This window comes from Equus asinus, chromosome 2, assembly GCF_041296235.1.
Source record: "Equus asinus isolate D_3611 breed Donkey chromosome 2, EquAss-T2T_v2, whole genome shotgun sequence".
Taxonomy (NCBI): Eukaryota; Metazoa; Chordata; class Mammalia; order Perissodactyla; family Equidae; genus Equus; species Equus asinus.
In genome coordinates, this window is record NC_091791.1 from 16,113,618 (window position 1) to 17,228,334 (window position 1,114,717).

Consider the following 1,114,717-nt stretch of genomic DNA (forward strand, 5'->3'; position numbering starts at 1 on the left):
AGGTCCTGGGTTTAGGGACAGGGGCTCTTTGTTGCGGTTTGCGCCTCCCGCAGAAAGCATTTCATTGCACTTGATTTTGATGAAACAAAACAGTAATTCATGTCTGTGTAGACCATGACTCCCAGATCAAGTCTAGCCACGCGCTACTCATTTCAGAGAAAAAAAAAGGCAAGACTGCCAAACTAATTAGAAGCACATTCATTCCACTTTGATGTTGACTCTCTTTGACCAATAGATGTTTGAGTATCTTTTTAATAGAGCACACGAAGGAAAAAGTGCACAATAAAGAGAGGGAATTCAGAATGCCACCTGAATATTTATTTTTCCATATCTGATTTTCTTCAAGCCTCTAGTAAAGAAAAATGTAAGTTGAAAATTACGTAGGTTATTTTTCATTATGTGTAGCAAACTGTAGTCAAAGTGTGATAGGAGGTTCCGTTAAAAAAATTTTTAACAATTCTTTATCCTGTAGTAAAAAATTTCTTAGAAGCTGTGTCTTTTTGTTCATCAAATATAGGACAGGGCTCCTCCAGAGCTGCTGTGGCCTTTGACTTGGTCTATATTAAGACTGTTCCTGTCTTGCATACGCTCCGAGGATGGGTTGTCTCCAGCTGCATCCATTTCCCCACCTGCCTCAGTACTCTAAGTCAGACACTCCCAAACACTCCATCTGCTGAACTAGGAAAGTGGGAGAGCGGAAGCAGTTTGGAGTCAGTGTAAAGTGCTTGGGAAAAGAGATGTAAGAGCAGTGGGAGTTTATATAATTAGCAAATTCTTTTCTTAGAATCCAGCAAAACTGTATTTCTGTTGTTATTATTTACAAAATAGTGGCCTCAGAGGAGCTATCTTTGGGAAAAATAAGTTTTCATTCATGTAGTCAGACATGCATGACTTATCTGAGTCAATAAACTGTGGGCCAGAAAAAGAGGTGCTTACATGAATTCACATTTTCTCATTCTCAACGCTGTTCCTGGTCTCCTGGATTCATACCCCCCTGATCTCTGTGGTTTCTGCTCTTTGATAAAGCAGATGAGACCATGTGAGACCCATCTTTGCAAGAAAGACCGAAAAGCAATGGCAACAGATGGGAGTGAATTACCAACGGCCCGGGCACCATGATGACAGAAGGGCCTGTCTGCACTGAGCGTGGGGAGTTTGGCGAGATGGAGCAAAATCAAGGAGCAGTAAGAGGCCGCGTGCCGTGGGTGCCTGGATCATGCAGTCTGATCTAAACGGGAACCTTGTTCTAGCGAAACAGCCAGAGTTCCCTGACTTAGACAGCGGTGCCTTTGCAAGAAGCAAGCCAGAGTGAATATCTGGAAGACAGAGGGAGGAATGTTTTTTCAGAAATTCTAAAACAGCTGGGATTGTGGTTAGATACCCTTAGAAGCTATGTTTTTCTCTTACCCCTAAGATAGGCATCTCATGTATAGACCTGACACCTCTTGACTTTGACACAGCTTTTACTCTCAAGTGACCATTTGTTTTAAGTCTGTTATCTAGAATTCTTCATGAGGACTTTACCTCTAAAACATATTCTCACTGCAGAGGCCTTAAATCTGTGAGTTTTGCCGCTGCCTCCATCCTGGGATGTATTTGGTGGGACATTTCATTTCGCAAGGAGAGTTGTCTTAAGATACTGGCTGATTCCGTTCTCTTTGATATTGATTACCAATGCCCACAGCCCCCACCCTTGTTTTTTATTGCCTAGGTATTTAACAGGGTCCCTTCCCATCAAGTCTTCATCCTAATCACTCAAAATTCAGTCCTACCCAAATTAATTCTGGTCCCGTCAGATGCCCATTTTACATCATGGCTTTTTGAAGACGGAGAAGCCTCTCTCAGGAGCCAGGCAATCTGAAGAAGGTGCTAATTCCCCGAGTAGGAAGTTCGTCTATCCAACCCTCCCTTGCGCCCCGTCTTCTTAGCTTTGGGATTGTCTTGTCAGCTCCATCCTCACCAGGCACGGCTTTGTTGCTCCAGGGATCTCTGATGAGCTTCTCCTCCCTCCCGGAGATGGCACGGAGCACGGGTTGTTCAGCAGGATGCGCCACCTGCACTTCTGATTGCTCTGAGACCCAGCCCAGAGGGGTGGGGAAGGCACACAAACCCTGTTTCAATAAACTGCCTGCAGAGAACAGCAGACTGCTAGCAGAACTCGAGGTCCCAGCCCCCGAGGTCTCCAGGCTCATTTGACCAGCACAGCTGTGACTTCGGCTGTCTGCCTCTGGCAGGTGCCAATATCGGCATCTTGTCCCACTGCCACGGGAAGTTTATTTTTGCTCAAGGGCAGCTGCCAAGCCCAGCACCAGCATCAATAGAAGGTTTTCTCTGATTTTCTTCTCTTCATCCCAGGCCGGGCTTTCTTACCAATCCCTATTTTCATTTTGTAGAAAGTGCCAAGAAACTAGCCAGAGACTATCAGCCCCTTCCTTCGTTTTAACATCTCTTCCCACTCCCTCAGCCTTCCTAGCAGGAAGCATGACCCAAAGTAGGTACTTAAACAACACTGGGTGCCTGAAAAACTTGGGACATTGAAGGGCTTCAACATTCTGTAATACAGCAGCAAGAACTGGAACATCTTGCCAGTACTTGGCTGTTATACATCGACACTGAAGGTGTCCTCCTGAGCTTGTTGAAGGTGACCTGGAAGAAGGGGTCTAGGAAAGCATTCAAATCAAAGCAGCTTTAAATCTGCCCGCTATGTTCCCTGCTGAGAGATGAAAAACTAGCATTTGTCCCCAGGAGGAGCTGAGCGTGACCAGCCAGTCCCAGCAGGTTGACTACATCCACCAAGAAGGACAGGACCCAAAATAGGATTGACTTTGGGGGAAATTAGCCAGTGAGTCTGCTGTTATTTTAATCTGCCTCATGTGCAGGACACTGGCAAGAAAGATGCACCACTCCACCAGTCCCAGACCAAGCCCGGGGACGCAGCCTCTGCCAGCATCCTGAGAAGCAAACTCAGGTACTTGACAATTTAGCACAGTTGTTGAACATCTACGCTAATTGAATGAACCATCGTTTGGAGCTGAAGCCCCACCAAGAGTAACTCAAGAATATAGGGCCCGGGGCTGGTCTGGTGGTGCAGCGGTTAAGTTCGCACATTCCGCTTCGGCGGCCCGGGGCTCACCGGTTCGGATCCTGGGTGTGGACATGGCACCGCTTGGCAAGCCATGCAGTGGCAGACGTCCCACATAGAAAGTATGGGGAGATGGGCACAGATGTTAGCTCAGGGCCAGTCTTCCTCAGCAAAAAGAGGAGGATTGGCAGCAGATGTTAGCTCCGGGCTAATCTTCCTCAAAAAAAAAAAAAAAAAACCAAAGAATATAGGGCCCTCTGACGGCAGTTTAGGGAAACACCCATCTTTTCCAGATTGGCAGAATCCTTCACTTGACGTCTTTCAGAGAATCTAAATTCTCTTTATAAATAGTCCATGAAGCTGTTTTTCAGACTTGATCTCTGGAGGTAAGTCCCAGTCCATGTGGATACAACAGCCCACCCAGCTCACTCCTTATGGAGAAGACAGCACACCCACCCTCAGCCTGAGCCCCAAAAGCTACCTCACAGAACCAAGTAGGGTCACCTTCTGAGCCTCAGAGGGCTGTGAGCCTGGCCGGGTAGGCATGCCAGTGGAGCTGTCCCAGCTGTGAGGGCCCAGCCGTGGTACAGTGGGAATAGGAGACACCAGAGGCGCTTCAGCCGAGGAAGGCACTCAGTAGCTCTCATTCAATATGGCGAAACTTTGTGCACAATGACCCCTGATGCCTGCCAAACATGGTATATATCCTAAGACTTGAGTAGAGTAGGATGGAGGATTGAACAACCAGTGGATACCCTGGGTACAGGAAACGCAGGGCTGTGACAGGTGGGTAAAGGTCTGTCATCTGTCGCTGGGGCTGCGCAGGGCATCTGTCACAGGTACAGGTGAAGGTTCTCTGGGTCTTCTTGGCACACTGGCTCTTAAGGCCCCATTGATAAAGCTGCCCGTCCCTCTCTGAGTCACAACTGCTGCAAGGCTGTATGATCCAGCGTTATCTTCCTGGCATGCAGAGCGTGCTTGATCTGGAATTTGTGTTTTTATTGTTTAGCTTTAGCTGAAGGCGTTTCTGAAATGTGGGGGAAAAAAGAAGAATGGAAACCATAGAACCAAATCTCAGATTGCCCTGCCTTTTTTGGCTGGGGTCTTAGAGTCATCAGACATTTCTAATGTGCTTTTCTGGATTCAGAAATAGCTGATTGTCCTCAGAGGGTTGAAGAAATGGCTTCAGAAACCTGAAATCCAGGGCCTTATATTTCTCCTAATTATCTATCTTTTCTCTTCTTCTCTCTTTCTCCCCCAAGGGAGGGGGGGAAACACTTTCACCACAGAGTTTGCTTTAAAGAGTTTTCTCATCCTCTGTGATTACCCCTTGATATTGAAATTATGTTCTCTTGTTTAATCCAGCTCCTGCTGAGAAGTTGTGTGAGATTTAGGATGTGGGATTCTTTCCTTGTTCTCTTCTGGATGGCGTTGCATTTTTACTCTTAACCCGAGGGTATGTCTCTCTTTATGTTCCTTCTATTTCATGCAGGTTAACAATCCAGGTGGAATAGAATGAGGGTTCTGGTTTGGGGGATAGTTTTAGAGCCCTGTCCTGGGAGCTGGATTCAGACACCCAGCCTCATCAGACCGGAGTGAGGGGTCAAGTGAGCTTCATTGAAGCCTCCAGTCAGGAGAGGATACAGATGAGTGACTTTCCGTTAGTCTCCATTTTATATTGTGTCTTTCCTGAGTTTCCCACTTGTAGAAGACAACACGTCTAGCTCATTGTGTATCTGCTCTCCTGAGGAGCCCGTGCGTCCTCCTGAGGTCCTTCCCACATGGCTTCCTCACACAGCTGTTTTGCCGACGCCCACAGAAGAACGTCTATGCGTAGAAGGACCAATTTTGCTCTTTGAACTTCAGAAGTGGTTTTGTGATGTTTGAATTTTCTGTTAGCGTATTGCTCAAGCCCTACAGAATGTACGTATGTTGTTCCTCCAGCCAGTCCCCCACCCCAGAATATCCTAATAAATATTGTTTTCTTTTTATTAAAAAAACATAGTGGTGTCTTTTTCTTTTCTCTTAATTCATTGGAAAGTGATCTCAAAATCTTCAAACACATAGAGATCCCGAATGTCAAGATATCTGGGTTTTTGACAGCAGAGGAGGTAAGATTCCCAAGGGTTGAGTGTGGTTGACACAGATGCTTTTAGCTAATTCTTTGTTGCAGGGGTGGGAGGGGTGTCTGGACCTTTGCACCGTAGGATGCTTAGCAGCATCCCTGGCTTCTACCCACTAAATGTCAGTAGCAACCTCCATCCTCCTGCAAGACAGCTCACATATGGGTACCAAAAAGAACTAGGTTCTAGTGTAGGGTCACCCCTGAGACTTATTTTATTTTTTCAATATGTGGTTTTATGTGAGAGGATAGGGTTGGTGGGTTCTCTGCTTACTATCATATATATATTGAAGTATTTGTATAATCTTACAAGTAGTAAGTATTTTGATAAAAAAGAAAGACAGTGGGCCATTTTCCTTATTTCCAGCATCTAGCTCAGTGCCTGGCAGAGAAGAATCACTCCATGTCGCATGAGGCCAGATTTTATCCCTCGGCGTTAGCATCACGATCGTGGTTGCTCCAAATATGATGACTCCCCTACTTCTCTGGGGAAGTTATCGTCTCTGGCACCTTATCACCACCAGAACTTTTTAAGGCAAAATATTTAAACCGAAAACATAATAATTAATTCGACTGTGTTGTTTGCTTCATTCTGCAATTTGTGGTCCACTAAACAGCAAGAAGACCTTGCTGCTTCTAGGACAGAAGCCTGTGCTTCACTTGGGATTCTGCAGGACACATTTTTCTTCTTTGTGGTTTTTCCATCTACTGGATTTTCCTACTCCCCTGCTTTCTGGGCTGCTTTCAAATCACCAAGTTTAGCATGATTTCCGGCAGACTCCACGGTGTGGATACAAAGTTGGTGAGCATTTGGATCTGGGCCTAGTCTTTTAGAGATACCACAAAACCCCCAATCCTGGCAGCTCACCTGGTCGGGATTGCTCAGGGCAGCCTGAGCAGAAATCTCCATGTCAATCACAGGGACGTGAACCTCCTCATGTCAGCACCCCCAGAGGGGCTGGCCCCTGGGAAAGGGCAGGGCTCCGACATCCCCTGAGTCACCAGAGAGGGGGAGGAAGTGGTGCTCTGGGGACCTCGCCTTCCCTCCCGCAGTCCATTAGAATTCTAATCATCTTATGAACACGACCAAATCCCCAGGATGCAGGTGATAGAAATTTTAGGAGCTGGAACAAGAAATGACTAATAAAACCCTGAGAGAAATGTCAAGAAAGTGAATAAAAACTGTGACAGAAACAAGATACAAGACTGCTTGTGTTTGGTGATATAAATAAAGCATAAACGAGAACACAGTGATGTGAAAGATACGAGCAAGTGTAGCCATGAACGTCACATAAACTGGCAGTGCTGGCTGCACTGACGGGTTTATCCTCAGGAAGACTTCTCCCATCCAGCTGGGAGACGACAAATTCACCATATTTAAAAGATAACATGAGCGTTTGGCCTGAGAGTACCTTGGGTGAGCATACAAATTGTCCCTATTGATAGAAAACTGTTTGACAATATGTATTATAATTTAAAATCCACATCCCCTTTGAGCCAACAATTCCACTGCAAGGAACTTACCCTGCATGCTTACACAGCGTGCCAAGATCCATGCACGAGGATTTTCATCGCAGAATAATTTGTAATAGCAAAATACCTGACACAACCTGAATGTCCATCCGCAGCGAACTGGTGAAAGAACTCAGGAGGCATCTAGATGAGGAAATATTATGCAACTATTAAAAAAAAAGGCGATGTACATCCACTGAAATGGAAAATGGTCTATGGAATATTAAGTGAAAAAGCAAGGTACAGGACAATGAAAATGGTCCTACTTGTACACATTTTAGAAACATAAATAGACAGATAAATAGATAGATGAGAGATAAGTGAGAGATAGATGATGGATGGATGGATAAATAGATGATGAATGGATAGATGGATGGATAAATAGATATTACCTAAATTTACAGTTTTTACCTTGTCTGTGTATTATTTTTACTAATTGTTTTTTAAAAAATAACAAGTCAAGGAGGGATGAGCTGTGTAACTGCTGGGACCAGCTCAGGTTTTGGTCCCTGCTCTTTGGGGAAAAGTGGCAGCTGCAGGCAGCCCTGGCTCAGAGCACCCCCAGGTCTAGAGTCTCCTACTGCGTCCAGCAAAGCCCCGCAGAGTCCGAGAGGCGGTGAGCAACTACCCCACAGAACCTCTTTCCAGATCAATTGCTGCAATTTGAGGAAGAGGCGGCGCATGACAGGCGCTTCATACGCTGTGTGCTTAGGGGGGTTCTTAACTAATTCCTCACTTGTGGTTGGCAACACTGGGTGAGTCATCTCTACACAGGGCCCACCCAGCCCAGTGGGAGGCTGGATCAGCTCTTTTGGTGACAAGAATGTCAAGAATGAGCCTTGCCCTGTGGACAGTGCCCACAGATGGTTCATGATAATAACGGCCTGATAATAAGGGCCTTCGGTTATTGGGTGCTCACCATGCACCCCCCAGCACCAGCATGGGTGGGCTTCATGCACATGATCTCATTCGGTCCTCATAGCAACTCCAAAATAGAATTAGTCTGATTTTGCAACTGAAGAGAGTGAGGCTCAGAGAGGGCAAGTGACTGATGCAAAGTCACACAACCAAGGGAGGCAGAGCAGGACTAGAATTCTGTTTCCTATGCCAGTGCCCATTTAAACTGTTCTCTGCCCTCAAGCCTTGTGGGGGAAAAGTCTCCTGGCTTCTGACAGGGACACCCCACATCTCCACTTCAGTTCCTTCCACCCAACCTTGGGGCCATGCTATAAAGAGAAGCCCAAACTGACATATTGCTGCATGAGCTTATCTTCAAAAGATAATTAGATTACCTCCTTCGCCTTAAGGAAAGGAACAGCAGATGAAAAAAGAAATATGACAAGCCATCTGAGTGCCAGGACTGCTCCCCTGAGAGTCACACTTCCATTTCAGTCCCTCATTCTAGACATGAAACCAATTAAAGTGGTTGCAACGTACACAGTTAACACCAAGTGACAAAAGCCTGCCTAAGTGTTTTAAAGATCTAATTTACCCATAGATTGTGCCAGAAGAACGTACCCGGCCTGCTATTGTACAACTTTGGAAGTTCTTGGCCCAGCTCCGACTTCAAGGGAGCCTAGGCACCCCCCTCAGATCCCCCAGCTGTCACTCCCAGGCCTCTGTTGTCTTTAGAAGGGTGACAGCAGACAGTGGGAGCTCCTGCCACTGGGGAGATGGTGGAAGGCGGGAACCAGACCCCTGGCAGGGTGGCTGGCTCAGGAAAATTTAGTCTCTAGTACCTGGCTCACCCTAAATTCTGACCTCTCCCACTTCTGCCCCCACCTGGAAAACGTGAGGGGAAGAGAGAACATATGGCTTCGGCAGTCTTCATCTCAGGACTTCTGTCAAACTGTTGAAGGAGTCGCCTTCGTCTTACCTCGGGACTGGGGCATCCGCTTTTAAACTGAGCAGACCAAGATCAGTGATGGAAAGTGGGTTTTATGCCTTGATTTGCAAGGATTTCGTTCCAGCTCCAGGAAAAGATCTTCAGAAAGTATTACCCTAACTGAGAAGAAAATGTACGGCAGGCTGGAAGAAAAAGGTCGTTCCTGCACTGCCCGTCTCGCATGAGGTTTGCTTCCCCTTCAGTCAGTTGAAGATGAATCCCTGACACCATCTGTGGTCCGTGAGTATCCAGTATCAGAATAAGAAAGCAACCACACTCTGATACAAAGCTCACCTGCCTTCATTCTTCCAAAACATTTCCGTTTCTGGAGCATCCGTAGGGTATTCAGATAACGTCTCCTTTACTTGGAAGTCTTCCCAGTTCGCAGAGCCCCTCACACGCGTTCTCCGTTGATCCTCCCACAGGTGGGTGTGGAGCTCCTAGCTCACCCCCGTTTTATGCATGCGGAAAGAGAGGCCGCAAAGGCCTTTATCTGGTCAGTGGCAGAGGAGCCCCTGCAGCCCCACAGGTCTTATTTGAGCCCCCCCGCAATGTGACCTTCTCCTTCAGCTTCCTCTCTTCCTTCTGGCATCTTTCCCCTCACACAGGAATTGCAAACTATTTTAATTGACTATCAGCTTCTGCCAAGCACATCCATATACTCTATTTTTCTATTCCACTGAATTTTTCAAGGCAATTTTTGCAGAGTATTAAGTGTTCTTTGAATGACCCCTTCTATAATTTAGGGACAGCCAACTTCAGATACTCAGCGCCAGGTTGCCAGGCAGTCTTGCTATGTGCTGTTCACTTGCTCATAAGCCTCCACTGTGGTGGACCAACGAATGGAGCAGAGGCATGGGGCGGTGGCTTCTTCAGTGGATACTAAAATGCGTCAAGGTTGCAAAGCCAGGTGTCAGGGCAGGGGCCACGAGGGCGTTGCCAGTGCAGACCTGGTTACCTCTAGGTGCTAGAATGAGCTGCCCTCGCCCTGCCCCGCAGAGAGCCCCCACATTCAGCTTCACCTCCCCCGCATAACTCGAACAGAGCCAGCGAAGCCCAAATTGCTCGGACACCAGCTGGGACCTCCAGATCTGCCCACAGTCCCCCACCATCGAGGCCATTTCTAGTTTGGTCCCTGCTTGCTCCTTGCCTTTTCACATTTCCAGAAGAAGATCTGTGTTTCCCTGGTCCTTCGTTCACTGAGTGCTTATTCTTCTAAGTAACACTCACCATCAATTGGGATCTTCACAGCAGCCCTATGAGCAAGCACTGCTGTCTCAATCTTGCCGATGAGGAAATAGACTCAGAGGTTAGGTAACTTGGCAAAGTCCCACGGTCAGAGGGGACCCCAGGCTTCAAACCGAGGCAGCCTGACTGGAGTGTCTGCAGTGTAACCTCAGTGTTATCCTGCACCTGCCTGGCTCCGGAAGAGGCTGCCTGAACATCACAGCGTTTTTCAAAGCCTCAGGGGGATGAGATCTTTAAGAAAACCTGAGGTTTTAAATTAGTAATCCTCTTGCAATGTGAAAAACCAATGTATGTGTTTGGATTTTTTTCTTAATTTGGGATTTACCGACAGTGAAACAGAACCATCCTTTAGGCAGTCATTTCATTGGTGCCATTTTCATGAGCTCCGACTCCATGCTTTGCCTGTGTATCTTCACACAGCTCCACTGCCCGGGAAGGTGCAATCTCTAGTCTTCTGCTCTTTTCTTGCTGTCCTGCCCTCTTTGGAGAGCTCGTTCATCCCCAGCTTCAGTTGCCACCTGGGCAGATGACTCAGGGGCTGCCTTCCCATGTGCCCTGACTCAGCTTCCAGTATTTCCACCCTCTCTAGGAAGAACCAGCCATCTCTTCAAACCAGCCTGCCCATAGCAGATGTCATCGTCTCTCAACCTCCCCCCACCCCCACTTTCCTAACATATCTCAATGCCTCTCTGTGCCAAGCATCCTTCCAGGCATGGGGGCGGGGGGATATACCGGAGGATGAAAGAGCATAGGCCTTTCTTCTCGTTGAGCTTACTCAGTGATGGGAGGAGCATGTATGATGGTAACAAATAAAATGTGACAACGACCAGTGCTCTCAGATTGGTTATCCTCAAAATAAGGATGAAAATGGCACCTACATCACTGGGTGATTCTGAGGGTTACGTGAGCTGAGACAGGTAAGGTGCTCACAGTGTGGGCACACAGCACAGCAGTAAATAAATGTAAGAGGATGATTACTGTGAAATAAATAGGGTGCGATGATAAAAGGGACTGGGAAGCAGCTTTAATCTGAGTGACCAGAGGACATCTCTCTGAGGAGGTATCCTCAGATGTAAAGCCTAAATGCTAAGAAGGCACCAGAAGTGAGGAAAGAGCACTCCAGGCAGGGGAGCAGCTTTGTCAAGGTCCGAAGGTGGGAATGGATGCGATACGTTGAAGAAAGAAAAATCCGTCCAGTGTGGCTGGTGCAAAGGGACTGGGGAGAGGGATGGGGGAGGCTGGAGAGGTGGTAGGGACCCAGTGCCCCGGGAGAGGTCACAGCAGTGCAGGCAGATGGGCACCCTACACCTACGTGCCCAGCAAAGAGGCAGAGAGAACAATTAGGGCTGGTCCATGGTCCATGGGAGAAGGGGGCAGGTGTGGGATGCTCACATTGCCGGCAAGAGGAGCAGAAGGATTGGGAGGTAGAACTGTTGGGACTCAGTTCTTGGAGGTGAAAGGTGAACAAGGATACTCCCAGGTTGGGCTTAAGCAGTCAGGTGAACGGTGGCTCCTTTGCAGAGGAGGGACATGTTGAGGGAGCAGCAGGTGTGGGGGGTGGTGAAGAGGAAGAGATCCAAAATTCTCCTGTTAAGTTTGGGATGCCTATGACCACCACCACCACCATGCCCTGCCTCCACCCCGTCACCAGCCTCAAACTCTAGCATTCACAGTGACTCCTTCGCTCTTTCCCTGCCAGTATCCCCTTAGCCAACAGAGTTTGCCTTCCCTGTGTCCATTCTTCTCTCTGTCTCTACTGCCTCTCCCACGGGCTCTTACCTGTGTTCAGCCTCCAGCCATCCCTTCTCCAGACTGATTTTCCTAAACTCCACTGTCACCAGGTTCTGACTTCATGCTACCTCTGAACTTTCTCTCCTACTTTCTCCTTGCACCCAAGTAGGCAGACCTACTCACTGCCTTCTATCCATCCCCCAACCACGTGCACCTGCTGCCCCACGTACCCACCCTGCAGCTCCCCTTTGGGAAGCTTACCAAGTTACTCCAATCTACAATGAATTATCCCTCTTTTGGGTGCCTGCAGCTCTCACAGCCCACCTCACTTGCTCCTGTACTCTGTGTGACCTTGTGTCGTCACTTAGTTCTGTATGCATGAGACTCCCCTCCCCAGCAAGGCTCTAAGCACTCCCTAAGAGAGAGGACAGACTCCTCTGTGTATCCCCAGTGGGTGGTGAGGAATACCGACTCTGGAGATAGTTACTTGACTTCTCTGGGCCTCAGTTTCCCCAGTTGTCAAATGGGGTAAGCAGTAGGTTCTGTGAGGTTCCTACATTGGCAACAGCTGCTGCCATAAAGAGGATGATAACAAAAGCTAATGGTAACAGTGACAGCAAAAACTCAAGGTGACACTAGGACCCACGCCAGGCCCGTAGTGAGGATCTAAGTGCCCATTGACTTGTTCTTGAAAGAATAGATGAACTGCGTTTCCCCCAGGCTCCTTCCTTCCCCCCTTAACATGTTCACTGGAGGCCAGCCATGTGATGGACACTATCTTTGGGAAACAAGAAATATAATCCCTGCCCTCGTGGGAGTTTATGTACTGTTCTTTCTTCCCTCTGCCCAGGCCCTGAAGAATGCAGACTTCACAGGGGCTGAAGCGAGCCTCCTTCACACGAGAGAGGCCATTCCATCAGATCTGTGTCTGGGACACACAACAGAGTCTCTGACATCCAAAGGGCTAGTGGTTGTTATAAGTGAGATTAAGATTCTTCTGGTTACAATGCCTCATAGACCCCCATCCGTTTATCGGGTTAGGAGAGGGTGAAGTCTTCAGACAACTGTCGAGTCCCTTCCGACCATACGCTAAATTCTGTTGAGACAGACTTCTACCCTAGTGATGTGTCTGCATATGACCCAGCCAACTGGATGACATTGCTCCAGCACTTGATAGAACAGGGCCATTTTCTGCATCTACTCACGTCCTGTCGCTTAATTGTCATTGTATAGGAGTTCATTAACGTTGCCTTAATTTGTTGTGAAGAGTTAAAAGGCTTTCAAATCTAGTCAAACTCAAAACTAGTTTATTTGCCTTTTATGATGATTGAAGCGATGTGCACTGTAAAAAACCTTATGTTCAACACTGAGTGATATTAATTTCACTTGACTTCATGACTTAAGGTCAAATACGTTAATCAAAGGCACCATCATTAGCACAGTTTCCTTTTCTATTAAGCGATTATGATCACTTTACTATTAATGAGTCGTGAAGTTTTAATAAATTTTTGCCGGTGTGAAATTGCAAAACAGTAATTATGACATATACTGTATGGATGGCTTGTTCCACCGCGTAAATTTGGCCTAATGTTGGTAAAAATACAAAAGAACATTAACTAATTAATTAGTTGCCTCCGTGGAAGCAAAATAAGCTTTCACTAGGAAGGTAAATGGATCAAACATGAAGAGCCTTTTGTTGTTACTAGTGAACTGTTAAGCAGTGGGAGCTGGGCGCTCAAAAAAATATGCCATCCCCTCAAAATGACATCCTGACTGAAGCCAGAGGAGAAATAACTTTGTGAGAATTTTGGGTTGAAGTCAATATTTCTGGCCTGGGGCTGATTGTATGGCAGCATGGGGCAGGAGGAAGGCTTTGAAATTAAATGTTGATGCAGATAGATTGACGGGAATGGGGCCGAAGAATCAGCGTCTCAAAGCTGAGAGAGGTCCTGCGAGCTGAGCCTAGGATAGACCCGGAGGCAGGGATTAGACGCTCACATCAGGGCTTCTCTGCAGGGCCTGGGAGAATCCCTAGAAGATTACCTTGAAGTCCAGATTCCCGGGCCTTGCTTCCAGAAATGTTGATTCAGTAGGTCTGAAATAACCTGTCTAGACGCCTGCATACACTCAGGATTATTCTGATACAGGTGGACTTTGGCCCACACTTTGAGCAATAATGATCTAGAAGTCCTAAGCCACAATTCTGCAAGACTATATAGGAGTCAAAATTCTCACTGAGGAAATACATATCAGGCCCCATACTAAGCACTAGATTGTAGATTTTTCTAGATTAGGTTTATGAATTGAATAAGAAAGGTATGCTATGTATACAAATAACAAATATATCATCGTTTAAGATTTCCTGAACACTTGCTTATAATGTGCCAGGCACAGAGCTGAGCATTTTATATGCACAATTGGATTTGACCTCACTACAACCCCATTTTACAGATGTGGAAACTGAGTTACAAAGAGATTAAGTAACTTGCCCAAGGTCGCACACCAGCAATGCCAAGCGGAGAAGTGGGCTCTATTAGGCAGGCAGTAGGCAGTGACTGAACACCTTAGGCAGGGGACGAACACAGCCAGGGGGTGACAAAGATTTCTCCAGTGAAAGCGGCATGCAGTAGAGGTTGGGGACAGAGCCAGGCGAGCTCTTTGGGAGACAGTTTCAGTTGTCCAGGGCAGTGGCTTTCAAACTGCTCCTCAGAGCCCTGGAGGATTTGGGGTGCATCCCAGAGGCAGTGCTGAGGGAAGGGGTTGGGTAGGCCTCCTCATCCTGTTGCCTTTTTACTCCACACTCCCCATTCTCATTGGTATATTGGCTACTGGGGAATGCTGTCATATAACAAAATGTTTGAAAACCACTGGCTTGGGACAAACAAGGAAAGGGGCAGAGGGTAGAAGTGTAGGCTCAGAGATCTTCCAGAAATGGGACCAGGCGGAGGTGAAGGTGGAGGGTGAGATTGCGTTGGATGTTGAGCCCAGTGCATTTAACCTGCTGGCAAAGAGTGTTGGTGGGAAAGTCCATCAGGAGGTCAGGAGGCAAGTTTGGAGTTAGAAGGCGGGAGACTTGATATTTATTTTGGAATCACCTGTGGCCAGTGATTCCTCTAGAAGACAATGCAGCCAACCAATTCCCTAGAGAGGCTGAAAAGGACCCCAGTGCCAGGGACGGTTGCCCTGCCCACTCGGTAGAAAAGGCTCATTGAGTTCAAGTACTGCCATCAGCATCTCAGCTACCCTCATGCAATGCCCACCATGTGCCAGGCACTGAGAAAGCCCTTTAAGTGTTGTCTCAGTTACTCTTCAGGGCAGCCCAGGAGGAAGACACAATTATTTCTCCCACTTTACAGATAAGACTAATAAGAGCATCTCACTTCTGAGTGAGCATGTTGGGAAATGAGATTCCAAAGCTTATGTTCTTTCCTCTCTGCCCGTGATGACACGGATAAGACTCAGGCCATCTTAAGAATTTACCAACAAAAGATAGAGCAGCATCGGTTACACAATAGAAACTGGACAGATGGGACCTGCCAGTTACACTAATTTACAACACAGCTGGGCCATTCAGGCACTTCTCCAAGCCTGCCCTAGCTGGGGGTCACCCCTCCTGCAAGGACAGGACGGCTGTCTAAACACAAGAATAGATGGAGAGTGTCCAGAGAACAGAAGTCCAGGGAAGGGAGACAAAATCTGGCAGAAAATGGGCAAAGCATTTCCTCTTACCACCAAATACCTTATGATACTGGATCGCTTGCCTAGCAAAGATTTCTTTCCCCTTAACCATCACATATGTCAATGTGAAGCCAGGAGTCTTTCAAGAATTTTTTGTCAAGCTCTTCACTAGCAAGTCTCAGACCTCACAACCAGGGTGACAGGGTCCCTGCCCCTCAGATGCCCATCTGATGTCTCATCCAGGTTTGCCAAGAACAGTGTGAAAACCAAACCCCAGCTGGCAAATGCTGCTGCCTGTGTTCCTTACAAATAGGGTCATCTCCTTTATTGTTGGCAAGGCTGGTGTCACCTGGCCTTTACTTCATTAAGTTTTCCTCAATCTTTACCCACACAGGAAGCAAAACTGACAAGTCACTTAAAGACATGGCAGTGCCAATGTGGAAACAAAAATAATGAGGTAATCTGCAAATAGCTCCAGGGAATCATACTTCCAAAGAGAGAGGAGCCAAGATGGCTCATTGCCCAAATTCCAGGGTGAGCCTGCCTGTGATGTGAGGACTACCCCTCTCTGGCTGAGGTCACAGAAAAGCTTGGTTCAGCTGACTAAGAATTTGCCACCTAGGACTGTACTAGAATGGCCACTGTCTTCACTTTAAATGATGAAAACAAGAGTTAAAAGCTAACTTTTTTGAGGGCTAACTGTGCACTAAAAACTCTGCTAAGTGCTTCTAGAGGCATTTCCTCTGTGTAGGTGCACTTATCCCCATTTTACAGACTGGCCTCGAGAGACCATTTTATTTTGTAGTCACACAACCAGCAAGTGGCAGAGCTAGGATCTCAACATAGTCTAACTGCAGGGACCACCCTATCCCACCCACCTCACCATAGGGCTGCTTTTCAGGGCACACCCTTTACAGAAAGTCCTGTCTGTGGCATCTGAAGGAGGGGAGTGGGGGAAGGCAGCAGACAGGCAGAGCAGGCTGGGGCGGAGGCAGAGGGCCTGGTGGACACAGCACAGCCTGGGCAGATCATAACCTTCTGCTCTTTGGAGCCCCAGTACACCAAAAAGGCCCAAGTGATCCACATCTCTCAGAACAACAAGGCTCCGCACAGCTTTCAACCCTGCAGCCTCTCTTGGGTTCGTCAGCCCCAGAAGTCTCCAAGAGTGGCACAACATTAACAGTGGTTCTTCTAGGTGGCAGGACTGTGGATGATTTCTCTCAACTTTTATATACATTTTAAATGTTCAACATTGAATAATTAGTTTATACAATTAAAAGGACATCAAACTCTGTTTTAAAAAATGTGTAACTTATCAGCTGTAATAAGGACACCCAAGGAGGGCAGGGCTTGGCTACCAAAGTGAATCACTGGACAATTCTTTAAAGCAAGGCCCTAGGTATGCCACCACAGCCTGGCACACACAGTCAGGAGTTGCTGAATTCTCTTTGAGATACCTTCCCCTCCTAACTATCCATCTATAGTCTTCCTTCCTCTTTTATTTAATGCTTGCTTGGTTCCAAGAAGAACATTGGCAGCTTATATACAATTTAGATAAAAATTTGAAATAGGTTAGAAAGAAGAAGCAACAGGAAACAAGGGTTGGGACCCAGCACACATGCCATCCAAGCTCTTTCCTCTCTCAGCTGGGTTGTAAACTGGTTGCAGCTGACAACAGTATAGAAAGGGACACTAATTACATTTACACCTACTGATAGCACTCTGGAGATCAGAAGAAACCAGCTTCTTAGAAGAAGCATAACTATTCTTGAAACTACCATGGGCAAGCATTTGTTCCAGAGTGCCTCATAAAGATGACCCTTTGTGATGCACTAAAGATCAATGTCCTCAACAACATCCCTGCAGTAAGTGAGCTGTGCCTCTCAAGGGGGTTTCTCTTATATACAGACCAAAGGCATCACCCCAACACACTGTTCAGGAAAGGCAATTGTAATGGGCCTCGCAATTGGGTCCAGGACACTTACTCACTAATGTCCGAATTAGTCCAGATTTTAGGGTACTATGAGCAGTGATGGCCAGACCCCATGGTTCTGAAGGGGTGCCTCAAGAGTTCTGCAAATGTTTATTTTAAATTTTATTTTTAATATATTTTAAATATCGTAAATACGTAACCAAATCACCTACATGCAAATGTGTTGTTTAACAAATTTTAAGATTTGGGAAACTCCTGATTTGGTGATTCGTGCTGCTGAGTTGGTGTGTTCTTCTGTAGTCCCGATCATGAAGCCCTTGTCATGCTGGTTTAATTGAAAAGTGTTCTGAGGAAGCCAGATAAGCCGTTAAAGAAACAAATATTTCCAATTGTACTCACTTATCTGTGTGAATCGAGCCACTGTTAAACTCGCAGGAACAAAATCTAGTATAGGTGCAAATTAGGTGGGAAGGTAGATGTCGTCAAGTCTCCCCCAGAACTACTAATTTCAGCTTTGGACTCATAAGAACAACCTCATTGACTAAGAAGACACGATGACTAAATACAGTGTGGTACCCTGAATCCTGAAACGGAAAAAGGACAATGGTGGAAAATCTGGAGAAATCTCAATCAAGTCTGCAGTTTAGTTAACTGTATTATACAAAAATTAGTTTCAAAGTTTTGAAAAATTTACCACAATTATATAAAATGTTAACATTAGGGGAACTGGATGCGAGGTATATTTCTCTTTATATTATCTTTGCAACTCTTCTGCAAAACTAAAAGTATCTCAAAATAAAGTTTAAAAATTTTTTTAACAATCTCATTGTTTTCATTTATTAACTTTATAAAAAACATGTTATACACTTAAAGTGATTACATAAATGTATAAAAATACCATGTGAACCTCTTTTATATGGTGAAGGTCCATGTAAGATTTCACTTTAAAAAATGAATTTGTAACTATAAAAGTTTTTAAATTGTCCTTCCCCTTCTCCAACAATATAGCCCAAAAGACATTAGATGGGACTGAGCAAGGTAGGTGACCACACCAGTAGGGTGGGGGCAGTCACAGTGGTCTAGGACGTGAGCAGTATGTCAGAGACCAACAAGAGTAAGGAGGATGTCCACGCTGGGGAGCAGCTTTGTGCATGGTGTTTGATTTCCAAGGGGGGATAAAGGTCACCTGGCACAGGTATCAGCACCTGAAAGAGTGAGGATGGTTTCATGTGCAGAGGTGGCCTGGCGTGGGGACACAGTGCTCAGGAGAGGTGAAGAAGGCATCCGTGCAAGGAGATGTGGGGTGGGCAGTGAGGAGTGGCATGGGAAAGCATAGCCCAAGAAGAGTGAGGAGAGCAATTCTCATTGGGTGTCAGACCCTAAGCAACATGAGTCGGGCAGCCCCATTGGAGGACTTTCATGTGGCAAGATGCCACGACAAGGGTGCTGAAGCATGGGTGGGGTAAGGAGGGAGGTTATACAGTGGTGTGTGGTGAGCAGTAGTGACAGGATCCTATAAGTTACTGGTCAAATAAGTTGGTACATTAAGGATTATAAGAGTCAAGTTTCTCACTACTAGAGTTACAAATAGGGAAGGGGAGAAAATTAGAATGAGCTATGTGGTATTGGATTGAAATTGGAAGTATGAGTGTAAGCTCATGATTTTCAACAAATCCATATTGAAATAAACATAAATGTAAATATATGTGTATGTATACATACGTATAATCCCTTGCTCTGTTTATGAGAAGGCCTAGGAACAGCAACACCCCAATAGCATGGAAACACTTACTGGCCAGATCTTGGTTTCTCAGTACCATTCTCCACTAAAAGAAACCAGGCCTCCTTGGAGAAAGAACTGATTCTAGGACTGAGGACAAGATGAGCTGGGGATATCCTGTTGTGTCAGAAAGTAAGGAGATACTCAAAGAATGATGGGGACATGTCGGATGAAGGGGCGACCACTGCCACATCTGAAAAAATTTGAATATGAAAATATATCAATCAGAATAAAATGGGAAACCATGGGCCAATGTTGATACAACTAAATGAATAAATTGAAAGTTTGATGAGGAATAGGGTGTTTACATAGTTTCAAAGAAACTCCCCATGAAATACTTATCAATTACAAAGGGTGGGGAAGTAACATGAGAGTGGAGAAGCTTGACAGATACCTCCTTAGTAATTAAGTAAACATTATCAGAAGTGGGACAAATCAACATGGCTTGCCACCTGGCAGGAAGAATAGGAATAACTCAGGGTCATTTCTGTGACATTCCTGCCAAAGACGCATAGCCTAAATCTAATCATGAGGAAACTTCAGACAAACCCGAATTCCGACACGTTCTACAAAATATCTGTCCTGCAATTTTCAGAAGTGTCATGATCATAAAAGTTTAGGAATAATACTCTAAAAGACAAGACAGCAAAATGCAACATGTGATGCTGAACAGAATCCTTTTGTTATAAAAGACATTGGGATGATTCACAAAATTTGAATCACGTCTGAGGATCAGATGGTAGCAATGTAGCGACGCTAACTCCTGATTTGGTTGGTTGTATTGTACTAACGTGAAAGAATGTCTTTATGTGTAGGAAATATACAAAAGAGTATCCAGGGGCGATGAGGTATCATGTCAGCAACTTGCGCTCAAGCACTTCAGGACAAAAAAAGGTATTTGTAGTGTGCTTACCAAACTTTTCAGTAGGGTTGAGATTGTTTTACAAAAAATGTAAAATCACTCGTATAGCAGAATGGATGAGCTGCATATCAAATCCTGAATGTAGAAGAGGAGGCCACGCCATCTCTACCCAGAGGTGACCAAAGACATACTTGTAGACAGCCAAGAATTTCCTTACAGCACATCCCAAAACATCTATTACAGACAAATAGGGATCAATGCCTAAAGTTTCACATCACACTGTGTAACCATAATAATTTTACCTTAGAATGTTTTTGCAGTAGGAAAACTAAACACCTACCTCGTCCATAAAATTGCACCATTGAAAGATCCATGGGGTGCAACGCTGATGGTTCCGCCTACATGAACTAGATGCCAAAATTAATGCTAAGCTGAGTGAATGAGGTGAGTTGCTGAGGTGGTTTATTAGCCATATAGCAGTTCTTAATCAGTTTTGATTCTGGCAATAATTAAATAGCAGGGCCAGTTGTTCATGAGACTAATTAGGTGAGATCATCTGAATTTATTAATCCAGGTAAGTCCCAAGTATGATGAATAGTACAGAGTAAACACCACTGTCTTCACCTTCATGCTCATTACGATCATTATTGTTACTGGCCATTCCCAACCAGTAACAGCAAACTATCTCCCTGTTCTTCATTGCAGCGGGCACACTCCAAGCTCATTTAAAAGTGGCATCCAACCACTGAAGAACAAGTGAAAAAGATGTGGATGCCAGAAAGTGTTCCTTGATGCTGGAAATTATTAACTGATCAGCCCAGCAACCATTTGGGCTGAGACAGCGATCTGCTCAGTGGTATCTCAGTGCATGTTCTGGGCAAGCCTCAATAACTGGGGACTACATGTTGACCTATAATTGGTTCCAGCCAAAGAACCAACAGCAAAGGAAAAGTATGGGAAAACAGAAATCTAATAGTGTTCCTGAATCATTTCTCCCTCTGCAACTCCTGTTAAACACCGACCTAGGAAATTCAGGCTAGCTGTGTATTGCAGATAAAACAGGTATGGTTTTAATTGGCATGCCCAATCTACTAACTGATCTGTAACTAGGGAAAGAAAAAAAGGTAACTTGATATCCGTTGCCAGCAAAATAATAAACTAGGTACCGTGACCAATTTCCCCTCTGAACATAGCTAAAAATGCTGGCAAAACATTGTAAACACCTTCTGAAGTCATTGATGAGCTGACAAGAAAATAAGGAACTGAAAGGTAAAAAATGAAGTGAAGGTATGAACCCAAGAGGTAAGCAGAAAACGGAACAGCTTTCACCCTGGAGGCATTTGCAGAACCAGGTATATATTGAGTTTAGATTTTCACAGCTTCACAGGGCACCAGAGACAAAGGGCAGGGTCCACCGGGGAGAAAAGGAGTTGAATAGCAGTCTCTAACTAATAAAACCAAAATCCCATGCGCTGAACTTTCGGTGTAAGGGTGAATGAGAAATAACTCCACTACCTCCTTACCACCAAAGGCACTACTGGAAATGTTACCTCTCTTGAACCTTGGAACAAAGAATCTCTGAGAACTGATACCCATAAGCTCGCCCTCGCTCAGGTTTGCAGCAAGCATTCTTAGGATCTGGAGTCTGAAAATCCTCAAACCAACAATTTAAGTGTTCCTAGATTAGTAGTGATTCCAGGTCTCCAGCAGAAGCTGAATTAAATCCTCTCTAGGGAAAGCCCCCATTATCCCACAATAAAGAATTCTCACATATAAAGTTCTAAGGAAAACGAGCAACTCATTTGCTGAGCATACAAGCAAATGAGGGAACAAAAGTAAGAATTGGCAAAAATGAAAATCAGTAACAAGGACTTCAGATATTGAAATTATCAGAGACAGAACATAAATTGATTACGCTTATAGAAATATATATGCAATTTTGAATATGAGCAGAGATAAAGAAACTATGAAAAATGACTATGAAGATATAGCTGAAGAGAAAAGTAGTGAAGAAATTATCCAAATTACAGTCCAGAAATGACAAAGATTTAGAATATATGAAGGAGACATTAAGAATTAGGGAAAAGAGGTAAAAAAAGAGGTTTAATATATGTCTAAACCAGTGGTTCTCAACCAGGAGCAGTTTTTCCTCCAGGAGACAATCTAGATTGTCACAACTGGCAGAGGGTAGGGGTATGTGCTACTGGCATCTAATGGCTAGAGGCCAGGGCTGCTGCTAAACATCCTACAATGAACAAAGAATTGTGACAATAGTGCTGAAGTTGAGAAATCTGGGTGTCCATTCAGTTCCAGAATTAGAGTAGAGACGGAATGGAGGAAAAGCAGTATTGGAAGAGGTAAAAGCAATCAATTTCAATAAATTTCCCCAAAAAATATATAAGAAGAAATGCACACACATTAAACTTTAATACACCAAAGAGAAAAAGTAAATATTTAAAAAGCCAGAGTATATTAGTCTTCACGATACTATTCTCTTTTCTATTCTCCACTTGGAAAGTCTATGATTAAAGAAGGAAGAGAGGAAAGAATGTGTTTACATTGAAATGTTGACTGTCCAAAATAATAATAATAGTAATAAAATAATGCCTTGAGGGTTAAATTCTCACCAAATTTCTACGAGCAGAAAGCTAGTGTAGTCCTATTAGTGACAGATAAAATAGATTTTGAAAAAAAAGCATTACTAGAGATTCAAAATGATAAAAGCAAAACACACAGAAATGCATACTGATTTTAAATTTGTATGTATCATATCCTCAAAATGTGATACAAATATTGACAGACTATAAGGATAAATAGACATATTTATAATCATTTGGAATATTTTGACACATATCTTTCAGCAACTGAGAGATTAAACAGGCAAAAATTCAGCAAGAATAAAGAATATTTGATCATAATCAATAAGTCTGGTCTAAAGGACATGTTTAGAACACTGCAGCAGACAAATGCATAGTACTTATTCTTTTCAAATACGCATGAAACACTTAAAAGTTCTATCACGTACTCAGCCATAAATAACGTAACATAGATTCTGGTTTCTAGGACAGTACCAGTTATACCTCTTGTCTTAACGTCTATCCAATTTAGCATTTATGCTAGACAAAATTGTCCCTGTTTGCACATTGAATTACATGATCATTCTAGCCTTAAGACAATCTCAAAAAATTTCACGTAACTATTATCATACAAAGCATGTTCTCTCCATAATGTAATTAAGTTGGAAATCAATAACTAGTGCAACTAAAAGGTGGGGGCTTCCTCCTTCCACCCAGTCCCCACTCAAGGGATGAAATTTCTGTCTTGGTCAAGTCACCACTAAGAACATCAGGCCCTAATCACCTTTGTCCTGGCTCCCAAGGTGGTGGTTCCATGCAAGAGGGGCAAATTAAAAAGTTCTGAGTCTGCTGCCTCCCCCTCACCCCCACCAAGTGCTCAGCTCCTAAAAGTAGGGTTATCACTCAGAGAAAATCACACCTTTGTCCTCACCTCACACCCAGCTCCACAGCTATAGTTCAGATACTTTGCCTGGAAGGAGAATCTCTTCCCAAAGTAACTGACTTCGTTTGCAATGGAACATGGAGAAGCTCAAGTCTAATGGCACTCTCAAAAACAGTGGAGGTTGTAATAAAAGGCAGTTGGGAGGACATTGATAGATTTGTTGAAGATACAGGCTAAACTATAGACTGGCTAGTTGACTGGAGAGAACGAGGGGAAGAGACATCTGGGAGGAGCACTGACACTGGAAATCATCTCTTCAGAAGAGTTTAGATTTTATTGGATTTGTCTGTAGGTCAGTTTATGTCCCCAGGGCAATGTTGAAAAAAATAGCACAACAAGACGGGAATTAGTGGAGTTTAACAGCAGAGTATGGTCAGGGAGGGAGACAGATAGTCAAAGAGAACCCTGTGAAAACCACTGTGATCCCTGAGTGATTGTGAGTTTACTCAAGGCTGTGCCTCTGACAAGCAACATCAAAGGCTTTACCCTATAGGGCAGGGGAGTAAGGGACAGTTAGACTTACTAAAATAATACAGCCAATCACTAAACAAATAAAGACGCAAATAACTATCATAAGTCCCAGGGAGGGACTAATAACCAAGTGGCTACAATATATTATCCAAAACGTCTACTTTCTAATAAAATTCATGAGACATGCAAAGATACAGGAAAGAATGACCTATACACTAAGGGGAAAAAAATTAGGCAATAGAAACTGCCCGTGAGTGAACAGATGTTGTAAATAACAGAAAAAGACTTCAAAGTAGCCATTATAAATAAGTTCACAGACCTAAAAGAAACCCTACTTAAAGAAAGATGAGAATATCACTTCAAATAGAGAATATCAATAAAGAAATAGAGATTTATAAAAAAACAAAGAACCAGATGGAAAATCTGGAGTTGAAAATACGACATCCAAATTTAGAAATTCATTAGAAGGGCTTGACAGTAGATTTGAACTGTAAAAAGAAAGAATCAGCAAACTCGAAGATAGATCAATAGAAATTATGCAATCTTCAGAAGAGAGAGAAGAAAGACATGAAGAAAAATGAACAGAGCCTCAGAGAAATTGGGCCTCTATTAAGTTTACCAACATACACATAATGAGAGTAGCAGAAAGAGCAAGAGAGAAAGAAGCAGAAAAATATTCAAATGATTAATGGCTAAAAAAATGCCAAATTTGATGAAAAACACTAATCTACACATCCAAGAAGCTTAAATATTTCAAGCACGATAAATGCAGATATCCACAAACAGACACATCATAACAAAATGTTAAAAGACAAAAAAAAATCTTGAAAGCAGCAAGAGAAAAAGGACTCATCATATACAACTGAATCCCAGTAAGATTAACAGCTGACTTCTCAACAGAAACAACAGAGTTCAGAGGTCTGTGGCATGACATATTCAAAGGACTGAAATTAAAAAACTGTCAACCAAGGATCTTATGTCTAAGGAAAATTATCTTGCAAAACTGAAGGCATAAAAGGGCATTTGCAGATAAACAAAAACTGAGAAAATTTGTTGCTAGCAGAACCGCCTTAGAGGAAATGCATAAATCAGTTCTTCAGGCAGAATGCAAGTGACTCAGATGATAATTCAAATGCACACAAAAGAATAAAGAGAGCCAGTACAGGTAGTTATGCATGTAATTATGAAAGACAGTATAATTGCATATATTTTCTCCTATCTTCTCTTAGCTTAAAATTCAGTTGTATAAAACAATACATATAATTGTATTGTTGGGGCTACAACATGTAGAAATGTAAACTATTTGACAATAACAGCTCAAAGAAGGTGGTGGGAACAGCTGCTTTGAAATAAGAAAATAACACCGGTTAGTCAAATCCACAGGAACAAATGAAGAGAACCAGAAATGATAAATAAGGTTAACACAATAAACTATAAATTCTTCTCCGTTCTTCTCTCATCTTTTAAAAACATATAAAATTATATGAAGTAGCAATTATAGCAATATATTGTTGGGTTTGTAACATATATGGATATAATATGCATAGCAATAATAATACAGAAAGCAGAAAAAGGAATAGAGCTATATAGGAGCAACAATTCTATATCTCATTGGAATTAAATTAGTATAAATCTGATATAGGCTATGATAATATGTATATTGTAAGAGCAAGAGCGATCACTAATAAAATAATTTTAAAATATAGTAAAACATCCTTAAAGGACTTAAAATGTTACACTAGAAAATATCACTTAATGCAAAAGAAAGCAGTAAAGGAGGAACAGAGGAATAAAAAAGACATGAGATATACGGAAAATAAAAATTTAAATGGAAGACATATATCCAACTATGTGAATAATATCATTAAGTGAAAATAGACTAAACAATCTAATCAAAAGGCAGAGGTTGCTGGATTGGATTAAAAACAGAAACAAGATCCAGCTATTTGCTGTCTACAGAAGATACATTTTAGATTCAAAGACGCAAAGATTGAAAGGAAAAGGAAAAGAGATTTCACGAATACAGCAATCACAAGAAAGCTGAGATTGTTATGCTAATACCAGACAAAGTAGACTTGGAAACAAAAAATGTTACTAGTGCTAAAGAGAAACATTGCATAATATAAAAAGTTCAATCCATCAGGAAGGTATAATAATTGTAAATATATATGCACTTAGCCATAGAGCCCCAACAGAGATGAAGCAAAAACTGACAGAAATGAAGAGAGAAATAGACAATTCAATAATAAGAGTTGGAAACTTCAATATCCCATTTCCAATAGTGGATGGAACAACCAGGCAGTAGATCAACAAGGAAATGGAAGACTTGAAGAACACTATACGCCAACTAGACGTAATGGACATCCACGCATTCTTCTCAAGTACACATGGAACATTCTCTAGCAAAGATCATATGCTCAGATGCAAACAAAGCTCAGTTAATTTAAAAGGATTGAAATCACACAAAGTATGTTTCCTTACTACATGGAATAAAATTAGAAATCAGTAGCAGAAATAAATTTGGGAAATTCGTTTAAGTATGTGGAAATCAAACAACACAATTCTAAATAACCAATGGGTCAAAGAAGAAATCACAAGAGAAATTAGAAAATACTTTGAGATGAATAAAAATGGAAATACAACAAACCAAAAATTATGAGATGCAGGAAAACCAGTGCTTAGAGGAATTTTATAGCTGTAAATGCTTATATGAAAAAAAGGAGATAGGCCTCAAATCAATAACCTATTTTTCTACCTTACGATGCTGGAAATAGAAGAGACAAACCTATAGCAAAAAGGAGAAAGAAATAGTAAATATTAGAGTGAAAATTAATGAAATATTATGGAGTTACGTCTCTGTTCAAATTGTTTTAGTGGCTCCTCAATGCTTTTAGGATAAAATCCAAATTTGCAAGTCATTCAAGTCTTTTCACATCTGACCCTTGCTGACCTAGCCAAAATAGTCTCCAATCACTCCCCTTGTTCATCCTGGGACCCAGCCACTCTGAGTGATTAATAAGCAATTTTCCAGTTAATTTTCTTTCTTTCTTTTTTTTTTTTTTAGGAAGATTAGCCCTGCGCTAACATCCACTGCCAATCCTCTTCTTTGTTTGCTGAGGAAGATTGGCCCTGAGCTAACATCCGTGCCCATCTTCCTCTACTTTACATCTGGGACACCTGCCACAGCGTGGCTTGAAAGTGGTACGATGTCCGCACACGGGATCCAAACCAGCGAACCACCAAAGTAGATAGCCAAAGCAGAGTGCTAACTTAACTGCTGTGCCACTGGGCCAGCCCCTAGATAATGTGTGTTTTAAGTGTAGTAGTTAAGAATGATCTTTGAGGAGATGGGGAGTGACTGCTTGTGGGTACCAGGTTTCTTTTTGGAGTGATGAAAATGTTCTACAAATGGTTGTGAAGATGTTTGCATAACTTTGTGAATATTCTAAAAATCATTGAATTGTACACTTTGGGTGAATTGTATGGTATTTTTTGTATCTCCATAAAACTGTTAAAAATCAAAGTAAGTTTTTTCTAAAAAAAATAAAGAGACTCCATTCAGAGAGTAAAAAGTCACAGAATAGAAGATATTTACATCAAATATAACTGACAGAAATAGTACACAGAGTATAAAAAGGATTCCTACAGGGGCCGGCCCAGCGGCACAGCAGTTAAGGGCGGACGTTCCGCTTCGGTGGCCTGGGGTTCACTGGTTCAGATCCCGGGTGCGGACATGGCACTGCTTGGCAAGCCATGCTGTGGTAGGCGTCCCACATATAAAGCAGAGGAAGATGGGCACGGATGTTAGCTCTGGGCCAGGATTCCTCAGCAAAAAGAGAAGGATTGGCAGTGGATGTTAGCTCAGGGATAATCTTCCTCAAAAAAATAAATAAATAAAATAAAATAAAAAAGGATTCCTACAAATAGATAAGTAAAAAAAATAGGAATCCAATAGAAAAACATGGGGAAAAAATCTAAAGCTGTAGCCCATAAGCATGTGAGAAGATGGTTAACTTCATCAGTAGTCAGGGATATTCACATTAAAACCCCAGGGAAATACCAGTACAATCCACCAGATAGGCAAATATGTGAAAGTCTGACAATACCAAGCCTTGGCAAGGAGGTAGTCCCTCGTGCGCACACACATATATCAGCGAAGGGAATGTAACTATTTTGGAAAATAGTTTGGCATTGTCTAGTAGAATCAAACTATATCGTCCTGATAGATTAATCGTTCTACATTATAAAAGTTCCTCTTTATCACTAAAACGCTTTGTTTTTTAAAATCTACTGTCTCATATTATTACAGCAACCCCAGCTTTCTTGTGGTTGCTGATTACATGATATATCTTTTCCCTTAATGTTCAATGTGTTTGTATCTTTGAATCTAAAATGTGTCTCCTGTAGACAGCAAATAATTGGATCTACTTTTATGTATATGTCCTAAGGCGGTAGTGTCCCATTCAGTAGCCACTAGACACGAATGTGGGAGATGAGCCATTGAAGTGTGGTTAGTCTGAATTGAGAAGCTCTGTTGGTGTAAATTACTCATCAATTTCAAACACAAAGTATGAGGGAAAGATAATGTAAAACATCTCATTAATAATTTTTGTATCAGGGGCTGGCTCCATGGCCGAGTGGTTAAGTTCGCGTGCCCTGCTGCAGAGGCCCAGCGTTCGGATCCTGGGCGCGGACATGGCACCACTCGTCAGGCCACGTTGAGGCGGCTACCCACATCCCACAACTAGAAGGACCTACAACCAAGATACACAACTATGTACCAGGGGGAGGGGGCTTGGGAAATAAAGCAGGGGGAAAAAAAAAAAAAGGAAGATTGGCAACAGTTGTTAGCCTAGGTGCCAATCTTAAAAAAAATAATAATAATTTTTGTATCAGCTACATATTGAAATAATACTCTGGATATACTGAGTTAAATGAAATATTAAAATCAATTTCATCTTTTTACTTTTTTAATGTAGCTACTAGAAAATTTAAAATTACACATGTGGCTTTCATTTGTGACTAGATTATATTTCTATTGGACAGTGCTGCCCTAGAGAAACTTGTGCACATCTCTATCAGAAGACATGTAAAAGAATATTCATAATAGTGTGGTTCACAATAGCAAACGAAGCCATAAAAGCTGAGAATAACCCAAATGCCCTTTAACAGTGGAATGAATAAATAAGTTGTAGTATAGCCAAATAATTGAAGACTATACAGTGGTGAAAATGAAAGAGCTATAACTCCATGCATCAACATAGACGAATTTCTAAATCCATTCTAACTGAAAGAAGCAAGTCCCAGAATAATATACACACCATGATTCCATTGATCCCATTGATAAAAAGGCTCAAAATAAACAGAAGTGATAAAAGTAAAAAGAATGGTTAATACAAACATCAGATAGAGGTTACTTCTGGGGTCGGGAGGGAGAGGGATGCAGAGAGAAACACACTAAGGCACAGGTAACTTACTTAACCTGGGTGGTAGCACCCACATAGTTTTCATTATTATTCTTGAAACTGGAAATATACCTTTACATCCTCTTGTGAAAGTATGAAATATTTCATAATAAATAATCGAAGAAAAATATTTTCTTTTGCTAAAAAATGAGAGAAACAATAAGTGGAAAAGGTAATTTAGAAAGGACTGGAGGCCACAGTTCTTGATGAGATCTAGGGACTAGAAATCTTAACTGGGCATTTATAGAACTCTAGCTTTTTGACCAATTACAAAATAAAGGCAACATTACTTGGCTCTCACCAATTCTAAAGCAATACCTGGACTAGGGTTTGTGAAGTTGTGAGCAAGCCTCCCATGTATCATTCAAGATCTGGGTCAATACAACCTGGCAATAGGTTCGCATCCATTAACTACACCGCAGAAAGCTCTCTCATGACCAGATCTGACTGCCAAACTCAGCCTTCCCAAGGTGGTTAATTTCACTAAGTTCTTTGAAAGAATGAGAAATATTTGATAACCTTTAAATTTTAATGAGTTCCTAATGGCCACTTCTGATTTTTACTTCATTTGTTATAACAAAAGCTTGGCACGTTTGAAGTATTTTGTTTGTTTCTTTGTTGTTATTCAGGCTGCTTGCAAGCCCTTGTGAAAGCAGATACAAGATGAAGGGAGGCAGGTTTTCTGGGAAACATAGCAGAGAGAACCAGTTTAGGTCATCCACAAGCCATTGATCCGTAAGTGATGACAAAATAAACTTTCCAAACACCAGAGATAGTTACAGATGGTTCTGTGCTAGGAACAGGGTGACCATCGAGTATGAAGTTGCTTGGTGGATCCCTCCATGTTTCTTAATCTCTTGATATGCTCTGGTCCATCTACAGCAAGGATTAAAATGGGAGGAAGACAAGGCCTTCCAATCCATCCTTTAAATGCTAAGATGGTAGACAATAGAGGGGTCTGGTTAATAGTAATGTAGAGAGCTCCCCTGCAACAATTGTCCTACTCTTTTCCATAGAAATTTCTTTTATGGGAGGCAGCAATATTAGTAATACAATGATCGACTTCCCCCTTGTATCTCAGATATTTTGAGATGAGATGAGCTGAACCTCCCATTCTCTCCTTGTTGCCCAGGAGGAATTTAGGTGATGGCTCTAGAAAAGCCTTTTTCTGTCTATGTGCAGACCCTTTATAATGAAAGCCCAGCCAGGAAGGTGACAACAGTGATTCTAACAGATGAACCCATGGTTATTATATTTTGCATATTTTAGAAATAAGAGGATTATACGTTACTCTTGTGGAATAGGCCATGTGGACTTTGAAGTCAAACAAATTCTTAGGGACAAGCCATGTTATTTGGACATAAAACTGATCACAGCATTGCAGTCAGAGTGATCTTTTAAATAAGAAAAACTGCACCCCCTCATCCTGTATCTGGTTTCAAAAACAAGAGCCTATCACTGCCCTGCTAAAAACCACTCCGGATTATCCATCCATCCACCCATGCGTTCATCCGTTCATCTACCCACCCACTCATCCATCCATCCATCTACCCACTCACTCATCCACCAATCCATCAATCCATCCATCTGTCTAACTATCTACCCACCCAAAAGATGTTTATTGAGTACCTAATCAAGTTCTTGACACTGGAAATACGGTGATGAGCAAGACAAGGTCCCTGCCATGTTGGAACTGACATTCCAGTGGGGTGGGAGGGTGGTCAGGAACACACTCAGACAGATAAATGAATAAACAAAAAAAAGAGAAATAAGATTGTGATAAGTGTTATGTAGAATCTTCAAATAGGCTTCAGTGATAGAGAAATTAGAGAGCTACTTTAACTTGTATGACTCGACTGAGGAGGTGACATAAGCCATGACTTGAATGACAAGAAGTTCTGGAGGTAGAACATCCCAGGCAGGGAGAACAACTTGTGCCAACACCCAAAGCTGGGCCTTGGTATGTTCAAGAAACAGAAGGATGGCCAGTGCAGCTGGAGCTGAGTGGGCTGAGCCCAGTGGTGAGCTAAATGAAGTCCCAACCTGCAATTCCTGGTCTTCAGAATCTGCACTACTTTCAGGGACTTAAGGAAAGAACCTGATTAACCTCCATCTGGGATCCTTGTGTACTTGGCTTGGGGGTACATGAGGTACGTGGTGGCTGAGCCAGAGCAGAACCACACAGTCCACAGGGATTGGCCACCAGCCGATGACCAACTGGAGAGCCCAGAAGTTTCCTTCCTTGATCTCAGCGCACCAGCTTGAGGGATGGATTGGAGGGGCTGGCCACATAGGGCACATTTCGGAAGGCATCTGATCTTCCTGAAAAGGAGGTCCCATTGGGCAGGTATCCGTCTTCACTGGTGAATCTCTCATCGTGGACAATTGAAATAACTACAAGTTCAGTGCAGGGTTAGATTTGAGGATTCCTGGGGAAACTGCTCCCCTTTCCCAATAACTCCCTGCCTGATTCTTCAGCCATAGTTCCCATTTGAGCATGTGCTATATACCCCAAACCGTCCTGAGCAATTTACAAGTGATAACTCATGCAGTCCTCAAAATAACCTAGGAGCTAGATACTATTCTTATCCCCCATCTAAATGTGAGGAAACTGAGGCTCAGAAAGGTGAAGTAACTTGCCCACAGCTAAGAAGTGGTAAACATGTTCTGTAAACCCAGACACACTGAATCTAGAGTCCGTGCTTTTGGCTTCTACACTATGTCTGAAATTTTACTATTCCAGATGGTGTTTTTAAATTCCTCTCCAGGGGTCTAAAAAACAAAAACCCTTAGAGATAGTCATAAAGATTAACATATTAAATTGCACCCATTCGGGTTTCCTGCTTTTTCCCACTCAAGGGCCCTCTCACTCCAAGAGGGCCAGGTTGAATGTGGGCAAAGGGGGGCCAGAGCACAGTTAGTGGCATCTTGAGGTGAGTTGAGCCAGAGGATGAGAATAAAATTCTGTCTTTTAGGGGCAGGCAGAGTTCATAAGGGCTGTATCAGTTCTGAGCTTTGAAGGCTGAGGGCAGTCCTAGCATAGGGATGGAGTTTGGTGGGGTAGATTGTTTGCAGAAATGGCCACAAATTTCCATGCCTCCTTGTACCTATGCCTTTTGTAAAGTGACTTGGAATCTCCTCCCTCAAGAAATGACATCTATTTTTCCACTCAAGAATCGGGACCAGGCTTGTCACATCCTTTGCCCAGCAGAGCACAGTGGGAGTGATCCGCAAGTGGGGCCAGTTGTGAGCCCAGGTTTCAAGAGGCCTTGAGCACAACCACACTCTTCTGGAACCCTGCCACTGCCACGTGAACAAGCTGGGCTGGCATGATGGCGGATTAGAGATCACGTGAGCAGAAGAGCCAGGTTGTCCCAGCTGAGGCCGTCCTAGACTGGCAAGGAGCCAGCTGGCCCAGCAGCTCAGTGCATGCCTGAGCCCAGGCAAGAGCAGAAGAACCATCCAGTTCAGACCAGCCCAAATCACCAGCCCCTAGAATTGTGACCCATATAAATGGTGGTTGTTTTTAACCACCAACTATGGAGTGGTTTATACCACAGCAACAGCTATTTGATCTTATTGGTGAGGAGCAAGGCTGGGAAGTGGGTACATGCAGCAGTGGGACTGAAGGCCAGCAGAACAGGCAGGGGTTGAGGCCTTGGAGAAGGCTGGTGACCCAGACCCTGCTGGTCTCTTGGTACTACTGAGGTGCAGGGAAGAGCCGCAGGAGGGAAAATTCCAGGGTCTGGGGCCACATTTCTTCTACCTGGATGGATTTCAAGCATCTGAGAGCCTCTCCAAGATGCACAAAACCAGCTCTTGTCTTGGTTTGTAATCTTCAGGAAACAGAATATTTAGGGCAAGGAACCAGGGGAAGATTTGGATGTGGTATCCAGAGTGGGGTGGATGGTGTGCCCAGAGCGGGGTGATTGGGGTGCCCAGAGGTTGGTGGGTGGGTTGTCCAGATGTACCAGGGGCAGCCAGCTCAGACTCAACCCTCTGGCCGCAGACTCAGTTCAGATCAAAACCCTGGGCAGAGGGGCTGTGGAATGTCTTCGCTAAGTGGAGGCTGCAGAGCGCCAAAGACACCACTAGTCACTCATTCGGGGGCACTTTTCCTGCAATTAGTGGAATGGAAATGTGCTAGTAATAATCAGCAGGATCAAGAAAGAGGTTTGCACTTTGCAGGTGCTCTTCTGAAGTGCCATCTGTTGCATTGGCCTCCATTCCAACAAAAAGGATTACAAAGAAGAATCGTAATGGAATTGAACATGCAATGTGTTTATGATCTAATGCAGGTGGTGGGCTGGGTCAGTTAGGAGTTATGGGAAGCAGTGGTGAACAGATATGGTCCTGATGAGAAGGTGGAAAGACAAACCATGTTCCTCATTGTCCCCAGTGAGTGGCTGCTGAGATTAGGGGTATGCAGACTGGGGTTACCCAACCTTCCCTGGGAACCAGCCTCAGCTTCCCAGCTCTTGGGAATGCCCTATGGACAGCCAGCCCCATGGGGCTTCCCTCCATCATAAAGCTGCCCAACTTTCAGACAACAAGAAACCCAAATCACCCAAATTAACCTGATATCCACTCATCCACTGGAGTCAGACAGACTGGATTTGAATTCTTGCCCTGCCAGATATCAGCTGAGTGACATAGACAAGCTACTTCTGAGGTTCTGTTTTCCTCATCTGCCATGTGGATTTGAAGGTGGCACTTCCTCTACCTCCTGGGGCTGAAGTGAGGAGTAAGTGGGACAACAGAGGGGAAGTGCTCAGCACAGGGACCAGCATAGAGGAAGTCCACCCTCCATAAGTGTGGCTGTCATCTTCAGCATTCGAACACTCACCAGGCATCTGGGATGCATCAGGTGTAGTTCCTGCTCCCGAAGGACTGACCTGAATGAATGCATCATTTACAAAGCAGCTGCCTTAACAGGAGCTCCTTACCCTCAGAGAAGGGCCACGCTCTAAGTCCAAGCATGAGCTCCCTTGACTCTCGGAGCAGAGAGGGTAGATGGAGCCTTCCTAAGGGGTCTTCTCTTGTTCATCCTCTCAAGACTTGAAAACTGGCGGGAGGATTATCACATTTACTTTTTAAAGATTGGCACCTGAGCTAACATCTATTGCCAATCTTCTTCTTTTTTTTCTTCTTCTTCCCAAAGCCCCCTAGTAGATAGTTGTATATTCTAGTTGAAGGTCCTTCTGACTTCGCTATATGGGATCCCTCCTCAGCATGGCCTGATGAGCAGTGCCTTGTCTGTGCTCAGGATCCGAAACGGTGAAACCCTGGGCTGGAGAGGCGGAGCACGCAAACTTAACCACTCGGCCACGGGGCCAGCCCCAGGTCATCACTTTTTATAAATGAAAGTTGTCCAAGTACAACATAGACATTTCCTGCAAATTTTACTCCAGGGAAACTGGTCCAGCGACTTCCTTTCTCTTGGAGAAGCTTCCCACAACATCCAGGAAACTCCAGGATGGGGCTCTGAGGGTGGACAGAGGCGATGGGTGACTCCAGACACCTGGGAAGGTTTATTAGAGTAGCTGCTTATCCAACCCAGATATGCACAGGAAGCCCCTGGCGCTCTTCTTAAAATGCAGACTCTGATCCAGCAGGTCTGGGGTGGGATCTGAGAATTTGTATTTCTAACAAGCTCCAGGGGAGGCCAGTGCTACCACTCTGTGGACACAGTTTAGGAAGCAAGTGTTCTCAAATCTAGGCCACAGGAGAATTACCTGATGAACTTTTTTTTAAACAGCTTTATTGAGACATAATTCACATACTATACAACTCACCCATTTAAAGTGAAATTCAGTGGCAGTTGGTATAATCACAATGTTGTGTAACCATCACTGAAATTAATTTTAGAACATTTTCATCACTCCAAAAAGAAACCCCATATCCATTAGCAGTCACTCCCCATTTCTCCCCAATCTCTCTGCAGCCTGAGGCAACCACTAATCTACTTTCTGTCTCTGTAGATTTTCCTTTTCTGGACATTTCACATAAATGGAATCATACAATGTGTGTCCTCTGTGTCTGGCTTCTTGCACTTCAAAGGTTGTACATGTTATAGCATGTTTCACTACTTAATTCCTTTTAATTGCCAAATAATAGTCCATTGTGTGGATATACCACATTTTATTTATCCATTCATCAGTGGATGGGCATTTCGGTTGTTTCCACTTTTTGGTAATTGCATGTAGCACTGCTATGAACATTGTGTACATGTTTTTATGAGAATGTGTGTGTTTCTCTTGGGTTTACATCTAAGATTGGAATTGCCAGTTCATGTGGTAATTCTATATTTAACATTTTAGGAACTTTTAGGCTGTTTTCCAAAGTAGATGCACATTTTTACACTCCCATCAGCAATGGATGAGGAGTTCAATTTCTCCACATCTTTGGCAACACTTATTATTGTCTGTCTTTTTGATTATAGCCATCCTAGTGGGTATAAAGTATCTCATTGTGGTTTTGATTTGAATTTCTTGATGGCTACCTGGAGAGCTTTTAAAAAATATTGATTTCCTCTGTATACCTCCACCAATTTAATCAAAGTATATGGTTAAGGGGCCGAGGAAATCAGTATTTTTAAAACTCCCTAGGCACTTCTCGTGTTGTTCATGTTTGAAAATCTATTGGGCCTTGTGTTGGTTAGGGTTCTCCAGAGAAACACAACTTTGCAGGAGATGGAGAGAAAGAGACAGCAATAGAGATATAACTAGCTAGCTAGCTATTTATATCTATAGATATAGACAGATATCTCTATCTATCTATCTATATAGAGGTTTATTTTAAAGAACTGACTCTTATGATAGCAGAAGCTTGGCAAGTCCAACATCTGCAGGGTAAGCCAGCAAGCTGGAGGCTCAGGGAAGAGTCGTGGATCCAGGCCAAAGGCAGTGTGCTGGCAGAATTCCTTTTGTTTGGGGAGATCAGTCTTTTCCTATTAATGCCTTCAACTGATTGGATGAGGCCCATCCACATTATGGAGGGTAATCTGCTTTACTCAAATTCCACTGATATAATTGTTAATCTCATCCAAAAAACACTTTCACAATAACATCTAGAATAGTGTTTGACCAAATATCTGAGCACTATGGCCTAGCCAAGTTGACATACAAAATTAACCATCACAGGTCTCTGCTTCATCATTCAGGCACATGGACTAACCACCTACTAAAAACTGCCCTAGGCACTGGGGATACTGAAATGAAGACGTGGTCCCTGTCCTCAGAAAGGTCACAGTGTAAACCAGGAAAACTCATAGTACCTACCTCATAGAGAGATGATGCAGGATAAATGGAAAAATTGCATGATGGTAACCAGCATCATGCCTGGTATTAGTGAGTGCCTATAACAGCATCTACACATTAAGACCCAAAGAATGGCAGTACCAAGGAGCATTTTTCTAGATGATAAGAATAGTCTTATTTTCAGAGCAATTTCATACACCAAGCCATTGCCAGAGCCATCCCCTGGTTCAGTGTAAGAAGCTCTCACCCAGGAGAGATTTACTGCCATAAAAAATATTGCCCTGCTGGCCAGGAAAGCCATAGCACCTGCTGCGCCATCGGCAGCCCGCTGCCCACAGCCACACACACCAATCTAAGCAGCATTATTAAAGCATAAATCCCCATCTCTTGTCTCCCTCTCATTGGGCCGAAGCATCACCATGTTCATTAGCGGGAAATGTGAGGTTATATAATCTAATTTTTATAACTCTCCACGGATAGTATGGGTCATACATTAGGCTGAGATTTCAACCTTTAAAGATAAGGGGAATGTCATTTTTATTAAAAAGGACCACAAAGCATAATGGTAATTATTACCCCAAATAGGCAAAATAACCCAGAATCCACAAAAAGGAGTGTTTATAACTCTCTCTAATACTCAGGTCTTTGAAGCAGGAGTGCAAATAAAGCAGCTCAAGGGCATTTGCCATGACTGCTCAAAGGGTACCAGGCCTGGCACACAGACTGAAGGAGATGTGGGGCCCTGAATCCTGATGCCTGGCTTCCAGAGGCTGCCCAGGCTCCATCTGCATTCCCTGCCTGGACATGCAGGGCTCTTAAAGGCAGTGGGGTGGGGTGGGGACAGATCCCATGGCTGCCTGGGCACCCCCGACCCTGGAAGACATGGGTGGGCACCAAGGAACGTTCAGCATGAAAAACTTGTGTGGCTCAAGAGAGGCCACTGTGACTGCTCCAGACCTGCAAATTCAGGTGCTTGTTGCTCCCTCCTGCCCCCAGCTTCCCCTTTCAAGCCTCTGTGAGCTGCCAGAGCAGATGGCAGTGCTCCTAGGATGAACGTGCTCTAGAGTCAGAAGTGACACCATAGATGTGCACTCTGAGACATCAGTAAAAGTCACCAGCATTTGGTCTGTCTGCCCATATGTTTAAGGGATCCCACAATAGGCTTAACAGCACATTAACTGTGAACAGAAGTGGCAAACCCATTGGTGGCCAGGATGTTCTTGATCTTCACATTTCAAGAGATTGAAGAAAACACTTAAGAACCAAAAGCTTTTATCTACAAATGGAATACTAATCACTGGTTTCCCTGGTAATCCCAGCCACCCTGGGTCTGCATGCCAGTTGCATGTAGGAGGCAACCATGCTCAGGATGTAAGCTCTCATACCTGGGCTGCTTGCCTCTTTGACTTTTCCGGTCCATGGTCCCCAGTCCTGCAGGCATGAATTGGGGGTTTCACGAATTCAAGCTTCACGACTTCATGAATTCTGAATTTCAAGAATTCATGAATTCTGGCTATTCATCCACCGACCCATGTCCCTAGCCTCTCCTCAGTCCCCTGGCTACCCATCCTTGAAGTGTCTTGCTCTAAGGGTGAAACCTTTTCCTGAATGTTCCTCATTGCCTGCCCTGTCCTCTTTCTCACTTTCCTGCAGCTCTACCTGTGGTTGAGGTTGCTAGGTGCCCACGGCTTGCCTCCTTGGCCAGATGATAAGCTGTTGACGGCAGCCACCCCATGCCTGGAATAGTGCCCAGCACCATGGCGTAGGTCTCAGTCATCATTTGTAGATTGATTCCATCAAAAGTTATCACAGTTGCACAAATGGGAAGTGAGAAAATAAGCTAAGCTCCTTAAAATTCATTTTCCCATATGTCCATATGCTGGAGATAGTAACAACCTGTCTACTTGACAGCTCAGGGAGAAGTTCAGGGCCCAAAGAGAAGGAGAAGGGATGGAAGTCTGAGGACATACAGGTCCATCTCAGAGTTCACTTCTAGCCCCTCACTCTCATAACCCAGGGTTGCTCAGGCAGGAAGTTCTGCCTCAGCTAATCTAAATCTTTCTTGTTGCAGTCTAAGCCAATTTCCTGGGCAGCGTGATGCACTTTTCATCAAAGACACATGGGTGGCAATTATCTTTGAGAGTGGCTATTATGGGCAGGCTTAGCAGATGACAGCCTTTTAAGTTTTCAGAAGTGTGTGTGTCTTTATTCCATGCCATATGGACTTCCTGCTCTGTTGTTCCGCATATTTAAAACCCCCTCTTCTAGCTTATCTATTTGAAATACATTTAATCCATTGGAATGGTCAAGACATCAAATAAAACCATATATGCAGCTTCTGATCAATACCCCGCCAAGGGAAGTGCTTAAGCAAAGATGACTTACACATGAACCTCAGGGCAAACCTGACCAGGGCTCTCTCAAGAACATTCCAGACCTTCATTTCTCTAACTCCCAAAGTCCGAAACTCCAGAGATTTCTGATGAAACACAGTTTATACCCAGGTCATTATAACTTTGAAGGTATATTTCCTTAAAACATTCTGTGCAATTTTACAAATGTTTATAATCAGGTTCTTCTGACTTTGAAAGTATGTTTCCTTAAGACGCTCTGTGCAATTTTAAATAAGAAACTCTTATATACAATTTAAAAAGTCATCCAAAGAGAATGTCGTAGCTGGGATTTTAGTAGCTCCTTTCCTACTAAAAGCTCCAGGCCCTGCACCCAGATTCTGTGTTAACAAATATCAGTGGCTATTCTGGTGTTAAGCAAAACCTCATGCTATCTTTTCAAAATATCCATAGTGAAACCAAACATCACACGCACACAAACTTAGTCAATGCTTTGACACACAAATCTGGATGAAGTACTGAAATTTTAATTAGAAGTGTCTCCTCTACCCCTCACTTAGTATAGGAGACATGTTTTCTGTCTGGGTGGTCTACTTCGGGATGACATTAATTTTTCATAATACGTGCTTATGGGAACTTCCTTTCTTCCCATCATCCTCTAGGTCTCATTAGTGCTGGGCATGAGTAAAATACTCAGGTTTTAAAATACCCCTTTGAGGCAGGAGGGAAAGACAGCTCTCTGCTGATTTGCAACAAATCTCTGCTTATGATTCAAAATTAGAAAAGTGTTGACACTTCAAAACAAGTTTTGGGGGTTCACCAAGCCTGGCTTCCGGTTTCTGGATGTCAAACCCACTAGACTCTCAGGACGAGGTGTGCTCTTCTACAAATGCTGGAGTCCCTGCAGGGAAGATGGCATTGTTAATAACCCAGAATAAGGAAAGATCTTCTTAGGGTCATGGAAAAATGACACATGTTGGCTTGCTGATAGGGTGGCGGTGAGGAGTGGCTTTTGGACTTCAATTCTGGGCCTTATGGGTCACAGAATGTTTCCTGAATGAAGAACTGGAAACACGCTTAATTGCAGCTTCCATGAATGACTGACTTGTTTCCCTTAATGGTTTCATGGAACAAAATGCCCATGGAACAGTGGCAGAAAGAAAACCAATCCTGGGCAGGAAACCATTGAGATGCTCAAAGGGAATGAGAGAAAGAATGGAAAGTGGTTATTTTCTTTAATGGAGCAAGGAAGTATGTTTCATCCAGTTACAATTGTTGAAACAAAAATCCTAATTGTTATTAAAAATCAAAGGATTCATTGGTCTCTTGGGAGACAACATTGCCAAGTTTCAGAGCTGAACAAATGGGATTGGTCTTTGTCAGTTGAATAGATATCTGTTTAATTTTAGTGACAAATTTTTAAAAAATATGTTGTCTGGATTTTCCTTTTAATTTTCAATACTTTTTCTCTTTTCTGGATGAAGAGCAAATTAAGAGACATTAGAACAAAAAATTCACTTCAAAACTCCTCAAAAAACCAAATGCATTTTATTTGTGTCAAGTTTCTAATAGCTAAGTCTATCTGTTAATACAAATAAAAAATATTAAAATCAAAATCATTTTATACTAAAATATTCCATTATTCCCTCTCAGCCTCCACCCTCTTTCACTTTACTTTATTGTTTTTATTATAATAAGCTCAAGAAGATATAAGATGCAAAAGCAAGAAATCCTGGCTCCGGAGAGGCAATTGCATTTTCAAGCACAAGAATTGATCATCTACTTCTTCCTATTCACGCTGTTCAAACTCATATTGGTCTTTCTAATTTTAACAGCAAAAGTCAGCTTGGAAAGAATGATTTTGCGCATATTTTCACAATATGTTAACAATTCCAACAGCGAGGAGTCAACAGTTACAGCATACATCATAATCATCGAGACTGCATTAAGAGAAGATAATTATGAATGGAAAAAATATATATTATTTGTGTCTAATAGCAGCTCTGGATGATGAGAATTGGGTCCTGTTCATGAGAACACATGTTTGGTAATTGAGATCTCATTTTGAAGATTAATTGTTCAGTGACAGCTGTCTGAGACACACTCTCTTGTCACTGACAGAAAACGGCTCCTCTGAGTCTGTCCTTCTGGAGTCCTCAGCTCTGGGCTGACAGGAGAGCAAAACCAACAGACACAGGGCCACAGTTTTGCAGGGGCCTCTGCTCATGGTTCTGCCTCAAATAGAATATTCCTTCCTTAGAAACTCACTCTCCCACCAGACTCTTAGGGCTGTGTCCTCCCAAAGGGTGATCTGTGGTTCAAACGTGGTGGACAAGAGGTCATTTTAGATGAGACAGGCAAGGATTTCATTTTAATTACTATGTTGTTACTTTCTTGCATACTGTTAAAAATACAATTATCACATCCAAATGTAATTTCAGAGGCAGGGTTATTTAGAATGAGGGTAAATAATGAAAGTCAGTGTATTTAGGTAAATATGAAGAATAACAGTACATAAATTACAGTATAGTTATTACTTAGACATGGCAGGAGGCAGAAAGGTGGTTTGAAAATGACTGGGGTTTGGAAACCCCTGCTGTGAAACTTTGCCCACGGAGACAGGACAGAAGTCCTGACTTCTTTCATCTGGAGAGAGGGCTGGTACAAGGGGAGGGTATATAGACTGCATGTTTCCAACACTCAAATTGAATTCATATACATCAGTGATCTCTATTGGGCTTAAAAACACCACCAGTTAGCATTCCCAGGGTTGTTAACATGTCAATTTTGTCTTAGAAACGGAAAAGCAGAAGTCAAACAAGGTGTGTCTTTGAATTCTATCCCTTAAAAATCTCCCAAGCCTTGCTTCCAGGGGTCTTGCTCTCCGAGATCCAGAGACTCAATCTAGTACAGAAATGCTGGGACCTGCAGCAGCAACAACAATGTCTGAACTGTACAGGGACAGGCCCTGTTCTAAGTCCTTGACCCAAATTATCTCATCCCAGCCCCCACCACTCCTGGGGGAGGGATCATGATTCCCACTCTAAAGATGCAGAAACCAAAACACAGAACTAACAACTAGTACACGGAAGAACCTGGGTTTGAACCCAGGGCCAGAGCCTGCCCTCTTAAATGTTACGAATGTTGTGCTGATCAATTTTCTATCATTCAGTGCACTCCCGTCATCAGGTGCTCCAAAATGTGGAAATTCACAATCAGGCCCAAGTCTGGACAGCCTGAGCCAGGAGCAGGGAGGTTGCTAAAGCATCATCTCTTCCACCAATTGTCTGGCCCTCTCCTGAAGGCTGTGGGCCTAGCTGATCAGCCATTTTCAAGAAAAGAGTAAAGGTGCTGTCAATAAAAAATGAGATGCTTGCAAGAAACTGAATGGTAATTGTTTTCTTTCTTTTTACTTAAATTTCCAGCAAGTGAGAAATTTAATGTTGGGTGGTAGCATAATAGAAAAAAGTCTGGGCTGGCCCCCTGGCCGAGTGGTTAAGTCTGTGCGCTCAGCTTCAGTGGCCCAGGGTTCAGATCCTGGGCATGGACATGGCATCGCTCATTCGGCCATGTTGAGGCAGCATCCCACATGCCATAACTAGAAGGACCCACAACTAAAATATACAACTATGTACTGGGGGAATTTGGGGAGAAAAAATCAGGAAAAAAAAAGTCTGACCACTATATCTTAACTTGATCAGGGAAATGAAACACGTTTAGGCTTTCTTTTTGTTTTCTTTTTAACATGATCTTCTCCCCCAGCTTCCGTCACTTCAAGTTCAGATATGCCTTTTGAGAAAACATGATTGAAGAGAGTATACACATCATTTCTCAGCTTTCTTGGCTTTTCCCAAAGAGAGCGTCTGTTAAGATACACAGAGGTGATTTTTCAAATCTACCGTCAAATTGCCTATGAAAACAACTCTTCTTCTCAAGGTCAAATTAGTCTTTGAAGAATATTTGTGATCACTGAAGGAAAATTACCTTTAGGCATCCTAATGATAGGCAATAGAAAAAGAACTCCAATTCCTTTGTAGACTTATGAGAATTAATCAAATGCTTAACTTCAGTAATGAGAAAAATATGCACTGTGTGAAGAGACACACGCTATTGGAGATGGGCAGGTAGGCGGGCTCCGAGTTAGTTCTGCTTTGGCGCCAATGCTGGTTGGAGCCAAGTTGCTGACACACACATGGGGAAGCTGCTAGACCAGAAGGGCTGTGCGTGTTTTCAGGTTACAATAAACCCTGTAAAGTCAGGTTGCAGGAAACACACTTGCACTTACCATGGGAACAAGACAGACAGCCATCACAACGAAACACTAGAAGCTCTTATCTCCTTCCCCTGGTCTGAACAAAGCCATGAAAGGAACACTTAAAAAACAATAAGTCAAACTGTCTGTGTAGTTAAAACAGCCTAGGAGAGAACTCCCCAAAACCAATGAGCTCAAAATTCATCTAACTTTTGACATTGGAATTCTCTCCTATTTTCTTCTTTCTTCTCTTCCATTATCTCTGTGTCAGACCAGCATCAACCAATGGTAAACCCAGAACCCTCACTTGGAACCCGGGTTTGGGGGCAATCAGAAGGATGGGCCTGAGTGAAGGGCACAGCCAAGTTTATGGCCATGATGCTTCTTATTAGAGCAGCTAACTCACATCCCGTAGACCTGTCGTTGAAAGCCCACTCTCATTCAGAGTGGAGTTTCAGGACAGTAACAGCTGCTAACATCCACATTCTCAAAAATTCCTGAACTAAGAACACTTGCCGAGTCCACACTAACCTCGTTGTTTATACTGCCTTTCTAGTGGCTAACACATGATGAGAGCTCACCAGAGCCATCCCGTCCACTTCAGTAATAACTAACATTGGCTGAGCATTTCCTGTGTGCCAGGCACTGTGCTAACAATGTTGCTGCATTCTCTTATTCCCATGCTGGGAGCCGCATGGGTAGACCAGGCCTGGTACGCTGGCAGGGTGGTAAACCCCAGAGGTCATGCTGTCGATCCTGGCTAGTGCAAATCCAACGGAGGTTGAGTCCCTGAGGGTGGTGCTGACAATTGCCAGCGTGCTGTACAAATCCTTCAGGAGGGACCCCACCGAGGGCAGAGCTGTCCTGAAAAGCGCGCTTTTCCATTCATTAACTGCACAAATATATGAGCCCCTCTCATGAACCAGTCCCTGTTCTGGACACTCAAGATATAGCAGAGAACAAAAGAAGAAACTCCATTAAGCCAAGGAACTTACATTCTAGTGAGGGGTGGCAGACAGACCAATAAGCAAATAATACGTTCAGTGGTTAGTGATAAAGAAGGATGAAGCCGAGTGGGGGGTAGTGTTATTTCATACAAAGTCGTCTGGGAAGGCCTCTCTGATGAGGTGACACTGAGCAGAGACCTGAAGGAAGTGAGGGAGGAAGTCATGCAGATAACCAAGAGCAGAGTATTCCAGACAGTGGTAACAGTGAGTACCAAGCTTCTGAGCAGCAGTGTGCTTGGAGGAACATCAGGGAAGGAGGCAGGACAGTGGGATTTTGTGACCACTCGGTCTCTCAAACATGCTGAGCACACACCGTGAGCTGTAGGGCCTAGGGAGAAACACAGAGTAGCAATCCCAGGCTTCAAGGAGGAAACAAGCCCATCAGCGACTCAGGACACAGAAATCTGGGAGAGTTACTTGGGGAAGAAGAGAGAATAAACACAAAATGAGCTATAAGGGAATGCGGAGGGGTCAGGAGAGAGCCCTACGACCTGGGAGCATCTGCAAAGGTAAAGCAGTGGGAGTGTTCCTTGACCTTGAAGGATGGCAGGATTCCAATAAGTAGAGAAGAGGAAGGCGGGTTTATTTAGCACACAGCACAGTGCCTGGCACATAGGAGATACTCAGTGCGAATTGGTTACACACACTGAATAAATTAATCAACAAACAGGGAAGCAGTGGGAGATAAAACAGGAAGGCTAATTGAGGTCATAATTTAAAGAGAGTTGAATGCCACTCCACAGCATTTCATAGAGAATGAGGGCATTTCTGTTCATTTTAACCTTAAAAACAATTATTAATATACTGTATACATTGTAATTTTATTTTTCATAGTCAACCATTTTGGAATACATGTATAGGCTGCTAGAGCTAAAAAGATATCCAGCACTTGAGTTTAAAATTTTTCTTTCAGTGACTTTGTCCCAAGTGTCATTAACAAGACTGGTCTATAAAAGCTTGTGATCAAGCTGCACTTCCCATAAGGAGATGGGAGGTCAGGCACTACCCAGATCTTGTGAAGGAGAAACTCAAAAATTCATAGATAATTGCTTCAGTAACCCCAGACTCTTGCAAATGTTAGAGAGGCATGCCAATGTAGATTTAAAGTGCTGATGGATCTGTTTCTTGGGAAATGTCTGCAGTATTTTAACACGATCCCTTATTGCTCAAAAGCACTTGAAGGAGACTAGTAAATTACATCACATTGGTTGGGGGAAAAATCTTTTTTTATTGTGGACAAAGTCTCAGCGTAGGTGAGTTGTTCCATTTTTCCCTCAAGAACCGGTGCAGCATGTAAACTTCAGAAATGGACCATCCACTTTCAACTGTCAGGAGAATCGGTTTTGATGTGAAATTGCAATTTGGACTGAAGACCAATATCTTGCATGCCATATTAAATAAAACATCACATAAAGCTTAGAAGCAGTAGGAGAGAGAGGAAAAAAAAGTTTGAAAAAATTTAGCAGAGTCACATATGCCAGTTAAACCCAAGACAGAAGCTAACTTCCCAAGACACTGTGTTATAGCCTATTGCTTCTAAAACTGAGGGCATAAACAACACAAGGAATCGAGCCACCGTTGAGCTAGGAACTACTATAGGAAAAGGTGATTTGTTTATGTGATCAACAGAACTCTAACAGCAGCATCTGCACTGCAAGAGGTAATTCACAATCAACATTACTTGGCACTGTTGCTGAATTTACTAAAAATTTAAAAAAATTAACTACCCCTTTTGTCAACTTCTGAGAAAACAAGGCCAGGATTCAGAATTTCAAGCTGGTGAGGTTGGGTGGTAATGGCAGCTCAAAGAGAGCATGGTAGAGAATACAGAACACCAGCTCTCAGCTTTATCCTTCCACCCCCTGCTAACCTATTGGCCCCTGCTGCTCTTCCTGGCAGTCTAAATGCACGTCATGCCAAAGGCTTTGGTGTGGGCTTGGACGGAAGCGAAGTGAGAAGTTGTTCTGGCTTCTAATTTCTATACACCCTTTCACCTAAGCAATCACTAAACGTACGCGCTCTTCTCTCACCCTGTTCTGCTCCTGCCTCTACCAACAGCAAGAGGTCACCTAGAATAAAGGTCTCACAGGTGACAGAAAGCTCGGCCTGCCTGGGAAAGATTAAGTGGCTCTTATTTTTTTTAAAGTGCACAGAAGGCCAATAAATGAGTGCCTCCCTGTACCTCCTCAGGGCAATGACTCAAATGCCAAACCCAGGAGAGACAAGTTTGATGAATTTTCAGGAGATTAGGGCAGGGACTGCTGTGATCGATCCCCCAGAACCACACATCGTTTGGGATGGAAGTGGGCATGTTTCCTGTGTTCTGAAGAGAACTTTATCTTCTCAGGTCCAGGAAGAGGAAGAAAAGCTTGACTGATCTTTCTGATGACTGCATTATTAAAACTTTCTATCTCCCACTATTCCATTTCTTTCTCATTGTCTAGTGACCTTTTTTATTGGATGGTGAAGAGAGAGCTTCATTGCCTTAAACTTATGATCCACTGCCTCGATTTAGTATTCTATTTACTCAAAAACATATCTATTGCCCAGAACCTCTGGCACTATGTTGGAAATACAGATGGGAAAAATATGACTCTTATCGGCTAACGTGCTCAGTTTAAAAAATAGCCCAGAGCATTATCTAGCAGGAAATATCAGACATCAGACGCAATGTGTTGTATCCCGAGCAAAAAAGTCAAGAAAATGGGAAGGTGGCCAGGTATAGGGCTGCTGTGTTTTCCAAGGACACTGTGAAGGACAAATACTGAGAGTACCAAATTAAAGCCAAGGATCTGCTCCCAAATATGGGTATATCCTTATGTCCTAATTCTTTCTTCCTTGATGCAGTCGTCCCATTTATATATTTGCTTTGATGAATTATAATGGCTCTGAATGGTATAGAGTGCTTGCAACAGATATTTATAGAAGGCTAATTTATTCATCAGATAATCTCCAGGGAAGAGGGCGTGACTGATGGTGTGTAAATCTGTGCATGTGAGCAAGCAGCTTTTTCCCTCTTCTAAGGGAAATAAACATGCATTTCCATTGCAGATGTATGGAGTCAGAAGTTCCAGGTAGAGAAATACTGCTTGAAAAGTCCAGCTCTTCATAAGAATGTCTGCAGTGGAACGTAAAACTTGGAAATGTGTACTTTTCTAGTCAGTTCAGTTGAACTTCCAGTGACCTCAGAGAGAAAGGCAATGGGTCAGGATCATCATAACATCTGGGTCAGAGGGAACTGTGATCTTCAGGGGCGGCCGATGAGGAAATGAAACCAAAGAATCAAAACTCCTGGAGGTTGTCAAGCCTCTGTTTAACATCAGTTCTGACAAGTGTGTCTCAAGTTCTTAAATGCCTGTGGTAGGAGGTGCTATCAAAACAGAACTTCATGGCTTTTTCCTTGTCCTCTTGGTGATTACAGTGTTAGAGGAAAAGTTACTGAGGGTTTCATTGGGGTTTCATTTTTCTCTGAATTAAGATTTTGCAGAGAACTAGAAAAGGACTTCTTCCAAGAGCCCTCCAATCCTAGAAGACCAATATTTATCCCCCTTCCCTTTTTCTTCAATTTGCTGGCCAACTATCCAAATCATGTTAGGATTTAAGAAACAATACTAGTCAAGGAAAAGAAGGACATTTTTGGCATAAATGAGAACTATTCCACATTCAAGGCAAGTTCACAAGCCAAATGCAAGATCAAAGAAGCAAAAAGGAAATTGGTTCCAAGTATTTTGAGTTCTACAAGTGGTGGCATGGAAAAAAAATGAGCTGTGGTGTGCAAACTAATCACTGTCCAGGGTTTGTAGCAAACCTGCACTCCATTTAAAATACGGGTAACATCGGCACTAATTTGGTATGTTGACCTAGAACTCTATGTCTAGATCTGAGGCTATTCCTAGGGACAGTCTTCCAACAGGTAAGGGTCCCAGAAGAGAAAGATCTGAGACCAGAGGCCCTCCTGGCCTTCCCACTGAGGTTGTAGCTAAATCTAAGTCAGACAAGTCTTCCGAGAAAGAGAACATTTGACATCAAGAGCTCTTCCTAGAGTAGGTGCATTTAAGGTGCTGCATTGAAAGGTGGAGTTCAATTTCCCTCCCCTGAATTGGGGCTGGTCCTGTTACTACTTAACTAACAGAAGGCTGTGGATGTGACGCTGAGCCATTTCTGGCCCTAGCCTTTAGGAATACTGGCAGCATCAGATTCCCTCCTCCTGGAACGTGTATGTTTAGGGGAGGCTGAGCCCCAAGCACAAAGTTTGGTTACCCTGCTGGAGAGAACACATGGAGAGACTGTGCAGATAAAAAGACCCTGAGACTACATGGAGAGGGAGAGAGGCCCAGCTGTCCCAGCATCCCAGTCGACCTCCAGACAACTCCAGCCTCATTTTAGTGCAGCCACCTGAGAGGCCCAAGTAAGACCAGCAAAAGAACTTCAAAGTTGAACCCAGTCAACCCACAGAACCATGAGATATAATAAAATAGTTATTATAAACTGCTAAATTTTGGGATAATTTGTTATACAACAAAGAATAACTGAAACACAAGGGCATCCAAGTGTTTTTTCATCCATTCATTGATTCATTCATTTATTTATCCATTTGACAAATACTTGCTGAGTACCTGCAATGTACCAGACACTGCTAGTTGCTGGGGAATCAGCAAGAATGTGGCATACTCGGTTCCTGCTCCCTTGGAGCCCCCAGCTCAGCAGTAGAGATAGCCATGACCATGAAACAAACAATTGTAATTATGATGGGTGCCATAGAGGGTTAGGGCCAGGATGCTGTGGAAAGAGTACAAACTATCCAGCACCAAACAATGTAAAATTCACAATAGTTGGCATCTAATCAAAAATTGCCAGGCATGTAAAGAACCAGGAAGAAGCAACCCATAAAGAGGAGAAAAATCAATGCTAGAAATAGACCTAGAAATGACATAGATGATAGAAACAGTACGTAAGGACATTAAAACAGTTATAACTACATTCTGTTACAGGGAGAGACATGGAAGATATTTAAAAACACTCAAACAAAGCTTCTAGAGATGAAAATTACAATGAGATGGAAAATACAGTGGATACTATTAACAGCAGACAAGACAATGCAGAAGAAAAGATTCGTGAACCTGAAGACAGAGCAATAGAAAATACTCAAAATAAAGCACAGAGGGGAAAAAAAGACTAACAGCAGAACAAAACAAAAGAAAAAACAATCATCTGTGGGACAATATCAAGTCCTCTGGGTGAAGAAGAGGAGGCAGACAAAATATTTGAAAAAATAATAGCCAATTTTTTTCCAAATTTGATGAAAACTATAAATCCACAGTTTCAAGAATCTCAACAAGCATCAAGCACAAAAAAAAATATATAACTATATATATATATAAAGTACACCAAGTTATATCATAATCAGGTTGTTTAAAATAAGTTATAAAAAGAAAAATTCTACAACCAGTCAGAGGAAAGATAAGATATTATTACAGAGAATATATACATAAGAGTGACAGAAAATTTCTTGTCAGAAATAATAGCCAGAAGATAGTGATTGACATGGTTAAGTTTTTTGCTTTTTGTTTTTCTTAGAGGAGTGGGGGTGGTTAGGCTCTCAACCTAGAATTCTATAGCTGGCAAACATATCTTTCAAAAATGAAGATGAGAAGCTAAGTCAGCGCTTCATCTCACATTTTCTGGTTTCATAACTGTTCTACTTTTGAAATTAAAGAAATAAGCTTAGAAAGGCAACCTGTCAATTCTCAAACTTATCCATAGGTTTAATACAATCCCAATCAAAATCTCAGCAGCCTTTTTTTGTCCAAAATTGACAAGCTGATTTCAAAATTTACATGGAAATGCAAAGGACCTGGAAAATCCCAAACAAATTTGAACAAGAAGAATGAAGTTGGAGGGCTCCCACTAGATGATTCCAGGACTTATTATAAAATTACAGTGATTACAAAAGTATGGTATTGGTGTAAGACAGACACATAGATCAATGTAACAGGATAGAGTCCAAAAATAGACCCACTTGGGTCTTTCTGATTCTGGCAAAGGTGCTGAGGCAATTCGATAGAGAAAGTGTGATCTTTCAAACAAACGGTGCTAGAATAACTGGATAGCCAATAAATAAATAACTGAATATAAAGCCAAAAAGAATAACTGAATTGAAAAAAAAGTACCCCAAACCTTACCTCATAATATGCACAAAATTAACTCAAAATGTATCATGGACCTAAATGTAAATATTAAAACCATAAAATTTTTAGAAAAAAGATAGGAATAAATCTAAGCCACCTTTGATTTTACAAAGATTTCTTAAGGAGGACACAAAAATCATAAACTACAAAAGAAACAAAATCAACAAATTAGGCTTCATCAAATCTAAACTATCCTTAAAAGACGGTATTATGGAAACAAAAATGCAAGCCACAGCATGGGATAAAATATTTATAAAACATATATCTTAAAAGGGACTTATAGATAGATTATATAAAGAACTCTTACAACTGAATAATAAGAATAAAAACAAGCTGCTTCATCAGAGAATATATGCAGATGACAAATAAGCTCGTGGAAAGATACTCAACAACATTAGTTATTAGGGAAACACAAATTAAAACCATATTGACATACCACTATACACCAAGAAGAAGGATTAATCTGATTTCATCAGATTACAAAGTCTGATGAAAGCGAGTCTTGACCAGGATGTGGAGCAAGTAGAGCTCTCACGTGCTGCTCTTGGGAATGTTAAATAGTACAGCCACTTTGCAGAATAGTTTGACAGTTTCTTTAAAATTTAAGTCCATAGCTACCATACAACCCAGTCATTCCACTCCTAGGTATTTAGGCAAGAGAAATGGAAGCATGTGTTTACATAAAGACCTATAAATGAATGTTTATAGGAGCTTTATTTGTAATAGCCCCAAACTGGAAATGTACCAAATGTCCACCAAATTGTGGCATATAAATACAATGGAATACTTCCATTGATAAAAAGGAAAAAAGCATTGATACTCACAACAACATAGACGAATCTCAAAATAGTTACGTTGAGCAAAAGAAGACAGAAAATTAAGAGTACATAATGTCTGATTCTACTCATATAAAATTCCAGAGAATGCACACATTCTACCATCACATTCAATCCATATCACCTCTTTGGAGGGTAACTTGAAAACGTGTATGAAAATTCAAAAGTGCCTACCCTTTAACCTGGCAACTCTACAGATAGTAATTTAACTTATAAATATGTACAAAAATATTAGTATACAAACAAACTAAAAAATGGGCAAAGGATTTGAATAGACACTTATTCAAAGCAGATATACAGATGGCTGATTAGCACATGAAAAGATGTTCCACATCACCAATCATTAGGAAAATCAAATAAAAATCACAATAAGATAGGGGCTGGCCCCGTGGCCGAGTGGTTAAGTTCGCGCGCTCCGCTGCAGGCGGCCCAGTGTTTCGTTGGTTCGAATCCTGGGCGCGGACATGACACTGCTCATCAAACCACGCTGAGGCAGCGTCCCACATCCCACAACTAGAAGGACCCACAACAAAGAATATACAACTGTGTACTGGGGGGCTTTGGGGAGAAAAAGGAAAAAATAAAATCTTTAAAAAAAAAAAATCACAATAAGATACCACTTCACTTCCATCAGAATGCCTATTATTAAAAAATAAATAGATAAATAAAATGAAAATCCAGAAAATAACAAGTGTGGGCAAGGATGTGGGGAAACTGGAACCCTTGTGCATTGCTGGTGGGAACGTAAAATGATACAGTCACTGTGGAAAATAGTACGGCAGTTCCTCAAAAAACTAGACATAGAATTACTGTATGATTCAGCAATTCCACGTCTAGATATACACCCAAAAGAATGGAGAGCAAGGACTCAAACAGATGTTTGCACACCGATGTTCATAATAGCCAAAATGTGGAAACAACACCAATGTTCACCAATAGATGAACAGATAAGCAAAATGTGGTACATACATACAACGGAATATTATTCAGCCTTAAAAAGGAAGGAAATTGTGACACATGCTCAACATGGATGAGACCTAAGGACATTAAGCTAAGTGAAATAAGCCAGTCATGAAAAGACAAATACTGTATGATTCCACTCATATTAGGTACCTGGAGTACTGAAATTCATAGAGAGAGAAAATAGACTGGTGGTTACCAGGGGCTGGGGGAGAAGGCGAGGGGCAGTGGGGGCCAGGGTGGGGAAAGGAGAATTATTGTTTGATAGTTACAGAGTTTTAATTTTACTAGATAAAAAAGTTCTGGAGATGGATGGTAATGGTGCTGGCACAACAATGTGAATGTACTTAATGACACAACTGTACACTTAAAAATGGTTAAAATTGTCAATTTTATGTTATATATGTTTTATCATAACAAAAAAAGGAAAAAAATACTAGTTTAAGATGTTCCCTACAATGTTGTGTGTAACATTGGAAGACCAGAAACAACCTAAGTGCCTATGAATTTGAGGCTGGTGCAAAAGTTATAGCTTATTTAAGAAAAAGTAGGCATTAAAAATAATTAGATGGCTCTCTACGAACTGATAGAAAATGGTCTTCAAACCTTATTTGTAAAATGACAAAAAGCAAGACAACAGTGCGTGCTCCCAATTGTATTAAAAAAATGGGGATGGGGGGGTGACTGAGATTATATCCACATACCCAGACACACACATAGTTGCATATACATCCTACATTTCTGGAAAGATACACAAGGAACTGGCATCCAGTTGCCTCTGGAAAGAGTGAGAGAGACATCTTTTCAATCTCTGAATTTTTACCACAAGCATGCATAGCTTTTTCATTCAAAAAGAGTTAATTTAAAAAATTAGATTTTTTAATTTGCACACTAGATTTCATGCTTTCTCAGCTCCTGAGGAACTTCACCCCCACACTTAGCTCCCCCCTTCAGGAGTTGCCCCAGCTTGCTCCTCACCGGCTTCTTCCTGTCTGCCCTCAGAAGAGCTCAGTCCCCCTGCAGAGCCTCTGCTCAGCCTGCTGAGTCCTCTAGAGGCTGGTTTTCTCTTCGTCCTCTTTCTGAGAAGCCTCCTGAAGTGGTGATGATGACCGCTGTCTCCACTTCCTCGCTTGCCAAGCACTCCTCCGTCTTCTGCAATCTGGCTTCTGCTCTCTCCATCTCCCGAGATTGCTGTCTCTCCAGGCCGCTGGCATCTGCTGCCTTCTTGTCAAACCCAAAGCTTTACTCAGGGCTCCTTTTCCTAGCTGACTTCTTGGCAACATTTGGTAATGACCACCTCCTGTTTCTGCAATTCTCTCCTCTCTCCCTGGGCCATATGCACCATGAGTCTGGGAGCTGTTTAGGTTTTGAGCATCATCATCCCCACCATATCCTCAGCACAAGCCCAAGGCCTTGCATACAGCAGGTGTGCAATAAATATTTGCTGAATGAACTGAGCCCTCCTCCCTGCTCCTACTTCTCCGCTTGCGCCTTTTCTTCTGCAGGACATCCCTTACCATGGATGTTCCTCAGTGCTCAGCCTTTGCCTTTCTGCCCTTCTCTATGTCAACACACCCATACAACTTTCCGCCACTCAACCAGTGACGTGCCAGCCCCACAGGTTGTTCCCTCTCCAACTGTACCCCAAAGTTTTGGGGAGGCCATTCCTTGGATGGCTCCTCACCGATTCAGAGTAAGAGCCTATCTGAATTTATCTGCTCCTCCAAGCCAGCAACTTCTCTATTTTTCAGGAGTTTTTGATTGTCAGTTCTCACTTATTCCTCTCTCCAGTCTGTGAGTCTGACTGGCTCTGCCTATAAAAGTTGCTGCTTCTTCCTCACACACTCCTGCTTCCCTGGGACAATCCTCAGCCCCCCAGACCTAGTGCCCTGCCAAGACCTCAACTGGCCTCCCTGTCTCCTGTCTCTTGCTCCACCAGTACGTCCTCAAAGAGCCATCAGATTAATACTTTAAAAACTGTCTCAACCACAACTGGAAATTAAGGTACTCGCTTCAAACCTGTGGGATATTTTTTTTCCTTGCCTTTTGGTGAGGAAGATTGCTCTGGGCTAAACATCTGTAGCCAATCTTCCTCACCCCTCTTTTTTTTTCACTCCAAAGCCCCAGCACATAGCTGTATATTGTAAGTCATTCTGGTTCTTCTACATGGGATGCCACCACAGCACGGCCTGATGAGCGATGTGGAGGTCTAAGCCAGGATCCAAACCAACGAACCCCAGGCCATCAAAGCAGAAGGTGCAAATTTAACCACTCAGCCACTTGGCCAGCCCTAACTACTCACTTTAAAGTGGTTAATTTTATGTTATGTGAATTTCACTTCAATTAAAAAGCTTTCAATTACTGAACTAGTTGTAACATCTTACTTGCTTCTTCATTAATTACTGAGTTAAATAATATCTTCAACACACGTTCATTTACAAAAATTAAGTTATTTTACCCTCATGTAACCTGCTTAAATACCATAAATGGTTCTCCAATGCCCTCATGAAAAAGTCCATATTCCTCAGCTTGGCATTAACATCCTAGGATGTCCATTAGAACTTTCCACAGTGATGAAAATGTTCTATAACTGCGCTGTCCAATACAGTAGCCACTAGTCATATGTGACCATTGAGCACCAGCAATGCGACTAGTGCAACTGAGGAAATGAATTTTTAATTTACTAAATTTTAAATAATTTAGACAAATGTAAAGAGCTATGTGTGGCTACTGACTACTATAGTGGACAGCACAGTCCTAGACAATCTGATGGACACTAGTCTTTCCTTCCAATCTTTTTTCCAGCTTGTCCCCAGCATGAACCCTCTTTTTCAGCCAGCTCTTCCCTTTTGAATGGGTTATGTCACTGAAGATTTTCATTCTCTGCTTATTCTTTTCCTCTGACTTCCCTTCCCACTCTCCTCTACTTACCAAAGCCTACCCACCACTCCAGGTCCAATCCTTATCCCATTCTCTCCCAGAAGTTTCACGGTCCAGTCAACAGTGCTTTCCCCCTTGCTCAGGTCCCAGGAGACTTCACCTAGAGTGCTCACTCTAGTGCTCAGTGAAACTCTGCTCTTGAAGAAATGGTGTCCTCTGCATTTGTCTAGTGCACTTCTCAAGATTGTGAGCTCTTGACCAAGAACACTTTGTGCTGTTCCCTTTCCTCCACCTCCAAGTCTTCCAATGCGTTACCCATAATCAGAGTGTGGTTACAGTACAGCTGCAAAGTGAACAGATGACAGCAGTGAGACCATATGCTCACACTTCCATTCATACTGACCACTGTGATGTGCAAATGAGCATGAAATGCTAAGATGAGACGACCCCCCTGAGCTTCTATATCTAGAAGGAAAAATGTTGAATAGTGTCACACACAGTCTTCATATTTTTGTCCAATGAGAGATTTCCTTTCTAGTTTAAACCCCAAAAGTTGTTCAACATGCCCACCAATCATGGCATTGGGCAGTATATAAAGAAAAATGCAACCCAAGAGGACTCAGGTATATTTATGCATCAAGCCAAGAGAGTGAGAAGCTGTGCTCGGAGTGATGAGAAAAGCAGGTGGTGGCATTTTGGTGGGGCATTTTGGAAGAAAACACAGTCTCTTGTGCAATGGAATTAATAAGTCTGTGCTTAAATTTGAGCAGTTTCAAAAGCTGAGACTGCGAGATGGATGCTTAGTACAATGAAGTAAAATCTGAGTACCAGGTGGGAAAACAAAGGGACAGATGGTGCACACAGAGAACCAGAGAACTTGGACAATACCTGAAAAGCTGTATCATTCTTTGACCATGAAGTCTCTTTTCTTTTTAGCTATTTTTATTGAAAGATTTATTAGTTCTTTATTGAAAAAGAACTCGAAATTAATCAGAATATCACTGAATACCAATAACAACAATTATTATTATTATTATTATTATAAAGAGATGGTAAAAGAGGAGGAGGCGGAAGAGGAGAAACATTAAGAATATTAGTTGTGGTAAATATCCTAGTCGACTATGGTAAAGTGTATATAGTTTTCTCTCTACACTGTGATTTCAGCTGTTCTCAACTAATTTGTTGGCTGTCTTTATAAAGGCCCCCTGAAAGAACATTTTGATGTGCCATTACAGATAAGTATCTGAACTGAGCAGACCCTGCCTGACTTTGCAGTCAAAATTATAGTGCCCAGAGCAGATAAAAGCATGGAAGTAGTCAATTCCCTTACAGAACTGTGTCTTAACAAAGTTTATGTCTCTTGGGATAAGTGTAAGTCACAGTCTTAGAAGCAGAGGATAATGGGTTGGTCCTGTAGTGAGAGACTTGGATAAAGGGCATAACCATCCGCACCTTGTTCGACTATTCTGAGGATTAGAGAAAGTTCATGTAACTATATGGCGCATAGTAAAAGCTTAATAAGTGGTAGAGATGATGATGATGACAATGAAGATTACAGGGACTTGGCAATGGAGAGGTAAGGGCCTTTGTGGCCTGCAACTCTGGAGACATGGGCCCTGGCCTCATAGACACTGAGCCACAGTCTTGGGACAGGGGCCAAGTCATAGAAAGCAGCATCTAGAAGGAGAGGAGACCTGCCCCAATCCACCTCCCAGCCCCCAGGGGCTGCAAGTAGGTGTTGTTGCAGATGGAGACATGGAGGCCAGGTCAAGTTTGCAATGAATGGAAAACCAATTCAAAGAAATACAGAAGAGATGTAAATAGTGTGAAAAATAGCATGACCCCTCAGGGTGGGCTCCTATCTTAGAGATATAAACACACACATACCCATGCACACTGATTATACCAGACTGATCATTCCCAACACCCCTTTTCCTTTCCCAAAAGAGGAAACACAAGAAGTACACTTCCTCTAGCTTGGCTATCAATTTTGGAAGAAGGCAGTTTGACACAGTGACTGCCGGATCAGACCTGGAGTGATCAGAAACGTGGTATGGTTATAAAATGTGTGGGTCTGAGAGAAAGAATGCCATGGCTCACTGAATGTACCCCGTAGAGCTTCCCATACAAACAAGAAGCAACAGAACCACCTGTAACCCGGCCTCCTCCTTCTCTCCTATCATTCAGGTCTTGAAAACCCTTGACCTGCAACCAGACACGTGGTACCTGCTAACACTGCATGTAACAGAAACCAGTGTTTGACCCCTTTTTACAGTTCTGAGTGACACAGAAGAGCTGCTATGTTGGGGTGCCAGGCCCTGTGCTAAGGACCCCATTTAATCCTGTCAACTACCCCATGAGGTAGGTGCTATTGTTGCTCTCATCTTCCAGGTGAGGCAAGCCGCCTCAGAGAGGTTAAACCATTTGCCTAAAGCCCACAAATGCTAAGTGGCAAAGCCAGGACCGCTGGGAAGGAAGCCTCCACTTGTCCTGCTATACTGTGCTGCGTGCAGGCAGTGTCTCTGAGGGCCCTTGCCCTGCTTGCCAGGTCCTTAGCATCACCTTGAATGGAGAGGCTGTCCCCTGGCCATGCATCCCTGGGAAATTGACTCAGGGTAGGAGATGTGGGGGAGGGAAGAGAAGAGAAACGTTCTGCCTCAGTTTCTCTGCCTCTGGAGATGCTGATGCTTCCAGCCCAACTTGTAAGTTCCTCTGTCTTTGGTTGCATCATGGAATCTTCTGTGTCCTGACTCTTCTGGGAACCTTTCTTGGTAACTCCAGTCCCCAACCCCTATCACCCTATTCGTTTCTTCCTAGTAATTCAGTACAGGGACCTGGTTCCTGCTTCCCATGGAGACTCAGCACAGTCCTCCTTAAACCATCACATGCCTGTTCCCAAACAGCCAGTAGGCAGCGAAAGAGCTGGGTCTGTTTGCTTAGACCTGCACCACCCAATCTGGTAGCCACCGGCTGCATGGGGCTGGTGAGCACTTTAAATGTGGTTAGGCTGAATTGAGATGTTCTGTGAGTGTCAAATACACTGGATTTTGCAGCCATGGTACTAAAAGAAGAATGTAATCTATCTCATTAATAATTTGTTTATATTTATTCCACGTTGAAATAATATTTTGAATATCTTGAGTTAAATAAAATATGTTATTAAAAAGAATTTCGCTTACTTATTTTTTTACTTTTTTTCATGTAGCTAATAAAAAATTTCTAATTTCATATGTGGCTCACATTATTTTTCCACTGGACAGCTCTGACTTAGGCCACCCCCTTCCCCTGGGAGCTCAAAGGCACAGATTGCCCAGGTGACAGGTCCCCAGGGCAGGGAGATCATCAGCAATGTCCTTGAGGGGCAGCCTCCAAGGACGCTATTCTTAGCTGTTTCCCTCTCAGCCCACAGGACCGGAGGGGGACCAGGGGCACGGCAGCTTTGGGTTAAAAACCAGAAAAATCCACATGAGGTTCTCAAGAAATTTGCCTCCAAAGGAGTTTTGAATAATGAACAGGGGAAATAAAAACGCAATTTGCAAAAATAAAAAAAAAAGAGAGAGAGAGAGAGAGACAAATTAAACTAAATTGAAAAAAATAACTTCTCAGGGCCGTCAAACTCCAGAAGAGAATTTGCGAAAACATATTATTTGAGTTTCAGGGGTTTACCAGATAGATTGATTTGGTGATAAGGGGCTCCGAAAGCTATTTTCTCAGCTTCAGCAGAAGTTAACCACCTCTGAATGCCTCACTATTTAGCTTTGCTGCTGACAGCCAACGTGTCGGGGAAAAGCAAGATAAATGAATGAACACGCTGGATCAGAGCCCCCAGCAATCTGTACAGCTCCATCCCCCGGTGGCCCTGATTAACACCAAGGCCAGTTGAGAAGTCTCACATTGTTTTCCAGGGAGCAGGACAGCAGCCAAAGTTCAGTGACATGGAACCTGTTGTCAGCTGCCCCACAAATGGGCAGGAAAGTTTTAATTGGGTTTTTAGCCAGGCAGACAAAAGGAGAAAGGGAGGGCTTTTTTTGTGTTTCTTATCTTCCCTTGTAAGTTACTTCCAGCGCAGAGGTTCCAGCCCCCCAAACACACACAAACACACAGTTTTCACTCACTTTTGCTCTGGGTGGAAAGCAAAGCCAAATCATTTATTTATGTTCCTTACCATGAGACCGAGCAAATGACACACTTATAAACATTTGTTCTTGCCGGGAAATAGAGAAACCTAATTTCTTTCGTGACACTTGTACAACCCCACCGCGTGTGGATATTTTTTGAGACGAGAAATAAAAGCTCTGTCTTCAAAGGCTGCTTTGTTCTTGCCTTTTCTTGAAATAAAAGTGTTCTCGAAAACATGTCTAGAAAATGCTCATGAATTCCAGGTGGCGCTTCGGTTCTCTCTCCCCTTCCCCACTGCCCACCCTCCCTGAGTAAATTACTAATTTCCCTTCAGATCCCAAACCACAGATATATAATATTGCTCTTCTGGCTGTCAGGCAGAGGGAAATGCCTTTTATTAAAGACTGATAGATCAGAGTGACAGGCTGGAAGGTCTTGATGAGATTCACAAGTCTGAGTGTGTCCCTGGCCCCGGTTGTTCCGTCTGACCAAGACGGTTGTCATTCTGACCTCTGTCTGACCTTGAGAATATATTAGAGCAAAATTCCCTCTGCTTACTCCTTCATCAATCAACAAACTTGAATAGAAAGCGGACTGTATTCTATGCTCCTAGAAGAAGACACTGAACAAGCCAGCCAAGTTATGTACGGTGGGCTGGACAGCGGAGAGTATGCAGGCTGGTCTCCAGTGGTTGACCTTGAACTCCAAGGGCTCTCAGCTTAGGCTGGTCCAAGGAGTAATGAGACTTTCATCATACATGATGCTCGTGTGTGAAACACACAAACACCCCCTCCTCCATTAGCCCGTGGGTGGCCTTTAATCTCTTGTTTAGAATCAAAATACACTTAGTGAGTCATAAATTTAAGAGACAGTAAAACAAAATGGTCACATGTATAGTGTTTAGAGGCAGATAGACCTGGGGTCAAATCCCAGCTCCTTCAATTACTGCCCATGTGACCTTGAGGCATTTATTAACCTCTCTGAGCCCAACTGCTCACCTGTAAAATGAAAATAATAGCACCTGTGATTACAGCTCTGCAGTAGTGCTGTCCAACATAAGTATACTGAGATCCGCAAAGGCAAGCCATGTATGTGCTTCAGAATGTTCTACTAGCAACTTAAAAAAATGAGTAGAAAGAAAACAGGTGGAATTAATTTTAATTACATTTTATTTAACCTAGTAGATCTGAAATAGTAGCTTTTCAACATATAATCAATATAATCATACAATCAATAAAAACATTATTAATTTTGTTAATGAGATATTTTCTTTTCTTTTTATCACATTAACTCTTTTAAGCCCAGCGCGCATTTTATACTTGCAGCCCATCTCAGTTCAGACTAGCTACATTTCGAGTGCTCAACATCCTTACGTGCAGGACAGTGCGGCTCTGGGAGTTAAATGAGATAAGTCAACACGAGCTCACATGCACAGAGAGCATTCAATAAATGCTGGTCACTGTGACTGTCGTTAACAGGTCTGCTCAGGGAAATGTGGCCAAGGGAGTCAGGATTTTCTTCTTTTGTGATTCTAGCTGCACTGAGACAAGGTAAAGCCCTCCTACCCACAAGTCAACCAGGCAGGACTTACATGGCACCCCTAATGTGCTGTGCCCCCAGCTAGGTCTTACAGGATGAAATATACCCAGGCCAGGAAAATCCGCCATCCTTGCCCCAAGAAACTTTCAGATTAGCAGATGATAGGAGTTAAAGAACCATAGGTATTTCTATAAAAGTTGAAAAAATAAAGCTGGATAGAGGAAGGGACTAATTTAAGAGAGGAAAGAGAGCCCAAGGACAATGTTCTTTACACATGAAACAATCAGCATTTAGTTAGGTGCTTGGCCCAAAGCTGAGGGTGGTAGCCAGTAGAAGGCAGGATCAGGCAGGGCTGCAGGGCTCCCTGAGGTTTGGGGAGAGGGGCAATGCCATGCTAGGAAAAGCTGCTTGTGTTGGGGGCCCCTTGCCATCCTCTCTCCTCTCACCAAGACTCACCTGTCCCAGCTCCATGCTAGGTCATGCCATTTGCAGGGTAGAGTGAAGGACCAAAGACATTAGCAGCTACCATAGAAATAAGAAAATATAATTGCCCTCAGTAGGGTGAGCCCTCTCCACAAATGTGACAGCCAATTAACTAACCCAAAAGCTCACCATGTGAGTGGGAATTCAGGCCCTAGGGCAGGCCTGTGGGGGAGATGTTTGGGGTCAGGGAGAGCCTCCAGTCCTGTCCCTTGGTCTGCTACTCTGAACAGCCCTGGTTGGCCACCAGGCAGGTATCCATCCTACTCCACACCTGGCAGCTTAAGCACCACCTTCCTTCTTTAGGGGTCAATGTGCTTTTAAATTTAGACAAGTTCTAAGCAAACAATGATGCCTTGCCAGCAACCAACTATAAAGACGAGGTAAATGTGAAGGAGCCAAATGCTCAAATCAAGGAAAGCAACCAAGTTAAACTCAATGCATTAAAGGGCATGCAGACCATTTACATTCTGCTTGCTAAAGGCATGCCTGCCAAACAGCAAATCCTTACATGTGCATAGCACTTTAGAAATTGCGAAGGGTTTATTTGCGCTTCAAAAAAACTGTCTGACAATGGAGCAGATATTGTGATGACCTTTCTAATTCCCGTGTCTTTTGGCTCTGATGTCCATTGCTCTGGCCATGAGTCTAGCACAGACCAGATATTTTTTTTTTTGAGCCAGATTTGGGACATGAGATATGACAAAGGATGTTTGTAAATTTTCACACCAAGCTCTACAAAGTATGAACCTGAAACCACAATGAATTATACGTATAATAAGCTTTATTGAAAAGAGTAAGAACAACCTAAAGTCAGGACACTCCTATAATGTCCAGGCTGTGTGACCAGTGCAGTGATGGCACATTGTATCAAATGACAATCTGCCAGCCAGCAGCCCTGATTAGGAGTCAGGTAACCTCATATCTGAGGGTGGGTAAAGTTGTTAAAAGGTGGTTCTCTGAACCTAGGTTAAGGTAACCATTGCAGATGCTCAGGGGGACCTGGATCCTTGGGAAGGGGTCTTTAGAAGGCCATCAGAGCAACTAGCTCTTCAGACCAGATTTCCAGCCTGACCTACTCTGCCCTCCTTGTCCCTTCCCTCAATTTGTAGATTAAAAGGAAGAGACTAAGTCAGGAACAGGGTACTCAGAGCAGGAAGTCTTCCTTTGGACAAGGTCAACAGCTTGAGAGAAGCTGGAATGGAAAAAAACCACAACTAGCTCTGAGCAGAAACCCTGTCCGGTCACCACCTCCTGTCCCCTCACTGGCGAGTGTGCAGTGGCCTCAAGAACTCAGAAAGAGGTGCAGACTTGACCCTGGATGATAACCTGGGGCTCCCAAGAGCTCCCACTTGGAATCCAATCACTTTTCTAGGCGATGTTGTACAGTGCCTGCATGGCCGCAGGCGCGACCACCCTGCCCCGGGTTGGGTGACTTGAGCTGCCTGGAATGCCTCTCCATGTCCTGGGGGGCCTGGAGCTGTTAAATGTCATCATGTAACACCAACAAATGAATTTCCTAAAATATCTCTCTTGTTTTGCCACCCCAAAGCTCAAAATTCCCTGTGGTCTACCACAAGAATTCTTTTTAATATCAGAATTCCTTTTAAGGATAGCTGCCTGTTGAATCCCAGTTTACGATGGAATTGGGTCTTGAGACACTGGCCTTGTGCTAAGTCCCTTGGAACGTTCTCTCCTTTTAGCCACAGGGGCTCAACTTCTAACAGGCGGGTGGTGAACAACAGATACCGTGACACCCTCCATCGTCTCCTCCAAAAGCCCAAGCCTACTGTATTAGCTTCCTAGGGTTGCTGTAACAAGTACCACAAACGCGGTGCCTTAAACAACAGAAATTTCTTCTCTCACAGTTCTGGAAGCTGGAAGTCTGAGACCAAGACGTTGCAAAGCTCTGCTCCCTCGGAAGGCTCTAGAGAAGCATCCGTTCTACGCCTCTCTCTTAGCTTCTGGCAGTTCCTTGGCTTGTGGAGACACAATAGTCTTCACACGGCATTCTCCCTGTGTGCATGTCTGTCTTCGTATCCACAGTTTCCCTTTTTCATAAGGCCATGAGTCGTATTGAGTTAGGCCCCCCACAATAAACTCAAATTGATTACCTCTGTAAAGACTCTATCTCCAAATTATGTCACATTCTGAATTACTGTAGGTTAGGAATCCAACGTATCTTTTGTGGGGGGACACAATTCCACCCATAGCACATACCTAGAAGTGTCTTTGCTTCTGTCCCCCAATCCCGGCTAACTTCCCTCCCCTCGCTCAAAGCGTTAACCTGTTGATTACATCTCAAATCTCTCTATTTCAGAAGAGGGTCTTGCTTTCACATTTTCCACAATTAAAGGCCCTAGTTGGGTGTTTTCCAAAACAAACAAATCAAATTCCCTAAAAGGAGTTTTGACATCATCACTTCTTATAAGATGATCAGTTTCGGTTTTTAAAGGGCAGGTTGGGTTTTCTTGGTTGCTTTTTACCTTCAGCTGAAACAGATTTCAAAAATACTAGGGTCTACTTTTCTGCTTAGATACTCTGCAGCATTAATATAAATTTATTTCATAAGTTTAAATGATTAAACATTTGTGAATACAATGAAGTCAGTCAATGAGAATAATGAGGCTGTTTTGATGAACATAAAAATTTGAAATCTTGGTTTATGGAAGAAAATGGCAATCATATTGGCTTCAGCATGTAATTTATTTCTGTATTTGATTTAAGTTGCATAAAATGGAGGAAATCTTGATCCATAGCAGTAAAACCGATACCATTCACAGCTTAATAGCACATATTGCCATCTCAGAACAGTCTTCAATTAAACAGCTATGGCCAGAGTTTTATTCAGAGAATTGATCGGGCAGCACAAGTTAACCCAGTGGAGGTCGACAATGTGTTAAAATTTACTGTAAACCAAATTCGAGTGTGCTGATGTAATTGTATTACTGTTTAAAATATGTAATTTGGAAAATTAAATTTAAATTATTTACAGAGCTCCTGGAGCGCTTCTCAGTGCCCTGGGGCGCTTTGGAAGAACATGATTAGAAAATCTCTGACCTACTCAGCTGGGTCCAAGCTCACCTGCATTTCACCTTCCCCTTGAACCTCATTCCCTTTGCTCCCCTGCTGGGCACTTCCAGCTTCAGTTGGGTTGACTTCTTAGGGCCCTTGGTTAAGTCTTTTTCAGGTGTTCTGTTTATGCTGCTCCCCCGCCAAGAATCTTAACTATCCCCTGACTTTTGAGTCCTTCTCATTCTTCAGGTTCAAATCCACCCACTCACCTTCCATCTGCCATCACTTGCTGGGTGTCAGGCATCTGCTGGAAACTGCCATGGACAGTGTGGCTATAAAGACAGCAGACCACAGTTGTGTCCTGTGGAGCATCCAGGAGTGGCCGTAGGGGAAACAGGTGTGAGTGGGTATTCGAATGCAGAGAGGTTGCTGCATTAGGAGGGAGGCACGGCTATCTGCAGGTCACAGAGGAGCATGGACCTAATTCAGAAGACCCCAGCGTACCCTGATTTCTGTAGTCTTGAACTTCAGGTTGCTGCCAGTTTTACATTTCACTGTTCAAGAATTTGTTCACAGGTTTTAGCTTTATTTTCTCCTGCCCTCCACCCTAATTTCTTTACAGGCAGAACCTCTAACACCTGTGCATGCCCCTCAGTGCCAGGCACAAGGATAGGCGTGTAAGTGTTCAGGAAATGCTTGTTGGCTGGTGTTGCTGACTGACAGGATAAACAAGAAAGTTAGTGTGGGTGGGGTCAGACGAGGGGACCATTGTAGGCATAAAGTTGTGGGGAGGGGTGCTCAGGGGGTTCCACAGTATAGCACAGAAGGTCACATTGGCCTTCCCAGCTTAGCATCCTGTAGGGACCATCTGGCTGTGCTTTTAGCCCTGGTTCCAGTGATGGTGTAGCTTCGTTCTAATAGCTTTCCTTTTTTCACACTCCCTTGATTTCAAAAGTAAGGTTCTGCACCTTCAGAACAAATGTGGCTGGCCAGACCAGAGTCCCTGGTGTCCTGGTAGATGATTAACAAAAGCCATGATTTGTTGCCAATTTCTGTGGTGTAAATACTCCCTCCATGGTTAATTTCAAGCTACCAATGTGACTTCACTGAACAGGGAGTTGGGAAGAGATGCACACCACCGGCCGGTGTGAGCTGGCCCAAGCACAGCACTACTTGGAGGCAATGTTTCACGCAAGGGCTCGCATTTAAGGGAGACTTCTATAATCAAACAGGACGTTCTGTCTTTGATTAATTTCAATTGCAGTCAAAAAGTGAATATACAAGAGCTTATTCACAGTGCAAGACAGAGAGACAGCCTAATGCCCCCCTTCCTTCTGACTGTCTGTTTTGATGAGTAAATAATGACTGACTGGCTTACGGATGAGACAGATCAAAACCAAGAACAAGATGTTATGCTTTGCAGGACTCTGTGAAGGTCCCAGCTCCCAAGTGTCTCATTACATTTGAATTTCAGAAGCAAAGCCCCTCTTAAGATCCTGTACAATGCAGACCAGCCTGTGGAGCTTGGAGCTTGTGAAAATGCAGATTTTAGTCCCGTCCCAACCTTACCCTCAGATTCCAATCCAGTGGAGTGGCGGTATGGTTCACAAGTGAGCACTGAGGTTTCAGAACCACTGCTGTACAGAAAGACTTTGGGGAGAGATGCAAGAACATTCATCCAACAACCTACTATGGGCCAGTCTCTGTTCTGAGTGCTGGGGCAACAGTGACAAACCAGATGCAGAATTTAAGATTTAATAGGGAGAAGGTATATTGAAACCTAGCTGGTTTCTCCTTTCCCACTCACCCCCTACCGACTCCTGCTCTATTCCTCACCCACCTTCTCATTCTATAGGATCCTTCTTCCCCAGATGACAGCTGGATCTGTCTTCCCAAGGACCGGAGGGCTGAACTTGGCTTGTATGGCCCATTGGAGCTAAGCCCAAGTCCAGCAGTGGGAGCAGGGGATGTGCTCAGCCCTTCGGCCCCTCCATCATCCTGCTGGGGGAGTTGGAGAGAACAGGAACTCAGACTCCAGATTCTCAGCAATTTTCAGAGACACATACCTTGCAGAGGGGTTGGACTTTGTTGATGCACGCCCATCCATCAGGGAGGAAACTTCTCTCAGAAAGACACTGCACACCACTGTCCCAACATCCCCCCTTTGATGGGGTCAGCGCAGCTCTTTTATTAACCTCATCATTTTCTTTTTTCAAGGTCACCAGTTCCCACTCACTGGGAGTAGCTTAATGGGCTGAAGAGAATTCAAAGGGATTGGGGTCTCTTGGCTACACTTTAGTATCAAATGTATGAAAGCTGCATGTCAGTAACAGTTGTTGCTTTGACTGATGAGCCAGCCTCCAAGAGCAATGATTAAAAGTGACTTCCACGAGATAGTTATTCAAACTTCTCTTTCAATCCCTAAGCCATCATCTGCGTTGATTTTGCAATGCAGATGGCGTACGTTATTGTTCTGTATCTGGAAACCTTCCTTAGGAAGCTTTTCCTGCAATGGAGGAAGAAACAATCCTCTGAAGTACATGCATTGAAAGCCCATCTGTCGGAGTTCTCCTCCGACAGGCACCATGGGTGCAGGCACTCCTAATTTGTCTCTGTCTTCGCCACTGCATGGTCCCAAATTCGTAAATGGGATTCTCTGCTTGCCTCCTATAATTAATCTCTGTCTCATTGGGTGAAAACCCCAGCTAGCAACAATGCAGTTTGTGTATCTGCAGGCAGCAGACACCACACCTATTAGAAGTGCATGCACCAAGTTCATTTTCCCATCGTGAACTCCCTCAGGTTTCTAAAGCAAGACAGCTGAGTGAGCAAACAAATGAACCTGTGTGCTGGAACTGGTCCATCAGGGTCAGTGAGCAGTGGACAGGGCGCATCAGGCCCGAGGACTTTATGCTGAATGCCTGCTCCAGGCAGCACTTTCCTCCTCGTCATGTGGCTGCAGCTGAGTGGAGCAGGATGGGGAGCAGCTTTCATTCTGAGTCAGGCGACCACGGGTCCCTTCTGTTATCTAACAGCCTCTCTACCCCCAAATTGGCAATTATCATAGATGCCATAGTGGTTTTTAGGAGGTGCCATTTTCCTTAAGTGGGCTCCATCTGTGAACTTTTTGAGCTCTGGCAGCCTCCATGGGGGGGCAGGAATAGCATGCCCTTGGCCATTAACTTTCCCATTGGAAATTTCTGCTCTCTACTTTTCTGCGGGAGAATGACATCTGCAACAGGGAGCACACATACACATAGTCCTGCTCTGGAACACAGCCATCGGTCACCTGGACATTTGTTGCCTTGCCCATGGGTGCTACTCTTGACAGTGCGCTGAGTAGAATCTCTTGGCTTGTGGAATCTGTTAAAGCAGCACAGATGGGGCATAGGTGGGGGGCGGGTGTCGGGGGACCGGAAGGAGAAGGGGGCTTTTCAAAACATGGATGTTCATTACCTGAGGCCAACACAAGCAAATTGCCTTTTGGATGAAGGTTAAAATAGAGTCTTTAGAGAAAGTGTTCGCCTCCTTAAAACTTCTCAGCCCCGATGGGCCTGATGTCTCGGACGCTTGTTGTCCTCCTATCTCTTTGGCAATTCCTGCTTAGTTTTTATCTGGAGGCTCTTCTATTCCTGCTTCTCTAGGATGTTCTTCCGCAAACTGGATACACAAAAATCTTCTGTTTACATCAGAGTGGGGAAGTCTATGCCTTCTCTTGGTGACCCACAAGCTCCATTAGTACTTACACAGGCTGGGAGCATTGGTTGACTTCCAGATATTTATTCCATCATCCCGCCTCCAGATGCTTGGTCCAAGACAGTCATGCTGACTCAATTCCTTTGCTATTGACTGGCTCAGGAACAGGCTTACAGCCCAATCCAAGCCAACAAAATTTGAGGGGAAGAGAAACCTTAGGAAGAAGCAGTCTCCTTTCTCCTCTCAGCAGAAGCTGAGTCCCAGCCTGGTGAGCCAAGTTATCTCTGTTACAGAATCGATTCCCAAACCTACATTTTCAGTCTCAATGTCTTTCCTAAGCCCTGGTTCCCTGTTTCCAGCTGCTCATAGAATCCCAGCGTGGTGACACGGGCAAAGGCGTGGGCTGGCATTCAGGAGAACTGTTGTCTCCTAACCATTCTGAAACTGTTTATCCACTGGATTGTTCCACAGGACTTACGCTAGGATTCAATTTTTACGATCAAATTAGTTCTGAGCCTATAGCCCCTAAAACAACTGGCTGCTCCTTCTGTCAGTCATTTCATTTGGTTGATGTCATCGCTATTCCTTCTGTAAGGGTTCTGTAATTCCTTCTGTACCGGCTTCCTTCCTTCCTGTGAGGCTAGTATTCTGGGCTAACACTTTATGGTACTCTGTCATGGCAGCCCCAGGAAAACAACAGAGAGCCTCTCTACAAACTGCTCTGTGTTGTCCCACCTCCATGCTTTGGTCCATGTCTCTGAAAAGCTCTTCCCTCACTTCTTGTCCTTCCACTTCTATACGTTTCTCAAGATTGAACTGAAATGTCACCACCAACAGTCCTACATGGCCTAGAAGGGGTTCTCCCCCAATTTCCCATGTGTGCCTTGGATGATGGTTTTCCAATTCTCCTTCTAGCCTGAAGCCAGATGCCCCTAACTGGGTGCTCTTCCTCTCTGGAGCTCCATCAGCTAACAGGAAAGGTGCTTGGCCTACGGTGGGATCTCAAATGTAAGAGAAAAAGACAGAATGAACAAGCAAATAATGTGCTCCTTGATGAAACGCTGTGCTGCGCTTCTCCTTGCAGGAAAGGGAATGTCATGAATTCAAGGCAGTAGCAAGGTAGGAAGGGCGGTACCCGTTTGTTTACTCTTCCAGATGAACTTTGAGATAATTGTTTTTAAACATTTAAAAAAATACCCAAGGACTTTACAAGAATCTGCATCTTTACATTGGTTATTCTTTTAATTAAATTTTCTAAATAGCTTTATTGCATATAATTGACGTATAAGAAAGTGTACATGTTTAAAGTACACAATTTGATGTTTAGACATTTGTACACACCCATGAAACCATCACCATAAAGATAATGAACATACCCATCACCTCCAATAGTTTCCTTGCTTCAGTTTTTAAAAAATTCTGATAAATATACATAACATAAACTTACCATTTCAAATATTTTTTTATTTGTATTGAGGTTATGATAGTTTACAACATTGTGAAGTTTCAGTTGCACACTATTATTTGTCAGGCTTATAGGTGCACCCCTTCACCTTTGGTGCCCATGCTCAGTCAGGCTCAACTCTGGGCTAAACGCTTTCCAGTTCCTCTCACATGGTGGTTCTCAGACTAGAGTGTGCATCAGGATCACCTGAGGGCTTGTTGAAACAGCCTTGTGGGCCCTACCCACAGAGTATCTGATTCTGCAGGCCTGCAGTGGAGCCTAAGAACCTGCACTTCTATCAAGTTCCCAGGTGATGCTCATGGGGCTGGTCCAGGACCACACTTTGGGAAGCACTGCTCTAGTGCACATTGCCTTCACTTTGGGCTCGACACCTGCTCTTCCTTTTCCTTGAACGCTTTCCACCTCTACAGCCTTCACATCCAGCCCTGGTTAACACTTCTTCAGCTTCCCTGAACCTCCACATCCCGATTAATTGCCTCCTCCAGATGCTCCTAAAGCCCCCTGTACGTCTCTGTATCACATTATGCAGTGATTGCCTGTTACCTGTCATCTGGTGCTCCCCCTGGAGAGTTGGATCCTTGGAACAAAGGCTCTTTCTGGCTTATTCACCATTGTTCTCCTGGAGTGGAGCGCATGCTCAAACCTTCACTGCACAAATGATAACTAATCCCTCAAAGTTTGAATGGTCACAAAAGCCTCACCTGAGCTTTCCGTAACTTCTGTGAACTGAATAGTAATACAATGTCAACATTTAAGAGATCTGAAAATGGGACCAGAGCCTCCTGAGACCATTCCTTCCTTCTTGGGTGTTAGACTTGGGTGAGAGATTCATGGAACATGATTGGGGTTATTTTGGCCCATAATCTCAAACACACCTCCTCTCTTTGAAATTTCTCCCCTGAACACACACATCACGAGTCATGAGGTGCTGCGGCTCCCTCTCGGAGGAGCTGTTCCTGTCATTTCTTACCCCTTCAGGGCAGCATCTGCTTTGTGTCGGTGGCAGCTGCCAGATTTAAAGATGAATGATCCAGGTTCCACCTTGATGGATAGCTGCCCCCAACAAATTGGCGTATGATCTACAGAGATCTTCTTTAGGAAATGTGACAAATGGTGACAGATGAGGAAGCTGAGCTGCATGCCTGCTGCCAGAGACACTGGCTCTGAAGAAACTTTCTGTGGTGGATGAAAAATAGTCTACCACACAAGATGAAAGGAGAAAGAACCACCCAGGTCAAGTAGTGAAATTAATAACATTTAATTAATTAATAAAAAATTAATAACAAATTAATGCATTTGGATGATTTTGCACTTCTCAGAGATTGCTTTCACTCAATTTTTATAATTACCAGTGAGATAGACAGGCTAGGTAGTATTATTCGCATTCTATTTTTCCCATGGGTAAACTGAGGCTGGAAGAGGTTAAATATCAACCCCAAGGTTGCATGGTACCCCTGGGCAGGGCCAGGGCCACAGCCCATCCTCTGATTTCCCTCTAGTGCTTTTGACACCCACTAACGAGGCAGTAGGGTGGGGAAAACGCTGTCATTTATTTTACTACAAAGCAGTAAAGGAAAGGCTGACTGGTAAGAAATGTTCGTGTACTCATGCTTTATTCCTGAGGCTGATTTATGGGAGAAAAACATCATGGGAAAGCATTTGGTTGGAGCTGAGAATTAAAATGAAATGTGCTTTTTGTCATTTCAGGTACGCTGCCTGCCACACTCTCCAGCAAGCCTGGGGTGAGGTGCGTGGTAGATGGGTGGACTCTGGCCGCAAGCCTTTGATGTAGTAAACACCGCCCCAGGGGCTTTATGGCTCCTCTAGAGGACCTTGCTGAAGCAGCTCATCTCCTCTCTGACTGAAATGCCACATGCATCGCTTTAGGGGACAAAGCTGAGGTCCATGTCCCAGCCTCGGGCCAATTAAGCCTAAAACAAATTCTTAGGCTGCCAGAGCACTGCTTACACTTGAAGTGCCGTGGGCCCCGACCCACAGCAGAAAGCCTGCCGGATGTGCCCCAGTAATTGGGCTGAGGCACCCGCTCAGCCTCCACAGCTTCCCTAATGACCAGTGGTGCTGGCTGTTTGTTTAGGAGCATTTAAAATGTGAAAGTGCTAGAAAATTCAGTCAGCGAGCCCACAGTCCAGGCCCCCCTGGAGGCTACTTGCTGGAGACACACGCCAGCTTGTTCTACCACGTCCAGGGGCATAAGTAGGAAAGCTGAGATGAAAGGTCAAACTAGCCAGGGTTATATAAGCAAGCCCGAAAAGTCACGAAGTGTGAACAGTAGCCTCTGATCAGGTGGGAAAAAATCATGGATTTTTCATCAAGAAAACACAAGCTTGGCATGGAAGAGGAAACAATTATTCATAAAACCCACATGTTGTAAATGCATGACTTCTTGTCCCATCAGAGAGAGATTCCAAATGGCTAATAGCTTCAGGGTGATTAACTTGGGCTAGATTAACTTTGTGTTATAAATGGATCAAATCTACACAGTTTAGAGGTTACAAAATTGTTCGTTCCCACCAATATATTTTCCTAAGCAGCAGAAATAAGAAAATGAGAAGAAGAAGATAACTTCATCTATTTGATTCCACAGATGTTTCCTGAGTGCCTACTAAGGGTTGATAAAGAACATGCCCACCTCTGGGGAGAAACAAGCTCCCAGGAGTTTGCAGTCTCAGGCAGGAGACACGCACTGACTGAGCATCTGGATGGCGAGGCATCCTGACACTCATCACCAATTGGTCTCAACCGAGGGATGCACATCAAAACACACAGGCTGCCCCTCCCTCAGAGCCTATCCAATCTGAGGTCAGGACCAGGGAGGCGCGGTGCTAAAAAGCTCCCCAGGTGATTCTGCCAAACAACAGTCTACCTAGCGCTTCCATGGTCCAGATGTTCACAATGAAGCCCAGATTGGGGAAGGAATATGACCAAGGTAAACTCCTGCAGCACTGCTGAGATGTAGATGTCATAGCTCCCAGCTATCCCACCAATGCTCTTTCACCTACACTTTCTGGCCAGTCACCAACACAAAGCAAATTATGAAGCCCATGGAGGTGGGCCCTGGCCATAGACAGGGATAATTCCAACTAGGCAGATCTGGGAAAGCTTCCTGGCAGAGGTGGCATCTGAGCTGGGCCTTGACACGTGGGCAGTGGTAATAACAGGGTTGTTATTACTGACGACATCTGCCCACCAAGCCGCTAGGCTTCTCTGCATGCTTGCCAACATCTCTGCTGATGGGAAGCTCTCTCTTCTCTCCCACTCTGATTAGAAAGGGATAATCTTCTTAATACAAAAAACAACTTCTGGAAATCAAGAAAAAGGAGAACAATCACTCAACTGGAAAATGGACAAAATGCATGACCAGACAGTTGACAGGAAAAGAAATAAAAATGACCTATATACCGGTGAGAAGATGCTCAGTCACAGGCATAAAAGAAAGAGAAATTAAAATCATGCTAGGGATATCATGTCTTACCTGAGAGGCCAGCAAAAATCCAAAACCCTCTTAGCAGTTGGGGAACCTGAGGCAAAATGGGCATTCTTGGACATTTTTGATGAGAGTACAAAATGGCGCCAACTCTGTGCAGGGCAATCTGGCAACATCTATCAAAATTGCAAATTAACTTATGATTCAGCAGTTCCTCTTCGGCATCTGTATCCTTCCCATACCACCACATATATACGAACTCAAATGAATACAGTCAAGGTTGGTCAAAGAAGCCTTGTTTGTAGTCATAAAAAACTGGAAACAGCTAAAGAGTACATCAAGAGAGAATAAATAAATCACGACACATTCACACAGTGGATCTACCACATGCTCACAAAGAATCAAGAAGCTGTACAGATGTGAAGACGTCTCCAGGATACATTTTAAGAAGAAAAAACAAATAATACAACATATGAAATGGTGTATAAAGTATGCTACATTTTCTGTTAAAAAGGAGGAAAATAATACATCTTTGTATTTGATTGTGTTTGCATTAAGAAAACACTAAGAATTCTCAATAAATTAATAAAAGTGTACGTGGGTGTGGCAGATGAGGTGCGTTAGATAAGAAAGTGTGTGATCAAAATGCGTCTGTGTATCCCTCTTTGTATCCTTTTGATTTTTTTAAAAAGTCTTTATTTGTTAGAACAGTTTTAGGTTCACAGCAAAATAGAGAGGAAGTATAGAGATTTCCCACATATCCCCTGTCCCCACACACTTGGCCTCCCCTCCTATCAACGTCCCCTACTAGAATGGTACAATTGAAAAGTTTACATTGACACGTGATTATCACCCAAAGTCCATAGTTTCCAGTAGGGTTCTCTTTTGATATTGTGTATTCTGTGGGTTTGGACAAATGTACAATGACGTGTAGCCATCATTATAGTATCATACAGAGTAGTTTCACTGACCTCTATTCATCCCTCCCCACCTCTAACCCCTGGCAACCATTGATCTTTTTCCTGTCTCCATAGTTTTACCTTTTCTAGAATGTCATATAGTTGAATCATACAGTGTGCAGCCTATTCAGACTGGCTTCTTTTGCTTAGTAATATACATTTAAGACTCCTCTATGTCTTTTCATGGCTTGATAGCTCATTTCTTTTCAGCATTGAATACTAGTCCATTGTCTGGATGTTACACAGTTTATAGTTTATGTATCCACTCACCTTCTGAAGCACATCTTGGTTGCTTCCAAATTTGGCAATTATGAATAGTGCTGCTATAAACATGCATCTGCAGGTTTTTGTGTGGACAAGAGTTTTCCTTTTGATTTTTGAATGATGTGAATATATTACCTTCCCCCCAAAATAAAATTTAATTTTAAAAGGTTCTTTCTCACATTCAGTTCAAACATACACCCATGTCCTATGATTTCTGCACCTGTCCCAACTCTGGGGCCAACCAGTGCACACAATGGGCCTTTGAAACCTGGGAGGGTGCCAGTTGGGGTAGCTATTTGGTCCCTCTTGAAAGTCTCCCCTCCCCAACTCAAAGAAAAAGGGTCCCTTTCCTGCCCAGTGTGTGTGCTCAGGGCATCCTGAGCATTCATATCCACTCGCCTTTACAATTCTAAGACTGCCTGGTGACTTGGACCTCGTAGAGCTAATTAAAGAGCCACCCTGAGAACTAACATTTAGGAACCCTTTGCTGTATGTTGGTGCCACGCAAGCACTCACAGCGTCCCCTCATTTTATCTTTGCTGCGGTCCTGTGATGTAAGCATTATGGGCATCCACATTTTAGACGAGCAAATTGAGGCCTAGAGAGCTCAATAACTTGTCCAAGGATATATCATTGTCTCAGCCCAGAGTAGGGGCTCTTGAATGCTGTCTCTGCTGTCACAGAGTAACCTAGGACCATCTTGCATTGAAAAGAATAGCATTAATAAAAAATAATAGCAGCCAGTGCATGCAGAAAGCTGCTATTCACCAGTCTCTGTGCTAACCGCCAACATGTGTTGTTTCATGGAATCCTCAGAAGGAACCTGAGCGGTAGGCACTGTCTCCCTCGTAGGTGGAAACTGAGGCTCACAGAGGTTAAGAAACATTCCTGTGGTCACAGGCTAGTGAGAGCAGAACTGGAATTTGAACTAGGGTCTGACTCCAAAGCTACCTGGGCTCTTCACCAGTCTAACCCAATGCCTCCCATTCCAAAGTGTTTCTGATTTCGATTTCTTACTCCAGCTCACTCTAAAGGCAATGGGATTATGAGCCCTTCTTGAAGTGGCATCCACAGCCTCCCACCTGTGTCACTGTCCTCATACCTCATGAATCCTCAGCCGCAGGTTCCAAGGTCTTTACTGCTTCTTGCTACCTCTTAATAGCCACTTTTTCCACTACCTCACTGACGCAGAGGGAGAGCAGCAAGAAACCTCGTTCAGCTCTTTGCCCTCACTTGGACAGGAGAAAGGCCGGGTTGAAGGAGCCAGTGGTCCTTTGTAAATTTCATCTTCTCAGCATGTTGTAGCAACAGGGAATGGCCCCTGCCAAGATAACCCTGGGACAGAATTGTGGGCTATAGACACTTCAGATGGCCTATTGCACCCGCAGCTGTTGACTGCGACACAGGCGGCATTGTTTTATTGCTCATGACATTTGAGTGCCTTCTACTCAGAGCCTAAGCTAGGGCAGCCCTCATGCAGGCAGGGGGCATTTCTTCTTTCTTTTTTCCATTTAACGCTGATGTTCTAAATTGCTTTGGACACACTAGATCTGAAAACGAGAAGAGGTATAATGTAAGTCTTCCCCAGGATGGGGGACAGTCAAAGCCGGAGCCACAGAGCTGGCTCCAGGCTCATGAGAGCAGAAAGAAGCTGAGGACAGAGTCAGCTTTAAGAAACCAAACTCGAGAAAAAGCCTGAGTTGAGTAAAACTGCATTTGTTAGGAGAATTCATGAGGAAAGAAAAAAAGTCTTCACGGGAATAAACATGATTTTTTATTAAAACTCAAAACTTGCCAAGTGTGCGGAGCGCGCTGTCTGATTATTGTCCACGGGGAATTTGAAAATCCGGAGGAAAATAATGCACCGAGGAAAAAGTGCTGGATCAGGGAAACGCAGCGGAGAAGCAGACGAGGGCCCGGGAGGCCAGTCATTACCAATGCAGGAGATGGAATGTGTCAGGGATCCGAATATCATTTAGGAATCTCCAGGGGGGAAACTCAGAGGGGGGGAAAGACCGTGTGGGACCCCTTTATCTGCATGCGTCTCTCCCCCTCCCTGCTGGAGCGCAGCTATGTGTAGCTCAGCAGCCCAGCTATGCAGGGCCCCCTCCCCCCAGAGGGGCAGGACGAGGGTAGGATTGACTGCACTGAGGCCCATAAAGAAGTTGCTGGCTCAATCCAAGTCTAAGAGCTCAGTGTCCCCAAGAGCCCTCTCAGGTGGGAGCAAACTCCATTTTTGCCAGTCAGTAATCCTGAGCGAACCCCTGTTTTCTGGTTTGTGAAGATGCTTAACAAGAAGTCTTTGCTGGGCAAATGAAAAAAGAAAATGCAAAGGTCCTTGGTCCAACACCCGTGCATTCCAGGAATTCACTGTCCATCCGTCCATCCATTCATTCGTTGTAAATAACTTAACTGTCTTTATTTCCCCCCAGGAAATAAATCTAGAGTGTGTCCTATGTATAGAGTTGCCAAATAAAAATGTTTAATTAAATAGCAAACTAACCAAATAGAAATGAAACAAACTCTGTACAAAACTCTCTCTCCTAAACACAAACCAAAGCGTTTGGCAATAAGTGTGGTTGCTTCAAACATGGTCACCCTGCCCAATTCTTTTGCAATTTCAACCTGTCTTTGTGTGTCTGGAATAGCGGTGCTGGTGTGTGAAGTAAGAAGAACAAATGCTTTTGTTTGTTCAGTGCTGCCAAAGCTTGGATCTCGAATCCTGTGAGTCCATTGTGGTTGCCGATGGGGGTAAATGTGAAGATTTGCTGCCTCCCCCACGCTAGGAAGTTGAAAGCCCAGATCCACAGTCCATCCCATGGACATCCCGCAAAGGCTCGGGTCTCCTTGAGCTGAGTTATCTTATGGAGATAAGTCTCAGGGTGGGGGGAAGTCCCCTCTCTCTCTCCCTGTGGCACCTGTTTAACTCACTCTTAACAACAGCACCCAGCAGCTGCTTTCTGAACAGATAAACGGTGAAACGGATCACATTACAAAAGGATCAGAGCCCTCTTAGGTAGCTTGATAAAGTCTTGGTTTGCAGATCATTAAATACTTAATCTGGGCTGAAAGGGAGGCGTTCTAAACAACTGCTAATTAAGCAACAATAAGACATTTTTAAGAAAATAAATCTGGCACCATAGTGACACACAAAAAAAACCCACATATAGAGATGCAGACATTGAAAGTTGTATCTTGTTGTTTCTTTTTATTGTTCTATTTAGTGTGGGTACCTCCTGGGCTTTGGGGTCCCCCTGCAGGACTAATGCCTGTCCCCCATCAGACTTCCTGAGGCTTGGATTCCACAAAGACCACGGCTGAGCCCCACCTCGCTGAGGTCTAGGGCATCTGCTTTTTTGCTACTGCTGGTCCAGTTTCTGCAAGTTGACTTCCGGAGGGGCTTTTGAAAGCGCTTGAGCTGAGATGCACTCAGGGCTGCTTCAGACTAAGAGTTTGTAAATCCCTTTTCCCAGGGAGATGGCATAGCCCGAAGAGCTTCCAGAATTGGCCCAATTTGGAACAGCATGCTATTTAGTCTAACAGGACTTCCAACTCAGGAGGCAGTTTCCAAAAGCAGAGAAGATTCTAGCTGCCTCTGAAAGAGGCTCCCATAGGCTTTCTTTCCCTGGGCTCCACCTTCTTTCACAGCAGACACGATCTTTAGAGAGAACTGAAAGGCCTTCACCCCGCACCCCCTGAGCCAGGCCACATCCTCTGAGCCTTTCCCTGTGGGCCATAGGCTGCTCAGATGGACAATCAGGAGACAAGGGTGAAGGGTTGGTTTGGAGAGGGGGCAGAGCCTGGCCCACTTCCCCAGTAGTGGCTGGGGACCTGCCAAACCCCCAGGCCCTGCTGCCAGGCAACTATCTGGCTGCAGTTTCTGCCCTGGCCAAAAAGAGGTGAGCCAAGGGCTCAAACCGAGAGCTGGAATTTCCCATAGTCGGTCAATAACAATTTTCAGATCATCTATTAGCACCCCTGGCGCTATCCCAGGCACTGGGGATCCAGAAGGGCCCCGAGACCCTGTCCTGATGGAAAAGACAGTGAATACATAAACTTGGAAAATAAACCAAGACGAACTAAAGGAGAACAAGTAGAAGGTATGTATTCAGAAATTGCTAGAACAGAGACTCAGCCACTGTCACTTGCATTTGGCAGAGACTCAGAGGTGTCAGGGAAGTGGGAGAGCTGTGGCGGGACAAATGGGGAGGCTTCACATGTGCTCTCCCTGGAGGCTGTTGGCCTGGGGAAGCTGGAGGCAGGCTGACTAGAAGCAGGGTGTCCTGTATGGTTGCTTAGGGGAGCATATTTGGCTTTCTCAGGTGGGTCTTGATTTGGAAACGGGAACAAAAATTAGGGGGAACTGTCACTCACTGACCAAGTTTGGACCACTCTGGAGTGGCTGCTGCCGAGGTGGTGGGTCAGAGTTCTATTGTCGTTTATCGTCTGGCCATTGTCTGTTTGTACACTGTCTCTCACAATCAATATGTAGTGATGGGACCATGATGAGAGACCACTATACACCCGTTAGAATGGCTAGTCAAAAACCCAAAACAAACCAAGATAACGGACAACACCAAGTGCTGGAGAGGACGTGGAGCAAATCTAACTCTCATGTATTGCTGGTGGAAATATAAAATGGTATGACCACTCTGGAAAAGGGTTTGTGAGATTCATATAAAGTTAAAAATGCACTTAGCATATGACTCAGTAATCCCACTCCTAGATATTTACCCCCTAAAAATGAGAACTTATGTGTACACAAAATCTTGACCACGAGTGATTATAGCAGTTGTGATCAATCATATTCACCCAAAACTAAAAACAACCCAAATATCCTCCATAGTGAATGGATAAACAAACTGTGGTCTACCCACACAATGGAATGCTATGCAGCAATAAAAAGGTGTGGACTACATCCAACATCACGAATGAATGCCAAATGCATTAGCTAAGTGAAAGAAGACAGATTCAAAATGCCACATGCTATATGAGTCCATTTATATGATATGGAAAAGGCAAAACTATAAGGACAGAAAACAGATCAGTGGTTGCTAAGGAAGAGATGAGGAGCAGTTGACTCCGAGGGGGCATGGGTGAATTTTGGGAGGTGATGGAACGGTTCTACATCTTGACTGTGGTGGTAGTTACGCCACTGTATGTTTCTATCAACACACAGAGAACTACATTAAAAGGAGTGAATTTTACTATATGTAGATTATATCAGAAAAATGGAAAAAATATAATGGGAAGTTATAACTGCTATGAAGAAAAATAAAGCAGAATAAGGGGAGAGAGAGAGAGATGCAGGGGTGCCTTTTTGATGCGCGGTCAGGGAAGGCGCAGGAAGTGACACCTGAGCAGAGACCAAATGAGGGAAGTGGGGCGCGTGAATCTCTCTGGGAGACTGTTCCAGGCTGAGGGCCATAGGGCATTGACCTGAGGGGGACGCTGTGGGGAGGGTTTCAGGAACAGTTGGCTGGGGAGTGAGAGGGGGGACATCAGAGCTGCAGCTTTAGACCTCAGCAAGCACTTTAGATTTTAAGTTGGCTGGTGAGCATCAAAGGGTTTTGAACCAGAGAGTGACATGATGCCACTTACACCTTAAAAGGGTCGCCCTGGATGTGGTGTGGAGAAGAGAGCACAGTACACAACAGTGGAGCAGGGGGCCTGTTAGGTGGTGATGGGTGATGGTGGTGGGCATGAGGGGTGGTCCAATTTGGGGCACCTGGGGTGACAGAGACAGGATTTGCTGATTGGTTCTCTGTGGGTTATGAAAACATGACAGAAGAAAGGTCTGGGGTGAGTTAACTAGTGAGACAGGTGGAGGGCAGGCCAGGCATCAGACAGACACAGCCAGAGCAGAGGCAGGGAGGCTGGGAGACCACTGGTGCAGGTGGGGTGGAGCAGGGTGGGGTGGAGATCCCTGGTGACCTCTTACTCCCAGGGATCTTGCCTCCAGATTCCAGGCTCTGGCTTCACCAGCCTCAGTCCTCTTAAAGCTCTTGAGGAAGCTTCCCCCCTGCTGTCCCCAGGTCTCCACCTCCACCTCATGCCATTGCTCTCCCAAGACATAGCCTTTGGCGCCCAGCCCTTGGCCCACAGACCACTCTCCACCTATACCATGTGTCTGTGTCCTTACTGCTACTCTTGTCACCTCACACCTCTCCGATGGCTTTTTCCAGGGCCCTGGCCCTGGCCTCTGTTTCTGCTCCTCTCTCCCTCCATCGTTTCATGCATTCCTTCCACTTCAAATGTCCGTCTCTCTGGGGACAACTCCTGAATCTCCCTTCCAAGTCCTGCTCTTTCCCACTGGCCGTCCCACATTTCCTTCTGCCTGTAGGAAGTTCCTTGGCACCTCAAGCTCAAGAGTTTGAAAAGCAAGTCTTTCCTGTGTGCCCTCTCTGTGAAGAGCATCCCCACCCACAATAGAACCCCCCACCCCCACCCCATGCTTCCATTGGAAAGCTCCAGACTCGTGTGAGTTAACCTCCTGGGCACCTCTAGTCTGGAGTGTGTCCACTTCCTGTCATTCTCACACCATTGCCTGGGCTCAGACCCCTATCCCAGACCCGAGCCATGACCTCCTGATGGGTCCCTCATTCTTTTCTTCTCCAGCCCCTCCCCCATGCTACCAGGATAACTTTTCCCAAGCTTACACCTGCTGTCAGAGCCTTCCTTATAAACCCTGGCTGTTCCCCAGAACTTCTGGGATGAATGCCTTATTTTTTAGCAAGAAGCCCCTCCCAGCCTCTCTTTCTGGTCCAAAATGACCATGAAATTTATCATCCAAACCGGGACACTTCTGAGCAAAGAAGGCACTATTAGAAGTTGTGCTGTGACAATGGCATACACCAGCGTGCATGGGCACTTCATTCTGGCCTCACCTGCAGCCCCCTCCACTCTCCCTCTCATGATCCCCATGGGGTCATAGGCATCAGACCAGCCAAATCCCAGACCAGCGTCGTGCCCATGTGCCATGTTGCTCCTTTTGTTTGAAAAGACTTTCCTCCTCCCCAGCTAGATTTAACCCTGCTTCTCCTTCAGATCTGGCTCTATCTCCACGTGTCTGGGAAAGTCAGCTGGAAAGGTAACAGGGTTCCCTCAGACACCCATCAGCTCCCTCTGGCTTTGTACTGGTGACAGTTCCAGCCCTGGACTCCTGCAGACAAGTCTGCAGGTTTGAAAAATTCCTTAAGTTTTGACACCTCATTTTCCACATCTATAAAATGGGTGTACCAGCAGTACCTTCCACATCCAGGCTGTTGTGGGCATTGAATGACGTAATACATGTAAATCACTCAGAGCTGTGTCTGGGGGGTAGAAGAACTCAAATGTTCACTCTGATGATTTTCTCACAGCACTTTAGCCCATTACACTGTAGACCGTGATTGCCCCCATCAAATCATAAAAAGCTTGGAGATGTGGTTTCCTCCTCTACAACCTTGAGTACAGTCCTGGTTTTTTAGCAGGTACCCAACAATCATCTGATTTACGGAGATGCTGGGGGAAGGGGACAGAGAAGGCAGGCTGCCTGGCTGGCCAATTCAGAGGCATTCAAGGGTCAAGTGGAATAATTAGGTGCTTCTTTGCAAGGGGTCCCAAAAGGAGCCAGAATGCTAGGAAGATCTTAGGAGAAGGGACTATTTATCAGAGGCAGACTTGGATAAAGAGTCCACTTGCGGGATGACCCCTGACGCTCCTCTTGCACTGGGTGTGCTGTGAGCTCATTTGTCAGATGTTCCTGTCATTGGACTTTAATAATTGAATACTTCCTCATCTTTTGGCACATCTTATAAAGGTGCCAAATCCATTGTTTAAGTCAGTTGGATGCCACACTTCACTGCTCTTCAACAGCCTTTTCCTTTAAGCCTGTTCTCAGCAGAAACCATGAGCATTCTTACCAACTTACTGTCCCTAAGCCCATTGTGTTCTAACAGGTTATAAGAGGTCCAGTGGATGAGGGCAGTTCAGAGCCCTTTCTTTCCCCATCTGGCACCACCATGGACCATGCAACCCACTAATCCAAGGGATGGGAGAAAGAGAGAGCACACAGGGCTTTAAATAGAAGCCAATGCTGTTTGCTATTTTGCTCAAGCTGGAACAAGGGGCCTTCTTTCATGGAGGATAAAAGACTAAAAATCAATGACAGGGTTGTCTGAAGGCTCAAGTTTCATCTTATCTCAAGAAAGAAAAAAACACACAGCGATCCGTTATTCCCGTCTTTATTAGATTTAGTTCAAAGATGTCACTTGCATTGGCAGTCAAGTGGTAGAGACTATTTATTTGAAGGATACTTGATAATCTATTTGTTTATTGATTGAGTTAAGGAGGTGTGTGTAACCCTGTTTACTTGGAAGAAAAAGAGGTCTTGTATTATGTGAGAGAGAAACTTTGTATGGGTTAAAAAGAGCTCTGTTAACATAAAAAAGACAGAAGTTGTTGGGGTAGAATAACAAAATCAAGTGCTGTCTAAGCTCTCCATAAATTCAGAAGGACCCGGAAAGTTATGTGAAAATGATGGTCTGCAAAGAGTGGGGAGGCTTTCTCATAAAACTCAGAAGTGGAGAGAAATGGACCCAAGTGTCTGGAAGTGGGGTGGAGGCGGGGAGCGCGAGAGAGATTATTCCGCATTTTTCGTGTTGGACTCCTGCAGACATGAATTCTTGTGAGGAATGTGAAGAGGGGATTGGAGACTCAACCACAGAAAAAGTAAAGTGAAATGTTTGCGTGGAGGAGGAAAGGCACTGGAGGAACATCACAGGAGCCTTGTGAGGGGCCAGCCATTTTAGACAATAGTGAAGATTTGGCCACTTAAAAAACTTCCGGAAAATGAGCTACACATGACAAAGTTGAAGTCCATTCCTTTGAGACATGAAGAGATAATCTTATAAACAAATCTTTGTAACTTTTAATGGCAGTTGCTTCCCCGTGAGGAGCAGGCTTTCTTGGAAGAAAACCATTTAAAAAGGTACTCTCTAATCTTGCTTTACCTTCTACCACTGGGCATCCAGAGCTTTCTGAGATTTCCTATCTGGCCCAGACAGTGGTGGTAGTAGTTATCGTGGCTACCAGGTCAAGGAGTAGGCCTCTCACAGGGCCTTAAAGCCCAGAGGGCTGTCAAGACAATGTCGTGAAATGTTTTTCTGCGCCCTCCTAATGTGGCACCTGTCCTGAAGTGATAAGCCAGTGCTGGGTTACTGACCACCAGCATGACCAGAGCTCTCTAGCGAGGGTCCTTCATAACACATCTGGACGCCAACCACCTTTCACCACCCAGACTGCTTCCATTCTGTTCCAAGCAACACTCATATCTCTCAGATTGTCCCGTAAACCTTCTCGCTGGTTTCTTTATACCCACCATAGCCCCTTGCCATCTTTGAGTCTATTCTTAACACAGCAAACCGGAGTGGTTCTCTTAAAACACGCTTCAGAACTGAAGCTGACAGTGTACCTTATGATGTCACTTCAAAATGTGTGCATATGTTCCCCAGAGGACGTATATGAGAATGTTCACAGCAGCACTATTTGGAACAGCGCCAAAGAGCCTGGTAACAACAGAATGGAGAAATACATTCTAGTCCATCCACACGATGACACAGTGGGGAGAACGGACCGTCTGCAACCACTCCCACAACACAGATGAATCTCACAAATATAACGTTGAGCAGAAGCAACCAGACACGAGAGAAAACATATGTCATTGTCCACTCAGGAAGCTTAAAAATTGGCCAGATTAGTCTACAGAGGTGGGAGTCAAGGAAGAAATTACCCCTGATGGGGGCAGAGTAGCAACAAGAAGAAGCCACCAGGCAGACTCTGAGGACACCTGAATGCGGTTTTCCATCCTGTTCTGGTTAAAGAAGCATGCTCGCTTTGAGAAATTTCATGGAGCTGTACCCTTATGACTTCTGTGCTTTTATAGATATGTTATACTTCAATAAAGTATAAAACTTTTGAGATAATTGCATAAAGGAAGATTTAAAAATAGACAATAATGAAGAAAACGAAAACTTCTGTATCTGCTCATATGAAATGGGCATAAAATATTTGGTGCAAATTTTGAGTTCTTTGAATATGTGTCTATAAAATAAGTACTTTTTCTTTCTTTCTTTTTTTTTTGGTGAGGAAGATCGGCCCTGAGCTAACATCTGTTGCCGATCTTCCTCTCTTTCTTTTTTCTCCCCAAAGCCCCAGAATATAGGTGTATACCCTAGTTGTAGGTCATTCTAGTTCTTCTATGTGGGATGCCGCCACAGCATGGCTTGATGAGCAGTGTGTAGGTCCAAGCCCGGGATCCCAACTGGTGAACCCCTGGCTGCCGAAGCTGAGTGTGCGAACTTAACCACTGGGCCACAGGGCTGCCCCTGAAATAAGTACTTTTAAAATTAGAGCAGATCAGGATCATAAAACAAAATTGGTACTAACCATAGAATTTCTACACAATTCTTTTCATTGTATATTTTTGGTATTTTTACTCTACACAATATTTTCCATGGCAGTTTATGAGGCCAACTTTTGTAAGATTCGATTGAGAGTACAGTGAGACCAATTTCTTGGTATCTTTATTCCAAATATCACTGATCCACTAGAGAGCAAGTCATATTGAATCACCGCTACATTCAAAATCTTCTAAAGGTTCCATCTCACTCAGAGTCAAAGTCAAAGTGTCACTGGGGCCCACTCAGCTCTGCCTGATATGGCCCCTCTTACTTGCTCTCCTGACTCACTGGGCTCCATATGCACTGGCCTCCAGCAAGCTAGGCATACCCTCACCTCAGGGCCTTTGCACTGGCTGGCCCTCCTCCTGGAACATTCTTCTTCCAGATTTAGGCAAGCCTTGCTTCCTTACTTCCTTCAATTTTTGCTTAAATGCTACCTTCTCATAGAGTCCCTTTCGGACCACCAGCCCTTCCTACCCCATCTTCTTTGTTTTTCTCTATAGCCCCCAATCACTTGCCATTATGCTATATTATTTAATTACTTATATTTATTGTCTGTCTCCTTCTACTAGAATGTAAGCTCTGTGAGTGGAGGAATTTTTGTCTATTCTCTTTATTACTATATCCTTACTGCCAAGAAAAGGACTTGGTACATAGTAGAAACTCAGTGAACATGCCATTCATGAATGGATGAAGGAATTAATGGATATATGGAACCGGCTTTGAATCCAGTATGGCATGAAGCTAACTAGTCATTTATGTGACATCAAAACTGGGTTGTAGGAATTCCTCAAACCAAGTTAGAGTCAGATTGGGACTAAAGAAAGTGGAAAATGTGTGTTTCTCTGAATATACTTTGATCTTGGTCCCCCAGGGCTCTTATTTTGGGTACTCCAGCTCACTCCTTCATTCACTCAAATCAATATTGGAGCACCCACTATGTGCCAGGCACTGTGTTGGGCACTTGATCCCAGGCTAAGTGAGTGCCTTGGTGAAAGATGCTGATGGATGATAACTGTTATGAAGGCTTTTGTGTTACTGGCATAATCTCATAACATCATCACAAAAACCACTGGAGAGACTACTACCTCCTAATTTTATATCCTAACTTTACAAAGAGCGTTGGAAGGTTAAAGGACTTGCCCCATGTCACGTGGCCAGGAAATGGCAGAATAGGGGTTTGGATCAGCCCTCTGGGTTGCCCTTAACCATGATCCCCTGCTTTCTGTGATGAGGAACGTGGCTTCAGCTGAGTTCTGTGAACGCCTCCAGGGGCTTTGGGGAAAAGGGATGTGTACATAGCTAATAGTGTAGTACAAGTTCAAATCAAATCATACAGGCACACAGACCCAAACACCAAAGCATAGGTCATGAGGATGGTCATGGGGGCTTTCGAGGGAGCTTCAAAAGACCAACAGCATTTCAGCAGACAGGGCAGGGAAGGCAGGAGGAGCGGGTGTGGAATCAAGGAGGAAAGAGCCTGAGCTCATAGGGTGCACATGGGGCACCCCCAGGTGAAAGCAACCCCAGGAGCTCTCCTGACATTCTCCTGCGGTGCAGGCACGATCGTCATGGCTTTTCCAGAGACTGTGATGGGGGTGTGAAAAGGCTCTGGTGCATACGAGGTATTCAGTAAATGTTAGTTCTCCTTCATAGGATGTCCCAGGGTTGGGGAATCATAGACAAGAAGTAGAAATGGAGCGCACTATTTCTCCTAAGCAGCCCTGGCTCTAATGAATGCTTTGGACTGATTGCATTGATTCAAGGCTGAAGTCACAATTTTCTCCTTGCTGGGTGCTATGGTCTGAATGTTTGTGTCCCTCCAACACTCATATGTTGAAATCCTAACCCAGAAGGTTACGGTATTAAGATGTGGGGCCTTTGGGAGGGGATTGGTCATGAGGGTGGAGCCCTCGTGATCCAGATTAGTATCCTTATAAAACAGACTCCAAAGAGTTAGCTGGTCCTTTCTGCCATGTGAGGACAGAGTAAAAAGATGGCTGTCTAGGAGACAGGCTCTTACCAGACACTGAATCTACTGGTGCCATGTCTGGACTTACCAGCCTCCAGAACCATGAGAAATAAGTTTCTGTCATTTATAAGCCACTCAGTTTATGGTATTTTATTATAACAGCTCGAACAAAGACATTGGGGATGAATCCACTTTACTATAAAGAGAGGATCGTAGCGCATGGGAACTGGGGGTGATCTTGGCTGTCCCCAAGACTCTCATCTTGCAGAGGAGAACATAAGAGGAGAGGTAACTGATCCCTAATCACACAGCTACTTACTCAGCAGAAGTAAATGATCTGTGATCACAGAGCTAGCTGCTAGCATCCTAAGGACCACCCTGGGGCTAGTGTGTGTGTGCGCAAATGATGGCCACCAGACTGAGGGGAAGGTCATTTGAGGAGATGATGGAAGGCCTTTCAGCACCAAAATATTTCTCTAGAGCCTCACCCCTCTTCATCTCATTACTGAAGTGAGTAGGGGAGGTGGCAGGCATGCCTGTCTCTTTCACTTGCAAATGATGCCTCTTGGGCTTCTGGTTCTGTGTCGGAAGCTGTGGTCGTACTAGATTCTGCTGGGTGTCTTATTCTTTGACCACCTGTGGACTTATGATTTTCCACGTAACATCCATTTCATCAGACTGTTCAGTGTCCTGCAACCGGCTATTTACTGATTATGCCTCACTTCGAATTATTTCCTCAACCGCCATCTACCAGACTGAACCCCAGCCTCTGGAGAGGCAGTCCCCTAGGCTGTGGCATATCAAATGTCCCTAGGGGTCTAATATTTTACCTACCTGCACACTCTCTTGTGAGTGACTTTATTAGCTTTTTCTGAAGCAGCTCTCTGAGGAGTGGGAAGACGAGAGCCTGGTTAACAGGAGCCGAGGGATTGTCCTAAGCAAAGGAGGAGGAAAAAGGCCGAGGGAGGAGGTGGCAGTGAAGCGTAGAGTGGCTGAGGGCAGTATAGCTGAATAGGACAAAAAAAGATTAAACAACAAAGGATAAACACGGTGGAGTTGGGGAAAGGCCTGAGGCTTTGCTATCAAGCAGACCTGGGTATGAATCCTACTCCACTTTGGGAGTGACTTAACTCCTCTGGGGTTTCCATTTCCTTGTTTATAGAAGTCAGGCCAATGATTCCTCACACAGAGGTGTCAGGAGGGAGAGTGGGAACTCAGTATCTTGTGGGCAGTGGACGCTCCACTGCCTGGCTGCCTGCCGGTCCCTGATCAACTAGATGGTACCATTTACCAGGCTTTGTTCTCTCAGCCTGGAAGTAGGATTGACTGCCCAGAAAAATGCCTTGGTTCTCTGAAGCCTGTTGAGCAATTATCTCATGGGCTCTGTCAGAGCAAAGGAGGTCTTGCCATTCCCAATTTCCAAAGATGTAAAACAAGGAAGCGTTAGAGGTCCCACTTTATTAAAAGAGACCTTCTTACATTACCAGACATTATGGTGTAACAAGGAAACTAGCTTGTGAGCTAGCCTCTGAATCAGCTCCCTGGGGAAGCCTTCCCAGCTTCGGAGCTGGTGAATCTCGTCAGCTGGTCCCAAGACCACTTAATAATAACAGCCAACGTCTTCACACACTAACCATGTGCCAGGCACTGTCCTAAATACCTTATGTGTATTATTCATTTGCTTATCTCCACAATGCCTTGAAGTAGATACTGCTATTATCTCTGCTTTGCAGATGAAGAAACTGAGTCACAGAGAGGTCAAATGACTTGCTCAGGACAAACCCAGGATGTGGACCCAGGCGACCTGGCTCCAGGTCCTGTGTGTTTGGCCTCTGTGCTATGCTGTCTCTCCATGCTCTAAAGGGCACAGCTCAGGGAGGCAGTTCAGGCACATCAGCAGGGTGAGCACAGTGCTCCAGACTTCTATGCCACCTGGCAATGCCAAAGATGCCACCAATCCCAGGGAAGAAGCCACTTGGACTTTCTTCTCTGTTCCAGAGAGAACAGCGGTCCGGGACTGACTGCTGTGGTCCCTGCTCCCTCCATGGCCTGTTACGTGCACATCCTTTCATCATAAGCTCTCCACTCTTGCCACATCACTTTTATGGCTGTGTTTTCAGATGAGAAAACTGAGGCAGAGGGAAAATGATGGTCAAGAGTTGAATTTGTTCAAAGCCAGCGTTTCCAACCCTCTGACTGCTCGATCTCCTATGGATCTTCTATTCAGTGCACTTCTGAGTTTATTTGTGAAGGCAGTTCAGTCAGAGTCATGCACTGTTGGATGGGCCACCAAAGCTCTGCTTCCTCCTCTGTAAGTGGAGAATAATAGCAGCCACATCACAGGTGACTGGTGGGAATTGAGTGCAGTAAGATACTATTCATCGCATTCCTGGAACAATGGAATCATAACAAGTACTTAATAAGTGTTAGTCCCCTTTGGATGGCTATTTATTTGTATCATGAATATTTTTAGTCACGTATGAATCACATTCAATGAGTTCAAGGGGTGAATGAGACCATTCAGAGGAAGCCATCATCTGTTCAGCTTACCTCTGCTGCAAAGGATAGAGGAGTAAGTAAAAGCAAATGAAACATCCAACCAAATTCTCCCAAACTGTGAGCTAAAATCTAGAGCTTAAGATACATTTGTAGTTCACAGTAGGCAGGATGAACTTGGCATATTGGGTATAATACCTCATAAGCCACATATGCAGGTATGTAAAAAGGGTAACTATACCCCACTAATTCAACCCATGTTCCTCTCAATCTTCCATCCCAACTGTGGCAGAATTTTAGGCAAGTTAAGGAAATTTGGCTACTTAAAGATTTCTCTTAGGGTCTCTAGTCATTGCAGTCCCTCAAGCCACATCTACACTCTTCTGGGCAGGGTGACGGGAAGGAGGGGATGTGCCTCTATATCAATGGGGAAGATGCTGCCTGTCCCCCACTACCTTCTGTCCAAGGTGGCATCTCTGGTGATGACCACCACCTGTTTTGCTCTGGCCGTCAGCATCTATCCCCCTTGGTATCTGCTGAGGCAGCTGGTCCTCCGCTGGCCTTAGATTTGCATGATCCATAGGCTGCTGCCAATAGCCAAGACCTTACAACTCCTAACATGCACATGTGTGCACATGAGCTCTTGCACAATCTTTGGCTTTGGTCTAAAGAGAGGGACAAGGGCTTCAACTTTTTCCAACTCTCTCTTCTGTAGATTCTCCCTGTCTTCCGTGTAGGTGTCTGTCATGGCCTCTCTCCATGGCTGAGGATTGCTGAGGATGGCTGAGGGCAGTGGCCTTTTGACTAAATACTCTGCAAAGCTATTGAGTGCTAGGCCACAGGCCATTGGAATCTCAAGATCCAGACTGAATATTAATGTATTTTACTTCTTTTTGTATTTCACTTGGTCCTTTTTTCTCTGGGGATAAGGAGCTAAGGTCTGCTTTTCTTGACAACCTATTTTGTTTGGCAAGGTACACCACCAAGATGATGTAAACAAAGGAATTTCAAGGACAATGTCCAAACCCCCCCGCTCCCGATGGAAACCCAAAACCAAAACAGAAACACATCCAATAAACTTCACATATCAGCCCTCTCCGCTGGTGAAAGTTTGTGCCACAAGGCCCAGCAACAGCTGGGAGGGAGCCAAGCACTGAGAGGTGAGCTGGCCCTCTCCAAACAAAGGAGCCTGGACTAGGGGGTCAGACTGTGCCCAGCAGAACCGGAGGAGAGAAGATGGCTCCGGAGTGCCGTGATTCCTCACCAGCGGTGAGGGTGGACCAAGCGTTATTAGCACCATTTAGCAGTATGTGGAGTTCAGGAGCAGACTGCGGGGCTGAGAGCTCATTTCTGAGAAGAAGCTGTGCTTGCAAGATTGTGACAGCTTCTTCCCCCTCCTTCCCAGCAGTGAAAACAATGATTCTTCACATTAGTCTGCCTCACTTCAGACCCTCATCCATCTCCATCCAAATGGCCTGAGCTGAACACTGTCCAAAGAGCTTCTTTAAAAGCCTCCCTCAGCACAAACGTGCCAACGCCAGGAGCAGCTCCTCCCTGCTGGAGGTCAGGCCCCGCCGTCTGCAGAATTACAGCCTCCCTTGCAGCCTGAGCTCTGGCCTCTGCCCACTGGGCTGCAGTCCCTGCTTGCGTGAGACCTTCCCGTCCCCCTTGAGTCTTTTCCAGATCCATCTCATGTCTCTCCACGGCTGCTAATGACCACCCTTTATTCATCTCAGTGGCATGTTTAGTCTTCTTAGAGCCTCTGCTTTTGACCTTTGTCAGTCTTTATTGTCCTGTCAAGTGGTTTTGGTGGAGAAAAGTGCAATTTACCCAGATCACTATAGAATGGAATCTGGAAAGCATATGTGAAGTTGGTTTTCTAATTGTATATCTTTTTTTTTTACTTTATGAGCTGCTGGAGTCAAGCCAAGCTCTGTGTGTGTGTTGGGGGTGGGGGTGGTAAGCTCAGGCCTGCCCCCCCCCCCCCACATGCCCTTTCTGCTGCTGGGGGCGAGATGACGATGATGACCAAGGACCTGCAACTATCATGGGCAGGTGATTGCCTCTCTAGGACTCTAGTACCTAATTTCTTATCCTAACCCAACCAGGATCTTATTTTAACAATATTTGAATGTCTTACAAAAATTAATCTTGTAACATTGCTGGATTAACAGTTGTGGCACAGAGAATGTCAGGGACTGTAAGATGGGTGTATCAGCTTCCTGTGGCTGCTGGAACAAATTACCACAAACCTAGTGATTTGAAACAACAGACACTTATTTTTTTATATCTGTGGAGACCAGAAGTCTGGAATGAGTCCTACGGGGTTCAAATCAAGTCTTTGGCAGTGCTGGCTCCTTCCGGAGGATCCAGGAGAGAATCCATTCCTTGCCTCTTCCAGTCCCGGTGGCTAATGGCATTCCTTAGCTTGTAGCCTCGTCCTCCAATCTTTACTTCTGTTGTCACATTGTCTTTTATTCTTCTGAAGTCAAACCTCCCTCTGCTTTCCTCTTATAAGGATGCTTGTGATTACATTTAGGGCCTAAAGAGATAATTCAGGACAATCTACTTATCTCCAAATCCTTATCTTAATCACATCTGCAAAGTGTCCTTTACCATATGAGGTAACATGGACAGGTTTCAGAGATTGAGACATTGATATCTTTGGGGGCCATTATTCAGCCTGCCACAAACTGGGGAGCAATTTCAGCTTGGACCTTACTCAGAAGTGATCCTACCTGCCAAAGGGAGTGGATGGCACATGCGCCCTTCGCCTCAGCACTCGGGGAGAATATTGACATGATCCAAGTGCCAGCAGATGAGGGAGAGAGCTGCAGGGGCCACTCAAGTAGACCAAAACCGTTCCTGGGTTAACACATAACATAAGGAGACAGCTTTTTGAAGAGCCTTTTGAAGAGAAAGTAATAGGCACCAAAACAAGTGATAATTCCAGTATGAGTGAAGAGGGATTAGAAGATTGTGGCAGATGCTGATGGTTGCCTACTCAAAAGCCATTCCCAGTTTTTTTGCTGGCATAATCCTAATTTTCCCAAGTGGTAACATGCTCAGCCCCAGGGGATGAATCATCATTGGTTGAAAGCTGGAGCTTCTCACAATTTCGTGTCCACCTGATCACCAGGGGGGCTCTTATTAAATGCAGATTCAGATACAGTAGATCTGGGCTGGGTCCGAGACCCCCCCAATTCTAACAGGCTCCCAGGTGATGTGGATGTACTTTTCCTTTGATTAAACCTTGAGTGGAGAGGGTCTAAGCCAATCACAGCACTCACACTGCCCCTTGCCAGGGATTGTCTAGGGTAAGCCTGTGACTCAGTCTCAGCCAAGGAAAGCTAAGAAAGGATGTGCTGAAGGGCAGGGTGGGCTTCTAAGGAAGATTTTTCTTCCTGATGAAAGACAAGAGAGTTCTAAAGAGAAAGCAATATTGCCCTTTCTCTCCATTCCGGCTTTGTGCCATGTCATGCAAGGAGGCGAGGCCCTGAGTTGTGGCAGCTATCTTGTGACCAAGCTGATCCACTGAGGATGAGGAGGAGGGGAACATCTTTGAGCCATCAAGACCCCCGTGTTCTTACTGCCTGATTTTCTAGTTAAGGGAAATATAAATTCTTTATGGTTTAATCCCCTGCTAGGTTGTCTATTATTTGTAGCTGGATACACCTAACTGATAAAAAACAAACATAGGATCCTCAGAAGGAGCCAACAGAACAGAGACAAAGCACAGAGAACTGGAGTCCAAACACAGCCACCAGGAGGAGACTAAGGGTGCACCAGTTCTTCACAGTGAGGGGCAACTTTCAATGGCTATCGGAACCCTACTACGTGGCGCCTTATCATTGGTGCATCTTTATGCCGAGTTCCGCTATGGTAAGTGTGCCTATAGTTGTCATTCCTGAGTTTGCAACAGTCTCATGAATCCTTTAATCATCTTCATAAATCACTCAAAATCTTTATAAGTCACTCAAAATTCTCTTTAAGTATAACGATACCTGGGTTAGGTAAATCCTACCTGTAATAATTAGGATTCTGAAGCTGACATGGAACTGCTAAACCATTTAAGTCTCACTTCTCCTTTTATCTAAAATATCTAAAAGCCCTCCTTTTAGATATTGCATGCACGTCCTTTTTGGTACGCTCATTTCAGTCTGGGGACACCACATTCATGCACACACTTTCCAAATCAGATGCATGCTCCCTCAGCTCCACGCAGCACAGCAATCAGCCACAGGATTAATTAATCCTGAGTGTAACTTAAGCTACTTTAAAGAAAATCCCAGGCAAATAGACATAAATACCTATTTTTCTTGCTGAATTGTCTGTTTGAATTCCCTCATTGATATCGAACTTAATTATGCAGTATCTTAGAAATACACAAACATCTGTGATTTTATTTCCAAGCATATCTGAAAGACAAAGATTTCAATGTCCTGTGTGGTTTCAGGAACATGATGGATCTTCTTGAGGATGATGGACAGAAAAAAGAAAGAAAGAAGAAGAAAATAGAAATGCCTTTATTCTGATGATACGGATTTCAAAATACGTCAGGCAATTGAAGGAGAAAGACCTGCGACGTTTCATAGTGCAGATTCTAGGTTCCATACTGACTCTTCTTTTAAGAAATAAATCTTAAGTCAGTCAGCACCTCCTCTGGGATATGGGTAAAGTATGCCTGTAGCGCTGATTAGCTACATAATTTCTAATCTAGAAGGTTACTAACTTGTCTGACAACTCCCCTCCTATCTGGCGCTGTCCTTCTATTTTCTGACTCAGCACACTCACTCTTAGAGGAGCCTGCATCTTGCAGAGCTGTCATTCCTATCAAACACGATGCCCTCAAGGCTTATGCTCATCATTAAAGAAAAAAAAAAAACTTGTTAGAGTATTAGCCAGACCCAGGGCAGTGCCGTTAAATTAATTTTTTGAGATGTATCTAGGTCACACATCTGCATGTTGCATATAAAAACACCAACTAGTTACCTAGTATTTGCATGCTTCTAAACCATCAGGGCCATGCTTGATAGACTATTACCACTCATTTTGGCCCCAAATGGCAAATGATTGTTGCTCTTCAATGTAACCATAAAATAATTGTGATATTTCTTCTGAAAGCTGGCTGCCAGAAAAATATTTCCAACAATCTTTTTAGGAGACTAAAGGACATTAACATCCCTGTCTCTGTTAACTAGCAGTTCTTTATATAGTATCTTTTGATGCCCAAATAATTTATAAACTCCCTACATCTCATTTTATCTTTTGAGTAGAAAGAACGTATTTCAGAGTCCCTTTAGAGGCAATGAAGGTTTGACACACAGCTGAAACAACGAAGTCACAATACACTGTCCTTTGGGTAGAAATGAAGCTTCACTGAGAAATAAAATAAGAATTTAGTATTTTGATGGTAGTGGATAAAGAATATTTGAAGTATGTACAGTTCAAAGGATCTGTTAGAAAAGATAAAGAAAATGTGTGAGAAGGCTGCAATACCCATTTCTTTTAATGGGTATTGAATGATGCCAATCCAAAGCATAACTAAAGCAGTCCAAAATTGTAGAAGAAAACTTTGACCTTGTAAATGCCACTCCGGTGAAGATTTGTGTGCTGTTTCAAGGACACATATTTCTTGTGAAGCTGAACTATCCTGATGGGTGTTAACACAGCCTCTTGAAGCTGATTTCATAAAAATCTAAGGCACATTAACCCAGGGAAGCACAGTAACACGGTCACCTGGTAAGAATTCAGAGAGAACTAGCCAGTATGTCCTGAGACAGGCCTTCACTAGACCGATGAGAAACCGAGACTGAGAGAAAAAGAAGTAACCTGACTGGTCCCACGAAGACGCTTTAACTGAAAAGTTCTGTGTGCCAGTTCCCGTTACTGTGGGATCTGTGTAAAGAAATGACTTTCAAGCTTAGATAGTATTTATGACAGCAACACTAGAGTGCTAGGAAAGAATTTTAATAACTCTCATAGCAACTTGTAATGTGATTTGACTTAACACAAATCTGGAGAACCCACTATAACCTGTGATCGAGTCTCTGAGAGCTTAGAATCCGGGGAAGAGCTGGGTAAGTGATGGTGCAAGACAGAATCCGAAGAGGATTGCTCACTAAAGGTCTGTGGAGGGAGCTGAAGAGGGCGGTGTGCTTAACGCTATCCAGATTAAGTAGCAACAATGGACAGGCGAGTCGCTGTAAGGGCCCTGACCACCTTTCTGGTCACTTTTTGTACTGGGCTTTGATAAACATTCCAACTACAGTCCAGAGATTTGTAAATCCCAGCAACATGGAATGCTGATGATATGATCACATCAAGAGGTAATTTGTAATTGTGAAGTCACTTTCGATTAGATCACTAGCACTTTTGTGACCCAATGATACAACATGATTAGGTCTGAAGCCAGCCCATGAACATGCACGATGATTGTGTGATTAACTGGGCTGATTCACGGGCACAGCGGGTCACGGACACCTGAAAGTCTGAGACTGTCTGGAGCTGGGTAGACTTGGAGCTCATTTTCTTTACATGGAAGAACCATGACGACACCAAAAGATTAGATCGCCCGTGAGCAAAGGGAAAATATCCCTTCGATTAAAAATGTTTCTGTCATTAGAAAGTATGGTAAGGGAAGGATGGTTGGAGTTTCCTGCCATTGTCTGAAGCTTCTGTGTTAATTAACCACCAGTGGGCTTAGGGGAAGCAGCATAATGTAGCAGATTATGTCCCATATCTGCCACTTGAGCTTAGGCAGGTTAATGCTCTAAGCCTCAGTTTTCTCACCTGTAAAATATTCCTCTCTTATTGGTGGTAGGAGGACTAAATAACATGCACAGTGCCTGGCACATAGTGGTGCTACTATTTGAACTTTCAGAAGATATATTTCAAAACGAGATCATCTTTAAGCATTTGACTCCATCCCCACTGATTAATTCTAAGGGCAAATGTAAATACAATTAAATAACCATTCATATCTATATATGAGAACCTAGTCCTCCCAACCCCCATACTGCCATATGACATGGGAGTCAGAAAAACCCACAGTGATGACAGAATCTAAGCAAATCATAATTGAACTCATCACACTATGTGCGATAGTTATATAGCGGAGAGACATGCTGGGCCAATTCATGGCCCAGCAATGTAATTTCGCTGCATGTCAGGGAAAGCTGAGCCAGTGAGGTCAGCTTGGGTAGTGGATGGGCACTTGCCCCAAACAGAGTCTTTATGAATGGACTTCCCTCCAAAGCTCTATATTGGCAATTTTAGCACCAGTATGAATTGTTCTAAGGAAAAAGAATTGGGTCCCTAAGTAGAGTTCTCCAAACTTGTCTGTTGAGTTAATTGGAGACCCTATTAAAAACATAGACTCCTGACAGAGCCCCAGATCATTCTTGTTATCAGCGGGTCTGGGAAACATCATCCTGGTCTTGTTTTTTACAAGCCAGTTTGGCTTCCGGCATTGCCCATTAGCACAGGTGTACTAGATTGTTATTTCCATCCAAAAGCTTGTTTTCAAATGTGTGTAATCCCAGGAAACCCTCCATGGAATCTCCATGAATTAAAATACAGGCACTAATGTCATTCCTTTGCCCAAGTCCACCACATGGCCTCTGCCCAACTGCTCCAGAAATTCACCCGGAGACTATTTCAGAAACACACGAGGCCCACCTACTATCTGGCAGAGAACCTGTGAAAAATATACTGGAATATATGAGGAACCCAGAGTCATTTCTCAGTGCTGCATTCAAACCATGGCCACCTCCTTCTGATTTATTTGTTTCTAACGGGAGTTCTCAAAGGGGGGTCACCAGCCTCAGCCTCAACATCACCTGAGAACTTGTTAGAAATGAAATTCTCGCGCCCCATCCCAGACGTTTTGAATCAGAAACTCTAGGAGTGGCCCCAGAAATCCACTTTAACAAGCCCTCCAGGTGATTCCGATGTACTCTACAGTTTGAGAACTACTGATTAAAAAAAAAGTTTGCTTCCCCACTTATTTCAATACAGTGAACCAATAAGTATTTAACTAGTTAGGCCTCTCAAGCATTCCTTGAGATTTTTCGATATTCAGTTAGAGGGAGGAAAAAAAAACAAACCTCATTTTCACATGATTGACATTCCTGCAAAGGAGACTTGATTTGAAGACGTCAGAATGAGATGAGCAGAACCTGATCATTAGAAAAGAAAGGCAGGATTCTAATTTCACCACTTTGAGTATGCACTTTCATGAGACATAGTCAGCTGGTGAAGTCACTTTTTAGACAAACTAAGGTCTAATCACACTGTAACGCCTCTTCAAGGTGCAACTGCTGCATAGCTTGTAGGTATGTGTACATAACGCAATTTGATTTAGCAGCTCAAATTATGAACAGTCACTCAGGGCACTTGTCCAAGGGGTCAAAAAAAGTGTTTTAAACATCATGGTCATTTATGACATATCTTTCATTATTCTTTTGCTACATATATGTAAATATACTCTTACATATACGTGGTCTACATTTACAAGTGCATATAATAAATAAGGGTATTAGATGAGTGTATAAATAAATTTTATATAGAAAGAGAAACAAAGGTTATACATAAATATGTTTTAAATGGGAGAAGTCTATTACATATACACACAAATAGATAAGGAAAATCATATTATGTAATACAATATGCTCTATTTAATAATTCTCACATTGGTTTATACAACTCAAAAGAACATAGTTAAATGAACAGGAATTGAAAATGCATGATGGATATGTCCCTCATAGCATTTAAATCTCTTCCACTTGATTAAAAATTCCTAGTTCCTCTTCACTGAATTGTTTAGAGTTTTTGAGCAGCCTCTGCCCTGATTAAAACACATTAGCATCAAAGATCCCCTGTTGAATGAGAAATCATTAATTGAGAAACATGCAATGCTCCTTAATTACCTTTAGAACAGTGAGAGAACAAATAATCTCAGGTTCCAGAGGGGCCTGCCTGCTCTGCACTGTGGACTCATTTCGTGTAGCTGCTGGAATAAAACTCAAGTTGCAAACACTATTGGGGAATATCAATGCAAGCTTCAGTAAACACACTGTAGATTGTTTATCTAAAAGAAAAATATCAAGATAATGAGTAACAGGAAGAGAGGAAAATCTTTTCGTTTACCATTTTGTTGAGAGCTTTAAAACTGTTTTACATATGCCAATAGTGATTGAGAAATAATGTGAGCTGTTCTTTCTCATACAAATTTTAATGCTTTGTGTAAAATACTTCATTTATGCAATTACCTGATAAAATTTCAGACGCTTATGTACAGATGAGTAACTTTATCATTTAACAGTGGAGCAGAAAGTACCAAAGTGTTAAACTTCACAAAATCTAGCTACAAATGGAAATTCAAATCATGATACGGTTCCTTAGTCATTCATTCTTTTATATTCCCGTATAATAATTCTGACAGCTGCTGTAGGTCAGTGAGATACGATGCATCCCTCTACCTTCAAAATCTAGAAAACAATGAATGATAACCCATGGGAATATCATTAGGAAATCCAATTGTTACAGGTGTTCTGACAATGTAAAGAATATTACCACAGGCTTGTACACAGTGCCTTATGGACAGCCTTCCGATAACAACAGTGGTATGGAGCTGGATCTGAGGTTCTGAAAACTTCCTAAGTGTTTTCTCACAAGCACCCTGGAAGGAAGCAGCTGTGGTCTCATTTTTCTACATGGGGTAAATAAAGCATGGTGAGGCAGAGTCAGTCCGCTCTGGATAGAATCTTGGTTTTATCCCAGTTTTCCCAGGTCTTCACTTCAACCACTAGATCATGCATCCTCAACAGACTTTCAAAAAACTGACAAGAACTGATTCAGCCACCTCTGTTTCCCTGGATATTTTTGGTTCACTGCATAGTTTATAGACTAGTTCATATAACATAAAGCATAAAACACCCAAACAAATGCTGCCACTTCAGATTGACATTAATGTGGTTAAGACCCAAGTTTGGAAATTTGCATTAAATTTTAGCGACATGGGCGACTTATTTTACAAGTGGAATAAAACTTTATACCAATAGTCATAGCAGATTTCAAACTATGTTGAAGTTATTAATCATTATTCTTTGTCTTACATTTGACCAAGATGATAAACTTGATATTGCCATAATCTTTGCAAATATTGTAAATAATCCCTTAGAGACTACTTTATAAGGGCAATTATCAAGACTACATCAAGAAAGTCTACACAAAGCAATTTGCACCAAGAAAAAGGAAAAAAGGAGAAGGCTACCATTAACTGTTTTAATGCAGTATGGTAGAATATAAGCATAGTTATAATATTTTGAAACACTAGAGAATTGTTTTTTTTCCCCAAGGGGTTCCCATGAAGGTATGTGCTTTCTTTGGAAATTCCACTTTAGGACAAAATAATTCTCAATTCACTAAAGCACAAAACCCAAGTGGTTCATATATATTACCAAAATAAGACTTACTAATAAAAAATCTGCCTCATAACCATATTCTGGATACTGTTTAGAAAAGGAAAACCATGTCGCTAAAACATTGCATATTACGTATAAAAACACAAACAAGACATCCTTATACATCCTTATAAACTTCTAGTTTGTAAAGCTCATCATAGACACTGCCACCTGAGAAACAAAATAATGCTATTTGGTAGTTTGCCCTTACAGAAAGGTTGTTCCATTTAACAGCCAACGCTGAATTTTTGCCTTGGAAGGCCGAATTGGAGCCGTCACTTCAGAAATCAGCAAGAAGTGGGCATTGGATGCTCAGAGTTTGTTTCCTCTTCCAGCTAGTTCATCTGCACATAAATGTTTGGAGAGCCCATATTCTTTCATCCTCACGGGGCAGTGAGCTTCAAAGGAACCTGGAGTTCTGACTCTCGGCAGGGAGTAGTCTTGATAAGTAGAATATCCGGTTTGCCATTATCTATTTGTGTGGCAAGGTAATTCATTTTGGGTTGAAATCAAATTGTTTTAGGCTGAGCTGTTGTTTTTATTGGTGTCCTTCCAGCCGGCCTTCCTTTTTAAGTGCCATCGTATTTCAAACAAGCTGATCTAAAGGAAAAGATTACAACTGCCAACGTGCATCGTCACAAGGGAACGAAGATGTGCAAGACCGATTTTATGTCATTTATTTATTTTTAAAGCATTGATAAAGGTCTGAGAGTGCTAGTCAGGTGCTGGCAGAAACGAGCAGACTAGTTAATGAAGGGTCAGGAGAGATGTGTAATGATGGGAAAGAAAATTTAACAATCTGTTAGCATTTGCTGCAAAGTTGAAGAAAGTAACATTTGAAATATGTAACAGACATTGTAAAAATCCTGAAAAGCACAACACTGGATCACCAGATAACATATATCATTGGGTTTTATTGCAATTTAATTATTTGGGAACTTTGGCACATATATGTCCTTCAACGTTATCAAAAAAATTCAATGGAAAAATTGTTGCTCATGATTCACTGAATTTAACCTTGAACCTTTTCATAGTAAAAGTAAAAAACATTTAACTCTATTTCCCATTCAACTTTACTCTACTTCCCATTTCAAAAACAACAAAAACCCATCACAACACTTAGATGAGGTAGGTGAGCATTTTTATCCCAGTTTATTTGGAAATAGTTTAGACAATTGTCCCAAGGCATTAAAAAGAGTTGGCGCTTGAGTTCACATTAAAACTTGTGTGTCCCCACACAAGACCTATTCTAAGGTAACTTATACATCACTGGAAAGCACAAAATTTAAGATATCTTTTGGTAACAGGGGCTATGGAAGCACGAAGAACTGTTACAAGAATTTGCTCGCTAGTGCTATTTTCCGAGGTGAATGTTCTAGAGCGGGATTTCCTATCTGACCACGCAAACAGCCTGTTTAAAGAAATTTATGCGTATGGGGCCCGGCCTTGTGGCTGAGTGGTTAAGTTCGTGCTCTCTGCTTTGGCGGCCCAGGGTTTCACTGGTTCAGATCCTGGGCGCAGACATGGCACCGCTCATCAAGCCATGCTGAGGCAGCGTCCCACATGCCACAACCGGAAGGACCCACAACTAAAATACACAACTATGTATAGGGGGGATTTAGGGAGAAAAGGCAGAAAAAAAAAGAAGATTGGCAACAGTTGTTAGCCTCAGTGCCAATCTAAAAAAAAAAAAAAAGAGAAATTCATGCTTAAACAGGTATCTTGCCTAAGTGAAAATTTCACTTCTGCCAAAAATAAAATTGGTCAAACCTTTTGATGGAGATTAGAATATCGTGTTTCCGCAGTGGTCTTTGAGGGGTTTGATCTCCTGTTCAATTAGGACTCCTTCACAGCCAGTCCTTGAATGGGGCAGAATTATTTCCTCAACAAAGAGTGGGAGCCCTGGGAGGCAGATAGGTCAGAAATGGGGGTGGGGGGGGTGCAGTTTACAAAAGCTCATCCTCATATTCGGAAAGCAAAATAATAATACTTGCTGTTTTCATTAGTAGGGCTGGAGAAAGTAAAGCTCAATGAACTCTTGGCTTCCATGGCCTGTGCCAGGTACCATAATGCTAAGCAAGGAAGAAAGCCTATTAGAATTTGGAGAGGGAGTTGTGTGTTTATCACAAAGGGCTGTAGGGTAGAGCTGAAAGAACGCCTGTCCCTCACTTTGGCCACTCACAGGTGACTTCTGTGAGGAAACTTCTTCAGGGCAGAGAAAAATCAGTTTTGAGCTAAAACCTTCACATCTCCTGATAGCCACCATTCCACCATCAAAAAGCTGAAGAGGAGTGCATGCAAGCCTCAGATGTTCGAAGAAGCTGCTGCTTTTTGTTGTAAGAGAAAGGGCTTCCAGGATTCACCTCTAAGTTCTACCTGCTTCAGGTACATCTTTATCCAGGCCCCTCCCAAAGCTTTTCTCTGTTTTCTAAAGCTTCTGGGAGATGCCAGCCCGGCTGGGCATGTTTCTCAGGGTTAAGTGGGCCTCTTGATCCCAGCCTCACCTCCTGGTATGATGGAGGGCTGCCTAGGAGGAGAAGACCACTGTTCCATCCCCTAGAGCACAGGCAGGGCCAACCTCAGCTTTAAGCCTTGGGTTAGGAAGCAGAGGGCTTGCCTGAGGCCCTGAGCCCAAGAGGGGTCACAGATGCTTGGTCCTTCTGGGGGGCTGGAGAGAAGAGCAGCATTTGGATCCTCCTTGCCTGCTCTTTCTCAGGAACTGTGAACTACGGCCCAGCAGAGGAGTGGTGCCATAAGGCTGGGAGGCAGGTGCCAACATGGGGACTAAAGCTTGGGTTTAGAACGAGCAAACTTTTCCAGAAAACTCCTTAGCTATGCCATGGCTGCACCCGTCTCAGAAAGAGGACTTTATTGTAAGTAAGGACAATTTATGTAACATGAAACACACGGTTAGGGGCAGAGACCTCAGTTATCACTGGAATCCTGGCCATTCAGGCTCTTGTGTGTTTTGCTTCCATTCTCAGGAGCATTCCAAGTGTTCAGCACTCCATTCAGAGAGAATGTCTAGAAGAGGCCAACAAATATCGGGAGAAGAGGGAAAGAGAAAAAATCTATTTTGAATGTGGAATTCAATAACACAAATTTGATAACCAAGTCTCAGATTGAAGAAGGGCTTTTTCAGGTGTTGAGTACTTTTCCAAAGTATGATCTTGGAAGGGTAAAATAAAAATAAGAAAGCTGCATTCGTGGGGCTGGCCCTGTGGCCGAGTGGTTAAGTTCGCACGCTCCGCTGCGGGCGGCCCAGTGTTTCGTTGGTTCGAATCCTGGGCGCGGACATGGCACTGCTCATCAAGCCACGCTGAGGCGGCGTCCCACATGCCACAACTAGAAGGACCCACAACGAAGAATATACAACTATGTACCGGGGGGCTTTGGGGAGAAAAAGGAAAAAATAAAAATCTTTAAAAAAAAAAAAGAAAGCTGCATTCGCCAGTGGGGGTTGGAAGATCCTATGTTTTTATTTCAGCAATTAAATTCCTGATTAATAGCACACTATATGATAAAATGTTGGCTTTTTAAAGCAGGTTTGAACTTTTATACAATCTGTTTTCACATTGGCATGCACACCTGTACACATATATACTGATACGGTTTAATTCTTAATTAAAAAAATTTGATAAAACTAAAATGTTAAATGTACATATAATGAAAACACTGCTGTTACACCAACCAGATGGCTTGCATTCCTTGGAAAATTATTTAAAGCATCTGAATTAGAGTGAGAACTTCGTTATTTAAAGAAATTCTTCTAACTGTAGACAAAGGCAGCTCTTTGGTCCAGTGTAGAGTTTCCCTAATTTGCCTAATCCTAAGAATCACTGAGATGTTTATTAAGTATATTAATCTCCAGGGCCCAAACCAATCTTTCTGAATCTTAATCTCTAGAGGCAAAGGTAGGAAGCTACACTAACCCGGGTAGTTCTCACGATCAAGTGAGTTCTAAACTCATCCTAATAAAATGGCAAATGGGCTTTGGAAGTTGATTGTTTTTTTAAGTGAATGTGGGTAGAATTAGTTTATTTGATTGGTTTTAAGTTTTTAAAACCTTTTATACAAAACCCAGAATGATTTGAATCATAGTTTTATGGTCAGTGAAAAAAATACATACCATGTATGACAACCAAATGTAAGGATTGATCTCTTCTTGCCTGACTTGAACATCAAAGTGGCAACTGATGTTCCTGTCTAAATGTCATCTAGCAGTATTTTAAAAATACTCTACTAAAACTGTATATATTTGGAAAGAGTTAAAGCCTCTATTGACCCAAATATCAAAGTAGTTTTTTAGAAATCTCTATATTCTAGAAACATAGGAACTTACTCAAGATTTTCATGAAATCTTCATTTGCAAAAACTTACTTTGCTTTTTATCTATGGTGAAAGATGGATGAAAAATTAATAGATGTATTCATAAAACAGTTGGTAGGAAAAAAATGGCCTGGTAGCCCCATGATTACTAATATCAGCTACACGGCCTTGAGGGCCTGCTGTGGGAGCTTTGTTTATCATCTTCCAGGCTCACAACAAGGTGGGCACCACTACCTCCCTGCACAGATGGAAAGTCTGAAGCTTCAAGGTTAAGACGTGCCCAGCACCACACAGCTCAAAGCTGGTTCCAACGTCTGTCCTCAGGCCCGGTCTGCATTGTGAATAACCCTGCAGCAGGGCAACAACCCACACAGTCACTTCTGTCTTACTGGAACCCAAAGAAAGTGAGCTATTGGGAAGGACAGCAAGTATCATATTACACATTGAAATATGTCCTATTTGAAGTTTTCCTATTGAACATAACACAATAGTATATGGCATACATTTTCTTTCTATGTGTACCAGTAAAATAAATTCTCATTTAAAAGCAATTATGAAAATCTGAATCTTCTTAAAATTTATTAAATTGATCTGTAAGCATGTGCATCTCTTTCAACAAGAATTCGCTAGTTGTCCAAATAGTGTACCTAAGGTTAATTTTAAAAACTCCATTCTATTTAACCAAAACGTTTCACACGTGGAAGAATAAGAAATCGTAAATCTAAAGAATTTTTCAAAGTCATTCTAAACTGAAATGTACAGAATTCCATTAAGATAAGTTTTCGAGAGAATCAGTCATTTAATTCCTAACTTTTTGAAAAGTATCTGCATAAGCTTGTGGTTTGATTGAAAAAAAAAGGAAGTATCCAAATTCAAAGTGTTTGGGATGTGGGGGAACCTGACTCAGGTTCAAAGTGATTGCCCCTAAGGTCTTTCCAATCTGCTTCACCTGAGGGGGAAGAATCTTATTACCAATAAAAAGCTTTGATAAGTTGAGAAGATATTGCATAATTAGTAATGGAGTTAGCAATATTTGGCCAAAAAAGGTATAGTATGACCTTAACACTGCATTATGTCTAATAATTCTCTAAAATTCCAAATTTCAAATTTTAAGAACCTGATGGGATTTGAGGTGGATAAAACTTAATTCTTTCACAGGAATACTGTTTCCGTAGCCTCTCTAAAAATACAGCTGAAATAGATTTTACGTACAGCTCAGTGTGTTTTTGTCATATACGCTGTCTCATGACAACTGTTAGAGAATTAAACGAATTGGGCAATTGTATTTTTAATTGATTCTATTTTTGTAATCACCAGTTTTGTCAATTTATTTTTCCCGGAGAAAAATCAACATTTAAAGGGTCCAAAATGAAGCTAATAAAATTACTTGATTGATTTTAGGAAACATTTACAAACTTTGCTCACTTTTTTTTGAGAGATAAAATATCTCTTAGGTAAAAACACTTAACTCCACTCCCCACCCCCAAACCCCACAGGCTATAGATAAAATTACTCTATGACTTAGTCTTATTTTTAATGCATGGAAAACAGAAAAATTATCATGCCAACATAAGGAATATACTCTATAATTCATAAATGCCTAATTATCAAAACAATGACATAGTCATGGTTAGATGCAACCTACCAATCTTATATATGATGCAACTACATACTGTATGATCATTCCTGTTCTATATTACATTTAATCCTCATCAAATTAAGCTGACTATGTATAAATGGTATTATGAAATAAACATTTAATATCACAATAGGGTCGTATTCCGCTACTGCACAACCATAGCATGCAAGTAACTATGCATTAGCTGTAAACCGTAAAGTGTCATTACCTTCCAGAAATCCAAAGAATATGAAAAGTACATATATAGTACTAAACAACAATTATATTTAAATGACTTTCATATTGAACAAAATTACATTGTATAAAGCAGCTTTGGATATCATTGTCACTGCTCTCTACACATATCCTGTAGTCACCCTGAAGTTAAGAAACTGCAATTCCAAACAAGATCTGTTAATGCTACTGAGTTCTAGTGAACTGTTGTCAGAATTAGGACACCAGTGATTCTATGTTCCAATGTGAAAGCTGTTTTATATCATTTTTCCTTTCTGCCACAATTCAGATTTTTGAGTCGCTAAGGATACGCTGAAGGTGGGCAACAATGAACTTATTTTATTTTTTAAACTGGAGATTTTCTCTCATGACACCAAGGTGTTCATGTTAGAAATAAGAAAAGTGTAGATGGTTGCCAGCAAATGCTCTCCTCTGCTTGTATTCTAAGAGAAATAGTTGCCAGGAAGGAACCCAGGTCATATTATAACTTGGGAGGTGTCCCTCTACAATGCTTTTCATAACACTTGTAAAAGGTAGATAAAATCTAGCAGCTACGAGAGGAAGGCCAAAAGAAGATAATCCGTCCTTATAAAAATGCAGATGGCTCATTTAGGTCTGATCCAATGATTCCTAGGCAATTAAAAAATTACCATATTAGAGGAGAAGCTTGCACACTGTAAAATAACTATTTCAGCTCTCTTCAGGTTTGTGGTATTGGATGCTGTTTTTGGAAGGAGGGGGAAAATTGATTGCTGGACAGGCTTTTCCATGCTCTATCAGCACTGATAATGAGTTAGGCAGTTGGCATGAGCGACAGGAACGTCCTCTTCACTCAGAATTCTAATAAACCTCCTGTGAAGGTGCACACACCATCCATCCAAATGGACTCATTTTGGTCTGCATTCGAGTTAGGTGAAAAGTAGTCACATTCAGAAACTGAGTTTGGACATGATATGTTCATGTGAAGTATTTAAATATATTACCTACATCCTACTAAATAAAAATCTTGCTTTTACATTTACAGTGAGATAAAATAGCATTTAAAGCCTTTGCAATTTGTTCATTTCCTGTTCATATACAAGTGATTTGTTTGCTTATGACGCAAAAACTGTACAATTCTCATTCAGGCATTATAAAACGTCTTTCTTTAAAGTCTTGGGATATAAACAGTTTGGTTTATATGAATGCACATTTTTCATCTGCATTAAGAAACAATATACATCTTTTTCCAGAGTAATTTAACATCATCTATGATAAGCCTACGATAGTCGTAAAAGCTGACTTTATCACCTGTGACCATCAATATTGTTACTTTTATAAAAGTCAGGAACATTCTTTGGCCACTTAGGTCATTGCCCACTTGGAGGGAACTGTACTTGGGCCCTGGGAGCATACAGAGATTCACCTCCGTAAAAACTGAGGTCACAGACCAGCCATGATGGAAGCCATTTACAAAGTCAGGCATTACAGAGCATCCAGGAGCAGTTTCTGTTTCTCAAACACAAGTTCCTTGACGTGTTGAGAGATGATGTTTTCGATTTCGGACTCCTGAAGTCTTGTCTTTACTATCTGAAGGCTTCTGCTGTGAAATATCTATTAGGGCACTGGCGATTGCGAGGCCTGGAAGAAAGAAGAAAGGCGTTTAAATGTTTGGTTGGACATTTCTGAGATGGTGACAGTGGTGGCTTTGCACCTATTTTCATTGTTTTCATTCTGTATCAAACATTCAGCTGTTATTGGAAGTTATCGAGTAGTTTACCCTTCACTTAAGAAGTTTCTTAACTGGGACATACGAACTTCACGATGAAGAAGAACAAGGATCCACCAAAGTTAATTGACTCTGACTTCGGACAATCAAGTTCAGTGTGTGACAAAACATCACAATCAGTTGTGGATATGACCCCACACTTTAGTTTCTATGTCTGAACACAAGTTTGCTCTGGGTGTACAAGGAATTTTCAGTGTTACTATTGTTTTTTTGGATGTGGAACAAAAGTTAGTGTATTCAGCTGGGTTTTTAAAAAAATTTTTTTTGGTGTGGGGGATTGACCCTGAGCTAACATCTGTGCCAATCTTCCTCTATTTTGTATGTAGGACACCACCACAACATGGCTTCATGAGTGGTGTGTAGGTCTGCCTCCAGGATCCAAACCTGCAACCCCCTGGGCCGCTGAAGCAGACGGTGTGAACTTAACCACTATGTCACTGGGCCAGCCGCATAAGATTTTTTTTTTAAAAAATTAGAGCAGTTTTAGGTTTACAGAAAAATTGAACCAATATTGATACCTGATTATCAATTAAAGTCCCTAGTTTACATTAGGATTCACTCTTTGTGTTGTACAGTTCTATGGGTTTTGACAAATGTGTAATGTCATATATTCACCATTATAGTATCATGCAAAGTAATTTCACTGCCCTAAAAATCTTGTGTGCTTTATCAATTTCTCTCTCCTCTTCCCTTGAGCCTCTGATAATCACTGATCTTTTTTTAATAACTCTATAGTTTTGCCTTTTTCAGAATGTCACATAGTTGGAATCATATAATATGTAGCTTTTTCAGACTGTCTTATTTCACTTAGCAATATGCCTTTAAGTTCCACCACATCTTTTTTGGGCTTGATGGCTCATTTCTTTTTAGCTGAATAATATTCAATTGTCTGGATGTACCACAGTTTGTTTATCCATTCCCCTACTGAAGGACGTCTTGATTGCTTCCAACTTTCAGCAATTTTGAATAAAGCTGCCATAAACATCCACATGCAAGTTTTTGTGTGGACATACGTTTTCAACTCACAAATAACTAGGAGTGCAATGGTTGGATCACATGGTAAGCCTACATTTTAGCTTTGTAAGAAACTGACAAACTGCCTTCCAAAGTGGCTGTGCCATTTGCATTCCCACCAGCAACGAATGAGAGTTCCTGTGCTCCACATCTTCACCAGCACCTGGCGTGGTCAGTGTTTCGGATTTTAGCCGTTCCAATAGGTGTTTAGATATTTCTCATGGTAGTTTCAATTTTCAATTCCCTAATAAATATGATGTTGAGCATCTTTTCATATGCTTCTTTGTCATATGTATATCTTGTTTGGTGTGGTATCTATTCAGATCTTTTGCCCATTTTTAACTGAGCTGTTTATTTTCTTACTGTTGAGCTTTAAGTGATTCCTTTTACATTTTACACACCAGTCCTTTATCAGATATGCGTTTTGCGAATATTTTCTCCCAGTCTGTGGCCTGTTTTTTCATTCTCACAAACTGTTTTTAAGAAGTAAGAAAGCACACCAGCAATAGAGTTATACTACACACAATACGAATATGGAAGAAAGACAGCCGATAGACATTTAGCTGATAAATGTCCTAAATACAAGAAAAGGACTTTGAGCATTATCAGCAGAATATCAACACAAAAGTAGGTCTCTAGCTATCATAGGTAATTAAAAGAATATTGTTTTGTGCATTGATTGACAAAAACATTTGGTAAGATGTTCAGGGATAGTAAAGACTTTCCTAAATTTGTACGAGCAATGCCTCAACCAGATATCCTGGTTTGTCATAGCTACACATAAGCCATTTTAGTTTCTGTTGTGTCCCATAAAATTCTTGAGTAAAACAAAATATGCCAGATCATCATACTAAACTGAGAGACCAGACTGCTTGTTTGAAGAGGTCACCAAAGGACTTTGTGTTATTTTCCTTTTTACAAGGTCTTGGAGACTTGACTCCGAATTGAGCTGAACCAATCCCTGAGCCCTCACAGACGTCTTCTCAAGGTGCTGCTCTCAGAGGGAAGCCTCACTGGTGGACCTTATCCTACGTAAGGTACCATTGAATTATTTTATTCCTCTGTGCCAATTTATTCTAGGTTGGCCTCAGACATGATCTGGCAAGAACAGAACTCTAGAGATTTATGAACAGAAGGAGAGGCCAAAGAAAGGAAATGGACACTAAAAGAGGAAGGCCCGCTAGGCTAGTGCGGTGTTGTGGAAGTCAAGGGAGAGTTCAAGGAGTCTGCAAAAAGTACCAAATGGGCCAGCGGGTGAGGCTTGCTGCAGAAGCCATTAGATCTCCTCAAAGAAGATTTTGATGATCTTTGAGTCATTTCCATACCTAACTGAGGCTGGAGGCTTGAAAAGTAAGCAGGGAATGGGGTGAGAGGAAGCGTAGCCCACAGACATTAAGCCCCAGTCAAATCCCAAAGTCCAAGTCCCCAGTCATTAAGTCCCAAAAGCCAAGACTTTTGGCAATGGAAAGAGATAAGTAAGCTGGAATACAGGGGAAGCAGCGGGGTCAGACGAAATGTATGTGGATGCATATGATTATCTGAGTACATATATTTTTTATAGGAAAAAGGAGTTTCAAGTACATGTGAAAACAGAAGAGAAGGTATTTATGAAGAAGGAGAAATTACTGGTGTTAGAGAGGGAAGGGATTAAAAAAATTACAGTAATCACCGGCTAGGCTGATAATCTTACATATTTACCTTTTAAGGGTTGCTGTGAAAAAACATACTCTTTCAAGATATTAAGTAATTGTCCTGAATTTCCTAGAGATAATGCAAGTTCAAAGGTTCAAAGTTTAAATAATAGCTGCTTTCTTGACCTTTGAAGAGCATGTATGAACTTCTAAAGTGTCCAACATGAGTGTTTTAACCACTTATTCTGCTGTAGGAGATGATTATTTTGTTATTTCTTTAAGGGATAGAACTGAAGCACATTATTTAAAAAAAAACAAACTCACAGACCCCATGGTCTGGCTAACTAAGTTTCAATTCAGGCAGACTTTAAGTTTCTCTAGATCTCCTGGCATACTTCTGTCATAATTTACAATCTTTTATTTCATTCCTGGCACCATTTTATCCAGAGACAGCCAAATATGACAAATAATATACGTCTCCTTTAGTGTGGGCAGAGACCACTTACACTAATTTCAATGATCACAGCATCCAAATATGAAATCATGTTATTCATGACCTAGTCCAAAGGAGCTCTGAAAAACAATACTTCTCCATTTACAAGTGGCTGCAAATGTTGTTTTCCTTACAGAAGACACAGCACCAGGAGAGAAGGAAACAGTTTGAGTTGCCAAAATAGGAAATTCTATGCTATTCTGAAACCATCACTGGATCTTTGTATTTTGGGGTCTATGAAGTTGAAAGCCTAATTACGGTAGTTTCTCTCACAACATATCCTGGGTTTACTAATGATTCGTGAGCTTGGAAACACATTCAGTTGAAAATGATAAATCATAAACCATATTTCAGTCCTTAATTTACAAATAAAATTGCAAATCATGCTTATTTTTAATTTGACAGCTTTTTGTTCTTTCCTGTGAAAATGAAACAATCAACTCCATTTTCAGATTCAAATGGCAATAGGTGTGTAGGAAAGCTTGCACTTCCCCAGGCAGTGATATTTGAGTGTCCACCATGTATACTCACAGAGGATGCTCAGAGGGCACTTGCCCAGGTCTTATCTTACGACGTGCCAAATGATGTTTTTTTCAGGGTTAAGCTTGAGTCCTTTACTGGGCCACAGCTGTGGCACACCATGAGTTGTTCTGTAATTTAGTTACGTATAAATCCTGTAAATTTAATTATGAACAGCACAATAATCATAATAACTGTGTGTGTGTGTGTACCTTAAGTGTCAAATTTTGAGTGTAAGTCTTTATTACTATGTTTGCATTTCTTCATATTTTTATATATGGAGAACTTTAAAAAGAAACAACAACCAGAAATTGCAAGGTCCTCTTTCAACCTACAAAAGGCCCTGGACACGAGTAAACAAGAAAGACAAGGTCCCTGTCTTCCTGAATTGTATTGTGCGTAGATGACTCATTTTTTTAAAAAAGAGAGAAATTAAAGTAATTTCTATTATTGCCCTTCAACGTACTTTATGGTAGGGAATCTAATTTCCTTAATTGACAAAAATAAAAGTCAAGATAGTAGCTCTTTAAAAAAGACATTACCCCCACCGCCCTGCAAACGTGACATTTATATGCTGGTAAGAGATGGAATATACAAATAGAAAATGGGCAGACCATATATAAAAACAGAACTCTGGCCCACAAGTGGCACCAATCTGCCCAGGAAACCAACTCCTAATCTATAACAACCAGCCCAGGGAAGTCAGCCTGTTACGTGGGAAGTCAGACTGCTATCTCCAGTGACAATCCAAGGAGTCAAACAATTACCCTTCTACCACTGGGCCCCAAATAGCCAGGACTTGATTAGTAACTGGCAGCTTCCCTAATTTTTGTCCCTGCTTCCAACTTAGGACCAATCAGAGAAAAGCAAACAGGCACCCCTGACAATCACATAGGATGCCCCACTTCTAGTTTACCTGCCTCCAACTTACCCAGGCCAACGGCTTCCAATCAGGGTGCATGTGAAGCCTTCTCTTTCTCCACTATAAACTGTTCCCACATACTTGCCTGTCTTTTAGTCTCCGCCAAAACACAGGCAAGAGATGGTGGATGACACCCTTGCTATAGCAAGATTTGAAATAAATAGCCTGTGCTTGTTATTTGGTTGGTCTTGGTTTATTTTCACACTGGCGATGAGGAAATAAAAGTAGCTTGAGATCTTTCCTGGATTAAAAAAAAATATTACGAACAAAATAAAAGCACCTTATAAATAAGTTCTCCGTATTGCCCTTTGAGGCAAATGCTTTCTCCTGGTTTAGATTTCCCTGAGAACTTTTTCCTGGTGAGAAGTTTTCTAGTGATGACCCCACACTCCCCATGCCATAGGAGGAAGTGCTTCCTCCCAGTAGGATGCTGCACAGTGGCGCATGCTGCGTGCCGTTAGAGTTCCATGAAAATTAGGTCACTCCAGAAGATCATTTTTCAAAACGTCACACAAATCATCTGATGAAATCCACTTATTGTGTTCTCTCGGCCTAGCATAGTTCCTCGTTATCAAAGCAATACAATTAACTAGGGGAACAATTCATTATTTTAGACTGGTGGTCTAAAGGAATTTCATTTACCATGTCAAGATGATGCACAGACGCTGCAGGCTAGCAGAATTTACATCAAAATATGCCGGTAGGTTCAATCAAAATGCTGGGGCTTAAACATTTATTATAAGCCTTACCTTTTTGCACTTTTAGTTCTTAAATACCAGACATTATGACATTTAGATTATTTAAATATGAGTTATAAACCTCATAAGAAAGAATCATCTTCAGTTTCCTATTCCATTTTCCATGGCCTCTTGGCGTTTCAAACTGGCGCTTGCTAATGTGGAACGGCACCAGCCGCTGCTTGGCATCACCCAGGGCAGGGCGAGCTGTCAGGGAAGCAGGCTCCTTTGGGAACATGCAGACATCCTTCAGAAGATGGGCACAATTTAGCTGTCACTAATTTGGATGCCAAGAGCTACCAAAGATACTTAGTAAATAAGTCGAAGATGCACCAAAATCAGATCTTTACCCAGAACTTCAAAAAAAACCCCAGTATTTTCTTCCTAAAATTTAAGAACTTTGTTTCTCAATAAACATGTGCAGACATGCTCTAAAGAGAAAGCAATGTAAATGCCTAACAGTGAAATATTTAAATGGCAAACGTATCTTTTTAAATCACTAAATTTGCAATGAAAACCACCAAGGAGAAACATCAGGAATTTAGTTATCTTGAGTAAAACTCTAGTTTTTCCTAATGGAAGTGAAATGGTATTAGTAGACTCCAGCAGTAACAATCTACTCATAAAATTACTGATGTGTGTGGTTTCTTTTTGTTACCATTATTCCGAACAATTAATAAGTACAGTGATAAAATACTGCACTTCAAACAAAATTGCCTTGGAAAGAACGCTCTCACTTTATACACAAACATTGCACTTCCATTTTACATTTGAACAAAGCCTCAGAAAAGTCATTCATTTTGGAATGCTCTCTTCCCAAGTCTGTGTAAAAGCAGGCACCACTATATATTTTAATTTTCCAGGAAAACAGCTTCATTAGGCGTGAAAGGTTAATTGCAGGTTCAAGTGGAGCTCCGGGAACGTGCCGGCTCTGTAGTGAATTGCGCAGTCTGCTTCAGGAAGACTTGAATGAGAGCTGTAAACTGTTTGCCCTGCTGAAATGTTTTACTACCTCATTTACTATCTGTCTTCTTTTACGGCGTGTATTTGTAGTTCTTCTAAACCTTTAATGGCTACAGTTTTATTTCACTGTAATCAGATTTAAATGGAAATACCATGCTGGGATGTTTAAATGTTTTTCCTCTGATTGTATATAGCTACATACTACTTATCAGAGTCTTGGCTATCCTTCACATGATTAAGAAAGTGACTTTGGGAAACTTTGATGTGACACAGACTGTAGCTATTGTGCAGACTTAATTTAACATTCAATGTGGCCATCCTAGCTAATATGCAACTAAGGCTGGATGCATAATTAGAAAATATGCATTTCCATTTTAATTTATCTGTTGGAAGGCCAGCACAACTGAAGTCATTATTAGGCAAAACTCCAAAGGTTATATTGTTGAACAAAAATTGAAATACTTCAAGCGCCGAAGACACTGGAATGACAAATGGACTAGTCGTATTTGTCTGAGAGTTTAAAGAAATGTTTCCCTTCACCTACTAGAAACCAATGACAGTTACAGATCTCAATATTTAAATACAATTTATAATTGTATTCTCGTTATAAAATTTTGTTTGGCCTTTAACATGTCATAATATTTTAAAATCTTATTTAAAGACACAATGTACAAGTTCTATAAAATGTAATCCTACTCTAGCAACACAGACGCCACTTTCTATGACACTGCCTACAGTGTTGAGTAAATCATGGCCGTTCCTGTCTCAACTATAATGTAAATCCTCACGGTTCTTAACAAATAAAGCTTCTTTCAGATCTTATCAGTTCTAATTTTAATTACATACCAGGAAACTTTATTGATTAATTTAAAATATTTTGTGATTTTTTTTTTTTTTAGAGCCACAAATATTACAAGAATCAGTCTTGTAACTACTTTTCCATGCTGTTAAGTAAATTTCCAATTGACAATTCCCCCTTTCTAAGCCAGCTGGGGAAATATTTTCTGGTATCTTCTTCCTTCCATTAAAAAAAAACTGATATATGATGATCCCTTATTTTAAGCCTTAATGATTCTTAATTTAATTGAAGTACTTACTGTTTACTGAAGAAACTGAACTATGGCAGTTTTGTAATAATCACAGTATTTTATTTTCCATTAGGTAGAGACATTGTATTTTAGCATTTCTAGTAGCAAAATGTCATTGCTTGCTTTAAATTAAACAAAATTACATGTGAAAGTATTTTATAAATTGTAAAGTATTATACAAATTTAGTTAATTTCAATAATAAAACAGTTATCATTACTAATAATAAGAAATCACAATCAAATTACAAATGTCCAGAAAACTCCAAAGTTCTAAGGATCAAAAATTTGTTTGAAGAGCAAACACTTCATTAAACTATTATTTCTTGAGTGAGTGCCTACTATACGTCAGGCACTGCTCTGGTCCCTAAAGATGTAGCAGTGAATAAGACAGATAAGACATAAAAGACTCTGTACCTCATGGAGCTTACATTACAGTGGATCAAGCTCATGTATTCTTTTGATCAAGTTATTGTGTGGATTAAATGTAATGGGCTTAGAAAGGTGTCTAGCACATAAGAGTTCAAAAATGTCAGTCATCATCATTATCAACAAGTGAGAAGTTTGATCAAATAGGAAGCAGTAGACAAAATATTGGGCACTCAAGATTTTGCCTCTGGCCTTTAGTAGCACTCAATCATTCAAAAACCAGTATGCCTACCATGTGGAATAAGGGACAAAATTTGATAGACAGACTCAAAGATTCACAAACTGCATCAATTTAGAGCAACATTATCAGTGAGGTATCACTGTGTTCAGTCCTCAAGCCAGAATTATTTTGATGCCTTGGATAACAAAATTGAGAACTTGCCCATGAAGGTATAGATGACTTATGTGTGTTGCTCACTCATTAGGAAATGTGAAAATAATTGAAAGTGATAATGGCAAAATAAAAGAATGACAATATTCAACAGAGAAAGCATTGATTATATTAATATTGATTGCATTATTGGAAATACTAGGAATAATTAACTTTTATCCACTTTTTAGAGTTAAAAAATGCTTTTACATTCATTATCTAGGTTGTTCCTCAAGATCATTCGGTTGAAATGGGTCAGGAAGCTACTTTCATCCTTGCTTTGCAAATGGCCAAACGAGGCACAGGGTGTTTAAATGACTGGTTCAGGCTCACACAGCTGGTGGTAGTGGTGGGACCTGAATCCAGGACTCCGGATCCCTTAACTCACACTCTGCTCACTTTCCAGCCATTAGACAGAAACTGCTGCTCTTGTACAAATGACTAACACATGATTTTGAATGAAAAGTAAAAGAAAAACAAAAATTGGCAGGGGTGTGAAGTCAGTTATGGTCAAAGGCATTAATTAATGCTGCTTGTAATAAAATATAATATAAAACAGAGCTATTCTGTTAACATTGATTGAATGCTTGTTACATACCAGGTATTGCCCTCAGCACTTTATAGGCATTATTTTATCCATTTATGCTGATGGCAGTGAATGACAATATAGATTGTATTGATAAACATGTATTGAGGGCATGTTGCAAGCAGCATGATTAAAGTTGGTTGTTCTCAAAGAGTTATTACCAAATAGCATCAAACTAGGGCAACAAGGTGAGAGCTCCTAGATTTGCTAACAACTGCACAGAGACCAATCTTATGAAGTAGGCACAAGGCATGAAAGAAAGAAAGATGGAGGTTAGATCTCCAAGATGGGTATGGAGGTCAAAGATTCCCAGTGGAGATAATCTCTGAGCTGAGGCTTGAAAGATTAGCAGGAACTAGCCAGAAGAACATAGGCATGAGGGGTGTGGTATGTTTTGGGTAGAGGGAACTACAGATTCAACAGGATGGAGAGAAAGGGTTTTGGGGAAACTTCAGGGCATTTGTTGTGGGTGGAATACAGATGCAAACGGGGAACGATGAGAGAGAAGAAAGAGAGGTAGGTAGAAGGGGGTCCATAAAACGGCCTTAGGGGCCAAACTAGGAAGTTAATTTTTAATCTGCAAGCCAGAAAGAGCCATGGAGGCCAACAGGAACACGAAAAGATGTGCAACATCACTAATCATCAGGGAGATGCAAATCAAAACTACAATGAGATAGCACCTTACACCTGTTAGAATGGCTATAATTACCAAGACAAAAAGTAACAAATGTTGGAGAGGATGTGGAGAAAAGGGAACCCTCATACACTGCTGGTGGGAATGCAAACTGGTGCAGCCACTATGGAGAATAGTAAGGGGATTCCTCAAAAAATTTATAATAGAACTACCATACGATCCAGCCATCCCACTATTGGGTATTTATCCAAAGAACATGACATCAACAATTCAAAGAGACTTATGCACCCCTGTGTTCACTGTAGCATTATTCACAATAGCCAAGACATGGAAGAAACCCAAGTGCCCATGGACTGATGATTGGATAAAGAAGATGTAGTGTGTGTGTGTGTATATATATATATATATATATATATATATATATATATACACAATGGAATACTACTCAGCCATAAAAAAGACAAAATCATCCCATTTGCAACAACATGGATGGAACTTGAGGATATTATATTAAATGAAATAAGCCAGACAGAGAAAGACAAACACTGTATGATTTCAATCATATGTGGAAGATAAACACATGGACAAAAAGAACAGATTAGTGGTTACCAGGGGGAAGGGGATTTGGGGGTGGGCATAAGGGGTAAAGGGGCAAGTATATATGGTGACTGACAATAATGTACAACTGAAATTTCATAACGTCATAAACTATTATGACATCAATTAAAAAAAGCAAAGAATATAAAGGGTAAATGATGAAAGTCATAGTACCATACTTATTTAGTGGTAGAAAAAATAATCAGCATTATTATTTAGCTTTCCAAATAAATATGTTAAAAGCACTCATTTTTTTTAAAAAAAGAGCCACGGAATGATTTTAAGGAGTGGAGAGGTGTAATCAGATTTTTATTTCAAAGAGACCCCTCTAATGGTAGCATGGAGGACAGACTGGAGTGGGAGGTGAGGCTACTATTATTAAAACCAGATAAGAAAGCAGCAACAAGGAGAGAGAAAAGGGATGAACAGGACAGATATTCAGGAGAGATTAATATGTGAGATGAAAAATAGGGAGGAGTCTAGAACAGTTCCCCGCTTTCTAGCACAGTGGCTGAGTGATACGAATGCTATTTACCAGGATATGAAGGAGGAACAGGAAGAGTCAAGGTGTGTGGGAATGTGGTGGATCATTTGTTTGGTTCTAGACATACTGAGTTTGATGACCTGTGGGACATCTTAGTGGAAACGTCTAGTTGGACATGCAGCTGTGAAGCTCAGGAATAATTTAGTCTAGCCCAGAGATGTAGAGTTGGGGGTTATGTGCATGGATGGAATCTGAAGACTTTGTAATTGTATAGGTGGGTAATGCTAGCTGTTGCAATAGTTAAATACTCAAATCTCAGTGGCTTAACAAAATAGGAGTTTATTTCTCACTAAATAAAGTCTAAGGTGGGTGTTCATGATTGGTGTTGGGATATGTGCGGGGGGAGGAGGAGGGAGAGCAGCATCTGTTGTGTGTAGTTACTCAGGGACCCAGATTGACAATGCTTCTGCCATATTTAATCCAAGATTTCCATGACTGCCTTGAGCATTGACATCTAGGTAGCAGGTGGGAGATGAAAGGGTAGAAAAGGTACACCCCCTTTTAAACCCCCTTGGGCCAGAAAAGCTCATAACACTGTTCCAATGCCATTAGCAAGTACTACTTTGAGAAAACAATTCTCCACTAGGGGAGGGGTGTGCAAATCTTGGGCGGAGAGCCAGCGGTCTCTGCCACTGGAATGGATGAGGCTACCCTGGTAGAAAGAATAGAGTAAGGAGGGAAGACAAAGAGGACTGGTAATGAAGGGGAGTAGCCCATGAGAAGGCAGAAACACCCAGAGAGGTAGGAGAAAGCCAGGACTGAGATTGTACCCAGACTCTATAAGAAGACTAGTTAGTGGCTAGTTATAACCTGTGGATCTTCTTTCTGTTTGCAACAAATAGCTCAAAAATTCCATGACAACTGCAAGCCAGCTGAGTTTGTGGCTTCCAAGCTTTTCTTGATTTGAAATTCAGAATGTCCCCTGAGAGATTTCTCTTGGAAGGATGTTGAAGTAGGTGGCCGCAAAGGTCACTTCTGGCTCTACAAATTTATGACTGCAGCTGCCTTTCTACAGCAGGCCAGCGGCAAGGACCCAGATATCATGGCTGGCCTCCTCTCTCATGTGTGCTCTCATGTAGCAGCGGTATGGGCTGCCACGAGCATCCCTGTGAAGTCAGGGGGCTGGCTGGGTTCAAGAACTTCTTTGCAAGAAATATGCATTTGGTCTTACTAGTTAAGGACTTACGAAGGACTGGACACACTTCGACCAGAGTGAGAACCACACTGGTAATACTAGGTATGGTTTGTACTTACTGTTAGGTGTGGTTTCTATGATGCTAATAACACTGGTCAAGAAACTGACTGTAAATCTCATATTAGAGAAGTAAAGAGACTGGGCAGTGTCAAAGATCAGGCTGGGACTTCATCTATGTCTAGCAATCTCTGAACAACCTAAAACATATTTTTTAAAGTTTAGTTTTCTAATTCTTTACATTATAATACAACTTTGTCCTTATAACTCTGCCTACCCATCATGACCAGGAGCACCTTAAAAGCAAGGACTATGCTTTCATTTGCTTTTATATCCCAACGCTTAGTCTAAGATAGGTGGTCAATAAATATTATTTGAATGAGCATTAAATGATGTATCATGGAGCTGTGTGCTGCTAAGGATTTGAATTCTGATTAGAAGTCTCAGTGTTACTTTACTTTAAAGGTATTTGGAAACATAGACCTTCTTACGTTCCTCTAATCCTTGTACTTAGTTACAGAGAAGTTACTGAGTGGAGGGTGGGAATAGTGCAGGGCAGGGGAGGGAACAGCATAGCACCAATGTGGCTCTAGTTAATCTATTATCCAAGAAGGTGACCCAAGGGAGATTTTCCCACACGGTGCCCCTGTCCTCCAAGAGTGTTCATGCCCCTTCCTAAGGACTGGACCTACTTATGCCCAGAGAGTGAGAGCTACACCAGTGAACATCTCAGTATCTCGGTCAACATTGTCTCCAAATAGCTCTTAATATCTGTGGCTGTGTGTACAATATTGATGAAAAACTGCAACAGCTGCCACACTCACTTGGCATCAAAGCCTTAGCAATTCGGCTCTGCCTGAACATCTTTGGAGTGACTTTTACTATTTTAAATCAACTTTGGAAGTCCTACCATAAGCTTCCCTCAGTTCCTGAATGAATCACTTCCCAAAAGGAAAAAGTCATTTCTAATCTCTCTTGAGATTCGTGCAAAGTTAGAGCCAATACAAAAACACAAATCACTTTTTGTTTAAGTTTAGATACCTATTTATAAGAAACTAGATTACAATTTTAAATCAAGGTTAAACAATGTTGGGTAGTGACGTGAAGCATTGCTTTCCATAGCGTTAATATGAGAGTACATGACAGTATAGGAGACGGATGTAAAGCTTATAATATCACACAGCACAGCTATACCACATTGAATACTAAAAGACAAGCCATCAACTAAAAAAATGAATTTTAGTATTGTCCAAGGTAATGTTTCTGCTCCCCTAAGTTCATAGCAGTCAATATTCTTTTAAAATTCCAAGAAAAGTCAAAATATTTTAACAAACAAATGGTAAAGCACATTTATGCCTTCTATATAAAACTCTCAGATCATAGCAAAAATAGGAGAAAAAAACTAGATAAATTATTCAAATCCTTACTTCTAGCCATTTAGATAAAATGGAAGAGAATAATGCTACACAGATCATGGTTTTTCCATTAATATTGTTATAAATTGCTTAGATCTTACCAAAAGTTATTACAGATAACTTAATGGCCAAAGGCATTTTAACAAAAACAGCTGCATCTGTAGCCAAATTGATCCTTGAGAAATCTCCTTTGCTGAAAGAAAAGGCCGTATAGTCGGACAGTGTATTTCTCAAAACAGACTTCAAACCATTCCTCTGATGTTTGCTAAGTGATCCAGGACCCCAGATAGTACACATTCTCTCCAGTAATTCAAAACAGGGACTTTTGGGAAGTAGTTTGTTTAAATGCCCTCCTTTAATCTAACAGAGGGTGGTATAAAAGCAACCTTCATTCTCTGAAGCAATTTTGAGAATCTGACTGAGCATGTCCCATAAATGCTGACCCTTCTTAGTGAAAAAAATATCATTTTGCCCCACTTTGCCTTTGGGAGCAATCAAAGTGGCCTCTGAGCTACTGTAAATTGAGAAGTGTCACAAAGAGCCAGCACTAGTGGGAACCTTTCAAACTCTACAGGCAGGTAAATCATAGAGGGAGCAGACTTCAGAGTGATCTGGAACTTTCTCATGTTGTCTCCAGGGGGATAAATATTGCCTTGCATTCACTCCAAGATATCTCCAGACACAAAGAATTTTTGTACATTGGTTCCACAATACCTGACTACAGTTTCCTCAGGGATTTGCCAAGTGTACTTGTAAACGGGACATTTTGCTAAATATGGCTTCCTCACAGTGGCAAGGAAATGGTTTAGGAAATAGAAGGAGATAGAAATTCTTATTAGCATGTCATTACAGAAGGTCCACTGGAGAGAGAATCAGGATGTCACTTGTGAGGAGACGTGGAGGACTCTGCCCTCTTTATTAGGAATATTCACTTTGGATGTTATCTACCTACTTTCAGTAAGTGCCTTAGCTGGCAGGAAGATGAAAAAACTTGCTTTCAAGTCAATAAAGGAAATCTCTTATGATCAATGGTTGATTAGAGCAGGATCTTCTGAGCAGTAGGCTCTGGGCTGCATTCTGCAAAGGGTTTTCAAATTAGTCTTGCTCTGAGGTCTGGGCAAGGGGCCAGTTCACCACCCAGCTGCTGCTGACTTTCAGCCCAATGGTCGATGAGTTCTCGTAATTAGAGAAAAAGTGTTTTGCTTTTTTTTTTTTAAGTAAAGAAAAAATCCTTATATTTTAGGGGCATTAAATCTAAGAGAGTGGAGAAGTATAGCAGAAGGATGGTACTACCATGTTTTAACAAGTATATATATTTCATCAGACTTTGTTTCATATTCTCTAATTCCAAACTCTCACTTATTAAAGTTGGAGAAACGTAGACTATAATTTTTATCTGCAAAGGTATTTATGAATTTCTCTAAAACAATGTTAAAGGGGATCTTTAAAGGACAAACTATTAATGGTTTATTTATAACTGACCAAGTATGTTGAGTCTCCTGCACTTTTTTGGTAAAAGACTACCTTTTTAAAAGCATTTTGACAAACTGGGATGATGAAAATCAGAACAAAAGCAAGTGCTCTATGAATAACTACAGGCTTTACTTAATTATATTTTGTTCCCATTTCACTTTCTAGGGTTGAAAATAGTCAACTAGTTGTTTTTATTTCTTTAGTCAAGTACTAATTGAGAGAAGAGAACGGAGAGGTAAAAATACTAATCTTTAGTCAATGAATCACAATGCCAAAGGGCTACCCATTATTTCTAGAATAATCTGCAAGGATGGAAAGTCAGTGTACAAAAAAGCAGAGCCTAATGCTCATGACTAGATGTGTACCATCTATCAGCATTACTCTTAGTTGCATGTTTAGAGCGCTCTTTGAAAAGATTATAAACAATGCTATCTTTAAAAAATGTTGGGTGAGCTGCCTGAGACTAAATATGGCTGTGCTTGTACAAAACTACTTGTACGTCCAGAACTGATCCAGTTGAATCGATAGCTAAACCAATTACATCCAAAATTTAACTTTAATTCAAATAAAAGCAACAGTTGAATTGTAGGTGGCTGAATTGCCTGGTTGTGAGGCTGAACTGTTCAGATCAGTACCAGCTATGGTGCCCTTCATGGGATGACTAAATCATGTTCTGAAGTTTATGATCCACATTAAGAGTTGTTACACTCCAATTCTGAGCATGGCCTTTATTTAGACGTATAACTAAACATGGGAGAAGCAACTTAGAGGGAAGAGAAAAGTCTAATAAATCTCTAGAATTACTGCAGGATGAAACAGATTATTTAGTAATTTTAACTAATTTGGGCAAAGGCTTGTTTTGAAGAAGGAAATAGGGCACAGGATGCCACATGAACATAATTTTAAAAGATGGAGCACTGGCATTAAAGCAGTGTGAATTGGTCAAATCTAATCAATCACAGCCACATCCCCTGAGTCCAAGTACATGAGGAAATATTTCCTAAACTCCCTAAAATGACCAATATTTTAATATGCAAGAATGTATACCACAGCCTATGAAAGGATCTTAGGAACTATACCACCAAACTTCAAAAGGTGCTTCTCTCACAGGTTATTTAACCTTCCTCAAACATTTACATTGGATTGACATTTGAAAAGAAAGGTGAATCGAAAAAAACAAAATATATCTTTTTATATACAAAAGCAATCTGTTCAACTCTCCATCCTTAACATACTGACATGTGTTTGGTTCTAGCGTTACTCAAAATTAGCTTTGAGATAAAAGTTCATATTAATTATCCCATAATGTACTCTAATCACTGCTGACATTTTGAAAGAAGATGTTAAGGCAGTCAAGATAAACTAAAAAGTGGGTGAAAATTATTACATATGTTCATCACAGAACGCCTATGGTGCTCCTCCATGAGCTCACTTTCTCCTAAAGTAAAATCTAACAGTGACGACTATTGGAGGCAGGATAAACTAATTGGACCTTCTGACCTACTCAAACATGGGCTCTTTCAGACTTGGCACTTCTCTGGCTCTTAGATGATGAGCCCAAAAGATTTTGGACGTATTTCAGTTTCAATTTCATTGCTTTATCGATTTTCATGACTTTTAGTACGACATAAAAATAAGGTAGAATGTGTCAAAGATTTACGTTTAGATTTTTCTTTCTCAATTTAAATTATTAGCCCTAGAATTAAGTGAACATTAAATCTAATCTGGCACTACCTTTTGAATTTGGTGAATGTTGCAAACTTTAATATTAAAAGAGCAGGTACTTTTACTTTTCTACAAAAGTTTCTAAATCCCAGTATGAAGTGTGTGTATCAAACTTAGCAACTACAAGTTTTTCCTCTTTTAAAAATGTGAGCGTAAATTAGCCCCTACAGTTTATGTTTATTTAGTCAAGAACAAGTTGAAATTTCTCTTTGTTGAACTGAGTGAAAACCAAGCACAAATGCAGTTACGAATGCAAAAGAAAATATCAATTTTGATTCTCTCATGGTCTTCGGATTTAGTATTCTACAAAATGAGGATTGTGGGATAGCTAGGTCAAAGGAGAACACAAGGATTCAGTGAGTTTCGAAACGCCTTTACTTCTTACAATCCTATTGAAGTGAATTTAGACAATCTTGAAAGTACGAGAGAATCAAGCTTACAGGACACATTTCTAAAGTCATTCTTAAAATCTTATTCTATTCTTTCCACAGACATACACACATACAGATATGCATGGAGTATTCGATTCAGTCCAAAGAACCAACAAGTTACAGAATATTCTATTAAATGTACACCAGCACTTTCTGTATTAGCAATATGAACAGACGCAAAATACTCTCCTATTTAAAAAAAAAAACAAAAATTGTTTTACTTCTGGTTTTGATGAGAATATTCAAACAAGGAAAAAAGGTAAGACAGTGATCATCAAAAACTGAACCTGGGACCCTTGGTTTGAGATAATTAACTAATCATTAGACAGTTCTCCTTCTCAGGGACACATAGGATCAGACATTTATTACGGAACTTTTCAGAGTTTCATACAAGGTAATGAATACAGGCTTCACTATGGAAAATTACATTTTAATGACTTTCTGTTCAAGTTACATGAATTTTATGTAAGAAAAAGCTTACGAAGTCTAAGATTTTCTTTCCACCCAAGTTATTAAAATTTGTATTTGAATATAGTTCCTTTCATTAACATTAAATCAGTTAGCTTTAATTTATGAATAAAGACTACTAAGTTTTACCACAATAGTTTGCACAGCTTTAATTTGCATTTATGAAAAAACACAATAAATTAATTTGCTACTTGGAAAGAATTTGACAAATGCGTTAATCATGAAGAAACCGAATTCAGTTTTCTTTACTCTTTCTCACATAGATAGCTGTAAGAGAAGAGACTACTGATTTAACATTCTTTAAGCAAAATGAGATGTAATGATAATAATGGGGATATTCATAGAGCCAGAGAATTTTAGAGCTGGAAGGAATCTGAGAAAGCCCCTGGTTTAACAAATGGGGAAAGAACAATTCAGTCTCCCAAACTGTCCAAGCAGCAGAGCAGTGAAGAGGGATTATTTTCATTTTCTCCACTGGAAACCACCACAAAAGTTAGAATTATTCAAGGGCTGACTAATTTGGCTTTTAAATGACTTTGGTTCCTTCTGAACCATGCTATTTCTTATCCCTAAGGTTTTGAGAGTATAACTTGGGCTCAGAGATGATGATGAATCATAACATGAAACACTTATTGCAGAATTTAGGTTTTTAAAAAATAGCAGGAAACCAGCACTAAAAGTGTTCCCAAGACCTACAGCGTGTACTGATTCTTTTGACAAGTCAATGAAATATTGTGAAATACATTTACAAATTTGTATCACTATGAAAAGGTTTGGATAAAGAACCATTTAACAGCAACATATTGTATTGCAAATATTTCTCTAATTTTGGTATTTTGTATTTTTATTTTGTTTTGGGGGTTTTTCTAATCTCTTTTTCTTAATCTCCCTTTTTTTTTTCTGAATGGGAAGATTTGCTCTGAGCTAATATCTGTTGCCCATCTCCTTTTTTTTCTCCCCGAAGCTCCAGTACAGTTGTACATTCTAGTTGTAAGTCCTTCTAGTTCTTCCATGTGAGCCGCTGCCACAGCATGGCTCCTGACAGATGACTGGTGTGGTTCCACGCCTGGGAATCGAGCCTGGGCTGCTGAAGCAGAGCACGCCAAACATTAACTGCTAGGCCATTAAAGCTGGCTCTCCTTTGTTTTATTTTTTTCTCTTAGCATTAACTTTTGCTTTTATACATATATGTAGTTCAAGTGACAGATCATCTTTATGACTCTCATGTGCTGCTTGAAAAGGCCTTCCCTACTCAGACCACACAGGGAATTCCTATGTTGTCTTCTATGGTTCCTATTATCTAAATTTTGTATTATTAACAAAGTACAAAAGAAGTTATTAAAAGCAACAGTAGGGGCTGGCCAGGTGGCTCAGTAGTTAAGCTTGCACGTTCTGCTTCAGTGACCTGGGGTTGACTGGTCTGGATCCCAGGTGCAGACCTATGCACTGCTTGTCAAGCTGCGCTATGGCAGGAGTTCCCACATACAAAGTAGAGGAAAATGGGCACGGATGTTAGCTCAGGGCCAGTCTTCCTCAGCAAAAAAGAGGAGGATTGGTGGCAGATGTTAGCTCAGGGCTAATCTTCCTCAAAAAAAAAAAAAAAGCAACAGTAATCACAATATTCTCAGCAAGTGTTCAAATTTTATTAATCACTTTGAAATGGAATTCTAAGTTTTGATTCACTGCATACCTATTATAGATGTGTGTGTGTGTATGTGTGCATCTAACCGGGTTACATGAAGTTGTTGATATAATAACTTAAATCATGGGACCACTTCATTAGAGCCACTTCACCAGCATTAGAAACATTTCAATCCTTAAGGAAAGGCTTTGGACAAGAAAACACTGTAAGTGCCTACAAAATGATCTTAACAAAAAATCAAAAAGCTTTTTGTGATTCACACATTATGCTGAATCATGGAAATGATTCATACTCTCTCTTTACTGTGGGGAAAAGAAACACAATACTATTTCAAGAATAGAAAGAAAATAACCCAAATGCCCTCTTACCACGCAGGGGTTGTATCTTCCTTGTGCTAAAAATTCTAAATTCTTTTTATTCCATTCGGTCTTTGTTTCTGTAGAAATAAATTTAATTTCTTCTCTAAATCCTCGACTCTTCTCTCTCTATGCTATTCTTTATTTGAAAGAACTTGCCTTACTTCTCAATTTCTTATTAGTTTTAAAATTTTGAAATTTGTTCTACTACAACACGTCAGCATGAAAAAGTCAGTATTGATGGGATATTTTTTGCTAGAGATAATCCTTACCGACTTTTGAGAAAAGAATATTATTCTGGTTACTTATTTATATATGTAAAAGTCATGTTATTTCATTTTAAAGTATACTTAATTTTGTTGGACTATTTATCTGCAGCAAACGTTAATGATATTAAATTTTAGCTAAACGATCACAGACAAACCACTCTTCATTCTGTTTTCTTTAGTAAAACATACAAATCCAAATTGACACAATGGATTGTTTGTCTAAAAGACAAGGATTGAAATAAAAATATTTTCCCAAACTCAAGCAATACCAAACTGCCTATGTGTATCCACAGAATTTTTTCACTTCAAGTAAATCTTAGTGCCAAGATATTTTGTGAGCATGTGGGGCTGGGTTCAGGGGAGTTTCGGACCCTGGTCCAGTACCATCTCGACCCACAGCCCTGGGTAATTAGGCGGGCAGCAGCCTCAATCAGCTGAGCGAACCTTCTCCCTATTACTCTAGCCGAATCAAAATCACCGAGGCAGGGAAGCCAACTTGTATTTAAGAAACATTTTCACCAGTCATAAAATAAAAAGTCATGGGCATGTAATGTACAGCATAGGACATAGTTAACAACATACTGTAACAACTGGAGGGGGGCCGGCCTATGGCTGAGTGGTTAAATTCACGAGCTCCACTTTGGTGGCTGGGGTGTCACAGCTGGGACGCTGGGCGCGGATGGACCTAGCACCACTCATCAGGCCATGCTGAGGCGGTGTCCCACACAGCACACACAGAGGCACAACTAGAACACACAGCTATGTACTGGGGGGCTTTGGGAAGAAGGAGGAGGAAAAAAGAAGATTGGCAACAGATGTTAGTTCAGGTGCCAATCTTAAAAAAAAAAAATACTGTAATAACTTTGTATGATGACAGATGGTTACTAGTCTTACCAGTGTGATGATTTTGTAATGTAAATAAATGTCAAATCACTATGGCATACACCTAAAACTAGTATAATATTGTATGTCAACTACACTTCAATAAAAAAATGATGATAATATCAAAGAACTATGGGTTAGCACAGGAATAAAAGAAAGCAACATTTTCACTGATAGCTTTGAAACACAGGAACTTTTAGTTAACCCTAAATTATCTACAATATTCAGTTAATGTTTTTATTTTACAATATTTGAAAATGTAGAGTTATTAAATTTAGGATGATTCCATTTCAAAGTGAGAGGATTCACCAGTATTTTATACTGATACAACTTTTTAGAAAATCAGCTACTGTATGAAGTGAAGTTTATTCAGGTTATGTTTCTTCTGGTACTCATACTAGGTACACTCATGTGGCACCTGCTACTGGATGCTCTCCATACCTGAGAAACCCCCTTAAGAAGCAACCCTAACAATAAGGAGCAGCTGCAGAAGGTAAATGGGGAGTGCATTCTCAAACTGCAGTGCAGTGAGCACTGGAAACATGGAGGTAGGAGGTATGAAAGAATGTAGGAATCATAAGGTTGAAAGACGTAACTTGAGCCTCTCACCTCATCCTTTTAAAAAAAGGTTGCGCATTTCTCATTTTCTTTTTTATCTTTTAATACATACTAGTTCATACACAAGCTTTTGAGACAATGAAACACTGCATAGCTACAGTCTCCCCATCTCCTTTAGACTCTGTGTAATTATTTTATTCTCTTCCTTTTGTCATTGACTCTTCCTCTGCCTCTTTTTAAACCACTCTCTCTAGTTCCTGCCTTTCTTTACTTTAAAAAGCAGGTCGTATGATGGCTGGTATTTAACATTCTTGATTAAATAATTGCATTATCTAAACCATCTTTTAGTCTTCAGGGATCTCCTTTTGTGAAACTACAAAAATGTCTACTAAAATTTCTCTAATGCTGTCTTATTCTGTGAGCAACTTAGACTGTCATATCCTCATTTGATAGTGTGGAACTTAGAGGAAATTTCAGATGGTTTCAATAACCATTTCTGTCACTGTATTATTAACGTCTCATTTTGGTTCACAGATAATTTATATTTAAATATCTTCTATATGTACACATCAGTTACGGAAAGAAGGACTGACATTTTGATAATTCTTAACATCTTCATTTCTCTTAGAACTTTTTTTTTCAATTTTAGTACCAATATCTATAAAATGGTGGGTTTATATGACTTCTTTTTATGTATACTGACTGGAAGAGCTCCCTCTTTTATTAATGTTTCCATCTAAGGTCATGAAGGTGATTTTTTAAAAAAGCACAATGGAAGTGAATCCAGATTTTGGTTAATAATGCGAGGTCACTTTATGGGAAAGCTTAAATCCATTCCATGCACTTTGGGGCTGCTCTGCCCCTTCTAAGAGTTCCCCTTAGGGGTTTCTAGCAAATAAGTCTCATGCCAGATCTGGCTAGTTGGGTTCTTCTGTCCCTCTCAGACTCTGGGTGTCTGTAACGCAGATAAACAATCAGATTAAGTATCCCCAGCAGGGAATAGTTGAGTTTCTTGGAATTACAGTCTTAATATTACTCCCTCTTGCTCACAATCCAGCTTTTGCCATTTCTTTGGAGGTGCTTGTGATAACTTTGTCTTTTGCTGGCCTGAGTTCCATGAGTAGCAGCAATGGTGCCTGTGGTGAGGTCAGAGCACATTTTAGTACAACCCCACATGTGTGCAAGAGTCCACACGAGGTTCTGCCCACTCATGAGCCCAGAGGAGACATCAGAAGACGCATGCACCAGAACACACCAACTCTCAACATTTACAGCCAAATACTGTCTTCTCACGCAGAGGAGGGATGTGGACCATGGGATCTATGGTGACTATGGGAGAAGTGTAGATCCCAAATTCACTGTCTTTATTACAGCTTTTGTATTATCTATTGCATGGCTTGGGTGACACTTATACTCTGCATCAGAAATACAGCTGAAAATGCTATTCCATATCGAAAAAACTGGAGATCCCTTAGCTTGCTAATAATTTTAACATGCTACTTTCAAGCTCACCACTAACTGAAGCTCTCTTTACTCTTAAGCTAAATGATACCTTATATCTCATTGGGTTTCTCTTGTTATTTTTAAGCATGACTGTTAGGTTTTAGAATTAAGCTGGCATCCTACGTAGCACACCTGGGAGGAATAAGCCCACGGATTTGGCTGTTACAGAATGGATTGAAACATGTACTCTTACTTACCCTGACGTATATCATAATTACACACCCACGATGGGCCAGGCACTATCCTGAACATTTTAATACATTAACTCTAACCCTTTCAAGAATCTGTAAGGTAGTTGTTACTATCTCATTTTACAGATGAGACAACTTAACCCTGAAAGAGATAAAAAGTCAGTAACTTTTTACAGCAAAAGGTAGAACCAGGATTTGAATCCAGGCCTGTCTGTCACTCTCCTCTGTCACACTGCCTCTCAACACATCTGCAACGATCGACAGCAATTGTTCTCAACACTATGAGACCCAACGCCTTCCTTTAAAACATATTTTGTGGTGCTCCTTATTAACTGCAAAGAAATTCACAGAACATATCAAATATTTACACAAATAATTTTCACTAAAGCAATAGAGTGCTTTAACTGTAAAATGCAAGAGAAATAAATGGAAAGTAACTTAAAATAGACTAGTGTGTATTTCCACATGTAATGCTTGCATATGGCTGTATCAGAAGTAGTCAGATACTGTCACCTATTTGTAGAACAACCAAGAATCCTTCAGGCGTAATTACAGGCCGACACGAGTGTCTTATTGGTGACCCAATAGACGTGGAGCACTGTGGCCATTGGGGTGGTGTTGAAAACCTCTAGAAAGGTTCTAAGCAAAAAAAAAAAGTATACTCTTCTATTAATTTACACAGTTGTTCTATTTCTTGAAAATTCAGTCTATATTAAAATCATAAAAAATTGAGTTCAATGTAAAACAGAAGTTCTAAGTTCAGACAGTTTTGGACAGTCTTTGTTTCTACCTTCATGAACGTCCAGCAGGGCACTCTGAACTGGTGAGGGAGACAGGACGATTCTTTATTGTGTGGTACTTTCCAGGTTCCACAGCGCAGCTAGGATCCCTGTGCCCTGCCTACTAAATGCCTTTATGGTGGCCCCAATCATTTTGAAAACCCAGCATGTCCCCCAAATTTCTGAAAAAGCTTGAGGGGGCAGTATTGCCGCCAGTGAGAGTCACTGTTGCAAATGTGTTCTTTTAGTCAAGATGTGAAAAATAGCAGTGCTGGATCAAGGCTTATTCTCCTTTTTCAAAGCCTATCAAAAAGTGAGGAATTCTCACCTAATTGTTTATGTGGCTTTTCTACTTCAGCATAGCACATCACTCTGTTAGGTCATTACACTAGAGATCAATAATATAACAAATTACACCCAAACTTGGATGTCTAAATTAACAAGCATTTATTAATCTCGCAGCTTCTGTGAGTCAAAATTTGGGAGCAGCTTAGGTGAGTGGTTCTGGCTTAAGGTCTTTCATGAGGTTGCAACTAAGATGTTGGCCATGGCTACAGGCCTCTGGAGGCTGGATTGGGACTGAGGATCCACTTTGAAGCTCACTCACATGGCAGTAGGAGGCCTTAGTTCCCTGCTGGCTGCTGACCAGAGGCCTCAGTTCCTCCCCACATGGGACTCTCCATAGTGAGTGTCCTCATGTACCGGCATCTGGCTTTTCCCAGCGCAAGTGATCCAAGAGAGTGAGTGAGGAGAAACTGAAGTGCCTCTTACAACCCAGCCTTGAAAGTTGCACACTGTAACTTCTGTTTTATTCTCTTTGTTAGGGGTGAGTCACTAAGTCTGGCCCACATTCATGGGGAGGAGAATTTGGCCCCACCTTTTGAAGGGAGGAGCATCAAAGAATTTGCTGACATATTTTAAAACTACCACAGTCATCAAAACCAGGGACAAACTGTCACTGTTGGGAATACGAAAGACCTAGAGAATTAATAGGGTTCCCACAAATCTAATATAACACGGGTATGGAGTGATGGAAAATAGTGTGAGAAGAATGCTATCAATGGGTCCAGGTTTTAAGATGAGTTAGGAGGGATGGGATCGGAGTGAGATGAGAAGAGGATACTGGGGGAAAACGGGCAGGTGAGCAGACTCTTAAGGCAACTATATATTTCATTTCATAAATCATCTATATATCTATACCCAGATATTGACATATATCATCTATCGCACAGAACTCTAAAACCTTCATTATCATTTTGTCTGAAGAAAAAGAGATCAAATTCACTGTGATTCCTAAATGTCTGCACTGTTTGATGACAGAATTAGCAGGAAATAATTAGACATGTGGAAAGCTTCCAATATGCCTTCTGCACGTATCACTGGAGAACTTCGAGCTGAGACTATAATGAGTAGAGCTGTATTAGAAAACATTCTCCATTCTGTGCACTTCCTGCGGGCTGAGTGAACCCATCCCTTCTTATCAAGCAGGTTCTATTTAGCATTGAGCCAGCTTTCAATTTAGCTAACTTTCAGGTTCCCTTGTTTGCCATTTACTTGTGCTCCCCAGTAGAATTGGCACATCTCATTTGCATAAACACAATCTGTTGACCCCTTATCTTTTGAAGATCTGCATGTAAAAACTCAGGGCAATGCTGGATGCCAACTGGAAAGCTGGGCCTTGGCGGGAGTGTTTCCTCTTCCCAAAGGGTCATCTCTGCGAAGCTTTGCTGCCGAATAAGGGTCAAACATTTTTGCCATTCACAGTAAAGTTCTTAGGTTTGCTAATTATCTGGAAACATTTTATACACTCATAATGTAAAAGAATTCACCGATTGCCACGCAGATCAGAGGTATATGATCATTAAGGAACACATTTCCTCTGCCCATCCAAATTCTGTTCCTCTGCCCCTCAAGACCCAGCTAAGACCTAACTTCTGCAGCGAGCTCTTCTGATTACCATAGACTTCACTAAAATTTTTCTCCTTCTGAACTTTAGCACCTAGACTTCACTAAAATTTTTCTCCTTCTGAACTTTAGCACCGGAAGTGTGTACTACACAATTCCACTTCTAGTGGTTTTATTGCTTATTGTTGTTTTATCAGCTAAGATGGAAGAGGATCTTCAAATCTCTAACCCTGCTACACTGCTATAGAAATATTCATTGGTTAATTTTTAAAATCCATTTTCTAAAATTTACTGAAATAATTGCCTTAAAATTATGTAGACTTTTCCTGACAATTTCTTTCTTTCTCTCTTTTTTTTTTTTTTTAAGGAAGATTAGCCCTGAGCAAACATCTGCTGCCAATCCTCCTCTTTTTGCTGAGGAAGACTGGCCCTGAGCTAACATCTGTGCCCATCTTCCTCTAATTTATATGTGGGATGCCTACCACAGCATGGCTTGCTGAGCAGTGCCATGTTCCCACCCAGGATCTGAACCAGCAAACCCTGGGCTGCCAAAGCAGAACGCGCGAATTTAACTGCTGCGCCACCAGGCCAGCCCCCCTGACAATTTCCTAACAAGGAATGTAGCCAGCACTACTTGTTGATCTATATAACTACTCAGAAGGCAACGAGAAGACACTAGAAAATAGACTGCTGTACACTAGGACACACATCACTCAAATCTCAGATTCTTTATTTTATAGAAAGGCAAGAAACATTTTAAAAATGATAGTAGTATTTATTTCTGGGACCTATTATTTACTATTTTAACAATTATTAGAAATAGGATTGCATATAAGGAAAGCCAATCAACCAAAGAATACTTGTTTGTAGTAATTATAACAGCAGTGATTTCTGTTGGCCCCACGTATTTTGTCACTACTTGTATACACGGAGAATACCAGGTAAGTAAGCGCTGAGCTGACCTGAAATATTAGTAATCAAGCCCGGCCAAAAATTTTCACTCAAGCATTATTATGAACAAAATATGGTTATAACTATTTGGTGAGCTATTTCACAGGGTCTTTGTTCCTTAAAGAGTTTTTCCTTTAAAATATTAATCACATAAGGACTTTCTATTCCACAGAAAGTCTATCATATGTTTAAATAACTCTTCTCATTGAAAACAAACCAAAACAAATAGAAAATAAAACCACTACTTACTGAGCAGGCTTTTTGCATACTTTATCCTGTCTAGTTCTCACACGCACTCTGGAAAGGTAGACATTGTGGCCCCATCTTATAGAGGAAGAAACTTAGAATCCCAGAGATTGCCCAAAGTCTCAAGTTGAGTTACTAAACTTGAAGACAGAATCAGAACTCACCCCAAAGCTCCTACAATATTCCCTTTACCACACTGCAAGATGCCAGCATGTGCAGTGTCGCCGTGTATGGGGAGGACTGCACAGCCTGCATGGCTGTAAATGGCAGCCCTCTTCATTTGTATTGCAAAAGTGAAAACTTTGAACTCAATTTTTATGCACTATCTAGAGAAAATTCCTGAAGAGACCAATCCTGAGCCTGGTCCTACTAATAAATATCCAAACAAAAGGAAAAGGAGGAGTGTTGGAGCATGAAGTTAGGGGATCTCAAAGTGTGGAAGAAATAACATTCTCTGGGTCAGAAAAAGAGCTCCCAGCAAAAAGAAGATCCTGAGCTCCCAGGGCTGCAACTGGTCCAGCAGCGAGAAGTCCCGCAGAGACAGAGAGTAGCTGGGTGCTGGTGTGTTTGGCAGGCCACGTCATCTGGATCTCTGCCCCATAGACATTTTCAAATAAGACCTTCACAAATTCTAATGTACATAGAACTATAGAATGGAAATCAGTAGAAAAAAGATGTGCTTTACAGAAATTTACCAGGCAGTCAAATGCTGTACATGCAGTCCATAAAGTGAGGGAGGGCTGAAATCGCAATGCCATGCTCCCCGTCTGTCCAAACTCAATTGCTTTAAATGTTATATTTACAGCCATTTTCCTCTTTGCCCTCTGTTGGTACAGCACGCATGGACCAAGACTATTTCAAACAAAAGGTCTCTGAAGGCTGAGGTTATGTCGACTTAACTCTCTGTGTGGGACACCTGTTAGAGCCCAATAGGCATTCTAGGAAATTACAATGTTATTTGGGGTTGGTAATTATGATTAGGCTATAGCTTAAATCTGAAACAATTCAGCAGTAAAATCGAGAATAAAATGTGAGGTCATTGCCTGCCAGCAGTCACCGTCAAATTACTGGTGCATGAGAATGATGCTGAGACTTTAGGGAAGGAGACGGCCCTTTAAAATGGTCCATTCAAACTGGAAAGCCTTCTGGGCAAATGAGTGAGAAGGAGCTGACTCACTAATGCGCCTGCACACACTTTAAAACTGTACTTTAAATGATGCTCCGCTTTGAACAGATAATTGGCCCAATTCTTCCTTTTCTCTGTGTCTGTAACTCCTGTTGAAAGCAATGAGAATTGCATATTCAAAAGGACGAGAACAAAGTTGCAGGTTGAATTAATAGGATAAAGGACTGCAGATCTCTTAAAGCTTGTGCAATTAAATTGTGGCCTCACACAATTCTCTAGGGTCACCAGCAATTTGCTGGCCTAGGAAAGCCAGCTGACTTCGTTTTCAGAGGTGTCACAATTTATAGAATGCATTTTCTTAGACATCAACACGTGATCCCTCTTGGCTCAAAATCTACCTTCTCACTCTTAATCTCTTTAGGACCTGATACCTTGGAGTCTGGGATTTCATTCACATGCCCTATCACCAGCTAAGATCATCAGTCCATCAATTGGCAAAAATCTCCATTTCAAAGTCATGCAAACTAAACACATATGAATATCTTATTTTTTCTATAAAAATATTTGTCCATGCATCATTTCTATACAACCTAATTATCTGCTGTCTTTCCCAACTAGAATGAAAGCTCCAGCTGGCAAGAACTTTGATATATCGTTATATCCTTAGCACTTGACCTGCTTGTAATTGTCAAATATTTTTAATCATCAAAACACTTACAAGCATATTTGATTAGGTATTCATAAAGCCACAAGAACAATATTTGCCTTTAAACATTGCAGGTGTATAAAACGCAATATTTGCATTTAAATGTTTCTCCACTGAAGGGAAAGAAGATATTTACTAACTGCCTACTATATGCTAGTTACTCTACAAATATATAGGTTTTTCAATGAATTCTCACAACGATGGGGTGGGATGTAGTATTACAAAAATTTGTGTTACGTATATAGAAATGGAGGCTTAGAGAAACTAAATGACTTTCCCAAGGACACAGAACTAGGAAGTGGCAGACCAGAGGTTTGAATATGCTTCTGTCTTCAAAGCCCATACTTCTCCTTTATCTCACTGCTTAGCATTTGAAAAATAAGGAAAGGAAACATTTATAAAATGGAAAGTGTCTCAACCAGTCAACAGTAAGAAAGGACGATGATTACATGGTCACCAGCATAGAGAAGTACCAAGCAGGTGTACAGATAAGCTGAAGGGACATAAAGTAACAAGAAGAAAAAGGCCGGGGACTGGCTGTCCAGCAGAAATCCATGACACAGAGTGCAAAGGCCATGGCCCTCACTAGCTTGCTTGCAGACAGCATGACCCCTCGAGTTGGGTACATGTGTGACACAAACATATTTCTATCCTCTTTGACTCATTTGTGGCCTATTTCTGACCCCCGAATGTCTGCTCTTCGGTCATGCTAACTCAGGATTCCATCACTTCCACATGTTTTATGGACCATACCACATTTCTTCCTCTCCATGCACATCCTTCCCCAGTGTTTTCTGTTTCCCCTGACACACTGTCCCTCCCAGTCTCTCCATGAAGTGTTTTCAAATGCTAACCACATCCCCAATTTGTACTTATACTCAAAACCTACATCAGAGCAGGGGTCCACAGTTTGGGGGTATCCATGAGCAGTCGGGACATCCATAAAGGTTTTCCTCTATGATCTGTAATGTCATCTATGCTTTCTGCACTGGCTCACATTGTCCTGGGCTCTGGATGCTGCCTCTACCCTCCGTAACCAGACCACGTTGAGAGTGCTGGGGAGGGCACAAGCACTGTTCTGTAACTGGAAGCTGAAAGCCCACTAGGAGTTAGGGGCAGTGGGAATAAGAAAGCATACCATTTGTTGCTGGAGCCATCCTTGGGAGCTGGTGTTGGTGGGAGTGATCAAAGGACTCAGGACTGTTTGGGGAGGGCTTTGCATAAATAGGCAATTGGGATTATGTTTAAGATACTGATGACAGCTGGAGAGATGTATGTTCTATATGTGGAAAGGAATGAAAATTAGGAATCAGTTAAAATATTATCTTATATATATACCGAAATTTAATTTATAAAGTACTTTCATAGTTTATTATCCAACCCACTAATAATTTTCTCTCTCTAGTGCCTGCATTCTGTGCAAAGAGCAGCCAGCCTCCTCACTACAAGGCAGTTTTAGTACACATTATCTCATAGTTCTCCTGGTGAGGTAGTAGCAGGGGGGCACTGGGAAGAACTGGAAACTCGGGGCAGTCTAGCGATTTGCCGAGGCCACACAGTTAGTAAGTGGCAGCAGCTAAGGCTTCCCCAACCTAGGGATGGCTCCCTGGCTCATACACTCTCCCAGTTGTGGAGAAGCTCTATTTTTCACCAATCCCACCATATGAAGAGCTATTACACTCTTGTAACATTTTAGCTGAACGAATTTTTACATTCGACAACTTGACATTTCTCTATGTCATTAAATATTCTTTGCATTATTAATGATATAACACAAAACTATATGATAATTTATGTATATTTTTCTTACTGTTGTTTATGTAAGTTTCCAATTTGGGTTGACCATCTCTGCTTTTGATTATTTGACCAAATTTCTGATTGTTTCCTTCAGTTAGATTTCTAAAACTGAAATCACTAAATGCAAGAATCTGAATTACTTTGAAGCTCTTTGATACATAGTCCCAATTTATTTCCAGAAAGACTTACATTGTACCACTACCAGAAGTGTTTAAAATATGCTTGTTTCAGCCTATATATTTGTAATATATGTTTAATTTTTCACTAATTTGACAGGTGAGGATTATTGTTTTATATATTTTATTGACTACGGTTAGATTATAGGCTTTTCATACTTTTTAGTCATGAGTCTATTTATCAATTGCTTCTTTGTGTGTTTTGTCTCTTTTTGTATTGATATGTTAGGTTTTCCTTCTTTATATGAGCTTCCCTTATAATAAAACAATCAATGTTTTATCATCTTTGTTGATAATAATTCCCTAGATTCCTTCCCTTGCTTTAGCTGCCGTTTGATGTTGTCATTATCACTGAAGACCTCTAGAACTAGGGTGCCACTGTCTCCTGTATTTCTTCCAACCAAGTTCTTCCTGTCACCCCAGTGGATGGGAAGCTGTTTAAGTTAGAAGCATGAAATTAAATCATTTAATAGTCCTATGTTAGCACATGGTGTGGTGGTAAGAAAAACAGTACATAAAGGAAGCACACCATACGGAGCTCTATTAAGGTATGCAGACATAGGAAATGAATCACAAATTATGACTTTCCAGGCTTCAAACTTTCCAACTGAGCATGGAACAAGTTATGGAAATAATAGGCAGCTCAAATCAGGCATAAGGAGGAGAAACACAGGATGGTGCATGGAAAAGCAAGGCAGCAGCTCCTTGATGGGAGAAACCACAGCTCATTTGTCTGCACTCCCTTGTGCTGTTATTAGTGCCCAGCATATATCAGCTGTCTGCTAAAGGCTTGCTGGAGAATGGGCAGATGGACGACCACATCTTCCTCTCCTGACTGTCATCCACTGGTCTGTTACTTTTGACAAGTCAATTGCCCTTTTTGGACCTCAGTTTCATCATCTGTAAAATGGGTATTGCACAGGGTTGTTGCCAAGATCCAATGAGATAAGGACTATGAAAACTTGTGAACTATAAAGCAAAGATGAAATATGTGTCATGCATATTCATAGAAGTTTTGCTGTAGTTATTTAGTATCTTAAAGGAAAATTTCATTGCCAAGCAAAATAAGAAGCTATGATTTTTCTCAGATGATTACTCTGGTTTCTTTTCATTGTTCCATTCCCTTTGGCCCCCTGCCCCTGACATACATTTAAATGTCCCTAAAACACGGGCATTATAGTCATTGAACTTTATTTCTATGGCGGCCAGCAGAGCTGGCTGAACAAAACGTTTTGATGAAAAGTCTGCAGGAAAATTCTGCTATACATACACACATACATCCTGTATACTACATTAAAGGTTAGCATACAATGTTAATTAATGACTTTTCCTTGCTGTGTGTGTTGGGGTGTGCTGGTCATTAGGAAGAGCTGCACAGATATGATGCTGAGTACTGACAATGGGCAGGAATTGCCTGGTGTGCGAGCAGGGAGGGTAAAAGAGTGGTTCAGTTACTGGAACAGCACGTACAGAGGTCTCGAGGTGTGAAAGGGCATGGCATGGGTCCTGGATGGCTTCTCTGAGAGGCAGAGATGGGTGTTGGGGAAAACAACCTGTCAAAAATTCATCCACCCAGAACAATCAAATTGAGCACCCTTAACACAGCTCTTAAAAAGTAAAAGAGGTCCATGTAAAGGGTACAAGGACAAAGATTGAAGCTGAGAATGTAGTAACAACAACCTCTTCCGTCTGTCCTCATAGCCCTGATCCCTCTGCAGAACATTTTTGTGCTTTAGGCACTCTTCCTCCATAGAAAGTGACTTGAGAAGGATGTGCTGTCAGTGGTCCTTCTTGAGTTGTCTTTGGTTGCTTTTCACCAGGTAACTGGTGCTAAGGCATCAAGTGAATAAAAGAGGTACCCTTCAGGAGCACCAAGCCCCGCCCAGAAGTGGCACTTCTCATAGTCTCCATCCTCATCCCTCCCCAAATCAGGTTACAACATCCCAAGTAGAAGCTGACCCTCCATTTATTTACTTACTCCTAATACCCATCAAGTGAAGTAGGAACCCAGTTATTCTTGGCTCTCCTATCTTCTTCATTTAGGGAAGACAAGGTTTAATAATGCTTAAAACATCTTTCTGGTCAGGTATCACTGACCACTACAGAATTACCTCTGACTAGCTATATGTTCTAAACTGAAACATATATTTTATCTGAATTTAAACACATTCGCTATATTTCTTCTCCTTTTCCAAGGCAAGATAATCATCGTAATATTTTAGAAAATCCCTCTAACAATGGTTGACACTTGCTCTCCCCTCCCCCTCTTTCCTATTTATCGAAGTGAAAAACAAACAAACAAAGAGAGAGAGAGAGAGAGAGCTTTTTGTCATCTCCTCTCTTTGGCGTGTTTGGGGCGGGGCAAGCAGATGGGTTTTGTCAGAGGGCTGTGTGCAGCGGAAGCAATGGAAGATGCAGCTGGCAGATTAGGGCGGGATCAGATTTTGAAGAGCCTCTACACTGAGGAGGAGTTTGGCCTTTAGCTTGGAGGTCTTTGTCTGCAGTAGCCTTGACAGCTGTTTTAGGAATCAGATGTATTCTGACAAAAGGCGAAGATGAAACACCGGTTCCTGAGTACAGCATGAAGCAGAAATGCTGCTGCTATTCACATGTCATGTATAAGGAAACTGAGGCACGGCAAGATTAAGGGATTTGCTAAGGAAATCACAGCTAAGTGGCAGAACTGACCTGGCAGTTTACTCCACTGCTGCCTTTGACATCTTCAACTGACAGGGAACGAGGAAGAAGACCAGTGGGGACCAGCACAGGGGAGAGAGAGAACAAATTCACTATTAGCCATGCACATTACTAATTCACTCAAAGTCTTGAAAGGATTCCTTGCAGGTGGCAATTTTCTAAAAAAAAAAAAAAAAATTCTGAATAAAAAGTAGTGAAAACCCAGAGATAAAGATGGGAAATAAAAATATCAGTATGGATACCCAGACATCTCACACATGTGTCTGCGCACACTGCTCCCTTCCTCCCACCAAGGGTCTATCTCACAGGGTATTATTACCAAGAGAATAAAAGGAAGATAGTGAATCATAAAACTTCTCTATCATTAGGTTTAAAGGAAAAATAATGAGTAGGAAGAGAGGCAGCAGCAACTTTAGAGGCAGAATGTAAGGTGCATTAGGGAAACTGTGGCAGGAGAACAGAAGACGAACTGGACGTGCCTCTGAGGATCACTAAGCACTGTACTCAGTAGTCGCTTAGCTGTCCCAAGGAATCTATTCACCTCGAGTTTGCCAGGTGCCTCCATGGTAGGTGGAAGAATGTCCCTCCGCCCTGCTACCAACCCAAAGATGCCCATGCCCAAGTCCTAACCCCTGGAATCTATTTTACAAGGCAAAAGGGACTTTACAAAGGGTGGGCCCAACATAATCACAAGGGTCCTTAAGAGCGGAAGAGGGAGGCAGAAGAGCTGGTCAGAGTGACATAACATGAGAAAGACTCCACCAGACATTGCCGGCTTTGAAGATAGAGGCAGAAGGTCATAAACTGAGGAATGTCAGCAGCCTCTAGAAGCTAGAAAAGGCAGGGAAATAGATTCTCCCCCTACAGCCTCCGGGAGGAATGCAACTCTTCAGACTCACTTCAGACTTCTGATCTCCACAACTATAAGATGATAAATTTGCGTTGTTGTAAGCCACCCAGTTTGTGGGAAGTTGTTATAGCAGCATTAGGAAGCTGAAGGGCCTCCGACATGCTCAGAACTGTACTGGCTGCTGAGAGGGAGTCATGGGATATTCAAAATAATGCAAATAGGCTAAGGGCTCTGACTTTATGTATTCATAGAATCTGAGTTTTCTGGGCCCAAATGTGGCATCGTCTTCCAGGAGGTTATAATGTGAAGAGGGAGAGCTCATCAGTCATTCCCAGCTCTCCCCCTCTCAAACTCTTTTCCCCCCTCCTTATAATGCTGTTCTCTGCTGCTGCTTATAGGAAATATTTCTCAGAAAATGGAGAAGGAGGAATAATTTAGATATTTGCATAGAAATGTTCAGAAAAAATTTCTATTAAATTTAAAAAATTGATTACTTATGAAATTCATAAATAAGAGAGTTTTTACTTTCTTCTTTGCCTCACTTGGCCTGGCTACTTGTGTACAGAGATGCAGGCAGCTTGTTTGGTTGTTTGTCAAGGACTGAAATGAAGTGAGGCATAACAAGGCTACTTTAGGACCTTCATAGACCCCTCTATATGCCACATCAAACACAGTAAAATACACTAACGTGAAATATGGTTTTTTATTATAAAATATTTGAAAAAGTTTTTTATAATTTTTATTTAAAAATATTTACTATAAGTATCTTATATAACATATGATCGGTTATGATTATTCAGGGATGATCCTGCTTACTTAGGCATTCTAATGATGTGACCAAATTAAAACTACAGATTGTTTGCAAGTGTGGTGATATGTTTACGAATACCAAATTTAATAACTAATAAAGTTGGCATTGTATTAAATTTTATAAATATTTTTTAATTTGAATTTCGTAGTTTACTTATTTTAGAGTAAAATTTTGTTTCAGTTCTTAAACATTTTCATAGGTCCAGGCACTCTGCTTGTAGTGCTGATGGATGAGATGGTCTGTATATCAACACCACGCCTACAGCTGACTGAGATCAACGACATGAATGCGTCTTTTATAATATACACACGCCAAGAAGCAGGAGTTCAGGTTACTATGAAAACCATGATACATGTTCTAGCACTGAATTATTACCAATTCAATCACTTGCTACTGCAACTCTCTTTTGGGGGATATGATCATCATTTTCATTAAGGGTGGCAGCATAGTGCCAGGATCAAGAGAAAGGACTTTGACGCCAGGCAACGTTGAGCTCCAATTCTGGCTCTACCACTTACTTAGCTGTGTGACTTTCGCTAGGTCACTTAAGCTCTCTCTGCCTCAGATTCCCCATCTGCAAAATGGGGGTAATACTAGTAGCCACCTCAGAAGATTATGACGATGAGGTGGGTTAATATTTACAAAGCACTTACAACAGAGACTGGTACATACTAAGTTTACATATGTGTTTTCTGATTTTTTTAAAGAATTTATTCAGAACTTACTGAGTTTAACTATATGGCCCCCATCATGAAGATGAAGGCTAGGACATATCCCTGTCCTCAAGGCACTGAAAGTCTAGTGGGAGCCACGTGCTGGGACAGAGGTATAAACAGAGTAATATAAAACTTAGAGGAAGGTACTTACCTTCAATAATGAGACTGCAGTACCCAGCTATAGTTGAAATTGTTTAAAATAAAATATCTCAACATATTGAAAATAAAACTGACCAAAACATCTATTAAGGGCCTATTTTGCTTGCCATCCTTTGTGGTTCGCTGTGATTGCTCTGTATAAAGGCAGACAGAGAGCCTGCTCTGTGCCAGGGGCTTTTAAGATGTTTCTTATTTAACTCTCTCAATCTCACAACAAACTTTGAGACACGTATAATCACTCCCATTTTACGAAAGAGTTACCTGAGTCTCACATATGTTCAGGTAGAGAAGAATTTGAATTCAGATAAAACTCTCAGGCTCGAGGCCAATTTTACTATTACTGAACCAGTGGTTTTCAAGCTTCATTAGCAGAAATCTAGCTTCAAAAGATGCATATATTGGTAAATGCATTATTTTATTAGTACAAATATGTTATGTTTATAACTTTTTAACAGTTATAATTAAAACAGTAAACATTCATTTGTCATAAAGTCAATCAATGAAAATAATGTGGCTATAGTGATGAACATAAAAATTTGAGTCAGAGATTGTGGAAGATAGTAACAATCATACTGTCTCGGAGCCTGATTTATTTCTGTTTTTCTTTTTGTTGCATAGTATTTAGAAAATCCTGCCTCACTCAGTTGTAAATTGTAACAGGTTTTTAACAGGTCACCTTGTAAGGCAGGCTATTCTTCAAGTAAGGTGATACAGAAGCTTAAGCAACATAAGTAGGAATTAAAATCTATTAAATTCTATTTTATTACAACAATTATTTAGCAAGCCCCTTCTCTATGTTGGGCACGGGATGCCAGGGATTCCATGGTGCACATGACAGACATAGTTTTTGGACTCAAGATAAGCGCTTTGCAAGGAGAAGTACTGGGTCAAGAACATTTACTGGAGTGCAACATTTACATAGATGGATTTTCCCCCATAGATATAAATGTATAGCGTCTAATTAACCTCTCATGGAGAGATTCTTCCCAGTCGAATTTATCCTCCCAGGTCATGGATTCTGGGCATTAAGCATAGACTGACTGGCATCCTTGGAAAACCAAAAGCAAGATTTTCTCCATCTACCTTCCTTCACTCACTTACCACTGGATCCCTGCTCCAGTTCTGGTAACCCCAGGTACTGGGATAATTACTTAAGGGGCTGGAGACCAGCTCCTTTTCTGGTTTGGGTAAGTGTGAGGCCAGGGTTGTAATAATCTTGAGGTTCCTATGAGCATTCTGGATTCTTTCAAAATTAGGCTGTAATGTAGGAAGCACTGAAGGAGCTATATCCATCCCAGTGATGGACAGTCCAGGATGAAGCTCCTAAGAAACCCTAACTCCCCCTAGGTATCAAGAAACCCACTAGTTGGCACTGAGCAATATAAGGAATTGGAGAGAATGAAATTTGGATGTTTTTAAAAAATTTAATTCATTAGGGCAAGAGAACCTGATTGTAGACTTTATTTTCTTTAGACTTTAATCTGTAAAAGTACTGAAATATTTGGACTTAAATTTCTCTCCAGCAATTTGAAAATGGTAGAGGCTTTATAGTCAAACTGAGGGCATCTTCTTGTTGGCAGGCTATTATCAAAGTATCTTAATGGTGTTTGAGCTCTACAACCTGTTATGTGCACTATCGGAAACGTATCTGCACATAATTTGGAACGGGGAACAGGAAATGGATTTTCAGCCTTGGCTACAGCATAGCCTTGGAGCTAATTTAATTGATGTATGGTTTTCATCAATTCCAGAGCTTTTGGAGGGAAAAAAAATCTACACTGCCCATCAGTGATCCCAGAGTGATTCCCAAAGGAGCCATAGCTGGCACCGGGAGAATGGCCACCAGGAACAGAACTGCCAGATAGATTGCTGATTTCTTCCCCTGAGGGCAATAGCCACACTACAAGTAGGAAAACAAATAACTGGGTGTGGTGGCCTAAAAAGTGCCAGTAAGATCTCCTGCAGTTGCCTGGCAGCCCCGACTGCCACCCCTCTGGGTCCAGGAGCATGTTCACTGATGCCAGGTTTCTCTGGGGTCACCCCCAGCTGATGCTGAGCATGGTGCGAGTACCAGTGCAGCCCCACTCCTGCCTGATGTAAGACTTCTCCAGCAGGTGACTGGCTTCAGGACTTTCCCGTGGGTCTGTCCAAAACTTTCTTAGAATTGCACCAGGGCTACCCAATCATTCTTCCTTCCCCCTCTCCTTTCACAGGTGTCGGACATACATCCTGGTCTGACACTCTCCTTACTTATTCCTGCTTCCTCCCTGTATCCTTCACAGGCATTTCCCCCAAGAAAGCGCTTGCACATCTAATCTCATCTTGGTGTCAGCTTCTCAGAGGACCTGAACTAAGACACTGAGGAATGTTAGGGGGGGATGAAAGCATTTTTAAAATGTAAAGTTAAAATGAAATGCTTGTGGGACCTCCTTCTTGCCATCTTCACTTCCCCCTACCCCAGGTTCCACTGGATACATTACACAAATCACAATGCCAAGTGTGGAAGAAACGTGGTTTTGCTATGAGAAGAAGAGAAAGATGATACTTAGGGAATTCTGACCAAAGCAGATCAAGATTGAATTGGATCCCAAGACAAAAGAGAGGATATTAAAGGTGATAAACAGAGGACAGGGATACAGTCACAGTTTCAGCTAAAAAAGGAATCCTGGCTTAAGTTTTACCTCTAAAGACAGTCGAAGGTAATGCTCTCAAGCAGAGAATTTGCCACATTTAAGAAAGGAAGCAATTAAAGTAGAGACCGTCTCAGAAGCATTTTCCAGATCAGTATGAAGAGTAACAACATTCCAGCGATAGTGCTCAACAGTCATGGGAAGGGAGAGACTGGAGGCAGAAATTGATAGTACCGGGCCTGGTTTTTATAGTAAATGAAAGTGCAGGCCAAGGAAATGGAGGACAGACTGAAAGATAGCAAGGAGAGAGCTGTTACTCAGAAGATGGCTTGTCTCTTTGAAGCACATTTTTCAAAGGTTAAAATCTAATTTGAACTCAACATCCACCGGATGCAAAACGAACGTGTCAGTTTTTTTTTAAGACAAGGCGGTACCACGGGGAGCTAGCCACACTTTAAATCATTTAACTCCCAAGCAATTAAGCAAAAAATGAAATGATAAAAAGGAGTCTTCCCTAATTTGTGTCAGATTATGTGAGTCTAAAATTTCAAACTTTCTAAGGTACTCGAGAGGGCCAAGAGGATCGCAGATTCAGAGGCTACAGTGGAAAGTCAGAAGCAGTTTCTAGATTTTGATAGATTTCAGGCAAGATGTGTCAAAAGAAAAGCTTGACATGGACAGCCTGGCTCCCTTGAAAATTAAGCTTCTGTGTACAGAGTTCTCCAGGTAACCAATTTCTACGTTCACCTCTGCCTCCAAAAGCAGGTCCCGCAGGACTCCACTTCAGCAAAAAGCTGTCAAATCCCCCGGCTGCTTTTCACTACTGAATTCCTTCTGTAGGTTGTGTCATTTGTGTTAAAATAACAAATTCACATCCGATTGATTTGTGAAGGAAGGAACTGCCTCAAAATTATTCACTGATTTTCTTTAATATACAAACAAGCAGAAAGCGTGGGGGGAAAACACATTTGTGAATTGAGCTGTTTGCTTTTTGTGTAGCTTCTTTAGTGAAAAACAGGGAGAGGTTCATTCCAGATTCTGCTTTTTTTTTTCACTTTCTAATATGATGGCTCCACTCATCTCCATGCACGTGTTTCCCTTCCATTAATGTTAATGGAAGTCACTCTTCTGTATCAAGGGGAGAAATAGACCCCTTTGTCTTTTTAATTGGTCCTATAAAACAATAAAGGAACGCACTATGTGAGTTCTATCTAGAAATAAATTCTGGCCAACCATACTATGCTGCTTTTAAAAAAACATTTTTTTTAAAGAAGATAATATGTAGCTTCCTCGTTGGACACGAGCTAGGAACCAAATGCATAAAAAAGTACATCAAGATTAAAAGGATAATAGGTAATTTTGTTCTTTAGGAAGATGATGTTACTAAGTGTGTCTGCAGAGCATGGGGCAGAATACAAAGCACACGGCGCCTGTTAAGATGAAGCAATTGCAACCGCAATTTAATGGAGGACAAGAAAGCAATTAACAGTGTAAAGTCATTGATGCGAAGGATAGACCTCGAGATTAGAATCTTATTAAAACAAAGGCTGGTACAACTTGATTATAATGAGTTAAGTTGAAAGATCTCCAAAACAATCTCAGCGTGCAGATGTGGAAAAGAAAACATAATTTACTCTGTTATGATACTTGGGGCCCCATAAGCTGCTGATAGCGTTGGGATTCTTCATAGATCAATATCTCCAACAAACTGGACAGCAGCCACCTCCAGGACTGAATTCCCAGGACTGGATGGAGGGGTTGCGGGCGGGGGGAGGTTCTGTCTCTTTCTCACTACTACCTAGTCAAAAATGAGAGTTCAAAGCATGAGGATTCTTAGCAGGATGTTAGGAGCCTTTCTAAAGCAGTAGGGTTTTTTGTTCTTCTTTTTAAATTCTTTTCCTCTGTGGCCTTTTTACAATAACATCACTAAGACTGTTTTGCAGGTCAGTGTAAAGATACGCGGTGGTTTGAAATGAACTGAGCTGTAATCTTCTGACACTTCCCTCACCGACTCAATATTTTAAGATAAATATCATACAAGGAACAGTGAGAAATGAGGCAAAGGGCACCAGATCAAATGATGAAAAAAACACAGCCTGAAACCTGCAATCAGTTAACAGTTACCATTTGGTTTGTCAACCCCTTCAAGTTGGTATAAAAATCCTTCTTAAATAGACTCTTCAGAATAAGTTAAATAATTTTTTCACTCAAATATGTACCATCTTTTTAATTAAAATAGACTTGAAGGAGGCTCAATTTTTTCATCAATTTTTAAAGACTAATTTTCTATTTTACAAGCCATTTAATAAACTCCATATGCATATTTTATAAATTGAAACATATTTGCTTCTATTTTTAATGGGACTATTTCATGTGTCCATGTTAAACTGTTGTGTTAAATAAAGAAAAATGTGGCCTAAAAAGAGATAGGTTTTTTTTTTCACAAAAACTTTAGATAGACCAAAATATCAGTTAATTAACTCTTATGAAGACAACTTTAATATATTTATCAATTCACGGTCCCTCCAGCAGTGGAGAGGAGTCCATATCCTTGCCGTTATTTTATACCGGTAAACTTTTTCACCCTTGCCAATCAGGTGGATGTGCAACTGTAGCTCTTTGTAGCTCTAATTTGCATTTCATTGATTGCTAGTGAAATTGAGCACTATTCATTTGTTTATTGGTCATTCATATTTCTTCTTCTGTGAAGTCACTGTTAAATCTTTTGCTCTTTTTTCATTGTGTTGTTAGTCTTTTTGTTATTGATTTGCAGGTGTTCTTTACATATTTTGGATTTCATCCTTTATTTAATATAGCTGAGGCAGTATAGTGCAGTGTTGGAGTGGTTAAAAGAATAGACTTTGGAGTCAGTCTGCCTGGCTTCAAATCCAAGCTCTACCACTTACTGTGTGGACTTCAACAAGTTTCCTAACCTCTCTGTCTCAGTGCTGTCTATAAAATGGGGATGACAATACTACTTGTCTCACGGGGCAGTTATGAAAATGAAATGCATTAATATACATAAAGTGTTGAGTATAGTATCTAGCGCATAGTGAGTGTTCAAAAATTACTAAATATTATTTGTTAGTTACAGATTTTTTCAATACCACCTGTTTGTAGTTTAAAAAAATTTTTTTAATGAAGTCTTTTGACAAACAGAAGTTGTCTAACACAGCTGAATTAATCAACTTTTTCTTCATGGTTTGAGCTTTATATTAAGGAATTCCTTCCCTACTTCTAAAGTCATTAAAATATTTTGTAGACTGTCTTCTAAATGTTTTATATGACCTTTCATATTAAATTTTTTAAGCCATATGGCATTAATTTTGAATTATGATGTGAGGTAGGGGTTCAATTTATTTTTTTTAAATATGAACAGCCAGTTTTCCAACACCATTTGTTGGAAAGTCTATTCCTTTCCCACTTGTCTACAATGCCAACTTTGTCATGAATCAGCTTTCTGGATAGGTGTAGACTGTCAACTTTTTTTTTATTGGTTCATATACCTGTATTGTGCCAATACCACATTGTCTTAATTAGTATAGCTTATAATAATTCTTGAAATCCTGATAAGCAAATCTATGCACTTTGATTTTCTTTGGAAGTGCCCTGGCTAGTCTTGGCTCTACAATCAAGTCTTTATGAGAAGACAGATGTTTGCTTTTTTCAGGGCAAAAATTCTTCTAATGAGATTATTTTATAATGCTCTATGTGGCTCTTGAGCTGCTCTCAACCATCAATCACGGAAAAATATTCTTTTTTTACAAAGATGATTTGTTACAGAAAATCAAAAATACAGGAAAATACAAAAACAAAAGCAAAAGTTGTCCTAAGTTCCACATCTAAAGACAATCACCATCAACAATTTTTGCATATCTTCCAGACTTTTCTTTAATACATATACCTATATGGAGGTATATTAAAATACACATTTTTACATAAAGAGTTTCATATTACACATTCTGTTTTGCTGATTGCTTTTTTTCACTCAACGACACATTGTAGAGATCTTTCCATGCCAATGAAAATTGTCATCTTTTTAATAGTTTTTTTTAATTAGTCAGCTTTGCTATAATAACAATCCCAACAGTCAGTGATTTATAACTACAAATACTTATTTCTTGTGTACATGGCATGTCTGGGTTGGGGGTCATCTCCTATGGCTCTGCTTCACGTGTTGTCTTGTTCCTGGATTCAGGAAACCATTATTTAAGACAGAGGCAGAGGGAAAGGTGGGGTGGAGACATGTAGCGGCTCTTAAAGCTTCTTGGACATGGTGTGTCACCTGCATTCACATTTGTTTGGTTGAAGAGAGACACATGGTTGAGGCTGACACTAATAGGGAGGGGCAGTACACTACTCCCACAGTAGGCACTGCCAGGCACCCAGCAGACGATGGGATATATAGTCTTATTTCACAGAGGGGAAAGCAAATGTGGGGAAAATGTAACAATCTACCACAATGATGGTTATATAGTATTTCATTGTATAAATCAGATGGTGCAAATTGGTGTTTTCTAAGTCAAATTTGGCACATGTATCTATGACCCACAAGGCCTTTTCTTTTATATTTGGGTTTCAAATCCAAATTCCAGCTCTCTTCCAGAAAAATTGGAAAATCTGGCAGCCTGACTCAGTATTGCCTTGTGGCAACAAATAGCTGGAGCTGAGAGTGGCTGTCCCCTTGAGAAAGTAAATGCTCTCCAGCTCTCTATAGTCCCCATCACTCCCTATTGTCTCACATCTGAACCACTCCCCTCATTTAACTATCGTCGTAATGTGCCTAGGCATTTAAGCTTTTTATATCTGCCTAGATAAACTGCATCTCCTTCTGATTAACATTTAGGATATTTCTAATTTTTCAATATAACATAAAACACTGAAATCAATAGCCTTGAATCCACCTTTGAATTCTTCAAATATTTTTAATTTCTAAGACAGATGGATGAAATACACTCCACATTTTGATAAATATTGCCAAACTATACCTCCAACAATGCATGAGCATGCCCCTTTCCTCAGACTGCCGACACTGGACATTACAAAGCTATTTTTTTCTTTGCTTATCCCAATAGGTCATAAATGATAATTTATTATAGTTACAACTTGCATTTCTTTATTAGCAGAGTTGAAAATATTTTCATATTCTTATATGCCATTCCTATTTCTCTCTTTGGTATGTATGTATGTCAATGGCTTGTTCACTTCCTTTGCCTAGTTTCCTATTGGCACATTTATTTTTAAAAATTAATTAATCAGGACTCTTTATGTTAGGAATATTAACGCTGTTATAAATGTAAATAGTTTGTAAATAGTTGCCAGTGGGTTTTAGCCTTTCATTGTGGCTTTGGTTATAGAATTTATGTGGTATTACTGCAGTCACAGCCTTTAGTTTTTTTCTTTGTGTGTCTTTCCAATTAAGAGTTTGTAAAAATAATTACTCATATTTTGGTTTAATATATTTAAGTGTCTTTTCACAGTACACTATTTTATCCATCCGTCCCTTATTTTAATGTAAAGTGCTGTAAGAATTCATATTTTTTTGAATAGTATCTAGCCAACCTGTGTTAATACTGTTACTGAAAAATCATCCTTCCTCCACTTATTTGATATTCCTTATTACTGCACTAAATTACCACATACACTTCTGCATATTTCTGTATTGTTTATTTTATGGATTTGTGTTTTTTGTCTAAGCCCCACATTGTTTTAATTTCTATAGCTTTATGTTTTAATATCTACAATAATTATTCTTTTTCCATTATTCTTTTCATTATTATTTTTCCAGGCTTTTACTAGATATTTTATACCTTTTTAAATAAATGGTATAACCATTTTGTCAAGGGCTTCTTCTACTGTGCTTTCTTTGTTAGGTTTTTCATTATGGTTATACTTGCATCAGAAAAAAACTGACATTTCTCTACGCTCTGAAACAGTCTAATTAGCGTTGGAATTATTTTTTGAAGGTTTAAAATAATTTGCCTATAAAACCATGTGGATCTAGCACTTTTTAGAGTGTGTATTTAAAACAGCTTACTAAAGTTATTTTGTGATTATTGGTCAATCTAAGCTTTCCAACTTGTGGGTCATAAGTTACTTTATAATTTAAAGGTACAATACAGGCAGAACAATAATCAAAGAGTACATGTCATACCTTAGGAAGACAACATACCACTGGATCTATATCGAATGGGCAATATGGGTTTTTCAACAATCTGATGATTGTTTTAGGGGAATGCGTTAGGGAAATACGGTTTGATGATGATGATCATGATGATAGTGATGGTGACAATAATATAGAGAAAGCTAACTGGGCTGCCTACATGCATTCCATTTTCTCCTTTTATAGTCCCTTTCTCGATTTGTGACATCCTTACCCATCAGGTTGATCAAATTAGCAAACAAAGCCATCCTTTCTGCCTTCACTCATGCTCTTTCCTGTCTGGTAATATAAATATCTCTGCTCCCTATTTGACCCACCTGACAAATTCCTTGCATCTTTCCAGACCCATTTCAAGCACCAGCTCCTTTGTGAGGGCCTCCATGATTCCTCTTTGGCACATCACCTTTGGATACAAATAGGCGTTCTCTCTTTTTTTTTTGCCCATGGCACTTTGTGGGCATCTCAATTAAGAGTTCTTATTATACTTTATTGTAATTACTTGTCTAAATGTGTATCTCCTTCATAGGACATTAACATCTTTGAGCACAGGCTCTGGGACTTATTCAGCTTTTGTCTGCCTGGTATTTAGCATTGTCTGATATATAGTAGATATTCACTAAGTGTTTGCTGAATGCACAAAGCAGGGGTGATGGCTTTCCTGGGCGGCAGGAGGCTGGGGGAGGTGGGAGTAAGGGGCAGCGGCAGAGGCAAACAGAAGATGTTTTACTGCGCATTTTTCAGATTGAGGAATCATAGGCAAGAAGTGGGAGGAAGTGATCATAAGCTCTTGCTGGAGTGTCCCAGAGCTGAAAATAATGTATTCATGTTAGAACAGCAGGATGAGCATAGGCTGTCTGCAACACGCTGCCGGAGGAGTAACCTTTCGGCAGCTGGGACTGTACTGCACTCGGGAATACTGAATTACGACAGACAACTACCTCCAGGAGAGTCTGCTGTACCCTCAGTGGACCGGAGAGGTGCTGTTCCTTCAGTACATACAACTACCTTGGACTTCGTACCTCTTGTTTAGTTTCAGATCCTGCAAATCTCTGACCATTTGTGCTTAAGTTATGAAGGTAAAAATGCTCCTTTTATTTTATTTTTTAGAAACGATCTTTGGAGGAACCAAGAGAACATTAACAGTATAATAGCAATTTAAAATAAGAAGCCTTTTGATGAAATTGTTTTAATTACATAGCCCACTTTGGCATACTTCGGTTTTGATCATTATTCTGGATCTCACGCACACAGCAATTTGAGTTTTACTTAAGAAAATAAGTAAACTAGAATTATCACACACAGCTTGTGAGTGAAACCACAGTTACTGAGCGATTAGGAGCCATCTAATTGACCTAGAGGTATACTAATTAACTACCAGGGGATAAACTAAAAGCTCACTTTGTAGACTCCAAGTGTTTCTACACAGGCCCCACGTTATTGCAGTCTGCCAGAAGCAAGTCATTATGGTTGCCTTGGTATAAACAGAAGGAGGTAGACATTTGCGTTGGATTTCAAAACAAACGCTATGGCCATGCTCACTGCCCAGGAGTGTTATGTGGTAGCATCACAGATCCCACATGATTATGCTATTAACTTAAACAAATAGGATAAAGATTTCTTGCGTAAGAACAAATTCTTGACCATTATAACAATGCAACAATGGTCAATATCTTGTTAGCTACTCCAAAAACTAACTTTCCTTGGGACTTTTTGGAGATTGCCAGAACATTTATATTAAACTCCAGCATTTTGCAGCGGCCTCATAAATGTCTTTGTAATTTTAGAGAAGGAATAAAATTCCCTTAGGTGCTACTGCCTTACATACATGGCACCTGTCTGCAGCCAATTTCAAAGCTCTTAGCTTTTTGTGGAGGTGAGACTAAAGTATTGCTTACTGGATAAATAGTGACAAGGCCAGCAAGTTCCTGAACAAAGCTCAATGTGACTTCCGAAACAATAGCAAAATTAAGGAAAAGCAACACGATGCCAAAGTTCTGTTGTAGTCCTTAATTTCACGGCCTATAAAGCAGAGAAATCTAACCACCATCTCAGTCCCATTCCTCCAACCACTTTGTGGGTGGTGGCCCGTCAACAATCCCCTCTGGTGCATCTTCACTCAAAGGCTATGCTAATGAGCATCACGGATTCCATATCAGTTATGTTCTAGGTACTAGTGATGAGGATTTTTAGGCTGCTTAATTTTAAAACGGTTTATGACGAGGATTTTTAGGCTGGTTACTTTTAAAACTACAGATAAGAACCAGGCTCCGAGGAGTGGAATTTGCTTGCCCTTTGATCAGAGACAATTGCATTTGTGAAGGAAATCTCCATGCCTCCCTCTCTGCGCCAGGAGGAAGGGGGGATGGCCTTATCTCTGGAAACTCTTAATGGGGAAGGCAAGAACTTAAGTCGTTTACTGTCTGGCAACCTCATGTAACTGACCCCCCCACCCCAAAATCCTCCTTTGTCTTTAGTTGAAGATAATATTTGAGCGGTGACTTCTGCCATTTACTCAATCCGGTTTGATTCTTATCTAAAAGTTGTGGGACCGCCCAATGGCTGGACCCTACCGGCACTGGTACCATTTTAACTTTTTTTCCTTTGTCTTGTAAAGAGACGACTCACATACCTATGCCTTAAATTTGGCCCTAACCCTCAGTTCGGGGCAGCAGCAGCAGCAGGAGCTCTGACTGCCCGTGGGTCCTGTCCCCATGCCAGCGGGGGCAGCAGCAGAAGCTCTGCCTGCCCATGGGCTCTGTCCCCATGCCAGCGGGGGCAGCAGCAGCAGCAGCAGCAGAAGCTCTGACTGCCCATGGGTCCTGTCCCCATGCTACTCTATCTCTATTCTCTAAATAAAAGAGCACTACTGCTAGATCTTGAGAGTCTAAGAAATCTTTCTTTCGACTCCTCGGCTCACCGACCCCGCATCACTAGGAGTCAGCTCAGGGCTTCCCTGCCCCCTGAAGTCTTGCTGAAATTCCCGTATACTCCTCTTGTCTCTTTCCTCATCCTGTGGAAGTATAAAGTCCTTCTGAAGATTTTTGTTTGTTCTTGAAGATGGAGTTATAGTGGTCTTTTGAATTTCCTTGAATTCTGGCTTCCTTAAGAAACTTTCCTTTGTCATGTTGACCCGGGCATGAAACTGAGGTTCCTATTTTGTTCATACCTTAAAATATCCATACCAAGGATTCGTGAGTTCAGCAGACATACAAAAGTTATTTTGGGGGTTGGTTCCTAGGGAAGGAATCACATTTCATACTATGCCAGCTATCTGTCCCATTGGCTGGCTTTCCACTCCCCCTGCCATCCCTGCTGCTCAGCAACTGCTGCCTGAGTCTCCTCTGGGAGCGGCCAGCCCCCTGTGCTACAGATGCAGGGCAATTCAGCTCTCCCCAGGTCTGCTCCCAGAGTGCTTATGCTAATCCATCAACATGCTCAGCAGAACACAAAGTCTTCCAACTGGACAAGACTCACCTTTCCTAAAAGAAAGGTGAGAATAAGGAAGAAAAGAAAATTCTGCTATATAATCTATGTTTAATTTTATCCATGAAATGACCTTTTGAATTAGGTATCATTATTTCAATTTTATAGAAGGGACAGAGAGATGCTTACAAAGTTAAACATATTGCTAAAAGTTACACAGTTTGCAAATCGAAAACCTCGCTCTTTTATTTCGCACCATACTCTTTACTAAAGTCCGTCCCAGCTGGAGTTCATCTTCTCTGTAACGTCTCCTTTCTCACCACTTCACCTGCCTGCTGAATGAGCCACACAGTCACGGTCTCCACGTCCTACACCCATCTCCCTCCATCTCACGCTTAACATCTTCAAGTTCAGCTTTGTTCTCACCCATATAATGAAACTCTAACCTGCAGTCAGCACTGGCTCCTAAATCGACAAATCCGTGGTGTTTTCATATTCTCTACTCTCCTCCTATTCTTGGGGCATTTGACACAACTGAGCATACTCTCCTTCTTGAAATTCTTTCCTCCCTATGTTTCCATGACCTACATGTCCATATATAATTTAACAGCAATTTTTTAAAGCAACTTGTCTTGCTTAAGTGTTTCTAAAGTATTAATATTAATAGAAACGATTTTTTTGAGTTTACATTTTATCACTTTACAGAATATTTAATTAGATTATTTAATTATAATACAGTACAAATATAATGTTACAATTACAAACATGGGCATAAATAGCCTTGTGAAACAACTCAATCCCTCGTCTTTTCCCAGTTGTCTGAATTTCCTCCATCTAAATACTCTCCGATCGTGAAAGATTTCCATCAGAATTCAAATCTGTTGTGCAATATGCAGTGCTACAACTTAATATGAGTGGTTGAGGGGGCTTTGGGTCCTCTGTAATCTCCATCTGCTTCCTCCCCAAACAAACATACAGTATAGTTTAAATGATACACTTGCTATTCTTACTTTCAAAGAGTTCATAGTCTGACAAGGTACATATTATCAGCATGAAACACTGCTAGCCTGGAATCCACTGTTTTTATAAGACAACAAGAAAAGCAGTATCACTTTGAATTGCTCTGTGTCACATAAACGTTTTTAAGATTTACTCTATATATTGAAATTACTGGTGGCTAAATAGGACAGAAAATGTATTACCAGGTTATGAATTCCAAGGAGAAATTAAATAATTTTTACATGTCACTTTGGAAACTGTAAATTCCCCCTCATTGGGTAAATGATCTCTTACACAAAATTTTGCCATACTCCTTCAACAGGGAATAGTAACTGGGTGCATTCGTATTGTCTAGTAGGTTTCTTATTTATTTATTTATTTACTTATTTATTTTTTGAGGAAGATTAGCCCTGAGCTAACATCTGCTGCCAATCCTCCCCTTTTATTTTTGCTGAGGAAGACTGGCCCTGAGCTAACATCCGTGACCATCTTCCTCCACTTTATATGTGGGACGCCTGCCACAGCATGGCTTGACGAACAGTGCATAGATCCACACCCGGGATCCGAACCAGCAAACCCTGGGCTGCTGAAGCAGAATGTGTGAACTTAACTGCTGCACCAGCAGGCTGGCCCCTATCTAGTAGGTTTATTAAACAAAAGCCATCAAATTTTCCTTTAATGAAAATCAGCTTTGCAATGTCTTGAAATTTCAGACATATCCTTTAAGAGAAAAAAAAAAGCCTCATGTGCCTTGATTCTAGAATAAATTGGGTAAATATAGGAGAAAAAACCCAAAAACTATTTAAGGAGGTTTCAGCAGACTCACTTGATACTTATCCCTATTCACTTTCACGAGTCTTAGTTCCCAAGATTTTACTCTCATCCATTCAAGGATGGAGTGTTTTTTTTTTTTCTTATTCTGCATCTATCATTCAATAATCAAATGTGTGAGCATCTGCACCACACATTTGTAATGAACTGATGAGCAGAATTAATAATGTCCTTTTAAACTGCAGAATATTCAGAATACGTAAAATTAATCAATGAAACAAAACAATATCAATTTTATTAAGGAAAAACAAACTTTTACTAGCTTACCTGACCAAGTTAAATGAATCTCGGCCAGATAATTTAATGCCAAAACAAAAGAAAACTAAAGCTATAATTTCTTGTAATATTTGAAAGTTCCTATCCATTTTGAGGAGTCAAATTCTTTACAACAGGGAACTAAGTGATCTTATAGTATTTGGTGAAAATGCATTTTGAAACAGAAGAAATTGAGGAATAAATATTTGACGAGGATCCATCCAAGCACAGAGGAGCAATGGATAGAAGGCCCATGATAATTCACCTTGAAACTGAGTCCTGCAAACACGGCGTAATTCTATGTACAGTTTAATTCAATATACTGTCCACATGAAGTTTTTGCATGAAAATAATTAAGAATCCCCTCACGTATTTGCCAAACTCTGCATTCAAAAGAGAATGAGAAAGCCAACAAGCCCAGTCCCACATCTGTTCCTGGATGAAGTTCACAGACTTCAGCAGTTTAGAGACAGCAATTGGGCTTCTCACTTCCCCTGGACTTCCAGAACAATACGCCTTACACTCTCTGCTTCCTGACCTGAATTTCTGCTTCCACAAATGTCCTCGCTCTCAATTTTCTTCCTTGGGCACTCATGTTTTTAAAATAATAATGGATGCTATTTCACAGATTACAAGCTTTCATTTATCATTAAAAGCATATGTTTAAAATAAGATGAACATATGATTTGCTTTTTACTTTTACCTAGGGAAGATAGAACACATTTTGCAAAAGAAATTGCCCACTAATGCTGTGGGCTGGAGGTGCCCTCACAAGCCCACACACCTTGGTCTGCACCTTTAAAGCCAAACAAGAATTTCTTTGGCATTTCATGAGTCCCCAGTCTGCATCAGCTGTAAAAGGTACCATTTGAGATAAACCAGACTGACCACCTCCAACTTGACAGCCATAGCTCTAACATGCAAACTGAATATCATTCTGATCAGCAACTTCGCTCAACACGAATTTGGCACAGAGGCAAAGAGGACACTGAGCAAACCTGTAAACCAAAAGTGTCAGATACTAAAAGGCACCATTACGCTGATAAAATATCTGTGCATGGGAGTAGGCATCATTATGGGGCTATATTTCTTAGTACCTGCAGTTTATTGGCTCCTCCTCCAAACCTGACAGTATCCTTCATGAACTATCAAACATATCATAACACAAGCTATTAAAGGAAATATAAAGTGTACATTCCTTTAAATAATCTTTTCCCATAGCAGGTAAACTTCGCACACTTGGAAAAAAAGAATGTGAAATAACAAAAAAGACAGCGACTTTCAAAAGATGATCTGAGAAAAAAGGTCTTATTTTATAGGTACTGTGAGCGACATAAAGGCCCTTTATACAGCACTATTACTGCAAATTTTAACAAAGACACGATGAAAACAGGTGATGAATGAGAGTGGTAGAGAAAGATTCATACTACCAAATGCTCTATCCAATGTCTTTGTGTTCAGTAAATAGCATTAAAAATTAACCGTATTAGAGCTGGTGAAAATGGAACCCCTCAACTTCTCAGTCTGTGCTTAATACATTCCACATTCTTGACATTGCACAGGCTGCCACCCTTCTCTGTGTGCTTTCACGGCCACCACCCACAACGATGTGGGTGCAGAGACAACGATAAAAGGGCTCATGAGGGCTTCTCTGGCTTCCAGTGATAAACACCGTCACAATTTAGTATTTTGACTGTACATAAAGCTGTGCTTAAAGCCAAAGGCTAGTCGTATGTATGCAAACATAGATGAGAGTATATATCGAAGAAGAAAAGGACAAGGCATTCTGTGGCCATCCTCTCAGCTTGAAACCCCCCTCTCCCACACACACCAGAAACACATTATCCAAAACAACACTGACCAATTGTGAGAATATCACCACGGCTGTAGAGTATGTAACTTAAGGGCTGGCCCAGTGGCATAGTGGTTAAGTTTCCCACTCCGCTTAGGTGGCCGGCAGTTTGCTGATTCAGGTCCTTGGTGCGGACCTACACACTGCTCATCAAGCCATGCTGTGGTGGCGTCCCAGATAGAAGAACTAGAATGACTTACAACCAGGATATACAACTATGTACTGAGGCTTTGGGGAGAAAAAAATAAGAGGAAGATTGGTAACAGATGTTAGCTCAGGGCCGATCTTCCTCGCCAAAAACAAAGAAGAAGAAGATGTAACAATTAAATACAGATACTTACATTCCTTGGTATTTGCCTACAGTCTACAAGTGATCCCTCAGAGGCTATTATCCAAGTCAAGTCATGGGGATTAAAATGGGTAGATTAATTACACTACTTATATGGACTCATTCTCAGGGCTGATAAATATTCAGATGTTTCATAAACTCTGCAGTGTGGCATTGTGGTTAAGTACACAGGTTATGGAGTCAGAGGGATCTGAGCCCACATCACGAGGCAGCTAATTGTGAGCTGTGTGGTCTAGAACAGGACACATAAGCTCAGAGATAAGAATGAATGACTGTACCACAGAATCATTGAAAGAATTACTCTATGGCGGTATGTTTAAAACATCTTTAAACACCAGCACATACACATTACTCTGAAAATTCTCATTTAAATATCATCACAATATAGGAAGCTAAAATATTATAACAAAAACTGACTCTTTTTTGGAGGGAGGGGAAGGCTCAGGCTGTTGACCAGGTTACGGAGCATTGTCCAAATGTGTGTCAGTACTGAAAACAAGTAGCAATGGGTTATGAAAGAAATGTTGTCTGCTAGTTTTGTTCTGTATCTGCCTTTCTGTTTCTCTCCATTTTTATCTCCCTCTCTGTTTTTTTCTTCTGAAATCTTCACTTATTCATTGAACCAGAAATTTGTATTAATTGCCAAACATGTGAAAGTTCAAATACTTCAGTGTCCTGTAAAGGTGACTCAGACTTAGGTCTTGGAGTTTATGACTAGGGAGAGATTATTAGTTTCCAGTCATATCTGGTTCTATGCATGTTCCTAGGCACTGGGGAGACTAGACTCCTTTGTTCCAGCCATTTAGGAGAAGTCAGATTACTAGTTCTAACAGAAGGGATATGCCATTTCTGGGCTAGGACAGTTAAGAGGCTGTGAGTCATCTCCATGCCCTGTGACACCCCTGAAAGCCACATGCTAGGAAAACAGCATGATAGCATGAAGGGAACCTAATCCCTGAGTCACTGGCTGGAGGACTGCTTCAGTTGGCCCGCTGACTGGGTGTTAATGAAAATTAAACTTTTGTTTATCTTTTTAGCAACTAGTGGTTACTTACACCAATTAATACAGAGAGAGAAAAAAATTCATAGTAATTGTAGAAAACAATAAGTACCATACAAGAGGATCTGAAGAGGACTTCTGCTGGGAAGACTACACATAGGAGATGTCATTTTAGCTCCATCTTGGGAGACACGTATTATTTAGCTATCTGACAAGAGGGGAGAAAGAAAGGAATTCCACACAGAACCACTCATGAACAAAGGCAGAGAGTAACAGACTGTAGGACATTGCCTATTACTGTAGGCAATAACAATAACCAGGCCTGAGCTAGCTTACAACAGTGGAAAAACATGGCGTGGTCTCTGTCCTAATGGAGCTTGCTCTCATGGGGGTGTCAGATATTAATCAAAAAATCACAGAAAAATGAATTTTGAGTTACAACTGTGAGAAATTGCAGGGGAATAAGTGGTGAAATATGAGATCATAGAATAAGAGGGATGGATCTAATTAGGGAGGCCACAGAAGGTTCCCTGAGGAAGAAATGATTGAGCTAAGATTTAAGAACAAGAATACACTAGATAAATTGCAGTGGTGGTGAGACAGCAAGGTGTGAGGGGAATGATACTTTAGAGAACATGACATGGGACAGGTCTGGAGAGGCAGGCAGGGGGCAGATCTCATGATCATATTACAGACGTTTGTCTTTACCATAAGGGCAACGGAAGATCATTGGGATGTTTTAAGCAAGATGGTGAAAAGATCTAATATGTATATGCAAAAGATTACTTTTTTCCACAATTTCTTGTGCAAAATAAACTGGAGGGGGTAAGAAATGAAGCAAGGGAACCAGTGGGAAGACACTGCAAAATATCCAGGAAATAGACAATGGTAGCTTAGAGAAGGATGGTGGCAGTGGAGAAGATGCAGAGAATAGGAGGGATGGGAGAGATCGTGAATTTGGAGACCAATTAGATGTGGGGGATAAAATGGAAGAAGGTTTCCCATTTGCATGACAGAGTGGATGGCTACCTAACTCAGTGAGTTAAGGTAAACTGGAAAAACAACTAGATGTGGTGAAAAAAAGTCTAAGTTCTATTGAACATGTTGAACTTGAGGTTCTTTGAGAGAGACAAGAGGAAATGCCAGGGAAGCAGTTCTACTTCTAAGTCTGGTTCTTAGAACAGCGCATCTCAAACTCGAATACGTCTACAAATCACCTGGGGAATCTTGTTAAAACACAGGTTCTGATTCAGTAGGTTTGAAGTGGGGTCCATGACTGCAGTTTTAACATGTTCACAGGTGGTGCCAATGGTGCTTATCTACAGACCACACTGAGGAGCAAGGGTTTGCAGGACAAGTCGGGTTGGAGCTAAAATTTATGAGCAACTATAATTAAAGCCTTGAGTGTGTATGGGAGTGCTTAGAGAGAGTACAGAGTGATAAAAGATGAGCGTCTAGAATTGAGCCTTAAGTAACACTGACTTTTAATGGATCAATAGAGGCATTTAAGCCTGAAAAGAAAGCAGAAAAGGGATAGATAGAAAGATAGGAGGAAAACCAGGAGAATATTATACAAGTGAAGTCAAGGCAGGAGAGCATTTTAAGAAAGAGCGAGCAAGACCATTCTGGTGTATAATGGAGCCAGAAGGTTGGTTGCAGCAGACTGATGAATGAGTCAATGGTGAGGAGATGGAGGCAGTGCACAGAGAAAATTCCTCAGAGGAGCTCGATGTGAAGAGGTGAGGGAGATGAAGCAGCAGTGGGAGGCAAACGTGGGGTTCTGGACTTCTTGTTTTTATTGATATATCCTTAGGCAAATTTTATATTCTTTGAGATTCAGCTTAATCATTGCTTAGCTGTGTGTCCTTCCCTGCAGACTGAGGCACTCCTTCCCTTATGCTGTCATAGCACACTGCACATCCATCCAACACATAATCATCACACCCCATAGCAGTGGTTCTCAGAGAATGGTCTGCAGACCTCCAGGTCCTGAAGGCCCTTTCAGGGGGGTCATGAGGTCAAAACTCCTTTCATAATACTAAGACATTATTTACCAAAATAATACTAAGACATTATTTGCCTTTTTCATTGTGTGGGTATTTGTACTGATGGTGCAAGCAATATGTCGGGTAAGATTGTTGGAGCTTTAGCATGAATCAAGGCTGTGGCACCAAATTGTAATAGAAGTCAGGCATTCTTCATCCACATGTACTTGCAGTAAAAAATAATACCAATTTCACATAAGAATGTTTTAATCCATTAAATCTTGACTGTTGTGTACATGTCTTTTTAATATTCCATATGATGAAATGGGAAGTACACAGAAAGCATTTCTGCTGCAGACTGAAGTATGATGGTTGTCTCAAGGAAAGCACTTAAGTGATTGTCTGAATGGCCAGCTGAACTAGCTACATTTTTTAAATGAGACAACATTTTTTTCTTAAATGAGTGACTGACAAATGATGGGTATTCAGACTTGGCTATATGGCAGACATTTTCTTAAAGATGAGCAAAGTAAGCTTGTCACTTCAAGGAAAACAATTGATAGTATGTGTGGCCAATGATAAAATATAAGTTTTAACGTGAAAATAAGAATTACGGCATTTAGAGAATTTATCTATTTTCTAATATAGTAAATATCAATAGATAGAACCCACAATAACAAAAGCTTTTTGGGGTCCTCAACCATTTTTAAAAGTGAACACAGATATTTGAGAACTGCTGTCTTATACCATCACCTCTCTGCTAGTGGGTGGGCTCTTCTGGGGCAGAGACTGAGTCCTTCCATCTTTGAAGGCCTGGTGGTAAGCACGATGCCTGTGCATGGTAAGCACTCAATAAATATTTGGCAAACTAAAAATCAAACCACTGTGGAAAATATTAAAAACAAAGGCAAAACTAAAGGGATAAAAAGTAACTTGAAGAATCTGTATTCAACTTTGACAAAAACATCAAAAGCCTTAGAATGTTTACAACATTTGACGGTAATTTTATGTCTAGGAAATTTCCCTAAGGAAATAATTTATTCTAAGGATATGCATAAAGAAGTAGCTATGAGAACAGTGCAACCCAAATTGAGAAAATGTATGGATCCACTTTAAAAGAAAACTTCTTATAGACCCCCCCAATGTTAACAAATTATTTTTACTATGTTGCTTAAATGTGTGAAAATCAGAAATTACATAGTAACTCTTTATGATTATAGTTCTTATATGACTAAACAACCCAAACAAAGTTAAAACAAATCTACGAATTAAATACAATATTTACAAAGAAAACTCAAATCTACAGCATTAATTTAGGGCAACGAATGCTATTTATTTGAAACTTGATTACTGCTTGCTATGTGAATATGGTATGAACATCTAAGAGCTTTTTTGAGTTTGATGTATCTAAGCTACCGCGATGTAATGATTCAATCCTGCCACCACTTTTCTCTATTTGAACTTCCATTTGTCTTGCATGCTATGAAGTCTTTGACTTCACTTAGCGAAACCAAGTATAGCATCATTTTCTTATTAAGTCAACTTCTGTCCTTTCTTATCAGTCCACAACAAAGAAGGTGACACACCATGGCTCCAGGACACTGTGAATACAAACGCAAACTCAGTCTCTGAAATTGTCACAAGGTAATTATTGAGAATTGATAATCTAGAACATGTTTTCATAAAAACACATTTTAAAATTCTCTTAGAGAACTCTTGTACAATGAAGAGTAAAATAATAATGATTAATGGTGAAAACTGGAAATAACCTAAATGTCCATTAAAAACAGTTAAATAATTTAAGGACTATCAATATTACAGAATATTATGAGATCATGGGAAATATGATGACAAATAATACTTCACTAGAATGTTAATACGCTGCTTTAAAAAAGCAGGTTGCAATGTTTTATATATATATATATATGTAGTTCTGTATAGATAGATATCTGTCTATGTATATATCTCTATCTATCTACCTACCGACCTATGTCTGTCTATCTATCTATCTATCTATCTATCTACCTACCTACCTATGTCTGTCTGTCTATCTATCTATCTATCTATCTATCTATCTATCTATCGAGAAATTCATCTAGAAAAAAGACTGGAAGCATATACAACAAAAAGTTAACACTAATATGGTATTATAAGAGATTTATATTTTCTTCGTGTTTTTCAATATTTTACAAACTTTCTTCCATGAACATATATTTTCATCATAATCAGATGAAAATACTTTTTTAAAAGAATTCTCACACAAAGCATCTGATGCAAAACTGCTGGACGTAACAGCTTAGAGACAGGTCGTTTTAGTAAGTCAACTTCTAAGTACTTATTACTTGATGTATTTCTGGGGAAAAAGCAGTGAGAACTACTTAATGCAACTCATCCTTAGTGGTGAGATGAACCACAAGGGACATCTTCCTGACAGTGGGGCAGTATTACCCTCTTCTCACCTCCAAGGAGCTAACGGTATTACTATTAATTCTTGACATGCTATGCAATCTCCCTGAGAACAATGGAATTTACAACAAGATGTGATTCTTTGAGTCTGTTTATTTTATTTTTTTGGATAAGGCACAAATTTTACATGAGTACTATCTACTTATACAGTCACTGTTCATCATTTAATTATATAGTTAATGCCATGGATTACAATAGCAAATGCACAAGATGTAATTATAGGATAAGTACCTGGTAATTTCTATTCTCTAAAGTGAAGATTGAATGTTAATTAGCGTTAAGCATATTACAGTAGGTGCAATTATCAGGTAATCTTTGGGAATGTGTACTTTTTGGATCAGCACTTATTAAGGAAATCCCATGTAGTTACTGATGAATGTCATGAAAAGCTGCAGACCTTTGTGCACTGATAAAAGAAAGAATTAGAGAAGTTAATTCCACTGTCACCTTATTGGTATTACTATATTCCCACTGGTCCCTTGTAATTCTGTCCCTCTAAATGCTCATTCAATATTCCCAGCTACCTGGGAAATCTGGAAAAGCTATGCATGTGACGCATATCTAAGTACAACATGCCTGAAGAATCCAAGTCCATCAAATAGAACCTCTTCAGCAGTTTTTGCATTTAAATATGAAATCATAATGAAGTGTCCAGGTGGCAAAATTTTTTGCTCTAGCAGCTGCAGCACCAACATAGGAATTCAAAAGCAGAAGCCCAACAGATTAACGATTCCCCATAATATTATCTCTGTAACATGCAATTTGTTCTCAATGATAATTAGATATTTAGGAAGAGACATAATTAGGAAGAGGCGGCTTAATGCCTTTTGTTGTTGTTGTTGTTGTTTGCTGAGAATCTCCTGACAGCCAGGGGATGCACTACGGGAGTAATGTGATTCCGATCGTGGAATTTGCAGTGGCCGGCTCCATTGAGAACCGGCCGAAACATTCTGCATGGTGAAATAAAACCATTCTAAATTCAAACCTTTCTCTAGTTAATTGGTGTGTCATATCTCCCATCCTTGAAAATAGGCCAGGGTTCTGTTTATAAGTGCTTCACAAGCATGGATTACCAAAAGAAATGTTGCACCAGATATAAAGAGAAATGAGGTAAAATACAATTTCAAATCCATTTTGGAAGGATGATGGCTAAAATAGCCATGGAAAGGTAAGGTCCAGATGGAAACTGCTATTTTCTTTTGCCTGTTAATGACAGCTGGTTCCGCTTTTCCTCAGCTCTAGTACTGCTGCTACCAGAGCCCATATTTAAATACATGCTGTTTTCCCTGGAATTTTATTTACAGAATCAACCACCAGGTGCCTTCCTATGAGCAGAGAGGACACCATGCTACTGAAAATGTCATTCTCCAAGTCCACCTCAAATACTCCACCACAGGCTGAGATGGAGAGTACAAAAAGACTGTGCCTGAAGGGTGTGGGCCATTTTTGCACAGGTCAGGGATCCTCACCCCAGCAGAAACGGTAAGAACATTCGTCCCCAAAAGTCACAGTTCTCTCGATACCAAAACCCTAGATGACTCCCTTTGCTCTCTCTCCCCCAAGGGAACTACTAAACTGACTCCTTTCACCACTGACTATCATTAAAAAAAACCTTTATATAAGTGGAATCACACACTATATACTCTTTTGTTGCTGGCTTCTTTTGTTCAACCTTACTTGAGTGAAATTCACTTGCATTGTTGCATGTAGCAATAGTTTATTTAATCCATTGCTGTATACTATTCCTGTGTATGAATATACTACACTTTATTTATCCATTCTACTGTTGGCTGTTTGGCTTGTTTCTAGCTTTTAGCTGTTATAATTATGCTGCTATGAACACCTCTGTTCAAGTCTTTTGGTACATATATATATACCCATTTCTGTTGGGTTTACACCTAAAGATATAATTGCCTGCTGACTCCTAACAGCTGAAACTCACTTGATGATATGCATGAGGGCTTTGTTTTCCTAACAGAAGAAAAGACGGCTTTGTTGAGGAATGAGTCTGAGACAGGGTGAGAAGCACTCTGGGGAACTGGAACTTGTGGGCTGGATGTGAGTCCCCTACGCAGGAAGGGTAAAGAGGTGCTTGCAGGTTTGGACGGGTACAAGGAGAGGTGTCCAGGAGCCAGAGGGTGCACTCCCACCATCCTGTGCAAAGCTGGGCCCAGGTCGGGTGCCTTTGAGAATAGGAGCTTGGGATTATGAAGAGGCTGCAGCCTCGGACAGCTACTGGCATCTGTTCACCTGATCGGCCATGGCAGTGGGAGGCACCTAAAGGCTCTGTGGACAAAGGACAGCTGGAGCCAGAGGATTCAAACAGAGCTGAAGTCACGTGGCAACTGTGGTTCACTCCTTTGGGGGCTTCCAGCAATAACTAGCAGCCTGTTGGGAGACACAGAGCAATAAAAGCTCACTATCTGGCAAGAGTTGAGGTATTTGTAGACATCTGGCTAATTACAAAACCAGCCAACACACGAAGTGGTTAATGCTCTAGCAGTTTGATGAGCAAACACCCAAGAGCCAGTGGGGAATAGATGCCATTCCATTCCCCACGCTGCTTCTCACTCTTCCACACAGACTCCTTCCTCCCCAAAACTTCCTCTCTACCCCTTTGTTACAAAACCACAGAGAACAGTTTTAACACTGCCAAGAAGGAGTCTGGAAGGCTTCACAGAGGAGGTGACAATGATGTGTGACCTGGAGAGTGACAGGATTTTTCCAGGTGATGCAATGCCTTACAGACTGAAGGGAGATCATGGGTGAAGTAACGGAAGTATGAGAATACAGGGCGCCTGTGAAAACCGTGAATAGTTCAGTACAGCTAGAAAGCAGGATGCGGGGGCAGGCCTGACGGTGTTTTTAAGGCCACTTATTTGGGCAGTTCAGTAAAAATTTCCCTAGCAGCCCTGGGCAGGGAGAACCTGACTGCTAGTTTTCTCTCCATACTCCCCACACATCCAACTTGTCTGGGCTTCCTGCAGGCATTACAATGTCTGTGTTTATTTGCTCAGTGCTCAGTTTTCATTCAAAACCTTTTCTGGCTCAGCTTCCCCACACTCCAAACCCCTTCCCCAGAGACAGCATCTGCTTGTGAATGCTGAGTGCTGAGCATGCAGCACCTCTCAAGTACCATTTGTACAGAGGACCTGGCTGTGCTGGTCTCAGTCTCGTGGTGTTAGAGAGGAGGCCCATGTGCTAGAAAATGAGGCTGGGAAAATACGTGAGGCTGCCATGCTGAGGGGTGAATTTTTCCTTGTCAGCAATGGCTATCCCTCAAAGAGCTTTAAGTAAGAGAATGGGCTGAGTGTGTTTCAGTAAGTTTCCTCTAGCCCCAGTGTGGAAGATGGGCTGGTGGAGGGGAGAGGGAGGTAGGGAAGCCAACTGAGGAGCACAGAGCAATGCAGGTGATAAAGTGTGTGGGATTTGGAATCACACAGACCTGGGTGGTAGCACTCATTTGGGATCAAAATACTTCAATAACCTAAGCATCAGTTTCCACATTTATAAAATAGACATAATGGATGAGAAAGATAACCTATAACGAGTGAAAGAAATATACAGTATGTGGCTTTTTGAACAGAAATAGGCTTTGCAAAATCAGAGGTGGGATCTAGTGTTTGACTACATGCAGAAGTTGAGGGAGGAGTCAAAAATGACTTTAATATTTTGGTCAGGCAAGTAAGAGAGAACACAGGAAAAGAAATTTTTGGGAGAAAGCTGTTGAGTTAAGTTATGGCCTAGGTGTGTCTGAGTGCCTGGGCATTACCATCCAGGCAGAAATGGAGCAGTCCTCAGGGGTGCTGCAAATGGCTGCGCGAGCTCACCACTGTCCAGGATGCATGAACTCTGGGGTGGAACTGCACTTGCTCAGAGGCAATAAATGAGCTACAGTGGCCCTGGCAATACAGTACTCCCATCTGTAACTGAGAGGGGAGCAGGGGAGGTGGCCTATCCCCCAGGGGGACTGCTCAGAGATGGGAAAGCACCAGCACCACATCAGCCCGGCGCTGCCCTAAGCACAAAACTGACAGCCCTGGGGAGAGGGAGCCTGCAGGGCCTGCAAAGACAGGTCAGGCTCTGAGGATACAGGTACCAGTGCAACTCCACAAACACATGGGTAGGGAGCCCCGCATCTCTGAGTAATTTTCATTCCAGGGGGATCAGGAGATTCAGAGACCCAGAGAATATCAACGTGGGAAGGGGCCTCACAACTACTCATCCAAAGCTTGTTCTTTTCCATGTCTCAAGGGAGAAAAAAACCTTTAGCTTGTGACTCCCTGCTTCCCCTCTTTCTCTTCTAAGGAGTTCTTTCACCTTCCTTCACTATGTACACAGGAAATACTTAGGGCTCCACTACACTAAAGTGCACAGAAGAGCCAGGACGAAAATTCAATACCGACCAGGTGAACGACAGGGACATAGCTGGACTGGCTGTTTTACAACATTAATCACATTCTTCTAGGTCCTTTGAGTTCTACTCCCTTTCTAATTATCACAGTTTCCTCTAGCCAGAGCATGGGATTGCTTTTTCTCCTGAGTCCACTGTTTTCCATGGCCAGGCACAGGTTGATCCCAGTGTCACAGGTCCCCGGGTCCTTCAAAAAGTGAGCTTTTCAGTCTGAGCTACAGATCCACGTTCTGGGCTGACTGCACCTGCCCCGCTAGGTCAAGCACTCTACTTGAGGGCTTGAGCAAGATGACTTTATCCTGAAATAATTTTGGTTATTGGCCCAGCATATAAGATGCTTCCTGTCTGAGGTAGGCTTTGCCTTATTTCCAGATGCTTTTTGGCATCATCTTTGCTATGTTAGCTTTTACCATCTGGTGAATTTTGACTTTCAGTTTCTGAAAATTTTCCTGGCTCCTGAACTCAGCTTTCTTGCTCCATTGTGACCGCAGGCTTCTCCATATTCTCCTGTCAACTGGTTCTCACCCATCACCCACAGACTCTTCTTGGCTCCCTGATTCACTGGGGGCCATGAGTGCAACCTCAGTTTCAGTTTGAAAATGTTTTCCTTGCAGCCACTTGGATCACAGTTTTGCCAAAATCTCTAGTATACTTTTCAAAGAAACTCATGATGATGATTATTTATTTAAAATTTATCCATTACCTATTTCGAAAAAAGGATTTAAAGTAGCTAAGTGACTATTATTTTTATTTTCAGCTTGAATCATCATTGTCAGGGTCATCCCCAGGTAACCTTGCCCTCTATTCCTTTCAAAGTTCCTAATTTCTTTCTTCACAATTCCCTTTATCCTATTATACAGCTTCACTGGGTTCATACCCACCTTTGGCTTCTAAAGAGATCTGCCCGCTACCTACACATCCTGCGCAGGGCTCTCCTAGCACAGTGGCTGCATAGCCTTGTGCTGAAAGCCTCGACTTGACAAGTGGACTCTCTAGGTTCAAATCCTGACTCTGTCACCTATTAGCTGTGTGATCTTGGGCAAGCTGCTTTACCTTGGCTTCTCTATCCATAAAATTTCAATAAGAAGTATATTTATCACATGTGGCTGCTGTAAGGGTTAAGTGAATATGTGACTGCATGCATACACCCCTTTTTAATGGTATCTGGCATAGAAGATGTAACATATGTGATAGCCATTATAATGTTTCTCTTTCTTATACTGTTTTTACACCTACAGCTCCACATTTTCATCTTTCCTCATTCCTACCACTGGAATCTTCCAGTCCTTCAATCAAACAATTAATATTTGAGGAGTTAGGAGGTAAATTTTTCTAAAAGTACAGGCCATGGTGCCGCTGAACCCAGAAGCTACCTGTGCTACTCATGTATACGCAGTTTCAGGGGCACTAGTGTTAAATAGAATGGGTATTAATACAACACATACACTACGCATCAGAGAGGGGAGAACCTTGAAACTTTAGGGTCATAATATAATGGTAAGTGGGCGTTCTCACTCTCAGTAAAACATGGAGCACATCTCCAGCTTCCTCTTGGACATGGAAAGAGCAAAAGAAAACTGCTTATAAGGTATGTGCCCCCTGCCCCAGATCTATCCCGACTGGAGACACACTGGTCTATCTGTCTGATACTCTGCAAGTTTAGACCCCTTTGGCAGGTTCAAAGCATTTGGCTAACATGAGTGTGTGTGCACGTGTGTGTGTGTGTAGGATTTAAAGTAGCTAAAGTATGTGTACGTATGTGCAAATGTGTGTGTCGGTGCACTGAGATTTCTTATAAGTTATCCATATCTATTTCTTTCTCATAATTACAGTTTCTTAGAGTTATCTATTTCCTGGGAGTAGAGTCTTCCTAGTGGCATTCTCCCTGCCCAAAACTGGAGTGATAAAGAAATTGTGTCTCTCATTGCAAGGTGCAGATAGTGGAGCATTAGGATGGGTGGAATGAAGTTCTGTGTCCTTGGTGTGTGGCCACTGTGGCGAGGCTGGCCAGCAAGATCTGACATACAGTTAGCCAGGATGGTGTCCTGCAGAGCAAAGGTTCCACCATGTGTCCCTCATCAGGCCACACGTAGAGAGGTTTTCAAACTACGTCCACAGAGAACCTAAAGAGGTTTGTCAAGAGAGCCGCGAAGAGAAGGGGATGGCAGCTTTCTTGCCTGTTCCATTTCTACCAGACCTGTTCCACTTGTATCTGCTGGGATTCCTCCGAAGATTTCATTTGCAGAAAGGATGCTGTATGACCCCATTTGATTCCTCTGTCTCGTGCACTAGACTATGAGTGTCCACAAGGGTGCGGGTCAGAGTTGATTTCACTTAGTGCTGTCTACCCAGCGCCTAGCACAGTGCTTAGGATTTTACCGGCACCCAGTAAATATTTTTGAACAAATGAATAAAATACTGAAATCTACTTGTGGAGGGAAAAATATTGCCAAGTCCCTAAAGAGGTTAAAGCAACACAGCATTTTTATAGGATGTGGTTGGCTGAAATATTTAAAGTTAATTGTGTTAAATTTTGTTTGCTGTTTATATTTACCAGGATTTAAATATTCTTAAGCAATGCTTTTGTTCCTAAAGTCCAAATAAAATAATCTCATCCAGGTATTATCATAGGGGAAATATCTGAATACCAGTGTGCCTTACTGACCAGTTGTCACTAATCTATTCCTGACCCAAGAGTAAATACGAAGAGGGACTATCTGGACTGGGCCTACCTGCTCTACCATATTCTGGAGGAAGAGCTAAGGGGAGGTTTCAGTAACTCCTGATGGACATTCTTGATTTGAGAAAATCTATGGTCTTCCCCCAATGATTTCCAGAATCCTAGGACCAGCCTCAGGGATATCTATGTCTATACAGGCAGCTTCATTTCCAGCCATCTGTATTGCCTACAGATCTTTCTTGCAGGCTGTATTCTGAAAAGGAATGATCTCTCTATTCACATTAATAGCAAATAAAATGACCACTATTCTGCCTAAAGTGAAGTACAATGCAAGTAGCATTCTTGCTTCAATCAGATAGATGCCTTCTTCTCAATTCTGTTCTCCTGCTTCTAAGAAAGCCGGAAAGATATTCTATGATAATAGCAGCTCAAAGTAGCTCTATTACAATATACCAGTTACTCATTTTAGTTTGCAATTGCTTATAAAGCACAAAAGTTGTATGGTTCTTGGCTTGGATCCATAAGTCAGAAAATTTACTGTACTGTGCTTCTAATTATCTCCTATTCCTTTTAAAGGGAAAATCATTCTAGATAAATTGTTTAGCTGAATGCTATAAATGTTTTAAACTGAAAAAAGTGTTTCCTTTCCTGGAACTGTCAGAACAGTTCTCTAATTAAAACATGGTAGGCTTCTAGCTAAGAGAATATTCAGAGAGCAAGAGGTTAGAATTCAGTTTACTAACCACTTAAAAACACAAATTACTAAAAAATGCTTTAAAATTGTTTTTTAATATATACTATCTTAGCAATTAATTAATGATGCTTATCACTGTCAAATCTCTGTAATTATACAGTAATCATTCATTCCTCAAACCTTAATTGAGCACACACTGAATTCTATGTCTAAGTGAGTAAATTTACATACTAATCCCTTTGCCCTCCCTTAACCTGGAAATTTCATTTCAGAGATCCTCAAAATCATGAAACACAGTTATAAATTGAGAAAAAAAGTGGAAAAGACTCAAACAAGCTTCTGAGCAGCAAAGAAAACCTTGGTTATAAAGTTCATGCATTTTACTAGGTTTGTAGATATTTTCATGCTATTATTCAAATAAATATGGACCAAATAGAATAGCAGAAAAATTGGTGACATGTGAGGAAAGAACATATATTGTCTGTCAGGCACTGAATTAGGCATGTTACAGACATCAGCTTGTTTAGACATTTTGCTGTTCTTCAGAGATATGTAGTATTGTCCTCATTTCACAGAATAAAAACCTGAAGCTGAGAAAGGCTACATGTCTTCCAAGGATAAAAAAACCTAGAAAGTGGTCCATGTGCATCTGACTACAAATCTGACGTTCTGACCATTAAACCACACTGCCTTTTCCATTTAGCTTGTGCCTATAGTTCTGGGCTGGGAAATATGAGGACTTCACAGGTAGTGGTTCATCAACTTAGACTTCCATCTGTCCCATTTTCACTTTGTATCCAAGATTCTCAGTGTTTGGTTTCCTGCTTTGCCTTTCAACGTCCCTGTGACTGAACGCAGTCTTAAGCCGAACCCCGAGTCTTTAATGGTTGGTTTTATCCAGACCCTGGACTTAGGGATTAAGTTCTCTGCAAATGAACTCAAGTCTCTTTATGACTAGATCTCAGCCCATGCTGCTTCAGCTTGGGAATGCCAACAGTGAGCCCTCTGGCCCCCTGCAAATCACTGGCCTGACTTCTGCCCTGAAATCTCTTTCTTCCAGTCTTTGCCTGGCTAATCCCTTGCCATCCTTCAAATTTTCCATTGCAATGTCATTTACTCAGGGAGGCCATCTCTGACTGTCAGATCTAAACGAGGAACCCTTGTTATACTCTCTTATAACAGTCTGTGTTTTCCTTCACTGCAATTATCACGATTTGTAATTAGGTATGTGTTTGCATGATTATTTGTCTGATGCCTGTCTCCCACACCAGACAGTAAGCCCCATAAGGGCAGGGACTCTGCCTGTTTTGTTCACCTTGAGCTAACACCTAGTAAGGGCTCAGTGGTTATAAATGAAACAAACAATCTATGCAGAGCCTAACCTAATAGATGCTCAATACACATTAGTGCGTTAGTGTATACGATCTACTTAGATCCTTGGATCTTTACCCTCATTCCATGTTCCATTTTGTCTCAGGGACTGATATCTAGATTTAGAGGGCTTTCTTTTGGGGTCCCTTTCCTGACTCTTCTTAGAAAAACTGACCCTGAACTTATCCCTCCATTTGTCCCTCAGGATAACTTCACCCTGCTGAAGTGCTATCTACTAGTGAGTCCCTCTCCATCCCCAAACTGGGTAATGACAGTAAGTTTCAATTGTCTGAATGTTTTATTTATGCAGATTACCTAATTTTTAACGATGGCTTGCTTACTAAAATCTTTAGGGTAATTCCAACAGCTCGCTAACTTTATTCAACTGGAAAAGCGCTCTCAAATCAACTTATATTAAGAATTTTGCAATAGCAAAAACACAACAAAATCTTTAATGAGTTCACCGGTAGAGATGCATAAGGCTGAGATGAACAAAAGAATAAATGATTTATTAGTCAATTTAATTCAATTTTGTCAGCAAGCCCTATCAATTCTTACTTTGCAATAACTTTCAAATTCATCAAATACTCTCCCGTTCTACCACTATCTGGACCCTTACCTGCTTGCATTACTGTAATATTTTTCTAACTGGTCTTTTACTTCTAGTCTTAATCTTTTATAATTGAGTTTGTATACTGCAGCAAAGTTAATTTTCTTAAAACCCTGCATTTTCAGGGTAGTCCTTGCTCAACAACTCATAACGGTTTCCCAATTCCTACCAGATAAAAATCAAATGCAGTAACTTGGGAGTGAGGGCCTTCCTGCCATCTTCTATCTGCCTTAGCAACTCCCCACTTCCAAACCACTCTGATTCTGACTCTTCTTTGCTCATGAGTCCCTCTGCTTAGATTGACCTTCTCCTTCAATATTGTCTGCCCAAGTCCTGCCCAGCACTTGAAAAATCTCAATTTCTGCTGACTCCATTTAACTTTTAGTGTATTAGTCTGCTAGGGCTTCCATAACAAAATATCACAGACTGAGTGACTTAAACAACAGAACACAGTTCTGGAGACTGGAAGTCCAAGATCAAAGTGTCAACAGATTTGGCTTCTCCTGAGGCCTCTCTCCTTGACTTGCCCTTGACTACCTTCTGTCTGTGTCCTCACATGACCTTTTCCCTATATGCATACACCCCAGGTGTCTCTTCCTTTTCTTATAAGGATACCATTCCTATAGAATTAGGGCCCAAGCCTATGACCTCATTTAACCTTAATTACCTCTTTAAAAGCCCTTTCTTCAAATGCAGTCACGTTAGGGGTTAAGGCTGCAACATATGAATTTGGGGGAACACAATTCAGCCCATAACATTTAGTGAGTGTTTTTTCTCTCTCATTTTTATCTTTTGCAGAGATGGAAGTTACACAAATTAATTTATCGCCTGCCTAAAGAGATTATAGTCTCCTTCAGAAAAGTAATTATCTAAATTTTCTTTCTATTCCTAAAGTTTGTGCATAATTAACATTCATTTCTTTCTTAACCAGTGCCCCGTACTTGAGAAATGAACTCTCAAGAAACACCTGTAAAGGTAAATAATATCATCATTGCCCAAGTCAGTACTGGAGAGCAACCTAAAATAAGGCAGGGACCTGAGGATCAGTAGGTGATACTACGTGCTTCAATTAGTACTGGTCAGGGTGAGAATGGAAACTCCAGTTGGAGGTACGGCAAGCAGGGAAAACTTCAAGCTGGAAGAACTCAGCCCAGCAAGTCTAAGGCACCTCTGGTCTTGGACTCTGCATTCTAAGGAAGCCATAGGGTAAAGCCAAGATGTTGGGGGTAATGTCACTGTCAGGCAGAAAAGACCTTCTCCAGCAGGCTGTCAGAGAGACAGCAACCACATCTCCCTCCCCATTGAGAAGCACGGAGAGCTGTCTAAGAGACAAGGGGAAGGGAAAGATGAAAGAGAGAAGAGGGGTGGTACAACCTCTCGGCATTATTGTGCTGTCTTGTTTTCGTTCTCCCAGACCTATTGCCCACAGCAAACCTACATTGCCCTACAATTCTACACTACATCTTTAAAACCCTGCTTTTAGCCATTCCAGCAGTTATTTGTATCTGGGTTAACATTCTTAACTGACCAATCAGTGGAATTACTGAAAACCTTCTTAAAGAATTCTCAATATCATTTTTCCTACCTGAACACTAAATTAATTAAGTTATTAAATAAAACATTGTGCAATAGCCTGTAGGTATTTTGACACTGATCTTTGAATGAGTGAATGAAAAGTGGCCAGTATATTTTCCTCTGCCACTTTGACTGAAAGTCAAATGTTTACCTAGAAGACAATCAATAGAGTGGATCCCAGACAAAAGCTTTGGAACAACAATGTGTTTTCTCCTTCTCGCCCAAAGGGCCCTCATTCCTCCTTTTCACTAACTAGGAACTACCTTATGGCACAGAATTTCAGACCTGAGCAAGTTAGGGGAGGTATATTATGGGTGGACTAGGGTGGTGAAGAGAGAAAGGACATAGCTCTTAAAATCCTAAAGAACACAACTTCTCACTCTGAACAAGAGCTTTTTCAGTCCTACTCAAATTCACCTTTTGGATGAATTTACAGGAAATACTCCCAGGAGACTCTTCTGCCTCATATTTGCTACTCTGGGGTCTAGGTCCTGGTTCCTGGTGGCTTGGCAATAGCTTTCCCTCATCGTGTCATCACCAGTGACTTACAGAAACAGCTTCTCTGATGACAGCACAGACAGAGCTGTATGAAGGTCACAGACAAGAAAACAGGCAGACAGACAAAGGAATATCTTTCCGAAACGAGTCATATCCGGCATGTAGGTCTCAATTGATTATGCTCAGCTGTTTATAGTTATTGTCTCCCATTTCAGGGTACTTATCTTACAACAAGGAAAATAATGAAGGACGCCATGAAATACGATCGGAAGGATCTCCTTAAATGGCCAATAAATAGTGTGTACAGCTAGATTTTAAGGAAGAGCAGCTATGCTGTAATCCTTGAAGATGCCCAGAAAATCTAGGCTTCCCAGAATTCCGGCCTGATTTACATAAACAAATCAAAGAAATGTTTTACTCATAGATTCTTCATTATTTCTCTGACAAATGCTAGAAAAATTGGCAAAGTGAAGCATCTGCCTGATTTACAGTTGCTCTTTCTCTGGAGCTCCTACAGTCAGGATATAACAGTATCTCCAGGAAACTGCAAATATTCACTTTATTTCAATTAGTTTTCTCCACACAGTCCACTGCCTCTTCAGCCAGCTCAGAAAACATGACTTTTAGTAGTGCTTAAGCTGCTTGACTTGTGAGATAAGCACTGAACTCCTACCTAGTCATTCCCTAGGAAGATTGGGTCCTTTGTGTCTTATCAGTTTACCTGCTGGTATTTATCTAACACCATTTGTGATGAGCTCCCACTTTTTTTTGTCCATTTGAATTTTGACTTGATATTAATTTATCATTATCTTCTGATTAACACAATTCTACCTTTATGACCTAGAGTCAAATTTTCTTTTAAGAGGCTCGTCTAAACAGAAACCTTGGAATTGAACAGTACCCAATTTTGAATAAGACTTTTAAGCTTGCACAGGCCCTATTAGGCTTTTGAACTTTTAACAAGAGAAAGCACTGACATCTTTCTGTCAACATTTTCCTGAACCACAAATTGCTCATGCATTAAAAATTCTCTAGAAATGACATAAAAAGGCTATGAAGCAAATGTATTCTTGTAGTGCAGGTCTGCAAGTCAGGGTAATTTCAGAATATACCACATAAGCTGAAAAGATGGCAGATGCAAGAATTGGATTTAACCGTAGATGATAACCCAATTTTCTCCATAGTGCTGTAACTCAATAAGTCTTTAATGGCTTCTTAGATAAACAGATGGATGTCATCAAAAGGCACAGGATGATAAATCTGATTGGTGTCTGAATAACTTTCACTGCTTTATCCCCAAAACAAGTAGCAAGAGAAAAATGGGAGAACCCACCCTTAAGCCCCAGCATGAGAGTTTAAATTATTTGATTAAAAACAGTTGTATTTTCCCAGTGGCATAATATTGAAAACAATCAGAATGGCAAAATCCAGGAAGTGCAATATATCTTTTTAATTAGGGTTCTTTTTTAAAAGATTTATACTGTTTAGCTTAGCTGTGTTTATTCTTATTTAGTTGACTCAGTTTATTTTCATACAGATTTACAAATATTCAATTAAATCTCTTTGGAAGATTATGACTTTCAATTATCCATGATGGTCCAGTGTTTATGGATTCTCAAGCCCATGGCCCAATTTCTGCTGGTGAAGCAGTTCCTGACTCTTTGAACAGTTCCTTTACTTGGATGCTTTTTCATTTAGCTCACTTATTCACCAAGATCATTGAGTGGAATTGGATTTCAAACGATTCATTGTTAGAAGTCCAATACACATATGAAGAATCTGACCAAAGCTTTCCAGGGCTGGAACTGTCAAATTCTAAACACACACTGATAACCTCAGTGAGATTTGTCCAGACGAACCCAGGAGAAAGGGTATGGTTAAAACAATTTTCTGAAAGGAAATATGTCTTTTGTTTCTTTGTCATTGTTGTATCTGGGTTGTGAGATTATGGGAAAGTTCTCTGGTTTTTAAGTGTTAATTTACGAAATTCCTTGCCTTAGACAGAATAGAGGGCTAGACTGTTTTAATGTCTGATGATAAAGTATATCAGTTCTTTCATATGAGAGGGAAAAGTATCAGACAGGATGGCAATGCTAATGATCTTTGTCTCTAGTATAAGATACCACTTTCAAGTATTTCTGAGATGCAAAAGTTTACTAAGTTTATAGCTGTCATAAGAAACTTTTCAAAGACAGAACCAGAATATTCTCGGGAACCTAGTTCAAAAAAAGTTTTCCTTTTTATCCATAGTTCAAGCAATTGCTTTAAAATATTTTTATTATCTACATTAGTTTGTCTATTGAAGTTAATTCTTAACAACTTGAAATAAAAACAGGAGACTCTTAAACAGTACAGCCCTGAGTACTAAGTTCTTAGAACTTTACATGTATTAACCCATTTACTGTTCACGGCAATTCTAAAGGAACGGACTATTATTATCCTTAATTTATAGATGAGAAAACTAAGGCACAGATATATTGAGTAACCTGCCCAAGATCACACAGCTATTACATGGTAGAGCTAGAAATTAAACTTCAAGCAGTCTGGCTTCAGAGTCTGGGCTCTTAACCATTTTAATGTTTTACTGCCTTTCATAAAAGCTTGATTGATGTATAAAGATAGTCATGAAATTATCAGTAATCAAGTAAAGATGGATCAGTTAGGACCCACTGAGCACGGGGATGATAATCTCTGCTTTGGAATCTGGTTCCTCAGTCATGCAGGTTGGGGAGCTCAGGCAAGACTCCATCAGGAACGGTCCCAGATGACCAGTTCTCACTTCAAAAGCTTTTAGGATGCAGGTGAGGTATAAATAATAAAGAACATACTACCAAGTGTACTAGATAGGTATTGACAAACTTTACTACCAGCTTCTTCATATGCCATTGGGTGGCTTTGTCTTAATTTCAGATGACTTCTACTGTACTCTTCCTCCACTAGGCCCTGCAGAGGCTTCTGGTTTGCTGAATGCAAGGGCCTGTCACTAGTCAATTGCAATTAATCTCTTGATTGTGGAATCTGACTGTCTCCCTATGTCCCACGGGCATACTCATTAGGGAGGGGATGTGGCCATAATTTACTACAGTCATTTTCATGACATTCAAAATGCCTCAGTTGGCTGAATATAAATTGGTAAAATTTTCCTGAAAAGCAGCTTAACAATACGTATGGAAAACCTAAAGAAAGGTTCATACCTACCAGTTTCAGAACTAGCATTGTATCCTAAGGAAGTAATCACAGATGTGGACAAAAGTTTTACATGAGAACCTTTTATCACAGCATTATTTACAACACCAAAAAAAAAAAAAAGAAGCAGCAGCAGCAGCCTGGGAACAACATAAATAGCCAAGAAGAGGAGAATAATTAGGAAGTTTATGATACATCCATAAAATGCAATATTATACAGTCATTAAAATTATGTTTCTGAAGAATTTTTAATGACACGGAGAAATACTCATTATATAACATTCAGTGAAAAAGCAGAATACAGAACTTCATAAAAAAAATGATGCCACTTATGTAAAAAGATAGAAATCTAAATATATCTAAAGTCCTGAGAGGAAGTTTGTCTTTTGTTGGTTATCTCTGAGTTGTAAGATTTTGGTTTCTCTTTTCCAAATTTTCTAAAATGAAAAGACATTAATTTCATAATCAGAAAACCAACCAATAAAACATAAATACCCGCGAGCTACAGGGAGAAGTGGCAGATGTTTGTGGTGGTGGTGGTGGTGGTCGGGGTGGCGGGGGGAGGGGGGTGGAAGTAGGCAGTAGAAGAGAAAAGAGGCCTCCTCTTCCAGAAGAAATATTCCAATTCCCCTGCACGCTGCTCCCTCTCCCCAGCCCTCTAAACCTATGGGGGGCGGGGGGATGTACACACATATACAAACCACCTGATTACCACCCTCATGTAGCTCTTTCCCACAGAAGTCAGGGATTCCTGGCTACTACAAATATAAACAGAATCAAATCATCTCAATGTACATTTTTAAGCAAATGACTCTGAAGCCTGACTCTGATAATGTTCTCATAATGAGGCCGTAAATCCTTTAGGCTAAAACTAGAATGTCCTTTTATTTTTTACATTTTTATTTAGAATATCTAAAACTGGAATATCCTTTACACACACCTTCACAGATTTTTGTATTGCATTATAGGTTGTGACACTCACTGGCTCTTCCTCTTTTCTTTTTACTGAACACCGAGTTCCCGTACACCTCTGGCTCCCATTTAGTGAGATAAAATGATATATGATATGTGAAAACCCTAGGTCAATCAATGCTCATTTCCTTCTTCCCTCTGTCTTCACAGGTCAAATTCTTGTTTTGGAAAGAATATGAACCAAGACCAGTAGGATTTGGGCCTTTGGGGAGGGAAAGAAGAAGGACATTCCTGGCAGAGGGAACATTTTAAGCAAAGACCTGGAGTTGGGAATATCAGGCTACGTATGAGAAACAGTGAGTATTCTGTTTCTTCGGAGTGAAGGCTCTGCAGGTGGTAGTAATGGAGAAAGGAGGCTTGAGGCCAGATCACAGAGGCTCCTGGTAACATTCGGATGATTCCAAACATCAAAGCCACCAATTAAGAGAGTAAAGATTTGCCACCATGTGTATTCAAGAGAATATACTATGGGCTTTGAAAGCAGTTCTAAAGAGGAAGCCAAAACTTATTTTAGCAATGTCAGTATGGCATGAAACTAATTGGCCTGGAAGTTAGAAGACCTCAAGTCATCTGCTGGTTCTGTCAATAACCAGCTGTATGACCTTGGGGACACTGTACGCCATCTTTAGACCTTTAGTTTTCACACGTGTAAAATCAGAGGGACCAAATTTATTAATGTACTCATTCCTTCATTCATTCAGCTAAGTATTGAGGGCCTGTGGTGTGGGGCACCATGCTGAACAGAGAGGACACTGTGACAAAGAAAGATGGTCCTTGCTTGCAGGGACTCACAGTCTAGTTAGGGAGGCAGACAGCTAAATAACTTTTAGTGTAATGAGTGGGTTAGGGAAATGGGAGTTCACTAAATTGTCCCCATTAAGAGACATGGAGGTCACTGGTGACCTCAGCAGGAGAGATTTAATAGAGAGGTGGCTGTGAAGTCAGATTACAGTGGGCTGGGGAGTAAGTGAAGATGGTGATAATAGACACTGTGTATGAAGTTTGGGAAGAAGCTGAATGAGCAGGAAGGGCAGGAGCTGGAGTGCATTTCAGTCCCATAGTCCTCTCCATTTCTCAAATGCTAAGATTCCTATCACTCGAACAAGTATATTTAACCTTCCAAGGGAACAGCCTTGAAGGGGCAGCAACCAATTCAATGTATAAGCTCTGGTACATTTGTATAAAAATAAGTCAAGCGGTGGCCAGATTCCAAATACTAAAAGGAAATCAAAATCTGGAAATTATGCCCATGAGAATCTGTATGGTCTTAGTCTGTGGGTATGTTTAAAAATATGAGATGGAAGCTGCACAAGACAGGAGGCTGAACAAGATGAACTCTAGTTGTCTAAGCCTGTTATGCTAATGACACTGAAATTGGAAGAGAGGGAAGAGGGACAGTTCAGGGAGGAAAAAGCATACCAGGAACCCTAAGCAGCCTGCCAGGCTGCTGCTTCCAGTAAGCGGGCTGTGACCTTGTCTCTTACCATTCTTTTGCTAGTAAAGATGGTGTAAATAAATGGAAGCTTCCTCTGATTATACAACATTGGAGAGATGCTAATGCTTAAGCAGTTAGTTGCTTGAAATTCCTAGATGTGTTATCAAGATGACATTAAAACCAACAAGTGACAACATTGGAATTCTATTGTTCTAAGAAAATGCAACAGTAGAATTTAATTTTATAAAACAGCTAACATTTGCATTTAGAATTTCTGGCAATCCTTACATTACCAGTTTAACACTATTAATTTTTTTAAAAGATAAATATGTTCTTATTTTTTTAAAGGAAAATTACATTTATTTATTGTGTCAACATATAAGGATTTCAGAAAGGCAGTTACATCAATCTTTGTGGTCAGAATTCAGAGCTACTATGGTAAAGGTTTGGGTTTATTTTTTCATTAGCATTTTATCGATTGGACCAATTAGTCCGAGCAAGCCTGAAATTCCCAAGATTTCTTAAAACTGACATCTGCGCCTTTCTTAAGCTGCTGGTGACACACATGATGTAAATTTACCAATTACAAGACAGAGCGGGATGCGCATGAGCAGTGGTAAAGCCTTGGGTTGAATCTGAAGTGCTCTGGGACAAAAGACAAAATAATGTTTGATCTCTGAATCACTCTTTAAAATCCCTTCTTTCATTTTGCTCTTTTTATTTTTTCATAGCATAAAATAGATCAAATTAAATGTGAGCTTAACATACTTCATGTAAGTGCCTTTTTCCTTAGTTTTCTATCCTGTATTTAATTCTTCCCTGCCAGGGAGATATTAGAGCATAGGAATTAAAGGCATAAACTGAACAGTCAGGAAAACACTAGGTTGAAATCCTGATGCTGTCAGTTATTAGCTCTGTAAACTACTGGCAAGTTTTTGAACCTCAATTTTCCTAACTTGTAAAATATAAATAGTAATATCTAATTTATAGGATTATTACAAAATTGAATTTAAAAAATAAGAAAACAAGTATTATAGCAACTTACTCATAGTAAATACCCAATAAATGGCAGGTTTATTTGGGGGTGGGGATGTGTGTCTCTTTGCTCATTTTGGACATTTACATAGCCTGCTGAATATATTTTCTAAATTGAGAAAAATCCATAACAGAAATGACATTTGCATTAGGAGCCCCAGCACCTATGATTGTTCAGTACAACATGTCCATGTCAACATAATTTAAGGATATTTTTAATAGAAAGAGCTTCTTAGTCCCATCATGGTCTTGAATGCTTGATTATTTAAAATATTTTCAAAATCTTAACGAAAAATATGGTAACACATTGTAAGTACAAATAATTCAGTAAATGTGTGTTATCTTGTTTTAAGCTTTTATTAACATCGCTCCTCACGTTGCAATAGAAATCCTACACTTTTCTGATTTATCCATCAGATTTAAAAACGGAAGGCAGAATTAGAGAAAAAATCCACAAACGACTTAAAAGTTAATATTTTAAGAGTAAGGTGTCCTAATGGACAACACAAAGATGAACACGTAGTTCAAGAATCAAGGGAAAAATTCCAGAGGATAGAATAGAGGCATCCATCAGATTTGCTCATTTTTAACATCTCTTATACGTGAGTGAGGGGCCTGGCAGATGGGGCCTCAGAAACTTCCACAATAGGGCAGCTCAGAATATGGGTCATATAGATCTGGCTTTAAAATCAGCTCCACAACTTGCTTGCTCTAAAATCTTTGGCAAGTAAAACATTTTTGGCAAGTAAATAATCTTTCCGAAGCTTGGTTTCATTAGTTGTAAAACAGGAATAATTTTCCCCATGGGTTGTATTAAGAAAATTAAATGGTTTTTTTATATATATAAAGCACTTGGGATAGTGGCTGTCCATGGGAGGTGCTCAGTAAATTGTGGTGATACCTAATGTTGTTATTTGGCTATAAGTTATAAAATTTGTTTTTATTTATATGTTAACATATCACATAATAATGGCTAGACGGATTTCCCCCAATTTGGAGGCATGTTTGAGATGGCCTGGCTTAAGATAAACTATGTGGTATCTACAAAATTCACTTTGGGAATTCTGGGGAAGAGCTTCAAAGACTGTGACAGCCATTCTCTTGAGCAGCTGAAACTGAGGCACAGAAAGCTCATGTGGTTGCTCCTTGGGAGAGATCACGGACAGAGAAAACATTGACTTCAAAATTTGAGCCCCAAACTGGAAGTCACAAGGACACATACTCCAAATTACAAGAGCAGCTTTGTGACTAAGCTGCTTCCTATCTGGGCAACTCTGTGCAGCATCTCCTAGGGTGAGAAGCAGCAATAATCCTGATGATGATTAATCATTCTTCCAAGAAGTACAAGAGAAGCCAGGGAGCAACCATGAAAATGATCATTCTGACCACCTCTTGTCTCTTTTCTCCTAGAGCTTTCAGCATGCTGTTCACCCCTTCTCCCACCAGTCCCTACTTTGCTAGATCCTGCACAAGAACCATTTTCAGATTTAGAACTAGAGAAATCTGTGTCCTCAATGTTCAAAGGTGTGTATGTGTGTGTGTGTGTGTGTGTATGTGAACTCACATGCATGGGAACCCTCAGTACGTATTATCTCTTCTTAATGCATTGTCTGCCTGGTTCAAATCCTAAGGAACACAGCCAGAGTATATTGTTTATATTCTAGAATACACTGAAGATAATTAATAAATAAACAGAAACACACATATATACAAAAATTCTAGTTTAAGTAAGCTTTTGAGGGCTGGCCCAGGAACCATATAACCAGGCAAATATAATTTCTATGAAAAGATATAGTCTGTAATCCATAAATTAACTTTTGGAATATGACCCATTTGCAGAAGAGGCCTGAGAAATACTTTTTATTAACTTTTTGCTTTGAAATAATTTGAGACTTACAGAAAAGTTAAAAGGAGTACAGAGTTCTCATTTGCCCTTCACATTTTACATAATCATGGTATAATTATCAAAACTGGAAAGTGAGCCTTGATATAATACTACTGAGTAATCTACAGACCTTATTTGAATTTTGCCAGTTTTTCCACTTATGTTTTATTCTGGTCCAAGATTTAATTCAGGATCTCACTGCATGTAGATGTCATTAGTCATTAGTCACTAATCAGTGTTAATTTCTCCGTCTTTGTCTTCCATGAGCTTCACACTTTTGAAGAGTTCTGGTCAGTTTGTCTTGTAGACTGTTCCTCAATTTGGATTTGTCTGATCTTTTCTCATGATTACACTGATATTATGCACTTAACAAGAGTACCAGAGAAGTGATGTTTTGTTCTTTTAAGTACAACATATCAGGGGGTATACAATTTCTAAATGTTTTATTACTGGTGATATTAACCTTGATCGTTTGGATAAGGTCATGTCTGCTACACTTTTCTACTGTAAATTTATTTTCCCCTCTGTAATTAGTAAATGTCTTGTGGGAAGATACTTTGAAGCCATGCAAATGCGCTGTTTACACTGTATTTTCTCCCATTAATTCCGGATTCCATCAATGGTTCTTGCCTGCAATAATTACTACTGTGGTATTGGTCTGATGGTGATTTTCTGTTTCCCTTATCCTTTATATATTCACTAACTAAAATTCTGCTGTAAAGAAGAGCTGCCCCTTCTCCCCCATTTATTTATTTTTTCAACTATATATCTATGTTAATATGAACTCATGGATATTTAATTTATTTTTTGAGTTATAATCCAATAGTATAGTTATTTATTTTCTTCAAGTTGTCCCAGCTGTGGCAATTGGATTTTTCTTCAGGTGAGCTCCTGTGTCTTTTCAACATGTCTTCATAATTTTTTGAACACTTACTCTCTGGAACCATAAGATGTCCTAGACTCAACTTGCATATTCCCTTCCTAGCCTTAGAGTCAACTATTTTCCCAAAAAGCCCTGGTGCCTTTTTTGGAGAATGGTGTCAAGAAACCAAGATATAGGTGCTAAGTGTGTTTGTTGCTACCAAGATATCATTGCTTCCAGGCCTCCTCAGTGGACACAACTAAGAAACATACATATGTATACTAAGCCACACACACACATCTGTATTTCTATATGTATCTACCTGGATGTGAATGAGTTCATCCTGATCCCTCTAATTCCACCCCAATACCACAGGATTCATTCTACCCTTCTCACTTTCTTCCTATGTATCTTTATTTCCTGGACAGTGAGAAACTCAGCTTTCATTATCCAAAATGTATTTACTTCTTTGTTCAATCCTAGCATAGACTGAAAGTAGTGTCAGAATTGCTAACCCATGCCCCTGTTTCCAGAAGAAACAAAGGTACTAACTATAGTACAGTGTTTCGTATATTTTGCCTTTAGCTTTACAGTGTACAGTCAAATACTATTTTCCAAAGTTACTTAGGTTGCTATTCTCTTCCCTATTCCCTCAGTAAAGTTACTTATTCATTTGTAATACATTAGGTTCATTTTTTATGGTTTGTATTCCATTTGGGTTCCCCACTTCCTGATTTTGTTTATTTATTGCATATGTGAAATCATTACAATGTTCCTAAGAGTCAGAGGCACACAAAAGGCTTCTCAAAGAAGCATCACTCCCTCTTCATCCCCACTACTCTCTCTTATTCTCTCATTTATATACTCCATTCCCACTTCACTCCTGTAGATAACCAATCTCATTTGATTTTGCTGTACTTTTCTTGTAAGTTTTTGCAAAACTAAGTAGATATCTCTATAATTTCTTAAATTTCCCTATTTCCTACATGAGGGATAGCATACTCTGGATATTCTTTTGCACTTTATGTTTCTCACTTAATAATATATCCTGACAATAAGTTCATATCAGTTCACCGAGATCTCCTCATTCATTTTAACAGATGCACTGTACTCCATTTGTGGACGTATCATAATTTATTTTACTCCTTCCCTATGTGTTGTCATTTAGGTTGTTTCCAATATTATGTGATTACAAACAATGCTGAAAGCAATAACTGACGCATATGTATTTTCACATTGCTGGAGGCATATTTGAGGGTGCATTCCTAGAAGTGGGACTGCTGGGTCACAAGAGTTCAAGTTTTGTTAGGTATTGCCAAATTCCCCCTGCGGCAGGGCTGTACCAGTTTGCATTCTCACCAGCAATGTGTTGTCATACTTTTTAATTTTCACCAACATGATAGGTGAGAAATGGTATCTCAGTATTGTTTTAATTTGCATTTCTTAGAAATACTTTTAATGCAGATGGAAAAAGGAAGTGGAGGGGAAGCTCAGATGGACACGCAAGAGCTGCACAAAGAGCTAAAACAAAACTTAGGAGTGTCCTAATAAGACTTCGAGTCACCTAAGAAGCCTAGGAAAAGATGAGGAGTCTGAAGTGTTGGGGAAAGTGAAAAGCATTAATGCAAGGACTGAACTGACCCACTGGAGATATACAGGGCAATAGATAATCTGTAATGCACTAAGCATAAGATAAGTTTAAAAACATTGACTTGTCTTTACCTGCAAGAGAAAAACTAATAACAAATAACGCTTAACACAGAGAGACTCAAGGTGTTTGAAAAATCTCAGTCTTAACGAACAACTGTGATCTAAAAACCAGCAACAAAGAATACATTTTGTAGCCAAGCAAGAATCAGAAGAGGCTGTAAATGAATGGTCCAAGCAGCAGAAGCGACGTCTGGTGACTCACACCTAGGCCATCAAGAAGAGTGTGGGGGGAGGGGGGGACTCTGATCCTGCTTAAGACCCCGAGAATAAAGAATAGGCTTTAAAACATTCATTTTTAAGAAATGGAAAAAAGGATGGTCTCAGAAATGATCAAACAATGATCTTATGAATGACCAAACCATCAAAGGAAGATGGTCATATATGGAAAAAAATAACAAAAGACCCAAAGAAACCCATTAAATGTAGAAAAAAACCACATTGCAAAACCACTAACGTGACTTGGGACAAACAGGTCTCCAGGACAGGGCTGAAACAATAGCCCTATTCAGTGGGGAGGAATCAGTTGTTTTACCCTCAGTGAAGTTTCAATTATATTTCATAAGCCAAATCATAGGCCAGAGATTAAGGAGGTTTTTTTCATTTTTAAAACCTGAGAGAGATCTAGAAATAACTTATAGTAAGGTACATATAACAAATACATGGAAAAAATACAGTCAAAAGTATGAATTTGCAGCTAGCTCAAGAGTTGGACTCCGGGAAGTTAGCGCCAATAAGGACAGGTGAGTAAGAGAAAGGAGGAAAATAAGTAAGCAATATATTCAGTTTCTATTATGCTCTAGACACCACTTAGCCCCTGGAGATATGATGATAAATAAGGGGGAAATCCCTCCTCTTAGCTTGTCTGGGTAGAATAGAGACAGTGTAATAAAAATTTTACAATAGTAAGTAAAAAAACAAAGTAGTGGAACAAGAATGAATAGAAATGGGGACAAGTTTCACAGAGAAGGTGATCCTTGAATTAGAAATTCTTTCAGTGGAAAAGGGGAGGTGTGGGTGTTGGTGTGTATTAAAGGATAGTCTAGGCAGAGGGACTAGTATGTGCAAAGGGACAGAGGTATGGTGTATCCCTAATAAGTGGTATTTTACAAGTCATTTTGGAATCCAGCAGTGTGAGGCATTTAATATCTCCCTAAAATTATCATATTTGCAGATAACACAAATGGGTCACAGAGTATGAGAATGGTGTTTAGAAGGATAGGATTAAACTTCAAAAATGACCTTGAAGGCTGGCCCAGTGGCGCGGGGGTTAAGTGCGCATGTTCTGCTTCGGCAGCCTGGGGTTCGCAGGTGCGGACATGGCACCGCTTGGCACGCCATGCTGTGGGAGGTGTCCCATGGATAAAGTAGAGGAAGATGGGCATGGATGTTAGCTCAGGGCCAGTCGTCCTCTGCAAAAAGAGGAGGACTGGCAGCAGTGAGCTCGGGGCTAATCTTCCTCCAAAAAAAAAAAGACCTTGAAACATCAGAGAAACTGAAATTAACTGCTTCCTTTTTTGTGCAAAAAACCCACAGTGGGTAAAAAATGCAGAATGGCAGAATAGGTTAGCAAGGCTCAGAGGAGTCCTACTGACCTGGAAGTAGGAAAGTAATCAGCAGGGCAGGACAACTGGTTTTAAGAGAGGTGAGACACTGAATAACAAATAGTTACTGCAAAGCCAGAGAGAGCCCCCTGGGTTCTAGCACTGGACCCGCCACCTAATAAACGGTGGATTCTGAGGAAGTCTCTTCAGGTGAACTTAAGTTTCCCTGTCTGTCAAACCAAACGGACAGAACTACCTCTAGGATCCCTTTCTATTTCACGGTTCTTGAGCCAATGATATTTCAGAAGGTTGAAGAGCGTTCTGAGAGTCATGAAGGGACCCATGCTGGAAGACATAGGCTCTACAAGGCACGATGGAGGGGCGGGGAGGATGCATGGAAACTGAACTGCAGGCTGGGAGGTGATTTCAAAACTGACTTCTATCACGTGATGGATTATTATAAGGACCACAATCAGCTGTTCTCTATTTCTGGAAAGAAAAGAACAAGAAAAAAGAGAACAAAAGAATGGCATCAAATTGCAGTGAAGACTGTTAAATAAATAGAATGAATTAGTCCCGGAAGTTATGGGCATGGCTTTTGGGAAAGTCTTTAGAAACTGTCTGTCCGAGATGATTCTGGACAAGGTCAACAGCTGTGGCTGCAAGCAGTTGGATAAGCCAGATGTCACTTCAGTGCCCTTCCCATCTCTGTGTTTCTGCAGTTATATAATATTGTGTATAAACAGAGTAATACCAAATTACCCCATTTATCTATTTTATCTATCTTTTAATATGAACAAGAGTTTCCCTTCCATTTTACCAGTAAAGTTTTGAATACAAATGTGACTTGGCCTCTCCCCATTACAGCTCTACATTCAGAGCTAATTGCCTCACAGAACACTTAAGGAGTCATTTTTCATTATGATGGTGAGCAAGGGGAAAGCAGATGGCACAGTCATGTTATTGATTTGATGATCCTTGCCTGGCTTGTTGGATAAATGGAACCGAATGTATGGCCACTGCATCCAGACTTTTAAGGCCTTCAAGGTTCAGTTCAAATTATGTCAGACAGCAGGTTCATGGGGCAAGAATCCATTTATTCCTCCAAGGCTTCTAAATGATGATCCCAGGGACCATATAGGACTCCTCAAACTATCGCCTTGGAGTCCTATGCACCAATTTAGTCTCTCAACTCTTAAGGGAGAGCATGAGCTCTCTCTTAAGTTTTGCCAATGCTTTATCTGCTTGATGGCTCTGAACTTGCTGCCCATCAGTTAGGGATGTCGGTGCCACTTACATAGGTTATGCTCCTCTGCAAATAATAAGGTGGATAAAAAGAAGTAAGTTACTCACTTTTCAGAGGGCCATTAACTCTTTCTCTAAAAGCCCTTAGAGAAAGATCATTCTGGCCTTAAAAAGTTAATGTAATTATAATCAACGTTTATCGTTTTTAGGCTTACAATACTACTGCTGCTGGTGCTTGTTCCTCCACTGGCCCTCTCATTAAGAATGAAGGCATATTCAAGCTCAAACATGCCTTTGTTAGATACTGTGGCACCACTTTACAGTAAATGGTAGGATTTGAGATTACATCAGCTATCAGTATAAGAGAATTTTTATCAAAACTTCAATATACTCCCACTCCCTTAGCAATAAGGGACCATTGACCCTTTGAAGTAGTCCCCAGAAAAATGTTTATGTGAAAAGAAGGAATTCCCAGGGCCTTTGACCCACATTTTCTTAGCATTTTATCAGTTTGCTAGTAAAGAGATATTTTCTCAAGCTGCTTAATTTTCCTTTTTGGATCTAGGGAGTTCGCTTCTGTTTGCCATTTCTGGATCCTGGTGGCAGAAGGTTCTGCTCTCTGGTAAGGAGTGGATTAGTATTTTTATTTTTCTGGTTAGGTTTTGCAACACGGCATAATAAACATGAGAGAGGGGTAAAGTCCTTCCCTGCAGGAGAGAACGGGAGACCTTGGTTCTGGTCCCTGTTCAGCTACAACCGCATTGACCCTAGACAAGTCCGTCCCCATCTCTAGCTTTCCAGGCATCTCTTTTGCAAAATGTGGGTAGAATTAGATGATTTCTAAGTCAATTTCTAAAGCTCCAAAATTTCTAAAATTCTCTGACACGCAGAATTATCCATCCATCTTTGTTAAATGCAGGACATAGACTTCTGCTAAATTCTCCTAAACCCATGTAAAGTAGGACTATTTAATTCACGACCAATTAAAAGCAAAATGTCTTGCTAATCAGCAGTTTTATATACACCATTGTGCCAGCTATCATAAGAAACACTGAGGGGCTGGTTTAGCCCTCACTTTTTATTCATACCCACAAAATTCTTGTTTTGTTGCTTCAAAGGCAGTTTGTTTATTCTAAACAAATCTTCATTCTCCCCTTTGGCTTTGTAAGTTGATTTGTTGAGTTGCTCATTTTTTTCTTATTTTTCTCTCTGACCACAGTAATTATTTACCAGTCAATTCTAGAAATAACTGAAAGGGGTGGCAGGTGGGGAGAAGAAAAAGCAAACATGTTGGCCATGTTTTCAGTGCTGGTGAGCTCATTTTTCGTGTTCATAAGTTCTGACACTTTATGTGAGTGTGTTTCTAATTGTTCTATCTTGAAAGTATTTGAGTTTGCTTTTGGGCTATTTCACTCATCTCTGCAGCGTGTTTAATTAGCCACGTTTGCTATTTCTTCAAGTTTCTTGTCCTTATTTTCTTCTTTGTTTCCTTTACACATTAATCAATTTCTATCAATTAACAATGGCACAAAGATAAATTTTAAAAACTCAAATGGGAGGTCCATGGCCATGTCACTTCACAGTGATACCAAGTCGTAAAAGAAAAAGCTTGTGCTGCCCCAAAAAGCACATAGCTAATGGTTTTTGACCACAACCAAATAAATTCCCCTCAAGCCCCAGAAAAAAACTAAAGAGCGCTATAGTGTGAGATTTTCTTGTTTTAAATTCTGGCTCCATCACTTATTTACTATGTGGCTACAGGCAAGTTACTCAACTTCCATGAGTTCATTTCTCTCAGCTGTGAAAGAAAAGTGATAATATATACCTTATATGGTGATAATAATTCAAAGAATAGTAATGAGCATAGAAGAGATTCACCACCAATGGCATGTGTTAATAATAACAACTACAACAGCAATTCATACTTTTTACTTGCCAGTTATATTTTGTGAGGTTAACCACCCTGAATATAGCTCACAAGTGGACATTTATTCCATAAGATTCAAAGTTATATTCTGGTCATAAAAGGTAGAACCAACTTGTGCTCTTTCAAACTTAAATAATATGATGTTGTAAAAATTATCCAAAAAAGAAATCAAAGTTCAAATCACAAAAGTAGAATAACTTTATGATAGGTTTAGTACATGCTATAGTGGAAATAAAAATTGCTTTATTGTTTTGTGGCATCTTTTATTAATATTTTGATTTTCCTTGAACCTTAAATCTAAGCAACTAAGTTTTAATAGATGTTTTTCACAAAAGGTACAGTGTTGGGCTTGATTTTAGTCCCGAGGACATGTAGCCTGAAACCTACATGAATCATAAAAACATAAAATCCAGTCCATCAGGCCTGAAGACTATGGGCCTGAAGTGAAATTGTGCCAGGTAAAGTTTACATTTATGTAGTATATACCTACATATTTTCCAAATATTTTTTGGTAAAGAAGTTCTATCATTTAAGGATAATTAATTTTATTCATCAATAAATATTTACCAAGCAATTACAAAGTACCAGGAACTTCTTAGCAGCTGAAGATTCAAAGATAAAATGGGACACAGCCACTGCCCTCAAAGAGCTTACTATATGGGAAGTAAGTAATGAAAAGTACACAGTGACTTTGATATATGTTAGAAGGCAGTATAGAAGTGAAACAGAAAATCCTATGGGATTTCAGGGGGAATGAGGTCACATTTGTATGGCGGAAACTGGAAAGGCTTCACAGAAGAGGAATGTGCATTTGAACTGGACTTTGAAAACAGACAGCTAAGAGGAAGAAGGCATTCCAGGTATAAGGAACAATAGCGAATGTGACAGACAACACGTGTAGCCTTGTGGAATCATGAGAAGAAACATACATGTGGAATAATAGACCTGGCAGCAATCATAAAGACATTCTATCTAGTCATCTTCCTTATTTTAGAGAGGAGAAACTGAGGGTCCAAGAGGTTAAAATAATTGCCCACGGGTCCCCAGCGGGCTAGTGGTGTTATGCAGGTAGGTGCTGAACCTGAAAGAGGATGAAGAGAGGTCAAGGAGCACCTTACACCCTAGAGTATACGTCTGGATTCACTTCAACAGGCAATGAGAATCAGCAAAAGTTTATGAGGAAGAGAGTGATATGATTAGAATTGTGCTTCCCTTGGCCCATTCACAACAATGTGGATGGACCTCGAGGGCATTATGTTAAGCGAAATAAGTCAGTCAGAGAAAGACGAACTCTATATGACTCCACTCATAGGTGGAAATTAGTATATTGAGAAGGAGATCTGATCGGTGGTTACCAGGGAAAAGGGGGGGTGGGGGGAGGGCACGGAGGGGGAAGTGGTGTACCCACAACATGACTAACAAAAATGTACAACTGAAATTTCACAAGCTTGTAATCCATCATAACATTAATAAAAAAAAAAAAATAAATAAATGGCACTGGGTCGATTGAATACCCATACGTAGGAAAAATGTATTTGTACCCCTACCTCACACCATATACAAATATCAACTCCAGATGGACTGCAGATCTAAATATGACAGTTAAAACAATAAAGCATTTAGAGAAAAAAAAAAAAAAAAAAAAGAATTGTGCTTCCTTTGGCAGAAGTCCAGGTGAGAGGCAGCCACCTGAATAAAAAATGGAGGGAGTGAGAATGGCAAAAAGAAGATGTCTTCTCTGCTACAGGGGTAAAATCTAAAGAGCTTCATGATTACTTGGATGTGAAAGGGGAGAAGGGGAGAAGAAGGAAAGCTAACTCCAGGGTTTCAAACTTGTAACGCCCACCCTGAAATGGGCATTACAGAAGCAGTAAAGTCAGGAGAGAAGAGCTGGTCTGGGAGCAGGCATGGCAGCAGGGGATAGAGGGAAGGAAGAATGACTGTCTACCTAAACAGTAGCAAATCCAGGTTGAGACGTTATTGTTCAACAGGTGAGAGGTGTTGGCTGAAGACCCACAGAGCTAAGAGGTAGCTGAGACGCCCCCCCTAAGTGAGCGGAAAGGGCACGATTCTAAAGGGAGAGAGTGGAGAAGGATGAGAAGTTGGCTAAAGATCAAACCATCAATCCTCTGGGAATGCCTACCTGTATTTAGAGGGCAGATGGAGACAATGAACAGAGGGAAGTGCTTTACATCCATTATCTCTAAGCAAAGTCTAAGCAGGCACTTGAGATAGATCAAGGCACAGAACACCAAAGAAGGGGAATGTTTCCAGAAATTTGGGAGGCAAGGTGGGGAATATTCAACAGTCAAACACTAAAGAGACATGATGACAAGTGAGAACTGAAGGGAGGGCATTTTAATGACTGTGTTTATCACTTTGTTACTACCATAGAATGATATTAAGCTTAGCGATCATACGTCAGTTTTATTTTACCTCTCTCATAGCCCTATCTACTCGTTGTTCATAGCATTCAATATAATCTGTAATTATGGGTTTACTTGCATGACTACTTGTTTCATGTCTATCTCCATATAGGCTGTAACATCTATGAGGGCAGAAACCCTTTCTGTTTTGTTTGCTAATATATATCCAGTGCCTGGCAGTATAGCAGACACTTTTAAATAGTTCTTGAATGAATAAACATAACAAATGAAGATTCACAATAACTGTATTTTGGATAGAAGATAAAGTCATTTTGTACTATTGATTTTAGGGTCTTTTTAATACCAGGTAATTTTTTTTTGACACAGAGTCATATTTATTAACAATAATCTCAGACGTTTGTTCTTATCTCTGTTGTTTCCTGGGCTCTCTGCTTAATTTTGTAGTTTATTTTGCCATGAAGTGCCCAGTTTTTCTTTCTTCTTTTGAATATACATATGCCGGATTTAAACAATAATTGGATTTGAGATTAAAAGTTAAATAACATGCTAGATTTTTATAATGACATTCTGATACAATTCAGTAGTTTTATTTCTTATTCCAGCCACCTCTAACAAGAGTGCTAAGATTAGATCAACACGTGTGTTCCTACAGGTGTGAAGGTATAGTGTCAGAGTTATGGAAGGAAAACAGACTCTTAAGGGACAGGAAACTCCAGAGGCTTCTGAAAATTTTACAATAGGTTTAAAAAACTGGCTTCAGAAGCAAGAGTAGGGCACTGCGATCCAGCAGACCTGGCATGTGCTCCACCTCTGAGATCGCGAAGGATCTCGACCTCCCACTGGTGCTATGAGACAGATGTCTTTTGTTCACCTCTAAAATGTGGGCATTAGGAACGATCTGAATCTTTCAAATATGCTGAGAAGATTGGGAATTAGCTTTTATTAATAAAATTATTACAATTTTTTAAAATTTAATGAGTGGTGCTAATTATTTTTAGTCACTAACAAGCAATATATAGAAATATAGTTTCTTAGCTGGCCCTGAGCAGCTGGAAAGATAAGTTATGGTACCACTTACAAGCAAGTTATTTGCTCTTCCTACCCCAAACTGGTATGACTGAGTATAATTTGTAGCACAACTGCATGACAGGGTTGGAGTGAAACGCATCCCAGGAATCTAACCCAATCCCATCATTTTGTACATGAGAAAACAGGACCCAGAGACTAAAAGACTTGCCCATGGTCACACAGCTTGTTGCTGGAAGACCTGGATCTAGATCTCAGGACTTGGGACTTCAAGTCCATGGCTCACACATATAAGCTTAAGTTCTTTTCCTATAATTGCATGCCCCTTGTTGCCATTACACACTGAGTCATAGCTTCATTGACAGATGTGTCATGGCATGTACATATTTGCATTTTACCAAATTTCTGGAGTTAAAAACTAGGAAAGATAAATGTATCCTTGCCTCCTTAAGCCCAATGCTTAGCAGAACCCTCCAGATCCTTCCTCTTTGACTTTGGATATAAAGCCTTTTTGGGATAAGGGCTATCTGGAGTACCACTCTATCTTTATCCAGAGAAGCACAGTGTTGAGGACGAGTTTCACGGGCTGAGGATCCAGATGGCTCTGGGTTTGATTCTGGTTTGTTCGCTCACCAGCTGTACTGGCCCTGGACAAGGCATTTAATCTCTCTCGAGCTTTTTTAATCTACAAAAGTGGAATAATAACAGCTAGTTCATAGAGTTATTAGGAGAGTTCAGCCAATGAATGTACATAAGGCACCTGATACAATGCTCAGAATTACTAGTTCTGTTTCTCCCATGTCTTTTCATTTAAACCAAAGCTCTCCTGTCATCATTACAAAGAGGAAAGGCATCCGTGACACTGTGAGTAGAAGATCATTTTAAACATTACACATTATTTCTAGATTTTTGAAAATAACCAGGTCATTCTGTCAAAACTTCTAAGCCTAAAGAAAAAAATGTCAAAACCTTAGACTTTCCAGCAGTATTCTTTTTGGTAATGTTAGAGTCAATCAAACATGAGGCAAGATCAGGGCAAAAGTCTACTTTTAGTTGAAGCACAGAGCTCGGTTTTGGCAGTGGACATTTGGGCCACTGGGATTTTTAATCCAGTGAGAAAAGTTAATCTGCTTCTTATTAGTAAGAATCCATAAACTATGAAATCCATAACCCTCCATCAAAAGTGACAGCAATCATTATCATTTTCAATTTATGCTTTTGACGACCTCTATTTACTTTGCCCACATTTCATCTTAATGTGACTCTAAAACGTTTGGGGACCTTGCTGTCCAAGGTGATTGGAGACATGCTTGGTTGTTTAGTGTCATGCAGAGGTTACTTGATGTGCCCTGTTTTCTTGGGGATGTCAGTCTTTCAACCACTTTGAGGTCAGCAGAGAAAGTGGCTGTACAGTGTACATATGCCGATGGCAGAAATCCCACATTAACCCAAGTGAGTCTGGCATGGTTGGCAGTGGTTGCTCACAGAAAACACAAGAACGAAGCAGCAGGTTACAGGGTTGGGGAGCAGGGAACCTAATTAGTCCAGCTCCAGGAAAGCTGCAAAGCCTATTTAATGTATTTTCTTTTACTCTTCTAAGCCACCTAGAGGGAGAATTGCTCACAAACACCTAAATTCATTACACACACACACACACAAAGATTAGTGCATGGGGCAGTCTGAAGGATGAATCTGTCTTTCTTCTGACCTCTGTTAAGATGAAAGCCACAAAAGGACTTTACACATTTTAGACAGACACTAAAAGGGCCATATCTAATTATTATTTGCAAAGTATTGCTGAAATACTTGCTGGTGGAAAGAGAATAAAGTCCAAAGACAATGACATTATTTTAAATTGAAAAAAAGAAAATCACTAGCTGCTACAGAAAAGAGATGGCCAAAACTGTACCTAGATGTTTCTGAACCACTTATTTGTTAGTGCTGAAATTCAGTTTCTAAGAGAAAACCGCCATTTCTACCTTCTCCATATCCCCAAACTCATCCATATCTTAAATGCTTTTATTCATGCAATGAAGGGTACATTATGAAAAGCATCCCTCGACATTTAGGAAGCTACATTTCAAAAAAGGGCCTGATAAAAAATTTTGAGATTATGCAAAGTACTGCAAGAGGACTTTTAATCTAATAATTAATGCTAATTAATCACTGAAAAGATATGCTAACATTTAGAGTCATAAATAGCCTAAGAGCCAAGAGAAGATTCCTGGCACCCTGTCCTTCACACAGTGGAGATGGGGTCAGGTGTCTGTCCATGAAGGTCCTCCTCTACCTCCTTTTCAACTCCCCAAACCTCTAACCCTGCATCAGTAGTGGAGGAGGCTCTTTAGAACACAGGGCTCCTAGGAGAGCAATGTGGGAAATAGTGAATGAACTCTAGTCCAATTGCTCATTTTACTGTATTTCACTGAGGCTCATAGATGAAGTGGTTGCCTAAGGTTACCACATTTCCCAGGTCTCTTAACATCATCGTCATCATCAAAATAATTTATGAACTGCTTTCTATGTGTAGGGTGCTGTGATAAGCACAGACACAGAGATGGACTTCCTGCAAAGATATGAGATAAGCTAAACACTAGCAATGAGACAACCAAAGTCAACATTTCCCTCCCAAGAGCCAATATGGTTTCCAAATAATCATTGGAATGCATTTCCTCTCAAATATTGGATGATACTATGTTAAGTTTTAATTGGTTGTATACACACCAAATGTCTTGATGAAGAGTGAAAAAAAGGAGTCATTTAGTTTGTATGTTGGTGTCAGCATTTGCTTTGTTTAGGGAAAGTCTAAATGTCAACATTAGAAAATTTCTTTCTATAGACACTGACTTTTTTTCCCAGTAAAGTCAAGAGTTTTTTTTTTCCTGCTTTTTTCCCACAAATTCCCCCACTACATAGTGGTATATTTTTGTTGTAGATCCTTCTAGTTGTGGCATGTGAGACACTGCCTCAGCATGGCCTGACGAGCGGTGCCATGTCCGTGCCCAGAATCCGAACCAGGAAACCCTGGGCCACCAAAGTGGAGTGTGCGAACTTAACCACTCGGCCATGGGGCCGGCCCAAGAGTTTTTATTTTATTGTTTCCCAGGTCGTACTGTAAAAAAATTTCAAACCTATAGCAAAGTGAAAAGAATTTTATAATGAACACCAGCATTCCTGCTACGTAGATTCTTCCATTGGCATTTGCTTTATGACATATCTGTCCATCTCCCCATCCTACTATCCATTCATCAATATCGTATGATTTTGGTGCATTTCAAACTAGAATGCAGACAGCAGATAATACTGTATTTTGAAGGAGTAGAATCAAAGAGTCTTCCTACTCCTAGAAAGATAGCTGGAAAAAATTAGTTTTTTTTAAAATAAAGAAGCAGCTCATCCTGAATTATACACACAGATATTCAACATAGTTCAATCTACAGGCACTATAAAAAGTATGGTAAGTTAACTCAAGGTTTTGTCTTCCTGTATCAACCCTGTAGACATTTTCATTACTCCTCCAAATGTTTGGCTTTGTGAAGACATGGGCTGCAAATTATACAGAATTAAGCTCTCTGTTGTAGATCATCAGGAAAAATTACCTGGAATGTTAGCAATAAGTATTTTTTGTTGTTTTGCTCTGTACTCTAGTATTTTCCCAATTATTCCTTGAGTGTAGAAATACAGAGATTTCTATGCTTCACTTCCCTTATTTATAAAATGAGTTTTATAATACCTATCACACAGGCTTGTCATGAGGATCAAATGTGAAAAATAGGAAAACACTTGGTAAAGAGTAAGGCACTATGCACATCCATGATAGCATGATCATTAGTAATCATAATGCATCCATAGTGACACAGCTGAAGTAATGGTCCACACTGCTACTTGGCTCCTTCAAATCAGCCAAAAAGATTTCAAAGGTTAAAGGGACAGAGTATTGGCAGTTGCCTTCACTCTGCCTCTCAGTATGTCATCTTGTCAAGGATCTAGAAGAACCTCGGTGTGTATCACATAGGCTTGTTTTCATTAGTGAAGTGTTTGTTCTGGAAATCATCCCAGCCTTAAAACAATACTTCCATTAGCTGGGCACAGTACCCATAATTACCCATCTTATCTGACCAGTGCCAAACTATTCTCCTGACTGCATCCTATTTACCTTGGTGGTTCTGAAAGGAGAAGAGGGAGGCATTCACTCAGTGTATGAGAAGGTGAAGAGAGCGTTTATTTCTTTGGATAAACACGTTCAAAAGAACTTTGGGTAGAAATTCCTGCAACAAGATATCATTAGGTATCATAAATGACAAGTCTAAAGGTGATGGAAACCCTCTGTCCCCATATGGGAAAAATTCTGTTACATGACTGTCTTGAGTTTATAAGAGATAAAGTACTGTAGCTTCCACTTTCGTGTCTGGTTGGACACAAATCAAGAAAGTGAGGAGCAAGGTCACAGCTAACTAGGGAGTCAAGAAAAGATAAAATAAGCAGAGAGGAGAGTTCATCATCGATTACTGTTATTGAAAACCTGCTAGATCTCTGGCACTGTGTTTTATGCTTAAGCGGAATTGAAGAAAAAGATAGATTTGAAATCACCCTTACCCTCAAAAAGCATCCATTTCACTAAAAGTTGTTTAGAGAAAACAGTCAGGAGACAGAAAAATTAGAAATTGTAAGCAGATTAAATAAGATGTGTAAAAAGAGAGAACAAGCATGATTTGTGATTTAATGACAAGTTATACTTAACATTGAGCATGTTTACAATGTGGACAACATCACGGCAATGAGAGGATCACTAACAGGATATATTTAGTTACCCCAAAATTCAAAATATGCTTTTCATGTAGGGAGAAGACAATCAGAGGAAAGGCTGGCTATGCCCATCTAAAGGAGAGGATTCCCCGGCCCATGAGCTCCGCCTGTCTGGTGGTGACAGCAAGACCATATCCTAATCATAGTGAGATGGTTACATCAAGCTATCATCCTCTGATGCCTCTAAACAGTCCAAACATGCAAGTAAGTTCCCTAATTTGGCTCTATATTTACAAAGCAAACTTCTAATCATATTTACAATTTGTCATCCTATTTGACACACATACTGGGAGAAAAGAGGCTGCCCTTAAAGGGTCAAGAACTTGTCTGCCCTGCTAGTGAGATTTCTCACCTTAATTACAACATCAAATTGGGGTGTGTGTGTGAACATACATACGTGTATATAATGTACAAACACACACACAGACTCAACATGTTTTTTTAAGAGAAACACTGGCAAATTTGAATTTATAGCAATGCACAAATCGAGATATTTGGGTAAAAGTTTGTATTCTAATAAAATTTTACTGTGCTCTAAATTGGAACCATATAAATATCATTACTATGCTATTTGATAGTATTGTTTATTTCTTCTGTTCAGTCTACATGTTTCGCTTAACTGCTGATGGCTCCTCATTCTGCTTACCTGACTGCCCAGGGGGAGGGGCACCTGATGATCCTCGCGGTAGACAAAGAAACACAGTCAGGACAGCAGCTCTGTTCCCAGCACACGGTTCAATGGCTATAGGTTTGGGCGCCCCCTGAAAAAGAAAACCTATTTTCAATCTTCACAATTGATGTGACCCAGCTATTTTACTTTTTCCTATCTCTGCTTCAGTCAACCTATACATTCCTAGTGGTTGGGGACACAGGATGTTTTGGGTTTTTTTAATAGTTCAATTGAATATTTTATTACAGTAACATGGAGTTTTCTTTTGTAGTGATGCTCATTAACATTTAGAAGACCGTTTTCTTGGAGTATTTTATGTTGGTACATATTTTTTGCAATTTTTGAACAGTACTCTTTGCTTTGTTCTATTTTTAGCTTGTTTTTTCTTTAATAGACTGTATTTTTAAGAGAACTTTTAGGTTCACAGCAAAATTAAGAGGAGGGTATAGAGATTTTCCATATACCCACTGCCCCCATGCATGCATAGCCTCCCCCATTATCAACTTCCCCACCAAAGGAGTACATTTGTTACAATATATGAACCTACATTGACACTTCATAATCACCCAGAGTCCATAGTTTACATTAGGGTTCAGTCTTGGAGTTGTACATTCTATGGGTTTGGACAAATGTATGACATGTATCCACCATTATACTACCATACAGAGTAGTTTCACTGCCCTAAAAATCCTCTGTGCTGTGCCTGTTCATCCCTCCCTCCACCCTCAACACCTGGAAACCACTGAACTTTTTACTTTCTCCAGAGTTTTGTCTTTTTCAGAACGTCATATAGTTGGAATCATATAGTATTTAGCCTTTTCAGATTGACTTCTTCCACTTAAAAATATACATTTAAGGTTGTTCCATGTCTTTCAATGGTTTGATAGCTCATTTCTTTGTAGGGCTGAATAATACTCCATTGTCTGGATATACCTGTCTATTTATCCATTCACCTATGGAAGGACATTTTGGTTGATTCCAAGTTTTGGAAATTATGAATAAAGCTGCTACTATCATCCATGTGCCAGTTTTTGTGTGGACATAAGTTCTCAGCTCCTTTGGGTAAATATCAAGGAGAATGCTGGATCATGTGGTACCATGTGTCATTTTTGCACTATATCCTGGCACAGTGTAATGTGCAATAGGCCTACATTTGAATAAATGAATGCATTTCACTATACTTAATGTACAGTCTGTAAGCCACAAATTATGCAACTTTTTTTGCTTTTTTGCAATTGTTTACTGTCACCAATGATGTAGTATATAACACAATTTATCTAATTAAATTATCACTATCCAAAATTTCCTGTTGGCATATCTTTAAACTTCATTAAATAGATATGTAATAATCACCCACCAATGCATTTGTATAAATAATTTGACTAGGAATAAAATAGAGTAAATGAATATAAGATAATGATTATAACAGTAATAGCTAGTATTTTATTAAGTACTTACTATGGATTAGGTGTTCAAAATACTTTAAATACAGAAACTTTTAAATCTTACAACCCTGTAGGATGAGAACACCGAAGGAAGAAGTTGAAAAAACTTGAACTGGTGGTTACCATTGGGGAAGGGGAGGGGGGGAGGGCAAAAGGGGTGATTAGGGTCACATGTGAGGGGATGCACTATAATTAGTGTTCGGGTGGTGAACATGATGTAATGTATACAGAATTCAAAATATGAGGTACATCCGAAAAAAATAAAAATTAAAAAAATAAATAAATAAAATAGTTTGGGTGGTGAACATGATGTAATGTATACAGAATTCGAAATATGGGGTACATCCAAAAAAAATAAAAATTAAAAATAAATAAATAAAATAGTACCACCACTTTAAAAAAAAAAAACTTGCTCAAATTCACATCACTAGGAAGTAGCAGGGCTGGGATTTATAATCTGGCAGGCTGCCTCCTGAGTCCATGTTCTTAACCATACGATGCAGTTTATCATATGTGTGCATGTACAAACAAACATGCACCTACACACATGCAACCAGAAACACGTGCAATCACACATGTGAACACATAATCTGTGCACACAAGTGTGGACATAAACACACACAAGGAATTTGGCTTTAAATACAAAGTCACCTTTGAAACAGTGTGGGTATCATTTTAGCCTAGGAATGGTGGTTTAGGCTATTTTGCTCAAAAAACTACAGGTGAGACATAGTCCACATATTAAAGCAATTATCTATGCATAAAGGCAAAATTAAATAGAAGAAAAAATACCACAGCTTTAATTATTAGAACAAATGATTTGTTTAGCTTTTTTTCACTGATGATATTTGAACTTTTCAGAAGGAATACAGACATGTGTAGTCATTCACCTAGAATAGTTTAGAATACTGCCGTTTCCAGAAAGTTTAACGAGGCATTAAAGATAAAATATGTTCCCTTTCATGTAAAACTTAGACTGAAATTTCTGGTGACAACGGTTTTATGTGGTTATAAAGGATTTCTCCTTTATAGCAACATAAATCTCATGTTTTAAAATTATCTTCATACAGATATATTTTGGGAGTTTTCCATATAAAGGTGAAAGTGGCCATGCTGGTAGAAATAAAGGGCATAAAAATCTTCCATGAAAATGCTGTAAGCCATGTTGCAATACTTGTATCAAGTTGCATGATCTATGGTTTATACTTTAAAGCTTACATTTAATTTAACAGAAATATTTTTGAAAATGTTAAGTCAGAATCAGCATAAGTACATAGATAATCTCTAATGATGTAAATATTTAGAGAATAGGCTTGTCATATTTCAAGGCTAAAAGAAAAATACTATGAATGTTTTGAACCATATTTCCAGGCTACTGAAGTTTATTCTAATTTAATAAATGCAAAGTATATGTAAAGGTCAATTGGTTAAAATATACTAGGAGAAAATAAAATGAATTCAGGTTTAAATGATGGTAATACATTGGAAAAACCCAAACCCCTTTTAGTATGCCTAGAAACAATTTATCATTTTTACCATCAGGCAAGGTTTTCTTTGTTGTTTTGTTTTTAAGCTTTTGATGCAATAACTGGCACTATTCAAAATATCCAAAGTCATGTGAAAATACTTGATTACAAAAATTAGAAGACAAGAATTTTATGATTACAGCAAAACGAAACAAAAAACCACAATGGCTGAGAAACAGTGGTTCTTGGTTTAGAGGATCTAGAAAAACAAGAAGCAATTTGAGAATACATCTGTTGATTGCGTTGTTAGGTTACCTTTCTGCTGTATTTAACACTACAAGAAACATCAAATGCTGATGCCAAAAGCACCAACTGAGAGAGAAATTAGCAAAAACTAACTGTAAACTTCAGGTGGAAAATGGCTTAATTATTCAATACTTTAAACTTATGAGACTCAGCAACAGATAAAGACAGCAGTAAAATATCTTGACCATGGAAAAGGAATTATGCTTGCATAAAAGCCACTTCTGTAAAATCTTCCTTACAATAATGCTCTCACTCTTAATTCTACTGCTATTGTACAGAAAATATTCATAAATTTCTTTATATTGATAAGCTATATGAAAGGAAATTATAATTCTACTTTAAAATCAAATTGGCTTACAACTTTGTCTATTTTTAGCTATACAATTTTCATAAAAAGATATTAGCAAAAATATGAATTATTCATTATGTTTAAAATATTAGTGACTAGCACAGGCTCTTTGACACTTCTGGCAGGAACTCACATAATTTGAAAAATTATTTCAAAGAATTTGTGGCAAATCTCACTTTCAATACAGATTTTTAAATACAAAAGAAAAAAATACTTTATAGCATTTGAATTTTTGCAACAGAAAATAGCAAAAGCCCATGGATAATATTTCTGATACCTTCAGGTTTGTCAGTTGTTTAGTGATAAATACATAACCATGAATCAGTCATTTCACAATGACATAACATGTTCACTGAACTGCGCAATTTATCATGCATTTTCCATGGCTGCCTTTGAACGAGATAAGGCACAGGTTTGTTTGCCCACAGCACTTAGCAACTGTGATTTACTTCCAGGCATTTTCATATTTGTTGTACCGCAAGAAGCTGGTGTTAGACCGTGCCAGAAAACATCACCAACAGTTACGTAATTAGCAGTTCTTGTTTACTAAGCATACAACACTTTTACAAAAGACTTGTTTTGTTCACTCCAAGTGTTTCTGAAACCACTGTACTCATATTTTCAAGTTCTTGTTTTTGGGAGTAGCAATTCTATGTTAAACTCTTCCCATTTTTAGCTATTAAAAGACAATCAAGTTACCAGAGAAGCTTCTGGAATCATAAGGATTTTCAAGATTACAGTTCTTAAAGTTCATAATGACATGTTCTGAAAGTGAGCCAACCATTCAAACCTAAGATCTATCCTGGCAAACTGCTGCTACCAGAATCGCTGGATGTTTGAAAGATATCAATGGACAAAGCTGGCTACTTACTTGTTCCCCCCTCCACTGGCCCTCTCAGCAAATGAGTGAATGAGGGAGTGACTGACTTCTAGAAATCCCACTGACACCTATCACTGGAAACCCTAACCCCAGCAGCTGATGATTTAACAGAATTATCTGATGTCTTTGGACTAGTCATTGAAATTTAGCAGAGTTTGGTCCAATAGTGTAGTACTCAAAAGATTAAAAAGATGTTATTTCCCTTCTCAAAAACTTTCAGCAGTTTCAAGGGAGGACTTGCAAACTTAAACTCCTTCAAGGCCCAGGAGGGTAATTTAATAAAAGCTAACATTTAAGTGCTTACAGTATGCCTTGTGCTACGCTACATGCTTACATGGGTTTAATCCTACTCCATGAGGTAGGCACTATTCTCATTTTACAAATGATGAAACTAAAGCTCAAAAAGTTTAAGTAACGTAACTAAGGTTACAGGCCTAATAGGTGACAAAACCAGGATTTTGGACAAGGTAGTCTAATTTCTGGGCTTGTATGCCTAACTGCAAGGCGCACTGCCTATAATAGGTAAGAGGACTGTCTTAACTTCTAGAATGAGACAGTAAAAAGTGGTGGGCACTACAAAGAACTGAGATGTAGGAGATTTCTTTAAAGACATTAAATCTCAAAATTTTTGCTGCCAAAAGAACATATCTATGAAACAAAATGGTCTGAGGACTGTCACTTTGCAATCTCTGTAAAATGGAGTCCAAAATGGCATTTCAGGGTTGCCAGGCTCTGTGTCCACCCACTCATCAAACTTCATCCTTTAATCTTCACAAGCTCCACGTTTTAGTCAATGTAAGTGCTCATTGTCCAACAACTGTGCCCAGGGTGTCTGGAATCTGTGCCTTCCTCTCTCATAATATTCCTACTGTCTAGGAGATCCTTCCTACAGGGCTCTCTTACTTTCCTAAAATTATACACAACTCAAAGCCAACTCATCCATGAAGGCCTCCCTGGGCAGAAGTATTTAGTCTTTCCCTCTTTAGTTCTTTATTGTACCTTTTATGGCCCTCTTTATTTTCTGCCTTGAATGACACTTGGGTAAATGTCCTATCTTCGCAGTGAAACCAGCTCCTTGAGGGCAGGTCCAGTTTCTTATTCATCTCTATTGTCTCTGTATTCACTTCCACTCTTTGAAATGCCTAAGCACAACAGGCCTGTGCTACCTCCCAATGTTTTATTATAAGCATTGATGTACATGCTGTATGTCCTATTAGATTCCTTCTCCTCCAAGGCAGATATCATGTCGTATTCTTCTTTGCCTGACCTATAGCTACGGGAGTGCATTCTGCATATGGTAAGTGAAGGAGTGAATGAAAGAATAAATGAAATTGTTACATGGCGAGATAACTGGTAGGCATGACTTAGTTCCTTTCCAAATTATGGTATTAAAAGGAGAATAAAACTGAAAATAATATTAGCTAACATTTATTGAATACTTACTAGGTACCAATTTGCTGTGCTAAGCATTTTACAGGCATTATTGTGTTATTTTATATTTTATGCAGATGAAGAAATTGAAATTCACAGAAATCAGATAATATTCCGAAGCTAACACAGACAGGGAGGAGCAGATCCAGGATTGGAACTCAGATCTGTCTGATTCTAGTATTTCGGTTCTTAACTGCTATATGACACTGCTAAAAAATATAGCTTAAGAAGCCAAGGAGTCTCTCATTCTCTCAGCTTGGCTATTAATAATAGGAACCCGATTAAAATGTCAGTTATAAAAATTATATGCCTACACCTGCCCCATTTCTGACCAGGGTTCAGAACTCGAGTTCTAGGACCAGCTCTGCGACTGCCTGGTGGTTTGATCTGTTATGTTACTGAGTCAATTTCCCCAACTGGAAAATGGACAAATAGGCTGGATGATTTTTAGGGTCCCTTTAACATTCTGGGACTATGATTTATGGACAACCTCCAGAACGTGTGACATACCAATATCTAATACTTTGTCTAAGTACAGTGAAATTTGAAATTTCCAATCCTTAGTAATTTTTTTTCCTGTTCTTTAAATGACACATTTAATTTTTAAAGCACATTTATTATACCATATGATGAATACATCACATAAGACTAAATGGCTACCATCGCATGCCAAAAAAGCAATTAGAAAATTGAATCAAGGAATTAAGGATTAATGTGGATATGTTATACCTGTCAGCAGTAATAAGTGTTTTGACAAGGACAGAATAAAGTCTGACAGTATGCACAAATACTAATCTGATATATGAGTGAAATATTAAAAATGCAAACAACTACACATTAATCACTCGAACATTTCCCTATTAAAACACTTTTAATGCTATTCTTATCAGAATCCATCTATAAATAAAAACAAGTCTTTTTTCAGCAGCTTGCACAACTTGGTATTTGCAGTTTAATGAGTGTTTATGTTGATATCAAATTTAGTTTTTAGTCATATTAGTAAAATAGAATTAATTTATTGAGCATCAAATTAAGTCAGCCTGATGGCTTGGCTCACAGCTAATCAAGTGTGTTGATTCCATAGGATCAACAAATACCAAGATTCCAGATCTCGAAAACAGATTCTCTGATTTCATTGCTTAGACTTGGGAAAAAATGAAAATAAAAATCATATTCTTTCCTTAATTAATATTTGCTTTGCATGAAACGATAAAGGGAAAAAACACATTAGCTAGCTTTATTCGCTAGGAGAAGAATTCACGTTAATAAGAGAAATTAAGCTGATGGACACTCTCAAAACCAGGGTTAAATTACATTAGAGGCAAATTCAAAGAGAATAAAGTATTACGTGTGGGAATAGGTAAAGGAATAAAATATAATATTCACACAATCTGTATGCTGCCCCTGAGCTTCCACAGTCCGATTGTAAACTTAATTTTCATATGGTACCAAATATTTTTTCCTTTGTTGAAATGCCTCCATGTTCAATGTCTGTTCAAAATCCCTCACTACACACACACACATTCATATACACACCTATTTGAGGTTTATATTTACAGTATAATAACTGGTTTAACTGAGTTTTGTTTTTATTTCAATTGTGTGGTACTGACTTGGGGAATGAACAGGCTGGATTGTGATAGCTGTAGTTTTACCACCTATCTTTTCACAGGTATTTAGGTCCCAGAAAAAGAGGATATTATCTCTTTTTGAGATATTGTATAATCATGCTTTACCCTGAGTTGGTCAATAAATATGAATGCTAATAGGAGGTGACTTTGAACAGATTATCTTTAAAAGTTGATTCCTGATAGTATTTTTCAAAAATTTAAAATAGATTATCTACTAAATAATTGCCATAATGAGATTTTAACAACCTGTACTTTTCTCCAGTGCAAAATACAACCTAACTACTATACTTCGTATATTAATTTCAAAATTGGGACCATCCTTTCTGATCTTGAGAAGTACTGCTAAGTGTGGGAGACAAGTGTGCCTGCCAAATCAACTGACTTCCCATCTTGCTTAAGCTTAGTCCTGTGCTTTTGTTCAGGACCTCCCATCTGCCCGGACTAGTTGCCAACATCTACCATTTCTGCAAGATCTGGGTCAAAACTCACTATCCCAGGTCATCCCAGGTCATCCTAGGCCACTCCAGGACCTCCTCGCTCTACTTTATCTCAATAATTAGGAGGAAATCATTTTTCCTGTTGTAGCCATTAAGAGGAAGTCTAATGTAGTGGTTAAGAGAACAACCTTTAGCAATCACTGCCTGAGTTCAAGGCCCTGCTCTCTCATCCATCTAAGTGAGACCTTGGTCAAACCACTTAACCTCTCTGTGCCTCAAGTTTCTCATCTGTAAAATGAAGCTTACAATACCTTCCTCATAGTGTTGTTATGAGGATTAGAGGAGATATCTATCTATCTATCACCTCTAGATAGATAGAGATGATAGATAGATAGATAGATAGATAGATAGATAGATAGGTCATGCAGTATTTGGTAAAAGTCAGCTATCATTATTATGCCAGCCTGCCTAGTTCCCACTTTACTTTAGAATTGTTTTCTGTTCCATCTGAAAAATATGCTAAACTCAAAAGTAAGTTATTTGAGGGAGGGACTATACTTTAAAAATCTCTGTTAATGGTTTGAAATGAATTAATTAAGAAATTCAGCCTCCAGGAGAGTCTTTTATTAATGGTTTATAGGGTAGGGAAAATCTGATCTCAAGCCAAACTTCCCACACATGTCACATCAACACTGCCAGTGAGTACCTGTCTATTTTTCACATTTTTGTTCCCTGCTTTTATCAAGGCGTCTGATCTGACCGTGAGCATTATGTGCTACATAGAGTAGACTTGCCCTGACACCTAAGGCTGTGGTGTTCAATAAATATTTCAGGATAAATGGGTATTTGTTGTTTCTTTTCCAAATTGTGCGCAAGGTAAATCTCTAAATTTTGTGGCAAAAAGTTATAAACAGAAGCTCAGTCTATAGCAGATAGGTATAAACCAACAGGAAATTAGAAAATTAAGATCTCGGTATTAGCCCCTAGGTTTGTCGGTTCCATGTCACATGATGTAATTAATGCAAAATGTGACCTGAGCCATGCAGCTGATAGGTCAATTCAATTGAAAAGGTAACTGTGCTGGGCCCCCTGCTGAGTGGAGCAAGGGGAGAGGGTACTAGTAGTTCTCCTGGGAAAGGACTATTTATTTTGCAGAGGATGACTAGGAGTTCACTAGAAGAATGAGGAAGGATGGAGATTTCTGGCAGAAGGAAAACCGTGAATGCAGAGATGTAAAGGCACATAGCTTGTTTGGGAAATTGCTAGAAGTTCATTGGGGACAGATCCTAGGAAGTGTTTGCTGGACAGGGATGGGAAGAGCCCAGAGAGGAACACTGGGGCCCTTGATGAAACAGGTCCCTCATCAGCCCCTTTGCACTCTTCCTGGCCAAGACTGGGATTATCACTACTCACTTAGGAAGTCATGCTTAGATGCTCAGAGGGAACCTGACAAGTGTAGCACACAGTGGACTTCCATGCAACCTTCACCAAGACATGGTGCAAAATCATCCCGAATGGACACCAGCAAACCTTTCTGTATCAGGAGTTCACAATGCTCTTTTATTAAACTATTGGTCAAATCTGTTGTACTGAGTGAACATTAAATTAAAACATTTATTTCTGAAACTTCAATCATAAAACGAAATCAAGAAGCACTGTGAAAACTAACTGTCAGCAGAAAGAATAAAAGTGCAGATATGGCAATATTCTTAATGAGGAATCAAATGCTAATAGATCCAGCATAATAAATGACTTTCTACTATGATTATTATCCTCATCACAGCCTATTATAAGTAACAAAAGCATGGACAAAACTCTGAATGAAAGAGCTTATTTGACTTGTTACAAAAACATGAATATAATTATGATACAGTAAAACCTACCTGGATCTCGTAGAGCATGCGTCATTCTGGATGACAGAGTTTTCCCAGAAAGCTGAACATTAACTCTATAAGGACTGAGACTTAGCTATTTTAGGGTATTTTTTTTTTTAGTAAATGTAAAATCTCTTAAATATCCATTTCTCTGCTTCTCAACCAGATTATAATATACTAAACATAAATTAATAGTGTCTTGCTATTCTATGATCACCACTATGAATACCAATTTTCACAATACACTGAAGATCAATGGAATTGCTAACGTAAGTATGAATATGTACATTATAGCTATAACTAGGGATTTCTTTATTTCGTTCTTTCTTTTTTTCTAAGAAACCACCAGTGCCAGCTTGCTTTTGGCTTATTTGTCTCCTTATATAAAGGCAACTTCAAGATTGCATAGCTGCCAGTGGGTAATATGGTAGCTTTTCTGTAAAATCTATCAGCAATGCAAAAACTGAAGTGACCTTCATCTCAAGGGGTTTTCTCATCCTCCCCAACATCTTTTTCCCCATTGCAATCAGTGTGCTGTGACCTGTCAGCATCATTCAATGCACTGACTAATTTCTACATCACCAATCCCATGTTCCACAGACATCTTCCTGACAGCTCGTAACAATCCTCCTAAGTCCCTTGAAGATTGTGGGCAGAGTAGTCTTTTTAATTTCAAGAACTTTGACAATAGTGTTGGGGAGTTATCTTATTATAAAGTCTAGAAATACTTCATCAGGTCCAAATGACTTTACTGCACGTGAAGTAGACTTGGGTTCAAATCTTACAGGATTTTGAGCAAATTATTTAACTTCTCTATGCCTCAGCGTCTTCATATGGAAAATAGTTCAGAAGACCAATCTTTCAAGGTTACTCTGAGCATTATAAAGGGTAATATATGAATAAGGCATTCAGCATACTGCCTGGCAAAAAGTAGGTGTTAAAATTTTTATATTAGGTCAAATTACTGGCAAAAGTCATTGTTCTTGGTCAAAACCAATTGAATATCAGCCATTTTATCTGGTTCCACCTTAATAGCTTCCTTTCCTTTTGTTTTGGTGACCTATGGTAGGGCAGTAAGGGAGGTTTATATGTCCAGATCTTTTCTGATCTTTCCCTCCTGGGCACTTTCATTCTCTTAGACTTGGTTCCAAAGTATGGGACCACTATTATAATGTCTGTGCATTAAAGATGGAACCAAGCTCCAACTTTAGAGAAGATAATCGATCGCTAGTGGTAGAAAGTGGTAGAAAGCTCAGGGGCAAAAGCCATTAAAAAAGATAAATATTCTACTGAAACCTTTCTCCTTATACAGCAAAGAGAAAACTCTTACGGATGGACATGCATAGAAACGGTTCCTAAGCGTGCTTTTATGTGTCTCCGTGTGGCCTAGGAAGCCTCTTTGCTTACTAGCTCTTTCACTGTTATTTGCTGGATTAAAATTTCCTTAATTTTATAATCAAGAAAGCTGAGAGGGGAAAAAAAAGGTGAGGAAAGTAGACAGTAGGCAGAGAATGCTTTTAGCAGAACCATGGGGTCCTCACACAGTCATCCTGGAACCCACAGGACAGGCTTGCTGCCCCATCTATGACCTGAGATGTGTGGACTCCTTATGTGACCAAACTAAATATAGTCACATAGCATTCTTCTTGGCCTTTTCTGCAAATGATTTGATTGTGTGAACTCAACTACCTCATCAGAGCTTGCTTTAGGAAATGAAGTATGTAAAAGCAAATAAAATATCTCTCCAAATCTGTTCCTCCCCCCCCCCCCCAACCCCCAAGCTCCTTTTTCAGTAGGACTAAAAATTAACGGTCAGAGTCTGTGTAATGATCCTTCCTCTGGCTTTACTCCTGCTGCTTTACCAACTCCCTCTTGGTCCTACTAATTATCTAATTGATTAAGCTTTCGAGGAGCCTTCTGTCACTGGGTGTAGCCCACTGCACACATCTGGCTCACTGTGTTTTCTTTAAAAAGGACAGCCAGTTAATTAAAAGATTCATAGCACAAATAAAGGTACCAACAGGGCCACAAATCTTATTTGCTTCCTCACATGGCCTCTGTAGTGGGTTGAAGAATATCCTCCAAAAGTTCATGCCCACCCAGAACCTCAGAATATGACCTTATTTGAAAATAGGGCCTTCGCAGATATAATTAGTTAAGAGGAGGTCAAACTGGATTAGGGCGGGCCTGGTGTTGTTATAAAAAGAGAAGAGGCCATACAGAGGTGACACACAGAAGCAAACTCCATGTGGGGACAGAGGCAGAGATTGGAGTGATGCAACTCAGGCCAACAAATGCCAAAGTTTGTCGGCCACCACTGCAAGCCACGAAGAGGCATGCACAAATTCTCCCTCAGGGCCTCCTGAAGGAAATAATCCTGCCAAAACCTAGATCTCAGACTCCTGGGCTCCAGAACTGTGAGAAGATAAATTTTAGTTGTTTTAAGCCACCAGTTTTGTGGTAATTTCTTATGGCAGTGGTAGGAAATGAATATAGGCTCCCTAGTCACAATCTGACCTCTAACAGAATGGCCAGAGAACACTGACTGGTGGCCATGTTTTTCTGTTGTTTTGGAAATGATCATGAAGTACAATACCGAAACTGCAACTAATGCCAGTCTCTTGGGGTATTTCCCCTGTTTGGGGGTCGTTCCAGTTACCCTCATTTGAGAAATAAGCCACAAATCACATAGCATGGCAAATGTCAATGGGAAAATTCTCTTAGTCATGGGAATTTTGTGATCATCATAAAATTGATGACATTCATAAAATTGGAAATAGTCACAATAACTGCTCCTTAGAATGTAGACACTGTATATGTTGTATGCCAGGTTAGGTTTCCTAGGAAACAGATTCTGAGACTCCAAGATTTGTGTGCAGGAAGTTTATAGGGATGTACCCTCAGGAACAACATCTGTGCTGGGTGACAGAAGCAGAGACGGGCAGAGGGAGAAGTTAATCTGTGATGCACTTGCAACAAAGGCCTCTGCCTGAGTGGGATGGTCTTTTAGAGTTGTATCAAATTGTGGCAAGGGGCTGAGCCTTGGAACCTACCAATGGATGTAGGTTCCCAATGGATGTGGGCTATCCCCAGGGAAGTGGCATAATGTTGGGTGAGGCAACTTCTTTCAACAGAGGGCAATTCCTGGGGAGGGACTGAGCTGTGAGTTATTAAAATAAGAGGCTCAGTTCTGAAGGGGGATCTGGGTAGCATATCCCAGCCCCACTACAGTATTCATAATTCTAATGAAAAACGTCCTTGTTAGCCAGGAAAGCGACTTTGGCCAGACCTATGTACACGATGTTATGGTCTGGATAAGGTTACTGGTCATGCTCACTTTTGTTTCTCACAGGGTTTTGTGAAGCTGCTGTATTATTGCCAACGCTAATCTTCCCATAAGAATGCTTGCTCTTCAGGACCATGACTTTCCTCTTTAATTTTCCTATGTCGGCCAGCAACTCTGATGGTTATTTTTCTCTTTAAAAAGGGGAAAAAATTATGATCTCACTGCTAAATCCATGGCTAGGCCAAGAGTCTAAAGAACTGAGTGAGCATTGCTAACCCTTCACACTTATTTCTCAAATGACTCAATGTATCGTACTTTTTGTTAAGTCATGAAGCCTCCAGGGAAAGACATCATCTTTATTTTGCATGCAGGCACAGTGGAAGATGAGATAATTAACATCACTGAGGTTTTATAAGGCATCAGAACGAATGACAGAGAAGATACCAACTTCTTCTGTTTGCCTGCTAAGTCACATTCTCTTTTGGTAAACTACAAATTCATGTGGCTTTTCTCTAATAGTAATAATAATGGCAACTGTTATTCACTAAGCACTTACTACTTGTTGAGAACTCCCTTGGGCACAGGGAATAGTTGAACCAAAAAGCAGTTACTAGACACTGTGGTAAATACTAGTATATGCTCCAAGTATTAGCAAGATTACAAGATTTTTTGAACCCAGAACAGGTTTAAGCCACATTTAGTTCTAAAAACTACTGTTAAAAAACTAGACTCTTTGAGAGAATGTTTCCATCAATATCTTGATAAAGATTGGCTCCTATCATAGTAAGGCAAGAAAATACACACCAGGGTAGAATTCATAACCTTGAGGATGGAAACCTGAGAGACGGTACTAGGATGAGGTATGAGGTAATGAAACTGTGGTACTACAACGTAGACGTTCAATTAAGGGAAAAGCAAGGACAATGCTTTCCTAACACAGTTTCCAAACCTAACACCAGCTACGTGTCTGCTGGCAATGTCATTCTGTTCAAAGCAAGTGGAAACTGATCATATTACCTAACTTAACTAGTTGACAGCTTCATTTCTCAAGCTAAAAGAATAAAGAAGCCAATATTCTGGTTGGTTCTGACCAGCAGAGAAATGAACAGGAATGCAATTAAGAACTTTCAAGAGGGTGACATGCTCTTTTAGGATTTACAATACTGGACAAAAGTAACTCACTCATCCTACAGATACTTTTTAAGCACATTCTTTGAGTAGGACTGTTCTAGGCATCATAGAGCAGTGAACAAGATAGATAGGACCTTTCCCTTCATAGAAAAGAAAAGGGTAATTAAAAAATAAATATGTAACATGATATCAAAGAAGAATAAATGATAAGCAGTATACTAGAGCATGTTAAGGGGGCCCAAGATTGATGAGGAGTGCTACATTAGAGAGGGCGACCAGGGAAGGCCTTAGAGGAAGAGAAATTTAAGCATGACCTGAATAAAGTGAGGAAGTGAAACCACACAAAGATCTAGAGGCTAAGGAGAAGCAGCATTAGAAGCAAAGGTATTCAGGAAGAACTGGGAACGTGCATTCAAGCACCAGCAAGAAGACCAGTGAACTGACTGGGAATGTAGGACTTGTCAAAGTTGTGGTCATAAAGTTAAAAAATGGGGGTTTTTATTTTTGCTTTTGCAACCTCATTTTGCTGCTTGGGTGCAGATCTGGAGTAGACAGAATTGGGCAAGTTGGGTTTAACAAAGGCTAGAGTAAGCATGAGAGGAGAGAGGAGCAAAAGAGAGAGGCAAAGTGGGTCAAGGTGTATAAGAGGAAAGGCAAGTAGAGGTAAGGAGGGAGGCGATCGCCACTGAAAACGTGGTAGGGTCTATGGATTTGAGGTCCCAGTGAAGAGCAAAGAATTTGTGAAGTAGACGTTAATAGAGTAAGTGAGCCAGAAATGCAGAGGGTAGGAGTCAGAGAATAGGATACATGAAATCAAGTATCTGGAGGCAGTGATGGAATAGCTTCAAAGGACAACCCACTTCCAGGTCTAATGCTATAGGGGCTCAGGAACCACCACTTGAGAGAACTGTAGGGGAAGCAGGTTCTCAGGGAAGAGCCAGGTTTCAATAAGAGCAAAAAGTAGAGAGAACATTCCAATTGGTTGAAAGGCTGAAAATATAGGGGTTTGCTTAATGACACTGAATTCCTGAAAGCAAGGTGGAAGAGTTTGAGGGGCAAGGGAAGTAGGCAATTTGGTCACAAAAGGAGAGCCACTGAGCGTTAAGGATTCAGACAAGCATACTAGTACTTAGGAAAGTGAGCTTCCAAAAGTTCAGAAAAAATATAGGTATAATCTCAACACTAGAGGATCTAAAAGAACATGGCTCAAGGGACCAGAAAGTTTAAAATATGTAATCTAAAACACAATAAAAAGACAAAGGAATTTTGAGTAGTTTCTAATGGATGGCAGTAAGGTAAGTTTGATACAACCTCAGACTCCACAGGCCTACTGTGGTGACAAGTTCTTGAAGTGGACCGAGGATATGGGATGGAGAGATGTGACAGATGGCTGGCTCCTGAGAGCATAGTGGCAGCAATTGACTTAACTTTAGAGGGAAAATGGTCAGTTACAGGCAAGTCCATTATGCTGTACAAGGGATGTGCTCCAGTGGATGGGCAGGGCACAGTCATGGAGAATCATTCGATAAGAAATATTCACTCCCCAGCATCCCTTACCAAGAATCATCCAGATATCAAATACCAGTGGTGAAGGGCAGGTCACCGCTGCTTCTGAGGCAGACCTTTCCACCACAGGCTTAAAAGACAATACATTTTGGGGCTGGCCCCGTGGCCGAGTGGTTAAGTTCGCGCACTCCGCTGCAGGCGGCCCAGTGTTTCGTTGGTTCGAATCCTGGGCGCGGACATGGCACTGCTCATCAAACCACGCTGAGGCAGCATCCCACATGCCACAACTAGAAGGACCCACAACGAAGAATATGCAACTACGTACCGGGGGGCTTTGGGGAGAAAAAGGAAAAAAATAAAATCTTTAAAAAAAAAAAAAAAGAATACATTTTATATTAGAATTCAAAGAAATTAAAATACAGGAGTATAATTATGTAGGCAGTTGGTACAGGATAAAGGTGATAAGTATGGCCTTTGTTACAATGCTATCCACAATGCTACAATTCTTAACTCCATCACTTCACTGTGTGAACTTGGCCAATTTCTTAACTCTCTGTGCTCAGTTTCCTCACCTATAAAGTGGCAATAATTATAATGTCTACTTCAACAGCTGTTGTGACAACAAAACAAGTTGATACTTTAAAAGCATTTAGGATACTGCCTGGCATATGGCAAATATCCAATAAATGTTAGCTATTGTTACTTAGTTTTGTCCTTCTTTAATGGTCTGTTCAACTTACTATACTTGTTTACTATAAGAATAACTTACTCTTAGAACTTAGACTAAATCCTCTCATTTATGATGGAGCAGCCCAGGGGCTACTAGGCAGCTCTGGTGTGACATAGACTTTGAGAAGCTCTTGCAGGCAGGTTCCAGATTCAGCATACTGTACTGTGAAGAGCAACACTGAATGTGAATCCTGCTCTACCAGTTACAGACCATGTGACTTTAGGCACTGAGACTAGCAGTTCTAGGCCAAGTCTTTTCTTCTGGAAAAAGGGGATAACAATAGTGGCAATAACTCCTAGGGTTTTTGTAAGGAGTAAACTAGATAACTTAGGTAAAGCACTTGGTATATTGTGTGACCCAGAGTAAGCATTCAATAAACAGCAGCTGTATTATTTTTTAGCCTTTTTTTCTCCTTATTAGAGATATCTTTAACTTGCCTACTTATTATAATTGAACGCAATAAATTCTTAGTTTGCTATTTCAATTTCCTTTTCTCTCCTTTCTTACACGTCTTGAAAGAATTTTTTTCAAAAACTCACTAAGATGAAATATTGCATCATGAAAATACTTGTGACGGTCATTTTCCATTTAGAAGGGAATTACCTTGCTACTTAACTGCATCTCTCAACTATACATCTTTGTACACTGAAACTATAATTCATGTCACTGTCAGAGCTGGGGCAGGGGCAGCCAGGGGTCAGTGGTCAGATGAGAGGCAGAGACGAAGCATCAAGAAGGCATGGGTTTGAAGCCAGCAAGAACAGCATAAGAGAGCTGGAGAATGGATAAAGTCACTATGAGTTTAGAAGTGATATACATAATAAGAATAACCATTTTTTGAGTAGCTAATGTTTCCTTTGCCTACACAAGGTGAGTGGAAGAGTCAGGACTAGAACCCATATCTGTCATTATTCTAATGCCTGGCTCTTTCCCTCTCTCCATACGAGCACCTAGAAGCTATGAGATTCCACAGCAGACAGCTGGACACGTGGCTGTTCAAAGCCCAAGGCTCAGAACCCAGAGATTTCTAAGAAGGGATGAGACAAGAGCAAAAAGAATGTCAAGTTATGAGGAAATGTAGAAGGAACCCCCAAACAGAGGTCTTCTACCCCTCCTTCAGCACTGTACCCTCGTTCTTGGCAATAGGAGCCAGTCTTCCCATCTGGTGTGCTGGAGGCAGGACGTAACGTACGTAGCTCCTGAGCAAGATGAGGCTCACAGGCAAACACCACCAGCACCAGCCAATTGTGAGAAAATCCTATGTTCTTCTCCATTTTACCCTGGCTCCCAGACAGCTCTCTGACCCAGACTACAGTTTTATTTTAAAAAGGACCACGTCCCCTTTCCACAGAACCTAAATATTTTTAAAAACAGAAATATCAACTAATTTCTCCAATTCTAGCAACCTCAAGCCCTCAAATTTTCCATGACTTTAGCTTTTTTTCCTCTATTTACCTCATAAAAGGGAAGTTATGACTTATTAATCTCTGTAAATAACTCTATATTTTCTGAGATCACCTCAGAAGAAGACTATTTGAATAAGATGAAATTACTATTTGTCCGAGAATTTAATCATATTGTTTTTCTTGGTGTTGGCTGTAAAGTTGCTGAATGCCTTCAGTTAATAGCAGGTAGCTATAGTAATTTTAAAGTGTCTCTTTCAGTGATAACAATCTCTGCTGATTTTTTTTTTTTTTTTTTTAGCACCTAACAGTTGCCTTTAAAATTTCACTTAAAAAAAAGTCTCAGGGCCAGCCCCGTGGTGTAGTGGTTAAGTTCACGCACTCCATTTCGTTGACCCAGGGTTTTGCTGGTTTGGATCCTGGGCGCGGACCTAGCACTGCTCATCAAGCCATGCTGAGGCGGCATCCCACATGGCACAATCAGAGGCACTCACAACTAGAATATACATGGAATTTGGGGAGAAGAAGAAAGAAAAAAAACCATTGGCAACAGATGTTAGCTCAGGGCCAATCTTAAAAATCTCACTTGACCCTTACAGCTACTCTGTGGGGTGCTTAGAGGAGTATTTACTATCCAAAGCTTACAAATGAGAAGATCAGGGCTCTGAATGTTAAGAGACTTGAGGACACAAACATGCTATATTATGTTAACAGGTGCAAGATATGAACAGGTAGGCACCAACTCCTGGGCTTTCCATTGTACAGATGCTCACCTTCCCAACTAGTTTGCTTTTCATACTGACTTAACCCTCACCCCAATGTCCTTTCCACTGGAGGAATTTTCTTATGAGATCACATGGGCTCTGGACTCTATCATGCCCACAATTTGCACTCATCTATAAGACGCTTATTCCTATTTATTACAGAATAGTGACAAATACAATCTGTTGAAAAAAATTTCTAGATCTCAAGGTTTCTCTCCTGTAACAATTCTGTACACTGTTGTAAACATGAAAGATGTAAGATTGAGAGGTTGAAGGAGACACATAAAAGGAAGGAGGGCAAGAGGTGCTAGGAAGGGAGAGAACCACACATCAGCATCCTTTGTCTTTCATACTCTCTTTCTCTCCCAGTAGTAAACAGTTAGTAATGGCACTTAGGGAGAACTTTCTAGGCTGTGGAACCACAGCAAGAAAATGGAAACAAGTCAACATTGACAAACCAATCTGGGTGTGAAATGGTGAACAAGGGGAATAAGGGGTATTTATTCAAGCAAATGGCTTTCTTGACTTTTTTCCAGAAAATATGCAGGTAGGAAATCTGCGAAGGAATGAGGGATTGGGGGAAGGGAGCAATAGATAGGATAGCGTGTGTGGCTGAGTGTTAAGTTAGCTCACAGCCATGATTTAAGAAGGCAAATCCTGAACTGTGTTTTACTGTTTTCCATCTGCATATTTTCAAAAGAATTAGAGAAAAGTCACTCAAGCAGTGAGGACTGATGGACAGAAATTAGCTGACATCAGAAGGGCTATCAAAAAGCCATCTTCGCACGACAGGCCAAAGGCATCTAGTTTTCCATGGGAAATGACCAGGAAGCTTTGGTCGAGGTACCCCAAGGGGAAAAATTCAATTGTGGAAGCTTCTTCAATATGTTTCCAAATGCTCCTGGTTCCATCTGAAACCATCAGTGTAAAATAGTCCCACCTCTGTGCCTTTTATTTGAAAAGCAATAGATATCCAGGTACTGCAATATTTTCTGACAGAGGGTCTGCGTCTCTCTCACTTGAATTTTAGGAATTCGTGAACACAAACCTAATTTGAACTATCATCATCACAACTCATCCCACTCAAGCAGATGGTCAGACTAAAACCTCTAAAGCTTATTGCCGCAAAGTCTTGGTAACAAGACAGTCATTCAATAAATGTTTATTGAGCATAGCCTCTGTGCAAGATACTGTAGCCATGCCAGATTTCTTATTACTCAGTGTGCTGCTCCATATAATGAGAAGGTTGGTCTTGCTGAATTCTTAATGAAGAGATGCCTCAAATCTTACTTCAACCACTTTCAACAACATAAGGAGCAAACAAGAATTTATTCTGGTTTTAACTCTACCTCTACGTAATCTTAGGTCATTTGGCCAAATGAATTAGGTTTTGCTGAAAAATCTTTTGTTTGTTCATTTGTACATCCACACACCGAATATTCACTGAGAACCTACAATGCACCAGGCACTGCACACATGCAGTTAGAGCTGCAGGCTTTAGTCATTATTAGGGCAGGAGAATTGTGCAGCAATGAAGGATTATCTTGTTGCAGATCTACTGATTAAGTAATAGTAGCTAACTCTTCTTCCAGTTGCTGTAGAATGGGGTCGGTCCCTATATTTAGTGTTTCACACAGCATAGACCAAGATGAATTCCTATCATGTAATTATGGAGCATTAGTCATGCAAAGTTCACAAAAGTGGGCTGAGATGGCATCACTGTGCGGTGGTAAATGCTAAGGAATATTCCCAGGGTAATCTGACAAGAGAGAGGCTGAACCATGCAGCGTATATCTTCTAGGGCCATCTAGTGTTGATTTTTTTCTGTTTTAGCCTCTGGTCCTCTTGTGACATTTATGGAGGGCAAGTCTACAGATAGGAAGACTGAAGAAAAAGATGATAATAAAATAAAGCCCCTGTGCAGAAGTTAGGACTCTTTATCTTTAACCCAAGGTCCTCTCCCTAAAAATGCTGTCAACATATATACATCTTGAAGTTTCTAATAACATTAGGAATTTGGAGAAAGCTAATAATGTGACATCACATTTTTAAAAACAGGAATTTAGTAGCACTCTTTTAAATTTACTCAGAAACGCTTAGATGTGTCCTATATAGGCTGATAAATGCATACACATTTCACTACTTGCACTTCGAAGCCATTTAATAGACTTTTTGAAGGTTACGTTAGCAAATAACTCCCCCCACAAACAGACTGGTGAAACAGTAATAAACTTTAGGGAGGTAAATATAATGACTATCATTTCAGCTCGCCCAAGGAATACGGAAATGTAAAACATTAGTAAAACCCTGAGAAATTAGAAAACAACAACATAAACAGGTAGACAGCTGCCACCGTGCTATACATCAGAGTGAGAGGCAAACATTGTGACTGTAGCGACCCGTCTATTCGAACCTTTCATTGCAATTGAAATGTCCTTTAGAGTAAAATAATTGACAGGCCATGAAGAATCTCCGCTTTATTTCCTTGATTTCCATTTTCCACAGTGCCTTTCCACACAGCCTTGACAGCTGCACACAGTCTGCTGTTCTGAGCCTCGTGCCAGGCTTGGTGTTTCCTGAAGCATTCATTCCATTCTGCCTGTGTTAGAACCTTCGTTACTGGCTCTGCCCTCCACTCCATTTGGGCTGCTGCAGTTCTCCGTGGTCCACTTCTCCTGAGTGCTGAGCAAGGATCTGAGCAAGCTCTGGTGGTGTTGCCTTCAGATGCAGCCCCATGGGAGCATTCTTTAGCCATGATTTCATCGTGACCGCTGCTTAAGGCTAGTCTGGGTTCCGTGTTTGACCACCTGCATGTTCACTGAACCCAGGGTAGGTAGTTCCCTTGTGTCAGTATTTGACAACTGTCTTCACTCTTATGTCATCCCTCACCTATGCCAACATGTGGTATATGGAAGCCATTCTGTTGACAAGGGTGCTCTCATCCCTTCTCTGATTTAATATTTATCCTCGGCAGCAGTTTGGTACAGCTGTTAGGATGTTGTCAGAATTCTTTTGTCCATAGGAAAAGTGAAACCCACACCACATTGTGCAATATGTTCATGATGTGGTCATTCCTTTGGATAATCATCAACATTGACATCAACCGATAGCCTGCCTCTGACCTCATAAGGCTTCAGACTGATGCAACAAAACACGGGAAATACAATCTGAGACAGCTCGAGGTCTGCTGGCATTTTTTGCCAAACTGGTACGTTCAGCAAACTGGTAAACTGGTATGCTTAGATAACACATTAATTGTAGGCATGAATAAAGCATATTTTAAACTGTGAAATCCCAGAGCACAGGCCAACGTTCTAACTTCTCTATCCTGAAAGAGCTTGCAGGAGTGTAAGCTATACAACTGGAGCCTGAGCTGCAGGCCTTTGGCTCTTCAATCATGGGTTTAGTTGTTACATCTTTAATAAAGCAATAAGACGAAGTCATGCCATCAGAGCTTCAGAATTTGGGGGTCCCTCTAAGGCAAAGGCACTGTTTTCTGGAGCTCTGACAAGAGAGGGGTGGCCATGATGCTCACCCCCATCCTGTGTCATAAATGAATCTGCCTGTGGTGTGTTCACTTTGAGAAAGTGTACCTCCATGGTATATGATACCTGAATAGCGGATGCTAGTGTCCAGCAACTTGAGAGAAATTCAGAGACCAACAGATCTGAAAAAAATGGGACACTATATTGGTTGATCCTCTTCTGGAAATGCACTGGTGCTGCAATCGTGGATGGCAACAACCATCTATGGTTTCCCCAGAAACAGCTCTCCAAGAAGATTTTAACAGATGTGTATATTTCATATTAATCCAACCTTGCCAAAGGCTTCAAGATGTATAACAATTAATGACCCAAGGCTAAATCAATAAAAGGTAAAATCTCATGTCCATATATACTAATTTCTGTTATGATTTGTGTTCTAGACACTGAGCACCGAGCTCACCAGGTGGAGTAGTTACAGTGGGAAAGACACCTAAGAAAATAAAAGGTCATGATGCAACAGAATAGGGACTAGGCTACACAGCTTGCCTATCTGTTCAAGGGCAAGCTGCTAGGGCAGGGACCTTCCCAGAGAAGAGAGTAATTGGCCTGAGAGCTGGGTCTTAAAGGCCTAGTATTTTTTACTATGTGTGACGTCCTGAGAGAGCCTGGTATGCAGCTTGACATGGTTAAAACACAGAGGTCATAAATAAGAAAAAGGTGGGAGATATGGCTGGAAAGGCAGAGTATGGATAGATCTGAAAGGGACTTCTAAACCATTTGTAGCCCAAGGATTTAAAACTTTAAGAATCTTTTAGGTAATGGGAAGCCATGGTTGGGAAGATGCGGAGTAAAGAAGATTTTAAGCGTGGGTATAGCACAGTAATAATGCCAAACTTGTACAGAAAGTTTACTACATGCTAGATACTTTGCTAAGCACATTACACATACAGACACATATAATCTTTATGACTACCCATGAGGTAGGTTCTTTTATCCTCCCCTTAAAAAATGAGGAAATTGGGGCACGAGAGGTGAGACAGAGGTGATAAAACTATTATGTGATAGAACCAGGACAGTCTAACTGCAGAGTGAACACTCTTTACCACAACTCTGGACTGCTTTCCAGATGAGGATCTGGGGAAGAGCTCTAGAGACTGTGAAGAATGGATTGGAGAGAAAAAACATTGGAACCAAAACCCTTTGCCTCTGACAGACTGCAGTAACTGGATGTGATATGGTTCAGGACTACCTGACTTCATCAGGAAGAGACCAAACTTTCAGAGGTCAGTCATTAACTCATGAAAATCCAAGGCCTTGACTTGTATTGCAGAAAATTAGTGATTTTCCCAAAAGATGGCTCTATCTTCTTTCTGGATCCTGACGAAGGAAACATTACAGTTCTGGGGCACTCAGGTAATGGGGCTCCCTGCCATAAACACCATGGAAAGGTGGAGAGGCACACAGCTGAAGGAGTCAATCAATATATTCTATTGTAACAAAAACTTACTTATCAGCACTAGAGTGAATGTTATGGGTGTAAAGATGACATTTACTTATGTGTGACAGATGAAATGATGAAGAGGAAAATGAATCTCATGTTCCGATAATTTATGGAATTTTTGCCAATGTTAAAACCACAGTGATTTTCAGAGTGAGGATCAGAGGAAGAGCTGTAACTTACCCAGGTCTTAAAAATGAATTTACATAAATCATAACAAGAGAGCAGCCTCAAATTGGGCTGTATTCTGGAGGCCATTTCCACATGCGATTTAGGGCTGTGGTAATAGCGTAGTGTTAGAGCATCTTCTGATTTCACCTCCTGGTAAACAACCTCATTGATTCCTCCCCGACCTCGTCCTATTCTGCACTTCAACTAGATGTTAGGATTTTTAAAAATGTGTTTCCTGGAAATAGAATTCTGCTTTACAAATGAAAGAGGAGGAGGGACAGAAAGAGAGCTGCTCATGAGATGAGGAAACGGTTAGTGTTCAGTTTAGTGTTTGGAAGAAAGGGCCAGTGACTTCAGGTGAAAGAGCATGATTACCTCTGCATATCTCAGGAAACTGCAGCTGTACTATGGATTTTATAAAATTTAATTTAATTTGGCATATAAAGCACATGGGTGTGGGGTGCTATCGAGAAAGACAGAGATACAGAGACAAAAACGGCATCTTAAAACTATAAAAGAAAGGGCTGGAACTAGGTACAATGTTGTGAAGATAATGACAGAGGGATGAATTCTAGAGAGATTTTGGTGGTATAATTTTCAGAACTAAAGAATCACTTCAACAAACTTTATTATTGGTGAGAGAGAGAGAAGAGACAAGAAAACCTCTTAATTTACCCAACACATATTTTGAGTGCCTAAATTTATTCAGAATTAGAGACACAGACCTGGTCAGTAAAGTTCTCTGTCCTCATAGAAAATAGTAGTAAAATATTCTAGGTAGATAGTGATGCTATTAACTAAGAAAAAGAGCATAAGTAGAGAGGACGAAAGGGTCCAAAGAATAGATATTAAAGCTAATGAGTTCAATGCTGAGTTTGAAGCGCCCCATGGACACTTGGGTGGAGATATCTAGCAAGCTGTTGGCTAATGGGTTTGCAGATGGAGAGAACTAGCATCACAGGCATACAGAAGGTGGTTGAAGTCTGATGAATATATGAGATCATCCACAGGGAACAGGTAGGGTAAAAACAGGGGCTGGGAAGGAGGCCTAAGAAACAGCAATATTTAACATAAATGAAGAGCATCCAGCCAATTACGTTGTGATGGAGAGAACTGAGAAGGTAGATAAAACCTGGATTGAATGAAGTCATGAAATTAAAGGGAAGAGAGTTTTGTTTTTTGCAATCACCTGTTTTCTTTGCATTCTTCACTGGACAGTTAAGTGCTGTGTGGGCAATGACCGTGGCTATCTTGTTCAGCTTGTCTTCTCAATGACGAGCACGGAATCTGGGACGAGGACGGTACTTAACATATATTTTTGAGTGACTTAACAGAGGACTAACCAGCAGTATGACATGCTACAGCCAAGTGAAGTACGACAAGGACTGGAAAGCATCTGCTGGGTTTGCCGATTAGGAGACTCCCGGTAGCAGAGGAAAGAACAACTTAAGTGGCTGCAAGGAAAGGAACATACTATCACTGGCTTTTACAATATTAGAAAATGTAAAGAACTCTTAGGGAGGGCATAGCAAACACATAGTTTCTAGACAATAATCTCTTTTTTGACAATAGTTTCTTTAACTAAAATGGAATCACATTACATTAAATATTTGCTGATTAGTAGACTGATGTGAAAATATAATACACAATAAAATAGTTATAATAAAAGTATTAAAAATTCTTTTAAACACAGCATTCATCAATAAATATAACTGCCAAATCATTTAAAAATCCTGAATAACCATTTTAAAATCCTGAAGCAAATAAGCTCCAATTGTTGCTTAACCTGAAACTCATTTAGGAACACAGCGGCCAACACTTGCTTACAGTGTGGCTGCATGGAATAAATGGACATCTATTCCATAAGGCTTCAGCAGCTCCATGTCTCTGGTTTTTATTCACAGAAAGTGAAACTATTAAGTAAATGACTGGCCAATTATCAAAAAAAAAAAAAAAAGAATCAAATAAATCCTGGACTTTAGCTTGGACTTAAGAAAATTTGTTTCCAAACAAGCACTTAGAAGACCTGGAAAGCAATAAAATGAAAGGCAATTTGCACAGACTAATGGAGCAGCTAAAAGAGGAGGGAGTGGGAATGGGTACTAGGTAATGGAGGAAAAGTTTTATTTTGGAATTTTGTTGTAAAACGGTCTCTCCCTGATGATAAAACACTGGCTAATGACATCTGGAATTTTCTGTTGGTGCCAAGATAACTTCAAGTTTGCGTGACTGTACATTAAGACAGAAAATAATAAAAAATAAAATCAAAGCCATATACTAAAATTTTGTATTTTAAGGAGTAGCCTATGTCACAGGGCTAAATATTTCTCCATTAAAAAGCAAAACCAAACAAAAAAACACTTTTCATGGGCCATTTAGCTTAGACATTTAACGCTAAGTGCTAATTCAGCTCATGAAACATCTTGACAGCTTTTCTTTATCTTCTCCCTTTTTTCTTGTATAAGAGGTGGTTTTATTTTCCTAGTTAAACAGAAAAAGTAGAAGCAGGAAAACTGAGACTAATAAGGTCTGCCTCAAAACAATCATTCTTAACTACTTATCACTGGGTACACACATGTGGCTCACTCTTCTTCCATACCCTATCATACATGTACATGTCCATCTTTATTAGATTGTAAATGACTTTGAGGTCAAAGGCTGTGTCTCATTCACTTTTGCCTGAGCCCTATATTTTATACTTAGTGTTTTCAATAAATATCGGTAAAATAAACAAATGATGGCCTTTCAGGTGCTTGAAGCCCTCAGATAATTTAGTCTCATGAAATCCACACTAGTAATCTAAATCACGCATATCACAGCCAAGCCTGATGGTCTAGTGGTTAAAGTTTGGCGCACTCTGCTTCATCAGCCGAGTCTTGGTTCCTGGGTGCAGAAGGACACCACTCATCTGTCAGTAGCCATGCTAGGGTGACAGCTCACACAGAAGAACTAGAAGGACTTACAACTAGAATATACAGCTACATACTAGGGCTTTGGGGAGGGAATAAAAAGTGAGAGAGGAAGATTGACAACCGATGTTAGAGAGAATCTTTCCCAGAAAAAAATAATAATAAATAAATCATGATTATTACCTCATAAATAATTTCAAGATTTTTTCCTGACATTTTAAGAACAATAGTAGTCCAGGATAACCATATTTGCTCCCCAATTCAAAGAGTCAAAGAAAAACTTTATATTCTTGGTTATTTAAATTAGACTAGGAGGCAGAGCTTAAATTCTTGGCTTTAAAGAAGAAGTTCTTAGAGAACCTCTGTGTTCCATTGGCTCTAGGGCCAATTTGTACAAGTAAACATGTAGATGGAGGTATGGGGATTCTGAAGGGACAGTAGGATGATGCATAGTACCTAAAAATGGACTATGAGCTCTTTTGTGTGTGTGTGTGAGGAAGATTCTTGTTGAGCTAACATCTGTGCCAATCTTCCTCTATTTTATGTGGGATGCCACCACAGCATGGCTTGATGAGCTGTTCTAGGTCTGAGCCCAGGATCCAAACCTATGAACCTGGGGCCGCCAAAGCAGAGCAGGCAAACTTAACCACTATGGCACAGGGCCAGCCCCTATGAGCTCTTTATTTCCGTTCTAGCCTAAGATTTATGTTTAGAGAATCAATTTCCTTGTGAATTATCTAGCAGTGCAGTAGGAGAAGGAAAAGTAAGGTAAAAGGAAAAGTAAGGTAAAGAAAGAGTTTCAGTTTGATGTAACAGGAAAATAAGATTTGGAAAATACCTGCTATAACCCACACACAACTCTAGATGTGATTCTAATTGTCAATAAAAGAGTTGAGAGGTGTATTACGGATCAGAGTTACTCATTTTCTTCCCTCTACTCCCCACAGTGAGTGCATTATGCTATAGACAAAAGGGAACAGGCACAAAAGCCAGAAATATCTGAACTTGAAATATTTTTTTTAATTTAATTTTTAAAAATAAAGACTGTATATGTTTATGGTACACAATATGATGATTTGATATCCATATACATAGTGAAATGATTACTACAGTTCAGCTAATTGTCATCTCCACACATAGTAATAATTTTTGCGTGTGTGATGAGAGCACCTGAAATCTACTCTCTCAGCAAATTTCCAGTGTTCCATACAGTATTATTAACTATAGTCATCATGCCATACATTAGATCTCTAGACTTGTTCATCCTACATAATTGAAACATTGTACATTTGACCATCATCTCTCCATTTTCCCCACCTCCCTACCCTCCAGTAACCACCATTATACTCAGCTTCTATTTGACTTTTTAAAATTCTAAATAAAAATTCTTACATGTAAAAACTTACATGTATTTTATTACAAATAAAAATTCTCACTCTTACAGAGTCTAGCACACAGTAGGTGCTCATTATTTGTTGAATGAATGTATGAATGACTTATAATACATCTGATTCTTAAGCCACTGTTCGACTGGCTTTCCCACTGTTTAGCGTCACTCGTGTGGGGCAACAGCTAAAAGAACATGAAACAATGTAGCCAGGTTTCCCTCGCGGAACAAAGTGGCAGAGTGTGAGAAACTGCCTTGGCAGATCAGGTTGTGTGACCACAGACACGAAGAACCTGAGCAATTTGGAAGGCAGAGCTAGATGTGAAGTGATTAAAATTTGCGCTCACTGAATTTAAGTGATAACATGAATGTTTCTTATTTTCTGCTGTCACATTGAAGAAGGGTTTCTTTTTGCTTAAAGTTGTCTTGGTTAGTCCCAAGACTGTAGTTCACTGAACCCATTTCTAGAGAGTGTTTCCAGAGACCATAATTAGGCCACATTGACAGTACTGAAGTTCATGGAAGCAGCTTGGCTTCCTATTTATTCTACTCTTACCAAGCAATTTGACATTGAAATATGATTTTTAAAAGAATTGCAAGGCAGGAAATCACTGAAAAGATAAAATGTACAACACCTGTTCAGGGTTCTACCACTTTCTCATTTTCTAGTCTTTCTGAACTATATGTGGGTCTAGAGGCTTCTCCTACTACATTCACTTATATTTGGCCCACATTATATATACACAAATTTTTGTTTTGTTTAATCTTGCCCGATAGGGATTTTTTCTCTCCTTGAAAAGAGAGGTTAAAGAAAAAAAATCTCTGTTTTGAAGTCAGCCCCCACTTACAGATAGTCCACTAACATTGACCTAAAGATGGTAGGCTACTTTGCAGCTGGGTTAGTAGGTCTTTTCAGACATCTGCCAAGCTTCGCATAATCTGGGATTTAAGAAAAGCACTGAAGAGCATACAATAAAGAAAAGAATTCAGGGTATTGTATATTTTTACTATAGCACATATAAATATATAAACTATATAAATAATATATATAATGTTATATATAAATTACTATAATATATTATAATATATTTTATATTATGTTTATATTATATATAAATATATTATATATAAGATATTATAATATAAAATATATATAATATTATATATATAAATTACTGTACATATATATATACCAATGAGTGTCTGGATCTGTGGTGGTATAATTCAATAGCAACTTCATTTTTAGGTACTTAAAATAAAATTTGAACACATGAACAGAGTAATTTTATTACTTTCCCAAATAATAAAACTGTATTTTTCTACACTGCCAAGTCTTCACAATTTAGGAGGAAGGTCTCTGCCCCCTGTCTCAGCTTGTGAGTATTATATTCAATTTGAAGTGAGAACGGGATAAGCCTCAAAGAAGTGCAGAAATGGACTATGGACTTCACGCTACCATTGGACTGAAATTTTACTGTCTTTGTTGGTTTGTTTAATGGCTACCACCTATTCATACCAGAATTACAGATGATTATGTAGATAATTTTGGAACTGTGCTCCTCAGATTTTCTTTTAACCTGATTATGTATGTGAGCTGTAATTAAAATATGTACCATGCTTTGTGTTTGAAAAAGTTATTTTTCCACATATTTATGGAATTTAGATGGAGCAATGATTCTGTGAGGTAGATATTACTATCATCTTTTTAATAGATAAAGAAATTTAGGCCCACAGCAGCTTGATAACTCACCTCAGATTTGATACCTGGTGGGTATAAGAGCTGGAGCTCACACCCAGGTCTCATGACTACTTCCTGTGTGATTTGTGACTAAGCTGGACAGAAAGACAGGAACTGTGAAGTGAGAGCGCTTTTGTCCACAGCCACCCCACAGCTGCCTCCTCCTCTTCCTTCTGCCTTACCCTCTCCGCTAAAGCCCTTCCTGAGTCCTGAGGGCTAAGGTTCTGTAGGAACTTCAAGGGCATGTTAAACAAAACTAAACACAATCAACTGAGGAAGAGAATGTTTCGTCAGCCTAGTCCAGTCAGCCCATTGCTCTTTTTAACCCCCGGATCTCAACATGGCTGATAGCTCACTATCACATATGTCTATATGCCTGGGATGCTTCCTGCAAATTAGGAACTTATTTTCAAAAATTAAACTCTATATTTTGATTTTAATAAGAACTATTGGGTAGATTAAAATAATTAAAATGATTAAAATGAACATATAATCTTTTTTTTATGAAAAAAAGGAAACATTACAACATTTTTGTCTCTGGCCAATGACCAGTTCTGAAAAATCTCTTTGGAAATAAATTTCTTTTAATTAAAAAGATATGTTTTAGGGAAAGTAAGTTATCATTGCTGACCAAATCAATATCATAATATTTTCCCTACTATGGCTGACATTTTGATGACTCAGGTAGAATTTTAAAAAGAATTAACTGACTCACTAATTATACTTTCATATTTGCTCCCTAAAATAAGGTATAGGAATATTTAGAAGGCTGAATTAGATCATTCAGCTACTTGAGCTTACATTTATGTGATGTTCTGGGAGAGGGAGTGAGCTGGGTTTTGATCTCTTTTATTCAGTTTTGTTTTAATAGGATATAATTTCCTCCTCTTTCCATAAAACAAAACATAACTGTAGCTTCCTACCACGAAGATAACAAAAATGAAATTCACCGTTACAGGCCAGATAAAAAAATAAGTAACTCTTATCTTGTAAGATCTTCCTTTTCAGATTGCACTTGGTTGTCAAAGAACATTTTTTGTAGGTACAAGATGTTCTAAGAATGTCCGATTATAGTTAATTAAGGGGGTAAGAAAAAATATACTTGAAAATGTCTGCTATAATTATGTTTTCTATAAATAGGTAAACCACATTTCTCGTCAATACCTATTACCGTAATTTGTCTTGTAAGGATTTTTTAAAAACTACTAATTGTTCTTTAGACATCTATCATTTACTACCATTTTACAACTGCTGCTATCTTGATTTATTAATGGTGATGAATTTTGTTGTAGAAATTTAACAAATCAATTTAGGAAAGGTTATTTAAATGTTGTGATAATCTAATACAAAAAGAATGTTGTTTCATAAGGATACCAAGCACAACCAGCAGCTATCCTATTGTAATAGCATAAAATCAGATTTTGGTAGTATGCCAATGATACAATTCAGACCACTATTACTGAAAAAAAAAACCAGCACTGAATTTTCAACTACTCAGCTTCAATTTTCCAGATATGTACATATGCTTTTTTAGTTTGATAAAAACAGAAATTACCTGAAAGAGAACCCTCCTCTGGGCCTCACTCTCTAAAAAGAAATGAAACAAAAACGCCTAACTACATCATAGTTAAACAGACTACATGTAAGGAAAAGACATTCCTGCAGAGATGTCAGGGAACTCTCTCATTAGTTTAGCTGAGATGATCACAGGCAGCATGGGCAAAAGGACTCTATGGAGGCAGTCTAAAAGGAGATTCCAAGAGTGTGGCTGAGCGGCAGGCTGGCTAGGGGGTTCTCCTTTTGAAGAGGAAGACATTCTTCTTCACTCTCTAGCATACTCCTTCTATGCAAAACTTAAACAATCAATGCTAATACGACAAACTCTAGGAGAGGGGAAGCAAAGGTAGGGAAAGGCACTTACCCTAGACTTCAAATAGAAGAAACGATTCTTAGAGAAATAGAATGTTTACTGTGATCTGAAGGATAAGCAACAATTAGTTAAGTAAGGTTGAGAAACAGGGAAAGAGGGCTGAGTGAACTAGGCAGAGAGAATAGCTTGTGGAAATGTCAGGAGGCTGTGAAAATGTGGGCCATTGAAGGAATTAGAATAAGCTCATAATGTCTACATGTAGAGTAGGAGAAAAGAAATGTTGTGAAATATGTATGAGAATGTAGAAGTAGGGCAGGGCACAAACAAAGACCTTGTAAACAAAGAATAAGATAAGAGATTTTAACCTAACCATATTAATAACTATATTAAATATAAAGAGTCTAAATATATGAATTAAAAGGTATACTTGTCATATTGGATAAAAAAGCAAGACCTAATTATAGCTGTCTACAAGAAATCCATTTTAAATATAAACACATAGGTTAAAAGTAAAAGGACTAAAACAGATATTTCATACAAACACTAATTAAAAGAAAGTTAGAGTGGCTATATTAATAGCAGAAAGAGTAAATCTCAGACCAAAAAATAATACCAGGAAAAGGGAAGGACAATATATAATGATGAAGAAGTCAATTCATCAAGATGACATAACAATCTAAATGTGTACATGCTTAATAACAGAGCTTAATACATGAAGCAAAAACTAATAGAATTTAAAGGAGAAATAAACAAGACCACAATTATAGTTGGATATTTTAACACTTCTCTCTCAGTAAGAACACAGAACTAAGGGTCGATTAGTAAGAATGTAAAACTAAGGATGTAGAAGATTTGAATAATATTATCAATGAAATTGACCTAATTTACAATTCTAGAACTCCACACAAGAGTAGAATATATATTCTATTCAAGTGTGCATGAATCATTCACCAAGATAGATCATATTCTAAGCCATAAAAAATACCTCAACAAATTTAAAAGGATGGAAATCATACAAAAATATTCTCTGACCACAACAGTATTAAATTAGAAATAAATCACAGAAAGACACTTGGAAAATCTCAAAATATTTGGATATTAAACAAGATACCTCTAAAAAACTTAAGAATCAAAGAGGCATTCACAAGGAAAATTAGAAAATGTTTTGAATTGAATGAAAATGAAAACACAACATCTTAAAATTTGTGAAATGTAGCTAAATGAGTCTTTATGGGAAAATTCATACTTTCAAATGCTTATACTAAGAAAGAAGAAAGTTCTCATATCAATGATCCAAGCTTCTCTCTTCAGATACTGGGAAATAATTAGTAAATTAAACCCAAACAGATAGAAAGAAATAATAAACATACAAATATCAATGACATAAAAAACAGAAAAAAGAAAAAGAAAAAAATCCATAAAACCAAAAGCTGTTTCTTGGAAAATATCAATAAATCTGATATACCTAGCAAGACTGATAAAGAAAAAGAGAAGACATATATTAGGAATGAAAGAGAAGAGATCACTATAGACTCTGCAGATACTAAAAAAATAGTAAGGGAATGTTAAAAAGATAATAAAGGAATGTCAATTAATTTGAAAACTTAGATAAAATGATGAATTCCTGGAAAAACACAAACTACCAAAACTCACTCAAGAACTATGTAACCTGAACATCCCTATCTATATCTATTAAAGCAATCTAATCTATTAAATAACTAGTTAAAACTACCTCACAACAACAACTGAAAAAAAAGAACAAAAAACCACCAGAGACCAGATGGCTCTACTTGGAAATTTCTAGCAAACATCTGAGGATGATATAATACTAATTCTATAGAAACTCTTCCAGAATAGAGATGAGGAGAGAACATGTCCCCACCCATTTTATGAAGCCAGCATTACTCAGATACCAAAGTTGGACAAAGACATGACAAATAATCAAAATTACAGACCCAAATAACTAATAAACATAGAGGCAAAAAATCTTTAAAAAAGAGCAAATTGAGCCATATATAAAATAGGTCATAACTAAGTGACGTTAATCTCAAAAAGGTGATGTCAGTTTGACATTGGAAAAATCAACCAACTTAATTTATCAGATCAATAACATAAAACAGTGAAACCATGAGATTATCTAAAAACTGTAGAAAAACATTCTCAAAAGACTGCATCTAATCTGGAAAAAATTTCTCAGCAAACTAAGAATAGAAGGGAATTTTCTAAACCTGATAAAGAACATTTTAGAAAAAATCTAAATTTAACTTCATACTTAGTGGTGAAAGACAATGTTTTCTTCCTAAGATCTGAAATAAAGCAAAGATGTTGGCTGGCAACATTCAAATTCAATTGTGTATTAGAAGTCCTAGCCAATGCAATAAGGCAAGTAAAAGAAAGAATAGGGATATAGACAGGAAAGAAAGATGTAAAACTGTTTATGTGCAGATAACATGATTTTCTACATAGAAAATACTAAGGAATTTACCAAAAATTTATTAAAATTAGTAACTTTAAGTTTAGCAAGATCACAAAATAAAAGGTCAATATACAAAAATTAATTGTATTTTAGTATTCAATGGTCACAAAAATTGGAAACTGAAATGAAAAATGTACTATTTACAATAGCATCAAAAATAAAGTACAAACTTAAAATCTTTCACTACAAAACAATCCTGAAGGAAGTTAAAAAAAACTAAGTAAATTGAGAGATATTACTATGTTCATAGAGTAGAAGACACAAGACTGTTAAGATGTCAGTTCTCCTCATATTGATCCATAGATTCAACCCAGTTCAATCACAATCCCAGCTGGGTTTTTTTTTTTTTTTTTTTTTGAGAAATTGAAAAGTTGATTCTAAAATTTATACAAAAAAGCAAAAGACCTAGAATAGCCAAAACAAATTTTAAAGAGAAGTACAAATTTTAGGAATCACACTACTTTAAGACTTATTAAAAAAGTCACAGTAATCAAGATATTTTGGGATTTGCACAAGGATAGACATATATATATCAATAGAACAGAATAGAGTCAATAAATAGAACTACACATATATAGTCAATTGATTTGCAAAAAAGCTGCTGAGTTAATATAACGGGGCAAGAAAAGTGCTGGAATGCTTTAGGTATTCATATGAAAAAAAAGAACTTAAGCTCTTGCCTCATACTATATTAAGCGAAAAATAAAACAAAACTTAACAAAACAAAACCTCAAAGTGTACTATAGACCTCAATGTAAGAGCTAAAGCATAAAACTTTTACAAAGGAGACACAAGAAAATCTTTATGACCTTGAGTTAGGCAAAGATTTCTTAAATTTGACTTCAAAAGTATGATCCACGTAAAAAAGTAAATAAATTGAACATCATCCAAGTTAAAAGCATCCACTCTTCAAAAGATACCCTTAAGAAAAGGAAAAGGCAAGCCACAGATTGAGATGAAATATTCACAAAACACACATATGATAAAATATTTGTATCCAAAATGTATTTTTAAAAATTTTACAATTCTTGCAACTTAACAGCAAGACACTCAACCCAATCAAAATTGGGCAAACAATTTGAACAGACACTTCACCAGAGAAGTTATACCAGCAAATGAAAAGATGCTCAACATCAGTAGTCATTAGGGAAATGCAAAATCAAACCACAATAAGTTACCCAATAGAATGGCTAAAATAAAAAGTCTGACGATACCAAGTGTTGACATATGGAGCAACTGGAACTGTCGTAGATTTCTGGTGGGAACGTGTATCAGTATAGCTCCTTTGAAAACAGTTTGGTAGTTTCTCATAAAGTAAAACATATATTTATCATACAATCTACCAATACAGTACCACTCCTAGGTATTTAACCAAGAGAAACTAAAACTTGTGTCCACAAAAATGATCTGTGCACAAATGTTCATAGCAGCTTTATTCACAATAGCTTCAAACCAGAAACAAGACAAAAGTTCATAAACTCATGAAAAGATAAATTATGGAATGTTTGTACTAAAGAATTCTATTTGCTTACAATAAAAAGGAAAATTTTCTTCCTAGCACTGGTTTAAGTGTGCTACGCTGAAATGACATCATTTTGAAAATTTTGCAAATTTCATTTTTCAATATAAAAATAACAAATTAGCAACACTCTCCAAATAGTCTTTCTCAAGTATAGTCCATTTAAACCAGTGCTAGGAAGAAAAAAAAAAGAGCAGATGAATATGTTAGTGTATATATTTTAGTCATTTTACTAACATTTGTTTCAGTCATTCATTACTGTTACTTAATAAAAAGTCACACCTTAATAATTCATATAGCAAAGATAAATCATATAAGATGAAATGACAAAAGGTACTATTTCTCCAACCTCTCCCCTCCCAGAAAAAATCTCTCAAAACTAGGGAGCCTGTACATGTAGGAGAACCTCTAATTAACTTGGGAAATTAAAAGCAACTTTTATAAGGGAATCCTAGTAACAAGACACGCTCAGATGAGCCCATAAACACATAATAAGAGAGAATAAGAAGCTATCTGAGGTGTGTCACTGACTAGGCACTTAAGTGCAGTTCAAATGAAACCAAAACTAAAATTTGTTAACGCTATTAACTAGGTAAACAATACAGTCCAAGCAGCATGGGCCTTAATCCTACATTTTATTATGTCTTTATTTAAATGGCAATACACATTGATTGAGCATAGAATGAGCATAAGCATAATCATGGAAAGGCAGCCACACTCTGAAAAGTCAGGTGTGCCTGAGCTGCAGCTCTAAACGTTGGTAATCAAAGGTCCCAGCTGCTGTGTGTCTTTGTATATCCTGGGCAATTGGCAATATTCTTCCAAATATTTTTTCAAGAATTTCTGGAATCTTGGAAGGAGGAATCCTTTTACTCGAGAAACTATCAGATGCTTGGAATTCAGTACCCATAATACCAACTTAGAAGTGTGTATACACAACTACGGGTACCCTTTGGATTCCCAGGTGAATCACTTAAAAAACAGGCAAATTAATGGCGAAAGACCCAGAAAAACCAAGTAAAATTTGGGACTATTTTAAAAACTTAAATTTCTCCTCTAAAGATTTGGCTCCAGTGGTTGTAGGAAAAGATAGCTAAATGAAAAGATGGCTTAAAAAATTTAATATTGAAGAAAAACAAATGCTAAGTGCAGTCAAATGTAGAACTTCCTATGTACCAGGTACTGTACATAGTAACTCATTTAATCCTCACATTAACCCTCTGAGATAGGTGTTATTATGGTCCCCATTTTATTTTTATTTTTTATTTATTTATTTTTTTTTGAGGAAGATTAGCCCTGAGCTAACTGCTGCCAATCCTCCTCTTTTTGCTGAGGAAGACTGGCCCTGAGCTAACATTCGTGCCCATCTTCCTCTACTTTATATGCGGGATGCCTGCTACAGCACAGTGTGTCAAGCGGTGCCATGTCCGCACCTGGGTTCCGAACCGGCGTACCTTGGGCCGCAGAAGCGGAATGTGCGAACTTAACTGCTGCGCTACCTGGGATGGCCCCCATTCTAAACACACAGAATTATAGAAGGTTAAGTAAATTGCCCAAATTCCCATTGCTAGTAAATGGCAGACACAGAATCTAAACTCAGTCTGTTTCTAGAATCTATTTTCTTAACCATTAAGCTACATTGCCTAGCAAACTTTTATATCTTAATCAATTAATTAAATAATGTCTTTTACATCCAAGTAGACCACTTTTGGATCGCCCCATTTCTTTGTCAAATTTGCCTTAAGAATTGAGAAACTTCATAGAATTAAAAAAACAACAACTGTGCAGTTTAATTTATTCTGACGAATTTAAGTGACTTGCAACTGCAGCATATATTTATTCTTGCTGGCCACCCCTCTCTTTCATTTTATTAATTTCCTACAGGAAATTGCAAGTTAATAGAAAAAGCAGCACTGGAACTGCCTCACATCCTATAGTTATTAATTAAAGCAAAGTCTGGTTCAGTAACTTTGGATACTAAAAATATAGAGTTAAACAAAGCTGACTGCCTCTTGAAATGAAATTTCAACTTCAATAGTCTGCCTAAAAAATTTATGCATTAAAATCTGCACTTTCCCTTAAAGAAATTCTCCATAAAACTTTTAGTGAATAAAGCAACTCAATATCTGACCGTTCCTCTCTAAGACTTCAGAAGAGAAAGGGATCCGAGAAACACCGAAATAAATTACTCGAGTTTGACTAAGTTTCTTTTAAAGGCGGTTAGCCACATCATTCTACTATATTCCTACCTACAGGTTATTACCCACAATCAATAAAGCAAGAAACTGTATAAACTATCTTATTAATTTCATATAATGGTTAGTAAACTTTAAAATACTGTACCATAAAACTTTTAAACGTTTCTGATGGTTTTAGATCACACTGGATAATTTATCGTTTTATGTGGCATAAAGTGTTAGGTAAGTGGATGCCATGCTGGGAAAATGCACATAATTTCTGAATGTGAAAATCCATTCCATTGTAGAGTTTTCTCACATGATGTAAGGTTATTGGGATGACTTTTAGAATCTAGTTCTGTCTAAGTCCCTAACTGATAAACATGCCAAGTATGTCTTTAAGCCACAGAGGCTGCCTATGTGTCTATTAATCACTACCCGCCCCGCCGCCCCCCGCCCACGCAGCTGAAGAAACCAAGATTCTGTCAAGTTAAAGTTGCTTCTTGGTTCTGTCATATCACACAGAACTAAACTCCGTGATACTTTCTCACCACACTCCTAGCAGAACAGAAAGAAGTCAGTGATGTTGCAGTGGAGTGAAATAGATGGAAATAGTGAGCAGAAAATGTTTGATTTAGAATAGCTAAAAGGTGAATGGAAGGAAGTTCCAAATTACCTAACCATGGTGTTACGTGTTTATGAAGATTACCTTTCAGAATCATAAATGGTGAGCAGAGAGAGAATGGACCTGTGAAAGTACATAACTCCAAGATGTAAAGAGAAGAAAGAATCACGACATCGTTAAAAAAAAAAAATGCATGTCTTGAAATCCACACAATTTGCTTTCACAGGAGAGTGAAGCACCCAAGAACAATCTGAGAATGTCCTCTTCTGGGACTGGCAGAGCTTCCTACAGTGAAGGGAACAGGAAGGACTAATAAGATTGTAGATAACGCCACACGAAATATTGGGCTGAGTAACAAAGGAGCAACTTTCTCTACCATTAGTAGGGAGCTTGGGAATTTTCCCTTGAAAAATACTTCCTAGATTTTTATGTATTTTCCTAGGAGGCACACTGCACTGAGCTCCATCTTCACCCACCAAATACACACATATAACACACACAGTTTGTGAATTATTCTTTAGATTTAACCTATACTTCATTAGACTAACTTACAAACTAACCTATCATTAGACTAACTTTTTAAAAAATAAATGGAGATATGCTCCCAAGGAGTTGTAGAAAATAAGTAATTTTCGTATTGAATAATACTTTCAAGTTGACTCCCCCATAATTTTAATATGTTTTCCACTTGGGGAATGTGTAAGATGCAGGAAACCTACCTCCACTATATAGTATCACAACTCACTCAAAAATCATGGTTTTCATTTTAAGGTTCTTGTGCCTTTGTTTGTGTTATGCCGGATTCAAGTATTCAGTATGTCCTGGGGAAGTGTTAGTTAAATGGACAATCAAGACAAGTAAGTCTGAAAGCCAGTGTATAAAGGTAGCAAAAAGCCCTATTTAGGAAGTAGTAGACAACACACCTGATTCAAGTCCTGGACACCTTTGAGTTGCTGTGTGTCTTGGACAAGATATTTAACTTCTCTAAGCTTAGTTTGTTCCTTTCTAAAGTAATAATAACAATGGTTCCTGTAAGAATTTAAAAAGATAATTATGTGACACTCCATCTTAGTAATTTCAGGCTACTACAACAGAATACCATAGACTGGACGGCTTAAACAATAGATAGTTCTGGAGGCTGGAGGTCTAAGTTCAAGGTGCCAGCATGGTCAGGTTCTTGCTGAGGACCCTCTTCCTGGTTTGCAATCAGCCAGTTTCTCATTCTGTCTTCACAGGGTGGAGAGAGAGATCATCTCTCTCCTGTCTCTTCTTTTAAGGATGCTAATCTCATTCACAGAGGCTCCACCCTCATGACTTAATTACCTCCCAAAGGTCCCATCTTTAAATATCATCACATTGGGGATTAGAGTGTCAACATGTGAATTTGGGGTGGGGGGAGCACGCCAAACTTTCAGTCCATAGCACATGCTCACCACAGTACCTGGCACATAGTAAAAATGAATTAAATGTCAGCTATATGAACCTAACACATTCATTTAAAATGTACATCACTTATTAATTATCAGAAAACGTATTTAATAGTTCATACACATCTCATGATATTTATGTTTACCGGCAAGGCCATGACACTAAGTACCAAGGAGATTTCCATAACTGGAGAAAACCACGATATCTAAACTGGAATAAGTGGATGTGAACACAAAGTATACTGCTCTGATTTTGCTTTTAGAAGAGTCTATTTATATGTTAGTAATTAGGGTTACGATTTCCATAAAAGGGGAACAATCGTCTATACTGAGAATCTCATTAGGATCCAATCTGTATTAAAGAATGTGCTTAATCACAAAGGTATACAAAAAGCCCATTCGTTTAGAATGCAAAAATCACTATGACAAAAAATTATGCCAGAGGAAAGCCCCTTCCATGTTTCTAGTGGGAAGTATACATTAGGGGGATTCTATTTGTTCTCATTAACAGTTTACATAGTGATGTTTTATCTGCAAAGTCACATAATGTCACATAAATGTAGTCTATGTAAAAATGTAGTCCTTGCATCCTTTCAGCAATGGGTTAATTTACTTCTATATTTAATGACTGTTGGTAGATTCGTGTCATTGCAATATGTTATATCCTTCAGGAAAAAAAATGATGCACCATTTAAAAATATTAACATATAAATTTCATTGTAAGAGGATTAGGACCAAAGTAGTCCTGCCAAATTAATTTAGGTAAGTATACTAGGTAAATAAATCAGCATCCTTTTACTTCTAGAAAGCACTCCAAACAATTTCGAGTCGTTAAAAATACTTTTAGCTGCAACCTTTTGCCTTTTAGTGCGGCCTTAATGGTTACATGACAGCATTTCTACTACTGGCCTTATGGCTTTTATGTCCTGATAGCAGCAGCATTTTAGAAAATGAAAAGAAAACTAAAATCAGAAGTAATTTTGCAACAAGACTTCTAAAATCGCTAAATAAAAAATGACATAAATGGTGTAAGCTCTTATAAATTCTAATTTTATATACTCTTTGCCAAACACTCAATGAGAGATGAATCCTTCCTAAAAGGACATTTAAAACAGTTAACGAAATTGCAAAGGAGTAAGGAGTCCTTGAACAGCGTTCTGGAAAAGTTTCACCAATTTTCTGATTTGCTGAATTATGAACTAGTCTTATAAGCTTGTGACTTAATTTCTCTTACGTCTACAAATGTCGCATATAGATGAATGTCATTATGTTTCATATCTATTTAGATTAAAAGCCAAGTCTCGTAGGCAAACACAGCCAATTATTTTCATTTTATACTGTTATTATGAAGTATTGCTGTTTTTAAAATGTACTTCTGGAGAATGAGAATTGTTCATCAACATATTTTAAAGTGAATTTCAGGTGTCAATGTCAGAGAGAAAATAATGTAATCTCAAAATATAACTTCAAATAGATTATATTTATAATGATTTTGTAATTTTTTTCCACTAAGCTTTCTCTGACAAAAATGATTAATTCATTTTTCCATTTCTGTGATTACTATTATAAGCTTTTGACAGTGAGTAGACTTTCTTTACAAAGAAAAATATGATAAGCTTACAGATTCCAGAGGATAAAGATGAGAGGCTGCTCTTTCCTGGGCAGAATTAGACCTTTAGTTTAATTTCATAAGCCTGAAAGGAAATGGCTTTAATCACTTCCATGTTGAATGGTGGCTCCCTCAAAATACCAACAAAATAGGCTTTTTAAAGTCTGTCGATAAGACAAAACTGAGTTTCTTGCTTACCACCATGAGGGAGACACAGTTTGAGTACGTTGTATCTCAGAAGAGAGAGAGCAAAGGTGGGGTATTTAAGAAGTTTAGGGCGGGGGGGAGTTGAGGGTGGAAATTCTGGTTTAAGCAGGTCTCTCACTAGGGGAGGGATGGACTGGGATTGGCGAAGGATTACAATATAATAATTTAGGCCCAGTGGACACACAAGGTGAAGGTTTCAAAATGAATCTTGGAGATTAAGCAGTCATCTGATGTTATCTATCGAAAGTTGAATAGTTTAATATTCCTTTAAATGGATTTTCAAAAAGTCCCTGAAAGGAACAAGAAAGTTATTTGCAATTTTTATCTTCCTGGGTTAGAGTTTCTTGGAATAGTAAAATCGTGTTGATGAAGACAGTAGAACAGCAAAGCCACATTAATGAAGACAACTGAAAAGTAAAATCATGTTAACATAGACGCTAGGCAGTGTGGGTGTAGATCATTTTGGTTCTTAACTAACACAGTCCATAAACAATATCCCCCATCCACAAGTTAAATAATTAAGGAGTTTAGAAAGTGAACAGTGGTTAACCACATAATTTGCATTTCAAAGATAATAATTTTCCAACACCCTTATTGCAAATAAAGCACAGAATGGTTTATTAAACACAATTGGAAGCATAATAATTTACTGAAATTTCAGAACCTTCTGCACAAAAATTTTATTTCTCTCTTCCTCTTACTGATCTTTATTATCTTTCTCTCCTTATTTGTTTCCTCCATGGCAAAGTACCCTATCCCACCTTAACGTTTTCCAAGCGGCCATAAAGATTGTAGTTCCTGGAGGACTCATATTTCCTCAAGGTCAAAAGAGGCAATCATTTAAAGTCAGACAAGACAGTGGGTTAACTAGCCCACCATTAGCAGATGTCTGAGCTTCTAACTGATAGAAAATAAAGAGTGTTAAAGAGAGAGAGGGAGGACTCACCCTTACCAGAGATAAGGACCAGACTAGGACTAAATAGATGGGCAAACACTGGGTTCAGGCACAGACAATGAACAGAAAGACAAAAAGTCTGCCACCTTGATGAGGAGCTGGAAAATGGGGATGTGAACCTGCCTCTGAGTCAAGTCTGCTTGACCAAAGGCCTTGCACTCACCTATTCAAAGAGAATAAAAAGTCATTGTCTTAGTTACCTCAGCTACTATAACAAAATACCATAGATTAGGTGGCTTCAACAACAGGCACTTATTTCTCACGGTTCTGCAGGCTGGGTAGTTTGAGATCAGGGTGCTGGCAGAGTCAGGTTCTGGTGCTACTCTTCCATATTTTGGTATGACGTGTGAAAACCTCACAACTGGGTTTCAGAGTGCGAGGACACAATCAGCTGTGTAAGAAAGATGGACAGCAATATGGCGGTGGTGGGGGGTGGGGTGGGCAGGCAGAGAGATCTGAAGCCGGGAGTTAGAAGCTTCTTGTAAAGGTGAGAGATGGCAGGAATCTCAGCTGGGATAACTAAATTGGGAAAGGAGAAGATGGATGGGATTCCAGAAACAAGATTAGTCATGTAGAGGAAGGTACCCACACGGCTGGCTCCCTCACGTGCAGGTCTTTGCTTGACTGTCACCTTCTTGGTGAGGGCTTTCTGAACTTCTCTTTTCTAAATTGCAACCCACCTCCACCCCTACACTGAGGATTCCAAACCCCACTTTCCTGTTTCGTTTGTTTACTGTCACAGGACTTATCACCATCCAACAGTTACTACACAGACACACACACACACACTTTTTGTTGTGTCTTCTGCTGGAATGTAAGTTATGTATGCAGAGACTTCCTGTCTGTTTTATCCGCTCTCATATCCCCAGTGTCAGTCCAGTGACTGGCAGGAGGAGAAATCATGCACACAGTGGCCACATGTATCTGCAGCCTCCTGTCCCCTCCTACCCCAGCTGCACCTCCTGGTGCCTGTAAAGATCCACGCTTGCCTGTTGAGTATCCCAGTGCATGAGGAAGCATACAATTAAATAGCATATAAACACCATAAAAGTCAAGAGAGAGACCACAGAAGAAAGGAAAAGTGTTGTATTTTAGTGCTTTTAACGGTATCTTTTTCAAAGTTTTTGAACAAGGGTCCTTGCAAATTATGTAGCTGGCCCTGAGTTGTTCAATAATTACATTTTGAAAGAATGAATAAATTTCCCAGGATTGATACAAACAAATAAAAGCTTGTTACTGCCAATAACAGGAACTAAAAGTCGAGGCCTCATATTTCAGAATAAATCCTCAGTTTTTGTTATCCCTATGTAATGCTTCATCCCAAACATCATTTATTTTATTTTTCTTTCAATGTATTATGTTTCTTGGATTAGCTATAAGATTGAGCATACATAGATGTTAACCCACTTATCTGTATTATGAAAATGGAGGAAGTAAGGCATAATTCTGATCACTTATGATTTTTAGATGCTAAATAAGAATAAATCTGTGAATCTAACATTGCTGTTATTAAATTTATGGTTTTAAAATAAACCAATAGATTTGGTTCACATTATCAGCAAACTATATATAGAAGGTTGAGGCACTGTGAAAAAATGAGTTCATTTTGTTGCATTCTTCCTGAAATAGCCTCTTTGGAGGACAACTGGCACACTGCTTAAGATTCAGCTTCCTCTTTGTAATAATGCTCAGATGATTCTACCAAGATCATTGACAGTAGCTAAAGCCTGGAATTATGTTAGTTCTCAGCTTTCAACTTGAATGAGGTTAATTTAACAAGCATTTATTGAGTTCCTACCTCTATGTGTCACATACTTTTTTAAGAGCTGAGAATTAAAAGATGTAAAAAACATGGTCCCTTCCCCCACGGACTTCAGGTGAGAAAGACATGTCAAGTGAAAATAAAATGCAAGGTTTCCCCTTACCCTTCCCTTTTGCTTCTCTTCACTTTCATTTCTGATAATTCAGTCCTACAGCCATTAGGTTTGGCTCAGCAAGGGAGGTGTCCATACCAAGGGAAAAAGGAAAGTCACAGGGTGCCAGAACAGGGTGTAAGAGCCCCATTGGGGTGAGGAGGCGTTGTGAAGGAGGCCAGATGTGGAGCCAGAACCTGAGTGGGCGAGGAGGGCATCCAGGTGTGACTGTGGCCTGGTGCAGAGCTGTCCAAGCAGACTGATGAAGGCATCTCAACAAAGAGGCAGCCTAGCAAGGGCTGTTGGAGCCCCAGCAGGGTGGGGAATGTATGGTCAAATGTGGGGATTCAGAGCCTGAATGGAGCAAGAAGCGTATCCATGGTGGGGGAGCAAGTCCACATAGGGGTTTGAGATTTGGAGTCCTGAGGCATAGGCAGAGTAAGGAGGCATCTAGATGTAGGAGTGGTCTTCTGGCATGTAGTATTGACAGCTTTAGCAGGGTTGAGGAGGGCATCCATGTGGGGCAGGGACCAGCCAAGCATGGGGTGCTGGAGACTGATTGGGAGGAGAAAGGAGTCTGCACTGGGGAGGGGATGACAGCGGAGATGGGAGACCAGTTACTTATATTATGTGACCAGGTTCATTACCTGGTTAGAGAAAGGAGTTATAAATATGGAGAGAGAAATGAACCCTGTGCTACCAGAGTGGAGTTATAGCTATCAGTATAAACTTATGGTTTTCAATATAGAGAGAAATTAATATACATGTAAATGTATACACACACACACACACACACACATATATATATTTTTTCTAGTTCTGTCCACTGAGAGGCCTGGGAGCAGCAACACCTCAATAACAAGAGGATGCCTAATGCCAGATCCTTACTGCTACATACCATTCTCCACTAAAAGGACGAGGACTTCTTGGAGAAATGACTGGGGCAGAGAAAGTACAAGTTGAGACTGGAACATCTTGTGCCAGAAAGCAAGGACGTACTCAGAGAATATGAAGATTTAAGAAAAGGACACAGAATCTATCTTACAGAGATTCTCAATGCCTAGATCTCAGACAATTTGAGCATCAAAATAATAACAGTAACAGATTACTATTCAGTGAATAAAATAGGAAACTTTTACATAAATAATAATAAATTTACAGTCTGATGGGAAATGTGAAATTTATGTAGTTTCAAAGTAATTTCCATAAAATACTTATTATTTTAAAAATTAACATTGTATTGAAGAAGCCCAGCAGACACACCCTTAATCAATTGATTAAAATGAACATCATCAGTAATGGGACAAATTGAAATTGTGCACATCTCGACAGGATGCAATGAGAAGATCATAGGATCACTTCTGTAATATTGCTGCTAAAGATGACATCACCTGAACGTAATCATGAGGAAACATGGGAATATCCAAATTGAGGGACATTCTAAAACACATTATAAAATAATTCTTCATAAGTGTGAAGCTCATAAAAGTCAAGGAAATGCTGAAAAACGATTCCAGACTGAGGAAAACTAAATGCAATGCACGGTTCTCAACTGGATTCCTTTGCTATAAAGGATTGAGACAATTGGTGAAATTTGAAGGGGGTCTAAGGTTTAGATGGCAGTAATATATTAATGTCAATTTCTCCATTTTGATGGCTATATTGTAGTTATTCAGGAGAATGTTATTTTGAGGAAATATGCACTAAGTATTGTGAGTTTCAGGTGGCAACTTAGTCTCAAATGGTACTAGAAAAAAAAGATCTTTTGGCATGTAAACATTCTGAAAATTTGTGATTGTTTAATTAAAAAAAAAAAAGCATAATGTGTTGCAAGGCCCTAGCTCTCTTGCTCATCCAGTGTAGAGGGAACACTAACGCCAAATCCACATGGTCCACCTTCTTCAGGACTGTCTCATGAACTGTTTGATGCTTACTTGTCTAGTTAGTCAACACTGGCCAGAAGCTAATATAATCAATCTCATTATGATTTTTTATCTTCCATCAATAAAGCTTTTTTCTAAATAGGTTTATTAAGATATAATTCACATAACATAACATCCACCCATTAAAGGTGCATGTGTATAGTTCAGTGGGTTTTAATATAGTCACGAATTTGTGCAACAATCATTACAATCTAATTTTAGAATATTTTTATCACCTTTCCCCAAAATTCCATACTCATTAGCAGTCATTCCTCATTTGCATCCTTAGTAATTTTATTTTTAAAACATTTCATTTTCTACTGGCAAGTAGTAGATAGTCAATAAATACTTGAAGAATGAATGAACTGCCAACTGATTGAAATTATAGCTGTGACTGGCATCTTTATGGTTGTTTCCACTCTGCTACTTCCTATATTTTCATTAAAAAAAAAAGTGGTCCTCAAGCATTTTGTACTAAAATAAATGAAGCTTTCAGCTTCTTGAAAGTTATTTTATAAAATCTATGGTAGTCGTATTATCTTTATTGTGGTCTAATAGAATACGGAGGATGACCTACTATTATATCAATATGTTTTGCAAAGTGTTGAGGCCACTTTAACATAGATAATAATAATCAGCATACTTGAACTTACAACCTTTGCCACAGTGGCAACCTGCCATCAATTTCTATGATGATAGACCAAATAAAATTCTTCAAATGCAGAATAACTTTACTACACGATTGAGCTGGAAACAAACATACAAAAGAAGATATTTCTTCAAACATAACCTTATGACAAAAAAGTAGTAGGAGCACAAATTATGCATAACCATACAAATACTTTTTTCATAAACTATATTTTATTTTCACTGAAGACTGTCATGAAGACCTTCTTTTCATGAGCAATTCAATGCAGAACACTAGAAAACGGTCAAATTATTCTTCTGTGCTAATGATGAAAAAACATTTAAACCTCCTCTTTAAAGTATCTCCTTAAAATTTTAGTACCTATATGGATACAATCATTTATATGATTGTATTCTTCCAAATACTACCTATATTTACACGTTTGGCAGTAATAAGTCTCTCAAACAACTGGAGTAATTTGATGCAGAAAAGAGGTACTATCTCTAGAAAGAATGATTTTGGTGTCAGGTAAATTTCTCAAACTGAAAACAGATACTTTAATTATATTTTTTGAACTAGAGTTGTGTGTGTGTGTGTGTGTTTTAGCCTATTTACACTTCAATTTATTAAGCAGAGGGTATAATAGTCACAACCATCACTTAAAAATCTGTTCTTTGAATGAAGGAAGAAACGCAGAAATACTGAAGCTAATAAACAAAAAAACTAAAACTAAACCAAAAGAAGTATATTTTTTTCTTATAAAACTTTTAATATTTCTCCTTCAACAAAGGAGCTCCTAGATGATGTATGGATAATCTATTCCTCCACAACTTGTGCTTCTAGTAAAATGCAGCCAATGTAGAAAGAAGGCAGAACACTGATAACAGGCTACAAGGGAAGTTAATTTAGATATATACTGTTACACTTACTGCATTCTGCTTTGGATAGATAAAACGGCAATATTCTCAATAGAAGACTTAGATGCTACACCTAATACATGTTGATAGTGTAGTGATTGCCGAATCTAAGGATTCATTTCAGGGGCCAGTGACACAGTGATTGCTGCTATTGTAGAACTCAGATTATAGATGAATGATACATCTAATTCTAACAATGTAAGAAGAAAATGAGCGCCGTTCTCTGGACTCTGTAGTGCACAAAAGAAAGGTGGACATTGTTCAACTGAAAACTCTGGAGAAGAGAATGACAGCTAACTTCAACTGGATGAGGATGAAGGACACTTGAAAACAGGCAGAGGTCCCAATGATGATAAAGTTTCATTTGCATAACCTTTGATTACAGATTTTGATTGCATATGAAATGATTGGGCACATTATCAAAACAAAATAAGATCATCTGTGAAGCTGTGTGCTTGCTAGAATCTTTGGAACAAATCAAAATGGAAATTGTGGCTTGCACATGTGATACCCTTAAGCAAAGCAAAGTCACTCTAAGGATTGGACCAGAGAACAAAGAGAATTTCGCTGTCAAGACAAGCCTGAGCTTTCCTGCTACTAGAACGGGTAACTAACATCAGCAACTCTATAACCACTGAAGTTTGATTCAGGAATAAAAGAAATTACCTGTCATTTGCCTAATAGTTACTTTGGATTCTGAGGAGTGAATTATTTTCAGTAAAATAGATTACCTTGGTCAGTTGACTCTGACTTAAGTCAAAAGTGAAGACTGTCCTGTTAACGGAAGTGGGAAAGAATCTGAAAATCAACATAGAGTAAGAATGAGAGGTTGAAATAAGTGGCAAACTAGGGAATAAAAGTTGGGAGGAGTTGAGAGGTTGGGGTTAAACAGATGTAACTGAGGTAGATGGTGAAGGGAGAGGCAAGCTGGTTGGGCTAAGAATGGGTTTTGGGTGCTTTAGAATAGGTCTAGACTCTTTGTACAAAGAGTGCTGGGTACCCTGGTCTACTGTTTTGACTGTAATAAATAAGTAAAACTATTATTAGTGTATGCATGCATAGATCATAAGATAATAAAGAAATATAAGGGAATGACCATCTAAAAAGTCAGGATAGTGGTTATCTCTGAGAAGAACACATGGGAGCTGCTTTCTTATGGTGAGGAAGATTGTCCCTGAGCTAACATCTGTGCCAGTCTTCCTCTATTTTATATGTGGGACGCTGCCACAGCATGGCTTTATGAGCTGTGTGTAGGTCCACAGCTAGGATCTGAATCTGCAAACTCCTGGCCACAGAAGTGGAGCATGTGAACTTAATCACTACGCCCCCGGGGTCGCCCCGTGAGCTTTTTCTTAACCTGGGTGGTAATTACTGAGGTGTTTGCTCTAAACTCTACATCCATGTTTTATACACTGTCCTGTGTGAATGACCTATTTCACAAATAAAATGAGGAAAAAGCACATGTAAGGTGATAATGCGTGTTATGGACAAAAACAAGGCAGGGAAGGGAGGTGACTAGGAGCATGTAGGCATGGGGAGGGGGAGATACAATCGAAACAGGCAAGGCCACACAGAAAAGGTGAGATTTAAGCAAAGACTTGAAGCAGGTGAGGGAGTAAGCTATGAGGACCTGGGGGTGGGGGGAGATTGCCAGGAAGAGGTAAGAGGAAGTTATAAGGCACCGAGACAAGAACATGTCATAATATACTTTCCTTAAAATTACCATGGTCACTAGGAGTCACCTGATAGACTCTTAGCTTTCATTGATGTCTTTGGTTCCTCTGGTTGCTTCAAGTAAATCACATAGAAACTGCATTCGGGTGGGAGATGGTGGAGAAGGAGAAAATCTGTCCAGTTCAAGACCCCCTAACACTGCTTTCTTTAATACTAACGAAATTTCTATAGGAAGCACGAAATATATGTGAAGTGAGAAACTGAGAGTAAAGAAAATCGGAGCCTTATTAACTCAGGAAATATAACATACACATATACGAGTTTGTATTTGAATTTTAGAAAATTAGTTTTATTATATTCATGTGGTTGTGTTTATTAAAAAGACTGCCATTTCATAATTTCATAACCAAAAAGAAAATAGGAGCCTTTAATTTGTTTTCTACCTTAAGCTTACTAAAATCAAGTTGTAATAGATAGGAGAAAGAATAATAGCTAGAAAAGTAAATGAAATATTAAGCAAGGAATTTATAAAGACATAAACAGGCTAGGTCTGACACCAACATATTCAGTTAAATTTTTTTCTTAAAAGTCAAGTTATGAGTTTTTATAGCTAAATGAGGCACAGTATTTTCTTGTTCCTCCCTCTTTCCACCCTCACCCCAATTTGAAATAATGCACCTCTGGTTGAATATAAGTTTAATGGAGCTATCGTTTAGCCACTGTTCAAGAACACACAGCTGAAATACAGCAGTAAGAGGAAGACCTGCAAAGGCACTGGGGATCAGGGAAAGGTCTAGAACATGGGCCTTTTGATATCTGAAAGGTTGCCATTGTATCAGGGTCAGATCCTTCTCTGAGCAGCTTTTGGGAACAGAAATAAAACCAGTGGGTGGAAGTTACAATGAGGGAGTCAGTTCAAAGTAAGGAAGCTCCTCTCAACAGTAAGAGGGGCTTTTTTTTTCTTTTTTTTTTTGGAAACTGACAAGGCTACTTTGGGAGTCTCTAGGTTCACTGTGAGGTAGAGGCGGGGCGATCACTTGTCAAACTGTCCTGCTCTGGGGAGATGCCATCTCAGACCACATATTCTATTCTATGGTCCCACAAACACATAAAGAAACATGAACACACAAATGAAATGCGTTTTGGAAAAACGAAAGTAAAGAAAATGTTTAACAGAATAAAAATTTCTCTGGCTAACAAGACTTTTATACTATATTTTAAACAAGTTTTGCTCATTCTTTATCTGCTGTAAGATTAATACCTTTAATCCATCTTCTGTATTATCCTTCAATCATTGCTAATTTAAAAAATAATCTCTTGGCTGTGTATTTATTTTGGACACTTTTCCAGATTTTAATCCTCAATTGTGCTGTGGCATTTAAACTGCGCAACCGTAATAGCAGATTTGCATTTGTTTTGACTTTTACTTCAAGGTAAATTTTTCCCGAGTCCTAGACATTTTGCCCTGGCTTAGAAGGCAGGAGGTCCTGACTAAAGTAAGTGACTAAGACTGAGCAAGAGGAATGATGGGAAAATTAAGGGTAGGGCAAAGAAATATAAAAACAGGAAAAAACACCAAAGATATTTTTCCCAGTTAATTCTTCTGGCATATTTGTCTCATTTTTGGAAACTTTGACCTTGCCCTCCTTAGCTCCTCCAGCCAGCTCTGTATGCACACACCACACAGCGGAACCCTTTTAGCAGTCATACTTGGTGCTGTGGGAGGAGCTCTCAAGTGCTGTTATCACCAGCACCATCAAGCACACTGTAATTTGTGCTGTGTACACCCATTTTGAAATATGTCAGGAGAGGTGGTGATTCAGGCTTTTTCATTTTTCTTGACAGCAGCTTTAATATTTTCAGGTATTTAGACTATGAACTTTCTCAACAAGTTTTATTTCCTTGCTACTTGAGAGCTAAATTGTTTGACTTGCTGTCAGATAAAGCAAATTTCCCTATTTCTACCCTTTCTCATTTACGTGGAATCACTAGGTATGACGACTGGGTAACAAAGAACAAAGAGCACAATCAGAAGCTTAATCGGGCATAAAACCTGCAGGGATTTCAACAACAAAACCTGCTAACCACAGGAAGCCTTCAGCTAGAGGTGAAGTCCCCGGAACGTTTGACTAAAGTTCTTTGCTTGAAAAGCTGGTCGGGGATAGTTGAAAAGCAACCAAAAACAAAATGATGTTCCTCGTAGGATCCTTTATTTTACAAATGTGAAAAATGGATGCTGATAACATAGCATCATCAAAAATCACTACTACAGAATGGATTTCACAGTGTTAGTTCCAGAAATGAAAGAACTTTGAAGATCATAGTGCTCCGGGTGTGGATATAAGTTCAGGTGCAAGTTTTTTGGCAGGTTATTTTTGGCAATAGGGACACTGCCCCAGTGGCAGCCCTTTGCCAGAGGTAGAGAGGCTCTGACAGCCCTCAGAGGTTGCTCACAGATCCAGGTAGGTCTAATTCGTGGTTTGTTTTACTGCCTCTCATTATAATATTGCCAGATGCGTTGTCTCCTATCACTTTCCAGAGACTGGTTTTCTGCCCAGTAGACACTGGTACCATTTTGGTGGGTACAATTTTCATTCTTGTAATTAGTTGTGGGTACTTCTAATTGCTTTTCTAATTACCTGCTTGAGAATGCCAATTATCTCCTTGTCCCCATATAAGCATACGCAATTGGCTAATTAGACCTTAAAGTAGGCGACTAGAAATATAATTAGCCATTTGAGAGAACAATTAGTTGTACCACCAATTTTGCACCCATAAAGGAAGGAAGCTTTGGTTTAATTTGTAATTTATAATGTCAAATGAAAACTGAACAGAACTTGAGGCTTCATAGAAGAATAGGAATGTTTATAGAAGGAGGAAGTCTGAAATATACTATTCAGGTAGAGAAAGATGTGCCTCTTTTTAAAAGACATCACTGAGATGGTCTCCCAGTTTAAGAAACGATTCTGTAGGGAAATTCAGTTAATTTTGATAGCCAGATTAGGTATTACACCTAAGGTCAAAATGGAGAGATGTCATTCAAAAACTTAGTATCAACTCAGAGGATGTGCTTACTCCATAGAACTACTGAGAAACATTGTTATATATAAATCCAGTAAGTTATTATGGTTTTGGTAGGGTACAGTGTACTCACGTCTTCCGAGGGAAAATGTTACATACCTGTATTAGTTTCCTGAGGCTGCTGTAGCAAATTACCCAAATTTGATGGCTTGAAACAACAGAAACTTATTCTCTCACAGTTCTGGCGGCCAGAAGTTCAAAATCACTTTCACTGGGCTGGAATCAAGGTGTTGGCAGAGCTGCATTCCTTCTAGAGGCTTTAGGGGAGAATATGCTCCTTGCCTCTTCCAGCTTCTGGCTATCCTTGGTTTGTGTCTGCATTACTCCAATCTCTGCCTGTACGGTCACATGACCTTTTCCTCTTCCGTTGTCAAATCTCCCTCTCTCTCTTATAAGGACGCTGGTGATTACATTTAGGGTCCACCTGGACAACCCAGGCTACTCTCCCAGCTCTAGAGCCTTAACCTAATCACATGTGAAAGGTCCTTTTCCCAAACAAGCTAACATTCACAAGTACCGAGGATTAGGATGGGGATATTTTTTTTTGGGGGGGGGAGGCGTTTTAGCCTACAACAATAACTAAATGAAATAGGTGCTTGGAGCTTGTTTTCATCAAGAACTTCAAGAAACAACACTCCAGCTTATAACTAGTATGAGGTGGAATTTCTAAATATAATATCCCTAGTACATGGATTGCTATGAAGATAAGACTAGGACAATCTAACAAGTGTATTGTGAGAGAAGAGGCTTCCCTAAAACAAAAAATTGTATTGTTTCATAGGTTTCAAATGATAAGGTAGATATATATTTTCTAAGAGCCAAGCAAGTAAAGAATAATATTCTTGGAATTAGCTGCATCATGTGAAAATAATTGAAGCTGTGAGCATCAGTCTTAGTAGCCTGAATGGGTAAAGCTCAGCTATATATTGATGTTGCAAATCTCTACTCTCAAGAGCTTAGAAAGTACAATGAATTTACAGTCTTAGATATCATTCTTTTCTTAAAGAATGACCTTCAATTACAAACAAGGTACAAGACTATTGAATACAAAGACACTTTCAAAATCACCAGCAGCTTGCACATTGACTTTGCCATTGATTGATATGCTAAAGTAACAAATCCCAGGCTGGGTAACCATGGCAGACCATGTATTAAATATCAATTCACAGAATCAGTTAAAGAACGCTTGATATTTTCAACTTGAGCAAGTAATTATGAGCAAAAACAAAGATTATTATTTAACCACAGTTGGTAGCAGACAGACCAATTAATCCAATGAACTAAAAACTATATTTTACTGCTTCTGACCTCACTTTGGCAAAATTCCCATCTCCAGATAAACATAATGTTCAGATTTCTCAAGATACTGCCATCAGTCTATCTGTCAGTTTAAAGGTTTAACATGTAAGAAACACAGTCTGAAAAGAAACAGGGGATTAGAATGCAGATAGTAGGTCAAATGAATAAACTGTCACCATAGCACCTTAGTATTGTCAACCAAAGGAGAGCATGAAGGAGAATCAGGGATCTATAGGAACCTGTATTTAGTTGAATAGTGTCCCTCCAAAATTCATGTCCACCTAGAACCTCAGAAAGTGACCTTATTTGGAAGAGGGTCTTTGCAGATGTAATTATGATGAGGCCACATTGGATTAGGATGGGCTCTAAATCCAATGTCTGGTGTCCTTCTAAGAAGGCCATATGAAGACGCACAGGGAAGCAGTTCATGTGATGATGAAGGCAGAGACGGGACTGATGCAGCTGCAAATCAAGAAATGCTGAAGATTGCCAGAAGCCACCAGAAGCTAGGAGAGAGGTAAGGAAGGATTCTTTTCTAGAGCCTTCAGAGGGTGCATGGCCCTGCCAACACCTTGATTTCAGACTTCTGGCCTCCCGACGTGTGAGAGAATAAATTTCTTTTGTTTTAAACCACCCAGTCTACGGTAATTTGTTATGGCAGCCCTTGGAACTGATACAAACTTTGGTACCAGGAGATGAGGTGCTACTATAACATACAACTAAAAATCTACAAATGACTTTGGTATTGGGTAATGGGTAGAGGCTGGAAGAATTTTGAGGCACATGATAGAAAAAAACATAGATTTCCTTGAAAAGACTCTTGGTAGAAATATGGAGATTAAAGGTGATTCTGGTGAGAGCTCAGAAAGATGTGAGGAGAGCTGTAGAGAAAGTTCTATCATCCTAGAGAATAACATCTATTATTAACGAATGTTGCTAGAAATATGAATGTTAAAGGTGCTTCTGGTGAAGTCTTGGATGAAAATAAGGAACAAATTATTGGAAACTAGAGGAAAGGCAATCCTTGTTATAAAGTAGCAGAATCTAATAGAACTTGCTCTGCTGGGTTTCAAACTTGTCTGGACCAATGATCCGCTTATTCCGTCCATTTCCTCCTTTTCAGAATGGAAATACCTATCCTATGCCTGTCCCACCATTGTATTTTGAATTAGATAACTTATTTTCTAGTTTCATAGATCCACAGTTGGAGAGGAATTTTGCCCTAGAATGGATCATACCCAGAGTCTCACCTATGCCTTAGTTGGATGATGAGATTTGGAAATTTTCGAGTTGATATTTAGATGAAAATTTGGATTTAGAATTAATGCTGAAACGGGTTAAGACCTTTGGAGATGTTGAGATGGGGTGAATGTATTTTGCACATGGGGTGACATGAATTTTGGGGAAGGAGAGGGCAACTTACTGGGTTGAACAGTGTCCCCCTCAAATTCATATCTCCCCAAAACCTCAGAATGTTACCTTACTTGGAAAGAGGGTCTTTGCAGATATAATTAGTTAAGACAAGTCATACTGGATTAGGGTGGGCCTTCTTAAATCCAATGACAGGTGTCTTTGTTAGAAGACCAGGTGAAAAGACACAGGGAGGAAGGTCATGTGAAGCCCAACGCAGAGATTAGAGTGATCCAGCTGCAACTCAAGGAACAACAAGGATTCCTGGCAACCGCCAGAAGCTAGGAGAGGAATTAAATGGCTTCTCTTTCAGAGCCTCTAGAAAGAGCCAATTCTTCTGGCTCCCAGAACTGGAGAGAATAAATTTCTCTTGTTTTAAGTCATCCAGTTTGTGGTAAGAATTTGTTACGGTAGCCCCAGGAAACTAACACAGAACCATTCTTGCAAGTGACATATATCTTATTCACGAGTTTAGGACCATGAGTCAACTCTGAGTTTAGGACCGTTTCCTGTAAGAAGTCTTCTGTGATTCCACTGCTTTCAAGTCCATTGGGCTTACTTCTATCACAGGACTTCTCATTCTGTTTGACATTATCTCTTTATATGTTATTTCCCCCATAGTGGTCTATGGATTTGAAGGCAGGGCCCAAGTCTTTCCCTATTTGTATCCCCACCATCTAGTACTATGCTTGACACAAATAAAAATCTACAATCACAATATCTAATAGGCATTGTGTGTAGTGATTATACAGATAGTCTCCTCTGAGTTTCATAACATTGCATAAAGTGAATTTTGACATTATTTCAATTTTACAGAAAAGGAAACTAAGGTTCAGAAAAGTTAACCTCTTGCTTTAGCCCACAAAGCAAATAAGTGACAAAGCTAGGTCTTCAACACAGTGCTGACTCTAAATCACTTTATACCTCTCTCTCACTACCATCTGAGCTAGGGAATTCCTGTTTACCACCTGTAAGTAATTCAATTACAAGAATTAGGTAAAGAGTAACTGCTCTATGAGCCTAAATAAAATTGTATTTGAATGTTAAAACTCAAAGATTATCTTAATAATATCTTACATTTGCAGGTACTTTGCAATTTATACATATTTTAACATTTATTATCATACTTAATAGTCAGAACAAAGAGGAATTATTGTCCTATTTTTCAAAATGAGCCTGCTCTGGTGAATGGAGGTTAAATAAGTTCATGGTTATTTAGCTAGTAAGTGTAAGGAACTTGAACCTATATCTCTATCTCTAAATCTGAATTATTTTTATTATATCACAACTGAGCCCCACACCCCTATGATATTTAACAGTTTAATTTAGAACTTTAAAAGCATTTATCTTTTTATTACATGTCTTCATGTTTGTGTGTGCATGCGTGCACACATGTGTGCACATTTAGTATTGTAGAGGCAATGGGAACCCAGAGCCCTAATTTTCCATTCTGTTCATGGGCTATTGACACAGGCTAACAGTTTGCCATCATCTCTACAGAGCCGATAGACTCTAGTCTGCACAATTAATTATATTATTGCTCACTTTTAGGAGAAATATGTATCTATACTGAATGATACTGAACAGATCACCAAGCACTTTCCATATCCTCAAATGTAGTAGCTAAGATTTAGAGACTTTTGTTATAAGAGGACAAGTCATGTGTACTGATTAATAAAACTGCCTCCAACAATACATTTCATCAATTAGCATGCCAACACTCTCCAGAACTTATCATCACTATCCTGTGTATTTTAAAAATAATGTGTCACAAAAAGCTTTGCCCCAATAGTAGCATCCTGGAAACCCTTTTATGTAGTTATAATCTTACGTTTTTATGACTGCTCTTATATTAAAAGTCACCATTCAAGAGATTTCCTTGCCAAGGGTTATTATTAACTTATAGATTGAAAATATGAAGGTCAGAGAGGTAAGTTGATTTTCCTAAAATGCCTAATATGGCAACCAATGGAATCAGGACTATGACAGACTCTCAGTTTCAACTTCACAGCCGTTTGTTCTTTTACAGCACTGAAGGGTCATGCTATAGGATAAGCATAGTTACTTTACAGTTGGTCTTCTATAGCCAGGTGAATGGAACCAGTTACCTAATAAGCAGGTGAATGGAATCAGATGCTGTGAGAAGGTGACTTCAAGGGTTAACAAAATGGCAAACTGTGATTATATCACCATTTCCTCTTTTCACCATTACTCTTTGAACTGGAACAACAGTGAATATTAGAGGTAAAATAATGTTAACTGAACCTAAAGGAGTGATAATTTTCCTCTGTTTATTCCTTTGATCCAAATTTAATATGGGTACTTTAAAACATCCTTTGATGTGCCTGCTATAAATCTCTGTGGAGCTTAGTTAAACAAACCATGAAGTTGAAACAGTACATCCAGGGTCTGTGGCATACAGCTTCTTTACATACTACTTTGTATATATATGTATAATTAGCATGAAGGCACTTAAACCCAGACACTTGCAGACCTTCCATTTTCAAAATCAAAGAGAGACTAGCTTTCTTTCACCCTTTTGTGGGTTCATGGATCATCATTTGGCACAAAGATCCCAAATTCTCTAAATATATTCATGGACACACAGGAATTGTCATTTAGGGGAGAATGGCAACAGAATAAAAAACGTTGTGGATAAAACGAGTTGCTACTAGCTGACCATAACCACCCAACCTAGATTCGAACCAGTGGAGAAAGACCATTACTTTTTTTGAGAGGGAGGAGTTGTTACTGAAACGTAACATACATATAGGAAACTACAAAAAATCTTAAACATATAGCTTGATTGATTTTCATGAAGTGAACAGACCCATGTAATAATCACCCACATTAAGAACAAATCAAAACAAACCATTTCCAGCATCTCAGAATCTTGCCTTATTCCCTCTTCCGGTCATTTCCTTCTACCTCCACAAGGGTAACCATTATGCTGACTTATGCTAGGATAGATTAGTTTTACCTGTTATAGAACTTGGCATAAGTGAGATACACTTTTAGTGTCTGGCTTCTTTGGCTCAACATTACATTTGTGAGATTCATCCATATGGTTGCATCCAATTGTGACTTGTTCACTCTGGTACTCCATTTTGTGAATATACTACAATTTATCTATTCTAATCTTTTTTTTCTTTTGGTGAGAACACTTAAGTTCTATCCTCTTAGCAAATCTCCATTATACAATACAATGTTATCAACTATAATCACCAAGTTTCACATTAGATCCTCAGATCTTGTTCATTGTGTAGTTGAAAGAACCCTTTTACCAACCTCTCCCTCTTTCCCTCACTCCCCAAGCCTGGCAACCATTTTTCTACTCTCTATTTCTAAGAGTTTGACTTTTTATTTATTTTAGAGTCCACATATAACTAATACTATGCAGTATTTGTCTTTCTCTGTCTGACTTACTTCACTTTGCATAATGCCCTCAAGGTCCATCCATGTTGCAAACAGCAGGAGTTCCTTCTTTCTCACGGCTCAATAATATTCCATTGTGTATACATAGACGTATATATACACATATATCTGTATATGGTATATATATATATATATACCACATCTTCTTTATGCATTCATCCATTGAAGGACACCTAGGTTGTTTCTATATCTTGGCTATTGTGAGCAACGCTGCAGTGAACACAGAAGTGGATGTATCTTTTTGAGTATGTCTTTTTGTTTCCTTTGGATAAACACCCAGAAGTGGGATTGCTGGATCATATGGTAGTTCTATTTTAATTTTTTGTGGAACCTCCTCCACACTGTTTTCTATAGTGGCTGCACCAATTTTCATTCCTGCTAACAGTGCATGAGGGTTTCCTTTCTGCCACATCCTTGCCAACATTCGTTATCACTTGTCTTTTTGATGACAGCTATTCTAACAGGTGTAAGATGATATCTCATTGTTATTTTCATTTGCATTTCCCTGATGATTAGTGATGCTGAGCATCTTTTCATGTACCTGTTGGTCATTTGTATGTCTTCTTTGGAAAACTGTCTATTCAGTTCCTCTGCTCATTTTTTAACTAGATTTTGTTGTTTATTTGTTTTGATGTTGAGTTATGTGAGTTTTTTATATACTTTGGATATTAACTCCTTATCAGATATATGATCTGCAAATATTTTCTCCCATTTCCTAGGTTGCCTTTGCATTTTCTTGACGGTTTCCTTTGCTGTGCAGAAGCTTTTCAGTTTGAGGTAGCAACATTTGTTTATTTCTGCTTTTGTTGCCTTTGCTTTTGGTGTCAAATCCAAAATACCATTGCCAAGACTGATGTCAAGGAGTTTACTGCCTGTGTTTTCTTCTAGGAATTTTATGGTTTCAGGTCTTATCGTCAAGTCTTTAATTCATTTTGACTTGATTTTGCATATGGTATAAGATGGAGTCCAGTTTCATTCTTTTGCATGTGGCTGTCCAGTTTTCCCAACACCATTTATTTAAGAGACTATCCTTTAACAATCCATTTGCTATTGCATCAAAAAGAATAAAATACTTAGCAATAACTTTAAAGAAGGTGGGTAAAGATCTGTATACTAAAAACTATAACATGTTGATGAAAGAAATTGAAGAGGACACAAATAAAAGGAAAGATATTACATGCTCATGGATTGAAAGAATTAATATCGTTAAAATGTCCACATTACCCAAAGCAATCTATAGAGGTAATGCAATCTCTATCAAAATTCTAATGATATTTTTCACAGAAATAGAAAGAATAACCCTAAAATTTGCATGGAACCACAGGAGACCTGAATAGCCAAAGCAATCTTGAGAAAGGAAAAGCTTGAGGCATCATACTTCCTGATTCCAAACTATATTACAAAGCTATAGTAATCAAAACAGTATGGTATCGGCATAAAAACAGACACATAGATCAATGGAATGGAATAGAGAGGCCAGAAATAAATCCATACATATATGCTCATTAATTTATGACAAAGGAGCCCAAATTATCCATTCTAATCTTGATTGACATTTGGCTATCATGAATAGTGCTGCCATGAACAATCTTGTACATGCTTTTTGATGAACACTTGTACTCATTTCTTTTGGGCTTGTATCTAGGAGGGGAACTGTTGGGTCATATGGTACGTATATGTTTAGCTTAAAATATATGGCCCAACAGTTTTTCAAAATGGTTGTACCAATTTACACTCCCAAGAGCAAAGTTACAGGATTTCATATGCTTGCCAAGATTTGGTGATGCCTCTCTTTAATTTTAGCCATTCTTGTGGCTATGTAATGGTGTTGCATTACGGTTTTAATTTACATTTTCCTGATGACTAATGAAGTTGAGCACCTTTACATGTGTTTACTGGCCATTTGGACATCCTCTAATGAAGTGCCTGCTCAAGTGTTTTGCTCTTTTGTCTATTGAGTTGACTATATCTTTTCTTGCTAACTTGAAAGTTCTTTATATATGAGGCATGAGTCCTTTGTTAGATACTTATGTAGTAAATACCTTGTCTCACTGCATGGGTTATATTTGCAAGCTCTTAATGATAGCTTTTGATGAAAGTGGTTCTTAATATAGTTTAATATATTGAATTTTCCATTACGGCTACCACTATCATGTCACGTTTAAGAAATCATTAAATATTCCCAGGTCATGAAGATATTTTCCTTTAAAACTTTTATTGCTTTATTTTTCATGCTTTAGATCTGCAATGCAGCTGAATTTGATTTTTGTCTATGGTGTGAGATGGGAGTCCCACCAACTGTGTTTTCCTATATGGATATCCAACTTACCCATCATGATTTATTGAAAAGATCATTCTTTCTTCTACTACAATACAATGTCACCTTTGTCCTATATCATAGTACACTGTCCATTGATCTCTTTGGCTTTCCTTGTACCAATTCCAAATTGTCTTAATTAATACAGCTTTATAATAGGTCTTGATATCAATTTTCTTCTTTGGATATTCTTCACCTTTCAATTTCCAAAAATATCTTAAAATCAGTTTGTCAATTTTCACAAAAAATATCTCTCAGATTTTAATTGGGATTACATTGAATCTACTTTCAGTTTGGGGAGAAGTGACATTATTATAATATTGAGTCTTCTGATTCTTTAACATGGTATATTGCTCCATTGACTATGACATCATTAGTGCTCTCAAATAATGTTTTCAATTTTCATTGTAGAGGCCTTACACACTTCTTGTGTTATATTTATTCCTAGGTATTTAATGATTTTGATGTTATTGTCAATAGTAAAATTTTTAAATTTCATACTGTGTTGGTTGTCTGCTATCTCAATTTCATCCTAAAATCATAGATGATTAGACTTGAAATGTCCCTTACAGGACCAGAGAAAATAGCTAGCAAGAGACAAAAACACAGTTTGGATATATATAGAGAGCATTGATGGGTGGACAAAACACATGCTCTGGGAGTTAGTGAGATCTTTGTTTAGTCTCCAGCTTCACCACCAGAAAAAGTCACTGCCTCTCTGAGCCTAATTTTCTCTCCTATAATATGTGATATTGTGGTTACTAAATATAATTATGTCAAGTACCCAGCATCATATGTGTAATAAATGGCAGTTGTTCTTATTCAGATTATCGGGATGGTACTTGTTTCAATATACTGTGCTATTCTTTTGGGTTCTTCCTTTTTGGCTACTTCCTCACCCAAACTTTTGAAAAAAATATTGTCTAACATCAGACTTTCAAATACTTATTATCATTATGTGTAATTTATAGCCTGACCTAGTCCCTGAAATATTTGAAGTAGCTAACAATAAAACTCACAGGTATACCAAGGCAATCAAGAATAAAGCCTACAAGAGAAGAACACACCCATGTAGATGACGTAGGGAGATGGTTTTACGAAAGTTTAGGGTAAGAAGATTAATGCACTTTATCATTAAATATAGTTCTGAAATTCCCAGCAGCTGAGATCAAAAGGCATCTTCACTGCCAGACAAAAGGAAGCATAACAATTCCTGGGAAAAGATAACCATTTCCAGGAACTATTTATAAAAGGGACATATTATGTGTTATAACACAGAAGGTATTTAACGCTGGTTTTGCAGACTTTGACATTTTCTTTATGTCTTGTACAAACCCTGGAGCAATGAAACGGCAGAATGTTACCCTATAAATCAAGAGTATTTCTTTAGGAAGTTAAGTTCTAACGTAGTCAATCTAAGCTATTGTCTGATATTTAAACTTGTTTAGGTATAAATAAAATAAAATAAATTTAGGTATAAATGTAGTTAGTTAATTAAGTTGCATTCATAGAATTTAAAAAAAAAAAGAATCCATTTAAAATCCTTCTTATATTTAGCTTTCAAGTATCAATGATCTTGACTCTAATACTGGCAGGAGCTGAAAGGAAGGCAATTCAAGATGGACATTTCTGGCAGGTGCCACTGATTGTACATATTTGAGCATTATTTGGCTCGAGATTCATATGCTTTAGCGCCAGATATGTGGGTGATCTTATAGATACTCAATTGCAAATATCACAGCCCTCAAAGCCAGAGGCATTCCACGAGCCTTAGCTACCACCTCTAGGCAGATGACTCTCCAGTCTAGATCTCTACCCTAATTTCTCAGCTGAGCTACATCCACTCTCACATTTCCAATATTAGATACAGTAGCTCCCCCCTTATCCATGGTTTCACTTTCTGCAGTTTCAGCTACCTGTGGTCAACTACAGACTGAAAATATTAAATGGAAAATTCCAGAAATAAACAATTCATAAGTTTTAAATTGAGCAGCATGATAATTCTTGCACCATACCATTCCATCCTGCCCTAGACGTGAATCATGCCTTTGTCCAGCATATCTACACTGCATATGCCACCTGTCTACTAGTCACTTAATAGCCATCTCTGTTATCAGATCGATTTTCCTGGTATCACAGTGATTGTGTTCAAGCAACCCTTATTTTAATAATGGCCTCAAAGCACAAGAGCAGTGATGTTGGCAATTTGGATATGCCAAAGAAAAGTTACTATTGTTAATCTCTTACTCTACCTCACTTATAAACTAAACTTTATCGTAGGTATGTATGTATAGGAAAAACATAGTATATATAGAGTTGACTGCTATCAGTGGTTTCAGGCATCCACTGGGGGCTCTGGAATGCATCCCCTGTGGATAAAGAGCAACTACTGTATTATCGCTTGGCCATCCCACCAGAAACTCATATTTAAAACTGAACTACTTCAAGTGCTTCCACTCCCATGCAGTGGCATACAAAGGTCGGAGGCAGTGGGAGCAATCTGTCCTGGATGCAGGCCATGAAGGGGGCATTGTCTGTAGAGAATTTAAGAACAATAATAAAACTGACTAAAAACTGCTTGGCTTTTTATTATCACCATTTATCGGCAATTGTAACAATGTCAATCTCCCACCATACCCCTCTTTGGTACACTCTGCTGGCCCCATGCTTTTGACGTTGAAGTAGTTGCAAGATTATGTCCTTTTATCTCCTGAAATAGCTCTTTCTATTTCCCTGGTTCAGGCTCTCAACGCCTTATAGTCATTTTACTCCTAGACTTTTCTTCCTCCAATTCATCCTACATGAGCTACCAGATTAAAAACAAACAACAAAAAACTTCTGAACATTTCATTCCTCAGCTCATAATCCTTTAATGGCTTCCTATTGCCAACAGAATAAAGTTCAAAACACTTAGCTTGGTATTCAAGACCTTGGTGGTCTGACTTGATCTCCCTTTCAACCACCCTTCTCTCCATTCAGTCTCGAGAAAGAACCCCATACTCTATTTCACGTACGTGCTTTACTTCTGTGCCATGCTTCATTCCGATTCTCTTCCTTACTGCTTCACTGCAGCTCTGTCCACATTCTACTCATTCCTCTCCGAAGACCAACTCAGGGTTACCTCCTGCACGAATACCTCTCTTATATGTCAACTGCCAGCAAACTCTCTTCTCTGAATTCACCTAGCATTTTATCTGGTTTCTTTTATGGCATTTGCCATTTTATACTTTGTGTATTACAGGGTTTTTTTTAGCTCTTCTAATAGACTATAAACTTCAACTAGCCAGGCATATACACTTGGTATTTAATAGATAGCTCTAGTTACTGTCACTTGTAAACTCCTTGAGGTTAGGGCCAAAACTCATTCATATTAGCCCTCACCACCTACCCCAATTCTTTATGTGAACTAGACACTAAATAAATACCTCTTGAAAGGAAGAAAGGGTATAATATTCAGCTACTAATCTTGTAATTGTTGTTAAATATTCTGTTCTCATTTTTCCCTTCTGTTCATAATTCCCAAGGAAAGGCCTGCCCTGAACATTACCATCTATTCAATTGCTTTTTGACCTCCATCAAAACCACATGTTCTCAATACATTTCTTTCATGTTCCAAAGGGCTTAAATAGGCATAGAATCCCCAAAACTTTTACTTCAAGGCCATAATGATTTTTTTCCCCTTCTGAACTCTCAGCACATATTATCTATATTATTCATTCAGTTCTTAATCATATACTTCTTTGTTACATGTCTTATATTTTTAACTCATGCATTGTTCTTTTTTCCCAAGGGCTGCATATTTCTTTGTAACCACACTGAAAGTCTTTTGTGGGTCACGGCCTTGTACCAAGCTCCAGTTTCTCTCCCCTTGCATCTAACACAGGGCTATTTTTTATTGAACGAATTGTTTTGTTGAAAACGGTATATTAGCTAGAATTTTATACCAGATATCTCCTTTCTCATTAGTAAACTAAAGTTAAATTTAAATTTGATAAAACTAATATTAAAATGTATCAAATACTATGGAATTTATATCAGTTGATTTTCCTTAATGCTACAGAATTATCGCTGAATTTAGAGATTATGGAAATATACTATTTGCTGAGCAAGAACTTTACATTTCTTGATACGATAATTAAAGTCACAATGCCTATACTGAAATTAATCTTTTAAATTTAGAAAGATTTTTTTAAAGGAAATTAAGATGTATACATAATTTTATTTTGTTCAGTTACTAGTAGACATAAAACTAGTAACAATTGAAAAACAGTAACTGGCACTTTTTGAATGTTTACTAGGTATTAGACACTTCACATATATTTAATTCTTACATCTACACTATATGGTAGGTATTATTACACTCCTTTTATAGATCATAAAATGAGAGCTTAGGTATCAAATTAACTTCCCTAGGGTCACACCGACACTGTGTGGAAAAACAGGGATTCAGTCTTGGTCTTTCTGACTATAAACCCTGTGTTCACGTCTATAGGCTAACTGACTTCCCAACCAGAAAAAGGATTATTCCCCTTTTTAACTGATAAATGCTTTTCCCAACCACATTTCATTATGAAAATGTTCAAGCATGCAGAAAAGTTGGAATAATTGTATAGTAACCACCATAAACCTGTCAGCTCAGTTTTATAATTCTTAATGTTTTGCTGTATTTGCTTTATCATAGCTTTATCACAGATCTATCCATTTGTCCATTTATAATCCATTTTTTGAGACATTTCAAAATAAGTTGCTGACATCAATACACTTCAATGCTAAAACTTTCAACATGTATTACTAATCAATATTGACGCTTTCCTGAGGAGAATTTCAATTTGATCATGTCACACTTTTCTTGAGCACATAGGCTTTCAAAAATTCTGTAGAAACATTTTTCTTGGTGTGGCGATTCAAATCTTCACACTTTCCCTACCATATCTTTCAAAATATATATGTTATATGGAATACGATGTGCAAGTGCTGGTTCTCATATTTCTTTAAATTAGGCAAGCATTCTACTGTCTATGCCCTTTTTAAGCTAGTAGGCCCAGTCTGAAAATGATAGCCCTTTTATGATGTCTTCGTCTAGTTTCTTTGATACACATATAGATAAAGAAAAAAGTCAGTGATGACATGATGTTTCCTGTGACAGTTACAATACAACAGTCCAAATAATAAAACAATTCGTGTGTTCTAAAATTTTCCTCTCTCTCTGACAATTATGCACGTATTCATATTACCCCTTGTACCCACTACTGTGATAACTTATGTGCTTGGTGATATTTGCTAGTGAAGTCGTATTTAAGCTCTATGGACATCCTGTGGTCTCCTGAGAGTTGTCTTAGAGTTTTGTGATGATGCTGAGATATAAAAAGTCACCTACATATTCATAAGTTCCTCCTCAGTGCTGATTCCTACCAGGACCTAGGTTTTTGGTAGTGTCTATCTAATTGTGAAGGTAATTGTGGAGGTAGCTGTGAGAGACTGGTATTTTTCTAAAGTGATGATGTTAGTTTATTCATCATGATTCCCAGGTAAGTGACTTGCTTCCGGGTTCTTGCTCTACCTCTAATGCTTGCTGGGATGGAGCATTTTCCAGTTGTTATGCTCACTTAAGGGCTACAATGGGCAAATGCTTAATTACTTTTTCCATAATATGGGCCACAGAGAACAATTCCATCAGTAGTGACAGAGTAGCTCAGATTGGAACATCCTGAGCCTCGTCCATTCTCCCCAAGCTTTCACTTTTATACTCTTGCCATTTCAACAAAAGTCACAGAAAATAGGGGGCTGGCCCCGTGGCCGAGCGGTTAGGTTCTCGTGCTCGGCTTCGGCGGCCCGGGGTTTCGCCAATTCGGATCCTGGGCGTGGACATGGCACCGCTCATCAGGCCATGCTCAGGCGGCATCCCACATGCCACAACCTGAAGGACGCACAACTAAAAGTATACAACTATGTACCAGAGGGGCTTTGGGGAGAAAAAAGAAAAATAAAATCATGAAAAAAAGGTTACAGAAAACAAAAGTTATCATTTAGAGTATTATTTCTCAGTGATTAGAGAATTTAACAGTGGTTAGAGATTCAGCGGACTCAGTGGGGATGGTTATTAAAAGGAAAATTCAAGACCATACTGAGATCAGCTAAGTTAAAATGTCGGAGGAGACTTGGCCTGAGAATCTTCGTTTTATCAAGCATTTCCCTGATGATTCCAGTGCACACCAAAATCTGAGAACCCCTGAGTGAGGACAGCAACAGGCTTCTTCTGGAGAGGAGAAACTTTAGAGATATACCCCAGTTATAAGTAATAAAAATACAACCAACTTGGTGACTTGCAGGTCAAATCTCATTTGAATAAAATCCAGAGGATAGCTAAGCTGTTTGGAAATGTTTACATTTTGTTCCTAACAAAATTTCCAGTTTGTAGGAAGTGACCTTTACACTGTAGAGTAAATTTTCTTTCCATACTAAAAGTGCTCTGAACTCAACAGGAAAAACACAGCACTCTTTCAAATCTACTTAATTTCTGTAAAATTCCTATAGAGTTGTTTGTATTGTACAGTTATAATCCTTTTTTATTTTTGTTTTTGTGTTTTCTGGTAGGTGCCTGAGAAGTTTCACTGAACCTTTCTGGCAAAGTAGTCATGAAATGAAAAGGACTAGAGTCCTACAAAGAGTAATTTCTGCTTCATGGTAAAGAAAAGGAGCAATGCCATCCTTTCTCATCTGTAATGTAAACAGCATCTATTCTAGTACCTTCATGAAGGGTGAATATTTAATCAATGACAAATTGAACTACTCTGTTCAATGCACTGCTAGGCTCCAGGAAGGATTACAGTGAAATGTAACACTTGTGACCAGCCTTTCAGAATATTAAGGTCTATTGAGAGAGGTGAGATGTGGATAGAAAGAAATGAAGAATAAAGAAGTCCATATGTTCTATAGCGGTACATAGAAGTATGGGAGATGGAAAAAGAAATACCACCTATGATGATTAAGAACGGCTTTACGAAAATTTGAACTTGGTTTGTAGGGATAAGTAGGATTTTAAGTAGAATAAAAAAAAATTCAAGGCTGAGACATTAGCAAGATCACAGCACAGAGGCATATTCAGGTTTAATGTGGTGAAGAACACAGGTTCGGCCTGGAATCACAGAGGGAGATAGGTTGAATAGTGTGAATAGCGCTTGATTTCAGAGGCATTTAAATGCCAGTCTAAGGATTGAACTTTACTAGTAGGTTCTGGTGAGCCCTCTGGGAGGTTTGGATTAAGAAATTGATTAAAGGTCATGATAAAAATGGTGTTTTATATCTTTAGGAAAATGTAACTGGAAGAAAGAAACCTGTGTGTAGAGAAGTTGCTCTAACTAGAACAGCACAATACTCTAATAATCATCACTATCCATTAGTACACTCCATAATTATGAGTTTAGCACTGTCCTTGATGTGGGGCAAGACCTGTTTTGAAAATTTAGTGCATATGCATGTGCACAGGTTTACCATCACCAACCATTCTAAGGGCCAAAGATGTCACATTTATCCTGCCTTTGTAAAAAGGGATATTATCATGTTTCCCAATCTAAAGTGATATTGGGGGAAATGAATAAACAAAAGATGAAAGCTGAGGATGTACTCTGTCTCCTCAAATCCTCTCTTCTTTCATATCTTGGCTCCTTATACCCCATGAATTCTTATGATGTTAACTACTATTGCAAATGCAGCAACCAATCCCAGAATTCCCTAATGCAATTGAATTTTTAATTTGGGAAGAACTTGGATGATGTGGCTTATTGCTGAGGATCTCTTCCAAGATGACTCACTCACATGCCTAGCAAGGTAGTGCTGGCATTCGGCTGTCAGCTCAGCATGGACTGTCATCAGGGGCCTTAGTTCTTGTCCACATGGTTCTCTCCAAACACTGGGATGTATAAGCTATCTTACAGCATGGCAGCTTGATTTCCAGAGTGAATATTCCAAGACATAGGATGTAGAAGCTTCCAGCTTCTTAAAGCATGAACCCTAAAACTGGAAAGCTTCACTTCCACTATATTCCATTGGTCCAACAGTCACAGAGCCTACTCAGATTCAAGAGAGGAAAGCTAAACCTCACCTCTTGACAAAAGAAGTGTCAATTTGAAGTCATCGTTAATCTACCAAAAAGATAAGATTATTTGGCCACTGTACATTATTATGAAAGCTTCTTTACCCTTTACCAGCTCAAATTCTTCCAGGGAGGCCAAATGGCAGTTGTGTAGTGATATATAACATGGAGCTACAGATACTCCATGTCAAGATTAACATATGCCTTACATAATTGGAGGGAAAGCTCTACTTTGGAGTAAGGTCTTACAGACTGATTTTGGTACTGAACTTACCTTCTAGATAACATACTACATACTCTCAAACTATCTCATCTATTTTAAAATGTGTTATCTTGCATTCACGATTAAGCCTCATAACTGACTAGATCACAGACTAATTGGCTATGCCATCAAGAAAGCATAGAACCTATAATACTGCTTAAATGATATCTCTAGCATGCTGGAGTTCTTTCAATAAAAGAGTATTTGAGGGGCTGGCCCTGTGGCCGAGTGGTTAAGTTCGCGCGCTCTGCTGCAGGCGGCCCAGTGTTTCGTTGGTTCGAATCCTGGGTGCGGACATGGCACTGCTCATCAAGCCACGCTGAGGCGGCGTCCCACATGCCACAACTAGAAGAACCCACAACGAAGAATACACAACTATGTACCGGGGGGCTTTGAGGAGAAAAAGGAAAAAATAAAATCTTGAAAAAAAAAAAAAAGAGTATTTGACTTTTCTGTAGATTCACTTTCTCCTGCCTCCTACACACTTTGCCTTAAACAAATTATTGTACCTATTCCTCCAGATTTCATATATATTTTGAAGACCATATACTACATTTGTCTTTTTAAGTTCAAACATTATAACTTTTCATATTTTGTTATAGACCCTTGGTTTTGTGTTTATTTTGTTATATTGGATTATAACTAGAAGGCTATAAAAATCTTTAAAAAGTCCAGTTCAGAAGAATAATCCAATACTATAAAATGATACTTGGTGGGTAAACACTTTTTGATTGAAGACAAAATGCTGTTAATACTGTTTCCTGAAGTCAAAATAATCTATTGATAATGAAACTCTTAGCCTACAATATATTGAATTTAAAAAGAGTACCATTTTATTTAGGTGTTTCCTTTTAAAAAAATCAAATAATAATACTATTTTAAAAAAATCCAGCTAAGTATTGCAAAAATGATTCACCATTTTTAAGCAAACTATTCAAATTCACTTGCTAGTACGTTGACTAGCTATGGTTGTATGTTTTAGAAGGGAAAATTTGGAGGTAAATATTTTAGAAGTATGTATGTAGAATTGCACTAGACATAATGTAGTTAATATATATTATTTAACAAAAGAGTTTTTAATGGTCAACTCTGATCAAAAGCTGGATTTATCATTATTTTCTAAAGTGTAACATTAAAAACGAACAGCTGAGGGCCGGCCCGATCGGACACTGGTTAAGTTCGCACATTCTGCTTCTTGGCAGCCCGGGGTTCACCGGTTCAGATCCCGGATGCGGACACAGCACTGCTTGGCACACCATGCTGCAGTAGGCATCCCACATATAAAGTAGAGGAAGATGGTCATGGATGTTAGCTCAGGGCCAGTCTTCCTCAGCAAAAAGAGGAAGATTGGCAGTAGTTAGCTCAGGGCTGATCTTCCTCAAAAAAAAAAAAAAAGAACAGCTGATGATTCAAAACCTCAATGCTATTCATTTCTCAGCTAATGTCGTGTGACCATTAGTCAACATCATAAAAATGCCATTATTTCATTTAACTTTTGTTGATGCCTGTGGGATGGGGCTGGGAGAAAGAAAAGATAGCCTTAATCAAAAGAATGACCTCATTTACTCCAAACACAATTGAGTAAAAGATTAGAAAGTCAGAAGTTATCAATGATACCTGATCTTGAAAAATAAAATAAGAAAAAAAATCCTGGGGCATTCTGCCAGTGGTGGGATCAATGTAATATTAATTATAGTGATGTGTGAACAAAAGATGAAGAGAGAGAATTTAATAGAGGAAACAAAAAGCATCCTACTGTTGGACTAAAGTGAAAACACATGCTAGAAAGGCAATGAATATTGGCTTACATGGCATTTTACTCAATTTGAATAGAACTGTGAAACCCACTCTATCCAGAGGTGCTTTCTACAGTTTAGGTAACCAGGACTCTTGTAGGCTTAATTTCTCTATTACCTGGTTATCTTAGAGAACCTTAACTTAAATTGCCCCTAGCTTTCATTAAAATCTACTTCTAGGAGTTGGCATAGCCAGTGATCATCCTTACGTATCCTAATCTCAAAGCTGGGGCTGGAAAAATGGCTGGTTGTTCTAGGCTGAGTGCTTGTTTGGGGAGGCGATGGGAGCAATTCTTGGCATTTTGCACCTGGATGGCTCATGAGTTAGGAATGGTGAGTGGGGACTAGGCTTTTGTACCTCAGGTTTAAGGGTAAGGGCATGGGGTCCAAACCTGAAATAAAGTGGGAATTCATGAATCCTACACATTCTCACAGAAGGTCAGGCAACTTAGGAAAAACAGATAGGTAGATAAGGTATATCAATCAGATAGAAAAAAAAAAAAGAGTTAAATTTAGTGATTTCTAAAGCCCCACACTAACTTAAAAAGAATTGGGATCATTTTTGGTATTAGTATTCACAAGTCAAAATATTTAGATATTTTTAATGAAACACTTTCATTAATCAAGCGTGGGGTTCACCATTTCTACTATTATAATGAATACAATGAGGGCTGACTTCACGGGCCTGTGCCCTGTGCAGCTGCACAGAGCCCCGTGCTCGGAAGGGCCCACGCTGGCTTAAATGCTCTGCTGAAATTCTTGAAATTCTCCATCTTGAAATTCTTAATAATTTTTGAACATGGCCCTCTATATTTTCATTTTGCCCCATGGATTATGTAGTTGGTCCTGAATAAAATCCATTATAGCTGGGTCATATATCAATAGTGAGAGAGCATAAACCAAATATTAGGCAAAAGTGGGGTGTTGGCTAGGTTACACCATATAGTAACCTTTTTTAAACACCCCACTCTTCTGATGTCCTATCCTCCCAAAGCAATCTTCTCGGCTTCTCCTTGTACTAGGGCTGGATAGGAAAGTACCTGATATAGGAAAATTTTGACTCCTTCTGGGCATATGAATTTTAAGGGAAACTATGAACAAACCTGATCAAGAAATCTCAAAGGAATGAATTGCTAATGGTGGACGTTTAGGGTAAATGTTTTTGGTGATGGACTTTTCCTCCACGTTTCCTTTTGTACAAAATAGGCACTTGATTTACTTTTAAGTCCTCAGCTGAGAACTATTAAAAAGAGCCATTTACCCTGCTCTTGCTCCCTACCTTGACTTCCCATCTCACAGCAAGGGAAAGTCCCTCTTTTCCTGCTTCCGCACAAGTTTTCTCCGCTAACTCTTCCCTCGTGTTCTTTGCTAGCTCTTCCTACAAAGACAATGGTAAATGCTGCCTCCCCAGTCAAATACCAATTGAAATTGCCTGTTGGCTGTAGCTGTGGCTGATTTTTACCTGAGTCACTGGCTACAGTATCCAAGGCAACGTCTCTTGATGCTCTTTTACGCCACCCCGAGTCTCCCCTCTCAGAGCATAATGAATCTCAGTGCAGCTGAATCATGCAGGTCTGATTTAGCCTGCAAAAATGTCAGTCAAAGCCAGCAAGATGTACTCTTGGCCTTGAGTGCTCTAAGCTGCTATGAATCACAGGTTTAGTTTTTGCCAAATGAAAAGCAATTTCACTTGCAAAAAAAAAATCTATGGGGATACTTATGGCTTTTAGCTCATAGGGGAAATGTACTAAAATTGTTCAGGGTAAAGGAGATTATATATATGTATGCATATCAATCTTTCATAAAACCAGAAGAAAAGCACCAGAATTTACTGCATTTGCTTTCAATTCAACTCTTTGCGCGGCTCAGCTTCATCTAACAGGTGTTAACCATTAGACTAATAAATTGCTTCTTCAAATGGACCATGTCAATGAGTTAGATACTTATTAAAGTTTAAATTTTTGTAAGAGAGCAATTCAGTTAGACTTGGTTAGAGAAACTCTTGTAATTAGTTGCCAAAATATTGAACAATATGATATTTTCTCTAAGTCCTACTTATAAGCACCAGGCACAATATAAAAATGACTGTGAATATTGTATTCCGTAATTTTACAATTTCTGTTCTAACGAAAGAATATTACAAAAATTGTTAACCTTCTTTTTCACCTTGGAATCCAATTCCACAAATTGCAAACTTTGTTCTGTTAGTATGGCACTTCATCTCTAGTCACAAACACGTAATGGTCAAAGGAGCTTTCATTTCTTATGAGGACTGTCCATCCTGACTTTTAAAGTGCAACTTAAGACACTCTTCAATATGTTCAGCCTACAGCAGCCTTCAGGTAATCCAAGACTCCTCTAAACAATGGTTATCCAGTACAGTGGCAGCCCCATCAAGCTGTCTGAAACACTCATCTTATTTTTTCCCAAAAATTGTTCTTGTTATGAACAATTTTTGTAGTGTAGAAAAGAATCGTGAAGGAGTCAGCACTTCAGATAACATTTCAGATTAGGCTATGATAGTAAAATTGAGCATCCCAATCAAGTCGTCGAGCTTCTAAACCGATTTACTTCATCTATGATCTTTTATGCTTTTAACTATGTAGAAGAGACAGAAAACTATACCTGATTTCTCTCCTGAAAGTATTCTCAAGGAAGGAAAGCACGGAAAAGAGTAACGCTGGTGTATTAGACTCACAATCTGCCGAAAACATAATAAAAAGGGCATTTTCTAAAAATGCTGAGAGATGACGTGACCTGACGAGATTGAGACAGACCCAAAGCAAGAAGCCTACGAATCCTTGTCCTGGCTGCATCAGTAACCTGGAAAAGTTATTTAATGCAAGTCATTCTTATATTTCTTTCTCCGTAAAATGGGAATGATGTTTCTTCTCACAATGTTAGGGTAACATATTTGCAAATAGTAGTAGATCTCTTCTGTTACTGTGTGCTTCAATTTCTAGAAGATCTGGCTTCCTAAAAAGTTAATATCATCTGTTCAATAAGATTGAAATTTTGAAGTTTTTAGGTGAAACATTTTTAATACATTTTATTTACCTTGAAGTAGACATACACTTTTTAAAGGTGGGGCATACATTTTTAAAACACCTGACTTATTTAATCAACAGTATTTTTCTGAACTGCTTTACATGATATTTTTCATATTTCACACCTACTGAGCATGTAGGTATGTTAAGAAAATCCATCAATAAATTCTTTTAAAGATCAAGATGAACAATGTAAATTACAAGGCATTTTCAGTGTTTTGATTAAGGCTTTATTCAAATAACCCACTAATTGATGTGACCAGAGAGACCTGAAAGAATTTTTTCTCCAAGTTAGGAAGCTAACCATTTCAAGTACAAATATATCTTCTGCGGAATACAGCTTATTTTTTTTATAATACCAGAGTTTGTTTTATTGATTTCAAGTATGTAATTTTCTCAGCTTCAATTATTGCACATGTGAGTAATAGACATTTAATTTACAATTTGCAGGGAGGTCTATGGCTCAATATGCTTTCGACACACTCTAACTTGAAGAAGACTGACATTTAATTTGAATAAGTTTAATCAGTTAGCTTTCTCACTGATCTGTTAAACTGTTTTCCTTTCTTTATGAAAACAGAAAATATGTTAAGTTTAAAAAATTAGACAATTCTGTATCATTGATTACATTCCTTTTGAGTTTTACTGTCATACTCAAGTTACCTCTAATTTTCATGGCTTAATACACCATTTTTACTTGAGCATTATTTTGAAGTTGAATGCAAAATACAGAATTTATGGGATTTGAGTATAAAATAGTAATTTAATATAAATATTGCTATCAATGTGTTCATTAGATGGCATAAATTTTTGGACTTCCTTATAAAGACTTTCCTTAAATTTTTCAGTTAAAAAACGACAACAAAACCTTCAGGGTAGTATACCTGGATCCAGGTTTTGTGGAGCCTGAAACCTTTGGAGTTTTAGAGGCCCTCTTTAAGAAAAAGATCATAAAATTAAGAATATAGCACTAATTACCTTCATATTAAGGTACAGTCCTTAAGTATTAAGTACAGTCCTTGGAAGGGGCCTGTGTAAATGAGGGACCTTTAGGCTTAAGCTTCATTAGCTTCAAAGGGGCAATCTACTTCTGGGGCAATGGTTGTTTGACTTTTTCGTTTTGTTCAAAGACATGCAGGCAAAGAAATTTACAACCGGAGACACTATGTTTAGTGGTAAGAATAAAAGTAATCACAGCCACTTAATAAGCGCTTATAATAGGTACTAGGTACTGGAAAGTCCTTTATATGTATGAGCTCATGAAATCTGCAGGACCACTCTGTGAGGCTGCTGTTATGTATTTTCATTTTATTGACGAGGAAACTGAGTTCAGAGAAATTAAGTCATTTGGCTCAAATCAGTCAACATCAGGTGATAGATTTGGAATATAAAACCAGATGTGAATAGCTCCAGAGTCCGAGATATTCGAGATTGATTTAACCAGAGCTCTTTCCTTTTTTTTATGCTTTTTGTGTGTGTGTGAGGAAGATTGGCGCTGAGCTAACATCTGTTTTTCTCCCCACAGCCCCAGTACATAGTTGTGTATCCTAGTTGTAGGTCATTCCAGTTCTTCTATGTGCGATGCTGCACAGCATGGCTTGAAGAGCAGTGTGTAGGTCTGCGCCCAGAATCAAACTGGTGAACCCCGGGCCACCAAAGTGGAGTGCAGACTTAACGACTTGGCCACAGGCTGGCCCCAGCTCTTTCTTTTTTTTTTCCCTCCTGAGAAATCCCACTTTGAAGCCCATTCTAAAACACAGGTAGAAAAATAAAGCCTCTTAATAAGACTGCAGTTAGGATTACTCCTCTCCCCACACCTTCTTCTCAAAACAGCATGTTCCATTACTGCAATGTACTGAGTACTATGAGTCAGGCCCCATGCTGGGTAGTTAATCCTTCCAACAATTTGATGAAGCCAATATCAATATATTCATTAACAGATGAGATGAGAATCAAAATACATCTGTCTGACCCCATAAATCTACTGTAAGAAGGGTAATTCACAAAATTTTCCAAGCACTTTCATTTTAATCCTAAGCCCTCAATATTGTTGACATCTGGATAAATTTCAGCTTCAAATATTTTGGGAACTGAAACTGTGTGCTATTTAGCAATGCTGTTTTTTTAGGTGTGACTAACTTATGAGAATAACTTGCAGGATAATAGGCATTCCACAGAAACCTGCACAGTTTTTAGTTCTAGTGCAAGAGGGGATGGTCTCCATATATTACTTTTACAACTTTCAAACTGAAAAACTAGTATAAATGTCCAGGTTGAAGAAGCGATTTCCTTTCTGGACATTTTCTCCTGTCTTATGGTTGACAATGTACCACTTTGGTTAATTCCTTTGTTATTGTTTTTATCTAATTTAATGGAAACTAGTCATCAACTAATTCTTGCTTTTTCATATGTCTACCTTCTTTACTTTAAAAAATGCAATTTCAATTTTTTTCATTACTAAAAAAAGAAAAAGATGAAAAATAACTCATTTAAGGCATAGAGCTTAATAAAGGTAATTTATGTAACAACTTTATTCTGTGGAAAACAAAATACTTTGTTTTCTTGCTAATTCTCACAAGAACACAATAAATATTATGAGTCTAAACTTACTAGAATAATATTATTATTCCCTTAATTTAAAAATTAAAGGAATAATTATAAACTGTAAAATAAAAGTAAGCTAAATTAACAAATAAAAATCTCCTTTTAAAATTAGGAAGAAGAAATAGCCACTTGCTAAGGTCAGGTGAAATGAATAGGATGCATAAATTTACAATGTTCATGGCTTAGAGTTGCTGCTGACAAGAAAAAACTATAATGGTGCATATTCTCTTATAATCAAGGGAACAGTCAATGGATGGATGGTTACAAAAGGGGACACTCATTTGCTCTTTGAAATAAAAAAATGTAATTAGATTTAAAAGACATAAAAATTGCACTGTGATTTCATAGGGCCTTGATATCCTGTTATTCTTAATTCCAACAGTAATGTAGATAAGTAAATCTATCAAGTCATAAAATAGCAAACTCTAAAGCAAGAAATAAAAAGTGGTTCCTAGCATCTCCAGAAGAGCAGAGAGGATATATCATATTAATACTAATAAAAGTGGCCCTATCAACTATTTAACTGTGATAGATGATTTATATATATTAGCTCTACTTCTTACAACACTTAGAAACATAGATGTTATTATTCTCATTTTACATGCAGAGATGTGTGAGGCTAAAAGAGAATAGGGAATTTATACAGTTATGGAACCAGAAGTTGGAAGATGTAGGATGCAAATCATAGACTTTGCAGAAAATGAATAAGAAATATTTTGATACTCAAACTGTCGGTCAAATGATCAATTACTGACCATGTATCTTTAGCATTCTTACCACTAAGGTACTTGTGAATCCTTGATTAGGAAAAAAAAATGAAATACTTAAAGTGTCCATGAGAATGTTCAAGCCACTCAGTATCAAAACTATAATGACTAAGCTCCACTCAGAATTAGATTCTCCAAGGGTAGTCCCAGGATTGTGTATCAAGAAGACAAACAAAACCGTCTTAAGGTGATTCTGATGTGCAACCAAGATTGAGATCCACAATGATGCACTTAATGAAACTGGCCAAGAAGAGGAAGAGTTAAGTGATAAAGAGATCAGAGTAAGCTGAAATATCGAGAAAAGGAGAACATGGAATATTGGGAATGATATAGGTCTTGAAATGGTGCTGGTTGACAGATGAAAGAACAGATGAAGCAAATTCTAGGGCAGAGAACAGTAAGAACAAAAGCATAGGGCAGGAGTGAGCCTGGTGCAAAGAAAGGAAAAATAGTTAGGAGATTGGATTGGTAAGGAGTGACAGTAAAAAATAATTTGGACTTGATATGGTAGCCAACAGGGGATTCTCATAAGCTTATAATCAGAGGAAGGGAACTTAAAAAGGTGGTACTCCATCATAACAAGGCTGCTCATGGCATGCAGGATCAATAAGACAGGGAGCACAAGCAAGGTAGATGACTAGAAAGTTCTACCCTTAAGACTAGATTAATGATTGTACTGACAAAAATGAAACTGTTGGAAAGGAAAGCCAGTTTCAGGGAAATAATGGTGTTTATTTAATGTGCAGTGAATGAATGAATGAATGATAAGCCTATATGAAACTTGCTCAGTTATGAGGAAAATTGTACGGTAATGATTTAAGGCTACAGAGTTGAGCAGAGGTCTGGTAAGGATACAAAATGCCCATGTTTAATAAACAAATGAGTGAGAACAGTTCAAAGGGATTACTGAAGCAGTGAGAAGAGAGAAACTCTCGGGACTATGAGTCATAAGATAAAGCAGTAGGTTGTAAACCTTCATAATAATTATCCTAAGCCCTTGCAATTGTAAAAGGCTTCACAATCCAAAAAAAATAATTCTTACAATAACTCAGTGATGTAGAGAGGGCAAATGTTATTATCCATAATTTTCATATGAGTAAATTGCAGCTCAGAGTTGATGTGACTTCCTCAAAGTAACACAACTAGTAATTAGGAAAACCTGCTCTCAAATCCAAGTCTTCTGACTCCAAATTTTGTTCATTAATTAAGACCAATTTATATAACTCTAGAGAAGATAGTCCACGAAGGTATAATAGTCTGAAGATAAGAAAGAATTTGTAAAACTTAGATATTTTAACAAAGAAAAATAAAGAGAAATAGCATTTTTTTCCAGATGATTCTGTGTTTCATATATTCATTCCATTCCTTTCCCTCTACAACAGAAAACCAAACTTACCTTCACTGCTACAGTGTAAGATGCCAGGAATTCATTACACAAAAGTTTTATTAAAATGTGACTTCAGGGGCCGGCTCTGTGGCTAAGTGGTTAAGTTCGCGCGTTCCGCTGCGGCCGCCCAGGGTTCAGATCCTGGGCGCGGACAAGGCGCCGCTGGTCAGGCCACGTTGAGGTGGCGTCCCACATCCCACAACTAGAAGGACCTGCAGCTAAGATATACAACTATGTACAGGGGGGTTTAGGGAGATAAAGCAGAAGAAAAAAAAAAAGATTGGCAACAGTTGTTAGCCCAGGTGCCAACCTTAAAAAAAAAATGTGACTTCACCCGTGAATTAAAACTATGAGATATTAGTTTTCCCCGTCACATTTCAAAGAGCGAAATGCTTGCTAAAACTTGGGTGTTGGCAAAGCTGAAGGAAACGGTCATGTCCTAATTGTTGGTGGGAGTCTAATGTAGTGTAACATCTATAGCACTGCTTCTTAACGTGGGACATTTACAATGTCTGGAGACAGTGTTGGTTGTCACAACTGGGGGATGTTAGTAGTATCTAGTGGTTAGAGGCCAGGGATGCTGCTAAACAGTGTGCAAGGTACAGCCCTCCACAACAAAGACTTATCAGGCACGAAATGTCAACAGCCCTCACTTGAGATATCCTGCCCTATAAAGATCTATTTGGTAACATTATTACAAATGCACATTCCTCTTGAACGAGTCATCTACCCCTATTTTTTCCTCAATATAGTTATACATGGACAAAACTCATTCATGCAACAAATATTCATTGAGTATTTATTCTAGGAGCTAGGATTACAGCAGGAACAAACCAAAGAAAAATACCTGCTTTTTTGGAGCTAACATGCTAGCGCAGGGTGGGAGTAGGGATTGACAATGAACCAAATAGGGGAAATACACAATTACATCAGATGACAATAATAGCTTTAGAGAGGGGGGGTAATAGGAAGCTTAGTGAGGAGAAGTAATCTTGAACTAAACTTGAATATTCTTGAACAAGAATATTCATTGCAACATTGAAAAAACTAAAGATTGGAAAGAGTCTAATTGTACATCAGTAGAGGACTAGTTAAATAAGTTATGGTGCTATGGAACACAATGCAGCCATTAAAATGGTAGTTCCATAAGTGCTAATATATAATTGTCTATCAAGGTGAATAATATTACATCTACAAAGACGACAACGCTACCTGTATAAAATATCTCTGTATAGAAACACAAAAACCCTGATAATGGTAGTTATCTCTAGGAAGATGAAGAGGTAGCTAGGAGATCAAGGTGGGAGAATGGATTTTTTGCATTTTCACCATAGCACCTTTTGTATCTTTTGAATTTTAAATATGAATACTATATGAGAGGCATTTAATAGCTATTAAAACAATTCAATATTTTTTCTAAAAGTATCTTCATGCTATAGAAGGTTCAAAAAATACACATACTTATGTATATGTATACACATATAGTCATGTGTCATTTAACAACGTTCTGAGAAATGCATCCTCAGGCAATTTCCCCGTCGTGTGAACGTCATAAAGCGTACTTACACACACCTAGATAATATAGCCTCTACACATCTAGGCTATATGGTACTAATCTTACGGGACTACCATCATATGTGCAGTCTGTCATCGACCAAACATCACTGATCAAGTATTATGCTAGGTATTCTACCCATTTTAGTTCATTTAATCCTAGCAAGAATCCTTAGGTCATCTGTCATTATTGTGCCTGCTTTTCTTTAAGGAAACAAAGTTCAGAGAACTAAATTAACCCACCAAGACAAACATAAGAGAAAAAGCTAGGATTTATATCCAAGCCTGTTTGACTCCAAAGTTTATTCTAATATGCCACTCTTTACTTTGAAAAAAAAAGAACAACCCATCATCACCACCAATAACAACAAAAACTGTGCTCTTATTTTGTCTGTCCCTTTAATTGTGAGTCACCTCTATTCTTTTTGGAAATAGGAAAGAATACAATAATGACGAAAAAAAATCCTAATGCTTTCTATAAGCACATTTCCCTTCAGTATTATTTGCCCAAATGGAGAATTTTATCGTCAGCAATATTTAACAGGAGAAAGTTATTTATGGTTTTTGTGTCTCATCAACACATGTATATGAATCACTAGGTGCTGCATCCTTTTTTTGAAATCAGGTCACATACTATTAATGAATGCATGCTTTTGCTGATCTTACCCAAGGCTGTGTGTCTTCCCCACCTCTCAAATTGTTCTACTAGGAGATCACAAAGGGTTCCTACAAACAGGCAAACTTACAAAGTCTAATTACTGTCTTCTTAAATATGTGTTTTAACATTATTTGAAGCCAATTTAAAGTACTTCAAATGACGTATTATTGCAATAGAAGAAAAGGTTTTCTAATAAAAACAGCCTTTTGCTATCATTTTCAGCTTTCTTTTGATAATGTGAATTGATTTTTTTAAAAAGAGCTCCAACAGCACAATCTTTGAAACTCTACCTCAAATAGGTCAGAGTCTTACTTCCCTAGTCGTGCTGTACAGCATGAAAGGCTGCCTGTGTTTTCCCATGACTTTACTCCTTGGGGCGGACCTCCCATGGATCATTTCTCTTAGAAAAAAAAGAATCCATTGACTGAGCCTATCCGAAAGCTAACAAACGGAGCTTTCCATGAGGAAACAACGGCAAATTGAGTACAGCTATTGACCAGCCTTCTGTAGTCAAAAACACAACAAACTATACCTTGTCCAATTTATTCTTGAATTACTGGTCACTTTCATGCTCTCCTGGCATTAGTTACTACTTGATAACCTTTCAGACAAGTAGAACAAAAATTTCGGCCACTATGTTCTGTCAGGTTTTGTTATTTGTTGTCCAGTATATATAAATGTATTTCCTTTACTCATAGCTAATAGGAGACTGTGATGGTATATATATTAAATACTTGTTTTGTTTCAAAACAAAGGTTTAAAATTAATAGCTTAATTGCACTAATGAGAAACCAACATTTATATTTACCTTTCTTTCAATCAAGGATAATAGGAAATGATATGCCATAATAACCAATATAATTAAACTACAAGTTGTTTTATTCAATACCTTAAAATCTTCTAGATATATTATTTAGGAGTATTTAAAATTAGTTATGAAATATTTTAATTAATAATTCAATATCAATGAAAAATATGAAAAAATAAATGTATTTTCGTTCATATGCTGTTTTTTAGAAGGAGGAAAATATCATGTAATCCTGAAAAAAGTTTATGGAATAATACTGTATGTACTAGAGCAAAAATAAAAATGAACTTCTTCTCTCCTAAAATTTAATTAGTATTTGTAAAATCAAAAACAAAACCATTGAAAACCCAAAACACAAATATTAGGACAAATTTAGTCTTTTTTTGTAAGGAGAGTAGGGTAATGAGCAGTGTTTTGTGGGAAGCATTAATTGAATAAATCATATTTAATGAGGTGTATGGAAATAATTTTATATATACATATTTCCCTTTATTGAGTATAATTCACATTTTTATTTCTGTACTTTTTATCAGAACGAGTTCATATGTTCATAATTAGAAAATCCTATTTACTAAAATATTTAGTGACTATATCATAAAATACCTTAAAAATCATCATCTTCACTTTTTAGTATAAAACCTAACATATTAATCAGAACCTAACCAATTAAAACGCGGCTGTGCCAAAGCTTATAGCAGCGGTTCTCACTCGCTCTCGCTCGTTTGTTCTCACAAGTGTCCTCTGGTTACCTCCAAGGGGACATTAGACAATGTTTGAAGACAGTTTTGGTTGCTACACTGGAGCAGGGGTGCTACTGGCTTCTAGTGAGGAGAAGCCAGGGTTGCTGCTAAACATCCTACAATTCCCAGAGCAGCCCCCACAACAAAGGATCGCCAGACCAGTATGTCAATACTGCCAAACTGAGAAACCCTGGTTTAAAAATAAAGATAAATGAAAACAGAAATTTATCTTAAAATGCCAATTTCCTCAAGACAGGGCACATTCAGTCTAACCACACAGAACTTCTGCATCTGCCTAAACAGTACAGTATAATGAGGGCTGATTTTCAAAATGTTGTCCTTGAGCTCATTTTATTCATCTCTGAGATGCAGATAGTGTAAATACTTATCTCATTGGGCTCCTGTGAAGATAAATAGAGCATTTTACAACTGTAATACAAATATTTTGTTATAGATGTTATTATAATAGAAGATTCTTACAAAAAAATTTATTCCGTTACATGTATTCTACTTAATAAGGTAGGAAAATTAACCAATTTATTTTTAACATATTTATGCTAAACCTATAAGAATTGAAATATAAAAATGTTTATAGTTAATTAAGTGTACCTGAAAATTTTTTATTATTGACAATAATATGTCATTCATAACTTCAACAACTACCATCTGTGAATCTCATTTCATGTTCACAACATCATGAGGGCAGGGATTACTATCCCTATCTTTTAGATGAAGAAATGGAGCCAGTGGTAAACCACCTCACCTAGTATGATCACCATTAAGTGGAAGGCGGGAGTCTCCCAGGTTTGTCCTTAGCCCTTGACCAAACTCACATAGAATGGTTCTTTCTCTTGACAGCTCAATTTATCAAGGTATTGGAAATATTTTGCTTCTACGGAATTTTATTGCTGAAGCAAACCAAATGAAAAGGATGACCACCACATATTTTGTTCAAAAGATAGTTCCGTTCCCAGTAAAGACTTCCAAAATATAGGCCATGCACCTGTAGCATGGGGGGGTTATGGAGTTACGGGGAGGAGTTCAGGAATTCTTTTATGCATCAAGCATTTTTTACAGATTAAATAAATAATACAGCTTGCTTATATATGTATTATTGTTTTTCAACTGTATGTACTTATATTGGGATAATTGAAAGCAAATTCATTTTAAAAGCATTGCTAACTTTATTCTAGTCTTCAGTAATTGTATTTTAGCTCAATATCTTTACTTTTCTCTTTTGTTGTCATTAATAAGTAATACTACTAATGTAGTTAAAGAATCTCCAGAGGAGAAAAACAAATTGAATTTTTTTCTGTTGACAGGAAAATCTTGAATTACAAGACTAAATGGTACACATGATTGAATAATTATTCACACACTTCACTTACATAATTAAATGTTATCATACACAAAATTTATGATTAAAATTATTTTTAAGGTCATAAGATCTATGAGTGAAATTATTTTAAGGCTACAAGACGTAGATGTGCTCTTTAATAACTAGACAAGTTGGAATTTGTGAATCATCTTGGTAAATGTTCTCTTATCTACTGATACGTCAAATAATATTTAAGTTTATCTTCAGTAACCTCTACTTATAGGAATAATTCAGAGGCTGGACAGTATGACTGAGTACAAAATAACTGCTAACATTAATTTGTATAAATACGCTTTTTGTCTGTTTATGGAAAAAATAAACATTCATTGAGTACTCACTGTTTCTTAAGTGCCTAATATAATGCAAACTCTATGAGGCTTCTTAAAAAGTAGGTAGGCTATATCACACTACATACCACTTGGTTACATAAATGTTTGCCTCCATCTCTGCAGACTGAGTGTCTTGGTGATAGGAATGTGTCTGCTGTTGTCATGGTCAACAAGGTCTCCCCAATACTAAATGAATGGTTAAGTCTCAGTTTTCATTTTGTATTTATTGTCTCTCGCCCTTCTCCCCACTAGAATGTAAGCTATGTCAGGGCAGGAGTTCTGACTGTTTTAATAATTGCTGAACCCCAGTGCCTACGACAGAGCTTGACCCATAGTAAATGCTCAATATTTGTTGAATACATAACTGACTAAAGGAATACAAAGTTTTTCCTAGTCTCCTACGTGGAAATATTCTCTCCTTTCTCTGAAATCCCAGAACACCCCTCTTTTGGATGTATTTCTCTTCCTATACTCTACAACAGTTTAGACAGCATTGACATTACTTGTTCCCTGAAGCTTAGTCAAATTCCCCTATGAAACCACACCCCTTCCTCCCTCCACTTCCCTCCTCCTTCTTTTCTTCTTTCAGTTCTACCCCCTCCCTCTCCTCCTCTTCCTCTAGTGTTTCTTCTTACTTTCTGATAACATTCCCTATTTTTTTAATATATTTTAATTTCTATGTCCCAATTTTCTATCTTTTTAGGGCCGCTTTTGATAATTTATACTGTCCTAGAAAATATTCGTATCATCCAGGCCCTTGAACTTATGTGCATAAATTTGAGCCACAGTTCATCACTTAATGATTCTTGTAACTTCCCTTAATTCTGTGCTTATGTTTCCCTGATCATTTCATATATTTTATGTAATTGTGCCTTACTCTATCTTTTCTTTTCTTCTTAATTAGGTGACTAAAAGTTTACATATTTATTTCCAAAGAATGGCTCTTGGATTTATATATTATTTCCATAATTTTTCCCTTTTAAAATTATTAATTTCTGCTGTTATCTCTAAATTTTTAATCTTTAAAGTATATAATGTTTAAAGTTATCTATTTTCCTCCATACAGTGCTTTATCTGTGTCCCAATTTTTATGTATAGTAATTCCATAATCTCTCAGTATTTCATTGTATTCTTTATGATTTCGTTTTGTTAGTTAGTTTTAACTTTATCACGTAAGAGTATTTTCCTAGTATATAGAAAAGTGAAGAAAACAGTATAACCACCTCCATGTATCCATGATCTGGCATCAACAATTATCAACTCAAGGCCAAAGCTGTTTCATCTATATCCTTCAAGTTCTTCCCTTCCTACTGGATTCTTTATTTCTTTATTTCTTTGGTGAGGAAGATTCACCCTGAGCTAATATCTATGCCCCTCTTCTTCTATTTTGTATATGGAATACCTCCATAACATGGCTGATGAGTGGAGTAGGTCTGCACCCAGGATCTGAACCTGCGAACCGAGGCTGCTGAAGCAGAGCACCCAGAACTTTAACCACTCAGCCATGGGGCCAGCCCCTTTACCAGATTATTTTTAAGAAAATTCTATATATTTCAATATGTTTAATATAAAGCCTAGTGTAAAACACATAATCATACTACCATTTTCCCAGCATTAAAAAAACAAAAATCAATACTTAATATCCTTAACTATCCACTCAGTATTCAAATTTCCCCATTTGTCTCTAATCTTTTTTACAGTTTGTTTTTTGAGCCAGAAAATCATAATCCAAACATTGCTTATGGTTGATGACTCTTAGAGTGCTTTAATTTATAGCTTCCCTTCTTCTTTGTTATTTTCTTTTTAATTTATTTGTGGGAAAAAATAAAAATGTTGGCTACTTAGATTTTACCACATTTTGGATAGTGCAGATTACATCTGTTTAATTTAATGAAGTCCAGCTTATCAATTATTTCTTTCATGGACTGTGCCTTTGGTTTCGTATGAAAAGTCATCGCCCTAGCCCAGATCATGCAGGTGTTCTTCTATGTTATCTTCTAGGAGTTTTATAGTTTTGCATTTTACATTTAGGTCTATGAGCCATTCTGAGTCAATTTTTGTGAAGGGTATAAGGTCTATGTCTAGATTCATGTTTTTGTATTTGATGTCCAGTTGTTCCAGGACCATTTGTTGAAAAGACTGTCTTTGCTCCATTGTATTTCCTTTGTTGCTTTATCATAGATCAATTGACTTTATTTATGTGGGTCTATGGCCAGGCTCTCTATTCAGTTCCACTGATCTATTTGTCTATTCTTTCTCCAATATCACACTGTTTTGATTACTGTAGGTTTACAGTAAGTCTTGAAGTTGGGTAGTGCAGGCCTCCAACTATGTTCTTCAATATTGTGTTGGCTATTCTGGGTCTTTTGCCTCTCCATATAAACTTTAGAATCAGTTTGTAGATGTGCACAAAATAACTTGCTGGGATTTTGGTTGGGACTGCATTGACTCTATTGGTCAAGTTGGGAAGAACTGGCGTCTTGAGTTTTCCTATGCATAAACATGGAATACCTGTCCATTTATTTGGTTCTTTTTTATTTTTTTCAGCAGAGTTTTGTAGTTTTCCTCATGTGGATCTTATACATATTTTGTTAGATTTATACTAAGTGTTTCATTTTGAGGAGTACTAGTATACATAGTATTGTATTTTTAATTTCAAATTCCACTTGTTCATTGCTTGTATATAGGAAAGCAGTTGACTTTTGTATATTAACCTTGTATCCTGCAACCTTGCTATAATTGCTTATTAGTTCCAGGAGGGTTTTGGTCAGTTCTTTGGATTTTCTACATAGACAATCATGTCATCTGCAAACAAAGCAGTTTTATTTCTTCCTTCCCAATCTGTATTTCTTTTATTTCCTTTTCTTGTCTTATTGCACTAGCTAGAACTTTCAGTACAATGTTGAAAAGAAGTGGTGGGAAGGGGACATCCTTGCCTTGTACCTGATCTTAGTGGGAAAGCCTCAAGTTTCTCACCATTAAACATGATGTTAGGCGTAGGTTTTTTGTAGATATTCTTTATCAAGTTGAGGAAGTACGCCTCTATTCCTAGTTTACTCAGACTTTTATACAGTTTTTGTAGGAAAAATAGGCTAAATGCTTGATTATTTACCTTTACCAATCTTCAAAATAATTACTTGCTAGCATTCTCCAAACATGACAATTTTTATTATTATAAATTCATAAATTTTAACATTTCTGATCTGTTTCAAACAACAGCAGCTATCATCTTTATTAACAGTAGTTTTGTTCATTGTTAAAATTATACTATCTTTGAACAACGAGAACTTCTTCAAATTGGCTTCTGAGTTCTCTGATGTGACCACAAAAGACTTTAATAGCTTCTTTGTCTTTTGCCTGTCCCAGACCTGGAATCAGACCTTTCTCTATGGACCCTTGCTGGGAAATGGTATTTAGAGATCTCATTCTGGACACTAGAGGTATTTATTGCTACTGGGTTGGTCGTTCTTCTAGGAAGTTTTGGGCAACAGAGCTCAGTGTCATAAATTGGATTCCCAAAGAAGCAGACTTCCTGAGAGATGGAATGAGCAAGCAGAAGTTCCTATGCACTAAGAAAAATGTGGAAAGAAGAGGAAGGAAGCCTGATTAAACAGAGGGAAGGGTTAAGCTCTGATTCAGGCCCATGAGGAGATCTGGAGCTAGAATGATCTCGCAATAAGCATATTGAGCCAAGAGGGCTAGGCCTTTATATTCCCTCAAAGATCAATCCTTACATATTAGTTGCCCTGGGAAGGGTCATGACCTTCAACAAGGCAGCTCTCTGCTGTTATTGAAATCCCTGAAAGGACTGACAGCTAAAGACAGCCAACAGCACTCCCAGAAGCTAGGGCAACAAGTCTTCAATAAAAGAGTATCTGTGTAGAATATCAGCATGCCCTCCATACTCAGAATTTTTTTAAAGAGGCAAAATATACCATGAATTCATAGTGATATTGCCAATTCAAATTTAAGTCGTTTTACTTAACTTCTTTGAGTTTTTGCATCTCTTTTATCTTAGATTGAAAATCTTGATACCTAATGATTTGATAATTACTTTTATGGTATAGTATAATTTAAATATAGAAGTATACATCATATATGATAATAAAATTAATAAAAATAGATTTCTTTGTAGTTTTTTTGTCTAACGGTATATCCCACTAGGGATATACAATCAAATACCGTGTATTTAAGGTCCCTTGAAATAGGTCCTCTCCGTGTGGCTTTGCCACTGACTCAATTCCAAGTTAGGTTAATTTGTTAATTCAGAGGTTGATTTTCTGGAGATTGCTCCTTTTCCTATTTTTATTTAGTTTTGCTTTATAATTGTAACACATTTATATGGTTTCAGGGTCAGCCTACAAAATAAAGAACATTTAAAGAGATCTGCCATCCATCCTTTGCTCTCTTCATGTTAGGCCCTTTTCAGCTCTATGAATAATCACTAAAAAAACACCACCAACAACAAAACATACAGAAAAAAACCTTTTTAATTTATCTCTTCATTTTTTAAAAGAAAATATGTTTGCATTTATATATACTTACATTCTCCCCCTTCTTAGCTAAATAGTAGCATATTACACCCACTTTTTTCCACCTTGCTACTTTCACTTAACAATATTACCTGATATCATTCCAAAGAAAATTATAAAAATATTTTAGTAACTGCATAGTACAACATTTTACCACACTTCATTCAATCAGTCCACTATTGATGGACATTTGGATTGTTACCAGTCTTTTTGCTATTACAAATAGTGCTGAAATAACCTTCTGCATATCTTTTCGTATTTTTGACAGTGGTAGGGACAGGTTTGTGGGATCTAATGGTAAGTGTATATTTAAATATAGTAAAATTCTCCTCTACAACAGTTGTACACTTTGCATTCCCAATAAGACATGAAAGTTCCTGTTTTCCCACAACCTCCCTCTTAAGGTATTGAATTAGTTATCTAGTGCTGTGGTAACAAATTACCACAAATTGAGTAGATTAAAATAATACAAATTTATTACCTTAACAGTTCTGGAAATCAAAAGTCAAAAATAGGTCTCACTGGATTAAAATAAAGGTTTTGGCAGGACTGTTTTCCTTCCAGAGGCTCTAGGGGAGAATCTGTTTCCTTGTCTTCTCCATTTTCTAGAAGCTGCCAGCATTCCTTGGAGTGTGGCTCCCTTCTATCTTCAAAGCTAGCAATCACATCACCCTGACCCCTGCTTCCATCATCACATCTCCTCTGCCTGACTCTCCTGCCTCCTCTTTCACTGATAAGCACCTTTGTGATTACATTAAACCTATCCAGATAATCTGGGATAATCTCCATATCTCATAATCCTTAATTTAATCATATATGCAAAGTACCTTTTGCCATGCAAAGTTCTGGGAATTAGGAAGTAGACATCTTTGAGGGCCATTATTCACCCTACCACAAGGAGGTAACAGTCAATCTTTTGGTTTTTTAACAATCTTACTGATAAGCAATAGTAATCGCGGAAAATTTTAATTAGCATTTATTTATTATGAGTGAATTTGGACATATTTTCCTATGTCCTATGTCCTTTGCATTTCTTTCCCTGTGAACTGTCTGTTCATATCTCTTGCCCATTTTTAGAGTTGTTGGTCTTTTTGTTTCCTTTAATTTTAAAAGCTCTTTATATTTTAGGGATCTCAAACTTTTGTCTATGATATATTGCAAATATTTTCCACATTTTTTCCATTTTACTTCTTGAAGTTTTTGGCCATGGAAAGTTTTTTAAAAATTTTATATGGTTAACCTTGTTAATCTTTACCATTATTGATTCTGGATTGTGAGTCAAATTTAGGAAAGTCTGGCCACTCTAAGTTTATAGAATAATTCACCTTTGTTTTTTTCCAGTAACATAATGGTTATACATTTAAATTTTGGATCTTTTTAGAATTTGATTTTATTATATTTGGATCAGATTCTGTTTTCTTTTTTTCTATATAGATCTTCAGTTATCCCAATGCCACTTACTGAGGAGTCCGTCTTTTCCCCAAGATTCATATGCCAATTTTTCATAAACTACATTTCCACACATAATTTGATCTATATCTAGATTTTTAATTCTGTTTCATTTTAGATATTTCTTTTAAACTTTTATAATATCCCATTAATATAATAATAACCTGTACTTGGCAAACATTCAACCAACAAATCAAATTCAATGACTGAAATTAAAGTATTTTATTACATGTTCATATGTTTTCCCTACCAGAATTTGAGGAGGTTGGGTATTACATTATCCACTTTTATTTCCCTAGTGTCTGGCAATGTTTCTTGCACATTGAAGATAATCAATAAATCATTATGAAAAATGTATAAATGAAAATGTTGGACAGTAAATCTCTGCTAGGATACTTTATGTTTAGATAGCAACGTTGAGTTTGTCATCTAAAAGTAGAAAACCTTATTTGATCCAATAAGAACTCCGAGTGCTGGGCATAGAGGTATTTCTTTCCTCTATAAATGAGGAACTTGAAGTTTGGAAATGCTTTAGTTACTTTCTCAAGGTCACGTAAGTAAAAAATAGAACTGAACTGGAATTAAGCCTTCTTACTTCAAATTTAATGTTCTTTACATTAGAGGTAAAGTGACTACATCCTTGGCTTTGATTTCATTCCTTTTTATTTCTCTTTCAATTCTAAAATAACATTCATCCAAGAGATGTACATGTTACCAAGGTCTAAACTTGGTTAATAATGAGATGAACCAATTATTCCCCACCAAAAGGAATGCAGGAGAGCTGAAATAACATTTTCAAAAGACCACTTTTAAACAATATGAGGGTAATATTAATTACGTGTCTGAAGGTGATATTGATAATAAAAAAAGTAAGGTTTTTTTCCAACATTTTTGTTGTTTATAGGTCTTTTACTATTTTTATACTTCACTTTTTTAACTAAAAGATTGTGAAGGCTAATTTTTAAAATTTATATATAGATCTATATGCTCAAATACTATCACAAGGCCCTACATAAAAGAAGCCCAGGAAATGACAGTGCTGTATATCTAGGTACAATTAACAGGGCAAAAAAGAATGAACAAGAGGAAAACAGTGAGTTTTCCTTATTTTGGAATTCTTGGTTCATTGTTTCTAGTGATAAAAGAGGAAAGAAAATAAAATAGATTTTATAAAAAATATATATGAAATTATTGTAACAATATGGTTAAAATCCACTATGTTCTTACATTTTAAAAGTACAAGATTTGTTTAGCAAAGTCGCTCCACTAATATGCTATTGTATTTTAGTTGGTTAGACAATATATTAACTGACTGATTAATTCAAGAACATAAATTTTACGTTTGAGCTCTGTGATTCATTTTGAAAGATTTACTGTAATATTTGTAATTTTGCATATTACATATTTGTAATATCACAAGTATTTGTAATTTAAATCAGTTTTATTGTGATTATATTTAAAATCATCATTGATGCTATTAAATTGCCTTATACATTTTATTGTTACTCTATAGATCTATCATTGAAAGATGTATTAGGTAAGCTAAAATACATTTGCATTTAATAAATGAACATTCTGAATCTAGACGGAACGTTCATTTCCAGAATTAAGGTTCCTAAGGGAGAAAACGAAATTTCTGCTTGTGGAAGCTAAACATAATGCTGTATAATCGATTGGTTCACTTAAAGGCATCAGCCATGCTCCCTTTGATGATAGATTAAGTAAATATGAGAGCAGACAGCACAAATATTATGGGTATTATACAGCATATTGTAGTAAAGACTATGAAAATTGGTCATGCTCTAGAGCAAGCAATATGAATGGAAATTCTTGATGAGAAAGGTATTTATGAAGAAATTGAGGAAAATGTTTATATTAATTATACAAGTGGGGAATAAATAGTGATATATAGGGTAAATTAAAACCAAAATAGCATTTAGGCTTTTCCAGAAGCAGGAAACCGTTCCAGACCTTTAAAAATAGCCAAACTTATCATACAGTTTTATTCTTTAGGTAAAGAAAATTTTCTATTTGCACATAAAATGGAAAAATCCAAAGTGAACAAAAAGATACTATAATCCCTCCCAATTTACGAGAGAGGCAAAAATGATGCAGCTGATCACTAACACTAACCAAATGGATTACAGATCAGAGGAGCAGGAGGGCCTCTTAGCCTTTCTTAACTGTATCAAACAGCTTTGACACTTCACGATAGGTAAGAGTGTGCTCCAACATTGCCAGCTGCCCTGGGGTAGATTTCCGGGTTAAACTACGTCAAGAGAACAATAACACTGCATTGTACACGACTCACAAGCTTGACTAACAAAGCTAGCAGGGACAGCCACTGCAGGAGTGGCTTCATGCTCAGGGGCTACAAAGAATAGATAGTTATGAATGGCAGCCTTATTCTCCTCTGATCTTACCATCTCCATCCGTGATATTCACTAGTTCCTTCTCTCCCTGCCACTGTAAAGTAAAAAACAAGGGCATGTCTAATACAACACAAGGACTGATACTGAACTTCGGTCATATCCATTACTTATCCCTTGGTTAAAATCAGTCCCCTTAATAAGCCCTTGGTGATCTTTCACGTAATTTGAATCTAATTCCAATATTACCACTGAGTTACTGATCCAGTTTTCCCACCTGCAAGAAGGGACCAACTTCTTGATTCCCTTTCTTTCTTAACAAACACGTAATAAGAGCAAATAAGATAAAATGCTTTCAGCTATTTGTAAGAATGATGCCCTATAGAAATTGAAGGTGTTGTAGCTGCAATGGAAAGATTCACAGGAACATCATCCTAGCGCCAGTCTGGGAGAAGGAATAGAAATGAATTGGAACTCTAAGCTGTCATCAATAGAGGGTGACATGACACAACAGGAAGAGCTGCGGGCTGTATTGTGTTTCCTTTCTGTCTATGATAACTATGTTCCTTATCAAAGTTAATACTAACTCCTACTGCTCATTAAGGCTGTCAAGTCTTTCACAGTCTCATCTGCCTTATAATTGAAATCCTTAGTTTAATGGCATTATCTCAATGTTATTGCTAGCTATGGAATGTCTTGTGAAGAGTACAACATTAATTTGGCCCCACATCTTTGATAATCGATACTGTCTGGAGTATAATAAACTATAGATACTCATACTTGGACTGAAATATGTTAAGGTAACTTCTCCAACTACTGCAGTTTGTCATAGGCGGCTCCTTACATGGTTGCTTATCACTTCTCACACCTGACTAACCTCATGTTGCTTAGGGTCTTTTTTGTTAGAGTGCAAAAATCAGAATTCCTAACGATGTGCAGTTTCTTTTTCTTTTTCATTTCTTATTCTTAATTAAAACTGGTTATGCACTTCAGTTGAGCTTCCCAGAGAGAAAAATTAGATCAGTATTATAATAAGAATTAAGAAAGTACTCCTAGGATTATAGTCAATGTGTAATTTAAAATATACAACATAGTAAATAAAAAAATGGATCAAATGACCTACATTGCTACCTTAAGTAGCACTTTCCATTAAGCAAAACCTGCAGTTCTTATAATTTAATGTCTATGCAATGCTACTAAAGAAACTATATACACAATATGCTAATAAAATAAAACAATCTCACTTAATGAGTTGTTATTCCCATTCAGGTGTGATGATTTCCTGTTGCTTATTGAATAAATGCCTGGCATAATATACCTAGCAAATACTTGACACTTCACACAGAAATAGGTCAAAAGACAAATAAAACCTTAGAGATAAATACTATAAATTGATTTTTAAAATTTAAACATTTTAAAATGGTTATTTTCAATACTAATATGATAAATCAAGAACTCTGAGGTTCAATTAAAATTTAATCTTTGATGCCTGGGATCTGCTTCAAAATAATCACTGGTGGGCTGAGAGGCAGAGAGGATAGAGGTGAAACAAGATTGGCTATGAGTCATCAGTTGCTAAGGCTGGGCGACGTGATTTACTCCTCGATTTCTCTGTATGCTTAAATTTTTTTATTATAAAACTTAAAAATTAATATTTGATATTAATATTTTATTTCTTATTTAATGAGTTATTTCATTAAAGAGGGCCTCATAGGAAGCTGGAAAAATACAACTATTTTATGAAGATATTTTTCCAAAGCTTTCTGGATTCTTGTTTTATAGGCACACATTAGATATACCCTGCTCCTGGCCGTTTATTTTACAATATCCCTCAGTTAATGTCTATGCATATATGCCTATGGAAAAATTAAGATTTGAAGATATGCATACCTATAAATGGGTAGACAGGCTCCACCTAAATTGAAAAGAAATTTAGGTCTCCTTAAAACCAAATACAGCAATGATATACCGCTACCCACTTATAAGAATGACAGAACAAAATACAAAAATCAACAATACCTAGCGCTGGTGAAGATGCAAAGAAATTAGGACTTTCACACGATACTGATGGGAACACAAAATGGAACAGCTACTTTGGAAAATTGTTAAATTAAACATACTTTTACTATATGACCCAGAAATCTTACTTATAGGTATTTAGCCAAGAGAAATTAAAACATACTTCCATAGAAAGACCTGTATACAAATGTTAAGGGCAGTTTTATTCACAATAGCTCCAGACTGAAAATAATCCAAATGTCCACGACCTGGTGACTGGATAAATAAATTGTGGTGCATCCATACAATGAAATGCTAGTCAGCAATAGAACAAACTATTGATACCTTTAATGACATGGATGGACCTTGAAAGCATTACACCAAGTGAAAGAAGCTGGATATCAAAGGCTACATAGTGTATGGTTCCATTTATATGACTTTCTGGAAAAGGCAAAACTATATGGACATAGATCAGATCAGTGGTTGCCAGGGGTTTAGGGTAGAGGGATGGGATTGGCTGTAGAGGAGCAGAAGGGAATTTTCCTCGGTGAGGAACACATTCTCTGTCTAGATCGAGGTGGTCACTACAAGACTGTAGACATTTGTTAGAACTAATGGAGTGTGTAAGACGCTTTTTATTTTTATACTACACCTTTCTGTATTTTCCAGAGTTTCTGTAATCAGAATGTTTGAAATGTTCTAATGATAAGAAGAAACTAACAGTACTTAAAAATTAATAACTGATGTTATTACAACTATATTTCCTTGATAATTCAAGAATACATAGGAAAATAATTAAACAATATGTCAATAATATGTCAATCACATTTCCTCTTAGTATTCAGTAAAAACTGTGGATGTGCATTTATGTATGCATGGACTTATACATCATTCAATATGGTGGGACACTGGAGGTATTTAATCAAATATTGTGATGGAAAGAGTAATCATATATTAATCTAACTATGATAAAATATCTTTATTACTAATTACACCAAAATTAAACTTTCTTTGATGAATCAAAGTATTCTGGGATCTTCTGTTGTTGCAGGTTTATCATCACGCGCATCAGTTACTATAATGAGTGAGAGCTGAGTAATGGAACTAGTCTGAGAGAAGGAAAGAAGGAGCAGCAACAGCAGCAGGAGAGGGCATGTCTACAGAGGTGAGGAAATGAATGTCATTCTCCACAGCAGATTCTGACACTGGGAAGACTGACTGTATCATAAACATCTTTGTGTGGTCTGCAGTGACTAGGATAGTGCATTGCATACTTTATTTTTAATTTTTTTGGCCAAATGGATGGGGTCATCAAAATTTAATGTACTGTTAATAAGATTTTATACGAAACTGCTTGAAATTCAATTTACATAAGACAAAATTATTCTATTTTGAGAATGTACTTTCTAAAAATTTCCAAAAACATGCACACAGAGGTCATAATGTATCATTTCAAAGAGAGATTTAAGAGCCACATATACAATACATGCTTCAAAAATCCATATAATTTTGAAAGAATGAATATTCTAATGAGAAGTTATCAGCAAAAAACTTAGGTAGGGTATGTGTGGGGACATGGCCCAGGCATATGGGAAACCTCTGCACCTTCCTCTTAATTTTGCTGTGCATCTAAAACTGCTCTAAAAAATAAAACCTTTTAAACAAAAGTATGTAGGTTTAATAATACTCAGTATTTGCTCATATTTACTCACACAGAGTACATAATCATTTATACTTACTTTTTCCCTAGGATAAATAATACTTGTGCGTGTGTACAACGTACTGGTTGAACAACATTTTCCAATATGGCTACCAAACGATTTTGCTTGTTCAGTCAAAATCACCATCTTTTCTAAACAAAGTTGGTTTTTGTTTGTTTGGTTGTTTTAAGTCTGGGACATTGTGTGTGTGTTTAAGTGCATTAAAGTAAAATAAGGAAGTTGCAAAACTGAGTGATTAAGACACGGCTCTACCTAATTGAGAATAACCAATCAATAAGGCAAAATCGGGCAGTCATAATTACTTTATTACTCAAATCTCTTTAAGATCTTGAACACCAAATTTCCCCCTCACTTCTAATTAAATTGTTATTCACAAGAGTACACACTGTGCTCCTGTATTAATTTCTATATTCTCCGTGTTTGACAAATAGGACGTACACAGTAAATGTTAGATTTGTAAGTAAATAATGAATTAACTAATTAATTAATCTCAACTCTCTATCTCTTGAGCTACCCATTTTGTCAGCCACAGACCTTTGCCTTCACCATCAATATTCTCGCACTGACACCCAGCAAATTTAAAAGAGCTTCTCATATTGGTGTCGCAGAATCTCTTGTTAACTTGATTCTGTATTCTTATTCGCCTTGCTAATATCTACCCCTGAGTAAATCCCACTATCTGCTTTCCTCACTTCTGACTTTTCACTTTAAGGTCATTACAATTCACGCTACATTCCTTCGGGTTTTCATTACTGCTCAGAAATTCTCTTTATCACCTTAAGACAATGGTTTTCATTCATGCATTCTTTTTTTTTTCCTTTGGCAGGCTAGAAGAATTAGTTGAATTCTACCAGACAGGCAAGTTCTTCCAGGACAAGGGAACAACAGAAACAAAGATAGAGGCAGGGATGTTGGGTGGGGATCAGGTTCTTGGGGTGACATGGGAAGAAATGACTGGATAGGAAGGAAGGGACTGGATCCCTGTAGGACATGGCACATTATCAGAGAAGAGGAGTTTGAATTTTTACTATAAGAGATGAGAAGTCATGGGGGAATTTTGAGCAGGGTGATATGAGCAGATTTGTACCTTGGAAAGATTACTTTGGTAGCCATGTGGAAAAAGCCTGGAAGAGGGAGGGAGGTAGAGGCAGGGAGACCAATAAGGAAGGTAATATAACAAGGCCGGGAACAAAGATCTTGAGTGCTTGCCATCAGAGGAGTAGTGGTGGGAAGGAAGTGATGCATTTAAGATATATTTAGATTGTAGAACCGACAGGGCCCAGCGGTTGGTAGAAAATGGAGAAGAGAACAGAAGGAGAAATCTTGGACAAGCCCCAATTTTCTTTGTTAACCAACTATCATGGCCTTTCCAACAAGTGTGCTACATCTCTTCTGTTATTCTTAAGCTTCAACCTTACACCCTCAGCTCACTCTCTGCAGGTGACCTTACTTCTAACATTACCATAAAAAATAAGATCATCAAAGGTAAACTCCTATCATATGGAACTGCTCAAAATTCCCTTTAATCTTTACTCATCATTTTCTCATCCTTTCTGATCTTTTTGAAATTAATCCTTATACTTGTTTCCTTGATCCTCTCTCTGCTTTCACCTAATGTTCATTTTTTCTTTTCTTTCTTTCTTTTTTCTTTTTGAGGAAGATTAGCCCTGAGCTAACATCTGCCACCAATTCTCCTCTTTTTGTTGAGGAAGGCTGGCCCTGAGCCAACATCTGTGCCCATCTTCCTCCACTTTATATGCGGGATGCCTGCCACAGCATGGCCTGACAAGCCGTGCCATATCTACCCCCAGGATCTGAACCAGCGAACCCCGGGCTGCCGAATTGGAACGTGCGAACTCAACTGCTGCGCCACCTGGCCAGCCCCCTAATGTTCATTTTTTTCCCTCAATATATCTTCTCCCAGTGGAATGTCCTCTTGAACCTGCCAATTTCTTAAACTACCTTCTCATTTCCTTCCTTCCTTTCAACATTATCAGTTTCAAAATGGCAGTCTACCCTTGCTGCATCCACCTTCTCATCTTCCACCCAGCCCTTAATGTCTAGTTTCTGCCATGTAATAGAAACTCCTTCCTTAAAAGTCACTAGTGACTGTACTATTACCAAATTCCATCTCCTCTCCTTAGTTCTCATCTTCATTGATTTCTTAGGAAATGGATGACATCTTTTGCCACTTCCTTGTTTTTGTCATATCTCCTTTCCTTAATTCTAACATCTTAAACCGTCTCAATTTGCTTCTTTCTCAGACTGTCATTTGATACTTTCTTTCCTTCAATATGCCTCCAACATTTTAATTGTAGCAACTTTCCTAGATTCTGTCTGTGATTCTCTTTTCTCTTCTCATTTCCATGACTTCAAGTACGTATGAAGAACTCCCAGCTCTCTGATCCCTCCCAGTCTTCGCCGCAGACTCTATCTCCATATTCAGTGAGTGATTTAGTTCTGTAAGTTCTACCTCTTCACAGTTTTCAATCGTTTACTCCTTTACATTTTGACAGTCACTGGTTCAGGGCCTAACTTGCCAACTTGTTTCTCCATCTCAATTTATTCTTCAAAACAATTGATGTTACAAAATGCTGCCAATATAATTTTTCTAAAATCAATCATAAAATTCTTCTGCTTAAAAATCTTCTGCATGATCCTTGGCATCTTGTTAAAATTGGCTTGCAGGGGCCAGCCCAGTGCCATAGTGATTAAGTTTGCACACTCCACATTGGTGGCCTGGGTTTTGCAGTTTGGATCCCAGGTGCAGACCTACATATCACTCATCAAGCCACACTGTGGCAGTGTCCCATCTACAAAATAGAAGACTGGCACAGATGTTAGCTCAGGGATAATCTTCCTCACCAAAATATTTTAAAAATCTACTTCCATAATAAACCCCTACATCTTTTACCTTGATCCCCATAATTCCTTCCTCCTTCAGCTAATCCTACCTTCTTACAGTTTCACACACATACAACACTCTTTTCTGTCTCTGTATTTTGCTCATTTTGCTCCTTCGACTTGGCATATCTCTACTTTTCCTCCATTTCAACTCTACTCCCACCTCTACCTATTGACATTTTATTTATCTTTAAAGGCCAAGATCTTCCACTATAGTGTTTCTTGAAACATTCAGCAATATCTTGAGTTTCAAATTCTTTTTTTCCCTCTTCTTTGTGTTTATTGTCCTTTTGGCATTAATCACATTATATTTTTTATTAGAGATATTTTATATGTCTTATCTCTCCTATTAGTCTGTAAGTTTCCAGAAGGTAGAGACAACGTCTTTTTCATATCCATCTCCTGTACTGATTTGCACATACAGTTTGGAAAATATTTGTTAAACCAAGTTTTCACAGTATATAGAGTTTCTTTCTGAGACAGGCTTTCCATTATGAAATATGGAAAAATGAAATTGGGTTATTTTTGCTCTTGTTCCTAAGATGTATTGGGGATGAGAAAGGCCTTAAGAAACAACGACTCCTTTTCCATGAAAAATTGCACACAAACTTTACCTCTATGATACTTAGTCTGCCCTATTTTTATATGACATTAAGGGTTAATCAAGAGCCTTTCTTCATGAACCAAAAATTAAAAGATGTTACAGTAAATATGAATAAAATTATAAGGTATAAATATGAACAAAGGTGTCTAGTATGAAAAGTATAGAACTATGACCCTTGATTAAAAGGAAAATGTATATTAAGACTTGTGGTAAATTTTCAGATTTAACACCCTAAATTTTGACCTAGTTGCTATTTTATTTTCTAAGAAAGCATAGTGTAAGAACATACGAAAATGTTTACTTATCTAAAGCATAAGATTATTGGTTTCTTAGATTCTACATATAAAATATCTAGCACTACATTTCTAATATCTGGGATTTTACTTTATAAGATTTTTATTTGATTTAACAGCATTTTATAGAATTCTTACAGTTATTCCATTGAGGATATAAACCTGATCAGATGATCTACTAAGTATGTAACGGAAAAAAAGGGGAAATATAAGTTAAATCAGTAACTGACTTTACATGAAATGTAAGCAAAAAAAATATTAAACAGAAACATAAATTTAGCGTGATAGAAACTGCCATAGGAAACTATGGCCTAATAAAATATTTAAACAATAATCAGAAACTAACTATTGCACACTACCAGACACACAACAAATGCTTCAAGACAATCCAAAAAGTTAGAAAAAGAAGCCAAAAATATTACAACTAGCTTTTCATTGTTGTTACTGAGTAAAAAGTGTTAAGATATTAATACTAGTTTTATATCACTATATTAAACATTAATATTTTTAGCATATATACAAGGGATGAGTGTTAAAAGTGTTTGATAGTGCTCAAAAATACCCTACTGTGTTTCACCACTTGTGAAATACAATCTGTGTGTTTTCAGTTGCAGCAGACATAATCTGCCCATTCTGTTGAGCACAAATTTTTTTTGATGAGTCCAATATATTATTTGTTTTATCTGAGTGTAGGTGAAGGATGGGCGGTGGAGTTGGAAATTCAATCTTTTTTGGAACACTGACCCCAAGAATTGTTAAACTGTATTTACGACTTTCCAATAAGTGATATTATAGCCCTACTTTACATAGCCACTTCTTACTTGCAAGACTGCTGTATGAAAACTAGCTCATGATAGCATTGGTCCAAATGTGATATGACTGTTCCTTAAGTAGTGTATTGTTGTGCTGAATGACACCCAATATGAACACAGGTGATCAGGGTTACAAGCCTTTTGTATTTGCAAATGTTTCTGTTTATCATATCAGTCACTATAAGGTGAAACCGGGTTATCTTTTCATTGTTGTTGTTTATTTTCATCTTTATATTCTTCTCCATCATAGTTTATATCCATTTAAATGATTTAAGAGAAGACAACATAAAGTTTTAATAGCTCAAGGAAAACTTCCATTTATAAAACTTTAATTTTGAAAGTGCATAAAAATTACAAATATATACTTTAGCTTTGAACTTACTGAATTCTGAATGAAAGATGCCAGCAGTGTTTTACTTATAAGTACAGTTAATCGAGAGCATTTATAAAGTTATTTAAAGATATAAACAGATCACTTTTCTCATGCTTAAACATTTTATGACTTCTGATTATATTAATTTAGGACCATGTAGATTCCGATAATTTAAGTAACATGTTATACTCATAACACTTCAACAGGTTCTGTTCACATCATGTTAATTCTGAAGAATCATCTTTAACTCTTAATTCATGCTCTATTCAATCATGAAATTCATGATAAATCTGTACTAATTCCAAATCTTATATTTCTAAGAAAAATTTTTAAAATGTTGTCTGCTAAATGGTCTTGGTGAAGAAAGATATTTCATAATTTTAAGAGAAAGATGAAGAAAATTCTAAAATGCAACTGGGAATCCAGATTCTTCTTTACTTCAAGAATCAAATACGTGCCCATAAAAATCTATTTGTTCTAAATAATTTTCCTAAAATAAGAAAGTCTTTATCTTTTAAAGCATTTATTATGAGGAATATGAGAAGATGTGACCTTAACACAGTTTCTTTCACAGTAGAGAGAAGGAAATTCACCTTCTCTGTCTCCTGGGCCCATGGATAACTATGTGCCATAGGACCTGGGTCTTGTAGAAGTTCTGGCTGAGGGAACTCATGACTAACGCTGCCCTCTTTGAACTGGGAATGTGCCTAGAAACCAGCATCAAAGCCCAGGGTAAGGATTTTACAGGAGCTTGGTCTAGAGATATCTATAAACACCCAGAGGAAGATTAATATAGTCCCTAAAAGAGTGTCCTTGGACTCTCTGGCCCCCAAGAGCTAAAAAAAAAGCATAATCACTGGCCTGAGTCCTCCCTGTTCCTGAGCCTTACGGAGCACAGGAAGGTCAATGGGGAATTGGTGGCTTTACTATTTCTATACCACCAGTCCAGTAACAAGTAGAGAGACCTCTCCCCCAGCAGTTGTCTCCCACCCTCTCAGAGGTTGCCAAAGCTGGAGTCTCAAAGTAGGGACAATGAAAATAACAAGCCAATACGAAGAGGAAGAACAGCAACCCAAACAAAGAGAACCTGTGCCTAGTAAAACAGAGCTGCTATAGAAGAAAAACTATGCTTTAAGTAGGGTCCTCCCACTACAAAATAACCAAACTTTTAATATTTTTTAATGCAATGCTGAGATTGCAAGCTGTAAGGGAATGTTCCAGGGCAACCAGCTAAAATTGGAAAGGCGAGCAGAGAACAGCAAGCAAAGATGAAAGCAGAGCTGGCCTGAAGACAAGAGATGAGAAAAGTAAGAAAGCTGAGTTTCAGATCCTCGCACTATGCCAGGGACCCTGGAAGAAGTGCTTAAAGAATGAGGCCCCTGGTTTCCGGCAGAAGCAATCCTCTTTAGAGGAAAGCACTCTTTATTCAGGCCATTAGAAAATGGCACATAAGATCAAACAAATAAGAGCTCACAAAATCACCAAACACACAAGGAAGAAGAGACTTTCAAAAAAAACTGCTAAGCAGATTTGGAAAAGAACCAAATAGAACTTCAAAAATGAAAAAACTATGTGTTGGAAGCTATCCAATGGATAGGGTAGAAAGCATATTATACACTACTGAACAAAAAATTAGTGAACTGGAACAAGGCTCTGAAGAAATAAGCCAGAAGAAATACGGAGAGAGAAGGAGAAGGGAGACACAACTGAGAGGTTAAGAGATTTTGAAGATAGGGTGAAAAAGTTCAACATGCATCTAATTAGAATCTTAGGAGAATAGAGAAAATGGAGGAGAGGAAAATTCAAAAGGATAATAACTGAGAATTTTTAGAAGGAACCTACTACTCGAATCTTTAGACATAAGAAACACAAAATATGTCAAGCAGGATAAATACAAATAAATTTATGTTTAGGGAAATCATGGTAAAACTGTAGAACACCAAAGACAAAGAGATTTTAAGAGCCATTGGAAAGAAAAGACAGATAAGCTACAAAGGAATGACAATTATACTGTCAGAAGATTTCTCAGTTGCAACAATGGAAGCCAAAAGCCAGGACAATTTTCATATAAACAAAATGTTTGAATATGGCCCTCCCACTGCAAAATAACTAGATGCTCGAGAAAGAGTATTTTAAAAATGTTTCTCCAAGGCATTGAGAGAAACTGAAGAGGGAAGCAGTGAGCAGCAAGCTGACTAAGAGGGTTTATTATCAACAGACATGCATGAAAGGAACTTCTAAAGATAAATAATAGGAAGGTGGAAACATTTCAGAAGGAAGCTCTGACTGCAAAGAACAGTGAGCAAAGAAAATACCGAATATGTAAGTAAATTTAAACACATTGATCATTTAAAACAACAATAACAAAATAATGTTTAATTCAGGGGTGAGAAAGCTCACAGAACTACAGAAAAGATAACTATGACACGTAATTGGAAACAAGATTTAAGTAGCTTTTAAGTTCTTCTACTGTTTGGAAAGAGACAGAAATGTTCATTAATTTCAGACTTAATGTCATGTCAAAATTTTAAGAGTAATCACTAAAAGAGGAGGAATAGAGTGTGTCACAGGAAAATCAGTTGCAAAAAAAAGGGAATATTGATTTTTTAAAAAATCTTCAATTCAAAAGAAGGCCAGCAAAGAGGGAAAATACTAGAAAATTCAGGATAAATAGAAAGCAAGGGTAATGTCTGAAAATATTACTAAGACAGTCTGATTCATAGAGAAAATACAAAATTTTAATAGCAATATTTGGAGCGAAAAAATCTGTAACTGATATTTTATGAATGTTTAATATATTTGATTCATAAATAAGAAGTAGAGTGTTCCAATAGAAAGATGAAGAAAGATATTGAATAAGCTATTCTATCATTTTCAAATTTTGTGTAACTAATAAAGAATTTCTTGTAATAGAATTACTATCAATAAATGCCATTAAAATAGAAGAAGACAGGGGCTGGCCCTGTGGCCAAGTGGTTAAGTTCGCACGATCGGCTGCAGGCGGCCCAATGTTTCCTTGGTTCGAATCCCGGGCGCAGACATAGCACTGCTCATCAAGCCACGCTGAGGCAGTGTCCCACATGCCACAACTAGAAGGACCCACAAGGAAGAATATACAACTATGTACTGGGGGGCTTTGGGGAGAAAAAGGAAAAAAATAAAATCTTTAAAAAAAATAGAAGACAAAGGAATAATGATCAATAAAATGAACTAGGACAAATGCAAATGGTTAAAGGCAATATGAAGTATTCAATTTCACAAGTAATAAAACATCTGATTAAGAGATGATAACATTTATGTATCAAATTAACAAAATTGTTTTTAAAATGCTTTAAAAATAATTTTTGACAAGGATGCAGGAAAATAGGAATTCTCAGCTTTGCTAAAGATAGTATGAATAGGGACATATCTGGAAAGTAAATAAGCAATATATCTCAAGATCCATAAAAGGTCATAATTTTTGATCCAGCAATTTTTCTTTTATAGGTTAGGATCAAGAGTTATGTACAAAAATTAATTATAGACTTATCTATAATAGTGTGAAATTAGAAGCATGCTAATCAAAAATAAAACAGGCAAATAAATTATGTTAGACTACAAAATAATTAATATGGCATTTAAAAATCAAACAGCAATAAAAACAGAATGTAAAATCACATATAAAATATACTTTCAATTTTGTAAAAATACGTCTACAGAAAAGGGAAATGTTACTGGAAGGAAATAAAAGTTCTGGTAGTGGACATTTATGGATAAGGAGATTACGAAAGATTTTAATTTTTTATTTTGATTATTTCTGCATTTTTTTTTACTACAATGAGGATTTATTATTTATATAGTCAGAATATTAATGGTAAATTTTGATAAAGTAGTTAAAATATCAAATATCATAAGACAGCTATACCACTCCGAAAAATAAGAATCCCAGGGAAAAGTAAATAAGCTGCTCAAGCCAAACACTGGAACTACTGTCCATGAAGATGGCAGGCCAGGAACGAAATGCCAGGGGGCCACTGGCTGCGCCCAAGAGCAGAGAACTGGGCTCATGCTTCTCTGGGAGCAAAGCCAGCAATGCTCTTAGCATGAGAGCTGCTCCCTGTGTCCGGCTTAGACTGGAACCGTGTGCCTGTGACCTTGGGTGAGAGGTTTCTTACATAACGCACTCAGGTGAACTGCCTCAATTATTCATGACTATTTGAGCACCTGGAATCAAGGACTATTACATGTAACTCTATACTTACAAATAGCTTTACCAGGAAAAATATTCCACAGACACATTACAGCCTAAGATATATTCTCAATTTGAACTAAAATCAGTATGTTTAAAGCATAATGTGAGAGAGAAATTCTTGAGCTAATCTGAGCTTCAGCCCTGGTTCTTGCTCTACTAGTGGCTGAATTTGTGATCTTGAACAAAGGTCTTGCTCTTGCAGAGCCTCAGTTTCCTCAATAGCAAATAGGAAAAAAAATCTGCTTTGCCTATTTATAAGATTGACCTAAGGCTCAAATGAGATGGAGATAGTGTACGTATATAAATTCTGAAAAACAATTTCCTAAACTCAATTTAAACGTTTCAATTGTTTCCATGACCTAGGAAGATCAAGATGCTTACCTTGGTATATAAATCCTCACTTCTACTGTCTGGAAAGCTCTCTGTAGTACATGCTTAATGACCACCTAAGTACTAATCTTGCAGAATATACCCCAATGGTCATCTACATTTTCAAAAATTGAAATGTGGATAAATTAATTATGGTGGGTTAAAAGGTAACAGAGCAGTCCAGAATATGTAAAACATGCATAAGAGTTTTTGTTCCCTAAAACAGAAATAATAATTAGAAACATTCATTTTGAATAACTGGCAAAATTTCAAACCCCTAACATATGCAGAGTCAATGTAAGTGTCTAAAAATTGGGAAAAAATAACCCACATTTTATACTTTCACTTTATTGTTAGTTATTTTTTCCTTGTTTAAAAAAAAGCAGTGCATGCCACTAAAGATATGCAAAAAGAATAACCCATATATACAACCCACCTAGATACAACTATTTTTAAAAACTTTTTAGACCAGATCCTTTTCTATGTTTATCAAAAATTAGATCACATATTTTCTTCTTTGGGGGGCCAGCCCTATGGCCAAGTGGTTAAGTTCGTGCCCTCCACTTCAGCGGCCCAGGGTTTCACTGGTTCGGATCCTAGGCACGGATATGGCACTGCTCATCAGGCCATGCTGAGGCAGCATCCCACATATGCACAACCAGAGGCACTCACAACTAGCACATACAACTATGTACTGGGGGACTTTGGGGAGAAGAATTAAAAAAAAAAAAAAGATTGACAATAGTTAGCTCAGGTGTCAATCTTTAGGAAAAAAAATTAGATCACAATGTATATACCTTTGCGTAACATATAATAAATTAACTGACAAACCCTTTATTCTTGGCCATTAAAGTGCTTTCCAATTTTTCAGTATTAGCAGTATTCAGTAGCAGGGTAAGACTAGTTGGCTAAAAAGTAATTAGAAACAAAAGTAGAAACAAAGAATAATATCCCAGAAAAAATTGCCAATGACACTAAAGACTCATATAAGTTTATAAAACTGCTAACTCCCTCACGCCTGCCTTCCCACCACTACTCCCCCCAGAAAACCACAAATAGGGAATGTACATGTTTAGCATCATCATCATTTCAACCCAAAGGGCTATAAATTGTTTGTGATCAAATTGTATGCAATACTTCTGGTGTGACACCAGATCTAACAAGGCTAGCCAACCTAAGTCACTTAAGGGGCACTGGGTGCTTTCGTCTCAGTTTCCTATGGTTTCTCTCAGTTACTCAGGAACAGTATGCATTTTGTTGTTTGAGAAGACATACTAGCAGAGAATGCGACTATTATGCATCTCAATGAATAAACACAATAGCAGCAGAAGTTCTAGAGCTATTATAGTGCCGTTAAAGAGAGAAAATCATTTCCTATCTTTCTGTTTGGACCCTACAATCATAAAATCACTGGGAAGACTTTCAAAATGAGAACATTATACTCAAAATAACCTTAAAAACATAGTCCAGAATCCGAACACTTCTGATCACTTGTACTGCTATCACCCTGGTCTTGCCACCAACCTTTCTTGCCTGGACTCCTCCAGTAGCCTCCTAACAAGTCTTTCTGCTTCTATCCTTGCTCCTAGTGGCAGAAACTGTAGGTTGATTTCCACCACCCCTCAGTTACCAGGTCAGTTTCCCAGCTGACTTCCAATGCCAAAGTTTGCATTTCTTTGCCTGCAGGCTTTCTCTTGCCTCCTAGGAAGCGGCCCTCACCCAGTGACTGAAGGGAGTCAAGGATAAATACTCAGCTCTGTTGCCCCTGGCTTCCATGGCTTCCATGGCTGACATGTGTTTTATCCTGACTCCCACAGTTTCCCCAAGTGGATTAAGCTTTAGTTGTCTGTAGTGGTACTGGCTGGCTTTCATTTCCTTTCTCATGGCTCCACTTCCTTACCAGCATATTCTTCAGCCCCAAATGAAGAAATTCCTTGTCTGTGTCTGCTTCTCAAGGAACCATATGAATATATCTCCCTTCAAACTATTCTCAAACTAAAAGGCAGAGCGATCCCTTTTAAAACAGTCAGATTGTGTTGTCTTCGCTCAAAACCTTGCAATCGGGGCCAAGCCCAGTGGCATGGCGGTTAAGTTTGCACGTTCTGCTTCAGTGGCCTGGGGTTCAATGGTGTGGATCCCAGGCGCAAACCTATGCATGGCTTGGCAAGCCATGCTGTGGCAGGCATCCCACATATAAAGCAGAGGGAGATGGATATGGATGTTAGCTCAGGGCCAGTCTTCCTCAGCAAAAAGAGGAGGATTGGTGGCAGATGGTAGCTCAGGGCTAATCTTCCTCAAAAAACCCCCAAATATCCTTGCAATTGGCTCTCGTCTTCACTCAGAATCGGATGTCAAAATCTTTGAAATGGTCTACAAGGTCCTATATCATCTTCCTACTCCCACACCCCATGCTTGCTGTTGCATGAACTTGCCAGGCATGCCCCTCCTTAGGCCTCTGCCCTAGCTACTCCTTAGCCTGGGACACTTTTTCACTGGGAATCTGATGTCTGGTTTACTCCTTTCCCTCTTTCAAGACTTGCTCAAATCTCCACCTTCTCAACGAGGTCACCCTGACAACCACCCTATTCAACATGGCACACTCTCCCCGACATCCACAAAGCACTCCCAAAACCCTCATCCTGCTTTATTTCTTCTTTTTCTGCTGCATTTAACCACCCTCTAACATATTAAATAACTTACTTTCTCCTGCCAGAATAGAAACTCCACAAGGACAGGGTTCTTTGTTGTGTTCCCTGATGTTTCTCAAGCTCTTACAACAGTGCCTGACACATAGGAAACATTCTATAAAGAGCTGTTGAACAATGACCATAAATTATCATGTTACTGCTTGGTGGAAGAAAAATGACACATATATACTATGTGCTGCACATCACTGCAAAAAAAACCCTCTTTTAAGATAAGCTTAAAATCAACCAAAAATTGTTTGTATGTAAATTCACCTTCTAAGTGCATTTATTAAATTTTAATAATGCTTTTAATTTGTCACTAAAATATAGGAAAATACAATGATTCAGACTTGCTAATAGATAATTTAGGGGTAATTATTCATACTCTATATATTTTTTTCACTCAATAAGTATTTTACACCTACAGCTTTACAGAAAGGTCCTAGAAAAATTCAATACTCCTCATTCATTAAAAAATATAATTAACTTACACATAAAAATTTTAAGAAACACATCTACTTCATAGAATAGGACACTTTGGTGTACAGTAGTAGACAATTACCTATAGATGTTTCAAAGGTAATTCATTTCATATGGCACCTTATATTCTCCCCATGACTGTACAGAAGTGGAACTCAGAGTGGCACATAAGAGTCAAATTTAATTTAAAAGAAATTCATTCCTTAACTTACCACATTATGAATACTCAGTGAATATTTACAGAACAGTAGTAGCCAGCTAACCCATGGCTTTGTGTTGAATTTAAACACTGAATTTTTTTAAAAATCCAGCAGAGGAACTTTAAAATTACTTTGATTTCTAGGTTTAAATAAAATCCTTAACGTGATTTCAGAATAGACCTAGGCTTCAAAAATACATTGTGTAAGCAAATCAATAAAGCACATCATAATATTTTATATATATATATATATATATATAAAAGAGAGCTGGACCAGCCACCAGTATACTCTAACAAAGGAAAATAAATCTCACATATATATGTATATGTATCAGATAGATAACCTCTACTTTCTAGAATTACTACTACAAAATGATTAGCAAAGGAGAAAATAAAATATAATTTTAAACATTCTGCTTCTACCTCTGTTATTTTCTAAAGTATGTCAAAGGAAGAAATTCATAGTTAGCTGCTGAAATTTACTCTTGATATTTAATTTTTATAGGAAGAAGTAAACAAAGGTCTAAAAGAATCCACCAAACAATAATATTTTCAACTTGAATTTTAAAAAATGTCTGAGGTGTTGATTTACTTGAGATCACTGAAAATATACGGCTATATGGAATTTTAAATATCAGAAATCACAATTATGTACCAAGATGAAAGAATTCTGATGCTGAATTTAGAATTTTGAGGATGGAGCATGAAGGTACTCGATTAACAAAACTACCACCTTATTAAAGTGAATGTTAAAATACTATATATTCCCCCAAATTGATCTACAGATTCAACAGAAATACTTTCTAATTAATTCTAAATAATTTCTTTGCAGAAATTGACAAACTTATCCTAAAATTCATGTGGAAATTCAAGGGATCCAGAAGAGCCAAAACAATCTTCAAAAAGATCAGAGAACTCACATTTTCCAAGTCTAAAACTTACTACAAAACTACAGTAATCAAGATAGTGTGGTACTGTCATATGATAGACCTATAGACCAATGGAAAGTATTGAGAATCAGGAAATAAATCCTCAAATTTATGGCCAATTGATTTTCAACAAGGTCCCAAGATCCTTCAATGCGAAAAGAAAGTCCCTTCAAAGAGTAATGAAAAATTACCGTATGACCCAACAATTCCATTCTTAGTTACACACCCAAAAGAAATGAAAACATGTGCCCACCCAGAAACTTGTGAATATTCATAGTAACATTTTTCAGAATATCCATAGAGTGGAAACAACCCAGATGTCCATCAACTGATGAATGTATAAACAAAAAGTGCTATATCCATACAATAGAATAATATTGGCAATAAAAAGAAATGAAGGACTGACATATGCCACAACATGGATGAACCTTGAAAACATTATGGTAAGTGAAAGAAGCCAGTCACAAAAAACCACATATTGTATGATCCTATTTATATGAAATGGAATTAAAATATAGAATACATGAATCTATAATGACAAAAAGTAGATTAGCGCTTGCCTAGGGCTGAGAGAGAGGGTTGGGGGAAAAAGAGGGGGAGAGACCACTAAAGGGCATGGGGTTTCTTTTGGGATGATGAGAATGTTCTAAAATTGATTTTGGTGATGGTTACACAACTCCGCATGTACTGAAGACCATCAAATTGTACAATTTAAGTAGGTGAATTGTATGGTATATGAATTACATTTTAACTACATTTTAATAAAGCTCTTTCCAAAAAAACCCAACAATATTGTACATTAATAAGTAGAAATTGATTCCCAGATAAAAAGGGCTTTCTAAAGGAGAGTATTCAGATAAGTAGTTTTATTCTTTGACATTTTGAATTTAAGTTTCTGAACACAAGTGGTACAAAAGAAGTAGAGGCACACCAGTCATTCATATAACTGAGGAATAAGAAAAGTGAGAAAAATAATAAGAATACCAACATTAACATAATGCTTTATGGAATACAAAGAACTTGTACATAGAGTCCAGCAGCCAAACAAATGACAACCCAGAATGAGTCACTTTTTCTGTTCCCTGACTTCAAACATAGAGATAACTCTGAGACGACTCTCAGAACATACTCAGCAATTCATACAAAATCTTGAGGAAACACTTAGAAAGATGGGAAGTGGTTAGGGCTCTTGTAAGGAGTAGAGGGGCCTGCACTAGCAGAGGGCCAGAGTCCACATTGTCCTGGATGGACTGATGCCTACGCTGCTTGCTGGGGGCAGGAAAGCAGTACAACTAGCCCAGTGGCAGCCCAAGGCTGCACACTATTGATAGAGCAGCTCTAGAACTAGGGAGGGGTGAGGAATCCCGCAGCCAGACAACCCCTAAGCAATCACTTCTCCCTACCTAACTGCTGACCTGGCATTTACATCAGAGGGAGGCTACCATCTGATAAGAATCTTGGGAAGGAGGTACTAGAAAGTTCTCTGTGGAAAAGGGACACCTATGGCAAATAAGCTGAAGTGTGTGAGGCAAGATTATATACTATGGGCAGCTTCCTCACCTCCCACCACTAAATTACCTGTAAGAGTACAATCTATAGGCAAGAATTTTATCTTTCTTCCTAAGTAGATATTGATAAGTACAATAAAATATGTGTACATAGAAAAAAATAAAGGAGACTTCTCAAGCGTGTAAGCACCATGAAAGAAACAAAAAAAGAAACTATACCAAAGTAAGTAAAATATCATGGAAGACATGGAACAGTATTTAAATTAAATATAATAAATGGTTTCAGAAAAATAAGGGAGGGTATTAGAAATATGAAGTATCCACCAGCAGTTATGAAGAAAAACCAGTTGCAGGTACTAACAACAAAATACATAATTGTTGAAATGAAGTTAATGAACAGGTTAAATAGCAGAAAGGATACACTCTCAGAAAAAATCAGTGTACTGGAATGCCAGGTAGAGGAATGTTCCCAGAGGCATCAGGAAGAGATAGAAAGTGGAAATAATGAGAGAAACGTTAAGAAATATAGATGAGAAAAGAAGTGTCAAGAGTATCTAATAGGAATTCCAGAAGGAGAGAGAACAGAATAAGACATATTTAAAGAAACAGTAACCAAAGATTATCCCGAATTACACAGTTATAGGGCTGCAGATTTGAAGTGTGCATAGACTGCCAAATCAGAGGATATATACATATTAGAAAGAAATTTAATAAGACTGAGAAATGAGAGACTATTCTGAAAGATTCCAAGAAGAAGATGGAGATCATTTAAAAAGGACAAAGAATCAAACTGGTATCAGACTTAAGACACTGGAACGATTATTTTTAAATTTTTGAAGAAGAGAACTTTGAAACTGAATTTTATATCTCATTAAACTGTTATTTACATATGAGGACAAAATAAAGGCATTGGTAGGCATTTAAGATCTCACAGAGTATGACCCATGAAATTTCCCTTTGAAAAATATCTTAGAGGATTTATGTTAGTGAAAAATCAAAGAAATGCATGAGCAAGCAATTAGATACAAAAAGGGGAGTAACGAAAGTTCATTGTTATTTAAATATGCCATAATAAAGAAAAAAAGTACATCCATAATATCTGGATAAAAAATTCCAGGCACTATTAACAGAGGGTGGGAGGAACAGAGGGAGTTGAGAGCATACTAAGGTATTAATTTGGTTTGAGATAGGCAGAGCAGGAATATGTATTAATAAGCTTTAGACATTGACAGGAGAAAAAAACCATCACTATGAATCTTGATAAGTAAGGTAACTATTAGAAACATAGAAACAGAAAATGCAACATTCAGTTTAGCAGAAGAAAATCAATTTATCCAGAAGCAGCTGGGCAATAGAATCTAAAAGAAGCGAGGCTAGTAACAACAGCAAGAGCACACACACAATGGAGCAGCTAATATAAGCCTTGGTAGAACAGTAATTATTGCCAAGGGAAGCAGGTTAAACTTACCAATCAAAAGACAGACTCACAGAGTGAGTGGAAAAATGAAAAGCTAACAGTCTTTTCTACAAGGGACACGTGTGAAACAAAAGGATTCAGAGAAGTTGTAAATAAAAAAATAAAAGAGGGGCCGCAGTCTGCTTTGGGTACCTGGGGTTCGCAGGTTTGGATCCCGAGTGTGGATGAGCACCGCTTGTGAAGCCACACTAAGGCAGCCTCCCACACAAAATAGAGGAAGACGGGCATGGATGTTAGCTCAGTGACAATCTTCCTCAGCAAAAAAGAGGATGATTGGCAGCAGATGTTAGTCCAGGGCCAATCTTCCTCACATACACGCACTAATAAAAATAAAAGAAAGACTACCAGGCAAATAGGAACTAAAAGAAAGTAGAGGTGGAAAATTTTAAACTCTACAAAACAAAATTTAAGATTAAAAAACATCACAGTGATAAAGAAGGAAAAATTTGGAAAAAGTAAAACGAAGAAATAGAATGATTATGAACATAAATACACCTAACAGGACATTCTTGAACAGTATTAAGCAGCAACAGACAAACTGTGGCGACACATATATGTTAATTACATCTGCTCCTTAAGTTTTAGTTTTCTAGTTCTTTGATTGTCTTTTTCCTTCTTGGCCTATGTATGTCTTGTTTATATTCATTTTTCTCTTCTTACTTGAGTTTTAGCAGAGTGTGAGAATGTTTCAGACAGATGAGGAGAAAAAAGAAGTTGGATTCAAATGGTCTAGGTTTTCCATTTGTTAAAGGTTTTGTCCTAAAGTTATTTGAAACCAGGAGCCAAAATGAAATTAGAGCACTTACTGTAACTTTCATTTAATTATTCTCTCTTCTAATTTTTCCCCAAGTAATGGAAGATATACACATAAACTTCCCAATGTTCTAAGTGTCCCTGGCAACCTGTGATCTAGAGGAGTAAAAAATCAAGAACAAAAGCTAAGAGAGTTCATAGGGAAACATCCTTTGACAACTGACCCCTTGGGGGCTGGCCTGGTGGCGCAGCGGTTAAGTTTGCACGTTCTGCTTCGGCAGCCGGGTTCGCCTGTTCAGATCCACGGTGTGGACCCACACACTGCTTGTCAAGCCATGCTGTGGTAGGCATCTCATGTATCAAGTAGAGGAAGATGGGCAGGGATGTTAGCTCAGGGCCTGTCTTCCTCCTCACAAAAGAGGAGGATTGGTGGTGGATGTTAGCTCAGGGCTAATCTTCCTCAAAAAAAACCAAAACAAAACTCATCCTTTGTATAGCATCCATGAGGTCTGATTTAGTTTCACTTTTTCCAAAATAATCAAAAATCCTATTGATAGAATCAATTATATTTGTACCTAGGTTTTTGAAGGAGTCTATTTATATATTTCTTGCTTTCCTTGAGGAAAAGCAAAATCTGAAAATAGCAACATGAAATTAGTCATATCAGGGCATGTTAAAGAGTAAAATATTTCAACTCTACAGTCTTTCTTAATCTTCCTACTTATGTATAATCTCACAATATATAAATCAAAAAATAATAAACTAACAATTAAATTACTATGCCTCAAAATGCTTCATTAGTCCTCAATCATAATCTGTGAATTTTTTCTCTTTGGGGGTTATCATTTTCAAAATCATTCCACGCATTATTTCAGGATTCTAACATCACATTTACTTGCACATAATGATTTCTGTTTCACCATACTCTATTTCTACATTTGCAATGAAAGAATATACTAATACAACAATTAACCACATATAAAAATATTCACTATATTCTACACTTCTCAACATTCAAAAATGAAACTATGTAAGTAAAATCTGGAAGGTAAACAAACAAATACATAGATACAGAGAACAGATTGGTGGTTATGCGGGAGAAAGGGGTAAAGGGGCACATGTGTAAGGTGATGGATGGCAACTAGATTTTTGGTGGGGAACACAACGTAGGCTATACAGAAAGCAAAATATAATGGCGTACACCTCAAATTTATACAATGTTACAAATCAATGTTACCTCAATAAAAAGAAAATTTTTAAATGCAACTCTTCTCCCATCTTTTATAGTCAACTTTGTTAATAAAGATGTGAACTGTTAACTAAGGGACACTGGGCAATCCAAGGACTAAATATAGGTGCTTTGTTTCTTCCAGCATACCTACATTTTAAATTCCTTCAGCTCCTATCTGCCAGGGAAAGGCTGCCAGGTGAGCAGTCTGTCACTCTTGCCTAGGCTAATAGACTCTCCAGTGACTTTTGTTACAGCTCATGTCATACTATTAAAACTATGTGCCTTAAAAGTGGCATAACATATGTAGCTGACTCTACATTGTCAACTCTAGATAATCAGACTCTCTTTGGCTTCGCGAGCAGACGCAGATTAGAGAAGCAATATAAATATGCAAATCACAGTGGTCCCCTTTCAGCACCACTGTTCCTACCTCTAACGGCCCTCGCAGAAAGTCTGTTTGTTCGGCTCCTACTTCCAGTGCTACATCAACAGAAGCAAAGGGACGGCTGGCCATCTGCTGTCGTTCTCGAAGCAGTTGCTGGAGGGGGTTAAAAATGATTTGTTTTAGAATAGGTTTAAAAACACATTAAATTCAACAATATCGGGTTCCATTTTGAACAAATGGCACTCACATTTTAGGAATCATCTAATACACACATCCATATCTAAATCAGTAAAAATGAAAATTGTTTTCTCCCCATGGCCTGGGTTATATTTCCATAGAGGCTTTAAACGTTATGGTGCCTACAAAGAATTTTTCCCTGACCTCCATCCCACAAGCCTGATGAAATGTACTCAAAAGCACTTTAATAACTTCAGGTGAGAGGTGCTACTTAAGTAAAAAGTGCTATTACGATGATGGCTACGCCAAGTTTTTCCATTCAAAATAACTCATGCTTTTGTCTTAGCTGAAAGCCAATAACAGTAAAAATGTTTAAGAAAAGATAATGAAAAGTTGTCAAAATGCATTAATAGAGATTAAAGGAACATATACCTGCCAAGATTAAGTCTGTAAGTCATCAAGATCCCCTGTCTATCGCTATGGACCCAGCAGGAATTGTTACTGGCAGTGTTTATAACTTCATTCAAAGGATATGTGTTCATTATTTAAAATGAGGAATGACTGGTAGATTGCAAAAATTTTGTGCCAGGGCACCTCCAGTTATTTTTTTCTTTCTCCTTGTGCCTCTTCTGGGCTTTTTCCAAGCTAAAACCAATAAACTAGCAAGTCCCAACCAACTACCAATCGAGTTTATATTTCTGCCTCTCCTGTAATTATAATATTCATTAAGTCATGATAAGAAAAGATTGATGACCAGCACTAGATATTGCAAATCTTGCCCTTCTCATTCTATACAGCTAATAAAATTATTATTAAATATTAAAAGTGGATGAGCGATGCAATTAAATACTCTCAAATGAGAAGAAAATCATATCATTGAAGAAAGGCAAAATCCTTGAACACAATGAATGGCTTCATTATTCACAGAGAGTTTTAAAGATTCACTGGCCTTAACTTAAAACGTTAACAACTGGTCTTTGAATGTAAATGTATGTAGCACCGTGAGGCATCATTCGTAAAATCCTCTTTCAGATGATGAAGGAACCCAAGCCAACACCTGATGGCAGTTTATTTAATATTTTCGTTTTAATATTTGTGACACAGCAGTGACAGTGTTCATGAAATAAGCATCTATAATATAATTTAAGGCCTTGCTTTGTTATTATTAAAAAGAGAACATCCACATGCCAATATGGGATAGAAATAATACTATTACTGAGTATTAGTTTAAGTTCTTAAAATATATATTTTTAAAAGTAAGGAAGACAGGGGCTGGCCCGGTGGCCGAGTGGTTGGGTTCGAGCGCTCCGCTGCTGGCGGCCCAGTGTTTCATTGGTTCGAATCCTGGGCACGGACATGGCACTGCTCATCAAACCACGCTGAGGTAGCGTCCCACTTGCCACAACTAGAAGGACCCACAACGAAGAATATACAACTACGTACCGGGGGGCTTTGGGGAGAAAAAGGAAAAAAATAAAATCTTTAAAAAAAAAAAGTAAGGAAGACATACTAAAAAACCTATTTAAAGTAAAAAGTAAGTGCGATCTAAACCACCAAATTATTAGCTTTAATATAAACTCAAAATTATGTTATTAAAAATACAGCTGCTGGCAAACAGAATCTAGTTTGTGCCTCTCTCCATAGGAGTGGGCAATTGATCTGTATTTTGTATATGCAAAATGCAAATATAATGTTATTTCAAATGCCAAGGGATACTAAATGTAGAAGGCACCACACTCTTTGTCTCTTGTAAAAACATACACATACAACAACACACACACACAAACTACCTTTCCTATAGTAATGTACAAATAGCTTTGAGAAAACTGTAAATTCTACCTTGGGTTTGAACATAATTTTCTAACATTTGTATTAAAAAGTTTCTGCATTTGTACTTACTCTCCTCAGCTTACAAATGGCATCTCATATAATTATATGATTTTTAGCAAAATGAACAGCTTCTGTTTCCTCATCTTACCTTTTCTCTACACCTAAAAGTAAAAGGTCTACAAAATATAATTAATGAATACTCAATACCAAAATTATAATGTTAATGTAGAAATATTTCAAATTCACTATCTTTGACAAAGAATAGATTTCTCTGGAATAGAATGTATTATTGTGACTCTCAACACTCATAATAAAGAAAAATCAGTGACTGTCTGACACGTTTTCTCATTTAAAAAAATTTATTAGTAGAACACAAAAATATTTTAAAAAGTTCCAGTTTGTCTTCTGAGCCTTGAATTTCCATCACTTTTCAAGAATTGAATGCTTACTACAGTATTCTCTGCAAAGAAGAAAAACATTGTTCTTTTCCAAGACCGTAACACTATAGTTTATCAGACAAGACACGGTAAAATAAAAATAATTAGGGCACAAGACAGTGTACAGTGAAGGATATAAATAGGAAATAGGCCAAATGAACTTGCTCCAGGCCACTTAGCATAGGACTAGTTTGAGGACTCTGGCTGACATACTGAGTTACCAACTTTGGGAAACTAGCGCAAATGTTCTGTCTGTGAGCCTTAGGAGGGGTAAATCACTTTCTCCTGAAACACTCTTGCTTTGATGTGATGGCCCTAAAATAATAAAATGGAATAAAGTGAGATTCCCTTTGCTACTAACTTCTGGCTCTCAGCCACATCCTTAACAATTACCCTCCCTCTTGCCGGTAACATCTATATGCACTACTTCCCAAATTTTGTCTCCTATGTCAAGACAAACGAGGTATAAACGACATTCTTACACCTTACATTCTGTCAAAATTTAGTATAAATACTGACAAGCAACATACCTAAACTCTGGAGTTAGAGAGCCTGTGTTCAAATATCAGTTTTTCCACTTATTAGCCCTCTGAGCTTAACCAAATTATTTAGACCTCTCTAGCCTCAATTCTTCTCATCTCTAAAGTCGGGCTGTTAACAGCACCCGCACCTACAACTATACCTCAGAGGACATGTTTTGAATCCCAGCTTCTCCACCAATTACCTAGTGGACCATATTCAAATTATACAGACTCTTCTAAGGCTTACTCTTTCTCTGTATAAAATGGGAATAACAATAATATCATAAGGTTGAGACGAACGAGACCATGCGCTTGGACCACTCAGCACAGGCGCTGGTGCATTGGGAGCACTCAGGAACTGTCCATGGGTACACAATTATCACGTTAAATTTCAAGCACTAATTTTGTCTTGGAAGGTGGTACACTAATTATCACAGGCCCATTTTCTTCAGCATTAGTGACACATTCTGCTCCACTAGTCTCCCTTTTAACAAATGTTGCAAATTTATGAGACAGTTGGAAAATGTCATGATTGTGGTAAAATGAATTTATATTTGGAAATGCTTTCTGCCGTTTGTGACTAAGAATGATAAAAACTCAACCTAAAAATTAGCAGGAAATAGAGAGTATTTCCTTAAGAACTTTTGAGAATTAATTTATTTATTTTGTCGTGATTTTTATATAAGATGAAGTTTAACATTTTGTACATGGATAAGAAGCCATATAACAGATGATCTGTTTTATAACTAATCTGCTATTGCCAATTATTCAGCAGAAAGATAAAGCCAAAAGAACAAATTGATGATAATACCATAGATTATAATCATGCTGCCGCAAACATTGTTGTGGAGAAAATTTAAAAATTAAAGAGATGTTCTTACTATCATGTTTGTTGTCTGTAATAACTTTTATTATTCAAAGTCTCTCACAAAACAAACCATGAAATTAAAAATAATATGACAATCCAAGTTTAATGTGGCAACCAGGAATAGTCATTGATTCTATCAAATGTAGATATGATAATTCTTCCTCTCAATACTTCTTCAAATATTGTATCATTCTCCAAAGTTCATACCAGCCACCTTGCCAACCACCCCAAGGGCTACAACTCTCTAGTAGATTTTAGGATAATAATCCTTAACAACACACATACAAAACAAAACAGTAACTAAGGATCACCAGTTGTCTTCCTCCTGTGTCTAGCCTCTATCCAACCTTCTCCCTGACCTCCAAATGTCCTTCTACTCCACACCAAATTTGAAGTGATCATCTCATCTATGAATTATCTATTATATTACTATGGCATTATCTCTTTATATCTTCATGCTTTTCTGAAATCTTTTTTAAGGCAAAAGTCTATTTTTATTTGTTTTTTATTCCCCACAGCACTTTGTTGTGAACAGTACTTGATGAATGAGTGACTTAAAGTATAAAAATCTATAGCATCTGAATGTGAGTGAAGGCAAGTTATGATAAAACTAACTTTAATTATGAGTAAGCCTTTAACAGTATTTTTCCTCTGATATTCTAGAATTTATCTTATCCTGCAAAGTGGATATTTATTTTTTTCGAATGGAGCAATTTTGGAGACCCAACAAATCACCATTGTTTCATATTGCTTTTCATCTACCTTATTGCAATACTGCAAAGATTATGAAAAAACTGCCATAAAGTTATCATAATGCATTCATATTTTTAATAGCAATTACCACCTTAAGATTTTGGAAAGGAATAAAAGGAGGAATCAAAATGATTTAGTCATTCCTCTTGAGCTTACATACTAAAATGTACGAAGTGTTTGAATTAGAGATTAAGCAACATTTCATGAAAAAGTATTTCTGTCATTAGCACACACACATTTAACATAGAGTAATATAAGCAAACAATCAATTTTGTTCTTTCAGTGTTAGGAAGGTGTGAGGGAAATAAAGAGAAGGGGCAATATCATTTTGTATCATTGAATTAGGAAAGCATGAAATTCTACCATTTTTTATAACTAAATCTGCAAGGCACAAGCCTCAACCCTTATTCAGGATCTCGGGAGTCTTCCAGTCTGCGGCTGGTTTCCATGGACAGTGATGTTAGTACCTATGGGAGTGGTTTGGCACATCTTTGTTCAGGTTACTTCAATTACTCTTTTCTAGGCCTCTACAATATTTGACCTACTGGGACTATGTTATTCTTAAAATAGTGTTGTTTAGGGGCTGGCCCCGTGGCCGAGTGGTTAAGTTCGCGCGCTCCGCTGCAGGCGGTCCAGTGTTTCGACGGTTCGAATCCTGGGCGCGGACATGGCACTGCTCGTCAGACCACGCTGAGGCAGCGTCCCACATGCCACAACTAGAGGAACCCACAACGAAGAATACACAACTATGTACCGGGGGGCTTTGGGGAGAAAAAGGAAAAAATAAAGTCTTTAAAAAAAAAATGCATTTTCCTAGGTTATTCCTAGTTTAAAAAAAAAAAATAGTGTTGTTTACATAAAAAAAAAATTTCTTGTAGCTTTCTGCCAGGTAGTCACTGAGTTTACTGAAAATACGGACTTCTGATAATTTTTGAAATTTTTTGCCACTTGGTATTTTTGCAATTTTTCTACTAACTTGCAAAATAAACTCCAGTGACTACCCAGAAGGGATTTCATCAATCAGAAAATTCCACAAAACCCTAAATTTATTCAGTTTTTCTTCACTATTTGAAAGCAAAATATCCTCAGTTGTCAAATGGCCATAGCAGATATTCCAGGTAGGCTGCTCAAGCATGCAGGGCTGTTGTTTGAGCAGTAATGTGCCAAAAACAAAACCTACCTTCACCATCATCAAGCCTGCCACTGGATAGAGGAAGAAGAGAAGAAGAATGGAGAATGTTTTTAAATCTTCCAAAATATAAAGTTCAATATTTCCTCTAAAATGCTAATAGAGCATATCAGTTTATATATATACATAAACATTACACGTGCAGGTCAGTGTATGTGTGAAAGTGCATGTGTAAATATGCATAAAAATTATACGTCATAATTCAAAGTAAATACATTATAACTCAAACAAATTAAAATGAATACTCATCCATAAAAGGCCAAGATAAGGATTAAATAATTCCCACAAATAAGGGTCTTTGTTGTCATTTGGATAACACTGAGCATATAATTGATATGACCAAGACATAGTCCTCATAGTTTTAGACCCAGAAGGGACCTCACAGATGTTTTAGGCCAGAATTCTTCAACCTGTAGACCAAAGACCTCTAAAGAGTAAATAGATGAGCACTAGAAAACCTACCAACCTGGCACTAATAGATGATACTTTTTTCAAAAGTTTTTTTCTTTTACAATTTCAGTGGATTCAATCATTTAACTTAATGCTGCCTTTAGAAGGCAACTGCTGCCATCTAGAACCAAAATGTAACTCCACTATTTTCTTAAATTCTTTCAACAAACAAATGTATGAGCATATATTAATGCTTAAAAATAAAACAGAATGGAGTAAATTCTGAAAGCAAGCAAGACTAATTTAGAATTTCCTATACATCCTTATTTGCTATGTAAGAACTTGAAAATTATCTTAAAGGCAGAACAGATTCAAAGTTCAAAATACATTTTTCTAAAGTTTCCTTTTCCTTCTTCCATTCATCTAGCTCAGTGGTTTTCAAACTTTCGTATTCATGAGGTTGTATGTGCAACATCACCTATGTGGTATATTGACTGATTTTTGTCTCTGTAAGGTATTAGCCTTACATACTGATTTTAGATCAAAACTTCCATGTAAAATAACTCCCCCAGAACTCTAAAAATTGTTAATATTAGTAAGAGCAGGGTGGCACAAACTATTTGGCCAGATAATATCACCATCATTTGCACATAATAAGATCTTGAAAGCTTTCTACTGACAGGAATCAAATAAAATATATTTTGCTTTTATAAGTATGGGTAAGTATGGGCATTTTAAGTATGGGCTGTCTTTGTTTTGGTTAATGTAGGCAACGTGAAAGAAAAGAAAGTATGACAGAGCTTCCTTATCTTTACGTGTCATGGTTATACATTCTAAATTAAACATTGTGGGAGCCAAAATCATATTTGTTCCATGGTGCAAATCTTCCCTATTGAAGTTTGAAGCCAAGAAAATGAAGGATCACCTACAACTGTCCACATATATCAATCACTATAAGTCTTCATGGAAAGTAGGTTTAATTTGAAAGGGAAGAACTTTAGTAAAATTTTAACTTTGCCTAATCTAAAAGCTGTATCTTGAAGCACCCCACAAGGTTGCTTATCAAATCATTTAAGCTTCATTTCATTGGATAGACATTGGTAACGCCATTTTGTTTGGAAGGATGAAGCTGGTTTCTGGTGTGGAGCAAATAAAGAAAAGTAAAACAAAATTATTATCAAATTATCTACTCCGGAAACTGCTAATATTTGCTAACATTTCTTTTAATATTTTGAAGTAAATTAGGATAGAATTGGTAGCTTCATCATTTCTCTTTAGACTAAATGAAATACTAACATGTCCCAGCATAGCCAGTTCCTAGTTTTCAACTGTGTGTCTGTTGACTGTGTTAATGAAGAATGCCATCTTCTGAACACTTTTTCAAAAGAAAATCAGTTGCATGTTAATAATAGTAAACAGTTGATTTTCCATGAAACACTTTGATTATGCAGATGATATACCTGTGTATATTTGTTTTTATTTAATACTTGGCAACATATCTTATTTAGGTCACTAATGAGAAAAGAAGTTGACTATACAGCATGCATTAGCAAAGGGAAAATAATTCTTAGTAAAGTCTTACTGCCTTGTCAATAAATTTCATTAAGGAATGGAAGCAGAGTCTGAAGTTCTTTACTTGGCATTCCAGAAGCTAAATCTTGAAGAGTTTAGTCTAAAATGCTGGGCAGAATTTTCTTTTATTTCTTTCTCTCTCCTTCTTTTTAAATGAAAGCCTATTCTTAGAACAATTGATAAGTTGATACTTTTGTATCTTGATTTACTTGGTGAATAAATTTGGCTGTGATCATCCATTTATTGAAAAACTTTTCACTGAGTTCCCACTGTGTGCCAGACACTTTTCTAGGAATAGATATATAAGGTGACTCATTTGATTCCATTCAGCAAGCTTTTCTATGCTATTAAAAAATATATCAGGGACTCTTCTGGGCCAGAACACTGGAGGCAGACAACTAGGGGAACATTCTGATATTGGAGGAAGTATTTATGTTGCCTGGATTTGAAAGCAACAAAGCCTAATCTATTTTTTAGTGTGCAAAAACCTGAAGATATGTAAAGATATTGCAGAATTTTTTGAAGGTTACGTCAGGCAATTTTGAAATTAAAATTTGGATTCTTAATCCTTTCTCTTAATCCTTTCTTTGTTGACATAGATGGCATCACTGATTTAGACTTTGCCAAAGATGATCTCACTTCCGGAATAAAGAAATCATGCAGTATGGATTCATCCGGAAGTAAAAAACTCAGCTATTGCTTGATATAAGACCATCCTTTTTTGTGAGCAATAGGAAATACAATGGAGCTTTACAAGGTAATATTTTGTTTTGTTTTATTTGTACTTCTTGACATTAAAACACAAAGTCAAAAAATTAAATGCTTATTGCCAATTTTAGAGATTACTCCAGGCATTTAAAAAATCACAACTTACAGCATATAGACTTCTTGTTTGCTGAACATATACTTATACAAACAAATAAAAATATCACAGAAAAAAATCACTACAGAAAACATATAATGGTTGGGAGAAAGAGAGACAGTGGAGGGAGAAAGCGCTTTAGATAGAGTGGTTACAGAAGGTCTCCTGAGAAATTAAGTTTAATCCGGAACGTTGAATACTCAGTCAAAATAGGCATGCACCCCCCAAAACTCAGTAGTTTAAAACAGAGAAGTGTATTTTTTGCTCACACAAAATCTCCTTCAGGTCCAAGTAAATCCCTAGCTAGTAACTCAGCAGTACAGATTGCTTTAATCTTTAGGGTCTGCCACCTCAACCCAAAGATTCCTTAAGTGGAAGGGCAGAAAAGAGACTAGTGAATCCTGTACGGACTTTTCAACGCCTCAGACCGGAAGTGACATACATCACTTTCCATAAATAGTCACACGCCCACCCTAACTACAAAGGAGCTAGAAAAAGTAGGGGAACAAGGAGAGTATTAGGTAAATCAAACAAAGCAACCCATAAAAGAAAATTTCAGGCAGATGGAAAAGCAAGCGCAAAGTTCCTGAGGCAAGTCTGAGCTTAAAGTGTTCAGGTAACAGAAAGAAGGCTGAGTCTTATTAAGCAAGGTAGCAAGCAGAAGGGTCAAAGGATAATTTTGGCTTTCTCAAGGTTAAGAAAAAGTGAAATGACATATGGAAATCCACAGGCACCACAGGATCCAAATAAATCAGATTTATTATTTTTTAAAACATAATTTCTCTTTGTATTACTGGGAGAGTGTTCGTATGCTGTTTGAAGTAGCTTGGAAGGAAGAGACAAAAGAAACAGGCTTTAAAATCCTCAAATAAAGTTATTTAAGACATAACCCAGAAAACAGCAACGGCAGTTAATCTCAAATACAATGAACCTAGTTCTCCCAATAAGTATCAAAAGGTCAATTTTGTATGTAACCTTCTTTAATACAAAAGGCCAGGTGGTTGTAATTTATCTGAGCAAATCAAAAGGAGTAAAAGGATGAGTACTGAAAAGGTCATTTAAAGGTAGATCCCCAGAATGGATGTTTAATACATATTATTCCTCAAAGAGCAAAAATGGGAAGCTGGATAATTTCAAATTTTGAAACTTGCATTTGAAAAAAAATTCTTCCCACAAAGAATACCCTCACAGTCATATTGTGGAATATATTACTTCCCCAAGTTAGAGGTCTAAGTTCTAAGAGAGATACTTGTGCTGCTCTCAAGAAGAGCAAATGAATGTCTTTGACATCCAAGAGGTGCACAATATGATCAAGTCAACCTTGACGAGTGGAAATATAAAAGTAGCTGATTACAATAGAAATGACACATTGACTCTGCTTGTGTGCCAGTAATTTATGACTGGAGGCTCTCGTTACAATAAAGCTCAGATCAATCCTTCAGTAGCTTTCTCCCCCCTTAAGAATTAATTTACTAAGGAAAGATTTTTTTTCCTCCCTGATTCTGGGAATCAATACAAAGCTCAAGATTCAATTCTGAACCACAATATGCTAGCTTCTAGGTTCAGAAATTCTAAATGTAACATAATCCAGTTAGTTTTTTCATTTAGTGTATAAGGAGTTCATGTTGAACACTTAAGTAGTTTGTGACAATAATTTTGAAATTCTTCAAGAGGTACTTAGATCTGGAGACATAAATGACTCAAACTCTGGCATTTTCCTCTTAATCAATATTTTAAAAATATTTTTTTCCTTTAAGGAAAATGTGATTATTTTGCTATTAGCTAATGGTGTCATTTTCAGTTCAATATTAAGAAACTCTAAAAATGATTCTTTTCTGAGATGTTTCTTTGTGAAATAAGACATCTGCTCATTACAATTTTTAAAATATCTATTAGAAGATATCTATGATGTTCATTGACTAATCAGTGTGACAGATTAATATGCAGTTATTTGTTCTCAATATTTCATGAAAAGAGATATGACAAATATTTTAAAAATCTAATTTCAATCATTTGAATTTTTTAAATGTGAAGGGAAGTTTGATGTAGCATAGATTACTCATGGCTGATATAAATTGGCTTTCTTACGTACTTGGAATTGTGTGTTAAACCACAAAAATCAGAATGTAAGAAAATCAATGGTCATAACAGACTCACTGGAATAACTCATTCTCAGAGTTGGAAGGAATCCTACAAGTTACCTAATCCAATTTTCCCATGAAAGCAGGGTCAAAAGTGCTATGACTTTTCTGACAGATGGTCATCTAGCACCCTCAAATATATTTAGCAAAAGAACCATTTTTTTTAATCAAGGCAGTATTTTTCCTCAAAGATTTACAACACTGTTTGCAAGTCCACTATACTGAACAAAAACTTACAGTCCCGGGATCTTTTTATACCTTTAAAGTTAAGTAGAATGCTTCTAATCTCATTTACTAAAATTTCTTTAAATATATATCATATGTTTGAAATTTTTCTCACATCTTCAAATTAAACAATTCCAATATCCTACATTTTTAATTCATTATTTATGCAAAAAACATATAAGGAATACTCCAATGTTCTGCAAAGAAGGCCAAGCACTGGCATTGAAGAGATACGAAACATAGTCTTGTCCTCAAGGAGCTTACTCATAGTATCATAAGTAGGACAAAACTGTTTCTTGTGTAACATGGTTTTCAGCATTTAGCTTTTCAATGTCCCTCTTAAAATGCATAATGAACACAATATTCTAGATGTGATCTGACTAAAGTAGAATATGGTACAATCGTTTCTTTTAATGTATTCTAAACTAACAGCCATTTTTTTCTTTTTTTAAAAAACAGTTTTTTGTTTGTTTTATTTTTAGAACCCACTCCATTGTTAGGACCTAATCAACAATTCCAGCTCTTTCTCACGTGAACTTTGATCAAAAGAAGCATCCCTTACTTAACACTTCTACAAGTGAATTTTATAATCTAAATTCAGAACTCCACATTGTTTTTGTTTAATTTTTCATGATTTACTGCTGTTATTTCTTTTAACCTATTTTTCCTTGAGTGCAGAATTCTCTTTAATCCTTTGAACTTCCAAATAACACAACTAACAGTTACCTCTCCCCATATTGTCATTTGTGTTGAGCCCTATTCCATTCCCTTGAGCAGGTCAACACCATTTGATGGCAAATAGAACAATCAAGACAGCGAGTTGCTTTACTTGCTAATAATCCAAGGCAAATCATAAAAGCCACCAAGAGATTGACTTTTCTTTTTATATTTCAGGGTTTCCTCCATATAATGATGTCAAAAGATAGAACTGTTGATATCACAGGCGATATCTACATATCCACTCTTGGAGAAAACAGATCTGTGATGCCTAAGAAGTTCCCCAGCTGGCAGACTAGGAACACTGTCTTTTATTTTCAAACCTTGTGAAATCATCCTTTGTCCACTGTAAAAATTTACCCAAAATGTATCCTCCCTAGACCTTCCCATGAAGTACAGCTTTTTGGATCATATGTTGTTGAATTCTAATTTTTGTACTTCGTACACATATTGTATGGGGAGTAGGTCCCAAACTTGGGGCAACTGAGAGAGGTCCTTGCATACTTCAGTCTTAGCCAGCCCCTCACCAATGATGCCTAAACAGCTTCCGTGGCTCACTCAATCTCATGGTCCAAGAATACTCCCAAGAACCTTACTACTTCTTCTTGTCTGCTTCACCTATTGACTGGTACATGTTTTCCTGAACTTACTGGCTTATGGTATATTCCTACTAACAAAACATGTCTAACTATATAATTATTTTCCCTATGCAAAATATATTTTAACCCTCAACAAATATAGTCTCTATACTTAACACAATCTATAAATTCCCTTTATTCTAATATGATATATGTCTCTTCTACCAATTTGCCCATAAATCTCTAAATTTTGTAATCAAGGCATTTGTTTCCTGGTTGATGAAAATTTTAAATGGATCAGGGAAAAGAAATGAATGCTTTATAACCTTATTAGAATGCTTTCTCTAGAAATAAACACTTATCTACTAATCAATAAAGAGTCTATTGAACTGTTGGGGTCTCTCATAAGGTTTCCAATAAGTAGCCCCTTCTCATCCACTTGGGATTCTGAACAACTTGAAAAATAAAAAGTGAAGATAAAGGACATAATATCATTTTCATTAATGATGCTGTTTATTTCAACTAAATTTACAATTTAATTGTCACTCCACTTCCTTAAGGACAGAAAAAGTAATGGTGCAACCTAACAAACAAAAATGCACATCATCGAGCTTCAGCTAAGGCCAAGGCCTTCAGGTGCAACTTACTACGTAGGTGCAACTTTGCCTAAGCAGATAAGGTGAGGCAGCGGTTTAATTTTATGGAAAAAAAAGTTCTTAGAAATTGTTGGGCAGAACAATAATTTGCTGTTATTAAACTACAAAGAATTTAAGTTCAATATATATATTATAGCACCTGAGTGAGCTTTAAATGGTGAGTGATAGGCCTAGGCAGCCAGCACTAATTACTTTGCCTAAAATTCCATTCTGTACTTCTTTCCTAGCCACCTCGTTTAAAATGTCAATCACCATCACACACACACACACACACACACACACACACACACACACTGCCACTACCCCTCTTCTCTGCTGTGTTGTCTCCACAGCATTCTCCACCATCTGCCATGCTATGTAGTTTGCTTATGGTCTGTCTTCCCATTAAGAGTACAATAGATTTTTATCTGTTAAAAATCTCAGCACCTAGAAAGTATCTGGTACATGGCAGATGCTCAATAAATGTTTGTTAAATTAAAGAGCTAATTTAGGACTGAGGAGGGACCTATGGATGAACCTTAGAATCACATGGTTTGAATACAGGCTCAAGGTCACTCTCCACCACGTGGTCTCAGGTTGTCTCTGAATTGGCTAATAACACATGAGAGACAAATTTTTCCTTGGAAGCAATGTCATAAAGCTATGCACCGCCGACAGCCACAGTGAAATAAGATGGAATACCTGTGTATGCCTGCTTGGCACGGGTGCCCTACCTGCCAAATACAGTCTCTCTCCTTTAGTATTGAGGTGAATGGAAACAAAGAGGGTTTGAATACACAGTTTGGGGGAAAAATCATCTGAATAAGATGTGCTTGTGGCTGATACCATTACAAACTCCTAAACTTTGCAAGAAGGCAGCTTTGTCTCTCTAAAAGGTAAGTATGCATAAGACTGATATTAAGCTTTTGCTTAGAGATTTCTCCCACTTGGACTTAAATTCATCGGTCATGTATTTTGACAACCTGTCTAGGCTCTTTTACTTCAGATACCACTGAGTCTCTGCTATAGTGTTTGTCTACACTGAGACCTAGGTTTAGGCAACAGAATTTTGCCTGAGATAGCTCCTGTACAGGCTAAGGATTGACCTATGTTGTAAATTTGGTGATTGTGGGACCAGTGCTGTGAAAATGTCCTGTGTATCTGCAATGATTTGTACTCTTTGAAAATAAGGCCTATGACAGGCTTGACATGGAACTAATACAACTATGTCGACTCTGAAGGAACTTTCATGCATTCTGATGAGAAATAGAAAATCTCATCTCTATCTTCTGGCTGAGACAAACAGAAGAAGAAATACTGAAAGATAGTTTATGGAATTTATTTGAAGAATTTTTAACTCACAAAGGGAAAATAATTTTATTTTGGCCTTTACTTATGATTTTAACTTGAAAACAAATATAATATTATAAATTTTAATGATTTTTCACTGGAAATTTGACAAAGTCAGGAGACTCTATTCAATTCAAGACTTTTCTATGTTTTTGAAATTTTATTATTGATGTATGTCTATGCATTTTAGTATTTAATGAAATTTAGTATTTAATGAGTTATTTAATGTGGCAATATAAATAGACATAATTTGAGATGAGGAATAGATTGGGGATAAATTTCCAGCATTAGGTACAGAGTGTCTTTGAGGTTGATTTGATATATGTACTTTTCCAACCCATTTCAGTTTCCTAATTGTAACATCAAAACTGACCACCATGGGTACCAGTAGAATACCCAAGAAGCAGTGACTGGAATTGGCACGCTTCCTCCTGAAGGTAGGAACAGAGCTGTCTTGACAAATTGCTCATCTACTCCCCCAGGGTGTATAACCACTCCCACAGTTGACCATAGGAGGTGCAGTGACTTACTCTATTGATGAATTGGGGTGTGTTCAACACAGGTCTTCCTCTCTTTCTCTTAGAAGTTAATCTGCCTACAGATAACGTGAATTCTACTCTGATCCTTCATCTTATAACTTTTTATCTGGGAAGGTCCTCAAAGGGGAAGGCACGTCCTAGTCTAGCATTTGCCATGGCAGGTTACTAAATCTGCCTAATTCTAGCGTTCAGAATTGGCAAACTCATTAGGCGTATATACCCAAAGTCATGTAATTGCTTAGTTCAAATTTGTTTAGAATCGAGGAAGAGAAGAGAGTGCTAAGTACTGGGCCCCCCTCAGAAACCACCAACAATAACTATCCTTTTACCTAGTGTCCATTTTTCTATGTACCTCAAAAGAACATCAGATATTGTTAAATCCCTTGCTAAAGTCAAGATACATCATATCTGCAGCATGTAATTGCTGTATTGGCCAAGTTATCCTAACAAAAAGGAAAAACAGTTCAGTTTTGAAGTATTAACTCACTTGTAGCTTTACACTTTCTAACGCCATTGCTTTTACTCAACAAATGAATGCATAAATAAATGAATGATTTACCACGATACTTTATTTCAGCACCTCTTGCCATTTGAGCAAACACAGCTTTTCTGTAAACACTCTGAATTCCTTTTCCTTGCTTTCATATACTCTAAAATGACATGGTCAATTTTCCCTCTCTCAGGACCTCCACACCTCCACCTGCTTGGTAGTTTGTTTCACTATTCTCTCCACCTTCTGAGAGCTGAAGCTGTCAGCAAAGCAAGTCAACAATTGGCCATATCGTCAGCTTTCAGCGGAATGCGCCTCCTAGCAGATGTCCAGACGGCTTCCATCCCCTACAATTACTCTGTCTTGGCTCAGTGCCAGTTTTGTAATCTGTCTTGGGACAAAGACAATTTATCACAGGTCATGCAATTATGACTGCACACACTTTCAGCTCAAGGGATATATTTTGGAATTAATTCAAGTGCAGTACTCATTTGAATCACCATCTCTAAAATGTAAATAATCTGATTCATGTACCCCTTTTCCATTTATTACACCCCTTATATCAACACTATCTTGGCTCACAAGCACCAATCTTCCATCTCAGAACTATCAAATGACCAAAATAAATAACTTACTGATGAACTACGTTTCAAAGCTTCTAAATTTCACCCAAGTCTCTGAATGCTTTCAAGGCTATTTTATCTTTTTCTCTTAATATAGGGTGAGTGACTTCCTTTGGTGAAAAATGCTATATATTATTCTCAGTCAATCATTAGGAAATTGGGAGTCCTCCACAATGCAAGATGCTTTGCTAAAGCTGTGGAGACTAGCGAGAAATAGGACAGAGTGCTTGTCTTCCACATTTATATTCCACTTAGAAAATTGAGATTTAAAGCATAAAATGTTAACTCACAATGGAAGATTTTAATGACAAAATAAATCAGAAATGCCAATGTGTGATCAGTTGTCAAGTGAGTGGCATAAACAAATGCTATGATCTCAGAAAAAGACAATATCTCCATGGACAGGACAGGCACTAAAGGTCTTAAGAAGGCTCTGTGAGGGTCCAGCCTGGTGGCTTAGTGGTTAAGTTCGTATGCTCTAACTCGGCAGCCCAGGGTTTGCAGGTTCTGATCCCAGGCATGAACCCAACACCACTTGTCAAGCCATGCTGTGGCAGCATCCCACATAAAATAGAGGAAGATTGCTACGGATGTTAGCTCAGTGACAATCTTCCTCAAGCTAAAAGAGGAAAGTCGGCAACAGATGTTAGCTCAGGGCCAATCTTCCTCACCAAAAAAAAAAAAAAAAAAAAGACTCTGATACAAAGCTGACACTGACACTTAAAGGACGTGTAGGATTTGAATGGACCATATTATGATAATTAAATAATAATTCGGGTCAGAATAATTCTTTTATTTCATAATTCTGTTTTATGAGAATAAGTCGAGCCCTTTATCTTTCTTCTTCATACTACAAATTCCTGTATATTATTCCTTCTCTTTGTCAAACACTATACATTGTTTTTCTTTCCTGCCTTCTTTCTCTTGAAATCTCTCAAACTATCTCATCTCTGAATCCCAGAAATCTTTTTCCACCCTTCCTTTTCTATTCCTTTTTAGTTACAGTAACCACAGGAAACGTGTTTACCCTTCAAACACAGTGGAATAAGTTTAAGATACCAGGATTTGAAAAACACAACTACATTTGCATAAATCATTTCTTTGACATAAGCTTTGCTCATCAAACATTGCAATACGTAGTAGTTGGACACGCGTGGTATCCGAATGTGTGACATGCCAAAAAATACCAAAGACTTCTACCATTGTGTTGGATGTTTTAGGCTCTGTTAATTAAGAAATCACCTTATATCCATTGACAATTTGAAGGCCAATGAGGTCAAAAGCAAAGAAATATATAGATTACTGGAAAGTGCGTTAATTTTTATAAATATTATTAAAATAGAACTGAAAATTTAATTTATCTCTGCTACTTTTCAACCAGCTCTTCTCTCCATCAGTGATAAAAGAAAAGAATATCGCATAAATTATTACTCAATCCATTGAATACCCTGGTTTTCAACAAAACACATATGTGTTTCCTTTCCGAGAATCCTAAGTAAACAATTATAATTTATTTTCCCAAATCATTGCCTACTTGCTTCAAAAGAAGTGAGATGACCAACTAAAAAATGTTACTCTAATTTAAATATTGTATTGATCTCAAAAAAGAAAAAGACACCAAAGCCACATTTTAATTCAAGTTAGAAGCTACTGTAAGCTCATCAGTCTAAGTAATATATACCACAGATATTAGCAAATACACTGAGCCAATAAGAGTGTAAATGTTACCCTTTAGCAACTCTCTTGCTAACACTTCAGCTTGAATTTACAATAACACGTATGATAATTTACCATATACTGCTGACTTAAAACACTTAATTGGATATGATGCAAACATACCTTCAGAGAATAATCTATCAGAGCTGGCAAGGTTTTCTTTAGTGCAAACAAAAGGAAAGGAAGACCAAGTATAATGTCATTGGAAATAATGCCCTCTTTCCACAAAAGGATCTCTTAACCCTTTCAAATGAATAGTATTAAAAAGGAAGCAAGAAGGGCTGGCCTGGTGGTGTAGTGGTTAAGTTCACGCACTTTGCTTTGGGGGCCCAGGGTTCGCAGGTTCAGATCCTGGGTGTGGACCTATGCACCACTCATCAAATTATGCTGTGGTGGCATCTCACATACAAAATAGAGGAAGGCTGGCACAGATGTTAGCTCACTGACAATCTTCCTCACCAGAAAAATTTTTTAAAAAGGCAGCAAGAGTTTATGAATTTTCAAATGTATTTTTTTGTTATTATCTATTGATATAACTTTTTATTACAACAACAGTTCCCTTTAGGAACATCACACTTGTGTCCATGCAAGAACCTTTTAAGGTCAGGCTCCAATTTTCTCAGGGAACAGTAAGTCACAAATCATATATGAGACTTGCTGAACGGCATAAAACAACTCTAGTTAAGAGATCTACTTTTATTCTCATTGTCTCTCTATTGGAGTCCTGGCAACCCTGATCTACTCAAAATAAGAAGCTAGAGAACCCTAGGCTAATAGATAAAGCGTATTCTCAGTTTCATCCTGTAATTCCTGCCATCTTTAGAAATTATATTTATCTCTCAAATGTTTATTTCCTTTCCCACTATTAGTGCAGTAGGCTGGATAATGATGATTTTTATATCAATTTTATTATATATGTAATTTAAATAATTTAAAAGGAAAGAGACTCATAAAATAAACTAGTAACAAGAAAACATCAAGAAATATTTTAAATTAGCAAAATTAGATTAATGAAGAACTTCAGTAATTGTATTAAGAGAATGCAATGATTTGGCTCTTTTGGAAAGCTCTTTGCTAATAGATAGGAAGAAAATCAAAGTGCACATATCGGGGCTGGCCCTGTGGCCGAGTGGTTAAGTTTGCGCACTCCGCTGCGGCGGCCCACCATTTTGCTGGTTTGAATCCTGGGCACCGAAATGGCACCACTCATAGGCCACACTGAGGCGGCATCCCACATGCCACAACTAGAAGGACCCACAACTGAAAAAATACACAACTATGTACCGGGTGGCTTTGGGGAGAAAAAGGAAAAGTTAAAAAAAAAAAGTGCACATATCATTTGACTCACTAATTCCACTTTATGACTCAATATTAATGAAATAATTGGAGATACAAGCAAGATTTATAAATTCCTGCCAAAGAATAGTTGATAATAGAGAAAAATTGAGACAATTTGGTTAAACAAACTGTAATATCAAAAAGATAAAATAGCATATGATAACTAAAATTGTTTTAAAGGAATCTTTAATGACATTGGAAAATAACTTTAGATGAAAAATCAGGATAATATATACACATACATATACAAAATCATATATATATGATAAAAATAAGATTTGGATGATGCTCACTTTGGGTTGGGGGATGAAGTGATGGAATGGAGGAGGCCAATACAATTAATCTGATGTTTTGCATGAAGGGCAACAGAAAAAAGGTCATTGTAAAGAATGACCTCAATTACATATCTGTATATCATCTATATCTATATCTATACCTATATCTTTATACCTGGGAGGAAATACAAGAAAGTTTTCTCTTTAGAACATGAATCTGAATTCATTTAAATTTATATTTTTCCGAACTTTTCTCAAGAAGTTTCTATGACAGAGAAAGAAGAAGAATATTAGCTACTATTTTGAGGCCCCTGAATTGTTTCAATTGTTACCATAAGAACATGTAATCTTGAAAACAAGAACAATAGAGTAATAAAGTAATAACTTGTAGTATTTTAGAAAGCCAGCATATCTGTGCCTGTTATTTATGTTACATATTACAGGATAAAAGTAGCAAGTATTAGTACTTGCCTGAGATAAAAATATTAATGAAACAAGTTCTAGAAGAAATCTTGTATGTAAATAATTATAATTAAGATAAATAATAGTCAATTACAATTAAAATAAATTATTTATTTTAACTTTAATTATTTATATATACTCAATAAGATTTAGGAAACTTACAAGCAGTTTCTGGAAAAATAATTGAACACAGCATTGGAACAATCTTTTGTTAAATGGATCACGCTTGACTGTTGATGTTAGAGCCAGACGAAGTAGTTATCTGTTTTAGAGGTCATTAAAGCAGCCCAGAGGATAATAACAAAAATCTGATTGTGTGTAGTTATTCTCATCAGAAACGATCTAGTATGATAAAAGTTGAATGACACTATAACTTTAAATTGGTTTATTTAACTACTTAGGCTGTAAAATTAGTTTAGATTAGGATTAAGAATACAGTGACAAAGTTTGCCATCTGGTGGTCAGTGTGATACAAATCATATGTCTTCACTTAATATGGTTCTATGTCAGAATTTTGACCTGGGTCTAAACATGCGAAGACAATATTGGTACTAAATAAATTCATGGGTAAAATTAAAGCCATGGCAGAGAACAGTTTATTGTGTGATTTGGTCAGATAACAGCTTCGGTATATTGAATAATGGCCCCCAAAGTTCTCCAGGTCCTAACCCCTGGAAGCTGTGAAAATTACTTTATATGGCAAAAGGGATTTTACAGACTTGATTAAATTAAGGATTCTGAGATGGGGAGATTATCTTGATGGGCCGTAAATGTAACCATGTCTTTATATAAGGGAGGCAGAGGAAGATTTGACTACAGAAGGCATAGAAGATTTGAATACTACTCAGGCAAGATATGACACTACAGGCTTTGAAGATGGAGAAAGGGGCCAGGAGCCAAGGAATGCAAGGAGTGTGGCTTTAGAAGCTGGAAAGGCAAGAAAATGGATTCTCTTCTAGAATCTCTGGAGGGGATGAGCCCTGACACCTTGATTTCAGCCCAGTAAAACTGATTTTGTACTTCTGATCTCCAGAACTATCAGGGGGATAAATGTGTTGTTTTAAGCGAGTTGTGGTAATTTGTTACAGTAGCCATAGGAAACTAACACAATAGCTAAGTGGACGAAGGCCTGAGGCTGGAGTGATCTAAGTGCTGTAAGAAAATTAACTCACTCTAGTGATTGATGCTACATATGACCAGATCTGGCAACAAACAAGGCATTATTACTCAAACTAATTTTTTTGAAGCCTGGGAAAAGTCATCAAAATTCAGAAAGAAATCAAACAGAAGGCACAAGAATGGTGAATGCATTTTACTCTACAAATGTTTTTGGTCTCTTCCTTAAAGCATGGCAGAAATCTTAGAGTACATGCATATTTCACTAACTAATGCAGTGTGATATATTTTAAAATGTTAAACACTAACCAAAGCAAGCACCTAGCCTGTGGTGGAGGATAGATTTAAAGTAAAATTAAGCTTGAGACAAAATTTAGTAAGTTCAACAAAATGAAAAGGTATCACTGGTCTGAGAAGTAATATGCAGCCTATTCCTTCCCTTTATTATTTTTACCAATTCCTCTATGATTTTAACCAATCCTGTTTTCTGGGAAGTGAAGAAGAAAATGTCTACATACAATGCTAAGAATATCTATTAGTATTGGAATCACTCTAACGTGTACTTATGCTTGAAGAATAGAAGTATGCAGACTTAGTTTTTTAGTTCTCAGAATGCAGGGAAACAGGAAGTCTGATTGTCAAGGTCATAATCAGGTACAAGGAAAACATAAACTGCAGATATTGAACATCATTGGTTTAGTTCAATAAACATTTACTGAGTTCAGACCAGTTTCCAGGGACTATGCTAGGCACTGAGAATGGAAAGACAGGACTCTCTGCCTCAGAACGCGTAATTTAAATATGCCGTGAAAGAGAAATCCGCACCAGCTATGGCAGCAGAGACAGGTCATTTACGTCATACTGGGAGTGAGTGGACGGTGGGCTAGGAAGGCTTCCACACGAATCTAGAAGAGGGAGTTAATTAGGAGAAGAAGAAAGACCAAGACAGGAGGGGTCAGAGGAGAAGGAAGGAAGGGAAAGAGAGAGAGAAGAAAGATGAAAATACAATAAGCAGAAAGACTAGAATAGGAAATGTAAAGGCAAAGAGTTATAAAATACCATGGAACACTCAATATTTTGCTTACCTTAGACCATAAGAGAATGTAGTGGAAATGAAGCTAGACAGGTAGGCAAGGCCTCACGGCCTGTGTCACAAAAAGTGTTCTGTAGGAGATGGGGAACCGAGGTATACTAGCTTTCATCTTTTAATTTAAAATTTTTAGTGCAAGACCTGAAAGTTTTATTGTCCAAAAGTTATATTTGCTTTAAAATTTATCCTGGATATTTTTTTTCTTAAAAATTAAATTATGAAATGTATCTTGAGAATAGTACACAAAACTCATACATACAATTTGAAGAATAATTATTGTTATAGGTTGAATTGTGCCCCCTGACCAAAAGATATGTTGAAGTCTTAACCCCCAGTACCTCAGAATGCGATCTCATTCGGAAATAGGATTGTTGCAGACGTAATTAGTTACAATGAGATCATATTGGAGTAGAGTGGGCTCCCTATTCCAATATGACTGGTGTCCTTATAAAAAGAATGTAATGTGAAGAGACAAAGGGAGAATGCATGTGAAGATGAAGGCAGAGATCAGGCTGATGCATCCACAAGCCAAGGAAAGGCAAAGACTGACGGCAAAAGACCAGAAGGCAGGAAAGAGGCATGAAACAGATTTTCCCTCACGGCCTTAGAGGGAACCAACCCTGCCAATTTCTTGATCTTGCACTTATAGCTTCTAGCATTGTGAGATAATACATTTCTCTTTCTAAGCCACAAATTTATGGTACTTTGTTGCAGCAGCCCTAGGAAACCAATACAGTTATATAATGATCATCCATGTACTTACTGTTGCTTAAGAGAGAGAATGATCAATATCTTTGAAGCTCCTATGTTCCTTCCCAGATTGTATCTCTCTCCTTCCAGATGATACCTATATCCTGAATATTGTGTTAATTGTTTTCTGTATTTTAAATAGTTTTCCATATCTGTGTGTATTGCTAAACAATATATGGCTTAGATATGGATGTTGTCATTCTTTACGTGTTGTATATATCCTACAATTTGCTCTTTCTGCACACTAATGATTCTGAGATTTATTCCTGTTGTTCCCTATCTGTGTAACTCTTTTTTCAATCTCATAATGTTCCACTACATAAATACAGCACAATTTATAAATAGACATCTGTGTTAGTTCCACTTTTTTGCTATCACAAATAATATTGCCAAGAAAATTTTTGCACCTATCTCCTAGTGCACACGCGCAAGTTTCTTCAGGCTATTCACCCAGGAGTATGTAATGTATATCTTACACTTTGCTAAATATTGTCCTGTAATTTTTTCAAATTATGAATTTCTGCTTTTCACTTCAAATGAAATTTGATTACCTTTAATCCATCTGAGATTAACTTTTGTGCATAAGCAAGTTGGAATCCTATTTCATTTCTTCCATATGGATAATTAATTGTCCCACCATCATTTATTAAATATTCTACCCTTTTCCTTCTGACATGCAAATCAAGCAATAGATCAAATTCCCATATATTTCCATATATTCATGTGGAGTCTATTTCTGGACTTTCTATCCAATTCCATAAGCGATCTATCCTTTAGTAAGCACCATATTAAATTTTGATATCTGGAAAGGCAATTCCCCCCAAACATTTTCATCTTTTTCTGGAGTATCCTGATTTCCTTTCCTTATTTAATATCAGTTTATTTTAAAATATGTTTTGATATATAAAAGAGATGATATGTTTTTTATATATAATATATATACATCTATGTTTATCTGTAAGTTAATGTGTATGTTACACATATCCCCTAGGTTAAAAGCATAAAATAATGAACACTCATGAACCAATCACCCAACTCAGGAATTGGAACGTTACTAAAACTTCCCGCTCCTTCCTCTGTGCTCCTTTCCTATTTCATTCCCCTGCTTCCTCACTTCAAAGGTAACTACTAGTGTTAATAGTTGTGGCTCTTTTTGATGTTTATACATATGTTCTCTAGTTGTAAAGAGTTGTCTTCAACTTGGTGTTTTCACTTAAGCTTACGTTTATAACATTTATTCATGTTACTGTGTGAGGCCATAATTTGTTTATTTTATCCCCAATGATTTGTACTGACATATATCAAGTTTCCAGATAAGCGTGGGCTTTTTGCTGGCCTCCGTATTCTGTTCTCTTGATCTAATTCACTATTTCTGTGCAAAAATATGATGCTTTCTCAATTACTTTAGCTTTATAATAAGTCTGGCCATCTTGAAAGGCAAGTCATCTAATCTTATTCTTCTTTGTCAAGAGTGTCTTCGATATTCTTGATACTTTGCTCTTCTATGTAAATTTTAAAATTATCTTTCATGTTCTATAAAAACCTGTTGCAATGGGAATTTCATTAAATCTATAGATCAATTTGAGTAGAACTGGTAACTTTACTACACTGAATCTTCTTGTTCATGAAGATATTTCTCTCTATTTAGTTGGATCTTCATTAATGTTTCTCAGTAAAGATTTATAAAACTTTATAATTTTATAACTTTATAATTTTCTACATACAAATTTTGCATATCTGTTAAAATTGTGCCTAAACAGCTTATATTTTTTGTTGTTATTATAAGTAATATTTCTTAAAATAAAATTTACTGGGGCTGGCCCTGTGGCCGAATGGTTAAGTTTGCACGCTCCGCTTCGGCAGCCCAGGATTTCACCGGTTTGGATCCTGGGTGTGGACACGGCACTGCTCATCAGGCCAGGCTGAGGTGGCGTACCACATACTACAACCAGAAAAGGCAGTCGCAGCTAGAATATACAGCTGTGTACTGGGGGGCTTTGGGGAGAAGAAGAAGAAGTAAAAAATAAATAAAATTTACCATGTGTTGTTTGTGTATATAAAATACGAAATTTTCTTGTGTGTATTTAGTTTATTTCTAGTTACTTGCTAACTTTTTAATATTTCTAATAATTCTTCCACAGATTCATTTATATTTTTGTGCAATTACATAATCTGTGAATAATGAAAGACATTTATCGGTATGTGATCTGTACACTTTTTAATTCTTCTCTTGACTAACTGCACTGGCCAGAGGCACTAGTACAGTTTTAAATAGAGGTGGGGACAGAGGGCATCCTTCCCGTTCAGGATTCAAAAGATGTGCTTTGTACATTTCTCCACTGAGTTCCACATTTGAGTACGTTAGACTTGTACAGATACTTTTTTTCTGTTAAAGGAATTTCCTTTGTATTCCTAGTTTGCTAAGATTATTTTTTTAAATCATGACTGATGATGAATTTTCTGTATTTACTATGATGAACATAATTTTCTTTTATAAATATGATAAGCACCAATATTCAGAAGTTGGGCAGTGGACAAACGACGAAAAGCAATAATCGTGGAGGTGGTTAAAGGACCAAACTGCATGAAGTTATAGATGTCAAAGGAAGAGAGAGCTTCAAACAGGAGGAGTGTTCAGATGAGCTGCCATACTCTGCTCCCGATTTTTGTCTCTCACCTTTAACAGACTGTGTGACTCCATCACACTGCTTCCAATTCTTCTTGATATTATCCTGACCTGGTATTAGCAACACTTTTTAAAAAATGTATCTACTTTCTTGAACTCATGCACCATATTTTTGAACTTAGTTTGGCAACAGCTTTCCATTTCTTTCTTTCTTTTTTTTTTTTTTTTGAGGAAGATTAGCCCTCAGCTAACTACTGCCAGTCCTACTCTTTTTGCTGAGGAAGCCTGGCCCTGAGCTAACATCCATGCCCATCGTCCACTACTTTATATGTGGGACGCCTACCACAGCATGGCGTGCCAAGTGGTGCCATGTCCACACCTGGGATCCGAACCAGTGAACCCCGAGCCGCCGAGAAGTGGAACGTGTGCACTTAACCGCTGTACCACCGGGCCGGCCCCACCATTTCTTAAGGATTTACTTTACTCCATAATTCATTTTAATTTTATTGGCCCTTTAATATCCTTGGCCCAGAACTGTTCTTGTACATCTGATAACTTAGAAGTTTAATAGGAAGGCCTTGGCTTGCTTCTCCTGATAATAATTTTTCACAAACAGGAAACTAAAATTTCAGGAGATTGTAGCTGACTACTGCTTACAAGATGCACTTCTCAGCCCATCAATAGCACTGGAGGGTCCTTACTGTAAAGGACTCCTCTTGTAGTACCATTATAATCCTCATTAAAACAAACAAGGAAACAACCACCAAAAAGAGCAGATACTGTGCAAATAAGACTATGGTTTGGATTTGCAGTTATATTCACACTGGGCGGCTCTGCAATGTTTTTGGTTAAAATTTTATTCCTATAACATCACTTTTTGAGTATGCCTCCTCTATTGAGGAGAATGCTACTGATTGATCATCTGATTAAAGAAGAGTCGCAATACCTCAATTCAAAGTCTATGAGCTGCCAAATGTAATGATTAGCAGCCTTAGTGATGCCCCTAACACTTCTGCCAAATAGTGAAAATGTGAGAATATTGTTGTAAGAAGTCTTGATCTTTTCCTTGTTCCTCTGTTAGCTATTCTACACAGATCATGTGAGCAGAAAGCACAATTCTGTGGACGTGCATTGTTGATGGTCTTTTTGACATACTCTAATGGACAAAGCACTGAACAGAATATTGCTAGTAAGGGTAATTTCTGAATAGCTGCTCTTTTTATGCCTTCTTACATTGCTTCTGGATACTAGTAACAACTACAGCATCTTTCAAATTCTACCAAACGCTATCAGCGTGCCATATGCTAGGAAGGTTCATCATGCTGTGATGCCTGTATGATCTCTCCTCTTGTAAATTCTGGCATGTATTTGGCTCAAGAATATTCAGATTCACCTAAATTGACAAAAATCATGGTGACACAAGTCCAGTACTTTACTTGGACATTTTTTCCTTGATTTTTTTCCCCTTTTAAAATAGTTTATTTTCATAGCATTTAACTAACTGCATTAGGTAAGTTGGTTACCTCTGTATCCCCCTTTCCCCCCTCTTTCAGGTAACATTTCTTTTCTTTTTCTCTGTTTTCCAAATGGCTACTCTGGGAGTATATTTAAGCTGGGACCATTTCTATGACTGTAGTATAGCCAAATATACAGAAACTATGGAAGTATCCATAAAGAGTTAATTCCTGTTTCTCTTTCACTACAATGAGTTGTTCAATATCAATGTGACAAAGAGCATAAATCAAAATACTCTGTCTGGAATTTTAAGCTCTACTCAGTGTGTTTCAAAAAGGAAAAGCGGGACAATTTAGAGTTCATCAATTATATCACATTAAATTAGCCTCCATCATTGACTTGGCTTGACAGCCTTCATCTATTTTAATTTACAACAAAAAGGACAGCCAAGTACAGCATAGTAGCAATGACACAGTCAAAGGGAGGCTCCGTCTTCTTAGTTATAAAAAACGCTTTGTTTTGGTACGATTAAGATGCCATTAAAGTAAAAGTCTCTAACTCAAAGGAAGTTTCAAAAGGGCACATAATACGATATATCTCATGTTTACATTCATAAAATTTGGTTATAATGAAATTTTATATCTAACACATTAAAATTTTTCATTAATTAAAAATACATGGTATGCTTGGATTATAAAGTAAAAATTCCAACTGTAATATTCTGTTAATACAGCAGAATAGAACCAGTTCTTTATGTTGTGCATCATTCTATTCCTTCAGAGACACATATTTGTCATATAACAGAAACAATAGTTTACAAACATTCATGAGTGAGGTCAGTTTAGTCAACTTGAATCAGGTAAACAATACGTAATGTAAACAACAGCCAAGGCAGGTTGTGCTGATTTGTCATGGAGGTTTTGGCTTTGGAGTTGAATAATAAAGGTAGATACCTGGGGAAGACATGACCACGTTAACTGACGACTCCCAGAGCCAAACAAATAGAATATGAATATATTCTATTTAGAATATAGTAAGACATACCATTATACTTTCCTTAGTAGAAAACAAGAACATTCAAGGAAAAGATAGGTACAATCCTAGAAAGAATATAAGATGATGAGCCTTTGTATATTTAAATATAGTATATTGATTTAGCAAACAGTAGTTGAACATCTTAATATATACTTGGTACCGTGCTAGGTACTGAAGCTAAAAGGGGAATAACACACTTCCTGCCTTTTATTAATTTTGAAAAAATGTGTTGTGACATTCATTCTTCAACTACTTATTATTCATTCTGTTACTATTGGATGGCTGGAAATATTTAGTCAACTAATTTCTTATTATTTTATGATTTTTCTCACTAGCTACACAGAAATATACCAATGCTTTTCATTTTTAACTTAATGTCAATATTATATTTGTTTATATTGTAAAAGATTATGATATAGTTCTAATATATATAGGGTTATCAACACCATGAATGTATGCTCTATACATAATGTAGATTAAAACACAGATCATTTTTACCCTTTGTGGTTTTTGTTATATTTTTGTTGGTTTTGGATTTTCTTTTCTTTTTCCAGCTTTATTGAAGTGTGATTGACAAATAAAAATTGTATATATTTAAGCAGTACAACATGATGCTTTGATATATGTACACACTGCAAAATTATTACCGCAAACGAATTAACTTATGCATCACCTGACATAGTTGACATCACACTAAATAATATTCCACTGTGTGTCTGTGTGTGTATATATATATACAGGATGACATTACTAGGTTTAAAATACTGAGAGCCTGGACTGAGTACTGGGAGATTCAAATACTCACTTGCCTTTTACCAATTTCACTTTCTATCTTTCAAAAAAAGAATGTTTAAATATTATTTATAAATACTTCACACCTTTCAAAATGAAACTGTCACAGAAATAAGTTATACTATCACAGTATTGAGTTTCAGGGGCAGTTTAAATTCTTCATTTTGTTAATGGCCCCTTGGGTTTAGGCCTGACAATCATAGAAAATTCTCCTTCAGATTAGCACTGCTAAAGTCAAATTTGGAAGATGTCATCTGCTGACAACTCTCCTTTTCTAAACTAAGAGAAGGTTTGGGATTTTTCCTTTCTTTTTCTTTTTTACTTTGTCAGTTAGTTGATCTTTCCCAAAGCAAGTTTTGAAAGCATAACTTTTATTTCATCAAAGTCAGTACCCTTTTGTTATTCAGGAAATATTAACTAAACCTAAACCATGTTTTACAATCTCTTTTATCTCCAAGGTGTCATATAAATGGATAGAGAACTGTAGTGTTTGTATGTGTGTGTGTGTGCGACATTTTGTAACATTTGTAAATAACTGGAAAAGTAGAATGTACTCAATCACTTGAAACTGAATTTCAGTAAGACTTTACCGTCCCAAAATAAAGCAAGGAAAAGCGAATCTATTATTTAATCTAGTCATAACAAATGCCTTATTCCCATCTGGGGAAATTCTTTTCCAAAGGCAGCCTCTTTTATAATATCTTTGTGTTCCACTCACAACGTTATTAGTTGTGTTGAAAATCAAATCATGTTTAAATAAGTTTTATTACTCCCCAAAATATCATTTATTTACTATCAAGAATTTAAAAGAATGTCAGAAATGGTGTTAGGTGCATACAGAATGGATATAACAGTATCAATTTCTTTGACAATTCATTTTATATATAAATTCAAAAGTCAGGCTTCTCCACATAACAGTAATAACTGCATTTTACTTTAAGCAAGATACCTGTCTAATATTTCCTTTCTAAGAACTTATCCAAATTAGTTTCCCAATACAAGAACACCCAAAGTCTATCTATAATTAATTATACCTATTAAAAACATACTTCATATATTAAACATTTCATTTTTTCTGAATTCACATATGTATATGCCTATCAGTAATTTACTACTATAATTATGCACATATTTACAAACATAACCAACCATAGGACAAGTCTGGTTTTATACCCTGATATAGAATAAATAGCACTTGACACTGTCAGAAGAGAGGGTTCAGGTTTGTTACTGTGTAGACACGACAAATCACTAAACCTTTCAGCCTTGGTTTCTCTAGCTGAAAAATGGAGACAGAATAGCTACACCACTCACCCGAGAGTTTTTTATGAAGAGCAAATGAGCTAATGCAGTTTCCCAAATTTAAATGATTCCAGCATGGCCTTTGTAAATTTTGTCATTCCCTAATACCACTTGTGCTATTATTTACCTATTCTTTTAATTTAAATATACCCATCTTTTTACTAGGCAAATTTATTTCAAAATAAAACTTGCACCAAAATGAGGGTGTCTCCTTGGAATTTCAGAAGATAAAAAAAAAACTTACAAACGAACAAATAATTCAGCCCTATTTAATGCCAGGTGTTTATACATCACCTAAAATTGCCTTGACCACCACATAAAATCACATTCCACATCGGTGGTAGTCTAGTTCTCATATTTTGGGAAACACTGAGCTAATGTATTTCAAGAACTTAGATGATAAGCACTATACAACTCTAAGATATTATCATTATTAAGTGGTCACTCAACTATATGATATTCATAAAAATATTTAACCAGTCCTATTAATAAGGTTCCATAAAACTTCTTTGTATTATGCAACTGAATACAACTATTGGGACATTAAATATGATGAGAAAGAACCTAAATGAATTCATTACATGTTATTAATATTTTAGCCATCTGTTTAATGGATCCATCTCGTTTAACAGGGCTTTGAGAGAATGAACTCCAGCCTAGGATAGATTGACTTGGAAAGAGAGCCAAGAGTTGAGAAAGTTGAGCATATAGGTTCTACCCAGAAAAGAGGTAATGGCCAAATTTAGTTAGGAGAGATTACTGAGAGAGGAAAGAGTAGTGATGGGAAGAACATCTTCTTCATCTACTTTAAAATTTTACTTTTGATCTGACCTTTGGCTACCATAGGATGTGTTTAAGAAGCCGGCAGTGGTCATGAGTGGGATGTGCGTGTGTCTGTGTGTCTGCATGTGTGTGTGTCTGTGTAGACTATGAAAGTTGTGGTGATGGGGTAGAAGTTAGAAATAGGCAAGTGACATCTAGGAAAGGAAAATGGCAAATTAAAAAGAGAGATTAGGTCAAAAACCAGTATTATGACTAGGCTTTGGTTAGGATTTATAATTAGTTTATCAGAAATATTGATAATCATTTAATTTACATGATACATTTACCATTCAAGTATCCTTTTTTAAAATGTACTTTGGTGGTAGAGACATGGGGCTGGGGAAATAGGAGGATAAAAGGTGGCAAGACTCTGGCCCCTTCTGCCCATCTCTCCATCAAATATAGCAATTTTTCTTGTATTTATTTTACATTTAGTCTTGTAAGTAATTTGGTTCAAAGGGTAATAAAGTTAACAAAAAGTGTGAAAATCAATGTTCTATTGAAAAAACGTAAACTAGCCACTGGATAAATAGATTTTTCTGGTCCAATAGCTTTGCTAAATCTTAGCCAATGTTTGTTCACATAAAATAGTGATGCATTTATAGCTACTAGAGTATTGGTAATAACCTGAATTTAAGTCCAATTTCACTTCTGCCCATAATAGGATATTAAAAAAGAAATAGGTGTAAAAAACATTTTGAAATAAGTACTTACCTCTCTGCTATTTAAATAGTAACAAAAGTATTGCTATATAATATAAAAGCAAAGGTTGGTGATATACCCTTATTTGAATAAAACCTTTCCTTTTTATTCTATTACATATTTTTTTAAAAATCCAACTAATCTATAAAGAATTTTCCACAGAAATTGCCCCCCTCAGCATATAAATGTATCAAATTTCAATCGTTTTGCTAAGTGCCTTTTTAAGAATATGGCAACTTGGAAGCAATAATGTCTATATATAAAGAGGTACATTGCATTTAAAGAGGCTATGGAACAACAAAGACTCTGCCATACTCACAGATCATAACTAAGGTCAATTGATAAAGGCCTAAGCATTAGGAATACACTGAACAATGAGACAAAACTTTATTTTCTAGAATATTAACCTTTTCTAAAACTAGTATTTGGTTTTATAACTATCGTCTACATATTATTTATGTTGCATCTCAGTAGGTTAAAAAAAATCCATTCTATGAATTTCTAGTGGGGCTATTTTTAAAAAGTGCTTTAACAATCAAACATCCATTGTCAAGTAAAGCCTTCTAGGGCTCACTGGCTCCTAAAGGTAACAGAGGGGCCTTCACCTGTAACATACCTAGTATAATCCGTGCTTAGGATTCATGGCTCTTCACTGCAACTCTGTACATTGCCAGTGCCATATGGCAATTTATTCTGCAAGCTCCTGCACTGTCTTGCTGACTGACAATCATTCTTGAACTCCTGCTTCAAGAGTCTAGTACTTGAAGAACAGTTTGGATGCAATGAGATCCTCAAAGCAATGAGGTCCCATCAAACACCTATCAACATCTCTCATCATTAACAAGAGTTCCACTACCTGTCAATAGTTGAAACTTTGCCTTACTGTAGTTGAGGGGAATATATAGTGTTTTCTTTAATCGTTCAGGAATTAGGAATTTAAATTATATTATTTTATGCCACTCTAGGGAAGAGTGTCAGAGCATTATGAATCAAAAGTGCTTCACTGATGAAGTTCAGAATTTTATATTCATCACTCAGTAAGGTGCTTGGCCAACTGTGTTCCAAACGTAGTACTCAGAGTTTCTATCAATTCTGTAACAGGTCCAGGGAAAAATGGAAGAAGATGATTTGGATATGAAGCCTATGAGTGTGAAACTTGAATTAAATGAGTTGCTTGAAAGTAACCATAAAATTAAACACATATTTGATATGTGCTGGTTTGGTCAGCTGGCTTGAAATCTATTCATTTTATAAATGCTCTTTGAGCATCTACCAATGTGTCAAGCAATCATCAGACCAGGTACTAGAGATGAAAGATAAATAAGGCAAAGTCTCTGCTATTCAGACCTTACGTTCTAGGAATGGAATTTTATTATTGCTGCAAAAATGCACATTAATACTGGCTAATGGCAGCTCCTGCGAAACGCTCCTATTCTCCTATGAGGACAAAGGGAGGAGTTTAGGAAAAGCGTGACTGAGGTTTCTAAACGGACATATATCAAGATAAGATCAGACTAGAATGCTCTAAGAAACAGTCTGTAAGAGAGCAATGCTTTCTGCTGTAAAGGAACCATTTGGAGTACTGCACTGTTTTCTTCCTGAAAAGGCAATGCTTTGTCTTCAACCATTTGCACATGTGAGGGTTGTAGGTTTTTTTCTCAGTGTGTCAATGGCATTAATAATTCAAAATTAACACAACAGCACTTCCTCCTGAGAAAACAGAACGAATGCTATTCAAATTAAAGGAAATACTAAGCTTTTTTAAAAAAAGTTATCTAATTATTTTTTCTCTCCTTGTTATGCCTTACAAGAACAGCAGAAAGAGAAAATTATAAACACCACTCTAATTTTGCCAAACTTGTAGAAATAAACTATATAAGGTAACTCAATGACAAAAAAAATTATACCTCATATTTAGCAATCATTCATTTTTCTTTGCAATAAAACTATGTAGGCCTTCATCATTGTGCATTTGGCATACAGAAAAGCTTTGCTTTAAGAAATGTTGAAAAACTAATGAAGGGAAATTTTGATAATGAAATGAAAAATATAATATAACCATAAATTGTTTTCTCAGGCTTAACAAAAGCACCAAAAGCCTAATCTAATATAAAGATAAAGAAAGGCCTTTAAAAATCACCAAATAATATATGGACGGTGTTCAACGACAATATTCAATTTATTGCAGAAAAAAGGGATATTTTGTAAAATACTTTCATACTCAGTAACAATCTCATATGTCTACAAAGACTATTCTGACTTTAAGGAATTATATCATCTGTAAATAAAAGCTTTCTTTAGTTTAAAACTGATTTTGGCATAAGATGGATTATCTAAATGGATGGTTCCAGCATTTTGGATTCACAGACCAATCATGATGATAGTAATTTTGGCTATTTATGGAATGCTTATTACGTTCCAGAACTGTTTTAAGAGTCTTGATGTATTATCCAATTTTATTTTAGTAAAAATCCATGAGGTACTTACTATTAGTATTCCCATTGTACAGATGAGAAAATGATACATAGAGAGATTAAATAACTTGCCCTAGGTCACATAGTTAGTAATTGGTAGAGTTGATATTTAAAATAAATTTTAAATGAAATTTGGGTCACTGACAGGGGAGTTCAAATTTCTTTATTTTGCCGTGAAAAGATATTTTTCAAAACCCCCAAACATCACTACCTTTACTATAATTTCATAGAAGATATCTTAATTATAACACAATTAGAAAGAACATAATATTTCATTGGAATTACTTTAGGTTAATGAAAAACTTTCTTTTATTAACCTTATTTTTCTAGTTGTGGAGTGAAAATATAGTCATGAACCAGTTCCCATCCACAGATTCATGACTGGAAACCACTGACGTACTCCAAGCAGTTAGTTCTGTTGATAGCCACCCATGTTTCATGTGTTGAAAATTATTGTAAAAGAAACATAATTGTAGAATACAGTGCATTCTGCAATAGTGACTACAAATCAATTAAATTGCAAGGAGAAAATGAGAAAGAAGAATAACATCTCTTAAGTACCATTACATGCTAACTACTTATACATATAGTATCTAATTTACCCAATAACTCTGTAATGAACATACTGTCATTCCCATTTTTATAGATGAAGAAACTAAGATTCAAGGAGGTTAGATAATTAACCAAGTTAACTGATATAGTACATAGTGAATTTTTCTCAGGGAAGTTATATTCAGAAGTTCATATTTTAATTGAAATTATACTTTATTATGAACAACATTCAACTGTATTTGAATGAAGCCCCAGTAATACTATTTCTTCATGTAAATATCCCGACTCTTGGAGATTAAAAAAAAATGCAAAAAACCTTAGAGCTATAGAATTGCTTTGGAGAAAATCAAAACGGGAACTAAATTTTTTAAAAAACATTTACTTGCAATAATGTTATACACATACACAGACAACACAAAATCCTCACAGAGGGTCATTAGAAAAACAGAAAAATGTTCCCTGCTATGCTTCATATTCAAGTTGTAACACATCCTTAAAATGCAGCGATTTTGGAGGGCTAAAGATAAATTATTTTCTTAGAAATATCTTATTAAGTACATAAATATTAAGTGAAATATACTAAGGATACAATATATTGCCAACTAGTAAGAAGTTTAAATTAAAAACCTTTAGCCAATAAAAATATATAAATTTTACAGAAATTACCAGGTTTCTAAAAAAACTTTCCTTTCAATTAAACTAGTGTGTGATAATTAACATGGATTAACAATAATATCTGAATACGGAAACAATTTTTGTGAACAGTATACTGATATTATTCCTAGAAGAGCTTATGACACATTATTAGACAAAACTATGCACATCAAATATCTAGATTACTATCTAGAATCTAATTGGGCTAAGACACAGAGTGGTCAATGAAGATTTTCTTGGGCAGAGCTTATTTAAATTCTATGTCTACGTTTATGTGCCTTCTCAATGTTTACAGAATTTATAGTAAATCTTTTCAGAATACTGATGTCTATACAAATTTCAACTTAGCAATTTGGTTACTAGGTTGTACAATTCTCTATGATTAATCTCAATTTCAATTATTTGCACTCTCTAGGTTTTGGAGGTAAATGTGAGTTGAAATTTCCAACAGTACAACATATTCATTACATGATCTTAGTCAAGTAATTTTACTGGCAAATGATCTAGTTTGTGGGATTGTTATCAAGTTAAGTGGGTGAAGACATCATAAGGTGTCCAATATATTAGGCACGAGAAAATGGCTAGTCCTGGGCCAGCCCTGGTGGCTTAAAAGTCAAGTTTGGCACACTCTGCCTTAGTGGCCTGGGTTTGGTTCCCTGGCATGGACCTACAACACTTGTCTGTCAGTGGCCATGCTGTGACAGCAGCTCACATACAACGAGAGGAAGATTGGCAGCAGATGTTGATTCAGTGCGAATTTTCCCCAACAAAAAAAAAGGCTAGTCCTATTCTTCTCCCACACACCTTGCTTCCTTGTATGGCTCCTTCCAATATAGAAAGCACATTTATATTCATTATGTCAAAAGATCTTCACAAAAACTGTAGGTATAGATTAGAAATGACAATCTCCTTACAGATAATGAAATTAAGTCTCTGAGACGTTAAGTGACAATAAATTCAACACTAGTGTAAGCTTCTTTCTTTAGCGTAATAATAATTATATTAATGACAGCCTCTTTCTTTTTGCTTTGTCTTCTGGTGCAGAGTCAAATCTGAAGTTTAATATTTGCACCATTGTTGGTCTAGAAATCCATGATATAACAGAAAAGATACTTTAATATGGAATAATATACGTGTTGGTAAAATATGTTTACAATTTTGTTCGTTTATTTTGCAAACACTTAATACGTACCTAATGACCCTATGAGAAAAGGACTATGGCTGTCCTCTCGCCCCATTTTTAAAGAAGAGGAAACTGTGTCTCCAGAGGGGATAAGAAACTTAAGAAAGGTTGCGAGCCTAGTAAAAGACAGAGTCATGATTCAAATCCAAGTAATCTCATTCCAGATTCTGCGCTTTTAATCTCTTTTCTAATAATGCCTATGTCGTGATGGTTAAAGATGTAGTCGCTATTCTATAAGTTCTTTTAAGAAACAGTGTGACTTAGAAGTCTAAAGCGGCTTGGAGCTATCAGCTGCCAACGGTTTTGTTCTGTTGGTGGGAGATTTCCACTAGTGGAGGTGCAAGAACATGAAGGTAGTGAATTAGCTAGCTCCTCTCACATAATAATAATCTTTACCATCATCTCTATTATTACGTACTGAGTGCTCACTACGTGATAGGCACACTTCTCAGCAGTTTACATGTAGTCACTCATTTGATTCTCACAACAACATATGAAGTACATATTCTTATTTTGCTACTTAGATTAGGAAACAAAAGTACGGAATGATAAAGGAACTTGCCTAAGTTCACACAGTGATTAAGCTGTGGAGCTAGGACATAAGCCCCATATTTAATTTATCCATCTAGCTATCAAACAGAACAAAAAGCAAACCCCAAGAGATCTTTATTTTCACAGCTGGAGTAAGAACCAGCGTTAGACATAAAGTCTTAGCCTAAAAAACATCATTACAGCAATGAAAGGCCGCACACCAAGTTCACACCTCGTGTGATCATGAATCCTTCGCCCTTAACCACTGCATTACATTTCAGGACCAACTTATGGTAATCCTGCCTGAGATCAGAAACACCTACCTTTCTTTCATGTCATCTTTCTGCTTACACAGCAAAACTAGTTACCAATACAAACTAGAGCAGTGGTCTTCGAAGGAGGTGGTGGATGGGAAGGTGTATCAAAATGACACGAAGGTATTTTTTAAAGATACATTCACCTAGGTAAACATAGGGGAACAGATGACGAGGAGGTAGGGAAAGAGAAGGAAAAACGTCTGTGCAACTTGAAACATTCCCCTTAGCTGACTGTGCCATGGTAACTGTTGAGCTGCAGTCTACCAACACCAACTCTCAGACGGTTTAATTCAGTGACCCAATACAAACACAACTTTCTACCATGCAGAAGGAGGCGGTAAACAGCAGCATTAAGAATGTCGCTTCTGGCGTCAGACTGCTTGGTTTGAATACCAGGCCTGCTACTTGTGTGACCTTGGGTCAGTCGCTGAAACTTGTTGCCATCAGTTTACTACCTCATAGGATCATTGTGAGAAACAAATGAGATAATGCATGTAAAGATCCTTAGCATGATACTTCATGAATAACGTTATTATTCTAGTTATTTAGTCTGTCCAATATTTATTTTGTACTAATTTTAATCTATTAACTTTCAAGATCCTAGCCTATAACTGACAAATGGCATAAAGAGCCAAACAAATCCATTTTCTTTAATAATTCTATTAATTCACATTCAAAGCTATATACTGAATACTTCAATTTTGTATGTAAGAAAGGTGGATTTATTGTAATACTTTCCCTAGTACTTGCAGAATCTCATTACATGTCTGGAAAGAGGTATGTAATGTAAATTTTGAGTTTACAAAGGCACGTCATTCACAGACTGCAATGAAAGCAGAACCACATTTGACTTCACACCTAGATATACCATAAGTGCAAATCTTTTCTCCTGAAACACAAAACACTGCTATACTAGGTCAGAAGGTGGTCTCTCTAGTCCAGCATTCTGTCCCACACACCCCCCAAGGGTCCGCATGTCAGACAGTACGGGTATTCCCATTATTACGTTTTCAAAACTCAAGGATTTTCTTCATACGCCAATTGTTTCCTACAATCTACTTGCTATATACAGAGCTACTGTTTTAAATACATCTCTTTCTTGAACTTACTTTATAATTTTTGTCCTTATCATTCCTTAAAGAATTTAATGAGTATAAAATTAATGTACTGAAAGAGAATTAGTTTTATTTATCTGAAAAATCATCTTCCAAGGCTAAAGAGACTGATTCCTAATAGCTCTGAAACTACAAATTTGGCAAATAGATGAATCCTCTAATTTATCCATTTTTCCCCATAACTGTATATACTTTAATAGTTTTTCTCTGTAGGAGACACTGCAATGCTCACCAAAGATTTCATATGATTTTCAATTTCCTAGGCTTCTTGTAATTAGGCAAGGCCATAGGACTAACTGCCTAATAAGCTGTGAGTAGAATTGACATCTGTTACTTCCGACCCAAAGCAGAGATGAGAACTCTCCAAGTATTCTCTACATCTGCCTTGGCTGACCAGTGAGAATGTAGATGTTAATCTCCTATTAGCCTAGGTCTCTGAGTGACTGTATGGAAGAGAGGCCCCTGCTAATTGTCTTTGGACACGTTATAGGGGGGAGACATAAACTTTTGCTGCACAAAGCTTGAGATTTCAAGGTTAACTTATTGTCACAGCACAACAAAGCCTATCTTGACTAATCCAAAGTAGGGCACTGCTGTAACAAAAACCTAAACTATGAGGCACTGATTTAGTAGTCAAGTTATGAGAAAATTGATATTGGAAGTTGAATAGATAGCAATTCACATTATCCAGTGGAAAAATATTTGGTTATACGTTGTTTTTGATAACTTGGGAAACAGCTCACGTACCTAGTGAGTTTAAGTTTGAGGGAAGAGATTGGAAAACAGTGCATTAGTAAAGTGTGTTGACTTGCGTTTGGCAAGGTATTCGGGGAAAACCTTTAATTAGGAAAGAATAAGTAAGTTTGAAAAAAGACATAAAATGGAATCAGGAGAGTCCAAAAATTTGAGGCCTTGCAATACTGGAAAAGCTAACTGCTACAGACCGCAATCAGTAAGAAATGCAGCTGAGAAAGGCTGAGTGACAAAGGCCTGTTACAATTCTATCTGGGGTCAAAGACCACATTAAAGGTATAGCCTTACGCCCATTTTTAAAATTTTTGAGGCGATTATGAGGCCTCAGGGCAAATATCAGATAAGACGTGATGTATCCTACAATATTTCAATTGGATAAAATAACTCAGAGCAAAGACCAGATTGAAAGCTCAGCCTTTCCACAGAAGTCAGATAGCCTCAGTGCAGCCACCATTAAGTCAGAGAGTGAAGTATGGGGAGAGAAAGCAAAGCAGTACCGAAGATCTGAGAATTATGTCTCTAAAAGGGCTGTGGGCAAGGTTACCGGTACATGGAACTCACTGTAATCAAACAGAGAAGAAACCCCATGAGGTTTCTTTGGCTGTACTGCCAAAGGAACCACCAACCTGCAATAAAAAAATCACGTTATTGTTCCAGATTTTAAATTACACTTAGGGTACCAACTTCCTTTAAGCAGGAAGTGAGAGGGAAAAGTTTCACAGCCTCCAAGTAAGGCATACTTCACAACATCTACTTCAGACACAGCCAAGGAAAATAACAGAAAGGAAGTACTGTCCTGAGAGAGCATCTACAGACTCTGAAGAACAATAAGGGAGGGACCTCTTCCAAGACGATTCCAATTCCTCCACCCCATAATCACTGCACAGTGAGTTTTCAAAATGCTTACAGACAAGTACCAGCTGCATGTCTGCCATTCCTCCCACTTTTGAATGGCAGTGTTTACTCTCCTTATCCTGTCCCTCTTCTACCATTATCTATCGATTATGGAGTAGGCAGACACATTATCTTTTGAGTTCATAGGTCTCAGGACCGAAAAGGCCAAGTCCAGACCCAATGTGGAGACTACCTCATATCACCAGGTACCTAGACTTGAACGAGATGTAATGATTGGATAGGACTTCTGGGTTGTTCCTCTTGCTGGCATCTATAACATATGTCACCCTTAGCAATATCTGCGACCTATAACATACATGCATTCACAGCATTTGATTTAAGATATAAGTTCCTTTTGAGAGGAGACAGATAATACAAGACAATGTTAACTCAAATACATATTACATTATAGGTGCTCAAATGCTATTAAACTTTTAAAAACTATCTATCTCCAAAAAGAGAAGCCAGACTGAGTTTTTCTAATAAGTAAAGTGGTAATAAAAGTAAGTTTAACTATGATTCATTTTTATTCAGAGAGTTTAATTAATTTGAACTTCTCTACATAATATTCTTTTCTTGTTTTAATAAAAATTAAAGTTTACTTTGTAATTAATTTTTATGAAAAGATTCATAGCTTATTTCTTAATCTATAGAGACTGGTATTTATTGTTCAATTGTGCTTTTACTAAAACTCAAGTCATATGGGGCTGGCCCAGTGGCGCAGCGGTTAAGTGTGCAGATTCCTCTTCTCGGCGGCCCGGGGTTCACCAGTTCCGATCCCGGGTGCGGACATGGCACTTGGCAAGCCATGCTGTGGTAGGCATCCCATGTATAAAGCAGAGGAAGATGGGCATGGATGTTAGCTCAGGGCCAGGCTTCCTCAGCAAATAGAGGAGGACTGGCAGTAATTAGCTCAGGGGTAATCTTCCTCAAAAACAAACAAAAAACCTCAAATCATAGAAATGATCCTTAATTTGAGCATGTGTCCAGTGCAAACCTGTTTCTTAGTGTGATATAACCTTTTAGCTTGATGTGCCTGAAAAATTTAACTACATGAAATAACTCTTGGTAAAAGCCAATAGATTTCTCTTCTTCCTTGAATTATTAGCTTTTATATCATGTTTACTTACTGTTATACAAATGAAACAAAGATTGTCTCGTATATTGGTCCCTAGGCTGTTTATTGCTTCACCGAAGGCTGAGACCCATTAGCTCAAAAGCCCACCAGTACCAAACTCAAAATTTTACACATCCAATTAAGTATAGCCCAATTAAACAGATTTGTAGTCAGTTAGAGCCTGCCTCCTTTGCACACCCCATGAAAATGTGCTCCACATCTGCCAACTGCAGGCTATCAATAAGCCCCAGGCTATAAAGACCCCGAGCCACGGATGCCCTTTGGAGCTCTCTGACCCAGAGACTCCCCCAGGTGCTGAGGAGCAACATCACCTAGACGTGTAAACTCTCTTCTCCCCTTCTCCTCAGGGAGTTTCCTTGTCATCCTCCCTTTCTGGATAGTGGCTGCCTCATGGTAGCTTCCAGACAGTCTCCCGCTGTGAGGGACTTCCCCTGCATGCAAACTTATCAAAGTATTACCCAAGTAAAGTTCATGTGTGTTGCTGCCACCTTGCGGTTATATCTTTTTCCCTGACCAGCCTTGAAATCCCTCAAATCTCCTATACTTAAATTCATAGCATTTATGCCATGAGACTAATTATGCATATCAATGACCCTTTATTGATTTATTTTCTGTTATTCATTTATGCATGCATGCATTTATTCAACAGTTAATTAACCAAATGCCTACCATATGTAAGACACTATGCTGGGTACTGAGAAAAATGAAGATAGAGAACAATCAATTCACATGGAGGCTTATATATACTAATAAGGCAGAGAGATACAAAAACCAGTAATTACAGCAGTGGAATAAGTATTGTAGAAAAGGTATGCAACAGGAGCTGTAACAGTGCATTTATCTTGTGTTTCCATTTTTTTTAACTGAAACACTGGTCATAGATATGACAGAAAAAACAGGAACTTGGAAATGAATACAGTATTTACACATATCTGACATGGACATTCCTCGTGGGGTACCTCCATTCACATTCAGCAGCTGCTATTAGTAATTTGACATCCCACTCTGCTTATTTAGCCTTTTTCTTTCCCCTATTTCCCCACTGTTTTCCTTGATCTTAATTCCTTCCCCGCTCCATGCTCCTTTCTCCTTTATTTACGTTTGCCTTTTCTCCATCTTTATTTATTTATTTATTTATTTTTTAGGAAGATTAATCCTGAGTTAACATCTGCTGCCGATTCTCCTCTTTTGTTTTTGCTGAGGAAGACTGGCCCTGAGCTAACATCTGTGCCCATCTTCCTCTACTTTCTTTTTATATGTGGGATGTCTGCCACAGCATGGCTTGACAAGCAGTGAGTAGGTCCACACCTGGGATCCAAACTGGCAAACTGCAGGGCGCTGAAGTGGAACATGCGAACTTAACCGCTGCACTACCAGGCTGGCCCCTATTTTTATTTTATTTTATTTTTTTAGAGCAGTTTTAGGTTCACAAAAGTTGAGGGGATGGTACAGAGATTTCCCACATACTCTCTCTCCCCAAACATGCATCGCCTCACCCATTATCAACATCTCCCACCAGAGCAGTACATTTATTTATTACAACGGGTGAACCTACATTGACATATTATAACACCTTTCTTTTTAAAAATATATTTGACATGATATAAACTGGCACATTATAAGTTGGAACGTTCAGAGTTGTGTTCTCATCTTCATTCTTACTGTATATAGATAGATATAAATATAGGGATAGAGACAGAGATCTCAGTCACTCACTCCAGGTCATATATAACTAATCTATGTAATAATCCTCCTCTCATCTGCAAAGCGAAGTTGCAGGGGAATTAGGATTACTTAGTTAACTGAGTAAATAATTCTACTGAACTTTGCAGAAGCTATTAAGACAAGCTACTGCTCGATAAACATACACTTCCTCAGAAATATTTTTGACAATGTTCTCTAGTAAGTTAACGTGTGTTCTATCCCTAACAAAATGTATAATATCTTTGAAACAATTTTTTCTTACAGCCATGATTACTTGGAAAACTTGCTTTCTTTAGTTTTTGTAACAATAGTACATCACAAATCCTTTCCTTATCGTCACTGTGGGTGATTTCACATGCTAGAGTAAATTCCATCTAAGTTAAGAATTATCTTAGGAAACTATAATTAAATGCACTGTTAACTTTTTGTCATTGGTTAATAATCACTGAAATGGCTATTAGATTTTCTTTCCAGAAAGACTGATTTGTAAAAGTTTCCCCCAAGTTATTTAGGAACAACTATTCAGGTTTTCGAACTTCCTTACTTGCTTAGAGCATTGCCAAGAGTGCTGGCTGGAGATAGATAGCCTGGGGTCCTGGAATCTTGACTCACTGTTTATTAGCTTACTAGCTTTTTGACCTTGAGCAAGTTATTTAACCTTTCTGTGTCAGATTTTCTTCATCTATAAGGTGGGGTAATAATAACCTACCTTATAAGGTTATTATGAGAATTAAATTCAATAGTATATGTAAAGCACTTATAAGACTGACAGGCACATATTGAGCACTCAATAAAAGGTAGCTATTACATCATTATTAACGAAATCGAGCCAGGTATATAACCACAGTAGATACTAGAGTAGAAGTCCTTTGACCTTTCTCATTTGCCCACTCTTATTTGCTGTAATAAAAATAGCTGTGGTGAATAAAATGAACAATGAACCTCCGAAGTTAATATGTCTAGAGGAACATCTGTTAAAAGGACCTTCATTACTACGTATTTCCAGGGGAACAAGAACATAAGGCAAGACGGAAGCGCCTAAAGAGTCTGTTTGGCTTAAGCAAATAAATAATACGACCCAGGACAGAAAATGAGATTTTCAGTCTGAAACTAATTAACATTGCATTGTCTTTGGTTCACGCCAAATGTTAATATAGTTTAATTTCCAAGTTTTATTGGATTTTGAAGTCAGAGTAGATCATCTATGTAGCTAAGTGAATCTTTCTCTTCACTCTACAAAAATCTGTACCCAGAGGTGAAATTTTTTGATTTAAAATCATTCATTAATATTAAATCATTAAATGAATGATCAACTTTATACAGCAAGTTTAGATTCATGGATGTTATATAAGACTGTTGTGTTTACATTAAAGCAGGTTCACATTTCAGGGTTTTTCCCCCTCCTAATCTGAATAACACTTTTGATACAGTAGCTTTCATTTTATGATAATAATGTCAAGGGACAGTAACTGGAATACCATTTTTGTATATTCACGTTATATCAAATTTTCTTCTATACTTTTGAAATCCATGATGTATTCATGAACAAATGATGCAGGTGCAATTCAAGCCACAGCGTTCAACTCAATTCAATTCAATAAATATCTGTCGAGTGCTTACTGTGTGGACTATTTCAATCTACATGGTATGTAGGGTATAGAAATAAATAAGTAGCCCTTGTTCTCAAGGAACTTATAGTCTAGAGGGAGGGAGTACAAAGAAATGAGCAGAAATTTTCATTGAGGTTTTAGCAGAGAAATGTATCATATTTGGTAGGATGTCAGGAAATATTTCATGAAGAGGTTGTATTTAAATTGGATTATAAAGAATGAGTTGAATTTTGATGAACAGAGATAATTTAGGTCATTTTAGGCATTTAACAGCATATGTAAAATCACAACAGTATAGAAATACAGGCAATTTTTTAGGAAAATGAGATTTCTGGTGTGGTTGGAATGTATTACAGAAAATAATACAAGTACGATAAGTTAAAGTCATATTTGAAAGGTCTTGCATTCTAGGCTGAATAATTTAGACTTTCAAAGATCTTTCCTAGAGAAAATCTATAAGTGGCAAGCAAATAATTAATTATTTGCAAAAAGTTCACCATAAGACTCCGAGCTCCTTAAGAATTGGGACTACATCTTACTCATCTTTGTATTTCCAGCACCTAACTGGTACAAAGTAGGAGTTCAATAAGTGTAATGAATGAGTGACTAAGTAAAATGGAATAATGAAGGATGAAGAAAGTATATTACTCAAGAATAGTCTAGGCTTTTCTACTCCACATAACGACATAGAGATCTAGGTTATCTAAATATCAACTGATATGTCACTGTTTATTCATATCAGATCTTCTCTGCTATGGCAAGGAATTGACATTTATCACTGCTGCTCACAGCCTATTCTTCAAGATTAATCACTTGGCCCGAATTAACTGTAAGGAGCCTAAGAAATTTGGAAGAATACATGGAATATTTGGTGAGCATTACTGTCTCTGCCAAAATGCATCATTTTGGTCACCAAGTATCTCTTTGCTTTCTTCTTTGCACATATAAAACTTCACTTACAGGTCTGGGACCTGAATTGGGATGACTTGGAGGCTGGGCCTAGTTGAGTACGTCAACCAGAGTGACTGCATGAGACCTCTTCATGTGGCCTGGACTCCTAATAGTGTGGCAGCTCCCAAAAGGAAGCATCCTGAGGGGAATTATCCAGGAAGCAAGTGTTCCAAGAGAACAGGACACCAAGGAAGAAGCTGCAAGGCTTTTTGTGACCCAGCCTTGGAAGGTACATACATCACTTCCATTGTAGTCTAATGGTTATAAGTCAGTTGCTAAGGCCAGTCTACATTCAAGGGGAGAAGAATAAGATTCCACCTGTTGGGGCCAGTCCCATGGCTGAGTGGTTAGGTTCATGCACTCTGCTTTGGTGGCCTGGGATTTGCCAGTTTGGATCCTGGGCGTGGACCTAGCACTGCTCATCAGGCCATGCTGAGGCAGTGTCCCACATAGAGGAGCTAGAAGAACCTACAACTAGGATATTCAGCTATGTACTGGCGGGCTTTCAGGAGGAAAAAAAAGAGGAAGACTGGCAACAGATGTTAGTTCAGGGCCAATTTTCCAAAAAAAAAAAAAAAGATTCCACCTGTTCATATGGGAGTAGCAAAGTCACATTGCAAAAGAGCATGTGGGACACGAGATATTGTGGCCATCACTGGGAAACAAAGTCTGTCACAGATGTTGATATTGGTTATGTTTATTTGGTTTACTTTTATCTTAGTATTTGATTTCATGTTGTTCTTGATCTTTACTATATTTGACTTAAAAATCACCGGTACATATGAATGGACTCTCCTACAATTCTATCACCTCTATCACTGTTTCCTAGAAAATGCTGCTGCCACTGAGACTCCCATCCCTGTCTGGTATTACAGTCCAGCAACCTTTGCATGCTAATTATCACTGTGACTGCTTCTGCTTCTGGGATTCCCAAGATGCTCACAGTGCTAACAGTGTTTCAGCTCCCACTATTCATTCGATAAGGAAATAAGTGTCATATGCACTTTTGGTCAAGATGGCGGCATAATCAGACTCTGAACTCATCTTCTCCCACGAACACAACCAGATTACAACTATTTTTGGAAAAATTACCCTGGATAGAAAACTGAAAACTGGATAAAAAGAACCCCCACAACCAGGGACATTCCTGACTAAAGCGGAAGAGGCAGAGATTCCTTCTGAAGAGAAAAATAGCCACCTTCAGGAGCAGCAGAGTTCCTCAGCCAGCCAGGTGGGAGCCGCCCTAAGGTATGCAGCCCTCCCTGGAGGAGTCAGGTCCTGAGCAGGGGCCGATACTGCTATAAGCATCCTTCAGATTCAGCACAACTGAGACGAGGGTCTTACTATCTGGCTTTGATTGTTATTAACTGCAGTGGGGATACCCCCAGAAAAACTATCACACTACAGCCAAAAACACCCAGGTCTTAAAGGGCCCACACACAAACTCACCCATTTCAGCAACCTAAAATCACCAGAGAGAAAGGTGACAGTCCTGTGGTGAAAAGCTACTCACTTAGTGTACTCTGGGTGCATCTCGCTGAGAGGAGAGAGCTCTCTGTAGACTGAGACATTGGTGGTGGCCATTGTTGTAACCTAGTCCAGGTGTGCTGACACAGACCCCGGCAGACACCACAGTCCAAGGTTCTGCCACACCCACTAGAACACAGATTTAATCCAGTTCAGCCAGGGCAGGCAGCCCACCCTAGGGATCAGCCCCACACAACAGCAAGCTCTCAGGCTACTTGTCCACCTGCATTGACTGGGAACCTTGATTCTCTACAGGCAGGCGTGTGCATCCACATCTGTGGGGCAGGTCCTGTGTGAGGACCAGGTGAACTGTGGGGGGCATTGATGGAGGGGGGCCTCTGAAGTGGGGCATCAGGGGACAGTCCAGGGGGTTGGGAAGAGTGCACAGCCCAGGACTGTGTTGACTGTATTGACAGTGTGTGTGGTTCTGTGGGGGGTGAGTCTTATCAGCGGCAGAAGACCTGTGCTTCACAAATAGCCATAAAAAGGATCAGCTCCACCTTGAAAAACCTGAAACAATTGAGTGCTCCCTTGCATAGGGTCAGCCCCACTGAAGTGCACTCCTAAGAGAACTGACAACAGCTTTGTAGGCCCAAGGCCTATAGCAACTGTAAGCCCCTGAGCCTAGCAACCAGCTACACTGGGTACCTACCCAATTAACAGGAAAACTGCAACAGGAGTGTGCTGTTAGACCTTGTAGCCCACAGTACTGAGGCTCCCCAAACAGGATTTACAAACAACTGGCCAGGGAAGGAAAGACTAGACTCCTTGGATACCTGCATTAAGAGGAACCCTGCCACAGAAGAAGGACACAAGTGGCCCACAAAGGGGTTGTTCCTGCATCATTTGGACTGGTGACAAGAGGGAAGCACACTGCTGGGCCTCAAAAGGCATCTCCTACATAAGCCTACTTCTCCAAGATCAGGAGACATAGCTGACTCACCTCATACATAGATATAAGCACAGAGAAAGGGGCACAATGAGGAGACAAAGGAATATACTTCAAGTAAGGGAACAGGACAAAACCCCAGAAAAAGGACTAAATGAAACAGAAATAAGCAACCTACTCGATAAAGAGTTCAAACAAAAACTCATAAGGATGCTCACAGATATTGGGAGAAGACTGGATGAACACAGTGAGCTCATCAACAAAGAACTGGAAAATATAAAAAAAATCAGAAAAGAAGAATACAATACTGGAAATGAAAAATTCACTAGAGGGACTCAATAGCAGAGTAGAGGATACAGAAGAACAGATCATTGAGCTAGACGAAAGACTAGAGGAAATCACCACAGCTGAACAGAAAAAAGAAAAAAGAATTAGAATGAGAACAGTCTAAGGGAATTGTGGGACAATATCAAGCATACTAACATTTGTATTATAGGTGTCCCAGAAGGAGAAGAGAGAGACAAAGGGGCAGAGAATCTATCTGAAGAAATAATAGCTGAAAATTTTCCTAACCTAAGGAAGTAAAAAGACATTCAAGTACAGGAAGCACAGAGAGCTCCAAACAAGATAAGCCCAAAGAGGCCCACACCAAGACACATTATAATTAAAATGTCCAAAATTAAAGATAAATAGAGAATCCAAAAAGCAGCAAGAGAAAGGCAACAAGTGACACACAAAGGAAAGGCCATAAGGCTATCGGCAGACTTCTCAGCTGAGACCTTACAGGCAAGAAGAGAATGGCATGAGAAATTTAAAGTGCCAAAAGGAAAAAACCTACAGCCAAGAATACTCTATCAAACAAGGTTGTCATTCAGAATGAAAGGAGAGATAAAGAGCTTCCCAGACAAGCAAAAATTAAAGGAGTTTATCACCAAGAAACCAGTTCTACAAGAAATGCTGAAGGGACTTATTTAAGTGGGAAAATGATGACCACAAATAGGGATAAAAAAATCGAAAAAAGCCCCCCAAAACACCAGGCAATAAAATCACTGGTAAAGGTAAAAATATAGTAAAGGTAGCAGATCAACCACCTGTGAAGATAATATGAAGGTTAAAAGATAAAAGTACTAAAATTACCTATTTCATTGATAAGAGGGTAATGGATTGACACACACTAAACAAGAGATTAGATATGATTTCAAAAACAAAATGTGGGAGGAGGGGAGTAAAAAAGTAGAGCTTTTAGACAGAGGTCAAGCCAAAGAGTCTATCAACTCAATATAGACTGTTATATACATAGAATATTATATAGGATCCTCATGGTAATCACATATCAGAAACCTATACTAAGTAATTGAATAAGTAAGACAAAAGAAATCAAACATATTACTACAGAAAGCCATCAAAGCACAAGGGAAGAGAGCAAGAGAAAAAGAAAGGAACAGAGAATAACTACTAAAACACCCAGAAAAAAAAGTAACAAAAGGCAATAAAGACATATTTATCAATAGCTACTTTAAATGTCAATGGACTAAATGCTCCAGTCAAAAGGCACAGGGTGGCCAACTGGATAAAAAACAAGACCTATATATATGCTGCATACAAGAGACAGACTTCAGACCTAAAGACACTCACGAACTGAAAGTGAAAGGATGGAAAAAGATATTCCATGCAAATGGCAAAGAAAAGAAAGCAGGTGTAGCAATACTTATATCATACAAAATAGACTTTAAAACAAAAACTGTAACAAGAGAGAAAGAAGGGCACTGCATAATGATAAAGGGAACAATCCAGCAAGAGGATATAACACTTGTAAATATCTATGCATCCAACATATGAGCACCTAAATATATAAAGCAATTATTAACAGACATAAAAGGAGAAATACACAGTAACACAATAATAGTACACTCCACTTACACCAATGGATAGATCATCCAAACAGAAGATCCATAAGGAAACACTGGCCTTAAACGACACATTTGACCAGATGGACTGAGTGGATATATACAGAACATTCCATCCAAAAACGACAGAATACACATTCTTTTCAAATGCGCATGAATATTCTCTAGGATTGATCACATAATGGGCCACAAAACAAGTCTCAATAAATTTAACAACACTGAAATAATACCATGCATCTTTTCTGACGACAAACGTACGAAACTAGAAATCAACTGCAGGAAGAAAACCGTAAAAGACACAAAAACGTGGACATTACACAAAATGGTACTGAACAATGATTGGGCCAATGAAGAAATCAAAAAATTCCTGGAGACAAATGAAAATGAAAATACAACATGCCAAAATCTATGGGATACAGCAAAAGCAGTTCTAAGAGAGAAGTTTATAGCAATTCAAGCCTACCTCAACAAAGAAGAAAAATCCCAAATAAACAATACAACAGTGCATTGAAAGGTACTGGGAAAAGAAGAACAAAGTCCAAAATCAGCAGAAGGAAGGAAATAATAAAAATCAGAGCAGAAATAAATGAAATACAGACTAAAAAAAACAATAGAAAAAAATTAATGAAACTAAGAGCTGGTTCTTTGAAAAGATAAACAAAATCAACGAACCCTCAGCTAGACTTACCAAGAAAAAAAGAGAGAAGGATCAAATAAATAAAATCAGAAATGAAAGAGGAGAGGTTACAATGGACACCTCAGAAATAAAAAGGATAATAAGAGAATACTATGAAAAGCTATACGCCAACAAATTGGATAATCTAGAAGAAATGGATAAATTTTTAGAAACATACAACCTTCCAAAACTGGACCAACAAGAAGTAGAGAATTTGAATAGACCAATCACCAGTAAGGAGATTGAAACAGCAATCAAAAACCTCCCAAAAAATAAAAGTCCAGGACCAGATGGCTTCCCTAGTGAATTCTACCCAACATTCAAAGAAGACTCAGTACCTATCCTTCTCAAAATCTTTCAATAAATTGAAGAGGAGGGAAGGCTTCCTAACTCATTCTATGAAGCCAACATTATCCTGATACCAAAACCAGACAAGGACAACACAAAAAAAGAAAATTACAGGCCAATATCACTGATGAACATCAATGCAAAAATCCTCAACAAAATACTAGCAAATCGAATACAACAACACATTAAAAAGATCATACACCATGATCAAGTGGGTTTCATTCCAGGGATGCAGGGATGGTTCAACATCCTCAAATCCATCACAGTGATACACCACATTAACAAAATGAAGAATAAAAATCACATTATCATCTCAATAGATGCAGAGAAAGCACTTGACAAGATACAACATCCATTTATGATAAAAACTCTAAATAAAATGGGTATAGAAGGAAAACACCTCAACATAATAAAGGCCATATATGACAAACCCACAGCAAATATCATTCTCAACAGGGAAAAACTGAAAGCTATCCCTCTAAGAACAGGAACCAGACAAGGATGTCCACTTTCACCACTCTTATTTAACATAGTATTGGAAGTCTTAACCATAGAAATCAGGCAAGAAAGAGAAGTAAAAGGGATCTATATTGGAAAAGAAGAAGTGAATCTGTCACTCTTTGCAGATGACATGATGTTATATCTAGAAAACCCTAAAGAATTCACTAAAAAACTCTTAGAAACAATAAATGAATATAGTCAAGCGGCAGGATACAAACTCAACATACAAAAATTGGTTGCATTTCTATACACTAACAACGAAGTAGCAGAAAGAGAAATTAAGACTACAATCCCATTTAGAATTGCAACAAAAAGAGTAACATACTTAGTAATAAACTTAACCAAAGAGGTGAAAGATCTGTACACCAAAAACTATAAAACATTGTTGAAATAAATTGAAGAAAACACAAAGAAATAGAAAGACATTCTGTGCTCTTGGATTGGAAGAATTAACATAGTTAAAATGTCCATACTTGCTAAAGCAATCTACAGATTCAATGCAACCCCTATCAAAGTTTCAACAACATTTTTCACAGAAATAGAACAAACAATCCTAAAATTTATATGGAACAACAAAAGACCCCGAATAGCCAAAGGAATCCTGAGAATAAAGAACAAAACTGGAAGTATCACACTCCCTGATTTCAAAATATACTACAAAGCTATAGTAACCAAAACAGCATGGTACTGGCACAAAAACAGATACACAGATCAATGGAACAGAATTGAGAGTCCAGAAATAAACCCACACATTTATGGACAGCTAATATTCGACAAGGGAACCAAGAGCATACGATGGAGAAAGGAGAGTCTCTTCAATAAATGGTGTTGGGAAAACTGCACAGCCACATGCAAAAGAATGAAGTTGACCATCAAGGGACAAATGGATAAAGAATATGTGGTATATATACACAATAGAATACCACTCAGCCCTAAGAAATGATGAAATCTGGCCTTTTGTGACAACACGGATGGACCTTGAGGGTATTATGCTAAGTGAAATAAGTCAGAGAGACAAAGTCAAACACTGTATGATCTCACTCACAAGTAGAAGATAAAAACAATGACAAAGAAACGCATAACAATGGAGATTGGATTGGTGGTTACCATGGGGAAGGGAGGAGGAGGGAGGGCAAAAGGGGGGATTAGGCTCACATGTGAGGGGAGGGACTATAATTAGTTCAGGTGGTGAACATGATGTAATCTACACAGAATTCAAAATATATTACGATGTACATCTGAAAGCTATATAATGTTATAATCCAATGTTACTGCAATAAAATAATAAATATAAAAAAGTAAAATAAGTAAAAAATTGAAAAATTGATTCTCAACCTCTTAAAAGAAAATTTGTCATATGCATTTCAACTTGAATGTTAGCATACATTTTTCCAGAAGTTGTTAGATTCTACTGAATCATTAGCACTATAATTTTTTTATCTAATATAAATTATTTAAAGATGTTCTTATAAATATAACTCCATCCATAAATATTACCTAAGGAAAATTCATAAAACTAAGTTACAAACACTTGGCAACTTGCATATACTGCTATCATCCACTAGAATATAACTTCCATGAGAGCAGGAAATTTGTCTCTTATTCACTGATGTATTCCTAGGACCTAGCTCAAAGCTTGGTAAAAAAATATACCTCAGAAAATATGTGGTAAAGTGAATGAGTGAGTCATGGTGCTTACTACATGTAACATTCTATGTTTGTAGTGGGTTTTAAATGATTTGAAGGAAAGTTTCATCTGTTTTGCTCTTTATTGCTTAAATAGTTGTGTCTTATGTTTATTTTTATTTATTTACTTTTTTAAAGATTAGCCCCGAGCTAACATTGGTTGCCAATCTTTTTTTTCTCTTCTTCTCCCCAAAGCCCCCAGTACACAGTTGTATATTCTAGTTGTCGTCTTTCTAGTCCTGCCATGTGGGACGTCACCTCAGCATGGCTAGATGAGCGGTGCTAGGTCCACACCCAGGATCCAAACTGTCAAAACCTCGGGCCACTGAAGCAGAGCATGCAAAGTTAACCACTTGGCCATGGGGCTGGCCCCATTATGTTTACTTTTTAGTAGTTAAAATGATAAAATAGATGTGATCACATAATGGTAAATATGCATGAGAAAAGAACAAAAATTAATCCCTAGGTCACCGTAAGAGAAATTAAAGTCAAGGGCATTTGAAATGGAGATGAAAGTGGAGGTGGAAATAGGGAATAAGGCATCTGAAATTAGTTCAGAAAGAGCTCATTCCACAGGCCTATAAAGCATCATCCTAAAATGTTTTCTATCTCTAGAACAAAAAGCTGAGATCTAAGTTGGGAGGAGAGAAAAAGAAAGGCATGAGATATCTATTTCCTTTTGTGGGTTTTGCATCCCTTAGCTTTAAGTGTCTCAGTCTTAAGTGCCTAGTGTTCAGTGCTTATGCAAGTTAGGAAGGAAATTGGAAACCTCCCTATTGTAAGTTTTCATCAGTGAATTGGACCTATCCTGGGCTCATTGTTAACAGTACTATAATTGTTGCCTTATTTGTTTTTCTCTGTAAAAGATCTAAGCTCCATTAGTGCAGAAATTATATTTAATTCTGTTTTTACAGACATTACTCAATGGCTGGCATATAATCATATCTCCACAAGTACTGACTAAATGATAAAAACAACACAAACATACATATACATCCTTACACAGACACACAGCTTTACAATACAATTCATTGTTATTCATTCAACAAATATATATGTGCAAGATACTAATCTCCACAAAACAAATGTATATAAAAATAGAATGAGGTTATGGTACATCCATAATCATATAGTCATTAAAACAGAGAACTTAAGATTCATCTGTAATTGTATATAGTCATAAAACATATATTTTGAAGAATAGTTAATTATATGGGGAAATACTCATGATATAATGATAAGTAAAAATAGCAAGATACTAAATCATACAAATAGCATGATCCTAATAGTCTCTAAAAAAAACCACCCTGGTATATAGCAGGATCACCAAAAACACTGGTCAAATGAGTAAAACAATACATATATACATACACATCCTTAAACACTTACCCTTAAAAATAACTTTGATTAATTCATTTTTGTGACTATTAGAACAAAGGAATGAAAAGATACGCACTACAATTTTAGTAATGGCTGTCTCTGGAGCAATGGATGATTAAGATTTCCTTTTTAAACAGTTTTATTTTCTAAATTTTCAAAAATGGACACGCATTATTTCTATAATCAGGAATAAGTAACTATGTTCAAGGCATTATGGTATAATGGTATACAGCAATAAATGAGATATAGTTCTTGTTCTCAAGGAACAAATGATTGAATAGGGTAATGATATACCCATGAAATATTATGGGATGAGTACAATAAGAAAAAAATGTGTGGTTTTCATAGAGTTTTAGGGGAGAGGGAAAACTTCTTATATTTGGGATAACTTCTTGGAAGAGGTAGCACTACATTCAAATCCCAAGAAATATACTGTGATAGGGAAATGAGGAGCATGGAAGGTCTAATCCATCAGAATTTTTGAATATTGGGATTTCCATTTTTTCAAAATTTTAAAGATATTTTAATTTTGGTTTCATAGCTTTATAAGGGCAGAAATTTATTATATCTAATTTAATATTTATATTCATAGAAGTAAGAGAATAAAAAATAAATCTAAGTCAACCATAAAGTGGAGGAGAGTTCTTCATTTTCTTTAAAGGGGGGCATTACACCATTCAAGGGTGAAACGACGGTCTCAAATAAGCATCCTGACTCTGACGTCACTTACACCATCCCAAACACCTGCCGGGCATCTCCATCAGAATGCCCCATAATATGCTTCACTCGACACTAGGAAGCAATTAACACAAACTTCTGGGCCACCTCTCAGTGAATAAGGAGACCATATTCATAATTTCTTCAAAATCAGTAAAATAAAATATTAACTGGATTGGAAATGGGAGTAAAATAAAGTGAGAAGTGGCAGGATTTGTAAATGAACCAAGTTGTTGATACAAGATGTGGTGGGAGTGGAGGAAATAAATACGACAGCATCATAAACTGAACAAATACCATTACTTAATTTAGCATGAACACAAAACTTTAACATGTATCAAGATTCAGAAAGGGATTTAGTTTCTTTCTTCCTTTTTTTCCCTCAAATGAGATAGGAATACTAGATCAAAAAATAATTTAATAAATACAAAACTTGGCCAATATAACTAATTCAATAAGTTGGAGACATTAATAACAAACGACTAGTCTTTTTTTTTTTAGTAATCAGTGTATTACGTAAAATGAATGTTATTTGCAATAGGAAAGGTTATTGCTTTGAAAATCTAAGCAGCTTATATTCTTAGCTTCTTAATGTTCAGTTTAAATTTGCTTAAATTAACACTGTTGATTTGGGTTATTTTTATCCTCAATCATTTTCTTTGTATCAGTCCAAATATGTTCTACTTTTTGATACACCATTTTCTAAAATGCTATAATTTAAGATTCAATATATAAGATTACTAATAGAGAATTACTGTGAGATGCTTCTATAAGTAATTCCTAAAATAAGTTATGTTCTTTCCAAAGCAACATCATAAGCTGGAAAGAGAATAAGCTTTTGGAGTCAACCTGAAGAAAAACTCCAGCTCTGCACCTTTCTAGCTGTGCGATTGAGCTCACATCACATAACCACTGCACCTCCTTTTCCTCATCTTTAACATGAGGGTATCAACATTTACCATGTTTCAAGTTATTGCTAGGATTGGATGATATAAAAACACCTAGAATAATTCCTTGTTGTGGTAGTAGATTTATTATCAAGAGCATGATATATTACATATGATTATGTTGTTTTTAGGTCTCTTAATTACTGACTTGTTTAGAGATTGTGACCAATAATATTTACCACCTATGAATTGTATTTAAAGTGAATATTATGTTAAAATCTAGTGGCATTGTCTCTGTGGGTTTTTTTTTAAATCTATATGTGAAACGTGTTGAGTCATCTTATTCTCTCACCTTACGGCCAGTCTCAGCATAACATCAAACCCAAAAATAACTCCAAGAACCCACAAATGCAACTCAAAAGCCTTGAAGTGAAATATAAAATTTCAGTGATGGTTTCTTTGGGATAAGAAGAGAGGGTTACATTACATACAAAGAATCTTCATAAACAATCTTCTTTAAACCTCTTGCCCCAAAGTACCACTCCCTTTGGAAGCTGCCTCAGTTGCTCTCTGTCTTCCTGTTGAGTCAGTGGTCTGTCTGTCTGTGTTCTCCCCTCACCACAGTCCATTACCCATGCTCTCAGATTTGTCTTTACCCAACACTCCAATTAGGAAAACAGTGGATCTCTTTTAGGTAGTTTGGGAAGGAGAAGTGTAGATACTTTCCTTGATACAAATCTTTCCTCAACTAGACTAGGAGAATCTTGAGAACAAGGATCATCTTTGTAACTCTATCAAAATGTGTACCACAATAAACACTTGTTAAAATAATGTAAATATTTTTTCTTTTTCTTATACAGCACTCAGCTATTTGGTATTTGTTTTATATTATGAGCATCTATTGTATCCATTATTTTTGCTTTCCTTTTGGCTATCATTTCCTTCCATTTGGATTCCATTAGCATCTCCACCATGATAAGTAATGATTTGAAAAGGAGAAGCAATTGAAATGTTAATTTTGTCATTTATTAATAATCTTTAGGAAAACATTTGATGGGAAATATCTTGAAAGATTTCAAACAAAATAAGGCTTCCAAATCATCTTCTGGACACCATTGATCTGCCCTTTAGATTGGATCAGGGATTAAGAAACTATCACTTCTGTCAAATGCAGTCTGTGCTTCAACCATCACACAATTCTAAGAGTTGCTGTTCCTTTTTAAGAATTGGCTGAAAATCATCATTGTCCCTCTCCCTGAGCAAGAACATCATCATGTTCTGTAGTATCCTCACCTCACTTCTACACAGTGCAAACTAAAAACCAGTTTAATCCTTAACCTCTTCAGCAAGGTAAAGGCAGAGTTGCTTCTAATAAAAATTAACAGTGAGATTGCTTCTTATTTGTATCATATTTTCAGTATCCAAAGCATTTTTGCACTAATTCTCATATATGATTTTTGCAATAATCACTTAGCTAACAAAGAAACTGTAAGCTACAAAGGTAAAAGATCAACTCAGGACCATACAGCAAGTACATGGCAGAGCCAGGGGCCTTCTACTTCACTGCTCACTTTACCATATCTCATTGCCTCACCCAAGAAACACATGGGGAAGTTGTGGTAAATACTTTTACATACAGTGGAATATTATTTCAGCCATAAAAGATGAGAAAATTTTACCATTTGTGAAAATATGAATGGACCTTGAAAGTACTGTGCTAAGTGAAATAAGTCAGACAGAGAAAGACAAATACGGTAAGATCTCATAGGTGGAATCTTAAAAAAAGAAAGAAAGAAAGAAAAAGCCCCACCAAACTCAGAAAAAGAGATCAGATTTGTGATTATTGAAGGGGGGCGGGTTGGTGAGGGGATGGAGAATTGGAGGAAGATGGTCAGAAGGTACAAACTTCCAGTTTTAAGATAAATAAGTAGTAGGGATGTAAAGTACAACACGATGACTACAGTCAACATTGCTGTAATGATATATAGGAAAGTTGTTAAGAGAGTATATCTTAAGAGTTTTCATCACAGGGACAATTGCTTTTCTTTTCTTTTTATTGTATCTATATAAGATGATGAATCTGTATAGATGATAGGTCTACGTAAGATTACCTGTTGTGGTAATCATTTTGCAATATATGGAAATCAAATCATCAAATCACCTTAAACTTATACAGTGATGTATGTCAATTATTTCTCAATAAAACTGGGGGAAAAAAAAGAAACACAATGGCTCTCTCTCGCTCTCCCTCTTAAAGAAATATCTCTTTTTCTCATCAAAACAAAGTCTTATCTCTAATCAAGGTGAGAAACAGAAAAATCTCAATCATTATATGCTTAAAGAATAAAATGTATATGGCATCCACAAAATGGGATGATTTTAAGGGGACCACTTGCTTAGTAGAAAGATAATAATTTGCTTTCTCTAGTTAGGATGGTGTTAAAGTCTCTGGGAATGGCAACATTACTCACACAAATGAATATTAAATACCAAATATCTAACATATTGTTAAACATTATGGGATATTTCATATATAAACACAAAAAAATAAAAATATCAAATAATGGCAAAGGAATCCATTGCATTCTTTTCCCTTGTACGAAAATTGAAATAAAATAAATCAACAACACTGATTGGAACTAAGTATGGTCAGTGATTGGAGCAAATGTATTTTCATTTTCTTTCAGTAGCAATAATGATAGGAAACACACAGAATTTACTATATGATATTCACAATTTTAAGTACTTTAGATATATTAACTCTTAATCCTCATAGCAACTCTATGAGATATTGCTCCCATTTAAATGGATATTATTCCTATTTTTAAAGATGAAGAAACTGAGATATGGAGAAGGTAAGTAATATGCACAAAATTAAAAACAGGTACGGGGCATAGCTGAGATTAAAAACCCAGGCTATCTGGAGTAAGAGCCTGAGCTCTTAACCACTATGCTAGTATAATCTCTCTCAAATTATTTTATTTTTTGTATATATCAAATATAAAAATTTCAGGAGTATAACACATTTCTAAATGAAAGAAAAAGGAAATGACAAGTCACGAAATTGGAGAACTGTTAAAAACACCTCAAAGCAATAACACCTCTTCTTGTTCTCAGTTTTTATATTCAGCTGGGAATCCACTTGAAAAACATAACAATGTATATATGAAGTTCAGAAACATAATTATATATAGGAATTAAATACCTGAAATTTTACCAAAGCTGCAGAAGAAAGTGCATTTAATCAAAATCTCCCTACTAGAATATCAATTTTACCTGGTACATCAGTAAAATATTTTTGTGCTCCAGTGACTATATAGATGATTTACTGCTTGGCAGAATGTCTTTGGTCTATTGTTATAAAGTAATGCTTTGCTAGAAAGCTCTTGCACTTGTATTATGTCAATAAAAAAGTCACTAGTAGTTCACAAGGCAGAGATTCTCTCATGAAAGGAAATGATGGGAATATGTCAGCAACACAATGAAGCTGAACATCGAATGTCAGTTACAAAAGTGATACATGTTGCAAAGTTAGCATTTACCTTACTGATAAGTCATACAAATTTCTCATAGCTACAATGAAATACCATAGTGACGTGATCCCACTAAAGGAGTCTGGTATTTCTATGTCTAGATACACCCGAATTCTAGTGTGTATCTGCTACATCCCCATTTATAAACGTCATATATTCTTCAGAAAACTATTACATTCTAGTAGCAATATGAAAAGAAACAAAAATTCAGACTTTCAATGAAATGACACAAATACTGTTAAACAGTTTAGTACAAATGTTTCCTTAAGTCTCAGGATAGTGATTCCCTTTAATTAAGGTTGCTAAAGACTTTTTTTTCTTTAATCAGAATCAAAAACTAATTTTAAAGGAATATGATATGTCATCAAATATTTATAAATAAGCATTTGGAAATTCATTTTTATGTCAATGCAGAAGGGGCTAGTTCTCTCCCATTTTGAATAGGAAGGTAGTTCTATAAACTCTAAAATAATTTTAATACCAAAAAATCAGTATGTCTGAGGAAAACGTTGAAATTTAGTTTTGAAACTCCTGGATCTTTAAAGACAGACTGACTTTGTGATCATCTGGTTTAAATCTCAAATGTCCAAACAGAAATCAATTAAATAAGTCAGAATAGAAACAACCATTATTGAAAATAGTGAAGGGAATGAATTCTATTCAACACAGATAACCTAGGACCAACACACTCCCAGCTGTTCTAGCCATTCCAGCTGAGGTGCCAGACATGTTCTAGCCCCAGCTGACCTCCTAGCTGAATGCAATCATGTAAGTGATCCCAGTCAACACAACATGGAAAAGAGGAACTTTCCAGAGAGAATCGAGAAAAAAACCTGAAGAAGAATAAATTGTTGTTTTAAGCCACTAAAGTTTGTGATTGCTTATTATATAACAGTAAGTAACTATACAGTCTGGGTTGTGGAGTACAGCCAGCCTATGGGAGCTTGCAAGGAGAGAACTGGACATAAATGCCCTGATCTCTTACCCTATCTATGAGATCAGTCAACCATACGGGAGGAAACTTGGCAAAGGAGTCCGTTGGCATAGAACCTACAGGTCAGCTCCTCAGGCAGAGAGCAGGGTAGAAAGGGGTAAAGAGTGGATCTGGAGGGGCATAAAGAATATATCCAGCACATCTACCAAAATGTACACATTCAAGTAAAAGCTTTACTGTGCAAAGTGTTCATCTATAGTGCCTAAACTGCATGTACTTGAGACACTGCTCACGATAGTTTTGAACATCGAACTTCCCTTCAGAGCCTATAGTAAAATTCTTTGAATATCTTTAGTGTTGGTAAATCTTTTACCCTTTGAAAGTGGGTGTGAATATTGAAAATAGTTAAAAACTCTAGAGACAAGTCTTCTGAGGAAGGTAGACGGTCAGTCTAGATAAGTGCTGTCCAACAGAACTCTCTGCGATGATGGGTCCGGGGTTTTACACAAAATTTAACTCAAAATGGATTATAGACCTAAGGGTAAAAGATAAAAATATAAAATTTCTAGAAGAAAGTATAGGAAAAAAATCTTTATGACCTTGAGTGTTTGGCAATGAGTTTTTACATACAACACCAAAAGTATTATCCATGAAAAAAAGGTTGTTAAGTTGGTGTTTATCAAAATTAAAAACTTTTGCTCTGAGGAAGACACTGTTAACAGAATGAAATGAGAAGTCACAGAAACTATTTGCAAATCACATACCTGACACAGAACTTGAGAATATACAAAGAACTCTTAAAACCCAACAATAACTCTTAAACTCTTAAAATTCTGAAATCCAATGTAAAAATGGGAAAATATTTAAACACACACTTCATCATAGAAGACATATAGATGGCTAATAAAAACATGAAAAGACAATCAATAGGAAAATACAAATGTAAAACACAATGAGATACCACTCTACACTTACTAGAATAGCTAAAAATCCAAAAACTGACAATAAGAAATGCAGGCAAGTGTGTGAAGCAATAGGAACTTTCATCTACTGGGAATGCATAATGGTGCAGCCACTTTGGAAGACAGTTTGGCAGTTTCTTATAAAGATATATATAGCAGAGTGATCATCAAGGTGGTAGAATAGGTGTTCTCTACCATTACCCTCCCCCATAAAACATCAATTTTGACAATCTTTCACTGACAATCATTGTGGAAGTCCAGGAGTACAGTACAGAAGTTCTAACATACCACTGGAGCAAAAAATTTGAGAACAGACTCATTGAAGAGGGTAAAAACAGCAAGGGACATAGCTCAGTGCCAAGAGAGACCCCCTTGGCCTGTGATTTCTCCCACAGAGGAAAGTGAGAGCATAGAAGGTGAGTGCCTGGCTTTCCCAGTTGTGCAGGATGCTGCTCAAGAGGTCGCCTTCTTTTTCACTCTACCCAAAATACCGAGGTGATCTGTACAACCAAGGGGCTAAAAGAGGCTGGGAGCACAGCAGCCAGGGCTCTCTCATCAAAGGGATGCAGATCCTACTAAAAGTTTCACAGACTCCAACAGGAAACCTGCCCGTGATCCACTGGGGATACTTCATCTGTAGCCCCTCCCAAATGGCCCATAGGCACCCCCAGCTCTCCATGTACCTCACCCACACACCATCCCATGGCAAGCCATTGTGTGTGTACCACGGGCGGCAAGTAAACACCTTTGCAGATGGATAGTGAGCACATGCACAGCTGACCTAACTCTGCAGAACTGGGAGAAAACACACATTTGAGCATTTCAGGGTGCCACACTAGGGAAAGCAAAGAGGAGGCTCTCTGCACCTGACCTGGCTTTGCAGGATCAAGAGAAAACATATAATCTTAAGAATTCTATGCTGCCCCACCCCCAAGTAGGAACAATAAGTGTGGAGTGGGCATATCCATAGGAAAGGTCTAAGAAGGCATCAGAATCCCCAGCTGGACTGACTGATGAAAGTATTTCTCTCCTGAGCTGGTCACTTAAGGACTAGAGTAGGTGACTCCTACTTCAAATGTGAAGAAAGCAACAAAAGACTTTAAGGAAGATGGAAAATCAAGGAAACATGCCACCACCAAAAGAACAATAATTTTCCAGAACCAACCCCAAAGAAATGGAGATCGACAAATTGCCTGACAAAGAATTCAAAATAATTATTTTAAGGAAGTTCAGCAAGCTGTAAGAGAACACAGATAAACAAACTTAACAATATGAGGAAAACAATACACGAGTGAGAAGAGAAGTTCAATAAACAGATAGAAATCATAAAAAAGAACCAAATAGAAATTCTGGAGCTGAAGAATACAACGAATGAAATAAAAAATGCAATAGAGAGCAGATAGAAATCATAAAAAAGAACCAAATAGAAATTCTGGAGCTGAAGAATACAACGAATGAAATAAAAAATGCAATAGAGAGCATCAACATCAGACTTGATCAAGCAGAAGAAAGAAGCTATGAACTTGAAGAGAGATAATTTGAAATTATCCAGTCAGAAGAGAAAAAAGGAAAAAGAAAAAGAATGAAGAAAGCCTATGGGAAGCATGGGACACCATCAAGCAACATAATTTATACATTACAGGAGTTTCAGAAGGAGAAGAGAGTGAGAAAGGGGAAGAAAGCTTAATTAAAGATATAATTGCTGAAAACTTCCCAAATCTGGGGAGAGACTTGGTAATTCAGCTACACGAGACTCATAGGTCCCCAAAGAGATTCAACACAAAGAGGATGTCACTGAGACACTACAATAAGACTGTCAATAATCACAGATCAAGAAAGAAATTTGAAAGCAGAAAGAGAAAAGAAACACATCACATACAAGAGAACCCCCATAAGGCAACCAGCAGATTTTTCAGCAAAAACTTGGCAGGCCAGGAGTGAGTGGGATAATATAGTCTAAGTGCTGAAAGGAAACAATCTGCCGTCCAAGAACACTTTTCCCAGCGAAGCTGTCCTTCATAAATGAATAGGAGATAAAGACTTTCCCAGATAAACAAAAGCTGAGAGAGTTGATGACCACTACATCTGCCTTACCAGAAATGCTACTTAGTAACATGAAAAATCTGTGATGGTATAAAATTTACTGGTAAAGTAAGTATTTAGTCATAATGAAAAAACTAATACTCTAATGGCAATGTGAAAATCACTTAACTCTAGTATAAAGATTAAAAGCAAAAGTATTAAAATTCAATAGCATGTTAAAAGGATCATACACCATGATCAAGTGTATCTGATATACTTGATACAAGTGCATCTCTGGGAGACAAGGATGGTTCAACATATGTAAATCAATTAACATGATATACCACATTAACAGAATGAAGGATAAAAATCATAAATACCTCAATAAATGCAGAAAAAGCATGTGCCAAAATTCAACATCCTTTCATGATAAAAACTCTCAAAAAATTAGGTTAGAAGGACTGTACGTTAACATAATAAGGGCCATATATGAGAGGCCCATAGCTAACATCATACTCAGCAGTGAAAAGGTGAAAGCTTTTCCTTTAAGATCGGGAACAAGATAAGGGTACCCACTTTTGCCACTTCCATTCAATAAAGTACTGGATGTCGTGGCCAGAGCAATTAGGCAAGAAAAAGAAATAAAAGGCATCCAAATCAGAAAGAAAGAAGTAAAATTGTCTCTGTGTGCAGATTACATGATCTTATACATAGAAAACCGTAAAGATTATTCGGTCATAAAAAAGAAGGAAATCCCACCACTTGCCACAATATGGATGTAGCCAGAGGGCACTATGCTAAGTTAAATAAGTCGAGAAAGACAAATATGGTATGATCTCTCTTGTATGCAGAATCTAAAAAAAAAAGTCAAACTCACAGAAGCAGAGAGTAAAATGATAGTTGACAGGGGCTGGGAAGTGGGGGAAATGGGGAGACGTTAGTCAAAGAGTACAAACGTTTAGTAACAAGATGAATAAGTTCTGAGTATCTAATATACAGCATTGTAACTATAGTTAATAATACGGTACTGTATACTTGAAATTTGCTAAGAGAATAGATCTTAAGTGTTCTCACCACAAAAAATAAGGTAACTATGTGAAGTGATAGATGTGTAATTAACTTGATTTTGATAATCATTTCACAATATATGTATAAATCAAGTCACCACATTGTGCACTTTAAATATATACAATTTTCTTAATTATACCTCAATAAAGCTGGTGGGAGAAAAAGAAACAATTCAAACTAAATAAACTAGGGAGAATATATCCCTTGAGAAAAGGTTTTTTTAGTTTGAATTATCAAAACTGGCTGTCTCCATTGATGCAGTCCAATTTTCAACTAACTGATTTGATGACAGAACACTGTTTAAAAATCAAAAAGCATGAAGGGTAAAGAAAAATGAATATAAAAATTTCATTACACCTTAAAAAAATGGTATATATACTATGTGGCCCAACAATCATACTCTCAGAGATTTACTGAGTGATTTGAAAACATACATTCACACAGAACTGGTACACAAATGTTTATAGCTGCTTTATCCATAATCACTAAAAACCAGAAGCTCCCAAACGTGATTCAACAGGAGGTCGGATAAGAAACTGTGGTACATCCATACAATGGAATATTATTCAGTGATTAAAAAAACGAGCAATTTATTTACACAACACCATGAATGAAACTTAAACGAAGTTTAAGAATACAGACCCAAAGGCTACATATTGTATGATGCCATTCATATGACATTCACGAAAAGATAAAAATATAGGGATGGAAAACAGATTATTTGTTGTCAGGGGTTGAGAGGTTGGAAAGTGGCTGACTACTAAGAAGCCATTCAAGGGAACTCTTAGGGTGAAAGAACCATTCCATGCATTTACTGGGGTGGTGGATACATGAAACTATGTGGTCTTATGTGGTCAAAACCTATAAACTTTACACCAGAAAGAGTGAACTTTCACGTATGCAATTACAAATAAAGGAACTTAAGTAACATTGGAAAACAATGCTTTGGCTGGAAATTGACAGGGTAGAGACAAAGAAAGAAAAGACTACAAAACCCCAGTACGCTAGTTGGCAAATTTGTTTCATTCTGAAACTGCTGCATATGTACACAGGAGATGAACAATTAAGTACATGAATGATGGAGGGTGGGAGCCGGGTTTGTCAGTGTAAGAAAGGGAAGTCACAGATAAACAAGAAAGGAAAGTTAGATGAACCCCATGGTACTGGATAGAGTCAGAGATACCAGTATGAACTCATGCTTAACTTAACACACACACATACGCATACACAGTGGACAGATATAGAAACAAGTGTAGATAAGTATGTATTCATGGCTTAGTATACATACATTTATTGCCTATCTCTGTCTGCTGAAAGGGTCAGAAGCAGTGACACCCAGTAGCAAAGAACACACCTAGAACCCAGATCTTGGTTTCTAATTATCATTCTCAATTAAAGAAACATTTGGAGAAATGATTCATTCCTGGGCTGAGGCAGAGAAAATACAAAATGAGCCTGGAGCATTTTGTAGTGCCAGAAAGTAAGGAAGTATTTAAAAAACAAAAGGATGGGGTTATACCAAAGGGACACTGGAGACAACTTGAAAGAGCTCCCAAAGCTGGAACAATTTGAGAAACAAAATAAATAACATAGTATTCGATTATAACTCAATATAAAATATGAGTCCATAATGATACAAATTAATGATTGAATAAATAAACAAATTAAGGAAAAGAGACAAATCTTCCTTACAGAATAAATCTAAAGAATATAGGTAGATACCCAGAAGCGGAATAGCTGGATCATATGGTAGTTCTATTCTTAATTTTTTGAAGAATCTCCATACTGTTTTCCATAGCGGCTGCACCAGTTTACATTCCCACCAGCAGTGTATGAGGGTTCCCTTTTCTCCACATCCTCTTCAACATTTGTTATTTTTTGTCTTCTTTGTTATAACCATTCTGACAGATGTGAGATGATATGTAGTTTTGATTTGCATTTCCCTAATAATTAGGGATGTTGAACATCTTTTAACGTGCCTGTTGGCCATCTGTATATTTTCTTTGTAAAAATGTTCAGATTCTTTGCCCATTTTTTAATTGGGTTGTTTGGTTTTTGTTGTTGAGTTGTATGAGTTCTTTATATATTTGGGACATTAACCCTTTATCATATATATGATTTGCAAATATCTTCTCCCAATTGCTTTTCATTTTGTTAACGGTTTCCTTTGCTGTGCAGAAGCTTTTTAGTTTGATGTGGTCCTATTTATTCATTTTTTCTTTTGCGTCCCTTGCCTGTTGAGACATGGTATTCAAAAAAACAAAAACACTAATTCAAAAAGATGTTTGCACCACTATGTTCACTGCAGCATTATTCACAATAGCCAAGACTTGGAAACAATCTAAATGCCCATCAATGGATGAACGGATAAAGAAGATGTGTTATATATATATACAATGGAATACTACTCAGCTGTAAAAAAAGATGAAATCTTGTTATTTGCAACAACATGTATGGACCTTTAGGGTATTATGCTAAGCAAAATAAGTCAGATGGAGAAAGTCAAATACTGTATAATTTCACTCATAAGTGGAAGACAAAAACAACAACAATAAACAAACAAACACATAAATATAGAGATCAGATTGGCAGTTACCAGAGAGGAAGGGTGAGGCAGAAGGGTGAATGGAGGAAAAGGGCACATGTGTCTATTGAAGATAATTAGTCTTTGGGTGGTGAACATGATATAGTCTACAGAGAAACTGAAATATAATGATGTACACTTGAAATTTACATAATGTTATAAACCAATGTTACCTCAATAAAAAAATAAAGTATAATAAAAAAAGTATATGTGAATAGTTTCCTCTCTAGGAGGTGGGCTTAATTTCTGCCTTATTTCCTTCTCCTTCCTCCCACCCCTCACCATATCTACACTTAGTGACTTGTTTCTAAAGAATAGAGTAGAGAAATAGAAAAAGAGTAACTTTAAAATGGAGAATCCTAGAAAAATAATACCTTAACCAAATGATGAAGTTTAACAGTATCAGCAATCTGATGTACCCCTGATACATAACCTGCTAATATGATGTACTCCCTTGTATGATGTGATGAGAAGGGCACTTCACTTCTGTGGAATTCTTTCCAAAACTCACAATCCCAGTCTAATTACGAGAAAACACATCAGACAAACATAGATTAAGGAACATTCTACTGGATACTTGGCCAGTACTTCTCAAGACGGTCATCGTCATGAAAAGCATAGAAAGACTGAAAACGGTCACAGATAAGAGGAGGCTGAGCAGACATGAACAATGTGGTACCTTGGATTGGACCCTAGAACAGAAAGAGGACATTAATGGAAAAACCAGGGAAATCCAAATAAATTCTGGAGTTTAGTTAATGGTAATGTGCCAATGTTAGTTTCTTTAGTTTTGACAAAGGTAACATGGTGACAGATGATATTAACAAAGAGGGGAACTAGGTGAGGGGCATATGGCAACTCTGTACTATCTTTGTAACTTTTCATAAATCTAAAATTATTGTAAAATAAAAAGTTTATTAAAAATTAATATTATTACTTTTTCTGTGATATAAAGTTAACAAGCTTATCATTTCAGCTTGCATTTTCTACTTTTAAAATAAAAGGAGGTATTATTATTTTGTCAGTCTAAAAACTCTAAGGTTACTAAAAGGAGATATGGTGTTTGTGGCAATCAGTGCTTTTTTAACTCAAAATCTACATGACTGCTTTTAGTATGCCTTGCACTGTGTTACACATTTCCTGATTTCTACCTTACCACTGCACAATCAAGCAGTTAATACTAGTAAAGCTAGGCTTTTCAACCTCGGCGCTATTGACATTTTGGGCCAGACAATACTTTGTTTCTGTGGGGGCTATCTTAGTCTTCTCAGGCTGCTATAACAAAATATCATAAACTGAGTGACTTACAAACAACAAACATTTATTTCTCATAGTTCTGGAGGCTGAGAAGTCCAAGATCAAGGCATCGGCAGATTGGAAGTCTGGCGAAGGCCTGCTTCCTAGACGCATATCTTTTCCCTTAACCTCACATCGTGGAAGAAAGGGGCAAGCTAGTTCTCTGGGATCTCTTTTATAAGAGTTCCATCTTCATTGCCTAAATACTTCTCAAAGGCCCCATCTCCCAATACCATCACATTGGGCATTAGGTTTCAACATGAGAATTTTGGGGGGACACAAACATTTGGTTTATAGCAGGGGGCCACTGTCCTGCTCATTACAGGATGTTGAACACCATCTCTGGCCTCTATCCACTAGATGCCAGTAGCATCAAGTTATGATAACCAAAACTACAACCCAACCTTACCAAACATCCTCTAAAAGAGGATCAAAATCACACCCCCACTCCCTATTAAGAACCATTCTGCAAGGCAAGATATTACATATAATACACAAAGTATAGACAATTATTATTCACAAAAATATTGCTAATTTCACCTTGGCAATGTATCAGGAGGTAAATAACTGCTTATAAACCAACAGTGTTTCATTATTAGTTCTTCAAAAAGTAACACTCAGAGAATAGCCAAATAGCGCAATAGAATTTGACTCAGTATTCCCAATTCAAATCTTAAAGTGAGAAATGAAAACGTTGAATGTAAAAATCCTAGTTGTATGTACTAAAGTTTTATTTGTTCACTTAAAATTATAAACACATATTTCATATATTTAAAGTTTTAAAAAATAAAGTATAGAATTAACTCATCTTTTTCTCCAAAGGTAACAATGTTATGAATGTCTTGTATATTTTTTCCCCAAATGTTGGTGCATATACACAAAAGTGTGTTTGTATTTTTTTTTAAAGGCCCAAAGAGTACTGATGCAGAGTAATGAAAGGGAGTTCTAGTCTTGGTTAATTGTTAACTGGCTGTGTGCTCTTGGGTAGGTCTCTGTGCCTCAGTTTCCTCTCTGAAAATGAAGAGTTTTTACTAAAAGATCTGTAAGTATCTTCACAGTTTTATTAATCCATGGCTCTGTAATATATTTCTAATAGAAATAATGCCTCAACTCCTCTCCCCAACTCCTGTTCCCAACCCCACATCAGCAGTCTTTAGCTTCTTGATAACTTTTATTTTAATGCTGGCCACCACAACAAACATATTGCATCTTCTATAGCTGCATTCTCTGTGTTACTGAGATGTCGTTAGTATTTTCCCCTCCGATCTTTGGATTCAGTAGACAAATGACCAAGTGCACAAAACATTTCTGGGATAGTGTTCCTAAGCTGAACCAATTTATCTGTAGCTTTAAAGTTAAATAAAATGGAATTTAATATCTAAAAACAGATTTTTTAAATACAGAAACAATTATGAAGTGGAGTAGCTTGACACAGAACAAGGTGACCTTGATCCCGTAGACTGCACCACTGGATACAATTATAGTGGGGTAAATAAAAAAGTAAGCAGGAAGATAAAATACCTACAAGTGGTTTGGATTTTAATTCTAGCATTGGAAGAGAGAAAAAAAATCTGATTCTTTTTTACATCTAAAAATAAACCTTGAAATGTGAAGAGAACAAAATTTTATGTCAAATTATTCATATGATAATTTTCATATATTGGAAAGTGATTATAATCCTTGAAGATAAAAACAGACTCACTCAAAAAATGTACAACTATTTTGTGTCTGGATTTTTTTTTTACTGTGAAACACTAAATTGTTTCAAAGCTGTATTCTTATTTATACATGGTGACAGGACACAGAAAGTTAAGCAAAATAATGACTCACTATCTTGAACAAAAATATTTTCTTTCCATATATGTATTACTCATAGAAAATTGGAATAGAAATTATCAAAAACCTACATATTATCTTCATAAATTATAATTGTTCATATCTAATAGCACAGCAAGAAAAATGACATTTGAGATTTAAAATGGCAAAATGATTCACCACGTTTCTTTGCCATGCTTTTGTCATAATGAAGTTGTTCCTGCTACTAAAACACAAGTTCAGGATATCAGACTCTGCCATGGAGACCACAGCCTGTGACTGACTGTGAGGCTTACAGATTAGCACAGGGAGTCAGCAAGTGCTGGAGCAGTTAGCCACAGAAGCTGGCAAGTACTTAGTCATCCGTTCAGTGGGGAACATTCGTAAAAGGATCAGGAAGACAAGCTTAATGAGGACAGAAACCATGGAAGGATGCTACAGTTAAGAAGGCTGCCTTTAGATGGAAGTATGGTGGAGCAGATCTTCCAGAATAAAACTCAGGTGAGGCAAGAGTTGTGCGGAAATGGAACGGACCAAGCAGAGATTTGTCAATTAGCCAAGGCAGGTGCCACGATTCCAAATAAACTGCCTTGGCTACATCAGAGTAATATAAGGAACAACAGTGCTAAAAGGACCTTCAGAACCAGAAAATGCATGGTCTTATTCAGTTTTAGAGGGACCTTAATCCTAAAGCATTCAGATCTCAGCAAGCCCATTCTGTGTATCCAAATCAACTCATGTATTTTACATCCATTAATGCTCAGTTCTCATCTCCTCCAAAACGGCGTATGCCATTGAACTCTTCTTTTAAACTCCTCTAGGATTTACTGTCTCTAACAGACATCTTTTCTTTGGTATTATACTATTATACGATAATATATTGCATACAATTTGGACTATACAATTCACTAATTATTTTATTCATGTATTCCATCTTTTTCTAGCTAGATTGAATATTCCTTGAGAGTAGACAGCTTGTTATACATTTTGAAACCCATAATGCCTAGTGCTGTTCTAGGCATAATAACAGCTACTATATAAATATTCTTCTAATGCATTAAAAAATATAAACAAATATAGCCAATTACATTATGCATGTATAAATATTATCTTTAAAGTATAAGTAAAATGTTACAAATTGCCAAGATTATTTATATATATATATATATATATATATATAAAATAGGGAGAGAGAGAGACAGCATACCATAGTGCTCAAGAGCATTGTCTTTCAACCAGACTAACCCAGATCTGAATCCTCGTTTTGCCTAGTTACTAGCTTATGACCATATCAAGTCATCTAAACTAACTGAACCTCAGGTTACTCATTGGTAAAATGGGAATAATAATAGTTCATAGGGTTGTTGTGTAGATTAAATGAGATAATCTATGTAAAGCTCTTGGTACAGGCCCTGACGTATACCAACAATACAACAAAGAGACAACTAGTTTAAAAAATTATGCTGTTTTAATTTATACTATAATAAAAATTTGAATCATTCCTCAGAAGGGATACCAGTATATATTTCTTCACTTAACACTTTCCATTTTAACATGATTTACTTTAAAAGTTAACACAAACTAATCTAATTTTCATCAGCTAATGTCGACAATATGTGAACTGTTTTCTTTTTCCTTAAATAAATAAGATTTTCATTAAAATTATTTTTATCTTATTTAGAGCATCATTTTTTATGATATAAGACAATCAATTTACCGTCAAGTTGTTAATTCTGCCCTTGAAAAGATCAGATAGTTGGAATTTATCTTCTATCATTTAAAAAATAACTTATTTGATGTTTTGAAATTCTATTATGAGGGATAACAACTAAATTCATAAATCAGATGGTATTCCCAAATAAATATTTTACCAAAAATCCTCAAAATATAAAGTATTTTTAAGAATATGTGATTATTCAATACACTTCAGAAAGAATGACAATAGGCTGCATGTGACTGATCAGAGAGTACACATCACACTCTCACCGAAATAACATCCCACTACCACCAATATAATTAAATGAAATTTCACTTTGAGTCATCATAGCCAAGCTCCATGGACTGTACCATGATTTATTAACACAGAATCTAGATTACTTCTGATCGTTTATTAAATTTGAAATTCTTGTATGACAAAAAGCTATGTGTCTCGTATACAATCTAATCTAATGTAAACAGACTCAAGTCTCTTGAAATAGGATCAATGAATAAAAAAGAGCAGGTGAGCTGCAGGGCCAAGAAGACAAAGCTGTCTGCACATAATCGTCTTACTCTTACTACCGGAACCGACATATTGAGGAAGTCTTTGTCACATATCTTACTGATATTACCGTACAAATAATGTAGGTTCTTCAATTTGCATTTTATTAAATTTAACCATATTGGTTTAACTCATTTCTTACATTTATCACTTTTTTTCATTTAGTGCATATTAGAAGGGCACTGAAATTATACACAATACTAATTCAAAATTATTAAAACTATTATTTAATGTCCGAGAGGGATAATTTAAAAATGTCTCTATAGATAAAATATATAAAGAACATATGTTTGACAATTTTTGAACATAGGATATAATGAAAATATTGGCCCAGGATCTGGGAAGCCTGAGGTAAATTAACTCATAGCAGGCTACTGTTCCTTCTTTCCTTAAAATAAAATATAGAAGATCCCAGTATCCCCTAGGTAATGCTTTACGTGTTGAGGATACAAAGAAATGTATATCATCTGCCTTTTCAGGGCTCAGACTAATAGGAAAGAACAATATAAATTGATAATAACAATATTGTTCCTCTCTTACCTTCCCATGAATCTAAATCTATTGATTATTCTCCTTTTCCTGAACCTTTAATCCATTCCCTATTACCTGTCTAACCTCAGCATTTAAACCTCCTTTAGATATCTCCATTAACGTACATGCATGCATTCATACTTAATGTGTCCTTACATATGTACATACGTACAGGCCATCTATGTCCCTGAGCCACCACCATATCCCCCTAAACTTCAGCTGTATGTTCTCCCTTGTAGAGAAAAAATACTTGAAAGAGTTGTCTGTACTCACTCTCTTTTTCTCACATCTTACTTCTCTAATCTGCCTTCCATCCCCACCTCTCCACTGAAACTGCCTTAGTCAACGTTTGTCAACTTGTTCGTTTCTTTTTCTAAGTCCTCTCAGTCCTTACTTTACATTCTCAAAGCATTCTTAAAATGTCCTTTTATTGGCATGTGGCACAATGATGTTCTTCTGATGTGCGTCCCTGCTGCTCCTGCTCCATCATAATCTCCTTCACTTCAATGATCACCTTATATTGAGGACTCTAAAACCATATTACCAATCCTCATCTCTCCCATAAAATTTGCTCTTGCCCTAAAGGAGTTATAATATAAATGAGTATATATACACTAAGAGTATAAATTGAGAAGTATAAAATACAATGAGTAATATTGGTTAAAAGGTGTAGTATTAGGGGTATGAAATTTGTATGTTAAGATTTATGTACATAGACTTTATTTCATAAGAGATGTCATAAAAGGAAAGTTATAATCATGTCATTATATATAAGTTTGATGACATTTTGTGCTATGTTTAGTGAGCAGAAATTATATGTGTTAACCCAGAGAATTTACAAAGCATGTACTTTGAGCAAGATGCTGGGCTATAAACAAAGAAGATGAAAAAGAAAAGGAAGAATGTTTAAAGCAGAAGTTCTTAACTGGTGGAAGGGCCATCCATAGGCATATTACGGAAATCTGTCAAGTGCGTGTCTGTGTGAGAATTGTTACAATGAATGGGAGAAGTGACTGGGTTGGCATTTAACGGACAGAAGCCAGAGATTCTAAATGTCCTTCAACACACAGGAAAGACACTTCCCGCGCCACAAACTGTCCTGATTCCTGTATGACATTCAAATCTCTTACCAAGCATTCATCTGTTCATAATTATCTACGCCCAATACCTAACTACATTTTTATATAGACAGTAAGTATGTTTTGCACAAAAAATTTATTTTTTCAGGAATGCAACTACCAGGTATTTTAAGAGAAGACTGTTCTTTGCTTTGTTCCTAACTTTACTGTGAGTCCTTCACTTTTTCAGAAAATGACGTAACTATACTGCAATGCTGCTCCATGGATGAGTCACCAATACAACAAGCTCTGTCTGTCCACATCTGTGCCCGTCACATCTGTGGGGAACAGATGAAAGCATCTGACTACTTCATTATGTCTTCTACCAGAGACATATACAAACATTTGGATAGTAAAATGTATATTGATTTTTCATAAATTCCTTTTATGTCTTTTTGACATTAAGGCATTGTACCGCTTTTTAAAATTATGTGATTATATGTTATATTGGTAATAAGTTTCATTCTATGCTAATAAAGGGGAAACCACAAAATATTTGTTATAATGGCAAGGAGTTGAGAATCACTGGTTAAAATTCTTGGAAGGACAAGAGTGACATGAGCCAATGACACTGTTGGAGATCAACAACAGCAGAAGGCCCGGCTAATATCAAAAAGTAAACGTGCTATTCCCAGTTCTCCTGGTCACGGAGTCCCTGACTTATGCTAATAAAAGCATAATGAGGAAACCCATGTGAAAATAAAAGAGTATTTAGCAGCAGCAGTGCATATGGTCAGGCTTATTTTCCCACTTAATGGATAGTCTAAGGAAAAATTTGGGGAGGAATTTTTGCAGTAGAAAAAGAATAAAATCACAAGGCGAACAACTTAAGTTATAAATGAAAGAAAATGTATTAAGCCTAATGGGTCAGTGTTCTTTTTCCTTCTACCTGACATGACCACTGTCATGTAAATAAATAAACTGAGTTTTCATTAATTCACATTGCCTCATCATTTTAAGTTTTAAATATTAACATATGGAAAGAATCGAAGGTGATTTGGATTACCAGCAATTTGCAGCAGTTTGTTGCCTTACTTGCTCTCCCTTATTTTGCTGCTACCAGAGTGGGTTGGGCTTGCCCAAAAAGCGTAAAATTAAGCCTCAAAATAATAACATGCAAATCAAAGAAAACGTTGACAAAATTCAGAAAAGATAGTGATCATAGGGTAAATCAGTCATCTTGGATTCCACTTTATCCCCTAAAACTTTATACTTTGGAGCCCCTTAAACTTTTTTTCATGCCAATATTTAAAGATAAAAAGCATAATTTGAATAATTTATTAATTAATAAGAAATATAAAAAGAAACTTTTGGCAACATGTGATGGTTGCCAAGGAAGATAAAGATATAATTCATGACCTACTCTTCTTTAAGTCATATAACAAAGACATTTTCAACATCCCTTAACAGCTTTCAATAAAATAAAATAATTGCCTCGATAATAATATATTTATATGCTTATTATTCATGAAATAGAGACTAAACTACATTAAGCTTCCATGTCTTATATAAACGTATCACCCTTTGTCTGGTTATCTATTGTAGCTTAACCAGCTATACCAATACTTAATTCACAATTTTGTGAGTGAGGAATTTTGGAAGAACTTGGATAGGCAGTTCATCTCTGATTCATGTTTTGTCAGCTAGGGGGACTGGAACTGGAAAATCCATGCCCAAGATGGCACTTTCAGTCACATCCTGGTTTCTTGATACTTCTTGGTGTCTCTCCCTCCCTCCCTCCATCTCTCTTTCTTCTCCTTTCCCTTCCTTCTATCCACAGGCCTTGAGCTTTTCACAGCATGGTGGTCTCAGGGAAGACAGACTTCCTTACATGGTAGCTGGCTTATCCTGAGAAGATATTCTAAGAGCAAGTATTCTAAGAGACAAGAAGCAGAAGCAGCAATCTCTTAGGGCCTGGGTCTGGAAACTAGCACAGTATCATTTCCACAGTGGACAACTGGACAAAGCCATCACAGATCCCACCCCAATTCAAGCAGAGGGAAGATAATGCTACCTTTCGCTTTGAATAATGCCAAAGAATTTCTAGTCACCTCAAATCCACTACAGCTTGTTTGAAGCAATAATGAACTATTCTATTTCCTGTCAGTAATTCTTATTCTCAGCTAAACATGAACGCCAACTACATGTAAAGCACCATGCTAAGAGCTACATAAAACACAGTCTCTTACTTCAAGGAATTAAAAATTTCACTCAAAAAATGAAAAATGCAGCTATAAACATTTAACAACTATTTTCCAGGTAATATTTTAAACCAGTCAAGGAGAAAAGGAGAATGATAGGGTGAGAAACAGCCTTATTTGAAATCCACAGATTTTTATTCTGTCTACAACAGTAATGCCAATCTCCCCCATGTGCAAATAACTGGAAACCATTCCCTATTTTGACAAAATGTCAATAATGAATACAATGTTTCATACTGCATATATTGCATTTAGTTCTGAGGATAAACAGAATTTCAGAGACAAATGTGGTGGGCTATTTCCTTGTCTCACAAGAAAAACCAGAGACGACCATATTTAATATTAGTATTCAGGATATATTATCTAAACCCAGAAATGATGCATATAAAAAGATGTGATCATAGGCACGTCTAAGATTGCATTTGTAGGTGGACTTTATGAATGATTTTGTTTGATAAATACTAATGAAACAAACATTTATTGAGTGCTTGCTATGTGCCAGGCCATTGCACTGTATTGTTTTGGAGATATAAAGATTTAAGGAGACATCATCTTTGCAGACAAGGCACTTAGAACGTTGGGGAGAGAGATGAGTCAACAGGCAATTCTGTAATAGTGTGACAAGTCCCACGGTAGATGTAAGTGCAGGCTGCTGTAGAAGGACATAAGGGAAAGACTTAGCTCAGACTGAGGGTTGATGTGCATGGGGGGACCCTCCAGAGGACAATGACGACCTGACAGCTGGAGGTGCATTAGAAGGATATTGTTGTTACTGTTGTTTGAGAATGGAGGCCAGTTTTGAGTAATGGAGGAGTGAGCAAACATTCTGAACAGAGGGGCAAAGGTTGCGAACAGATCTGGAAAAGAAAAACCATGATGGATTCATGGTAAAGCCAGTGCGGCTTTGGGAGAATTGGGGGAGAATCCTGGGCAGAAAGACATATTGAGAGAGAGGCCTGGGAGAGAGAACTATGATCACATCACTTGTGTTTCATTTGATGCTGGTGAGTATGGATTTCATACTGAAAGCCACGAGGAGGCACTAATGGATAAAATAAATGAACACGATAATTCCAGATGAATAATTACACATGCATAGCCACATATATAAAAGCATATTTGTAAAAAGCCAGTATAACATTTTTGAACAGTCACATATCAGAGCTCAAAAATGAAAGGACGTGAAGGCTTTTAAATTTAATATCATAAATCTGAAGAGTTTTATTTATGAGCCAAATGTGTTTTTTCAGTTGTTTGCATTTATTAGATTACTTACTGATTTAGTGTTACAGTTTTAGTGTTATAATTATTTTATTCAGTGACAAGTATAAACTATTTTTAAAAAGTACTAATACAAAAGCTTCTGCTTCAGTTTTTAAGTAGAAACTATATAACTACAATGTGTAAATTGGTAATAACACTTTCTTTTCACTAAAGTGAAGGGAAATCTGCATGCACTGTAAACTTCTAATAATTCATCTATAATAAATGACCAATAATGATTTAGAAAATAAGACAAACTCAGAAAAAAGTCAATCTTCATCAAAAAATTTAGACAAATAGCAAACATTTCTTATCTAACAGTTTTTAGGCTTAATAATACACAATGCCATAGTCAGTTATAATATAACAATGCAACCATTACAAACAAATCTTTAATCTTCATGTGCTCTAGGTCTGTTAAAAATAAGATATATGAAGATATATGCTCTCATTCTGATGCTCTGAGAATATACGAGACCCTGAATATATGGCTTCTTTAAAGTTTTGCCCTTTAAAAAATCAATGACATTTTATTATCAATTAAAAGTAATGGTTATATACACGTTTCCATTATTCTGATTCTCCTAAATATTTCCTCCATTCTGCAAGCCATCTGTCTGCATTCATTTACACAGCCCAGGTATATTTCACAAATCGATAGAAAGAGTATGTTATTGATGTATTAGAGACAAAATGTGCACCAGGATCTACGATTACTAGTCAGTGCAAGAATTTTCTAGGCATCTGGCTTTGAGCTCATATTACATTCAGTGAATTATTTTCTAGTAATTGAAAAACAATGAATTATTTTACCATCTCAAATATATAATGAAAAAAATACAAAATAGAAAAAGCTCCAACTCTCCTTGGTCTATATTAGTTGAAGGTAAAACAAACGAACAAACAAAGGTTTCTGGCAGGTATTGTGAATGGAGAAATGCTACCTTTAAGCTACGAAAATGTTCAAAATCATATAAAAGGCTAAAATTGCGAAGAATAATTCTTTACTAACAATTATTTAGGATTCTACTTTGTAGCATAAATGTATTAAAATCTATAACAAATTTTTTAACAAGATGGTCCCTGAGTGTATAGAAAATATAAAATCCTATAACCTATTTTATAAATCCTTTAAACAATAAAACCATAGTTGTCTTCATGATCACAATGGTAGATAACTAAAGAGTTCATTCTAGCATATATTTCATGCTAATTTTACTTGGGTGGCCAAATTTAAGTTCATTATGCAGTATTTATAACCTGTTGCCATCTAGAAGGGAGATAAATTCAGCAATAACTGACCATTGGTAAATGACAAGAGAACTAGAAAAGTCAACTTCAAAGTAAACAATTACGGCAATTGGTCAAAGGTACCATTTCACCTTCTTATGAATCCCAATAGAAGCACATTTAATAATTCCTAGCAAGATGCTTATGTGAAAGTCCTCATCTCTAACTCCTCATAATCTATATGAGTTACATGAATGCCTTGGTCATCTTTTCAAACATACCTTTTCTTTTCTTTCATGCTGACTTTGGGAACATTGATCTTGCCCTTATAAACCGGATGGTGGCCAATAGCTGAAGTGAGGGCTTGTGGTTAAGTGTTTTTCCATGGCAAGCCAAGGGAACACTCACATTGACTCTCATTCTGCCTAGAACTAAGCACACTTATCGAAGCACATATAGATATCTGCAGATAGCACGTGTTCTACAAAGTCAGATTAAAACATGCTCAGGATTACAAATTAGAGGACTTACTTCAGCAATTGGTCCAAATGGTCCAAACTGAAGAGAGAAGTTATTCAGGGGGGAATAATCAACTAACCAAAAGGCAAAAATAGGGACAAGTTAATAAGGAAAAACACCGAAACAACATTCTATTAAGCTCTTTTCCTTACGAAGCAGCATTTTGTGCTCTCAAGATGGCTGACTTAAGTATGCCATTTAATTTTAATAGGCAAAAGAAAGCAAAATGTTAGAAAAAATTTTTAAAAAGAAGAAAACACAACAATTCAATCCTTTTACTTTCTACTTTCCTCTTCGGTTTCTTTAAAAATCTTTTAAAATCCACCTGACCAATTTTACTATTCAAGCAAATATACGTATGTGTGCACACATGTACCTTCTATTGGAAGTTACCTATTTGTTTTGCTTTGCCTATTTCATTAAGTATTGAATAATCTCACAGATTTGATACTTCTTTAATAATTAATAATAAATATCTATTAACTATATTATAGTCAAACAGTAACTTGATTTAAAGAAAACAATCTCTGACCAATAAAATTTTATTTACATATAAATCATGATAAGCAAAGACAAGACAAAGCCTCCATGACATGAACAAAGAGCATATAGACTGAACTGCCAAGATGCTTGGACAGTAATGTCAGTTGCATCAGCTCTGCATACACTAAGGTTTCAAAGCCTTTGAACATATTGGGAAGAAGGTCGTTGAACTGATTTATTCTGCATGTGCACAGCTTAAGTACTATAATAATGAAATCACGTTCACTTGAAAGAAAATTGTCCAGTGTTAAGTTGCCAATAGCCATGTTAATAAGGCTTCCTACCTAACTTGGCTGATAGAAGCTTCCAGCTCAAATGCTATTAATTTATTTAGTAATTCTGAAACTCACAAGTGAATGAAGGAGAAGAGATCCTTTCTACAGAAACATAGATAATTCAGGAGGTCTATTGTTGTTATTCATAACAATGGAGCTTTCAGTTCTATTCTCTAATTTACTGTCACTTTATCACTTTTATCTTCCACTTTCAGTCTGTTTCTTTTATTGGACTATCTATTCAGCTGATAATTCATTTAGACTTTTGAAGTTCTATGCCATAAAAATTCCATTTAATTGCTTCCTAAATGGTGGTTAATCTGCACAAATTTTGAATTTGACCTTAATGGAACAGCTTATTCCTGAAGTTACTAGGACATTGGAAAACAGATCATGTCCTTAAAAGTGTACTTATTTTAAAGTTTTTTATCATTTACAAAATTAATTTTTCACAGAGAGATATTTGCAAAGTGCCTCCTTTTACAATAAAATACAAAGTCATTTTCCCATTTGAATTCCGTCTACACTGTTCAGAATCTCTTGCAAGCATCAGATGAGGTGTCAAAGTGCTTTGTTAACAAACTTATTTCCCAGATGTGGCTAGAACAGGGACAGAAGGCTCAAATGCTCTAACATACCTAACAATTCAATTACAGTTATCTTATGATGCCATCACATATTTTTCTTCAACAATCAAACAACCTCAGCTGGAAACCTCTAGCAATAACATAAATAAAGGACCATCTGGCTAGAATAATTAAGGAAGGCTGGAAATAAAACATTAATTAGTGCAGTATTTCAAACGACCTTCAGAGGCCTTATTATGAAATTATATCCAAACAGGTAATCATTTATTTCATGTTGCTGTTAAATTTAACTAGGCATGAATAAATACAAATACCAAATTTTTACCTTTTCAGTGAGAACTATTGACTTAAAATGGTAATGGCATTATATTTAATTTAAATTAAAATGACAAATAAATAAGTGATACCAAAAGGACACTACAAACTTTTAAAATTTACCTAACTCAAATATCATAGAATTTTAACATTGAAAGGACCTTTGGAGATCAGAACACCTCCTCAATTTATGGATGAGGAAACACAGGCTCAGAGAGATTAAATGATCTTCCCAAGGTCACACACCTGGAGAGACTAGAGACAAACAAGACCTGATCCTCACTCTAGAAATACTCTTTGCACTGACTATGAGAACTTACACATAAATGTTCTACACAAAGTGTGGTGGTTGCTATCTTGCCACTTCACTGAATTAAAACAAAATTTCACAAATCCTGCTAATGCACTAAATTACAGAGCCACGTAATGAGACAATACCTAAAGTAATAAACTACCTGATCAGAGTCCATGCCAGAGATGACGAGCTATCCATCAATGGATAAAACTACTCTTTTAAGGTAGTTTACTACTGTTTCATGCTAATGAAATGCAGCAGATGTGGATGCGTATCACTTCTAGACCATGGTTTTTAAGAAGCAGACGTGCCTTCTCCACTGTATATTTACCATTCTACTCACTGGAAGACCTAGGGAATGAGGGAGCCACAGAAGGAAGGGAAAAGGAACTTGACTCCCAGATGGAGGACCACAGCTGACTGGTAAGGACATCTACCTTAAACTGGTCCATGAGAGAGAAATAAATTTCTCTGGATACTAAAATCAGCATGACTACACTATCTAACTAATAAATGGTCCAAAGCAGACCTGACGGACACTAATTTTCATGCTACAGCAGCCATCATTATAAATATCAATGTATAGTTTTAAAGGAACATTAGAATAAAATCATACCTATTTCTTAAAATCAGTATTACTTTAAGGCCTTTTCAATAAAGATTATCCCATTTATATAAATCTTCCATAACTTCTGCTCTTCTCTTGGCCTAAGTGCATATATATATAAAGCAAGTTTTAAAAGTTTGAGAAAACATACAAAAGAGGATAGAATGGGCTGGAGCATGGTATAGACAAAAGAATATGGGATCTGAAGGCAGAGATCTGGTTTCAAGTATACCAGTTTTGCCTTGAGATGCCAAGGACTAAAACATATCTGTGCTTATCTTCACCATCTTCACCCTTCAGCTTTCTACTTCAAACACAACTGGGTTGGGGTGACAGGAAATGAGGGGGACTTCCAGAACAGTTCAATAACAACTCTAGACTAACTCCGTCCTGAATCACTGCCAGAGACAAATAGAAGAAATAAAACCACTAGATAAACATTCAGAGTACGTTTCTGATGTCCGCTGTTGTCAAGTCGCCCAGCAGGTATACTACGGATCCACGTGGTATGCTGCAGATGTTTTCATCTTAATGTTTGTGGCAAGAACCCAATTTGGTTAAATGTCAAAATTCTTAGCAAATCCTGTGGTGCTTGTATGTGCAGAAAAAGAGGAAAAAAATGAATAGGAAACTAATAATAGTGGAAACCCATTAGGAAACCCATTAGGGGTGCAAACCGTGTACAGGAGGAACAAGGATGGAATGAAAAGTTTCACTGTATTACTTTTTTGATGACTTTCTTCAAGAGGGACAGTGTAATTAAATTAATACATTTTTTTCTATTATGAGCAAGTTATGGGTTTAAATAGAGAAGTATCTTATACAGTTTCTCATTTGTGCTATAAAATTTCATGTGAGTATGAATGGACTGCACAAGCTGGATATATATCCTCCTGTTGTTGAACATGGAAAAACACAGTAAGCAATGAAAATCTTATTAAGAGTGCTTCAGAGTCCCTTAGAAGAATAAACTATTCAGCCTGTCTATTAGGCTGGAGTGATGAGCCTAAATCTTGATAGCTCTATATTCTCTAAACTCAACTGAGAAATAATGTCAGAAGTGATGATACTCGATTCTGTCTTGCAAATAACTAGTTCAGAGCTGTGACTGTTTCACCAGACATTTTAGATGAAATGCAGAGCACTTAAAATGATGTTAATGAGCCTGCTAGAACAAAGAAGCTTTCCTCAAATAACCATGCACAACAAATGCAGGAATAATTACAGCTACCACTTGTTTGCTAACCACATGCCAGATATGTTGCGTCTAAGTAGCTTACATATAGTTTTCTAATTACCATGAAACCCCTACTAGGTACAAATGAAGACAGGCACTGAGACATCATAATAGTCAACATTTATTTAGTATTTACCTTGGATCAAATTTTGCATTCATTCATTTTTTCAGTTCTCACAGCACTGTAAAATAGGTACTTTCCAAGCTTCCATTTAATAGCTATCATATCTTAAAACCAGTAAGTGGTTAAGCAAGGATATGAATTCAAGTGTAACTCCAGGTCTGTACCCCATACGATGCAAGTATATAGGTTTTGGAATACGACCTGAATATGGAACTTTTTAGCTGTGTGATCTTGAGCAAGTGATTTCATCTCTTTGAGACTCATTTTCCTTCATCTGTAAAAATGAGTTTAAAACATTTACACACAATATTGCTGTGGGAATTACATGTGAGAATGTAGCAGTGCTTAGTAGAGTGGGTGGCTCATGGTTGTTATATTAGTTAAGGTAAGGTTGGCTGCTGTAACAAAGAAATCCAACAGTAGATTGACTAAAGAACAAAGGAGTTTATTCCCGTATCACAAAACAATCAGTGTGATTAGTTCAGATTGCTGAGCAGCTCTGCTCCCGTGGTCAGTCAGGACACCAGACTGCTTCTAAGTTGCTGGTCTTTCACTCTTTTGAGCAATAGTTCTCAAACTTTTTGGTTTCAGCACCCCTTTTCCCTCTTAAAAGATACTGAGGATCCCAAACAGCTTTTATTTTTGTGTATTATTGCCATCAAAACTTACCATATTAGAAATAAAAATTGAGCATTTGAAAAAAAATATTAATTTATTTAGAATAGCAACAATAATGCATTTTTCTGAAAAAACTATATTTAACAAAACTAAAAATTTGTGAGAACAGCGGCATTGTTTCATGCTGGCAAATCTCTTTAATGTCTAGCTTAAAAGAGGATGACTGATTCTCAAATATGCTTCTGTTTTCAATGTGTTTTATTGTTGTGGTTGAATATATGAAGCAAAGTGAGATGCACACAGATATGTAGTTGGAAAGAGGAGCAAGCATTGTATTTATTCATGTATTTATGTATTTTTATATATTTATGTATTTTTATTAAACAAGGCATTGGGTCAAGTTTCATTTTTGTTATTTTTTAAAATTTTGGGGTTGGGTTTTTTGAGGTATAATCCATATACAGTAAAATTCACCTTTTCAATTACAGTTTTTTGAGTTTTGATAAATGCATACAACTATATAACAATCACCATAATCAAGAAATGGAATAGTCTGTCACATCAAAATATTCTCTCATGGTCCTTTTTTTTAGCTAGTCCTCTCATTGACCTATTATTTCCCTATAATTTTGTGTTTTCCAGATTTCATATAAATGGAATCAAATAAGTTCCATCTGACTTTTTTGAGTTTCACTTCTTTCATTTAGCCTAACGCATTTGAGATTCACCCGTGCTGTTGTAACAGTAGTTTTGTTTTATCTAACGTTAGGCATTATTCCATTATGTGGGTGTACCACACTTTGTTTATGCATTCACCAGCTGAGAAACATGTGGATTGTTTTCAGGTTTTGGTGTTTATGAGTGAAGGCACTATGAATGTTCATATATAGCTTTCGTGTGCACATAAGTTCCTGTTTCTTCGGAGTAAATGTAAAGTAATGGGATTATGTCATATGGTATGTATATGTTTAAGTGTATAAAAAACTGCCTAACTGTTTTTCCAAAGTGATCATATGACTTTGCATTCCCAACAGCAGTGTATACAGTTCTGGTTGTTCTGCATCCTTCTCTGGTATTGTCAGGTTTTCTTTTTGTTTTTTAGTGTGTGTGTGTACTAGTACCAGCAGTAGTATCATATTGTTGCTGTAATTTGCATTTCCTAAGACTTATGATATTGAATATCTTTTCATGTGTTTATTGGGCATCCATATACCTTCATTGTTGAATTGCATGTTCAAATCTTTTGACTACTTTAAAAACTGCAGGAGAGTGGGCGGAGCAAAATGGCAGGGTGAGCTGACCCGGGATTCTCTCCCCTCCAAAATACAAAAAAAGATTGGAAGAACTGAATTTCAGAGAATAAACATAATGCCAGCTCGTTAGAGACCTACAATACCAAGAAGGCGGAGATCATAACCTTGCTTACACCCTCGGAGGTGCTGGAACGGTAGGAGAGAACATCGCTCCCTCCCCTAGAGTCTGCAATCCCTGCGGCGCGGGGTCAGGAAGGAGTGGGGGAGGGGCCGCGTGACCGGGGGATCATCCAGGACTCCTGCCGCTGATTCAGTGGAGACCCGGTGATGGGGGGAAAGCTTCCGTCCGTGGGGACCCCATCAATCAAGGGCCTTGGGAGACCAGAGAACAGCACTGATCTGAACCCAGACCAGCGCGTGTGAGTAACAGCCCCTCCCCCCTAACAAAGCCAGTGGGCACAGCCATCTTGCCACAAGGCGGAGAGCTAACACGCCGCTCTCGACCCCCATCTACTGGCGACAGGCTGTAACTGCAACTGAATTCTACCACCATGAGAAAAAACCGCTCCTCTACCATCCAGCAATTTATAAAAGCCCCAGACCAGAAGGAAAACAATAAAAACACAGAATTAAGTCCTGAGGACTTGGAATTAGGTAAACTAAGTGATAATGAATTCAGAGCAGCTATAATCAAAACACTCAATGAGGTAGAGAGAAAGATAGAGAAACAAGCCGAGTTCTGGAGTTACTTCACAAAAGAGATTGAAATCATAAAGAAGAATCAAACAGAATTACTTGAGATGAAAAACACAGTGGACCAGATAAAACAGAATATGGATTCCCTGAATGCCCATGTAGACAATATAGAGGAGCAAATCAGCATAATCGAGGACAGGCAGGCTGAATGGCGCCAGACAGAGGAAGAAAGAGAACTAAGAATTTAAAAAAATGAGGAAAATCTCCAAGAGATAATGGATTTAATGAGGAGTAAGAACATAAGGATCATAGGAATTCCCGAGAATATGTAAAAGGAAAATGGAGCAGAAAGTGTGCTTAACGAAATTATTGAAGAGAACTTCCCAAATCTAGGGATCAACGGAGAAATGTGTGTCGAGGAGGGTTTTAGATCTCCTAGATTTGTCAGTGTAAAAAGACCCACCGCAAGGCACATAATAGTAAAGTTGGCAAATAGGAATGATAAGGAGAGAATACTCAGGGAAGTAAGGAAAAAAAAGAGAATAACCTATAAAGGAGCCCCTATCAGACTGTCAGCGGATTTCTCTACAGAAACCCTACAAGCTAGGAGAGAATGGAGTGATATACTCAAAGCTTTAAAGGATAAAAACCTTCAGCCAAGAATACTCTATCCAGCAAGAATTTCCTTCAGATATGAGGGAGAAATTAAATCTTTTCCAGACAAACAAAAGTTAAGGGAATTTGTAACTAAAAGCCCTCCATTACAAGAAATCCTCAAGAAGGCTCTCATACTTGAAAAAAGAAAAAAGGGAGAAAGGGGACACAAGCCACAGACTAGGGAGACCAATGGATAGAACCAGAACAGGATAGCAAATATTCAACTATAGCATTAGGGTAAAAATAAGGAAACTACCAAAACAAGGACGATCTTAGCACTCTAACTACAAATTAATAAGACGAGTTGGAATAAAAAATGAAAATAATTATTTAGGAGGGGAAGAGCAAAGGGTCTAAATCAGTATTGGTCGAGTAAGTAAGAGACCACCAGAGAACAGACTATATTATACACGAGATTCTAAATACAAACTTCAAGGTAGACACTAAAATAAAATACAGAACAGAGTCACAAATCATAGATAAGGAAAAATCTAAGAAACCCAGCATAAGAAATTGCAGTAATAAATGGATAGTCTAAAGCACACAGGAAAAGAAACACAGGAAAACAAGATAATGAGCGACAGATTGACAGCATTAAGTCCACATGCATCAATAATCACTCTCAATGTTCAATGTGAACGGATTGAACTCTCCAATAAAAAGACACAGAGTGGCAAAATGGATTAAAGAACAAAATCCAACAATTTGTTGCCTCCAGGAAACACACCTCAGCCCCAAGGACAAACACAGACTCAGGGTGAAGGGGTGGAGGACAATACTTCAAGCAAATGGCAAGGAAAAAAAGGCAGGTGTTGCAATTCTCATATCAGACCAAGTGGATTTCAAAATAAGACAGGTAAAGAGAGACACAGAGAGACAATATATAATGATCAAAGGGACACTTCATCAAGAAGAAATAACGCTTATAAATATCTATGCACCCAACACAGGAGCACCAAGATTCATAAAGCAACTATTAACAGACCTAAAGGAAGATGTTAAAAACAACACAATAATAGTAGGGGACCTCAACACCCCACTCACATCAATGGACAGATCATCCAGACAGAAAATCAACAAGGAAATAGTGGAGCTGAATGAAAAACTAAAACAATTGGACTTAATAGACATATATAGATCACTCCACCCTGAAGGAGCTGAATACACATTCTTCTCAAGTGCACACGGAACATTCTCTAGGATAGACCATATGTTGGGAAACAAGGCAAGCCTCTACAAATTTAAAAAAATTGAAATAATAACAAGCATCTTCTCAGATCATAGTGCTATAAGGCTAGAAATTAATTACAAGAAAAAAGCTGAGAAAGGCACAAAGATGTGGAGACTAAACAACACACTACTGAACAAGCAATGGATCATTGAAGAAATTAAAGAAGAAATCAAAAAGTACCTGGAAACAAATGAAAATGATAGCATGCCATACCAACTCATATGGGATACAGCAAAAGCTGTATTAAGAGGAAAATTCATCGCAATACAGGCACATCTTAACAAACAAGAAAAATCCCAAATAAGCAACCTTAAAGCACACCTAACTGAACTAGAGAAAAAAGAACAAATGAAGCCCAAAGTCAGCAGGAGAGAAATAATAAAAATCAGAGCAGAAATAAATACTATTGAAACGAAAAAGGCAGTAGAAAGGATCAATGAGACAAAGAGCTGGTTTTTTGAGAAGATAAATAAAATTGACAAACCCCTAGCCAGACTTACAAAGAAAAAAAGGGAGAAAGCTCAAATAAACAAAATCAGAAATGAGCGAGGAGAAATAACAACAGACTCTGCAGAAATACAACAGATTATAAGAGAATACTACAAAAAACTATATGCCAACAGAATGGATAACCTAGAGGAAATGGATAAATTCTTGGACTCCTACAGTCTCCCAAAGCTCACTCAAGAAGAGCCAGACAATTTGAACAGACCAATCACAAGGAAAGAGATTGAAACAGCAATCAAAAACATCCCAAAGAATAAAACCGCAGGACCAGATGGCTTTCCTGGGGAATTCTACCAAACTTTCAGAGAGGATTTAATACCCATCCTTTTCAAGCTATTCCAAAAAACTAGGGAAGATGGAACACTTCCTAACACATTCTATGAGGCCAACATCACGCTGATACCAAAACCTGACAAGGACACCACGAAAAAAGAGAACTACAGGCCAATATCACTGATGAACATAGATGCAAAAATTCTAAACAAAATTTTGGCAACCAGAATTCAGCAATTCATCAAAAGAATCATACATCAGGATCAGGTGGGATTCATACCAGGGACACAGGGATGGTTCAACATCCGCAAATCAATCAACGTGATACACCACATCAACAAACTGAGGAATAAAAACCACATGATCATCTCAATAGATGCAGAGAAGGCATTTGACAAGATCCAACAGCCATTTATGATAAAAACTCTGAACAAAATGGGCATAGAAGGAAACTACCTCAACATAATAGAGGCCATATACGACAAACCCATAGCCAACATCATACTCAACGGGCAAAAACTGAACCCCATCCCCCTGAAAACAGGAACGAGACAAGGATGCCCTCTATCACCACTCTTATTTAACATAGTACTGGAGGTCCTGGCCAGAGCAATCAGGCAAGAAAAAGGAATAAAAGGAATCCAAATAGGGAGGGAAGAAGTGAAACTCTTGCTGTTTGCAGACGACATAATCTTATATATAGAAAATCCCAAAGAATCCATTGGAAAACTGTTAGAAGTAATCAACAACTACAGCAAAGTTGCAGGGCATAAAATCAATTTGCATAAATCAGTAGCATTTCTATACTCCAGTAATGAACCAACAGAAAAAGAACTCAAGAATACAATACCATTCACAATCGCAACAAAAAGAATAAAATACCTTGGGGTAAATTTAACTAAGGAAGTGAAGGACCTATATAATGAAAATTACAAGGCCTTTCTGAGAGAACTGGATGACGACATAAGGAGATGGAAAGACATTCCATGTACATGGATTGGAAGAATAAACATAGTTAAAATGTCCATTCTACCTAAAGTCATCTACAGATTCAACGCCATCCCAATCAGAATCCCAATGACATTCTTTACAGAATTAGAACAAAGAATCCTAAAATTCATATGGGGCAACAAAAGACCCCGAATTGCTAAAGCAATCCTGAGAAAAAAGAACAAAACGGGAGGCATCACAATCACTGACTTCAAAACATACTACAAAGCTACAGTAATCAAAACAGCATGGTACTGGTACAAAAACAGGTGCACAGATCAATGGAACAGAATTGAAAGCCCAGAAATAAAACCACACATCTATGGACAGCTTATCTTTGACAAAGGAGCTGAGGGCATACAATGGAGAAAAGAAAGTCTTTTCAACAAATGGTGCTGGGAAAACTGGAAAGCCACATGTAAAAGAATGAAAATTGACCATTCTTTTTCACCATTCACCAAAATAAACTCAAAATGGATCAAAGACCTAAAGGTGAGACCTGAAACCATAAGGCTTCTGGAAGAAAACGTAGGCAGTACACTCTTTGACATCAGTATTAAAAGGATCTTTTCAGACACCATGCCTTCTCAGAGAAGGGAAACAATAGAAAGAATAAACAAATGGGACCTCATCAGATTAAAGAGCTTCTTCAAGGCAAATGAAAACAGGATTGAAACAAAAAAACAACCCACTAACTGGGAAAAAACATTTGCAAGTCATATATCTGACAAAGGCTTAATATCCTTAATATATAAAGAACTCTCGCAACTCAACCACAAAACATCAAACAACCCAATCAAAAAATGGGCTGGAGACATGAACAGACATTTCTCCAAAGAAGATATACTGATGGCCAATAGGCACATGAAAAGATGCTCATCATCACTGATCATCAGGGAAATGCAAATCAGAACTACACTAAGATATCACCTTACACCAGTTAGAATGACAAAAATATCTAAAACTAATAGCAACAAATGTTGGAGAGGTTGCGGAGAAAAAGGAACCCTCATACACTGCTGGTGGGAATGCAAACTGGTGCAGCCACTATGGAAAACAGTATGGAGATTCCTCAAAAAACTAAAAATAGAACTACCATACGATCCAGCCATCCCACTACTGGGTATTTATCCAAAGAGCCTGAAGTCAGCAATCCCAAAAGTCCTGTGCATCCCAATGTTTATTGCAGCACTGTTTACAATAGCCAAGACGTGGAAGCAACCTAAGTGCCCATCAACAGACGAATGGATAAAGAAGATGTGGTACATATATACAATGGAATACTACTCAGCTGCAAAACAGAACAAAATCATTCCATTTGCAATAACATGGATGGACCTTGAGAGAATTATGTTAAGTGAAATAAGCCAGCGAGAGAAAGATAATCTTTGTATGACTCCACTCATATGAGGAATTTAAACTATGGACCAAGAACAGTTTAGTGGATACCAGGGGAAAGGTGGGGTGGGGGGTGGGCACAAAGGGTGAAGTGGTGCACCTACAACATGACTGACACACATTAATGTACAATTGAAATTTCACAAGATTGTAACCTATCAATAACTCAATAAAAAAAAACAATAAAAAAATTCAAAAAAAAAACTGCAGTATTTATTTTCTTGCATTCTGAGAATTCTTTATATTTTAGATGAAAGTTCTTCATCAGCTATGTGCTTTGCAAACATTTTCTCCCAGTCTATGGTTTGTTTTTCATTTTCATTTACTAAGTCCAATTCATCAATTCTTTCTTTCATGGATCATGATTTTGGGATCGTAATTAAAAAAACTCTTTGTCTAACCTAGATTTTTCTCATAAGTCTTCTGTTAGATATTTTCTGATTTTAGGTTTTATGTTTGTAATCAATTATGAGTTAATTTTTGCACATGAATGTGAAATATGAGTCTAAGTTTTTTTTTTTTCTTCCCATATTGATATCCGACTCTTCCAGCACCATTTGTTGCAGGGTCTATCCATTACTATTTAATTCTTTCTGCTTGATTTGGGTTTATTTTTCATCTTTTTTCTTGTTTCTTTAGGTAGGAACTTAGATTACTGATTTGAGACCTTTCTAAATTAAGCATTTAGTGCTATAAATTTTCTTCTCAGCATTGCTTCAGCTACATCCCAAATACGTTGATATGCTGTGATTCTTTTTTACATTTTGTTCCACATAATTTTAAAAAAATTTTGTTGAGACCCTCTTTGACCTATGGATTATTTATGTTTGTTGTTTAATTTCAACATGTTTAGAAATTTTCTTGCTGTCTATTATTGATATCTAGTTTGATTTCATTATGGTTAGAATACATATTCCGTATGATTTCTTTTAAATTTGTTGAGCTATTTTCATGGCCCAGAATAATTTCTATCTTAGTGAATGTTCCATGGACACTTGATAAAAATGTGTATTCTGTTGTTGTTGGGTAGAGTATTCCTATATGTCAATTAAATCTTGTACATTGATGGTGGTATTCCCAGGTCCCTGATGTTCTATTTGTGACTTTTGAGTCCAGTTTCTCTGTTGAGGGAATTCTATTGTTCTGTTCAAGTTCAGTGTGTCTAATCTCTGTCCTCTCCACTCTACTATGGAGGCCATCCAGCAAGGATTTTTTTAAAATTTCTGTTACTGAATTTTTTGGTTTTATAAGTTCCATTTGTTAATTTTTTTCCTAAATAACAATTTTACTGGTATATGTGACATATCAAAAAAAAAAATCATCCGCTTAAAGTGTCCAGATCAGTGGTTTTTAATTTATTCACAGAGTTGTGCAACTATCAACACTATCTATTTTCAGAATGTTTTCATCACACCAAAAGATTAGCAGTCACTCCCCATTTTTTACTTCCCCTAGTCTCTGGAAATCATTATTTTCTGTCTCTATGGATTTGCCTATTTGGAGATTTCATATAAATGGAATCATACAGTATGTGGCCTTTTGTGTCTGGTTTCTTTCACTTAGCATAATGTTTTCAAGGCTCATCTATGTTATAGCATGTATTAATACTTCATTCCTTTTTATTACCAAATAATATTCCATTGTATGGATATACCAAAATTTACTTATTTATTCATCAGTTAATAGAAATTTGGACTGTTTCCACTTTTTGGCTATTGCAAATAATGTTGCTGTGAACATTCATGTTTGAGTTTTGTGTGGAATATTTTTAAAGTTCTCTTGGGCATATAGATAGAAGTGAAACTGCTTGGTCACATGGTAGTTTTATGTTTGGCTTTTTGAGGTATACCCAAACTATTTTTCAAAAAGCCTTCACCATTTTACATTCCCATCAGCAATTTTTGAAGGTTCAATGTCTCCACATACTCACCAACACTTATTGTCTGTCTTTTCGATTACAGCTATCCTTGTGGGTATGAAGTGATGTCTTGTGGTTTTGATTTGCATTTTCCTAATTACTACTGATGTTAACCATCTTTTCATGTGCTTATTAGCCACTTATATGTCTTCTTTGGAGAAATATCTATTCAAATCATTTGCCTGTTTTTAAATTGAGTTACGTTTCTTTTTTTTACTATTGAGTTATAAAAATTATCTATATTTTGTATACAAGTCCCTTATCAGATTTCTGATTTGCAAATATTTTCTCCCATTCTGTGGGTTATCTTTTCACTTTCTTCATGGTGTCTCTTGAAGCACAAAAGTTGTTTATTTGATGAGGTTGAATTTATGTATTTTTTTGCTCTGTTGCTGTGATTTCAGTGTCATATCTATGAAACCACTACCTAAACCGAGGTCATGAATATTTACTCCAATGTTTTCCTCTAAAAATTTTATAGTTTTAGCTCTTACACTTAGGTGTATGATTAAGTTTTGCATATAGTGTGAGGTAGGGGGTTCAACTTCATAATTTTGCAAGTGGATATTGAGTTATCCTGGCACCATTTGTTGAAAAGACTATTCTTTCTTCCATTCGATTGTCTTGGCATCCTTGGCAAAAACCAATTAACCACAAATGGAAAGGTTTACTCTGGACTCTCAATTCTATTCCATTGATCTATATTTCTATCTTTATGCCAGTACACATTGTCCTGGTTGTTATAGGTTTACAATAAATTTTGAAATCAGAAAGTGTGAATCCTCTATCTTTGTTCTTTTTCAAGAGTGTTTTTGCAATTGTGGGTCCCTTGCGTTTCCATACGAATTTTAGGGCCAGTTTTTTAATATTTGCAAGGATGGCAGCTAGGATTTTGATAGGGATTGTGTGGAATCTGTAGACCAAAAGGGGACTATAACCATCCTAACAATCTTAAGTCTTCCAATTCATGAACATGAGATATCTTTCTATTTATTTAGCTCTTCTTTAATTTCTTTCAACTATATTTTGTAGTTTTCAATGCACAAGTCTTGCAATTATTTTGTTAAATTTGTTCCCAAGTATTTTATTCTTGTTTTATGCTATTGTAAATGGAATTATTTTTCAATTTCATTTACAGATTGTCTATTCCTAGTGTATAGAAATACAATTGGTTTTTCTACATTGATTTTTTATAACTTTTTTTTGCTGAGATTTCCTACGTTTTTGTTTCTTAAAGGGAATTTATTGTAGAAGATTTTTATGATGGCTGCTTTAAAATCATTGTTTGATAATTCCAACATCTAATTCATCTATGTTTGACATCTGTTGATTATCTTTTCTTACATAAGTTGTGACTTACTTGGTTTTGTCTATTACTAATAATGCCATTATGAGCATTCTTGTATTTGTTTTTAGTGAACTGATCTATGCATTCCTATTGGGTATATAGCTAGGAGTGGAATTTATCAGTCATAAGGTATGCATATGTTCAGCTTTAACAGATACTGCCAAACAGTTATCCAAAGGGCTTATACCAATTTACACTCCTTAGAGCACTGAATAAGAATTTCAATTGCTACACATCCTTGATAACTCTTGGTGTTGTCTATCTTTTTCATTTTAGCCATTTGGTAGATGTGCAGTGTTATCTCGTAATTTTATTGTGCATTTCTCTAATAACTAATGAAACCGAAAATTTTATATATGCTTATAGGTTTTGGGATATCCTCTCTTACAAAATGTCTATTCAAATTTTTACCCCTTTTTATACAGGTCTATCTGTCTTTTTTATCAATTTGTAAAAAGTTCTTCACATATTCTGAATGAGTCATTTGCCAAATTTATGCATTGAAAATATTTACTCTCACTCTGTATCTTAGTTTTTCACTGTCTTAATCATGTATTTTGATGAAGAGAACTTATTAACCTTAATATTCATTAGTTTTTTTCTTTTACGGTTAATGATATTAACATCCTATTTAAGAAATCTTTGCCTACTCTAAGCTCATGAAAAGATGCTTTAATAAATAATATTTTTTTCACATTTAGATGCATAATCTTTCTAAAATTGATCAGTTGCATCTACTTTTTAAATCCTTGAGCAAAACATTTACTTTTATGTAGTAAGGAAATCAAATAAATTGTTTAAAATATTTTAGATTAAGCATTTTTCTAAATTTTATTCAAACAGTAAAGGATGATGGTAGTTATCTAAAATACAATTTTACTCAAATCCTTTGGCTTATGTAGGATATAACTACCTTAGGCTTAATGGACTAATAAATTATACAGATTTTTGACATCTTATTTGCTTACTGTCTGGTGGTCAATTAAACTCAATGTTCCAGTATGAATTTTATCAGCCATAAAATATGTTACCTTTTACCAGAATCTAAGACTATCAAAATCCAAATATATGTATCACCATTCTTTGAACTATCCTGGAAATAGGTCAGTGCCTTATATGGTTGATTGAATTCAAGTGCCGTTATAGACACTAATGAATTGCTACTGCATAGCATGAAATGGAAAATCTGTTTCACTGTAGTGACTTAGAAAATAGTAAGGATGATTTGGCAAAGATAATAAGAATGCATAATAATAATGGTGTGTTGTATATATTAAAAGTTGAAATGATTTAAGATGTTTTATCAGATAAGTTTGGCTGACTTTTCAGAGATACTAATTTTATTTTCAGATCTTGATATTAAAAATTCATTATCAATATATAACTCTTGCTTTGTTCTCCTCTTCTCTTTAATGTAGTAATTATGACAAATTTGAAGGTAATAAAAAATACTATAGATGATAAAGGTAAATTTATTTTATAATAAAAAAACCTTCCCTACAGCTAATACCAAATATAGACCTTGTCTCATGCAACCAAGGAAAACACGAAAAGGCTCACTTTCTAAGGCATCATTAGTGTCAAAGTACTTCAGGATCTCTGTTTGATTATTTCAGAGTATAAAGGACTTGTTGCTAAAAGTGTTAATGAGAAAAAGAATTAGATCATGCTTGTAGTATCTACAACACCCAAATATGATGGCTCAGGGTACGAATGCTAATAAACTATTATTCATTCTATTTATCTTGGAAAGAACTAGAAAAAAATGCAAGTAATCATTTGTTAGTATTACTGACCAGACTTATTTTTGAATCAGAACCCATGGATCTATAGTCTGCTACCAAAACATTTCAACTCATGCCTTTGAAATGACTCTAAATTCTTATAGAAGAAAAGAATAAGCTTGTTGCCTTATAGTGTGATTCTACCGACCAAATTCAAACATACAGAAAGAAACTGTCCAGGATTAGTCCCTAAACAAACAAACCTACAAACTTACAGTGATAAAAATACTTAAATTAGCATAGACAAAACTAAGACACACACATCTCCTGTATTTCATGATAGAAGTGGTTTTCCCATCAGAGATATGTGCATTTTTGCAATGAATAATGGACAAGAAGACTGTCTCTCAAAATTTTAGCTTTAGAGCCTAGGGTTTGTATTATAATATTGACTCTGGATTTTAAAAGTTGGTTTTTATATTATTCATGTACTGTGGCTTATCAAAAAATTGTGTGTGTGTGATAATCTTACCATTCTCTACCTATTAGGATTTTCTACTATGATAAATAACAAATAAATAATGGAGCATATTCCATCACCAGATGCATATTCACTTTATATTAATGGTTTCTGAGAATTCTTAAGGGATATCAAAAAATAATCACAACATGTAAAATTAGGTAGCTTGCTAAGATAAATAAAATCAGCTACATATTTGAGTGAAATAAGAAAGAAAAAGACGGTCGATGTCTTATGCCAAATGGATTCTTAAAAAACTCTAAAATTCTATTTAAAGAAAGAAACATCCTCTTTCTGATCCCTATTTATACTGTGAATATAATAGATAAGAAGTCCTTATTTACAGTCAACTTGCTTATTCACTGAAGATCATAGCAAAATAATCAAACATTGATTTTTTTTACTCTTTCTTTATCCTAGTCATAAAGACATGCTTCTTTCGCTGCAATATTTATTGGATTCACACAATCCTATTCCCTTCTGACCTTGCAAGCCGGGTAATATTATTTATTACTTCACATCCAGCTTAACTGGGTTTCTTGCCTATGTGGTCTCCTTGCCTTCACCTATTCCCTGGAAATCACTTACCTCTGTGGATTTTTTATATAACACTGCTAATTGTCTCCAGAACTAATTCTCCCTTCCTCCTTTTAGTAACAGAATACCCTGAATTTTAGACAGGTACAGCACTGCATAATTAAAACCTGTATTTTCCAGAATCCTTTATAGCTAGTATTTAAATTTTGAAGTGTGGAATGTGAACTGCGTGATGGGTACAACTTCTGATACATATTCTTGAAAAATGAATTCGAAAAAGTTCTGATTTCTCAGTTCTCATGGTCACATGGGCTGGAATATAAGGATGTGGTGCTCGACAGCCAACTTCAGCATGTAAATGAGGACAACACCCTAGAGCACCGCAGAGAATGAGAGAGCATGAAACTTAGCTCCTGAATGAGCGTGTGGAACAGAGTTGCCTGCCTGCCCTGAACCACTCAGGAGCCCTGGGATGCTATGGTAGACAACTACATTCCTAATAAGTTGGCTTGTTTTTGAGTCTCCCTTGTAGCACTCCTCCTATACCCTAAATAATATCAATTATATGCGTCTGCTTTGAGAAATGAAGATATGTTTACCACAGTTGTATTAAAGAATTATATGATTCATGATGCTGATGTTAACAAGAGGAATTAAAAATTATTCTCGAGGAAACTAACGTTTAAGGGATAAGCACACACCATTACATGAGTGCTATGTTTTCCAGATCTTCCAGCATCATCTTTTGGCAGAACTTGATCTAGAATGAGAAGCATCCACACAGCATGGGGTATGATTTGGCAGGAAATATGTTGCTTTTAACCAGAAGAACCTCTTTAGGGAGTATCAAACTTTCCTTGCTTATATAAATTCTATTAATATGTGAACGAGAGAAGCAGAAGAGGGCTAGAAAATCTCATATTTTCATTACACAATGAAATGACCACCGGGTTATGGAGTCAGACAACTAAGATTCAGGCTCCAAGCCTAACAGCTACTTGCTCCACGACATTGGGAAAATCACTTTTGCTCTAGGAGTACATTTCTTCCATCAGATGACTACCTGACTTACTCAAGCACAGTATGCAGAGACATGATTTTTATCAATGTTTTAGAAAAAATCCATCCCAAAAGAATTTAATACTAATAAAATAGTCATTAAAACAACATTTTTGGACTACTAACTTTATGCCAAGTACTCTTCTAACCAACTTAATATGGATAATTTATTTAATTCTCACAATAACTAAATAAGAAAGATTCTACAATTATTATCCCTCATTACAGATGGGGAAACTGAGGCAGAGAACTTAAGCAGCAGTTAAGCAGTCTGACTCCAGAATGTGCAGTCTTACCCAATAAACAACACTGGTTTATCAGAATCAAGACTTAAAAAGAAAACTTAAAAAATTAAATTAAATTAAAATTCACTAATTTATATTGAGGAAAACTGTCAGACAAAATCAGCAGTTTTGTCAGCCTGAACAGGAGATTCTTTCACTGACCCTATGCTATTTGGGAAATTACATCACAATGAAACACAGTAGGGTAAGCACTATCATCTGAAGAAACTGAGTTTCTGCCATAGTTGGAGGCATTCCTCTCTTGCTAAGTAGACTAGACTGCCATTTTGTCAGGATATGACTACCCACTCTTCAGTTCTGAAAATGGTCTCTAGGTGTTCTCCTCTCAAAATGCAATCTTGATCATATCGGAAGGTGTCACCATCTTAGAGTTAGTAACAGTACTGTATGTCACAGATCTACTATATTACTAGAGGCAGACATTAGCTACAACATACCATGATCTCTTGATGCTTTGAAAACTCTTCAGGTAAGTTATTACTTAGATGTGGTATCAACACATCTGATCTCAACAATTATTTGTTTATTTAATCGTGTTACTGTTGAGATCTGGCATTTCTGAGTGTTTCTCCTGTCTGTTCCCTTACATTCACTTACCTTCCTAACAGGGTTAATGTGAAAACTAACAGACATAATACAGGTGAGAGTATGCATTGTCATTTTATATCTGTATTCTATTATCTCAATTACATTGTAAAATCTTTGTTAGCAGTGGTGTAATTCCCATTTCAGGCTCCTTCTTGCACTACCATTTTCCTTCTTCTTTGCATAACTAACTGCTACTTGTTCTTTAACATTCAATTCAAATATCACCATCTCCGGGAAGCTGAATCTTATCCTTAGTCATATTTAGAGATACCTTTGGCACTATGCTCCAGATAATCAGGATGTTTCATATTCAAGAGACATAATTCCATGTTCAGACTGCCATAAATAGTAAGGAAATTTATGAGGTCACATAAAGGTAGGTCAGTCTTCAGGGTTGGTTGAGCCAGTGGGTCAAGGATACCATCAAGCACCTACTTCAGTTTTGACTCTCTGCTCTGCGTCTCCAGTATGGCTTCATGGAAGACTGCTGATACTTAAGAATGATAAAACTTCATTTCCAGAACCCCTCAGTAACCTCTCCTGGGCATCTCCTGGCTTAAGGTGATTTAGGCATACCCATCCTTGAAAAACAAAGAAACTCCATGGCAAAGGGCACAAGGTTCGATAATTGGCTTAGATTAATCACCTCGAGTTGAATGGACATTGGTGAATACTTACTCTGTCCACTACCCTCCCATAGCATCTTGTGCCCATCTCAATATTAGCACTTAGACTGAACTTAAGTTGTTGATTGACTTATGTTGGCCCCACACTAAACATTAAGCTCTTTCTTGAGAGGAAGGATAGTGTCATTCAACTTTATGTTCCTTCTGCCTAGCACAGTGCCTACAACCCAGTATCAACATAACTGTGACTGTAAAAACTATAGATCAACTATTTTTTTAAAGTGTGAATAATTCAAAATCCCTATTTTATTTAGCCTTTAAATATTTGTAACAATAAACATATAAACCAATAGAAGAGAAAGGAGAGTCCAGAGATAAACTCATATATCTATGGTCAATTGATTTGGGGGCCAAGACAAAGGGGGCCTTGATCATTCAATGGGGAAAAATATTGTCTTCAAGAAATGGCACTGGGAAAACTTCATATCAAAAAACAAAAACAAAGTCAGACTCCTACCTCATACCATATACAAAATTAACTCGAAGTGGATCTAAATATAGAGCTAAGATCCTAAAACTCTTAGAAGAAAACATAGAGGTAAATCTTCATGACCTTGGATTTAGCAATGAATTCTTAGATATGACACCAAAAGCAACAAAAGAAAAAACACATAAAGTAGACTTAATCAAAATTTAAAACTTTGTACATCAAAAAAGATTTTCAAGAAAGTAAAAAAACAACCTACAGAATGGGAGAAAATATTTGCAAAGCATGTCTGAAAAGGATCTAGTCCAAAATATACTACAACAACAAAAAGACAAACAACCCAATTAATAAATGGACAAAGAACTTGAATAGACATTTCTCCAAAGAATATATGCAAATGGCAAAAAGCACATGAAAACATGCTCAAAATTTTTAGTCATTAGGGATGCAAACCCAAACCACAATGAGTTACCACTTCACACTCACTAGGATACCTATAATTTAAAAAATGGAAAATAACAAATGTTGAAGAAAATGTGGAGAAATTGGAACCTTTATACATTGCTGGCAGGAATATAAAATATCATTTTGGACTCTGGAAAACATTTTGGTGGTTCCTCAAATAGTTCAACATAAAATAACCATATTAACCAGAAATTTCACTCCTAGGAATACACCCAAAAGAACTGAAAACCGGTACTCCAACAAATATACGTACACTCACGTTCATAGTAGCACTATTCATAATAGCCAAAAGGCAGAAACAGTTCAAATGTCCATCAGTGGATATACAAATTGTGGTATACACATGCAGGAAGTACTGATACATGATATAAATGAATCTTGAAAACAGTGCTAAGTGAAAGAAGCTAGAGACAAAGGTCACAAGTGTGATTCTATTTACATGAAATATTCATAACAGGTAAATGCATAGAAACAACTCAAGTTGGTGGTCGCCAGGCATCTGATGGGGGTGAGGAGGAGATTGGGGAGCAACTGCTTAAGGGTATAGAGTTTTATTTTGTGGTGATGAAAAAGTTTTGGAACTAGATAGAGTTGGTGGTTGTACATCATTGTGAATGCTCTAAAAGACACTGAATTGTTTACTTTAAAATGGTTAATTTTATTTCATTAAAAATATTTTTTAATTGCCTCATTTATCTGCCTAATTATATTTCTGTCATCAAGGCATGAACTATGGAGGTTATATGGAGGCAAGAAACTTGTTAAACATCAAAATATGGAAATATATATGTGCCAAGGATTTTCAAGAGTGGCTAATCATGCAGCCAGCTTGGTGGCACAGTGGTTAAGTTCCAGCACTCTGCTTTGCTGTCCCAGGGTTTGCCGGCTCAGGCCCCGGGTGTGGACCTAGCACCATTCATCAAGCCATGCTGCAGCAGGTGTCCCACATATAAAGTAGAGGAAGATGGGCATGGATGTTAGCTCAGGGCCAATCTTCCTTAGCAAAAAAGAGGAGGATTGGTGGCAGATGTTAGCTCAGGGCTAATCTCCCTCAAAAAAAAGAAAGAAAGAAAGAAAAAAGTGGCTACTCATGAGTATACTATATTTATTGATGATTTCTATATGAGGACAGGACTCTTATACAGGTGCTAGGGGATGAATTCCCTCTTGTTCACATATAAGCCCCAAATAAGTTCATAAATTGAGTTAGGGAAAAATGCATTTTTATATCTATCTATAAATCAGAAATAAAGTATTTCCTCTGTGACATTTCACTTATTTTTATTTCAAATTGGACCTAGTTTAGTTTGTGTACTCTGAGAAACTGATTTTGAAGTTCATTGCTAGTATCAAATATGAATAAGATGAAAAGTAGATTTGTTAAGAACAGCTTAAAATGATTTAATTTACTGCCTGTCTAAGGGAATATATTAATATTATCCAAGGACTACTTAGAAAATCTATGGTTTTATCTCATTATTATAACAGAACCAAATATGCCAAACACGAACCAGAACATATTGAAACATTGCAAAGACTAATTCATGGACAGATGCTTAGCAATATAGGGACCAAAAATAAATTATTTGAGCCAAATTACTGTTAACTCTAAGTATGATAATTACCAGGACAGCTGATGTTTCAAATGAACCTATGCTGCTTTGGCTACCGAGCAACTTATAAAGTATAATCATTTCTAATCCTTTTTATTCCCTCCAGAAACAATAATTGACACAGGAAAAAAATTCAACCCACAACATATAGGTTATTTATAGGTCATCATGTTTAAATTTTCTTTAATTATTACTAATATATTCTTAATAAAACATCTGTGTGTGTGTGTGTGTGTCTGAGTCTGTGTAAATGATGATGATATATATCCAGTCTATTTAAGAAGGATTTAATACTGTTGGGTATCTTCTTTCAGTACCAATCTCAGATGGCATAGAGATATAGCACATAGTAGGAATTATTAATAAGCTATTTTCTCAAGAGGCAGGCTGGGGCAAATTCACGAGGGGAGAGAGAAGATGTGGGGATCAGTTAAGTAAGGGTGCACAGTCAAGGATAATGTTTACAGAAACAGAGGGGCAAGTTGGGGCTGCTTGAGGGGCTTGATTTAGGGGCAGTGAAGTTTCCTCTGGAGAGAGGAGTGGTTGTTCATTGAAGTAGAAAACACAAGCATACAGGGTCATCCTTCTCTCCGTTAGCATCCATATCCTGAGATCGAGGTTATCCTTGATTAAATTGTTCTCAGAAGCAGGAATGGAGTCTTGGAAATTCAAGGACATAGCAATTATCCTCGCAGCCTCAATTTTGGTAGCACAAATTGGAAAATACCACAAATAGTAGGGTAACTAATGATTGTTAGAATATAAATCCAATACGCAAAACTTTGATCAAACATTAAATGTATCTATAGTTGATTTTTAGTTACAGACACATTGCACAGATGATTGCTTGAAGTAGATCCCAACTTCAACGTTAGATTGTGCTACATTCCTGTTGATAACGTCATATTTTTATGAGGCTGAATTTTCAGCAGTTGCTATGATAAAAAGCAAAGAACCACACGAAAATCAACATAGAATAGGAAATTTGCATATCACAAGCTGATTCCAAGGTTTGAGAAGTTCTGCAGTGTCCAGTAGGCATATATATCCCATTAGTAAGTGATGGGGGTTATATAACCTTTTGGAACCTATTAATGATTATTTGTACCTTTTCTTTCTTCTAACAATCTTGCTAATCTCTCTCATCTATTAGTCTTTTAAAAATTGACTATAGGATTTGTTTATACTGTTTACAGAACTTTTTTCTTTAATTTTTGTTACTAACTTTATTATTTTCTTCCCTCTATTTTTATTTTGTTGTTTTTCTTAAATTTCTTGCATTAGATATTCAGCTCATTAATCTTTTCACTTTGGCTTTTTTTTTATATGAACATTTAAGCCTATAGATTTTTCCTTAAGTGCTGCTTTTACTGTATCTCACAAGTTTTGATAAGTAATATTTTCAGTATCATTCAACTTCATGCATTGTCTAAATTTCTACCTCAATTTCTTCTTTGTCCCACCAAGTAGTGTTTGCTTTTTAAAATTCTTCTAATTCCTGGGATTTTCAAGTTAGATTTTTAATGTTAATTTCCAACTTTTTTGCATTAGAGTAACAGAATGTGGTCTGTACGAAATTGATTCTTTAAAACATTCTGAGACTTTTTTGTCTCATATCGTTAATGTTTATGTATTGAGGTGTACTTAAAAAACCTAATGTTCCTTTCTTTTTTTCCTTTTTTTGGATCAAGGCTCCACACATCTCAACTAAATTAAGGTGATTCACTGTATTGTTAGAATATTCTCTTTCCTTAATGATTTTTATCTATTTGATCTATCAGTTGCTGAGGAAATTATGTCAAAATTTCTCACTGATGGTAGATTCTAGTTTTGTCATTTTTTAATACACTGAGGCGATGCTATTAGCCATTATAAATGATAACAAGTTTATATAATAAATTACTATAAATTTAGATATATTATACCCTTCTGATAAAGATTACCCATTAGTAGTAGAGGTTTTCTATCTTTATCCATTGAAATGCTTTCTATTGTAAACTCTATTTTGTATGATATTAATACAATTACATGAGTTTTCTTTTGCTTAGAACTTGCTTGGTATATAGTAAGGGTTGTGCCAAGAAACAGGTTGCATACTCAGTTAAGTAGTGGTTAAGTTTATTGGAAAGAATTGTTTAACCGAGAGTGGGAAAGATGAAGAGAATCTTAACCTCGGATGAGGAATACAAGGGCTATCAACTGAAGCTGCAAGGGGAGGGAGAAGTTACCAGAATCCAGAGATACTTGTAGCTGTAGAAGGCCCACTTATAGGAATGGTAACTTTTGGTAGAGGAACACAGCTACTGCCATTCTATCATTCCTTAGGAAGGAAGCTGGGAAAATAAATACTCTTACCTTTCTCTCCTCTAACCCTATAAACTCCTGCTGGTGTCTCTCTTTGGTTGAACTCATCAGAAGACTGAAGGCAAGGAACCCTGGTTGATGTAATCCATAGACTAGATCAATCACTACCCAGGGCACAGAGCTAAGGTGAGAAGTGGTTGGTGGAGAGAGAAAGATTAAGGATGCATCTGAAGAGGCAAATGAATCCCCATAGCTGGCTTAACATTTTCCATCCTTGTATTTCCAACAGTGCTATCTCTATGTTTTGAGGATGTTGTAAACAATTAAGGGGCAAATTTTGTTCTATTATCGAGTCTGATAATCCTTGTGTGTTACCTAGTGAGTTTGGACTATTTACATTTATCATATTTAGTATTATACTTGGATTTACTTTTATTTTCTGTTTCTTTCTTTCTCCTATTTTGTCTCTTATGAATTAATGAATTCCTCCCCCTTTTCTCTCCAATTCCATTTGGTTTTCTTTACTGGTTTAGAAGAAAACAAAGTTTATTTTTTACTGGTTAATCTAGATATTTCAACATGTATACTCAAGAAGCCTAATGTAAAGGGATTTCTTTACCCACCTTCTGAACTTTGCAAGGCCTTAGAATTCTTTCACCTGGCTCAACCTCTCTCCTGACATATACATTATTGTTGTCCAGTATTTTAGCTATACTTTTAAAAATGTTTTTTTTAATTTTAGATATTTTTACTAATTAATTTTAAATTTACTTATATTAAAATTGACTTTCATTTTTTCATTTTACATTTCTATGAGTTTTAACACGTGCCGATTCTATGAATTTTAACACATGTACAACACATGTCTAGAGAGTCTGAACACACTCAGAATACAGAACATTCTGTCTCCCAGGAAAACTCCCTGTGCTGCCCCTTTGTAGTTGCCATCTCCCCTGACTTCCCCCAGTAAACGTTGTTCTGTTCTCTATTTCCGTAATTTTTACTTTTACAGAATTCCATATAAATGGATTATATAATACATAATCTTTTGAGGTGGGCTTTTTTCCTTTAGTCATAATAAGTGCCTTTGTTGTTGTATGTATCAATAGCTCATTCTTTTTTCTCCCCCTGAGTTGTATTCCACTGTTTAGATGTACCACAGTTTGTTTACCCATTTATTTGTTGATAGACATTCGTGTGGTTTTCCAGTTTTTGGAGAGAACAAACAGAGCACCTGTAAACACCCCTGAACAGGTTTTTGTATAAGTATAAGTTTCATTTCTCTAGGGTACACACAGAAGTAAGATTGCTGGATCATAGGGTAAATGTATGTTTTAAATAGCAATTGTTCAGATGTTTCCACATATTACATTTTTTCATGCATATCATACTCTCTCTTATATCACTTCCCTTTCCCCTGAAGTATACAGATTTTAGAATTCCAAGCAGTGAATAATCTCTTGGTGTCAAACTCTCTGTCTTTAAACATGTCTATTTTGCCTCCATTCTAGAAAGATACTTTCACTGGGTATAGAGCATTAAGTTTTAAATTAACTTAATTTTCAATTCTACAAGTTCTATTTGGATATATTTCAAATCTGCTGGATTACTTTTTATAGTTTTCTGTTATTTCCAGATTTTTTAAAACTTTAAAAAAATTTTTGCAACACAGTAAGCATGCTGTTTCGTAACATGTACACAGTCATTCCAATATTTTAAATCTTCAGGTCCGTTTTACTAATCTGTCATTTCTTCTGGTTCTGGCTCATGGCACTATTTCCTGTGTGCTTGATCATTTTTGACTGTGTACTACCTATTTTCCTTAAAAAAAAGCCAATATGTTGGGAGATTCTTTGAAGCCTGGGTGAAGGTGTGTTCCTTCACAGAAGATTTTCTTCTTCTTCTGCCAGAATCTACCTTCAACTAAAGTCATGATTCAAAATATTTTTGGATCATGCAAGTAATTAAGAGACAGCTTGTGGCTACAAAATTGTGGGAGTGTTGCAGACTGACTTCCAACTTACCCTTACCCTGAATGCGCATCCCTTTGAGGTTGCACCTCAATATGGTGGGCATTTTCTATTGGATTCCCAGTGCTGAGGAGGGCTTGGCTTTTCCTCGTTCTCCCTTACACTCTGAGGTCAACAAACTAAACGTCAAGTTTGTCGTGATGGACATATTCCGGCAGGGCAAAACTTTCTCAGTGCTCTTCTTACTTCTCAATTCTCCTTTCCCCTAGTTTCTTGCCTTATAATTACTGTCTATCTTGTCAACTTAGCTCCTTGATAATTTTAAGAGATTTTAAAAAATTTTATCCAGTATTTTAAAATCCAGCAGAAAGGTTGGTCTGGTTAACCTGTCCTGTCAACTGAAGTCCCTATATTACTGGCCCTGATCTTTTGAATAAAACGTTATCCTAAATTACAAAATATGATTAGAATAATATTAATAAAATTAATATTAATTAAAAACTCTTTATGTCTATATGCATTAGATGATAACTGATGGCATTTAATTAAATATATCATACTATTTAGCTATTTAAAATTGTGCTTTTTGAAATCAATAAAAAAGGGATATTATAAATGTTACTTCTTCCTTCATTACATAAATATTTACATTAGAATATAAATGCCTGAAAGACAGGAAACTGAAATGTTCACGAGTTTACTTAACTTAATTAAGACATAAGCTAAACCTATGGAATTAAATCATCCTAAAAGGATAAACAGTAGCCATTCTATCAATTTATACTTTCTGATATGTCTACCTCTGCTTAATTTTAAATGCTTTATTTTGATAATATTCAACAAACGATATATGAAATAGAATCTAAACGACCTGATATAAATAAAATAAAAATTTCTCTCCAAATGGAATGTACATATTTTACAAGACCAAAAATGCTACCTATAATTAAGAAATGTACATCAGAAATTAAATTATTTTTACAATGTTCTTATTATTTTCCTTCTTTATGTTACTTATATTAATCTGCTTATTTAACAACTCAGTCTCATGGACAATTAAACAATATCCACGGAGGTATACAAGTGTCCAATCTAATCAGTTCCACCCTATTAAGCTCTTCTTTCACTATTTGATTGTAGCATGAAATATACAGTATAAAGGTCCTTTGAAGACTACCATGTTGTTTGGAGAGGATTTATATTTGAAACTCTAAATTTGTGCAATATATCATCTGCATATTTGAAATTGTAAAACAAAAGTAAATGATTATATTTGTCATTTTCTTTCCATGGTAATCTTCATTAACTCAAAATGTTACAATAAAAATAGTCTTCATTCTGTCATTTTGAATGCTGCTTAAGTATATAGTCAAAATTGATGTTATTTAGTTGAACTTTGTTAAAAATAGAATTGACTTTGGATTCCATAATTTTGACATGCAATTCTCTTTAACAATAATTGCTAATTAAATAACATTAAGTGCAGAGACAAGGCAAGCACTGTTCTAAGAACTTTACTTGTGGCAATTTACTTATTGTTCACAACAACTTCGTAATATAGGTACTATTATTTTCCTTAATTCACAGATGAGGAAACTGAAGAACAAAGAATTTTAACAATACAACTGAGATTTGACTCAGACAAACTGGCTCTAAGCAGCCATGCTATTCTAATTCTCTCTATTGAAGGTTAATCATAATGAAATTTAATTACCTATAAAAATAAAATTTTAAGCAATTACAACTATCACTTTGAGGAGTCCTCAGAAAAAAATAAAAAATTCTTGATGAGGCTTTGGCTCATCTTTTCTACAGAAATAAAGCTACCAAGAGAAAAATGGAAGTCTTTTATAGTCATAGATTCCATACTATGAAACAATTTTTCATAGAATTCAATTGCTTTCATTTGTTTATTAAATTTATTCTATTTGTTACTCAAATTTGGTTTTATTGCAAGTATGGAAAGGCTACATAGTGTACCAGAAAGCAGCAGTTAAGAGCACAGTGTCTGGAATAATGACACCATGGTTCCTGGCTGTGTCATGTTAAGTAGTTACACAACCTCTACAAGCTTGATTTATAAAATGAGGATAACAATTTTATCTATCTCACAAGTTGTGAAGAAAAAATGAAATAGGTTTTCTTAGAAAGCATTTAGCATAGAATGCAGCATAATAAAAGGTAATAAGTTTTTACTTTTGTCAATTGTCTTATGTCCACCTGATTAGACTCCTAACATCTCACAAGATCAGCATATATATGCCCTATTGTCCCAGAACACAGAGGGGACCATGGATCTCTTGAGAAGAATCTATCCTCCCCACACCTCTACTGAGGGCACCACAGACCCCAGATTTTTCACCTTCCACCTCTGCTCAGTGTAACCAAATGTTTAACTATCAGAGTTACTCAATTCTGCCTTATATTGATGGTGCCTAAATTTGAGATTCACTCCCCTGCCTCCCCACAACTCTACCCTACACTGCTCATTTCCCTGTTTTCAGGCACTACGCCAAAGACGAACAGGGGAAAGTAGGCAAAACAGTCATTCTTGTATGCTGGGTAGGTGTAACAAAATACATTTGCGTATATTTCTAAACACAGAAAAATAATCTTCTCTCTTTTAAAATGAGACCTCTTAAAGGATTGATGCAATTTTAATGATGATTATGGAAAAGTTATTCACAACACAAATATTTAATCAGCCATTTTTTAAAAACGCTAAACACTCAATTTATAATTATAGCCTGGGCTACATAAACTCAGAAGTTAGGGTAAGGTTCCCTGTGGATGCAACTTCTGGCAGGTCAGAGAAGAGGTTCATTCTTTGGATTTCACTGCGTTCTGCACCAGCACAGTCTACTGCACACATCCTGACTAGTCCACTGACAGGGACTCAGTGTGCTCCACATCTTGTCAACAAGGTTCAGGGAAACTAAAGAAGCAGTGATGCTTGTGGAAAAGCTATATAATTTTGGTAGAGTGAAGCCTTGATAGCCTTAGTAAAATTATCTAACTTTTTTAAAAAATTGAGAACTTACACCGAACAACTCATATGAGTTAGTGTTATTCCATTTTAATAACATTAAAATAAACAGTCCAACTTAACTTCTATATTTAAAGATATCTGTTAGCTATAAGGTATTCTATGTTAATAGTATGCTTATACGCACTTCTAAACACTTTTACACAATCAGTAAATTCATGTTATCCAAACAATTACAAATTTAAAAAAATATCCAGTAAACTATGACCATTTTTACACAGTAAATAAGACAAAATCTTGAAGCAATTTTTTCAATTTTGTCCACTGAGATTTTAAAAAATTGAGGAATTCATTACCTCCAATAAAAAGGTCAAATCATAGTCTTTTGAAATTGACAGCTGAGAATAACTAAAGTGTATAGCTTTAATTTGTGGGCACTCTTGCTGAATCTAATCTTTTTAAGATCTTTAGGTTTTCACGATAGCAAAATAACTTCAAACTTCCAATGATAGAAATTCTTCTGTGTAGTGGCAGTAGTATATACTATTGATATATTATGCATTTTACTTTATCGACTTTCAATTAATAATAAAAAATCTAGTTACTATGCATATGTCATAATTTAAATGGCTTAAGATATGAATGTATGCTTTTAGTATTAACTGTGAATCCATTGTACATATTTGAGCTGCTACAAGATATGGTTATAAACTACTTTTTTCCAAAAGTATCTACATAAGTACATAGTGTTCAGAATCCTTGTTATCTGACCTACAGGGAGCTTTCAGAATCAAAATTCTGACACAGAACTTCACAGTTCAGATTTGTTTTTCACATTACCTCTTGGTACTACTTCTACTGATCTTGAGGATTTACTACACTAAATGAAAACCTGCAAACAATGGCATCTCTTATCTGAGTAAATACTCTCTTGGAAAATGGTTATATGGATATATGAAGAGGAATGGGGTTGGAAATGAGCCACTGAAGTTTTGTGAGTAATGAAGTGACATTACTTAGAGGGGTGATTCAGAAAGACTAATCCAGAAGCCATGAATATTAAATTGCAATAGGGGTAACTTTGTTATTCTATAAAAACACACTGTAATATTTATACCATGACTATGCAATCTTCAGATTCTCAATTACTATGAACAAATAAGAATGGAATAGAAAAAAAGATACTGAAATTGGAATCAAAAAGCCTTGCTTTCAGATCAAGCTGTGTGAACTTTGGGCACTAACATCCCTGAGCTCAATTTCCTCATCCACAAAATGGGGGTAATATTTTCTGAAGTATCTACCACATAGGATGGTTATCAGGATAAAAATAAATATCACCTGTGAAAAAAAGTTGTAAAGTTTAAAGCACTATATGAATGAGATGATTACTGAATAAATTGAGTGAATGATTGGTTATCATATAACAATTATTAATTTATAAAATAATTTTCATATTCATTGAAATCATAAACAAGAGGAGAAATTAACTAGACTAGAGAAATCTAGAGTTCTACCTCAAGTCATATCTTCATAGGTAGCAACAAAAAGAAAAAACAATAATGCTGTTTTACTTATTTTAAAAGATAAATCATAGTTGACTATTTAAAATACAGTTAAAGGTTAAAAGTGACAAGTTCTTTTTTAAATTGCAATACATATTTGCCTCAAAATTTAGAAAGTACTTAACAAACTTAAGGAAACAGGCTAAGATAGAAAATATATTGATTAATAAACAAATTGTTGAAAAATGCAGATGAATCCCATTATTTTGACCTTGAGTAAGAAGCCATTGGGAAATATCATCACTGCATTAATGCACTCAGCAGTGCAGGAAGACAATGTCCCTCCCACTTTACCATGCATCAGTGAACTGTAACAAGTGCTGACAGCTACAGAGCACATCTCTAAACATTATGACACCATCTTAGTGACAGCTAAAGAAGAAAGCTTAGTACAATCATTGTTTCATATTTACTACCACAGGCATGGCTAGAAAATACAAAAATAAATTGATTTAAAGCACTCGGATAAACATCTTTAATTCTGCCATTTTAGGGGGAAAAAAAAGGGTGGTGCCTTTGTTTAATCTTTTACCACCAGCGATTTATCTTCAGGTCTTACGTATAATACTGTCATAGACATACTTATTTAAAAAATAGAGTTCAATAACCTTGCTCCATTACAAAGCAATTCATGACAAAGGTCTTTTGCAATAGCAATAATATTTGCATAACAATTGCAAGCACAGAAAAAAAAGCTAAAAGGAAAAAAAATGCTACAACCATATTCCGAGAGTTTTCTTTTTCACAAATTAAATTTTCCCAAAAAGCACTTCAAGAAGTTAATATTTTATTTCTGAAATTTGCTATTTAAACATTCATTTTAAAGGAATACAACATTCTCTCGTTGTACCTTGAAAATGAAAAGTAGATAAGAATATTTCTTAATGAATTTTTTTGATTGAATATATTGAGCAGGAAGGGGTGTATTTTCAGATTTTCAGTGTAGCACTAAATTAAGCATGCAGTACCCATTAACAGTTTTGGCAGCTGTGCATTAATTCTATGAGTACCATGCTGAAAATGTACATTCCTAGAATCAAATATAGAAAGCCTTATCTGAACTTTTGCCTCTCAATTAAAGGGTCTGTATGAAAAGAATTTCTGAAAAACACACTATCATACATTTTAAAAATGACAATCCAAATCATCTCTAATACATTTCAATTTATTCCAGCACACTCAATGTCAGGGAATGAATCTTGGACTTTTAAAATATGGGGATATAATAAACTCAGATAAAAATATCCTCAGTTTTCTTCTTTTTCTCCCTCCCTCTTTTTTGTTCAAACCATATGTATGTAAATTTCTCACTAGCATAGTAAAGTTCATGACACTCAAATTTTTATTTAGAAAAACTAAGTTATATAGTAACTCAGTCTACAGAAATTAAGATAAAAATAATTTGGAAATATGGGGTCGGCCCAGTGGCACAGCAGTTAAGTGCGCATGTTCTGCTTCAGCGGCCCGGAGTTCACCAGTTTGGACCCTGGGTGAGGACATGGCACTGCTTGGCAAGCCATGCTTTGGTAGGCATCCCACATATAAAGTAGAGGAAGACGGGCACAGATGTTAGTTCAGGGCCAGCCTTCCTCAGCAAAAAAAAAGAGGAGGATTGGTAGCAGATATTAGCTCAGGGTTAATCTTTCTCAAAAAAAAAAAAAAAATTGGAAATAGCATAATATACAAAGATTGAATATTTTGATGAATGACATCCACTGATATTTTGCCTGTGGATTTCTGTGTATATATACTGCAAAACACATGTCTACTTAAGTATTCACTGCTCTACCTTAAAAGATGTTTGAAACATAAAGATGAGAATAAACGTATTTCACCTATGTAAAGGTGTATGAGTAAAATACTCCCCACCTCCTTCTCTCTTTCTCTGTCTCTCTCTATGTATATGCTAACTGTAGCCACAGAGCATTCCTATTATTAGTGGTTATGTCTGCACATTCCTCAACAGGTAAGCCTAATCCATCATCGAGATCTAGCACATTATCTGTAAGTAAGTAACGTAAATTACTGTCATCAAATGGAGAAGGAAATCAACAATTCTGTTCTACATCCAGGGATCAGAACCATTTTTCCTGGTGAACAAAATATGATAGTAACATTGGACCTAGAAAAAACTCTGTGAGCCAAGGCATTATAAAGAGATAATAACTGTAGTAAGTAAACATTTAAGTTATGTATAATTATAAAGTTGTATAAAAATGACACTAAATATACATATCCTATTTGGTGAATAGTTGTCATGCATACTTAGCCATCCCCTAACACGTCCTCCAAATTATTTCCTGTAAAAATGTTAACATTTTAAAATAGTATGAAATGTTACAATTCTTCTTTACTTAGAATCTTCCTACACAGAGCTGACAATTTAGGAGACATATCTTTGATAATATATATTTCAAGTGGCCATTTTAGAAATAAAATTGAAAATATAAAAATTTAAAAAGTTAAAAAGCAAATTAAGATATCCACATCTGGCCACGACTGAGGAACAGAGATCATATTTATCCTCACACCAGAAACAACTAGAAGAGTGGATAGAATATAGGAAAGAATTGCTTCTAGATATTGGACAATAGCAGAATAGCACCGTGATTCCTGAGAAAAGAGAAAAAAATGAAGCAAGCTAACAATTGCCCTGGTTTTCTGTCTGGCAGCGTATTACAGCTTGTTGGGGGAGAAAGGGTATCCTAAATGAGAACTGACTTAAGGAATAAAATATCTAAGTTCAGGGAGGCTGAGGTAGCTTCCAGCTGTAGGACTCTATCCTCTTCAGAATGGAGAGGAGGGATATATGCAGAAAAAGAGCTCCGAATATCTCTTTAAATTTCTACTGAATGCTAAAATGGACAGGCCGGGCAAAGAATGATGTGTTGCACAGTTTTCTGAGCCCACAAACGGCTAGAAGACATTTGAGCTCCAACCAGCCAAGATGTAGAGTCTCTGTTGGTCATTCAGGGTACTCAGTAGAGAACACCGAAAGCCCATACCTTAGTAGTAACCCAAATCCTAGAGAAAAGGCTAGTCTAGACTGCCCTAACAAAGTTCAAAACAAGCCACAAAAGGATTAGACCAAAGCACAAGCAACTTGAGTGCCTACCGAAACCAAGCTCAAGACTTATTAAAGGAACAACAAAATCCAGACACTCGGCAGTTTAAAATAGACAATGTCTTAAATCCAATAAAAATTTACTAGACATGTCAAGAAGCAGGAAACTGACCATAATGAAGGAAAAATAAATCAATGAATAAAAAAAGACCCAAAAATGACATCCAAAGAAAATGACATTATGTGAAGATGAACAGTGAAACAACAGACAGTTGAACAATTCTCTTTTTTATCAAAAACCATGCAAAAAGGACAAAGGAAAGGCATGTTTAATGAACTGAAAGAGGTCAACATAAAATTCTGTACCCAGTGAAAACACCTTTGCGAAGTGAAGGCAAAATAAAGACTTCTTTTTCCAGTTAGAGTGGAAAAGAATTTGTTGCCAGCAGATCTGTACCACAGGACATGTTAAAGGATGTTATTCAAGAGCAAGGAAAATGACACTGGCTGGAAACTTGGATCCAGACAAAGGGATGGAGAGTGCTGGGTATGATAAATATTTAGACAAAAGTAAAAGTTTTGTTCTCATTTAAAAATTTCTTTCAGAAGTAATTGATGTCTATATATTATGATGTTTATAAAATATGTATGAGTGACATGTATGACACAATAGCACAAGAGATGGGAGAGGGAAAGCAGAAATAAATTGTTGTAAGGTTACTACATTTATACGTGAAGATGTATAATATAATTTTAGGGTAGACTGTGTAAGTTCAAAATGCATATTGTAAAGGCTAGAGCCACCATAAAAAAGAAAAGTAGAGCCAATAAAACAATCATGGAGAGAAAATGAATCCAAAAAGTACTCATTAATCCAAAAGAAGGAGGGAAAAGAAGAAGAAAAAAAAAAGACAGGAAAAAAATTTTAATATGGGAAACACAACAATATTGATAATTACATTAAGATATGTAGTCTACATACTGCAATTAAAAATGAAGAAAGAGATTATTGGGTTGGATAAAAAAGAAAAACAACTAGACACTGTCTATAGGAACTCACTGTTAAACTAAAGAAACATTAAAACAGAAAAGGAAAAATGACATATCATGCAAACATTAAGCATAAGAAAGCTAGAGTGGTTAATAGTAATATAAGAAAAAAATACACTCCAGAACATGCGCTATTACTGGGGATGAAAAGGAGTATTTCACAATAATAAGATGTCAACGCATAAAGAAGCTATATCAATCCTAAAACCGCATACACCTAATAACAGAGCTTCAAATGCAGGAAGCAAAAGTGACAAAACTCAAAGGAGAAACAGGCAAATTCACAATTATAGCTGGATATTCAACACTTTTCTCTGTCTAACGACAGAATAAGTAGAACAGAAAATAAGTAAGAATATAGGAGACTTGAAACCACACAGAAACACTACCTAATCTAATTGACATTAATACAACTGGATTTATTTCTAGCACATATTTATCAATATAGATTATATTCTGAGCTATAAACCTAGTCCCCATAAGCACTGAAATCACACAAAGTACGTGGTCTGAAAAATGAAGAATTAAATTAGTAACCAAAACCAGAAATACATCTGGCAAACAACAGCAAATGTTTGGAAATTAAACAGCACATTTTTAAATAACTCTTGGGTCAAAGAAGAAATTACAAGGGTAATTAGAACATATTTTGAAACAAACAAAAGTGATAATATAACATACCAAAATTGTAGAATGCTGTGAAAGCAGAAAGAGAGCAAAGAGGAGGGAAATCAGTGGGGAAAGGGTAGTATTTTCAACAAAGGTTCTGAAACTTATCAACATCCATAGAGAAAAAAAATGAACCTCAATGTGTACCTTCCATCATACTCTGAAATTAATTTGAAATGATCATAGACTCAAACATAAAAGCTAAAACCATAAACTAGAAAAAGAATGGGAGAAACATTTTTTTGCAACTTGCAGAGTGACAAAGCTTTCTTAAATAGTACACAAAAAGCACAAACCATAAAAGAAAAATTTTACAAAATTCATCAAAATTAAAATGTATATATTTTGAAAGACACTAAGAAAATCAAAAAGCAAGCTTATAGTCTTGGAGGAAATATTTGCATTACATAAACCTGACAAAGACTTATAACCTACAATATATTAAGAAATCATAAGATCTATAATAATAATATTAAAAAAATTTAAATGAGAATTGAAGACACACTTAAAAGAAGATATACAAATGGGAAATAAACACGAGATGTTCAACATAATTAGCCAACAAAATGAAAATTAAAACTACCATAAAATCACTAGAATGGGTAAAATTAAAAAGACTGACAATACTACATGTTACAAGGATGTAGAACAATGGGAATTCTCATACATTGCAGGTGGAATGTGAAACTGTACAACGCTTTTGGAAGTGAGTTTGGTATTTTCTAATAAAGTTAAATGCACATTTAGAGTAATATCCAGAAATTCTACTCCTAGCTATTTATCCAAGAGAAATATAAACAAATGTCCACAAAAAAACTTATAAACAAATATTCATAACAGCTTTGGAATATAACTCAGCAACAGAAAGGAACGAACTGGGATTATACACAAAAACATTGATCTGTCTCAAGGCTGTTATGCTGAATGAAGGAAGCCAGACAGGAAAAACTACACACTGTATGATTCTATTTGTATGAAACTCTAGGAAAGAAAAAGAAAATCTAAAGTGCTGCAAAGCACAATTGGTGGTGGTCCGGGGTGGAGATGAGCGTGGGGAGTGACTGCAAAGGGGTACAGGGGGACTCTTTTGAGGTTACGGAAATATTCCTTATCTTGATTGGGGTACTGGCTAAATGGATGCATGCTTTTCTCATAACTCATTAAACTGTACAGTGAAAATGGCATACTTAATTGTATATAAATTATATTTCCGTAAAATTCATTTTTAAAAATTAGCAAATTGCTTATAGAGCAGCAGTTCTCATAGTGTGGACTACAGACGACAGGAAGTTCTAGAGAATCATTCTGAAGTGTCCGCTAACTCAAAATTTTCCTAACAGTAATTCTAAGATGCCGTTTGCCTTTTGAACCACATTGACATTTGCATCAATGGGTACAAAAGCAATGGTGGGTAAAACTGCTGGGACCTTAGCATAAATCAAAGCAGTGACAGCAAACTACTAGTAGTCATTGAATTCTTCACTGCCAAGCACTTGCAGAACAACAACAATGAAAAAACTGGTTTACTTAAAAATTTCCTTGATGAATCAGTAAAAATTATGTTTTATTAAATCTTGACTCTTGAGTCCAGGAAATGAGAAGTACGCATATAGCTTTTCTGCTGCATAATGAAGGGTCTCCCAGAAATCCACTTATGCAATTGAGTTGCAGGATGATCTAGCTGCCTTTTTCACGGAGCACTATTTTTTTAATTGATGTCATAACAGGTTATAACATTGTGAAATTTCAGCTGTACATTATTATTTGTCAGTCACCACATATATGTGCCCCTTTACCCCTTATGCCCACCACCCAATCCTCTTCCTCTCTAGTAACCACTAACCTGTTCTCTTCGTCAATGTAATTGTTTATCTTCCACATGTGAGTAAAATCATATGGCACTTGTCTTTCTCCGTCTGGCTTATCTCATTTAACATAATATCCTCAAGTTCCATCCACGTTGCTGCAAATGGGAGGATTTTCTCTTTTTTTATGGCTGAGTAGTATTCCATTGTATATATCTACATCTTCTTTATCCAATCATCAGTCAATGGGCACTTGGGTTCCTTCCACAACTTGGCTATTATGAATAATGCTGCAGTGAACATAGGGGTGCATCAGTCTCTCTGAATTGCTGATTTCAAGTGCTTTGCATAAACATCCAGTAGTGGAGTACTGACTCATATGTTACTTTGATTTTTAATTTTTTGAGAAATCTCCATAGTATTTTCCAAAGTGGCTGCACCAGTTTGCATTCCCATCAGCAGTGTATGAGGGTTCCCTTTTCTCAACATTTTCTCCAACACTTGTTGTTTTTTCGTGTTGGTAATTTCAGGCATTCTAACAGGTGTAACGTGATATCCCATTGTACTTTTGATTTGCATTTTCCTGATGATTAGTGACACCGAACATGTTTTCATGTGCCTGTTGGCCATCTGTATATCTTCTTTGGAAAAATGTCTGTTAATATCCTCTGCCCACTTTTTGAACCAGTTGTTTGTTTTTCTGTTGTTGAGTTGTATGAGTTCTTTATATATTTTGGACATTAACCCCTTGTTGGATATATGATTTGCAAATATTTTCTCCCAGTTGGTGGGTTGTCTTTTTGTTTTGTTCATGGTTTCCTTTTCCTTGCAGAAGTTCTTTAGTCTAATTAAGTCCTATTTGTTTATTTTTTCTTTTGTTTCCTTTGTCCAAGTAGACATGGTATTTGAAAATATCCTTCTAAGACCAATGTCATAGAGTGTATTGCCTATACTTTCTTCTAGGAGTTTTATGATTTCATGTCTTACCTTCAAGTCTTTAATCCATTTTGAGTTAATTTTTGTTTATAGTGAAAGATAATGGTCTATGGTCATTCTTTTGCATGTGGCTATCCAGTTTTCCCAACACCATTTTATTGAAGAGACTTTCCTTTCTCCACTGTATGTTCTTAGCTCCTTTGCCAAAAATTAGCTGTCCATATATGTGTGGTTTTATTTCTGGGCTTTCAATTATGTTCCCTTGATCTGTGTATCTGTTTTTGTACAAGTACCACGCTGTTTTGATTGCTATAGCATTGTAGTATAGTCTAAAGTCAGGGATTGTGATGCCTCCAGCTTTGTTCTTTTTTCTCAGGATTGCTTTAGCTATTTGGGATCTTTTGTTGCCCCACGAATTTTAGCATTCTTTGTTCTACTTCCATGAAGAATACCATTGGGATTCTGATTGGGATTGCACTGAATCTGTATATTGCTTTAGGTAGTATGGACATTTTAACTGTGTTTATTCTTCCAATCCTTGTGCATGGAATATCTTTCCATTTCTTTATGTCATGATTGATTTCTTTCAATAATGTCTTGCAGTTTTCATTGTATAGGTCTTTCACCTCCTTGGTTAAATTTATTCCTAGATATTTCATTCTTTTTGTTGCAATTGTAAATGGGATTGTATTCTTGAGTTCTCTTTCTGTTAGTTTGTTATTAGAGTATAGAAATGCAATGATTTCGTAAGTTGATTTTGTACCCTGCAACTTTGCTGTAGTTGTTGATTATTTCGATTAGTTTTCTGATAGATTCTTTAGGGTTTTCTACACATAAAATCATATCATCTGCAAACAGTGAGAGTTTCACTTCCTCCTTGTAAAGTTGGATATTCTTTATTTATTTTTCTTGCCTAATTGCTCTGGCCAAAACCTCGAGTACTCTGTTGAATAAGAATGGTGAGAGTGGGCACCCTTGTCTTGTTCCTGTTCTCAGAGGGATGGCTTTCAGTTTTTCCCTGTTGTGAATGATGTTAGCTGTGAGTTTGTTGTATATGGCCTTTATCATGTTGAGCTACTCTCCTTCTATATCCATTTTATTGAGAGTTTCTATCATAAATGGATGTCAGATCTTGTCAAATGCTTACTCAGCATCTAGTGAGATGATCAGGTGCTTTTTATTCCTCATTTTGTTCATGTGGTGTATCACAGTGATTGATTTGCAGATGTTGAACCATCCCTGTGTCCCTGGTATAAAGCCCAGTTGATCACGATGTATGATCCTTTTGATGTATTGCTGTATTCAGTTTGCTAATATTTTCCTGAGGATTTTTGCATGTATGTTCATCAGTGATATTGACCTGTTATTTTCCTTCTTTGTGTTGTCTCTACCTGACTTTGGGATCATGGTGATTTTGGCCACATAAAATGTGTTAGGAAGTATTCCATCTCCTTCAATTTTTTGGAATAGTCTGAGGAGGCTAGGTACTAAATCTTTTTTGAATGTTTAGTAGAATTCTCCAGAGAAGCCATCTGGTCCTGGACTTCCACTTTTGGGGAGATTTTTGATTACTGTTTCAATGTTTTTACTTGTTATTGGTCTATTCAGATTCTCCATTTCTTCTTGGTTCAGTTTTGGGAGGTTGTAAGAGTCTAAGAATTTATCCATTTCTTTTAGGTTGTCCAATTTGTTGGCATATAGTTTTTCATAGCATTCTCTTATAAACCTTTGTGTTCCTGTGGTATCTATTGTAATTTCTCCTCTTTCATTTCTAATTTGATTTATTTGAGACTTCTCTCTTTTTTTCTCAGTCAGTATGCCTAAGAGTTTGTCTATTATGTTTATCTTCTCAAAGAACCAGCCCTTAGTTTCAGTGATCCTTACTACTATTTTTTCATTTTAATTTCAATTATTTCTGCTCTAATTTTTATTATTTCTGTCCTTTGGTTGACTTAGGGCTTTGTTTTTTCTTCATTTTCTAGTCCTGTTAGGTGTAGTTTAAGATTGTTTACTTGAGATTTCTCTTGTTTCTTAAGGTGGGCCTCTATTGCTATGAATTTCCCTCTTAGGACCGCTTTTCCTGCATGCCAAATGAGTTGGTATGGTTTATTTTCATTTTCATTCATCTCCAGATATTTTTTGATTTCTCCTTTAATTTCTTCAGTGATCCATTGGTTGTCCAGTAGCTCACTGTTTAGTCTCCATATGTTTGTCACCTTCCCAGCTTTTTTCTGGTAGTTGATTTCTAGTTTCATAGCATTATGGTTGGAAAAGATGCTTGATAATGATTTCAATCTTCTTAAATTTATTGTGACTTGCCTTGTGTCCCAACATATGGTCTATCTTTGAGAATGTTCCATGTGAACTTGAGAAGAATGTGTATTCTGCTGATTTGGGATGGAGTGTTCTATATATGTCCATCTGGTCTAGTTTTTCAGTTAGTTCCACTATTTCCTTGTTAATTTTCTGTCTGGTTGAGCTATCCATTGATGACCGTGGAATGTTAAGATCCTCTACTATTATTGTGTTGCTGTTAATGTCTCCTCTTAGGTCACTTAATAGTTGTTTCATGTACTTTGGAGCTCTGTGTTAGGTGTATATATATTTATGTGTTATGTCCTCTTGGTGGAGCGTCCTTTTTATCATTATATACTGCCCCTCTTTGTCTCTCATTGTCTTTTTTCTCTTGAAGGCGCCTTTGTCTGATATAAGTATGGCAAGCCCTGCTTTCTTTTGTTCGCCATTAGCTTGGAGTATCCTCTTCCATCCCTTCACTCTAAGCCTGTGTTTGTCTTTAGAGCTGAGACGTGTTTCCTGGAGGCAGCAAATTGTTGGGTCTTGTGTATTAATCCATCTAGCCACTCTGTGTCTTTTGGTTGGGGAATACAATCCATTTACATTTAGAGTGATTATTGGTATATTATGGCTTAATGCTGCCATTTTATTGCTTGTTTTCGAGTTGTTTTGTATTCACCTTGTTTCTTGTCCCATGTATTTCAGACTGCCAATTCAGTTTGGTGGCTCTCTATAATGGATTTCTCAGTTTTATCTTTATTTATCATTTATGTCTCTGTTCTGATCTTTTTCTTTAGTGGTTACCAGGAGGTTTGTATAAAAGATCTCATAGATGAGACAGTCCATTCTCTGATATCCTCCTATTCCCTTAGTCTAAGTAGGTTTCCTTCCTTTCCTCTTCCCCTTCTAAGTTGTTGTTTTCACAACTTTTTCCATTATGTGATGTGAATTTGTGGTTAAAAATAAAGTGATTATATTTATTTTTGATGTTTTCCTTCCCTTTATCTTTAAGTTATAATTGTTTGCTAATCAGTTCTGATACAGAGTGGCAATTTTCTGATTTTGTCTGCCTATTTATCTCGTTGCTCAATGCTTCGTAAATATTTTCTTCCAGTTATGAGGACCTTCTTGATCAAATCTTGTACAGTGGGGGGGAGGGGTGTCTTGCAGCAATGAACTCCCTCAGCTTTTCTTTATCTGGGAAAGTTTTTACTTCTCTATCATATCTGAAGGATATTTTCACCCTGGATATAGTATTATATACATATAAAAATATATAGAAAATATATGCATATATAAAATATATTGTATATATGAATATATATAAAGAAAGCTTTTGTCTCTCTGAATTTTGAATATATCAGTCCACTCTCTCCTAGCCTATAAGGTTTCTGCTGAGAAATCCACTGAAAGCCTGATAGAGGTTCCTTTGAAGTTATTTTCTTCTGCCTTGCTGCCCTTAAGAAGTTTTACTTGTCATTGACTTTTGCCAGCTTTACTAATATATGCCTTGGAGAAGGTCTTTTTACACTGATGTTATTAGGAGTTCTATTTGCTTCATTTACATTTAATTCCAGCTCCTCTTCCAGGTTTTGGAAGTTCTCAGCTGTTATTTCTTTGAACAAGCTATCTGCTCCTTTCTCCCTCCCTTCTCCCTCTTGAATACCTATGATCCTTATGTTGCACTTCCTCCTTGAGTTGCATACTTCTTGGAGAATTTCTTCATTTCTTTTTAGTCTTAGTTCTCTCTCCTCCTCCATCTGAAGCATTTCTGTATTCCTGTCCTCTAGATTGCTAATTCTATCCTCCATAACATCAGCTCTGTTATTTAAGGACTCCAGATTTTCCTTTATCTCATCCATTGTGTTTTTCATCTCCAACATTTCTGATTGGTTTTTCTTGATAGTTGCAATCTCTTTTGTGAAGAATTCTCTCTGTTCATTAATTTTGTTCATGATGTCATTGAACTGTCTTTCTGAATTCTCTTGCAACTTGTTGAGCTTTTTTATGATGGCTGTTTTGAATTCTCTGTCATTTAGATTGTAGATTTCAGCACCTTCAGGACTGATTTCTGGGTGTTTGTCTTTTTCCTTCCAGTCTGGAGTATTAATATATTTCTTCATAGCATTTGATGGAGTGGATTTGTGCCATCACATAGTGATAGTATCTGGTCAGAAGTTCCACCTGCTGCCATGGGGGTGGGGGGAGGCAGCAGCAGAAGCTGTGTATTCTGAAGCCACCAAGATCCCCATCAGCTGTGCCTGTTCGAGCCTGAGCCACTCCTCGGGATCTCAGCAGCTGTGTGGGGTCTCCCACCAAATGGGAGAGCAATCACGTGGGGGCTCGCAGCTGCTGCCACCTGCTCCCACAGTGCCACCGAGATGCGCTTCCTGCTGCAGGACTGCAGTGGTACTATGGGCACTCAAGGCAGCTGGGAGCTCATTCACCCAGACTTGCAGCCCCACTGCCATCTGCTCCTAGGTTGCACCAGTGTTTGTCCTAGTGGGCAGGACCTCTCCACTGGGTCTGAGCCAGAGGCACTCCCTGGGACCACAGTGAGACTGTGGACTCTCTCATTGGACAAGAGAGTGATCACACGGGGGCTTAGGGCTGCTTCCACCTGTTCCCACAGTCCTGCCAAGAAGTAGTCTCCCCTTTGGGTGCAGCAGTACTATCGGCATTTGAAGCAGCCAGGAATTTGTTCACCTGGGCCACAGATATTCCACCATCTGCTCCTGGGTCTGCTCGTAGGTCATACCAGCTGTTGTTCTTGGTTGGCAGGGCTTCCCCACTAGGTCCGAGCCAGTGTTACTCCCTGGGACCGTGGTGGCACTGTGGACTCTCCCACTGGACCAGAGAGCAATTTTGTGGGGACTCAGGGCTGCTGCTGCCTGCTTACACAGTCCCACCAAGTCATGATCCCCACTTCGGGGCCACAGTAGTGCCATGGGCATTTGAGGCAGCCAGGAGCTCGTTCACCCAGGCTCACAGCTCCACTGCTGTCTGCTCAGCTAGGTTGCATCAGCCTTTCTGCTTGATGGGCTGGGCCTCACCACTGGGTTCAAGCCTGAGCTGCTCTCTGTGGACCACACAGCCCTGTGGACTGTCTCACAGGATGACAAAGCAATCATGTGGGGGCTCACAGCTAGATACAGCACCATTTTTACTTGAAAGAATGACTGACAGACAAATTATTCAGACTGGGAATTTTGCAGACATTCTCTCAAAAATGAATGAAGCCTGCCTATCGCTTCAAGGAAAATAACTGACTGTATATGTTGGCAATAATCAAATAGGAGATTTAAGCAAAAATTATAATTGGGGGAAAATTCTATCATTCCCTGTGAGCTTGACAGCTTTCCAATACTTAAAGACTATTTTTATTAAATTAGTGGTGATTTTTTTTATATTACAAAATGAAATGGTTCAATATTTAGAAGACCTGCATAACTCAGTGAATCAATATTCTCCAAGTGACCACTGCATGATGCTAGAAAATTATGCATGTGTACAAAAATTTCATTGCTATATTTTCAGATTGCATATTGAAACTAAATTCAAGAAATTATCACTTGTCAGTTTTTCATGAAGTATGAAAGAAAAATATGCACAATTATCTGAAATGACATTAAAAATTCTCCTCTATTTTCCAGCTAGGTATCTGTGTGAGGTCAGATTATCTTCACATACTTCAACCCAACCAACATATCACAACAGATTCAATGTGAGAAACAGGTCTGAGAATCCAGCTATCTTCTATTGAGCCATATATTAAAGAGACTTGTAAAAAGTGAAACAATGCCACTGTTCTCATTGACTTTAAAAAATATATAGTTATTTTTTTCTTAAAGAATATGTTATTTATCACACCAGGTATGGATTGTTCACTATTGTTTTTTAAATATATTTTCAAATTAAATTTAAAATTTTATCGATTTTAATTTCTAAAATAGAAAACATCTATAGGTATATCCCACATAAATAAAACCTCTCTGAGGGCTTTCAATAGTTTTTAAGCATATAAAATGATCTTGAGATCAAAAAGTTTGAGAGTTGCTGTATGGAATGGAGGTGTATTGCAGTCAATGTGATGATACTGTTGCTTGCCTGGTATTGTTCTCAGCCTGCTTCCTCCCCTTTTCTTTCTTTCTCTTGTCCCATGCAACAGTTAGGTAACGTTATCTTTAGCCTGACTATTCCTTGACACATACATCCAGTATGTTAACTTCTGCTCTCAGCGCATGAATATTTGAACTTCAACCCCTAATAGAGTGGGGCATTCCCTATTGCTGAGAAGTAGAACAAAAATGAAAGAAATTGTTATTCTACTTTACAGATGAGGAAATAAGGTAAGACAGTTAGTAAATATCAGTGTTAAGACTGATAAACACAGAGGTGGTTAAGACAAATGTCTACAAGCAGGTTACATAAATGAGTTATGCAAACTCCGTGTGTAAAACAATAGAAAGTGGTGAGACCAGGAGTGAACTGGAATACTGCACAGCCTGTTTAAGTGGAATGGGCACTATTCACCCGTAGTTTGTCATTTTGGATTAAGTCTATTGTTCCTATGTCTTATAATTTTTTTTTTAAGATTTTATTTTTCCTTTTTCTCCCCAAAGCCCCCCAGTACATAGTTGTATATTCTTCGTTGTGGGTCCTTCTAGTTGTGGCATGTGGGACGCTGCCTCAGCGTGGTTTGATGAGCAGTGCCATGTCCGCACCCAGGATTCGAACCAACAAAACACTGGGCCACCTGCAGCGGAGCGCGCGAACTTAACCACTCGACCACGGGGCCGGCCCCAATGTCTTATAATTTTTTAATAAAAACTGGAAACCTGAAATTTTATGTGAAGTTTCTTAGATTTTTAAACCCTCTATTGGCCAATAAATAGTGTTGGCAGGCTTAATGTAATGTATCCACCACCAGGTTGCAAGTTCAGTTATGTGAATACATTTCTCTCTGCTACAAAAATTGGACAATAATGTTGTTGAAAACATTTTTGTTTAAAGAGTTGGAAAGACAAAGTGTTTCAGATCATGTTTTCAAAATATTTTCTAATACTTTATAATAAGTTTTTAAGCTCAATTAAACTATAATTACTATTCTAGTTCACATAGTGGGTAATTATTTAGTAAAGCTAACATATCTTTTTCTAAAATTTTGTTACAGAAGAAGTGGATATATAGATATTACTGTACGTTTCACTCACATCACGTTATTTTTCAACCATGCAAAAACTCAAGAATTTTTTATAATTATGGATATATTACTATTTTAACTAGTTTTGAAATTTACATTTGAATAATATTTGTGTTTTAGAACTTATGTGACTTACTAGCTTAATTGAGAAACTCAACTCAGTTTGGTAAAACAATGAAAACAAGAATTAATTCCATCTTTTCCATTCAGGAAAAATTTTTCAGCAAATGCAGAAGAAAAAATATGATCTAACTTTTAAAATAATTTAATGACCCATCCTTTGAGGTAAACATAATCAAAATATTTTCCTAGACTATTTAAGCTAAATTAAATTGATTTGAGTTGAAATATTTGGTTTAAACATGAGCTATTAATACCAAAAGAAATTAATATTGCAGTGAGGGATCTATTTTTTCAGTTTGGTTTTGTTGTTCAGATTTATTGTCAATTAACTAGATAAATAATAAACAAATGAAATGTTATAAATCAGTTCCATGTGTAACAATAAATTTAACTTGATTTCAGGATACCAATCCTGTCATCCTTTTGACAAAGACAGATTGATCTCTGAGATGTATTATTTCTAATAGTATATATTCAAAATAATAATATTCTTAAACTAACATTCTTAAAAATAAATGGATTAATAATAACTAATAATTTCATACTACCTTAAAGCTTGGCAAAGTAATTTTTCACATACAATCTTATTTCTTATTGCCTATCATGTTAAATGTCAATTCATCTGACACTCACCCGTCTCCAGTACTGTCCTCGCTCTATCATTTACCCAATTCCAACCAAACCAGCCTGTGAAAAGATCTTGAATTTAAGTCAAATATGTCTGCGCACTCACTGAACATGACTACAGCTTCTATTCTTTTATATTAGCCAATTTTCTCTATAATGTTAGGTGAAATTACTAAGAAAAAAGCATGAAGACCTTCCTTTTCCTCTGTTACTCCTTTTACTTATCTATGAATGTCATTGTGTTTACCATGAGTTGAAAATAGTATGTGGACATATATTTACACAATACAAATATAAACCATTATCACTGTCACTAATAACACTTATTATAACTCATATCTGTTTTCTACTTACAACATCACAGAGAGAAAAAAATTGAAGGATAACTTAGAGACAGTGTTGTCTTTAGAATTGTATTGGAGTATTTATGATAAGTGGTTCTCTGATATATTAGTGAAATTCTCAGCCCATTCAAGTAGCTTCACAATAAATATACTGACATTTTGATTTAAAATTCTAATTATCAATACCCAGTGCTTCATTATAATTAACTCTAACCTTTCAAACTGAGAGCAAATTGAAACATTTCAAGTGAAGAATAAATCAATTCATAAAATGTTGAGTCATACATACAAAAAACTGAACAATGGCCATCTTGCTATTTTCATGTCTAAAAAGAGTCAAATGGATCAAATGTTATTGTGACAATGAATCTTAAAGGAAAAAATAATAAACAGCTCTTTCTGCTCAATAAAATGAATGGGAGTGTAATGTAACATGTGTTCAAAGAAATGGAAAAACCCTGTTTATTGTTTTTGCATAAAAATTACATTCTTAACAATTTTCTTAACTTATTAATCAAATAATAATTTAAACCTAAAGATGAGTAAAGTACTAAATGAAAGCTAGTACAGCAACTTTTAATAGCAATTTTTACTAGATAAGATAGAGATCTATATTCAGACAAAGTAAAAATATATTTCATTTATGCTTGATATCTTCCATTTGGAAATGGATGCTATTACATTGATTATATCAGTGTCTCATATTTGACTCCTTTTAAAGTTAAAAGAAAAAAGAAAGAAAAAAAGGAGGAAAAGAAAAAAAACAATTTGTCAAACACCCAGAGTAACAATAGATGATTTTAATTAAAATGCCAAAATATTCATTATTTTAAAGAGGATTATGACTGGCAGCAGGGTGAGTGGAACTTCTATAGTACTTTATTTCTTTATATAAATATATATGGATGGTGGTTATGCACGAATGTTCACTCTATGAAAATGTATCAAGCTATATACTTCTGATTTGTTTACTGTTCAGTATATAAATTATACCTCAATAGAAAGTTTACCTAATAAAGAAAATATCTTTTAAAAAATCAACAAAAAATTGCTAAGCATCCATAACTAGAGACTTGAAAATGGAAGATGGGTCAAGAAGAATGACATACAACTTCTAACAACTCTGCTTTGATTTAGAGTCATAAATCGCCTGGTGACCTCTTTGGGAACTTATGGGATTGCACAATAGATTTCAGAAATAGGATTACTGTAGAATTACTTCCTTATCCTAAGTTCCTGGTAAGGGAATGCATATTAAGACCCACCCAGATTCACACTACCTAAGACTCTTCATCTAATTCAAATTTTCAGAGTCCTTAAGTAAGTTCATTGAAGCAGAGGTGAAATTTCCCCAGAGAAAAAAAGAAAAGATTTGAAAATCAGTTAAAATTTACCTTAAAATGTATATAATAAAAACAAATCAAGTATATAATATGTAATATTTAAGGGGGAATACAAAATATTAGGCAATATTTCATTTATAATATATAATTTATGTATGATATTATATATAAATAATAGTATTCAGAATCTTGGGGCATTTATTGCTTTTACATATCAAGGATGGGTTAAGAGTTTCCTCTTCCAAGAAGAATTATAAATCACTCATAATCATATGAAAGTATAGTTTTATTCCTTCTGAACCAATAAAAGAATATATGAATGGTGTTACAGCTCATATAAATAGATCAAAAACAAAGATATCTGGAATCTTTCTCACCAAATTATATGTTTTATAGTTCGTTTTGTAGCAAAGTATGAAAACCCGTCTCTCTTGGGTCATTTAAATAGATTAAATAAAGTATATTTTTTGAACAAAATAATCACATAATACCTGGAGAAAAGATAAGATAATCAATTAAATCTTCACTGTAAAACAAGATAATGATAATGTGTATGAGCAAAATCTTTGTTTTGTAGGACAAAATTACCCATTTAACAACAATCAGAATGATTACAAGGCAGTACCAACACTAATTTTGTTTCAATGTAAACTTTAGACATAATTGTTAAAACTCTATCATTAAAATAGAAATGTGGGGGCTGGCCCCGTGGCTGAGTGGTTAAGTCCGCGCGCTCCACTGCAGGCAGCCCAGTGTTTCATCGGTTCGAATCCTGGGCACGGACATGGCACTGCTCGTCAAACCACACTGAGGCAGCGTCCCACATGCCACAACTAGAAGGACCCACAATGAAGAATATACAACTACGTACCCGGGGGCTTTGGGGAGAAAAAGGAAAAAATAAAATCTTTAAAAAAAAAATAGAAATGTGTTGGAAATGTTTATGATACCACGTTGAATAAAAAAAATATATATATTTCCACATATACAATGATCCTAACATATTAGGTATAGATGTAAGTTGACATTTGTGATAAAGTGATGGGATTATGATGATTTGTTTTGTGCTATTTTCAAATTTTACTTTAATACTATATTAATTTTCAATAAAAATGAAAAACTTTTAAAATTCTAACACTGATACATGACTTACTAGCTTAATGCATACAAATGTATACTAAAGCAGACCCCTCAGCAATCTGTTAAAATCAAAGGTTTAGAGTCACTAGGTTTCCTGAGAAGCTCTCTGGAATAAAAATGAAATTCAGATCAAGTATGTGTCCTCAAACCAAATTCTTTGCTCAACGAAATCTACAGGCTGGCACACATTCAAATATTTATAATATTGTGAAATGGCAAATGAACTAATGTTTCTTAATGGGTCTCAGATAAACTACTTTATAAAACAAAATCATACTGTGTTTGATTCAGAAGCTAAACAAATTTCAAGAATATTGATTTTTCAGATTCCCAATAACTCAGTCATTTTCAGTGTTTCATTATAAATATATCAGCCTACATTTAAAATAAGTCTTTGATTCCCTGACAGAAAAGAAAAATAATTGATAATAATGCTCAAAAATAATTGAGCAACTGTGAGTTGCTCATGGATACTAAGGAAAAAGGATCATGCTTTCTTTCTTTCTATAGCAGATAGAATTACTGATCACAAATACTCCTCTTGCCACCCACTCCTCCCCTCATGTGTTCTGAGAGCCCATCCTATTGATTTGGGGCTTGATCATGTTATTTTGCTTTGGTCAATGAAATGTGTGAAGACATGATACACGCCATGTCCTGACAGAGCTGTAAATGCAATTGCATGGTTTGACTTGACGTCTTTGTTACTACCGCCCTCTGCCATAAGAACAGCATGTCCTCTCAGATAGGAGGTTGCTCCTGCATTCAAAGTCTTACAATGAGAAAAATATGGACTAGACTCATGGTTAATCTGCTGTCTGGAGCAGGGCCACAGCTAACTGCCCCAGCCAGTATATAACATGAGTAGCTTTGTTAGCTACTATGATTTGGGGGTTATTACTACAAAGAAAGTTGATTACCAAAACAAACAATATCTAGAGTTTGGGTGCTGTTACACTAAACTAAAATATGTAGCATTGGCTTCAAGGCTAAGAGGTAAATAAGACGTCAGTATTAGTGGAGGCTGGAAAAAGGCAACCTTTGTTATGCGGTGTCAAAACAGTTGGTAAATCTATAACTTTTTAATGTATAGCAAAGTGTTTAATGTATAATCAACATGGGGTTGTGGACAATCAGTTCTCAAAGGACAGTATCAGTAAAGTGAACTAATTATTAGTGCTAAAAACAATAAGCTAATACAATAAAGAAGTGAGCTCAGAAAAAAACTGTCTTGTTTTCAGGAAGAGATGAAAGAGAAAACAAAGAGGTTGGAAATTCAGTGACTTGGCATGCCTTTTCTTAAAGTCTGTGGTTGGATTAAGTTGGTCCCCAGTAAATCCATTCAGTTGGACAAAATGTCTTAGGGAAGATAAATCAAAAATATGATACCAAAGAAGGCTGATAAGCTCAAAGTACCTGTAATTAGGTAGGGGGGGAGAGAGAGAGACACTGGCATTTCCTGTAAAGAATTGTGAGTAAGTACATGTAGCCGACTGCAATCAAATAAATAGTGACAACAATAAAAACTATGTTTTTGAGGGCTTTGTGCTGTCAAAAGTGCCACCATCCTAGATGACAAGAGACTATAATTACTAGAGAAATAAAAAGACTACATTTAATATTATTCAACAATAAACAGGAATGAAGTACTGATACATGCTACAACATAAGTGAACGCTGAAAACACCATGCTAAGTGAAAGACACCTGCCACATGTTGTATGATTTCATGTATATGAAATCTTCAGAATAGGTAAATCCATAGAGACAGAAAACACAAGTGATTGCCTAGGACTTGGTGGGAGAAGGGAGTGGGAGAAAATGGGGAGAGACTGCTACTGGATAAGGGTTTTCTTTTTGAGGTGATAAAAATGTTATAAAATTGTGGTGACAGTTGTACAATTTTGTGAATATATAAAAGCCACTGAACTGTACAGGTTAAATAGGTGAATTGCATAGTGTATGAATTACACTTAAAGAAAGTAGTTATTAAAAAAGGACCATCTTTGGACCCCCAGCCTTCCAGGTAGGAGACAGGCTGAGAAAACTTTTCAATGTCAGGAGGCAATGTTCTGTGAATGTTTTTGCATAAACAAGGATTTCTGAAAAAATTACTGATAAGGGTTAAAGGATGATTAAACAGCAAGTTGGAAGTTAAAGTTGGAGACCTCCAAGAAGATTTAGGGATATCTCCCCTAGAGATACTTGTTTACCCTCCAGGGCAAAGGTCCCTCTCTCCACATCCAGAGGGGAGGGGCACATGTACCAGCTGCCCTATAGAAGCTTCAAGATTCATAGTTTCTCCTGTGGTACAAACCCCATTGCATGTTCAGAATATATCTGGATCTCACTGTGTCACCCTGTGGGAAAATGAGGCATAGGGAAGTGATACAAGCTGCTACGTGAGCAGTCTGTCTCTGAGCGAGAGTTCTCAAGATTTTGTTAATAGATGAGTGTGTGCATATATATATGGCATATATACACACACGTGTATGTGTGTGTATATATGTATATCTATGCAAGTATAGTAACATATCAAACGCTTCATAGTTTCGGAGTCAACACTTAGACTCCAAAGAAGCTAGATTCTGCAATGTCCTCTTCAGATATGACCAAGCAGATAATGGAAACAGAAGGATTTCCCAGAGGGCAAAGCCAAGACTCTTAAACAACAGACTAGGGAGTTGCCCCAGAAAGCCTAAGCAAAGATTTCCCACTCACAGGGAGGGGACAGTAAAACATGTGACCAATAGGAGCTCAGAAATGTTATATTCAGGGACTGCTGTACGCCTTCTATTCTTCCCTTTCCAATGCAAGTGTTTATTATGTTTATCCCGTCCTATTTCACCACTGAATGTTGAATGTGAAGGGACAGGGGGCTAGACAACTTACATTGTGTTATTAAAGGTGATTAAACAATCAGATGTGACTTCTGAGTTTCTTTGAGTGAACTGGGTAGTGAGTATATTTTATATAAAGAAGGAAGGGAAGTTCCTATGCGTGAGAAAATGAACTGCAGTAGACTTTATTATTGTTCACAAATGTTCTTCTTCCCCCTTCTCCACTCTCTGGGAGGAGTATATTTTCTTCTTATATACACTCACTTATTGGACAAGTAATAGATTTATGACACAAATAACGGAAAGCACAAGCAAAAAAATATTAATTAGCTACCAAAGGAAACAATAATTAGGCAACTAAAGGTTAATACACACTAAGAAAGAAAAGTACTAAAGCAAAGATCTTAAGATGATGATAGAAACAGGGTGACACTGAAGATACAAGCCTGTTCAACATGATGAACAAAAGTACAATTCATATGCCAGAATAAGCCTGCTAATCTTGTTAGGATATGCATTCATGTAAAATTAGTCTCTGCATTTCAGTCTAAAAGAAGCACTTAGACCTTTTCAATTATTGTGGCTTATGGCAGTAAATGACTGTAGTCATTTAACAATCAGACTCTTTACAATTCAGATTTATTCCTAAAGCTGGTAGAGGCTATACATTCAATTTAACTAGCACAACAAGGAATTCATTTATTTTGCTACAGTATATGCTATATTGTGAATTTTACATTGCTGGAGTAAGCTGCTATATTGAAGCTCTTTTTTACAGATAACCAACACAAAGCTGTGTCAGCTATAATTTAGTTTCACACAGAAAATGATAAACAGCAGCAAAGGAGATGGCCTATTGCCAAATGGAGTTGTCTGATAAGACTATTACAGACCATGGACTCCTGACCTTTCTGTTGGAAGGTTAACAGCTTCATCTCTCATCAATATCCACTCTGACATTTTTTATTCAAAAGACTTTGGAAAAAAATTATGTGTTACATAAACAAATTTAATTCAAAACAATGTCGTTCAAAGTTAAAACCAAAATTGATGACAGCTGTTAAATCTTTGTCAAAAATTATTGCCAAAAAAATAGCCACAAGCACGTATAGATGATCTAGGCCCAGAAAATATCTTATCCTAAACACTCAAATAATACAGAACGAAATTTCTTTTGGTCTTTTTTTGAAAGCATTTGAAAGTAATCGTCATACAATGAGAATTTAAGACCAGCTGTGTGAGGTCTGGAGCTCTTACACAATTACTGTCAAAGGGCCAGATATTGAAATATAGTTCCTATGACAATTCAATGTGTTTTCTTCATTAAGCAAATGAGAATCCAATGACAAAGCAAGGATAAAATAATAAAAGACTGAATAAATATGATAATCCCAAAATTGCTCTAGGTAGCCCTTTTGAAAGGTGACAAGGACTTTTTGCTCAAGATTATTGCTCAAAGAGTAATTGACTTTAAATAATCACTTAAATTTTCCTACAGCTTCATATAACTAATAACCATTGCATACAATTCCTGGAGATTATTTGCAGAATTTAGCTTATGCTTTATAGATCACAAGCATGCTAATAATCTTTGAAGGTATTTTAATATATTAGGTTATAGTCATGGCTTAATTTTACCTAAACATTCCTTTTTCCCAGTATCCACCAACACAACTCATAGAGATACACACTTTTCCTTATATTTCTTATTTTGCTTGTCATTTCTCACGACCATTACTGTTCGATTTACTATCAGCTAGAATGACAGTCATAACTTCTTTAGCACTTGATATTAATGGCCTGATCATCTGCAAAATTGCTCTACCTGGAAAGTGCTACAAATGCAATGAAATCACTTACAGGTGTTTTAAGTCTGCCTGAATTCCACAGCTAGGACGTTTGCAAAAACATAGTTGTGGCAAGTAGCTGTCATTAACATGCAGAAAGAAACAAGGTTTCTAACACTTGGAAAACACTAGCAAGAATGGAAAATGGCTGTGTGATCAACAACGAGAAAAGAGTAAAACACATTATAAAATAGGTTGAAAAACACTCCGGATGTCAACAACATTAAACTTTCTGACACTCAGATAATAATAAATGCAACAATGTACACAGAGTTTTCTTCTCAACTTAATCCTAGTTAGGGCAAAATTCTGACACTATACTCTGCTTCACTGCAAATGAACACGAACATTCTCTAATGCAATGCATTCTGCTATAAAGGTTTACTACACACATAATTGCTCAGGTCTCAGTTCTTGCCTAGTAAACAAAATGACTTGAAAGTGGATGGCCCATTAACAACATACATTTTCTAAAATTCAACGTTAAGTGGAAAAAGATGAATCTGTGTTATATGCTCTACCTAAATCACTTTACAAAATCCAATGTCTGAAAATAATTCTAATTTAAATAAAATTATCTAAAATAATTGATAAATCTTGAGATTAAGAATATTGAAAAACTTTCCATTAGAACAATGAGTTTAACAGGTTTAAGAAAAAAGCAGCAATATTTACTACAATTCTCTTTTTAAGTATCTATGAATTACACTGAATAATATTCTTTAAAATTAAGAGTCAGACCTAAAGTGCTATATATCATTTTGAAATATTCTTAACAAGTTTCCACAAATTACAACCATTTCTAAATGATTTACATCTGCTTACTTAGCAATTTTATTTAATTAAGAGATGCTTCTAAGTGTTTACAAAGAAAATAGGCTGTGTCTGAAATGAATAAGCAAGGAGGAGAGAGAAAGTTTTGTCCTAGCACCCTACTATGAGTAGAAAAATTGTCAAGAATAGGGTTGAGCAAAATCTAACTGGCTTTGATGCCAGCAACGGCATTTCTGGGGCTACTGGAAATCTGTATACAGAAATCAATTAAGAAAGATCTGATGTCCAAGGAACACAGACGTTAAATGTGATTGAAACAGAAGAAATTGATATAGTGCATTTAGCAAGGAATTTCAGCTAGGAAATGTTCAGCATGGGTTGCAGAAAAAATAAAAGATTGAGAAGGTAGGTTTGCTATTAAAATCCTCTCCACAGGGGCTGACCCCATGGCCGAGTGGTTAAGTTCGCACACTCCGCTTCATCAGCCCAGGGTTTCACCAGTTCGGATCCTGGGCGCGGACATGGCACCGCTCATTGGGCCACGCTGAGGCGGTGTCCCGCAAGCCACAACCAGAAGGACCCACAAGTAAAATATACAACTATGTACTGGGGGGATTTGTGGAGAAAAATAAAAACAAAAAAAGATTGGCAACAGTTGTTAGCTCAGGTGCCAGAACAAAAACCAAAAAAATACTTTTGATAGTTAATATATACCAGTTACTTCTTTTGATATAAGTTCATAAAACCAGCCAAAGTAAATTTGAAAGAACTTGCTTCAATGAAATAATAATGGCAACTATAGGCATTTTTCCTGAAAAATGAAAATGCATGGTATACTCCTGCTTGATGTATATATGGATGTTTTGCTTTAGGTAGTTTGATTTTTATCAAAAGTAGAAGAAACGGTGTCATGATTTTGTAAGGAAAAATTGAGATAACTACTTTCCAAAGAACATAATGCTGTAAGTGATTTCTCCAATTCTCCATTTCCAATTTTTTTCCTGCCTGTCATAACTGCCCCTATAATCAGACACAGAAGTCTCTTTTTGCTTCATCTTTCAGCTCACACATCCACATTGGATTATTCAGTATTTTGAAAACAACTGGTACTTTTACATCTTCCAGTATTTTTCAATGGTGTTTCCTCTGCGTGTATTGGCATTGATTAACATCCTAACCAATTTCTCCACTGAGCAGATGCTTAATCATTCTCGATAATTCAAACGGTACCTATTTGGTGAGGCCTATTCTAACCACCTGTCCTCCACCTGGTGATGAAATGTAGAAGTTTGTGTATACCCACTTCTTTGTGTATACAGTTTGAGTGTACTTGCTCACTCAGCTGCAAGCTCCCAAAGACACTGTGATCTGGCAAACAACATTCAACATTCATCCAGCCCTAGGTCTTAAATTTCATTATCATGGCAATAATTTGCAAATTCATATATTCCGCCCAGACGTCTCTCTGGAAACCAAGACTCGTACATCCAACTGACTTTATGCCCAATTGCCTATATGACCTTTCCCCTTGAACACCTATTAGACATCTCAAACTTAACAAGATCAAATAGTGGTTTTGCTTGCTAACTCCCCTCCCTACATTTTTTCTCTCCTAGTTCTTATCATTTCAGGTTCTGGTGCCACCATACATCCAGCTGTTGAAGACAAAACCACAGCTCATATAGTGAGACCTAGTCTTTTTCTCTCCCTCACCCATGACATCCAGTCTGTCAGCAAGTACTATATACTCCACCTCTAAAACAAATCCTAAGTTTACCTCGTGTCTCCCCATCTCCACTCCCATCTACTTAGTCCAAAGCACCATTATCTCTTACATGGACTACTACCCTGGCCTCCACATTGGTCTCCCTACTCCTACTCTTGTGTTCCTATAATTCATTCTCTACATAGTAGCCAGAGCTATCTGATTTTTTTTTAACAATTTTACTGCAATATAATATACATACCATAAAATTCACCATAATATATAACTCAATGAATTTTAGTATAATTAGAGACTTGTGTAACCATCATCACACAATGTAATATTAGAACATTTCCATCATCCCAAAAAGCAACCTCTCGCCCACTTGCAGTCACTCTTCATTTCCACATCTAGCCCTAGGTAGTCTCTCTCTATATTTCCCTTTTCTGCGTATTTCACGTAAACGTAATTATACAATATGTGGTATTTTGTGTCTCCCTTCATTCATTTACATCTTGTTTATTCCCTAACCAGTAGATGGATAATTGGATTCTTTCCACTTTTTTGGCTATAATGAATAATGCTGCTATGAACATTCACATACATGTCTTTGTGAAGACAAATTTTCCATTTCCCTGGAGCAGATACCTAGGAGCGGAATTGCTGGGTCATGTGGTAACTCTCTGTTTAATATTTTGAGAAACTGACAAAATGTTTTCCAAAATAGCTGCATCACTTTAAATTCTCATCAACAGTGTATGAGGGCTCCAACTTATCCACATCCTTTTCAACACTTATCATTGTCTGTCCTTTTTATTGTAGCCAGCCTAGTGCGTGTGAAATGGTATCTCATTGTGTATGTATATGTTTACTGTTTTTTCATTGTGTTAAAATATATGTACCAAAATTTGCCATCTTAACTATTTTTAAGCATACAAGTAAATGGCATCAGTTACATTCACAATGTTGTGCAACAAGCATCACTATTTTCATGTTTCATATCACCCCAGAGAGCAATTCTGTACTCATTTAGCAATGGGTTCCCTGCCCTCATTCTTATGGTTTTGACTTACATTTCCCTAACAGCATTGATGTCAAGCATCTTTTAATGTGCTCATTGGCCATTCATAAATATTCTTTAGAGAAATGTCCAGTCAAATCCTTAGCCCATTTTTAAATTGGGTTATTTGTCTTATTACTGAGTCGTAAAGGTTCTTTACATATTCTGGACACTAGACCTTTATCAGATATGTGATTTGCAAATATTTTCTCCCATTCTGTGGGTTTCCTATTCACTTTCTTGACAGTGTCTTTGGAAGTGCTAAAGTGTTTCATTTTGATAGAGTCCAATTTACTACTTTTTCTTTTATCACTTGTGATTTTGGTGATATATCTGAAAAATCACTGCCTAACCCAAGGTAATTAAGATTTATTCCAATGTTTTCATCAAAGAATTTTATAGTTTTAGCTCTTACATTTATGTCTATTATCCATTCCAAGTTAAATTTTTTCGTATGGTGTGATGTAGGGATCAAAATTCATCCTTTTGCATCCAGATATCCAGTTGTCCCAGCACAATTTGTTGAAAAGACATTTTCTACAATTGAATTGTCTTGACACTTTTGTCAAAAACCAATTGATCATAAATGTAAGAGTTTATTTCTTGACTCTCAATCTTATTCCATTAATTTACAGGTCTATCATTATGCCGGTGCCAAATGCTCTTGATTATCGTAGCGTTGTAGTAAGTTTTGAAATCAGGAAGCATATATCTTCAAACTTTGTTCTTTCTCAAGCCTATTTTGGGTCCTTTGTATTTTCTTGCGAATTTTAGGATTAGTTTCCCAATTTCCTTAAAAAGTCACCTGGGATTCTAATATGGACTATGGTGAGCCTATAGATCACTTTGGGGACTCCAGGGAAATCTTTCAAAAATATAAATCATATCATGTAATTCCGCATAAAATCTAACGGCTTCTTATCTTAAAATGAAACCCAAATTTACTGAATGATTGCATTCAACAGAGGGATCTAAAATCATCCAGAAGGGTAAGGAAGGAAGTGACATTTGCAATATGATCTGAAAGATGGATAGGTGTTGGCAGATGAAAGGAGAAGAAACCTGAGTATGGTCAGCATTTCTGGTGGAGAGAACAGCATGTGTAAAGCCCCTAAGGACTCCTTGATTAATCTTCCTTGAGGTTTATCTATTTGATTAATTTTTTCCAAGAATCAACTTAGGGATTCATTGATCTCTTTATTGTATTTTATTTTTTATTTCATTAATTCTTTTATTATTATTAATTTTATTATTATTAATGCTTTTATCTTTATTATTTTACTCAGTCCATTTTATTTGACTAATTTTGTTCTTTTCCTAGCTGTTGATATGGATACTTATTTTACTGATTATCAGCCTTTTATCTTTTTCGATGTGAGCATTCAAAACTATTGATTTCTTAGTAAGCATTGCTTTAGCTGCATGTCTCAAAATTTTCATATGTAGTATTTTATTTATCATTCAATCCAAAATATTCTTTAATTTCTATTATAATGTTATCTAGGACCCATGGGTTATTTAGAATGGATTCCTTAATTTCCAAATATAGAGAAATTGCCATTTGTACTCCCATTATTTAGCTCTAACTTGATTTCATTTTGGTAAATCAACAAACTCTTTGTGAGTTTATATTCCTTAGCATATTATGAAAATAATTTTAATAATCTGGATAAAATAGATAATTTTCGCTGACAGAAAGTCTACAGCAACAATTTCCATAGAAGTGGTAAAGGCACTGTCAGTTAGCCCTCCAAAAAGCAGGAGTCCAGACATTTTCACAGAGGCATTCTACCAAACCCTTAAATAACAAAGATTCCAATGATATTGAGACTATTCCAGAGCAGAGGACAAGCAGGAATATTTCCAAATCTTACTTGTGAATTGAATATAACATTAATGCTAAAGGTTAAAAAAGATTACACACATAAAAAGCAAACTACAGACCAGTATCACTCATTGATGAAAAACTCTAAATTAAACAAGCAAACAGAATCCAGAAACACCTGAAAAGAGTAATATCATGATCATGAGGACTTATCACTAGATTGTTACGATGGTTAAATATTAGAAAATATGTTCTTACGATATAACATATCGCTTGATTTAAGAAGAAAATGTCCTATTTCCAAAAATACCTTTAAAAAGATATTTGATACAAATTCTTAATATAAACACTCAATAAAATAGAAATATAATTTAATATAATTTCAGGATTAAATAGATTAATCAATCAGCCCAAAAGTCCCAAAGCATCATACTTAGTGGGAAATCACTGGCAACGTTTCTACCAGTCAGGAACGAGACAAGGATGTCTACCATCACCACCACCACTACTAACATTGTAATGCAGATATTAGCCAGTATAAGTAGACAAAAGAAATAAATCTGAGGTATAAATATTAGAAAGGAAGAGAGAAACCTATTTTCAGCTGATGTGATTGCACACCTGGAAAACCCATAAGCATGAACTGAAAAACTATTACAAATAAGAGAATTCAGTACAAAATGCCACATGTTAAATTAATAAATATAATCAATAACCTTTATATGTGTGCACATCTGTGTGTGTGTGTCTGTGTTTATAAACTTAAAAGAAAAATGGGCAAAATCTATCTGAAGAAAGTTTTAAAACAATCCTTAAGGACAAAAAAGCAGACAGTGAGACATACTATGTTCTTGAATAGGAAGACTCAAAATCATAAAGGGAACAATTCAACCTAAATTAATTTATAATTTCAATTCAATCTAAATAAGTATACCAATAGTCTTTTTTCTCGAATATGACAAACTGACAATAAAATCCATTTGTGAAAATAATTACATAAGAATACACAATAAAATTATGAATAAAAAAGAATGAGAGGTAGCTAGTCTAACATAGAGGAAATACATTATAAGGCCTTAATGTTTATAACAATGTGGTAGTGGTGCATAGATAGACCAATGGATGCAAACAGAAAGCACAGAAAATAGGGAATTTAGAACGTGGTCATGAGAGCATCTCAAAATATTAAGATAAAAGAATTTATTAATAAACAGTGATGGAATAACCTAATAGCCATCTGGAAAAGATAAAATTGGATCAAATATTTAGATGTGTGGTGAATAAAAGATATTCAAAACTTCATCATTTCTTCCATTGAGAGGTAGAACAATCTATTTCTCTATCCCTTTTCTTTGAATCTGAGCTGCTCCTTTGACTGCTTTGTTCATACAATACAGTGGAGGTGATATTGTGAAAATTATAGGCGTAGCCTTTAAGAGGAATTAAGCTGCCACTTCTTCCCTCTCAAAACTAGTTACCCTGCCAATAGAAAAACTAGCAGCCACATGGATGGGCCCCCATGGAGGAAAACTGAGGCCCTTAACCAATAGCCCCAGCTGAGCTCTTAGCCAATGGTCAGATTGTAATTTAGTCCTTTCAAGAGACTCTCCAGTGTCAGTGGAGCTGCCCCAGCTGATACCTTGTGGGAGAGAGGTGTGCTATCCCTGCTGAGCCCTGCCCAAATTGTGAGCAAACAAATGATTTTTATTATTTTAAGCCACTACGTTTTGAGGTGGTGTGAAACAATTAAGTGAATTAAAGCAACAATGCGTTCTCTCTCACAATTCTGTCCCACTTGGTGTTGGTTTGTGTCTTGGGACAGCTGCAAGCCACTGGAGGAGCAAGTGAGAACTCACCTGACCTGGAAGGTCCAGCACATCTCGATACCCTGTCTCATCTGGAGGCCCAACTGGGAGCTCAGTTGAGTACACTGTCTGGTGGTATGGGTTCCCCCCGGTATGGGCCTCCTCTCTACTGGGGCTGCCTTAATATATGGTGGGAGGGTTTCATTAGTAAGCTTCCAAGACGGGAAAAAAAGAACTGCCACATTAGTTAAGCACTAGGCCTCAAACTGGCAAAGCATCACTCCAACCACATTTGCTTAGTCAAAGCAGTCAGAGCTCCAGTCTAGAGTCAGGATAGGAAGAGAGGACACTGGCTGTGAGTATCTGGATATAGGGGTCATTGTGGGGGTCGCCAAAGTAAGAGTCTGCCCAAAATGTAAATATGAAGCCATAACGTTTCTAGATGAAAACACTGGAAGTGCCTTTATAATCTTGGAGTAAGCAGTCTTTCTAACTATAACTCAAATTTCAGAAGCCATAAAAGAGAAGTTTGAGTGATTTGACATTAAACATAAATGTCATCTTCATTTTTCAAAAAAAATGTAGGTGAATAATCAATGGAAAGCTGGGAAAAATATTTACAACCCATACCAGAGAGAAAAGGCTAATCTCCCTAAGTACATATAAAGAATTTCTAGAAATAAAGAATAAAAAATCAACAATCTAATAGAAAAGTAGGCAAATAACTTGAATAGTTTGTAGAAAAAGAAAAACAAATAGCCCTTATACATAGGAAAATACTCTTGACCTTACTCTTATTCGGGAAGTGCAAATTAGAACCACTCTGAAGTACGATTTCTCACTTATTGATTGGCAAAAGTCCAGAGTTTGACAACATATTCTTCATGCAGTGGGTGGGAAAATGGGAAAATACAGTGGTAAAACTATGCTTTCTGGTAAAAGCTATAAAAATTACAAATGTGATTACCATTAAGCCAGCAATCTCTTTGGAATTTTTCCTGTAGTTATACCTGCAACACACAAAAAAATGACCTATATAAAAAGTTTCAAAGACTGAAAAAAAGAGGCAAGTGTCCATTTATAGGGGCTAACTAAACTAGGGTACAACCATATTATGAAATACTATGTACCTGTGGGAAAAAAGGAATAAAGAAGGTCTGTTTATATTGTTAAATGACAAAAGTGATGTATAATAGAGGCTACATACCATATTTCTTCATTCTAAGATGTGAATTTCTTCATATTTTGTTATTTCTGACATTGTGATGTACTTTATAATCAATGAGATGTCACAATTTAATTGCCAGCATTTTTTCTTTCTTGGTGATAACATAAACATGTTGTGCATTACATCGTATAATGTCTTGGGTTTGAGGAAATACGGAAATATATTATTTTTGTGTAGAAATGAGGCAAATAAGATTACATATTTGCATTTGTTGATTTTGCATAAAAAAACTGGAAGGACACATAAGAAACAGTGCTCTGTGGAAGCAGGGGGAAAAGGGGGGACAAGGTTATAGTTTGAGGTGAAATTTCTCAATTTATAAATTTTTATTTTGTTTTCATTTTGAACTATGTCAATGTAATACTTACCTAAAAAATTAAATTTAATTAAAATAAAATATATACTGCAGAATCAATTTTAAAAATATTGTTCAAAAGAGTCTACATTTGCTTTTTACTCAAGACATCATATTCTTCCTAAGATAAAATGTGAGTTTTGGCCAAACATTGAGAACTTGCTGAGAGCTTTATATTTAGGATCTAAATTCTAGCAAAGAAATTTAGGGTAACATCCAGTCCCTGTAGGCTTGATCAATACGTCTTTATGGACAATGCTAACTGAAAATATTGCTACTAAAGTGATGTTGCTGAAATTTAAAATCTTTAATTCAACAGAAAGCTAGAACATGACTTTAGTAATTGGATATCCTATCTTCCACGGATTTGCTTTACTTTGTTTAATCCTCCTGTACTCAGATTATTATGTTCACTTTCAATATTAAATTTTTGGCATAAAAAAAGATGAAACCAATTAGAATTTGTTCCATTTCTTGTGAACTTCAATATCGAGAAAGGACTTACCATAATATCCTTTTTCCTCTAGCTGAAATAACACGTATCACCAAGATTTAATAGCCTGCACAAAATGTGCCGGCCACTTACTATGTATGACAATAACCTCCTCCAGACGTGATTCTATGTACCCACACTCATAAAAAGTTATTCCACTGTTATCGTTAACTGCCAGCTTTCAGCATCAAAGTCACCTTCATTTGAAATTCAACAAACACTTATCTTAAGAAAAATAAAAAGTAATTCTAAGCACAATAATGAGGCATATTAAGTAGAGTAACAACTGGATAAAGGATGGCACTCAAGCTGCCACCAAATATTTTACTCATCAAGATTAAAAAGGATTTATAAAGGTTAAACAAAAAGGAATCACAGACATTGTGATTGTTACTTATTATGCATTATTCTCCTTGCAAGCACTTTCTAGAGAATTTATCTGGTTTTCACCACCCTAATTAAACTTACTGTTATTAAAATACCTCCTAGTTGTTCTCTAATGAGCGGGTAATTTGCTAATTAGGAGAGGTGAAAAATGAGTAAGTCTTAACAAAATAAGGAAAAAAAATGTTGCTGCATTGATCTAAAATTACACCTTAACATAGGATTTGATCAGTATATGATTATATTTTTGAATTAAAAATAGACTAAACCATCTACAGAGACATCAAAGTGAAATGCATTTCAACAATTCTTGATCTTTTAATAGGGTGTTGGCATGCATGTTATCCCTCATGGATTCATCTGATATATACTCTTAATTAATATATTTTTCTTGATAAAATAGATATATCAAAATTAAATGGAAAACAAATTTAATTAGGCAAACCTTAATTTTGAATTAATCTCTGAAACAAATGAGCTGTTTTTATCAGGAAGAAAATTATTCCAATACATCTCAGCAAATAATTAGAACACAGAAGTCTGTTTTACCACACATATTAAAGAAGAAAAGGAATAGCAGTCTAAAACAGTATTAACTCTAATTTGTAAAATATTAAGATTACTAAACTATGATCCAAGACATTAATATTCTGGACAATAATCATCTAGCCACATAAATTTCCAGCCACCACAAGATTCTACATTCAATCTTTAAAAACCTATAAACTTTTCAAGGTTCTGGGACGCAATGCAACAGAGTAGTTTACCCAGTATTGGGTAGCTGCTAAACAATGTGTGTTATGCAAATCAGATGCTCTTGACAAATATTTTTTGCATGACCTCGCTGACAGACAGGTACACATTTACCATGTTTTCTCCAAAACTGGATTTCAGCTGCTAGTACCTGGGATATGGGTCACCAACTAGCGTGCAATTACTTGGTTATTAACCAGTTATAAATGTGTTGATGCCCTCACTTCTTGGGCAGCCTCCAGAAGCCTGTGTCAGAGCCCCGGGGCAGGATCCCTGAATTCACAATCAGCCTTATCTACTTATCTTAATGCATCTTACAGACTTATCCTTTTAATGTGTACCATGACATGAAATAGGCTAGGTAGCATAATATCGTAACAACAGCATTATTTCTAAATATGTTGTATGTTGAAAAAGACTGCAATACTCTAAATACTTTGGCAGTTTCACTTGCTTCAACTGATTGATAAAATAACCTACAGTAGTCCATAGAGGCTATAATTCAGCTTCCTTACACATTCCAGACTCCTCAAATATTCATCATAGTCTCAACAGTATCATTTAGCAACACAACTGTCCTCAAATAATAATGCATTTTAATTAGATTTTGCATTTCAAAGCATTTCTATATAGAAAACAATTTTATGCAACTTATATTAATACTTCAAGATAAAAGAATAGCCAAAGGTTATATGTAAATTACTAATTATCTAAAGGAAGCAAAACTGATTTACTGCTTAATTCATGTTAGCTCATCTGTTAGGCAAATAACTATTCTGAAAATAATAATAAATTGTCCACATCCATTTGAGATGTTTTATATTCAATGATGTAATACAAAACCAGCTTCTAAGAATAGTGTATTCCTCTCATTTTGATTAGAAAATGTAGTGCCTTATATAGAATTGTTTAAAAAGTTATGTACAGATTTTGAAAGTCAAAGATAATGTTCCAATTACAAACCTCACTGGCGTCCACAAAGTCAGTACTTTAGGGTATATTAAGAAGAAATAAAAAGTTAACATTTTTAATGGGGCACTTTAAAAGACATAGATTAAATAGGATCTTGCTAACCTGTATTTTATTGAAGTGAATGTTATTTTACAGTAATAACTAGGCATTTTTAAGAAAAATATACTCTTACACTAGCAAAAATATTGATAGAGAGCAATAATTAAAAATAAAGTAGACAAAAGGGAAATTCCCAGTATAAATGATGACTTCTGGATTTTAATTATAATCTCACATATTTTATTTGAAAATATGACCACATGTAGATTTTAAATTTGGAGGTTATTGTGCTACTTTAAATTATTAGCAGTTGGAGAGTTTGTGTTTTAAAATCATTGTAAGGATTTCAATTTCCAAAGCAAGGAATTAGGGCCAAGATAAGTTAACACAATTGCTCTAAATGCACTAGGTGGAAGGACTTTAGTGTCATAAGTCGGCACCATTCTTTATTTTTTTTTTAAAGATTTTATTTTTTTTCCTTTTTCTCCCCAAAGCCCCCCAGTACATAGTTGTATATTCTTCGCTGTGGGTCCTTCTAGTTGTGGCATGTGGGATGCTGCCTCAGCGTGGTTTGATGAGCAGTGCCATGTCCGCGCCCAGGATTCGAACCAACGAAACACTGGGCCACCAGCAGCAGAGCGTGCGAACCCAACCACTCGGCCATGGGGCCAGCCCCAGTCGGTACCATTCTTTGACACAATGATATGGTACAAGATTTATAGTTGCATGATATAATGACTATACAATTATACAGTCTTTCTACACCAACATAAAAATCAGTTGTTTATATACAATTATTTTTTTAAATTTAAATGAAGGAAAAAGCAGCAGATGCTAAATTTTATTATTATTTCCATTTATTCATATTTCAAAGAATTTACAACATTGTCTAGAGCAGTTTGCCAATATTTTAATTTAACTCTCTGCAATTATAATTCAGTTTGCTATGCCTTACATTTTGTACTGAAATCCTTAGAAATTTTCCTTATATAACTATTATAAACTTGAGTAAGAGCCACGAGTTTTTGAGAGTTATTCCACTGGAAGGTGGTTCTAAGAATTATTTCTCAGGGGCCGCCCCATAGCTGAGTGGTTAGGTTCGTGCACTCTGCTGCAATGGCCCAGAGTTTCACTGGTTGGGATCCAGGGTGCTGGCATGGCCCTGCTCATCGAGCCATGTTGAGGTGGCATCTCACATAGCACAACTAGAAGGACCGACAACTAGAAAATACAACTATGTACTGGGGGCTTTGAGGGGAAGAAGAAGGAAAAAAAAATAAAGAAGATTGGCAATAGACGTTAGCTCAGGTGCCAATCTTTAAAAAAAAAAAAAGAATTATTTCTCAGAATTACATAGCTAGACTTGTATCCTGGAATTCTTACAAAAAATCCCTTTGAAAGAATATTATAAGTACATGACTCCACTGTAGAAATAATTAGTAATGAGAAAAAAGTTAAAAATGGTCAAAATATGATGATCCTAGAATTACAAGAATTTATTAGAATTTTAAAGTTAAATGCTAAAATATGCCAAACTGAGCATATATAGTATATTACCATTCAAGTAAGTAATGTGGAAAAGGAACGTATGTTCACATTTACTTGTGTACGTAAATAACTTTCAAAGAATGTATACCCAGAAAAACCCACCTGAAAACATTGATTGGCTCTGGAGAGTAGAGAATTGTGTAGCTAGGGAACAGGGGTGCAAATTTTGAATTTTGAAACAGATATATCACCTATTAAGAATAGATATAAAACAAAATGCAAATAAGTAAAAGGAACAAAAATGATGCTTGATTTGATAGCAATCTGCCCATGCTTACCTCCAGCAGGGAGAATGACTTCCAAAAATTTCTTCCACTACTAGAATAAAATTTTGTGATACAAAACTACCAAAGAAATGGAAAATATGTGTCTAGAAAAAAAGGGAGGGAAAAAAATCATTCCTGTCCTTAGTTACTCAAGGAACAGGAACAAATTGGCCACATGAAATGAGTTTGAATGGGCTACGAGAATAAAGAATCAGGCTTTGATTATCTGCCCTTGTTCAAAGTACTGATTATAATGTAACAGTGGATTTCAGGCTCAAAATAATTAATATAAAAACTAGCTAACATTTTCAATATTAGGTTCATTCATGAATCTAACACCACGTTCATTCAATGTACTCTAACAGTAGTTTACCTAAACATCAAAATTAAAGTATATGAATCATTTCAGTGAGTGACAATAAACAAAATTAGACAATAATTACGCTGACATCAAAAGAATTTAAAAATAAATAAAAACAATATACTATGTAGCAAGAATATCAAGTTATTTCTAGATAATGACAGTATATATTAATGCTAACTTAGCATTATTTTGAGTACAGCTGTGACTCTTGGGGATGAAAAAGAAAGAATTGCTTCTCTAAAGGGGACATCAAAATCAACCAGAGTAGGCCTTTTCAAATTATACAATTTTGAAATGTCCTCTTTGGTTGAGAATCCTGTAATAGTGAACCACTAACTATTGACACAGGTGCACAATATCTGGATGTTTCAATGTATTACCTGCTTTCATGTTCTTCTAATATGAATAATTAATATAGCTATATAGTGTTAGATGAGTAAACTAATTTTTGGACATTAATAAGAAATGCATTATAATAACTACATTCAAGTCATAATAAAATCATTTTGCTGGAAGCAGCTTTTCCTTTCAATTAGAACCAGCAGAATATATTTTAAAAGCTCACAAAGAGAAGAAATTTTAGCTCATAAAATCATCCATAATGCTCAATTCTGTGTTACATTTAAACGTGTATATAAATGCCCAAGCGTTAACAGTATATAGCTAGCAAAAAAAAAAAAAAATGTACAGTGTGTGTGGGTGGGAGCATGGTGGTAGAAAGGGCGATGCTCAAACACAGATGTGAAAATTATGGCACATTCTTTAAATGGGGACAATTCCGTATTTTAAACAACAATTTACAAAATATGAATGATGTTAATATGGAATGCTGGTAACTTTATCATCTACACACTCAACTTTTAATGCATCAAATCCTACACTGTTAATATAATTCAGAGAAATTCTATTTCTATCATTCCACACAAGATCATACACCATTGCTTTGACAAAGATATTTTAGCAAAAGCATTGCAAAGTCAGATAAAGAAAATTCTTCTTTTACTAAGCAGGTATTTAGATGAAAGATAGAGAACATACTAGTCCCAGTCATCTAGTAGATTTAATAAAATGAAAATGGCTTTCCCTTTTAAACTTCTGTTTTCTTTTTTATATGGACCACATAAACGATTGTAAATGAAAATCGGATATGTCAGACTTCAAGGAGAAGACATAATTTCCTTGTTTTGCTGTACTATATTAAGCAAGACTCTATTTACATTACACAACACCAAAACTAAATAGTTACAATGCGTGATTTTTTGTTTTAAGTTCAATCAACTATATGTTTGCCTTACCTACATGATTTAGTAACTATTATCTAGTGCACAAGTGGGAGGATTCGTTTTAGACTGAAGCATTGAAAATAATGCTTTCCTCCACAGAAAAGGCAAGAAAATAGAGTACATATAGTTTACAGGAACAAAGGTGCTGTTGAAGCAAAGATCCTCTTGGTTATCTATGCTTGGTGCTTTAAGTTTTCTCATTCTCCTATTTTTTCTCTCTCTTTTTCTTTCCTTTTTTTAACAGTTATATTGAGATATTAAAATACAATACAATTCATCCATTTAAAGCGTAAATTAAATGGTATTTAGTATATTCACAGAGCTGTGCAACAATCACCACAATCACCACAATCTAATTTTAGAACATTTTCATCACCCCCAAAAGAAACTCTGTGCCTATTATCAATCACTCGCCATCTGGTCCCCCACTCCTCCTACCCACCAGCCACTCACAGCCCAAGACAACCATGAACTTACTTTCTGTCTCTATAGATTTGCCTAATGTTGTCAAGCTTCATCCGTTGTTATAGCATGCATCAGTGCTTCACTCCTTTTAAATACAGGATAATATTCCATTTACAAACACACTGCATTTTATTTATACATTCATCTGTTGATGGACATTTCAGATATTTCCATTTTGGGGCTTTTCTGAACAACCTGCTGTGAACACTTGTGTACAAATTTTTGCGTGGACCTCGGTTTTCATTTCTCTTCAGTGCATACCTGGGAGTGGAATTGCTGGGTCATAAGGAAACTTAACTTTTTGAGGAATTGCTAGACTGTATTATGAGGTGGCTGCACCATTTTATATACTCAATAACAATGTATGAGGAATTCAATTTCTCCACATCCTCACTTCATTTTTTTATCATTTATTATTGGTGATACATTATTTATTCATGATAAGTGGTGACGATTATCAGTGACTAACATATATCACTATTGATCATAATGATCCTTTGTTGTTAGCGCTGTTGAGTAGATTCCAAATCCTAGTGCCCCTGTACAGCAGAGAGGAACACTGCCCAGTCTTTTTGCACCATCCTCTCATCTTCCAGCATTATATCAGACAATGCTCCACTGCTATTCATAGAGTTTCATGGCAAATTTTTCAGGAAATAGGCGGCCAGGTCCTTCTTCCTAGTCTTAGTCTGGGAGCTCCACTGAAACCTGTCTACCATGGATGACCCTGATGTTTGAAATACTAGTGGCATAGCTTTCAGCATCACAGCAACAGGCAGCCACCACAGTATGACAACCCACAGATGGGAGGCATGGTTTCCTGACTGGGAAATGAACCCGGACCATGGCAGTGAGAACACTGAAGCTTAACCACTAGACCACCAAATAAACATCCTAGTGGGTATGAAGTGGTATCTCATTGTGGCTTTTATTTTTATTTCCCTGATGGCTAATGGTGCTGAGTATCTTTTCATGTATTTATTGGCCATGTATATATCTTATATGGAGAAATGCCCATTCATAATCCTTTGTCTATTTTTAATTGAATAATTTTTCTTTTTATTATTGAGTTGCAAGAGATCTTTATATATTTAGATACAAGTATCCTATTAGATATATGATTTGTAAACATTGTCTCTCACTCTTTAGATTGTCTTTTCACTTTCTTGATGGTGTTCTTTGAAGCACGTTTTTAATTTTGATGAATTGCAATTCATTTTTTTCCTTTTGTTACTTATGCTTTTGGTGTCATATCTAAAAAGACTTTGCAAGGTCAGGAAAATTTATTTCTGTGATTTCTTCTGAGTATTTTATAGTTTTAGCTTTTACATGTAGGTATATTGATCCCTATTGACAATTTTTGTGGATGGTGTGAAGTATGGGTCCGACCTCATTGTTTTGCATGTGTCTATCCAGTTGCCCAGCATCATCTGTTGAAAAGACTAAGCTTTTCCCTATTTAATTGTCTTAGCACCCTTGTAGAAAATCAATTGACTTTACATGTAAGGCTTTATTTCTAGAATCTCAATTCTATTCTATTGATCTATACGTCTATCCTGATGCCAGTAGCACACCAAATTGATTACTGTAGCTTTGCAGTAAGGTGAATTCAGGAAGTGTGAGTCTTCCATCTTTGTTCTGTTCTTTCAAGATTGCTTTGGCTATTCAGGATTCTTTGAATTTTCATGTGAATTTTAGGATCCACTTGTCAATTTCTACAAAGAAGCCAGCTGGCATTTAGATAGGGATCACACTGAATCTGTAGATCAGTTTGGGAAGAAAGGTCATCTTAACAATATAAAGTCTTCCAATCTATCAACTAGAAATATCTTTCCATTTATTTAGGTCTTCTTTAATTTCTTTCAACACGTTTTGTAGTATTCAGAGTATAAGTTATACAAAAGTATAAGTTTTTCTTTTGTTAAAATTCTCCCTAAGTATTTTATTCTTATTGATGTTATTTTAAATCAAAATGTTTTCTTAATTTTATTTTCAGATTTTTCATTGCTAGCATATAGAAACATAACTAATTATTGTATATTGATCTTATATCTTGCAACCTTGCCAAACTCGTTTATTAGTTCTAATAATTCTTTAGTGGTTTCCTGAGGACTTTTATATAGAAAACACATCATCTACAAATAGAGATAGTTTTACTTCTTTCTGTCCAATCCGGATGGCTTCTACCTCAATTCCTTGCCAAACTGCCCTGGCTGGAACATTTAGTACAGTGTTGAATAGAAATGGAAAGAATGGACATCCATGATTTGTTTCTGATCTTAGGGGGAAAGAGTTCTTTAAGTATGATGCTAGCTATGGGTTTTTCATAGATGCCCTTCATCAGGGTGAGGAAGTTCCCTTTCATTCCTAGTTTGTTGAGGGGTTTTATAATGAAAAGCTGTTGGATTTTGTCAAATGATTTTCTACCACCTGTTGAGATTCTCATGTGGTTAATGTCCTTTATTCTATTGATATAGTGTATTATATGGACTGATTTTCATATGTTGAGCCAATCTTGCATTCACGGGATAAATCCCACTTGCTGCATAATCTTTTTGTATGTTGTTAGTTTTGGTTTGCTAGTATGTTGCTGAGGACTTTTCTGTCTGTATTCATACGGGATATTGGTCTGTACTTTTCTTGTGATGTCTTAGTCTATATTTGGTACCAGGATAAATTGGCCTCATAGAATGAGTTGGGAAGTGTTCCTTCCTTTTCTATTTTTTGGAAGAGTTTTTGAAGGATTGGTATTCATTCTTCTTTAAATGTTTGCTGGGATTCACCAGTTAAGCCACCTAGCTTAGACTTTTGTGAAAAATTTGTAAAACTAACTTTATTTTATAATATTTTAGATTTATAGAAAAATTGCAAAGATTTTTCAGAGAGTTTCTGTATATCTCAAACCCAGTTTCCCTATTAGTTACCATCTTGCATTAGTATGGTATATTTGTTAAAATTAATGAACCAATATTGATATATTATCATCAACTAAAGTCTGTACTTTATTCAGATTTCCTTAGAATTTAACTAGTATCCTTTTTAAGTTCCAGGATCCTTTCTACAACATCCCATTAAATTTAGTCGCCATGTCTCCTAAGCCTTCACAGTTTTGAGGAGTACTGATCTAGTATTTTTCAGAATGTTCTTCAGCTAGGACTGGTCTGATGTTTTTCTCATGATTGGATCAGGGTTATGGGTTTTTGGGAGGAAGACCAGAGATAAAGTCCCATTCTCATCACATCATATCAAAAGTACATCCTATTTTCACCATGACTAATCTTCGTTGATGTTGACCTTGATCACTTGGCTAAGGAAGTGTTTGCCAGACTTCTCCATTGTAAAGTGACTCATTTTTTACTCTTTTTACCCCATTCTATACTGTATTCTTTGCAAAGAAGTCACCAAGTTCAGCTCACACTTAAGAAGTGTGGAGTTATGCTCTACTTCCTTAAGGGTGGAGTATCTACATAAACTATTTGAAATTCTTCTGCATGGGAGAAGATCAATTCTCCTCCATTTATTTACTTATTCAATCATTTGTTTATATCAGTGTGGGTTCATTTGATAGTCATTTTATACTTTGGGTTATAATCCAGTACTACTTTGTTTATTTTACTGCTGAAATTGTTCCAGCTTTGATCATTGGGAGCTGTCTGTGGTAGGTCCTGTGTCCCGTTGACATATTCCCATCATTGTGCTGTGTGTGAGTGTGCATGTGTGTGTGTGTGTGTGTGTTTGAGCACTTCCTTTCACTTTAGCACTACACAAACTCCAAACTCAGCTTGTGTATTTCCTGCTCTCAGTCTAAAATTAGGCAATTCTCCATAGAACCCTGGTTCCTTTTACTGAAAATTGTATTAGAAAGCAAGATCTGGGCACTAGTTGTGCTTGTTGAAGACAAGATGTTGATGCATCTAGTGGGAAATTTTCAAAATCACTAATACAATATTTCTGCTTGCCATAAGTCTATTCAGATTTTACATTTCTTCCTGAATCAGTTTTGGCAGATTGTGCTTTTCCAGGAATTTTCCATTTAATCTAAATTATCCAATTTTTTGGCATCTAGATGTTCATAGTGCACTCTCAGAATCTTTTTTATTTCTGGAAGGTCAGTAATAATATCCCCTCTTTCATTTCTGATTTTAGAAATTTGAGTCTTCTCGCTTTTATTCTTGGTCAGTCTAGCTTTTTTGTCAATTATTTTTTATCTTTTCAAAGAACAGACTTTTGTTTTCATTGATTTTCTCTGTTGTTTTTCTGTTCTCTATGTCAATAATTTCTTCTCTAATCTTACTTTGATATATTGCATTTTCATTTCCATTCACCTCAAAGTATTTTTAAAAGTTTCTTCAAATAGTTTTCCTACTTCTCCCTTTCTCCTTTCCTCTTGGTACTCCTATTATGCATACATTATTGCATTTACTGGTGTTCCATATTTCTCTGAAGCTCTGTTTATTTTTCTTCATTCTTTTTTCTCTCTGTTCTTCATGTTTCATAATCTCTACTGGTCTATCTTCAAGTTCATGAATTCTTTCTTCTGCCAGTTCAAATCTACTGTTGATCTTCTCTTGTAAATTTTTCATTGTGATTTGTACTTTTCAATTCCTGATTTTCCGTTAGGTTCTCGTTTTTTATAATTTCTATCTCTATTAGTATTCTATATTTGATGAGATTTCCTGTGCTTCTTTAATCACAGTTTCCTTAGTTCTTTGGATATATTTACAATGGTTGCTCTGAAGTCTTTGTCAGTTAAATCTGACAGCTGGAGACTCTCACAAGCAGGTTTGTGTTACCTTCTGTTTGTCCTGTGTATGGGCCACAATTCTCGCTTTATTTGCATGTCTCATAATTTTTTGTTGAAAAACATTGACATTTTAGGTAATAGACTGTAACAACTCTGGATAGTGATGCCTTTCCCTCTTCCACACAGGCTTGTTGTTTTTACAAGCTTATTTGTTTCGCGACTTCGTTGGGTTACTTTAGTGAAGTCTATTTTCTCTGTAGTGCAGCCTGTGATGTTGCTCCTCAGAGAGTGCAGGTTTGGGCATGTGCACAGTCACCTGGGATGACAGTGGTTTTATTAGGGGTTTCTCTGATGGTTTCTTTCCCAGATCTTTCTGTTAAGCTGTCAGTGTTCTTTGGTATCACACCCAGCTGTTAGCCTCCACAAGTTGATGACCGATTACTCTACTGTTTTTGATAGTGCCCTGGGGCTTAAATTGCTACCTAATTTGATCCAATTAATTTGGAACCCACTGTAGGATACTATCTGAGACCAGTGTTTGATTGTTCACAACCCCAGGAGGGATTTTCTTAACTTTCTCTATCCCTGGATCTTTCTGGTAAACTTGTAACTGATTTTTGGTTTTACTTGTTACTCTTATGGAGCTTTCAATATCCTCTATATTGCTTACCCACACAATCTCCATCTTTTTCAGGAGAACCATTAGTGTTGAACTTCTCTACAATTTGTTCCAAATAAAGTCTGTTCACTTAGAAAGAGCTTGGAGCTCTGTGTTCTTACAGCCTGCCTCTCCACCTGGGCTACTGCTCCAGAGTTGGTGGTGAGAACAGTGGGCCATATCTCTCTCAAATAACTCACCTATTTCATGAGGAGGGTTCTAGAGAGGTGTGGTAGCCTCCTGTGTTTTCAGATTGTCTCTCCTGGTAGGAAATCTCCACCCTTTGAGCAAGGTGTGATGAGGGCAATTGGGGCCCTGGTATTCTCAGCCTTCTGTCCCTGGGGAAGAGCTCCATTCCTACAAAAGGAGGCTTGGTGAAGGAAGAGAGCCTCAGCCAGCTGCTTCACCTAGAAAAGAACATCTGCAATACAGAACTGGGTGGGTGTGAGGTGGGGGATGAGAAATGCTGGTCATGCTGAGCTGAGAGGAGACAGGAAGAGAGCAAGTCATGGCTCAAATGCTACAGATTTGCTTTTTTTAAACTGAGATTTAGTAGATTTTCTTGAACAAATGTTTCTTTGTTTGCTGCATGCACTTAGGACAGATTCCAGAGATTTAAAATGGATGTCTAATTGTTTTTAAAATAATTTTCACCAGTTCTGGTTGTTTTTCAGTTATGGTTGTAGGACCGTGGCTCTCCTCTTGCTTCCATTCTGGAAGTCATCTCCTCCAATTCTCTCTTAATCACACTTTAATCGAGGTTTTGCAGCTATCAGTCTACTAAAATTGCTCTTGTCAGGGACGCCAATTACTTCCAAGTGGTTAAATACAATGATTAATTTTTAGTTATAATTTTATTTTACCCATCAGTAGGTTTTGAGACAGCTGATAACTCTATCCTCTTTTATATAGTGTTTCCTCAGCTTCTAGGAGCCCACATTCACTTAGCTTTTCTCCAGCTTCACAGTATTCTTTGCTGATTGTCTTCTCTCTGACTTCGTTAAGTGTCTTAGTCAGCTCAGGCTACGATAACAATACCATAGACTAGATGGCTTAAACAGTAAACATTTATTTTTGACAGTTCTGGAGGCTGGGAAATCCAAGATCAAGGTGCTGGCAGATTCGGTCTTGGAGAGGGCCATCTCCCTAGATTTCAGATGGCCACCATCTTGCTATGTGTTCACATGACCTCTTCTTTGTGTACCAGCAGAGAGAAAGTGTTCTTGCGACTCTTCCTCTTCTTATAAGGGCATTACTCCCATTGTGATGGCACCAACCTTATATAAACCTAAATACCTCCCAAAGGCCTTACTTCCAAATACTATCACATTGGGGGTTGTGGAATCAAATTAGAATTTGGGAGAGGATACAAACATTCAGTCCATAACGTTAAATTTGAATGCCTCAGGGCTTAATTCTTCTTTCTTGATGATATCATCCAGTCCCGTGGCTTTGGATGCCATCTATATTCTGTGACTCCCAAATTTAGCTCTTCTGCTCAGATCTGTTTCCTCATGTCAGAGTCAACTCGTGCTTCCTTTACTTCTCTAATTAGATGTTTAGCAGATATCTCAAAGTTAACATGTAAAAATTGAACTCCTATCCCAAAGCCAGTTTTACTTACAATCAGTTCAGTTGATGGCAACTTTATCTTTACAGTTGCTCAGGCAAAAATCTTGAAGTCACGCTTGGTTTACATTCTTTTGAAGTCACGTTTGGTTTAATTTTTTCTCACACCTCCCTGTCCTTCTAATGCTGTTATTATCTTCAAAATATACCCATAATCTGATCACTTCTTGCCTTATCCACTGCCACCTCTTAAGCCGAGCCATCACCGTCTCTCCACAGTATGCTAGTAACCTCCTTAGTAGTCTCCCTGTGTCCACAGTTGTCCATCTATAGTCTATTCTCAACACAGCAGCAGAATTATCAGTTTAAAATCAGATCCTTTTAAATCAAATCACTTAACTCCTCTGTTGAAAACTCTTCAATGGTTTTCCACCTCTCTAAGAGTAGAAGCCAAAGCAGAGTTTCAATGTCAATGGTGCATACCAGAATCAATTGTGGGCTTTAAAAATACACACATCAAGCTGAGCCTCAAAGAAATTATTTATAGCTCTGGGGGGGGGGGGCTGGACCAGTGGAGTGGCACTCAGAGATGTACAAATATATTTTTTAAGATCCACAGGTGATTCTAAAGGGCCTACTGGATTGAGAACCACTGTGTTAGAGTGGATATGAGTAGGGGGGAAAAGAATCCAAGATATACAGGAGTTGCTGTTACTAATATTAACATATAATATAATGCTAATCATTCTTTATATTACATATCAACAGCAACAACAGCTAACAGTTGTTGAAGTCTGGTAAGTAAAAGGCAGTGGGGTGAGCACTTAGCATTCATTAACTCATTTAGTACTAAAAACCTTATAAAGAAGGCCCTATCATATTTTATTGATTCTAAGACACATTTTAATATCTCTGAAATCTGATCTGTCTTACAGTCAATGAAATTGTACAACCACTGCTGGCCAGATGGCAGTTATGATACAGTTGTCATTACCTGCACAGACTTGATTATTCTAGTCAGTGATACTATGTGAAACAAACAAAACATTTTTACCTGAGTCAAAAAGTGAGTTATGAAAAATTGGACTATGAATGTGAACAGGTTTTAGTAATATCTTAATTTATTTTGCTTCTACTTTCCTTTCAATGAATATATGTGAATGATATATAATAAAGTCCATATCTAAGTAATTCTATAAGAGCCCTTTTAATAAGTATAAAAATATGTATTTTTAGTGGTAAGAGAACGCTGTGCCATAGTTTAATTGGCACTGTTTTTTCTTTCTACGTGATACATCAAATAATGATTGATGTGTCCTAATATTAGATTCAATGCAGCGTATTTCCCTTATAAGAAATTCACAGGTTTTACAATAAGTGGTCACTAGTGAACCACATCTGTTCAAACTCAGACTATTGTACAAATTCTCTGTATGGTTCAAAGAGCTTGCATTTTGGAATCTGACAGACTTAAATTGAAAACTATAGCTCTTCTATTTACAAAAGTTATAATCTTTGAGCACTGCACTCAGTTCTCCTCAAATTCCTTATATAGTTAAAAAGGAAAAATATATATCTTCTAGTGTGAGGATTAAATAATATTTTTGTAAAATGTCTAAGTCCAAAATGTCAGATCATGTTTCCTCTACTTTCCTGAAATTCAGTTATTTGTTTGTGTTATAATTATGAAATAACACAATCATCCTTCCTTATCAAAACCTACTCCCATAACCCAGAGATAATCTTGACAATTCCCTTAAAATTTCCATGTATATAATGCATGCGTGTGTGTTTGTGGGCGTGCGATTTACACAAATAAAAACATTATAAAACTATATCAAGCATTCCCCAGTTAATAAGATGTCTTTAATATCTGTAGCCTTTTGATGGCTGAGATTTTTGTTTAGTCTTTTCACTGTTGTATTCATCTGAAAATGTGCTTGAACAATAGTAGCTGTTCAATAAATATTTGTTGAATGGAGGAAAAAATTTTTCATTTTACACATATCTGTCTATCTTGTTCTTAGTTTTCAGTCACATAATATCCAATTACAAGAAAATGGAATTATTTCAAGAATCCTCTTTGAACGATGTGAAGTTGTTTTGGTATACACAAACCCCTCTATAAATATCTTTGTATGAACATATTTTGAAAAAGTAGGCAGGCATATACCTTTAGGATATATTCCTGGAAATCTAATTGTTGAGTCAAAAAATTTGTCTTTTAATTTTGATAGATAATACCTGGAGTAAACATGTTTTATTTTTGCTTGCCCAGTATAACTCTCCTTTGTTCTGAACACAAATCAACATTTTACATTGGAGTATTAGTCCTTTCTCTCTCTCTCGGTCCATGTGGATTTTATGGGGTTGAATCCACCACTCAGCTCCAGGGTGAGCATTTGTGTTGGAAATAGGGCTGCCAGATTAAGCAAATAAAAACATAGGACACCTAGTTAAATTTGAATTTTAGATAAACAATGGATTTTTTTTTGTATAAAAACACATACATACACATAAACATTGAAGACATATACATACAGATATTTGTGTGTGTGTCAGATATACAAAATTCTATGGTTAACCAGATTAAAATTTATTGAGAGGAAATCAATATTCCTGGCCATTTCTTAACCTAGGTAAATAACTGAATCTAAATTAAAGATAATGAAATTTAATAAATAAAAAATTATGATTTAGGCAAGTTTTTCATATTGTGTGTGTGTGTGTGTGTGTATATACAGTAAAAACAACGTTAAAAGCTATCTTTTCTTTTAGAAATTAATTCTCTGTAGTTATACAACAGTTCACATTTATTTCCATTACTAATTCCACTTCCAGGAAACTTTTTAATATACTATATCTCCCCCTATGGGTGACACCACAGCAAAGTAAACTGAGGTGTTCCTTTGAGAACTGTGTACGTGTGTGTATGTTTATCTCATTGAAAATGTTTTAAAGCTGTGAATTCCCTAAAACTGGGGTCCATGTTTTTTTCTTTATGTCTGCAGCATTTATCAATCTGTTTGGAATACTGTAAAAGTTCACACATCTTTGTTGAATTAGCAAAGTGGAAGCACTGCATCTACAATAAGATCTCTGGCAACAGGTTTACAAGGCAAGAGTCAGTTAACTTTCAAATCTCATGCTCCTATACATATTTGACTTCTCCATTCAAGTTATTTCTAAGTAGACTTATGCTATTTTTTAAAGCTATGATAATATAAACAATCATGCTGAACATCTGTAATTTCTAGTCTTATAGGCTAAAGTAAAAAAAATTAAAGCAACGGTAATCATTTTATTTTGCAATACAATAAGAGAAAATTAAAAGCAAAAATAAGTTAACACTGAGCCCATCAACTGCAAAGTTAGATATTTATTTGAGTGCATTATTTAATAATTGTTTAAAAACTTCTTGCTTTTTTGACAAAAGAAAATGTGTTATAGCAAGCTTTATCTAGATAAAATGCTTAAATATTATATAAAGCACAGATTTTTAAAGTACTAAGAAATTCTACAAGAAGCTGCATACAATATCCAATTAAATTTTAATTTCTCTCCCAAAATAACATTTTCTCATTACTGTCTTCACTCTGTGCACATTCCCCTCTCGCTAAATAAGTGCAGTGTCTAAGGCAGTAGAGTAACTCATTTTGTAAAACATCGCTGTGTTGCATTAATAATATTTAGATAACCCATTTACCACAAATTTAGCATCTCAGAGAATATTTTATCATTAATTATTTACCTATGACATGTCCTTAGTAAAGTAAAACAATGATATTATTACTTCTTCTCTGTTTTCATGCCCACAAACCAGTTAGGAAGGAAAGAATTAATGCATTTGCCTCTAGAAAAGTAATTTGTTACTCAGAGCTACTAGAATCCTACCTATGGATTTTAGTTTATTTTTAATTAAAACTTCAGGTTAATAACACTAAATTCAAATCCAGGTTTCATTCTGAGTGATTATGAAATGTGCAGGAAAGTTAAGATATCTATTAAAAACTGAAATTTTAGTTTAAAAATGGAGATTCCTAAGCATGACAATATGTTAAGAGACTCGTTTTAACATACACTTGCTCCTAACAAATGTTTTGTAATGTAATGACTATCTAAAATTGAATGTGCCATTGAAACTAAATGTTTTCAATGCCTCTATAATAAGCACAAGCTATACAAACCAGCTCATCCTTCTAGTGTATTATAATATTTCCACTGATCAATATCCATTTACTGTTTCCATTAATTAGCACAGCCCTCATCCCCTAAAAAAAGCTTTCATATTCCTTGTAGGGTTATCATAGAAATGAGTTTGGAGAGTCTATATGAAGAAATAATATTAAAATTGAAGTCCTTTGTAGTTTCATTTTTGTGTTCTTAAGATCCTCTGAATTCTCAGAGGTGTTATTCAAAAGGCATAACATTAATAGTCGCCTTCTGATATTAAAATTATACCACAAAAAAGCATGTGTGTGTTTATGAGAAACCAAAGCTTCAAACAGTTAAAAATAATAATAATAATAATATCCCTGGTTGAATTAACACAATATATTAAAAAAAAGTCCAAAGAGTATTTTCATTTTAAAACAGTCCTTATATTTAGAAAAGCAAGTAGTACAATTCCTGTAACAAAATTACAGAAATACTAAGAAGGATGAATCTTCTAAATAATTTTCATTTACTGTTACAGATAAATTGTCATTTTAGGTCCTCTTAGCTTTACAATAATTGATGTCAACATTTTGGAGAAAGTAACATATCCACGGAAAGAAAAAATACAGTGATCTTTTCCTTTTGGGAATATTGGAGTTAATTTAATAGTTAAAACTAAACAGAGAATCAGATAAAAACACCTTTTTACCTCCATTCACATGAAGTCTATAAATAGGATTATCATATAAGTCACAACTAGTGTAGTTAAAAGTCTTTGAGTCTCAAAGACCAAAACGACAATCTTTTAACATAAAAATTATCTAGTAATAGATCTCTGGTAGTCATCAAAATAATGCCATCTTTACTCTGGGCATCAACATATGAATGGTTTCTAAGACATTTAGAATTTTATATTTAAAAGATTTTATAAAATTAAATTTGAGAAAATTTCTCACAATATTTTTTAAGATATGATATTGTAACATGACTTCTCAACAAGACAGATTTTCTATTTTGGTAGACATAGAAAATTAAATGCAAACATTAGTATTATGTTCTTTAACAAAGACTCACTGCCTAGAAGAGTTTTGGAAAGAAGGGCATTATACTGAGGGACTGTCAGGAGGACACAGCCACATTTAGAAGCACAGGTTAGAATGGGCCCAGTGGTCCCTAACCTGTTTCTCTCCTCCTATTTCTCCCTTGTTCTCTCCATGAGCAACACATATTTTGAAAGATATTGATTTCCAATTAAAAGATAGATTCATATTTGTATTTTTTAAATTAAAGTAATATCAGCTTGTAATCTCTCTTTTAGAGGAAAGGAAGTTCAATTAGACCACTTACCCATATTCAGAAGCCAGTTAATGACAGTGTGCATTGATTTTTTTATAATGCTTATTTATACTGTTGCATTTTATAAACCTTAGAAATCAGATATTTAAACATTGCTAGTCATAATGAAGTGGGAACCCAGGATCGCTGGTTGATCCTGACTTCTTTTCTAATGATAGAGACATAAATTGTCACTTGCCCAATTCCATTGTGGAAGGCCTTCATACTGCCCGCCTACAGATTATTTTCTCTTCCTGGATCTATTTAACCTTAACAGATTGTCTAACATATGGGGAAGACTGTTTATCTTCACACAGAATTCCACTTCTTGCCAAATATTCATATATTTATATTTCATAAGCTCCTTTTCAATCAGATTACTTTTTATCATAGGGTCACACCAAGTAAATTCTCATTGATGTTGCACTGGCCTCATACAGAAAATCAGAGAGGCGGAGAGGATTGGGATGAATAATTTATTTGTGGGGAAGGGGTGTCAAGTTTGCAAATATATTATAGGTAGGCACTGATCTTTAATAAATGTTAGAAAATAGAATAATTAAGAAGAACTCAAGCCATTCACTAATTCTATAGCTTCGAATACTCTGGATTGTTTTCAAGTATCTTTAAATATAATCTTTTTGTATGTGGAATAAAGAAAGTAAGCAACTACACTGCTGCTTTATATTGTTGCACAAATTATACACATAAAAATATACTTGGAAATGCAATAGCAAATAGAATATTAATAATAATACTAGCATACTAATAGAATATAATAATACAATACTAATAAAAACAGAAACTTGCTTTTTCATTATATGAGGTATAGAACAATAAATCTACTGCACGCTTATGCTCCTCAGATGATTATATTTGTTTGTTCCTTTCAATTAATTAATATATACAAAGTTAAGAAACTATTTAATATATTTATATTGCTAGTTGTTGTCCTGTAAAAGTATTACTGTTTTTATCAATGGTAGTATTAGATTTATAAGGAACAAACATAATTAATTCCACTACAGAAATGGATCAAATTGAGGTGCACTTCAAACATACTTGGATTATCAGATAATCATGAAATGGAAAATATTTGATTACCAAAACAAAAAAATTCTAGGAGACAAAAACCAAAAATAAATGTTTATCACTCAGAATTTTCTTTTTCAAATTGCTGCAGAGACAGTTATAAAAATAAATTATGTTTTTATAGTGTAACTAATTACCTAAATTAAAGAGACTGCAGAATATTTAATCAACAGAATTAATATTTGTATTCACTATAAATTCTAACACTAATAAAAAAACTCTGTTTGCAGTGAACCAATGCTTCTACAGATACTGACTTAAAAGACAGTGGTAAAATTTGCTCTAAAGTTTAAAAAATACTGGATTGATTTGTTCAGTCTTAATAAACAAAATTGATTTGAAAATCTGTATTTGAAAGAAGCATGTTGATTAAGCACTGGAGACCCATATGTTTGCTCAAATCCTTAAACAGAAGATTAAATAATATTACTGATACCTCTCTCCGTCGAGAAGCCCAGCATGTTTGTTTGATCTTCCACACCACAGCAGCTACCAGTAATAAGGATAGAAAACAACTGGAAAATAAAACACAAATAAGTTTTGCTTAAAACATTTGAAACAGGTAATGAAATAACAAAGAATACATAGAGGATTTAAAAATATATAGAAGTAATCACTTTGCCTTGGTAAATAATTCAAGCAAAAAAAGATAAATTAGCAGTGTTTAAAGTGTTCACAGGTAAAATCAAAGTATATAGATAGAAAATAAATTTTTATATTCCTTGCTATACGTTATAGTCTATCTTGAAGATCTTTTGTGTCAGAAGGAATGTAAATTTATAATTCTGTTGGTTTTATGAAGCAACAGAAATCTATTTAGAATTGCCATTGAGTAATAAAATCTGGCAATTTTATAAATTTAAATATCACCATCTTCATTCATTTTATCTTTATTAGCAACTATTTTAGATATGAGAATATTCCAGTGGTTCTCAACAGAAGGTGATTTTGCCACCCCCAGGGGACACATGGCAATGTTTTGGAGACATATTTGATTATCACAACTGGGAGAGAGTTGCAATTTGCGTCTAGTGAGTAGAGTCCAGGATGTTGCTGGCAAAGCACAGGACTGCCCCCAACGACAAAGAATTATCCAGCCCAAAATGTTAGTAGTGCTGAAGTTGAGAAACCATGGTATATGCTAATGTTTAAATTATGAAATAATTCCATTACAATGTTTATACATCTGGTCTATACATATTAGGTACAATATGCAATAAGCTATGATAATGCAGGACACTTTGTTAGCAGTAATTTGAGACTGACAAATCTCAAAATAACAGATTTATGTGAATCTGATTAATCAGTTCCAACCACGTATCACTGTTTGTTTTCTCGTCTTTTGCTCTGTGGTCAAAGATTATGCTATAAAAAGACCAGGAATGAGCAGACCTGGGCCACAACAAATTCACTGGTCACTAGCCACGACAAAACACCTGCTCTTCATCCTTAATGGATAATCTTTGTATTCATCAATTGATTCACTCATACACAGTGCAAATTTTGATACTTTCTACTCTTGTCAAGTCCTCAATATATTTTTTCTCCTTGCCTCGAAGAGATCTTAGAATAACCTCCAATGATGATATCAATGACGATGACAATTCTAGCACCTATCCAATGAGTGCTGAACACATTCCAGATACTGCGCTAGATACTTCACATTGATGATTGGATTTGGTTCTATAAGAACACTTGCAGATAGGATATATTATCTTTATTTTAGAAAAGAAGAATCCAATGCTAAGAGAGTTCAAAGTAAATTGCTTATAGTCACACAGGGAGTAAGTGATAGAGGCAAAATTCAAATCCAGCTACATAAGCCTCCAACTCTTTCCTCCCCATCTGTTGAGGTCTCTGAGCTTGCACACCACCTCACACAGCTGCATTTCCATATCCATTCTCTAATCTGTTCTTCAGTATCAAAGATGGGAGATTTAAAAACAAGAAAAAAATCCCATGACACTAACCTTTCCAACCACTGAGGTGACTTTTTGTTTTGTACATAATTATCTTTCCCTCTAATATTTATAAACTTTTTCTATTTAATCTTAATTTAAATTTTCAAAAGTGCTTAAGTTCCATATCTCCTAAAAAATAAAAGCCATAACCCTATTTTAGAGACACTGTAGCGTCCTCTAGTTTATTGAGCAAGTAGTCAAAGCAGCCACCTGCACGTCAATTTCCTCATAATCTAGTCATAGTTAACTCCTTGTAATCTGGCATCTCGTTTGTATACTAATAAAAATGTTAACATTAATAATGATTAATGTTTATATAATATTCAACATTTTAAACGATACTTTCCTCACTATGACTTTCTAAAAATTAAATAAACTGGTCTTTTCTCTATCAACTGACTTTCACTTCTCAACTGACAATACCAACCATCCATTCTTTGAAATTCCTTCTGAAGACTCTATTTTCTTGGTTTATTTCCATCCTTCCTGACACACTACAGGGTCAATGAAGGTAGATTTGGTTCCAGATTCCCTCTTTTAAATTACGGGCATTTCTTAAAACTCAGTTCACAATACCATGCTGTCATTTTCTCTTGCTCTCAGAGAGAAAGAGTTAATTATTCTCATGGCTTCAACTATGACCTCAATTGGAATGATTTCCAAATCTACATCATTATACTGCCAAAATGAGAGCATCTTATCATTATAGGGATCTAAGACATTATTTAGTTCAGACTCCCTCCCAGGAAAGAAATTCCCCGCACAACTCTGATAGTGATCCAGCCTCTAAATAAATAATCATCATAGCTGAGAAGCTAGTGACTCACAAGTCAGTACCTTCTATTTTTAGCCAGCTCAAACTATGAAAATGTTCTCCTATTAAGCTGTCCTTCTAACTTTTATCAATCAGTACTGCTTCTGTCTTCTGGGTTACACTGAATCAGCCAATTCTTTCTTCTATGTGCTAAAACTTCTTTACGTATTTGAAGAAGCCTACTTGACTCTCTCTAGTCCAGTGGTTCTCCATCAGGAGAGTTTTCCCCTCCAGGGAATGTGTGGCAGTATCTGGAGACATTTTTGATTGTCACCATTTGGACATCTAGTGAGATGCTGGTAAATATCCCACAAAACACAGCCAGCTCCTCTCCCCCCAGAAATTTTCCCATCCCAACACACCAACCGTGCTTTGAAACCCTGTTCTAGTCTGAATTATTACCATAGTGGCTACACTTCCCTTGTTATATCCAGGCTAACACTGTAACTGTTAAATGTGGTACCGAGAATTAATACTTTAGACATGGTCCAAGGATCCATTTATCTGAATTGCAGCCCTACCACTACACCTTTAGAAATTTTAATATAAGAGATATAAATATCACCTCAAATCTACCATATCCAAACTGAACTCATGAATAACATTCATAATAATAAAATCAACTAACATCTATTGAATAATATGTACAAAGCACTATGTTATGTGTTTTACACGCATTATTTCTTTAATTACCACAATCACACATGAAACATCACATATACTGTTATGTACTCATTTAAAAGATGAGACAGCTGAGTCATGGATAGTTTAAGTAAATTGCCTGAGTTACAAAAGTCATAAATGGCAAGTTCTCCCCTTTCTCCAACTTTTTTGTTTCACCATTAATTTCTAGCTAAAATGTAAAAATACATTCAATTTTATCATCCCTTAAATTCAGACACCAAATGTTGTCAACTGTTTCTTTCAGGATGTGTGGACTAGCAGACAATAGTACATATAAGAAAATTCATTTACATTTAATAATTAAATTCAACTTAAATACCGAAATGTACTTTGTGTCTGTGTGCATGTGTGAGGAAGATTGTCACTGAGCTAACATCTATGCCAATCTTTCTCTATTTTGTATGTGGGATACCACCACATCATGGCTTGACGAGTGGTGTGTAGGTCCATGCCTGGGATCCAAACCTGCAAACCCCAGGCCGCCAACGCAGAGTGCATGAACTTAACTACTATGCCTCCAGGTTGGCCCCCCAAAATGTATTTTTGTTTTCTAATCTGCAATTCAAAATATCTTCCCCCAAAATAGTTACATGACAGAGATTCAGTTTAAGATGGTGAAGACTTGCTAAGTTTCTCCATGAGGAACTTCAATTCATTCTGATCTAACTTTCGTGACTCAAGAGAAGAGAGCCACTTTTATAATGAGGCAAAAAGCCTATGTAAAAATTTTCGGTTTTCATAATTTCACCTTCTTGAGAAGAGGCAATACATACTTGAAGGGTTTGCAGCAAATGCTTTCTATGTTAATTCAATTAGGTTACTAGTAAAAATAGAGAGAGATCATTATGACGTAAAAAAACCGATAAGATCAATAAATAGTTCAAGAAAATATTCTTCTAATAATCTGCAACAAATATTAAAAACCCAGGAAAAAATATCTCAGTTCCTGGCATATAGCAGTTGTCATTAAACATTTGCTAAATGAATGGAACTGGATCTTTAATTGATTTAAATATCTTATAATTTTTTTCTGACATTGAATGTCTTATTTGGCATTACTATCCTTACATCAAAGTAATACTTTACAAATGTTTTTGATTTCTAATAAATCACACTGCAAATAAAAATTACAGTTAAAAGGGGCTGGCCCCGTGGCCGAGTGGTTAAGTTCGTGCGCTCCGCTGGAGGCGGCCCAGTGTTTCGTTGGTTCGAATCCTGGGCGCGGACATGGCACTGCTCGTCAGACCACGCTGAGGCATCGTCCCACATGCCACAACTAGAAGAACCCACAACGAAGAATACACAACTATGTACCAGGGGGCTTTGGGGAGAAAAAGGAAAAATAAAATAAAATAAAATAAAATCTTAAAAAAAAAAGTTATAATAAAAAAAATTACAGTTAAAAAATCTACATTAAACAAAAACTAGTTTATTAAGAACACTTGGTTCATTATAAAGCAAACAAACAAAAACGCTTGACAAGTTTCTCCAGCATAGTTGAAAAGTTACACTCATCCTTTTGTGACTATCAAAAAATCCCAGTCTCCACTGACAATCCTGGGAGCCTGAAGAATGACAAAATTTCCATCAGTCTGAATCCTTGGTGGAGCAGCGTCCTACACACCATCCTGTCCCTTTTGCTGGTTTCCTTCTGCCCAGTGGACTTTAAATAAGTGAGAAATAAACTTTTATTATATAAAGTGATTGCAATTTCTGGGTTTATCTGTTCCAGTTAGCTTTCCCTAATATATTTCTTAAGTCAAAGGTCTTATGAGCAATGTAAACATTAGCATCCTCTAATCTGGCATCGTAGCAAGTCTGTCACAGAAAAAACAGTTTCACTGCTTTCTTTTAGATCTTCTTCTTTCCCTTACGTTACACAATAGTTTGTTTTGCTTTTTGGTATAGATATTTGGGGGTGGGGAGAATAATTGGGCTATAGTTTTGTTTAAAAAATCTACTGTATAATAGTGCCAGAGATCTGAAAGTTCAACACCCTTCAGTGAAATCCTCCCAACAGCAAAAGGGGAAAACAGAAAAGAAATATACAAAAGCAAGTACATGAGCTACAGGGATAAAAAAAGGAACTCAGGGAGAGATATTTCAATAATTTGATTTTAACCTTCACAAAATGGTCATTATGGAAAGGATTCTTAGTGTGAAAAAACACAGAACTTATTAGGTATTCTCATTTAGGGAAAACTAAAAAGAATTCAATAAAAGTAACAGTATGGTACCAGGTTATATTGCAGGTTTCTGGTGACAAAGAAATACTCTCTGGTGGTAATCTAGTTGGCCAAATGCAAAAAGAGATAATATTGTCACTATTTTATTGCAATTTGAGGTTAATTGATCATAAAATTCAAGTCTTAAATACATATTTAAAAGGTGATTTAGGCATATTAATCTTTTATTTCACTGAAAAATATTACAAAGTAGGGAACTGTGTTGAAATATAGAAACATATTATTTTTAAAACTAATTTACCTTCTAATAACTGCTATATCAGAAAATATCTCTCAAAGGTTTTAAAAATACCTTCCTAACACTTGAAGGATTTTTTTCTTACCAACGAAAATGTTAACAAAATAAATTACTTAGAATGCAGTAAAGCTGTATATTAAAAAAATTTATTTGTTTCAATTATCAGACTGGCAAAGATGAAACATTGACAAAGCTTAGTGGGTGAAAGTGGGAAAGCAATATTTCATAGTATAAATTGGTACAAATTTTTTTTAAGGGCTGTTAAGCAAGAGGTAACTATACCTTATCCTTGTAGGACATTTGGTCCTAACTAAAACATCCGTAAGACATTTAGTCCACGACAAAAAGTCCTTGACATTTGGTCCTGTCCAAAACATCCATATGCATATTTGGTTCATGACAAATGGTTTTGAACAAGACCAAATATCAAGGACCTTTGGCATGGACCCAATGTCTCCATGGATATTTTGGACAGGACCAAATATAACTAAATGTCAATGACCTTTTGGAGTAGACCAAATGTCTCATGGACATTTTGGACAGAACCAAATGGTCTTGTAAATAAATATCAAGGACCTTCTGATGTGGACCAAATATCTCTATGGACACTTTGGACAGGACCAAATATGACGAAGACCTGTTGGTGTGGACCAAATGTCTTACTGACTTTTTGGACAAGACCAAATGTCTGCTAATATGCCTTAGGATGCACTGTCAGTTAAGATAACTTCAAACACAAATAATAGAACCCTAAGGCAAATGGTATAAACAATATTGGGACTAAATGGGTTTTACACAACCTGTTATGAACTGAATTGTGTCCCCCCTCCATGTTGATGTTCTAACACCCAATGTGACTACATTTGGAGATAGGACATTTAGAAGGCAATTGGGTTAAATGAGGTCATAAATGAGCTTCTCTCTTCCTCTCTTCCCATGTATGCACACTGAGGAAAGGCCATCTGAGCACACAGCAAGAAAGTGGTCATCTACAAGCCAAGAAGAGAGCCCACATCAGAAAACAACCATGCTAGCACCCTAATCTTGGACTTCCCAGCCTCCAGAACGGTGTAATAATAAATTTGTTACTAAGCCAGAAATCTGTAGTATTTTGTTATGACAGCATGAACAGACTAAGACAGATTTTGGTACCAAGAAGTGGGTGCTGCTGTAACAAATACCTACGATTCTAGAAGCAGCTTTGGAACTGGGTAATGGGCAGAGGCTGGAGGAATTTTGAGATGTACGCTAGAAAAGGCTTTAACTGCTGTGAAGGGACTGTTGGTAGAAACATAGATGTTAAAGCCAATTCTGGTGAGAGCTCAAAACGAAACAAAGAATGCTGAAGAGAAAGCCTCCATCTTTCTAGAAAATACATAAATAATCATGAACAGAATGTTGGTATACATACAGACATTAAAGGCCATTCTGGTCAAGTCTCAGAAATGAGCAACAGGTCATTGAACACTGGAGGAAAGGTCATCCTTATTATAAAATCGTAATGAACTTGGCTGAATTGTATTCTAGTGTTTTGTGCAAGGTAGAACTTGCAAGCAATAAAATTGAGATATTTAGCAGAGGAGATTTCTAAGCAAAGTATTAAACATGAAACTTTGATCCTCCTTACTGCTTATAGCTAAATGCAAAAGGAGAAAGACAAATTGAAGAAGGAATTGATAAGCAAAACGGAACCAGAACTTGGAGATTTGGAAAGTTCTCAGCCTATCCATATTGTAAAACATGAGAAAGCTTTTTAAGAGAACACTGAGGGTGTGATGGAATGACCATCTGATAAAGAGATAATGAGTGTGACTCAAGGACTTAATCAGCCATCTCAGCAGAAATGAGGAACAGAGATGGGATTACACCAGCAGGGACACTGTGACCTTGAACTAAAGGGGACAGAGAAAGCAAGAGGGAATGAAGGGAGGCTGTCAGGTTTCTTGGAGTCTACAGGCTGGGAAGATAGGGCTATTCAGTTGGAAAACTGCTTTATCCTTTAAGAAAAGGGAAGAATGACCCTGAAGGCGATGCAGAGATCATCAGGGCTCCCATTCCCACCACAGGCCACAGGGGTAAGGCTGGTTCCTCCTTGGTTTCAAAGGGTGGGGCCTCTTTAGTTTTAGGGGACCAGGATACCACCACCCAGTGCCTTGAGTGGCAAGGCTGCGGCACATTGCTGTAGGGTCGGGGCCTGTTCACCAAGCTAAAAGGGCAGGGCTACTCTGTAGCACTGTGGGGGTGATGCTGCCACCCCAGAAAACCTGGAGGTAGAGCACTGAACCAAAGAAGATTATTCTTAAGTCTTTAAGATATGATAAAATTTGCCTTGCTAGGTTTTAGACTTGCTTGGAACTCACCATTTGTTTCTTCTTTCAGATTTCTCCCTTTTGAAATGGGAATGTCTGTCCTATGTCTGGCCCACCATGGTATTTTGGAATCACATATCTTGCCTGGTTTCACAGCTTCACAGCTAGAGAGGAATTTTGCCTCAGGATGAATCTTACCCTGAGTCTCACCCATATCTGATTTAGATGATATTTGGATAAGACTTCAGACTTTGGAGTTCATGCTGGAACGAACTAAGACTTTTGGGATTGTCAGGATGGAATGAAATGTAGTTTTCATGCAACAAGGACATGATTTGGGGGGACCAGAGGCAGAATGCTATAGATGAATTGAGGCCCTCTAACATTCCTATGTTGAAGCCCTACTTCCCAATGTGCTCGTACTCAGAGATAGGGACTTCTAGATGTAATTAAGGTTAAATGAGGTCATAGGGTGAAGCCCTAAGGCAATAGAATTAGTGTCCTTATAAAAACAGACACAGAGGGCCAGGCCAGTGGCCAAGTGGTTAAAGTTATGCTTTGGGGGCCCAGTGTCACAGGTTCAGATTCCAGGCATGGACCTACTCCACTCATCAGCCATGCTACGGAGGCATCCCACATACAAAATGGAGGAAGACTGGCACAGATGTTAGCTCAGGGCTAATCTTCCTCAAGCAAAAAAAGAAGATTGCCAACAGATGTTAGTTCAGTGGGAAAGTTCCTCACCAAGGGCAAAAAAAAAAAAACAAAAACAAAAAACCAGACACAGAGAGCTTATGCCCTCTCTCTGTGCTTGTGTACTGAGGAAAGGCCATGTGGACACACAGCACGAAGGCAACCATCCGCAAGCCAAGAAGACAGCTCTCACCAGAAACCAACCACGCTGGCATGCAGATCTTCGACTTTCCAGCCCCTAGAACTGTGAGATTTGAAATTTCTGTTATTAAAGCCACTCAGTCTGTGGTATAATGTTACGGCAACCCAAGCAGACTAAGACACTCCCGAAGGTCAAAAGGAAGAATAACTTCCAGGTTTGGTCTGATCAGGGCCCTGGCTACATTCCCCTCTGATTCTCTGGACTACACACCCTGCTGTGCATCAGTTTTATTCTCTGGCTTGTTTCCCTCTTAGGAAGGAAAATGGCTGCGGCAGTTCTAGGACAGTATGAGGTAGGAGTCAAAAGCTACCTTTCCCCCCATATAGTTAATAGATCCAGCACCTGATAAAGTTTTTCTTAAAGCCACAAACATTGACAGACAGTCCTTGACTTGCTAATGAAACTTAAGAATGGCCCACTTCTATCAGAGCCCTACTGTTCCCTTCACTCCAGGGCTCTCCTGCATCATATCAGCTTCACAGAGGGACTGAGGTCTTGTTTAGATCCTATCTCTATAGAGATATTTTGTTTTAGCCATGTGTAGGCTGTAGTTACAATGTACCCAAAGCTTTTTCGGTGCTATCTGAGTCTGTCCTGCAGATTCCGTCTGGGGCCTGGGCAGAGTTCTAACCATTAGCTCAGTTCTCTAGTTCTTTGCTACGCTCCTTAGGATCAGATCCTCACACGTGCAACTAAAGGGTGATCTCAGAAGTTCATCAACAACTCTGTGAGAGGGCTTTTCTCTCTCTGCTATTTCCCAGTTCTTTTTGGTTCCCTGGTCTCCACTTTTCTATCCTCTAGCCAGGAACTGCCCACTTCCCGCATTGTGACACGTTCGTTGCTGGGAGGACAGAGAAGAGGGGAAAGCAAGGGCATTTGTTGTGGCCCTCTTGTCAGCTCCACCCTACACAAAGGAAGAGTGCCCTCCCTTGTAGATGGGGTTTTTGCAGCTTCCCATTTGTAGCCATCTTTGCTGCAGCCAATGCTCCTGCTGTGGGACTGCCTGGGATTGGGGGTGAATGAATTAAGGAAAGGGAGAAAAAATGGGGGTGGGCTCTCCCTTACTCTCTCTGAGCTTTAAAGAATTTCCTTTTCCACACAAGTCAGAACCAGAGAATTTTTCCAGATGTTTCCTGTCTAGACCACAACAGTTGCTTTCAGGTTTCAAACTGCATTGAGTTTCAGGTCAGGGGATACTAGAGGGAAAAACTAGTAAATTTCCAAACAGTTCAGTGACACTGTGAGTTCTAGTGTTCTTCCTTGATCTGCCTGCTGATACTTACTTTTCAGAATTATCAAAAAGCTGCCCATGCATTTTATCCAGGTTTTACATTTAAGAGCAGTGGAAGATAAAAAGAGTTCCATAGCTCATGCAGTGTTACCTAGAATTGGAAGCCCTAAGGTGAATTGATTTTCGACAGAGTTGCAAAAGCATTTCAAAGGAGAAAGACGAGTCTTTTCAACAAATCATGGTGTAACAACTGGACATCGATATGCAAAATAATGAACCTTGACCTACCTCTCAATCATAAACAAAAAAATGATTGAAAAGGATCATAAACCTACATGTACAATGTAAAACTATAAAACTCTTAGAAGGAAATCTGTGACCTTGAGTTAGGCAGAGTCCACAGACATGAAACCAAAAGCATAACCTATAAAAGAAAAAAAAAAATACATTGGATTTTATCAAAATTAAAACCTTTTTCTCTGTTGAAGGCAGTGTTAAAAGAATGAAAAGACAAACCAAAAACTAGGAGAAACTTATTTCAATCACCTATTTGGCAGAAGATTTATATCTAGAATACATAAAGAACATCTAACACTCAACAATAAAAAAAACAAAGAAGCCAATAAAAACCGGCAAAAAAATTCAGACACTTCACCAAAGAAGATGAAAGTATGGTTAATAAATACATGAAAAGATAATCAATATCATTAGTCATTAGGGAAATGTAAATCAAAGTCATGATAAGATACCAGCACATAACCTATTAGAATGACTAAAATAAAAAATACTGACAAGACCAAGCACTGAGGATGCGGAACAACTGAAACCCTCAAGCTTTGCTTGTGGCAATGCAAAATGATAGATTTACTCTGAAAAACAGCAGCAGTTATTATAAAGATAAACATACATCTACCATATGATCCAGCAATCCCACTTCCAGGTATTTATCCTAAAGAAATGAAAATTTATGTTTGCAGAAAACTTGTAAGTCTCTATGTTGCACAATTTGTACATATGTATGTTATTCGTGGCAGCATTATTTATAATTACCAAAAAGTGTAATGATCCATATCTCTCAGTGGTGCATAGATTAAACAAACTGTGATGTCCATATAATGGAATACTACTTAACAATAAAATACAATAGACTATTGACACCAAAAACCAACTTGGATAAATCTCAAATGCAGTATGCTAAGGGAAAGAAGCCAGTCTCAAGAGGTTACATACTGTATGATTCCACATATATGACATTCTGGAAAAGATCAAATTGTAGGCACAGGAAACAGCGGTTACCAGGTTTATGGGTGGGGAGAAAGTCTGACAGCAAAGGAAGCCCTATGAAGGTATCTTTGAGATTTTGGAATTGTTCTGTATCCTGGTAGAGCTGATGACTACAAGAAAATATGCATGTGTTAGAATTCATGAGGATACCTCCAAAAATGGAATTTTACTGCACATAAATTTAAAAGGACTTCATAAAGGAGTAAAAACAAAACCAGATAAGAAATAAACCAAAAGCCTCCAGAGAAAAGTGACTGTTACATGGTAAATTCGCTGAGAATATTATGAGATGAGGCAGATAATTAAGCCTGGTTATACAGGAACTTGAAAGTCATAGTTTGAATTATATTATAAATGTGACAGGAAGCTTTTAAACAGTAGAGTCACATAATTTAATTTAAGCTAAAAAAAATCACTTTGACTATTTTGAATATAATAGATAGAAGGAAGAATCAGGGTTTATGTATGGGGTTAAGGAAAAAGAAGTGTATTTAGTTGATCCCCAGGTATTAAAGTTAGGTAAATAGTGGTGCCCATAACTGAGCTAGAATAGTGCAAAAGAGAGGCTGTTTGCCAAGACAGCAAGTTTAATTTAGGACATGTTAATTTTGAGGCGTTAAGCAATATTTTGGTGAAAATGAGTTACTGATATCACTCTTAGAGAACTATATTCCAGCCTCTAGCGTTCCGAATTCCAGCACGGAAAATTAGCTGTGCAGCATTGGTTTAACTAAATTACAATAAACTTTGCACAATAACCATTTTACTCGAGCTACATTTGATATTTTGGCTTAAAAGAGCAGTTGGGACTTAAATATCTGTTTTCTTCTATAGCAAAGTCATGGAGAAAATTCCTGAGTAAATCTCCAATATAATAAGATGTAATTTATGGTTTCTACTTAGCTAAATCCATATTTTCAGTACCTTCAGGCATAACTTCCATTAACATATCCATTATCATAAGCTTGAAAAGAAGGACTTCTGTTTATTTTTCACTATTCTCAGTGTTCTTTGTCCTTGTACCATTTTTTTAAAAAAATCCTTATACCAAATACTCCTTCTGGGTTATGCCACTTTGATGTATGCATTTTGTTTCTAATGATTTAGGTTCACCTCTCTCCCTGTAGGGAGCTACATCTCTTCTTTTCTTCTTTTGAAATATCTGCATGTACAACATGAATAAGTTTCATTTCCCCAAAATCTTGATCACTCTGCTAACTTTGCATTATTCTTCTCACTCTCATGTTCACTTTTATAGGGTCATCTTTGATTGTTCTGGTTTTCAATTGCTTAACTCCTACTTTTCCTTTTGTTTTTATATTCTTTAGATTCCTCTACCTAAACCTTTCCTTTTTGGATTCTCCAAATTATCATCTTTTTTGCCACTTTACACCCACTAAGATAGCTATAATAAAAAAGATATATAATAACAAGCGTTAGTGAGAATACTGAGAAATCGGAACCCTCATACATCTCCTTTGGAAAATAGTTTGCTACTTTGCACAATGTTAAATCTAGAGTTACCACGTGACCCAGCAATGCCACTCCTAGGTATATACTCAAGATAAATAAAAAAAATATCTCCACACAAAAACTTGTACACAAATGTTCATAGTGGTATAATTTACAAGAGCCAAAAAGGGAGCAAAAAACCCAAATGCCCATCAACTGATGAAGGGAAAAATAAAATGTATTATACCTACAATGGAATGTTATTCAGCAATAGAAAGAAATGAAGTACTAATACACACTATATCACGGATAAATCTTGTAAACATTGTGCTAAGTGAAAGAAGCCAGTTGCAAAAGAACACATATCATATGATTCCATTTATATGAAATGTCCAGAATAGGCAAATCTAAAGATAAGAAGTAGATTAGTGAATGTCTAGGAACTGGGGGTGTGGAAGAGGAATGGGAAGTGACTGCTAATGGTACATGGTTTCTTTTTAGGGTGATGAAAATGTTCTAAAATTGATTGCGATGATAGTTGCAGAGCCATTGAATTGTGCACTTTAAGCAGGTGAATTATACTGTGTGTGAATTATAGCTCAGCAAAGCTGTTTGAAAATGAGTTAATTAGACAAAGGTATATAAAACTGAAATTCTCAAATTTTCCAATGTTCCTATATGATTCAGGAGAAAAAAAGATACTGATTAACATTAGTGTTGGTGCAGAAAAATATGCACATTAAAACTTAAGAGTAGTCATTAAAAAACAAATATAAAATGTACAATTCCTAAATTGCTGAAAGGAAAAAAAATTAAAGAATATTAAAAGCACATACAATTTAATAGAAAACGGGGGCAGGGGGAAGATGACTTGAGAAAGCATTTTCAAAAGTGAAAGCAAGATGGAGAACAAATTAAAATACATCAATAATCACAATAAATGTAAATTCACTAAACCTGTCACTTAAAAGTCTCAGATTTTTTAAATAAAATAAACAATATCCAGATATTTGTGGTGTACAAGAAACACATTTACAATATAATAAGACAAAAAATGCTAAAAGTAAAGGAATGAAAAAAGATGTACCAGGGAAATTCTAACAAAATGATACTATAACTATGTTTACACAAAACAAAATATACATTAAGACAAAAAGTACCAAAGGGAGAAAGAGAATTCAAAATGAGCAAAACAAAATTCAACTTCACTCTTAATAATGGATAGAAAAACCAGTAACGAAATGGAAGATTTGAATAACACAATAAACCAACTACATCCAACAGACATAAATAGAACACTCTACCCAACAACAACAAGATACATATTCTTCTGAGTGCACATGAGACATTGTCCAAGATAGACCATATTTTAGGTCATAAATTAAATCTCATTATATTTGAAAAGATATATCTCACAAACAGTATCTTCTTCAACCACAACAGGAGAAAGTCAGAAATCAATAACAACAGGAAAACTTCACAAATTCACAAATTTGTGGAAATTAAACAACCAAAGGCTCAAAGAAGAAATCACAAGTGAAATTAGAAAGTACTTAGAGACAAATGAAAAAGAAAACACAACATAACAAAACTTATGGTATGTAGTGGAAACAGTGTTAAGGAGGAAATTTATAGCTATAAAAGCTTACATTCAAAAACAAGAAAGGTTTCAAAGCAAAACCCTAACTTTAATCTCAAGGAACTAGACAAAGAAGAACTAAACCCAAAGCTATCACAAGGAAAGAAATAATAAAGATTAAAGCAGAGAAATGAAATAGAAAATAGTATAATGATAGAGAGAAACAACAAAACCAAAAGTTGGTTCTTCAAACAGATCAACAAAATTGATGAACTTTTAGCTAGATTGGCCAAGAAAGAGAAAGAGAGAGAACTCTGACTCAATTTACTAAAAATAGAAATGAAAGTGGAGATATTACTACTGATTCTACAACAATAAAAAGACTTATAAGAGTCTACTATAATCAACTGTACACCAAAGAACTGTATAACCTAGATGAGATGGAAAAGTTCCTAGAAACACAAAACCTACCAACACTCAATCATGAAGAAACAGAAAAACTGAATAGATCTGTAACTAGTAAGGAGATTGAATCAATAATCAAAAATCTCCTGACAAAGAAAAACTCTGGACCTGACAGCTTTACTGGTGAGTTCTAGCCAAACATTTAAAGAAGAACTAAACCAATCCTCTTTAAACTTTTCCAGAAATTGAGGAGGGGGGAGCAATTCCTAACTCATTCCATGAGGCCGACATTACCATGATACCAAAGCCAGACAAAGACACTACAAGAAGAGAAAACTACTAACCGATACCCTTTGTGAACAGTGACACAAAAAAGGAAATTATTATTATTATTACTGAAAGAATTATACACCATGACCAAGTGGGATTTACTCCTAGAATGCAAGGATGGCCCAACATATGAAAATTGATCAATGTACCACATTAATAAAAAGAAAGGGGAAAAAAGCCACAAATGATCATCTCAATTAATGCAGAAAAAGCATTTGACAAAATTCAATACACTTGCATGATAAAAACACTCAACAAACTAGGGATAAAAGGAAACTATCTTACAAAATAAATCTATATACGAAAAACCCAGAGTGAACATCACACTCAATGGTGAAAGACTAAAAGCTTTTCCTCTAAAATCAGGAACAAGGCAAGACGCCTGCTTTCACCACTTCTACTACTTAGTAGTGGAAGTCTTAGAGAGAGTAATTAGGCAAGAAAAAGAAATAAAAGGCATCAAAATTGGAAAGGAAGAAGTAAAATCATAATTGTTTGCAGATGATATGACCTTACATGTAGAAAACCCTAAGAATTCCACACACAAAAAAAGTTAGAACTAACAAACCCATCAAAGTATCAGAATATAAAGCCCACACATGAAAAATCAGTTGCATTTCTATGCACTAACAATAAACAATCTGAAAAGGAATTAAGTAAACAATTTGATTTACAATAGCATCAAAAAGTATAAAATACTTGGGAATTAATTTAACCAAGGAAGTGAAAGACTTGTACAACATAAACTACAAAACATTGCTGAAAGAAATTAAAGAAAAGAAATAAATGGAAAGACATCCCATGTTCATGGATTGGGAGACTTGAGGCCATTGAGCTGTCAATACCACCCAAAGCAACCTACAAATACATTGCAACCCCTATCAAAAATCCCAATGATTTTTTTTCAGAAATAGAAAAATTCATCCTAAAATTCATATGGAACCTCAAGGGATTCCAAATAGCTCAAAAATTCTTGAAAAAGAACAAAGTTGGAGGACTCACACTTCCTAATTTCAAATCTTACTACAAAGCTATGATAATCAAAACAGTGTGGTACTGGCATAAAGACAGACATACAGACCAACGGAATAAAAAGCCCAGAAATAAACCTTCAGATATATGATCAAATGATTTTTTTTTTTTAAAGATTTTATTTTTTCCTTTTTCTCCCCAAAGCCCCCCGGTACATAGTTGTGTATTCTTCGTTGTGGGTTCTTCTAGCTGTGGCATGTGGGACGCTGCCTCAGCGTGGTCTGATGAGCAGTGCCATGTCCGCGCCCAGGATCCGAACTAACGAAACACTGGGCCGCCTGCAGCGGAGCGCGGGAACTTAACCACTCGGCCACGGGGCCAGCCCCTGTGATCAAATGATTTTTGACAAGCATGTCAAGCCCATTCAATGGGAAAAGGATAGTCTTTTCAACAAATGATGCTGGGAAAACTGGATATCCAAATGCAAAAGAATGAAGTTGAACCCTTGCCTAATACCACACACAAAAATTAACTCAAAATGGATCAACAACCTAAACATAGGAGCTAAAAGTATAAAACTCTCACAAGAAAATATAAGGCAAAAGCTTCAAGACATTGGATTTGGCAATGATTTCTTTGACAGGACACCAAAGGTACAGGCAATGAAAGAAAAAATAGACAAATTGGACTTCATGAAAATAAAAAACTTGTATTCATCAAAGGACACTTTATGAATAGAGTTAAAAGCAACCTAGTGAGTGGGAGAAAATAACTGAAAATGGTATATCTGATTAATTATTATAAATTAATATCCACAATATATAGAGAGCACCTGCAACTCAACAGCAAAAAAACCAAACAATATAATTCGAAAATGAGGAAAGGACTTGAACAGCCATTTCTACAAAGAAGAAATATGAATGGCAAATAAGCAAATGAGAAGGTGCTCAACATCACTAATCATTAGGGAAATGCAATCAAAACCACAGTGAGATATCACCTTGCACTAATTAGGATGGCTACTATCAAAATACAGAAAATTACAAGTGTTAGTGAGTATACGAAAAAATTGAGACCCTTATACACTGTGAGAATGTAAAATAGTACAGCCACAATGGAAACAGTATGAAGGTTCTTCAAAAAATTAAAAATGGAATTACTATATGACCCAGCTATAGGGTCACGATTGTCTGGCAATAACCTAAGTGCCCTATAACAACCATGTGTCCTTCTTGCCCTCTTCTGGGCAGCATGCCAACCATCTGGTCTGGGGCAACTGTTTCTCTCAAAGAACATCACATCTTGAGGGAACACAGAGCCCTTCCACATGAGCTACTGAAACTTAGAATGCTGGCCATGCAAGGACAGTCTCTCTTGGCAAGCCTGTAGCCTTTGTTCCCCTGCCTATATAAGCAACCCCCTCTCTGCTCGCAGTAGCAGTAACTCCATCCAGCTGGGCGTCACTGGACATTCCCCATAAGAAAGACCCAATAAACCCTTATGTCTCATACACCACCTCTGGGTGTTTTCTGTGGTCTCTCCACAAGCTATCCCCCACTGTTCATGAAGCTGGGCATGTGGCCAGACACCAGCAATTCTACTTCTGGGTATATACCCAAAAGAACTGAAAGCAGTGTCTTGAATACATATTTGTACACTCATGTTCATAGCACCATTATTCACGATAGCCAAAAACAGAAGCATCTCAAATGTCCATCAACAGATGAATGGATAAAGAAAATGTGGTATATTCACACAATGGAATATTCTTCAGCCTTAAAAAGGAAGAAATTCTGCGTATGTTACCACATGGATGAACCTTGAGAACATCATGCTAAATGAAATAAGTCAGTCAGAAAAGGACAAATACTATATGATACCACTAATATGAGGTACTTAGAGTAGTAAAAATCATAAAGACAGGAAACAGAATGGTGGTTGTCAGAGGCTGGGAGAAGAGAGATGGGGAGTTATTGTTTAATGAGTATGGAGTTTCAGTTTGGGAAGATTAAAAGAGTTCTAGTAATGGATACTGGTGGTTGTACAATAATATGAATGTACTTAATACCACTGAACTGTTCACTTAACAATGGTTAGGATGGCAAATTTTATGTTATGGGTATTTTACCACAGTAAAAAAAGCTGAAGGAAAAGAAGCAACAGTTCATTAAAGAAATAATTCTAACTTGTTTGTTTCTATCTAAAAACATAATACTAAAGAGGAAAAAAATTAAGGTAAAGTTGACAAATGTGCAAATAACAGAGTGACACATTAATAAAGATCAGTTAATAATAGGTAGATGGAAAATGAAAATTCAAAAGGAGCATATAAGAAAAAATAAGTTTTATCTTACGGGTATCTATAAAATCTTGAATCCAAGGATCAGAGAAAACCCATTCGTATCAAACAGGTGGGACATTTACAATATTGATCATATATTTGACAACAGGAAAAAATTCAACAAATGCCAAAGTATCACAATGATCTTTTATTGACTGAAGAGAAATCAATAAAAAAGACACATTGAAAAAATTCCACACATTTGTAAATTGAAAAATACACTTCTAAATAATTCACATGGAAATCATAAAAGAGATTAGAAAATATTTTGAACTGCAGGCAACAAAAATACTACATATTAGAGTCCATGGAATGCAGCTGAAGTAGAATATCAAAAAAATAAGTAGCCCTAAATGCATATATTAGAGCCATACAACTAGAAATTAATAAGCTTGATTTCACCTAAAATCAAAAAGTTGGAAAATTAATAATGTAACTAAAAAAAATAGAAGAACTAAGAGCAGAAAATAATGAATTAGAAAACAATGGGAAGAAGCCATACAATCTGGTTTTTGAAAGGACTCCCAACACTATCAAAGTTCTTGCATAGCTTACCAAGAAAAAAATGAAATGGGAAAATATGCAAAATTCACAATGAAAAGAGAGGCATAATTCTAACATATGAAAAATTTTTAAATATTAATATTAGAAAATATATGCCAACAAATTTTAAAAATAAGATAAAGTGGGCAATTTCCTAAAGAAAATTGCCAACTATGTCAAGACAAATAGAAAACCTGAGAAGACAAAATTATTAATGAAATTTAATCATAAATTGAAAAATCTACCCACAAAAAATCAAACCATACAATAACAAATCTAAAAACCTTTCCAAATTCATGTGGTTTTATACATCAGTTCTACCAAAGCTTTAAGCAACAGACAAATCTATTGTGTCAATCATTAAAATGTGCTTCTCTGATCTCTGACTACTAAGAGCACACTTAATCAATGGCCCCAGCTACTGCACTCTGAAATCCATCCCTGTGTTCACACTGAGGCCACACTTCCCATAAGTGCTTCTCAGTCAGTGATTGAGCATGGAGTGATAACAAGGCAAACTTGAGCCTGGGAGATGCAGAACTCCTTTGATGGGTGATTTGGCTTGACGATTCACCATTGATCTTGTCACACTTTCTCAGAACTGCATCACAATCTCACACTCTTTCACTCAACATCCCTTTCTTCCTGATCTACTTCACAAAGGTCATATCAGCACTGGAGTCTAAAGATCTCTCACCGTCTCCCCTGCTCTTTCCCTCACGGAAGTTTCCCCTAATACATTTATTGCGTGTCTAATCCCATCTTGGTGTCTACTTCTCTGAAGACTTGTGGTCTGGGTAATGAGGAGGTAAAATGGGGATTTGGATCTGGCTCACTCACTACGTGGCAGGCTAAAACAACACCATCCATGTTAGTAGGTGGCGCACAGATAGTCCCTGGAAGAAGGCTTGAATTGCTAAAGATTTCACCAGTGGTGACTGGTGAAAACACCTTCAAAAAGGAGTGGCGTTGGCTGATTACTGCTATGTTGTATTAGTACCTGGAGAGGGATAATGAGAAACTGAAAGTTATTAACAACATTACTGGCTAAATAGAAGAGCTAGAGGGTCTCTTTTATAGCTTTAAATGAGACTCTTATCTGTGACAGTGGAAGGGCCAATATGGATGAACAGCAGGCTGATGATCTAATTGCTAGAGTTGCAGAGCTCCAGAGATGATAGAATGCGCAGCCAAAGCAGTTCTCCTATGCAAAGACAAGGGCCATGGTTGAGAACACCCGAGCCCTTGAAATATGGAATAGGAGTATCTAGATTGAAATATGTAGATGGACGCTTTTGAGGATGTTGGGTCTACAGCTCCCTTCCCTAGTAATAGAATAACAGATGCTCCCCTAAAAGCTGCTCCCACCTCCTTCCTGGTTGCCAAAGTGATACCAGAATTAAATGACAGCATAATCCCCTAATACATTTATTGCATGTCTAATCCCATCTTGGTGTCTACTTCTCTGAGGACTTGTGGTCTGGGTAATTAGGAGGTAAGATGGGGATTTGGCCTGATAAGAGAGGGAAGAGAATACATACTTGAAAAAGCTCAAGGATTAGCTAGTGTGTACTGGCAGGAGCCAGGGGAGAATGACGGGAATTGGATTTTTGGCAGTATTGGATCAAGGGGGATGGGATGTAAGACTGGATAAGCAAGAATTCATGAATTTTGTTGCATATTTTCAGGACCACAAGACAGGTAATACCCTACTGAGGACTCCAGGGCATGGGGCAAATGTTGCTGGAGTGACTCTCACAAGCTAGAAAAAGCAATGACCACTGCAAAGTGAAATGGAAATGCCTGAGTTGCCCTAGCAGATGGAAGACAAAGGAATAAAAAAGACAACAGAAGGGAATGTGCTGGAATGGATGTATTATGTAAGGCCAGAAGAACTACTAGAAGACTACATTCCATGGGACACAATATTCACCAAGGATATAAGGAAGCTGATGAGAGGGTCACCAGTTTCACTTAAGAAGTTCAGCGATGGCTTTCTTTTGCAGACCAGAGCCGACAACAGGAGAGGCAGTTACAGGGGTAGGTTTGTTAAGTGATGGGGACTCAGAGTAAAAGAGGCCAGGTATCAGTGCTGAACTGACAGAATCCAGGGCCATATTTACCATAATGATCAAGAAGACTGGAGGAGCAGCCAAGGGGGTTGGTCCACAAAAAACTGCGGGTATGATTAATAATGCAGGGTATCGTGACGGGTAGAATGGGTGGGCAGCCAACAACAGCTATTTAACATTATTTTTACTTTAAGTAAGAATGGAGGAACAGAAGTCTGAGGGTGGTTGTCCTAAAAGAAAATAAATCCAGAACCCATTGATGGAACAGGTGGTTGGGTCCATAAAAGAAAGGACACCTTGAAACCTCTTGAAAAGTGTACAAAATGATCCCCAAAGGGACCTTTGTACAACCTCTATACAAAGGGACCTGTGTATATCTGGGTATATACACAGGTATATACATGGGTATATACACAATGCAAAGGAATAAGTAGATATTTTGATTACTATTAGACTCAGGGTTAGAGATGACACAGCCAACCCAAGGACTAAAATGTCATCATGGCCACTCATTAGAGTTGAGGTGTTCTCAGGGTCCAGGTAACAAATTCTGGCTCATAGCAGGCCAACTATGTATACGTATCCACCCAATGAAAATTTCCCTAGTTCTCGAGTGTATAATTAGAATTTATGTGCACGGTAGTTGGAGTAATCTCTACATCATGTCTCTGTCCCGGAGGGCTAGATCTATCATAAACTACCCTTTAGCTGGTCAAGATGGTAAGTCAAAAACATTACGTCATCCCAGTGGGATAGTGAAAATTAGTACCACCTCTAAAAATCCAAAAGGTGCAGGGGTAGTGGTCCCTACCATATCACCACTTAACTTACCAGGATGGCTTAACTTCAATCAAAATAAGTAATTCAGACTTTTCAGATTCACACAGACTTACTTTTCCATTTTACACACCAGAAAAAAAAGTGCTTATTTTTTAAATAATTCCTTTCAGTTTTCTAATTATTATATTACACCACAGACTCTAACAACAACAATAAAATCCTTCAAATCTATGTAGGAGATGACTGAAATTTAGAGTTGATAGGTGACCTACTTAAGACAGCACAGAAAGCTAAGATCAGAGCCAGGCTATATCTAAAAATTACCTCCCCAGTACTTGCCGAATTTTGATTACTCCCAGAACTTTGCCCATTATAGAGGTAAAAAACTGCCAGTTCATGAACTGGCCTCCATTGAACGGTACCTAAACTGAAAAGCTGCCACATTTACCTCCGCTACTTCAATAACTCTGTTAGAAACAGCAATACAGTAATAGTGGCCTGATTCAAGGATGTCCACAAATGCTGACCTGTTTAAAAATCTCTTTTAAAATTTAGCAGTGGCCTTATTGAAGAAAAATGAAATTCAAAATATTCTGTCTATGTTTTTTCTTAACAATGAGACAATTTTAAAACTATCTAATTTATATTTCACTACTGAAAGAAATTTAAATGACAAAAAAACCATCAAATATATTTTATCTCACACAGTGATTAGAATATTTTATTTCACTTTGTTATGATGACAACATAATAAAAAGGATCATCTCTAAGACATGGTACATATTAACACTAGCCTTCTTTTACTTAATAAAAGAACTATTGAATTTAAGTATGCACATGAATTCAAAAGCTTCAAATAAAACCCTAAAAATTTAAATAATTTACATATATATTCAGCTTTGTGAATTTTTACAGAGCTGAACTTTTCAGTGTATTTCCACCCACACTATTCTGCATCAGAAACATTTTATTTTGATGCATTAAATAATGCTCACTTGATTGCAACTTCTAATACTTTCCAAAAACATATTGTAAACTAATTAATAACTTTAAAATCTATTAATATTCAGAAGTACAAAGTCATAAAATATTAAATATATTTAAGATATTTTGCTAAAATTTCATTTTTTAAGGGCCAGATTTAAAGTATGAATAACACTGCATACATGTTGGTGATAAAGATGTTTATAGCATTTACATTCCGGAAATTACAACTTTTTACCAGACGTAAACAAACATGATTGTTTTCAGAGCAAAGTGACCAACATGGCAAAGGTTTGACAACAGAAGTGAATAAATGAACAGGGAATGTATAACTTTGAGAAAAGAGCTTAAAAAACTGAAGGGCCATAAATGGAGATGAAAGATTAGACTTGCTTTGTATGGGCCCATATGGACAAATTAGAAGAGAGATTTACAGGGAGACAGATTTCGTCTCAATTATACAGAACAATTAGTTATCTGAAGATAGAAAATGCTATCTCAGGGGATGGTGCGTTTCCTGTCACTGAAAGCATTCAGAGGCATAAGCTAGATCAGGGGTTGGGCAAATTATGTCCACAGGTAGAATTCAGCCCACCAGCTGTTTTCACAATAAAGGTTTATTGGAACACAGCCACTCCCGTTTGTTTGAATATTGGCAGTGGCTGCTTTAGCACTGCAGCAGCAGAGCTGCGTAGAAGGAACAGAGACCCTGTAGCCCACAAATCCTGAAATATTTACTATCTGGCCCATTACAGAAAATGTTTGCTGACCCCTGTGGAGAAGTCATTAGAAATTCAAGTACTGTATGGGTATCTGGACAACATAACCAATAACGGTTACTTTGGCGTTTAGGAAAGTGACTGTCTCACCACCTGCATCAAGGATTGAGTTGTACAGGTTCTTTACTGTACAAAGCAGCCCAGTCAACTTGGTAAGTGGAGGTCAAAATTCATACTGCACTGTTTGTAAAGTTATGTGCCCTGATGGGAGACTATGTTTGCCAAAAGGAGTAGACATATTTGTCTAATTTGCACAAAGGCACCCAATGGACCAGCATGAACTGTACGCACATCTTAATCAGCTTAACAAAAATAACATTTCTTCCAGTCCAGATGATCTAAAATGCCATAATACAGATATTCTATCATTGAAACTCAGCTTCTTCTCCTAACCCAGTCTTCCTTTATTTACACCCCATGGAAATGAAAATAGATGTCCCCTGAAAAGAGTTCTTACATTTTGAGAAATGCACTCTCTCTTTTAGAAAAATACATTGCAAATGAGCATATTAAAAACTGTAAGTAATATCAGTTAAAAACAAACCAAAAGAGCCCTGTTTAACTTTAGTATACACAGCATTTTCCCCAGTTGTTTAATTATGGAACCTTTTTTATGAAACTACTGCTAATATCTCAAATAACCCATATCCTAGGGAATGATGCTTTATTCGAAGTCATATTTAGTACTTCCAGATTATTAGCTCTTTGAGGACAGAAAATACATACTTTTTCTTATCCCCTAGATTTTAGCACATTGCTAAAAACATATGATAATTTCCTAAGAAATAATCAAATTGATATAATTCTAAAGATGTACCTAATCAATATGGTGAAGGTACTGTTAATTTCATTAATTAAAGCAGGCTTTAACTACTTATGTGACAGGGGAAGACAAAGTTACCATCCTCTTTCCACTGAATCCATTAGCTATTAAATAGTACACCAGCAAAATAATCTTGCAAAAGTATATTGTAAATATGTTTCCTCGGCTCTGTGGTATATATTTAAGCATATAAAACTATTCAAGACACATTATATGATATTTTGAGGTCAAAAAATTAATAAATTACCTAACGGATTGACAGAACATATATCAGAATACAGGTTTAACAAATTCAAATTCAGTAAAAGCAAATTACCTGAAGAAGGTGACAAAAAACTGCACAAGATCCATGATTGTATTGTGTTGTGAGAATGCAATCTGAAAAATCAAAATAAAGAAAGTTTGAAACTTACTGAGTCTGTATTCTTCTCTAATACCTGTGGTGATGTTTCATGGTATTTGTAAATGCAATATTTTTAACTCATCAAGACATTTGGATCACCATATTATAAGTCATATATGCTGAAATTAAAACTTCATCTAGAACACCTAATATATTCAACTACTGATGATGACCTTTGCAGGACTATAACGTTGAAAATTATGATAAAATTACTTCAAGAATATATGCTAAGAGTTTCATGTCAAAGCCTGTAACATATTAAGCGTGCCTAAAACATGCAAATGAGTTTCTTTCGTCTAATAATAATCACATTTTCTATTAATACAATTGATAATTGATTGTAGGCCAAAAAATAAATGTCAATGCTATTAAGAAAACTTAGAGGATTTGTTCTTTCCTATATTTCTTGTCTAGGGAAGCTGCATGCATGCATACAAATATTTTGTTAGACACCCTCAAAAAATAAAATGTCACCTCATTTTACAACTTCATGTTAATAAGAAATAAATTTTGAGAGGTGAAACTATCCAATAAGCTCAAGTTTTCACCATTTCTGTTAACATCATACAGATTATACTTTAACACTTTTCTTGAGGAAGTATTATATAGTGTAATAGTCAATAATGCAGCATCTGAATAGAGAATATCTGATTTTGAAATCCAGTGTTTCACTTACTAGATATATACATTTTGGAAAACTATTTAACCTATTTGTGTCTCAGTTGTCCCATCTGTGAATAGTAATAATAATAGCACCTACTTTATAGTGCTAGAGGAAAGACTAACTGAATTAATAGAAATAAAATTCTTGCATATCTAGCATATAATAGGTATAATATAAAGAATATTATTATACCTTTACATTATGCATAAAGGATATGATCACCATAATTTAATTTTCCCAGATAGCTGAAACTAAATAATTAAGATATTGAATTTTTTTTCCTTTAATAATCTTTTATGAAAATCTTTCAAAGACATGTAATAGAATTTCTACTTCCAGTAAAAATGGACTAACAGGGATGAGATTTCTCTTCTGCCTTAAACAACTAGAAAATTATATAAAATATATGAAATAACCATTTTCAGACATTGAACAAAAGGCAGAGGAGGACATAATTCATTCGTGAAGGAAAACAAAGATAAGCTTCACAATTGTCTCAGCTTTCAGTGCAAAGAATTAATATTAAGGAATTTAAATTTAAAACAAGAAACACAAGTATGTCTTATATAAAATAAAGAATTACAGCCAATGGAGAAGATGGTTAAACTTTTGGCATATACACGAAAGCTTAAATATAGTAACATTCATTTCCAAAAAGCTTCTAAGCATTTGAAGAATTACAAAGCACCTATACAGAGACTGAGGAAAGATAATTATGGAGGAGACTGGTTATAGGTGAAACTGTCTTAAAAACTTTAAGATAAAACATCTTTTAAACTGAAAAAGATAAAAATAAATTTTCTCCCCAGGTGACTGTCCATAAGAGTGTGTTAGAAACAAAGCTTATCAAACAATATTATCAACAGTAACTTAAATCCATGAGAAGAGAATTCTGGAAAGAGCAATTGAGAAGTGCTGGATAATCTTCGAAAGGATAGTTATCTTGAAATTATAATAAATAAAATTGGTTCGATTAAGATAAATTGGAATAGGAAGCTAACCTTAGTGTTGGAAAATATCTAAATAAAAAGGGGGAAAAGGAGCTTCAATAAAGGCTTGAATAAATGAGCAAATTCATGGAAAAGAGAAAGGAGGAAATAAATAAAATAAATAACGCATGCCATAAAAATAAAAGAATAAGATAAAGTATAAGCAATTGCACTAAATGTGAACAGACTGAATCCTCATTGAAAGACAGAGATTTCCACAGTATATTAAAAAGCATAATTCAGCTTTATGGTTTTTTTACAGGAAACACATCCAGAGCAGTGACACATTTATATACAAAATATAAAAGATTATAAAAAAATAATAGGCACTTAAAAACAACAATAAAAAAGGCATGAACGACAATATTAAAGCAAAGTGGAATTCAAAGTCAAAACCTGATCAAATAAAATGTATAAGGCACAAAGAATACATAACAGTAATAAACCTATATGTACCAAAACACAGGCAAAATAAGTAAAAACACAATGTCTGGACATACTAGGAGAATTTGCTAATAACGTAATTATGGAAGAAATTTTTAATATATATATACATCTCTTTCAGAATCTGATCATGTAGACAAAAATTAATTTACTCAGACATTTAAATCATAAAGAAATATTCAAAGAAACACTGGGTAAGCCAGCTCTGTTCTAGGTGCTGGTGACACCCTTGTAAATAGGACAAAGTTCCCTGGCCTCTTGGAGTTTGCATTCCAATAGCAGGAGATAGAAAATAACCAGGTAAACTCATAAGCGGATATCTTAATTTTTGACAGTGGTAAGCATTTTGAAGAAAAAAACAAGGCGATGTGATAAAGTAGAAGGATATGTGACCAATTTAGATCGGTTAGTTAGGGATGGCTTCACTGAAGACATGATATATGAGCTGATATTCAAATAAATAGAAGGGGAAAACCACACAAAGATCTGTCAAAAGAGGTTTCCAGGCTTAGGGAATAGTATGCTTGGGTTAGACATGTTTGAGAAACTAAAGGGAAGTCAGAAGAGCTGGAGTATTGTGACCTAGAAACACAGTAGTTAATAAGTTCAGAGTGACAAGCAGGGGTTAAGTCACTTGATCTTTGGCCATGATAAAGAGTTTGGAAAATATTATAAGGAACATCTTATTGGAACTCATGAAAGATTTTGAGCTATGGAGTGACATGATCCCACTCTCAAGAAAAAAATCCTTCTGACTGTTGGGCGGGGAAGAGATTATAAGGGAAAAGCAGGGAGATAAGAGAGAAGAATGCTGGATTTTTCTAGTTATGAGGTGATAGTGGCTTGCACACTGTAGTAGCCATGGAGACAAAAATAAGTAGATGGGCACATAATTTAGAGAGGTGAGAAGACTCGGTGAAGGATTAGATATGACTCATTTAAATCTTCTAAGAGGAAGTTCAAGGCCACCTCAGTATTAGAGTAAAAAAAACAGTGGTCAACAAGGTAGGAGAACACCAGAAGAGTGTTGTGTCAAGGATGTCAAGGAAAAGAAATGGTGCAAGAAAATAGTGGTTGGTTTTGTTGGTTGAGTAAGATGAAGACGAAAATATGATTATTAGATTTGACAGCATCAACTTTGTGGGTAACAAACAAATGTACTCTCAATGAAGTTGTAGGACTGTTAATCTAAACAGAGTAACATAAAGAGAACATGTAATGCAAGGAAGTAGAGACAGCAACTACAGACTAAACTTTCATAAAGATCTGTTAAAAAACAGAGCAGAAATAATCAAGAACGTATAGAAAAAAAATTGTTTTCTTAAATCTACAGAGCATTTAGAAAAGTAGACAATTTTCATTGTGCAGAGAAACTACTTAAAAATTGTAATGGTAGTGACTTTATGCATTGAACTATCAGATTAAAACCAAAATTAAAACTATAACTTCAATTATGACAAAAACAAGCTTAACTACTTGGAAATTAAGAAATATAATCCACGAGACAGAGTTCTAGGTGGCAGTGGCAGTGATAGCATAGTTTTTAAAATCCCTGAGTTTCCATAAAAAGTATATATAAATATATAGCAACTAAATCGCAAAATCAAAAAACCACAAGGAAAACAATTTCAACAAAGTGACAGATTTTCCCCTTGAATGTCAAAACACAAACAGGTATGGCTAAGCCTAACACAAGATATACATGGTACCAGTGTCTGTGTGGGAATAAGAAGAGGGAATAAACAAGAAAATCCCAAACTCCAAATGGTATTCACTGGAACCAGGCAGCCCAATTTGAATAAAGAAGGTGAAAATGGAAGTGGCGTTGCCTAGTCCAAGAGCTTATAAGTCAAAGGAGTCCTTGGGAAGTTCTAAACAGGGCAAGAACAGCTTGGGCCACGTGAATTTTTAAAAACAATCAGTCAAACCTCTAATCCAAGATAGGCCCCATATTGAGGAGAAACTGTTGGAAGTAAAATCAAAACTGAGGAAAGCAGGGAAAACAGAGACAAAGGGAAGAAGGTCCCACAGAGGAGCAGAACAGAACCAGGAAATCTTCAAAAGCAAGTGGCACATTTTTAGGGGAAAAAATCATATTCATCATTAAATAAATATATTCAAATATGGGGTCTGCCATTGATTTCTTTGTGTACTGTGAATGTAATTCATTATTATCATTCTCAAATATCTGTCATTCCTTAACCCATAAAGGGTTTTGCATTCAAGATAACTGATGCATAAATAGTGAGAATAACCAACAGTGTTAAAATAAATTTGGACTGGCAAAGCACATGATTCAAGCTGGTACTGCAGAATTTTACTATGGTGTGCTTGTCCTTTCTGGGTCCATATAACTAAGTACCTTGGAACAAAAATCATGTTTTGAGGCAAATAAGCAAAATATAGATATACATGAAAATATCTATAATTTCCTACATTTTCCCAAAGAATATTTGAATAAATAAAGTGGGGAAGGGAAGGATCTCCAAGTTATAATCATGAACTAAAGAACTGAAACATTCTAAAATTTTAATTATACTATCTGTACCTATTGATAAAGAAAAAGAAAAGAAAAACCTTTTCACAAGGGGCAGCTCCATGGTGTAGTGGTTAAGTTTAGCACACTCCACTTCAGTGGCCCACAGTCATGGCTTCAGATCCAGGACACAGATTTACACCACCTGTCAGCCATGCTGTGGCAGCAACCCACATATAAAGTGGAAGAAGACTGGTATAGATGTAGCTCAGGGCTAGTCTTCCTCAAGCAAAAAAAGAGGAAAATTGACAATAGATGTTGGCTCAGGGTTAATATTCCTCAGCGAACAAAAAAAAAAAAAAGTTTTCACAAGAGATATCATGAATGATATTTTGATTCCAACTGGTATTTAGAAGATAAGCTGAGCTACCACTGCTAAGGGGTGATTGGACGCCTAGACCTCCCCAAATTAACACTGTTTTCTGAATTGTCGAAAACAACAACTGCAGTTTATCACAAATTAAGTTGCAATGTAATACTTGAACATGAAGTAAAGTACTGATTAAAGACCTTGACCAACTTTCATTACAGGTAACACTCTCCTCTGTTTCACAATGAGTATAATGGTAGGATACAATTGATGGGGGGGGGGGGGGGTGTCTCTGTCCAAAATTGCATCTGATATACAAACTGCCTTAAAAACAGAAGCAAGGGACACCCCAGAGTAATCCATTAACATAATTGTGCTCAAGAGTAAATGCAGACATGGCACAAGCAGTCTCTGTACGTATTAGTATACCATGCTGGGGTGAGAGCCTTAGGTTGAACAGCATTCAATGTTGGCTGTTCAAAAGGAGAGTCAGCACTACAGCATGTTAAACAAATCGTTCAAAATGTTTCTCCCCTGCAACTTTCTATAGGAAGTTTCACGGGACAGTTTCACAGGACATAGTCTGCGGAAAATACTGTATCAGACGGTCCATTGTCAGGCCCAGGCTTAAAAATAAGATTGAACTGATTCCACAAATGGAAGGCAAATCCAAGGATGATTTGGTAGCATTGGTGATCAAGGCCAAGCAGACACTAACTCCAGCAGATTCCATCTCAAGATTCCCTCTTATGGAGTGCCATTTATTCATCTGATATTTCAATGAACATCTACTACATTCTGGGTACCATCTCAGGTTCTTGGCTACATCAGTGAAAAAAAATTACAAAATTCTTAGTGGTGGTGTGGGGGCAGACAAAACCTGTAGTAACAATAATAAGTTATATAGTGTGTTAAAACTTGATAAGTGCTAAGGGGGAAAAGAAACACAAAAAGTATCCTATTTTCTATTATTAGCATATGTGGGACAAGAAATCACTCCTTGGTATCTAAAAATTGGCAGAACTGCTGAGAATAGCCAGGGGTAAAAGATAGGAGTAGCAGAAAGAAATGAAGCATAACATTAGGTTCATATGTATCTGGCTGTTCTCAGTTTTTCTCTACCTAGAACAGCATCTAGCAAGTCCATGAAACTGGATGGCTCATAGAGAAAGGAGTAAGTACAGACAAAGGGAGAACCATTCCGTGTAATGTTGGGCAATTGGTCTTCACATAGCCGGCTCCTTATCATCTAGCTGTCACCTCAAATATTACACTTCTCTAGACTCTTATCTACAGTATCTGCCTTTCCTTTACTCTAGACTCTTGCATGAACCTATTTCTTTTATACTTCAGTCTGAAATCATCTTACTTTTTGGTTGATTATTAGTTCAAATGCCTTTCCCCACTAAAATGTAAGCTCCTTGAGAAGAGTGGCCTTGTTCATATTGTTCATGGCACTGTTCCAGTACCTAGCACAGAAACGGTACATAGTATACAGCAAGCATTTAATAAAAGTTTGCTGAATAAATGAATAAATTTAATAGCAAAATTTAGCACAAGAGTATTGTTAGGACTTCACATATCCTTAAATAAGAGACATTAAAGGAAGTAGGTACAGATGTTATTCTGAGAAATATTCAAAAATTATTTATTTATTTGAATCTCTTTAAACCAATAACCATATGGACTATAAGTACCTGCTAATTTCAGATCAAAAATAATAATTATTTTCATTATAAAATTGATATTTACTGTAGAGTTCAGAAGCTGTGGAAAATATGCATTCTTGTATAGATATATATGTTTTTATGTGGTTTTAATCATAGAAAAATTTTTGTTTTTGTTGATCTAACATTTACCATTTTAGTTACAATATAAATAAAATATTTTGAAACCAAGGTATCTGAAATGGTTTCTTAATATGCATTTTTACCTCAGTTTTTTAACTACAACAATAAACATTTTAAACTATGTTGACTTCTAGGAATTTCTTGCAAAAGGTGAATTAAATCAGACCACAATCTTCTGGTTTAAAATAGGTGGCATTACCTGAAATATTTTTTTAACCTATGAAAAAATAAATGAGATTGCCTTCAAAGAGTGATTATTTAGCCAGTTTTATTTAGAAAACACTGAGACAGTAAGACAAATCAATAATAACACAAACACCCTAAATTTGTAGTTTCCCTGTGAGGATGTCTCCAGAGGATGTGGAACATTTCTGACCCTAAAATCTACAACTGTCTAATTAGAAAGAATTCCACTGGCTGAAAGGGCTAGAACATGGTCCTTTACAGATAATATGTTTCATTCTGGTTCTGTGGTCATTCCCATGAAAAGCATCAAAAGTTTACTCAAGTTGCACTTAAAATTAGTTTTAAAACTTCAGCCAGCATGAATGCACCCATGGAATTCTCTTTTCTGTAATAATTTTATTCAAGCTATCCAATGATTATTCAAAGAAAATTAATCAAAATGAAGAGACCAATTAATAGTAAATTTTCATAATATTCTCATTTTCCCTATGTTTTTATAGAGCCCTCCAAATAACTCACAGTGACATGCTAAAAAACTGACTTATGTGAAACTATAGTAACAGTGATGATAATATATTTTGTCCATTTGAGCTTAAATGCAAATTCATAGTGAAAACATGTCCAAAATCTAAAACCTGAATTTAACATATGCTACATTTTTCATTAATTAATAATAATGATCAATATTGTGAATTTTATGATTCAATGAAAAAAGTTGCGTTCAGTGTATTTGAATAGATTAGATTAATAGCTTGATATTTTCCACAAAATGTCAGAATTTGTAAGAGACAAAAAAATGTTCTTATTATGAAGGACAAATTGGTGTGTTTGTGCAAAATGTCAGCGTGCCATAAATAAACTCTGATATAATACTTGAGATAAATAAAAATGAAAATATAAAGGGATTGCTAAAATTATCAAGTTTATCTGACAAACTGAAAGCCAAGGCGAGGTTCTTCAAACTACCATCTGGATTATAGTCCTTCAAAATCCTGGCATAAAAGCGTAGCTGCATACTGGAAGTTACTCAACCAGTCACGCCTCAGCGACAACTAAGCTATGTTTCAGGCAAGCAATTCAAGATCTCATTAGGTTTCTATTTATTCATTTTTAAAAGAAATAAAAGCAAACTGGGGCTTAAATTAGCTATTATTGGATAAGATCAACTATGATAATTTATTCCAGATAAGAAGAAAACTTCCAACAGATAATGAACACCCTGCTTATTGATATAATAATGTGTATCGTTCTTGATAAAGCAATATTTCAAAAAGTCTGGTTAAGCAGAAAATGAGTGATTTTTAAAAGACAGAATAAAAACTACTTCTGGATAAAAACATGAGGAATAAACATACCGGCCAATTCCGCATAAATATTACATAAATTACTCTGATTATAAATCCTCGAATATTGTCTATACAAATTTAATAGTTTAATTCCTTTTAGAGGAAGTAAATGCCTTCATGAAGGCATTTATAACTTTCCCCCTAGTTTAATGCAAAAACTTAACTGGGCTCCCTGCCTTCAATTTCATAACCCTGTGGTCACCCTTCACCCAGCTGACAAAACGCTCTTTTTAAAACTGAAAGAGGTTTCTGTAATTCCCCTCTTCACAATCCTTCATTCCCATGCTTAAATTTCCTCATTGCTTTTCTATCACTTTCTAGCTTGGAGCCTGACTTCCTTGACATAGCACATAATGATCTTCAAACTTTGGCCATTGCTTCTCTTTCTACACACAGAATCGACACCGCAGTATTAGCAGTTTCCAATTTTGCCAAACATTCTCAAGCTCTGTATCTCGTGTGGCACAAACCATTTCCTCCTCCTAACACCTTCTTCTTGGGTGGCTCCTGTCCAAACGATTCATTCACTGGCAGTTCTGGATCCTGTCGTCTTAGTGGCCCTCAATTGTACTCCTGTTGTCTCTATCACGTATTTCTACCACAATAGTCCTAAAAAGAGCTAACATTTATAAAGTGCTTACTATTGCCTAGGCACTGTGCTAACTGCTTTTCATACACTAATTTATTTAATCCTTAGAATAATCCCATAAAATAGGTATTGTCATTAAATTCATTTTATAGATGAGGAAATAAATGTTTACAGGTTACCTAGGCAATAAGCAGTGGAACTACCATGGAAATCAATACATGCTGACTCTCGTTCTTTCCTAATTCCACTTTCCTAATTCCAGTTAGTCACAGTGCACGGTGAGAACCGGCTCACCTGTCTTTTCTGTCCACTTGACTTCAATATACTTGAAGTCAGGCATTACGATGTTTGGTGCTACATTCCTAGCAACTAGCAAAGAACCTAGCATTTTTACTTGTATGTGTTTAGTGAATAAACTGCAGCAGCTTCTATAGATGTATATCTTAACGTTCTAAACAGAAAGTCATAAAACAGTTTAATTTTACTAAAGGTCAAGCTGTACAAGAAAACAAGAATTACTTTTACATCAAGATTACGTCAGTTAAAATACAGAGAACTTTATATCTACATGTCCAGAGAGCACATTTTCTTGAAATTAAAGGATATTAGTTTTTCAAAAACAGTATTGTTATAAAAGTTAAAAAATGAAACAGAACCTTTAAAATTACAAGATGAAAATTTGCATTTGTAATGCTACCTGTTCTTAATTATAGTATTAGCATATTTATGAGGTTTCTTGAAGAGCTCCAGGTCTTAATTCACATATCAAAGATGTATAACAGCGAGAATAATGACTAATATAGAAGACTATACAATTTATGCTTGTAACACTGTTTTTTAGAAATTGTCTTTTTTTTTTTCACAGCGTAGCTTTTCCTCTGTAATTTGTTAAGCAGTCAAAAGGGAGCTTCCCTTTATAGAGTGATATTCACTAAACCTACTTCATTCAGTCCTATCTCTAAAACTCTGGAAATCAGATTCATGTCTAAAACCTCAAAGTAGCAAGTGTCGCCAACAGCCATAGTAAAGCATATTGTATTATTCAAATGTCATTTTTTCATATATAAGTATTCCTATTAAATAAGTAACAAAATCATCTCCATTCAAAAATACATTAACAGCTGTTAAGGAAACAACTATAATTACAAAATTTCAAAGAAAAACTATTTTCTGTATCTGTCTACTTTTGGATACTTTGAAAGTTAATTCACTATTCTCTTCTTTCCACTAAACCTAGACGAATGCAGCAGAAGGCAGTGAGTGAGACGCTTTTCCAGGAGGAAGAGCTTACAGAGATGGTTTAGTAAGTCCCCACAATGGCCTCTCATGTTTTTGCCCCTAGATGGATAGGTTTCCGTCATTAAACTACATCAGGAACAATGGCATCATAGAACATAAGTTTCGTTATAATAAAACATGATAAAATTTTAAAACCCAAGTTGAGGGATCATGATTTTTTAAATAAAAAATTATGAAAACATATAGTTATTTGATGTAGTTGAAAATTACGTGATGTCAGATAACATAATTACAGGAGTTTATCTGTAAGTTTTGGAAATCTTCTCAACTCTGGTCTTTAGCAGCCCCTTCACCCCAGAGGGCATTAGGCAGGAAAAAATATGGGCAAAGGAGATAAAAAATTAACTATGTCAAGACTACCATGCAGAATATTTTAATATTATATAATGTTTAAGAGTAGTATTTTCTTAAATCATTGGGAAATATAGTTCAAGTTGAACCCAGTGTATGGAATAAAATCAGATGGTGGTGAGCACTGCTCAATGCCAGTATATGCTTGTATATATGCCAGTATAATGCTTGTATAAATATTTCATTTCTCACTATTGCTTAGTAGTATTCTACGGCATGGATATATCACAATTTGTTTATCCATCCACCAATTAATATATTTATGCGTTCTTTCCAATTTGCTATCAATTGAACAGCACAGTTATGAAGCAGTTTGCTCTCTGAGGAACTTCTTTTTGATGACTTTTCATTTACTCGTGGATACTTTCATGTTTGTGTTGATTTTTCTTTTCAATTACACTGTTAATATGTTTACTCTGGCTATAATGATTACAGATTGACATAAATAGTCTACATAGTATAACATAACATAATAATGTACATAATCTGAATGAAATTTTGGTACTGCATGAGTAGAACACCGCCTCTGATTGGGAAGTTCTGAGTAATCAATTTCTTTTGATGCCAGTTTCTCCATTGAAAAATTTTCAAGGATAAGGACATTGCCCTTCTTTATGGGATAAGTTCAGTAACAGCTAAATCCTCTCAATTGCTGCGCACATACACACTGAAAGTTAGCTCTAGCATACCTGGAATTACCTGTGAAGAATTCCAATGTTTTTTACATTAGAAAAAGAATCCATTCTAGGATCTCACACTTCAAACCAGTAAACCAGGAAGTTCTCCAACTTTCCCACCCTATTCCTTTGTCAGAGTTCTTGCCAGAGCGAGAAAATATGCTGAATAGAGAGCATCCATGATAAATTAGAAGAAAATATGAATCTAAACTAATGTTAACTCTTACCATACATAGGTTAACGTCTCTCTTGGACTGGGGTGCTTTGATTTACACTAAAAGTTTTAAGTAGAAGGAGTTAAAGTTTTGGTTTAAAAGGATGTATGGGAAAGTGGGAAGAAACAAAAAGAGATTATTAAGTCAATTATGCCAAATGACGATTTTTAATGGGTATAATTTAAGTATGCTAATAGGAACATGAGAGCCATACTTAAAGATGAGCTTAAGGGAATATAGACATACTGACTCATCTCTGATATATACTCTACATACATATTCACATATACACAAAATCTAAAATTATGTATTATATTATTTTTATCTTGATTCACTATGAATAATTTATAGATACTTTAAGTTTTATTTTGGTTTTAATGGGTTTTATTTTTAGGACTTTAATGTCTTTATATATTTAATATTGATTTATGTTGTTCACAATATTCTTGCACTTAATCTCCCAGGAAATGACTTGAATAAAATAAATCATGCATCTAATTTTGAAATTGGCTCTTTAGAGCTTATGATAAAACATGAATGTACAGTTTTGTACTATTGATTCATTAAATGAGTATTAAGTATTTTTTAAAAGTTATTGAGTTGAGAGGATTATTTAACTTGTAGTATAACTTTCACTTATACCATTTTAATTTTGGATTTCAAGCACATATGTGATATGTAAAATCTGAGAAGACTGCAATTTAAATAATAAGAGATTTTTCTCTCTTGAAATATTTTACCATGCTTTATATATCGTGGTAACATAAATACTCAAATACTTCATACCTGGAAAGATCATAACATTTGCAATACACTCATAAATTATAGGTCAATAATACCTTTACTGAGGTATACTTTACATTGCAATTTACAATTCCCTCATTTTAAGTGCATATCTTGATGGAGTTGGGTAATTTTTACAGTTAATATAATTCCAACCACAATCAAGATATGGAATAGTTTCATCAACCTAAAACGTCTTTCGTCTCTGCAGTTCAACCCCTCTCCAGACCCTAAATTTGTATCTACTTTATAGCACCATAGTTTTCATTTTTCTGTAATTTTTCCTGTTTGATTTCTTCCATTTAGCACAGTGTTTTTAATATTTGTCTATGTCAATGCTTGTATAAATATTTCATTTCTCACTATTGCTTAGTAGTATTCTACGGCATGGATACATCAAAATTTGTTTATCCATCCACCAATTAATATATTTATGGGTTCTTTCCAGTTTGGGGTTTTCATGAGTAATGGTGTTATAAATATTTGTGATTAAGACTTTTCATGTGACCTGTTTTCATTTCTCGTTAGAAGCCAGCTTGCTGTTCATATGGTAAATGTGGGATAAACTTCACAAAATAAGTAATATTGTGTTCAAAGTTGCTGTACCATTTTACATTGTCACTAATAATTTATGAAAGTTCCAGTTACTCCAAATCCTCCATAGTACTTGGCATTTTCATTCTTTAAACATTAGCCATTATAGCAGGTATGTTGTGGTATCTCATAATGGTTTTAATTTACATTTCCCTGATGGCTAGCGATGTTGAGCATCTTTCACATGCTTATTGGCTAATGTTATATTCCTTTATTTTTTATTAGTTTTATTGTGGTAAAATACACGTAACATAAAACTTACTATATTAACTGTGCAGTTCAGTAGTATTATATATACTCATATTGCTGTGCAACCAACACCACCATCCATCTCCAGGACTCTTTCATCTTGAAAAACTAAAACTCTGTACCCATTAAACAATAACCCTCCCCTCAACCCCCGCCAAGAATTACTCTCCCCAGCCCCTGGCAAGCACAATTCTACATTCTTTATTGATATTATTATTTTATCTCTCTTTTCACCCCACAGCCCAGCTTTAGGCAACCACTATTCTACTCTCTATTACTATTATATATATATATATATATTCCTATGTATATATTCCATAGTCCACATATATTCCACATATAAGTGAAATCATGCAATATTTGTCTTTCTGTGCCTGGCTTAATTCACTTAGCAAAAATGTCCTCAAGATTCATCCATGTTGTGGCCAAAGGAAGGATTTCCTTCTTTCTTATGACTGAATACTATTTCATTATACACACACACATATATACACCACCTTATCCTTATCCATTTATCCATTGATGAACATTTAGGTTGTTTCCATTTTGGGCTATTATGAATAATGTTACCATGAACATGGGAGTGCAGATATTTCATAGAGATATTGATTTTATCTCTTTTGGATACATACCCAGAAGTGGGATTATTGGATCAAATGGTAGTTCTATTTTTAATTTTTTGAGGGACCTCCATACTGTTTTCCATAATGGCAGTATCAATTTACATTCCCAACAACAGTGCACAAGAGTTTTCTTTTCTCTGCATCCTTGCCAAGACTTGTTACATTTTGACTTTTGATAATATTTACCCTAAGAAGTGTGAGGTGATATGTCATCATAATTTTGATTTTAATTTCTCTGATGATTAGTGACATTGAGCATCCTTTCATATACCTGTTGGCCATTTGTATGTCTTCTTTGGAAAAAGTGCCTATTCAAGTCCTTGGCCCATTATTTCAATCAGGTTATTTGATTTTTGCTATTGATTGGTAAGAGTTCTGTATATATTTGGGCATTAACTCTAAATCAGATATATGGTTTGCAAATATTTTCTCCCATTCCATGGGGTAAATTTTCATTTTGTTGATTGTTTCCTTTGTTGTATAGAAACTTTTTAGTTTGATGCTGTCCCACTTGTTTATTTTTGGGTTTTTTGCCTGTGCTTTGAGTGTCAGATCCAAAAAATCATTGCTAAGACCAACTGTCAAGGAGCTTTCCCTCTACATTTTCTTCTAGGACTTTTATGGTTTCAGTTCTTACATTTAAGTGTTTAATTCATTTTGAGTTAATTTTTGTGAGTGGCGTATGATAGGGGTCCAATTTCATTCTTTTGCATGTGGATATCCAGTTTGCCCAGCACCATTTGTTGAAGAGACTATCCTTTCCCTATTGTATATTCTTGGTGCCTTTGTTGAAAATTAGTTCATCATATATGTGTAGGTTTATTTCTGGGCTCTCTATTCTTTTCCATTGATCTATTTGTCTGTTATTATGCCAATACCATACTGTTTTGGTTACTGTAGCTTTGTAATATAGCTTGAAGTCAGGAAGTTTAATGTTTACAGCTTTGCTCCTGTTGATCAAGTTGCTTTACCTATTCAGGATCTTTGTGAATCCATATGAATTTTAGCATTGCTTTCTGTATTTCTGTGAAAAATGCCATTGGGATTTTTGAAAGGGATGGCATTAAATCTGTCGATTGCTTTGGGTAGTATGGACATTTTAATAATATTAATTCTTCCATTCCATAAACACAGGATATCTTTCCACTTCTTTCTGTCTTCTTCAATTTCTTTCATCAATGTTTAATAATTTTCAGTTTACAGATCTTTTGCCTACTTGTTTAAATTTATTCCTAATTGTTTTATTCTTTTTTATACTATTGTGAATGGGATTTTTTTCTTAATTTCTTTTTTTCATAGTTCCTTTTGATAGTTCGTTGAGAGTGTATAGAACTTCAACTGATTTGTGTATCTTGATTTTGTATTCTGCAACTACACTTAATTCATTTCTTAGTTCTAACATTTTCGTGTGTGGAATTTTTAGGAATTTCTATATATAAGATCATATCTTATGCTAACAGAGATCATTTTACTTTTTCCTTTCAAACTTGAATACCTTTTATATCTTTTTCTTGCCTACTTGCTCTGGTTATGACTTCAAGTACTATGTTGAATAGATGTGGCAAAAGTGGGCATCCTTATCTTCTTTGTGATATTAGAGGAAAAGCTCTCAGCTTTTCACCATTGAATATGTTAGCTGTGGGCTTATCATATATGGTCTTTATTATGTTGAGGTACATTCCTTCTATACCTAATTTCTTGAGAATTTTCATCATGAAAGGATGTTAAATTTTGTCAAATTCCTGTCCTGCAACTATTGAGGTGATCATATGACTTTTATCCTTAATTCTGTTACTGTGGTATATCACATTTATTGATTTGCATGTGTTGAATCATCTTGCATCCCAGGGATAAATCCCACTTGATCATGGTATATGATCCTTTCAATGTGCTGCTGAGTTCAGTTCACTAGTATTTTTTGAAGAATTTTGCATCTATGTTCATCAAGGATGTTGGTCTGTAATTTTCTTTTCATACAGTGTCCTTAGCTGGCTTTAGGATAAGGGTAATTCTGACCTTGTAAAATGATTCTGGAGTGTTCCCTCCTCTTCAAATTGTTGGAGGAGTTTGAGAGATTGGCATTCATTCTTTAAACATTTGGTAGAATTCACCATTGCTGAACTAATATTAAGCATCTTTTCAGAACACAATGGTATGAAACGAGAAATAAATAATGGAAGAAAATTGGAAAATTCACAACAATGTGGGAAATAAACAACACACCCCTGAACAAGCAACATGACAAAGAAAAACTTAAAAGAGAAGTAACAAAAGTCTTGAGACAAATGAGAACGGAAACATAACATACTAAAACTTATGAGATGCCGCAAAAACATTTTCTAAGAGGGAAGTTTCTAGCAATAAATTCTTACGTTAAGAAAAAAAAGATCTCAAATGAACAACCTCACTTTACATCTCAAGGAACTAGAAAAAGAAAATAGAAAACCCAAATGTTAGGAGCAGGAAGGAAATAAAGATCAAAGCAAAAATAAATGAAATAAAGACCAGAAAAGTAATAGAAAAATTCAACAGAACTGTGAGTTGGTTTTTGAGAAGATAAACAAAATTGACAACCTTTAGCTAGACTAAGATAAAAAGAGGGAATTCTCAAATAAATAAAATCATAAATAAAAGAGGAGACATTACAACTGATACCAAAGAATAATAAAGGATCATAAGAGACTGCTATGAACAATTTCATGCCAGGAAAGTGGATTACCTAAAAGAAATTGATAAATTCCTAGAAACGTACAACCACCAAGACTGAATAAAGAATTAGTAGAAAATCTGAAGAGGCTAATAACAAATAAGGAGATTGAATCAGTAATCATAAATCCCCTGAGAAAGAAAAATTCAGGACAAGGTAGCTTTTCCTCTTAAATTTGTTAAGACTTGTTTTGTCAGTTAATGTGTCTATTCTTGAAAAGAATGTATATTCTGCTACCATTGGATGGAATGTTCTGTACATGTCTGTTAGGTCCATTTAGTCTAAAGTGCCAGTCAAGTTCAATGTTTCATATTGATTTAATGTCTGGATGATATGTCAATTTTTGAAAGTGCAGTATCCCCTACTATTACTGCCTTGTTGTCTATTTCTCTCTTGAGATGAATTAATGTTTGCTTTATATGTTTAGGTGTTCTGATGTTGGGTGCACATATATTTACAAATGCTCTATCATCTTGTTTGATTGACCCCTTTATCATTATATAATGACCTTTTTGTCTCTTGTTACCATTTTTTGCTTAATGTGTACTTTATCTAAGTATAGCTATCCCAACTTTCTTTCAATATCCATTTACATGGAATATATTTTTCCATCCCTTCATTTTCAGCCTGTGTGTGTCATCAAAGCTGAAATGAGTCCATTGCAGGGAGCATATAGTTGGATCTTGCTTTTTTATCAATTCAGACACTTTATTTCTTTTGATTGGAGAATTTAGTCCATTTATATTTAAAGTAACTAATGATAGGTAAGGGCTTACTATTACCATTTTGTTAATTGCTTTCTGGGTGCTTAGTAGATCCTTTGTTCGTTTCTTCCTCTCTTGCTCTCTTCCTCTGCAATTTGTTGATTTTTCTGCCTTGATTCCTTTCTCTTTATGTTTCTGTACCCACTATAGGATTTTGCTTTGTACTTTCCATAAAGCTTACATCAAATATCTTATGACTTAATTTATACAAAAGCTCTCCACTTTTACTCTCCCTCCCATATTTTATGTTTCTAATGTCACAGTTCACATCTTTTGTATTGTGTATTCATTAACAAATTATTGTAGCTGTAATTATTTTGACAGTTTTGTAGTTTAACCTTTATATTAGAGTTATATGTGATTTACATACCACCATTACAATATTAGAGTATTCCGAATTTGATTATATATTTACCTTTACTAGTAAGTTTTATACTTTCATAAGTTTTCATGTTACTAATTAGTGTCCTTTTATTTCAGCCTAAAGAACTTTCTTTAGCTTTTCTTGTAGGGTCAGTCTAGTGGTGATGAACTCCTTCAGCTTTTGTTCATTTGAGAATATATTTATCTCCCCATTTCTGAAGGACAGTTTTGGCAGGTAAAATATTTTTAGTCAACAGTGTTTTTTTTCTTTCAGTACTTTGAATGTATCATTTCACTCCCTTCTGTCCTGAAAGCTTTCTTCTGAAAATTCTGCTGATAGTCTTATGGAAGTTCCCTTGTATATAACAAGTCACTTGTCTCTTGTTGCTCTCAAGATGCTCTCTTTGTCTTAAGTGTTGACAATTTGATTATAATTTGCCTTGATGTATATCTCTTTGGTTTCATCTTATTTAGTGTTATGTGGGCTTCCTAAATCTGGATGTCTACTTTTCCCTCCCAGGTTTGGGAAGTTTTCAGCCATTATTTCTTTGTATAAGCTTCCTGCCACTTTCTCTCTCTCTTCTCCTTCTGGGACTTCCATAATGCATATATTGCTCTGCTTGACAGCTTTCCATAAGTACCTTAAGCTATCTTTACTCTTTTTCATTCTTTTTCCCTCCTCTGATTAGATTATTTCTGATCACCTGTCATCAAGTTCACTCAGCCTTTCTTCCACTTGATCTAGTCTGCTGTGGAACCTATTAAAATTTTCTGTTCAATTATTATATTCTTCAGCTCTATGATTTGTTTGGTACTTTTTTATATTTTCTTTTCTCTGTTAAAATTCTCAGTTTGTTCTTGCATTACTCTCCTGACCTTGGTGAGGGTCTTTACAACAATAATTTTGAATTCTCTGTTGGGTAAATCACCTATCTCCATTTCATTAGGATCAGTTTCTAGAAATTTATCTTGTCCTTTTATTTGGAATATATATTCTGTTTTTTCCTTTTCCTTCACTCTCTGTGTTGGTTTCTATGTGTTAGATAAAACAGTCACTTCTCCCAGTCTTGACAGACCAGCTTCGTGTATGAGATAAACCTCACCAATCAGCCCAGCCCACGATTCTGAGTGCCTCTCAAACCTTTGTGCTTGTCCAAACCACTGTCTTTGTTCTTAGCAACTCCCAGGAGATTATGGTGTGCCAAGTCCCATCAGTGTCCTAAAGCCAGGAGAAATGCCTACACACCTATCTAGGTTCCCAAAGGACTATTAATTTTCTGTGCTGTCACTTCCCAGATACAAGATAATTAGAAGCCCAACCTTTGGGCAGAAGCTGGGAAAGGTATGCAGTCTAGCGCCTGTGGGGGAGAAATTGAGAGCTGAGTGTTTTTGCCTACCTCTGGGCTGAGTCAGGGGGACAGCAGCTAAGAGTGCTTGTGTGCTCATGAAAAACCACCATTTCATTCTCTGTGGTCTTGGATGAGTTATAAATGCTCAGCCCCATCACCTTCCAGAACTAGGTGATTTAGGAGCCAGTCTTTTGGGTGGTAGTATTTGGTGAAGTTGGGGTGCTAGATGTGTACACAAACTCCTTTCAGAGAGAAGCTGGAGACTTGGTTTTATTGCTTGGACTAGCTGGGAGAAGAAGCTACAGGAAGTTCCCACAAGCCTATTTGGGCTCTTGGAAGACTAGTTATTGTGAACCCCATCAACTCCCAAATGTAGGCTAATTAGAAGCCAAACTTTCAGGCAGCAGCTGGGAAAGAATTCGGTCAAACCCCTTCCAGGGATAAATTGGGAGCCTTGCTGGAGACTTGGTTTTACTGTTGAAGTGAGTTGGGAGAAGGCAGGGAAAGTGCCCACAAGCTGGTTCAGGCTCCAAAAGGAGCCCAGTCTGCTCTCAGATGCAGGGTGATTAGAAGCTTGACCCTCAGGCAGCAGTTGGGAAAGTATTCAGCCAAACTCCTTCCAGAAAGAAACTTGGAACTGGGCATTTTTGCCTGCTCCCTCTGCAGCTGTGCCTAGAAGCCAAAGTCAGGTAGCCAGAGAAGGATCTCTGCAGGGTAGCCAGAAAAGTATCCAGTCACCCTTTTAAAAACCACCTCTTTGTTTTCTGAGATCTCAGGGAAGTGGTGAATATTGAGCCAGATTGGCTCCCCAAGATAGGTGATTTGGGAGCCAGTCCCTTGGACAGCAGCCATAAAATTTGGGGCACTAGATGTTTGGTCCAAATGCTTTGTTCTTCAGTGAGAGGTTGGGAGTTGGGGGTCCTTCCAATTGTAAGGCTCTGTGCTGGGGGTGGGGTTTGTGTTGCAAAGGTGTCTCAGCTTTTCCCACCCATTTGGTGTAGACATTTTCTCAGCTGGCTGGTGTGTAGAAGTCAATTGCTTTCTGGATTTCTCTCAGAGAGAACTGACGCATGTACAGCTGTACATTTCATGCAACCAAGGAAGAAGGGAAGTCAGGAGCCCCCTATTCTGTCATCTTGTTCTTTTGCCATGTTTTAAAAATTGGGATGCTAGTCTTATTATTGACTGGTAAGAGTTATTTTTTATATATCTGGAATTGTCTTTTCTCAGATATATGTATTCCAATTATTTTCTCTCAGAAATTTTTCTGAGAAAACTGTATTTTACACCTAAGCCATCTTATCCAATTCAAACAATTTCATTGCATATAAAGGATAGCATTAGTAGTAATATTTTAAATAAGGAATCAGCAACCTTCTTCTGTAAAGGGTCAGATAGTAAATACTTTCAGCTTTGTGAGCAATATGGTCTCTGTTTTTACTACTCAACTCTGAAATAACAGTGTAAACTTGATATATCTTCCTCCTTTGAATCTCTAGAACATTTGTACTTATCACAACCAATCTTATTTTGTAGTTGTCATAAAACTTCCCATTTCTCTCTGTAAGAATATGCTTCTTAAGTATTATTTTATACATTCCTCACATTTATATTTTCTGATTAGTACAATTAATATGTTAGTTAAGTAACTGATAAAACTGATTAACAATTTCCAATACTACTTCTTGAACTTATGCCTACTTAGGTTTAGCAACAAAAAAATTGAGGCGTAAAAAAAGGTACATTTGAAAATATATATGATAAACTCCTCAAGCTTATAACAATTTTGAAGGTAACAACAACTAATAATAATAATAATGTGCCCTTTTGGATAAATTGGGAAAAAATTACACAAGGACATCTTTATCAGTACATGTTTATTATAACCCTCAGTTTTCAAAGCATATGCATAAGATAAAACTTCCTCTTTATTTTAATACCTACTTATCCAGTAGCTTACCAGCTTATTTCACATTGAAATGACTCATCTTCCATGTTCAAAATACTAACACACTTCTAATAAAAATTTACAGACATCAGCATTCCGATGCTATTCTTTCTCTGTTTTGTTCTGTATAACTTAACCACTATTAGTAAGAGGATATCACCTAGTCAACTATGGGAATTAGATTTGCAAATTGAAGAATGATTCCTAGCATCATTCTCATAAAAAAAAAAATCTAAATTATGACATCAGTTTGCAGATTGACTTAATGGTGAATTACCAAATCCCATTTACTCAGAAACAGGTAATTTAGATTCCATCTAATTTAATTTAATTTAAACGGTGATGTATAAGTGGTGATGAGCAGCACTATTGTAAGAGAATACAAAGTCCTTAAGCTCACTGCATTATTTCTGTTTTTCAAGTTATTAGCATTGCAGTTATAGTAGCAATTTTTTTCTATTGTCAAGATTCAGTTGCATGGCATTACAAGTCATAAAGAAAAAGTGTTACCAAAATAAAATCTCACTTAGAAACTGATGCAAATCAACTCAGTAGCATGATCCCTACCATTTCAAAAGAAATAAAAATATATTTTTCTGTTTAATTACTAGATTATTGGCATATTTATCATATAACACTGCAATGCGTCTCACAGCCAAAATTAGAATTTTTAAGGGTAACTGCTAAAGTGGTTGGCAATCTAAAAAATAAAATGCTCTATCAAAGACAATGAAGAAAATCTGTTTAAAATTAGAATGATTTACATTCAATTGAAATAGCTTTCTTAAATGCATAAATTGATCAAATAATATATTAAAATGGCAGAGGCTCTCAACGGCCAAATTAAAGTCTAATTATCTATACAAATAGTCACCTACTTAAAATTTCCTATTCTGGTAGGTGTATTATGTATCTGACAGAAAAAAATGATCATTTTCTTGATTTCTACACTTCCATTAGTAAGTATAAGATTCATGATGCTAGAAGAATTAAGCTTTTATAATACATATAACTCAGCAACAGGAAGTAAAAGACAAAAATTGGGTATAATACTAATAAAAATAAGTAAAATAAAATCCTCCACAAAGATTTTTATTCCTCAAACATCTTCATAAACATTAAAAAACATCATAGAACCAGTGGATTTTGGCAGCAATAATGCTTTTAGAATAAGAAGCCATAATTTGCCTTTTACCTCAGTAATTATCACAATCTTTACCCACATACAGTCTTTATACCACAAGGACTGCTTGTTTGTCACGTAATTCATATTAAAATGTTTTATAGAATAATAAAAGAATTAGTAAAAAGGAAAATTTAAAAATTTAATGGAATTATTGAGGAAAGGGACAGGAGATAGGTAAGAAACAAAAACATATTTGATAAAACAATTTGTAATAAAATACACATTACTAAAAAGAGAAACTATTTTAATGAAAATGTAATACATATACTAATACTATTTCAGTCAAGATCTTTACTATACAATAAAATCAGTTTAAATATTTTTCCATTTATTGTTGCTTTTACTCCAAGTCTAAAGATACTAGATAGATAGATGTACATAGATACACTAATTTATAATATATGTTTTATGTAGACATATTATATGTATAATATATCATACGCTTTGATATATATATTTATAATATTCAATACCCTAGTTGCCAAAAGAACTTGAAATGGTTTACTTTTACATACTCAAATTGCATCTAAACTATATGTATTTCATCAGTTCTGACCTTTCCAGAAAATCTACTGCCTATCTAAAACAAACTATGCAAGTGACAGTAGCTACAAAATCTCTAAGGAGAAACTTTTCATAAATCAAACACATATCAATTATTACAAGCATTCTAATAACTAATGGTATAAAAATGTTTCCATCTATTTAAAATGTAATATCTTATAGTGTAATTATAAAATTATAGATTCATGAAGTACTAGAGATAGTCAGAAAGCCACATGTATCTTCTCTACAATATTTAGATTCTAATAAAGCCTATACTCAATTTTGGAAGTAGAATGCCCACTATTAAGCCTACCAAACCATTCTTTTGGGCAACTCTCTTCATTAGAAACTTTGCTTTAAATTGCACTACATTTGTCTATAACACCTACTGAGTGATTTTAATTCCACTTTCTAGAGTTCCATAGAAATAGGTAGAATTCTATTCCCTATAAAAGTTCCAACTCATTAAACCTTCTTCATGATATACTTCCCATCCACAGTTTATCTTTTCTGGAAGTATCCGAGTTTGTCAACAGCCCTGTTAATATGTGGAAACCTGCACTGAATGTCTTCAATATGCTTATAATACAATGGAATAAAGCAAGTTTTTGAGAAAAGATCGTGGACTGTATTTTTGGACATAATAGGTTTTGAAATGCCTATTATACATTTAAGTGGGCATATCAAGAAGGTAACTGAATAGGCAAGTCTAATGTTTATAAAAGAGGCTTGGGTTGAGGTATAAATTTGGAAATAACAGTTTTCTTGTGCCTTGGAGATTTCCATCTTAAAGACTGACTTTCAACATCCCTTCTAACACCTGAGTCATTGTGGCCAACGCAGACTGGGATGTGGCTTTCCCACATAGGCAGTACTTTTCACAGTAGCCAATATCCCTAGAGCTGAGAATTTGCTCAAGAATTTCAAATTATCAGGTGATGTCAGTATCATGGCAGAGTGAGCTCTCTGGTGAACTCTGCTCTCCACAAGACAATGAAAAAGACATTCATATTCCAACAAAGGACATCCACATAACACAAAAGACATCTGAGAGACCTATGCAGCCATATGCTGGAAGGTGGAGAGGCTGGAGCCCCCTTCAGGGGAGGTGGAATGGGGAGAGAAAGCTTTGCTCCCTCTCCAAAAGATTGTGATCTGGGGATTCCACGCACCTCTGAGAGGGAAGGAAGTGGGGTGTCCCTTCAGGGGAACATCAAAGATCCCTGAGGTTCCTCGCAGCCTAGGAGGAAGCCCCACTGAGGTGACTAGCTATCATGGGAGTGACTTCATCAAGCCAAGACCCCAGGAGAGCAGATAGTGAAGGCAGAGTGAGAAAACCTTGAGTGCATGCAAAAGAAAGTGCCCCACCACCCACCCACCCAGCACTGGCTCCAGAGCCTGGAATCCTGGTGGGATGCAGGCACTCAGAATACACAGCTCTTGAACCCCATCCAGTGGCGAGAGGTGGTAACTGCGACCAAATAATACCACACTGCGCAAGAACAGAGCCACGCCCTTTCGCAGTATTAAAAATTATATTAAATCTCCAGATCAGAAGGAAAATGACAAGTGTCCAGGAATCAATCCTAAAGACACAGAAATATAAAATCTAAATGATGGAGAATTAAAAATAGCTATCATCAAAACAGTCAACAAGTGAAGCGAGAATGTAGAGAAACAATTCAATGAGTTCAGGAGCTACTTCACAGGAGAGATTGAAACTATAAAGAAGAACCAATCGGAAATATTGGAGATGAAAGACACAATGGAAGAGATAAAACAAAATATGGATTCCCTGAACACTCAAGTGGATATCATCAAGAATCGACTCAGCATTAATTGAGGACAGACATATTGAAATACTCCAGATAGAGAAGGAGACACAACTAAGACTAAAAAGAAAGGAAGAAAGTCTCCAAGAAATAGCTGACTCAATTAGGAAATGCGACATAAGAATTATAGGTATTTCAGAGGGAAATGAGAAGGAGAATGGAGCATAAATTTTGTTCAAAGAAATAATAGCAAAGAACTTCACAAACCTGGGGAAGAAGATGGAAATCCACGTGAAGGAGGCTATCAGATCTCCTAAACATGTCAATGTAAAAAGACGTACTGCAATGCATATAGCAGTGAAATTGGCAAACGTTAATGACAAAGAAAAAATACTAACGGTAGCAAGGCAGAAGAAAATAACCTGCAAAGGAACCACTATCAGGCTTTCAGTGGATTTCTTTGCAGAAACCTTACAGGCTAGGAGAGACTGGAATGACATATTCAAATCTTTGACGGACAAAAATTTTTAGCCAAGAATATTCTTTCCAGTGAAAATATCCTTCAGATATGATGGAGAAATAAAAACTCTTCTGGATAAACAAAATCTAACGGAGTTCGCAGCCATGAGAACTGCCCACACACACACAAACAAGAAATCCTCAAGGCCCTCATACTTGAAAAAAAAAAAAGGGAGAAAGGGGTTACAAAGCCCAGAGTAAGGAGATAAATAGGTAGACAAAATCAGAAAATTGTAGATGTACATCAGAACAGGTTAGCAAATATCCAAGTATAATATTAAAGATAAAGGGAAGAGAAACACCACAAACAAAGATAATACTGTCATTTTTAACCACAAATTCAGAGCATGAGATGGAAAAAGACATGACAAAAACAACATAGGAGGGGAAGAGGCAGGGGACTGAATCAGTTTAGTCTAAAGAAATAAGAGGCCATCAGAAAATGAACTATCTTATCTACGAGATTTTGCATACAAACCTCATGGTAACCACTAAACAAAAAAGCAGAACAGAGACACAAATAATAAAGACGGAGAACACTGAGAAATTCAACATAAAAACCTAGATAACTCAATTGGTAGACTGAAATACATGGGACAAGAAACAAAGGAAATGCAGGAGAACCAGGAAACAAGTGATAAAATGGCAGCATTAAGCCCTCATATAACAATAATCACCCTAAATGTAAATAGATTGTATTCTCCAATAAAAAGACACAGAGCAGCCAGATGGATTAAAGAACAAGACCCAACAATATGCTGCTTCCAGGAAACACATCTCAGTTCCAATGACAAACACAGGCTGAGTGAAGTGATGGAAGATGATACTCCAAGCTAATGGCAAACAAAATAAAGCAGGTGTTGCAATATTTATAGCAGACAAAGTAGACTTTAAGGTAAGACAGGTAAAGAGAGACAAAGAGGGGCAGTATGCAACGATCAAAGGGACACTCCACAAAGAAGACATAACACATAAATATATGCACCCAACACGGTAGCATTAAAGGACATAAAGCAACTATTAACAGCCCTAAAAGGAGATATTAATAACAACACAATAATAGTAGGGGACCTCAACACTGCACTCGCATCAATGGACAGATCATCCAGACAGAAAGTTAACAAGAAAACTGTGGAATTAAATGAAAAGCTAGAACATTTGGACTTAATCGATATATATAGAACAATCAACCTAAAAACAGCAGAATACACATTCTTCTCAAGTTCACATGGAATATTCTCAAGGATAGACCATATGTTGGGAAACAAGGCAATCCTCAATAAATTTAAGAAGATTGAAATAATAACAAGTATCTTTTCCAATCACAATGCTATGAAGCTAGTAATTAATTACAAGAAAAAAGCTGAGAAAGGGACAAAGATGTGGAGACTAAACAACATGCTAGTGAACAATCAATGGATCGCTGAAGAAATTAAAGGAGAAATCAAAAAATATCTGGAGACAAATGAAAATGAAAACATTCCATACCAACTCATATGGGATGCAGCAAAAGAGGTATTAAGAGGGAAATCCATCGCAATACAGGCTCATCTTAACAAACAAGAAAAATCCCAAATAAACAATCTCAAACTACACCTAACTGAATTAGAAAAAGAACAAATGAAGCTCAAAGTCAGCAGAAGGAGAGAAATAATAAAAATCAGAGTCCAAATAGATGCAATTGAAACAAAAAAGGCAGTAGAGAGGATCAATGAAACAAAGAACTGGTTCTTTGAGAAGCTAAACAAAACTGACAAGTCTCTACCCAGACTTACAAAGAAAAAAAGAGATAAAGCTCAGATAAATAAAATTAGAAATGAAAGAGAGGGAAATACAACAGATACCACAGAAATACAAAGGATTATAAAGAGAATACTACAAAAAGCTATATGCCAACAAAATGGACAATCTAGAAGAAATAGATAAATTCCGAAACTCTTACAACCTCCCAAAGCTGAATCAAGAAGAAATAGATAATCTGAAAAGAATTTTAAAATATCCACATAAGTATATTAAAAAAATTAAGAGAAAATACGAGCAATGAAAGGAGAATCAGAAAACATTTCAAAATAAAAAAGATGAAGTACAAAGTAGAATGGACGGATTTATAAATAGAACAGATTAGCATAATGGAAGACCAGATTGAGGAGGGAGGAGGAGAGACAAAAGAAATAGAAAATTTAAGAGAAAAAGCAAGATATGGAAGATAGAAACAGAAATGTGATCAGATAAATAATAGGAATCTCAGAATGGCAAAGAAAAATGGACTGGAAGAAGTATTTAAAGATATAATATACATACATTTTCTTGAATAAAAAAAGGAAGAATGACTAAAAATTTCACACCTAGAAACATCAGACTAATATTAAAGAATATCCAATAGAAAATAAAAAATTCTTAAGGGAGAAAAAAGAGAAAGTTTCAAAGAGAAAGAGTATATCACATAATAAGAATCAGAATGGTATGGAATCAATTTCAATATTTAAATCTGAGTTGACATCCTATTAATAAAATATATATTTAGTCTATAATTCAGCTAGAAATTACTTTAAAACTTCTTCACATTTGACGTCCATTTCAGTTTCAGATGACTACTTTAGTGACAATAAAGAATTTTGCATTTAAATAATATTAATTATAGCTAACACTAACTAAGCGCTTACTATACATTTTGTTTGACATGTATTATCTTTTTAATGCGAAACCGTCATAAGATAGTGTGGTAGACAGAATTCTAAGAGCCTCCCCGATCCCCATTCCCTGCTGTACACACTCTGTATACACCTTCCCCTAAATCTGCAAAAATGGTGGCGAAGTCACTGCCTTGATTAGATTACATTATACGGCAAAGGTGATGGAATAGGTGCTCCCATGATTGTTACATTAGATCAGACTCCACTTTAGTAGACTGAAGAAAGAGATTTTTAACCAGAAGAGGTTCTGCAGCTGGCTTTGGAGAAGCACAGTGCCATGATGTGGGGAGAGTCAGGTGGCGGGCAATGGCAGCCAGCTCCTAGGGACTGAGAACAGTCCTTGACTGACAGCAGCAAGAAAAAGGGGACCTCAGTGCCACAACTGCAAGGAAGTGAATTCTGCCAACAACCAGTGAGCTTAGAAGTCCTTGTGCCACAGATGAGAGCCTGATACTGTAACTGCAGCCTGGTAAAACCCTGAGCAGAGGACTCAGCTAACTATGGCGAGATTTCTGTCCCACTGAAACTGTGAAATAAGTGGGTATTGTTTTAAGCTGATAACTGTGGTAAATTGTTACTTGGCAAGAGAAACTAATAAGGGTAGGCACTACTATCATCTCCAGTTTTACAGATGAAGAAATTGGAGGACTGAGACTTAAAAAAAAACATTCTCCCAATCATAATACTTGAAAATGGGGAATTTGCACAGTCTGATTTAGGATCTGTGTTCTTAATACCTATTTTACTGCCACTGAGAAAGCAAATACCTGTCACACAGAGACCCAGATAAGAACATTCACGTAAGACTGGCATTGATGAAAAATAGTATATATAATTTACCATTCACCAGGTTAATCGATTGTATGTTTTCAAAACATAAGAGGTGAAGCCTCCTTTCTCACTTTAATAACAGCTGCATTATTTCCTCAGCCAAATCTGTAATATTTTCCTAATGTAAGCAAATATCAATGTCAGAAAGATATTCTCACTCCCTGGATACTGACTGACTTTTATCAAGGTTACCAAGGCTAATGTAATTTTTTTTTTTTTTTTTTGGTCAACAGTAAACATCTCCCATCCCAACCAGGAATTAATGAAGTAATTTCTTCAAATATTTGTTTTCTTATTGGGGTAGTGCATCCAAGTTTCATATCTTCCAGCACAGAACCCAAAAAACCCTTTCAGGGGGAGATATTTTTCTCCCATCCTTCTGGAAAAATAGTGGGATAGACACGTAACCCAAATTTGCCAATGAGATTCATTCACCCAAGATTTCTAGACCTTGAATGAGTAATATAGGATGGATTGAAAAAACCATGAGACTTCATTCAGACCAGCAGTCATGCCCACGTGAAAATGTAAAGCAATTCATGTAACTGAAAACTGCTCGAACTGACAGCTTTCTGCCTATTGCAAGCCTGATTATTTATTCTTCCGTCTCAGGTTATTAGCAGCAGCATGTTATACTAATAATACATTTAATAATCTGCTTGTTAGTCAAAGATAGTTTCTGTTCCTTATAAACAATCTTAACTAATAAAACTCTTTACTATAAAATTTCATTTTTGGAGAAGGAAAAAATCTGTTTTGTTTTACAAGAAGCCCATGTGACTATTTATAAATATGAAGGGAAAATCCTTTATTGTGCTAATAAACTACCTACATCACATGTTAACATTTTCCAAAAGAGTATAATAAGAAAGCATATACTATCTGTACATTTCTCCCTCAGGAAACATACATTAGTTATCTCTTAATTTAAAAACTATTCATTGAATTATATCAACTAAGTTCTGAGGATATAGAAATAAAAGATACTTTCTACAGTAACAGAGTTTTAAGGCTAATAGGAGAAAAATAAGTTAAACAGTAATCACAACAAAGTATGATTGGCTGCAGAATGTACCAGTTCTAAGAGAAGAGTAACTTAAAGTAGTTAGGTATGAGAAGAGGTTATATTTGCACTGAGACAAAGGCTAAGCAAGAGTTAGCAAGGGCAAGGCAGGAAAGGTCATTTGAAAGAAAAAAGGCAGAATGTAAAAATGCCCAACAGGGACAAAGAAACAAGAGAAAATAGATGTTTGGGGAATTGCAAGTAGTTTGGTATGGCAAGAAGTAGAGATAATAAAGACAAAGAGGATATGTCATAAAAATAAAAGGGAATATTGGTCAATGTCGAGGTATAGTACACAATAGCCCAACTTCAAAGAACAAGAAGATCTGAAGTATTGAAACAAGAAACAAACAAATCACCAAACATAGTTGGAAATTTAAAAATTCTCAGTAATTGACAGAAAAAATAGAAACTCAATAAGGACGTAGAACATTGAACAACACTATCAACCAAGTATCCAATCAACATTTTGAAGAACAAGAACAACAGCAAAATGCAGATATGGATTTTCAGCAAAAGAAATCACACGCTGGACAAAATAAACAAAAAACAAAAAATTTAAAAGGATTAAAATCATACAGAGTTTTTCTCTGACCAGAGAGAAAATTCAATGAGAAATTAATAAAAGGAAGACACCTAGAAAATCCCCAAGTATTTGAGAATTAAATAAGACACTTCTGAATGACTTATGAGTCAAAGAATAAATCAAAAGGGAAATGAGAAAGTATTTTGGGGTCAATGTAAATGAAAATAAAACACATCAAAATTTGTGGAATGCAGCTAAGGCAGTGCACTGAGGGTAATTTCTAGCTTTAGAGGCACTTATAAGAAAAGAAGAAAGTTCTAAAGTCAATGATCTAAACTCTCACCTTAAGAAGCTAAAAAAAATGAATTAAACAAAATTGTTTAAACTAAACTAGTTTTTAATCCATTTTGAGTTAATTTTTGTGTATGGTGTCGATAATGGTCTACTTTCATTCTTTTGCATGTGGCTGTCCAGTTTTCCCAACACCATTTATCAAAGAGACTTTCCTTTCTCCAATGTATGTTCTCAGCTCCTTTAGCTGTCCACAGCTGTGTGGTTTTGTTTCTGAGTTTTCAATTCTGTTCCATTGATTTGCGTGTCTGTTTTTGTGCCAGTACAATGCTGTTTTGATTACTATAGCTTCGTAGTACATTTTGAAGTCAGGGATTGTGATGCCTCCAACTTTGTTCTTTTTTCTCAGGATTGCTTTGGCTATTTGGAGTCTTTTGTCATTCCATACAAATTTTAGGATTCATTGTGTTCTATTTCCATGAAGAATGTCACTGGGATTCTGATTGGGAATGCATTGAATCTGTAAATTGCTTTAGATAATATGGACATTTTAACTAGGTTTATTCTTCCAATCCATGAGCATGGAATATCTTTCCATTTCTTTATGTCTTCTTTGATTTCTTTCAGTAATGTCTTACAGTTTTCAGTGTATACGTCTTTCACCTCCTTGGTTGAATGTATTTCTAGATATTTTATCCTCTTTGTTATGATTATAAGTGGGATTATATTCTTGACTTCTCTTTCTGCTAGTTCATTATTACTGTATAGACATGCAACTGATTTTTGTAAGTTGATTTTGTACCCTGCAACTTTGCTATAGATGTTGATTATTTCTAATAGCTTTCTGGTGGATTCTTTAGGGTTTTCTGTATAAGGAAGCATGTCATCTGCAAACTACACGAGTTTTACTTCTTCCTTTCCAATTTGAAGACCTTTTATTTCTTTTTTTTGCCTTATTGCTCTGGTCAAAACCTCCAGTACTATGTTGAATAGGAGAGGTGAGTGTGGGCATCCTTGTCCTGTTGCTGTTCTCAGAGAGATGGCTCCAGTTTTTCACCATTAAGTATGATGTTGGCTGTGGTCTGTCATATATAATCTTTATTATGTTGCGGTACTTTCCTTCTATACCCATTTTATTGAGAACTTTTATCATAAATGGATGTCTGGTCTTATACCATACACAAAAATTAACTCAAAACGAATTAAAGACTTGAATGTAAAACCTGAAATCATAAAACTCCTAGAAGAAAATATAGGCAGAACCCTCTTTGACATCCATCTTAGCAGCATCTTTTAAAATACCATGTCTACACAGGCAAGGGAAACAACAACAACAAATAAACAAATGGGATTACATCAGACTAAAAAGCTTCTGCAAGGCAAAGGAAATCATGAACAAAATGAAAGGACAACACACAAACTGGGAGAAAATACATACAAATCATATATCTGACAAGGGTTAATTTCCAAAATAAATGAAGAACTTATACAACTCAACAACAAAAAGACTAACAACCTGATCAAAAAATGGGCAGAGGATACGAACATTTTTCCAAAGAAGACATACAGATGGCCGAAAGGCACATGACAAGATGTTCAATGTGACTATTAGGGAAATCCAAATGAAAACTACAATGAGATATCACCTCATACCCATCAGAATGACTATAATTAAGAAGACAAGAAATAAGTGTTTGAGAGGCTGTGGAGAAAAGGGAACCCTCATACACGGCTGGTGGGAATGCACACTGGTGCAGTCACTACAGAAAATGGTAGAGAGATTTCTCAAAAAATTAAAAATAGAACTACCATATGATCCAGCTATCCCACTACTGGGTATTTATCCAAAGAAGACAGAATCAACAATACAAAGAGATCTACACACCACTATGTTCATTGCAGCATTATTCACAATAGCCAAGATGTAGAAGCAACCCAAGTGCCCATCAAATGATGAATGGACAAAGAAAATGTGGTATGTATATATACAATGAATACTACTCAGCCATAAAAAAGACAAAATCGTCCCATTCGCAACAACATAGATGGACCTGGAGGCTATTAAGTGAAGTGAAATAAGCCAGACAGAGAAAGACACAGTATGATTTCACTATATGTGGAAGATAAACAAATACATGGATAAAGAGAACAGATTAGTGGTTACCAAAGGGGGAGGGGGTGGGGAAGTGGGCAAAAGGGGTAAAGGGGCACATATGTATGGTGACAGATAAAAACTAGACTATTCACAGTGAGCATGATGCAGTCTATACAGAAACTGACATAATAATGTACACCTGAAATTACACAATATTATAAACCAATACAACCTCGACAAAATGAAAACAAAAGTCCTTACATTAAACTAAATATTTTACGTTTGAGTGTTATATAAGCTGGTATAATTTTTTTGTACTACTTTTTGTTGTTAAGTAATCAACCTAATACAGAAAAATAAAATATAGGAGAAAAAATTTATCTTAAATGTTATGGAAAATCACAGAAGGATTTAAACGGTGAAGTATACGATGAGAAGATCAAAAACCCTCTTACCTACCAATGATTATAATGGTGATGATGAGGGAAAAAAAGACGATGACCATCTACTGCTTACTGCAATATTTCCTATATAATAGGTATGGTTCTATTTTACATAATTATGTCACCTAATCATCACGAGAATATAATGTAAGCCCTACTATCCTCATTTTACAGATGAGGTAACTGAAGCTCAGATAAGTGAATAACTGAATCGAGGTCACAAATGTGGGACAGACAGATTTAACAGAAATCGAAGAAAAAGTAGTACAAGATGGAGAAAGAAATCAGTGAGAAATGCCACAGAGAACTGAATAGCATAAGGATTAACAAGTATCCATCGGGCATAGGAACAAGCACATGATTACTGACAAACTGACAGGTATAGTTTAAAGGTGTTTTGCTAAAACCAGCTGTCTTGAGTTTCAGAATACATGACAGAATACATACAAATGGTAGCAGCTTATTGTTAGAGCAAGTGAAAAAGGTGAAAGCTTTCTGGAATTTTAGAACTGGTTTCTAATCCCACTTATATCCCATTTTCTGCTCTTTCACTATAAATGTGTACATATAAAGGAGGCTGTGCGCCTATGAATGACAAAGACTCCATCAATCTCTGCTTAAAATTATCCTTTGTTTTTGGTTATCTATATATGTATGGAGTGGAAAAAAGAAAGTTTTTGTTTAATGTACAGTTATGCAAAGTGCAGGGTTAAAATAGTAGTTTAATAAAGCAAGGATTATTAATTATACATATATTTTGTTGTTGTTGAGGAAGATTAGCGCTGAGCTAATATCCACCGCCAAGCCTCCTCTTTTTGCTGAGGAAGACTGGCCCTGAGCTAACGTCTGTGCCCATCTTCCTCTACTTTATGTGTGGGATGCCTGCCACAGCACGGCTTGATAAGGGGTGCATAAGGCTGCGCCTGGGATCCGAATCTGTGAGCCCTGGGCTACCGAAGCAGAGCGTGCGAACTTAACCACTACGCGCCTGGGCTGGCCCCTATTCATTATATATTAACTGGTTTCAAGAGATCTCTAAAACTCATTAAAACTTAAAAGACGTTAAAAACATCATAGCTTTACTAATCTAGAAGTAGGTGGAAAAACAACACTAAACACTTCACTAAACTATGCTGTGAAACATACTTTAAGCCAATTCTCAAATTCCAAACAATTCAAAATCTTCCCAGAGATGACTGGAAACACTGCAAACAGCTCCTGGACTAAGGCAAAGGAGCGTTCTCTTGTTGTTGTTTTTCTATTAGATGGTGGTTCTCAAACTTTTGTGTGCATCTGAATCACCCAGGTGATCTTGGTAAAATGAAGATTCTGATTCAGTAGGTCCTAGACCTACTGAAAAGCCTGAAATTCTGCCTTTCTGATGAGGTCCCAGGTTATGCCACTACTATTATGGGTTAGTCCCTGGACCAGACTTTGAATAGCAAGGTATTGAGGAACTGTTTATTTTACAGTTATTCAAAAAGGGCTATTTTAGAAATTCTTGTTTGCTGTCCCCAAATTTGAACTTACATTGTAAAAATGTACTGAGAATTATCCATAATTATTTTGTATTCAGATAACACTTGATTTTACTTAGTAGATGCTTCAAAGATTTATGTGTTACAATCAGGGAAACCTTGGGAGATGCTGTTAACATGGAAATTTTCTTTTAATTAGAAAGTTCATTTGCATTTTTATCTACTTTGCTCCTTCCATTTCATATACGGAAGGGCTACATGACAATGACAGAATTTTGCTTTTAGGACTCATGTGCTTAATTTTCCTATTCTAAAACGAATGTAGGCATCCTATTAGAAGGATAATAAGATCAATGAACCCAGAGTCTTCTAAAATCCTTAAAAATAAATACAGACATTATATTTTATTTCTAATAAAAATTATGAATACCAGGAAAAGAACTTAGTATCTTCATTTGTTTGGATGATCCAACCACAATCAATTAAGTGGACAGTAAAAAGAATTTTAAGGTTCCTCATCTTTACTTAATCTCTAGTGAATAAAATAAAAATATTTTTTCTCTTTTTGTAGCTTCTTCATGTTTGGAAGAATGAATCAGAAATAGGCATGCTCTGTAAATATTCATGATTAACTTAACTCTATTCACACTCTAGTACAGTTTCAAATTCAGAAATCCATAGCTGTATATAGATTGTCCAAAATAATTATTCCAATTTGAAAAATATGAAAAAAATAGGTAAGGAAAACTAAAATATTTGATTTCCAATTTTAAAAAAATCTAAATGTAGAGTACAACTTATTAGACAAAATGTGGAATAAACAATTGATATAATAAAACAAAAATATGATTCAGAAGTTAAAATAATCTCTGATATATGATATTAAAAAGCAGAGTTCAGGGGGCTGGCTTGACGGCATAATGGTTAGGTTCATGTGCTATGCTTCGGCAGCCCAGGGTTCACAGGTTTGGATCCCAAGCACAGACCTACACACCACTCATCAAGCCATGCTGTGGCAGCGTCCCACATATAAAATAGAGGAAGACTGGCACAGATGTTAGCTCAGGGACAATCTTCCTCAGCAAAAAAAAAAAAAAAAAAAACAATGTTAGATATAGTTAAGATATAAAAAGAAAATTGAAAAAATCAGAACACTTTACTTTAAATCATGTGTCCAATTTAGGGTTTTCATGAATGGAGCTGCTATGACCACTCTCTGTAAGCCTTGTAGTGCACATGTGTGTGTATTTATGTTGAAGAGGAAATATACATAAGAATGGGCCTGTGTGGTCATATCATATGCTTATGCTCAGTTTTATTAGATACTGCCAAACAGTTGTATCCATTTGGACTCTCAGCAGCAGTAAGCATATGAGAATTCCCAGTTTCTCACCTTTGTAAGCACTTGGAATTTTCAGTCCTTTTAACTTTAGCCATTGTGATGGTATATAGTATTGTCTCAACATGCATTTAATTTGCTGCTCCATGATGAATAATGAGGTTGATTCCTTTCTCAGATGCCCATTGGTAATCTGGAGGCATTCCTTTGTGAAGGGACTTTTCAAGTTATTTTGCCAATTTTTAAATGGGGTTGTCTCATTATTTCATCTTGATTTGTAGGAGTTCTTTAAATATTCGGAGAATAGCTCTTTGTTAGACAAAGTACAGCAAACATTTCCTCCAACATTGTGATTTGCTTTTCACTACAATCAGTGTCTTTTGATAATCAAAAGTTTTCATTTTAATGGAATTTAACTTATCAAGCATTTCTTTTATGGATAGCTATTTTTCTGTTCTGTTTAAGAAATATTTACAGTTCTAAGCTCAGGAAGATATTTTCCTATTTTATTCTAGCAACTTTCTTGTTTAGTGTTTAGATCTATAACTGATCTGGATTTTATAATTCATTACTGTACCTTTGTCCTATGTAAGGTGCTGTGTCTGTGTGGTGTGTTTCTTGACTTTCTACTCTGTTCGGTTGGCCAGTTTGTCTATCCTTGCACCACCTATACAGCCCTAAATCCTTCATCTGTCTTTATTTACCTTCATTCTTAAAGCATATTTTTGCTGAATCTAGAATTCTGGGTAATTTTAGATTGTATCCTGGATATTCTGAACATTTATTTTAGGAGGCTCTCTAAGTCTTGTTGAAAACCTCTGGTGAATATTAATATTTTTCTTTCAGCAGGCACTTGACTAGGTTGTGTTCCAGTCTCAAGTTCATAAACACCTTTGTGGGCTGTGGCCCAATATCAGTTCAGTTTTCAAAGTCTTCGCAGCGCTGTGTGGCTCTATCCCACATGTGTGCTACCTAGTGGTCAAGTGTGAGACCTGGGCAGACATCTATCCATGAACTCAGTTCTCAAAGTCTTTAACATCCTAATTAGGATCAGTTCCATGCATTAACAGGTCAAGGGTGAACCAAAAAGTTAAGAAACAACATTATGGGGCCACACATCTGAATTCTTGCCTTTCTGCTCTGTCCTCACACTTTTTAATTCCCTGGAAATCTCTTTTTTAGTCCTCTGGCCATAAACTGCCCACTTCTGCAATTGGGCAACAATGGCAGGAAAACAAAAGACAGCAAGTAAAACAAAAACCAGCAGTGGGGTCCAGGCCCGCCCTCTTGGAGTTGTGCCTCTACCAACGAGAAAGGAAGGTCTCCTGACCTCAAGAGCTGGGACTTCTATGGCTTCCCATTCCCAGAGGTTTTTGCAGCCACTACCACCCCCTCACTTGACTGCTTGATTACTTAGGCCCAAGAGAGCGGAGAAAAAGAGAGGGGGAAAAAAATGGTGCCTATCCCTTACTCTCCCTGAACTTTAGGAGCTCCTTTTTCTGTTCTTTAGGCCAGAAGTAGAGGCTTTCCTCTGCCTCTCACTCTTTCTGCACTACAGTGCTCACTTCTGGGTCTGGGGCTGTCTTGAGTTCAGACCAGAAAAATTCCAGGGGAAAAAATAATAACCCCTTTACCAGTTCAGTGGTACTTTGAATACTAGTATTTTTCTCCAATCTGCCTACTGATAATTACTTTTCAGAGAACTCAAATAGTTATATTAAGCATTCTATCCAGACTTATTTGGTTGCGCTCAGCGAGAGAGAAAGGTTGACAGTGTCTACTCCATCTTACCTCTTACCTGAAACAGGAATGCTTTCAAGGACCAGTCCAATAGTGTATTAATAGTTTCTATTAAAAGTTCCATATGTACTTCAGAAATACGTCAATACTGCTTTTGTTGGGTGCCATATTCTCTCTCTCACGTATATATACACACGTACATATATACACGCACACACAATTATGTTTATTGTGCTGTATAGATCTTCTTTTATCTTACTTATCCTAAAATATTTTATTCCTCCTTATTCTTTAAGCGAATAAGAGTTAAAAGTGGGTTAACGTCTCTGCAATGACATCTGTAAACTTGTCTGCACGTACACACATACTCACGTATACAACACATATACACACATAGACAAATGCTATAGACTTCACAGACTTCTCTAAGTCGTTAATGAGAGAATTAGCAAGGGCTTAAGGATGGTTCAAAAAGAAATGCAGAAAGTGGCATCTGAGAGACAGAAATATTCATACTAAGGGAAAATCCCATAGAAGAAAGCATTATAGTGGCTAGAAGAAAGAACACTTGAATAACATTGATAATTTAAATACAAAATTTATAATACCTCTATATCAATAAAACTGTAGTCTTTTGGGCTATATGTTCAACTAAATTCTAATCATTTGTATTTCTGTTGGACAAGATTCACTTGCACTACTGTTAGACTAGAATCTTTTGCACTGCTATAGAACAAAAATCACTTGCATCTTTATCAGTTTTTTTTACAGGTTAAATATTTATAATTAGAAAATTATAAATTATTCCAAACAACAGAAAATAGCAAATCAATCAAAGGTACCCATTCTTAGAGAATCAGATAAATTTGGGGAATTGCTGTATAACCCCTAGCATAATGCTGCTAAGTTAGACAGTAATCGCTTTTGCCTAATTCCAAGTTTTGGTCAACTTTCCTCCTTAACCATTTCCCTTCAAATCATAAGTAATCCCCCAAAGTATTCCTGAGCTCCCTCAAAACCTGATTTCATGATGTTTTCACCTAATTCACTTACATGGGTGCAGCAAGACTTGTTAATTGACATATATACAATTGCCTTGCCAGCTCATCAGTAAATCTAAAGCCATTTTGTATTAAGCCGTTACTAAGTCAAGAAAATTAATTTCTGTCTTGAGATTTCTTAAGGTATCTAGGATTGGATATTCAGTAGCTTCTATTTTCCCAAAGATTTTTTAACTGATCTTACTTGCTTTTCTATTCTAAAGCTAGGAACCCAAACCCAAGAAATTCATCTCCATCAATTCTGTCTTGAGCATCTAACACATGAGTGAACTACTCTTTCTTCAAAGTCCCCCAAATCTGCTAAAGACCCAGGAAATGACCTTGACTACTACATGTAAGACTGGGGACTGATAAGCCATAGAACAGTTACGAAACAAGTATCTGTTTAGGTAACGATTTCACCTATGAATACAACACTGTTTCCTTAATGCTGGGCTTGTCATTCCTGAAAAAATGAAAGTTATTCCCAAATTTAACATCCAAGGGAAGGTTGATTGGGCAACCTATTTGTCCAATTATATTCTGGTAAAAATGAAGACATATGCTTATTAGAACTATGCAAAAAATCATACTGATATAAAAAGTAAAGAGATTTTTATTTTTTAAAAAAGACATGTATTCCTGAGTTCTGTAGGATCAATGACAAGATATCATTTAGAGTATGCTTTGTTTAGTTAGCGAAAGCATAGATCAAGAAGAAAGAGAAAGGCCTTCATCATATATCTATTAGATAACCAAATATTAAAAATAATACCACAATATTATCATACAAATGACCACATTTTGAATTTTCTCATCAGTTCATGTAGCCCTAGGTACAGTGCTCCCTCCTTACCTGTGGTTCACTTTCCAAGGTTTCAGTTACCTGTGGTCAACTTTGGTCTGAAAATATTAAACGGAAAATTGCAGAAGTAAGCAATTCGTAAGTTTTAAATTGTGTGCCGTTCTGAGTAATGAAATTGCATGCCTACTGGAACGTGGATCATTCCTTTGTCAAGGGTATCCACACTATATGTGCTATCCACCCATCAGTCACTTAGTAGCTGTCTCAGTTATCTGATCAATTGTCAAGGTATTGCAGTGCTTGTGTGCAAGTGACCTTTATTTTACTTAATAATGGCCCCAAAGTGCAAGAGTAGTGATGCTGGCAAGTCGGATATGCCCAAGAGAAGCCATAAAGTGCTTCCTTTAAGTGAAAAGATGAAAGTTCTCGACTTAATAAGGAAAGGAAAAGAATCGTACGCTGAGGTTGCTAAGATTCATGGGAACTTTCATTACCGTATATCGTTATAATTGTACTATTTTATTAGTGTTGTTACTGTTACTAATCTCTTACTGTGCCACATTTATAAATTAAACTTTATCATAGGTATGTATGTATAGGGAAAAAAACAAGTGTATATAAGGTTTGGTACTATCCATGGTTTCAGGCATCCACTGGCAGTCTTGAAACCTATCCTCCATGGCTAAGGAGGACTACTGTAATTAATTATTATTCCATTGGATTGAGGAACAGAAAGCTGTTTCATTAGCTTCATACGTTTCGAAGCTACATTTCGGGCACGTATAGATTCAGGACTGTGACATCTTCCCAGTGGATCTACTACCTCTAGCATTGTGAAGTACCCCTCTTTAGCTCTAGTAATACATCTCGCTTTCAAGTTTACTTTGTCTGATTAATAGAGTTTTCTTTTAGCTAGGTTTGTATAGAATACTTTTGGTATACTTTTATTTTCAATCATTTTGAATTGTTATATTTAAAGTGTGTCTCTTTTAAGCATCAAGTGTCTTTCAATCCTGTATGACAGTTTTAGGCTTTTACTTGTGTATTTAGTCCATTTAAATTTAATGTAATTATCAATATAGTTGGGTTTATATTACTATCTTACTATTCAATTTTTATTTGAGCCACTTTTGTTATGCACCTTTCTTCTCTTTTCACACCTTCTTGTGAGCTCATGAATACTTTTATTAGTCAATTTAACTCCTCAATCAACTTCTTAGTTCATTCTTTTATTCTTCTTTAGATTTATCCTAGAAATCATAACAATGAGACTCTTAAGATTTATTACTTTTACCATTTCACTGATACTTCTGCACCTTACACTACTTTAGCTCTATAAGTTTACCTATTCTTTTATTCTTCATTTACTCTCACATTTCAATGTTTATATCTGAGATCATTTTCCTTTCGCCTAACATCCTCTTTGTAGTATTTCTTTTGGCTCCAAGATACTGTCAGTAAAATCCTTCAGGTTTTGTTTAACTGACAATGTCTTTATTTGACCTTGATTTGGAAAATGTTTTGTTGTTCATAGTCGGCAGATTTTTTCCTTCAGCATATTAAGTTGTCATTCATTTTCTCCTGCCTAACGGTTTCTATTGAGAAGTCACCTGTTAGTCTTGGGACAAGTAGGCTAGTCTGAGCATGAAATTCTCATGGAAATGGCAGGAGGGCAAGTGGAAACATGCAAGTCCTCTTAACTTCTAGGCTCAAAACTCACATACCCTCACTACTGCCTCATTAATTAACAAAACCAAGACAACTGTCTAAGCTTTAAGCCAATGTTCAATATCTGCCATTTCTGGAAGAAGCCTAACTTTATATTAGCCTCTGACTGATGAAATACAGACGTTACTGGGTAAATAATGATCATTACTACGCCTTTTTATTTTTTCATTATTTGTAGAAATTTACAAAGTTCTATTATCATGCTAGCAAGTTTCATTCCACTAATAACAGGATTAGACCCTACTTGGATCAAGCCAAATGACATACTTTTCTACTTTCTTACATATCAGTAAAAACTTCTCCTTATTCACATAATACATTTTAAATTGATCTGTTCAATCTGTTCAAATATGTATGGAATCATTACAACTAAAAGTGCTCAAAAGAATTGTGATGGAAAAAATTTACTACCACATAAAAGTATGAAAATACTATTGATACAGATTCAAGAAAAACCTACGTGAAATATCTGGCTTACAAAAAGGAAATAATACAAAAATATTTTGTTATGTAAACAACAAAACTAATTAAATATTAAACTTTTATATATCTTTTATGCTAGAACATATAAGAAGAAAAAGAATTAAATTATAAGCAGAAAGGCTAAGTAACCAGAAAGCACTTTCTTTCAGCTATACTCACAAAGTTCTCTCCTTGTGTAGCAACTCGACTAAAGCAAATATTAAAATACATTAAGTAAAAATGATCATAAAAGTTAAATGTCAATTTTTATCAGAAATTTTTATTTTTGCATTTTAGAAACATCACTGATAAAATTTTGTGAAAAGAAAACAGTAATAATTTAATTTTGGACAGAGGATTCTTGGTATCCCATGGTCTCATGAATACTTTCCAATAGGAATTAGGTTTTTTGTACTTTTTTATTTCAGTCACTTTTCAAAGCAAATGCTTCCATAGAGTGTGATCTGTAAATATTTATGAATAATTTCATCTATGGCTTGCAAACTTTCTCATATCTACAACTTGCTGGAATCTGCAATATTATGTGCTTATGAAATCTAAAGCAGATGTATGTCTACAACCTACCATTTATCCAAAAAGTACTTGGAAGCTTAGATCTAAGAAACTAAATAAAACAATTTACAAGTAAAACATAAACCTACATATTTAGTAACAGTCCTCTCATTTACTGAACGAACTTATGGCTACCATATTTATTTTATTTACTACCTAGACTCAAAATTATATGTAGGATTTCTACTTCCTCCCAAAATGAAGTAACAGGGACTAGATTTATCCTCTTGCCAAAACAACTAGAAAGACAGACAAAAATATACGAAGCACTGGTTTTTAGACCTTGGATATCAAGCAATGCAGGGCAGTGACCCCTGAATGGAGGAAAAATGAGGCGTGCTTTTAAATGCCACAGAGTATCATGGTTTTGAGGCTGCATCAAAAGGAGAGTGAACACAGATGTATCTCAGAAACTTGCCTGAGTTGAGGAGATGAAACTGGGAATGTGAAGAAGCCAAGGTGGCTAGAGTTTACGGGACAGTGTACTGGAGAAGAGAGAACTGCCCAGAGTGCTCCAGAGACTTGCTAAGGGCCCCCTTGAGTGCAGTTGAATACTACCTACAGGTGAAGAAATTATCCAAGGCTGAGGAAAGAATCATTTGAAAGGGGCAGAGAGAAAAATCCTCAAAACTCACATAGAGTTGGGAATAGCTCGTGATCCCACCAGCCTGAGTAGAAAACCTTATAATTGGTGTGTCATAGAATAGAATGCCCCGAAGGCAGGGCCTCAGGAGTGGAAAGATTCACCCTAGACTAAACGCAGCTCTGCTCCTGACTAACAAAGCACAAGACATAAAAACTCTAAATATTTATGCATCTAAATAAGAGAGCTTCAAAATACGTGAAGTAAACATTGATAAAACTACAAGAACAAATAAACTAATCCCCAATACAGTCAGAGATTTCAACACTCATTTCTCAAACTGACAGAACATCAATGAGGACATTAGAAGACCTGAGAAAGCTATCAACCAACTCGACCTAATTGATAATTGAGAAGACTCCACCCAACAACAGCAGAATGCATCTTTTTTGCAACTGTCCAGCACTTAGCAAAATTGATCACATACTGGGTGCTATGGTCTGAATGTTTATGTCACCCTCAAATTCATATGTTAAAATTCTAACTCCTAAAGGTGATGGTATTAGTAAGCAGGGCCTTTGGAAGATAATTAGGTCTTAAAGATGAATCCCTCATGAATGGGATTAACGCTCCTATAAAAGAGGTCCCACAGAGCTCTCTATTCTTTTCCACCACGTGAAGACACAGCAAGACGGCACCTGCTTGTGAACCAGGAAGCAGGCCAGCACCAAAACCTGGCCATGCTGGTGCCCTGATCTTGGACTTCCCAGGCTCTAGAAGTGTCAGCAATAAATTTCTGTTCTTTATAAGCTACCTGGTCAGTGGTATTTTATTATAGTAGCCCAAACGGACTAAGACACTAGGTTTATTCACTTTCTATTGCTCTGGCAACCACTTAGTGGCTTAAAATAATACACATTTACCATCTTACTGCTCTGTATGTTAGAAGTCTGACAGATTTCACTGAACTAAAATCAAGGTGTTGGCTGGGCAGTGTGCTTTTTTTAGAGGCTCTAGAGGAGAATCTGCTTCCTTGACTTTTCCAGCCTGTAGAGACCTTGGCTGGTGGCCCCCTCCTTCTCTCTGACCATTCTTCTGTAAGCACATCTCCCTCGGACCCTGACCTCAGCCAGGAAAGGTTATTTCAAGGACTCATGTAATTAGGCTGAGTCCACCGCAGTAATGCAGGATAATCATTTTAAGGTCCTAAACTTAATCACAACTTCAAAATCCTCTTTTTCCATGTAATATAATAGCCACAGGTACCATCAATTAGGACAGGATGTGGTCACCTTGGCAGAGTCATTATTTAGCCAAACACCTGGGCTATAAAATAAGTTTCAAGAAATTTAAAAGAATTCAATCATTCAAAATATGTTCCATGTTTTACACTAGAATTAAATTAGAGCTAAGTGACAGAGACATTTCTAAAAATTCTCCAAATAGTTAGAAATGAAATGTCCCACTTCTAAATACTCCATTAATCAAGCAGGAAGTCAAAAAGAAAATTAGAAAGTATTGACCTCAAGAAACAAGAAGGGGAATAGTAAACTTATGTCAAAGTAAGCAAAGGAAAGAGAATAATTAGAGATGAAATTAATGAAATTGAGAAAGTAGAGAAAAGAAGTGAAACCATCTGTTTCTTTAAGAAAAATCAATGAAATTGATAACTCTCTAGCCAGACTAATCAAGAAAAGAAAAAAAGAGAGGAGAAACAAATTACCAATATCAGGAATGAGAGAGAGAACATCACTGGATAGCATGTGAATATTATTAACAATCTTTTGTCAATAAATTCTATAAATTAGATGAAATGGAAGAGACAACTGACACAGACTGATCTAGTTCACTCCAGAAGAAAGAAGTAACCAGAAAAGTTCTAAATCTATTAAAGAAAATAAATTTGTAGTTAAAACACTCCCACACACACAAAAACTCCCAGGTCCACATACTTTCAATGTTGAATTCTATCACAGATTTAAGAGAGAAATAACATCAATTCCCCACAAATTCTTGCAAAAAATTACAAAGGAAGGAATATTTCCCAATTCATTTGATAAGGCCAGCAGTACCATGATATAAAGTCAAACAAGATTATAAGAATAGAAGACTACAGACTAACATCCCCCATAAACATAAGTATAAAAATTCTTAACAAAATTGTGACAAATCAAATCCAACAATATATAAAAGGAATACTACAAAATGACCACGTGGAGCTCACCCCCAAAGGGCAAGCTTGGTTAAACATGCAAAAATGAATCAACATAATTCAATTCTATTAGCAAAGAAATCTCAATTAATTTTACTATTTTATTTAATAATTTAAAGTTTATTATAGTCCTACAAAAAAAGACACATACTCATATGCCTTAATATAACATATTCCTCAGGACTAATGTAATGATCTTAATCAAAGAGTAGAATTTAGGCTCTACCTATCTTGACCACCACAGTTATTTTTCACATTTTAATATTTTGGGAGAGTGGAATATTGCAACTTTATTCCACAAATTCTGGTTTAGCTTCCAGAATATATTACTAGTATGTTCTCAAAAGAAAGTCCAATTTAGAAAGTTAATTTCTAACCATTAAATATTCATGAACATTCTAAAGTAACTATGTAATTTGCTTAAAAATAAAATACAATTGGATAACCAAGAAATAAAGGGCATGAAACAATTAAAAATCTAACAATTATATCAATTTTAATTACCACTTAATAAGCTCTATAGATGAGCCCTTTTGTCACCTTCAATCATAATTTGACCAAGTGAAATCTGATTAATATTTCTGTATAAATCTCACAAAAAAAGGTGATACATTCAGCATCCTCAGTGTGTAAATTCTTAAAAACTATATGGAAAGATTTCCAGCATTTTCTGACTGTATTAGGATCTAAATCAACCATTAACAATGAATAAATAAATTTATCAAATTAATTTCCATTGCCATTTACTGAGCAGTAATTTGTACTAATATTTCTTGAATAGTTAAGTAATTTCCTTAATTTAGATGTTAAATCAACCTTGTAAACAAGAAGAATTTTTCCAGTAAACATATGATTTTTAAAAATTACTCAGTCCTCCCACAAATCACATACAAATTAATATAAATAAAACATGCCAACATTTCTAGTCACAGATCATAAGCTGTCATCTACTAATATAAAAGAGGAGGAATTATCTGTAAATTTTTAGAAGATTTTAAAACATAATAGCCTAGCACGAGGCTTGGCACATATGAGCTATTCAATAATTTGAATTCAGTCGGATCAAACTATCAGTCAAAAGAATGAATAAATGAACAACTCCCAACATTACAGCATATAGGCTTTTATAAAAGCATAAATTAAGAACCCAAACGCTGACTGTTTCAAGATAGAAAGAGCATTCTAAACGTTTCCTAGCAATAAATCTGAAGCCTTTAGCAGGCTATCACTAAACACACTAAAAACGAAACCTACACCATATACATAGCATAGATAAAGAAATGAGTGGTGAGAGGTAGTGAGTCTTAAAGAACCAACTGTTAAGTACTGCTAATCCTAAATTTTTAATGAAAGTTTAAATTATGTTCAGTATATAATAAAGCAAAAATGAGATTACTAAACACAGCAAATAATTACAAGTGGCATTGTAAGAAAAAGAAAAGAGTATCTACTTAACCCTCAATTAAAGTATATAATTAATCACAAAACTGAAACAACCTAATTATTTCAAGTTTTGATGCTTTTTTTTTTTTGAGGAAGATCAGCCCTGAGCTAACATCTGCTGCCAATCCTCCTCTTTTCGCTGAGGAAGACTGGCCCTGACCTAACATCCATGCCCATCTTCCTCTGCTTTATATGTGGGATGTCTGCCACAGCATGGCTTGAGGAGCAGTGCCATGTCCGCACCTGGGATCCAAACCAGCGGACCCTGGGCCACCAAAGTGGAATGAGAGTACTTAACTGCTGCACCACTGGGCCGGCCCCCTGATATATTTTTTAAGAATACAATTTTATCGAAAAATTAGAATATTCTTTGGTTGATTCAATGTTATTTGTATGAAGGTTTTTTATGGAGACATTCATCATCACAGACATTGATGTGCCCTTTTTATCAAGGGTCAATACAAGTTTTCATACTGTTCAAAACAAAGAAATCTATCTATATCATCTCTTTGAACAAAAACAACATTTTTTTTTAAATAAAATACTCAATGGGCATTAGATTCAATACTATTAACACTTACCTGTATTTTAATAGGCCAGGAAAAGTTGCTGACGTACACATAGAATGTAATGTTAGGATTGCTTCTGAAGTTAAATTTTTCATAGGAAAAACTATCTCTATATTCCTTTATGTTAGTCTTGGAAACTATAGGAGTCTCCTCTCCAGATATTGTTCCAGCTAAAATGTAAATAATAATAAATTTAAATAACTTATATTAGGAAATAGGGATCTTTATGAACTTAAAATATATATTATACTAACTTAATTTTTATAACTGTACTGTGAGAACATAAATATAAAGATAAACTCATGGTTACCATTTAGAATGACAAAGAAGAAAGAAAATAAGATTTGTCATAAATATAATGGAAATAGATTTAGTATTAAAATTATTTTTAAGAATGAAACCACTGATTAAGTGCTATGCACTAGGCACTGACTTAGAGACTTTAATATTCTTTTCTAAAACAATTTTACCCCAGAGGTATTCCATCTCTATTTTTTCAAATTGAAACCTGAGCCTCAGAAAGATTAAAGCACTTTCCTCAACTTTATAGCTAGTCAACAGTAAATTCCTCTTTGGAATTTTGGAACTCAGGTACATATGGCTCCAGAAACTGAGTTCTTTCTACTTACTACTTCACAGAGCCTTTCAAAACAAATCAGAACATATTTCATAAGTTTCAACCCCATTAAAAAATGGAAAAAAATCTACTTATTTGTCTTACTACAAACTGAACCATCAGTACTTTGAATACATTGGGATGAGGCTGTAATTTAAAATATGAGCTAAATGCTCAATTAGTTAAATATATATTGGGTACTCAATAAATATTCACTGAAATTAACTAAATAGAAAGTAATTTCAACAATCTTACTGAGTCCTTTACCTTAACAAACTATAAAAATAATACAATTAGTACACTGAGCAACTGAGTTAATTTCTAACTGATCACCTATTCCAAAATTACCTTGGATGCTTTTAAAAAATGCATATTTCCTAACTCCATCTCCCAATCTGATGAATCCAAAGTTTTGAGATTTGGTTCTAGCAACCTGCAAGTTACAAGTGATTTCTTGCATACTAAAATCACTGTTCTAAATTGATTATAGAGGTTTTATATATTCTTGTTGTTAACAAATTTGAAATTTTTTGTGGAGTCAGCTTATTTTGCAGAAGTAAATTTCAAATTAACAGTACAAGTTATCATGAATTCTTAATTAACGAAACTCACAGTGCCAAGATTTTACTATATGTTTGGCACTATTGTAATAAAAGGCCTATATATTTACCTGAACTTCTCAGTTTTTACACATGTAATATAAGTTCTGGAATTGCAAAGACCTTGTACTCCTGAATTCTTTTTCCATGATTCGACATATTAAAATAGCATAATGACTTAATTTGCAGAAGTCAAATACGGATTTCTAAGAATCCATATACTTTCTCAAAAACAAGTTTCTAGCACTTTTATGCAACAGTATATCTTTGAAATAGAAAACAGAAATCAACAGAATTTCCTAAGATGTAAATAGAAAAAAAGTGAGCATAATTTTAATAATCCAACATACGGACTTGTACTTCTTAGATTTTTTTTAAAGTCAACAATTTCAATTTATAAATCTTATTATGGAAGATATCTTAAGTGTAGTTTTTTTTTTAACCCTCTCTCAGCACAAACGAAGCTTCCTTAATAATGCTACTTACTATTTTTACCTGAAACAGCACAATAATTATGGTATATATATTATTTTTATTTCAATTATTTAAATTAACAGTAAAAGGTCATGTGAGAACACCTTCTATATAGTAACAGATGTGAAAGACACATGACAACAAAATTCTCTTACCTGTTGAACCAACTGACCACGTAATGTTGAGATTAAAGTTGTTTGATGCATTAATTGAAATATCCAAATTTTTGTTTGACTACAAAGAAATAAAATGTTAAGATTAAAAAAATCAAATTATACTAGATAGATAAGTTCAATGATTTAATTATGTCCAGGCTATATTTCTCAAACTCTATACATTATGTCAATATTCAACTAAGTGTAGATGCCAATTACATTTTTTTTGATTAAAAAATATAGGTGGTAAACTCACAGATAGATTTAAAGTTCTCATGTATCTTCTCCACTATAATTTGGCCTTCCATGTGTAAACCAGGGCTGCTGTAATTCAATATTTGCATTTTGATTCTCTTTGCTTACCTGTACTTAATATTTAAATGATACAGGTTTGGGTTAGTCCAAAGTAATTTTACAGCAATATAAGATTGTTTTGTTAAAAGACTTCTTGTTAGGTGCATATTGTATTATGCAGCCATTTTCTAGTGAGAAAAATACTTGAAATATGTAACTAAAACTTTCAGGTAAAAATAACGAACCCACTCAGGGAAAAAGAAACCATCATGTCATTTAAACATCCATACAGAGAAACACTAAAGAATTTTATGTCAACCTGTTTCTTGCTATTCATTAGTAGAGTACAAACCCTTTCCATCTAATTTCAAGGGAACAAATGCCTAAGAAATTTCTTTAAATGTTATTTGCTATTCTCTTACTCCAAGAGATCCTCATCTCTTGTATGATTATGACTATTTACTCCTGCAGAAAGGCCAAGAATAACAGTCATATTGAATAAGTTTAGCTTCAGGTATTGAGTGTATTGTGTTGTATTTTAAAAATGCAAAGAATTGTAGAGAAAGCTGTATTGTTAGGTGAGACCTGGCTACTAAAAAAATAAAAAATAATTTTTTAGTACTACTCTTTTTTTCTAAATAAGATAAAAAAGGTAAGCCACAGGAAATATATCTTCAATATCTGAGTAGCTCTTAGAGAAAATAAATCTGTAAGCAATTAAGCTCCCCCTATCTGATATAACAATTTTAGGAGGAAATTGACTGAAGGACATGTCCCTTTGCTGACGAGTAAGAGTAGAAAGAAGGAGCACCATAAAAAGCAAAGGTTGCTGGGGACCATCCCTGAGGCCTACTGGTTAAGTGCAGTGTGCTTTGCTTCAGTGGCCAGGTTTGGTTCCTGGATATTGACCTACAACACTTGTTGGTGGCCATACTGTGGTAGTGACCCACATAGAAAATAGAAGAAGACTGGTATAGATGTTACCTCAGGGCAAATCTTCCTCAAGCAAAAAGAGAAAGATTGGCAACAGATGTCAGCTCAGGTTGACTCTTCCTCACCAAAATAAAAGAAAAAAAAGCAAACGTTGCTGGATGATGTGTGATAGTTATCCCATTTAAATGATACACTAAGATCCATTTTTTTTTTACTTCCAAATAACATCTACTCTTAATGACTGCCATAGACAGAAGACAGCTGAGCCTCTATGAAGAACTACTAACAATGCTCCACAACCATCTGAAGACATTCTCTTCACAGTTTCCAGGAAGCAAATATAGATTCAAGAATAGTCCTCTTGGAAGAGGATGCAAAATAAAATGTGTTATAAGGTTGAATGATTGTCATATAGATTTTTCAGAGTATAGTGCTCATTAATATCGCAGAGATATCATCTGAGAATTTGAAGTAATCAAAGAAAAATAAAGCCTGGGAGTTAAATATATACAGTAGTTCATAAGGATACTGCATTATCCATCAGTCATACTCATAAGTGCCCATGAATGTAAGGAGGAAGTTAACTTCTTGAGTTTTATTGATAAGCTGTTAAGACACCTTCTGCAACATGCACCACGAAACTGTCAAACTTCTTGAGACCTTTCTACTTCTTCTAAGATATGAGTGAAAACAGTTGACACTGATTCAAGAAAATGCCACTACTAATGACTCTAGTAACAAATGCAAAATGCTTTTATGTCAGCAAGCAGATAGGTCTGTTCAATAGATTATGTTGTTCAGGTGTGGTAAACAACATCTATTTCAACACATATATAATGTTGCATTATGGAAAACCCAGTTAAGAAAAGAAGAAACATCTCTGGTAACAAATAACTGATTTATGCCATCATAATGAACTAACCAGATCTGAAAACCAATTGTTGCTTCATATTCATTAAATCATATTCATGAGGCAATAAAATGAGTTAATGAAGAGTATGCATTGTTGGGTCAGATGATCTTGGGTTCAAGTCTTACTTCTTTGATACAAGTGCTGATTGATTTAGGGAAAGCTACTTTTTTCTCAAAAATCAGTTTCCTTATCTCTAAAATGGGGATATGATGACCTCCCTAAAGAATTTCTTGTGAACATTAAATAAGATAATTTCTCAAAAAACTTATCATGGTGTCAGGCCATAGTACTGATAACGGCAGTGTTGCTGACATTATTAGGTCTGATGACACAGGTCGTCTTGTTTTTTTTTCTCCTTCTTCATCTTCCTCTTCACCAGGGGACTCAGAAAGAAGGCATGCTTACCAACATCTGAGAAGGGGTTGATTTTTTATTATTAATGAAGTGATTCAAAAATAGTTGCTTTTTTATGAAAAACATGGTAGAAACAATGTACCCCTAAGAAAGCTTAAATCATTATTTTTACCTTGAAGTCACATCTTCATAATTGTGTGTACGTTAGTTTGGGTGGGAGAAATATGAGAATAACTGCTATCATTTCTAAAAAGGTCAAACAAAATTTCCAACTGATACAGAAAACTATAAAATTCTTCGTGAATTTTTAGTTCATCTTCTATCAATTCCAAGTTCAGGCATTACTGAAATATATGGTACTATCACTAAAGCCCTATAAAATGCACTTAAGGCCAAGGAAAAAATGCTAGACTGAAAGAAGTGACACTGTGATTACCACAGTAAATGACAAAATTAGTCATTTAGAACATTGTTGGTTAGATGTGGATAAGTTCGGCAAGATCATGTTACACAGGAAACTACTCCAGAAATTGTTCACATGAAAGCACTGGCTAGAAGTGATGTATAGTGGATTAGAATTCAATCTATTGTCAAAATATAGGAAATGCATAAATAATTAAGGTACCTATTTTTCGTTATTTTTTATAGGATAAGTAGGAAGTGCTGACCAATAATCCATATTAATTTCAGAAATTGTTCCAAGTTGAATATCTCTTTAATTATAAATTACATTTATTTAAGAGTACATTATATACAGTGATGTTATAAGCATTCTTAGTGGCATCTCTCATGATAGTTTAGCATCCTTCAGTTTCAAAGAACACGTGCTTGGGCTCTTGGCTTCAATTGGACAAGATAATAGAAAGTAAAACTGAAAGCTGTGACATTTGGAAGCACTCAAGGACTTCTGGAAATTGAAGAAGGAGAGGAGAGTCAAGAGAGAAGCAAACTAGAATTATGGCTAAACTGGACCCATGTGTATGACACTATAGATAATACTGGGAAGGAATAGTATTCACATCCACATTTTGAGTCAGACATCTCACTTATATTAAATTTCTTATATCCTCAAAGAAATCCACAATTTGGAATTACTACTAAATATTCAAGAACCAATGGTAAACAATGAAATTCTCATGCATGCTACAAGATAGAAGAACTTGGAAACACTGGACTAAGTGATATAAGCCAGATACAAAAGGACAAATATTGTGTGATTACACATATGAAGTATCTAACATACACAAACTCATAGAGACAGAAAGTAGAATAAAGGTTACCAGGGGCTGGGAGGGCAGTGAGTGGAGGAATGGGGAGTTATTGCTTAATGGATACAGATTCTGTTTGGAATGATAAAAAATTTTGGTGATATATAGTGGTGATGGTTGCACAACATTGAAAATGCACTTAATGCCACCGAATTGTGCACTTAAAAATGGTTAAAATAATAAATTTTATTTTATGCATATTTTATTACAATAAAACAGAAGTCAATGGTGATTATAAGCACTTATAAAAACCTTCTTATCTCACTGGTAAATGTAATTTCTGACATATTATTAATATGTCTTTACAAAAACACACAACATCAGTGAAGAAAGGATTATACTTGAAAGAAATGTCTTTAAAAATTTTTATTTAGAATTTAAAAATTTAATTGTATTCCTAAGAATACAGGCATTCCTTAAAATCTAAAGAATAAGGAGTAACATAAAAAGAACTGTTCTATTTTGGGGGAGGGGAGATCCTATTTTATTGGAAAAGAAAAATTTAGGAAATTATATTATTCGTTGGCAAGTCCAATAAAATACTTTATAGAGGAAAGAAGCTGGCAAATATCTGGAGATATTTTGAGGTTTCACCTAAGTCAAAAACTATTAAAATATGATACGAATTTAATAAGATGGATTAATATACAATAAGAATACAGTAATAGAGAGAGAGTGACATCAGCAAGATGACAAAACAGGAAGTTCCAGCCCTCATCCCCCACAAGAACACTGATTTAACAACAATATAAGGACAAAAATACCTTTATAAGAGAACCAAAATCCAGTTAAGAAGTTGCAGTACCAAAGATGAATACAAAGCCAAGAATAGCCACGCTATAATGAGTAGGAAGAGCAATTTCACTTTACCCACATCAGCCCCCTCTCCAGGCCAGCACAGCTCAGCATCAGAGAGATCACCTTGTCCTACGACTTCTCCCTCAGGAGAAAGAGAGAGTGTAACATACATCCAACATCTTTGGCCTTTCATGTCACTGCCCAAAGGACCTGTTTCTGTCTTGCCTCTTTCAAACCACTGAGAGATCAAGCATAGTGTGGACATCTGACAGCAGCTAAGAACAAAAAATAAGTGGGTGGCTTACTGCAGCCAGCACGACTCAGAGAGATTGGAAGAAGGTGTACAACCCTGAGATTTCTCCTCCTGGAGGGAGGGAGAGAAGCGAAACATGCATTCAACATCCTGGATTTTTTGTGCACTGTCCAAAGGGAAAAGAGTGGGCAGCTCACTACAGCCAGCATGGCTCTGTGAGACTGAGAAAAGGCACACAACCTCTCCTCCCTGAGGAGGAGAGGACAGGAATGTGCCTCTAACATCCTGGCCTTTCAGTGCACTACCCTAGGAAAAAGGGGTGGGGAGTTTACTGTGGCCAGCATAGCTCTGTGAGATTGAAAGAAAGCGTAAAACCCTGAGACTTCTCCCCCAGGAGGAAGGAAGAGGAGTGGAACATAATGATCTGTAGAAAAGACTTGAGATGCTCCCAGTCTCTCTAGCTGGGCTGATTGGTGAAGGTCTTTTCGTGTTGAAGCCAATCCATAAAGAATGAGAGCAGTAGCTGTTTTTTTCAAATGCACAGACACCAATGCAAAGCTACAGGGAAATATGACACAGCCAAAGGAACAAATAAATCTCCATTAACTAACACTAAAGAAATGAAGCTCTATGCAGTCAGCTAGGTGGCATAGTGGTTAAGTTTGCATCAGTGGCCCAGGGTGTGCAGGTTGGCATCCTGGGTGCACACCTAGGACTGCTCATCAAGCCACGCCATGGCAGCATCTCACACAAAATACAGGAAGATTAGCAAAGATGTTAACTCAGCAGCAATCTTCCTCAAGCAAAAAGAGAAATATTGGCAACAGATGTTAGCTCAGGGCCAATCTTCCTCACAGAAAAAAAAAGAGAGACAGAGAAAGAAATGCAGCTCTAGAATTGCCTGGCAAAAAATTCAAAATAATTGTATTAAAGGAGCTAAAAGGAAGTAATACAAGACCACAGAAAGAAAACTAAATGAAACCAAGAAAATGATAGGAACAAAAAGAAAATATCAACAAAGATAGAACCATAAAAAAAAGCCAAACAGAAATTCTGCAGCAGAAAAATACAATAACTCCACTGAAAAATTCAATATAGAGCTTGAACAACAGACTTGATCAAGCAGAAGAAAAAGATCAGCAACTCAAAGGCAAATAATTTGAAATTATCCAGTCAGAGGAGCAAAAAAAAAAAAAATGGCAAAGACTGAAAGCCTGATGGACTTACAGGACATCATAAAGAAAACTAATATATGCATTATGCAGTCACAGAAGGAGAAGGGAGAGAGAAAGGGGCAGAAATCTTATTTAAGGAAATAATGGTGAAAAATGTCCCAAGTCTGAGGAGAGGAAGTGACATCTAGATTCATGAAGCTAAAAGGATCAAAAAGATAATGAATACAAAGACATCTATACCAAGACACACTATAATCAAATTGCTAAAAGTCAAAGACAGAGAATTTTGAAAGCAGCAAGAGAAAAGTGACTTGTCACATACAAGGGAGCTCCATAAGGCTGTGAGTGGATTTCTCAGCAGAAATTTTGCAGGCCAGAAAAGGCTGGAATGACATATTCAAAGTTTTGAAAGAAAAAATCTGCCAACCAAGAATACTATATCTAGTAAGACTGTCCTAACAAAATGGAGAGATGAACACTTTCCCAGAAAAACAGAAGCTGAGGGAGTTCATCACAACTAGACCTGCCTCACAAGAAATGTTAAATTTTTGTGACATCAATAACAATATGGGGGCGGGGGTGAGGTAGAAGTATACAGTTTTTGTATGTGATTGAATTTAAGTTGTTATCAGCTTAAAATAGACTATTATAACTATAAGATGTTGTGTGTAAGCCTCATGATAACCACAAAGAAAATACATATAGAAGATACATAAAAGAAAAGAAGCAAGAAATCAAAGTATATCACTACAAAAAAATCAATGAAACACAAAGGAAGACAGCAAGAGAGGAAAAGGAAACAAAGAAACAATAAGACAAACAACAGTTAACAAAATGGCAATAGGAAGTCCTTCCCAATCAATAATTACTTTAAACATAAATGGATTAAACTCCCAATCAAAAGACATAGAGTACACGATTGGATTAAAAAAGAATACCCAACAACATGCGGTCTAAAAGAGAGTCACTTTAGATTTAAAGACACACATAGACTAAAAGCAAAGGGGTGGGAAAAAGATATTCTATGCAAATGGTAAACAAAAGAGAGAAGGGGTAGCTACACTCATCTGAGACAAAATAAACTTTAAGTCTAAAACTTTAACATGAGACAAATAAGAACATTATATAGTGATAAAAGGATCAATTCATAAAGAAGATATAACAATTATAAATATATATGCACCCACTATGAAAGCACCTAAATATATAAAACAAAGACTGACACAACTGAAGGGAAAAACAGACAAGAATAGAAAATAGTAAGAAACTTCAATACCCTACTTTCAACAATGGATAGAACATTCAAAAAGGAAATCTATAAGGAAAAAGAGAATGTGAACAATACTACAAAACAAATGGACATAGATATATACACAACATTTCACCTAAGACCAGCAGAATACACATTCTGTTCATTTGTACATGGAACAGTCTCCAGAATATATCACACTAGGTCATAAAACAAGCCTTAACAAATTTAAGAGGATTGAAAACATATCAATTATCTTTTTTGACCACAATGGAATGAAATGAGAAATCAATAGCAGGAGGAAAATTAGAAAGTCTACAAATATGTGGAAATTAAATAACAAACTCCTAAACTAATGGGTCAAAAAGGAAATCACAAGGAAAATCAGAAAATATATTGAGACAAATTAAAATGAAAAAACAACATACCAAAACTTATGGGATTCAGCAAAAGCAGTTCAGAGAGACTTTATAGTGACAAATGCCTACATTAAAAATGAAGAGGGATCTCAAGTAAACAACCTCACTTTACACCTCAATGAACTAAAAAGAAGAACAAACTATGTCCAAAGTTAGCAGAAAGAAGTAAATATTAACATTAGTGCAGAGGTAAATGAAAAAGAGAGTAGAAAAACAATAGAAAAAAATCAACAAACTAAGAGTTGATTTTTGAAAAGTAAACAAAATTGACAAAACCTTTAGAAAGACTAAATAAGAAGAAAAGAGAGAAGACTCAAATCAGAAATGAAAGTGGAGACTTTACAATGGTTGACACAGAAAGAGAAAGAATCATAAGAGAGTACTATGAACAATTATATGCCAACAAACTAGATAACCTACAAGAAACTGATAAATTCCTAGAAACATACAACCTACCAAGACTGAATCATGAAGAAACAGAAAATATGAACAGATCAATAACGTGTGTAGAAGTTCAGTCATCAAAAACTTCCCAAACAAAGAAAAGCTCAGGGATAGATGACTTCATTGGTGAATTCTACCAGTGAAGAATGTTTAAAGAATTAATGCAATCTTTCCTTCCAAAAAACTGAAGAGGAGGGAATCCTTCCAAACTCATTTTATGAGGCCAGTAATACTCTGATACCAAATCCAGACAAAGACACTTCAAGGAAAGGAAACTATAGGTCCATAACCCTGTGAACATAGCTGCAAAAATCCTCAACAAAATACAGCAAACTGAATTCAACAGAACATTAAAAGGACCATTCACCATGATAAAGTGGGATTTATTCCTGAGATGAAAAAATGGTTCAACATACACAAATCAATTAATGTGATATATCACATTAACAGAATGAAGGACAAAAATCATAATCATCTCAAAAGATGCAGGAAAAGTATTTGATAAAATTCATCACCTTTCATGATAAAAACTCTCAACAAATTAGGCACAGAAGAATGTACGTTAACATAATAAGAGTCGTATATGACAAGCCCACAGTGAACAATCATACCCAATGTAGAAAAATTGAAAGCTTTGCCTTTGTGACCAGGAACAAGACAAGGATGACAACTCTTAGCACTTCTATTAAACAAAGTATTGGAAGTCGCAGCCAAAGCAATTAGCAAGAGAAGGAAACAAAAGGAATCCAAATCACGAAAAAAGATGTAAAATAAACTCTATTTGCAGATGACATAATTTTATATGTAGAAAAACCTAAAGACTCCACCGAAAAAAAATTGTTAGAACTAATAAACAAATTCAGTAAAATTTCAGCATATAAAATCGACATGCAAAAATCAGTTTTGTTTCTATACATTAACAATGAACTATGCAAAAATGAAATTGAGAAAACAATTTCATTTATAATACCATCAAAAAGAATAAATGACTTAGGAATAAACTTAACCAATGAGGTGAAATATTTGTACACTGAAAATTACAAAGCATCGATGAAAGAAATTAAAGAAGACACAAATAATGGAAAGACATCTTGTGTTTACAGATTGGAAAACTTACTATTGTTTAAATGTCCATATTACCCAAAGCAAGCTACAAATTCAATAGTATCCCATCAAAACACCAGTGAGATTTTTTACAGAAATTTTAAAAAAACTATCTTAAAATTCATATGGAATCACAAAAGACCCCAAAAGGCCAAAACAGTCTTGAGAAAGAACAAAGCTGGAGGCATCATACTTCCTGATTTCAAAATATATTACAAAGCTACAGTAATGAAAACATATGGCACTGACATAAAGACAGATATATAGACCAACATAATAAATGGAGAGCCCAGAGATAAACCCACACATACATGGTCAACTAATCTTTGAAGAGGGTGCCAAGAATACAAAACAGGGAAATAGTCTTTTCAACAAATGATGCTGGGAAAACTGGATATCCACATGAAAAGAATGAAACTGGACCCTTATTGTTTTAGTCTATTAGGGGAGCTATAACAAAAATACCATAGACTGGGTGGCTTATAAACAACAGAAATTTATTTTTCACACATCTTGAGGCTGAGAATTCCAAGATAAAGGTGCCGGAAAATTTGGGGTCTGATGAGGCCGACTTCCTGGTTCAAAGACAAGCCTCTCAGCTCTGTATTCTCATAGTGCAAGGGAGTGAGGGAACTCTCTGGGTTCTCTTTTATGAGGGCACAAATCCCACTTATGAGGGCTCCACCCTCATGACCTAATCATCTCCCAAAGGCCCTCACCTCTAAATACATCACCTTGAGCTTTAGGATTTAACACATGAATTTGGGGGGGACACAAACATTCAGTCTATAGAACTTATCTTACACCATACACAAAAAACAACTCAAAGTCGATTAAAGACTTAAATATTAAACCTGAAAGTATAAAACTCCTGGAAGAAAATATAGGGAAATAGCTTCATGATATTTGTCTTGGCAAGGATTTCTTGGATATGACACTAAAAGCATAGGCAACAGAAGCAAATATAGGCAACTGGGACTATATCAAACTAAAAACCTTCTGCACAGCAAAGGAAACAACCAACAAAATCAAAAGGCAATCTATAGAATTGGAGGAAATATTTACAAACCTTACATCTGATGAGTTAATATCTAAAATATATAAGGAACCCCGATGACTCAATAGAAAAGAAATAAAACAAAACTAAATAACCCAATTTAAAAAAGGGAACAGGACTTAAATAGGCATTTTTGCAAAGAAGACATACAAATGGCCAACAGGTACATGAAAAGATGCTCAAGATTGCTAATAATCATGAAAATGCAAATTAAAACCACCATGAGATATCACCACACATCTGTTACAATGGCTATTATCAAAAAAACAATAGATAACAAGTGTTGGAGAGCAGATGGAGAAATTGAAACCCTTGTACATTATTAATGGGAATGTAAAATGGTGCAGCCATTACAGAAAACAGTATAGAAGTTCCTCAAAAGGTTAAAAATAGAACTACCATATTACGAAGTAGTCCCACTTTTGAGTATATATCCAAAAGAATTAAAATCAGGATCTTGAAGAGGCAGCTACAGTCCCATGTTCATTGCAGCATTATTCACAATAACCAAGATAAGAAAACAACCTAAATATCCATCAGTGGATGAACAGATTAAGAAAATGTGTAAGCTCCTTGACGTAGGTCTTAGACATGATTTTTTGGATTTGATACCAAAAGCAAAGGCAACAAAAGCAAAAATAAACAAGTGCGACTATATCAAACTAAAAAGCTTCTGCACAGGAAAGGAAACCATCAATAAAATGAAAATCAACCTACTGAATGGGAGGAAATATTTGCAAATCATATATCTGATAAGGGATTAATATCCAAAATATATCAAGAATGCATACAGCTGAATAGCGAAAAAAGAAAAAAAATCCAATTAAAATATGGGCAAGGGGCCAGCCCGGTGGTGCAATGGTTAAGTTCCCACTTTCTGCTTCGGCGGCCCGGGGTTTGCGCGTTCAGATCCCGGATGCAGATATGGCACCGTTCAGCAAGCCATGCTGTGGCAGGAGTCCCACATATAAAGTAGAGGAAGATGGGTATGGATGTTAGCTCAGGGCCAGTCTTCCTCACCAAAAAGAGGAGGATTGGCAGTAGTTAGCTCAGGGCTAATCTTCCTCAAAAAAAAAGGGCAAAGGGGCCTCCCTGGTGGCACAGTGGTTAAGTTCGCACATTCCACTTCAGCAGCCCAGGGTTGGCCGGTTCAGATCCCGGGTGCGGATACGGCACCACTTGGCAAGCCATACTGTGGCAGGCATCCCATACATAAAGTAGAGGAAGATGGGCATGGATATTAGCTCAGGGCCAGTCTCTCTCAGCAAAAAGCGGAGGATTGGTGGCAGATGTGAGCTCAGGGCTAATCTTCCTAAAACAAACAAACAAACAAAACGAAACAAAAAAATGGGCAGAGAATCTGTACAAAAATTTTTCCAATGATGACATACAGATGTCCAACAAGTACAACAAAAGGTGCTCAACATGACTATCACCAAGGAAACGCAAATCAAAACCACAATGAGATATCACCTCACATCTGTTAGAATGGCTACTATCAAAAAGACGAGAAATAACAAGTTTTGGAAAAAAGGGAACCCTTGTGCCCTGTTGGTGGGAATGTAAATTAGCACAGCCACTGGGAAAACAGTACAGACGGTCCTCAAAAAGATAAAAATAGAACTACCGTATGATCCAGGATTCCACTGCTGGCTATTCATCTGAAGAAAACAAAAACACTAACTTGGAAAGATAGATACACCCCCATGTTCACTGCAGCATTCTTTACAATAGCCAAGATATGAAAGTAACCTCAGTGTTCATCAATGGATGAATGGATAAAGAAATTGTAATATATAGATACAATGGAATAGTACTCAACCATAAAAAAGAAAAAAGCTTGCCATTTGCAACAACATGGATGGACCTTGAGGGCATTATGCTAAGTGAACTAAGTGCAAAAGAGAAAGACAAATACCGTATGGTCTCACTTATATGTGGAATCTAAAACAAACAAATAAACTTTGAGAACATGGATACCAGTGCCTTCCAGAGGTGCTGGGTGGGTAGGCAAAACGGGTGAAGGGGGTTAAAAAGTACGAACTTCCAGCTATAAAATAAATAAGTCATGAGGATGTAACTTACAGCATGGTGATTATAGTTAATAACACCACACTGCATATTTGAAAGCTGCTATGAGAGTAAATCTTAAAGATCTCATCACAAGAAAAAAAGCCTTTGTAACTTTGTATGGTGATGGAAGTTAACTAGACATATTGTGGCGACTGCTTCACAATACATACAAATATCAAATTACTGTATTGTATAGCTGAAACTATTATAATGTAATATGTCAAGCATATCTTAATTTAAAAAAAGGAAACATGGTACACATATGATGGAATATTATTTAGCCTTAAAAAAGGAGTAAATCCTCACACAGGCAACAACGTAGATGACCTGGAGGACACTGTGCTAAGTGAAACAAGCCAGTCACAAAGGACGAATACTGCATGATTCTGTTTATACGACATATCTAAAATCATCAAACTCACAGAAGCAGAGAGTAGAATGGCTGCCAGGGGCTGGAAGGAAGGGAAAATTTTGAGCTGTTGTTCAACGGATATAAAGTCTCAGTTATGCAAGAGGAGCAATTTCTAGAGATTGCTCTAAAACATAGTATCAATAGTACTCCTAAAAATTCAAGAGAGTAGATCTCATGTTAGTATTCTATCAACAATAAACAAAAAAGAATAATTCAAATATTTCACATAACACTTTCATTTTGAAAGAGTTATTTTCAGTTGCGAAAGAAACTAAAATTCCATCCAAGTAAACTCTATGGTTGATATTTGCATTTCCTGGACTTTTTAACTTTATAAAGTCTCCGATGGATAGCAGCATATGTGTATTATTTCTAAACAAACTTAGAGCCGTTTCCTGAACTGATGGTTTGGTATTAAAACTCACAATTAATCTTCCATACATTTAAACTTCATAAACTTGTAAAATTATGTCAGTGATGCACTAAGTTGCATAAAGAAGCTAGCATTCCATTATGCTAAGTGAGCTAAGTCAGATAGAGAAAGACAAATACTACGCGATATTATTTATATGTGGAATCTAAAAGAGCCAAACTCAAAAAAACAGAGAGTAGAATGGTGTTTACCAGGGGCTGGGAGGTGGGGGGAACTGGGGAGATGTTGTGTAAGGGTACAAAATTGCAACCAGTAGGTAAGTCTTAGAGATCTAAAGCACAGCATAGTAATTATAGACAACAATAGTGTATTATCAACTTCATAGTTGCTAAGATAGTAGATTTTAACTATTCCCATCACAAAAAAGAAATGATAATATCTGCTCTGATAGAGGTGTTAGCTAATGTTACAGTGGCAATCATATTGCAATATACAAATGTATCAAATCAGCACATTGCATACTTTAAACTTATACAATGTAATAGGTCAATTATATCTCAATAAAAATAATTTTTAAAAAGCCAGGATTCCTATAACTCAGATAAACCAGTAGATTTAGAAAAAAGACAATCAAAACCTATTACTACATAATGGTATATAAGAAAAAGAAAATATACTTAATATTAGTGTGTTTTGAATTTATGGGTTTTATTTTCAAATAAGACTACCCATAATTTGAGAGCATAAGTATAGGTACACCATCATAAGACTGAAAAAATAATAAAAGTAACGTACAATTAAAAATATGGGACTGTTTGTAAAACCTGAAATATCAAACTCACAAATTGTCTGAATCACAAGGATATGTAAGTTTTATGAAAAGAAAAATTTACAGGATTAGTCGTTTTACAAAACCCCTACAGTGTGATAATTATGAGAAGAGACAAAATTACAAGGAAAGATGATGAAAAAGTTGCATCCCTTGCTATTAATGTATTATTAAAGTCGAATGATCCTCACCTGTTCAGGATTTGCTATGAAGTTTATGGCAGTATGGTGACGATCGTCTTCCTGTAACAAGCTGAAGGTAAACTGGTAGTCAATCAAAAGGCTGTCTGTAGGGGGAAAAAAACACAATCCTGATATGTACTTTTAAAAACTGTTTAATAAACAAAAGTTAGGTGAAAACATGTTGCACGTCAGTATTGAAAATGATTATGATTAATTATTAGTGGCCTGTCCAAGACTGTCAAAATATAAACCTTTGTCATTAAGCAACAAAAAACAAACTATAGTTATGGAAGAAGTCCTAATTCTTTAAAAATTACATTCATTACTTCTGTTGTCATTATAAAAATTCTACAAAGGCTGTAGACATTCTTGAAACTACAGAAAAGTAAGAAAATTAAATAAAAGTCATCCATAATCTTACAACTAGAGAAAAATAAAGGTAACATTTTGGTGCATTTTATGCCAGCTAAAATTTTGTAGATAGAAGGATACACAGGCAGACATTTTGGTATCCTACTTTCATGAGATCAAAACTCTTCGCAAACATAAATTTTAATAGCTAAATAATATTTCATCAGATGTTATAATGCATTTACTTGGTCCTTTATTATTGTGGTAATTTTTACTTCTGGCAATTTTAAAATGACTCTGTCATACACAGCATTCTAAAGAAGTAATTTCGTGAACAATTGATAAAAAGAATTTAGGGGTAAACAACTTTTAATTTTGTCCATGTATAATGCTGAAACCGAGGTGAAACATTTGAACGTGGTAGGTCATGAGAAACTTCACAGGTTATACACGAGTGAAGTAATATGCATAATGTTAAACTGCCACCCTTATAAAAAATAGATCAAATTATTTTAAATAGAAATGACTTCTATTTTTTGGATACATATCTTTCATGTTATGCCCTCAGCCACTAAACACTATTAAAATAAAAACAGGAATAATATCATTGGATTTATTGTTAAAATTATCAAGGAATTATTCTTTATGTTCATAAATTATTCTTTATAGTTCATAAGATCCACCCTATATATTTCCTGTATAATTTAGTGTAAGGCAACATTTACTCTTTCTAAGAATTTATAGGCATCCTTACACATGATAATGAGAATTACTCAATGGGCCATATTTCCGATTTTCACCTGACTGTCAAAAAATGCAGAGGCAAACTCAATGGGCCAGTGTTGTTCTAGGCACTGAAGATACAACAATAAAAGATAAAACTTTCTGTCCTCATGCAACTTATATTCTTTTGGATGGACATTGGAAATTAACAAATAATTCAAGTCTATAATATAACAGATGACAGAAAGTGTTTTGGAGAACAGTAACCAGTGAAGAGGACAGAAGTTGCTGTTGGGGTAGGAGTATGCTTGCAATTTCGAGAAGGAACATTTACAGATAAACAATAGTAAGAGAATAAACCATGGAGTTTACTAGAGAAAATGTAATCCAGGCAGAGGAAACAAGTACAAAAGCCTCAAAGAAAGGACAAGCCTTAACTGTGATTCTTGTAAAGAGCTTGTGGCAAGAATGCAGGCAAGAGGTGAGGGTGGCATGGGTAATAGCAGTGGAGGTCATGAGAAGGGGTCAGACACATGGAAGGTATTTGGAAGGTACAACAAACAGGATGAGCTGAATAAAAAGATGTAGCATTTGAAAGAAAGAAAGAAAAAGGGTTTTTTTGACCCGAGACCAAGCTAAATGTCAGCATTAACTGAGATGGGTAAGAAGAATAGGTTTTATTTGTTGGGAGTTGGAGGAATAATTGGAAGCTTAGTTTTAAAGATGTTAAGTTTGAGCTACTTATTGAATATCCAAGTGATATGTTGAGCTGAGCTCAGGAGCATGTCTAGTAGATAACAATTTGGAAACTATCAGCATTTTAGATGGGATTTAAAGCCGTGAAGCTGGAAATCACCAGCTGTAGACAGAGAAGAGGTCCCAGAGATGAGCCCTGAGGCACACCAAAGTTAAATAAACAGATCCTCAGGAAAAGCCAACAAAGGAGACTGAGAGGGCACTCTGTGAGATAGGAATAAAACCAGAATTTACTGTCATGGGAGCCAAGGAAACATAATGTTTAAAAAAGAGAGTAGTGATCACCATGGTCAACAGCAGCTGACAGGGCTTCAGAAGTAGGGCTGCAATGCTGAGGAAAGGTAACATTCAGAATGAAAGACAAATAACACTGAGGAAAACGAAATACTTCAAAGCTATTTTCAAGAATTTGCATAATTATCTTTATTTTTTCTAGCTTGAAACTAAGCATTAAGAAGCCAAGAGTAGATGGCCTTTAGGAGGTAAGGACTGGGTGATTCGGACACATGAGCAGCTCTGGGCAGAGGGTGCAGCACCCCAGGCCTGCGGACAAGCTTCAGCCTGTATGGACTCCAGCCCTCTGCCAAAATCATGTCCCACCAGATTCTTGGCCAGGCATTCAAGCTTGATTTCTTCATTCTTGTTTATTAGAATTGGAAGTACACAATCAGCACAATGTATGTTGTGTATGGTAATGATCAATCCTAAAGTCAGTTGTGCTAAAAAAATAAGCATGAATCCTGGAACAAAATTAACAGGAGTATTACTCAATTCAAGTGACTAATAAGAGTACCACTCAGTGAGTGTGAATTATTACAAATTGAAGAAAGCTTAGACTTCTACCTGAACGTTTCCTTTTTAAAAAGCCGCATAGAATTAAAGTCTTTCAGAAGCCAAGTGCACAATTTTCCACTTAATCAGGAGATGATATATTTCTCCCCCAAATTTTAAATATGATGTTTGTGTGTTTTTAGGGGAGGTTGTGAATGAATAATTACCTGGCACTTAAAACATGTACCTTAATGCGGAAATTTGCTCTGAACGTCACAGCTAAGTAGGCTACAGGACACAAAACATTAAAATTTAAAATATGTCTCAAGTTGGTGCAAACATACATAATTTGAAAATAAGTTTTTGTACTGCATTAATGAGCCACTTTATTATGGTATAAAAAAGGACGTCATGTTTGACTATGAATCAACTCAAATAATTTATCACGTTATTGATAAATACAGAGAAATGACAAGCAGCAAGAGGACTGAGTGTGATGATCAAGAGAGGTGAGAGAGCATCCTTTTAAATTGGGAGAAACAGCATGTTTTTATACTGATTGGCATAAATGAAAATTTAGTAGAAAAGGAAAAGTTGATGAGACAGGAGAGAGAGGAGAAGTTTTAGAACAACATCCTTGGGTTGGTAAAAGGCGACACCTCAGAACTCGAGGGATGACCCAGTGGTGAGTTCCACGGGTTTGCAGGGCTTTTGTTTGTTTTTGCTTCCTATACATCACCACCTGGGTGCTAGAGCAGCTGAAATCTGGAAGTGCCAAGAAAACTTACACCAAAAAAAAAGCCCTAAGAAAATCCTGCTGCTGAGACTGCAGGATGGAGCCCTGTAAACCATCTCCATCCTGCACTCAGGCAAGCAGAGGGGGAGCCTGAGTTGCTGCAGGAAATACAACAAAGTGCCAAGCTTCATTAAAACTCAGTCATAGGTACACAATTTTTAAATTATATTACATAGACTATAAAAGTATGTATACTATATATGTGAAAATACATATATTATACTTTCCAGCATATTTTAAATTTTCATAATTAAAAAATAAGTTGTATTCTGCATGCATATTAATGACTAGAAATAATTATGAGAAAACTTTTTGAATAGAAAAAAAAAGCCAAAGAGATATATTTGAAAGCTTGAAGAAACCATAAACACCATACAAATCAATCCTCTGATTTCATAGACTGAGCCCTAAAGGTTGAAACAATCATAAATGATATAGCTAGTTCTTAAATATTTTGGCAAACAATCAGCAAACTATCTCTGGTAATTCCAGGAAAATTAGAAGTTGGCAATTAATTTCCCAATTGCATCTAAAAATTAAGCCTATAAATATAGGTAAAGTGGCTATAAAGAAGAGCCACTCTTCTTTACACCTCTCTCACTTTTTGAATGAACTTGGTAGATCTGAAGATGAATATGAGCCTCTTCATACTTCTGGCTCCATATTCTAATTACATAGATGAAAAAAAATCAAGAAAACAAAGAGAAAGAAAAATTTGAGGGGCCAGCCTTGAGGCCGAGTGGTTAAGTTCGCATGCTCTCCTTTGGCAGCCCAGGCTTTCACCAGTTCGGATCCTGGGTGCCGACATGGCACCACTCATCATGCCACACTGAGGCGGCGTCCCACATAGCAGAACAAGAAGGACCTACAATATACAACTATGTACTGGGTGTCTTTGGAGAGAAAGAAAAAGAAGAAATAAAAGAAGATTGGCAACAGATGTCAGCTCAGGTGCCAATCTTAAAGAAAAAAGAAAAACTTGACATCTTTTGTTTTGTTAAGTTAGACTTGCACAGTGAGAAGAGGAAAAAGAAATATAATTTTGTCAACAATAGAGTAAACATATATAATTATTTATATGAGTAAAGTGTTTAGTCATTTAAAGTATCTATGTTTAGTATTTTTAGTATTTAAAATATCTATGTGCATCAAAGGAAAAAGAAAATCTAAAAAACCTCACAAAATTAAAGATGAAAGATGAGATAACACTGAAGACTACAATAAAAAGAGAAGTAAATGAGTTAAAACTGTAAAAAACAAAACAGAAACAAAAAAGTAATGATACAATGACAAAAGTAAACAGAATTAGAAAATAAAATAATTAAAACAACATAAGACTGAATCAGTGCTATATGGGTCATACCTGAAAAAGCCTCCCAGAATAGAACAGAGATGAAAATTACTCAAGAAGAATAACAGACACAGAAATTTTCAATATATGCATGAGTAATACTGTTAAAGCAGACAACATAACAAATTGAAAAGAAGAACATATATGTTAAACATGTGATGGAAAAAAATCTGTTGAAGACTAAAACCTAAATATTGAGAGGAAATGGCCCATATAAAAGAAAAAAAGAATTTAGCATCATTCATAATAACCCCAAAGTAAAAACAACCCAAATGTCCATTAACTGGTGAATAGTAAATAAAACATGATATATCCATACAATGGAATATTATTTGGTCATAAAGAGGAATGAAGTACCGATACCTGCTATAACATGGATGAACCGATGAACCTTGAAAACATTATCAAAAATAAAAGAAGCCAGTCACAAAAGATCATATATTCCATGACATGATTTATTTGCTATGTCAGAGTAGACGAATCCATAAGACAGGAAGAAGGTTGCCAGGGGCTGGGGAAAGGGAGAATGAGGAGTGACTGCTAATATGAAAATGGTCGAAATTAGATAGTGGTGATAGTAGCACAACCTTGTGAATATACCAAAAATCATTGAATTGCACACTCTAAAAGGGTGAGACTTTTGGTATATGAATTATAGCTCAATACAGCTGCTATTAAAAAAATATTATAGACATGCAGGCACATCCAAGTGGGCATATCCACACATGCACACACACACACACACACACACATTCACACATACAAATGAGTTATTTACAAAGAAAGATTAGGCAAGATGTCAAGTGTTCTTAAGTAACAATATACGTCAAAAGACAGGAGACTGGAGTACTATTTTTGAATATGTATGCTCAGCCATACTCTCTACATACAAAAACAACATAATGGTAATTTCTGGTAAGCAAATGTCCTAAAGTACATGACCTACATACTCATCATGAAAAAAATTATTCATATACATACTACAACTAAGAGACAAACACAAATATGAAAATCGCACAGCAAAAAGGTCTGACGGTGAATAGATGATGACAGATTCAAAGTTAAAATAAGAGAAAACAGCTATCTTTTAATGTTTAAAATAAGATTGTTTACCAAAAAAGATAAAACAACTAAAAAGCTACTAAAATAATAAATGATTTCAGTATGTGGCCAGATATAAAAATATGAACACCTACAGCTCTTATGTGGATCTATTTTATTACATTGGTGATTACGCCTCTCCACCAAAAAAACCCACACTGCCTTAATTACTGTAACTACATCATTAGCCCTAATATCTGAGATCTCCAAACTCCTTTCAATGCATACCCTTGGCTTATAATAAAGCTGCCTGGAGAGTACAGAGTGTTTGAGTCCTATAAGTCTTTTCAGAAGTGAAATACAAGATAATTAATGCATAATTAAAGTACATGTGGAAATTGAAATTAAGAATGATGTCAAGAGAGATAATAAGAGAAAGATGATGAGTCAGGTGAAAAAGTATTAAATGGAGAAAATATTAAATGGAGTGCACAGGATTTCAGTGAAATATTGCTTCAAAGGAGATGAAATTTTTGAACGGGTAAAGAAAAGCAATTATTTGTCAGTGTCAAAGGGAGCAAGGCAGATAGTATCCCCATGTCTAGATTCTAAGGTATCAACATTGGAAAAGAAAAAACAGTCAATTCTTCCCTTAGAGGACAGCCAGTTTTCAGGATACAAGAAGTTTGAGTTAAAGCAAAATAGTAGAGTTCCAAAAAGAGAACAAGAATATACTTGGTGATTTAATTTAAAAAATAATAATAACTTTAAAAAAAAAAAGAAAAAACACTCCAAAACCAATGAGCATCCTTAGCTCCCAGATTTTTATTTCTAAGTACCATTCTCCAACATAAGGAACCACAGGTTCTTGGGGAAAAGGTTGATTCCAGGGCAAGATCAGGAAAAGTACAAGATGAGTCTAAAATATCTTGCAGTGCCAGAAAATAAGAAAGTACTCAGCAAATTATGGAGTCACACCAAAAAGACACAGAAGCCAATTTAAGGGGGTTACCATAGCCAAATCTAGAGCAATTTCAGCTATAAAATAAATAATGATAGCAATTTATTATAAGCCATAAAATAAAAAATATATCCATGGGTGCTTACTCATGTAAGCAAATAATTGAATAAACAAATAAATGATGGAGAAGGGACAGCTCTTCCTTATAGTTAATAAATGTAGAAGAAATTATGAAATAGAAAATCACCACTTGGCAAGTACATTAATAATAATTCTGGTAAGAACAATCAATGTATGATAAAGACAGTGGGTAATAATATGATGAAAAATAGGATATAGGCATTATCTCAAATAATTTCCCCATAATATACTCACTAAATACAAAAATAAACAGTAACTTCACATTGTAGAAACTGGTAGACACCACATATTAACAAGTGATTGAAGATAACAGCACCAGTAATGGGACAAATTGATATCATATGCTTCTCAACAGGATACACTGAGAGACACACATCACTTCTGTGGTATCCTTACTAAAAATGCCTAACCTGAACATAATCATGAAGAAACACTAGACAAATCCAAATTGAGGGATATGCTATAAAATAACTGTCCGACACTTTTCAAGGGTCAAGGTCATAAAAAAAATTGCAAATTTTTTGTTAAGTCTGAAATTATTTCACATTGAAAATGTTGAAAGAACTTTTTAAAAAGCTGCCTATATGTCCTCAAGTTTCACCCATGGCGTATGCTGCAGGATTTCCATTCATCCATCAGTGGACATTTAAGCTGTTTCCACAATCTTGGGTATTTTGAACAATGCTACAGTGAACACTGGAGTGCTATTATCTCTTCCAGATCCTTATTTCAATTCTTTTAAATGAATTTCCAGAAATGGTATTGCTGGAGCTAAGTGAAATAAAGAGAAGGACAATACAGAAGGACAAATACTGGATGATTCTACTTATACGAGGTATCTAAAATAGTAAAACTCATAGAATCAGAGAAAAGCATGGTGGCTGCTGGGTGCTGAGAGGAGGGGGAGAAGGGAGTTGCTAACCAACAGATATGAAGTCTCAGTTACACAAGATAATAAGTTCTAGCGATCTGCTGTCCAACATTGTTTCTATAGTTACCAATTCTGTATTGTACATTTAAAATTTTGTTAAGAGGGTAGTTTTCATGTTAAAAATAAAACAAAATAAGATAAATTTTAATTTAATTTTAAAAACCGCCAATATGGAAAAAAATAAAATTATCTTAAAACCATTGTACGCTGATAGAAGAGAACAGATAATGACACACATAAAGATATTAAGAATAAATTAAAGAAGAGTAATTTTACATTTTAAAGAACAGAAATATTTCCTTTGTGACATCATGTTTGGAGAAGATACAAATACACAAAAAGTGCATATTAGTTTCTTACTGCTGCTGTAACAGATTACCACAAACTCAGCGGTTTAAAACAACATGAATTTATTCTCTTACAGTTCTGGAAGTCTGAAGTCCAAATTAGTTTTACAATGTAAAACCAAGGTGTTAGGGATGGTCCATTCTGGGGGCATTCAAAGAGAATCCATTTCCTTGCGTTTTCCAGCTTCTAAAGACTTCTCACCCCTGGCCTGATGGTCCCTTCTTCCTATCTCTCCAACATCTTGCTTCCATCACCACATCTCCCACTACTGTAGTCAAATCTCCCTCTATCCTCCTTTCATAAAAACACTGGTGATGACATTGGGTCCACCAGGATGATCTCCCTATCTCAAGATCCTGAACTTAATCATATCTGTAAATTCCCCTTTGCCATTTAAGGTAATACATCAAAAGTTTCAGGGACCAGGATGTGGACATCTTTTGGGGGAACGGACATTCTTCAGCCTACCACAGTGTCAGTACATAGATAAAACACTGGGAAAATATCCAACACAATGTTAGCAACAATTGTCTCTGAGTAGAGGAATTACTGCGGATTTTAATTTGCCTTTTTGTCTATCTCTTTTCGGGAATGAATATGCATTACTTCCATAATTGGGTCAAAAAAGGGGAAACTTTTTAAAGGGAATGTTCAGAGAACTTTTCCCTTTGATTCTTGATCTTTAACCTGTTTTTCACATGATTTACACTTACATGTTAAGTAAAGATTTATATGGTTATATATCTTTCCAAAATTGGCATATCTCATTCCTAATTCACTTACTTCTTAGGTATAAAAACATGTAAGATAATTTGTCTCTCTTCCTAGTCTTCTGTGATGAGAGTAAACCAAGGGTGAACTTCCAAAGTGCACCAGTAGATTTTTTAGGTAGTTCAGTCAGTACTGGACTAGCAGTCACAGAGCAAAAACAGTGCCTGCCATTTACTACAAAGAACTAATAGCCAATTATATACAAAATTAAGCCCATGAGTAAAACACAGCATGATAAAAGGAATTTAAGCAAGTAAAATATCAAAAGATTTTTAACACGTACAAAATGTTTAAAGAGGTCAGATATTCCACCAAACTAATGATTAATTGGAAAGTGATGACTAAAAATTTATAAATAGAAAAAGACATTTTGAAAGAGAAATTGAACTATGAAGAAAGTTTCTATGGGCATTATATATTTGAGGTGATGAAGAGCAAATAGCGAATATTTGTTTTACTCTTTTAACAAAAGCTACATGAAATAAAGTATTTTTTTGAGAAAATAGTTAACCAGTGATAAAACTCACCAAAGTGTGTAGTGGAAATATCTATATATCTGAGATCCAGGAAGGCAAGCATGGACCATAAATGGAATTAATTTTGATTTGTGCATGCTATATCAACGGCACTCTTCAGACAAATTGCAGCTCCTTTGAGAACCAGAATAACTATTACATAAATTTTGAATTGTTTTCAGAATTTTTTAAAATCCTTTTATTCATATACCCTTTGAAGTGAAAATTAGTTCCTAATAACACTAATGTATTATTTGCCGTATCCTAAAATATATGTTTCAAAATTCCAATTTTTTTAATGTGAAATAAGTGTTGGAGAGGATGTGGAGAAAAGAGAACCCTCATACACTGCTTGTGGGACTGCAAACTGGTGCGGCCACTGTGGAAAACACTATGGAGATTTCTCTAAATTAAAAATAGAAATACCATATGATTTAGAAATTTTTAATTTGAATAGTTGAGAAAGGAACTGAGGCATAATGATTTGCTTTTTTACCGGTTAATATTGTACTTCACTTTTATTTTAGCATTATCCACAGTATTTAAGGAGATCTTGTTTGTAATCACCATCTAGCACCTGGGTTATGTTATGCAGGTTAATTAACCTCAGCATGCAGACCGATTATTTTAAAACTAAAATTTTACTCTCCTGCATGATTGAGATCCTGCAGATCTCACATACCCCATCTCTTGCCTCTCTTCATCTAGTTCTATGTATTTCAGTGTTGGTATCTCACATGCCACGCTCCTTCTGACCACAGACCTTTGTGCATACTGCCACCTCTACCACTCCACTACCAAGTCATCTTTCACATCAGCGCTCCATCATTCTCCTGCTTCACCCACTCCTGTTCTCTCTCCCACTAATTAGGTAAGGCTCTCTTGTAATAATTTCCCAAAGCATTTATAATTCTCATTCAAAGTTCTTATGGCAATCATATCTAGGTAATTTTATAACAGGTTTAATATCTATTTTCTGTACTAGTTTTTAAGCTTCAATGGAGCAGAACCCGTTTTGTTCACCGTAATATCCCCAGAGTCCAACGAAGTAGTTGTTCAATAAATATATATTGAATGAATGAACAAAAGTGAGTCAATTCCAATAACTGACACTCTCTCTCATTTCTAACAGTGTAACTCTTCAGTAAGTAAATTATGGAGAAAAAATGTCAACTTTGTGAGTATTAAATGAAAAAATTAATATTAAAATGTTTTGCACATAATAAATATTTGATAAATATTAGTTTTTCCTTGCTTGCGGAACAGTACTATCCATGCTGACAATTATTAATTAAGAATTTCTTGAGCTTGGAACATTTAGAATAATTCCAGAGGAAAATTTGATGTGGGAATTTTGCAAGTCAAACATTTGCTAGATACAATATCAAAGAAAAAGCACAGAACCTTTGATATTATCCACACTGTGAAAATGACTGATTGTGTGGCCTAGATATACACTTAAATTCAATGGATCTGACTTTTTTCATCAATGACTAAAAGAGGACAGATGATGAGCACCAATGCCTATACATCAATGATTCTAATTTAAGATTTTCACATAATAAGACACACCTCTTCAGAAGCCAACTTCCGTTGCTTCATAGTATCTCCAAGTAGCTAAACTTTCCATTATTTTGCAATGACATAAGGGAATCTGCTTAGATTTTATTTGAAGAAACGTTCCATAGGCTAAATACGAAAACAAAGCTTGAAACTCATTTTTATTTAAAGGAATGACTGATGCTTAAGGTTTTTCAATGATGAATTGTACTACTTTACGTAAATAAATTTAAAAATAAATGTAAAGCAACTTTTACTTGATAACTCAGAACATAATCTTCAAACATTTTTGTTCAAACACCCCATCAATAAAAATACTTGCCCACACAGCCACAATACAGTATATTCCTTTATTTATTGATAATTTATATGTGTACTGCCATTATATATTTACCGAAAGCCTGTCAAAGGGTCACACACTCTTCTAAGTGTGGGTTCCAACAAGAGGATGTCCTGGGTTCACAGACTTGCATTCTACTGAGTAAAGAAAATCCACATGCAAGTAAACAAATAAACAAGTGAGAATTTTAAACTGTGTAAGTGTTAGGATGGGAGGGAAGGTTATTGTGATAGCCAAGGGAGTTCATCTTAGGTAGGAGTGGAATATTAGCTAGAGACGGAATATTTGAGGCAGAAAAATAGTAAATGCAAAAGCCACGATCTAAGGTAAAGTCTGGGATATTTAACAAAAGCAGATTAAATCATTAAGGATTTTTATAAAAATAAAAATCACCATGTAAATGCCCAAATGTTTAGGAATCTAATCCTGGATTCTATTTTATTCATTGATTCCTAAACCAGTATGGGAACCAGTACAGTCAGAGTTACAGTATGTCTGGATATCCATCAAGTGGGAATTTCTCACCATTCTTCTTTTTCATGATTTTAGTAAACATTATAAAAGTGTATTATTTAAAATTAACTTTAAGACAATTTATTCTAATGCATACCCTTCAAAAGACTGAAATGAATGAAATTCTAATTAGAATTGCATAAAATTTATATATCAATTGGTAAGTATGATATTTTCACATGAAGACCTCATTTGAGAAAACAGTACAAATTTTTATTATTTAGATCCTCTCTTTATTTCCTTCAATATGTTGTTTTTATTTTATTCACGTTAAAACAACTCAGGTTAAACATACTGCTAGTTTATCTTGCTCTAGTTTTAACCCCTATGGTCAAGAGTGCGGGCTGTAGACCCAGACCACCTGGACTGAAACCGACTTTGCCACTTCCTAGCTGTGTGCCTGATCTTACACAGATTAATTAAACTTTCTCTGCCTCCGTTCCCTAAAATAAAAAAGGGGGATAATAAACATACCCTCCTCATTTGACGATTAAATAAGCTAATATAAAAAGCTTAGAATAGCCTGGCACAGTCAGTGCTCAATAAAAGCTAACTAGTATTATCATTATTTTTTTCATTTTTTTTAATTTTTATTTATTTATTTTTTTTCTTTTTCTCCCCAAAGCCCCCTGGTATCATAGTTGTATATTCTTCGTTGTGGGTCCTTTTAGTTGTGGCATGTGGGACGCTGCCTCAGCGTGGTTTGATGAGCAGTGCCATGTCCGCGCCCAGGATTCGACCAACGAAACACTGGGCTGCCTGCAGCAGAGCGCGGGAACTTAACCACTCGACCATGGGGCCAGCCCCCAGTATTATCATTATTTTAAAGTCAGGTGGTTGCTTTCTACTTTGGACAAAAACTACATTTTATTTAATAAATGATGCTAAATAATGAGCTATATATCTCTGAAAAAAATTGTTCACAATAAGAATATTAAGTATGTTATAACCTCTTCTATGTAAAATTGTTCTCAGGACGTGATTTATTTAGAAAGGCACAGAGTGCCTTCATCAGCCCACTTAGAATCTTTATGCAAATAAAGAACTATTAACCCTTGCCCAAGGCAGATACAGCCCCCACTAGGTTCCATGGCTCAGTGAGAAAAGTAAGCACAAGATACCAGCCCCCACTCTTCCTTGCAGCTGGGCACCTTGGCAGAGGACACAACTTGGACAAATCCAATTGGGAGCCGCGGTGGGAGGTTTTCAGACATTTTTATTTTCTTCCTTAAACTTTTTTGATTTACTTAATTATTTTCGCAGTGAGTCTGTTATATACAAAACCAGAATAGCATAACATTTTTATTATAAAATATATAGTCAAGTAAATTTCTCATCTCTCTTTTAGATTAAATCAATAGCAATTTTTTTCTCACCTATTTTTAACTTTCTCATAACTGTGCTATATTGTCTTTCATTTTGGAAAATGCTAAAATATTAAATAATTCTGAAATAAACATGTAAAACATATACTGCGAAATAAGCTTCAGTAAATTTAATAAAATCATTGATGAATCAAAGAATAAAGTTAAAACGCCAACCATGTGGCTCATTTCTGTCTTGTCAGATAATCCTCAATCCACCATGTCTTCAATCTGTAAAATAAAAGAATTCAGATTCTCTGTGTTCACCAAGAGCACTTCTGCTCTATCTGCAGATGGACCAGCCAGATTCTATTTAAATAGCTATTTACATTCAATGGTTAAAAAGTCATATAAAACATGAGCTAACAAAATACAATACATTTAGTTTAAAACAGGAAAATTTTTTATTCCATTTTATAACAAAACGAATAATTACCCTAAATATAGGTTAATTCAACTTTTAATTGCTTTCATTGTTTTGTATGGTATCTCATTTTAAATAATTAAATTGAGACTGATACTTGTGTTTTTTACAGCTATACTAACATTTATTAGAAATATTATCTCTCATTTATCAAATAAAAGAAAAAATGAAATCCAATAAGTAATATGCTTATAAATAAAGTCTTTCAGTCTAAGACATAAACATTAATTAAATAAATCAGTAACAATTAAATGGTTTACAGTGAGATGAATGGATAAATATTTCATTCTTTTAGTAACATAAACTAAGGCAAGATGTGATGAGTGGTAGAGGTGAGCACTGAATGCAAAAGTAGTAATTAAATACCTTGCTCTTAAATGAGGCAGTGTATTATTATCACAAAATTGCACCCTGAACTCTAAATAGCAATAGGAGAAATACAAAATAAAACAGTAATTTTTCAAAGAGGAAAAGGTGAAATAAACCAAAATACGTTAGAGTACTTGGAAATATACTAAAACACAATAATTAGCAGTTTGGACATTACAGGTACTTAAAGAATTCATGTTATAAGAGCAGAAAGTAGACAACTGCAGAAAGTGACTTTCTTTTCTCAGATTCCACTCACTGAAAGATATCTATCTAACATTGTCATAGTCCAGTCTTTCATTTTGTGTTTAAGGTTTTCTTTGTTATAATTGTTACCATAATTTAAAAGAAAGCATTTAAGAAAAAGAAACTACACTACTTTGTGACCACTACTTTTTATATTTGCACAGATAAACTGAGTAATTCAACATTTACAAGGGTCAATCAAATTAGATATCATTGTAAAAAGCTTTCTTTTTTTTTCCATGTGAAGCATGACAGCTTTCTAGTATAATCGGTCTTTGGTTTTAAACTGAAGTTTGAAAAACTACTAAGTCTGTCTATAGGATACAACTGCTGCTGTATTACTTTCAATTAAGTTAACACCACATTGCACTCAATTGCTTTAAGTTCAGTGTGGACCTGAATGTTAAATTTCACCGAATATTTAAAAGCAGAATAGTTTCCGTTAACCCTATTACAAGAACTACTGACCTTTTCTTTTTTTAACACCATGTCTTTCAAATGTTATTAAGCTTTAAAGGTCTCATGACAAAAGACAAGACTGCCATCTAGTGCTTTACGACTATCGCTTTAACATTTTTAAAAGAGAGTGAGAGTCCCGAATAATCTAGAGATGAGCTGCCCAATATGATAGCCACTATTCATATGTGGCTACTGAGTAATTGAAACATGACTGATTTAAATTGAGATTACTATAAATATAGAATACAAACTGTATTTCAAACACTTAGTTTGAAAAAAACAAAAAAAATGATATCATTGATGATTTTTGTACTGTTACATGTTAAAATGACATATTTTAGATATGTTGAGTTAAATAAAATATATTATTAAATTAATTTCACCTGTTTCCTTTTACTTTTTTGGACAGCACTGATCTAGAAGAAAAATTATCTTAAACAGAAAAGCTTCAATATTAGTATACTTCTTTTTTTTTTAAGGTTGGCACCTGAGCTAACATCTGTTGCCAACCTTTCTTTTTCTTCTTCATCTTCTTCCCAAAGCCCCCCAGTACATAATTGTATATTTTAGTTGTAGGTCCTCTGGTTGTGTTAGTATACTTCCTATTTCTAAAAAATGGAATATAATTTATATGGTCCATAATTATAACTAGGTACTCTTTTGGAACACAATAAAAGCTAAAGATTCAAAAACAATCAAAGAGGAATTTCTAATTTTAAAAAATCAGACAAAAATATATCCCCATTAAATCCAGGATGTTTGAAAGAAGAAAAACAAAATGAATGTGGAAAAGATAGAGAATAAAAATAATGTGGAAAAGATAGAGAATAAAAATAATTTAAAAGACATAGACAACTTGAGCATCAGTAAGAATAGCAATTGAAAACAAGTTGAGGGGGCTCGCCCCGTGGCCGAGTGGTTAAATTCGCTCGCTCCGCTGCAGGCGGCCCAGTGTTTCGTTGGTTCGAATCCTGGGTGTGGACATGGCATTGCTCACCAAACCACACTGAGACAGCATCCCACATGCCACAACTAGAAGGACCCACAACGAAGAATATACAACTATGTACCGGAGGGCTTTGGGGAGAAAAAGGAAAAAGTCAAATCTTAAAAAAAAAAAAAGAAAACAAGTTGAAACATATTAAATACGTGTAAGGCCATAAGTTTATGATACAAAAACAAAAAACCTAGCTGTCACCTTTGAGAAATAATGAGCAGACAATTCTTTACTTTGAAAACAGGTAAATAAAAAAAGACCATAGCATTTATCATGCCTTTCCTATATGAACTGTAGCAATGAGTAATCAAATATCTGATGAGTGGAAATTTGTTTTTACAGAAATTTTCCAATCAAGAAATAAAGAAGTGGAATATCACAGTTTTGCAGCCCCTAACCAGCTACAATCATTGACCATCAGTGTCTGCTAAGAATGCAAAGAGAGACTGGCAGGCATTATGTTCTTCTGCCAGATGAAAGACACATAACCGCCTACGAAATAGTGTTTCCTCCAAAATCAAATCTGAATCTGATTAAACCTCTAAATCAAGGTTTCTCAATTTCAGCCTTATTGACATTTTGGGCCAGATAATTCTGTGTTCTAAAAAGGCTGTCTTGCGCTTTGTAGGAGGTGTAGCAGCATTCCTGGCCTCTATCCACGAGATGTCCATAGGACCCATGCCCATGCCCAGTTGTGATAAACAAAAATGTCTCCAAACACTGTCAAGTGTCCCATAGTTGACAAAAACACCTTAATAAGATTTGGGATTTTATGCCACATTCTCAATAAAATTACAAAAATAATTAAAAGATAGTTTAAAAAAGATTTACTTAATTGGAAATTAAGAAAATTCTTACATATATATAAAAAGATAAGCTATATAGAAAATAACATTAATAAGAAAACTTATACCAAATGTAGGCAAAACAAGAAGAACAATTAAAACGTATATAAGAGAAGTAAATTACTAAACACAAAACCTAATATTGAAGAACTAGAAAACCAAATCAGTACAAAGGATCAATAAACCCAAAATTTCATGCTATAATATGGCCAAAAAAAAGATGAATAAAAAAGCTACCATTAAAAAAGCACCAGACACAGAGATTTTGGTTGAATTTAGCTAATCTTTGAAGTTCACTCAATAATATTTTTTAACTATTCCTGTTTTAAAAGAAGAAAACAATCTTCTCAAATTCATTTTTAAAAGCTATTATCAAAATTACATAATATGAAGATAGAAAAGAAAAACTAACAATTATAGTGAAAGGCCATTTAATTAGAAAATATAATGGAAAAATATAGGCTGTATTCATTTATACTGAAAATGATACTAAATAAAATATAAACAATATTTAACAGCATCCCAAATAATAATATACCATGATTATGTTCGGTTTACTCTAGAATAAAAAGATATTTTACATTAGAAAACCTATTAATGCAACTTCACATTTAACAAGGTAAAGAAAAAAGTCATTCATGATGAAATCTTGTAGCACACTAACATAGAAGGGAATTTTCCTAACTTGATACAGGGGATATTCCATAAAATATAGCAAACTCTCTACCTGATGGTGATGCCTACTACCATTATTTTGACTCAGCATTGAAAAACAGAGACCCCAACCATCCCAACAAGGGGATAAAAAATTGGAAAGGGAGAAATAAAAACTGTCCTTAATTGCATGTAATATAATTAACTCAGTTTAAAAATCAAACAAACCTATAAACCATTAGAATTAATAACAGAGTTCATTGAAGTTGATGAATATCAGATCAGTGTACTAAAATGAATTTTATTTTTACATATCAAACGTAAAAAGAAAGTGCAATTTTTAAAGACATTTAAAATAGCAACAAAAGTATTAGGAAATAGTATTTTACACATGTAACAAAAAAAGTTTAAGACATGGACACATGAAATTGAACTCAACACTATTACTCATAAGAGAAATGCAAATTAAAACCACAAGATACTACTACACATACTCTAGAATGACTAGAATCAAAAAGACAGACACCATAAAGTGTTGATGAGGATGTGGAAAAGCTAAAACATTTATAAGCTGCTTGTGGGACTGTAATATGGTACAGCCATGCTGTGAAGTGATTTGGCAGTTTCTTAAAAAGTTAAACATAAGCTTATCATATGACCTGGCAATTCTACTCTTAGGAATCTACCCAAGGAAAATGAAAATATATGTCTACACAAAGACAATCTGAATGTTCATATCAACATTTTTCATAAGACCCAATGCCTAGAAACAATGCCAGTGTTCATCAACTGGTGAAGGGACAAAAAAAAATAGTGGTATATCCAGACAATGTTATACCATTTATTAAATTTAAAAACTAAAGTTGCTATATTAACAAAGTAAAATAGCAACATCTTATGATCATCTCAATTGATGCAGAAAAAAACATATGACATAACCGTTCATTCCTGACAAAAATGCTCAGCAAAGTAGGAATAAAAGGGAAAACTTCCTCAACTTGGGAAAAGCATCTAGGAAAAACTACATCATATCTAACGGTGAAAGACTGAATGCTTTCCCTCTAAGATCAGGAATGAGACAAGAATATTTGCACGTTCACCACATCTTTTCATATGATACCAGAGGTAGTAGTCAATGCAATAAGGCAAGAATAAGAAAGAAAAGGCATCCAGAGAGGAAAGGAAAAAGTCAAATTCCATTATTTGCAGAATACATTATCTCTGTAAAAATATGATGGGATCTACAAAAAAGGTACTAAAACTAATAAGTGAGTTTGGCAAAGCTGAAGAATACAAAATCAATATAAAAATCAATAGTAGTTACACATACCAGACATAATAAGAAATGAAATACTAAAAAAAGACTATTTACAAAAAGCATCAAAAATATAAAATATTGTAGGGGTAAATCTAACAAAAACTGTGAAACATCTGCACAGTGAAAAAAAACAAATATTCTTGAGAATAGACTGAAGAAAAGTTGAGGAAATAAAAGCGATAATACTATGTAATAAAAGAGATACACTATGAACACTATGTTCATGGGTCAGAAGACTTACTATAGTTAAGATATCAATTCTCCCCCAAATTGATCTAGAGACTAAACACAATCTCAATCTAAATCCTCAAATATGTTTTTGTGACAAGCAGACCCTAAAATTCACGTGGAAACACAAAGGAAATGGAATAGCCAAAACGAGTTTGACAAGAAAGAACAAAATTGGAGAATAAATACTGCATGATTTCAAGACTTATTAAAAGCTACCATAACTATAACAGTGCTATGTTGGCATAAAAATAAACAAATAAATTAATGGGACAGAATAAAGAGCTCAGAAATAGTCTATAGAGTCTGATACACATATACGGACAATTGATTTTTGACAAAGGGGTAAAAGCAACTCATGCTTAAAAGATAGTCTTTAAACATATTATTCTATAGCATTTTGATATTCACATGAAGACAAAAATTTTGACCCATTCCTTGAAATATATACAAATATTACCTCAAAATGGACTATATACTTAAGTGAAAATCTAAAAATATGAAACTTCCAGAAGAAAACACAGGGGAAAAAATCTTTGTGTGCTTAGGTTAGGGTAAGATTTCTCAAAAGAACAAACTGATAAGTTGAACTTCATCTAAATTAGAAACTGCTCTTCAAAAAAATATTCTAATAGAGTGAAAGGACAAGCCACAAACAAGGAAAAAACATTTTCAAATCATACATAAGATAAAAGACTTGTATCTGGAATATATAAAGGACCCTGAAAACTCAATAATATGAACAATCCAATTTTTTAAAAAGTGGACAATGGATTTAAACTTATCAAATAAAATATACATATGGCAAATAAACCCATGAAAAAAATGCCTAACATCATTAGTCATTAGGGAAATGCAAATAAGTGAGAATTAGATACCATTACACACCTATTAGAATGGCTAAAATTAAAAAGACTAACCATACAAAATGTTGAGAGATTTGGAAGAATTGAAACTCTCATACACTGCTGGTGAAATGTAAAATGGGACCACCATTTGGAAATAGTTTGTTGTTTCTCAAAAAGTTAAACATACATCTACCATCTGATAATTACCCAATGAAAGTACCTTTCAGTACAAAATCACTACAGCTTTTTAGTAATGATCAAAATTGCTCCCTGCAAAAATCTATTACAAAATTCTATTTGTTCAAAATTTATTCGTAAAGAAAAAGATTACATCAAAATCCATCTTTTACTCAAATTCTATATTTTGTTCAATGTTCAGAATAAAATGTATTACTATTTCACTCTTCAGAGTAGAAAAAAATGCACCAAATACAATTATGAGAATGTACCAGAAAGTTATCATCTTTCTTGGCAATGTATATGGAGTTATAAGATTTGAGAAATAAAAATCGCAATATATTAACAACATCACTTATTCAAGATGAATTTTATTATCCACAAAATCACCTAAAACTAATAATACAAACCAATTATTTAAAATGAGAAAATACACATACTTACAATAACATGTTCCTCTAAGTGGATTACCAACATAGCGATTTTCAGAGTCACATCTGTAGAAATACAAAAACTCATTTACTATTAAACAACAAAATTAAAAGCCTCATGCTTTTCTTCAAGCAAAAAAATAATTAAACTCTACATTAAAACATCTTGAACACTATACCATTAAACTTTAAAACAAACTTTCAAAAGTAAGCTCTTCTTAAAGTGTCTTTATTTTAGTAGAGTTAATTAGAACAGAGGAATAATTTTAATACATATATATTGCAATTAATAAAGGGCCAAACAGTTGAGAATAACAAGCTAAATAATCAGGTTACATTTTCTGAATGCATTTTTCTGCCCTGTGATTGCTAGTTCTTGTATCAATGCAAAAAAAATGAGTTGAAGAGTAAATGTTTTTATACACTAACTACAAAATTAAAAGTAGAAATATAATAGCCCTTTATACCACCAACTTTCTTCTTCGTTAAACAAAGGAAATTTGGGGGTTAGGTTTTCCGTGACTTCTCCAAATGCTACTTTTAAAATGTATGATACATACAGCAGTTTTCTAGCTTTAGAAAAAGATCACACTCAGCATTGCTGGGTTAAGCACTTCAGAATCTATACTATTCCTATACTATTTCTCCTTTCTTTAGGTTCACCTCCTTGAATCCCATCACTGTGTACCAAGTGTATACATATATATGAAAGCACTGATTTACGATACCATTTTAATTCCTTCTACTGTTGCAAAAAACAAACGACTTGCTGCAAGTATCCCACTATTTTTGTATTTTTTAGAATAGAAAAATATTCAACGTAATATACCCTGCATTGTTATGCATAATATTCCCTGCATATCTTACTTGCCTAAACAGATGGCTTTCAAAGTTCCACAGCAATCTAAAAGGACTAACTGACAAATGACAAGGGATCTCAAGTACTTTTTAATTCACCTTATATGTTGACTGTAAGAGCTCTGCTTACAAACTTATTTTCCAATATGAAAATTACAAAGTTTGTATTTTTCTTAATAATGTTTAGTTTATGGAAATCACATAATAATATATGGGACTAGAAATTATTGTAACATGTTTACCTTCAATATAATATAATTTTTACAAAGGAATGGTTAAAATTTTATTTTCACCAAACCACAAACTTTCTCAGAAGGATGGAATTATATGTCTATTGTTTAGGAAGTAACTTTTGCTAGCTTTCATTACTCAAACTCAGAATTTTAACAGAAATAAGGAATTAACACTATCTTTTTAAGAACTAAACTGAAATTCTGTACAGAGTTTTTGAAGGTATCCAATATAAGAATTACGTTCTCTTTTAAATTTTCAAACTCAAAAAAAGCATTAGAAACATATTGTTGAAAGTGCTTTTCATTAATCAATAATTATTAAGATAATATTAAATTATTAGAAGTATTTTCAAAATGTACAATTATGAGTTGAGTTAAAATATCAATTTTTGGTAGTTTAATTTCAGGCAGTATTTAAAGAATCACCAGTGCCTACAAACAACTAAGGAAAGAAATAGTTCCAAAGGAAACATAAAATTCAACCTGAAAAACACAAAAGTAGATATAAATAAACAGAGAGACATTCCTTATTTTTCATTAGGACATCTCGACATCATCAGGAGGTAGTTCATTTCAAAGATAACACCTAATTTGATCCAACAAAGATTCCAGTGAACTTAAAAGGTGCTAAAAAGTTGATCTTAATGTTCACATGCAGAAGTAAACGTACAAGAATAGCTAGAAAAACAATGAAAAGGAAGAACTTTGAGGGGAGCTAAATCTTAAAGATATTAAAATACACTCAAAGCGTATATAATTACCATAGTGTGGTATTACATATCAATAGAAGGACCAAAGGTACAGAATAGAAATTCCAGAAATAGGCTCAACTATCACATACTAAAAATCTAGTATATGATAAAAATAGTATTTTAAATGAGGTAAAAATAGTCTTTTCCACAAATGGTATTGAGACAACTGAATAGCCATCTGGAAAAATATGATATCAGATCCAATCCTCACACAACACACACAAAAAAACTCCAAAAAGATGAGGGATTTAAGTGTAAAAAGTAAAACTTTTTTTAGAAGTTTAGATTTTTTTAGAAGATTAGAAGAAAAGATGAGCAAATTGCACAATAACAGATATAATGAAAGTCTTCCTAACCATGAATAAAATTCCAAATGCAATTTTAAAAAGACTAAGCAATATGACTACATGAAAAAAATATTTGCATGGTAGAAGAAAATGCCATTAGTAAAGTCAAAAGACATATGACAGAGGCCAGCCCAGTGGCATAGTGGTTAAGTTCATGCACTTCGCTTCAGCAGCCCAGGGTTCACGGGTTTGGATCCCAGGCATGGACCTGGCACCACTGGTCAAGCCACGCTGCGGCAGCATCCCACATAAAATAGAGAAAGATCAGCATAGATGTTAGCTCAGCAACAATCTTCCTCAAGCAAAAAGAGGAAGATTGGCAACAGATGTTAGCTCAGGGCCAATCTTCCTCACACACAAAAAAAAAGACATATAACAAATTGGCAGAAAATATTTGCAACATATCTCACATAAAAAGGGCTAAAATGTCTAATCTGTAAAGAACTCTTTAAAAATAAGGGGGACTAATAATTCTGTAGAAAAACTGGCAAAAGGCATGATTAGACAATTCACAAAAACATGATTAAAAAATGGCTCTTAATATAGGAAAAAATGTTCAACTTCACTCATAATAAAGGAAATATAAGTTAAAACTATAGCAAGATACCATTTCTCCCCAAACAGACTGTCAAAATTTCAAAAGCATAGCGATATACTCTGCTTACGAGCCTGTGGGAAAACAGGCCCTCCCATCCATTGCTGGTGGGAATACAAAATGAGAAAATCCCTAAGTAGGAGAATTCAGTAATATCTAACCTAACTACGTATGCATTTATTTCTATACCCAGCAATCCCACTTAGAGGCATTTACTCTAGAGATAAACCTCCAACAATATGAAAGTACATGTGCACAAGTTTATTCACAGCAGGATCATTTGTAATTACAAAATACTGGAAAATATCTAAATGTCCATGCATAGGAGATTTGTTAAATAAACCATGGTATATACACACAATGTTGTACAATGCATCTGTAAACAAAACCAAACAAAAAGATAATGAAGATCTTTATGACTTGAGTAGATATACATCTACATATGTCAGCTTTTGTGTAAGAAGGAAAACAATGAATGGATATGTATGTGTGTGTATAAAGATATATACATGATACATTATATTGTATATATGTATATAAATACATATTGTGTATATATAGTATCTTGTATATATAGATAGATACATATATACATCATATATATATGTATGATGCATAAAACCTTTTGAATGGTTTTACCTTTACACAAAGAAACGCAGGAGGATAAAGTAGAAAACAATGAAGTTGGCTACCTACTAGAGGAGAAAGGAGGAAATGGGATTAATCTCTCTGAGTATATTTTTTTTATAAAGACGTTTCTTTTTTTTAAAAAAGATTTTATTTTTTTCCCTTTTCTCCCCAAAGTCCCCCGTTACATAGTTGTATATTCTTCGTTGTGGGTCCTTCTAGTCGTGGCATGTGGGACGCTGCCTCAGCGTGGTTTGGTGAGCAGTACCATGTCCGCACCCAGGATTCGAACCAACGAAACACTGGGTCGCCTGCCCCGGAGCGAGCGAACTTAACCACTGGGCCACGGGGCCAGACCCTCTCTGAGTACATTTTTTAATACTTTTATCCTTTGAAAGAATGTTAATGTTCAACATATTCCAAAAAACTTATATTAAACCCATAAGAAAGCGAAAGGGAATCAAGCCTAAAACAGAAAGCAAACTGAAAGAAATGAACACAATGGATTTCAAATGAATACTATGTAGCCATCCTGAAGGGAAAGAAAAGAACAGAGGAAGGAGAGTAGGAGGAGGGAGGTGGGGAGGAAGGGAAGAAGAGGGAAGGACAGCAGGAAGGGAGAGAAGGAGAGACTGAGGGAGGGAACACTCCAAGTAATTTATGAACACAGTATTTGACTGTATATTCTCAATCTTGGACAGGGTGAGGTAGAGAAGGGAAAATTGGAATCAAACTTTGAAATCATTTTAGTAGGTTTGCTTATTGAAGTGATATAGACAAAGCAACTCTGAAAGTATTTTAAATGCATTATAGAATTGATCAAATAAGGAATGTGTTAATGTCATTGGGAACTAGTGTTTTCACTGAGGAAGAAGAGACATACAAATACTGAACAGGAGAAGGCCCAAAAGAACCTTGTGGGGATGGACTGGAATCAGAAGTTTGGGTACGAAGTCATACTTTCTAAAATATGCACAGGAATGTGCATATGCATGCATATGTACACATGTAAATGTATGCACTCCATATATACGTACTTACGTGTATTTATTTGTATCTATAAATAAATTATTATTCCCTAGCTCTGTTCACTGAATGACCACTAGGTAAAGACACTTTAGTAGCAAAAAAGCATACCTAGCACCAAGATACTGTTCTCTAATATGACTCTCCATTACCAGAGCTCTACAAAACAAAAGGCTGATTCCAGCTTTGAGGCAGGAGAGGCATAAGATGAGCCTAGAATATCTTCTTATATCAGAAAGTAAGGAAGTGTTCCCAATATGATAGATGCACGTCACAAAAATACAAGAACCAGCTTTAAGTAGCTCTCACTGGCCAAATCTGGGACAACTTGAGTGCCAAATGATTAAGTATAGCAATGAATTATAAACCATAGGGGAAAATAGGAATTCACAAGTTCACACCAATAATAAATAGATAAATAAATAGTGGAGAAGGGAAAGCTCTTGCTTATGTAGAATTCTGAGGATTGACTGGTAATGTAGAGGAAGTATGGTAAAGTAAAGACTGAGTCGTAAAGATTGAGATCAGGTAAGAATAATCAATTTTTTCTTCTCATAAATATGTCATGTCCTACCAGATTAATTTGTCTTATGTCTAATTCACTCAAAAGAGACCAAAAAAAAGAAAAAGAAAGAATTCAGGTGACTTAGATCTCTAATCAAAATCCAAGACCTTATGGTCTAGTAAATGCATTCCAATGTCATTACATCTAAGTAGAGTCACCACTCATGGGAAAATATCTTCATTATAAGGGATGAAATGAATGAAATCTCAAATAAATATATAAATACATACATATAAATGCACAAATGTATGTATAAATGTGTCACTTATACCCAGTGCTGTGTTGTGCAAACCAAGATCTTCCCAACTCATTTCTGCATGCCAAAATCAATTGGTAAAACCATTTATGCTAACCTATTGTAAACATAATCAGCTGATATATTGAAATTTTTGGCATAGCCATTATACATTTTCATGCAATCTATATAATAATGTGATCTGGAATCAAGGTTATCATAATCTATCAATTTCATTGTAGACCTCATAAATGCAAGTTAAAAAAATCAGAATAGAAGACCCCACAAACAACTATTTTCAACAAAAGGAGAGAGCAGTACTACAAAAAAAGAAAAACGTAAATTCTTTCTTAAGGCAATTTTGCATATGTGAAAGTAAAAGAATCAAATTAATAAAAAATGTTTAAATCATGTTTATGCTGTAATAGACCACTGTTTAGTAATACAAAAGTAAAATGTATTTCTAAATAGTCTGTGTTTTTAGAAAAGTCTTAATTTGCATTGCTGAAATTATTTTACCCATTCCAAAAAAATATATTTTCTTTAGCAAAAACTAGAGTCCCTTCATAGTTTGAAAACTCTAAAAGCACGTAATGTGTGTATTATATAAATATTTAGTACACAAACATATAATTCAGTGAATAAAACAAAAGAGCAATTTTCTATACTTGTAGTAGTTATCCATTGTTAAGCAACAAATTACCACAAACTTGTGACTTTAATCAACACATTTATTATCTCAGTTTTTGTGGGTCAGGAATCTGAGCATGGCATAGTTGGGTTCTCTGATTCAGAGACTCAGAGAGACGCAATCAAGGTGTTGACTGGAGCTGGCGTCCACTGCACAGCTGCAACCAAGGTGTTAGTTGGGATTGGGTTCTCATCAGAGGCTTGACTGGTGATGTACCCGCTTCTAAGCTCCCTCACATTGTTGGTAGAATTTCTTTTCTTGTGGCTATAGAACTGAGGGCTTTGGTTTCTTACTATTGGCTGGAGGCTGCTCTCAGCTCCTGGAGGATGCCCTCAGCTCCTGGAGGATGCCTTCAGCTCCTAGAGGATGCCTTCAGCTCCATGTACTTCTTCAAAGTCAGCAAAGGAGAAAGTCTATGGAGCAAGTCTTGTAGCAAGACACAGACTTAAAGCATACTCATGGAAGTAACATACCATCCCCTTTACCATATACTGCAACATAATTATGGAAGTGATATCCCGTCACTTTTGCCATATTTTCTGGTTTAAAAGTAAATCACAGGTCCTGCCCACACTCAAGGAAAGGGGATACACAATAGTGTGAATAACAGAAGGCAGAGATCATTGGTAGTCCGTTTAGGGTCTGTCCACCATGATATTTTTGCTATACATAAAATTTTTTATTGTAAAATATTTCAATATATTTACTTGAGATATGAACACATACTAATCTAATTCACATAATAAATAACTTGAGAAGTTAAATCGTAAGTGTAGATATAAATAATAATTCTTTAAACAAATTAATATTGCACTATATAAATCACATTAATATTACACTACACATATTACATTACTATTTCTGATATGTAAGCCAAGTAATATTTTTAAAATTCAGAACCCTTCTGTGTAAAGATTAAATACAAACATTAAAAGCCTTCAGAAGTCTTCTGTATGGTTAATTAAAAACATAACTTGAAAGTATTTCTGTGTCTAAGCAAAGAAATAATCATCCTCTATTCCCACTAAGTAAACTAAGCAAACAGCCAGACATCTTTAGAAACAGATTTAGGGTGAAATATTTATTAGGGATTTTGAACGGATAAATATTGTCTTTACATGTCACCTAAATAATGGTTACCAATTATATGTATCACATTACATTATAAATATCACTTAAAAATACATATATATAAAATAATTCCACATTTATAACTGTTAACATATAGCATTTAATTTGTCCCTATTGATTTAAATATTTAAAAACATATACATATATATATCTTATTATGAGATATAATTTTTCTACTCAAAAACCAAAAAGGGAGTGGGACATCTAATGGCTACAATTTTAAAATATCAAGACAGATATTTAAAACGGCTGAGAATCTGACAAATAAATTTGTGTTTTTATGAGAAATTATGAAAATTATACACAAGATAAAACACATTTGCTTTTGCTTTGTTTTTCTTCTAAAGAAACCCATAAAAATCACATCATGTAACATGAACAAAAACATGATATTAAGGAGTAGCATAGTATCAATATTGATACCATACTTCTAAGACAGTTTATCATAAAAAACAATGAAAATTCAGACATGAAGGTATGGTAAATCCTCAAATAGTACAGAAGGTACAGATTTTAAAATTATAAGGCTATTTATGGATTTCAGAGACCAATGATGGTAAGTGGAACTAACTAGGTAAGTTGAAGACACCTAAAAAAGGTAGATTTCATTTTTAATGCTTAAAAGCATTGGAGAGCAAAAAAGCGAAAAATTACCAGGCCAGGATGCAGAGAAGGACAGAATCCCAGGATGTTGAATCATTTGGGGGACCCCTTTGTCCCTTATTATGGATGCAAACAGTATTTAATAGAAAAAAGGATTGGAGTCTAGGCTCCCCAAAGGTTGGTGAGCTAAGTCCCAAAGGGTAATCGTAGGAGGAAGGGCATGGAAAGGCATTCCAGAGGCTGCAGATGGACTTTGAACCATCCTTATCCCCGAAAATGACTAAGGTGCCTCTGCCCTCAGGCACATAGCAGAATCTAATTTTCTTTGGAAAAAGATTTCATCCAAGGTCTCAATCTATCTACAAACAGATTTTGCAAATATGGTATCCAGCACAAAATAAAAAATAACCAGCTATGGAAACAGATAGGAAAACAAGAACTAGCAGAAACAAAGGATGATGGAATTAGAGCCACAGGAATTCAGATATTAACTGGGAAAAGACCCAGGTTTTAAAATAATTATCTTTATTATATGGGAGGAGAGAAAAGACAAGATTAAAAATTTGCCTAAAATTGGAAACTACAAAATTAGAAACTATAATAGATAAGATTAAGAATTTAGTCTGAAAAAACTGGAAACTATAAAAACAACAAAATGAAAATGCAATAACCCAAATTAAGGACTGAATGAATGAAATTAACACCAAACTAGACACAGTGGAAAAGAGAAAAGTGAACTGAAAAATTGGTCAGGAGAGAGTGGAAAAACATGAAAGAGACATAAAAGATATGGTGTTACTGGGATTCAAAATCAGAAGACAGAGGGAATGGAGAAGAAGAAATATTTGAAGAGTACTGGCTGAACTTTCCAACACGAAACCCTCCAACACGATAAATGAAAAAAAAAAAATTAACTAAGCACATCACAGTAAAACTGGTAAAATAAAAAGGAAAATTTTTTAAAAGCCAAAGAATAAAACAGACATAAGAAGAAATTAAAAATATAAAGTTTATATCTTTTCAAGAAATTGAACTGTTTATATCTTATTTTAAAGAAATAATTAAAACCTTCTCACAAGGAAAAATCTAGGACGAACAGGCCACCTTAGTGATATTACCTAATAATGAGGAAGACATGGAAGTTTTAAACAGAACCCCTAAAAAGGACTAACCATATGGAAAAGACTGACATATTGGATTATATGAAAATTTAAAACTTCTCTTTATCAAAGACATACAAAACAGTATGAAAATCCAAATCGCAAAGTGGTATTTACCACACACATCACCAACAAAGGACATGCCTCTGGAATGTATAAAACATTATTACAGATGATTAAGAAAAAGAATTCAGTAAGAAAAATCACAAGAAACTTGAAAGAGCACTATTTTATAAAAAAGGAAATTCAATTGATAATTCAACATATGAAACCTCTTAAAGATTAAACATAGTAAACCTTCAAGAACTGAAGAATCTCTTTAGCTCTTAAGAAAATGCAAATTCAAATTGCAACATATCAGTTACACATCAATCAGAATCCTTAAAATTAAAATGTCTTATAACACCAAGTATTTTCAAGAGTGTAGAGCGTTAAGAAAATTCATACCACCCTGGAAAGAGTATAATTTGATATAACAATTTTACAAAAGAATTAATCTTCTAAAATTGAAAATATGGATACTCAATTCATAACCATCAAAAATATACGCACTTAACCAGGAGGCATAGATGAGACTACTCATAAGCACATTAGTTGTAATGGTAAAAAAAAAAAAAAAATAACAAAACTAGGATTATCAAATAGGAGAATGAGTAAATGAAGTGTGGTATAATCGTACAATGAAATATCCTACAGCAGTGAAAAGGATCAAATTATGGCTAAATGGATGCAACAACTTGGATGAATATCAAAACATTATGTTGAATGAAAGACACTTGACAGAAAAGAATATAGCCACAGACTAGAAGAAAATATTTGCAAAAGGTATCTCTGACAAAGGACTGTTATCCAAAATATACAAAGAACTGTTCAAACTCAAAAGCAAGAAAACAAATAACCCAATTTAAAAATAGGCCAAAGATCTTAACAGACACCTCACCAAAGAAGATATACAGATTGCAAATAACCATATGAAAAGATGCTGCATATCATATATCATCAGGGAAATTCAAATTAAAACAACGAGATACTACTACACACCTATTAGTATGGCCAAAATCCAGAACACTGACAACACCAAATGCTAACAAGTATGTGGAAGTGGATCGCCAGGAACTCTCATTGCTAGTGGAAATGCAAAATAGTACAGCCACTTTCAAAGACATTTTGGCAGTTTCTTACAAAACTAAATATACTATTAACATATGATCCAGCAATCATGCTCCTTCATATTGACCCAAAGGAGCTGAAAACTTACCTCCACACAAAAACGTGCACACGGATGTTTATAGCAGCTGTATTCATAAGTGCCCAAATTTGGAAGCAATCAAGATGTCCTTCAGTAGCTAAGTGCATAAATAAACTGTGGTACATCCAGACAGTGGAATATTATTTAGCACTAAAAAGAAGAGCTATCAAGCCATGCATAGACGCAGAGGAAACTTAAATGCATATTACTCAGTGAAAGAAGCCAGTATGTAGAAGTCTACATACCGTATGATTCCAACTATGTGACATATCTGGAAAAGGTAAAACTAGGGAGACAGGAAAAAGATCGGTGGTTGCCAGGAGTCAGAAAAGAGGGAGGGATGAACAGGAGAAGCATGGAGGATTTTTAGGGCAGTGAAACCACTCTGTATGACATTATAATGATAGATACATGTCATCAAAACCCATAGAATGTACAACACCAAAAGTGAACCCTAACGTAAACCCTGGAGTTTGGGTGATAATGATGCATCAATGTCGGTTCATATATTGTAACAAGTGTACCGCTCTGGTGAGAGGTATTGATAACTGGGGAAGTGAATTATGTACGGGGGTAAGGGGCATACGGGAAATTTCTGTACTTTCTGTTTAACATTGCTGTGAACCTAAAACTGCTCTGCACAATAAAGTCTATTTTTAAACATCCAGATTTATAAAACAAGTCAATGAAAAGATTTTAAAAAAATAATTCACTGTCTTTGAAATTAATAAAAAAATCTAAAAATAATTACTGGATCAAAATACAATAAAAATTGAAATTACTGATAATTTAGAAAATATTTCACATTAAAAAAAATCAAACTGAATAGTGATTAATCTGAAACTTACATAGTTAGAGCACAAGTCTCTGAGGAATAAAATAAAGCTCTACATTATGTAAATCTTCCCCAAGAAAAAAAACAGTATTAAGAATTTTTGCTATACAAAGACTATTTAATTTTAATTAATTAATTACTAAATATTTTCCATCAGAATTTGGAAATTAAAGGGTAGAATAATATATAATTACAAATACTATTCACACATTTTCTGACAAATTTTCAACAAGGGAAATGAAATATTTTTTTCAATCTGGAAATAGTGCCTCAGTCCCCATTTGCCAATTATCACTAATAAAGAAATGATGGGTATACAACAGGTAAAGAGCACCGGCTTCTTAGTGAAAGAAACCTGGGTGAAAGTCCTACTCCAACGCTAATTAGATTGTGACCTTGGACAAATTAACTTTCTAAGTTTCAATTTCCTTTACACTCAAATGGGTATAATAATGCTACCTACTTTACAGAATTGTTATAAGAATTAAATACACGAGCTTAGCCCAGAGACATGCATTTAGTAGGGTTCAATATATGTCAACTATGATGACGATGATAAAACGACGACAGCAAATGAAGAAGAGGAAAAACGTTAATAAAATAGAGGATATTATATTTGCACCTGCAAATGTCAAGGCAAGATAAAAAAGAAAATTATTTGAGAAAGAGATTACACTGAAATATTTTCAGTCATCTATCTTTTTTCCCTAGAAGTAAGAGTGCTGAACTATACAATATAGCCACTGCACTGAGGCCCCAGAAACGAACCAAACTGAAACAGTACTGTATTGCAGCAGTTCATCTTATAATGCATTTGAAGCGCATCCATATGTTGATAAAACATCTACACATGTACCAGAAATATTTTCTACATTAAAATGTTGAAATTTACTGTAATTTATTTCCTCAGAGAAGGTTAAATTGGAACATACTAGGAGAGTATTTATTTCATCCTCTGATATTTCAAGTTAACTTTTAATAATAAATATAAGACTGACCAAAAGAAATTGAAAGCTTAAAGTGTATACTCTTTCTTTAGCATATAAATCTGTTTCTTTTTGTAATTGTTTCCAACTTATAATTAGCGTATCCTATGCCTTAACTGGATACTCTGTTCCTTAAAGTGCCCTTCTTCTATACTAAGAGTCCAGTCTCAACAATTCTATATGTATAGATACCTATTCTGACCATCTAGAGTTAAAACCACCTAACTTTGTTATGCCTGACGTCAATGCAATAATCAAACTGAAGATCAAGGACTATGCTCCTAAGAGACAGCTTTCAATGAGAATCACTCTGAAAAAAGAGATGGAAAAGTCTGCAAAGGTTTTAACAGACTAATGGGGACCAAACAACATATTGACCCTAAACACCCCACAAACAGCTCACTAACCTAACCCCAGATGTCACAGTTAATGAATAGGTCACTTAAGGTTATTCAAATGAAAGTGCAATAGTTAAAGATGTCAAGCAAGGTGCCAAGGGAATAGCAATTACTCATGGAAGGGTATGCTAACTTCTGCAACAAACAACCTTCAAATCTCAGTAATTTTACACAATAAAAGTTTTACTGTAGTCTAAAGCACAGCCCAGTATAGAGGGGCAGAGTTGAGGAAGAGGTCTTGTTCTGTGTTGGCTTCCAGGACCTGGGCTGTTCCCGAGCTCTGCAATCTTTTAGGTCCTCATCTGCCTCCCCATTGAACTGAATGAGGAAAGGGAGGATGTGAGGCGCAGGAGCTCTTGAGGGGCCAGGGCTGGCGTGGCAGACATTACTCACGCCTATTGGTCAGAACCCAATTACATGACCTCCAACCTAACTCTAATAGAAACTGGGAAACATAGGCTAGTTGTGTTCAGAAAGTGCTCACAGTTGACACTAAATGAAATTCAATCTAGTACAGTTCTGGGGGATGATGTGTTGGCTTAGAAATACTGATGGCAGAGCTAATACTTATTTTCAGAAGTCCATTCCTAAAAATTGAAGAATTTTAAATTCAGGAGGACATACTTTAAAAGAACTCAAGTATTTACTTGACATGGGAAGTTTTTTGCTGAAGTTAGACTTCTTACCAGAAAACCACCCTGTTGGAGAGGAGGGGTTGGACACTGCCAAATCTGGTTTCAGGTTGGGCCAGTTTAAACTGGATTAGTAACATGCTTTCTGAACTGATAGTTTGAGATTTATGGTTTCTGGTACTGCTTTATGGCTTCTCATTGAATAAATGTTTTCAGAATAAAGCAAGCATAGGAGTTCTTCAAGTATCACATTTCTTAGATATCTTGGCTACGTGGCTCGTCAGCACAAGTAAATCATTAACCCTATCTGCAGTTGCAACTGCAGTGGGCAAAAATGACCCAGAAAAATCCTAACAGTATTTAATGTTAGTGTTTGAAGATTATATTCACAAGCTGCTTATGAAATTGTGTTTATAAAGCTGAAGATCTATATGCAAATTAGACACAGTATAAAAAGGCAGGTTGTACCAACAATTCCTCTATACTCTTTGTATAACAACTTAATGTAGATTAAGGCACAGAGATGAGAGAGGTACTATTTTTCCCCATTCCCAATATAGAAGACTTAAAAAAAAAAAAGACACAAGTAATTGGGAAAAAGAAGTCTTAAGAAACATTCATTTATATTTGTTTTATAAACCCCTATTATGTGCCAGAAACTAGTCTATAAAAGAAGGCTCAAGTTTGATCTTCCAAAATGGAAAAGGCATTGGCGTCATCCTCTACCTACCCCACACCAAAAAAAGGAAAAGACTACATATAACATAATAGAGAAAAATGAATAATAATCTTAAATATTGCTGGCCCAAAGGTAAACTAGGGAGGAAAAGATGCTCAGGAAGAAGATCCTCCCATAGCAATATTTCTCAAAGTGCATCAAGGACCACTATTTCACAGTCACCTCGAATGCCTGGAGTAAAGCAAAACTTTCTTCCCCATCCTAGAGCTTGTCACCATATTCCAGAAGATTCTTCTTCACACTAATTTTGAGAACCAGTGTCTTAAACCTAACATAAGTAGCTATGAATAAGTAGTGATTAGTAAAGAGGATAGGTATAAGGAAGAGAAAAGGAGATTCAATTATGAATTAATTTACTAAACTTAAAGATCCTGCTTGGTAATAGTGCCAAATATCTCAGATAATTATACTTATAACTCCAAATGCCATTGAGAAATTTTATGTTCAATTTACTGTGCATAAAAAGTAAAACATGACTCTGGATCAACCCATCAATTTTTATTTTTAGTTATTCATTGTTTTGGTGAGGAAGATTAACCCTGAGCTAACATCCACCACCAATCTTCCTCGTTTTGCTGAGGAAGACTGGCCCTGAGCTAACATCTGTGCCCATCTTCCTCTATTTTATATGTGGGATGCCTGCCACAGCATGGCTTGATGAGCAGTGCATAGGTCTGTGCCCAGGATGCGAACCAGCAAACCCCAGGCCACCAAAGCAGAGGACACGAACTTAACTGCTATTTCACCAGGCCAGGCCCACAACCCATCAATTTTGATTTACCTACCAATATAATATCTAACAATACCATCAATACTTATCATTTTCTCCAGAAGTCAGTAAATTGCTCTAAGATCTCATGTGCAAGGAGTGAAACAACAAAAGTCTAGATGGCAACTAGAATTTTGGTGATGAACATGATGTAGTCTATACAGAAGTTGAAATATAATGATGTACATCTGAAATTTATATACCATTATATACTAATGTTACTTCTATAAAAAATAAAAGAATAAAAGTGTTTTAGCTAGAAAAAGGAAAACACTAATTGATTAGGTCAGTGGTTCTCAATGGGGATAAATGTGTAGGTAACAACTAGTTATCTCTGTAACTACGGAGTTCTAATAAAACTTAATAAGGGGCTGAAAGGGAGGTCAAGGATGATAGACATCCTGAATGTACAAGGCAACCCTACAAAACAAATAATTGATCCAAATCCCACACAAGTTTTGAATAACATGGCAAATGAGCAAGTTTTTGTTCATAATTATTTGAGCCTAGAACCTAACTCCATTTTACATATAAACACAGAGTAGTTTTGCATGTTTATAACATACACTGAATTTTCTAGTAATGCAACTACCGTGTTAAGTTGAAAATGAACCATACATAATTTTGCTCAGAATTTAACAAGGATGTGTTCATCATTTCAGAAAACCTTATCACCAACAGCTATGCTGTTTATGGTATATACAACATACATCTTTGAGTATGCCATGTGTCTAGAGAATATTTGAGACTCCTTTTAAGAGACTAAGAATTGACTATTATCATTAGTTTATCAACTTACAAATAGCACTGGATTTCATTAATGAAGTGATTAAAATTATATTATTCCTATCCTACATATTTTTTTAAAATTTGTAGCACTATAATATAAAATCTATGTGATGGAAATCACATATTAAAATTATTTCAGGGTTGCCAATTGTTTTTCAACAGGGGACTCTGACAATGTTCCAAGAAACCAACAATACAACTTTACTGGCTCTTGTATTACTATATCTTTTTCCAACCTATCCTCTATTTCCTAATGTCTAAAAATGATATAGTTTCCAAGGTCTTTTTGTACCAGAAACTGAATGTATGCCTCGATGTGTGGTGGAGTTTCAAGACAGAAAATTATTTTCTGTGACATTTCATCATAATCCTATCCACATTTTAACTCGGGGAACTATTTTGGCACTGCATTTACAAATAGCATCCAGCTCATATTTGAGAATATAATACTTCCTCATTTTCTCTATTTCAACAGCATGTAATTTGGGCATGAGATCTCTAATTTCTGATTTACCATCTTGACTGGGTCCTGGGTGAATGGAAGGAGTTGCAGGGACTTCTTCCACTTGGCCTTCTGCACCTTAATGGTTCTTTTTCCACAAGTCAGAAAGTCAATATGAGGGGTCTACCAGCTGCTACATATATCCATTCCAACTATACACTAGAGACAGAGAAAATGACTACAGAGTGAGTTTGTAGACCTGATGTACTCAATTAAATGGATTTGGACCAAAATTCCATTTATTACCTGGTCTCCATAAGTTCCCATTATAACGAAGGAGCTATGACTCCTCGTCTCTGAATGCCAACAGCACTCCCTAATTTTTAAAATAATTAATTATGCAATTCCATAAAGTTCTAGAGGGTGCTATTCTATTTCCATTGAGAACCACTGACCTCATAAATTAAAGTTTTCCTTTGTCCAACCAAAATACTCTGAGCTTCACATTTACTGTGTACAAGATATAAGAACACTTTATTGACTTCTGCTGGAATTTAGATATTTTCTGGTAGTTAGAAGTAGATTAGACCAGGTCTAATCTAGAGCCAATCCAGAAATATGTCTTCTGTTTGTTTTTGATGGGTCTTTCCTCTCACGCAGTAAATGTTAAGATAAAATTTCGTCGTTTTCTAAAATATTAATATAACTCCTTAAAATACATAGTAACAATATTGAACAGATTCTAAATGAATAAATTAACGTTATTTTGATGATCAATATCAGTTCAAAAACCTCATCCACAAACCCTTCAAAAGTATTGTGTGTTCCCTTTTCCAGTGACCAATTATCTACTATATGGCTTGAGGTCCCATGGAGAAAGAGTGGAGGAATATTTATTGTGAATATTGATGAGATGGCGTGGATGGTTTTTCAGAGGAACCCAATCTCTACTTTAATTGATGGGCTCTGGGAACCAGAGATTCAGATAAGAACCATAAAAAAAAGTGAAGGATGGGGCTGGCCCCGTGGCCGAGTGGTTAAGTTCGTGCGCTCCGCTGCAGGCGGCCCAGTGTTTCGTTAGTTCGAATCCTGGGCGCGGACATGGCACTGCTCATCAGACCACGCTGAGGCAGCGTCCCACATGCCACAACTAGAAGGACCCACAACGAAGAATACACAACTATGTACCGGGGGGCTTTGGGGAGAAAAAGGAAAAAAAATAAAATCTTAAAAAAAAAAAGTGAAGGATTACAATTTTACATTGGGGCAGCTGACATCAACCTTCTGCTTATTGGTTCATGATATTTTTCTGGTTATATAAGTCAAACAATAATCTAATTGGCTGCCAATTTAGCTCATCCCTCAGAACTCGCTTAGGCATTACCACAAATCCCAGTCAACCAACACTCTCTGTTGGCCATCTGGTCTTGCTGACTATTAAGGTAATTATATCTACATTTAAGAGTTGAATGTCACCACCTGGTCTCTACTATTCTGGAATCCTGACACATCCATTGACACTAGGGAGTCCAGTTGACTGGCAACATTTTCTACTTTCCACCATGACCTACAGAAAATAGCCACCACTGAGTTTCACAGACTCCACAGCTCCTGATACTATTGTACTCCTTATTGTCTTAGTGAAGGAAATGTTCTGGAAGACCTCCAAGAAAATATACTCAGTTAATGGGCTCTCTGATATTTTGTAACAATGCATTCTAATACATCCAACTTTCTGAGCTTTCTGACCCCAAAGCTCAAAACTTCCCCAAAACAGTTGCAGCATCTCTCCAGCTCACTTACTAGAGTCAATTGCCATGCCCGCACTTAAAAGAGCCATCAGCAACTCCAGGTATACTCTAAGTTATGAAATCCTCAATCACCAGAGAGTTATGCCATATCAATAAACGCTCCCTTCTCAAGTCTTATATTTCCTACCCCCTGGTCCAACACCCTCAAAGTCCACTCTTGCACATGCACTCCCGATTCCTGCCTCTGCCTACTGCCAGGCCCTGCAACTTTTTCAGGGAATAAGCTATCTCTTTCTATACCAGAGGCTGTGTCTTCCCACTCATGCTATGCTGAGACTTGACACTCTTATTGATCTGGAGACAATAAGGGAAGGGGATGCTCTGGAGGAGGAAAAACATCTTTTTATGAAACATAACTCTCAGACAATATCTCTGCATTGCCTCCAAGGAAGGGGAAGCTACTCCACTCTAGCAAATGACATACGACTACTTCTTCCAGCCAGGAGTGTTCAAGGGAATCTAGGATTCAGGGTTCTGAGTCTTCATACTCATAAGTGGCCCCATTGCAGGCCTCAAAGTCCCACCCCTTCTCATCAGGCAGTGACTCTGGCATGGGTGAACTGTGACGGCTGAGCCTTCAGTTTCATTTGCAGTCATCAGACCTTATGATTAAATCCTGAGCATAATTTTCAGCATGCTCTGCTCTCTGGTTATAGAAGATGAGGGTCCTTAAATGCTGTCATGAAGGCCTTATGATGTTCACAGTATGCCCTGAGTCGACGGAAGTCTCCTTCTTTGAGACTCTATGAGGTAACAAAAACCAGCCAAGTTCACAATCATAATTATCATCCCCCCATAACTTTCAAGTGCTAAAGTTGCTGCATAAATTAGCACTTCTCCATCAACCTATACTTTATCCTATCCAACAGTTAACAGTCTCAATAATTATTATACTATAACACACCAGGATAATCACTACCCCACTTACTATTAGCACTGTGGTGCTTACTGCCATCTTATAAGTCATCCAACTATAAAATCCCATGTTGAGGGTCTGTTAGTTAGAGCCACTTCCAGTAGCAACTGCCTTAGTGGAATTATCTCAACAGGAAATGCTGAGATAAGGACTTGGATGTGGGTATTTGCCAAGGGCAGTTATCTCATGAAGCACTGGTGACAAAGTGGGAAATGAAGGACAAACTCCCACTCCTCAGTGGCTGAGGATTACCCATATGGAGATTAATGTCTTACACTTCTTGGTTGCACCTGGGCAGAAATGAGTAGCTTGGGAACTAAAAGAGGAACAAAGATTCTCATGCTTTATGTGAAATACTGGAAAGTACAGGAAACTGTCCATTATAGCTTTGGTGAAACCATGAGAGACAAGGGAGTTGGCAAGAGGTATCATAAGTATCTGCCACACCATTTTGTCAAAACTTGTTTCACCTATTTTTTCATCCAATTTCCACTTTATTTCCCACTGAGGAACATCAGATTCTATCACAAGGGTTGTGAGAAGGCTGAAGGAAGAAAAATTAAATACCACTGACCTTCTTTACACTATTACATTGAAAATGAATTTCACTGAGTGAGAAATATTCTATTTTACAGAATGCAAATATGTATTACTTTCACATTGTAAAGTTGAGAAATTTTACAAAAATAATTTTTTATGTTTTCTTTAAAGTCTGCATGTTTCTCCTCAAAAGTAAACAATTTTCATAAAGAGTACCACTTCACTCTTGACATACTTATATTATAGCTCATATTTACATTAAATTCATTTTTTAAGTTACCATTTTTCAGTTCCAACTGTGTTTTAGGTCAGGGCCAAAATGAAAACTTTCATTACTCTGGCAAGATAAATAATTTGGTGCCCCTTTAAATGAATATTCTGACCCTATTATTGAAGCCCTGACCATGGTATCTGCCATTCCAATCCTCCAGCTTATACCACAGAAAACACATTCTAAAAATTTTCTCCATGGGCCAGCCCAGTGGCATAGTAGTTAAGTTCAGCCTGCTCCACGTTGGTGGTCTGGGTTTGCAGGTTCGATCCAGGGTGCCACTTGTCAGCCATCCTGTGACAGCAACCCACATACAAAATAGAGGAAGACTGGCATGGATGTGAGCTCAGGGTGAATCTTTCTCAGCAAAAATAAAATAAAATAAACGATTTTCTCCAATTTTTTCCATGAGCAACTGGTGGTGTTCATGGAAAGAAAACTTTAAAAAGAGTGTAGACTCCACCAATTCCTGTGGCCCCCAGGAGCTTCATACTCTCTTGACAGTGTGCACTTGAGCACCAATGTATCAACCACCTCAGCTGAACTTTCTTTTAAGTTTCCAGTTGGTTTGACTCTAGGCAAGCCAGTGTTCATGTCTTATCTCTCCCTTATAGATTTTTGGCCATTTGGTTACCCTGTAATCTCAGTTCTCCAATGCTTTCAAGAAAACTCATGAATGTGTAGTTTGCCCAGCCTTTATTTCTCTCATTGTAAAGATGGGAGTGATGCTCTTTCCAGCTCTCTACATCCTTGAGCAAAAACAGGTGTAGGGGCATTAGCCAGCATGCCCCTTTAATGGCCATGTGTCCTTGAGGCTTCTTATCTGGGCTACACACCAACACTCACAACGATAGCAATACTGGGCTTGGCCGACCCAGCTGCTTTCTCATAGGATAAGTGGCACTAAGACCCTCAAGTTCTGGGGACGGAAGGGCCTCTGGTCCTTGGAATGCAGGCCATACAGGGATGTTCCCCCTTGGCAAGCATGCAGCCTTTGTTCCTCTGCCTATTTAAGTAAGCTTCTCCCAGGGGGCAATAGTGGTGCACAAATGTATGTCCAGCCGGCTGCCACTGGACACTCTCCCTGTAAGTAAGTCCCAATAAACCTGTATGTCTCATTCGCAGTCTCTAGGTCATTTCTTCAGGCTCTTGGCACGATACCCCACTGCCCTAGCCCAACTGGGCTTGCATCCTTACAACTGGAAATGGTAACACCATGTTCATTTTTACTTCTTTGCTACATTGATGTGTTTTCCCCTTCTGTTACTACATTCTCTACCCAGAAAATATTAATTCTTCCTTCACGTTCCAGCTCAAATATCCTCTGTTCAAACTTTCCTTATCCCTCCAAAATAATTAATCACCTCCTTTTCAGTACTCCTTCAATACTTTCTTCATTCCATTCCATTAAATAAATTTATTGAACACTTATATTGTGGTACTGATGCAATGGTTCCCAAAGAAGTTCACTCTAGTAAAGGACATGGGCAAGTACACAGATAATACAAGGAAAAATTAGCAAATAGGAAGAGAACCAATTTCAGTTTGGGAAGGTTATGAAAAATATATGAGAAGACGTCATGTCTGACTACACAATTAAAGCCAAACAGAAATTATCCTGGAAAGAGAGAAGGGTTGATAAGCATCTCAAATCACTAATGTAAGAAATTAGTATACTGGGACTGGCCCCATGGCCGAGTGATAAGTTGGTGCGCTCTGCTGCGGTGGCCCAGGGTTTCTCCAGTTCGGATCCTGGGCGCAGACTTGACACCGCTCATCAGGCCATGCTGAGGCGGCATCCCACATAGCACAACAAGAGGCACTCACAACTAGAATATACAACTATGTACTGGGGGGCTTTGGGGAGAAGAAGGAGAAGAAGAAGAAAAAGAAGAAGATTGGCAACAGATGTTAACTCAGGTGTCAACCTTTAAAAAGAAAGAAAGGAAATCAGTACATTTTATTTTGGCTAGTGTCTCCACTCCTACCATGAAAGATACTTTAAGGAAAACCATGTGTTATTCATCTTCAATAATAGTACCAAACACTCATTTAATAATTGTTTACTGATTTGAACAACTAGCTTGGCTTCCTAACAAGACCATTTTTTCCAGTTTAAGCACACTGTAGGAAATAATTGCTTTAAGAATGATGACCCTATCTTTCATTGCCCCACACTCAAAAGCTAAATAAAAAAGGTAACAAACGTTATTTTTTCTACAAAATATTCTTACAAATTAGTATTTCCAATTTTAACCCTGTTTATAAAAATTCATAAATAGAATTAGGGTAAAATGACTTTTCATCATTTGGAATGATACAATTTATTTTTTAATATTTCATACATACGCCAAACCATGTAATTTTATATAGCTAAGCTTATAAGCCCATGAGTTTAATGAATAAAGATACTGATCTCTCTTATCTGGAAACATAAATACATTACTAAAATACTACACCACATAAGAGATAACTATTACAGATGATTATATCATATCATTTATGCAAAAACGTGGTATAAATTAAAATTGTCATCATGATTATAATCATGATGAAATCTCAAAACAAAAATAAAATATTTGTTGCTTATGGTCATGACCTGCTAAATAATTTGTCGGGGGAGGGGCGGTGAGAGGGAAGCAAGGAGCAGTGTAAAATGAAAATGTAGGGCTCTTGTTAAAACTTTATTAAGAATCTCCAGATGGCAACAGCAGGGCATATAAAGCAAGAACGAAGCCCTTCTAAGCATGAGGGCCTGTGCAAACACACAGGCAACACGCCCATGAAGTTGGCCCTGCTGATGACAACCAGTATTTGGTGTTGCAAAATATTGGAGGCATCCTTCTGTCTTAGAGCACAGGACTCTGATTTAACCCCATTGGTACTGAGACCCAAAAAGCCTTCCTTAATTTCCCTGAGATCTTACACTTTGATCTCATTTTTAAGTTTAGAGACTATGGAGAAGGAATAAAAACTGGTTCTGCTCATCTTCTCTGAACCTGAAAACATGTAATCCTTCAGTGGCTAGTTAGTCATGATCATCTAAACTGAAATGTTCAGGATAATTCTATAGCAAATAATGTATTTATTCTAAATAGAAACAAAAAGATCATTTTCCATGGTTAACAGATTTCTTTGGACATAAATTTTTACATATTTACAGTTTTAGAGAATCCTTTATTAATTTTTTATAATTATATAATTACTATAGTTGGAATTTATGGTTTGTGTCAAATATAGTCCCTTTATATCTAATATAAATGTTTGCATATACACAATTCAAAACTATAAAAACAATTTAAATAATATGAATAAGAAAAAAGAAAAAACATAACACAAAACAACTTCTTTTTAAAGTTAATTTTTTGGGGGTGGGGAGAATAAATCTTGCAAATAACAACTAAATCATAAAAAGACAAAAACCATTCATAAAACTACTCAAAGCAGAGTAACAGCAAGAGTGGGCTCATGTCTACAGAAATAATAGAGAGAAAGAAGAGGAACAGTATAAGAAACCACTTGGAAGGCTTAAACAACTACAGTTATCAGAATTAATAATGAAAGATTCAAAGGAAAGAAAGGCATAGAAACACTGGATTTGAGTTATTAAATCCAATGAGGAAAATTATAAAGATAATAATGCAGACTTGATAAATAAGATGTGTTTTCCAGAAAAAATAAGAACATTTCCTTTTTAGAGAGATACAAAAGACAAACATGTTCTATGAGCTCTCTTTTAAAGCCTCCACAAAATTGGCACTTTAAAAGACTTAATTTTTGATGAGAATTGATAAAACACAAGTAAACATAGCTTACAATAATATTGGTTTCTTAACTGGCACAACACTAAACTTAAAAAGGAAAACCTAGGGGCCAGCCTCGTGTTATAGTGGTTCACGGGCTGGCATCCTGCGCGCAGACTTACGCACTGCTCATCAGGCCATGCCGGGGCTGCATCCCACATACAAAATGGAGGAAGACTGGCAAGAGATGTTAGCTCAGAGCCAATCTTCCTCATCATAGAAAAAGGAAAACCTATAACAATTAGTTCCACAGCACAAATTCAGTTCACAAAAGTTCTAAAAAATCATTTTTACTTACAATTGGCATTGATCACCCTTTATTCCTTTAGTTGTGCAGAAACATTTTCCTGTGTGCATATGACAGATATTTGCATGGCCACTGCATGTACAAGCTGTAAGTCAAAACAATAATGATTGAATATTCTCCATCACAAACACATGCATCACATTTCAGGGGAGATTTTATTGCTATCTTATTTCTATGTCATGTATCTTTCACTTGTCATCCAAAAACTAGGGTAACCATATAAGTTATTTTTAATTAAAGGAAAGTAAATTCACTTATTTAAAAATCTTGTGAAACTCTTTAAAGTCTTTGGGGTATCCCAAAGTCAAGTATGGATCCAAGTATTCATCGCATTCTTCTTTGGGCTTCTTTCCATTTCTAATTTGGTTCATCCACTTAATGAAATGAGTTTCAAAGAGCACAAGAACTCTGGAGTCAAACAGCTTAGCTTCAAAATGTACATCTACAATCACTAGCTATATGACCTTGGGCAATTTGCTTAACCTCTCTAGACTTAGTTTCTCCATCAGCAAAAGGAAAATGATAATATTTAGCTCCCAGGATTGATGTGAGACTTAAATGAGATAATGTATTTTAAAACATCTAACATATATCAAGCACTTACTAAATGCAGGTATTACTTCTACCTCTATTACCACTGCCAACAATAATATAAATATAGTTATATACTGTGTAAAAAAGCATGTCTATTTCCTCAAAAATCATCCTTTTAAGCTTCTGAAATCATTCTGTTTTAGCATCCCAGAATACCCACTGAAACATTCCATGGTATAACAGTTACACACAGTAGATTTGGTTCATATGAATTCATCTCATTTTCTTATTTTACATTTCTTTGTTAAAGAGCAGCATTATAACTATTTAGGACACAAACCTCACACTTTATTGCACCCAATATCCAACCAATTGTTAGGCTCTAGTTTCTACGTGCACAATCTCTCTTGAATCTGACCCCTCCTTTTCATTGAGATAGCCATCATTCAAGTACTATCACTCATGTTCTCTTACTGACACCAACACAATCACATCTCTGACCTTCCCACCTTCAGTATTTCTGGGCTACAACTCATTCTCCAATCTTGAGACATATTCTAAAGAGACAACGTTGATTACGTCACTAGCCCTTTCAAAAACCTTTAATGAGAACTGCACACCACCAGCTGGTTAAACCATTCTAATGATAAAAATGAAATAACGTGGTCTTTCGCTGATTCACACACATATAAAAATAAACTGAGTCATTGGTTTTGATCAAAATACAAAATATTCTAGAACACTAAACTTCTTGCTAATTGTTTATGATTATTTGTTTTGAAACAACAGATAATATAAAGTAAATACTCACACCCCTAAACACACATATAAAATAAGCTTGGTACGGGGTAGATTTTTAAGAACTGTTTTGTCGTTTTGTTTTTTTGCTAGAAGAGATTTCTACACAAAAGTGCAAATTTTTCTTCATTAAGACTATTTAAATAAATTCGTGGGGCTTGTCTGGTGGTGCAGTGGTTAAGTGTGCACCTTCCGCTTCGGCAGCCCAGGGTTCACTGGTTCGGATCCCGAGTGCGGACATGGCACTGCTTAGCAAGCCATGCTGTGGTAGGCATCCCACATATAAAGTGGAGGAAGATGGGCATGGATGTTAGCTCAGGGCTAATCTTCCTCAAAAAAATAAAAATAAAAATAAATAAAGTGGCATAATTTTCCTTTAAGTTTGTAGAATTGACTATGGAAACAAGATATGAGAATTATAGAAATTAATAATGAGGTGCAGAAATGCAAGGAATGAAAACAACTCATCAAGCAATAAAGGGACATGAAGATATATTGATAACATGTAACTTCATAAATAGTGAATGAACATACCATGATATCTTTTAATATTAACTTGCAGAGTTTCATATTAACACTGTCTTGTATTCAGAACACTAAAAAACAAATGATGCACATTAATATTTAAAAACTTGGATAAACCTTCTATGTATCCTTTGTGGCAGAAATGGAACGTAGTTATGCTTGCAGAGTTTCTTAAAAGAATTATCATTGTATAGCAGCTTTAATAATTTCTGAGACAGAAAAAATTGTGTTAAAATACCCTTTAATGTAAGCTCATTTTGAGAGAATTCCCTTGTGGTGCTGAACTTCAGGCTAAAATAACACAAATGTAATTTAAATTCAAGTGTTTAAAATTTATACTTCATGACAGTGTTGAAAGTATTCTGTTGTTGTCAGCATTTGAGGTTATCTTTTTATGCTGAATAAGCACCTATGAAATCATCATACAGTGGCCTTTTGTTTGGAAAATTTTATATGCTGATGATTTTACAGCCTAGACATAGACTAGAGGGACATTATATGGTCACATGATATTTCTGTTCCCCTATAATATAAAGTTGCAATATCAACTTATAACCAAAACTAAACAATAGGGATAGAAAAAAAGATGCCATAAGGACTATTCAAACAAGTTGCATACAAAGAATATACTTTCATAATATCAAACAAAAAAGTAGCCATTGGCAGTACTTGTTTCAAAGGTCCTAGGTCCTTTCATTGCTGCGTCATTGCTATCTGTCATATAACTTCTGGAGGTTAAGAAATCCTGTCCACTTAATTTCCTTTGTATAATTCCAGCATAACCATATTTGATATTTAGTAGATATGCTATACATTAGATTTCAAATATAGTAAGAATTCTGGTAAAGACAAACGTTCAAATAGCCACATGACTTATAATTCTATTCTTCAAACTTACATTTTTATTTACAGCTCTAAGCCCAAATTTTCATCAATGTGTGGTTTATGAAAAGGGGAAAAAGAATACAGCTGTTTCTTTTTGATATAAATAAACGTGAAATGCTGACATCAATAATATCTTAGCAATCTGATTTTTCTCACAAAAAGTCCTGAATTACAACTATTGCCATGCATTAATCTGTTGTTAAGAGAGCGTGACTTTTTTTCTACTGGAAAAATGATAGTTCTCATAATTTAAAATAGGCCATTTGACTTACAGAGATTATTTTGTTTTCTTAGGATATTGAGCCCCTGTACGTGCCTAAATAAAGATTAAGCAGGAAATTAAGAAATGATTCTTTCTCTAATAAAAAAAGGACAGTGAAACTCAGTTATTCAGTCCTTGATCCAGTATTTATCGAATGCTATTGGATGTAAGGCACTGTGAATAATCATTTTCTATTTTGTATACTTTATAAAATGCTTAGGGTAAAATGAAAAACTTTAGGCAAAGTTCTTAGCAATGTTTCTGGCATAAATAAACTACCATTAAATATTAATTATATATTTTTTAATGCAATGCTTGGAGCTTGGCTGACAAGGACAACATTAGTGTCATTAACTAAAATGTAGACACACAGAAAAAGAGAAATAAAGAGGTGGCAGAATACATGAAATATGGCCAGATATGCAACCAGAAAAATTATCTGGGGTCAGAGCATAAGAGGACTTGAAAGTCTTGTTAAAGAGTTTTCAATTTGTTTCAGACACTTTGGAGACAATGAAAGAGTTGAGAAGTGGTGATAAAATCATTGAAAATTTTTAGGAAGAAAATTGTGTCTTTGTTTCTCCTCCTATAAAGGAAATGTAAGAGTGGATTACATATGGAGAGATTGTATATGGGGAGTATTCATTTACTAATTCAACCCAGATTTCAGAAGAACCTGTAACATCCAGCAGCAGCAGAAGAGAAGAGGAGTCATGGGGGCCTAAACTAAATAAGAGCGATGGAATACAAAAGAGGGATAGATGTCAGAGGCAGAACAGAGCCTTACAGAATGTAAGGGTTGAGGAAAAAGAAGGAATCAAAGGTACCATTGAAACTGGGCCTAAAAGGATGGCATTATCATTAAGATGAGGGTGAAGTAAGAATATTTTTTAAATAATAAAGTGACTGAATTCAGTTTTTGAACTAATTAATTTGTATAGCAGTGGCCCTGTACAGAAATGTTTAACAGGAAGTCAAAAAATAAGTTAAAATCGCTTAATAAAGGAGGCTGTACTATTCACTACATATACAATTAAATGTTTATATACTTCCTTTAAAGCCTAAACATGTAGTTTATGGTTATTATAAAATCAGAAGATTGGCTTATAAAAGAAAAAGCAAGATAAAAAGTATAGTTAAAATTAAACGTGATTAAGAGAAAAGCAAATATTTGCATTATTGTCCTGTGGTACACAGAATGGACCTTTGAGAGAAAGGCATTTCTTCTTAAATAATATATTAAGGAGGATTTCAATATGTTTATGAAATATTTACAGAGACTATTTATGCTGATGCTTTCTTTCACCTGCTCTAGGCATTTCTAATATATAATTAACTTCTCCACCATCACTTATTAGTTTTTGTGCACTCTTTGAGCAATGAAAAGTGTGTGCCCAAATTGGCATTTAGCTTGATTTTGGTTTTTAAAAAAATCTATAAATATCAGAATAAAACCAAGTACATGCTTAGAGTTTCTTAGGTTAACCTCCAATTTTCTATAGTATATTAAATAAATGTTTTATATGTTTTAGAATACAACAAGTATGCTCCAATTTAAATTTACCTCTTAGTTTTCATCCTAGGGCTGTTATTTGAAGCAAATAGGAATTCCTCGCCTTTGTAGGTTAGTGGAAGAGCCATTTCTACTGTTGAATTATAATATCTTACGTCACTTTTGAACAACCAAATAGTAGCAGATCCTTCTTTTTTTTAATTTTTTTTTAAAGTATGCCTTTTAGTGAGGAAGATTGGCCCTGAGCTAACATCTGTTGCTAATCTTCCTCTTTTTTTTCTTCCCAAAGCCCCAGTACATAGTTGTATATTCTAGTTGTCAGATCCTTCTAACATAAAACCTCAAGCAATACATGAGAAGGGAGCTAAGCATCCCATCAGATGAAATTAAAGAGAAATATTGAACACTTAGATAAAATAACGGTCTCTATCTGCCCCCAAATAGACAAGTATTATCCCTGTGGATCTAAAACCACTAAATAGTTTTTAAAATTCCATAAGAGACATATTAGTGAACTTATTAATGAAAAGAAAGCATGCAAACGACATACTTCATTGTCAAAAACTTGTAAACCAGAGGTGGAAATATTCTATAGCATCAGGCCTGGGAGCCCAAAAAAACACTAACCAAATACCAAAAGTTGAAGTAAAAGTTTAATTTAATTTAGGATAGGTGGAAATTAGAACTTTGTGCAAATAGGAAACAGGGCGGGATATCTTGAGGAAGGGAGAGAGTTAATAAAGGTGCTAGAAAATGTCATTCTGAAGAGAATCTTTGATCAAAGTGTAACTTCATGGCTATAGCATACACTAAATATCTACATACAATTACATAATTATTCATTAAATGGCCTCTCTGTGGAATATTTAAAATCTCAGGCTTTTCTCGGCCACACAGGATGATAATGCGTACTCAGAAAACTTTGTTGTGTCAAAAGAACTAACAGAAATAAGATTTCCATGTCAAGTTATTTTCATTTATCTACATTTTTAGATTATTCAGGTCAATGCTCCCAGTTTGAGAGAATTAAACTTCTTATATTTATTTTAAGAAATGCTCAAGTTCATTTGGTTATAAACTTTCAGCGTCTGTGAACAATCTCCAATATGTGAGAAGGGTCTAAAATGAAAAAGTCTCCCATCTTGGTAGATAGAAAGAAGAGTTACTTCATCTTTCTTTTTACTACCCTCTAGTTTCAGAGAATATTTGGTGTCATAGCCCAGTGTGTTTATTAAAGTATTAAACTCTTCTGCAAAAGTCTACTACGGACAGGTATTCATAATATGCCAGAAAGAAAAACATAAGTTTTGCTGATAAGAAATGAAAGTAAAACTAAAACTGCCACTATGTTGAAAGAACTATTTTTTTCCCCAAACTGGAAAATAATGAGTTTGTTTATCACTATTAAAAGTAAAAAATAGAGAAAGAAAAAAATCAGAGAGGTATACTATTCAAAAACCTAGAAAAAGAACAACAAAATGAACTAAAATACATAAATTAATAAATATAAAAGTAGACTTAACTAAAACCAATTATGAATACAATGTTAAAGGAAAAGAACTATTCATAGTATCAACCAAACCCTTTAAATATCTTGCAAAAAACTTAACAAAAAGAGTAAGACCTAGATGAAGAAAATTATTGGTCATATAAGACTGCAGTTTTTCAAATGTCTGTATATTTCATGATTTTCAGAGGTTTTTTCTTACAGCACATCTTTTTACAAACAATTAAGTACAACAAATGCATATAAAGATATTAAAATATTTTTGAGATTACTAACATTATAGCTTAGTTGTCTCACATTTAAAACAAGTTATAATGAAAAACATGCACACCACACAACCACATAAAACTGAAGGTTATATATGGCCCTCGACTCTCAAGAGCCTACCCAGATCCTTCCATCAGAATTAAGTTCTTTGTCCCTGACCCTATCATTCAGCTTCTTCATAACGCTATCATAACACCCACACAATGTATATAAATTTAAGTCTTAATACAGTACCTTGCATATAGTAAGTACTCAATAACTGTTTGTGGAATTCAAGGATAATCCTTCATTGCAAAGCAGTGTGGTGTATTGAGTGTTAAGTTGGTGTAGTGTATTGAGCTGTTCCTCTATTCAATGAAAGTTTCACTTATTTTCTTTTACTAAAATTTATGTCAGATTGGAAATAATATGACAAAAATAACATTGTTCCAAAAGTCTGGATTATACATTTTTATGAACATACTTAAGCCTATTGATGTTATAAATAGTAATAATATTAATAATAACACTTGCAATAATAACTAGCATTATAGAGTTAACATTTGCCAGAAACAAACATTATTTCATATGTAAATTATGTTATTTAAGCCTCAAAATAAATTTAATTAGCTGCATTTTGTAGGTGAGAAAACAGACACTAAGAGGTTAAACAATTACCCAAGGTGACAGTGGCACTGCCAGCACATAGACTCAAGTAGTATGACTCCAAAGTCCAAGCTCTTACCAATGTTACAGTCTTCCATAGATACAAAGATAGACAGACAGACAGACAGAGATAGATAGATAGATAGATAGATAGATAGATAGAAAGATAGACAGATAGATAGATAGACAGATAGACAGATAGATAGAGAGATGGCAACGCCAGAGTAAGTTTGTATCACAAAATCTTCCTGAACATTAATAAGAAATAAAACAATTTTAATAATAAAACACTTTTAATAGTTAATTATAATAACAGAGTAGCCACAAATAGGCCATAGTCTAAAAACAATCTCAGGAAAATCTACAAATATGTTTCCATAATATTGACAACAATGTTATATTGGCTTTAGTAGATTGAATTTAAAAAATAATACCTAAATCTGCAGTACATTTAAAGCCTCACCATCGAAATATAAATCTATTTCCTTCTTTCCCTGAATATCATCATGGACTTTGAATTTTAATAAATTTATCTACTAATAAAAAATCCAGTTTTCTCAATAAGATGAACTAAAAGTAAAGAAATCATAGTAAATTTATACTTCTCATTTTTTATAAATTGATTTTAGCCACGGCTGTATTAGAAATAATTTGCCAGATGTGACATGCTTATTTAGTTAGATAACTAATGCAGCTCTAAGAAATAAAAATGACTTTATATCTCACATCACCATTGAGAAGTCATAGACAACAAAACATTATTTTGCCAACTTTAGAAAACAAGGAAACCGTAAGGAATTGTTTAAAGCTTCATAAATTACCAGAGAATGTGTAATAGTGAATAAGACAGGCATTTATCTTTCATTCTCTTTAGTTTTCCATAGGATTGTGCCTCAGCTTGCCAGATGTGTAATGCCAGTAACAAAAGTTAACATGGAATATCTAAACTAGTCTTAAACCTAGCAGAATACCATCATTCCCAACGGGGAACATATTTCTAAAAGCATTATGCCTGTTGGAATGATAAAACTTACCATTCTAATTTAAAACATGTTGTAGCTAATATAATTATTCAAATGTTACTTTTGCCTACGTTGGCAAAAAATTAAAATAATACTTTGGTTATCTTCATGACATTGCATTTGGCAATGGATTCTTACATATGCACCAAAAGCATAAGTGACAAAAGAAAAAATAAATAAACTGGACTTCATCAAAATGGAAAACTTTGGTGCTTCAAAGGCTATATCAAGAAAGTGAAAAGATGAACTATAAAATGGAAGAAAATATTTGCAAATCATATATCTGATAAGAGCCTTGTATCTAGAATACATAAAGAACTCTTAGAATTCAACAATAAAAAAAAACAATTAAAAAATGGGCAAAGAACTTGAATAGATTTCTCCAAAGAAAATATACAATTACCAACAACTACATGAAAAGAGAGTTAATATCACTTGTCATTAGAGAAATGCAAATCAAAACCACAATGAGATATCTCTTCACACCCCATAGGATGGCCAAATTTTTTTTAAAATGGAAAATAACAAGTGTTGGCAAGGATGTGGAAAATTGGGATTCTCTACATTTCTGGTGGGAATATAAAATGGTGCAGCAACTATGGAAAACAATTTGAACAATTTGGCAGTTCCTCAAAAAGTTAAACATAGAATAACCAGATGAATCAGCAATTCCTCTCCTAGTTTATACACAAAAGAACTGAAAACCAGTATTCAAACAAAAACTTGCACAGTAATGTTCTTATCAACACTATTCATAATAGCTAAACAGTGGGAAAAAATCCAAATGTTCATTAGTGAATAAATGGATTAAAAAATTGTGGTATATCCATACAATGGAATAATATTCAGCCATAAAAAAGGAATGAAGTACGGATACAAGCAACAATAAGAATGAACATCTAAAACATTATGCTAAGCGAAAGAAACCAGTCAAAAGAGGTCATCTTACATTGTATGACTTCATTTATACGAAATATCCAGCATAAGTAAACGTATAGAGACAGAAAGCATATTAGTGGTTGCCAGGGACAGAGATGACTGCTTAGTAAGTATGGAGTTTTCTTTTGGAGTGACAAAAATGTTGTGGAACTCCACAGAGGTGACGATTGCACAATATTAAGAATGTACCAAATGCCACCATATTACACACCTAAAATAGTTAATTTTATGTTATGTGGATTTGACCTTAATTTAAAAAAATAATGCTCTAAAATTGGGGTTAGGGTCAGAAGTGTTACATAAATAACAGAAATATATTAAGTAAATTACTTCACAAAAATCTGATGCACTATTATATAGGCATTAAAATAAGTTGGAAAGTATACATGAAATCACTGTCATTAAAGTAAAACAAAACATATACAGCTACACATTAAATACATAAAAGGCCGCAGAGACATATAAACTGTAATGTGAAAAAATATCCCAGCGTTTTATTTTTTTCTTAAAGTTGTGGAAATAATACATTAACATATATAAATAATCTATCTGAAATATACTTTTTGTCCAATGAAATTCTTGAGATTTCAGTAGTAAAAAGCTTTGGAAAACAAGATGGCTCCAAAGCCTTTATGTTTTTACTTGAAAAACATAGAATAACAAAATACTATGACTCCAAGAGACGTAAGTCTAAAGTTTGTGGATTCCACTGTGCCCATATCTACTGCAACTCCTATTACACACTGGACACAGCACTAAGCTATGGCTTGGGCTAAGGGCTACTGGGTCTCCTCTGTCCATACTAAAATAATTTCTGCATTAGGAGTTAAGAGCAAGGCCTAAGAATCAGACATGTTCTTCCTCTTACCAGCGTGTGATCTTGGGTATTTTACTTCTTTGTGTATTTAGGTCTGGATGTAAAATGGGGCTAGAAATGATACCTCCCACACAGTTGTTGTGAACTTGGGATGAGATAATGAATAAAAAACTATGAACACAGGGCCTCAAACACAGAAAATGTGAATGTCAGCCAATTCATCTATATTAGAGCTTCAAAAAGGTCAGAGCACTCCATATCACAAAACTTCCATTCACTTCGCTTCACTTAGCACCAAACCTGCTATTGCCTGAGCAATTTTGTCAACTGAAAGGCTGAGCCCATCACTCTCCATGTTTCTCATCCCTGAGTGCATATTAGTGTCCTTTGGGAAGCCTTTGAAAAGAATCAATGCCCAAGAATCACCTTACAATGTCAAGCAAGATATTGATTTAATTATTTTAGGGAATGGCCCAGACATCCATATTTTTTTTAAAGCTTCCTAGGTGGTTTTAATATGTAGGTACTATTAAAATTTTTATTTACACTAGGCCAGGCCAACTCGCTCTTTAAAGATTCGTCATCTTTTCATAGCTGACAACTGAAGCTTTTCTGTGGGTGCTATCTAGGCAATCTCCATTTAGAAAAAGTAGATAAAAAATTTAAGAAAAAAAGAGTGGGCGGAGCAAAATGGCGGGGTGAGCTGACCCGGGATTCTCTCCCCTCCAAAATACAACAAAAGATTGGAAGAACTGAATTTCAGAGAATAAACATAATGCCAGCTTGTTAGAGACCTACAATACCAACAAGGTGGAGATCATAAACCTTGCTTACACCTTCGGAGGCGCTGGAACGTAGGAGAGAACATCGCTCCCTCCCCTAGAGTCTGCCATCGCTGCGGCGCAGGTCGGGAAGGAGCGGGGGAGAGGCCGCGCGACCGGGGGATCATCCAGGACTCTTGCCGCTTATTCAGTGGAGACCCGCTGACGGGGGGGGCGGGGGGAGCTTCCGTCCGCGGGAACCCTATAAATCAAGGGCCTTGGGAGACCAGAGAACAGAACTGATCTGAACCCAGACCGGCGCGTGTTACTAACAGCCCTCCCCCCTAACAAAGTCAGTGGGCACAGCCATCTTGCCACAAGGCGGAGAGCTAACACACCGCTCCCGACCCCCATCTACTGGCGACAGGCTGTAACTGCAACTGAATTCTACCACCATGAGAAAAAACCGCTCCTCTACCATCCAGCAATTTATAAAAGCCCCAGACCAGAAGGAAAACAATAAAAACACAGAATTAAGTCCTGAGGACTTGGAATTAGGTAAACTAAGTGATAATGAATTCAGAGCAGCTATAATCAAAAAACTCAATGAGGTAGAGAGAAAGATAGAGAAACAAGCCAAGTTCTGGAGTTACTTCACAAAAGAGATTGAAATCATAAAGAAGAATCAAACAGAATTACTTGAGATGAAAAACACAATGGACCAGATAAAACAGAATACGGATTCCCTGAATGCCCGTGTAGACAACCTAGAGGAGCAAATCAGCATAATCGAGGACAGACAGGCTGAATGGCGCCAGATGGAGGAAGAAAGAGAACTAAGAATTTTAAAAAATGAGGAAAATCTCCGAGAGATAATGGATTCAATGATGAGTAAGAACATAAAGATCATGGGAATTCCCGAGAATATGGAAAAGGAAAATGGAGCAGAAAGTGTGCTTAACGAAATTATTGAAGAGAACTTCCCAAATCTAGGGATCAACGGAGAAATGTGTGTCGAGGAGGGTTTTAGATCTCCTAGATTTGTCAATGTAAAAAGACCCACCGCAAGGCACATAATAGTAAAGTTGGCAAATAGGAATGATAAGGAAAGAATACTCAGGGAAGTAAGGAAAAAAAAGAGAATAACCTATAAAGGAGCCCCTATCAGACTGTCAGCGGATTTCTCTACAGAAACCCTACAAGCTAGGAGAGAATGGAGTGATATATTCAAAGCTTTAAAGGATAAAAACCTTCAGCCAAGAATACTCTATCCAGCAAGAATTTCCTTCAGATATGGGGGAGAAATTAAATCTTTTCCAGACAAACAAAAGTTAAGGGAATTTGTAACTAAAAGCCCTCCATTACAAGAAATCCTCAAGAAGGCTCTCATACTTGAGAAAAGAAAAAAGGGAAAAAGGGGACACAATCCACATACTAGGGAGACCGATGGATAGAACCAGAACAGGATAGCAAATATTCAACTATAGCATTAGGGTAAAAATAAGGAAACTACCAAAACAAGGACGATCTTAGCACTCTAACTACAAATTAATAAGACGAGTTGGAATAAAAAATGAATATAATTATTTAGGAGGGGAAGAGCAAAGGGTCTAAATCAGTATTGGTCGAGTAAGTAAGAGACCACCAGAGAACAGACTATATTATACACGAGATTCTAAATACAAACTTCAAGGTAGACACTAAAATAAAGTACAGAACAGAGTCACAAATCATAGATAAGGAAAAATCTAAGAAACCCAGCATAAGAAATTGCAGTATTAAATGGGTAGTCTACAGCACACAGGAAAAGAAACACAGGAAAACAAGATAATGAGCGACAGATTGACAGCATTAAGTCCACATGCATCAATAATCACTCTCAATGTGAACGGATTGAACTCTCCAATAAAAAGACACAGAGTGGCAAAATGGATTAAAGAACAAGATCCAACAATTTGTTGCCTCCAGGAAACACACCTCAGCCCCAAGGACAAACACAGACTCAGGGTGAAGGGGTGGAGGACAATACTTCAAGCAAATAGCAAGGAAAAAAAGGCAGGTGTTGCAATTCTCATATCAGACCAAGTGGATTTCAAAATAAGACAGGTAAAGAGAGACACAGAGAGACAATATATAATGATCAAAGGGACACTTCATCAGGAAGAAATAACGCTTATAAATATCTATGCACCGAACACAGGAGCACCAAGATTCATAAAGCAACTATTAACAGACCTAAAGGAAGATGTTAAAAACAACACAATAATAGTAGGGGACCTCAACACCCCACTCACATCAATGGACAGATCATCCAGACAGAAAATCAACAAGGAAATAGCGGAGCTGAATGAAAAACTAAAACAATTGGACTTAATAGACATATATAGATCACTCCACCCTGAAGGAGCTGAATACACATTCTTCTCAAGTGCACACGGAACATTCTCTAGGATAGACCATATGTTGGGAAACAAGGCAAGCCTCTACAAATTTAAAAAAATTGAAATAATAACAAGCATCTTCTCAGATCATAGTGCTATAAGGCTAGAAATTAATTACAAGAAAAAAGCTGAGAAAGGCACAAAGATGTGGAGACCAAACAACACACTACTGAACAAGCAATGGATCATTGAAGAAATTAAAGAAGAAATCAAAAAATACCTGGAAACAAATGAAAATGATAGCATGCCATACCAACTCATATGGGATACAGCAAAAGCTGTATTAAGAGGAAAATTCATCGCAATACAGGCACATCTTAACAAACAAGAAAAATCCCAAATAAGCAACCTTAAAGCACACCTAACTGAACTAGAGAAAAAAGAACAAATGAAGCCCAAAGTCAGCAGGAGAGAAATAATAAAAATCAGAGCAGAAATAAATACTATTGAAATGAAAAAGGCAGTAGAAAGGATCAATGAGACAAAGAGCTGGTTTTTTGAGAAGATAAATAAAATTGACAAACCCCTAGCCAGACTTACAAAGAAAAAAAGGGAGAAAGCTCAAATAAACAAAATCAGAAATGAGCGAGGAGAAATAACAACAGACTCTGCAGAAATACAACAGATTATAAGAGAATACTACAAAAAACTATATGCCAACAGAATGGATAACCTAGAGGAAATGGATAAATTCTTGGACTCCTACAGTCTCCCAAAGCTCACTCAAGAAGAGGCAGACAATTTGAACAGACCAATCACAAGGAAAGAGATTGAAACAGCAATCAAAAACATCCCAAAGAATAAAACCGCAGGACCAGATGGCTTTCCTGGGGAATTCTACCAAACTTTCAGAGAGGATTTAATACCCATCCTTTTCAAGCTATTCCAAAAAACTAGGGAAGATGCAACACTTCCTAACACATTCTATGAGGCCAACATCACGCTGATACCAAAACCTGACAAGGACACCACGAAAAAAGAGAACTACAGGCCAATATCACTGATGAACATAGATGCAAAAATTCTAAACAAAATTTTGGCAACCAGAATTCAGCAATTCATCAAAAGAATCATACATCAGGATCAGGTGGGATTCATACCAGGGACACAGGGATGGTTCAACATCCGCAAATCAATCAACGTGATACACCACATCAACAAACTGAGGAATAAAAACCACATGATCATCTCAATAGATGCAGAGAAGGCATTTGACAAGATCCAACAGCCATTTATGATAAAAACTCTGAACAAAATGGGCATAGAAGGAAACTACCTCAACATAATAGAGGCCATATACGACAAACCCATAGCCAACATCATACTCAACGGGCAAAAACTGAACCCCATCCCCCTGAAAACAGGAACGAGACAAGGATGCCCTCTATCACCACTCTTATTTAACATAGTACTGGAGGTCCTGGCCAGAGCAATCAGGCAAGAAAAAGGAATAAAAGGAATCCAAATAGGGAGGGAAGAAGTGAAACTCTTGCTGTTTGCAGACGACATGATCTTATATATAGAAAATCCCAAAGAATCCATTGGAAAACTGTTAGAAGTAATCAACAACTACAGCAAAGTTGCAGGGCATAAAATCAATTTGCATAAATCAGTAGCATTTCTATACTCCAGTAATGAACCAACAGAAAAAGAACTCAAGAATACAATACCATTCACAATCGCAACAAAAAGAATAAAATACCTTGGGGTAAATTTAACTAAGGAAGTGAAGGACCTATATAATGAAAATTACAAGGCTTTTCTGAGAGAACTGGATGACGACATAAGGAGATGGAAAGACATTCCATGTACATGGATTGGAAGAATAAACATAGTTAAAATGTCCATTCTACCTAAAGCAATCTACAGATTCAACGCCATCCCAATCAGAATCCCAATGACATTCTTTACAGAATTAGAACAAAGAATCCTAAAATTCATATGGGGCAACAAAAGACCCCGAATTGCTAAAGCAATCCTGAGAAAAAAGAACAAAACGGGAGGCATCACAATCACTGACTTCAAAACATACTACAAAGCTACAGTAATCAAAACAGCATGGTACTGGTACAAAAACAGGTGCACAGATCAATGGAACAGAATTGAAAGCCCAGAAATAAAACCACACATCTATGGACAGCTTATCTTTGACAAAGGAGCTGAGGGCATACAATGGAGAAAAGAAAGTCTTTTCAACAAATGGTGCTGGGAAAACTGGAAAGCCACATGTAAAAGAATGAAAATTGACCATTCTTTTTCACCATTCACCAAAATAAACTCAAAATGGATCAAAGACCTAAAGGTGAGACCTGAAACCATAAGGCTTCTGGAAGAAAACGTAGGCAGTACACTCTTTGACATCAGTATTAAAAGGATCTTTTCGGACACCATGCCTTCTCAGAGAAGGGAAACAATAGAAAGAATAAACAAATGGGACCTCATCAGATTAAAGAGCTTCTTCAAGGCAAATGAAAACAGGATTGAAACAAAAAAACAACCCACTAACTGGGAAAAAATATTTGCAAGTCATATATCTGACAAAGGCTTAATATCCTTAATATATAAAGAACTCTCGCAACTCAACCACAAAACATCAAACAACCCAATCAAAAAATGGCCTGGAGACATGAACAGACATTTCTCCAAAGAAGATATACTGATGGTCAATAGGCACATGAAAAGATGCTCATCATCACTGATCATCAGGGAAATGCAAATCAAAACTACACCAAGATATCACCTTACACCCGTTAGAATGACAAAAATATCTAAAACTAATAGCAACAAATGTTGGAGAGGTTGCGGAGAAAAAGGAACCCTCATACACTGCTGGTGGGAATGCAAACTGGTGCAGCCACTATGGAAAACAGTATGGAGATTCCTCAAAAAACTAAAAATAGAACTACCATACGATCCAGCCTTCCCACTACTGGGTATTTATCCAAAGAGCCTGAAGTCAGCAATCCCAAAAGTCCTGTGCACCCCAATGTTTATTGCAGCACTGTTTACAATAGCCAAGACGTGGAAGCAACCTAAGTGCCCATCAACAGACGAATGGATAAAGAAGATGTGGTACATATATACAATGGAATACTACTCAGCTGCAAAACAGAACAAAATCATTCCATTTGCAATAACATGGATGGACCTTGAGAGTATTATGTTAAGTGAAATAAGCCAGCGAGAGAAAGATAATCTGTGTATGACTCCACTCATATGAGGAATTTAAAACTATGGACCAAGAACAGTTTAGTGGATAGCAGGGGAAAGGTGGGGTGGGGGGTGGGCACAAAAGGTGAAGTGGTGCACCAACAACATGACTGACAAACATTAATGTACAACTGAAATTTCATAAGATTGCAACCTATCAATAACTCAATTAAAAAAAAAAAAGAAACTCACAAATCAACTAGTACATGGCAAGGCAGATTTCCAACCTTTTGCGTGAATACAGAGCTGGAATTTCTAACCATAGTACGCTATATTGTTTTGTCCCACCAAAAAGGTTAGAGTGAACAAGTTGCCTTAAAGCGTTTCAATAAAGTATATAAATCCATTTTTTTATGTACAAAAGTATTTTAAAGATAAAGTGAAAGACTAAATTTGGAATTAAAGGAAATAAAAAGAAATTTAAGGGACAAGGACTAACCTAGAGATAAAGAAAGATTACTATAAAATTACAATTTAAAAGGAAAATTTTAAAAGAAAGACCAAAAATTCTTTAAAAAGTAGGAAAAGGAAACAGCAGCATAGAAAGAATGATGGAGAAAAGTAGGGTTTAGTGAACGAAAAATGTGATGGTAATAGCTAGCACTTATATATGCTTTTTTCTCTTTATTTTGGTAAGGAAGATTTGCCCTGAGCTAACATCCATTGCCAATCTTCCTCTTTTTTTGCTTGAGGAAGATTAGCCCCAAGCCAACATCTGTGCCAATCTCCCTCTATTTTTCATATGTGGGATGCCTCCAGAGCACGGCTGACGAGTGGAGTAGGTCCACAGGCAGGATTTGAACCCACAAACCCAGGCTGCTGAAGTGGAATGCACAGAAATTTAACCACTTGGCCACGGGACTGGCCCCTATGTAGGTTCTTTTAATGTGCTTCACTTCCTGCTACATGTGCCTCCATGACATGGAAACTCATATGATCTTTACAACAATCCAAGGAAGTATTTTCACCTCTTTCTTACATTGAGAAAAATGAAGTTCTGAGAGGTTCATTACACTAATTAGCCAAGGCCATACATGTAAATAGTGGCAGAGTTAGGATTTCAGCCCAGGATTGATTCTAAACCCTTTCTCTTAAATATAATGCTATACTCCCACCTACCTTGTCCAAAAAAAATTTATCTGATGCAAGGCATACAGAAAACCTTTAATTATTTCTTATTTCTAAAGTCAAAATGATAACTTTCTATCATTAAAAAAAACAATCAGCAGTGATTATTTTTGAATAGTGAGATTGTAGGTAATTTTTAAGTTATCTGCATTTGATAAATTTCCTATAATAAACAGGTACTTGTTTAGAAATAAGAAAAAGTAAAATTTTTAAAGCAAGTATATCACAGAATTTTTATAGTTCACATATTCCCTAATAAATATATATTACCTTCTAAAAATATTGAGACAATGGAAAAAATTTCTTTAATAAAATATATTTTCCACAAGAGGTTATCTTTCTCAATTTTCTTTCTGTATTGTATTAAAAATATACTAAAATAAAAGCAAAAATACTTACCTGTGCATTGTCCTCCATTGGTTGGATCTCCATAATAACCTGGCATGCAGTCTTGACACTGCTTTCCCGTGGTGAGATTTTTACACTGTTCACACACATTATTATTGATGCAAGTGCTATGTCCATTACATTGGCAAGCTAAAGAAAATAGTAAAAAATATTACAAATAACTACTTAACAATACCAAGTAAAATAGCTATCAAAACAAAGAATTTATTTTAAAAATCTGAATGGCAGCAAAGCCCAAAAGACATTTTCCAAGTTTTTTTAATGTATAATACATGTGGCTCAAAATATTAATGCAGGACAATATCTACAATAAATTCGGTGTTGAAATTTTGCCTTATGCTCTATAAAATGCAGGGACTAGAGATAAACCGAAATATAAAAGTTATAGCTAAGGGGGAAACACTTTTAACGTATTCATTAAAGATTCGTGTGAATAGTATGTCTATTAACTTACATAAATACAAGACTGAATAATATAGCTTTGATTAAAAAATGTTAAAATGCATCTTAATTATATTTACACATAATAACATCAGAACAATAAATACAGAAAATTGTGTAGCACCATGTCCTTACTTCTAGAAAATACATTAACAAAAATAGCACTTTTAAATTAATATGTGTCAATGTTTATCTTCTTTGGCTAAGAAAAGCTTCAAGGCTTGACTGAAATTTGATTTGAATGTGAAATAAACAGAATCAGATTTAAAGCATGAGATTTTTTATGTCTTCATAAAATAAGATTTAATATGTTTGATATTAATATTATAACAGAATCCAAAAATTTCAGCTGAGAGATAAAACTGTTACATAAAAACTTGTACCTTTAGTTACTATTTGAGGCATAATATTGACATAGTTTGATAACTGCTTGCCCAAACATCATCACTATCACCCTCACAATCATTTTCATCATTATTACAGCTAAGATAGCATTTAATTGAGCTATCTCTCACTGTAGCCAGGAAAGCCAGTGTTCAATCGATTCCAATTGTTTGTGGCTGGCATCTGTTCCGATTGGTCAGTGTACATATTGCATACGTTTAAAAATATTGCAAATACCACTTATTGCCATATAGTTTACCAGATGGTATACATGAATTATATCATTTAATCCTCACAACAGTTCTATGTGGAAGGTGCTATTTTTTTGGACCACTTCTAAGATGAGGAAGTCTGGGTTAAGCAACTACCCAAAGTCACACAGGTAATCAATGACAGAAACAAATGCACTATCAGGAAGCATGAATCAAAAGACCAGACATTAAATACTGTACCTCTTGTTTGTAGAAAATTTGAAAGTGAGAGAGAAATCCCAAGAGACTAGCATAACTTCATCAACAAGAGTTAACACCAAAGGGCAAAGAAATACGCAAAAAGAGCAAGAACAAAATACTTATATCTTACAGAAATTTTCAAAGGTATAACTCTCTTGTAATACATTATAGAAATGACATGGAGTCATCATGGGAAAATGCTAAATAATCTTCATCATCTCTTTATGAAATTGAGGAAAACTATAACGTAGTTTTCAAATTTTATATTATATTATGAAACAACTAGAAGAAAATTTAATAACAAGGGAAAATGATGATAAATTAAGTGAAATAAAGATACAAAACATTATGTTTAAGATGATCATAATTCTGTTTTTAAATGTATAAATGTGCCTTTGGAAAAGTTAATGATGGTTATCTTCATTTATTAAGATTTTTCTGCATCATAAATTTTCTACAATAAATTCATATCACTTCTATAATAAGAAATAATAAAGTTAAGAACTTTAACTTTTTAACATTTTGCTTAAAAGTTTAAGTTGTTATTTCATAGAAAATTTATTATATGACAACACTAATTAATTCACTCAGGTAAAAACAAAATTTATTGAGTGCCCACATGTAACACATTACCTGAAAAAGTCAAAGTAAGAAATAGGTTACTATAAATATTTCATGAAACTCCTGGTTACATTTTTTTCATCAGAAAAACAGATGTTTTAATTTCTACATAAAATGGCTAAATTTAGCAATCACATCTAACATCGTCCCTTCAGATCACCATTTAAATAATAAGAAAACTTGCCAGCAACAACAGGAATTTGGGAATGGTAACAACTACACAAATCAAACTAGAAAGTAGTAAAGTACTATACTTCTGGAAATTAAAAGAGGACCCCTGGCATAATGTCACTCAAATGTCCCTTCCTGAAAATGAGAAAGTTCTGAAGGCAGTTGTGGGCCATAGGGCAATCAAGAAGCATATCACTGGCATGCCTCCATACAGCTGCTGGAAGTGTAATACAGGAAAGTCTGATGTTTCATGTAGTGAATATACCATGCAGAAAGCTAGTTGAATTTAGACCCAACTGCAGGCAAAATTTCTAGCAAAAAATTTCCAACAAGCTATAGTCATAGCTTGTAACTAGTATGGTATTGCAAAGGAGGAAGCATGTTATAGACAGTGGGACCCAGGCCTAATGACTGTATCAAACACAAACAAGAAAAGGATACACTAGTAATCCTATCATTATATTTTACTTCTCACTACCATCAGGGTGTTAGAGCAACAGGTAATATAAGCTTGCATCTAATAATTCTTCCAGGATACATTGGTACTTTAAAGGTCCTAATAACAACCTAGCTGTGGAACATGAATAAAACTAAAGGGAAGCCATCCATACTGTTTTGTCTAAATTTTTAAACCAGACCAGATGGCTCTTCATCTATGGATACACAAACAATAAAAAAATGAAAATAAAACATAATGAAAAACTCAGCATTTGATATGCAAATATAGTACATAGTTTTGAAAAATACGTGCTCTCAAAAACAGATGTAAAACATTTAAAAATACCTTCCTGACATTCTCAATAAAATTAAAAACTATATACACAAAAAAATCAAGGCTAAAATCTACGCAAAACATTTTCAACACATAGCCTACCTTAAAACAAAAGGCAATTATCAGATGGTAGACATAAAGCAGGGATTCAAAACAAGAATCTTGAGGAGAAGTTCGAGCTTGGCAGAATTTTACTATACATGAGCTAGACAAGCAAAAGCTAGGAGGCACGAGTTTCAAAACCCAGCAGGGCCGGGAGATACAATCTTGGGTATCCTCAAGAAAGGGAGCTAAGCTGAACCATTTTTATAATGCTAGAAGCCTTCAGTTGCAGCCCCTTTCTGTGAAAAAGGTACTAAAACACATCACAAGCCCAAAGAAGCAGAGAAGAACCTTAAATACACTAGACCATGTGTACGAAAGAAAAAAGTCACTTATGAGAACATAAAGCCTATCCCAGGCATATGTGTTGGGTTGAAATCCACATTGTCCACATGGTGGAGAAACCTCAACATCAAACATTAATGTAAAACCTGTTCTGTAATGAAGTTAAGCCTCATACATGCTGCAAAAGCAGCTGTAAATGACCCCTTGAAATACTTCTAGAACTCAGGTCACACAAAAATACCACAGAACTGAGATGGGAAAACTTTATATTTCTGTAAAGGGCCACATGGTACACATTTTAGGCTTTGCAGACAATACAATCTTTGTCACAACTACTCACCTCTGCTGTTGTAGTGCAAAAGCACCCATACACAATACACAGAAAATTGAGCATAACTATACTCCAATAAAACTTTATTAACAAAAAAAGCAGTGGATCAGGTTTGGCCTTCAGGCCTTGGTTTGCAAACTTCTGACATACATGAAAAAATATTTACTGAATTAAACCTCAAAATGAAAAATTACAAAGCATCATAAAGGAGAGTCAGGAGAAAGAGAGGGATAATAAAAATAAAATTGACACCACAAGAATGGGAATAAAAGGACAATAAAAATATTTCAAATAAAGACAAAAAAATAATAAAACCATGCTTAAAGAAGGAAAGGTAGGTATGTCTAGTCAATGTCTAATCAAATGGAGAATATCAGTAAACACACAGAAATTATAAAAAAAGAACTAATGAAAATTATGGAATAGAATAGTACAATAACTGAAATGAAAAATACGCTAGAGAGACTCAACAGCAGATTTGAACTGGCAGAGAATGAAGGAGCAAACTTGAAGATAGAGCAATAGAGATTATACAAGCTGAAGTAGAGAGGAAAAACGAAATAAGAAAAATGAACAGAGCCACAGATAAATGTGGGCCAACATTAATTGCACCAATATATGTATAATGGGCATATTAGAAGGATAGGAGAGAGAGAAAGGAGGCTAAAATTTCTTTGAAGAAATGATTCCTGAAAACTTCTCAAATTTGATCAAAATGTTAACCTACACGTTCAAGAATCTTAACACACTCTAAGTACAATAAACATGAAGAGATCAACAAACAGACACACTATAATAAAAATGATGAAAGACAAAGAGAAAAATCTTAAAAATAGAGAAAATATGACTCCTCACTTACAAAGAAGCCAAATAAGATTAACAACTGACTTTTAATCAGGAACAATGGAGGCCAGTAACAGGGATAATATAGTTAAAGCTCTCAAAGAAAAACCGCCAACCAAAAATTTTCTATCCAGCAAAGCCACTTTTCAAAAATTAAAGTGAAATAAACATTTGCACAAACCAAAAAAAAAAAAAAAAAATTGACAGAATTCATTGCTAGCAGATTCACCTAACAAGAAATACTAAAGGAAGTTCTTCAGGGGGAAAGGACATGACGCCAGACAGTAATTCAACTCTACACAATAAAACAAAGAGCATTGGTAACAGTAATTACATCACTATTTAAGAGAGTAAAAATACATATTTCATCTCCTTTCTGCTGTTAACTGACTTATTAAAACTTATATTTAAAAAGATACCTATCATCAAATTGTTGGGCCTATAACACATACAAATCTAATATATTTCCCAACAACAGCACAAAGGAAGTGGGTGGGAAAATTTATACTGGGCTAAGGATATTATGTGGTATTCCCAGATGGCAATTTGGATTCACAGGAACAAATGAAGAAAACCAGAAATGGTAAATATAAAAAAAGCTATAAATATATCTTTGCTCTCCTTTCTTCTCTCAGATTCTTTAAAAGACAAAGTTATATGAAGTATTAAAAATGTATTGTTGGGTTTGCAACATATACAGACGTAATATCTATAACAATATCACAAAAAGGGAAGAAAGAGAATAGACCCATATAAGTAACATTATTTTATCTCACTAGAATTAAGTTAGTATAAATTTGGAACATATTTTAATAAGTTAAGATGTATATAGTAAACTCTGGAGCAAACACTAAGGAAATAACTCAAAAATATAGTGAAAATTACTAAATAAATTAAAATATCACATTTGAAAATATTCACTTACTAGAGAAAAATAAATAAATGAAAGGCAGAGGAACAAAAAGCAATATAAGACATATAGGGGAAAAAAGTAAAATACACATAAGTCCGATTATATCAATAATAACATTACATGTGAATGGATTAAATAGTTCAATCAAAATGCAGAGATTAATAGACTATGTAAAAAGCAAAGATCCAAGTATGTACTATCTACAGGAGACACACCTAAAGATACAAATAGATTGAAAGTGAATGGATGGAAAACACATATCATACAAACAGCAACCATAAGAAAGTTGGAATGGTTACACAAATATAAGATAAATAGACTTTAAAAAATATTACTACTGATAAAGAGGGACATTTTATAATAAAAAGACATAAAAATTACAAACATACATGCACGTAACAACAGATCCTCAAAATACATGAAGCAAACACTGACAGAAATTAAAATAGAAATACACGATTCAACAATAATAGTTGGAGACTTCAGTACCTCACTTTCAATAATAAACAGAACAACTAGACAGACAACCAGCAAGGGAACAGAAGACTTGGACAACATTAAAAACCACTTGGACCAAACAGATATAAACAGAAGAATCCACACAACACCAGCAGAATATGCATTCTTCTCAAGTGCACATGAAACATTCTACAGGATACACTATATACTAGGTCATAAAACAAGCCTTAATAAACTTAAAAGAACTCAAGTCATATAAAGTATGCTCTCTGAACACAATGAAATAAAATTAGAAATCAATAACAGAAAAAATTTGAGAAAATCATAAATATATGGAAATTAAGCATCACATACCTAAATAAGCAATATATCAAAGAACAAATCATAGAGAAATTAAAAATTACTTTCAGGTGAATTAAAACAGAAAAATAACATACCAAAACTTACAGGATGCTGCAGAAACACTGCTCAGAAAGAAATTTATAGCTGTAAAAGCCTACATTAAAAAAGAAAAAGGGTCTCAAATCAACCTAACTTTGCACTCTAAGAAACTTAAAAAATAAATAGCAAACTAAACTCAAAGCAAGCGAAAGAAAGGAAATAGTAAAGCTTAAAGTGAAAATAAATAAAATACAGAGTAGGAAACAATAAAGAAAATCACTAAAGCCAAAAGTTTGTTCTTTGTAATGATCAACAAAATTGACAAAACTAGCTAGACTGACTAGGGAATAAAATATAGAAGACACAAATTATTAAAATCAGGAATGAAAGATGAGGCATACTACCGACAAAGAGTAGGTAAAAAAGATAATAAGGAAATATTATGAACAATTGTATGCCAACAAATTAGATAGCTTAGATAAAAGGGATAGATTCCTAGAAAGATACTAACTACCAAAACTGACTCAAGAAAAAATAGAAAACATCAAGAGGCTATAACAATAAACAGATTGAATTAGTAATAAACAAAGTACCAGCAAAGGATAGCCCAAGATCAGCTGGCTTAACTCATGAATTCTACCAAATGGTTAAAGAAGAATTAACACCAAGTTCACAAACACTTTCCAAACAGGGAAGCAAAAAGAAGACTTCCTAACTCATTCTGTGAGATCGGTACTAATCTAATATAAGAACCAGACAAAGTTATCACAAGAAAAGAAGATGACAGACCAATATCCCTTATGATTACAGGTGCAAAAGTCCTCAAAAAACTATCAGCAAACTGAATCCATTAGTATATAAAAAGGATTATACACCATGACTAAGTGGAATTTATCCCAGGAAGGCAAGATTGTTTAACCATATGAAAATCAATCAAGCAATACACCATACTAATAGAGAAAGAGGGGGAAAAAAACCACATGACCATCTCAATAGATGGGAAATACTCAACAAACTAGAAATAGAAGAGATTTATCTCAACTTGAAAAAGAACATGTATGAAAACCTCACAGCTAACACAGTATTTAACAGTGAAAGACTGAAATCCTTCAAGATCAGGAACCAGACAAAAATCTCTCTCTTCTCACTTCTATTCAACATTGTACTGGATATTCTAGCCATGGCAACTGGGCAAGAAAAAAAATTGAAAGGCATCTAGATTTTAAAAGAATATGTAAAACTAACTCTATTTGCAGATGACATGATCTTACATATAAAAAACTCTAAGAGAGCCACAAAAAATTATTTGAGCTAATAAATGAGTTCAGCAACATTGTACAATAAAAGATCAATTATAAAGAAATCAGTCTTATTGTATTTGTATACACTTAAAATGAAATCCGAAAATGAAATTAAGAAAATAATTCCACTGACAATAGTACCAGAAAGAATAAAGTACTTAGGAATACATTTAACCAAAGCAATGCAAGACTTGTATTTTGAAAACTATAAAACGTTGCTGAAAGAAATTAATGGAAAGACATCCTATATTCATAGATTGAAAGACTTAATATTAAGATAGCAATTCATCCCACTGGTCTACAAATTCAATGCAATATCTATCAGATTCCAACAGACTTTTTTATAGGAATAGACAAGCAGATTCTAAAATTCATAAGGAGTTACAAAGAACCCAAACTAGCCAAAACAATCTTGAAAAAAAAGGAAAAAGTTGGAAGATTGACACTTTCCAATTTCAAAACCTACCACAAAGTCACAATAATCAAACCAGTGTGGTAGTGGCATAAGGAAAGACATACAGATCAATGGAATCGAATTAGGTCCAGAAATAATCCCATACATTTATGGTCACCTGATTTTCAACAAGGGTGCCAAGACCATTAAAGGGGGAGAGAATAGTCTGTTCAATAAATGGTGCTGGGATAACTTGAAATCCATAGGCAAAAGACAGAATTTGGACCCATACCTCACGCTATATATAAAAATTAACTCCAAATGGATCAAAGACCTCAATGTATGAGCTAACATTATTTAAAAAGTTAGAAGAAAATATGAATGTAAATCTTCATTACTTTGAATTAGACAACAGTTTCTTAGATCTGACACAAAAAGCATAAGCAATCAACAGAAAAATTAAATATATTGGACATCATCAAAATAACAATCTTTTGTGCCTCAAAAGATACCATCAAGAAAGTGAAAAGACAACCCACAGAATAGGAGAAAATATTTGAGAATCACATCTCTGATAAGGGTCTATTACCCAGAATACATAAACAATTCTTAAAGTTCTATAATTAAAAAAAAAATTAATAGGCAAAGGACTTGAGTAGATATCTTCCAAAGAAGACACATGAATGGCTAATAAGCATATGAAAAGAGCATCATTAGCCATAAGGGAAATGCAAATCAAAACCATGAGCTACCACTTCACATCCACAGAATAATAATGACAGACAATAACCAAGGTTGGTGAGGATAGAGTAATTAGAACCCTCATACATTGCTGGTGCTAATGTAAAATAGTGCAGTAGCTCTGGACAACAGTCTGGCAATTCCTCAAAAGCTTAAATATAGATTTATCATATGACTAAAAATTCCATTCCTAGGTATATACCAAAAAGAAATTAAAACATGTCCATACAAAAACAAATAAAAATGTTCACAGCAGCACTATTCATAACAACAAGTGTGGAAACAAACCAAAAATCTATCAACTGATGAATGTATAAACATGTGGTATGCAACTGAATATTATTCAGCCATAAAAAGAAGTAAAAGATTGATATATGCTACAATATGGATGAACCTTAAAACATCATGCTAAGTGAAAGAAGCCAGACACAAAAGGCCACGTATTGTATGACTGCCTTTAAATGAAATGTCCAGAATAGACAAATCCATAGAGAAATAAAGTGGATTAGTGATTTTCAGGTGCTGGGGGGAAAGAAGAATAGGAAGTGACTGTTAAAGGATGGGGGGTTTTGTTTGCGGGTAATTAAAATGTTCTGAAACTATATGATGGTGATAGTTGCACATCTACTGATTATACCAAAAACCATTGAATTGTATACTTTAGAATGGTGGATTTTATGGCATATCAATTATGTCAATAAACAAACAAATAAAATAATTAGAACTAAATCAGCTGAAAAATAACTGACACAAATTCTTCCCGTCTCTGTATATACAACCTTCATAATGTTACTTTATCCTTGCTCTCATCAAAAAAGTGGGATTCTCCCCACTCTTTGAACATGGACTGGCATAAGACTTTCTCAGAACAATATAGAAGTGATGATGTAGAAATTCTGCGCTTAGGTGTCAAGAAGGATAAATACTAGGCTCTCTCCTTCTTGGAATTCTATTCTAAGAATACCATGTATAGAAGCCCAGACCATACTAGTGGAGGATGATAGGCCAAGTACAGCAGAGACAAGTCATTTGTAGCTGGGGACCCCTAGACCAACAAGCCAGCTCAAGCCATCAGACATGTGAGTGAAACATTCTGAGACCATCCAAAACCAATCAAGCTGCCAGGTAGCCATATGAGTAAAACCAGGAGGGACTGCCAGAAGAACCACCTAGCAGAATTCAGTAAGAATCTGATGCAAATGCTGCAGAATTATGAATAAAACTACTGTAATACAGTGAGCTTGGGGTACTATATTAAATAGTAACAAATAATTGAAACATGGGTTTAAGAAAAAATTGGAAATATCTAAAGAAAGAATTACTTAATTGAAATATAGATCAAAGGAGATGCAAGGATATAAAATACAGAGAAGACAGCAAGAAAAACTAGAGACATAGTGAAAAAGCCTAACATAAGTGAAGCAAACTCCTAGCAATAGAGGACAGAGTGACACAATGGCACAGATGTGATATTTGAAGAGATAATGGCAGAAAACTTTACAAAAAGGATGAGAAATATCAAGCTACAGAGTAAATAAACCATACAATTCACAATCACAATAAAAAATGAAACTGATGCTTAGCTACATCATATTAAAATTACATCCAAAAACAAAAAAAAAATTCTACTTTAAAAAGTCAAAGGGAGAAAAAAAGACATGTTACTTTCATAGGAGAAGAAATAAAACTGATGGAATTCTTAAGAGAAACAGTGGAAGCCAGAAGAAAAGGAAATTACATCTTCAAATTACTTTAAAAAATATAGGTCAACTTAGAATGCTATTTGCAGTAAAAATAGCCTTTAAATATAAAGACACAAAATCACACAGTAAAAATTTTTTTCATATATACGAAAGCTAAGATAATTTATAGCCACAATTGAGAAACACTGTATTTTAAAATGTTAAATAAAGTTCATTAAGCTAAAGAAATATCATAGCAGAAGAAAATTCAGATGTATAGAGAAAAAAATGAAGATCACAAGAAATGGTCACTACATGGGTAAAGAAAAAGATTTTTTTCTTATCATGATTTCTTTATAAGAAAAGCATCTGTTTAAAGCAAAAATAATAATGTATTGTGTGGTTAATAACATATATAAAAGTAAAATACATGGCAATAATTACACAAAGGACAAGAAAGAAGCAAACAGAATTACACTATTGTAATATTCTTACCTTATATATGAAGTAGTATAATATTGATTCAAGGTAGACTGTGATAAGATAAAGATGACTATTACAATCACTACAGCAGTCACTAAAAAAAACACAAAAAAGGTATAGCTAAAAATCCAATAAAAGTGATAAAAATGGACTTTAAAAACACCCAATTAATCCAAAAAAGGCAAAAGGAGGAACAAACAACAGAGGAAAAAATAAAAGAAATTTCAAAGACAAATACCATGATGGCAGGGCTTAAACTCATTAAAACCAATATTATATTAAATCTAAATTGACGAAACTATGCTAAAAGGCAGAGATGGTCAGACTAGATTTTAAAAAACAAATAAAGCAAGACCTATATGTTGTTTACAAGAGATTCTTTGTAAATAAAAACACATGGATAGAAGACTTCCACTTCTGCTCATGAAAGATTAACCACTCTAAGAATTGACCTCCAGGTGTAAACAACAAGAAAACAAAACAAAATATATGAAACAACTACTTTCAAATATCATAGGCAGCTCAGGATGGCATCTCTGAGGAAATGGAAACAAACAAACTGAGGCTATGACTGCCCTGGCTTGATACCTGGAGGCAGATTTGAGAATGCAGCCCAGGAAGGCAAACCCAAACAAAGGTCAGAGATCTCATTTAGTTGAGGAAACAAAGATCAAAGTTCAGGGAGGTCAGGGTGGCTAGAAATTGTGGGGCAAAATACTAGAGAAGAGAGAGCTCCACGCAGCAATTTTCAGAGGAGCCTCCTTGAATCTTTGGCTGAATAATAAAACTGAACACACGGTGTGAAACTCCACGAAGCTGGAGAAAGTACCACCAGAAAACTGTGAGTCAAAGACTACCAGGAGCTCGCATAGGACTGGGAATAGTTTGCATTTCCACTAGTCAGAGTGGAGAGACCTCATAATACAAAGAACACTGTACAGAGACCACAGAAAGGCACTGTCTTCATAGCATAAATAATTAGCACTGGACTTAGGGCTGCCATCTACAGGCCCTAACAAACTTTTACAAACAATTTTTGAAATAATCATACAGATCCCACCTAACATAATTGGATGCCAGAATGAAATCCAACACATTGAAAGAAACAGAACAAAATTGAATAATAAACTACAAAAATTTACCATGTAGGACACCATCAAAAATAACCAATCTGGAAAATGTGATCCATAATCAGTAAAAAAAAAAAAAGTATCAGTAGAAACAGACAAAGAAATGGCACACAAGATGGAATGATCGGAGAAGGGTTTAAAGCTATTAAAAGTATGCTCCATATGCTCAAGAACACAAAGTAAAACATGAACGTAAGAAAGCGAGAAGTGGGAAATATAAAAATGACTAAAATCCAATTTCTAAAGATTAAAAATAAAATATGCAAAATGAAAAATAAATTCAATGGGGAAAGAGTAGTCTTTTTAACAAATGGTGCTGGGACACCTGGAGAGCCACATGCAAAAGATTTAAGTTGAAATCCCTAATCTCATACCACACAAAAAAATTAATTCAAAATGGATCAAAGACCTAAATGCAAGAGCTGAAAACTATTAAATTCTTAGAAGAAAATACAGGCATAAATCTTTGGGATCTCTTATTATACATGGTTTGACAGGTATGGCACCAAAAGCACAAGAAACAATAGAAAAAATAGATAGGACATCATCAAAATTTAAAACTTTCATTTTTTAAAGGACATCATCAAGAAAGTGAAGAGATGACTCAAAGAATGGAATAAATATTTGCAAATCAATCTGTGATAGGGGACATATTCAAAAAATATATAGAACTCTTAAAGTTCAATAATAAAAAGACAAAAATTCCAATTAAACACGGGCAAAGAATCTGAGAGACATTTCTCCAAAGAAGAAACACAAATGGCCAATAAGCACATGAAAAGATGCTCAACATCTTTAGCCACCAAGGAATTGCAAATAAAAACCACAATGAGAAGCCACTATATCCACAGGGTGACTATAACCAAAACGACGTAAAATAATCGGTGTCGTCACGGATGTAGAGTAATTGGAAACTTTGTGCACTGCTGGTGAGAATGTAAAATAATTCAGCAGTTTTGAAACAGTCTGGCAGTCCCTCAAGAGGTTAAATGTAGCTCCCATTTGATCCAGATATTCCATTCCCAAAGTAATGAAAATTTGTGCCCACATAAACTTGTACATGAATGTTCATAGCAGCATTATTCAAAGAGCCCCAAACTGGAAACACCCAAATGTCCATCAAGTGATAACTGGATAAACAAAATGTGGTTTATCCATACAATGGAACATTATTTGATAATAAAAGAAATGAAGTATTGCTACATGCTACAACATGGATAAACCTTGAAAACATTATGCAATGCGAAAGAAGCCAGTCACAAAAGACTAAAATTGTATGATTTAATTTATATAAAATGTCCAGAATAGGCAAATCCATAGAGATATAAAGATTCGTGGTTGCCTAGGGCTGACAAGGGTAGATGGGGATTTAACAGGCAGTGACTAATAAGTATAACATTTATTTAGGGGATGATAAAAATGTTTTTAAGTTGATTGTGGTGATGATTGCATAACTGTGAATATAGTAAAAACCACTGAATTATACATTTTAAATGAGTAAACTGTAAGGAGCAATGGTTAGTCTTATGTGTCAATGAAGCCAGGGTACAGTACTCAATTGTCTGATCAAACACTAATGGCCTCTTCTTGAACATGGTAGGGACCTGTACATATGATGGGATAGTCACTCTGATGATTAGGTTATGTTACATGGCACAGTTGACCTTAAGAAATGGAGATCATCCTGGAAGGACCCAATCAGATGATCCCTTAAAAGGAACTGGTCTCTACTTAAAGAAAGAGAGTCAAAGTATGAGAGATCCCATGTGAGTTTTCAAGATTCTACATTGCTAGTTTTAGAGATGGAGGAGGGCATGTGGGAGACAATGTGAGCGTTCTTTAGGAGCTGAAGTGGTCACTAGCTAAGAGTCAACTAGGAAACAGACACCTCAGTCCTACAACTGTAAGGAACTAAACTCCACCGACAACCGGAATGAGCTTGGAAGCATTTTCTTCTCCAGAGCTTCCAAACTCAGCCTAACTGACACCTTGATAGCAACCTTTGAGACCTGGAGCAGAGAAGCAGCCAGGCCATGCCCCAACATCTGAAATACAGAACTGTGACCTATAAATCGGTACTGTTCAAGCCTCTAAGTGGGTGGTAATTTGTTATGCTGTAATAGAAAACTAATACACTCTCCAAAATAAACCAGTGAGAGAAAAACAAACTAGTATGGTGGCAGCTACACAAATCAAAGTAGAAAGCAGTAACCTAAAAATCTATGGAAATTAAGAGGATCCTTGTCATACACCACTAAACCTTCACCTATTTTGAAAGTCTGTGATTAGGTGAAAATGTTTAGGAATGTTATGTCCTCTTGATGAACTTACCCACTTATCTTTATGAAATAACTCCCTTTATTCCAGGTGATATTTTTTGCTCTGAAATCTATTTGTCTGATATTAATGTAGCCAATTCAGCTTTCTCTTGTCTTGTGTTAGCTTAGTATATCTATTTCCATTCTTTTACTTTTAAAATATGTGTGTTTTTATATTTTAAGCGGGTTTCTTATAGGCAGCCTATAGTTGGGTCTGGCTTTTTTAGCTAATATGAAAATCTCAGTCTTTATATTGGGGTGATTAGATCTTTTACATTACCATGATTATAGAAATAACTGAGATTAAATCTTAAATCTATCATTTTGCTATTACTTAACTATTTGTCCCATCTGTTCCATATTGCTCTTTTTCCCATGTTATGCCTTCTTTTGGATTAATTATTATTTCATTTCATCTACTTTCTTGGCTTATTGGCTAAGGCTCTGTGTTATTTTAGTAGTTATTTCAGGCTTTAGAATATACATCTACAAATTATCGCAGTCTAACTTCAAGTGATATACCACTTCACACAATGTAGACAAATCTCACAACAGTATACTTTCATTTCTCTTCCCTTGGCCTTTGAGCTATTACTGTCACACAGTTTACTTCTACATAAGAATTAAACCCCATAACACATTGTTGTCATTTTTACCTAAAACGGTTGATTGCCTTTTTTAGATATGGAAATATTAAGAAAAAGTCTTAGCCTATATTGCTACCATTTCCTTTGTCCTTGATTCCTCTGTGTAGATCAGATTTATATCCAGAACCATTTTTCTTCTGCTTGAAGAACCTGATTTAACATTTCTTGGACAACAGGTCCACTAGTAATAAATTCTTATCGTTTTTCTAGGTCTAAAAGGGTCTCTATTTTACCTTTGCTTTTGAAAGGTATTATCACTAAGTAAAGAATTCTTAGTTAACTTTTTTCCTTTTGCTTTTTTAAAGATGTTGCTCCACTGCTTTCTGACTTTTATTTTTTCTGATGAGAAATCTGATCTCAGACTTATCGTTGTTCCTCTGTACATACTGAGTTTTTTTTCTCTGGCTGTTTTTATCTTTTTATCATTGGTTTTAAGCAATTTGATTATTATGTGCATTGGTGTATATTCCCTCATGTTTCTTGTGTTCAAGGTTCATTAACATTCTTGCCTCTATGGATTTATAGTTTTTCTCAAATTTGGAAAAATTTTGGCCATTATTTCTTCCGATTTTTCTATGCCCTTTCTCTCTCCTCCTTCAGACTATCTAGTTGCGAAAATATTAGGCCACGTGCCCCACAATTTGTTGATGCTCTGCTCATTTTGTTTCAGTTATTTTTCTTTCTGTGCTTGATGTGGCTACTTCCTATTGCTTGTCTCTGAGTATACTCTTTACTTTTACAATATCTAATCTGATATTAATCCCATTCATTTTTCATCTCATATTTCTCATCTCTATAAACTCTACTTGAATCTTTTTTATGTTTTCTGTGACTCTACTTAACATGTTCAATAGTTAATTTAGTTTTTGAAATATAGGGAATATATTTATAATATTTCAATATCCTTGTCTACTTTTAACATCTATTTCATTTCTAGGTTGGTTTTTCTTTTTCATTATGGACCATATTTTCCTACTTCTTTGCATACACACTAATTTTTTATTAGATGACAGACACTGTGAATTGTAAATATTACATTTTGGGTGCTGAATATTTTTGTATTCCTATAAATATTCTTTAGCTTTGTTCTGGAATGTAGCTAAGTTAATTGAAAACAGTTTGATCCTTCTGGCCATGTTACACAGGATCAGTGCAGCATTTAGTCTAATACAAATTGTGCCACAAAAGTAAAGCAAATTCCTTCTGAGTACTCTACCCAATGCCCAATGATTAATGAGGTTTTCCACTCTAGCTGTTCAAAGCAGACAACTCCCAGCCCTGTGAATTATTTGGTGACTGTTCCTTTTATTCCTTTCAAATAGTTCTTTCTGCAGACTCAAGGAGTTTTATACAATGATGCACTTATTTTCTAGCTGAATACTCATGGGGCACCCCTCTGCAGTTCTCCGCAGTTCTCTCTCTGTGCAGGTCTCCCTTCTTTGGTAATCTTCCCAGGAAATCTAGCTGCCTAGACCTCCTCAGACTCCCAGTTCCACCTCCTCAACTCAGAGCAACCACCAAACTATACCTGTGTTCCCTGACTGCACTGCCTCACGCAAAGTGTCTTCAGCCATAAACCTGGGACAGTGGTAGGGCTCACCTCATTGGGCTCCCATCTCTGAGGGATCACTGGCCTTCGTTGTCTGATACCCAACGTCTTGAGAACTGTTCTTCGTCTATTTTGTCCCATTTCTTAATTGTTTCAGGTTGGGGGCAGTTAAACTGAGGCACTGTTAGAGAAACCAACTACCCCAGTTTGCCTAGGACTATCCTGGTTTATGTACTGAAAGTCCCACATCCCAGGAAACCCCTCAGTCCTGGGTACTCAGGACAATCGGCCATCCTACTCACTGTTACTCTACTTTTGCTTGAAGATAAAGTTTCTCTTTTATTTTAAAAATATATTTAAAAGATAACTTGCCATTTAAAGCAAAAGTAATAGAAGTGTACTGTATGGTTCATAACATATTTAAAAGTAATAAGGTTCTTACACGATATGTTGAGTATATTATCACGTAAATGTCAACTGTGACAAGTTAAAGATGAACGTAAAAAACCTAGAGCAAACAAAAAAAGAAGCTAACATACTGAATAAATCAATAAATAAAATAAAATTAACCATGGAACATGTTCAATTAATTTAAAGGAAGGCAGAAAAAGAAGTAAACAGGAAGAAAGAACAGATGGGAAAACTATAAAACAAATAACCAGATGGAAATTTAAGCCAAACCATATCGGTAGACACGTTTAGTTTAAAGGCCCAAATGCTCTAATTTAATGGTAGACACTATCAAGTGAATTAAACAGAAACACCTAATAATGTATTATCCACAAGAAACATACTTTAAATATAGATAGCTTAAAGTAAAAACATGGAAATAGACATCATAAAAATACTAATCAAAAGGAGTTCTTAGAGGAAAATTTATAACACTAAATGCTGACATTAGAAAAAAATTTATCATCTCAATTAGCTAAGTTTCCACCTTACATAACTAGAAGAAGAGCAAATTAAACTATAAGTAAGCAAAAAGAAGGAAAAATTAAAGAGGAGAAATTAATAAAATATGAAATGGACAATAGAGAAAAATCAATATAATGAAAAGCTATTTATAAGATCAATGAAAACTAACAAACCTATAGCTAGACTGGTCAAGAGAAAAAACACAAATTATCAATATTTAGAATTAAAGAGGCTATCACTAAAGATCCTACTGAGAGTAAAAGGATAATAACAAATAATATGAACACATGTCTGTCAATAACATCTCAGATGAAACAGATAAATTCCCTGGGAGGAAATATTTCTCAACTCTTGAGATTGGAAAAAACAAGACATTAAGAAAAGAAAAATACAGACAAACATCGTCATCAATTTAAATGCAAAAATACTTAGCAAAATTTAAACAAATTGAATCCAGCAATACAGTAAAAGGATAACACACCAAGAGCAAATGAAGTTTATTCCAGGAATGCAAGATTGGTTTAGCATTTGAAAATCAATCAATATAACAAGCATATTAACAACTAAAATAAAAAATAATTATATGATCATCTCAATAGATGTATGCCTTTGGAAAAATTACACATCTGTTCATGATTTTTACAAAAAAACCTCAAATAACCAGGAACAGAAGGGAAATTTGCCAAGCTGATAAAGACATTTATGAAAAATCAACAGTGAACATCACACTTAAAGGTGAAAGGCTAAATACTTTCCAACTAAGACTAAGGTTCACTGTCACTAGTTCCATCCCATATTGTACTGTAGGTTCTAGCCAGTGCAATAAGGAAAGAAAAAAATAACATGCATGATTTGGAAAGGAAAAAAAAAACAACACTGTGTTTACTGTTAGGCAACTTGAAGAAAATCCTAAGGAATCTATAAGGAAAGTACTAGAATGGAAAAAATGAAGTCACCAAGGTCACGTAGTGCAAGAGCAATATATTAAACTGAATTTCTATAAAATAGCAAATAACTAGAAAATTAACGTCTTTGAAATTCCATTTATAATAGCATGAAGAAACAAGATGAAACTTGATAACTGAAGACAGTGACGGCTGCCGAGGTCTACATCTCCCGATACGTCCTCCAGAAAAGAAAAAGACAGAACAGAAAAAAGGAAATTACCCCAAAACTACGCCATCATCATAATCAACAACAGAAAAACAAAAAACCCACGGAAGCAACTTCATATGCTTCCATCCCACTGCAAGATTTTGTGATGAACAAGTCCTCACTAACATAAACCAGGAGAAGAAAGAAGAGGGGGCTAGCAACAAGTCTAAAGTTGATATAAAACCTACTCTAGAAAGAATAAGTCTATCCTAACTATGAAAATACAAAAACAGTGTCATTGTAGATCAGAGCACCATATTTAAGAAAAGGCCTTAAACACAGGCACAATTCGAAGTAGCAGTCTTGAGTACAGCTTTGTGGAGGAAAAAAAAGCACAAAGTAAAAGAGAGGTGGCTTTGGCAACCAAATGGTTAAAGGATAAAGAAATAAAGTGGGAAAACTAAATTCCTGCAACAAAAAAAAGAAAGCCACAAATTCAGAGGACACAGTATCCTTACCTTGACCACCAAAACTTCGCTATTCTAAAAAAAGAGAGCTCCATAAAACTAGGTATCCTATAAACTATGCCACTGCCACAAAAATAAAAAAAAAAAGAACCTATACAGAGTTCTTACTAAAAAATCAGAAAACCAGATCCAACATACCTTAACTGTTGAAAATTCCCCTGAAAAATACAACCGTGAAGTGGGAGACTGTAAGACAGCTCTCCAAACAGAATAAACATAGTCAAACCAGCATTTGAGGAGTTTAAAAAACCACCTTAAGTCAGAAATTCAAATATCAAGAATAGAAACGGACAGAAAAAAGGAAGAAATGAAAAGAGAGCTGACCACACTAAGGAAAGAGAGGAAAAACAAAAAAGCCTCAGAAAAGGACACTGAATTATAAGATGCCCAAGAGAGAACAGACTCCCCTGACAATTTAATGAGGCATTAAAGGAAGGCACAACAGCAACCAAGAAAGTGAAAAGGTGATTTAGAAAGAAATAAAGAAGGTCAGAAATGGAGAAAAATTAATATTTAAAACTCCAATCCAAGAAAACTCAGAAATAAAATAATTCCTTTGTGACCTGCACCCTAAGTCACTAGCCCCTGTCCTCCAAAAGTAACCACTACCACGATCTTTAATACCACAAAATAGTTTTGCCTGTTTTTAACATAGAGTAAATTGAAACATAGAGCATGTCTTCTATTGTGTCTGGCTTCTTCCTCTCAACATTATATTGGTGAAAACCATTCACACTGTTGCATGTAGATGTAGTTTAATCATTCTCACATTATGTATCTGATTGTGTGGACTATGAGTTTCTCTATTCATCTGTTGATGAACATTTGGATGATTTCCAGGTTGGAGCTATTAAAATAGTGCTGCTCTGAACATTCTTTTATATATCTTCCAAGTGAACATAGCAATGCTTTCTATTGGGTCTATTGGGTCTAAACCAGGAGTCAGCAAATGTTTTCTGAAAGGACCAAACAGTAAATATTTTAGACATTGAGGGCGCACACAGGCTCGGTCAAAAATTCTTCCCTTGTGTCCCTCTTTTCTTCCTTTCCTTTGCTTCCTTTCTTTCTTCCTTTTCTCTCCATTCCTTCCCTCCTCCTCTTCCTCTTTCTTGTTTTCAACCCTTTAAAAACGTAAAATCCCTCTTGTTCACGGGCCATATACAAACAAGCCACAGGCTAAATTTCACAGGAGAATGTAGTCTACCAGCCACTGGCCTAGACACAGAATCCCTGAGTCATAGGGTATGCGTTTGTTCAGCTTTAATAGATATTTCTAGACTGTCTTCCAAAGTGTCTATACCATTTAGGCTCTCAAGAAGCAGTATATGAGATTTCCACTTGCTGGACACCCTTGCTAACACTTAAAATTATCTCTTTTATTTTTAAATAACTCTGGTAGGTAATTAGTGGCATCATTTAGTGGTTTTAATTTGCAATTTCCCCCATGACTGAAAAAGTTATGCACCTTTTCAGATACATATTGGCCTTTTGAATATTCTCTTTTGTGATGTACCTGTTCAACTCTCTTGCCCATTTTCATTTGTGTTGTCTTTTTATTACTGATTTGTAACAAATGAGATTTTTACTAGATATTTGTATTGTAAATATCTTTTCTGATGCTATAGCTTGCTTTGTTCGCTTTCTAAATGTTTCTTTTGTCATGAATAGAATTTCTTAATCTTAATAGAATACAATTTACCATATTTTCTTGTATGGTTAATCTTTTGTGTCCCGTTTAAGAAGTCACTGACAACCAGAAACTGTGCTTTTTTAGCCTTCACATTTAGATCCACGATATATCTGGGATTAATACTTTGCATAATATGAGGTAGGGCTCGAGATACAATTTTTCAGATATCAAAGTCACCCAGCATCAGTCACTGAAAAGGCCATCCTTTTTCCCATCGCAGTGGCAGTGCTATCTTTGTCATAAATCAGGTTATCTTACATACATGGATCTGTTTCTATGTCTTTCACTGGTGTATCTGTCCATTCATATACCAATTCCACACTGTCTTAACCACTATAGATCTATCATAGTTGATAGCTGCAGTCATAAAAAATTATTTATCCTTTTTTCCTCATGCTTTCTGAATGCTCAATGGAAAACTGGTAGGAAATCAATCACAGAATTCCAGAGGGCATCGTTAATTAAAAATGTCAGTTTCTTGACTAGGAAACACTCATCCCTCATGTCCCATAGATATTTCCTGCCTCATTCCTAAAAAATTGTAGAGCATTGTGGGATCTGTATCCTTCTCTTCCAAAATGGTGGTCTAAACACAACTTTCTTCACATATTGTGAGCTTGGGAAATCATATGCACTCTTCTACTTCTCATAAGAGTTTCCCTATTTAAACCCAAATAACAAGATACATACACTTAACAAAATAGGGTTTTCTATTTTATATTTGGAAAACATGGCACTAGTTGTATGTATGTCAATATCCCCATTGCAATGACAATATTTTTAATTATTTCCTCTCTCTTTTTTCTATTTTCTTCTTCTGAAACTCCTATTAGGTATATTTGGAACTTCTCATTCTATCCTTATAGTCTTTAACCTCTTTTTGATATTTTGCATCATTTTATCTCTATCTCTTTCCTCCTGTACTTCAAATTATTTCTTCATATTTATCTCCTAGTTTGGTAATAATCTCCTCTACTATGTCTAATCTGCTATTTAATGCATCCATTAAATTTCTAGTTTCAGTGACTACATTTTTCACTTCTAGAAGTTTCTTTTGTCTATTTTTCTAAACTGCCATGTCTTTAAAAAATTTTTGTTTTGAAATAATTTTAGATTTATAGAAGAATTGCAAAAGAAGTACAGAGCATTCCTGTGTACCCTCATCCAGATTCTCCATATGTTAATATCTTATGTAATCATGGGCATATTTATCAAAGTTAAGAAATTAACATTGGCACAATACTATTAACTCATACAGATTTTATTTGGATTTCACCCGTTTAGCCACAAATGTCCTTTTCCTGTTCCACTATTCAATCCACGATACCACATTGCATTTAGTTATCATGTCCTTAGCTTCTTATAATCAGTGACAGTTTCTCAGTCTTTCCTTCTCTCGCAAAACTTTGATTGTTTTAAAGAGCACTGGTCAAGTATTTTGAAGAATGTCCCTCAATTTGGATTTGTCTGTTTGGTCATGGCTAGACTGGGTTATAGATTTGGGGGAAGAATATCACAGAAGTGAAGTGCCCTTCTTACCACATCATGTCAGGAGATACACGATATTAACATGACTTATTATTGGTGTAGTTAACCGAGATCACTTGGTTAAGATGATGTCTACTTGCTTTCTCCACTGTAAAGTTATAATTTTTCCACTTCCATACTCTATTCATTAGAAGTCAGTCACTACATTCAACTCACACACAAGGGGAGAGAAATTAAGCTCCACCTCCTAGTTGAAGAAGCGTCCAAGAATTTGTGGACATATGTTAAAACCACCACAGCAATTAATAAATATTTTTGAGGGAGACACATTGAAGCTACGCAAATATCCTGCATCTCCTTAAAATTTCACCCACTAATTTCAACATTCTTAAGTGGGTTATTACAGCAATTATTACTGTGGGGTTCTAATAGTGATTTTTTTATTGCCTTCATTCTTTCTATATTTATTATTTGGAATTTTTCTGTAAGAAATATTTGTCCATTCTCACCCATTTAATATTTATTTGGTCATTTAAACCAGTATAGAATCATGGACATATATTCTGTTCTTTGGGTTACAATCCAATGCAGTCATTATTCATTTTTTGCCCAGATTTGATCCATTGAGAATACTTCCAGGTTGGCTCTATGTCCCTTTCACATGATCTCAGCCCCTTTTTGTTGTTGTTCTTTTTTGGGGCACTTTCTGACTTTCTGGCACTAACCAACACTCCAGGTTCATCTTGTATTCTTCCTGCTCCAGCCCTGGAATGAGCCATTTCCCCAAGGTGCCCTGGTTCCTTTCACTGGAAAACAATATTTAGAAACTAAGATGTGGGCACTGGATGTGCTCATTGCTATTGGGGTGTCATGGCTTCTAGGCCCCCTCAGCAAACAGAGCTAGGAGATATATGTATATATACTAACCTATGTGTACACACATAACTATATTTACTTCTGTGTATATATATATATTAAAATAAACATGAATTCATGCTATCTCAGACTCTAATTCAATACCACAGGGTTCTTTGTAGTCTTCACTCCTTGCTTATTTTTAACCTCTTTCTCTGACAGTGGGAAACCTGGCTCACATTAAACACAATTTATTTACTTATTTGCCCAAACCTAGTAAACATATAAAATTTTGTAAAAATTGTTAACCCACACCATGTGAGAAAAAAATTTACTAACCAGAACCCAATATTTATATACTGCATTTTTTTCTTTAGCTTTACAGTATCTAGTCAAACACTGTTTTCCAAAGCTACTTAAGTTAGCTTTTTTTTTTTTTAATGAAGTTATGGCACACATACTACAGTTAAATTTACTTGTCACAGTTTTGCATTCCATCCTGGGATCCCACGACATCCTGCTTGACTTTTTTAATTTGCATTCAGAAAAGTTCATCCTTTGTGGTATACAATATGGGTTTTGACAAATGCATAGTCATGTATGAATTACTATAGCATCGTACAGAACAGTTCCATAACCCAAAAAATTCCATTGTGAGGCCTCTTGAGGTCAGTCCATACCTTTTACTACTCCTGGTAAATAACTGATCTGTTTTCCATCCCCATAGGTTTTCCTGTTCCAGATTGTTTTATAAATGAAACAGTACAACATGTAGCCTTTGGGTCTGGCTTCTTTCAGTAAGCAAAATGTATTTAAGATTCAGCCATGTTATGTGAATCAGTAGTGTGCTCCTTTTTTGCTTTTCATATATTTCAAAGTTTACGTAGCAGGTCCTGTTGCACCCTGTGCCATATCTCCTCAGTCCATCTGGTTTCACTGCAGCACACTGTCAGTGTCTCACACCCCGAAAGCAAGTTCTGCATTCTCTCTCTACTTTTCTGCCTCAGAATTTTCACTGGTGCCAGGGAAAGCTATTAATCAGACATGCTGGTATAGCTCAGAAGCACAATACCCTCAGAGGCATCACTCCACCAATGGGGGATGAGAGTTAGTGGATAAATGCCCCACCCTCCCAGTCCCTCAGTGGATTAATTCTGAGGAGCATTCTACATGGTTCTTCTTAGATCCCTAGTGGTCTGAGTCCAAATTTCCCAGGGTAGTAGCCAGCTTAATAAGACATATATTATTGGCTTGTCTCCCTTTGAAACTTTCTGTTCCCTCACTTGTGCTTCCTAGGTTCACCTCCCAAATAAATAGGTTCATCTCACCCAAGTCCTTGTGTGAAGCAGTTACCTCTTCTAGAACACTCTTTCCCCAGAGATCCCCATGACTAACTCCCTCATCTACTTGAGGTGTTTAGTGTTACTTCTGAGTAAGATCTTCTCTCACCACCCTATTTTAAATTGTGAGCCTTACCCTCTTGCTTGCTTTATTTATCTAACAGCACTTATCACCATCTAACTTCAAATATGCATGTGTGTGTACAATTGATCTTATTAATTTTATTTACAATACAGGCTCCATGAATGCAGTGATTTCAGTCTAATTTGTTAATTGTTGTGTCGGTAGCATCTAAAACACTCCTTGGCACATACTAGGCACTCAATAAAAGTATATTAAATAAATTAATTTTTCAAGAAGGTTGATTTTATTCAGCATAAGAACAGACTTCCTATGAAAAAACCCTGAAAATTTTACTGACCTTTAAAATTGAATGGTAGTGAATACCAATGGCAGCTTTCAAAATGAGGCCAGCTGACTCCATCACAGATATTATAGAGAACATTCCCATACTTAGCATGAAGTTTGACTAGATCCTCTGAGCTGCCTTTGAATTCTAAGATATAATAATACTATGAACAATATACTACGAGGTAGAGAATTGGCATAAAGCCAATATTTTTTCCTCTTAACAATTCACCGGAAAACAATTCTAATAACTATATGCCACGCATCTGGTTTAGCCTATTTAATGATTCCAAACAGAATACCAACTACACAACGGAGATGGATTTAGGAAAGAATATTTTTTTATCTTTGAAATTTGAATCTCATTTTTCATTATTTTTTTCTTTATCTTTATTATAAAAAATGAAAAATCATTTTTAGTTTCCTCAAGCAGACACTGAAATTATTTTCATCACATTTTTATTACCTGGACACTGGATAAAGGACCACTCATAGTTCTTTTCTTTAGGACAAAGACTGGTGTCAAGAAGCATCTCATTACTGTGCATTCCAACAAGTTTCATTGGTCCCCGTGAAGATCCTTCAATGCAGTGTCCTCTTCCTGTATTGCTAGGATCATTGCACCAGCCACATCCAGGCTGTTCCAAACATTGTCCACAGGTTCTCAATCCAGAACAATTTTGAGCTGCATGTGGAACATTAACAAATATGTTATATGACTTTATATTCAAATAGAATTGTAAGCTAATGGAAAAAATTAATATGATCTGAAAAAATACAGTAAAAGGTTGTCAATATAAACATTTCTTAATATTACCTAGGAAATAGCAATTACTTAAGGCAAATAAAACATACAGGATGAACAAAGAGGAGATAAAGGGACTGACTTGAGGGTGAGAAAAGGTGTGGTAACCATGACGTGGACAAAAATGAAGTGAACACTTAAAGACTCCTGAGAACTCTGCCAGTATTAGGACCTTTTGGGAGCTGATCCAGGGGCCTACAGACCACATTTACCACAGTCTGTGATGTAGAGCCGTGTGAGCTGTTCTTGTGGTGCCTAGTGAGGGCCTTCAAGGAAAACCTCTGCATCTGCCTTGAACATCCAGTGAAGTGATGCCCATTCGTTGAGATGGCTGAGCCCCATTTGGACTGCCTCTCATTGATGGCACTCTTCCCAAGGGTCGAAGATACTAGCATTTGGCTATCATGTGACAAATAAACTCAATCTCACCCAAAAAGCCAAACTGAATGGGAACACGGGGACTGGATAATCTGCCTCGGCCAGGCAACCAGCAGCACAGGCTCTGACTTTCAGGGCTGCAGAGTAACATTCCCAGACTCACTCACTGAAGCTCAGTCTTTTTTGTTTAACTGATGTATAACCTATGAGTCTCAACAAAGCCTATGAACACTGTGATGCCTTTTCCAAGGATGAATAGATTATAGTCTGCTATCGCATTCACAATAGTTGCTATGTGATGTTTTCAATTTTTAATTCACAATCAGAGTATCCTATATTGGACTGAGACTTTCTTTAATTACTTTTGCTGATGTCTTTCTAGAAAAGGCACGCTTCGTCTTGGGAATTGTTTGTCAACAGAAGATATCGACATAGGTATAAGACTCCATGAATGATGTTTTCTAGTCACATGCTAGAAAAACCTTAAAAGGAGGAAAAAGTGGTAGATTTCTGACAGACTCAATTTCATTGTTGTGGTGGTAATGACTTAATTGCCCTTCAATACTTTAATATTACTGGAAATAAAACTGTTTTTCATATTGCTGCAAACAAGTACACAAGCTTCTCAGTGAGCATCAGGAACTCAATATAGTGGTCTGTGAGGCTGTGAGGAGATAACAGAACATGGATTAAAGTATCCAGCAATTACAATATGATTTATTGTTATGAATTTTTTGCATGCTGAGCATTTCAGAGACTGGATATAAGAAGGTAGAAAATGAGTACCATCTCCTATATTTCCTTAATAGCAAATTTTAAAAGGAAGAATATTCTTTGAGTCATTGAAGACAAGAGAATGTTAACCCTGAAGATAAACAATTGATTGACAAGAACATACTTCCTTTTGAAATTTATGTTTTTTCAGAAGTACAGTGTTAAATGACTCATCATTTACCCTCAATAACTGAACATTTCACATATTACCGTACCCTTCTTTAGCTTTCTTGCTTTGAAATATTTTTCTTATATGTATTATAGTAGCTAGCCCACAGTATTGTTGACTAGGCTATTTTAATTACATTCAAAAATAGATTGGGTTGCTATGAAATCAATGGGAAATAATGGAAAATATCAAATTAGGTAAGTTATCTTGAAATTCCAATTATTTACTATCATGTGATGAATTGAAGTAAATCTTTACTATGTCTCACCCAGAATAAATCTAATTTTATGTTTACGGCCTATAGATATCTCCTAGGAAAGTATATTTTATTTTAGGACTATCTTTTAAGGAAAGATAACCAATAAAATGTCTTGAAAGAGCAGTACATACAAGTTAAATCTAAACTATTCTCAAAGACAACATTCCTGTTAATGCTTTTCAAACAGCTGGGGAAATCTTAAACGAAAGAATCTGGGGATTCTTGCATTGACTAAACGACAAACTATTAATCTTTTAGTTTTGTTTATCTATTCGATTTCAGGCTTTAATAACAAGTTACAAAATGTCATGTTAAGAGCAACATTCTATTCTCAAATTTTATTTTAGATATGAAACTAGTACATACGGGAATGTTTTTGTTTTTGCTCAAGAAAGGAGAGCAACATGCATTGCTGAAAGAGTAACAGAAAATTCATTCATTGGTATTTAATGGTGGCTCAAAAACTGACAGACTCTAATGATTTTTCTTACAGAAAACAGTAATACAGAAAAGACTTTTGTAGGGTGTACTATTTTTCCTAAGTTATTGATAGTATAGAGACTATGTATGAACTATAAGTAACCAGAGCAATCATTTCTATTTGATTTTATTTATTTTTGGCTTTTTGAAATATTATAAAATATTCAATATGGTTTTTGAAGTGTGTAAGAATTTGAAATATCAATCTGTAAGAAATTATGTCATCAAGTGATTACTGGAGACTTCCAGTTTCCAGTCCGGCACACAAGGAGCTTAGAAGTCACCACACCAGCCTCAAAAAAAGTAAAAAGCATCACAAACTGAAAAATCAACAATTCTTCTTAGATCGATCAGAGAACTGAGGTCACAAGGCAAACCACAGCCCCGAAAATTGGAGAGACAGACAGGAGGATACAGAAAAATCACAATTTACCAAAGCAGAAACCTCTGTGGGAAACAGTGCTAGGGTAAGAAAACCTGACTGTAACTGCCAAATTGCTGGAGGCTCAGTGTGGACAACTCTTGAGAGTTAAAATCTCCGGGGGGAGCCAGTCACAGGGAACCCCCACACTTTTGTGAGTTTTATCTCCAGGAGCTCTGCCAGGTCCTCACAGTGAATATCAAAGACAAACTACCTTGTGCTCCAGCAGGAGAGGGGAAAAGGAACTATTTTGAAATATGCCAGAGCATTCTTTTCTTCTTAACAAGACCTGGAAAAACTATTTAAGAGAGCCTAAACTGCTGGTGGTTTATCAGAGCCTAACTCACCTGATTAAAGGGAAATACCCAACTCTAGCCCTCTCTCCCCTTCCACATGGGGGAAGAGAAGTACACAACTCCAGCTCCCTCCAGCCATCCCGCACCACCTAAGAGAGGACAAAGACTGAGAAGCAGTGGTGAAGTTCACAGTACAGGGTACAGAGCCACCAGAAGACTGAAACCTAGTCACAGAGCTATAGAATACTTGCCCTCTCCCCTCACCCCACCTCTACATCAGTAAAGGCCTATTCACAGCAGTTTCTTTAACCCATACATCATATCTGGCTACCAAGAAAAAGTTACAAGGCATACCAAAAGGTAAAAAACACAACTGAAGAGGCAGAGCAAGCATCAGACCAGATATGGCAGAATGTTGGAAGTGTTAGACCAGGAATTTAAAACAACTATGGTTAATACGCTAAGGGCTCTAATGGATAAATTTGACAGCATGCAGGAACAGACAGTCAATGTAATCAAAACTATAAAACGCCTATAACAAAACATATAAGAAAATCTAGATGGCAAGCATGAAAAGATACTCCATATCATATGTCATTGATATGCAACTGAAAAAAAACAACAGTGAGATACTACTATACACCTATTAGAACGGCCAAAGTCCAGAACACTGACAACAACAACTCCTGGCGAGTATGTGGATTGTGAAGCAACAGGGACTCTCATTCACTGCTGGTGGAAATACAAAATACAGCCACTTTGAAAGACAGTTTGATGGTTTCTTACAAATGTAAACATACTTTTAACATATGATCCAGCAAACACACTCCTTGGTATTTATCTAAATGAACTGAAAATTTATGTTCACACAAAAACCTACACATGGATATTCATAGCAGCTTTATTCATAACTGCCAAAACTTGGAAGCAATGAAGATGTCCTTTAGTAGGTGAATAGACAAACTGAGGTACATCCAGACAATGGAATATTACTCAGCTTGACAAATAAACAAGCTATCAAGCCATGAAAGGACATGGAGGAAACAAATACATATTACTAAGTGAAGAAGTCAATCTGAAAAGGTTACATACTGTATGATCCCAACTATATGACACTCTGGAAAAGGCAAAACTATGGAATCAGTAAAAAGATTAGTGATTGACAGGAGTTAAGGAGTAAGGGAGGGAAAAATAGACAGAACACAAAGGATTTCTAGGGCAATGAAAGTACTTTGTATCCATGATGATAGATGTAAGCCATTATACACCTGTCTAACCCCACAGAATGGACCACACCAAGAGGAAACTCTAACATAAACTATGGACTTTGGGCAATAATGATGTACCAGTGTAGGTTCATAAATTATAACAAATGCACCACTCAGTGAGAGATGGTGACAGTGGGGGATGTGTGTGTGTGGGAGCAGAGGATATATGAGAAATCTCTGTACCTTCCTTTCAATGTTGCTGTGAACCTATGGCTCTAAAAATTAAAGTTCAATTAATTAAAAAAAAAAGATTACCTTCCCTAACTGCTAAGAAAAAAAAATGCTTAAGTTGAGTATGTACATAATCTGTAAAATACTGAAAGAAATGTAGATTTGTGAGATGTATACTATATTCTCACGTTTTTATTATTCCATTTTCACTATATTAATTTAATTGCATTTTTTTAACTTTTATATATTAAGAACTAAATCTTCTATTATTGCTTTAAATAATCCCCTTGGAATTCATTTTCACAGAGTATCTAACTACTTAAAATATATCAATTATTAATAATTCCAGTTATTAACAAAGCTTTCTTAAAAATCATTAGGCAAAGTTTATATTAAAATATATTTTCCTTCAACTTGTGAATTTTAAGCAAATAAAAATAAAAAAACCATAACAAAGGATAAATATCTGAATCTTAGAAAACAAAAAGATGGAAAGTACAAGTGAATTTAAGAGATACTGAGATACATCTAGAAATCCAAACAACTATTTTAAGATTTCCAAAAAGAGTAAATAAAAGAAAACAAATAATCTAAGACATGTAGGAACATTTTTAGCAGATAAAAAAAGAAACTACTCCTCAGATTGAAAAGATTCAGACTGAAAAATCCACATCAATTACTAGAAAACTGAATTGAAACAAACTGCAAAATTTTAAAATCCACAGATAAAGAGAAAAATTTTAAAAGCTCTCAAAGAAAGGGGAAAGGAAAGATGTCCCACAAAGGAATGAAAATTAAATTGGCATGAGAATTCTCATCCACAACACCGATTGCTACAAGTTCTGAGGAAAGAATTACGTAGAACGCCACATTCTAGCCATTTTATCATTCAAGTGAACATGAAAAATACACTTTAAGACAGGCAAAGACTGAAAAAGTTTACTAGAGACAAATTTATTTGCAAAGAAGTACTAAAGTCTATTCTCCAAAAGATGAATAAAAGAAGGAATGGAATACAAGAAAGATTTGTGAGCAGAGAAGACAACTTAGACATAACTCTAAATAATTTTTAAAGTTCTTACGAGTATAAGAGCTTGGAGACTTTCCAAGCTCCTTTTCCCCTACCTTTTGGCTTTTTTTATTGTGAAATATAACACACCTACAGAGAAGTACACAAAGAAAAATGTGAGATCAACAAATTATTGTAAATAAATACTCTGTTCCTGTACGCAGTCTAGAAGGGGAACATTGCCTCCCTTGTACCATTTTCCCAATCAGCGCCCCTAATCTTTTACCTGCAGTATCCACTGACGTTTATAATAACTTTTTGCCTTACTCTATAGTTTTACCACCTAATTATTCATTCTTAAACAATATAGTGTAGTTTTGCCTACTTTTGAACTTATCTGAAACAGAGTCAGAGTATATAATCATTTGTGTCTGGCTTCTTTCACTGAACATTAACGTTTGTGGAGAGACAAACATGACTCTGGAGGCAGGAGAGGCTAAGTACTGTCTCAATCCCCTACAAATCTCCAGCACCGGGATTGCTCTCCTCTAGGCAGCTGGCTCCCAGTTATAAGGTATTTTAGGTGCTAGTAAGACCATTTTATGTTGACAACAACCCAGTACCACACACTTGATCACGTACCTCCCCATTCCTTATCACAGTTCCTAAAAACGCATAGCAACAGGGAACTAAACCCATAATATATCCAGCAGTGCCATCTCAGGAACACCTCTCCACTTGATGCCAGAAGCCTGGGGGAACAACTGTACACAACAGCCTCAGCCTGGAAGTTCTGGCCTGCACTATGGCACTTACCGTCTTGTCTCAGCTCTTCATGCAACAGCGATGCCCAATATGGAGCAAATATGGATTTGGGTGGTGCCTAGGGATATGGGGGCATGCCCCTTGGGAGTGATGGAAATCTGGAAAAACCAGTGAGTCTCCACCTGCATTTTCTTAAGCAGCTGGCTACCTCTAAATGAGAAAGTCACTCATCCGAGAAAGAAGGGCTAATAACTGAGTGACGATGTGGTCTGAGGGCCACTGGATGCCAGAAGCAAGCCTTAAACAGTAGATTCATCACCAAAAGGGATCTCAGAATTATGAAGCTGCTGATTGCAAACTGTAACACCCTACCTCTTAGAGGAAAAACAAGAGAGCTCAGAAGAAGGATGGAAAGAGGAGTGGATGGACAGACGATGCATGTTGCTGTTAGGATAGTTATCTGTATTTCATCACAGTCATGTTGCCAGTGGCTCCTCGTATGGAAGGAATGCAAGGAAGCCAATGAGCTAATAAGAATGTCCAGAAGGTACATTAAGAAAGTTACAAGAACAAGCTGCTTTATGGCCCACACTCCTAGGAAACCTGCAAGTAGCTGCTTCCAGGAGGGAGAGGAACAGAGGGAAACCAGTGGACTAATACAAAACCTGGAATGGATCTACAAGGGTTGCAAAGATGGGATAAGAGAAGAGATAATAGTGTCTAATTTAGAGCAATTGTTAGGAGAAAGGAACTAGAATAGGGATGAGAAGATCCTCTGGGCAGGATTCCTTTGTAAAGACTGAAACTATTCCCTATCCCATTGAATACCGTTCAACTACGACACGTGCCCGAGATTCATCAATGGACCTCAAGTGGCTGATATTTTATTTCCTTTGACCACACTGTAGCTACAGTTTCTTTGGCCTGGCACATGTTAATTGGATTCACTCACTGGAAACCCTGGAAACCTTATTATAGGTAAAAGTATTGGGAGAGAAACAAAACAAAACAAGGATTCCTGGTCCTTCTGTCCTCGTGAGCTTTTTCAGGAGCTGGGAAGTGGGTGAACTAAAAAGGAACAAGATGTACCTCTCACTTTATCTATGCTTATTTGGATTTAGCAAGTGAAAGGATGTTTTGCTTTGTTCAAAGAAAGGATTTCTGAATGGAAATCAATGTGGACTCCAACTTTATCTAAGGTGATTCTGCAGCTAACTGTGGTTGTGGAATGGTGACTCCTGGGCCCCTGCAGAGCATATTATTCCCCTAAAAAGGACAGAAGGTCTGAATCAATCACAGGAGGAAGAGACTCCAATTAGTGGGACATGAATGAATGCATTCAACATTCAGAGGCAGGTAGTGTGGCAGTGGAAGTAAATAATCCCTTCAACCTTATTACAAATCTGAACAGACCAATTAATTCATATCCCTGATGGAAAGGCACCTTTTTGATAAGCCTCAGCGTCAGAGGGTGGACTGCGGAAAAAAAACCACGTTTTCTGCTAACAAGGAGCTAGGTGAGACCAGTAGCTTCTACGTTCTTCCAAGAAAAAGGAGCTGCACATGGTCTCAAATTCCTACAAGGACACCAAGTGCTATCAGTAGTAGTATGCAACTCCCCTGGCAGTGGCATCCTGATGCAATTTGTCTTTGCAAGAAAGGCCACTCTCATAACCACACAGCACCCTGCATCACAGACTCCATCAGGGGCATCCTTATCATACAGTCCTTATAAAACATGAAACCAGCAAGGGGCAGGATCTTCTCCTGAAGCACAACCCACTGCAAGTCCAGAACTGCCCTGCCGATATGACTCTGCATGTGATGCTGAGATTGTGTTTCCTGTATTTGTAGCAAAAATACCACCATTGAAATATATCCTTGCAAAAAAATGCTTAACTTCAATCTAACTATGAGGAAATAATCACACAAATCCAAACTGGGGAACCTTCAAAACAAGTGCTGTATATTCTTTAAAAATATTATAGTCATGTAAGATAAAGAAGACATGAGAACTGTGCTAGATTAAAGGTCACTAAAGAAGCACAAGAGAGCAAACTGTGATCCTTGAAGTGAGCACTTTCAAGAAGTGTTATGCTGTTTGCAACATACACTCAGAGTTGGGGCGAGCACAGATGGGGCACAATCTTAATATGTAGGGTGTGACACTTAGAATTCAAAATGAGGGTACAAGATAAATCAAGGGCTTATAGCATTAATAAGTTTTAAAACTAGCTACAACAATATTTTTTCTCATTTCTTAAAAACTTCCTCAAATGTTTAATTCCTCTTTCCATCACAGAAAAGAGATTTGTGTTGCCATTAAATGAAAAGTCACTCTAGATAAATACTTACGAGAGCAGGTGGCAGTTTGCCACTCCAGACATTGTCCATACGGAAAAGAGATGATATAAGCATTAGAGTCAACGCAGCGTTTCGTGCTGCTGCACCACATACACTCCATGCCGTTGCTTGTACAGTTGGAACACGACGTCCTTAGAGAACACGGCTTTTTGCATGGCCTTGCATTTTGATTTGGACTAACTGGAATAAATCAACAAATATAATTATTTTATTTGTTAATTGTACTTTAACAGAAGTATATGAGTTTCATTTGTTTTGCTGTTTAGGGGATGTTTCAATTAAGCCAAGGGTGGGATAAAAATTATAGCAAAAATTAAATAAGGTAAATGAAAATGAAGATGACGTCAATAATTTTTAAATTTATTATCAAATTTGAAAATTATAATTCCTTGGGAATTTTAAATCCCTTATAAAGTACATGAAGTTGTATCATTTAAAAATTATAAACAGAAATGAAATACATAACCTAATTTTTCTATTTACTTACTGGCTTGATACTAGATACACTATCATTATTTACTTTCCTAACTACAATCTTTTCCATAAACATCCCACACCTTATCAAAGCAAATGTCCTGTCAGTGAACATGTCTCTGATATAAACAATAAAAAGAAAAAATTTACTATACGATATTTATATAAAATATAATATTTATCGCACCTTTTAAGGGTGACTATCATTTTAAAAAAATGTTGGCAAGCATTTGGAGAAATTGAAACCCTTGTAAGTTGTAAAATGGTGCAGCTTCTATGGCAAAAATATGGCAATTTCTCAAAAAATTAAACATAGAATTACCATATGATATAGCAATTCCACTTCTGACTATATACCCAAAATGCATAAAAGCAGAAACTGGAAAAGATATTTGTACAGTATCATAGTGAGATGGTGCAAGTTACTTCAGTCCCATGGACTATTCTGGAGGGAGCGATGGAAAGAGGGATTGAAATATAATATTTTTTAAAAATATAAGTTTACTGGACTACTTACCTACAGGTTTTTCACAGACAAGGCCATCAGCCATGGATGTACAAGGATTAGCTTTTAAGCCTGCCACTGCAGCCCTTTCTAGATACGCACAAAACCCAGAGTCATTCGGTTCACCCGGAAGCCACTGTAGCGTTGTGTTTGTAAAAGGAGACATGTCTTCCCATCCCCAGTAGGAGATGTTGATCTTGCGCAAGCCTACCCAAGGTGATACTTTCTGTAAACAGTGGAAGAGGAGCATTAAAAAAGTTAGATGTAAAAATACTGTCATATCCCTTAGCAAATAGTTCATATCATTAAAAATTACATTTGAAAATATATAGAACTGCCTTTGTAAATGACGTCTAGTACCAAAGATAATTAACAATTCCAGCACATTTTAGAGAATGATGTAGAATAGAACACTATTTTTTAAACATAGATTTTGTGTTTAGCTACATGATTGGAGTCAGTATTGAGCCCTCAGTTTCCTCTTCTATAAAATGGAGACATAAATGTCTCATATAAATACCTACCTTATGATGTAAGACCCTTAAACACTTAACATACTGCTGCTGCTGCTGTTACTGCTACTACTGCTCCCAGTGTAATCAGTTATGGGGGTAAGAACCTACAGCTAAATTCCTGCATATGCACTGTGAGAAAACAGAAAATGAAATCAACTAGCAGTATATAGAGGCTGAGTGAAGACTTTGTAACAGGTTTACAAAAGGACTAAGAAGAATAACCGCCTCTCTCCTAGTTCAGACTTCTACTAGCATATTAGGACTTCCATGCAATTTTAGACAAAATTATGTCATCTACTTTCATTATTGAAGAGATCAAAAAATCTGATAAAATCTCTGACTCTTGTGCCTAAAATTTAACCAGCTGAGGTTGACAAATGCCACAAAACTGAATATTCTTAGTGCACGAATATTTCCAAAATAACTTGAAAATAAAATATATTTTATACTTATAAACCTTATTTTAATGATTACTCAATTTTAAAATGTTATTCTTATGATACTCAAAAAATAAGAGAGATACTCTTAGTCCAAGTTACTCTCTCTACAAAATTCTATTAGATTATGAACACCTCTACCTTTTTCTTTTCTTGTTTCTGCTTTAGAGTTATGCAAATTTTTTTCAGATTTTATTCTTTGATTTTTTTCTAGCTTTCTTGAGGTACAATTGATAAAAATTGTGTATATTCAAGGTGAACAATGCAATGTTTTGGTATACCTATACATCGTGAAATGATTACCACAATCAAGCTAACTAATATACCCATCACCTCATATAGTTACCTTTTTTTGTGGTGAGAACATTTAAGATCTAGTCTCAATAAATTTCAAGTATATAATAGAATATTATTAACAACAGTAACCATGCTGTACATTAGATCTCCAGAACTTATTTATCCTGCATAACTGAAACTTTGTATCTTTGACCTGCATCTCCACATTTCCATCACTTACCCCCCAGGCCCTGGCAACCGCCATTATACTATCTACTTTTATGAGTTCGACTTTTTTAGATTCCACATACAAGTGAGATGATACAGTATTTGTCTTTCTGTGTCTGGCTTATTTCACTTAGCATGTCCTCCTGGTTCACCCATGTTACAAATGGCAGGATTTCCTGACTTTTTCAGGTGGAGTAATATTCCATTATACATCACTTTTCATTTTCTCTTTCCATTCATCCATTGATGGATAATTAGGTTGTTTCCATACCTTGGCTATTATGAGTAATTCTGCAATGTGCATAAGAACACAGATATTTCTTTGAGAAACTGTTTACATTTCCTTAGGATATACGGCCAGGTATGGGATTGCTGAATCATATGGTAGTTCTAGTTTTAATTTTTTGAGGAACTTCCATACTGTTTTCCAAATTGATTATACCAATTTACATTCCCATCAACAGTATACAAGGGTTCCTTTTTCTCCACATCTTTAACAACACTCATCTCTTGTCTTTTTGATAATAGCCATTCTGACAAGTATCAAGTATATCAATTTGGTTTTGATTTGTATTTCCCTGACATTTAGTGATATCGAGTTTTTTATCATATACCTTTTGGCCGTTTGTATGTCTTCGTTGGAAAAACGTCTATTCATGTCCTTTGCCCATTTTTTAACTGGGTTATTTTTTCTATTGAGTTGTTTGAGTTTCTTATATATTCTGGACATTAATTCCATATTAGAAGTATGGTTTACAAACATTTTCTCCCTCTTCATAGGTTGTCTCTTTACTCTGCTGATTGTTTCCTTTGCCGTGTAGAAGCTTATTAGTTTGATGCAATCCTATTTGTCTATCTTTGTTCTTGTTACCTGTGCTTTTGGGGTCATATTCAAAACAGCATTGTCCTGACCAATGTCAAAAAGCTTTTTCCCCATGTCTTCTTCTAGTAGTTTTAGAGTTTCAGGTCTTATGTTTAAGTCTTTAATCCATTTGAGATTTTCGCCTACGGTGTGAGATAAGGGTCCATTTTCACTCTTCTGCATGAGGATATCCAGTTTTCCCAGCATCATTTATTGAAGAGACTGTCCTTTCCCCATTGTATGTTCTTGGCACATCTGTTGATGATTAATTGATCACAGATGCATGGATTTATTTCTGGGCTCTGTTATAATGTGTCTTGGTGAAGATCTCTGTAAGTTTAATCAGTTGAGATTCCATGAGTTTCATGAATCTGGATGTTCATTTCCCTTTCAGATTTGGGGAGTTTCTTGTCATTATTTCTTTAAATAAGCTTTCTGCCCCCTTCTCCTTCTCTGCTGTTCTGGGACTCTTATAATGTGTATACAGATTCACTTGATGGTCTATTCTAAGTCCCATAGGCTTTCTTCACTCTTTTTCATTCTTTTTTTTTTTCCTCTCTCTCTGGGTAATTTCAAATGACTTGCCTTTGAGCTTGCTAATTCTTTTTTCTGCTTGATAGAGTCTGCTGTTGAAGCTCTGTATGAAATTTTTTAGTTAAGTCATTGTGTTCTTCAGCTCCATAATTTCTGTTTCTTTTTTATGGTTTCTATCATTTTGTTGAACTTCTCATTTTGTTCATGTATTGTTTTCCTAATATCATTCACCCATCTATCTGTGTTCCTTGTAACTCTAAGCCTCTTTTAGACGGTTATTTTGAATTCTTTGTCAGGCAGTTTGTAGATCTCCATTTCCTTAAGGTTGGTTACTCGTGCTTTGTTTTGTTCCTTTGGTAGTATAATGTTTCCCCAATGTTTTGTGATCCCTATGGCTTCACATAGGTGACTGTGCATTTGAAGAAGTAATCACTTCTTCCAGTCTCTATAAACTGGCTTCAGTAAGAAAAGCTCTTCACCAGTCAGCCCATCCAGAGATTCTGGTGGACTGTCTGCTAGAGTCCAAGGACAGGCTTACTGCTGGAGTGCTTGGGTGGGCTGGCCTGGTGGCTAGGTCAGTGGATGAACAAGCCTAGAACCTGGGCCCACAGAGGCTTGCCTGGTACCTGGGTCTACAGGGGCAAGCCTGCAGCCTAGGTCCACTGGAGTGGGTCTGGAGCTTTGGTCCTCATGAGCAGGCCAGGTGCCAGGGTCCATGGGGGTGGACCTGGAATCTGAGTCTGTAGGTATAGGCCTGGATCCTGGGTCCATGGGGGCTGGCCTGGCACAAAGAGTCACTGGGGTAGGCCTGGTTACTGAGTCTATGATGGCAGATCTGCAGCCTGAGTCCACAGAGGCCTGTATGGAGCCTGGATCTGTGGGGGCCAGTCTGAAGGAAACATGGGAGGGCTAGCCTGACGCTGGATGGGTCTTCGGCCTAAGTCCATGGGGGTCAGCCTGGTGCTTTGGGAGAGCCTGGCACCTGGGCTCATGGGTATGGGCCTGGTCCTGAGTCTGCAGGGGTTAGCCTGATGCCAGGCTTCAGTGGGGCAGGCCTGGTGCCTAGATCCATGAGGATAAGCCTGATCCTCAGCTGGCAGAGGATGGCCTGGAGGCTGAGTCCCTGGGGGTGGGCCTAGTACCTGGGACTATAGGGGTGGTCCTGAAGGTTGGGTCCTCAGGGCAGGGCCTAAAGCCTGAGTCTGTACAATGGGCCTTATCCTGGGTCTGCAGGGATCAGCCCAGTGCTGTGGTCTATTGGGGAAAGCCCGGACCCTAGGTCTGCTGGAGCCTATGGCCACAGGCAGGCTGGCCTGGAGGCTGGGTCTACAAGTGCCAGCCTGGAGCCTGAGGCCATGAAGCCAGTCTGGCATTGAAGTGTGCCTGGTGTCTGGGTCTGCAAGAACCAGCCAGGCACCAGGGGTCATTAGAACAGGCCTGGAGCTGGGGTCCTCAGCAAAGTTGGGTGCTCACTTCACTCTTCTTCCTCTTTGCAGAGGGTCTCTCTCACCACGCTTCACTGCCCTGCACAGGCTTGGGGGCGGGATGATACAGGTAATGTGAAATTGTCTTTCTATCCTCTTCAATGAGCCTTTTCTTATTTCTGTGCTCCAAGATGCTGTAATCTCTTACCTGGATTCCTTAGCTCCTGTGAAGGTACTTCGGTATATGGATGGTTGTTCAAATCAATGTTTCTATGAAGGGACAAGCACTGGAAACTTCCATTCTGTCATCTTGCTGACATTATTCCTAAACACTTCTACCTTAATATACATGATAATATATTTATTTTCTAAGTTACTAAGTTAATGCTATTTTATTATAATGTGAGGAGGTTTCAAGACTCCACATCATCCTTTTTACATTGTGGACTGTCAGCATAGAGAAAAATATGTCTCTCCATCTGATTCTGAATCTTTAAAAATAACATATATATATATATATTTTTTTTTTCAGCATTTATTCTAAATATTTGTACAAATGGTCCTGGAGAGCTTATAACTATAAAGCTATAAATGTGTAAAGTATAGAAATATAACAAATTTTACATAATAAACACTCAAATATTTCTTAGATAAAATTAAAATATCTGACGATGCTCACTATGATCACCTAGTAGAGTACTGTATACATAGTAGGTAAGTTTTGCTGAACAAAGTTCATGAGAACAGAGATGATTATTTTCCATTATCCAACTCCTGAGATAGAAATAGTATTTAATAAACAATGTTTCTAATTATAAAAATACACATGCTGCTTCACCTTGTGATCATCATATATTTCGTACATTATTCTGAAAGATATTTTGATAACAGAAAAGCTATAACATTTTTACAGTTCTTGATAATGACAGCAGGAGTCAATCCAACATAGATATTTCAGATTAATGACTGTGCTTCACATTACAACAACTCTGCCTATATTTCCAAACACTATCTATGGTAAGACAAGTCATTTAAAATGAAATATTACTTCCTAGTTCATCATGATAAGAATCTTAGAGGAAGAGTAGAGGAACAGAAAAATGAAGCAGTTGATAAAACATTTAAAGTAACAATTACCCAGTAAATGAACTGGACAGGCAGCTGAAAATGAAAGATAAATGATTGTATTATGAAAATTTACCACATCACACCATAAATCATTGCAAGATTTCCTTAGCCATTTCCAATAAGCAAATGATTATTTGACCCAGGATATCTCTTTAAAGGGCACGAATTTGTTGCTCTTTATTTACTGAGGAAGAGTTATCTTAAATTTATACAGCTGCAATGACTTAGGATATAATTCATTTTCTATAAAGATAGGCTTAATGGAATGTCGCCTTGCAGAAGTTTCCACCTTTGAAATTTTGCTAAAGCTCAGCTTCTAATGAAACAAAACATTCTTAATTTACGTGGCATGCTAGTCCACAAACTACCAAATCGAAGTTCATCACACATCCAAAATAATTGTTAGTCCAATCTTTATGATTTATAATAATATAGAAGAAAAAAAGAGCAAGTAACACAAGAAAATCTTGAAATATGCAACTTCTAAAATAACACATTTCAAGGTTATAGTCTAAGAGCTAAAAATAATATATTTTTAAAAGGGAAAAAAGCAATGGAGCTCTAACGCCAAATACTAGTACTTTCAAAAATTCAAAGAATGTGGACCTACCAAAAATAAGCTCTTTATATGTGATACATATTCAGTAAAATTTATTTTCAAATGTTCTTTGGTAACTGTCCCTCAAGTTTGTAATCTAAAACATGGAGCTCCTGGTAGCACAAGAATATAAACAGATCTTAAGTTACATTGTACGCTCCACATGATTAAAAATAAAACTTTACAAATAGACCTTCTCACATTTTTCTAAAATATTGAAAAAATCAAGAGATCTCTACGTGACACCACATACATCTTATCCTCCAGTCGCAAAGCTGGTAGCTCTCAAACAAGACAAATTAAGAGAAAAAACATAGGTGCTCCCATGGCCTCCTTACAAGTATCTTTTTGTACTGGCCAACTCAAAGTCCTGCAAAAGGGAGCTGGGTATTTCTCTAGCAAACTCCTTAAGTCATCATTACTGGTTAGATATCTACTACTGGTTAGATATCGCCTTGCGTGCATCTATTATTGTAGTTATCATACTTCAGTATAATTGTGTTTGTCTTGCTCTCTTTGAGAACAGTGCTTGTCTTCTGATCTCTACTCTCAGCAAGCAGTAGATTGCCAAGTACACCAAAGGTGCTCAATAAGTGTGTACTAAATGAAGGAATACCGGCCCATCTTTCACAGAAAAAGAGCTACAGATCACACAAAAATGGTTTTACAGCTCAATTTTTCATAATAATTTAATTACCATAGTTTTTGTTTACCCTATCTATTAATATCAGGCATATAAATCTGTTTGACAGCCAGCAAGTATCATATTGGGATATCCACTTGAAAATTTTGAATATTTATAAAAACCAGGGATATAATTAATTTATCCATTTTATTAATGAGGAGGGAGGGCTTTGCCTCTACAGTTAGAAAGTGGCACTAGAAGTTAAATTATCTGTTATTGATACTCCTGAGAAATATACATGCTAACACTACCATAAATATTAGGTAGGCGGTAATAGTGAACTGAATGTCTCGACAAAAATTTCAAAAAAGAATGTGCTTAAGTCCCTCTAATTTTTTAACATTTATATATTTTATGTCACTTTTTAAAAATCAGATGCACATTCCCCCATTATTAGCAAAAAACAAAATCAGTAACATATGTTCCTATTCTTTATCGCAAATCAGGAATCATCTTAAGAGATAAAAGGTCCTAGTACAACTTTCAGGGGCGGGGGGAGAAAGGCTTGTTATTCACCACAGAAAAATTAAAACACTAGTCTGGGGCAAATATTTTTCCAAAATCAATAATGATATTAACTATGCATCAAATAAATTCATTTGGTTACCTAAGAATTCATCCTCTAAATAATGACTCCTGGAAATAGTAGTAACAGCAATAGTAGAAACAGAGATACAAAAACAACCACCCTTCAAACCCAAACAATTATAATGATAATTACAGTAAACACTCAAAAATAAAATTTATCTATATTCTTTACAAGCAATATCCCATTTATGGTTCACAATAAACATGCAACACAGCTATGATTATTATCCTGATTACAGATGAGGAATGGAGAGCTGGGGAGGTTAACTTGCTATTAAGTTGTAGAGATGAGCAGTATCTCCAGATTTGCTGTCCATCATTTTGATACACTGTCCTCAAAGCTTCTTAAAAATCAGCTACATCAAGAAAACACTACTTAAGTGTTTCTACAGCAAGAATTGGTGATATTAGCTCTAAAAAGTTTCCAAGTCAAAATCACCTCCACCACACTATATAAAGTGGAGTTTTGGAGTATCAACAGACTACCTGTCCAAATAAAAGCCAAAACTGACAAATAAAGTCATTGAGATTTGGCTGATATAGTTTTCAAGGTAATAGCTGAATTGTAGACACATCTCCATTATTTGCATGGAAATTGTGCCACTTTGTGCATTATTTACCAAAGGGCGTCTGTGCATATTTGTGTGTGTATATCTTAAACACTAGGTCAAATCTAGCACAAACCTCAGATTGACGGCATTTATCATTGTTTAGCCTTATCACTTACGTGATCTACATTGAGTTCTAATATTATTTTTGAAACAAAATACAAAAAATATGCTATGATGCTATGGTAGTTTACATTATAGTATATTTCAAGTAAGTATATGAACTAAATAAGGTATTCAAAACCAGATTTAGTAAATTATTTCCAAATGTCTTGTACAATCTATTCTTCAGAGTTGACTACATTTTACCATCCCAGGAATAGAAAATAAATTCTGTAGATTTTTGAAGTACAACTGTGAGTAATGCTGGGCAATATAAAAAATATGGTGTTGAATTTTTTAAATAAACTATGTTCAGGTGAACTATTTTTAAAAAAGGAAAAGAAATATTGTAAATTCCTTTAGAAATTTATTAGAAAATATTTTGATACAATTTTCAAAGAGATATTCAATTTCCTATGGAAATATTTTCCATAAAACAACTCTCTAGAAAATTGAAACTGTTTCCAACTGCTATATCTTCCAACATCTTCCACATACTTTAGAAATAGGTTTTAGTCCTGCTAACCTTTATTATATTATTTCAAGGAAATCTATACCTAGAAAAATAGCATAATTCAAAAACCCCACTCACATTACACACACACACATACACACACATGCAAATACAGCCAACGTGTTGGTCTTCTTTTTTAATTATAAGGGATGTCTTAAGTTACAAAGTAATTACATTTCAAACAAATTCTTAAATTATATGCACATGCATTTAAGTGTTTTTACTTATATGAAATGACTTCTTGGTAAGAAAATGCAGTGGCTTATTGTGCAAAACATAAGATGAGTAATTTAAAAAACCTTATTGCCAAAAACACATACAGAATGAGTCCTCTGACAGTTCACTTTTGATGTCAGTTCCACTTTTACTTTCAAGATTTAGTGAAAATAATGTATTAAAAAACAAAAAGAATGAATCATTGCCAAAGATTATAGGATTATCAACATATTTCCAAAATATAAACAAATATAGTTGTTACCTGTTGCGTATACTTCTGTATTTCATCCAGAACAAATTCTACTTCTTTTGAGGTTGTTAATGAAGCAAGATTTCCACTAAGATTATAGCAATAAAGTTTTGCATTGTCATAGCTTTCTCTACTGGAATTGATTCTAAGACAAGCATCCCCAATATGATTCCATCCTTCTCCACAAAGATGAGCTAGTCAAAAAAAAAATTATACCTTATTTTAGATTATCAAAAAGCGTGTGTATTTTTTAATTATTTCAGAATTCTAGATATAACTTCTACATCCGTTTAAACAATTTTTAACAATAAAACATTTAAATATATCAATATAATGTGCTACACCAAATTTGTCTAATAGTTTGGTGGAGAATGAGAACAGAAGAGCCTAATTTTTTCTTTAATTCTTAGACACAGGATAAGCTATGGCTCTATAACATAGGTTAAAATGTGTTGACTGTTTAATAGGTTTTTCGTATAAATCTAGTGTGTTGGCATATGGTATCAAAACAAGTAAAATCATTACTATATTTACATCCCTGGGTCAAATTTACATAATAAAAGATCACTTTAATAGAAAAATAACCAGCATATAACAAAAACAATTTCAAAGCTATTTCTACAAGTGTAGCTAATTATCCTCCAAATCTAATTTCCATAGCCCAGGTGTACTATTTTGATATAAGTTGGTTCTTTGATTCTTTAATTATAAGTGGGGAGAGAAGTCTCATTTCATTTATGTTTAGTAAAGAAGCCATAATCTCTGCTTCCTAATGCTTACTTTTACACAGTTGTGCAGTTCTTTCTAAAGTGTAAATACACTATTCAGCAATATTGGTTTATCCTAAGAATCCAAATTAAATTTAAAACAGCGCCTATTTTCTAAAACACAGATTTATAGATACATTATAAAATCATGCTCTAGTGTGCACTAATTAACAAAGCAGTGTTTCATTAACAAACTGATGCATAAAATTTGACTACATTTAGTTTCTACATCACATTAAATATATCAGGGAACCTTGTCCTTTTGGCCTTAGATGCATTAGTGCAAACTTTACAGAATTATTCTAAAGCAGAAATTCTCAAACATTTTGGTCTTAAGACTCCTTTATCTCATAAAAATTACTGAAGGCCCCACAGATCTTTTTAATGCATTTTATATCTATTGCTTTTGACCATATTAAAAATTAAAACTGATCCTTTAAAATATATTTACTTATTCATTTAAAATTATAATGTAAAAATTCATTACAAACACACTCTTTCAGCTTCTGGGATGTCTTCTCCCTTTATGCTATATACTGGCCAGAAGGAGATGTACTGTCAAATTCTCTCTCTGAGAGAGAGGAACTAACAATTCAAATTGGGCCCCTGGCATCAAAAAATTAAGACCGATTGATGAATGAACAGAGGGATGCATAGACAGAAATTTCAGGGAGAAAGCAGAGCAAAATGTTCACTGCAGAATCTAGGGTGTGGGTATTGGGTGCCCTCTCTACAATTCTTTCCATTTTTCTATACTTTGAAAACTTTCATAATAACATGTGGGGAGAAACATTACAACTTAAAATAAATAGCACATGTTATTTTTTAAAATTATAGTCTCCAAAACAAAAAACAAAATAGTGAAAAGAGTGGCACTGTTTTACATTTTTGCAAATCTAATGTTGGTTTAATACGAGACAACTGTATTCTCATACCTGCTTCTACATTCAATCTATTGGAATCACATATCATGTAGCATTTGGAAAACTCCATAGTAAACCCATGAGAATTAAATTAAAACCCATGAGAATGAGAATTAAAAAAGCAAATAATATCTTAGTATTATTACTTCTGACCTCATGGACCCTCTGACAGGGTCCAGGAATAGGGGACTGCTGTTCTTTAATAACTTCCATGTTACTAAATTGGGTACCATGAATAGTGCCTGGGACATAGAAATCCCTCAATAAACTGTAATTATCATTTAAAAAGATTGTTTAAAACACCTTTGTTTTCATTTTCTAGCTACACATATAGCAATATTCCTTGTCTTCTGGAATCCAAAGTCCAAATCCCTTTAAGGAAACAGTGCAAAAGTTTTGTTAAATTTTGGCTTTTTCTTACCTTACTGAATCAAGGAAGATTTAGACTATTCCTGCCTGCCTCCTTTTTTTTCCTTTTTTTTAAATGAGATTAAAAATACCTGGTTGACTAATCACGCAAATGAAAACAAATGCAGGGGCCTTTGAGACTACACGAAATTACACCACTGAATCAAACGTTTTGATTGTTTTAGGCTTTTGTAGTCTTGAGGATCAATACTCAGCTTTAGAGTTAAAAGCATAACAGTTAACTTTTTAAATAAGTTTAGTGAGATAAACTCAAATTGTCCAATTTATATGACAGCAATAAAAAATGCAATTCATAAATTTTTATGGAAAAGTGCAATTGCTCTATAGACTGGGCCCTCCATTCAGAGCAATCACTTTCTTGAGACAAGCTGAATGGAAAACAAACTGTATCTACCCAGTTGGTTGTTTAGTAAATAAGAACACAGAACAAGGAAGGTTAGTGTATAACATAATATTTTATTGTACTTATTGTACTATATTTATTATTCTCCAAAATGACACCCAGGAGAAGTGGAGCCCTTACACCAAACCAATACTTTTTCCTGGGCAGTGAGTGGATGGGAACTACCAAATCTAACTTCACTATCATTTTTCCAAACTTCCACTGGCAACCAAATTCCCTTCTTATTGAGGCAAATTTTCTTTAAATACATTCATTCCTTCAGTCAAATCTTATTTTGGTCCAGGATTTTCTCTGTCTTTTTAAAGAGATTTTGTAAGTATTTTTACAGACCTGTATGTTGATTTTAGAATTTAACACGTAGAAATCAATATTACTTTCAAGTTGAATGTCATCTCACTATTGCTTCTCAAATCCTGCCTACTGCTCTAATATTCTCTAACTTTCTCGAGGTGAACACACATGAAGTTATCACTGTTTAAAAGCTTTAAAAGGTGGCCGGCCTGGTGGCACAAGTTCATGCACTCCACTTCAGCAGCCCAGGGTTCATGAGTTCAGATCCTCAGCACAGACCCAGACACCACCCATCAAGCCATGCTGTGGCAGTGTCCCACATACAAAACAGAGGAAGATGGGCACAGATGTTAGCTCAGAGACAATCTTCCTCAAGCAAATGAGGAAGACTGGCAACAGGTGTTAGCTCAGGGTGAATCTTACTTACCAAAAAAATAAATAAATAAATAAAAGCTATAAAGGTCAGTATACAAACAAAATTGAAAGTTTGAATAAAATACCTCAATGGGACTTTTAAAGGCAATCTAATTTTTATTTTATTACACGAACTTGTAAGAAAGACATAAATCCTCTGAAGGAATTTTCCAATACTTTTTAGAGTTACATAGGTTCAGAAATTTTTCTAAGGAAAAATTCAAAAACAAACAAAAAGCCATGGGATAGAGAGAGGCAAAAAATTGAACAGAGGTAAAACGTCCAGATAATAGTTTCGTTTGCCATTTATAAGCCATGCAACTTTGAGCAAGTCATTTAACGAGTGCACTTCTCAGATCATCTGTATAACAAGAAGATGGAACTGGTTAATCTCCACATTACCTTTCAATTTTCTGATTTTCTCCTTTATATTTAAAAGGAGGAGTACTTAGGGTCTACTAAGAAGAGTGTTAACTGTAAAAACTAAACTAAAATTGCTTTCTAAAATGAGCTTTGCTCTGGTTGGCACAACTTAGATTCTCACTAAATAATGTAATATTTATTATAAATGTTACAATTTATAATAAAAAAGCCGTCAGTCAGTAAAAACAGTTCCTGGAATTTAAAAAATAAAGGGTACTTTAAAAACAAATCAAATACATCAAAATATTAACATTTGTTAAATCTGGATATTAGTGTGAATGCTTATTATTTTCTATGTCTTTAAGATATAATTTTTTAAAAGTGAAATGGATTCTGATCAAACCAATAGTATGAACATCTTAAAAGAATTGGAAGCAAACATACAAACTTTTCTTGTAAAAACAATGCTGTTATTACTTCAATATTATTGATCATTTGCTATTGATTTAATTTTAGAAAATGAAATGTTCTTACTAAACACTCTTTACTATAATGGTATTCATCTGTGGACTGTAAAATTCATTTACCAAATTGAAATCTTTACCTGGTAAAGCCTGGCATTCTTGCTGTCGTTGATCCCACTGGCAATTCAAGTTTAGTGAACAGCTTTTACAGCTGGTAAGTTTGTTACAGATCTGCTCATTTCTTACATGACATTTGGTGTAGTTTTTCACAGACTAGAAAGTTAAAAGATAAAGCATGTTCTTTTTCACCTTTGTATAGCAACAATTCTTAAATTTCAGTGTATATATCAATGACCTGGTGAATTTTAAAATACAGATTTCTAACCCCAAATCAAGTTTTACTGAGACAGAATGTCTCTTATTCATTTCTCTAGTTAAATTACAGTTCTTGGAATTAGAATGTGTACTTACTGAAAAAATGCACAGATTATGAAATTTGAAACAGAAACTATCTAATAAAAATCTTTTCTATCGAATCTAATAACAGGCTTTCAATCAATAAATAAAGCCAATACGTTAAGTCATTTGTCTTAATGATCACGTGAAAGAATTCTAGTCCTAACAAAACTATCATGCAAACCCCCAGGATGAAGTAGAATGATACATAAAAAAATTAAAGAGATGCTTTATCAAAATCCAATACAATCTAAAAAGATAAATTATTTTCTCAACAATTCAAACTAATTTTACTTCCATGGATACTAAATAATGGTTTTGGTTAATTCATGTTTCTCACATATGTATTTGTCACATTTCCTTTATGTAGGCTACAAAGAACCTGCAGAAGGTACATTTTGATCAATCCTACTACACAGTATAATCATATTTCAACTGAGTCCAGCACTCAGAGTTTAAAGGTTAAAGGTCAAAAAAGAAAAAACAGGTAACATAGGAACTTTGGTGGTAGTTGCCTCCATACAGCAAGCTTCAGATATCTCACATGATATTATCAATATCTAAGATAAAATCTACCTCATAAAAATTAATACTAAAATTTTGGGCTCAACTCTTCTTTGAGAAAAAACCATAATGGACTTAATGTTGGAGCCTGAGCCCCACTTCAATCTTTTTTTTCTCTAGAGGTATAAATGCTTACCTCAGGCTGTCTCACGTAAGGGAGCTACATATTTCTTCTCAGTCAATAAAACTTAGTTACAACTATCGCACATATGAAAATGGCTGAAGTAATTTCTGTCATCTTGGATACTTTAAAAGTCACCCACCAAATATTTATTTATAAACTACTATACTTTCCTACATAAACTGCATTGCAGTCACCTCCATTCCAAAGAGATGTTAATTTCTTTAGAGCAAATTACATATACAATGACAGATAAAAAGTACAAAGATACTAATGTTTACCTTTATTCATTCGAAAAAACCACATAAGATACGTTTTTTTAAACCTCAAATTATTTTATGACTCTTTTTCAAACACCACAATTTCATTAGAGACATACAAACTTCCTGTTATTTTTTCTGATTCACTTTGTTTTCATATAGCATATAAATCTTAGTATTATTCTATACGATCTTTAGAGTACAGTTCCAAACATTTGTCAGCTAACTGAAAAGAAATGTTTACTTGAATCATCTGATAAATAGAATAACCTATAAAAATGACAAGAGAATGGCTAAACGACATGTTAGAATCAGAGAAAGAAAAGCAACTCAGTGCCAGTCTTTAGAACAACAATGGTATCATTAGAGCCACCACCCAAATAACTCTGCTGCTCCTCATGAAGAACAGTATAGTCATTTATTGATTTTGAACCCAGTACAACAGATGAAATTGTATTTCAGTCACACACAGGACCAACTGAATCAATGATGGAAGAAAGCTGACTGCTATTCTGAAACATGGTGGTATTTTTTGGCCTAAACAACCAGATGTACATTAGTAAACAGACTATGAAGAGTAAACATTACTCTACTGATCTTCACTCATATATTTAGATGCAAATTTCAAATGAAAATCTGTGAGAAGTAAGCAGATTTTTTGAGCTATTAGAGCACAAAATATGTAACCTGCAGTAAATATGACTAAATAATGAAATAGAATATCAACAGACATCATTTGCACTAAAATCTCATAGACCTTTCTGTATCCATTAGCATTTGGTTTAGCTTAATCACCAGACAGTGTGATAAAACTGTCTAAAAGACACATCACATCAAAGTCTAAATTACAAGTGAGTATCATCTGCTCACTTATCCTATCTCACCCAGTGTTTTCCTTGTTAACACATCGTTATCAAAAATAAAATAAAGCAAAAGGCCATTTTATAAAATGAATACTTGACAGCAATTTACATAACACAACTCTTGAGATATGTGTATTTTCACTTAGTGTAAATGTCTAAACACAAATTAACTTAGAGTTATCCAACAAAGCTTTAAATAAAATCTGCTTGAAATTTCTGTCTAATAACATTCTCTATTTCAGTCCTTTATTCCCATGCTTTATTTTACTTAACTCCTATTTCCACAGTACTCATTAAAATAACTCCCATTAGATGAATACTAATGCAAATATAAAAAAGTAATTCAAATTTTCAAAGCTGAATCATGTCATACTAACATTAAAACAAATAAAATTGAAGTATATATTGTTATTAAAGCAACTTATATCACTGTAAGATATAAACCAACATAATATGTATGAAAGCTAAAGGATTCAATCTGATGAGCAAATACACTGAAAATTTTCCTCCATTTTAAGGTTTGAATATTTTAGAACAGAATCATAAAACAAATATTCTTAAATATGATTGGCTACCGGAGAAAATTTTTAGATGATACAATAAAACTTTTTTAATTAGTTTTCAAACTCCCTTTTCTTTACCTTTTACCTCTGTCTGGTATCTTAAACAATAAGTGGATACTTTTGTTGATTAATAAAAATTCAGAAAAAGAAAAATAATGTATATTATATTCAGTTGAAAATCTAAGTGAACACTATTTGGTTATTTAAGCTATAGCCAATAAAAGAATCTTTCATCCTGCCACATATAGTTTTCAATACTTTTTAAAATTATTTTTTCAATTTTTGACATCTAAAACACATGGGACATTTTGATACTAGCCACTTAGAAGGTTAATTTTTGCTGTTCTTAATCTATTTCATGTACCATAAATATTAATTTTATAATTTTTTTCCATAGTCTACCTAAAGCAGAGTTTCTCAACATCATCATCATTGACATTTGAACCTGATAACTATTTTTCACAGTAGGCTGTTCAAGCATTGTAGGATATTTAGCAGCACCCCCCACCTCTACGTCCTAGGTGGGAGTAGCAGCCCCATTGCTGGGACAACCAAAAATGTCTACACATCGCCAAATGTCCCTTTGGGCACAAAACTGCCTCCAGTTGAGAACCGCTGATCTAAGGACAGATAAAAGGAAAACTACAAGTGTCAATCATTAAGGTTGAACTTACACCCAAACTATGTAAACAAAACAGTAGACCACATAACCATTAATGCATGTCTGACAGAATCCCACAGAAATGATTTCAATACTGACCTGTATAATCCTATTTCCATCAGCACAGAAAACAATGTTTATAGTTACAGTCTAATTTTAAAATCAATTTTGAAAGAATTTTCCCAGTTTCAGTCATGAAAAGAAGTAAAAATCACTGGATTCAAAATGGAATCTAGACTGACAAATTTGAGCCACAAACTACAGACTAAATTTATAATGTACCAAGAATGGAGTGATTCCCTACATATTTTCTAAACATCTTGATGTGTAAAGTGCTATTTTGTACAGTGCTATTACATGGTAAGCTAATGATTATACTAGCAGCAAGGTTAACGACATCATCATTTACCCATGAATACTAACCATACTGCAGTTACTGTTGGCTGAAATGCATTTCTTGTCATCACACCATTGGCACCCATTTGTATTGGCAGTACAGCTGGCACAATCTGCATATCTGTAACATCTGTCATCGGAAGTAGCTGTAATACAATTGGGAGATAGAACACATTGAGAAGAAAAGGAAAATGTCACACTTCTTAATTCGCACATTTTTAAAACTGTCTCAGAATCACTAAGACATTTTTAAACCAAAAATATGACCTTAGGTACTAAAATATGTTCTTCAATGTGAAGTCAACTTTGTAGTGTAATTGTAGTTTAACAGGTTTTTGGATGCCTCCTACCCTCATCTCATGTATTCAGTCTACTAGAATCCTACAGCAATTTAAAATTTACAAATTATAGAGGGGGTAAAACACTTCTAGGTTTTTTACTAAGCAAATGTATTACTATACATCTAATTGAAAACATCATAACAAATACTCACTGTTTATCATTGTTCATAAAGATATTTGGAGACATCTGAGTTATTATGGATTAGCAAAGCTTGAAAATACATTTATTAGTTATAGCATTGAAAATGAATAAAAGCCCCACCCATTTTAAAAAACTGATAAATTTTTATCCAAATCATTCATATTTACTCACAATTTTTTATATTAGATTTATTTATTCAATATTTTATTAGAAATATTAAACTAGAACATTAGTCATCAAAATTACAGAAAAATTCTTAACTTTATGATCTGGCTTGGCAATAATTCAGGAAGGAAAAAAAACTACCAAATGCAGGATAAATTACTTCATTTTATTTCTTTGAAGCACACACAGTATTTCTTAGAAAGAATGTATTTGACAGCATTTTTTACTTATATCAGAAAATAATTCATCTTTATATATGACCGTGCTACATATAAAATATTGTTACATAATATTACAGACAAAATTCAAAAAAGAAAACTAAAAACAGCTAATAAAGATATTAAATTCTTAATCACTACTCAGTTCAAACACACAATTCCCATGTTAAAGGATTATGAATCTTTAACTTCTGAAAGCTACTAAGGTAATTCTTATAAGCAAAATGTATTTCTACTTCTAGCCAAGGAGAGAAGTCCTGTGCCAGAGAGATGAAAAAGAAAAACAACTTCACCTGTTTTAGGAGGGCACTTTGCTCTAAGAATATTATTAATATTCCCAGATTCCCAAGATTCACAGTGATTTTTATTCCAAATACATTTTATCCCTGGACCAGCATTTTTACAAAGTTCTTCATCTCTGAAAGCTTTGCAGTTTGGAGGCTTGTATACAAGGATATCATTAAGGAGCACACTAGAAAATCCTCCAAATATATACATGGACCTATTAGAAACAAAACAAGAAGCTTAAAGGAACAATATGAAGAAAAAGTCTCAAACAAATTAGTTTTAAAAATAAATTTAAATATATATTTTACATTATTTTATCAAAGTAGGAAACAATTTTTTTAGTAATATATACTTTAGAATTGCTGTCTAGGATCACAATTTTTGAATATAGACATAGAATTTAGATTACAGATACAGACTTCTTCTTATAGTGTTTTACTATCCTTTTATAAAATAAAAAGACCAAGAGTTAAATAATCAAAAAGATTTTAAAGTTTTCAATTTGGAAAGAAAAGCCCAGATAATTACTGAATTAATTCTACCAGTGCCAAAGAAGTTTGATATGCTCTCAAAAACAGCATAATTTTTATTTCTAAAAACATGATTAATATAATAAGTGGAGACAATCAGAAAACACTTCAATAATATCTTTTACTTCGTAAAAAGAGTAAAATAAAAATCAACCAAACACAACTGTTCAACAGAGTAGCCTAGAGGTTTTACGTTTACACTCTGGATTTCATTTATCACTATTCTGAAAGCCAACTGATGTCAGTTACAGTTTCTTTGTGGTTAACTTCTACCTGCTTTTAGTATCATATTAGAGAATTTTTACATAATTGGAATAAGGTGGTATTAGAATGAACTTACAAAATGTCATTATGAATTACAAATTTTAAGCTAATTAATGAGCTAGCATATTGTTTATTGTCATTTGAGTCCACATTACCAAATTTTTACTATAGAAATGGAAAAGCCACACTAACTCAGAGGAAGGCAACTTAATGACCATCCACTCCAAGTTCCCAACAGACATAAGTTTAGGAAAGTCCAGAGAGGTTGAGAGAATTGTCAGAAATCACGCATTTTAGTTAATGACAGAACTAAAATGAGAATCTAATTCTTCCCACTTTCCTTTCTCCTTGATAGAAACATGAGCCTAGCCTTTCTATCATTTCAGTTTGATTTTTCTTCAGGAAGTCACTCATTATCTAATCTCTGGAAAAGGGAACGAAGGCAGGATGACTTTTTAAAAGTATCTGAAGTTTTCTCTCAGTACCTTTCCTCTGATTATTCCCCAATCCCTTAAATATATTTAAACAAAAAATGAAAGTTTTGGTTAATGAACCAAAACGTATTCCACATTAGAGGAGGGACGCATAAAATCCAATGCCATTAAGTACAAACAATAATTTTTAAAAGAATAACACAATATGTGGATAATATGACTGATAAATGTATTTCTATTACCCATTAATGACAACTGCAGAGTGTCCAAATCTGTTGACATCTCTATGAAGATTTGGTTTTGGTAATATTTTCCATTCATCACAAGCTAGAATACAGAAAACAGCAAAGCAAAAAGTGAAATAAGATAAATATGATAAAACAATCATTGGCCAAATTAAAGATACAATACTTAAAATTAGGAGGCCTTTTATTAACTTTCCATGACCTACAATTTAGTATCGTTACTCAACTAGCATTATTCTTGAAATAAAAATAACTTCTGCAGAAACATATTTAAGTATATGAGAATAAAGGAAATGAAAGAAATTAGGTGTACTTTATATTGGAGAATAATTGTAACGACATATCTTTATTAAGTAAATCAAGGTTCATATAGTAAAATACATGAAATGTTGGGCAAACCTATTAGAAAGTTAAATCACTAAGTCAAATTTTACATACATGCATACAAAATTAAATGGGATATATAACATCCAGTGAAAGAATGCCTAAAACAGAAACATTAAAATGAAATATTTAAATCACTTTAATGATCTGATATTTCAAAAGAACAGTTTTCATTTCATGTAAAGGAGAATAATTTGTTTCAAAAAATTAGACCAAACAAATGAATAAATAACCTAAATAATTCATGAGCTATATAAAGACGATGGAAAGAAGAATGGTTAGAGAAAACTGTATATCACTTCAACATAGCCTCAAAATTGACAGATATACTGCCATAGATTTTGGAATGTCAAATGATTCAGTATCCAGTAACTAGGGACAGTCTCAGGAGAGTGTTTTAGATTGCATCTTCTTAGACATGTCATATCCAAAGGCAAGTCTTCTAAAAAATCACATACATGTAACAAGCTTTTAAAAGCAAATTAATTTTATTTTTAGGTAGCTTAGAAGCCCTTTTGGAACAAAAAAAATAAAATACAGTTACTTGTAAAAGTTAAAGTTTTAGTGAATCACTTGCTTTCCTATTTAAGTAATTATTTCTATAATACCAGTGAAAAATAATAAATTTGTTTTTAATTCAATTTACTGCTAATGAAGATGAAAGGAATTACAAAAGCCAAAATTATGGTTTAGAAAATGAAACCAGAAGACTGAAAGCAATAAAATACATCTTGAGTTCTATTTCCCAGAGCGTATTCCAAGGAACAAAATGCCACCCGCCAAAAGGGTATTCCTTAGTTCATATAATCTCTCTCTTTAGTTCACAAAGTACATTTGCCTATTAAATACTCTCAAAAACAGAGTACAAAGGTGTAGAAGGCTAATTTTACTTAACACAGTGTTTTCCCGATGTTTTTATCCACAGAAGCACTTTTCACATAACACTTACTAACATTTCCAAGGGCCAACGCTCTGAAGATCACATTTTGTGAAGTACTACCACAGAGGCCTATGCATAGGATTAATAGTCTGCCAATTTTATGTTAGAGTTCATTTAAGAAATGTGCATTATATGTGTGTAGTACTATAAACTTCTAAAGTATTTTCATCTACAACTTAAATGGTCTTTATAGGAATCCAGTGAAGTTGATTAAATAGCATTACCATACGTTAGAAATGAAAAATTAGACCTAGGAGAGGTTAAACAATTTGCTTAAAGCCCATTTGATTGCCTTTGTCTTTCTATAAGTTACACTGATGAATGTTTGAGATTATAAAAGCATACTGACAGGTTTCTGAAAGATTACATATTCTCATTTGGAGAGAAGAGATGACCTGTATAGGGCACAGGCTTTGAAAAAGAAAGAGAGGGAAATGTTAGAGATAGCTAATGAGTAAGGGCAGACAGATTTCAATCGTTCCACCCAAATGCAACACACACACATACACACACACATCACATGGCCACTGATTGATAAATTGTGTTGATTATAGTACTCCAACAACAGAATCAGAAACCTGAATATGCTTCAGAGAAATGAAACAGGAAAGAGTCAGATGAAAGAGTAGGACTTCTAGAAAGCAGGACTTCCAGAAATCGGTTTATTATAAAAATCTCCAAAGAAGAATCTTCAAGGTCATTTGGGGACATGTGGAGTCCAGAAAACAAAGTGACACAACAATCTGAGCCTACCTACGACTAATATGTAATGTGGCCCAGCATCCACCACACACCAGGCAGAAGGAGAGAAGGAAAGAAGACTGTCAAGATGAGAACCAGAGAAAATATTCAGAAGAAACATCTCAGAAGTGAGTTATAAAAAGAGCTGAGAGAATAAAGACCAGCATTAACTAAAACTTAGGCTTTTTGAAGATTTCTTTTAACTCTATAAGCCACTCTCTTTTGGTAAAAACATGAAATTTCTTCAGCACACAGAATAGTCTAAAGAAAAGCATTACAAACACCTATGTACCACTACCCAGATCTGCCAAACCCAGTATCTCACCATGCTTACTATAGATTTTTTAAAAAAAGAAAATATTACTGATACAATTGAGGTTCCCTGTGTGCTCACTCCCTCCCCAGTTCAAGTTTCTTTATATCTACCTTCTTTTGATGCAACTACTATTCTATATTTACTTATTAATGTTTCTTTACTTTTTGTAGGTTGTAAAAGTTTGGTTTTTTCACCATTTTAACCATTTTTAAGTGTGCAGTTCAGTGACATTGAGTACCTTCACAACGTTGTGCAGCCATCACCACCATGTATCTCCAGAGCTTACTTCATCGTGCAAAACAGAAACTCTGGACCCATTAAACAGTAATTTCCCATTTCTCTCTCTCAACACTGGTAACCATCCTTCTACTTTTCTGTCTATAAATTTAACTACTCTAATTAGCTCATATGAATGGAATCCCATAGTACAAGTCCTTTTGTGATTGGCTTATTTCCCTTAGCATGTTTTCAAGGTTCATCCATGTTATAGTATATGTCAGAATTTTCCTTCCTTTTTAAGCTTGAGTAATATTCCATTGTATGTATATACCACATTTTGTTTATCCATTCATCTATCAATGGAAACTTGAGTTGCTTCCCATTTGGGCTATTGTGAATAATGCTGCTATGAACATGGGTATATAAATATCTGTTCCTGTCCCTGATTTCAATTCTTTTGGGTATATGCCCAAAGTAGAAGTGCTGAATCATACGGTAATTCTGCTTACCTTTGTGAGAACCCTCCATACTCTTTTCCATAATGGCTGTACCATTTTACATTCCAACCAGCAGTGCATAAGGGTTTCAATGTCTCCACGTCCTTACCAACACTTGTTATTTTCTAGCCATCCTAATGGATGTGAAGTGGTATCTCACTGTGGTTTTCATTTATATTTCCCTAATGATTAGTGATATTGAGCATCTTTTCTGTCCTTATTGGCCATTTGTATGTATTCTTTGTAGCAAAGTCTACCCAACAATCCGTTTAGATTTATGCATATATGTGGTGCTATATGTTCATTTTAACCATGCATAGCATTCCATTTTATGACTACACCAAAACATACTTATCCATTAAACTGTTAAAGGTCATTTAGCCTTTTTTCAGATTTTTCCTACCACAAGTCATGTTGGTATGTTCATTTTTCTACACATTTTCTTGTGCACATTTTGAGACTTTCTCCAGGTAGATTTCTAAGAGGAAAATTACTAGGTTTAAAGAAAGGCACAACTTCAATTTTAATAGATTTTGCCAATTTGCTCCCCAAAGTAGTTGCACTGACTTAAACTCACACCAGCAGTGCCTAATGGTTCTTCTCATTTCACATTGTCTACAACACGTAGCTCTATCAGACTTCTTAATTTTTATCAATCTGATAAGTTGTTTTATTTTGCATTTTTTTTCAGTTAATGGTGAGGTCAAGCATCTTTTCGTGTTTATAAGTTGTTTGTTTTTACTCTTCTGTAAAATTACTGTTCAAGTCTTTTGCCCACTTTTCTATTTTATATTTGTTTTTTTCTTAATAATTTGAAAGAATTCTTTATTCTTTATTAAACGTTGTTGGTGATATGCACTACCATATCTTCTCCTATGCCATGAGTTGTCTTTTCACTTAGTTTATGAAGTATTTTAACAAAAAGTTTGTACATTAACTTGGTCAAATTTATTGTTTTCCTTATGATTTGTTCTTTTTATTCTAAAAGACAATCTCTAATTTTCTTCTAAAGGATATAATTTGGCATTTACTATTTTGACCTTCAATCCATTTGGAACTTATTTTCGCATTGTTGCCGGGGTCTAATTTAATTTCTCCCATATTTCCAAGATATTTCTCAGTGTATTTCCATACACCAATTTTACCAGAACCATTTTTTGAAAATTTGTCCCTGATCCACTAATTGTGCCTCATTTAATTTTTGTACTGCTGTGGTTTGTTCTTATTTTGCTTGTTTTTAACTGAAGAAATATGTGCTAAGTTTAAAAGTCAAATAATCCCACAAGGTTCATCACAAAAAAGTCCCCTGCTCCCTATCTTCCCAATGCTTATTCCAGCATCACAGAGGTAAGCACTTTCAATTCTAAATTAAAAACTAGACAGAGTTTGTTTTTGCATTTACCTCCTTATTCTAAATGGCAGACTTAGTTCTTAGTTTCAGATAACATCTCTAACTTCCTTCTTTAGAAGATGAAGATTTTAACTCTTATTCAGACACATACACAAATACTTCCCCTCCCTCCATCTTCCTCACGCATTTAAATTATAATTTTGTTTAGATCAATATTCAGTATTTATTATATGATATTACTTGCAGATAAGCCATATAGCATGCTATGATTACATTTTTACTTTTGAACAACTTGTTATTTTCCCTGAAAATCATATTTGTTGCTAAGGTTAGGTGTCTACATATCTACTGCTAATTCATCCCCAACTCTTGACCAGAGGTATACGTCTCTTCTCAGTATTTTCTAATAGATCAGATTATCTAGCAGGTTCATTTACTTCTTGAAGATATTCCTCCTAAAATGCCATCTATCTTCTCCAACCTAGACTCATTGCGCTCTAGGCCTGCTGCATCATCCTAAGGATCTCTTCACATCTCTCCTCTGGTATGTACTCTATTTCTTGGATTTTAATTTCTACCTGTTTTTATTTATTTATTTAATCTCATCTATCAGTAGGAGACATAATTGTACAGCTTCCAGAGAAAGTTTACATTGTAAGTAAATTTTTGAGACCTTGCAATTCTAAAAGTGACTTTATTCCACTGTAATACTTACGTGATTATTTGATTGGGTTTAGAATTCTAACTCGGAAAGCATTTTCAGATGATGAAGGTATTGCTCCACTGTCTTCTTGCCTCTAGTATCGCTTTTGCAAGCCCTCTGCTGTTGAGTCTCAGCACTTATTTGGACTATTTCTTTTCTCTCTACAGAAGCTTTTACAGTCTTCTTTCTATTTCACTTTTCATGATAGGTTTCGCTGTGAGCATTTTGTACTCATTTTTCTGGGGCTCAGTGGGATCTTTCATTCTGAAAAGTCCTGTACTTAAAATCTGGATATTTTTCTTGAATTATTCATTTGATAATTTCCTCCTCATCTAAAATGTTCTGTTATTTCTGCAACTCCTATTACTCAAACATTGAATTTTCTGTAATAATCATCTAAATACCTTATATTTTACCCTACTTTATATCTGTCCATTGTTCATAATACCTTTGGAACATATTCTTGACTTTATCTTCACATCATCTATTAATTTGTTACCTTAATTTTAATTTCAAAGACCTCTTTTTTTGTTTTCTGATCTATTTTTAAAACTTACATTTTTGTTTCATGAATGTAACATCTTCTGTCCAAAAAGATTGAAGTCATGATCTCCTCCCAGCATTACCCCAATTTCCTTTAACTTCTTAATTTTTCCTCCTTGTTTGAGATTTTGGTCAAATTTAGCAGCTTTTTGCAAATATCTAAATAACTAGCTGTCCTTTCAAATTTAAGAGTGAGGCACAACAAAACTGACTGGAAGTTTTGTGCTTGGGTAAGACATCTTGACTGTTAGAATTCTTTTTTCTTTTAACTTTCCCTTGCCCACCCAGTTTTATTGAGAAATAACTGAAGTGCAGCACTGTATAAATTTAAGGTGTACAGCATAACGATTTGACTTACATATATGGGGAAATGATTACCACAATAAATTAACATCCATCATCTCACATAGATAGCAAAAAAAAAGGAAAAAGACAAAAATATTTTTTCCTTCCGATGAGAACTCTTCAATCTACTCTCTTAACAACTTTCATATATAGCATACAGCAGTGTTGGGATTCTGACTAGGTGGGACCATTTCAGTTGGAGACCTCCAAGTGTCAGTTTTTGTACATCATTTCTCTTGCCAGATTCTTTGAGTTAAATCCTCCAGTCTCCTGCCTATAAGCTATAAACCTGGCTAACAGTATTTGGAACCTAAGTGGAAGAAAGGAGATGGAGGTTTCACTCTTAAGTGTGCACACTTTCACTTAATCCCACTCTTTCCAAAATCGTATTTACACCCTCGGCCATGTTCTGGTAACCTTAAGTATAAGGTACTGGGTCAACATCTACAGAGAGTAAGCCTTTGTCTTCCAGCAGAGTAGAAGGGGCAGATACTCATCTGCACAAGTTGAGGAAGGGGATCTGGGGATTAACAGATAATTGTAGAGGTTCCTAATCAAACTTCCTGTTTTCAGGCCCACAAGCACCTCTGTTTTCAGAAGTACTTAATAACACCAATAAAATGAGAGATACCATGAGAGATAAACAACACCAACTCAACTGCCCCAAAAATGGAGAGTACTGGGAGCTTGTTCAAGACTGTGAAATAGTGAGATTTAACCCATCAGACTACATATATACTGATCAAATCACACAGCTAATATAAATGAGCAAGGCTCAAAACTCAAAAGCATCTGGCTTCCTGATTTTGTTCATTTTAGTGAGTTTCTCCCTATTAAGGTAGTAGTTGCTTGCACATTTAAAAACTGAACATCTCAGTTTAGTAACCACGCTAAAGATCAAGGAGTTATCTTCTCCAAGCCATATATGTTTCATAAACCATATCTTGAAAAATAAAACCAAGAGTAAAAGATTAACTTGAGTGTTTCAATCTAAAGAAAAAAAGACTGAGAATTCAACTGTTCTTAACTAAGAATAGAAGGAAAATATATAAAATTTAGGTTAATGGATTTAGGGAAGACCTAGGAAAAATGATCAACACTACGTAAGTAAATCGACTTAGATGTTATGAAGATCCAGTGACATTATGGATATAAAGTTGAGTAAGACTGAGTTCTTTCCCTTAAGGAATAACAATAGGATGTGATAAGTATCAAGAGAGATATATAAAGAGTGCCATGGGAGCCCAAAAAACAAAAAGCATATAACTGCTGCTAATAGTTAAACATTCAAAAAATTACTATAATAATATTTTATAAAATTAACTGAGAATTCATAAAACCTTTACTGTCTTTTTAAATGGGTAAAATTTCCTAAAATAAGTGGTCATGATCTTTTACCTAACAAAAATAATATGCTAATTGTTTATCAGCGCTATGTAATACTTAATTCTCAAAACAACTCTGAGAAGTAAATATTTTTGACACCATGTTATAGATAAAGAAACAGAATCTTTAGAGGTTAAGTAACTTCAGGTTAAATGGCAAAGTCAGTATTCAAAACCAGATCTTCCTAACTACTACACTATACTGCCTTACTACACCATCAAAATATCCTTTCTGATATTAACTTCATGAAAATTAAAAAATAACAATATTGTTTGTTTTTTAAAAGCATACAAGTTCCTGCAGAAGAAAAACATTACAGTAAAGTAATAAAAATTTAATTATACATGAGAGCAATTAATTCAGACAAATAATAATACAACGCAATTCTACTTCTAGAAGTTCTTTGCCTTTTAATATATGAGCTGGTAGGAAGTGAAGGCTTCATTACTGTCTCCAAGACATCACCTTCACTTATACTAAAAATTTTAAAAGAATTATATACAATATTTGTGACAGACATTGGTGCTGTTAAACAAACATTCCAGTTCTCTTCCTTTAGGCCCATGGTAAAATTTTACTCCCACACTCCCTAGAAGTTGGATGTGACAATATGACTTGTTTTAGCCAATGAAGTACAAGCAAAAGGGACACTTGTATTTCTGCATGGAACCATTTAATAAAAAATGAAAGAGTGCAATTTCAGTTTGGATCCCTAAGTGATGGCAGTGTGACAATTTGCTCTCCCAACCAACACTAGACATGTATCATAAGTGAAAAATAAACTTTTATTGGTCTTAATCCTCTGAAGTTTTGAGATCTGTGGCAGACATGGATATGTGCTGCCCAGATTATCATTCAGGGAAGGAATTGTCTGTGTTGCTGGGAGTGCTGTCAGTGAATAGTCATTGGCTGCAAGCTAATTCAAGAATTGTCTCAGTATCAGAGGGCCATTTCATTCAAGGCCACATCTTTCCAAGGATGACCCACATGCAAGGGCTGAGAATGTGGGGTTTTAAAGGCCCTGCCCTTTCAGCCCAACATAGAACAACTCTGACCAACAATTTTACCTCCAGAGATCCTTGTGGGATTGACTAAAGTTATCTGCCCAGCATCGTTACTCAATTTTTCCCTTTGTCCAATCCTGCTTCCTCCTCCCACCTCTTCCAAAGGCATTGATCTTAAGGGCACTCCCAATTAACATCATGAATACTAAACTCTATCTCAGAGTCTGCTTCTCAGAGAACCCAAACTATGGCATTTGGTGCCAGGAGTGGTACAAGAAAGCAGGAAATAAGATGAAGTTTGGGAACTGAATCACACACTGCCAGGCTAGCAAGGAAGAACTTGTCATTGTCAGTAGGTGGAGCACAGAAAGCCCGTGGCACAAGGTGGCCATCAATTATTAATACTTAAACCAATGGTAAGTTAGGAAGGTATGCCAATGAAGGGATATTCTAGCAGAATGAAGCATTAGATGTTTGAAAAGTATGGTGAAAATAGTAATTACTAATATATTGGAATTGCATATCTACTGCTTAGTCCTACTGAGCCCTAGAAAAAGATAATGAAAGGCTGATAAAGCTAAGGGCCTCCTTAGTACCATATATAGAGGCTGCCAAACATAGAAGTTCTATAAATTAAAAAAGGTCTGTTATTCCAAAGTCAAGGCCCTGATAGGAAAAGAATAAGAACCTGACACGTGGGATGGGGACATTTGAGTTGATGCCCCTGAAAATTTCCCAAAATTTTGAATTTCCAAATTTTCCTGAATCATCTGAGACTGCAGAAGTGGTCCACCTTTTCCTAATAAACAATAGCACTTGGCTCTGCTTGAACACAATGCAGAGACTTCTTACCAGGAAGACCTGTGCTCCAGCTCAGGATCTGCTCACACCTTCCCTACTGGCCACTGGGCTTATAACTTGGCTCAGCATAACTCAGCCAGGTACATGCCTGGACTGTTATGGAAAGAAAGAAACTATACCCCAAAGAATCTATAAGATGTAGACAGTACATATTGGTAGAAGCTAGTGGAGTACATGAGGGGAGCTTGATCAAAGCAGCCAGAACTTTATACTGGATTAGGGAAAGTTTACTGATTTGAAAGCACTCTCATAAAATGCAGGATTTATGCCCTGACAAGCACCCAGGAGATGGTATGAACTCACTATTAAGACAACTCCTATGCACACCAAAGGAAACCACCAACAAAAGGAAAAGGTAACCTATGAAACAGGAGAAAACATTTGCAAATCATATACCTGATAAGGAGTTAATATCCAAAATACATAAAGAACTCACATAACTCAAGAGCAAAAAACAAATAAGCCAATTAAAAAATGGGCAGAGGAAGTGAACAGACATTTTTCCAAGGAAGACATGCAAATGGCCAACAGGCACACGAAAAGGTGTTCAACATCACTAATCATCAGGGAAATGCAAATCAAAACCACAGTGAGATATTACCTCACATCTGCCAGAATGGCTATTATCAAACAGATAAGCAATACCAAATGTCAGTAACAACGTGGAAAAAGGGAATACTTGTGCGCTGTCGGCGGGAATGTAAATTGGTGCAGCCACTGTGGAAAACACTATGGAAGTTCCTCAAAAAATTAAAAATAAAACTACAATACTATTCAGCAATCCCACTTCTGGCTATATATACAAAGAAAATGAAAACAGGATATTAAAGAGATACCTGCACTCCCATGATCACTGCAGCATTAGTCACAATAGCCAAGATATGGAAACAAGCTAAGTGTCCATCAATTAATGAATGTATAAAGAAGATGTGGTGTGTGTGTATGTACACACATACACACAGCAAATGGAATATTATTCAGCCATGAGAAAGAAGGAACTCCTGCTGTTTGCCACAACACGGATGGACCTTGAGGGCATTATGCTAAGTGAAACGTCAGACAGAGAAAGACAAATACTACATGGTATCACTTATGTGTGGAATCTAAAAACAAGTCAAACTCAAAGAAACAGAGAGTAGAAAAGTGGTTGCAAGGGGTTGAGGGGTGGAGATAGTAGGGTAGAAAGGTTGGTTAAAGGGTACAAACTTTCAGCTATAAAATAAATAAGATCTGAGGATCTAATGTACAACGTGACTATAGCTGATAAAAACTATATTATATAATTGAAATTTTCTAAGAAAATAGAACTTAAATGTTCTCACTCTCCCAAAAAAAATGATAAATATGTGAGGTGATGGTTGCATTGATTAACTACAAAGGAAGAATCTTTTCACAACGTATACTTATATCAAGTTATCACAATGTAAACTTTAAATATCTTACAGTTTCATTTGTCAATTATACCTCCATAAAGCTGGAAAAAAAAAAACGATGACTCTTAGAAACATGGAAAAATACAGCCCATGCTAAGAAAGGTCAAATGCCAGAACTGTCATAGCAAAGAGTAAAGACATAGATTAAAAGTCTAGGTATGTGGGCATTCTGGAGTGGATATACCATGTAATGCCAGAAAATCCACCAGGTCACTCTATCTATGGAAAGGTCCAGAGGGTATGCTATTTACCAAAGTCATGAAGAATGTGATGGTAAGAAGGATACTAGCATCACTAAGAATGTGGTGGTTCTCCTCCACAGGCCAAAGCTGACGGCAGGAGAAACTCTAACAGAACTGAGCTCAGTGATGGAGACAATAGGACAACAGACACCAACCGGTGACACTTAACCATCAGAATCCAATCCAAGTAGAGGGCTACTACTGTGACAAGCAGCAAGGTCAGCATGTCAATCAAGGAGACTGACCTATTGAGAATTACAGAGATGTTTAACAGAACACAGCATCCCCAGAAGCAAAACAGATAAGTAGCCAACCAGGGTACTGCCTAACGTATATCATCAGAAGCAATCAGGGACAGATGATGAGGAGGCTGATGGAAGATGGTGGAATAAAAACTCTCAATCTATTGCTCAATCTCTGGACTTGAGCCATTTTTGAAATCCAGGGCTGATATATTTAAAATTCTTGGGTTCAGGAAGAAGGACTCTGCAATACCACAGCGGGGGTATATGGTAATAATTCCCCTAGTTCTTCCTCAAAAGCACTCAGAGTCATTTCATTGAATAACTCTAGCCTAGGGAAAAAGGTAACACAAACATTTCAAGTTCTGTTAGACACAAAGTCTGAGTTGAGACTGATACTCGTAGATATAAAGTGTTGTCATGGCCTCTCTTTATAGTAGGGATATATGGCAATGAGGAAATAATTGGCATCCTGGCCAAGATCCTGGCCAAAATGAGTGACTGGGTCTGCAGACCCCTGCACTGGTCATGCCCTGGATGTATAATTGGAATACACATTCTTGACAAATGGCACAACTCTCACACTGGGTCCTTGGCTATCACAGTGGAAAAGATCAAGTAGAAGCCTTTAGAACTGTTACTCCCTGGATAATATAATAAATTTTAAAATAATGTTACATTCCAGGGGGAGTGGGTGGCAGGAATTAGAATTACCCTAAAAAATCTAAAGAATTCAAGGATAATGGACCCTATGAAATCTCCATTTAAATCATCAGTCTGGCCCCTGCAAACTAAACAAACCTGGAGGATGACAATAGACTACTAGGAAGTAGTAGTCCAAATTGCAGGCACCAGACAAGATGCATGTCTTTGTTAGAGCAGATTAACATGGCCATTTTTGGCAAATACGTTCTTTGCCAACCCTATCAGAAAAGAGAATCAAACCTAGTTTGCATTCATATGGCATAGAAAATAGCATACATTCACAATTTTGTCTCAGGATTATATTAACTCTCCCTCTTTTTATCACAACATAGAACATATTTGATCCAACTGGACATCTTGCAGAACATTACATTGTTCCCTTATCTTAATGACATCACTTTAATTGTGCCAGATGAACAAGAATGGCTAATGCAATGGAAGCCTTTTTAAGACATATATGCTTCAAAGGGTGGAAGATAAAACCTACAAAGATTCGGAGACCTTCCATATTAGTAAAATACCTAGGGGTCCAGTGGTCAAGAGCATTCTGAGACAGATCATCTGAATTGATAGATCAATTATCATATCTTGCAATTCCCACTACAAAGAAGAAAGTAAACCATCTGGTAGGTCTCTTTGAGTTCTGAAGGCAGCATATTTCACTCCTGGGAATACTGCTCCAGCCTATATACTCAGAAGACATCAAAGGCTGCCAGCTGTGAGTGCATGCCTGGGCAGGAAATACCTCTGCTGTTGTTCCTGGCTACACTGCAAGCAGCCATGCAGTTAGGGCCATATGAACCAGTAGACAATATAGTTATTGGTGGTGTCAGTGTTGGGAAAAGTATGGAATATATATTCATGTGGAAGATACAGAAATCTCCACTGAAAGAATCCTAACGCAGACCCCACACACGTGTCAAAGGCCATGTCATCTGCAGTGGAAAATTTTACACCTCTATTCGTAACATGCTATGGGGCCCTGGTAGAGATGGAGTGCCTAACATGAGTTATCAAGTGACCAAGTGTTCAGAGTTTTGTATCATGAGCTGGTTCTGTCATGAATAATTATAGGAACATAAAATGAAAGTGGTACCCAAGATCAAGCATGAACAAGACCATAGTTCACAAGGAATGTGCATGAGTAGGCAGCTCAGACCCCATGTCATCTACCACTGTTGCACCAGTACCTACGCCTCATCTTACAGCTGATGGCCATATGGGGAATCCTCTACACTCAGATAACAAGAGGAGGAAAATACAAATATGTCAGCTTGATATGTGGGCACAAGTCAAAAATGGACATAACTTATAAGACAGCCTGACTCAAGAGAGGCCTTGAAGAACAGTGGAAAAGGAAAAAGCATCCCAACTGGACAGGTTTTTGGGCAGTATGCCTCATCCACATTGTGTGGAAGGAGAAACGGCCAAGAGCAGTAGTTAAAGGCCTAGCTAGCTGGTTAGGAGCCTAGAAGAAACAGTGGAAGATCAGAAACAAGAAGACAGTGGGGCAGAGACATGTGGATGGAGATACTTGGATGACCATGAAATTGAAGATCTTTGTGACACAAGTTAAAGGCCATCAGAGAGCATTCAACATGGAAGAGACATTAAACAACAAGTAAATAAAACACTGAGACAGCTAACATCAGTCAGTCCCTATCATAGGACACCTCAGTGCTCCACAATGAGCACATGAACAAAGTGCCGTGATAGAGAGATGGAGGCTGTCCAGGAGTGTAATAGCATGGGTTCCTTCTGAACAGAGCTGATCTAGCTATTGTTACCGCCAAAAGTCCAGCCTGATGGCAAGATATCAATTCTGATCACTTGATAAGGCCATTCTCCAAGAAAACCAACTAGATACTTGGTGTCAAGTTGACTACTTTCTACCCTGGATGGGCCAATGATTTCATTAAGACAAGAATAGATACATATTCTGAATATGAGTTTGCTTTTTCTACGCACGGGGTCTTAACCAGCATGATTATCTTTGAAATTACAAAGTGTTTGCTCAACCCTGCATGGGATCCTATGTAATCAAGAGACACACTTTACAGCAAAGGAGGAAGAGGAATGGGCCCATGACCATGGGATCCACCAGATCCCATACCACACAACCTAACAGAGCTTTGCATAGACATAGTTGAAGCACAGGATGCAAGACATACATTGGAATTAAAGACCTTTAAACGGTGCTGTGTCCCCAGTAGTAAGAATATATAGGTGCAGGGACCAAGGAGTGAAAGCCACTTCTGGTAGCCTCACTTTCAGTGACACAATTGGGGTACTCATGCTCTCATCTCGCAATTCTGGGATCTGCAGGATTAGAGGTCCTATTCCCCAAAGGGGAAATACTCTGGCAGGGGATGTAGCATTGTCCCATGGAACTATAAGCTATAGTTGCAACTTGGACACTTCAGGCTCCTTGTGTCAAGGAACCAGCAAGCAGACAAAAAGAAGTCACCATCTTGGCAGGGGTAATTGGCCCTGATCATCAAAGGGACGTAGGATTGCTGTTACAAAATGAGGACAGGGGAATATGTTTGGTACACGAATTATCCACTTAGGTATATCTTGGTAGCCCCTTACCAAGTGTGATGGTAAAGGGGCAGGTACAGTAACCCAGACTAGGAGGTTCATCATGATCAGGGGCTCAGATACCTAAGGGTGAGGATCTGGGTCACGCCACCAGGTAAGACACAGAGACCAGAAGAAGTTCCAGCTGACAGTAAGAGATATTTAGAAAGAATAATGGAGGAAGGACATGATGAATATCAGATGCAGCCCTGAGAACAGCTGCAGGAGCCAGAGCAATAATCTAAGGTTTCCCTCAGGAAGAAAGCCCCACTGGAATTCTAGAGAAGCTTTTGACAAATGTATTTAAAGAAGTGGACTGAGTTGCTCAAAGAATGAGTTGCAATAAACATGGAAATGTGCTGGCTAAATATACCTTCAGGGAAGGACTTGTTGCCCCTGCTGCTAGGATTGCTATTACTGGACATCATTCAGGTGCCAGCCCCTACAGAGATAGCTTCAGCTACAGAGAGCTTCCTCAGCTAAGGTCCTACCCTCCTGGAAGTGAGCTTCACACAATGACTGATCAAGGCCTAGCCGTTTCATCCTAATAAGGGACAACTCTGATGGGCATTTTAACTCCAGAGTTCCCCTGGGCTGGCTGAGGCTAAGTCTGCTTGACTTTTCCCTCTGCCCAATCCTGCTTCTCCCCTCTCCCTTTCACAGGTGTTCATCTCAAGGACCTAAGAAGCACCTTGAACACTAAACTGTCTCAGTTTGCTTTCCAGAGAACCCAACTGTTGTTTGTTGCCATGGTGTAACCTGTACTGACTGATACAAGACAATAAATGTGAATTTTCCTCTGCACTTTCTTAAAATAACTGGCAAATTGTTTTCACTCATAAAATTGTTTAGGAAGAATAAAATTTAACTTGCAAGCTTATGAAAAGCTAATTGAGGTAAACAACTTTTGAAGCTACAGACAGAGTTATTTCCTGCTTGCTAATACTTGCCCACCTGCCAGGATTTTTCAGCAGAATGGGAAGAGAAAAAGACAGGAGCAGTTGTCACAAATAGGCTTCCAGCTTTTTCAATAACTACTAAACAGAAGGTAGGGCTAGATAAATTCTGTTGCTGAGTTTTCACATTCTTGATTAGGACTCTATAAAATATAGACTGGTTTTCCTGCAAGATGTAGAAGTTATCAAATGTCTTAAAGCTCAATATTAAATTAATATAATTTGTTTACATGTAGTCTATTCCCACTCTTACATTATAAAGTCTCTTACATTATTAATATGACTGCAATCTATAGTTATATTTCTTGACAAAAAGAAAATCTATTTCCGGAGCACTCAGGTCATTATTACTTCATAAACAGTTCAAGGCTAGATGAATTAAAGCAAAATCTACACAGTTATTGACATCATGAAAATTGATGGAAATATCATTCCATAGGAACAGAAAAGTCACACAGGAATACAGACCAAAGTAAAAGATGCTCTCTGGAATACAGATTTTTTTTAAACCTGTGCTACAAGTACTAAATATTAATTTACAAACCGTCCTCTCAGTAAACGTAAGATCAAGAAATCAGAGTTACTATTCTCTCAAACCCAAATTTCAGCAATTAGAAAACTGTGCTGTCAGAATTATTTACCTATGTGGGGCCACATAATAACATTAAGAACTTATGCTGAAATTTAGACACCGGTTTATTGTATATTATGCATAAAATGGTATAGGTGGAAAATGTACATTCATTGGCTAATTTTTCTACAGATACTCATATTTTTTCATGAAAATATACATCGGTAAAACTTGAAGGACACATTTTTAAAATTCTTTTAAAATTCCACTCGAAGTGCCAGTTCATACGTCAGTCTTTATTGCATACTAGCAATACAGTAAAAAGAACACACAGGTTGTATGTATAGGACTCAAAACTAGATGGCTATAAAGAAAAACTTCTATTAACCATTTGGATCCTTTTGTAATAGAACACAAAATTTCTAGATGTTGCCAAAAATCTTTTCCACTTGCCCCTTAAATGATGATGCTTCAATGGGTTTTTTCCTCCACTAGGTCAAAACTTTTATTACTATTCTAAAAGGTGCACCCTTTTCCTAGGTTATCTCATGCGTGCCCACAGCATCTCCGGATTTTGTCCTCTGGCTTTCATTCAATAAATATTTATTTAGTTTCTTACTCTCTGCCAGGAAAAGTGGGCACCGCTATTTGACCCTCATTTTATAGTGTTTTAACACACAATGCTATTTCCTGTTTGCTTCAGTAAATAGTCTGGATATAAAAAATTATCCTTATAGATTCCCTGATAATGAATCATACTTGAATGTCTAGAATAAATCCTACTTGGTCGTAGTTGATTATACTTTTGAAACAATGCTGAATTCTATTCGCTAATATTTTATTTTGAATTTTAAATTCTGTATTCATGACTGCTCTCCCTTGCCTCCTTACCCAGGAGTTTTGTTAAGATATTTAAAACTTTTCTTTCAGTATATATTTTATTTCAAGAATCTTTATTTAGCAATTTTTGCATTCAAAACAATCTTTTAAAATGCTTGTTAAGAGAGAGACAGATTCATTGTTCATTACTCTTTTCTTCCTCTCTAATTTTCTACCTCGAGGTCACTATTTTCTGATTAATTTGTCAGAGGGGAGAGACACCAAAAAAATTCAAATATACCTTAAAAATCAGATTAACTTTAAATCCTGTTAAATCAGGAAAAAATCAGTATTATAGTGTAGTGGTAGAATCAAAAGAAATCTGAACTTAGACTTGGTTTCAAATTCTGAAAACATCATCTTATGACCCACGTGACTTTGAATTTAGCCATGCTAAAGCACAGTTTCTTCCTCTATAAATGAATATGATAATAAATCCTACACAACTATTATGAGAATTATGTTATAAAGCACGTGTAAAGTGCCAAGCACTATAGGAAGCATTTGACAATTGTTACTTCTCCCTTTTCTCAAAATGAAAGATCACTTTTTCCTTTACTTATTGGCCTCTTTTATAAAAAAGAAGTACTATTTCTTCTATATAATAGTATATTATAGAAAGAAAAAGAACATTTTGAGCAAAGGATACACTAAAGCTTAAAACAGTCAACAGCTGGCTAAATTCATCGAAAAAAAATGTGTGAATGATTTTAAGAGTTTTTCTGACGAACAAAGAAACACCAGGTTCTCTCGGTAGCCAGGCAAGGGTGCTGCTTTCATCACAGAAGAGCCTAAGAGTTTAAGGAAGTGCATAGAGAGATACTGATTAGCAAAGAGAGGAACTAGTAAAGTAACTTCCAGAAAATAAAAATAATTATAAACATGAAGAACAAGCAAGTTGGAATTTTTCTAATCTTGCTCAAGTGTTCCAAAAAATTTAAATAATCACTTGTTTTAATTTGAAAATGCCTTTATGAAATTATGTGCCTTACAAAATTGTATCCATTATATACATACACATATATATCACTCTACAAGGTTGTACAAAAACACATATGCTGCGCTTCATAAACTAGTTAAGTGATTTTTAAAGGTATATTGAACTACCACTCCATTGTGTTTTAAAATGGTTAACCATACACATTATTATACATTACCAATTAAAATAATATTACTTCTTCAAATATGGAATTACTTCTCAGCTTTGTTTACTGAGTTTGTTTTTAAATAATCACCTATTGAGAAATTAAGGTAATAAATAAAACTCTCATGTTCAGGAAAATTTATTTTAAAAACTTTATTATTATTTTGATCTGATTTGAAGTTTCGGCCATTCTGCTTTCTACAAGATATATTTCTGATATAAATCCTACTCCCTAACCTATTCTGAAATAATCTAACTCAGGAAATTACATTTCATGTTTATACTCTCTTGTTGAAGAAAAAATATGACCAATGTATCTGAGTTGTCTTTCACACTGTTTCCAAATTCTATACATTCTCTTAACTCTTAGGTAAATTTTCTTATTGAAGAATAATGACTACCATTTATAACTAAAAGCATCATAATTATATGTTGGGCCTACTTAAAATTGTGTAATAGCTATTCATTTGATTGTTCTAAATTATTGTCTCAAAACTCACTTCAATTTTAAGGTATGTTTCAATTCATAAAAATGTCTCACTTGTAAATGTTGTAATCCCCAGTAAAAACCACCTGGTAACACTTCAGGGATGTAAAAAACAGACAATCTGACTCCTTTTTTCCCACTGATCCTAGAAAACTAATTTTTATGATAATGTTTACTTTCCACAGCCACATAGTTTCAAAGTACAAATACACCTAATAACATGAGATCAACTCAGTGAGATGTTTTTCCATTGCTTCTTTAGCCTCATTAAGTACTAGAAGATTACCTTTACCAGAAAGATCATGTTAATCTTGAATAAGGTGTCATGGTGGCTTTCTGAAAGCAATAAGAATACCACTAACAATAACAAAAATGTTGACAAAGTTTTCAGATTTAAAATCTGATTTCAAGCTAGGTTTACAAACTAGCATATTAAGTAATATATCATTCTATATGTTACAGTCAATCCTTTCTCATTCACCAGCACTGGCAATATTATCAGTTGCACTTGAGTCACTTTTTAAAAATATAGATGCCAGTGCCCAATCTAAGAGAATCCGATTAATCAGGTTTGGTTTTTTCCCTACAACCTTCCAAGGAGATGCCAAGGTACAGCCGTGTTTGAAAATCACTATCATATGCCTTCTACATCTATCATGTATAATATAATGAGAACTGTGAAGGCAAGGTTATATCCTCAAAGATTAATGATATTCACTATACAAAATTTACTATGCCAAAAAGGTGGAAATAGTACATTTTAGAGCAATGAAAAATTAGTACTGGCACAAATATTCCTATTTGTTTAAACATCACACAACACAAGGCAATCAGCTAAGTCTTCAGGTGCATTCCAGTTAAATGTGTCATAAAAGTCCTAGTGTACTGTACTAAAGAGAACAATTAGCAACATGACCTTTGTTCCCCAAAACACATCTATTTTCCAGTTGGTCATTATGCAATGGTTGTATTTTATTTCCACAAAAATATACTCCATAAGGAAAGCAATTATTTTGGAAGACATTTTCTGAAATAGGAGAAATACTTTTCCAAAGAAAATATTCCAACATTTGATGCTACAAACTCAGGAGAATAAATACATATTTTAGGCAGGGGGACTTTATTGGGAACTGCATAGAAATACTCAAATGTTATAAAACAAAACACTTTTATCCTTTGTTGAATTATATGGTTGCTTTATATGTTTTTGTTGTTAGTGTTAGCACAGGGCAAAAAAAAAAAAACCCGTATGTTAAAATGTAAAACTGTTTAAAATGTTATTCTTCCTCCAATCTGAACAATTTCCTTGAAAAATGAAACTGATACTCGCTTCCATCTTTCCACAGCATTAAGAGACATTACTAAACATAAGGTGTCTGGTAATTTATTGCCAAAATTAAGAATATACAATGAACCCAACCAAACAGCATGGTGTAGCCAAGTGGAAAGATTACCAGAAATTTTAGGAGTTACAAAACCTAGACCTATCAGTACTCCCTGCACGGCTTTGGGCCAGTTCCTTTTACTCTGGCTCTGCTTAGTACTCTGGAAATGGGTTTAGTAACATCTTGTTACAAAGCTATTAGAGAGGTTATAGGCACTGTGTATAAAGCCCTTAGCACAGTACCTACCTCTTGGAAGACACTTAACAAGTAATAGTAATTAGAATAATGATAATCTGAACTCTTTCTCTTTCTCTGGGAAACTAACACCTCTAAGATTTTTTTCACCTCAGTAAACTTTTTTTGATACATAAAACCTAAAATACGATAATCTTGAACAATACAGAAGAAATAAAAATAAATTTCCAATATGTCAGCTACAAAATACCTCAACATTAATTTCTTCATTAAAGTATAGACATTGGGTGGAAACTCCTTGAAGAATCTTTTGCAAAAATTCAAAATCTCACTGTATGGATTTTTAACAATAGCAATAAAAATTCTACTCTTTTCCTAGGATTTTTATTCTTAGAAGGAAAACAAACAAAACTTTCATTTGCCTCCAGAGAAATAAGCTTACTGTCTCATTGCCATAGCCAAACAACTTGTTGACAGGCCCAGCCTGGCAATGACGGATCACAATAAACCAGCCTAGATTAAGTACTTCATTTAAACCATTTTTCAGGATCTTAGGCATTGATTTATAAGCCTTCTAGAAGCCGAGACAATCCCATTTTCATTATGAATCATCACTTCAAATTATTAATTCAAAAAGGTAAAAACTTAACTATTTAGAATCCAAAAATTCTAAAGACAGTGGATCTTTTTTAATGATAATCACAGATAGTCATAGCTTAGTGTTAAAAAGCATGCTTAACTTCATTACTACGAATTTCTTTCCAAACAAATTTACAATAGTACAAAGATCAAACTGCTTATTAATAGGCATAATTTTCTTTATATGCTACCACTTGAAATAATGTTCTGAAGTAGATTATGTACTTTTATGATATTTAAGAGCAAAAGTATAATTCTTACATCTATTAAATGTGTTATTCTTTGGTCTTTTTTATTTTTATTTATCAAAATGCTTCTTAATAACTTAAAATTGGTATATTACTTTATAACAACAGTAAAAGGTGCTCATAAGTACTGCTACATATATTTTAATTATCAGCTAGTTTTTATCTATATCATGAAATACAGAGAAAAAAAGTTTTCACTATAATGATCTACTGGGTAGCTAAACTAAGTATTTCAATAAATACATTCATTTATTATTTAGAAATTGATAAGACTATAGATAGCATAATTAAAATTAAATGAATTGTATAGATGCACTGTATTTCTGGTTCTCTGGAAAAGATTCTTTTTTCAGTTACCTCCATTCCTAGGTATGTTCTGGATTCCATTTTGTCCCAACATCTTATTTCTTTAGCTCTACTGTCTCTATATTCCTTTCTCTAGTTCTATGAGCTTCAGTAAGTATATCTGGTATGTTTAATTTAAATGCAACTTTGTTCATATTCACTAACTCTAAAATGCTTACATTCCTACCATTTGTAATTTACATAATTTGATAGTGCTCCGTATCTACCGATTATCAAAACTAGTATGATAACAGTCAAACACAATGGACTGATACAGTGCTCACGCAGGGATACAATGCATAAAAGCCTTCAAAAAGGACATCAAACCTAGACTTGTTAATTTCCCTATCTCCACCACTAAGTCACCCCAGTATTTCTGTTCTGGCCCTACGCTACTAGGTGCTGAAATTAAAGAGAATTCCACTCATAATCTGTCACTGAATTTATCTCTAAAATGACATATATACATGCTGTCAAGTAATGTATTTGAGAATCTCTACATGAAAAATTTCTGATATTTCCTACTTTGTACAATCCTAACAGATACATACCTATGTCATATGCCAGGAAATCGGCAGAAAAACATTTTGCACCGTTACTCAAGGAAGTGTCATTATGGGTATTTCCTCCAAAAATAAGCATAGCTCCATTGATAAGAACAGCTGAATGAAGGTATCTGGCAAACCCACTTTCTTTCAAAATAGTCCTACAGGATAAAATTTAAAAATGTATTACAAAGGATAAAAAGACCTCCCTGATTTTATATATATTATATAAAGGGTCTAATTTGCACACAGAATTTTCCTTGGAGTTGTGAAAATAACATGCTTTATTTTTTTTAACAACTCATAAATGGCCCCTAAACTTCAATATTTTTAAAAAAACATTTTGAGATTCACAGTATCTTAAAATGTTTTGAGGAAACACAACATGAAACATAACTGTTAATGATTTTACACTAATTTATATCTTGAATTTTTATTTCATTTATAAAAGTAGGAAACAAGTTTCCTTAAAACTAGAGGACCGATGTACCAAAGTAAATAAAAAGTAAAATGCAAGAAATTTACTCTGAACCATATTCAGTTAAAACTACATAACTCATATGGGTCCCATGATACACCTCTTAAATTTTTATTTAAGTACAATATAACAACCATAAATGTGTACATATCATAAGTATAGAATTCAATGAATTTTCACAAGATGAATACAACTAATTAACCAACACTGAGTTTTTTTAAAGAGTATTACCACTATTCTAACAACAAAGATTTGTATTGTTGTCTTTGTACTTTACAAAACAGAATCATATAGTTTGTATTCATTTGTGTGTACATTCTTTTGCTCAAGATTATTCTTGAGATACAGCTGTCCCTTGGTATCTGAGGGGGGATTGGTTCCAGGACCTCCACAGACACCAAAATCTGCAGATACTCAAACCCCTTAGTTGGCCCTCCATATCCACAGGTTCTGCATTCATAGATTCAACCAACCACAGACTGTAAACATAGAACATGGTTGAATCTACGGCTGTGGAATCCATGGATATGGAGGGCCAACTATGTCTCCATATTGTTGTGTATAACTGAAAATCACAATGCATTTTTGAGAAACATTAAAATTAATATAAGTGTTCTTTTAACTAAAGTGAACTCTGAGAGACAGTACTATAAATATATGCTCACAATTATATTTCACTTGAAAGAACTGATACATAATAAAGGTGCATGACAATATGAATCAATGCTTTACAATACTCTAAATAAATCCCTGGTACAAATAAAAATATCAGGATGCAAACATAGTATATACAGTATAGTTGGTAAGATATATATAGTATCTCAAAAGTCACGTATTACAGGGGCTGGTCTGGTGGCGAAGTGGTTAAGTTTGTGCATTCTGCTTCAGTGGCCCAGGGATGGCCGGTTCAGATACTGGGTGCAGACATGGCACCACTTGTCAAGCCAAGCTGTGGCAGGCACCCCACATATAAAGTAGAGGAAGATGGGCATGGATTTTAGCTCAGGGCCAGTCTTCCTCAGCAAAGAAAGGAGGACTCACGACAGATGTTACCTCAGGGCTAACCTTCCTCAAAAAAAAAAATCACGTATTATAAGAGCAATTAATGGTTTAAGAATATGGACCTGACTTTCAGAATGGCAATATGAGGAGTTCTACAAACACTCTCCCCAGGGAAAGAACTATAATTGGTCAAAATTATAAAAAACAACCATGTAAGGCCTCAGAAAACTTTACTAAGAGCAACAAGAAATAAAGAAATATTTACTCAAAAATATCTACTAAATTTCAGCAAGAAGAGCAACAGTTCATGATATTTGACCCAATATCTGTTCCCATCCTTCTACACAGACACACACACACACACACAACCAGTTCAGCAAGACAGACATTCAACCCCAGAAGTGTAAAGCCAAGAACAAAGAGCTCCTCCATCCCTCAGCTCCGAGTCCAGGCCACTGATAGCTAAGCAGGAGACGCAGACTGCCAACACTTCTCACGCCTCCCACCTCTGGGAGGCAGAAGCTCTATTCAAGGAGAAAGCATAAGAGGTCTGAGTACTCATCCTCTACCTAGCCCCCATTCACAAGGTGGAAGCTACACATGAGGCATGGCAGGCTAACACAGGACTAAAAAGTCTTCACCCCACTTCACTCATGGGGCAGAGGTTTTATATCCCAAATCAAGTGAGCTGAGAAGAGCAAAGCCTACCATCCCCATCCAGTGCCCTCATATTAATACAGTGGTGTCACTCCAAGAGGAACAGGCTACTAAGCCCACCTACAACTCCTAAGCAGTGGCACAGAGGATTTCTCCCACAGCGAGAGGCAGGTTAAGAAAAGCAGAGTTCCAAAGCTCTCCCAAGGGAACTGACTTCATCTGGAACAGGGTAGGAAACTTCAAGGCTTAAGGGCACTCTCAGAAACAATGTAGATTTGGGTTGTAATTAAGAGATAGCTAGGAGCTCCAAGAGAACAATAAGCTGAAACAAAGACCAGATACAAGTTCACCAGAGAGAACCTGGGGAAAAGACAGCTAAGAAGAGCCCTACTGGGGTCAGAACCTCAAAGACTGGTCTCAAGGATTACCCTTGAAAAAAGGCTGAAATCGAATTCAAATACACTGTGGAGCAATTTATGCCCCAGAGCATTGTTGAAAATAATAGAGCAATCAGACAGCACTTAGTGAAGGCTACCAGGTGGATGTGATAAAAACAGAGGCAGACAGCTTAACAGAAAGCTCAGCGGAAAAAGTCAAAGACAGCCCTGCTAAAACTACTGTCACCCCAGGGTGATTGTGTGCATCCCCAGGCTGCACCTTCTGAGGAGCAACATAAGAGGATCCACTTGGAGGAGGAAAGAGACCACTAAAAGAGTTCAGCCAAGTCACGGAACAAATAACACATCAACAGTCCCAGAGAGGGAGGGAAAACCAGGATTCAGAGTTGCTACAATATATTGTCTAAAATGTCCAGTTTTCAGGGGAAATTATGACATAGGAAAGTGTGACCCATACATGAAAAAAAGGAGGCAACAGAACTGCCTTTGAGAGGACCTGAATGTCAGATGAGGTAAAAAAGACTTCAAAGTAGCTATTATAAATATGTCCAAAACTTAAAGAAAACAAGGTTTAAAGGAAAACATGACATTTTATAAAATATAAAATATCAACAAAGAAAAAGAAATTACATTAAAAATGGAAAATCTGGTGTTGAAAAGTGTAACACTTAAGTTTTAAAATTTACTAGAGAAGCTCAGCAGTAAATCTCAGCAGGCAGAAGAAATAATCAGTGAACTAGAAGATATATCAATAGAGACCCTGCAATCTGAAGAGCAGAGAGCAAAATGAACAGAGCCCATGAGAAATACACAACACCATTAACAGCAACAAGATATATTTACTGGGAATAAGAGTGCAAAGGAGAAAGAGGTAAAAATTTTTCAAAAAATAATGGCTGACAACTTCCAAAATTTGATGAAAAACATTAATATATACATCCAAGAAGCTCAATGAACTCCAAGTAGGAAAAAACACAAAAAGATCCACACTCAGACATAAGTAAAAGTGTTGAAGCCAAAGAGAAAGAGAAAATCTTGAAAGAAGCAAGAAAAAGATGGTTCTTTGCATACAAGGGGATCCCAATAAGACAAATAGCTGACTTCTCATTATTAATAATAAAGGCCACAAGGCAGTGGAATAACACATGTGAAGTACTGAATGAAAAAAAATGTCAGAATACAGAGAGTGATGTCAACAAGATGGCAGAATAACAGTTTCCTGTCCTCATTCTCCCACAGAAACACTGATTTTATCAACTACCCAGAGACCAGAGTACCCTTGTGGGAGCCCAGAAGCCCAGCAAAGAAGTCCTAGCACCACTTGGAACAAAAATTCGGAGAAGAAAAGGGTTGAAGAGGGTAAGAAGAACAGTTTCACTTTATCACATCACCCCCTCCCCCAAGGCAACACAGCTCATTGCCAAGAGAGACCCCTTCGACCTGTAATTTCTCTTATGGAGGAAAGTGAGAACATAGTGAGTGCCTGGCTTTCATAGCCAAGCGAGATGACACCCAAGAAGACCACCTCTTTCCCACTCCATAGAGAACAATGAGGGGATTCGCAGAGGAGGAAAAAGAGGGGTCAAAGCAACCGGGGCACAAAACTGAATAAAGGGCCAAGGTTTTCACTAACTACTTCATAACTCCACCAAGAGGCTCACCCAGGAACTGCAGAGGATGCATCAGCTGCAGAATCACCCCAACTAACACATGCATGCCCCCGGCAATCCATAAATCCCTCCCCCATGTAGCCAGCACCCCACACACACCCCTGCAGACAGCACACTTGAGCTTCTGCAGATCATGCACGAGCACACACAGATAGCTGGCTCAACTGTGTTGCACTGGCAGAAGCTGCATAGCCTTGAACAACTCTGGCACTGTTCTAGGGAAAATAAATGGGAGGCTCCCAGCACTGGGCCTGGCTTAGTGGGATGGACAAAAATATAACATTCAAAAGATATAAAAACTCATAAAACTCAATATAAAAAAAGAACAACCCCATTAAAAAATGGGTAGAGGATCTGAATAGACATTTTTCCAAAGAAGATAAAGATGGCTAACAGGTACATGAAAAAGTGCTCAACATGCCTAATTATCAGGGAAATGCAAATCAAAACCACAATGAGATATCACTTCACACCACTTAGAATGGCTATTATCAAAAAGATAAGAAATAACAAATATTAGTGAGGACTAGAGAAAAGGAAACTCTTGGCACTGTTGATGGGAATGTAACGAACATGACTGGGAAAACAGTATGGAGGCTCCTCAAAAAATTAACAGTAGAACTACCAAATGATCCAGCAATTTTACTTCTAGGTATTTACCTGAAGGAAATGAAACAACTATCTCAAAAAGATATCTGCACCCCATGTTCAGTGCAGCATTATTTACAATAGCCAAGACATGGAAAGAACCTAAGTGTCCATCGATGGACGAATAGATAAAGAAGACGTGGTGTGTGTGTGTGTGTGTGTGTATATATATATATATATATACAGGGGAATTTATTCAGCCATAAAAAAGGAAAGAAATCCTGTCATTTGCAACAAAATGGACAGACCTTGAGAATATTACACTAAGTAAAATAAGTCATACAGAGAAAGGCAAATACTGTATGATCTCACTTATATGTAGAATCTAAAAATAAACTCAGAGATATGGAGGACAGATTTGTGTTTACTGAAGGTGGGTAATGGGAGGTGGGCAAAATGGGTGAAGGTGGCCAAAAGGTACAAACTTCCAGTTATAAGATAAATAAGGCCTGGGGATATAAAGTACAGCACAGTGATTATAGTTAACAATACTACACTGCATATTTAAAAGTAGCTAACAGAGTAGACCTTAAAAGTTCTCACCACAAGAAAAAATAATTTGTAACTGTGTGGTGACGGATGTTAACTAAACTTATTATGGTAAAAATTTCACTATATATTTATATATATATATACACACACACACACACATCAAATCATTATGTTATACACCTAAAACTAAGACAATGTTATATGTCAATAATATCTCAATTCAAAAAATAATAAATAAATACATGAATAAATAAAACTTAAAATAGATAAGTGTTGGTGAGGATGTGGAAAAAAGAGATCCTTGTACACTGTTGGTGAGAATGTAAATGGTATAGGCAATTTGAAAACAGTATGGAAGTTCCTCAAAAAATTAAACATTGAACTACCAAGGACTATCACACGATCCAGCAATCCCACTTCTAGGTATATATCCAAAGGAAATGAAATCAGTATTTCAAAGGTATATCTGCACTCCCATATTCACTGCAGCATTATTCACAGTAGCTGAGATATGGAAACAACCTAAGTGTCCCTCCACAGATGAATGGATAAAGAAAACATTTTATATATATAAATGTATATATGTGTGTGTATATATATACATAAAATATATAAATTTATATATTTAATATATAAATATATAGAGAAAATAATATATATATATATTATTATCCCACCTTAAAAAAGCAGGAAATCCTGCCATTTGTGACAACAGGTACAGAGGACATTATGCTAACTGAAATAAGCCAGACACAGAAACACAAATACTGTATAACATCATTCATATGTAGAATCTAAAAAAGTCAAACTCATAAATGCAGAGAGTAGAATAGTGGTTGCCAGGGGCTGGGGGATGGGGAAATGAAGAAATGTAGGTCAAAGTATACAAGTTTTAGTTACGCAGGATAAATAAGTTATGGAGATCTAATGTGCAGCATGGTTACTATAGTTAATAACACTGGATTGTACACTTGGAATTTGCTAAGACAGTACATCTTAACTGTTTTCACCATACACACCACAAAAAAGGTAACTATGTAAGATGTTGACTACGCTAATTAGCTTGACTATAGTAATCATTTCACAGTACATATGTATCTCAAAACCTCACATTATACACCTTAAATATATATAATTTTTGTTTGTCAATTATACCTGAAGAAAGCTAGAACAAATGTCAACGAAGAATCTTACATTCATAAGACTATTCTTCAAAAATGAAAATAAAGTCATTACCAGTTGAATAAAAACTAATAAATTTGTTGGTAGATTTGTCGTACGAGACACCAAAGGAAGTTGTTCAGTCTTAGATAAGTTATTCCAGTCCAGGGTGCTATCAAAGGCAATTATGTAATTATAAAACAAAGTATGAATACATATTTGTTCTCCTTTCTTTTCCTAATCAGTGTGAAAAGCAATTTTTATAAAACAATTCATATATAATTGCATTGTTGGGCCTATAACATATAAAAATGCAATATATTTGAGAATAACAGCACAAAGGGATGGATCGAAGCAAAGCTTTGTTGAAGGAAGGAAACAATGCCAAAGAGTAACTCAAATAAACAGGAACAAATGAAAAAATGTAAACAAAAATATTCAGTAACAAGATTAACATAACAAATATATATTTGCTCTCCATCTCTTTAAAAGATATAAAATTTATATAAAGTAATAAGTATAACAATATATTGTTGAGTTTGCATCATATATGGATGTCATATATATAATTATAATACCACAAAGAAAAGATGGAAGAGAGAATAGAGCTATGTAAAAGTAATGTTTCTATACTTCACTGGAATCAAGTTAGTATAAACCTGAGGTATATACTGATAAGTTAAGATATATAATAAGCCCTAGAACCAACAATAAGAAAGTAAGTCAAAAAACCATATTTTAAAAAAATTAAAGGAGTTAAAATATTATACTAGAAAATATTTACTTAATGCAAAAAAAGGAATAAAAAGGAATAGAGTAACAAAAAGACGAGAGATTTAAAAAAGAGTAAAACGACAGACATAAACTCACATCAAAATAACATTAAAGGTATTAAATACACAAATAAAAGGCAAAGACTGTGAGACAGGATAAAAAAATAGGTATCAACTATACGCTTTTTACAGGAGACACTCTTTAGCTTGAAAGGTAGAAATATATTAATAGAAAAAAGATATCATGGCAGACAATAAACATGAGAAGTTGGAGTGGCTGTAAAAATATCAAACAAAATAGACATTAAAACAAACATGCTCCTGGAATTCAATAACAATATTTTATATTGATAAAAGTGTCAGTCCATCAGGAAGATATAGCAATTTTAAACATATACAACTTTACAACAGAACCCCCTACAAAAATGAAGTAAAAACTGACAGAATTAAAGAGAGAATTAGATAAATCAATAATAACATTAGCAAACTTTAATACCTCCTTTCAAAAATGGATAGAACAACTATGTGACAAACAAGGAAACAGAAGACCTAAATAATATCATAAACCAACTAAACCTAACAGACATATATAGAACACTATAGCCAACAACATCAAAATACACATTCTTATCAAGTGAACATGGAACATTCTCTAAGACAGACCATATGCTACGTCATAAAACAAGCCTCAATAAATTTGAAAGGATTGAAATCATACAAAGGATACTCTCTGACCACAATGACATGCAATTAGCAATCAATAATAGCTATTTGTGAAAATCACAAATATCTGAAAATGAAACCACACTTTAAAATAACCAATGGGTCAAAGAAAAAAATCACACATGTATTAGAAAATACTTTGAGATGAGTGAAAATGAAGACAAGACATATCAAAACAAATGGAATACACTAAAAGCAGTAATTTAGAGGGAAATTTATAGTTGTAGACATATGTATTTAAAGAGTAGAAAGATGGAAACTCAATAACTTAAACTTCCACCCTAAGACTCTGGAAAAAAGAGCAAACAAAGCCTACAGCAGGAAGAATGAAGGAAATAAAGATTAGAACAGAAAATAATATAATATAGAATAGAAAAGCAATAGAGAAAGTCAATAAAGCCAAAAGTTCTTTCTTTGAAAAGATCAAAAAGTTAACAAACTCTTAAATACAATGAACAAGAAAAAAAGAGAGAAGGTTCAAATTATAAAAATCAGAAATGAAAGAAGGAACATAACCACCAATTTTACAGGAATAAAGCATTATAATGCAATACTACACAACTGTAAGCCTTTATGAAATATACAAACAACAGTATGAAATGGGCAAAATCCTAGAAAGATACAAATTACCAAAACTGACGCAAGAAAATCTGAATAGACCTGTAACAAATAAATTGATTGAATTAGGAATTTTAAAACTTTCCACAAAGAAAAGTGAGAGTCAGATGGCTTCACTGGTAAATTCTACAAAATATTTAAAGAAGCTTAATATGAATTCTTCACAAACTCTTCAAAAATACAGAATAGGATGGGACTTGACTCAACTCATTCTATGAAGACAACATAACTCTGATACCTAAACCAGACAAGGCTATCACAAGAAAACTACTTTTATGAATATAGACACAAACATCAACAAAATACTAGCAAACCAAAATCAGCAATATATAAAAAGGATTATACACCATGATCAAGCAGAATTTATCCCAGGAATGCTTGGTTGGTTTAACATCTGAAAATCAATCAGTGTAATACACCATATTAACAGAATAAAGGAAAAAAACAATGATCATCTCAATAGATGTAGAAAAAACTTTTGACAAAAACCAACACCCCCATCACGATAAAAACACTCAACAAAAAAGAGATAAGAGGAAACTTCCTCAACTGATAAAGACTGAATGGTGCCCCACCAAAAATACACCCATGTCCTCATCCCCAAAACCTGTGAATGCTACCTTATTTGGAAAAAGTGTCTTTGCAGATGTGGTTGAATTAAGGATCTTGAGATGAGGAGACCATCCTGAATTATTCAGTGGCCTAAATCCAATGACAAGTGTCCTTATAAGAGACACCCAGAGAAGAGAAACAGGTAGTGTAACTGTGGAGGCAGAGACTGGAGTGATTCAGCCACAAGGCCAGGAATACTGATGGCCACCAAAAGCTGGAAGAAGCAAAGAAAGGAATTTCTCCTAGCACCTCTGGAGGGGCACAGCCCTGCCTACACCTTGGTTTTGGATTTCTTGCCTCCAGATCTGTGAAAGAATACATCTCCATTGTTTTAAGTTACACAGTTTGTGGAATTTGTTATGGAAGCCATAGAAAACTAATACAAAGGACATCTACAGAAAAACCACAGCCAACATCATAATCAATGGTGAAAAACAAAATGCTTTCCCCTACAATTCAGATCAAGACAAGGATGTCCGTTCTTGCTACTTGTATTCAACTAGAGGTCAGAAGCAGGGAAATAGGAAAGAAAATGAAATAAAAGGTATTCAGATTGAAAAGGAAGAAGTAAAACTCTTGTTATTTGCAGATGGCATGATCTTCTATATAGAAATTCTAATGAACTTGCAAAAAGCTACTAGAACTAATAAATGAGTTTAGCAAGTTTGGAGGGTAAAAGAACAATATACAAAAATCAATTGTATTTCTACACACTAACAACAAAAAATCCTAAAATAACAATAATAAAAGAATTCAATTTATAACAGTATAAAAAGGGGTAAAATATTTAGGAATAAATTTAACCAAACAAGTATAAAACTTATACTGTGAAAACTAGAAAAATATTGCGGAAAGAAATTAAAGATGGCCTAAGAAAATGGAAGAATACCCCATTTTAACGGATTGGAAAACTAAATATTGTTAAAATGACCATACTCTCCAAATTGATCTACAGATTCAACTAAGTCCCTATAAAATCTCAGCTGGAGTTTTCTTTTTTTTTTTTTTTTTTTGAAATTGACAAACTGATCCTAAAATTTATGTAGAAATTCAAGGGACCAGAATAGCCAATTCGAAGAAAGGAAAAAATACTCTCTTCAACAAGTGGTCCTAGGACAAGTGGATGTTTACATGCAAAAGAAAGAAATTGAACCCCTCCCTCACAATATACACAAAAACTAACTCAAAATGGATAAAAGGACTAGATTTAAGAGCTATTAAGTATAAAACTTTTAGAAGAAAACATAGAAGAAAATATTCCTGGTCTTGGGTTAGGCAATGAATTCTTAGATATGACATCAAAAGCATGAGGAACAAAATATATAATACATAAATTGGATTTCATCAAAAGTAAAAATTTTTGAGTTTCAAAGGACACTGTCAATAAAGTAAAAAACAACACAAAGAACTGGAGAAAATATCTGCAAATCATATATCTGATAAAGGACTTGTATCCAGAATATAGACAGAACACATAACTCAATAACAGACAAAAATAAAATTAAATAACAGGCAAAGAATCTGAATAGATATTTCTTTAAAGGAACTATATAAATGGCCAATAAGCACAGGGAAAGATGCTGAATATGAATAGCCATTACAGAAATACAAATCAAATCTATAACAAGATACCACTTCATACCCACTAGGGTGTTTATAATCAAAACAATGGACAGTAACAAGTGTTGGCAAGGATGTGGAGAAACTGGAATCCTCAAACACTGCTGGTGGGAATATAAAATGGCACAGCCCTTTGGAAACCAGTCTGGCAGTTCCTCAAAAGTTTAAACATAGGGTCACTATATGAGCTCACAAATCCACTCCTAAATATATACCCAAGAGAAATGAAAACGTATCTCCACACAAAAACTTGCACACAAATGTTCATAGAAGCATTATTAATAATAGCTAAAAAGTAGAAACAACCCAAATGGCTGGATAAATACAAATGAATGGACAAATACAATGTGGTATATCCATACAGCAGAATATTTTTTGACAACAAAAAGGAATTAAGTACTGATACAACATGGATAAACCTTGAAATCATGCTTTTACCTATGCTTAAAGAAGTCAGTCATAAAAAAAATACCACATATTATATGATTCTCTTTATGTGAAAAGTCCAAAAGACAAATCTACAGAGACAGAAAATAGAATAGTGCTTGCCTAGGGCTGTGTGTTTGAGGTAAAATGGAGAATAACTACTACTAAGTATGAGGTTTCCTTTGGGGACGATGAAATGGTTCTAAAATTGTGGTGATGGTTGGACAACTCTGTGAATACACCAAAATCCATTGACTTGTACAGTTTAAATGGGTGCATTCTGTGGTATAAGAATAATATCTCAGGAAGGCTGTAATAAAAGAAAGAACATTGGGCTTTTGTAATAAATCACTATAGATGGCTTCATCTAGCAATTTAACTTCCCATTCTCTCCTAAGCCTTTCTGGTTGCAAAAGAAACTTGAGGATTCAAAATTATTCCACTATGTTAAATATAGAAGACTTCCAAGTTGAACATTTTTAAACAAAAATTTAGCTCATATTCTCTTTAAAATCTGCAGGTCTCTAATCTCTCTTTACAAAATACACACTATCTAGTGAACAGCGGAGGAATAACATGGATCAAGGAGAAAATATTCAGCAACTAGAGGGAAATTTAAGCCGAAAATTTAAATCTAATCATTAGGCAGATAGGATTTATCCAGGTATGCAAGGGTGATTAAACATTTGAAAGTCAAGTGATGTAAACCATTGCATCTAGGTTAAAGAAGAAAAAGCATATGATCATATCAACAGATGCAGAAAAATCATTTGACAAAATCCAACATCCATTCATGATTAAAAAAACTCTCAGCAAACTAGGAATAGAGGGGAACTTCCTCAGCTTCATAAAGTACACCTACCCAAAAAAAAAAAAAATACTTAATGGTGATAAACTAGATGCTTTCCTTCTAAGAAAAGGAACAAGGCAAGACATACTCTCTCATCACTCCTATCAACATTGTACTGGAAGTGCTAGCTAATGCAACAAGATAAGAAAGGGAAATAAAAGATACACAGAATGAGAAGGAATAAATAAAACTGTTCATAGATGACATGATCATATATGTAGAAAATCCAATCAACCAACAACCACAAAAAACCCTGGAACTAATAAGTGATTCTAGCAAGGTTGCAGGATACAAGGTTAATATACAAAAGTCAATTGCTTGCTTATATACCAGCAATGAATAATTAATATTCAAAATGAAAGACATAACACTATATTAGCACCAAAAAAAACCCCAAAATAGGTATAAATCTAACAAAATATGTGTAAGACCTATCTGATGAAAGAAATCAAAGAACTAAATAAATGGATAGTCTATATACATGGATGAGAAGACTCAATGTTGTCAAGATGTCAGTTCTTCCCAGCTTAAACTATATATTCAATGCAATTCCAATCAAAATTCTAGCAATATATTTTGTTGATATCAACAAAATAATTCTAAGATTTATATAGAAAAGCAAAAGACTCAGAAAAGCCAACACAATATTGAAGGAGAACAAAGTCAGAGGACTGACACTACTTGACTTTAAGACTTACTATAATAATCAAGACAGTATGGTACTGGTGAAAGAACAGACAAATAGATCAATGGATCAGAATACATGGTGCAGAAATAGACCTACACAAATATAGTCACCTGATCTTTACAAAAGAGCCGAAATAACTCAACAGAGAAAAAACTGTCTTTTCAATAAATGCTGCTGGAACAACTGGACATCCACATGCACAAAAAAACCCACAAAATCTAGACAGACTTTATACCTTTTAAAAATTAACTCAAAATAGGGGCTGGCCCCGTGGCCGAGTGGTTAAGTTTGTGCGATCCGCTGCAGGTGGCCCAGTGTTTCGTTAGTTCGAATCCTGGGCGCGGACATGGCACTGCTCATCAGACCACGCTGAGGCAGCGTCCCACATGCCACAACTAGAAGAACCCACAACGAAGAATATACAACTATGTACCAGGGGGCTTTGGGGAGAAAAAGGAAAAAATAAAATCTTTAAAAAAAAAAAAAAAATTAACTCAAAATAGACCATAGACCTAAATGTAAAATGTATAACTATAAAACTCCTAGAAGATAACATAGGAGAATATCTAGGTGACCTTTAGTTTGTTGATGATTTTTTAAATATAGTACCAAAAGCACAATTCATAGAAGAAAAAAATTAATAAGTTGGATTTTATTAAAATTTAAAACTTCTGCTCTGTGAAAGACATTATTCACAGAATGAAACAATAAGCCATAGACTTGGAGAAAATATTTGAAACAAATATCTTAAAAGGGACTGGTATCCAAAATATACAAAGAACCCTCAAAACTCAACAAGGAGAAAACAAACAACCTGATTAAAAAATTGGCAAAGAAGTCTGAACAGATACCTTTCCAAAGAAGACATACTGATGGCAAAAATAACCCATATGAAGAGATGCTCAACACCATGTGTCATTAGGGAATTACAAATTAAAATAACAATGAGGGGCTGGCCCAGTGGCACAGCGGTTAAGTTCACACGTTCCGCTTCTCGCTGGCCCGGGGTTCGCTGGTTCCGATCCCAGGTGCGGACACGGCACCGCTTGGCATGCCATGCTGTGGTAGGCATCCCACATATAAAGTAGAGGAAAATGGTCACAAACGTTAGCTCAGGGCCAGGCTTCCTCAGCAAAAAGAGGAGGACTGGCAGTAGTTAGCTCAGGGCTAATCCGCCTCAAAAAAAATAAAATAAAATAAATAAAAAATAAAATAACAATGAGATACCACTACACACGTATTAGAATGGCTAACATTCAAAATACTATCAAGGATGTAGAGCAACAGGAACTCTCACTCATTGCTGGTGGAAATGAAAAATTCCACTCTTACAAAACTATCACACTATTATAAAACTAAACATACTATTACTACACAACCCAGCAATTGCACTCATTGGTATTTACCCAAAAGAACTGAAAGCTTATGTCCACACAAAAACCTGCACATGCATGTTTACAGCAGCTTTATTCATAATTGTCAAAACTTAGAAATAACCAAGACGATCTTTAGTAGGTGAGTGGATAAACAAACTGTGGTGCATCCATATAATGGAATATTATTCAGCGATAAAAGAATGGGCTATTAAGCCATGAAAAGACATGGCTTAATCTTAAATGCATATTGCTAAGTGAAAGAAGCATCTAAAAAAGGATGCATACTGTGCAATTCCAACTACACGACATCTTGGAAAAGGCACAGTGGAGACTAAAAATATCAGAGCTTGCTAGGGGTTCGGCACAGGGGGATGAATAGGTAAGCACAAGAGATTTTTGGGGGCAGTGAAACTATTCTTATGATACAGTAATGGCGGAACATGTCATTATACATATGTGAAAACCCATTGAACCTACAACACAAAAGTGAATCCTAACATAAACTATGGACTTTAGTTAGTAATAATGTATCAGTATTGACTCATTAATTATAAAAAATGTACCATGCTAATGCAAGATGTTAATAATAGCGGGACTTGGAGTGGGGTAGCTATGGGGATACTTGGGAACTCCGTGCTTTTTTACTCATTTTTCTGTAAACCTAAAACTCTTCTTAAAAAATAAAGTCAATTAATTAAACAAACAACAACAAGAAAAGAAAATGGTGGTGATAAAAATTGCAGTTGCTTTTCCAGATATAGTATCTTTACTGAAATAAACAAACCCAGCCCCTAGTACCTAGTATGCAGATATTTTCAAAAAATATATGAAGTGTAAAATGGGATCCAGGTTTCTCCCTGTCAGAAGGGATTTACAAATTTGGAGAGAGGAAGGCTAGAATAAATCCTGTGATGTTGTACTGCATCATTAAGCAGTTTACCTAGACAGGGTTGAGGCAGGCACACAGGCAGATACAGAGAGGTAGAGACATATATCTATTTCTAGAAATACATATAGACGTGTGTGTGTAGATATTTTCTGGCCCTAACTTCTGAGAGGGCCTGTAAACACATCAAAAAAGCAATATACACACATACTTAGTGCCCTAATCTTGGTTTATAAATACCATTCTCCACTAAAAGGAATCTGGGTTCCTTGAGAAAATGACTTATTCCCGCAGGGAAAGTACAAAATATGAATAGAATTTTTTTGGCACATGTGCCAGACAGTGGAGGAAAGCACAAAGAATGATGTGGACATTTGTAGAGAACACAGGAGTCTGAGTGAAAGCAGCTCAAACTGACCAAATCTGGGACACTTTGAGCACCAACGTGAAGAAGAATGGTAACTGATGATAAAACACTGAATACAATAAACACCCATCGCTTCATACTGGTATAAGCGAACATCAAAATCAGGGTGATTTAGAAGACATAATAAAATTAGAATATCACCATTTGGAAACCATTGTAGTAATAATTGTTCCTCCAAGAATGATCAACAGATGCTGAAACTACAGGGTGAAAGTTTAACGAGAAACAGAATACTTACAGTCTAAAAGTACCTCCCCACATGGTGTTTATTAATTAAAAAAGGAAAACTTGTATCTTAACAGTGGAGAAACCTGGAACCACTTTAACCAAGACATAAAAGTTAACCTCTACATGAATGTTCATAGCAGCCTCATTTTTCATAATAGCCGAGTGCAAACAACCCGAATGCCCATCAACTGATGAGTGGATAAACAATATGTGGTATATTCATACAATGGAATATTATTCATCCATAAAAAAGAATGAAGGACTGAAAGATACTGCAACATGGATGAAGCCTGGAAACATTATACTTAGCGAAAGAAGCCAGACACAAAAGACCACACATTGTATATTCCATTTATATGAAATATCACAAATAAGCAAATTTATAGAGACAGAAAGTAGATTAGTGATTTCCACATGACGAAGGGAGAGAGTATAGCAAGGTATGGGATTTCTTTCTGAGGTGATGGAAATATTCTGGAATTAGTGATGATGATTGCATAACATTATAAACATACTAAAAAACACTGAAATGTACACTTTAAAATAGTTAAAATGGAGAATTTTATGTTATATGAATTTTATCTCAATAAAAGTGTTTTTTTCAAAAAAAAATAGCCATAGAAGAAGGCCACAACATTTTGGTATTCTACAAAAACCAAGAAACCTTAGTCTAATCATGAGGAAACATCAGACAAACCCAAATTGTTGCATTCTTCAAAAGAAAGACTGAGACCGTTCCAGATTAAAAGAGACCAAAAAAACATGACAACTGAATGTGTGCATGATCCTGGATATAATCCTGGATCAGAAAAAGATACCCAAATCTAGCAAGGAAAAAAAATATCAAACCTTGAGTCTAATAAGGGAAGTCTAATAAGGGAAAACCACAGGGCAATTTCACATGTGAACATAGATGCAAAATTTATTGAGAAACCAAATGAAGCAACAAAATAGTTCTCCTTTTTAAATAAAAGATATTTGAACAATTGGTAAAAATTAAATAAGGTCTATAGACTAGTTTATAAAATTCTATCAATGTTATTTCCTAAATTTATATCTGTTTTGTGGTTAGGTAAGAGAATGTCCTTGTTTTTTAGTAAATACATTTAAAAATATTTATGGTTAAGGGGACGTCATGTTGGCAATTCACTCTTAGTTCAGAAAAAAAGAGATATTAGATAGAGAGATAGATAGTGCTCAAAAAACAATTAAAAGCGAACATAACTACAGATGCTGCCGATATTAAAGATTCTAAGAGAACATTATGAACATCTTCATAACAATTTAACTGAAGACTGATTTCATGGATAAATTCCTGAGAATATGTCTTATCAAAACTTAAGAATAAGTAAAACATTTGAATATTTTTATAACCATTACATACACTGCATGTAGCAGTTAAAAGTATACATACAAAGAAAAACTGTTTTCTAACAGCTTGACTTAAAGGTTATTAGCATAAAATATTCAGGAAAAGATAGTTCCAATCTTATGCATACTGTTCTAGAGTATAAAAAAGAATACTCCCACCTCATTTTATGAGCTCAATATAACCTTAATACCAAAGAGCTAACATGAATATTCAAGAAAACCATGAGCAAATCTCACATATTAACATCAATGCAAAAATGCTTATCAAAATATTAGGAAACCAAAACATAAGTAATACATTTTGACTCAGTTTGACAACACAAATTGTGTTAATAATAAAATAAATATAATTTTCCACATTAAGTTATTTAGTAGAAAAATCAGATAATCATCCCCCCAAAATGCCTTTGATAAAATCCCACATCCATTCAAAATATAAACCCTTACCAAACTAGGAAAAGAGGAAACTTTCTTAATAACAGTATCTACAAAACCCACAGTGAACATCATTCTTACTGGAGAAACACTGAAAGCATTTCTTTAAAGCTCAGGAATAAAAATAGATGCCTGTTATCACCACTTCTATTCAACATTGAACTGGAGGTTGTTGCTGAAATGATAACGTAAGAAAAATGAAAATTGTAAGATCCAGGAAGGAAGAAACAAAACTGCCATTATTTGCAGATAATCTGAGTATCTACTGTTAAAAACTGAAAAACATCTACACATAAATTACTAAAATACAGGAAGCCATTAGACATCAATTGCATTTCCATATATCAACCCATAAAGAAAAGAATAAAAGATAATGTACTAATTGAATAGCATCACCCAAAATTCATATACACCTCAAACCACAGAATGCGACCTTATTTGGAAATAGGGTCTTGGCAGACATAATTAGCTAAGCTAAAATGAGGTTTTACCAGATTAGGGTGGGCCCTAAATCCAATGACTTGTGTCCTTATAAGAAGACCATTTGAAGACACATACAAACACACAGGAAGAAGGTCACGTGAAGAAAGAGCCTGAGATTGGAGTGATGAATGCAGTTACAACAAAAGAATGCTCAATCGCCAGGAGCTGCTGGATGCTGGAAAAGGCAAGAAAGGATTCTTCCCTAGAGCCTGGAGGGAGCACCACCCTGAAAACACCTTGATTTCGTTAGGACTTCTACCCTGCTGAATTATGAGAGGATAAATTTCTGTCATTTTTAAGCCATCAAATTTGTGGTAATTTGTTACTTCGTCCTTGGAAAACCAATAGAGTTCATTTAGAAAAGTATATGACATATCAATCACCTAGGAATAATTCTAACAAAAAGTTCGTATTGCAGACTATGAAAGGAACGCACTTTCATTAAATGGTTTTGGGACTACTGATTTCCACATTTAAAAAAATGGAACCCTACCCAGATGGATTAAAAACTAAACGTGAAAGGTAAAACTATAAAAATTTGGAGGGAAATGCAGAAAACACAGAGATAGGAAAGTATTATTTAAGCAAGACACAAAGTACAATCCATAAAAGAAAAGACTGCTCACTTCTACATTAAAAGCAAGAAGTTCTGTTCAAAACAACATCATACAAAGAGCAGAATGAAAATCCACAATCTAGGAGAGAAAATGTTTGCAAAATATGAAACTAACGAAGGATTAATATCAAAAAGAAGGGTACAAAAATAACAAAACAGGCAGAAGAATTGAGCAGAATTTCCAAGAAGAGAGAAATGTGGACAATAAGCACGAAAAGATATTCCACCTCGTTAGCAATCAGGGAAATGTACATTAAAACCAAAATGGGATACCATTTCATACCTATTAAATTGGCAAAAACTATTTCAAAAAATTAACACCACGTTTTAGAGAGTTTCTAGAGGAATGGGAACTCCCATTCACCGCTGGTGGGAGTATAAATTAGTAAAATGACATTATAGTTGGGTAAAATTGAGCATGACACTCCCTTCTAATTATTATAAATGACCAAGCATTTATAATATTAAGTAAATAGCTTAGAGAAACTTGTATATGAAACAATGGAAGACCAGGTAAGAACATTTATAATATAATTGCTAATAAGAGCAAAAATTGGTGCATTCCAAATATCCTTCCACAGTAGAAGAGAAAATATAAAAAAGATCTACATTCACCCATTAAGCATCTCTCCACTGGACAACAATTCTGCCAGCAATCCTACCATGCTTCCCTCACCACTCACTCGTCCTCCCCCCTAAAAGACCATTTCATACTTTATCTTCTCTCTTCAAACCTCAAACTTCCAATAAATACCCCCATTCTCATTCCCAAATGATAACGTCACCACATTTCACTAAAAATAAAAAAAGAATTAAAATTTTCACAAGCTCTCACCATGTCAACACATTTACCTGCATCTTTGCTCACATAACCTGCCTTTTCTCCTATTCCTATGAATAAAATATCTATACTGCTCTAGGAAATGCTATCCTCTCTATTTGCTCACTAGATCCCACGGCTACTCATTTTGTTAAGGACATCCCTCTAGCAAATTCTTCCCTTTCTTGCATCATTTTTTTTTACATCTTCTTAATCTTTCTCATCAACCAGTAAACATAACTATTTCTCCAAACTTAAAAAAAGAAACAAAACACCTCTCTTGTCCTCACCTCCCTTACCCCTTGTTAACTCTATTTCTCTCCTTCCCTTAGAACAAACTCCTCAGAAAATTTGCCAGTACTTTTCTCCCATTCCTCTTCTCCCATCCTGATGACAATCCATGCCAATCAGAATTCATTCTACCACCCCACTGGAACCTCTCCTGTCAAGGTCAGCAAAAAATTCCAGTTTGCCAGATCCCATGATCATTTCTCAATTTTCATATTATTTTATCTATCAGCCGCTTCTGACAAACTTTCTTCTCTCTCCTTTGAAACACTCTCTTGGCTTCTAGAACATCACACTTTCCTGGTTTTCCTGCTAACTCGTTAACTTCTCATTCTCAGTCTCCTTTTCTAGTTGTCATTTTTATCTCTCTGACCAGAAAATCAGTGTCCAGATCCCCAAACTCCTATATCCAGCCACTTATTTAACATATCCACTAGGATATGTAATATGTACCTCAAATTAAATATATCTAAAATTGAGCTTCTAATCTTCCTCCACACAAAACCTATTCCTCCCACAAAATTCATCATCGCAAGTAATGCCAACTCCATGCTTTTCAGGTCTTCAAGGCCAAAAGCCTGATTCATCTTTCACTCCTCTCTCTCTTCCACTCTATTTCCAATCCCTTCGTCTATCAAACCTCTGTTGGCTGTACCTTGAAAATATATTCAGAATCTAACCAATTCTCATCACCTGCACATTGCCTCTTTGGTCTCAAATGCCATCATGTGTTTCTTAGATTATTACAATAGCCTCCTAAATGGTCCTCTTGCTTCTCCTCTTGCATCATAATCACAACACAGCAGCCAAAGTGATCCTGTAAAAACCTAAATCAGAGCATCTCACATCTCTGTTCAAAACCCTCCAATGGCTTCCCATATCAGAATAAAAGTCAAAATTCTTATAACAATCCCTATGACTCTAGATAACAGGGTTTCCAATTACCACTCTAAGGTCATTTTCCACTACTTCACCCAACCCACTCTAAGACACTCTACTCCAACTACGCTGGCCCCCTTGCTATTCCCAATGACAAGCATATTCCCATCTCAAGACTTCTGCACTAGTTTTCCAGAACACCTGTCCCTCAAATACTGGCATGGCTCACTCTCTAACCTCTTTCAGGTCTTTACTCAAATTTGTTTTCAGTGATGTCTTCTCTGACCACCGTATTCAAAGGCAACAACGTAAAACTCCCTATCCTCTTTCCACGCTTTCTTTTTCCTCTATTGCACTTATTACCATTTAAAACACATTTCACTTATTTCCATTTTCATTGTCTGCTTACCCCATAAAATATATCTCCAAAACATAAAGTTTTGATTTAAAAACAAAGGTCTCTAAGGAAAGCATACAATGCTAAACAATACACACAACTTTCAAAAACGGACAAACTAAATAAATTGTTTGCTTGCAAACACATATAGGAGGGTAAACATCCTATAATAAAAAGCAAAGAAATAATTAACACAATATTAAGAATAATGGTTACCTCTCTGGGGGTTAATAAAGGGAGTGCCATAATGCAGGGACACACAAGGGCTTCTGGGAGTACTGTAACATCCTCTTTCTCAGTTCAGGTAGATAAGGTGATTACTTTATTATTGTTCTGAAACTATGTATGCATGCTTTCATACAGTCTTTTGTCCATATGCAATATTTCCCAGTTTATAAAAGAGAACTAGGGAGAAAATAAGTACTACGTATCTCAAAATTACCTTAAAAGATAAAGCTATAGAGATAAGTATTTCTTTAAATTATCAATATGCAGTTTGAACCAGACATTCCAAAATTTCAAATCTCATAACATACTGTGATGTTTATAAAGACAATTTTTTAGCCTATATAAATACTTTATGTTCATTTTAATAAATCTCTCTATTGTACTACTTCTTTATTATATGTGTGTGTTTCTATTATTTCCCACATACACATGTACCATAAAAATTTAAACTATGTGTCTCCCTTATTGAGAACTTCTTAGGATTATTTTCAACACAGTGCTTGATATGGAGTCAATATTTTTGTTGAAAAGATTTCAGACATTCATTATGCAGAGAAATAAGCAAGGATGAACACCATGATAGCATGTTCATCAGTGTTTACTAAAATGTAAGTTAACTAATAACATATTTATAAAATTGTATCACTTTCTAAAACGTCTGACAGCTCAATTTTTAGAGAAATCACAAAAACAATAATTTATTAAAATAGCTTTGAATATTTTAATGTAAAAATAACTCCCATTATATCAAATTTAAGAAGCTAGAATAATTTCATGTAACCAAATGTAGCATAATTATGAAAACATTTTAAAGACTTTTTTTAAGTATAGAAATAATATAGTAGCACAGAAGAATTATTAGACTGACTACTTATCTTTGCAATATTTCTATAAGCATACTTGAAATCTTTTTCTCTCACTTGGAAAAAAAATTACCAAATTGATAATTACAACTGTAAGTTGTAAATGATAATGTTTAATATGTTCCTTATGTGCTGAAACTTACTGTGCTTCTGCACAGGTTAAAGGAACACAACAATAGAGAGAAGAACCTCAACAACAGGTCAAGAAAATCTGAGGTCTCTAGTACGAGAGAAAAGCCTCGACACAGAAGAACAGTGAAGGCGTAGCCTCCTATGGTTAGCTCTGCACACATGTATGTGCAAAGAATGTTACGAGACACCTCATTTATCAAGGCTAAGAAATCAAGACCACAATGGCCCTGGTACTCAAAACCATTACAGCAAAGTTAAAGTCCTTTAGCAAGGGATAATACCCATTAATAAAACATCCTAACAACATAAAAGGAATCATTTTTGAGAAATGGGGATTTTTATAAATACACGATGTTTGTTTTCTCTTACTCTTTAAATGTAAAGAAAGCAGACTCAACTAGTCCTGAGTATTGGGGTAGTAGCAATGGCTTTGGTTGTATCTGAACGTTTATGTCTCAATCCCTTTCTAACAATGGCAGAAAAAACCCATATTTTGGTAAGTATACATTAAAAATTGACCCTCTTTTAGTATCCAAATTATCATAAACTACTAGCACATAATATTAAACCTGAGAAGTCAAATCAAACACAGATTTCTATTTTTAAATAAACTTTTATGAAGTATAACATACATCCCAAAAGTAGACAAATCTAAAGCCTGTAGTTTAATGAGTCATCACAAAATGAACACGTGTAACCAGTCCAGAAGCTTCCCTGTTGCCCATCCCGATCACTACTCAACTCTTCCTGGCCTAAGGTAATCCCTCTCATAACTTCTAAGACCACAGATTAGTTTTTTCTGGTGCTAAACTTTATATAAATGGAATCATATACTCTATATTCTTTTGTGTCTGGCTTATTTGGGTCTATATTACTTTGGTGAGATACAATTGCATGGATTCATGCAGCGACAATTCTTTCATTTCGATTATTGTGTAACATTCCATTATATGAATATACAATTAATTTATCTATTGAACTGTTTCAATAGATATTTCATTCATTTCCAATGATTGACTGTTACAAATAATGCTATCATGAATACTCTTCTACGTGACTGTAATGCATACAAACATGCATTTGTTGGTTATATAACTAGAATAACTATCTCATAGGATACATATATTACATACATGTGTCTGAGTGTATTCAAATTTAGCAAAAACTGTCAAAAGCTTTTTCAGAGTGCTTCTACCGCTTTATACACACTTGATATTAGCAGTCTTGTAAATTTTAACCACTTAAGTGGATGTGTACTGGTACCTCAATATTGTCTTAATTTAAACTGACCTGGTGACTAATAAGGTTGGGCACCTTTTAAAGTATCTATTTTGGTCATTTGATATCCTTTTTTTGTGTGGTACCTGGACAAGTCTCTTGCTCATTTTCTCTTGAGTTATGTGACATTTTCTTATGATTTGTAGTACTTCTCTATATTTTCAGGAATAGAGTCTTTCATTGGGTTTATACGTTGCAAATATCTCCCACACCACAGCTTGCCTTTTCACCTTCTTCCTGATATTTTTATACATACATATAGTTCAGTTTATCATTTTCCCTCTACTAAGAGTACTATTTAAATCCTAACTAAAAAGTCTTTCATTACCAATGGATATAGAGATATTTGCCTTCATTATCTTTGACAATATTTATTATTTTACCTTCTATATGTAGCTCAACAATTGATTTGAAACAAATTTTTGTGTATGGTGTGAAGTAGGGCCCAAATTTCATTTTTTTCAATGGTATATCCAAATGGCCCAGAATAATTTATTGAAAAAATGGCTCTGTAATGACAACATTGTCATAAATTAAGAGTTCATAAGTGTACAGGTCTATCGTGAAATTCCTATTTGCTGCATTGGTCTACTTCTCTATCTTTACAATACGATTACTGTGGTTTCATAAGTCATTAGATCTGGTAGAGAAGTTCTCCAGTTTATTCTTCTAAAAGTTTGTTTTAGCTATGATTTGTCCTTTGCATTTTCATATAAATTTTAGAATAGTCATGTCCATTTCTAAAAGAAAAATACTTGCTGCAATTTTGTTTGGGATTACATTAAATTTATAGATCAATCTGGGCAAAACAGACATCTCTACAACATTGAGTTTTTCAATCAATTATCATAATGTATCCTCCACTTATTTAGGTCTTCAGTTCCTCACAATAAGCTTTTACAGTTTTCTGTGTAAAGATCCTGCCTATATGTCACTGTATTTATTCCTTAGGTTATTGATATTCTGATGGTAACATAAATTCTTTGCTTTTAAATCATCATTTTCCAACTGTTCCTGGCATATAGAATTACTATTTTTGGTTTTTTTATATTGACCTTATTTCTAGAAATCTATTATTCATTTAGCTTTTTTATTTTATTTTATTTTAATTGCTTTATTGTACCGGATAGAAATTCCAAAACAATGTGAAATGGAAATGGTGACAGTGGGCTTTCTTATCTCATTCTTAATCTTAAATGAAAATTTTTCTAAATTACACTATAATGTTTGCAATCAAGTTTTTCTGTTTGTTTGAATCCTTTTACCATATGAACAGTTTGCTTCTATTCTTACTTTACCAGAGTTTATAGCATGAATATATGTTAAATTTTATCTAAACTTTTCTCTGCAGCTTTTGAGAAGATTATGTGGCTTTACTTATTTATTCTCTTAATGTGTTCATTACCCTGATTTTAGGAATTTTTAATGTATCTTATATTCTTAGAATGAACCCATATGTTGTATTAGACTTTTCATAAATGGCTGGATTCACTCGATTTTTTAAATAATTACAATAATTATACTATAAATTCCTTATCTGTAATATCTTTTTCATATTTTTGTATCAGTTATGCTAGCCTCATAAATCTCAAGATAATTATTTCTGCCCTCTGAAAGTTTGTGAAGGATTGGCATTATTTATTTCTTAAATATTTACTTCTTAAATGTTTAGGTAAATTCACTAGTAAAGTGATCTAGGCCGAAAGGGTTTGGGGATTTGTTTTGTCATTTTTGCATGGTTTTTGTTTTTTGGGGTTTTTTGGTGAGGAAGATTGGCCCTGAGTTAACATCTGTTGCCAATCTTCTTCTTTTTGCTTGAGGAAAATTGTTGCTGAGCTAACATCTGTGCCCATCTTCCTCTATTTTGTATGTTGGATGCCACCACAGCATGGCTTGATGAGAGCTGTGTAGGTCCACACCCAAGATCCAAATCTGCAAACCCTGGGCCACTTAAGCAGAGCACCAAAATTAACCACTACACCACTGGGCTAGCTCCTGCATGTTTGTTTTTTAAGGAAAGAGGATTTCAAACACAGATTCTATTTCTTTGATACAAGACTATTCCAATTTTCTACCTCTTCATGTGTCAATTCTGGTAAGTTTTACTTTTCTAGAAATTTGACATGGTTATTTGATTTTTTTAAATTTACTATCATACAGTTGCTTATCATACACTCTTATTATCTTTAATGTCTATAGGATTTGTAGTGATGTCTTTTTTTTCATTCTTGATATGGGTTATTTGAGTATAATCTTTGTTTCTAAGCTAGGTAGGTATTTATCTATTACTCTTTACAAATACCCAACTCTGTGGATTTTTGGTGGCCATATGAGTCATCTCCATTATATATTTGTTTTCTATTTCATTAATTTGTGTTATCTTATACTCTTCTTTTTTCCTGTCTTTATTTACTTATCTTTTCTTTTTCTAATAAAATGCATTAGATGTCCCTCTTGGCAGCATCATACACATTTTGATGTGTTATCACTCAATACAAAATATTTTCAAAATTCAGCATAATTTCTTTGACCAATTAGTTTTAAGGAGTTTATTAATTCCAGACATCTTAGAGTTTTTGTGGTCACTTTTAAGTTCATTTCACTGTGGTCAATTACTTTGTGTGATTTCAATCCTTTTAAATTTGTTGAGATTTGCATTAAAACCCAGCATATGGTAAATTTTGGAAAATGTTCCATATGTACTTGAAAACAAGGTATATTTGGCAGTCATAAGATAATTTGCTCTCAAATATCAAAAAAGACAAAATTATTAATTGTGGTTTTCAAATCTTTTATATCTTTACTGCTTTTTTGGTCCCCTTGTACAATCAGTTACCAAGACAACTGGGTTAAAAATATCCTATGATTTGACCCCTTTTATTCTGTCAATTTTTGCTTTACTTAATATAGTGTTATAAGGTACATATAAATTCAGAACTCTTATGTCTTCTAGGTAGATAACTGACTTAAATTCTTATTTGTTTCATATTAGTTCTTTTATCAATTCCCACATAATATGAGGACCTTAGTACTTTTGAACACCACTTACCCTCTTTCCTGACTTATGTCTGTTATTATCATGTATTTAAATTTTGCATATATTTAAGCCTCTATTATTATAGTTTTACATACTAAGTAATCACTTAGATTTGCCTCTTTTATTTCTCTATTCCTTCCAGTATCTGGGATCATTTTTCTTCTACTTCAGTAGCATTTCGTTTATTTATTTAGCATTACCTTAATTGCAGGTCTGCTATTGTCAAATTCTCTCAATTCTTGTTTTTCTGAAAATGTTATTATGCTTTCTTTCTCTTTTTTTTTTCCAAAGAAGATTAGCCCTGAGCTAACATCCACCACCAATCCTCCTCTTTTTGCTGAGGAAGATTGGCCCTGAGCTAACATCTGTGCCCATCTTCCTCTATTTCATATGTGGGACGCCAGCCACAGCATGGTTTGATAAGCAGTGTACAGGTCCACACGCCTGATCTGAACCAGTGAGCCCCAGACCACTAAAGTGGAGCACGCAAACTTAACCGCTGTGCCACCAAGTGGGCCCCTGCTTTCATTTTTGGAGGATATTTCACTGGACGCAGAATTTTAAGCTGAGATTATTTTTTTTCAGTCATTGAAGACACCACATCATCTAGATTCCATTTTTTCAATTAGGAAATCAGCTGTCAATTTTAATGTTGGTCCTTTAAAAAGAATATGCCTTTGTTCCCTCTGGCTGCTTTAAAGTTTTTCTCTTCTGTTTGGGCTTTCATTTCATCAGTTCTACTGTGATATTTATAAATGTAAGTTTCTTTGTACTTATCCCCCTTGGTGCTCATAGAACTTCTTCAACTTGTGGCTTGGATGTCTTTCATCATTTTTGAAAGTGTTCAGTCATTAAGACTGCAAATAGTGCTCTATATTATTTTCTCACTCTTCTTCTGGAGTCCAGTTACATGAATGTTACACCATTTCCACATGTCTCTCATTTCTTTCTCTCTTTTATTTTTCATTCTTTGTCTTTCTTTACTTCAGTGGGGCTATTTCCTTCTGACCTATCTTCTCTTTCATTAATTCCCTCCTCAGCTGTGTCTAACCTGCTGTTAAACCCATCTGAGGAATTCTTAATTTATTTAACATATTTCTCATTTCTATAATTTCCATTTGATTCTTTAGTAAGAGTTTCCAGTTGTCTGCTAATATTTTCTACTTTGTATTTTAATTTCTTTGTCATAAAATCCTAATTATCTTAAAGTTTTTGTGTAAAAACACCATTAAGCTGTAAATATGCTTCTAAGAGGTGTTTTTTTAACTATCTTGTCTTTTTCTAAGCCTTATTGTTTTTTATTTTGTATCAGATACTGCATAAGATAGACTGAAGAAATAATTTGAGACTCTATATGATATTATCTTCCTCAAGAGAGCATTTACTTTTGCTCTGCTGGCTAGTTAGGGTATGGGCAGATAACCATAATTGAATTAAAGACTGTGATGATACAAAGGTGGGCTTATCCTTACTAATAGGTTTAGAACTTTAGGGGCCAGACTTAATCCTTAAGCATGTACCAAGGCCTGTCTTCCCTGGCACACATGAAATCCAATTTTGGTCCTCCATACTGATTGACAAAAGCTCTGCTCTGTTTCATAGTCAGTTTTCAGGATTTATAATTGTCTCAAGGACAAAAGTTGGACAAAAGGTCAATCTTATCTCCCTTGACATTCTACCTCTCCTAGTTCTTGACCACAAATTCTCACTACCTTGATAGGGCTCTGATGTCTTAAAAAGATGTAATTTCTAACTTTTCTCAATGGAAATAGTAGTCCAAAATAATCCATTTCACGACTGAAAATTCCTCCAAACACACATTTACTAATATCTCAACAAACTAGCCTATCTACTAAAAAGTTAAGCCAGTTCTGAGGTGGTAAAAATTTAAAATTTATCTGCACAATGGACACAAAATAGTGACATTTTAAAATTACATCACATTTGACAAATAAACCTGATTTAAACTATAATCTATATACAACAGCAAATTTGAAAACTTAACTAACAAAAAGCATCAAAACTTTAAGAATGCTACACATTTTAAGGATAGGAAAATACCATTTTAGTGCTGATAATTTTACTGATCTTTTGAAAAAATATAGGATGTAGTAAAATATTAAAGCATTATATATATATAAAACATATATATATATAAACATATATATATAAAAACATAGACCTAATGAGGTGCTCAAAATAATTTACCAATTATTTCACTAAATTCTCCTAAGGAACAAGTATCAAATGTTATTTGTGCATATACTAAAATTGCCAACAGTGATAATTACCTTTTCCTATGCAAAAGTTCACTGTGGAAAGTTTTCAGGCAGGGAAGCATGTAAAATCTGAGCAAATTCCATTCAAGTGATGAGCAACAATCCTCTCATTTTGACTTTATTCGAATAATACCCATGCCTCTCCTATCCATTCACTTCTGTTAAGATACCTCCCTGACCATTACTATACCCATTATTATTACTACTGGAAACTATGCTGCTTCTTTCATGAAAAAGCAGTTATCTTTTCCCTTTTGGTGTGATACAACATCTGTAATATAGGCAAAAATAAGTTAAGCAGAATGATAGTGCCTTAATCACTACACCACAATTCCTCCTGCTATCAAAAAGTCAAAGAGAAAACGATAAAAAAGATTAAAATAGGAAATATAATGCAATGTATAAATTATATAAAATTAAAAAATAATTTATTGATTTTGATATTTATAAAACTATAAAGAATAATACTGCATTTTATTAGACTAAAAAAATAATGAAAATTAACAAAATCATACAAAGGAAAAGTTTTATTTTTTTAACTCCATCATTCTTTTTCAAATAAAGTAAAAATTAGAATATATGATGGAAAGTGAAGAGGGCAAAACAAAACACAATTTAGTGGAAAACTGTATTTCCCTTACACACATAAAGTAATTTCACGCTAAAAGTTTAAAAGAATGTGTAGCATCTCAAAATAACAAAGGAGTCACATCCCACCTTTTACAAAGGGAAATGAAGACAACAAAAATTCTATTTTCAAACTCATATACCTAGAAAAATCAACAAATGAATAATATTTCAAACATAAAGAGAACATTATGGTTATGAATAGGTAATTCACTAAACAGGAAACACAAGCCACAAGTGAACACATAAAAAGATGCTTATTCACAATAGTACTCAGGGTATGCACATTAAAATATCAATACGATACCATTCACATCCATTGTGTTGGCAAAAGGAAAATATCCTCAAATTACCAAGTGCCAGTGGGAATATGAAGAAACAGGGACTCAATCCTTGCTGGTGGAAGTATATATTACTGAAGTGACTTGAAGAGCAATTAGACAACACACAGTAAGGCTGAGGATGTGAATATGCTCAGACACAGCAACTTCACTTTTAAGTACATACCCTAGAAAAACTCTTGGATATGTGCATGAGAAGACCAGTACAAGATGTACAATGTAGCATTGTCTATAACAACAAAAAGAAAAATCTATCTAAATGCCACAAGCTTTGCATTTCACAAGAGACTGGATGATGAAACTGAAGAAAGGCTTTTAAAATTAACAAATGACAACAAAATGTGAGTATAGAAAAACAAATCCCAGGACATAGAATATCAAAGCTCAAATTCTGGTTTATTGGTAAGCAAAATTGCTCATCTGAATTAAACATGATATCAGCATTTATAAGTAATGCATAGAGAGTTAAGTATATCTACAGGATCAGAAACGATTTTAAAGTCGATCATTTACAGTAATGATGGCTACCTAGAAAATGTATTGTTTTGTGCCTTTGCTACATAATAGAATATCATCAGTTGAAACAAAGATGTGAAAAGGCCAAGAATGTCTCACTGAAAATATTTAATAAATACCACAAATATAGAACATAATAGTGACAAATTTTCTCATCATACTTCTGCCCAATCTACTCACCAAGTCTTAGTGTTAACTTCGTATTTATAAAGATCATCTACCAATCCATATTTATTGCCTGGTAATGCTTTATAGCCTCCATGAACATAAATGGACTTTGTTATTTCATCATACACACTGGTGTGGCCATATCCACCTTGAACAATAGCTCCTTTAGTTTCTGGAACAAGCCAAGTGTTTGATGCTGTAAGAAAAAGAAGATAAACCATGAACGAACCTCAAGTAGTATTAAAAAATATAACTAATAAATCACCAAACTACCAACAAGGTAATTCTAACACCACATTTTTATGAGTAAAGTATACCTAATATTCATTTAATCAAGAAACAATTATTAAATATGTGCTAGTTACTATGTCCGGTGCTAGGGTTAACGTTGAGTAAGACAGGTCTTTCTTTAGATTAATAAATTAAACACTGAAAATGCCAAATATTTGTATGTACAAGAGAAAAAAGAAAATTTGATTCTCACATACATTTCTGTATTTGTAAATAACCCTGGAAAAAAGTTTTAACAAATAACTTATGAGAGCCTACTATGTGACAGGCTCTGAGTCAGTCACTGATACTACAAAGGTTAAAAAAGATGTGATCCCTGCCCCTAACAATTTTTAGAACGGTGCTGATCTTTTATCTCTCAGTTATGAGTCCCACAGAGAATACTTTGTATTGCTGGTGAAAACCTAAAAACTAAATTTCCAAGACTCCCTTGGCAGTTGTGTTACCGTTAGTTTCCATCAAAGGGTGTACTGGTAAGAAATTAGAAGGCAAAAGGAAGAAAGACACTGTGCTTCATCTCTAGCAGCAGGAACAGGCAGGTGGCTACAGTAGGTAGCAGCAGGGTGGCTCCTGCTCAGTGATAGCAGTGGCCCCTACAGTAAGTAACTCAATGGCAAATGTGGTCATAGGCTCCAGCCTGGGTCTGTAGCAGCCTCCAGATTTCTGAGTGATGCCCTCATTTCAGTGTCTCTAGCACTTTTGTAGTTAACTTCCTGTATTAAATCCTATTCTGCTTGATCTATCTAGAAGGAACTCTTATTTCCTACTACAAATTTACGAATACAAGCACCAATCACATGCAAGGCATGCTTTTAAGAATATGCAGATAAAAAACATAGATCCTTGGCCTTACAAAATTTAGATTATAAAGAGCAACTATATAGAAATCTGTCATTAGTCTTTAAATATCCACCCAGACCACACCTCCATCTTCCTTCTAATTCGTCACCTAAACTCTGGCATCCTAGAGAGCTCATTGAAAATACTCAAGTCAAGTAATAGAAAATAAAGCTGATGCTTAAAAATTCTTCACATTTACACAGTTCTAAAGTGAAGAAAGTGATACCTCAATGGTCATAAAATATAGAAGTATCATAAAGGAGTCATTAAAGCCAATTTTACATTGAGAAAACTAAATATGTGTGAAGAAATTTCAGAGAATTCTTGTAACTAATGGACGTTACATTTTAGAGGTAATTTCCAAAGAATGAAGTTAATAACTTATCAGAAATAATTTGATTAATATTTTTAACCACCTATGAAAACTACATATATAGCCAAACTGAATGTTTTTCATGTTTTTATTCATTCTCTTAATAAAGAAAGATAAAATGTTTCTTACCAAAAAATGTTGTAGTAATAAAGAGGTGTATAACGTAAAAGTGAACATTACCTCAGCCCACTATCCAGAGGTATTTTGCACAATTTGTTATGTTCAAACTATAGTTCTGAATATTTCATTACACGTATACAAAACACATGTAAATGATCTACATGTACATACATACCTATAAATACTTGTACAAAAAAATCACACTATTTTACTATTTTTTCACTTAACAAAATATTTGGGGCACATTCCATGTCCCATTTGTCATTTTTTAACAGCTAAATTCAATTGTACTGATGGTACATAACTTACTTAAATAACTCTACATTGTGAATCATTTGGGTTTCAATTTGTTCTTAAAAACAATGCAAGAAACAACCTTGCGATCAGAAGTAGCATCATTATCTAACAGAGCATATACTATGTCTCAGGAAGTACCTCATTATTTCATTTAGTAATAACCCTTTGAAAGGTTACTATTGCCATCCCGTCTTTACAGCTGAGGAAACTGAGAGTTAGAAAAATTAAGTAACCCATCAAAAGTTTACAAGTTAATAAGAGGGACAAGATGATGTAGACTAATTTCTCCCTCTCCTCACCACTAAATACAATAACAGACCCTGGAAATAGTCTAAGAGACAACCAAAGGAGAAATCTGAAAGGTGTAAAGAGAAAGACAGACTGGTTAGGGACTCCAGGACCAGAGGATGGGTGTCTCATGATCCTCCACCCAACAGAAGAGGGCTACTTAGGTCCAGCATTTCTCAACCTCCAACCTAGCAATGAAACGCAACTCAGGTAGGCTTATTCCTCCCTCAAATTGAACAAGAGTCCCTTGGACAACCTTAAATGATCCTAGCAGCACCAGCAAGAGGGATCCACCAAACACTGCTTACAACAAGCAGAGAGGGGAAGAGGAACTCTTCCCCACCAGGCCTGAGACTGGAAAGGGAGATCTCACCACAAGACCTGAATGCTAAACCTAAACAGAGTGACTGCCTACTAAAATAGAAGATTAAATAGGATGCAAAGACTCCTGATATAAGAGCCAAAATATCCAGGATACAATAAAAAATTACTTGTCATATGGAGAACCAGTAAAATCACAACTTTAGTGAGGAAAGACAATCAAGTGACACTAACACTGAGATGTTGAAATTATCTGACAAAAATTTTAAAGTAGCCATGATAAAAATATCCAAAAAGCGATTACATGTTCCCTTGAAACAAATCTCACCAAAAAAAAAAAAAGAAAGAAAGAAATTTGAAAAAAAACAAACCCAGAAAAATACAGTAACAAATAAAAACTGAATGGACAGGCTCAATAGTAGAGTGGAGCTGATCAAGGACAGAATAGTAAACTTGAGGACAGATCAATAAAATTTACCCAATCTGAACAACAGAGAAAACGGGCTGAAAAAAAGTCAACAGAGTCTTGGGACAATTAATATTGATCCAACATTTATATCATTGGAGTCCCAGAATAAGAGGAAAAAGAGAATGGGACTGAAAGAGTATTTAGAGAAATGACGGCTGAAAACATCCAAATTTTAAATAAGACATAAACATACAGATTCAAAAAGCTGAGAGAAGTCCAAATAGAATAAATTCAGAGAAATTCATGCCAAGACACATCATAAGTAAACTTCTAAAAACTAAAGACAAAGAAAAAAGATCTTGAAAACAGCTGGAGAGAAATGATACATTACCCACAGGGGAATGTGAATTTGAATAACAGTGGATTTCTCCTCTGGAACTATAAAGGTCTGAAGGAAGTAGCACAACATTTTTCAAATGCTGGGAAAAAAAGAACTGTCAGGTCTGAATTCTACTTCTGGCAAAACTATCCTTCAGGAATTAAGGGGGAACAAAGACTCTCAGATGAAAAAGAAACAAGGCTTTGAATTTAGTGGCCCTCTCCTTAAAGAATGGCTAAAGGAAATTCTTCAAACAGAAATTAAATGGTAAAAGAAGGAGTTTTGGAGCATGAGCAAAGAACAACAAATAGAGAAGAAATATGACTATGTAGAATAGACTATCCTTGCCCTCTGTGAGGCTTATAAATCATATTTGATGAAGGAAACAAAAATTCTAATCATTTAATACTCAAGACAATGATATTTAAAAGTGGGGAATGTGAGGGGATGTAAACGAAAGAAAGGTTTCCACACTTGATTTGAAGTGGTAAAATGTTGATACTAATAGACAGTAAGAACCAGAGCAACCTCTAAGAAAACTATACAAAGAGATACACTCAAGAAAATTATAAATAAATCAAGATGGAATTCTAAAAACTGTTCAAGGAATCCAGAAGAAGCAAGTAAAGAGAAACAGAAGCACAAGAAACAGGAAACAAACAGAAAACAATAATAAAATAGCAGACTCAGGCACTAACATATCAAAATTCCTTAAATGCAAATGGCTCATTTATATAACATTTTTGAAATGACAAAATTATAGAAATGGAGAATAGATCAGTGATTGTCGAGGGCTAGAGATGAGAGAGGAGTGAGGGAAGAAGGAAGGTGGGTGTGGTTTAAAAGAGCAAAGAGAAGGATCCTTGTGATAGAACTATTCTGTATCTTGACTGTGGTGGTAGATACACAAAACAATATGTGACAAAACTGCACAAAGCTAAATACATACATGCAGGCACACATACACACACATGCATACACAAATGGGTACAAATGAATCTGGAGAAATCTGAATAAGATTAATGGATTGTGTCAATGTCAACATCAAGGTTGTGATATTGAACTGTATTTTTACAAGATGTTACCACTGAGGAAAACTGCATAAATGTACACAGGATCACTCTGTTATTTCTCACAAGTGTATGCAAATCTTAATTTGACTTTCAAAATTAAAAGTTTAATTAAAAAATACATATATTTACCTTACTAGTAATGGGCAGTTCCTCATGAAATACAAAACTTGATTCAACTACTTGTCAAACATTAAAAAAATTAAAAGTGTAAGAGATGTGACACAGTTGTAATACCAAAGTATGCACTCTTAAATACTACAGCAGTATTTCTCAAGGTTTGGTCACTAGCAATTCAATCAAGGAACCCAAAGGTGATATGGTAGTTTGAGATAAAAAAATCAAGAAAATAATTTTGCTCACATACAGGTGATAAACTTGAAAAGTAAAATTAACTACTATTTACCTTCTTGTTATATTATTTTTGAATTGGAAATGTGCACATACTACAAGGAATCGGTTTGCCTCTGTAAAAATTCAAGGTAACAAAATATTGGCCATCTTGGAAAAAGTATTTTCTTATCATTTATATGTTATTATTTGTATATGCATGAATTTCGTTTTTAATTTGACAAATTGCTCTATCATATTCCCAATTTATAAAAAGTGAATCACTGATTCAAAAGTAATTCATTAAAGAGAAAAGATAGTGATGAAAACAGATACATGAATATAAAAAAACTCAGGATAATACTGTAAAAGTCAAAAGGAAAAATGACTCAAATATAACAAGAGTTCTTTATTAGGCCATGATGGAGTAATTTAGAGCATTTAATTACCTGCCATAAACAACTTAAAAGCCAGAAAAAAATATGAAAAATGATACTGGATAGCAAGCAGCATAGGACTGTGATCCAATGTCAGCACAGGACTGTGATTCAAAAGAAAAAGGAAACAAGATGAGCCCTATGATTGCCAGAGCATACTGCTGGGGGGCAATGCCTGGCTACTGAACAAAACAGCAGAGACTGCAAACAGATTCTGGTGACCTAACTGGCTTAAGAAAAGAAAAATCTGAGTTTGAGAAAACCAAACCAGCTAGAATTTGTAGGAGATAATGCCAGAGATGAGGTAACTGCACACAGAGAAAGCTCAAGAGATCCGCAGAAAGTTTCCCTCAAGTCTTTAGCTGAGTATTGATCTGCATGTGCATAAAAGAAAGCTACTTGAGGTCATGGAAAGAACCACCAAAAAACTAATAGGCTGAATAACTCTTGCATATCACACAGGGTTAGGAATAGTTTGTGCTCCAAGCAGCCATAGAAGAAAGACCTCATACTCCAGGAGGCATTAGGTCAAATCCTGAAAAGGGCTGTAGTATGGGAACAAATTAGCCATAAACTAAAAGTTGCTCTAGATCCACTCTAACAAATCTCAGGAGCAATCACCCAAAATGTTTAAACTGGTACAAGGTAACTTGACTGCATGTCAGTATAAAATCCAACACTCTTTAAAGGGATACAACAAAATCCAGCACCCAACAAAGTAAAAACACACAATATTCAAAATGCGTTTAAAAATTAACAAGAATAGAGGGCAAAGAAAATATGACCTATAAGAAGAAGAAAAATCACTCAATAGAAAGAGATCCAGAAATAACACAGAAGATAGAATTAGAAGAAAAGAATGCATTAAAAAGATATTTTAAATATCTTCGATAATGTTACAGAAAATATGAACATGATAAGAGAAAAATGGAAGATAAAAAAGACTCAAACAGAACTCCTGGAAATGAAAAATACATTGAATAGAATTAACACAAGATTAGACACTACAGGAGAAAAGAACAGTGAACCTAAGATTTGGAAATAGAAACCATCCAAAATGAAGCACACAAACAAACAAAAAATACCTGAGAAACAATGAGTAGAGTAGCAGGAATCTGTATTAAAATATCAAACAATGTAATCTAGTGGGATAAGAGTTCCAGAAATGTGGCAGTGGTAGGGTAGACAGAACCAATGTTTGAAGAAATAGTTTCTCAAATTTAACAAACTCTATAAATCCACTCAAGCAAGATCAACGGAAAACAAGAAGAAAAAAAATAAAGAAATAAGGAAACCCATGCTAATGAAGAGTATGAAGTGATAAAGACAAACAAGCAGAAGAACAAAAATAAGAATGACAGCTGACTTCTCATGAGAAACCATGCAAGTCAGAAGACAATGAAGTCACATTTTTAAACTCCTGGGAAGGGAAAAATCTGTCAACCTAGAATTTTACACCCAAAACAAAAAAATAACTATTGAAGTAGAATTCTACACCAAGCAAAATATTTTCCAAAAGTGAAAGAGAAACAAAACTTTCTTCAGACCAAAAATAAAGCAGAAAGAATGTATTATTCCAGACTTGCCCTACAAGAGATGACAAAGAAAGTTCTTTGAGCTGAATGAAAATGATAGTTGACACCAGATAGAAGCTGGACTTACATAGATGAATGAAGAGTACAGGAAATTATTGATACGTGGGTAAATATATAAGGCATCATTTCTCATTTTCTCTCAATAAAATGATGACTTACTGTTGAAAACAAAAAACTATAAGAATTTATTATGGTGTTTATAACATATGAGATATGATATTAGTTGCAAAGGAAAAAGAAAGAAATGCAGGTACACTATTCTGAGGTTCTGACACTGCATGCAATGTGGTAGAACATTATTGAAAGGTAGAAACTGATTAGCTAAAGATGCGTATTGTAAACACTAGAGTAAGCTCTACAAGAATTTTTTTGAAATGCATAATTAATAAATGAATAGTCTACAGATTCAAGAAGGTGAGCAAACCACACACAGGATAAATTCCCAAAAATTCACACCCAAGCACATCACAATAAAATTTCTGAAAACTCAAGATGAATAAAATAACTCAGAAGCAGCTAGAGAAAAACTAAAAATTAGCTACAGGGGAACAACAGTTCAAGTACTGTTATGTTATCCTAAGAAACCATGGAAGCCAGAAGGAAGTGTCCCAACACTTTTTAAAGTGCTGAAAATAACTATAATTCAGAATTCTACACCTAGCAAAAACATTCATCAGGGATGAATGTGAAATAAAGAAATTCTCAGATGTAGAAAAACTAACATAATCCCTAGCCAGCAGACCTGCTCTAAAAGAAATGCTAAAAGAAGCTCTTCAGACAAAAGGGAAACAATAACAGCAGGAAACCTGGAGGGAAGGAGGACAATTTATGGGGACCTAACAATTCTAATCATGTCAACACCTAATAACAGAACATCTAAATGTATTAAGCAAAAATTGATAGAACTGAAAAATCAAATAGATAAATCCACAATCATAACTGGAGCTTTCTATACTAGTCTTTTGGTAACTAAGGAAAATATTAAACAGAATATCAGCAAGGATCTAGAAGACTTGAATAACTCCATCAGCCATAACATAATTGGCCTTTATAGAATACCCCAACCAACTACAGCAGAATATACATCCTTTTCAAATTCACATTTCACATTCATCAAGACAGACCATATTCTGGGTCAGAAAATAAGACTCACAAAATTTTTTAATCAAAAAAAATAGTCGCCGACAATAATAGAATTAAATAAGAAATAATGACAAGAAAGATATTTTTTAAAATCGTCACATATTTGGATTAAATTAAATACTACTAAACAACTCAGGAGCCAAAGACAAAGTCACAAAGAAAATTAGAAAAATACAACATTTCAAATTGTGTGGGATACAGCTAAAACAGTGCTTAAATCAGCCATTCACAAGGGTGGTTCCCTGACAGCAGCACTTGGCATTACCTGGAAACTTTTTAAAAATGAAAATTCCCTGGCACCGATCCTGACATAATGAATTAAAAAATCAGGGATTAGAGGGGCTGGCCCCGCAGCCGAGTCATTAAGTTCGTGCACTCCACTGCAGGCGGCCCAGTGTTTCGTTGGTTCGGGTCCTGGGCAGGCACATGGCACTGCTCATCAAACCACACTGAGGCAGCATCCCACATGCCACAACTGGAAGGACCCACAACGAAGAATATACAACTATGCACCGGGGGGCTTTGGGGAGAAAAAGGGAAAAATAAAATCTTTAAAAAAAAAAAATCAGGGATTAGTGCACAGCAATCTATTTTAACAACCCTCCAGGTGATTCCCATGCATACCAAAGTTTGAGAACTATTGGCTTAGAAGGAAATTAATAATAACAAATACTTTAAAAAAAAAAAAAAGAAGAAGAAGAAAAGATGAGCCAGTCCTGATGGCCTAGTGGTTAAAGTTTGGCGCACTCATGGCTTTGGTGGCCTGAGTTTAGTTCCCAGTCGCAGAACCACACCAATTGTCTGTCAGTAGCCATGTTGTGGCGGCGGCTCACATAGAAGAACTAGAAGGACTAACAACTAGAATATGCAACTATGTACTGGGGCTCTGGAGGGGAAAACAAAAACTTTAAAAAACAAAGAAGATAAAGGTCTCAATCTCAATTCAATGATCTATTCTTCCATGTTCAGAAATTAGTAAAACAAGAACAAATAAAACCCAAAGAAGGAAAGAATTTAACAAATAAAGCATTAATCAATAAAACAGAAAATAGGGAACAAAAACTGGTTATTTGAAAAGATCAATAAAATTAATTAGCCCATTAATCTCTAGTCAGACTGACAAGAAAAAGAGAGAGGACACAAATAACTCATCAGATAAGAGGAGACACAACAGATATCACAAACATTAAAAAGAATAATAAGGGAATATAATGAACAACTTTATGCCAATAAATTTAACGTCTTAAATGATATGGACAAATTCCTTAAAAACACAAACTACCAAAGCTCATTCAAAAACAAATGCATAATTTGAATATCCCTAACATTTATTAAAGAAAATAAATGCAATAGTCAAAAATCTTTCCTGCAAAGAAAGCCCCTGGACCAGACAGTTTCACTGGTGAAACTCTACCAAACATTTTAAAAAGGAATAATACTAATTCTACACAAACTCTTACAGAAAATAGAATAGGATGAAACTCTCCCCAAATCATTTTACCATTACCCAGATTGCAAAACCAAACAAAGACATTACAAGAAAAGAAAACTATAGTCCATATTTCTTTTGACCATAAACATAAAAATTTTAATAACATTTTAGCAAATCAATTCCACAATATATTAAAAGGATACTACATCATGACCAAATAGGGTTTATCTAAGAATGGTATAGTGGTTTAACATCTGAAAATCAATGTCAGTCACCATATTAAGAAACCAAAAAAAGCTAAAAGAACAAATGATATCAATAGATGCAGAAAAACTATTTGATGAAATTTAACATCATTCAAGAAAAAAACTCTTAGCAAACAAGGAATAAAAGTGAATATCCTCAACTTAATAAAAGGCATCTAAAAACCATACCACTAATGTAGTAATTAATCAAAAGATCGGAGACTTCTCTCCTAAAGTAAGAAAAAAAGGCAGGAAAGTCTGCTCTCACTACTTCTACTCAGTATTATACCAGAGATCCTACCACTGCAATAATACAAAGAAAATAAGTAACTTATACAGATTGAAAAGGAAGAACATTTATTAGCATGAGCATAGCACATAGAAAATAAGAAGGAATCTACCAAAAAGCTACAAGGATTAGTAAGTGTGTTTAGCAAAAAGCTACAAGGATTAGTAAGTGTGTTTAGCAAAGTTGCAGGATACCAGTTCAATATTAAAAATCAATTGTTTTTCTATATATTAGCAATCAATGATTGTAAATTGAAATTTTAAAATGCTGTTTCCCAGCAAATGTGATAACCACTACACTACAGAAATACCCACAAAAGTCCATTTACAATTACATAAGAAATACGAAACACTTAGGAATAAATTTAGCAAACTATACATAATATCAGTACACTGAAAACTACAAAACACTGCTGAAAAAGTTGAAGACCTAAATAAATGCTGAGGGGCCAGCCCCCTACCCGAGTGGTTAAGTTCACATGCTCCACTTCAGCAGCCCAAGGTTTCGCAGGTTCAGATCCTGGGCACAGACATGGCACTGCTCATCAAGCCATGCTGAGGTGACATCCCACATAGCACAACCATAAGGACCTACAATTAGAATGTACAACTATGCACTGGGGGGCTTTGGGGAGAAGAAGAAGGAAAAAAAGAAGATTGGCAACAGGTGTTAGCTCAGGTGCCAATCTTTAAAAAGAAAAGCTAAAATACACCATGTCCATGAGTTAGAAGAGTCAATATTGTTAAGGATTCAACTTTCCTCTCTACATATGTAATACAACCCCAATTAAAATCCCTAGAGGCTTTTTATTTTTAAAGAAATTGGCAAGCTGATTCTAAATTTTATATTGGCAATGTGAAGAACCAAGAATAGTCCAAAAATTTTTTAAAATAGAAAAAATGATGGAGGACTTACACTGCCTGATTTATAAAGCTACAGTAATCAACAGAGAGTGGCATTGGAGTAAGCATAATATACATCAATTGACCAGAATTGAGTCCAAAGATTGATTCATACGTAGATGGTCAAGTGACTTTTCAACACATGTACTAAAGAAATTCAATGAGGAAAGGAAAATCTTTTCAACAAATGTTGCTGGAACAAGTGGATGTTTATTTTTTTAAAAAAATCTCAGCCCTTGGGGCCAGCCCAGTGGTATAGTGGTTAAGTTTGCACACTCTGCTTCGGTGGCCCGGAGTTCACAGGTTGGGATCCCGGGTGTGGACCTACACACAGCTCATCAGGCCATGCTGTGGTGGCATCCCACATACAAAATAGAGAAAGAGTGGCAGGGATGTTAGCTCAGGAACAATCTTCCTCATGCACAAAGAGGAAGATTGGCACTGTTGCCAATCTTCTTTACACACGCAAAAAAACTCAGCCCTTACTTCACACCATATATGAAAATTAACTCAAATGGATGACAGATCTGAGCATAAGAGCCCAAAGTATACAACACCTAGTAGAACACATAACAGAGAAACCTTTGTAACCTTGAGCTTGACAAAGATCTCTTAGTAGAAACAAAAACCACACATCATGAAAAATTGAGAAATTGTATTTCATCAAAACTAAAACCCTCTGCTTTTTAGAAGACACTGTGAAGAGATGAAAAGGTGCCCCACAACTGGGAGAAATTATTTGCAAAACATATACCAAATAAAGAACTTATATCCAAAATATATAAAGAACTTATAACTCCGTAAGTCAATGATCCAATTTTCAAAATTAACAAAAAGTATGAACATACATCACCAAAAATATACAAATGGCAAATACTGAAATACAAAGGTATTCAATATCATTAGTCATCAGGGAAATTCAAATAAAAACCATAATAAGGTATCCCTACATTCCCAGTAGAATAACTAAAATTAAAAGACTAACAATATCAAGTGTTGGTGAGGATGTGAAATAATCGGAATCCTCATACACTGCTGGTGGGTTGCAAATAGTAGTACCGCTTTGGTAAACAGTATGGAAGTTTCTTATATAGTTAAACATATAATTAGCAAATAACCCAATAATCCCACTCTTCAATACCTACACAACAGAAAACGTATGCCAACAAATAATCATAACAGCTTTATTCAAAAGACCTAAAACCTGGACCCAAATGTCCACTAACTGGTGAATGCATAAACAAATTGTTTTATTGATACAATGGAATACCACTCAAGAATAAAAAGAAGCAAACTACTAATATAGGCAAAAATGAATCTCAAAATTATTATGCTAAGTGATAGAAGCAACACAGAGAGACCACATAGTGTATGATTCCTTTATATGAAATTTGAAATATGACAGAAAACAGATCAGTGGTTTCCTAGGGCTAGAGGATCACAAGAGATTGCTTGCAAAGGGGCATAAGCAAAGTTTTTGCAGTAATGTAAACGTTCTATATCTTGATTAAGGTGGTACTTACACAGCTGGATCCACTTGTTAAAGATCATCAAGCTGTACTCTTAAAATTGGTGTTTTTACACAGACACACACATACGTGCTGGTGACAAGTAAATCTGCTTCTCTCAGGCTTCCTCAACCTAGTATATGGCATCTCCATTCTTCTAGTTGATCAAACATCTTAGAGACATCCTTCACTCCTTTCCCTCACATTTCACATGATTTGTCAGCAATTCCTGTTGTCTCCACTTTCCAAACAAATCCAGAATCCAACTATTTCTCACCACTTCCCTTGCTAACACACTATTCCAAGACAATATCATTATTCATCTGAATGATTGATCACTGAAAATGCACAATAAGGAGAAATGATTTTTATTTAATTTAGTGATTTGTAATACAAACTGACAAAGATATCTTGGGATCACTACTAATAAAGCATCAATTATTTGTATCACTCCCCCCTATAGTGCCAACAGGAATTTTACGCCAAGTAAGATCCAGCCTGCATGCATGCTTCCCTTACTCCACGCCCACACTCGAACCATACTAAAAGCCAAGCCAATCTCCTTTTCCTGCACTCTCAAGCCATTTTCAGACCTGCTTGGGAGCCTGCCTTGCTCTCCTCAGAAAGCCTCATTCTGTGAATAAGAAGCTTTTCATACTTTCTTGGTCTGTGTGTGCACCATCAGTCTCAACATCCAAACCAAATTTTGTGTGGAGCAGCCCACTCTGTGGGATGACCACAATAGCCTTTATGAGAAAAGCAGCAAAAACGTTACTAAAGTTCACTATATATGAATATTAAAAGATCAATATTCTAGAAGAGTAACAAAGCTTCAGAATATATAAACCAAAAACTGATAGAATCATAAGGAAAAATTTACAAAATCAACATCATTATGGAAAATTTAATGTATCCTTTCCAGTAACTGGCAGAAGAAGCAGTCAAAATATCAGTAAGAATCTAAAAGATTTAAACAACACAAATAATTAACTAAACTCAATAAACAAATGTTATTATGCCATTTTGGAAAAAAAGTCTGGCACTTTCTTAAAAAGTTAAAGATAGATCTTCCTTCTGGCCCAGCTATTCTTAGATATTTAGACATGAGAAATAAAAACATATCTATAAGTTGACTTATACAAGAATATTCATAGCAGTTTTAGTCATAACAGTCCCAAACTGGAAAGAGCCCAGGTATTCATCAATAGGAGAACGGATAAACAATCTGCAGTATCTTCATACATTGGAATCGTACTCAACAACAAAAGAGGAACAAACTACTAATACACACAACATGTGTGAATCTCAGAAAAATCATGGTGAGTGAAAGAAGCCTTATTTTTAAAAAGGGTGCATAACGTATGATTCTATTTATGTGAAATTCTAGAATAAGAAAAACTATTAGATGACGAAAACAAATCCAGAAGCACGACAGGTATCAACTTGGAAGGGCCATAAAGGAACTGTCTCAGTTAATGGTAAATGTTCTATATCTTGATATGAGTTTAGACTACAGATGCATATTTTGTCAAAACTCATTGAATGGTACACTTAAGATTTGTGCATTTCAGTGTATGTAACTTTTACATTAAAAACATGAGTATAGGGGCCAGCCCCGTGGCTGAGGGATTAAGTTCAAGCGCTCCTCTGTAGCGGCCCAGGGTTTTGGTGGTTCAGATTCTGGGCGCGGACATGGCACCGCTCGTCAGGCCACGTTGAGACAGCATCCCACATGCCACAACTAGAAGGACCTGCAACTAAGATATACAACTATGTACCAAGGGGGATTTGGGGAGATAAAGCAGAAAAAAGAAAAAAAAAGATTGGCAACAGCTGTTAGCTCAGGTGCCAATGTTAAAAAAAAAAAAAGTGAGTATAGAACTCTAGTTAATAATAGGCATGCCATCGTGTTTAGAGGTCAAGCATACTGATGTCTGCAACTTTCTTCAAAATGCACAAAAAAACAGATTGACAGATGGGTAGAGAGATGGATATATAACACTGGTATGTGAAAAAGCAACAGGTTAATTGTAGAATATAAGTAGTGGGTCTATGAGAATTCATTGCAAAGTTCTTTCAACTTTTATGTATTTTTGAAAACTTTCATAATAATTTTGAAGGGGGAAGGCTATAGAATAGGTTCTCTGACTGTATACAACAACCTAGATATCAATAACAAAAAAGGAATAACTAGAAAACTCGAGGTTTGAACATTTTAAACTACACTTCTAAATAACCCATGAGTCGAAGAATAAATTAGTATGGAATTTTAAAAATATTTTGAACTAAATAACAATTAAAATACTACACACCAAATCATGTAGGATACAACTAGCGCTATGCTTACATTGTTGACATTACAGCTTTAAATACAGATATTTTTTAAAAGTAAATGTAGAAAACCTGAAAATGATGAATCAATATAAAGAGGGGGGAAAACCATAATAAATCAAAATAAAAGGAAGTCATAATAAAAATAAGAATTAATAAAACAGAAAAACGAATATAGAAAAAAACAATAACCCCAAAGTTGGTACCTTGAAAAGTATTAAGATTTATAATCTTCTGGAGAATCTGATCAAGAAAAAAAGTAAGAAGCCCCAAGCAGCCAATATAAAAGGGGATATGGTTATAAAATATTCTAAACTTCACTAAAAGTATATTATGAAAAACTTTAGGTCAATTCATTTGAAAATTTAGATAAAATAGACAAATTCTGGAAAAAAAAAATCAAATTACCAAATCTGACAAGAAGAGAAAAAACTTGAGTAGCCTTATAACTACCAAATAAATTGAACTTGTAATTTTAAAACCTTGTCACAAAGAAAACTCCAGACCCAGGTGGCTTCACTAACTTCTATCAAACATTTTTGGGAAAAGTAGTAAAAACTGAAAGTCTTCCAGACAACACAAAAAGAATTATACTCATATAACAGGCAGGAGGGCTAACAAAGCAGAAACTGTTACTTGAAAAGTTATCTACTCCAAAATCCTAAAGGTCTGCATTGTGATTCTCTAAAAAAAAAAAAAAATTTAACAATAATTATTTAATATCGGGAAGTATCCAGTGTTCAAATTTCTAATTATCTTATAAGCTTTTTTTTCAAAAGTTTGTTGGAATCAGGATCTAAATGAGAGGCACAGATTGTAGTTGTCCAATATGTCTATTAAATATCTTTTAATCTTTACATCCTCCATCCCTTTTTATTTTATTGTCAATAGTTTGCCCTTCAACATTTTTTGTCAATTCCTAGGATGAAGGCAAAGAAGCTGTACTTACTAAATGGCTACTGACCCAATAAAAGGAGGAGCTAACTAAACTTTAGATACCAAAATTATGAATCAAAAGCAACGATGGGCTGAAGCTACTTTAACAATAAATGTCAAGTCCTTCCCTGAGATTCCAACGTTAAGTAGACAAGTACAGGATGAAGTGTACCTTGCTTCACAACACCTCTATAAAAAAACCAACAAACTAAGTAAGAAGTTTTGCTGTCTAAAGACAACTAAGGTTAACTATAAGTCAACATAATAATATTAGTATAAAATATAAATCTAGGTTCCATTAAAAATATTAATAAAATATGTTCAAAACAAGGGAAAGTAACGGTCTCACATTAGGTAACATACCACACTCTGTTAAGCTCTGTTAAGTTTGAATGTGTCATTACAAAGTATAGTTTGTCCGGAGAGGTTGCTAAAGATGACAAAGGGTCAACTAAGACAATGTGCATCTTATATTTATACAATCCTGATTTTGTCATTCACTAGCTGGGTGATCATTGGCCAGCTGTGTGAGACATCTGTGCCTCATTTCCCTTATCTATAAAATGCGGTAAAAGGAGCATAAATACGCACGTTCACATGAAGAACTAAATGAGTTAATACGTGTAAAGTCCTTATGACACCACCTAGCACAGAGTGAGACCTCAGTAAATCTTAGCTGCTGCTGTTATTGTTATTAGAAAATATTCCTTAAATCATTAACATCTGTGTAATATAAGGCATTATCAAGAAGATATGAACGGAAAACTTGTTATATAAAGACTGAAGAAACTAGGGATGCTTGTCTAAAGAACAGAAGATAAGTGGAAAATAAGATATCTCAAAATATCTGTAGGGCCACTATGTAGAAGAATGACTAAATTGCATTGTACAGTTCTATTTAGTCACCAAGTACAAATTACAAGAAGAACATATTTTTTCTAAATATAAATAAAAATTTTTAAACATATAAAATAATAAAATGCCTGCCTTTTAAAGGACTAGTTCCCCATCAATGAAAAAATGTTAAGCAGGACAGAAAGACCAGAATTTTCTGAATCCTGAATGCACATCTACCAAAACTTTTTAACATAACCAATGCATATTTTCAAATATATTTATAATACTTATACAGCTTACACACATTTTTTAAAACATATGGTTTAATAATTTTACTTATCAAAACTAAAGTCTTTTACTGTGATATTTTCTGAAACATGAATAAATATAAAAACGTTTACAATCAACAGCAGCCTTTGTCACGCAGACCTGGCAAGTTATTAAAATGATGTTTTACTAATTACACTAAAATTGTTTCACTTTACCTAATTAGTCTTGAAAAGTTCTTCATAAAGGAAACTCGAGAGGAAATGCCACTGCTAATTTAAGCACAATAAAAGTTTGCATTTTATGATTCTTATTATTGGATTCTTTTTAAAACAGAGATTTCACTATTGAAAATTCCCAACTCTCACCACCTAATAATGTATCTGTTCTATAGTTCTATATTTTTAGATGCCAGTTTGCTGAAAAGCAATGTCCAATTTACACTTGAAATTCACCAGAGAATTTTGAAAAACAAGTGATGTTAAGAGCTGAAGAGAAGAGAAAGCCACATGGTGTCACTACACTTATAGAGGAAAAAAAATTACCTTCCTAAAAAAGTCATATCTAATGGTTGTTAAATCAAAAGGAAAAAAGTTAACATAAAATGACATTAATAATGGCTTCCCAACAACACCTCCCAAATTCTAAAGGCATGAAAAATACCAAAGCAAAACACTAATATTATACTAACCTTGAGACTCACATTGAGGTTCTTAGAAAGTTTATGAGGTATTGTTAACCTAAAGTAAAATAAATTTCCCTCAGGACTAACCCAGAGAGCTTTATGGTCCAAGTTAGTAAAACCATCCACCTAATTCCCCTCTGAGATTTATAGATTCCCTAAAAGCCATAATTCTAAGTATAGCAAGAGGACAAACAGACGTTTCCTTTATTGCCAGAGCAAGTTCACAGGAATTCTTATAATCTTCAGTTCAAATACATATCATATGCAGTATAAGCAAATATGAAAAAAAAAGACCATTTCCCCTAATCTATTTTTAGCACTTTATTTGGAAATAATTTCAAAGGTACAAACAAGCTGGAATAATACTCAAAGGAGTCCCATATACCCATTACTCAGATTCACTAGTTGTTAACATTTTCTCCCATTTGTTTTATGGTTAGTTCTCTCTCTCTCAAGTACACACACGCACACACCCCTACAATAATTGTACAAATCATTCCTATTACCCCTAATTATTTTGGTGCATATTTTAAGTACAAGGACTTTCTTTTTACATAACTGTATTATAGTTATCAACATCAAGAAATTTAGTATTCACCCAATGCTTTAATACACACATATATTTCAATTTGTGAATTGAGCCAATAATGTCCTTCATAGCATTTTTTTGTCCAGTATAGAATCCAGTCCGGGATCACTTAACCACATTCAGCTGTCATAGCCTTCTTTAATCTTGAACAACTTTTCAGCCTTTGTCTCTCATGACACTCATGTTTTTGAAGAATAAAGCTCTCCCTCCTTTTAAATAAAATGTTCCTAATCTGAAGTTTGGATGATATTGCTTTATGATCAGATTCAGGTATCCATTCCCAGTGAGAATACTATAAGCCAGGGGCTGGCAATCTACGTCCCATGGGTCAAATCTAGTCGGCTGCTCATTTTTGTAAATAAAGATTTACTGGCACACACGCATTTTCATTTATTTACATATTATCTACAGCTTGCTTTCAAATTTCCTTGGCAGAATTGAGTAGATCAAACAGAGACTGTATGATCTAAAAAGACTAAAATATTTACTATATAAATTTTTACAGAAAAAATTTTGCAGAACCCTAAGTAATGTCTCTTTCAGCAGGTACCATATCCAGAGGCACACAATGTCCAATTTCCCATGGTTTGTGATGTTAATTTTGATCACCCAGAGAAGGTACTGACAGATTTCTCCACTACATAGTCACTATTTTTCCCCTGCACCCTATAAACAATCTATGGGAAGGATAGCCAAATATCATGCACATCTCACCAAAAGTTTGTGCCCATCCTCACAGATTTAGCATCCATTGTTGATTCTTTTCCAAACCAATTTTTACTGATTGTTGCAAAAAGACGATTTTTCAACTCCAGTAATGCCTGTCAGCATTCTATGTAAGAAAGAGGCTTCCTTCTCATCTATTTATGTCTGTCAGCCTGTCCGTTATCTGTGTAAGCTTAAGGATTCCTATTTTTTCAATGGTTTATAACTTATTACTTTCCTAAATTATTTTGATGCTCAAATTGTCCCAGGTTTTACCAATGGGAGCCCCTTCAAGCTGACTCTTATGTTCTTTTGACACGACCCATCATTTTCTTGAGCACTTCCTTATTTAATAAAACAAGATGTACCAGGCCCATCTTCACTTTCCCTGCCACAGCCCTTGAATAGCCATTTCTCCAAGGAACCCTGCTTCCTTTTCATGGGAATGACATTGGCAACTACAGACGGGAATCTGAGTGATCAGTGTGCTCACTACTACTGCAGTGTCTTAGCTTAGGCCTTTCCAGAAGAATCTACAACTGTCTGTCTATCTACCTACCTACCTACCCAATCAAAGCTCACAGTGATATCTCCAATTCCAACCCATCCAGGAAGGATTCTTCCTTGCCTTCCCCATTTCAAATCTGCACCTCATATCTTCCACATTGAGAACTTTAGCTCCCAACATCAACATATTTACTCATTTTTTCAATCTAACAAAACACCTAAAATAATTTCAGAATTGCTCCACCAAAACATTCAAAAAACAAACCTAAAAGATTTGCTTCCAGTTCGTCCCCACATCCCCATCTAGATTAAGGGCAAACAGTCAAGTACTGTGTTAAAAAGTCACTTGGATTAGTTCTTTTCTCTCCCTTTCAGCACGATTGAGTTATTCATTTGAAATATGGTTGGATTCATTTGTCTCAGTTTGCATTGTTCTAGGGTCTACTTCTCTTCCCTTCCTTGTTGATTTAATTTTTTATATGTAGACAATCAATATGTTTCTAAACACACTATGCTTCTAAAAGTCCAAACTATTAAAAGAATGCAAACTCAGGGAAATATATTTTCATTTTCTTTCCTTTCCACATCCTTCTCCACTGCCCCTTGTAAGTAACCACCATCACTGTCCTCTGGTTTATCCTTCCAGTGATCATTTTTACTCTTATAATCAGGCATACGTGTATTTTCTGATTTCCCTTACTTTCTTACACAAAAAGTAATACATTATACACACGTTTTTCCACTTTACTTAGTCATTTAATATATGCCATATTTCACTCCATACGATTTCAGGGTTCTTCATTCTCTTCCACAAGTGCATGACCACTAACGTGAATGTACCAGAGTTTATTCACCACTCTCCTAGACTTAGCATTGAAGTAGTTTCCAAAAAATGCTACAATGAATAACCCTGTGCCTACAAAAAAAATGAATTTTTATATTTCTGGAGATGTATTTGCAGTATAAATTCCTTAAAATGGAATTGATATGTATTTTTGTTAGGTACTCAGGCAATTTTAAAATGTAGCCTATATTCTTACAAATTCCTACCACTGAGAGGTGGAGTGTACGAACCTCCCTTTGAATCTGGGTGGGCTTCTGACTTCAATCAATAGTACAGACACGCTGCTAAGTGACTTCTAAGGCTAGGTCATAAAGGCTATGCATCCTCTGCCTGGTTTTTTTGGAATGCTTTGTCTTCTGATGTTTCCTCTTACGATATTCCCTTTTAAAACTCAGCTAGCATGCTGTGAGCAGTCCAAACTACATGCAGACCATGTGTAAGTTACCCAAAAACAGTCCCGGCTGAGCTTAGCCTTCAGTCATCGCAACCGAGACACAATATATGAGTGAAAGCCTACAGATGATTCTAGCACCCAGCCATTCAAGTCACCCCCAGGTGTGACTAGGTATACCCAGATGAGGTCCCAGATATCACAGAGCAGAGACAAGCCACCCACACTGCAGTCTGTCCAAATTTCTGAAACAGAATCCATACCAGATTTCCTTATACAGTTGACTCTATTTCTGGACTTTTATTCTGTAACATTATCCTTCTGGGCATTTACGCCCCGTTACCACACTGCCACACTGTTCTAATTACGGAGACTTCGCAGTGTGTCTTAATATCTGATAGGACAAGGCCCCTTCAGAGCTCTTCCTTTTCAGTCTTTTCCTAGCTATTCTTACATGTTTATTTTTCCATATAATTTTAGTATCAACTTGGCTCCATTTCTTTTTTAAAAAGCTGATCTTATTTTTATTGGAATTGCATTAATTTTTAAATTAACTTAGGGAGAAATCACATTTTTGTGATTTTCAGATGTCCTAACCAAGAACAAGAGATGTCTTCCATTTCATTAAGTCTGTTTGTGAGCTTCAGGAATGACTTATAGTTTTCTTTATATAAATCTGAGGATTTCTTGTTAGATTTATACCTAAGTGATTTAACTTCACTATAACCAATCTAAATGTTTTTGTCTTCCTTTATGTCTTCTAACTGCCAACTATCATGTACATAAAGGATATTGATTTTTGCATGTAAATTTTATAAGCTGTTACCTAGCTGAATTCTTTTTTGTTTCAGTTAGTCATATTACTGATCGTGTAAGGTTTTCCAGGCATTCTGCTATACCATCTGCAAATAGTTTAATTTCTCCTTATCCAATTATTATTCTTCTAATTGTTTCCCCTAATTTCTTCAAAAGAAAAGGTTAAAGAGCAGTAGATAGTGGGCATCCTTGTTTTGATCTTGACCTTAATAGAAATGCCTGTTTCCCCATATAACATGCTTGCTTTGGGATTGAACTACACATATTTATTGTGTTCAAACAGTGGCCATCCATTCCTATTTCCTCAAAAGTTTTTATTATGAATGGGCTTTTTTACAATCAATTGGAGATAATCACATTATTTTTCCCCCTAGACCACCTAAATAGTGAATTTTATAATATTTTTTAGTATTGAACCATCCTTGGATTTCTAGTTATATATCCCACTTGGTCATGGTATTTCGTTTCCTCACTGTGTGTTGGAGTCTGTTCATTTTATTTAGGATTTCTGTGGTGATGTTTAAGAGGAAGCATTTTAATTCATTTTTAATCATACGGGTCTAAATTTTCGATGTCTATACTCATTGTATCAAGTTTAAGTGGCAATGTTATACTTGCTTTCTAAAACAAATTTGTAAATTTTCCTTCCTTTTTTATTCTCTAAAACAATTTATGAGCATCAGGACTATCTTGTTATTAAGGATTTTCTAAACTTACCCTGAAATACCATCTAGGCCTGGTGCTTTCTCTATTTTTTCTTATGGAAATTAATATCTAAAACTTTCTATCTCTACTGGGTTCAATTTCAGGAAACTGCTATTCTCTAATAAACTATCGATTTCTTCTAAATTTTCAAATTTATTTGCATAGATGTACACTAATTTCAGCTTTCACTTTTATTATTTCCTTCCTGGCAGCTTCTTTTGTTTGTTCAGTTTGTTGTTTTTCTTGCTTTTGAGTTGAGAATGTGGTTATTTATTTTCATTCATATTAATATAATTCTAATGCTATAAATATTTCTCTGATAAGTGCTTTAAATGTTATCTCCCAGATTCTTATATGCATTATTTTTACTGTCATTATTTTTTAGCAGTTTTCTAATTTTAAGTTTGTATTTCCCCTTTCATTCAACAGAAATATTTTATTTAATTTTAATATTTCCACTTTTGGGAAATTACTATTTTCTTTACACCCTAATATATGATGAACTCACTTTTTGTGAGTTTTCCATATGCACTTGAGAAGTAACATTGTCTATAATCACGCTGTGTTGTTCAATATATATTCTTCACATCAAGTTTGTTTAGATTTTTTAAATCTTTTCTTATTTTTTGTTCTGTCGTGTACTGAGAGTAATTCTTGACCTGTTTTGTACCGACAGTGAGGCTATCCATTTCTCTTTGTATCATCTGTAGCTTCTGTTTTATATAGGTGGTTGCTGGGTTACTTGGTGCATAAATATTCTTCTATAATAAATATCTTTATGGTGAACTGTGGTTTTTAGTATTACAAGGTGTTCTTGTCTCATACAATGTTGTGGTGGCCTAAATTCTACCTTCTCTGGTATCAAGATCATAACATCTGCTGTCTCATTGCATCCATTTTCCTAGGAAATTTTTCTTTATCCTTTCATTTTTAGCCTTTCTGAATCAACATGTTTCAGATGTGTCTTCTATGTGCAGCATACAGTTGGGTTCACTTTATGCACCAATTTGAAAATATTTTCTTTACACAGGCAAGTTAATTGTATTCACACTTATTGATAATATTACATTGAGTCTCAACTCTGTCGTATTATTTTCTGTTATAATTACTGTGTGTATATGATATTTTTCCTGAGTTTTTTCTATCTGACGTTTTCTCTCTTTTGGTATTTAGAAAAGTTTATACTTTTGTTCTAGTGCTTTCCTTTGTGTTTATACCTTTCATAGTGCCCTTAATTCCCTTCTTTTCTACTTGTAACTTTTGCTATCTGGTCTGTCAGTTTTAAACCTAAGCATACTACGAACAATAGCAATCAACACTTACTATCTGGGTTCAATGGCTCCTTTTAGTTGTTTTATGCTACCAAGTCATGTTATAAATAATTTATAGATGAATAAAGGGATAGTCAAAAACTACTTTTTGCAAATTTCAATAAGAATTTAAATACAAAAAACCTCTTTGTATCAAACAAATGCTGGGGCATAAACATACTAAAAGATAAAAATATATCGTTCATTCATCAATTCTTGAGTTTGAAAAAAGTATTTAGCATAATGTCATCTGAAGATTCATAGTCTGAGCTTTACCTTAAATGATCAATTCCACTATCAACATTAGAATTTGAATGCTGCTGACTCTGCATTCATCTTCTAATTCTTCTAATAATTGTGAAAGATCTCCCTCTCTCAATTTCTTATCTTTACCATTATAGGCAGAAAATGAAAAATTCTAAATTCCCAACTGTGTTCAATAAAAGCTAAAAGCAACCTACAACAGTGGTGCCTCCAGTCTTCCTTTATGCCTTATTTAAATGTGATACAATACTTTGGGTACTGCAATAAGAAAACTGAAAGGTGACAACATATTTCACTGTGGCACTATCCTTCTAAGCAAGTTGTTTTCTTGTTAATTTAATTTTTTAGCATAGTTGAGAAAAACTGATGAACAATGAATTAATTCCTAGTATGATGAAATAATAAAATGTTTCAAAACATAGGAAAAATAGGAACACTAAGATCCCACAGTGTATCTTAGATTTGTAAAAGGGTCCGACAGATCCATCTGGTAATTAAAGACAGAACATTTTATTCAGGGGCTGGCCCCATGGCCGAGTGGTTAAGTTCACGTGCTCCGCCTTGGCGGCCCAGGGTTTCACTGGTTTGGATCCTGGGCATGGACATGGCACCACTGGTCAGGCCCTGCTGAGGCAGCATCCCACATGGCACAACCAGAAGGACAATATACAACTATGTACTGGGGAGTTTGGGGGAGAAGAATTAAAAAAAAAAAAAAAGACTGGCAACAGACATTAACTCAGGTGCCAATCTTCATTCAAAATAAAAAAAGAATTTTTTTTTTTCTTTTTCCCTTTTTCTCCCAAAGCCCCCCGGACATAATTGTATATTTTCTAATTGTGAGTCCCTCCAGCTGTGGCACGTGGGATGCCACCCCAGCATGGCCTGATGAGCGGTGCCACGTCCACAACCAGGATTTGAAGCACCAAACCCTGGGCCACCGAAGCAGAGCATTCAAACGCTACCACTTGGCCACGGGGCCAGCCCCCTTATCCTATATTTTTTAAATAAGTAAATTTCTCTCTGTTCTTTGGAAGACTTCTAAGAAACAGTGAAACTTATGAAGTAACAGTCTCCATAGATAGTTGGGCCTGCTGAGAAAGGAAACCAAAAACATTAAAATTGAATCCAATAGACCCTGATGGTACACCAAGAGTTAAATGACATCTTTTGCTTCTTACCCATTACCTATGCACCAGTCCATGTTCTTTTTCTGCTTTCCCTTTTCTCTCTCCCTTCTCCTCCCATTTTTAGTTGCACTTTTTCTATTTGGACAGAACACAGTAACATTTGCATACTAGTCGTCTACCAACATCCCCACCCTTTAGTCTTAGCTCTAAAATTAAATACATGAAATGTTCTCCATCAGTCCTTTACCTTAAGTGTCCCCACTGATCTCTTCATTAGATGAAGCTTATTCTCTAGGAGAAGAGTTGGCAAATTGCAGCCCGCAGGCCAAATCCAGCCCAACAATTGTTTTTATAAATCGAGTTTTATTGGAACACAGCCAAATTCATTCATTTATGTATTTTATTTGGCTGATTATGTACAGTTTCTATGGCAGAACTGAGTAGTGACAACAGAGACTATATGGTTTACACAGCCTAAATCATTTACTATCTAGACATTTACCAAAAAAGTCTGCACATTTCTACTCCAATAGATTTCTTAGGTAAGGGCATATATATACAGAATTACCTGAGTTTTATCATGTTCAAACTGTTTTTTCTACAGTCTTGACACCTGAAGGACAGTTTGGCAAGATATAAAACCCTTAGCCTATACTTGCTTTCCTTGAGTTTCTTGAAAAATTTGCTCCATGGTTGCCTTGATTTGTATGTTTCTTTTGAGAAATTTGATACGAATCTAATCTCTTGGGTTTGTAGGATATTTCATCTTTCTGCCTGAAGAGCCTGAGGATTATTTTCTTTATCTTTTAAGATATAATATTTTTATCAAGATGTCTCAAAACTGTTGCTGTGGGTGAATTTTATCAGGTACCCAACCCAAAAGCTCATAAAGAGAAGAATGAATAAGCAAATTGTGGGTCAGTCATACAATAAAATATAGTAATGCAAAGAAGTTCACTGCAGTAATACATAACAACATGGATGAACCTTGGTAATATAGTGCTGAATGAAATAAAAGAAAGCCGTAGAAAACTGCACTATTTCCTTTTTATAAAATGTAAAAACAAGTAAACAAAACAATATGCCATATAAGCATAAATGTGCATGTGCTAAAGCTATTTTTTTAAAACAAATACATGATAAGAAATTCTGGATTTCAGAAGAGTGGAGAGGCAGAAAACTTTTTTGAAATCCAATAATTTTTTTTAATGAACATGACTATATAAAGAGAAAACTTAAAGGAATACCACAAACAGTTAATTTTTTTAAATAAATATCCTCTCATCAGATACACTTTTGGAGGTGGTTTTGTTAGTAAGACATCATTACTACCATACTGATGACATAATAATCAAATAAAGTTGAGTTAGAGTAAATATAGAGAGAAAACTTAAAAGAATATTCAACGAATGGTTATCATTTTTAATAAACAGAAAGTAACAAATAGACAAATAAGTGCCTCATAAAAAAACTAAACTAGCTAATACTCTGGAAAAATGTAAAGCAAATGTATCAATCTTTAACATTAAGAGAAAATAAAATGCTACAGATCACCACATAGTATTAAAATTAAAAATAGTTCAAGAATAATAGTAGTAGAAATGGACTGAAGGACCTACTACCATGCTATTCCAAAAGGATTGTATTTCTGCTGACATTTTCCTCCACTAATAAAGTATGAAGTCCTCTCACAAAACATCTTTCTGCCAACCTCCAGGATCCTAATACCTAAGTACATATGAAGGACCATTTAGGTAAAAAGTTATATTTGAATCTCTAAAGAACCAATAGTAGCTGCAATCAGCCTGGGTCCTAAGAGAAACAGATGATATGCTCAATATGAGTAATTAAGAAAAAGACTATTTACAAAAATATGGCCCCGGCAATATCCCGGGACTATCACAGCAGGAAGCCTTTACTACCCTTTGGCCTGAAAAAAACAAGAGGAGGGAGTGGTTTCCAGAACTCATAGAGACTAGCTGTTGGGAGGAAACCTAACAGGTCGGCCTTCAGTAGGGCAACCCAACTAACCCAAGATGACTCAGCAGGGAGTGAGAAGAATAAACTGTCTCAACCTCACCCATCAACGCCTTCTGATCTACTGTTAGTGCCTCCCACTGGCTAACCCCAACTGAAAGCTGGAGGGCATGGGGGCAAGATGAAAATGGTGAAGGGCAGATCTAGAGAGACAAATGGAGAATATCAAGCACAGTGCCTATGAGCCACCAATAGAAAGAGAAAAATATGTACAGTATACAATTTAAATAATTTGGCTAATATACTTTAAACAACATTCAGGAAATACATAGATTTACTTTTAAGGAATATTGCTGAAAACCCTATTCATTCATCCACAAATATTTATCAAGCATTTAATACATGACACTTGACTAGAAAGTACACACACAAAGAGGTATGCAGCAGGATTCCTGCTCTAAAATTAACTTCTTAGAAAAGGAATATAAATACAAAAAGAATACCTATAAAAAGCAGTATATATGTCATATTTATTTATAAACGGAGATACAGGAATTTAGAGGAAAATTAAGCCACTTCCAGAAAATAAAAAAGGTAGTAAATATAGCTATGGAATAATAAGAGTCTTTCCGTGATATATAATCACAAAGGCCACCTCTACTTTGTCACTTAAACAAAAGTTTATGGAGCCTTTACTGCAAAGTGATCTCTTCATTATGCATTTTCCTGATTTTTCCAATAATTTTGTGCATGAAGTTTGTTGGTTACTGTGTGTCACTCCTCAGCATTTGATAACCATACATCACTTTTAGTAGTTGTACTCTAGGGTGCCCTCATGAAAAATTTCCCTGCCAAATCTATTTGTATGTGCTCCATGTAACTCTGCTTTTAAGTATTCTGTTGTTATACATCTACACACATTTTCATACAAATCCAAGCCACACTGAATGAAATACATCTTCAGCTAAACAATGGATTGATTTTGGAGACATAGCCCACAGAACTCATCAACTGACTAGAAGTTTAATAATTAAAGAAGGAAATTTCAGATTATGCGTCGATTCACAAAGACTGGGTAATTAAGGTCCATCACCTCTGTGGTAGTTGGCTTTATTAATGGACCTTTTATGGCTGTCTTCTCAGGCCTGCATTACTTCTCAACTCCCCTAATAGTGTTACCTGTACTTTCCCAAATAAAATTCTTTCACTTGAATCCTTGTCCCATAGTCTGCTTCTGTGAAAATCCAAGCTTAAAAAGATCCTCTATTTCCTGCCAGCTGTTGCTAAGTTCTCTGCTCCCCTTTCCAGGCAAATTTCCTTGAAAGAGTTGACTCTGCCCATCGTTTCCAGTTCCACTCCTCTGACTCCTTCTTAAATCCAATCCAGTTAGGCTTTTACCCTACCACTACACAAAAACTGTTCTTGTCAAATCACCAATAACCTGCATGGTACCAAATTCAATAGTCAATCCTTAGTAATCATTTCACTTGACCCAACAGCAGAACATCATTTGGCACAGTTGATTACTCTTCTGTTCGATAATCTTTCTTCACTTACCTTCTGGTTCACAGCACTCTCACTTGCTTATTTTCTTCTTCTCCCCACCTCTTAATTGGAACACCCTAGGGCTCAATCCTTTTCTTCTTTTTATCTATACCCATTTCCTTAATGATCTGATCCAGTCTCATGACTTTAAATCCCATCTATATCCCAAGAACTCCCAAATTTTACATCTCCAGCCCAGAAATCTCTCTAGAACTACACACCCATCTATCCAACAGCCTCCTCGACATTTTCACTTCAATGTTTAATGGATATCTCATACATAACATGTCCAAACTGAATTTCTGACCTTCAAACTCCCTGCACCTCAAACCTGCTTCAAAGTCTTCTACGTGTCAGTTGATAGCAACTTCATCTTTCCCATTGCTCAGGCCAAAAATCTTGAAATCATCCTTGACTGCTCTCTTTTATCTCAGACTCTACATCCAAACCTTCAGCAAATACTATTTGTTCTACTTTTAAAACATACAGGGCCAGCCCAGTGGTGCAGTGGTTGGGTTTACAGCCTCTACTTCAGTGGCCTGGGGTTCTCAGGTTTGGATCCCAGGCACAGACCTACACGCCACTCATCAAGTCATGCCGTGGCAGCATCCCACATGCAAAATAGAGGAAGATGGGCACAGATGTTGGCTCAGGGACAATCTTCCTCACCAAAAAAAAAAGAACAACAAAAAAACCCATATAAAACAAAAAGACTGATTCTCCTCATTTCCAATACTAGCACCCTGGCCTAAGCCACAATCAATGCACAGACTACTGTAACAACTTCCTAACTGGCCTCCTTGCTTCTGTTCTTTCCTCCTAAGAGTTTATTCTCAACACAAAATGACATCATTGCTCTGTTCAAAATCTTGCAAGGTCTCTCCGTTTCACTGAGTGAAAAGCAAAGGCTATGCAAAAACCCAATGATCTTGCTCCTTAGTACTTCTCTAACCTTATCTGTTAACTTTTATTCTCCCATATCTCTTCTCCAGACTCCTTACGTTCCTTGAACATGTTCTGCACATTCTTGCCTTTCCGCTAGCTGTTCTCACTTCAGTGTTCTCACAGGGAACACTCTTTGCCCCAGATATCCAAATAGCAAACTCCACCTCCTTCAATTCTTTGCTCAAAATTCATCTTCTCACTGAGGCTTACACTCTGGTCTTCCTATTTTGTAACCACTTCACCCTCAGTATTCCCAATCTCCTTGCCTTGCTCTATTTTTATAAAAACCTACTATCTTCTTACACATCACACAGTATGCATGCCTATTACTGTCTGTATCACCCTGCTAAAAATAAGTTCTGTAAAGGTAAGGAAAAATACCCAATGCAACATTTGCAAACATGCATTACTCCCTATGTCTGGAACCAAAAATGTACTCCTATAAGGTACCAGTCAGCCCAACGTTTGGAGGTACTCCTTAGCTCAACAGGTACTCTAAACCTCATAAAAGAGCAATGACAATCAACAGACTTTTAACTACAGTCTCAACAGTTAAAAAATACTTTCTAGTATCTTAGAATTTTTTAAAACATTAATGTCTAATGCTCACACTAAGAGAATTAAAGATAAGTTAATCAGATGGTTCCTTTGTTCTAAGTCATATTATTACAAAAATCTCAAAGAAGATTCATAGTACTAAGCACAAAACCAGAAATACTTCACAATTATTCACATTATTATTAAAAGTTGAGTAAGTGGTCATTTGGAGTATGTTAACTGGGAGTTTTGGGTCTCTTTTTAGAATTTCTACACAATGATGAGATCAATACCCTTAGAGAATATTTCAAAGTAAATTTTTATCTAGTTAAATACCCTGTTTTCATGAATTACTATGAAACAATTTTAGTTTTCTTTTCAGTTACCCACACCACAATGCTGCTTAAAGAGGATAGTTCCTTCTTTAATAAAAAAACTTTTTTTTCTGGGCTTTCTAGAAGCTTTAAACATGTAAGGATGCTCAAAGCAAATCCAATCTGCATCTAGGTAGTCAATGCCATTAAAATCAGTCAGGAAAAAGGTGCCTAAAGTGACATTACAGTACAGTAATTCTCACTAAGATGAGGAAAAAAAGTTTTTTAACTCTCTCTATAGAAATAAGCACTCACTTATAACTAAGATGATAAATTATGCCATTACTTACATTCAAAGCAGCCCTATTTAATATGGTATCATTCTCTAAAGTAGCCCTTTGTCTATGTATATAGAACTTAATTATTCTGATAACATCTTTAAACTATATTTACCCATTGTTTTATGTTCTTTTCTTTGTAAGTACTTTTCAAAGTGAAAGTACTTACAGATCATTTTTTGACATCACATACAATAAAAGCAGCAAATTCAAAATGCATTAGGAGTAAATAAAGTAATAAGCTAATTTTATTATTAAGATAATTTTACATAAAAATTGATGCTTTACTTCATACTTAAATAATTCACAGAATTTAATAACTAGTCATAATTCAGCTATTATTCTTACAAAACTCATAAACCATGTATTCTTCCTGTTTCCATCTTATACTACATTCATAAGTGCACCTGACAAATAATGCAATTAATAAGACAAAAATCAAACCAAAAATACCCTGTTGAGGGGCCGCCCCCGTGGCTGAGTGGTTAAGTTCCCACGCTCCGCTTTGGCGGCCCAGGGTTTCACCAGTTCGGATCCTGGGCGCAGACATGGCACTGCTCATCAGGCCATGCTGAGGCGGCATCCCACATACACAACCAGAGGCACTCACAACTCGAATATACAACTATGTACTGGGGGACTTTGGGGCAAAGAAGAAGAAGAAAAAAAAGAAGAAGAAGATTGGCAACAGACGTTAGCTCAGGTGCCAATCTTTAAAAAAAAGAAAAATACCCTGTTGATAAATTTATTTATAAATAGTATTTTGGTTATAGAATAAGCCAAAAGAAACTCTACAGAAATAGTCAAAAATTTACCAAAACTACAATTGACATTCTGTAATCAAATTATTCCAAATGAAAGCAACAATCTACCAGCCAATGAATTTTATCCGTTAACAACCTGTATCAACATTTACCACTCATAGAAGATTAGAATAAGTCTGTTGTGCCTTCCTAGCCATCCCTGGAAAACATCACCACCACCATGTCTCATGGCTGAATGAGACCATCCTTCAAGAAAGGGAAACATGAAAAGAGTAAAATACATTCTGTGAACCACACAACTATATTCAGTGAGGAGGTGGGGTAGGGAGGGCATGAACCAATCAGCTGTCCCACAGATTTGGTTTTAACAGCCAATACTGAAGGCAAGCCCATGTAGGTATTGGATCAGGGAGCTTCTATACAAAATAAGGATCCCTGGGGGTTATACCCTCAATGAAAAGGTGAGTTTTTGTTTACTCCACTCTGCAAAGGCAAAAGGAAAATGTCTATTTCAGCCTTGGTTCTACGTGGAGGAAAAAAAAGTCTCCTCTGGGAACTTTTGGTCACAGACTAGACATCATGCGACTTTGGGGCATGAATTCATCCTACATAAAAGGTCCAAAAAAACCACACGCCAAAATTTTAATTTAATTTGAACCAGGGTTGCTAGGCCCTCAGAAGCGCGCGCACTCTCTCTCTAGAGCAAGGGTAGACAGGCTAAGACCCCACAGCTAAATCTGGAGCAAAGCTATACTCATTTGTTTATGTATTGTCTGTGGCACTTTCACGCCACAACAGCAGAGTTGGTGAGTTGTGAGAGAGAGCATACGGCCCACAAAGCCTAAAATATTTACTATCCGGCCCTTTATGGAAAAGATTGTGGAACCCCAGCATAAAATACTGATAATAATTTCAAATGTGTTTGAAACAAAACAAGATGAATTAAAGCAGCAGAAAACAGTAGCCTGTAAACTGGAGGTTGATCAAAGAGCGTAAGTACTAGTTAACTTTAGACTTAGTTAAGTATTCATTTTAAAACTTCAAAAAGTCAAAACCTATGTTTCAAGTACAAGCATGGTGACAGTTTAATTCTGAATCTTCCCATAGAAAACAATAAGGAAAACGTGGGGGGGAAGTGGAAGAAAAAGAAAACTAAATTTCTGGAGAAACTTGGAATTAAAAAAAGCCACAAACTCCAGATCAGGCAAGAATATGCAAAAAGTGAAACCAAGAGAGCCAGACAGAGAAACTACATGAATGCAGAAAGGAGGACGAGAAACAAGGAGTATGCAAGAAGCCTAATGGAGGCAGGTCTCGATAACCACCACACTCAATTCCTACAAAAAATTGGGCCTCATCTCCCTGAACATAAGAAGAGCTATGATTAAAAACAAAAAGAAAAGACAACAGAGTGACTTTAAAAACTGTAAAACACATACAGAAAACGTACAAAATCTAGATGGGATCAGAAAGCAAAGTCTAACTTCTCTTGTGTACGAGAGATAAATTTAAAACAAAGTGATTCTGAAAGATTAACAATAAAGAGATGGACAAAATTATACCAGGAAAATATTGACCTCCACCCCAAAAAAACACCAAGAGCCATAATATTAATATCAGACAAGGCAGAAATCAAGTCAAAAAACATTAAACAAGCAAAGCACTTTATAGCATTAAAAGATATAATTCACAATAAAGATATAACAGTTATGAATATCCATAATAGCAACTCCCATAAAGCATAAATTCCAGAATACACAAGGAGAAATAGGCAAAAATAAACTAATATTTTTAGACTTTAATTAATTTTCAAAGCATGATAAAGTACAAGAAATAATAAGGAACAAAAGACCTAAACAGTATAATCAATAAAGTAGATTTGATATATATATATATATCAAACACCACATCTTGATATTATAGGATCTGTCTCCTTTTCAAGTGCCTATAGATAATTTATAAAGATTGGGCTGCAAAGAAAATCTCAATAAATTACAAAACATAGAAAGAATACCTACAACACTCCCTGAACACTATAATAAAAACAAAAATTAATCACGAAATCAAAAAACAAAACAACCTTTCTATATAAAACATTTTTATCTCTTGTTCAAACAACTCTTAGGCCCCTCTGAAAAACCAGAATGACTCAGCTACATTTGCTCCAAACTGTCATGAGTTTGTTATGACAATAATGTACATAAGCAGGCTTATTCAATGGAGCCTTGCTTATTAACCAGTGCACTCCAAAATGTTCCCATCAGCAGAAGTTCTCCTTAGATTACTTCTATTTTCTCAGTAAAATAAGAAGTAAGCTCATCAGCTGAGAGTAACGATGGAGAAGGAAGTGTTGGGAGTTTGAAGAGAGGAGAATATATGAAACAGTCATCTTGGAGAGCTGGAAGAGAGATTGGTGATTATGAACTTAAAGCTGGATAAGGTTAGAAGTATGGACAAGAGAGTGAGAGAGAATGAAAAACTGACAGGAGGCTCAATGGACTAAAGGCTCTGGTAAGTCTGAAGCATTATCAGAGTTTGGGTACTAGAAGAAGTAAGCTGGAAAAATCAGTGGCACTTGAAGAGTAAGATACTTGAACTGGAAATTAGTGATTCATTGCAGGCACATAAGGTGAAGAATATGACAATGGGAGAGAGTGACTCAAGTAGGATGGAAAATAAGATGTTTGGAAGAGAGATCAAGAAACGAGAGGTCAGGTATTTGAAGAAGTGTTTTCTAAGTAGATACTGAAATCATCAAAACATCTGGTTAATGTATGTGGGAAATAGTGACAGTGAGCCAGAAGCTATATTCTTCAAAGAATAAAACACAGCGATCTGAGGAGAAAGAGAAGAGTCCAAGAAGGAGAAGCAATAAGTGGTTTGGTATGATGACATAAGATTCAAAGCTGAGTGATTTAAAGGAGGAAGGAAGGAAAACAGAGTGGAAATGGCAATAAGAAGCAAGAAGGATCCATATCCCATTTTCAGCCCAGCTGTACTGGGATATGGAAAAGAAACCGATCACTTGAAAGGACTGCAGGGGAGACAGTGGAGTATTCAGAAGGCCAGTCTTCCTCCGAGCACACAAGCACTCTCTTGTTGCTGCTAAGGGTGATCTGTGAGTGAGTCTCCTCACTAAGACTGCACAAGGACTCCAAACAGTTGTACATAGTTGTCTATACACAAAAGAGACAAACACTTGAGTTCATAATTTGGCCAGAGCCAGAAACGGAGTATGTTCCTGAATCTAAATAGCAACCACAGGTTATATATGTTTGTAGCAAATTTAAAAAAAAAAAAAAGCTTACAACTGTTTGAAAATGTCATAAATAATTTTTAAAAAATGAACTACCAGAAAACAAAGAAGAGAATTTAAGACTACAGTACAGAAAGTCACGTGTAGATTGCCCCGGTCACCTTCACACACAGATAATAATCTCTTATAGAAGTCAACAGACTATCCTTGGGAAGCTTACTTTAAAAGAGTAGTACATACACAGAGATGTTGCAATAAGATTAGGAACAGAACTCTGGAAAATGAAAAATCCTGTAGTCATGGAATGCATAGTAAAGAGATTGGGTTAGTTTTAGCTGTTGGTTCATAAGTAAAATCCAAAGAAACAGCACCATCTATTGGAATTTAAAAATATTCTCAATTCTTTGAAAAATGTGACTAGTATGCAATATTTCGCCACATTTGGCTAAGAAGATAAACTTAAATATTAAAGGACAAAATCTAACAAAATCAAAAAGCTTATATTAAAAAGTATTAATTCGTGGTTTATAATTTTGATGTCAAATAATTCCACATTTGACTAAATTTATATGAAGATTTTATTAAACATAAAAATATTCTCAACCAAGAAAGAAAAGAGTATAAAGTTACATTTTCAAAGTAACTCACAGATATGGTATTCCTGAATGCTGCTTGTATAACCATATATTGCAGAATATCCAAATATTATGATCATGACAACGTCTCTACTATCCAACTCCATAATATGTGCTGAATGTCCCTCCACAGCATACTGCTGACCATGTCCAAGCACAGTAGGAGATTTTGTACTCCATGACTGACTATGTATGTTAAAAATCCATAATTCATCTGTGACATTGCCATCATTTGTTTCAATTCTGCCTCCATACATATAGATGTTTTCCTGTAAATTAAAAACATATATTAATAAACAAAATAGTTATTTCTTAGCAATATAAAGTAATTAAAAATAAGGCTAACTTAAACATTAAATTTTAGTAATTGCTAACAACACGCCTAATACATAGTCCTATTTGTAAAAAGTCAAATGGGAACACATGAGTAATGATAATTAATGTTTTTACTTACAAGAAGGGGGGAAAAAATCCATGCTTTCAAAAAGTTACTTTAAAATATTTTATTTAAAACATTCATACAGTCAATTAACTATACTTTTTTTATCCTAGTAGTTGAGTCTCCAGTTGTTATATTTAAATTTTACCATCTAGGTATACTGTTTTGTGCTATTCCCAGTCATTCATTGTTTTCATCAAGAACTGTTCACCAAAAAGGCAGACGACATTTGTGTGTTATGTGGAGTACGTTTTTATTACCATTTCTCATGCCTCTGGGCAGATATTTTATAGCACTTATAAATTATACAAATGATTTCAATCACATATGATTGAAACAAATGACACATGAATGATATAAATCATTACTATTTCAACAACGTAGGAATAGAAAGGAATTTCTTCAACCTAATAAAGAGCATCTAAGAAAAACACACAGCTAATGTTATACTTAATGGTGAAAGACTAGATCTTTCCCACTAAGGTCAGGATCAAGACAAAGACACCTGCTTTTGCCACTTCAACACTGTACTCAAGGTTTTAGCCAGAGAAAATAGGCAAAAACTAAATAAAGGCATCCAGATCGGAAAAGAAGTAAAATATTTCTATTTGTAGACGATACGAATTTTATACAGACCTGCCTAAGAAATCCAAGAAAAGAAAAAAAACAAGTACAGCTAATAAAATGAGTTCAGCAACATTGCAGAATATAAGATCACTGTACAAAAAGTCTATTATAGTTCTATACACTTGCAACAAACAATCCAAAAATGAAACTAAGTAAACAATTCAACTTACAAAAGCATCAAAAACAGTAAAATACTTAGGGATAAATTTAACAAAAGAAATTCCAAACTTATACTCTGAATACAAAACACTGTTGAAAGAAATTTTAAAAGATCTAAATGAATGGAAAGACATCCCACGTTTATGGGTCAGAAGATTTAATATTGTTAAGATGGCAATACTCTCCAAATTAATCTACAGATTCAAAGCAATCTCAATGAGAATCCCAGATGGCTTCTTTGTAGAAATTGACAAGTTGATTCCAAAATCCACATGGAATTGCAAGGGACCAGAATATCCAAACAATTTTGAAGAAGAAGTATAAAATTGGAGAACTCACACGTCTCGATTTCAAAACTTACTATAAAGCAAAAGTAATCAACAAGCTGTGCTACGGCATAAAGACAGATATATAAATCAAGAGAACTAAGAGTCCAGAAATAAATCCATACATCCATGGCCAACTGATATCCAGGAAGAGTGCCAAGACCATTCTATAGGGAAAGATAGTCTCTTCAACACATGATGCTGAGAAAACTGGATAGCCACATCCAAAAGAATGAACTTGAATCCTTACTGCACACCACATACAAAACTTAACTCAAAATGAATCAAAGATCTAAATATAAAAACAAAAACTATGAAACTCTTAAAAGAAAACATGGGCTAAATCCATGACTTTGGATTTTCAATGGATTCTTAGATATAACACCAAAATCACAAGCAACAAAAGAAAATAAAGATAAATTGGATTTAATCAAATTTAAAAAATTTGTGCTTCAAAAGACACCATCAAGAAAGTGAAAGTTCACAAAATGGAAGAAAATATTTGCAAGTCATACATCTGACAAGGTATTTGTATCTTGAATACATAATGAACTCTTATATCTCAATAATAAAAAAACAAATAATTTCAAAATGGGCAAAGGACTCAAATAGACATTTCTCCAAAGAAAATACACAGTCAATAAGCACATGCAAAGATAGTCAACATCATTAGTCAACAGGAAAATGCAAATCAAAACACAAGATACCACTTCACATCCACTAAGATGGCTATAATCAAAAAGACACTAATGAGTGTTGGAAAGGATGTGTAGAAACTGGAAACCATATATGGCTGGTGGGAATGTAAAATGGTACAACTACTTTGGAAAACAGTCTAGAAGTTCCTCAAAAAAGTTAAATATAGAGTTACTGTTAGACCTAGCAATTCTAATCCTATGTATACACCCAAGAAAAATGAAAGCGTATGTCCACAAAAACTTATACATGAATGTTCACAGCAGCATTATTCATCATAGCCAAAAGGTGGAAACAACTCAAATGTCCATCAACTAATGAATGGACAAACAAAATATAGTATTATCCATACCACAGAGTATTATTTAGCCGTAAAAATGAAGTACCGATACATGCCACAGCATGCCAGTCAGAAGCCACAAAGTATACAATTTCATTTAACTGAAATGTCCAGAAAACACAAATCTATAGAAACAGGAAGAAGATTCATGATTGCTTGAGGCTGGGAGGATGACGAGGTTTGGGGTGATAGCTAAAGGGTACAGGGTTTCTTTGGGAAATGATGAAAATGTTCTAAAATTGATTACACAACTCTGCAATTTTGCACAAATCTGCAAGAGATGGTCGCACAACTCTGAATATATTAAAAACCATTCAATTGTACACTTTAAATGAGTGAACTGTATAGCATGTCAATTATATCTCAATAAAGTTACAAAAAAATGAAATTAAAAAAACTAAAATAAAACAAACGTATATATATTATATATACCTAGAGATTTTTATTTTATTTTTAAAACATGCATATGCATAGAAAAAAGAAGAGTGATAGTTTATTCTTTATATTACTCCTGTATCTTCCAAATTTTCTTAAGCACACAAAATATATAAATTTTGATTTGAGGGGTCTAGTCACAGACCACAATCTTTGTTGATTCAAAATAAAAACCAGTTAAGTAATCTGTCATTTTAATCATGCTAAATCATAAATCCCACAAGTACATAAAAATAACTGATTACAATGCAATCCCTATCAAAATCCCAATCTTGCAGAAAGAGAAAAATCCATCCTAAAATTCATATGGATTCTTAATGTACCCTGAATAGGAAAACAAACTTGAAAAACAAGACCAAAGGCGGAGGTCTCACACTTCCTCATTTCAAAACTTTCTACACAACCACAGTAATACAAACAGTATGGCACTGGCCTAAACACCAACACAGAACAAAGGAATAAAGAGCCAAGAAATAAACTCTCACACATGTGGTCAAAGGATTTTCAACAAGGGTCCCGAGACCACTCAATGGGAAAAGACAGACTTTTTAACAAATGGTGCTGGGGAAACTGAATATCCACATGTAAAAGAACAAAAGTGGACCCTTACCTTTCACCATAAACAAAAATTAACTCAAAATGGACTAGACCTAAACATAAGAACTAAAACTTTAAAACTCTTAAAAGAAAACATAGGCAAAGTCTCTATGACACTGGATTTGGCAATAATTTCTTGGATATGAAACCAAAATCACAGGTGACAAAAGAAATAATAGATAAATTGGACAATGTCAAAATTAAAAACTTTCGCACATCAAAGGACACTATCAACAGAGTGAAAAAACAGCCCACAGATGGGAGAAAACATTTGCAAATCATCTATCTGATTTGGGGTTAACATCCAGAATATATAAAGAATTCCTACAACTCAACAACAAAAAAACAAAAGACTTGACTGAAAAATGGGCAAAGGACTTGAATACACGTTCCTCCACAGAAGGCATAAAAATAGTCAACAAGCACTTGAAAAGATGTTCAACGTCACTAATCATTAAGGAAACACAAATCAAAACCACAATAAGATACTGCTTCACACCTATAGGATGGCTATTATCAATAAACCAGAAAATAACAAGTGTTGACAAGGATGTGGAAGATCTGGTACCCTTGTATACTGTTGGTGTGAAGGCAAAATGGTACAGCTACCGTGGAAAATAATATGGCAATTCCTCAAAAAATTAAAAATAGAATTACCATATAATCTACTTCTGGCAATCTACCCAAAAGAATTGAAAGCAAGGACTTGAACAGGTATTTGCATATGCATGTTCATAGCAGCATTATTCACCATAGCCAAAACGGTGAAAGCAACCCAAGTGTCTATCGGTGGATGACTGGATAAAGAAAATGTGGTATATACACACAACGGAATATTATTCAGGCCTAAAAAGGAAGGAAATTCTGACATATGCTACAACATGGACGAACCTGGGGACATTATGCTAACTGAAATAAGCTACTCGTTAAAGGACAAATACTGTATGATTCCACTTATATGAGGTACCTAGAGTAGACAAACTCACAGAGACAGAAGGTAGAGTGGTGGTTGCCAGGGTCAGCTGAAGTGAGGAATGGGGAGTTATTGTTTAACGAGTATAGAACTTCAGTTTTGCAAGATGAAAAAAGGTCTGGAGATAAGGTAGTAATGATTGAGTAACAACTGAATATACTTAATGTTACTGAACTCTACACTTAAAAATGTTTAAAATGGTAAATTCTATGTCATGTATATTTACCACAATTTAAAAGAAAGTAATTGACCTGATGACCAGGTATAAAGCTAAGGACAAAAACTCAATCTTCATTTCTTCTCATGTTCAATGGAGGATTGTACTAAAATGCATTTTTTTACTAAAATAGGACATGAGTCTGTGATATCTCAAGTTATTGTGACCCAAATAATCTTTTGTTCCTATTAGTGTTTGAAATAAATCTGAGATTTAGTACTTTTTTCTCTAAGGTAAACTAAAAAAGAAAATGATTAAAATTTAAAAAGCAGGATTCATACCTCATACAAAGCAAGAGAGTGTCCATATCTCTGGAGAGGTCCCCTTGACAGAGTTCCTACATTCCATATACTGCTTTCTAAATTATAACTAAAAGCAAGAAAAGAAAATAACTTCATAAACTAAGATTCATTTTCAGTTTCTTAATTTGCATATGCTTTCTTCACTTGTATTCAACTATTCATTAAATTTAAAAACAATTAGGGGCTGAATGGTTAAGTTCGCTCGCTCTGCTTTGGCGGCCCAGGGTTTCACCGGTTCAGATCCTGGGCGCAGATAGGGCACTGCTCATCAAGCCATGCTGAGGTGGCATCCCACATGCCACAACTAGAAGGACCCACAACTAAAAGTACACAACTATGTACAGGGGTGCTTTGGGGAGAAAAAGGAAAAACAAAATCTTTAAAAAACAAAACAAACAACACTTAGAATAAACTCATAATTTCACGTACCATATTAAAAATTTTTCATAAAGACTCATACCTACTCTAAATTAGGATTCAATCACCTGAATGTACAACATACATTAACTTGACTAGGCTATTTATCACTGGAATTAATTTTTTCAATTGCCTTTAATAATTTCAACCCATTGATTAGCCCAAACAATAGTGAGTTGTTCTGCATTTTTAAATTGTTTTAAAAAGCAAGCTTTTTCTTTTGGAAATAGATGAAAATTCTCTCCATTTTTACCATAGCCATTTGCTTTATGTATTCATTTTTATTCTGTTACACACACTTAGCTTAGCATTATATAAGTCAACCAAGAATTTATGTATTTCACATGTGCATACACAGCTTGTTTACGAATCACTTTTTTGAGATTGTGCAAAATGAATCTAGTAAGAGAAGCTTCGGTAAAAACAAGGTACTATTGGATTACAGGATACAAAAAGAAAATTAATATTTGTTCTAGTAATCTAAAAATACACATATGAAAACAGAAGTTCCAAACTATGGATCTCAAAGGCTTATCTAACAGCATTCCCGTTCAGCTGTCATTATCACACTCTGCACTCAAATCTCAATTTGCCAAAACATACAAAAGGAAGCACCAGCCAAGAACTGACTAGAACCTTGTTTAAGAAGCTCTCTATCAATTATTTCCTCTTTTCTCTTTCTTTCTCCAACTCATCAGGAAAGGCAAGGAAGCTCCCTTCACAAAAAAAAAAAAAGGGCTACCAAAAACTGTTTTCAGTACTATGTTTAACTTATTTCGTACCTTGGAGTTACAGGATACACGTGTATGATACAGCTGAGAAAATATAATCAACCAGAACACAGCTTCCCCAGGTCTGCAACGCCACATCTACCTACCTACCAGCATCCGCACCCAACACACTGCTTTCCACCAAGTTACCATAAATTAGAGCTCAGCAAACTGTTTCTGTAAAGAGCCAGATAGTAAATCTTTTAGGCTTTGTGGACCACCTTGGTCTTACACATTTTTCTTTCTTTTTTACAGCCCATTAAAAATGCAAAAACCCTTTTTAGTTCCTGGGCCCTCTGGCCCTACTCTGCCGTTTGCTGACTCCTGCTATAAATAAACTACTGTTCTCCTTGTGCACTAGATCTCACAACACTCCAGCCGCTCTCTCATCTATTTCCTTCTCACCATTTTTTTGGTCTTACTAGATAAGGGTCATCAGCATACGAACATGGTGTTTTTTTCTCCATTCATTTAAAAGAAAAATTTCTCCTGACCTCACTACTTCCCCTTCAAGCTACCGCCCCATTTTGTTACTGTCCCATTTCTTTATTGCCCCTCCCTGCACCTTTCCATTCTCTCTTAAACTAAATCCAGTCAGGCTTTTAACAACAATGCTCCAGCAAAAGTGCTTTTGTTAAGAACAACTTCCTCATGCTAAATCCATGGGCACTTTTCAGTCCTCATTTTCCTTGACCTGGTTAATCATTAGCATTTGACACTGTTAATCAATCCTTGCTCCTCATATAGTCTCTTCCCTTGCCCTCAAAGACACCACACTCTTTTGGTTTTCCTTTCTCACTGGTCATTCCATTTCAGTCTCCTTTGCTGGTTTCTCCTCTTCTCCCCAATCTCCTAGTGACATGGTGCCTCATCTCAGTTCTTGGTCCTCCTCTCTATCTAGAACCCATTCCCATGATAATCTCATCCTACCTCAGTCCCTGTTTCTACTCGTCCTCCCAGTCCCAGTATATTTTCCACAGAGTAGGCCTAGTGACTCTTTTTAAAATGTAAGTCAAAGCATGCTCAAACGCTCCAATGACCCCCGAAAGATCTACAACACCTTCCATGATTTGTCTCCCTCCCCCATTATCCCTCTAATTTCATGCTTCCCTCTCATCTATTCCATGCAAGTCGCACGGGCCTCCTGCTGCTTCTTGAACTTTCCAAGTAGTACCTCCTGCCTTAAGGCTTTTGTCTGGCTGTTTTCTCTGCCTCCAGATTAACTGCACTGCCAATGCTTAACCTCCTTCAAGCATTTGCTCAGTTTTCACCTTTCCCGCGAGGCCTACCTTGACCACTACACTTATAAGGCCAACTCCCTTCTCTTTGGCACTCCTGATTTGCTTATCCCTGCTATCTATCTCGCTATCTATCTATCTTTAAATATGCATACAGGTGAATACATGTAATTTACTTGTAATCTTCTTATTTACTGTGGTAACCAAGGCTTTTTCCAATTGCCTTGTCTTTCCTCACTAACTCCACAAAGACAGGGACATTTATTATGTCCACCGATATATCCCAAGTATCAAGCACACAGTAAGTGTTCAAAACAGTTCACTCTGCCCATGCATACATGTTAATATTCACTAATGTCAATGTATATATGTTCTGTGAAATATTCTCTAATTTAATAGACACTAATACAGAACTTTTATTTACTGAATAATTCTGTCTTAATAATGTAACATCTACACCTCAATTAAATTCTACTATAGAAGATAAATCAACTTATGACTGACACTATCACTTCTAAATGCTATTTAAATATCCTTACCTACAATTGAACTACATTTAGAATAACAAAAAAATATTCTCTAACCTGTGAAAACAGCAACAAAGTTACTTCTAATCTGCTACCTCATAGTTTATAACAAAACTAAATAAATAAATACTGCAACCAAAAGAAACAGGTTTTAGACAAAACAAAAGTTAAACTATCTGGTTCAATGGAAAATATCTAAGTTTAGGAGAATATCAAGTAATATTCATCACTTAATTTTAAATATGCTATTGAACTTAGAGCACAAATTTTTAAGATTTCCATGTTTCCTTGACAATTATACTCTTTGTCTCTACTTTGCAAATATCACAACTTAATCCAAAGCTCTACTCTATTTTCACAGGCTTTTCATTTTCATTAATCATAGTTAATTTCTGTTTACACATTTAAATCTCATTATTTCTTCAAGTTCTTTTCAAATCTTAAATCATTTTAACCCCATCAACTCTCTTTCAATTCTTTCTGCTGTATCTTATCCTAGATATATTGTTATAGAATTCTAACTGTTCACCTAAATATTTACCTAAAACTCTTCATCCCTCTCTCCAGAATTTATTTTATCTTATACTTTAATTCTAGTCATATCTCTTCTTATACACAGTAGAATTTTTTAAATCCCCAAGAATAACAAGGGATTTTCAGCGGGCAGGATTGCCAGATAAAATACAGGATGCTCAGTTAAATTTGAATTTCAGGTAAACAACAAATAATTTTTTAGTTTAAATATGATCCATGCAATATTTAGGACAAAACCAAAAAAAATATATATATATATTGCAAGGGGCCTATTTATATTAAAAAATTATTCACTGTTTATCTGAAATTCAAGTTTAACTGAGTGTCCTGTACATGTACCTGCTAAATCTAGCAATCCTATTTGGTACACACCATTATGGTATATTGTCCAGTCAGTTCTGATTGGTTGATGCCCAAGTTGTACCAGTTACTACATATTATTAATATTATCCCTGAAAACAACATTGATAAATTATTCTTATTTCCTCCTTTATTCTGTTATTGAATGGTTCATAAAATACTACCACCCTGATGGAAAAAAAATCAGATAAAGCTGGTATACAGGCGATTTCCCTTATCCTCCAATCATGCAGAGGACAATCTCCATTGAGCCAACAGTAGATGCTATCTATTTTATAATACTGGCACTTTCTAACAAAAGCTTGTAAAGTAAATACAAAGTAAAAGTTCAGGTAAATGAAAACTTACAGAACAAATTGAGAGTATTTTTATATAAGCAATTACACTTCAAATTGAAAAAATAAGAGGTAGCAAGATTCACAATGACCAATACAGGCATGGCCTGCACTTATTTGAAATTAATATTTTCTCACTCAGAATACATTAAAAGCACTCTAGAACGGTAATGAAATTCCTACACAAAACAAAGCTATATGCACAATGACAAATAATTAACTACAGATATATTGAGTTCATATATTCTCAAATAAGTCCCACGTAGCAAATAGGTACTATCACAAAAATAATCATTCATAAATTTGGACAGCAATAAAATAAGACACTAAGGATAGCCTTATTACCAAAAAAATCCAGCTTAAAAAAGCAGATTTTGAAAATTTTAAAAAACCAAAAAATACTTACTTCAGGACCATTTGAAAAGAACTGTAGTTAAAAGAATATCCACCAATCACCCACATAAATTTCCCATGTAAAACTGCTTTATGGGAAGCCCGACCTACAGAAGGACTGAAGGGTTTAACATTTGGCAGAATCCAGTAAGATTCAGTAGAAGGAACATTCAAAGAACAATCAGGACCTATTTAAAAAAAAAAAATCAAACAACACAATGCATTAAACAAAGACCTTAGATTATAGAAAAAGAATATGCAGATTAAGAGAACTTAAGAATTCAATGCTCATCATATTAACACATGTAATTAATGGGCATAATAAATAGTCTGAAATATAGCTTATAGGGAAAATTCTAACAGCAAATGTAATTCCTACAGGGGAAAAAAAAGTATACACTCAATCAGACTTGGATACGTTCAAATAAATATAACAATCTAAAAGAATCATTTAAATAACATAAAATTTCAGATTTACTTTAGTATGCTACTAGAATGTTAGAATGGAAAACAATGTACTCAAATCCAAGTTCTGTCACTTACTAGAAGTGTGACCTTGGGCAAGTCTGTTTACCTCTCCAATCATCAAGCCTTTATCTATAAAATAGAAATAACAATCTATCCCTTAAGGGTTATTATGAATATTTAATTTTTTAAGACAGCGGAAATGACAGCATTTGTAAATTGCAAACTATTAAACAAATATAAAAACAAAAATTACATTTTTTCTTAGGATCATTAAGAACAACCAAAATTGGCATCAGCAGGGAGGTTTATAATCCTTAAACATAAAAAATTATTCTGCATAGTAAAACAAAAATTATTAATTAGTGTAGGACAACTTAAATACTCTAAGTTGAAAACATTGCCTTTTCTTATCTATATTCATGATGTTACTCCTGAGTCTTGGTTATCTCATCTGTAAACTGTAGGAGACCATCCTAGATCATTGCTTCTCAAATTTAAGTAATGGGAGGAATGCTCCTAAAGGAAATACATTTTCATCAAACTTAAGGACTCATAAATTATTTTAATTCTAATGACACTAAAATATGTGCAATTAGGCAGCACTCTAGATTATCTCCTTGATAATGACACCATCTTTTGAATCAGATATAGAAAACTTCACTATTTCTGAGTGAAAAGACTGTGAACTATTCCTTGGTAATCAAAGAAATCAAAGGAACACGCTGATTTTAAAAAAAACTAATTTTAACTACAATTCTAAATCACTTAGAACTCATTTAACTCAGGTAGGTAAACAACAACCCATGAGCAAAATCTAGCCCACTACCAGTTTTTGTAAATAAAGTTTTATTAGAACACAGATGCTCATTCATTTAAATATTGTGTATGGCTGCTTTTGCACTATAACAGCAGAGCTGACTAGTTGCAACAGAAATCATATGATCTGCAAAGCCAAAAAATTTACTTACATGGCCTTTTACAGAAAAGTTTGCCAACCTCTAATTTAACTGAAGAGAAATGAGATCGTATAGACATTACATATAAATAATATAGCTACTGGTATGAATTTTGTATCTTGTTTTCTTTTTTTTTTTTAAAGATTGGCACCTGAGCTAACATCTGTTGCCAATCTTCTTTTTTTTTCCTTCTTCTTCTTCTCCCCAAAGCCCCCTGATACATAGTTGTATATTCTAGTTGTGAGTTCCCCTGGCTGTGCCATGTGGGACACCACCTCAGCATGGCCTGGATCCGACCCAGAGAAACTCTGGGCTGCAGAAGAGGAGCAGGTGAACATAACCACTCGGCCATGGACACAGCCCCTGTATCTTGTTTTCTTAAAGAGAAAATGTAGACTGTGGAAATTAATAAAAGAATCTTAACTAAACTAGAGGTGGGAAAGCCTGTAGAGGGAACTCCCATACCCTATCACATATCATCAATTACAAACAGGAAGAGACCTACGCTTGGGTCTTCCACAGGAAGTAAAACTACTTTACCACTGAAGGAAGACTTCTCTCCCTACTCAGCAACAGCCCAGCCAATGAGAAGTGCTACAGCTCAGCCAATCAGAAGCCACTGTCACCCTGAACTGTTCCTTTCCCCCCATGGACTTTCCTTTAGAACAGCCCCTTCCTACTCCCTCCTTTTCTCTATAAAAACAGCTGCCCTGCTTTGTTTTCCAGATTTGCCTGTGGTTTGCCACAGCACGCACATCCTGAACGGCAGTTCTGCTGGTTATTCCTGAATAAACTCATTTTGAGGGCAAAACAGGTGAATTTGCTTTTTAAGTTGACAAGATTTATTTTAAATCATTTAAGTCAGGAATAATAAAGCAAATAGGGTAAAATGTTAACAATAGGTGAATCTGTAAAGGGCATTCAGATATTCTTTGCACTATTCTTATTCTTGCAACTTTTGTATAAATTTGAAATTCTTTCTAAATAAAAAGTTAAAAACAGTCTACCACCTAAAGGCACAGAGTTGAAAGCAGTCAAATAATATCTGGGTATTACTTGGCAAAGCGTTTGATAAGGAATAATGGCATGTAAAACTCTTCAAAAAGTCAGGAATATATTTAAATCAGTAATATGTTTCTACTGCACTAACACAAAATATTTTAGAGCAAGTTTGTGGTAGGCTGAATAATTGCCCCCAAAGATATCCAGGTCCTAATCACTGGAACCTATGAATGTTACCTTACCTGGCAAAAGAGACTTTGTGGATATGATTAAATTAAGGATCCTGAGCTGGGTAGTTTACCCTGGATTATGCAAGTGGGCTCTACATGTAATCACAAGTGTCCTTACAAGAGAGGGAGATCTGACTACAGAGGAAGAAAGTACTATGACTACTGAAGCAAGCTGCTGTGCTGCAAGCTTTGAAGATGGAAGATGGGAAAAGAGGCTAAGGAATGTAGGAACTGCAGCTCTAGGAGGCAGAAAAGTCAAGGAAACGGATTTTTTCCTAAAGCCTCTAGAGGGAGCGTGGCCCTGCCACCACCTTCATTTCAGCCCAGGGAAACCAGCTTCCGACTTCTAACCTGCAGAATGGTAAGGGATTAATAAATGTGTGCTGTTCTAAGACACCAAGTTGGTAGTAATTTGTTAGAGCGGTTATAGGAAGATAGTACTAATTACTAAATTTATTAACTTAATTAATTTATTTGAACTAAATACTATGTTTAATACAGAAAACCAGGGTCTAGAGATTTTCAATTTTACTCTGTAATCTAAAATACCTAATTTCTACACAAAAGAAAATAGCAGTCAAAATTCTTCCTATCTTTTTTACTACCATACTTTATGTAACTTCTAGTAATTATTAGAAGGAATGGTATATAGCCAAACTCTACAGATGGTCTTTATCTTACTCTAAATTAGTAAGTTTATAAATAGAATGAAAGATCTATGAATACGACTTAAAAATTTAATGAAAATTAGATGTCAATTTGTAGCTTTCTAGATTCTATAACTAAAATGACTAAAAATGTAAATCTATCAATATTAATTTAAAACACAAATAACTATAAAGAATACCTTACACACACAAAGGCTTCATCTATTAAAAATCTAATATTGATATCTACATTTATGGCCATCTAAGACTCCCTTTTTATAAAAATAAGTCCATGAAAAATCTTCTATCACTTCATAATCTGGCCCCTCATGTAACATTTCTGCATAACTTCTCTCAATATGGGACTCTCCTCAAGGTAAGCAGATCTCAGATGTCTTGAAAAGGATCTAATAAACTAATTCACATTACAGTGGGTTTTCATAAAAACTTAATATGCTACCTTTTCCACAGGTTATGTGTAGTTTAATAATCCAAGTTATGTGTAGTTTAATAATCCAAAGAGCATAAATGAATTTCTAATGCTATAATTTTAGGCATTAGTGACAGGCTGCCAAGAGATTTTTGAGGGGAAAAGGCTGTTCTTTAATGATACAGATTAGAACTATACTCTGATCCCTCCCAAATTCACATCTCTGGCCCCACAATCTCTTTTGAATTCCAGGCTCAGAGTCAAACTACCTACGTGACATTTCCGCTTGGATGTCTAGTAATCATCTCAAACTTAACATATCCAAAACTAAAATCTTAATTTCTTGCCCCGAATTTTGCTCATTCACCATCTCATGATCATCTCAGGAAATAGCACTTTCCATTCACCCCTGCTCAGGGCAAAAACCATGGTGCTATTCTTGAGCTTTCTCTCCCCCACACCCCATAGCCAACCCACCAACAAGCTCTGCACTGACATTAAGTGGGTATGCAGAGAGACAGCCTTCCCAATTACTAACGTATGGAAATGTTTCAATGATCACCGGTAAGTAGATGCTGCCTCAAGTAGTCAAGTACCCTACCCGCTTCCCTTCCCAGCTCCCCTAGCTCCTCCTCTGAGATAATCCAGACCCCTCCACAATCAACAACTAAAGGAGTAATGTCTGGCACAGTATGGCTCATCCAGGATCCTGCTCCAGTCCTAAGGCCAGAAACCATTTTGACTGTTTGCTGTCTGTCTGTACCTTACAATTATAAACAGTTTTAAATTCTATCACCCCTACCAGATTCCAACTACTTTCCTAACCCTTCCTTTACAACTACTATCCTAGTCCAAGCCACCATTCACTCTTACCTGGACTATTGCACTAGTCTCCAAACTGGACTCCTTATTTCTATTGCTCTCTTCCCATCATATTCAACTCCTCACAGTGCAACCAGAATGACTAAAAACGCAAATCCACTCTTAGGATTCCTCTACTCAAAATCTTTCAATGATGTCCCATCAGACTTAAAATAAAATGAAAAATCCTTAACAAAGCCTAGGGGATTGGCCTCAGCATACACTTCCTGAATGAATGAATAAATGAATGAATGAATGAATAAATGAAAATAATCTTAGAACTATAAAAGATTATGAGCATGAGCTATAAAGTTGAATCTATCTTTCCTATTTATTAGCTGTGACATCTTGGACAAGTTACGGAACTTCTCTAAGCTTCAGTTTAACCATGGAGATTAAACCTAGAATTATATAAGATTCTACGAAAATAAAATGAGATTGTACTTAATATTTAATACTACAATAAAAGCTTCATAATAGCAACCTTATTGTTGTTATTAAGTCAACCCCTTCATTTTATATGCACAGGAGGAAACTAAGTATAATTAAGTCTGCAGGCAAAACAGGTTAATGAGGTCTAGTGTTATTGGATATTATAAATATACATGCCAAGAGAAAAAAGTAAAATTTCAAGTAAAAAATTCCTATAACCACAGGTAAATTGAATTGAGAAATAATGGCAAAGAACAAAATCTAGAATAAAGAAAGTACTACAAAGTTTTGAAAGTCTTTCCAAAGCAATTCTAGACTACTGAATTACATTCCTTCTTCCTTTTCAAAGTTTCCTAATTACTTTGCACTGGAAAAGTATTTCTAAAGGAATCCAGCTCTGATTTTATAGTGGAAATCAGTACAAAAAGTGTTATTTGCTTTTACACAAATTAAATTTATAAAATAACTTTGCTTCCATAAAGAAGGATAAAGATTTAAAGTCTTCAGGTGAGCAAAACAGCAATCCCCCAAAGGTCCCTCAAATTTATGAACAGATTTATATACTAACTTCTGATGTTTCTAGAAAAACTACAGTTGCTATGTACAAAGACAGAGAATGGAAAATCCAGAAGTAAAATTTCACCTCCCCTAACAACGAGGCAGATGAGTTGTTCCTTCTACTGATTAGTATTTTTTTTTTTAAAGATTTTATTTTGTTTCCTTTTTTTCCCCAAAGCCCCCCAGTGCACAGCTGTCTATTCTTCGTTGTGGGTCCTTCTAGTTGTGGCATGTGGGACGCTGCCTCAGCGTGGTTTGATGAGCAGTGCCATGTCCGCACCCAGGATTCGAACCAACAAAACACTGGGCCGCCTGCAGCGGAGCGCACGAACTTAACCACTCGGCCACGGGGCCAGCCCCTCTACTGATTAGCATTTTAACAGCAGGCTTTGATTTCTAAAAACAAGAATTAGTCTGAGTAGAGTTTCTCTATATCATTTAAAGCCAGAAAAGAAAGCAAAAAGTGATTTAGTCAAATAAGGGATTTTTCAGGGAAAAAAATTAATCTTTCTTCAGAATTTTAGACTTCTTTTTGATACAGTTTTGGCTCATACCTTTAATTCATATTTGATCTATGCCATCATAAAAAAATATTGATTTTACTACTAAGGTGGTACATATTTAAAGGGCCAAATTTTACTTATTTTCTTTTTGCAACTCTCAATTGAAAACATTAAATAGGGGGCCGGCCCAGTGGCGCAGTGGTTAAGAACACACGTTCTGCTTCAGCGGCCCAGGGTTCACCGGTTTGGATCCCGGGTGCAGACATGGCACCACTTGGCAAAGCCATGCTGTGGTAGGCGTCCCACATATAAAGTAGAGGAAGATGGGCACGGATGTTAGCTCAGGGCCAGTCTTCCTCAGCAAAAAGAGGAGGATTGGCAGCAGTTAGCTCAGGGCTAATCTTCCTCAAAAAAAAAAAAGAAGAAGAAAACATTAAATAAATACTGCTAACTGTGAACTATATCAAATGCAGGTTGTTGAGTTGCATTTCTATAAATAACTCTATACTGCAGTTATCACTTTTGATATTTAAATCTAATAGAAAAAATATATATATATACACATATATACCCTCTAACAGTATCTCTAGGGTAGTATATCAGTTGAATTTCTTTGGTTGTAAGCCACAGAAACTAATTTTGGCTAACTTAAGGAAAAAATGCGAATTTATTGAAAAAATACTGGGAAATTCGGAGAATTTTAAAAAGAGGCTGAAAAATCAAGCTTATAACATACAAGTATCTGGACTTACCCTCCCATCCAGATTACTCTCAATAAGTGAAAGGCAATTTTCCAAAAAAGCAATTGGATAGCTAATAGGAAAGGGAAACTATGCTGAGAAAGGAGATTTTAAGAGAGGTATATGTAACGTACTGTAACCATTCCAGAAATAGTCTTATGATTTAATATGTGTGCTGAATCTGAAGTTCTCCAATAAAAGGCAAAACAAGATAACATCAACGCAAGAGTCCTATCTTCTAACATCATTAGAAAAAATTTGATTTTATTTCAGTATCCAAAGTATTCTAAACATTTTCTAGGCCCATAAAACCAATCTCCAAAGGCCAGGTGTCAATTTAAGTTTATTTTAAATCTCCACAGCTAATTTGACAATATTTTAATTTTATAGAACAATGAATTGTGTGAGTGGTAATCAAAATACTACATCTGTTCCAAGAATACTTGGCTCTCAAAGCTTAGGTCAATGATGCTATGGCAGTATGAAAAGAAACTGCCCTTCTGTTAGCAAAGATCAGTGGTTTCTAACAGACTGCTTTTGAGTTGTGGAAGACTTACAACAAAGCTTTACAGATTTTGGTTGCGATTAGTTGAAAACGACAAATATGGAGTTAACTAGGATTGAGATCAGGATTTGTTTATCCTACTTATCTAAATCAAAGGCACAAAATAAGTGGTTGTAAATATTTCAACATTAGGTAAGCTTCTATAAGGAAGGAACCTATCTGTCTAGCACAGAATATTCTGTGAACTGTATTGTGACCCACAGCTCAGTCCTTTGTTCTATTCTCTCTACGCTCACCTCCCCGGTGATCTCATCTGATCTCATGGCTTTAAGTATCATCAGGAGTTTCCAACTTAATACTTTCAAGCCAATCACCCCCAAATTTATAGCTACAGTACAGACCTCTCTCCATTAAACTCCAACTGCCTCTTCAACATCTCCTCTAAGACGTCTAAAAAGACATCTCAAACTTAACATACCAAAATCAAACTGATCTTCCTCCTAAAATCTTCCTCATATCAGTTGATGACAACTGCATCTTACTCTAAGGTCAAAAATCTTAAACTCATCTTTGACTCTTCTCTTTCTCTCATCCCCATATCCAATGCATCAGCGAATACTATTAACTCTGCTTTAAAATTATATTTAGTATTCAAGCAATTCTTATCCCCTACATTACTACCATCTCTCATCTAGATTATAATTATAGCAGTAGCCTCTTAATTGGTACTCTGCTTCCATAGTCTATCCTCAATATAGAAGTCAATAGGAAACTTTTAAAAACTAAGTCCAATTATGTCAATCTTCTGCTCAAAATTCTTCGATGGCTCCCCATTTCAGTTAGGGGAAAAGTCAAAATCCTTACGATGGCCTACAATGCTAAGGCTTAGCTGATCTAGCTCCATTCTTCACATACCTGCATTACTCCAACAACCCCTTAACCCCATATTCCTAACGATCACCCTTGCTAACTTCTCTGAGCTCACATCTGGCTAATGTCCCCCTCAGTAATTCAATTCCAGGCACACTGGTCTTTTTGCTGGTCCTCAAACACACCAGACATGTTCCTACCTTAGAGCTTTTGCACTGACTGTTCCCTCTACCTGGAATGTTCTTCTCCTAAGTATCTATATGGCTAACTCCCTCACTTGCTCAAGTCTTTGTTCAAACGTCACCTTCTCAATAAGGCCTAACCTGACCATTCTATTTTAAATTCTAACTCTCATCCCCAGATCTATCTATCCCTCTTTCTCAGCTCTATCGTATTTTTCCATTGCACTACCCCTTTCTAATACATCACACTTATACATAAGTTTATTATTTATGGTCTGTCTCTCCTAGCTTGAATGTAAGCTCCAAAGAGATTTTGGTCGTCTTTGTTCCACAACGTATCTAAAGAACCTAGAAGACTGTCGAGCACTCAAAAAATTTTGTTACAAAAATAAATGAATGATTAGTGAATAAGGCTTGTTATACATACATTCTCAATGCTACTTTTATTTTTAAACAGTCAACTTTCAAGTAGGTTAGGAATAAAAACAATGTGATTGGTCTTGCAAAAAGTTGGATCTGCTGTTTTTGTTAGGTGGGGAGAATAAACTAAAAGAGAACAATTCAATCTAATACATTACCTGTCACTTGTCTCTCCACAAAGTTAAATAAAGCAGAGAGACCATGTTCATCATTATTAAATTTCTCAAGGAAAATGTAAGCTATCCTGCGAATTTCTTCAAGGCAAACTGTTCTCTCACATGTACTTCTATGTTATCCTAAAGTAACTAAATATGTCTTAATATGTTATATGACTAACCCAGAAAAAAAAATACTTTAGAATAAAATATTCATGAGTTTGAGTAAAAAGATTTTATATTTTTCTGAAACAAACAAAATTAGCAAGTTTTTACAACTTGAATAACGTCATGGAGTTTAACTGTAAGTTCTGGTAGTCAACACTGCCACCCAATGGCAAATGTTAAAATGTAACACCAAAGGACTGAAACAAATACAAGACAAAGGATCCAAGAACAGTGGGATCTGACCTGGCCTTATAATGTTAATGGGGTGAGGGTATTTTAGGAGGAAGTTCAGAAATAAGACAGGCCTTGAAACAGTAAGGAAGAACATGCAAGAAACTGAAATAAGTCCAAATAAAGTGTGACTTTTAATAAAGATTCAGAGGCACTAAACAAAACTATCAAATTACATGACTTATACATTTAGATATTGTCTTTTAATCGATAATTTAAAGGCTTAAAACAACCAACTCTAAACCTTATACGAGAACTGTGCCTGAAGTGGATTGAAAAGGAATACTGAAAACATAAAGAAAATACTGATGACATTTAAAAGGACTGAACAATAAAACTGAGCAAGATATTCTAGAATAGGAAAAGAACAGGGACAATTTTTAAATGGTTAAGTAATGGTCTTGTTTATAAAAGATGTTAACCTGTTTTCATCTTTATAGAATAAGAAAAAAATGTTTTGTTGTAATTGATTAAGAAAAACATCATATGCTAAAGCCTGCTGGTTTATCTTTTTAACCTAACTCCTACCATCTATGCCACATTGCAAAGTATTTCTGAGTAGACACGAGAGAACTACTGAGCCCATTCCTTGTCAATTATGACAACAATCTATACTTAAAAATATTTTATGTGGATTTTTTTATTTGTTTGGAAGATTCTAATTACTTGAATCTCCTTCCTCTGTTTGGAAAAATCTCTCATTGTGTGTTTTGTTCAGAAACTGGATCCTTTCCTACTCTACAAATCATTAAAGTTAAATTGTCTATATCTCAAGGCAGCCACGGTATGAGTAAGACCTAGGTTTAGCCAAGCAGATGCTACTAAGCAGGACTTTGAAACTTCACAAGTGATACACAGATGTGGGAACAATTTAGAATTCTTCCTATCCATGCCTGCAGCATGCAGTATCCACAGTAAGGATGCTAGTGGTAGTACCCAGGGTCCAGTTGCAGTGACAGGAATATCCTCATCAAACTTCCCTGTGGCTTCCTCTCTGCCGCGAACCCACTCACCTAGCCTTCTGTTCTACCTGCCCCTTCCCAAGCAAGGTTTTTCCAGCCTTTCCATCTCTTTTGTGAGCTGTGCTCAATGTCCTTTTGTATTTGTTAGGGTGCAGGGTAAGAGAACCAAAAATAAGTTGCTTAAATAAGTTAAAAGTTAATTTCTCTCTCATGAAACATTCTCAAGGCAAATGGGCAAGTGCTAGTGGTTACTAGAGGCACTGCCATTTAGCAACCATTGGGAAAGATCTCAATGATGTAAAATTTCCACACAGCACTTCCACTCACATCCTACTGACCTAAACCTAGTACAATAGCCATACTAGCTGCAAAGAAGACTGAGAAACGTGGCACGTAGCTGGAAAGCCATGTGCTGTGCTAAAAACTCAGTGGATTCTATTACTAAAAAGGAGGGAAGAATGAATGCTGAGAGATAGTGGTCTCTGCCATACTTTCCAATAACTGCCTTTTCTGCTCAAGTAAGCCAGAACTGTTTCCATTGCTTACAATCAAAAACTTCCAGTGATTCAGATTTTTTTTAAGTTATGTAAAAGAGAGAAACATGAAGCCACTCTGATTAGGGAGTTGACGGGGGGGCGGGGGGGGGGACATCACCCCATGTGCTTTAGTCTGCTTTGAAAATTTATGTTCTAATATATTCTTTATGAATGAACATAAATCCAATCGTTATATCTTGATTTTGATGTTTAAAAATTCTCATTGAGCCCAATGTTTGGAGGGAAGCCATTTCAAAAGAAAAACGCTTTTCAAAGTTGCCTTTTTTCCTCTTGTGACTTATTCAGACAAACAAATTTTATTAAGTGAAAAGTGTCACAGAAGCAGATGAGTCCACATAGGTTCCCATCCATTAAGTAATCTAATTAATACGTATATATCATTTTCTTTAACTATACATTATTACAAAATTAAACATTATACAACAATCTTGTGCATTTTTCAAAATGGTGCTCTTAGCATTTTCTATATTCTTTACTATTTCAGCTTTCGTGTTTTGTAAGTGCTTTCTACAGGAAAAGGGAGACAGTTGACTTTAATGGTGCCATCTATCCTTAAAATATACTCCTATGTAATTTGAAAAAATGCCTCAATGGTAAAAAGATGAAAGCAGACGGTTAAGGAAGAAATACTCAGATGAAAAAGTTAAGTGGGGAAAACTACAGTGATGGCTAAGCAGAAGTCTTAGGAGGTGCCACATAGAAAAACTGAACTTAGAAAACAGGAGACATGAAGACCAGGTGGGACAAGCACTAGAGAAATGTTAGGAAGGGAATCTAAGACTTAACAAAAAGCAGGCTTTTCTTCTGTGTTCTCTTAATAAAATCTCAGTTTCTAGTGAGCAACCCTTACTTTTTTATTTGTATACTAGCACAGAACCCAATTGAATAAGTTTAACCAACATAAAGGATAAAATATAATGGAGGTAGCAACAATCTGGGTTTTTTAACCCAAAGAATGCAGTTCCAAACAACACAATACAAAAAAGTGCCAGATTTTGATTCTCATAAATATTGCCTCCTCAGCTCTCATTTTCAAATATCGCTAGTTCTTTGATCATTCCCCAGATGTCCTAGAAACAAATATCTCTCTCTCCTTTTCCCTCAATGATTGCCATTCTATATATCTGAAATAAAAAATCATTTTTCCCCTAATGATCTTGGTCATAATCCCACCTACTCGAGCTATGCTTCCTTAAATACAGAATCAGGAAACAGGTTTGAAGCTCAAAGGAACCAACCTGCACATCCTCTGTCTTGAAAGAAGCACAATCTCTCTTTCACTAAGCACTCCACCCTCAAAACACTCACATCAATTCAAAGATCAATTCTTTAATTATTAATAATTAATAATGATACAAAAATGTCTGACTTCTGTATGATATTTTATAATTCATAAAAAACATGTATATATATAATTATTCACATTATCACTTTGCTTTAAAAGTGAACATACCCAGTATTTGCTTCCTTATTTCCGTTAGCTTACAGAAATATAAGAGTCAAGATTTTTTATGATTTGAGGCACTGAGGAGAATAATAAAATGTTAAAGGCCAATAAACAAAAGCCAGAAAAACAAAAGATAATATTTTGAACCAGATGTATTTTACAAAACCACCAGAAAATAAGCCATTCCAAAGAAGGACTAATAAAAGGAAGTGTAGAACAAAAAAAGGACAGAGATGTTCATAGAGAAGATTATACAAATGTATTCCTCTTTTGCTTTCAAGAGTGTTGAAATAAGATGGAGATTAACAGGAGTTGAAGACTAGTTTGAAAAACACTATAAAGACCTGGGATCATCATGGCAGCGTGAGAGGATCCTTTTGTCTCTCCCCTTCAATCTACAAATAAAACATCCATAATCCAACAAAGGCTACATTGCCCAACTCACCAGGATGCCAGAGAGATCTACACATCAGTACATACAAAGACGGATAGATAGGAGCACACAGAGAAAGCCAACTGGGGGAGTATCAGAGGCAGTGCCTAGGATCCTGGCCCCCCAGCCACAGTGGCTGAGCCAGCTGCCCCTGGCCCCAGAGAATATGGTAGGCAGCAGCAGAGGTGTATCCACAATTCCAGCTTCCCATCTACAGTGGCATCTGCAACCATGGGGAGCAGAGCAGCAGCGGAGATGGAATCCTGCAATCTCAGCCCCCAACCATGGCTCAGAGGCTGGTAGCAGCAGCAGCACACACGTGATTCCTACCTCCCAACCTCAGCAGTACCTGGGGCCACCAGGAAATGGGCAACTGCAGAGGAGGAGCCCTCCAACCCAGCTCTCTCCCCTCACTTCCCCTCCCCCTGCCACAGCAGTGGAGCTTCTGACCCAGGTGATCCTGGATGAGGTGGAGGTTATCAGCCATCCCTGTACCCTCAATGGCAAAGCCAGCAACCGCAGCAACACTGGCAACAGCAAGGCATCAGTGCCCCCCAGAGGTGCAGGCAGCTATCACAAGAGTACCAGCAACACCCCTAATGGAGGCAGTAGAGTTTGGAATGTGCCAATCCTCAAACATAGCCAGAGTCAGCTCAGGTAAGAGATACCAAAAACCAGTGCTTTACTGCCACCTCCTGAGAAACAAAAGAATGGTCTCTAATCTTCAACCAGTAGATTAGTTAGAATCAAAACCAACAAAGAAAAGTGTTCACTACCCGAATGCACCAGGAGAGGAATAACTCAGCAAGTACCACAAAAAGCCATGGTAACAAAAAGAAAACACTTCTCCAGAAACCAAACATAAAGTCATGGAAGAGTGCCATCTGATAAAGAATTCAAAATACCTGTCATAAAAAACTCTGAATGAGCTACAAGAAAACTCAGAAAGGCAGTTCACTGAGCTTAAGAATAAAATCAATGAACAGAAGAAGCACTTTACTAAAGAGACTGAAACTCTAAAAAAGAACTAAACAGAAACACTAGAGCTGAGGAACTCAATAAAGGAGTTGAAGAATGCATCAGAAAGCACTGGAAATAGAGCAGACCATATGGAAGAGAGAATTAGTGAGCTCAAAGAATAAAAAGCTAGAAATGATGTAGGTAGAAGAAGAGAGAGAATTAAGATTTTTTAAATGTAGAAATTCTATGAGAATTATCAGATTCTGTTAGAAAGGGCAACATAAGGATAAGGTATCTCAGCAGGAGGAGAGAGAAGGAAGAAGACAACTTGTTTAAAGAAATAATAGATAAGAACTTCACAAACTTGGGATGGAACTGGATATACAAATCCATGAAGCTAATACAACACCCAATTATCTCAACACAAAAAGATATTTTCCAAGATACATGATAATAAAACTCAAAAATCAGTGACAAAGCAAGAATATTAAAGGCAGCCAGGAGAGGGGCAAGAAACACAATAACTTACATGGGAACCCCCTTTAGGCTATCAGCAGATGTCTGAACAGAAACTCTACAAGTCAGCAGAGAGTGGAATGATATATTCAAAACATTGAAACATAAAAACTGTCAGCCAAGAATACTCTATCCAGCAAAGTTATCCTTCGGAAATGAAGGAGAAATAAAGGCTTTCCCAGAGAAACAAAATTTGAGGGAGTTTATTGCCCCTAGACCTGTCTTACAAGAAATGTTGAAAAGAGCTCTCCTACCTGAAACAAAAAGGCAAAGTTAAGCAAAACTTTGAACAAGGTGATGAATAGAATCAGAAAATTGCAACTCTATATCAGAACGGGTTAGTTAATAAACACTTGATTATAACACAAAGGTTAAAGGAAAGGAAGCTTAAAAATAACTACAATCACTTCAATTTGGTAACAAACTCACAATATAAAAAGAGATAATTTGTGACAACAAAAACATTGAAGGGGAAGAGGAAACAGACAGAACTTGCATAGCGAAATGAAGATAAGATGCTACCAGCAGAAAAAGGACTAGCTTATCTACAAGACCTTTTATACAAACCTCATAGTAACCACAAAACAAAAATTCAGAGCAGAGACACAAAACATAAAAAAAGAGGAAACAGAAAAACAACACAGAAAACCATCAAAGTGAAATGGTAGACAAAACCAAAAGGAAAAAGTAACAAAGGAAACAGAGAGAAACCAGAAAACAAAACATAAAATGGTAGCATTAAGTCCTCATATATCAATAATCACCCTAAATGTAAACGCACTAAATTCACCAATCGAAAGACAGAGTGGCTGGATGGATTAAAAAACAAGACCCAACAGTATACCACCTCCAGGAAACCCATCTCAGCTCTCAAGATAAACATAGGCTCAAACTGAAAGAATGGAAGATGAAACTCCCAGCAAATGGCAACCAAAAGAAAGTGGGTGTAGCTCTACTTCTATCAGAAAAAAGACTTGAAGCCCAAAAAAGTAACAAGAGACAAAGATGGATCTTATATAACGACAAAGGGAACAACCTATAAAGAAGATATAACATTTATTAATATATATGTACCTAAGATAGGAGCACCAAAATATATAAAGCAATTATTAACAGACCTAAACGGAGAGACTGACATCAATGCAATAACAGTGGAGGACATTAATACAGGCATACCTCGGAGATATTGCAGGTTCAGTTCCAGACCACCACAACAACGCAAATATCGCAATAAAGCAAGTCACAAAAATTTTTTGGTTTCCCAGTGTTTACACTATTCTGTAGTATATTAAGTGTGCAATAGAATTATATCTTTAAAAAACCATGTATATACCTTAATTAAAAAATCCTTCATTGCTAAAAAATGCTAACTATCCACTGAGCCTTCAGAAAGTCATGATCTTTTTGCTGGTTAAAGTTCTTGTAAAAAACACATATCTGCGAAGTAGAAAAAAGTGAGCTATGACTATACCCCACTTACATCAATAGACAGATCATCCAGGCAGAAAGTCAACAAGCAAACATCAGCCTTAAATGAAACATTATATGGATGGACTGAACAGATTTATATACAACATTCCACCCAAAAACAGCAGAATACACATTCTTCTCAAATATTCTCAAGGATAGACCTCATACTGAGAAACAAAGCAAGTCTCAATACATTTAAGAAGACTGAAATCATATCAAGCATCACTTCTGACCATGACAATATGAAACTAGAAATCAACTGCAAGAAGAAAGGTGAAAAAGTAAAAAATACGTGGAGATTAAATAACATGCTACTGAACAACTACTGGATCAAAGAAGAAATAAAAAAATACCTGGAGACAAATGAAAATGAAAACACAACATACCAAAATCTCTGAGATGCAGCTAGGGCAGTACTAAGAGGGAAGTTTATAGCAATACAGGCCTACCTCAAGAAACAAGAAATATCTCAAATAAACAATCTAATACTACACTTGAAGGAACTAGAAAAAGAACAACAACTGAAGCCCAAAGTCAGCTGAAGGAAGGAAATAATAAAAACCAGAGTGGAAATACTTTAAAAGACAAAAGAAAAGATCAATAAAACTAAGAGCTGGTTCATTGAAAAGATAAACCAAATTGACAAACTTTTAGTGAGACCCACTAACAAAAAAGGAAAGGCAGTTCAAATAAATAAAACCAAAAATGAAAGAGGAGAAATTACAATGAATACCATAGAAATACAAAGGATTATAAGAGAATACCATAAAAAGCTATACACCAACAAATTGGATAACCTAGAAGAAATGGATAAACTCTTAGAGTCAAACAACCTTCAAAAATTGAATCAAGAAGAAATAGAGCATCTGAATAGACTGATCACTAAAACCTCCCCAAAAACAAAAGTCCAGGAACAGACAGTTTCTTTGGTGAATTCTAGTAAACACTGAAAGAAGATTTAATACCTATCCTGGGAAAACTCTTCCCAAAAATTCAAGAGGAGGGGATACTTCCTAATTCATTTTACAAGGTCAACATTACCCTGATACCAAAACCAGACAAAAACAACACAAAAAAAGAAAATTAAAGGCCAATATTGCTGATGAACAAAGATGCAAAAATCCTCAACAAAATATTAGCAAACCGGAAACAACAATACATTAAAAGGATCACACACCACGATCAAGTGGGATTTATTCCAGGGATGCAAGGATGCTACAACATGGACAAATCAATCAACAGGATACACTACATTAACAAAATGAAGGATAAAAACCATATGATCATCTCAATAGATGCAGAGAAAGCATTTGACAAGATTCAGCATTCATTTATGACAAAAATTCTCAATAAAATGGGTATAGAAGTAAAGTACCTCAACATAATAAAGGCCATGAATGACAAACCCACAGCTAACATTATACTCAACAGTGAAACACTGAAAGCTATTCTAAGAACAGGAACAAGACAAGGATTCCCACCTTTGCCACTATTACTTAACACAGTATTAGAAGTCCCAGCCAGAAGAATTAAGCAAGAAAAAGAAATAAAAGGAATCCAAATTGGAAAGGAAGAAGCAAAATCATCACTATTTGCGGATGATGTGATTTTATATAAAGAAAATCCTAAAGAACCCACCAAAAAACTATTATGAATAGTAAATGAATACAATAAAGTTACAAGATACAAAATCAACATGGAAAAATCAGTTGCATTTCTATACACTAACAATGAACTCACAATAAGCAAAAATCAAGAAAACAATCACATTTACAAACAAAAAAAAAGAAGAAAATACTTGGGAATAAACATAGTTAAAATGTCCATATTACCTAAAGCAACCTACAGATTCAATGCAATCCCACTCAGAATCCAAGTGATATTCTTCACAGAAATAGGACAAAGAATCCTAAAATTTATCTGGAACAACAAAAGACCTCAAATAGTCATAACAATCCTGAGGAAAAAAACAAAGTTGGAGGTATCATACTCCCTGAATTCAAATTATACAATAAAGCTATAGCAAGCAAAACAGCATGGTACTTGCAGAAAAACAGACCTACAGATCAATGCAACAGAAGGGAAACCCCAGAAACAAAACCAGACATCAATGGACAGCTGATCTTTTTTTTTTTTTTTTTAAAGATTTTATTTTTTCCTTTTTCTCCCCAAAGCCCCCCAGTACATAGTTGTATATTCTTCGTTGTGGGTCCTTCTAGTTGTAGCATGTGGGACGCTGCCTCAGCGTGGTTTGATGAGCAGTGCCATGTCCGTGCCCAGGATTCAAACCAACGAAACACTGGGCCGCCTGCAGCAGAGCGCACAGACTTAACCACTCGGCCACGGGGCCAGCCCCTGGACAGCTGATCTTTGACAGAGGAGCCAAGAACTCCAAGAACATAAAACGGAGAAAGGAAAGTCTCTTCAATAAGTGGTATTAGGAAAACTGGACAGCCACAGGTAAAACAATGAAAGTAAAGCATTATCTTACACCCCATACAAAAATTAACTCAAAATGGATTACAGACTTGAATGTAAGACTTGAAACAATAAAACTCTCAGAAGAAAACACAGGCTGTACGCTCTTTGACACTGGTCTTAGAAGTATCTTTTTGAATACCATGTCTACTCAGGCAAGGGAAACATAAGAAAAAATAAGCAAATGGGACTACCTCAGATTAAAAATCTTCTGCACAGCAAAGGAAATCATTAGCAAAACGAAAAGACAACCCATCAACTGGGAGAAAATATTTGCAATCACAATCTAACAAGGGGTTAATTTCCAAAATATATAAAGAACTCATACAACAAAAAAATGAACAACGTGATCAAAACAGGCAGAGGATATGAACAGACATTTTTCCAAAGAAGACATACAGATGGCTAACAGGCACATGAAAAGATGTTCAACATCCTAATTATTAGGGGAATGCAAATGAAAACTACAATGAGATGTTACCTCACACCAGGCAGAATGGCTAAAATTAACAAGACAAGAAATAAGTGTTGGAGAGGATGTGGATAAAACGGAACCCTCATACACTGCTGGTGGGAATACAAACTGGTGCAGCCACTATGGAAAACAGTATGGAGATTCCTCAGGAAATTAAGAATAGATCTACCATATGATCCAGCTATTCCACTGCTGAGTATTTATCCAAAGAACATGAAATCAATAATTCAAAGAGATTTATGCATCCCTATGTTCATCACAGCATTATTCATAGTAGCTAAGACATGAAAGTAACTCAAGTGCCTATCAACAGATGAATGGATAAGGAAGATTGGTGTGGGTGGGTGGGTGTGTGGGTATATATAAGTATATACATATACATATATGTATACATACAAATACAATGGAATACTACTCAGCCATAACATGCCATTTACAACAACATTGATGGACCTTGAGGGTATGACATTAAGCAAAATAAGTCAGACAGAGAAAGATAAATATCTATGACTTCACTCATATGTGGAAGACAGAAAAAACAACAACAAACACATAGATACAGAGAACAGATCAGTGGTTACTAGAGGGGAAAGGGTATGGGGAAAGGGCTAAAAGGGTAGAGGAGGACAGCTGTTTGGTGACAGATAGGAACCAGACTTTTGGCAGCGAACACAATGTAGTGTATACAGAAGTCGAAATAAATGATGTATACCCGAAATTTATATAATGTTATAAACCAATGTCACCTCAATAAGAATAAAAGAGAGAAAAACACTGTTTGTATAAGCTAAACTTCTATTTCTCATGCCTTAATTTAAATATATTCTTGGTGTACCTGTCTCTCCCTAGAAAAAGACATTACTTTAGTTTCAAGACTGAAATGAAAAAAAAATGATATCTCAAGGCTCTTTTTAGAGGAAAAAAGTTCATGAATTATTAAAATATGCATTTAACAAAATACATGCCCCTATAATTAAAGAACATTGAGAAATTTGTATCTGTCATTATCATAACTGGTGAGCAAATTAATTCAATAAGAAATCACTGGTATTTTTTGTGGCTGGAGTAACTAACTCATTTTAATGAGATAACATGGGTTTAAGATGGGCATAATTTATACAAAATCTAAAATAATTCCTCTAAATAAGTACCCAGCATACTCAGTAACGTTTTCTTTAAAAGGCTTCTCAAGCATGATAAATACAACCACACGAGGAGCAAATTCTCTTTGCTTTCTACTTAGATGGTCTGATAGGTGCTATTGGTACTATTACTACACTGTATATACACACGATTCTGCAACTTTAGATCACGTATTTCTTGAGTCAAGTTCCCTCTATCAACAGGATTAATATGTTGGCACAAAGTAAGCCCTTAACATGTAAATATAATTAGCACAAAGTAAGCTCTGGATGGGTAAGTATATGGATAACTAGATCTATCTTCACTTAATTGAATTCACTTAATTGGAATTCCACAATGACAAAATTTAGGATTTTACACCCGAATACTTAAGTAAGATAAAATTCTCCAATGTGGTCTAAAATTGATCTTTAATGATAGATATTCATAGAAGTTGTTTAGAATTCTTCCACAGGAATCTCACTTTTGCAATAAGCAGCTGAAATATTTTAGCTTGCTTTAAATATTTTTTAAAATATTCTATGTACTTTTAAAAATAGCCACAAGAGGTCAGTCTTTCCTAAGGAATAAGCTTAATATACTGCATGCAGTATCTTACAAGATAAGCATCTATTTTTACAAAATACTATTTATGTTATCCATTATAAACCAAATTTGAATGCTAAAGATACAACGTGCTAGATTCAGTCACGTCATTAAATCTTTGGGGAGTCAACAAAAAATTACAGAAGACCATAATGATCATCTACCTACAATTAACAAAGAGCTTCATATACAATTTCACTTGATTCTCAAAACAGCATGTAGACAAAATCTTTACAAATTCTATTTGTGAAGAAACAAACTATTAAGAAGTTGATTATTAATCTGAACATGCTAAAAATAAATATATGATATTTGGGTGTGCAAACTATAGCAAAACAAATAAGTGGAGAAACTGTATTAATCTACTAGATATACGAATCAATGTGTCAAAAGCCACACATGCTTACCTTGCCAACTATCATTGCAGACACAGAGTTTTTCTCCTGTTAGGTCACAGTAACCATGATCCGGACTGCCGCAATTGGCTTTACAGTAAGGAATATCACAAGCTTCACCCTTCCAGTATTTATCACATTCACAATATACTTGACTTGGAACAGAGATACTAGTTGTACACTTTCCATGACCAGAGCAATTGTTAGGACAAGAATTGATTCTGTAAAATATAATTCATACATATTCAAATTCAAGATAACTAAAAAAGAATTTTTTGGTTGCTATTTCGTAAACTGTGTAATTTTTTTTTTTTAAGATTGGCACCTGAGCTAACATCTGTTGCCAATCTTTTTTTTTCCCTTCTTCTTCTCCCCAAAGCCCCCCAGTACATAGTTGTATATTCTAGTTGTAGCTCCTTCTGGCTTTGCTATGTGGGACACCGCCTCAGCATGGCCTTATGAGCAGTGCCATGTCTGTGCCCAGGACCCGAACCCGCGAAACCCTGGGCCGCTGAAGCGGAGAGCACGAACTTAACTACTAGGCCATGGGGCCGGCCCCTAAACTGTATAATTTTTATGTTGAGTCTTATGTGCTTCATTGAACACAATTTCACAATGTGACTTCAATTCTTTACTCTGTAACCTTTTGCTCCTAATGCAATTCAGTTATATTTATTTGCTATTGGCCTTAGTTCATTCAATGAGTTTACTTTGCTACCAAGACTCCAAACTGCCAAGGACTACACACTCAACATCTGCAGAATGTCTACAGTTCCGAGCACAAGGTTTTGTAAAGACTTAAGTATTCAAATGCTCTGAATATATATTTTACAGAAAAAAATTAAATTCATGCTGAAACAACATGAGAAGTCAAGATTATAACTTAGTTATATAATATTTAAATAGCATACCATCACCTATACACTGTTACAGAAGAAAAAATATGTTCACCAAATTTTATTTTACAGCCCTTTAACCGATTATATTCTACTACATATTTATTCTCCCTTGTATACATACTTGAGATAAATAAATCTTACAATAAATTGCTAATTCAAGGGTATTTAGAATATTTTATTCCTGGTGAAAAATTCTCTGGTTACCACTTTCTAAATTTCTGAAGAAAGAGGAAGAAAAAAATATATCAAGTTCCTCTGTGCCATTCCTGTGAAAGCACTTCTGGCTACTTCACTTCACCCTTGGACTCGCAGATATAAAAATTGATACAAAGCAACAGGTGCATAATAGATTCTCCATAAATATTATTTTTCTAATTTTAGAGGAGACAGTAGTATAGCCACTTACCTTCTCTCCTAAGCCTCAATTTACTCATGGGAAAACTACCCACTTGACAGAATTGTTGTAAAGATAATTAAAGAACGTAATGTACAGAAAGCATCCAGTACCACGCAGTCCAGTCCCTGGAATACAGAAGGACCACGGAAACGTAGCTCTCTTACCCCTCTTCAGATCAGGAGTAAAATATCTTGGAGCACAGAAAGGCAGAGGAGAGCCCCCTGCAATCCACACACCTGCTGCTACCAGTAAAGTGACACTAGTTTGTATTTGTTTACTAAATCATTTACCAACAATTTTAAATTCTGTAATTAATTTTCAACCAAACTTAACTTGCTACCATAAAGTCTTGAGACTTAGAAATTATCCTAATAAAAGCTTAGACAGTAGTTAGAGGCATATTATTAAGACTTTATGTCACTTAGGAAAAGATCCTGTATATTTTGAAATTTAACACACTAGCCTGCTCCTTGTATATAAGACATTTATAAAAACAAACAAGAAACTCTTTTAAGTCAAATTATAAGAATCATTACAATATGAAATATAAAAAAACACTTACGAATAAAAAATGTTGAAACCAGTTAGATTATATGCAGCATCACTAAAAAAATGTAACAGTGCATAGCCAGATGTTGTAACAACTTCAGGCACAGTTTCATTTCCCCTTATTTCAGGGACTATCAAACCACTGCAAGAGAGCAGAATTGGACACTGTGTATATCAACATACATACGACTGTTCGTCACATAAAACTTACCCAAAAATATCCATCAGAATCACTAAGTATCTATATTAGAACGGGCAACTAGGAGGAGAATAAATCTAAATCAAGTTCCTAGCCACTTCTCACCCAATTAGCTCCACGACCGCTGGCAACAGGCTAACATCTGCTCTCACGCCACCACACTCCTCCTGCTTCCCACCATCTGGACTGCAATGTCCCATTTCTCCCTTCCTCCTGCTGTCCACCCTGTTATAATGCTATAGGATGGTCTTTTATTTAACTCACATATAAACCTTCACTTAAAACCACCTTGATAATCCAACAAGCGACCTTATAACTTTACTTTTTTCCACTGATTGCAAATTCTGATGAAGCTACAAGGAACACTCCACACTAGTTGAACCCGTACACTGGCAATACACTAATCTAGATGGTTTAGGTCATCTAAAAATACATACTTTTATATTTCTTTAAAATTATGCATACTTAAACAAATTTTATTAATATATAACTACTACAAAAGACAATATTACTCACTTAAGCCTACTCATTCATGGGGAAAAATTACGTATCTTCACTTACTTATACCGTACTAACCTAAGTTGGTGAAAATACACAATATGAGAAAGAAAAGAAGCTGCTAACAATAAATTACATTACTCAAATAGTCAGTTCCTTTAGACACTGTTAAACTTACGTTTAGGCACCACCAGGAACTGAACTCCCTCATTCAAATCATATTTGACAGAACAAAATGAAATATCATAGCCAAATAATTTATTTTGCAAATACATTCTGAAAAGCCAACAAATTAAAAAGTAATCAACTCTTGATGCTTTAATAATTATTACTACATCCACTAGCTTATGTTTGTGAAGGAACAAAAGATTCTAAAAGGAGACTGCATATTCAATTGTATAATTTACATAGAATTCAAATTCTGTAATACCAGTCTTAGTTATACATATTTATTTTTCACTGTAGTGAGATTATACCAAAATGAGTACATTGCTAAAACCAATATTCCCAGTCTTTATAATAGATATAGTTAATGTCTCTGAAACAGATAAAAAGAATATGTATGTTTGCTTGGTTGTTTGTTTAAAAGTGTTTTAAAAGCAATAAATGAAAGAGGGCTTCCATTTCTTGCATAACACACCAAGCAATCTGGACCAACCAACCCCCCCACTGAAGTCAACCAGAAAAACGACAAATTGTATAAAAACAAAAAAATCAGCTTGAAGGCACTGGAGAACTAAGACGACGGTGAGCCCAGGCATTGGGGCCATTTCTTCTTACGGGAATTTGCTGATTTCAAAGCTGGAGCTGAGGTTTGAAGGGCTAAGAAACTGAGTTGCCTACAGAGTTAGGAAAACAAAAAGTGGAACCCAAGGCTGTCATTTTCACCTGGGACCCCAAAGACTAGGAGTAAAAGTGAACTAGTAAAAGACTGCCCCTCCGGGGGACTGCACTATGGCATGGGTGTGAATCATCTGAATTAGGATTCAGTTGACTGTAGACTACTAGTGTACCCAGGCCCTCTCTGCAGGAATACAGTATGTTTCTAAGCCTCAAATTATTACTACATATGATTTTACAAACATGATGTCCAGCACGATTGTCCAGTACACAATAAAATTTTTTAAAAAAACACTTCTACATTCCAATCAGTTCTCCATATTCTACAAAGTCTTGCCTACAGAATAAAGTCCAGTTTCTTTAGTGTGGTATACAAAAAAGCATACTACAGCGTTTAAGGGATTATAAAAACTGGGCTCATATTCTGACTCTATCACTTCCTAGCTCTGATAGTTTATGCTAATAAGGTGACTCATGGCAGGTCCCCAGATAGTTGAAGCTATTGAGATGACTCAGGATGGAAGCTGACCATACCAGAAAGACCAACCGTGTGCTTAGAGGGTTGGGGCTTTAACCACAAGAAATCAATCTGGCTTGCAGAGAGAGGAGAGGGGTAGAAATTGAGTTTGACCTTGTGGCCAATGATTCAATTAATCATGCCTACACAATGAAACCCCAATAAAAACTCTGGACACCTGTAGTTCAGGTGAGCTTCCTGGATGGTGATACACATGGATGTGCTGGGAGGGTAACAGGCCCTGAGGACACAGAAGCCTTTTTGTGATCCTCCCAGACCTCACCCTATACGTCTCTTCATTTGGCTGGTCCTGATGTTTATCCTTTATAATAAAACTATAATCAGAAGTACAGTGCTTTCCTGAGTTCTGTGAGTCATTCTAGCAAATTACTGACCCTGAGGGGGTAGTGGGCACCCCTGAATTCGTAGCCAGCTGGTCAAAAGTGTTGGTGGCCTGAGGATCCCTAAACTTGTAGCTGATCTGACATGAGGGCAGTCTTGTGGAGGACTGTGGAGTTAACCTCCGAAGTTTGGCCCAGCTCCAGGTAGTTGGTGTCTGAAGTCATTGCAACAGCCTATATCTTATTCCTTACTGCATCTTCCAGGCTTATGATAGTCTCTGGAATTAAGTAGGTTATCAAATGTTTGCTGAATTATACAACTGGAATAATTCAAACATTTAAATTCTGAATTCTTAGCAAGATTAAGTGCAAACAGTATAGGCTTTTAAGTCAAGAGACTGTCAAGTTCTAATCCTGGCTCTACTGTCTATTAGAAGTAAAACAGGGGCCGGCCCCATGGCGGAACAGTTAAGTTTGTGCGTGCTGCTTCGGCAGCCCAGGGTTTCGCTGGTTCAAATCCTGGGCGCAGACATGGCACTGCTGGTCAGGCCACAGTGAGGTGGCGTCCCACATGCCACAACTAGAAGGACCTAGAACTAAAATACACATAACTATGTATTGGGGGGATTTGGGGAGAAATAGCAGGAAAAAAAAAAGAAGTAAAACAATTTCTCTGAGTCTCAATTTTCTCAACTGTAAAATGGGGATAGTATTTCTTCCACAAGATCCTTGTGAGAATTAAATGACATTTAAACTGCCTAGTACAGCGCTTAGCATCAAGTGGATATTCAATAAACATGAGTTTTCCATCTCCCTCAGGATACCTAACAGGAACACTTGCTAATGAAAAGTCACTGCTTCCATCTTCACAGTCATATACTAAATCCCATCCTGCTAATTATCTTAGAAAAGTTTCCTTTAGCATCAAGAAAGGGTTGGTAAGAGTGTTAATGGATCACCGTTAATTAATGCAAAGTCATTATAACTGTAGAAACACAAAAGAAAAGGCACACATCTAAACAACGGCCAGTCAATAGTGTCATAAAAATAGAGGAATGATAGCAGAGTGATACCTAAACTGCTAAAAATAAATGTATGAACCCAGGACCTTATCTAATTGTTGCAACGAATTATCTTATAACATAATTATTCAGAAGGCTCTTCTCCATGTTCTGTCCACTGTCCTTAGATGAAGGGGCTACTCGTGGCTACCTTTTAGATAATTGTCAAACAACTCAAAAGTTAAGTCCTAAAACTATCTTGAGCAATAGCAATATTGCAGAATAAGTGTCTAAGCTCCCAAGGAATCACTTTGAAATAGTCTTTCAGAAATACAAGTCCTCACATGTCTGTCCAAAAAAATAATAGTTCACACGCCTGTTAAACAGAATATTTGTGAGATAAATAGTAAAAAGAAAAAATGAAATAAAAGATTTTGAAGGCAATAATAAGCTTTTACCTATATTTAAATTTTTAACAATGACAGAACATAGAAGAGATGCTATGCAAATAACAAAAGAAAGAAATAATGTAATGAATAACTCTGGTCAACAATTATGTTAGTTAAATTGTACACAAAATCCACACAATATGTTCATGACTTTTTCTATGTCTAATATATTCTCTTCTATTCATAAAATATTTTATAATAATTTGTATGTACATAGAAAAATTTTCAAGTTGATACTGAAAATGCTGTGATTTTAAAATTGTCCGACTACCTGACTACTAACAATAAAATATCTGAAGTAACCAAAATTCCCTAATTTTAGGAACTGATAGAAATACCTTGTTTATTAAACCATCACATATAGCATAACCTAAACTTTTTTTTACAGAATTTAAAATTTTATTTCTCTAAACTAAAAACACAACTATAAAAAATATATATCTATTTATTTCTTTGCTACGTAGAACTCACACTAATATATCCAAATAGTTCTGAAAACATATTCAAATCACTTTAAAAGAATAAACTATATACAGTAAGAATAAAGGATATTTATTAAGAAATCTACGTTTCTGATACAGTACTTCTTTATCTTTGCTGCATCAATATTTACATTATTATATATCCACATAAGTTGACAGTCAGAGTACACAACATAGCATTGGCACCATCACTGAAATTTAACCATCAATATCCATGCTAAATTTACGTTGAAGTACAGATCAGTATATATTTAAAATTAATAAATTATAGTCACTTTTCTACAACTGACTATAAGTTCATCAAGTAAACATAACTACTTACCTAAGCACAGCTATTAAAGGTGCATATATTGAATCTCCATCATAAACATACATATGATCCCAGCTACATTCTGTAGCAAAATGATTGAATCTTAATCTTAACACTGCATTGGGACTGAAAAAAAATTAAAATATTTTAAAATTAATATCTAATACACAAGGCACAGTCTGAAGAAATTTTAGACATAGCATTTTTATTAAAAACCTATTTACAGATAATTTTGCTATAAATCCTTAAGTCACCAGTGGAAAAGACTGATTAAGCAATCATATCTAATTTGTAAAAATGACATGCAACTTCAAAATCTATTAACAGGCCATATGTTTGTATTATCATTTTCTAAAAATTTAGTCAATACAAAATATTCTATGTCTTGACTAAGGTGGAGGTTACACAGATTGTATACATTATTGAAACCTTATTGAACTGTTAATGTTAATTAACAGTTAATTGAACCCATAATGTTAAATATGGGTGCATTTTATTATAAGCAAATGGTACTTGAGTAAAATTGATCTTTAAAATTCAACACTGATGGAGCAACTATTCTTATTTCTATAGAATCCTTAACTAGAGACACTAATAAGGTCTTCAAATTTTAACTGAAATCTCTCAATATGATATACTATTAAGAAATGAACAAAATGAGACCATAAGTGCACAGGGAATTAATAACTTTTAAGTACTAAAAAGCTTTTAAAATAACCAAAAAAAAAAATCCTTTCCAAATACACTCTTTAAAAATCATAAAATGGCTCAAACAAATTCATATCAATTCATTTATGATCCATTCATAATATGTTTAAATAGACAAATTCAGTCTTAAGCCCCAATTATTGAAAAATACCTCTAAACCAATAATTAACTCTCTCTTCTACAATATGTTCTTTTTTTTAACACCCTTAGAACTAAAATGCTGAATACTACAAACCAATGGCATAATTCAGCATGAAATATTTTTATACATTCTATGGAGTCTTCAAATTCCATAACAAGATGTTCAAAACAAGCCAAAAATGCCTACTTGAAAATGCCATAGTAACATAACTCAAAAATAAAATATATCTAAAAATTAAACTATTACCACAGTGAAGGGCTGCTGTAATTTATATTAAACCTGATATCTATAAGTTGTAAATAAAAACATATCGTGAATAATGTTTTCCAATAATAAGCAATTGAATAATCTATATAACTACGAAGTTGTTATATTTTAGTGCTTTAACACTGATATAACACCTTCTTTATCATTTCAGAATAAAATAATTTAACCCAAATTGTATACTTACTAGCCTTCAATTAGCCATGTACATTTAGTTTTATACTTATAGTTAATTGGACCATCAGTTAAATATCCAGAAGGTTCTGTTAACCTAGAAAACAGAATCATGAAAATAATTACCTTAAAGTAACTTTAAGACATATAGTAGCATAAGAAAATTTAAGATATTAAACCAAAGGAATAGGACGTAGCAATTTCCACAAGGGAGAATTTACTTGCAACTTAGGAAAACTTTCAAATTGCCGTCTCTCTCTACATCTCAAAAGAACCTTCTTTGGGATCTTTAAATCTTGAAATATTATAACGGTTTCATTTCACATAGTGGAAAAACACACTGAAAGACTGAACATTGCACTGATGGGTTCACTGTTGATGCTTAAAACAGATTAAATTACATTTCCTCTGCACAAAAATTACATGAAGGCAAAAGAAGGAAGATCAAATACACTTTGAAAGATGCAGATCTATGGAACAGCGCAAGAGTATAGGTACATAGCACTTTGGGGAGTTACACTGTTAACTGTATTTGTTTTTCACGCACCAGAATTGCTAAGGCAGCTGTTACCAGACTTTACTGAGTTCAGCTACCTGTTTTTATTATCATTTTCTCTGTCTACTTTATTCCTAGTCCAAGAACTCAATAAATTTTAAAGATAGGGTAAATCAAAGGTTTTATAATTATCTTCTATTTTAAACATAACAAAGAAAAAGAGGGGCTGGCTCAGTGGCGTAGTGGTTAAGTTTGCGTGCTCCACTTCAGCAGCCCAGGGTTCACAGGTTCAGATCCTGGGCATGGACCTAGCACGGCTCAAGTCACACTGTGGTGGCATCCCATATAAAATAGAAGAAGATTGGCACAGATGTTAGCTCAGCAACAATCTTCCTCAAGCAAAAAGAGGAAGATCGGCAACAGATGTTAGCTCAGGGCCAATCTTCCTCACACACAAAAAAAGATATTTAGGAAAAACTTCAGATTTTCAGAATTTAAAAATATTTAAAACAAGAACCCAATGCTACTTCATTTTGTTCTCCTTTAGCCCAATTATTTTATCAACAAGAGATCATATTTTAAATAATTAAAATATTTAAATAATTAAAATATCTTCCCATCTAGCCTTTATATATTTATATATACATACACACACACAGATCAGGGCTTATCAGTCCTTATATATTCACATATCCATACACTTGTGTATATATACACACATACATATACACACAGATATCAGGGTCATTATCTAGTTTTCAACAAAATTAAATCTTCCTTATACTTTAGAGTCTTCAAAACATTAAGGAAAAAAGTTTCAATTACCTAAATCAGTGTTGACAGAAAGGGCAGTCAGCATGAAAGTTATTTGTAAGTCTTTCATAATCCCTACAAATTACTTTGGGAAATAAAGGGGCTAATTCATGCTTGGAAAAGTTTCTAAAGAGCAACAGACAAATTCCAATGTTCTCAAATTAACGTAATTTAATAAATTGAGCGTTTTCTAAGTGTCAGGCACTACTGTAAGCGCATAATGTGTTATCTCATTTAAAAATCTCAAAAAACCTATGAGATAGTAATTCTTAACCCCACATTACAGATTAGAAAACTGAAGTACAGTTAAAATAACAAGTTAAACAACTTGTCCTGATTTTTCATTTCCAATCATACCGGATGAAGTAATTCAGACAAACCTCCACTGAAGACAACTCAAAAAGCTAAAGAATAATTTTAAAATCTTAAAAGCCTTATAAGTAATAAAATGGTAAGATCTACCAAACCGAGATCCAGAAGTTGCAAATTCTTTAAGAGGAGCCAGGCATTCAGAGCTACTTTTGCTCCGGAGAAATTTGTCTATTTAGAAGACAGGCCAAAAGCAAAAAGGCTGAGAATGCTTTTGGCAGCCTCAGGGGTGGGTGACAAAAGTTGGAGGCAATGGCCCACAAAAGGCAGAGGCTCAAATAAACAACACGAGGCTTTGATTTGGGACCCAGTGACTTGCTATTACCGTCAGGATGTACCAGAAGTAAACCAGCCCTTACGTGGACTGCAGTCTAGCTACAAGTAGTCTGAGTGGCAGAAAACCCTAGGACTTACAACCGGCCAAGGTGATACTAGAAATACTGGTATGCCAAAGCTCCTGACAGATGATACAAAAATAACCTCTAAAGAAAGATAACATTATCCCAGGCCTCAAATTATTTCTACCAATAATTTCTCAAATAAAATGTCTAGCATGATCAAGATAATTAGGCATCTGAAGATACAAGACAACAAAATAAGAGCCAACAGACAATGGGGAAACCTGAAGATGCTCCAATTATGGAGATTATCAGATGTGTCCTATAAAAGGAATATAATTTCCTAAGTTCAAAAAGACAAGATTTAAAATTTTGGCAGTCAATTTAAAACTGTAAAAAGTAACAGAGCATGTTTGAAAAAAGTAATGGGAAATTCTAATACTGAAGACTACCATAATCAAAATTAAGAATTTGACTCCAATGAGCTGAGATTCTAGCTGAGGGCAGGGGAAATACAGAACAGGGAGTAGAAAAACGAAACCACGAATATCAATTATGGTCTTGTAACAAACTGTAACAACAGGGATCATAATAGCTTTGCATAATTTCTATTTGTTGTTATATGTACATCTTCTCTGTCCTTCACATTTTTATTATATATACAAGTTGTTGTAAGCTAACTTTACAATTCCGACTTTAGATAATGGAATATCCGGTATGACTGTGACTGAATATAAAGAATAATTAATATAACCAATGACAGATACAATGACTCTTGGAACTGTGTGTTTCCTCATTTTGGGCAAAGGGTGAGACTTCCTCACTTGGAAGAAGTGTATCTTCTTAGGTAGAAATACAGTGTTGTTTGCTGGTTGGGGAGTTCACACGTGTTCAGAAGGAAGCATACAGAAACTGAATAATGAAGGGTAGACTATGCCCAGTTATCTGTCGCCTCCCACCTCAAAATTCCCACTGTTTGCCTACTCTGTGAAAATGGATCTGGGCCCTTTAAATATTTTTTTCTTTGCCAGATGGCATCATGCTAAGCTGGCTCGCTTTGTCTTTGTTGGTAGAGTGCACTGGAGCAACTGCAGGAGAAAAGAGTTTTGCCTCCGAGTTCCAAAGTACTCACTCAACAAGCTCCTGCAGCTTGTCGGTTTCTCCAGCACTAGGCTCCTACAGTACATGATGGCCAGCAGCACCCAGCCACCAACAGCTTCCTCCAGCACTTCCCCTCAGGGAATTTTGCAGCAGAGTGCCTCCAGTGAGACGCTGTCCCATGAATCCCTTCCCCCAGCATCCTATGAGGTAATCACAGCAAGTTCCAAGGGCAGATGTCAAGCAAGTTCCGCTTTGCGGCATTACAGCACCTTTTATGCCTTTCAGTAAGCCACAGGCACAGCCTCCCAACAAGGTCTGGATCTCAGGCCAGGAGGCAGGGGCTCTTTACTTAAGTGCTCTGTCTCAGCCATAAGGATAGTAGTGGCTGCTCCTTATAGCTACTATTGCTATATTCTCCTGCATTCTCTTTACTTCTTACTAGGCAATTTCTCATTACTTCAATCCCTGTTACGGTCAATAATTCCTACGTTAAACTTTTCCTATTAAAATTACTATGTGATTCTCTTTCCTGATTGGATGCAAACCAATCAATAATAATCAAGGATATGCAAAATAAAATCAGAATAATATACCCAATATGCACCTAACAGAATGGCTAAAATTAAAAAGACTGACAATACCAAATATTGGCAAGGATGTGGAGAAAAAGAATTCTTATAGGAATAAATCAGTACAACAATTTTAGCAAATAATTTGGTATTATCTTGCATAGCTGAAAATAGACATGTCTTATGTAGTAGCCAACAGCCTCGGTGCTAGACCCATATGCTCTCAGACCCCCTTACCGCTTCCATACACTCCAGCCTGATTTCCTCAGGCCAGCAAGTGCATCTTTGTTGAATGGCTCTCCTCTGGTTGCTGGAACCCACTGTTCCTGCACGTACGGTGGGCTGAAGTGCCTGTGAATCAATATCCACCCAGGGGCAGCCCTTAGCAAATGAATGATTTGGTTTAAAACATGTAAATACCCCAAGCTTCCTTACCTCTTTGCTGGGATAATAATGAAGCACATTTTCTTCCCCAGCACTTCTCTGTGTGATTAAGCTCCATTCACCCACTGTGGTGGCTGACTTGATAACATACCTCCTATTGGCTCCTTCTCTTCTCTCTATCACTTCTGTCAGTGTCCCTGTACCTCCCCAATACACTACATGTGCTCAATTCTTGTCTCAGGATCTGCTTCAGGGTGGTAGAAGAGAGGGTGACCAAACTAACAGTTAGCACCAGGAAGCAGAACTTCAGGATGGGATTCTGGGGTTGGACCACTCACTGGCCAGATGGCAACAAGAGCCACGCTAAGGGCAGTAGACAGAGTGGTCATAACCCATAGCATGCTACAGCAGCACGATGACTAAGACTTTCACTCGAGGTGAACTGAGCTGGGATACCAGTGGAAGGTGATGTACTAATGCAATAGGCATATGTAATATCTCTAGCATTTGAGAAGTATTATATTATAATACTTATTATAGAGAGTGTGGAATTAGTTGCTTGCTGTTAAAAGCCTGTGATATGCTGAAGGAAGAAAACTGCAGCAGAGTGCCTCTAGTGAGACACCTCCCCATGAAGAGCTTTCCCCAACATCCTATAAGACTCGGTTCACCAACCGCCAATTTTAGATATAGCGCAAGAGCCAGGAGACTCTGTAACATTTAAAGAGACTCTCTACTCCTAAAGCCAGAGGGTAGATCAGGATGATAAATGGGCCCAGGACCAGACTGTGAGAGGAGCAGAACTACAGAAAAAGTTTAGCCCTGACAAGACCTCAGTGCTAAAGACGGTGCCCCTAAAAGGAGGTGAAACCCTGATACCCAGGAAGGTGCCATCTGGGTAGATGCACTTGAGAACCTTGAACCCCCAGATTTTTTTAATCCTTTCAGCCTGAAAAGGCTTTTAGAAGCCAGGGTTGACAGCGAGAAAATTTCCACCCACTTTAAACGGCTACTTGTTCTTAAGCCATAGCAACAAGTAACACCAGAACTGAATTAAATCAATTCACGCAATCAATGACAACTGGCTACAGTAATCATGCATCCAAAAGCCATGCAATTAGTGGAAGCCCTATCATATACAGTGACCACACAAAAAACATAAATTAAAATTACCAAATGTTTGGAAATTAAGCAACAGGCTTCTAAGTCACAAGAACAATTAGAAAATATTTTTAATCAAATAATAGTAAAACCATAATATACCATAACATTATGTATACATAATATACATAATAGCTAAACCATTGTTCAGAGAGAAATTTATAGCTCTAAATGTGTCTAGTAGAAAGCTGAAAATCAATTATCCAAGGTTACAGCTTAAGAAACTAGAAAAACAACAGTGAATTAAACCAAAAGAAAGTATAAGAGAATAACAAAGAACAGAAATCTCTGAAATAGAAAACAGTCACACAATAAAGAAAATTAACACAACTAAAAGTTGGTTTTATGAAGAATGATAAAATTAGTAACCCCCTAACAGAACTGATCAAGAAAAAATATATATTAATTATCATTATCAAAAAGGAAAAGAAGGGGGCCAGCCCCATGGCCAAGTGGTTAAGTTCGCATGCTCCGCTGCAGGAACCCAGAGTTTTACCAGTTCGGATCCTGGGCACAGACAGGGCACCACTCATCAGGCCAGGCTGAGGTAGCGTCCCACATGCCACAACTAGAAGGACCCACAACTAAAAAACATATATACAATCGGGGCCGGCCTGGTGGCGCAGCAGTTAAGTTCGCACTTTCCGCTTCTCGGCGGCCCGGGGTTCACGGGTTCAGATCCTGGGTGCGGACACGGCACCGGTTGGCATGCCATGCTGTGGTAGGCATCCCACATGTAAAGTAGGGGAAGATGGGCATGGATGTTAGCTCAGGGCCAGGCTTTCTCAGTGAAAAAGAGGAGGACTGGCAGTAGTTAGCTCAGGGCTAATCTTCCTCAAAAAAAAAAAAAAATACAACTATGTACTGGGGCGGGGAGAAAAGAGGGACATCATTACTAACACTATAAAAAGAATAAGACATTAAGAAACTTCCAATCAATGAATTTGACATTTTAGATGAAAAGGAAAAATTCTTTAAAAAGCAGAACTTGAAAAAACCAACATAAGAAGAAATGAAAATTACAACTATCCCTCATACAAAAGTCCTAAACAAAATATTATCGAATTTAATCTAGCAGTATATAAAAAGAATAACATATAACAGTATTCCTGGGAGAGAGATGTCTGAAGACTTAGAGGCTCATGAAATAGCCTGATAAGTTTGGGGAACGGCAAGTCACTCAGGGGATCAATGGGGAATGTCTAGAGATGAGACCATACAGGGTAATTCACATGAGAGTGGCTATAAGAATAGAGAAGATGCATTTAACAGTTATCCAGATTGGTTCAAGGAGGGAACCCATAAATTTTATTGCACTAATACCTTGAGCAACTTAAATTTACCTAATATTTTTGCATTTAATTCACAAAATCATTTGCTCATTCAGTATGAAAATCATCCCATGCCTAACATGAAACACTTTCAGGGCAAAAAAGCTGCTATATAGAAGGCATTCCTTGAAAACTGGGGAGAGAGACTCCGAAAAATTAGGGTAGTGAAAAGCTATCGAGTGTGTGGGCCTACACAGTGGAATTTGGGGAGCCACGTGTATACATGGGAACATGGGAGCATGGGAGCATGGGAAGCCAGGGCAGACCACGTGCTCAGAAAAGACCTGAGAAGACTCTACACTTTCACTTCTGGCTAGTTTTTAGACTCTGAGCAAGAAGGAAGTGAAGGCTAAGGCAGAGTCATACACAGCCTGACCAAGCACTCAAGTGGTGCCCCAATAGAGCCAATCTGCCACGACTGAGAGAGTCCTTCATTTTCACTCGGCTCCAGGCATTCAAGGAAACCTATGTCAAAACACTAGTTGACCAGAAGTTAAAGGAACAGAGACTTTAGAGACAAAGAATACAATCATCACAAAAATAATTCAGAAAAGTCACAAACACACAACTACAACCCACAGAAGCAACAAAAACGAACCCTGAAGAGGGGGAAGGATCTGAGTTCTAGAGTTATCACGTTATAATAGTTAAATGACCAGTCTCCAAAAAAAAATTACAAAGCATGCAAAGAAACAAGAAAGTATTGCCCATTCACAGGAGAAATTAACAGAAACTGTCCCTATGGAAACACAGACATTGGACTTGCTAGACAAAGACTTTAAATCAACTGTTTTAAATGTGCTGAAGAGTTAAAGGAAGCCATGGACAAAGAGCTAATGGAAACCAGGAAAATAATGTCTCAACAAATAGAGAATACTAATAAAGTTTTAGAAATTTTACCACAATCTCAAAATCATATATTATTTCCATTCTCTCAAAAAGCAAAGTAATAAAAGTGGAAATCCTGTATAACAGTTTCCTTTTATCCTATCCTACTGAGGAACCTAAGCCAGGCTTAGATTAGTAGGGTCCATTAAGAAATCCTTCTCCCTAGTTTCTAATCCATAATTGTAACAAAATCAGAATATTGGTACACTTTAAAGTGTAAAAACCTCCAAAGTCAGGGCTGAACTTGATACAAACTATCACACATAAATCAAGCCTATGTGATAACAGTTTAGAGCCTTAATTTTAAAGAAAACCCTAATTTTTTCCATAACCCTATACAGCCACTTCTATTTCAATTTCTTCCATAAAGCAAGAATAGAAACATAGCATATTCAAAAAGCACCTTAATACAAAATCAAGAAATATATAGCCCTTTTTAAAAGGAAATAAAACTGGATATTCAATTTACGAAGAAGCATCCCTGCTTTGCAAATAGCTACAATATAATCCATCTTCCTAGCTGAGAATAAACCTCCCAAATTGCAGATGAGGAAACCACCTCTTCTCTCTACCGCCACTGGGGGTTTCTCTTCCCCAAATCCCTCTGTTTCTCTACAACCCTACTCCTCCAACTGATCCAGTTCTGTCCTATCCCAACTCCTGTCCCTCAGTTTAAAATGTATCTTCCCTGAGGCCGGCCCCATGGCAGAGTGGTTAAGTTCTCGCACTCAGCTTCTGCAGGCCAGGGTTTCACCAATTCGAATCCTGGGTGTGGACATGGCACTGCTTGTCAGGCCATGCTGAGGCAGCATCTCACATGCCACAACTAGAAGGACCCACAACTGGAACTACACAACTATGTACCGGGGAGGTTTGCGGAGAAAAAGGAAAAAAATTTTTTTTTTAAATCTTAAAAAAAAAAAAAAAAGCTATCTTCCCTCCTCCAAAGAAACATATACTCTAGGAGCAACGACTATAGCCCTTATCTCCCACCTAAAGGAGGTGATGTGAAGGAACTATTATGCTTTTCCTGCTAGGCTACACAATATGGGTACATGGAAACCACCCACTTTGTGCCATCCTCTTTGACTTCAGGGGCACAATTACATAGACTTAAAAGAAAACTCTACTCACCATAGCCCCTGAATTCCTTCTCTACTTTCATCCCCATCTCTAGCACTAAAGCCCCTGCCAAAAGCCTACCTTGGCCTCCACCTACTGCAAAGAGGTTTCCTCTGTGCCATTTCCTCTCCACTGGAAACGTGGGGAGTCTGACACCAACCAACATAAAAGGGATCGAAAATCCTTCTTTACCACCAAGAGACAGGAGTAAAGAGGAAAAGCCCCTGCCGCTTCCACAATAAGGAAAGAGTAGTTTTCCCTTTGTAGTTTCCTGATCTCTTCTTCAACTTCAAGAACCTTCATCTCCATGCCACTTGAGCAAAACACTCCCATTACACCCTTCGGGCATCTTCACAATGTGAAATGGTTCTTCTTCTAAAATTGAGAAGTCTTACACTTCATAAATACCTAGTTTTCAATCTATTTCTTCACTTCTTACTCCTAATACCCTTACATCCCAACTCGGTAGAGATCTCCAGAAACTAGGAAGCATACAGTTCAGCTAGTTGAAAGGTAAAACAGGCTTCTTACATAACTATTTCTAATGTTGTTTCAACAATGCCTTCTAAGTTTCAAACATTAACTTAATTTTTAAATTTTGTGGCATTCCTGTTCTTAAATTGAGAACCATATTGACATGTTAATCTAGATCAGGACTCTACAAACTAATGGCATGTTGCCAGTTTGTGTAAATGACGTTTTATTGGAACACAGCTACATCCACTTGTTTACGTACGTCTAAGATTGCTAACATGCTACAAGAACAGAGTTGAGTAGTGACAACAGAGACCATCTGGCCTGCAAAGACTAAAATATCTACTATCTGGCCCTTTACAGAAAAAGTTTGCCAGTTCCTATCTAGATGCCTGCCACGTGCCCATATGCCTTCAAATGTCTCATCTGGCTGAAACTGCCCAACCCAGAGTCCCTGAGCAAACAAGCACACCGGGCTGTTCATAACACAGGAGTGGCCACTACTAAATGCAAGAAATCCAGCACAGACATTAAACAGAACTAAAATAAGACCAATTGAATTGCTCTTCTCTATCCCAGCTATGAAGATGAAACTTGATTGAGACATTATAAAAATAAGAAAATTCAATAGTTTTAATATTCCAAAGTCTCTGAAACAATAAATCCTGTTTATCAAAGAAGATGGTTTCAGTGCCAGCATAACTACTCTACATGGAATAGTCGGATCCACTCAAGGATAGTCTTTATGCAGGGTCATCTTTGTAAACCACCCTCATGTGGAAATCTTTTTTAAAAACAGTGTGTTTAATTAAACTATTATTTAACAGTTTATTGATTTCTTTTTTAAAAAAATTAATGAAGAGGACCTCTACATAATATTCATTGTTATTAATTTTTTTCCTCTCTGCACATTGACACATTTTTGTATTACACTGTGTTGAGCTTGCATTTCTTCTTGTTTCCTTCACAGTGCACCCTGCATCCCCCACTCCCAAGTCTGCATTCTCTGTCCACCTGAGCCCTAATAAAAGTCTTTGTGACCTCATCTACTAGAGTATTAGTCTCCAAACCTTAATTATCATGCTCTTTTATCAGGAAAAATTTTTATTATATAACTCAAATTTATATACATATTTACATGTAAATAAACACGTACTATTTAAACTAAAATTTTGTGCACTATAAAGTATAAATTTAAAAATCAAAATTAAAAAAAATACTACTAACAGAAGTCCTAATATTTTCTTCCTACACTCCAGTAAGTCATCTTGGATACCATCCCACTTTGGAGATCACTGATTTGTAAAAATCATACCCTAGCGACAGAGGAACTGACTTTATCAGTCAATATTTTTCTCCCATAAAGTACACTCACCAAGCTGGCTATCCTAGTTGAACTGGCCATCAGCCCACACTAACTACAATCTCTCTACAGATCGGCCCCAGTGATAGCAAACAGTATGTGCTCATTAGTCTGCTCTTGAGTCTGATATCAAAGGAAGGCGCTATTTATTCCACACTTTCCCCATGATTTGGAGTAGAAAACAATTGACTTCTGGTAGAATGCCACTGGTAAGTCCGTCATCGTTTCTCCTCCAGCAAATAAAGAGAGCCTTTGTCTATGATCCTTCAAAATAACTGTATTCCCATTCAAATCTTTCCCAATCTTATCTTCAACCAGGCTTCAAATTGTTGCCAGGACAGAACAGTGCCTTCAGGATGAACGTTACTAAGACTAACACAGAAAAGGTTTCAGTATTTTAACTTTTCAGCTATTGTCTGTCAATACTTATCTGTGGATAAATTATATTGGAATTGACAACAGCTATTCTGCATACTCAGAAGACTTTCATTCAAATATTTCAGCATCTGTGGTCCAAATATTATAACTAGGCATTTACTTCAAGATTTCTGGCCATGTTAAATATAGCTAATGTCAACTGACTTCCACTCCAAGCAAGGAAGCTGCAGAGACAGAAGGAAGAAATTAAGTTACCAGGCAAGATATTTCATTTTGAAGAGATTTGATTCGGTTGTACTCATTTCTTTTTTTACTGATGGCAAGAGAGAGAATATATTGTCCACTCCTCATGTTTCCATGGGGAGGAATTTTAATTAGAGTGACGCTCCTGGCCTCTCTCCTCACATCTCACTCCCTCCTTCTTCCCCAGTGGAGAAAGAGGGGCTTCTGATTGGTAAGTTAAGGAGAAAAAACCAGGCACGCAAGGCTCAGCTAATTCTAGGCAGACGGGATGCATTCTGCCTACCTTCTTCCATGCAATAAGGGCCCTGCCCGGAAATATGGACCAGCAGTTGCCTAACTCTGCCTGCAGGTAAATCTAATTTTGAAGTGAAGTATTAGATAGCCCATTACGGCCACACATGAAAGTTGTTTCTCCATATCAATACTGATAAAGCTAATATTTTACCCATTATCTACCTGACTTCTAGGCCTATTTCTCAACTGATAATGAAGTCTGAAATTCTAACAACGATATTCCCAAATATGAGAATTTCAGCTTATTAACGTATTTGTTTCCTCAACATTGCCTTAAGTCACTGAGATAATTATACAACCCAAACATTTTTTAGTTATACAGTCTCTTCCATATGGTTATCATTCTTTTCAGATTCATCTACTATCTAATGATAAGGACAATCTCTTCCCCTTCTGGATAAACTGACATCACATCTACTAAGCATTTCAAAACCTTAAGCTGTCCATACCGTATTTTTCCTATTCACTTTTTGGCTCAAGCACTGCTTCAGAATATGGAATAGTATACTGTGGGTCAAATAAGGCCAAATAGATCAGAAAACTAAAATGCAAGGACGTATTCCTTTCAAGGATCCAAATAGTAATTAGTAAACTTAAGCCAACCATGCAGAGTGTTAATTTCTATCATTTGTGACAGACCAAAGAAAGAAAAGAGAGGTACACAAAGCTTCATAAGAAACTAAACTTATAAATAGTCCTGCATTATCATTGTTGTTAAAAATAATAAAACTCAATTGACCACCATTCTTTAAGGAATTAATTTAATTTAATTTAATTTTCTGGTTAACTGAATAATATGATTAATTGAAACTCAACCAGAATAACTTCTTTCAACGATTTTTTTGTTAAACATGTTCCTGAATTTTTTTTTAATTGCTATGTTAACAAATTACCACAAACTTAGAAACTTCAAACAACATCCATTTATTATTTCACGGTTCTATGGGTCAGAAGTCCCTGTAGACTCAAGTGGATGAGTTAGCTGAGCTACACTCTTCTCTGGAGGCTTTTGAAAAGAATCCACTTCCAAAGTCATTCAGCTTGTTGACAGAATTCAGCTCCTCAAGCTTGGAGGACTGACATCCCCATTTCCTTGAGAGTTGTTGGCCAGTTGTTGTCAGCTCCCAGAGTGACTAGGGGTCACTCTCCATTCCTTTCCACATGCCCCCCCCCAACTTAAAACTAGCAATGGTATGTCAAATCCTCCTGTCCCTCCAATCTTTGGCTTCCTCTTCTACTAGCAACCTGAGAAAACTCTCTATTTTTAAAGAGCCCATGTGATTAGATTAAGCCTACTCAGATAATCTCCCTTTTGCCATATAACATAACATAATCACCAGAGTAACACCAGTGGGCAAAGGTCCTTAGGGCCAACTTAAAATTTTGCCTACTACAGTTCCTATACTACACATTTTTGGGAAATATAGTGTGCTTTGATAACTCAGGATGATTAAATACCCCAGAAAAATCACTACAAAAACTAATTTTCATATATCTAAAGTAAAAGATTAGTTTGATTTTATACTGACTATGTAAGATACCCCAGAAATTACTTTTTAAAGTCACAGATATAAACATATTTATATAATTTGACTTTCTCCTAAGTGGACTACAGAAAAAATACATACAGTCATTCACTGATTCAAAAATACTTACTGAATGCCTTGGCATGGGGAATAATCTAGAAAGTAGATTAGTGGTTACCTATTGCTGGGGAGCAGGGAAGAGAATGGAGAGTGACTACTCTTGGGTACAAGGGATATTTTACGGAATGATGAAATGTTCTAAAATTATGGTTATGGCTGCACAACTCTGTAACCATATTTTAAAAACCATTGTACTGCATACTTTAAACTGGTGAAATTTATGGTATGTAAATTATATCTCAATAAAACTATTAAAATAAAAAGTGAAAAGAACAAAGTAAAAAAAGTCTCTGCCACCCTGGACCTTACATTCTAGAACAATGCTGTCCAACGAAACTTCCTGCAATGACAGAAATGTTCTGTATATTTACTGTCAAATATGGTAGCCACTAGGCACATGTGGCTATTGAGCACTTGAAATGTGGCTAGTGCCAGATGGAAGTGAACTTTTAAATTTTAATTTTAACTAATTTTAATAGCCACATGTGGCTAGTGACTGCCATAATGGACAACATAGTTCTAGAAAGAAGGAAGACAATCTACAAAGAACAAATAAATGTAGAGCATATAAAGTGATGATGCATGCCATAGAGAGAGGATGATGGAGCACTCACATCACTCTGATACATATCTATCAAAATTCGTCAGGTGTATATATGGATAGAAATATATACGAATATACATTGTGTCTGTATGTATCTACATATAATATAGAGATATTCAGATTATTTGAGCAATCGATAATAGAGAAACATTTTTATCCTCATGGTATAATCTTTCTAAGGTTTTTTTTTTTTCCTTTTTCTCCCCAAAGCCCCCCAGTACATAGTTGCACATTCTTCATTGTGGGTCCTTCTAGTTGTGGCACGTGGAACGCCACCTCAGCGTGGCTCGATGAGCGGTGCCATGTCCGCGCCCAGGATTCGAACTGACGAAACACTGGGCCGCCTGCAGCAGAGTGCGTGAACTTAACCACTCGGCCACGAGGCCGGCCCCTCTAAGATTTTTGTTTTTGTTTTTTTTTGCTAAGGAAGATTTACCCTGAGCTAACTTCTGTTGCCAATCTTCCTCTTTTGTTTCTTGAGGAAGATTAGCCCTCAGCTAACATCCATGCCAATCTTCCTCCATTTGATATGTGAGTTACCACCACAGCATGGCTGATGAGTGGAGGAGGTCCATGCCAAGGATCCAAATCCATGAGCCCAGGCCACCAAAGTGGAGTGCACCAAACTTAACCATTATGCCACGGGGCAGGCCCCCTTCCTAAGCTTTTTTGAAAAATAAATTAAGAAACTATTTTTGAGATCACTACATGTGTTGAAAAAAATATTTTTTTAATCGTACATACACAGTGACCATTATTTGAGTTTGTCTCATATAACACAGTGATTCCTAGGATTTTGAGATCTGAGATCACTTTTGAGAATCTCATAAAAGTTATACCCCCTGCCTAGAAAAATTCATATAAATAATATTTGTATACAAATCTGAGGATTCACCAACCACTCACAGCCCATCCAGGAACCTGACTTTAAAAACTCTGATTATAATACACATTCAAAAAATCAACAAGCTTGGAAATAAATAAAATATTGCTACATCATAGAGAATTGTTTGATAAGCTTAGACTTTTCATTTGCTGACTTTGTGTACTGTAAAATGCACCCACTCATGTTAATTTTGTAAAGAACAAGTAAGAACTCTGGAGAACAACATTCTCTTTTCAGTGAAGAACGAAAAAGACATGACTGAGAAACTGAAAGAAACAGGCAGAACTTTAGAAAAGCTACAAGAATCAGCTTGCCCACTTAATGAGTATGTTACTCAACCTCTCTAAGCCTCAGTTTCCTTGTGTGTAAAATCGTTGTAACAATAGTATTCATGTCATAAGATTTTTTTTACTGTAATGAGATGAAGCTTATCAAGCGTCAGTAAAGCAGCACATCCATGTAAAGTTCACGGCAGGCTGGCCGAAAGAGACGGCAAATCCCTCTCAGTTTGCTACCAAAACTCATTATCTTCAGTAACCTCTGCTATTTGGAAATCCCCAATATTACGAGTTTATAACTACAGAGAAACTTCTTATTGAAGAGTAAAAGATGCCTTGATATGGAAAAAGAGCCAGACAGCCGTGATTTGGCAACTCATCTGTCACCTAGTGGCTATCAGACTGCACGAATAATTGCTTCACATCTTTCATTCTCTATTCCCACTGAAAATGAGAATAACAGTATCTACCTCACATGATTTTCATCAACAATAAAAAGGTAATATACGTAAAAGCTTTTCCCACCACATTAAACCACTTCTCTAAACTCATAATTTAAGTTTCAAAATTTAAGTTAACTCATAATTTAGTTTTAATGTTATTACTATTACTCTTAGATGAAACAGAATAATAAATTCTATTTTCTAGAAAAAATTTCACTATTAGCATAATTATACTGTCAATATAAATGAAGCCTGGCATTAAACTTAATACATCATAACATGGAAAATGCTCTTAAATTTAATATTTTTTTAAGAGACACAGAGAATCAACTTGAAAGTTTCTAATTTACACAATGCTTTTATTTTTTAAATGCTCATATTTTACCTATAAAAATAATAAGTAGCTCCCCCTCCCTACTGGGGGAATTTGAGGGGGTGAGTCCCTTCCATCATTCCCATCCTACACTAAGCAAACGTCAGCAAAGAGGCAGCACCTCTGTCCTTCATCACTGGGGGTGCAGCAGCCACAGAGACTGTGGGGTTGGACCATCTCTGCCGGGCACTAAGCAAATGACAGCAGAGTCAGCACCCCTCATCCTCCCAACTAGAGAATGGAAAGAGATTACAAAGATGAGGAAGGTGAAAACAGGATCCTTTAAATCTGTATATGAAGTCCTGGGCACGCTCTCCAGCAGCCCACATGTGAAACTGATCAGAGCCAACAGCAAAAACTTGTAGAACTGAACTATGGTATGGAACACCACCTGGGTTTCCAAATGGTCTCCGGGTATCAGACAAGCAGGAAAGAGCAGAATAGTACAGCCAAGGCTTTGGAAGCTAAACTGGTCTTCAAATCTCAGCACAGCAGTGAGCCAGCTCGCTCCTAGGTATACACCCATGAGAAATGAAAGCCCACGTCCACAAAAAAACTTGTACACAAAAATCCATAGCAACATTATTCATAATAGTCAAAAGGTGAAAACAACTCAAATGTCCAACAATTGATGACTGAATTAACAAAATGTGGAATATTATTTGGCAATAAAAAGGAATCAAGTACTGATACATGCTACAACATGAATGAAACTTGAAAACATACTAAGTGAAAGAAGTCAGTGACAAAAGACCACACAGTGTATGATTCTATATATATGAAATACCCATAACAGGCAATTCATAGAGAAAATAAATTAGTGGTTCCCTAGATTAGTAGAGTTGGTGGGTAAGGTAAATGGGGAGTGCCTGCTAATGGGTACAGGGTTTCTTTGTGGGGTGATGAAAAGTTCTAAAATTAGATAATGCTGATGGTTGCACCACTCTCTAAATCTACTAAAGACCACTGAATCGTACACTTTAAACAGGCGAATATTATGGTATGTAAATTCTAACTCAATAAATCTATTATTAAAAAAAGTGAAAGTCATGTATGCCAAACCGAAACAAGTCAGTTGACTGCCTCCTATAACAGAATATTTAAATAGGAACCAGAATCTCATACACAACACTCAATATATCCAGGATACAAGCCAAAATTACTTGCCGTACCAAGAAACAAGAAAATCTCAATTCATTTGAGAACTGATAAGCACCATGACAAAGATGCTGGAATTATCCGTCAAGAATCTTAACGCAGCTATCAAATGGCCCAACCAGCAGCTGCAGACACTTCTGAAACAAATATAAAAATAAAAGTTTCAGCAAAGAAGGAGAAGACATAAAGAAGAATGAAACTGCAAATATAATAAATGAAATTTTTAATAGAACCTCACAAGATGGGCCCAATAGAATGGAGATGATAGAGGAAAGAATCAGTCAACATAGAGATAGAGAAATAAAAATCATCCAATATGAAGAGAGAGAAAAAAGACTGAAGGAAATGAACAGAGCCTTAGTGACCTAAAAGTCAAGAACAAAAGGTCTAGCATTTGTCTCACTGGAGTCACAGAAGGAGAGAAGAAGGATTGTGGAGTTGAAGAAACAATAAGAGAAAACTTCGCAAATTTTAAAAGATATACACTTACACAGCAAGAAGCTGAGCAAATAACACACAAGATAAACTCAAAGAATTCTACACCCAGACACATTATAATCAAATTCTGAAAACAAAAGAGAAAAAAAAAGACAGAAAGGCAGAGGAAATGGCACATTACCTAGAGGAGAACAATAACTTGAATGACAAGATTTCTCATCAGAAACCTTGGGATCACTGCCTGAAATACTCCAGCTCTTAGGCAATGGAGAAATATGACCAAATCTGTGTCCTATAATGCAAACTCTGGTGGCAATAAAGGATAAATTAGCAAGGCAAAAAATACAAGCAAAAAGATCAATGAAAGGGCTACTGCAACAATCCAAGAAAGAAAAACTTTAGGACTTTACTAAAATAGTGGCCACAGAGATGGAAAGGATAGTAAACCTTGAGAGAATGGTAGCAGTACATGCATATACAGATGAACTCTTAAGAAAAACTCTGTCTTTCCAGCAAGAATAACTGGCAAAAGGTACCCCTGCAAGCCAAAGAGTATGGCGGGAATCCCAAAGAAGAGAGAACTGAAGATGGAAATACCCTAATTCTATGTATGAACCCACACAAGACTCAAGCTCGATGTGAGCTGCTCATGTATGGGACCAACCCAAAAGCAGGTTAACCGCTTTGAGAACTGAGTTAAAATTTACAACACCCCACACGTCTCAGACTAATCCCTGAGTGGCATGTGTGCCTTTAGATCCAAAGGCTTTGAAAATGGAACTGAGATTAGAACCACTGCCCTCAGAAAGCAAGATAGAGAATTCGCTACTTGACCCTAACTGCTTAGTTGCCTACTAAATAAAAATAGATAGATAGATAGATAAATAAATCAACATTCTCCAAAGGATAACAGAACCCAGAACCTACACAATGGAACCTTCACAATGTCCAGAATAAACCCAAAATCACTCAACATACAAAGAACTAGAAAAATGTAAACAATTCTCAACAGAAAAGATAATCAATGGATGTCGGTCCTGAGAAGATTCAGAAATTGTAATCATGAGATAAAGATGTTAACTATTATAACTAGATTCCATGAGGTAAAGACACTTAGATGAAATGAAAAGAGAGATGTTCTGAACAGAAAAACACAAAGCATAAAAAAGGAACAAAACAAAAATGTTAGGACTGAAAAACACATCTTAAATTAAAAAATGACTGGATGGGTTCAAAAGTAGAACGGAGATGACAGACACAATTGTCAGTGAAGTTGATGATAGTTCAATAGAAATTATACGATCTGAAGAAAGGAAAACAAAAAAAAGAACAGACCCTCAAGGACCTGTGGTGCTAAACCAAAAGCCCAACATTAATGTCACTGAAATCCCAGAAGGAGATGAGAAAAAGATTGGTGCAGAAAAACATATTTGAAAAAATAATGGTTAAAAAATAATCCCATATTTGGTGAAAGACAAACTGCAGGAGCTCAGCCAACCCTAACGAGGGTAAATTCAAAAAAGCTACATCCAGATACATCATAATCTGAACTGCTGAAAACAAAAGATGCAGAAAAATCTTGAAAGCAGCTAGAGAAAAATAACATTATATATAGGAGGAAAACAATTCAAATGACAGCAGATTTCCCATCAGAAACCATGGAGGCCAGAAGAAAGTCAAACAACATCTTTAAAATGCTGAAAGAAAAGAATTGTCAACCCAAAATTCTATACTTGGAAAAATATCCTTCAGTAAAGAAGGCAAAATATTCTCAGACCAAAGGAAACTATGAAAATATATCAGCAGTAGTTATGCTCAAAAAGAAATGCAAAAGAAAGTGATTCAGACTAAAGGGAAATAACCCTAGGAACCAATTTATATCTTGAGAGATGAACAAAGGGCAAAAGAAAGAGCAGATAGCTGAGAAAATATAAAAGACCATTTTCCCCTCTTAGGTTCTTTAAAATATGTATGACTGCTGAAAGCAAAATTTATAACTTTATCTGATGGGGTTTGCCATGCATGTAGATGCGATACACATGACAATTATAGCAAACGTCAGTAGAGAAGGCTAAATAGACCTATATGGTTCCCAACTCCTTAATTTTACCAAAGTAATATATTATTAACTCTAAATAGACTACAAATAGTTAGCTATGCATATTGCAATTACTAGCACACTGGCATAACCATTAAAAAATAATATAAAGACATATATCCAAAGAGCCAATAGAAAATTAAAATGGAATGCTAAAAAATATCTAAATATATCACACGTAAATAGTTTCAACAGACTAATAAAAAGACAGAGATTATTAGACTGGATTAAATATATATATATATAAACACACACATCCTATTCTTTCCAAGTCAAAAAAGATACATCATGCAAACAATAATCAAAAAAAAAGCTAGAATGGCTATTAATATCACAGTAGACTTCAAAGCAAAAACAATTAACAAAAAAAAAGAGGGAGAAAATTATATTATGAAGAATGGGTCAGTCCACCAAAAAGATATAACAATTCTAATTGTATATGCATCTACTAAAAAGCTTCAAAATACAAGAAGCAAAACTGATAGAAGCAAAAGGAGACAGATAAATCTATAATTACATCTGGAGACTTCAATACTCATCTCTCAGTAATCAACAGAACAAGTAGACAGAGTATCAGTAAGATACCGAAGATCCGAACAATACCAACAACCAACTTGACCTACTTGACATTCTACAACACTCTAACAGCAGAATGAACATTCTTTCACCTGCAAATGTAATACTCACCACAATACACATTTTGTCCAAAAAACAAGCCTTAACGAATTTATAAGAATTGGAATCAAACAAGGCACGTTCTTTGAAAATAATGGAATTTAACTAGAAACAAATAACAGAAAAATCTCTGGTAAATCTCCAAATATTTGAAAATTAAATAAAACAGCTCTACATAAGCCAGAGAATGTCTCAAGGAAAATTAAAAAGTATATTGAACTGAATAAAGATGAAAGTACTACATATCAAAATATGTGAGATGCAGCTAAAGCGGTGCTTAGAAGAACACATATAGCATTAAAACTTTTTCTTAGAAATATTTCAAATTAATGATCCAAGCTTTTCATCTTAAGAAACTAGAATAAGAAAAGCAAATTAAAATCAAAGAAAGCAGGAATCAATGAAATTGAAAACCACAACAACAGAAGAAAAACTAGCAAGAATCAATTAAGTCAAACACATATTCTCTGAAAAGATCACTGACATTAAGAAATGTCTAGTCAGACTAAGCAAGAAAATAGAAAAAAAACACAAACTACCAATATCAGAAATGGAAGAAGAAATATCACTAAAGACCCCACAGACTTTAAAAGGATAATAAGAGAATATTACAAACAACTTTATGCCTATAAATTTGAAAACTTAGATGAAATGGACCAATTCTCTGTAAGATACAATCTACTAACTCACTCAAAAAGAAATACATAAAACCAATATCCCTGTATCTATTAAAGATATTGAATTAATAGTTGCAAGTCTTATCACAAAGAAAATTCCAGGCCCAGATGTCATCACTGATAAATTTTACCAAACATTTAAGAAAAAAGTAATACCAATTCTACATAAAACCTTCCAGAAAACAGAAGAGGAAGCACTTCCTAACTCATTTTATAAGGTTAGCAGTACCATGATAAGAAAACCAAAGACATTACAAGAAAATAAAATTACAGAGCAATATCTCTCATGAACACAGAAGCAAAAATCTTCAACAAAATATCAGCAAATCAAATCCAGCAATAGATAAAAAGTATAATATCTTGTGACCAAGTGGACTTTATCCAAGGAATGTAAGGCTGATTAAACATTTTGAAAAATCAATCAATTTATCTCACCAATATCAACAAACTAAAGAAGAAAAACCAAATGACTGTCTCAACACATACAGAAAAACATGATAAAATTCAACATACATACAAGATAAACTCTCAAAATTAGGAATAGTAGGGAACTTTCCTAACCTAATAAAGGACATTTACAAAAAAGACTGCAGCTAACATGATAATTAATGTTTAAAGACTGAATGTTTTCCACCTAAGATTGGGAACGAGGCAAGAATATCCACTCTTATTCTCTTATTCAACACCAAGCTGAAGGTCCCAACCGGTACAATAGAGCAAGAAGGAAAACAAAGGGCATATTACTAGAAAGGAAGAGCTGTCTCTACCCACAGACAACATGATGGTCTATGTAGAAAATCCCAAGGAATCTACAAAAAAAGCTACTGAAACTAAGTGGGTTTAGCAACATTGCAGGATCCAAGGTCAATATACAAGAATCAAGTGTATTTCCATTTAATAAAAATGAACAAGTGGAAACTGAAATTAAAAGAAACACTATCAGTTACAATGCATCAAGGAACATAAACTATTTAGTTATAAATCCAACAAAATATATGCAGGGCCTGTAACTGATAACTACAAAACACTGGTGCAAGAAATCAATGAAAACCTAAACAAATGAAGAAATACATCATGTTGATGGACTGGAGAATTCAGTATTGTTTAAAAGTCAACTCTTCCCAAAACGATTTCTTGAGTCAACACAATCTCAAAATCCCAGCAGGATTTTTTTTAAGTGACAAACTGATTCTAAAATTTATGTGTAAAGCAAATAAACTAGAATAACCAAGTGAATCTTCAAAAATAAAAATAGAGTTGGAGGAATCTCACTATCTAATTTTAAGGCTTACTATAAAGATATAGTAGTGAAAAAAGAGAGAGATTCCCAAAAGGATAAGACACATGAATCAACAGAACAGTCAAGAAATAGTTACAGAGATAGAGATATCCAACTGATTTTCAACAAAGGTGCAAGGACATCAATGAAAAAAGGACAGTCTGTTCAACAAATGGTCATTTCATAATGAAAAAAGGATCAATTTATCAACAGGATATAATACAAAATTTATGCACCTAATAACAGAGCTTCATAATACCTGAAGCAAAAACAGATAAGACTGCAGAGAGAAAGAGACAAATACAAAATTATAATTGAAGACTTTGATACCTCTCTCTCGATAACTGATAGAAGCAGACAGAAAATTGGAAGGGTATTAGAAAACTTGAACAAAACTATCAACCAACTTGACCCAACTGAAATTCATACAACACTCTACCCATCAACAGCATAACGTACATTCTTTCCACATGTACAAGGACCATTGACCAAGATAGACAATATTCTGACCAATAAATTTTAAAGGCTTCTAGTCATACAACCTTACATATACATATTAAATAAACTGAACTTGTAGTTTTATATATATATATATAAAATAAATTGGATTTATATTAAATCAATGGAATTTGGAGTTAAAGAAAACTCCAGGCCTCAAGAGTTTGACTGGTGAATTCTACCAAACACATATTGAAGAAATAATGTCAATTCTATAATCCTTCCAGCAAACTAAACAGGAAGGTCCCAGCTCATTCTATGAGGCCAGCATTACCCTGACTCTAAAATCGGACAATGATATTACAAGAAAAGTACAGACCAATAGCCTTCATGAACATATATACAAAAACTCTAAATAAAATTTAAAAAGTCAAATCCAAACAATACTCAAAAAGGAAAATATATCATTTCAGATGCAGTTCATCTCAGGAATGTAAGGTTGGCTTAACATTCAAACCTTAAGCAATGTAATTCATCATATTAACAAACTTAAAAAGAAAAATAATATGATCATCTCAACAAATGCAGAAAAAGTATTTAACACAATCCAATATCCATTTCTAATAAAAATTCTCAGCAAACTAGGAATGGAAAGGAACTTCCTCAATGTGATAAAAGCGACTTACAGAAAACTGACGGATAACATCATACTTCAATGGTTAAAGATTGAATCTTTTCCCCTTAATTAGGAACAAGACATGGTTGACCACTTTCACCAACTGTATACATCACTGCAATGGGGGTTCTAGCCAGTGAAATAAGGCAAGAAAAAGAACAGAAGACATCCAGATTGCAAAGAAAGGAGTAAAAGTGTCTTTTTTCTTTTTTCTTTTTTTTCTGAGGAAGATTAGTCCTGAGCTAACACCTGCTGCCAATCTTTTTTTTTTGCTTGAGGAAGATCAGCCCTGAGCCAAGATCAATGCCAATCTTCCTTCACTTTATATGTGGGTCACTACCACAGTATGGCTGATGAGTGAGGTAGGTCCACACCCAGGATCTAAACCTGTGAACCTGGGCTGCCAAAGTGGAGTATGCCAAACCTAACCACTATGCCACAGGGCCAGCTCCAAGTAAAGCTATCTTTATTTGCAGACAATATATATAGAAAATCATAAGGAATCTTCAAAAGTCTACTACAACTAATAAGAGAGCTCAGCAAGATTGAAGGATACAAAATCAAAATACAAACATTAGTTGTATTTCCATATAATAGCAACAATTAGAAATGGAAACTAGGGGCTGGCCTGGTGGCACAGTGGTTAAGTGCGCATGTTCGGCTTCAGCAGCCCAGGGTTCACCAGTTTGGATCCCAGGTGTGGACATGGCACCATGTGGCAAGCCATGCTGTGGTAGGCATCCCACATATAAAGCAGAGGAGGATGGGCAGAGATGTTAGCTCAGGGCCAGTCTTCCTCACCAAAAAGAGGAGGATTGGCAGATGTTAGCTCAGGGCTAATCTTCCTTGGAAAAAAAAAATTAAAAAATTAAAAATAAAAAACAAAGAAAAGAAATGGAAACTAAAAAATAATATACATCATTTACAACAGCATCAAAATATATTACTTACGGAAAAATCTGACAAAAGAATTGTAATAAGTGTTCACTGAAAATTCTAAAATATTGCTGAGAGACTAAAGAAGACCTAAATAAATGGGGAGAGAGACCACGTTCATGGGTCAGAAAACTCAATATTGATAAGGTGTCAACTGTCCCCCAAATTCATCTATAGATTCTACACAATCCCAAATAAAATCCCAGCAGACTTTTGTGTAGAAATTGACAAAGTGATTCTGAAATTCATATGGAAATGTAAAGGACCTAGAGTAGTCAAAATAATTGAAAAAGGGGCTGACCCGGCGGCGCAGTGGTTAAGTTCACACTCTCCACTTCAGCAGCCTGGGGTTCATGGGTTCAGATCCCAGGCACAGACCTACACACTGCTCACTAAAGCCATGCTCTGGCAGCATCCTACATACAAAATAGAGGAAGACTGGCACAGATGTTAGCTCAGGGACAATCTTCCTCAAGCAAAAAGAGGAAGATTGGCAACAGATGTTAACTCAGGGCCAATCTTCCTCAAGCAAAAAGAGGAAGATTGGCAACAGATGTTAGCTCAGGACCAATCTTCTTCACCAAATAAAGAAAAGAAAAAGAACTGAAAAAGAACTAAATTGAAGGACTTACACTTCCTGAATTCAAGACTTATAAAGCTACAATAATCAAGACATTTGTTGTCTTGACAAACAAATAGACTAAGAGATCAATGGAACAGAGTAGAGTCCAGAAACAAGACACACAAATATATGAACAAATGGTTTCAACAAAGGTGCAAAACCCCTTTAGCAGCAAAAGGATAGTCTTTTCAACAAATTGTCCTGAAACAACTGAATAACTAGACACAAAAAAATGAATTGAGGGGGGCTGGCCCCGTGGCCGAGTGGTTGGGTTTGCGCGCTCCGCTGCAGGCGGCCCAGTGTTTCGTTGGTTCGAATCCTGGGTGCAGACATGATACTGCTCATCAAGCCACGCTGAGGCGGCGTCCCACATGCCACAACTAGAAGGACCCACAACTAAGAATATACAACTATGTACCGGGGGGCTTTGGGGAGAAAAAGGAAAAAATAAAATAAAATCTTTAAAAAAAAAAAAAATGAATTGAGATCCATACCTCTCACTATATGCAGAAATCAACTCAAAATAGACTATAAATCTAAACGTAAAATCTAAAACTACAAAACTTCTAGAAAGAAAAAAAATTAAAGAAAATTTTTGATTTAGGCAAGGTTTTCTTAGATAAAACACCAAAAGTACAATCCATAAAAGAAAAAATGATAAACTGGAATTCATCAAATTTAAAACTTCTGTTCTTTGAAAACCCTGTTAAAAGAATGAAAAGACAAGGTCCAGCCTGGGAGAAAATATTTGCAAAGGATATATCTGATAAGGAACCAGTATCCAGAATATGTAAAGAACTCATAAAGATCAGTAAGAAAGAAAAAAAAACAATTTAAAAAATGTGCAAAAGATTTGAACAGACACCTCACATGACAAGATGCTCAACATCATTAGTCATTAGGGAAATGCAAATTAAAATCACACTGAGATACCATTATATACCTAGTAGAACCACTAAAATTTAAAAGACTGACCATAATAAGTGTTGGTGAGGATATGAATTAACTAGAACATTCATACACTGCTGGTGGGAATGTAAATTATACAACTACTTTGGAAAACAGTGTGTCATTTTGTTAAAAAATTAAACATATATCCACCATATGATCCAGCCATTTCACTCTTAGGTATTTACCCCAGGGAAATGAAAGCATATGTTCATACAGAGACATCTACATAAAAGTTCATAGTAGCTTTACAGAATAGCCGAAAAGTAGAAACAACCCAAACGTCCATCACTAGGTGAATGGTAAATTGTGGGAGATCCATACATTACAATACTACTCAGGAATTAAACTCCTGATACACCATTAATGAATCTCAAACTAAATATGCTGTGTGAAAGAAGCCAGACAAAAAGGAGTGCACAATGTATGATTCCACTTAGGAAATTCTAGAAAATGCCAACAAATCTATAGTGACAGAAAGCAGCTTAGTAGTTGCCTGGGGACAAGGAGAGGCAGCAGGAAGGGGGTGGGGATTACAAAAGGGCACAGGGAACTTTTGGGTGTGATGGATATTATTATGATCTTGATTGCAGTGATAGTTTCAGAGGTGTATACATATGTCAAACTTTCTAAAGTGTACAGTTTATTGCATGTCAATTATACCTCAATAAAGCTCTTAAAAATACTTTAAAGGGAAAATTACAACTGTAATTAAATAATTCATTTTGAAAGCATTAAAAAGGAAATATAGTGCTCTAAGAGTACATAATAAAGAGTAACGCAGTGTGAGGAGTCAGAAAAGTCTCCTTTAGATACTCGGATAAGCTAAGATTTGAAGGATGTTTGATAATCAGCCAGGCAAAGACCAGACAGGAAAGAGGGTTCAGAGAGAAGTAACAGCACTGAGGCCAAAAGGAATGTGACACTTTTAAGGAACTTTAAAAGACCAGTGCAAACAAAAAGACGGGCTGAGTCTCCTGTGCTAAAGGATCCCAATTACTCAGACACATGGTCTTGAAACCATGCCACTACACGCAACTTACTTTATCAATTTAGGATCTTAGTAACGCTCAATTTAAATTATTTTAAATTTCTACTGTATGAGTATTCAGTTTAATAATGTAAAAAGAAAGAAAATATGGATATAAATTAGTTTGAAATAAAAAAGACCTGGGGACAGAGAACATTCAATTTAACTTTATAGTTACTGATAGTTTCCCCACTACTAATAAGAAGAATTCCAAATATATATGTGTGTGGGTGTGCATATGCAGACACAAACTTTTTGTTTAATAGTAGCTTAGGAAAAATATTTATACATTTAACTCTGCGCCTTTTTGTTTACAATAGCAACCTCATTCCTGATATCTTCATTTTCCTGTCACTAGAAATAGAATACTTCCATTATACACTTGTAAAATTCAGTACTCATATTTAACTACCCTAAAAGGTTAAAAAAAATCTATACCCTTGAACATATAAGATTTAACAGATGATTTGAGGAAAATATTTTCATAAATGTGTTTTAATAATAAATTTATATTTACAAACTATTCACAATATGATGAGATATTTTCCAATCTCAGAGCATTAATTTAGGTTATTTTGTTTACCTAAGAGAAATTAGAAGTCATAGATTCCTAAGTCACATTAGCAAGAAAATGTCTGTTTGAACACAAAATATAAATTTACATAAACATAAATCTCAACTACTCTACAAAAACAATTCTAAAGAACTAGCTTCTAAAAGAGAATGTCATCCATTCAAATAGAGTTTATATAGCAAAATGTTTTCTAGCCTAATGTTATACTAAGCTACTCAAGTAAATATAATTCAGATTAGCATACATCATATCCTTAATTACTGTATTTCAAATTGGCACTCTCCTTTCTGATTCTCAGTCCTAAGTCTTTCAGTCTAGCTTTAGCTGAAGATCAGCGTTCATTTTGTTTTACCTATGAGAGGAATGGCTTCTAATTCTGAGTGTTCAAATGGAAACAGAAGACTGGAATCAACGCCAAGAGGATCCAAGTACCACTTTTGATACTATATTTGCTTCTGCATTTCTCCCCCTACCATCAATCTTCCATTCTAAAGAAGCATTTGAAGAATACTCTTATTCCCTACTGAAATCCCCATAGTAGAAAAAAAGCTAAGTTACCATGGATCCAGCCAATTAATTTTGACACCTGCTTACCAAGATTGATCATTTTTGATGTCTGTTGTTAGGTTGCCATCCTTCAGTTTAGTAAAAGATTTTCAAGACAATTAATGAAGTGAGAATTTCCAGTTAAAGTCTTTTCCACTGTGTTATTACCCCAAATGCTGGATAAAACAAACTGCCATCCACAAACAAACCTTTCTTAGCTTAGCATGTACTTTAAAGAACTCCTTTCTTCTAAATTAATTCTTCCCTTTAACATTAAATACCACCTTTTCTTTACCCCTAAGAGTATACATAACCAAACAGAGTGGTACCAGTTATACTTGTTATACTTACTCTAATTAATAGCTTGTATTCCCCAGAGAAACGAAAAAGTACTTACCAATAGAGTACAATGAATCATAGGAAATAACAGCTTCCAAGGCAATGATGAATATTCAATGATTAGTTCAGGGTTTATTGTTACTTAACTATATCTATATTAAAAAAGTAATTCCTCTTTTACTCACTGATGTCTTATGTTTATGAACACCATCTCTCTGTTATTTAAGCCAGTTTTAACCTGATCTTTGATCATTCCTACTAACTGGGACAACATCTGCTAGTGAGGTCACAGACTGCTGATCTAGCTGATTAACAAGTTCCACTACTATAATAATGCAGAGAGGAGCTTTCAGGACTGCAGCAATTTTTGTTCTCTTTAGACAAATGGGGTAAATCCACCCACCCAAAGGTCAATATCCCTAACATACATACAAATCAGGCAATCTTTCCTATTTGTGTATAAAAAGATGTAAAGGATAGATGTGGCTTTTTTCATTGTTGATTGCCAGTTTCTATGTTCAAAATTCACTCTTGCTTGGTCAAGAGCCTGGATGCTATTGTGATAGCAAAAGTTTAAGAATATGTAAGTAAAAAGGGCTACTAACAAGCACAATTCAATAACATACATTTCCTCATCCTGAAACACTTTCTAAAACTTTTAATTAGCACCTCTCCCAAATTTAAAAAAAAAAAAACCTATGTTAAAAACTACAGTGCTATACTAATTTGAGAAAATATGAAGATAGAAAACACTTCCCCCTATTGCTACAAATAAATTTCAGAAAACTTCATTTTGGGATTTCACTTCCAAAAACCTGCTGCAAATTATTTTAAATAGTAGGAACTCCCTAAAATTAAAAAGTGCCATTTCAAAGAATACATTTTTACAATGAATTTTAAGGGGTATTGTTTTAGCCAGCAACAGTTAAGAAAAAAAAAAAAGCAAAATATGCTGTGTTTAAAACTCCCAGGAATTTTTCCTATAATACATTTTAAGGTGAACCTTAACCTACCTTTGCCTTAGAGCCCAAGAGACATTTCACTCAAGATCTTGCTATCACTCTGACAATCAATATTAGTAATCTACATAGTGTAATTTCAAAGTCACAAACCTGCCAGCAAACTTCATACTAAGTATCTAGTAGACTAAGAACGTGACTGACTTAATGACTATGACCTGCCAGTTGTCAGATGGCTACTGTAAACGCCTCAACCATCTTATTTGCTGCTCCCCCACATTCGCCCATTTCTTTTCATATCTGACAGGAACGCAAAAAAATCAACCAATAGGGGGAAAGTATCTTGACTGCTGGAAAGCAAACTCCTTAAGGCCTTGAGCTTCAGAAAAACCGAAGTGATGCTCCCACACAACAGCTGATCGTAAAATAACCAGTTAGAAAAATCCGTTATCTTCACCACATTCAAAAGTCCGAGTATTTCATCCTTTCATCTAACCCAAAGTCACGCTAGTTTTTCTCCATTCAAGACTGTCCTAGCAAAGTCAACAAGGTTACTGGCTAAAAGTAAACATTCTAGAGTTAAGCTGGCTGACTTGGAATCACGACTCAGCCCTTACTCCTGTGTAATCTTGGGCAAATTACTTAAATTCACTGCCTCCATTTCTCTCTGTAAATTCATTAAAATAATTCTAGTAACTCATAGAGTTGCTGTGAGGAACAAATGAGATAATCCACGTAAGGCGCTTATAACAGTGTTTGGCACATAGTAAGCCCATCATAAACTCTACTTACGATCACTGTTATTGCTAAAGAAACTGAAAACGTTAGCAGTGGTTACCTCTAGAGAGAAGAGTAGGATAAGGAAAAGGGAGATCCTGGTAGACCATAACTTTTAACCTTTACGCTCCTGTATTGTTTGAATTTTTCACAATGCGCAAGTATTTCATGAGTTACTTGCATCATTTTTGATTAAAAATCAGTGTCCTAACAAAATGGGCTTTGGCACCGTGAGTGAGTGTGGAAATGTTGATGAGCAGGGGACTAGAAGTCGCCGCGGACATCTGGACCATCAGGAAAGGCTTAGCGACCACGGCGGTCAGTGCTCCGCGCGGGGCCGGGAGTCCCCGAGGCGCCGGCGCTGGAGGGGGCCCCGTGGGACAGCTCCCACCGCTCCAGCCACGCGCTGCGGGTCGCTCCGGGCCCGGGGACCCGAGGCCGCGCGGGGGGGCAGGGCTGAGGTCCGGGATCCGGCGAAGGCACTTACTTGAACCTGCCCTGGCAGTGCTGGCACTGGTCCCCCACCCAGCCCGGGTCGCAGAGGCAGGTGGAGTTGACACAGCGGCCCGAGAAGCAGGAGCTGGTCCTCTCGCACGGCTTGGACTGGGACACCTGCGCGTAGAGCGCCAGGTAGAGGAAGCCATAGCACAGCAGCCAGCTGTTCCCGTCCAGCAGCCAGGAGGAGGCGCCCCCGCCGCCGCCGCCCGCCGGTCGAGCCCTCCACGGTCCCGGGGCCGCCGGCTGCGGGGGGCCAGTGCGGGCCTGGGCCCCCGGCTCCATCGTCCCCGGCGCCCCTGCCCGGGGAGGGTGCTGAGCTCGCGGGCGCGCACAGGGATGCTCCTGAGGGCAAAGCCGGCCGGAGAAAACCGCGCCGCCGCCGCCGCCTCTCCTCCTCCTCCTCACCGGCGCCTGCCCCAGTCCCGCTCCCCGGTCAGGAGGGACAGATCCCAACCGCTGTCGCCTCCTCTCAGCTCCCTCCAGCCGCACTCGGGCATCGTCTCTCTGTCTCCTGACCTTGTCCTCAGTGGGCCGAGCCCACCGCCGTGGTGTCCGGGGCCCGGCCGGAGGCGGGGAGCGGGCGGCGCAGGCTGCGCGGGGCGCTCCGGAGGGGACCTGCGGGGGGCAGGGGGAGGGGACCCTGCGCGCGGCCCCGCCTAGCCCGCGGCTCGCGCCAACTGCCTCGGCTCCCAGCCCCGCGCGCCCGGGAGGGCGGGGGCCCGCGGGAGCCCCGAGGTGGGCGCGCCCAACGCGGGAGGGGGGATTCTGGGAGCGGGGGTCAGCCTCGCAGCGCCCGGCCGACGCCCGGCGGCCCCCCAGCAGCCATTTTCTCTCCCGCGCCGCTAACCCGCCGCCAGGGCGGCTGCTGGAGCCTGCGGGGCGCCGGGCCGCCTCCCCCGCTCGCGCGTGCCCACGCTCCCCACCCCCGGCCCCGCGCCGTGGACTCTCCCCGCCCTGACAGGGACCCGGGACTCCCCCGCGCGCTCCTACCCCGCCCGGCCGGCGCGCAGAGGGGAGACCGGCCCCCCAGGTGTGGCCCGCGTGCCCGCGGTGCCCTTCCCCTCGGCGCGCCGGGTAGTCCGGCCCCGCTCGCAGCACGCGCCTCCTGAGCCCCCCAAACGAAAGATCAGATCGGGACCCGCTTCGCAGCTTCAGCAGAAAAGAAGCCCTTCCCGTCCGTCAGTCTACCGCTGCAAAAGTGCAGCGCCTTTTCCCCAGCTCTTCCCCCTTCCTCTGCCCCATCCTCCTGCCTATTTCTTCGTTTTTTCTTAAAAGAGAAAAACTCCAACAACACACAAAGAGCTGAGCATGTGCAGCAGGCTAAAAGTCTTAAAGGCACCGCAGGCCGACCACGGTGTGGGGTCCGCAAGAACTGGGAGGGGCGGGGGTCAGGGACTGCGAGGGTCGTGCAGCCGTTTCCGCGGAGCGACCTCTCCGTTGGGGAGCCATTTCTTCCACCGAAAGGATAACTCCCCCACCCCCAACAAAGAGCTGTGAGCTTCTGAGCCCACCCCTTTCCGACTCGGAACCCCAGGTATCTCCTTTTCTGCTTCTCAGGGTTGCTTCCTCCATCCGGGACAATATTCTGCCTTGAAAAATATTGCGGTATCGGGGCTTTTTTTAATAAGAGCAGAAGTGATTCCCAGAAAAGAGCCGTTTTCCTTCCTCGGCGTCAATCTTTCCTCCTTTGGATGACTTGTCAAGATTTGATGCCATATGCTGAAATTTCTGCTTTGTACTTCTGTGCCTTCTCCAAACAGGCTGTTTGAACACTTGAGAAAGGAAGCTGAACACAAATTGCATCCATGTATACTTGAGTTACAGCAGTGTTATTGGATCCCCACCAAAGAAGACCGGGCAGTATGAATTTGAAAGCTACCAAAGGCATTTATGACAGCAAAAGGAGAAAAAGTTTTCGTCGTAACCACACAGTCATAATATTATTGTTAAGATTCAAGTCATGTTTATTTTGGGCATAATGTACCCATGTCATCTCGTTTAATCTGTGTTATCTCCACTTTGCAGATGAAATCCTCCATTAACCCCATTTTGCAGATGAGAATAGAGTGACTCAGAAAGGTTGAAAGATTTGTCAATGGCAGATTAGGGTAAGTAATAAACCAAGCTTTAAACACAAGTCCTCTGACTTCCGTGCTTTTCCCACTATTTACCAGGCTGTTTCTATTAGCAGATGCTTTATTCTACTTTGGTGAATAAAATGTAAGTGTTGGCTTGGTTTGCAAATACCTCAGCAGTGACTTAAGGAGGAAAACAAATGTCCAGAAAGAGGTGGCTGCTTTGAAAGTAAAAAAGAAAAAGGAAAACCATGATTTTCATTTATATAACAAAACAAATCACAATTTCCCCATAATATTAGTACCAGAAATGTCATTCTCAAATGCAAAAAGTAGGACAGCCCCTTCTTCCTTTCACATCCTTTCTGTCAGAATGACCTCTAGAGACCACATGGGATGGGGGAAGGAGGAGAGGAGAACATTCTGCAAAAAACAATTAAAAGGAGAATATGGTTCTGGATCATACCTTTTAATTTCCATGACTATAAAATCCAAAAGAACTCTTTCTAGTGTTAGCCGTACAGGAACAATCTCTGCTGCCTTCTCCACTCCTCTCCTCATGCCAGCCAAAGTTTAAAGTCAGCCACATCTTTCTCACATGTAACGTAGAGTTGCTTTCAGACGTGTGGAAAGTGGCCAAGCGCTTAAAACTGTCACTGAGTGCAAAGGTAATTCAAAGGGTACACAGGAGCCACTTGAACAAGAGAGATCGGTATTCAGCCACATACTGACTATAGCCTGTATTTGAAAAGAGTTCGCCCATTAAAAATATATGTCTTTTAATCTTCTAACCACTACAGTCAGCTCAGAACTTCACGTTATGCTGGAGAACATGCAGCCCCACAGGCCTCCTCTCAATGTTGTTTTTAGAATCAAGCTGAATATATTAAATTTATATAAAATTATTCTCATAAGGCTCTCACAGGATTTCCACCTGCCCTGTGTCCTATTTTTCTTTCACACTCTTTTAGTCAACATTTACTAAGTAACTATTGTGAATTTAAGCAAGAGAAAACAAAGATGAATAAAACATGATTTCTACCCCTGGATAAGCTTATCTTCTGTTAGGCTCACTAGACTGAGAATTACTTATCCAGGTGAGGATTGCATATTTTACAAATAGAGACACAAAGAACTTAAATGATTTACAACGGTTGCACAAAAAGTGAGTGATAAAGCTTGCCCAGAATCTTGACTAATGTTTCAGTATCTTTTATGATCAAGAAATTTTAAAACTCCGACATGAGGTTATCTCTTTTTTTTTCAAAGAAGTAGAGTCAGCATCCTAGCATTGCTATGTGACACTACAGTAATTCATAGTATTGGTAATAGCAGTCATAAATCCAGCAGAAAGGTAGAAATTTACTCCAAAGAGGTGGTGGGAGAAACGTCAGTTTTACTGAAGTAGGATGAAACTGTTAAAATTGGAATTATCTGTTAAAATGTCTCCAAGGGGAAAGATTAGAAAAGTATATTTGTTTTCTCCACAATTAGCCTTTCAGGACTTTTAGACATTTTGGGGAGTGTATTTCATTTCCATTCATACCACTTATCAATAGTACTATAATATCATGGGCAAAAATGTAAGAGTTCACATCGCCAAAGTGTTTGAAGGAAATTCAAATGATTTTTTTTTTTTTAAAGAAGAAGATAAATGATAGATCTACTGGTCTCTTAATTGGTACTCAAAAAGTAGAAGATCCTGTTTGGACTAATGAACCAAGCAGCCCCTTCTCAGTTGCTTAACTAAAGAATAGTCTCTACTCTGGTTATTGTTCACCATTTGGCTCATATGAGGGTTCTGAAAGCAGCCAAGATAATGAGAGTTGTAGATAGGCGGGCCCCAAGAGCTAAGCGTCATTCATAGGGACTCTTAGCGCAATTGGGGCAGTATTTTTAAGACACTGATAGAGCATGAATGGTCTGTAAGATTAGGCAGTAAAGAAAAAATCAACTGTAGATAATCATTAAAAAATTACTGGTGGTATTAAGAATGTTTACATGGCTATGATTGGAAACACCACCACCCTCCCCACCACCACCAAAATCTAACGCTGCTTTCTCTTGGATTCATTCTTTTCTTCTATCGCTTTCTCTGGCTATCACACTTGCAAACACACACATACACTCTGATCCTGCCAATTTTTCTACTTAACACATTTCTAACATATTGTTATAAGTAAATCCAAAGAAATAAGTCCAAAGATTCTGAATTCACTATGCTGGGCTAAGACTTTTTTTCAACTGGGAAATAAAATGAGCATCCTTAAACTTTTCATCCCAAATATTCAGACTTATTCCAAAAAAAAAAGTTGATGGTAGTTAACTGCAGAAATTTTTCTTTTGTGAAATGTAATTCAATAAAAATATGGGCTAGGACTTCCTTTTAAAAATAGTGAACTAGGTATGTACATCTACCTCTGTTCCAAACTTTATTGAATGGTGAGATTTCTCTGTTCCCTTTTCTTACCTATTCCAAGAACCCTTAGAGCCAACTGAATAAACCCCAGGCAGAAAACTGAAGGATACTTATCTGCAGAAATTGAATAGTCCAAGAGAAAAGATGCTGTCATTTGGGCTCTCCCAACCTAATGGCAACCCAGCCTCTAGAGTACCCTTCAGTGCTAGTCATTTACCAAATCATTTTTTTTCATGATTCTCTTAAATATAGGCAGTAAAGTTTCATTAGACATAAAAGATAGAAACCAAAGCAAACAGAGCAAAGGAAATTAGAGGAAACACAGTCAAATAATAATGGAAGATCTTACAACCATGAAACAAGAGCTGGATACTCTTAAAAAACAGAAAAGGACACTCAGAGAACAAAAAAAAAAAAATAGGAAAGCCATAATTAAAATGGCAATAAAAAGTTTGGAAAATAAAGTCTAGGAAATCTCCTAGAAGTTAGAATGAAAAGTGTGTTTGTTTTCTCCACAATTAGCCTTCTATCAGGACCTTTAGCTATTTTGGGGAGTGTATTTCATTTCTATTCACCTCTTATGAAGGAGGGAAAAACTAAGAAAATTAGAAGATTCATTAATGATTATAAATTAAGCATTTATCGTATGAGTCCATTTATTGTGATAGTACATTGGTGCACAATTCCAATGTAGAAGCAGACAAAATTTGTTTGTATCAATTTCTTCAACAGAGGAAAAGGTCCCAGCACTGAACTGAGCTCCCAGATGAAAGACCCACTACAACCTAAAACATTGAGTTAAAAAAGACTCACAAAGGGAGGGGGGAAAAAAAAGGCAATTGCAACGATATCCTCAAGTACGAGGTTAAAGACATTTTCAGACACACAACCATTTATAAAATTTATCTCTTAGGCTACCCTTCTTTAGGAAACTCCTGGATAATGGAGTAAAGAGAGAAGAGACTGAACATGAGAGAACTGGGAAGGGATTATCCTAGGATGACAGACAGCTGTGCCCCAGACCCACAGAGGAGCCAGTCCAACCTGGAACAGAGGGCTGAGGAGAGAGGCATCTAGGACCATAATGGATAAAAATTGAGCTGTTGGAAAAACTATTAATATGTGACAGGGCCAGCCCCCATGGCCTAGTGGTTAAGTTAGGCACACTCTGCTTCCGCACCCAGTTCAGTTCCTGGGCACAGACCTACATCACTCACCTGTCAGTGGCCGTGCTATGGTGGCGGCCCACATATTAAAAGAGGAAAATTGGCAGCAAATGTTAGCTCAGGGCAAATCTTCCTCAGCAAAAAATAATAATAATAAATATGATAATAATAGTAATAATAATATGTGACAGATCTTGGAGGATTTGGGTGGAAAATGGAAAAAGCACACAGAGACCTAAGTAAATGAAGAAAAGGAAACAAACATTGACCAGAAAAAAAAAGAAAACCTGAACAAGATGGTTCAGCAGTAAACAATATTTATATAGTCATAATAATGTAAATACTATTAATTGAACCAAAAATTTATAATATGTCTATATTAAAGACATGGGAGATGGTAGTGCTAAAGCCTTAATTTCTTAATAAGCAATTACATGTGCAAAACTGATAAATCCAGAAATATTGGATACTACACTGAAGAAAAGAGTTGAAAGCTGCTTTCTCTTAGGGGATAGGGAAAGGAGCAGGAGATGCAGCATTTTATTATAAGGCTTTTAGCACTCTTTGAAAACTACAAATTACTTTAAAAAAAACAAAAAAATAAATAAACAAATATATGGGTTCATAAGAAAATGAACAGGATGGCATGGGGCCTAAGACTCATAGAAACTTGGGGTTGATTTTTAATTCTGCCATCTATATGCTGGTCACCCTTGAATGATCTGTTAACCTCTGTGCCTCAGTTTTCCCACCTATAAGATGGGAATAATCAAACTATGTGTCAATGTCCGTTTCAGAGCTGAGATGAGGATCCAAATAGAAAAATATATGAAAGCACCCAGTAAATGGTAAAGCACTGTACAAGCTTTGATGTTTAATGTTCATCAAAAATCACTCTTAGGAAGAGAATTAATTCTAATTCTGCGTGAGGGAAGGGATTATTGAAAGAGATTTGGGTTGATACAAAACACAAAAAAACCACAAAGAAACAGGCAGAGCTATAAGAAAGCCACATTATTTTAAAGATAGATCTAGTCCATTTTTCAGATGAGATGCTGGGACCCAGAAAAGTGAAGAGTCTTATCCAGACTCACATAGTGGCAGAGCTAAGTCTAAAACCCTAGTTCTTCTGAAATACAGTCCAGTTTTATTTGTCCTATATCTTATAGTTCAGGCTAATAGAAGAAATTTTCAGGTTAATCCATCATCCATGCCTAGCTCCAGAAAGGCCTTCCAAGACTCAATAAAGTTATGAGACTTGCCCAACGTCACACAAATTAATGACAGCAGAGGCAAAGCAAAACCAAACAAAGGACAGACGTTGAACCCAAAACTAGGAACTGAATGAAATTCACTAGCAGAGTTAAAGGTGTGCATTGAAAGCCCAGCTCAGAGTCTGCAACACACAGATTATCAATTAATATCAGTTAACTGGCTGACTAAAGCTCCTGCCTATGTATGGAGAGAAAAGCCAGAAAGGAAATAGGCATATTTAAAAAAAAAAAAAGGAAAGAAAGAAAGAAAAAAAAAAACGGTAATTAGACAAGCCAAGTCAGCAGCAAAATTCCTCTTGAAAATGAAGATGATGGAGACGTAAGAATTTGATTTACTGAAAGGGAGAAAGATATGAGAAAAAGAGAAGAAAACAACAGAAGAAAGGGCACAGCCCAGTGACTGGACAAAATGTGTCAAGAAAGGGTGCCTAAATTTGGAGCTCTCCAAGCCATTGCAAGACATCTGGTAGGCTTCTCTATCCTCTTCTCATTGGGATAACGTTGAAAGGAATGAAGGCATGAGGAAGATGAAAAGGTCAGGGATCTTTTCTCCATTCCCATACCCAGGAGATCATTTGCTCAATTTGAATCAGGTAACAAAAAAGGAAATATCACGCTCTTATTTTCAGAAGTCATAATTTTTCCCCAATAGATAATTCTATTTTCTCAAGATGACTCTTATTAGTAATCATTGCACTATGCTATATCATCTTACATCCAAATAAACCAACTTTAAGAACGGTCACACACTGAAGAATGGTGTCATTGAACACAGGGAGGTACTTGTGATTTTGAGTAACAAAAAAGATTATTTTAGTTGTGAGAAAATCCAAAAACTGCCACAATCAATATATATAAACCAGGTAGAACATCTGTAAACCTTTAGTTAAGGTTTGTTTCATGTTCCCTGTGTTTAAAGAAAAAGTGAGTCACAGTAAGAAAAACAGGAAGTACTTAGAAAACAAAAGCTCCCAAGCAAAATAAACAAGTCATAAGAAGAGTAACCTACTAGCTTTTAGAAAGCTGCTTGGGGTCCTGACACAGGAAAATGTGTTTATGTTTACAAGGAAAAGAGCATGAAGGGGAATTATGGAACCTCTGATCAGGAGAGATTAAGCCATCAGGATCCAGCGAGGTTTCCTTGAACAGAGCTCAGAGACAAAGAAGAACCACCAAACAGCACACATTTAAAAAAAGAAAAATATCTCACAAATGATAGCCAGGCCCCACAAATCCCGATAACATGACATTCTCCTTATTAAAAACACCAGTCTTGGAAGACTCCAGGCACAGTAATTCTGAAAATGTACACAAGTAAATTAAAACCAGCCTTATGATTCTTCTTATTGTAAGTCCCTCACCCATATCCCTTTGCAAAGCTGATGTGAAATTTTAAATTAAATGGAAAAAAGTCAACATGAACATTGCTGATTTTAAACAAGAGCCCAAGTTTTCCATTTTTTCATTAGAGTGTAGTCTGAAAGTCTTTCTGCACATGAAGATGGTATGTATCTTCCTAGGAAAATTTGTTCTACAGTAAACAGAGAAAATGTAATATCCACAACCAGGATGCATGGCAAGAGTTTTATTTTATTAAATTATCTAAACCACCTTATGGCCATTTCTTCATCACTGGACACAGTCCTCTGGTTTATGGAGGTAGCACAAGATAGTGCCAAGAACTGAACAAAGAGCCAGGAGAGCCAATCTCTACAACTAAACAGTATGTGACTCACTCACTCTCCGCTCCTTCATTTGTAAAACAGTGAAAAATATTGGCCTTCCCTGAATGTTATCGGAAGAATCAAAATTCCAAATGAGAGCCCATCCTGATGATCTAGTGGTTAAAGTTTGGCACGCTCCACTTTGGCAGATCAGGTTCAGTTCCTGGGCATGGATCCACACCGCTGGTCTGTCCTTAGCCATGCTGTGGTGGCGGCTCACATAGAAGAACTAGAAGGACTTACAACTAGAATATACAACTATGTACTGGGGCTTTGGGGAGAACAAAAAAGAGAGAAAGGAAGATTGGCAATTGATGTTAGCTCAGAACAAATCTTTCCCAGAAAAAAAATTCCAAGTGAGGTCAAATGTCAAAGTTTAAAAAAAAAAAACTGTGAAGCCGTATTTGACTGTGCCTGCTTCTGTTCCTTCCTAGAGAACACTGCCCTAGGACCCAGAGAGCCATGTAACAGTAGGGAGCTATAGAGGAAGCCCAATAATTCGTCTGCATCTTGATCCCTCATTGCAGCAACTTCACAGTTCATTGCCTTAAGCCTAGATGAGCTAAGTGATCACATGTGTGGGTGACTGCAGAGACGTTTGGAAGGCCGCAGAGAGCAAAACACGCTACCCCCACACTCTAGCGAAAACTTGGAACTCCAGCTTGGTGATTTTTGTCCTTTAGCATAAGGGTTTTTGGGCACTTGCTCTATTGCAAATGCCTACAAAGGGCTAATGGTGTTTAGTTTTTACCGGTCTTGAACATCGTACTATGAGTGACTTTGTACCTGTTCCCAAGATAGTTTCGGTAAGGAATACAGGAAAAGTATAAACATGTATCACCTCATTGCCACCCCGACAATGCCTCCCTGCCTCCCCCCCAGAGCACACACAGCACATACATAATGTGAACATTCTTTACTACTACCTGGCCTGTTAGAAGGAAAATGAATCTGAAAAGTCATTAACACCCTCTAGTGATTTTAGAATAATATGTTGGAGAGATATAATATTCTCTATATGAAGAGAATGTTTATATTTTGTAAAAGAAGACCAAAAGAGGGAACAAACAGAAAGGAATTAAATACTAATGGTAGGATTTTAGACAGAGTGGCTCCTGGATGAAAGATTTGACACGTACCTCAAGTCAATCACGGTGGGTAGCTACCTACTTCCACAAGGATATTGGACTAGCAGTAGGATTTTAGCATCTCTGACTACACAACGAGTGTATTTAAGAGTAAAATTAGAATGCAAGGTTAGGTCTGCACTGGGAAATACCTTCCCCAAACTCAAGTCTTGCAGGAATCATCAGCAACAGTCTTAACTATTTTTAATGGCTAGGAGGATGCTTAAGGAAATGTCACTCTCTAGGATTACCCCAAGTTGCCTCTGCATAAATAATAACATCATTACCGACAGATTCTTGGCTCAACCTATCTTCTTTCAAACATGCAGACTAGTCAAAATGAAATACTTATTAGAGAAAGATTGGAAAGGGTGAAACTGGAAATGATCACTCAAAATAAGAAAAAATCAACCTCATTAAAAGGGAAAAAATATGGGCATTCTGAGCTAGCCAGACACCAAAAATATGTACAAATGAACAGCAAAGCAGCAATACTGTGTTGGTAAATGCCTTTGAGGGCACAATAACTCAAGGAAAACCACGGAAGAAGCCAGTACCAACCCCTCAGCACATGCTCAGAAGGCTTGTAGATGCCCAACAGTCCCGGCGGGTTGACAATATTATATCAGGTGTGAACAGTTCCTCTGGCTTATGATCAGTGTATGCCCTAAAGCCTCAGGACTTGCTCGTGCTCATTATTTTTATTTTAACTCTGTTACTGCAAATGCTGTCCTCATTCATATGAATTCCTAATCTTTCTGAATCATGCTAAACTATCCCATGATTAAATTTCTAAAGTTCACTAAGTTAAAAAAAGATTTTTATTAGTTTAAAATTTTTCTGCTTTTTTATTGTATCAAATGCCTTAGTCCTTAATTATTAGAAAATAGAAATGTGTCCAATTATCCTTTTCCTTAACATTTATTATTTCATAGCTCTTATCAGATTTCTACTTTTTTTCCCCCAACTAAAAAGTCCTAGTCATTCACCTCTGGGTTCTATCTTGCTACACTGCTGTAATTATTTCAGCTGATGTTGTCTAAATTATTTCTTATCTAGCTCAGTCATTTTTGAGATGAAGAAGATAAAGTGGAACAGGCCATTCAAAATTAGGATGTGCACTTTATAAAAATGAACAGAAATTTATCACAATATTGTCTACAACCCTTTTCACCAGGATAGCTTCTTATTTACTTATTTGATTACCACTGCTCTTTAAAATGTATTCCTTGAACGATTTGTAATGATGCCTACGTGCTTTTCCAAGGGAGTTAGAACTAATTCAGTGCCCAGAAGCATATTATTTAAATTATTTCTTTCTGAGATGCATTAGAATCATAGAATCTCAAGGTAAATTTCCATCTGTGGTGTGTTCATCTACTTGGTTATGTAAAATGTCTAGGTGCTTCTAGATTTCCATGATTGTGGGTTTTGAATAATCCACTAGTCCTTTACCATCTGCGCCAGATAATTATGATGAGAGGGAAGCCCGTAACTTCCTCTGAGGAAAACTGTCCTTTCCATCTCCTCCACTGGTAAAGCCTACTTAGGCAGCCATGTTTTGGACACATGATTTCTGCTCTCCTGAGCTAGGGATAATTAGCGCAAAGGCAAGCGCCAACCTGGAGGCAGCCAATCCTTAGGCTCACCTGCAGTTTTACAAGGTGATTTGGCGTAAAAGCTCTAACCAAACAGGGATGAGCTGGGGCAATCAAATTCTCACTGTTGAGAATTTGAATTAGGAAATACAAAAAGAACGAAGCAATGGATATTAGGAACTGAAGTTGAAAATTTGTGCGGAAAGAGAGAGAGAGAGACCGTTGGGTACATAAGGGGCAAAAAAGGTGTAACAAGTTATGAGAAGGTCAAAATGATGAGGAGGAAAAAATTATAGATGAGTAGCAGCTATAACATAGAGAAATGATAGAGTAGAAAATGAAGAGATTTCTCTTTACTGGTAATTAGACAGAGAGAAGCGGACACATGGAGAGATGTTGAGTCATGCTGCTGACTAAGCAGCAGAGCGATGAGCCGTGAACCCCTGCTGCTGAGGATTCTAGAGCCGCCTTGGATTCAAAATGGCCATTGAGTTCCAGTCTCCATGGCTCCCATTAATGGGTTTCCATGAGATTCTATCTTGAATAGGTATTTATACAATAACTCCATTACTTTAGCTGGCTTGAGTGAGTCTCTGATCCTAGAAACCCCAAGAGCCTAACCATAGTGCTCACTCTGATCTATTTTTTAGCTCAAGTCACATTTCATTACAAGTAACTTTTTCTAAATTATGTCACCTGTCTTTGCCTTGTGCTTCCCCTCTGAACTCTCATAATGTATTGCATGTACCTCTATGATGATATCTACATCATTTCACATTGCTACATGGTCCCCCTCTCTAGACAGTGAGCATCTATAGGAGGCAAAGCCTGCCTTGTTACAGTGCTGGAATATAGTTGTCACTTGATAAATACCTGCAAACTAAATGAGTAAAGGAATGATTCTATAATCTATACATTAATATACATTCTCTCCTCCAGATTATTAATGGATATATTAAACTAAGAAGTGAGCGTTGGAAACATAAACAATCCAATTTAAAAATGGGCAAAAACTTGAATAGATACTTCATAAATGAGAGTATCCAAATGGCCAATAAGCAAATGAAAAGGTGCTTAATATCAGTAGTGATCAAGGAAATGCAAATTAAAACCACAACACAATGATCAGAATAGATAAAAATTAAAAAGACTAACATCAAACGTTTCCAAGGACGTGGAGCAACTGGAATTTTCATGCATTGCTGTTGACAGTGTAAGGTGGCACAATAGCAGGTTAAAAGTATACATACATACATACACACATTTATTAATCATGGCATATTCATGCTATGGAACATTGTAAAGCAATAAAAAAAAAAAATGAACTACAGATATATGCAACACCATGGATGAGTCTCACAAATATCACATGAGCAAAAGGAGCCAGGCACAGTAGACTACATACTATATTATTCCTTTTAAATAAAGTTAAAGAACGGGCAAAACGAATGTATGATGATAGATATCAAAATCGTGGTAACCTCAGAGTGGGGATAGCTCCTGAAAGGGAATTCTGGAGTGCTGGAAATGTTCTGTAACTTGATCCAAGTGGTCATTACACAGAAGTATAAAATGTAAAAACTCATTGACCTACATATAAGATTTGAGCACTACACTGTATGTATGTCATACCCCAATAATAAAGGGGGAAATGTGAACATTAAGAAGCAGAAAATGTACTCTTTCCTAGGAAAAGTACTCTCCTGGTATGCTTTGTAGATTTACTACGTACATTAATGTTTAAACCTCATAGAGCATATTTTGCTCAAGAACAGCACCAGTCCTTATAGCCAATAGCATGGTATATTGGAAAGATTTGGGGTTAGAAGACCTGGATTCCCCTACCTGTGTAAACTTGATTACGCTGATGATTCTGAACTTCAGTTTTCTTCACTCTTACTCCCCTGCTCTAATGAGAGGAGATAATAAACAGTAAGATATATAGAGTGCTAAAGAAAAAGAAATCGAAAAAGTACAATGGGGCAGCCGGCCCAGTGGTGCAGTAGTTAAGTGTGCTCCTTCCGCTTCGGCGGCTTGGGGTTCGCTGGTTCGGATCCTGGGTGCGGACACGGCATCACTTGGCAAGCCATGCTGTGGTAAGCGTCCCACATATAAAGTAGAGGAAGAGGGGCACGGATGTTAGCTCAGTGCCAGTCTTCCTCAGCAAAAAGAGGAGGATTGGCAGCAGTTAGCTCAGAGCTCTTCTTCCTCAAAAAACAAAACAAAAAAAAAGAAAGGGCAATGGGGAGGGCAGGAGCAAGAGGGAATTGTGATTTTAAATAGACTAGTCAGGGAAGTGCTCACTAATAAAGTGACAGTTGAGCAGGAGTGAGCGAAGCAGGCAGTTGGAAGAAGAGAGTCCCAGATGGAAAAACAGCAAGTGCCGAGACTCTGAGGCAGGAATGTGTGTGGCATGTTTGAGAAGTCTAGAGTGCCTGGAGCAGATTGAGTTGAGGGATAACATGGCAGGAGATGAGATGAGAAAGGTGGAGCATGGGAATAGATAACTTAGGGTCTTATAGACCAAAGTAAGGACTTTTACTTACATGAGAAGCCTTTGGAAGGTTTTAATAAACCTCTAACATGATTTGGCTTAGAATTTTAAAGCTCTTTAGGCAGCCATTCTGGCTGCTTCATTAAGATTTTACTGTAGGGGGAGCGAGGGTGGAAGAAGGAAGATCAATGAGGAGGCTATTACAATAATCCAGGTAAAAGATGATGGTGCTTTGGACCAAAGTAGTAACTGTAGAGGCAGAGAGAAGTGGTCAAATTCTGGATATATTTTAAAGTTGGAGGCTTCAGAATGGGCCGACAGATTGGGTGTGGGGTATGAGAAAGAGAGGAGTCAAGCATAACTCCAAGGTTTTTGGCCTGAGCAACTGGAAGGATGGAATTTCCACTTACTGAGATGAAGAAAAGTGTGAAAGAAACACTTCTGGGAGAGAAAATTGGAACTTCACTCTGGACGTGACAAGTTCGAGATGCCTATTAGAAATCCAAGTAGAGATACTCAGTGGGCAGTTGGATATTAGAGGTTGGAGTTTAGGAGAATGATCAGAGATAAAAATAAAAATTTGAGAATTGTCAGTATATATAGTATATATCTATTATACAACATATATAGTACATATAAAGAGAGAGTATATGGTATAATATATACAATATTATTTATATATATATATAATAGAGTATATGGTATAATATATAGATGTAGTATTTATATTTAAAGTTTTTTAAATGAAGACACTGGATGAGATCACCCAAGAATGAAGATAGATAGCTAGAGAAGAGATTACATAAAATGATACATATCAAATTTGAACACAGTTAAGATTACATAAAATGTAATCTTTAATCTTTAATTAATCTTTGAACACAAAGATTACATAAAATGATACATATCAAATTTGAACACAGTTAAGTGTAGACTTCTGGGCATTTGACATATCTCCCAACTCCCTTTTAAAAATCAGGAAATGTAGGGCCAGCCCCAGTGGCCTAGTGGTTAAGTTCGGTGCACTCGGCTTTGGCAGCCCAGGTTCGGTTCCCAGGTGTGGACATACACCACTTGTCTATTAGTAGCCATGCTGTGACAGCAGCTTACATACAAAAAATAGAGGAAGATTGGCAACAGATGTTAGCTCAGGGCAACTCTTCCTTGGCAATAAATAAATAAATAAATAAATAAATAAATAAATAAATAAAATTATATAAAAAACAAATCAGGAAATGTAAACTGACTGGTCGGATTCTAGATCAGAGATTGGGTATTTATACTAGTGTTCAGGATCACTGGAGTAAAAACTTGCATACATGGATGTGGCAGTCATTTTTCTTTCTGCTTTCTCTAATCAAGTAGCTAGAGCAATAACAGGAGGGTCCGCTTCCCCACGAGAAGGAAAGAGAGAGAAGTCATCATCTCTCTCTCCTCTTTGATCAAGTGTGCTTGCATTCTCTCATCATTTTGCGTCTCAGTTGCCATGAAGTGGCTGTAAGATTTAGATCTGGGCTTAGGGAGAAAAGAGAGATTTCCCTCTCTACCTCCCATCCCACCTTGTCTCCGAGCCCAGTAAGCCAGTTCATTTTACCAGCAGGTTCTGCATTGAAGTTTGGGGCACAAACGAAGATAATAATAAGGTGGTACTTTGATTTCCTACTTTCCATTAGTCCTTGGACATATATCTATCCCACATAGAGAACCTTAATAGGAGGGATGGCTGTAGGTTGAGGTAGGATTTTGGCATTCCTGGATCCCAGGCCATAATACCATCAAACTAGTATTAACTCCTATCAGTAGGCACTTAATGCACATGCATTCTTTTCCTTTAACATTCTAACAATTACTATTACACAGACACTGACCCAGAAATAAAAGGCAAGCCTTGTTAACAAATAGAAGACTTGCTATTCCTTTAGTTCTTCATTGTTAGACCAGCCCTATTCCCAACTTGCCTCCAGGGTCAGACACCAGAGACAACAGGGAAAGAGAAGAGTGACAGGCACAGGTGAAGAAATTACAGGAAAAGTAGGGAAATGAGTATATGCAGGTCTGCCAACTGTCTGACAAGTATCTCTAGTTACTTATGCTTACGAATGTGACCAGATCTAGAAAAAAGAGGTGCAAGAATCAACGGAGAAGGGTATAAGGAAGGCTCTGAGGCACCCTTTTAGGAGAGTCTTCCATTGAGAGCCATGATGGTGTGGACATTGGCTGGGAGCAGAGAGAGAGTAGCTGCCGCAGCTCCTGCCAGCTACTTCCAGTGTGCTTACCATGCTGCCTCCTCTGACAGATTTCTTGCTGCCTTCTGAGATTGTCTCACCAAGCACTGAACTGTCCTAATTCTGTGCAGGAAGGATACCCTGAGGTCCTCACCATGGAGCCCAGCATTGCTGCAGGGCTACCCGGGCCATCCTCAGACCTGGTTCAATTATCTGTTGTTCTCTAGTCACTCAGTTTTCATCCACAACGGGTTACCAGAAAAGGAGAAAGCAAAATATTTTGATGTGATTTATTAACATGTCCTGTATGTGGAGCCATTCCAATAGCCCTCAATCATGGAATATACTCATCAGCTAGGTAGCCCCCAGGCCTCAAGCTTTTGGTCTGAATCTCCCTGCCCATAGACTCAGTCCTGCCCCAGATGCCAGGTAGAAAGTACTTGAGAAGCTTCAGTCTGTCAGCCTAAGAAAGTTACTTAAGTTGATTTGAAAAGCAGTCTGCCAACAATGGTTGGTGGGCTCCCACATTTAGGTGACCCTAAATGCCACCCATGCTGCCATGCTGAGACGAGACCTAGCTAGACCTAACCAGCTCATCTCAAGATGTGGTGATTTGATGGATGGGATAACTGCAATGTCCAATTAACTTACAGGATATTTGTATTTCAAATTCACTTCCAATGTCATGTATAGTTGAACTTGCCGAGACCCTACCTCCCAACCTGAAACCCCACAAATTCCAACACCTAAGGTAGATTCCATCAATGTAACTACCTAGGATCTGTGGCAAAGATTTTTCTGTCAAAGACAACTAACGTATTTGCTCTTGAGCTTAGATTTAAATGTACATCCCAGGCAGCATTGTGAGTGTTCCTTTCCACCTGTGCCTCCCTATGATAAATCTAACCACTCTTGATAAGTTCGTAGTCTTCCAAGGTGCTCCTTGTCTCATCTTTACTATTCGTGAATTAATAACAATAATAATAATTTAAGACAGTCTTTGTCTAACTTTTCTTGTTTTAAAAGACAAAGAAAAAACCCTGCTAATATGCCAAAATAAGAAATAATGAAGAAAAGTTTTTCTTTTATTGTGAAAAAATGTGAATGTTTTCAATGTTGGCTAAAATGTCAATACATTAATCTTAGGTTTTAAAGAGCTGGATGGAGATGGTTCCTTGCCTTAATTTTTTTTAAAAAAAGCAATTTACTTGTGAAATAGATTTTGTGTTGACTTATATTCATGAATTTTTAAAAAATCAAAATTTATCATGGAAACTCCTATATGACCAAAAGATATCTTGTGATTAGAAAAAACATTGCAATTATTTGAACTTTGAATTTTACACAGGTGAATATTCAGTCATTCTGGGGTCCTTTGAAATACATTCTATTTAGATTTCTATCTTCTGATAACGTTAGCTAAAATCATCTTTGACAAAAATGCCTAGCACAGATAGCATTCTTTAAATGCAATTTAAGTTTATGTATTTGAAGAGCATTAATAAACACAATGTGTTTGTCAGAGATTCTTTAGTTTTGCTACTTACTGTCAGTTCTTTGCATGTTGGTCAAACCTGTAGGGATGGGCATTAGACATAATTTAGAAAGAATTTTTAAGACTGTCCAGCTGACTGATGGTCCACTTTGGCGTCAATATCTAAAAATCTTTGCTTCTTGGTCAACACAGAGAACATTTTCCCGCCATGTAGGAGCTGTGTCAGGATTTGGCTAAATAACATTTTAGATCAAATTCAGCAAAGAATAAGAATCTTTTTGTTATGCTAAAAATAGAAATATCCAGAATTTATCCAATAAATTTCATAAAAATCTCCAGATGCGAACTTGACTTCAGAAGATAGTCTGTTCCTAATTCTAAGGGATTTGATTTGTTTTACTTGTTTGACTGTAGAAACAAATTTCCTCTGGCGATCCGGGTTGATATTTTCTTAAACTATTTTTTCTTAATTTTTCCTGTGAAGGGAAAACTATTTTAATTGACATTTATCGCAAGACAGGATAAGAATCATTTCAGTTCTAAAATTTTGGAAGAAACATTTCCCATCTGTTTCAATAACCCAACAGGCTAAATACATTGCCAAGAATAATTTGTCACAAACAGGAAGACCGTGTTTTGGAGGAAAACTCTTAATGCTTTGTCTTACATCACATACTGATTGATGAGCAATATATAGAAAACTTATGATACTAAGTTATGCCATGGATTCATTCCATGAATTAAATTCCAAAAGGAATCACAGAATACTGGTTAATAATTTACAGTGCTTTAAAAACAGAGGATGGAGCCTCCTGGTTAGTTCCAATCATATCAGAGAAGTTGCATATATTAGCCATATCCTGCTTTTAAGGTGTAGGCCACTGGAGTGTGAATGACTCAGCCTAACCAGGAGGAGAGAAAATGCCAGCAAGCATGTTTGCAAAACCATCACCACCCTCTATGATTTCAACATCGCAGGTGGGCAGTAGAGAGCAATAGTGAAGAGCCGGGCTCTGACGCTCGACTGCCTGTGTTTGAATCTCAGCTTGAGCACTCACTCGCTTGGCAAATTACGTAAATTTTTGGTGCCTTGTATTCCTCATCTGTAAAATGGTTATATTAATAATAGTAACTATCTCATAGAGTTTGTTAAGAATTAAATTAGCTAACACATTTAAAGCTCAATGAATGTTAGCTATCAATCTCATTAACATTATTACTATTATTGTTAACATTGTTAGTGTACTTGTTTGGGTGTTAACAGTTTTCTGGTCTTCCAGATCCCCAAGAAAAGTAAACTCTCCCTGGGAAAGGTCACTCCTTGAGCTTTAATTATCAGTCTGGTTCTCAACTCTGGCTGCACATTAGAATCACTTGAAAGGCTTAAGAAAAAAAAAGAAAAGCCATACCCAGTATCTACCAGGAAGAGATTCTAAATAAACAGGTCTTGGATAGGGCCCAAGCACCCATTTTTTTTGAAGTTTCCCAGGAGTTTCCTAATGTATAGCCAGGGTTGAGAACTGCTGACTGCTGGATCTTAGCAAGGACAGCTGAACGTCAGCTGGGAGCAAACCCAGGAATAAACACACTAGTACCGGAAAGGCCAATAGGAGGGAAGTGCTGAAGACCAGGAGAGTAAGAGAAAGCGAGGTGGGCTGACCTCTCAGTTTTGCTCAGGAAGAGCCATGCTAGTCATCCCGGGCTAAAGTGCTGCCATCTTAGGGCTCATTCTAGCTTAATTATTACTTGACGTGGCCCTACGGTTAGGCTTGGCAATCAAGTCTCCTGGTGACCTCTGCCTTCTCCTTTGCCTCCAACCAAGCATCTTACATTTACCTTTTGGTGCCCCCATTTAAAAAGCATCAGGGGGTCAGCCTGGTGGCATAGTGGTGAAGTCCTCATGCTGTGCTTTTGCAGCCTGGGGTTCACAGGTTCAGATCCTGGGTGGGGACATATACACCACTCACCAAGTCATGCTGTGGCAGTGTCCCACGTACAAAGTAGAGGAAGATTAGCACAGATGTCAGCTCAGGGACAATCTTCGTCAAGCAAAAAGAGGAAGACTGGCAACAGATGTTAGCTCAGGGCCAATCTTCCTCACCAAAAAAAAAAAAAAAAAAAAAGCATCAGAACCCTTCTTTGGATATTCAGTTTGTAAATTCGAACAGGATCCCCATTCTTTAGTAATAACTTATACCTCAGACAGATGGAGTGTAGTTACTGTGATGAATGGTTTCAGCTCAAAGGACTCTTAACCACTAAATAGATGTGTTTGTTCTTTTGAAGGAATAAGAGGCTCTAAACCGTGAGGATGAACTAGGTTGTTGTTCATGCTTTGTAAGAACTTCAAAAGCTCACTTTACTCTTAACTAAAAAGAGAGGGGGAGGAGGGTGATAAGCATAATACCCACATTCAAAGAGTCAGAGAAATGGGCCATGTGCAAGAAGCTGAAAAAAAGCCTTACATTTCTGATGCTTTGAAAAACCTGAAATTCTGAGTGATCTTATCCTTTCATTTCTGTCTTGACTCCACACGTTCATTATAGAAAAATTTCAAAAAGTAGTGAAAAGCAAAAAGGAAGTTAAAAATGACTCATAATTCCAATGCTTTTTTCTTTCCTTTATTTTTAGTGATAGAGTGAAAGATGAAAGTCTACCCACCTCCATCTCTCCAAAGGCAAACTCTTCCCAAAATGCTTTATATTTACGCATTTCATAGATAACATCTTAGCATTATCTTATGTTCCAGCTGCTGTGCTAAGCACTTTATGGGAATTATCTCATTTAATCCCTACGACAACACTCAGAGGTAGAGCCTATTAATATCTTCCTCCCCCAACCTCCGTTTTAGAGGTGAGTAAATTCACCTTCATTTATTCATTCACTCAGCAAACAATTATTGAGTCCCTGCTATGTGCCAAGCACTGTGCTTAGGTATGGGAGGTATACGAGTGAATCAGCCAGACATATCCATAATCCACCCCTTGCCTCCTCTACCGCTATCATCTGAGCCTAAACCACCATCCTCTCTCACGTGGGTTATTGTAATAGCTTCGAGCTGGTTGTCCTGCAGTGTGCTCTGAACACAGTGATTATGCCACTCCTCTGCTCAAACACCTTTTGTGGCTCTCCATGTTGCTCAGAATAAAAACTGGAGCCCTTACAGTGGTCACCGAGACCCCACATGATCCAGGCCTCTACACTGTCACCTTAGCTCGTGCCGCTCTCCCCCTTGGCTTCTGTTCCAATTGCACTGGCTTCCTGGCTGTTCCCTGACCATGCCAGGCATGCTCCCTTCTCAGGGCCGTGAGGGGTTGCTCTCCCAGTACCCCCCAGTCTGGGATGTCCTTACCCCAGAAACCCACACGGTTCACTTCCACATTCACCTGAAGACTTTGCTCAAATGTCACCTTTTCAATGAAGACTTCAGTGACCACCCCATCGATAACTGTAATATCTGCCTCACCCCACGCTTCTCCACTTCATTTTCACTTTACATATTCACCATACAATTTATTTTTGTTTATTTTCTTTCTTTAGAATGTAAGCTTTATGAAGGTAGGCATTTTTTTCCTGTTTCAGTCACTGCTGTATGGAGAATGGCTAGTCTGCTCTTTCTAACATTCATTTATTTAACAAACACTTAGTGCTTAATATGTACCAGGCACTGTTCTAATAAAACCAACTCATTAATATTCTTCTACAAACCTCAGCTCATTGAATATTCACAATCACTGTAGGAGGTAGGCATTATTACTATCCCTATTTTAAAGATGAGGAATCGGAGGCCCAGAAAGGTTAATTTAACTTGCCCAAGGTCACACAGAGAGTAGTGGCAGGACCAGGATTTGAATCCAGACAGTCTGGTCCAGGGTCTAAGCTGTTACCCACTCTACTCTGCTGACTCATCTTCAAATCCACGCTGTCTAGTAAACACCAATGTCATCCAGGATTTTGAGACACGGACTATTCTCATTGCTACAGTGACCATGTTCTCTGAGCCCAAAGCATGAATTTACAAGTTCATCTATTAAAACTAAAGCATAATTAGGGAGCAAATGAAAATACAGATAGCATCTTTACTGCAGCTTCTCTGAAGAGTACCTTAAATGAAATACTCACAGATTATTACTATTTCTTATACTTACAGGTAAGGTTTACAAGGTCTAAGGGATTTCCTCTTTCATCAACACCTGATTTTGTTTTTTGAAGGTATGCTTTTTTTTTTTTGGTGAGGAAGATTGGCCCTGAGCTAACATCTGTTGCCAATCTTCCTCTTTTTTTTTTCTCCCCAAAGCCCCAGTACATAGTTGTATATCCTAGTTGTAAGTCATTCTAGTTCTTCTATATGGGATGCCACCACAGCATGATGAGCAGTGTGTAGGTCCGTGCCCAGAATCCAAACTGGCGAACCCCAGGCTGCCAAAGCAGAGTGCACAAGCTTAACCACTCAGCCACAGGGCCAGCCCCAACACCTCTTATTTCTGAAGCAAAGAAAACCCAGGTTCGGAACTGTAAATGCTTATGCTTTATGTCCAGCATAAAAAGTACAGCATTAGGCCTCAGTAGTTGACTTGGCAATGAAGTTGAAAGCACTGTTTAACGATATGGGGCAGGAACAGAAGATTAAGTTTAATGCCCTAGAACTGAATGAAGGGTTTCAATGATGGCACAGATTGTTCTGAGAACTTTCTGTTTAAACATACACTGTGCAAGAGACGCAGATTGGATCATATTTTGCTTCTAATATTTTAAGATAAGCCAAGACTAAGGAGCATATAAACCAGGTTTAGAGCCATCACCTCTGAAGTGTTTTAGCTCTGGTATCTTTCTTTGGTTGATTTTTCTCTTCTTTATAGAGGACTTTCAGTTGCTGATTGTGATAGGAATACATTTAAGAAATATACTGTAAGTTGGCAGTACAAGACAAATCGGATATTCTGCTTTTCTTCCAAATTTTTATTTGGTATAGAAACCATATTAACGTATGTAAGAGGAAACTTTTTAAATTAAAAAAAAATCATCCACAACTATACTATCAGAGCACAATAGTTCTTGTCATTTTTCTCTGTATCTGTCTAGTCTTTGTCTACAGGCTCACTCTTAAAAAAATTAATGAATTTCTGTTAAAGGAAGAATTCGGTCACTCATATAATTGAGTTAAGTTACTGCCGCATTCTTTCGAGGAACCCCTCCAAAGATAGAATACTTGATATGCTGAAATCACAACACGGTAGAGCTGGAATGGACCTCTGAGATTATCTAGTTCAACCCCTGCATTTTAGCGGTGGCTGTATTGTCAGTATTGTCACTCTTAGCAGTTAGGTATAACAGCTGCTGTCATTCATTCAATGTCGAAAATATGTGCTGCTTACCATTACTTCTAGTCGTCCTGGCAATTATGCAAAGAAGGAATGAGTAGAAATGATCTGGGATTGAGTCCTATAACACAGGGACAACAATAGCGCCAGTCTCTTAGAATTACTCGACATAACGTATGTTACTCACTTGGCATGGCACCTAGCTATTTTTATTATCATTATCCACTTTTCAGATGAGGAAACCGAGCCTCAGAAAGGTTAAATAACTTGGTCACTTGCTTTGTGTGCTTGTTTCTCACACAGCCACCTGAGCTGGTGCCTGTGATGATGTTGCATAAGTATACTCAGTGGACCGCATGCTTCAAAATCGCCTAGGATGCAATTTCCCGAGCCCTTCCCCAAATGGACTCAATCAGACACTCTGGAAGTGGAGAACAGGAACACACTTTTTAGAAGCTCACTAGGTGCCTCTGTGCACTAAAATTCAGAAGCACTGATGCTCAGCTTTTCAAACTCACCAGCCAAGTTCCTGGGCTATGGCCCAAGATCCCCCTCTGTGAAATGGGAATAACATGACTGCTCCTCAAACAAGTTGGGCAGATTAAAACAGTATATTGTATTTGAAAGTACTTTGTAAACTGTAAATCATGATCATTTCTCTCTGTCTCAGTCAGATCCTTGTCCAATAGGGAAGGAAGGACAGTGTCCAACATCTCCAAATGAATGACACCATTTCAAACACAGTTCATGCTAAGCCTAATCAGAGAGCCAAGAGAATTGTACTTCATTTGTTTTCTCTCATTATTTAACTCGAGCTCTAAATATATAGACACTGTTCTGAATTTTTGATGTCATCTCTTCCATCCTCCACTGTCATGGTCTTCCCAGACAAAATTGGACACTGCCACAATTGGTGTTAAGTACCATTCTTCACTAGGTTCTTTCCTTGGCTGTTCCAATAGAATTGCAGTTCCATTTGTCTGTGGGTGATGAGAAAGCCTGTAGTTTGCTTTGTACTCCATGTTTTACATCCTGAGCTATTAAAGTGTGTCTGACATTTTCTTTTCCAGGTATATGATTATGAGTTAAATCAGCACATCATCAAACCAGCCCACTTGGCTAATCTCCCTCTTAATAGAGTAGCTTTTAGAGAAGGGAATATGAGCAGCATGCAAAGAAAAAAGAAAAGCCCAGAAGCAATAAGAGTAAGGAATACGGTGTGAGCCGTGGGAAGGACTAGACGAAAGTAGCAGTAAGGATGTGCCCCAATGAGAAACAGCATGAGTTGTTTTCTTCCTACTCTCTCCCACGAAGCTAGCCTCTCCATGGAAACCCCTTATAAAGAGAATGGAAAAATTTTAGCTGGAAGAATGTGGGTTTTCATCTGCCTCAGGAAAATGTCCAGGCCATCTAGGCTCTGGTGTCTGCTTTCCTGCAGTCCTGCTAAGGCCGACATACTATAAAGCCAGTGGAGATGTGCTGTTTTCTGTCTGAGTTGTTCCTACTTTGCTCCATTCTTGTGAGTCTTGTTGGAGCTACCTTTCCTAGTTCTGAATTCCCTGACTCAAAGGCCAGGTTTGGACATGTAGCCCAGTCCCAGCCAATAAATGTTCTGCCCTGGGATTCTTTTTAAAATCTGAAGCTAGAAGAGAAGCCTTGCATTTCAGGTCACAGAGCTGCAAAGATGAGACTTAAGAGATATTGCTGGTTATCATCACCAGATGGAGAGAAAGCCTGTTTGCAGAAAGAGAGAATAAAGCCTTGCAGAATTCAGGACAATGGGGAGTGAGAGAAGAGACCCTACTTCCTGGTCCCTGCAGTTAACCAGTACCCTTCTGGTAAGTTCTCTTATGTCTTAAACTGGTCTGAATTAGCTTTCAGTCACTTGCAAACCAAAGAATCTCTCTAAACACTACTGTGCCTTGCCCCACTTCCCTCCCATCTCCTCACACTGCACCTGCATACACAGCACTCCTCATTTCCAGACTCCACGTCTACAGCAATTCATCTCTACACATTCTTCATCTCAATGAACCATCCTGTTGGGAAATAGCATGAAAACGCTAGTAAACTAATCCCCTTGAGGTAGTTCATGACTATTCCTGGCTTAATGTCCTACTTTTCCCAGGATATCATGCATCTTAAACTACTAATAGCAACAACAATAGTTACTATTTATTGAGTGGCAGGTATTATGCTAAGCACACACATGCATTAACTTATTTAATACTTAAAACACCCCTAACATCTCTATTTTATATGTAAGGAAACTGAGATGTGCGGGAGGGAGGAAGGAGGCTCTTCACCCAGAGAAATAATCTCCAACAGTATAATTTTAGGAACTGTAGCTGGGGGTTATCGGCCTACCTACCCTTAAACCCATGTCACTAACCATATTGAATAGCTCCCCATGCATAACCAGTCAGGGATACAGGGTGAGAAGGGCAGGGCAGGGAGCCCCATATTTTTCTTTTTATTTGGACACTTGATAGCTAAGAGAGGCCAGAGTTCAGCTTTTGCCAGACAGAAAGGAAGGTCATGTACTATCTGCTCAAACTGAGCAAGGAGCAGGCTGGAAGCCAAGGAACCACAGCCAAAAGAGACTGGGGCAAGAGGATATTCATCATTGACTTTCGTCCACACAGTAACACGTGGTTGAATAACTCCCTAGAGGAAGGGGATCAATGGCATTGGGAATGTGGTTCTGAAAGATGAGCAAGTGTTTTCTAGCCAAACCCCTTGCAAGACTGAACCTTGCCAAGCTTAGGAAGAGAACAAGCTCTATCCCAAACTTTTTCTCCCCTATTCCTCCCTCCCTCCCACCTTCTCTTTCTTCCTTCCCCTTTTCTGTCCTGAGACGGAAAGGCAGCCTGCCTTGCCTTTCTTTAATAGATATTTACTGAGCCTCTACCACATGTTAAGACGAGATTCCCGCCCTTGGAGAGGTTATAATTCACAGGAAAAGCAGGCAAGAAAACTAGCAATAACATAGAGTAGCAAATGTCTGGTGACATAGTAGAAGGAGCAGAGGTTTAGGAGCAACAGATTTAGCTCAGAATCATGACTCTGCCTCTTACTGTAGACAGGATCTTGGGCAAGTTTTTTATTTACTTATTTTTTTGAGGAAGATTAGCCCTGAGCTAACATCTGCTGCTGATCCTCCTCTTTGCTGAGGAAGACTGGCCCTGAGCTAACATCCGTGCCCATCTTCCTCTACTTTATATGTGGGACACCTACCACAGCATGGCTTGCCAAGGGATGCCATGTCTGCCTCCGGGATCCGAACCGGCGAACCCCGGGGCAGCCAAAGCAGAACGTGAGCACTTAGCCACTGTGCCACTGGGCCGGCCCTTAGGCAAGTTATTTAACAGTAGGTGCCTGCGTTACCTCATCTACAAGATGAGGATAATAATCATACCTATTTAACAGGGTTGTTTGGATGATAGTGAGGTATATAATCCATGTAAAACACTTGGCATGATATCTGGCAAATACTAAGTGTTCAGTACATAGTTCTGCTACTTCTCTGCAAGTGTTTGTCCAGGAAGGCAAGCTGGTAAAGTAGTCCTTATTTGTTTTTGATTTCATTCAACAAGCATTGGTAAGAGCCTACCAAGAATAGAGTATGCTTGGCCCAGCCCAGAGGCATAGTGGTTAAGTTGGCACGCTCCACTTTGGTGGGCCAGGGTTCGTGGGTTCAAGTCTTAGGCGCAGGCCTACATGCCGCTCATCAACCCATGCTGAGGTGGCATCCCACGTACGAAAAAATAGAGGAAGACTGGCACAGATGTTAGCTCAGGAACAATCTTTCTCACCAAAAAAAAAAAAAAGAATACAGTATCCTGGTAGGCAATTTAGGAAGAATTTTAGGAAGAACACAAGATTCAGTTCCTATCGTCAAGCAATTTATAAACTAGCAACCAACAAGATAGATGCATAGGAAACTATTTAAATGCTAAGAAGTATGACTCAAGTAATAAATGTCTCTGGTGAACTAGAGTGGTCAGAACTTTGAAAGACAGATGAGGTGTGATGAGCAGAAGGAAGGTATCCAACGTGGGGAAAGCATGAGTAAGGACTTTTCTGGATGAGGAAGAATAACCTGGCTAGGATTTGCTTCCTTTTGGGAATCGGTAGATCAGAAGGTTGGAAAGGCTCTTTTAGGTCCTGTATACCAGGCTGGGGAGTGGAACTTCATCCTGAATTCAGTGGGTAGCTGTGAAGGTTTATGTGTTGGAGAAGGGCACAGTTTGAGTGCTGTTTTAGGAATATGAACTGTTCCATGCATGTAGGGGAGATTGCTAGGAACCAACTCCCAGTGGCGCAAGAGGGGAGACCAGTTTGTTGACTACAGTTGTCCATATCTGGGGCAATGGAACCTGAATAGAGCTGTGGCAGTGAGTGAAAAAAGGAAGCTGACTATAATAGACATTTTAAAAACAGTTTTTTAAAAATTGTGGTAAAATAGACATAAAATTTACCTTCTTAATTTTTAAGCACACTGTTTAGTAGAGTTAAGCACATTCACATTGTTGTGCAACCAATCTCCAGAACTTTTTCATCTTGCCCATTAAACAACAACTCCCATTTCCCCCTCCCCACAGACCCTGACAGCCACCATTCCACTTTCCGTATAACAGACATTTTATATCGTTTAGAACTCTTGTTTTCAAGAGCAAAAGAACTTAAACTAACATGCAAAGGGGCTGGGAAAAGATTTATTACATAGTTACTACAGAGGATCATCATGCTCCCAGACAGGAATGCATTTGGGCCTCTGAACTGACTGGAATCTAACCAGAAAGCGATCAGGCTTTTCTGAATTCGTGTCTGCTTCTCTATGCTGCTTCATTCACTGTGTGCAGGCTGGCTTCCTCTGCTTCTGTCTCGGCTTGGTAGAATATTGCATCCCTATAGCTTTTAGTTCTTATATTACAGTTCTAGCCACATACAGAGACTAAATGGCTGTTTCTGAATCTCAGTTTGAAATTCCAGAGAGAGATCGAGAGCGAATTTGATTGGCTCAGCTTGTGGCAATTGTCCATCACTGTTCCAATCAGCTATCGCATCTGAAAGAGTCATACAACACACATATAGCCCCTAGGGCTGATTTCAAGGAAGGACAGTGGTCTTTAGGAACTGGGCAGACACACTAAAAGGTGTCCACTATACATTTCAGAAAAAGAATTACAATGGGTTGGTAACTGATTTTTGGAATCCTGTGGCATGCAAGGGCTGGGGAGATCAGGGAGGAGTGAAAGATGGAGTTGCTGCCTTAAGGAGCTCCCAACCTAACTGGGAAGACAAATTATACAAGAAGCCTTGCACTGAGAATTGACTGCAAAGATCTCACACATTTTCTAAAATAGCCATTGTAGCTGCCCCTTCCAGAGGGGCTGCCACAATCTCATAAATTTAACAAGATATTACTGGACTGGGAAAGGAAGCTAAAATACGTCATTTACATTCTTTCACAAGAAACAGAAGAAACAGCACCTTCACCTCTAGGGTTATTCCAAGAGCAGAGCGGACACATCTCTGGCTACAGCCTACAGGTTGAGAGTTATTGGTTCTGATTTATGAAACTGCCTCCAAGGTCTTGGTAGTTTCAGTGGGCTTTTTGTAGCCAGACTTCCTGGGGAGGTTTCTGCAAAGACACAGTTTGTTCCTACCACTGAGAAAAAAAAGACAAAAATGAGAAGGCGGTGTTCAGAGAGGACCAAAAATTGAAGATAAAATTCAAATCACATCAGTCTCTGATACATCCTGGGAACCTCCCACAAACCATTCCAGACTTCATTATCAGCGGATCAATGACTCCAGCTGCACTTAAAAAGCAATAAACAGAATTAAATACAGGATTCAAAAGGATAAAATGATATAGTCACAAAGCTACCGGAGGTTTCCTTTCTTCAAAATATTTAAGCTCTACCTCCTTTAAATTTAATTTTATCTGAAAATTTCAAGACCAGTTGAATTCTTTGACATTACATATTCTGTTTGAGATGAAAGCTGAGTAGTTCGGTGAATTATATTTCAACTCATTTCTCCAGACATCAGTTACCAGAAACCCTTTTAATGAAAGCTTTGAGGACTGTCTGTCCATTATGCTGCTAAGGAGCCTGAGTCAGCAAGCTCATTCACATTTAAAAATTTAACTGGCCCTCATCCAATCTTTAATCAAAAGCTAATGCACTTTTCCAACCTAAGTCTTTTGCATTCACTGTCTAAAGAGGATGTTGGATAAACCATTCTTTGGAAATAGCTGGTTCAGTATGTAAACTGCCACCACAGTTGTTTTATAGTAATGTGTGTGTGTGTGTGTGCGCGTGTGTGTATTTTTTCTTAAAAGGAATAACCTACAGAAGCTCCTCACTGTCGTCGGGCATTAATATGCCTTTGTAAGTTAAACCTTGCCACAAATGACTTTTTTCCTGCACAGAGAATTGCAGGGGTGGGGGTAGGGGGGGTTGAGGGTGGTGGACGGCACTTTCTTCTTGCCTGTCTCCCAGAGTCTCTGGGCAGAATTAACACTTGAATGGGTTTGAATAACGGTGAGGAAGATACAGATTCTTCAAAAATCTAAGTTCCTTCCCTAGAAGATCTCTGTGATAAGGCTGAACAGATCCTGGAGGGCAAGAAGTTGAATTTTTAATTCCCTGTGCTTAAACTGATCACAAATGAGAGAAAAATTAGCAGCATTAGGGCCTTGGGATAGCATTTAATGAATTGGAAAAGGTAACTACTAGATAGAACCCTCAGAATGACTTCCCCAAGGATAGAAGAGATGTTCTCACAGAGGGATTTATTTATTCCTTTCGGATTACTGAAAGACTAAAACACAATCCAGAGTGCTTTTAAGAGCAAGCCTGGGGCCCTTATCTCAGTACCTGTACCAGGTGAGATTTTAGAGCAAAGCCATCATCCTGCACAGGTACGGAAGGCCAAAGAGGTCATCACTCCCCACTTGAGTCAAGATACTTTTCATCATAAAGAAAAAAATATTTTTTAATAGACTCTCAATGACCTGATTAAAGAAATACCGTCTTTCAGGCGGTTTCTTTTGTCTTATTGTTATACTGGGCAAAGTCAGTCTGTTCTTTTAATTGCATGGATTGTATTTTTTGTCCCTTAGCTAATGACTTCTTTGTTACAAGTGAGCACAGAAACTGAGAGATCAGTCTATTTCAGCCAATCCAGTGAATTCTTTACATATGTAGAGAAAAGATCTCAATATCATAGTACTCAATACCCTTTGTATGTAAGCCAAGAGCTATAACACATATAAAACATTTATGCTTGAGAAGCACAGCTCTCATTCACATATAAGTATTAGCAAAGCCAAGTGTTGCATGAGAGGGAATTGTGTGTGAATGACTTACTGGAAAATTGTACAAATTATCAGTGGATTCAAAATAATTATGCAGTAAAATTACGGGCCTTGTAAAAGGCAAGGTTTATCTGAAGAGCTCAGCTTTCTCATTTCTCTCTCACAATCCATCACAGGCTTTGGAGCTGCAGCAATGAGGCTTCCTGAGACTATCAGGAGTACTTACTACTCCAGTAATGGTTTGAGGATTCAGGCACTGCCTTTCAGTCGGTAAGAGTCAGCAGCTAACATGGCTGACTTCTGAAGGAGAGAAGGCTGGACACACAAAACAGATTGGCTCCACTTCTGAGGCTGCATTGCATGAGACCAACTCCATGGACATGAGGGACTTAGTGAGGTTAATTTCAGTGCTGTCCCCTAAGCAGACCTTTTGGAGAGTGTTAAATGGCCAAAACACAACTCGCTAGAACCTCCACATTTAATGCTCCCTACATTCCAGAGGCAGCTCGGCTGGTGTTGGTTTCAGTAGGGGAATGCTTTAGTTCCAGAGTGTGAATAAAGTTTACAACATATCAAAAACAATCAGTTTCTATAATGTCTATTGTGGACGAGGCCTTCCCTTTTCCAGGAGTGCTTGACCTAAGCCACAGTGAAGGGCACTGGGAGCATGGCCCAATTGGGGGAGGGGGAGACTGGCCCAGTGGCTACAGTTTATTTTGTTTAGGATATTCTGAAGACATTGTCCTCTGGGATGAAAACAGAAGCAAAGCTAAGCAGTCCATGCAAACAAGATGTCAGTCCCAGGGGTCAGGGAAGGAGAGAGAAGGCTGGTGTGAAGCAACAGGGAAGGGGGAAACCATACGAGGAGCCCAGCTTTTCACAGAGCACCTATAGCCTCCGGCCCAGGCAGTGAGGGTCAAGGCAAGCGCTAAGCTCATGAGGTAAGCTTAGCACCCACTAGGATAGTTCCTGTGTTCTTTTCCCCTGTGTTACTTGGTTAGAAGCATTTCCAAAATTTAGGAAAACATCAAAGAAAATCATTTTAACGTGGTATAGTAGCCCTTGTGCTTGTCTGCTCAGCCTTTCCCCCTTGACGCACACCTCTTCCTCTAGAAATACTCCACTATCGCCACTACCACCTCAGCAGCAGGCAGGCAACCCACACTGGATTAATCCTAGTATCCCATTCCCTTGTCCTGAGGCCCCATCCACCTCTCTTTGAAAAGGTTATGTGAGTCAATATGTTTTCCTTTTGATTCAGGTTGGTTTTAGATTGAGTGTCTGTCACTTGCAATCAAAGAATTGTCTATAATACACATGATAATCTTGTTCTTTTTCTCTCATACAAAGAACGATATGCTAATCATAAACATACACAAATACTCAGTATTTATGCTGCTGTGATTACATAAAATGATTGTCTCTACATCTGACCCCTTCACTCTAGGGACATAGCCCCATAAAATGGGTGCACAGGGTGAGCGGGAGAGGAGACGATCAGCCCCCACGCTCTGCTGTTTGCTATGGGGCTCAGAAGGCTGAGGCCGGGTGCCAGGGCAGGATTTAAATTTGCCTCTCTGGGTCCTCCTTTAACTGCTGTAGGGGTAGACCAACAGCTGCAGGTAAAGCTACGTGCTTTCTCTGGTACCCCCATGGAGACGTTTGATATGACTGGGGAGTAGCTGGCGATAAAAAAGGAGAAAATAGAGCCATCAATCTATAAATACCTGTTGTGCACTTCCTTTGTGAAGGCCACTGCTAGGTGCTGTATGACATCCACAGATGGATAGACATGATCCAAGACTCTTGAGAAGACCACATTCTATTTAGAGAGAAAAGACATGCACACCAACAGACGATTGCCCAATAAAAGGAAGCAAATACTCAAGATCAGTACGGGGATTGGACAGGAAATGCTGCATAAGTTTGGAAGCTACATAGATCACTGCAAGCTGGTGTTTTATTAGTTCCTTGGTTGCAAGGAGACTCTGGCTAACTCAAGCCAAAATAGGAATATATTGAAATGGCAGCTTGCAGGACTGAAGAAAGAGTTGACAACAGACCTCTGGGTGGACAGGAACCGGGGTAGCCCCAGAAGACCTGCTTAGTGGTCATCGTAATGATGTAGATGGAGCATAAGGGCCTGGACTAGCAGGGAGGCAGTGAGACGGAAAAAGGGGCAAGGCGAAAGACATTTAGAAGTTCTCCTGTCCTCTAAACCTGGTAGAAGATGCACTTATCACTCTTAGAGCCTGGAAAGAGACAGTTGATCAGATATAACCGACTCAGGGATCTAAGAGACTGGAAAAAGTTTTGTGTATATTCAGGGCAAAAACACCATAGCAGAGTCTCAGCCAAAACTAAAAATTCTCCAGACTCAGATTAAAGGCCAGCTAGGGATTTTAACCACTTAGGAACCAAGACTAACATTCTCAAACTGACTGCCTGGAAAGCACTTCTACACCAAGAAATCTGACTCAGCAATCAGTATGCAGAAGGGAACGCTTGGCCTTGCGGCTTTATTGAGCACTATGGACAGGACCAGGCATCCATGACAGGTAATCACAAAATTCCAATTAGCTCCTGTCTCCTAATGCCCTTCCACGGGGCTTCTGCTACCCGGATGAGGCTGGCACACACTTGGACCTGGAGGGGACCCCACAGAAAGACAGAGAAAGCAAGCAGCCCAAACGCTGTGAAAGGGTTACATCAGAAAGCAAACAGTGCCATCGTTCCGACAATGAGATGTATCTTATAGGAGAAGAAACACATTTTATTTTTAAACGAACAATTTGAAGGGAGTCTTATAGCCACATGGTGGGAAGTTAAGGAGTAGGTGTGGAATTACAAAGTCGACAAATCATATGCAACAGCCACAGATGACTCCCTTCAGCTCAGCCAAGTGGGAGGCAGAAAGAGCTGAGGAAAGATTACCCATGGTCCGTCTTCCTATTACTAATAGACATGGTTATTCTTCACTTATTCTCCCAAACATCGTATTTCCATATTCCCATAAAGATTCCCGGGAGGATAAAGCTTGGGAGGAACTCTTGCTCCCTCTTTCTCCACAACACCTCACTGGCTTTGTCTAGAATGAATGATGTAAGTGTTTACTTAGGAAGGAGGACCTGACCAGCTCTGGCTCAGGGCCCTTCAAGCTCTGCTTTTTGGAGTAGCCTGTCTTCAGCTGACTTTCTCCTCCGCTGCCAAGCAGTGAGAGGTGGCCATGTGAGGGAGACATGATGTGTCCAGCTTTGCCAGTAATGGGTGGGTAAGTCTGTCTCCTTACTCTGTCATGAAGTATTGGGAAGCCTATTGTGGCCACACACTTAAATCACCTCCCCAATCCAGAAGATATTTCTTCCTCATCTATTGGACTTGTATACGTATCTCAACTGCTTTAGAACTCAAGGCAGAAAGAAAGAAGTCAGTATCCAAAGATCCCAAGACCCCAATATTCCTTATGACCTCTTACTGAGGTCCGAGATATTCATCCTTGGTGTTTACTACTCCAAGTAATCATGCCAATACTTTACACTTGTATAGCACTTTGCCACATTATCTCTATTTGTTTCACAAAGTCCTATAGGGTAGGCAGAGTAAGAATTATTATTTTAGTTTTAGAGATTAGAAAACTGAGATTCGAAGAAGTTGAGTGAATTCCCCAAGGTTATCCAATTAATAAGTAGTGGAGTCAGGAGTCAAACTTGGCTTTCTGACCCCAAGTTCTATAGGAACAGATGGTTAGGATGCAGTTTTATAATGTTGGGTTAAGAGCCACACAGATTTGGGTTCTGCCCCAGGACAGCCTTTGGGAAAGTTAATTAAGTGCTCCAAGTCTTCCTTTCCTTACCTAAAAGATAGGGTCATTTTGAGAATTTCATGGAATACTGCAAAGCCACTTGCAAAGTGTATATTAAATATTCAGTGTCAGCTTTTTATTACAGATTTAAGTCAGTTGAATAAATAATCTGTTTACTAATCTAGGTTTGATACAGATCAACCTATAAATGCCTGTTTGGCCATAACTCTATAAGATCTCATAAACAATCCAATGAAATTATTTAAAAGTCAAACTGAAAGCCCTCTATGTTTCTGTATCAAGTACTTTCAACCTATTATCTATTACAAGGTCCTTCTGAACAGAGAGGCAAATTTTTGTAGTGTTTTTTAGTAGCACTTTCTGTAACATATAAGATGTAAATTGGTATAACCCTCTTAAAAAACTTTTGAGCAATTTAGATTAAGAATAAGAAAAATATTTGTATCTTTTGACTAAGTAATTCCACCACTGGGAAATTACTTAAAATATATAACAAGCCATTATACAAACACAAGAGCATGCACACAAAGATGTTTATCACAGAAGTATTCAAAATAGTAAAAATAACCAAAATGCCTGGCAACAAACCTATCATTTAGAGTTCCTTGGTTGCAAAGAACAGAAAGCTACTCTGTCTTCAGCAAAAGAGAATATTGGAAAGATTGGGTGGTTCCTCAAATCAGTGGCATCAAGAAGGATGGGAACCAGGATAACTCCAGGAATCTCAGTATAATGGCCTCATAGACAGTCTTTCTTTGGGATGCTGGTATTAGAGTGACCCAGCATTGGTCACCTTCTGCTCATCAACCAAGCTTTGAGTGGAGTGATACATGCTCAAGACTATCTAGAGATGGAATCTAATTAGCCTGGCTTCAGTCATCTGTTCACCTCTTGGTGAGGCAAAATGGGGAGTGAAAGCATTGTGATCAACAGTCTCATCCAGATCACATGCAAAGAGGGAGCAACATTTCCCCGGAAAAGAAAGAGAGATGATGAGCAGGAAGAACAACAGATGTCCACTACTGTGGCAGAATGACCAAATAAATTTATATGTCGTTTGGAGAGTATTTTGTTATCTTAAAAATGACAATTATAGAGACAATATAAACTGTTTATAACGTAATTTTAAAGAAAAAGACAGCATATTCAATTATGTGTGTGGGTGTAGCATTACAACTATGAAGGAAAAAAGATACTGGAAAAAGATTGGAAGGAAATTTACCAAGATCATGTGAACGGCTGTGTTTCTGTCTGATGTGGCCCACCCGATAGGAGCACCTGCCTCGTGGACAAAACCCAGAGACAGGTCTAGGGCTTAGAGCTGGTTCTGAAGCAGTGGTCTCCAGTCACCATAAGAGGGCAGAACCAGAGGACCAGACCAACGAGAGCAAAGGAGGAGCATTAACCATCCAATCTGTTGAGCCAAATCAGGTCCTAGGAGTTGAACCAAAACAAAGCCAAAAGTCAAGGGCTGAGAACAAATTGGAGGAGACGAAGTGGGAGGGTCAATGGCTTTGACCTGATTGCCCAGATTTCCCTCCTGTAGGGTGTGGGCTGACCACTAAGTAGGGCCCTTGGCCTAAGAAAAGACATAGATTTGAAGGAGATAGTTAGGGAGAGGGAAAGTGGGTGATTTTCTGCCCCTTCCTTCTTTCAAACCTTTTGTGATGATTTAAACATTTTATGTGAATAAAGAGAATGAATAAAATACACATTACAGTTTTTAAATTGTTGATTCATTCTATTTATTTTCTTCTTAAATGTCTATTACAGCAGTATTTCTATTAGCCCAGCGAAGGAAGCTTTAAATTTGAAATGTGAGAAGTCTATTAAACTCAACTGCTGTCGATATACCTGAATTGTAAAATTTTACTTGTTTGACTTACAAGTTACCTAGCTTTATCTGTATCTCAAAATGCAGTCTTTCTATTCTTCTATAACTTAATGATCCGAGAGGAAATTTTGCTTACACTTAAATGTAATGACTTCACGGTTGTTTCTCTCGTAGGTTCAGTAATCTGTTTGTTTTTATAACTCCCCAAAGATTCAGGGATGAAAACATCGCCTAGAGCTTTCTTTAAAATTTCTACAATTTTTCCCTTGATAACATGAGGACAAGGAAACTGTGAATAACAAATTACCTTTCCCTGAGAGAAGGGGCCCTTTGCAAAACAACGTAAAAGATAGTGGGCTTCAGAATTTCATATGCCTGGTTGGGGATATGGCACCCCTCTTTCATCTCTACATAATAGCAGGAAAAAAAAGACATTGGTTGCGGTGTCATGCAAAGAAACTTCAAAGTTTCTAGGAGGGAAAAAACAATCTATGGAGAAAAAATATTCATGATTAGCTATAGGCTTTTGAGGATCTTCAAAAGAAGTAAAAAAATATATACATATATATGTATATATACTGTTTTCTGACTGCCGATATTAACATTTTGAAATACGCATTCTTTAGAGCAGGAGAAAAAAACCTGTATTTTACAGAAATACTGCCAATCTTATAGTACAGACCTATTTAATACTTCGATGAGGAAAGGATGAGCCATAAGTCAAATGAGCTTCTGAAGTCATATCATGAAACTTCCTTTAATTTAAAACTGTATCCTCTGTTCTTTGACATGTCCTTCAACCACAGAAGAATTTTTTCTTTTAAGAAAATCTTATAGAATGTAAAGAGAATATCAAGAAATAAAGCTTACGAGAGAGGAAGAAAAAGCCGAAATATGGACAGAATCCTTTGCAGAGCTGAAAACATCTTGAGAAGAACCAACCACACACTTTAATCTTCAATGCTGTCATCTTTTCATGATGAAAGCTTAAAATCTTAAAATCCAAACCAAAAGTTTGCAAGGAAAATTAATTTGTTAAGTTAGAAGGAAAAAAAACCCAGCTTGTCCTTTGAAATAACGAATGCCATAATTCTGGGTTTACATGATATGTCTTAGACTTAAATATGCAAATATACGCGTTGGGTTTTGAATTGGACTTCTACGCTAGCTGAGCTTTCTTCTCTAAAAAGAAATGAGAAGAATATAAGACAACCTTTTTATTCTCCCCTTGGCACAAGCCATGGTCCACAAGTCTGTGTATGTGACCACTACCTTAATCAAGTTTATAAAGGCTCTCACCGTCCATTAAGTCTGCTCTAAGACCTCAGTCTTGGCCTGCCCCTGCATGAACACTCAGGCAAGCCCCTGACTTTTCTGGATGCTCTTAGGTAATAAAAAGAATTTATTATCACTTCAAGCTTCAAAACATGGCCTTGGTTTAATAATTAAAATATCCAGTCCCAATATAGTCAAAATATAAAATGCTTTTAAATTAAATAGTAACAGTAAGTTTTCCATTTTAAAAGGAACACTTCTTCCCCACCCCCAGCTCGGGCTTGTGCAAGGGAGAATCCTGGGTTGAGGAAGGAGGGAAAGTTTCTGGTCTTTTTCCCACCCAGGGTTTCTCCTCCTCTCCCTCTTCTTGCTGACATTGTTAGGGCTAGAGGGTAAGGAGGAAGAAGAGAGAAGGGGAGCAGGAAAGTTCTTACTTGCCAAGTATCCCGGTGGTGATTTAGTATCTGAGTTTTCTAAGGCTTGGCATATATCTGAAGCTGACTGGTTTTTGTGTGTATATGGGGCGGGGAGTCATAATTGTTAGAGACACCTCCACTCCCCATCCCTGGTGATCTTTTCCATGTCATTGTCTCCATAGGGTGAAGGAATCCAGGTCCCAAATGGTTGCTTACTCCTCCTTCAGCATCGAAGGGACCTCAGGGTTCTCTCTGCTGCTGTGTGTTGGTTCCTCCAAGGACACATCTCAGACAAGACCTACGGCAGCACTCACAGACCCTCTAGTGGAAGCCAACAGAGCAGCCAGCCAACCTGTCTCTCCCCCTTTATCTGAGAGTCAGAAACCAGAGCATCATATCCCCCAAGCAACAATTTTCTCCTATTAAGCTCTTGAAGAGGTCATGTTGAGGACCCTTTCGAATCATGCTTGAAGACAAGGGCAGGCCTGCCCTATCTTATCTACGTGGGGGGAAGAGTGGGCTTCATTCATAGTAAACCAACATCTCCCTCCAAACACGCTGGCTTCTTGATTTCCAACCTCCACCCTTAAATGCTGTTATCAAGGGTGAACTACTTAAGGGTTGTAAAACTGATTTTCCCCCACCTCTCCCCACCCTTCACACACTTTTAAAAAAATCCTGTGTGGTGGTCTGGCATTCTTCTTGGAATCTGGTATTTTTATTGTGTTCAGTCTTAGAGAAAACTTCCATTTTAATATCTGATATCAATGTTCACAAGAATGTTCTAGTTCAGTCCTAAGACTTCAGAGACTGCAGATACATGTCAGGTATTGGATGCTCCAGATTTTTTAATATAAAACTTACAGATCTTCAGTATAACCCAAAGAGAATACAAATGTGAGTGATTATAAATTCAATAATGCAAAAGAAAAATATCTACAGTGTCTACAAGCTACTTATGGTTCTGCTATTATCTTTTAAGCATGTCAGTATCAAGGAAAACATGTTGAGAACATATTAGCTGCAGAAATTATTTACTTTTATTGAATAACGTTGTTTTCATTCCTGTTCATCTTCTTAACACTCTCTCTACTGCCTCCCCAGAGATCGTCTAATCAATTGCATGGTCTTCCTTTCATACTCACATCAAGGCCAAGAGTAAACTCTTCCAAGCACAGGGCAAAAGCCTGGTTTTTTTTGAAGCAAATAAAATAGGGCTATCATTTTAATTTTTTTTTTTTTTTTTTTTTTTGCCTGAAAAGTGACAGGATAAGAATTAGGCTAAAGAGAGAAGCATGAAGAAACATTTTCCTCCAGTAGTCTGAACAGCACTGTATTAACAATACACTTCCTGATGGGTAAGCAATGAGTTCTTTTGTTTACTAAAATACCTCAATCAATTTTTCTTGAAATGACTTTCATCACCACTGCCTACATAGTGCTGAAGGACGTTTCAGTCCTGAATCTTATCTTTCCTCATGTTCTTTATTGTTCAGAACAAGCACACACTGTGGTCATGTGATATTCCTTATTAGCTGTAACTGAAGCTTAACAGATATAATTAATGGATTGTTCCAATCCTCCCTTTAGTTCTTCGGTTCCTTTTATTCTTGAAGAGATGAATTCTAATAGTGGCATTATCAGATTCTAAATACAGTAGAGACATATTAGAAGAATGAAATTCCCCTTGAGACCGACCACGTGGCTTATTGTAGTAACAGAATAAATGTCCATCTAGAGGGATATTGTTAGATTTTTAGAACTTCCCCCTTGACTATTCCTGGAGACTAGAATTCTGGGTTCCAATACCCTCCCAAGCCTGTTACCAGCTGTGTGAGAGCTGTGTGAGTTACTTATCCGCTCAGTATGTCATCAGTAAAATTACCCCATCGAGAAAATGTCTAGCTTAGATAATTTCTTAAGTCCCTTACGCTTCTCCAAACTTTAAACTTCAATGCTACACTGTATTCTTAGCATTTACTTAGGGTGTAAAAAAAAAAAAAAATTGGAAGGTATGGTACAATTATGGGTAATTTTTATTTAATTCCTTTATTTATCTACTATTTACTAAGATTTCCACGATGAACAGAAATTAATATTATGATAAGAAAAAAGTTATTTGAAAAGAACAAACAAAAGGAAAATAAAAATTAACAGAAATACATTTTGGGGTCTTACACATCACCAATCCTTATCCAGTTATATTTTAAAATTGAAAAGAATTTGATGTGTAGAGATACCATGGTACATTAAAAAAACTAATCACAAGAGTCCAGACATAGCATTATATCAGATTTTAATAATATTTGCGGAACATCTATGATGGGGAAAAATCATGTGAGAAAAAAAAAAAAATTTAAGGACAAATCACATGCGATCCTACTTCTTAGTGCACCAGACTATGATCAGGAGACCTGGGCTCAATTCAGTTTGGTTTAACCAACATTTACTGATTTCAAGGCATTAGAGAATAAAGATGAATGAAGAGATTATGGTACAATAGAAGGGATAGATATTTAAATATCTCCCAAACTAGTCAGACTGGCAAATGTGCTAAACAGAGGCAGAAATGAGACCCTGGAAAACACTAGTTAATTCTGACTGGGGAGATCAAAGACCTTGTATGTTATGCTGAGTAGTTTGCATTGTAGGGTGGTCTGTCCTCTGTTGTCTTGAAAAAGATCTTGAGCCTCTCTGGCCATCTGTTTTTCCAGCTGGAAATGAAACAAATTGGGTTTTTAAATTTCTGATCATATCATTTCTAAAATGCTAAGGGTCCATGATTTTATGTTATGACAATGATGAGAATCCTCTACCTGGTACTTGTTTTTAGCTGCTTTTTCTAGTGCCCCTAATCACTCACTACTGTTGTCATTTTCCATAACTAAATCCAGACTGGGCTTCCATCTCTCTCTCTCTTCCCGTTTCTTTCTGACTGTGGAAGTCCCCAATTTGCTGATAGAAAACTCAGTATTTTTTCTGGGTGCGTACAATAAAGGAAATTTGGTTCAATGCTTCACCTTCTTCATTATTTCTCTTTAAGGATTATTGATTAAAATGTTAGGTGGGGCAGGAGGCAAATATTAAAAATCTGTTAATTTAGCTGTTTTTATAACTAACTGGTTTGGGCTGTCGTTCTAATTTAAAAGCATGCAGAGAGCTCATACTTTCTTTTTAGTCATAGTGATTTTTCAAGTTTCTGTAAATCTTACACATTAACCTTGAAGCCACATGCTTTTCTGACATTCTTTGAATTCTTTAAATAGATCTGGGGGGTTGGAGTCAGGGCTGGCTTTTATTAGCATTACACTCTCAGCAAATAATAGCCAGTTTGCTTTCTTTTTTAAAGAGCATTATTCTTGGATCCATTCAGAAGGAAAAAACATGTAGCCCGCAATTTGTGATCCACTCAAGACAAATACAAGAGCAAGTTATATATGTATGAAGCCATCTTCCTGTTATTTATTAAAACACATGTGAAAGTAATGTTTTAATCTATTCATCCATTTAATTAAAAAATATTTATTGAGCTCCTGCTATGGGAAAGGCAAAACATCATTAAGTAAAATGACCCATCCTATCATGTGAATTTATTCTTTTCTTGAGATTAAAATGATTCAGCCCTTTAAAAATTCTCCAGAACCTGCTGGGGCAAGAGACTGTTGGATGAATCCTAATGCTGAAAGGACAACAATTGACTACAATGTAAAAGTGAAAAGGAAGTCGGAACAGGGTTTCTCAACGTTGGCACTATGGAAATTTTGGGCCAGATACTTCTTTGTTATGGGGAACTGCCCTGTGCTTCGTAGGATGTATAACAGCATCCCTGGTCTCAATCCACCAGATGCCAGTAGCCCCTCACCCACTCTCATCCCCAGTTGTGACAACCAAAAATGTGACAAACATTGCCACTGTTCCCTGGTGTCAAATTCACCCCTAGGTAAGAACCACTGAAGTAGAATGGTTCTTTCTCTCATGATATGCCAACTTTGTTCCTTTTGCTTCTTAGAGAAGATAGCAAAACCCATGCACCTCAACTTGTGTACACTGAGATTTCACATAAAGCAAATTCCATTCCTGTGCCTCTCCTTCTGTTACCAGGGGTAATAATTATGGGTGGTCCTTTCACAAAAACAACTGACAAGGTGCTTAGGCTCGAAGTCAAGGTGAGAACTTTGTTTTCCTAAATAAGGGTAAAGTAGTACAAATATATCCATACTCTCTAGTGCAATCTCTGTCGTGACTAATGCGGTGTGAGTGGTACAGGGGACTGTGATGTGGTGCCTCCAGGAACTTAAAAATACAAGTGCCTTGGGAGGTAAATTCAGAAGTTAGTATTTTTAAATACTGGGTGGAGATGCACAAGAAAACCTTCAAGCAGTGGTCCTCACACTGTAGTCTATATAGAAATCACCTACCAGCTTTTTGAAAATATAGATTCCTGGGCCCCACCAGCAGAGATTCTGATTTAGCAGATCTGGGAAGGCCCAAGCATCTGCATTTTAAAGATACTTCCAAATGATCCTCATGCATTTGGTCCATGAACTTCTTTTTGACAAATAATGCTTTGAAGATGAAGAATAGCTGCCAGGTGTTGACTCAACCTGATCAGAGGCATCCCATGTGTTAACAAAGGACAAGTTTATCAGTAGGGTAGAAAGGCAGGGCCGGCTATAATCATGCCAAGAAAGGAGGGTCCCTGGGCAAGACAGGCAGTGCCCATCGAGGTTCCAAGGAAGACCGTGGCCCTGCCCAAGCACTCAGCCTGTCCCTTCCTTAAGGCAGCTGGTGTTCCAGTTGTGGAGATGGATTTTCTGTGTCATCTTGGCCTAATGTCATGAAACATTCAAAATGTATGATTAATTTCTCTTGTCTTCCCTTGGGGTATGTCTTATGGCAACTCTCCTTGCTGTAAATTAATAAATTGGTATTCTGATTGTATATATATAAGTCTGTGAGCTTGGGTAATAAGAGTCCTTCCCAGAAAAATGGGTCTATTCTCAACCTGGTAACAAAGCTGAGTTCCTAAAGCTGGAGTCAGAATCTGAACTGTGGTAAATTAACAAAGGTAAGACCACTGGTGTGTTGGTAAATTTTTAACAAAAAGCGTACTGGAAAAAAAATCCTGGATTTGTAGCATTAGCCAATCTCCACGGTGCAAATGCTCATACTTCTCCCATGGCCAATTTCAAGCTACAAGCTCAATGTCACTCTATGTGGAATTGGGGAGAGATCATTATAAAGTATTGTCACCATATGTATACAATAAATGTAAATAATCTCAAGGCATAGATAATAAAATAATTGTGAAGGGAAGAGTGTGTAGAGTAATTATTACCCTTGTTTTTATTTTAACTTATTTTATTTAATATTATTGTAAGTATATATAATCTAATTTTAAATAATAACTTTTTCACAATCATTTTACAAAATTCCTGAAAATTTAACAATTGGCCCCCATGAGCTGGTACAAGCTGGCTTCAGCACACCCCTGGAGGACCAATCCTTATGGGTTAGTTTAGGTGAGCAGATCACCTTCCCCGGATGACATCTGTGTTTCAAATGTGCATATTCTTTAGAGTTTCTGTGTGGACATAGAACAGGGTCAATCTTTCCACCCACTTGAGCTTAAAAATCATCAACCTGGTCTCAGTAATTCCTTAGATGTATCTAATCCTTTTATAGTAAACAAAGAGCTGTCACGCACAAAATTTCAACTGATTTTTATAACCACCTCATGAACTGAGTATAATACATGTTTCCCTCATTTTACTTATGAAGAAACTGAGAACAGCTAAATTACTTGCTCACAGTTAACCAGCTAGTATGTGGCAGAGAAAAGAAACAAGGGAACTATCATTTATTGAATGGCAACCATAGAGCAGACATTGATATCTAGTCCTCAAAGCAATCCTATGAAATAAATATTATTGGGTCTATTTTAAATACATATGAGGAAACTGAACTCACTGAGGTTATGTAACTTATTCAAGATCATATCCCTGGTAAGTATGTCTAAGTCAGGATCAACTACACAGTACTTCTCAAACTCTAATGCACATCAGAATCACACGGGAGCCTTCTAAAATATAGGTTTCAGGGCCCCACAGCTAGAGATTCTGATTCAGTGGATTTAGGATCAGACCCAGGAGTTTGTATTTCTAACAAGCTCGCTGGGGATACTCATGATGCTGGTCTGGGTACCACTCTTTGAACAGCCCTGAGCTGTACCATGCAGCCTATTAATTCCTGGGAGCCCAGGTGTCCTGACTCCTAGTTCTGTACTCTGTCCTCTGCAATACATTCCAATAGCTTGTTCCAACCTCTAACCAGACACAGGATGATGTTGTGTATGTATTTGTATAAGATTTTTCACATATAATAAATTAATGTTCTCATTAATAATAATTAATATATATTTTCTTTTAATCAATCAATATAATGTGGTTCTGAGCTTTTGTAAAGACTGATATTATACGCAAAATTTAACTGTCATGAAAATCATTGATGAAAACATTTTAGAAACCTCTCAGTGGAGTTTATTATTAAGGATCTGGACATTCCCAGAAATAAAAAATTTAAGTTAAATTTTGTTGTCAATAGTCCATATAGGAAAAAAATGATGTATGTGTGGCAGAACCTCTGGAATCAGATATGGCAAAATAAGCTTCCCAAACTTGCATTTTTACATTTCATTTTTGCTTCAGGGAAAACTGACTTCTTACTCAGCTGATATTTATACTTGGAAGATCTGCACTGAAGCAATACTTAACGATAACATTAATTATAATATTTATAAGACATCTTTCCGTGAGGCTCTCAAATAACCACAGTCATGTAATCTATTTCTCAGTGTGGGCTCAAGATAGAGACGGCATTATCAACTCCATCGTGGAGATGACAAGCCTGCAGTTCCATGCAGACCTTAGGTGTCTTGCTGAAGGTCATTCACAGACTTAATAGAAAAGAGAGAGTCAGAAGCTAGGCCTTGGGAATCCTAGCTCAGGATAGCCCCAGTTACACAACCACTCTTTAATTTAACAGATGAAAAGCCTCTGCACACGAGGGTCAGAGAAACGCTAACCACAACAGTGAGGCTCAAGCCAACCAGCGTACTTACTTGGTAATGGCTTAGGTAAAACGACAGGAGAAGAGAGTCAAACCATTGGCTAAAATTAAACTACTGGTTGGAATTATTCACTTCTCTTTATTTCCCATTACCGTGGAAAAATATGAGCTGGCGTTAGTTCTTTATGGCTTATCAAATCTGACCTGGGAGAACCTACTATAGCTTCTGAAAATTGATGTTGTATTAAAATAGCTTAAGCTTAATGTATTGTATTTGCACACGAACAGTCAGGAGGCAATTCGTTTTCAAATAATAAGGGCCCCATGAGTGCTTATTCAATTAAAATTATAATTTAATTATCTTCAATTGCAAAATATGATTGGGAGAAATCTATTTAAAGTTTTTGCCCTGCCCCCACTATTCTTCCCTCTGCCATCCCTTTACAGTACCAAATATTCCGGGTGAGTGTTCATTTTGCCCTGCTCAAGGGTGGTGCACCAACTTCCCGTGTTTCCCCAGGATGTTCATTTCACGGACGACTGCAAATAGGGATGCTCAGTGTATTGCAGGTGCTTTACCACTTCCAAATGAAGAGTGGCTTTATGAGTTGAAGAACTCAGACTCTTTTATGGTTCAGATCTCCACTGTTATTAGAAAGCCTGAGTAAAAAAAAAAAAAAAAAAATCCTAAATAACATCCAGGAGTTTCAAAGCCCAGGCTTTACATTGCTCAGAGGTCTCCCCATTTATTAGGAGCCTGGGCCAGGCCCTGGAGGCCCGGAAAGAACATGGAAGCACATCCACAGGTGCAGCATTGAGTCTGAATTTGGGAAGAGGCTGAGTTCTTAGGCTTTGGTGAAATCTCTCTCCATTCTGGCCACTCCTTTCATCCCATTGACACTGAACTAGTGCAGGTTCCTATCATATCTAACGCCCTTGTGCATTCCCTGGCCCATCCTAAGGGCTCAAATGTTAACTGTGGTTGCTATTATTATTATTACGTAGTTGTATATCCTAGTCATAGGTTCTTCTGGTTCCTCTACGTGGGATGCTGCCTCAGCATGGCTTGATGAGCTGTGTGTAGGTCTGCACCCAGGATCGAACCGGGAGCCCTGGGCCGACGAAGCAGGGCACACGGCCTTAATCACTCAGCCACTGGCCAGCCCCTGTTTCGCAGTCTTTTAAAACCATCTAGCCTCTCCCACTTGTAATCAAGTTTTCTCTGCTCCAACATAGACGTCCTCAGGTTTCCACCCTGCTTGAAAACCTGTAATGGCTCTCTATTAGTTCCACAAGTGTTTCTCAGAGTGCCTCAGGATCACCTGGGTTGCTTTGTCCAATTGCAGGCTCCCAGTCTTCCCCAAAACCTACTGTATCCGATCCTTTTGGAGTTGAGCCTGGGAATTTGATTGTATAACAAACTCTACAGGTGTTTCTTATACACTCTATTAATAATTTGAGACTCTGGCCTGTAGGATAGTGCCCATATACCTTTGTATGGCTTTTATTCCTCCTTAAAACTTGGCCCCAACCATTTTTCCAGTCTCACCTCCTGCCACACAGAGTCACTGATACAATTGAAACTGTGGAAGACTTTGAAATGAGAAAAAAAAAATTCTAGATGTTTTGTCTAGCATACTCTTCTGGGTTATCTTTGCCATTCATTGATTTTGAACTATTTTGCAACTCTGATAGTTGCAAAAAATTGATAATGATGCAAACAATTCCTGTCCAGAGAAAGGCAACTGAATCGCGTCAGGTGGAATGTAATTGATTTTTGCTCCATGGATAACCAGTTTTGCATCCATTCGTAAATTTATTTCAGCATTCTTCATTGCCTATAAATGCATAGCTCTTTGAATTCTCCTCTGAACCGGTTATATCTTACTGGTTCCCTCATTAATTAATAAGTTAAATAAAATCTTTGACATATATTCACTTTATATTTGTTTAAGGTCATGATTTTACCTTTTAAAAAATTATCCTTTAACACCCTAAACATGCTGTGGTATCTCCATTCTCTCTGATGTGGTCTGGTTTCCTCTGCCTCCTTGCTTGCTCTGCTCCCCACCTCCTCTGCCCACCAGTTTCTTTGGTGGAGTCCCTCTCGCCCTTCAAGGCCCCTCAAAAGCTGTCAATCATCAGCTTCTCTGTCAAACTTTAAGCCCAGCCCATTCATCCTTCTATTTCCAACTGCCCAACTCATCTCAGTGTCCCTCAATACCTTGTTCACACCTTGTTAAAGCATCTCTCACACCAGATTCCAGGTGATACTTATAGGAACTACTTAAAAACTGAGGGTGCAAATATAGCCACTTCTCTACTTAACCTCTCTGTACTTCAATTTCCTTATCTCTAAAATGGGGATAATAACAGCATGACCTCATAGAGCTCTTGTAAGAATTAAATGAGTTAATCCATGAAAACACTTGAAGCATTGCCTGGTAGATAGTAAGTTTTGAATAAATGTTAGCTATCACTGTATTTCACTATATTTTTCCAATTAATTTCTTGAGATCCCACATGTTTTTGGTGGTAGAGACTACTAGGTGTCCACAAAATCTGTCTTCCCTGGACTACATTTCTCAGCCTCCCTTCCAGCTAGGTATGATCAAAAACGGTGTATGTGCATTTCAAGTCTGGCCCATAAAAATTCCCACATGTGCTCCTCCAAGCCATCTTCTCTTTCACATGGGCTGTAGTAGAGGCTTCGATGACCAGAGTAACGTTGGAAACCAAATGTTAAAAGTGGCAAGTTTGGAGCCAGCCCTGATGGCCTAGTGGTTAAAGTTCAGTGCTCCCACCATTTCTGCAGCCTGAGTTCAGTTCCCAGCCACACCACTTGTCTGTCAGTTGCCATGCTGTGGAGGTGGGTCACGTAGAAGAACTGTTAGGACCTACAACTAGAATATGCAACTATGCACTGGGGGTTTTGGGAAGGAAAAACAAAAAAGAGGAAGATTGGCAACAGATGTTAACTCAGGGCAAATCTTTCCCAGCAGAAAAGAAAAGGCAAGTTTGCTGTCAGCCCTGCTTCTTGAATGACTGCCTGAAGCGGCACTCACCCTTCTTCTCCCCACTACCACCATCCCAGACAGTGCAATGTATTCCTCGTAAGATTTTGGGAGTTGTGGAGCACAAAGATGGGTCAGTCTTCTTCCAACACCAAAGGAAATAGAGACTATTTGAGCCCCCACCTACGAGATGTCACAGTCCCTTTCATGATGCTTTCTTCCTAGTCTGAGCATGCCTTTTCTAGCCTAGCAAATGCACAAATGCAATGGTTCTCTATGGGAGGAGACCCTCTCTGTCGGGAGGATGGGCTGCACTTGTTCAGAACGACGCAGCTGTTTATGATTAACTCTCACCGTTCACGCACAGAGTCAGGAGCGTAGGAGCTCCAAGTGTAGGTCTTGTTTCAGGGTCTGCCACCTCATAGAACCAGATGTAACAGGCCCCCTTTACCTGGACAACGTTTACCTGGCCACCCTTCACCCAAAGGATGAGGCAGTATTTTGAGTCCCAGAAAACACAAAGATCTCTTAACACTTTTCTTGAGGCCTCTTCATCCCACATTTATCTAACAAAGAGTAAACACTTACCTAGCTTTTCCTTGAACCAGGCGATGTTCACTCTGGGATAGTGGAGAAACTAGAGTTTTTAGTCAGCCTTCAATGAGCTCCACTCTTAATCACTGTCTTGACTAGTACCCTGTTACATTATTACCTTGTAAGTCTCCATTTTTACAACGAATACCTCAGAGAGAGAAGCGATATGTGGGATTTGGAGAAGAGAACACACCTCACTGTGTTTGCGGGAGCCCAAAGAAGGTAGCTGTTCCACATGTCCTATTGTGTTTTACTCCGTGCCTACTCCCTTCTGATGACTGTGAGAGCTAGATGTGATTATACAGTAAAGCACTTAGCCCAGCCCTTGGCACATGGTGAACACTTGGGAGATGTTACTTCCAATATAATTCTGGGAGTACAGCCATGACCTGCAACCCTTCCCTTCACCCTTGTCAGAGCAAAAATACAGGCCAACATACAAGGTACATTCTCATATGTCCATGCAGGAAGAAATGCCTCGGACTTAGGAATTTCCTCTAGTATCTATAGTAGGTCCTTATGAATTTTTGCCAAATTATTTCAGAGCAGTTACCAAAAGGATAAAGAAGTTACTAGAAGGGTGAATCCTTTATGTCACAGTCAGCATTGCCAGCCTGACCTCCACATACATTTCTTCACTCCACTTCCCTTCAAGAGACCCTGCCCACGGGGGCCCATCGCCCAACCTCCCTCTCTGCTCCAGACGCTGTGAGTGTGGGGGGAGGGGAGGGAACCCTGCAGATCTGCCAACCCTTGGCAGGAAGCTCTCTGTTTTATTTCATTTAGAGCACTGCTTCCACCAGGCCTTGCAGCTGTGCAAAGATGAAGGCATAAAACATTGTCCCCACGATTAAGAGCAAGGTTAGTCAGCACGGTTTTCATCAGAAGGAGGTTTCTTTCCAAGAGGTAAAGAAGCAACTCTATCGCTGTGGGCCATGAGTGTGTGTGTGTGTATGTGTGTGTATGTGACAGAGAGACAAAGACAGGCAGGAAGGAGGAGGAGGGAGGGAATATATGAGTGTTCCCTGCAATGAATATAGTGAATTTAAGCATCCTTTCACAATCTAGTTCCACATCTAAATACCATGTTATGAAAAGTCAGAATTTCCGTATTTTTTCCTTCTGTGAGCATTTCATTTCCTCAGCCTGTTGGGCAGTTTCGTTGAGAACATTTTCCAATAAGGATGATGCAGCACAGCAAACGGCCCCAGGGATTGCTCTGTGCAAACCTAAATCAAAAGTCCTTGACACTGTCTGGTAGCTATTTGGCCATCTTTATGAAAAGGGTTCATAGCAGCGGCTGCCTCCTCCTCGGCTCCTGATGGCTCTGGCTGGCTGACCACATTGGTATTGAACTGGCTACTGTGCAGCAGGCATTAAAGGTGACTGAGTGAGTCCTGATCCACATTGCCAACCATGGAGACCCACAGCTTCAGAGACCACACAGGCTGAACAAGACCAGTGGCCTGACAGGCCCAAGCTGGGGAGTGGGCCAGGAGAGCTGGATATTTAGGAATATAAGGCTACCAAGTCATCACACACATTAGGCCCCCAAACGTCCATTTTGATTCATTTAGATATATCAATAGGTCAGAAGAATGAGCAAATACTCCTGCTCCCTTCATACTATCACACAATTAAAATAAATTCATCAACTCAGAATGAACCAAAAACTATATACAATTATCTGGAGGAACATATCTGATAAATATTAACTGAGTTTAAAGGACTGGTTTATGAAGGCACACAGTGAACAAGGAAGACATGGAGAAATAGATGGTGAACAAATAACTATGTAATATAATTTAAAAATTGAAATAAATATGGATATTATGGTGAGTGCCATGAAGGAAATGAACAAGGTCAAGAGAGCAACAGCACCTGGGAGAGGCGTCGAGGCAGGGTGAGAAGAAGATTTCTGAGCTGAGTCCTGAAGGAAGAAAAGAAGGCAGCTTTGCCAAGAGGTGGGATAGTGAGTGTAAGGACTTGGAGACAGGAAAGGGCTTGGCTTATTAAGGACCAGAGAAAAGGCCCCAGCATGGCTGGCATGCGGTAACAGGAGGAGGCGGGTAAGACACAAAGGGAACACATACTGGGCCCCAGAGGAGTGGTAGGGGAGCCAGGGCCTGCAAGCCCTCAAGACCACGGCAAGAATGGATTGAAGGTGCACGAGCGCCATATGGAGAAGAACTTTCTGACAGTTGGAGCCGTCCAAATGGAATGGCCTGCTTTGGTGGGCAGAGGAGTTCCCAGCAAGCAAAGCTCATCTCCACTGTTCTCAAAGTATGGTGCTAGATTCTTTGGGTCTAGAGGTTGACGTCACAATTATCCTCATCACATATCATCTTGTTAGATTCAGTCCCTCCCGCCAGCCTGAGGAGCTCTTTTCAGATAAGCACATCTACAATGTTCTTATCCAGAAAGCCATGGATAAAAATGTTGACTTCAACAGGGCAGAGGACAGACACATCCCCAGCTGGCTGCTAAACCTGCCCCCAGTGGAGGCTAGAGGCCGTTCTTAGGGATGCATTGTAGGGGATTCAGGCCTTAGATAGGGAGTAGATGACCTTTATTATCTTGCTATTCCTGAGAGTTTATGAGAGTGAATAAACTACAAAGTAGAATTCACATTCTGGTGTTACTGGGTGTTTACAGGAACTCGTCTTCATGAAGATTCAAGATGTAGCAATTTCTTTTTTCGGTAGTATTTAAGCAAGACAATTTTTATTATAATTAATCAATATTTCTTTTTGTGCCAACAAAATACTTCTGAAAGCATTCACTGTGCATGGTATCTTTTCAGCAATTGCTTCCGCATTTTGACCCTGGGAAATGTTATGAAATACACAAGGCCACCCCTCCCTCATCATATAAGGAGAAAGGTGTGTGATAACCATTGTGCACTGGCTCCCTTTTTCACCCAGAAGCAGTTTTTATTTTTGCTACCATTAAAATGTTCCTATTTAAGGAAGCAGCCTAAAAAAAACTAGCATTTTGAAGAACTTACCTTAAGCGTTGAAGCACGACAGGCAGAACCAATTCTTTTCGGAAAATGTACAGCATCCAGAAACAGATCAATACTTTTGCACCACGGCCGCCGTCCACCTCCATTTTCACTGCTGTGAATCTCGTGAAGCTGGGAGCATCGAGCTCTGTTATCTTGTTCCCCTAAGTGCAGCTGTTTATGATTTTGTTTCCTTATTTACAGAATTGGAGAAATGGGATTCATCGCATAATAAAAACAGCAATGTTAAAAAAAAATCGTTATCTCCCCAAAATAGAGAAAAGTTAGAGAAGGAAGCTGTGAAGTGTGCCCAACAAGACCCACATCTGATGGTGGCAGTGCAGGCACAGCCCTGCTATGGAGGGGATTGCTGCTCCTGCCACTCAGGGCTCTCACTGCCCGTCACAGAGAGGCCCAACGAAACGAGCAGAAATCCCAGAAAATGGACTTTGACAAAAGGAATCTTGGACTCTTCTTCTCTCGTGTTAGATGTAAGAGGTAAGAAAGAAATGGGATGCAGTCGGAGCCACCTCTATGTGATTCTGTTTCTCCAAGTGTGGTCCTCAGGTCGCCTGTGTCAGAACCACATGGGGTAGGGTGGAGGGGTGCTGGTTTACAGTGAAGACTCCTGGGGTCCTGCCCAACCTAGTGAATGAGAATCTCTGAGCATGGGACACAGGGACTTGCTTTCTTTGATAAGTTATCCATGTGACCTTTAGATACACTAAAGTTTGAGAACCACTGGCATTGCTTTTCTTGAATGAACTTTTTGGTCAATTTTTAGTCAAGTCATAAAAATAATGACAATTAGACAGTGCTTACTCTGTGTTAGTCATCATTCTAAATACTTTTATGTATACATTTACTAATTTTGCCATTATACCAACTTTATGATGCAGGTATAATGTAATGCCCATTTGATAGAAGAGTGAACAAAAGCACAGAGAGGTTAAGAACTTACCCAATGTCACACAGCCAGGATTCAAACCCAGGCAGTATCTGTTTCAGGGTCCACAGTCTTAGCCACAGACCAGGCTATTTCGCATCTTGGCTTCCTGTCATGTGGCCACATCCCTGGTGCCTCATTCATCTGGCAAACACCTCTTCTTTCAAGACTAACAGCATTCCTGCCTCTGTGAATCCTTTCCTTACCCCTGTGAGGTAGAATGCCTCCTTGTATTGGGTGTGAGAGGAGACATGGGGGACAAGCAAGTGGCAAAGCTGCAATCTTGGCTCTTGGCCTTCCCCTGACACTGTGACATATACTACTTGTTAGCATTGGCATTAAAACCACAGATCTCAGGTTAACAGAAGTAACCATGCTGGACAAGATTCACTGGCACGAATTCACCCATCAATTAAGCTGTGAAAATCCACGCCAGATTTCCTAGACATGAGATGAAAGTTCCCCTCATTTACTAATCAGAGCAGTTTGGGGTAAGAGACTGACCTGGGCCAACGTCCACTGGCCTGCTAAGGCGAGGCCAAGCCTTTCATAATGTTTCTGAATGCCCAGGACAATGTAAGAGTTCAATAGGTGTGGTTGAATGAATGAATGAATTCTGTATAAGCACATGTCCTTTTCTGCTATCTCATCAGTGCCCAGGAGCAAGCTTTCTGTCCTTATCAAACCTCCCTCCTTCCAAACCAGGGAGCCTGCTTGCTATGGAGGATTATTACCTTTCCTTGACAATCAGAAATGGGCTGATCCACATGATAATGCCTCATATTTACGTAGTGCTTTTACCCAAAGTAGATTGCAAATCCTTTCGAATTGTCTGATCCATCCTCCAATAGTGCTGGGAACTGGGTGTTATTATCATCCTCATTGCGTATGCAGAACCAGTAGAACTGAAGGAAGGTTAATGATTTACCCAAGGTCACCACACGTGAGCTGCTCAGCCAACCTCAGAAGCAGGCTTCCTAACTCACAGGCTGGCCCCTGTTCCATCCTGTGGTCCTTCCTGCTCTTTGACTCCTAATACCACTTGCTTCAGTGCACATCTGCGCGCTCTGGTCACTTATGTGTTTCCTTGTCTCTGATACTCTTTCACTCTTCACCAAGTACATTTCCAGCGTGACAATTACGCCATAAGCCACTCCGAGCAGGAGAATTTGAGAGGAGGGCTGCTATTTTCCATGAGTACAATTATTTATGTGCACAAATAATTGTGCACATAATTGGCTAATGGAGAGTGCAATCGGCCACATGTGGGCATAATTAGCCACTTGCCCCTCATTTGGAGGGTATAATTATCAAAGCAGGCAATTTTATATCTGCAGATAATTGTACATGCAGAAGAGAATGATGGGTAGGAAATCCGGTCCTTAATTACTTTTCACGTCGTTATTTCCAAAAAAGCTTTTTAAGGTAAAGGTATCTTTCTGTTTTAAATTGCCTGCTTGGATCAGCTATCAGATCTAGTCCTGGGGAGGAGGCAGGGAGCAGGGCCTGGGAAAGAATGAGCCAGGATCTGTGTACCAAGCTGAAGACTGAATCTTCCTTGCCAGAAAAACCCCAGCAGCCAATTACCCTGGACATTACACTGAGGCCCACCCAGTGGTCAGCCATCTGCCTAGGCAGACAACAAAGCTCAAATTTTATCCTTCTCCATTATTGTGTATCATTTTTGCTTTAGCAGTTTTAACGTTTTCCTCACTTCGTGGTTTTATAATCTCTGAAACGCCAGTTGGCTTGGCACGGTAAGTGATTTTGTTCACTGCTGGAAGTGGGTCATTTAAAATGCTTTAACAATACCTTTAACTAGTCATTCATCTGGGGATGTATGTAGAATAATAAACTGAGAACGCGTCTCTTTGTGGTTTTTGTGAGACCTTAGATGGCAGAGATTTTCTAGTCTCAGCTGTGCCCTCTGCATTGAGGTTTAAACAGCTCTGCGAAACTTTTCCCACTCTCCCACTCAATCACACAAAAATATACTTGTTAACAGCAGATCCTAAAAATACATGTCACATGAGAGCACAAGGGAAATTATTTCTTAACATGAATTGACTCTTTAGGAATAAGCCAGCTGAATAATTTTTCAAGAAGAAACTCCCAATCTATCCTTCACCTCCATCAGGGTACCATCTTTGGGGGCTGGGGGGCAGTACACACAGTGATTAGGGGACAAGATTTTTGGCATTAGGAAGGCCTGTGTTCCAGACTTGACTCTGCCACTTGCCAGATGTATGACCTTGGATAAGGTATTTAAACTTTCTGGCTCAATTTCCTCACCTATAAAATGGGTTGTTCTGAAGATTAAATGGAATGCAGATAAAGTACTTAACAGAATGCTAGGCACATTTTAAGGGTTCAAATAAGTTGCACCTATCATTAATATTAAGAGCTTCATCTTTTAATCTATGGCATACCTTATCAGCACCAATCACATGACACTCTATATCACCTGGGTATATAGGCCTTCTCTCCATCCTAAATGGACAGGAACGTTGTCTTAGACATCTTTAGAATCCACACAGCATCATGCCCAGAGAAGATGCTCAGTAACAGGCAATGAATGATGGCCCACAATATCACACGACATCTCACTCTGACATCCACTGACCTTGAGCACAATGTCACACTTCTTTCTATGGCTTCCAGATCTGGATCATAAACTCTATCCTCCACCCCTTCCTTCATGTTCACCCTGTAGATTTAGGGGTCCTTTCTAATCTCTGTTTCCTTCATAACCTTTGCAGTCACTCTACTTCTGCTGCTCTTTAGATATCATCATCCCTGAGACCTGAGGCACCTCAAGATCTTGAGTTTTCTTTGACCTTCCACCTTGCTGGGGACCAGTTGTGCACATCTCTTCCCGACTCTGCTTTCAGTGACTTCACATTAATAGTGTGAAACCAGTCATGGTAGGAGTATTTACACCATGAAAATAAGCAAATGCGACCAATCAAAGCTTCCCCCCACTCCTAGAGGAGCTAGTTGTTAACCATTTTCCAGTATAACATTGCATATGTTTACGTATATCTATATCATAACCCTTAATCCCTTCACACCTGACTTTTCTATTGTCTCCTATTTATTTCATTTCCCTTCCTATTCTATACCCCCAGATCAGCTCTTAAGACAATACATGTAATACTGCTCTTCAATCCCATGGCTTTAATAGTCTGCTGATTCTACTTTTTAAGTCTCTACTTATGGGCAATTCCAACATTCTCTTCTTCCGATCCCATTCATTCCCGTGGTTACCCATCTCTCACTCCTAATGTGCTCCCCACAGTTGATATTCTTAAACCTCAGCTCCTGATGCCTGTACAATAGCAGTGTTTTAAATATGATAGACTACTGTCTGCCCGTATTTGTGGTTCTGTTATTCACATTATCTTTTTGATAGAGAGAGAGAGAGAGAGAAAGGTCATATGCAGGTCTTTTAACGGCTGGTCCATTGGTCACGTTCAAATTTTTTAACCCAGTTTTAATACTAAAGTAATCCTTCAGGCAGTGACTTTCACGTGGCATTTAATGCTTTTTTCACTCACTTCAAAATGGAATTCTTTACTGTGCATCACCACGCGACTCTCTCAATGTTTCTCAGCCTTGAAGTGTTTATCAAACCTGATATAGCTCTTCCCCGAAAGAAGCAAATCATAAATATTGCCCTTTTTAAAATTAAAAATCTGCAGTGAGGTGCTTACCACAAAAGTAATGTATCTCGAGGTTGTTTATCCTGTACCCGCAACTGACACTCAGTATTCCCCTTCAGAATGTTCACTGAACCTGGACCTGGGGCCAGAGGGGCCTCTGGGGAGAGAAGAAAGGTTGAAGGGAGGCAGGAAGGAGGAAGGTATGGAGAGAAATGAAAAAGAATTATTACGAAGGGCATCACGCGCTGCTCTCTGACTGTGCGGCACGTGGCTAAGGGAGAGACTGCAAACTAAGCTGGGTAGATTTGGCCTATACAGTCCTTTTGGAAATTTGAGAGATTTTACACAAAAATTGAGATTGCTGGCTTTTCCTGAGAAAGCTTCAGTGTTGGCTGTGCTGAGCCTGCATTCTACGTGGGAACACAACTGGCTGGAACTGAGTAGCAGCTGCCCCTTTAAAACAGGCGTGCACTCTCCAGCTGGAAACAGCCCTGCCACCCCCAACCCGTAACTGTTTTACATCCAGCCCGAATCTCTCATTTATGTTGTCAGCTAGGCCTCCGCAGGCATTTGAGTTTGTGACTTCTAGCCTAGAGGAAGCCCTGGAGCTTATCCATATTTTAAAAATTTCCCAAAGTGATGGTTTATGGGATATGGTGAAATCTCAGTATTTTATTCATCTCTGAACCTCCATAGCGCCTTACGGGAAGTAGGTGCTCAGTTAACTAGAATGAAGAGCTCTCCGAATTAGATGGATTAAACATCTGAACGACACAGACCCTAGGTGGCCTTGCAGAAGCTCAGGCACACTGGTGCTGCTAGGACATGAGAGTAGAATGTCACTCACAACATTTTAGGCTCTGCTCTCTCAGCAATGGAGGCAAAGTCCCCTCCAGATGTGTGTATAGGACCCAGGCCCTTTGAGGAAAATGAGTCAGAACCAGTAGGTTAGGGGCTGGCCCCCTGGCCAAGTGGTTATGTTCACATGCTCCCCTTTGGCAGCCCAGGGTTTTGCAGGTTCAGATCCTGGGCGCAGACGTGGCAACACTCATCAAGCCACGCTGAGGCGGTGTCCCACATAGCAGAGCCAGAAGGACCCACAACTGGAATATACAACTATGTACTGGGGTGCTTTGGGGAGAAGGAAAAAGTAAAAAGGAGCAGTAGGTTAGGGAACCTCTTATTGGACAGCTGTATTATGTATTAGATCAAGATTTCGGTGCCTAATAAAAGGACCAGAGCACCAACAAGTCGTTTAATCCATAGTTACCACTGTGGGCCTCTGTTTCCTGATCAGAAAACCAAACATTTGGTGGTAGAGTGAACACTCTACATGATTCCATGCTGGTTTCCTCCAGAAGAGGGGTTGTAGGTTAGATTAACCCCAGCACCTTCACAATACATGTCTTTATGATTAAGCTTGTTACTCGCTTTAAAATATTTTTTTTTAATTTCTAAATTCCAGTTAAAATAATCAACTTTGTATTTCTCGTGGAGAAGGAAGTGGGAGGTTGTGGAATGCTATTTTCTCGTCATCTTGACTCGTTCCTTATAAAGGCTGGCTTAGGTTGATTAGTGCTCTGTGATGCTCATCTTCTGAGCCGTTCGTTACCTTCAGCCTAGACATAGAGAAGTAAAAATCCTGCCTGGAGATTAATGAAGACCTGCCTTACACCGCCTTCAAAGCATCTGCCTGCTCTCAAAGTCATGCACTAGCTCTCATACTAATTAGAGCGGAAGAAAATGGGTGCCCTTCCTTTTTGGTAGAAAATTAAATTTGAAGAAACTGTTTCCCCCTCTTTTGATGTAACCTGACACCACTGTGCATAGGAAGCATCTCCCGTATTGAAATGAAGGATAAAGAAAACACCAAGGTGCTAATTGAATTCGTATCTCCTCCTCTCCCAGAAGCCGGAAAAACAGAACAAAGCAGTTTCAGTTCTTAGAATCTAAATAACCCAAATGAACCTCTTCTCAAATTAAAATCCTTTTTAAACATCTGAAACTGTTGCCAATCAGGTGATTTGATGCTTAATATTGCTGTGCATGAACTGTTTCTGTGGAAGAAATCCCCAGGAAGGAAGAAAGAATATTATTTAAGCAAATAATTTGTTTACCACACAACCAGTGATATAAAATCTGCGAGGGCTTAACTAAAAACTGCCAGAAGCACTCTATCAAGTCAAAATAAATGAACAAAGATGGATTTCTTAGATGAATACAGGAATGACACATTTAGAGCATTTCAAAGTTTTTGAATCATTAAGAATATTTGTGTATTAGTTTTTAAAAATGTGTTAAATAGTTGTAATACAAAATTGTCACTCTTAAATAAATCTTCCATAGCAGCTACTACTTGTCGAGTACCTATTCCATACCAGACGCTATTCTCAACACTTTTTGTAAGTTTATTCCTCCTTGCAAGCCATCAGTATTCCATTTTACATATGGAGATACAGAGGCTGAAGGAGGAAAAGTCAATTAAGGTCACCTAGCAAGTGACAGCATTGGAATTTGAATCCAGGTCTAACTAATCCTAAAATCTATGCTTTAAATAATAAAAAGCATTTAAGATTATGGATTTGACAATAAGCACAGCTTTGACTACATCCCATAAATTTGAAAATTCACTGTTTTATTTTCTAAATTGTCTATTGCAGTTTTTATTTCTTCCTTTTCAGACCTCTCTCTTGAAGTCTTACTTTTTTTTTTAAACATATGGCTAGAAGTTGTTATACTGCAAAATTATTAGCTTTTTTTGTTCACCATATCTGTCTTGGCTATTTCCTTCTACTTCTGAACACTGCCTGTCAAAAATCTACTCTCCCTGGTCAGACATTCTGCCATGTATGTTTCATTCTGGATGGGAGAATTAATGGATGTGAGTAAATGATTAAAAGATGATAGTGATGTGGAATAAGGCTGCCCCAGCTAGAGAAGCCCAAGGTGACCTGGCCTACATGCCAAACTATATGACCCAGTGGACTTTTTTTATGGTATGAATTAGGACTGCCCCAGGGAGAGAAGCCCGGAGCATCCTCACCTGCATGCCGATCTATATGGCCAGATTCGTATCTAAAGTTATATGACCGCACAATAACCAGACCCCATCTTCACTGAAATCATTTAATGACTTTTTACATCATCTTTTTCTTTTTCTTTTTCTTTTTTTTCCAGTAAAAATAAGTCACGTACCCATGCCTTATAAAATTAGCCCTAACCCTCAACTCAGGGCAGCAGCAGCAGCAGGAGCTCTGACTGCCCGTGGGTCTTGTCCCCACGCACCAGCTCTGCCTGCCCATGGGTCCTGTCCCCATGCAGAAGCAGCAGCAGGAGCTCTGACTGCCCGTGGGTCCTGTCCCCACGCACCAGCTCTGCTGGCCCATGGGTCCTGTCCCCATGCCAGCGGGGGCAGCAGCAGCTGCTCTGCCTGCCCATGGGTCCTGTCCCCATGCCAGCGGGGGCAGCAGCAGGAGCTCTGACTGCCCATGGGTCCTGTCCCCATGCCAGCGGGGGCAGCAGCAGGAGCTCTGACTGCCTGTGGGTCTTGTCCCCACACACCAGCTCTGCCTGCCCATGGGACCTGTCCCCATGCCAGCGGGGGCAGCAGCAGGAGCTCTGACTGCCTGTGGGTCTTGTCCCCACACACCAGCTCTGCCTGCCCATGGGACCTGTCCCCATGCCAGCGGGGGCAGCAGCAGCAGCTCTGCCTGCCCATGGGTCCTGTCCCCATGCTATTCCACACTATTCTCTAAATAAAAGAGCACTACTGCCAGATCTTGAGAGTCTAAGAAATCTTTCTTTCGACTCCTCGGCTCACCGACCCCGCATCAATAGAAGGATGTGAGGTTTAAGCAGACTAAGCAATGAAGAAAACAGTGGGGTTTGTGTGGGTAAAGAAATGTGCAAAATAAAATAAAAGGTGTTAGAGGAAATAGCGTGACAAGGTTTTAAGAGTTCCCAGGTTTTCTAGTAGTTCTTAACAGCTGTTTATAAAAATACCAATGCATTTTATTTACTTATTCATGTGTTTAATTGTGAAAAGCAATTAATATCATGTTTCTCCAATAGAACACCTAATGAGTTTCATATCAAACCCTTGAAAGATCAATTGATTAAAAAAAGTCAATGATATTTATCTCCATGGCCATTGATATGAACACCATTGCTGAACTGTGCTTTTCTATATATTTTTTTGCACTTAGCTGTTCACTTTTCCATCTCTCTACTCCACTAGTGAGCAACTTAAGACAAACTACTCTGTTGGCTCATCCTAGTATCCCCTGTGCCTAGCACAATGCCTAACACAGAATTGACACTTGGTAAATTCTCACTGAATGAATATAGGCATTGCCTGGAAATCCCCACTGAACACTGGATTGGACCTCAGCAACTAGTATTGGCCCAGGTCCAGCACAAGTTTTCCAAGCCCTTTTGAACACCAAGTGATAAGCTGCAAGGTGCCCCCCACCTGTAGATGGACCAATTTCCCTAGCCCTGGCCTGACCTACTTCCAGCTTCCTCCTCTTCCCCATTGATGTCTTACCAAGCCCCATGTACAAGGATGCATGAGATATGATACTAACTGTCCAGCTACTCTGACGACCTCCTAGATTAGGGGATGCTTGAACAGTGAGCAGGATACAAAGTGGGAAGCGTGACGTCAAAACTGGGGAGACAGATGGGGGGCAATTAATTAAAAAGAGAAGTTGGAAAAATTCCCTTAGATTTTCCAAAGAGATTGGAGGTCATTGGCAAATCTTTGCCATATAATTTGGGAGTTGAGAAAATAAAGACAGAGGGTACCAAGATTGGTTAAAGACCATTAGTGCAAAAGAAACGAGAAAAAGAGGATGGTAGCTAGTGGGAAAACCAGGGTCAAGAAGATTATTTTGTTTTTGGCTTTTGTTTTAAATGCCTGATAACAACACAAGAGACAAAATCTGGAGCAAAGGGAAGTTAGAGCCCTCATCCTCAGAACTCACATGTCAAGGAGCCCATAACAATTTAAAAAGTGATTTGAAGTCAGCCATGACATAACCTTCAAAGATTACAAGAAACGAGGAGGAGAAGCGAAGGCCTTAGAAAACGTGACTGTACCACTAAATGTCATTTTGACAGCCTTTTTCTTGGAGGTACGTTTAAGATTATTTGAGTTGTCATTTTCTCTAGGAAGACTTCACTTTAACTATACAAATATTGAATATTTTCAGGATAAAAATGGTAAAGAATTTGCTTTGAAGTCTCTAGTCTTCAAACACTATTATGTGAAATCCTCTTTGGAGAAACAGTGAGGAATATGGAAATAAGTGCCATCGGCCCCATAAATGAGGAACTGTGAATGTTAATGGTGCAGTTTTACCACGAACCTTTTAAAGGGCCAACAGAGAGGCTTTTAAAGGGCCAAGTGAGAGGATTTATTATTTCAAATATCACAGATCTGAGGGCTCCCTAAGGGAAATAGGGATAAATATCGGTAAAATGCCTATAAAGGGAGCAAGGCAAAAATTAGCCAAAAGTTTGAGTTGACCATTTTAAAAAGCTGCCTAACCTTTCATTTAATTGCCTTTTCTAAGCAAACCAGAAATGAGAGCTGATCGCAGAATGTGCTGGTTACCCTGAACACACTCTGAAATATCTGTTATAAGGGGATTTAAAGTACAATTGCTTTGCTCTCAGCTTGAGGGCAACCAACTGGGGGAAAATTGAATTTTGGTCCGCTAGTAGATTGTGGCAGTTGCGTCTCTCTGCAGGGGTGGCGGTAGAGCGTGGAGGGGAGCCCAAAGAGGTGCAGCTGGGTGAGGAGCAGCCAGGAATGGCGAAAAAAGCAAGACATGCATTTGAATTCCAGCTCTTCCATTTGGCATAACTTACCAAGCCTTCCTGAGCCTCACGTTCCTCATCTGTAAAATGGTTATATTAATATCTAACTCAGAGATCTATAGTTAAGATTAAAAGCCATAATTTATTTCATTCAAGTATTTATTTACTTATTTTTAAAGATTGGTACCTGAGCTAACATCTGTTGCCGATCTTCTTCCTTTTTTTCTTTTTTCTTCTTCTTCTTTTCCCAAAGCCCTCAAGTACGTAGTGGTATTTTCTAGTTGTGAGTGTCTCTGGTTGTGGCATGTGGGATGCCGCCTCAGCATGGCCTAATGACCGGCGCCATGTCTGTGCCCAGGATCCGAACCAGTGGAACCCTGGGCCACCCAAGTGGAGCGCGCAGCCTTAACCACTGGGCCATGGGGCTGGCCCTCAACAAGTATTTATTGAATATTATGTGCCTGGCTCTGTTCTAGGCTCTGGGAATGCAGCGGTGAACAAAACAGGCTGACATTTTATTGTAGGAAGACAGACAACGTAGAAAATAAATAAGTCAGTTAAACAGCATGTGAGGCAAGGAGGATGTAAAGGAGTGTGGCAGGTGGAATTGTTCATACACGGCAGCAACAATGTCGCCCATCCCACCGGCGCTCGTTACGATGCGGCTTTGACCCTTCTCCATTTAAGAGATATGTTCTTTGTCTCCTCCCCTTGAAATTGGATGGGATTTTGTGACTTTTCAACCAATAGAATACGTGGCAGTGATGCTATGTGAATTCCAAAGCTAGATCATACAAGACAATGCAGCTCCCACTTTACTTACTAGAATGCTCACCCATAAAGCCTCAGTCACCATATAAACAGCCCACTGCCCTGAGGCCACCATGCTATGAGGTAGTTCAAACTAGGCCACATGGAGGGACCCTGAGACTGTGTGAAGAGAGAGAGATGCAGCCAGCCCCAGGTACTTGAACCCTGCATTGTTCCAGTTCCAGCCACCACCTGACTACAACCCCATGAGAGATCCAGAAGCCAGAACCTCCCACTGGGCCCTTCCAGAATTCCTGACTCTCAGAGACCATGAGAAATAAAATGTTTATTGGTGTCCTAACCCAGTAAGTTTTGGGGGAGATTTGTTACACAGCAATAGATAACTGGAGCAGTGAGAAGTGGCAAGAGAGAGCACAATTTTACATATGGGAGAGAGGACTTCACTGAAACATTTGATCAGTGAACTGATGGAGGGAGAGAAGGAACCGAGACATCTCGGGGGAAGTGTCCCAGGCAAAGAGAGAGTGCCCGGTGTATTCAAGGAACAGCATGAGACCCAAGTGTGACTGGACGGAGTAAGGGAGGGAGCCAAGAGCAACTGGTGAGGTCAAAGACCAGACAGGCCATGGTAAAGACCAGTTTTTTACTCTGAGTTGAGAAGCTACTGGATGGTTTTGAGTAGAGCAAGGACAGGATGTGATTTATGTTTTAATAGGAACACTCTGGATTCCAAAATTGGTACCTTGATTATTACTTTTATGACAGCATCTCTATAAAAAGCAAAGGTCGGCTCAGTAAGGTTGAGTACTCTGTCCTAAATCACTAAGCTACTAATGGCAGAGATGGGATGCAAACCCACGTGATCTTTTTCAAGTCCGAAGAGAACGAGTTTTACAGAAACTTAACATAACTTTGGGGCAGATGGTTGCTATTGCCTCAGTGCTTGTGCTGACCCCTTTTGTAGAGAAGGCAAAGGAGAGTAGTTAATCATGCACTCTGGAGTCAGACTGAGTTCAATCCCGGCTTTACCACTTGAGAGCTATGTGACATTGGTTAAGTTCCTTACCTCTCTGTGCCTCCGTTTCCTCACCTGTAAAATGAGGATAACTGTATCTGCCTCAGAGGGCTCTGGTGAGGGTTAACAGACAAGCATCTTAGGCACTTAGCCCAGCACCTGGCCCGTAGTAAGTGCTTAATCGTGTCACACTGACCATAAGCACAGGAATCCAGTGGCTCCTGGAATTCTGCCTCCCTCAATACGTTCTCCTTCCTTTTTGGCTCAGCAGCATCTTTCGCTACACTACCCTGGTTAGAAATTCCCATCTCCCACTCTGTGTCCTGAGGAATTCCACTTTTCTCTCACTGCGATCTCTAACCCTCTCTACGACCACTTTGTCAAAACCTCCTTGGGAGACCAGGAGACCTTAGGGGACCTGGCTCTCGACTACTCCTTCCAGGCTCTCCTCCCACCTCTGTTTTGCAATAACGACCGCTATTGGGTAGTCCTCATTGTCTGCACTTTCCACCCGATCCCCATTATCTTCTACCTCTAGAACCTCTAGAAAGGTCTCATCTTCCTGGATGGTTCTAGACCCTGGCTCATGGTCTTTTTTCTCTGTTGCTATTCTGGAGGACTTCCAACATCCCCTTAATCTTTTTTTCTCCACACCCTGGGCTCATAGTTTGTCATGCTCTTCATTTTTCACCACCTCTATCTTGGCCTCCTGTCAGTCACATCACAGGCTTTGTTCTCGTGATTTCTCAGAGCTGCTTCACCTCCATGATTGTGTTAGTCTGTTCATGCTGCTATAACAGAATACCATAGTCTAGCTGGCCTACAAACAACAGAAATTTATTTCTCACAGTTCTGGAGGCTAAGAAGTCTAAGATGAAGTTGCCTGCAGATTCGGTGTCTGATAAGAGCTTGCTTCCTGATTCATAGATGACTGTCTTCTTGCTGTGTCCTCACATCAAAAAAGGGATGAGGGAGCTCTCTGAGGCCCCTTTTATAAGGGCACTAATCCATTCTCGAGGGTTCTGCCCTCATGACATTATTACCTCCCAAAGGCCCCATCTCCTAATGCCATTACATTGGGGATCAGGTTTCAATATATGAATTTTGGGGGACACATTCAGCCTATAGCGGTGATCTATGGAGTGGAGGAAAGAGCATCAGCCTAAGAATCCAAAGCCTTGACATTGCTGCTCATGGGCTGGGTGACTTGAGCTCATCACTCTCCCTTTCTGAGTCTTAGTTTTCCTCTCTTAGGGGACAGGACAACTCAATAGGAAGAACATTGGCCTGGGAGCTTTAGTCTTAGCTTATCTGTGTGATCTTGAGCAAACCATTTAAGCTTTCCCGGCTTTATTTATTTATCTTTAAATGGAGGTGGCTGAAGGAGAATGGTCTTTGATGCTTCCTACAAGCGTGAATCGTAACTATGTTCTCTAAGATGGAAATTCTGTTTTTGATCCCCTCACCTCCTTCCCTGTCTCCCACTTCCTCACTCTGACTGAGGAGTGAGCAGTTTTTTGTTCTCATTGTGGTCCACAGTCTCTATCTTTGGCCTTCCCTTACTCCCTATCCTCTGTGCTGAAACTTTATTGGCCCACTTGCATTTCCCAGGTATCCATACCTTCTCCCTCTCTACTTTTATTCTTGCTATGACCTTAGTATGGAAAACCCTCATCCAGTTTTCCTCTGACACAGCTCTGAATCCTCCTTTACAATGCTATTCAGGGTCACCTCCCTGGAAGCCTCTCTGGTTTCCACCAGCACCTTCTATCCATCTCCATAGCTCCCTCTGTTTATCTCTGTCAGCCCTTATGTCATGAGATTGTTTACTCAACTTTGAGACCTGGGATGGTATCAGTCATTTTTGTATCCCCAGTTCCTAAAACAGGTACATGGCACTTGGTGAACTGCTACTCAGTGAATGAAGAGGTACCAGCACATCAACAAGGGTGTATGTGCCATTAGGACATGTGCTACTGGATTTGTATTCTAAAGAAAGACCAAACTTAGAATCTCCATCTGCTCATTTTAAAAGGCATATCTTTTCACTGGGACATCACCTTTAGAACACCTAACCAGGGCATCATGCTCTGTCTCCGGTGTTGAAATCACCAGATCAGACCCTTTTGTATTCCCTTTTTTAAAGAAGTACTATCTTCTAAAGGCTCAAATCTTAGAACCCTCTTTGATTTCCGCCAATGTCCTTGTCTCGTTCTGCATTTCCTCTCTCCTGGACTTTCCTAGTGATTTCCTAATTGGTCCCTGAGTCCCCTCTGTCACACACGGATATTCTTTACAGATTAATCTTCCAAAAGTTCAGTCCTGATTGTGTCATTTTTCTTTTTAAGAAAGTCTTCATTCCCTGCTAAATAAGATCTAAGCTCCTCTGACTCTCATCCAAGCCTTTTACGATCTCATTCTAACCTCACTTTCTTGGATCAATGGTCCATCAACGGAAGGCAAAAAATACTGTCTTCAGAGTTGAAGGTCCTCAGCCAAGTTTTGAAAGATGGATGGAATTCAGCTTGGTATTGTTGTCAGAGCTATGAAGATGGGAAGATTCTTAATCAGAGTTCTGTCACTTATTATTTGAGTGATAGCCACTTCTCTTCTCTGAATGTTAATTTTCTTAATTAAAAACAAGAGTTCTGACAATTTTCCTAGATTCTATCAGGACAGAAAAGCTCTTATTTGATATGGGAGTGCAAAGTCCTCTCCTTTATGTAACTAATTTCTTTGGTCAGACTAGTCTAATATGATATACAGTGGGGTAAAGTTTACTTTGTTTTCTCCCAAGAGAAATTCTTTGCACAGGCAGTAACAGAAAGACTCCTTGGAGAAGATCTTCACCTTGATACTGAGTTTCCCAGGTGGTTCTATGGCTTACAAAAATGCAGTCAAGTAGGAACCTCTTATTCTAGGTTAAGGTTACATAACGTGGTATTTTGCCTCTTGATACAAGAGTCGATTTCACCTATCAAGAACTTTGGGAAGGGGAGGTGTACTTATCTGTAAAAGAGTACAGGGGTGTTACGGGTTTAATTGTGTCCCCCCGAAAGATGTGTTGAAGTCTTGACTCGCAGTACCTCAGGACGTAAACTTATTTGGAAATAGGATTATTGCAGATGTAATTAGTTAAAATGAAGTCATACTGGAGTAGAGCGGGCCCTTAATACAACATAAGTGGTGTCTTTATAAGAGTGGAGGAGAGACGCAGAGACACAGACACACGAGGGGAGAATATTGTGAGATGATGGAAGCAGAGATTGAAGTGCTGACAGCCAAGGAAGGCCAAAGATTGCCAGCAAACCACCAGAAGCTAGGACGAAGCAAGGAAGGACTCTCCTCCAAAGATTTCAGAGGGAGCACAGCCCTGCCAACACCTTAATTTTGGACTTCTAGCCTCCAGAACTGTGAGAGAATAAATGTCAGTTGCTTTAAGCCATCCAGTTTGTAGTGCTTTGTTATGGCAGCCTAGAAGGCTAACACAGGGGCCTTCTGGAAGGAAAGGAACTCCTCCTCTGCTCCTCAAGATTCTAAATAATCCCTGTAGTTGATAAAATTTTAAAAATCCCTGAAATAAAATACCTTGAAGAAAAGGGTGTCAAGGCTGGTGACCCAGCTCGCCCACAGCTCTGCAGGGGGGCTAGTCCTGGGGCAGCCTGTGGGCCAGGCTGGAAGCTCCTCTAGATTCAGCCAGTTCGGCACAGTGGGGGTTCTTTCGGGGGAAAAGGCTGACCGTGGGCTATGGGAACTAAAAAGGACTGTTACTCAAGTCTGATAACCAGTGGATACTCTCTGCAGCTCTACCAGTTGTTTCTGGCTGATTATTCAATGGCCATGCCATACCAACATTGAAATATTTTGATATCATTCCTGCTGTACTTTATAACTTAAACATGGGGCACTGCTAGAGCCTGAGCAGGAACCTGGCCTGGCAAGGGAACATTATTGAGCAGACAACAGTCCACAGATCTACCTAGGACCAGTTTTCAAAAGTGACATCATGCAGAGGACAATGACTCTGGTTCTTTTTCTCCCTGATGTTTAGAAATGAGACTGAAAATACCTTATAGATCAAGTAAGTTCCTGGATTGAGAAAAGGAAGTTCTCCAGAAAATATTGGACTTCCTGCTGATGAGGTAAAGTGGGAATTCAAGCAATTTATTAGAAAAATAAGAGAGAGTTTATTCTACTTGTATCCCAAGTTGAAAAAGCAGGTCATAACGGCAAACATAGAACACAGCGAACAACAAAACTCTCCACACGCTTGGCTGTGAAGCACGAAGTGTTCCAGCAATAACAGATGAGAAACTCTATTATTGGAGGCTTCAAAGAGATTTTCTGAGACCTCCAGTCCAGTTTGTTGAACCAAATCTGTGAATGGACTTCAAATAAAATTTCCTTTCTGCAGAAGTGAAACTATTACTCAAAGTCAGCCAAGAGCAAAAAAGCCACATTACAGCAGTGAAAATTGGTCAGCTGTTTCCATGCAGAACTAAATTCAGAAAAATATTCACTTCTCAGCAACAGCTTGTCATCAACTGTAAGTTCTGCTTGGAAAAAGCCAAGTAATGATCACAGTCCAACATTATATGGATATAACACGGATGCAATAGCCACTCCTCCAGAGCACACTAGACAAGCCAGCAAAAAGTGATTAAAGGAATCATTTGCATCCCCAGAGTACTCAAGATTGACATGGCAGTCAGTGCTTAGCTATTCACACCACCTGCTTCAGCTGGGTCCTTGGTGGGATCTGCTGAGAATACTAGCGCTGTGGATTTTCTGTGTTAAAGTGGGAGCTGTGTGTGTACATAATGATATATACTCAGTCAGTGCTCAAAGAACAATGACTGTTGATGTTATTGAAAGTATAAAGGGGACTTTAAAGGGCTATTATGATCCTAAGGATAGTGGGAAACAAACATGATTTTCCTACACACAAGAAAAGATCACAACTTTAGGGAGAGTGACAAAAGATGAAGAGTCACAAGCTGGGAATTGGAATGCTCTAACCAGCACCTGGCAGTTTGTGCACTATGTCTCTGCCATGTGCCCTTGTTGAGGTCACTGATGTTTCCCATCTGTGTGATGGACATAGCATCCCTTCTTGTGTCCAGGGATACTGGAAGATTTACTGAGTTAATGTGAATTCATCAAAATGAAAGTGCAAAAAGAGTGAACTAAATACAAAGTGGAGGATTATTACACACCCTTTTACCTTCTTGGATGCTATTGAATGAGTAAGAAAGTTTGCTTTTCTGCATATTAGTCTTATTTGCCCCTCCTTTTCATGGTTCTTCTTTTTATTTCTCTTGTTCTCTTTTACATGAATACACACAAAAGACTGTGATTTTGTCTTTTTTCTTCTTCACAGGATCTCATACAGACCCCTTCATGACAAGACCGTAGGAAAACAGATTTGTCCATTCAACAAATATCTCTCCATTGCTTGATGGATATCAAGTCTATGCAAAACTCCTTGGGGGCATATAAGGTCATATAAGGCAGGAAAACAAATAACTAAATCAAGCAAGTATTGTAATAAAAGTGCCAAAAAGATTCGTGAAACCAAGTTCATAGACTTTCAGAAGAAGAAAAGCTTTTCTTGAAATTTGAGCTAGCTTTCAGAAGTTAGGTATAGAATTTGCCACGGGAAGACGAGTGCAGGATGTTCCAGGAAAAGGTAATGACGCGAGCAAAGGCTGGGAGGGGTGGTGTACTTGATTTCCACTGGTGATAACTAGTAGCCTAGTTTGGTTAAAAATGAGTTGTCTGTAGTTGGTTAGTGGCATATTAGGCTGGAAACTCATTTAGGGTTTGATTGAAAAGGGCATTGAGGGTCAGGCTAAGACTAAAAGAACAGTTTTCAAAGAAAAACTTTTTAGCTTTTTAATAAAAATTATTGTAAAATGGGAGTAGAGCTGCTCTGGCTGAAGTGCTTCCTCCCGTTACACTCGCATCCTTTGGTGCCTTTAAGGAGCTCCACTGAATCCCTAGCACTCTATAGAGTACTCCATGTTTTGCAGTAGGCAAAGAGCAGCCGCTAAATGTTTCTAAGCATGGACATGACAAAATTAGAATAGAATATTCTGAATATATACCTGCAGCACTATTGAAACTGGCAGGGGACAGAGAGGAAAACAAAATTTAAAAAGTGTTAGCAGAATACTTGGCATATAGTAAGCACTCAATAAATATTTGCTGAATGAATGAATGAATTATAATAGCAGGGAAGGAAATACAGAAAGATATTGTCAAGGAATAATTGACAACATTTGCTGATTGATTATGAGAGACAAGAGACAGTTGTGAAAAAATTCAAGGTTTCAAGTCTGGGCACTTGGGAGAAGTGTGGTAGCACTAAAAGGAAATAGGAAAAGCTTAAGAGGAACCGGTTTGGTGGGAAAGATTATGTTTGATTTTTAGTAGGTTAAATATGTTAGAGAGATATTCAATTGAAAATGTCTAAGGACATTTAGAAGTGGGAGACTGAGGCTTAAGAGAAAGATCAGAGTTATTGACATAGATGTAATAATGTAATAAATACAAGTGTGTGGAAGAGACGGCTTAGAGAAGTCAAAGAAATGAGGCTGATTCTGGGAAACAAGGACCTTGAGGGGATGGGAGGAGGAAAGGAAGCTAAAAAGATAATGGCATGGTTGGAGACGGAAAAGAACACCACAATCATTTCATGTCATAAAAAACACTTTAAAGAAGGGAATGACCAACACAGTCAAATGCTCCAAGAGCGTAAGAAGAACCGAGAAAAGGTCACTGTCCTTGGGACTTATCAGTCACCCTCAGAGAGAAGTTTCAAGCAGTGAGGAAGGAGGATTGATTATCCTGGATTAAGGAATAAAAGCCTGGGGAAGAAGTAGAAAAACGATATAGGCCAGGCTTTTAAGAATTCCAGCAATGAATGGAATAATGGAATCCATTCCAATAATCCAATCCAGTAATAGATTGCAAAAAACTTTTTCCTTTAATTTTTAAAGTCTGGGAGAACCCTGAGCACGTTTATAGACAAATAGACAAAGGCGAAAAAGTTGATGGAGGGGAAACCAATGGTGAAAAAAAATTACAGTCACATTAAATTTTCCGAGTGATTAAAGCTATACTTTTCAAAGTTGGAGATATAGTCAGTGAAAACGGAGTGGCTGAAATGTGAACATAAGTCTTGTAATTGGACAATTATTGCATATGAGGCTGCAGCTTAAGAAATCCCATGAAATATGCTTTCCCTGGAAAAACGCTCGAGCCTACCTAATTAGTCATCTGGCAGGAGGCTGAGTATCAGTTCTTTCAGCTGCAACAGAAAACAGAGATGTTTACTACCTGCAAACACTGTTATGAGCCATCATAACATTAGGCTGTTTGTCTAAGCGCTTGAAAATATTAAGCTGTAATGCTGCACGGAAACTAGGCTAATGTCCTCAGACTCTGCATAAACCAGGTTAAAACTCAGTCCTAGCTAAGCGGAGCCTAAAGAGGCATGAAAACCAAACGTACTGTGGTATCCTGGATGGGTTCCTGGAACGGAAAAAGGACATTAGGTAAAAACTAAGGAAACCTGAATAAAGGATGGGCTTTAGTTAATAATAATGTATCAGTATTGGTTCATTAATTGTAACAAGGATACCATACTAATGTAAGGTGTTAATAATTGCAGACATTGCATCTGGGGTGTATGGAAATTCTGTACTGTCTTCTCAGTTTTTCTGTCAATCTGAAACTGTTCTAAAAAATAAAGTCTGCTGGGGAAAAAAACAAAACAAAACTCAGTCCTAACCTCAGGTATAGAAACTATACCTTAACTCTAGCCGTTTTTATTCTGTAAGACATTCGAGCACAAATGCATGGGCCGCCTGGAAAACGAGTGAGGTTTTACCATATACAAACACACACTAGGAGAGTATGTTCATCATGACACTGTATTTCTCTGCCTTGGGCTTTTCCTTTTTTCATTAAAGTGAGGTCTGATTGTACTTGATGTTTTGGCCACTGGAAGACACAGAGTCGGATTTGGGGCGCACTTCTGCCAATGTTGACAGCACACATATTCACTTAGCGCAGTGACTGAGAACACGGGCTCTGGAGTCAATGCACAGGTTCAAATCCTGCCTCCACCACATGTTAGCTATGAAACTGGGCCATTTGCTCAGCCTCTGTGGGTCTGTTCCTCATCTGCAAAATAGGGGTGATAATGGTGACACCTCAGAGGGATGCTGTGAGGATTAAATGAGTTACCTCAGAACAGGTACATTGTAAGAGCTCAGCAAATGTCAGCTATTAATGTGTTGTATTTTGTGTATTTGTCTTATCTTTTGTTTTATTCATTTCCCAGCCCTCATTTTGCCTGTGCCCCAATGTCCTAATTTACTACTCTTTATTCTGTCCTTTTGGATATATTTTGTTATGCTATTTTGAGTCTTTAACTATGTTAATCTTGCCTCAGGTAATTGATGGTTGATTGTGGAACTATTGATATTTTTCTTATAGTAATTTTTTTCCAATTTTTTTATTGTGGTAAAATACACATAACATAAAATTTACTATCTGAACCATGTTTTTTAAGATTTTATTTTTCCTTTTTCTCCCAAAGCCCCCCAGTACATAGTTGTGTATTTTTTAGCTGTGAGTCCTTCTAGTTGTGGCATGTGAGATGCCGTTCAGCATGGCCTGATGAGGGGTGCCATGTCCGCACCCAGGATTTGAACCGGCAAAACCCTGAGCCACTGAAGCAGAGCGCACGAACTTAACCACTCAGCCACAGGGCCGGCCCTATCTGAACCATTTCTAAGTGTACAGTTCAGTGGTATTAAATGCACCGATAGTGGTGTGCAATCCATCTCTATAAACCTTCATCTTGTAAAACTGAAACTCTGTACCCATGAAACAGCAATTCCCCATTCTCGCCTCCCCTCAGCCCCTGGAGACCACCATTCCACTTTCTGTCTCTATTAAGATTTTTGATGACTCTAAGTTCCTCAAATAAGTAGAATAATACAGTATTTGTCTTTTGTGCCCGGCTTTTTTCACTTACCACTAAGTCTTCAAGATTCACCCATGTGGTAGCATATGTCAGAATTTCTTTACTTTTTAAGGCTAAATAATATTCCACTGTATGTATAACCAGATTCTGCTTATCTGTTCCTCTGTGGATGGATGCTTGGACTGCTTCCGCGTTTTAGCTATTGAGAATAATGCTGCCAAGGACATGGGTATGCAGATATCTCTTCAAGACTCTGTTTTCAATTCTTATGAGTATATACCTACACGAAGAATTGCTGCATCTTGTGGTAGCTCTATTTCTAATTTTTTGAGGAACCACTATACCATTTTCCACAGCAGCTGTACCATTTTATATTTACATGAATAGTGCACAAGGGATCCACTGTCTCCATATCCTCACCTACACTTGTTATTTTCTGGTGTGTGTGTGTTTTCTAGCATCTCTCCTGATGGGTATGAGATGGTGGCTCATTGTAGTTTTGATTTTCGTTTCTCTAATGATTAGTGATGCTGAGCGTCTTTTCGTGTGCTTATTGGTCATTTGCATAATTTTTTGACGAAGTCTCTATTCAAGTCCTTTGCCCATTTTTGAATTATTTTTTTGTTGTTGAGTTTTAGGAATTCTCTATATATTCTGGATATGAATCCCTTGTTAGATATACGATTTGCAAATATTTTCTCCCATTCTGTGGATTGGCTTTTTATTACATTGATGTCTTTTGATTGCACAAATTTTTAAAATTTTCATGAAATCCAATTTGTCTTCTTTTTTCTTGTTGGCTGTGTTTTGGGGGTCATAGCCAAGAAATCATTACCAAATTCTTATTAGCAATTTTTTTTTTTGAGGAAGATTAGTCCTGAGCTAACAACTGCTACCAATCCTCCTCTTTTTGCTGAGGAAGATTGGTCCTGAGCCAACATCCATGCCCCTCTTCCTCTACTTTATCCATGGGGTGCCTGTCACAACATGACTCGATAGGCTGTGTGTAGGTCTGCATCCAGGATCCAAACCAGTGAACCCGGGGCCATCTAAGCAGAGTGCACAAACTTAACTTCTGTGCCACCAGGCCAGCCCTCTTATTAGTAATTTTTGAAACACAAAAATACAAACGCTATGTGCATGGCTGGTGTTAGGATGTAGTTCTGTACCCTGACATTTAGGACTGAATTTTAATATAATTTTTAAATTTGTGTGTTTATATATCTTTTTAAGCAAGTAAAACCAGTCTGTTGAAGAAAATAGTTAACATAAACAAAATGTATTCTTTTGCTAGGGTAAGCCACGATCATTTTGATATGCTAAAAATTCCCAAGATAAACTGCATCTGTTTGTTCAATAAACAAATTTAATCCTAAAAGTCTCCAAGTAGTCTCACTCTGCTAACTTTGCTTGGTGTTAACATACGTCAGAATTAGCTCAATTTTAACTATGACCCTCTGCGAAGAACTGCTAATCTTCTGATGCTTCAGGTGTGGGTTTAGTTTTCACAGGGCAGAAGGACTAGTCCACTTAGTTTTTAAATGTGAGAGGTTTCTACATTGAGTGGGAAAATTAAGTTCATCATTTGACAAGCCAACTTCCATATTAACGCTCCTTCAGGGAGTCAAGGCAGAATTTATTAAAAATAAAATCATTTTTAAAATAAAAATTCCTTGAAAAACTGGGTCTGTTTTACAGTTCTGCATCTTTATTTGACTAGTGGCATGGCTCGTTCCAGCAGATATTCTTTAAAAGTGATTTTTTCAATGTATTTAGCATACACAGAAATCTTTTATCCATCTCCAATTTATCTAGTCTAAGACATGAGGTCAGGAATAAGCTTCTTTCATTCCCAGTAACTAGTCAATTATCCCAATACCAATTATTGCGTAATCAATTTCCCCCCACGGTTCACCATGTTACCTTTATTTTATATTAAATTACTTTATGCATTTGAGTCTCTTCCTGAACTTGATGTCTGCCTCCTGGATCTGTTGGTTTATTCCTGTACCAGTTCAGATTTAGCTACTGTCGCTTCATAATACATTTTCATATTTTGTATCTTCCATTACAGAAATTCGATTTAGCATTTCTTGGGATTGGGATTTTTTACTGTACAGCACTGGGAAGAATTCAGGAGGGTGGAGATGGTCCACGAGTACATTTTAAACCTCTTATAGCACCAAGCTTCTCTTTTTCAGAGCGACTTTTTTTCTTTTTCATCTAAGACAGTTGTGATTTTGGAAAGTGAGTAGTAAGAAATCCTGAGTGCTCTGCCAATGAACTGCCTGCTTGCTTTTTCTCTCATTCTGTTTTCACAGTATCTTGATCATATTAAAGTTGAGCCTTAAACTCTTCATAGTTTGGAGGAGATGGGCAACCATTCCAGGCAGGCACAGCACCTGCCATGGTTTTACATTTTTTTGAATCTCCTTTTAATTCTACTCACAGCTCTGTTTACTCAGAAAAGATCAGATAAGATCACACTATAAATTTGATTCCATGCAAATATACATGAGTATAAATAACATCTATTTTCTTTGATGTTGTTTTTCTAATAATAGGTCGTTTTGGTTATTGTTTTGTTTTTCTCTTCCCTCTGTTTTCTCCCTGTCAGTTTTTAACCGGATTAGCTACCTTTTCGATGCTGTTAGTATACTACATAATTTATGCTTTCATTTTTACTATCCATTTTTAGTTCCTTTACTTCCTTCAGTAAAAGGTAAGTGGCTTCCATGTCTTTCCATTTCCAACCGAGAAGAAGGAGAGGCAGACATCACAGCATAATCAGAATGGGCTCTGAAGATACAGAGCCCAGAAAGAAGGAAAGAAGGAAAAATAGGAGGAAGGAAGGTAGAAAGGAAGGAATGAAGGAAGGAAGGGAGGAAGGTGTTTATGGCTTCCCTGTTGGGCTGATTGCCAGGACGGGTGTCAAATCCATCCAGGCTGTCAGAGAGTCTATCTGCCACAGGAAGAAGATGAACTTTCCCTCTGCTCTCTTCTTCCTGACAGGAAGGGCCCCTGTGTCTTGCCTTGCAAGAAGAGGATGAGTTGCTAGCACGTGTGCACTCCAATCTCTGATTCTAAGAAAGAGAAAGAGAAAAGGAGACCTGGCAACGACAGAAAAGTCCACGGGCCCCTGGAGTCGGAAGGCTTCTTATGAAAACTGTCAGGATGGACTGAGTAGCCCATGGGTCCTTCCAGTGAACCAGTTTCTGAATAGGAGATAGTGACAGCCCTTTCCAAGGATCCTGGTTCAATGTTGATGTGACTGCTTTGCAGAGAAGAGGATCTGACAGACTGTGGGTCCCTGAAGGTGGTTAAATTCCAATGCCAATTAATGGATGTGGAAAAAGCAGCCCTAGGGAGCCCGAAGAGGTGACCTCGAGTTTCCCCATCAATGGCGGCTCAGAGGGTGCTCCCTACAGAAAGCCTTCCCTGACCCCTGGGCTGGATCGGGCAGCTCTGAGTTCCTACAGCCAGGGCCTCCTCCACCACAGTGTGGATCAAGCGTCATCAGGCATGTCTCTTCCATCACTCCTCCGTGCTTCATGGGCACAGACTATTCTATGTCATTTCACCTCAGGACCTTTTGGAGCCTAGGTCCCACCAGACCCCTTAGAAAGAGGAGCCCCTTTCCTTCTAATTTTTGCTATGTCCATATTGGGTACACATTATCTTATTGTACTATACTTGGGCATTGCTTTCAGCCAGAAAGAAATGGTCAGTAGGCTCTGTAGAATATTATGAAGGATCAAAACAGAAGTTTGTTACTGGAATGCAGTCAAAAGATAAGACATATTGGAAAAAGAATCTGTTAGAAGCTCTTTATCGGAATAGCCATTAGACCTACAAGGTAGTAAGAGACCAGAAGCTTGATGATAAGAAGTAAAGACTAGTCAATAAAAATTAGACATATGCTTTAAATCCTGAGTTAGAGAAATGAATAATTTGAAAGAAACAATATCAGCTTATACCGAACATATTTTTTGCAGGAATAAGAAAGGAACTAGAGAAGATTCCAAAGATTCTCGATTGTTGAAAAATCTTACTTAAAGGCACTACTTCCAAAATGAATGGTAAGATAGAAGTGAAAGCTTGAGAAAAAAAAAAATAAGATCTGAGAAAACATAATCAGATGCTTCTCTGAAGAATTTCAACACTGAAGTAAGCTCTCTCTTGTCACACATGGCTAAAAATCTCCCTATATTGGGTTTTGAAGCATTTTGATGGAGTATGATTTGGTAGCTACACTGGATATGGTGTTATAAGTGTAATTATTGACAAAGAAAATTTTTAAAGAGTAGATGTATTCTACCAGATTCATGTAGGAATAGAGACATAAAGGCCAATGCTTTAGCTATATCCATTCAAGGGTTCGCATTCTGCATAAAGAGGCCATCAATTTTTGCATGTTTAGGATCCACAGTCAGAGCTACCAGCCTCTTGCACAGCTTTGGTTAGGCAATGCTCAGTGACACATCCTGCATCTCTCCATCCCACCTGAGAAAAGGTAGCAACTGAGATGACTGGCAATTATCCCTTTACCCAGTTGGTTGGGCCACTGAAGATGTGGATCTCGCTCTCAAGCTCAGAGTTTCTCTAATTTCCTATTGGAACCACAAAAGTTGGGCCTGGGCTGAGCACACAATATTCAAGAGGCACTAAGGCCACCGTTGGCTTCCAAAAAATCATTCTTCCGAGAGAATGGACATGGATGCCCAATCCCTTCTTGTAGCCCCTTTGTCTTTGGGTACTAGGTGATTCCAAAGAGTCATTCGTTTTTTGCCCCAAAGGAAAATTGACTGCCAGAGGGAAGAAAGAAAGTCAGTTGAGCTAAAATCAGCAGTAGAGATCTGCAAGAAATGAAGCAGGAAGCAGCTGCTGGAGCAGCAGCCCCTGAGTATGCTGAACAAATCCTACTTGGTTCTCGGCACGTCAGTACATCATTCTGTTGACTCCCCTATCAGAATTCTGACTTGTTCCACTCAGTTTGGGACTTCTGCCAACATTACGGTACCTGCTTCTGGGTTGTTGCTAAGATCAAATGAGACCGTGCACTTAAAGTGCTGAATACTGAACTTGGCATATATTCAGCACCCAATAAAGAGATAAGAATCATGGAGAATTCTACAGCAATTCGAATCAATAGACTAGATGTACACACAGCAACAAGGGTAAATCTTAAAAACCCAGCTGAGTGAAAAAAAGGAAAGATACATGTAACAATACCAATATGTAGACTGGTAACACAGTTTACACAATTTGTAAGAACACATAAAAATAAGTAAATACACATCCAACATATTGGAACAATTACATATGGGGGTAAGGGGAGCGGTCAGTGAGAGAACAGGAATGGGAAATAGATACCTGAAACAAGAGCAGGGACTGCAAGATATGACACTGAAAATGTGCCCCACGAAGTGAAGAGTATAATTAACTTAACTCCGTGCATCTGAGGTTAAAAATAAAAAGATAATAATAGTTATTATTAATACTCCTAGACCCTCCACATCCTTTCAACTGTAAAATGTTGGAATATCCTTCAGACGGCAACTTTCTTGCACCTGCTCAGGCAGGGGAGCATTTTCCTCCAGCTTTCTGGGTGATTTAACACATCAGGGAATAAGTATATAAAAAGGCACGGTGCTCTCCTGTGTAGCTGTTCCGGACTTCAGAGCTAAATTGCAAAGTCGGCTCTACACATGTGATTTCATCTATGAAATTAGGGCAAGGTAGGAAACTGACACAGAAAAAAAGTGATTTATTATATCGTTACTATCCGGTACTAGCGGAGGGTCAGCTGCCTCTTTTTGTCCGTTACTTTAAGGCAAGATCAACTTAACGTGGCTCTTCTCACATCCCTTCAAAAGCACCCTCTGGTGCACGGGCTGCAGGAGCTGCATACAGTCCCCATCTGCACGTACAGTGACACAGTGAGTAATTGTGGCGTCTTGATAGCGCAAACTCTCCCACTTAGCTTGATCAGTGCTGGCACAGCGGAAAAGAACGGATGGAAAAATGTTTGGAATTCAAAGGTAACAGAAACAAGTTGGAAAATGACTACTGGCCAAGCCTGAGAGGTTTGGTGGAGACTGGTGCGGAATTGTGTCTTTCCGCTGACAGCTGAAAACGAGCCCAGCTTCAGTGGAGCTTCCTTCCTTCCTCCGTCAAGGTTACCCGCAATTCCAATCACTTCTCTCAGGAAAGCGAGAATATGGATTTTGGAGTTTAGGTTTGTTGTTATTCTATCGTCCACTATAGGACTGAACATATGTTCCCTCGCCAAATTTTCTGCTTGTAACAATACTCACTTGCTAACACTGCTGCATAGGCTGTATTATTACTAAGGTAACCCAGGCCCTCGCAGCCCTCAAAGGAACCCTGCCCTGCTCTGTCCAGCAGTTCTGGCCGCTCTCTTCTTGGTCAAGACATCTCGCCTCCTGGTTTCACTATGAAGTCCTGTCCCCATTCTTCTCTCTCTATCTCTGATTAACCCTCTCGTTCACGGCTCATTCTGTTCAACTTTCTCTGCCCACTTGCCACATCAGCAACACTCATGTGTGTGTGTTGTTAGTCTGTGTATAGACACATATAAGAATCTGAGAGTGAGCGCAGAGTTTGAAAACAAAGTGGCATTGTGTCCCTCCCATTGCTTTGATTTCAGTCACAATATTTAATATAATTTGGATTATAAATAACATTGAGGGATGACAAGAAGTTCTCATGCTCATCAAAGGGAAGGCGAGTTTTTCAGAGAGTCTAAGAAACCTGGCTCTATCTGTCGGTATTTTTAAGGATTTAATCCCCAGCCAGCGATCAGCTCACCATCTCCTCTGCTGGTGGGTCTCTCTTCCACATGCATACCTTTTCTCCCCCCACTGACCTCACCCAATATTAGTTTTAATTTTTACTTCTGTGTAAACAACTCCTAATTCTCTAATCTAGAGGGGTCTCTCTCTCTTTTTTTTTGTCACATGTCACAGTCTTCTGTGAGCATCAGTCTAGTAATTAAGAACTTGGGTTCCGAGGTCAGATTGCCTGGGTTCAAATCCTAGCTCTGCACTAATCAGCTGGTGTAACCTTAGGGAAACTATTTAATTTTTTTGTTGTTGCAGTAACATTGGATTATAATATTATATAATTTTCAGGTGTACATTGTAATATATTTCGACTTCTGTGTAGATTACATCATGTTCACCACCCAAAGGCTAATTACAGTCCACCACCACACACATGAGCCTAGTCACCCCTTTCTCCCTCCTCCCTTCCGCCTTCCCCTCTGGTAACCACTAATCCACTCTCTGTTGCTATGTGTTTGTTTGTCATTGTTTTAATCTTCTACTTATGAGTGAGATCATACAATATTTTACTTTCTCCCTCTGACTTATTTCATTTAGCATAATACCCTCAAGTTCCATCCATATTGTCACAAATGGCCCGATTTCATCATTTCTTATGGCTGAATAGTATTCCATTGTGTATAAATACCACATCTTCTTTATCCATTCGTCCCTTCCTGGGTACCTAGGTTGCTTCCAAGTCTTGGCTATTGTGAATAATGCTGCGATGAACATAGGGGTGCATGTATCTTCATGCACTTGTGTTTTCAAGTTCTTTGGATAGTACCCAGCAGTGGAATAGCTGGATCATATGGTAGATCTATTCTTAATTTTCTGAGGAAACTCCATATGTTTTCCATAGTGGCTGCACCAGATCACACTCCCACCAGCAGTGTATGAGAGTTCCGTTCTCTCCACATCCTCTCCAACACTTATTGTTTCCTGTATTGTTAATTATAGGTATTCTGAATGGAGTGAGATGATATCTCATTGTAGTTTTGATTTTCACTTCCCCGATAATTAATGATGTTGAACATCTTTTCATGTGCCTGTTGGTCATCCATATATTTTCTCCAGAGAAATCTCTGTTCAGATATTTTGCCCATTTTTTAATTGGGTTGTTGGTTTTTTGTTGTTGAGATGTATGAGTTCTTTGTATATTTTGGACATTAACCCTTTATCTGATATGTGGTTTGCAAACATCTTCTCCCAATTGTTAGGTTGTCTTTTCGTTTTGTTGATGGTTTCCTTTGCTATGCAGAAGCATTTTAGTTTGATGTAGTCCCATTTTTTCTCCTCCTATTTTTTCCCTTGCTGGGTCAAACGTGGTATGTGAAAAAATGCTGCTAAGACTAATATCAAAGAGTGTACTGCCTACATTTTCTTCTAGAAGTTTCATGGTTTCAGTTCTTACATTCAAGTCTTTAATCCATTTTGAGTTGATTTTTGTGTATGGTGTAAGATAATGATCTACTTTCATTCTTTTGCACATGGCTGTCCAGTTTTCCCGACGCCGTTTATTGAAGAGACTTTCTTTTCTCCATTGTATGCTCTTGGCTCCCTCATCGAATATTTGCTGTCCATAAATGTGTAGGTTTATTTCTGGCCTCTCGATTCTGTTCCATTGATCTGTGTGTCTGTTTTTGTGCCAGTGCCATGCTGTTTTGGTTACTATAGCTTTGTAGTATATTTTGAAATCAGGGAGTGTGACACCTCCAAATTTGTTCTTTTTCCTCAGGAATCCTTTGGCTATTCAGGGTCTTTTGTTGTTCCACATAAATTTTAGGATTCTTTGTTCTATTTCTGTGAAAAATGTTGTTGGAATTTTGATAGGGATTACATTGAATCTATTTGCTTTAGAAGTGTGGACATTTATGTTATGTTAATTCCTCCAATCCAAGAGCACAGAATATCTTCCCATTTCTTTGTGTCTTCTTTGATTTCTTTCAACAACGTTTTATAGTTTTCAGTGTACAGATCTTTCACCTCTTCGCTTAAGTTTATTCCTAGGTATGTTATTCTTTTTGTTGCAATTTCAAATGGGATAGTATTCTTAATTTCTCTTTCTGCTACTCCATTGTTAATGTATAGAAACGCAACTGATTTTTGTATGTTGATTTTGTATCCTGAGACTTAACTGTATTTGTTTATTATTTCTAAAAGTTTTTTAGTGGATTCTTTAGGGTTTTCTATATATAAAGTCATGTTGTCTGCAAATAATAACAGTTTCACTTCTTCTTTTTCAATTTGGATCTCTTTTATTTCTTTTTCTTGCCTGATTGCTCTAGCTAGGACTTCCAGTACTGTGTTAAATTAGAGTGAAAGTGGGCATCCTTGCATGGTTCCTGTTCTTAGAGGGATAGTTTTCAGTTTTTCTCCATTGAGAATGATATTAGCTGTGGGTTTGTCATATTCGGCCTTTATTTTGTTGAGGTATTTTCCTTCTATACCCATTTTATTTAGAGCTTTTATCATAAATGGATGTTGTGTCTTGTCAAATGCTTTCTCTGCATCTATTGAGATGATCATGTGATTTTTATTCTTCATTTTGTTAATGTGGTGTATCACAGTGATTGATTTGCAGATGTTGAACTATCATTGCATCCCTGGAATAAATCTCACTTATCATGATGTATGATCTTTTTAACATATTGTTGTATTTGATTTGCTAGTATTTTGTTGAGAATTTTTGTATTGATGTTCGTCAGTGATATTGGCCTGTAATTTTCTTTTTTTGTGTTGTCCTTGTCTGGTTTTGGTATCAGGATGATATTGGCTTGGTAGAATGAGTTAGGAAGCCTCCCTTCCTCTTCAATTTTTTGGAAGAGTTTGAGAAGGATAGGTATTAAGTCTTCTTTGAATGTTTGGTAGAATTCACCAAGGAAGCTGTCTGTCCTGGACTTTTATTTTTTGGGAGGTTTTTCATTGCTATTTCCATCTCCTTACTGGTGATTGGTCTATTCAAATCCTCTACTTCTTGATTCAGTTTTGGAAGGTTGTGTGATTCTAAGAATTTATCCTTTTCTTCTAGAGTATCCAATTTGTTGGTGTATAGCTTTTCATAGTACTCTCTTATAACCTTTTGTATTTCTGAGGTACCTGTGGTAATTTCTCCTCTTTCATTTCTGATTTTATTTATTGAGGCTTCTCTTGTTTTTTCTTGGTGAGTCTAGCTAAAAGTTTGTCAATTTTGTTTACCTTTTCAAAGAACCAGCTCTTGGTTTCATTGATTTTTTTCTATTGTTTTTTCAGTCCCCATTTTGTTTATTTCTGCTCTGATTTTTATTATTTCGTTCCTTCTGCTGATTTTGGGCTTTGTTTGTTCTTCTTTTTCCAATTCCTTTAGGTGCTCTGTTAGATTATTTATTTGGGATTTTTCTTGTTTGTTGAGGTAGGCCTGAATTGCTGTAAACTTCCCTCTTAGAATCACTTTTGCTGTATCCCATAGATTTTGGCATGTTATATTTTCATTTTCATTGGTGTCCAGGTACTTTTTTATTTCTCCTTTGATTTCTTCATTGACCTAATCATTGTTCAGTAGCATTTTGTTTAATCTCCACTTTTTTATGGCTTCTCTGATTTTCTTTCTGGAGTTTATTCTAGTTTCATACATTTGTCGTCAGAAAAGATTCTTGGTATTATTTCAATCTTCTTAAGTTTATTGAGACTTGTTTTGTTGCCTAATATGTGATCACTCCTTGGGAATGTTCCATGTGCATTTGAAAACAATGTGTATTCTGCAGTTTTTAGATAGAATGTTCTATATATACCTATGAAGTCCATCTGGTCTAATGTGTAATTTAAGGCCAATGGGAAACTACTTAATTTATCTGTGCTTCAATGTCATCATCTGTAAGACAGGGATTACAGTACTTACCTTAGATGGTTACTGTGAGACTTAAATGGGGGTCATATCGTGCCTGGCATGCAGGAACTGCTCAATAAGTATATATTGTTTTTCTGATCCTTTGGCCTGGGATAATGTACACACCCAACCAATCTTGAAAATAATTTCAAGCAGTTTCTGAACCTACTTTTTTCAAGATTATCAACAAACTCAAGTTCTCCAGGTCCAATGATCACCTCTCTGTTCTGGTCTTACTATTTCCCTCAGTAGCACTGACCAGTCCCTCCTTCTTGAAATAGTTTGTCCCTTGATTCTCAGGATTCTATTCTCCCTGGACTTTCTTCCTACTATGTCAGCCTGATTTGGAATGACTAAGGACTCAGAAGCCATTTAGCTTCTCCATCTACACTTTCCCTAGGATGATTATCTCATCCTGTCCCATGGTTCTAAACACCTGCCATACACTGAAGAATCTCAGCACTTCAGCTCCCATCTCTCTTTTGAGACTTATCTAACTGCCAACTCTTGAATATCTAGCACTTCTCAAACCAGCATATGCACAACAGACTATTAATTGCCCCTGGAATTCCACACCTGCTTCTCCCCCTAGTCTCAATTGCCAATTGTGCAGAGAACAGACTCATGCAGGAGAGAAAGTACCCACTGCAGAAATCTAATCAAGAGCTGTGTGTGGCTTGGATTGGAGTTGTGCAGTGTGAAGATGAGCAGTGAGCACACACCAGATTTTCTTGGCAAGGGATGGGCTGAGGAGGAAGGCAGGCTTGGAGTCAAAACTCAATGTCCATGAGACAGGCAAGGTTAAGAGAGAAAGACAGAGTAAACCTCCCATGAAAGACTTAAGGAGGGCCAGCGCCTGTGGCCTAGTGGTTAAGTTCAGTGCACTCCCCTTCAGTGGCCCGGGTTTGGTTCCAGGGTGCAGACCTATACTGCTATCTTAGTGGCCATGCTGTGCTGGCAGCATACATACTGAAAAATAGAGGAAGATTGGCATAGATGTTAGCTAAGGGTGAATCTTCCTCAGGAAAAAAAACTGTCAAGGGCAAACAACAGGGAATGTTCTGAGGACCCCAAAAATGTGTGTTTTGCTGCCTACCACTGAGTAGGTGTGGAAGAAAGAAAACTCTTTTCATGAGAGAGTTTTTAGGGAAGCCAAGTTACAGTTAATGTGAATGGAATGTTGCAGAAAAGGGTAGATAAAGCCATCACAGATCCTTACAACTAGGTGTAATTTTCCAGTTCTCTAAACTCTCATGGTACTATGTAGATACAGATACAGATCCCTTTTAACATTTTTCTTTAAATTGTTTTCTTTTTTTTTGAGGAAGATTAGCCCTGAGCTAACATCTGCTGTCAAGCCTCCTCTTTTTGCTGAGGAAGACTGGCCCTGAGCTAGTATCTGTGCCCATCTTCCTCTACTTTATATATGTGGCGCCTGCCACAGCATGGGCTGAGAAGTGGTGCCTAGGTCTGCACCTGGGATCTGAACCAGCCAACCCTGGGCTGCCGAAGTGGAACGTGCGAACTTAACTGCTGAGCCGCCAGGCTGGCCCCTGAACATTTTTATAAATTTTAAGATATTTTCAACATGCAGAAAATTATAGACCAATGATGTAAATAGCCTTAATACATACTACCAAGCTTTAACGTATATACCTTTTTAATGGCACCTACCTATGTAGTATAGTACTATTATTTATTCATTTTATTTTCTTGTGTTATAGAAAAGTGCCCTGAGGGCAGGGGCTCACTCATCTCTTTGTATCTTAGGGGCACCCAACGCTCACTCGGTGCCCTAATATTTGCTGAATTGAATTGCATTCTTGAAAGACCTCAAAGAGACCTTCAGGAAAAAGGAAAGTGTGGCAAGCAGCATATACTCCTCTTATGGATTTGAGAAGCTGCAGCTATTCTTAAGGTATATTACTTCAGAAGGAATTACTGTAAGTGAAAATAGGACAGTAGCTGCATCTCGTGGCATATAACAATGAAAACATTTCATTTGCTGACATACTTGGCTATATTTCTGACTCTGGAATCAAAGCCACAGCTTTCCTGTAGGCTATCAATTTCTGTGCCTTCCCACATGCTAAATTTACCTGATTTGTTAAGAAAGATGTTTAGCCAATAACATAAATTTACCATCAGTTATTGCAGGTTTATTATTAGACAATGTCTGCCCTTTTGTCAAGTCCCGGTTGCTTTGTCTTCTGTCTTAACATGATTTTACCTGCTACAAAGCCAGGGAAGTGTTGTACTGTCTGATATATTAGAATTCCTACCATATCGCTCCTTGACACAGAGCTACATCAATGACTTCCCAGAATTCCCAGAAGAATTTGCTGTACACCATGGAAGAGAAGACCTTTAATGGTAGTGGCAAGCTTCCTAGTTAGGGTGACAATGGCATCTGGTGTCCTGGATGCTCCCAGTTTATACCTGTTGTAGATGAATTAATGTCTTAATTATTTTAGCCCTCCCCTTTCACTCTCAAAAGTGTCAGCGTTTAGATCATGAACTATATAGCCACCCTATTAATTCCCCACCTAAACTTTTTACGTCACATGATTGCTTTATGTGGATGGGACTTCCATTTTTTATTTATGCAGTGTCCTGGCAAATGGATTAAATAAGACTGCTTTGTTATAGGAAGCCACGCTAGACATCACAAACAAGGCTCCATTTTTGGCAAGCTTTCTGAACACAACACAAACTAAAATAAATCCATTCACCCAGATGTTACCATCACAAATTGTGCCGACACAGCACAACTGCCTTTCCACAGGGAAAGAGTAAACCATCAAAAAACAATAGGAGCTAAGATTTAAATTACACAGCAAAAATGTACAACATTTAAAGTCCAGGACTGTGCTTACTGAATTTGAGTCCAAACAGGCTTAAATTTCAACAACAACAAAAATCCAGGATGGCTTTTTATTATAATTAGGCTCTCTCTCTCTCTCTTTTATTTCATCTGCATCAGCTCCAAAAACTAAAAAATAATACATTAGAATAATATGTGGTTATAACTATATTTCCAGCCCAGCAATTTCATGCCAATTTTCAGCAGTAACGTTTCATTAGAATCAAACATTTCCTAGATGGTTTAAAAACACAATGAAAATCTGGCACTTTGAGAGCTTATGTGAATATAGCTTTAACTTCTTATTTTCAAAGAAAAACGAGATTTAACATTAAAAAAAAAAAAAACTAAAGCAATGTCCCCAAAGGTTCTTTAAAAAAAAAAAAAGGAAACTCAACCTGCCGTACACATTAAATAATTCAAATCAATGATCCTTTTAAGCCCTTAGCAATGCATAAACCAATGGGGGAAAGCAATCTAATACTTCACACATTTAGGGGATTGCATTAGAAAGACTTTTAGTCTGCGTCTGCTTTTATAAATGCAAATGTATGCAGAGCAGACAGATTGGGATCTGTACAATTTAGCAATGATCGAAACTTGTAATTTTTGAAAATGGGACAGATGTCCAGACTAGTTATATTAAGATGCTTCTTATTGAATGAGAAACCAAACAAACAATCCAATTCCACCTCTTCCTTAAAAAGGAAACAAATAAACAACGCTACCACAAATTAGAATAAGTTATGTATTATCTTGTTTCTTTCATAGCTTCTTAAAGTTGAGAGGCAGCTTAGGGTAGGGGAATAAATATTTCCGGCATGTATCACTGCATTACTCATCTTCCCGTCCCTAAAGCATAGGAACAGGGGGAAATGTTTCCCCGTTCAAGGACCAGCGACAGGCCAAAGGTTAACTTAAAGATCAGTTACATCTCTGGTCTGTGTTCTACGCTCTCCTTGAACCATGCACAGGAAAGCTGCCCAGATGGAAAGTACACAGTCAGCAAAAATGTGCTGGATGAAGACCATCTTACTTTATTCACTTACTTAAACTTTGTTGAGCTATGGGAAGATAGTCTTCTCATAGTAGGAACATCACAGCTGCCAAGGTTTATCTGATTATACTGAGTGCCTAGAATGTGCAAGGCACTGAAGAAATGAAGGTGAAAACATGGTATTTGCTCTCAAAGAGCCCATAGTCTGATGGGGAGGAAAAGTAAGTGTATGATTAAAATGAGGTGCTAAGTATGATAATGAATGTATATATGAGGTGCCATGGCAACTGAGATGATGGATTAATTCTGACTGGGCTGTCAAAAAAGACTTCATTACTACAAACTTTGAGTCTTGAAAAACTGCTGGGTGGACAAGGGAAAAAAGCTCCTCTGGGCAGAGGTTATGTAAGTACAAAGGCACAGAGAGGCAGCTGGAAGAGTGGGAAGCATTGAGGTTGCATGGATTCAATCAAATCTTGATTGGAGAATGTCTATATGCTAGGCAAGGTGCGAACCACCAGGGATATAGTCAAAAATAAGATATGGTCCTTGTCATGCTTTATTTTGGAAGTGCTAAGAATTTAAACAGAGGAATGACAGGACCAGCTGTGTTTCAGAACAGCCACTCTGGAGGCAAGGTGGAGGATGACGGCAGAAGGAAAAACTAGAGGCAAGGAAGCCTAATTATGGCTACTGCAAGAGCCTAAGTAAGAGACGATAAGGGCCTGAGCTAAGACAGTGAGTCTGAGGCTGGAGAAAGGATGTCTGTTTCTGATAGACTCAACCAAGCTTGACCACCATTCAGCCTCTGCTTCATTTCCAGACAGCTCCAATGGTTACAAGGCCCATCCTTACACTGAGCTGGAATCAGCCTCACTCCAACTGCCATTTGCTGGCCTAGTTGTGCACTCTGGAGAAATTCAGACATGACAGGTCCTCAAATACTGGGTCTGTGTTCATGCTTGATTGCCATCAGTGAAATTCAGATAAAATATTTATTCCTCTAACCAACAAAAGATCACAGTTAGGGCATACATTCCAAATGCTCCCTAATCCTCCTGCGCTAAACATTCACTCGCAGGAAGGTGAGGTGAGATTCTCCTAGAGGCTAAAGGAGAGAAGATGGTGCCTAAAAATCTTTTTTTTTAACTTCAGCCTCATAGGTGTTGGCTGGGTTTTGAAATCTTTCACTTTACTTTATTGAATTACCCCTCTTTTTGCTTTTCAAACTCAACAAATAAGGGGAAAGTGTTTCTTCATTCAAGAGAAAAGGTTTGGGTCATTGTGAGGGCACGTGGATCTCAGCTCAGTGGCCAGTATTTTACCATGAACAAGGGACAGGAGAAAAGGAGAGGTCAGCTGTTCATGGGCCAACAACGCTGCTCTCTCTGCTCTTTCCCCTTAGAAATTCTATGTCCTGAAGCTACCATTAGAGGCCTACAATTCTCAGGATTTTCTTGGATTTCTATCTACAGTTTTAAAGAGTCCTTCAGCCTAGGCCATTCTGCATCGCCAAAGTAAGATGGTGAAAGGAGGCATTTATCCCTCCCATTGGCAGCCCTGGTCAACCAGAAGTCTGCCTGATGGCAGGAAGGCTTTACTACCCAGGGAGGCCAGGGATTAAGGCGCTACTGCGTTTTGTTCAAGAAAATGTTATTTAACTTTTTTACTTAATTTATATATATAATTATTTTATTTATTTATATATAAAAGTAAAGAGAAGAATAAAAGGAACTCAATATTATCTTCCTTCAGATTCAATGTTATCAACATTTTGCTCCACTTGCTTCATCTCCCCTTTTCTTTCGTTCTTTTTCTTCCTCCCTCTCTTCCTTCCTTCTCTCTCTTTTTTCGCTTTCTTTCCCTCCCTTCCGTCCTTCCTCCCTACTTTCCTTGCTGTGTATTTTTAAGCAAATCTCTCACATCATGTTGATCTACCTTTATTTCAGAGCAACTCCAAAAATGACATTTTCTTATATAACCACAATGCCATTATCACACCTAACCAAATTAATAATAATTCTCTAACATCATCTAATACCTAATTCCCAGGAAAGTTTGGGAGTCACAAGGCTTGAGATCTCTATTGTTTCTCTAGGGAAAGGCTATGCCACAGACAGACTTAATAGATGATCAGGAAATTTTTCCTTGTGCTCAGCTTAAATTGTCATCCTATTACAGCATATTACACCCCCGTGTATCATGCTAACTAATTAATCTCCCTTTTTAATGTTTAGACATTTCAGATATTTGTACACATTTAGCTTGTTTTTCCTCAGTCTTTGCTTAGCTGAGCTATACATATTTAATTCTTTTAATCTTTCCTTATTAATCAGTGCCATCAGGCCCTTAATCATTTTGGAGCTTTTCTTTGAACCTCGTCCAGCTGGTTTCCATAAGCCCAGTAATGAGCAGCCCAGAACCAGATGCAGTGTTCCAGGAGTCCTCTCACCCAAATTAAACGGCTCCCCACTTCTTCTCTGAATGCTCAATCCCAAACCACAAGAGCCTTATTTTCTGTCATATTGTAACAGAAACAAATGTCTTGTTTTCTGCTTTTATTCCCAGTTATTTTTTGGCACTACAGCATGTGTTTCATTCCTCCCACTAAACATCTGTGCTTCAGATCACTTTTCTCCAGATGTACTGTAAACAGCATTTTGGAATCAGAAGAGGACAGAGACCCAGCTCGGCCACTCTGGCTATGGAAGCCTTGGCGAGTCCCCTAGTACTCAGCACCACTTCAGCTTCTTCACCGAAATAACAAATAAAGATTGATCCTTGCCACTTCACAGGCTTGCTGGAGGCTCAAATGAGATGATGTAAATGAAATGGGTTTACTAGCTTTAATGGCATGTGTGTGTGGATATATATATCTACTTAGCACACAATATACAAAAGGTGAACAACTACATTCTCTAAAGACTTTTCCTACTTGCATCAACAGCCTATGGCACTGTTGAATAATCTTTGCTCGTAGGAAATTCTTTGTTTCAACTCAATTCTTCCTACCAAAACAATATCTTATAAAGCATCTTTGGAATGTAAACTTTGAATCCTTAAACCGTGAGATTTTCAGATTTATCCTTCTCTTACATATAAATCAGGTATATAACATTTGCTTGTGTTTACTATTTACTGAATTCTAAGAATAATGCTAAACACTTTACCTGAATGACCTAATTTAGACTTCACAGTTTTATGAAGTAGACACTATTAATATCCCCACTTTACAAAATGAGGAAACTAGGGCTCAGAAAACTTAATTAACTTGCCTAAGGTTAATAGCTGCTGATAAGCAGTAGTGCTTGGAAAACCTAGAGCTCCAGAGCCCATGCTCTCGACCACGGGCATGATTTCATATTTCAAATAATAATTGGGAATCCCTAACGATAGATTAAATTCAGCAAACCCACTCTATGTGACACTTTGGAGAGAAGTGAAAAGGCACGGTTCTTCCCGGGAGGCTCACTCTTCCATCAAGGAGGAACTCATGGCTGTTAAAAGAGAAACAAGCACGGTGGTCATCGTTACCATAGGCAACTCCCCAGCTAACCAACACCCAAGAAAATGCTACTCTTCTACAAAAATTCAGATTCATTCCCTTCAAGAAAAATTATTTGATGACAATTGCTAATCACTTTTTCCTCCAATTCCCTGGCCCTCAACTATCTAATAAATCACCAAATACCATCAATTTTCATTTAAACTGTCCATCCAAACATCCATTATCTGGTAATACTCTAGTTTGGAGTTTTTTATTACCTCGATCCTAATACTGCACCAGACTCAGTTCTAACTGTGCTCTCTGCCTCCTGTTTCTATCTCTTCAATTCTTGCCACACATCACTGCCAGATTAATCTCCTTAAAATAAAGCTTCCGGGGCTGGCCCCGTGGCCGAGTGGTTAAGTTCACGCGCTCCACTGCAGGCGGCCCAGTGTTTCGTTGGTTCGAATCCTGGGCGCTGACATGGCACTGCTCATCAAACCACGCTGAGGCAGCATCCCACATGCCACAACTAGAAGGATCCACAACGAAGAATATACAACTATGTACTGGGGGGCTTTGGGGAGAAAAAGGAAAAAATTAAATCTTTAAATAAATAAATAAATAAAATAAAGCTTTCATGTTAAACCAGGCCCTCCTCTAAAGCTTTACCCAATTCTGGCTTTCAAGGCTCCAAACGATGTAACTCCAATCTGCCTTTCCAAACACATGCTAACACAAAACAGTCTTCTCCATCCAGGCCATTCTCCTCTTTCCTGACCGACTATGTCTTGTACACTGCCATTGTTGCTGGAACTGTTCTCCCCTCCTGAACTACTCTCCTCTCTTAACTCTTTGAACATTATCTATTGCTCAAGGCCCTCTTCCTCAATGCCCCTATCCTAATCACTGGACATCTTGTGTTCTCCCTCCTCTGTTCTCAGTAGGAGCTCAACAGATGTTTGCAGAAATTAATTACTGCTCCCTGAAACATGACAAGCATTTTTTGGTTATACCACTCACTGATTCTTATGTATTGTCTTGTACCACTACTTATCTTTTCATATGTACATTTCTTGAGTTCCCATCTGAAGTAAAGGAAATTTCTTACAAGCCTGGACTATGTCTTCAAGACTTCTTTTGTGTACTATACATTGTTTCCCCACGCAAAGGCACTTGTGAATATTTGACAGTTGACATATTTAAATTATATGGAATAAAATCACCTAGTCATCATCTTTAGATTATATAGCCAATTCTATGAGCCAAAAGATTATTAATGACTTAAGATATCTGGCCTCTGAGACCTGTTCTTACTAATGTATTAACGTGGAGTCAGGGAAAGTTACTTTTCTTTTCTATGCCCTAATTTTCTCACTTCTAATGGAAGAATTAAAAGTCAAATAATTTTGAAGCTCCCTGAATAGATGAATGCTAATTTATTAAATGCTTTGCCATTAGTCAATGGATCGACAGATTATTTTTTAAGGTTATAAGACTAATTACAATGTTATGGTGTTGCAAGTCAGTTAAGTTTAACTACTCTTCAGATGTGTAAAGTTCCATTTCCAGCAAAAACAGTGGAGAAAATAACCTGAAAACACTTGCAACTATAAATGCTGGAAAAAATATGAAAGCATTCTTTAAGGTTCTGATTCCACTTAGGACGTAGAAAGCTTCAAGAGAATGTCAGTCCCATCCTAACAGCAAGAGAAAGCTGGATAACTTTTTGAGCCCATTAAAGAGCTGAGGTTGCGAGGTAAAATGCACTCAAATGAGTGACAAGCTCCTCTGAGGAGAGAGAGGAAACATGACTTGTTTCACTTTTGGCACAGTACGGAAGGAAGAGGCAGTCATTATAAAAGCAGATAAGATAAAAACAACTGAAATTGTAATGAATTTGTAATAAAGGCCAAGAGTGTCAGTTTAGAAATTCTAGGAGCCCCAGACACAAAGGAAGTCACTTCCTAGTTCTTTTCCATAGGTCTCCACGAGGTGCTCATGAGAAACTTTGGGGGCAGGGCAGGAGACCTGAGAGGGACCCTGTGGATGACACAAAGGCATGAAACCCACCTGCTACATGGAAGCTTCTCTTACATGAAGCAGAAGCCATAAGCTACTGTGGGGGAGAAGAAACTCAAGCAAAGATCCACTGCCTTTGGTGGAAGGATAGAAGCAAAAGCTGCCTGCCACTGGAGGAGGGATAGAGAATCAACTTGGCCTAGGATGCTGCACTGATACAAAGCGGAGATCTGCTACCACTGGGGAAGGGGCCGAACTGCTGAGAAACTCCACCCTGAAGTCCAGGAGCACAGTGCCTGCCTGAGACTGAGGCTGGAGTGAGAGAACCAAGAAACAGCCCTCTTGAACCTCAGTGAGTAACATGCAACAACAGCTTACTGCTGAGAGAGTTGAAAAAGCATGGCTTAGATTCCTTCTGTGGCATAGGTGTCAAGGTCTCACTGAATCTGAGCATGGAAACACTGAGAAAAATCCGTCTGCAATCCATGCCCCCACTAAGCACAAAGTAGCAGCAGCCTACTCCCACAGCGATTTGAAGTCTGGCACACTGATGGGAAACATAACAACAACAAACTCAAACCTGTTTCAACTACTGACTAGACTGCCCCAATTCCCCACACTAATGGCTGGACAGGAGATGTGTGCCCATGTCTGGATGCAAATACTATTTATCTCAGTCTATTTTACACACCATATTTAGCATTCAGTCAAGAAATATGAAACACACACACAAGTACAAAAAAAGACTGTATGTGACAAAGTAATCAACAGAACTAGACTCAGATATGACCCAGATGTTAGAACTATCAAAGACTTTAAAATAACTTTAATATGTTAATGGGCCTAGTGGAAAAGGTAGACAACATGCACGAACAGATAGGGAGTTTCAGCAGAAAGATGGAAACCAGAAAAAAGAATTAAATGAAAATGCTAGAATTAAAAAACATGATATTGGAGATTAAGAGTTTCTTTACAGCTGTCTCAGCACACTGGACATGGCTGAGGAAAGAATAAACGAACTTGAAGATAGGTCAATAGAAATTAACCAAACTGAAATTTACACACACACACACACAAAGAGCAGAGCATCCAAGAGCTGTGAGCCAATATCAAATGGTTGAACATCACAATAATTTGAGTCCCAACAGGAGAAAAGAGAGAGCATGGAGTAGAATACTTGAAAAGATAATGGCTGGGAATTTTCCAAAATTGATGAAACAAACTGAAAGTGCAAGAAATTCAGAGGCCCCCAAAAGGATAAATACAAAGAAAAGCACATTTAGATACATCAAACTGCTGAAAACTAAAGATAACTTTGAAGTCAGCTAGAGAAACTATGCAACCCAGAAGATAACTGAATGACATCATTCAAGTGCTGAATGAAAAAAGTTAACCAACTCAGACTTATATACCCAGCAAAAATAGCTTTCAGAAATGAAGGTGAAATAAACACTTTTCAGACAAAAGCTGAGAGAATTCATTGCTCTCAGACCTGTGCTACAAGAAACATTAAAGGAAGTTATTCAGGCAGAAGGAGTATGATACCAGATAGAAATTTGGATCTACATAAAAAATGAAGACCACCAGGATATAGATAAATATAAAAGATATTTTTTGTGATTTTTAATCTCTTTAGAAGATAACTGACAGTCTAAAGCAGGGGTCAGCAAGCTCCAGCATGGGGCAAGTACAGTTTTATTGGAACATAAACACATCCATTCATTTCTGTGTGCTGTCTATGCTGCTTTCATGTGACAACAGCAGAAGTGAGTAGTTGCAAGAGAAACCATGTGGCCTGCAAAGCCGAAAATATTTACTATTTAGCCTTTTACAGAAATAGTTTGCTGACCTCTGGTCTAAAGCAATAAAGTAAAAACAAAGAGCAACAAAAAACACCCAATATATTAGAGGGTTTATAACACATGTAAAAGTAAAATGTTTGAAAACTGAACAAAAGATAGGGAATAAGAAATGGAAATATACTATTGTAAGGTTTTTCTTTATACATGAGGTGGTACAATGAAGGTAATCTGTGATAAATTAGGCACATATATCATAAATCCTACAGCAAACACTAAGAACATTTTTAAAAGAGGTATAACTAACAAGCCAATAGCGAGGTATAATGAGTAAGCTATAATGGAATACTAAAAAACACTCAAAATTTGAAGGTAATAAAGTGCCCATCATTCAGTAGAATGGATAAATGGTGGTATTCACACAATAGAATACTAAACAATAATGAGATTGAATAGCCTACAACCATGGGCAACAATATGGAAGAATCTCACAAATGAAATTTTGAGCAAAAGTAAGAGAGTATATACTGTATGCGTCTATTTATATAAAGCACAAAAGCAGACAAAATTAATAATGTATAATGTTAGAAGTGGTTAGCCTTGGTGGTGGGTGGCTAGTGACTGGAGAGAACTTCTGGAGGGCTTCTGGCAGGCTAGTATTTTCTTGATTTGGCTGCTGGTTATACATGTGTTTGCTTTGTGAAAATTCATCAGGCTATACATTGATGATACGTGTAATTTCCTGTATAGATATTAAATATCAGTAAAAGTTATATCTATGAACATGTATATATTCTATGTACAAACTAAAATCCGATTAAAGAATAAGACAACACACAAAAAAAGTGGGATTTCGAAAAAAGAGTTGTTCTAGAAATTTTGTAAAAACACAATAATCAATGAAATAAATATATAGGTAGTGAAACAGTAAATTAAAATAGCAGAAGGAATTCACTATCTGGAAAAGAGATTCAAAGAAAATTTCCCCAGATGCAGCACAGAGGGACAAAGAGATGGAAAATATGAAAGAGTAATTAGACACATAGAATAAAATGAGAAGGTAAGACATAAATCTAATAGGACCACTAGATGAAAGATATGCAATATTCAACGAGATAAATGATAAGAATTTTCTGGAATTGATGAACAACATGAAAATTCGGGTTCATAAAGAATGAATTTCTGAACATAATAGATACAAATTACCTACACTTAGAAGCCTGCTATTTTAATGCTGGAAAAGTTCTTAGAGACAGACTAGGCCATTCCTTTTGTTTTAAAAATAAGAAAACTCAGGCCCAAAATATTAAGTGATTTGCCTAGATAAAAAATTAATAATAGATTAATAAAGACAACCTTAACATGCTATATTTTAAGGGTTATGGATAAGAGCAAAATATTAATTTCTGACTTCAACTTTCCTACTGATATCACCGTTTATAACAGCAATCTGAAATATTCCTGTTCATAGAGAGAATTTAACTCAAGTCGAAAATAGGAAGCATTACTGATTCAAGAGTGATGTAGTGTTTAACAAATGATATTTAATGAATGACTAGGCCAAACTAGAACTGCCCACACATACCTTAAAGAAATAGTTTCAAGATAAGCCTTCTGTTTAGATTTAACTACAAGGCCATTATACTCATTTCAATCCATAAAGTTTTTATCTATTATGTTCCTCCATTTAAATGTTTCAACATTTTAGAGTGCTTTTGAATTACATTTTTTCTATTATATACACCATGAAATAAGATAAATTACTTTCTTCCTTTGAAACAGAACAATTCACCATCTAATTGAACCTCTAAATGCCCATTGTAAATCTGACACAAATTTCAAACTGGTCCAAGAGGTATAAAATGTACTGAAGACCTGATATAAAGCACTCTTTTCTCCTACAATGAATTATTTCTGATAATGGATCAGTAGCTTATAATAACTCAAGTATTTAAGAAGAAAAGATCCAATCAGTATAGGAAAATGTGAGTTTAGCCCTTATTCAAATTTTATAAATTTGAATTAGCAGAGGGCAAATTTGTATTATTTTAACGCTCATGGATTTTAAAATCATAAATAATTCGATGACCACTTTTGCTGACTTTGAAGTTAATAATATTTTTCAGAAATATAAAAAGTTAAAGTGTCAAAATGAAGTAATTTGGCATGTTCCAGGTTGAAACATTTTCAGGAATTTCTAATACATGTTTTTCTTACAAGTAAAACAACTCTATTATGTTACGAAGCTTTAGGCCTAGAAATACATAAGGCACAGACATTTTTAAGATATTTTGATTAAAATTAAAAAAACAGTTGGCACTTAAATACTAGACTCTCAGGAAAAAACTACTCTGTTTTATGGATGAGTTGAACTTTTCAGAGCATCTTGATCAGTTTCAGCTGCTTATGAGAGTTAAGAATAATATTTTAAAGTTAAAAAAAATTTATTCAGACTCATAAATCTGACAACTATAAAAGGGGAAGAATTATTAAAATTAGTTAGCAAATTTAGTTAGGAAAAATCAAAAATTAAATTAAAATTAAAAAGGCCATAAAAATACTTCTACCAAGTATTTACTGCGTACATAACTCATAGAAATGTATAAACCATTAAGACATTTATTTATATAAATGAACAAAGTATATGGAAAAGTCACACAAAAGCAAATTAGAGCAATTTTGAACTCATATACTTAACTAAATTAGCAACAACAACATATAAAACCCCCACCCAAAGCTGTAAACTTCTAGTGAACTGATATACTCAAATGGTGACACTTTAAAATGTTACAACTCTTTGGGAAAGCAGTAAGGCAAACATATTAAGAACCATAAAATTGTTCATATTATTTCACTTAATAATCCCACTCCTAGGAATTTATCCTAATAAAACTGAAAATAAGTATTCATCAATAGAGAAATTGTTTAAATAAACTGAATATGAAGTGATAAGATTAAAATTATTATCAAAACTAAATACAAACAAGCCAGATAATATGAAATTTTAAAAAGTCAATTAAAAACTATAGGTGTCTTAAGACTGCAATCATGTGAACAAAGAAGGGAAAATAGTAATAGAAAATTAAAGTTTTGAAGTCCCTGCATCAGGATAGTGAGGATTATGGGAAGTTTTTCCATTTGGCAAAATTTTCTTCAATGTTTTCAATATAAAAGAGAAAGATTTGTTACCATTTTAAAGTCACTTGTCTTTCCAAATAATCTTTACTCTTCTCCATTAGTAAACTATACATGTCAACTTTTAAGTTGAGAAAGAGAGCAGAAATGCCCCAGTTGTTTTCTAAAGTGTAAACATTACTCTATTTGGACCTTAACTGGCAGTGCACAAAGACATACCGTACCCTGTGCCATTACAACAGACAGAGGCAGCCACTGCCACCCCTGGTTGACACAAACTGCAGGGCACTAGATATGAATATATAAAATGTAAACTTTCAATTTACAACTTTGTGTGTTTGGTTTTTATTTAGTGCATCATGGTATCAAGCTCTTTTCCTTATAATTTTCTGTGTCATACTAAGAAATAGTTTTAATATTTTCATTTAAAACATGTTGCCAACATGCTGAAGATGCTCTACTGGAAGTATATAGCTTTTTATATTGAGTTTATATTAGGTTAACCACAAATAAGACCACTTTAGTTTCCACATTTAAAATTTTTGGGGGGCCGACCCTGTGGCCGAGTGGTTACGTTTGTGAGCTTCGCTTCAGCAGCCCACGGTTTCGCTGGTTCGGATCCTGGGCGCAGATACAGCACCACTCATCAGGCCGTGCTGAAGCGGCGTCCCACATGCCACAACTAGAAGGACCCAAAACTAAAAGACACAACTATGTACTGGGGGGATTTGGGGAGAAAAAGCAAAAATATAAATAAATAAAAATGTTGAGATTACAAGCAGGAAACCATCTTTTAAAAAAAGGCAACCAATAAAAATCTAAAAACTCCTATTTTATGAAATTTTTAATGATTCTTCCTCTGACACTATATTTATTTGAATAAATGAAGAAGGACTTGAACATTTCTACAGACTGGTTGCATAATAGATCGCTTTCCCATAACAAACATATGAAGCACTTACTACATATGAAATTAACTATTTTGTAATGTGACTATGTTTTCAAAATTACAGTAAAGAGGGATAGGGAACTTTCAGCAGGCTATTTGAATGAAAACGTTTGAGAATAACTGTATTTAAATATTTAGAGCAGAAGAGATTAACTGGAAATGCAGGGCAGCTATCTCAACGTCTATAAATACCACTTGCAAGAGCAAACTAAAAAAACAATGTCATGGGGATTAATGCCCTATAAAGAGGCATAAATAAATACTAAAGAATATAGAAAAGAAATTTTTAAGTGAAGACACATTCTTTAGTTTGATTTTTAGAAATCAGGATATTTAGTAACTTGGTACAGAGTGGTCAATCGTGTTGATGAAATTACAAGGGGAAAGATCTCACAGCGGCCAAAATATGAGCCATAGGAGCTGTCCTCTGCACTAACGGTAGAAGAGAGGGAATTTAATTAACATAGAGTCTTCTATTTACATCCTGTTAGTGGTAGCAGCAATAATTTGGTTCATTTCCCCACATTTACTATAAAACTTTATTAGTTCCCAAGATCTAAACAAATACAACTATTACCAAGTAAGTGCAGTCTTATCAAAGAAATGTTCTAATAATCATAAATTCTCCAAAATGTAAGAGTTAAATAATGGTCTTTTCAAACATAGTTAAAAAATTTAGTACAACAAAGCCACCAAGAAGCTAAAATGAAATCAAAGAAACACTAATTTACATTCACTTTTGTGACATCAAAGAAACATGTACATCATTTTTTTTTCTTTGATTAGAAAACGTGGTCAACTTTTTCACAGGAAAAGACTTTGAAGCAAGATTAAAATCAGAAAGTTGATTTTCCTGAATCCAATCTAACACAATGACATCCTAAAAGAATATCCCATAGTACAAGAAAGAACTGAATAACTGCAAGGCTATTTATAATGCGTAGCAGATAAATTGTACACTATAGAAACTGTAAATGAAGGCCATTTTTCTTCATGCACAAAAAAAGGGAATAGTTCATCTTTTGCATATAGCTTGTCATTCCGCACACAGGATTCAAATGTCAACCAGGAGACAATGACAATCCCCAGCCAATCTTAAAATGTCTTAATTACATCATCTTCTCCCTTTGTCTCATTTAGAGTTATAAATTCACAGCTCAAAACTTGTTCGCTAGACTCCTCAGGTTTTGATTTTTTAAGTGCCAGCTCTGCTGGGAGAAGAGATGAGCAATGCTCAAGAGACTGTGCGATGTCATCAATTGTCCATTTGTCTTCAGGAAGGGCATGCTCTTCTAGCGTAAATGGCCCCTGTTTGGTCCGGGTCAGCTCTAATACATTGGCACAGGAAGAGAGTTCTACAGCAACAAAAGGTGAAAAGAAGATCCACAAGATAAATGATTCAGTATTTCACAGTCTGCAGTTTTCCAAATGACAGAACTCAATTCAAACCTCTCAAAAACACCCCTACGTAAAATTGTAATAATCCAAAATCACAACCAAGAGCCTTGAGATTAAGAAATGAGTAGGTAGTAAAATAATATTTAATAACTCACCTTATAAACTGCTTTAAAGTCTACAAGGAACTTGCACACATTTTCTTATTTAACTCATAAAGCAACCCCAAGAGGTAACTATTACTCTCTCTTTGCAGATGAGGTAATATGACCCGTCCACTGTCACAACTGCCAGCAAATGGCGGAGCCAGAACTGCAGCTTTCCGGCTGTTTGTGACACTATGGCTTTCCAGTTTTTAAAAAACTGACTTGTATCACGAAAATAACTTTTAGAAGGATAAATCTTTTTTACTTATCCCTAATTTGAGTTAAAATATTTTGTACTTGAAAAAATGTTGGCCCTTACATTCATTATTCCCATCTTCATCTCGTGTTCCTCTCTTTCTCTTTTCTGCCATTACAAGCATTTCACTGCAGCTGCTGATGCTGATAATTATATGCCATAAACCTAAAATGCTTCTAAGGCTGAAGGCAGCAAGAATACAATTCCTAAGGCCAGTACTCAGAGATATGAAAAACAGAAAATTCCCTCTTCCCATCAAAAAGGAATATTACTCTCTAAATGATAATTCATAATTCATCTTTATGCTTACCTTTGCCAATGTCACTGACCAAGCTTCTGATATAAAAACCTCCTCCACATTCAACATCTGGAATGTTAACAGTGACATGGTAAATTGCTAACCTCCTATGAAATCCACTTTACATAGAAATGATGCCCCTAAACAAATGTAAAAATGCACCATGCAAACAATCAAGTGATAAAATATTTATGCACTAAAGCATAAATTATTCATCCAGTAGCATATGTGTTTGTGAGATTGAAAAGTCAGAGTGTGGAGAAAGCAAACAGCAGAAACTCAGGAACACATTTTACATTAACTGGCAAGTCCTACCACTTTAATACTTCAGCCTTGTTCACATAATAGGTTTTAAATAGTTAGAAATCTCAGGTTTGCTATCATGAGCTGTAGATTTTTAAAAATATTCTCAGATTTGTTTGCCTTGTTCATTTAATAGGTTTTAAATGGTTAGACATCTCAGCTTTGCTATCATGGGCTATAGATTTTAAAAATATTTTCAGATTTGTACATTCAAAAAGTCTAACAAACAAACAAAAAAACCCTTTTCAGGGACAGGAATTATATTTAGAGTGATATAATACATGGAGAGCTCAGCATATTTAAATGTTCTCTTAGAAATATTCCTGAAGAAATTATAAAATAACTAAAACTACACAACGTCCCAGAACTGAATGCTTATCTAAACATCTTTTATCACAGTAAAATACAAGTTTATTGGTTAACAGCAAGGCTCTGGATCATTTTTATTCATCCACAGACATCCTGAAAAGCACTACATTTCCACACAAAAGGACTACATTCCAGCTATTTCTAGTCTTATCATACAATAAAGCCATTTGAGGGAATTAATCAAAACTACCTGGGGATTTTAATTCTTTTTTTTCCTTCAGCTCCAGGTTGGAGGTCACTGCTGAGATAAAAAACGAGCACTAGGACCAAATGCAGGTGTGCTAACATTCTTGCACTATATTTGACTTTGGTGAAAAAACAACTCTTGGCCTATTACAATCTCCAGTGAACAAAATACGCAATCAGAAAAATTTGAGTTTTTCTTACTTTCACAGATAATATCTACTGTGCCAACCCAGCCGCTGCCTTTTCATGGAGTGAAGCAAAATATTTTTTAGTGTGTTTTTCTCATTATTTGTCAAAGATTTTAGAATGAGGAAACTAAAGAAAAGGAGTGACTTCTTTTTTCAGTTGTATAAAACCCACATTCTACAGGAACTTAATACACATTAAATAATATGCCAAAGCAATACAGTTCAGGAAAAAAGGCTTTGGGAAATTATTTCTAAAAGGAATCCTATTTGGTATACACTGTGAATTCAGGAGCAGGGTCAATTTAAGGGAGCCCAAGAGGTTAGAACTACAGCTTCTGATTCCTCACAGCTCTCACATGCCCGAGGCTTCAGCCACTGCTTTCTGCAATTAGGCGATCAAAAAATGTACAAACAATAGAAACAAACTTTTTGTTTTTTAAATTTATTTCAAACCTGGATTATAGATAAATTTGAATTGATAACCTGAATTAAAATTTACCCCATGTCCAATAATACATTTCTACCTTATCCATTATTTCCACATTTTCATGATCTTCAGCAGTAACTTGTAGACAACAAAAAGGGGAGGGGAGGAATCACTCCACTCTTGCAATTTCTTGTCCAAAAACTAAAAATGCTTTGTTTTAAATAGACAAATTAAAGTGAATTTTAAAACTAAATGTAAACTACCAGGTACTAGCCAAAATGGGGAGCAAATATCCATGGACAATCAAATAGAAAATACAAAATTCTGAAAACATATATTCCTTACCTACTCTTCTCCGTGGAGACCTAAAGTATGTTATTCTAACTTTATAGTAAGATAATATAATACAATATATGAAAAATTTAGTCCATTTAGAAAGGCATTTCTGAGCCTCCATGTAGCTATAGGTATTCTCATTAAATGTTATCAAAAAGTTATTAAATCCTAACCCTCTTTAAATTTAAATTTTTAAAAATCTCCAATATCCTAGGGAATGCATTAAAATTACACAAAAGTAGTTAAATACAAAATAAAGGTACACATAAATACAAATGACCTCAAACCTCTGCACCTTACCTAATGTGAAAAACGGCGGCTGGAACTTTCGCAGGGAGAGACTGTACACCGTCACCGGCCGGGCAGGTTTTGCTTCCACTGCTGCCCCTCTCTTCATCAAAGTCGACAGTCTCTGGCCATCCTTCTTTAACGCAGAATAGCTTGCAAGATAAGACAGGGAGAGGAGGAGAGAAAGAGGGAGGAAGAATTAAGACAGATTGAGAGAGAATGAGAGAGAATAATTCCAGATTATAGCATGGAAAAAAAGGATGACAAGGGGCCCTTTAAATTGAAAATCTTTCTAATCTACTCTACAATGGTGTGAGGGAGAGAGTTCCTAAACATCTTTGAGGCTAATATAGCTCAATCTGGCATCCAATGAGCAATGTCATCAATGTTATTCTTTAACCATTTTCCTAGAGATGGTCTACTCATGTCTTCACCAGTCCTTGTTCCGGGTTAAGGGCACAAGGCCTCTGGTCGCAATGATCTCAGCTATATTTCCTTGAAACAATTTCCATTACAATAATATTTATTTTTCATATAAAAGTTACCAAAATGTTTCTAGTAAACAAATAATCTATTTAACAGATCTTAGCTTTGTGTGATAAAATTTTATTAGATCACAAAATCCTTGGAACAATGACAGAGAAGAAAATTCTAAAATGGTTCTTATAAATAAATGTAAATATGTTTTCTATTTTTTATGAATATAAAAAAATTTATCTCAACAATAATGATTCAAAATAATGTTTACTTATATCCTGCTAAAACTTTTAAATCTTTACATCTGAGGCAAAATTATGAAGAAAGATTTCCCTGTGGATATTTCAGTGTTCTTGAAAAAAACTGAGATTTTTAAACACAAAATAAATACCAAATTCTAAAAGAATTGCCAGTAACTTATCCTGATACATCTCATGGCCATTCAGCCATTTAAAAAAAAAAAGAATCGTGGAGGCAAGCCCATGGCGGAGCAATTGAAGTTCCACGTGCTCTGCTTCAGCGGCCAGGGTTCCCAGGTTTGGATCCCAAGTGCGGACCTATTCCACTCATCAGCCACACTGTGAAGGCATCCCACATACAAAGTAGAGGATGACTGACACCGATGTTAGCTCAGGGCTAATCTTCCTCTCACACACACACTCAAAATAATAATAAATAAACTCTCTTAAAAAAAAAAAGTGATTGGCTTAAAATGGTAATGTGCACAAAAAATATGATTAAGTGGTAAGTCACTATCGTTATACTTTTAATAAGTTGTAACGTTCATCTTGTCATTTGTTGCAGAAAACTGTAAAGCATAAGATTCTGGGCCCCAAAGGAATGGTCCCAACACCTGAAAGGAAGTACTAGTTGGACTCTGAGTCACAGCTCTGACACCCATACCAGACTGCAGGGGTCCCTTCACACCAATTCTGGTAAAAGTGACATCTCTGCACTCCAGAACTGCCCTGATGTCTGTAGATGGAATCAAAAACTGATAAACACTGGGATAGCATAGACGTCAGGCTGCGGCAAAATCCAGGGACAGAGACCACATCCTGCTAGCTCTTAGAGGGTATCAGAGCTCTTCATTCTGTCTACATCAGGCTCACCTTTACCAGATCATCTGCTGTATCAGATTTAAAATGTGCCTTACCATATATAAAAGCAAGCCCTTTTTTTTCATTAAAGTGATGTTAATCATTGAAAAATGAATTAAACATTTATTCAAATTCAATAATTGAACTTACAGGGGAGGTACTTGCATTATATTCCCAGTAAATTTCTGTAGAATGCCTTCAATATCTTCTTGTGTTATTTTATCTGCCAAAAATGAAAAAAGCAAAACTAAAACAACCACAAAAGTACAAGTGCTATTTTCACAGCACCAAAAGCTCTGAAAATTCATTTAAAAATTTTTCCAAGAAAGCATATACTATAGTGTGTTTTGTAGGCCAACTCTACCTTGTTGAGATGAATAAAACATACATTAATGAGATAAAAGTGGAAAAAAGTCTTATATTGCCTAATATTAAGACTAAATCTCGTTTGCTTCCATTTTTCCTCTAATAAAAAGGATCCAATCATCTCGTATGCATTTAATTGGTGCTTACTATGGCCTTTAGAAGACCTGAGAAAAAGGTTGCATCAGCTATAAGAAATAGTCCTGCAGGGGTCAAAAATGAGGTGATCAGAAAGTAAGTAGAAAAATACCTATAAGTTCTTTTCTAAGTTTCTCCCGGCATTAAATATTGTAAATAACTTGATATGGTTGAAGATTATCAAGTATTAACCACATTTCAAATTTTACCTGATAGATTTCAAAACTGCTCTGTAGTATGGTATAAATTTTCCATACTCACATGCAACTTCGCCCCCAAGTAAAGTCGTATTGCTCTGTCTCCCTCCCTGCCTCACTGCTCTGGAATTTCTCTGTTCTTTTAAGCGAACATCCTCAGTCAGGAGTCTGACTTTTGCCTCAAAAATAAGCCAGTGCAAAAAGAGAATACACATAGCAAAGGTAAATAAAGCTTTCAATACCTGTCACTTAGCCATGTTTTCAGCTTTTGTTTGATATTCTTTCAAACAAAGTGACGTGATATTAAAGTAGTTATAAATTTAACAACTGTAAACCGCAACACACTGAAATGCAGTATTTGGGATTTTCATACTTACAGATGACTCTTTATACATATTGCATATTCAATAATAAACTAAATTACAGAAATATTCTATAACTTATTTGGGTCACAGTCAGTGGAAAGAAATTACAGTGCTCTTTCACTTCGTAGGAAATTTAAACTTTTTATTCTGGTATATACATGTTACGTTTGGTTTTATTTGAATAATATTAAACAAAAACTAATTAATATGCTTTGAATTACTACTCTAACACCACAAAAAAGACTAAACGACAGCATGGAATACTGTATCCAGATTTCCCTATCAACACAGAAGACAGTCTTAACCTCAGTGTGACCTTGATCCTCACAAGCTAACCACAAAGACCAGAATCTACTAGACTCAGAGAAGAGCTACAGAACTCAAAAGAATTACTTCAACACCTAGCAGCTCCAAAAAGGCAGATCTCAGATGGCTCCTCTGTTCATACAGTTTTTCAAACAGATGTAGCTCATGATACGTATGAGGATTTTTCCATGAAAAGTTTTTCCTCTACTGCGACATTAAACATAATTACTGGTGGCACTTTATTTATGCAAAACTTCCACATCTAGACAGACGATGCTACCACCACCCTGGTGATCACTGAGAGAAATGCCATTGTTGATAAAATTGCAATAGCTCATAACTTAGCAACACGTTTTTCAAATAAGATCAAACAGCTTTCGACTTCTGCTGGCTGGTCTCTTACTGACATTCCTGCCTGTGTGTACTCCTTTGTCCTGCTTCTCTTTTACTGATATTCCCTTACAAAGACAGAGATGTGCTCTTTCTTATTCTACTTCTGCCACTCTCTCTCTTTTTGACTTAAAGTCTCAGGCATTTGTGGTTGTGCTGTTCATTCTGCAATTAATCACACACAATTTTGAACTGTTACTTACTATATATACGCAGGCATTATCTCACCAAGGAAATTCTAAGCTCCTTAACGGCAAAGATAGCTTTTCTTCTTATTTAATGCACACAATTACGACGGCACTCAAGACATTCTTGCTGAATTTAATTTGCTGAGGAATAATAGAATCTCAAAGTCAAAAGGGCATTTAAAAGTCGTGTAGGCCAGGGCAGGCCCTGTGGCACAGTGGTCAAGTTCAGTGTGCTCTGCTTCAGCAGCCTGGGTTCATGGGTTCAGATCCTAGGCATGGACCTACACCTCTCTTCAGCCATGCTGTGGCAGTGACCCACATATAAAGTGGAGGAAGATTGGCACAGATGTTAGCTCAGGGCTAATCTTCCTCAAGAAAAAAAAAAAGAGAGAGAGGCAGATTGGCAACAGATGTTAGCTCAGGGCTAATCTTTCTCAGCAAAAAGAAAAAAGTCACCTAGGCCAATCATTCATCTAATGTTTGAATCACCAGACAGAAAGCCCATGCAGCAAGTTATTTTACAATAAAAATGAATATAGTATTTATTATATTCACCACATGAGTATGTAGTGAAGGATGCTGGCTACATCTAAAACATGATATTAGTCCAATCCAAATAATAATAATTGTCCCTATGATACAAAAATAAAGACTCTATCTCCAAAGGATTTAAAAAGAAATGGAGAATAAAATCTCTAAAGCAAGTATATCCAATAACTAGCCAAAAGAAGTACATTTGGTAAAAGATGGGTATGATACAAGTGCCGTAGGACTTGGGTAATTATTCTTTGTTTAGTAAATTAACAAATCATCAATGTGACAGTATTCATTTGAAATTAATTTTTTAAAGTCATTCTCATAAAATTAGTATATACAAGATCACGTTACAAATCATTTGCTAAAAATTTACTGGCTCTTCCAGTGAACTTATCACATGATAGTTGGTACTTAACAGAACTATGGAGTTAAAAAAGATCATGGACTTAAAAACAATATTTGACCACGACAGAGTACTATTACTGGAAAAGCCCTTCCACCATATATTTAATTGGAAAAAATTAATAAACTTCGTTTTTGAAAGGACTGTAATCCCTGAGAGAAGGGCAAGAAACAGGGCAAGGCCCTCAATCACTTTGCTTTGGCTGGGGGGTGATTTCTGCACTGTGGTGCAGGGAGAGGAATCCCAAATTAGGCACCGTGATCTCACTGAACAGATTAGAACTGGGGGAAGTGGCAGCAGCCAGAATTTGAGAGAGAAAGATGTCTATAGGGGTCCACTTGAGACGTGGCTAAATTCCAAGCTGCTCATACATACAGTGCATCTACATCAAATTAACCAAAGAACTACCAAAGCTCCTACAAGGCTGGAAGATGTCTGAATTCTAGCCATCCAGAAGGCAGAAACTTTTCTGAATACCCGGGCATTTGATAGGGCCACAGAAAAGCCGTGCTCTAGGAGTAGGGCTAATACAGACCTGGAAGAAAGTCTACGCTAGACTCATCCTAACGAGAAATCTATACGAAAGCAACTAGAATTAATAAGTGAGCTTAGCAAGCTTGAAAGACATACAACCAATAAAAAAAATAAACTTCATTTCTATATACTAGTAATCAACTATCAAATGAAAATTTTAAAAATCCAATTTATAATAGCATCAAAAAATATGATGTACCTAGGGATTTCGATACAAAAGAAGTGAAAGATCTGTACACTGAAAACTACAGAAATATGGTTCAATTTTTGCAACTTTTCTCTAAGTTTGGTATTATTTCAAAGTAAAAAGAAAGGTCTTAAAGGAATATTATGAACAACTTTACACCAATAAGTTTGGAATTTTAGATAAAATGGACAAATGCCAATGACACAAATTCAGAGAATAGAAAAAAAGGAGAATACTCCCCAACCCATTTTATGAGGTCAGTATAGCCTTGATATCAAAACCAATCAAGAACACTACGAGAAAGGAAAAATACAGGGTATTCTCACTCATAGACAATGATGCAAAAATCCTAAACTAAATATTTGCAAACTAAACCCAACAATTTATGCAAAGGATAACACATCACAATGAAGTTGGGCTTTTCCCGAAACGTAAATTTAGTTTAATATTTGAACGAGGAGCAAAATCAATAGACCCAGAAAAAAATATTTTGATAAAATTCAATGTCTGCTCATGATTTAAAAAAAACAAAACAAAACAGCAGGGGCCAGCCCGGTTGCATAGAGGTTAAGTTCACGCGCTCCACTTTGGCGGCCCGGGTGTCGCTGGTCTGAATCCCAGGCATGGATCTATGTGCCGCTTATCAAGCCATGCTGTGGCAGGTGTCCCACATTTAAGTAGAGGAAGATGGGCACAGATTTTAGCCCAGGGCTAATCTTTCTCCAAAAAGGAAACAACAAAAAACCCAGCAAATTAGGAATAGAAGAAAACTTCCCTACTTTGATAAGAAAGCTATAAAAAACCTATAGAAAAAATCTATAAGGTAGATTTACTTGCTTGTAGATAAGGTAGAAATACTTGCTCTTTCAGCTATCAAGACTTATTCTAAAACTATGATAATTAACACAGTTTGGTGTTAGCACAAGGACAGACAAACAGACCAACGAAACAAAATGGATTCCAAACAAACTCGTGCCTATATGGCGCCTGATCTGCAACCACGGAGGCAATACAGTGGGGAAATGTGCTGGGCCAACCAGATATACATGGAGAAATGAAACAATGGAGTGCAGATATAATGTGAACGGCAAAGAAATAAAGCTTCCAGAATACAAGAAAATATCGTCATGCTTTTGGAGTAGGAAAAGTTTTCTTAAATAGGATACCAAAATAACTAACCATAAAGGAAAAGACTTGATAAACTAAATAAAAACTCAGAACTTCTGTTTTCCAAAAGACACACTTAAGAGACAGAGAGGGAGAAAATATCTGTAACATCTATACTCAAAAGAAGAGCACACATCCAGAGTACATAAAGAACTCACACAAAATCAATTAAAAAAGAAAAAGTGAGGGGCTGGCCCAGTGGCGCAGTGGTTGTTTGTGCGCTCCGCTTCAGCGGCCCAGGGTTCGCAGGTTCGGATCCCAGGCGTGGGCTTAGTACCGCTCATCAAGCCACGCTGTGGCGGCATCACACATAAAACAGAGGAAGATCAACAGAGATGTTAGCTCAGTAACAATCTTCCTCAAGCAAAAAGAGGAAGGCTGGCAACAGATGTTAGCTCAGGGCCAATCTTCCTCACACACAAAAAAAGGGGAGACTCCATAGGGAAAGGGAAAACAAAACAAAACAAAATGAGCAAGAGACCTAGACAACACACAAAGACCATAGCTAAGGAGCCAAAAAACATATGATAAAGTGCTGAATCTCATTAGTAATCAAATTAAAACCACAATGAAATACTACTACACACTGACCAGAATAGCCAAAATTAAAAACACTGTTCGTACCACGTGTTACCAAGGATGTGGAACAGGTGGAAATCACATATTGCTGGTGTCAATGCAAAGTTATACAACCACTTTAAAAACTGTTTGTCAATTTCCAGTACGATAAAATATACACTTACCCTATGACCCAGCAATTCCACTTGGGTATATCCAAAAGAAATTATTGTACATGTCTACCAAGAAAGATAGGTATAAAATACACATAGCAGCTTTATTTATACAGCCCCAACCTGGAGTCAACCCAAATGTCTGCTGACAGAAGAGTGTGCGTGTAGACACGTATACACACATTATCACACATATCTACACACACATCTCTCCACATTATATATACACTACATATATAGTGGCACACTACACAGCAATAAAGAAGTCCAAAATAGGCAAAACTGTATTACACTTGTATAATTATCACTATATTATTAGAAGTTAGGATAGTAGTTATCTTTGGAAAAGAGAGATGGTGTGGCAACTGGGACAGGGCATGAAGCGGGTTTTGGAACTTTTCTTGACTCAACTGGTAGCTGCATGGATGTTTGTTGTGATAGTTCATTAAGCTGTAAATTTTTATTTTGGTCACTTTTATTTGTGTAACGCTTTATAATTAAAAAGTTTAATACAAACAAAAGGCACCGTAAGATGATTGATACTCAGCTACACACCAGCCCTACTATAGTGTGTGCCCTATTTGTTTAAATCACAACTTGAGACCCCATTCAGCTTTTCAGCTTCCTCCAGGAAGTGTGGGCAGCCAAACCACAACACAGGAGGAGCCGCTCCCATTAGATAAACATTAGCTACATCCATTTGGGAAGACCTTGGTAACATCCTATTCTGGGATTAAGGGGTGGTGGTGTTTAGAACAGAGGATTAGCATGAGATACCACCTTCCTTTTACATTTCTTGCCTCCCAGTAAAAATGTCACAGGAGGGATAGAAAAACTGCTCCCATCACAGGAGCAGTTAGGCCTTCCCAGAAGCTTGGCCCACATCCAAGACAACCTGGGAAGCCACAGCCCTTGTGTCCTATGCTCAGTGAGAACAGATGAGCACGATGAAGCCAAGTGCCAAGTGTCCTCAGAGACACCAGCAACTGCACCTGGGACTGAATACCGAGCTGTGGATGAGAAAAGAGCAGCAGAAGGTAAGATGCTTTGCCTTCCTGTGACTTACCTGCAGTCATCTTCTTTGTGAATGCCTCTATCTTCTGCCTTATTTATTCATACACTAAATGTTTTATTCTATATGCCACACATTGTTCTAGACCCCAAGAACCAAAAGAGACATGGTCTCAGCCCCATAGCTTAGAGATTAAGGAAAAGCAAATATATATTTATAAATGGTGAAAAATGCTATTTAGGAATAACAGAAGGTGTTAGGACAGAGAATAGGATAGAGTCCCTATTAATATGGTTTGAACTTTGAGTCTACTGAGCTAGAGACTCATCTTTTTATTCTTCTGAGCTATCCAAAACAATGGCTAAAAATAGAATTTGTCTAGATAGGACAAAATGACTTAAGAGCATTCATTTGTCATTTATTGCCTGCTGCCTAATTTACTTTGTCCAAACGTCAGTTGTTCTCAACAGGTCAATTAAGAATTGCATTTTTTTTTTTTTTTTTTTTTTTTTTGCTGCGCAAGATTCATGCTGAGCTAACATCTGTTGCCAATCTTCCTTCCTTTTTTTTCCCCCTCCCCAAAGCCCCAGTACATAGTTGTATATTCTAGTTCTAAGTCCTTCTAGTTCTTCTGTGTGAGCTGCCACCACAGCACAGCTACTGACAGACAGGTGGTGTGGTTCCCCACCTGGGAACTGAACAAGGGCCACCGAAGTGGAATGTGCTGAACTTTAACCACTAGGCCATCAGGGCTGGCCCAAGAGGTGCATTTTTGATTGTTATAATGATTGGGTGGGGTGGTGACATCAGCAGCACTGAATAGGTGAGGACCAGGGATGCCTGCTGTCCTGTGACGTGCAGGATTGTGTGGCACAATGAAGAACTGTCCTACATACTGCATGATGTTTCCATGTCTGCCAGATATTCTTGTGGGTTGAAAAGTCTGTTTATAATTACCTGAGGCTAAAACTTAACTCCATTTTCCATTTAAACACAAAGCATATTTTGTACAGTTTTACATATACTGAATTTTCTAGTACTGAGTCATCAATACAACACAGCTATGTCAGTCTGCATCTGACTTGTGGCACTTGCAGTGATTTATGTGTAAGTATCCGTTACGTATACATATTTGGCTACTTCATTAAGACTTTTGTGTAGTAATATGTATGCATTTACATATTGATGTGTCTATTTTATTATAAACTACTTTTATTTCTTCTCTATATTCCATTAACTGTATTATGTCAATTTTTTCAAAATTTTAATTTGGGGGCCGGCCCAGTGGCACAGTGGTTAAGTTCACATGTTCTGCTTCTCAGTGGCCCGGGGTTCACCAGTTCAGATCCCCAGTGCAGACATGGCACCGCTTGGCAAAAGCCATGCTGTGGTAGGCGTCCCACATATAAAGTAGAGGAAGATGGGCATGAATGTTAGCTCAGGGCCAGTCTTCCTCAGCAAAAAGAGGAGGATTGGCAGCAGTTAGCTCAGGGCTAATCTTCATCAAAAAAAAAAAAAAATGTAATTTGATTGATGGAGAGTAGGTAGAGGAGAGTACCTCTGAATTATATTTCAGGATAGTAAAGAAGGCATTACCAAATACTGGTTATAGGTCTCAGTATTAGGTCTCAGAGGTTTGAAAACATAGGTTCTAGTTCTCCATTAGACAGAAGTTCCTTTAAGACACAGGCTAGGTCTTATACTTAATTTATCCCCCCCTTAGTACCTGCTGTAGCAGCTTAAACAGATGATAAACACTTGCTGATTCACCAAAATCACATAGAAAAATCATGTCAATTAGTAAAATTCTCTGAGCTCTCATTTTCTGGGACTACAAATACTGTTGAATAAACTGCAGGGAGCTCTCCTTTCCAGGGCCTGAAGAAAGTTACTTAGTTTCTCCATGACTTATTTCAACATTATAATGAGTTGACTTGAACAAATTAAGCTTTCTTTAAGGTAAGTAAATAAGGTTACAAATTACACAATACAAAGTAGAGTTTTTTAAAATTCTAAAATGCTTAAGGGCAGGAAGGAAGGGGATGTTTAAGTACTTTCATCTAGAATCCCCTACTCAGTGAATGGCACCATCACATAACCAGTTTTAATAGCCGGAAACCGAGGTCACAGTTGACAACTTCCTCTCCCTCACTATCCCATCCAATCAGCAAGTCTCACCAATTCCACCTCCTCACCATTCTTCTAATTACACATGTACTGATGTATACTTCAGTCTGCTCTGGAAATCTCAGATATCCTCCTATTGCCCTGGACTTCTTTAATCTTCAAAGCCTCCGGTTGAAGATTATGGCTGGGTTTCAATTAAGTGAAGGTCTGCTATTATTTCCTAATAATAATAATTTTAAGGATAATTCAACGTCTATTTTTAAAAAGACTCAAAATAAATCAGTGATTTTTTTCTTTTGATTATGTTGCTTGATTAATCAAGGAAGATACTAGGCTACATATAAATGTTAACAGGACAAGTGAGGCTGCTATGGACAAAGGAAAGGTTGGTCTCAGCACTGGGGCCATATGTAATACACATTAAGGCCACTCAACACAAAAGCATGGGCAAGCCAGACGCTGGACTGTCTATAGCTAAATTAAGAAGGGATAACATTAAACACAGGCATAAAAACCCCAGAAAGCCTACAAATAATTCACAATTGATGACAAAATAATGTAGGTGAAGTGACTGTACGAAACTGCAACAGCTGCATTATAAATAGCATGCGCACTGTGAGAGTTGCTAGGAAACCATTTCTTTTATCTATCCTCTCTTAAAGTAGTGAAAGAATGAATGGTAGAAAAATTAAGGTGGGCCCCAGTGAGTTCTCCTTTACTTCCAGAGAAGTAGTTTTCCCTCAGTCACATCTTTTTATATACTCCAAAGCACAGGAACATGATTAGTTTTAAAGTACTAAACCTGGCACATTTATTTCAACAGCTAAGAAGTAATTGTAAAGTAAATAAATAAACACACAAACAATGGCAAGACAGGTAAAATCTAACAGGAGAGTCTCTGCTTTCTCATTTACTAGAAAAAATGTGCTAAATCCTAGCTATAAATGTTTTTTTGGCAAGGGAATTATTTTGGAAGAATTCTGAACACTAAAAAAAACTGATTATTGGGGCCAGCCCGGTGGTGTAGTGGTTAAGTACATGCACTCTGCTTCAGTGGCCCAGGGTTTGCAGGCTCGGATCCCAGGTGTGGACCTACACATCGCTCACCAAGCCATGCTGTGGTGGCATCCCACATACCAAAAACAGAAGAAGACTGACACAGATGTTAGCTCAGGGCCAACCTTCCTCACACATACAAACACACACACAAAGATTATAGGAAAAGAAGATATTATAATAAATTTTTATTAACAAACATACCAAATAAGCAAGAATATGATAACCACAATCTCCAATTTTATTAACCAAAAGAAATCTACTAAAAACTAAAATCACTGGTAATATCAGGTAGGAGATTTATTTTAAAATTCCAAATTCACAGAAACTTTCTCTAAATATTAAAAAAGAGGACTACATTAGATGAACTTCATACCGTATGGTTTTTCTTCTGTTACTTTCCCTGTAGAATCCAGTGTGTCGGTAGCTTTCCCCAGCTCTCCAATGGCAACATACCTCTAGAGGAAGAGAAATAAGGGAGAAAAAGAGGCCATAAGGTGGAGAAAAACTGTGATGAGCGTCTTGAAGTTTACAGAGATTCTTACTAATACTACCAACTTGGTACAAAGTAAAGGCAAAAATAATAGATTGCAATTGTTTTGTTAGTGAATTTCCAATTTGTGGGAAGCACATGTGTCAGCTGAGGAACCCTCACAAACTTCCCACCCCAGCCAGCATGACAAAGAAAAGCCTGCTTGTATTGATCATTATGGCTCACAAACATACTCTTATTGCAAACAAATTTCTAAAACCAGTCTTACACTGGGCAGTTTTGATTTTCAAGGAAAATTGTCAAATATACCTAAGAGCAGAGAGAATGGTACAGTAAACCCCCATACAGTCATCACAAGACTCAACGATGTCACCACAGACACAATTAAAATGAACTTTAAAATAATCTATTACTTCTTATATGAAATACTACGACTAAGCTTAGTAACTTGATCATGTATTTAAACAAAAGCTAAATATTTAGGAAACGAGCAAAACTAGTATAGCAGAAGTAGTGTACGCAACTATTACATGCGTTTTCTTAGTAAAGAGAAATCGCTACTTCTTAAGCTCTCTGGAAGGAAAAAAAGTCACTTCTAAGAACTGCTCATTATTCACAAGTGAAGAATTAAATCACTCCTAGGCAACTGAGGGCCGTTTTACTCCTCATCTCAGGGCAGACCTGCATTACACATTCTTTATACTCCTTCCTCTCTTTTGGTCAAATTCAAATTTGATTTGGAGCATTACATAAAACGGCAAGAAAAATGCAAGGAATATAATTCCCACTGAAGATAATCTGTAGTTATGTGAGCAAGTTTTTAAAGAGAAAGCTCAAAAAGCAGAAAGTTCAGTTGATTAATGACAAGCTTCTTAAACTAGTGAAGGGACCAGAGAAAAAAATGAGAAAAATCTTAAAACTTCAAATTCTCATAAACAAGCAGACATTTTATATCAGCCTAAGTGCCCTTTGAGGAATTCATCTTCTATTACATAGCTGAGAATTATTTTTTTTTATAAATACAATATAGAAGGGAATGTTCCAATGCACTTAATTTTTTTAAAATTTCATTAGTATTGACAAAAATTAGTTTCTTGTAACTAAACATTCAGGCTTATCACCTGAAACGCCTCACTCCTGCATCTATATTTTGGAACCATCAACCCTGATTCAGCGCACCACGGGGAGAAGCACAGCAGGGCCAGCGGCCAGAGCACAGACCCCACACAGTGAAGTAGGCTAAGTTAGTCTTTCCTGCTGGACCCTCGTTTCCTTATCCTAAAATCCAGGTAACAACAGTACCTCATGAGAAGAAGCAGAGTTTAGAACAGCAGGACTTGGCCCTGGTAAGCAACAGAAAACAGAACTATGATCGTAGCTGTTTAAAAAAAAAAAGAGACAGAATGGCCCACAATAACAGTGGTTAGAGTGACTCATCTGGTTACAGTGAGTTTCCACAAGGAACAGTAAGAAGCGACAAAATGCGGTCTCTGATTCATGCCTTAATAATCTATTTACTTGCATAAGAACACAATGCAATGAGGTATACTGGATTATCTATAATACTTGAATGTATTAGCGCTATTCTGCTATGTAACAAGTTTTAACCAGGAACCTTAACATGCTTTCCAAACATACAGTGCTCATTTAGTCTCTGGACTCCGAGTATCCTACACCTTGGCACATGGCACTTCCTCGGCCTTGAGCTCCCTCTCTTCTCTAAGGATTAAACCCCGTTCATCTTTCAAAGCTGCCCTATTAATCCACCCCAACTCCCAAACACCCACCCTCCCAGATCGCTAAAAGCAAGTGCTCAATACAAGTTTCTTACATAAAAAGAATCAAGGCGTATATCAAACCCACATCATATCTTTATTCATTCACTAGTATGTTCACTCATTCAATCATGCTTCTCAGGGACTATGAATATACAAAGTATTCTCCGATGTGCTTGTGAGAGATACAAAGACATATACTAAAGGGTCCCCTGCCTCTAGAAGATTATGGTGTAACAGGCTAAGACATTAATAAAGACAACCTGCAGAAGGGAATGAGTGTCATGGAGAAAATAGACAATAACGTCTGTTCCCAGTGGTTGATCTTACTGAGCTCTCATGCCATACTGCTTGGCACATGATCACCTATCGATGTGCACTGTTTTCTAAGTACACTGGAAATATACCAACCCTTATCTTCCCAAATTATAAACTGTTAGCTTGAATTTTGCATTGTTATTCTATTGTGTTTCTTACTAAATGGAAACACAGTAGCAGCTTAATAAAAAGTTGTTGAAAGAAAAGTTCCTATGTGTGCAATTGTTCACAATTCATCATAGTTTGGACATCCAGATAATATCTGGTAAATTTCAAATCATTCAGGTTTTGCAGTCATACATGTTGCATTCTTTTTAGGGGAAATAATACCTAAACAAGCAGTTCTCAAACACTGTGGTTTCTGAACCCCTATACACCTGAAGGTTATTGAGAAACCCTGAAGCAAAAATTTTTTAATATGGGCTCTGTCAATATTTACTGTATTAGAAATTAAAACTGAACAAATATTTTAAACACTAATACACATGCACACTTCCCATTAGCCATTAGGACGACGATATCATTACTCATCAGGTAACCTCTGAAAAACTCTGCTATTTACTTGTGCGACAGCAAGTAAAAAAGGCAAAACTATTAAAATAGTTTTGACTTCAACAGATCACTTGAAAAAGCCTCAGGAATCTCTGGGTCACACTTTGTGAACTGCTGATCTAAATTACAGCTGTTTTCTAGCTTTCCTTTTTCTTGGCATCTAGCAATAATTATCTTTCAGTTCTGTTCAATGACTCACAAACTACTTAGAAAACTCCACCCAGACAGTTCAGCTTCCAGCTGAAACAAAGCCTCAGCACCAAGACATGATGGACAGAAGGAAAAAAACATGGGATGTATATCCATGACCTACCATTTTATCTTATAAGGTCTAATCTATTTTTCACTGGCCTAAATTCTACACAGAGACAGGTTTTAGAGTTGTTTATTCTCCAGGATGCATTCTAGGAGTTGTGAATTCTATTACTGTATTCATTACAACATAATTCCACTACAACACCACAAATGGAGGTCTCGTAGAATTTTTAAAGAAGTTTCCAGTGAACTGTGTGCTCTCTGGGATTCACAGTTTCTCACTGATACTAATACTACTCTACTCTCTACTCATCTTCAAGCTCCCTGAACCCCACAGCAGATATGAGACAATTTTAAAAGCAAATCGGCTTCTGTACTCTTCAGGAGAAAGGAAAATGACTGTATCACAGAAAGTGTGCAGAATCATTTCTATCTCAACTAGGCAACTACTTTTGCTGAAGTTTGATTTTGAAAGCTTGTGATTCAAAGTTTCACAGGGGATATTATTTACAATGAGGAAGAACATTTTTTTAAAAAACCTGCCAAACTGAAAACACGTGGCTTTGAATGTCTTCATTAAAAAGGAACAGCTCTTTACAGTTCGTAAGTGTAAGCCCTTCAAAATTTTCAATATAGCACTTATGAAATGTCCGAATATTAATAGAGTGTAAAGAAAAAGTACAAACTGGACTAACCTCTAGAGAAAATGGATTAGAAATGCTCAAATCTTAGTGAGCTGGCTAAGTTTCACAGGAGCATTATTCAAGTCACACTTCAGAGTCGACATTGACTGGTTAACCTAAAAATGCTCCTTGTAAACTTGTAAGAAATTACAGTCCTTTGAACACATTTAGGGTGGAAGAGTTTGTATACCCTAACGATAACACTTGTTTAACTGTTGGAGATGATACAAAGCTGCTTTCTGAGGAAATGCTGGCTTTGCCTGCAGGTACTACTATGGTTTATTTCTACATAGAAATGGGAGCAGACTTATATCCAGAAAATGCTAACTAGAGTCTTTATATGGCATCAGTGATTTCATAATAGAACACTGACCCTTCCATCTGCTCATCTGGTTTCTAAAGCATATATAAGTAATCAGTTTTAATCAGCAATAGAGAAAGCTAATAAAGATAATACTCGAAAACCTCGTCAAAGTCTGTCACTTCAAGGTACGTCTGCTATCTGGCTTCTGCTGAATGATTAGCTCAAAGAAAGTATAATTTAGGGAAGATTCTAGAGGGACCATGCATCCATGGCCTTCTTCTAGGTAATCAACATTTCATACTTAGATCAAGGTAGGCCAAAGGGACATAGCAGCCTAACCTCTCTCAGAATCATTTTACCTAAGTTATATTTGACGTAGATGCACTTCTACATCTGTTGTGAAACTATTTTTGAGAACCACCATCTATCTGTCATTCAATATCCCTCACTGTATGAAATTTCCTTCTGACTTTAATGCCCAGAGCAAGTTTCTCTCTCCCTTAAAGAACTGGCATGCTTCCTCTTCCTGATGAGTGCCATGTTTTACCTAGGCCACCAGAAATCACAGAGAGGAACGAAACTAACTGTATTCAAGATTTCCAGCAAGACTTGCTTGGGCAAAATAAATGTCAGGTATCTATGGGACATGTAGTTAGAGAGATTCAACAGGCCTGGAACTGAGGAGAGAGAGATCTGTGGCTAGGTGAAATACTTGGGAATAGTAATAATAACATTCATTGAGCAATTTCTCTATATAAGGCACTATACAGAAAACCTAGATGCTTTTTATACACCTTATGCATGTAATCCCAAAAGAGAATGCAGTGAACAAAAATGACTCAAGAGAAATATGATCGTTGGCAGAGCAAAGCTTACTATAAGACAGGAGAGGAAGCTAATGAAGACAAAGAGGACTCTTCTTAAATCTTACTCTGATCTGAATAAGAAGGAATGCAAGAAAGGAGTTGAGTGGTCTGTGGAGTCTCTTGTCTTCATAAAATGCAAGCAAAATAATCTGATGGCCAGAAGATTTCACTAAAAAAGCTCAGCACTCCACCCATTAATTGATAGGGGTTGTGTGAAGTGGCACTAGGTTGAACAGGATTCTAAGGATGTTTCTCACTTCAGCAGAAAAGAGTCTGTTAGGCTGTGTTCAATTAGCAATGTCTTCAATTAGGACTGAATGGTGAGGGAAGGGTGTATTGTGATATGGCTGTAACATAAACATCAAATATCTACCACTGTCTAATTCTTCTAGTAGAACTGTGATGAAAATAAAAATTCATCTGTAAAAGTAGGAAGTGAAAAAAGATTAGATACTAGATCAAGCAGTAGGTCTGTGCCCAGTTAGAAGGCTGCAGGCACCAATTTTTTTTAATGAAATAGCAAGAAAAATATCAAGAATACATTGTACATAGGATTAAAGTTATTTGAAAAAATTTTTGGCTTTTTATACATATGTGTATATAGGGTCATGATGTAAAATGAATTTCTTACTATGGGTCTTAGCCAAAAATTTTGAAAGCCACTGGATAAGAGGATCTCTAAGATTCCTTCCAGTGCTAAAAACAAAATCTTTAAATTAACAGTTTTTAACTACTTTTGAGAGATGTGTAACCTTCAACATACTTAAAGGTAAAATTTAGATGATTTAATTTTTCAACAAATACATAGATTTTAATTTTAACTTAAAATTAAAAGTATAAGAAATACAAACAACTAAGAAGATAATAATGCCTATTTTTGAAATGGGAAGCACCCAAGAACTAGATTTCTATAATAAAATGCACCTAGGATTTTCTACTTAAGTGACAGCCATCTGAAGATCAGTGATTTCACTGTACAACATTCAGCTTTCCTAGATGAATACCCAAATGACTTGTGATAAATAAAGCTTAAACCAGAGCCAATGATGTATTTACATTTCCAGTCATCATATTTCTGGAAATACGCCTGGAATTCACATGTAAAACCTTTCAATAACATATAGGGTGCTGCATGTATTTGTGGTTTGGGGTCGGGGGCGGGGGGGGTTGGACAATGAATATTCCAATGAACTCAACACATTCTATCTTGGGGAAAAAAACACAAACAAATATCTTAATGTAAAACATCTTTTTTGTTATTATGAAAATGACTTGTTTGTTACAAAGATTTTGGAAAATACCAAATAATGTGAAAAAAGAAAATAAAAGTCATCCGTAATCCTGTATCAAAGCAACCACTGTTTATATTTTGGAATTTAGAAACAAGTATTAAATAACTGGCAAATACCTACATGAGAAACAGATTCCAAACTCTGTGTGTCAGTATTTAAGCACAACATACAAATTCACTATAAAACAGTCACACTCCTCCAATTCTAACACAATTTTTATATTCTGTGATTTCTCAACACCAATATTTTGAACATTGCAGAGAATGCCAAGTTGAAATTTTTCCATTCATCTAAAGCATTATGATCCTTTCCATATGAAAGACACAGATTTTTATGCCAGTTGATAACTAAAATGAAATGTCAAAGGCAATATACTCTCCAGGGCTTTTTATTTTAAGAAAACCTTACTTAGATCACTGCCACTCAAAGTGTGGTCCAAGGACGAGATAAGTTCAGAAAATGAAGGTGTTTAGAAACTTATGTAGTAATTTGATGTTGCCATAACATTTAATTATAATTTACAAAAGTCATCAGTCTGCAATGAACTGGAAATTTTTTAAAATGGTCTTTGACCACACTGTTTTTCCCTAAGCAACAATTTACACAAAATCACTCTACCAACTATTTATATCCCACTTAGATCAAGGGTTTTAAAACAAAATGTTTAGTTCAGGAACTTGCTGAAATTCTTCTCTACCTAGCGGCATATTAACCTTCCTTCCACAGGCATTTTCACTGGCCCCTAACCCCAGCTATTATAACTAGCAACCAGTGGCTAATTAGAATACAGATAATATTATCGCTGTCAGAGCTGAAAGAGACCCTAGAGAGGTCAAATCATTTTTCCTAAGGAAAAATTGAGAGGCCCAGAGAGGTTAACCACTTTGACATCCTGATTTCTGTTTCAAGGCTCCTTCCAGCCTGCAGCTTCGAGGAGGACTCCGTCCACAGGCTAAGTGCCTCTCTTGCCTCTGCACAACCCCTCCCCCTCCTAGCAAGTGCCTCAAAAAACGCTCTTGGATTTAGTCAAGGCTACTCTAATAGAGGAACGACATAACTTACCGTCTTAAAGAAGCCCCATTCTTTTCTTTAGTAAACATTTTTTAACCGCTGAACAAAGCACGTCTTTGTTGAAAAGTGCAAGGTTTACAAAACACTATTGTTTCTATAAAAATTCCAAGATTTAAAAAAAAATCTGCAGGTAGAATTTAAGATCCATAAGTTCCCTTTCATCTAAGAAATACAACTATACAAAAAAACTAAATATATTGTCTTTAAATTATGGGCACTGCATTGTTTTTGCTTCTATAAGTCAAATTTGTTTTTCAATTAAGAATTTCCAATTTACAGTCTCAATATTCTGAATCACAGATATCACGACTGTAGACATTGTGATTAATACTTGGAATTGACACTCAAACAATTTACAGTTTATTTTTTAATTGATAAAACTCAACACATAGGCCATTAAGAAAAACATTCAAGAAAAAAGAAAGACGGAACTATGCCAGTATTTTCCAGCATTCTTACCTTGGACCCTGACAACATACTGGTCAAGATTTTTGTTCCCCTTCCAATTCCAACCACTACAAATCAAAGAAAGAAATATTATGACCTTCTATTCTGAAAACTAGGTTCTTAAATATCCATATATTTTGGTCGTAATTTCCTGGCATATGGCATGTAAAGTTGTAAAGAGCATGTATTTAGCACAATTTGAGGGCTCCTATTACTCCAATTAGTTGAACTTGTCATGCAACTAAGAAATTCTGAAGAGGAGATGGGGGAGAGACTTGTTCCCTTCTCAAAGCGTTAAACATGATAGAAACCTCAACCTAGACAGTTAGATAATAAAGTTTTAGAAAAATCTCAAAGGACTCACTGAAATTTTATATGGGCATCAGTGAAAAAGACACGGTACAATTAAGCATGGTATGATAAAGTCTTTTGATAGAGTTCATTATTAAACAAAGCTAAAGCCATCATCATAGCTAATGAACCATTTAAAGATGATTAGTGCTCAGCAGTATACAATCAAGAAAAAAGAAACATAACAAATCAACCCAACAGAAAAAAGAATACGGGGTAAAATGAGAGCCTGGAGAACGTATGTTCACACAGACCACAAATAAAGTACAACGATGGCCCACCTGTCTCTTCAATTTAAACATTACTCATATGACAACACATTTCACCAGACGAGGATGAGAGGATTTAATCATTTCTTCACTTAATAGCAAGCAAATTTTCATAAGAATTGAAGTATTTCTCATCATTGGATATAATTTTGTGAAAGAACACAATATAACCACCACAATTCAGAATTACAAGGAGAAACAATTGGCAAGCTAGAAGAATTCTCATCAATGTTTACAGCAGATATCATTCACTGAGTTTACCATGTATCAAATTCTACTCTAAATGCTTTCCATTCATTATCTCAATTAATCCTTCTAACAACCCCAAAAGGTAACACAATTATGAGGAAACGGAGGCTAGTCTCATATAGAGACTAAGAACTTTGCCTAGCATCTCATAACTGGTATATGATGGAGTTAAAATTCAGCCCAGACTATCTACCAGCAGACTCCCTTCCTTTTCATCCTCCCTGCCCCCTTACTCATCTAGGCTTTCTTCCCACTGCCACCAGCCTAAATCGGCCTAAACCACTGTAACCTGACTGTTCTACAGCTATGAAATTCATACCATTTCATCACCATCTCTGAAAATCTATATTGCACACTACAAAGCCCCCCGATAACCCTCAATAGGGTCCCAATGCCTACAGTACCAACTCCTTAGTAAAGTATTCAAAGCCCATCCTTCAAAACCCAGCTCAAATCCCAAGTCCCTCAAAAGTCTATCCCAAACCTCCACTAAGTTTCTATGATAGACTCCTATTGGTTCAAGGACTAAGATAAATTGCCTGCCTTCAGTTTCCTCTGTTGAGCAGAGTACTTTTCAAATGATAGCTCCTGCTGCCAAGGCAAAAACTTAGTATAAAAACAACAAAGATTCAAAGCAATTTTATTCTACTCACAAATTCTCAATATTAATTTCTCAATATTAATTAAATATTAAATTAATAAAATATAGAATAATTTATATGCTTTATATATGAAATTATATTACTTTATAATAATTCATATATTTATATAATTTAAATTAACAAAATATAATTAAATATTAAATTCTCAATATTAATTTCTTGAGCAGCTACTAGGTACACAGTCCCCAAAAGACACTTTCAATGGAACAGCACACTTCCTGACTTTGAAAGAGCTTATAATCTCATGGGGAAAATAAAATACAGACAAGGGTAACTGCAAGTGCTCAAAAAATGCTGCCTGAATTAAGGAATGAATAACGCTAAATAACAACATCATGGTATATGACTAAGTGTCAAAATGAACACAGAGAGAATAGTTGCTGTAGGAGGTCTGGGAAGGGAGCTTTCTAAAAGGCTAAAGAGCCAGAGAATGCTTCAGTCAAGCACTTCAGAGTTTGAGTTAGGCCTTAGAGGATGTACAGGATTTAACACACAGAGAAGAGAGAACCACGTTCTAAACAAGGAACGAACTGCACAAATTCTCAGATAAAGCATAAGCACGGTGGGTTTTTCAACCAAAGTGCAGGGTGTCTCAAGTGCAGGCTGACATGTTTTGACTTTATCACGGTTGAAATGCCAAACTGATGATGATTTCTCTGCTAATTCAGTGATCCAGAATGACAGAATTCAAAACCAGAAGGCATCCTAGAGCTACCCAAAACCGAGGCCAGTGGAAGTTAGGTAGCTAGTGAAAGTAGAATTTTAGGAAGACTAAGACAGAAGTGGTATGGAGGAAAGCCAACCAGTGTTGAGACCCAGCCAACAAGCAGCTTTTCATTCAAGGGAGTTTAAGGGACAGAATTTTTTCCTAGCGTTTTCCTATTCAATCACTCAAAATTTTATTCAGTACTTATTATATAGTTAAGCCCTCAGTGAGTTAACAAAAACAAAGACTAGGAGGAAGTTTTACATTAGCAATATAAAAGAGCAAGTGGGCAGGCTTCACATGGAGGAGACAGCATCTCAGCCAAGTCTGGAAAGATCAGTAGGATTTCCACAACTAAACGAGACAGAGACAACCAGTTTACCTGAAAAGAAAAGCATGCACAAAGACACAACAGTTTGAAAAAGTGTGGAGAATTAGGAGAATGAATGAATAACAGGGTTTCCCAAGCACTGCCTCACAATTACTACTCCCTTCCTCTATCTTCCAAATTTTCTGTGCTCACATGTTTCTCTGTAAGAAACCCACTATCTCTAAACCTATTCAAATGTCCTAGTATTCTAGTCTCAAATCAAAAAGACAGGCTTTATTTATGATGAGAGCCACTTTAGGACAGACAAGGCTATTACACATGTCATTCCAAAGCTTTTTGCAATTGGAAGTTTCTAGTGCCATTTATCTAATTCTATAACACCCTTGCAATCATCTTAAAAGATCTGTATCTTTCCACCTGTAAGAAGCTATCTTAATAATCTAAAATGAAGAAAAAGTTTTATTCATAAAGATGCTGCTCACAAAATCAGTCCTACTAACAAAACTCTGATAACCTCAATGACCTCAAAAAAGGAAATGGTTAAATAAATGCTATTTCACCCATATGACAGCACATTATGTTGCCATTAAAAATAATATTGACTTCCCTGTTAGAGCTGCTTTTGCTGCATCCCATAAGTTTTGGTAGGTTGTGTTTCCATTTTCATTTGTCTCAAGTTATCTTTGATTTCTCTTTTGATTTCTTCTTTGACTCACTGGTTATTCAGAAGTATGTTAATGTCCACATTTTGTGTTATTTTCCAGCTTTCCTCCTGTAATTGATTTCTAGTTTCATACCATTGTGGTCGGAGAAGATACTTGATATGATTTCAACACTTTAAATATATACAATTATATTTGTCAATTATTCCTCAATAAAGTTTTAAAAAGAAAGATAAAAATCCTGTTTACAAATAGCTTTTTTAATTAACATGGAAAAAAGCTTATGTTATAAGGTTAAGTAAAAGAAAAAACAGGATACAAATGTACATATAGTAGAACAGCTCAACTTTAAAAATCTGCATGGATAAAAAGCTAGGAGAAAATATAACAAAAATGTTAACAGTGATTATTGCTAAAAGGTGGAAAATGGATAATTTTTATTTTCAACTTTATGGTTTTTAGTATTTTCTAAATTTTTTCACTGTGATTTTATAACCTCTAAAGTTAAAAAATAGCAAGTTTTAAAGTGGTATATAGAAACTTAGTTTCCATTTTATGTGATTTATAATAAATGGGTGTATTAGTTTCCTATTGCTACTGTAACAAATTACCAATTTGGTGATATAAAACAAGACAACCTATTATCTTATAGTTCTGGAGGTCAGAAGTCTAAGATGGGTTTTACTAGGCTAAAAATCAAGGTGTCAGCATGCCTGCATTCTTTTCTGGAGGTCCTAGGGGAGAATCTTTCTCTAGAGCCTTCTTAGGGAGCTCGAGCTTCCTTGCCTTCTCCAGCTTCTAGAGGCTGCTCACATTTCCTGGCTCGTGACCTACCCCCTTCCTTATTCAATGCCAGCAATCATATCACTCCAACCTCTGCTTCCTCTCTTCTGCCTCTTCTTCCACCTTTAAAGACCCCTGTGATTACACTGGGTCCCCCTGGATATTCCAGGATAATAATCTCTTTATTTTCAAGTCAGCTGATTAGCAACATTAATTCTCTATGCAACGTTAATTCCCCATTGTGACATAACCTAACATTCACAGGTTCTGGAGATTAGGATGTGGGCATCTTTAGGGGGCTATTATTCTGACTATTGCAGGATTTCTGAGAATTCTGCAAGCCCTCTTTATAGAATTATATAGGTTATATATATATATGTATCTTTAATAAGTTATTTAATATTTAAATTATAAATATTTTAAATAATAATATTTATATTTAACATAGGTTAACAGAATTATAAATATGAATTTCAGATTATATATTAAATTTTCAGCTAAATTCTTAAATCTGTACCATTAATATTACAAAAAAAATCTAAAATGTTGAAAGTAAAAGTGTATTTTTTCACACAGGTCCAGTTTTGTAAAAAAAAAAAAAAAAGACCTTTATAAAGCACTTCACCAGGTACAGTAAATATCTGTATATTATAGATATTCCACAAGATATTTCAAGAAACCTTCTGAGAGTTATGGTAGATGTTATCCCTTTTTAAGAGATACTGAAACTCAGATTCAGAGAGCTTTTACTGTTTGCCCAGGGTGTGTGTTCTCTGTAAATAAAGCAGCTAGTACACAAATTCATGACAAGTAGAGCCCAGTCCTTATTTCACCAAACAATAAACATCAACTTCTCTTAACAGTCTCCAGAACTGCTAACTTAGACCACAAATCTCCCTTACCCTGTGACTCAATACATATATATACATATGCTTTATTCCTCAGCAGAAACCACAGGCATTAGAAGAAAAATTAATAAATTTGACACATGAAGATACTATATCATCATAAAAGTCCCTGTGTGATCCCATATAAATTAAGCCTCCAAATGGAAAATTATTTCCAACACAATTTCTTCCTTTATACAAATCTCAGCCAAATGCCATCCTTCATAATTCTAAAATGGAAGCTTCAACAAGATCCCTTAGGTTTAGGCTAAAAAATAAATTTATTTACTCACTGCCTTGAATGTCACTACCTGTACTTTCTGCATACCAAACAGCAACCACCACCAGAAATGAATACAATTGGTCCATTCATAAATAAGCAGATCTTACCCTGTCTCTTCTCGTATTTATGGTGCTGTGCCCTGGAAAACCATAGAACAGAACGGTTATGACAAATAGGCTTCAACTCGAGGAGGGCTGAACTGGTAAGAATCATGAAGCCACTTCTAGGACCAATAGCAAAGAACTCTGTGATTGACTGGTAATCCTGCAGGTTTCCAGCATAAACCACAGTGTTCACACAAACAGCCGAGCCACAGCAAACCATCCTTATCAGATACAAAAGGGTGGGAGCACTCCCCAAAACCAAGTGCCCAGATGCCAGCCAAGGGTAAACCTGGCAGGCAGACCTTTCTAAAGACAGCAATTTCAGGCCTGCTATATTAACTGTTTTCTGCACAGGTACAAACCCTTTCTCAAAGTCCCATCCACAACATAAAAATGGCTATTTCTACTAGCTTTGTATACCTTGTACCATTTAAGGGCTTCTTTAGAAGATGGCGCTATAAATCCAGTAGATCTGAAATATTCCAAAGTAGACTGAAAACGGCATGGCTTTAGTTCATCTTATCTGTTCTCAATCAATATTTCTTTCTGATATTAAGTGACAGTTAAATTAAACTTCCATTCATCTCTCTTACCCAGAACTCCTCGGGCTGCGCTGTCTAAAGTCCCTCCGTGCCCAATTTTCAAAGTCTGCTTTTTCCGTTTGGTCCATTCTGAAGAAGGCATTCCAGCTTCTGTAAGAATAATTGGGATGAGAAAGATAATTACCAAGACAAATGAAGGAGGATCTCCATAAATACTGGGGTGGGGGTGAGAGAGTGGAGTATTCAAAACAAATAAAAAGTATCATACAAATTTAACATGTTAAGATTATAACAACATTACTAGCAGAGAACAGATTTTAAAATGTACAGACATTCCCTAAATCACAAAGAAATAGTATTCCAAAATTAGTTGTCTAGAAACTAGAATTCATTTTCTAAGGAAAAAAACATTTTTAAAAAGTGGGTAAATATCCAGGCTAACCCACAAAAATCTAGTAAATTCCTGATAGTAGTGGGCTGTTAGAGAATGATGAAAAGAAGTTAGTTTGGGGCCAGTCCCAGTGGCCTAGTGGTTAAGTTCAGCATGCTCCGCTTTGGCGGCCTGGGTTTGGTTCTGAGCATGGACCTAAACCACTCGTCTGTCAGTGGCCATGCTGTGGCAGCAGCTCACACACAAAAGGAGGAAGATTGGCAATAGATGTTAGCTCAGGTGAATTTTCCTCAGCAAAAAAAAAAAAAAAAAAGTTAGTTTTTATATAGGTAGCTAGTTTTAAAAGTCCACAATTTCACCTCTAAATCTCTTTTACTTCCTGGCATTCTTTGCTGGCACCTCTGCTATGTTGGGAGTACACCTCATACAAGGCTACTTCTAATGACGCCAAGTTCCCAAACTATCTTTATTCGTTGTTCTCTTCTCTGAAGCAAAACTCTCAATTCCTTAAAGAAGCTAATCTCAACAAAGGTCATGTGGGAAGTAGGTAATAGTTAAGTTGCCTCTTAACCTCTGAAGCATTTAGATTTAAAAAAAAAGAGGATTGGGGGCAGCCTGGTGGTGCAGCAGTTAAGTGCGCATGTTCTGCTTCGGCAGCCTGGGGTTCACCAGTTCGGATCCCAGGTGCGGACATGGTACCACTTGGCATGCCATGCTGTGGTAGGTGTCCCACGTATAAAGTAGAGGAAGATAAGCATGGATGTTAGCTCAGGGCCAGTCTTCCTCAGCAAAAAGAGGAGGATTGGCAACAGATGTTAGCTCAGGGCTGATCTTCCTCAAAAATAAATAAATAAATAAAAGAGGATGCCAGCTTGGCCTATCTCACATTCCTATTGTAAAGATAAACTGAAATAATGTTATCTGAAAGTTCTTTGGAAATTACAAAGCACTATAAGTTGATATTATTATTATATATAACAATACATTGAGAGAATATTAGCTATTGAACTTCAAATGAAAAAGGAGAGGAGCAGGAACAACTATCTTCAGCCATACTCCTCCAAACCCACCAAACCTTCCTTATAACCACTGGCATCAAGAAGATAGAAAAAGAGAGAGAGAACACGAAAAGACAGGACAGAGAAAGGAAGAGGAGGAAGCAAAGCAATACTGGAGCAGCCAGATTAAATGGCCAAAAGGATGTGCTGTGTTGCTTAGCCTCACGGCATAATCTCCACCCTACTGAGACAGAAGCATGGCATCTGCTACAGAGTCCACGTGCCACTCTCTCATTATGACATCACCGCGCCTGGAAGAGCATGGCTGTCTGCTTTGACATACACCCGTAAGCCCAGGCCTAGGCTTCCAACTCTTTGCCTTTCACTTGCAACCCATTATGGATCTCTCATCCATGAATTTACAGAAACCTTGTGGGGAACTCTGTATTTTTCTACTTGATACTCTTTGGAGTATGAAGGCCCATAAATCTACTGTGTTCCTTTGTGTCCAAATTTACCTCCTTCAAGTCTGAAGACATACTGGTAACTCTATTATATTGGAATTTGGTTCACCCCACTGGTAACCACTCACGGATGAATATTTATTAAGGCTTTTCTAGCTACAAAATTCTGATATGCTTTGGGCCCTGAAAGATCCAAACAAAGAGCAGGGATTTTAGTATGACATGAATCAATAAAAGGAAAGACAAGGAATGTTGATAGAGGCCATGACCATTGACTGTGGCCTAAATCAGCGGTTGTCACACGTGGCTGGCATTAGAATGCGGTGCCTTGAAACTTGTATCTTGAAGAACCTTCCCAGGTGATTCTGACACCCATCAGAATGGCATTTGGGAAGCCCTGGTCTAGCTAACGTAAAAACAGAACAGGCCAATCACAAGCAACATAAGAAATGGAGAGTAAAGAGAAAGTCTACATCTGAGGGAGGGGCTTCCAGAAGATGGCCCAGCAACAGCCCTGAGAGTTTTAACCAAGTTTTATAAGAAACTTCGGTTCTTGGAGGCAGACTAACCAGAAGGCCAGGATACAGCTTTGATCCTATCAGAAACCTGTCTGAGAGAAAGAATGGTAATCATTACCTTGAGGATCAAAAAAGCCATAGTTTAGCTAACAAATCAAGCTGAACGACAGCAATTCTATGAAGGAAAAAACTCTACGATGACACTACAAAGCTTGCCCTTGCATCAGGGGCCCTTGATTCCTTCCCTTCAACATGCCCATAGGACCCATCCTTATAGGTGATAAAGTATAAGGAAAGTGAAACAAAAGAATGAGTATAACACCGGAATTAAACATCTGCAAGACTGTACCTATTTCCAATAAACATCTGAATCTGTGTCAGTTTTAATTAACACATTCCAATCAGAATAATTTGATTTGCATTTAAGAAAAAAAAAGTGTAAAGTTTGCCAGGGGATACTAAACAATGTTAAGAAGAAAGTCCCCATACTGGTTTAACGGAAAGAAAGGCCAAGGCCAAACTCTGGAGGGCCTTGAACAACTAGCTAAATAGTTTTATCACCCAAGTCTGCTGAAATTACTGTGCTATGAGCTCGGTTAAGAGAAGGGACAGTATCTTTCCTCTCCCTGCCTCTGCAGGCTAGCACAGATTTGGCTTAGGCACCCAACAAATTTAAGGTTGTTTGAGGACACTGTCTGAAATCATCTACTGGGCTGATGAACTGCGAGACCGTTCAGACTCTTCTAATATTCTCCCAGTGTATATGAAGAACCAAACAAACAAAAAGAATGCTCTTAGAGAAGTGCCCAAGTTACATCTACTGTTCCTCAAAATGTGGTCCATAGACTACTTACACCAGAATCACCTGGAGCAACAGTTTAAAAATGCAGTTTCCTAAAAAATACCCCAGACCCTCAGAATCACAATCTCTAGGAGGATAGGGATTAGGAATCTGCATTTGTACAAGGGACTCGAAGTAATTCTTATGCCCACTACGTGGAAACCACTGCGTTAAGTCTTGGTTAATTAAGTAATATGTCCACTATCAACCTATTTTAAAGAATGCAACTTTGAGGGCAGAGAGCTATTGCTTCCTTCAGGAGGGGTTCATCCATGGGAACCGAACAAAAGGCCCCTGAGGCATCAGATTAGAGAAAATGGGTCTGCAGGCCCGAAGGGAGAGGTTTATTTGTGTATGTATGGGTTTTCTGTTTTGAGGTGGTTTTTTTTTCACCCTTGAGAACGACAACTGCCAACTAAGCTACAGAGTTCACGTCAGGGCAAGTCCAAGCCCGAGATGCTCCGGATTTCTGTGCAGAGCTAATTCAGCGCTCCTTATCCCTGTCCCTGCCTTCATCTCTTGAACCCTGAGCGCGCAAAAAAGCCCAGCGCCCTCTCCGCGGCTTCTGCTCTCGCGGCGGCCGCCTCGGCCTGGTCCCAACCCGGGCTGCCGTACCTGCCAGCAGCTTCTCCTTCAGCCGATTCAGCAGCTCGGCTGAGGTGGGCCCTTTGGGCTTGTGCACGGCGAACACGCCGCTCAGAGACAGCAGCTTAGTAGCCAAAGCGGCCTTGGAGACCCTGGCTTCCGATCCGGTCCTGGCAGCGGCCGCAACCGCCGCGGCTGCAGCCGTCGCTGGCGAAGTGGCGGCCGTTGCTGCGGCGGTTCCTGCAGTTTCAGGGACAGGGGCTGAGTCTGTTTTCAAAGATGACGACGACACCACGGCCGCCTCAGCAGCTGCCATGCTTTTGCAGCCCAGACCTGTTTTGTAGCCTGGAGTCGCACGCTAATGACGCAGCAAGGAGCGCGTCCGACATGCTCTCCCCCCCATCTTTCCCACATGTGTTTAAAAGCTATGCCGACGGAGGTCCGGACGGGGTCGCAAGGGCTTGTGGGAATTGTAGTTCATGGTCTTCCCGTGAAGGCAGAGATGGCTGTGCCGTCTGAGGGATCTGATGGAGTTTTCCTCCTTTAATCCTAAATGCTTGTTAGAGGGTTAGTTCGGTGTGCAGGTGTGATTTGGAGTTACAGTCATAAACTGCCGAATCCGAACACCAAGTCTGTGTATATTTCGGCGGGAAGTCTTTTCACATCCCACCTGCCCGCTCCCCTTCCAGAACTAAGAGAACCCAGCATCCAAGAATAGAAACCTTAAAATGCTGACTTTTGTGGCAGCTTGTGAAGAACCAAGGCTCTCTTGATTCACTGCTTCTTTCAATTTACTATACTCTTGGATTCATGGTTCAAAATTAAAATACATCAGAATGTAAGCTCTATTAGAGGGAGGAACCTATTTGCCGCTGCTGTATCCCAATGCCTCATACATACTAGGCGCTTAAATAAATATTTGGGAATGAATAAATGGATCCGAGTTCTTCAAATTCCCAAAAGAAACGTCTAGGTCAAGTCATTGCTGAATCACTTAGGCTTGTTTTGATTCCCTTCATGTACCCCTGTCCACCCCTCCACCCCCACAGCTCACATGTAATTCTTAATAATTATAAGATTTTTAATACTAACTCTTCTGTGAATTGCATCCCTCAGTAACATATTGCTTAAATGTCAAAAGGCATTATTGCAATTAATAAAATTAAACTTTACTTTTGATGTGAGACCTTCTCTTTAGAAGTTATTCACTCCCCAACAAAATTCAGGAACATTCTTCTGATCCTAGCACAAGGCAGAGTGGAGAAAAATTCTTCATTTTACTTCTGCTGCAAATACATTAAAGGGCATTATGAGTTTTGTGAAACAAAGTTTGTCTTCATCGTTTCCCCAAGTTTCCTTGCAGCCACCCTCTCTCCTCGTCGTCCTAATGATGCCGCTGCTGCTCAAAATCACGTGGGGCTGGCTCCGTGGCCGAGTGGTTAAGTTCGCGCGCTCCACTGCAGGCGGCCCAGTGTTTCGTTGGTTCGAATCCTGGGCGCGGACATGGCACTGCTCATCAGACCACGCTGAGGCAGCATCCCACATGCTACAACTAGAAGGACCCACAACGAAGAATATACAACTATGTACCGGGGCGCTTTGGGGAGAAAAAGGAAAAAATAAAAAAAAATCTTTAAAAAAAAAAATCACGTTACGGGACCCCATGTGAACTTGCTCCTATTCACTCAACAAACGCATGAAAGAACAACTGTTTTAGACATAGTATTTATCTCTTCCTATATTTTCACCCTTCCCCATTTCAATCAGATCACAAGACTCTCAGTAAGCTTTGGGGTGCACAACAGTGTGAATGTACCTAATGCCACAGAACTGTACACTTAAAAATGGTTAAAATGGGAAGTTTTATATTATGTACATTTTACCACAAAAAAAGCGAAAAACAAAAAATCTTTGCCTGGGGGAGTTTTTGTAGGGTGGAAAGCTGAAATTCTTAGAAGGAAGTTACTTACTCTGGTAGCCTATTGTAAAACCCTAACCTAACTAAAAAGATTCTGCATGCGGCTGTGTTGGAGGCCAGAAGAGAAGAGAATTATTTTGAGAAAAAGAAGAAAGAAACTGAAGGATAGGCAGCTGGCATGATTAGTAGCTACCTGAGCCTACTCCAAGATTTTCCCTTTTCCAGGAAGGTGGTCTGACTCAGAAGGGATGGCTGTACCATAGGGAGCAAAGCATCCTTTAGCCTCACCAAGATTTCTATGCTCTCTTCTTGACATAGAAGCAGAGGACCAGGAAGTTTGAGAGAAAGTTTAAAGCAGGCTTGAACAATGATGACTTGGAGATTAGAGAGCCTTTTCCCAATTGTCTAGACATCAGCAAGCTTCCCTAATTCTGTTGTGACTCTGGGGTGGAGGAAGGGCAGAACTAGGGGTGAAAAATACTGCTTCCATTGGAATTTTCCACAAGCCCAGTGCAGAATCAGAGTTAATTTGATTTAAAGAAAACAAAGAAATGGATATTTCTTGCCCATTTTATTTCTCAGATGCCAGGGAACAGCTAAATGAATTCTACTCTGCTATCAAATCTGTATTCTTGGCATCAGGAGCACCAAGCTCTGCTTTTCTGAGGTAACCAACATCTCCCACATTGGGCGAGCCTTGAATTTACAGGTTATTTTACTAAATGCATGTATGAGTTAGGATTCTTTGGTTAGGTGTGACATAAAATGATTTATACCAGTTTAGAAGGATAAAAGGATTTATGAGAAGTATCCTGAAATATTATGTAGAACCGGGGACGTTCTCCCTCATTCTCTCTCTCCTCTCTCATTCTCTCTTCTCTCCCTCTCTCCCCACATCCTCCTTTTATGCTATGCTCTTGTGTCTTCTTCATTCTTCTTTTTTGCTTCTAACAGGCTTTTTTTTTCTACATCTCATTCCACATTCTCAGTTTACACCATCCTGTTTTGATCCAATTCCAAAAATATCCTGGATGAAGTAAGTCGGTGCTGGCCACCTGCAGAATACAGTGCTTTGCTCACGTTATTCCTCAGCCGCAACACTTTCCCCACTCACGTCCCTGCCTGATGTTTTCCCCATAGCACGTTTCATCTGACATACCAAATATTTACTTATTTTGTTTAATTTCCTCCGTCAGAAGGTAAGCTCCATGAGGAGTTTTTATATGTTTTATTCAATGCTGTTACCTCCAGGGCCTGGAATAGTGTCAGATATAGCACTCAATAAGTAGTTCTTGAATAAATGAATGAATAAACTTGGCAGCTATAGCAGAAACCCTGTAGATAGAGGAGAGTTACTGCCAGTTCCCAGAAAAGTGCTGAACACATAAAATAATAGATGTATATTCCAAGTGTCGCTTACCTTGTGTGGCCTCAAATGCTTTTGTCTCCATTTTGTAGGTATGGGACTGAGGGAAAGAGAGAATAAGACTACCTAATGCTATAGAACAAGACTCCAACTTTCTAGACCAGCTTCTATGCTACCCTCAACTACCCATGTGCCTCCAAGGGTTGTTAATTAACAAGACTTAAAAATCAACAAGACTTTCCAGTTTTATTTCAGATCTGTCCCTGGCTCCCCCATGGCTGCATTCCTGGGTCACTTCTCTGATCCTTGCCATAGGCGTGTATGCCTGCAAAAACTATTCTTTACAGAGGATTCTCCAGTTGTTGCTCATCTATGCAACTTCCTATAGATGGTAGAATCATAGAAAATCGTGCTTGATGAGAACTTAGAGCCCGTATAGTCCAAGTCCTTCGTTTTAAAACTGAAGCACAGAAAGATGTTCTGATAACAAAGAAGAGAAAGCTGGGGGTGCTCAAATCTATACCATGGACTTGAGAAAGGCATATTTTTTAAAAGTTTAGAGAAAAGATGGGCATGTCTCATTGTATGAAATTTGAGAAACCTGGAAAACTCTCAAAAAAATCTGTCTATGCCATTGTGAATTATCCTAATAGGAAAGAAAATTATCCTAATGTGGAAGATAATTAAAGAAACCAGGGGTCTGGCCTGGTGGCACAGCAGTTAAGTGGGCATGCTCTGCTTCGGTGGCCGAGGTTCGCCAGTTCGGATCCTGGGTGCAGACATGGCGCCGCTTGGCATGCTATGCTGTGCTAGGTGTCCCACATATAAGGTAGAGGAAGATGGGCACGGATGTTAGCTCAGGGTCAGTCTTCCTTAGCAAAAAGAGGAAGATTGGCAGCAGATGTTAGCTCAGGCCTAATCTTCCTCGAGAAAAATAAAAATAAAGAAACCAGTGATTGGTTGCATACAGAACTCTGCTGTGAACTAAGGTATCTAAATAAAATATATTGTGGTTTCTTTAGAGGTGGACTTCTAACAAAATTTTACTTTCTAAGGTATAAATATTTTTAATGTTTTAATTTTGACCATACATTTCTTTTGTAATTAGGAAAAAATAGTAGCAATAAAATAAAATTTTTAATTAAGCAAAGTATTTTTTTTTAAGGAAGGATAGATAATAAGAGATACTAGAAAGTATCACAAACATGTAGGAGTAAGGCCAGAAAAACTAAAGCCAAATGATCTGGGAATAGAAAGAAAAAAAATATCCTAGAGACATTAAAAGAAAACAAAAATAAACTTTTAAAGAAGATCAAGAAGGAGATTGATTTACTGCTTGAGGCCAATAAGATGACAAAGCCCAAGCAAAGCTCCTACTTTGCCTGACTTCTCCATCAAGGAGAATGATTTTTGGATGCAAATGGGAAGAGTAAACAATTGTTAGGGGGAGAATGATGTCCATGGGGAGGGAAAAGATTGAAAGAGGACATCTCTGTACTAATTGAGGTTAGATCTCCTAGTCCAGAAATTATATCTTGGGGGTGGGGGGGAGGGGCTGGGTGGAGATATGAGAACTTGTGAAACAGATTACTTGAAGGAACTGACTTTTGTTGAATATGTATATGCCATGTGCTGGCACTTTACATTTTCCTGGAATTTCTATAGTCACTCTCAAGTTATGTATGTGGAGAAAATCAAGTGTAGGCTGGGCACCAGAACTTCACTATATGGTAGCTATAATATTATTATTATCCCTATTTATAGATGAGGAAAATGAAACTAAGTGAGGTTAGATATTTGACCAAGGGCATATAGCTAGCACAGAATAAGTGGATGTGTCAGGGTCCCCAAGAGCAACCTTAGACTGGACTCGCTAGCAGGACTCAGAATTCAGAAAAGCTATAATACTCATGGTTATAGTTAATTACAGCAGAAGGATACAGATTAAAATAAGCAAAAGGAAAAGATACACAGGATGAAGGCACCAGGAGAAACCAAGTGCAAGCTTCCAGTTATCCTCTTAGTGGAATTACAAGGACAAATTACTCAGTTCTCCCAGCAATGAAATGTGACAATGTGTGTAAAGTGTTGCCAATCAGGGAAGCTCACCTGAGCCTTAGTATCCAGGGTTTTTATTGGGGGTCTTTATTACACTTTTACTAGACTTTAACTACTTAGTCTCCAGCCCCCAGAAGTCAAACTGATACCATGTGGCCCAGGACCTCAGGCATACAAAAACAGGTGTTCACCATAAGTCGTCTTGTTAGCATAAACTATGTTGTCTAACTGATATAGTGTAGCCCAAGGCCTGAGGCATACTAAAACATTCTTATCAGGCAGGATATGCCAAGGGCTCAGAGGTTATCTCCAAGAAGCCAGCCAAGGGTTAGTCTTTTCTTTGGAATGTGCGGAATGAGCACAATAATTTATCGAACCCACATGTAACTTATCTAACAACCTGAGAAGTATTATTGCCATGTAAAGATGAGGAAATTGAGATTCAAAAAGATTAAGCAGCTTGTTGAAGCTAGCTAATAAGTGGCAGTTGGATTTAGTAGAATCCAGGTTTCCTGACTCCAAAGTCCATAATGTTAACCAGTACTCAGTAACCACTAACCAGTGTGGATAGGCTAGAGAGCTAAGCCCAATTTAAATAAATTTTTACAAAGATAAACATTAAATCCTAGAATATAGGTGCTAAAAAAACAATTTTCAAAGGCAAGTCAGAAAACATGGTTTAGAATCAACGTAAATGAAAAAGATTGCGGGATTTCAGTCTCGATTGAGCCTTTCATGAGTGCAACGTAAACTTTATATGAATATAAAATGGCCACCAGAACAGCTAATGTAACCTTGGAAGCAATAATAGAATTATTATGTCTAGAATGAGGGAGGTATTATTAGGTCCTGAAAACATGGCTGACTCTAGGCATTACATCATCCTCCAAATCTTTCCCTGTCTCAAAGATTTCTTGTCCTCTCTCTCCAGTTCAATAACCAGGCAATCTGATGAACTATCCCTACGAAGGTATGATATTGAATCAAATAAAACTACCACTTGTATAGGTCAAAACATTTGAATATTAGCAATTTCAATCTACTATTAACACTTGATAATAGTTCAAGGTTCATTTCTCTAGGGGTATTTGCATTTTAGCAGAGGAATCCAAGAGACAACAGTCCAGATTAGGAAAGGGAGACACTTGTGAACATGGAAACATTCTGATGTTTGCCAAATCGCACCATACCTGACCTACATTTTCCTGACAGTTTGTTCCATTAAGCTATACCAATACCGCTTTATGGCATTGTCAACTCATATCCATTCAAATAAATTAATGTTCTCATCTCATCTGACTCATTTGGCAGTAAGAGCTAGTTCACCTGCCAATGCATTAGCTGGATCACATGACCTCTCTGTCAAAAAAGCACATTTTCACAGGAATAAGCAAAAAGAAGCGGTATGCCCTCCCTCCCCCAATGTAGGAATTCAGGTTAAACAAATGTGAAAAATTTAAAGCGCAAAGATGTAGGGAAAAGAGGGGACATGATGCAGAAAGATCTGGGATGATACAGATATTTTACAATGTATAAAATAAGAGTGTTTGGCATTTTTTGCTTTTTAGTTTCATAAAGAGATCCCTGTAATTACTCCTGAGCTCTCAGAATATTTATTCAAAGGAATAATTGATTCCCCTATAATGTACACAATGCTATCAAGGTACATTAAGGACAGTTAATAAATTCTCAAATTAAACCAATATATACAATTATAAATATTAAATTTTTATTAAATGGCATTAATGTGATAAATATTTATAGTTTAATGTAAACTAAATAGATCTGATGATATATATTAGGTAAATTACTAACACAATTAGAACAGACTATCTGGGATTGGTCGAATGTTATCTTTAATGCTGCCAAAGTAACACAGTAGATCTGATTGTTTTTATGTTATTTAACCTTCACTTATTCGTACAACAAATGTTTATTCTGCTCTGTGATAGGCATATGAAATAACTTTGATATTGACCATTGCTGTAAATAAAGTCATTTATAAACAGCTTGGAGAAAACGTTATCAATATCAGTCTTTAAAGAGGCTCTGAGGATTTGGAATATTTAAAACCATTCTATATGCACACTCCAAAGATAGCGTACAAATTGTCTTCACTGATTAATCTATGCTATTGTAAGCTGGGGAAATGGCAGTTCTGTGACTTCGGTTTTCTTTAAACGTTTAATAATATCCTCCACTTGAAGGGTTTAAGGCTGGACTCAGAGACAGAGGTGATAGATGTTTCTCATTACCAGGTTGAATGAAAAGCCTCTTATTTAGCCTGGAGTATGCCTAAGGGCCAGGAGAGGAAGGAGATTTTACCCGCCTGTCATTTGTTATCCCAAAACTCCTGAAGGCTTCAACCTTTCCTATTACCACTTAATTGAATTTAGAAAACCATGATCTTCCCTTTAAATATTTTACAGGTTTTTAAATGTAAGATCGATTTCTCTTTTTTGGCCTGGAGAAGGTTTGGATACATTCCTGCTAATCTATGATTTGTTATCTACTGCACAATTAAAAACACATCTGAGTGTTTTGGCCAAGTTAGATAATAAAAAATATGTTCTCATTTTTGGAGCCAAAGCATATCTGCATAAGTTTCTTGATTATGCAGGTATGATTTGGCTGCCAAAATTTCTTGATTCTTGTGGTTGCCTTAGGTATGGAAAAACGTTTCAGAAAAAGCAAAGCTTGAGTATGAGATCCTAAAATTACTTTTCACTGTTTAACATTGAATTACATATATTATACATTTCTTACTCTATTAACTTTATAAAAGGAAACTCAGAAGAAGTTCTGACCTGCACCCACATCTTACGTCTGCAATAAATGTTATTTTTTTCTTTTTTTCTATTCTAGTCTCCTACTTTGCACAAGTACTAGTTAACCATGAATACCTTGGTCATTCTCCCCAGAAATAAAATTTACTTCTACTTCACAGAATTTCTGAAGGGAAAGAAAATAATTCTCTCTTAGTTCAACTAAGATCATACTCAGTGTTGCTGGGCCTTGATCTGTTTCTTAAACTGTAACATGGGAACCTAAAGTTCATATCCGGTTTGTGAATTGACCATGACACCTCAGTCAATGGTTGAATTGACTTATTTTAGCTTATCCTGCTAAAGGTTATATCTCACCTGTAGGAGGAGAAAAAGTTTTTCTCCATCCTCTTAGGGTTTCTGGCTGAATTTGAAAATTAAACTGATGAAGACAGATTAACTAGAAAAAAGCCTACAAATTTTATTGAATTTTTACATATACATGAGAGCCTTCACAAGACAATGAAGATCTGAAGAATTGACCAGGGCAGAAAGCTTTTATGCCTTTTAGACAAAGAAACAATAAATTTGTGAAGAATTGACAAGACAAAGGGTTGGACTAGGGGTAGTAAATGGTGAAGAAGTAACTAGAAAGATAAGGGTGAGTTTAACAAGATGTGTTTGTACAGATTTCTCAGCCCCAAATTCCCCATCTCCGCTGATACAAATGTCTGCCTTCGTCCTGGTACAGGTGGGGAACTTTCACAAGAGACGTTTATCTCTTGCTTTCAGGGAAGAAGAACAAGGTGGGGAGGTCAGAGTGAAGTTCTTGCTTCTGCCGTTTTCTCAAATTCCTTCAGCTTAAGATATTCAATATGCTAAGGTGCTGTATTTTTGGGTAGCATGTCCTGAACCCCATCACACCCAACAAATTTATCTTTGATAATAAGTAACTATTCCAGGGGGAACATTTGCTCTCTCTACTATATATACAGTTTTTAGAATAATATTGAGATCTGGTTATCTATATTACAAAATGAATATTCAATATTTTATCAGAAAGCCAGGGTACTTACGGTATTCATAAAGCTGCCAGTCTGTGTAATTCATCAAATAAACGAGCAAATCCATATATGAAATTTCAGCCTTGATTCATTTCAGAGTTTAAAACAAGCCAACTTGCTTTATTAAACATATGTATCTAATATTTACATATTTCATGTGCACAAATTCTGTTTTCTGATTACTATGAAGGCACAGTTAGTTCACACCCCAGCATATGACAGATTGGGAGGCCAGGCAAGAATTTTTAGACATGGTGTCATTTTGTGAAGGGATGCTTTCTTTTCTGATAAATGACTTTGAAAGCAGCTCTCCAGCCCTCCCCTTTCCTCATCTCCCCACCTCAGAGTTTGTCAGTTCACCTTTGTAACCTGCCTGAAGAGAATTATAATCTGCAGTGTGACTTTGCCAGCCATTAATCTTCCTCCCATTTTAGGGATCTGAAGGGAGAAATCCCTAGAGCATGTTTTCCCTGGGCCTCTGAGTCATCCTGTTAGCTTCTTTAGTCACAGATAAAAGAGCCGTCTTGTGCTCTCACGGCTGGTCTCCGGGGGCAGGGCCAGCCACGCAACTCGATTCCTCAGATTTTTCCATGAAGGATTCATGCTTGTCACCAACCAAGCAGCAGAAAATCAACCCTATCAACTTCAGTTAAGGTGTCACTCTAAGCAGAAGCTGTTTTCACGGCCAGGACACAGCTCTGAAAATAAGGAAATGACACATGCAATTGAAATCTTAAATATATTATCATTTGGGGTGCGGGGAAAGATTTCTTTTAAAAGCTTTCATAAAATGCCATTTTCTGCCAGCAGTGGCATTTTATCACCAGTTCTAATAACCTTCTCTTTAAATGCATGACTTCCCTGAGAAGTCATGAATAAGCCAATTCTGATTCCTGGGTACATAAATTGTTCAGGATGTCGCTTCCAAGTACCAAATGATATGTCTACATTCTCCCCTCAGAAGAGCCCTCAGATTGTCCTACAGCCTTGGATTAATCCTTGAAATAGTCCACCAAGGTCGCGTAAAGAACACAACTCTCCACCCACATAGCGTGTAAATGGCATCACTTCAAAGCATCTTCAATGTCTGTCGCTAAGTCCCATGATCACAATTACTGGAAGGTTCACCCATATGTCCACACTTAATTCTTTTTTTCACCAGGAAATATGAATTAAAACTTGGAGGAGACTTTTACCTCACGGGTCACTGGTCCTAGTTGTTCCATTTGCCTTTCATCAAGCACCTCCTGAAAACTCCTTTTGTGCTGGGCCCCGTGCTCAGGAGCTCTGGGGTCGATGTGCTCCCTCCAGTGGCCCACGGCTCCCACTCCCATAGTAACAGGCCCAGTCAGCAGTTAGCAGTTTATCAGGGCAGGAAAGAGAAAAGATCTATTTTGGTCGTCCTAGTGGTGTTTCTGGAAAATCATATTGACAGCTTGTTACCATGGTTTAAATTTTACATATTTATATTCAGAATGAACTAAACCAGGGCTTTTCAAACTATTTGTGTATGAAATACCAGGTTTTTAAAATGCTCAGTCTATGTGGACTGATACTTTTGTAAAATACAATGAAAATAAACCAGTAGAAAAATTAAATTTAAAAAATCCCAGGGGCCGGCCCTGTGGCCAAGTGGTTAGGTTCGTGTGCTCCACTGTGGCGGCCCGGGGTTTTGCCAGTTCAGATTCTGGGCACGGACACGGCACCGCTCATCAAGCCATGCTGAGGCGGCATCCCATATGCCACAACTAGAAGAACCCACAACTAAGAATATGCAACTGTGTACTGGGGGTGGCTGGGGGAGAAAAAGGAAAAAAATAAAATCTTTAAAAAAAGAATCCCAAAATATGCCACATTGTTTATTATTATACATTATTATTATATTATTATTATTATTACTCTGTCAAATTGCTAAAAAAGTGGTTACCAGAGGGGTAGTAGGGAGGGAGGAGAACAAAAGGGTGATTAGGCACATGTGTGTGGTGATGGATTGTAGTTAGTCTCTGGGTGGTGAACAAGTTGTAATCTAAACAGAAATCGAAATATATAACAATGTACACCTGAAATTTAGATAATGCTCTAAACCACTATTACTGCAATAAAAAATCAAAAAAAATTACTATAAAAGTTCCTAAATGGTTACTCTCGATACTGATAATATCAACTGATAACACATAGTTCACCTACTGGTGCCAGTCTGTAGATCAGACTTTAAGTAGCACTGACCTAAAACATAGCCTTTTGTGCTTTATATCCTTCTGTGCTTTAAATGTGTGCCTTTACGAATTGTAATCAAGCTGAGATGCAAATGTTTTCAGAGAAATCTTTCCTCAGAATAGGAAAGATCCCTTGTTAGTACACTAGTAAACATTCCCCAACCCTGAGCTCAGCTTTTCCTTTCTAGGAACAAAATATTATTGTGGAATAAACATTGGTTTGGGATCCAAACAGACTCAAGTTTGGATTCCAGATCTGTCATTTACTAGCTGTGTGACCTTTGGCAAGTTAATTTACCACTCTGAGCTTTCTTCCTGTCTGTAAAATGGGGTGATCAAAGGATTTCCTCTCAAGATTGTTATGAAGATCAAATCCAAAAAAGTATCAAAGGTACCTGGAATGAAGTAAATGCGCAATAAATGGAGCTATCATTATTATAAATGGTAGCTCACTAAATGGGGAGCTCCTTTGAGCAGGGGAGAAGCATATGTCTTTCTTTGCATGTGCCCTGGCTCCTAGCTCAGTACTCGTCAATGAATGCTTATGGGTGTAAATAGAAAGGAAAGGGCAGAGGAGATGAGTACAAAGAAGGGAGGAAGAGAAGAAGCAAATAAAGAAAGCAATGCCAGCAGTAGTAAATCAAGGTTTTTCTCCCCTTAATGAATTTCAGAAAGTGCTTCATTATAACTTGCAGAAATTGGAAGGGATGAGACATAAATTCCTTGGTTAACTGCCAGTGAGGGTTCAAAGAAGGGTCACTGTCTTGCATTCAGCATTGGACACCCTCTCTGGCTAATCCACACTGCAGCCATTGACCAATCTATCAGTCAGTGGGTCCTCAGTGAGCCCTGTGCCCAGCATTATGCTAGGCATGAAGAGCATGAGGTTGAGTGACTTTGGGACACATCTATTTAACGGGGGGAGATTTATATAACTTGATCATCTTGATGATCTAGAAATTATCCCTAGTTTCAAAAAGAGACACACCTAGCAGTTTTTTATGAACAAATGAAAAGAAACCGTGTCAGTGGTTTCTAATGTGTAACTGAAGTTGGGTAGCGTTATTCAGAAGGTCGGTCTAGCAGGGCAGAGCTTGCTTCGCAGGAAGAAGTGGCAGTGTAGGCTAAGTGAGGTGATTTATAACCTGCGGCAGTTCAAGATTGCTGGTGGAGACTGCAGAGTATTATTTCTCTTTGCAGATGACGTCAATTATTTTGGTGTGTGTTCTTGGAACATGGTCCTAAAAGGTTGTTAACTGGCCGCAGCTGTGATAGGAAATGATCTTGGTCTTCAGCCTTTTGTGATTACAGTCATAAAACCTGTAACTGGGTATTGGTGTTCAATGATGCATTTTAAGACTACAGCCTTTTCTGCACTCTTCTTTTGTAGACAAGACTTGCCATTGGAGAAACTACGTTGTGTTCTTCCGAAGAAAGAATCACCATTTTCATATTCCCTCGAAGGATATAACATGATGCTCTTCTATTGCACTTACAAAAAAAGCTTTTCTATGATTGTTTTAAGTACTTAACTTGGTACTTCCATCAAGAGAGAGATTTTAGTTTTTACTGAGGCTAACGTAAAATATTCACCTATCAGCAATACTACAATGCTGTATGCTGTGAGAATATTTAATATGGTAATTACTTCTCTGGATAGAATTGATAATGGCCGCTTTTCTTGAAGTAATTCTCTTTTATTTCTAGAGATGAGTAAAGGAAAATCTGTAGTCTTACCAGGACACTAAGGAACAAGCCTCCATTCCTACAAGGAATTCTTATTTTCATCATGTTGAGTTTAGGAAGTTCTTTAGTTTCCCTTAACATGATTTTTTAAACATTAATTCTTCAGTTGGATAAATCTTTCCAAACTAAATCCCAAAGGATAAGTCCTAGAAGCTGATAAACAAAAAGGTAAGGTTTTTCCCCCTTCGATGCATTAAGCATATGTAAGCACCAGAATTCTATGTGTATAATTAGTAATGTACGATGTAGCGTCTCGTCTGAAATATCTGCATAGTTCAGCCCATTCTGACAAGATAGCAGGCAGAGCTTGATGTTGGAAGAATCAGACCGCCCAGGAGAAAATGGAGGAAGTACATTTTACAGTCCTTTGATTTCCTCCGAACTCAGTGGGGCTTTGATTCCTGTTTTAAATTGATAAGATTTATTATCATTCTACTTGCAATAAAAATATGCTCATTTTTCAAGTAGTAATGCCCTAATTAAGAATTGAGGAAGAAATTACTGTAACACAATGGAATGTAGAGGTTTCAAGAAATCACCGATATAAACAACTGGTTATTTAGGGCCGATGATGGATCTTTTGTTCTGGCAAGATACGAGAGAGAAAAATGATTCCTGTAGTTATCTTCCTCTGTCAGTGATAAACAAAGATGGAGATTAGGACCTATCCTGGCATGTACACACACCATGCAGAGTGAAAGCCATTTATGAAAACCTTGGAGCAGAATTTGGCTCTGTATTGAAACTGTGACGAGCCCCAGCTGGGTCTCTTAAATCGCCTCAAGAAGCAGTGTCCTATGTTTAGCATCATCTCCCAAATTTTTAACAGTATCTGGAGACACTCAGGTCCCACCCCCTGGATGTGTCTGCAGTGATTCTTTCCTGACTTTTCGGTCCCGATTTAAGCCTTCAAAAATGAGACACTTTCAAGATGATTTCACGTTGTTCACCAGAAGATTCAAACTATGTCTCTCCTTCTCTTCATTGCATTCTCCCTCTCTGAGACATAGGCCTGGCTCTTCCATTGTCCCAGTAAGCTGCAATGCCGTAAAGGGTATGTTTTCATACATTTTGGTCCTTTGTAATCTCGAGGCAAGGCCCTGGGAGAATGGTGAAGTTGTAAGCTTTTGCGCTTCTCTCCAATGCTGACTGCCTCACATCCCTTCAATTTTAGGTGCGACTGCCCTTGTATGTCCCCTCATTCCATGTCAAACTTTTCTTTGGATCCTCATTTTTTTTTTTTTAAGATGTTATTTTTTTCCTTTTTCTCCCCAAAGCCCCCCCGGTACATAGTTGTGTATTCTTCGTTGTGGGTCCTTCTAGTTGTGGCATGTGGGACGCTGCCTCAGCATGGCTTGATGAGCAGTGCCATGTCCGCGCCCAGGATTCGAACCAACGAAACACTGGGCCGCCTGCAGCGGAGCGCGCGAACTTAACCACTCGGCCATGGGGCCAGCTCCCTAGATCCTCATTTATACTAAGGTTCCCGTAACTGATAACAACCTAAAGCAATGGTTCTCAACTCACGGTGCACAGCAGAATCACACAAGTAAAGAGGCACATGGTTTGGTTCTATTCCAGACTTAGTGAATCAGAACCGCTTGGAATGGGAACAAGAATTTTTATTTTTTAAAAGCCCATGTGCATTCCTGATTAAGAATTACTGACCTTGCATTGGATCTGCATTTTAATAGGTTCAAAATCTTCCACTAAAGCCACTATGATCAACTGAAGAATTTTAAGCAGTTATGGAAGAGAAATGCAGAAAGCTGAGAATTCCCAGGACACAATGGGTGGAGGACTTTGGCTCCAAATTCCTTGACTGTAACAATTACATTTTTTTAGCAATAAAATTTTTTTTATAAAGTTTTTATTTTCTGACTAAAAACTGCATGTTGTTTATAGGAAACATGAAAAAATATAAAGAAAATAATAACTCTATGAGATAGAACTTTTAACATTTTGGCTTATTTCCTTCCATTCTTTAGGCGATTATTTGTATTTTTAATTTTTGTTTTTTACAAAATTGGCCTTATCTTTTTAATATTCTTTTCTGCCAGTAAACATTCATTTTGTTCTATGAATATGGGGTCTATATCTGATTCTTTCTCTCTCTCTCTCATACACACACACACCACACACATTGCCTAACACAGGGCCACTAATGTTTTATGTGCTTAATAAATATCTGCAGACTGAATGAATTTGGTAATCCACTTTTGGACTCTTTTCTGGGCAGTCACAGAAACATAGTAATAAGTATTATAATCATTTCTATTCCTTGCCTTCTCAATCAGTTTCAAAAGATAATCATTTTTTAGGATCATTGTATTACAAAATAGAACTATTAAATACAATTTGAGTAGCTCTTTGCTTTTTCAAAATAACTCAACGGCAATTTTTAAATTTGAAAAAATCTGTCTTCTAGGAAAGAAGACTTCTGCTTCTATCTCAATTTCTTCTCCAAAGTATCACTTTTAATGCCATTTAGCAGCTGTAACCATCAGGATTAGGTTTCATTGCATATGTTAGTAATCCCAAATAATAGTGGCTTAAACACGAAAACAATCCAGAGACAGATAGTCTGGTGCTGGCCTAGTGGTTCCATGGTCAACCAGAGACTGAAGCTCCTTCTTTCTTTCTGCTCTACCATCTTTTATGTGTGGCTTCCATCCTTAAATCTATTCACAGTCAAACACAGCTGTTGGAGTACCAGGCTTTACATCTATATTCCAGGCAAGAAAAAGGAGGGAAGAGAGGGAAGGGGAAAAGAGAGAGCATCTTGGCTAAGTTAGTGCCTTTTAGGGAGCAATCCCAGAAGACACTCCCATCAATTTCTGTTTACATCTCAGTTGAGCCCTAGCTTCAAGGGAAGCTGGGAAATGTGGTCAATTGCTACTAAGAATATAATCAGGGTTCTGTTAACAAGAAAAAAATGGACAATAGATATTGTACAGACAGCTAACAATCTCTTCTTCCACCATAAAGTCTCTTATGTCATTTAACAGTTAAGATACTTTTGGATGCAAATAACAAAATACCTAACCATAAGTAGCTCAAACAGTAAATTTTATCCTACAAACCAAGGGTGATTCAGAGTTGGTTCAGAAGCTCAGGGATGTTATCAAGGCCTAGGTACCTTCTATCTTTCTGCTATGCCATTCATAATATATCAACCATATCTTTCTTTCCGGTCAAAAGATGGCCACATAAGGCCTTTGCATTACAACATCCAAACATTGGAATGGGCAAGTTCTCCTTTGTGTCCCTTCAGGGAAGAAACCCCCCAGCTGACTCATTGGGCATCACATGTCCATGCTTAAACCAATCATTAGCAAGAGTAATGGGATTACAACAATTGGGTTAGGGTGATGAATCAGCCATTCCCTCCTGGGGCGGAGTATGTGGGAAGGTAAATACTTGACCAAAATCAGGGCTCTGCTACCAAGGAAGAAAGGAGATAGCAGGGCAGTGGGGAGAATGGCTATTGGGTATTTAAATGTCTGTGTCTGCCACACCTACTCTGTTTTACAGAACACAGTGATTTACCACTGTTCTCCTGAGTAGCGCATACTTAGGAAATTCCATGATACCTCACTCATCACTTAAATAGCATTTTCTTTCAAAAGGGCAAAATACAAGCCTGAGATCAGACAATGAATCATTAAACATTAACACATGGACACAGATCTCTATTTCTATAGTTGTGGAAAAATAAAAGGAAAGCTCCCTTTGGATGCATAATGTCAGTACTCATTAAGGGTTAGACTTTTAGCATTACAATGGCATTGGGAAAAGGAGCAAAAAAGTCACCATTATTCTAAAATTCAAAGAATCATTGAATAATTTGCATTTCTCCCACATAGATGAAAATTCATTTTTGTTGGACATTCCACTTAAACTGCTAAAGACATTAACTGGTCAATGTAAAATTTTCCCTTATTTTTTTCCCCCAATAGCATTGCTTGTGTGCTTTATTGTATGTATCCCTTTCTCTTTTGCCCCAAATAAAGCAAGCCAGCCTTGTATGTTGAAGATTTGAATTTCCTTAGCTCTAAGAAGCATTTGACCTGAATTCTCAAAACCTAGGCCCATTGGAGTTTTAGACCTAGATTGTCCTGGATTGGGGAAAGGCTATTTCTGGGGGTTCAGGGAGAGACAAATGAACCCAAATGGGAGAGTTAAATTCCTTGAGACTAACTAGGGTGGAAGGGCATGGTGGCAAGTTCTAGGAGGTGTGTGATCCACTCCACCTAGCACTCTGGAGGTGACACAGTCATCTGATAGAATGCCAGCAAGGAGGCCTCTATGGAGACTGAACCTCTATCACTGTGGCCTAGAGAGCATCCTCTGGCCAATGAATTTCTGTGAGTCCCACTGAAAACACTGGTGCCTGGTAGCAGAACATGTTGATCATTGAAGAAGCATCAGGAAAGATGGCAGTAATCATCCAATCAGGACCCTCCTTATTTTCCTAGAGTCAAGTAAGTTCTTGGATTCTTATGATCCAATGGAGGCAGGGGGGCAGTCTCAAAGTGACAAAGACTTCTAGTGTCTATCCAATATTCGTTCTTTCTCACTAACAAAACTGCTATGTCACTGGGGGCAACTGTACTTGTCTTAAAAACCACATTGCCTAGCCTTTCTCACATGTGTGGCCAATGAAAATAAAAAGTCATCAAGAAGCACTTTTGAAAAAGTTCCTTTGCTCTTTTGGCTTTCCTTTCTAACTGCCAGGAGTGAGGAAATCATGTCTTGAGATACAACAACCATGTTTTAACCTTGAGGATGGACACCACTCACTGAAAATTGCAAAGCAGAAATATAGGAAGTGCCTTGGTTCCTGGTCAATTCCTGGAGCATCCAATCTAGCTCAGGGTGGCCTCCGTCAGAATTCTACGTGACAAATTAACCCTGACCTATTTTAGCATTGTAGTTGGGTCTCTGTTATTGGTAGAAGCATTAACCTCCCAACCCATTCGTACAGTTGTCACAACAACAAGTGTTATCATGACTGATCCCACTTTTTCACATGATGAGGGCATTGATAAATCATAGAGTCAGAAGCAAACAGTTTTGTCCGGCTCTAAAGCTCATACTTTTAATTATCAAGCTCTCTGGTAAATCAGTCTGGAACAGACGAGCTTAGGCAGAGGTAGGGGTAGAGAAGGGGTGGTGCAGATACCAGAGGAAGAACCAGGTAACCAGAAACCAGTGGGAAGAATTCCTGGAGGGGTACGTGTGTGTATGTGTGTGTGCACAACAAGGCCTGAGAAATATAATCACGCTGATGAGTGCGGCTCCATCTGCATTTAGCCCTGATCATTGCACTTGAGGGATTTCTGAGCCTGCAACCTAAAGTCAAAATAAAAAATATGCCTAGCAGTTAGTCCACTAATTGAATTAATGTAGATCCCAATCCTAAGTCAAATCCAGAAGAAGAAATTTTGATCTGAATTAACCAGTTTAATTGTCTGCAAAATCCAAATTGACCAAATAATTACAAGTTAATCCTTTCATTTAATGCCGTGCGGAACCTTCCACTCTGACTGGAAATGTGCTATTTGTATTCTTGGAGTTCTCTGCCTCTGTGTAACAAGGGTACAAATGTCAGGGGACATTTGGCAATGTCTGGAGTCATTTTTGGTTGTCACAACTGGGCGATGTTGCTCGTATCTAGTGGAGGGAGGCCAGGGATGCTGATAAACACCCTGAGATGCACAGGACAGTGCCCTACAACAAAGAATTATCCAGGCCAAGATGTCAACAGTGTTGCTGTTGAGACACCACGCTCTAGTCAAATAGTACTCAGTGAAGGGAGAATTAGGCACTTTAACCTGTTGATGTCCAATCAGTAATTATAGGCTCCAAAGTAATATTTAAACCCAGCCCCTTGATTCATCAAATTAAGCAGGTAATTGATCATAATCTATTTCACATTTTCCATTATAGATGCAGCCAAAATGTGCAGCTGATAGGTTTCTAAAATCCTTTATCCTTTCTGTTTCAAGTTTTTATGTTTACTGGAAGGTCATTAAGTTGCTTTGCTTTTGAAGTCCATTTATTACTTCTAAATCTAGTGCAGTCTATTTAGTCTTTCTTAATGCTGTCTAGTGAAACATTAATGAGAAGCTCACGCACAGTCATAGAATTTGTCTGATTACTTCATTAATTTTTAACGAGTTTGCTGCTTACACTTCAGGATAACATAACAGAAATTGGATAATGTAATTCTTTCTGTGTGGAGTGCCCCTAAATCTGGCTCTAAATTATTAATCACATAGGCTGAGGACATTAAAGAGTCTTTTGCCTATAAATTTACCTAAATCTTTGACTACATAATTTGTATCAATACAGTCTCTTCCCAGAAGTTTCTTTTAATCAATTATTGTGGCTTAAAACATCCAGTTTTCTTCAGAGCGATGTCCTCAGAATTCAAAAGCTGAGAAATTGAGTTTCATTATAAGAATCCAACTTGAGCCTACACCATTAGAAACATTATAATCAGACAAGATTATTCAGAAGAAAAGTGAACCGTTATTTTAAATATCAATTTGTGGTTTCTAGAATCCAGGTAATACTTTTAATTCAATGTATTTCTGTACCTAGATCATCTAAGTTTATTACACATTGTTTTAAAATTCTCATCTTATGGATTTTGGGCACAAAGTTGCGTTAATGCTTACTAGCTATGCAGCTACTGAGTAATCCAATTCCCAAGGTAGCAATGATTATAAGATTACTCTTCCAGTAAAAGTTTATTTTACCATTGGAAACATCTCAGTACAAAAAAGATTAAATTAGTTGTTCGAGTCAATAAACCTAGAAGGTCTGCATCCCAGCCCTTTTTAAAGAATGATAGCAACTATTTCTTTCCAGGAGAGCAAGAATAATAGTGAAAATCAGACTGTAAAGGTTATGAAGACTTCTATATAATCTTCGCTTTACCAGTCCTGACAACTCCATGCCGAACAACAACAACAAACTAATTATGTCAATTCATGACAGCTACAAATCAGCTCAGGCTGGGTGCATGCGTTTAGCCTAGAATCATTACGAAACCCAACAAAAGCAGCATTCTGCTGAATTAATCCGCCTCAGCTCATCAACAAGGAAGTACAGTGAGGATGACCAATACCTCCCAGCCTCCCCTAATCCAGCCGTCTCTTCTCTTAGCCAAAACCAATTGGTTTGACAGAAAGCTGAAGTAGTAGAGAGGCAGCGAAGCCTTTGCAGCACCACTTTGCAGCATGGCTTGAGTCAAAACACAACGGACAAGCCAGTCAAACTGGTCATTTTGGTCATGTCGATCAAATTGTTAGAGTTCGAGGGGGCTAATTAGTCCTATCATTTTGCTGGATCGGTTCAGAAATAGACCCTGAAGTCAAATGAAGATCAAAATACGAAATTTATTGCTAGTAAAGCTGGACTAGAATAAGCTGCTTGAACCTATGACAAAGTCAGACTTTCTGTTCTTTCCGGAGATAAACATCGAGAGATGGCTCTCTGCAGGGTAGGGCTTGCCCTATGCTTGTCATCTGAAGTGAAGAATGTGTGTGTCCTTGGAGAGGCTAGTTGAGAAAAGACGGATGCCAATAACACAACAGTTTTCTAGAAATCCCACCACGAGAAGGAGCCAGGAAAATAAGGAAGGCAGAGGCTTCTATCTAATATTTCCAAGAGCCTGGAAGTTCCTATTTATGAGCCAAGGCTGGAAAGCCAGGAGAAGGAGAAAAAATCCCTACCTACCCCAAAATCTCATTGCTTTGTACAACAACAGACTTAATTTTTCAGTTTTTAGTAGTCAGTCTTTAGATATAGAAATAGAAATAGCCTTTATCCTTAAAACACACTTTGCTTTTAACATCGTTTCAAATACACTATTGCCTTGATGGCTTAGACAAGTTTGGATAAGAATTCAACTTCATCAACCAATGCTTTTTTGTGGAGATGACTAGATTATATTAACTTGAATTATTGAGTAAATCTCCAGTGTCTCTTGCCTTTGATGATAAGGTCAAGATTTGACACTTAAATTATAGTGTGGTAAAGAAAGCTTAGAAATCATTTCGAACAGTGGTTCTCGGCTCTGGCTGCACATTAAAGTCACCTGATGAGCTTTAAAAACTATATATGTGAAAGGCAGTCCCCATTCCCAGAGGTTTTGTTCTGATTGGTCTAAGATGTGGCTCAGACATCTGTATTTAGAGTCCCCACGAGGGCCTCCAAATTTGTAAAAGGGTCTCTCCTTCTGGCAGGTGCAGCCCTGGGCCAGGTGTTGGGGCTTGGCTCAGGGTGCGCTCTGCCCATCACTTCTCAGCAGGGCTTTTTTGGTCAGTACAAAACTGCATGAGTACTCACAGTGGCCCTGCTCCCAAGGCCCTACTCCATAGACGTTTCCACAAGCCCTGAGATGTTGAGTAAGTCTGGAAATAGAAGGGGAACTGAATTGACTAGAGCCACAAAAGCACTGAGTTAGAAGCAGCTGGTCTGAGTTCTGTCGCTTACAAACTGTGTAACCTTAGAGACTTCGGTGGAGTCTCTGTGCCCTCCTTTGTTACAAAGTGTAACCGGAGAGTGTTGACTCTCTGCTTGAGCTCTGGGGAACTCTAGATTTGTTCAATCTAACCCAAGTACTAATGTGAGGAACATATTAGATTAAGAACTAGTTTTCTAGTTCCAGAGGAGGTGCTAAAAGCAGCTTTTCCCTCTAAATAAGTGGCCTTTTATCCAGAGACACAGATTCACAGATCAAGCTGACTCATCCTCCCCAGACCCAGTGGGGAAGAAAGGAGAGGATCCTTGGCCAGAGAAGTGGTTTAAGGGGTAAGAATCTCACCACTCCTGGCAGGATTTGGGGCACGCTCTACATGGACAACAGTGCATGGAGCAGTTCTCCTTATCCAGGATCCACAGGGTAACTGGCTCCTTCTTTGCTCAAGAAGAGTAGGAACAGAACTTTGTTCCTTTGGTAGATCTCAGTAAACACAGAACTGGTAATTGGGCTGTTGCTTAACCAGTGGTTCTCGAAATTTAACATGCATCAGCATGACTTAGATGGAGGGTTAAAACCCAGATTGCTGACCTCTGTTCCCCAGAGTTTCTGATTTAGTAGGTCTAGATGGGGCCTCAGAATTTACTGTTTATGCTGGTCTATGGACCACACTTTGAGAACCCTTGCTTTAGGCCATCTTAGAAAGAGCCACTGGGTTCTCCCCCTTATAGGGCAATTGCAATGCCTTTGGGCCACTAATATCCTTCTGAAAACTTCTGAATCCACTTGTATCTTTTGTGAAAGATACGTCCACTCTTTAGGTTTCATAAGGATTGGTGTACAACATTGTTATTAAGCAAAGATAAATTTGTCATTTGATGAAGCTACAAATCCAAAAAATAAAAAAAAACCCCACAAAACATGACCTTTTATTTGACAGATTAATATCACAGATAAAGATCACATTGAGATTTGCTTCTATATATCTTCTTTGATAGTTTCTAAAGTTCCGTATGGTAACTGTTAATAAATATGCCCTTTTCTCCACTTGTAATCAAGAGATTAACTTTTTTGCTGTTATAAATAACGCCACAGTGAACATATTTAAGTATAATATTTTTTTCCCAACATTTTGGATTGCAAACACAGCTACCAGCATACTGAGTGGAACTATCCATCACGCACTGTATCAGCCTTGGGTCCTCCAGAGAAACAGAACCGATAGGATATAAAAGGAAATTTATTATGAGAAATTGGCTCATGCAATTATGGAGGCTGAGAAGTCCCACAACCTGTCATCTGCAAGTTGAAGACCCAGGAAAGCCAAAGATGTCATTCAGTCAGAGGCTGAAGGCTCGAGAACCAGGGGAGCTGATGATGTAAATTCCAGTCCGAGGGCAGGAGAAGGCGAGAAGAGAAAGCCCAGCTCAAGCAATGAGGCAGAAGAAAGGGACAAATTCCTCCTTCTTCTGACTTTTGTTGTATCAGATCAACAGATTAGATGACGACCAGCTACCTTGGGGAGGGCCATCTACTTTACTCAGGCCATCAATTCAAATGCTGTTCTTATCCAAAAACACCCTCACAGACACACCCAGAAATAATATTTAACCAGATATCTAGGCAGCCCCTGATCCAGTCAAGCTGACACATGAAATTAACTATCACAAGCACATTTTTTAAAAATCCTCTTCCCAGCAAATGGTTCTAACCATCCCCACAATATCCAGTGCTGGGGCCTTGTTGGACTGTGGCTACACTGATATTTAGTCATTCAAACAATATTTATTGAGCATCTACTATAATTCTGTGCTAGATGCTGGGGTTGCAGTGGTGAACAAGACAATCATGGTCCCTAATTTTATGAAGCTTACATTTTTGAGAAAGACAAAGAAAGAGAGAGAGAGATCAAGTAATTGAAAGTTATAACACCCACGATGGAGGAACAAATGAGGTGCTGAGATAAAGATTAATAGACATGGGTGGTCACTAAGGAAGTCCTCTCCAAGGAGTCATTTAAGCTGAAACTGAGGATAGGGAGTAGGTAGCCGTGCTGCTGTGGGTAGAACATTCCAGCTAAAAGAAACTATGTGTGCAAAGGCCTTGTGGTGGGGAAGAGTTCAGGGTAGAGAAACGGAAGGAAGAACAGTGCAGCTAGGACCAAGGGAACAGTAGAGAGAGAGATGGAATATAACAGAAAAATACTTTGAAGCCGTGGTAAAAAGTTGGGGTTTTATTTTCAGTGAAATGGATGCTTTTAAGCAGGGGAGTTATACAATCAGATTTTTGCTTTACTATCATGTTTAATGTTTTGTGAAGAATGGATTAGAGGAAGAAGAGTGGAAGTGAGGAGATCGATTAGAAGGTTGTTGTGGTGTCCAGGCAAATGATGGTGCAAAATTGGGTTAAGGTGGGGTTGTGGAGATGGTGAGCAAAGGACAGAAGACGAGTAATGGAAATGTATTTGGAGATGATCTCTCTGGGATTTCCTGACACACGGAAGGAGAGAGTGAAGGAAAGGGAACAATCGAGGATGATGCCTGGATTTCTGGGTTGAGAAATGAAGGGAATAGTTATATAATTTATAGGTCTGCGTAAAACTTGGGAAGTGAGGAAAAGATTGCCTATGAGGCCAATGAAGTGTCGATTCCTGAGCAGTTTTCCAGGATCCCCCTCTAAGGAAGCTGGCCAAGGGGGATACTGTGCGACCAACACCCAGTTTTCTCTTCCTATCCATGATCTCTTTCCTTTGGAATTCTTCTCCCTCAAACCAGCCTACAGGGTGCAATAGTCTTTCCAGTGACCTAATTCATCAAGGCCACAGCCCCGCCCATCTCCTCTTTCTTGCTACCTCTGTAGCCCTTAAGGATTTTACTGCTAATCACAAAAGGAAAACAGACATTAAGAACTTTTAAAGTTCCAATGCCTGGTTCCCTTCCTCCATTAGGTTATGGTCAATGGAAGCCCAGATGAGTTCTGTGCTTTGCGATTTTACTTCTAAGAGGGCACTTCACCAACTTCTCCATCTCAAGCCCTCTTGTCCTTCTTGTCCTCAAACCCAGCCCTAGGTCTGACAGGCTATTTCCTCCTGGAATGCTTCCTTCATACACCACGGGCTCGTGAAGCTATTGGGTGCTCTCTCTTCTTAAAATAGCATGTGTATTATTTCCTAGGGCTGCCATAACAAGTTACTACAAGCTGGGTGGCTTTACACAAAGGAAACTTCTTCTCTCACAGTTCTGAAGGCCAGAAGTCTGAAATCAAGGTGTCAGCAGGGCCATGTTCTCCCCAAAGTCTCTAGGTGAGGATCCTTTTTTTTTTTCCTTCGTTTTTTTGAAGATAGGTGCCTGCGCTAACATCTGTTGCCAATCTTCTTTTTTTTTTTTCACTTCTTCCTCTCCCCAAAGCCCCCCAGTACATAGTTGCATATTCTAGTTGTGAGTGTCTCTGGTTGTGCTATGTGGGACGCCGCCTCAGTGTGGCCTGATAAGCAGTACCATGTCCGCACCCAGGATCTGAACCAGTGAAACCCTAGGCTGCCAAAGTGGAGCATGCGAACTTGACCCCTCGGCCCCAGGGCCTGCCCGCGAGGATCCTTTTTTGCCTCTTCCAGCTTCTGATAGCCGCAAGTGTTCGTTGGCTTGTGATAGCATCACTCCAGTCTTGCCTCCATCTTTACATACTGGTCTTCCCTCTGTGTCTCTGTGTCCAAATTTGCCTCTTCTTATAATAACACTAGTCATGTTGGATTAAGGGCCAGCCCTACTCCACTATGACCTCATTTTAACTTAAGTAATTACATCTGCAATGACCCTATCTCCAAATAAGATCATATTTTGAGGTACTGGATGGCTAGGTCTTCAACATATCTTTTTAGGGAACACAATTCAACCCATAACAGTGTGCAATTTGCATTTCTTTTAATTACAGACCATGTGACATGTGTAGTTAGAATTTTTCTGCCTGCCACCCACAGTGGACCACAGTGGTCCTATTAGGGCACTTTTTCCATACTAGCTTAATAGCCTCAGAAATTTCATGGGGTTCCAGAGGTGATGCACCTGTGTAGCTCACCCCACACTGTCATATATTCAGGGAACCTGCTTATAATATTTAATATGAAAAATATTCATTAGACTTACTGAATGTTTCTGTTAGCCTGGTCATTGCATTTTTTCCATGTAGGCAAGCTTCCTGGGAAATCAAGTTATCAGACACTTGTTTGGAAAGAATGGAATAAGCTAGAGGTATGAGGGAGGCAGGAGTTTTACAATTTGGACATTTGGTGGCATCCACGTGGGACTACAATAAGAAGGCAATTAGCAAGGCCCCCATCTGTGATCAGCACACTGCTAGTCGTGTCTCTGACAAGTGATTTCTACCTCCTTGGCTGACCAAACTCTCCCCCGTCCTCATTATTTAGATACATATTACTATTTTCAATCTGATTAATGTCCATTCTTACTGCCTTGGGAACCATTTGGTCCCATTAAGGTCTTTACTAATCTCTGCTCTGATCCATTAGGAATTCGTTTATGGTTTAACTCCGAAAAGATAACTTCATTTCCAAGGTTTTGAGGGACACTGTGACAGCCACACTAAAGAGATTTTGTTTTTCTTCAGTTTCTTTGCTTTCAGAAGAGCAGAGAGAGTATATTCGGATGGATCAGAGGGAAGGAAGGTCGAGGTCCCAGGCGTGGGGCTGCATTGTTGGGATGGTATATCACAAGCCATCAGGAATGTGGAGGGATAATAGGAAGACCCTAAGGAAATGAGAGACAAATGACAGTAAAAGAGAGTGAAAACCAACCTCACTTTGCAGTTTTCCCCTAGAGCCAATTCTGACCGTATCCTCCTACCTCTTTACAACGAGCAGCCAGTGAAAACGGGGATGACAACCATGTTTTCTTTCCCCATAAAGCTGGGCTTAATTTGAGACCGAATATTAATGGCAAGAGGCTCAATATCTCATTACCAATCCCCATGGGCATATAGTCCCCAGAAAAGATAAATATTTGAATAGATGATGATAATATGTATGATAATTTGTAGTCAGCATTCCACATGCATTTTCGTTGAATCTTTTATTTCAAACTAGTGCTTCTGAATGAGATTTGCAATAATTACATACACATATATTTTGAATTCTGAACTTGGGATTTGAAGATCATTAATCCCACACAAGCCTTCAAAAAAGAGCAGACTCATTATTGATTTGCCCAGAACAGACAACATAAAGCCTAGCTTCTTTCCCTTTTTCTTTCAGTTCATTGAGTAAAAATAGATTGAGGCTTACACCAGTTTTCCTCAAAATTTTGCTTGAAGGTGAACTTGAGGTCACCTTAATAGCTATCAAAACCCTTCTTATTGTCAAGCTTGCAAAACTTTCCCCAATTTTCTGTTTGAAATTCTGTCTTTGGGGGAACTTTAACCTCCTTCTGACTTCTAATTAGCTTTTCTTCAATAACAGGAGTTCAGAGGGAAGTGAAAAGAGTCAGGAAGGTTGCCTGGGGCGCTCAGGTTGCAGAAGTAATGGGACTCCTTTCATCTCTTCCTCGGAAGCAATTCCAGGGCTTAATATTGTTGTCTTTAAAGTATGCTTTGGATCCAAGCCTCCCAGAGAAGGTCTTGATACATCCAGGCAGACACACTTCCCAGAGGGCCCTTGGCTGATTTATGCTGATCCATGCGCCTACACTTTCACGGCTTTGTCTTCAGTGACAGCTCTTACAAGACGAGTCATTCTTACATGAGTTCTTCATAGACAGCCTGTTACAGATGCTTCCAAATCCCCGTGGTCAGTGCAATCGGAAGTCAAGCACTCTTCCATTAGGTGGAGAAATGTTCCTCAAGTGGAAGGGGAATCTTCCATTCATTGGGTCCATTCATTGTCTTGCAAGTGTCCATTCCAAAAGAACTTTTTTGTTCTATTTTTACAGTACTACAAGACTCAGTCAAGTGATTTTTTTTTTTTTTTTTTTGGTGAAGATTGGCCCTGAGCTAAAATCTCTTGCCAGTCTTCCTTGTTCTCTTTTCTTTTAAAGATTTTATTTTTCCTTTTTCTCCCAAAGCCCCCCGGTACATAGTTGTGTATTTTTAGTTGTGGGTCCTTCTAGTTGTGTCATCTGGGGCGCAACCTCAGCATGGCTTGATGAGTGGCGCCATGTCCGTGCCCAGGATCCGAACTGGCGAAACCCTGGCCCGCTGAAGCAGACTGCACGAACTTAACTACTCAAACACGGGGCCGACCCCAGTCTTCCTCTTTTTGTTTTTGTTTTGTTTTGTTTTTTGAGGAAGATTAGCCCTGAGCTAACTGCTGCCAATCCTCCTCTTTTTGCTGAGGAAGACTGGCCCTGAGCTAACATCCGTGCCCATCTTCCTCTACTTTATATGTGGGACACCTACCACAGCATGGCATGCCAAGCGGTGCCATGTCCACACCCGGGATCCGAACCTGAGAACCTGGGCCGCCAAAGTGGAACGTGCACACTTAACCACTGCCCCAGTGGGCCAGCCCCCCTAGTCTTCCTCTTTTTGCTTGAGGAAGATTGTCCCTGAGCTAACATCTGTGCCAATCTTCCTCTATTTTATATGTGGGACGCTGCCACAGCATGGCTCGATAAGTGGTGCGTAGGTCTACACCTGGGATCTGACCAGGGGAACCCCGTGCTGCTGAAGCAGAGCATGCAAACTTAAACACTACGCCACCAGGCCGGCCCCCAAGTTATTTTTTAAAATAGAAAAGCAGTCTGTTCTCAAATATAAATGCATTTATCCTTTTATTTAGTCAACAAATATTTACACTATACCCACTGTGTGTCAGGAAAAGTGTTAAGTTTAAAGTATACCTTTAATTCTCACAGAGCTTACATTCTAGTGAGGAAGATGGATAATAAGCAAGCAAAGACACAAACAAACCCAATAATTTCCAATAGTAATAGGGTTGGTTTTTTTTTTTTATTAATGTTATGATAGATTACAACCTTGTGAGATTTCAGTTGTACATTTTTGTTAGTCATGTTGTGGGTACACCACTTCCCCCTTTGTGCCCTCCCCCCCCCCTTTTCCCTGGTAACCACTGATCGGTTCTCCATGTCTATATGTTAACTTCCAACTATAAGTGGGGTCATATAGAGTCGTCTTTCTCTGTCTGGCTTATTTCGCTTAACATAATACCCTCAAGGTCCATCCATGTTGATGCGAATGGAACAATTTGGTCCTTTTTTATGGCTGAGTAGTATTCCATTGTGTATATATACCACATCTTCTTTATCCAATCATCAGTTTCTGGGCATGTAGGCTGGTTCCACGTCTTGGCTATTGTAAATAATGCTGCGATGAACATAGGGGTGCAACGGACTCTTGAGATTTCTGATTTCAGGTTCTTAGGCTAGATACCCAGTAATGGGATGGCTGGGTCATAGGGTATTTCTATTTTTAACTTTTTGAGAAATCTCCATACTGTTTTCCATAGTGACTGTACCAGTTTGCATTCCCACCAACAGTGTATGAGGGTTCCTTGTTCTCCACAACCTCTCCAACATTTGTCGCTCTTGGTTTTGGATGTTTTTGCCAATCTAACGGGTGTAAGGTGATATCTTAGTGTAGTTTTGATTTGCATTTCCCTGATGATTAGCGATGATGAACATCTTTTCATGTGTCTATTGGCCATATTCATATCTTCTTTTGAGAAATGTCTGTTCATGTCCTCTGCCCATTTTTTGATCGGGTTGTTTGTTTTTTTGTTGTTAAGCAGTGTGAGTTCTTTGTATATTATGGATATTAAGCCTTTGTCGGATAAGTGGCTTGTAAATATTTTTTCCCAATTAGTGAGCTGTTTTTTTGTTTCAATCCTGTTTTCCCTTGCCTTAAAGAAGCTCTTTAGTCTGATGAAGTCCCATTTGTTTATTCTTTCTATTGTTTCCCTCAACTGAGGAGTTATAGTGTCCAAAAAGATTCTTTTGAAACTGATGTCAAAGAGTGTACGGCCTATATTCTCTTCCAGAAGACTTATTGTTTCAGGCCTAATCTTTAGGTCTTTGATCCATTTTGAGTTCATTTTGGTGTGTGGTGAAAAAGACTGGTCGATTTTCAATCTTTTGCATGTGGCTGTCCAGTTTTCCCAGCACCATTTGTTGAAGAGACTTTCTTTTCTCCATTGTAGGCCCTCTGCTCCTTTGTCGAAGATTAGCTGTCTAGGGTTGTTTTTTTTTTAAAGAAATGAATAGGATAATTGGAGATTAACTGAGGAAGGAAGCTTTATGTAGGGTGATCATGGAGGGCCTCCATGAGGAGGTGACATTTTTGCTGTAACCTGAAAGATGAGGAGACAGTCATAAGAAATGAAGTAAGGGTCTTTAAAGCAGAGGGCCTATCAAGAGCAAAGATCTTGAAGCCAGAAAAAGTAGAAGTGGAATTTTTAGATCATAAAGGAGCCAGCATGCCTGAGTGAATGTCAGATGAGAACAGAGAAGTAGGCGGGTGTTGTTCTGTGGGAGACCTGGGAAACTGGGGTCCAAGTTTGGATTTTTCTGAGGCAGTGAGGAGCCGTTGGGGGATTTCAATCATGTGAGTCACATGGTCTGACTGAAAGGTGACCTAATCAGTAAGTTTACCCGTTAACCAAAACCTTGTTTTTAAACATTATTTATAATGTTTAGAGCAATACATAGCAAATATTACCAGCCCAGTTTTGCAGCATCTCAAACTGAATGGGATAGTTGTGACAGTTTTGGAAGTCTCCTGTGAAGCTTTATTTGACTGGCTCTGTTGTGTCTCCACAGCAGTGTGTTAGGGAAAGGCCAGATAGTCAACCACTCTGGATTAGAGAGCGGTTTAGTCTTCTAGGAATATATTTAATATCAAAAATCAACTCTATGGGGCTGGCCCTGTGGCCACGTGGTTACGTTTGCATGCTTCTCTTCGGCGGCCCAGGGCTTTGCTGGGTTGGATCCTGGGTGCGGACATGGCACCGCTCATCAGGCCACATTGAGGCGGCGTCCTACATGCCACAACTAGGAGGACCCACAACTAAAAAATATATATGTATATATATATATATATATATATACACATACACACAACTATGTACTGGGGGGATTTGGGGAGAAAAAGCAGGGGGAAAAAATCAACTCTGACACCTTAATGTTTCATTTAGGAATTTTTACGTTTATACTGATTTCTAATTCTTTTTAATGTCATTTTTTAGAAGTATAATTTTCTGTCTTTCTAATATTTTAGCACTTTTAAGATACTTTCTCCATTTTTTCGAGGAACAAATCAATGTTTGTTAGTTTGGCTCTTCATAGCTCGAATTTATTATATGATGTGATCATTCTTGTCACTTTCTGGTTCATTTCTTGATTTAACCTTTTTAGTATTTTTAAACCTTTTTAAAATTCCTTCTTTACAATTTCATGTTTATGGTGAAGGTAACAAGTTTGAAGTATTAATCACACAGTACGTTATGCTAACCCCCTTCCAGGCATTCTTTCCACTCAGTTGAATAATTTTCCTTTTACACACGGAGTCTTTCTGCAAACTCCTACTGAGTCTATGTATACATTTTTTTCTGGTTAGAAATAAACATTCTAGCATTTAATACATGGCAGAATTGCATAATCTACTTCTCATTTGTTTAGGATGCTCTCTAATTTTGGAAAAGTAAGAAACAATACTGAAACAATTTTACAAAACAATTTTTTTGATAAATCAGTAAGTTTGACCAATTTGGAGACTGTTCATTTGGTAAATTGTCATTGGGTGAATTGAATTTCTGTAAACTGGCATTTGGGCAAATTGATTTTCAGGTAATTCATCCAGAAGTGATTGAATTTCCATTAAGGAAGAAAGAACACTGCTATAAATATGGAGAATGTTCATTTAATTCAAGTCTCTCCCTTTTGAGAAGAACACAACCAGCTTAGAGAAATAAATTGGTCCTTCTTAAAGCTTCCAGTCCTCAAAGTTGCAGAAACTCCTGAAGTCCACTCTCAGCCTGCCGTCTCTTTACATCTGGTTTTATCAAACTTATACAATGTCATATTTTTTGCTAGACTTTTGGGGCAGACTTTTCAAATGCTCACCTTTCATAAATAATCCTTTTCTAAGATGAAAACTCAATTACTAAGGAGAATAGACAGGTTCACTACAACAGAGACATGCATTTATTAGCATTTCTCATTAAACGTCTTCCTGGATTTTTTTCTCTAACAAAGTTCCTGGTATACCGGATGACTACCCAAAATGCTGTACAACCACGGGATTTTATGATTTAAAAGTAATTTAAAAATCAATCCCCTTTGCCATTTACTCTAAGAGATACTCACTTGCTTTGTATTATTTTGAAATGTGGTCAAATGAAAAAAGCTTTCCCCGGCCCTCAGCATCCTCCAAGTCAGAGTTTATACTTTCCTCTCACTCAAGTTCAATTTTATGAGAATGGCAAATATTTTTGGTATGTTTTGGCTTTTTTCCTTTTTCTCTCCCTTTCTGAAGCAGTGCTAAGAAGCTGCTTCTGAATTTTTGTCCACCTTCTTTTCTGCATCTTGCTCAAATCCGTCTATCTTTTTCTGTTCCTGTCTTTATTTTACTTTCCCCCGCTGCCCGGAGGGTAGTGTAAAAATTAAAATGAGCATATTTTAAGAAAAGTATGAGCAGTATCCGTTCTACAGAGGAAGCAAATATGCTTGAAATCCCAGTGTCCTTCCTCACCCAGGATAAAGCAGAATGACAAACATCTGAGTTAGAGATATTTTTGCTTATAAAAGCATTTCTTTTAAATGAGTGACTTCAAATTTTTCATTGCTGTTATTATAATATTATTTGGGCAACACGGGTTTTAAAAAAAAATGAAGGAGCTCACTGGTTCAATGGCGAGCTAAAATAATGATGTCCACCCTAAAGCTGGCCAAGTCCTAATCCCCGAACCCTGTGAATTTGTTACCTTACACGGCAAAGAGATTTTGCAAACCTGATTAAGGAGTTTGAGATGGGGAGATTATTATGGATTATCTGGGTGGGCTCAATGTAATCATAAGGGTCCTGATAAGAGGAAAGACAAAGTCAAAAAATGAGATATGACGATGAAAGCAGAGGTTACAGTGATGACATTTCTGAAAGGGGGCCATGAGCCAAGGAATGCCCATGGCTTTTAGTAACTGGAAAACGCAAAGAAGCAGATTCTCCCCCGGAGCCAGAAGGAATGTCCCCTGCTGACCATTGGTGACTTCTGACCTCGAAACTGTAGGACAATAAATTTATGTTGTTTCAAGCCACTAAGTTTGTGGTTTGTTTATAGCAGCAATAGAAAACTAATACAGCCAGAATGTAAAAGGGATTTTCAAATTAGAGTTCTTTTTAGTTAGCAAGGTCTCTTTAAAGAAATATTTCCACATTTTTGGGGGACATAAAATCAACTCCTCCACAGTCATTCCTTATAATTTCTCTTCCCTTTGGGAATTTTGGCTCCCAAGAGGAACATTACAACATTAGGGCAGCTGAGCAAAGTTAGGTAGACTCTGAGACGTTTCCCAAGCCTGAAGCACTAGCCCAGGGCTCAAATAATTAAAAGGTCCAAGGCTGCAGGTAATGGTAGCTCTGAGAATTCAGATTATGTCATTACACTGTTTTTCTCTCCTCATGGCTCGAACAAGCTCTCTTCCGTGTATCAGGCGTGATGGCCACAGAGTTCCAAGAGACATCTATTTAACTGAGGGGCCCCCTGAGGAATAAGAACTCAGGACAACTGTGGTAGAAAGGTTGGGAGGACTCTGATTGACCTAGCTTGGGTCACATGACCAAACTGGATCCAATCACTGTAGCCAAGGAGATGCCATACTCTGATTGGCTAGTCTGGGAAGTGTGCCTGTCCCTGTGGCAGGAAGTTGAGTCAGCCTCAGAGAAGTCTCACGAAATAAGTTCCCCACAGAAATGAGACAGTTAAAAATTATCAGTGGAAAACAGAGATGAAAGACCATGTAATTGTGAGAGGGGGAAAGAGAAAGGTGAGAAGAGGCCTTGAGTTTTTATGACTTTCTAGTTCTTAGATCCAGTTCTTCATGAGACCTAGCTACATTGCCTGCTCTTAGGTTCCACAAGATTCTCCTATATACTTCCAATAAACTCCACTCTTTCCTTAAGAGTATTTATATTCTTGGTATTCAAATGATTCCTGACTAAGGAGGACCAAAATAATGTATCCTTAATGAACCGAAGTACAAGGTAATGTTTTATCGATAATAATATCACTGATACCTGTAATGGAATCCTTTCTCCCAGTCATATCCCCTTGAGTTTCTTTGGGGCAACATTCTCAGTGCCTGTGTATTGGGTGGGCCTGGCCAAACCAAAGTTCCAGGGTGGAACATGTGATTCAGGCATTGCCAATCAGCATTTTTCATGCCCTTGGCCAATGTTTGGTTCAGGGATGGGCAGGTGATCTAAGGCCCAGGATTTTTGTGGTAATTGTTGAAAGTTGGAACTGTGAAGATATAAGAGCTACTGGAATCCATCTTACCACCATGTGGAAGAAGCTTGCGTGAGAATGAAGGAAAGTAGGTCAATAAATGGAGAAAGTCAGACTGCTAAGTCTTGATGATGTCATTGGAACACCTGGATGTAGCTGTGCTAATCAACTCCTAGACTTTTCCACTATGCAAACCAATAATTTCTCCTTTTACATACACAAGCTGGAGGTAGGTTTCTGTCACTTATCACAGAAAAAGTTTTTACCAATATTTTAACATATTTTTTTTCAGTCATTATCTCAGTTATACTTAGCATCTTAAAACGTCAATGGTCTTTTATTTTCATGATTCTGTGGGTTTGATGGGGGAGTCTTCTGTGGGTGGGTCTTGCTTAGGCTCACCCATGCATCTGCATTCCACGGCCACATCAAGTTGGAGTTGGGCTGAGCTCTCCATATGGCTGTCCATCCTCAGGGAGCCTGGAGTATGCATCTTCACATGGCAGTCTCACGGCAGTGTGCCAAGGGCAGACCCCACTATACAAACACTTATCAAGCTTCTTTTGTATCACATGTGAAGGTGTCCCATTGGCCAAAGCAAATCTTATGACCAAGCCCAGAATCATTGCATGAGGGGACAAAAATAGCATGCATCTCAAGAGGATGATTCATTGAGAAAACATTAATGCAATAATTTATCAAACTCTATAAATTTCAAAATGTTTTCAAGTACATTAACTTATTTGAGCACCATAATAACCCTGTGAAATACTCAAAAGCAGTATCATTATTGTATCAGTCAGGGTCCAGTCAGGAGTTAGAAATACCACCAGACATTTAAACATGAAAAATGTAATATAAAGGATTATTAACTGGTAATAGGGAATTAGCAACTAGGAGGAGATAAAAGAGAACTCTGAAGAATAACCTACAGGTTAATATCCAAGAAAAGAGCAAAGTTGGAAAGTAGGCTGGGATTCAGACCTCATTGGAGGGTGTGCCTGTGGCCCACTGGATGGTGGAGAAGTCAGCTGAGCTGCTCCAGGTCAGAGCTGGTTGCCAGCTGGTGGGCTGAAGCTGGTGAGCCAGAAACCATAGGGCTCTCACCAGAGTGCCAGAAGAACTTGCAGGAGTATGAGTGCCCCTGATTGTCCTGTATGAATGCCACTGGCAGCCATGCCCTAGGAGCAAGAAGCAAAGACTGATACTGGAACCAGGGGGAAGAAAGTCCCTTCCACCTGCAGTGTCCCTATACAGCACTCTCTACTGACAAAGCTTTACATCGGACTAGCTGGCAAAGGAGAAATATTTATAGGGCCCAACTCCAGTATCACAAAGCAGGGCAACAAAAGGAACTGAGAAGCAATACATTGATAACTGGCACAGTCCACCTCTTTGGTTCCTTCTCTTCCATATGCACCCTTTTACAGACATTTGAATGCCTATACAAAAACAAACACCTCTATGTTTTCTCCTAACAAGACAGCTTTCCTTCATTAAAGTGAGGAAGTGTTCACCCTTTTCTCAAAGAGAGGAGACTCACAGGCCTAACGGTCATTGTATTCATTACCAGCCTTGTTAATAACTCTCAAGATCAGCCACAGACCCAGCGAATATTCTGCTACCCTAAAGACTAAATTGTGAAGTTAGCCTCCAACAATTGATATATAAAATAATAACGGGAAGGAGAGAGAGAGCATGTTTATCATATACAAATAAATATATACATATAACAAGCAAAGAGAAAACATGCAAAACTATTAGGTCTTTTTTTTTGTGATGAGGCCGTAGTCGATCATCTATGACTTCCTTCTTCCAGAGCCCATTCAGTAGTTACTTTAGCCTCAGGCAGCACCTCATATGGTGAAGGTTCTTCACCTGGCGAAATGACCCAAACATTCATTCCCAAAGGATCTGAGTCCTCAATCATCCTGCTTTCTGTTTGTTTGAATCTATAGTTTTCTATTAACCTTTACTATTGAGCACGAAACTATTAAGAGAAACTCTCGGGAATCCTCTGTGTTCCAGACATAGTCCTTCTTGCCCCCATTGTGAAGCAGCAACTCAGTTTTCCCTTGGTGATTGGGATTGATCATTCTAGCCAGTAGAGCAATGTCTTTACCTGCTTATTGGCTCAGTGGCATAAGGAGACCTAAACGGCCAGGTGGCAGTCTCGTCTTCTGGGAGCTGCAGTATCACAAAGCATGGCAATGAAGAGTGGATTTGGAGCCGAGAGAAAATAATAAATTGGTAACTGGCATGATTATCCCTGTTTTTCAAATGAGAAAACAATGGTTCAGAGAGGTTCGTTGATGTGCCTCACGTCACCTGCTAACAAGAGGCAGGGCACAGGACTTCAGGTCCTCAGATCTCAGATCTCAATGTTCCTTTCTGCTCCTTTAAGTGTGGTAGTTCAGATAGACTGGGTCAAGCACCAAACCTGGGTCTGAATTCTAGCACTTGCTCACTCTGGGACCTTGGGCAACTCACTTAAGTATTCTGAGCCTTGGTCTTCTCTGCTGTAATGTCAGGTTAATGGTCCCCAACTCACAGAATTAAAATGGGAATGGAACATGTTGACAGTCTATGACAGCACTATGTAAACTCCAGCAGATTTTGCAATGGTAGGGTATGTTATTAAGGACTGTACGGACTCTCCATTTACTGCTTACCCACTGAAAATTTTGATTAATTTCCTAGCACCTCATAGTTTATGAAGAATGGCCCCTATTAAGTGGAGTTGCTGCCACCCAGGCAGCAACCGGGGTAAACTCTAAAATCAGCAGGAAGCATAGAGAAAGTGGGCATCATCTGGTGTGGAAGAAATTGATAGAGTTCTTTGTACCAGTAATCTCAGAATCTCAATTACTTTTGCCAGATATTTCTTTCAAGTCGTTTTGGGAAATGGTTCACTGCCTTTTTCTATTTTATTAAATCTAAGAACCTCATTAAGTCAAACTATCAGTGATGCATTGTCAGTAGGCAGAAAATGGGGAAAACCCTCTTTCAGGGTTTGATCGTGAAAACCTTTCTAACAAACCCAAGACAAACACATTCCCCTCCTACTGCCTATTCATAAGAGATTAACTATTGTGCTTGTTCACAATAGTCAATCATCATTTCTTCCCCGTTTAAGAGCTGCTTGCGTGAATTAGGAAATGGAGACCAGCGGGCTCCGGTGTGTCTTTCTACATTCTCAGCACTAGAAATATGGCTTAATTAAATGCAATTAGGGCACTGACACAATTTTTATTAAGAAAAGAATCAGCTAGCACTCTCTCTCTCTGCTAAACAAAGAAAAAGATAGTAGGAGAAATTAAAATTTATTTTCTACTCTCTAACACCCAGTCTAAGTTGTTCTCATTTTTTTGTTTGTTTTACATTTCATAGATCATTATTCACAGTCATGCCTAACAAAAACACCTGTACTTCGCTTCTTGTCTTTACTTTCTGCATCAATGGTCCCCACAAGCAATAAGCAGATGAACATGGTTGAAGGGGAAAGCACAATTTCAGACGCTTGGTGCAATTTATGAAAATGTCGTTTTCCACACGGTTTTCAGGGAAGTGTTACATCACTAAAGTGGGACTACTCTCTTAGTACCTGAGTGTCTAATGTGGTGGGTGGTGCATAGAGGCGCACAATAAATCTCTGTGGAATGCTGGCCTCTGGATTCATATCATGGCCTACTGCATCAGTGAGACAATCTACAAGAAGGACCACAAGGAGGTCCTAAACTTTTCAGGTGGTACTTAAAAATTACATAAAAGGTTTAGCGCTATAATGCTACACAAAGTTTTTTTTTAGAAACAGTCTTCCCCTCTCATTATAAAAATGATAAATGGTCATAATAGATTGTTTTGGAACATAAAAGAAAAAATAAAAAAGATAAAATCACCCACAGTCTCTCAATCCAGATTTAATCACTTTTTAACATTTTGGTGTATTTTCTTTCCAGTTTCTGTCTGTCTGTCTCTCTCTCACTGCCTTTCTCCCTCCCTCTCTCTGTCTCTCTGATTAGGATCATACAATATTGTATTCAGCTTTTTCATCTAATATATTTTAAACAGTTTTACTTGTCATTATACAGTCTTTGAAAATAAAATTTTTAATGAACGCATTATAGTCCATAACATGTTTGTATATATGTGTGTATCTGCGCTCCCTCAGTGTGTGTATACACAGACAGAGACATGCACGTGCACACATGCATACACAGCTGAATTTGTTACTTTCTATAGTAAAGGACACACACACACAGAACACGGTACAACAAAGCTGAATTGACTGCTTGCCACAGTATGGGAGAGACACGCTGCTCAGCCACGACCTCCCCGAGCAGAACAGACTGACGATTTTATATAGGGTTTTTGGGAAGTTTGGAGTTCAGGGAGCAGCAAATTTTCAGGGGAATAAGTAGGCTGACATCAACTCTAGAAACGTGATCACTCTAGTGAGACTGCTGTTGATTGGTTGGCATTGAGAAACATGTCTATTGGACTAACCCGTTCGTCATTGGCTGACTTTGGGAGTAAGACCTGTCACTTATTGGTTGGTCTGTCAAAGTGTGTTCACTCAAGGGAGTCGCGTTGATCATAGAAAGGCTTTAAAACTGTGTTATAGTGGTACTTGTTAGCATGATTACAGAACACTCAGCGTTTCCCCAGGAATATGAGAAATGTTTGTATTCTCAATACCGTAATTTCTTTAATCCTTCTCTTTTGTGGGATAATTGGATTATTTCCGCTGTTGTAAATGATGCTGCAGTGACCATCCTGACAAATCTCTGAGCACATTTCTGGTTATTTTCTTCGGAAAGATTTCTAGAAGTGGACTGTTAATTCAACAAAGAATTTTTTTTAATTTTATAAAAGTAATACAGAACATTTAGGAAATGTAGATGCATAAAAAGAAGAAAATTAAACTCATCTATAAACCACCTCCTCCCCATCGTATAATCACCAATAATGTTTAGTGCTTATCCTTTTAGTCCGTTTTCTGCGCTTCTGTAGATCTATACAAATAAACACAAATAAGAAAGCTGGGAATACCCTTTGTTTTCTTCACCTAATTGATTGTCATGGATATCTTTCCTTGTCATCATAGAGTCTCATTTAATGGCTGCATAATACTGTGGGTATTTATATCCGCATGTAATACAACTTCTTTAACTTTTTCTATTGTTGGATATTCAGGTCTCCTATCCTCCTCCTTTTTGTTCATTCCTACCTGCCTATCTTCTTGCTTTCCTTTTTATCTTATTTTATTATAATTAATAGTATTACTTTATTTTTTTAAATGTTACTGTAAGCAATGACTGATTGCACGTATTTGTACTTAAATGTTTCCACATATCTAGGTTTATTGTCTTAGGATAAATTCACAGAAGTTGACTTTCTGGATCAAGCAGTAGGGCAGTTTTAAGACTTTTGATAAACATGCTACAAAAATAGTCTCCAGAAAGATTTTAAAATGTAGGCTACCACCTGTAGTACATGCAGATGTCCATTTTGCCACACCCTCTGAAACACTTTCTTTCAATAAATTTTACTGCTCTTTGCCAATTTTGTAGAAAGAATTAACAGTATATTGCTATACTGATTTGTATTTCACTGAGGGAGGGTTGAAAAGTAAATTTTTATTAAAAATTTGGTTTTTTCTTCTATCAACTTTTTGTTCACAATCTATGCTCTTTTTTGTAGGAAGGCTTATATTTTCATATATGATTTTTAGAATACTTTATATAAAACATAGTCACTCATGGTATTTCAGGTATCTTATTATCTGTTTTAAATTTTATTTTTAGTGTTTTAAAAATCTCTTTATTGTAGAAAAATTTAAATTTATTATATTCTGCATATGACACTGGAGAGAATAGTATAATGAACCTCTGTGAACTCATTACCCAGTTTCAATGACTGTCATAGTCCATCTTATGTCTTCTATACTCCCATTCTCCTTTTCACACTTTGGATAATTTTGAGTAGATCCCAGACATCAAATAGTTTTATCTGTAAACATTTCTGTATGCATATATTTAAAGAATAACAACAATACCACTATCAAATCAAAAAACCCTACAGTAATTCCTTATAGTATTAAATATCTAGTCATATATATATTATATATATAACCATATATATATAATATAGATAGATATCTCTATGTATAATATGTATATAATCACAAAGCAGTGGATTTTCAAGTTAGACTCACACAACCAAAGATTTTACCCAATATCAAACTCCACAAATAATTTCAAGAATACAGGCAATCAAGAGACTCAGACAAAGTATGGAAAGATCTAGGACATCAAGGGCAGCTTCCCTAAGTCCTTCCTTTCTGGAATAAACACACAATCTCTAGACTAAAGAGGACAGAATCTCAAAGTTTAGTATAAAGATTATCACCCCGGGGAGTGTTTATAATATGAAACATCTCCATTTTCAGCTTATATGACATTGTCCAGGAAGCCTCATAAATCCATGGGTTCTGGGTTTATTTGCTATAAGCAATGCTTAACCAGAGATACGCCATTAAGAACATTCCATAGATAAAGACCCTCTGCCTAGTGTATATCATTGGTCTCTTCATCTGGAGGTCTGCTTGTCATGTTGACAAGGACATTAGACTGGATCGCCTGACTCCTTTTCTTTTTCCCTGAGAGAGTCCCCAGGTAAAGGAAGTGAAATGTTCACAAACGAGCTGTTTTAAAAGTTCTTTGGTTTTAATTGGGATCCAAACAAGATCTAAACATTGCAACTGATTAATACGTCTTTAGTCTTTTTTGAGTTATATATTCCACCTCTGTTTCACGTTTTCTTATAATTTTTTGGGTAGAAGAAAGTGGTAGATAGTATCCAAAGACAGTTACCATCAATTTCTTCCCTTCCTATTTGTTCATGCTGCTCCTTATATTAAGAGACTGAGTCTGGGCTGGCTTCAGTGACTTGTTTGACAAATAGAATGTGGCACATGTCATTCTAGGACTTCCAGAACGAAATCATGATAAACCTTACACCTTCCCTTGTCTCATGGAACCTGACCACCGTGAAAATTCTATGAAAAGCCCAAGCCACATAGACAAGCCATGTGTAAGCATTCTAGCCTATAGGCCTAGCTAAGATTTCAGGCCAAAGCTGGCATTAAGTGACAGTCATGTGAGTAAGCTATGTTAAATGTCCAGTCCTGCTGAGAGGGTTCCAGCCTCAGCCACCAACTGCATCCTCACTAGAGACCCCAATTGAGAAGTGCCCGAACAGCTGTTAACCTACAGAACCATGAGAGACAACAATAAATTGTAGTTTTATGGCAACAAGTTTTGAGATGATTTATTATGCAGCTAAAGATAATTAGAACCAAAAAATGGAATCATTGGTCCTATGGATTTTCTTGCAGTTTGAATTTTGCTGATTGTGCCCTTGTGATGTCATTTGACATGTTCCTTTGTCTCTTATATTTCCTATAAATTTGTCATTATGCCTAAAGACTAGAGAGGATTCCATTTTAATTTTGTTTTGGTAATAATATGTCATAGGTGGGTATGCAGACATGAAAATGTGCCTTTCTCCTCTTTGGCTGTGGGGAGTGTGATTGCCCAATCTGCAGTGTCTTCATGCCAAGGCCATACTTCCCATGCGCTGGCTGCTTCCAGCCAAAGACTGAGTGTGGCAGGAATAGCAAGGCAGGCTCAATCCTGGGAGTCATGGGACTCCTCTGATGGGCAACTCTGGCTCAAGGGCATTCCATTGACCTTGTCAAACTTCTTTAGAACTCCACTGCAGTCTTAGATTCTTTTACTCAACCTCTTTCCTTCCTGCTCTCCTTCAACCGTGGTCAGCCCTTCAGTGTGGCCTGATGGCTCTTTCGGCTTCCCTTGATTCTCTCCTCATTTTCCTTCGTAGATGTTTCCCTTAATAAATACTCGCATGTCTGATCCCATTTTGGCATATGCTTCTTAGAGGACCTGGACTAACACAAGTGCGAATGAGAGTGGTCTGAGAAAACAGTCACCTGGGAGGCAAAGAAAACATCATCCTCTTTGATAAGTGGGGCACAGGCAGTCTATTACATAAGTGGCAGTTCAGTTGCTAAAGATTTCACCTGTGGTGACCTGGAAAAATGTGCTGGTAGAGGGAATGAATATGGAGGGTGATTGATGAAGAGGATGGCAATTTAGACTAGAAAAGCAAGAATTCATTGATTTAGGGGCATTTCCTCAGAACATCAGATTTAACACCTCTATAGGGAAAACACACTGTTTTCCTTTCCTTGCACCCTACTACCACACTCACAATACTTCTGACACCAAATATGTAGGTTTCTACACAAAGTTATTCTGTGACACCATCTGGGTGTCCTACAGTGCAATGCAGTTCTGGAGTTAATATCAGATCCCACAGACTAAGAGCTCAGTCCCATAAGACTGCCCCCCTTCAGACAACAATCACCAAGTTCCAGGTTGGCACCTGTACTTCTGACAAATTGGCTAATAAATCGGGGTTCCCATGACTCCCTCCTTGTGTCTGACAATTTTCTAGAATGGCTCACAGAACTTGGGGAGACACACACTTACATTGACCGGCTTATTATATAAAAAGATACAGATGAAGAGCCAGATGAAGACATACATAGGGCAAGGTCTGGAAGGGTCCTGAGCGCAGGAGCTTCTGTATCTGTGGAGTTGGTGTGCACCACCCTTCTGGTACATAGATATGTTCACCAACTTGGAAGCTCTGTGAACTCTGTGCTTTGGGGCTTTTTATGGAGGTTTCCTCACATACGTATGATTGGTATTGTTTCAAGTATTTCATTTAATGCAATTAAATTAAATCATTTAATGCAATTATAATGTAAAAATGTAAAACATTGCAATTATTGGTATTGTTATTTATGGCTACAATTGTGATCCATCTTGAAAAAGAGTTGCTTTTCTAGCATGGAGGTACTTCTGGATCTTTTGGATGGAATTCACATAGCATAGTGATTGTGGAAATGTGCACATATATAAAAGTATCTATTTAATTTGGTAAATATACCTCAAAAGGACAGTGCTGTGGAAAATTTACGGTAAATGACTCAATGGTTTCCATATGTGGTGCAAAGCTGGCAGCTATAGGAAATGCATGGAATTATGGTCTTTGGGTCGGACAGATTTATGAAGATTCAAATCCCATCTCCCCTCCTTACTAGCTGTAGAATCTTAAGAAAATTCTTTACTTCTCTGATCCTCGTGGTACTCATCTGTAAAATAGATGGCATCTACTTTCCAGGGTTATTCGAAAACTAAATGAGAGAAAGCCTGTGATAACACCTAATGCCATATTTGGTCCACTAAAGACATTCTATAAAGGTTTCTTTTTGTCTGAGAAAAGTTTAAAGGACACTTTATAGATAAAAACAAATTAAAAGTAAAACTAGAGGCTGGCCCCGTGGCTCAGTGGTTAAGTCTGTGTGCTCCACTTTGGTGGCCCAGGGTGTCGCTGGTTCGGATCCTGGGCGCAGACATGGCACCGCTCATCAAGCCATGCTGAGGTAGCGTCCCACATAGCACAACCAGAAGGACCTACAACTAGAATATACAGCTATGTACTGGGGGGCTTTGTGGAGAAGAATTTAAAAAAAAAAGATTGGCAACAGTTGTTAGCTCAAGTGCAAATCTTTAAAAAAAAAAAAGAGTAAAAATAATTGGTCAATAAGTATTTACTGAGCATCTACTCTCATGGACTCTAAAGTGTACTGCTGATGTTGGAGAATCATCACCACCACATAATAACCCGGTGGCCCTCGGCGAGTTACTTGATTAACCTCTTTGCATTTCAGTTTCCTAGTCTGTAAAGTGGGGATAATAATAGTAACTGTCTTATAGAGTTGTTCTGAAAATTCAATTATTTATAATATGTGAAGTGCTTGGAATAATGCCTAGCGTCCAGAAGCACTTAATAAGCATTGGCTGCTCTTCCTGTTTTGTTGTTGTTATTATTTTTATTGGATCAAGGCACTAAATTAATCACTAGTGGAGACACGAAGATGCTTTATACAATGCCACTGCCGTCAAAAAGATTGTGGGCTTCAACCTGAGAAGCCCCTCTCATGGAACCATCTCCATGTCGTTCTTTTATGTTCTTAGGAAGGTTTTCTTTGATGACCAATAAACACAGGTAAACTATAAGGATAAGTAAAACCCTGAGATACCTAATGCACCTCGGTAGCAAGACCTGGTGCTTTCTCTGCACTCTCTTTACCACAGATTCTATTCGGTTCCTAGCTGAGGGAGAGACTGAGTCTTGCAATATTCACAGCTACAGAAAAAAAAAATAAGGAAAGATTAATTCCTGAAGGGGCTTCCAAAGTTGCATCAATACAATCAGTGTAAAGGCAACTAAAGTGGACTAATTAAGTGGCGTGAATGGCGTGGGGAATATGAACAAAGCAAATGGTGATTGCGTCCGAGACAAGATGGCCACACAGGTGCTTAATTCTACCTTGGCTTTGTTGGCGTAAAAATTTTTGGCATCAAAGAGCTGGCACATCAACACCAACATCATTAATTAACATTGACTAAGTGTCCAAAGTCTGTCGGCTACTGCAGAGCAAGAACAATTCCTAGGATTAAGATGAAAAGAGGATAGAGAAAAAAGGTCCACATCTTTTCATGTCCATTTCCCCCAGGAAGACAGGCAGTATGGGAAGCCAGTGGATTCATTTAGGAGTATTCTTATAGAGAAACGGAAGCAATCATCAAATGATGCTAATTGCAGCTCACATTTACTGAGCTCTTGCTATGCATCAGGTAGTGTCCTAGTACTTTACACATATTGGGTCGTTTAATATAGAGGGTTAATCCTCATTCCCTAATGAAGAGAGAGAGGAGTGGGGCTAACATTTATTAAGCACTTAGTAAGTCTCTGGCACTGCGCTATGTTCTTTTATACACACTCTCATTAAATCCTTAAATAGTCATTTTTTCAGCTGAAGAAAAACAAATTCAGAGAGTTTAAGTTATTTGGTAAGGTCTCGGCACGAGTAAATTGCAAATTAGTAGTTCAAACTCAGTTTTACCTGACCCCAAAAAGTTATGCTCTTTCTACCACACTGTGTTCTTCTGATAGAATATAGTGCAAGCCTCAAGGTTTAAACAGTAGACGCTTATAGTTGACAATAAGTTTTTGTCCAGAGAATATCTGCTTTCTTCTGAGAAGGGCTCATTCTAACCATGTGGGAGATACTGTCTTTATTCAGATTCCACCTCCTTGGCCCTCCTCATTCCACCATGAACCTTTCCATAAGTCAGCCTTGTTCGTAAGCTAATTCAAGTTGAGCATCTGACACTTGCAACCTAAAGTACCCCAATTCAACCCCCACTGCAAGTGTAATGATGGGGCAGGGCATTAATCCGTTCTTGTCATATTACACAGTGAAATGGACATATTACTCTGTACAGGATGCAATTGTAATCAGGAATCTTTGTGTGTGGAGGACAGAAACCAGCCTCTTTACTATCTAATAATACCCTTCCTGAGGGAAGCATGATTTCACCTGTAGTATAGGAAAATCTATCGTGCAGTATGTTAAACTGAGGTGGAATGTTGCATGTATTTTCATCCAGTACAGACCAATCAGATGCCTTATTTTTTCACTCTCAAATAGAGACATAATCAAAAATTGTTTAATAGTAAATAATTAGGGCTGAGGGGGGTGTGCTGTGGGGAGGATTTTCTAAAAAGCATGACATCTTTGAAGTCAAGGAATTATATTGTAGATAAGAAGATAAGACTCATAGACAGGAAAAGACAGGAACTAACACAATTGGTAGAGCCACTCTACATCTTATCAGTTGATTGGTTGAGTTCCAAAAGTCCCTTGGAAAATTGATCTCGTGAAACTTTGAATATTTCCCCATGGGAAGAATGTTAAATAAGGTCCAGATATCATCTACAAAAACTGTTTAACCCTTTAATATCACAAAATGATCCAGAATCTTTAGCCTCCAAGGTATTCCCCAGTCTGGCTCCTGCTCCTCTTTCCAACCTCTCAACTCTCCTCCATACTTTGTCATCTATCTGCATCACACTGGCCTTCTTTAAGCACCTCCAATGCTCCACAGTGTTACCAGCCTTTCACACTCCCTAGTCCTGCTCCCAGACTGCTCTTCCCTGCCCTGTCCCCACCTCACACCTTCGCTAACCCTTAGTCATCCTTCTGGATGTGGCTTAAATATGACTTGCTCAGGAGGCATTCTCTGGCACTTGGACAAATCTTCCTTCCAAACAATACTACAGCGCCTCCTGGCATGTCCTTTGTAGTTCTCACGGCACCAGTAGGGACTTATTTAGTGTCTGTCTCCTCTCTCTGAGCCTGTGTCCTCATGTGTAAGATGGCGTATGTACCATGTTGGTTGGGGCTGTTATGAAGTAAGAAGGAAATAACGCGAGCAAAGAGCATAGCACGTAGGAGGCCCTCCAACCATGTGAGCACCTCCTGTGCTGTGAAAAGAACAGAAATGCGAGGGGCTGGGATCTGCTCATCCTTTGCTGAGAGGTGCGTTCCTGAGGTTGTTGCTGCCGCTTCTCTGGCTCCCAGGAGGGAAGCAGTTGCTGCCCAGCTGAGGCTGCTCGGAAAAAGCCCCTGAGCCTCTCTTCTCTTCACGGGTGAGCGGACATGTGCACACAGCAGCACACAGTGCCGATTCGGGTCAGCAAGCCCTAGCTCACGGCTCACGGTCAGGCCAAACAGGAAGAACCGTGAGCAGCCTAGTTAAACCAAAGCCATAATAAACAAATAAACAAGCAAATTACACACACACTCAGGAGTATGATTTAATGACTAGGTCTTGACTGTCTTGGAAATGGATTGGCCACCTGTGCTTACAAATAAACCTGCAAATACACTAGGTCATGTTTGGTTTTTCCAGGACTGTGTGCGTGTGTATGTGCGTGTGTCTGCCTGTCTGTCTGTGTACGTGTGATGTGTCTGTGTGTATCTGTGTCTCTGTGTGTGTGCGTGTATACTTGTGCTCATATGTCTAGCAGAGCTCCGAGAGGCCCCAGAATGGGCATTTTGGCAGAACCACTGGGCTAGCCATCCTTGAAACGTGCAGATCTTCCTCCTGCTTCCTGCTGAAGCTCTGCAGATGACGAGGCACTGTCAGACCGAATTAGTGGCTCTGTAAACCCAGTCTCCATGGCTAAACATCTGGGACAAAAATCTCTGAAGTTTCTTACATCCTGGCAGCCTTCTCTAAAATATTTATAGCAGGGAGGCAACATGGTAAGCCCAGGGGCTTGGTGATCTGGGACAAAGGCCCAGGACGAGGCTACCACTGGCCAGCTGAGTAATCTTGGGCACATCTCCTAACCTCTCGGAGTCTCCTCTCTTAATCTGCAAAAGTAGCTTTAAAAGCCCTGTCTACCTCATAGGGTGATGGTAAGGAGCCAGATATAGTCAGTGTCTCAGCCTCTGGAAAAATGGTAGACAAACAACCGGGATTGTTTCACAAATATTGTTCTAATTCATCTTCCTTACCCTTGAAGGCTTTTGGAACGCTCCCCAAGAGTTTGTGACTCAGTAATCAACTCACATGTATTTGTTGGGAAGCTTCTGTAAATCAAAGGCATAAAAAGGGACGCAGCTAAGGGAAGCATTTCCGCTCAATGAATTTCAGGCCCAGAAAGGGGAGGTGGGCGGCTGAGGAGAAGCTTCAGGCCTGTTCACCTCACTAAACGCCCACAGTGGTTCAGGCACAGTGACTGTTTGAAGTCCCCAAGCCACCCTCCAGCAAGGCAGTAATGTCCAGCAGCTCAGCAGTTTGCAATTGTTTCCAGAGATTTCTGTTATTTTTATACTTGAAAGTTTCCCCTGGTCTCTGTAAGATTGGAATTTCCACATAATAATTGAGATGGCCTTGTACAGGAGCAAGTCCCTGTTGCAACTACTGCAAAGAAAGGAAGATGGGTTGACAGGAAAAAGTATGAGCAAAGGATGCTTTTGTCTTGTCTCTGCAACAGAGCCTTTTATAAGAGTTCCTGAATGTCTGTCTACGTACATATAGAATCACCAGAGATATTCTTTAAAATGCAAATATCAGGGCCCCATGTAAACCAGTTCGAATGTCAGGGAAGAGGCCCAGGGATCTGTGTTTTTACCAAGCCCCTCAGGCGATTCAGTTGTCCAGACAGGCCGCAGAAACAGTGGATGGGAGCTTTTCCCTCGGATGTTCAAGGCTCAAAGGACCCTTGGGGACTGCTTGGTGTAATCCAGGGCTGGACCTGCAGGGGTCCAGGGAAGACTGACCATTGGCCTCCTTCAAGCCGATGTTCTTTAAATCTGTATTCCACACTTATTTCAAGGGGAGTCACCTCGGCTTAGGTGGGGAAGACTTTCTTCTGCTGCCTGTGGCAAATCTCTTGCCTCGAACTTGCGAACTTCGCTCTGCAACTACATATTGTATGATTCCATTTATACGAAATGTCCCGAATAGACGAATCTATAAAGACAGAAAGCAGATTTGTGGTTGCCTAGGGCTAGGAGTTGGAGTAGGGAATTGGGGTGACGGCTAAGGGAATTGGGGTTTCTTTATTGGCATAATAAAAATGTTCTAGAACTGACTGTGGAGATGGAAACACAGCAGAATATACTGAAAGCCATTGAACTGTACACTTTAAACGAGTGGGTTGCATAGTATGTGAGCTACATCTTAAGAAAACTGTTAAAAAAAAGAAAAACTTTACTCTGAAAAACCAAAACCCCGCGGTTCAGCATGCCCACCGCTCCTTATAAGGCTGGTGATCAACGGTCTGTTGATATTGGGGGAAGGGGAGGCTCCTCTCCAGAGACTCAACAAATCTTGTGAGGGGGCCCAGTATCTGTGTTTTAGACAAGTGCCTCTGGCGATTCTGAGGTAGGGAGTATGCACAGAGATATCTGGGAGCCACTACAAAATGTATTATTTCAGAGACAATGTTTCCTGTATCATCATCTTTCTAGAAAAATGTTAATACCCGAGTGAGAGAGAGAGAGAATGTGTGTGCGCGTGTGTGTTAGCAGGTTAGCGGGTCGTATGGATTCACTCACTGTACTTGAGCCTGGCTCCAATATAGCTGCATTTTGTAGATGAGATCTATTCTCTTGTCTAACCTGATTCTGGGGCTCAGCTAAGCCAAGCCCAGGGGAAGGAGATAAAACGGAGATTAAAGGTATTGCTGGGTTTCTTTGAGACACTTTAAGACGATGCCCAATTTTATGAGAGTCCTTCAGTTGTCTGCTCCTACACAGCGACCAGGTCATTATATAATCATGGGCTACCTGAGATCACCTGGCATTGTGGAAATAGTGAAGGCTGTGGCTGCCTGAGTTCAAATTCTGGTCTACCTTTAATAAGTAACTGTTACTTTACCTTTCTCGGCCTGTAGATTTGGAACATTTGTACCTTGCTGGTAGCATGATTCTGAAGAGTAGGTGAAATGATATATGTAGAGAATCTGGCACGTAATATCTGCTCAATAAAAAACAGAGATGTTACTGTTATTTAATTTCTCATTTCATGTATGTTATATTTCCTTATTTGGATTCTAAGTTCCTTTGAGGACAGTCTTTTGATTCCCACACAGCTCCTAACATAGTGTCTCATATGCAAAAGCCAAGAGAGAGTTAAGGAAGGACGGATTGTGGAGGACTCCCATTTGCCACCTGCCCAGGCTTCCCTTTCCTAGGAGCTGTCCTGACCCCAGCATCCATCCACAAGCTTATAGAAGTGGGCTCCCAACAGCTTCCCTAACAGTATCATCTCACCCCCACTCCCCCTATTCCCAGCCACAGTTGGTTGGACTAGGTGAGGACACCCAACCCAAGCCAAATCAATAAGTCCCTTTCCTGGGAATTTGTAATTGGGTCCAAAAGATCCCAGCCTGTGTCTTCAGGCCTCTTGGAAAAAGACTATTTAAACCTAACAACAGCATGCAGCTATTTTCTGGTAGAAGCATAAAAACAAGGTCTACTGTGAGGTACAGGCGTAAAACAGACGCTCTTGCGTTTCACTTTAGTTGTGTGATTTGAAGTGTATCCATATGGTGTGAGTCTAGGCAGCCATTCACAATGCTTCTAAAGAATTTGTTAAGCTTGAAAAAATGTTCATATTATAAGATTAAGGTAAAAAAAGATTTAAAAAAATTATGTAGACCTCAAAAATTTTTAAAATATTTGCAAAAAATACTGGAAATACATAAAAATGCCAATAGTGATAGAGGGTTTATGGATGATTTCATTTCATTTTTAAATACTTTCTGATTTTTCAAGAAAAATCATATACAATGGGAAGAAAAGCCAGTGTAAATTTTCTTCCCACTTCTCTTTAAAAAATTAAAAATAGGAATATCATATGATCCAGCTATTCTACTTCTGAGTATTTATTCTTAGAACAGGAAAACACTAATTCAAAAAGACCTCTGTACCCCTATGTTCATTGCAGCATCATTCACAATAGCTAAGACTTGGAAGCAACCTAAGTGCCCATCAATGGATGAATGGATAAAGAAGATGTGCTACACATTTATATAACGGAATACTACTCAGCCAAAAAAAATACAAAATCTTGCCATTTGTGACAACATGAATGGACCTTGAGAGTATCATACTAAGTGAAATAAGTCAGATGGAGAAAGACAATTACCATGTGACTTTACTCATGTATGGAAGATAAACACACAGATGTGGAGGCCAGATTGGTGGTTACCAGAGGGGAAGGGGGCAGGCGGAGGGTGCAAGGAGTAAAGCGGAACATGTGTGCAGTGACGGATGGCAACTAGACTTTTGGTGGTGAACACGACGCAGTCTATAGAGAAGTTGAAATATAATGATGTACACCTGGTTTATATAATACTGTAAACCAACGTGACCTCAATAAAAAAATAAAATAAAATAATTAAGCTTCTCTGTCCTCAATTTTCTCAGAATCCTAGCTATTTTAATCTGATAAACAAATTTGCACATCACTCTTCACAGCTCGTTAGCTCTCTAGGGGTGTTATTGAACAAGCACTTCCAGAGGCAAGATGGCTTCATGCAGACATTCTCAAGCACTGCTCCCTTCCCGAGCTGGGCTAAGCAGTTCTGCCTTTAAGTCAGATATCCATTGTAATTGCCCAGTTTTCAGGAGAAAACATAATAGACAGAAGTTTCTAAAATTAAATTTCGTTCCTATAAACTTTTCCTTGATATCTACTACCAATGTCTCAACTAGAATCTTAAAAGTGAACATTAGAATTACTCGGGAGCTTTAAAAATATGCAAATACCACTACTCCATCTTCCAGAGATTCCAATTTACTTGGTCTTTTGTGGGGTCTGGACATCTATAGCTTTTACACCTTGTTAGATAGTTCAAATCTTCAGCCAGAATTAAGAACCATGGACCTAGTATATCTGATTGAATTCAAAATTCTACGTTCAGTTATTTTGTTGTTTAAAGCTTAATATATCCATAGTTCTCAGAATTTCAGAAGGAGCTTCATGATCTCCAAATGCCCTACTAATTGGGTGAATTGGGAAGCTCACGCTGGAACTCGTGCCCTGGCCACTGTATTCCTGGTGGCGAGAGAGACTGTTTGCAGACATGGCCCTCCAGTGGCAACACTTGGTATTGTTTAGCCAGGCCTGGGTTCACCCTTCATTCTCATTGACTGTTTCCCTACACATAGGTGCAAAGGCTGCCCTGAACCTTGCTTGGCAGTGCCTCCAATAACAGCCAGCATCCCTTTCAGCCAATGGCTGGCCGGGCATGGGCCTGCCCTTGGAAAGCTCCCTCGAGTAAGTTTGCCCCTTCCTGACATGTCAGCAACCGACTTGGAACCATTAACTTGGGACAAATTTTCCAGACAGGTTCTTTTTTTTCCTGCTTTTTCTCCCCAAATGCCCCCAGTACATAGTTGTATATTTTAGTTGTGGGTCCCTCTAGTTGTGGCGTGTGGGACGCCACCTCAACATGGCCTAGTGAGGCCATGTCCGCGCCCAGGATCTGAACCGGCGAAACCCTGGGCCGCTGAAGCAGAGCGCACGAACCTAACCACTCGGCCACGGGCCCGGCCTCCAAAGACTGGTTCTTAATTTTAGGGAGTAACAGTTGCAGATTAAAGCTGCAGAGTTGCTTATGGACACTGGGAATGCTGAGCTGAGCTAGAATTATTCCTCTAACTTTATAGCAAAACAAAAATGTTGATAGTTATAGGGTATGGGAAGGAAGGAAAGTATAAATATTTAGAAAACAGACTCTTTAGAAGATTTGGTTTAGCTCTTTCCTTTGTGTGGGGGCAGAAGTCCAAGGTAGGTAGGTACATTATGGAGCAGGAGTCAGGGACAGGTGAGGAGAGCAAGTGACCAGGCTGGACGGGGACAACAGGCCATACTCCTGGGTCCTGGGGTTGGTGTGCGGGGAGAGACTGATCTCTGTGAAGAAAACTTTGTTGTACATCAGAACCACCTGGGGAGCTGGTCCAGAAGGCTTCTGCCAAGGCCCATTTCACCAGTCATGCTGCCATCGGCCTGGGAATCTCAGCGGATTGTGAGAAGCAGTAGAGGGGCCACTATTCATCCAGGGCCTATGACATGATTCCCTCGTTGAGTCCTTACAACAACCCTCTGAGGGAGATGGTACCACTCCCATTTTACAGATGAGGAAACTGAGGTTCAGAGAGGTGGTGTGAGGTGCCTGAAGCCTCACAGCTGGGCAGTGATAGAGCCTGGACTGCAGTAGCAGGTCGGGGGGAATGGGGAGAGCTGATCACAGGAACAAGCCACAAGAACAACTCGAATCCTTAGTTACTAGACCCAGTGCCAAATATCAGAGCAGGACCAGAGATAAACGGACCGGCAAGCTGAGTCCACAGGGCTCCTAGGGGACCTTCTGTTCTCCTTGAGGACAGGCATGGTCCCAGAGCCTGGGATGTTACCAAACCTATGCTGCTGGTGAAGAAAAGGCTGGGAGTGAGGTGAGGTTATAGGGAGGGAGAAACAGAAGGGAGAGAGAGGAAGAGGAGACAGGGCTGGGGAACCAGGCAGACAGTAAAGAAACCACGGGAGGTGGGAGGAACTGAGGCGGAACACTGGTCAGCTGGGAGGATGGGGCACTGGGGTCTCCTCTGCATCCTCCTGCAGCTCCTTCCTTTCTTCTGGATCTTTTCATGTTCCTTTCTTCCCTGGCCTATATCCTTTCTTCCTGTTTCTTCTCTTCTCCATTAGAAGAGTTTTATCTTCGCTCACAGATCCAAGCCAAGGCCTGTCCTCACAGCGTGTCACATACTCCCCACAGGATGTCAAGGAGAACAATCAATTGTTTAAGTGAAGAAAAACATCAAAATGAGATTGGTCTGCAGTCAGAATCCACACCAGTCTTCCTTCCCACAGCGCACACAGCCCGGCGCCCCGCCCAGAGCCCTCCCCAGCCCGGCGCCCTTCCCACAGAGCGGAGACCATCCTGAGCTGCAAAGAGCTGCGCATTGCCCGTGGCAACAGCTCTTATCAGTGCCTCATGTTTAATGCAGGCGAGCTTCGGAGACAGGAAAGCTTTCAAGATACAGCTTAAGATACATAAAAGCTGCCCTTTACAGAGCAAACAGGAGTATACAAAACTGATATGGGTTTTTCTATTTTACAGTAATTGTGTTCTCATCTGTACATATTTAAGCAAACCAGTTCTGTCAGAAGAAAGGAAAATCTATATACCAGGGCCTCGGCCGTGGTCATCTCCACTTTTTGAGTCTCCTAGTAATTTTAAAATGAAGAAATGTCAAAATCAGGTTGTAAAAACTGCAGTTGATTGTAAATGCTTATGATTAGCAAGGTGATATTTTTAGCACAAAAGATATAATGCAATATAATTGTTTTAGTTACAAGCTAATTACAGGATTTGGAAAAAGTAATCATTCATAGTGCACCACAGATAATGGGACACAGGTGAAGAGCTGTGTTTTGAATAACTTCTTCCAATTCTGTCAGTATATGATTCCTTTGGAAATATAAAAAGTCTAAAATTGAAATCTTTTGTGTGGCCATGTTCAAACTAATAATATCAGTGACTGTGGAGGTTTTCCTTTGTTAACACAGACACTCGTCTCTGAATAAGTTCTACTGCTCTTCCCACTCTGTCACCCATTCTGAATAGTTCTGTTAGTCTATCAATGTCCTCTAGCCTGTCTTAAGAATGCTGAGGGTGGAAGGGCTTTCTAAATACCAAACATTTAGTCCAAGTCTTTCTTAGGCTATTTGGACCCAAAGCAGCATGCCGAGTCAATGCATTGCTGCGGAACTCAATTTTTAAAATGGCCCTGATGCTCCCTGAAGAAACTGCTGATTTGAGGACTGGGGCAGGAGATACACGAGATGCTTCCGAACATCTTGCAGGGCCAGAAAGCAAGGAAGTGCTCGAAGACAGACAAACAACCGGAAACACCCATATTGATGAGGGCATGTCAAAGGGACACAGGAGCCAACTAAAAGAGCTCCCTATGGCCAAAGCTGGAACAATTTGAGCTACAATATCAATGAAGCAGTATCGGATTATAACCCAAAGTATAAAATATCCATGAGTCAATATCGATATAAATGATTAAATAAATAAATAAATGGGGGAGGGGGACACAAATTTTCCTTGGAGAATTCCAAATTTATGTAGACAGTCTACCTTCTTGAACACAGAATGTAACTGCCCAATTCTTAATGTGGGCTACGTGTTGCGACCTGCTTCCAAAGAGGAGAGGATGGATGGAGGTGGGAAATAACTTTATTGTGGGAATGGAGTCAAAGGAAGCTAAGAGAACATTAAATCAGGACAATCGTAATGACTTGGGTGAACTTACCTGAGTCTGGATTTAACATGTTAGCTCACTCAGCTGGGAAGGGCTATGGCGATTTTCTTGGTTGATTTAATGAAATGTATACTCATTGGTGGCCTATATTCAATGAGTTGAGATACCAGAACTTCCTGGTGTCATGTAGGAAATCCAAAGACTGAAGGAGATAGGAATGTGGCTTTGTGTGGGGCATGAATCCCCAACCATATCTCCTGACAGGGTCCAGATGACAATGTCTTCACTAAGTTATTAAGAAGTTATGTTACATTTATATATATTAATTATATTAATGAGGGAAGCACCAGCATCCTTGAAATGTTCTGTGGTGGCTGTCCTCCTGAGGCTGGGCTTAACAGTGGCCTATGCTGCCATTGAGATGCATCCTGTCAGGAAAATAGGAACTAAGTCATAGTGATTTCAGCAGAGGGAATTTAATATAGGAACTGGTTACACCAATGTCAGAGGGCTGAACGAGGAAGAAGGGTATTTATTGAGATCACCAGAAATAACAACCTAGGAAGCAGCTACCCCTAGGGCTGAGAGAACAAAGGGACAGGGCCAGCCTGGGTTACAGACCTAGAAGCTTAGAGGGAGGGCCCTGGAAAGCTGGGGCCCAGGCCTCTGAGAGGGGGTGCTGCCATGCCGCTGCTGCTGCTGCCTCTGGGAGGCCTGACGAGGCTGGTTCTGGGAGAGCTTAAAGAACACAGAGGTGGAAGCCCACTGCTGCGAATCATTGCTGAGGTCGTGTGCCAGGAACAGCAAGCAAACTCAAAGAAAGAAGTGCCTTCCCCCCCTCCTGTTTCCCCTTCTCCCTCTAAACCTCTTATTGACAAAACCTAGCAGAAAGCCAGGTAGTAAAAGAGAAATCTAGTTTGTGGAATCCTAGCCCAGCATCGTACTACAGAAGAGTGGATTTGGAACTGAAGGACAGTAGCTTAATCACCTGCACAGAACTTGCCTCACCTCTTCTACTTTACAAAGCAAACTTCTGGAAGATAAGTTCCCCTTCCCTTTGCCATAGCCAGACAGGGTTGTAGTAAATATTGGCTCAGCATCATGGATGATGTTACTATAATCCTGCACAATAGAATCCATTTTGAACCTGACCTCAACATTTTATGAACACAGCACTCCATTATGGTGTCTTATTTATCTAGTTGCTTCCACTCCAAGCAGGATCATTTTGGAAAGTCCTGCCAGGAGAGCAGAGCCCTGACTTTTGTATGAATGGAGTATCTCTTGCTGTTAGTGGTCTGATGAATAGAGGTATGAGGCAGCTTAACTACTCCTGTAAACCTTCTTTTTTAAATCATTCTAAAAGGCAGGGATCAGTTTCCAGGATGATGTGGGGATTTCTAACAGTTTGCAGATAAAAAATGTAATGCAGGGTCTGAGAAACTTGCAAAGTCTTTCTAAAAATAACCCAGGAATCAGTAGAAAAACTCGGCATTTACAACTACCCAACATCTGTCTCACAAAAAAAGGCTGATAGTGAGGATTTCTGTTCTAAAGAGTTCATGGTATTAGCTGAGTGACTGATCACACAGCTCACTGGAGGAAGGACCAAAATACAATGGTTTTGTATCAGAAAGTACAGAGGACACAGAACTCGTCATAATAGCCTTAAAATGGTGCTGATATTGAAGTGCTCAGCCCAGAATTATCTGTGTCAAATTAATTACACTTCCCTAGTCTTTTTTTTTCTATTGAAATAAAAGTGATAATAAGTGAGCAACACTACTTGGCAAGATATACATCAGCTTTTTCTTTGAAATACTCAGAACTCAATTAATATCAATTCTATTATATGCTATGCATGAAAAACTTCAACCATTAAGAACTGTGCAAAGTTATTTTTATTTCAATGTCAGATTCTAAAGAAAAGCACCCAGAGATTGTTATGCACATTTGCACTTAAAGCTTTTATTATTTTTAGGATGTGGTTTTGAACTCGAATTCCAGTAAGTGACATGTGCTCTTGCCAACAGTATTTTCTGGGAAAGGTTTGCTTGAAGCTGTATCACATTGGATCATTTCATGGAAAATTTAGGTCTTTATAAAATGGAACCTGTTTATTGTCAAGGAGTCCAAGGTACATGGACTACTGGAGTAATATTCATACCCTAAAAGTAGACATTTTCTTCTCAATTTCCATTCTGTTGGAGCCCATCACCAATGCAACTTAAGAAAAAGATGACCTATTTTCTAGTCGTTTCCACAGAATGGAAATAAATATCACAGGATACTCAAATAATTGAAGCAGCCAACAAAGATTACAGAACCATAAAATGCTCTGTGACTTGCTACATTGTTGATAAGGGCAACAGGATAAAGAGATTTAAGAAGAAAAGCATATTTTAAACATGGAAGAATAATGTTTAAGGACTGGGTAACTTGTTTGCCTCTAGAAATCTTCAGTCCATGGTTCTCTTGGGAAGTCTAATCAATTAAAACCCTACATGCTATTGTACTTGTGAGAGGAGGAGGAATACATTTCTCGTGTTATTACATAGATGAATCTCATCTTCAAGGCTTTGAAATATAACTTTATCCAGACTTCGGTGAATTTGTGTGTCATCTCATCTTTCTGCATTACAGTGAAATCGATTTTATGATTCCTTCCTCATAAATTACAGCCCTGAGGCTGTGAGAGTCTTGGAGCCGCTTTTGCTTTGTCTTCCCTCCTAGTCTCACAGGCTAGGCATGTCACTTACTTTTTTTTTCTGAACCACATCTACCTCCTCAAGTTTGCAATTCTGGTTATCGTTCTCAACCTAAAAATGTGTTTTGAAAGAGAGTGGTCTGTTAGACTCAAGATGTTTTCTTGGCTTGTTTGGATCCTCTAAACTGAGTATTATTCCTGAAGCCTTTAGCCCATCATTGGAATTAAACATTTTGTTAAGAATTAATAGAGCGATAGCCATGCAAATGAATGCACACAACAACATGGGTACCGTTATGAAACTAACGGCTAGAAAACTGAAAGGATGTCTTCCTTCTCACCCTCACCTCCTCAAATGAGTGCAAAGTAACCATGGTAGTGTTGGAATTCCTGACAGTCCTACCAGGTCCTACTTTCATGTCAGAATTTGGTTACTCAGTCAAGAGAATTATTACCTTAATGTCATTTTTGTAAAGAGACTCCCTGTTGATTCCTTGATATAGTGACTAACTAGATGGAAGAGTAAGAACGTAATATAAAACTATAAAGCACAGTGAATTTCCTTTAATTCCTCAGACTCACCCTTGGCAAAGCACGTAAATTCCTTGAGGCTACCTCAAGAAGACTGAGAGTAGGAAGGAAACAAAAGTTAGGTGTTTTCACCTTGCTCCCTGGCAGCTGTGAACCCTGGCCTGTCCACCTGCATTCTAGCCTGATCTCAGGCTTGAATTTCAGGAATGGATGGGAGCTATGGGATGAGAAATCAGTGGAGGGGGTTCACACATTCCAACTCCTCACACACACCCAGCCTGTGGCTTTGAATCAACCTCTCATGTCTCCATCAACCTCGGTTGGTTCTCTCTTAACTGGATATACAGCCACCTTATGGCTCAAACCCAGGAGAGAATAAAGAATGTGGTCAAGGGAGCACTGAATTAAAGGAAAGAGAAAGGTTTCGTTCTGCAAATATTTTACTAAACCAAATCTTACCCTAAATGTTCAGGTCACTTTTTAAGCCTACTTAAATCTTCTGGTTTTAATATTTCAATTGATTTTTTGCCTTCTCTCTATAGTTCTAGAAAAAGATAATTTAAATCAGAACAATTAATTACTATCCATCAACTGAGAAAATACGGGCCCCAATGCACAAATGTTTGGCCTGGTGCTTTATACCAATCTCAAAATGAAGAAGTGAAAGGAATCAGTTAATCATGGTAAATACAATAGGATACGGAACAGTTTTCCATTTCTTGCTGAGTTGACGTTATGGTTATGACTTCTCAGAATATCTGGCATACCTAAATTCACAAGTAAGAACATGACTCACTCAAGACTTGAGTTTGAGACTTTTCCTTTAGACGATCTGCAACACTACTTCCTTCTCCCTGTGCTCTCACGACAGCTGGGTACGGTTTCTCTAACAGCGTTCACTAAGACGTATGGCAATTTATTTGTGCGAGCACACTGAACTCTCACCAAGACTGACTTCTCAAGGGCAGAATGTGCTGCTGCTTCTTTGTTTTCCTAGCACCATAAAACCTGATTCATAGAAAGTTCTCAATAAATATTTGCTGAATAAACCAAATTATTGTTTTGTTTTTAGGTGACATAGAAGTGTCATATTTCTGATACATTTTTAGAAATGCTATTATAAGACCAAAAAGCACCTCAATGCACACAACAGTCAACCATTAAAGTAATGAGTGTACATGAAGCAGGCTGACATGGATCTCCTTGATGCGGAGAGTGGGGTATAGTCAAGCAAAGTTAACAACCAGCCTCCTATGAGCTACGCCCACAGGCAACAACTTTCCTAATTGGCTTAGGACCAACTAAAGCCTGTCCCATTTTTTCCATGGATCCTTCAGCATCAAACTGTCATGCAGTTTTTTCGCTTTTTTTCTTTTTTTTGAGAAAGAGGTATGGCTTTGAGAATTACTCTAACAAAATTCAACCTTAACAATTTTACATTCATTCTTTAAATTCTCTTGAGATAACTAGTTTTCCAGATGAAACACTGCAAAATTCTTAATTAACAGCAGTCTGAATCAGGTTCTTGGACTGGGGATCTGATTACGCATTCCTAAAATACAATTTTCTTTTGAAGGAGCTCAAGGCAAGGAGGGTAATTTCAACTCTTCAGAGCCTAAACCTTGCCTCCCTACATCCTCTCGACCTGTTATCCTCTTTATTTCCTTCTAAAACTATCTGAATAACATTGGCTGAAAAGAATCATGGGTAGGTGGGATTAACAACTAGATTTGTCTCTTTCTGTTTGTGCTGTGTATCACGTTTCTTTCAATTCCCAGTTAAAGCACCAGCAAATACTCAAGTGAATGGAATAAGCCTAGAGTCTAATTGTTTTAAATGTCAGTTATAAGAGAAAACTTTTACATATGTTATTAAGAAATAATACTTATAATGAATTGTTTTTCTAAGAACTGTGTAAACATTACTTCCTTTAGGGAAGTGATTATTAAGGAGTGGGGTGGAGAATATATATGAGGTTCACCAGGAGGATTTTTTAAAGCTATACATTCCCTCTCTACAAATATTCTGATATATTCTTTCTTGTTCTCTAGCTGGAATCAATGCTATAGTGACCCATTGGTTGTTGTTTGTCATATCCTTTTGTGTTAGGAATTGTTTTAACTTATCAGTGAATATAATGTTTCCAATTAGAATTCTACAAAAATATAAGAAGACATTTGTTTAAATTACATTATTTATTTTTAGATTATCCCTCTTAGTCCTGCATGCATCGTTAGCACAAAAAGTTGAACTGGATCACAACCTCCTTCGAAGAGAGAGTAGGTACACAATTGCCATCTGAAGAGCTTCTTCACAGATGGCCCAAGAATTCCAGACCTTGGTAACACTGTCAGCAACCTACACAATGTTCAATAGCAAAATTTACCAAATATCCTTTGTTTAATGTAAACAAGGCAGGAGGCAAAACAGGGTAGTACAGTAATACTATTTTACAGGGCTCAGAAATATGATTATCTATCATGTTTTAACACATCGTGTCACAATGACATGCATATTTTGATTAATTGTACAACCCAAAATATAATTACCATATAATTTGTGGTTTTAGCACTTCACTGTAACTTCTGTCAATACCTATGAATTCATAATTAAATGGTAATTATATATTTATGCAATAATTTATTGAAACATGTTACCACGAATTATGAAGTAATCTATAACTTGTGCCCTGTAAAATTAAGTGTAACAATCTTTACACTAGCAACAGTGTAAGCAAGCTAAGGATTTTGGTCCTTATATATATATACACACATATATACACATGTACACACACAATAATGTACAATTAAACCAAACGGCTATGAATCCACTCATAGCTTCCATATTGCACAGAGAGAGATATTATGAGAACATCACAGAGTTATAATGTGAGTACTACAATGATAACTGGCTAAGGACAAATCTGAGTTCTATCAAGTAAAGAACGTGGCTCATTACTAAAAATAAACCCAAAGACTGTTAGAAAGTTTTTTAAAAATGTGCATACCTATTTATACCAATGTGAGCCAAGGCTAAAATTCAGTTCGGAATTTGCTATGGCAATCAGTGATTAACGTGGTGCTTTTCACCCAACACAGTGAATTTTAGCCACTGTTTTGCAAGTACTGAGCAACAGAAATATTCAGCTTCCGAAAGACAGTAAAAGACTAGTAACGTAGTACAACGTGTCGCTAACAAATCCAGCTCCCTGTGAGAACTTGTGCTGGCTCTGGGTCTGAACTAAACACCAAACAGAAAGAAACCTAGCAGAAAACAAATCATACCTTAAGCTTTAGCTGATTACAAATCAAAGACATTACAATAACTTAGGAAAATAATTATGTTTTAAGAAGCAGCATATGCACACAAATATATACGAGTTAAAGCTTTTCTGAGCTTGGTTTCATGGATTAGCTATAAGGTCCCACTGTGAAATCAAGGATAAAATAGTATTTGGTTTGAGAGGTAACATCACTGCTATTACACCTATTGAACACTACGACAACATTAAGAGATATCTAATACCTCTTAATGCTTTATTTTAAATACATCTACATCAAAGTAGACTACAACTACATCTAAAAATGGAGATGTTGCAGTGTTCCTTGCAATAAATACAGCACACTGAACAATGCTTTCCCATTATTAAAAATCACTTAAAGAAAATCATGCACCAAGTATCTCCCATTTTTGCTTTTTCATCGTTTTGCTTAAGAAATTTCTTAGAATGAGCTAACAAAGGGTTTGCATTAAATTAGAAATTTAGCCTTTTTGTTGTTGTTTTAACAGTGGTAAGCATTCTAGAGCCGAGAATATTCATAATCTTTTGATATTTTGTCCTTAATAAATAGCAAAAACTAACTATAAAATAAATCAGAGAAACTAACACGACAAAATCAGCAGTAGGTGTAAAACGTGCTTCTCTGCGCCCGCCACACGCCGTGTACACGCCAGCATGCCACACGAGTGACTTCTTCGAGGGGCACTGACAGCTCCTTTCCAGCTGGAGAGTTTGATAATCTGCTCCCCCAAAGACGGTAAAGGAAAAGATGAAGAAGAAAGCAGCAAAGTGCTGCTGCTTAATATTTCAACTAAAAAGAAAAGAGAGAGAAGATAGCTTAAAAGCAATATTTGAGTGACAAGCATCACTGAAAGGAAGAACAGAAAGTGGATTAGCAAACGCCATTCGTAAATCCAGTACAAGCAGGCTGTGCACAGCGCAGCTCCGCGGAACGACCTCCACGCGTTCCTGCACACACCCTACCGCACAGACCCCCAACTTACCCAAATGCTTTAACATGTAAACAGGACAGACTGGTTCATTTGTTTGTTTTTTAAATCTCTTTAGAATCACTGAAAACAAAAGACTGAACAAAATGAAAAACAAAATGTAAACATTAAGGGGGCCATTGGCATTTTGATTGCTGCCTAAGAGTTATCAGTCAATTTGCCACCTAGACACTACCACACATTTCAGTAAGAAAATCAAATTATAAAGCAATTTTCAGAGAGGGAGAGAGAGAGAGAGAAAAAAAAGGTTCTCAACGCAATACATGTTAATTAGCTTAAAAAATACTATTTTAGCAAGCACTACCAATGATGAGCACAAATTCAATATTGCAAAAATGACACAGTTTAAATAAACTGGGACTCATACATGAAAATCAATCACTAACATGGCTATGTGCACAAAAGAGTAAAAGAACTTTTCTCTAAAAATATATATATATTATATTAATCAAGAATTTCTTTATCATATTAAATTGTTGTTCTTAGAAAAGCTGAAGAAAGTTAATGGTGCTCTACACATTTTTATCTCCTATTATTAACTCAACTCATTTGATGGTTCCTGAATTATAGTTTTTTCTCATTTACAGTTTTTTTCATATTTTGTTCAATAAGAATTCTACTCTTAAAAAGTTATAAAATTAGGTTTTTTTGCTACTTATTAATCCAAAAGAATATAAGCATTTGAGTCCCAGAGAATGTCAAAATGCCTTGCTACCTAGAAGGGTATTAAAATAACAGAAATATCAAAGTCATGACATCAGAAATTTTGCAGCTTTTCACACACGCACTAGAAATGCTTATTTCCTGAAGTTCCTTTGATTGTATCCTGGATCCAAGGACGTGCAATTTTATATTTAGAACCATTATAATAAAGCCAATGAAAACAACATTATACAACATTTTACTAAGTGTCCACTCAATGGGTTCTCGATGGTTCTGTCCAGTTTACAGCAATGCTTCATTTGAAAAGGCTTTTTATCTTCTCTTGGCTAGGTAAACTGAGCCTTTTTTGATGAAATGTACACAATAGTTCTGTTTCCTTAGTTACTTGAAAGATGCTATTTACGGTGTGGAGGAAGCGTGGTATTTCACAAATGCAATTGCCGCCAGCTCCTTACAGAACTCTTCTAGAACGATCACACCCTCTAGCAATGTGATGTGGTCAATACTGGCAAGGGAAGAAATCAATTCAAGATATTAGCAGATCATCAAGTTTTGGCAAAATTTTTAGATTAAAAATATGCAAAACACTGACTTACATAGGGCCTTCAGGTTCCAAACCGAGTAATCGCTTCCTGACTAAAAGAAGCTTGGGAGTAAAGTCCTGAATACGCTGGATTCGAACCATAAGGTCTCCAACAACCTGCATTAGAGACAAAAGGAACTCAGATCCTGAAATCAGCAACACAGGGATTTTCAGGATAAAAAAAATATTCCATTTCCTATCACTAAGGAAGAATGTTACCTTTCACTACTCACATAACCATCTTCAACTAAGGACTCATATCTATTCCTCAAAATATAAAAGTTACACATGTCATTTGAAAGGATGAATTTTTCTTTTTTCTCTACATTCTGTAGTACAAGAATTACTTCTAAACAGTAAATATATAATATTTTTCATTATGTGACACTAACTGCATACAATGATATTGAGATGTTAGTCGGACAGGTTTATCAATCCTAGAGAATATAACGAAACTGGTAACTCACCCTGACGATGACAGAGAAGAGAGATCTACAGCCAGAAGCAAGGTTCACGTAAGGATCCAAAAGGTACTCATGTACGTGCGGATGAGGGAAGAGAGAAAGTCTAGATAACACTGAGGTTACCTGTAAATTTACATCATACGGCTATGGAGAGGTAAAAACAAGAAGACATTCAACATTATTTATAATGTACACGCCTGAACACTTAACTTACCATTTCAATCTGTCTTTTCAGGAAAGGAAAATCTACCATCTTATTCCTCCCTCCATATGCTCTTCTACAATGAAAATATCTCTAACTATATTAGCTCTCACCATCTTAGTCAAAGTGAATCGTATAGCATAGCACTAAAACTTAAAAAAAAGCATGCATATAAACATACAGAAAAAAATAAATATATAACATAATCAGAATGTCTCTGTTCTATGCAGCTTGTTTTAATTAATGAAATCATTCAAGAGGTCATAAAAAAACCACCAAAGTGTCATATGTAATATTAATTAGAGACAACAGAGGACACATTCAGTATAAGACCAAAGATAGAAGATATTAAAATCATTTTTAAATATAGTACTCTAATCTTAGAAATGATATTCCTCATCTCTTAGATTATTCAACTACTGCCAATGAGCAAAAGCATGTTTACAACAAAATAAAGTCAAACACATCACAGAACCTTGTCAACAGAATGAAAGTCCTTGGGGGTAGAAATGACTACCAGGGGCCTCAAAGTGAATGGGAAGATTCAAAATGGTAATTTCATACAGGGATCATCTCATTTACTGCAGGAGCATTAACTCTCCTGAAACAATTGCACATCCGTGTACAGTTCCTCATACATTTTTTTGTATGTGGCATCACAATTTTACTTGGATTCTAGTTTTTTATTTTTAATGTTTATTCTTCATGGAAAGCAGCTTGGAGGTGCTTTACAGAGTACATCAAAATCAAAGCAAAAGGCATACTATACAAAGAGCTGCGATTATTACGCCTAGAACTTTCAACAGAATCTCTCATCCCTTCCACTTTTCTTTTAAGCAGCCAGAGGAAAGTGAATGGCTCAAACAAAACCGACTTCAGTGAGAAGGCTGAAAAGAACCGGAGTGCCTGGACGAGTGAGAAACACAGGCACGGCACGGGGAAGGGAAAAGTGATTCAGGACCCAGTTAGTATTAAGCACGGAATCTGAATGTTTCACTCTCATTCACTGAGCAGCTTTTAAAGCCTTGATCATAATGAATACCAATTAAGAAGTGGGTATTTGGCATTCAGAGGACAACAAATGCTTGAGCATGTGCCAGAAGACATCAAAGATATTGTTTACATGAGCAAAAACTCAATCCTGCGTTACAAGTCCAATTTTAGTCTTTTTCACTTACCACTAGATTAATGAACACAGATTTTCTCAAAGAAGAAAAACTATCTCTAAGTCAGTCATATCCAAAATCTAGCCTTAAGCAAGATAAATGAAAGGAGATACTCTTCCTCTTAAAGGATAGTTTGAAGAGCATATTCTCCTACTTGATAATATGAAGACTCAATTCATAACAAAGAATGAATTCACATAAAACTGTATTTTAGGCACAAAGGAAGCATTTTAAAAAATCTTTAAGAATGTATTTGGTAAAAAATGCATTCTTAAAAACTTAAAAACACCACTTAAAATTTAGAAACTTAAAAAATACTTAAGGACACCACTGTATGTGACTTCATTTCAGGTAGTTCAGATTTTTAGGTCACTCAATTCCACCATTTAAGCAAGTTTACAGGTACTTAAACAAACAAATCAAACTTTGGCTCTAAACAAGGATATAGCGCCACTGAAACTTTGTATTTTCTCTATATGGTGTTACTTTGGTTTTTAGCTTTATTTCAACAAGAATTTATGTCTTTGGTTGTTTAAGAAATTCAAGGCTGAAGCAGATTATTTTTTAACATTGTGAAAACAAAAATAAATTTCAGCTAGACAGAAACTGTTCCACTACACTCTGAAATGCTCTCTGCTTCATATTGGTAATAACCTTAAAACAAGTTGGCCTTTTTTGGGGTTGTTAATAGCGAGGGTTTGTATCTATTATTTTGATCCCTTTATTTTGTACTTTATACAGTATACACCTGAAATGAAAGCTAATCAGACTCTCCTCACACGTCAAATGGACTTGGCCCCTTTTCTACTAAGCTCACACTAAATACAAGATCTGAAATTTAGGACAAGAAACTCTGACTTAAAAGCATAATGACGTCACTAGCAAACTCAGTCTCAGCCCTTCTACTAAAGGCCAAACACGCAAATAGTCAAAATAAGATTTAAGTTGAACTTTTAAAAATCTCAACTTGACAGTCTCTGAAATTTCTAATAATACCTGCATTTAACAAGAGTGTATATTTTTTGAAGTATTTTAGATTGCTTTTTTCATTTAATTCTTATGAGCACATCTAAGTAGGAGGTTAGGGCAAGTAACATCAACTTCACTTTAACAATAAGAAAATGTGACAAGTCATTCAGTTGGTTGCCCGTGGTCAAACTCGTCACTGTCAGGGGAGGGACATGAACTTGGGTCTCTCTACGTTTTTCCTCGTATTCTTTACATTCTGCTATGGACTTAACATAGTATTATTTTTTAAAAGATCACCACAGTTTCAAACAACACTAAATGTTTGTGTTATAAGGAATTTTTTTAAATTAACATTGTGACAACACAAGTCATAATACTTGATGTTATAACTTCTCAATCATATATGCAGATACTAACTACCTTATTAATTATCCATAGAAAGTGTTCAATCCCAGCCTGGCTACCCTGCCCCTATTAGTAGTATACACTAAGAAAATACAAGCAAACATCATCCTCAGGAAAAACATTTAGAAAAGAAAAATGAAACTAAACCAAGCCCGCTTAGCACTTCAGGACTCATGATTATCTTTGAGATCTGACTATATAACGTTCTTACCAAAAAAGGCTTGGAAAATCAGGAGTTTTAAAGACAAAAGGCTTGAGGCCAGGCTCCCCAGCGTACTAGCTGTACGTCACATTAACTGAAACTAAGGACTCTTCATCTAGAAAATAATACTAGAAATCTGCCTCGCCTGTCATTCAGGGTTACAGGAAGAATGACTGAGATATTGTGTATGAACCAGCTCTGCACTGTGAAGCACTACCTGGTGAAATAGAAAGAATTCTAAGCATTTCAGGATATTCTATCTCCCAGGTATTCCTTCACGTCAGTGCTCTACAAACTAAAGGAAAAAATGATCACATGTGATGAAGATTCAGAGAGGATTTTTCAATTCAATTCAGAAACTACCTTTTAAAATTTAGATTCTTTTTTAGTGCTTTTGGTCAAAATTTCTAAACCGACTTAATACTGATTGTTAATGTCTTTTGTGTGTTAGCTGAATGAGATCCAGACTAAGCCTAGCAAACCAGCACAAAAAACAATAGCCGGATGAACTCCAGTACCCAGGAGGTCCACGCAGCCACGATGTATACAGCATACTGCCTACACCAGCTGGATTAAATGCTTTGGTTGTTAAGTAGAAAACAAACAACTAAGCACTAGAAGTACAGCACATGCTATTAAAAAATTAAAAGAAAAAGAGGATTTAATCTCTTTATTGATTACTATCAGAAACAGTCCTGACTGAGGTCTAACTTAGTGAAATACTTCTTAAATTATCATTTTTTTGGCTTTTTGGTTATTGAAGACAGTCTGCTCACAGAGTAAATTTCTTTTATAACTCCCTATGCTCACATAAATATTGAACTAAAATGCCAAAAAAGAACAAGTACTTTAATACACAATTTTAAATTGATTCCGAATTGGTTAACTCAGTTTCTATGTTGAGGCAAGTATTATGCCGGCTGTTCTATTTCCAGCGTATATCCCACGTATAAGGCATCTCAAAGCTCTATCATTATTGTCCAGGAGAGAGGGAGGCAGGGATTCTATCAGCCCAAATTCATTTCTCCTGACAGTCAGCGAGACATATGTAGCCACGTACCAGCTGATGGTGATTTTTATCCACCTTGGAATAAATTTACCTTTTTAATTTCACCCCCCCTTATGAAAATGAGTATCATTCACAAGTTCTTTGTCTGAAGAAGCGGGCTCATCTAATAGTGTTCTGTAATTTTAGTGAGACCAGTGTGTTCAAGATTCAATGTGAATTGACATTGAAGGTCTTCTGAAGTGAGCCTTACAAGGCTGACTCTGTTTGTATCTGCGTAACTGTACAACTAAAGGGCCTTCTAAGTCAGCCAAACAGGAAGGCACCCTCATCACCTCCAAAATGTGTGAAGGATATTAAGACAATGGCCGATAATGAGAAGCAAAATGTACAATTCTCTAACAGCCATCAGGCCAAAGAAAGGCTTTCAACATAATGAATGCATCGGAAACCCACCAGTTACTGGCAATTAAGCTTTATGAAAAAAATCACCTAGTGGAAAAACTAAGAAAACAATAAAACTACTTTCTTGAAGATCTAAATGAAGACTTGAGATGAACCCATGGTGAATGGTAACAAAATATCATGAAAACAAATATTTCAAAACTTATTACCTGATCAAGAATTCTTCCCATTCTGTCAAACAAAACTTTCAAAAAATGACCTTCAAAGAAAGCTGCTTCTAAATTGCACTTTTCCAATGCTTTTGGAGACCCAGGCCACTCCCATCTTAAGCAGATAGCACAGTAGTCCCGGAACTAGGGAAAAAGCACTTGGATCATTAAAGAGGAACTGACCACAAGCAAACTGGGATTAAACAGAAACGATTTCCTCAAATAGGCATATAAAAATCCATTCGAATGCTGAGCGTCTGCTTCTGTGCCATGGGAGGTGCCACGGGAGAGAAGAGATGACTCAGATAACACCCTAACCAGAGGCAAGAGGTAGGATTACAATTCCCAGTATCAATACATGTTGGCGGAAGAATAGGCATATTTTAACTTTACCAAAGTACCCCCTTAACTATTGTGCTTATGCTCTGTCCTTTAGAGGAATTTAACCCTTTATTTATTTTCATCTCAGATTTGGAAAATATTTAAAAACCAAAGTAAGGGGGCCGGCCCTGTGGCATAGTGGTTAAGTTCAGTGCACTCCACTTTGGTGGCCTGGGTTCAGGGATTCGGATCCCAGGTGCAGACCTACACAACTCGTCAGCCATGCTGTGGTAGCAACCCACATACAAAATAAGAGGAAGACTGGCACAGATATTAGCTCAGGGCTAATCTTCCTCAGGAAAAAAGAGGAAGATTGGCAACAGATGTTAGCTCAGGGCTAAAAAAAAAGTCAGTCCTAGCCACATTTTCAAATCTATTCTAAGATGTTACATATAATAGATGAAGAGATGCACATTATCTGAGAGGGTGAGCCTGACTTTCCTATAATGTATTTATACCAGGCATTTATGATAGCATAAAGCGCTGCTGCTCAAGGTGGGGTCTGCAAACCACTACCATTGCAACGAGATGAGTACAAAACTGAGAGTAAGCATTTAGAAACTTCTACTGTAATTTTACTGAGTAAATTTAATGTCTGTTGAATCTAATAAAATAATCAGGGTTTGTATTTTGTATTTTTTCTTTTCATTTTTCTAGTAATTCATTTTTATTATACTTTACAAAAGTGTTGGTCTGTAACAGACCATAAATAATAAGAAACTGGTCCTTTACTCCACAGAGTTTATCAATGGGATAAACAACATGGATTTTTTTATTTTATTAATTTTTAATTTAATTTAATTTGCTGAGGAAGGTTAGCCCTGAGCTAACATCTGTACCAATCTTCCTCTACTTTACATGTGGGATGCCGTCACAGTGTGGCTGACGAGTGGTGTAAGTCCACACCCGGAAACCGAACCTGCAAACCTGGGCGACTGAAGCAGAATGCGCCAAATTTAACCACTGTGCCATGGGGCCGGCCCCAACAATATGGATTTTTAATAAGCACAAGAATACCTCATACAATGAAAATAAATTTTAAAAGTCTTCCCCTATATCTAATTTACTTGAATTTAAACAAAATAAACTTAGAGCACAGTTTCCTTTCACATTCTTTCCCTTTTCAGATTCTCCTTATTGAATAAAGCAAAATTACTTTGACCTCTCTAGTTTGACAATCACCTAAAATTAAAAGAAAACATACTCTCACAGTGAAGCACTAACTTCAACTTTTAAAAGAAAGACATATTTAAAAAGACTAAAAAGCCAACTTTAATATATAGTGAGCTTTAAACTATTTGGCTTTTAGTAGACAATTTTCTTTATAAAACCACATCTCAATATTTAATAAAGCATTTTTACATTAACACTTCTGAAATTCTGACCTAGAAAGTAATAATTTAAAACTTTTCCATCCTTTTTGTCTGTTTTCTAATGTTTCTGAAACCATCATAACTGCATTTGTAACCAGAAAATGGAAAAGAAACTTTACAGAAAGAATAAAAACGGTGTAAAAATCCAATTGGTACTACAGAGATTGGTACGGCCTTTATTGTTACATGAAAGTACTTGCTACCCATTACCCTAGTTATTCAGGTAGTAACATGGACTTGAATTCAGGCTTAAAGCATGATGAATTGACTATAGGCATATGCAAATTAATTATATATAATAGCATACTTCAATCCAAAGGATTTAAATGAAATTAAATGTATATTTTTCTGACTTGAAACATTTTAAAATTTGGAATTTTGTAAAATGTAAAATGTTCCCGAGAGGAAAGAAGACTGAGAGAAGGCCATTTAATTTAGTAACTAGGAGGAGCCCTTTGAGGAAGCAGTTTCAGTGAGGTAGAAAGCTGGAATGCAGGGGACGCGGGACTGAGTGTGACAGGAGAGGCGGCACTTGCAGACGGATGTGTGTGCACCAACAGTGGTGGAGAGCAAAGGACAGGGCCTGCAGATTGGGAGCAAGGGTAGGTGGTGGGTAGAATCATTTAAAAATCTAATTTAATTTTAGAATTAGTTTTAATTCTAATTAAATGTAGATTTAATAAATCTCTAAAATTTAATTTAAAAATTAAATTTTTTGGATTAGTAAGGGAAAGGATTTGGGGGAGATATAATTTCAAGGACAGAGAGAAAGGGAAGAAAGAGGGAGAGCGGGAGAGAGGAAGAGCGAGCACAAAGAAATCCTGAGAAAGAGACACACAGTCAGTGAAACGCAGTGAGGCCATGCGTAGAAAGTTCAAGTAGTGAGAGCGCAGTCCAGGTCTTGAGTAGAAAGGGAAACCTCTGGAGAAACGACTGGGCAATGAGACAAGGAGAGTGTGTGCATTCTTAGTAGATTTCATTTCACAAAATTAGTTACTTCACCTACCTGCCTATGAGCATCTCGGAGGTAGGTGTCATATCCAGTGCCCTCAACATGGTAGGATGATTTTGCCTCATCCGGTACCAGACAGAGGAAACTGAAATGAAAAAAGCCATAATTGATAACATAAATACTCTCACAATTCAATATCTTTACATGTATTAAAATATCTAGTGATATTTTCAGTTTAGCCAAGTATTAATGCAAATGGAAACTTGAAAAATAAAATTGTACGTTCTTAAGTACTTACCTTGAATCAGTCTTACAATTCCCTGATTAAATACTATTTCATTATTTTAAAGTTTTATTTGAAAATAACTCATTCCACTTAACGTAGAAGTAAGCCTAAGACAACTTTTTCCTTTGCGCATTGCAGCACAAGGGACAGACTGCCATGATATCTGTTAATTTCAGGAAACTGGCTTTTAAGTAATTGAACTTAAGATTTTGTATCTGAGCCACATGCAATTTTCTCCAAAGTCGCCTGCCAGAACCAGGCACATCAGTGACAGCATTACAAAGGAAGAAAATGAAGAAAACAGCCACAGAAAGGGCCCTTTTTAAAAAAACATAAAAACACAAATTAACAAAAAGTAGTAGCCCATGCTTTGCACACGTGACTGCATGCCTAACGAGTGCAATCTGTCAAACTGGAAATTCTCAACATTGTTACAATTGGGAATTACTTTAAATTATTTGTATTTTTAAAAAGTAGGGAACTTTGAAGATTTATTTAACCACTATTACTCGTTTATTTCTATATTAAGTAAAGCCTTTCTCTTCCGCTGGATTGTTGCCCCTAGGCTGTCACTTGCTACATAAACATGACAAAAAGCCGACATAATCTTTAAAAAAAGGAAGACTGGGTTCATAACATATTGCTGTAAAAATCTAAAAGCAGAGCTATCATACGTTATAAAAACAAGTAAAAAAGATGTAAGTCAAATTTATACAGCCACTTACGTATTTACAATTTTATGGACTTCCGTTTTCCCATCATTTTTGGGGTGGTCTGGAGTAGCAGGAGGCGAGGAACCAAGCCACTCTTGGTTTGACAAAGTGTTATCTGGTGAAATGTCAGTAAATAATGGATCTTCTTCCAGATCTCTAAGTTTAATTTAACGATGTATAAAAAAACAATACTTTATTATATTTTCTAAACCAAAAGATTCTCTATGTTCTTAGAAAACATTACATAATTCTTCTAATAAAAGAATTAAAGAATAATGCTTTTATATTTTATAGAGAAATTAACACTTTTTACTAACAACAAACTCTAATATATTTTAGGTTTAATGAATAGATACCATCACTTGTAATTTAAAGGGATGGTGATAACAAGGCAACTAAATTTTATTTTTAAAAAACTTCAAAACTATTACAGATATTTTTTAATGAATTAGGGAAAGAAAGAAGAGGAGATGGAAAATTGGATTCTATATGAAATGCTAAACTCACAGAGCTGGATGGAAACTTACACTGCTCCTGCTATGAGTCCATTCTCCACCACATCTTTATCTTCTGGGCACACAGGTTTATATTCTGTATAATTTCTTTCTTCAAGATTTCTTAGGACCAAGTTGTAAAGAATGTGCTCGTTGGGTTTTTGTAAAAGATGTTCAAACATCCTTAATGTCATTATGCTTATCTGAAACCAAAAATGATACAGGCCAAGTGAAAAATAACTTCAAAGAAATTATTCTTTTTCCATCCTGTAAGTCATGCTTTAAATTTTTAAAGCCACATGAAAAAAAAAAAGAGGCTGTTTTCAAAACATCACAAGTAAATTAAAACCAGTATTTCAAAGACTCTAACTCCAATTCCAAATCATTACATAGCTTACCTCATCAGATATGTGATCACAATGTTCAATTAACCTGTGCCTTAAAGGGTGTCTGCTAATTTCTGCCAGAGTTTCTGGTTCCCTCTGTTCTCCAAGGATGAAAAACACCATTTCTTGAAGCAAAACATCAGAGGTGACTTGCCGAACCACGCGATGAAGCAGAGCAGTCGACGTCAGGATCCCCAACTCAGAACTGAGCGTAACACACACGCAATTAGTGGGCAAAAATAACAAGAACACAGCAATCTGTGTGGGGGGTTTTTGTTTGTTTTTTAAGGAAAGAGGCTACTCACGTTTGCATTAACTGAGGTTCCATAACACCAATAAAAAATCTTTCATGAACAGCTTTGGCAAGAGCAACAGCAGCAGTCTAGAATATCATAGGAGCATCATTATTTTTTTAAATGGAAAAGAGAAGTTAATTTCTAACATCAATAAATCAGTTTGTACTCTCCATCTGAATTAATGTGGAAAAGCAAACTTGCCTATTGACCATCTTGTTGATGGCGTACAAACCTAGATTAGATCTTAGTTATTGGGTCTTTTACATTTTATCTAAATTTCCAAGAACAAGACAAACAGGACAAAAATATTATCTCAATCACCTTATAGTATTAACATCTCCCCAAAGAGAAGAAATGGAGGGAGGCCAATGCTACCTTGTGTAGCTTTCTACTATAACACTGAACGAAATCCAAGGGCAGAACTTCAACTGTGATTTATTCCAAAGTTGTAATACACACATAAACGCAAACAAGCACATGTATACAAGTTTCTTTGTTTATGTGGTTTTATTTATTTTACTAACTGCTATCTTAAGACAATTAAGATATATTTGGGGATATAAACTAAGGATTCGAATTTCACTTGACGGAATTTACATTTTCTAATTACCAATAAACAACAAAAATATTCAAACCTTTTGTGCTTCCTTTATGAGCTGATCACAATAATCAAACCAGGAAAGAAATGAAATTAAGGCTCGTTTTCCTGGAAATGCTGAAGCATCTTCTTTATGACTATATGAGTCCAAGCTGTAGGACACGGAAGAAACGTTCAGTCCAAAGTCATCCAAAAGCAACAGTAGAATTCAGCACATATGGAAAAATGAAGGCCTGTGAAGGAACTCACACAGTGTGATGTATTTACACAGGCAATGCTGGATGACAATCGGAAGAGAGTTTTATACAAGAAAGCCAAGATAAGAAAAAACCTCTTAAATAAAAGTTGTAAATACTTTTGGCTCATTAAATGGGAAGAGAGACACTAAAGCAGAATGGAGCTGCTGGAGAAAAACCATTTAGACAGCTCCTCATACTTCCGCCAGAAATTTGTCCAAGTAACAGGAATGAAAACTCAGAGGTTCTTGGCTGCTGGGATGGAAGAAAAGGAAAGTAAAGGAGAAACTGCAAAAAGAAATGACTGGCCTGCTTCTCTTCCTGCCTTCAAATACAACATAGTAGTAAAGTTAACAAGTGGGTCTACCCTACAGATGTGGACAGAATATAGGATGGAAAGAAACAAGTAACAAGCAAAGGAGGGTTAAAAATATCCAAAAATAACACCAGGTTATTATGTCAAAATATTAAACTGCTTAGAGGTGGTGGGATTACGGATAATCTTATTTATGCTTTTTTCTCTTTAATAATTTATAAAAGTTCTGCAATAATCATATTTTCCTACAAGAATTAAGCGGGAAGCCCTAAAAGATGGGTAGGAGGGGTAAAAGAATGAGGTAGGAGGAGAGATTCCATACAAGCAGGCCATGAAACATGAGACTGCCCTAGGGGCTGCAGAACATATTTATAAAAAAGGAGATTCCTTCTTACAGGGCTTTTGTTGTTCTAAAAAAAAATTAGATAAAGTTATTGGTTTTAATGTAATTAATGTCTTAGTTGATCACTATATTAGACAAAGGAAAAGTAGCTTAACTACGTAACAGCTGGATCATTGCAATTCATTCCTGATTGATAAACTTAAAACAAGCCCTGAAAAGTAATCCCATATAATGACTTCAAAACTAAAGATTTCTATCATTGCAAAATAGAAACAGATGAAAAAGTACAGGTATTAAGAAGTCACTTCTATGGGAAAACACAAATGAGGGTTCTTACCCCCAGTTAACAGCTTCCACGGTCTCAATGTCTAAGGGATCCACGGACTGAGGTAGGGCCTTGTACAGGGAGGCAAGTCTGTCCGTCAGCAGTTCACACAAGCAAGTGCTCTGTGTGAGGCACTTGGCAGCCGCAGGCTCCGGCAAGCTTACTAATAACATCAAGCCCTCGCAGGCTTTCACAGCTATCCGGCCATCCTGAGGGGGAAAAAGCACACACTCCTTCAATTCTGGAATTAGATACACGTCAGCTTGTGTGGAAAATTTTAACTTTAGAGGATTTAATGTTATACACTAAAATAAAAATAGATTTCTTTTTTCTATTCTAAACGCATGTAACTGTGATCATGTTAGTGGAAAAAAGTAAAGATGACTCACAGGACTTCTAGTAAGATTTAACAAAGAATTCACTAGGTTGTAATCCTGGTTTGGACGAACGACTGCAGCCTCTGGCAGTGAAGTGACAGTGAGATTATCCAAGCTGGAGGACAGATCATCATCTGCTAACTCTGTCTGCTCCATCCCAGCAGCACCTGACAGTTCCTCTGGCTGACAGGACTGTCCTGTATCTGTGGACAAGGAATCTTGACCTTTCAACGTGTCTTCTGAAATTACATTTGGTGCTCCTTTGGAAGCCAACGATTTCAACTTATTCTGAAAAGGAAGACATGTTTTGTAAGATTCACATCAAAAGCCTTTTAAAATAGAAGTCATATTTTAATGGGTCTTTCTATAATTAACATTCAATGTCTAGCTGATGTAGCAAGAGATAAAAGTGTTATGACAAAGGAAAACACTCAGACTTTAACAAACTGTGTTTTAGATCTTTTTTTTTTTTTGGTGAGGAAGATTCACTCTGAGCTAACATCTATTGACAATCTTCCTCTTTTTTTGCTTGAGGAAGATTAGCCCTGAGCTAACATACGTGCCAATCTTCCTCTATTTAGTATGTGGATCACTGCCACAGCGTGGCTTGACAAGTGGTATAGGTCCGTGACCGGGATCCAAACCCATAAACCTGGGCTGCCAAAGCAGAGCACACTGTACTTAACCAGTATGCCACACGCCCAGCCCCTAGATATTTTTAAAAATTGCATAAGCATTTGGGACACTCTTCACACTATCTACAAAATGTTTTACACTGACCATAAGCAATGCACAATATTAGTGATATTTAACTACTACGGAAAAACAACTGATATTAGTGGGGAAAAAGCTTCAGGAAGTTTCAATTGCAGTTAATTGTTTTCTCATCACTGGGAAACTAAAAATGTATAGCCTCAATGTTGATCCTTCTAAGATCAGTTTTCTAAGATGATTTTTTTAAGTTTTTTCCTTGTACTTCTGCTCTATAAAAAGGACTCAATACCCTGAGGACATTTTTTTTTTAAGATTTTTTTTTTCCTTTTTCTCCTCAAAGTCCCCAGGTACAAAGTTGTGTATTTTCAGTTGTGGGTTCTTCTAGTTGTGGCATGTGGGATGCCGCCTCAGCATGGGTTAACGAGCAGTGCCATGTCCACACCCAGGATTCGAACTGGCGAAACCCTGGGCCGCAGACACCCTGGGCCACCAAAGTGAAGTGCATGAATTTAACCACTCGGCCGTGGGGCTGGCCCCTCTGAGGACATTTTTATTACTGTTTTTGAGGATAAAAGTAAAATTTGCTTGAAATGTTGGCCCCTGCCCCTACCATACACACAGCCAAACACAAAGAGAATCTTAACTGAAGCAAATTATTGGTTTCAATGCAAAAGTATCTTGCTTTCCATTTGAACATATGAGCAAAAATCAGATCACACAAACAAGTTACAATTCATTATAAACCAGCTCCTTGGAAGGGCCTATTACAGTGCTTTGCCCATCATACACAAGTGCATTAAATGCTGAACGAATTCAAGGTTCCACTTCCAAAGTTATAGTAATTATAGATCACTTTCCTTACTGTTAAAAGTATAGTTTAGACCAATCTTCTCGAGAAATTGAACTCATAGCACATATATTAAAACAACTCTACGGACCTAAATGAATACTCTAAACAACTTCTCAATTTCCTATAAAATCAATTACATATCATAGTCTTCATGAATGTAAAATATTTTATTCCATCTGAAATACTAACAACCATTACTGGGAGTGGGATCTCAGATAAGAACGGGAAAAGGAAGAGCAACCTTAGAACAGCACTCACTCCTTAAATCAGTGTCTCTCAAAATGTGACTCAAGACTGTCGGCACCATGGTCTTCTGTGCAGCTTGATAAAAATGCAGATTCCTGGGTCCCACCCAGACCCTCTGAATGAGAATATCTGGAAGTGGAGCCAAGGAATCTGCATTTTTTAAAACGCTCCCGAGATGATCAGGAACTGCTGCCTTCATCTTGCACTTTTGTTCTTATTGAAACTGTTTCCTTTCTTCCTTAGGGTCATCATTGGTACCCACAGCACATTTACAGACATAACCCTCGAGTCTCTTAAACCCAGACTCCTCTCCCAAATTGCACATTTGCAATACCAAATACCTGCTAATTATCTCCATCAGGATATGATGACTCAAAGCATCCAGAAGCAAAATTACCATCTTCCCCAAAAATAAGCTCCCTTGGGCTTCCTTCTTTCTGTTAGCGGCAGTCTTGTTGGTTCAGGAATTCAAGGATTCATCACCCTTTCTCCTACATCCTGCACAGGACTGTGCAGTCCACCTCCAGAGTCTCCTGAATATATTGGCCTAATTCCAACTTAGGTCTAGTCCTTTTCACTTCCTGTCTGGGTTACCCCATCAGCTTCCTAGTTAGTGTCCCTGCTTTTCTCTCTCCTCTGAAAGGAATTCACCGTACAAGATACTGCCACCAATTTAACTTCTTAAAGCAGAGATACCATCATGTAATATCCCTGCTCAAAAATCTTCAATGGCTCCCCAACAACTACAAGTCAGCACAGATTCCTCTTCTTGCCATTCAAAGCCTTTGCCAATTCCTAGTCTATATGTCCAGGCCCTTGCTTACCACACATCCTAATTACATAGTTTCCTGAACACACTGCAAACTTTTACACCTTCATTCCTTTACTTATATGCACCCATCCTTATCTAAACACCTAGCGAGGCCCATTTCAAAGACAATCTCTTCCACGAAGACTTTCCTGATGACCTAGAGCAGATATAATCTCTTTATCCCACGAGCACTTAAGCGCATTAACTTTGTATCTTTCTTATGATGCTCACCTTACTGGACTTTGGATTACAGTATCTGAAGGTCCGTCTTCCCCTCATCACCAGACTAGAAATTCCTTTAGGGCAAACAATGTTTTCTAACACATCTACCACATACACTTAACCCACAGTAGACACATATATTGGCTGATATAAATGAACAGAGATCAGATTTCAAGTGACATCTGCCTGAGAACTGCAAAGTAATTTTGTTACTGTCTCTACCTACAAGTAATAAAGCTGCGTTTCTCTAAAGATTCATTTATTCAATGTGTTAATTAAGCATTTATTATGCATTGTGTTAGATACTAGAGAAGCTGTGGGGACCCAAAGATTAATGATACACAGTCTTTGTCCTCAAGGAGTTTATTGAGCAGCAGGAGAAAATAAAATGCACATAAGCAACTCTAATGCCAGGGAGACTGTAATAACTGATATTAAAGCCATATGAATTGTCCTATCAGTTCAGAAAATGAAAACACCTACCACCTCAGGCTGTGGAGAAGTCTATGCTATAAAAATGCTGCCTTATAGCAGATACGACACCAAATCTGAAGGATGTTCTTTGTATTGAGGTCTAAATGTAAATGTTTCTCAGAAGACAGATAAATAAAGTGCATCTCACCATCAACATATTTAAGTCTGCAAATTTTCTCTGCTTCTGATCTATGGCTGTGTACTTCTGAAACAAGTGTCAGAGATTCTGGGAAAAATTCCTTAAACCTTAAGCTTTGAAAAAAATCCATGCATCTAAAGTAACTAAGTTACCTAAGAAAACCTTAGTAAAAATGAACTTTGAGGAGAAAAATCTCATACTTAGCCAAACTGAGATATGTGACATAGTTACATCAAAAACTCCGGCCGGACCCGTGGCCAAGTGGTTAAGTTCACGTGCTCTGCTTCAGTGGCCCAGAGTTTCGCCGGTTTGGATCCTGGGCACAGACATGGCACCACTCATCAGGCTATGCTGAGGGGGCGTCCCACATGGCACAACCAGAGGCACTCACAACTAGAATATACAACTATGTACTGGAGGGCTTTGGGGAGAAGAAGAAGAAAAAGAAGACTGGCAAGAGATGTTAGCTCAGGTGCCAATGTTTAAAACAAACAAACAAAAACCAAAAAGGACCGTTGGGGCCAGCCCTTTGGTGTAGCGGCGCGCTCTGCTTTGGCAGCCTGGGTTTGGTTCCTGGGTGTGGAACCACCCACCTGTCTGCCGGTAGCCATGCTGTGGCAGCAGCTCACGTAGCAGAACGAGAAGGACCTACAACTAGAATATATAGCTATGTACTGGGGCCCTGAGGAGAAAAGAAAAGGAAAAAAAAGAGAGGAAGGTCGGCAACAGATGTTAGCTCAGAGCGAATCTTTCACAGAAAAAAAAAATCTGAAATCATAAGGCTGTTCCAGTCACTTTGAAGCACACTTTCAAAATACGCCCGACGTCACAAAAAGGCATTCATCGTCCTAACACTCCCAAGAAACTCAAATTCATACAATTTTGCAGCTTGGTTCCTTACCTGCCTTTAGTAAGAATGCAGAATAGGATCCTAAATTACTTATTCGGTAAAGTGAAATAGAAAACAAACCCACCTATTAGAATGGCTAAAATTTTTAAAAGGAAAACAAAAGAAATGTGACCACACCCACTCTGACAAGGACATGGAACAGTGGGAACTCTCACACATGGCTGATGGGCACAAAATGATAAACCCACGTGGGAAAACAGTGTGGCAGTTTCTCATGAAAACAAATACACACTTACCACGTGACACAGCAATCCCACTCTTAGGTATTTACCCAAACGAAATGAAAACCTAAATTCACACAAAAATCTGTGCTGAATTCATAATTGCCAAAAACTGGAAGCAGCTCCCAAGTCCGTCCCCTGGCGAGCGGATCAACAACGGCGGTCCGTCCACACAACAGAACACTGCTTGACAACATAAAGAACCAAGCTCAGGGGTGAGCCTCACATGCATTAGGCTAAGTCATCAAAGCCAGACTTAAAAGGCTGATTAGACTTATACGACTTTCTGGAAAAGAGAAAACTTGGGACAGAAACAGATCAGTGATTGCTAGGGGCTGAGGGTGGCGAGAGGACAACCACAAAGGGCCATGCAACTGCTGTGTATTTTAAATGTGGTAGTGGTTATACGACTGTACATGTTTGTCAAACTCACAGAACTACAGACCAAACAGAGTGAATTGTACTGTATGTAACTTATACCTCAATCTAAAAAGAAAAAAAGATGTTTTTAAAAACTAAAATAAAAAAAACAACATAATTATTTTTCCAAATATATTCCTGAATGACTTTACTGCTGAAAAAAAAAAGAAGTGAAGGAAAGCAGGAAGGACACAAAAATTATTTTCTAATTTAAAACTGGAAGTAAAATCCAAAATATTGACTGATTTAAGTAAACTATATGATTTGGTGACTAGGGCCAGTACAAAATAGCAGAACAATCCCAACAGCTATCCCAGGCTGGAGAGGTGACTCCTGACTTTTCACATCTTGCCCAAATCGGCACACACCGTCCTGACCCAGCTGATCACCCAGGGCCCGAGCTAGGGCGCGCTTCCCTGACATCACGGGGGCTCCCGAAGCCCCGTGACTCCTCCGTCCCTGACACCCACTGCACGCTGTGCGCCTTCCCAGCCGTGGCTGGGTGTCTGTCCAGTCCTGCACTGTTCCCATAAGCCTGGCTCAACTAGATTCTTTGAAAATCATTTTTCTCAAATTTCAAGTTAAACTAAAACAGTCATCTTAATGAAAATAATTCTAGGAAGTAAAACAAGCTGATATCCACAAAATGTAATTCCTTCTAATATTATCCATAATACTAGAATTCAATTCCATAATAATTTCAATACAAGCATAATTTAAAAGTTGACAAAAAGTGTACCATACCTCCAGAAAAAAATTAACCAAGTAGGGATCTTGCTTCAGCTTTGCACACACGATACAGAGAAACTGAATTTCCTCATTTTCTGTTGGTGTTGCAAGGACTTCACCACACAGTCGAATTAACTTCTGTCAAAAAATTTAAGACAAATTTTTAAACTTAGGTTACTTTTTACAAGTATGTAAATACCCATCCATTTACCTTAAGGATATTTAAAATTTTCAAATAATGCAAATAGTTTGCATTTTTTGGAGGGAATAAATAAACACCTACAGCAAAATAAATTTACTAGGGGGCCAGGCCTGAGGCACAGGGGTTAAGTTCAGCACGCGCTGCTTAGGTAGCCCAGGTTCATGGGTTCAGATCCCAGGTGTGGAGCTACGCCACTCATCAGTGGCGCTGAGACAGTGACCCACATACAAAATAGAGGAAGCCTGGCACAGATGTTAGCTCAGGACTAATCTTCCTCAAGCCAAAAAAGAGGAAGGTTAGCAACAGATGTTAGCTCAGGACTAATCTTCCTCACACACACACAAAAATTTACTAGCAATAAGTTTTTTGAATACATTACCCTAAAAAAATTAATGAGGTATATAGTAAACTCTCCTTGAGATGTCACAGAGATAAGCCAAAGAAAAAAATTAATGTATAAAATTTTAAAAGATAAATATAAAGACATGAAATAGCGTTTAATACATCATGCATAAAAAAAGCCAATTTGCATGTTATTTTTAGAATAACTTCCTTTATTATTTTTACTTTTAGAAAAATCATATAAAATTATTTCTATCTAAAAGAAATCAAACCAAACAGTTTTATGTAAGGGGAACAAAATACCTGCACTGGCCTGTGCACATTAATATGTGGAAGTAGCGGCTGCCGGATTCTTCCCAGAAGTTTGGTATAGAATACCAACACCTGCTGTTTCATTCCAGGAGGACACTGGGCAGAGGAAAACGGGAAAGCAAACAAGAAGAGAACAGACAATGCGAACACACTTACTCATAAGCTTGAAAAACAGGAGAGACAATATACGTGAATGTATTCCCCCCTCAAAAATCAATGCACTTAGCCAGTTAATGATTTTGTCAGAATAAAATTCTCAATCAAATATTAATGACTGGTATTCTAGAAATAAAATTACACCGGGGACTGTAATACAGCGTATGGGACCATAGGCTGATGTAATTACAGACAGCATGGCGATAATATGCTGTGGAGATGAGAGTTTAGTTCAGGCAACATCAACCAACCTGTTTATATTCTAAATGCGAGGGTAACATGAAACTATTACAGTTCACTTCCTGGCCAAAGCAAAGGCAGAATCTTGTTACTTACACTAATGACAGGTAATCAGTAACTTTCCAGCACATGTATGCAGCAGTAAATAAAGCCTTCTAACATATATATGTAAACAAAAGAATCCTATGTATAAACTGCTATGATTTATTCTAACAATGCTGTTTTAAATTAGTTGTAAAATTACCTACATTATGATTACTATAGGCAATGAATATGTCATAAAGAAGTTTTTATAACAGGCCAGTTGTTTTAAATATTTGCTGAAAAGTAGGTAAACCCAATGATTACTCATGCTGTGGATTAAGAGAGTATGAATTAACAAAGTTCTATGTTCTATAATTAACCTGCTTATACTGCTTCACATTTAAAATACAGTCACAAAATAAGTATTTCCAAAGGATCATCATAGATACATTATCTGGAAATAGTATAAACTATAATCTTAAGCACAATAATATTTTTTAAGAGAGCAAATACCTTGAATTATTCAGATAAAACAATATTTACAATCACCAACGTCAAAATAAATTTACTAGTAATACAACTACTAACATTTGCTCAAAAATCAATTAATATTTATTCAATTTATTGTTGCACAATCCCTCTCTTCAAAGGACAGGAAAAAGAAGGGAGGAGGAGGGTCGGCCCACTGGTGTAGTGGTTAAGCTTGCGCACTCTGCTTCAGCAGCCCAGGATTCGCAGGTTTGGATCCTGGGCACAGACCTACACACCACTCATCAAGTCATGGTGTGGTGGCATCCCCCATACAAAAAGAGGAAGCCTGGCACACATGTTAGCTCAGGGACAATCATCCTCACCAAAAAAAAAAGAAAAAGGGAAGAGGGAAACGAATTGCAAGACATTAAGGAACAGACGTGTTGCCTAGAAAATATAAATTGAACGAACTTAACTTAAAAATGAGTTGGAGTGTTATAGACTTAGTTAAAAGGAAACTGTCTCTAATACTACTATTCATAATTCTATTTGGTGTTTAAACATGTCTATTAGTTTGAGGTTTTTTTAGCATGATTTTCACATACATTAGAGAAATTCACAGAACAGACCATAGGTTTTTAGAGTTGGGGAGGCCCTTAGCGATCACCTCATCATTTTTAAAGAGGAAAAAGATTAACCAAGAAGACTTGCTGGAAGTCACAGAAGATTAGCGACAAAGCCAGGCCTCTGAACCTGAACCCAAAGTTCCTCCCCTGCCCTCCCACCATCACATGATTTGAAACTTGTCTTGATAAGTAATTTGAAAGTTTTGTGGTACAGAATATTACTTATATCGTTATATCAGCTTTGCAAAGTTTTCTCAAGATTCATTAGGCCTTAAAACTTGAATCGGCTCCACTCATCAGCAGAGTTAACGTCAGAACAACTAGTAACATTCTCTTTCAGGATTATGAAAAACAATTCCTATTTTTGTAACCCAATTTGCATGGGGTCCTTCTCCTTTCCTTTGATTCTGAGTGCACATCCTTGAGCTTATTTTCATAAATGTTTACACTGTCATTCTAAGCAGCCTGAGTATCAGTTGCCATCTAGAGCATCTGGGAGTTTTGCTATCTCTCTAGAAAGTCATATTCGTATAGGCCACACAATTTTCTTTTTTTTCACAATACTGACTTGAATCCTGCCATGCTTAATATGTACCTCTATAATTAAATTTAGTACTTGGGATCTTCTTTATCTCTCAGACATGAATGCACGTATTACATGCCCACGAACATGATGTGGATTAGGAACTTACGTCAGCTTTCCCTAAGGTATATAACGTTTCCAAGATCTTGTGATGAAGCAAATATTCCATACATGGCCCCGTCTCTCCAGATTCTCGTTCATTTTCTTCTTGTACCAATATATCTAACATCTGATCCAGATGAGATGGAATGTTTGTATCTGTCACTGGGGCCTTATCATCTAAACAATAAAAAACATTCATCAAACAAATATTCAAACCTTTTTAAACTGCACATTTGCACCTAAAATACTCTATTTCCCTATTCCTACTCAAATTGAGAAAAATCTGAACTATACAGTTAAGCGAGGATCATACACATAAGTATAATTATCTTTGCTAAAATTTAGATGAAGCTTTTTGTCATATTCTTATTCAAAAACAATCAATATTCTGAAAGATATTCTATAAGCTAATATTCATGCATAATATTTCAGAAATAAGAGCTATTTATACAGGAAATAGGAACATGATCAGAAAAAATACATGTCACATCAGAATTAAGTATGCAGTTATAATTAAAATAATTTTTTCAATTAGCCAGTTCAGAAGATCTGAATTTTAAGTCTCTTTCTATAGAAACAGATTGGCTTGAACATTAAGCTGAACAACGTAGGGTGTGTGGAAGGACAGGTTCTGTTTCTGATCGCGACTGTGTTGCTTTGTAATGCTGGGAAGCCAGACACTCAACGCCCCTAATTCATCTCCATCCTTGAAAACATGAGGAACCCAAAGAAAAACCCTCTATTAAAACTTTCCAACAGCTCCTCTCATTAACAGATAGCTACTCCCAAAGTAAAGGCTGCTTCTCAGGAGAATTCTTATAAAATATCATTGATATTTGAAAATAAACATTCATTGATACTTTTTACATATCACATTTAAGACTCAAAAATGACATGGTTTTATCAACCTATCTTTATTGAACAAGGGTTAAATTACTCTAAATAAAATGTAAAGTTTTAGGGCTGGCCCGGTGGTATAGTGGTTAAGTTCAAGTGCTCTGCTTCGGCAGCCTGGGGTTCATGGGTTTGGATCCTGGGCACGGACCCAGTATCACTCGTCAAGCCATGCTGTGGTAGCGTCCCACATAAAATAGAGGAAGACTGGCACAGATGTTAGCTCAGTGACAATCTTCCTCAGGAAAAAAGAGGAAGATTGGCAACAGATGTTAGCTCAGGGCCAATCTTCCTCACACCCACACACAAAAAAGGGAAGTTTTATAGAATGTTTCAATACAAAACATATGAGGGAATGCCAATTCTTACTTATGTCTCTATTGTCACTTACTTTGTACTTCTATAGTTTGTACAACACAATCCTGGTATGCTACGTATTTGATGATCATTTCCATCAAATTATAAATTGCAGTATCTTCCAACTCTAAAAAACATTTAAAAATCCTCTCAACACCACATCTCCCTCTGGCTGTTGCTCCATTTCTCAGCTCCCCTCTACACTAACACTCCTCACAGGAGCAGTATATACACATATTCTATACATGTTCTCTGTCCATTTCCTTTTAAACTTACTCCAATCAGGTCTTCTCTCTCTTCCTTGCCACTGAAACAGTTCTTATCAAGACTGCTAATGAGCTCCTTGTGGCTAAATCCAATGACCCATTCTTAGTCTTCATTACTTGACATCAGCATCATTTGACACAATTAATCCCTCTCTCCTCTTCTAGCTTCTAGCACACCATCTCTCTTGGCTGTCTTCCACCTCACTGGCAAAAGCAGTTTCCTTTGCTATGTTTCTCCTCTTCCCAACCTCTAAGCCTTGCGCCCAAGGGCTCAGTTCCTAAACACCTCCTCTTTTCCATCTATCCTGACTTCCTAGATAATTTCATCCAGTCTCGTGGCTTTAAATCCTACTTACCTGCTGATGACTCTCAATTTCACACGTCTAGTTTAGACCTCTACCCTGAATTCCAGATTCCTATTTCCAGCTGTCTACTTGACGTATCCAATTGGATATTTAATGGACATCTCAAACTTAACATGTCCAAACTGCTCTACAAACCTGCTCCTCCTGCAGTCTCCCCATTCTCAGCAAGAGGCCCTTCCAGTTTTCCAACTGTCTAAGCCCAAAACTTTGGAGTTATCCTTGCCTCTTATTCTTTCCTATCCAATATCCAATCCATCAACAAACTTTCCTTCAAAATATACCCAGGATACAATCCCTTCTTACCACCTCCACCCTGGTCTAAACCACCACCTTCTCTCAGATCATTGCAATAGTCCCCTAACTGCTCTACCACCTTCACCTCTGCATACCTTCAATCTAATTTTTTCACAGAAGCCAAAGTGGTCTCTTTAAAACAGATTGTTATGCCTCAGCTCCAAACCCTCTAATGGCTTCCCACTTTAGTTTACCCAAAGGCCAAAGCCCTTACAACGGCTCACAAGGTCCTGTGTGAATCTCCCCCACCACCCCAGCCCCCGCCCCACCTGTCTGATGCCTCCTCCCACCTTTCTCCTCCTTCACTTTGCTCCAGCCACACTGGCTCCCCTGCAGTTCCTAGACAATGCCAAGCATGCTGCATGCTCCATCCTCAGGGTGTGTACAATTGGTCCTCTCCCTGGGACTTTTCTCCCAGATACCCCTCAGGCTTGCTTCTTCCCTCCTTCAGATTTCAGCTCAGAAGTCACCCCACACAATGAGGCTTTCTCTAAACTGAAATAGCCAAGTGCCCCCCAACTCCCAGGGCACACACTTCTAACCCCGTTAGCCTGCTTCATTTTCTTCTTAACGCTTACCATCTGACACACTATATGGAGCTGTCTATTTATTGTTTGCTTCCCCCAATCAATACCTAAGCTCTGTTTAGGACCGGGATTTTGTCTGTTTGATTGTTCTATCTCCCAGTGCCTAGAAAAACACCTACACATCGTAGGTACTCAACAGATTTTTTTTTTTCCCTGAGGAAGACTGGCCCTGAGCTAACATCTGTTGCCAATCTTCCTCTTTTTGCTTGAGGAAGATTGTCCCTGAGCTAACACCCATGCTAATCTCCCTCCACTTTATGTGGGATGCCTCCACAGCGTGGCTTGATGAGTGATGCTAGGTCCGAGCCTGGGATCCAAACCTGCAAACCCCAGGCCGCTGAAGCAGAGTGTGTCAACTTAACTGCTATGCCACTGGGCCAGCCCCTCAACAGATATATTTTTGAATGAATCTAAAAGAGCAATTAAAAGTAAAATAAATTGTTTATAAATTTAAATATAAAATAACTTTGAAAATTAATTTGAAATATTTTAGTAGTTCACAAATTTTCTGTTTAATTAATATTAGCATTGTTTCTTACCTGAAGTCTCTATGTAATAATGGGTAATTGCCTTCCAGTGATAAACAAAATCTTCTTGTAAAGGAAGAGAAGGTGCGAGCTACACAGACAAAAAGACCACAACAATTATGAAAATGGTATTAAAACATTTCCCGTAAAGTCTAACTCTGTATTTGTCTAATAATGATGCAAAAGCAGCACAAAAATAAGGGTGAGCTTGAATTTGATTCCATATGTCAGATATCAAAGAGAAACAAAATGAGTCAAATCCAAGAAAGTAAAAATGACTTATTAAGAAAGAGGAAAAACACATTTATCAACATTATTACTAAACTACAGTATTAGGAGGTTTTTTCCTCCACTGAACCTAGGAACTATATACGGCTTCAAAAGTAACAGTGTTAAGTGAAAAAAGATATATATTCTATTACTAAAATATCAGTGAAATGAAATTATCAATAACCAGGGATCTTTGTACCGAGGACTTTGAAATGCAAAACAGTAAAAAACTGCTGTGTAATTAGTTACACACCACCACTACTAAAAGATATACCAAAGTCAACCCCGTCACCAGATGAAAATTTTCCCTACTTTCAGTGACATACACATGTAAATCTTTTCCTTTTTAAGCCTGGACTAGGCAATGCATTTTTCAGCAAAATAACCACATGAACAAGACACTACCACTTTAAATTCCACAAAGTCAAAAATGTTTTACCTTTTAGCTTTGAAATTACTTCAGAAGCTTTAAGACCAAAATTACATCCCTTCTACCATCTCATAGCAAACCTACAAGTATTTCAAATGTGTGTGAAATGGATAGAGAAAGACTTGGATGCACCTTCTAGAACGTTTTCTTTTCCTTAAAAAGAGTGAGAGAGAACACTCCCCCAGTCCTCATATGGGCAATAAATTTTGGTCAGAAAGTGCAGAGTTGACCCAGCTTACTCAAGAACAAACAGGTTTCTATTCTGGGAACCGAAAATATGGCAGAGTAATCTTCCATTTTCACGTACTTCATCTAAACAGATGACCTAAGAGGTCATGTTATCCGGTACTGCTGCTTGTTCCACTGTGATTTCTTGGTGTCCCCAGCAGACAACTCAAAGTTCGACACCATGCCAAAACAATTTCCAAACTATTGGGCAAATTGTAAATGCTGGTCACAGACATGCTAAGTGTTTCAATCCAGAAGATGAAATGTTGTTAGAAAAAAATGGACCAGAAAAATGTTCAGAAACCATCAACCTCTTAATGCCAGCCCAGCTACACTTCCTATTTGCACCACTGAATAATATTGGATTAAGACAATATAAGCATTCATCTCATTTTCAAATAGAACGCTATGAAATGTTTTAAAAGACTTTAAGACCTTTAACAAAGGAGTTAAAACCTTTGGGATTACTATGCTTCAAGGAGAACATGGGGAGAGAAATTACTTGTAGGAAACCGAGGAAAAAATCAGAAAGAAAAATAAGAATGAAGGTGTTAAGTTGGGAAAATAATCTTCCTGAAATTTTTAAATTAAAAAAAAAAACGGTTTTAATCAGCAACTTGTTTTTAGAATCTATTTCAAAACATAAAATTTCTCTTGTGTTTTGGACCTGATTTTTCAGACTCCAGCCTTATAGAGTTAAATGTATTAACAATTGGGGGGCCAGACGGGGCCGAGCGGTCGGGTTTGTGCACTCTGCTTCCTCAGCCCGGGGTTTCACTGGTTCAGATCCTGGGCGTGAGCATGGCACCGCTCATTGGGCTGTGCTGGGGCGGTGTCTCACATAGCAGAACCAGAGGCACTCACAACTGGAATGTACAACTATGTACTGGGGGACTTTGGGGAGAAGAAGAAGGAAAAAAAACAATTGGGACAAACCCAAAAGAAATTTGGAATTTCAAGAAATGTACCTAGTTTCTTAAGTATAAATGTTGTGATTTGTTAAATTTTTCCCAGGGAATCCCCTGGGCATATAAAGAATTACCGCATCCTTGCTCCAGATTATTTGACCCATGGGATTTAACTCTATTTCCAAGGAAAGTCACTAAATCAGAGGTCTTACAGGATTTGTGTCAGGACCTTTGCTGCTACAGTCAAATTCAAAGCAGGATGGTATTACTTACTTGTAAATATCTTTCTCCCAGGAGTTTGATTTAAATAAGAAACCTATTTAATTAGATGGCGAAACAGTTCTAAATTGCTAATAACTTAGTTTAGTAACAATCTTGTTCAAACATGAATAAATTTCCTTATTTATGAAAAACTTCCCAGTAAACTTGCTTTTTTCATTACTGATTCTAATATGGAAATTACCTGCTTTATCATTTGCATAAAAACATTTATGCTGTGGGTAAGAAAAAAGATGTGTGAATCAGCAAGGGGCAATTCTAATTTAACTTTTTACAATACAGAGATTAAATCTTTGAAAATTCATGCAATCACTATCTCAACTAAACATTGACATGAATGCCTAACTTAGACACTGCTTTCTCTGGGAAACGTTGCCAGACTTCCTGCCTAGGGTGTAGTCGTTTCCACACCTGCTAGCGGCACCCTCCATCAGTCTGCTCACTAGCTCTCTTAGCCCTTATCCCACGTTTGTAATTGTTTAATTATCTGTCTCCTCCACTAGATTGTAAACTCTACAAGAGCTGAGATTGTGTCATCTTTCTTATCACTGAACCCCAGGTTTCCAACTCACTGAGGGCATACAATAAGCATTCGATAATATTTATTGAGAGAATAAATGAATGACACAGCAGTTGCTGCAATTTAACGAGCAGTTACTTATGAGCCAGGCACAGTGCTCCAAAGTTTACACTTAATATATGCTGTTAAATTCTCATAACAAACTCCTATTTTTCCCAAACAAACTCCTAATAAGACCCAAAGCCTGTTAATTGCCTTCGAAAGGAAACATCACTTCTAACTAGAAACCCAGACTTTCTTTCTCCAAAATGCCTACCACAAAGAAGGACCTACACTGATAATTCAGACAAGAACTAGTGTCCTAAAAGCCACATCTGCTTACTCTCTCACATGTATCATGAAGATTCCACGCCTACATCTTTTAAAATGCTTCTTCCTCCCCCCAACTTTCCTATGCCCTTCCTATTTTCTCTGCCTCTCCAAAGTCCAGCTCAAGTCTCACTTCCTCCAGAGAGCCTTCTCCAATGACTCCAGCCCTAAGTGCTTGCTCCCTTCCTCCCACAGAACTCACTGGCTGAACAATCATCCAAATAATAATAATATCAGTTAACATTTATTAAGCACTTACTGTGTGCCAGGCACCGCAGTAAGCACTTCATGTACATTATCCCATTTTAATTTTCACAATAATTCTAGGAGACAGCTATGCTTATTTCTATTTTACAATGGGGAAACTGAAATGCACAAAGATTCAGTAACTTGTCCAGTGTAGAAGGAAGGGATGGGGAAGGACTGGAAAACCCTGTTCTGTATGGCTCTAGGGCTAGGCCACACTCTTGTGCATTGATTATCCTTTCACCAGTGTATCTCTTTTACCTCCCAAATTAGACTGTAAGCATCGTGAGCAAGGACCCCGGTGCACCTTGTTTCCCTCACACTGCGCTGCGCTTTCATGGTGGGCTCATAAAGCACCTGTCGAATGACTAAAGACTGAAGTTAGAGATCACTTGCTGGACAAGAATACACTTAAGAAAATACTATATATGTTTGATTTGAGGTTTTAATTCCTACGGCAGAGTGGTTTTTAAAAGGATTGCTGGTCCCAACAATCATCATTAACTCTTAACTATAATTTGAAAAGAAAACATTCAAATTCTGAAAGATGACTTCCATTGAATTAATTAGTTAAAATAAATAAAACTTTCTTCCTTGACACTGTCCTATCCTCTTGGAATAAACGTGGCCTCAAAAGATGGAAGGGGTTGGAATTTAGAAGGAACCAGCCTCTGGCAGGTCACCTAGCACAGAAGAGGTCCTCAACAAATATTGATTGTACCAAACAGAAACTGTTTTATTTGCCCTTTGCTGACGTTGCGCTAAAATGATCCAGTCCAACCTCAGAACTAACTACAAGAGAGCTTGATTTCAGACTTGTGACATGTGGCAACTGGATAACAGAACAGATTCAGTGCATAACCCTTACTGGCCAATCATTTCTATACCGAGGGAAGAATTACACAAATTACAAAATTTCATTTTTGATCAATTTCTCTCCTAAACTCAAAATGCAGCCTATCAGCTTAATAACACATTTTCAAATACTAATTTTTGAAAATATCTGTTATATTTTTTTCCTTGTAACTAGTTAACAGGAAGTGAGGAGAAACCATTAATTAAATAATATGGAAAACTCTACATGCAAATCTCATTTCAGTGAATATGTTTACCTGGTCAACCTTAAAAAACCACTTGAAGGCTGATCCAATTAATGAAGAAACCAGAAAGTAATAATACCAAAATGGTTGAGAAAACATCACAGACTCATACAATGACACAACTGAAAAAGGTCATGTCAGCATCTGACAACAGAGTTATCTCCCATTTCTGCATAATCCTGCTAATTACGTTAATTGCAATACTGTATCAGAAGACACTAATTGGGCATACAAATTAAAAGGTGTACAGAGAAAAGCTAATGAAATGAAATGAGGAATGGTAAGAAGAGTTTATTGAAGAAAATGTCAAGCAAATTAATAAATAGAACTGAAATAAATGGAAACCAGTCTTGGGCTAGAGGAAAAAACTCTCCAAATTCCACAAAGATGGCTTTTTTATCATTACATATGACTTCGTTCCCGAGAGAGTGTTAAAACAAAAGAAAAAGGGTAGTACTCCAAAAATTTCTCAGGAAATGGAACCTCCTATCAAGGTAAACTGCAAGGTATCATGCTGAAAACATTAACTCTAAGCAAATAAAAGCATGACTTTTCTAAATACAATGCATTCATTACTAGGACCAGGTGAATATAATCCACTCAACTTTTTCTCACTAACCTTAGCAAAGTAGAGAACCTGGATATTATGGAGCCATAGTCAGACAATTTACATGGATAATTCGGTAGATGCTAACATATACAATTACAAAAAGATAATGAGGACAGAAAACACAGGCCTTGGGACAAAAATGAGTCTTTACTGGAAGAGTGTGAAAGCCATCTTTCTTTTTTTAAGTACTTATTTCTATAAACAACAACCTGATAGGTAAAGGATATTAATAATGTAGTAAATTTTTTACTCCCAATTATCTCAATATTAAGCTATATTCAATGTTAAAATTAAATGATTCTTGGTATTTTAAGCGAAAGAATAATATAATATGTAAATGTCACTGTTTTCATAAATTTTAAATTCTCTAAATATAAAAATGCTGTGGATTGTGGATGAGCAAGAAAGGAAAATTAAAAGTTGTCTTAAAGTCTAGAACTGTCGTCTCCCTCGTGAAATTCTGGTCTTCATTCATGAAAACCCTCTTTCCTGATTTGATGCATACGTTTTCCCAAGAACTTATCTAGAGCTAAAATGATTTTTAAACATTTCCCACATACCACTTAAAATAACAACTGGTCTAAAGTTTTGTCTTCATGACTGAATTTCAAAAACCCACTTTATTTTTACCTGACCATAAAAACTGTTGTGTTGTAATTGACTTTTTTTTTTTAAGTTGCCTGGATTTTAATGTGCTAATCACGCAATCTGAACACAGCGAATGACATTTTAAAAAGCAGCAAAGTAACAGTTTCTTCACAGGATGCATGCTTCAATTTGGGCAATTCTCCCAGAATAAACTAAAACAACCAAAGTCAAGCAACTATAAGTCTTAGTATTAAAACAGAGCAAGACAATTTCTTTAGAGTTACTCCTCTTGCATCAGTGTTAGGGTATCCGAATAACGCCTCCACGCCGGTGTCTAAACCCTCCCAGGGAGTACAATTGCAGGGGAAACGAGGAGCGTCCAGGAAGAGAAGACAAGAAAGGAAGCAGATGGTCTGTTGGGCTTGCAAGCGGGCTAAACCAGACTCGATCAGACCCTCCACTCTCCCACTGCACATCGATCAGAAAGGTCCAGCGGAGGCTGGCCGCAAGGCCTGCGACAGCAAAAGCGAACACGCTTAGGACACGGGGTGGGCTGGCAGAGTCGCCCCTCGGCCGCAGCCCACCTTCCTGCCCACCCCACCCTCCCCACACAAAACAAAACCCCAGCCCGAGCGCGTCAGGCCGTTTCTTTTGTCTTGCTCGAAGCTGACACCTTCTCCTAGAGGAGAGGTTAACGGTCAGGGAGTCCGCGGAGCTCACTGGGGCCCCGCCAGGCGCTCCCCGACTCCCCGGTCCCCATCAGAGGAGTCAGGCGACCCCGACCCCCGCCGGAGGGCCGGTGCTCCCGGGGCCCCGCCGCCCACCCTCCTGGGCGGGACAGGGATCCACGGCGGCCCGCGGCAGGAAGGAGAGGAGGGGGCCCGCTCAGGGCGGAGCCCGCCGAGCCCGCAGCGCCCCGCAGCGCTCGCCCCGGGCCTCGCCCCTCCGCCCGCGGCCGCCCGGCTCTCCCGGGGCCGACGGGGAGCCTAGGCCGCCGCCATCCCCGGCCTGTCGTGCGCCCGCAGCCCGCGCGGCCTTACCGCCTCCACGGCGTGCTGCAGGATGGAGGTGAACTTGGAGAACATCCTGTCCCGGGACTGCAGCAGCTTCTCCCGGGACGACCTGGAGAGCTCCTCGATCCGCCGCCGCCGCCCCTGCTGCGGCTGCCGGGGCCGCTCCAGAGTGAAGGCCGGTGCGGGCCGCGGGGGACGAGCAGAGGGCCGAGACGGGCAGGCCCGGCCCGGCCGCTTCGGGGCTGCGCGGGCGGCGCGACCGGGCGCTGGGACGCGGCGGGCGGCGAGGAGGGCGTCCGGCGCGGCCTCGGGGCCCCGCGACGCTCCGGCGGCGGCGGCGGCGGCGGCTCCGGCTGGGACACGGTGGCAGCCCGGCTCGGGTTCCTTCCGCCCGCTCTGCCCGCCGCCGCCTGCAGGGGGCGCCACCGCGGCCCGGGGAGGCCCGGCCAGACCTGCCCTGCGGCGGGCAGAGCGAGCGAGCGGGCGGGCGGCGCGGGGCGGGAGGGGCGCGCGAGGCCGCGGGGCCGGGGCGGGAGGCGGGCCGGGAGCCGGGCCGAGTGCAGCCGCCGTCCTCCCCGGCGGCCGCGCGCCTCGGACCCGGGCGTTCGCACGTCTGTCAAATCCAGCCATTCTCCCAGCCTGGTTTCTCCAGCAGCAGTAACGTGCTGCTTTTGTAGGGAAACGTGGCCATGTGTGTGTACAATATTGAGATCCGTCTTGTAAGGGCAGATGTGAAGACTGGTAAGAAGAAACACACAGTTCCTAAGGCAAAAATGGGCTGTCGGTTTAAATGGTAAGAAATAGAACAAATCAACTAATACTCGTGAAATGGCTTTGCCAACCCTAAAATGTATTTCATTATTATTATTAGTTAGTCAGCGTTAGAACAGGAAGCCCTAAATGGACAAATGGTAAGATGGTTCGGTTGACGATTTGTTAGGTGTTAGGTGTGGGGCCTTCAGCATAGCGTTTTCGATTCACTTTATCAGCTGATACCGGAAAACATTAGTGAGGGAAAGAACCCGCAGGGATTCCGCTAAATGCGCAGGACGCAGGACGGATACGTGGAGATACAATGTAAGCGCTTGCCTGGAGGCTTCCTCAAACGCCTGTGTACTCCTCAGGGCTAGAAGAAACACAGTTCCACGATTCCGGCTGGTAAATTTTAGGTTGGATTGATACAAACGATGAAAAGGTTCATATCCTGGAGACCTTTGTGGTTGTTTTTACAAGCATTGGCATTTTATCAAGAGGATCATTAAGTTCCTGATAAGATGAAGGTGCAGTAAGTTTTGCACAACCAGTGGTGAAAATATGTATTTGTAATTAGTTGAACAGAAAAGGGCAGCAAAGATAGCAACAGTGCGAAGCGGTGTTAAGAGCCAGTCTCTAGAGCTGGGTAAGCTAGGTTGAAATCCCAGCTCTGCCGCTCACGGTGGTAAATTGTTTAATCTCTTTGTGCTTCAGTTTTCTCATCTCTAAAATGGGGGAGAATAGCACCTATCTCATGAGATTGGGTGGGAATTTATAAATATATGTAAAGCACTTTGTGCCCAGTCCATAGTAAGCAATACATAGGCATTTGTTATTATTATTGTTATCAGTAATAGTAGTAGTCAACAAAATAATAGACCAGGAATCAAGATTTAAGGAAGAAACTTTAACTAGTTTTGTATTCTTTTCTGCCCTGTTTTTGTTGCCTCTATCCTTGCATAGCAGCAGGTGATACTGACCTTAATTCTCTGTGTACTACCCCCAGAATGCTGGAGGCATCCTCTGTTGTCTGCTAAAAATTGAAATGTGCTGCTTACCAAATTCTAGTTAACTGTGTCAGCTTCAACCAAGAGTACATGATGTTTATTATTATCATTATTATTTACACAGTTTAAGAGGGTTGGTCATATTATTAACTATAATTATTTTCCTGACCTAATTGTCATACATTGATATGGTATTTTGCGTTTTCATGATACCGTACAACCATTAATTGTATGAGGAGGTCTGTTTAAAACAGGCTTACTTCGAGTCGTTTGCACTTGATGATGCCTGTCTTTGTATACTTACTATAAACAGAATAAAATACATGTTTTGCTCTAGATTAATATCAATATTTAGGTTGATGATTCATCTATTTGATATCTAGGTTCCAAGACATACAAGTTGGACTAGAATTGTAGTTGAGCAGATAATCTCCGTTTTTATTCTCATCCTAGAATGCCTGTAGTGACACCAACATTATCACCAGCCTTAGGCATGGGCAGAGTTGGACCCACTTCAACAAAATGGGATTTAAGAAAGCATAACAAAGTTCTCCCTTGGCCTCCAAAACACTGAGGTATGGCTGCCTGAAATTCTTCAGTTAGAACTTTATTTCTTTATTCCTTTGGCTTAAGCCAAATAAGAAATTTAGGCCCTGCTAAAATTAAAATACCCTTGGGAGAGATAATACATTAAACTCTATCGTTCCTTACACTTCAGGATGAATGAATTTGTTAAATTCCTTTCTGAATAAAGTTTAAAAAGCAAGAACATGGAAAAATCCATTAAAACTGAAACTCAAGGGGCTGGCCCAGTGGTGTGGTGGTTAAGTTGGTACACACCACTTTGGCGGCCTGGGGTTTGCAGGTTCAGATCCCAGGCACAGACCTACACAATGCTCATCAAGCCGTTCTGGGGTGGTGTCCCGCATACAAAATAGAGGAAGATTGACACACATTTTAGTTAGCTCAGAGCCAATCTTCTGCGCCAAAAAAAACCCAAAACCAAAAAAACTGAAACTCAATTGGGATGGAGTTGAAGAAAGAAAAAATAGTTAGATAATACCTACTTTCAAAATTTGGCAGACTTCTGGTTAAATATATGGATTGAATTTAGCAACATCCCCTCCCCAAACGCCACTAAAAGTACAGTTAAGAGATTTTTCAAAGTACAAACTCAAAAAATACAAGAAGTACAGATAAATTAAGAGAGGAGATAACAACAAAATTTTGAGAATTGGAAAGAGCTGTAGAGGAGTAACTGATATGGCTGACCTAAGACAGCTGAATCCTAGGGCAACAATTAAGAAAACCAAAAACCAAAGTGATATATTAATGCTTTCACAGAGCTTCTCAATGGCTCAGGATGGGTAGCTTTAAGTACCTCTGGAAGTAGAGGTAAAAGTTGGGCCGAAAATAGCAGGATGGATTGGAAGTTGGTTGAGAATTGGAGAGACCCATCCCCACTCCACAAGATTGACTGACTGCCCCTTTCCCACCCTGGTGTGAGATTAGAGATTTGTTCCCAGAAAGGGCAGGGATTCCATACTGGAGTGCGGAGGTGGGGAGAAAAGAGGATAAAGTGAAAATAAACCTTGTGCATGTTGAGACACGTCCCCAACCCTTATCTTCCTCTAGGCCCCAAGTATAGGCATCAGGCTGATCCCTGTAGGTAGAAGAAAGGAAGGGTCCTCCCTGGAGAATCTGATTAGTTCAAGAGAAAAGATCTAACCTCCTGTGGAGGGAACCCAGACAACTCCACAGGGCAGTCCCCAGTTGACAAGTTCTGTCCGCGTGCTCAGAGCTTCAATCAGTTTTTTAATGCACCTCTCTTAAGTAGGATCAGACGGCCTGGGGTCATCAACAATTTGAGGAAAGCTTGGAATATTAAAGATAGAGGCCCAACGAAAAAACAGGACGAAAAAGAAACTTGGAAGAAACAGACTTGATTGCATTGACTAGATAGGGAGAGACAGGAAGACAAAACAAAATACAATCATTAGTATCCTCAGAGAGATTAAAGAAGATACTGCATCTATAGAATAAGAATGGTATGCTATTTTTAAGAAGCAGCATTTAGAGAACAAAAAAGGGCCTCTTAGAAATCAAGAATATGATAACAGAAATGTAAAAACAACATAAAAAGGGTAGAAAATAAACTTGAAAAGTTTTCCCAAAGACTAGATCAAAAATTATATAGGGATGAAAAATGGGGGGAAATTTTTTATTTAGAGGGTCAGTCCAGTAGATCCAACATCTGAATAATTGGCGAGAATAGAGGGTGGAAATAATTGAACTGTTAATTCAGTATAATTTTATAAATCTGAAAGACGTAAGTTCCCAAACTGAGAGGGTCCATTAAATACCAGCACAATGAATGAAAAAGACTCACTCTTGCAGACATTATTGTGAAATTTCAAAACACTGGGTTCAAAGAATGCTCCAACAAATCTTCCAATGAGAGAAAAAAGAAAAGAAAACAAATTCATGCCAAGAACCCTAATTACAACAGCATTACACTTTTCAACAGCATCAAGCTGGGATAGCAACTGACTAGTCCGAATTGGAGCAGGTCAGAAGAGATACCTTCAAGAAGATGAAACAGATACGTGGAATATCTATGTGTTTGAGCAGACTGACGATACAGGAAGAGAACTTGATGTTGAATTAGTGATAAATACAAAGAAAACCAAGGAAAGAAAAAAATCTAGATCATTATTAACACCAAGAAAATAAAATATTGTGCAGGAACAAGTAATCATAGTATATATACATGGCTCAACTGTAAATAGTGTTTACATAACCATAATAATGTAAACACATCTAATTAAAATTATGGTATTGCTGCTATATTGGGAAGATGAAAGGATGAATGTGTGGTGGGGGTGTATGTGTGTGTGAAAGCTACATCATTATGTATAGTGAGGAAGCATCAGATATTGCTTAAAACAGAAACATCAGGAAGACACATTATGGGGGCCGGCCCGGTGGCACAGCAGGTGAGTGCACACGTTCCGCTTCAGTGGCTCGGGGTTCGCCAGTTCGGATCCCAGGTGCGGACATGGCACTGCTTGGCCAGCCATGCTGTAGTAGGCATCCCACATATAAAGTAGAGGAGGATGGGCACGGATATTAGCTCAGGGCAAATCTTCCTCAAAAAAAAAAGGAAGTAAGTAATAAAAGAGTTCACTCAAGTGTTGAAAGAGGTTGCCTCTGTGGAGCAGGAAATTGGCAGTGTTGGAGGAAGGACAGGGCCTTTCATAACAAACCTTGTAAAACTTTTTGACTAAACCATATGCTGGTGTAACCGATATGACCAAAGTTTGGCAAGGAGAGAAACTAGAGGCAAGAAATCATTTTGGGTGCTTTTTTAAAAGTTCAGACAAGAGGTTATAAGGGTTAATACCTGTGGGAATAGGAAGGAGATGATAGGCTTGAAAGATGAGGTAAGAGCAAGCAAATTTTGCAGGTGATTAAATATAAGGAGTAAAGAAGAAGAAGTCAAAGATGTTGCTGGAGTTTCCAGCTTGGATGCAGTTAGGTGACGATAACATTAACTGAGGGAGCGTGGAAATGAACAAAGATAATGAGATGGGTTTTTTAAAATAGGTTTGATTACCTGTATGATAACATCTATGTGAGGTTATGGAGTATGAGGTGATCAATTTGTATTATGAAGTCAGGAGAGAGATCTGGGCTGGAAATAAAAACTTGAGGGTCATCTCTTAAAGGTGGTAAAGTGGAGTACTGGGATAAATGAGATAGTTCAGTGAGATGGTATAGTGAAGGAAAAAAGACAGAATGGATACAAATTTGAGGATTCCCTGCATTTAAGGATTGGGATATGGAAGAGAAACTTACTGAAAAAGAGCAGTCAAAGAGATAGGGAAACACATTGTGAAGAAGTTCCGGGAGAAGCGAGTTTCGAAAGCGGGAGGCTGGTTCAAGAAATGGTGAAATAGCATAGGCTACAGGCTTCATCTCCTGAACTCAACCCTACAGGTGCCACAGAAATGAGAGGGAGACAGATTGATTTCAGAACCTTAGATAAAAACTATGAAAACTCCTTGATGAGTATAGCAAATGCGTCTAGTGTCTACTGTCACATTCCCTTGGCTTACCTCTGATGTCAATGGGCAGTTCTGTGCAAGGTCAGACTCACCTCATGGTGACAGCCTCTCACCTGTCTCATGTTACTCTCTTTAGAATTTCTGCCACTGAAAATTCTCTGAGGGAGAGCCTGCTCTTTCCAAAAGCATGATGGAGTAAGAACCCATGGGGACAACTCTTATCCAGTGGGGGATGGAATCTGGTGGAGAAATACTCTAGTGTCCAGTCTTTCTGGCGGGAAGCAACAGAACAGAACACTTCTAGGAAGTGTTCCAAACTCTTCTCAGGAAGTCCCAGTGGATGACCTCAGTAGCCCTTTTATGCTTCTCCTTCACTTCTTATTCTCCCTGCTTCCTTATCGCAAGTAACTTTCTTACAGTCAAGTCTGTCTCAGGCTCTACTTTTGAGGAAACTCACTGTGTCGGGGAGTTAGAGTGGAAGAAGCCTAGAGGGGAAGGCCAAGTGCCACAAATTGGATATGGACTAAGGAAAATACACCTTCACCTCACAGGCTAGGAAATTATAATGAAGGAATCAATTCCTGGAAAGGAGCAGTGCCCGTTAGGTCCAGCTGCATATGACAAAAAGTTCCAAACAATGGTGACGTCAAGAAGCTTATTTCTCTTTTGAGTAAAAGAAGTTTTTCTGGTAGGATATCAGGACTAGTATGATGGCTCCATGATAATGTCTCTTAACTTTCTGCATGCCATCCAGCACTGCAATACTCTAGATCACTTCATGATCCCACAAAGGTACTGGGGCTTCAGTTACCAATTTTTGGGGCAGTAGCAGGAGGAAGCAAGGGGGAAAAAGAGTTACCTCCTTCCTTTTAACAAATCCTTTCTGAAAGTTCCACACTTCTGGTTACATTTCATTGGCCTGAACTTACATAACCACACCTGGTGGTTGGGAAAGAAAGATGGGAAACGTAATGTTTAATTCTGAGTAACTACCAGAAAAATACAAATACAAAGTATAACTTTCAGTCCAAAAACAATTTTGCTCAATCCTAATGGAATGTAGGAAAGAAGAAAATATATATATAAAAAAGCATGTAGGGGCTGGCCCCGTGGCCGAGTGGTTAAGTTCGCGCGCTCCGCTGCAGGCGGCCCAGTGTTTCGTTAGTTCGAATCCTGGGCGCGGACATGGCACTGCTCATCAGACCACGCTGAGGCAGCATCACACATGCTACAACTAGAAGAACCCACAACGAAGAATACACAACTATGTACCGGGGGGTTTTGGGGAGAAAAAGGAAAAAATAAAATCTAAAAAAAAAAAAAAAAAAAAAAGCATGTAAAATAGGTCTTTCTGTTAATTATAATAAATTTAAATGAGCTAAACTCACCAATTAAAAGCCAGAGATGCATAGATTGAATTTTTTAAAATATCTAGTACTATATTTTCTCGAAAAGGCACACTTAAAACAAAAGGGAAGAGAAAGACTATAATAAAGAAATAGAAAAAGATATACCAGGGAAATATGAGTCAAAGCCAAACCGGGGCAACAATTACAGTAGACAAAATAGAACTGAAGATGGAAACATTGCCAGAGAGAAAGACAGATGTAACACATTGGGAAAATAATAATCGATCCAGAGGCCGGCCCTGTGGCTGAGTGGTTAAGTTCGTGCACTCTGCTTTGGCGGCCCAGGGTTTCCCCACTTCACATCCTAGGCACAGACCTAGCACCACTCATCAAGCCATGCTGAGGTGGCATCCCACATAGAACTAGTAGGACCTACAACTAGAATATACAACTATGTCCTGGGGGGCTTTGGGGAGAAGAAGGGGAAGAAAAGAAGATTGGCAATAGATATCAGCTCAGGGCCAATCTTTAAAATAATAATGGATCAAGAAGACATAATGTTTATGTTCATAAACATACTTGACATAGCTTCAAAATACATAGTATAGATGCAAAATGTAGAAAGCAATAACTGACAGAGAGAAAGAGGTAAATAAACTACTGTATGTGGAGATTTTAATTCTCCCCTAATTTAAACAGATAAGTCAAGCTATAAAAATAAGCAAAGATATAGGATATTTGAATAACATGATTAATAAGCTCAAGCTAAATGTTATGTAGAAATTGATACCCATCAAAGAAATCATATTTTCAAGCATACATAGAACATTCACAAAATTTGGTTATATACCAAGCCACAAAGAAAGCCTACGGAAATTCCAAAGATTTAATATTCATTCGTTAACCAAGTATTTATTGAGCATCTCACATACAAACACACACACACACGTACACACACACAAAGGTGTGTCCTAATGGGAAAGACCATAACAAACAAATATACAATAAAAGTTCAAGTCGTGATAAGTGCTGTGAAGAGAATAAGCTAGAATAAGGGGATAGAAGATGATTTGGAGAAGTCTTATTTTAAACAAAGTGGCCAAGGAATTCATCTCTGATGGGGTGCCATATGAACGACCCAAGGGTTAGCTATGCAAATAAGAGAAAGAAGAGCATTTCTGACAGAACAAGTGCAAACGCCTTACAGTAGGAAAGACTTTGGCAGGCCAGTGTGGCTGGAGTAGGTGGGTGATTGAGGAGAAAAAAAGAGTTGAATATGCAGCTGGGGAGATGGCCAGGAGTCAAACATGCAGAGCAGGAATTCTCAATGCTATCAAATCCAAGGGTTCCCCTTTTCTTTTTTTTTCCTGCTTTTATCTCCCCAAATCCCCCTAGTACGTAGTTGTATATTTTTTTAGTTGTGGATCCTTCTAGTTGTGGCATGTGGGATGCCGCCTCAGTGTGACCCAATGAGCAGTGCCATGTCCGCGCCCAGGATCCGAACCGGTGAAACCCTGGGCAGCCAAAGCAGAGCACACGAACTTAACCACTCAGCCACGGAGGCTGGCCCCAAGGGTCCCCCTTTTCTTGATGTAAAAATGTTAATGGAAGTATAACAAACACAGAAAATTCAAATGTGTACAGCTTTACGAATTATCACAAACGTGGTTTCCCTTAAATGAAGTAGAAATGCCAGAACTTCTTTCATATGCTATGGAGGAAGGTATTTAGGAAATAGTAAGAGTTAAGGAAATTGGACTATTAGTGCATTTATCATGTGAGACCCACTCACCCACCATCCCACTTTGTCCCCAAAGGGGTTCCACAGGATACTGTCTTCACCAAAGCATTGAGAAATAAACTCATGACGGGAGGCCCAGCATCCTTGAAGAGTCTGTGATGACTCTTCTTTAGGCTAGTAATTGCAGTTGGGAACTGCTACCATTGAACTGAGATCCCTAAATTAAATGGAGATCATGGGATCCTAGGATGGCAGGGGCCAAGTGACAGCATTTAATTACCAGAGTCAAGGTGGACATAGTTACTATAGTGGATGATAGAGTCAGAGCAATAATTAGAATAGCCTAACCTGCAGAGATCTTTAGCATTGGCTAGTTAATTATGGTGTCCCTAGAGTTGAAATAAATGCGTATTCCTACTAAAGTCTTACTTGATCTCTTACTCTAGGTGTAGTGAACAGAAGTCTGACTTGAATCACCAAAACAGAGAAACCAGGTTCCCTTGAGAAAGGACCATGCCATACTGCCAAATATTTTACTGTTAATCTTTTTTATAGTCTTATACAAGGGACATGTAGTCATTTTCCAGGGTGGCTGTGTACTGGGGAAAGAGAAAGGGTCAGACTTTTTTAGGGATTACTAGATACTAGCTCTGAACTGACACTAATTCTTAGAAACCCAAAATGTTGTAGTCCAACAGTCAGAATAGGGCCTTAGGAAATCAAAGTCAGGTGATCAATGCAGTTTTGGATCAGGTTATTTTCATAGTGGTCCCAGTAGGTACAGGGCTCTACTCTGTGGTTATTTGCCAAGTTCGGTAATGCACAACTGGAATAGACATACTCAGCAACTGGCTAAATCCCCACATTGATCCTGACTCATGGAGTGAGTGCTATTATGGCAGGAAAGGCTAAGTGGAAGCCACTAGAATTGCCTCTATTTATGAAAATAGTAAGGCAATATGGTATTTATGGAAGGATTGCCGAGATTAGTGCTCATTAAGGATTGAAAAGATGTAGGGATGGTGGTTCCTACCACATCTCAATTCGACTTGCCTATTTAGCCTTGCAGAAGACAGATATATCTTGGGTGACCATAGTGGATTATTGTGAACTTAATCAGGTGGTGACTCCAATTGCACCTGTTGTTCCAGATGTGCTTTCACGGCTGGAGCAAATCAACAAATCCTCTTGCAGCTGGTTCACAGCTATTAAGAGGGCAAACTTCTTTTCCTTTATATCCTGTTAGTAAATGCCAAGGATCAGCAAACTCTTCTGTAAATGGGAAAATGGTGAATATTTTAAGATTTGTGGTCTATGTCTCTGTCACAACCACTCAACTCTGCCATTGCAGTGCAAAAGCATCTGCAGACAATATGTAAATGAATGGATATGGCTGTGTTCCAATAAAACTTTATTTACAAAAACATGTCTCAGGCCAGATTTGGCCTTTGGGCCGTGGTTTGCTGACCTTTTGTAAATATCATCAAATACAGTCTGCTTTTAGCAGGCAAGGCCAGCAATACACCTTCACAATCCCAGCTAAGGGAGAGATCACCTCTCCACCTCTATGCCATGATCTAGTATGCAGAGGTTTTGATCACCCTTCCATTCCACATGACATTGTGCTGGTCTAATACATTAATGACACATGCTGAATGCTGAGCAGAAAGTAACAAGTCTATACATGCTGTTGAGATACATATATGCCAGAAGGTGGGAAATAAATCCCCTAAAAATTTAGGGGCTTGCCACCTTGGTAACACTTCTAGGGGTTCAGTGGTCTGGGGCATGTCAAAATATATCTACCAGGTGAAGGACAAGTTGTATACATCTGGCCCCCTGCTACCACTAAGAAAGAGGTACAATACCTAGTAGGCCTCTTTGGAATTTGGAGGCAATCTATACCTCATTTTTGCATGCTACTCTGACCCATTTACCAAGTGACCCAAAAAGCTTCCAGTTTTGAGTGGCGCCCAAAACAAGAGAAGGTTTTATGAGAGTTCTAGCTTGCAGTATAAACTGCTTTGCCACTTGGGCCATGTAACCCAGAAGATTCAGTGGTATCTGAAATGTCAGAGGCAGATAGGGATGCTCTATGGCGCATTTGGCAGGCTATACATCAATTGCAGGACAGACTCTCAGGATTTTGGAGCAAAGCCATGTGAAACTCTATATATAACCATGCTTTTTTTTTTTTTTTCTTTTTTAAGCAGCTTCTTGCTTGCTACCAGACCTCACTAGAGACTGAATGCTTGACAATGGACCACCAGGTTACCATGAGACCTGAGCTGTGCTTCATGAACTGGGTGTGTGGTATGACCCATAAAGTTAGCCATTAAATTGGGCATGTACAGCAACGCTCCGTTATCAAATGGAAGTGGTATATACAAGACTGGGCTCAAGAAGATCCTGAAGACACAAGTAAGACGCATGAGGAAGTGCCCCAGATGCTCATGGCCCTACTCCTGCAACATTATTTTTTCCCCCCGAATTACCACTTATGGCCTCATGAGGAGTTCTTGTTGGCCAGTTGGCTGAGAAAGAAAAAAATTCTGGTTTGCTTTCCAGATAGTTTTGCATGATATTCTGGTACCACCTGAAAGTGGGCAGCTATAGCACTACAACCCCACTCCAAGAGGACCCTGAAGAACAGTGGAGAAGGGAAAGCCTCCCAAAGGGCTGAACCTAGAAGAGTGTAACTAGTTGTTTTGCCTGACTTTCAGAAATGGCCAGTGATATGGGTCTATACTGATTCCTGGGGTACGGTTAATGGTTTGGCTGTATGGTCAGGAACTTAGAAAGAACATGGCTGGGAAACTGGTGATAAGGAGATCTGAGAAAGAAGTATTTGAATAACTCTCTCAGAATGGAAACAGAACAAAAAGATACTTGTATCCCATGTGAGTGCTCTTCAGAGGGCAACCTCTGTAGAGGAGAATTTTGGTCAGCTGGGTAGGATGACCCATTTTGTGGACGTCAGTCAGCCTGCTTCCCCAATCACTCCTATCATTGCCTAACAGGCTCACAAACAAAGTGGCCATCTCAGCAAGGATGGGAAGTTAAACACAGGATAAGAAACATGGACTTCTACTCACCAAGACCAATATTGGCAAAGCCACTGCTGAGTGTCCAACCTGCGAATAGCAGAAACCAACGTTGTGCACCTGATATAGAACCATTCCCTAGGGGCATCAGCCAGCTTCATGTGCAGCTTGATTCCACTGCACTTCTTTCATCATGGAACAGTCAGCACTTTGTTCTCACTGTAATGGACACTTACTCCAGATATGGATTTGCCTTTTTTCCCTCAACACTTCAGCCCAAACCACCATTTATGGACTTAAAAATCCAGTTACTGTCATTGTATTCCATACAGCATTGCTTCTAATCAAGGAGCTCATTCCAGAGCAAATGAAATGTGGCAGTGGTTCCATGCTCATGGAATTCCCTGGGCTTCCCATGTTTCCCATCATGCTGAAGCAGCTGTCTTGATAGAACAGTGGTATGGCATTTTTAAAACTCAGTTACAGTGCCAGCGAGGGGGCAGCACCATGCAATGCTGAGGCGATGTGTTCCAAGTGCAGTATATGCTCTAACTCGGCAACCAATATTTGGTACTGTTTCTCCCTTAGCTGTGATTTATGGGTCTGGAATTAAGGGTAGAAATGGGAGTGGCTCCACTCACTAGCAAAATTTGCTTTTCATCTGCATAACTTTAGACTCTGCTGGTTTAAAAGTCTTCGTTGTAAAAAGAGAAAGGTTTCCAAAAAGGAGACACAATAATGATTCTATTGGCCTGGAAGTTGAAATTGCAACCTGACCACTTTGGGCTTCTCATGCCAGTGAATTAACAAGGAAAGAAGGGGAATTCTGAACTGGCTGGGGTGATTTATCCTGACTATAGAAGGAAAGTTGGGTTGCTACTACTCAGTGAGGGTAAAGAGGAGTATGTCTAGAATTCAGGATATCCCCTGGGGAGCCTCTTAGTCATGCTTCCAGGCCCTATGATTAGAGTCAATGGAAAACTACAATTACCCAATTCAGGCTGTACTGCTAATGGCCCAGACTCTTCTGGAATAAAGGTTTGGGTCACCAAAGGAAACACAGCCAGCTGAGGTGCTTGCTGAGGGCAAGGCAGATAATGAGTAGTAGAAAGTGGTATATCCAAGTTATGATCATGTGACCAGTGCCAGAAATGAGGGCTAAAGCAGTTATGAGTAATTCTTCTTTATTTTTATGTGAATGTTTATAGGTATATTAACCAAAAACTTGTTTTCTCCCCTCTCTGATTCCCCTATCATCTCAATATTTAAATTACAGTATATCAAAGGGAGAGTATGAATTAGCTCAAAGAAGAATGAACATCACCCAAAGACAAAAAAGAGATTTCATAGCCTCTTTTAGGAAAATGGTTAGTGTGTTTTTAGTTGTATATGGGATAGTTGTACTGTGTTAGATAGAAGCTTGACTTTTCTGTTTTCTTCATTTGGAAATTAAGTGTGATTTAAGGAGGTGTGTGTGTGCCAAGTTGACAGGTAATCGACTGGGAAGGCTTTGTAATGTATCTATTTGGTTAGGCTGAACTACATCTCCCATAATTCCCTTCCCTGTATGTTTCCAGTTAGAGGGTGCCCCAAGAGACATTTTAGGGTGAGATTAGGAGGCAAAAGTAGGACAGCAGCCACGTGATTTTTTTCTGCTTGGAAGGTTAGGGAAGGGTCTCCAGTGCTTTTGTAGCTCATGCACAGCGTTGTTTATCTGCTGGCTCACCTTCTTAGTGTGGGGCAGCAGCCAGGCTGAAGCTGCTCCACCTTCCCCTGGATCTTCCTTCAGCTTCTGACTCCTCATCCAGATGTGCCTTTATCTCTATGGCACAGGGTGCCAGCTTCTCCAGCAGGATACCCACATCATTAAACTTGGAGACAGTGCGAGATTGATGCAGATTCCAGTCAATCTTCCTAAGTTCTAGTTCATGCTCATGGGTTCCAGCTTGTCCTCGCTACTCTCCACCAACTGACATCCTTCTCAACTGCCAGCCCTGCAGACTTCAAGCTCTAGCATCAGATAGGAAGACCCCCTTACAGAGACTGTTTTATAGTTCTTTCTATTGCATAAGGTCAAATCTCTGCAGTAAATCTGTGTGTGTGTGTGCGTGCGTGTGTGTGTGTGTATGTGTGTGTGATCTTAAAGGTTCTGGATCACTGATGAATCCTGGCTGATATAGACCTATACAAAATGGTATCTAGGGAAGTGTTATTTTTCCTTCCCCTATAGTCCTTCTGTTTTTTCCACTCATACTCTATAAAACCAGTGTCATAGATTTTTGCATTTTCATTTAAGTTTTCTAAGATAGAACTTAGGAAGATCTAGAATGCTCCATTTCATTACCCTGAGATGCATCAAGCTAGACCATATTTTTTTACATGGTATTATAGTGATCAACATCTTGCTTTCTCTTTCAAAAGGGTTTGACTCATCATTGCATTCTGTCATGAAGCCATGTGGTGGTGCTGAGCATATTTTGGGTCCCTGTATTTGCGGATTAATCAGAGCATTTTGAACTTCAATTGTTGCAGGAACTGACTTGACAGGTGTGATGGAAAGCTGATGGGTTTGCTTATCATACTTCCATAGATTTGGCTGAGAAGGAAATAAGTACGCTTGGATTTACAAAGTTTGTTACTCCGTTCACAGCAGGAGCATAAGCCTCATATGTACATCGGTTCCCTTTGCCTCCTAAGTACCACTGAAGGCAATATGGAGCAGGCCCAGGTAGATGCCATACACACAAGTTTGTGTCATGGCTGAGAAACACTAAGCGTAGGAATCCCTCAATCTTATGAGGGGACAACTAGAAAACCTGCCCATCCTTCTCTCTGGAGAGAGAGTTTATCTTTCTTATCCTGAATTATTAGCAATCTTTCCTGGGGAGGGGAAACTTTGCTATCTTGTAATGTCTCGGGGTGGGTGGGTGGGGAGGGGTTCTATCTCTGCTATCCTGGTCAAGAAACAAATCTGCCCTCTGACCCAGAGAGAGAAACTATGCTATACAAACATCCTTGAAAAGGTAGTCCAAGATATGTTGAAACGCCACAGAGAATTGCCTACCAAAAGTATTATCTAGTAAAGAACATCTTGGGGGAGAGATGGGCCTTTGCAATGCTGGCTTGCTAGCCTCATATCTGCCTCAAGAGTAGGTTTCTCAGGAGAGCTTGAATAAATTTTTGCGTCATCCAGAATTGTAGGCACATGTTGAAGGCAAACTCCAACATTTGTTTGATGACGCTTTCTTATTTTTACCCTGTAATTCCCATATCTTTCAGAATCTTTGCCATCACCAAGGCATCTCTTGAGGTATTCTTAAGAGTTACCATCTTGCTAGCAACTGCTCTAGTAAGTTTTTTATTTTAACATTTTTTAAATTTTGAAACAATCTCAAAATTATAATAAAGGTACAATTCAAAGAAACTGAACTATTTGAGAATAGGTTGCTGACGTGATGCCAATCACTCCTAAATACTTTAGTGTGTACAAACGAGAACATTCTTCAGCATAACTACAATACAACTGCATTAGTTTCCTAGGGCTGTCATAACAAATTACCACAAACTTAATTGCTTAAAATGGCAGAAATTTTCTCTCTCATAGTCTGGAGGCCAGAAGTCTGAAATCCAGGTGTCAGCAGAGCTGTGCTCCTCCTCCGGACACTCCAGGGGAGAAGCCTTCCTTGCCTCTTCCAGCTGCTGGTGGCTCCAGGCATTCCTTGGTTTGTGGTTGCATCGCTCCAATTTCCACCTCCATCTTTGCACGGCCTTCTCCTCTTTTTGTCTTCTCTTTCTCTGTCCGTATATTTCTCCTCTGTGTGTCTCTTTTAAGGACACTTGTCATTGGATTTAGAGCTCATCCAGATAATCCAGGATGATCTCATCTCAAGATCCTTAACTTAATTACATCTGTAAAGACCCTTTTTCCAAATACAGTCACATTCACAGTTAGGAATTAGGACATAGGCATTTGGTGGTGGGGGGTATGGGGGGCACCATTCAACCTAATACAATAATTAGCAGTCTGGACATTGAAACTAATACATTACTATCATCTAATCCACAGACTCCATTTCAAATTTTACCAATTGTCTCAATAATATCCTTTATAGTAAAAGGATCCAGTTCAGAATCACATGGTATATTTATTGTCATGGCTCTTTAGACTCCTTCAGTCTAGAACGGTTCCTTGGTCTTTTCTTGACTTTCATGACTTGACACTTTTAAAGATTACAGGCCATTTATTTGTAGGATGGCCCTCAATTTGAGTTTCTGATATTTCCTCATGATTAGATTCAGGTATGCATTCCTGGAAGGAATATCACAGAGTGATGTTTTCTTCCCATATATCCCATCAGGGGGCATGTATTTATTCCGTTTTTATTTATTCCGTTACCAACCGATAATTTATTCCGTTACCAACAATGTTCACTCTGATCTCTTGGTTAAAGTGGTGTCTGCCAGACTTCTCCACTGTTGAATTACTCTTCTCATGGATGTAGATATCCTGTTCATCAAACTTTCCATTTAGTTGTATCACTATGGACTCATAATTTCCTATTTAATCCATTACTATTATTTTTTCCTTTTCTTTTTTAAAATTATTATTTGATGCTCAGTGGAAGCTCCCCAGCTGGTTTCTGTGTCTTTTTAACATGTCATCATCGTTCTTTGAGCATTTTATTGCTTTCTGGGCAAGATGTTCCCGGCTCATCGTGTTCTCTCCTTGTCTTAGGCTTGGAATCAAATATTCTACCTTGGTTCTTTTTGTTAGAGAATGGTTGTTAGAAGGTAAGACAATATAGGGAAAAAATACTTTATACTCTAAGATAAACAAACAAAAATCTCTCCACAATGTTCTGGTCTCCCCAATAAATGAAACTTTAATTATTTTTCTAGAAATTTCTCATTTCCTAGCAAAAACAACCAACTTTATCCTTGACTTTTGCAGTGGTAATGTCAGAAAAAATGTCATGGTCTTTGTGGATGTGATGATAATGTGAGAAAATTGCTATTTTTTCATCATGTACAAATGAACTATAAACTCAGTAACATTGGTAACTTTGTAGGGTTAAAAAAATACCTATTGTACTTTTTTTTTTAAAGATGGGCACCTTGAGCTAACAACTGTTGTCAATCTTCTTTTTTTTTCCTTAAAGATTGGCACCTGGGCTAACAACTGTTGCCATCTTCTTTTTTCTTTTTTTTCCTTTCTGCTTTGTCTCCCCAAATCCCCCTAGTACATAGTTGTATATTTTAGTTGTGGGTCTTCCTAGTTGTGACACATGGGACGCCGCCTCAACGTGGCCTGATGAGCGGTGCCATGTCCACGCCCAGGATCCGAACCAGCAGAACCCTGGGCCGCCATAGCGGAGCACGAGAACTTAACCACTCGGCCATGGGGCCGGCCCTGTACTTTTTGTTAATGTTGTCTCTAAAGTTCTCCTTTGCAAACCCTTTCAGCAAACTAGTTTTCTTTCCTAAATGCTTTTGTCTCTGAGCTTTCTTTTGACAGGGTGTCATATTCAAACTGGTGCTGTAACCGAATCTTCAGTAAGCCATTGCACCATTCTATCCGGCCAACTGCTTCTGGATATTGGATTACATGGTAAGGCCAGTATGTTCCATGAGCATGAACCCATTGCCATGCTTCTTTTGCTATAAAAGTCATTCGTTGATTAGAGCAAGATTAAATGGCATAGCATGATGAAAATAAGACATACTATAATTCTGAAGATGGTGGTGCCAGTACAAGCGTTGCAGATAGGGGAGACAAATCCGTATTCAGAATATGAATCTATATCAATGGGGACAAGTTGATGCTCCCTTCGTGATGGCCGGGGTTCAGTGTTATCAACCTATTACCAAGGTTTCATATCAAGGCCTCAACCTTGGTTTTTGCTGTTACCAGTTAGTTGCTCAGCAGTGGTGGCAGCCAGATAAGCTTTGGTGAGACAAAGTACCCGTTATTGAGCCCATGCATAGTGTCCATTCCTGCCACCATGGCCACTTTGTAAATGACCCACTGAGGAAACTACTGGGGTAGCTAGGTAAAGAGGCTGAAAGATCTCCACCAATGTTTCATCTTGTTCACTTGATTACTGAACACTCCTCAGCAGTAGACCCTCTCTGATGAACATTCACATGGGACACCATTTCTTCACACTCTGTGCCCATTCGAAGAGGTCCAGCCACAGACGTTTTCTCCAGACTCCTTGTCAACAATATTGTCGCCCTGCTTGCTATAGATTAAATGTTTGTATCCCCTCAAAATTCATATGTTGAAACCTAACCTCCTATGTGATGGTATTCAGGAGTGAGGCCTTTGGGAAATGATTAGGTCAAATGATTAGGCTCCATTAGGGTGGAGCCTCATGATTGGGTTTAGTGCCCTTATAAAAGAGACCCCAGAGATCTCCCTTCCCCTTCTTCTACCACTTGGGGACCCAGTGAGAAGATGGCTATCTGTGAATCAGGAAGCAGGCTCTCACCAGATAACGAATCCGCCAGCACCTTCATCTTGGATCTCCCAGCCTCCAGAACTGTGCAAAATAAATTTCCATTGCTTGCAAGCCACCCAGTTTGTGGTACTGTATTACAGCAGCCAAAACTGACTAAAACACTTTGGTCTCTAAGGCCCTAAACATTAAGCAGGTTGCATGATCACTTGACGTCCCATAGTCAGGCCCAGTAGTAATCCAAGACGTTTTTCTGAAAATACGAATTATCAGTAGAAGATGGCATGACTGCTCCAAAGCCCTGTTGATTCTTTAGTTAGGGCTTCCAGAGACTCCACACAGCATCCCAATATGCTACAAACACTTTGAGTATCACTGGATATGTTGAGTCATAAGGCCCAAGGGACACAGCAGTCTACATTATATCCTGGACCTACTGCAGAGCCTTCATTTTCTCTGTCTTCACTCAGAACCAATAGCCTTATGGATAACTGGGAAAACAGGTTGGAGTAGCATATAATGTGGAGTACATGTTATCTCCCCAAATCCAAAGAGGCCCCAAAATCATTGTGCCTTCTTTTTAGTGGTATATAATACAAGGCACAATAACTTGTCTTTCACTTTGGAGGGGATATCCTGACATGCTCCAGACCACTGAATTTCTAGAAATTTAACTGAGATATGAGGCCTTTGAATATTCATGGGGGTTTTCTTCAACACTCTGACTCACTTGTGCCTTAATAAGGTATTTAAGGTACGTGCTACTTCCTGCTTATTAGGTCAAATCAGCAGAATGCAGCAGATGATCAGGATGATCTGTGGACTGTCAAGATGATCAAAATTTCTGCAGACAAGATTAAAGCTGAGAGCAGGAGAGTTGACATAGCCCTACAATAAAATCCCGTGAAACCAAATTCCTTCTAGTGCCCCTTGCAAATTGATAATAGAGAAGAAAGTACTTGCCAGAGCAAGAGCTGCATGCTGGGGGCTGGAACTGTGTTGATTTGCTGGAATAAAGAGAACACTGTAGAGTAGCAGCTGCGGTTTGAGTTACCACCTGATTATTACACGATTATTCAGTCATTTCCCAAAATCTATTTGCCTTCTTTATAGGCCAGTGAAATAAATGGGAATAAAATAGTAATCACCAATCGTTTATTTTCCTCACCTTTGATTTTTGAAGGAATCTCTGCAGTTATCCCCAGGGATGCAGTGTTGCTTTTGATTTACTGTTTCGATAGGAAGAAAACTTTCCAAGGGCTTCCACTTGGCCCTTCATACTGTAACAGCCTTTATTCCACATAACCAGGAGCCGCTGCAGCCATTTGACCTATTGCCAAGTATGTCTAATCCAATTATAAGTTCAGAAACTGGGGAAATAACCTCAGGATGGGTATATGGATGATTTTGCACCAAATATCATTTATTCCATGAATACCATAAGACCATAAGCTACCACTTTGACTGATTGACAGACATGGCAAGTCTGTAAGATTCTGCAGCATTATGAATCTTAGGTCCTCAGGCAAGACCTGGGTATTGTTCTTTCCCCAGTATACAGTCAGTCACCTTAGAAAATGTTCACAGGCCCCTTTGAGGGAAGACTTGGAGAAATATTTACAGTGTATTCTTGTGGCATTGTTGTAGGATCTTTCCTCAAGGGGGCCTGGCTTCCCCATCAGTCAAGAGGCCCTGGGTCCCTGAACTTCCCAAAGGCTAGAAACTTGGTAAGAAGCTAAGACTCTCTGTTAGTGTGAGTTGATTCAGGTTTTTAGCCACCAGACTTAGAGTTTTTACTGTCATATTCATCAAGTGATGTTTTAGTAGGCTTTCCATCCATTTAATTTCTAGGTGCATCATCATTTATAGTTTGCCAGATCAAGACATTCTGGTTACATGGCAGTAATTTCTGCCACCATTACATAATTTTTCCTACCCTTTTTCTGGTGGTTAAGTACCGCTACTTGGCCTTTGTCACTGCAGGATCCCATCACTTCCGTTGAAATCAGAGAGCCATCTCAATGGTAGCTTCTCCCACTGTCATCCCAGCACCGTAGAGCTTTTCAAGGATGCTAATGCTCCCTTCACTAATGCATTTCTCATGGCCTAGTAAACAAAGTGCTCTCTTAGCCTTCCTGAAAGATGTAATGGAGGTTGGGTATGTATGTTGCAAATCATAAATGGGCTTCTCATTCTTTTCTTCTTTGGTCTTTGGGTACAAAGGATACTCTAACATGTCATCATTATGGAATATTTGGTCCAAAGTTCATTCAACCAACCAAGCAAACTGTCAGAGCCACGTCCAGCTGTTCTAGTTCACACATTAAATCCAGAATCTCTTTAAGGGCATTCATATTAGTACATTTACCATGATCCAATTCTGTGTTCTTTCCTCCTTGGAGTAACACTCTTCAAATCCATCTCCAACATACCCTCCAGGTTTTTGTCTTTCTATGTATTAGAAAAATCTGGAAATTCTTTCAGAACACAAGCTATGTCCTTCTGGATCAAACTTTACACTCCTCTCCTTGGAGTATGCTGAGATCTGACCCTAGTTATGAGTCTAAAGTCATTCAGGGGTGGTCACGGTGGATCTTGAGAAGGATGGTATTTCTTTGCAAGGCAACTTACCTAGGTGAGATTACACAGGATCTTTAAGCAAATCTAGTCTCCTCAGCAAAGGATAGCAAGCTGTTTGTGCTGTCAACAGAGGCACAGAGAGACTTGGCAGTTCAAAATTCTCATCTTTGTTCAATTCCATCAGAAGTCCCCATCAGAGTCTCAGGTCCACTCCTTGTCGTCAATGTCTTAATTTTAACATAAGAGACATGGCAAGTCTGTGAATTCAACTTACCATTCTGCTACCCAGACAACTAAATTTGGGGTATAATTTTCAGTGTGTTTGACCGTGCAGCTATAAGAAATTGTTAGTTATCTTGGGGCCACCATAGATGCTCTCTAGTTCTTTGTCTATGACTTGAGATGAAAGTTTAAAACATTGATCTTGTTGTTTTCTTTCTGTAAGCTCTCCAGTCTAGTCAGAAGTAGCCAATGACCCCACACTTCTTATACTCTTTATTTTTACCATAGCTGTCCAGTGTGACAGCCACTTCGTCCTCAAGCCCACTTGTTTCAGTAGACACTTCTTCACAATCAACTACAGGTGATACTTTAGTTAATCATGATGCCTACATGGTCACAGATGGCTAGATTCCCATTTCCTATTAGCAAAGAGCTCAGCACTGCTTTCAAAGCTAAGGACATCTCCAAATAATCCCAAATCCCATCTTTGAGGGTCTATTTCCTGGAACCGCTCTGGCACTAAGTACTGAATTTGTTAGAATGCAGTCAGGAAAACAAAAACCATACCAGTCATTTCAGCAGAGAGAATTTAATATAAGAAATGTGCTACATGGGGCAAACATTGAGGCCCAGAGAAAATAACCTGGCAAAGGAACAAAGGGAAGAGGTTGGTGTTTTCAAAAACTAGAGGCTTGGAAGAGGGGCCCTTAGAGCTGGGGCTTAGACCCTTGAGAAAGAGGTGCTGACCTGCTGATACTGATACCACACAGGGGGCACCTTAAGGCTAATTTTGAAAGTGTCAAAAGAAGCTAAAGACTGGAGCCAACTGCTTGCTGCTAGACGGAAGTGCTGTTGCTGAGATAGCAATGACAGGCACTGCCCACAACAGGAAGAGGCAATTCCACATCCCTTCTTCTGCCTCATACCCTCCCTCTAGCACCCCCTGCTGGCAGAACTGAATAGAGTTACCTGCAAAACAGAAACTAGTTTGCAAAGACCTAGACCCAGACCACAAAGTGGAGTTTAGGAGGGTGGATTTGGACGCAACTTAATAGGATTATGTGTGTTTTAACACATAAATGCAGAGACTCAGTTACAATAGAGGACATGATGAAATAGATGTTTATATCTATATGTGGAAGCAGCATGAAGGTGACAGCTATAAATCTATTCAGGTGTGTTATACTAGTAATGCAGATTAAAAGTGATGTTGTCAAGAATAATGTGATTCACCAATGTGATGAGCAACTGTTGGTAGTGTTCCAAACAAAATAATGTACCACTTTCCCTTAATTTACAAACTAGTACATTCTCAGAAATTTTATTATGTATTAAATACTCAGCTAATGGTAAATAGGTTTTTCACCTACACAAATACCCAGCCAGATATTCAAAAGTTCTACAGGACAAGAGAATTCTTTCTTTTATGGGAATATCCTGTATATTGCAGGATGTCTAGTAGTATTCCTTGAATGCCGTAGTCCTCCACTAATTTCCAAAACACCTGCTAGGATACGGTAGTACTGTCTCCATTAAGACCAACTGCCATGGGATCTTACACTCTAGAGCTCAGTGGGAAGGTCAGGGCTGGAAGTATAAATTAGAGAGTAGTCAGGACTTACATGACAATTGAAATACATGAGCCTGGGTGTGATCACCAAGGGGATGAATGTAGATAGGGAAGAGAAGAGGTTCAAGAAATGAGCCTAGAGCTACTCCAAGATACAGAGTCAGGGAAGAGGCAGAGATGCCAGCAAAGGAGAATAATGTCATCCTGGACTGTGTTTTTTGACCATAATACAATAATATGATATAATGACATTGTAATGGCTAGTGCCAAGCACTAGTCTAAGCACTTAATATATGCTAGTTTTAAAAAATATTAATAACCACTGTATGAGGTAGGTTATATTGTTGTCTTTGTTTAATGATGAGAAAACTGAGGCAGAGTTGAATATATTCTACTAGCTATTAAAACCAAATGTAAATTTATGGAACTAGATAAAGGTAGTGGTTGCATAAGACTGTGAATGCACTAAACTCCACTGAACTGTTCACTCTAAAATGGTTAATTTTATGTAATGTGAATTTCACCTCAATTTTTAAAAAATCCAACTGTAAAGCCAAGGCAATAAAATGGCACAGTTATAATGGAGTTATAATATCACAGTTATAATAAACCTATGTAGCAAGGCAGACTGCTATTGGAAAATTCTGTATTGCTATAAGGAAAAAATTTATGCTAAATCTTTCCATCACAACTTATATAAAAACAAATACCAAATGGTTTAAAGACATAAACAGGAAAGGTAAACCTCTATAGTTTCAATAATCAAAGAAAATGTAGGAGACTATAGAGCGGGAAGATTTTCTTAAATAAGACCCCAAAAGGCAAACCATAAAAAGAAAGATTGAGGAATTTTACCATATCGAAATTAACTATTTCTATTCAGCAATAGACATCATGTACAAATTAACAAATAGGTAACAACTGTCAAAAGACTTCAGAGTCTAAAACTGGTATATTAGTTTCCCATTGCTGCTGTAACAAATTACCACAAACTTAGTGGTTTAAAACAACAAAAGTTTATTATCTTATAGTTCTGGAGGTCAGAGGTCCAGAATGGGTTTCACTGGGCTAAAGTCCAAAAAAGCCCTATGTTCAAACATGAATAACATTATTAATAATACCATAAGTAGCATTATTAATCTCACATAAAAATACTATACATCATATATGATACTACATACTTTATATAGTATAGTGTATGATAGTATATTATTAGATAAAGGAGATAGAGGAGAAAATAGTCACATTTAACTTCCTTGGATAAAAAAATAGTCATTAGGCAATTACCTACTTTATGAACACAGTTAATATTAAAATAGCAGATAACTAGTTTCTTTCACTTCACAAAGGTAGAATTTTTTATAATGAGTTCAACTGTGTGAGAAATTTACCTTGAATACATACGTAGGAGAATGTGTTGCGTCATTCAGATAAAGTAGACCAGATAACTTCATAATGCCAGATCACAGGATAGAATATGTAGGAATTAGAGGACAATCTAACTATCCTGCCCCACCCAACACCCCGCAGAAAGCCATACATTTAACAGGTAATCAATATAAAGAGTGATTAATGAGATAATTTACATTCTTTTTTAAAATATTAAGTCTTTGAAACCTGGTGAGGATTTATCAGTTAGGACTATGTATTGCAAGTGCTCAGTAGCCACTTGTGGCTAATGGCTACTGTACTAGACAGCATAGTTTTAGACAAAGGAGAAAGTCAACAGAATAGAATAAGAAAGGGTCTACTTCAGGGAAGACAGGAAGGAGGAAGTGAGATTGCATCAGATTAGAAAAAGTCAGTTTCTGAGAAGGCAAGAGGGAATGAAATTTTAAGCACAGGTGGAGGAGTCATGTCAGAAGTGAAACTCCTCTTTCATTGTAACAAGAGGAAAGGAGGAAAGAATGGGTGAGGACATAAAGAGTCCTCAACTAGTGGATTCTGTTTTCTTTGGAAAGTAAACGGGCAAAGGAGGATGATGGGAGAGGTGAATGTGTGTGTGCCGGGGATTCGGAGTTTTGAGGAGAGTGAGAATATTTGAAACAGCCTCTGTGGAGACTGGAAAGAGAGAGAGCTGACCACGGAAACATTGACTACGGAACTGGTGAACAACTGTGGAAGCCAGTGTGAATGTAGTGACCATGTATCTAGTCTATACTGTTATGTGATTTTCTCCAGCAGCTTTCAGTACCCAGGTGATAGAGAAGGTACAAAATTGTCAGTTGAAATCAATCAGAACTAAGGCTTTTCCAGGCAGATGTGAAAGAGAGACTATGAGACAAAGGAGGTGAGGAATCTATCCAGGGAGTGGTTCAAGTGATGGACTTTAAAATCTAATTTGAAGTGGAAATGAAGACAAGAGAGATCTGATACGGAGAAAGTAGATGTGACAGTTTCCTGGAAGTTCCAACCAGGTCTGGGGACCCATCTTGGGACTAGTTGATTAGAGAATTGGAAAAATAGGAAGTTTCAGCAAATGAGATGATTGAATTGATTGTTTAGAAAGCTGAAGTTTTGGTGAGGACAAATCCAGGCTGTTGTTGTGGAATGAGTTCTGAGATGGAGTAGATGAGAAGGGCATTAGAGATGAGGAGGTTAAGGAACTGAAAAGCCATGGTGAAGGATGGGTCACCCATGAGGACGTGGAAGTCTTAGAATGATGGCAGGACTTGGAGTGAGAAGGACAACCATAAGCCAGGTGCCAAGTCATAGTGATGTTGGGGCAGTGACCAGAAAGCTTATAAATGACAACAATATGGAGAGATGGAGGTTGGTATAGCCATATGGCTTAAAGATAAAAGGAGTAGGGATTTCTATGCAAGAGTGAAAAACAAGTCTGGAGGTGGCATTCAGTAGGCATTGGGGAAAGAAGAGGTCACTAACCATAAAGATCATCTAGTTAAAAGACCTCACTCTATAGATGGGGAAACTGAGGTCAGAGAGTGTGATAGCCAGCCTCCAAGATGTTCCCTAATGATCCCCACCTTTTGATATTCATGCCCTTGTGTAGTGCCCTCCCACAGCATACCAGGGTTAGTTTATGTGAGTAGTAGAATGCAGCAGAAGTGATGGTTGCTTCTGAGATTAGGATGTAAAGGACATTGCAGCTCCTGGCTAGTTGACTCTCGCTCTTGCATAACTGACTTTGGGGGAAGCCAGTGGCCATTATCATGAGCAAGCCTCTGGAGAAGCCCACAAGGTGAAGAACTGAAGTCTCTCGCCAATAGCCACACGAGTAAGCTTAGGAGCAGATCCTCTAGCTCTAGGCGAACCTGCAGCTCTAGCTGACATCTTGATCGTGATCTCATGAGAATCCCTGAGCCAGAACCAGTCAAGCCACTCCTGAATCCCTAACCTACAGAAAGTGGAAGATAATACGTGTTTATTGTTTTCAGCCACTAAATTTGGGATAATTTGTGAAGAAGCAATAGATACATAACACTGAGAATTTTTGGTGACTTACCCAAAGTCACAAGCTAGTTAGTGGTCAGTTTAAAATGAGAACATAAGGCTCCTGGTGCTCAACGTGTTAGGTCATACTATATTCTGGTTTATCTTGGACTTCTTTTGTACTGGGACACATGCTCCCAGGAGGTGTTAATAACCATCTAAAAACGTTTAATGGATCACAGTTCTGCTTCTTCAAAATAAGCAAAATAAAATAAAAACTGGGCCAGGTTTCCTCATGAATGCAGAATAAGACTCAGTAAGGTAAATATTTTCTTTGTCCTTGCCACATAGTAAATACGGAAGCATTTCTAAAGCATGCTTATATCTTCTTGCCACAATTTCTGGAAGGATTGAGAGAATTAATTCAAGTTTGTATAATAGCTTAGTGCTAAAATGAGAAATGTAATTTCTACTTGTCTTCTTTTAACCACTTGACAAGAATGATATAGAGTACCCGGTATTAGTTATACCACTTAAATACTTCAATAATTCTGACCTTCCTGTGCAGTGAATCACCGACAGGATCTAGTGTCCACATTTCTGTCTATTGTCTCTAAATGTAACATTCACAGAAGGGCATATTGCCAAAAAGGCATTTCGTGGCTTCTATTTCCATGCCATAGAGTCTGACGTTTGTATGCATATAACCATTATGTCAGAGAAATTTTGTGTGACCTTTAGACTTATCATTTGGGTCCCAGTTTTTAAAAATGTGATTAATTATACAATATTTTAATTTTGTTTTTTTCCCTGCCTTAAGTATATAGCTAGAAAAGTAGGAGGGAAAGTAGAAAGGTTGTTTTGAGTTTCACTAGAACACGGATTTTAAAAAACTTAATCTCAACTGTGTTCAAGGCTCCAATTTCATTAAATCTCACAAAAATTCAGATATATTTCCAATTACTCCTCATTACAGTCAGTTAGTTAATTTGCCATCAGGTATTTCCAGCATTAAGGATATTCTTGCATGTTTTTCTGTATTTTTTGTCTCACTTTGCTTGAAAAAATAGATTTGCCAACTATTCCTTAGTATCACATTCTTTCGAGAGTCACAGTAAGACAGTTTTCACTCCCTTGACATTTTAGAGCTTTCCTGGTTATAATCCACCTAATTTTCTGTGACTTGAGCTTGCTTGAGATAATAAACTATTTCATATTTTATATGAAATAGGTTAGTGATTAACGTGTGGTTTGAATTTTATCTTATAAAAATTCAGCATTGTTTTTTATAATCAGCAAAAGTAAGAATACAAAAATATGTGTCCATAATTACTGATGGTACTAATTTTCCTAGTTGTGTCCTCATTCTTCAGAAAACTCAGCTGTTCCTAATCAAACTTATGGTTGTAAATTCCTTTGATTTTTATGACCCTATACATGATTTTTAGTAAGAATTCATTCATTCATGCAACAACAATTATTGAGTACTTATGGTGTGAGTATTTACTTTGTGAGTACTTATTATGTGAGTACTTTTGTTTGTGTTGGGGACCTGGGAGTGAATAATACAAAGTCTCTGTTTTCATGGCACTTGGGTGGTAGTGGGGGAAGAGAGTCAATAAGTAAATAAACAAAATAGATACATAATATGTCAAATGGTGATTACATGCTATGAAGAAAAAATAAAGCAGGATAAGGGGATAGAAAGTGACAGAGCTGAATGAGGAGAGGGTTCAAGATATGTATACGTCTGGGGCAAAAGCATTTCAGAGGAAAAGACAAGGCGAAGGCAAGCAAACCATACCTAATGTGTCAAGAGATAGACAGGAGACTTGTGTGGCTGTAGAAGAGTTAGCAAAGAGGAGACAAGATAAGTGGGGAAGGAAGGGCCAGATCTCACAGAGCCTGTAGACCGAGGTAATCAGCTTGGTTTTAACGTGATCACTTCTGGCTACTGTATGAAGAGACTGTAAGAGCATGATTGTGGGAGCAGGAAGACCAATTAGAAGACTGTGTTAGTCTGGGTCATCTGATAAGCCAAGTAGGGATTAGATGTGTAAGAGATTTATTGAAAGGAACACCGGTGGGGGAAAATGGAAAGGGTGCCAGAATAGGGTTTGAAAGTCTTCAGACTGCAGTGCAGTTCTGACCAGGGGAAGGGCAGTAGGAGAAGGCTAAATGGAAGAGGCTGAAACTGCAGAGCACTTCTGTGAAAGTTTGCCAAGGCCAATGGAGAGTCCTTGAGCCAAAGTCACCGGTCAGAGAAGTCCCCCATCTCCCAGGAATGGCCCTGCCCCAGTGTTCCTGCTGGGCTGTCATTAGCTGGAAGCAGTCCTTGGGAAGTGTGGCCTCATCGTGATCATGGTGATGGATTTCAGAGTGCAGCTGCTGGAGCCACCAGTCAATTATCCTTCTGCAGTGGGAGATCTGAGAGGCTTATCCCCATCACAGACACTTTTGCCATAATTCAGGTGAGAGAAATCTTAGTGGATTGGGTTAAGGAAGTAGATGGATTTGGGCTATATATTCTTCTGGACGTATTTGGAAGGTTGAGTTGACCTCTTTTGCCAACAGATTTGATACGGAGTATGAGGGAGGGAGAAGAGACAAAGATGCTGCCCAGGTTTTTCGTGGTTAGTGTCAGAAGCATGGGATTGCCATTTGCTGAGATGGGGAAGCCTGTGGGAGTCTTGAAGGAGGGGAATCAGGAGTCCATTTTGGCCCTGTTTCCTCTGAGATGTTGATTAGACTCTCAAATGTAGATTTTGAGAAGGCAGCTGAATGGATGAGTCTGGAGTTGAAGGGAGCGTTCCAAACTGGAAATAGAAATTTGAAAATCATCAACATATGGACAGCAGTTAAGTCAATGGACTTAATGGGACTGCATTAGTTTGCCTAAGGAGTGTATATAGATGGAGAGAAGAAGGGGTTTGAAGCCTAACAGGGAGAAGATTATCCCACAAAAAGACGAGAAGGAGCAGCCTGTAGGAGGTCGGAGGAGACCCACAAAGGAGTGGTGTGCCGGAAGCCAAGTGAAAAAAATTTTCTGGAAGGATAAATTTTCAGTTTCCTATTTTAATCTTGATACCTATTAAGTGAAAATTCTATGAAGTGTTGGTATCTTGTTAAGTGGATCTGTTAAATAATGAAGAAGAAAATCAAGCTTATAAGAATATTGACTTTGCGGCCAATTCAAAACTTGGCTGCATCATTCACTGTATGTCCTTGGGCAAGTTTCTTAACCTCTCTTGTTCTGATTCCTCATTTTTACAAGGGGGATTATAGAGTTCTTAAGAGAATTGAATGAATTAATAATTGTAAATGATTATTGGGACAGTGCCTGACACATGATATGTGTTCAATAAATGTTATGTATTGCTACATAAGAAATATTGCAATTAACAATCAGTTTTACTGTCTCTCAAGTTTTCTGATGGTAGCAGGAAGGATGTGAGGGTTTAATCTAGATCCTTTCAGATTTCATTTCTCTGACTAGGATCCTGATGTACTTGTTCACTCCATATATTTCTCTTTTCATATTTCTTTTCTCTTCTATATTTTGAAATAAAAGTAGTTTTAAAAATCTGCACAGTTCCTTGTATTTAAAGTTTTTAAACCAGTTACTAGCAGAGGCTTCTTTAAGCAGAGCATGACTGGCCAGATAAGAAAGTCAAAATAAAATAATTTTATAGAACATTGGTCCATAAGCCTTTTTAGGTTATTGATCCCTTTGAGAATAAGGTGAAAGCTCTCCCCTGAAAAATGCACATGCAAACACACACACACACATACACACACACAATTTTGAGTATACTTACAGGAAGTTTTTGGATCCCTGAGGCCAACCATGAGCCCCCCAGGCAGCCACCAAGCCAGGCCTTGAATTGGCTGCGAAGTTCACATTCTTACAAGCTTTATTTTCTTCTTGATTGTTTAGTTGGTCCACTTAGCAAGGTCTCAAGACATCATGAATTTTAAGTCACTCATATACTTCTAGTTTAAACAAAGAGAAGCTTCCTTTAGAGAAATTTCAATTCTAAATCAATTCAGTTGGGGGGAAAAATGTGTATAAAAAGAATGTGACCTGCTCTTGAAACAGTCCCACGGTTAAGTTAATGCTGTGTTGTTACCATCTTGAAATTCTCAATGATTTTTTGAACAGGAAGTTCCACACTTTCACATTTCATGGAGCCCGCAAATTATACAGCCAGATACACACACACACACTCCCACAAACACACATACAACTTAAGGTCTTTCCAAGGTAATGTTTTTATGTGATTTATGTATTCTCGCTAGTTGTTATCTCCTTGAAGTAATGTATTATTTAATTGTAATCTGCTATTATAATTTTGACATTCACTTAATAAGTCCAGAGGTTAGATGTGACTATAAAATAAAATTATCTAAACAATGTTAAAAGACAGACAAACCAGGAACCTCTATATTCCATGCCAAGTGAACAGCCTAAGCAAAAGAAAGACTTTGATGTCGATGGGAAGCTGGTGCTAAGGCAGGGAGGAGCACGATGGGGCTAGAGACATGAATGTTATCTGCCATATTAAGACACTGCTACCATCCCCGGGGCCAGTGAGAGACCATTGAAAGGTTTTAATAAGCAGAATGTGGTCAACCTTATTATCTCCATATTTAAGGGTTGCCAGATTTAGCAAATAAAAGTATAGGATACCCAGTTCAATTTGAATTTCAGACAAACAATGAATAATTTTTAGTATAAGTATGTCATATGCAATAATTGGGACATACTTATACTACAAAACTATTGGTTGTTAACTGAAATCAAATTTAAGTGAGGGTTGTGTATTTTATCTGGCCAACTCACTTTTTTCTTACTACAATGCCTGATTCATGGTATGTAATAAACACATTTTAGCACCACTCTGCTTTTCTTGCCACCTATAGGTGGCAGTCTGATCAAGTAATTTCACTGGAACTGCTTGACAAATCCAAGTTTAATACTGTATTATTTATCCATCTATGAATAATGCTATTTTTTAAATTATGTAAATAAGGTTATCACAAAAGAAAGATAAATTTTGAAGGTGCACAAAACTAAATATAATTTAGTCCTCATCTTTCCCACAACCCACCATCAAACAGATTCTAACCCACATGTGGTCCAATTCTAGTGGGCTATAATGCCTTTTATACTTCTAAGGACGTTTTGGGAATTTTGAACTTTTTCATTATACTGTAAATAGGATCTTTTTCCCTTATATTTTCTAACAGAATACTTCTGATGTGTAAGATAGCTGTTGATCTTTGAATGTTTATTTTTCTTTTAGACCATACTCTATAGTTCCAGTAATGTTACTATAAATATTCTTGGATTTTCCAATAGACGAATTACCTGTAAATAATGTACTTTTTGGTCTCTTTTTTAAAATAGAAATAAATCTTTTTTCTACGAGGAAAACTGAATGTAATTGTGTTAAATGTAAGTATTAAGAAGAGAAAGAAATAATTATATTGATGCTCTTAAAAAACTATTTCCATTAGTATGAGATTTTTGTATTCATTCAAAACTATTATCATTATAATAGTTTAATACTTTAATCCAAAAATACAGCCATAACCTTATGATTATATTTACACATGAATGATATAATATAGACTTATATAAAAAAGGAGCCTCAATTACCTATTGCATCTATACCCATGTCCCCTACCACACCCCCATTCTCCCAAGAATGCTTGTTCTTATCACAGGGGTCTGTCTTCTTAACAAAGACAAAGGAAAACCTTCCCCATGAAATCCAATGAAGTCCCTAAGTAGCTTATTTCATTATTACATACTTCATTCCAGAGGAGAATAATTATAATTTTTTTTGAATTTTAATGCAAGAGCCTTCAGGTTTTTTTTGGGGGGGGGGTGTTTGTTTTTGAGGAAGATTAGCCCTGAGCTAACATCTGCTGCCAATCCTCCTCTTTTTAGCTGAGGAAGACTGGTCCTGAGCTTATATCCATGCCCATCTTCCTCTACTTTATATGTGGGATGCCTACCACAGCATGGCTTGCCAAGTGGTGCCATGTCTGAACCCCGGGCCACCGAAGCAGAATGTGCAAACTTAACAGCTGCACCACTGGGCCGGCCCTGAGCCTTAGATTTTTTACGGAAAATTTACTTTGCTCTCTCAAGTTCCTACCATTATTCATTATATTTTGAGCTGTGACAATGTACTTAGCACTACACAAAATGTAGGACACAGTCCCTTCCCGTATCCAACGTCGTGAAACCACATAAGAATTAGAAGCTATGAGATCACGAGTTTTGAAGGTAGCACCTTTAGGTATTTTAGTTCACAGATATTTTAATGTGTGTTGATTTATAAGCTGTAAAATGGAATGAAGGTTTAAATAGTTCTCTGAGAAGTAAACTTAGCACTAGGTGGCACTGTCTGGTCATCTGCTCTTTATGTAGAAATCGATTAGCTAATGGTTTTCACATACTTCGCTGCATCCCAATAGTTAACTCTGCAAATATAAATTCTATTATATTTTCATAAATATTTTTATGAATATGAAAGCAATTTATTCTCTTTTTTATTCTCTTAATGAAAAAAATTGGAAAATACAGAAAAGCATAAAAAGAATAATCACCTATAATTCTATGTTTAGCTAGCTTACAAAATTTTTTTCTCTGTGGTCTGGGAAACTGTTAATAAGGCATAAGCTTTGGGGTCAAACAAACCTGGGTTCAAATCTTATCCTTGCCATTTATACTTATTTGATGCATCTTAGGGCAAACATCTTCATCTCATTAAGGCTTTTTTTCTTGTTTTATCTTGACTCCTCTCGTCCCTGAAGCTACCAGCCATGTCTTTAGGAAAGTTGTGCATTGTCTTTCCTTTCTTACCTTTACTGCAGTCCTCTACCCACTTCAATCTGGCTTCTGCCCCCATAGTCCAAAAATGACTCTCACTAAGGTCACTAATTGACCGACATGTTGTCCAATTCAATGCTTATTTTCCTGTTTTCATTTCACGTGCCCTCTCGGCAGCAGTGTTGTCCTGGAGCCCGATAGTACTGGTACTTGACCACTAACTGTGTGCATCTTTTTGCAACTCCAAGTTCAGTGAAGACACGTTGATAGCTTGAAATTAGCCATGGTGAGAATATTTGCATTATGGAAACCAGCAAATGCTACAAATCAGCCTCCATCCCCTGCCCCCAGAGCCATTTGTTAAACATTTACTCTCACACTGCTGAATATAGGTGACGATTTTTCCCTTCACAGAACTCCCTTTGTTCTTGTTTACTCAATACCACTTTCTCCTTGTGTTCCTCCCATCTTTAGCTCCCCTATCCTCTTCTCCGTTGCTGGCTCCTCTTCTAACCCACCACTACATGTTAGCTCTCCTCGGGAGTCAGTCCTGGGCCTTCTTTTCTTCCTTTTGTATACCAGCTTCAAAAATAACCCTACTAGTTTCCACGTATTTAAATACTACCATTATGCTGATTGATTTCAGATTTGTGTCTGCAGCCCAGACCTCCCCTCTAAGATCTGAACTCAAACATCAAACAGCAAACCACTTATTAAACTTGTTCTGGATGTCTCACAGATATCTCAAACTCATGGCCAAAACAAAGTTCAGATTTAATTCCACAAATCTTTCCCTTCCTTATCCTCTCCATCCTGACAGTCTCCATTTCAATAAATGCAACCACCGACTGCTTGATTACTGAAGCCAAAAAACCTCCACGTCATCCATGGTTCCTCCCTGTCCTTTCTCACGTCTAATCCAGCAGCAAATCCTGTCAATTCGACCTCCAAAATATCTTCTGCCTCTGATTTTTATTCTCCATTTCTATTACCATCACATTTTGAGCTGCCATCATCTCCTACCTCAATTACTGTAACAGCTTCCAAACTAATCTCTAAACTTCAATTCTTCCTCCGCTCTAATCTTTCTCTATGTAGCAGCAAAATGTGCTCATAAAATGTACATCAGATCACAGTATTTCCCTATTTAAAATCCTTAAATGGTCTTTGTTGACGTTTAGTTTAAAAATAAAATCTCCTGTTTTTGATCTGGTCCCTGCTCATCTGTTCAACTTGAAGTGTGATCATTCAAGTTGATTTTTGTTCTGCTCCAGCCCAGAGTGGTTGGCTTTCTAGTCCTCGAACATGACAAGATTTCTTTCCCCCTATAGAGCTTTTGTAGATGTACCACCTGTCTGAAATGATCTTTTCCTTGTTCTTTTTGTGGTTAGCTCCTTCTGTTGCTTTAATTTTCAAATCAATTTAAATCTACTTTTCATTGTTCTTTCTCTCAGACCCCTGTTTATTTCCTGGTTGACTGAATCTGTAAATAAGGACTTACCTTCTAGGAATAAATAGTGAAAAAAGTATTTAAAAGTTCATGGGGCTGGTGGCCGGCCCCGTGGCCCAGTGGTTAAGTTCTTGCGCTCCGCTGTGGCGGCCCAGGGTTTCACCGATTCGGATCCTGGGTGCGGACATGGCACAGCTCATCAGGCCACGTTGAGGCGGCATCCCGCATGCCGCAACTAGAAGGATCTGCAACTAGGATTTACAACTATGTGCCAAGGGGTGTTGGGGGAGATAAAGCAGGAAAATAAAAAAAAAGATTGGCAACAGTTGTTAGCTCAGGTGCCAATCTTAAAAAAAAAAAAAAAAAAATTCATGGGGCCGGCCCCGTGGCTGAGTGGTTAAGTTCGCGCGCTCTGCTTCTGCAGCCCCGGGTTTCACCAGTTCGGATCCTGGGCACGGACATGGCGCCACTCATCAGGCCACGCTGGGGCGGCATCCCACATGCCACAACTAGAAAGATCCACAACTAAAAATACACAACTATGTACTGGGGAGATTTGGGGAGAAAAAGCGGAAAAGAAAAAAAAAAGAAGGTTGGCAACAGTTCTTAGCTCAGGTGCCAATCTTTAAAAAAAAAAGAAAAGTATTTAAAAGTTCTTAGCATAAGGCCTGGTACAGAGTATTTGTTAAATAAATAGCACCTTTTGGGGAGGTGAGGGGGACAACTACTTTTATATCTAATTTAATTTTTAGCCTTCCAGAGTTCCTAAATAAAGACCTGTTTCTCGAAGGTGGCCGTATTAAAACTCAAGCTATTCTCACTTCTAGTTCCATAGATGGGGAGTCTTAAGTAAAACATCCTTAGTATTTACGCTTTGAATTACTAAGTATGCACTAACAAGACAAAGAGCTAGAATTGCTGGTAGGAATTGAAATATTTCTGGTAACCCAAATAGGATAAGAGGGAAAAGAACCCGTAAAACTATTAGGCCATAAATGCCTTTTGTTTTTCCCTAATCAGACGCATATGGAAAGAACATATTTGGATTTTGGCAATTTAATAGGTTAGGCTGTGATGCTAATAATGCTCTAGTTATGTGCTTATAAATGTGGTCATTTAGCTCGATAGCAGAGAGTTCTGCAACTTCAATCTAATGTTAGAAATGCAGCTTGTTTATCGTTAGAGGATCAGTTAGAGGATCAGGGGTAGGGTATCAGAGAGTAACATCAGCTTACTATACTGAGTACATTCAAGTAACATAAAATTTAAAATAACTTTATAAATAACATATAAAGTAACATTATAAATAGGATATATAAATAACATTATAAATAACCTATATAAAATAACACTAGTACTTGCACCAAACTTTATTCAAATACTTGGTGGTTGCATCTCATGAAAAGTGGTTTTGATGCCACTTACAAAAACCATTAGCCATTACCACTGGGACTTTTCTGGAGTCATGAGTGTTGTATGACAAGGGACCCTCCAGGCAATCAATACTACTTCTAGCTAAATCTTCAGTCCCCACCCTCTCTGGTCTCTTGCTCTCATCTTCCTTAATGGATTAGAGCAGAATTTTCCTGCACTTCTCACTGTATGCTCCCTAACCCTGAATCCTGCCCTATCCATTGTGACCTGTCAGGAGTAAAGAGACCCTCATTAGGCCTGGCCTTACTACAGGTCACAAAATATAGGAAAGAAATACTCAAGAGGAGAAAGAAAGATTTGACCCACTTCATTTTTTCCCACGGAAGGTTTCACTTCCCTCTGCCTGCCACCTCCTTTTTGGGGGAATCCCGTTGTATGTTCTTAAGGACTCTGTTTGTTCTCCAATTTATATCTAAATTCCTCTCTCTTAAGATGAAGTGGTGAAGAGGGAAGACCTTGGCTTTCCCTCATGTGTTAGAGTGTGAGAGTGCTTATGTACAGAATTGATTTCCTGGAAACACAGCAACTTCAACCTTTTTATCTGTGAATGACAAAGAATGAAAGTCACAGCCTCACCGGAGGGCAGCTTGTGAGTCAGTGTTAAAAAAAAAAAATCAACACAACCTTCCTCCCCAGCAATTTTATTTATAAGTGTCTTTCCTAGACATGTATTTGCAGATAATCTTTCAAGGATATTCAAGAGACACATTCAAGGATATTCAATGCGGCATTGTTTGTAACAGTGAAATCAGAAACAACATAAATGACCAACAAAGGAGAAACGGTTAACTGAACTATAATGCATCCATATTATGGAATATATCCATACCATGCAACATTCAAAAAATAGAATAGATCTATGTATATTGATATGGAAATATCTTTAAGACAAATTGTTCAATGAAAACAGCAATCTGTGGGAAAATATTTCTCTGTGTATATGTACACACACACACAGAATGTATATATATATATGTAAACAAAGGAAAAAGGTCTAGAGGGATACCCATCAAATAGCAGTGATTGCTTCTGGGGAAGAAAGTTGGACTTGGGTGGAAGTTGGATTAAAATGGGCTTTTGTTTTGTTTCTGATTTTTTCACAATGTGCAGGTATTGACGTACTACTTATATAATTAAACATTTAAAAGAAAGGACAAGGAAGGCAAGAAGATGTACAGTATAGTATAGTGGTTAATTTCATGTCCCTGGAACCAGATGACCTATGTCCAGGTTGTAGCTTGTCGCTTATTTAACCTCTCTGTGCTTTAGTTTCCTCCTCGGTAAAGTGGGAGTATCAATAGTATCTACCTCAAAGGTGGCTGTAAAGATGAAACAAAGTGATATATGTAAAGGGTTTGGCACCTAGTATGAGTCATGTCCGTGTCAGCTAGTATTATTGATTGAGGAAAGAATGAATCATTGGTGATTCCACTTTAGTCCAGGAAGAATTATTACTTTCTTCATATTTTGGCTCTAGTGAGACCTCAGGAAATGTACCTTAAAAAAATCAATGTCAATCAGCCCCGGAGATGAGGCTTCTAATGGTCCTGCTATTATCTAGTCATCCTGGAACAAAATGCAGCATGGCACACTGGAAAGACTACAGACCAACCAACATTAATACCAAGCGTTGTACTGGGTGCTGGAGACAAAAAGACCAATGAGGCAAAATTTCTGCTCTTAACCTATATTGTGTGATGGGATTGTTGCGGAGGCAGGAATCAAATTGGTAAACAGATCATTTCAACACAACATGGGACTCTAACAGGATTACAGAACAATGAATGGGATTAGAGAAGAAAGGAATGAGTGGGGACAAAGAAAGTGTCTAATAAGAGGTGAAGGCTCTGGAAAGATGAAGAAGAGTTAGCTATGAAAATAAGGAAGGAAGGGGCATTCCAGGCAGAGGAAACATCATGAGTTATTTGAAGGAACTACAAATAGTGTTGTTGAAATATGGTATGTGTATGTTTTTATGAATGTGTGTGTGTCTGGGTGGTGAATGGGAGGCGGAAGGGGAAGAATGGTTGGAAGAAGTAAAGACTAACAAGTTTGGAAAGATAGTAACAACCAAAGGTGACCTTAATTATTTAGTATCAGTGTTGTAGTAGGAACAGAAAGCAAGACTGTAGTGGAAAGATTACTGAAGACAATCTGCCTATCCCGACAGATCAAGGGATAACATGTACGAGGTCTCAATTTTGACAAATAACTTTTGAAAAAATATTACAGGCCAATTTCTGACTTCTGCTTCCAGGTAGAGCATGGTAGGTCCTGGCAGGCCAATGCTCTTGCTGCAACATCTAGGGGAAAAGGGATGTTACAAAATTCATAGTTTGAAAGACATCAGAGAGCTGTGGAAACAATAAGACTATATGAACGAAAATCCCAGAGAGGGAAGAGCGCTTTCTGTGTGAGTTGATAATCTCTGGCCATTTTCTTCCCTGGGGATGTTTGCCAATTCTAGGTAAGGACTAAGAATCAGGCTTGGCCAAGGAAGAGGGACCCTGTAGGGAAAAGAGAAACAAATGAAGCTTTTGGTGGTTGTGTGGGGCTGACTTGACAGATTGTAAACTAGTATAGAACCAAACACAAAGGAGCATTTGCTCATTCTTGGGTGGTACAGGATGCTAGGGGACTTAGCTAGAAGCTTCTCAAAGGCAAAGTGAAATCTCTCAGTTTCCTAGTACTTAGGGACAAAGTCTCACTAGAAGGAGAGGGCCTGCCACAAATAAACAGCCAGTTACTCCCTCAAGACATTTGCTAAATGTTGAAACTGCATGGGGTCAGAGGGCAAAAAACTAAACTCAAAACCCCAAACAGCAGAACTGACTCTGAAGAGCTAAAGAGACAGACCCAGCAGGCTCTCGATCAAAAGCCAGGAAGCCCACACCTGAGGAATAGGGACAAAGAGATATCCCTGTTTGGGTTGAGGTGATCTGCCTACATGATGGAAGATGACATCATCTGCAGGCTCTGGATTCTTGTATACGATGTATGGCATCAATCAAAATTACAAACTGCGTGAAGAGGCAAGAAAATGTGGCCAAAAATCAAGAGAAAAAGACAGACAGTATAAGCAAAGCCACAGATAATTATATATTACAGTTAACCAATAAAGACTTTAAATATAACTATCATTAATAAGTTAAAGAAAATATGGAAAAATGGATGACAAGATAGAGAAGTCCAACAGAGAATTAGAGTCTATAAAAAGAATTAAATGCATATTCTAGAAATGAAAATTATACTATCTGAAGTTAAAAACACTTTGGATGAGTTTAATAGACAGGACACAGAAAAGACAGAGTTAGTGAATTTGAGGACAGGTCAACAGAAATTATTCAAACTGAAATATATAGAGGAAAAATTATAGAAGAAAAAGAACAGAGCATAAGAGACATGTGGAACATAAATGGTCTAAAAACATTCTACCTTAGTTTATTACTTGAGAGAGAGAGAATAGAGAATAGGAGCAGAAGAAATTTGCAAAAACATTAACCCAGAGATCTAAAAAAAAAGACTACTGGGGCTGGCCCATGGCAGAGTGGTTAAGTTCACGTGCTCTGCTTTGGTGGCCCAGAGTTTCGCCAGTTCGGATCCTGGGTGTGGACATGGCACCACTCATCAAGCCATGTTGGGGTGGTGTCCCACATAACACAGCCAGAAGGACCTACAACCAGAATATACAACTATGTACTGGGGGGCTTTAGGGAGAAGAAGAAGAAGAAGAAAAAAAAAAGAAGATTGGCAATAGATGTTAGCTCAGGTGCCAATCTTTAAAAAAAAAAAAAATACTACTGAACCCCGAGCTGAGTAAAATAAAAGAAAATCACACATGACATGGGCATGTCATAGCCAAACTGATGAAACCAAAGATAAAAACAAATCTTAAAAATAGACAGGAAAAAAAGACATTTTACCTTCAAAGGAAAAACAGTAAGATTAATTGCGGTCTTTTCAACAGAAACTATGGAAAAAGATGATGGAATGACATCTTTAAATTGCTGAAAGAAAAATTACGTAAGGTATCAGTAACGATTTTACCTACACCAGTTACGGATTTGTTGCCTGCCGTCTCATACTTAGGACAATTCCTAGGTCTTTTGAAACACTCTTCAGCACTCTGAGCTGTGTGGCCTTACATCCTATTAATAGTATATAATTTTAGGCTTTGCAATTGTGTGGCATAAAGATTATCTATGCCAGGTTATGCACACTGGAGCTTTATACTCCTTTAAGGTGCTATTTACTTTTGTACTCCACTGGCTTGACTCTGCAATCAAATCATAACATCAACGCAATCTTCTCATCAGAAGTTGACATTGCTTTGACCCTGTTAACGAGAGCTTTCTCCCTGTATATGAGGGATATTACTTGTATTAGAAGGTTTTGTTTTAATTTTTGTAACATATAATGATAATGATCAGTGATCAGGGCCATTTTTGGGGACATTATAAACATCAGATTTGGAGTTTAGTCACAAACTATAAGCAGGGTCATTTTTCTTCATGTCAGTTAAGAATTCCCTGCACTCAGTGTGGAGACAGAGGAAACAGTTCAATAATGTAAGTGGCAGTGCCATTATCAGGCTGTAGGTTCCTTTTGGTGTTATTTAACATATCTAAATAATGACTGAGAGAGTTTGTAAAATGTGTGTCTTCAATATGTGTGTAAAATATGTGTCTTCAATCCTCCCATAGTATTCATCATGAATCCTGTAGATTTATCATAAATGAAGCAGAACGGTGAGAACTTCCTGTGGCTAATGTGCCCTTCCTGGCCTATGTATGGTTTTTGGAACGAGCATCCAGTTATGTGTTGTTTGGGCGCTTCACCTCTCTCCTGGAAACAAGAAGACACCAGCCAGCAGCAGATGAATAATCCTTGATGATTAGAATTAACCAGTAGCCACTCCCCATCCTTCATGTGTTCAGTTGAACATCCAGATGCCTTCTTCTCAGGCTGCTTGAATACCCTGTTTCTTTCTTTTCTTTTCTTTTTTCAGGGCACTGGTTCCTGGAGAGGATGGGTGCCTTTGGGCAGGTAGTACTTTTTTGCCTGACTCCCGTTTGGACTAGAATTTGTTCTTACTTCTGCCTTGATTCCCTTGTACTGATTTCCTTTCACGACAAAGCCTACATCTAAAATATTTAACATCTCCACCCTACTCTACCCAAACCTGCCATGGGCCCTCGTGTCTAAATTAGAGACCCTTCAAGTTTCACATTCTGACCTGGATCTGGATTCAATTACTCATTCCTCTGTTTTGCCTTTGTCTCTCCTTTTTTGGTCCAATTTTTCTCCATTTTCCCGAGTTACTGCCAACTTCTATGTAGCTTTTCCAGCATTCTGCCTAACCAGCCTCTAAGCATCTGCTTCAAACTAACAGTTTCATGATGTTAGGGCCTCCACATAATAATATATAAAGCATTTACTATTTACTAAAGGATAGAATAGAAACCATTCAGCACATAATTCCCAAGAAGCTGACTGATAGCAAGTGCTCCAAATGATATCAATGCTCCGCCTCCAAATGGCTAAGTGTGAGATCGCTTACATTTCTTAGATGTGGGCACACGCAGGAGGCTGACATGGACTGAACACACGTTTCAGAATGGGAGTGGTGGACACTTAGCTTGGTGTCTTCATGCTTTAGTTCAGAAGCTCCTTAGATGAAAAATAGGACTCTAATGAGGATATAGAGGAGTAGGGTCCACAAAATTTATCCATTATTAGCCAAGTAAACAATTACCATTTGTTCAATGGTCTATATTAGAAAGCTCTTTCATGTACATTATCGCACTTGCAGTCCACAATAATCTGTGAGGCGGATATTATTTTTGTTATGTGTGTTTGAACCCAGCAAATAATAGCTAATTTTTTTGATTATTTACCATATGCCAGATTATGGTACTATATTTAATATTCATTATCTCATTTAATCCATAAAAGATTCCAGAGAGGAAGCTTTTTCAGATGAGGAAACTTGAAGTTTATAGGGTCTGTTCCTAAGGATGCAGGAGGAGCAACTGAGGGAGCCAGGATTTAAAGGTTCTAGGCTCTCAATCATGAAGTTCGGAAGTCAAATGACTTGCCTAAGGTCTCCCAGCCAGCAAATTTGGGACTGGAATTGAGCTCAGGGCTTATGATGATTTATTGTTCACTTTTTAAAACAGCTTTATTCACAAGCCATACAATTCACCCATTGAAAATGTACAGGTCAACGGCTTTTAGTGTATTCACAGAGTTGTCTGTCTTAGTCAGCTCAGGCTGCCATAACAAAATATCATAGACTGAGTGCCTCAAACAACAGAAATTTATTTTCTCCCTGTTTTGGAAATCAGACGTCCAAGATCAAGCTGCCAGCCTGGTCGGTTTCTGATGAGAACTCTCATCCTGGCTGATGGATGGCAGTCTTTTTGCCGTGTCCTCACATGGTGGGGGGCGGGGGGGAGAGAGAGAGTGAGCAAGCTCTCTGGTGTCTCTTCTTATGAGGACACTAATCTTACCACGACCATCCCACCCTTGTGACCGCATCTAAACCCAATTATCTTCCAAACGTCTCATCTCCAAATACTATCACATTGAGGAGTAGGGGTTTAACATTAATCTTGGGACGACAAAATTCAGTCCATGGAAACTCACTTCCTAGATCAAAGACCCAACAATGACAAATATGTGTCCTCCATCCCAATCCAAATTGTCTAGAGAGAGAACTGGATTGGCCCAGGCTTGATCAGGGCCTCACTCCATCCAGTCAGCTGTGACCACAGCAGAGACTGCTACATCTTTGAGTTGTGGTGTGGTTTAAAGAATTCTCTTGCTTTAAAGAAATCATTTACCATTCAAGTATGTTTCTCTAAATGATTTATTTTCTAGCTTGGCTTGTGTTAACAACATTATGTTTCTATGATTCAACCACATTGGGTATAGCTGCAGTACGTCATTATCGTAAACGTAAAATATTTCAATGTGACTATATCATATCTTGTTTTACTTATCTTCAGATTTGCCAATTCTTTCTTCAGATGTGTCCAGTCTACTGATGAGTTCATTGAAGGAATTCTCATCTCAGATATATCTAGCATTTCCATTTGACCTTTCTTTTCTTTTTTTTTTTAAAGATTGGCACCTGAGCTAACAACTGTTGCCAATTCTTTTTTTTTTTTTTTTTGCTTTTTCTCCCCAAATCCCTCCAGTACATAGTTGTATATTTTTTTAGTTGTGGGTCCTTCTTTTTTTTTTTTTTTTTGAATAAGATTAGCCCTGAGCTAACTACTGCCAATTCTCCTCTTTTTGCTGAGGAAGACTGGCCCTGAGCTAACATCCATGATCATCTTCCTCTACTTTCTATGTGGGACACCTACCACAGCATGGCTTTTGCCAAGCGGTGCCATGTCCGCACCCAGGATCCGAACCGGCGAACCCTGGGCTGCCGAGAAGCAAAACATGTGAACTTAACTGCTGCACCACCAGACCAGCCCCTATTGTGGGTCCTTCTAGTTGTGGCATGTGGGACACTGCCTTAGTGTGGCCTGATGAGCAGTGCCACGTCCACACCCAGGATCCGAACCAGTGAAACCCTGGGCTGCTGAAGCGGAGCACATGAACTTAACCACTCGGCCACTGGGCCAGCCCCTGACCTTTCTTTTCTTTTCTTTTCTTTTTCTTTTTTTTGCTGAGGAAGATTGATCCTGAGCTAACATCTGTGCCAATCTTCCTCTATTTTGTATTTGGGATGCCACCACAGCATGGCTTGATGAGTGGTGTGTAGGTCCATGCCCAGGATCCAAACCTGTGAACCCCAGGCCACCAAAGTGGAGCATGCGAACTTAACCACTACACCACTGGTCTGGCCCCACCATTTGACTTTTCTTATTGTATCCATCTTTTTGCTAAAATTCCCCATCCCTTCATACAGGTTGTCCTTCTTTTCCACCAGATCCAGATTTACAATTATTTTAAAGTACTTGTCTGATAGTTCCAAAACCTGGGTCATATCTGAGTCTGGTTTTGTTTATTCTGTTTGGTATCATTTTCTTTTCTCCTGAAGAACTTTCTTTAACATTCTTTTAGTACAAGTGTGCTGATGATGCATTTTCTCAGCTTTTGTTTGTTGAAAAAAGTTTTTAATGTTATTGAAGAATACTTTTGCAGGATATAGAATTCTAGTTTGACAGTTTTTTCTTTCAGCACTTTATACAGCATTTCCATTGAATTTTTGATTCCTTATTTCTATTAAGAAGACTTCTCTCCTTATCTTTGTTGCTCTGTGTGTAATTTATCTTTTTGCTCTAGCAGCTTTTATGATTTTCTCTTTATCACTGGTTTTCAGCAATTTGTTTATGATGTGTCTGGGTGTATTTTGTTTTGTAGGTGGATGTATATTTTTCCTGCTTGGGAATCATTGAGTTCTTTGGAATTTATTTTTGTTTTATTTTTTAAATTTTATTTTGATATTATTTAATTAATTTATTTTGAGGAAGATTAGCCCTGAGCTAACATCCACCACCAATCCTCCTCTTTTTTTTGCTGAGGAAGGTTGGCCCTGAGCTAACATCTGTGCCCATCTTCCTCTATTTTATATGTGGGACGCCTGACACAGCATGATTTGATAAGCAGTGCATAGGTCTGTGCCCGGGATCCAAACTAGCCAACCCTAGGCCGCCAATGTGGAGGGCACAAATTTGACTACACCACTGAACCAGCCCCAAGCAGGCCCCTATTTTTATTTTATTGTTGTCCTCAAATTTGGAGCATTTTCTGCTCCTCCTCCTTCTAGGATTCAAAAATACATATGTTAGACTATTATTGTCCCATTAGTCACTGAAACTCTGTTTATGATTTTTTTCAATGTTTTTTTCTCTGTATGTCACTTTGAATAGATTTTATTGACTATGTCATGTTCACTGATCTTTTCTTTTGAAGTCTAATATACTATTTATTCCACTTAAATGTTTGCTCAAGATATTGTATTTTCATTTCTAAAACTTCAATTCGGTTCATTTGTTCTTTAATTTTTCATTTTCCTCCTATCTTCATGTCTTCCTTTAAATACTTAAATATAGTTAATATAGATATTTTAACATCCTTCTGTGTTATTCCATTATCTCTGTCATTCTAAGTCTGAAAAGTTTCTTGTAGTATTCGCTTATTATCTTTTTAAAAAATTATTTAATTTAATTTATTTTGCAGGGAAGGATTCACCCTGAGATAACATCCGTTGCCAATCTTCCTTTTTTTTCCCTCCCCAAAGCCCCAGTGCATAGCTGTATATCCTAGTTACAAGTCCTTCTTGTTCTTCTGTCTGAGCTGCCACTACAGCATGGCAACTGACAGATGGGTGGTGTGGTTCTGTGACCGGGAAGCAAACCAGGGCACCAAAGCAGTGACAACACCAAACCTTAACCACTAGGCCATCAGGGCTGGCTCCCCTAAGTCTGTTTTAATGGCTGATTTTTCTTTGAGTTGTGAGTTACATGCTCCTGCTTCTTGACATGTTTAGTAATTTTGACTGGATGCTGAACATTGTAACCATTATTTGGTGGAGGGCTGGATTTTGTTGTCTTCCTTTAAGATTGTTTTTATCCCTTCTACAGGCAATTAAGTTAATTACAGATCAATTTGATCCCTTCAAGGCCTGTTGTAAACTTTCCTAGGGTGCGTGGAGTGTACCTTTTACTCCATCAGTATTTTAGCCTTCCTGTTAAGGTGTGACTCCTATAAGGTCTCCGCTGAACGCCTTACATTATCACCAACGGATCTCCACTGTGCCTGGCCAGAACTCAAGTGTCTCTTAGCCCTGTGTGAGCCCTACATAACGTCCAGCTCTCAACTTTTTGTTCATTTTACCTACCCTTGTGGAGATTCTTCCTATACATGTGTAGCCTAGTACTCAGGGAAGTCTCAAGAGGACTCTTGTGCAGATTCCTGGAGCTCTTTCTCTACATCGTTTCTTCCACCTCACAACTAGGTACTCTGTCCCACAACTTCCAGCCACCTCAGCCTCCCAGGACTATGATGTCTGTCTCTGAGCTCGTTTTTTTCCTCCCACCACCTGTGGTCTGGAAATATCCAGTCAGAAGCAAGGACATTCATAGCACTTACCTTATTTGATTTTCTTTTTTAAAGAGTCACTGTCCCGAGTTGCCTATATCCAATCCCTAAAAATAATTGCTTTGTGTATTTTATTCAGTTTTTCAGTTGTTTGACGTGGGAAGGCAAGTCCAATTCTTATTATGTCACCATGGCGAGAAGCAGAATTCCAGTCCACAGCCTCTTTTAAACATCTGCTCTATCTGTAATTAAGTGTCTCTTGCTATTTCTAATTTGGTTACTTTCTGTCTTCTCTTTTTTCCTTAATCAACTCCACTAAAGGTTATCCATTTTATTAATCTTTTCAAAGAACCAATTTTCTCCTAATTTATCATTTCATATGCGTCAATATTTAATTAGATTTATCTACATGTAAACAAAAATTTTTCCCTTATTCTTTCTTCCATTTCACACCTTTTAATAGGGACCATTGTCCCCTGTATAAATATACTTACATATTATGTATATTTATATCCAAATAACGTAGAAATTCCTGTAGTGGTAAACTCAGTATTTGTTTATCTTAAAATATCTTTATTTTGCCCTCATTTTTTTTTTACAATTTTTTTTTGAGCAAGATTAGCCCTGAGCTAACATCTATCGCCAATCCTCCCCTTTTTGCTGAGGAAGACTGGCCCTGAGCTAACATCCATGCCCATCTTCCTCTACTTTATATGTGGGATGCCCACCACAGTATGGCTTGACAAGCGGTGCCATGTCCGCACCCAGGATCCGAACTGGTGAAGCCCAGGCTGCCGAAGAGAAATGTACGAATTTTACTGCTGCGCCACTGGGCTGGCCCCTATTTTGCCCTCAGTTTTGAAAGATACTTTTGCTGTTTACACAATTTTAATTGGTTATAGTCTAACCAGAATTCATTTGTCTTCTGTCTTTCATCATTCCCTTGAAGAAGCCTGTTGTCAGTCTGTTATTTCTTCGTAAGCTAAGTCTTTTCTCTTTGACTGCTTTTTAGATCTCTTTGTCTTTAGTGTTTTTCCGTTTCAATACAATGTGTCTAGGTCTGGATTTCTTTTTATTCATCCTGCTTGATATATGTTGCATTTGCTTTATCTATGAATTTATGTCTTTCTGTGAAAAATTTCTCAGCTATTATTTCTTCAAATGTTCTCTCTCCTCCACATTTTCTCTTCTCTCTTAGGACTCCCATTATTTAAACATTAGGCCCTCTCATCCTATCCTCCATATATCTTAACCTCTCTTTCATATTATCCATCTCCTAATGTTTCAGAGCTGTAGTCTTAGTAATTTTAAATATCTACCTTCCATTTCACGAATTCTTTCTTTGGTTCCAACTAATTTTCTGGTTTGCCTATCCCTTGAATTTTTAAAAATTTTAACAGTTAATATTTTAGATTACTATTTGGTTCTTTTTGAAATTTATGTGGCCATTTTTGATAGTCTCTTGCTGGATCATTTTTGTGATATATATCTTTTATTACTTTATATATTTCATCTCTTATTTTATATTTGTTATCTGGGAATTATAATGTCTGATGTACTTATGGTCTATATCTGCTATTTGTTGTTTCTGCCAACTCTCCTTCAGAGTGGCTTGTTTCCTCATGTATTTGGTAATCTTTGATTATGACCTTATTTTGATACGTAGAATCTGGACGGTTTAAATTGGTAATGACTTTATCAAAATAGAATTTTTCTTTGCTTCTCTTTGGAGCGATGCATGCTACTCACCTGGGATCATTTTAGCCCCCTGTAGTGACCTGACTTAATGAAAAGTCTCAGTGTTAGCTTCTACATCTTATATATTGTCTGACTTCTCTACAAGAATGTCCTTGTCATGAGGAGAGCAACCTTATCTAACTTGTTTGCCATACCTTCCTCATTGCCTATTACATGGTAGGCATTATAAACGTATTTGCTGAAAAATTATTGAGTAGCTCAGTCTGCCTTTTTTCAAAATTTGAATTTATGCAGAAAGCAGAATTACTCTTGTGCTACCATGAGAAGTTAAGGTTCAGAATGAGAAGTGATCATGAGTCAGCGATTGAAAAGTGGTGGGAAGAAAAATCCATATTCAATCATTTACTAGATCAATAAAGAAAAGAAAACACTAATAATATACACTAAGTTTCCTTCCATTAGAAGTTGAAAGAATTTTTTGGCAAGAGTCAAATTGTACCATCTTTTTTCAAACACGAACTGAAATATGTTTCTTCTCTTTAGTCTATATAAACTCCCCTTTATAATTTCAACCAATAGACTGTCCTTTATTTTCTGACTTTAAAAAGTGGCACTTAACATTGCTCTTAAGATTCCTTGCACCTTACAGTTCGCTTTTACAATTATTTCTAAAGTATTCTCAGTTATTTTAGATGAGAAATTTGTTAGGCTACAAAAAAAATCTGTCAAGCTATTAACAGGAACTTGGTTGCTTTGTGGTTGAAAGAATTAGTTTCAATTTCTAAGATTATAGGAAGAGATTCTGGGATGATGCGATTGATCTTAAGAGGCATTTCAAAGTGTCATAATTCCAAAATATAAGCAAATCATATGTGTTTTTAAATCTGAACTGATACTTAACCTAAAGCTAAATTCATAGGGAAACTTTTCTTCAGGTGAAGATGATCTTTGATAATAAACTTCCCATTTTCCAACCTGCCAGTCAATCAGGGACTGAATGCTAGTTGTGTACCTAGCGGTATTGTGTAAGGTGTCTTATTTCAGAGACAATGATGTACAGGGGTATATTTTATAAGCATCTGTGTAGTCTGTTATAAGCATCTAAAGGACAAGAGTAAGCTCCGTTCATTATTGGGCTTTTGCATTGTACTTATAGTTCTGGCGTGAGGCTATAAGGACCAGAACTATTATGGCAGTCAGAGAAAAGAACTGGATATTAATTACAAGGATAAAAGTAGAAAGGTACACAATTCTGGGACCTTTTTATCTTATAGAATGGTGTCTAGTATAATATATAATCTGTAGTGTACTTCCAGAACAAATTCAATTCAACAAGACTATCCAAGTTTCTGATTTCAAGAAACTTACAATCAGTTGGGGAGACAGGAAAGATATATAACAAAACCATTAAGTAGCAACACAAACTAGTATATTAAGTAAAAATAAGTGGTTCTGAAAATACAAGCTACAAAGTTGAGAGAATGTGGAGATCAATGTGGGTTGAGGCAGCCAGAGAACATTTCATAAGGAGGCAGTATGTAGGTTAATTTGGGTGAGGAGAATGGTATTTGGGAAGAGCAAT

At 37.3% G+C, this 1,114,717-nt stretch overlaps 3 protein-coding genes and 1 long non-coding RNA gene across 7 annotated transcripts; 1 reads left to right on the forward strand and 3 right to left on the reverse strand.

The window, feature by feature from the left end:
- Window positions 1-102,834: 102,834 nt before the first annotated feature.
- Window positions 102,835-840,205, reverse strand: ATRNL1 (attractin like 1). 2 transcript variants are annotated; one of them, XM_014849275.3, is made up of 29 exons: window positions 839,441-840,205; window positions 809,243-809,326; window positions 807,954-808,067; window positions 803,318-803,446; window positions 801,472-801,680; window positions 780,694-780,868; window positions 776,086-776,173; window positions 771,009-771,264; window positions 736,111-736,294; window positions 705,614-705,768; window positions 683,719-683,803; window positions 682,254-682,462; window positions 681,122-681,240; window positions 677,351-677,483; window positions 673,169-673,350; window positions 664,204-664,417; window positions 663,204-663,392; window positions 654,520-654,738; window positions 629,326-629,463; window positions 611,664-611,757; window positions 588,376-588,428; window positions 568,143-568,237; window positions 554,004-554,082; window positions 552,172-552,329; window positions 505,300-505,361; window positions 480,698-480,776; window positions 317,418-317,525; window positions 201,335-201,449; window positions 102,835-107,180 (listed from the first exon to the last, which is right to left on the reverse strand). In XM_014849275.3, exons 1-29 carry the CDS (start codon window positions 839,731-839,733, stop codon window positions 107,056-107,058), a joined length of 4,143 nt encoding a protein of 1,380 aa, XP_014704761.2. In that variant the 5' UTR covers window positions 839,734-840,205; the 3' UTR covers window positions 102,835-107,055. The 2 variants fall into 2 exon arrangements, with proteins under 2 accessions (XP_014704761.2, XP_070338717.1); XM_070482616.1 differs by lacking the exon at window positions 102,835-107,180 and adding an exon at window positions 164,937-167,217.
- Window positions 840,206-936,415: 96,210 nt separating this feature from the next.
- On the reverse strand, window positions 936,416-971,491 carry TRUB1 (TruB pseudouridine synthase family member 1). Its single transcript, XM_014849277.3, has 8 exons — window positions 971,087-971,491; window positions 967,311-967,409; window positions 961,443-961,498; window positions 953,751-953,832; window positions 943,824-943,896; window positions 942,109-942,248; window positions 940,012-940,068; window positions 936,416-939,259 (listed from the first exon to the last, which is right to left on the reverse strand). The coding sequence occupies exons 1-8, from the start codon at window positions 971,370-971,372 to the stop codon at window positions 939,000-939,002; spliced, it is 1,053 nt and encodes a 350-aa protein (XP_014704763.1). The 5' UTR covers window positions 971,373-971,491; the 3' UTR covers window positions 936,416-938,999.
- A 59,866-nt stretch (window positions 971,492-1,031,357) lies between these two features.
- Window positions 1,031,358-1,065,870, reverse strand: FHIP2A (FHF complex subunit HOOK interacting protein 2A). 3 transcript variants are annotated; one of them, XM_044750317.2, is made up of 17 exons: window positions 1,065,494-1,065,870; window positions 1,058,918-1,058,996; window positions 1,055,623-1,055,792; window positions 1,053,405-1,053,509; window positions 1,052,573-1,052,695; window positions 1,046,834-1,047,109; window positions 1,046,457-1,046,653; window positions 1,045,262-1,045,376; window positions 1,044,636-1,044,712; window positions 1,044,343-1,044,535; window positions 1,043,978-1,044,147; window positions 1,043,463-1,043,606; window positions 1,042,506-1,042,596; window positions 1,039,746-1,039,889; window positions 1,035,185-1,035,325; window positions 1,034,731-1,034,834; window positions 1,031,358-1,034,639 (listed from the first exon to the last, which is right to left on the reverse strand). In XM_044750317.2, the coding sequence occupies exons 1-17, from the start codon at window positions 1,065,536-1,065,538 to the stop codon at window positions 1,034,534-1,034,536; spliced, it is 2,280 nt and encodes a 759-aa protein (XP_044606252.1). In that variant the 5' UTR covers window positions 1,065,539-1,065,870; the 3' UTR covers window positions 1,031,358-1,034,533. The 3 variants fall into 3 exon arrangements, with proteins under 3 accessions (XP_044606252.1, XP_070338724.1, XP_070338726.1); XM_070482623.1 differs by lacking the exon at window positions 1,065,494-1,065,870 and adding an exon at window positions 1,061,205-1,061,231; XM_070482625.1 differs by lacking the exon at window positions 1,065,494-1,065,870 and adding an exon at window positions 1,059,913-1,060,318.
- A 124-nt stretch (window positions 1,065,871-1,065,994) lies between these two features.
- Window positions 1,065,995-1,077,791, forward strand: LOC123278045 (uncharacterized). The gene is made up of 3 exons (XR_006515306.2): window positions 1,065,995-1,066,259; window positions 1,067,680-1,067,801; window positions 1,076,597-1,077,791. It is a non-coding gene; the product is annotated as an uncharacterized lncRNA (long non-coding RNA).
- The last annotated feature ends 36,926 nt before the right edge of the window (window positions 1,077,792-1,114,717 follow it).

Bases quoted from the DNA above. Each gene is read 5' to 3' on its own strand.
- TRUB1 (XM_014849277.3), bottom strand. From the start codon at position 971,372: ATGGCAGCTGCTGAGGCGGCCGTGGTGTCGTCGTCATCTTTGAAAACA. The intron at 942,249-943,823 runs GTAAGTTCAATT...TTATCTTGCAAG, and splicing joins ATAATGCAAGTACCTCCCCT to CTATTCTGCGTTAAAGAAGG. The intron at 939,260-940,011 runs GTAAGCATAAAG...TTGTTGCTGTAG, and splicing joins GGTCAGTGACATTGGCAAAG to AACTCTCTTCCTGTGCCAAT.
- FHIP2A (XM_044750317.2), bottom strand. From the start codon at position 1,065,538: ATGTTCTCCAAGTTCACCTCCATCCTGCAGCACGCCGTGGAGGCG. The intron at 1,058,997-1,065,493 runs GTAAGGCCGCGC...TTGTCTGTGTAG, and splicing joins TGCAGCACGCCGTGGAGGCG to CTCGCACCTTCTCTTCCTTT. The intron at 1,042,597-1,043,462 runs GTAAGTGGCTGT...TTTTCATTTCAG, and splicing joins GTCCATAAAATTGTAAATAC to TTTCCTCTGTCTGGTACCGG.
- ATRNL1 (XM_014849275.3), bottom strand. From the start codon at position 839,733: ATGGAGCCGGGGGCCCAGGCCCGCACTGGCCCCCCGCAGCCGGCGGCC. The intron at 683,804-705,613 runs GTATGTATCTGT...TCTGTATTCTAG, and splicing joins TTTCCTGGCATATGACATAG to CTTGTGATGAATGGAAAATA. The intron at 664,418-673,168 runs GTAACAACTATA...CACTGTTTACAG, and splicing joins TACAGAAGTATACGCAACAG to AAAGTATCACCTTGGGTAGG.